The sequence below is a fragment of the Aquila chrysaetos genome, chromosome 5, assembly GCF_900496995.4.
Source record: "Aquila chrysaetos chrysaetos chromosome 5, bAquChr1.4, whole genome shotgun sequence".
Lineage (NCBI taxonomy): Eukaryota > Metazoa > Chordata > Aves > Accipitriformes > Accipitridae > Aquila > Aquila chrysaetos.
In genome coordinates, this window is record NC_044008.1 from 40,553,977 (window position 1) to 41,681,318 (window position 1,127,342).

The 1,127,342-nt window shown below is 39.5% G+C and overlaps 24 protein-coding genes and 2 long non-coding RNA genes across 118 annotated transcripts; 11 read left to right on the forward strand and 15 right to left on the reverse strand.

Moving 5' to 3' along the window:
* Positions 1-14,665: 14,665 nt before the first annotated feature.
* HMG20A (high mobility group 20A) lies at positions 14,666-60,264 on the reverse strand. 3 transcript variants are annotated; one of them, XM_041123273.1, is made up of 11 exons: positions 57,946-58,306; positions 57,742-57,860; positions 34,429-34,521; positions 32,119-32,266; positions 30,542-30,757; positions 27,363-27,495; positions 26,959-26,990; positions 21,786-21,861; positions 20,689-20,904; positions 19,889-20,032; positions 14,666-17,496 (listed from the first exon to the last, which is right to left on the reverse strand). In XM_041123273.1, the coding sequence occupies exons 3-10, from the start codon at positions 34,515-34,517 to the stop codon at positions 19,896-19,898; spliced, it is 1,047 nt and encodes a 348-aa protein (XP_040979207.1). In that variant the 5' UTR covers positions 34,518-34,521; positions 57,742-57,860; positions 57,946-58,306; the 3' UTR covers positions 14,666-17,496; positions 19,889-19,895. The 3 variants fall into 3 exon arrangements, with proteins under 3 accessions (XP_040979207.1, XP_040979209.1, XP_040979208.1); XM_041123275.1 differs by lacking the exons at positions 57,742-57,860; positions 57,946-58,306 and adding an exon at positions 60,109-60,264; XM_041123274.1 differs by lacking the exons at positions 57,742-57,860; positions 57,946-58,306 and adding an exon at positions 48,405-48,503.
* A 425-nt stretch (positions 60,265-60,689) lies between these two features.
* Positions 60,690-185,573, forward strand: PEAK1 (pseudopodium enriched atypical kinase 1). Of its 7 annotated transcripts, XM_041123250.1 has the most exons (10): positions 60,690-60,885; positions 113,507-113,677; positions 120,644-120,743; positions 122,838-122,929; positions 123,133-123,176; positions 144,375-147,650; positions 155,945-156,061; positions 157,994-158,190; positions 167,604-168,352; positions 178,134-185,573. In XM_041123250.1, the coding sequence occupies exons 6-10, from the start codon at positions 144,487-144,489 to the stop codon at positions 179,289-179,291; spliced, it is 5,385 nt and encodes a 1,794-aa protein (XP_040979184.1). In that variant the 5' UTR covers positions 60,690-60,885; positions 113,507-113,677; positions 120,644-120,743; positions 122,838-122,929; positions 123,133-123,176; positions 144,375-144,486; the 3' UTR covers positions 179,292-185,573. The 7 variants fall into 7 exon arrangements, with proteins under 7 accessions (XP_040979184.1, XP_029872208.1, XP_029872207.1 ...); XM_030016348.2 differs by lacking the exon at positions 123,133-123,176; XM_030016347.2 differs by lacking the exon at positions 120,644-120,743.
* A 19,093-nt stretch (positions 185,574-204,666) lies between these two features.
* On the forward strand, positions 204,667-229,391 carry TSPAN3 (tetraspanin 3). Its single transcript, XM_030016353.2, has 7 exons — positions 204,667-204,814; positions 216,765-216,956; positions 218,032-218,106; positions 221,743-221,844; positions 222,974-223,126; positions 223,381-223,464; positions 228,427-229,391. The coding sequence occupies exons 1-7, from the start codon at positions 204,752-204,754 to the stop codon at positions 228,517-228,519; spliced, it is 762 nt and encodes a 253-aa protein (XP_029872213.1). The 5' UTR covers positions 204,667-204,751; the 3' UTR covers positions 228,520-229,391.
* A 12,514-nt stretch (positions 229,392-241,905) lies between these two features.
* Positions 241,906-302,031, reverse strand: PSTPIP1 (proline-serine-threonine phosphatase interacting protein 1). 3 transcript variants are annotated; one of them, XM_030016050.2, is made up of 16 exons: positions 302,014-302,031; positions 299,531-299,712; positions 280,058-280,158; positions 275,507-275,581; positions 263,552-263,586; positions 262,327-262,433; positions 260,363-260,425; positions 259,183-259,281; positions 257,347-257,392; positions 256,420-256,499; positions 253,481-253,579; positions 252,739-252,835; positions 249,549-249,633; positions 247,936-248,006; positions 246,200-246,300; positions 241,906-244,213 (listed from the first exon to the last, which is right to left on the reverse strand). In XM_030016050.2, the coding sequence occupies exons 2-16, from the start codon at positions 299,561-299,563 to the stop codon at positions 244,082-244,084; spliced, it is 1,224 nt and encodes a 407-aa protein (XP_029871910.1). In that variant the 5' UTR covers positions 299,564-299,712; positions 302,014-302,031; the 3' UTR covers positions 241,906-244,081. The 3 variants fall into 3 exon arrangements, with proteins under 3 accessions (XP_029871910.1, XP_029871911.1, XP_029871909.1); XM_030016051.2 differs by lacking the exon at positions 302,014-302,031 and having other exon boundaries at positions 246,200-246,297; positions 299,531-300,268; XM_030016049.2 differs by lacking the exon at positions 302,014-302,031 and having other exon boundaries at positions 299,531-300,267.
* An 8,264-nt stretch (positions 302,032-310,295) lies between these two features.
* RCN2 (reticulocalbin 2) lies at positions 310,296-323,662 on the reverse strand. Of its 2 annotated transcripts, none has more exons than XM_030015187.1 (7): positions 323,502-323,662; positions 323,227-323,332; positions 320,159-320,355; positions 317,505-317,618; positions 316,190-316,286; positions 314,064-314,206; positions 310,296-311,099 (listed from the first exon to the last, which is right to left on the reverse strand). In XM_030015187.1, the coding sequence occupies exons 1-7, from the start codon at positions 323,613-323,615 to the stop codon at positions 310,947-310,949; spliced, it is 924 nt and encodes a 307-aa protein (XP_029871047.1). In that variant the 5' UTR covers positions 323,616-323,662; the 3' UTR covers positions 310,296-310,946. The 2 variants fall into 2 exon arrangements, with proteins under 2 accessions (XP_029871047.1, XP_029871048.1); XM_030015188.2 differs by having other exon boundaries at positions 317,505-317,606; positions 323,502-323,661.
* Positions 323,663-327,415: 3,753 nt separating this feature from the next.
* SCAPER (S-phase cyclin A associated protein in the ER) lies at positions 327,416-498,345 on the forward strand. Of its 7 annotated transcripts, none has more exons than XM_030013421.2 (33): positions 327,416-327,515; positions 328,708-328,825; positions 329,605-329,680; positions 333,842-333,959; positions 341,142-341,212; positions 346,404-346,601; positions 358,446-358,546; positions 359,908-360,024; positions 363,520-363,680; positions 371,046-371,308; positions 371,765-372,007; positions 373,544-373,714; positions 374,208-374,283; positions 374,745-374,862; positions 375,195-375,306; positions 375,793-375,933; positions 379,882-380,037; positions 383,801-383,943; positions 387,881-387,962; positions 389,138-389,290; positions 390,496-390,603; positions 406,218-406,354; positions 411,180-411,245; positions 420,690-420,816; positions 441,796-441,911; positions 450,003-450,126; positions 458,617-458,846; positions 462,706-462,861; positions 473,705-473,942; positions 477,056-477,205; positions 493,344-493,535; positions 496,192-496,243; positions 497,911-498,345. In XM_030013421.2, the coding sequence occupies exons 3-33, from the start codon at positions 329,618-329,620 to the stop codon at positions 498,003-498,005; spliced, it is 4,278 nt and encodes a 1,425-aa protein (XP_029869281.1). In that variant the 5' UTR covers positions 327,416-327,515; positions 328,708-328,825; positions 329,605-329,617; the 3' UTR covers positions 498,006-498,345. The 7 variants fall into 7 exon arrangements, with proteins under 7 accessions (XP_029869281.1, XP_029869278.1, XP_029869279.1 ...); XM_030013422.2 differs by lacking the exon at positions 327,416-327,515 and adding an exon at positions 327,798-328,061; XM_030013418.2 differs by lacking the exon at positions 328,708-328,825 and having other exon boundaries at positions 327,429-327,515.
* Positions 498,346-500,697: 2,352 nt separating this feature from the next.
* Positions 500,698-503,719, reverse strand: ISL2 (ISL LIM homeobox 2). The gene is made up of 6 exons (XM_030013441.1): positions 503,546-503,719; positions 502,287-502,476; positions 501,792-502,060; positions 501,386-501,669; positions 501,098-501,268; positions 500,698-500,929 (listed from the first exon to the last, which is right to left on the reverse strand). The coding sequence occupies exons 1-6, from the start codon at positions 503,601-503,603 to the stop codon at positions 500,813-500,815; spliced, it is 1,089 nt and encodes a 362-aa protein (XP_029869301.1). The 5' UTR covers positions 503,604-503,719; the 3' UTR covers positions 500,698-500,812.
* Positions 503,111-546,922, forward strand: ETFA (electron transfer flavoprotein subunit alpha). Of its 4 annotated transcripts, none has more exons than XM_030013439.2 (12): positions 503,111-503,236; positions 520,642-520,791; positions 522,565-522,646; positions 522,747-522,829; positions 525,196-525,295; positions 526,510-526,620; positions 527,857-527,958; positions 528,784-528,852; positions 529,891-529,973; positions 542,161-542,226; positions 545,828-545,908; positions 546,815-546,922. In XM_030013439.2, the coding sequence occupies exons 1-12, from the start codon at positions 503,177-503,179 to the stop codon at positions 546,851-546,853; spliced, it is 1,026 nt and encodes a 341-aa protein (XP_029869299.1). In that variant the 5' UTR covers positions 503,111-503,176; the 3' UTR covers positions 546,854-546,922. The 4 variants fall into 4 exon arrangements, with proteins under 4 accessions (XP_029869299.1, XP_029869298.1, XP_029869297.1 ...); XM_030013438.2 differs by lacking the exon at positions 503,111-503,236 and adding an exon at positions 505,031-505,441; XM_030013437.2 differs by lacking the exon at positions 503,111-503,236 and adding an exon at positions 508,370-508,579.
* A 147-nt stretch (positions 546,923-547,069) lies between these two features.
* Positions 547,070-638,194, reverse strand: TMEM266 (transmembrane protein 266). 4 transcript variants are annotated; one of them, XM_030013426.2, is made up of 14 exons: positions 638,088-638,181; positions 636,659-636,753; positions 612,001-612,117; positions 610,706-610,806; positions 609,525-609,631; positions 607,109-607,297; positions 595,064-595,218; positions 589,382-589,455; positions 579,509-579,565; positions 577,589-577,727; positions 575,961-576,076; positions 566,080-566,266; positions 553,677-553,727; positions 547,070-548,165 (listed from the first exon to the last, which is right to left on the reverse strand). In XM_030013426.2, exons 5-14 carry the CDS (start codon positions 609,536-609,538, stop codon positions 547,573-547,575), a joined length of 1,575 nt encoding a protein of 524 aa, XP_029869286.1. In that variant the 5' UTR covers positions 609,539-609,631; positions 610,706-610,806; positions 612,001-612,117; positions 636,659-636,753; positions 638,088-638,181; the 3' UTR covers positions 547,070-547,572. The 4 variants fall into 4 exon arrangements, with proteins under 4 accessions (XP_029869286.1, XP_029869285.1, XP_029869287.1 ...); XM_030013425.2 differs by lacking the exon at positions 636,659-636,753 and having other exon boundaries at positions 638,088-638,194; XM_030013427.2 differs by lacking the exons at positions 610,706-610,806; positions 612,001-612,117.
* NRG4 (neuregulin 4) lies at positions 612,097-667,446 on the forward strand. Of its 14 annotated transcripts, none has more exons than XR_005932339.1 (8): positions 638,179-638,276; positions 638,784-638,927; positions 644,439-644,504; positions 648,597-648,690; positions 656,674-656,823; positions 661,692-661,771; positions 661,867-661,961; positions 664,940-667,446. XR_005932339.1 is itself a non-coding variant. In XM_041123337.1 (8 exons), the coding sequence occupies exons 4-8, from the start codon at positions 644,495-644,497 to the stop codon at positions 661,881-661,883; spliced, it is 351 nt and encodes a 116-aa protein (XP_040979271.1). In that variant the 5' UTR covers positions 638,179-638,276; positions 638,784-638,927; positions 643,950-644,067; positions 644,439-644,494; the 3' UTR covers positions 661,884-666,366. The 14 variants fall into 14 exon arrangements, 9 of the variants coding, with proteins under 9 accessions (XP_040979268.1, XP_029869308.1, XP_040979271.1 ...); XR_005932342.1 differs by having other exon boundaries at positions 667,140-667,446; XR_005932337.1 differs by having other exon boundaries at positions 662,494-666,366.
* Positions 667,447-670,569: 3,123 nt separating this feature from the next.
* Positions 670,570-676,472, reverse strand: FBXO22 (F-box protein 22). 3 transcript variants are annotated; one of them, XM_030013435.2, is made up of 7 exons: positions 676,267-676,419; positions 676,012-676,144; positions 675,673-675,760; positions 675,174-675,269; positions 673,970-674,134; positions 672,819-672,984; positions 670,570-671,565 (listed from the first exon to the last, which is right to left on the reverse strand). In XM_030013435.2, the coding sequence occupies exons 1-7, from the start codon at positions 676,368-676,370 to the stop codon at positions 671,136-671,138; spliced, it is 1,182 nt and encodes a 393-aa protein (XP_029869295.1). In that variant the 5' UTR covers positions 676,371-676,419; the 3' UTR covers positions 670,570-671,135. The 3 variants fall into 3 exon arrangements, with proteins under 3 accessions (XP_029869295.1, XP_040979267.1, XP_029869296.1); XM_030013436.2 differs by lacking the exon at positions 670,570-671,565 and adding an exon at positions 671,572-672,683 and having other exon boundaries at positions 676,267-676,472; XM_041123333.1 differs by lacking the exon at positions 673,970-674,134 and having other exon boundaries at positions 676,267-676,472.
* A 92-nt stretch (positions 676,473-676,564) lies between these two features.
* On the reverse strand, positions 676,565-730,757 carry UBE2Q2 (ubiquitin conjugating enzyme E2 Q2). 7 transcript variants are annotated; one of them, XR_005932335.1, is made up of 14 exons: positions 730,257-730,754; positions 712,725-712,829; positions 705,165-705,269; positions 703,435-703,491; positions 701,186-701,326; positions 692,707-692,791; positions 686,298-686,358; positions 684,130-684,220; positions 683,779-683,837; positions 682,185-682,233; positions 681,716-681,885; positions 681,184-681,279; positions 680,115-680,181; positions 678,233-678,299 (listed from the first exon to the last, which is right to left on the reverse strand). XR_005932335.1 is itself a non-coding variant. In XM_030013430.2 (13 exons), the coding sequence occupies exons 1-13, from the start codon at positions 730,440-730,442 to the stop codon at positions 678,268-678,270; spliced, it is 1,134 nt and encodes a 377-aa protein (XP_029869290.1). In that variant the 5' UTR covers positions 730,443-730,751; the 3' UTR covers positions 676,565-678,267. The 7 variants fall into 7 exon arrangements, 6 of the variants coding, with proteins under 6 accessions (XP_029869290.1, XP_029869289.1, XP_029869291.1 ...); XM_030013430.2 differs by lacking the exon at positions 681,716-681,885 and having other exon boundaries at positions 676,565-678,299; positions 730,257-730,751; XM_030013429.1 differs by lacking the exons at positions 680,115-680,181; positions 681,716-681,885 and having other exon boundaries at positions 676,565-678,299; positions 730,257-730,753.
* LOC121233292 lies at positions 724,025-729,301 on the reverse strand. 2 transcript variants are annotated; one of them, XR_005932344.1, is made up of 3 exons: positions 727,566-729,301; positions 727,328-727,438; positions 724,025-727,098 (listed from the first exon to the last, which is right to left on the reverse strand). It is a non-coding gene; the product is annotated as an uncharacterized LOC121233292 (long non-coding RNA). The 2 variants fall into 2 exon arrangements; XR_005932343.1 differs by having other exon boundaries at positions 724,025-727,438.
* An 87,210-nt stretch (positions 730,758-817,967) lies between the features above and the next one.
* On the forward strand, positions 817,968-832,129 carry CHRNB4 (cholinergic receptor nicotinic beta 4 subunit). The gene is made up of 6 exons (XM_030014300.2): positions 817,968-818,229; positions 822,926-823,071; positions 824,890-824,934; positions 825,061-825,170; positions 828,240-829,212; positions 831,302-832,129. Exons 1-6 carry the CDS (start codon positions 818,175-818,177, stop codon positions 831,440-831,442), a joined length of 1,470 nt encoding a protein of 489 aa, XP_029870160.1. The 5' UTR covers positions 817,968-818,174; the 3' UTR covers positions 831,443-832,129.
* Positions 832,130-836,657: 4,528 nt separating this feature from the next.
* CHRNA3 (cholinergic receptor nicotinic alpha 3 subunit) lies at positions 836,658-846,001 on the forward strand. The gene is made up of 6 exons (XM_030014299.2): positions 836,658-837,181; positions 839,188-839,327; positions 839,405-839,449; positions 840,907-841,016; positions 842,234-843,245; positions 844,770-846,001. Exons 1-6 carry the CDS (start codon positions 837,127-837,129, stop codon positions 844,896-844,898), a joined length of 1,491 nt encoding a protein of 496 aa, XP_029870159.1. The 5' UTR covers positions 836,658-837,126; the 3' UTR covers positions 844,899-846,001.
* On the reverse strand, positions 843,136-865,141 carry LOC115341402 (neuronal acetylcholine receptor subunit alpha-5). 9 transcript variants are annotated; one of them, XR_003923386.1, is made up of 8 exons: positions 864,913-865,141; positions 854,961-855,112; positions 854,043-854,087; positions 852,513-852,622; positions 850,694-851,525; positions 848,470-848,586; positions 845,406-845,486; positions 843,136-843,164 (listed from the first exon to the last, which is right to left on the reverse strand). XR_003923386.1 is itself a non-coding variant. In XM_030014302.1 (7 exons), exons 1-7 carry the CDS (start codon positions 865,028-865,030, stop codon positions 845,484-845,486), a joined length of 1,377 nt encoding a protein of 458 aa, XP_029870162.1. In that variant the 5' UTR covers positions 865,031-865,141; the 3' UTR covers positions 843,348-845,483. The 9 variants fall into 9 exon arrangements, 8 of the variants coding, with proteins under 8 accessions (XP_029870162.1, XP_029870164.1, XP_029870161.1 ...); XM_030014302.1 differs by lacking the exon at positions 843,136-843,164 and having other exon boundaries at positions 843,348-845,486; XM_030014304.2 differs by lacking the exons at positions 843,136-843,164; positions 845,406-845,486 and adding an exon at positions 859,169-859,262 and having other exon boundaries at positions 845,995-848,586; positions 864,913-865,018.
* Positions 865,142-868,311: 3,170 nt separating this feature from the next.
* On the reverse strand, positions 868,312-877,203 carry PSMA4 (proteasome 20S subunit alpha 4). Of its 4 annotated transcripts, none has more exons than XM_030015608.1 (9): positions 877,045-877,203; positions 876,812-876,852; positions 876,420-876,462; positions 875,453-875,615; positions 874,000-874,077; positions 873,678-873,766; positions 872,695-872,825; positions 872,360-872,483; positions 868,312-871,878 (listed from the first exon to the last, which is right to left on the reverse strand). In XM_030015608.1, the coding sequence occupies exons 2-9, from the start codon at positions 876,812-876,814 to the stop codon at positions 871,724-871,726; spliced, it is 786 nt and encodes a 261-aa protein (XP_029871468.1). In that variant the 5' UTR covers positions 876,815-876,852; positions 877,045-877,203; the 3' UTR covers positions 868,312-871,723. The 4 variants fall into 4 exon arrangements, with proteins under 4 accessions (XP_029871468.1, XP_029871469.1, XP_029871472.1 ...); XM_030015609.1 differs by having other exon boundaries at positions 876,961-877,072; XM_030015612.2 differs by lacking the exon at positions 876,812-876,852 and having other exon boundaries at positions 877,045-877,186.
* A 234-nt stretch (positions 877,204-877,437) lies between these two features.
* On the reverse strand, positions 877,438-884,121 carry HYKK (hydroxylysine kinase). Of its 6 annotated transcripts, none has more exons than XM_041123742.1 (6): positions 884,057-884,121; positions 882,734-882,812; positions 882,069-882,421; positions 881,151-881,293; positions 878,666-878,849; positions 877,438-877,974 (listed from the first exon to the last, which is right to left on the reverse strand). In XM_041123742.1, the coding sequence occupies exons 3-6, from the start codon at positions 882,412-882,414 to the stop codon at positions 877,511-877,513; spliced, it is 1,137 nt and encodes a 378-aa protein (XP_040979676.1). In that variant the 5' UTR covers positions 882,415-882,421; positions 882,734-882,812; positions 884,057-884,121; the 3' UTR covers positions 877,438-877,510. The 6 variants fall into 6 exon arrangements, 5 of the variants coding, with proteins under 5 accessions (XP_040979676.1, XP_029871466.1, XP_029871465.1 ...); XM_030015606.2 differs by lacking the exon at positions 884,057-884,121 and adding an exon at positions 882,987-883,082; XM_030015605.2 differs by lacking the exon at positions 884,057-884,121 and adding an exon at positions 882,919-883,003.
* A 3,573-nt stretch (positions 884,122-887,694) lies between these two features.
* IREB2 (iron responsive element binding protein 2) lies at positions 887,695-911,712 on the reverse strand. 7 transcript variants are annotated; one of them, XM_030015601.2, is made up of 22 exons: positions 911,602-911,712; positions 910,056-910,145; positions 906,716-906,881; positions 905,370-905,507; positions 903,124-903,345; positions 901,349-901,418; positions 899,960-900,143; positions 899,302-899,441; positions 898,320-898,491; positions 896,881-896,981; positions 896,301-896,417; positions 894,974-895,133; positions 893,945-894,080; positions 893,131-893,215; positions 892,366-892,522; positions 891,963-892,087; positions 891,565-891,669; positions 891,136-891,278; positions 889,814-889,961; positions 889,603-889,725; positions 888,748-888,933; positions 887,695-888,106 (listed from the first exon to the last, which is right to left on the reverse strand). In XM_030015601.2, the coding sequence occupies exons 1-22, from the start codon at positions 911,618-911,620 to the stop codon at positions 887,996-887,998; spliced, it is 2,898 nt and encodes a 965-aa protein (XP_029871461.1). In that variant the 5' UTR covers positions 911,621-911,712; the 3' UTR covers positions 887,695-887,995. The 7 variants fall into 7 exon arrangements, with proteins under 7 accessions (XP_029871461.1, XP_029871462.1, XP_040979670.1 ...); XM_030015602.2 differs by lacking the exon at positions 911,602-911,712 and adding an exon at positions 911,032-911,239; XM_041123736.1 differs by lacking the exon at positions 911,602-911,712 and adding an exon at positions 911,022-911,226.
* A 21,778-nt stretch (positions 911,713-933,490) lies between these two features.
* Positions 933,491-947,178, reverse strand: CRABP1 (cellular retinoic acid binding protein 1). The gene is made up of 4 exons (XM_030015787.2): positions 946,941-947,178; positions 946,201-946,379; positions 943,353-943,466; positions 933,491-933,819 (listed from the first exon to the last, which is right to left on the reverse strand). Exons 1-4 carry the CDS (start codon positions 947,008-947,010, stop codon positions 933,769-933,771), a joined length of 414 nt encoding a protein of 137 aa, XP_029871647.1. The 5' UTR covers positions 947,011-947,178; the 3' UTR covers positions 933,491-933,768.
* Positions 947,179-972,345: 25,167 nt separating this feature from the next.
* On the forward strand, positions 972,346-980,752 carry WDR61 (WD repeat domain 61). 9 transcript variants are annotated; one of them, XM_030016133.2, is made up of 11 exons: positions 972,346-972,370; positions 973,207-973,250; positions 973,343-973,370; positions 973,722-973,827; positions 974,744-974,916; positions 976,071-976,219; positions 976,570-976,663; positions 977,461-977,554; positions 978,223-978,315; positions 978,970-979,048; positions 980,461-980,752. In XM_030016133.2, the coding sequence occupies exons 2-11, from the start codon at positions 973,239-973,241 to the stop codon at positions 980,548-980,550; spliced, it is 918 nt and encodes a 305-aa protein (XP_029871993.1). In that variant the 5' UTR covers positions 972,346-972,370; positions 973,207-973,238; the 3' UTR covers positions 980,551-980,752. The 9 variants fall into 9 exon arrangements, with proteins under 9 accessions (XP_029871993.1, XP_029871991.1, XP_029871994.1 ...); XM_030016131.2 differs by lacking the exon at positions 972,346-972,370 and adding an exon at positions 972,384-972,578; XM_030016134.2 differs by lacking the exon at positions 972,346-972,370 and adding an exon at positions 972,384-972,574.
* A 901-nt stretch (positions 980,753-981,653) lies between these two features.
* On the reverse strand, positions 981,654-987,618 carry DNAJA4 (DnaJ heat shock protein family (Hsp40) member A4). 4 transcript variants are annotated; one of them, XM_030016121.1, is made up of 8 exons: positions 987,515-987,618; positions 987,244-987,381; positions 985,364-985,544; positions 984,328-984,432; positions 983,285-983,512; positions 982,975-983,205; positions 982,355-982,455; positions 981,654-982,263 (listed from the first exon to the last, which is right to left on the reverse strand). In XM_030016121.1, exons 2-8 carry the CDS (start codon positions 987,373-987,375, stop codon positions 982,045-982,047), a joined length of 1,197 nt encoding a protein of 398 aa, XP_029871981.1. In that variant the 5' UTR covers positions 987,376-987,381; positions 987,515-987,618; the 3' UTR covers positions 981,654-982,044. The 4 variants fall into 4 exon arrangements, with proteins under 4 accessions (XP_029871981.1, XP_029871982.1, XP_029871983.1 ...); XM_030016122.2 differs by having other exon boundaries at positions 987,501-987,559; XM_030016123.2 differs by lacking the exon at positions 985,364-985,544 and having other exon boundaries at positions 987,515-987,537.
* On the forward strand, positions 987,578-1,041,844 carry ACSBG1 (acyl-CoA synthetase bubblegum family member 1). 10 transcript variants are annotated; one of them, XM_030016118.2, is made up of 15 exons: positions 987,578-987,675; positions 988,460-988,559; positions 1,011,705-1,011,802; positions 1,021,091-1,021,308; positions 1,021,960-1,022,048; positions 1,023,432-1,023,552; positions 1,025,441-1,025,521; positions 1,028,351-1,028,500; positions 1,030,842-1,031,018; positions 1,031,531-1,031,712; positions 1,032,791-1,033,024; positions 1,033,610-1,033,827; positions 1,037,154-1,037,293; positions 1,038,314-1,038,560; positions 1,039,250-1,041,844. In XM_030016118.2, the coding sequence occupies exons 4-15, from the start codon at positions 1,021,177-1,021,179 to the stop codon at positions 1,039,324-1,039,326; spliced, it is 1,848 nt and encodes a 615-aa protein (XP_029871978.1). In that variant the 5' UTR covers positions 987,578-987,675; positions 988,460-988,559; positions 1,011,705-1,011,802; positions 1,021,091-1,021,176; the 3' UTR covers positions 1,039,327-1,041,844. The 10 variants fall into 10 exon arrangements, 9 of the variants coding, with proteins under 9 accessions (XP_029871978.1, XP_029871977.1, XP_029871979.1 ...); XM_030016117.2 differs by having other exon boundaries at positions 1,011,720-1,011,802; XM_030016119.2 differs by lacking the exon at positions 987,578-987,675 and adding an exon at positions 987,868-987,886 and having other exon boundaries at positions 1,011,720-1,011,802.
* On the forward strand, positions 998,256-999,461 carry LOC121233348. The gene is made up of 3 exons (XR_005932528.1): positions 998,256-998,341; positions 998,747-998,749; positions 999,372-999,461. It is a non-coding gene; the product is annotated as an uncharacterized LOC121233348 (long non-coding RNA).
* IDH3A (isocitrate dehydrogenase (NAD(+)) 3 catalytic subunit alpha) lies at positions 1,040,491-1,054,801 on the reverse strand. 3 transcript variants are annotated; one of them, XR_003923660.2, is made up of 12 exons: positions 1,054,666-1,054,801; positions 1,052,363-1,052,425; positions 1,050,475-1,050,558; positions 1,048,996-1,049,110; positions 1,048,266-1,048,453; positions 1,047,874-1,048,007; positions 1,047,095-1,047,197; positions 1,046,952-1,047,016; positions 1,044,709-1,044,793; positions 1,044,055-1,044,207; positions 1,043,038-1,043,158; positions 1,040,491-1,042,152 (listed from the first exon to the last, which is right to left on the reverse strand). XR_003923660.2 is itself a non-coding variant. In XM_030016124.2 (11 exons), exons 1-11 carry the CDS (start codon positions 1,054,690-1,054,692, stop codon positions 1,042,069-1,042,071), a joined length of 1,101 nt encoding a protein of 366 aa, XP_029871984.1. In that variant the 5' UTR covers positions 1,054,693-1,054,801; the 3' UTR covers positions 1,040,491-1,042,068. The 3 variants fall into 3 exon arrangements, 2 of the variants coding, with proteins under 2 accessions (XP_029871984.1, XP_029871986.1); XM_030016124.2 differs by lacking the exon at positions 1,043,038-1,043,158; XM_030016126.2 differs by lacking the exon at positions 1,043,038-1,043,158 and having other exon boundaries at positions 1,052,387-1,052,425; positions 1,054,666-1,054,795.
* On the forward strand, positions 1,053,861-1,109,811 carry CIB2 (calcium and integrin binding family member 2). 4 transcript variants are annotated; one of them, XM_041123923.1, is made up of 6 exons: positions 1,053,861-1,054,205; positions 1,072,300-1,072,334; positions 1,089,166-1,089,277; positions 1,101,770-1,101,917; positions 1,102,014-1,102,209; positions 1,106,709-1,108,685. In XM_041123923.1, the coding sequence occupies exons 3-6, from the start codon at positions 1,089,188-1,089,190 to the stop codon at positions 1,106,770-1,106,772; spliced, it is 498 nt and encodes a 165-aa protein (XP_040979857.1). In that variant the 5' UTR covers positions 1,053,861-1,054,205; positions 1,072,300-1,072,334; positions 1,089,166-1,089,187; the 3' UTR covers positions 1,106,773-1,108,685. The 4 variants fall into 4 exon arrangements, with proteins under 4 accessions (XP_040979857.1, XP_029871996.1, XP_029871995.1 ...); XM_030016136.2 differs by lacking the exons at positions 1,053,861-1,054,205; positions 1,106,709-1,108,685 and adding exons at positions 1,062,112-1,062,424; positions 1,108,692-1,109,811; XM_030016135.2 differs by lacking the exon at positions 1,053,861-1,054,205 and adding an exon at positions 1,062,112-1,062,424.
* Positions 1,109,812-1,127,342: the final 17,531 nt, after the last annotated feature.

The following is a 1,127,342-nucleotide window of genomic DNA, read 5'->3' on the forward strand; positions in this document are numbered from 1 at the left end:
TGTACAATTCATCATTGATTGGCGCAAGGTCAAGGGACTCTGACGAAGTACAAAAAAAGCTGGGAAAGAATTCAGCTCGCAATAAAATGCATTTGACAAAACAGAAACCCATGTTGTGGATATGAAAGAGGATGGCCTGGCTCTAATCCTCCACCCTCAGGAAGACTCACTGAGAAAGCACAAGTGGCCAGTTCCAAGCACACTGTAAACTATCATTTCCTAAAATTCTGTCTAACAAGCCTCAGCACTGATAATGCTCGAAGAATATGGACAAAGGTGAATTCAGGAACATCGCTGCCTTCACGAACATTGCTGCCTTCACGGGTTAAAAGGTCTGCTAGGCCGATTCCACTATGGAACCCATGGAGCTATTTTGGGCACTAATGTCTATAAGGGTGCTAATGGGCTGTTGTACAACAGTACAGTAAAGCTGTAACCTCTCCAGGACAGACACTGCAGCTTACTGTATGTCTGTACAGCATCTAGCACAACGGAGCTCCAGTTCTAATAGCAGCCTGTAAGTGTTATTGCACTACAACAATGGGCCGTGATAACTTAGATAATGAAAATAACGTATGCATCAGGAATACCTATGGCATAATTACACAGTTTATTCAAAGCACCTAATCAAATTGTTCAGCAACTTAACAAACAAACATAGAGGCAGATACTCATAGATCAAGGAGCAAATTATGATTAGTGCAGGTATAATTGCCTTGGAAACTCCCCACATTTTCAGTCAGGCCAAGGACTGGCTAGTAACATGTTTGGGCAAGCACGTATTTCTCCTTATGAAAGATAAGCCCCAAACACTCGATTAAGAGCAGTCTGAAAATGCAGGAATCCATGAGCACTGTATCTTTGATCCCAGGAGAAACTGACCTTAGGCAGCTTGGTAAGCTTCAGACTTATGCTAAGATGTCTTTAGGGCATTCTCCAGTTAATATGCTACACTAATAAAGTCTATTTAATTATCTGAATAAATCTTACTATTTCATAAATTACTTAAAGGAGTGAACTCATTTACATATTGACCAGTTCACCTACCTGACAAACAAGTAATATCCAAGCAAGTGAGAGTGTTACTTCTCCAGGTTCCTCAGTTCCCAATCCCTCCAGTACTGGGTAAACCTGCTGTCTCACTAGAAAGCTGTCCCATCGTATCATTGCAGCACACACTAACTACAAAGGTCTCGGAAGGCTCTACTACACTCATATTTGGAAGCCATATGCCATCAGCCCACAGAGAAGACCCTACCATAATCTCAAGAGCATGTAATGCTACCATCCAACATTATAGTACCCCATTCAGCACAGGATGACCTCCTTTCCAGCACATCACTGAATACCCCTCCAGTGCTGTCAGATGTCATGCACACTCACTTGTACTCTTTCTGTTGCCTGTCTGCCTTCAGGAAAAATCCAAGCATCAATTCAGATGTAGAGCTGGAGGCCTGAAAACACACATTCACCTCTTCATGAATTAGCAACAGGAACAACCCACAGGGGTTGGGAACCAGCAAAAAATGGTGTGCAACCAGGTCAGGTCGCGTAACCCTGCTAGGACCCATCCTTTTTGTTTCCCTGATCCTCTCTTCCCTCTCCAGCACCCCAAGCCAGGACCTGGACACATGAGGAGACACAGGCTTCCCTCTGATGCAGCAGCTACCTTATAAATTACACAGCAAATTAAAATTACTTTATCACAGTGATAACACCATCATCTGCAGTGTTTATAGGTTAATAAATTGTGTCCATGAATGAATATGTGCTGACTCATTAACTAAGCTGCAAGTGAGAGCCATTCATCTCCTCTGCAATACCCTGAAAACCAGTGTCCCTCCTCTGCCAGGGAATTCATTTTCATTTTCCCTGCTTTGGAGAGGGGAGTGGGAGGGGGGAGCAGGGGGGAATTATTTCCTCTTGCTCGCTTCCCGCATTAGTAAAGCCCTGGAGGTTATTTAAATGGTAACTTCAAAGGAGGTATATGATCGCTCTGTTTACTGCTCTAGGAGTCTCATTTTACACTCAGATTTAAAAGCCTCTCTGACTCAGAGGCAAACAGCATCACTTGCAGGCTTTGGAGCTTCACAGATACAGCCAGCTCAGGTGCAAGGGACCAGGAGAAAACGGAGAGACAGAGAAAGGATTTGTTTTGTTTTGTTTTGTTTTTAACCACAGAATGTTGGACAGGAAGGATTTTCAGGGATATAACTTACTGGGCTCTGTAGGCAGTGATAGGGAATGGCTCCCCATGAACAGAGAGCCTCAATGTGCCAAGTGGGGAGTAAGAGGCTGTTTGGTCTTCAGGACAGTAAGGGAAAGGAATTATTAAGAGCTGTTCTGAAGCACAGGGACAGTTATAGAGGGAAGAAAATCAGAGATTCTCATGTACTGAGCCTCCTGCACACTTATCCACTATGTCTTTTCACCAAGTCTGGAGGCTAGTAAGTATTAGCTGCAATTCATTCATTCCATCACCCTCCTCCTGGGGATGGCTGTGGGTCAGGCAATGAGTTACCTTGGTAAGGCTTGTTAAGTAGATTCACTAATACAGAAGGAAATTTTAAAAAACGCTCCTGGCACTTGAAATAGAAGCTGCATTTGTGATGAAACTTTGTTCTCCTAAGCACTGATTTCTCAGTCTGACATTACAGGTGGATTTGGAAGGGAGATGAGGTTTAGAGATAAGGCAATTCCCCCACCACTACCAGATTAGACCCAGCCAGTAAAATGAGCAGTCCACACCACATCATGGCAGTACAGCTCCCTAACTACAGCCTAGACCCCTTCCCACTTTTTTCATGGCTGCACCTAGCTTTGGTCACTGAGAACCTACCACACACATGAAATTTAATTGGTTAGTTTTAATAATAATAATGTTTATAGGTATGATGGATTTTTTTCCTGAAGCAGAGCTCTGCTAGGAAAAGCTCCTCTCCTCCATCTCTGCTTGAGCAACTAAGCACATGGAAGAACCAGGCAAGATCAAAGAAACTGTCTCCCTGAAGAACCTGAGGGTAGGATTTGGAAATGCAAGTGCTTCTGCAATTGGACATATGGACTGGCCCCTAATTCTCAAGCTGGTCAGACTTGAGAACTATGAATTTTCAAATAAATCTATGCATTTTTTCCCATGGGCATAACTAAAATAGAGTCTTCTCACAGAAAGCCATTTTGACAAATTTTCTGACACATTCTCCCTAATACTGCCTACAGCAGGAAGCAGCAAGATTACATGGTGGAAATACCACCTTGTGGGAGAAATAAGCTCCAGGTAGTGCCAGCACTTACATATGGTTGAATATAACTGCTCCAAGCATATTTCAACTTCTGTCTCCATCAGGCTGGCAAATTATTGCATATATATTCATCTGATACAAAGAAAGTGGGCTCTTTGAAGGATTTTTTTTTCTTCTCCTCTGAAAAAAAAGGGTTGCTTTAATTAGAATCTACTGGCTAAAAGCCTTTTTTTGGAGCAATTGCATCAATTCTGTTCCATTAGCCACCACAGGAAGCCGGATTAGGAAATAACTTGATACATAGCTGAAAAAAGAAAGTAAATGAGAACAGTATAACAAACCCCTCTGCCTAGAAGCACTCAAGCAGCCAAGAGTATTATGAGGGGGGTTGTGAAGAATGCATATCCTTATTTAAGTATTTCATTCTTTTTCAGATGATTGCAGTGCATATGAAAGCAGAGGACTGACAGCAATAGCTAATGCTCTCAGAAGAGGTCACGAACCTAGATAGAGAAGGGAGGTATCTCTGCAAGCTCTCGTGATAACCCTCCATCCTAACAGATGGTCCTCCCTGTAGTTCCAAAGCATCCACTCCAGATGCCCAACAAGCATGTGACAGATGTTTGCTCTCTCCCAAGTTCTTCAAGAACTTTCTGTACTGAGAACAGCTACCCAAATAACCTTAGTCTCTAAAGACAAAATTGTATTATCAGTTCCACCTGCACTTCCACCACTTCAGTCAACACATTCAAGGGTGCACAGGAGATCAAAATTCTGCTCAAACCCTAGATTATTACAGCTTGCATGTGACAATGGCTGGGTTTTCAAAGTGTTCTGAAAGAAACTAACTGAAGGGTATGGACATTTTAAACAACAAGATACTGTTTTTGCAAAATCTTTCCATCAGAGAGTTTATTCAGACAGATGGGAGGGCTGTCCTCTGTGTAAGGCTCTGTTCTAGAAGCTCAGAGATGAAAAACAAAATGTAAATTCAACAAGTGAATATTCATAAGATGAAAACTTCACAAGACTATTTTATATTTAGAAGCCTTTGCTTGAGAACCTACCTCCCCAAACCAGACATTTAAACTAATGAACCATCCAGACACTAGCTCTGAACCTTCTCATCACAGAAGCTCAGCAAACAACGTCTCTTGGGAGATCTGGAGCTGACAGGAATCTTTCCCTCATGGGCAGCAACTGAGCCAGCTCTAGATATACCAGCAAAGCCTAAAACTGATCTTTTTTATCCTGTTCTTTCCTCTCAACTTCAGACCGGGTTACTAAAACAAGATTTCTCACCTGTGACTTCCCCCTTGTGTAGAAGGGAAAAAGTGCGAAAAGGTAATTTTGACTGACTAGTTTTCTTCTGTACACAGCTCCATTCTCCCAGCATGACAACCACCTCCTAATCACAATGCAAGTCTCCTGGCAGTGCCACTCTTTCCTTAGCTGAAACAGCACCCAGTATTCATCCCTCTTCAGTTAAACCCCTTGTAGCAGCCTGTCATTTGTTCTAAATCTTAAAAAAAGAGCAGTGGAAACACACTTCACCCTGACCTGAGTGAGGAGCAAGACTGAAATTCAGAAGAGACTAAGTAGTCCAGTGAAGAGAAGATACAGATTGTGGAGAGTGGTGAATTTAGGATCCTGAGAAACAAATTTTTCATAATGGTATTACTTACTATGCAGTCTCTGTAGACAATGAGCCCAGACAGGGCTCATTAGTATGCTAAAAATCAGTTTCTAAACTGATACAGTTTAATTATGTAAGACTGTATGGATACTGATTTTAATATTGGATCATTTTATTAATGCATCCACACCAAAATTAAGTATTTTGACATAAATATATGTAGAAGCAGACTACACCTTTATGCTTAAAGACGGTTAAAAATCACACTTTCATGATATTGATAATTTCTGGCTAGTTGAACAAGCCCAGTCAAAAGGTTATTTCTGGCTCCCGCACTCAGTCACGTTATTCATTCTCTTTTATCCACTATGCCTTCCTCACGCATTTTCTGACTACTATGCCATGCAAACAAAAAAAGGACTGTTTTCAGAAGACTACACAAGACCTTTGCCACCTCCTTGTATAGATATCATTTCTGCATGCGTTCTTAAAGGCCAGAGCTTGAGAAAGAATAATGAAAATAAGATTCAACTGCAATATTTGTACTATTTTAGGCAGCACATCTCAAATAGAAAGACGATATTGCAAGTCTACCTTAAACAGTAATAAAAAAGCCAACAAAAAATTACTATTGCCAATCCCTAATCCTCTTATTAACCATATCCAAAACTATCATTGGAGGTAGATGATTTAACAGAACAATGACTACAGATCCTTATTCAGATCACAATGATATTTCCTGGACACTGCTAACACATAGGCGAAGACACAGCCCCTTTTTCAGGCAGCTCTCAGTCTAAATGGATGATGTTTACTCTTTTCATTTGCACAATGAAGAACTGAAGCAGAGAAAAACAAATGGCCTGCCCAAGAACTCTATCTACATCAGTTCTTTTACCACCCTCATCACTGAAGTATCAGAGTATCTTTCACTAGTATATTGACCAGACCATGAGACAGAAATAGTATCTGTCACACACAGAAAGTCTATCTCAGAGCCTGGAAACTGAACCTAGATTATCTGGATCCAGGCTCAGTCCTCGTACCTCACCCTGAGGACACCCTCCTCTCAACAGATCTCCTGTGATGTGAAAGAGCATCAGCCCTGGATAGTGAAATGCTGGATTTGGGGAATTGACTACTAGAGAACTTCAGAATCGAATTGAAATTTCCTATCATTAAGAAAAAGTAGCAGCAGTGATGGAAAGTAACAAAAGTGTTTCTTTAAGTGACAGGACTGACATTTTTGTGATTTGAAACTCTCTCATTGCTAGGATTTTAAAGTGCTGATATTTTATCATCAAACTGGAACCCAGCTGGTAAGTATCAATAATATGAGAAACTCGGCAGAGAAACAGTGACCCCATTATATGTGAAAGAGCATTGCTATTTTAGCTGAAGAAATGTATGCTCTTTGAGTCTTGTAATGCATTGCAGGAGTTCCTCTTTGATTTTTCTTAGGAGAAACCCCATGCAGATTCCTCTGTGAAGCTGTATGGCAGGATTAGAGATACTGGATGAGTCTAGGAAAAGCTGCAGAGCCAGTTTCAGCTTTCCTGCAGATTGATAATCCATAACCACATATATAATTGCTGAAGACTGGAGATGAAATCCCGGCTCCAACAAATTCAGTAACTAAATTTTCATTAATTTCAAGGGGGCCAAAACTTTCCTCTGAAGCTTTGGCTCTACAAAACAGTTGATCTAGTTGTGAAGTATCTACTACTAGATCAAAAATGTCAAAACTACATGACAACAAACTGAACTGAGACAAACCAACTTGTTACTTCATATTAGTCCAGGGCACAGGTGTGCTCCAGAAGAGTTTCTGATGAAGTTAGTGCTGTCTGTCTTCTATAACCAGCATAAACACCACAATGTATTTACGCTAGTTCAACAGAAGTGACATTGTGTGTCTCATTAAATACATACTGCCTAGTAATTTAGCAACAACCAAACAGTTTTTAATGTTCATGAAACTATTGTCTGTGCTCTTAAAATGAGGAAGTTTTAAGACCACCTATGTAAGAGGACTGAACAATTCCACTTTGTGTCCCAAGGCATGGATGCTGATCTATGCCATTCTCCCTCACAGAACAGCTACATCTGAGAAAAGGCTTTATAAAAAGTCTGTCACACTGCACAGTCAACTTTAAGTTGACTTTTGTTCTTTGTCTTTGATTTCCTCTGTGTCTTTGTTCTGCTGGTGCTTCAGCATTAGAGTAACCCATTTCTTTAACATTATCATTGTCTTGGGCTGTAATTCATTGTAGGTTCTGCCACAACGGCATTGAACTCAACTACCAAATGGCCTTATTAGTAAAAACTGGCTTCAGAATCCACTGCTATTCTTGTGCTTGTCTGCACTGCCAAGAACATTTGACAAATCTTTTCTTGTTGTATGGGACTGAATCAGGTCAAAACAAGATAGGAAAAACAAACACAGAGCGTGATAAGCCTTGGTAGATGGTAGCCTACAGCACAGTTTAACTAAAAATTGAATGCCTAGACAGCAATTGTCCATGAAATACCATATGACACTCATTATTGCTGGTTGGTACCAAAGCAAAATTGCATCTGTATAACAGTTGCTTCTTAAAGAGGATCTTGGAATTCCTTCTGCAGTCACTTATATGAGAAAAGGAAGTTTATACAATGTCAAAAGGATTCAGAGATGGAGAAAGCACCAAATGAATGACTCCATGCAAACCAAAAGGCAAACTCCAACAGTGAAGGGTCATAGGGGAGGCCAGGACTGAAGGTGAGAAGGGATGAAGATTAAGTCAGAGTTGGGATATATTGAGGAAGATGTAGAGACCAAATCCTGCCTGTGGTTATGGCCAGGAAAACCTCCAGAAATCAAAGGGCTGCATTAGTCCAAGATGGGCTACTAGATTTGGAAACAGACCAGATGCAGTACATATAGATCTGTTTCCTGTAAGAAGGGAGATAACCCTCAGACTCAAAGCAGGACTACCAGAAAAAGAGATGCAAGAGATGTGATGAAAAAATATAAACACCAGAATAAGGCAAGCATATCCAGGCATCGCTGCCAAGCTCAGCAGGTATGTTACAGAGTATACCTACACTTCATCTGGCTTCAAATTGCTCCTTTTGCAGGCAATAAAATTACTGTACAAATCCCAGAGAATAAACTGAGTTAACACCCCATTAAATACAACAGACTTTCAATTCAAGGTGAGGACGTGCCCAGCTTAAGCTACCCCTGTACAAACTGGCCCATGGGTAATATACATCAGTTCTACTGACTTATGGTCAAAAAAAAAAAAAAAAGAAAAAGAAAAAAGAAAAGAAAAAAACTGATATGCTTGGGAGTGAATTCCATTAGGAGGAATTTCTACAAGGTAAGAAAGGATACGTTCTTTGAAGCATGCTTAAATAGCACAACATATTCTTCCATAAACATTCCTTCTACAGTTGAACGCATACCCCAAGGGAGAATGCCAGGAATTTGTTATTTTGTGTATTTTCCCTTATCAGTAACATGACCTTGCTTCCCCCCCCCCCCCCCCCCCCCCCCCCAAGATTAAGCAGTCTTGATTTTATACCTTCAGTTTGTTTTGTCAGTATCTAGTTTGGAAACTGGGACCAGAGAGAATGGCACTGTTGCAGGCTTGATTTGTTGCCCCCATTTCACAGAAGACAAGATAATTTAGAACACTTATTTCCATAGTTTTCAGTCGCAGTAGTTGTGGGCCCCTTCCAAATTTGCTACTCCTCCAATGACATTCATCGAGAAAAAGCTTTCTCTGTAGGAAAAATCTTTGTTGGCAGAGGCATCTACTCGATTTTAGCTGGTTTTAAGCTGAAACAGCTTAGCACAAAGGAAGAGAACAAGAGAGGGAAAGAAAGGCAGGACAGGAAAACATACAGATAAGGGCAACAGCATGAATTCAAGAGTTAGATTTAGATTGTCATGCATTTACTGACAACTTTAGATGCTGAAAAGGAGATGGTTCTCTATAGTCTGTGCTCCTACATCATTTCAGTGCGCAGTTTCATGAAATAGTGAGCCAAAATGCAAGCAAGATACCTCCAGAAAGGAGTTCCTGTTCTCCCTGCTCTCCTCTCTGATCCTCTGCTTACTTTGCACAAACCCTAGTGCTTGCAAACTTGTACATGAGCTCAGCAAATTCACAAAATACAGAAAACTTTCAGCAACTAAAAAAGCTGGGTAGTTTTCTACTATTTTGATGAGTTAGTGAAGCTCACAGTTGGGCAGGGATGCTGTTGGCTGGAATAAGATCATAGTGAAACAGCTACCACCATGCTGCGTACACTCTAGCTCCAGAGATCTGGCAGTCCTGTTTCAGCGTGAAGCTGTTGCAGGCTCCCAAAATGAACACCAGGTCTGCAAAGATCCAGTGCTATGTAAATACCAAGAGTTGCAAAGCTTCCATTACATAGATTTATGTATTCACAGCTCCTGCTAGTTAGGAAGCTAGAGAAGTCAGCTGTGCTGATTTTACATATCAGCCAACACACAGAATCAGCTTCAGCCAACTAGAAACCTTTATCACAGCCATTCCTTGCTGTCAGAACAACAACTTCAAAGACATGCAAAATGAGTTCATGTTTTATTTGCCATATCAGCATTTCCTTGTAACACAAGAATGCTTGCTGTACCACTTCCACCCTGACCAGCCCTCAAAGCATGGTAGGAAAAGGATAATGTATCTGCATGAAACAAAGAAATAATTTCAAAAAACCCAACAAACAAACCAAAACAAAAAAAACAACCAAGAAACTACCATCTGCCTAGAACAAAACCAGGGAACTGACTTAAGTTTCCACACACAGAAGCTCTCTGGCTCTGGCTCCTACTAACAACAGGCTTTTTCACTCTCATTTTGAGATACCAAGACTTATCATTAGAGGGCACCGCTTCCCCCAGTAGAAAATGGGTTCTTTCCCTTATGTGGCTAGATATTTCAGACATCTGGAAATACACATTTACCACATAACCATGAAGTCCTGAAACTAGGGTGCAGCTGGAAGTCCATTTTCACATTTGCTACTTTTTCTGCCCGAAAGCACTTCAAGAATGTAAGGAATCTGCAGGTCTGAATCCAAACTTACTGAGACTAAAAACTCAACCATTTTTCCACTGGCAGTAGGTGAACATTAACCTCAAGAATAAATGCAAATTCTATTCCTGTATCCTCTTATTCCTGCTGTCCTTATCCTACAAAGTCCCTTAACGGATTTTTAATGGGGTGAGGGTAGAAGGTAATTCTTACTCACCCTTTTTGGAAAAAAATGGGTTGTAAACAGAATTTGACTCTGTGCATTTACATATGCCAGGGCCACTCATTATTAATGCTAGTAAACAGAAGAAAAGTGACACCCTTCCCTCCTGCATATCAAGTCCATAGCACATGATGGTATACAGCTACATTTCTTCTAAAGGAGCAGACCCTCTACTTCTGTAGAAGTGTTTTAAAAGAACTGAAATCTTTTGAGGACACCCTCCATAATCCACACTTACATACAAGGAAAACAGCACGTGTACTGCTGTTTCAGAGCATATACAACATTCATGCTAATAAAGCCACAGAACTTGCGGGGAAAGGCATTAGATCAATCTTCCAGAGGCTTTTCACTCTCCTGGACTCAGCCATCCTGCTGGCTTGCACTTCTGATAAACTTCCTGCATCTCTTTCCCCAGTCCAAACAGTTTACTTCTCTTCCTCCAACATTAAAGAAACAAAAACAACTTGGGCAGGATTTGAAGTGTCATAGAGGAAAAGAAACTTCCTCTGAGAAGAATTAGAATACTAATACAGTTGTTAACATCCATTTTGAAGGGTGAGGGGTTGAAACAGTATGTTTATAGGCATAAAATTTTAGCTTGGGATTTCTCTGCAAGTGTCCTGGGCTTAAGCAATATTATTTCAAATAAATTAGATGAGGGAATTGTCTCTTGAGTAAGACTAGAACAGATTTAATAAAACTAAAACTGCCAATATGAGATAGAGAGAGAAATCCCATGGTACTATTACACCAGAAAGAAAACTAGACCTCTTTCTGATTCCCAGACAGCCAGGTATGCAGTTGATGTGAGTATCATTCTTCTACTCAATTAAAGGAAGCCAGACGGATATCTAGCAGCCAAGGGTTTGGACAGGCAGAACTCTTTATATGCAAGTATTCAGAATCCAAATTCATAAACAAAAAGATCAGACAGACTTCAATGCACAGACATACTTCTAGAGAAAAGTGAGAATGACTTTCACATTCCAGAGCATCAGTGACCAAAGCTACAAACCTGTAAACAGTAGTATTTAACAACTTTAGGAGATGAACCATTTAATCAACAGGGAAAGAGAAAGCAGAGGATCTTAGAATGCTCTTGTATCTTAAAATAACTTGCATCAATTCAATAATATATACACCATTATGATTTAATATCAACAAGACCAAATTTTTCAACCACACTGTACTAGCACAAGCGCAGGGACAGCTATGGGGCCAGAGTAAATCAACACCAGAACCCTGCCAGGCCTGAGCAGATATGCACATAAGGAATGAATTTTAACAGATTGCTTAAATATTTATGCTTACAATATTTAAATTAAGCATATGCATGTTAGTAAGTCTGGAAGAGTATCCTGCTTATGTTCCTCATAATTCCCTTTACTTACTTTTCCTAAAGCTTATATTCTATAAACAGTAGCACTTGTAACCAGCTGGAATCTTTTCCAGTTATCAGCCGGAGAATCAAGGTTTCCTGTTTATTAAAACCAGAGAGCTTCTCAACTCTTCAATCAAAATTTTCCTTTCCACATGCCACAAGCAACCTGCCTAACAAATTGGCAAAATATACTGATACCTACACTTTCTTGGAGAACCCTGTATTTCCACAATCTCTAACATAGAACAACTTTCCTTTTAGTATTGCAAAAATAATTTGTCCCATGTTACTATTATGAACTGCTGGAGGCCCCAGCAGGCCCCTTCAGAATCCCACCGTACTATTTATCATATTAAAAGAGAACATGCTCTCTTCCCCTAAAACATGCAAGCTAGGGCATGAGTTTGGCTACATAGAACAGTTTCTGATACCAGTGTATTATTTACATATACTTATAAAGGAGGATGGCACTTAATTTCTGATGACACAAACCTGGATATAAAGACACAGCATAAAGGACACAAAGGAAAAGAAGTATTCTAAATAGAACATACCTGGTTAGCAACATGCAGTGGCTTCAAATCCCATTAATGGGTTAACTGGTTACACTGTTTTCAGTACTTTCTTAAATGTATTCTCATTAAATAAGTAGTTCCAGATATTTTTTGAAGAATACATGCTTCCTCATGATTTTTGTTTTAAAATGTGCTTCATTATTTTTTCTTCCTGTTTCTGATCTATATGACCAATGTGGCAAGTAATTTGGGGAATCAATTTTTATAAGTGTAAGTCTAGTCAACTCAGTGGAACCATTCACAAGTATAAAGTTGACCTCATGCTTAAGCACTTCAGGATCAGGACCTAAAACCCTAGTTTAACTATTTTCGCATGACCCAATTCTCCCGTCAACTAAACAAGCAATCCCTTCTGCATTGTTTCTCTACTTCTCTATCTCTACACGTATCTTTTCAAGTATTACTTCAGCACTTCATGAAGTAACTAACAGAACTGATGGCATTTCAGTACGAAGTTTCCCTTATTAGTGCAAATAAAATCTGGATAGTTTAAAACAAACATTGATTTTCAAAGCTACAGAGCTGTCAGAACACTGTGTTGTGGCTACAAATAGACACAAACACTATAAATCTGTGTTGCATTTGTCCTCATACTGGGGTGAAACTTAAGTCAAATCATTTGTCCCATCTCCCTCCCAACACAACTTTGTAATAGAGATCACACAGTAGCCATAGTTCAGTGGTATCTGCCATCAGCATCACACCTCTCTTCTCTAAGTTTTCCTCTGAGTTAGAAAACTTCAGAGTAGGAAGCCGTGTGTTTTCATGTCTAGTATGATTTGTACAGCCACCTTTCCCTCTTGCTGCCCTCTAAAATTGTGCTTAGAAATATTCTAGCTGCATTTGCTTGTCATTACTTTAGTACAAATATTCAAAAACTTGCATTGCACAGGTCTCCCTATGCCAGTAATAATACAGACTTAAGCTTCAAACCTTCACGAACTCCAATTTCTATATCTTCAGATACACAAACCATCAGTGTCTACACATTAAATGATAAAAACCAAGAACCCACAGCATAAGAATTACAGGTTTATTAATATAACCCATGAATCAGTTTATATAAATGTTATTCCTTGTATTACATAATGGATGTGGATACTTTACCACATACCAAAATGGTACAATACATACAAAATCCAGAGATTTTGCAATTAAGATGGCAAATCATGAATATATTCCAAAAAGTTGAAGTTAAAAAAGTTAAAAAAAACCCTCAATACTATAAGCAATGAGGAAGAAAGGCGCAGCAAAACTACTCATGGTTCACAAGCAGAAAAATTCTATGGTAGAAGGACAAGCCTGAGTGTACTCCTGACTCTGAAGGATACAACTGAAGCAAAAGATTAAAAAAAGACCTAATTTCAGATTCCAAATACATTACCAACAGGAACCTCCCTTAGGAAAGAGGAAGCAATCTTTCCCTCTTAAAAAAGCCCAAAGCCCTCAAAACCCCATAACTTCCCTTAAATGATTATTAATCATCGGTCCAATTGACCAGCAGCAGAATAAACAGGGTAACAAACAGGAAAAAAACAGCAGAAATATTACACTACACTACATTATCTTAAATTGAGCATGGTTGACCACCAACTGCTCCTGATGCCACGTACAGCACCACAGGTTAGAAAATAACTAGATCTTTGTCTTATAATGAACTTATTGCTGCTTTGCTCTTATTTTTTCCCTCCAGGCGTACACCTGTTTTGCTGTTACCTTCTCCAACTCTGGACTAGCCATTGTCACATTGCAGCTATTCTCCTATAGGAGATTTCCCTATATTTCTTCTAATTTTTGTATCTTTATCATTTCCTAATTCGTATTTGACAAAATCTCCAAAGCACTGTAAATCTAAATGTGCAGTCTGCCCCAGACAGCAGATAGTATCTGAACCAAGCCTGTCGGTATACAGAAAGACCAGGCATTAATTTGGCAATCAAAATGAGATGTGACCACAAAAATAACACAAAGACACGGTTGCTTACAGCACTGTGACCTCTGAAAGAGCACCAGTGCAGGCCGAAGTCATCCAAAACTCCTCCACAGAAGATCTACACCCAAAGCACATTTCATGAGGCTACAGTTTGGCTCCATACTCAGCAAGCAGAAGAAAAGATACATGATAAAAATGTAGTAGGGGAAAAGAAAACCAAGAGGGGGGCAATAGGTATGATACAGAAGGTTCTTATAGGAAGAGAAAATAAACATGGCGGTGGGAAATTAGGGAACACAAAGGAAGACAAGGATGTCAAAAAAAGGGCTGAGGGAGAGGCACCCACGACATTTTAAAAGTTACTCAAGTTGAGGAACAAAGATGACAGGAAGAGCACTGATAATAATTAGCTATAACCAAAGATCTCTGAAGTCTTCATCACTGTAAATAATAATTACTTCCTTTAGCTTTTTCAGAGGGAGATACACTGAGGATGGAGAAGGGGAAGAGGTACATTATTTCCTTTCAAAGGTTAACGTGAAGTTGCCAAAATCTCTCAGACAACAGAGCAATGCTAGTAATAGTTCTTTCATGAAAATGCAGTTAAAATTGAATCAGAATGGATTCAATGTTGAACAATTTTAATGAAGCAAGTGTCAAACAAGCACATCAACTTCTTAGAAACAAAGGAAGTCCAAAGTTTAATTACAAAAACATTGTACAGAAAACTTGGCATCTCAACAATTCCAAACACATTAATCCAGCAAATGGATTCTGTTTTCACGTATTTCTCTTAACATTTCTCTAAGTGACAAAAGCATTTTATCCTGCTCTTCTCCTTGACACGCACTTCATTTTTTACTGTTTTTTTTTTATCAGCCAACATTGAAAAATGTAAACTGAAGTGACACTCAGAAAACACTGGAAAGATGAAATCCATTTTTATAGGGTAAATCGATGTAAATAAGCAGCTTCTTAATGAGACAAAACATCATCTGTCACATCATTGGTGAGCAAGAACTTAGTCTTCCCCCAGATGCTATGAGTATACCACCTCCCCTCCTTCCTTGTGGGAAAAAGCAAGAGATTTGTCAGCCCCCAGCTAATAATATCACCTTAAATTTCCTAACCCATAACACTTGCATGCTACTCAACAGAATGATGTATTAGCAGTATGCCACGATCTGAGAGCTGCATTGAATTTATGTAAGCAGGGGCAGCCTACAGTCACCCATACCTTATTTATGGTACGTGTATGTCACAGCCTGGAATTGCATCTTGCTATCGTATTACATAGCAATTTCTAGACTCTTTATGGGATACAACTCCAGGTATTAGGTAAGATGCCACAGATTGAACTTTAGAATTTTGTAAATAAACTTTTGGCTATGCAGTGCATTTTGGCCACTTCAATAAAGTCAGATAACACCAATTCTAAAAAACAAGATACACACAAGAAATGAAGGTATCGGTGCTTCTTCTGTAGACATTATTAACCTGTAGGATTTTCTCCCCGCACAATATTTGTCATAGCATTCACTAAAAGAAGTTCATGCCAACATCAGTTGGTCTCATCCGTGCTAAGGAAAATGGAGGTCAATGCAGCAAATTGAGGTTCGTTTTTGTGAAGTCTTGAAAAGGAGACTGAAGACAAGAGAAAGGAGTTTCCTCCCTGAAGGAAGACTTGAATGTACATGGAAATCCTTGCGGCTTTGCTACAGCAATAAGCCCATGAGTAAGCAGAGGCCTGACATACAAGGTGTTGACTTGGAGATGGCTTCAGGCAAGCATGAAGTCCATGTGTACAGCATGGGAAAAGAAGAAACTGCTTTTTAATCTTCAAATACTTGCATTACAGATACACTAAAGCGATGCTGACTGCAATGCACTCCAGTAATGAAAGCAATCTCCAATTCTTAACAGGGAAATCTTAAAGATTTCTCAAGGAGGAGCAAGGAGATTGTCACGTGGAAGAAAGAGCATTTCAATGATTACCATAAAGCCCAGAGATGTCCAACAAGTGCTCAACCAAAGTCTGAATTAACAGTTTGACAGGAACCAAAGGGCAGCAAATGATTTGCATAAGTTAGTGCAAGACAGTAGGTGCCTTCATCTTTGACAGGAGATGCAGCATAGCTCAGCAAGATTACAGACTCTAGCATGCAGAGTTCTACTTGATGTAAGTGAAAGGCCATTTAGGTCACACTCAAACATAATATACTGAATGCTATAAGCTCCACAGGCTGTACTTTAACTGTACAAAAGGTGAAAGCACTTATGGGCTGTGGGCTGTAATGTAGAATTCTGCGGGCTGCTATGTGGACCTAGCTGCTAATAACCTTCTCTGCTCTAATAATTCATGCAAAAATACATGTGCTGTTTCCAGGCATATTGCTTCCCAGCATTGTGATTTAGAAGGGCAGAAAAAAATTGCAATCCCCCTGCCCATTTCTCCTTTTATAGAATACCGCTCTCACCACGAGATCATTCTCTCAAAAACAAGGCAGTAACGTTAAATTAGAGTGAGCAACTTATCAGAGGAAGGGCAAGCTTTGTGGTTTTAGTCTAAAATGGAGATTCCTATTCTCCCTGCTGAGAAGAACCAACATTTCACTTTCCATCTTGATTACCACTGACCTTTGCAGTAGTAAAATGCTCCACCAAACATTTTCAAGAGATAACAGGAAACCTTCACAGAAGCGCAGGATGCTATGTGCAAGAGAGGTGCTTGAAGAGAGAGGGGAGAGAGGAAGTCTGTCTCATAGTAGAATCAAGTCACAAAGCATCAACCACAGTCAGTCCCTAGCAGGGAGCAAACTCACATTGTAGAAGCTGCAGGCTAACACAAAACCCCCCAAGATTATGCTTAAGAAAAGCTTATATAAACATAGCAGGCAGGGTAGGACAAGACAGTGCACCAAGGAAGACTGCCTGTTATAGCAGAGAACACAAGCGTTGCTATCTAGTACTGCAAGTATCAGATAACAAGATCAAACGAAGAAAACTAAAGTCGAGGAAAGTGATCCCACAAGATAAACATGAAAACAAAATAAAAGACACTAGAAGACATTAGGCAATATAACACATCAAAGTTATTACTACAGCACATAGGCTGACTTCATTTCACGAATTGTGAGATTTCATCTCCATAGTCAGCCAGTCCACAGAACATATGCACCCTCACACCCAGCAAAATTAATAAGAAACTGAAGATTGCACAAAAGTTGCATGCTCTTAAATGTTTACACAGAGGACAGTTCCAAATGTTTAGTGGGTGGTGTCCGTGGCTTCTTAAGACCTTTTAATGCATTGATCTGTTTGTCTCACTGACAAACCACAAAGGCAGGGACCAGGACAAACCTGCAATTCTGCCTCCCACCCCTAGTCTTTCCCTCATGGCTTCTTATTCCACACTGGCCAAAAAAATTTTGTAAAGCATCCCTGGGTCACGAGACCTGCAGACAAAACAGAAAAATAAGTGTTAGAAGACTACAGTCTGCCAGGACTAAATAGGCACTGTGACATTATTTTTTTGCATGCTTTATCTAAAAACAAAATATTAAGAAGTATAGCAAAGAAGCCTATAGAGACAGAACTGTAACTGGATTCTTGTTTCCATCCAGAGAACAGTGCTAAATAAAGAAAAACTTCCTCTTCTCTCCCATATACTGTTTGCACAAAGAAGTCCTCTTTACCATGCAGTACAGAAAAACAAAAACATTCACTAGTATAGTCAAGTAGTCACTAAATACAATGTACTAAGCCACCAAAAACCTCTTCAGTTCTGTGAAGCACAGTGGTTTTCAAGAGTATCATAATAAATAGATTTTTCTATGAAATTGATTTGTAATGTGTCTCAACCTCAAACAGAGTATTTGGTTGATAGACATTACATTTAGGAGAATATACTTCATACGCATGTTAACAAAGGGACAATGATGATGACAGTTTGCTGATACAGTTTATCGGATGCCAGCTGAACCTTTCTATCCAAAGCTTCCCTCTTTTCTACGGAAGCTCTACTTTTTTCTAGGTTTGCATCCAGTAAAGGCCAACCTTCTGCCTTCTATGATTTTGTCACAAAATATAATCATTGCCTTAGTGTAATTAATAGCTCTATGAATTTCTTGATCATGATATCCACTTAAATGTATGTCTTTATATAACAAAACTAGGTGATTATTAATCACAGTTTTAATTGCCTCACACTGTCTTGGTGCTGAAAAGAGGGAAGGTATTGGTGGGAGGGGGAAGAAAGGAATGGAGTCCTATTTTTCAACTGTAAAGTGGAAGGAAGAATTCTAAAGCAAGAATTTTTTTTTTTTTTCAAACCAATTACAGCTGAACCCAGTTTATCTAAGAAAAAGTTATTTGCATTTTTAGGAACACAGAAATTGTCCATCATTTAGGAAATATGAATCTGCCTGACATGAAAACCAAAGTCTAGATTTTAGTAGCCTTGAGATAACGATTTTTCTGGCAAGGTGTTTAAAGGACAAACATCTGTTTCAGGGCCTGGCATGCCCTTCTAATAACTGATTGATGAGAAACTGCTTTCCCTCTTACACATTCTGTAAAACCTCCCCATCCCCCGATTCTCCTTCTGAGCTTGAGTGCTAATTGAAAGCAGTATACGAAAATGAGGAGGTTGATGAGCTACTGAAAAATCCCAGACGTGGATCGACAAGCTGTTCCTTTCATAAATAGCAGCAGTAAAGGCACTTCTTTATTCTGCTGGGAGCTCAGTCATCTCTTAGAACTATAGTCCGTTCCATCTGGCTACCCTCTGGAAGGACAATGATCTTTTAGCTTAAACCACACTATAATGGGGAAGTGTAATTAACTGTTCTACACAGTATCACAAAAGGTCAGAATCAGAAAGGATAAAAAGCCCTGTCTTCATATTTGCAGATGGCACAACGCAGCTTTATTTGCATTTCTAAACACTATTCAAGACATGTACAGTAGGCATAATAAATGCCTAAAGAATGCAGGTATGTACATAGTTAAAATAGAAGGCGGCAAACTCCTAATGGCTGTCTAGTGCTGTGTGTCATGGGGGAAGGAGGGAAGTAAGTGGCGCGGGAAATGCAAAGTAGTACAGTAATGCAGAAAGACTGGTATTTCTTTGTTGATTTTTGATTTGTTTTTCTACTCAGTTCCCTATTACAGTTTTCTAAGCTGTTAAACAGAAGCAAAAATACAGAATCATGAGCTCAAGTAATAACCTATGCATAAACCACACGATCATGCGAGTCTCAGCAAATGCCACGTATAGCCTGAACTACACATCAGTGCTTCATTTACATGCAAACCTTCATAACCAGAAGAGCTTGACTACAGGTGCTACAGAGCAGGTAGTGGTAGGGTACTTTCAGTTTACAATGGAGTTGAGTTCACCTGTAACTTCTTGAGACAAAAAAAAATTCTCTGTGACCATCACATTCCACAATTAATGCAGAATTTTTCAGGTTTGCTTCACTCAAGAAAGGAACCTTCTTCTATATTAGTTACCCTGTTACTAAAACTTAAATAATTTTTCTTTTTTACACCATTCTGACAGTATTCTTATTCACCTTACACAAATACAATGAATAATAGGACAAACAGCTATTTATGTCTTTATACAAAATATCTTGGAACTAGGGGGAATTGCAGAACCCTTTAATGCTGTTGAATATTTTCAACCCCATTTGACTTTCATTAAGTCAACCTGCTTCTGTGGCTTTGAGGAAGAAAACTTTTTGATTGTACAATATGGTGATCAGCACAAGAATCAGAGTCAGAACAAGTGCCAGAGGTACCAAGTAGCTGCCAAACAAAAGCAGCCTAAGAGCAAACACTTACCCAGTCACTAGCGTTCAAGTCTGTTTACCACATCTCGGACTGTGGCTATGAGGTTCTCATTCTCTTGTGGGTTAGCCATAATAATACTATGCAGCCTATTCATGTAGGAATCAATAGTTTCCATCGTGGGTGTTTCCCCGCTACCTATAGTTAACATAGTAAAATGAGCCACAGAATATTTAGATTACCACAGCAATTCCAAAAAGTTAAGACAATGCTAAGGGCAAATTGTACCAACATGCAAACTGGTATAGGAGGTGATTTTGCCATGCACCACCTCTTGTGACAGATTCTGTAAAACTATGTCCTCCTAACTCCACAAAGTGAGTAGTTCCAAGGACATCAGGACTAATGAAGCATTATTTTCTTTGATTTGAGTCTCATAGTTGATTATAAAAAACTCTTTCAGCTAAGTATTCATAGAATCTAAGTGGATTCCCTGGCATCTGACAATACAGATGCAGCCTTTCTTTTAATCAAGGAACTTGCAGGTCCTCCCTTTTCTATTTAGTAAGATTTTCACAAAACAAGTGAAGGAGAGCAAGGACTGAGTATGTGTCTCATTTTATTAGGAAGAGCAAGAGCAGTAAGAAAAAAAAACCCACCAAGATGAAATAAAGCATTGACACTAAACCTTCCCCTGCATGCATTGTAAGATTTCATTATCTAATACAACAAAAGCTCAGAAACAGCCAAGACCATAGAACTACAACAGCAGGCCACACGTTGTAAATTCACAACATCGTATAAACATTAGAAGTTAAATTTAACATGTCAGTCATAAGGAAAAAAAGTCTTACCGGGTAGTGGGACTCCAGCAAAGCTGGTTGTGAGTGCTTGGCGTAAGGTCTCTAGATGCTGTTGCAGCACGGTGTTGCGGCTCCGCTCTTGTATCACATCCACCTCCAATTTCTCCACTGCAGTACGCATACTCTCAACATGTTTCTGCAGAGCAGCATTCCTCTCCTCAAACTCCATGTTGGACTTACGCAGCTGCCGCAGCTCAGCTTCACGTGCTGTGAATATCAACCCATTCCCATGTAGTCAAAAAACTATAAAAAAAATGCATCTATGATTGGTAGGCAATGAAGCAGAATGTTCTAGAGCGCTCAACTGATGATTACAAATGGTGCAGTTTTGGTTTATAGATGAAAAAGCATCATATCACGGAGTGCCAATAGTGCCTAAAGTAGTACTTAAATAGACTTAATTTCTAGAGAGATAGACAAATTAGAAGACATTCAAAGCATCAGAATGGAAATGAATAGGGCAATTGATTAGGAAGGAAGACCGCAAGACTTGATTTCAAATGCACTTAGTACGACATAGCTTAGCTGCAGTGGCTAAGAGGCCTACAGACGAGATACCAGTTACAAAAATACATTTCTATTGATCATCAGGAAAAGAATCTGAGTCCTGTTCAGTTAAGAAAGTCTCCAGGAAATCTGGAAAAAAATCCTAAACTCTTGGGACATGCAGCTACAAAAACCAAATAGAGCAGCAGAAAACGTATCAGTGGAATCTTCCACATATCAAGGGGGAAAAAAAAAATAAAATACTGCTAACTAGCCTGAATCATTATCGTGCTGTATCTCAGGTATTTTTTAATCCTATAGAACAGCAGATCCAGCTTGGACTGGCTGGAATAACACCAAGTAGAGTTTAAACATCAGAAATATCCTCCTAAAAGGATAGTTTTGGGTAACGAAACCAGGAAAAACTGCTATTGCAGCCATTGTGTTAGTACAGAGGTAAGGCAGTATCAGAAACACTGATCAACTATACCCAAGTAATTAATTGAGCTGAGATGGGAGAGTGCAAGGACTCTTCAGCTGGACAGCCCCTGGCAAAAACTTTGGAAAAGCAAAGAGGGGGGCCCTGCAAAAGTTTAACTTACCTTTACTATGATTCAGGAACTCTTCTGTGAAGATTGGAATATCAAAAACAGATCTCTCCTTTGTATCTGCTTCTTTCTACAAAAGAAAGAGTAATACATAGCTAATTACTGTTTGTTTTCGGGAATTCATGAAATTGTTTTGATCAATAGAAAGAGAAGGGAGACAAAAAAATGAGGCAGATAAAGAGCTGGAAGGATTGAAGACACTTCCAGCTCCTACCAAGAAAGGCCAAAGCACAGGTGTCAGCTTTTTAAGATACAGGTTTAATAAAGGCCAAATATCATTATCAAAAAATATCATATAACATACTAAAATATACCCTTTCACCCTAATGACATTACACATCAGAATCATTCAGTTTTAAAACTACCTGAATTCATTTATATTTTCCACTGGAAAGCATTCCACCACCAACCAACTGACACATTCTGAAATAATCTATACAGGTATATTAACAAACAGGAGATGAAGTGAGCAAAAAACACACAGTAAGTTTCATGGTTCTTTGCCTTTCACTACCAAAGCAAAAAAGAAAACAGCCAGGAAAAACAACAGCTAAAGAAAAAATAAGCAACTTTTCCACAGTGTACCAATTCCACATGTCTGTTCCAAACTGGGAGAGAGATGCATTTTGGCTCCAAAAGAGATGGGAGCTGCACAGTGCTTCAAGCAAGCCACATCTTTTTTGAAACATTTAGATGGATGCTGCCACTATTGAAAACAAAGTGTATGAACACAATTTGTAAGAGTCTATGCGGAACACCTGCTTAGAGAACACGTAGTATCTTGGAAGGATAAAGGTGAATACTTATAGGCATATTTTGCTGTTAGAAGGCAGTCGTTCACCATGGCTATGGCAGGTATGCATTAATGCGAGGACTTCAAGGAACTGGACTGTTGCCTCCTGCATACTGCAAAACCAAACACTGCAAAATTTTTTCACTTTAAGACACAAGAGAAGTTTGTCATCTTAAGATAAAGCCTGTAGTCAAGGGTTTCCTGTCAACTTTCAGATCTCTTCACCTAATTTCTGATAAAGTTGGTGAATTCAACTATGGGAACTTGAGGCTATTAAAAACTAAGAGAGCATTTCAGGTGCAGAAGATTTGATGCCAATTTATCATTTGTGACTATAATAGGCTTTCTTTAAAAAAAAACTTTTAAATCAGGAAATGCTCTGTAACTTAGTCAAAAAACCTAAAAAACTTAATTTGACTCAAGAAAAAAAAACCCCTACCATAATATACTTCAGTCACCATTTCTGCATGTCAAAATCAATGGGAATTAATGCTTGCTTTAAAGCCTGCATTGTTATTGACAAAGCCAATGCAAATTCGGTTTGATATACTGCAGCAACTACAACCAACCTGTTACTTAATATAGAAACAAAGTTAAGCATGAGAGAACGCCTGTGGAGAACAAATGGTTTTCAAACCTCTCAAACACCACAGTTGATAATGTACCACAAACTCATCCTCCAAAATTATGCAGTGTCAAAAATGATTTGGTGCCCAGCAGAAAACATAAATGTTTAACAGCTGATAAGGGAATTCTGGCACCTGAGCTCAGAGTATCACATTGGTGTCTGCTATATAAAGGGGCTAGATGGGGTGAGCTGAATGCCGTTTGGCAGTCAACCAAGATAGACAAGACTAGATGGAAATTCAGATACTCTGAGGAGACTGTCAATTGATATTTTTTAAAGTAAAAGATAAGCTGAGTTTTATTGTCTGGTAGAATTACAGCTGGGAAGTTCTGTATCTGCTGAGCGAGAACTCAAATCACTTGGCCTGAATCAACTGAAAATGCACTAGAAACAGGCAGGACTACAGGGAGGGGGAACAAACCTTCCCAGCTCTGAGAGTCACAGTGCGGTGTCACTAGGGGTACATGATCACATGTGTTCTTCACTGAAGTTTTGATACTTGCTACTGTAAGGAAAAAGTCTGAAGAGTATGTATTTAGAAATAAGAAGTCATGTACAGAAGTGTGCATAATGCATTCATTTTGTCTGAATACTCCCTAGATGGCTAGGAATTAATTTCACCCCCAAAATCTAGGATCTCAGCATTAATGTGCACTAAGAAATGCTGGCAGTTATGAAGCTTGGTTAAAACACTTATAGGACATCCATCTTAGATGTTCTAATTCACACTTACTATTGCTACCTGTGTGCAAAGAGGCACTGATGTGGATCATCGCTGGCTCTTAGAAAATAGATGGTGGGGGAGAGGTAGCGTGAAGAGGAAAGGGTATTCTATTTGCAGCCCTAGGATACAGGTTCTTCAGGTAAAACCAAAAAAATATTAAAGCAATTAGATGAAACTGTTCAGCTTCTGAAAGGCAACCAAGAAATTCTACTAAACAGAAGAGTGACAATGAAAGCTATCAGCGCTCTTCTATTACAGAATACATTACCCAGCATGTAAAAGATCCTCTTGAGAACTCTGAAGTACTTAAGCCACTCTAAGGTTCACTCAGGATTAAAATCGTAAGGTTTTGATTACCTCCTATTGAAAAGCCCCAGTCTGTTCAGGTTGCATATCATTTTGTCATCCCTCAAATCAAAAGAGAACTAAAATCATTGTTTCTATCATTTGCTTTAAATAAGATTGAGATGATTCCAGATTGTCAACAAATAATTCTCATCTGGTTATTAATACTGAGGTTGATCTTTGGAAGTTCCTGAACAAATCAGACCTGAAGTTCTTAGAGACACGGTGAACTACTGTAAAGAAAAAGCTGAGATTTTGCAGGGTTTAAGCTCATCCTTCCTTGTACGGTCAGGTGCAGACAATGTAAGGAACAGATATAATAAATACACTACTTCATAAAAAAAAAAAAAATGTTCTCAGAGTAGATGGTTTTCTTCCTGTGTGCTCACACTATGGCAGCCATTTCCCTATCTTCAAAGGTTGTAAATACTACCAGGCAATGCCTAATCTCCCTCATGTGTGTATAAATCTTTGAAATCTTGCCAGTAAAAAGTTGCGTAACTGACTGCATGGACCTAGACCTAGTCGGAATCAAACTTGAGGAAAGAAGCAGTAACATAACAATGGAGAACAATTAACAATGGTTTGATCGCTGCTGATTACAATTAATAGTTCTAGTGTATATTGCTATATGTTATATTTATAAAACTAGGATTTGAAGGAAGAAAAACATTCTATTTCATGCCCACAGATGTGCTTATTAAGACAGTGTCTCCATGTTTTTCATGGCTATATCTGCCTATTAAAAGTTTCGTCTCACCCTCCCAAGCCTCATCTTTTTGTTATTTTTTATTACAATTAGTATTTGAATTGTTCACTGCAATATTTTTTGGAGGTCATCTCTATATACAATATTTAAAATCAATTCAACACTGATTCACAGAAACTAAATCATGAAAACCTAAGTGTGGCGAGGGGAGAAGGAAAGGTGTCTTTGACCTTATGTTCTCTCAAGAAATAATTTAATCAGATCGTACCTACTAATCACAAACACAATAATAATAGTCAACGTGCATAAGAGAAAGCAACAAGACAACAAAAAGCTTTAGTCTTGCTTCCAGTAACAACTTGAGTATATACTTCTAAAAGCAATCCAAATCTTTTCTGCTTGTTCCTTGCCTATGCAGGATTGTAACACCTGACTCCCTTGCAGAAAAGATGTGAAAGCATCAGGTGATAAGCATGTAGAATTTTATAATATAAAGGTGAAAAATGCTACGCAAAGGCACATGCTTTCAGAAGAGTATGCCTGCCTAACACGTTGCTAGCTCAACTATATAATAACTATCTGATGAAGCTTAAAAGCCCCACAGGGTATGGAGGACTCCTTTTTAACTGCATTTATGATGTGAGATTTCAGCAATGACAGCTCGAGTTAGAAGGATGAGAGGTAAGACTCTGAATTTGTAGCTTGCCACCTGTATAATTTAAAGGTTATGTAAACATCACAGCCAACCTAGAACTTGAAGCCTTCAGTAATCTGTCTTTGTACAATTAAAGACAAACTTTGATTCAGTGACTGTAGAACCAGAAATCCTGGGAACCATGTACTTCTAAAGATTAATCTTACTGCAAGTACTTCCTTTAAGAGTTAATAAAAAGGCATATTGAAAACATGCTACTAAAGTATTTTCCTGGAAGTGAAACTTATTTTCCTTAAAAGTAGACAAGACCAGTAGTTGCCTCTCAGCAGTGCACAGCCTTGTCACTATTGTAATGAACACATTAAAAAGCAACTTGATTGCTTTCCCAAGGCAAAGAACCTCACAAAGAAAAACAGATCTTTCAGAAAGGCCTATTGCTTACAAGTGAAGAGGCTGTGTATAAACAAGATGTTTCATTGCTTTTTGTTTGCAATTTATTGGCAACCATGAAAGAAGCTCTGTGGCCCTAGGTAATACAACTGGAGAGAGTTTCAGCGCTTCAAGGGAAGAGATAGCATAGTCAGCCAGGATGCACAAGATTTGTGATACGTCTCATCAACTAAAGCACAGGCATCTTACCTCCAAGCATTATTACTCTTGTCCAATATTTACATATGCAAAGCGGGGGGGGGGGGGGGGGGGGGGGCAGAGGGGCAGGCAGGAGGAGGTTTAAGCCAGACATCTCCCAATGATTTGGTTACTTTACCCATTTTCTTCTCAGAAGCCACAAGCATTCATGTTGCCGCAGAAAATCAATACCTGAAAACAGCAACCTAAAAGGTGCTAACTTGGAAGGTTTATCTAGGTCTCAAGCTATTTGTACATTTTACCTCAATTTTTACTTACCAAGTAATAATTAAAATTCTCTGCTTTGAAAAATTTCAAAGTAAAAATTTTGCAAGTTGAACCTCTAACACACCAGATACTTAAAGGCTCAATTTACTGACTTGCACCCATTGATTTAACATTAAAAATCTGTTTTAAGTGTACCCTACACTCCCACTTTATCTTAGATCATTTGTACCTGCCCAAGACTTACTAAATTTAATTTTCATCATACTAATGTGATCATAAGAGTTCTCAGTTGTTTCTAACTTTTGATCAAAAACTGCATAGGAAGAGGAAGAATTCAACTCTAAACCTCTGATTAGGGTCTTCAACTGGCATAAACTATTTTTTTATTGACTTCACTAGAAACTTGCATCATCTGAAAAATGTGTCCACTGACATAAGGGTAGAATGAAGATGTTTACCTCATGATCATGGGCTGGCTGTCTTGCTCCATCTGAAAAAAGAAAAAACAAACAAGAAATCCCCCAAAATACACAAGATTTGAGAAAACAAGAACCAAAGCAGTTACACAACCATAATCACACAACACTTAAAGACAGAAAACTTGTGCAGCTCCCTTATAAATCACATAAGTTGTGTCTAACTTTGATGCTTTTAGCGCACATCCTCCAATACAATCTAGGTACAGTTAAATTTACATAAATCTAATCACTTAACACTTGGCTGATGCAAATGCCATAGAAAGAACACATTCACTTTTTAAAAAGCCTTTAGATCAAAGGCTTTAAATGAGTGTGAGGCTATATGACTAGCTGGGAATCTTCCATTATTCTACCTAGGCACATATTTTTGTCCCATTCAATACCTTGCCTGTGTGATTTGCCTTTTTGTCTGTCTTGTGCTTTCCTGCTAAAGACTTTGTAGGCTTCAGTCTTCTGATACTGCTCCAGCTCCCGCATATAACGCTCCTTATCTCTATCTGCTTCATCAAGGTATCGCTGAAACAAAAAAGTCCGAGAGTTTCAGGGAGTTTCCTCCCCTTCAGGAGGAAGGGAAGAAAAACAACTTGTCAGATGAAGTGCTGATCCATTTCACCTATGCAAACAGGAAAGGAATGAAGAAACAATGAGAATGTATGTGAGATGCAAAGACATAAGATTTCTGGATAAAATTACTGTATTCTGGTGTCCCATTTTCTCTCTCTCTTTTTTTTTTTAAATTCAAATCACTATTCTGTTAACTCTTTTTTGTTAGGCCTACAAGTCACCTGCTACTGAGCTACTCAACTCAACTGAATATTACCTACACATTATAGACCAAATACTTAAGAATTGCCTTTCTGTGGCCGGGATTAAATGCCGTCAAACAAGAACGCCTTAACAGACATGCTTTAAGGTTCAGATCTGTAACAGTGGGGTTCCAATACACTCTTGTTTTCATGCCCCACAACAAAAGCCCTACCATTCTACAATCACACACTTCGCCCATCTGAGAGGTGAACAAAACATGGCTATTGGAAAAGAGTAGCATAAAGATAAAAGAGCCTAGGTTATATCAATTTAAGCTATCTGCATTTAGGTTAAAAGAAATCTTTTTTTTTTTTTTCCTAGCCTGAAGATATTTCACACATCTGCATAATGGAATAAGCTTAACTAGAGAATTCTTTAGGAGAACTGATGAACTGAAAGCCATTTAAGGAGCGGTCACAACACTTACTAATGGGATTCTTTCAAGAAAAAAGTTGCCTTCCCAATTTTTTCCCTCAATGAGCTTAAAATTCAATGAAAGTAAGTATTAAAACAGAGAGAACCTTAGCCACCTGGTATGCCTTTTATTTTCATTAAGTCATCACAACAGTACAGGTAACAGTTATAAATTCCATGCATTTGCTACATTGTTTTGACCCTGCTGAGGATACTGTTAACATTCTGGAGTGGGGTGCAAATGTGGTGATGCAGGGTTTGCATTGCTTTTGGACATTGTATTCTTCCATAAGACATTAATTCTTCTTTTCCATCTCTGGCAATGTGCTGCTCAGAGTGCAGTAACTGAGTTAAAAACAACACAAGTTTTTCCTCCTTAACTTGTTTTGTATGGATTGTTTTGAATCAGTAAGAATGAGTTCTGCTGCACTACCTGTAAGTAGATGTCCTAGGTTTTCTAGTGCAGATCTATACATCTCATTAGATATTCCCCCATACAGGGGAATAACAAGAAGAATGATTATTAGGGTGTTTGCTTTATGATTACAGTAATAGTCTTTTTCTGGGGGAGACTCACTGTTTGGTCAGTCCTGTCAGCTCAACTGACCTATCCTTATGCTCGCCAAATACAAAGGCGAGTAGCAAGACTACAGGGCTGGAACAGGGGAAATGCGAGACCTTCCCTTCAACTTTTATATCAGACAGCTAGTTTGCTAATCACTGGAGATCAGCCACAAAAGCAGAAAGTCAGACATGCTTTTCCCCTGGATTATGTGGCAGTAACCTGCACTGCAGTAGCATACTATGACTCTACTGCTTGCTCTTGGAGAATGACTTCATAGTTGTTAGCTAACCAAAATCAAGCTTACTCGCTTCAACAAGAATTTTGGGCTGTCGTATTAGATGTGGGTTCTAAAGCGGCAGTAGCCTCCACTGCCTTAATAAAAAAGGGCAGTGGAAACTGAAGGGAAGGAAGTGCTCAGCAGTCTTTCCCTGACCTGTGATAGGTTAGAGACTCACAGCTTTACTCAAAAAGGACAGATTCCCTGGGGATTTAAAATGCAGCACATAGAATAGAGATTTGAACTCAATCTCCTTTTCCCCAGGTTAAAAATCTGTCTCAGACACGATAAGAATATGTTAAGGACAGGAGGTAGAGGGGCAGAACGTCTTATTCTCTTTCCCCCCTCTGCCAGCAGACAGCAACATCATTCTCACTACAGGTGTGTTACCAAATCAACGGCTTTGCCTTGACACACATTTTTCATTATGGTTAAAATGCTATGCCTATGCACCATTTTATAATATCTCTGTATAACTTGTATTCTACAAGCTTAGTAAAAAGCAACAAAAGGAACTCTTGTTTTTTGCATCATCCCATTTTTCATCCAGCCGTGATAAAAACTTATAAGTATTTCAAAAGCTTAAATGTCCTGATAAATTTGTATGATAGCATAAAGTTCCACTGTGATTTAACTACTGCTTTGCTGTAATCTCCAATTAGCAATCAGGTGTGGATGGTAAGACACCCATTAGCAATAAAGAGGTCCACTCCAGAAGGAGTTAAAGAACCAGACCCAACATTGCCTTGGTCTTCATTCACGTATCAGACAGTGCAGAAGGCAACAGAAGTCCCAATTAGAAGACATCCCATTCTGACTGAAAGGTGGGAAAAACCCCACCTTTTCCTAAGGTAGTGTGTGTAGAAACTAGAATACGTAACTCTCACTGTCCTGTCCATCATACAGATCTCATCTTACTTTCTAGGGCTAGCAATACTTCAAAACATTGTCTAAAAGTTTATTCATGTTAAGCATCTCCTTCAGTAACCTGTCCTTTCAGGTCTGCTTGTCTTACTCTAAGACACCAGATGTTTATATACATTGGTGAGTTTGCAAAATAAACAGAACTGCAAAATCCTTCAAGCAGCTCTGAAATCCTGCCAAGTTCTTCTCAGCCACAGTGAATAAATGCCTGCCAAATCATTCCAATGGCTTTGGCCACGGAAACTGGTAGGTCTCAGCTGTATGCGAGTTAGGTACAGCGTTACATCCAGATGAATCGCATAAAACCATGGGATGTCTCACTAGAACAATCCCCCCCTGTTCTGAATATATTCTTGCACTAGAGGATATGGTTCTCCTCAAGTCACACCTGGATGAGACACTACAGCCCTACCAGGGTTCATTATTTGAACTCTGGAGGACCTGTGCCCCTTATTTTGAAATACATTCCTAAACACAACTTTAATCAAAAGCCTGCATTAACTTCCTCACTAAACAACAATATTCCCATTTAACAGTGATCATAATCCAACAAGGAAAAGGGAGTTTAATGGTACCCGTTTCTCCTCAGGAGGCAGTTTACTCCATTCATTGCCCAGCATCCTGGTGATCTCTGGGAAAGGGACTTCAGGCCTCTTCGCTCGAAGCTGCTCCCTACGCTCATTCATGAATCGTACATACCCTGTGAGGGGGGATTTGGGGGCATTGGTGTCCCTAAGGGGTTTCTTCCTCTTTCTCCCTTTGGCCCAGCCTCCTCGTTTAGTTCTTTGCTGCTGCAAAATGAAAATGGAAGAAAATTCAGATTGAAGGAAAAGAATTACCACCTCCGGAAGGAATACATATTCATGTCTCAAACATTTTCATTGGGAGTATGTTGCTGCAATACATCCTCTCCATGGATGTAAGTTTCAAACCTTACTTTAGAGCAATCATGACTTTTCTCTAAGCAAAGCCAAAGAAGTCTCATTGTGAAAGGTTGTTTGCAGTTTCTCCTGGTCCACAGGGACAATAAAATAACATTTACATCAACTTCTGATTGTAAAACTGTGAGGCTTGATAACCCATGAAATTATCATCCTAGCTAATGCAACTGCAATTTTTTTGTTGTTGTTGTTACTTGTTTGTTTGTGTTTTTAAAAAATTATTCTCACCCTCACATACCTCTCCCCTCCAGTCATTTGCCTCAAAATCATGGAAAGATTTTTGTGTATTAGTTAACAATTGTTAACTAGTTATTTTACCCCTTCCAAATCTTTCACCTTTGTGCATTATGTGCCCAAAATATAGGTGAAAGGACCATATATAGGCTTTTCTATTCTAATCTACTCTATAGGCTTTCTTTCCCACTAATCACCTCCAATAGAGATATGAACAAACTCCACTAAGATTTGCCTGTGGCACACTGTGAGCTCACAGGAATAACACAATTACCATTCATCCTCTTGGCCTCATACTACTACTATAGCAGTCTCTGGACAAGACTATTTTCCTATACTATGTACACACATCTATTTCAGTACTTCTAATCTCTACCCAGATCAACATGTTCCTGCCATCATGTTAGTTTTAGTTTCCTTTCTGGGATTTTACTACTTCCTCAATTAAACAAGGACCTCACAGCTGAAAACAAACTACAACGAGGAATATCAAATGCATCTATCAGAAAAACCAAAACCAGTTTCTTGTCAAACTTCAGATCCTTCATGATTTAGTCACCAAAAATCAGCACAGGATGGTACACAAGGAATGATCTAAAGTAGTAAGCATAATGCTCTCAAAGACATCAGTTACTCTCAGAAGAGTACAATGGTCTCACTTTCCTGACTCACAAGAGATAAAGTAAGCTGTGGCAGCTGACCATTGAGTCTTCAGAAAAAGACTGAATGCAGTACCAGTCTGTGGACCCTGCTGGCTAAGCTAGAGACAGGCATGGTGTTCTCTGTACAAGCTTTCCTTGGCTATCTGTGTGCAGTTGTACAACACAGGAGAAAACTAGAGAGAATCAAAAGATGAAAATGGCAAATGGATGAAAATTTGTGATCCTATCTGAAAAAATCTGAGTAGGTAAGACAAACTATAATGACAAAACTCCATGCTTTTGCTTCATTGAGAAGTCACTATAATTCCATCTCACCTCCTCCTCAGGCTTCTGCTCAGCGTTTTCAGCAGTATTAGAGGACTCATTTTGCAGCTGCTGAACCTGTGACAAATCCTCCACCAAATCTGGGTTATTCACAGACTGTGAAGTTCCACCACTGAATGAACTCTCAGAATGAGCTAATCTGAAAAAGCATATAATAGCAAAAGAAAAAAATTAATCATCATATCGCTAAATCACTTCCTCCCTAATCTTCTAAAACATGCAAAAATGTTGCAAATACATTCAGTTCTTACACTAGCAAGAAAAAAAAAAAAGATTTTAAAGACTAACTTTTGAAGAACTGGCTGTTCCATCCAAGCAACTGCTCGAACTACCATAGTTACTATGGACTTTCAAAGACAGTTTGATTTTTGAAGTGTTATTTTGTTTCATTTTTGGTGAAGCTTTTGATTATACAAACAACTGTCAAGCAAGTAAATGTTTGGATCAGAAATCAGAAAGCATGAATCTACACTTCTTCAAAAATACCGTAAGGAATTTGAAATTAATGGTTTCATCTTCAACCAATACACACCTTCCTGGATGCATTTAATATCTTTCTCCACAAATACACTTAAAGGTTTGTGGTTGTGTATGATTTTTGGATTGAATTTCATTCAACATTACCTCCTGTTGATACATGTGGGTATTGAAAGCACAAAACATGACTAGCTCCCAACAGGCTCCTGAATGGCCACTATTTAATTTTGCTGCAAGACCTCTATCAATCAACCTTACTCCAGGAAAGGGCAAGCTGCCTGGAGGCAAAAAACACAAACCAAAACAACAACAACCAAAAAAAACCCACAAAAAAAAAAAAAAAAAAAAAAAAAAAAGAAAAAACCAAGCATGCAGAAATATTTCTGAAGGTAGGCAGATAGAGATGAGCATATATTTTGGGGCAACAACCCCACAGTCATTCTCACTGCTGCGCTCAGTGGGCAAATTAATATAAGATTTTGGGACTCATCTCAGATTCTAATCCCTTCTTCAGCCAAGTTAAAGATTACTTGGCCTTGCCTAGTTACATTCATGAAAATTACTATAACGGCAGCATATGCTTCAAGTCAGCTTTGTTCGTTTACTCAGATCTACAGCTGCTTCCAAGCATGCCAAATTTTAAATATTCAAAATAATTGTTCCTATAGAATACAGCTATAGAAAACTGAGATATATTAACAGAATTGTTAGTTGAATGCCTACAGGAAACTTTGTCTTTAAATAGAGAGAACAGCATATTTTCATTACTCACTATAATGAACAATTGCGGCATAATTACTAGTAAAGACACAAGGGCTGGAGAGATCCATGCCTGACTTTCAGATATCACATTGAGTTCATATTTCTAACAATTAGAGAGGAAGAAAGGGAACAAAATATACACACTCCTATAAGTTAATTACATTTGGTGTGTATCAAAAAGAAAATGGAACAATACAGTTTCTTAGAATCACTGTTATGGTTTGAAGAACATTTCAGCTTTCCTATCCGTTACCCCTTAGCAGGGAAGCTTTGTAAACTACACATCCAGGAAAAACTTCAATGTGATGTAGCCATTTGCAGCGAAAGCTGATGAAAGCTCATTCAACACATTAATACCTCTTGAACACAAACCTAATTTGAACATGTACCTCATTTGGCACCAGCAAGTTTGAAGTCCCAGATATGTAAATCCACATTCAGACCTGCTTGAAGTAAATGTGTCCATATTCATTTTTACAGGGCTTTACCTGCCTGCAAAGTCTAAATATTATTGCTTGGTGCTTTACAAAACAGAAAAGAAAAATCAAGTATGAAAACACAGCAAGAATCCCATGTATTCCTAAAAGGCAACTTCTTTTGTAATTTTGATTTTAAAAGAGGCCATTGTTTCAATCTGTAAAAGCAGAGTCAGTGTGACAAAAATGAAGGACATCAGTTTCTCAGTGGTTTTCAGAAATCAGTGATGAACAGTATATCTTTAATAGAAGTAATTTATTTAGCAGGGACCACTGTAGCCAACAGATACACACCCTCTCTCTCTGCCCCCATCACGCTATCTAAATCTGTCTTAAAGACTAAAATCCTAGGAAAAACAGACGTTAAAGAAAAGTTTGTGATCACTTCCACCAGTTCAGAAGGGTCCTGGTTTCTCCTAGAGTCCTGTGATGTTCTATGAAGGCCAAGGGAGTGTCATAGGATTTTTGTTGGTTTTATTTGTTTGTTTAAATTACTTAGAATGCCCTCTTCCCACTGTAACAGTTTCCCTGGCAAGTCTAGAGATAATACCTATCAGCTGAAGGTTAACAAGAAATAGTTGCTTACCCAGTTACAGTAATTTCACTACCTTCCTTAGATCCATCTTCATCTGTAAAAAGTGGAGGAAGGTTGGAGCCAGCCACCAAGTTCTCCATACCTCTGGTAAAGAAAAAAACAAACCACAAAAAAAACAAAAGCAAAAAAGGTAAGTTAATTATCTCATTGTTTCCCTTCAAAAGCACTTCACTTTAAACATCACAACATACCACAGATTTTTTACCCCATAAACCAATTAGCCAGTTATAGCTGGTTGGCCTCAGGACAGATCCCATAGGCAGCTGTGCTTGAAGTCAGAGAAGATCGATCATAAATAATGGTTCAATTCAGAGTTTCCCTCTTAACTGAGCCCTGTGCCAATGCCACAGTGTTGCTGGAAATCACACTGTAGCATTCTATTTACCCCTTGAGAGAAATTTTCATTCATCATACTCAGCACATAGGTATGTAGATCGCACTCTTTAAATCCACCTTCCTGTTCATCCTCAACTGTGCACCCTCACCACAGAGGTTTCTGTGTTGACCCCAAAAGAAAACTGAAACTAAGTCTACCCCTGAAGTTGCAAATTAAGATTGTATTTGATAATTCCTTGTCCACAATTTCATCATATACCTATGCACGTAGCTGAGTGTTATTGCTAAGTAACAGAACACAGGAATGTTAGCTAGATTATTTTAAGCTTCGACTCCCATAGAACAGTTACAGAAGCAAGCAGTTTAAGGCACAACATACCTCACATTCAATACAAACTGTTCCCAAGTTAGAATTAGTTTTTGTATCCTTGTAGCCTGCCATGGGAATTTGATGTGAGATAAGAAATCCGAAGAATAATTAAACTGATTCATCCGCTTTCTTATTAAAACACAGAACTGTTGTATTGTAGGGAAAAAAAATCCCCAAACAAAAAGCCTTAACAAGCTCACTCTACAATTATGAGTTGCAGTTTCAGCCCATTTTAAAGGGCCATACTACTTAACTTTCTGTTCCTCCAGTTTAGAAGTCACTTTGATGAGCTAGCAGATATTCCACTTGAGTATTGCTATCCCTTTCAGCTAGTATACTTGAACTTTAAGCGTGGAGGGACTGATGAGAGTTATAATCTTGTGCTGCTTTCTCCTGAATTGGTATGCTTTCCACTCAGCATTGAAATCGAAGTGATCCAAGACACAAAATCCTGCTCCATGTTTTTAATATTATATTTCCACAGGTAAAAGTCTTCTACAAACAAAAGTAATGACACTGTTTCATGCATCTTGTATCACTTAAAGATCCCTATCACAAGTACTACATCTGATATGGCACAAAACTGTTCCCAACCAACCAATGAATACAGCAGGCTACCCAAGCAGGTGAGCACTGTGCTCCTACCCAAAGGACTTCGGATGCGAGACACATTTATTCCACAGCTATATTTGGTTAAAATTGGTCAAAGGACTCAAAAGGCTACTCTCAGGAACCAAGAGGGTAATCGTACATCTGACATTCTGTTTTGAGATCATAAGCTCTGCTCTATTCATTTCATGCCTCCCTTTGAAAACATAAGAATAGCTACTCCCTTTAGCAACAGCTCTATAACTTCATAAGCTACTACAGATGTTAGTTGATAAATTAATCCCTAGTAAGTCTCCAATTTGTTCAGTTAAGCAAATGTTCAGTTAATGCTCACAGTAGATCAAAGGTCTCCATGAAATGGGCATTGTGTCAATCTGATTTCCACCATGAAGTTCGTTTCAGTTTCCAAAAGACTATCCATCCCATGCAGAAGGAAAGTACAAGAGCAGTTACCTTCTCTCATTTTTCAGATGACATTCACCCTTTTCTCATCTGTTTCTCCAACTGTTGAGATCCTCAGTTCATCCTTAAGAATCCCATCATTCTGATTCCTTATCTAGAAAATAATTAAAGCTAGGCAGACTGCTTCTAGGTGGTACAGACATTGACCTCTAGCAGAGAAACATCCTTTACTCATGTATAGGAAAGACTCCACCATGAACAAAGAAAGGTAATTCCTGCTCTACCATTACAAACCATGAACTGAATGTAGTTTTGGGACCTCAGCCTCAACAGAGATGTGGCAAAGCTGGAGACTGTCCAGCAAAGGGCTGCCAAGATGTTCAGGGGCCTAGAGCACCTGACCTGATAAGGGATGTTGAGGAAACCGGGTTTGCTTAGTCTGGCAGAGGAGGCTAAGGGCAAATCTCATAGGTGCCTAAAGCTACCTGATGGAAGTAGCAGGGATGACAGAAGCAAACTCTCAGTCGTTATATTGGCTTTGCACATTCAGATCGGACACCAGGAGGGTAGCGCAACACTTGAACAGGTTACCAGAGAGATGGCAGTCGAGTCTATCCTTGCAGATTTTAAATGCTCAGTTACACAAAGCTGTAATTGACCTAAACTAGTGTTGGCAATAGTCCTGCTTTGAGTGGGAGGCTGGACTAAGATGACCTCCAGATGTCCCTTCCAAGCAACATCTGCAGTTCTCCGAATCAGAACTCTACATTATGCTTTCTTTCAAATACTAGCATCTCTGACATAAAAAGGAAGAAAACTCGAATAATACAATGCTTTTAGGAAAAGTGGAGAGATAGTCTGGTGGAACATACAGGATTTTAATTCTTAAGAAGGAAGCACAAACACTACTTCCTCACACATAGAAAAGAATCTACATCAAGACTGGGCCTTTATGTATTACAAGAAAATCTGAAAATTCAACTGATTTGAAGAATGAGCTCTTCACTGCTGCCCAGAAAGCTGTTTAAGCACAGCTACTAAATATACAACATAAATTGCTTCATGCAGTTGTCAAGTAAGGGAATAATGAAGTTTTGCTTTATATTACACAATTTTTTAGTTTTGTCGGTCAAAAGTCCTAAGTTAGTATCTTCAAAAAAGGAAGCTTAAGCAATTAGACTAAAACCTTGCAAATCTTTTTTTTTTTATATATGTATATAGATGAAAAGCTTTATGCATGTCTGACAAAATAAAATAGCTTGCTTTGTTGTCCAGGCACCTCAAGCGGCCTTCTTGGGGTCAAGGACCTCTTCTCAGCCTCACCACATCAATTTACTGGCACTTGGCACCCCCACACATGCCTTAAAAGAATACACATCCTCTGCATCTGAACACACCATTACCAAGTGCTTCTGTCCCTCATGCCCACTGTGACTTTCTCACCAGGTCCCAGTATGTCTGTTCACATCTGGACCTAGTCAGCAGCAGCAGAGTCTAAGCTTGCTTTCAAACTGTGGGGAGGCAGCTGGACATCAACCTTAACAACATATAAGCAGAACACAAACACAGGAAGCTGGGAGAACACACACATCATTCTTTAATTTTTTCTTTCTTTTTCTTTAACCCATATGCTTTAGATATTAACTCTTTCAGTTGATACTGAGCCATGTCCTAAAGAAAATTTAACATCGGTGAATTTGCAATGGCTTCTAATCTATTCCAGAAAGCAAGAAAATACAGTTCCCCAAAAGCTCACTGAGAATGGATGGGAACCTACACACAAATCTTTCAGTCACTTTTCTCATGGATAACTGTCCCATGCATTTGGTCCAAAGCCGCTATCCACTAGTTTCAACCCCACTGCAGAGCTACATGTTCATTTCATGGCTGTAACAAAGTGGGCAAAACAAAAATCTGAGAAAAAGAACAGTAATGGGGAAGGGACTTGCTGCTTCTCAAACTTAAGCCTTTACAGAATTCACAGGACTTGAAAAGGACAGTTGGCAAGTCCCATCTAGATTTGTTCTGAATATTTGTGCAGCTTTGTTAATTTAAACTCTGGCTAAAGCGCCTAATGAAACACATTTAACTAAATTTAAGACACAAGACATTATGTACACTTTGTTTTTTAATGGCTAACACATATATCCTATTTTCATTTTTTAACTATGTCTACCCAAATGCAAAAATAAAACTGAAATTGATGTTAAACTCTAAACCTTTACAACCACTACAATTCAATACGAGTACACACCACCTCCAAATAAAACTAATTCAACCTAGAGCAGCTCTGAGTTCACTGTACTGCCACACTACTAGTTGTATCAGCTCAAGGAAGAAACCAGCTAAGCAGGAATACAAAAAGACTGATTTATTTATTAACAGCAGCATTTGATAAAGTGCTTGAAGAACCATGATTTATTTTGGGATAGATCAGTTCTGCAAGATCCAGCATGTGCTCAATTATATTCCCTTTACAACTTTTGCAGGGTGGAGCAAAGACTACAGCCAAACAAAAACTGTAATGCTCAATCATACCACCACTTGGAGTTTCCATAAGGACTCTGCTTCCATTTTAAGCACAATACTGCTCAACCAGAAACACTGTTCTCAGAATGCCAGCAGAAGACATGTACCTCCCACTCTACTATGCATAAGCCGATACAGTCAGCAATACATTTTTTTCTGACTTTACCTTAGTTCCAAACACTCCAGGCTCTCCTGTGCACTGATTTTACGCCCAAGTGCAGACTCCACAGGAACTTGAAATTTGGGTTTTGTTTTGTTTTTTTTCTTTGTATTTCCTACATCCAGCATAATAGTGGCCAGTTGTGAAACAGCAGTAACAACCTGAACTACAGAGGCTGGAAGAGTTTTTTGGATGTCTGGTTTTGGGTGCACTACCAACCAATATTTTAAAAGGATAAAAAACCAACAAGTACAAGGATCAAGGAAAAGTGGAAGCCTGAGCTCCAGAGAACAAAGCAGCATTATATGTGCAAAAATCCAAGATGAGACCAAGAAAAATACCAGCAAAGAACAAGTTTCCTACCATTCCACGCTCTCAATGTTTAAACATGGATAAGATTTTCAAAGATCCATTAGTCACCTATACTAGCATCAGTTAAACCTCTTTAAGAACCTAGAGAAGATTATACATTATCCTAAGACATCAAAAATCTGGCCTAACTTATCTTTTTCTTTCCCTCCCTTCCCTCATCTCTCAGGGAAAACAAAGGCCTCATGGTGCAGAAAATCTACAACAGTATTCTGTAACTTTCAGTTTAAATTTTCTAGCTGGATGCTTCACCTGCATGCAATGAGAGATCATACTTAATACTACAGAGTATATTGACATGGTTTGACAGTAGTACTTGGGAAATGAAAGAAGAATTTACACAGCATAAAGTTCTAAGTGCTACTACACACATCAATACACAGGGAAGAATCAAACAGTAGGTGATCAAGTAACTTTCAAAACCAGAACTACAGTTTAAATAAACTTTCCTAATTTCTTCTCACATTAACTTTTGTAGGTCATGCCATATAATTGTAATGTTATTCCAGCAGAAAAGATGAAGGAGCTGAGTTGCACTTTGCATAGACTGAAAGCTACCATATGATCTAATTTCTAGTCACCTCTGTACAATAGAAAAGCTAAAAGAATGTAGTTGTAAAATCAGGGTGAGAACAAATCCATGATAGGGGCTAGACAAAATGACTGATTTTTTCCATAGCATCATTACTATGGTTGCATTGTTAACAAGGTTATTATAGGACAGCAGACCTAAACTCATGGGTGATGCATAATCTAAAGCCCAAGATTTTTTTTTTTTAAGAGCCTTTTATGCATGCAATAAATGAAGGCTAAAATTTGTCACAGCCAACCTTTTCTTCAGAGAATCAGATCATTCTACTCAAACAGCAAAGATGCCACTTAAAATGTGCAATCAATTTTATCTAGCAGACCACCTCAATGTAGCACATCTGCATTCTTATTTTTCAAAGGAGACAACTAGAGTCAGAGTAGAACATGTTCATGGCCAGACTGTTACAACAATGCAAGCTAAAAGCAGCTGTTCTTCTCTAACACTGCGCACTGCTGTCTCACGGCTCTCCCCAGATGAAGAAACAGTCTCTTCCAGACTCAAAGCAAAGCAATTACTGTACACTCTCCAAAACATTCATTGCTTCCACAAAACGTAACTTGCTTTGCTTGTGTAAAGCGACTCATAACGTGAAATGAGGCTGGATTCTACAGTGTCTGTGCAGGTCTGGTCATGCAATAAGTCACTGTCAAATGCAGACTGACTTCTTACTCATTCCAAGGCTGCACAGAGTCTTAAGAGGGCCTGAACACTGGAAAAGAAGGGTGAAAAAAGTCCTTCGCAATGTTGCCTTTATCTGATATGATGTAATCATTGAAATCTGAAGAAAAAAAAAAAAAATATCAAGAATTACTAAACTATTTAGCCATACAATTAAAAGGTAAGGTTATAAATGCATATGTATATTTAAATATGAAGTCAGCATCAGAAATCCAACTTACAGCCTGATTAGAAAACGCTGCAGGAGTTCCAATTACCTCATTGCTAGCTCTAGTTTTAGAAATGTTACTGCTGAGTGGAAGATTTTTCTCCCATATTTCCTATTCCTGAAGTCTCTCATCCTTCTTTGCCAGAACAAATAGCTCGAAACCTTACCATTCAGAGGATAATAGATTAAAAAAATAATCTTCTGCTACGTCACAGAAGAACCACAGTATTCCTTATCTAAGCATCAGAATCCGAACAGTTCATAATGTAAATAATTTAAACTCAGCTGATTTACTGAGAGAAAAACCCGTAGGATCATCACTTCCTCTGCCTGTCCACATGAAGCCAGAAGATCAGAAAGAAAACCGAAGCAAGTACATCTCCAATTAAAACCACAATGCTTTTGGACCTGTCAGAGGAAGTTCAGATTCTCTCTTGACAGCAGCATTTTCTCTTACATCAGGCTGGAGCAGAAGCATATTATCCAACATACTTGACTGCAAAAATCAGAGTTTACTTTTTCCCTACAGGCAACTCATTAGACAAAGGTCTTTGTGACTTTAGGAAAATTGCAAGCCAAACCTAATGGGATGAAGGTTTTTCTGTCAGACCAGAAAGCACATACCAGAGAACAGCCAACTGCTTTTATTTTTACTTCTTGCCAGTAAAAACAAAGCAACACTAGAGACCAAAATAAAGACTTGCAGGAAAAAATTCCAGAGTTCCATTGCAATTCCAAGCAGCTTAATGAAAGAAGGGAAAGATGCAAAGCTTAGTTTTATGCTTAGTTTATTTGGATCTTTGTGGCAAATGCTAACAAAGCTAGTAATACTCAAACCTTAGTAACAGCTGCCAAACATCTGCAAAAATGTATTTTTAAAAACCACAAGTGTTCAATTCTATATTCTGCTCTTATTTATAGAAACGCATTAGGATGGGGCATATACAAGACATCTCATATATATAAAATCCTCCTGTTTCCTGGAATTTAAGCCCTTATTCACACAGGAAGGGTATATACTCAACTCTGCAGACAAAAGCAAGAACAGCTCAACATTTAATTCCCTCTCCCTTCAAATACATGAAAGAAATTTTGCATCAGCAATAAACAAGCTTTTTAGATCACTCAAGGGAAAATAAAACCCCACAATGAGATGACTGTACAATTAGTTGTGCTATCCACCCCTAGATAGCTAAAATCGGTAACTGTGGTACAGGTATCCAGAGGGAAGGCTTTGTTATCCAGCTCTTCATTGCAGGTATTAAGCATCTATGGATTAGGATAGTTAATTTTATCCTAAATTAACTTCCTTAATGATAGTATCACTTGCCATTTAAAATAATATCACTAACATACACAACTCTGCAAAATTAATTTAATCCTCAAGTTATAGATCTCACATGAGAAAATATAAACCATTCAGATCATAAAAAATAGGTATCAAAATGAATCTTGACAATTTTTTATTTTAATTAATCACTCTACCTAAGGTAAGTTCAGTATTTGACTGCCAGGAATGGCACTGGCTGTTGTAATTTGTCCATAAAAATCTCCTCTGAATTTCCAGTTACTATAGGCAATTTAGTCTACCTCTTCACCTAGTCCGTCATTTGAAAATTTCTCTAGGATCTGAGGACCTCGTATTTCACAAGACAAATTTTTCCAATAGCTACTTTTACATTAACAAGGCAAAAGGGATAATCCATAAAAAACCCACAACCACCAACTATGTAACAAGACACAAACCATGCCTGGAGCACAGACACTTCTCTGAAACCACAGTGATCATCCAAGACTTTACCAGATCCTGTTAGCTTCCCCATGAGTAAGCAAACAGTTACTTTCCTTCAAAATTAAAGTTTAGTTCCTCTGATCATTTATGTCAGTAAGACTCAATCATTTCACTGTTTGTGGAATGTAAACAGAAAAGCGCCATGAGCAAAGCAGTTTATTAAATAATGTAAATTAACAGACTGAAGTTTTTTTTATGGTGTTTGCACAGCTCTAACATTTACCAGCATCACACAAGTGAAACAAGAAACACTATTAATTAATACTTGAGGACTACTTTGATTTAAAATACCAAGCAAGTATTCTGAACTAGTGATAACTATGAATGTCAGGGAATCCTGATTGTGACTGGCCAGTGGAATGAAAAGTTACTTATTTGAAAATAAAATAATCGAAGAATGGATACACCTGCTGAGATTGAGAAGTTGTTTTAAAGCGATTTTAGCACTTCTGATCTCTCTCAAAGCCTTACTCATCACAAAAGTTGTAAGGGAGGTACAGCATATACTCCTAGCTCATTTAAAGTCTGGGAGAAGAAATTCTAGCTGCTGCCACAGAGGAATACAGATTGGAATTTCTCATGCACATACCCACCAAACAAGTCATTACTGACCATTTTACAGAATATGGGGTTGAATACTTTGGATGTGAGAATATACTGAAAAAGGGATTGAGTATATACTTAAAAGAATGACTCACCACAGGCTTCATGACCCAATACAAAAGCATCTACTCTGACCTCAAGAGCCACAAAGACAGCATGGAACTGGATATTTTAAATGCACTGATATGGGTACAGGGACAAAGGTTAGAGGAAATGAAGTGTGGGAAGAGTCAGTGATTCTCACACAAAACAGGCAACTAATTCTGCCTGTTTTCAGAAAAGACCCATCTTTAGAAAAAATACGACGTGCCAGCTTCCATGCATTTTTTGCTCTCATTTTCTTGCTGTTGCCTTGCACTATTCCAACATAAAACAACTGAGGTTGAGCAATCAAAAGCCTGTCATTTAGAAGAAATCACAATTTTTAGATAGCCTTAGTTGTGCAAAAATAACAGGTATATAAATGTGCACTCTGATCTGCTATTTCTCTCCCTTTAAAAGATCAACAGAACTGATACTAGCAAATTCTTTCTCATACCAAGAATAGTGAAGATCTGGATTGGACTGTTTGTTTCTGTTCTTAAAGCTCTCTGGTAATAGATTAATATGTATCAGAAATGAAAGTTTGGATATATATTGCATGAAGTGCACCAAAATCCCTTTTCAGCCAAGGCTCTTCTAACAGTCTTTATTTTGGGATTGTTTCACATACATCATATCATTGGTATCATAGGATAAAAATTGTATGGACCTCAGAAACAGACTGATGGAAAAATGAATAAGGAAAACAAGCACAAAAGAACAGATATGAGGTTCAAGCAAGTATCAAGATATCAGCAGACACTGCTTACAAAACCTTGTCTGGATTCATGAAAAGAGAAGAAACAGAAATAGAAATGACAGCATGAACCTGCCAAAACATCCTCTCCCCTAGAGCAGCAGACAGCTCCCTTGACCAGTGCTAACAAGATTTTAAAGTTGTCTGAGGCCAAAGATGAAATGTATAAATATAAATACTATAGGGAAAGACTACACCCAAAACATTAATTAAAAGTTTTAGGGAAATTTGAGAAGACTGAAACTATATGCTCTTACTAGGCACATACCAGGCTTCCCCTGTCACCAGCAGAAGGGAAAACACACAGAAATTTTAAAATCATACAAGAACCCAGATACGTCCACGGCTCCATAAAATTAACTTATATCAACAGCAGAACGTAAACAAGTTAGAATAAAGCTTTACCTATCCTATCTTCATCCTCTAAAGGCAACAAGAAATTATGGTATTTAGCATCATGAATGGAAAAAAAGGAAAAACAACAACAGCATAAGCCTACTGGAATATGGAGTAGTCTGACTGCTCCCCAGTTTTAAGCAATAAATCAGTCATCCAGAGTTGTGTGTGAGGTATGAAAACAGGCAGGCAGAGAGCACATTTCTGGAACACCTGTGGCATACATAATCAAAATACTTAATTTTGAAGCAAGTAGGATTGAAAAGAAAGCAGCCATGCCAGCAGCATGCCTAAATATCCTAGGCTGAGTGCTCAAAACAACAGGTAAACATTTGCAATATTTCATCTGTTCCCCAAGCCACTTCCAGTAGCCCAAACAAATTGCTGTGAGGACAGTGGCTAACTTCTTCCCACCGTCTTTTTTACTGATTCTGCAATCTCTTCTTTGTGCCAATCCTGCCATATCATAGGCAAGAAGTCAAAAGAAACCAGGGTAAAATAGTGACCGAGAACAGAGCATCATCACCTAGAGTGTGGAGCCAAATAGCAAACAAGAACCTGGGAAAAGTGTGGCTAAGACCTATAATAATCTGTTCTTCCAACTTCCTCTTCCACAGCTGCTCCTCGAATGCTGGAAACAAGGAACCGCAGATAGGAAACGTGCACAAGCTCTGCAAAATAGAGTTGATCTACGTACACAATAAATTTAGTCCTAAAAGAGAATGTAAATCTTTTCAAATAGGCTGAAGACTGAACAGACACAAGGATGGAGGTCTCACACTGAACACACAAAATCTCAACCATTTATGTTTGAAAGGATTCCTAATTCATGTTTAGTTATAAATGCTCTGAAAGATATTTGGCATTCAGGTTTGAGTATTTACCATATTTAGCAAACAGCAAAGATTTATACTGCTTTTACATTTCCTTTTGATGATTTCATTTCTATATATAATTGTTAAGTAAATATGGTTCCTCTGAGCTAAAGAATAAATATTATCGCAACACCCCTATATATGGGTAAAGATGCATAGCTGGTTTAAAGAAGGCCATATAGGAAATCTCTAAGAGCTAAGAATGCAACCAAACTTCAGAAACAGTCTTTAAAATACTACCAATCTTAACTCTTAGTTTGGACATCTCAACTAACTGTTAGTCATTGGGTGGTTTCAGACATCTAGGAGTCGTCGTGAGAATCTGACTCAAATGCACATTATGCAATGCTTACTGCAAAGAAATAAGAAGTAAAGTCTGCATGATCCTTGACAAAAGGTCAGCAACTCTCTGGTTTACACAGCATTAAATAGTGGGAAAACAGAAAAATATTTGTATTTTCAGAAGGGCTACAACATAAGATTTCACCTCAGTATAACCTCATAATCTAAAGTTCATTGCCTTGATCAGAAACAGACAAAGCAAACTGGTAGAACACAAGAGTTTAGGCAATACTCTGTCTTTTTTGATTTGTGGAGCCTAAACATTTTACAACAGGAGTGCAAGCACAGTGCTGCAAATTCAGGGAACTTACTTTCCTTGGTTTCCTTTTGAAGCCTCTTAGAAGTGAGTAAACAGATTACCTGAGGATCCATTACCACATTTAATCCTAAAAGTTAGCTCAGGGGCTTTTCAGTTAGACACCTCTCTTTTCAGTCACCAGCACTCCCTTTTCATTTAAAAAAGGCTCCTCTGAAAAAGCACTCATCTGTATTTTGCTCCTCCCCACATCTCCCAGAACAAAGGCAAAAAAGCATGACATTGCTTTTTAAACATTACATTTTTTAAAAGCAGAAAGTATTCAGCTTTTATGAAAACTTTAACAATCACATTTGAGCTTACAGACTTCCTGAGTTAAAACATTTATTACGGTAATGGAAGCTTGGCTTTCCTGGTCTTTAACAGTCTCCTAAAACAGCTAATTCCCACCCTGGAACTGTTTCCTGACCTCTAGAAAGGGTCATCTATGTATAACTGTAGACAAAATATGCCCATGGCATTCCAAAGCTCCATGGTAAGCTCACTTAAAAGAATCCAGCAGGTTCAGTTCACATCTCAACTGAGCTTTGTTTTTCATGATAAAATATCCACTCCAGAAGAAACCCTTAAGTAACCCTTAAGTAAATAAACCTTTAAGTAACCCTTACCTGGCTGCCATAAGTAGCACACACTGATTCTTCAGCAATGAGTACATAGTTCTCAAAACAGGCTAGTCATCTCTCCTACTGCTACCTGAGAAGTAACAACAATGAGTAAACTTCTAAGAGCAGGTTGCAATGTGTAAATAAAGAGTCCTGAGAGACCATAGAGGACTACTGCACTGGACACTACTTAATATCTCCCATGCGCAGCATATTATGCCTAGGTCTTGGAGTTTAGCATGTAAAAGACAAATAAAAGGAGAAGCCTATTATCTGAAACTATACCAACTAATCAAGCTGATTAGAAAAGACTGTTTGAAATTCCAGCTTGTAAAAACTGTATTTTTTTTGGACAACTGAAGTGTATTTCATTTACAGCTAACAGTTCAATTAACAAGAAGCAGAAACATTCATCCACTTCACACTGAAATTTTCCTCTACTCAAGTATCCATGTCTTAATCACCACAAACTTGTTTGCATTCCTATTTAAAATGCGTATGCTGAGTAACATTTCCTAACATCACCTGATAATCACGCATTTTATACATAAGTATCTTATAACCATACAAAAAACCTGCAAGATTCCAACTAGTTTTGCTGACTATGACCCACCCAGCAAAGCATTAATGAGCAAGACATGTCTAGTCACCGCATTTTCTTTGCTGGCTGTTCCTTCCTGCCCAGTTGTGGAGGAAGAAGAAGGAAACAATGTGAGAAAAGTCCACATGTTCTGCTACACTGAATTAATCCCGCTTCCACAAATCAAGAAATACATCTCTCATCTCATTCACATGTAATGACTCAAAAGACTGCTTTAGACTAGAAGGGACCGCTGGAGGTCATCTGGTCCCAACACCTACTCAAAACCAAAATGATGGTCATCTTTATAGCAGACACTACCATGGTAGACTGTCTAGCTCAAAGCTTCTGGTCAACACAGAAGTAAACCAGCAAACACCCTCACTGCTTTTTTTTGTTGTTGTTGTTGTTAGGAAGGCTACCAACAGCTGAAGAAATTAGCACTTTTTATCCTCAGGACAGACAGTGATGAATAGAAGACAGGACATAAAAGCAGTTGAAAACATTCCTTAAAATGGCCACAGGAATAGAGGAGTATCAGACAACGCTTCTCCCAGTCCTGACAAAGCTTGAGGGACACAAGAATAAAAAGACAATTCTTCTCTCTACCACCAGAACAGAGATGGAAAGCTTTCACTTTATTCATCAGTTAACTAGAAAAATCTCTCGAGAGAAACCTTAGCAAGGAATCCAGGATCTTCTCTCCAATTACCGAAGCTAGAGCTGGGCATCCAATATCATACTGCCCCTACACAAAGATTCCCTCACCCTTTGTATTAAGCTCAGGTTTACTCTCAACTCCAAGTACAACAAGCAGCATTTATCCCAATTCAAACCATTTCAACAAGTTGTAAAAAACAATGGCAAACTGTCTTTTCAGAGAAGAGTTATGTGTCAGGCTCGCTACACAGAACCCATCTTCCAGTGATTTCAAGCAGGTTTAATTCAGTAGCAGTTTTAAGTAGCTTTTTTTCTTTTCTTCAAACGAAAAGCTTAGCTGTGGGCTGCTGTGCTTGCCAGTCCACTAATTAGTCCACTTGTTCAATATATGCTGTCCTTGAAGTGGAGGACACAGCATAATGAACTGCATACATTTTCACAAGATTATAGGGACAGACAACTGAGGGACCAAGATACCGTAACATCAAGCTCTTCATTGCGTATAAGCAAAAGGTTAAGTTCCCATTTCTAGCCTCACAGATGATATACTATTATTTGCATGACAATAGGGGTTTAAATCTGAAAAGAAATGGAGTCTCCACTATATCAAAAATTGAAGAGACATTCTGTGCCAAAGCTTGATTAAGGTTCACAAACACTCATGCCACTAGTAGCATGCAGACATCTTCACAGCAATATGCAAGCCCTACCTGAATAACCAAGTATTTCCTCCTTACTACAAGTATGGCAGTTCAGACTTCAGAGTGACTGCTGCCAAGAGTGAGGCTGGGAGCTATTATGTTTGAAGGTAGGTCTATCTGCATAAGAGAAAGGTAAAAAAAAAAAATCAGAGGCAGAGACAAGTGAAAAAAATCACCAGAGAACTCACTGGAAGAACGAACCTAGGGAATATTCAGGTCTCTTGATTCCTTCAAGGATCAGCTGCTTGATGATACCGTAACCTCAAAGTGGTCATTTAATTCTAAAATGAAGGCTAGAGGCACATAAGCTTCAGCTAGCGATTGTAGAGGCAACATCACTTACAGAGACAAATTCATTTTTACAATGAGCACTGGCACCTGATGCCTTAATTTCTCACTATGGCTTTAAAAATGGTATCTTATCAACCTCTCCGCATCCTCTCATCAATACCATTTCTTTCAACTCCATCACCTTCTTCCCACATGGCACCATCTCCTCATGGGTTTTAACAAGCCAGTTGCAAATCATGGTTTGTCACTGCAGTATTTAACACTATACACTTGCAACCGCTCCTATATGTTCAACATCCAAAAATCAACTGATTCGTCAACTATTTCACTGATTTGTTATTTCTTCTCTATTTCTTCAAATAAATTGCCATTCTAATTCCTTGTCACCTTTTCCTCATGTAGTGTCTAGCTTCTTTGGGGTGATTACATTGCATTTCACTTCTTTTAAACACTAAGGTATTTAGCAGTAGAAAGACACAGCAAATGCCAGAAAACTTGTTTCTCTGATCTGCAAAAACCTCCAATTGCCCAAATTTCTGTATTTTTAATTACAATGGTATACACAAATACATCCACAGTAGTGAGATGCTACCAAGCAAGTTCAGAACTAGAGACACTTAGAGGTCTCAAAAATGGAGGTATGACAAATATATTTCCTATTGTAAACTGACAACTCATTTGAGTAAAATTTATCTGCATATGACAGACTAGTGTACCTTTTTCATGATAACTTTCAGTTAACGTATTACTGCAAGGCTGCATTATCACAATCCTGCCTCATCACTTGCCCAGAGTCTTCTATTGGTCATCATGGATCCACATTCACACAAGCTGCAAGGAAAAATCCCATGCAACAATGGGAAAAATCTATGCAACAGAGCTATAGACCAGTAAAGCTCCTACCTTTATATAGCTTTATTTAAATGTCTCCATAAAAAGCCATTATAGACACTTATCTGACAAACATTACTGAGGTCAGACTTAAGAATAAAGAATTGTGCATCAATAAAGAAAAAACGTTTTTCTAAACATAATTGCCAGAATTCTATAATATAAAGACACTGAGATAAAAGCTGAAATTAGGTTGTGTTTTTTTTTTAAGTTTCTAGCCTTTACTATGCATTTGAAATCTCCTGTCTTCCCACTCTTCCTCACTATAAAAATTTAAACCCTTTGCGTGTGCTTATTTGCATATCAATACTTACAATACTCTTCCACATAACAGAAATGCAAGAACATAAACATTAGGAGCATGCTGGAAAGTTTCTTGTAATCCATTATTTTCTGCATGCTTTGCAAACCCTTCCGATTAAATGTCTTTTCTGCATTTCCCTTGAGAAATACTTTGTTGAAATGGCATTGGGACAGAATGTATGTTTTCACAATTGGCAATAAAATTATGCAAGTAACTTACCTAAAAACCACCCCAAACATTTAAAGAATTTTCCTATAGAGAAAATGCAAGTAAGCCATCTATAACAGAGTTCACATTTTTTCATACTTGTAATGAATATTAAGTTTTTATAAGGTTAAGAATATTAACTGAAAAGGTTTCTCAAGTAGAGAGAGTATTTTTGATAGTAGAATGTTTTTCATATCACTACTTATTCAAAACAACTCATAAACTCTTACAGTCTAAATTTAACATGCAGTTACTAATTCTACAGCTTTTTATATCCAAATGTAAACAGATGAACAATCACACCTTATGTCAAGACAAAGACCACTTTAGTTAGTCTAATACAAATGCTTGCAAGATTTTTGTACTTTCAAGGAAGTTTCCTGAGCTAGAACTAAAAAAGCTTATTTCCCATCTGTAAAGGTGCAGTATACCCACATATACAGGGCAGAGGGGATGATCACCCAGCCTGGCCCATTTAGTATAGCCACCTACTCTCTGTTAAAGAAAAGAAACAGAAAGAAGAATTCAAATCTACATAATGGTTACCTAGTCTTGTTTTAAAGACTGACAGTAAGAGAAGCGTCACTGGATCAGCTGTCCCACACGGTAGTTACATACACAGTAAATTTGTACAACTTCCTATTGTAGCAGTCACTTAGATTTTTGTTATGCTTTCGCAGGCTAGACCCTATAAGCTAAGAACCTATGTCAATAAATTCTGATTAAGTTGTTATTTGATAAATGTATCCTTTCAAGACGTTAAACAAATGCAGCACCTGCATTCATTTTTGAGACTGAAAATACGCCTTTAACTCATGTTCAGACTCTGATCTTTTTCCAGTGTGCTGGCAACCCTTTCTGAATTCCAAAAGTAGCTGTAGCAGTGCCAGCTGCAGAAGACATGTACTACTACCTTGCCTGTTAAGACTCCTCTGTTCTTATACCTAAGGCTCAGCTGGTCAGAGCTTCACTAAATGCTAATGTTCACAGCTGGATTACCCAGTCACCTCCAACACCTCTTCAAGTAACTGCTTCCAGGGAGGCCTTCCCCAGCCTATACCTGTCCTGAGGTATACTAGTTTAAATGTGACCAAATATAAAGTCTGGTTTGCTTGGGTACAGTCTTTAAAAACAAAAAGCTAAACCAGGTTAGTAAACCACAACTATAGAAAAAGCAGTTGTCACACTACCTCTCCCCAAGTAACCACGAAGTTTTAAATTGATGCCATTTTGTTCAAAGACATCAAATTTCAGAAAGCAGGATGAATCAGGCACTGTTTGTGACTTTAAATTGACATTTAAAAAGCCAGGGATCAAACTAATATGATTCAGAAGCTTTCTTCTGCCTTTTTTCCTATACTCAGAGTTTAAAAAAAAAAAAAAGATTTGTGCTTCCATGTTTCAATTAAGTGTTTGGTGTTAGTGAACAGTTTACAGAATCCTGATAATGTCACATGATTGATACGCTAACATCAACTGATGAAGCAGAATGGGAAACTGGCAAAATACTGGTGGAGTAAGCTGAGCATTAGATGAGTACAATTTTCAGGCCTCTTTCTCAAGCTCTGCATATTTTGATACAAGGTAGATTTAAGGATAGGTTACAGAGTAATAGCTTGTTGCCAGAGTGATGGGAAGGTCTTGCTCCCTTCTTTCTCACTGGTTATGGCCATCTCCACAGCTTACTGGACTTGTCAGAGAGCTGCTGCTCTAACTCTCTAACTCCTCCCTTTGGGACAACGGCAGGGAAGATGGGAAGCTAGTTTATCTTCCACCAGCTCTCAGATACATAGTTGAAAGGACTCAGAGGGCTCAAATAAATACCAGAGCTTATTAAAAAAAGAATGCATATGGAAACTCCCACTTCCACACATAGTAAGCGGTCATATCAAGCTATGAGAGCCACCCCCAATCACTCAAGATAACTTTTTGGACTCATTCTGCTAGTAGTCCTTTGTAGTTTTCACGTGACTTCAAGAGAAGCATTCAGAAAGGTCATCTGCCCACATGAAGATAAGCCAAGTGCTAGAAGTTGCAGACAATAGCTCTCCACTGCCTCAGGCTATAGTTTTATGGCAGCCTAAGTCTATTTAACTACTAAGTACATATAGCATCATCTTCAGCCTGGCACCTCTGATCACTGCACAACTCATGTGTTTCATCACGCTAAAGAAACAGAATAGCTTTTAGTTCATTTATCAGATTAGTTTATGCCATATGAAAGGGTGAAATGGCCAGGAAAGGATCCAACAAGCATTGCAGCTGGCAGAAGAAAGAGGGATGCAAGTAGCACAGCCAAGAGTTAGCGACTTACATTTCTATAACCCTATAGCCTGAGATTCAGCTCTCTCACTAAAAATTCTAGTGGCGTCAGAGATGAAGAACATTTGAAACTATTCCAGTAACCGAGGGCCCCAAAATAGTCATAAATGGGAGGAACTATGATTACCAGAAAAAATTAGGATTATCTCATAAACTGACTTCACATTTTCAGGTTTTTTTTTTCTTTCCAATCTAAAGCTAAACATTTATTCTCCTGATGAAAGCTGAGATTCTTTCCCATAAGTCTGGAAAGAGAACTTGAATTCCACAAATTCTGATTAATTTGTTCTAACAAGGGATACTTATTACACTGGCTCCTCATATCTTATATGAATCACAGCAAATATCTTATCTTAATTAAACTCATCAGAAGAGTAGTTGAAGTCTATTCTGTCATGCTTCCCACATTTCAAAACAGTGAGGACTTAGTCAAATATTGGTTATCTCAATTTCATTTCATCAGTAGCATGCGTTATGTGCAATACCAGCTAAAGCATACTGCAGTAAATGCACCCCGAGCCAGAAATCTGCTCCAAAAGATTTTAGTACGGTTACCTGCGATAGTAACTGGCTAAGGGTCAGGAGTGAAAAAGACTGCTATGCCATGTTTTTTACATACCTACACTGCTAACCAGGCACAAATGAAGAACATCTTTTTCCTGTGGTTATTATTCGATTTTGCATTGGCAAATTTTAAACTCCAACAGAAAGAATGAATCTTCTAATGCTACTTTGCCTCCACTAAGTTTTCCAAATTTCTCCCAGTTTGTCACTGCTTTGGTACTCTATTTTGAATCACAAACCTCCAGCTCCCGTTTTAAAGCCCTCCTTTGCTGAGACAATTACAAACATTCAGATCCAAGCAGCAAGAACTAATGTAAAACCTGCTCATTAAGAAATACATCCTGAAGGAGAAATAAGAGCATTCTAATATGCCTATGTAGTGCAGAACTTTTGGAAACTCTGAAGATTTGCTCATCCACTCTAGAAATCTTATAGAATTTGTGATTAATGAGATATTCCAACAAGATGCTTGTGTATTTGAAGATATGGTAGCTTTAAATGGAATATCATTCTTCAGTAAGTCTTAAATTTTTTATCCTTTGGGTATCAGAAGATTTCTTTGTCAATGCGCTGGATAAGTGAAAATGCAAACAAGGAACATTATGCTTATTCTTAAAGTAAGCTGTGAGGAAGTGGGACATGAGAGGAGCACTATACCAAGGGAAAAGGTTTAGAATGCCAGTAAAAAACAGAACAAAAAACTTAAAACATACACCAAGCTTTATTCCCTTACCTTTCTGTGCCATTTACCCTGTACCAGGAACATTCCCCTCCACCCCCCAGTCTACTTGGCAGAAATGTGATGCTAACTAACTCCAGATTTAAAAGTGTGAATGAAGATTCACAGCTTACTGTTTTCAGCACTTTGTTTGGTGTTGATCTGTTTTCTCTGTTGTATAGTCTCATACTATTACCAGAACTTGTTCTGCCACAGCTCTCCACTGCTTTTCCAACTATGGAGACTGACACTTTCCATATATTGTCAGGCACAGCACATTTTGAACGCTAGTATGGGACACTAACTCCATCACATCAGAAATTCAACCTCTGATCAACATATAATTATCGCCCCAGAGTCATAAGCCTGAGATCTTTACTTAGCCTATTCTTACACAAATGACGAAGACAGTCCATTCTTAAAAAAAAAAAAAGTTCATTTGCATTACTGATGCTTTGTCAATTACTAGTTTTCAGCAAAGAGTACTCCAAAGTTAGAAAACAACACACCATCCGATGTCCAAGGGTTTGAAACAGCAGCCAAGGGAATTCCAAGAGAAACAAATTGCTTCTTTCTTGAGTTACACACACAAAAATTCACAAGAAACATAAATTCATGCCATACCACTTACTTGAAATAAAAGGAATTACAGAACAGACACAGCTAAGTCAGACCTGCTTTAACCACCATTTGGTTAAGACTGAGAACCCATCCAACTACAGCAAGCAACCGTACTGCAGGCTTATGTATATATTTAGGTCCTACCATAATAATAAAAAACATTCCTTAGTCATCCATTAAGCTTGCTATTTAAAAAAATCCCCAAATATTTCTCATTCTCTGCAGTCGCTGGGACATCTACCACATCCGAGGGACAAACCAGGTAACAGTTGTACCATCTGAGTAGCTAGTTACCCAGTGCAGTTTAATTTAACATCACAGCTAGTGGCACCTAAAGGGATTGTCCTATTCCTCCCACAACCCCCTTGTCTGTTTCTCTTGAGCCAGAAGCGGTGCACACAAATGCAGCAAGCTGGTTCAGGGGGCTAAAGTGGAAGCAAAGCAATGCCCCTTACTGACAGTAACATTCCCTGAACTTGCTGAATAATCAGATAAGCATCAGGAGGAAGAGAACTGGCCTTTCAGCAACTGTTTATTGTATCAGTATGGATCCAGAGCAGCTAAGGTTGAGGACCCCCTTGATTTCATACATTGTACAGTTTTATGTTACAGTTAAAAGATGGGCCTTACCACTTCCCCATCTTATTACTGTCTTCTTCACAACCAGCCACACTCACCTCCCCCAAACATACACTAATGTTCATGCAAACTGTTTGGTTTTCAACTTGTCCAAGTCCTTGAACTAATTTACCAGCTAGATAAAAAAGTTTTCATCTCATATGCTGTTCGAAACAGTTTGCCAAAAAACATGCATGAGTGCTAGCATCAGAAGGTAACAGCAGCAAAGATTCACTGGCTCAAGCTCCTTCAGAATTACACCCCCAAGCAAAAATCGCAAATCATACATACCACCACTTAAAGTCCTAGCAAGTGCTACAGATGACAAATATTTTGAAGGACAATTAAGAACACTTTGTTGAGAGTTTCTTTTGGCTGCAACAATCCCTCAGACACCACTGTATAATTAAAGCTATGAATTTATCTTTTCATATTTGAACACAACAATAAAACAGAAGTAGACATTCCCCTGGTAATTCACTAAACTGCCAAGAAATCCTCAGTGTTCTGCACTAGTTAGCAGGACCAAAAAAAAGGAAAAAGCATTCAGAAATAAATTCCACCAGTCTTAAGTCTCTTGAATTCAATTAATAACTGACACTTTCACTGTCCTCATTCTCTTATGTACCTCACGCATTTTTATCATAGTAACAAAACTTTATGCCACTCAGTCTTTTGAATAAAATAACTCTTCCCATTTTCATGCTATCACAATTTTTTGAGCTATAGGCTAAGGGTGTCAGCTGCTCACCTCTGCTTATCCCAGCCATAACGCCCAAGAGACACATTCCAAAGTCTTAGGTTCCCTTTTACCTGAAGAACAGTACGAACAACCCAAGTCATAAGAATTTCAGAAACAGTGAAGTATAACACTTATTTTGCTATTCATTGTACACTGTGTAAGATGTATGGTCCAAAAGACTGAAACCAGTCAGCCAAAGTCAGCTATTGCCCTAGTCTCCTGCAAAGGACAGCAGGATCAGTTGTTTCTAGGATCAAACTCATTAATAAGCCTCTTTGAAGACAACTTAGCACAGCTTCCATTTAACATATTTACTATTAAAAAAAACCTAGTCAGTAATGTTCTTAATGTCATTTCTGAAAGATAAGTTTTCTTCAAAGCACATCAGCATTTGCAAGACTAAAGTCAAGGAACAAGGAAGATTTCCTAGTAAACTTAGAACATGGAAGTATTCGGTTATTCCACCGTAATCGGTTTTGTTCCCCTGTAACACAAAATGAAGATTTCTCCCACATAAACACAGTCATTCAAAACTAGCTCTAGCTGCAATTCACCGAAAGCTGTCTTTATCAAACTGTTATTAAGTAGCCCTTCAGAAATAGAATGTCAGTCTCAGGTTTGTCCCTCATAGATAGGTATGAACAATGCATGTTATTCCTTTAATAAGAATTAACCCTCTGTGGGATTAACTTGCATACAGAAAGCTTTAACAGATACATCCCAACAATCTCATTATGGAAGAGATTATTACAAGACTAGTCTGTTTTAAATTGCTTACCATCTCACCAGTCCCACTGGGAGTAACACTAGCAGTGCATGTGTAAACTCAGGTCCAGTTGTTTTGCTCTCAAAACTCAAAGACCAGTATCAGACTAGACACAGTAAACGCTAATGGCTGCCATCTGAGCCAACAGCTGCACTACTGACACCACTAGAGCAACTACGCCACTGGAGCAGGAACAAGCCCATTCTGTAGACAGACAGCAATACAACATGGCCAACATTGCAGATCTTGCCAATGAAGACTGACCTACATTACTAATAAAAGTTTTAGTTACTACATGCACTGTATATTTCAAATAGACACCAACTACCCTTAGCTGCTTTCATGAACAAATCCACTGGGGAAAATAATAGTGGTTTCTGAAAACAAACTGTTCTTAGTAAATTCATACCTAGTGAACACTTAGCGTTGAAGTGGTTTTATCCACCACTCTTCATGTCTTAACAAGAACTGACGTTTAACAGTTCCCATGAACACAAGAAATATTCCCCCTCTCTAAGAGAAATCATGGAAGTAAAAAAATAAAAAAGCTTAAAAGAATGCAGAAAGCAACCTAGTTTTGGGAACTCTCCAAAGCCAATCAAATTATAGATACAAAGGGCATTTTATTAGGGTACATGAACAGCTAGCAAAAAGAAAAAAGACAAACCTTTCTTTATTCACCTACTGTCCTCGAAACAGTACATGCATGTTCCCTTGAGTTACCCTTCTCTCTCACAGATCACCATCAGAAGAGTATCCCCATTATTATAAGTGTAGCCTCTTCACCTGTGCTCTAACATCTAACAGTCTCTCACAGCACATGCCACAACACTCAAGAAAATCAGCACAGTTCTGTGGGCACTTCAGTAACAATGAGTGGGAGTACTTAAGTTTTTCAACCACAGCCTAGAGAGGGCAGGACGTACAGCAAGAATTCAGAAACCTATATCAACTTGTTTTAGTGAAACATGCTCCAAATTTGCCTGCAACCTTTGTCCCTGTCAGTGGGAAGCTTGAAAAAAATCTCATCCAAGAACTGGCCCTAAAACAAATCCTATTTAATCAAAGAGAAGCACTTACTATGGAAGGCTGAGCTTGCTTTGGCAGGTGAGAAGGTATACCTTGCTAATTGGGCACACCTTGATACTAAGCAACCCTTTATTTAAACACATTGTGAACAGACACACTAACAAAGAAAGCTTACAAAGTTAACTTGAACACATTAATTTATGATTTTCTCAATTCCTGTGCTCTGATAATAAGAATAACTTCGTGCAGGTACAAAGCAAAAACACAGCTCACAGTCACTGCTTTCATTCAGAAGTCTACCAGCACCAGGGAAATCAGCACGTCTTCTCAGTTCTCTGCGCAGTCCCTGGCCTTCAGACACAGAAAGCCTAGGCTTGTTGGGGGAAGATGTCCTGCAAGAACAGAAGATGGAAGACAGTAAGAATCACTCTCCTCTTGGTCACTTTATTGCAAAGTACTAGAATTTGTTATAGTCACCTCTTAACAAGCAAGTACGCATAGAAGAGTTGAACCTTATTCTCAGGTGCTAAAGAAACATCAATGTAAGAACCACGATTCTCTTCTCCCTTTTCTGAGCCATAAAAGGTGCACCTGTCACGTCAACCTCTAGGTGCCATGCCATGAGCAACCAAAGGAAAAAAATATTCAATTTGCAGTCAAGACAGTGGGGTCAGATCACACAATCTTCAGGTGTTCTATTGTGAAAACTGCTAGTATCCTGTACAAAAGCTAACTTAAGAATGTTAAGACTAATCTGAATACTCTGCTTTAGCCACCATTTCTAAGCCTAGATCTCCTTAGAATTAGTAATCCCAACTTCTATTTTGAGACATGCCAGATTTCTAAGGACAAAAAAAAAAAAAAAAAAATTAATCACTTTCCCTCAACTTCCTGGACTCCAAAGTTACAATATTTGGCAGCAACTGGTGTAGTTCTAGAAATGCTGAGTATCTCTTCCCTTCTAACAAGCATATAACTTGGGTGTATGAGAAAACAAAAAAGGTAAAACAGCATTTCACTGATATCTTCAAATGCCAGATATTTGCGTTCCTACACATATGGCTGGGATTTAAAAAAAAAAAAGTCATGAAAATAAATTCTTTGTTTTCAGCAGCTGGTTATGCTTATATTCTTATGAAATTAAGAATGATCACTTCAGAATAACATAAACTTGCTAGAGCATGGTTCCCCCAAAGTATTGTGCCCAGTTCTGTCACTACATGGCCCTAGCCAAGCTTAGTCCACCTACACAACTTACTTTCCACAGAAAAGAATGTTGTTTTCAAAGATCTAACAAGACTTTACCTGCTGAAAAAGGCAATAACTGTAAACCAATGAAAAAGCTTCCCCTGCAGTGGCACTAGCACTGATGTAACACCCAGCTTCTACTTGCTTAGAAGAGAGTAGTCCTAACCAAAACTTGAAACTTAAGTGCTCTGAACAGTGGTCTCTAAACTGGGTCACACATGCAAGACAATCCACTGAGGTGTGGGAAGAAAACATTTTTTGTAACGTTAATGAATAATATTTTAAAATAGTGTTTAATTTATCTACATCTTATCCTAACTTCTGAGTATGTTTTACAATGTATATATCTATACAGTAGTACCTGTATATAATTGATAAATCAATAAATATACATATATCGGGGTGCATGCTAACGAGGGGCATGTGCAGCTAAAAAAAAAAATTGGAGGCCACTTCTCTAGAAGACAGAAGCTCCCTTTCCCTGTGAACAGGATTTTCCTTTTTTCTACTGAGTAAAAAGGAGCATTTATATCTGCCCTGCCTTCCCTCATTTTCCTAGATGCCACTGAGTTAACATCAAGTTACACCAAGCTTTCTTGCTGACAAGATTTGGGGGTTCTTTCCTTAGTCAGGTCCACATCTATTCCTAGCTCTCTTCAAAGGTCCAACACCATGACAATACTAATCACTTTCACTTTGCTCCAGGAAGCGAGGACCAAGCCAGTTTCACTCTAGTGCTGGTTATTTCAGAGAATTTGAATGAATGGCACCTCACAAGGCACGTGGCTCCAGTGTTTTCAGTTCTAGGGTTGGGGCTTTTTTTTGCCACTTCAGCGATGAGAAACTTAAGTTCCTCGGGAACAGGCAACTGAATATGAAAACCTATTACTGGAAAGAAGTATCAGAAAACCATACGATGATAAATGACCTGCTTGACAAGGGAACCTTAAGGGGACATAATGAAACAACAAACAAACAGAATTAAGGAGCCATCAAATATTATTACCTCTCATCGCTTTGCGGGAACTCAGGGAAAAGATAAGAGTTATAAGGAAAAACACAGAAAGCCAAGCGGCTAAACGCCCACCCAGCTCTTCCCCCTCACCCAACGCGAGCCCTGGCGGATGCCCCCAGCCCCCCTCGCCGGCGGCCCACAGCAAACAGGCAGCCCACCGGCAAGCTCGGGGGGCGGGAGGCCGGCAGCCAAGCCTGCCAGGCCTGGCCGCTGAGGAAGGCCGGCCGGCCTCGGGCCGCCGGCAGCGCCGCGAAGGGGGCCCGCTCCCCGCCGCCCACCGCGGCGAGAGCCGGGCGCCCGCCAACCCCCTTCCCCAGGCAAGGAGAGGAAGAGGAGAGGAGAAGAGAAAAGAGGGGTCCACGACCCTCCTTACTGACCTGCCGGAGGGCGGCTCTCCCGCAGGGCCGAGGGGTCGCCTGACGGAGCCCGCTCCCCTCAGCCCGCGCAGCCGCCGCTGCCGCCTCCCTCACGCGTACGGCCGCCTTACCGCTCTCCGAGTCCCGCTCGGATCTTTCCGCCACCGCCTCCCGCCTCAGCGCCGCCCTCTCGCCTCCCCCGGAGGAACCCCCCTCAGGAGAACGAACCCCCCCAACCGGACCGGGAGCACCCACCACCCCCTCCCCAGCCCAGCGCGGAGCGGGAAGTTCAAACAATACACCGGGACTACTTTCTCCCCGCAGGCGGAAGCACACAACCTCTCTCCGCGCGGGAAGAGAAAGGCAGAAGGGGCGGGCCGCAGCGCCGAGCGCGAGGCATGCTGCGAGTTGTAGTCTTCCCGTGCCAGCCCCGCCCACCCTCGCGGCGGACTCCTCCGGCCGCCAGCGGGCCACGCGCCACCCGCGGCAGCGGCGGCGCCGCGCCCCCCTCGCTGCTCCCCAGCCAATGGGCGGCCTCTCCATCCTCTGGTGCGCGCGCGGGGGGGGGGGGGGGGGGGGCGGGGCCGGGCCGCGCCGCGGCCGGCGGCGCCCGGAGTTAGTTGTTGCGCGCGGGCGCGGCGGTCGCAGCCCTGTCCCGGCAGTCGGTTCCTCTGCGGGGCCCGGCGGCTGCGGGAGCCGGCCCTGACGAAACCTTACTCGGTGCCGCCGCCGCTGTCTCCTTCTCCCCTTCGCCGCCTGCCCGCGGGAGGCGCCGCGGGGCTGGGGAGCCCCTGCCAGGTGAGGGGCCGGTCCGAGTCCTAGGGCGGGAGGGGGGGGGGGGGGGGGGTAACGGCCCCTCTCGCTGTGAGGGGAGGCCGGCGGGCGGCGGCCCTGCCCGCGCCGGCGGCTCGGGTTTCCTCAGCGAGGCCCCCCCCCCCCCAGGGCGGCCCCCGGCCGAGAAGGGGGCCCCCGGCGCGGCTCGGCGAGGGGCGAGGGGAGAGACCGGGCGCAGCCGCCGCCCGCCCGCTCCTCCGGAGAGGGTCCCGCCGGCCGCCTTCTGCCGCCCCCGGCCTGCCGCGGCCCCGACGGGCGGGCGGCGCCGGTCGTTGCTGTTGCGCCCGGGTGGGGGGGGGGGGGGGGGTCTGGCTGGCGCCGGCAGCCGCCCCGGGGCCCCCGCGGGGCCCTGGCCCCCAGCCGCGGCGTTGGGCCCCCGGGCCGCCGCCGCCAGCCCCCGGGCCCCGCGGCGGCAAAGGGAGCTTTCTTCTGCCTACACCTCGGCTGGAAGTTTTGCGACGTGATCCTGCGCTAAATAGATTGTGCCTGAGCCTGCCGGGGAGCGCAGGGCGGCTTCGGAGCCGACACCTTCTAGGAATTTCACGACGATAAAGCCGCTGTAGGTGCCAGGTGGATGCTCTCTCCCTGTCGGGGCTCTGTCTTCGCTCTGTTATTACTGCGAATTCCTGACATAAAAGGCTTTACGTGTTAGCGTATACGTCTGTAGCTACATTCCATCCTGCTTTCAGGCTTTCGGTGCTTCCTTTTCTCTTGAAGGTTGTTTTGGACTTTTAGGTAGGTCGGTCTGTTTGCCTGTTTTTATTGAGGGTGAAGTTGAGACTGCACTAGAAAGGCTGGGATTTGCATTGGGACAGCAAGTGAAACCATGTAAATACGTGTTAGTGGTTAGTTACTTATCAGGCGGCTGATACCTAACACAGAGTAGCCGGGCTGCTCTTAGGTGAGCACAAGGAGGAGGAGGAGCGTTGCCTGGTGGATCCCTGACCTCGAATTTAATAGGGGTCCCTTGTCAGAGAACATAATTTCTGTTTACTTTAGGTCTTTGCCATTTTATTTTGTAGAGCTTGGCTTTCATTCTGCTTTAATCACTTCACATGGGGCTCCAAAGTTTTTCCCCTTACTTGTCGTGGCTTAAAGGCTGTCCAATGTCTGCTAAAGCACTTTATTCTCAGATATTTGGGGAAAAAATAATACACAAGATATATGGGCAGGAAGGAGAGAACACGAAGTTGTTTTAGGAGCCAAGACTTTATGGAATTCCAATAATTAGGTTCTATAGTTAGAAAGTTTTCTTAAACTTGTATTAAAATAGCCAGCTGAGCAACTACCTTTGTTACAAATTAGATGCGTTTAATTCAATGTGACTTTCGTTTGACTTACAGCCTCATCTAGACAGTTTGATTCCAGTGGTGTGGCAGAGCAGGAAATACTTGTGGATATTTTATTTGGTCGTTTTGACTAGTTAGAGCTCTTAATCTAGTTTCACACTGGCTGAAAAGGTTTTGTCTGTAAAGTAGCTAAGATGATTTATCCAGATGAAGCATCTTCCTGGCAGGGCTACTGCTCCAGTGTGTTTTCAGGAAAACCTCATTTTGTTCTCTAAAATGTAGAAGTATGCAAGAAGTGAATTACCAATTTTTCCATGAGTAACTTTCCATGATTAATCTTATGTATTCATTTCATGATGGATTTACCTTATTGTTAGGATATCTCATGTATGTAACTTAATTCGCAGACTTCCTAAATTATTTTCTGGGATTGTTCTGTTTGGCTCAAATGCCTCTTCCTCACCTGAACAGCAGTGGCAGGTGGGATGTGATTCCTGAGCCTGGGCAGGAGGTACCAGCTGCAGAGGGAGGAGCCAGCAGGCTTTCCTGCCTAGCCTTTCTGCTAGTGGGCACTTTCACCGGGCTGCACGTGTGTGGAAATGAGCCATTGGTAAGAGAGTGAGCTTCACTCATGGATGCAATGTTTGCGTTTCCTTCTATTTTAGAACATACGTTAACCATGTAAAAAAATATACAGTTATTCTGAAACAACAGCATTCCCTATGTATCGGTAAGTCTTACGGTTGCTTCAGTGAAAGAGAGAGCAGAGAGGCAAAATACCATTTCAACTTCTGAAGTAATTTGTGTTTTTGACTTTTCAGCTCTTTAGAAAATCTGCTTGCAAATATATTTACCAAAATATGTACTCTTTTTCTATTTACTTTCCAAATAAAAGGAATTGGTTCAATCATCTTTAAATCAATCATCTTTAAAGAAAAATACGGGTGGGGAGGGGTGCTATTTGGCTAAATGGCTCCTAAATGTTTCCTTGCCTAAACAGGATAGTAAAATATTAAGATAACTATTGTAAGTTATTGATTAGGGTCACAGACAATGGTAATTGCTGTTAACCTTCTGTATTGTGCTAGGAAAAATAAGTAGGTGAAAAGCTTACTATAAGTTAACAAGTTGTAACATGTTTTCTTTCCTCTACCTTGTTCCTGAGTTTACACTCCTATGTCTCTACTTTCCTTTTCCTTTTTCCTGTTTAGTCTTTGCTCTTAGGTTTCCCTTTTTCCTAGAGCTACCCCTCATCCCAGTTTAGAATTAGACCCTCCCATCCCTGCTAGTTGCCCGTGTTGTCTTTCCCCTTTTCTCTGAAGGGATCTGCAGCTTTACTCTTTGTCACTGCTTTACTTGTTCTAGTTGCTTTCTGACGAGATCGGATTTCAGATGGTGGTAACTCAGTAGTCCTTTCTCTTTTTTTTTTTTTTTTTTTTTTTTTCCGTGCGTATGACTCTCAGACCCTCTTTTCCCCAGCCCTTGAAAAGAGAGCCCCAAAGGTCTGAACTGGGGATGGCTAGGTGCGGACCAGAGATGAGGTCTGTCTCCTGCCAGTTTCCACGCTGTTCCCACTTCCTGTGCTGCTGCAGCTCCCGAGGAATCCTGCCGAGCTGCTCCCTCCCGTGTAGTCAGTGTGTCATAGCTGACATTCGGGTACGGGCAGAATATCGAAATGCAAATGACATGGGTATAATGAGGAGATAGTGTTGCACTTGTGAAAAGCACTGTGAACATGTGATGTGGAAAGAGATCGTAAAGAAAACACCTGACATGGGGAAACTGAGAAGAAAACTTTCTTAGCTTTCTGCTATTCATATGTGATACCTCCAGATGTTTTTAACCTACTTAAAATATGAAAATCATAATCTGCAAAATGTGTTTTGGTTTATTAGCTGACGCAAAGTTCAAAGAAACAAGGTCAGGTTATTTGCAAGCCATATGTAGCATTTACTGGCTGTTAGCGGCAGCCAAAAATCACCAGTGAGGTAAAATCCACTCTATATCTATGTAAAGTAATGTGGATTTTGGAGGAGGAGATGCATGGCCCCAGTCCACAGCCAAGGGAAAGAGGCTTCAGATTCTCCATGCTAATACCAGAAAGGGTTGATGGAGCATGGTGCCGCTTTCTGTGATTGCGTTACCTGCAATAGGCTGGTACAGAGACCTTGTCTGTGGAGTTTTTATTGGTATTACCAGTTCTCCCACCCTTCTGTGCTCCCACACATGACCAGTGTTTAAGGACTAAGCATTGCACTGGGATTTACATTGGCCTAAGGCTGAAATACTTTCATTGTTTCATATGTATCAGCACAATAATGTAGAATTTCCATTACCATACAGTTTTAAATTTAGAGTGGAAAAATACAGATTGCAAACTGGAATAAGACTTGCTAGTTGACTTTCACTAGTTTAAAGCATGGTGAAGTGGAACAAGTAAACAGTATACACTGAGAAGAATGTAAGAGCTTTAGTATTTTTGCAGTGTTAGTGACAAGGATAAATGACTTGTTTTTACTTGGTAACAATTCTAATTAGTTGTCCAATCTTTGAGCTGCAATTTCAATAGATTGTGGTTTAGTATTGTAGGCTCTGTGTTTCCTTTTGGGTTTTCCAAATCATAAGCAGAAATTATCAACCATGTGAGAAATTTTCAGTCTTCCTTTTTCCTAACATAGATAAGTGGCTGAGTCACTAAACAATTTCTTTCCCCATTTCTCTTTAAGCGGACTGAGTTGATTTGAGATTGCCTGACAGTTGAAAATGTGGATGGAGGAAAACTACGCAGTGGGTGTAGCTCTGAGGTCACTTTCTTTAAATTGATTTTCTTATGGGGCCCCATCAGCTATTACAGAAGTTACCAAGTTAACTCACTGAGTTACAAAACAGCTTTACCACAAATGTTTTTGGGTTTGTCTGTTCAGATGACACCAAGAACAATAGAATTTCAGAACCCCTCTGGAGCCTAGTTCACCATTTCTCTCTTCCCTGTAATCACATATTGCTGTGCAGGATGAGTACAAAATCAGTTTTAAACTGCACCACTTGGAGAAGTGTTTTGTAATCAATCTGTAACTGATTAAATATTTTTTTTAAGTCTTTGATTCTGGGGAAAATTGTCACCCTGACTAGCTTGCTTTTTGTGTGAGTACTTGGAAAAATCTCCAAATAGTAGGTCCCTTGGCAGGCTCGCTACCCATACCTGCTGTGTATGGGCCTGGCCTTAACTGAAATGTTTTTGCATGAATTATAGTAGCGGTAACAAAGATCACAATGATGTTGATTGCACATCTGCACTTTGATCACCAAATAGTTATGTTTATGTTTAAAAGATGTGTAAACATGGTGTGTAAAAAGTATTTAACAGCATTAATTTATCTGTACCTCAAAATGCCTTCAGAATTCATGGCTCTCTTGCTTAGGAGTCATTTTCTTAGCTGCTAGCTTTTAGAGCAGGGGATGTTTACTTTCCCCATAAAATGAAGTGCTCCACATGGGGAAAAAAATTATTTTATCCTTTTAAAGTGCAAAAAATCATAAATATTACCTGGGAAAGACACTTTTAAATCTTTCCATTTGTAGGCTTTATCTCACATTTTACTTAAGAGTAATATTTCAGTTAAAAAACCTTACATGCACTTAAACATGAATACTGAAAAATGCTCAACCATCTTAATGCAGTCACTGTTGACTGCAGGAGACATTCTTAGCAAAGTTTTTTGAAATCACAGTAAACAAATGGATAAAAATCATGCCAGGCTAAACATTGTAGGCTTCTAGCAATACTTGTTTTAGTAACATCTTGTCTGAGACACCAGTTCAGTGTGGTGCTAAAAAGTAAGATCACTGACTTCCTAAAGTTAGTGCTTTTTCAGAAAATATTGCTGCTAGCGCATAATTTGCCAAGTGCAACTTTATTGGTGTTTAAGCAGATTTGGATTATTATATTATTTGATAGAGGTTCTATAGGAAACTATTTAGTGATACATTCACAGTTTGACCTTACCTGTCTTTGTAAAACCATTAAATAAGTGCAGATCTCAATCCTAAAATGTTCTTTCTTGGATGCATGCCTGTATTTATACAGGCCTCTCCACAAAGCTCTCCAAAGGAGGAAGACAGTATTTAATACAAAAGATATCAGTTCTGGATGTGTATATTTATATCCAGTCTTCCAGCTCTGGGGCTCTTACTGTCAGAAAAACCTTCATACACATTTAGAAGACATTTAAAATCATGCTATAAACATGAACAAATATAGACATCCTTCTGCATTGACTTCATGTATATTCCCTCTTACTATAAGTCTCTGTACATATCACAGATGCTCTTGCTGTTGTCTCAGCTGCCAAATAGCCTCTTACTGAGTGTCATTGTTTTGCTGTTGTGCTTGTTGGTGTCCTTTCTGTGGGGTTTTTTCATGCAGCAAGAGGAGCGAAGAACAGTTTAAAAAATATATAAACTCCCCCCCCAAATTGGGCAGTAAATTCAGAAACATGCATGTCTGAAGGTAATAGAGACACTTAAAAATCCTGTAGCTCTTGAGTTGAAAGTGTCCTTGGTCTTTTAGCACCTTTTTTTCCTCAGACAAGTTTGGCCTTTCTCTCTACTTTGTATTAGCCCCTAATAGTCTTCTGCTGAGTAACCCCTGAGCCTGTTTGGAACCCCATTAAAATCACTGATTCTCTCTGTAAAGCCTCAGAATTACATCAATAGTGCTTTAATAATGAAGTTTAATGGAGATACATACAAGCTCAGAGAGAATAAATACTAGTATAGGAGTTTTCCATGGAAGAGCAAGTCATATTGTGTAATTGTTTTTCCATTTGCTTTAAGCCTTACTAATTGTCTTTTTCTGCCTCCCTCATCTAGATTGGGTAGTTTTGCTTAAAAACAGGTTGCACAATATTCTCCAGTCTCAGACTTTAAGTCTGTAGCTACATGGTTAAGGAGTGTGACTCCTACTGTTTGGAATGATCTTTGGAGAAGATAGTTTATTTAATGAGCTTTGTGCTGTAAACTGTAGAAATTCTCAGTTTTTAGAAGTAGGGAGATAGCTCATAGTAAAGTTGCAGAGAATGTGGGGCACATGAAAACTCTCAATATGATCAGTTACGTATGCTTTGATCGTGCAACAGTTTGCAGTCTGTTGTAGTCAGTGGAACAACTTGCTGAACTTGGTGTTAAATATACATCCAAGGCATAAATGTTGACTATTTTGGAGCTTTATATCTGTACAATTGTATTTTCATACTGTGGTGGTTTGTTTGTTTGTTTTTTTTTTTTAAATTTGGTTGTTTAAGGGAATTGAATATCAGATTACTAGCAAGACGGTCTCAAACCTGCTGTGCTGCTCATGAAGCTGTCAGTAATGTATCTTTCGATTGCAACAACAAAATTTTGGAAGTATTATGGTAGGCCTTTTTAAAATGAGGCAGACATATTTAAAGGTCAATATCTCTGGTTAGCAAAGATTGCTTGGGAAGTGCAGAAAATGAAGGCGTGTTAGGACAAAGCTTGCTGAAGCTTGAAGTGCTCCTGTGCTTATGAATTTTGCCTAGTAAGTATTTCTTGTACACCAAAGGCAGTATCCCTGTTAGAGAAAATGTCAGAACAAGCAGAGCTTAATGTATATTTCATTTACCCTGTATTCTGTATTGGTTCTGGCTGCAGTATCATAATTGTCATCTTGCTCCATGGACCTGTGGGCAGGTAGGGTGCTGGTTCATGCTTCCTTACAAGTTAACCCACTTACCTTTTCGGAGTGGGAGCAAATGTCTTCCAAAGGTGGTACTTTTAGGAGAGTTGTTCAGAAACTGGTAGATCAGAAGGAATGTTGCACTCCCGTCTATAAAGTACCTGTTTTTAGCAGTTGATAGAGAGATACTGTTAGTAACAGTTGCCATGAAAAAACTCCTGCGAGAGCTTTGCAGGTTTAAGGTGAGATTGCAAAGCGGTTAGACTGAGATTCCTCAGCTGCGCTGGAGCTTTAGTCATGGTGAGTTCTCCTGTGTTCTGTGTAATTATCTCTGGTTTTCTGCTTGTTGGAATGTGAGAAGTGTTTGATTGTTTTGCTTGTTTGTGCAGTTGCTTTCAAAGAGAGAAGCTGAGTCGGGTTCCTTTCTGGTTGATATTCCCACTCAGCATCAGTATGGTATTCAGTAAATACATGCTTTAAATACAGTATTGCAAATCATACTAGATGGCATAATATTGTAAATAGCAAGAAGTGGTGCATTAAAAAAAAGCCCAGTTCTTACCTCTTTTTTTTTTTTTTTAACAAGGCTGTAATTTTACTTTGTAGTGCATAATGGTGATAACATTGCAAGCTGTTTTCCTACTCTGTACTTTGCAGATTGATTTCGTTGCTTATGGTTGTACATTATCTCTGTTTATCAGTGTAAATCAACAGAGCTATTCCTGAACAATGGAGACAGCAACGGACAGACCATTTGAAGCCAAATTTTCAGAATGAGAAACAGGGTTGTATAGAAACATGTTGAAAAAGATAACCAGCACAGGTTATCGGGGGGTTCTGCTCAACCCCCTACAGAGGAGATTATGGAAAAGGCTGTGTAACAGTATTTTCTAAAACATTCCTACATACCTGCCAGGGTACTTAATGGAAGGTTCATGCATACACTAATAATTCTTATGGGAAATAACAGTAAACAGGTGAAATACCAAAGCAAGAGCATTTAAATATAAGTGGGAATTAGATTCCTTAAGATTTCAAATGTTACATAATTGGGTTTTTTTTCCTTAGAGTTGAGCACCTGTAGTTCTTTGTATATTAAGTCACGGTCTGTCTACATAGAAAGCTGACTTTGGGTCCCTTCATATAAAAGTTGTTAAACATCCAAACAAAATGAAATCTGTAGAATGCAGAATCCATGTAATAAATAATGTTGTATTCAGTGGCAAGCACTGCTTACTGAGAGGGGGTTATAAACTCAGCCACTAGTCCCTGAAATTGTATTATATGGAAATTTTTATTATATGAAATTTTTTTATGTTGTGCTGGCTAAAAGAGACGGTGTGCTTTTTCCATCAAATAACAATCACAAAAAAAGGCTGAAAATATATTGGAAAAAAAAGAAGCCAGTATTGGTTCATCATTGCAGTGATTGTGCTGGATGCAACTAGCTGGGCTATGGATAAAAAAAATTATTGAATAAGGGGAATAATTGAAAATCAGTATCAGTTTCTAAACAAACATATGCTTTGCTTTTCCAAAAATCATAGTAGTATTATGGTTTTAGTGTATATGTCATAGAGGAGCATTCATCAGCACAGTCTCATCTCAAAGTCAGTCTCTCTACAGCAAATGTATATGGCTTCTTGGATTTCTCTCGCTTGTAATGAGCGAGATGCTTGTCCATTCAAACTTGTATTTCAAGTGATACAGGAACAGTTTTGATTATAATTTAAAAACTTTATTTCTTTCCTTTTTGTGAACATGAGGCAATAAAGGGTTTCTTGTAATTTTTATTTGGCTTTCTCCTGCCAGTTTACCAAATGCCTGTAACTTAGGTATTTCAAATCTGTAGATCCCAGCTACTTTTAACTTAGTTGATTTTGCCACATAGTTCAAGGTTTCTTTTCCATCACTTTTCTTCCGTGAGCTTTCGCAGAAGTTTTGGGGGTAATTGTTCTGCAGGGAAGATAAATGTGTATTAGATATATGTATGTTTATTGGATGATTCACGGTAAAATATTTGCCTTGCCTGCCTAATCTGCTTAAGAGTTCTGAAAAATTATTTCCAGTGGACAGTTAAAAGCCTGGACAACTCCTGTATCCTTCTAGGACTAATCAGTATGGGACTTGCTGTCTCATAGGTACATTTGCAGTGATCAATCCGTACCTCTAACAGTTTTTATTGAACGTGCTTGGTTTTTTTCTTGGCAGCGGTTTTATGATCTAGTTTAGAAGGGAGAGCTGTCACACCACGAAAAAGAAACTCTGTTCATTAGTTTGAGAGATGAACTAAACCTCAATTTGTGTTCCAAGAGCTTAAAAAGTACATGGAGAATGGGCAGTCGTATCTTCACAAGGTGCCTTTCTCAGGCTGATAAGGAACACTACACATTACATTAACTCATCACTTTCATATCCTTGGGTGTACATGACAGTGTCATTTAAGAATGGAAAATATGCAGAGAGCAAAAAGGATATGATTCTTGAAATTGAGTGGTACCTGAAAAATCGGAAATCTAGCCTTTAGTATAAGGGAAAAAAAATATTGAAATATAAGTCTGCCGCCTTTATTTTTTCCATGAGAGAGAAAAGTGAAGACATCTCATTATTAAGATAACTATCTTTCTAAATGCTGCTTTGCTAATTGGTGCAACCCTAACATGTCTGTACTGTTTTACAGGGTATGCTAGGACCTGTGATAAGCATTTCCTTTTGGAAAAGCTATACACAATGTGAAAATAGAGGGAACACAATCTCTTCTGCCTCTTTAAGATGCATTGTAATAAATGTGTCTTTTTGAAAGGTTTTTTGCATATTTTTCAGATGAGCAAGTCTCTTGAGCTTTGTGCTTTTTATTACATAACGTTTATGTTTTTAAACTTCTGAGAGTGATCTCAGGTTTTTATTTTAGTTTTAGTAAAGTATTTGCTGCTTGTAGCTCTGTAAAACCTGAGAGATTGTCCTGTCTTCTAGCACTGTAAGACCTGTAGTCCCTCACAGTTCATATGGGAGGCTTAAGTGTGCAGTCTTTTGAGTAGAAAATATTTTCTTTAGTACTTTTAGAATTCAAAATCATTGGAATTTGCTCATATAAAGTTATAACTTCCTGAGAAAATATTGGCACAAACTGTGGAAGCTGTTAGTTTTTGGAACTTTTGTTCAAGTTATTCATTTTCTCTGCTTTATTTTTTCTTTCGCTTAATAGTTAGAGGCTAGTGGATAAAGCAAACTTGGGGCTGAAGGGCCTGTTTTGGAATCTGGCAAAAAGGTGATGACTTAGAAAAGAGAATATGCCTTTTGGGGAAGGAAAAAAAAAAAGTCCTTGAACTGAAGAAACAATTTTAGGAGCTGTGGCTTATTTTGTTTGGCTCTGCAAACTAGTCAGTTCTGACACTTTCATGCACCAACTTCTGCTAATTCATATCTTACATGTATTCATATATTTATAGTTTTATAGAAAACAGTTATTAACAGATCCATTTTAGTATTTGTGAAAGTTAAGGTATATAATTTCTGTTGGTAGTTGAAGAGGACTCTTTGATTGTAAATACCTTCGGCCATGAAGATTTTGGACAGACGTGATCATTCTGCACTACACTGCTCTGACATCCACAGGTTAAGAAAAAATTTATATCTCAAAAATCAACTTTTTACTATTATTGGGAAGAAATATATTCTGAAAACTTTCATTAAAAGAGGAGATTTTTTTTTTTTTTTTTTTATTCTTGTCATACTGAGGACTGTGTCTGAGCTCAAATTCGTCTTGGTGTGTATGTGTATATCTTACAGACATATTTGTGTTGAAGTGGTTATTAATGCTGTTTTAGGAAGTAGTGTTAAATCTCCAGTTATATTTCAGGAAGAGTCCATTTTTATCTGCAGAGTAGTGCAGTAGAAGGTAACGGTGATTTAAAAACTCCACATAGCAGCATATGAACCTAGTGTTTCACTGTCTGGGGAGTGTGACTAAAATTACCACCTCTTTCATAAATTTGCTCTGACTTTGGTTTGCTAAATTTTTTTTCCTTTAAAGTGCTGGTTGAGTAAACACTTAATGAGCATCCCAGCTGTATGTGTGTTGGAAGCAGATAGGCAGTAGAGTGAAATAGCTTTTTTCAATAATCTCCAATCAAAACCCAAAACTCCATAATTCACTGATTTAACAAATAAGAGGACTAAAAGCTTGCCTGAAGTCAATTACTCCAGCATTTAAAAGAGGGCCCAGAACACTCTCATAGTCTTACTCACTTTGCTAACCTAGCCTTTTGAAAACAGCTATGGTAAATATTTATTTAGTTGCCATAATACAGTATGGGTACGTCTTTTGACCTCAGCAGTTGTTAGGCTGAGTTAGGCTACTGCTTCTAAGAGCTTTAAGTCTTTAGTTCAAATAGTAAAGATTTATGGCTTTATATCACAAAGTGTGTTTCTAGAGGCTTATGCTGGCACTGTTATATTTGGTTTTTGTAACTCTGTTGTATTGTCATCTTTCTTGTATAACTTGCTGTCAAAGCACATGCCAGGTCATGTGTTATGGTCTGTTCAGAGCAACTATGCGTTTTGCTAGTTAAATATTTCTCTGTGAGTTGGAAGAGCTACACTGCATATCAGAATCTTGCAGTCAAACCTGCTGATGAGTATTTACTTTTCTCATGGCTGCATACTTAAAGTTCGCATGTGATTTGGCAATAATCTTCGGAATTAATTTCTGTATTGTTCAGCAACAAGAAAAACTTGGAAACTGGGATGATGCTTAGTTTGTTGCTTAGTTTTGAGATTGTATTAATCAGAAATTTCAATTTTAAGGTAGGAGAAGAACAGCTAGAGTAAATAGGGTTTTGCTATTTTTAGAGCATGGAAGATCCTGCCTTTAAAGTGCAAGGCAGAGACTGAGCAAATACCTTTTGAGTAAGGAAGCCTCATTTTTAACAAGTTTCATTCTTGACCTCAAGATCACTTTTTCCATCACTTGTGACAAGGGATCAAACAGGCTGTCTGCAAAACAGTAAAATGCATTCAAGTCGTTTGGTATTGTCAGGTCATGACTACAGCTTGATAAGATGAGAATGATTGGCAGAATGACAATGGACCCATAATTTTTTTAACTCTTCTGTAAAATATACTGAAATCTAAAGTAAGACATAGTGTTCTCAACAGAATGCTGACTGTGACAAAAACTTTGACAGTGCAAACATTCTCACTAGCGGAGCTGAATCAGTTGGAAACAGCAGCCAAAAAGGCAAAGTGGAAACACCGTTAAGTTGTCTGAAACAGTTAGTAGCAATGATCTGCATTAAAATAACCTGGTGAAATTAATGAATGCTTTTTGTCATCTCTTTTGCATAGCAGTTTTCATGTGTGCACCACAGTCTTATCTTGAAGCAAGAAAATGAGGCTCTTTTTGCACTGAGATTCTGAAGCAGGCTGATCTGGCTAATACTTGATTGCAGAGATTTATTTCTTAATCTACATTGGAGATTTTGAAGTACTGGCTGTTTTTCAGCAGGCTGATTTAGTTTTTGTTTGATTTAAGAATACACAGAATAGGACTGCTGTAATTAGAGTTTGGTGGTAGCTTTTGGCAAGTCCTGAGTTATTTGTGCAGTAGTATTGTACTGAGAGAACACGATGCATTTTGAGGGAGGGGAAATCAGAACAATGTGCTGATTTGCTTGTGTGGGCTAATATGACTCATTTAGAATGAACTCTTTTAAAAGTTTTTTTAGGAAAAACTGACAGGCTAACCTTGGGTTTCAAATCAATTTAAATTGTCTAGCAAGCTGTAAGTCTCCCTTCCATCCACAAGGCCCTAGCAATTCTCCATGGTTTTGGGTCAGCAGTTTACAAACACTGCCTGGACCAATGATCTGTGAAATCAATCTGAGTCTTCCTGATGCTGCCTTTGAACAGTTTCATTGATGTCAAAGTAGAAATGACTGTCAGGCCTTAGGATTGGATTATAAAAATTCTAAAATTTAAAACATACAGAAGACAAAATGTTGATTAAAAATGCTTGGAAGGTTTCTCCACTCTTTGAATGAGGAAATTTTTGGTCCTGAAGTTTTCTGGAGGTATCCTGCAAGATACTGAACAGGAATGTTTTGATAATGTAATGTTGTTGCATAAACATATTGAAGATATTTTGCCCTTAGAAATTGAACCTACTACATGAAGCAGTCTGCTGGCTGGCTAGTTGTATCTTAAAACTAACATTTTGTGGATTCAGAAATACTTAACTGCTTTTATTCTGTGAATGCATAAGATGGATTAATTGATATACAATGCTTCCTAGTTAGCGAGAAGTCAGTGGTTTTAAAGATTTAAGTCCAATGAAATAGTGGTTATACCTGCCACATGATCTGCTCCTCTTGCTGAAAATATTTGTTTAAAGCAGAACTGTGGTGTTTTCCTTGCATCTAGTTTCTTACCTACGTTAGCAAAACGTGCTTCTGTTGTTGCTTCAGACTTTTGTGACAACTGGTTTATTGTTCCCACCCTGTGCCAAGTTGTGCTTCATATTAAATAATTTTTTTCAAAAACAATTGTTTTGGGAGGAGTTTCTTGCATGCTGAGTCCAGCTAATGTGCTTCAGTCTGGCAGTGCATTTGGAAATCTCTGTGAAGGGTTCATATCTTTCTGATTCATCTACCATCTTTTGCCCGTATGTTTTCTTTCAACACAGCATTGCATGCTCTCTCTAAAATATCTATAAAATGTTGTGTGTTTGGGATTGTAGGATTCACCTCATTGTAGGTGAAAACTTCCTGTGTTTTAGAAATCTTAGTCCTGCCGATGTGTGCTGAAAAATTGATGGAGCCCATTACAAAATTTGATAGTGTTGGCTTTTACTAATGACAAATCAATGGATGCTTTCAGGCCTAGGAAGGCATATAGGATGCCTCCCTTAAAACTCAAGCTGTATGTAAGAATAAGAACAGCTGTTTGAAATGTCACAGCAGTCTGGGAACTGGCCATACAAGGAGCACTCTCCTTACAAAGATAGGTCTGTCTGATTCATGTGTTGCATATGTGTTAAAGTTCACGGGGCTCTTTGTCTAAATGTTAGCTATGTGTGTGTTTAATCTTTGAGGTGTTTGAAAGCTGCTCTAGATATTATTAGAATGGTAGAAAGGAAGTGGAAAAGAGGGAAAACAGACTTACTGAATATTTCAGCAGTTGTTTGCCAAATCACATTTTGGGATTCATTTCTATTTTAAATACTACAGTGGCTGCCAAAGCTGGCAAACTGTGATCCCCTTTGGAAGGGGGAGGAGACTTCATTACTTCTCTGCGGAGGAGGGACACCACTTTATTTTCCTGTTGCTTTGTTTTTCCTTTTGCAGTGAATAAAGAAATTCTGGATGAGAAAAGTAGAAAAAGCCATTTTTCAAAGATTTTCCAGAAATTTTACGAAACAATGAGTTTGATTTACACTTTAAATGTGGTTTCCTGTCTTCTCTCACATCATTTGCATACATTTAAAAACAGTTTGGTTTAACTTCATTTTATAGGAATGCGTCCTTTTCTCAGCTAGTACTGGTTGGGATATTGTTTCCTTGATTATTTCCAAGTGCATTATGAGCAAGAAGTGATTAAATTTAATCACCAAACAATTGGCCAGATTTGCAAAAAGGAAAGCTGATTAGAATTACCAAAAAACCAGGCTGCACACAGAATAAGATGTATGCTTAAATAACTAAAGCCTGCACTTTAGGAAGATAAGATGGCTGAATAGCAAAAAGGGAGGAGAAAAAAAAAAAAAAGTGAGCCAAAAAATATCTGAGTTTTCTTCCTGCCTTTGTCGTGCCTCGCTTGTAGCCTTGGAAACTGAGACAAAGAGGTTAAGAAACTTGCTCATTCTTAAAATGGAGATAAGATACAACATACATCTTATTTTAGTCTTGCTTATTCCTATGCAAAGTGCTGTAAGTGAACTGTGTTGGGTTTTTTAATAGTATAGTCTATATGATGAACTTGTTTATTTAGGACTTGAGACAATGAAACCATGTTTAGTTGTTACTGTGCCTAGCTGTTAGACTGATCCTTTGTTTTAATCTTTCAGTCTTTCCAGGTTAGTCCATCATCTCTTCTATCAGGAGGATGTTGGGTGTTTTAGTTAAACTAGGCAATTCTCAAACTTTCAGCAGGATGCAAAGTATGTCCAGTACATAAGCATGCTGACAAGTCAGAGTACAGAAGACCTCGTTGGCTGTATGCTTTTCAAACAAGCTCTCAGTTTTCCTCAAGGAGTATAAAACCAGGAATTCAAGATTGTGTGATCAAAACACTGGAAAGTGTTCTTGGCAAATTGATCAACTGTGAAATAGTTATGAGCTCTTATTTTTTAAATCTGAAGGTGACGCTTTTAAGTTTAGTTAAGTTCTGTGCTTACGGCTTTTGTTTTATAGGCTCTCTGGCTGTTCATGTGCTGTTTATATTAATGCAGCTCATTTGTAGGCAATGCAGACACTTTTAGAAATTGTAAGATTGTGGAGACATTTAATGGCTAAGGATAAATTGCACAGCTGTGGACACTATTTATACTTTTGTATTAGAAAAGAGTCTGTATCATGAAATATGCATAGCTCAATGTTGTCAGTTATTTTTCATGTTTTTTTAATCTTGCTGAAGACTTGCCAGCTTTTAGCTTTACAGGTTAAAAAGTGTTAGCATGTCCATATCCTAAGAAGAAAAAGATCATGCATTACACATTAAGAAAATAAGAAGAGAACACTGTATGTTTAAGAAAGGAGAGAGAAGGTAGATGGGCTGAAGTAAAATGTTTAAAAATCATAGTAAGGAATTCTAGAAACCCTGCATAAGATTTCTGGGCTGAGAGGAGTAGTTCCTAAATATGCAAAGGGAAACTGTAAGAATTTAAATATGATCAAAAATAGCCAGGACTTGACAGAACACAAAGTGAACAGTAACTCACTCATGCAACGAGTCGGTTTACAGGTTAAGGATCTGAAACCTCTGCAAAGCATACATTCCTTTCAGAAGAAAGAAATGTCCAAGCCTACAACATTTTGTAAAAGAGCAATTTAAAGCGATTTCCAACTTTCTAAAATATGTAAGGAAAAATAATTATAATTTTAATAATTATATCTCAACCAAAGGACCCAGAAAGGGAGCAAGTTGTTTGTTCTTTGTAGACGTGTTAATGATGGGAATCTTTTAGAAGTCAACTTTAAAGGACAAAAGGACAAACACAATTATAGGATGTGTAAAATGGAAATTAGGCACTGAGACAGAAATGGAGTTGCTTCAAAGATGAGAGGCTAGGATAAATTAAGAACTACCAGATACCATCTTCAAAATACTGGAATCTAGTATCTTTTACCATTACTTTGGAAAAAAGTTCACCGAGAGAAACCGTAGGAAATTGTAGACACTATATAGTTCTGTGCTCCTGGTTTGTATATCTTGCATACAGATTGTGGGTAATTTCAAGTTGACCCCTTATTTTATATCTGAAAAGTTCCATAAAATTACTTTGTTATTTAAAATATCTCTGAATGTTTCTACATTCTCTAGAGATTTAGTTGCAACATTGTAGTTCCCTTTTCTCCCTTAACGCTTGTTCTGTCTCAGATTGCTGTCTCTTATGGGAGCGAGGGGATAGGTTTAATGGGTGAATTATGAAGTAATTTGATCAAGGGCTCAGAAGATATGATCTTTCCTCTCTTTTCTTCCTTTGTAATGTCAACACTGTGGTTTTTAAAAAATAATAATTTGCACATATGCTCTGAAATTCCAACTTTGGCTCTGACTTGTCCTAAGCTGTTACCGCTTTGTTGGGGTTGATCTGATATGGGTTACTATTTGACAGCTCTTGTCCCTCTAAGAAACTAATTTCCAAATTCTGTATTACAAAAGTTTGATCAAAAGATAAAGCTTGAACTAATAAGATGGATAACTTGCTGACATCAAAGAGAAAAGGGAATGGGGTACAGCTGAGAGCTTGGACCACGGATATGTTCCCAAAATCTTTCTTGTGGATGACTATTGCTAACCATTGTGTGTGTCTCCTTGCCACTACTTTTTCTAAAAATGAGGCCATTTACTACCAAAAAAATAAAATGTGGTTAATAAGGATTTTTTCAGAATATTTAATACAACTATACTTTTATTTTTGATTCGGATATTTATGAAGTTCTTACACCTGCCAGCCACATTACCTCAACTTGGTTCTGCTCTCTGTTGGTGCAGGCTGATAAACTCTTTCTAGATCAAGTTGGAACCCATGAAGGGGATATTGTCCCTCACCTTTCAGTCATCCCTCCACTGCAGGTTACTGCCCCTGCATCAGAGATGCAGAACGAAGCTGCAATACAATACCTTTTTAGCTGATTTCGGTACAGAGTGCTTTACTTTGCACCAAAATGAGCTTGCAGAGTCATTCACCATATTCTCACTGAGAGAGAGTAGCTTGATAAATCACTCCATCTGACAAGAGCAAGTTTTTACTTCTTGACTGATACCTTCAGCCCACTCTCAAGTGATGTATTTTTTTCCATTCTTCAGATGACTGGTAATGTGAGAAAACAATACGTGGATGCAGTAGGAAAACCTATCAACCTACTTCTTTAAGACAAAAGTTGTTGGGCTGAGTGAACAACAACTGGCTGTGCCTCCTCTGTTTGACAGTATACCTCTACTGCATAAACCCAGAAATGTGCTTCTGTGGTAGGTTGGTTGTTTTGAGAAGAATCACTTTAGTATGTTGCCATCATTTGAATGAGACTTTTTAAGAGATATTTCTCTTAAACATTTAGATGGGTTTATACATGTATGTCTGTTTCATTGCATATTTAGCTTTTTCCACTTCGTGCATTTTAGTCCAAGAATGTGCATTCAAGGAGATCATGGAAGATTGCTAGCTGGCTCAGCAGCCTGACGAGGCCCTGCTGTGGAAAACCCGCATCCTCTAGATTCTTTCTAAATTGCACAGTGTTAAGTGATTTGTGATTCCAGTCTGAAAAGCTGTACCTTAGACTTCTTGAAAGTGAGACAAACTGATGTTTTTCTTATTGCTGCCATGTTAGAGAACCACTGTATGAAATGTGCTGCAAATTTAGCTCATGACTTCACAGCAACAGCTATTTAAGCCTTACTGTCCCTCAGACACTTACACAAAGGCAACTGCATCAGGTCTCACTACAGTAGCAGTTTGCTTCTGCTTCCTGGGATGATAGGAGAGATAAGATTCATAAATGGCATAGTACAAGCTAATTAAATGTTCTTTAAATGTCTTTTATTACACAAATCGTTAGCGTTACCCTAGTGACTATGTACAAATACTATATCAATAGGATAACGCAGCTGTAGTTGAGAGCTCTGTTATCACATTGCAGTCTGGGTGGCTCTGGCACACAGGAACTTTTGATGATGAGCTCATCAGTGTTTCTTGATTTACTTGCTCTGAAGCAGTAAGTGTGAATATTTGTTTCAGACTTCTAGGTTTTTAAAACAGACTTATTTTTTTATCAAATGTGTAGAAAGTTGCTCACTTTCTGAAAAGACTGTAATACAAAGTGTGCAACAGCCAAAAGCCTGCACCGTGTGAGAGAATTTAACAAAACTTGGAACTTACTAGCAAAGAAAGGGATATCACCTCATATTCTACTGGTTTCCCAACAGTAATGAAATTGAGTGTGATGTAACACTGGTTAAATGCATCCTGCAATGTTTCAAATGCAACAATAGTCTGAGCATTCAGGCTTCTACATTCCAAAAAACTCTTTATCAAAGGAACAAAAGGTTTTACAGATCACTTTGTATAGCTTTGGCTTGTAATGATACCTGATCAATCTCTGTGAAGACAAAATAACTTAAATAGATTGGGGGGGGGAGTAAGTTCTTCATAAAAGTATTTCTTTTGTAAGTCTTTTTATTAAGTTAAGGAAAATAGAAATCTAGTTCTAAAGAGGCTTTTAATAGGAATTTTTAAAGGAATTTCAATTAAGAAAGGATATCACTAGTGATATAAAAGTGTAATTAAATATTTATGATACTGTAGAATCATACTTTCCACATGCTTACACAAAGCCAAGCATATTTTTTGTGTTCCTCTTGTGTATTTCTATTCTGAGATTTGGGGTCAGGGTAAATGAATGAGTCTCATGTGCATCCAAGCTCTTAAACCCTGTTCTGCCCTCTTGTTCTGCGATCAATTTTCCCAGGAGTTTGTCAGTCACAGAGTAGTGTGCATTGACTCCCTGAACCTGAGTTAACTAGAACTCTTGGGTATTTTATGATTCCCTTCTGGAAGGTGGCTGTGGCATGATCATGTATAGTCCATCAGTATTCTTTGGAATCTCTTTTATCCAAGGTAGAAGGCATTGCAAGAATCATTCTGAAGAACACATCATGTGGAGAGAACATACTTTTCTCTAGAAGGATTGTGTAGGAGTTTAATACCACCTCAACTTGATGACTTTCATAAGGAAAAATGTTAAAGCTGCATTTATGAAGGAACAGGATTTATACTTGTATTATTATAGTAATATTTGGCTTTAAGCAGCCAGACTAAGTATAGATTAGGAACCAAGCCCTTCACCAGTGCTTGATAATCCTAATGGACTAATGCACTGGTGTTTTGTGATACTGTGGTGGTTTTCACCTGAGAATGAAAACCCCCTATGAAGTCCAACCAGCCTTTTAACCTGTGTTTAAAATGAATAAATTATGTTAGGAGTTATAAACAGATTAAGAAGAGCTTGATTGTGTTATAGTCTGAAGAATCCTACAGTTATCATAAAAATCAATGTTGCGAGATGGCAGTAAAACTTTACTGCCTTGATGCTGAGCTCCTACAAGTGGACATGAAATCAAAGAGAATGAGGAGGAGGAGGAGGATTGTTTTTATGACACACAACTGTTGCCAATGAGATTCTTGGTTGCCATCAGAAAGGTAATTTTACTTAATGACTATGATAAGCTACAAATTCAGACATACAAAAATGTTGCATTAAAATAGCATACCATCAAGTCCGGTGCACCTCTCATCTTGTATCCCAAATAGCTGTTGAGCTATCCGAAGCATCAGAAGCAAGAAAGCGGGTCCTTTCAAGGTTACAGCTCGTCATGCTTGGATAATGCAATTCAGAAGAGCCTAAACACAACAAATCAAAATTTGTGAAATGATGCATGGCTTCATGCTTCTGTAATTTTGAAAAAGTACATATAGATTTCCATTCTTCCATTCCAAAGAGCCCTTGAAGTATGTCAGGTATTTATAGCTCTGGATGTCTCACTTGTACATGCGGGAGTTAATGACTCACACCTTTTCCAAACAATGGAAGCTCTTCCTGAATAGTAGAGAAAACATTCCTTCCTCTGCTCAAGTACTGATTCACATTCTGATTCACATTTGTTTGTTGTCATGTGGCAAACACCATTTGGTATGTTTACTTCTAGGTCTTAATTACCCTGCAGCAGTACTTTTCTCTTTATAGATCTTATTTCCTTTCCTTCTCTTAGCTGTAGCATCAAACAGCACCTAAATTAATAAAAAAATAATAGCCTAGTTCTTCCTTCCATCTTCCCTCCTCTCCCCAGCTGCATGCTTCTGCTTCTCCTGTCACCAGCACCTGTAGGCCCTCCACTGAACTTGATTCAACTTGTTAAGGCAACAGACAATTAATCCAGTGAAGAAAAGACAGTTTTAGCAATAGGTTTGCAATTCAAATTGGCTCAGTGAGGAGGCTCATAAACATCAGAACCAGCACAAAGGAGGGGGTCAGACTGGCACCAGGAATATGGTGAGGGGGCAGGACCTATGCAATATCCCTATATTGAATATAATGAAATAACAGTAAGCTGTTAATTCTGCTCAACCATAACTTTTGTTAAAGATTTATGTTGCTTTTCGTCCCTGAAAGAGTTCGTCTGAGTCAGGACATGTTCCAGGGCTGGAAGAGGAGGAAACGGCACTATCAATTCTGGCTGTCGCTAGCCATGTAATCCTTTAATTGTCACCCAAATGTGCACCCTCGGTCTCTGGTTAGTGTTTTGGCAGACATATTGCATAAGCCATCTTAAAGAGTTGTCCTGCTTCTTCTGCCCCTCAACGCTTGGTTTTGTGCTGCACTAGCACATGTACTAGTATAGCTGTGTCGAGATATGGATCCCAGAAAAACTGGGAATGAGATGAGTGATGCTTTTTTAGCTGAGTTACTGTTTACCCAAATCAGTCCAACCTGCAGCCATGCAGACGGTTGTCAGCATCACTGAGGATGAGTTATGTTTTTTTCATCTCCTTAGCCATATTGGCATTCCCATCTGCTTATCACAGCCTTGTTGCCCCCTCATTTGTGCTGAAAGCAGATTAATGGGGCTACCCTGGAAAGCAGGCCATGGAAAACATTGTGGGCTTAGTACCTGGGATGGGGAGTGTGTCAGCAAATTTGCAGAATGGTGGCAGCAGGATTTGAGAGGGCTGGGTGGGGAGATGACAATATTCCAAGTTGAGTTTGTCACAAAGGAAAATATTATTTACCCATACTCTCAGATTATTTGTGTACATTTCTGATGCTTTTATTTGAATTAAAAGAAAAAGTTGGAGACATAGTAATTTGTCGTTTAAAAATGCAATGAAACATTTATAGGCTAAACATAGTATTTGTGACAAAACCTAGGATGTGGTTAAAATAAAGTTATTTTCAGGACTTGGGCTTAGTGAAACAGCATGCTTTGAATTTTAAGTCCTGTGTACTGTTGTAAATGTTATCTGTCCTTTGCGCAAGAATTTGCAGCAGGCTAGATCAGATCTCTCCAAGATGGTCCACTTTGCATGGGTTTTGTTACCCAATCAGTCTTCATTCTGTTCATTCCTCTGCCCTTTATTTATGCCTCTTCCTGTTTTTCCTCCTCCTTCCGTATACGCTTAAATGCAGTCTATTTCCCTAAATGTAGCTCTTCTATTTAAATGTACCAGTGTTACTTACTCATTATTGTCCCACACCCAGACAACACAGATTTGTTTCCCCTTTTGATAATTTTTGCTGTTGACCAATTACATTGATGTCTTACTTCTGCTTCATGAATTCCACAAGTTAAATATTTTAACAGGCAATCAATACTATAGGCAGTTTTGCAAAACAATCTAGCAAAAACACTGGTAGGAAACTAGCAATCCTCCTCTGCCCAAAATAAACTAATAGACAAACCCAAAATTTCCCCACCACATCCCGCACAAATGTCTATCTTCACACACAAATAAAAATATTTGAAATATTATGAGATTCCTGTGGGTTCTTTAAATGAAATGACCTTCTCTTGCTATCCAAGGTTTTAAAAAAATAATCATTCAAAACCTCAAATGCTTTCCGTGAACTAGTCTAACTAGACCACACAGATTGCAGTATGCATATTATAAGGACAGTGAAGTATTGTACTGTAATAGAGCTTATTAGAGAATTCTGAAGCAAAGCCATCTATAGACTAGATGGATTAGAAGCATGACAACTGGAAGCTGTTTCTTTCTGTCATCCTTCTCTACATCATTTGAAGAAGAAATTGAACTAATATCCCTCACACCTCAAAGTTGTGCCTTAAGGGAGCCATTATGTTCACTCCTCTCTTTGCACAGAGGCTAAATTTATTTTATAATCAAGTGTTGTTAATGCAAGAAAAAACATCTGCTTTTTAATGCTGGAAAATGAGCAGAATTTGTCTTCTGAGTATATTGCAAGTGGTGTTGCAGGTCTGGAAAAATCATTTTTCTTTAGGTTTTGGGGGTTTAAAGTAATGCTCCCCACTATTCAAAATTTTAGGAGTTTCATCTTCATGGAATGAGGAATGTAACAGAAAATATTTGTTTATTTTTTATAAACTGAAAAACTGCTTGTTGGAGTGCCTTCTCACTTGTACTCTTCTACTGCATATAAACAAAAGTGAAACTTGTCAAACTGTAATCCCTATCTTCAAAACCAGTCTTTCTCCTAGGCTGCATTGTCCTTCAGATAATTTTGATCATCTTTATAGTATTTGGAATGGTTCATTTTTCACAAGTAAGGTTGTAACTTGTTGCAGTTGATGGTTATTCTTGCTGGTTTTGCATTATTAATGAAAATCAGAATAAAAAGCCTGTCTGCTTACCATCAGGTTCTCATAGAAGGAGTTTTGTCTCAAAAACATTTTGGCAGGATTATTTAGCAATTTTGTTCTGCTTTGCCAAATATATTTACTACATATTAACAAATAAATTTGGCTATGATTGTAAATACCTGTTGATATAATGCATTGCAGCAGTTGTTGTATTTTGGTAGCTTTCAATTCTTTTTCTTTCCATCTTGGGTTGCTACATATGCATGAACTACAGTGGGATCAGTTATCCAGTAGGTTATACAGTAATGGATCTGGTATCTGTTCAGTTGGAGCTTTTATGATATTGATTAACCTTTTGGGACTTACAGGGAAATAGAAGCGCTTGAGGTCACTGGAAAATTTTAAGTGGAAAGGTAAGGCTACTTGGGGTAGAAGTACAAGTCTATTTGTTCATGCTTGGAAAAGGTGGATAGAAGTTTTTTTGCAGTGAAAAATGTCAGTTTTATAACTAAAATGATTCACCAAAGCGCATTCATTTTCCTGAGCTACTTTACACTTCCCTGTCCCCCCTGCTGTCCTGTGTCCGTGTCCGTCCGTTGTCCCGTTCCCCCCCCCCCCCCCAAAAAAAAAAGAGTTGAAATGTATTTTGTTGAACCTTTTAATTTTGAGTTGTTTAGTGTGGTAGTATTGCTTGGCATAAGCAGCAAACTGGAAAACGCTATGGAATACCTAATTTTGTTGAAAAGAAGTTTTTACACTCAGTTTGGGGCAAAAAACAGGATCTTGGAAAACTGGGATTTTTATTTTTTTTTTAACCATCTCTGTGAGTAGAGAGTTTAATTTCCAATACATTTGCCCTTTTTTTCGATCATTTCCCCATTCTAGTCCGTTCCCAGTGCCACTGTCCCCTTCTGTCTCACCCAGTGCATCCCACCATGGCCTTTTTGTCACCCCTACCAAGGAGGAGATAGCAGGGTTATGGCTAGGCTGGAGCTGTACATGTTAGACTTGTTTGGCTGGCCAGTTGATTACTGAACTCGCATCAAGTCTTCCTCAGCAGCACACTACCTTGATTCTTTCTGCCTTTACTAGCTGGTACTTTTTGCAAAATTTGCAGATTTAAAGATGCGTTTGTAGTCCTAACTCTCCTTCTATTTGGTTGGTGGTTGTTAAGGGAGGACACCTAGCAACAAACGTCGTTTTCTTTGAATACCAGTATGGACATGTGGTTTATAGGAAATTAGTACAATGGAGTAAGTCTTAGAATTTGTTGAAAATACATTGCTATACCATGCCCGATTCAAGTTTTTACCTAAGAATTACCATAACATTTGGAAGACTGTTTTCTCTAAATGTGTTTCTATGGTCAGCAGTAACTTGCAAAAAAGATGAAATTACATGCTAGGAAATTAGAGTTGCTGCTTCTGTATAATCTTGAAGTGGAGTAATATTAAGAGCATGAAGCTGTTTACAAGTGAACATCCCAGAGGTACTTAACTGTGGTTCGGCAGATGCAGTTTCTTGATTGTGTTAAGCTGATCTTAGGCAGTACTGCTAAAGAAAGGGGGTCTCAGCAGTATTAGCATGTGTGCAGATGTGACCAGCTGAATCAAGTTCCTAATCTGGATGGAAATTTTCTTGTGTGGGGGATTAGTTTCCAGCCAGATTAGAAACCACATCTATCTAGCTGATTACACAACCCACAAGCACTTTCATCAGCTACAGCTGGGAACACAGGCCAAAGCAGTGTAGGGATAGTCCCCTCTACCAAAAGTGCAGATTTTTATCTTCTTAAAGCAGATTGTAATTGTAAATCTGTACCTTAAGAAATGTTTTTTTAACATGCTGATGGGCTCAGAAAGGCTCAGCTGCTTGCGTACTGTTTAAAGACAAAAACAAAGATCCAAAAGCTTGTTGCTTTAAACATATTTGGGTATGCAGTAATAGATAATTTTGAAAGTAAACTTATTACTGAATAAGTTTGGATGTTTTGGAGCAGAAAACCCTGTAAACATGTTTTGTACCTTTGCAAGCTAAAAAAGGCTCTGTTTATCATGTTTTGTATACTGCTGTATTTGTACTACATAAATTTCACACAATTTTTAGCTTCAGATTAAAAGTTTGATACAGATGTCAAGACTTCTAAGATAGTAGGAATTAGAGATGTCAGTATAACACTGAGCTGAAATATGGTGGATTAAACTGTAATTTTGTTTTCAGGCTTCCATTTTTTTTTTTTTTTTTGTTAGATAGTTATATCTTAAGATCTAATCTGTCATTTTAGATTCTTCACTTCCATTTCAGTTGATTTTTCAGGTTCAAGGACTTACCTTAAAGAGGGAATGGGGAAGGAGGTGATGAGATGCTGATCATAGTGGCACCACTCTAAGAGCTATAAGGCTGTTTCCTGATGAGTATATTTTCAAGATCAGTTTTTAAAAATTGCATTGGTTTCTGTTCCTCATTCCTTAGAAAAGTGCTGCTTAGGCTGGATTGGCACAGTATGGTTTTGGCTCAGCTGTTTCCACTACTTGGCATTTCATCTTGCTGTGGCATACTCTGGTCTCAGCATTCGCTTGCTGTGCTAAATAATTGAGATTATAAAGGTACTGCGTACTTGCTCCATCAAGCAACTAGTATGTTTGGGGGCAGACCAGTATGCATATTGCTGGGTGGCTGATTAAAAAAATGTTTAAGGTGCCACCAAGGTAGACTAGGGACATTAAAAGACTGTGTTGTTTTGTTTCTTGTTTGAGTCCTTACTTATTGTTCCCTGTGCAATGAACTTTTATCGTTTCAATGTGCAAAACACTGTCTTGTCCTATTGAATGTCATTCAGTGTTTTTCACTGGGGATTACTACAAAGACATTTTTAAAGTGTTAAACCTATAACAGGTAATTAATCTTTACTTAGTAATACTCTTTATTCTCCAACCCCTTTGAGAAAAGATCTCATGGGTCTTGAGTAGATTATAAAACTGATAGTGAATAGTTTGCTTTAATGAACCTAATTTTGAAATAAATTTTGCGCTCAAGTCCAAAACATTTTTTCCCCCATAGTAGTTGCTCTTCAAGATGATTTATTTTTTCCTTGCTTGTGATGCACTTTTAGTCAAAAGTCTCCTCTCGACCATGTCCATCTACAGTCTCTTGATTGCCATCAACTGCCATCCTCGTCATCCTGCAAGTCATGCTTCAGGTAGCGCATTTTAGATAATGTCTAACACACAGAAACTCCAGCCTGTGTTCAGGTAGGAGCTTGAACACAGTAATTACACATTTGGTTTTAGCCTCTAGTGAGCACTTTCACTAGGAATACCAGTAATGAATGGAACTGCCTAGCAGGCAGATCAAAATTGAGCATCTTTTGTAGATCAAGAACTGTTTTAATTTTCCTATTTTACTGGAATAACCACTTATGTTAAGGTTTAAGCGTTGACAGTTTGAATGCTTGGGAAAGGTATGTGGTTTCATGCTGTACAGAAAGGAGGAAGATGCTGGAAGCGTCCTTTTTCTTCCTTTAAAAATACCTGTACAGGATTTCCCTATGAGTTTGCCCAAATACACGTCCACAGAGAAATAGATGGCTGCTGCATGGAGTGATGAGAATTTAAACAAAACATTGGTATCTCGTTAAAAATCTCCTCTGGAGAAGGTAGTAGTTTTATGTTTCAATAAGACCTTTAGGTTGTTCATTGCTGCAGTGCTTCTGATTCTTACTCTGAAAGTCCTAAGAAAATGACGCTGAATTGTGACAGTGTACCCCAGTTTTAAAAAGATGTCCTGCTTAAGGGAATATTCATAGAGCTTAATAAAGTATTACTCAGCTTTTAGGTTTATTTGTGGAGATTTGAATTCAGGAAACGGCATTGTTATGCAAGAACTGGAGCAGCTAAAAGGAAAGGAGATTAATATACTAAGACTTGGAAGGGGAAGCTGGGGTTGGAGGATTTTGTTAGCGCAGGCACTGATTTTCATATTTAACTAAGAAACTTTCTGTAAAACTTCCCCCCCTCCCCCCCCTCTTTGGAGCAGAATAGGTATGCAGGATCAAAAAGATGTTATTGGTGTATATAAACTGAAGATGATTCTAATCTTTGTGCAGAAATTTTCCTGCTTATTCAGGAGATCTGGGCATGCTTCACTCCAGGCGTTTCTTTCCAGGGACTCATTAAAATGAATGCTCAAGTAGTATCAGATCGTTTTTATTCAGCTATGTTATTAACAAAGTAGAAAGTTGGAGTGATTAAGCCATGAAACTGTAACTGTCCCTCAGGAACACCTCAACAGTTGTGCCTCAGAGTGCTTCCTATTTGATTTCAGTGCTTTCTTCAATGGAGGAAAGAGGTAGCGGTACAATGATCTTGTGTGTGTCTATAGATAGAAAGACTCTGGCATTTGCATAAGAGTTTACATTATATGTTATGTTTAAAATGGAGAACTTAACATTGGATTTTTTTTCATAAAGATGTTATATATTTAATTACTTTTATTGCTGTACACAGTGACTGCAAATCATTAAAAAAAAAAAAAGTTGAAGTTTTGTATGATTTTGTGCCATGAATTATATCACAAAATACTGTACAAAATTCCAGTATAAAAGATCCGGTATCTCACGTATCACTTTCTCTTACTACTGAGAAAAGTGTAGCATTACAACTGATGTTACATTAGTTTTTCATCAGTGGAGAAAAAAAATCTCTTCGAACAGAGGAATGAGTTATAAAGGAATAAAACTAGAGAAAGTTGATCTATAGTGATGCAGTAACTTAAGATCCTCAGGGAGCACGTACCTTCCCCAGTTTAAAAAAACAAAACCCAAAACAACAACAACAAAAACCCATACAATACAAAATCCCCACAGTTTTTGAAAGAAAGGAAAAGATTGTCAATAACTTAATGAAGGAAATATCTAATGAAATGTTAGTATTTAAAAATATTGGACTAAAAGCCAGTTGAAAAAGTAATTTGTACATGTAATCTTTCTCACCTGTCTACAAGAAAGCATGGGACTCTTCAGGGATAATTTATACCCCGTATTCTCTATGCACCTTGTAAGTTAATGTCTCTGTGCTGTAACTTTCAGGACAATAAATGTGCATACTGAACCCTATTTTCCACTGCAGTTGAACTGGAAGAGGGGCTTTCTGGCATTCCCAGCTTAGCAGTTCCTAGAGGGCAGCTGAAAGCACCATGACCTTTGTAATTTATACAGCAGCATCTTAATAGCCTTTGAAATACCTGAGCTGTAAAGTTGTGCATTTTGTGTGTGGTCTGTAGTCAAAATGTTCTGACCTGTTATGAATGAGAAAGTTGTTCTAAAACTTGTAGTGTCTGAGATGAGAAGTATATGTGAAAAATAAGGTTCATAACTGCACAAATCCCTTCTGAGTAATATGCAGGCTGGGAAGGTGAAACATTAGATACTCTGGTGCATACTTATACTCTGTTCCATGTAAGTATATATGGTATGTGTATTTCTTGATTACATATAGCACAAAATAGGTGGAGTATCTGGCTCATTACTGTGTGTTAGGAAGTGCCTGACAGGACTGTGTTGTCTTTAAGATTTTAAATCAAAAGTTTTATAATGGGATGTGCAAATAAAAATTAATGAGGACTGAGACTTTGAGGTAAGAAAACCCCCAAATTTGGGAAATATTGATTTAAAAAATTCAGGATAGCATTCACATGCACAGATAGGAATCTTTAAAGTGTTAACACAGATCCTGTCTAACTTGCAGATAGCAGATCTGTAAAGATAACAATCTGTGGAAGAAAAAAATTGGTAAAGGCAACTCATCTTAGTAGCCTAATTAAAAAAAGAGCATTTCTAGGCTAAACCTTTGATAATCATAATTCCAAGAAAAGCAACAATATTTTTCGCTCATTTGAACTTCATTGCCATTAAATAATAGTTCTTGGTTTTCTACTGTTCCTCCTTTAGAAGTGTGTGTTTCTTTTGGCAGGTAAGTATGCTAGAAAGCTCAGGATAGTTTGGTTATTTTGGAGGAGCTGGAGCTGTTTGAGAAGATAGGAATTTCTGTTCAGAATGGAAAACTGATCCTAATGGTCTCTTTGGAGACAGAATGGTCTTTCAAAAATTCTTTTACTTCTGGATATTAGAAAAGCACTTTTCAGTGGAAAAAAGGTTGTATGTTGAAACTGAAATATGGTGTGAGCTGAATACGTGTCCAGATAAATTCCACTAGTTACTGTTTTCAGTGTACTACTTTTGATTAAAAGTAACCTTGAAGATTTCTTAGTGTTCACAAAACCAAGGTTTGTTAATCTGGCAATGCTTGCTTTTCTTACAGTATTTATACTTCATCCACTGTACACCCTAATTTTGTATGTTCATCCATCCATGTGAGGAGTAACAGGATGACTATCCCAGCTAAGCAGTAGGGAGCAGTTTTAGGAGACTGGCTTCGAGTTACCGTGAGTCTCTGACACACTGCAAATCATCCAGAGCTATAAGGCAGCAGGAGGCACTTAGAGAGCGACATTTTAGATGAACAAATTTTAAGTGTAGCTGCTAGTTTAAAGACAATGAGGAGTGGAGGTTAGTAACTTTTTTTTTTCTAAATAGGGTAATGTTTAATTAGCCAGAATCATGTGGGTCAAGGAGTGATGTTTATAGGCTGAGACATTTGTTGTGCTAGACTGACAAATTAATATATACAATTTTTGATTTTGAAGTATTTAAGTTTTTATACATAATGAACTTGATATAACCTCATAAAAGCCAGAAGGAAAAACTGTATTTCTTAACAGGACATCTTCTGATTTTTCTTCAATGAACATATGCTGCTAATATTTAATCTTCAGCGTGTCTCAGGTCATATACTGAAATAATAATTTTGCCCCACCAGATCCCCTTTCTTCTAAGATGTTTTTCTTAACTGCCTGGAATTAGTTGGTCTGAGTTTAATTAGGTTTAAGTGGGTACACTCTAGTTGCAAAAGAAGGTTTGAAAAGATACTACCTATTCATTCATCTTTGTGTCCTGTTTCAAAAGAATATGCAATACACCATGTCAGTAAAAACTGTTTACAGGAAGATAACTATTATTCTTTTGATAATCTGTATCAGTACTGACTATTTTAAAGAATTTATAGTTATCCCTTCCTTGTTTTATTTCATGTTTCTTCTGTTTTATAGCTTTTAAGTGACATTTTTTCTCCTCGTAGCCCCAAAATGTTATCAAATAGCCTGATGGGTTGAACACTCCTTGTATTATGACATGCTGCTTAAAAGCCTTAAGTGGAAGGTAAATGTTACTGTGGTAAAAGAGAACTTTAAGAAAGAACAAGTGTCACACACATTTAGCTTTGAAAAGGCAGTGTAGTGCTGTGGTTCACTGCTTGTGATATAAACTGATGTGAGTAAAGGGCTATTTTATAAAAAGGAAATGGCAATTAAGGAAATGGCATGTTCCTTAATTACTGCCATTTCAGAATGATCTACAGTAAAATGGTGTTCTGTGTCCTGCTTTTTGTAGGAATGTAACAGGCATGGGCTCTAAGACACATCTGGTTTTTAAGCATTTTTATCCCGTTTCATATAGTAATTCTGCCCATTGGTTTTGTAGGTGGAAGGGAGACTTTGCTAGTTATGTACATAAGGAAGGGAAGGTACAATAGTTCATATACAGTGCCTGGAAAACAAAACCCATCCAAGACCCATGGAATTAGGAGCATATGATTAATCTAAGTGGAGCGAGAAATGAGCTGGAGCACTTAAAGCTCCCTAGCTCCTGGTCCTACGCCTGCTTGACAAAGCCAGCAGAAGAACACAGGACCTCCCTCCTTTCCCACAGAGTATGACTGAGTGTTCCAGCCAGCTACTCTAGCATTTAGATTATCTCATTTAGGTGGATTTAAAAACAGAAGAAAGAATATCATAAACAAGTATGGGATCAGATACAAGTAGAGATCTAACTAGATAACTTTTCTCTGTAGGCAAACCCTCATTACTAGTGAGTGCGCAGAGCAAAAAGCAGTTTTATAGGTGTATGTTCATAGCAGGAGACACGAAGAAAACTAAGCAACTTATATTAGGGTTGTTTTTGTTGGTTTTTAGACATACATTGCGGTTCTGGCCATAACAAGTAGACCTAGCTATTGCATAATAATTCTCCTTTTCCAGATACTCTTACCAACCACTGTGTTGCCCTTTGTAACTAACACATGGTAGGAATATGTAACATTTGTATGGCCAAGTAGAGAACTTGAGTGTTTACTCCCAGGATGAGTCTAAAGGGTATCTTTTCCCTTCTCCTAGTTCTCTATATTGTACCGTCAAAGTGAGTATTTTATGTTGAATGTGAATTCTGTCTGTGGGCATACTTAACATTTGTAGAGTACTGGTATTTTATTCTATGCACAACCAGACTAGACCTACATATTGTCTACTTAAAATAGCAAATTTTAAAGATCTTTAGCGTCTGCTATACTGAATAATTTTCAAACCTTTTTGATCTCATTTTCAACAGTGCAAGTTTCTTAAGGTTCCTGATGTTTTGTCTCTAATAATAGGGGCTTTTTAAGATGTCAGCTGACAAGTTATTCCACAGAAGAACATTTCAAGAGTATTTATTGACAGATAGATCCTAATGGCTTCTGAAATGCTGTATCTTGGTCTGGAAATCTGAGTAGGTATCAAATTCTGTTTGTTTGTCTTTTGGGATAAGATTAATGAGTCTTGTAAATTATTAAAGAATATGCTCTCATCTTCCAGACCTGATTTCTCTGAATAGGCGCTGTATGCTAAAAGCTACTCATTAGTAGGTGGACTGATAGCTGAATGTATTTATTATTGATGACTTGGTGGGAATTTCCCTGTCTGAAAAAGGGTGGTAGGCTGATAGAAATACTTCGCGTGGAAAGACAATGTTAAAAGATTTGCCATTTTGTGCAATTATTTCTGAAGATGTGTTTGGACTCATGCCATGGGGTACCCAGCATGAAAAGTTATCATTGATTGAATCTTGTCTTGCACCCCTCTTAAGGTTCTTACAGACCCATGAGATTTTTATTATAACTTTGATATGTGAAGCGTATTCCTGTAAAAGCAGTACAATTTTATTTAGCGTATCTTCATCAATACATTGTAATTTCTGTCACTGTTTCACCACACAAAAACAGGCTGTTAAGCAAAGCTAAAGCAATGAAGCAGAAGAGAGTCCTAGATTTCAGCATGGCTACTCTAGTATCCCAGATATTATCAAAACCAGTTTCAAAGCATTATTGCCAGCAATAAGGCAGTGAAAGCAGGCATTATGCTGACTGAACTCATAATCCTTCAAGTTTGAATCTGCTCTTAAAGATCTATTGAGACAAAATTTCATTATTATGTATCCCATTAAGAAAATATATTACTAGTATATGTAGGATAACTTTTCTGCTAATGTACAAACTTAAAATATTTTATGAAAATAAATCAATACCTTAAAATGAAACCCAAGCCTCAGAATGCCAATTTCCTTTAAGACCTGGCTCGTTCAGGATGATTAATGGCTCTCGGTGGTGCATCTCCACTTAAGCCTATCTAAATCTAGATTGCCACAACCTTATTGTGTGACATGTCCTGTATCACTCCCACCCCACTGCCACATGCCCACTCCCCCTGGCTCCTAGTGGTGGGACTTGCACAGTTTCCAGTTCTATCAGCTCCCTGAACTGGCTCACTGTGGGATCATGCGAGCATCCGTGTACGTACATAGGAAGGGGCAGAAGCTCAGAAGCCAGCGACAAGGGTAGGGCTTTGCCAGCCCAGATTTAGATTGATATAAGATGTTGCAGACACACACCCTTTTGAAACATCACTCATTTGGAATATATTATCTGCAAGTTTCTGCTGAGCCTGGAAGTTTCTAGTTGAAATGGATTTTAGATGAAGCAGAGAATTTGCAAAACAATGGGAGAGAGCAAAATTGTAGCATGAGTCATAAGCATGGGACCTTCTGCCACTGTATGCTTAGAACTGTTGAAATCCTGTGGATTAGTTAACAGAATAACTGTCGTTTCCAGCATGTAATCAGCTACTATGTCCATTGTACTTTCGGTTTGTTGTCATAAAAGATCCAGTTTAGTCATAAAACTCTGTAGTTTATGACCACTTCTTTGAACAACTTGGCTTAGATGATGTGCTAAATTAAATGCTGATGTTTGTTATATGTTTATTGTTTTTATATGTTGTTGTTTACTTCTCGTAACATCTGAGACATGGTAGGTGCATCATGAAACACAAAAAAGTGTATATTACTTCAGAAATTCACAGTGTAATGACTGATAAAGGGAAGGGAGGAGGATACAATGGATCAAGGCATTTGTATTAAATGTCAAATAAAAAGTGGAGTAAATGTAATAGAATATTGGCTGGGGTACAGGACTTGCAGTCCACCTGCACTGGCTAGAGGGAACTGCCAGGTTAAAACAGTGAGGATTGTAAATGGTTTGTTCAGAGGTCACTGAAATTGCAGATGGTTTAACTGAGTGTGTAATAATTTAAAATAAGAAAAAAAAGTGATATGTGGAATCAGTCATAGCTCTGACACAGCTACAATTAGAATAAAACCAAAATCTGGATAAACAAACTTCTTTTTGACTGACTGTTGAAGTATATCCTGACCATTTTATTTCAGTTTGAAACATGATCTTTCTTAGTTACTATAGCACAATAATACTTAGAGTAAAATGGAGTTAAGTCTTAATTTTTGCAATTGCTTGTCCTGACTGCTTTGACACTTAATGACAGAACCGCAGGAAAACAAATAGTGCTTAGAGGCAGCAAAGTGGCAGTAAGTATCTAATAGGTGTGAGGCATTCTGGTTGGTCTTTCTCTGGTTTTCCTTGTCAACCATATTTATCATTGAGAAGCTCAGAAGCCTTCTGCAAAGCTTCTACAAGATTTGGATGATGTCAGAATGTCTCATTGGAGTAATTTTAAAGTTGAACTTCAGATGAGACTGTTAAGGATTTCTGCCTAGATTTGTTGCTAGATCATTTCCTAAGTAACATTTCCAGTAACTCGTATCTGTTACCTATCAGCATGCAAAGCTCTGGATCTATGGAAATGTTAGCCTTCTGATGAGCCAACTTGACCTTCTGAACTGGCTTTTGAGGATTGGGAAGGGTTTTCTTACAGCTTGACTTCCAGGTGGCTAGCTGTCCCCATCATACTGCCTGGTGGACTGCAGCAGTCATTGGAAACTTGGAAAAACATTCCATTCATGGGACTTGACACCCGCTGGTGTGTAATGGCATCAGAGGACAAGTTTGTTGTTTGCTGTACCAACTGCCAGGATGTTGCTTAGATGTTCTGTAACTCGTCAAGCAGGCAGTTAGGCATCCTTGAGAACATACTTGCAAACACCAAAGTATATTGTCTTCAGAAATGAAATACTGAATTCCACACCCATTCCTGTCCTCTTCCAAAAACACATTTTATTCTAAATGAAGACATTTTCTTAAAATCTGGTGATTAACCAAATTGATATATCTTTTCTTGAATTTTCTGAATAATGCCATTCAGCAATGGCATTATTCACAAAAGAGATTTTTGTCTTTGTACATTCCAGAGGATAATGTAGCCAAACTTGGAATGTAACAAAATCTCAAAACGTTTCTCTGCATTGAGTAGTAAATCATTAGTTTGGGCAACTTTACATGGCACCGTTCTGAAGACCATGATATCAAACAGTATATACGCATTGGCAAAGTGAAATGTGTTTAAGTTTTTGTGACTTGAGGAGTGCTTAAAAGCTATCATCTCAATATTTAATAATTTAAATACTTTAACTCTGTATCTGCTCCCTGCTCATCATTGCCAGATCCCTCCCTTTTTTGATTTTATGTCACTCTTTCCCATCTCTTAATGTTTCTTTAGCTTATCTTGTGTGGAGAACAGAAAGCAAATTAAAGCTAGGATTACATCTATGGTGGCACTGCAGCCTGGTAAAGCCTGACTTCCCATCCTTTCCTGGTCATTGATTCCACTTCTGCACTGCACCATGTGTTGTGCCAGCACATGTGTTTGTGCAGCCGTGTGGTGAACCGAATCAGGGAAGGGATTCAACTGGAGAAGGAAAACCCTGCCAAAAAAGACCAACTGCCAGCATAAAGCAATGTTGTCTTGGGTGGTTAGGCTGGCATAGGAACAAACAGCTGGGGGAGAAAAGGTAGGGGTTCTCTTAAGTTTGTTCTGCTGAAAAAATTATAATGGAGCCACAGCCTAAAAATTAAGGTTTTGCCTAAAAATAAGTGATATGTAAATTCGGGGGTGGGGGGGGAAACACCACCAAAAAACCATGACCAGGTTTAAATAAAAAGGATTGCCGCTTATTAGTGCATATTCTTGTGTTTATTTCAAATCCTTGTGTTGATTTAGCCCAGGTCAGTTCCTTACTAAGTTAAATTAAATCAATGAAGTATTCTTGAGTAAATAAAGCATACCCATACGAGTGATGCTGATGAGGCTTAGGCAAACAACTTGATTACTGAAGTTAAGTTTACTGCAACAAGGTTTTCCGATGCAATTTCTGTCAGCTAGTAGGTTTGCAGGTTGCAGCCTCTTTCAGGAACACTGCAGAAGTTGATACTTGAAATGCAGGTGTGTCAGTCACTAGCTGAACTTTGTGCAGCCCATGTATACTGGGGTCCGCCAGCTGAACCACACTAGCAGGTTTTCAATGTTTGTACTTAATAAGCACATTGCTCCATTGACTTAGCTTTAGGTCTGTCAGGGCAAACGAGGAGAAAGATTCCTTGCAGATCAGGTATTCACTGTCAGTTTTGCCACTTATTTTTCATTTTTCTTAGTGCTAGAGACGAACTTGCACTTGCTTGTACTACTGTATGGCTTGCAGATAATAGTAATAGAATTAAAATAGAGCAATTCGGAAAGTATTCTCAAAGTGAAGTTATCTGTAAGGACATAATCCAATCTAGCAGCTTGCTGCTGCTAAGAAAGTTCCTGAGCACTCTGCCCTTCCCCTTCCTCCCCACCCACATTGGTGCTGTGGCCTCAGATCTTTGTCAGCTGATTTAACTCACTAACTCGGCAGAACATGAACCGGGCAAAAGTAGATAGTTTTCTGCTGTGTTAGTGAGTTGATGGGCACAGAAGAGGAGGCAGAACCACATGGCTGACAGCGAAAGCAGGGAAAGGAGCAAATCCTCAGTCTTTCAACCGTAAGGACAGCGTTGTGTAACTTCACTGTTAATGATGCAGGTAACATAGATAAGGAGTGCATTGCTTATGCCATTAATGCTGGGTATGTGTAAGGTATCTGACTATAGGCCTTTGTTGCAAAGGCTGTCTTCTGTGCCGTGTCACCTGTGATACTGAAACAAAGCTAAGATTCTTTTAGCAGTCCTAAAGTTACTGGAATTAAATGATTTTGTATGATAATTAATGGTAAGAATTAGGAAGAAGTTATTAGAGAATATATTACACTTAAGGAGGAACCCAATTAAGGTTGCAGTCGACTTTTCTGAAGTGAGAAAGCAAGCTAAGATGTATACTGTTACGTTGGCGAGCTCTGAAGTCCAGATAACCAGCGAAACCCAAAACAAGACTGCTCAGTTTGAGTTTTTATTGAAAAACAGGATAGAGGAAGAAGTGGTTATTAAAGAGTATTTCTTTTACCATCATTCTCCATGTCAGATTATTCGATTCGCTGCTCAGTAGGCTGCTTTAGCATAAGAGAGGAAGAAGTCTCTGCATAGGTACTGTCATCTGCTGTGAAGGGAGAGTAAGACAACTTTGAGGTACAGGTCTGTCCTCTGCAAGTGTTCTTTCAGGGCACTGTTGGGTTTAATGAGCTGTGCCCAAACTGCTGCATGGCAGATGATGCTCTGGCCGTGTGGTAAACCAGATCAGGAAACAGGTTCAGTTTTAAAATCTCTATAAAATAAATGAGAGAATGTTCATGACACAGCTTTCTCCACTGTTTGGCATCTGTGCTGCGGCAGTGGTCTCCATGCATCTGCCCCTCCTTGCTTACAGCCAGGTTATTCGTGCTCAGATCTTAGCCCAAGAGCTCCTGCTTTGATTTCAAATGATCAGAATATAATTCCTATTTGTGTCTTCCTCCCCCTTGTTTTTCCCTGTCAGTTTTTACCTAAGTAGTACATGGTGCATAGCCAAGCTAAAACACAACTGTAAGCTAGTGCATAGCTTATAATTCAAAGAGGAAAAAATACCTTCCCCTTAGCTTACAAAACAATAGCTTAAGGACTTTTTGCTAAAAGGAGAAAGGACCCTAATGCATGTACTGCGTACTTCTTGCAATTGATTTTTACCGTGAAGCATCAACCTTTAGTTTAAGTGTAACTTCTGAAACTCACAAATAGGTGTTTGTGATGAGCAATGAAGTACAGACACCTGATACTTTTGGTTAGGTAGCTTTGTCACTGTGCTCCTAATGTTGTATTATTCCAGGGAGCATGTTGTGATAGTGTTAGCTCTCATGGCTTCTGTCTTCTGCCTTTATTCTGTAACACATAGATGTAAGCAATATTAAACTTCATTACTTGCAAGCCCTGTTACAGCCAACAATTTTCCATTGTTTTTTGTTCTGTTGTTTTCCTACAAGAGAGGTTTTCAAATGGGTCAGCAAAAATACATTAAACAGCTTCTTTTTAAATGCAAAGTTTGATTATATGTGGCAGTCTGTGTGAAACTAGTCAGTCTGCATGAAAGCAAGTGGCCTGTTAGATCACTTTAAAAACAAAGTTTAGGAAACAATCCTATCCAGGTCAAGTTCCCTCTCAGCCCTCTGGCATGGAGGAGAATGCTGACAAGTATGATGCTTTTATTCAGAGTGGTATCTTGTACAGGAAAAAGAACTTCAGTTCAATATGTATACACAGTTTTTTAACTCTTAAGTACTGCCTTCCTCAAAGGTCGGGGAATAATCGGTTTGCTTCCCTTACATAAGGAAAATCACCTTCAAATTTCTGAAATTACAAAGGGAAAGGATTTATGGTTACCTTAGTATACATTTCTAAATATTTTTACTTGTTAAGTAGCTATTTTCACAATGGTATGTGCTTTCCTCTCTATATAAATTTTGTGTAATGCTCAAAATTCTGTGTGGAAACAGGTCTGAGCTTAAAAGGAAATAATGGAAATTATGCTTTCAGCCATACTTCTCAGCACCCAGCAAGCTAATGTATGTATCTGAAAAAGATAAAGGGAAGGGAGAGTGCATGAAACCAATCAGAGCTGTGAAGCTGCAGCAATACAAACCCATTGGTATTTTAAATGAATGGTTAAAATAAATTCCTGTCAGTTAGTGCTGGACTATTTGAAATTCCCTTAGGTTTAAAAGAAAAAAGGAAAAATAATTTTAACCAGCTCATTTGATAGAAAAATGACCTGCAGATGGGGTTTGAGAGAATAATAGACGGCAGGTTATAGTGGGAAAATTGTGGCAGAGCAGCAGCTCAGACTTTCATATGTTTATGCAGAGTGGGCAGTGGAGACGTGAAGGATTCCCTGCTGCAAACGTTGCAAAGCACCAGCATAATACACCCATTTTATTTCTACAGACTGCTAATGTAATGTAGTTGTTCATAGCAGTATTACATTCATGAAATCATATGCTGAAAAGTTTTAAAACACCAGAAGTGTTACGTAGTGTGCACATATCAGTGGGTTTTCTCCCATGTATGTGCATATTTTCAAGTACAGTCAGTCATATGTGGAAAGCTTAGTGTTTCTTCCAGTGTTGTCCTGCTTTGCTCTAGGACAAATACTCCTTCCCTAGTTCACAGAGTCCTGAAATGTGTTTAGTAAATATTTGATTTTATCAACACTTCATGTAGTCTACTGAAAATGAAAAAAAAAAATAAAAAATTTTTTTTTTTTTTAAACCCTCATAACTCTGCCAAATTAGAGGGATTTTATGAAGACAGCAAAAATTTTACAGCCACCTAAATTCAATTATAAAGTGAACTCCTAAGCAGGAAAGTTTGGGTGTGATACGGTAGCACTGGAAAAATCTTTTCTTTCTCTCCACTATCTTACTCTTGGGAAAATCTGAAATATACTTGCTGCAACTTAATAACAACAAAAAATTGAGATTGCTTGGGCAGACTATGAAAATTAAAACTTTCTCGTGAATGACACCTGCAGGTAGTTTTTATTAAATAATAGAAACCAGTATTTTTAGTGCAACTGACAGCATTTATGAGCCCATTTTTGATCTGAAGAAATATACCTTAAAATTTCTGTGGAATGCATTCTGTGTGTCTTCTGTAGGAATTTTCTTTTTTTTCTTTTTTTTTTTCTTTTTAATAATAGACTCTGGTATTTTTGAGATACTGGAGGTTAGAAATGGGCGGTTTCTCAAAAATCTTAATAGAATACATTTTGTAGCCGCAAATGAACAATATCAGTCTCTAGAACTACCAAGCCTCTTGCACTCACACTTGATCTTGTGTTGAAGCTTACAACAGAGGAAAAATCTGAATGTGTGTGCAGAGCCTGTGGGTATATTTTGAAGCACTTTCTTAATAGAAGATGTTTACCCCAGGGGGGGCTGTACTTGTAGTGACCTTACCTGACCTCAGCTGGAATTCATTAAATACTCCTTTAGTAAAGAACAGTTGCAACAAGCTGGTTCCTACTTTACCGCTAGTGTACAATCAGGTAGTAGTATTAAGCTGAGAACAGCAACTTTGCCTGTAACAGGTTGCTCCACAGTGTTTCAGTGTGGACAACAGTGACCTGAGGGCATCTCAAGTCTGAGGGGAGCCTTTTTCCAGAGACTGACCAGCGTACTAGATCAAAATGCATTCTCAAATGTTTTGAGACTAGTTTGTACTTTTGGAAGTGAATAATAAAGATCCCAGTTGGCTTTTAATACTGGAAAATAAATTAAGTTCCAGGTATTACACTTACAACTTTTAAAGTATAAGATGACTAGTAATCATTCTTCATCCTCCTTTACCACCACCCACTGTCCATTTATTTGCAATCTCTTTCATTGCCATTATTTCTTTTCTTTCCTTGCTAAATACAAATACAACTGGAATACAAAGTCTCATTAGTGCACTGCCTCTAGCATGGTTGTCTTTTTATAGATGGGGTAGAAAGTTACAAAATGCAGTGAAGTGCTCATTTGAGGGGGAAACAGAGCGGACAGAAATTATTTCAGCTCTGTAAAGCACGAAGGCACAGAAAAATGATTTGATTTCTACTACAAATCTTAAAGGTTTTTTCCCTGTTTTAAATCTTCTTTTAATAATGCTTGAACGGTTCTGTTGCTTGCAAATATGTAGCATCATAGTGAACCTTCATTTATTTTTGATGTATTTTTTCCCCAAAAAAATTTTCTCTACCTTTAAACATGCCTCTTACTCCTCTAGAATTCTTTCACCACCTTCTCAAAAGCATCCAAATATGACATGCAGTCTAACTTGAAAAGAATGCAAAAGAGGAATGCAGGGCAGAGAGTTGGAGGTATGGAGCAGCATCCAGTCAGAATGACTTCATACATCAGGACACTTCAAACTGGAAGATAGGTTGAGGAAGGCCTGTAAAAGAAATCACAGATCATAATGGCATAGGAAGAAGTAAATAGAGGTGATATAAAGAAATGAGTTTCTTATCTGTTTTCTTTTTTTTTTTTTTTTTTTCCCAGCAAAAACCTGGCAGCTCAAAATAAATGACAAAGGTACTTCAGACAAAGCTGTTAAGCTGTGGAATGTCCTTCCACAGGATGTTGTGGATATAAAATTGTACATGGGTTCAAAAGGTACTTGGATAAATTTATGAAGGAAAATTCCACGCAAGACTATCAAGTACAAAGACGCCATTTCTTTTATAAGAAGTCTCTAAGCTGCAAATTGCTGGAGATCAGGAGAGGGTTTGGAGAAAGTGTTGCTGTTCATGACTTTATGCTCTGGGCCTCTGCCAGAAGCAGACTAATGGACGAGCTGGACTTTTGGTCTGATCTGCTAGGCTGCTGTCATCTTGTAAACCATTTTTGTTCTCTCTGGGGCTTTCCTTGGGGTATTTATAATCCTGCTGATCTTCTTTTCAACATCTTCGGTATTTGGCAACTTTGCTTAATCTGCAGTTTGTTACCTCTTATTTCAAGTGTCATCAGCTGAATCGCATCATCCCTTCCTAGATGAAGTCTGTTTGGTCAGTTCATACTTACTGTAAGTTAATAATCTATCCTGCACAGATGGAGCACTCTTACTTTTCCATGACAGTCAACTCCTCTGTCCCTAAATTTGCTTTTAAGAGTAAAATGTTTGAAAAAGTAACTTGTTACTTCAGTTTTTCCAATTTGGAGTTTAATTCTGAATGAACATATAATAAAACTATTTTCTAGAGGAGCATTTAACAGATTTGTCTGTAGCATTGGTAACTGTTTTATTGAAGTATAACATTCATTAAGGTCATTTTACCCTGGACAATTTCTTTAGACAATTTCTTTAGCTAAGTGAGCCATGTTACTTTGGCCCTGTGGTCTGCACCAGCCTGTCAAATTGCTCTTGTCCAGCAGCAGTTCTTATTTTTGATCCAGGGTTCCCCCTTTATTGCTGTTAACCTATATCCTCCTTTTTGTGTATTCCCAGTGAACTGTTTCTCAGGCATGGATTTTCAGCTGTGCATGTTATCAAGTCACTCCTTTCGCATTACTGTTGTGATAGTACTTTACTACCCTGCTTTAACTTTGTCTCGTTTTTCTTTCACTGAAGGTTTCAAATAAACATTTTTCTCTGGCAAGAGAGTTTAGAATTCGGGCTTCTCAGGTTCTCCCTTTTCATATGAGTTCCCATCTCAACGCAAGTGTATAACTCTTATGTTAAGCTTGATACTATACTTAGGTATCATCTTTTTAATACTTTTTTTTTTAATTTGAAAATGCTTTGCCCTGTTGAGAAGCATGAAGCGATGCTGCAGCTAAGCTGTATTGTTAAGTCTAACGACAAGCCAGAACTAGAGTAATTTGTCCGCTGTCCTTGCCTGTTTCCATATTGCACAGTACCAATTGTTTCCAGCTTGCAGCTATTTTATAGAGCTCAGTCTGTGTAGCTGCCAAAACCACTTAATGCCCAACCTGCCTTTTAGTAAGAGAGAGTTTAAAGAAATTATCTTCCTTTCCTTCAGTGTTTTGAAAGATGGAGATGCTTTGGATTATGATGCAAAATTTCCCTGGTGTGTTCAATTTGTATGCTGTGGTGAAGTGGCTGAACAATTGGTTTTAAACAGTGCAATGCTATGTTGTGCACGCTGAAGAAGTAAGATGACAGGACAGTACAGGTCACAGGCAAGAGAATTTCGGATAACTTAGGGGCAAAAAACTTGAACCATTGAGTACTTGTGGAATTTTGTGTCATCTAGATGCCTAGTATGTATCTTAATATTTCAGAAATATAAGTACTACTTGCAGTTCCCTATTACAACTCTAGTTTATTTCCATCAGTATTTTTAAACTGCAGTCAGAACAAGAAAAAGTGCCTTAAAATACTTGAGGGGAGAGAAATAGCACAGTGAGAAATCACAAAGCCTCTTTCTAATGCCCTCAGACCTTTGCTGTGGGGTGTTACTTTCGCGCTGAGCGCTGTTTGCCTTAAGATGGTGTTTCAGCAAATACTACTAACTTTGCTAAATTTGTCAGTGTTTAATTAGATGTTATATTCAAAGCACTGTAAATTTTGACCTTTCTTCAAGTTCTGCTTATACTGTTGACTGACCCTACAGTTCTGGTCATTTTAACTGAGCTGATGTTCATTTTCTGACATTATCTCACTTATTCAGTGCCAGGAGTATTTGTTGCATTTGTCTTCTGGCTATTCTGACCAATTCAGTTTGCTTTCTGCTGTAGTTTCTTGCTTTGGATTTACATATCATATTAGTGCCTTTCTCATTGCAAGGTCAAATGGTACTTCACGGAGAAGCCAAAATGTGTGGATTGGCTCTTGTCATAAACTTAATTTAACCATCATTTACATTCTTGGAAGTACTCCATTTTTGATCCATTTCATTTATCTTAATACCTGCTTTTAAGTAAAACTTTGACAAATGATAGCAATACATGGAAGATATTTTAGCGTAGTCTTTTGAAAATAATTTTCCTAAAGATTAGTGTGAATTCTTGTCCAGACCAGACTCAAAATAATAGTATTTTGAAATGTCAAAGCTGGTAAAACTATTACAAAGAAAAGGAATTTTGACTAATGGCCTGTGTATGTAGCTTAACATTTAAGTAAAGATTGCATTTCTGACTTTAGTGATTAGAAAAATTCAGCTAAAGCATTTCTCTATAGCTTCCTGCTGAATTAAGTTTTCTTTGTCTGGCCATAGCTGTGGGAAGAGCTCAGTGCAACACATCTCTGGAATTTTCCAGCTTTGTCCAGGATGCTGTTTGCACTCCACTTGCAGCCATGAGACCTCTCTCCTGGGGCATGCTGGCTTTGTGGGCTCAAGTGATGTTTTGTGTTAAAGCTAAGTCAGTTTTCTGGGCTAAATACTTCTGTGGCAACCCATGTTGAGAAGGGTTGTTTCAGTCTAAGTGAATCAGGAAGCAGTGTGTTTGACAAGCCAGGGAAATGGCAGGATTGAAAAATCAAGATTCCATTCTGACAGCCATCAAGGTCATTCCTAAAAATACATAATTGAGAATTGCGCTCTCTTTTTTTTTTTTTTTTTTTTTTCCTTCCTGGTTTAACAACAAATCATGTACATTTGCAATCCAATATCAATCTCAATTATTTTTCTTCTTTTTTTTTGCTTTTCAGTTTTTCCCACCATATGACTTGATTGTCATCCACCAGAATTTTTACAGGAATTTTGTAATTAACTAGTGAATGCTCTGATAAAGTCTGTGCTAAGAGTCAGTCAAAATCTATACCGGCTTCCTGCCACATTACTTCATGTCCTAAATGCTGGTTATGTCTTTGCTTGTCTGCGATTTGGTTCAAGGGACACAGAGGATCAACAGAGATGGATTCTCTATCTTAGCGAAAGGAAAGAACAAACTGCATAATGAATCAACAGTACATATGCGTACAGCATAACTGACAGTCAATCCCTACAAGTTAAATGGGTTGCAGAGTGCTGCATTAACCTGCTGTCCTTTTGAAAGTGATATGCCCGAGAAGGAGGTGTTACAATTCATATTGTGTTTATTTTGGTACTCAAATTGAGGCTGTGCAAAAGTTCTTTCAAGTATGCTGATGTTAAGGACTGTTCTTTTGCTTTTGTATGTGGTATTAACCTATTTAGCAGGCCTAAAACAGTCTTCCTCTTCTCTCAGGAAATTCATTCATTTTATGTGTACAGATTTCATAAGGAGAATGCCATGCGTGCATTCAGTTTGCCAGTTTCTCTAAATATCATAATTCAGTGAGATTTTCTGATAACCTTTGTCGTACATCCATGAGTGTTTGTTCCTGGGGGGGAGGGTATTTGAAGCTGACAGCCACAGTCTGAGGCAGTTTGTTAATGGTAGGCTTGTCTGAGATGCAGCCCTGGACTTAACATCGGGAAATGCACTGCCGTTTCACATCTCTGTTGAATTGAAACCAGGGAATCGACATTATGTATTCAAGAGCAAGAAAAATGCCATTTGCAGCAGGGTGTAACGCTGTTTTTATGGTCCCAAGCATTCTTTTGTTTGCACTTTTGACTTAATATAGTCACCATACCTTGAAAGAGGGGTATACATAGAGGTGGGGGGGGTTTAAATTGCTTTTGTTGTTGTTTCTAGCTTATGTAAATGTATATATTCTGTAAAGATGAAAGGTGACCTGAAAAGAGGGTGTGTAACAGATTTTTTTATTTTTTTTTTTTCATCCGAAAGATAGTTTTTCAGATACAAAGGGGGGGGGGGGGGGGAGAAGAGAAATTTTAAGTTTCTTCTCTCAAACTTTGGTTTTGTTTGAAGTTCTTACTTTCATAAGAGGTCTTACTTTTACCAGAATTGCTAATAAGCCAGTGGAGTGAAGTATATGCTAACAAAAGTAATGTTAAGTATTTTAATAAAAATCTCTCCTGGCTGATCACACATGTACACGCTCAGTGTTTATTTCATTAATTCTTCTGAGAGACTCCAGGACACTTTTCAAGAGCAGATGTACTTTTTTTATATTATTATTTGAAAATATATATGGATTTCCTTTTAATGTAAATCTTTTCAGGTCTACGTTATTTTTAATTTTTTATTTGCATATAGAATTTATCAAGTTAGGTTATAACAGTACTGTTTCTAGTGCTTCTAAAACCACCTTTAAAGTCTGCCTTGCATGATCTGTCAACTCAAAATATTACACTTGTGTCTCTTTTGTAGAGCCTGTGCAAATAAAATATCTTTAATTTGTCTACTTTTTATGGTGAAGTTCAAGGGAGAAGATAAGCCAATTTGTTCATGACAATTTTTAAATACTGCTTAACAGACTTATTTAAAACCAAAAAAGTTCCGTTATGATTGAAAGGGTGGGACAAAAAAGGCAAATCACAGCGTATGAAGCTGTAGAAGTCTTGTCAAAGTGTGAGTGCTTGAGAAACTTTAAATGATCTTGTTTATTTAAACAAGGGACTAAGAATTTGCTCAGGGAAGACGTGGGCTTTAAGTTGTATAGAACAGAATCAGAACGGTCATGAGAGATGACAAGGGGTGTGTCTCAGGTATGACTTACAGAGTTAAATGCAATTCATATGCATATGTGGAGAAAGTTATTTCCAGTATTGAGGTAACTCTGGGGAAATTTTTAAAAGTCCAGTTAATTTCTCTGATTCTTCAAATTTACACACATACAAACATTATTTGATGGCAGTTTAATGTTGTCTATATTTGTTACCTTTTAAATAGCAACAACATGGGAAGAGCAAAGTATTTATTTGCAGGGCGAAAAGAAAGAATGTTCATAGTATTATAAACCAAAAAGTAGAAGGTAGTCCTCCTCAAATATTAAAAACATGAATATTTTGTATTCGTACTTGAAGTGCATTTTCTGTATTAACGAAATGTTTTATGAGATGATTTGGAGAAACCTGGAAGAAAAGTCTTTTTCTGTTAATCCCCCAAAAGTTAAGGTTGCGCCATTCTTGTGCAAGTAGGCAAATGCTTCTGCAAAAACACTTTGGAGGAGAAAAATACCAGAACAAATTAAAGCCACGAGGATTTTTGCCATTTTTGATCAGTGATGATGTGCTATGCCTTATGCTACAGGCAGAAGTTACCCTGTCATGATCAAGTTCATGGTGGTAATATGTAGATCTCTACATACAAGTGACCAAATACAGTTTAGGAGGGTTGTATAAAAAGATTGAAGCTTAAGAAGCAGCAGCACACACAGGGTAATACAGCTAAGGAGAGCATTGCAAAGCATGTTGATATGGTGTACCTTTTTTTATTTAACTGATGAATGGATCTTGCCTGGGACGACTGGTATGTGTACAAACAATACTGCTATGTTAACCCTCTTTAAAAGGTGTAGTAGAAAGAAACAATTTCATGCTTGTAGACCCATGTACACAAACACACGCACAATGTTCAGGATTTATGGCAAGGTGCGTATGGGATATTGCATTGACAATTAGATTCTGAGGTATGCTTAATAAAGTCTGAAGTCCATGACTGTCGTGTTCAAAAACTTGTAATAATTGTACCCTGTATAAAGAAAATCACTCAAACTCTGCTACTATACTTCATCAATGTTCCTCCTTCTCTTAGCCCTCCCCTTCCTTATCTTTTGCCAACAAGCTGCTGAAAGAAAATACTTCTGCATTTCTTTTGCTTCTGTCAATCTATGATAATGATAATCTTGAAGCTATTCTGCAGTGGCAACTTGCAGAACTTCAGTAAATTGTGGCTTTTGTCAGAGAAATTGCATTGGTAAAAATTTTCTTGATCCCTAAAACCTTCATTTATCTTCCCATTAAAAATATATATATTCTCCAACTTCCATTTTTCCCCTTTAATCTGTAAAGCACAGCATATGATGTGGTTTCTTTGTTGATTTTAGAGATAATTTTTAGCCTGTCAAAGACCTTCTGTCTCAACAACTTTGAAACAAAGATTTTTAAATAGATGATAAAGTGCAGCTGCCAGATTAACAGACATAAGAAACTGGAAGGGGAGGATCTCACAGATGGTTCTAATAAAACTCGGCAAACAGCAAAGGAGTGTGGTGGTGGGTGGGGGAGTGGATTGAAATTCAAATTGTAATCCCAGTGCAAGTTTTGGGTTTAGTTTGTAAAAGAAAGTTGCATAAACAGCCATTTGAGGGTTTGGGGTTGGGTGGGGTTTTTATTGTTGCTTTCAATTTTTCCTGTTGCTATGGTACTACTGATTTTTCCTTCTTCCTGTATCCCTATGGCCCTGTTGCTACCTGAGGCTTGTATTGCTGTGCCAAGAGTCCTCCTATAAAGCCACATTCAGATATTCATAAGATTTTTGTGAATGTGAAATACCAGTAAAAGCCTACATTTTCAGTAACTGTTAACAAAAAGAAAAATTTCTTATCTTACAGCAAAGAACAGTAAAAATAATGCAGTAGACTTCTGTTGCTTTATTGACAGGTGCTGCTGTTGTTCATGTCTTCTATTCCACATAGCCTCCCTCACAGGACTGTATAGCTCTTTGTGAATTTAGTAAGTTCCTTTTGGCTAAGCTTGAAGCTTGCTTCCAAGCTTTAATAAAACATGTGTTTCTTATAGATTAAAGAAGTTTGTACTACATAATTCATTCATAAGGATGGATGACTAGTGGTACCTTCTGTCTTCTTTCTGCTAACTTTCTCCTCTTATTAAATAATATTAGATCTGTAATATTAGGCCAAAAATAAATGAATAAAAATTGCAGTAGGAAAGATGCAGCTGAGGGCCTAGATAATAGTCCCTGATGGTCTCAGAATTCAATCACTAGTTCTTCTTGACGTGACTGTTTTGGGGTCTTTGGTGGGAGGATGAGGGTGGTAGTTTTTTGGTTTTGATCATTTCGATTCAGACATGCCACTTTTAATATCTTGAGCTTTGGCTTTTCATCATGGTAGCTCATGGCAAGGTATTTTATTTGATAAAAGAAAATATGTTCCCAATGAATATACCGAAGATGATGTCACTTTCAGGTACAATTGGCAGGTTTGTGTTCTAGAAAGTCAGTTTGATTACAGTGAATTGTTTCCAACTTCTTAGGATGGCTATAAGATGTAGTATTTTCTGTTCTGTTCAGGGTCAGCTGGATGGGGTCACAGAATGGCAGGTAGATGTATATTCAGAGTTTGGTTTTAACCTGTGCCTGGATGATCAGACTACAAGAAACATAGCTAGTGGCTCTTCTGGGCAGGGACCCTTATTTTCACCTCATTTCCAGAACCAAAGCAATTAATGCCTTTATTTTTCTTCCTCCTTCTGCTAATCTTTCCTTTCTTCAATGAAAGGAATAGTGTTCTGAGAGCACATAGACTTCCAGCCTACATGGTAGCCCTTTGGGATGTGTCTTCATCTTGCGGTATCAAAAGCCTTTCAAATCAGTAGTTCAGGAGTAGCAAATCCTTCAGATGCGTGAGTAACAGATACTTGTTTTTAAGAGTCCTTAAGCATGAGCAAGTCATTAAGGTACTTCCTTTCTCTCCATGAGTCAGTTCTATTTTAAACTATATTCATGCTATGTTTAATATTTTGAAAAGTAAAAGAAGTTTTTACTTTTAAACTCCCTTTTTCTGAGTCTTCTCCTGTATATCTATGAATTTGTATTAAAAACATAAATATATCTGGAAAGGAAGGCACATTGCCTGTACTGATTCATTCCCTTTCTCTGTCTCCTTTAAGAGTGGATGTAGTCTGTTCACAGCATTTTTTCACCCAAGGAGACAATTTTGAAGTGAAGAAGTTACTAGTCTCCGAAAACAGAATGCATCCCTCTTTACTACCTGATCAACCGTTAGGCAATGCCACTTTAAAATGCCATCACCTGAGCAGCCTATCTACGTGTACAGTAATAACTAACAGCAGTATCCTCTTGCACTTCAGAGGGAGCTCTGGAAATTCGTGTCTTCAGATCAGTATTTTCTGTGCCAGGTGATTGTTGCAGCCTCTTTGGCAAAGCTGTCACGCAGCCGTTATGTGCGGGAGGCCTGTGAAATTTCATTGAAGGTAATCCCATGGTTTAATGAAATTATTTGGTTGTTGATATTGACCCTCTGATATTGTGTTATGCTTTGCTGATACAGTCAATCTGGAAATAATCGGTTTCCTCTCTCTTTACTGTATCACACAAAAAGGATAACCTAACATGCATATTTATAATTATGTATTTTTACAGGTTTTTGTGTCCAAGATATCAACATGCTGATACATTAAACAGCATAAATGTTGCCAGAATCCTACTAGCTTGGCAAATCTGATCGCCATCTGAAAGCCAAGAGCAGTTCTTATGATAAAAGTCAGGCAATGTACAGAATCACTAGTCATTCACAGCCCATGAAGAGTTCCCTTGCAGTCAACATTAATAGGAAAAATGTTTTCCAAATCATGGCTTTGTTTCCTTGTGGATTTGCTTCAGTTTTTGCTTCCTTACACAGCAATCATAACTTGTATGGTGGTTTTTGAAATGTAGACTTCCTGTTACTAATCTTGTAATTAGGTGCCCTTTTATTCATGGGCTGTCACTCAGATTGACAGGACAGATAGCTCCCAGCGTTGGCAGTTGCTAGAAAGTAGGGGATGTTTTGCAGAAATGGCTTGTGATTCATTTGTTTAGCATTCCTCGCTCTTTGTTTTGTGAGGACAGCTTGTATGGGACTGAGTCACATGGCAGCTCTTTTCATACTGAGTTTCTACTGCCTGCAGCCTCTGCGGAAAGCCAAGGGAAACAATGAAGAGAGGGATTTATCCATGTCTTCATTTACTCCATCCATGTTGATTGTCTAATAAGAGCAGCAGCTAAAAGAAAGGATTTCATGTCATCTTTATCAATTAACTTAAAATGTTGTAAATTATTCTATAGTACTGAGCACTGAAACATAAGTAAATATAGAGTGGTCAGGGTTTGAGCCACAGTTTGATTATTTTCGAGTGGCAAATTGCATTTTTTAAGTCAGCGTGCTGTTTGTGGGTACATTAACAAGTTTATATATGATCTCCCTACTACTCGTTGACTTAGCTACCTTTTAATATGCAATATGCTTATGTTGGAGATAAAATGTTTTCTGTGGCACCTATAAAATATAATGTAATGGCAGCTTTAAAAAACATCTAAATGTTCCTCATGAGCCATGGGAACACCTGATTTATATAAAGCTGTGGTAGTGAATCTGTGCCATCTCCAGCTGTGCCAGAGCTGTTGGAGTGCAATTCTGCAAGGAAGGGCAAAGGGCAAGCAAACCCCTTCACTGCTATTGTGCAAAACCCGCAGAATTTTAGGACAGAAGTAAAAATGCCTGCATGCAACTTCCATTAGGAAATGGATGTAAATGTTGGTATTTTATTATAATATTCCAGCTTATCTACATTTGAAGGAGCACAGTTAGAAATGTAATCACATTTGGTTTTGTTAAGGTTTTGTTAGTTTAGGTTTTAGTTTAGGTAAGTTTCTGGGATAACAGCCCTGGGAGCAGTGAGGATGTTATGTACATTATTTGCTAGCCCTTGGTGAATTTTAGTATTGCCATGCATTAAGTACTATTTCTACCATTATTCTGTCTGTTTTGACACAGATATGACTATGGCCATGTTTTCCTGTGTTGGTGTTTCCTATAGAGATGTGCCCAGAGGTGCCTACAATTTGAGAACACGTACTGCAGGCTGGTGGAGCCGTGGCCACCTCAAGTACTAAAGGAGGAGAAATCTAGCTAGCTTCTTTAAATTGAGCATGCTACCTAAATCCACAAAGTTCCAATTCCCTTGCTCTTCTAGCCAGAAAAAAAATAATCTGGAAGGGGTTAAAATTTTACACAATCACATCGCCTTATTGAGAGACTTTAAATATATGTTCATGCCATGAAGCATTTGCTGATTTCTCTGTTCTTCAGGGCTGTTTTTTCTTAATTCAAATAACTCTATACTATGCAAAAAAAAATTGCTGCCGAGTGAGGTTCTCAGACAACTGAGGACTGTGGTATTCTGTCACCAGTCTTTCTGGAGGCTTTGCAGAGCTCTGTTCTCCTTTCTGTTCTTCCTCTACATTATACTTCTGGCTAATCCCACCTGCCAAAGCCAATTGGTTGGTAACTCTCAGACAGGGTGGGAGGAGAACATTAAATCTTCTCCATCCAGAGTAAGCTCTTGACTTACCTCCAATATCTCAATTTAGATGATGAGCCATGAGTTGAAATTACAAGACTAAATTAGTGGCTATTCCTTTATCTGTCTTCAGTAGGAGGGTATTCGCCCTTCTCATTAATTACATTATGCACATAATTTGTGTCTTCTGTTATGATGACTTTCCTCATCTCACCTGTTGCTGCTCATCTGCAAAGCTATTTCAGTATCTTCCTTTCAAATGTCCTAAAGAAACGTTTTTGTTGTGATAACCGTTGTTAAGGCATTTTGCTTATGCTGCTCAGCAGTTGATGGTTTTGCTTGTCATGCTCATCAGTGCTGTCTTGCTATTGTACAGTCTGTGTATGCTCACCAGACTGTAATTCTTTTCACAGAAGTTATAAAGCGCTTTGCTCCATGTTATTTGTGGCTTTCATAATACAAATAATTTCTGTGAGCATTTCTGTTTACTTTCTTTCCACCAACTTTGTCATCCACAAATACATTCATACTTGAAGTCATGGAAGCAGAATACCAGGGGGGAGTGGGGGGAGGGAGAAAAAAAAGCCAACCCACAAACAAAAACAAAAAACTAGCCCATATTGTCTCCTTGAATAACTCAAAAGACCTCTGGGAGTGTTAAAGGCACAGCCTTGACACTGTCAGAAAACCAACAGATACTTCTCTGCTGCTTTATCAGGAGATGAGCATGCCTATAAATGTCTCTGTCCAGTTATGCTGGATTAAGGTGTAGGTTATTTATTTGAGTAACTTACTGGAAATAAGGTCTAACCACCATGAAGTGCTTATAGTGACATAAACCTGTGTGCTTGCATTCTGTTAAAACATATAATATATGTAGCCAGTTTTCTTCATTTTTTTTTCCTAGCTCACTCTTTATACTTTGTTTGGAAATTGTAATTAAAAATAAGGAAAATGCTACGATTGCCTGTTCTTTTTACCAGGAAAAGTCCTTCATTATACCAGCTAGCTTCTACAGGCTGTTCTTCAGTGTGTGCACTCCAACCCATGCTTTTATTGCAATGCAAGTAGTGTGGCTATATAACAGATAAAATTAAAAGAAGACTGCAACAGTATGCTCCTGGGGTTCAGAAAAGAAATTTGAACACTAAGGAAGAGGATAAAAGTCTGGCGTGCCAGCTATGCAGCCAGAATTCTGAAAAGAATTCAAGTGTCTTCCTATGCGGTTCTTGTAGCATTTAAGAGATCACAACGTCGCTAAAGAAGGCAAATTAACAATAAATCACGTTTGAAATTTGTTTGAAATAACATCATTGTCTGTCTTTCACAGAAAATGTTGCTGTCCTGACCAGGAGTCATGAAGAGAAGGGGGTGAAGTGAATTTGTCTGGAGAAGTAGGAAGTTTTGAAATTTTCAGTGGGATTTATTGCCAGTAGCTGCAGAAGGTTTTGCAAAGCCAACCGTTGACATTAGAATGGATGGAATGCCTCAAACTTAAGCGGTAACTAATTTTTTTGACATCTTTTTATTTCCCTAATACAGTATCATAAGACAGTTTGTATGGATAGTAGAGGATATTGTTTTACTACTACCAGAGTTTAGAGTAATCTTACAACAGCCAAACATCGGACAAATCTGTAATTTTGTGTGTCCTGTTTGTTAGCAAGAAGTTGGAATTTTAGTATCTAATGGCTTACTTGGTAGTTGAAATGTCTTCCTGAGGGTTCATCCCATCTCTTCATTATTGAAAAACAAAATGAGATTTTGCTATTACTCTGTTAGTAACGGTCTACCTACCAAACGCCTAGCAAAACTGCAATTCGGAACGAATTGTAGAAGCATCTATGTACATGTTTTTAGTTATATGGTAAGTAATTCATGTGACTTATGAAACATACGAAAAGATACACTTATATAGTACACTACGAAGGTTGCTCAGTTCTGCTAATAATCAACATTTCCTCGAAAAATCTATTTTCTTTTTCCATTTTCTTTACTTTGCTATTCTTACTTGCTCATCCTGTTCTCTGCCCTTCATCCATTCATAATTGGGTATGAGATATCTAAAGTGCTTTTATCTTATACTTGAGACCTGTACTATGTCTTTACCAGGTCAATGTACTAGTCAGGAATACAAAAATGTGCTACTTCAACTTTAAAAAGTGGGAGTAGAAAGACCCTAGCTTCTCCTTTTGTCCTAGCTATCCAGTTGTAGGCTTTGTCCCTTTGTAAAGTGGGTGCAGTGTAACCAGTCACTAAAAGCAGGTGGTTTATGGGAGGGGAGGAATTAACACACCTTTAGTAGACCAAGATGGTGTTTCATTGTCTTTTGAGAGAAGAGAGTAAAAGAAGGTCTTCATGCTCTTCTCAAAGCCTGGCTGAACCTGTGTACAATGGAATTTTCCCTAGTTTGGTTACACTGATGGAAAACAGTACTGTAACTGCTTATATCAAAAATTACTTATCGCCACATTTCCTCCATTTGACATGAACAAAAAAAAAGCAAATCTGTATGTGTTGTGGTTTTGTTTGCTAAAATTTCAAAACTGTTAAGAATTCAGATTTTCAGACATTTATAATGGTTTCTTCTTATGCTACCCTCTGTTCTTGAGAGGGAGAGGGAACAGGTCTGATGGTATTTTTACATGGCTTTTGGTAGAAAAATTAGTACTGCATTTCTGAACCTTACAAGTATAGCTGTTCTCCTCTACCAGTCCAGGTAAAGTATTTCGTCCACCCATGTATCATAGGCAGTGTCAAAACTTCAATGGGAGAACTGTTAGTGCCTTAGAACAATTCTGTCCTAGTTTCTGCGAGAGTTAAAGGCAGGATTTTAGAAACTGTTCAGCATTAATATAACAGTTCCTATCTGAAATCCACATTAAGGCTCCTTATATCTCTTGTGAGAGAACAGTCACGCCAGCACTTAGGAGCCTCTCAACAGAAAACTTACAGCATGGCCAATGCATCAGTTGGTCAATAGGGTGGTGGGGTTTTTTCCTGATTTCCCATCTTTACAAGTTGTCTGGTTTGTTGCAAGAGTTGCTTGCATACTTTATTTATTTCTCCTACTGTATTGGCAAGAAGGGAGGGCTTGCAGATTCCATTCATCTGCAGTGGTGGCAAACGAAGCTCAAAAAGTACTTATAAGAAAAAATGGTTTTCTTCTTTCAAAAGGTTTTTGAACTTACTGTGCTCTTTTTAATGTTTTTTCTCTGTTGTTCTTCTTACCTTTGTGGTCCTTCCTCTTTCAATGTGTGCACATATACTTGGAGATCTCTAATTCATTGATATGTCTAATGAGAACAAGAGAAAAAGACAGTTCCAATTCTCATGTCTGTCTTTTGCAAAAGCTGTGGAGCTGGGGCACCTTAGTGTGCTTTCACATTTCTGAGACACTTTAGAGCCCAGAAATATTAGCAGCACAAGTTAAAAAGCAATACTAATCACAAACTCTTACTCATTCTTACTAAGGAATATGTACCACCTTGGCATGTCTTTATTCAGCAGGTTAGGAGAAGATACAAATAGTTTACAGTCATCATGGTTTTAGAGAAAAAATTGTTAGAAAACTGGAAGGTGATATTTTGGTTTTTACCTTGTACATTGCTGCCTTGCAGAGCAGGCAGTATTTTTCTTTATGTATCCAGCCTTTGTCAAAACAGCACTAACTGTAGATCTACCAGGGATAATGGCTTCAGCTGAGGAAATAGGTTCCCATAATTGTTGCTGTATTCAAATTACTATTATTTAGCTGATAAAAGTGACAATCGGTGGCCCTGGAACAGGAATACCAATGCTATGGGATAGATTTCTCTGCTGGCACAGGAAGATCTTAATAGGCTGAACATCAAGATGTTTGTGTAGTTTGGGGAAGTGCTGGGTGAGCTGAGCAGGAGGAGGCCTGGGAGGAGCCAGGGGTTGCTGTTTTGGGCAGATCTCCTTTCTGCTGGAGGTGCTCTGGAGCGACCTAAGTGGGAACTGATTGAGGATGCCACGTGAACAGATTCTTTCTGAGAACAGCTGGAGGATGTTGCATGGGAGGTGCTCTTGGCTCAGGGTTTTTAAATGGGAGGGTTTTCTGTCATCTTGAGAACACATTTTTTCCGCTTGACTCACTTGAGTGAAATCTAAATGAGTGATAAAATTTCTAAAAGTAATGTTGAATTGGTTAGAGTAATAAAAAAATGCATTTATCATCAGGAAGGAAGAGCAAAATAAGGGGAAAGATTCAGTGAAGAGGAAGTCACCACCTTCTCAATAACAATGGAAGGCTGTAGGCAGCTGAACACACCTCTGTTCAACAGCCTGCCTAGTTCTCCAGCCACACAGTAATATATCATCAGAGAGAATTTTTCTGAAACTATTATCAACCTCCTCTCCCACATGCAGTACCCACACACATTTCTGTAGGGACACTTTCCATTGAAAAGGACGTTACGCTATTGAATGTGTTTGCATAGGTTAACTCATCATAGAGAATGCAAGCCTATGTCTGCATGAAAGGAAACTGCCCACTAATTCCTGCAGAACCCATTTTTTTTCCAGGAACAACACCAGCCTTTGTTTCTTCTCTTTGGCTTGGCACATAGAGCGAGGAAGGAACATAGAATACTGGCACTGAAGCCGAGTCTGGTGTGATTGATGTATACTGTAGATAAAGCTAGGTACCTGCAGAAGACAGGGAGGGGCTATTGGCTTAAATGTATTTTTAAGATAACCATAAAAATATTCCTTTAATGATTTTACATTTCTATATTGCATTTCCTTTGTGCCTTCCTGAACAGTTTGCCAAACTTCAACTGCTGTATCAATTACTTTGTACTTACAGTTTGAAAAGCATTGGGAGCACAGGCGCTGTGTTCTCTGTGCTTCTTGTCCAGAAGGCCGGCTGCCTTCCCCATCAGTGTTGTAGGAATCGCAGAATTATATCGCTAAACCGGGGAAGAGAGAGGGTGACATTTTATATGAACAAAAGAAAGACTCAAACCCCAAGATTTTTAGCTCTATCTCAAAAGTAGCTAAAGATACTAAATTCAGGATGTGTTTGGGTTGAGGGGGTTAAGAAAAGACTTTATTCTTCCCTGGAGACTTGACTTGCTGGTTTTTCTGGTTCAATCAGGCTTTTTCACTTGAGGTTTAAATGTCTGAAGGTGATGATTCAAAATGGAAACATTGACAGAGTAAGCAACAGTAACATCAAAATATTTATTAGATGTCCCTACATGCAATTCTTTCCAAAGGGCAATTCTGTTTTTTCGCTAGCTTGCATAAGTCTCCATTTTTACTTATGCTTATCTATGAAATCTGTCCCATCACAGGTATGTTAAAAATATTGTCCTTGTCGGTTCATCTGATAAAAGGAGACCGATGCTTGTGTTCGTTAAATTCATGCTGGTGTGATGGCTGTCCCTGGAAACTTCAAATAAGCAGGACAGGAGGCAAAACGGAAAAATCATCTCATAAATTTGTACAGCTCCAAACCAGTACTGCTCTTCAAAATGAACAGGCTCCTGTATTTTACATCAAAACAACTCTGCTGCTGGGTACTGGATCTTCTGGCTGTTTTGTGATGGGATGGTAGGTTGCATATTGTGGGAGCAGTGAATCTTCAGTGATGGAGATAAGAGGCCTTGCTTATGGTGAGGTCTGCAATTTTCAGTTGTTCCATGTTCGTAACAAATTCACCCCGCCTTGATTTCCATCATGTGAAAGTAGTGTATGGTACTTTGTCATTTCATTTATCAGCTGTTCAGTTGGTGATAATTAGATTGTATTTTTCATGCTAGGTCCTTTCATTCTTCTCTAGCCTGTTATTATGTGATGTGGTCTTGGCAAGAAACACATTCCCGTTCTTTACCAAAAAAAAAAAAAAAAAAAAAAAAAAAAACCAACAAAAACACAACAGTACTGAACACATCTCAGATCCTGCTAATTAAGAAAATGATCGACTTCTAGGGTTGAAAAAGATAATCAACACAGTTGAACCTGCTGCAAGCAAGAATCATTTTGTATGAATAAGTTTCTTACGGAGTTGGAAAAGATTATGTATGTAGTTGCCATAAAAAGATTTTTTTTCTTTAAGTGCTGTCCAGATACTCAGGAGTTATAGCCTACAGTATTGGTGCTATTTTTTTGCTACAACCTGTAAATCAAAGTTGTTGCATGTTATGGGTTTGTGTGGCACGGGTTTTTATTGGTAGCAGGGGAGGGGCCGCAGGGATGTCTCCCGTGAGAAGCTGCTCGAAGGTTCCCCGTCTCCAAGCCGGACCCGCCGCTGGGCCAGTCGGCAGCGCCTCTGGGAGAACAGATTTAAGAAGGGGAACCGGTAGTGAGTAGTGGGGTTGGGACGTGAGAGGAACCCCTGTGCAGATACCGGGGTCAGTGCAGAAGGAGGGGGAGGAGGGACGCCTGAGGAGGTTCCTGCAGCTCCTGCAGCCCGTGGTGAGACGGCAGGCTGTCCTCCTGCAGCCCATGGAGGTGAGCAGGGGAGCAGATGCCCCCGAAGATGGCCGTGACTCCATGGGAAAGCCCGTGCTGGAGCAGTTTGTCACTGAAGATCGGCCCGTGGAAGGGACCAACACCAGGGATGTTTGTGAGGAACTGCAGCCTGCGGAAAGGACTCATGTTGGAGAAGTTCGTGGAGGACTGTCTCCCGTGGGAGGGACCCCACAGTCAGGAGTCCTCCCCCTGAGGAGGATGGAGGGGCAGGGACAACGTGTGAGGAACCGACCCCGGCCCCCATGCCCTGTTCCCCTGCGCTGCCGGAGGGGAGGAGGGAAGGCGTTCTCAGGTTTGGTTTTACTTCCCAATATCCTTGGTTTGTTTTGATTTGTAGTAAATTAAATTGATTTTGTTTCTTCCCCGAGTTGAACCTGTCTTTTGCCCCTGACCATAAGGACTGGGAGGGATTGCTCCCCACTTATCTTGACCCACGAGCTTTTCTTTATATTTTCTCCTCATCCCACCGTGGCCGGGGGGAGTGAGCGAGCGGCTGCGTGGTGCTTCGTTACCAACTGGGCTGGAACCACGACATTACATTAGCTCCATACTCTCCCTATTAGGAAATGGCATATAGGCAATTATGTAAATATCATCCTTCTGGCCTGTCTGTTAATATTAAGAGCAGAGTGAGGGAATGAGAGAACAGAAAGCAGCCACAGCTAAAAATATACCTGAGCGACAGAACTAAGGTAGCAGCGCAGCACGCCATGTTAAGAGAAGGTGTCTTCACTTCTTGCAGCACAGCCATTTCTTCAATGCAGTCACCTAGGCGTGCATTTGTAACGCTGGAAGCCGCTTGTGTTTCATGCAGCGCAGGTAGTCCCACTGTCCCCAGGTTCTGGGCAGAGTCAGGTTCCCCCTGTACACTACAGCGTCCACCTCACAGAGCGGGTTGCTTCAGCAACATCTCTTATCTCACCTTTTAACACAAAATAATAGCAATATTGGAGGCTTCTCAGGTTCAAAGGGTTTCTCAGCAGTTTATCCAGAATGCAACTTTTCCTTTCAAACATGAATTTCCTTAACTCTTCAGTATAACTCTCTGAAAATGCTTTGAGAAACAATTGCTGGTTATGCATAGTCTTTCTTCCTTTGTTCTTACAAAGCAGGATTTTTTTCAGCCCAATCATCACTATCTTGAATATGAACATTAGCATATATATATATTAAGCAAAAACGCTTCATAAGTGAATAGGTAGGGATTTTAATAGACTTCAAAATAATTCCAAAAATACCTAGCTTGCTTTCTTTTTCAGCCATGTCTTGTATTTCATTTTTTATATGAGTTAACCTATTTTTTTGCTAAGCTTTTATTTTTATTCCATTACTTGCCATTTCTGGTAATAAAAATTCTGTGTATTCTTCAGAGTAAAACTGCAGGTTACAGTTTAACTTGCACTGTTCTGGTGATACTTTGCGATTTGTGTTACAATGGCTTTCCAAAGTTATTTGACAAAATTCAGACTTTTCCTGCTGAAGGAGTATGTTGGACAGTGTGCAAACATAATTGGGATCGTTTATTTTTCAATACCAGATAAGAAGGTGTGAGGACAAATAAAATACAAAATGAAAAGAATCTCTATTCCAGATTCTTTAGATTCTTGCCTCCCCACCCAGATTTTTTAAGAACACTGTAAGTATGCAACTGAGATGCATGATGTTTTTCTTCTTTATAGCCCCACCCAAGGTCTAACAATTATTGATTAGTTATGTTTCTCATTGTACTGTGTCTCTACCAACAACTTCTGTGGTGTATTGCTGTTTTTACGAACATCTTTAGCAGGTTAAAATATTTCAAATTTTTCACAGTAGATTTCTTGAATTAGTAACTAGAAATAAAAGTTGCAGAAGCTACCATTTGATAAAAAGCAGTGACAAAATGTTTTCTTCTCATCAGTGCAGCACTAACTAGCTGTGTAATCAGTCAGAGGGATTGAATCTGTCTAAAAATTCGTATTTTCAGGTAAAGTACTGCTGAAAATAGAATTAGGAAAGACAACTTTCTATTGTTCGCACTGAATTCCTCTTTTTCAAATCTGTTTTTTGCTGCAAATACAATTCAGGTACGTAATAATTTAAAAAAAATATTTCATTACAAGCAGAAGGAGGGATGTGTTAGCAGTTTTGCCTTCCAAACATTTCAGACTTCTTGAGCGCTATCTCTGCCATCCTCTTTTGTAATAGTTTCAGAGTATATGCATTGGCAGTCAAATCAGTATATTTGACTTGGCATAGTACTGTTTGGTTTCAACATCCATATAAAGCTTCCTTAGGAAGAAACACAAACCCACAAATTTAAAGATGGCATACTGTGAGAAATAAATGTGTATTACTACAGTCATGCCTATCGGAACATTTTGGGGTTTATTTTATTACATCAGTGTTGTGGCTTCAGTGTATTTAAGTTTAGGGCTTAAACTAAGTGAATTTAACAGGTATTAAATTAATAAAAAATTATGAGTTTGCCTTTTTAAGGGAAAAGACATTTCTTCTGCAGCTAAGAAAGATAGCACCAAGCTCACTGAAGGAAAAAAATAATCCTTGCCTAACTGTATGACTGTGTGTTACCGATCCTCAAGATTTCAGTTGATAATATCCATTAAGCTTGATTTCAGTGATGGATACAAAAATTAACCTTGAATATTTGAGTGGTAGTGACATACTTGAGTCTTGCATCAGTCAGTATTTGGTTAATTATCTAAGTATCACTGCAAAGAGAGCAGACTCCAGCTGGCTGTAATTAGGGCTGAATTGTTCCATGCCTTCAAGACAATTTTTACATTCATGGGATCTGCAGCTTTCTGTTGTCCTCATTTCTTGTAACATAAAAGTACTTGTATCTCAAAGAATTAAAGGGGGGCACATACTAAGAGAGACTGCACAGATCTTATCAACATCCTTAGAGGTCTGACTGAGAAATATGCATTGCAAATTTAAAAAAAAAAAAAAAAAAAAAAAAGGGAAAAGGAAAAAACCCACCATGAGTCATAGCCAAAAAGTGTTATTTCAGTTGATTAGAAGAAAAGGTGGATCTTTAGAAAGCACGGTGGCTTCTATAAAATCTGAAATCTGAGCTCTGTAAATCTTGGTCTTAATGAGAGACCACCAGCCTGTGTAGGAAGAAACTTGGATAGCAAATCAGGAGTGCATGTGACATAAAACAGTCAATGAAGATTCAGTAATTCAGTAGCCATGGGATACAGCACTGAAAGCGCGATATATCACATCCAATTTGTTGAAGTAAGGCTCCCTTTTTTTGTCCTTATGCTGCTGAATTACTAGCACTGCGGTACTGGCATTCGCTTTTATGGATGTCCTAGCTTCAGGAAACACTCCTCATCTTGCTTTCTCTCCTCAGCACTCGGGTCATCGTGACCTGTGCTCTGTGCAGCCTCTGTTGTTATCAGTCTTTATTTCCACTCACGATCAAGACTAGCAAGTTTTCAAATTATTGCTCTCTTTGGGGAAGAAATAACCTTTTGTTTAGTTTGCATGTAAAATTACACATTGGTATTTCAGTGGTATCCAATGTGGAAGGTATATGCCAGGAACTGTGCAAAAAAAAAAAAGGGGGGGGGGGGCGCACGAGGCAATTAAATGATTATTTTAAAAGCATCTGTAAATAGGCAATACCAGTCTGTAGCCCCACGTGAAGTACACTAGTCTGTATCTTGAGAACAAGTAAAACAAGGTCACATCTTTTGTAATTTACCTGAGCCACTTAGAGTTCCCAAGAAAAACATTTGGCCCTAGGGAATCTGTTGGACAGAGGAATGGTGCTAATGTGGTGGCCCTTGCAGCAGAGGTGACTGCTCGGTAATTTTAAATGACTGAAGTATTCATTTGAAGGGTATACTTGAACAGAATGGAAAGGTTTTATGCAACACCGTAAGTCAGTCAATGTGAGCCCAAGAGCTTTAGAACAGTACCTGTCTGCAGGCCATGATGGCTACATAAAACTTGCTGTTCAACTGCTGAAATCTCTCTGCTTCTTGGGGTGCAGAGAGTCATAGAGCTACAACAGCTACCTCAGTGCTGCTCCTAGCCATGCAGCATTGTCCCCTCTGTGGCTGAATGTTTGTTGCTTATTGCTTATCTTCGTGAGCCCATTCAACTTGCTGACCTGACAGAAAACGACTCTTCCTCCCCATCCACAGGTTGATTTGCTGCAGTTTGAAAGCTGAGTCTGTTCGGAAGTGTTAGGAGAACAGCAGAGCCAGTACAAGAGAAGTGGTGAGGGTACGTGAAGGTGAGCATGTTCAACTAATTTTAGTTTACAATTCTCCTATAAGGGCCTAAAGGAAGTTAACAAAAACAATAGTTGATAGAGGAAGATGTACAAGTGAAATGCTGCTGCCTTCATTAAAGGCAAATTAAGTATTTTCATAAGGAGTAATAGTTGCATGTGTCTTTTACTGATTACCTTCATATGGGTCTGTATTTTCTTTTCAGATTTAGATCTGTTCAAAGAGGCATCTCCAGCAGTGGCTGTGCAGGTATCTCTGAGCTACATTTAGAAAGTGTTTTTGCAATGTGGTCATATAGCTGTTATTACTCAACTTTCTGCATATGAGCAATCATTCTTCAGTGCTGTGGCATTGTTCACTAGGCAAACATAGGTAATTAGTGCATCAGAGCACTTTTAGTGTTGCAAATCTGAAGTATAGAATATACGCACAAGAAAATAAATTTTGTGTGCCAAAATAAACGTTTTCAATTTTCTTTTGTGTACTTGATTATGTTATTAATAGAGAATTAGTATGCATTTTGCTATTTAGACAAGAATGCTTTATTTACCAAACTGCTGCTGTGAAAGTTTATATTCTCTAAGCATAGAATTTAGAATCACAGATTCTGTTTAATGACTGAAACTAAGTCTCTTAATCCTCAGTATCTAGATAATTTCCTTGAAACTTTGCTATGATGACTATGGAAAAACAGCTGAACAGATAAGTAACTGATATCCAAATCTGTATGTACATAACTTTTTCAGCTCTAGCCATACACTACTGAATCACTTACACATGGTTTGATGTTAGTTAAGTCTGTTTAGTAACTAGCTGTGAGCAAAGGGAATTGATGAACTGTCCTCCCCGCCTTATAGAATCATAGAATCGTTTAGGTTGGAAAAGACCTTTAAGATCGAGTCCAGCTGTTAACCTAGCACTGCCAAGTCCACCACTAAACCATGTCCCTAAGCACCACATCTACATGTCTTTTCAGTACCTCCAGGGATGGTGACTCCACCACTTCCCTGGGCAGCCTGTTCCAATGCTCGACAACACTTTCAGTGAAGGAATTTTTCCTAATATCTACTCTAAACCTCCCCTGGTGCAACTTGAGGCCATTTCCTCTTGTCTTGTTACTTGGGAAAAGAGACTGACCCCCACCTCACTAGGACCTCCTTTCAGGTGGTTGTAGGGAGCGATAAGGTCTCCCCTCAGCCTCCTTCTCTACAGACTGAACAGCCCCAGTTCCCTCAGCCGCTCCTCGTAAGACTTGTGCTCCAGGCCCCTCACCAACTCGGTTGCCCTTCTCTGGACACGCTCAGCACCTCAATGTCTTTCCTGTAGCGAGGGGCCCAAAACTGAACACAGCACTCGAGGTGCAGCCTCACCAGTGCCGAGTACAGGGGAACGATCACCTCCCTGCTCCTGCTGGCCACACCATTTCTGATACAGGCCAGGATGCCGTTGGCCGCCTTGGCCACCTGGGCACACTGCTGGCTCATATTCAGCCGGCCATCAACCAGCACCCCCAGGTCTTTTTCCGCCGGCAGCTTTCCAGCCCCTCTTCCCCAAGCCCGTAGCGCTGCATGGGGTTGTTGCGACCCAAGTGCAGGACCCGGCACTTGGCCTTGTTGAACCTCACACAGTTGGCCTCGGCCCATCGATCCAGCCTGTCCACATCCCTCTGTAGAGCCTTCCTACCCTCAGGCAGATCAACCCTGCCTCCCAGCTTGGTGTCATCTGCAAACTTACTAAGGGTGCACTTGATACCTTTGTCCACATCATTCCTGCAGGCCAACTCTTCTCCTTCCCTCCCCACATAAGTTCCCTTTCTTCAGTTTTGGTTTCCAGCAGGGGAATTTTGGAATTCCTGCAGGATTCCATAAACACCAATACTGGAGGCACAGCTGCGTGGTGGCTTATAACATCAAACATATAAACTCTGGGACTATGACAGGTTTCACCGTGTTTATAGACCACATAGCCACAGTCTCCATTTAGCATGTTTATATTTCAGTGGTTTTCAACAATCTAAAGATATGTTCTCCAAGCACATTAAAAGAGAATTCAGTTATCCTGACAAAACGTTAAAGGTACAACTTGCAACAAAATCCAGAAGCTCTTCAAAACTTCCTCAACTCTTTGTGGTTCACGGGGTGATTAATCCTACAGTGACCCTGCGTTCCCAGCGGCCTCACCTCATGCAGAAGTTTAAGCATGTATCTCGCAGTTCGTGTTGCAAAGATCTATGTAACTTCTAGCATGAGGGATAATGTTTCATAATTGTTCCGAGTTGAACATTGACTGCAATAACTGCTGACCTCTTTCTACAGCGGTGTGCCACAGAAGAAATGGCTTTTGTGTTGAAACGTGATTGGAGGACACTGTAATGTTCAATGCGTCATTTTAACAGTACTCTCAAAAAGCCTAGTATCTTGGTATGTTATTATCTCAGACTCTGCAGTTGTTTCTTATTTAAATGTCCTATCTCACTTGAGATTTAATGTAATTAGAACCAGCCTGTGGAAAAATCTTTTCCTATTATGTCTTAGCTATTGTTGCAGTCAAGATGGTAAAGCAAATCAAACAGGATATAATGAAAATGATAAAACCATTTGCAAGAGGCAGTTTTCCTGAGGGAAGTGAAAGGCAGCACCACTTTTCATTTTGCTTTGTATTTCTAAACATGGTTATGTGCTTTGAATAACTCCGCTGAGACTTGTCCGATACGCTCGAGAGCAGAGTCAGGTACATCCGACAGCAATCTGACTTGACTGATACAAGAGGGAACCAAAAGTACCATAGCAATAAGCCTCTTCTGCTATCGGTGTTGCTTTACCACCCTGTTCAGCCAACACTAGGTCTACTTGCCAGCCAAGGTATGTGTGAAGGAGTTGGGTCTACATTAATAAACATTTCCTTGGATTTTTTTTTTTTTTTCCCCCTATAGCTATAGCATCTTGAATGGGGAGGTATGTCCAGAGTGTAGTATCTGAAAAGATACTGCAAAGATAGGCATAGCCAAAGCTGTAGTGTAACGCGTTTCTCAGACAAGAAGTGATGTTCCTGGTACAAAAGGGAAGGTAAAAGCATGTCAAAGGCAGAGAGTCAGTTATCTTGGTCTGGCCTGGAGGCAGGATCACAGCGAGGCAGGAGGTCTAAGCTGGTCCCTCACTGCTGTCGCTGCTTGTGTGATTTCTGAGGAGTTCCGATGTTATTACTGTACATCTTTTAGCTTTTATATTAGGTTCATAATTTTATGTCAAAGCTGTATTTCAATCTTTTCTCTTTTGTGCACAAGCCACTTGTGAACAGGCTTTTGTATTGTCAGCATGTATTACTGCAATCTATATTAATTCACAGTAGTATTGATAAACTTTAAGTCAGAGAGGCTTAATCAAGAGGCTGCATGCCATAGAATATAGTTAGAAATGCACTGCTTTCAAGGGGTGATGGCAGGATTTTCAGTCTTGCTATTTTAGCTTACAACAGCTGTGTATTGATGGATCGAGTTTCTGAGTTGCACAGTGCCTCGCCATTGCAAAGCAGCCATATTTATCTGGTGCTGTGACGTTAGGTTCATCTTTGACAACAGGGTTTTGAAAATGCAGAGAAGTACAGCCAACTGAATCTGTCTTCATACAAAAGTCAGAAGCAATAGATCAATCTTGTTTTTCAAAAGCTGATGACATAGAAATTCAAATGATCAAAATTCAAACTCAGGTAATTCACATGATCAGGAAATCATTAGTTTAGTACCTGCAAACTGTTTTAAAACTTCAGGTGTAATTTTTTTTTTTTTTTTTTTTTTTAAGGAAAAAAATCTTCCTGAAAAATTTTTCATTTGTAAGTTTCTGGTTTTGGTGCTAATTTATAGAGCACTTGTGCACAAGTTAGTCTTTTCTGTTGCCTTGAATGTTTTGGAACTGAGGAAACAGTAATTTCTTCCTCTCCCCTTTCCCCCCATTCCTTTTTTGTAAAGAAATGATTAAATGCTTAGAGTAAAATGCTGCACATGAATATTTATAAGAACTTTTATAATGTTTAGCAAGGCAATGTTTCATAGCTGTCTCTTTCTGAATGCACATAATAAAGTACCCATGATTTATTTGAAGCTGCACTTGCTCTTTTTTAATTTGATCACAGATTGGTAGGAACTGTAGGCTCCTCGGGGCTGTAGGGCTGCAGTTGTCGGTGATGACAAAACACAGAGATCATTGCTGTTCCCTACTTCTCTGTTTAAAACGCTTGTGTTTAACACTTGTAAACGATACATGAAAAATGTATTCTTAATATTTAAGTTGCATAAAATTGCTAGGTAGAAATCTTGTTACCTGCATTGGATAAATACCTGATTCCCTGCGTTTATACTTTGGTCCTGGAAGAAACAGAGTTAAATGTCTTCTGCTTGAAATACTAACGCTGTAGAACAATTGAATGGCCCTGGAGCACACTCTGCAAAACACTTGGAGGATCCTCCTCTTAAGGCAAAAAATGTTTTAGTCTCCACTTCTTCCTCTGTGTATTGTCTCTCAGGTAATAGTGCATCCTGTGAATACCTAGTAGTGTATATAATGCCTCAAAGTGTGATGCACCCATTTCTAAAAAGCAAATGGAAACTAGTAGCTGTTAATAGCGCTATTTATCCCTGTGACTTCCCTAAAGAATTTTGATCAGATTAAGCACGTGAGCAGTCTAAGGAGAGGAGAAAGAAGAAAGACTTTAGAAATAGGCAAAAGGGAAGGGGGGGAAAGAGTTTGTTGATTTATCAAAGCTGAAGCTAATTTTAGAACTGGATTTGGAAGTTTCTTCTCCTAACACTGTATTATAACCTCTCCCTTCCTCCTCTTAAATAAATGGCCATAAATTGCATGTGCTTGTATCCACAAAGCTACTATATTAATTGAAGATTTACAGTGCTTGTTTAAAAGCTGGATTGTATTTTCTGTATCGGAATTTATTTATTAGAACTTTGTAAATGATGTGTAGGTCTGTATAAATGAGTGTATTTCAGTAAATACTGCACAAAAATAACCTCCTTCAGCCACCCGTAACAGCCAAAGTGCTACAGCAAACAGCCGTTGCTGCTTAGATTCAGCAGGGGCAAAAATTTTGCTTTGAATGTTTCAAACGGTGTGGTGGTGAAATGTTCCCGATGTTAGTGTTGGTACAGCAGACCCACTGCGAAGGCAATGGTAGGAATAGTTCTAAAAACCATTGCTGTGGGCAAAGCCATATAATCTCAGAGGGAGTCAGCTACAATAGGTATCCACAAGTGACTAGCTGGCTTTTAGTATATTGTTGCTAGCTATGTTCTGATAGACTGGTTTCTGTAGAGGTATGTTTTAAATATTCAGTAGGTTTACATCTTTCGGTGGGATAAGCTGGCTGTCTACATCAATTTTTCCTGGGATTCATTAGTAGTATAGTTTTTTTCTTTTTTTTTAAATCATATCTTCTCAGTTTTAAGTCCTCTTTTATCTGATCACACTTATTTTAGCTTTCTGCCTGTGATGCGTATGTCTTATGTAGATCTCAATCTGAAGATCTCAGAAATATACCAGCATATTTCATACTTGTGAATTTCTTCCTTTTTCTGTGTGTGTTTATACATATGTATAACATACACTTCTCTGCTACTACAATATACAAACTACACAGGTGTGTTTTTAAAGAAGGCACTATTTATGTGACTTTAACCACTAAACTACTACTACTAAACTTTCAGATAGTGATTTCAATCTCTTTCGCAAATTTTTTGGGCACAGCAATTTTTAGAATCATTTTCATGATTAGAAAAGGAGAACTGAAGGAGACAATATCAACAAGCAGTTTACCTTTCAATTAAAGCTGTATACTTGCAGTATTACATTTATCCCCATCTATTACAATAATAATATTGAAGGAAAATAATACTCTCAGTTGTGCTTTAGTTGTGCAAAACTTTTAAGCCAGCCACCTGATGCATAACCTTTGAACACGAAAGATTCACAGCTTGCTTACCAGGGTAAGAAAAGTATATGCTCACCTGAGATCTATTTGAGTGTGTTTAGCAGTAGTAGTAATGCTGCATCTTGGTATAAAAATCCAATATTTGCATCACGTTGTGGGAGAACTTATTAAATCCATCCAAAGACCTTATAACACCTATAATCCTTGGACAACAATAACTACAAGAGTTTTTCAATCACATTCTTCATAGGGAAGATTGAAATTGGACTTTAAAAAAAATTAGTTTGACAGCTCTTGCTCATTTCATTCTTTACACTTTATTTTCACAGTGTAAAAGTAAAGTGTGCACCAGGAAATGAATAGGGACGCCAAGCAGTAAGATTCCAGGGACCTTTTGAGACTTTTCATTTGTCTATGGATCCTGGCATATTAAAGGTTCACCAAGATTTGCGGCGGAATTTATTACTTTTACATGGCCTCAAACTAGTTCTTCCATCAACCCTCACTCAAGTAGTGAACTTGCTGCTGGAGCTTCCTATCTCACTTAAAACTAGTTACTACAGAACACTCCATTGCTAGAAGGAAGGCACTGGGCAGTATGAGGAATCTGCTTTTTGCCTCCTTTAGCTCAGCGCTGCAGACATTAAAGATGATGTTGCGTAATTTCAGCAAGCAGCCATCTCATTATCTGTGTGAAGTCTCTCTTCTGCTCCTTTCCTTTCCAGTTCTTATTTCTCCAAGTTTTAGCATGTAATTAAAAGAGTACAGCAGCTGAAGAGTGAAAACTGAATTTTTCCAAATGCCGTTACTTGTAAAATGTAATACATCGCCCACACATCCCAAGGCAGTGATTGAAGATCTCGTCTAATTTGTCTTACTTGAGATTTAAGCGAAATCATCTGCTGAGTGTTTCAGACTATCTGTGTGCATTACAATTCATCCAGGCTTCTCTGAAAAGAAAAATGTGAAAATAAGACATGGTTAATGTACCGGTCTTTTATGTCTAGAGAACAAATTTAACATAGGACATTAGAGATACAGGCCTACAGTCTATCTTCTGACTACACAAAGCTAATTAGCGTTATGAAACCGTCCTTTTGTTAATCATGTTGAATTATATCAGACTTGGAAGAATTCTCTGCTGGAACAGAAGTATAGTATGTTGGTACTGAATTGCATTTGGCAAAATGCAGCAGGATTGGCAGCAGAACAGCAGTCAACTGGAGCAAAGCAGAAGCACCGCTAAAATGGTGCGACTGTAACTCGCTGTGCACCTGCTTCCTGACACCAGCCTGGAGGAACTCAGAGTTAAAGCAGAGCGGGTCGGCTCTATCGCGGTGGTGTCTGCTGAACGCTGCCGTATTTTATAAGGCAATATCTTGCTTTGGCAGAACTAGAGGTGAACGTAAATGAGAGGTTATATGAAACTGCTTTTTACAACCAGTGTTTTCTGAGAAGCGCTGTTAGCTTTTTTGTCATTCCACTTTTCTCTTTAGTCTTCCTGTCCATGCAATACCATATGAAAGTAAAGAAATTATTTTGCTCTCTACAGAAAAGGCGGAGGGGGGGGAACTTCTATGTAGCAAAAATTTTTGTATCAATATGTATTTTGAAAACCCGCGCAATGCAGAGCAAATCTGCTGTAGTTTCTCAGCATATTTGTATGAAGCAACACAGGGGTCGAGTCCTACAACTGCATACAGATGTGATAAGCAGCTGATAAATATCCTATTACTGAGTTTCATGATTTAATTTCTTTTTACATACTGCATTCTGGCATCCAATCATAGTTCTGCCTCTGTTGAGTTTGATATATTGCAATTTCTACCAAAATTAAGGCTTTGGGATCACTGTTAGCATACTTGGTTTCAACAAAAGGCTTTTTAAAACAGCTGACTTAAAAAAGCTGATGCTTTTCTGAGTGACTGTTATATGAGAAATTATTTGAGTAGGGGGTACTTAAAACAGCCATAGAAGGTGAAGCTAGTGATTAATTTTCTGGTTATGCCAAAAAATATTTCTGCAAATCTCTGGAAATCCAAAAAATTAAACCTTGAATCTTTATGCAAATTACTCAGACTGTTTTTTCTGTTAAATAATTGCCTGATACTATTGCAAACCAAAAGGTTTGCTTTTTAAAATAGCTTTAAAATAAAACACAAATTCATTGTATTTGCAAAACCATGTGTCCTTTCTCCCTCATGCCTTTCTATGTCCTCTTTCCAGATGCTGAATTTTAGTGAGCTATGAACAGGTATCTTTGTTAACAACTGTACAGAAGCCTAAATTAACTTTTAAATACAGTATGTTTTAATTTCATTTCATATTTTGCTATGTTGTTGTTAAGAAACTAAAATTATGAAAATGCAGTATATATTTTGTGGTTTAGGCCTGGCTATAGGTGATAGGTGTGAAACTGATTCTAAGTAGGAGGTTGTTACCAAGTTGGCATGGGATGCTGTGTATTAATCTTTGTCCTAAAATTAGTCAAGGGTTTTTTATGAGTAGTCTGGAAAAAAAAAGTAAATAGGGAGAGCAGGAAATTTGAAAGCAGAGATACTCACTGGCTGCGTTGAAAAAAGGCTTGAGCAAATAATTTGTATTTATTATGTGTAATTGTGAACTGGGAATAAAGAGTTTAGGCCAGGCTTGCCTGACTCCACTGAGAGAAGTGAAGATCCTCAAAAGCTTGTGGAAGTCATGACCACCCTATTATCGTGAGTTCTGGGTACGAGTCTGGACTTAAAAGGACAGCGCCTGGACTCCACATGCGGAGGAATCTATTTCAAGAGTAGGAAGGGTTTGTTTCCATTGTGTTTGTCATGCGTAGGAAGCTCCAGGAATGCTGTGTTGTCTTTTGGAGCAAGGGTCCAAGGGTGCTAGTAACAATTCACAAAAGTCACTAGTGATTAAAGGTTTGAGCAGCTTGTTATTAAAAAAAGGCAAAGTAGAACCAGTAGTACTTAAGTATGGGGGCAAGAGGAAGGAGTAACACTGTGTTGCATAGCTGTTGCAGTTACCGTCGCAATTCACTATTTGACTAACAGTTGGGATCCCATTTACTGTTTATATAACCATAACATATGCCACCATGTGTTATTAAGCCCAGTTTGAGCCCATAACCTTGAAATGTGCTGTACAGTTTTTTCTTCTGTATAAATTGCAAGATTAAGTACTACAGAGAGCCTGTAGTCTCTTCTATGGACCTTACTTGGGAGACCTGGCATACACATCACCTTCTTGTGCATAGTGTTGATGAAGCAGCATCGAGGAAGTATGATTTAGATTCCTGAGCAATTTTTTTCATTTGATGGAGTATTGATACTGTCTTCTGACCTGTCTGTAGAGACTGAGCCCAGGACCTCAACAGGGAGCAGTGGGAAGAGTATTGCCACTGCCTTGCAACTTGATGCTGCTTATGTGGACGGGGGGGTAGGTCTTGGTCTCTCCGTTTCTCTTAAACTGGTTCTTAGTGTTGTTAACAACTTAGTTCAAAATGGCATAGTGTTGCATATGGTAGGAATAAAACCTCCCTCAAGACCCTCCAAGAGGGCAGGTAATAGTAGCCTTGCATATTTCACTCGGGTTGGCAGTGACAGAATGTAATTGCCCTGGGCTTAGTGTGGTTTCTGTGAAATCCATTCCTGCATAATTGTGGACTCATGGCGGTCCTGTGTGCTAATAAAGTATGCTGTCATAAAAACCTTGTTTGAAAGGCAAAGAATTCAGATGAGTGTGATGCTGCTTTTACCTTCAGATCCCTGTGGATTAGTATTGAGTCATCTAGCAAGACTAGAAAATTCACATTGTGTTTTTTCTGGATAGAAAAAGCTTTGCATTTTTAGGATTCCACCAAGCACAGGTAGCAGAATTTACGTTTAGTAATCAGCTCCTTTAGGAAGACGTTTATATCTGTAAAGAAGAGCTAAAGAAAAAGAATTTAAGAGTGCCATTTCTGCAAACAAACGTTTGTGTTGATTTTCTTTTCTTTCCTTTGCTAGAGCTTGTTTACAGTGCTTCAGTTTTGTTGTTTCACACTGTGTCCTGACCCATGAATGAGCACTGGCTAGGTTTCAAGCTTGTGATTTTCAAGTATGATCAGGAGCCTCTTAATTAGTATCTGAGCGCTCTGACAGCATGGCTGTTCATACGTGGAAGGAGCAGCTTCATGGGCAGCCTGGGCTCGCAGGAACGCTCGGAGCAGAAGGGACTGTGGGAGCAGTGGTGGTGTGCCAGGCTCGACTCCGGATGCTGTTGCTCTTTGTGATAAGCCACCTGGTTTTTAAGTGGCTGGACACAGCTGGATGCTCCTGCTGCCCACAAAGCAGATTGGTTCTTAGGATAGGCTTTGCCTGCATGAAGTCAGCCTTCTCAGAAGCAGTAAGCGATTCCTTCTTTCCCTTTCCTTGTCTTACAGCGCTGGGTAAAAATTATAGTGATTTACATACTCAATAGGTTTAAACAACTATCTTTGAAAATGAAGGCTATTTCTTCTCTCATGAAGTAAATTGAGCAAATTCCCTAGCTGTAAAAAACAGTCATCGAATGTAAAGATAAAAACTAATACAGAATTTCTATTACATTTCCTTTCTGATTCTGTCACTGCATAGCTCTTTCATGTATGGATTATTTTTAAGTATGGAATCAGATTTTGTGGACTTAAATAAATTACTGGGTTTTGGTGCCCCCCCTGCCCTACATCACATCTTTTTTGGTAGCCTAAAAAGATGACTACTGACTGTTAGATGCCCTGTGTTTTGCTGTTAGTCCTTTTCGGTCACCATGGAGGGATACAGCTGCATCACGGAGCCCCTCCCAAGGTGCCTGCAACACTGCTGTGTTGTGGACTTGGAAGATTTTGCAGAGGCTGTGTTATTGCTAACTTGACAATTGGGCTAAAGAGCGTGGAAACTACCGGGTTCTTCTCAGTGGTCCGCAACGCAGCGTTTAAAATTAAGTAAGGTGTTGACTTTCTTGGCTTTTGGGTCTGTCTCCAGACTGCTGTTACAAGCATACTAGGATTTTGTACTTGGTGAATCATTTATAATGTAGGTAGTCGTATTTAATACCATTATGGTAAATCCACTTTGGTACCAAATGGTAAAAAGAAGCAGGAGGCTCTGTATTAGTAGAAGACTTGTTTTGTCTGTACAACTGAGTTCTCTGTGAGAACCTGTGCACACAGAGGTATAGAATAGCATCTTTTCCTACTTCTGACTGATACTGCTTTGCAAGGAGCATTGCGTAGTGGAAATCTGTGCAGGGTAACACATAGAGAAACTACAGAGAACACAATCCTGGTGTTTAGGGATGTGTTATCCTAAAAGACAGTCAGACACAAGACTAAATCATCAGAATAAGTAAAAAATCAATTCTTGTTTATTATGAATGCTAAAAGCATACAATTTCAGTATCTGCTAATTCCTTTTCTGAATTTCACCTATGGTGGTGCTTTTTATCCCTAATACCGTTCTCATCAGTGGAGGCTTCCCATTTTATGGGGATGGATTCTAGGCAAAGCATAAGGAGTACCTAAGAATGTCTGTTGTAAAGTGTCGTCGTTTTCTTTTTAACTTCAACACTAGTAAACAATAATATCTCTAACCTTCTGACTTACAGCTCATCACTCATTTCATTGCTGTGGCTTATGATTGCAGATTAAAATTTCTTGCATTCATCATGCCTGGTAAAGTAGCTTTTGGGGATGAATAAATGACATACTAATTACAAGAGCAGCCTGAGTGAGAATAAGCTGCTTGAACTAGCTTTGATGGCCAAAAAATTACCTGTAGCTAGTTTCTCAAGATTATCAAAGAGATCCTCAAATTAGAATGCCTGTCTTTGATCGTAGATGCAAGGAACAAGGCAAAATGACTGCACCAAGTGGAAGGCGGTGGGAGGAGATGGTTGCTGTGGAATGGGAAACTGAAGGAGTTTTTACAAAGATTCAAGCCCTTTCCAGGCACTTGCTCCCCCAAGTAGTGAATGAGAGATCAGTATGTGGCTTATTTTTATTTATATTTTCCACCATAAACTAGTAATGTATGTGTCTTGAAAAGTTAAATTGTTCAGGTTAGTTGTAGAGAAAAAATCCCTTTTATATCATTCCTTTCTCATCTTACCCTGATTTTTCTATTTTGTAGTAGTATGACAACATTCAAACAGTACTAATTTTTTTGTAAGACTTCCATCTGGCTTCCTTAGCTTTGTAATTACCACCATCTTACTTATGCATTACTATGGATTTGTATGGATCATTGCAAGGTATGTGCTAGTGTAACACACAGTCACTTGGCCCAAGTACTTTATAGCCTGAGGTCCCAGTTGCCCAATATCAAACATGATCATGTAGTCATAAAAAGTAGAAATGAACACAAAGAATGTTTCCAGGGCTGAGGTATAAGCCTGGCAGAAGAGTAGCAAAACAAAGTGTGGGATGAGAAGAGAAAGGCCTTACCACTGGGCGATAATGGGATATTAGTATTATTTCACCATTTAGTTATTTTGCTATATTAAACTAAAAACACTGAAAGTGAAGAGTAGGATCTGATAGAAAGGAAGAAACAGAATCATATTGTTATCAGAGATTAATTTTGAGAAGGCCTTTGCCAAAGGAAGGCTTACATAGGTAAAATCCTAAACAAAAGGGACATGGGATACAGAGGTGGAAGGGATATGTAGTGCATGTTGGATGGTGGAGTATAAACCAGGAATCTTGAAGACAACACCTTGTATTCTGTGGTTTGATGCATCAGATCTGGTGAAGTGGGAGAACAGGGTGTGCGAGCGTGAAGGGACTGGTAACGGGTGCGCGATTTCATGAGACGGGCACCTTGCATGCGGCTGCAGCGTAGTGCCAGGAAGCGTACTACGGAGAAACGGTGCTGGCTGTGCTCTGGCACCCAGACGCCAGCAGTGGCCCTGTCCTTCACGCTGCCCAAACTTCCTAAATGGACAATAAAGAAATTATCTCCTAATGAGTGAATTTTCTTCTCAACTCAAATAGTTAATGGTTTGTTTAAGCACTGAAATTGGAAGCTTTGGGTTTACCCCACCTAATACAACTGTCAACGTCTCATCCTGTGTATAAAAGTCTAATCTTTTTTTCTGAATCCAGCTGACCTCTTGATCTCAGTGCCAGCTTGTTTCAGGAAGCATTTTATATGGAATAATTTTCTTTTCACTCATGTAAATACGCTGCATTAGGTTTGTTGCTCTCTTTTTTGAGAAGGACACTAAATGGGAACACCCAGTCTATCTTCTTTATGTGATGGATCATTTAATATAATACTATTTTTATTTGTCTCAATTCTGAACTAAACTATCCTAATCTTTTTGTTTCACTTAATATGGAAAGCTTTTCATCCCTAAAAATATTTTTGTGGTTGTTTAATGCTGCATTTCTTCCTGAGATGTCATAAATAGAAGCGAACACAATATTCAGTAAATCATGTCATTGATTTTCTTACACTGAAAGCATGGGATCTGCTGGTTGCCTTGCGTATTGTGTTGCACCTTTTGCATGTCTTACAGTTAGTAATTTGTGAGAACTTCTTAAAAACTTAAAATAAAATTGTGCCGTTTCCCTTTTGCCCATTATTTCATTGTTTAGTGGGAAGAAGAGCAAGTTTCCTTCACAGAAGTCATGATAAAAACCATGTCCCATTCGTCCTGTGCTCAGCTCCTTGCTGTCCTGATGCCTGGTTCTGATAAGGGACCACATAGTTCTATGTGTAGCTCAGCCACCTGGTTCTCAAGTTTCTCCACAGTTCTTGGCTTTACACAGTCCAGCCCTACTGTGCTGTTGCTCTTAATTTATCAGTTATTTTTAATATCTCATTTTTTATAATGGCTGATAGTGTTTTATTTTTAAACTTAATTCTCTCAAGTCTTTATTAAATAACTCACAAGGCTCTTGCGGAGGGGTTTGAGACTGATGGAGAGTACTCATCTGGCTTCTCTGCAGTGTGTTCTATCTTCTGTGTTGTAGCTGACCTCTTACACTGGCTGCAATCCACTAATTCTCTCATAAGTTACCTGCGCCTGACACTACAGTGTTTTGTTTGTCTTGAGCTACTTTTTAGTAAGGTCCTTCATATCCTTTCTAATACTCTTTTGTGTTTTGCTATCCACAAGTTACTTCGCTAAACTGAAATTGATATATTTTTGGCAATTGTGGTTTTTGCTGCATCAGGGGTTCAGCATAAAGATCTGTGGAGCCAGAGGTTGCAGTAGTCCAAGGGAGAGAGTTTTAAGTAAATTGAAGTTGCAGAATTGATGAATTCAATAATACAGTGATGATATACACTGTTTTCATTCTCAAGCTGTGCTCAGCAGAAGGATAACCACAGCCGTTACTGGGTTTTGTAACTATAGAAGCAGTATAATGTTTTTCAGGTATTTCTTTTTTGTTTTGTTGTGAATACGTTCTGGAGAGGTTTAGTAAAGGTTTGGTAAAGTTTATTCTTCTAGATGACTTCATGTGCTTAAACAACAGGCAAAAAAGATCAAAGGGCAGGATTTCAAGTGAGCCCAGGAAAGGTAAATCAAAGATAATGGGATTGGTCAAGGTATAGTTGTAGTGGTGCATTTTTAATATGTTGTGAAGGGCTTAATTCTCATAATTTTGCTTAAATAGAGTTGGGACAAACTTAAGTGCACTGAAATTGAGGATTTTTTAATTTTTTTTTTTTAATTATAATTATTATGCTTGTTCCTGTCAGCTGATGTGCTTACCCTTGATTTGCTGCTAGATCTTGGAATGTTGTACACAGCCCTTTTTAGGAAGCAAGGTAAACAAACTAATTATAAGTCTGGCTTATCTTACTGGGTTTTTCTTTTTAAAAGGTAAAAAATGAAAACTCATTTTCTGTGCAAGTAAAAAGTATACCTAAAGAATATACTGTGCTGTATTGTCTGAATGATCATTGTAATATGGTCATATTTATATATGTCCAAATACTCATTATAAATTTAAGTTTTATTAATGCTAAATGATGATTTTTCCAAAAGGGAAAAAAATTTTTTTAAATAGTTTTCTCCAGTTAAGAATCTCTTCTTATTGGAACTCAGAAGAGTTCATATTCAAATACATGCCTTGGCTGGTCTATTGGGCCTCAGCACCAAATGTGAGAGCTTGTCCTTTATTACTGTTTTTTGTGTTCTCAGTGTGATGATGCAGAATCTAATCAGATTACCTGGGCAGATCCTGAGGATATTTCTTGCCTTTTCCCTGCTCTGTGGCATTATCTGTTTGGGTTAGGTAAATTGTAAAGAAATGCCTGTTTTCTTCTGAAGCGTTACAGATTGTCTAGCCCTAGGCAGGTTTTTGCTCCAGTTCATTGGTTATTTCCATCAAGTTTTATTCTTGCAAGTTTTAGGTAGAAAAAACATATTCAAGGGTTTCCTTCACTAACTTAGTTTTATGAAATATTTATGTAATTTAAACTCTTTTTAAAGGAGAGAAAATACAATGTGTGGGGTTAAAAACAGAATCAGTTTGAAGTTGTTTTCCTGATTGTTTCATACTGTCTTGGAGCAAGTTTGCAACTAGGCTTTTTTTCAGTACTTGGGGTAGAAGTGATTCTGTTCTCCTCTCCATCCATCATACCCCTTATATCTTAGCAGCATAGTACCATGGTGCTGAAGAGTGGTTCTAAAGCATGTTGGCAACTTTTTAGTCGAGGTCATTGCCTCCTCAATATCCACTGCAGATTCATTGCATTTTCTGCAGAACTGTCATTTTATGGCCTTGGACAGTTACCAGGGCACTCGGTTCTGACTGGAAGGAAAAAAATCAAAACTATCTGCAACAAGGTAGAACTTTTCTTTTTTAACAGAAATGATAATGCCTAGCATTTATGGAAATCTCCATCTGTGCTATCTGCCATAGTTCTGGCTTGTTACAACAATGATCCAATATTTAGTGAATATTAGTCCACTTTGGGAATAAAATTGTGGCAGTCCATAATGCCATTTGCCACTATTTAATTTCACATTTTTCCCTGGCATACCTCATGTGAAGTAAGTGCCATGACTGAACTGGGCATCACACTTAAGAGTCAGGGTCTATTTCTTGATCTTTCACCAAATTGTGAGTCACTGTTCCTCTCTACAAAAATCTGTATTATAAAATACTCGTTCACCTTTGTGAAGTGCTGTGAGATCTGTGCGTGCGCTACTCACATTTTTTAATATTGATACTTCAGCTTTTATTTCCAAACTCTGCTGTGGTACTATATAGCGCTTTGTTGTTGTTGTTCTTGATTTACATTTCATTAATTAAAGTGCTGCAAGGTTATTCAAAGCACAGTGCTGCCGGACTGAATGTAAACAAGTGTGTTTCTCAACATGCCTTCAAACTGGGACCATGACTTCTCTGGCTGTGAAGCTCTTCTCTCTGCGTTGTATTTCACGTATCTAACAGATGTTGCAGTTAGCTTCACTTGGGGTTTTGCTCTCCTTTGAAGTTGGACAAATGATGTAAAATTTAAGATGACATTTTTTTTATGGCATGAAGGAGAAAAAAAAAACTAATTAGCACGTCACATCTGTTTGTGGTCCCAGTTATCTGTGCTAGATGGTTCAGTGGGCCTAAGTCAGTAAGTCTCGACACTCTCTGGGAGATTGAGTGTTTCTACAGCCCATTGCCACCCAAGCAGAACCATATGTGTGAAGTTGGAGCATTTTGGTTTTCTCAAAAAGTCTTTTAAAATGTTTATAATTATATTTAAGTTTAAAAGAAACAGAAATCGGATACTGGCAAAGAATAACCATCACTTTATTCTTGTTATGTTAGACTTGCACTATTGTTTATGATGATCAGTGACCGTCCAGATCCCTTTAAGTGGTTCAGAAGAAACCACAAAGCCATAGTGGTTTTGTGGTGTTTGGGCACTCCTATATATGAAACCTAGGTTGGATTCCCATTGCTGATTTTTTCAGTCTGAGGACATACCTGTCAATAGTGAGAGGTTCGTGGGTTGTTCAGTAGCAATTTATTGGACTGTTGTCCGATAAGAAGGCTGATCAATGCAATTTATTTGGCAGCATAAAAATTGCAGCCCCATTTTCATGGATAGCCATGCTAAAGCTAAATGCCTTTTCCCTGGAGGAGGACAGACAAAAGGAAATCTGTACCAAGTATCTAGTGATCTAAGAAGAGATCCAAGAGTGATAGCATTACAGTTACAAATGATGAAATGCACACTTGTGCATATTGCTCAGTAATATGGCAGGCATTCATTTAAGGGGAGTTTTTTTGCGGCATACAGCATTGAAAACACATGTCTAATAGGTGCATTCATTTTAATATGCTCATTCATTGAGCAGGCCTGATTAATTAGTGCGTGTCACCATCTGGTACTTACTGAGACTATTCATTTTTAAAATGTTGAAATTGTAGGGAATGTTGCACACCAATTAAGTTCCTTTTAATTGGATTATGTTAGTATAAAGTATTACTGGAGAAGGCCTTCATTGTGATTCAGCCAGCATACATCTAAAGGAGACCTGCCAGCCTGAAATTACTTAGAACAAAGGGAAAATGTCTGAAATGCATGTTTATTACTATCTTTGTGCACTCAGCAAAGATGATGTCAACAAATAAAAGCCACAAAAATACTTATGCGTTTCTATGCAAGGTTCAGTTTCCTGACGTGGATATCTCAGCTGATTACTTCTTCATCTTCGCACTGCAGCTCTGAATCTGTCATTTTCTCCCTCTGACCTGGAAAGTGAAATATGCTTTTGTGTTTCTGTTTGTTTGACATCAACCTAACGTGGCCAGACTGAGCCCTCCTGCATGCAGTTGTGCATCAGCTGAAAGTAGGAACATTATTGTCATTTACACAAAGAGTGATTTGGCCTTTAAAGCTGATAAACTATCTGTGCTGATTCAACCATTTAGTGAATGAAGTATCACGATCTGCTGGCTGCAGCACCACAGTAGCAGCAGAACTTGTCCTGTCACTGACTCACTTGGTGAATTTTGGTTACTTAATGTGACTGCACTGCAATGGTTCCGTGTATAAATTGTGAGTAGTTAATGTTTATCAACTTATGTAAAAGGCTTTGAGATACAGGGATGAACACAATGTTGATATTACGTATTTACTGTTAATGCTCTCTTTAGAAGCCTAATGCTGTTTTGTATTTAATATCTAAGGTTGTTATTGCCTTGATTTTGCGGAGATTGTGTATCTTCAAGTAAGTTCTGTCATCCGAACTAGTCATTTCAGAAGAGCTAGGAGCTCTGCACATTCCCTCCTGTTCCTTAGCGGTTACCTGGGCTGTCATGGAAGCTGGGAAGTTATGGAAGAAAGATACCTAATCACTAGCAGCTTAAGAGATCTGATGTATGACTGCCTGGATCTCTTGTTGACCTTCTTTGTTTTGGAGAGTAGGGTAAGAGCCTAGAAATGAACAACGTCAGGAAAATTTTTTCTTGTTGTACTTGTGTGCATTTTCATTACCTTCAGTGGACTCTGCTGCCCTCTACCAATTTGCAGCTGCTGTTAACAGCAATGGAAGCAAGAGCCTGAACACGTGAACAATGTTTCACATTTTTTAATACTGAAAGAAGACTTTATATCTGTTATCACTCATAATCACGCTCACTACAGTTATCACTCATAATAGCGAGTCTGTAGTTGAAACAGTAAATATATTTTCTTTAAAGGGAGAGGAAAACATCAGAAAAAATTGTACAGCAATGAAGAAACTGCCTAAATCTTTTTTCGAATGCAAATACTTGTTTAGATATATAAAGGTCACTGAATTTAATTTGTAGTAGCACAGGAGTTGTTCTGATTTCCAAGTATGAAAGTAGCACAATGTTGGAATTCTTTGGTTGCTCTCTTAAGGTACATTTCCTCTTGTTTGAAGGTGCTCGTTTCCTCTTTGTTACAGCTGCAGGCAGTGTCAAAGCATGCTACAGGAACTGCTCATCCTGCGTGTGCGGAAGCCAACTGGAAACCCAGCTGTAGTTTATAATGCTGAGAAAAGTCAGTGGCTCTTGTCTGTTTCACAGACTGTGTCAAAAGTCACGTTAGAGAGCGTGGTTGTGTTTAAGCCATTGCCATTAGGTGTAGAAGAGCAAAAGATCTAAAATATCTATACAGGTCTTGCGTATCTTCTGTGCACAAGTTACATGTCTGCATTTACAATGGACATGTCAACATGTATTTTATTTTCAAGTTAAATTGCTGCAGGTGGTACTCCTGGGACGTGGGATGTATGTTTGCACAGAGCTATGATCATGCCATAGTTTTTACTCTGACTGGAGTGTTGTGTTGTGGTTCTGTTAAGTTTCCTATAGTTTACATTCATATGTTGAGTGTAGCACTCATTTGGGTTAGAGGAAAACTGGTTAGTATCAGTGTATGTGAGCACATGAGAGTGCGTACAGCCAGCGGTAAAACATAGAAATATAGTCATATGAAGGTGTGCAATAGAGTGCTTTCTCATTTCTACCCCAGCGTTATTAGCAGAAAATGCTTAGTCTGGAAGGCCATAAAGCTGTCTGGTTTGTGATAGGATTCTAGAGCAAGTGAGCTTATGCAGTTTCGGAGAAATAATATCACCCAGTTAAATCTTAAAAACCACACACATACATACTAACCCTTTTGTTTAAATTGTTTGTTCAGAGGTTTTATGTAATGGAGAAATATTTTCCAAGAAAACATCTAGATTAGATTCCCATTAGTGTAACTTTAGTCCTTTTATTTGTTAAATACATGAAAAGAAGGAGCTAACCAGAGTATAAAATTCTAGTATGTGCACTCATTCTTGTGCTTTCTCTCTCTCTGTCTGATTTTAGGAGAATTATTTCGTAATGCAATTTTTCTGCTTACAATATATGGGCTTGCAAAGTCTTGAAGCAACAAATCTTGGCAGAGACCAAAAAAATACAAAGGCATTTTACTTTGTATATATAAAACAAAGGCTGAAAGTTTGGGCAGATCTCTATCTGGCAGACTTTCTATCTCTTAGGTCATACAGAGAAAGCTTTTGGCACTGACTTTTTGGCAAAAAGCTTTGTCTGGAAACGTATTTAGTCAATGTATGAAATATGATAGCCCCAGTACCATGAATGTGTCTGAAGATACTCTTAATAGAGTTAGACTTCAGCCCCATCTGGTGTTAGAACAGGATTGCTATATTACAGTTTTCCAGCACAGGGACAGCCCTTTGCCAAAACACAGAGCAGTATGTGAGGAGACTGACAAATTCATACAAGTGTCAGTTTTACTAATGGTTTCTATTGTTTGCTACACTGATGGAAACCAGTTGTGCCCATGGTGAATTCCAGCATAGCCGTCCTGCTGCCGGCTTACTAGCCATGGGCTCTATAGAGAGCTGCATCTTTAACTGAATGGGGTTATTAATACCCTTTCAGTGTACCTCTGTGATCAGCAAGTATACTTTTACCTGAAGCCTGTAAGAATATAAAATCATTGATTTTCAGTGTCTGTGTTTACAGAAGTATCAGTGGACATACGGATTCTTTCACCTCAGTAAAATGTCTCCAATAATTTGAGTTATGCAACAGTGACGAAGAGACCAGAGTTGTGGATTTGGCTTAGAAGGCTTAAAATCTTCAGGCATTAATTTATGAAAGTCTCAAATCCTGGATACTGCAATGACTGTAAAGCACAGCAGATTCGTGTTTGGTTTTTACTTAAGGCTGATCATTTCAGGAAATAAAAAGGTTTGCTTTGAAAGAGATTTTCAATTCTTTTTCAGTTGTTATTTCTGGAGGGGTTAGGTAGAAAAGCTACATGTGAAACAAATCAGGGACTAAAAATCCATAGCTTTGTTGTGAGGATGTGAGAATGGTTTATTGCCACTATTGTAAGCTGAAGGAGAAGAAACAGTGACTTTCTAGAGAGCTTTCCCTACTATTTTTTATCTGACTTTTCCAGGATAGCAGTCCAGCCTGTCCCTTCAACCAAAATACCTGTCCAGTTATAATTTCACTCTGGTTAAAGAAGTGCTAAAATGGCAGAGCTTGGAATTGCTTGAACATATTTTGTCAGTTAAGCTGAGCTCATTTACATTTGAAGCTAAAACACACGATCTCACTTGCATTTAGGAGAGTAAGCATACTCTTACTTTCCTGTCTCATGTTTAAGTAGTTATGTTGAAAGCAATGTGCACTAATCTTCCATTTTATATCCTCTTCCTAGCATTTGTTTTACTGGGCAAAATTAAAGGTCAATGGTCCTGAACTAGACAAGAAAATTATTCTAAATTCTCAGTCATTGCCATTTCTCTCACTCTTTCTCTGCTTTCAGTAATACAGGGCTTAGCTGCCAAAGTTTTAATCTTTTTGTATGAGAAGAATGATATTTGCAACTTTTTTTGTGTTACGTAGTTTTGTAAATTTAGGTAGAAAGAGCTAAGACATCAGCAAAAGGCTACTTGCTTATTCCAAGTTGTTCACAGTGTAGAAAATATAATGAACAACCTGTTTTTTCCCCATTCTTATCCTCATTCTCTTTTTTGTTTCAGAATGATCACTGCTCAAAACAGTAGCCATACTAAGTGAACAGAGTGGAAACATATGGATGAAATTCTTACCATGCACTGAACAGCACGGCATCAAGCGCAACGCTCTGGGAAAATGTCTGCTTGCAACACTTTCACTGAACACGTCTGGAAACCTGGTGAATGTAAGAACTGCTTCAAGCCCAAGAGCTTGCATCAGTTACCCCCAGTATCTGAAAAAAAAACCCTCTCACATGGAAATCTGAAATCCAATGCAAACCAAAGTAACAGCCATCGTGGGAGAAATACAGGAAATTTCCGACCACCTGTGGCAAAGAAACCCACTATAGCTGTGAAACCCACCATGATGGTAGTAGATGGGCAGGGTGTATGTGGTGAAATCAGCACACCGGATCATTGTGAGAATAAATCAGTGCCTGCAGGTTGGAACCGAAACAAAGCTGTCTTGAACAAAAAACCACTGAACAATAATAATGAAAATGAAATTGAAGGTTATAGCCATGTCCAAAGGCCTTATGGCAATAATGATAGTGTAGGTAAGATACCGAATAACAATAATAATGGACTGACAGAAGTTTTGAAGGAGATTGCGGGTTTGGATACCACACCTCAGCTAACTGGAAATGATATGAACTCAAGAGAAACCTTTTTGGGAAGAATAAATAATTGTTATAAAAGATCATTAGAAAGAAAGATCCCTCCAAGCTGCATGATGGGTGGAATGAAGGATTCACACAGTAAGCATGTTATTCTGAGTGGAAGCACTGAAGTAATAAGTAATGAAGGTGGACGTTTCTGTTATCCAGAGTTCTCTAGCGGAGATGAGAGTGAGGATGACACATTTTTTGGCAGCATGCAAGAAGAGCATGAGAGCTGGGACGAAAGTGATGAAGAGTTGCTAGCAATGGAAATTCGTATGAGGGGCCAACCTCGCTTTGCTAATTTTAGAGCTAACACCCTATCTCCTGTTCAGTTCTGTGTCGACAAAAAATGGAATACTGTGCCCCTTCGAAACAAGTCTCTCCAGCGGATCTGTGCAGTAGATTATGACGACAGTTACGATGAAATTTTAAATGGTTATGGAGAAGAGTCTGTGATTCTTTATGGGCAAGAGAGCATGCAGAGCATGGTATCTTCTGATTCTACATCTCCTGATTCTTCTTTGACTGAAGAGTCTCGTTCTGGAACAACCAGCAGTTCTTCACAGAAGCTCTGTAATGGAGGGTTATCTCCTAGTACTCCTCAGGACCTCAAATTGATTGAACCAGAATATGAAAGTCTTTGTGATAATCAACAAGTGCAGGATGTGTCAAAAGCTCCCAGAAATGTTCCAAAAAGTCTAGAAACTCACAAGGCAGTACTTGCACTTCGACTGGAAGAGAAGGATGGCAAAATTGCTGTGCAGACTGATAAGCAAGAGAATAAAAGTTCTTCAGATATTTCTGGACAAGCTGTAACTATAAATTTGGTGCCTGTGGAAGAGCAGGCTAAACCTTACAGGGTGGTGAATATGGAACAACCAGTTTGCAAGCCCTATACCATAGTAGATGTATCAGCTGCCATGACCAATGAATGTAAGGAGAATCAGACTGAAACCTCAGAAACCAAAAATACATCGTCTAACCCAAGCTCACCAGTAACTCCAGGCACACCTATTATATCCTCTGCAGCATCACCTGTACGAGTAAATACTAATCTGAAAAAATCCAGTGCAATCAGATATCAAGAGGTGTGGACTTCTAGTACTAGTCCAAGACAGAAGATACCTAAGGTGGAGTTAATTGCTAACAGCTCAGGACCTTCTGTTCCTCCCAGGAAGACAAGCCACAAGTCAGCCCCTACTTCACCTACAGCTACAAACATTTCTTCAAAAACTATCCCGGTTAAGTCTCCCAATTTATCTGAGATAAAATTCAACAGCTACAATAATGCTGGCATGCCACCTTTTCCTATTATCATTCATGATGAGCCCACTTATGCTAAGAGTTCAAAAAATGCTATTAAAGTTCCCATTGTAATCAATCCAAATGCATATGATAACCTGGCTATCTATAAAAGTTTTCTAGGGACCAGCGGAGAGCTATCCATCAAAGATAAAACTACTAGTGTAATAAGCCACACATATGAAGAAATAGAAACAGAAAGCAAAATGACTGAAGCCATAGGAAGTAAACCCACTGAATTTTCCCAAGCGAAGGGAGTGACTAATAGCTCTGAATGCAGGCTGGGTTCTGTGGCTCAAAAGGTCCAAGAGTTTAATAGCTGTCTCAGTAAAAGTCAGATATCACCACAGAGAAGTCATAGTTCTGACCACAGCTCCCCATCAAGAGTTCAAAAGACAACGCAAGAGCCTGCAGCAAAAATAGACGTAACACCAGAGGCTTCTGTTGGCAGCAGCAGTGGTAGAGAGAATGCAAGCACGGTGCTTTCACAGATTGTGGCTTCTATCCAGCCTCCACAGTCTCCTCCAGAAACGCCTCAGTCTGGACCCAAGTCTTGTAGCGTAGAAGAGCTGTATTCCTTATCCCCTGATGCAGATGCTACTAAAAACACCCTGGTACGACCCAAATCTCTGTTTACATCACAGTCTGAAATAGAGTCATCCAAGACAGTGGAAAACACTGCCATTAAAATGCAGAAAGATTCACTTTCACAGCCAGTTGCCACTCACTCTCCAAAGCTAGTGAGAGCCACCCCAAGTACCACAAGTCCCAAAACAGAGCAAGCACCGCCTTTTCCTCCTCCACGGTCCACTTCTTCACCCTATCATGCAAGTAACTTGTTGCAAAGACATTTCAGCAATTGGACCAAACCAAACAGTCCCACCAGGTCAACAGAGGCTGAGTCAATCCTTCATTCAGAAGGTCGGCGAGCTGCTGATGCGAAACCCAAACGCTGGATATCGTTTAAGAGCTTCTTCCGCCGCAGGAAAACTGACGATGAGGAAGACAAAGAGAAAGAAAGAGAGAAAGGAAAATTGGTGGGTCTTGATGGAACTGTTATACATATGCTCCCCCCTCCACCAGTTCAACGTCATCACTGGTTCAGTGAGGCAAAATCAGACTCCAGTGAGAAGCCGTCGATAGTTTTCATGTATAGATGTGAACCGGCACAAGCTGAACCAAAGGCTGATCATCAAAACAAAAGTGGAGCAGAGTTTGCTATCACAGATGCACTAGCAAAAGACAAAGGAGAAATGCAGGAAAAGTCTCCAGAGAGCTCTGAACAGAAAATAGCGAGCCATTCATCACCACCTCAGATTCCCAAGAAAATCCCCAGGTAATCTGCTAATCTTTTTTAGTCACTTATTCAGTTGTGAACTGTCTTGTATATGCTGCTGAAAAGGGGAAAAATTAAGTGTAATTTTTTCAAAGTGTATTTATTTTAGGTAATATAAAGCATATTTTTAAAATCTTGGCGTTATACTGGCTATCAGAAAAGATTAAAAAAAATTACTAGAAACAGTACCTGGTATTTGGAATTTGTATTGCAGGTTCGCTAATATGTCACAATAGCCATGTCACATTGAATCAGATACGTTTCCTGAATGTCTAGTTTGAGAAAGTGTTCTTATGTTAGGGAAACTAAAGAATTTCTCTGCAAAAATAGAAGGCAACTATAGAAAAGTATAATAGAAATTTAAAAATCTGTGACTCATAAAAGGTGGTGTGCTAACATCATCTCACATACCCAAGAATACAAGAGATGCTAATTAACTTGATGCTACACTGCAACGTCACTGCAGCACTCCCAAAATAAACCATGTAAAAAAGTAATAATAGAATTAGATTATAAAATAATCTATCTCCATTTTGCAAGGCCTTTAGTGATGAATATACTTTGCCCCCTAACGGTATTGGATTCAGTGGAGCTGGTCGTTCCATTTCTGCCTGACAATTTTATTCAGTGATCTCATTTTTAATTTATTTTTTTTTTAAATTGGAGTTTACTAAAATGATTCGTTGTTTCAATTTCTGTGAAACTATTTGGCCAGCAGATACTTACTTCAATCCTGTAAGTTCATGGTAATTGAACATTTTAGGTCTGTCTCTTGGTTTAAAGGTCTGTTTGTTCCCTTATTAAGGGTACACATGCTTTCCTGGTTTTCTCTGAACACAAAGAACCATGTTTACTTCCAGATATGCATTGTTTTCAGCATACCACTGAGTTCCTATAGCTCATGACAGTGCATAACCTAAGAGGGCTGGAGACATTTGTTGCAGTCAGCCACGTGGGCATAGTATGCATTTCACTGGGTACAGACCACAGCTGTGGATGTATTAGAATTATGTCTTCCAATGTTATTATATAAACCAATTCCAAAATAGCTTCAAACTTGCGTTATTTAATTTATTATAATAACCTAGTGGTAGGAAATTAAAAATTTTAAAAGTTTTAGCTATGTGTGAGCCTCAGAAAATGTATCGTGGCAGTACTCTTTGTTTTTCTTTCCCCATTGTCTATACAAGAAAGTTGCAATGATTTTTAGTTAAAATGGTTTAAAAGTTGACTTAAACTAATAGATAGCTCTGTGTGAGCATAGTTTGAGTTTACCATAGACTGATTGCTGCTTGTCTTAAAGTAAAATAACTATGTCTTAAACTAACCAAGAGTGACTATTTGCACCAAGCATAATTAAATCACTTTTATATCATATCTTGGGAACACTGATGTAGCATTCTCATGAAGATCAGGACTACTTTTCAGACTGTTTGCCTTTTGTCAGACGTGGACAGCTTTGGGCTTTGAAATGTAAGGTGGTGATAGGGTTTATTACAGTATGATGTAAAGCCGGTTTCTGTAGATTTACATGTGAAGTAATTGCCCCAAATACAAGATAGGATGGTCTCCAAAACCTTAGTGTATTGTCTGTTTCTGCAGACTTGGATGAACTGCAAGCTCAGGGTCAAGAATTTTACTTAAAAACAAAGAAAAAGAGTACATGAACATAACAAGTAGAGTTTAAAAAAAGTCCCAGTACAAATTGTGGGTGTCGGTTTCAGAAACATTAGGCACTTTCACAAACTATTAAAGTCAGTAGGAGCTGTAAGCATTCAGCATTTCTGTAAGATGTACAGTACCACAATAACACAGGGGTGTGGGTGATGGCAAAAGGGGGTTTCCCTGTATTTACAGTGCATAATACAGTTTAAGGCTGAAGACAGTGGGGAATGTACCCAGGGCTAGAATAACCCTTGATAGGAGTGTAGTCTCTCTAGACTTACCCCAGATTAAATGGGGAGAAGTAGGCAGCTTTAGAGAGCAAGTTAAAGAACTGGACAAGTTTGTGCTCTCAATCGCCATTAGAGCAACTCATTTCTTCTATTATCTCCAGGGGAACCTAGAGAAAATGAGGTTGTACCAACATTTTTTTTTTTTTTTTTTTAGCAGCATTACCAAATACATTGCCATCAGGAGATTCACTTGCTCCCACCTCCTTAGTGCCCCACTCTTGTGCTGGCGAGACAGTTCATGTGGTCATCTGTGGTGAACCAGACTGGGGGAGTGCTCCAAGTGAAAAATAGCTTTGCAGTTATTTTTTGGCCAGATCAATTTGCTGATGTGACAAAGGGACCAGTCAGGAAGGAGCAGCTGCTTATCTCTGTGGTAAAAGGGCAATAACAGGTTAATGGCTGCGGTCATAGTTGGCGCTTGTTCTTGGACTACCCCAGAGATGGTGCTGTTACAATGCTTTATATTTTTGCACTATTACTGGAATACCTTCTGCCCTTACTATTGAAGGCAATCGATCATTCTGTCCTGTCTCATTCACTTATTCCAAAAAGTACATTTACTCTGTATTTTTCTGCAAGTCATGATGATATTGGTGAAAACCATATCTCTCAATTTTCCCTGGTGAAAACTGGAATTTTCCAAATGTTAGAATTGGAATTTCTTCTTTCTAACAATATTGTTCTATGGTTTCTACAAATTTCAAAGAAGATACGGTGAGGTGCTGAGAAATACGTTGTGGGAACACTGGACAGTGGATATCTTTATCCTTCAGTTATTATATTCAGTTACCTTAATGCAATTTGATGCCTTATTTGGGTTTTTTACTTAATTTTTAATATTGTTAAGGAGACCAAGTGAAACCTTATAGTGCCAAAAAATGAAGGTTTTTTTAGTTAAGGATTTTGGTTTTTGTTTTTAATATCCCAGTAGGCGAGAATCAGGATTGTCAACTTTAGTTTTTGCACAAGCAGGAGACCTAACAGATGAGATGCTGTACTTGTTCTGTGTTAACTCTTTAGGTATTAGTAAGAGTTTAGTGTTAATTCAGGCTAAAATACGTGCATGGAAAAGATGTTTAAAATCTTCAGTTAAGCTTGCAGAGGCTTAGAGGAAAACAGAAGACATGAAGATGGCAGTCAATGAACGTGACACTTTCTAACTCAAAATGCCAACAACAGTAAGCTCACTGGAAAACCAAACTGATGACCTGGAAAACAAGATGAGCTTTAAAAATGTCAGGTTACTTGGGGGGGGGGGGTCTTGAAAGCAGATTAAACAAAGATACAATATTTCCTTACCTTGCAATGGATTACAAAACTGCTAAAGATTGATACCATAACGACAAAACAAGGCTGAAGGTATTTAAAGTTATCACTAGAAAGGTCAGTTTTTCCCTTTGAATGGCACTTGCAAAATACTTTCTTTGGAAAGCTGAAAACTCTCTCTCTGTTACGCAAAAGAACTTGGTTTTGTTTTATCCATGTGATTGCTTCTTTCTGTTTGATGCCAGGATGTGCATATGGTCATTCAAAAGGAGCTAGCGAATACTAATGTATTAAATTTACCAAAAATTTGTAGATAGATTAGTTTTTGCTAAAAATCAGCAGTCACATAAGCTTTATCATTAACTGCAATGAAAATCAGGTGTTCTTGGAACACCTGGAGTTCACAATGCAGCAGTTGTTCTCAAGCAAAACCTAAAATTGACCTCTAAAAATGATAACATGACGCTATTTCTGGCCTAAGTTACTGTAATTGATGAAGGTGGTACAGCACAGTTTTTGAACAGAAGTTTAAAAAAAAGATTCTTCAAAGGCTTTGTTATTTAGTGGATCAGACTGTTGCTCTTGTTGTTTCACAAGATAAAGGTTTTTCTTCTTCATTGAGAGATCACTGCTCATACCCAGTACCAGCTTTTTAGATTGAGACGTTTCCTAAAAGAAAACTGTAGCACAGCATTCTGATTCTTCCTTTCCTATCTTCATAAACCACATCAGAGCTGAACTAAAACCTCATTCAGCACCGTTTTAGGTGGCAGTGCCTTTGTAAATCAAGGTACAACTGATTTGTGCACAGCCATTTCAATTTCAGTTATGTATTAAACTGAATAGTTTCCTTTCATAGCTACAAGTCAGCCATAACTTTCCTTTATAGGATCTTTGGGTCAGACTTGGATGAACTAAAGATAAAACTGTATGTTTACTGAAATACTTCCTTCAAGTAGTGAGGTCTGTATATTCATTCCATTCTCGTTTAGGTAAGAAAGCACTCCTTCATAGCTGAAGTTTAGGAATTACATTGGTAATCCCAAATGACATTAACTTTGTCAAAAGGATTTGCGCTCGTACAAGTTCTGTTGTTCATAGCTACAGAAGATCACTATCCTATTGTTGTATCTTCCTTCCAAAATGAGTGAAATGCTTATACATATTTTAAAGATTTGTTTTGAATGTTTTTCTTAAAAAGCATGCTTCTCCACTGCAGTTACACACTACATCAGCAATTTGCATTGTTTTAAGGCTTTGTTGTTGTTGTTAAAATAGCCCCTGGGCGTTTCACTGGACACTTTCATGGGTTCTATACTTATCAGAGGACATAGATATTAAAGCTTTTGAAATTGTCTTGTTATTCTTCAAATCTTACCCCAGTGCTGCGCTCATAGTACAAATAGTTCACCTTGAGTAACTTCCAGTCAGATTACTGCTCCTGAAATTAAAATAAATTTCAGTGACAGATGAGAAGCCTTTAGAAAACTGGCCAAAAACTTGCACAGTTCCTGCCTGCCATGGAAGCATTTCAGTAGTGTAAGTGATCCTCAAATGCTTTCTGTTGTGCTGATTGTCTTGAGCTTGCTGACGACTGTTCACACTGTTTGCTTTAAATTACAGTAAGCCAAATGTGATTTCAAGAATCTGAGTTAGGCATTGAATTGCCATATACAGGCAATGGAGAAAGATAGTTCCAGTGAGGTGATTTAGAGCACCAAGACTTAAAAGGCCCCAAATGGGTTATCTCTTCAGTGGGTTTTTTAGTAATTTCTGTTACGCCGCTGTTACTTAAGGAAAAAAATACAGGTGACTGGGGCTGGGGGTGTGCCACAGTGCACATCATCTGTGGCCCGGACCTTGAGAACCTGAACAGCATAGGAAATGGAGCTTACACGTAGGCTCTCTTAATTCAGTGGGACAGGAGCCATGAAATTACTCTGAGTGCTCTGTCTATCTAGAGGAATATGAATGTTGTAACAGATTACTTGGTAAAAACAACTGGAATCATTGTTCTTCAAAAACGTAGTCATATATTAAGATCAGGATCACATTCAGAGAAAGGCAGGAATAACCACCACTGCCACATTCCACTTTCTCAATCATTGATCCAATCCTGCAGATTCCACAGCTGCTTCAGAAATTACTTGAGAAGAGAACAAAATCTTTTAAATCACAGTAGGGCTCTGTTAGAACAAAGTCCTTCCCAGTTTAGAGGACCTCTTGTGTAAGTCTTGAGGTAAGGTTCTCACCTGACTCCAAAACCTTTTAAGTGTAGCTTGGTGAGGAGAATTCAAGGATGTTATAGCTGAAAAGAAAATTCTTGCTTGAGCAAGTCTAGTGAAATGGGAGAAATTCTCACCTGAAAAGTTCAGGTGGGACTATCAACTCCCCCTTCTCCCCAAATCTATCTTGATTTGCTTTTTTCTAGATATCAGCAAGGTTTATTTACCTTACTCAGCAGTGTTCAACAGTGCTTTTAAGAGCATTAACCATCTATCTTACCCTGTTTCATCAATGAAAAACGTATGTGAGATTTTTCTCTAGAACATCTCTATGCTAACAGAATTAGAAATTATGCATGTTCATTAAGCAAGATGTTTGGTAACATTTTATGTGAAGATTTGTAAACACCAAGGACTGTTAAAGAATCAAGTAGAAGGGATTTTACCATTTATTACTTTATAAATTTAGATTAAGAAATAGTAAATCATGTATTATTGTTCCTAACTCCTCTAATACTGTCTGTAAATGGAAAGACTGAGAACTTAAAATGGATAAAGAAAAATGCCTTTTTTTATAATGCACAGTTAATCTGTGGAACTCATTGCCATTAAGTTTCACTGACACTAAAGAGCTTAGCAGGATGTCTTTACTGGATTATCAAATGTGTTCCCTTTATCCTTGCAAACACCGCATTATACCAGATTTAAAAATATATATATATAAATTCTCATGCTTCAGGACTAAGCCAACTTCTAAACAATAAGAATTAGGAATAAACTTTATGGCTTAGTTATTTCAGATTGTCACCTGAGAAGTTTCTTTCGCTTTCCTCTTAAGTGACTATTTCTGGCTAATGGTGGTGATAAGGACCTGAACTGCATGAGCCACTGGAATGGGTTTTCTGTACCCATAACGTACTCTGATTGAAACCTGGGCATAGATCGTCTTTGCTCAGTGTTTTGCAGAAATAAAGTGGTCTGTGTTCTGAGTGGAAGTTGCTGTGTAAGGTGGCCTTTGACCACCCTCAAGCCATTAACCTCTTTGCATTTTTCCTCAAGCATTATTCAGTTAGTTTAGGCTTTATATTAGCTTTATTAGCTTAAAAGTGTAGGGCCTGAGGCGATCTCAAAGGGATCTCTGAAACTAAGTATATCTACAAGTTACACAGGTGGGGTTTTTTTGTGTGTGTGTGTTTAAACCTAAGTCATCTTCCTTGTCAGGCGCTCTCATCTCAAACTGTACAACTACCATTGATTATTGCTTTGCTGATGTCCACTCAGGGAGGAGAGCAAAGTCTCAGCTGGGTCGAAGGCCCCGTCAGCTTTTCTCTGTGTTTCTGTCACTAATTTCTGCCACTTGGATTTATGTGCTGTCTTACACAGAACTGTACTCACTCAGCTTGACCTCTAGATCTGACCCTAATTCAGGAATGCACTCTCAGAATCACTTCTTTTAAGTATTCCACTTTATCTCCTTCATATTCGTTGCTGTTTATTAATCACTCTAATTGAGAAGGCATGCTCTGATTGGAGGAAAATACATGTCACACAATAGCTGTGATTCCACTGTCCTTACAAAAATTAACACCCTACGCAGGCTGCTTTCTGGATTCTTACTATTACCAAAAGACCGAGGCAAGTTAGACCACATCATCTTTTGGCTATCCTCCAAAAACTGTGAAGGAGGAGAGCCTGAGGGAAGGAGTTAGGGGCATTGGTCCCTGCAGAAAAAAACACTTCTAAAACAGTTTTGAGCTTGTGGACATGTGAATGACAAGTATGTGAATTCAGTGGGTTGTTATCTGAAGGACAGTCATTTTTCCGGAAAATTTTTTTGCTGCACATAATCTCAGCTTCTTAGGAAAACAAATGTGTTCTCTGTGTGCAGAGGGCTGCTCCCTCCATTAAGTGAATAGTTGTTTAGTTTTGGCCACATGTGCCCAAGGAGCAGAGTTCTCTAAGGTAGTACATTTTCTATGAAGTTTGTTTTTGAAATAAAAAAGGGAAGAGAAGAAGGCTTGGACAGCGGAGGCTGTGCCCACTATGGTAAAAGCTAAATATGTGCTTTTATGCAAGGCATCAAAGAATCCATCCTGGCAAAATATCTATAAATATCCCAAATAAGGAGATAGCTTTAAGTATCACTTGCTATCAACAAGCAGATACAAAGTCATCAGGCTTTAATGGTTCTAATCTCAGAGCCCTGCTTATTTATCAGCTGCTCTACTTTTCTTGAAAACTACTAGTTTTAACTGTTTAGACTACTTCATGAAGCAAAAGCAACTGGGAATTTGGTTCTTGTAGCTTACTGAGAGAGGATGTTTTCGTCTGTTGTTCCTTCTGTGTTCTGTCAGATTGGCTTTTTGCTCGTTGAGTCACTGCACTGCGTATGTATGCTTGATCTCTCCGTCTTTACTGTTAAGGTACAGGGAAGCATTTCCCCACAGATTTCATGGCCTGACTTCTAATTGCTGTGATTTTAAAAGTATTCGATTCAGACACTAAAACTGGTTGGAATACAGATTTGAGATATTCACGTACTTTTTAACAGTAGGTTAGTCCAAGTTCTTAAAACTCCTCTTGAAATTTGAACCTGCTTTTCCTTAACTAATTAACGTGACTAAGACCATAGTTGTCATACCAAAACAGTGATGTAGTAGACTGTGAAGTATTTTTCGTCCACGAAGGCAGTGGAAGAGTTAAGAAGGCAGGGCTGTAACTAGCTGGTTTCCTGGGGCGCTTTGGCAAGTCCCTGGGACCAACCCCCTAAGGTAAACATTAAGGTGCAGTAGGTGTATCACTCTGTGCAGAGTTCAGCCCTGTTGCTTACAGCTTGCACAACTTGTAGCACATCAGAACACTGTGGAATCAATGGCTCGCCAGAGTTTCAAGACATGATTAAAAGACTCAAGAAGGCCCTGAAAGAATTTCCTTTAATGGGGAATTGTGTGAGTGAGTACAGTGGGTGAGTTGGTATTTTTTTCTTTCTTCCTTTCTAGCTGTTGGTTTACTTTGGCAAAATGCTTCTGAGCTTAGGTTAAGCGTATGTGCTTGCATGTGTCTGGTTTGGAGAATGAGTCTCTTCTGTACCTCACCAATCGATACTAAAAAAATTACTTTGAGATATGATAATTCCTGGTTTCTGGCAATGACAGAACTGTAAAGCTATTAGAACCTATTTCTTCTTAAAGAAAACATTCTTATTGAGGAATGCAGGTATGTATATGATTTACAGCAACTACAAGTCTTTAGTTTAATTTCTCATCATCTTGAGAGCCTTGTTACTGCTTTAATTTTATGTATGCTTTATTCTGAAATTATATTAGGTTAACTCTTTAATGTGGATATATTTATGGCACATGGAATGTTCTTCACACCATTCCTATGCATGGTACTAAAAATGAACAAAAAATTTTATGCTGATTAAAGATTACATCTTTTTGAACTTATGCCATTTTTTCTCTTTTACTAACAAGTTCTAATGAGTTTTGTTTGTGTCAGCCTGCAGTTAAAATCCATGAGTCTGAGTAGAAACAGCATGCCGCGCGCTGCACCGTATATGGGGTCTTGTACGGGAAGTACTGGCATGTTTTAATCTTTGTAGACTGGGATTGCTAGCAGATCGTGTATCATGATTTTCGGTATTTTGGCTTTGGCATAGAGAGAGACATATGCCTATAATTTATGTTAACTCTTTGAGGATATAATCTCTCTTTCCACTATAAGGATTTGTATTACAGAAACTCAGCTGCTCTGCCTATTTAAAAATGCATAAATTTTGTTTCTGTCCACCAGAAGTTATATTAAGTTTTAAATCTTTAATACAAAAATTAAATATCTGTACAGCTATGTGATGTGGCGATCATCTTTTGAAGGAAGTGTGTTAGTCCTATCCCTTAGGGAAGTCACAAGTACTTAAAATTCTTGCTGTTCTATTTGATCAGGCTGTAATAATGAGAACTAGTGAACAGGACATATGCTTTTGAGATTTGGCCTATAATGAGTATTTGTTTCTGCGAGTAAGAGAGCATAAAGACACAGAAATATTTTTGCTCTGACATTTTATGTGGCATATTATTGATAATTGCTGCTATGCTTTCAATAGGATTGGGGTTTTTTAATAAAACTGAACATTTTTAAAATTTTTTTTATACATATGTATATATAAAAACTACATAATTTCTAAATCATACTGCAATAAATATATCCATGGAAAAAGACCGAATCTGTGATTTTCAGTTTTGTGCTATAAGCCATTACAGTTTGATTAAAACTTCATAGCTAAGAGCAAGCAGAGAGGAATGTCTTCATGGCCTTTTGCAATTGGCCTAATGCAGATGGATTTTAATCCTGGAGAATTTTATATGGGAAATAAAGTACTGGCTTAGATGAGCTACTAGTCTGTTTCCCAAAGTGTCTGTTCCCAAAATCCTACCAGTAGATGAAAATGTATCATTAAAGTTTTATGCATTTATTAAGACTTAACAGCCCTTTTGCTATACCTTGGTATCTGTGATTAAAGCAAAATTGTTCTGATTGGTAAAAAGCACCTTAAACTCTGCAGCTGTCCCATGAGTCCTACACATTTTATGCAGAATCAAGCCTGCGTATATATGCATACATATGTTGATTGTAGTCAGCTGTAAAACATTTTATTATCCCTTTTGTATGAAAGGCATGAACTACTACATGTTACTATTTCAGTCAAAAGTTGTTTCTTCTTAGGGAAAATAAATATTGTAGAAAGTTGCTCTTAAAAAAGGGAGGGAGAAAGGACCTTATTTCTTTACCAGTTCATTCCCTTTCCTGAAGATATTTAATGGCTAATTTGGTATTTTGCCAGTAGGATCTAGTACCCAGCTTTGGTCTCCTGGTGATTTTGCTTTGTTTGTTTCAGTCAAGTGCCCGATGACACAACACTGGAGGATTTGTCCCCTCGTGTTCCTAGAGCTGTGTTTGTGAAGCAGGACAATGGCGGCAGTGCCTCAGTCATACCAGTATCATCTGTCCGTGTCCCGCAAGGGGAGGAAGAAAAGGAAGAAGTTTCAAATTCTCCTGACTTAAATCCTTGCAGTGCTACATACAGCAATTTAGGTAAGTGTAATCTCACAGAAGGAAATTTAAATTAGACCAGATTTTTAATAGCTTTCCAGGCTGTGAAGAACCTTGTCTTCTGAACAGCTCCATACACTTTCATAAGGTTAGTTTTTAAAGACAAACTTTTTAATATTAATTTATAGAAAATAAAATTATGTTGTCTTATTCTGAGATACGCAACCAAGAAAGCGAAGATTCAACAAACTCGAAGGTTTTCTTTCCTATGATTTTAAAACTATCTTTGACTTGCCGTTAATGATAAACATCTCAAATACTTTTAAAAGACATATTGTTTTATCTGTTGGAGGAATTTTTATCAGAGAGGTTTAAAATACAGAGCAAACTACCTATTTTTTTTAGAAACAATAAGTAGATTTCAATATTTTTCCAAACTTCCAAACAAAAGATAGGACTTTTTATTTTAGAGCATCAATAACTGCTAAAATATTTGTAGTCATCTTTTGTTGACTACAAGCTTTCTTATCCTAGTCTGAGAGTTTACTTTTGCTCCTTCAGAAGAGTTTAAGATATGAATATCCTGAAGGTACTGCACAGTCCATTCAACTATCACTGAATTCCTGACTCATATTAGAGAGATGCATGTATGCAGGGCTTCTCTGGAAGATAAGTGAGGCAGACAAATAAGCATCTCCCGATATACAGTATCAATATTATCAGCCTAATTTTCTAAAGCATTTTGATTTGAAGTACTGCGAATTTAGGAATACCTACAGCCAAATTTTCTAAAAGAACAAAAATCTCTCACTTATTTATGTTCAAGAATATCTGAATATATGTTTTTCAGTAACACTCCAATCCTGTAAGCGTACGAATTTATTAAGCATTTGGACAAGACTAAACTGACTGCATTGAGATGGCTCACAACTACAGGGGTTTGGCATGTCCACACAGGTTTGAGGGATCAAGGACTAAATTTTAAACCCTCAGGTGCATACATTCCTTAGACATTTAGTGATATTGTTGCATTTTTTTGCTTAAATGTGAATTAGTGGCAAACTTCTTAGTGTGTTCTGCTAATGAAACACTAATTAGGTATTGTTTATAAAGCACAAAGAGGAAAAATATGCTGCCCAAGAGCGATACTAATATCTACCAAGAAATTGTAACTTCAAGGAGGAAAACTAAAATTTATATTATTATGGTGGAATTATTCAAAGTTCTAATGAATTATTTTCAATTCATTGAGATATACATATATATCTGTATCTATATATTTTTTTGTATTTAGGATATAGCTATATTACAGATAGAATCCAGGCAGTAGATCTAGTTACATCAAAACTATCTATAGCATGGTTAGCCCATGTTGCTAACCAGACCGACATATAAAACGATCAAGCTAAGGTGTAATTTAGTGTATGAAATATCACTTATTCCTCACGGTGAGATTGCTATTTTTTAGCCAGAGCACTCATACAGTCAAGGGATTACTTGCATTTCATGGCCGAAGTAACGATATTGTGAATCTTCTGTTTAAATGTTTACTCAGTTTAGCTCAATTTTCTTACGCGAGATGTTACACCTGATGGCAACTGCTTCATCATATACAGTTAGATGTGCTTCTGTCCATAGATCTCTGTCCTTCCCGCAGCATCTCACAAACTGGGAGTAGTAAACTCATAGAAATGTAATAAAATACCGTTAAACACTGGAACAGGTTGCCCAGAGAAGTTGTGGAGTCTCCATCTGTGGAGATCACAAAACCCAACCGGACATGGTCCTGGACAACCTGCTCCAGCCGACCCTGCCTAAGCAGGGAAGGTTGGACTTGACCATCTTAGGAGGCCCCTTCCAACCTAAATGTTTCTGTGATTCTCTGATCACTTCTATCAGTCCTTGTTTTTGTCAGCGTTGTTCCTGTGTGTGAATGCTCCTTTGTAAAACTGTATAAAACTGAACCCCTTAGCATTTTATTCAAAATCTTCTCCTCATTCTTGGGTCACTTTCAGATTTGCTGTCACCAAACTAAATTTTAGGTATGAAAGAGTTAAATTAACTTTTAGGCTTGACTTGGTCTGGCCTGGCAAGCTTACTGCTTGTTGTTAAAAGCAATGCTACCCTAAATGGCACTGAGTTCTCTGGCTGCTGTTCCAACTTTGTTCTGGTTTATTTGAGCAACCTCACTTTCTAATTCAGACAGCTATCAAGAGATTACTAGGTAGGGATATAGAACAATTCCTACTTGTTTTCACATCTTACATCACCTAAGCAGCAAAATCATATATTTTGTAGAATCAACACATACTGATGTGTGTAACTGAAAGAGTAATATGAGAATATGTAATATAATTAAAGTTATATCACATTTGATTCTTGCTTCAACTGCAATTGTATCTACAGTTAGCTTTTTATAGCTACATACTACAGTTTGTAGTTTGTAAAATAGATCATGTGAACATCGTAATTAGCAGCATAATGCAAAATATTCATTTTGTAAAGACTAATCTAATACATATTTTATGTTTTTTATTGAAAAGCAGATAGTACTATGTCCTTACTTTGATAAATGTCTAATCTTCAGTTGTGACATGTCACATGAAATTTTATGAACAGAAATAATGGCAAGCTTTGGTGAATTTTCATCTGCAGTCAGGCAGTAGTTTATATCAGGAACTGCCCTAAATATATTTGGTTTTGGCCTTCCCCTGTTCCCACAGGAGTTGTCCCATCATCACTTTACAGTCCTGCCCAGAAAAACTGCAAGCGTGCCAGCAAGTATTTGTCAGGAACCAAACTGCAGATGCAAAATTGAGAATAGCTCATGTATAAAATATGGACTGTATTTGTTAGTTCATCTAACATGTAAAATCATACATCTAGGAATTAAAAAAAAAAAAAAAAAGCAGGCAAGCCTTACAAGATAGAGGATTCTACAGCATGAAAGACTTGGGGCTTTTAGGAAACCTGAGGTCCCACCATGATAGGCCAAAAGAGCTCAGTGTGTTCCTGGGTGTATAAACAGGAGGAAACTTCAGTAGGAGTAGGGAGGTTACATATACCTCATTTTTACCATGCAACTGCCATGGCCATACACAAGCCCTGGTGACCGCAGTTTAAGAAGAATGTTTAAAAAAAATTGTACAGGCTCTAAAGAAAAGCTTTGAAAATGCATAGTATTGTGACAGGCACTTTATAGTGACTAATTCAAGAAGCTGAGTCTGTTCAGCTTATCAAAGAAACAGAGTCTGGCTTGATCATGGTGTGGATGCCCATGTGGTGAGCAGAACTGTGATGAGGTATCAACAATCAACAGATTTAACAAAATCCAGTGGCCATCAGTTGAATCTTGATGCAGAAACAAATGCTCAAATGTGTAAGGTAGGGCCTGGATGTTTCTTTTTTAAGGTGTACCCTTACTCTAACAGAAGTTAATTCAGGTAAGCCCCATAGCTTGTGATAAGGAAGACAATAGACTAGATGATTAAAATCCTTTCCTTTACAAATCTTTGAATTATTCTATCTTTGAATTTTTGGGGGAAATTGACTTGATTGAATTTGCATCACTGTAAGCAGATTAAGAGATTCTCAATATACTCAGGATAGTATTTCTATAATTTAAAAAAGAATAGGTCATTTTATTATCAGCTATTTTTCTCCTTACACCCCCCAAAAAAAAAAAAAAGGTGAAAAAAGGAGGCTAAGTTTCTAGGTTTTAGGATTGCTGACACTGAAAAAAATCCCAAATCACAGCATCTGCCATGGAGTATTGCCTCAGTCAGTATGTTAGACCAGGGCAGTGTGCTTTAGCCAGGCTATAAATAAGGTAATGAAATCATTGTTGACTGAAAGTGACAGTTCAGTGACAGACAGTGATTATAGTATCAGTCTGATGCATTTTTTTATAATATATAATTAGTACAGGTAATATCTTTAACATGGTGTAATGGAGGACGGGTAGCAAGACCTGACAAGTCACCAAGGCAGACAAGTTGTTGCACCTGAAGTTTTTATTTATTTAATACCTGCAGCCCATCTTACTATAGTTCTGTGCACAGTCTCAAACTATTGGTGAGAAAGTGGAGGTGCCTCATGAATGTTACTTAAATGTTAGCTTTCCTTTCTGTTATATATATTATCATTCTGGTTAGATTTTTATCTATTGAATTAACAATAAATGTGTAAATAACTGAGTATAATATAGGATTAACAATCACGTTCATGTAAATCTGTGTACTAAATAATCTTATAGAATAGTGTTGTACATGTTCTGCGTTTGTTGGAATTGGGGCCGTGAAGCATGCTGGTTGTTTTTGCAGTAGCTGGAAGATAGTTTTATGCATTTGTGGGTTTTTTCATGGTTTGATTATTTTTATCAGTCAGGGTAAAAGTTTATTAAGGAGTGATGTATTTTGTACTGGTGTTAAAGACCAGTATAATTGATCAGAAAAATCTTTTCCAGGCTCCACATTATAATGAAAATGCAGATTGCAAAGGATGATCAATATCCAAGTACAAGGGGGGGGGGGGGGGAAGTACTAGGACAAGGGTAGAGAAGGGGAGTTTGTACAGTGGAGAGGTGGCGAACCTGTGGATTTTCCTTAGTGATTAATCAGCCTTTATAACTGGACTTTGTAATATGAAATGGGGATGTACTGACATGAGAATTAGTGGGACATCTGACTCCATTCCTGGCTGTGGGGAGAAACAGGTCAGCAGAGGCTGCCAAAGCCAACGCTGTTGGACTGCTCCAAGATCCAGTGGTGTGGTCAGCCCAGCCCTATCTTACAGGGGGTTTCCTGCAGACACATAAAAGCCACTAAAAATGTCTTTCTTGTTGGTCTCCACTGTAGAGAGTCCACAGTTTTGATTTTAGTTCTGCTGGAGTTTTGATAGATTTGGTCTTAGAAGATTGGTTACCCATGTTGTACATGCACGATTATTAATTTTTGCTGTTCTTGGCAATGCAAAATGTGGAATTTCTGTCAAACTGATGTGATAAGTTGGAGAATGGCAGAAGTGAGAGTCATTTTAGCTCTCTGGGTCCAGTTCATTCATCTAAATCCCTGCACTAGGGGATTAGGGATTAAGGAGTATTACAATGGTTACTAAAACTGAGAACAGTTAACGATCATGGCAATAGCCTAGTTACTACTGTGAATACTAGAGTATTGTTTTCAGCTCTGTTTTCTAATTCACATCTTCCCACAAGAGACATCATCCTTGGATGAGAGATGGTAATGGCATATAATCAGAAAAAAGCTTTCAAGAATAAAGGAGAATGTAGGATAGATTACCATGTCAAGAGTAAAATGAGTCTGGAGAAAGCACAGAAGCAGCCTGCTGTTATTGGTGTATTGGACTAACATATGTTATGTATGATAGAGCAATACCCATCTCAGGAATAGTTCTATTAAAGGAAGGATGGGAGCATGCAGTGTGTCACCCACTTGGCTTGCCTAATTCACCATTAGTTGTTTTCCCAATTAAAGAAGCATTTTCCTTCACAGTTTTGAAATTTCTTGATAATGTATACTGCTGATCTGGTCTAAGCAAAAAAAGAAAGATACATGGACTATCAAGAAATCTAAACAATAATTATGCATGTCATTACTCTAAGAAAAACATGCTTATGGAATATAAATTTGAACTAAACCTGAGCTCAGTGTGTCCGATTGATAGTTTTGTGAGCTAACATAAACAGGTTGCAATGCAAAGTCTGATGACAAATCAGTTACTTGGAAAAATAAAATTTAAGTGCTTTTTTTTAGAGCTGATTTAGAGTTTCAGACCTCTGCATGGTGTTTGGAGATCTAAGTATTAATATTTAAATAGTGTAGTGAGATTCTGTAATGGAAAATGTTACTGAACTGTAGAATTACTTAAAGCTCTCTAGAAAGCTGCTGTCTATAAAGAGTTACATCCTCTATCCCCTGGAAGCCACTTCAAAGATCTCTGTTAAGTGGTAGCCTAGTATTGTGCCTGTTCCTCCTTTTCATTTGCCTCCCAAGAGCGTAGCTCAGGCTGAACCTTGAAATGTTGGAGAGTCTGTGCAGTAGGTAAGGAAATGATGGGTTTTAAGCGTGCAAGGGGAGAAGGAAGCAAATGCTCTGCCAGTACTTTTATGCAAAAGAACATTCTTGTGCCTTTGACAGGGACAAAATTTAAGACAACCTTTTTCTTGCTAGACGATGAACTTTAAAAAATGTGGGACATGCAGTATCATGCCATGCTTGGGGAAAGCTGAGCTGGAAAGACTGGCCCAATGGGCAGGAAAGAAACGTACAGCGTTAAGAACTCAGCATAAAAACAGTCCAGATATTAAGCTTTTGAAACACATAATACAGATGGATAGATTTCAATATGGAAAATTTGGTTTTGTGGGGAGAAACTATACTGTAACATGACATGTTTTACAAATTCATGTTCCTCCGCTGAGAATACTTGAAAAAGTTAACTACGTAATGACCTGTACATGCAGTTCTCTTGATCCTGCCACTCCCACCAGATATCTGCAAAGACAACTTCTGCTTATGAAAAACTTCAATGATGTTTTGATGTCACAGTTCCAATAGCTATGCAAAAGCAACAACTAGCAAAAGTCACTGGTTGCAGTCGCAACACTCTTCTGTGTGAATGGCTTTTGGAGGATATGGCCATTAAAGCAGACAGAAAATAAGAGAATCAAGAAGAAATGCTGTTATAAATCTTACCTTTCTTGGAGAGGGCTTCTGCTGCTACTGCTTGAGATGTGCATCTTGCTCTAATTTGTTTTCTTGCTGTTTCCCTCTAGCACGTGTGCAGTCCTTGGATTACCAAGTCACACAAGCAATGCATATTAGGAAACTGCCTCCTGAAATAGTAGCCTTTCTCAAAACCCCAGCAGTTAGGCTATTTTAGCATAGCAGGGAAGAGGGTAAGAATGAGAAAATAAGCAAGTGATCTTTAACACAGAACGTTGCCAGCAGGAGAAGTACATAGGTCACAGATTTTGTAAGAGTAAGCAACTGTGAAAGACAACATATGTTTGGATGAGTTAAGAAAATTGGATACAAAGTAGAAATGAACTTGTCTCCGGATATGCAAAAGACTGTGGCATCTGGATGTGTGTGTCTGGCATGCAGACATCAGTTCTGCTTTTGACTCTAAATCATGCCACTCTTCGTCTCTGCAAAAGGTACCTGATAAGAGTTCCTGTACGGCTCGGTTGGCACCAGTGTTATATGCTGCAGCACATCGAATGGTGAGAGGAAGAGCTGCTATTGTAGAGCACGCTCACTGCAATACCAAGATCAGAAAGGAGCAGTAGAGGGTCCCCTGAGTGTTACATTATTTTTGAGGCAACCTTGACAGTGATTTGAGAGATATGCAGGGATTCTCCAATATTTCTAGCCTTTGCATATTTTTATTTTGTAGTAGCTAAAAAGTGATGATGCAGGGGAGTAGTCCTCTGCAATCTTCCCTGACGATCAGGCATGTACAAAGCTAATAGAATTTCCTGCTCAAAATTCAGTTTTTTAAACATTGGAATATCTAGGCTTATCACAAAACCCTCTTCGGAGGGTTTCTTGAGCTTAAACAAAAGATAGAGATACAGCTTTCATTTGTGATGTCATCTCCTTGGAATGATTGAAGACAGAATGACTGTTAAGAATTCAAGAGCCAAGGCTATTCTGTTTGTGGATACATATAAAAATACAGTCCTCTCTGATCCTCTGAAATTAGGAAGTCCTTTTCAGCATTCTAACCCAGCATGCTAGGGTTTTGTGCATCCTGGCCAAGAAGATCTTACATTCTGTAGTATTCATAAAAAGTGTAACAACATCTCTTAAAGTGTAAAGGGAGCTATCTTTTTTTTCTTTTCATAGACTGTGAAGTCATTTATTATTAATTAGGGACCAAAGTGATGTAATTCAAATCTGAATCCGAGATCTGCAGTCCCAGTTTGGTTCGGCATTCCAGTTCAGTCCTCTCTTGACAAGGATTCAGCACATATTATAAATAGCCAAATAGTCGTAGCGTCTGTTTACTTGCTGTTCCCTTATTAGAAAAGATGCTCAGCTGCAATTATACAGAGCATCCATTTCATGTCTGCTGTGTTGCAACTGTAAAAATTGTCTTCCTACCTTACCATGCTGGTCGATGAACCTCACAGGAGTAGTAGAAAACTTCTAAAATCATTTCTCTGAAAATAGCAGTTCATTATTAAGAGTGGAAAAAATCTCATTTTGATATGAGTAACAACTGTTTAATCATCCCAGAGCAGCAAGTTGGTCATTTGTATAGTCCGTTTATTGTTTTTTATTCTCTCTTATGTTATTGTCATTTATTTATTCTTCATTTCCAAGGACTCTGGCAGTTATAAAACATAACTGTCCTCTCTAAAAGCCATCCAAACACATGACAGGAAGTTCATCTTCCCTAGAAGCATACAAAGGTTTGAAACCAGTCTGTCAGTGGAAATGCCATGCTTTTGTGTTTGTAACCTGCCGTTTGGAATCTCATGACTGAATCTAGGTCAGGTTATCTATGAACGTCATATTGCCAACAATGGTACACATGGCAAGTGAGTAAGGGAAATGTGTTAGATAAAGTTACGGTTGGGGGGGCGGCAGGTGAGTTTTAAATTGTGGGTTAAAAAAATATTTCTGGTTTTGTAAGCTGAAAATATGATCCTACTCTCCTTGAAAGCAGTGGCAACACACTTGTCAACTTGAGTGAAAGTAGGCTTAACTTCCTTGTTTTCACCTTGTGAATCTGCTAGGCAATCCTGACTTTCTGATGTGACCGCCGTAGTATCTGAATTACATTATTTGTGTTTGAAGTTTTCTGTTTCCGTTCTCTGAAATAATGCTTTCAGCTTCTTTAGCACATTTCAAATCCAAGTGATCCCAAGTGCTTTACAGACTACTATGAGGATATATAAAAGAAGATCAACTCACCTGCCAGAGAAATGCACCTCTCAAAGAAATAGTACACAGAGCCACTTAGCAGCATCCACTCATAGTTTTAGCACACTGCAATAGGAACTCAGGAATAATATTATAGTCGATTGACTGCAGAAGGAATTACAGGAGGCTGGGTATAATTATTGAAACTGGAATTTGGCCACAGTGCCAAAACTGACATTTGGTTTTTGCTTGCACTTTTTGTCATTAAGCCCATGTGATGTAAAATGCCAGCATTGCTAGCACTGAACCTGATTTTAATATATAGGCCAAGGTCAAATAAAGACTGGCTGTATGTAACGATATATATGTGATGCTGATTTGGTCATTTTGCTTCCCTATTAGTTCATCTTTTCAGATATGTATTTAGGTTTTCTTCAAATATTGGGGGAGTCCTAGTCAGCTGGGGGTTTTTTTGCCTTAAACTTCTTTGCAGAGTGCAAATATGAGCAGCAGATGCAAAGTAGTATAATCTTCTATTACTATTATCTTCTTATTACACAGGACAATCCAGAGCAGCCATGATACCTCCGAAACAGCCAAGGCAGCCGAAGGGAGCTTTGGATGATGCCATTGCCTTTGGAGGACTAGTAGACCAGGAGACAATGAACAACTTGCAGCCAACACCACCTCCGCTCCCAAAGAAAACAATTTTGAGAGCTAACACAGAGCCAACTCCCAGAGATCTCCAGAAGCAGGCTCTGGAGAACAACCTGTGCGTTGTGGCCAATCCCACCTACGATATTGACACCAACTGGGAAGCAAGCAGCGCCTGCTCTTCGGTCAGCCTGGAGCTCAAGGTACTGGACAATGAGTCAGGAGATTCCTTGGACAGGCCTACGGAAAAACTAAGGGCAACCACCTCAGCAACTAACAGTGTTTCCAGCCTAACCACTATCAGTATTAAGGACCGGTGTTCCAATAGCATGGAGTCTCTAACAGGGAGACGCATCTCACAGACTAAGCAGGGCAAAGGTGTCCAGAAGCCGCAAAGGCAAGCACTTTATCGAGGAATTGAAAACCGAGAAGAGGTAGTAGGTAAAATCCGAAGCCTTCACGCCGATTCACTGAAGAAGCTGGCACTTAAATGTGAAGACTTGTTCATGGCTGGACAAAAAGACCAGTTGCGATTCGGGGTGGACAGCTGGTCGGATTTCAGGCTAACCAGTGACAAGCCATGCTGCGAGGCAGGCGATGCAGTTTACTACCCAGCTTCTTATGCAAAAGATCCTCTCAACAATTACGCAGTCAAGGTAAGAGGGGCTTGAAAAACAGTAAACCTAGACATCACTGAAAAATGTAACAAAAACAACAATAATCTGCAACACACCCAGTAGTGATAGGTCCTCTAAATATGTGTACTGCTTGCAGCTGCACTGTGTGAAAAGTAAGCTTCCCAAGATACAGGCTCTTCCTTCTATCAAGAACCATATGTGGCATTGGTATCTGCTGTTTAAGTTTCATCTGTTTTTATTGCAGCTCCAAAATTATTAAAACAAAATCAACACAACTCAGTCTTTACCATGGTCATTGTTTAATGAAATATTGAAGAAAAAGATGTATTATTTTAACATGTGTCAGCAGTTTTTTGGAAACTTGCAATAACAAAATCCTTAGGTTCATCTGCATGCAGATGATACTAAATCATCACTCTTAGTTAAGAAAGAGTTCAAAGTTTTCCATGTCAGAGCCAAGTAATTTTAAATGTAAATTCTAGGCTAATGTATCTTTATGTTCCCATTCAAGGTCTTATGTTTTCACCAGCATTCATTACCAGCCTTTCAAAAGCTCTCTCTAGCCATCAGTGTTGCCTTATAAGCTATACTAAAAAAAAGTGGAACTTGTCAGTGTTAGTTTTGTGCCCTTTTACTAAACGAACAATTGATTTGTGTCTAGTTTATACTTCAGCTAACATATAAAAGAAGTAACGTTTATTAGATTTACTGCTAATATATTAATGAATATTTGGCAGCTATCTCACTAGATGTTGTTACTTTATGGACTTTTATATAGGTAATTCTTTCTGAGCATTGTATCTCTACAGTTCTCAATGCTTATATGGTAGGGTGATAGTGAGAAAGCAGCTGAGACTCACAGCTCTGTCAGGCTTCCTGTGTGACCTTGAGCAAATCACTGAACTTCTGACTCCTCCTTGCTGAAACTGAGGTAGAACATTTATTACCCAACACAGGTGTGTGAGGCCTAATCAGTTATTCCTTATAGAGCATGTTGACATTCTCAGAAGGGTGGTGCTTTACAGTAACAAAATGTTGTTACCACTCCTGCATGATTGTTTACAAGAAAGATACAAAGAAATAAAAGGTAAGCTTGGTGCAACTGATATGTTCTTCTGAAACTTGAAAAGCCACTTTTGTAAGGCAGATTTGTGGGCATAACTATTTGTATTTCTTTAGTTATCAAGGACCTCTTTTTGAAAAGATGTGAAATGAAATATGGATGTTTTGTGGATGCCACATCCAGTGGTACCAAATGGCCAAGAACCAGACCATGAATATATCTGGCAATCTACTCTGGTTGCAGAATCAACAGTCTGGCATTACTCAGTTTGGGGTTTTTTGGTTTTAATACAATGATGCAAAAATGGTTGTTTCTAGGACCTAAAGTGGTATTTTTCTATATAGGCAGGTTTGGGTTATCACTAATGTGATTCCTCTTTGCACGGTATGGATGTGCCCTTAAACTATGCCCTGACATGCAAGACCTATGTAGTTGTTTTCTTACCTACTGTCCTCCTAAATACATTTCTCTTGTAGAAAGCCAGTGAGAAGAAAGAACAGCAATGTAGAATGGTCAAATATGTGCTATATTTTTTTTTTTCCTCTTGTAATTCAGATGTCTTAAAAATAGTTGTCAGACTAACAAAATTTATTGCAACGCAATAGGTGTGATCATCTTGAGAGTGAGTGAAGTACCTTGACCTGGAGGTTACCGTGAGCTGTTGTGCTGTTAATGATGACAGGAAAAGTGACTCTTGAAAATACCCTCCTTAGCACTTAATGTGATATAGGAAGATACTCTCACTACAAATGTTCTCTGATTTCTTTATAAGCCAAGCAGGACCAGCATACAGGACTACTGATGTCTTTTCATTTTCTCTTTTACATATCTTAAGTATGCATTCAGCTAAGTTGGGTTCTCTTCAGTTGTCTGTTTCTTTGGTGTATATTTTTATGACTGCATTCTCTATGCTAATATATTGAATTATATAGCATTTTTTAAACTGTGGTTACTGGACTTTTTCCCCTAAAATCAGTTATAGTAAATTTTAACTTTGTCTTAACATTTGCCCCAAGTTGTAGGGACTTACCAGTCCAGGATCAGATTTGTACAAAATCTCATAAAAACAGATTGCTATTACATTACACAGAGATTTGGGGAATTACACTTTAACGAATATACGAGTTTTACTATCATGGGTATTTTTTGTCTGAGCCAAATTACTTAATCATATACCTGCAACAAATAAGCTATGTATTCCTGCCATTTTAAATGCCTTGTCCCCAAAACAGGATGGCAAAAAATAGTGAGATTAAAGTTTCTGGTGTGCCTAGTGAATCCAAAATACAGTCTTCCTGTTATTTTTAATCAAGTCTTAGAAATACACTTTGAAAGTGTATATGGAGCCACATCTTTGGACAGTGTAAATTTATGTAGCTCTTCTGAATTTTGTAGAACTACCCAAGCAACACTGACTAACAATTCAGACACTTCTTAAGTTCTATGATTTTAATATTAGGTTTGAGATAAAAATGTGATAATGGGATTTTTTAATTATTATTCTCTTTGTAGAAAAAAAGAGATTCCCCCCAAATGGTGTTGAGTCTCAATGCATAAGTAAAAAAAAAATACATTTTAATATTGTATCTCCAAAGGTAGAATGACAAAAGCACTGTTAAAAATTAAGCTTTATCCATTTGACTACTGCTGAATTAAATTTATAAGAATGAACCTTTTGTGCAGATGAATGTACCAGTGCACCTTTACATTCTGGTGGTATCACCACCAAAAGATGCTCTGATAAATTTGGTGGAGAAGGAACACAACTTGCTCTGTTGGTGTGGATATTAGAGGAAACATTGTTCATAGGGGTGTGTTGTTTCAAAGCATTGTATGATGCTTTTTGCTTCACTCTCACCTAATCTGCTAGTAAACATTCTGTGCAAAAAAAGTTGCAGGAAGCCATATGGAAATTATTTTGACTGAAACATTATAAATAAAACCAGCAAATAAGTCGTGATCAGAAAATTACTTTTCCAGATGGAAAAAACAGAAGTTCCCTTACAAGAAAGGTTTCCATAAAATTCCAGTCCCTGAGGTATTTTTCCTTCACTAAGTGCAGTACCACCTTCTAAGTAGTTGGTGGATCTGGGACAATATGCATAAACATTCCTCTGAAACCACAGTCTTATCAGTAGTTCCAAATATGTAGTGGAAAGGTTACACTAAAGTAAAAGCAGCGGAGAGCGCCAGCTTTTTGTACAAAGTGGATTGGATGAGTCCAATTCTTAGTATCCCTACACAGACTGAATAAGGCAGAGATATGACAGGGATCTTTTTTATTTAAAAAAAAAAAAAATAGAATGAATAATAGACAAGGTAATCACTGTGCCAGTGACGAAGACTCCTTCCACTTTCAGTATTAAACTCTCAAGGAAATTACTGTATGATATCATAGACAGACACATCAAAATCATGATTCAGAGTCCACATGGAACAATACAGACATAAAAAACCAGCAGGGTTATGGTCTGCAGTGTGCGTTCTGGCCACAGGCACATGTTGCAATGCAGTTCAGGTAGGATAACAGGAATTGCAAAGGTGCAAACAGCTCAAAAGGAGCAGTTAAAATTTATTGCTTTGATTGCTACAGGGCAGCAGAAGTTCTTCTAGCTGTAAAACCTTAGGATTTCTGCTAAGGTTCCTGTCCCAAGTATAAAACAGAGCAATGCAGAAGTAAATAGTATTGGGCTGAATTTGGCTGACAGTCTCCTAGTTGCAGCTGACAATTGTTTTCTAGTTATGTTTAGTTTGTCACAGTGTGCTAAGGTGTTTTTTTGGTAATTCAGTTTCCTAGTGGAGCTTCTTGGCAGAAGTGTTATTAAAGGCCATCCCAGAACTTCATGGCTCAGATCAAAATAAAGCTATGTACATTAAACTTTTAGCCCATTACGAGTTGAGTCACAGCAGCATAGAATTCTGTGCTTTGACACATCGTTAAAAAGTCAAAGCTGTATTCCAAGGTATCTTTTAAACCAGGACACAAGGCCAGATCAAGAAAATGAGGTCAATCAGAGATCAAACTGGCCTCCTTGGAAAACAAGGTTGTGCCAAGAACAAGCTATCAATTTGGGATTAGCAAGCTTTCATTCTACGCAGAATTTCATTTGCAGTTGTCCCTCTGTGCAATACAACAAAGTAGCACAGATGGTGCAGTCTTTGTGATCTTCTGTGTTTCTCATTTTCAGCACTTGTGAATTCATTTCCCACAATATTCATCGTACTTTTAAGTTCACCGATGCCCTGTAAAATGCATAGGACAGAGTGGAAATGAGATTCCCTGCTGGTAAAGTGGAAGTCAGCTGATGGCACAGTAGGCTACTGGACTCATAAAGGAAAAATAAAAGCTAATGCACAACAGTTTTTAGAAGCTCTGAAACATTAAAATCTTGCTTCTTAGGGATGGGGGGGGTGGGCAGGAATTGAAATGGCAGGATATAAAGAAACCTCTCCTGTCCCTATAAATGTGACCAAAGTTTAGTTCATATGGATGCACTAAAGAAAAGATACATGATGACAGTGCATTCCAGTGAAATGGAAGATGGAAACTTTCCATTCCTTCCTATTCATATCTCTTTTTTTCTCATTGCTTTCTTGCATCATATGGAAGGGCTTTTTACCAACATTGCTTCATCTGTTGAACAACCAGCTCTTCATCAGCTTTAGAAATAAGGCTTGCCAAGCCCTTATCAACACCTTTCTTTCAGCTATTATCACATACCATATCTTCATAGCTCAGCTGACTGTATTTCATTAAAGCAAATGGTAAATGACTGATTGATCCTACTTTCTGTCCATGTTTTAGTCAAAAGTATTTCCACCTTTTTCTCTTCCTGTGCCCCAAAATAGGAATTCAACATACTATATATGTAAAAGGCAACATGATTTCCGTATTTTTTTAGAGTAGATGACTGGAACAGACAAAAGCTTTAAAAATCATGCAGAGAAAACTGGGCCATATATTTATGCACAGTTTTGACAGCACAAACAGAAAAGAAGCTTTGTATCCACTCCTTTAGCAAGTCATCACAAGCAGTCTAAAGCACGTGCTGAGGCCATCAAATTTTACAATTTGTTCCCTAAATCTTTTCAAATGTAAATGTAGACTTTGGTTGCATAACTTACTATAACCATTTTGAAAATTTTAAATCTCGGTCGTTCAGATGATAGTTTTAGGTGATAGTGGAGTTATTCCAATACAAAATGCTAGGGTAAGCACTCTTACCCATTAATGGTATTAAACACTAGCATTCACTACTCTATTGCAAAATGGTTAATATAAAATAGAGTTCTGAGTAGAAGCTGCAACTCAGAAAATGATAAAATAGAACAAGAAGTTTGTCAGTATACAAAATTTACATTCTATAAGCTGTCTTTGAACAGATCAGTAAGAAAACTTAGTTTGTCTCCACTGCTTTCAGTACATTTTCCCTATTCTAATAAGATATTGGTAAATGAGAACCTGAACTCTGTAGTCTAAAACCCTAGGACTTACCTGGACTCATGTAGCTGTATTTCACAGCAAAACTCTGAAGAGTAGCCAGATGCTTACAGGAGCATCAGATTACTACAGGTCTGTCTTTTAGAAACTGTTTTATGAATTCAGACAGACATCCGATTTGTTCTTGTGCTCCTGTTTTTGGGTGCTGCTTCTAGACAGCCTAGCTTTTCATTGCCCTTGTCTATTACAAAGTATCTAGTGTACAAATTTTAGTGTTTGTATAGTCAACAATTTAATCAGCCCTAAATAACCCAGCTGCCTCTTCCACTTCTCACTTCATGTTGTTTGTAAACAAAAAGCCAGAAGCAGAAAATACATCTCTAATCAGATCTCAGCTCTCTTGTCTTTGTAGATACTGCATACATGTTCATGTACCCATATACTGCCCTGTATTAAACAAGAGAAGTGAAGGTGTCCAAAAGCCATCACTATTGGGCGTTTGTGGGAATAGAGATTATTTTTTTTCTTTATTGGTTATCTTCTTTAACAGCAGACTAAGGAGGGGAAAAGTGTTTTCATGAATGCAGTCATTTTAGTATTGATTTTAATCATAATACTATTTAGTCTTTAATTTCTGTTTTGTTGATATGAAGAGAGGAGTCTGAAACAAAAACTTGTATTTAAGAACTGACATTGGGTAAAGTTTGGCTCTGCTGTGGATTCAGACTTTAGAGTGGACACTGCTCTGAAGGTTTTCATGAACCACAGTAACAATGGAGTTAATAATGTGACTCGTTCATTTCTTAGGAAAGATCCAGCTGGCAACATACAGATCAGATTCCCCTTGCAGGCTGGTTCTGCTGGCTCAGAGGAAAAGGGAATGGGTGCAAAGGCAGCATACTCTGCCCTAATAGCTGAATGCTTTTGGTGCAGATGTTCTTGGCCAGTCATTTCTAAGTTAGAAGGACGCACTCCCACATCCACAGAGGCCTATGAAAGTGTGCTTTTGTACTATCACAATTCTAGGATTGGCAGTATCTTCTAAAATGAGTGAACCAGGGCTGATTTTGAGAGATGCAATGCCCATCTCCTATTATTTTAACTGAAATTCCAGTAATAAATTTGAGAGCCCCTTTCTGAAGTAAGTAGGAAAAAGAGGCTGTCCAGGACTAAAATTAGAAACTAGGAATAAGTCTTGATTCCTTTGCTTTTCTTTTTCTATAGGCAAGGAGAAATTCTTTTCATAAACTTTAAAAAAGACCTTGTATTCACCAAATTGAGAAGTATTAATTGTTTTAAGAGCAAATACTCTGTGGATTATATATTCCTAATAGGATATCATTTTTAGCTGACAGGTGGCATTAGAAATCCTCTGTGGGTAACATGAAACGTCGTACAATAGCTAAGGGCCAGTGCTTATTCACACTTTTCTTACCAGCAAGTAGGTTTGACCTTAAAATTAAACTCTTTCAGAATGAGTTTATATTTTGGATTATGTCAGTTCAGTATTTTTAAAAACTAAAGGCTGGATTACAACACACAGAACCTTCTCTGCAGTTGGAATTGATTATCCCCATGGCTGGCTGTAGAAGAAAAAGGCCATGGACTTGAAGGGCATAGAAGACAAAACTATTTTCATTGTCCTTAATAGCTCTTCTCCCAGTCAGATTTGATACACACTGGTAGGGTCTATGCAACACTTTTCTACTTCTGTCTTTTGTGCAGTATTAAGTATTTACTAAATCTGGGGGTTTCAGTCTCCAAGACAATCAGCTGACATTTTCTTTTCATATATAATTCAAAGGTTAATGCTGTTTTTTTACTGTATTTGTTTAAACTTTTGTAACCCTTGAGAGAAGGCACGGGGGACTTTCCATTGATAGCTTACTTCACCTCTAACAGTATAAAATACATTTGAAAATTTAAATTGGCAAGAGCCACTGTACAAAGAGGGTACCTGTCAACATTTCCAGAAAATGATGACTTTCCTCTCTTAAATAAAATTGACTAGAAAATGCATTTTTCAAATTTGTTTTGTTTCTGCATGGCAGTTATAAACAGGCAGTTTAAGCTATAGTATACATAATATGTAAGGAACTTTAAATGCTTGTGAAGTATGGAAATAGGCACAGTATCAAAGACAGGAGGACAATCAAAATACTGTTACTACTTGTGTCTACTTTCATGATTATCTGACACTTGTCTGATCAACAAGCATAAAATACTAACTCTCCTATTAAACTACATTTCTTAACCACATAAGCACATAAAGGATGAAAAATCATTTTCTTTTTTCGGTTTTCTTGGCAGCGGGGGGGGTGTTGGTTTGGTTTGGTTTTTTAGTGAAAGGTTAAGTTTATAGCATATCCTACATAAGTTCCTGAGAAGGGGTAAAAGGAGAAACAGGGAGAAAAGTCACTTTATGCTTGTATTTAGAGCTAGTATGAGATTTGGGGTCCTTGGTTGTTGTGACTGTGTAGAACTAGTGCTGACTTTTACCAACCTTAGTTATCTGGCTTTCCCTGGCATTCAGAGATGAGCTAAGGGAAGCTGTAACTTCATCTGAAGAGAGATGTCTTCCTATTTTCTCTTCCTCTGAGCTTTGCAGTTAAGACCTGTTGGTGCATTATACCAGCTGAATACTTAGGCTCTAACTTTGTAAAGATCAAAAACATACACTTAATCTTACACGCTTTGAACAATGTCACTGAAGTCAGTAGGACTACGGTTAATACCCAGAGGTCGACGTGTCTGAGTCTTTGTAGGGCTGTAATTTTAATCAGTAAATGCCTTAGAACAGAGGTCTTAATAGAGGTTGTCCAGTGACTCTTGTAAGGGGGTTGAAGCTGCCAGTTGTTATGGCAGGGTAAACAATTAGTAAGGATAATGTATGTATCAACAAGATACTTCTGGTCAGAAATTAAATACAGCTATATATGGCAAAATAAAAACATATACTTAGGATCTTGATGAATGACTGAAAGCAGTTAAGGTACCATGTTCTAATGAGTTTCCATTCACCATCTGAGCCACAGGAAGTACACTTGCCGACAGCCCCTGCAATGCACATATACGTCCCTCACTGCAGACATGATGTGTTAGCTTGACATGGCTGCAGCTAATAGATTTCCATTTCCAGTTTCAGTGGGCAAGGAGCATGCATCCAGTCACTTAATTCAGCTGACAGGTAGTAACTTGTTATGCCATGCTAACTCAAGTCATGTGCAATCGTTTGATCATGTCCTCAAATATTCTGTGCATGTTTCTTTGTATCTCCTATTGCTATTGATTATTTTTATCTTGTTCAAGCTTCACACAAGGCTGAGAGAAGAACATGAAATAAAATGATATGGATAAACAAGTAACTGTAAAGTAAGCTTCGCTGTGCATTTACCGTATATCAGCTGCTATTCTGACTAAAAGCGCAACCTGCCTGAACCGTATCTTCCATTGAATAACTGTCCTGGTTTCAGCTGGGATAGAGTTAATTGTCTTCCTAGTAGCTAGTACAGTGCTATGTTTTTGAGCTAGGTATGAGAAGAATGTTGATAACACTGATGTTTTCAGTTGTTGCTAAGTAGTGTTTAGTCTCAAGTCAAGGATTTTTCAGCTTCTGATGCCCAGCCAGCAAGAAGGCTGGAGGGACACAAGAAGTTGGGAGGGCACACAGCCAGGGTAGCTGACCCAAACTGGCCAACGGGGTATTCCATACCGTGTGATGTCACATCTAGTATATAATATAAACTGGGGGGAGTGGGGGTGGGGGGATCGCCGCTCAGGGACTAACTGGGTGTCGATGGGCAGGTGGTGAGCAATTGCACTGTGCATCATTTGTATATTCCAATCCTTTTCTTATTGCTGTTGTCATTTTATTAGTGTTATAATTATCATTATTAGTTTCTTCTTTTCTGTTCTATTAAACCGTTCTTATCTCAACCCACGAGCTTTACTTCTTTTCCCGATTTTCTCCCCCATCCCACTGGGTGGGGGGAAGTGAGTGAGCGGCTGCGTGGTGCTTAGCTGCTGGCTGGGGTTAAACCACGACAATAATATATGCACAGGGAGAACTGCCTGCACATATCAGTCTGCAGTTGCTTACTGTCCAATGGAAACTGTTCATGTGCCTTAAAATAGTCTGCCAAGGTCCATTCAGTAAAAAATTTTTCAGTGCTTGTGTTTAGGGCTAGACTGTGGATAGTCATCAACAAAGTACATATTAACAAACAAAAAAAGGATATAGAATTTACAAATTTAAGAGTTACGTTATGTCTGTTCTGTTTATTTTCTTCCCCCAGATTTGTAAGAGCAAAGCTAAGGAATCCCAGCAGTATTATCACAGCCTATCTATCCGGCAAAGTCTAGCTATCAACTTTAACATCCAACAGGACTGTGGCCATTTCCTTGCTGAAGTGCCAGTTCGTCTCCTTCCATGGGAGGATGCCGATGCACCAGAGGTGGAAGAAGAAGAGCGGGAAGAAGTAGAGAAAGAGCCAGAGCAAAAGAACAGAGACGCTCCTTCCAATACAGAGGCTTCACAGAAAGACAGCTCAAGCAACCAGGGGACCATCAGCAAGCCACGCAGCCGTGTTGTGGTCATCACGCGGGAGGTCCCATACTTAACAGTGGCCGACTTTGTGCGAGAATCTGCGCCCCGCCATGCAAAAAGCCCAGATTTATATGAGAGGCAGGTCTGTCTACTCCTTTTACAGCTGTGTTTGGGCCTGGAGCACCTGAAACCCTATCATATCACACACTGTGATCTGCGGTTAGAGAACCTGCTGCTGGTTCATTCCAGACCAGGAGGCAGCCCTCTGATCTCTGAGTCCATGGAACCCAGTCCCAACACTGCTTGCCCAGCCAGATTAATAGTGAGCAATTTCTCCCAGGCCAAGCAGAAGAGTCATATGGTGGATCCTGAGGTCCTACGGGATCAGTCCCGCCTGGCTCCAGAAATCATCACTGCAACGCAGTACAAAAAGTGTGATGAGTTCCAGACTGGCATCCTCATCTATGAAATGCTGCACTTACCCAATCCCTTTGATGAGAATCCAGAGCTGAAGGAGAAGGAGTACACTCGTGCTGATCTCCCCAAGATTCCCTGCCGTTCCCTCTACTCTCAAGGGCTTCAACAGCTTGCCAGCTGCCTGCTGAATCCCAACCCTTCAGAGAGGATCTTGATATCAGAAGCCAAGGGAATCCTTCAGTGTTTGCTTTGGGGTCCACGTGAGGACTTGTTCCATGCTCTAAGTACATCTTCCAACCCCTCGCGGAGAGATGCTGTACTTCAGAACTGGCTGGATATAAAAAGGACGCTGCTGATGATCAAGTTTGCAGAGAAATCTTTGGACAGGGACTGCGGAGTTATTCTAGAAGACTGGCTTTGTTGTCAATATCTGGCTTTTGCCACTATAGACTCACTTCATCGCATTGTGAGAATCATGCAGCAGCACTAGTTTGCAGAGCCTGTTGCTTTTCATGAAGCACCCCCCACCTCCACCCCAGCCCTCACTTCAGCCTGCCCTAGGGCTCACACTTTGTACAAGTGTTAAAAAATAGCCTAGATATCAAAGCCAGCAACTCTGAGCAAACAGGTTCTAATTGGAGAAAATGCATCATATACCCAAAATGACAGAAACTTTACGTTTTTGCCAGGCCTGTTAGGGATTGATTATATATACATGACTGCATTTGGATCAGACAGTATGTAACTTGATTAATATCTGGCTGAAAAGGAGAGCAAACTTTGATACCACTATTCCTAGCGCTGCAGTAAACAAATTGCCCTCCTCTTCTGGGTACTTTCTGTCATTTCCGTATGTAGCATTGGTTGGTGAAAAGCAGTGACCGTAAGCGGAGACGGATTAGTTGTAAGTGTGAGATGAATGATCCACCATGCCACAAAACACTCATTTGCATCTATTCCACATACCGTGCAAAATTATCTCTCAGCTTAGTCAGTCCCCGCTGAAGCGGGCTGGACTCCTCCTTCCTTTGGTCTCAACCAGTCAGATTCTGATCTTTCTCTTACACTTCATGCCTTCTTTTTTTCCTGCCCAGATGTGGTTGTCCTGCTGACTGTGGCAACTGTCAGCGGGCAGTAAGCATCTGTGTTCAGGCCTCTTCCCTCCTTCTCTGCCTCTGACTCACTGCCTGCCCATATCCTTTCTAACCACGGATCTCTGATTTCAACAATGCTGCCTTAATCAGACCATTACCCTTAGCTTAAGACCTCTGCATTAAAAAGCAGAATATGCACGCTTTGTCTATCCCATTTCCTACATGACATTCACCAGTCTGGACTGCTGATGTACTGTAGCTATAACCACGTTTATACAAGAACAATACAACACATGGTAGGCAATTGAAATTCCCCTTCCATCGCAAAAGGTACTAAAGCCTGACTTGAAATGGATAGGATGTACATAACCTTCTCTGACAATCACTGCTATGAATCGGGGATGAAAATAACAGCCACCTCTTCGGTTTTATTTTGGTCTGCTCTTGTCACTTGTGCCATATTGCAAAGTGGGACTGAAATTGGCTCTGCTGGTATGTTGGCAGGAGATAGAAATGTTTAGAGCTTGTCTTGTGTGTAGCTAACAGGCCACATGGAGACACTTTTGCTGCAGACAACAGTTCTCTGAAGGGTAAAAACAAGGGGGCAAAAACACTGTTGTTTAATTATTGAGGGAGCTGTTAAGTTTGGCAGCCACAACTAACAGTACTGTGATCCATTTTTCCCACAGCGGTGTTTGGCTGTGTATCTCTTGTCTGTTGTAACTAGTGTTTTCCAATGTTGCTATAGACAACACCTCAAACATGGAATGTTGTCAGAATAGCTCAAAGAGCATTGCAGACAGAGTTTTGGACTAGAGCAGGAATTAGGATTAAAGAGACAGAATTTTTAAAAACTCAACCTGAAGGAGCTTTTTCACTTTTAGAGGCCGCTGCTGACTTCCTTCCCTGACCTAACGGCCGTTTCGTATGGAACCTCTGCAGTTGTACAGACGGTATCTTTGCTCAGTATTGCTAGGCTCTGAATTGTTTCCTGAATCGCTCTGAAGAATTGATCTGGATGCAGGGGAAAATGTGATACTGAATATTCTGACCCGGGTGATGGAAATCAGACAGCCCTAGTTATGAGCCTGTGCTTCTCTCCTATGGATCTATGTGCAATTCTTGTATGTATTTTTTAAAGCTGTACGTTACAGTGTTCACTTTACACACCAGCCTTTACCTGATGCTAGATCTGCAGCCCCTTCCTTTACTTTCCTGGCACATAAATGCACATATATCTATGTGTTCTTTTTATGGATTGATGTTTCATTTTAATTGCTAAAACTGTGAGGAATCAATTCACTTCAGCCTTGAAACAAATAGCCACTTTATACAGCATATGCATGCTTGGACCAGATGCACGGAAACTGAACAAACAGTCCTGCAGGCTTAAAGTCAGCAAAACTAGCTCTGGATCCACACCATACATTTGGAGGGGTTGAAATGTCTGTATTATTCTTCTCTGGCATCTATCAGAGCTAAGCTGAATAGTGTGTGGAAGCCTACATCGATTGTGCCGTAGTATAGACTGTCTTTGTGACCTTTCTAAAGATTTTTTTTTTTGAAACTTCTGATTATTATTCTTTTGTTTGATTCACCTGTATCAGTGAAGGATCAGGCAAGGATAAGGATAATGTATTTTAATGTGATATATATTTTTTCTTTCTCTCTTTGGCAAAAAGGTTAGGATGGCAGCGTTGATGCAGAAAACGAGGACAGTGCATTAAAAGCCCAAGTGCAATGTATGTAGTTGAGGTACTTCCACTACATCAGGAAAGAAAGTTTCTACATTGCTGCTGAGCAGCTCGTAGAAAAACCTTTACAAAGAATCACACACACATTCAATGCAGCCCTGCTTTATCTGGACACAGGAGGGCAATGCTCTCATAGCTTAAATATACCAAGCATGACAAGTCACTTGCATACTATCTACTAGCTATTAGTCACAATGTGTTGAGCTACAAGTAGGGCTTCTTGTTCACTGTGGTCTGGTTTTGTGTTTGTTTTGTAATGCATGTGCGCACATAACTTCTCACCTAACTCATATAGGCCGTATGAGCAACTCTTGGACCACTTGCCGTTGCAGTGGGCTCATTTCTTGAAGCTGGTAGGTGTTTCCGTGTTAAAGGACACATGTTCTCAGTGTCACTTTCATGTCAAAACGCACATGCAAAGTTGAATTTTGAATGTTTTACAACCATACATATTTAATGCAGCTGGTCCGAAGCCTTTGTATCTCTAGCTATCTAATTTCAGTTTGTATCTTTTGTGATGAACCAATACTCATTTTAGCTCTGCAGTATAATCAAGCATGGATAGATGTTCACTACCAATCTCTTTCTTGTGCAGCACTGGGTAAACTTTAGCAATTTGTAATGTTGTGTGTTTTTTTTCTTTAAAAAAGAAAGAATGGTCAAAGTAGTCGGAACACAATCTGGCCTGAGCTATTCCTTGGGGAGCCTGAGGCTGACTTTGCAGATATGCCCATAACTGATGATTGTAACTGCGTTTCTGGAGGTTCTCCATCCCGGCAACAGATTGTGCCACATAAATATACAAGAATGTATACATTAAACTGATTGTAAACAAATCCTAAGAATGCTACAGCATAATTGCTAAGCAAAAGGAAAAAAACCCGCTCTGTTTGTAACTGGGATCCTGTGTATGACAGGAACAAAACCCCTGGCTGTGCATGTTATAACTTACTTGAATATGTGCACAGATCTTGAATTATTTTTTAGCAATGTCGCACTTTCAGTTGAGCTCAAGAAATAGGAAGAGCTGCAAATCTAAGATAACAGTATTGACTGTAAATATATATTTTTCTATTAATAAAAGCTGTCATTCAAATATTTTTAACATGAACTCTAAAGATTTTTCCAGTGGAAACTAATTTCTGGAAAAATCAAATGCTTGTTTGAAGAATTATGATGAGTGGTTTCTGATCCTATTAGAGCCATTAAAAACCTCTCTAATGTTACAGAGAGAGCACAGTGATTGGATTCACTATGTTTAGTGCCTTGTCAAGAAACTAAAATGTAGCTGGTCAGTTGTTTGAAATCTTATTCTAATAGCCCTAGAAATAATACTGCCCACACTAAGATGCAAAAGACTTCACAAAATTAAATGCTGTACTTTGTATGATACTGAGTTATCTATTCAATGAGATTTGGTTTTGGAGTTTATGTGAACAAGTTCCTTTAAGTTGCTTGTAGTACAGCACAAACCTGAAGTAACAAAATTGTGGGCTTTCACATTTGGGATCTGCACAGGGAGAATAATAGTGGATAACAAGTCAATTGGTCTAGACTGACCACAGCATCAGAAGAAGCCTATTGCTTTGACAATCTACTGCAGACACAACTTCTAGGAGATGAGGAATCTGATTAGTCTGAAAGAAGCAGTGAAGGTAAGATGTGCTGCTCCTGCTGTAGGTAGTGGATGTGCTGCACACCATACTCTGTGGTGTGAAATGCAGACCTCTGTTAAAACAGGAGTTCTAAAAAACTAGTCCTGAGATATTATGGAAAATGGTTTTGGTTTGTATTTCTGAAATGGGAATTACTTATTCAATAATTATCTTTCAAACCTCAGATATGATCCAGTCAATATGCATGACCAGGTGAATATAAAGAGAATCTACTAGTAAAAACTTGCCTACAAATTTTCAGGAATGAGGGAATCCAGAATTTTATTCTGGAGCCTCTGGAATGTCCAAATGTAGAAGTCTGGTCTCACATCAATATTCAGATACAATGAAATCAATAACTCAAGCCAGGGTATCATGCTGCTGGCCCATAGACAAGAATGCATGTAGCATTTACAGAAGTGTTCCACCTTAAATCTTTTATGCTCCACACATCCCGGCAGCACCCACAGGGTATGAATGGATTATCTTGACATTTTAACACATGGGAATTCCCACATACTAGAGAGAAAAATATATTCTTTAAATAAATCACATGTTTGTTAGGGTTCAGCTACTTGGAGAATTTATTCAGCAGCTTCACACTGTAGGTCCTTAACTTTAGCATGTAAAAGTAGTATTTCCTGCTGAAATAAAATGTATCTGTTTCTTAATTCTTGTGCTGAGATGCCCTACCTAAATTAATTTTTTTTGTTTGTAATAGCAATTAAATTCATATGTAAATAAAAATTAAATAGTCCTGTTTATTTAAATCAGTTGTAACTTTTCTGAGGGATGCAATGGAAACTGAATCAGACCTTTTAATGCACTTTCCTTTCCCCAAATAGGAATTAAGCTGTTTCTCTGTAGAAAAAGTACATGACCTTTATTCCCTGCATGACTAGGCCACCTATTTTACTCTGATTTTGCAAATGTAGTGTTGGTTCTGCTAAAACTCCTGTAAAACCTAAAGCACACTCACAGCCCTTCAGTCCATGTAAAGAGAGATGTGATGATGATTTAGTTACGCAGTAAGATAACATCAAAGTAGTGCAGAATAGAATTTTAAATACCTCTATAAAAATACACCTGTGGAAATATTCTGTAAATAATCATCTGGATTCCAAACACTTCAAGGGAAGAATAAACAAGAAATACTTTTCAGAAGAAATCCTGGGGAGAAATTTCTTTAGGGCACCTTCAACTCCAAAAGGAGGAGCAAGTCTTTCCCACTGCTGTGTTGCAGAGAATTTCTAAGTAGACTTTTGTATGGATTTTATTATTCACCTGGATGCAGTATTAGAAGGATGGTGATTTTGAATAGGTGTAGAATGTAATTTAAATAATTTCCTGTAAGTCTCCTTGCATTGGTGCTCCACTCAGCATTTAGTTGGAAACCACAGAATGCTTTCAGATCAAGCAAAGTTGCCAGTGAGAAATGAAGTACTCAACTTACCTGTACATAAGCATTTTACCACTCTACAGAATTTGAGAATTTGGTCTGTACTTCAGACTATAAAGACTTTTTTTTTCCATAAATCCAAGGGGAAGATTTCAGGGATTAAGAAGAGGTTGGAACTTTTTTTATATGGAGGAAATATTTGTTCATATATCTATATATACATACATATATATATGAGTGCGTGTGGGCATGTTTTAATATATATGTATGTATATGAATTTTTGTATCCCAAAAGTATTCTTTGCCCCTTTTTGCTTGAAAATATATATATTATATATTGTATATATAATATATATTTAAGAGTGTGTAAATTTGAATATAGTCATTTCATAAGTAACATCTCTTCAAAAATTACTCAAAACTGTTTCTTTGTCCTTTGGCTTGTTGGTATTAGAAGGTTTTGCAGTTGAAATCCTTGGGTTTTTTTCTTTTAAAACTTAATTATGCTGAGCATTTAAGAAGATGTTCTTGTTTTTAATAAAAGGGGGAAATTTATTTTTAAATTAGGGATTCCAAAATTGATGGACTTTTATAAATGGGATTTCTTTAAATGCCTTGAATAAGGGATTTTTTTTTTTTTTTTTTTCAACTCCATTCTTGTAGGTAATTTGTATTTGGAATTCCTGGTTGCATTGCTTTATCTGGTGCTTCATATTGATATTTACACATTTTTATATAAATAAGTATATAAACTTCAAGCCTTCCTTTGTGATCAGGGGCAGTTACACTCTGGTTTGCTGTGGTACTTTGCTGTGTACTCTGTGGCATTCATGTTACTGTGTAAATAAACTAGTTTTATTACACTCAAAATCAAACTTGCAGTTGTCTCATTTTTTCTCTCTTCCTAGGCAATTAGACAAAAATGTGTATTTCTGAGGAAAATGCATGTGACAGGTCCAGCAAAAGGTTTTACTGCAAGAATAGCTGGCTGCTTTGCAGCAGCAGCTAGTGTGCAGGCATGGCAGATACAAGCCTCGGTTGACAAGACTGATGCTCAGCACCTCCAGCCAAGCCACCACAGTGGCTGGGCATCCCAGCTGCAGGAATTGCCAGTGTTTGGGACACTGTGCCACCTCCCATCTCTGGTGTTCTCCCCAGAAATCTCACGATGGCTGGCACTATTTTGGCTCCATCTGGACAAGTGGCAGCGGCAGCCCAAAAATAAACTGGCCACAAGCAGCTGCTGTTGATTGAAGCAGTGTCTTGTAAGGCTTTCTTGGAGAGAAGTGACTTGACGCATTAATGAAAACAGAGACAGCCTCATGTCCACACTGGGGCAACTGTTATCACTAAAGGAGCTGAGCCAAAGTTAGCAGTTTCCCTAGTGTGGACAGGGCTTAGATGACCTGCTGTGAAGGAGTAAAATGACTCTTAAATCAAATTTTTATATGCTGTGACAAAGCAGGATGCCTCTAAGGCAGTCGTCTGCAGTGGAATTCATTTTGTGTCTGATCCATTACCTTGAAGCATACAGCCTGATGGAGGGTCTGTGAAAAACAGATGGGATAATATGCATCTTCCATGATCATGCAGGCACACTTCAGTGGCAGTGAGATCAAACAGCTCAATTTCGTACCCAGATTTGATAGGCAGCAATGGTGGCTGCAGATGCTAATTTATTAGCGTAGAACAGATGACGCTGTATACATCAGAACAATGCTGTGCTTCTGCATGACAATCACACTGCTCACAAATACTCTTTAAAACAAAACAAAGCAAAAAAACCAAACGAAAAACCCAAAAGCAGCACCCTGAGGGCTCTACTCTTCCCACAGTTACAGTGGCTTTGCACAGGTATGTCATCAATTTCAATGTGATCAGAATTTGTCTAAAGTGTAACTACTACAGGCCTTTCATATTTATTCCTTGGACACTGTTTCAAAGCCTTTCAAAAACAGTTTAAGCTATTGTCCTCATCCTTTTTAAAAATACAAAGCTAACTGACTCCAGAGGTGTCAGTAAATATGCCTGACAGATATTTTCGCTTTGCCAGAGTAATCCCTGTTCACTTCAACAAAGTGCCGTGGACTTAGCTAAACAGTTAGATTATGCCATTTGTCAGTGGCAATCACTGCTCTGGAGGGAAAAAGAGATGCAAAAATAGACTGAAACCATGTCAAGACATGATAATTATACTAGTTTAACTAAAAATCTGTTAGAAATTAATTTAGTTATGTCAGTGTAAACTCTCTTGTGGGTGTCCTTAAGCAGCCGCGGTCTGGCATTCTCATTTCGCCTTGTGCCAGACATTAAGGCAAGCGAAGCAACAGACATCTAGTTTCAGCTGATGCAAGAATGTATCAGGTTTTTCACCAGCTCAGGAATTCACCTTACAGTAAACAGGCCCTAAGGATCTACGTTCAGCTACATGATAAACCTTTATTTTCTAGAAAATCTCCATGCATCGCTTGAGCCCTGCAGGCTGCTTCTTTTGCCCAAGTCAGTGAGCTTCTGTGCTGCCATATATGAATCACGACATTCTCCTTACCCAGCAGTGGTTTTAACCAGAATCTGATAGAAGCAGCTAGCTCACAAGACAAACTGTTCAAGTTGAACATTTGCCACAATCTATCCTGCAGAGAAAAGCTGTAGTTTCAATTCTGAGCTAAGACTCATAGCTCTGTAGAGAAAAATATGCATTAAAACACCATGTTGGGCCTTCAGATCTACTGCACTTCACTTGGTACTGCTGCTGCTATCTCAGGATGCAACACTAGAGCCTGGTGCTTAGCCCATCCACTTGGAAGATGGAGGTAGGCTTCTTGCTATCAGTTCAACACTTTCAAATAGGCACAAAAGTCACTGTCTGGCAAACAGACACTGGGGGAGCCACTGGGAGGGCAGTTTGGAGACTGAAGCAGATTCGCGTGTACCAAGTCAGACAACTCAAAATTGTAGCTATCGAATGTGCATTTCCTATTAGCACCTCCTGCTCTCACCCCATTGTTTTCCTGTCATTAAGGTGTTATTTTTGTCACGTTGCAGCTGGCAGAGTCAGGACATGCACAGAAGTGGACACTGGAAGTAAGTGACAGTCATTTGAGGTAAAGCCACAGAGTTCTCTACTACATGTTATACTCCAGAAGGAGAAGGAATGGGAATGGGAATGGGGAGGCTTACTGCAAAGGTATTTATCAATGTCTGTTCTTTTTGATACCAGCCAGTAGCCCCTGTTCAACAAATTATTTTACAGGTGCTGGGATGTGCTGTGTCACTGGCATCACCCAAAGCACCTGGTTTGGCACCCTGGGGTGGGAGAGAGCCCACAGCACCATGTTGGCATTTAGAGACAGAACAGTCCCAGGGACAGCACCTATCTGCGGCAGGGCAGGGGGCAGTTACAGATCTAATGTCAGATGCTAGGTTTTGCTTGATTTCATTGGAGTCTTAATGGTCCAGAATAACTGCAGTGAACAGTAGAAGATTAACCTTAAAAAACATGAAATCCCTGCAGTTTATCTGTAAGAAGCAAGCTATTAACTTTGCACCTCTCCAAAGTGCAAAAGGACATAAATGTACTTCTAAAGAAAACGGAGAATTAAATCAAGATAATAAAATTCTCCTGGTTCCTACATGGGCACTAAATTTAAATCAAGTTACTGTTGGAAATGGGCCAGTAGTCTGCTCATGTACAGCCACTACCTCAACCTTCAAAAGAAAAGAACACCCCATAACCTGTAAGCCAGTCATGCAGCTTCTCTTGCCCAGGGAAGAAAGTCTCCTTTCAAACTTTTTCCATTTATATTACAGGAAAAAAGGTTTATGCTCTGCCATATTAATACTCCAGCTTACATATCTGTGTTTGTACGGGAGTTACTGCTAAAGCTGCAATCACAGGACACAAGGGTGTACTTTGGGTTCAAACAAGAAGGAGCAACAGGATGTCGGATGATGTTGGGATACCACATGAGAAATTTTTTTAATGGCATTAGTAATAAATGTTTTAATACCATCCACTGCTTCATAAAACCCAGACCCAAAGCTTCACCATCACTGATCCTTTTGCAGCAGTGAACCACTCAAATCATCTCCCTGTGGCATGAAGCATTTCTCCCCATGCGTATCATCACCTTGAAGGCTTCAACACCTCCTTCCATAGAAACTTCAGCACACAGTCCTACTCTTTTCATTGCTGTGAGTAAGACATTTTTTGTTTGTATGTTTTTGAGGTGATATGGCTTGAACTGAAGGACTAGGAGTAAGAGTATCAGTATTCTGTAGAAATGTCAGAACATATTTCACCTCCAGCCCATCAGCACCCTATTTGCTTGTCCTGGGCAGACATCTGCATGCATAAAGCCTTGACTTTTGAAAATTCTGCATGTTCATATTAGACTGTTTAGTTTATTTTTTTCATTAGGAATTAGTCTGTGTTCATCCGACTCAAAATTTCCTTTGCTGTTTTTGTCTGCTTTTTCACATAATTCAAATCCATCTGGAGTCTTTTACAACCTTCTGGAATTTATGCTAATCTTGAACAGATTTCGCTTTGTGATTAATCACTTTTTCCTGCAAATCAGCAATCAGAAACACTGAACTAAGACTAGTTCTTGGACACAGTTGTATGTCTTCTCTAAAGAATTTGTTCTTGTTACAGAATTTTTGTTCTCTATCCACAACTGAAAGGGTTTTCTTTTTTTCCACTCACCAAAAGTAAAATACAAATACAGTGTGAGTTCTGTGCTGATCCTAAAGCACTTTACAAGGATTGCATAATTCCTATGTCACAGATTCAGGCACTGATGCACAGCATGGCAAAGGAATGTGTTTAAGGACATAGCCAGCCATCTGAGGGGAAAAGTATGCAAGAATCCAGGGCCCATTCAACTAAACCATTTCCTACAGTATTTCTATTTACATGCTATTCACCACTGACTCACAGCTGTCCACTTAGACTTGGGAGTCTCCATCAATTAAATCTATCACAGAATGATTTTTATAGAATTATAAATTAATTTTGTTAATTTTAATAATAGTTGCTCGAACAAGAAAGTAACAAGATTACACTGCCTCTAAAAAGAAAGGAATTCAAAGCTATACCACTGGAGCAGCAGATCAAGCTGCTCTGACACCCATTTCAGCTCCAACATATATGTACATTGAGACTAGCGTCCTCTGCCACTGCACCATCCTCTTCTGTCTCCCAGTGCGGTGTCAATACCTCTGTTTCGCAGGAGACAACTCTGCCTTGGAGCACTTCTCCTGCCTGGACCAGCCCTGTTCCCCAGCATTGCTGAGCAGCCTTTCTTACAAGGACGTCATGGGGAATGAGCCTCATTAACATGAACAGTAGTCCAGCGGTCAACTGCCTTGGCACACCATCAGAAATGTGTGTATCTGTGCGTTTCTTAAGTCCCAAATCTGCTACATTATTATGCTGATGACTTTAAGCAGTCTTTACTGCAAGCTTCAAAGGCCCTTGTGTGATTAGCACATACAGTTCATATTACTCCCCAGAGGAGCGTGGTCCCTTCTGAGATGGTGTATGATACCTTTCATCACCACATCAGTGTAAAATACACTGAATAGAGCTTCAGTGAGAGCACTGGGAACTTAGGCAGAGAGCAATGGCATATTGGAACATGTCAGGACACTGTGTAAACTTTCTTTTTGCTATTGGGTAACTTGCAAAACAGCAAACTGGCAAGGCTCTTTCTTCTGCTTCAGTCAAAAGGCAGACTCTTTAACAGCTTGGGATCCCTCATACTGTGCTGGGTATCATTCCAATACTGATATACTGGAAAAATGCCATCTGTTGAGCAGCAGACCATGGGCTCCATTCAGCCTGATCACTCAGGCATCGGGAGCAGTCACAGGGGAGGCAGGTGGAAAATAACCACTACAAGTCTCCTCTGGAGCTACTGGCTGACCAGAAGGGCTGTCATTACAGCAGTATTGCAAATTTGCTGAGAAAAGATAGTGGACAATAAACTACCTACTTCAGATGCATTCCCAAGTCGGTATTTGTAAGAAAACAAGAAAGATGCAGCAGTCCCCTCAAAGTAAGTCCCTGTCAGGCTCTGTCAAGCACTGCCAGATCTGGCAGCCCTACAGCTGGCAGTTCTCAGTCTCCAGAAACTGTGGACGTTGTGACACAAGTCAGCCAGGGGCAATTGGAGAACTGGCCAGTGAGCCTGACTGGTAGCTTCCCCACAAGCTGGTATGAAGCAATTGCAGAGCTGCTCCACATTTCTCCATGTATGACCTGGATTTAGCTCTGCATGAGAAGTTTTCTTGCCAGCCCGGACTCCTGCCCTGGCCCAGGACTCTGCCAGGTAGTACATTCTTCCCAGACAATACACTGGACAACAAGACGAGTGGCTTTCCCATAAAAAGGCTACTGGGCAGGCAAATGGTGTCTACCTACAGTCAGAAAGAGAAGGTTGCAAATGATGCAGCCAGAGTTCAGTGGAGCTATGCCAGCTTATACCACTAAGCATCTAACCTATAAATCCCATTAGTAAGTTTAAATAAGGCTAAGAGGAAATGATGTTAGATTTACCATAGACCTCATTCTTTCTGGAGTTCTGTCAATACTCTCCCTGCTGGGCTGAGCCTGTTGCCCATGGCTGACACCACTGGCTGTGCATCTTGGAGGCTTGTACCAATAACAGTCACTGGCAAAAATAACTTTTCCATAATATTTCCTTTAATATTGTGTGTCTTTGTAAGGCGCTCTTCTTTTCTCTTCTCTTTTTCCTCTTTCTCTTTTTATTTTTTCTCCTTTGATTCTTTTCCAAATCTTCCCTGTTAGTTATTAACTAAATGCCAACTCACTGCGTATTTGGTAATCAGATTATCTGCTAATACCTGCCTAAAGCAGTCAACATTGATTAAAAGAAAGGGTGGCCATTATGTTATTTTTAATACAAATGATTTAGGTCCTGAGGCTGAGATTGAATTAAAGGAGAGATCAAATTAACGAGGGATTGAATTAAATTAGAAACATCTGATTGCAATATTTCCTACATCTCCAAACTGCCAAGAGAAGACAGCGGTATGGCTGTGAATTTATGTTATCCCATGAAAAGGTATGAAGAACAGCTTGCTTTAACCGCATCTGGGAAGTGGGCCTTATCATGGATATAGTTAGATAAGTGCTCAAAATCTGCAGCAATTTTGAAAGGGGATATAATGTAATAGCAAAAGATTCTATCTGAATACTAGCCACAAGGTCATTGCTAATTTCTTATTTCACACAATGTAGGCTAGATTTCTGAGGAACTATCTGTTCACCCACACCCTCCCATGTACGCAGGTGTACACGATCACGATGATAGAGAATTGGAGACATGGGTGCACACAATCCCTGAAAGCAAAACTGTACACCACATTTTGGATGCAGGCAAATTTAATACAGTCATCCAGTTATTAAGATTGCTTTTTAATAATTTTATCTTTCCACACTTCCCAAAGTGTCGTAATAAGGAATATGATGTGAAAACACTTCACTAGTTTCTAATTTGGATGCATTTATTAGTTCTAAATAGCACAGGGAATGAAGATTTCAAGCTTGCTCTCTACAGGGAACAATCAGTAGGCTCAGGACATTGTCTGGACTGAACTGAGCTCCTCGGTTTTAAAAGTGGTCCTTCTAATCCTACTTCTTATCCTACTAATCATCAACAATCCCACTGCTATTCCTGCCCTGAATCTGACTTCATCACAGAAGTGCTTGTGCTGCACTGCATTTCAGTCATTTTAGTGAGATTCTAAACTGCTTTTGAAAGTGCTTTAACTGATTTTGATTGATTGTTTATTATCTCTTGATCATAAATGCTAATTACATAGCTGAGAAGATTGGTTTGTCTTTATTGCCATACTTTCACATAGAAATGTAGAAAATTAAATTTTTTATGATTTCAATGAATTTCCTTTGTACTTTGATCCAGTGAGTGCAGAGAAAAGATTATTCCTTCCAGTGTGGTTAAATGTGAGAGCCTGCTTTACAAAAGCAATAAGCAAATCAAGAGAAAAATCTTGGCATCCTGAAGTTGTGACCTAATTCTATCCTTCACTGCATTTCCTCCTCTCTCCAAAACATCGTAAGTTCAAAATAGCTGCCCTTATACAGAACAGTTCTTCTCTCTACTCGAATAGGTCACTTAAAGAATAAAGGCCATAACTGCACATAGCCCTCTGAAACACAAAACAGCCATAGTGCTTACCCAAGCAGTGCATAGCTGGGCTCTGGAATGCTCTGTATCTCTGGAAAAGGCCTTCCTTGTGGTAAATGCTGCTGTTTTACATCAAAGACAGAATTACTTTTCCCTGTTGATTTGAAAAATCAATTGCAATTGCAGTCAGGAAAAATGCCCGAGTTCAGTGCGTTAACTCACTGGACTCCAGACTCAGAGAGTCCCCCTGCATATGGCAGATCTCTGGCTTGGCAGGAGTTTGCATGCACAAGTAGGCTCCATTTTGGATGGAGACATGCATTTTACAACGGTGCATCTTTTGTCTGTGGAGGTCTGAATGTAAATTAAGATAGCTCCACAGAAGGCCACAGAGCTATGCTGATTCAAAATATCTCACAGCCCAGTTTATGGTGTGCAGATGAAACATATGAAAGGAGCAGCTGTAACATATTCTTACATATGTGCTGAGTGTATCAGATGGTAAAACAGCATGGCCATCAGCCTAGGAACACCATGACACTTAAATGACTTAACGATAAAACGTCAGAAGTTAGAAACTCGTAATAAAAAGGCAGCAGATCCCTGGCAAAGCTATCGTATGGTGGGACCTACGGTTGGAGGTACTAAGGTTCAGCAGCTGGCCGCCCCGCAACCATTTGCCTCAGCAACTACACCACACAAACCGAGGTGAGCAAAGGATCTGCAGTGAGCAGGATGCTTGCTGTGAACAGAAAGCTTCACATGCACCACATCAATATTGCCATGTCCCAATGTTCTGGTTGTTCAGAATGGGAAAGGGTAAGAAATGCAAGCTGACCAGGCTGGCACTGCGTTCCTTACAGGGTCAGTAAACTGCATCTATCTTCAACGCCGACCTGCCATTTTCTATTAGGTGTGGGTAAAAGGATATGCTTGTTACCCTCAAGAAAAGAGCAACAGGATTACTTTTCCTTTGTACCACTCAGGTTATTGGGAGCATTAGTACTCCCAGCTGTCAACAAGAGAAAAGAGAACAAAGGTTTATCGGACAAATCCAGCATGGTCAGGACTGTCCTTGTAAGTATATTTCAAAGGGACTGTGTTATTACAGTTAGGAATTTCCAAATTTGATCTTTTGCCTCTGTTTTCACTGGGTTTTATTGTTGCTTTTTTAGCCAAAATTAATCAATAACAGTAGTATAGCACATGTTCTCCCTATTGCATATATATAAATATATTGTAAAAGCCTACACTAATATATGCCATGTCTTTCACTATAGAGAAGTTCCCAAGGGATTAAACCAATGAAAATTAAGATGAAAATACAAGCTTTCAAATGATGAAATATAGATTTCCTCAATGGTTTACAGAGCTACTGGCTTCTGTATTTACAATGGCGTTCACCCCTTACTGAATTAAATCTCAGTATAAAGCTGTATTTTAACATTCAGCAAGTTCTCTACCTTTCCAAAATATCCTCACAGCCTCCTTGCAGGCTTCACAGCCATGCAAGTTGACATATATGTCATGCCAGGTTGTTTCATCAGAAAGCAAAGGACCTTGGATACTGTGGGAGGGAGATTTTATACAATGCAGTATCATTGGCAAATGTGTGATCTCTGATCCTCATCCTTCCCTTACCGCTAAAGTAGGTACACCTGTCTGCTTCAGCAGAACAGGTCATCATTTAACGGCTGGCACTTTACTATTTCTCACCTACAATATTGACCAACTTTGTAACCAGCTCAGTTCACTGTGCTAAATTATAAGAAACTGTTCTCTAATGAATTAAGAAAGCTGCTACATGAAAAAAATGAAATTAGCCTTAATAACAGCATTTCATTCCTGCAGCATTTGTGTGATTACTGCTGGAGGAAGAATTTCGTATGTTGTATCTAGACATAGACACATGATGTTTTTGCTAAGTTCGTGGGTTATTCTACTGAAACAAAGGAGACATATTTTCTTCAGTAGTAAGGAAACTCATGTAAGTGATTCAGAGATCCACAGCTGCTGAGGTGATTGCCTGAGATGTGTGGGATATAGAGGATTTATGGGTTAAAAACATGATATTCCAGTCAATTACCTTGGGTTTAAGATGAAATAGAACTGTACTGAAATCAATGGTACTATGGTGTAACGAATGCACTGGAGAATTAAGCTCTGAATCTTTTTATGTGCTCGTTGCTTACAGGAAAACTAAAACCTCTTGGACTCTAACTGTTTCTGTGACAAGACTGCTGAAAATCCATGTATCCACAAATAGTTAAGGCACCCAAGGATGATGCTTACAAATGGATCACCCCGTTCATTGGTTTTGTGGAAGTAAACACCAACAACCATCACCCTACACCATCGACACCCTACAGCAAAGTGACGATCTAGACAGATTTCTCCTGTGTTTGTTCTGTAGCAAAGTGAATGTGGCATTATATGGGACAGCTGCAAAACAGAGGACAGACTGGAACAGTGGGCAGCCGAAGTGAAAGGCACAGACTGAACTGCTGTCTCAGCCAGGCAGGAAGACCAGCAGCCAAGAAAGGCTAGGTGCCAGATAATGATCTATGTGCTTGCTGACTACTACCATGACTGGGACTGCAAACAGTGAGCTTTGCCTGTGGAGCCCTTCCTGGATAAAAGGAGAGCATGCCTATATAGTAAGACATGAGGAGGAGGAGGCCACAAGCACCAGCAAATCCTCCTGCTCCTCTGCACAAATAACAACGACAACAGCCAAAGCCTGGAAATAGGAATGAAAGCATATTTCTGCGTTTGTGAGGAAGTTGTATCTGGCAGTGAGAACATAAGGAGCAGGTCTGCTGGGGGATATCAACTGAGTCACTGTCTATGATGTGGCAAGGTACATAAATCCCTGCTTTGGGAACCTGCTGTGCAGAAGTCACCAGATGGTGCTGTACATACAGACTTGAAAGTTCTTTATCTTAACGTGGGAACATGTATGGTCTTTGAGGAAATATGTTATTCTTGTTATTTTTGTGAAGCCTTTCCTTTAAAGTTTAATTTGCATCTTACTCTCTCAACTCAAATCATGTTTTGGTTAAACTGTTTATTCAGAACAGTCTTGGTGTTGGGCTTTTTGAAAAGGAATTTACAAGCATGACATTTGCAACGAGGTCTACAGAAAGTATGGAAAATACGGGAGAAATGCATAAGCTGCACTAAGAAAATATTTAGTCATATAATTTTTATATCACTTATTTTTCCTGCAATGGGAAATATATATGCAAAGCCTGAAAATCTTTTGCGTCACAGTGGATATGTGATATCAGTCCATAAAACTGGTACCATGTAATAAAAGAAAACTTCTGAGGATGCGATGAGGATTAAATAATACTAGTAAGGTAGTAGGCTTTTCAGATTAAAATAGCTACAGCATAGCATCTATTATTAATATAATGCCAATTGTATCCATCTCCTAGTCATCTTCTCTCTGAAATGCTATAACCATCCTGCCTCAACTAAATAATTTTAAGACAATCGGCAGAAATATTCAGAACATTGATTCCTCTTTTTCTCCTTCATCACCCTTTAAAAAAGGATTAATCTCATTAAAATATATTTCAGAAGTCCCATGCACTACTGCTTTGAATGTCAGGACAACAGAAATTTTTGAGCGCCCCGATTTGATCGTCTCCTTGAAATTTGGGGAAATGTCCAGTAGATGGCAGCAAATAGCACACCAGGGAGTAACACACACTCAAGGTGAAAGCCTGCGAGCTGCTAAAACACCTTCAGTGTTGGCAATTACATGATTTTTATCTTCTACCCGTTACGAACTAAACTCATTTATTTTGTTCTTTGCAGAGAGAACAAAGCCACATGAGGCTTTCACAATGTTGCACTCAACCTGTGTGTAACATGGTAAAAATAGAGTAGCACTTTAAAGTAACTTGTCATTATTGTAAGATTTATAATTATTTGAATCATTTATTTCCCCAAATGAAGGCTATCGCTATAGGTCCCTTTGCATAAATCAAGAAGGCCATTAAAAATAGTTTCAGGAGGAGAGCAATTTGTTATGAAATGAAGGTCAATCTCATTAGATAACTGTAGCAGGTATCTTAATAACATCCTGGCAGAAACGAGGTATCTCATTACAGAAGTTGTATTTTGTTTGAAATATTAGGTCGTCATTAAGTGAGCACTAAAATACACATAATATTGGACGACATAAATTATTCCTCTGAAAAATTGGCCTACACAGAGGTGCTAAAACAATGATGAGGGTACTACACAGAGCTTAACATTTTCTATTTTTTCTAGCTGGATTCACCTACTTGATACCAGTTTGGTTTGTTGCTACTTCTGGATACTACGCCACAGTTGGCTTGCTAAAAGTATACGGAGTACTGATTTCAGACTGTGACTCAGCAAACTACAACTGGTAAGGAAGATGTTTAATTTTCCTTGTAACAGTTGAGGAGGACTAAGTATCTGCCAGCTGGGAAACACCAAAATCTAGAAGGGAAAAGAGACATTTACAGAGTACAGAAGTAAACATTGCTTTTATAGCTACAAGAGAAGGAGTTACTTCCCCTTTAATTATTCTTACCCATTTGGAAAGTACCAAGTGTTTTTTTCCAGACCTTTCACTCTACTGGAACTGCAGCTGAATGTATGGATATGTTTATTCTCTGGAGCTATTAACACCCGGCACTTAACAACAACACTTAACACCCGGCAGGAGTATGCTGAGCATCTGCTCCAAGCCAGTCAATAGTAACCATAAAGATATCACCTTGATCATTCCTAACGATAGGCAGAATATCCACGGGACGGAGCTCAACAGTTACAGGAATCCTGCTTTCCAGAAGCTCCAGACCTCCTAGGTATCAACGAAAGACTCATAATACATCTCTCAGGTACACCAACAGCCTCAGGAAATTGTGAGGAAATCAGAAAAAGGTTAAATTAATTTCCTAATACCATGATGTGAATCCAGGCAAGGTTCTCCTCCAGGAAAGGTTCTCCATCCATGGAGTATGTGCTTTAACTGCAATACCCTCCTTCCTCTCAAGAGAATAGGGTTAACCATTAGTAAACTGCAAAGATCATCATTAAAAGGTGTGTGTACAAACACAGATGCTAAATTTTGGAGCAGCTCATAGCAGCTACAGATGGCACCAAGAGAACAGTTTGGTACTGCTGTTTTGCAGAAGCAAAGGCAGCCCTGCTAACTGGTTTGTGACTATAGCTTGTTTTTTTACGGAGTTTGGGTTTTTTTAAAAAGATTTATTGATTTTCCAAACAAGATAGAGAGATACCAGTTACAAGAATTAAATATCTTAATGGTATTTCCTTCAAAAGCCCTTCAGCTGCAGATTATGTAATGAACTCTGACAACGCTGCTTAGCATCTGAGGCAGGGAGGCCCCACAACACCTTACAGAAACACCCCAAGTCCCTGTGTCCCCAAAGCCACGCCGCCAGGGTGTGCCACCACCTAGCCAAAATGAAGTCATACCCATCATGTAATGGGGACACAGGACATGCATGTTGGATGATGTGCCTATGCAGTGCTTATACAGGCCAAAGTATAAGGAAGCCTATTTATTTGATTTGTCTTTCTGTCTGTCACTGACTTATTGTCTTAACTTTACAATAGCTTTAAAATCTTCTGTTTTCTTTGTGAAACACTTTTTTAGTAGGTAAAACACAAACTTAAATTGGTAGGGTGAGAGAGTTGTGAATTGGCTTGAAGTGGATGCTGTAAAAGGGAAAAGGCAATACAGACATACAGAATGTGTGCAAGGAACAGGCATGGCACAGTACAAAGAGCACAAAAGCTTACAGAGGATGACCTTAACGGCTGAATTTTGAACAAAAAAAACAAACAGCAAGTGATGGTGGTTTATATAGTATCTGTTTACAGCATGTTAAATTCATACCAGTGGAAATAGTTTGAAAGACTGCACGTCTTTCATCATTCTTGAGAGATATGTGGCTTTAGTTAACAGCAATAACTGCACTGGAGATCTGTAAGAAATCATGCACACCTTTGGCTGAGAGCTGCAGGGAACAGTAACAGTTTAGATTCAGGAGAGCTCATCTGGCCAAACACCCAAGCTGCTTATTTAGGGTCCTCTATGTTTAATGGATTGAGAGGTGTCCCTCCAGGATGTGAATCATTTCATCTTAAACACCTTCTTTAGGATGGGATGAACCATCCTTTCACTTTCGATCGATGACAGAAGCAATCTGGGGAGGTAGCTTACATTGCCAGTCAAGACTCGACAGAAACTGGTCAATATCAGGTAAGGTAAAACACATTCCAGGTTCTCGGAGGGTGAAGTCTGAGGAGCATTTCTGCTGAAAGCAAATAAACAACCCACACTTGCCCACTGTTCATTTCTGTCTATGCATGGCCCTGACAGGCGGGTTAGTGCACATTCACTTGGGGACCATCCAGTGAACAGACTGGGGAAAAATTCAGGTTAAAAATACAACTTTCTTTTCCCCGAGTTATTTTTTACCATAATCTGCTCCCTCCTCTTCGTCTCCATGGTTACACAAATACTTATACCGGTACCTTTGTTACTGCCATGTGAAGAAGGGTTAGGGAGAATGGAGAAGCCAGCAGAAGGCTGCTGAAGCTGACACTGCTGTGCAGAAAGGGAAATCTCATCAAACTGTGCTCTGAGATTTCACAAACCTTTCCTTTACAGCAGGTCCGATTTAGGAAGTTCCCGTCCACCAGTCACTTCTTCAGCAGTACCCAGCTGTTTGTGAATAAAAAAGCATCACCCTCTCTTCAAATAGTTGTATTGGCCCAGCTGGAAAGGGAGCGGGGCAGTGCAGGGATGGGAGTGTATGCCTGCAGGTGTGGAGACAGAATGGCTTTGTTAGCAGGCTCTGCTGCCGAAGGAAAAGTAATGTTACGCTGAAGCCATTTTCCAGGATATAGATCCTGAAAAATGAGCTGAGTGGAGCTGGCAGAGAGCTCACGCAGAAAATGTAATGATGGGGGAGTGAGAAGGGAGAAGGTGCTATTTGTAGTTTGGTGTAAAAGACTCCAAAGAACAGAATGGACAGTGCTATGGTTTATCCCTTTTTCTCACAGCGTGAAATGGAGGAACTACACAGATTCAGTTGCTCTCCAGCATCAGAGTGGACTTTGAGGCCAGCCTACACCTACTTCTTAAGAAAACCAATGTTAATGTACCTCTGGGAAGCTGCCAATAGCAGTGACATGTTTCTAAACGGAATTTTTTCATATCTTGCTTTTTGAGCTATTATATCAGTCCTTTGGATCTATATGCAGAATTGTTTCAGATTCTAACATCAGGCTTTTAGCTTCAAACTGTTTTTCTGTGGTGCTTCTCAAATCTGAAAGGTCTCCCTCCAGCATGCCAACACTTACCGTGACACCACAATGACTGGTATCAAATATGTGTTAGATTAAATCAGATTAGAGCACACAAACATCCTGCATGCCGTCCAATGTATTTGAACAAGGATATATTATTACATAATTAGTTCGTGAAAATTGTATTTAAATGTAGTGTATATGTCTGTATATATATGTCGTCATTATTGAAAACTGTATTTCATGTAGGTTAAGTCAGATGATAGAGAGATGATATAAAGAGAAGATAAGCTAATCTCAACATGTTTTTTCCCCCCTCCCTCCCTCAGTCATGAACGGTGCTCCTGGTTCCTTCTACATCCCTTCTGTGGCAATATAATGGACCTTGCTTCCAACATTTGATCACTACCTGAAAGCTCACATGTACAAGTCCATCAAAAAGTGAAGAAATGCATGGAGTGACTCCTACAAGGTCATTTACTACCAGTGAAGGGCAATTAATGGGTTGCAAGTCATGACTGGCATTCCTGGGAGCTACAAAATCAGATGGGTGGGAATCAAAGTGGTAAGAGATCTCTCCTGCTCCAGAACACATGAAAGACTGAATTTCATCACCGCTGTCCTCCCTACTTAACAGTGACAGTCCCAGTTCCCACCTCTCTTCACTGGTTTACAATACTGTGACAAATGGATGCTCTCATTTGCTAACTGTAATTCCAAATGATGAATGAAAAGATTGATTAGGAAAATGTTTGTCAGGTAGTCAGTCATTTTTACTATGCATCCTTCAATGTTCATGGACCTTTCCAGGCTATTATACACTTCAAAGTATCGAAGAAGCTTATGATTACCTCCTCAGGAGCTGGCTAAAGCATGAGATTCTTCTTTACTACCTAGTTCATTCAAATGGAGTTAATTCATTTTTATTACATTTACTACATTGTTTGTCCCAAAAGCAAGAATACCGTTTTACTTTTCTAATGCATGCCTGCAAATGGAAGTTATCACTGCTGTGGAATTGTCTACAGGCCTGTCTAGATCAGTGATTTGTAAGTCTAGACTCAACTGCATCAATGCACAGTGCACTGTGCCCACAGAATCTAACTCCCAGTGCTTCTATAAAAAAATGGAGAGTTGAATCAAGCATAACTAAACCGATGGGCAAACTATGTCATAATTGTATCTGCTTGCACACTTGTCTCTGCACTTCCAAGTCTGCAAAACAACTTCTCAAGCCACTTACCTTAACCAGCCATACAGCCAACCTGTGCGGTCTGTGCCACGATGGCATCTTAAATTAAATGCTAGAGATAGACCCTCTGTGAGTTCACAAATTATGCACTGAATGCTGGCACACCTGTACTCTGCATTTGAGAACTTTGGGCCGCTCTTGCCCTGCACCCATCCTCAGTCTTTGATCCTCTCACTCTCTCAAAAGAAGTGGAAGTGCAGGATATCCTTCTATACATTTCTGGTACACATTTCTGAAAATATTCCTATAATGATAGTCACAAGCTGAATGTTGTGAAATGCTGAATAAACACTCTTTGAAGAATTTCAAAGAGGCTTAACCTGTATTAAAGAGAAAAGCACATTTCAGCAGTCAAGCTACCTGTCCACATCAAGAAAGGTGGAGAAGATCTAAGCAGCAAAGCTGTGCTGGAGACAGGTCAGTCCAATTCAGTCAAGGCAGCTATTGAAATTGCAGCCAGTTTTCAAACTACTTGTTACAACCTGCTTCCAACATGCCTTGCTCCCTGCTCTCCTGTGAACTGCGTTGCCTATCCTCAGTTCAGCAAGACATCCCTCCTCCTCTACCTGTGCAGGTAGAGAGCTAGAATTTCCTGCCTACGTTCCCATGTAGGGAGGAGGGGCGATTTCTGATGGCATCTTACTACCTGTCCCATCTTTCCCCTAAATGTCACTTGACTGGCATGCCATGCTTGGTATGAGATGCCAGCACAGGCCTACACCTTACTCCAGAGAGTCTGCGGATTTGAAGTTGTAAAGACTAGTGATACCCAAAAGTTTTGCATGTGTTCTCCAAAGAACAAAGAGTATTTCACTGCACGAGAGCCTGACAAAAACCCTGACAAAATCCACTATCAGCCAGCTTTCTATGCGTGAGAGCAGCGAGACAGCACTGCAAAGAAGAATGCCGGGCACTGTTACATTTACTTTTCTTCAGGAGCCATGCTTTTTCTTGGTGCTTGATGTTGCCATCTCAGGCAATGCGAGTCCAGCCCCCACAATCTCTCTGCCAATACAAAAGACTGACTGCAGTCTCTCCATTCTTCCTTTCTCCCCAGTGCCCTTTGCCATCCTCCCCATGAGCCCCTTTTGTTCCCTGCACGTATAAAGGTGCAACCCCATCACAGGCCCTCACGTAACAGCACTTGTCTCCTCTCCAAGCATGAAGTCCTAGCCCTTTCTTGCATGCTTTTCATCACTCTCAGTTATCAAAGCTAAATGCAAAAAAGAAACCGAAGAGTGTTTACTGAATGCCAGTTGCTACGAATCTGTAACAAAATATGTACTGTGTTGTGAAAGTAGAGAAAATTAATACAGAAAATCAGAGCAGGCTGCTATGTTTGTTAAGTTCAACATTGAAATTGCGTAACAGCATTGTTGTACTAAAATCTTTGTAAGAGCTTTTAAATATCATCTTTAATCCTTTTTCTATCAAACTCCTCAGCGTTTTTTTCTCATCAACTCTTAATGGCATTTTTGATAGTATAATCTATATACACTTTTAAAAACACCATATGTCACAGATTTGTAATATATAAAGCTCAAACAGCATATTAAAAAGCAGAAACTACAAGACACAATCACACCCTAAATGCTATAAATTCAGTGCAAAACCATATTAATAGTGCAACCAACTTTGAGCGTATCTTCTGGGTATATGAATTAATTTTTAGTGACAGAAAATGGCCTGATAACGCTTGCAAGATTGGGAAGTTTCATTTATGAGCATATAAGGACTTGAAAAGAAAGCTGAAAAAAGACTTAGTATCTCCATGGTATCCAGGAACTGGTTCTGGATATAACTTCCCAAAATTGTAGGAGGAAAAAAAACTAACTTTGCTACCATGGAAACAGAACAGTGGAATACAACTGATTGTTACTTGTCTGCCTTTACAAGACTGATTCCTAAAACGTTAAGGCCCTCAATAACATGGGTAGTTTTGTTTCCACCCAAGAAGTAAATCTGCTAGAAAAGGAACAAGGAGAAGCTATTGAGTGAGCTCACCAAGCAGTGGAGAGCAGCTCAGGAACGACAGGTATTTCTAGGAAAAGTGGAGGATTAGAGAGGAGAAAGAGAATAAAAGAAAGATCAAGAAGGAAGATACCATGATGCCAGAAAATACAGGGGAGGAGGGGTTTGCTTTGACTAGCAAGATCGCAAACAAGGCCTTCACAATGAAGGGCTGGATCCTGTCCGTGCTAAAGATAACCTTATGAAAAAAACAGGGTAGCAAATACTGGGTGGGTGTTACCTTGCCCTCGCTCCCAAAGTGCACATGCAGTCTCGACAAAAGCGCAGCTTGTGGAAATCATGCACATCTTCTCATAATTTCTTAAGTTACTTCTCCTTTGTTCTTCACTGGCAAATCCCACCCTCTTTGGACGCGTCCGAAATGTTCTAACAATTACCAACGCTTGCACTTTCCTCACAGTTTGTTGGGTTGTGCAACAAGAGCCATGCTCTTTTACTTCACTGGAAGAGTTCCTTCTTCCCGCTAGACAAATGTCCTGATTGTAAAATACATGCTGTTCTCCTCATTAAACATTTGCTCTCCCTGCCTGCTGTGCCTGGTGCGCAGGTAACAGTCACTGGGAGCCAGGTTGTTTCTCCTTTAAAATCCACCAGTGCACCCAGAGATCTCCTCACAGTCCGACACCGTCCACCTTATACCCTTTGCTGGTAGCGGGTTAGCAAGGCAAACCGGCCAGCGAGATCCTCCTTGCTGTCATTTTGGAAGAGATGTCTCGTAGGCGGCTGCTCTTGGTGGACTTGCCTCAGCTCTTGCCCCCAGCACCCCTGCCTGATACCACCCTTCAGCCTCCTGAAGGCACGGAGTACTGCCATCAGACCACTGCTCAGAGGGCAACTGAGTAGGGTTTCTTTTTCCCTCACGATCTAAACTTCTACCGAGAGATGTCATTAGCTGTGGTATGGGGATCTCTGAGGATGGGAGTGCTGACCACTCCAGGCTAAGCTACCATGGAGGCTGCCGAACCGCGTCCCTCTCCTGAGGGAGGGGAAGGAAAGCCCTCCACAGCGCGCCCGGCTTCGCAGCCGCCCTTCAGCACCACACGCCCGGCGCCAACGCGGCCAGGCGGCGGTTCACCTTACGGGGTGGCGGTTCGCCATCTTAGGTTCCTCCGCCCCCTCCCGCCACGTGACGCAAACGGCCGCCATCTTAGGCTCCCCGCGCCGCCGCCTGGGCTCGCCTGGGTCACGTGGGGTGGGGCTGGTGGCGGAGCGGAGCTGAGGGGAGCGGCGCGGCCGGAGGCTGAGGGGAGGCGGCAGGCGCGATGGGGCAGTGCGGCATCACCTCCTCCAAAACCGTCCTGGTCTTCCTTAACCTTATCTTCTGGGTGAGTCCGGGGGCAGCTGGGGATGGGGAGGGTGGGGGTCTCCGGGCGCGGGGCTGTCTCTCCCTCAGCCGTGCGGTGAGGGGAGGGCTCGGGCCCGGGCCGGCCGTGGCGTGAGGCCCGGCTCTGAGGGCGCTGCGGGCCCGGGCCGGGTCGTCTCGTCTCGCCGCTGTCCGGTCCTCGCTCACGTACGGCAGCAGCTGGGAGCCCCCGCGCCGCCTCGCCGGTTCAGTTTGTATTTAAAAGCTTTCTGTTTAACAGTCGCCTTGTGCCCCTTCGCGGGGCCCCGTGTTTCAGCGGTGGGCGCAGTCGCTTCCTTCCCAGTCCACCCCCCCCAAAGTTCGGAGATGGATGAAGCTGAATCTGTTGCCTCAGTAGCCTGTCAATAAAGGTTTTAAGGAGCATTAGAGATCTTGAAGTAGAGACGCTTGTGTAATTGAATACAGCTTGAGTGGCGTTATTGAGATTTTCAGGTCTCTGCCAGTTTAATTTTTGTAGAGCTGTTACGACCATTTAGTTTTTGGCCTCCTAATTTAAGGACGTCTGTCCCAAATACTTAGCGGTAAGTATGGAGCACCGTTTTCTTCCTTGTATTTTTAACACAAAATTAGGAGAGAGGAAGAGATAACTTAAGAGTCCAAAAACAAGTCTTATTTTTCACTTCTAGTAACCACAGTTGTATTGTAGTATTTATGCGTCGCTTAAACCTCCCACGACTACAGTCATGCTGACGGTAAGACAAAAGCTTACGCGGGTTGGTGGAATAGTAGATTGCTGTAAACGACCTTTCTCAGGATGGACATACAGGCTGTAGCTTGGCATTATATTCATTGTAATAATTGGCCTGTCAGAACAACATAAATCTAACTAAATGGAATTAAAGAATATTCTGTAGACTTTAAGAACTCCTTTTCTGCATTTAACTACTGTGTTTTTCATCCTCTAATCCCAGCTCCAGGAACAGAAGATCTGTTGTCCCAGCTGTTCAAAGATTTCAGCTTTGAAAAAGTATTAGTGGTAACAAGATAGTAGAACAGAAAAATGTGGGTATATATAGCTACATCATTTAATGTTGAAATCTAATAAGTGTTACAGGATAGATAAATGTTGTTGTCTAATTTTTTACAAAGGAATGCCTCTCATGGGTGCCTAAAAATGAATCATGGTCAGGGAAATGCATATCTGTGCAGGCTCACCAGGATTTCTGTATACAGCTGTTCAGAGAGATGACCAGTAAATGTGAGGCATATTTGACTAAGTGGTGCATATTAGGAGTCTGTAACTTTGGCTGAGGTGTATAGGCTCCATTCTTTATCTTTGAAGTATGAGGTAGTTAAATCAACCTTTTAGTACAGCCGTTTGTTTGGAATCTGGTTTGCTGGGTGTGGCTTTTTGTTACATGCATAGTTGCAAATGGCATTAAAAAAGCTATTTAATAGCTGCTACATCATACTTAAAGTTTTTGACTGGGCATGTTTGAGTTGCATTCTTAATGGCATCTTGAAGTAGATTTTTCTTTAGCGCTTTACAGTTTTTCTTTATCTAGCACTTAGAATTTTTAATGACTTTTTTTGAGACAAACTTGACTTAATTTAAAATGGACAGATTGTATTTAGATAGCATGTAGTTCATGTCAAATTAAAATGTCACTGATCTTATATTCTGTAAACCATCTCCAGCCTAAGAAGTCAACTTGTGCTGATAGCTTTTTGGCAGATAGGTTGCTTGTGCTGGAACAACCTTATGGCTCATCAGCTGCATGTAGAATGAGGCAGGCTTTCTCAAAGTGAGAATTACAAAAATCAATGTTTTTCCTCTCTTTAGCAAGCTATAGCCTAAAAATAGGAAATCTACATACTTTCATCAGAAGTAGTATATATTCATTTTTAAATGGTAAAAGAGAAAGAAGAATTCTTGATCTAGCATGTTTCATTTGTTGACTGAGCTGACTGTGTATGTTAATATTTGGTGCCCATCTTGTTGACAATGTAATTGCTTCTGTGCTGTTACAGAAATCTTTTGCTTGTCATTCCTCTGTAGTTCTAATTATCAAAATTGGATCATCCAGGTTTCCACTGAGACTTCACAATAGAAAACTGCCTATAATTGGTCAAGTAACCATGAAACCTCATTTAATTGCTTTTGTAAGTTTAATGTGTCTCTATAGGTTATCATATATAAATGTTGCATATTATCATCATCTTCACGGTTGTCAGTAGTAATAGCAGGTTGCTTCTGCATAGTTTGCTATCGAAAGTTCTGCAAGAGTAGCTGATCAAAGTGAATTACAACACACACACACACGCCCCGCCATGGGTCTCAAATTTGTGCAAGGATGTGAACGTTCAGAGTGCTTTGGTAGCTGTCTTATGGGTGCTACATGTTCAGAAAATTATCACTTCTGCTGCTGAAGAAAAAGCAGAGATGTTTTTGTTATATTCTGTAGTCTAGCATGTAGCTTCTTTCTTTTTTTAAAAATTTCTTTCAAGCCTTCTGAAAAAGGCAGATCAGGCTTGCTGACAGGTCATAACCATACCCACTCATTTTCTGTGACTGCTGACTCTAATAACCCAAACTTCACTCAGTTTGCCAGTGATTCTACAAGTTCGTCTCCTTTTGAAAAGTCTTGTGCTACTTAACTAAATTTTCTAGTTGATGCTACAAAAAAGTCATCTTGTTTCTGTATAGTCTCATGAAAACTTTTTTTACATCCTGTTAAATTCTTATATTAACTGTACATTCCTACATGTTAATAATTACTACAGGATTTTTCTTTTTTTTTTCTTTTTTGAGAGAAAGTAGGCTGCAGAAACTATCTTCTTTTCACAGCAGGACAGGTGCTAGTTTATCATACAGAAAACTGGATGGACTTTACACACCTTCCGAAGTTGTTGGTTTGGTACTTTCACAGTTTAGCTGAGTTGTATTTGCAGGGGTGTCCAGCATCGAGTACGTCTACGTATATGTATATGGCCTTAAAAACAAAGTACTGCAGGAAAAAAGCAGCATGAGTAGTAGTCATCAAGAGTAGCATGATAGAGATCTTGCGTGAAAGGCTTATTTGAATTTTGGATAATTTGGCAAAGAGTGCATAAGCTCAAAGGTACTTTACAAAGAAATGCATTGATAAGAAGCATAAGTTAAAACTTGCTCTTCTTAGAAGGATCAGAGGAATACAGACCAGATGAATATGTTTCTTGGTGTTTTGTTGTTGTGAATTAGTTTTGGGGTGGATATGATAAATAGCAAAGGAAAAACAATCCTTCACTTGACCTTTCTTGTCTTAAGTTTGCACAAGATCTATTTGGTCAACTAGTGACTTCATTTTCATTCAGATGATGCTAAGTCCTTTTCTTTAAGGAAAGGAAGTAATTGGAAGTAATTGTTAAGTGAAAGACAGTACATCTTAGAAATAAAAATAATGAAGCTTCTAGTACCTGTATTCTCAGAAATATTTTTGGTGGAGTGGAAATCCCAATGTTGACCAATCTGTCTGAAGATACAGGACGTGGCGTGGGTTTTTTTCAGTGGGGACAGATTGGAATGACTGGTATGACAGGAAAACACTAAACTGTAGTCTCACAAAAAAATAGTAGTTGATAATTAGAAATATTTGTTGATATCTTGATGAAATGTTGAATTGATGACCAATGACAAATAAAAGATGATCATAAAGTATTTGAGAATAGCATGTTTTTTAGAAAAAAAACTTTTGTTAAAGTACAAGTCTGCATTGATTTGAAAGAGGAAGAAATGAGTTTACCTGGAACAAATATCTGAAGACTGCTGTCAAATGTATTTTTGTGAACTCTTAATTTAAGGCTTCATTGGGTGACTTGCATAGTTCCGTTGAAAGCAGTTTGGAGAAATGAGGTAAAGACAAAAATGCTAGGGAAATGTTTTCAGGCTTATGTTTAGGATATAGGATAGAAGGAGAAAATATTTAGAGATACTTATAGTCTTGCTTCAGAAAAGGGAGTCTGTCTATTTTATATTCCTGGAGAATATATGTACTTTGACAGCCTGCTCTGCTAAAACAGTACCTAATACCCTGTGCTTGCTTTGAGTTTTTTTTTCCTCCACCTCTATGTCCTCCTCCTTGAGGAAAGGAATGAACTCTGCTTCTGCAATACTTCTATAACTCAGTAGTTGTGAACTAATTTGCTCTTGCAATTATTTAACTGACTTGAAATAATTGATTTTACAGTTCACTTGACTAAGCTTTTATAAAACATTCTTTGGTATGATTGTTTAGAGAAATCTCAATGCTTGAGTTTTGTACAGCAAGAATGCTTTCTACAGTTCTGTGCTCACTGTACAACTTATGCATGCTCACCGCGCTACAGTAGCCATAGTATTAGAAATTATGTAGTATTATCTTACAGGAACTATCTGTGCTATCCTTAAAAGAAGCTGTAGCTATCTGTTTATGTAGTGTGGTTTGGGTTTCTGGTAGAAAAGAATAAAGAAAATGCAGCAACAGGAAAATTCATTGAAATTTAGCAGTAGAAGGAGAAGTAGCTTACTTCCTCTTACACATAGGAATAAGCCAAATAATTTTTCTGTTTTACTGGGAGTTTGAGAATTCTTTCTGGACTTTAAAAGCTGGCGTAATGAAGAGACTTCTTGAGAGTTTTTTGGTGATCAAAGACTATAATTGGCAGATGATCCCAAAGGCTACCTATCGGGGATTACTTGACTGAAGCCTTTTTTGCCTTGAAGGACAGTCACTTCTGCATGTGGAAGTTGAATGTTATGTGCTTCTGCTGCTATGGTAGTGAAGTGAGTGTATTTGCAGGATTGTGTAACGGTTTGGAATTCTGTGCATTAAGGAAATTGGGATTTAAAACTTGAAGTGTTGTGCCCTCACTGAGTGATTTTTTTCTTACAATATTTGGACATGAATTTTCAGGTAGCAAACATGGGCCAGGCCCTGATTCAGTAAGGCTTCGATTTGCCTTTAAGTAACATGGTAGTATCATTTATCTTTCTTCACAGGATGAGTTTCAAGTCTTTGAGATTTTTCAGGACTCTCTGCATCTGGTCTTGTGCTTAAAAGTAGAGCTGATACCTAACAGAAGCAGAAACAACTTGCAAAGCTACATGTGATATCTTTGAGTAGTACATGGAATTTGAAATAGTGCTTTACCTGGTGAAACTTCCTAGCATGGAGGCACAGGGCAAGGAATCTGGAAACCCTGGAGCACCTGGTCGAGTCACAACCCTGATGACTAAATAGGTGTAAACGAGTGGCTATATTGTTAACATCTCTTCTAGAAAAAAAAAACAAAAAACCTCAGTCTGCTGGTGCACTGCCTCTTGCAATTAGTGATACTTAAAATATGTAATGCCAGATGCAAAGGCAGCCTAGCTCAGCCTTTTGCTTTAGCTGCAAAAGCATTTGAAGTTGAGGTTTCTATGCATAATGTTACAGAATTGAATTTGGCTAGTATAGACAAAGCAGTCAGGCTTACTTGAATTTTATGTGGCTTTGTTTATAAGCCTTCAAAATATTTCTAACGATGTTACAAAGTTGCATGGAATTGCTGGTTTTCGTCTGCCAGAGGATTTTCTAAGACAGTTATAGCTAAGTGTTCCAGTTAAATTATTACTGATGAGAACAAAGTAGAAGAGTGTCAGGAAACCATTGGGTTCTAAGGTGGATGGGCACCAGTTTAAGCAAGTAGAGAACATAATGTCAAGTATGAGTGTGTTTTGTTTCCCAGGGGAGTGAAGAGGGACATAAGGAGTAGCAAAGTGCGCAAAAGAATGTGAGAGAAATAAACAGCTGAAATACCCTATAGCGCCTTTGAAGTTAAAACTGAGGAACTAGATTTTGAAGGACAGATAGCTGAAAGAAAAACTTCAAGAAGCGGATCAGGAAAATTCTTTCTCTGTCTGACAATAATTGGGCTATGAATACTCCAGTGTTGGAGGGAACTGAAAATACCGGAGAAATACAGTTGAAGTCAAATAATGGAGTAGTGTGGAAAAAACGCTTTTTAATATACTGTTCCAAGAAGCCCAAAAATTGGGTGGCAAACCACAATACCAGTGTCCCTACTTATGGGTGGGAAATGTTCAGGCTTTGGTATGCATGGAGAAAAGTAACTGTTATGAAGAATGAAACTGATATAACTGTAGACTCTCAAAAATCTCTCCTGGAGTGTATGCTTTCTTAAAAAAAAAAAAAAAAAGCATGTTTGTGTCAGACTAGAAAGGCAGTGAGAACAAAGATACACTGAAGTTTAACATAACAAAAGCAATACACAAATACACAGGCTGGGAAGATGGTCCTAGGACAGGATCCAGGCAGAGAAGATGAGGGACTGTTAGTGTGGAAGATTTTTTTTCTTACTTTTTTTTTTTTTTGCTGCTCTTTATCGGTGATGATACACATGGTCTATCTGAATATACCATAGGTGTACTTTAGAATCCATGTCATGAAAGATGTTTTAGTAGTGGAATGAACAATAATTGGGTTTAGAGTGCTAGCTGTATTACTACCAAAATTTACCGATCAGCAATGGTAAAGTTGGCAGTAGTAGGAATCTATAAGTAGGTGTCCTTACCAAAAATGTGGAATATTCCTCTTACCTAATTGGACATCAGGTGTGTTTTCTCCTAACATACAATACTTTGCTGCTACCTTAGTTTTCTTGTTCAGAGAGTATGTGTTTTTCTTAAAACAGTGAATAAAATGCAGATTCTAAATGGACAAACACTATTCTTTGGCCTAGTTAATTGAAAGAGTGCCAAAAAAATTTTCAAAAACTCTTTTTTGTGGGTTCTCTTGTGGTCCCAAAGTGACGAAAATCCGATAGTAAGGTAAACGGCAAAAGTAATGTGAAGGACAATGCTTTGTAAAGATATAAAATCTTTGGACAAGTTTTCATCAGATATGTTTGGGGGCAACATTAGTAGGGTAGTATAAGGAAGCACTAATTTGTAAATGGAGCTGCAGTGTCCATGGTTGATACAGAAATCATCAACACAAAAAGTGGTTTAAATATCTTACCAGTCATCATCTTAGCTAGCCAGAATTTTAGCTTTCAAACTGCTGCAGTGTGTGAGCATTACTGAAAACATGAAAACAGTTCTTGGTGTGTGTTTGCAGCCTACGTAGAAAAAATCAACCAAACAAAAAATCCACCCACAACAACAACAAAAAACACCAAACCTGAAACTGTTTCAAGGTGCATCTAGACAGTGTGTAGCTTTGTATACCTCAGTGCCTGTGAAAGGTGAAAACTGACTTTGTGAAACAGGCATGGGCTTAAGAGGCTGTATTATACCAGCCCAAAGATGGGGTGGGAAGTTTACTTGCTCCAAGAACCCCAAATTTTAAATATGCTTTCCTATAATGCTTTGAGTAATATTTATCATCACATGTATCATTGTGTCATTAGATCTTTCGGTTTTCCTTCCAGTTATTTGCATACTTGTTTGGCTTTTAATAACTCCTCAGTGGCCCATGCCAAAGGAATAATATCAAGCTTTTTCTGAACTGAGGCCTATGTATTTTTAAAATTTCCTTTGATGAAAAGGATGTCTGATTGTTCAAGCCTTTTGCAACAAACTGTCTTCATTGACTGTACTAGTCTTGTCAGTCTTTTAAAGGTTAATTCATCCTAAAATAAGAGTATGCCACTTCAGTACTGCAAGTTAGATGCAAACAACTCTAAAAGGATGTGTGAATGCTGAATAACCAGTCATCTCCCTAGAGCATGCATGTGACCTGGCACAGATTCAGGAACTGCTGCAATATCTATTCAGAGCCTTGAGCAGATTAAGTTCGAGAATTCTTCCCTCAAGCCCTGTTTATCAAAGACTTATTTGAACTGTGCACAGTTCATATATTTGGCTTCTGTTTAATGATAGGAAACGCATGATTGTAAATGTGATAGCTTTTTAGTCATATGTCTTTGACTTGAGCAAGTTCGGACTTGTAAATTTACTGTTTATTCTGCTGGATAATAAATGTTGAGATTCGGATTATTTTGTGTGGTTTGTTTTTTTTTTTAAATTATCCTTGTGTCTTTACTTGTGATGCAGATTTCAGTTTCTCTAGATAATTTCCTTTTTGAGAAGCAAATTATTTAAGCGCATAGTACTGGTTTGGTGTTACGGGGTTTTTTCTCTTTTAAAAAGCACGTTTTCGACTTTATTCTTAGGTTGCAACAGGCAGTAAATGTGCATTTAACTGGTCCATCACTGATCAATGCAGATTGCATACTTTGTACAGGTAAAACTAGCTCTTTGTCTTTATCTGTTGTCACAGTATGCTTTATTTACATTAACATATAACATGGTACTGTGGAGCTGGAGCAAAACCCACTTGTGCTGAGGACTCGATGTTGAAACTACTGAGTTGAGGGGAGGGAAAAAGGAAGGACCTCAGGCTGGTCTGGTCCCCTCGACTGAACACCTGTTAGCAGTTAGCACAGTAAATGCACTCATCTTCTGGTTTAGTTTCATCCAAAGTGAGTCCTGTTATGCACTCCTAAGATATTCAGTGATGCAAACCAGAAATTAGTAAGTGAAAATCATCAAAGGATGAACAAAAAGGATTGCTTCAAAAACACTTGCCTAATCCCAGCTAAAATACCGATTTAGAGACCTCCCCCCTTCCTTGTTTAGAGCAGGCTGAAGAAACCAGTAAGCATTCCGTGGTTATGATGTGAAAGGAAAAGGGAAGGCATCTCAAGCTAACTGGGTAGTGTTGCCATTTTCATTGTTCTGTGATAGACTAGGTCTTGTACCTGTTCAAAAATAGTGTTAAAACTGCTTTCCTGTGTATCACAGTTTAATCTTCATAGCTTTTAAAACTTGTGAAAGTGCCAGCAGGCACCTTTGCTTTTAGGACCTCCCCTCCGCCCCCAACATGCCTTTTTGAAGTGATTCTGAGGAAGAGATAGCAGTAATTTTTAAGGGTTTGGTCACTTCATCAAGTAGAGGCAATGTCTTTATCTTCAACTTGCTCATGATTCTAGTGCAAGGTTTATAGACATATGAATGCACACTGCTGTTGCCAAAATTCTGTAGCTTCTTCCACAGAAACACCAGTTCCACAACATTATGTAGAAGCAAAACCTAAGGCCAAATGCTGTCATGGCGATTAGTCATTATAGTACCATGTGTGGAAAGCATTTAGTGAAGTCTTCGGCCCAGCCTGCTTTAATCTGAGAAGTCTAAAGAAAAATCTACCTTTCCAATAGTCATTACAAAATACTAATTTTTTTAACAAGCACAGAGTGTGGCTTTTCTTAGTTTCTGAGACAGTATTTAATCTCTGTACTTGTCAGACTCATCTGGCATAAAACTGCAAGAGCAAAGTTTCTTAAAATGCATGTGCTGCTTGAAGTAGGGAAGGAAAGCTAACACCTGTAGACAGGGTTTTTTTTAAAGGTTAAACTTTTATTTTGTTTGAAATACATTCTTTAAATGTATGTGCTCATGCAGTTTATGAACCAGATCTTTCTTAGAAAAGAAGGAAGCCACTTAAATTTCATACAACAGAGAAGGACAAAGGGGTTCACAAATGGTTCTGATTTCAGTTTTGTGGTATATTTTCTGTGCCTGATGCCAGCCACAGCTGTGTTTTTTCATCTGCCACCTTGCAATATACCATATTTCTAACAAGCATTTTAGTTCTTAGAAATGGGAGATTACATCACTGTCCTGTCATTCACAAGCTTCATTGCTAGGCAACAGTTAATGTAATTCCATTGTTCAGTGACACTACTTTGAATCTTTGCTTTGTGTACAGAAATTGTATGTCTGCATTTTGCCATGTTGTACCTAACATGGTAGGATTTGTATAGTTGGATTAGCATTTCAACATCTTTTGTGCAAAGGGGTGATTTTGTAATAGCTTGTTCACTTCGGATTTTCTTGTCTGGAGAAGATGTCTTGCTGTTGGTCTTTGACTGTTACTGAATTTTCAGTTTCATTACAGTTGTGTCTACATAGCACCTTTTATTAGATGAATGTGAGCCTCCTGAATGCTTTTAAGATTCCTGTGGAGTACACACTTCACTGCAGAAAGAGAGGTGAAATGCACTGTTCAAATCCATGCAGAAGTGGTGATACTTTTGAGCTGGCTCTTAATACCTTTTCCTTTGACATATTGTTTCTATAACAGAGTGCTGCAGGGGATATTCCGTATGTAAAGTATTATTCCAGTAGTGTTTGTGCAGCATTGTTTTATAGGAAGTAGTTGCAGTGATATTGCAGTACATAGTAGCAAACAGTGCTGAAATACTAGGTACCAGTCGTCTTATGGCTTGTCTTGTTCTGTGTCACGCTAAACAGGTTGCCCAGGAAGGCTGTGGAATCTCCATCCTTGGATTTTTCAAGACTTTGGACAAAGCCTTGAGCAACCTGATTTGAATTCATTGTTGACCCTGCTTGGAGCAGGAAATTGGACTAAATGATCTCCTGAGGTCCCTCCTGGCCTGAATTATTAATTGATTCTTTGATTCTACAATAGCATGACCCAGTCTTGTATTACACTGGAACTAGCTATATCCATCTGCTCTCCTCTTCTCAGCGCTACCTAGTGCTCAGGGACAGGGGTAGTTACAAGGCCACTGAGTGGGAAAGGAGGGCTGGAGGCAGCCTGCAGTATTCTTCCTCAGATGAAAGCTGATGTGTAGTATTCCAGTTGAGTGAACTCTGGTGTCCAGGGTATGGGTTGGATTGTAATGGGGACACTACCCTTTACAGCAAAATTAAATTTGCGAGGTCATAGCTTAGTCATTGCATCTTCTGAGTGGATTGTTTTAGCTTAGCGTTGTATTGGCACATCAGAAAAGTATGTCATTAAATATTGAAATTATATTATCCATCATTGCAAATCAATTGAACATAAGTGCTTCATTTTAATATATAGCAGGACTGTTTCATTCTGCAGCAAGTGTGAAGATGGTTATGAAAGACACTTGTAAAGCAAAAATTCATAAAGCCCTTTATTTTGAAGTAAATGTATGTTAGCTGGCTTGTCATGCAACAGCTGTCTGTCCTTCACCAGGTCTGCTCAGCTGAAAGTTAATGAAAGTATTCATGTGTTGGGATGCCTATAACTGTAAGGGAGATAAGTCATGTCAGAATGATGCGAGTGCTTTGTCTTGGTGTCTTAAATCTATATAGTGGCAGATCCATCTTACAGCTCTTATTTGCAGTAACTTTAAGTGATTTGTTTGTTTAATAAAGACCATTTTGCACAACAATCCTTCTGAGAACATCGCTTTTAAAAGTGTTGTGGTGTGTGCCTCTAGGTATTTGGTTCTGTCTTTTAATAATTGGTGCTTTATATTTGTTCCTGCCTGCTTTGTTGATTAAAATCAGTTTTTTCCAGTGCTGTGAATGCTTCAGAAAGGCTGTTGTTTCTAGCAGTTCATCTTTCCATAGCAGAGGTTAAAGTTTGCAATGTGTGTATCTATTCTGTTCTAATATTAAATCATAGGTAGGAATCAGCAAAATGGAAGAATAAGTAGTAGGTAAATAATGGCAGATAAAAGAACTGCATGCATGTTCTGAAAAGCTGTTGAATAGCAAATAACTTGCTGCTTGGATGGGCTGGAAACCTGTTCTCAAAAGTATGAGACAGTTTGTGAATGTTAAACTATGTAGAAGGTTTAGTTGACAGCATGGGAAGGAAGTACTTGAGAACAGGGAGCAAGATTTTGGTGCTCATAGCATGGTTACCCTCACTTCTTGACTATGTGCCTCAGAAGACTTCCATCGTGTAGTCAAAACTAAATCTGCCTAGATGAAATGTGGTTTGTAAACTACTGGCTGGCCTCCATTTGAGATGTTCCTAATCAACAAATGCTACAACTTATCAAAGATGTTGAAATTTAAAAACAAATAATTTCTGAGGCAAAGTAGCCTTGCCGAAAGGAGGGTTTGTTGTTCAAAGAAACTTACCATGGTCTCATGTCTATTGTAGGCAGCAGCAGGCATACTGTGCTACGTGGGAGCCTATGTGTTCATCACATATGATGACTATGATCACTTCTTTGAAGATGTCTACACACTAATTCCAGCAGTTATTATCATAGCTGTGGGAACACTTCTTTTTATTATTGGACTTATTGGGTGCTGTGCCACAATTCGGGAAAGTCGCTGTGGACTTGCTACGGTAAGTTGCAGAGTTTTTATATGATGATGTTTGGCTGTTGTATATTTGGTCGCCTTATCTTTTAATAGACTTCTAAAAATTTTATAAGTTTGTTCTAATATTATTTTATGGCCTTAAATGTTTTCCCCTTATATTTTGTTATGAACATCTTATTTCAATTTTCTGTTCTGAATAAAGGTGTTAAATTAGCCAGTGCTGACAGCAGCAGGCTCCTCAGTTTTACCTTTTTTAGAACTGTGGTTGTCTAAAAAAAAAAAAAAAAAAAAAATCATCAAGTCATAACAGTTTTTATGTCTTACTTTTATCTGTTCTGGTTGAAAAGCTGAAATTGGACAGAGAAAGGTGAACCAGGAGCCACCTTGTTTTAAGTATCTTGCATCGAGGTTAACTGAGCGTTGTTATGATGCCTAAATATTTTTCTGTATGGCTTAATTTAGATGCTTTGTTTGCAGTATTTTATGTCATGTGTTTCCAAGCATTTTAACTGTAATTTGAGCTTTAGAATTAGGTAGGAGAGAAGAGGTGCCAGCATTTAAACTGTCTGCACTTCTTTTGCGGGGGCCGGGGGGGGGGGGGCGAGTTTGTTGAATACTGTGTAGACTTCTTCAACAGTTTATCCTAAAAGTGCTCTTAAATGTACCAAGACAAATGCATAGCTTGCTGTCTCTGTCAGTTGCTACAGGGCTTAAACTGAGGAAACATTCCCCTAGTCCATCTACCACTCTTAGTAACAGTCTGGGTAGCTTCTTTGATGTGACATTTCTATTTATCGAACAGAAAGAAGATTGAAAGAAGCACCTGATTAAAGCACTCCATTATGGTGTTTTCAGTCCTAATGCTCAGCACTTGCCTGGCTGGGCAGCTGCTTATTACTTGGTGAAGCTATGAACACTGAAGTTTCTTGAATGAAGTTAATTCTGGACTCATTTGATGAACTTAATTGCCTGCTTTAAGTTATCTGTTAAATCAAAATATTACCTGAAAAATTACTTTAAATAGCAAAATCTATCTGGAGACTTTCAGGAAGTAGATGGGTAAAACTATTTGCACAAATACTCTTGATTGTATTTTACAGTTTGTGATCATCCTGCTCTTGGTTTTTATCACTGAAGTTGTGGTGGTGGTTCTTGGCTACATCTACAGAGCAAAGGTACAACTTCTCAATTTCAGTAAACGTGTGTGTTGTGAACTGTCCAAAATACAGAGGTGTAGTCTTTACGGTGTTTGATTCTGTAGAACTGTAAATGGGTATTTGTTAAGGGAATAAAACCAAACCTCCAAGTGGGTTGATTTGAGATATCAATATTTAAAATTTAGAACAACAATATTCTTTAAAGCAAAGCAGAAGGCTTTCTCAGAGGCAAAAAACTAGCTGGAATGTATCATTAACAGTTGAACAGCAGAGGGGAGACGTCGTAATTGGTACCTTTCCATTTTCCAGATGGTCTTCTGATTTATTTATGCTTTGACTTTGTGAATGATTTAGGTTGCACAATATTTGAACGTAGGGCATATTGGTTTGATATGCAGTAACTTTAAATGTTGTCTTGTGTTTTGGTATACAAACTAACACTGCATAATAATAAAATCAAATAGATTGAATGTGTTAATATATACTGTCTAGCTTTATACAGGTTGTTGACAAGGGTTATGGCTAAAGAAATTGTGACTCCTACTTTTTGTTTATTGGAAATTAAGAAACAGGACCAGAAAAATGAAATTAATTGTGTTTCTAGCAGCATAATACGTAGCAGAAATATACCACATGGCATTAGAGATATCACAATGTAGTTTGAAGAAATGGAGTTTCTAACTCACACCGTTTCACTGGCTTGTGTTACATCTACATCTAAATTTTGCCAAAAAATTAGCAGAAAAGGTGTGTTTAGCTGTGATGTGTAGTATGATCGCATTATAGGAAACTCCAGTGATATCTTAATAGCAAGCTGAACTACAATACCATTTACCTTTCTTTGGCCTTCTGTGTTTATATAAACAACCCAGGTCTTACTAGTCCAGTATTCTCTCCTGCTTGCGGTCTCCTGCTATCCTGGAAGAAATGGTGAGACAACCATTAAGTAAAAATCTGGAGTTGTTGCTTGGTTTACAAAGCAAGACTGCCTCAAGTAAGCAGCATTTGAGAGGACCCTGAACCTATGCATTATAAATCTGCCTTAATAACAGTTAAAAGTAGGTTGCTTCAACAGAAACGCTCCATCAGTGACGCTTAAATTCAGGATGTGTTTTTCTCATGGTCTACGTTTGATTTCTGCTATCTTGGCAGTGCACTGAGAAGATCATTTGGGACTCGGAAGCTTGTAGTGGAAGTAGTCCTTGGAAGCAACTGAGGAGAGCAGTACAATTTCTGGAGAACGGGAAACATATTGAGTTCTTACATGTTAACTTGAATGGTTGCCTTCTGCTCCAATACTTGCAGAAGCATAGTGTATTACAGTGTAGTTATTCAGGAATTACTGTGGATCTGATCTGGACTAAGCTGTGGTCATCTTATTCTCTCTGTGTTCAGTCATAAAGTGGCTTGCTCTCTTCCAGTTAAGAGCATTCAGGGCAGATAAAAGCAGATGCATAGATCTTTCTTCCCTAGCTCATCTGAAATAACACACTTGAAACACTTGAAAATTTGATTGGTCCCAGCTGTGTGTTCCTGTTGTCTCATTTTTGTCTTGCTACTGCACAGTTTTACAGCTATAGCTACTGCAGGGTCAGAGCTTGGGGGAAGAGGGAAGGTAGTCTCTTTTTGGTGGCAACATGGTCTTACATTAAGCCATTTGTTGGGAGTCCGTATTTGAAAACTAAATCTTGGATCTTTTGAAAGGACAGACAAGTTCTTTACTAAAAATGGCAGTTTTCTGCTACCCTGCAGTACTTAACATCTTAAACTATTGTTTTCAAGTGCAACAGGAGTGTCAGAAATAACTTAGAATTTATTACCAGTGAACTGGGAGGTGAAATCTGCTCAGATTTCTGATTATTTTTGCCAGGATAAATAAGGCAGTTCTGTGCTTTGCCGCTTTTGTTCTGTTGTTTCTGACATGGCATGGCATGTATGCATTGGGGCGGGGGGGTTGTTTGGTTGTTTTTTTTAAAAAGGCACCTGAATCATGTTAGAATTACTTTAGTGTTAACTGTACAGACTTCCAAACAAAAGTTTATGAACAAAAGGAAACGCTGAAGTCATGGCAGTTGTTCATCAAAACTGTTGGTACCAAGTGAGACTGAGTATAATGTGTCAAGAAAGCGGTAGTGTGCCCTTTTAAGTTAAGATACAATGACTGATCTTAAAATTGTTTAGTGTTCCCATACGTGTCTGTAAACCTGCATGTGTGGATCCAATTCAGACTCCTACTCCTTCAGAAAAATATGAAGCGTGCCTAGGTCATACTGCAATTGACTGACCTGCTGCAACATCTGCTAGCATTGGTCCTCATCAGTAATTGTGTGTAATTTGCATTGCTTTCAGGCGTAATGTTGCCCTAATTGAACCATAAGCCAAATTATATACAAGCAAGCACTGAAAAATGATTTAAAAACCTATATGACAGATTGAACAGCTGGTTTTTTATATGAATCATAGTTGTAAATCACATTAGTTACATCATTGAACAATTGATTTTAAACTAGTTTGAAACAAGTTACCTGTGCAGGCTAAACTGACTTTTATTCCTATATGTCTTGATACAGATTTACTTGTAAAGTTAACCGACATTCTTGGATAGGGGGGAATGAAGCTTGTGCTATGCTGCAGAAAATTCTTCCCTTTAAGCATTTAAGGGAATGATGTGTTGGCTAGACCTTCTTACTGTAACTTGCAAATCTAAAGAATATGCATGCTTAGTTAATGCTCAGCCCTAAGAGTACATTCCTTGCACATAATTCCGGTTGAATGTGATAGGAAAAAAAAAATCAGTTCAGAGCTAATCTTACTATTGTACAAACGTTTAGCTATACCAAACTTTCTGTGCATGTAAGCAATGGTTTACAGTGAAACATATTGCCTAAAAGGTTCTAGTAATATTTCCTCTAAAATGGGCATTATAAGATGCCTTTTGGGGGACAAGTGATGATTCTTGGATGTCATCCATTTCTAACGCATGTACTTGACAGCATCTTAAGCGGCTTGACTCATCTGCAGTAGCTTTAGGAGCTATTCCAGTAGCTGTTGCTATGTACAATGTACTGCCATCAATGTTTCTCAGAAAGCGTGGGGGGACTGGGACTGAACAGCGTGCTTGGTCACTGTAGGGTAGAATAGTCTGCCAAAAGACCTCACCTTTGATACTTTACCTGTGCTTCAATCAGAATGAGAAGAGCAGCTGGTATGACTTACATCCTTGTGGTCCCAAATGGAATGAGTTAACCCAGATGGTTATCCTGGTTTTGGTTTGGAACTTTGAAGGAGTAGGAGGAAGTGGAAAGGTGAATGCATGCTCTAATGGGGAGCCTTTAACTTCATGGAATGTCTGCCACAGTGTCGTAATAAAAGCAGTTTCCTTTCTGAGATACATTGCAAAGCTACTTTGTCTAAAATCTCATGGAAGGTAGCTGCGTGGGTTTTTTTCTTGTCCATTAGCTGGAAGCTAGCAACATCTTTGCAAAAGTCAAGTTAGAATTTTAAGAAGCTGTACCACTGAAGTATGCTAATTTCAGACGATGGGGCATTACCTTGGTTTCCTGAATTGCTATTATTGGAAGTGAAATTATTTTACCTAGACCTGTACTACTTCTCTTGGTGTGCTAATGCAGATGCTTTCCTAATACTTCACAGGTGGAGGATGAAGTTGATCGCAGCATTCAGAAAGTATATAATGGATACAATGGGACAAATCCTGATGCAGCCAGTCGTGCTATTGACTATGTACAGAGGCAGGTGAGGCTGTGAGACACAGTCCTTTGTGTCCTTAAAACACAGGTGCTGTGTTGCTCTACTACTTGCATAGCATATCTTCCTCCATTCTGACAAATCTAGGAAACAGCTGATTGGTCAATAAATAGCTTAACTCAGTTAAAATTAGTAGAATTATGGCCTTGCTGATGGGGAGATGCATTTTGTGTAATGGGCTACCTATGAATCATTGTTTGGAATCAAATATTTAGTACTTGCCTATCTTTCTGCAATGGAACATTGTAGAATGTTCTCACGTCTGCACAGGTTTATCTAGAACGTGCTGGGGGAAAGAAGTTCTTGATTCTAGCTGAAAGCTAGTGTTGCAAGCTTGTGGATTCGAGGCTAAAAGAACCGATCAAACTTAAGGAAGATTCAGGGGATTTCAATATTCTTACAATTGCATCAATATAAAAAGTTGTCTAATATTTACATATTAAATGTTTAATGCATTTAAGTCAGTCATACTACTAATTAATACCTTGCTTAAAATCCCTCCTGAAAGGGAAAAAGGAGGAGAAGCTGGTAAATTGACACTTACGTAGTACCTCTGAGGCTGCACTGTACACAAGAAAACTCCAAGCACTGCAACAGAGTATGAGCTCTCAGCAGAATGGAACTGTATTTATTTTTAATTGGTTCATTCCTGAAGGCCTTCTACATGGCCACACAGGCATGTGATTGTAAGAAATGAACTTTAATTCTGCACTGCAGCTCTGTGAGGAGACCGAGAACTATGTCCAGAAAGCAAAGGGTTTTTTTCAAGCATCTGTTGTAAGCTTTAAGGATAGAGCTGTTCTAAGCCAAAAATAAAGCTTTTGTCTTGTCTGGGAGGCATGAGGGAAAAGTGGGTTGTCAAATATGCCCTAAGAACTGGAATTTCAAGTCTGTATTTTGTAAGGAGTATCTTAAATGATTTAAGGCTATAGGTCCCTTTACAATATGCTCAGTCTATGATTTGCTTAAGTAACTGTCAAATAATTTGTGTTACTCAAGTAACAAAGGTAGCCTAATCTTTATACACTTGTGTTCTTGGTATTGCAATTAGAATTGCTTTCTCATCCCACTCCTTGACTGATAAACACATTGGCTCTTTACCTGCATGTTTTTTCAGCTGCGCTGCTGTGGGATCCATAACTATTCAGACTGGGAGACTACTGTCTGGTTCAAACAAACTAAAAATAACAGTGTGCCACTTAGCTGTTGCAAAGCAGCCCTCAGCAATTGTACTGGCAGTTTGACCCGCCCAATGGACCTTTATTCTGAGGTAAGACAGCTGAACTGTGAATTTATGTAGCCATGTGCTTTTGCTGACAATAGTTTAATTTTCTTTTTAGGGGGAGCATGAAGTCTTGGGTGTATTTGCTTTAACAGGAAATAAATAGATGATAGGGATATACTAAGTAATGACTTTTTTAGTGTTTGGATTATCTTTCTGCCCTGTTTGATGCTTTTGGGGTTTTTTTTTGTGTGCTTAAAAGTGGTTGCCAGATGGATATATAAGAAGTCTACTTGTTTCAGGGGTGTGAGGCTCTGGTTGTAAAGAAGCTTCAAGAGATCATGATGTATGTCATCTGGGCAGCACTAGCATTTGCTGCTATTCAGGTAAGAGAGTATTCTTTAGCTGTAAACTCTTTCTCAGATGAAACTGCTGTCCAGGTTACTACAGGTATGCACAGGATGGTGACAGCTTTGGTCCCTACTTGGTTTTGGGGGTAAATGCACATCAGTCAAAAGGATCTAAACACTTTAACACAGAACTTTTCAACCATGCATGGTCTAAAAACTACTGCTATGTGGATGTATGTTCTGTTAGATTTGAAGATAGCTGAACAGTCAATGTTACATGCAGTAATCTACTAGAATGTAAATGGTAAATTATTTCTTGAAAACCAGTTATCTTAAGTATTAAGTATCATGAATGTGCTCTGATGGCATTTAACACCTGAAGAATTTCCACAGTATTTAATTTCCAACAGCTCATACTGATGTTTTAAAAACATGGCATGTTTTAAACATGACGTTTTAGAGGTACATCAGCTTAACTGTGCTTCATGGCTTATAAATAATGTCAAGACCACCCAGGAGATACACCAGGGGTTTTGATAGCATACTCTGCTCTTGTTCAACTGAGCTTTGCATTGTCTTGAAGATTTCTTGGTTTCTGGACTTAAGCAAAAAAAGAGGTTCTAAACTAGAGACCCTGCCTACTTAAAACTGAGGACAGGCTGTCTCCCACATAAACCTTAATTGTTACAGTTACCCTGGTCATAAAACGTAACTGAAGAAATAGACTGATGTGTGTCTCAGTATTTATTTAGATTTTTTAAAAAAGACTAGGACTGTCTTTTAAACGTATCTGTAAAATTGGAATTTTGAATGCTCATCAATTTGGCAGGCTTAGTACATTCATCACACTATTTTCAGACTGTCCCAATGTTGTGGCCTCTGAGAAATGTAGTACATAAGCTGAATCCCAAGAGACTTGAAAACTAATTTTGAAGTTACTTTTGTGCCCATAATAGCATTTGAATTCAGAAAACATTGTACCTGTTGAGTCAGGCGGTTTAGGCATTTTTGTTTTCAAAAGCAGCTTTTGAGCTGTATTGTAGGTTTGAAGGTAGATAATCTTTTGCAAACAGTCTTGCGAAAATATGGTTAAATTTTTATTTCAATGCTACAAGGATATAATCATAGATAATGCTATATACAGTAATAATGTTGAACTGTCCAGAACCAGATTACTTCAGCTATGGAACTTCGAATTTGGTGAGATCTGTGCTCAGTCTTCTGAAGGAAAGTATTTTTTTAATTGCCATTCTTAAAACTCTAACAGTTAAAGCAATATTTAGTCTCCTTGAACACTGAAATACATTTGTATAATGTAAATAAAGGTATTTACCACAACCATGATTACTGTGGGAGATTTTTTTTTATGTAGGAAAAAAATGTATGTTATGAGGCTGGGTGACCTGAATCCCAAGAGGCGGCATTATTCCTGGCTTTGGAGTTTGGAGGTTGATTAACAGGTCTGCCCCAAAATGCAGCACAGTTGTAATCCTGTCTGGGGTTGGGCCAGAATTTCTGACACGTGCTTGCAATGGAAATGTGGCTGCTTGCATCCTTCTGTTATTCCTGGCTCATCAATTCTAGGCAAGCATGTTAGTTGTATACCTTCTGCAGTGGGTGCTCTTTTGATTTGTCTCTGTGTCAGTAATCAAGCTATTGGCAGAAAGTACATACCGTATAAACAGTTTGTCAAGAAAATAAGAATGTCAGAGAAACTTCTTTGCTATTGCTGCAGTATAGCATTTTGAAATCTTTTTGCTTAAAGTTAAAACAAGCTACATGATACCTGTTTAGAAAATGAATACAATAAAGATAAATATAGAATACAGCACGTTGGGAATACCCTTGAAATTTCTGTCTAGTAGCACTTACTGAGTGGTAATCACATTTAAGTTTATCAGAGGTCATATTCTTGTATATTTGCTCCACAGTTCAAATGGTTGTAAATTTATATGTCTTTAAAAGGCATTAGTTTCACTCAAGTTGATACTAAACAGTATTCAAACTGTTCTGTTAGTTATATAAGTTGTTACGTCCTCTTATTTGTAATACAGAATTTAAGTACGTACTTAGCCTGATTTATCTGCAAAATAGTCTGGGGGCTGATTGAAATGGACGTAAGAATGTAAACTTTGGCAAATGACCTGTAACCTAGGTCATGTCCTGTAAACTTAGAGGAGTAATTGTTTTTCTTAAATTTTTGTGAATTTTACTACCTTTCCTGTATTCACTGCATAGAGTCCACTCTGAACTGTTATTTTGTACGTTATGCAATAAGGTTGTCCAAAGTTTATTACCTCTAATAGCTTACATGCAACAAATGTAGCCTTCAGTACTTTCTTTAAAATGAAATGACTGAGAAGAGGAGAATTTTTGCAAGGCTTGGAATTTGTGGAAAGCTTAGTCTTTTCTGTATAGAAGTAATTTTTGGTATGTTCATGTTTCAGTTACCATGGGGATCTTCCAGTATGCAGTAATTCCCTGGTCTCAACCACAGTGACAGTACAGAACTGTTAATAAATAGGAGGCAAACTGAGGGGAGCAAAGGCATTACAGTGCAGTAGAAGTCCTGCTTGATTAGCTGCAGAGTTCATTCTTAAAGATAGCTTTTATAGTTAGTGGTCATTTACAAGGTACCGAGCTTGGTGTATATATACAGCCAGTGAGTGTTTTTGTAGGAAAAAAAAAAAGCAAATGGGTTTGGTGAAAACAAATGGAATATAGTTACTGCTAGTAGGCAAATTTTAAACAAACAAACAAACAAAACCACAAACGAAAGAAAACCACACAAACCCCAAAACAAAGCTTCTGACTGTGGGAGATGTGTCTAAACTTTTCGGAAAGTTGAAGAAGAGGGGGATGCATTGATCCTTCCTCACTACAGACTTCTAAAATATTTTTGTTCACAACGTTAAGTAGTAACTGAAGAGAAACAGAATCAAATGCCTTAGAAAAAGTTTTAGAGTTGCTAGTGTATTTTAAAAAATGATGTACTAAACAATTTCTGTAGAGAGAGTGGAAATACGGGGATTACTTCTGTGTTTACAGTGAATTCTAGGAATATGCTCACTGGCCTCCTAGAGGATATAAATGGTTTAAATAGTAACTCAAAAGTTGATTACATGAGTTATTATAGTACCTGATCGTTTCAGATTTTATACAACTCAATTTAAATTGAATGTCTTGAGTGAGTCATTGACCAGGATTATTTTTGTGTGAATAACTGTAAATGTGATGGAACTGCTTTTATGTATTTGAAATTCATGGCTAGAATTATAGCAAATGACTAAAGGAGGTGTCTTTCTGTGGCACGCTCTTGTATCGTTGTTTTGAACAGGGAAGAAGATGAAGTTTCTGTACTTGCAGGCTGCAAGCCACCTTCAGAGTTCTGTAGCCTCTGGCAACTACCATAAACTCTGACATGTCACAGCTCACAAGTCTAACTTAAGGGTTTTTTAACTGTGGATATTATCTCCTCACTTAGAAGGGCTCTGTCCTTGAGGAGGCATTCTCTCATGTAACTCTGTTTTTTCTCTTACTCTGACATGAATATAATGTATATTTGGGAGTTAATCTGTGAACTGGAACCACGCAAGTACTGATGGAAAGTGAAGAAAGGTGCTGTTTTTACCAACAGGCTGAAGTGCCATTACTCTAGGTTACTCTCCATATGCTTTTTTGAACCTGAGCTGGTTTCTGCTATAGATCCAAAGCAGATAATGCACTCCAGACAAAGAATATTATTAATCTTTACAGCTTGTTCTTTCCTAGGAAATTAAAAGCTCATACTAGAATTTCATCATGCTTCTTTTTAATCACTGCTTATTTAGACTTAGGATTTTTGAAGCATTCTCTCTTCAGTCTTTCAGCAGACTTGAGTACTATGTTGCATGTACCATCATTTAGTTGTTTTAAAACTTGTTACACGTGTGATCTTTGCATCAGACTTTATTAACAAAAAGCGGTTAATTCTCCTTTTGCCCGGTGCTGTGTTTCACTGGGTTTTTGCTGTACGAGTGAAGAAGCTTTACATTTGGCTGTCTGCTCACCCATTTCATTCTTGTTTGCTTTCTGTTCAAGGTGGGTTTTGGGGGTGGGTTTGTTGTTTGGTGTTTTTAGAAACTTATTTACCTTCTGGGTGATGCTTTATAATCCAGAGCTATGACAGGAGCCTCATGAAATATTTGCATCTGTGAATAAACTTCTATGCATATGACCAAATCAATACAATCTCTTACTGTACTAGAAGCTATTGCCAATTACTGTAGACCATAGAACACAACACTACCTGATTTTTTTGAGTAGGTGCAGTCTTATTCTATCTTCAGGAAATGTGCAACTTCTGTAAAATATTGTGCCCTACATCCATGATGACATTCACCTGATTTAAGTCTTGTAAATGTATACAAGGTGGTCAAACCTTAAATTCCTGGCAAACTTGCCAGAACTGTGATGGTACTGTGAATTTTAACAGCAGGAAAATGTCTAGAAGTGAATAATTCACATTGGACTTAAGCTTTCTAATATGACATGTTAACAGGGATTGAGCATTTGAAAGAGGTTTCAACTGTGAAGTAGGTTCATAAAAACTCTGAAGTTTTGCTCTTTTTCATCATGGCAATTAGAGGCTAATGCATTTGAATTTCACTTTGATTTTTCATACTAGATACAGTATCTAAATCTGTACCTTACATAAAATTAGTAATTTCTTCTATCTGAATTGTTGAGGCAGAATACAACTGGCTGACAAAAAAAACTTCCATTAAAGATGTCCAAGACAATCTTGTAAGAAAATAAGGCTGGAATTCGTGGCCCTTGCTTTTTGCAGCAGGAAATGAAGCATTTTCAAGAGCAGTGTATTTGTTGCCATTTACCTTATGGGCAATTACAATTACAATTACAGTCTTGCAAAGCATGCTGACAATTTCTTTGCTGAGGTTAAATCTCTTGGAAGTGCCTTCTTTGTACTCAGCTTGTTTTCTTGTTTTTTCTCCATAGCTTCTGGGCATGTTGTGTGCCTGTATAGTACTATGTAGGAGGAGTCGGGATCCTGCCTACGAACTTCTCATCACTGGCGGAACCTATGCCTAGAAGAGAATGCGAACACGCAGTTCAATCTTATCTCATTTATGTGGAAGGTGAATGGGCCAGGTCTACTGCAATAGCTTTCTTGCCCTAAGCTTAGTCAAAGCACACCTTTCGCAGATGAGGACAGCAGTACTGTACACTGGTGACGGGCAAAACAGCTCAGCTTTACACACACCCATATAATTACCTGTGACTTTCACTGTTTTAGCCAGCTATTCATGTATCTAAATGTTTTAGTATACTAGTAAACTTTCTAATTTCAGAACCATTTGCAAGTTAAGTGTAATTTGGTTGATATGAAAGTCAAAGGATGTGTGCCTACTTTGGTAGATTACCTCTAAGCATTAACTGGCTGATTCTTGCATATAGAGAGAGGATTTATTAAACCTTCACTACATGGAACTCTTTTGGCCAAAGTTGTACGAAGGAAGCCAGCTGTATTTAATTTGAGGAAAAAAAAATATTTTAATCTTGCCCTTCACCAGTGTCACTTTTTAAAAACACTTAAGTGAAGTCCAGTACACTTTATATATAAAAATAGTAAAAAAAAAAAAAAAAAAAAAAAAACCTAACCAAAATTTTAGGATCATGTGACTGCAGTTTTGACCTTCAGAGATCAAATCTTTCAAACATTAGTGGTTTAAAATACAAGCTGGCTTTTCAGGAGTATAATGTATGCACTACTGTTCTATAATGAAATATTTCATTTTTCTATGAAGAGCGGTTTTATGTGTTGAGTGAACTGTTAGACTGTAGATCTTAAATTGGTTTGGAAACAATGTAGCCATGTAGAGTAGCAAAGTAGTATGTGAAAGTGATCTCAACTGTAAATAGTAAACCTGATTAAATAAATCTCTGTATATCCTCCCTATAAACATGTCTTGTTTTCTGTTTAAATGATTCCATTGTATTTGTTCAAATGGAGTCTTGGTGTGCTAGAAGCGTAAGCTTTAGTATGAAAGCACTGGGTTTAAGTGGCTTCACTTAAATAGATCTGTATTTAAGGTTTGGTGGAATCTTGATTGTATCATGTTTGTTCTTTTTACTTGAAACAATACTAGATAAGCACAGCACAACAAACTTGGTTGAACTTGATGGAAAGTTAACATCGTGTGAATACAATTAAGGAAGAATCTGTTGCCTCTCAACAGTGGGGGATGAATAGCTGTACTATAACTGCTGTATGTTAATTATGCATTAATGTGTCTTACGTTATTCAGATGGTTAGTTGCTGCTCTGCTTTCCATGGCTTCAGTTGCCTTGTTCTTTGCAGAAGCCAGAAATGTGCAGAATTTCTACTAGTTGCTTATGTGCTTTATCATGCAAAGTAGACATGCTCAGCCAAACTGACATCAACATAATTTTCTCAAATACCCAAGGAAACATCACTTGGGAAAAGATAATTCTAACATGTGTAGTCTCTTAGGGCCAATATATCTTGTGGGGGATTTAAGTTTCTTAGAGTTGTTACACTGCTGTAGAAATATACTTTTTGGAATTCTATATTAATTCCTAAAGGTGGGTTAGATTTTCATTCGTAGTATGGTATGTGGCCTAATAACCTGAAAGGCCTCCTGGGACTCTGGCGTTAAATTTCCTGGATGTGGTAGCAAGCCTGCTAACAGAACGTACTGTCAGAAGTGTTGACGAATTTAAGGATTATCTGCATCATGTTGTATTGCATATTGTAGATATGCTTGATAAGATCCCAGAGTAATAAGATTGAGACGACCCTGGCTTGTAAGAATCAGACCAGGGGAGGTTTTAAAACAGACTTCTGTGTTGCACAAAAGAAAGATAAGGATGCTTCAAAAAGTAGTCAGCTCTTACTAGCTACAAGGCAGAAAGAAGCTTCACAGTCAAGAGCCTGAACATACCTCTCTGAAGTGAGGATAGTTACGGAGAAATGATGGTGCACGTACTTGTTAATCTTGCGGGAAGACATGGGTTTGTAACAGAGATGACTTGACAGTATAGTAGCAAGTACTTGCTTGTAAATCAGGCTAAGTATCTGCTTGCTTTAGAAAATGCAGAGAATTCATGCAGGAATGTGGAAGCTTTTTCTGAATCAGTTCAATAAATATTTTACAGCTTTTTTTTGGCATAAAACAATCTAAACAAAGCCCAACCAAACTTTTAAGTGTTGTGAATTAGTTGTTTCTAGGAACCAGTGGCCTTCTTGCATAGCATGATTTGTCAGTAAGGTCTTGGATGTGTCGATAGAGTTATGGTGTTATGTTTTAAAAACAAACAAACAAAAAACAAACAAACAAACAAAAAACCCACAAACACACACAAACTTGCAAGGGTCTAGTACAATGCATTTTGTATGACTCACTGAAGTTGGGAACAAGTGGTATCTCCTTAGTAGTCAGACATGAATGTATGAGCTGACTGGTTTTACTTGTTACAGTCTTTGAATGATGCTGTATCGTAAATGTGCTTGGGTTGCTGTGTGCCAATTAGTGCAAACACTGGGATTCATACTCAGATAAGGAGGAATATGCAAGTTCTAATGTAGGGGCTGAGATAATACTGATTTCTGCCACCATATATTGTCATCGCTTCCAGTTATGTAGACTTCTTGAATTCTGAAGGTGATTAGAAGCCAGACAGCTTAGATATTTGTTACTGGTTCAGTATAGTTTAGATTGGTTAATGTTGAATACTACCATAGTACTAAAAGCCTTGGATTGGCTATAAATCCATTTTGCTTAAAATTCCAGAATAAAATTCCTGCAAACTGATCTGGCAGGCTTCTGAAATTCAGTCTCTGGTCCCAGTAAAACTCGAGAAGAATTTCTTAATACCGAGTCCTGTAGAAAAGAAGACAGTTTGAAATTAAAGGCAGTTGACAAACGTGAGGCTTATCTACCTGTAGTTCATGTATCTGTGTCCTATTAAAAGCTTTAAACAATGAAAGCAAAACAGGTTGTTCTGCTTGTCAGGGGGATGCTGTTGCTGTGCATTATAGATTGTAAAAATGCAGGTGTAGTTTGTTGCACCTATTCATGGAATTGCTGTTCTGTGTAGCTATTGAAATAGAAGTTGTTGCCTATTTAGCATTTAACTTTGCCTGTAATAGAACAGCACTATATTTGGGTGAATATAAGAGAGAACTTACTCCATTGTAAATATATTAAAACACTAGTATTAAATGTGTCTTTATGCTGAGCTTCTTGCTGTCCGTGTGAGCAATATTTCTTGCTTTTAGCTAAAGACCCTTGATTTCTCCTAGAACTAAAGTATATGCGTTTCCAAAAGCCTGTTTTGTGGCTGAGAAGAGCTTCTACTCATCTTTTGGCTGAATTCCCATATATGCTGGATCTAGGCTGCCTGCTACTGTAAATAAAACTCTGCTCTTAGCAAACTATTCATGTGCTAAGAAAAATGACAGTAGAAGACTGGATTTCTGTCCTGTGAGCGAGAGTGCTATTACAAACTGTTTCTCTTTCAGCGAGCTGGTGAAGCCATATGCCTTTCTGCTTTACTCATTGTCAAACAGTCTAAGCAAGGTTTGCATCCTAGCTTTTTTCCACTTGAGTCAGAAAGTTTACATTGCAATGAGTTTTTGTTTTTTAAGTTGAGTGGTTTTTGCTGTTGAGCAAGGAACCACGTTAGTATTAAAGAACAGTGGAAAAGTCTGAACAGCATGGTCCTGTCTATCAAGTAATACTCCGATAAGCAGGTTTTTGCCTTTTAAGTTGCTTGTATTGGGATTCCTTCCTCTTAAATGAAGTTATACCATAATGAAACTTGGGCTTCTGTAAACATTCAAAGCAGTATTTTCCAGTGTGGACTTGACTGTCATAATGAAGAACACAAAAAATAAACCAAGAAGAAACTAAAAACTTAGGTGTGAGCAAGATGGAATTTTTCTTTCCTCTAGCACATTTTTGGTTGCTAGTTTTTCTTCTAACTCTTACTATTGACGCCTATTTAGCATAGGACTTTAATGTGCAGTGTAGTATGAAGTTACCTCTGCTGGCTAGTTCAAGATAAGCTCAAGTATCTAAAGCAATTGAGCCATGGCAGCATGCAGTGTAGTAGGGACTACTTAATATTAGTGAGAAAAATACCATAAATCAGCCTGTGCTTAATGCTAGGAGTACCACAGGTCCATTGCTTCCAGTACCAACTAGCTTGGTTTGCTCAATAGTGCTGTAGCTTTCAGTGTAGACTCTAAGCCATGTGTTAATTTGACTTGCTCAGTATCTCTGGTCTGTGCTACAATCCTGTATCTTTCTCACTGCCCCTTTTCCTGTGTTTTCCAGCTAGTTCGCACTCTTGAAACTTGTACTAACTATTTTTAAGGTCAGCATTCTAGCAAAGGGAATATTAAGTTTCTTCCCTTCCTCTGTGGAAGTCTTTCATGTATTTGAAGAATATATTTTCTGTGGCTGTTGAAAGAAAAAAATCATGGGCTAAAATTGCAGCAAGTGAAATAAGGTCGATACATCAGGAAATACTTTTTTTTTTTTCTCCTTACCAAAAGAAAGAATAAGCTTTGGATTGCATTAGACAAGAATGTTGGTGTTGCTGTAATTTGGTCTTGCTAATATATGCTTATACCTGCCAGTGCTTTTCAGGGGACAGGGGATGACTTAGTTGCATTCTAGCTCTTTTTTCCTTGACTCCTGTGTCTGACACCTTAAGTTCCTGTATGGATTTCCTCTTGGCTATCTTGTAGCTGGGTATAAGGCAATCCTGCTGCTACTTTTGCGAGCAAAATGTCTCATTTCTTAGTTTTTAGAAGTAATGGTTCCCAAGAGGTTTCTTCTGTGTATTTAACTTTCTTGAATATACAATATGTAGGGAGTTCCTATCCCCCTACTTAATCTGATGCAATTTGTCTTCTGTAGTGCAGAATCTACCAAAATTCATCTGTGTTACTGTAAGATCTTACAGCATAGGAAACACAGAACCAATAAACATATTTTGGTACCCTGTTGATAGGCTTGATAGAAGCTCTGTAGGACTGATTACACTGTAGTACATTGATTACATTTTCATGTTTCACTACACTGTCAGATGCTGATAATGATGAAGTCTGACCCGTTCTTTTCAGCAGTTACTCCTTTTACTGTTACTTCAGCCAGTGAAGCTGTTAATACTAGCAACACTGCATGATTTGGGGAGGGTGAAAGGTTTGTGTTTTTATTTAAGTGGGTGGCTGGATCTGTTCTGTGTGCTGCTTGACAGTGCTTGGATTTCCAGCTTCAAACAGCTAGCAGTATGTTTACTTCACCCTAGCTGCCTGGCTGAAGTGGCTGCTCATCCAAACCACCTGGGTCTGGTGCCTTCTGCTGAAGAGGCAATGAGGTCTCAGTGCAGACTGCACAGGAAATTATTCAAAGAATGATTGAACATGTGTATGCTATGTGGAGCACACAAGCATGTAGCTTGCCTGCAGTGGTGAGCCTGACCTCATCCAGAGCTTTTTAACACATGGAATTAGAATTGCCTTAAGGGTGGTTTTTAATTGAGCTTTGTTTCTTCTTGCTCGTATTAAAATGACTTTTAAGTACATTGCAGTGCAAGTACTGTGCTTTACTGCCTTTCAGCAACCTAATATGAGGCTCATGAGAATTCCAGAATCTCATTCAGACTACAGTCTAGTAAGGCATGATCAGGTGTGTGTCTTATTAAACGGGGGGGGGGAATGGTCTAACAAGCTCAATTTAACAACGTTAGTAAAAAAAAAATCTGTATTGATAGCAAGAAGATGACAACTTGTGAGATTTTTCAGTATTTGGAGTTTCAGATGAGATTTGAGATAAGTACTTGTGATAATAGTGGTAGCATCGACAATACAGAATTAGTGGATCTTGTAACTGACTTAACTTTAGGCTTGAGAGAAATCCCACTGAAATGCAATAGCAGTCTCTTAAGTGCAGTGGATCTTAGGTTTTCCCGTGTACTATATCCTGTAGCATAAGCACATACTTGGATGATGAATGCAGTGCTTAGCAGACTGCCATGTGAGCCTCTAAATTGTCTTTTTCACTTTTTGCCACCCTCACTGATTGGAACGGCTGCCCTTTTTACATACAATAAGCCTACTTCCACGTCCTTTTTTAAAACTCATCTTGCTAATCTTTTCCTTGCTGATCTCTGCACCTTCTCATAGCTGATCTGTTTCCTCTGAAGCTGTATTGAGTTGATGGAAAGGTCTTTTGGGGGCAACATCTTTTAAAATGTGATGTATGCTTAAGATGTTGCTAAAAGGCAAGAGAGCGAACTCACATCTGTACTACATCTAAACTGGTGCTAGCACAAAGCTTCCCCAGTCTGCCAAACTACTAAACTTGATGCAGTGACCTATGAAGTGGCAACAGTATTTGTTGTTTGGTAGAGGCTGTGTGTGGCTGTTGGGTGATAAGATTGCTAGCACTCTTATCCTGTTTCCCACTGTCTCACATACCATTCTCATGTTTCTAGTCTGCTTCAACGCTGGTCTTTCACTTCTAGTGTAGGGCTGTCTTTCTTGGATTTGCTGTTTGTCCGTCTCAGTTTTGGTGATACTGTTCAGTATTGCAGCTGATGAGGAGAGACAGATACCAGAATTAGGTTACTGCTGATTGTTGGATGTCTAGGTATGATCTGATTTTGATGGGGTAGTGTCATAGTTTGCCTGTGCCCTACATAGCAGTAGGTGTAAACTTTGCCCTGCTCTCCTACTTCCAGGTGAAAGGAATATCTGAAAAAAAAAAAAACCCAAAAAAAAAACCCCACCCAAGGTAGTCCTGCAACAGGTCATGTTTCCTTCTGTATAGTGTATCACAAGTATTAGTGTTCAAAAATAAGGCTAAATTGCAGGCTACTTGTTACGAGATGGAGGAGAAGGAAGTGCTGGGAAAGCACAGCTGTACAGCTGCTCTGTGGCCATGTGTTACACCCCAGGCAGGTTTAATGGCCTGACAGCTGGCTGGGGCAGCAGAGGTAAACATGAGATGCAGAGTTTGCCCACCTGTTTCTTTACTACCTCACTATGGCAGTTGCCTTCATGATGCAGGTTTTGTTTTCATGATACATATTTAGTCCAGGCAGGTACCTTTGACTTGTCCTTGGTGTGACTGCAGTCATTGCTGCTGGATCTGTGCCTGGCAGCAGCTGTTGCTTCCCTTCATGTCTAGACTCCAGGATCACTGTTCAGCTGTATTTTGTGTGGTGTACTTACACTGCAGATGAACATCAAATACAGTTTCCCCATAACCTGAAAGCATGGCCAAGTCTTGTAGACGGAACTTGGACATGAACTTTAACCACACAAACTGAGACTCACTTAGTGATCCTGCTGGAGCAAGCAAAGAAGCACTTCTCCGGTTTCAACTTTTCAGTGCTATGCAATGGAAAACACTTTGGTTTTGCTCTCTCCTGCTTCTCTTCACCCCAAATGATCATGCTTCACATAAAAAGCTTTTGAGTTGAAGCCTCTTCTCTCTTTGCAAGAGGGAAGCCTGAAAATGTGTAACTACTGGTAACTGGTGAGCCACAGCAGTGTGGGACTATAGAGCGATTCCTGTTGACACTCCAAAGAATGGACAGCTTTGCTTTCATCTTGGATGTGTGTGTGGCGCTTCAGGCAGCAGCTCCTTTCACCAAATGGGCTCCTACCCCCTTTCAAAGAGTAACTTCAGCTTTTTCCAGGATAACTGCAGTGTCAGACCTTTGCTAGCATCAGGCCGTGACTGAAGAACTGGAATTCATTTTCTTTGTGCAAATAAAATGCTTAAGTGAACCACTGACATTTGGCGGGCTAAGGAGCATCTAGGATGCCTTGCATGCAAAAGCAGTCTGTTTTGTAGACCAAAGTAGGGATTGGTCTAGAAAACTTACTTGAACAAAGTTCTTAAATTTTTTCTCCCACCTGGACAAAGGAAGCAGTAAGATATGAAATTGTCATGCATGCTACTGAATGAGTCTGCCAGCAAATCAAGTAAACAGGAGTAGTGTTCATATGATTGCATTGTGTAGTCCTGTGCCAGGCCTTTACGAAACACCTCACAGCCAACAGGCAAGACTTTAATTCCTAGTACGTACTGTTGAAGAGCTAGGCACTCCTGGTACTTCCAGGACGTGGAGAATGCCTCATCCTTGGGAAGCATGCTTGTGACCAATAGTCCAGCACTCTACAAAGTGCTCTTGTGCTTTGAATACGATATCCATTTTAAAAGCTTAAAACCACTCTTTTAGCCTGGCAGTGTTAGTATATGTGGGTGGGCAACAGCTATCAGCATCGAGAAATGGTGTATTGAGGACACAGTACACAGACTGGGTAAACCTAAGTTAAACTTGGGGCCTGTGCTGGTAAGTGCTGTGGTTAAAAAAGGTGGCACAGGACCCTGAAGAGCAGGGAGGATGCATTTCTCCAGACCCCTTCCATCCCTAGAATAAGGGCTTCTCTTTGGTTTTGAATCCCCCTGTGGATGCTGAATTGAGCAGTGACCGTAGTAAAGCCCTTAGCTGCCACTTAGCAGAACAAAGTCACTGTCGCTCATGTCTCCCTTCCTCACAAGGGGTTCAGACACAAGAAGGGCTGTGCAGCCCTTCTCTAAAGACAAAGCATTTCTCACGTCTATCAGTGCATTGAAAGCTTTCCTATTCACACTTATGTTAACATTCTTATCCTGGGAAGGTTAAAGTTCACCAGTTTCCCAAGAAGTTCTTCCATGGACAGTTTTCGGCTTAAAATTTCAGAACAATTCTTCCTTAGATGCAGCTGTTGAGCATTTGTGCCCTTGCAAAGTGGAAGGGAATGTACTGAACTCCCCCACATGCTCCCTGCATTGAGTGTGAGTGTTATCTCATGTCTGCAACCCCCTTCCCAAGAGCCATCCAGTCATATTCCAAAACAAGCAATGGCACTGGGTGCACAATGTAATTTGCCTTTTTGTACAAGATTTTCCATTGCAAATATTGATCTGACCACCACCCAATGCTAGCTTGTTTAGACTGAGTCTGGGTTTAACAATCACAAGAATACTTAGCATGCCAGAAGGATTTTCAGCTTGTGATGTCAAAGTGCTTTACAAGCTCCCCATGATGAATGGAGAAACTGAGGTATGAGGTATGACTTTTCCAAAGTCATACCTTTGCTTCACAAAGTCAGTCACTTTTTTTATTAAAGGGTTTAGCCTGGGCTCCTTGAACAATCCAAGCGTGTAATCCCACACTCAGGAAATTTCATTCAAGTTTAGGCTAGAATTTCTTTAGCTGTACTGTGTGTCCATTTACCCTGAGGCAGGGGCTGCAGCAAATGTCAGAATTTCAAAGTCAAAGAGAATTCAAGTCAAAGCACCACTGATGCAGTTATAGTTCATTCAGTATTGCACCAGTTAACACACCGGTTACTTCTCCGTATGTCTGCTCTTCATTTGGTGGTTTAATTGAGTTATGGTAAGGGCAGCAAAGCTGGGATTATATGTGCTGGTTTATGTTTTCAAATCTGTACAACACTGGCTCTTTTAGATCCGATAAGCAAAATTCCTTCTGATTTCAAAGAACCTCTTAGGATATCTGTTCCCTCTTTGCTGCCACCCCACCCCACCCCCCCGTGGTGGTTTTTGTACCCTCTTTATCCTCAACATGGTATGTGACGACCCCTGGCTGTAAACTGGTAGCTACATTCTAAGCCCAATTCTGTTTGCCCAGTGGTTTTGGAGGATTTTGTCTTTCCTCTTAGAAATTTCAGGGATGTTAAGTCTGATTTCTCCTGATTTTGCTGGGATGTCTCATTGATTTCTATTAGAGTTTTATATCTAAAAGCAAGATTTAGTCTGTGCTTTTGGTCAGAATACACCACCACAGTCAATCTGCCTTTTGGGCCCTTGTGTCAGACAGAAATGCTGCAGCCACATGGCACACAGCAGTGAGAGGCTGTAAATGTGCTCTTAATGTTGCACCAAGCGGCTTTGTGCCAGATCAGGTGTCAGCTGTCCTTTAACAGCTGGTAGAAGGACAGGATGAGCACTGTACCATGTGCGCTGCCTAATTTGATGGAAATATGATTATCTGGCCATTCTAGAAACAGATCAAATTTGCACTGTGTGTGATCCAGGAGTGCACAGATCTGGAAACAACTGTGGCTCTGAGCTTCCCTCATCCAAAATGTGAGCTGGCCACTGAAATGAGATAATTGCTGACAAAGAGTAGATATTGGCTAACAGTTTGACTGGAAGTTCTTTGCCCTCTCTGCTTGCTCTCAGTAGATGGGGCGTTGTCATTTTGTTAATAACCTAGTCACAGGCAGAACACTAACTCCTGTTCCTCTTCCAAAATCTAGTTACTCCACACAAATATCCTTTCCCCTACAAAAAACAGTCCATTAGCCCCTGCAGGCCCCTAGCAGCCATTTACTTTCCAGAAGCCCAGTGTGACTTAGCATCACGACTTTCTCTCCTTCCTCTTTGTGGGGAACAAAACCCCAGCTATTCTCTCTCCTTTAGCCTCAGCTACAGTGAGCATGCCCAACACATCACAGCTGCACTATAAAAACAGCTGGGATGGGTACTGTCATTATTTTAGGAAGCAGCTGAATGCTGCTGGTGGATGGTAGTGACTGACCCTAATGCTGTTTTTATATTTTTGTTTTGTAACAGCCAGTTCTGCTTTACTTCAGAGGCTTGGCCACGTGGTTGTGCCCATAACCTCATGGCAGCAAGGAGACCTGGATCTCAGGGTGAAGGCCAAGCTAAGGGCATCTTTCTGCTCTCCTTGCTCACTAGCGATGAGCATAGTTTCTGTTTGAGGACACGTGAGGTGTTGGTAGCTATGTGGCTGGTAACTGTGCTTGCTTTCAATGCCTCAGCCCTGCAAGCTGGAGAACAGCAAAGCAGGGAAAAGACATGGTATTGAGCAGCAGAGGCTGCTTTTCAGACCTTTACAGTTTGTCCTGTACTGTGTGGAGTTGTTGCCAGTCCACACTGAAGGTTAACAGTGACCTTTCAGCGCAGCAGATTGTGTTTGTATAGTAGTGATGTAGAGTCCCCCAGGTTCTCTAAGCCTGCACAGTTAAGCCAGCTAGCAGTAATACAGCCAAGAGGTTACATAGTACCAGGGAAGAAAGTATATTAGTTATCCACGAGTGTTTAGGTTAGGTGTTTCTTAATGCCCAACCAGGCTCCTATTAGACACCACCTGATGCCTGGCTTGTAATGAATCTCCTCTTGGCATCTGTGTGCTTCCACTCTAAACTGCATTCAGTAATCACTAAGGACTGAGCTGCAATTGGGAGTCTTTACCTAGAAAATTACTTCTGGAAAGGAGACTCAGACCTCAAATACACCTCTTGAAGAGGCAAGACGACAAGGAATCCAAGGTAGGAGTTGCTACTGTTCACGTCTTTCGTATATGATATGTCAACACGTCAGCTGAAGTATGCCGGGGTTATTCGTAATACAGAGTTCAAGCCATGGTCCTCAAGGAGGTGGCAAACACTTCAAAACTTGAACAGCTGCTGTACTCCTGCTGTTGCTGACTGCTCAGCTGTAAAGGGGTTGATTTCTTCCTTTCAGCTGACTAGTGAAAAATGCTAGAAGCTAGCTGTCTGTAGCAATGACAGGAGGTCTTGTCTTTGTGGTTGGCTGTCCTAGAGCTGGGTCATCTGGATCTCTTTGTTTTAGTCTGACACTACTTTGACCAAGTTTTACTACTGGCTTGTGGGCTCTGAATGCCATATGCAGCAGCTGAAATCTGTTCTGTGCAGAGATGGGGCCTCATGCTGCTCTTGTAGACATTTCCTAATTATATATGGTTGTTGTTGGTTAAATGTTAAACAGGTTTTCCTGTTCTTCTCCTTAACTAACAATAACATGGTAAAAGAGAATAATGTGCACATCTGAGTCTGGTTTAAGGGTACTGTTGGGCTAGATTGCCTACTTCCAACCTTTGAATTCTTGTTGCGGTTAAAGGAGTAATAGAACAGATTACCACTACACTTTTTCATAGCAATCTCATGGCCGTGTTCCTCAAATCCAAAATCCATCTGGAAGAGCAGCAGGTGTCAGCCTCAGTCCCTTTCTATTCTGTTGTGGCTTGTGAGGGAAATTACTTCCAATCTTTCTTGCTGCTCATGTTTAATGGATAGATGATGCCTCTTTCTTATGGTGTAGTCAGAATTTTGAGAGTTAACAGTTACAGGTCTGAAATTGTTCAGCATGAAATACTTGTTGTCTGTTGTGCAAACTGAAGTCCTGCAGTGCTAAGTCAAAAACAGCTCAGTAACTTTATTTTAACTTCCCTTTACTTAGTTTGTATGTACGTACATACTAGCCACAGGCTTTAAATAGGTAATTAGGGTCCCCCCTTGCAGAGCAGCTGACAAAAGCATGTACCTTGGTCTCTGGGAACAGCTTCTTGTGTTTGAACCCACCCAGAGCCAGAGCACTAGCAATGTCAGTAAAAAGATAGTCTGCTTGTTGTGAGTGTGGTGTGCTATGAAATATGAGTTAACTGGACAAACACACAACTTTGCCACTGTTGTTTTGTCCCTCCATGTTGCTGGGTACCTCCTTGCCATAAAATGGCTGTCAAAATGAAAGTGGAGGCTTATCAGAAGCGTTTGTCCAAAAAGAATTTCAACCAAAAATGTTAGAGTTTAGTTTAAGAATGCCTCCCACTGGAGAGAGCCTATTTCAGTTTCCCATTATAACTGAAATTAAATGATTACTTGAATGTGTCAGTTTTGTTACCCAAGTGTTAACAAACTGGGGAGGAAACATTGTTACTAAGACAATATTAAGGTAGTAACCTACATTTGACCTTCTGGCTTTTCCTACAGATGGGGGAGGATGACACCTAAAATGTGGGTGTACTCAGAGGGTGTGGGTATTTCTTGATATCTCTGTTCTATTTCTGACAAGTGCTGCCACACTGATAGGGCAAACTGCCTAGATACGGCTTGGTAACTACTTAGCAGCAAAATTCTTCTATGTAAAGCAGAGGAATTGAATCATGAGAAAACATTGCAGCTGCTTTTTCATTTCGTGAGCAGGCTGGAGTTAGCATGTGGGACCCAAATGCTATGACACTGGGTAGATTTTTAAATATCTATAGCCTCTTGCACTTACAACAGTATTTACTTGACAGAAGAAGAGATAGGTAGAAAGGAAACGAGTTTCTTGAGTTTAACAGCAAAAATTTGAAATTATTTGATGGGGTAGAAACAGCAGTCACCACTCTACTAGCTGTCTGTCAGTGGTGTAGACCATGTGGTACATGTAGGCAAAGATGATCTGTAACAGGATCTCAGGGTAACCAGGACTGGGTACTGCAGTGTCTTGTGTGAGGCTGTTTGGGCCCCCAGAGAAGTGAGAAGTCTTAGCAAAATCCATGTGTCACACATAATTAGAGGAGATGCATCTCAATGTTTTGGGGTTTTTTTTCCTCTTTAATTAAGATAATCTGCAAAACATCTACCTAATTTTTTTTAAGTATTTCTTGGTTTATTACAGTTCTTTTTGTGAAAGACTTGAGTGTTCAAGAAGCAAATATATTAAATCTCTCATACTTTAGGTTTCCTCTCATGCTGTACATAATGAACGATGTTGTAGTTGTCTCTGACAGCTACCATTTACACTGTAGAGGCCTAGTTGAAGGTATTGTGGACCATCTTTCTGTCACTGTTCGATTCAGACGTGGTCACAGAAACCTGTCGTTAACATCTTCAGCACTATTGTTCATACAACCTAGTGCCTTAAATGCCGTTCAAGTTCCTGCAGTTCCTCTGAGCCTGTGCTAATGTGAGGTACTAAGAGCCCTTCAGCACTCACGCAGATGTACTGCATAATAACTTGGGGAAGTGTGGGAAGGACAAGTGTGCCTGTGCAAAGGACTGCAGGGAACTAAAAGGAAAGAGCCTGAAGCAATTTTTATTCCATTCTTGAAGCAAGAAATTAGAATAAGGTACTGTAAGTGCCTCTGACCTTAATTCTGTTTCATTTAAGGAATAATTGCATTGACCATTACAGCTTTTTCTTCTGTCTAGATTTCTCTTTGTCTTTCCTGCTATGTCTTAGCTAACAGTTCTTCCCTGCTCTCTCCCTTTTGTGTAGCAATTTGATGCATTTTCATTGACTTGGTTCAGTTTTAAGACCTTGGCAAACAAGGTCATTCTTCCCCCAGAAATAGCACTCTCTGCTTCAGATTAAATCACTGATTTTTTTTTTTTTTTTTTTTTTTTTTTAACCATCTCAAAATACTGAAAAGGGAGGAGTGGCAGAAAGTATCTATTGATCCCTTGCTAAGTACAGTGGCAGTTGGAAACGTTCTTAAATACTAAACTAGAAAGACGGATAGAGCTGAAATCTGTGAAATACAATGAACCTGAACAGTGTGAATTCTTTGAAGAGGGTTTGTTGAAGAACAACCACACTAAAAGTGCCTGGAAAGGAACCAGGACATGTCTATGCCAGCAATCCCAGAGGTGCAAAGGCTGTAGATAGCAGAGACAGAAGAGCATGCGGACAGAAGAGGAGGAAAGGATTAGCCAGGTGGACAGAGGAGTTGGAAGGAGAATGCACTGATGACACAGGTATGCAGATTGCATGAGGAGGTCATTGGCAGTTCTCTCTTGTGCTCAGAGGAGAGGGATCGGGGCAGTGCAGCACTGCTCTGTGTTGTTTTTGTCTTTGTTTTTTTAAACATGAAAAATCCCAGGGAGGTGTCAGGGAAACCATCCAACCAAGGCAAAAGCAATGCATGGGCTCATCGTCTGTCCTTATTTTGCTGCCCCAGAATCCAGTGCAAAGCAGAGCCATGGATAGCATGGATTTCGTTGTATTAGGAGATGGCCATGATAGGGAGTGCTTGATGTTTTCTTACTACTGATGCGTCTCAGTCCTTCGAGTGTTCCTCTCTAGCTGCATTCATTGTTTTTTGTATTTTCATCAGTGACACTGATAAAGAACACTGGAGGGTTCCCCACCTTTCTCCCTGGTTACGCACGTGCTATAAGGGGAACTTGAAAAGGGGGCTGTTAAAAGGAACTTAAGAGAGCTTCTTCCTTGCTTTGCACAGCTGAGACCGTGCAATATCAAAGCTATCCGCTTTCTGAGTGTGCTTTCCACCCCACTGTCAAAAATGCTTGCATGGCCTGTGCAGTGAGAGAAGGGGATCCATGGCAGAGAACATGGCTGCTGTGACCATGAGGGTGGCTTACAGGCTGGCTGGAGGTGGGCCTCCATCCTGGAGAAACAGCATTTGTTTCCTTGACCTTTTTCCTTTAGTGCAGTTAAGTTCTGGGCAGGATTTTCCTCCCACATTCGCCAAGCTTTGCAACACTGATGGCAGCACAGTGTGCTGAGGGTAGGAAGAACTGTGGTAAGAAACACAAGTCCTAACCTCTCTGAGGTGAAGACAGTTTTTGCAGACAGTGTAGGCCAGGAGGTGCTGGGATGGGGCAGGAGGAAGGAAGAGGAAAGCGTGGTCAGTTGATTATTTCCTGACTGGTAATTGTAGAAGACAGTAGTATGGGTTGCCCTTGGTCAGCTGAAGCAGACCTTGTGTGCTGTTTGTTTTCAGTAATAGAATATTATTAAAGTCTGACGACTGGGGCTTCTTTTCATCAAAGCTTTTCGAGGTAAGACCCTGGCACAAAGCCTCGCTGCCCATTCCTTTCTGCTGTCCACCAGCCATCCTCGTTTTCTTCAATGACAACTACAATGTCTCCTTCACTGATGTCCAGTTCATCTGTGTTCTGAAAGGAGACAGGGAAAGGAAATGTGGTTAGCCTGAGAGCACAGGAGGACCCAAACATGTATCTGGTGGGGTTTTTTTACCCTGCCTTTCATCAACAGTCTGCCAGTGTCCTTCCGGTTGGGAATGAGCCAGAAATACCAGACAGCGAGGTATTAAACACTTACTGAACGGGCTATTTCCTTAAGATCCTCAAATTTCCCCAGCCTCCACGGTGTGTCTTCCTGAGCAACTTGACTGTTGTGTTATTGGGGAAGGCCAGAAAGGGTTAAATATGACTGTCCTAAACCAGCTAACCATGACCATGCATAGTCTGCAGGTGTTGCTAAATAAAACAGTGCACAGCTTAATTCCCAAAGGAGATGATAACGGTGTCTCTACTAATCCAGGCCTTAAATAGGTCTCTCAGTTCTTTTAATACAGAACAGCAGTGACCAGTGGAGGTACAGCAACTCTTCCTGAGATAGGTAACTTTTATCTCCGAGTCAAATGGAGTAGTTGCAAGTAAGCTATTGCTGAGCTCTCAGGCAGCTATCAGTATGTTCAGTGGTGCTGTCCTATTTTCCGTGGGAAACCACTTTGCTACCCGCAGTGTAGTAAAATAGAAAACAGCGTAAGAGAGGCTTCCAGATATGCTTGACGAGTCAGCTAAATCTAAATTTAATGTACCTGACTAGGTAAGAACGGACTCAAAAAGTGAGGCGCCTCAATATACAATATACTAAAAGTAGTAACAGGCTCTTTTCTCAGCAGGGAAAATCTGTGTGTGTCACATTTTTAAGGCAACTCCTAGAGTAAGGATCTGACAAAGAAATCCAGCAGTTTCCTCAGGGGAACTGCCATTAACAGTGAGGTACTTTCGGCTGTGCTTGGATGAAATTTCAGGCAAATAATAAAAGTGTTTAAAACAAAGCAAAAAAAGAACACATAATAAAAGGTGTCAGAATGCTGCTGTACCTAAAAGAAAGTGCTCCTTTCCAACCCTTTCTCTGTTTTCATAATTTATCTATTTTGTCACATGCCAGCATTTCTTCAATGTTGGCTATTGATGGTAGGTCCCTTGGTGTGAGGGTCTCTCTGCACTGTAACATAAGACCTCCTGGATGCTGTTCTTCTGCTAATCTAAAGCTAATAAAAGGAACCTTTAAACTGACATGTAATTGAACTGTGAAAATCCCATTAGGGGAAGCTAATGGTTTAGCAAGAGTCCAAGAGGTTCTAGAGTCCATCTGAATAAGCAAATTTTCATAACCAGTCCATTCATAACCTTTTACTAATGGTATTATGCCTAGATAGGTCTGAAGCCAATGAGACTTCAATATCCCAGTTAAGGATGCAGGTTGCTCTTTATAGCAATCTTCTGGTACATGGACCACGTCCACTGTGATTCTGCAACTTGCAACATGGAAGTACAGGGAAAGAGTGTCATTTATGGGGGTTCAGTCCTCTCCAGCATGGAGCGCCAGTGTGTTAAAACTGGAGCAGGACTGTCCACATGGTAAGTGAGATCAAATGCAGAAGAGTTCCTAGATAAGCATCTGTCACATATTCTTACACGAGGAATCTGTAGCCATTTTCCCTAGGAAAACATTTCTCAGGAGACGAAAGTTCAGAATGCACAATACTGCATACTTAGCCATCATCCCCTAAAAAATAGTTTTCCTTGTGTTTGCGGTCTCCTGTACATCTAGAAGGAGGTTGTAACAGCTCAGCAGTAATTTAGGAGTGATTACACATTAGTGTAGTCTCGCAAGGAATCTTACTGTTTCATCTTGAGGCAGCATGGTCTACTGATATGTGCCAAGAACTGGCAGTTGGGATTCCTGGCTTCTGCATGTGACCTTGACCAATAATTCTGTAAGTGTCCCTCACTGTAAAGTGAAGCCAACACCTCCCTCACGGAATTAACACTTCGAAGATGTTTGGATCAACATCATCTATTTTAAATCTGATGCTATGAAATAGCTATTTTGAAGCCTTTCGTTACCTGGGCTGTGTAGTCATAGAGTACTCTGTAGTCCTGTGATGATGTGATTCCAGCTTGTTCATTTACATAAATGGATGCATAGACTCCATCTGTTTTCTCTGCTAGGGGAAGGGAAAAAAAAAAACCACAGACAAACAAAAAACCCCACAGAAACAGAGTTCAGTTGCTTATAAATGCATGGGATTGTATGCAAGAGTTCACAAATACAAGGGTTTCTGTTCTCTGTCTGGAGATGTACATGTGTAGAAAAGCTTCTGTGAACTGTAGGTAAAGTCTTGCACAAAAACTGTGTCCCATTGATTAGATGACAATATACACACTGAACTTTGTGGGAGGTCAGAAACTAGCTTTAGCCTCATCCAGGTTGGGAGAAATGTTTACCCTGCTAAAGCACAATCCAAATGGTCCAAAGAGGGAAATGCTGTGATTGAAGTGGTTTAAAATGGGTGCTCCTGGTGGCATAAAATTCCAGCAGTTCAGTGACTCACATAGGGCTTTTCTTTTTCCCTTGAGAAAAATGGAAAGTACTGTGCCGATGGGTCACCAGACATTTCCCAGCAGTTTACACAGTTCCCATATAGCTATTTGTCACTGACATAACTTTTTTGGCAGATGTTGTTTTAATCCAGCTTGTCATAATTAGGGAAACCTCTTATTCCTTCCCAGCATCTGTCTGGGAGCTTCCCCTGCCATTGAGGCAAGCAGAAGTTTCCCACATATGACTCCCTGGTGGGATGATAGCGCTCTGACAGCACACAGAGTGGCCGGGGTGCCTGTACCTTCCCCTAGTCAATCCTTGGTGTAGTTGTCCTGCTCTAAGGAGCACTGTCAGCTCCTTGACTTTTCAGATATTGAAAGAGAAGCATGGGAGCAGTTGAAAAAGCTGAATGCAGAGAGTGTTTGCCATTCCTGGGGGTCTTATCCAGGGAATGCTCTCCCCTCCTGTCCCTAGCCTAAGGAAATTCAGGAGTGACTACCCTTAACTGCTCAACACTGCATTGCTCTACACGTGCCTGAGCCCAAGCTGACACTTGGCAGGTCCAGCTGGTGTTCGATAGCACTGGAGAGTCTCCCCTATCTGAGCACCAAATGCAACAAATAAGATGGTCTGGGCTTCATTTCTGGGTGCCCAAGCAGGCAGGCCTGACAAAGGAAATTGATTTGTCTATGTTTTAAAGCTGTTCTAAAACAGCTTTTTATTTTCTTTAGGCAAGAATCACAGTTAAAATGTTTTTGTTTTAAATCAAACCAATAAAAATGTCATAAGCTGTTACTTTCTGCATAGTCAAAATACTGTGTTTTAAATGTCATATGATAAATGCCTAGTTGCAATGGTTACAATAAGACAGTGTAACTGTGAAACAAGATGGATATTTGCATTCATAAGGCATGAACCTGGTCTGTTAAAAACTTTGGGTATTCTCCTGGGCTTTTTAGAGGTAGTGTATTCTACCTTCAAAGAAAACTATTATCTAAGTCAGACTGTGTTGTTCTGAATGTACAGTTCCCCCCTTGCCTAGACAGAGGTTTTGAACATTATATGGATTATTTGGCACTTTAAACTAGGAAATTTGTTTAATACACACCCAAGCTAAACTGATTTCCAGACTACTCTTACTCTTGACTGCCAACATGTGAATATCTGCTTTACCATTTCTGCTCTGTGTCAAAGGTTGATTTAGCTATGTGATCTAAACCAAACATATCTGGTAAACTTATTTCCTGAAGAGGCATACCAAGAGGAGGGGCTGAAGGAGTGGCACTTTCCGTGTTGTTTTTGCTGCTTCCATGCAGTAATCCAGAGAATCTGCAGAACCAAGGCAATGACAAAATGAGTGAACAGGACTGGGTATGAGCATTCATTCAACTCAGCTGTCTGACTCAACCTTCCCTCCATCTGCTGCAGCACTGGGTAGATGTCACCTCTTCCTGTGGCCGTTTATTTTCATTTATGCTGTAGGTATATTTATCATCAGTTAAAAATATGTTTTTTAAAAAATGCAGCAGAATACTGAACCATCAGCCATCACTAAATTGTGCATAAAATGCATCAAATAGTGTTTTGTTGTTGATCCAAAGGCTCATGGTGCAAAACTCCAATTATTTCACAACATTAATATGAGAATTATCAGTTGTTTATAAGAGATTAGCATCCCTTTGTCTTTAAGGAAAACTCTGATACAATTTAAAATACAAAGCTTGTACAATGAGCCTTTCAAAAAACTGTGAGTTTAAGTGAATTTTTTTTTTTTTTCCTTTTCTATCCCTACTTATTTTCTATATCACAGATGGGTATTGGAGACTAAGTAAAGTGAGAAAATGGGTTAGGATTCTCAAGCATAGATAGAAATAGCATTGCATTCTTAAGGCATATTTAAAGGGTCTGATTTTTCAGCTGGTGAATGCTCAATGTTTCTGGAAAATGGACATCCAAACTCAACAGTTTCTGAAAAACTCAGACTGACTCTCTCCAGGGTGCTTGCCCATGCAGAGCACAGTTGTATTCTAAATGGCAGTACAATTGTCTTCTGTAACTGTGTAAGATGCAGCATTAGAATTCATTATTATAGAAGATCCGGTTTCCAGCTGAAAAACAAAGTATTGTATATAAACCTTATCAGCTCACTAACAAGCCTGAACCACATTTTAAATGGGAGATCACAGACCGCTCCTTGTCTTGGCCATGTAATAAGTCTTGTCAAAATGTAAAGCTCTTCTGCTTTAAATATGATGCCATTCCCACTGTGAATTAGCCATTTTAGAATAAAATATTTAAACCAATAGATCTACCACGCTCTCCTGCTGATATAACTGCATCCATGTTACAGCATTTACCAGCATAAGTGGATCAGGAAAAGAAAAATTGCCTCCCTAATCATCACAGTTATTCCGCTAAGTGTTTTTTCCTTTGGTCTAGATACAGAGAACAGCTCTTTGTTCTGCTCAGCTGGGCAGTACAGTAAGCCAGGAGGTATTGCTGAAAAAGACAGCTCTCCCCAGCCTTTGCTCGCAGCAAGATTCACCTTCGCCCTCCCTTGAACAAAGTGGTTTTGTTGCTATTTGCCATGACTCACTAGGAAAGAGGAAATAAGTGACTGCTATCCATTGCTGGCCAACTAATTGTTTTATGAACTTATCCCCTGTCTCTATTCTCACTAGGCCATGATAAAATTACTCTGACTCTGGTTTTAATAGGTTTACTTCTTCTGTCAAGTTATATTTATTGATACGTAGCCGCCTCTTGCTACGATGAAGGAAGTAGTAACTTTCCAGGTCCTGTTTCCTGTCATCATAAATTGCTGTTCATATGGAGAAATACCTATTCTGGGAACTGAAGTTTGCCACTCACCTCTTCATCATCCCACAAGTCTGGGCTGGGCTGCTGTTGCTTCTGTTTGGTTCTCTGCTGTAGTAGTTCTCATATCCTATTGCATCTGCAACAGGGCAATAAAAACGAGATGTTGAAACAGGCAAAACTTTTTTTCTCCCCAGCAGAATGCAACCAACAATTGCCAACCATGAGGGGCTGCTGGAGCAAACTGCAATACAGCGCCTATCTGCACTCGCCTGTAATGTGGTTAGAGCAGCTCGGGGGACCTGGGGTCTTGACAAAAGCCATTCAAGTGATTGTAAGCAGATATGTCCTTGGTAGAAAGGCATGCTTGACCTGAGACAAGCACAGTCAAGGTCCTGAAGAGCCGTTCTAATAGCTGTGGCTAACCCTAATTAAGAAGGCAGTTTCCTCCATGACTGTTCCCTCTGTTGCCTTAAAGCTCAGGATTAAAGGGAGCAGAGCATGGTCACTGTGAGCCTGGGACCATGTTCATGATACAATTGGCTGCAGTGTGTTTTGTTTCTTTTTTTTCTTAATGTATTGAGTCAGGAATTCTTGTCAGAGCTGGGGAGATTTCTCAACATTATTGCCAGCAGCAATAATGAGCAATTTCCTGGTCTGTGCTTGTGCTTGAGTGTCTCCCTACCTTTCATATCTCCCCCATCTACCTCCTGAGAGCTGATTTGCTGTTTACCCAGAGATATTTGGGGTTTGTTCACTCAAATGCAGTTATCTTAGAGTTCCTTCACTCTCCCCTATGGTGTCATTAAGGGTGAAATTGAGACCATTTCTAAGTCTAGCTTTACAGATGAAATAGTCACAGTTGGATTTATTTATTTTTCATCTCATAGCTCCCAGTGTAGTTGCTTAGAGCTGGTGGCCGCACACCCTTCCTGCCTTCTCTGTGTTAAAGCCAAACAAACATGAATGAAGTCTGTGATACCGTATTATCTCAGTTCTGATACCAGCAAATTAAGACAGACATTGGACTTATGCTAAAGGTTGTGTTGACATTCTCACATTGAGTCAGCCAAGATCATAAGCAGAGCAGGCACATACAACTAGTGAGTGTGAAGGATCCCTACAAATAAGACTCACAGTAATTAGGGAGTTTTTTGACCAATTTAAGGGTCTCCTATTACCCTTCTAGATTGTTACCTTGGTATAGTTTCTAGTCTATAATGCGTTGTAAAATTAGGTAGAAGAGAAGAGTGACCAATATCATCAATAAACCAAAAAGTTTTGATCAGGATTAAGGTCTTCTGCTACACAATGCAAAACCATATATGAGTTTCCTCCTGCATTTTGCAAATAATAAATCAACAGCTCACCATGTGCCACTGTGCAAACTCATCAGCCAGAGCTGTGGAGATACTAGGATGTTACTTCCAGAACATGTCACCTTCTAGAAGGCAGTAAAAAAAACCCAACCCAACAAAAGAGCAAGTCAGTTGTTTCTTTGCCTTTCATAAAGCTCTCAAGGGTTTCCCCCACCTATTTCTTATTGGAAATGAGTCCTGACATAGCCAAGAGCTGTTTGCAGAAAATTGCCTAGGTGACTGGAGAATGAGAAATCTCACATAGAAAAACAAACAAACAAACAAAACAACCCTAGCTGAGAATTACAAATTTCTTAGTACACAGAAGTTGCTTCACACTGTTGCAAAGCATAGTTCTCCCTCCTGCCAGTGAAAATGTAGTTTTTCCTTAGTAAATGCTCCTATATCAGCGAATTTAAATCCCCTATGTGAAGGATAAACTATAGCAGCAAAATGGCATCCAGTGCACCAGTATTCATGTATTCATTTAAAAAAAATCCCCAAATCCCAACTCTTAATCATCATAGGCGTAATGACAGAAAGGCTGAGTGAAAAACAGACCTCAGACAGCTCAGTGCTGAGTTAGTGGCAGCATCCAGCTCTGATTAAGAAGTTCCTGCGGTGTAATTGCTGCCAGCCCTAAGCTCTGCGATGAAATCAAAGGGGTGTAAGCTGTTCCTGTATGAGATAATTATCCCTTGGGACAGGACATTCATACTGCTGATGTTTGTACCTATACAACTCCTAGCATGGAAGGTTTTTATCAGTATAAAATTTTTTTATGCCAGTATAGCTTATTCCCCACTCTGAATGGATACTGCTGAGGGCATGCTAAGGGGATTTTCTCTTTGACGTAGCAGTATGGTATTAGAACAGATAGTGGAAGTGAAACAGTATCTGTGCACAGATTAGAAAAAAAAAGTGGAGGAAGAGATCTTTTCAGCACAGATATGTATCATCAACTACTGAAGAGATGAAATAGGGATTTTTCTCTTCTTTTACAAAGGCTGTGAATCTTTGTTTACTGCAGCAGCTGCACAGAAGTGCAAGCATTCACTCACTCTGTAAATACCTTGTATTGCTTGTTGAAGTAAGAGGGTGTGGTTTGTATTTGGCTGTGTGAAACACTGGATAGCCTCCTTTCTGGTGATGTGTTTGGAGAACTCCTACCCTGGAGCAGCATGTTTTCATTTTACAACTGCTCTTAGCTCTTGCTGTCTCAGTCTCCGTTTCAGCCCAGAGGTTTTGATCATTGAAATTGATGAAAAGGCTGCTTTGGCTTGAATGGACAGAGTCTGTGAACCTTACATTGCTTCTGCATGCTGGGGCAAAGCCACTTCCATTCAAAATTTCCCCCAACTAGAGTCTTGCCCTTATACAAACAACTTCCTGAGAGGACAAAAGATGTTACTCCCTGTTGGGCAGGTGGAGCAAAACAGAATACAAAATCTGCTCTTCTCTGTGCTGCAAATGAAGAGGCAGCATCTCTGTCAAGGGGACGCCAGGGTGCAGTTACACGATAAGCTGGATCTGACTTGTCACCACTGCAGGAAATTGAGTTTGCCATCTCTGCAAGGCAGTTTGCCACCTCCTTAGCAGTGTCAGTTCAGATGTACTGTGAAATGAGCCTGGTTGCAAAGCCAAAACAACTTTTTTTTCACTTTTGGAGGGTTATTTTTAACCTGGATCATTCAGCTATCCCACTCGCAGTGCTGCACAAGGAGCAATGGCAGCACAGTGCGGAGGAAGTGAGCCGCGGCAGATGGGAATGAATAGCCGGAGCAGAAACTCCTCCAGCTGGCTTCACCTCCAAAGGACGTGTACTGCACAACTGCAGCCTCAGCCTAACGGGTGACTCATCTAGCAAGACCAATAGGAATAATTACCTGGAGGTTGTGTTCCTGTCATTTTAGTCTTAATGAAATAGTCCATGTCTGACTCTACAACGCAGTTCTCCAAGCTTACCCGAACCTCTTCATATAGCTACAAAACAGAATTGAATTTAATTTTTAACATTTCACGTTGAATTAATGATTAATGCCCTTCTAATAATTTTCCCCATAGGAGACACTTTATACTTGGTACATGCCTGACCTGGATGGATCTTTGGCCTGTGCCTCGTACAGACATTCTTGGAAACACAATTGTTTATTTGTGCTCTGGATATTCTTGTAAGAGAGGAGCATGAAGGCAGTCTAGGGCCTTTCAATGCAATAAAGAAATTAATAGCAGGAAACAACCATTCAAAGTCAAAACTGGTGTATTCTTTATGTCTTCCAGTTTTGAGACCGTGACTGAATGCCTTTCTGAAAGTTGTGCCTGAGCCTAAATACACTCAGCTGAGCGTTCTGGTAGCTGGAAGCATTCCCCAACAAACTGAGGGGAGGAGACATGTAAGTGCCACCAAGCGTGACACAGAGTGTTTACATCCAGGCATATATCTGGTTTACATCTAGAGGGAACAAGCTAGCTTGAGAATAGTCCCCCCTCACTGAACATGCACAACAGCCGGTTTGCTGGAGACAGTCGGCACGCGTAGAGAAAGGCAAGCTAGTGCTGTATTGTTAGAGCAGTCTTTATCCTCCTCTTCCTCCTCTGCACGTGAAGCTACTTGGCAGGTGCCCCTACCTCATCATCCTTCACACACTGCATGGAGAGCTGGTTGCAGTGAACCCACAGCGAGTTGCGGAGGATGGTGATGCGGTCGCACTCCTGGAGCTGGAAGACCTAAAGCCAAAGAGGAGATGTGACGTAGCCTCGTGGTAGTTATTTATTTGCATTGCAGGCAGTGACAGGGCTGGGGCTTCTCTGGGCCAAGTTCGTAAGTCTGCAAACTGTTCTGAAGAATCCTTTGTAAAGGATGTCTTTTTGGCTAGACTTGTTTATGCTCAAGAATTTGTTTTAATTGATTGCACCAAATCAAGTTAGGTTTTATAGACAAAAATAAAGCAGGGGAGAGGAATCAGAATCTGGATTTGACTGCTACCTCTACTGCCAAGGATTTCAGAGTCAAGGTCCTGTCTGCCCATCGCACTGAAATCTTGATGTTTAACAGATCAGTGGTGTACTGGCATGAAAGGGTTGTTGTATTTATGTTAGAGGTAGAGCCAAAACTATCCATCTTTGCCTTGTAAAATGTCTTTCCAAACTTTTCTCTTTTGAAACTCTTTGAGGCTCTCTGGAGTTACCTCTGTTCGTTTCTAAGGTTATTTTCATGGTAAAGAGAAGGCATTTTTCTTTCTTCAGAGTTTACTCCCTTCCTTCATCTGTCTGATTTTCTCATGTTGTTGCACAGCTTGGGAAGAATGAAGGAGGAAGAGAGAGGAGAAGTGTGAACTGAGTTGGGGGAAGAGACAGATAAACTCTTTCTTTAAAGACTTTAAAAAAAAAACAACACAAAACCCAGCCACCCTAATCTCCAGGTTGTACTGTTGTAAGTAGAACATCAACTTTTGGTTTTCTGTGAGGTGTGAAAAGCTCAGATGCTTCCAGCCATCTGTTTCCATCTCTATTTGCTAGTAATTATGTCCGGAACACCACAAATGTATACAATATTCAGCAGAACATTCAGGTGGGTACACTGCCTGCCATCTAATATCTTACCATCTAAAAAAAGCAGAAAAGAGTCTGTCAAGGGAGTAAGCTGACGTTGGGACCAATTTCTGAGAGAAAAAGCTTTAAAAGAGAACCCAAAGGGTGGAGAATGAGTCTTTCAATATCAATTCTGAACAAAAAGCCTATGGCTGCAGCCTAGCCCCCCCAGGGGCTGCTGAAATAGCACAAGAGCCAACTGGGAATTTTCCAGGTAAATGGTGTCCTGTCGGGAAATGCAGCTCATCAAAGAGGGAAGTGTAGTGATTCTCTCAAGCCCTTTGCAAAGTACAGCTGGGCATTTTGTTAGACACATCCCTCGTGTCCCGTTGGCTTCTGCAACAGACTACTAGTGAACCTGGGCATCTCGTGCCAAGGAATATGGATGATGAAGGTCATCCCAGTGCTGCCACTTGCTAGCCAAGATTTTGGGGCTATGGGTGTACAGCGCTCAGCTAGAGACCTAAGCAACCTCAGCACTTCCAGATTCCCCACTATGCAGCCAGAAGTTTGGGATCTTAAGCTGCTATTTGTACTAGTTAATGGTTTTAAATGCCTCAAAAAATCTATCCGTTCTTCTATCTAGAAGCGCTTTTAAAAGAAGGCATTAAAGATGCCCTTCCTTTATGAATGGTTGGTTGAATTAAGCAGCGGGCAGGCCACAAGCTCTGTAGGCCATTCAGAATTTAGTCATGCGGGAGAAATGAAGTGTGGTAGGTTGTATAACACTTCGCTTGTTTGTTGGCTTTTTAAGAAGGGGGAAAATGTGCATCTTGGGAAGACTAAGGCTTGGCACAATCTCTATGGAAAGTCTGCTGTGCCAGCCATGGGACTTTCCAGTCCTCCCAGATAGGGAATATGTAAGAGGAAGCAGAGAACTGGAAAGCTGTGCTCCTGGCATTTTATTTTATTTTATGTTATTTTATTTTATTTTATTTTATTCTATGTGGAAATAAAGCCTGCAGCAAGTAAACATAGCAAAATCATACTTTAGTAGATGGGCAAATGAATTTGAAGGATTAATATGACCGAATGTGTAGCTGATTTGGATGTCAACCAGCTCCTGTAAATTGTTGTGCAAAACTTCTTAATAGCCAAGTGCACTTCTCCTTGTCCATCCTCAGCATAATGGAAATAGAGACTTTTCTACCACCACCACCTTTCAGTTGAAAGATTACTGCATGGCAAAGGGCAAATATTCTTGCAGGTGAATATAAAGTGCTATGCAAAATAAAGATTCTGAGTGGCTTGGATATCTTTGCTCTCAGAATGCTACGGTACATGCTTTTTTAGCTTAGCCAGAAAAATTTTATTTTTAATCTCCATTGAACTTGTGAGATTTAAAAAAAAGAATGAAACAAACACAAAAACCTCTCCTGCATGGAGCAAGAAGCCATTCTGGAAGCTTCTTGCAAAGCATAATCTAAAGGGAATCTTTTGTTTGTTCATTTTTAATGGATTAATTGAATTCTTCTCATTTCAATTTTGAAATTCATTTTTTAAACTAAAAATGAACAGAAATGTAGACATGAAAAATTCATTTTCTACTGAAATTACATTTTGTCACAAAGCAGTTCTTTGGGAAACAACCTTATTTTGGCTGTGATAGAAGAGCATCCCTAAAGTTAGTGTATTCTTATGTTAAGATGTGGGTGAAAACTGGCAGCAAATGCTTGCAAATAAATTGTACCAGTTCATATATTGCTCCACTTCCCACACCTCTGCACTTATTCCCCTCCTTTATATTTACATACATATACTGAACAAGCAAGGAGAGTGTAAGCAAGTGAGACAGCTAGCAGCTATGTCTAAATCAACTCTAGTTTTTGCAGTATTTTTGTAAAGACATCTACTGAGACTCTACATAAAGCAAACAGCAAAACCCTTGGGACGGTATCTCAGGTCTTAGACTGGTATCTGCAAGTAGGATAAAATAAAGAGCGCACAAATACATCACTGCAAAAGTCAATGTTTACCTCACAGGTTTTGATATGTTCCTGTTCCCACTCTGTCCTGACCTTATCCAGCTGTTCAATGTTCTGTTTGTACACGTTCTCTGTAAACACAGACACACATAATAGAAACCCAACAGTTAGGAAAAAAAATTATACAGGCTTTCTCTTTTTTCTCCTATTAGGACTTTGCTGTGGTTCTTACACTTTAGGCCTGTGGTTTGCTAGAGTATCACAAGAATGTGTGAGCTTGAAACTGGTAGGCTGCAAGGATATTTGGGGTTCTTCTTTGCAACTTTATACTAGAGTAAGGATTCTCTCTGCATGGTTTGCAGATCATGTGTAAACTTTACAGTGGGGATAATGCAAACCAGAGATGGAGAGCCTGGACCATGCTTGGGCACTGAGCATCCTTAGGCTCTTTCCGTGCTGAGCCAGCCAGGTAAGCCTTGTCATTTAGTGTAAACTTTTACGTGAGCAGTGAGGGACAAGTCTGAACTCATGAACCAGCTCAGATGTCTGCTGGCCTGTCCTTCTGGACATGCACTGTGTTTCTGGCCAGAGAATGCTACCATGCTCGTGTACAGGGAACCTAGGGACTGTGTATCTGGTTTGGGCTGGCTGGGGGCAATTTGAATGTCATTCTTTTGTGCTTTCAAACTTGCTTCAAGAAGAGCTTTTCTTTCCTGGGTGAAGCCCCTAATGGAGGTCTTCTGTAAATTCTTTAATGAAAGCAGGAGACTTGCATTTCCACAAAGGAAAGTAAATGTAGATGACTATCAGGTTGCCGTTCTTTAGAAGCTTCTTCATTAATCTTTGGGTAGGTGACTTTGGGAAACCTGACTTCAAACAGAGCCAGCCTGGGTGATTTGGATGGTGCTCTATCCAAATGAGTGTGCTGGTAGATCTTCGCTGGGAAAAATCTTAGTTCAATTGCAAATAGAGCATCACCTGCTTCATTTGCTGCATCTCTGCATTGCTTGGCTTTGTTCTGACTCTGAAACAGGAAAAGAAACACCCCAAATTAATTTCTGACCATATTTTTTGCTTCTGCCCCAGTTTTTTTGCTGCCTGCTCCCTTTCCCCTTCTAGGAGAAAGGCTCAAAATTGCAAACACTTCTTGGCTGTCCCGCCTTTATGCATGGTTCTGTTGAATGTCTGCTACGGAGAAGAAGGGACTGGAATTTCACAGATACAGCCATAGGTCCACTGACTTCAAGGGAAATCTGGCAATTTACATCTTTCCATTCGGACATCCCTGCTATAGGAGCTCACTGCTAGCATGATCCAGCCTGAAGCTTGTGTCTGCTGGCTGAGTTGTTTTTTCTCAAGTGTTTGATGTGCTTTTCTAATAGATATTTATAAGCAGAAATAAATGGCAATTAAAATTCTTCATCTTCCAAGCTCCTCATGTAATACACAGATGAAAAGAACACAGCCTTTAAAATACTTTGCAAATGCCAGATTATTTCCCATAACAACTAAGAAGCCTAAAAGCAAAATTCACTCTAAGTAGAACTTTTCTTTTTTAAAAACCTGCAGCTTTTAACAAATGAAAATACAGCTATTATTGACAGCTCTGTACTCCCAGGTCTTTCTGCACAGATGGTGATGACAGTACATTAATGCACGGCTCTAGACATCAGTGTAATACATTCTTCCATTCTGCCCTTCAAGACGAGGCTCAGGTAGGGGTTCTTATGACCATATTCCTCATCACAGCTGGTTGGAAAATGTGCAGTAAGCTGGGAACATAAGCTTCGTTCTTATTTGCTTCCTGGCCCAAACTGTTTGCGGGTGCTGCGCAGAATTAAACAGCTTACATGTTTCTTGTGAGATGCCTCTGTGCATTTCAAATGTGCTGGCATGTGTGTGGAAGTAATGGCAATGGAGCACCCTGGGATCCTTCTGCATGAAAGGAGCTGGGTCAGATTTTGATGCCATTGAAGTTGCTAAGTGTTCTGGTGTAATTTCAGTAGGGCCAGGATTTCATCCCCTCTTTACAGCTAAGCTGGAGGGTTTTGTTCATCAAAGATTAGCGAATGCTGGAAATAAAATGTAAAGTTCTGATGCTGTTTTTAGAGTCTCCATCCCCCCGCTCCTTGAGATAATTTTTGATCCTTTTTGCTTACACTGCACTGATTTTTATCGAGCCAAAGGGAGTTCATTTATTTTGTTTTCTCCATCTGTTCCACTGTAAAATGTTCCCATTAAAAGTTAGTGAATTGTCAGCTACAAGTATCAAGACGATGCAATGAAGGACTGCAGTGCCTTAATTTCCAATGATTTATTTTTGAGTTTGTAAATTTAGTTGAAATTAAACAAACTATAAGGAGAAAAATGTTGAGGAAAAATATGCATTTTAATGTAAGATACTATGCCTACTAAATGTAAGTGACCAAAAGGCAAAACTAACTGCATGACATACTTCTGACTTGTTTCTTTTTTTAGGAATAATTTTGGAGAAAAATCTCGTTCAGTTTCCCTTCAGGATTCGTAGAGCAATTACATCATAGCCTGGGATAAATTAATTAGATAACTTAGTCCCTTCCCAGCCTTTTTAAAAAACCCTTAGCCTGTAACAGAACAAGATCAGGGTTACTAAAGAAGTGTGAAGTAAGACCTCCTTGGGAAGGTGATTTCTTTTAATTTTGATTCTAAGGGGTTAATTAGAAGGGAAAGCAGGCCCTGGCATCCTGCAGAATGAGTTGTTCAATTGTATTCTCTTGTACCTTGAAAAGAAAAAACCACAGTTTTCCCTCTAAATAGCACTGTAATCTAAGGTACCTTTTCTGTTTGCTTTTGGTTGCCTGAAGCACTTATCCGTTCAAAGGACTGCTCAGCCTCATCCGCCTCCTTGCACTTCTGTTCATAGGTCTTCTTTGACTGTATTGAAATGAAATCAAATGTGAGGGTTTGGGTTAGGGAACAAGGCTGGGTTGTCTCCAGCGTGATGTTCTAGGCATTTTCTCTTTCGCAGTCTAGAAGAGCAAATCAATGCCCAAGTTTGGGCAACAGAAAAAATTCCCAATAACACCATAAGGAGATAGAAAAATAGAACCGAAAAATTGGGGTGGGGCTGGAAGCATAAATCGGGTCCTTTTCTTGCAGCCCTGAAATTGTTTGCTTTGTACAATTGCAGCCAGCTCCCTGCAGGGGTGGTCACAAATACACTGGCAGCTCTAGCACCATTGGTGCATCAGGCGTCTGTCCGAGCTACAGTGTAGAGACAAAATGAGGATCCCACGCTCCCAGGTTGCCAATGGGGATGCGTTGTCATTTCTACAGTGTGACTTAGAGCATCAGGTGGCTGAAGTCAGTGTGTTGCCTTGCCCATTGCTCCAAGCTGTGAGACAGAGCCGGTACCCTGTAGGTAACAGTCTCAGTGTAGTCCTCAGAAGCAAAAGAAATCCTTATTTGCACCAAAAGACCTCCCTGTCTTAGAGATTCACCTAGAATAACTGCGTTTAAATAAAAAATGTCAGTACAGTTCCAGCTGTAGCACTGATGGGTCTGCAACTACTTTTCTTTAGAGGCAATTGCCCACTGGAACCAAAACGAGCTGCCTGCAGTTCCTGTACCTGCAAGTTACCCAGCTGGAGAGGTTCCTTCCTGTTTACAAGATTCCCTCACTGTTTTTAAAATTGTATTTACACAGACTGAAAAATCACATTTGCTCCTGTAAGTATCCTTGCCTAGAAAGAATGAAATCCTGTTTGACCTGGAACATTGTTCATTCCACGTGAACTTTCTGAGTATTTGTTTTGGAGACTCTTCGGTGGGTGTGGCAGGGAAGATTAGCTTCCTCCTCGTAGCAGGAATCACATCCTCTCTCTCTCACACACACTTGCACGCTCAGACATTCTTGACCATTCTTTAGATATAGGTATGTGTGATACAGATTTCACCCTGTCTCAAACTGGAGCCAGTTTGCATCAAGCAAGCTGCACAAAACCTCCTTCCTTACCTCCATTGTTTTCTTATAATGGGACAGTTTGCTCTTTTGTATGCGCTCCATTGCAGACTCATACTGTAAGAAACACACAGAAATAAGCATTTCTTGCTTTAGACTTCTTCCTCCCCTTTTTAGTGGCAGGATTAGTAAAGCCATTGTCAGGGCCTTTCTATAAGCCACGTGCCTGTGGGGAAAATGACTTCACTCTGCTTTTATAAATGACAGGTTTCTAAGTGAAGCAGAGAGCATCAAAGTGCCAGGTAAAAAAATAATCCAAGATAATTCTGCTTCAGTGGTTTCCATTAATAGCAGAGAGGATGTAAATCTTCATTTTCTCCCCACCCACCCACCCACCCCCTTTTTTTTTTCTTAAGGAGATTAAATAGCATAACACCCGGTCACAGTGCCCATCAGCTCTGCCAGCAGAGTTCCTTTGCTGGTGCAAGAGCTTGATCCCACATCTTTGCAGACCAAACCACTGTCTCACCCATGTGAGCAAGGGTAGTTGTCCATTTTAAACACAAACAATTCCTGTGTAATTTATATTCCATTGCTTCTGGCAAATTTGTGCTCAGTGTGATTTGATTTCCATACCATCAGCTGGTCAGCGTTGGAAGGACAGTGCTTAATGCTCTTTTATGGCTTTAGTTGTGATATGCCCAGCCTTATGTGACAGTGAGATATGCTCCAACTTGGCAGGGTATGTGTTTCTTCAGTGGGACTTTTGGTCCTTTAATCTTTATATTCTGCTCAAGCAAAACTCTCTCTGGGGCTACCCAGGGACTTGCTTCACATTGGGCTAAATAGCACAGTCCTTAGAGGAGCTACAGTGAAACACAGATCACAGCATTTTGGGAGGTTACCAACAATGCTGACACCATCTAGCGTGTCTAATATTGGCTTCCTCACAGCCACATGCTGGATGAAGAAAAAAAGCTTGCCTAAGACTCCAAAGCAGTTTTTCCCTTTTTTCCAGGCCCCTCCAACTGTTTGCAGTTGAGTTACAGGCTTATTGTTTTCAACAGGAGAGCAAGCCTCTCTCTTTGCAAATCCTAGTGGAAAAGTGCTGGGGGGGATACAAATGCTGATGAACTAGGTGCACTCTGTCTGTCTTTGTGTGTCTTATTTGCTTTATCAGATCGCTGTGGACCTCAAATCTCAGTAGCAACACTCGTTTTACCCACTTTCATATTCAGAGTTCTTTGCTATTCCAAGTTCCTGTGTGTCGGGATTGTACACACAAGATTTTTGTGGCATTGGATACTGGTCATATACATTTTCATTTGTTTAAAATTAGCAAAGAACTGGATATTTTATTTTACTCCTCCATCAATCAGTGCTTTCAGTGTTAAGTGACTGTCTTGTCTTTGTCTTCAACCCCATGGAACCAGGGAAGATGTAAGAGCAACCACTGTTGTCTCTATTAAGAGCTATTTTTAAAAGGGACTTAGAGCTTGATAAGATCACAGGGGATGAAATGGCCCTAAATACACTCAAATTTTTACTATACAACATCAACTAGATGCTATTTATTCCACATATTTGTAATTCAGCATATATTGGTGTTGTATTCATCATGATATTAATTTGCTTTTATGTTTTTAGATGTTTGTGTTACCCCTTTATTTTAGTGCATGTTGGAGATCATGCAGGATCATACCAAAGAAACCCAATTAGCAAGGGTATAAAAAAAGAGAAAAGGAAGGATTAAGTTCTTACAGGAATAATAATAGTATCTGCGGTTACACCGGAGAGAGTAAAAGTGACTAAAGCCTCTGTCTCCTGAGTTCAGAGCACTACTTTATTTCCAGCTGGGATCAGAAAGAGATTTTCTTTCATAATCTGGTATACAGAGTGAACAGGGCACACTGGGCATGTCTTATCATCTTTTGCAGTATTCACAGCTTGTGGCTGGAGACAAGTCATCAGCATGGACCATTGACCCAATCTGTTTCAACAGTTCTCTAGTTCCTCACCTTCTTTCTTTGCTCCTTCTGTCTTTCTCGGAACTCCTCTATTCCTTTCAGTTCATCCTTCAGCATTACTGCCAGCTGGATATGAGAGTTTCCAACACTTTCGATTTCTAAAGCAAATCAGAATTCATATACAGTCAGTGGAAAGGTGTTTAAATGTGAAGTCACATTTTTTAGGAGATGTTTCTGAGATGTGGCTGCTCTATTACTTGTCATGAACAGGGCAGCCTTAAAAAAGGCGCCCCTGTGTTTCTGCATGCCACTGACATTGCGGAGGGTTCACACAACCTGAACAGGGCTTATTGCAGGTCTTCTCAGTGCCTGCAAAATGCATGGGCAACACGTCTTGCTGCAGAATTGGAGCACCCACTCAGAGCAGCCTTGGCAAGTGCAGCGCCAGCTGCATTTCTTCATAGTCCCATTTACCCCAGCCACCCCTCTTCCTTCTGTGGCTGGAGGTCAAATGTTGTGGTGCACAGGGAGGGAAGGAGCTCTGACCTCCATCATCACTCCCTGTGTCTGCTTTCCTGCCACTATGCTGCTGGATTGTCATTGCTTTTGGGAGCTACTTGCCAGTTGCATCCAGCCTTGCACAAATGTCATTAGATGAGGCTGCAAGCTGAGAATTTCCAAGGGTCAGCAAAGATGGATTGAATTTCAGAGCACCTGGCTGATGCTGTTTGAAGTAGCTGGTAACTTCTCTGCATTTGTGGGCTTTGGTGCCTCCGAAATGGAACCCCACATTTTCCAGAAATGTTGAGCTCCCCCACCCAGGCTCTAAAAATACCTTAATTCACCAGCTGCTTTTCAAAAGAGTGTTTTTAATCTAAACAGCAGGTGCCGGTAGCCAGGTACACTGGCCTATTGGCTATGATGGTGCTGTATTTTCTGTGTGTGAAAGGTTTTCGTTCAGCCTTGGGCACATTTAGGAAAGCATGCTGTTTTCATGTCAGTGGTTTGCAGAAGAGGTAACAGAGCTGATATTTTGTGACGTGATCCAGAAAAAACTAACTTGAGGAACAAGCCATTTTCTTTACTACCAGTGAGGGGATTGAGTGCCCAGCCTTGGAGGACTCCCAGTGAGTGTCCTTTCCCTCCACTCTCCACACTACAGACTGGGATAGAAAAGTTGGAAATAGAGGGGGGAAGAGGATGAAAGTCCCCAGAGGGAATGAACACATTTCGTGCCTGTCTTACCCAGGTCAGAAAGGAAGATGTAAATACTTACGTTGCTTGAGAGTCTCAAATGCTGCCTTCAGTGTGCTGTGAGGCAGAAACAAGTGCACTTTATTAGTATAGGCTTCTAAGGGTGGGTTGTGAATCTACAGAAAAAAACTTTCCCTCAGCATCTCAAAGATCCACATAGAGATAAAACTCTTAATAGTCTTGTAATAAAAGTTGACCATGCTAACAAGCACAACAGCATCAATCTGTTACTGTCAGGAAATACAATTAAATGCTCCATGAAGCAAGGAATTGCACTACTTATGTGCACCCTCTTTTTTAATCCCACTGTATTTAAAACTGTGAATGTTAACAGATGTTTCCCTATTCTTGCACCTTGCCAATGGATACAAGTCAACTCAGTGAAATAAAGGCGGTCAAGGGGAATTGGGTTTTGGAGCACTAGTCTGAAGGGTAGAGCGAAACCAGCTCCACCCTCTGTGTTGAATGCAGCACCAGCAAATTTTTCCTCCTCAGTCACCCTTGAAGCTAGAGCAGCTCTGCTATGCAGCATCCTCCATACTGTGCTTTCCGAGCACCCCCGTGTGGCACAGCTCACTCTCCTTTAAGAGACTCACAAATGCTGCAGAGAGCCTATGGAGGCTCTGAAGCCCTGATACTCCCATGGGTTTTCAACATCCCAGAAGCACAGCGTGAATAAACCATGCTGTGAAATCAGGCCTCGGTGCTGGGCTGTGAAGTACAGCACGGAGATGAGCAAAACCAGATGTTAATGCTGCTCGTCCGGATGGACCTACATAACTAAGCGGTCCTACAATGTAGCGTTGCAGAAGGGCATGAAAGGGTAACGATAGATTGCCTGATGTCCGTTTTTTGGCAAGCCAGAGTCCATTTTAAGAAAGCACCAGAGATACCAGCATAGAAGTGATGGGAGAGGAAAGAGCATAGTCCGTAAAAGGCATTTTCAACTTAGTAATTTCCTCTAGCTCTGAGTTTGCAGGCTGGCAGGGCATTTGTATATGCAGAAGCCAGGGCTGTGGTGTGATCTGGAGGTGTTTCAGATTTACAAATCATCTCTTCAAGACCCAGAGTGTGTTGTTCCCTGAAGGAAACTGTTCTGGGATCTCCGTGGAGCCCTGGTCTACCCTAGGTGGGAGCCCAGGGGAAAAGCCTGTTAATGAAGACCCTGAAGTCTCCCTGGCTGAAGCCCAGCTACTAGGAGAGCCCAGAAGAGGATGCATATCACTTTCCAGCCATGTGCGACTGCAGATGGGTAGGGAAATCCTGTATCTCTTGGGCCGTTCAGGAGTCTTAAGAGACACATGAAGGATCCTAATTGCCCTGTGTTAATTTAGGCTGGACATCTGTTTCCTAATCAAAGCTTGCTCTCCCAGTAGCAAGGCTGCCTTGCCAGGCATAAGAAAAATGCACAGGCAAGGGGAAAGGCTGGGCCTGTCCTCAGCGATAACGGCTGTGCAATCCACTTCCAAATCGAAATTTGTAGAAATATAAGGAAAAGATTTTCAGCCAGAGAAGATGACTATTGAGCTAACTGTTTGATTCTTTCAGCTTTCAACTAGGTTCGTTGTGGTGAATCTCCTGAGATAAGTCAGTGAAAACATGCTAGATTGAGTATTTTTCAGTATTGTCCTAATAATACTTAAACATTTTGAAGGCTCATTTTGCAAAAAAATGAGTCCGGTGTGAAATTTTGATGGAAACTGAATTTTTACAACACAAAGGAAACAAACAGTATTCTTTCCAGCTAAGTTAATTAAAAGCTTGAAATTAAAAGGCAAGTTGAATATTAGCAGCAGAGATAGCTTTTTCTCGCCTAAAAGCTGTAATGGATCATTTTGAAAATTCAAATACATACAAGGAATAAAATTTGCTTTTCTTACTGTGGCTTTTCCAATAGGAGGTGGGGAATGTGCTAACAGCTTCATGCCTGAAATAATTAAATACTGGAATTTAAGAAATAGAGGACACTTGCAAACTGCACATACTGTTTGCACGCTGTGTTGACTTATTGTTCCCAGAGATTTTTTTTTTCCTTTGCTGTTGGTGATTCAGGTTATGCAAAGACTGGCAAAATTGCTCTAGTGGATACTGAAAAATAGCACTTTCTCAGTACATATCAAGGATAAAAGCAATTTGCTGCTTTTTTGCTTTCCAGGCACCTGAGCTACCAGAGTAGTTCACGATCATAAGCCATACATGAAGCTTTTCTCCTTTTTGTTGGCTCTCTGTAAGGACGAGCGTGTCTTCTGGTATAATAACGCATCTGGCTATGACCTGGAGAGAGACCAATTTGCCCCCTGTGTGGTCCCTAATGGCCTTTTCAGAAAGCTCTGGCCTTTTGCTCCTTGTGCAAAAGATTTGTCCAGCCAATCCCCTAGCTGCTGACTGGAGCAAGGCCACAGTCCGTAAGTAGATTGAAATAGACTTAAGCCATTTCCTCTCTTATTTTTTTAACAATTTTTCTAAAAGCAGTGAATTGGATCCCTCATCCTTATGGGGCTTAAGGGAGTAGCAAATATGTCATTGTGGCAAGTTATGTGTGGGAGAGAATAAATAAATCAAATTTTGACCCATGGATCCATCAGGATTTCCTTTATGACTTCTGGGCTGCGGGGATGTGCTGGCTGCAGCAGCAGTGCTATAGATTAGCTCCTCGTTGCTGCTAGATGCTCTGATTCTATCAGTGAAATATATCATTTCAGTGCTTCGGAGGGTTTAATGGAAGCAACTGGTGTAACCAACATCATACAAGTGAGTTTTAATTTTGCTTGTGCTGTTTTGTACATACAATACCTATTACCTATTTTTTCTGGGTGGGTTTGACTTTCTAAGAGGACTGATAAGGGCTTTATTCTGAAGCATCCAAAGTGAGGATGTCTCATTCTCATGGACACTTCAAAAGGAGTGTTTTATCCTTTCAGTATATTATGCTGCTTAGCATTGTGGTAGTAATTCATTTTGGTTTTTTGTTTGTTCTGTGGCCAAATTAGAAAACCTGGGGTTGAAAATCATTCAAGCAAAACTGAAAATTTGTGATTTGCCTTTTTTTTTTTTTTTTTTTTTTTTTAATTTCTCACTTCTGACATTTCCATGTAAATTCTGGAAGACTGTTAAACCACTCCAGCTAAAGACAGAGCACCAGCCTTCCCTTTGGGCATCCCTACATGGAGCCTCCTGCAGGTGTCTCATTGAAAATAGGGTTGGACACAAATTTACCGTGCATGTTTGTTAAGTGACTCCCCCTTGGATATTTAAAGATTGGATTTGTCAAAATTAATTTCTGGCGGAAACAGGATTGACTCTGAATCCGGAATAACGGGGAACAGAGAGAGCCTATGCAACAGCCACTCTGCAGCAACTTCTGGTGATTTTTGCCATCTAGCGGCTAAAATATTCTTACCGTTTTCTGGAATACCGACCCTGGCTGCTGCCTTCATTTGCCGTAGTCTCCTGCTACTCGAGTACAGCGGAATTGAGCTGCTTTTGTAAAATATGCACGTTTCAGTGTTTGTTTTTTCAAGTGGAGGGGGAGAAGGGGAATAGCAGAGCTTTTAGAGGAACAGGGGAACCAAGGGGAGAAGCTCATTACAATAAAGCTCACCCGTTGTTTATCATTCTTGCTCTGTAGATTGCAAAATACTTTCCAAAGTGAACTTATCCAAATTTGCCCAGCACACCAAAGCTGGAAAGGGAACCCTGTCTCTCTAGGGCACTGACCACTAGTCCCTGTGGCTCTCCTCTAACAGGACAAACATTTACAGAATGCATCATTTGAGTGCTTGGTTTGATTTTTCTCCCAGCAGAACCTGTCCCCTGCTTTCAAGGCAGAAAATGCATCCTGTATTTGAGCAGAGATGCCTTGTTCGGCACTCACCCGCCATCACGGTACAGGTATGCGGAGTAGTGAGGAACCTGATCATAAATCCATTTTGCCCACTGTGCAAAATTATATCGCTTCAGGAGGGAGACTCGACTGGAACAGTGTGGGATAACAGCACTTCCAAGTGAACTTGTCCTAGCTGCTCTCTGTGTTTCCTTTCTCTCTCTTCATTTTTGGACCTTGTTTTTGCTAGAGAACTGGGCTGTTGCTGGAGAGCAGGCCGCGATCGGCAGTCCTACGTGACATGAGGACCACTGGGAAACATATTGTAGATAGGGCTCTGGTACCTTCTGCTTCACAGTCATCAAAAGCTGAATTTTATGGCACCAGAGATGTAATTAGCAGGGCTCTATCAGTGGCAGTGCTTAGGTCACAAGTATACTCACTATGTACACTGTTGCACCACACTTTTTTTTTTTTTTTTTCCAACTTTAGGCTTGGTGGTGTGGGAAATTTTTTCAGTACTTTGCCTTTAGAGACTGGTTTAACTGAGTAATTCAGAGAGTCCCTTTACATCTTGTACACAGGAAGGTAAAACCACAGCTCTTTTTAACTTTTCTTTCTTTTCTACCTTTGGTGAATAGAAGTGTGAAATAACCCCACCTTCCTTTCTGGCAGGTTTCCATTTTAACATCAATATGATGTACAATGTTCTGTTCTTATTGTAATTTTTAAAAATATTCTTTCTGAAATTGAGAGAAGTCTCTGCCAGATGAACTCTACAGACCACTTTCCAGCAGTCCTGTTTACCCTCTGCCTCCGGTAACTTAGATCCTGAGAACATGGTTATGAAACCAACCCAAAGCCAGTCTCCTCTGAGGCCACAGTTAACATCTGTCTGTCTTCCTGCCACACAGGGAAGACCCAACGTGGTTTTACCAACATTTCTTTCTGTGAAGCCCAGTGGTGGTAGCAAAGTGTGGGGAAACAAGTTCAGAAGCATCTGGTCCCAAATAATTTGCACCTGGGACTGTCTGCAAGGCAAAAAAGAAAAGGAGGAGGAGGTGTTGTGGTCTTTTAACAGGGAGGTAACTAAGTCACTACCAAGTCCTAGGCCAGGCACATAGCAGAGTATTTCACACGAGAATCATATCTAACATTGCTTAGGGGGGATGTAGTGAAAACACTGAGGAATTTAATTTTGCCAGGATGTTTTCTTCTCATTCTCAGTGGAGCTATAAACAGAAAGGCAAAACCACTCAGTGCAACTAGAAAGATTTCTGTACAGGTCCCAGCTGTGGTGTGATGTCGAAGCCACCTGTGATGGAGAAAAGGCATGAGCAGCACCATTTTTTTTGACCAGGGGAGTCCAAGTTTCTGTCTATAAATTCATGATAGCAAGGCACCAGCTAGCATGAGTAGTCATATCAGCTATTACGGGAGGTTGCACTGTGCAGCAGGCTGGGCTTAGTGTCAGGTTGGGTGTAGCATATCTTTCATGAAAGTAGCAAAAAATGTGGAGGGTTCCTCTAGTGCTGTGGTGTGTCTGCATATGTGTTTTGCTTCTGGTGCTTGGATACTTTCAGGTATGTGTCGGAAGCAGAAACAGCCCCAAACTGAATGGGATGGGGGCTGTATCATCATTCCCAGGACTGGTTACTAGGAGCGCAGACACGTCACCCCAGACTTTGCTGGGGCAGGGGAGCAAAGAGGATGGCATCTTCGTGTACCTTCTCTTCCCTGTAAATCTGTGCTCACAGACTGCAAATTAGACCCCTCGTGACTCCAGAATGACCTATGCCATTCAAATCAAAGGATAAAACAAAAGTTTTCTACCTTTAAAGTAAATTTCCTCATGTCTCTTGGAAAGAGAGCAGCACTGCTCAAAAATGCCTACCCTCATCACCAGAGAGCTTATCTAGATTGGATTTCACAAGAACCAAGCAGAAGTTTAGGCCTTTCAGAGTATGTGCTTGTGTCCATTTTCAGAGTCCTGAATGTTCAAAGTACAAGTGGATAAACTCTGTGCGGGTTCAGAACATTTGAGTGGAGAATAACTAACCATGGAAGGATGTGACCTTCCAAAATGACTTTTAGCTTCAGTTCAAAAATGCCTGCTTTGTGTGAATAATACAGAGGATTCTGTATATTAAGTGACAGGTGCACTGTATTTATACACAGGAAGCAGAAACTGGCATTTCGTTACAGATGCCCTCACCTCACACTCACTGAAATATTCTATTTCAGGCATTGCAGAGAAGGGCAGAGCAGACACGGGCTTGAAGGGATTACCCTTTCCTGAGGTCTGAAGGAGATGGTAGTGGAAAAGAGGGAAGGAAAAAAGTAGGAAATCATATACATGAGAAGAGACAAGCAGAGCAAATGACAAAAATAGCTGTTGTCAGACTAGGCAGAATTTAACCAGCTACTGCACGTTTACATCAGTTATTTTTACAAAAGAGCAGAGTTCCCAGAGGCTCTATTTCAGCTGAAGCTGAGGATGTATCTGAAAACTGGGCTCCGTAGTATATTCTATTTTCATGTTCTGCTGAAAAGTTGCCCAAAACTACTGCATGGAAATTCCCTGTCACCTTGCAGCCTGAAAGACGTTTCCTCTTAAAAACACGAGCTCTGCTGAGAATCATCTATAGTGTGTGCAGACATCGTTACTGTGTGCACTACCAGCAAACACTTGCAAACCTGATCTCAGTTTATAACTCAGCTAAAAATCCCCAGTTTCTGTGCATCCTCTCCCATGTGCGCAACACAGAATACGGAGAGGACAAAACTATACTGCAGTTTAAACTTTGTAACATGTAGTTAGTTCCCTCTCCCCTGCAGGATATTGGTGTAATGTGGCATTTGCCAAGAATGCATGGCTGTAGCTTTGTAATCATCTTTTTCATAATTTCTTTTATGACTAGAGACTATGAAATTGTGATTCAGATATTATTATTTTTTGTAATTAAAAAAGTGGGATAACAGGGCTTTAAAATTAGTATAAGGTAGGAATGAAGACATTTTAAAAATACACTTTAGCCCTGACTTGTGATAGGTGAGCTCCAGAGCTCCATTTCTGTACAGTATCCATCCTTCCACCCTGACTGCCGGGATCCTCGCACTTTACCTGCTCCTCAAGGGCTGCTCTGCCCTCTGCTAGGTCTGACCTACTCAAGAGGTACATTTGCAGCTGATATTCTCTCATGCTTCCTTCCAATACCTGTTCTCCTCTCTGCTTTCACTAAGACTCCCCAGCTACCTGTATTCGCAGGCATAGCTTGCATCCGTGACTGTGCTGGCACATCCAGGTGATTAGCTTGAAGGAAGCAGCCAGCCTTTTCCATAGTTTTGGTGTTATTATGGACCTGAGCGTGTTTGTAAGAACCAGAACAGGCAGTGGGACTGCAGCTCACCAGTGCAGATGTGCGTTGAGGAACCCCGCTGTAAGGAAGTTAATCTGCCTTTGTCCTGTGTGTCTGATCTAACATGGCACGTGGGGTGAGGTGAGCTAAAAATCAACAAAGAAAAAGGCACTTCTGCACTTAACAGGAAAGTACATTACTCTACCTTAAGACTCAGTGGATGCTAAAATGTTTCAGGGTTTCAAATAAGAAAAAGACACAAGAAAACTCCATTGGGGGCTGTTACATACAAAGCTGCTGCTGGTGTGGCAGCCCTTGAACTACCAGTTGCTATGGCTAGAAGATAATTTAGGAGAAATATCCTCATATGCTTGCCCTGTTCTTCTACTCTTCCCTTGGGATCTAGTGTTGGGGACAGAATATTAGGCTGAAGGAATTTTGGTCTGAGCCTGTGTGATCCTTCTTGCAGTCTTGCACTTAGATTCAAGTGTGTGCATCCTTCTGTACATTAGAATGAACTTGCCAAGGCCTATAGCAACTGCTGAGTTAGATCTGTGTCATGGGTTGGAGAGAGGGTATCTCCCTTCCCTATAGGAAGTAGTTTCTACCAGCTGCAGTGCTCAAGGCAAGGGCAAGCAGCCAGAACGCCTAAATTTGCTTGAATCAGGTTGGACTATTGAATGATTGTGTCCTCTGGCTGTTAGGCAGCACTTAACACAGAAGTGAGCTGAAGTATTTCTGGAGCTGGAAGCTGGAGTGTTTGTTTGCTATGCCCATGGTAACCAGCACCAGCTTCTTTTAGAAACCCTGTCTTTGCTTTTTTTATATTTTTTTTAATAAAAAATAAAGTGGTTGCAGCATGTCTCCCTCATTGTGGCATGTTTGCCTCTCTGATTTTAGTTTTGTTAGAAAGTTTTCTACAGCTGTAGGCTTGCCATGGTCACTTCCAGTACTGGTCTGAAAAAGAACAGCGAGGACCTCGCTGAAGTCAGTTGCACCTCCAGTAGCAGTGCTAAAAGCTTGTCCCCAGCTAGGTCTCGGGTCAAAGTGATTTCTCACATTTCTGGTGCTAAGGAATGGAGGTGCAGGTAGAGACGCAACATTGTCCTCTTTTCCCAGGTCACAATGTTATATTACTGCTGATACTCAGTTGTGAAGTGTCCTAGTACAGTCTTGGCTTGTAGTTGTCTGTGCCAAGCGCAAGCGGCGCTGGGCCCTGAGGGGTCAGTCCTCCGTCAGAGGAGCTGTTAAAATGCTGAGGGAACAAGCGCTGGACAGCATATAGGGTGGAAACCTGATGGCTGCTGTCACCTAGATTGTTCTCAAAGCAATGGAGAGTGGTGCCAGAGCTGCTGTTACATTTCAGCGAGCCTTGCCTACTATCTTTCTTCTGAGTCAGCAGCATATTTCTTCATCTGTGTCTTTCAGCAAATAAAATGGGCAGTTGAATTTATTTATACACTTAGCTGAGGTCAGCGATTTGCTCCAACTGAAGCAAAAGTTTGGGGGAGAAGGGAAGAGCCTGAAAAAACGTTGAAATTGTTCTTTTCTTTGATTCAAAATGAAAAGCTTTTAAAATATGGGGGAGGCTTGGGAGAGAACTGTTTTCTACAGCGATGGCCACCACCTGGTGCAGCAGCGTGCCATAGACTTCTCCAGCCTTGTCCCCATCATCGTGCTTATTCTCTTCGCCTTGTTTTGTGCTGGTCCTGACTGTACTGAAGTAACAATCCAGGCAGTACCTCCCCACTTCTGCCTAATTTCTCCCTTGAGCAGACCCTCTTCTCTCCAAGCACAGGAAGCAACAGAAAGGGGCTTTTTTCCTCTACGTTTTTTTAACCTCCGAGGGTTTAAGATCAGAAGAGCCAGGCATCTGCCAGGGACTGTGTTTCTGGAGTTGGAAAGAGCTGTTCATGCTGGTACTGGGAGGACATAAGCACATGAGGCCCTGCCGGGCTGCCCATCGCATGTAGCGGTGCTGCCATCTCCAGCTCGGCAGATTTGGCGTTGGCTGTGGTGTAGGTTTGCCACGAATGCTTTGCCAACGGTCCCCTGCGTGGGGACTGCTGCTTACTCCAGCTTTGTGCCACTCCTCTCCTGCTCTGCGTTCCACAGCAGCTACAGAGCATCACTTTGACTTGGTGGGCTGATGGGAGGTTTTTGCAGCCAATTCATTTGTTTTGGAAGTTGTGCTAAACAGAATTAATTGGCCTTGCAGTTGTTTCTCTTAAGGTCTTCTGGGTATTTTCTGATACTAGAAGTTTTTGGGTGGTTGTTGTGGATGGATTTTCTATGTTCTTTTTATCGACTTTTTGAAAGGGTTTTGGGTACCTTTCTGATACTGAGAACTACTGGGGTGTGAAATAATTTCCCAGGAGAAGTGATAGAAAGCCTTAGTATCTGAGATGTTTAAAAGATGACTGAATTTAAGACTAGAGGATAATAATTTTGTATTAGCAAGCAAATGAGTGATCTAAAATTAGTAATTCCTGTTCCTCTGCAATACATTGTGTGGCACACGACGTTCTGTAAAATGTTCTGCAAAAAAACCTGTAAGCTACTTTTTTTCCTGGTGATTGCCAAATGCAAGTTATGGGTACAAATACCTGCACAATGCCTTCATTAGACTTTATTTGAGAAATACTGCTACCTGAAGCTGCGTTTGAAGACATGAACACCCCTGTTCAGCCTGTCAAGTACTTGTAATACTATAGGATTCAGTGTGCTAGTCTGTAATAGGGAGTTCTATAAAGAGGAAGCACTTGGAATAATGGGGATAGTTGTAGCATAGTCTTTTCCAGCTTTTCTTATTATAGGTAGTACGCAGGTTCCCTCCCTCCGGTCTCACTGAAGGACTGCCCTTGGGAGCAGAACTGCTGTCAGCAATCAGTGTCATACAAAAAACCAGAAACTTCACACTTTGTCAAAGATTTTAAGGCATTCAAACCAAATATTTCATTTTCAAGAGTTGTTCCAGCCTAGTTTTCTCTGATTTTAAAGTGTTTACTGAGGACAAATGCCCTTCGCTGCCCATCTGTGTAACTCCTTAAACAATCAGAGGATGCTGAATGACAGGAAGCAAAGTGTCCTCTCTCTGCTTTGTAACAGATACAGAGAGACATTTGCTCTGATAAAAATATCAGCGCAAAGCTGGTCGCTACCCAGACCAGGCGTGGGTTTATGGAAACATAGTAAATCAGCTCTGCAGCATGCTTTGTTGGTATATTCAGCCTTCTCTCTATGCCAAGCTATAAAATTGCTGGATCAAAGTGGAGCTGGGCCCCAGTCCAAACTTCCTCCAACTTGAGGGGAACTTGGATCCATATCCCAACCCTAGGACTTGGCTCTGCCTCTGAATCAAGCTCTTACAATCTCTTAGGAAAAGTCAGGCCCATGAATTATCCACTAGGTCACAGAAGGGCAGCCAAAGCTGTCTGTTTCCGAACACGTTTGCTCTGCCTGCCCTGCATTGCCAGTAAAGAAATTTAGGTGGAGCCTTTCGTTTATCCTGGAATGCTGATCTTAGCCTTTGGGAAGAAGCCATCCATCCTTAATCTGCTATTTTAATTTCAAAATATTTTTTCTCCTCCTTCCTTTTCTCCAGTTAGGTCTGTGAATTGAGATACCAGGAATGTAGAGGCTATCTCCAGCAGCCTTAGCTAGGAACCTTGCTATACCTTACTGCATTGCTCAGGGGCGAGGGAGACATGGAGCACTAGGGGAGGGACGAGGGGCTTGCACGTTCTCTGGAGCGAGCCTCAGTGTTCTCCACACTACCAGGCGCTTGGGTTAATGCAACAGTTTCCCTGTCAGCCGGGATGTGCCACCACCGAATCAATAGCAAGTGCTATGGGTGATTGCCTGGCACTTGCATGCCATGGTGGTGCAAGGGTTTGAGGTCAAGTTTTCCCATAAAATATGAACAGGAAACCACGCTCACACTGAAGGTGATAAATTGACATTAAAAGGAGACTGCAATTAAGAAATGAGATATGGGATGGATGAGGGTAGCAGGCCCCAGGGATCAATAGAATTTTGTGTTTAGATTGAGGTCTTCTCTTTCAGACTCGTCTTCTGTGACCCCAAATCTTCATCCTCTGCCACCGTATTACTGTATTATTACTTATTACAATAATGACAAAGTGTCTCATTATTGCTGCTACCATCAATAATAGCAGCAATTTATCAGCAGTGTTTATTAAGTTAAATTCCATGACAACATATATCTTGCCCTCCCAACGCAATTTATACGTGATGTAAGATAGTAGTAGAGGAGACAGAGAAAAATATATGTCATTTCAGTGTATTTCAGTAGTTCCATTGATTTCTTTCACATTAAGTCCCTTCAAAGTGTTTTAAAGTTTGTATTCCTAAGCCAAGCTTTTTCTGCTGCAGAAGCTAATCTTTGGTGTCTTTGCACTTTGTGCTTGTTCTGTCACAGTCTCCACCATCTTCCCAGAATTGCCAAGCCACCATCATAAACATTTCACAACCTTTTCTTTTCCCTTTTTTTCCCCATCACTTAGTTTGCTTTTGGAAGCAAATATTAAACATTGTCAGGAATACTGAAATAAAAAAATGTCTCAGTAAAGACCTACTGGCAGTTCCCAAATAGAGTTTTTGTGAATCCTGCTTTGAAGGACTGTGATGTTTCTCCCTTTTTCCTGTACATTGTGAAGTGCTGTGTACTGCACTGAAGTGAGCAGCTTATGACCCCATTCACAGGCAAAACACAGGAGTCTGATATTGCTTCCAAAATGCTTTTGTTTGCACTAATAATAAAAGAATTCCTTACTTGATTTCTGTTTGTCCTCCTGCTTTTCGGGCGATTTGAATCAGTTCTTTCCCATATCTCTCTTCTGCTTGTGCTCTGTTAAAAGAAAAACTTACTCAATTTCTCTTAGTGCTACCAGGAGCATGTTTACACAAATCTTGTAATTGCATCCGAGGTACAAAAAATGAGAAATACTATTTCTTTAATCTCTCTATCTCCTCAATCCTAGTGCTATTAGTTACCTCTAAAATATTTTTGGTGAGCTATTTCTAGAAGAAATGAGGGAAAATGAAGCCCATCTCCATGGCTTTGATTACTGTGGAGTGCTATGTACAACTCTTTCCCCCAAAAGTTGGATTCAATTAGAAGAAGAGGTGTACAGAAGTGTGTAGTTAAGATGCTCAGAACCAAGAGCCTCTTTTGCACCTAAAAGGTGACGGCAGACTTGACCCATCAAAATGAAGTCTGGGAGGGGAGTGAAGAGTAGGTTCCAAAGGATCCATTTAAGGGAGGTTGTGAATAAATGGGAGCCAGGAGTAGCCGGCACATTTCTAACCTTTAGAAACATGAGGTGCTGCTTGAACAGCTGCAGTGGAGGCAGAGCGGGAAGGAGCCTTGCTAGCTGTAAGGTGAGGCTGTGACAGTTTTATGGAGGGGACAATATAATGCGATGTCTCACCTGATGGGAAGCTGTAACTAGTGACTCAGGAAAGTAGTTCTGTTTCTATGGTTAATAAAGAAATACAATTATTTCTTTGCTGTTTTCCCCTCCCCCAGCTCTGGAAGAAATTTCTATTCTCTGTTTAAAAAAAAAAGGTATTTGTACTTGTCCTGGTTTTGGCTGAGATAGAGTTAATTTTCTTTCTAGTAGCTGGTAGTGTTATGTATGAGAATAATATTGATAACACACTGATGTTTCAGTTGTTGCTAAGTAGTGTTCATACCAAGTCAAGGATTTTTCAGCTTCTCATGCCCAGCCAGCAGGAAGGCTGGAGGGGCACAAGAAGTTGGGAGGGGACACAGCCAGGGCAGCTGACCCAAAGTGGCCAACAGGGTATTCCATACCGTGTGACGTCATGTCCAGTATATAAACTGGGGGGAGTTGGCCTGGTGGGGAGGCGGATTGCTGCTTGGGAACTAACTGGGCATTGGTCGGTGAGTGGTGAGCAATTGCACTGTCCATCACTTGTTTTGTATATTCCAATTCTTTTATCATTATTATTGTAATTTTATTATTATCATTATCATTATTATTTTCTTCCTTTCTGTTCTATTAAACTGTCTTTATCTCAACCCACAAGTTTTACTATTTTTTCCCCAGTTGTCTCTCCCATCCCACTGAGAGGGGAGGGAGTGAGCGAGCGGTTGCGTGGTGCTTAGTTGCTGGCTGGGCTTAAACCACGACAGTACTAAACATGTTATTTCCTTTCTCCCGGGTGCAAGACTGGGGTGGAACTGAGTTTTCAGTCTTTGAATAGCTGCTAAAAACTATTGAATGGTTAATAATAAATAATGAACAGATAGCCTGGTGCTAGGATTTTGGCGGGGGGGGTGGTGGTGTGGATTTTGTTTAGGGTAAGTCCAGTTCTCACAAGGGGTTTAAATGCATTTCAGACAGTTTTGAGCCCGAAACTTGGCACCTTACAGGAAAGTACTCTTCATTCAAAAAAGGAATTTTGATGTGGGTGCAAGGCCATGCAGCCCTGCTGGTTTGTTCTTACACCCATCTTCCCACTCGGCCACGCTGTGCTTTATTATTGCTATTTGCTGAATTCCAGCAGTTTGAGGGCTGACCTTTCAGTTTTGCAACACGGCAGCTGTTGGGGTGGGTGTCTGTTGGAGAGCATCCAACCACCCTTTCGACTGGTCCTCTGCATCTGATGGCTGTGAGCACCTTGCGTCGGAGCCAGCTGTACCAGTGGCTCTGGTGCAATTTCACTGGTTTGCAACCTGCTTCTGTGACCTGAGGCAGGGTCATCCTGGGGACTTTCCCCCAGTCCAAGGAGATCTGTCAGGCTGGTGGAATAGCAGTGCTGGTAACACAGCAGCCTAGAGTCACCACAGCCCACAGTGGAGGCTGTTCTTGGCCTCTGTCCATGGCTCCCATGTGTCTAAAGCTGCAAGTTCGGTTAGTTAATTGCTGTCATCCTGCACGAGAAATTGCTGTGTTTTAGTGGGAGTGTTCCTACGTCACTGCTTTGGGATTCCTCTTAGAAGAATAGGGTGCAAAATATGGTGACAGGCCACACAGACATACCACTTCATTTTCACGTTAGATGAATGAAATTTCATCAAAATGGAAATATACTGCAGAGACACATAATGCTGCACAAGTAGAATAGATTAATTTTCTTCTCATTTTAATAACAAGAAACGCTTCCGTGTCAGAGACTTTGCTTAGTGCCGCTGGATGTACAGCAATGCAGCAATGAGAATAACTCCAGTGCTACAGTCCCACTTTGCTTGCTCAGTACACAATGTATCACGGGAAAAAAGCATGGCCAGTTCTTAAGCCAGTCCCAGCTCCAATGATACTCTTGGGTCAAATCTTCCTGAAACTTCAGGCAAGGGACTGGACTAGCCCAAGGTCAGAGGAGTTTGACACAAGGCTGAGACCATCTTTTCACATCTTTGTGCTGCCTTTCCCGCTTTCCAGTACTCTTGCACACAGCTTCTATGTTTCCCTGCAGCCATCGAGAGCTGGAACATCATTTGTGTTTTAAGTCTGGGGCTTTGTTCTGGAATACCACTGTTTTCTCACTCCCCAACCTCTCAGGCCCTCCTCTGGACCAGGCAGGTGTATTTGTGAGCAAAAGTAATTGACCTGGGTGGAAAACTAGTGAAGTGTTAGTGTAGGCAGGGCAGTTGGTTTCAGGACTTAGGGCAGCTGCTGCAGGAGTCCTTGCTGAAATTCTGGCATGGAGCCCATGATATGGGCAGCCTCTAGGAACAGAGATTCATCCCATGCTTTGATCTCCTCCTAGGTTATTCCCATGAATGACATGAGGACAAGCCGAAACAAATATCTTCCAGAAATAAACTGGAAATAATACCTTCTTTCTGCAACTCAGTGCCGGCTATCTTTTCTCCTTTTCCTCCTCTGCCGACATGTACATACACACACGCGCACACGCACGTATGCGTGCTCACATGGAATGTTTTGGGGGTGTGCAAAAGCTCATGGAAACATTTGTTCTTGTAGCTTTCAGATTGACAAAATGACTGTATGTGTATTTTTTCTTCTTTGTGGAAAGTTCTTTGTGTCTCCACCACAAACCACGAAGAACCTTATCCTGCAACTTGCAGAAACCTCTGTAACATTTTGGAAAGAAACACAGGCATATATAGCATCAGATGCATGCTGCAGTGCAGAGCCTTCCTGAAACCTGCAATATAATTCTGATCTCTGTAAGTTATGAGTCACAAAGGAGCTATTTTAAACAGTTGAAGCTAAGCTACCATCAGACAGATGTGACTTCAGGACTGTGTGACATGCAGCAATAAAATATGCTTCCAGTGGTGGTCAAGAAGAGCAATTCAAATAGCTTCAGATTTTGATGGGAGACTCTTACACTCTGTGAAATAGTCAACTTTCAGTTTGACAGCTCACATCCCGTTGAAAGTCCCAGTGCTTGAAAAGTAGCCTTCAGAAAACCAAGCAAAAAGCAGAAAACTAGATGGGGACAGCATGGGAAGAAAAAGAAGGCTGTGACTGAGGAAGGCAGAGCAATATTCATAAGGAGACGGTTCTGAGATGAACTGCTCTAGGATTACCTGCTGAATTTATAATCTGTATTGCGTGGTCTTTCCCACAGGTCACGCATGAGCATGTATGTGCCTCGTGCTATGTGTTGAAACTGTTGAAACCCAGCCATTTAAAAACAGAACCAAATTTCAGATACATTTTTCTAAGTCAGAAGTACAAAAATGAATGGCAAAGGAGTCAGAGCAGCTGTGTAATATGAATTTTCTCACCCACAAAATTGTCAGCTGTCCATGGCTGTTGTTGAGCAGCACCCAAGAAGCCTGTAAAGGACAGACAGAAACTACAACATTGTTATTCAAATCTGGTAAGGTTGGTGAATGATGTGGGCTATCTTGGGTGTCTGGGAAAGGCTTTTGGTAGCATCTTATGTAGCTTTGTCTGTATTTGAAAAATGGCCCATTTTTAGTAGTTGCAGGAAACTGAAACACTGCCTGTAGCAACAGCACCCTCAAAGAGAAAGAAAAATGTGCCGGTCGTTTGCTTCCTGTAAAAGGGGCAATTCAGTAACACTACTTGTGGATGTGTGTGCTGCCCTGTGATTCTGGACCAATAATGACCTGGATCTTAATGGAGCTCTGGATTTCTGACTCTTTCAACCTTCTCTTCTCTTCTTAAATCTTTGAAATTTCTATTTGTTACCTACCTTCACAAATCACTTCAAAAGGCTAGGATTCAAATCACTCAGGCTTTTTCTATGTAAACGAGTATCACTAGCAAATTCGGAAACGGCCTACTATTCCTTTCCAGACGCCAAACAGGAGAGAAAATGGAGGCTGTTCACACTTTTTTCACTCTGATTTTCTTACCTCTGCTTGAGCAAATCCTCCACATCTTTGCACATCTTCCTCCCATCCAACAGCCGCTGTACGAGCACCTCGTAGCCAGTGTGGAAGGTGAACTCCTTGCACTGAAGACAGAAAGATAGTTGAGCTGATTTGTGTGCATAGTTTGCAGGTTTACCAGATGCCTACTGTCAGTCATATGGAGCAAATTAACTTTCCGGAAAATCCAAATGGACCTTTGGATTTGCTCAGAGCAATTGCAGCTGGGGCAGACCTAGGGGTGCAGGTATGGCTGAGGTTTCTCCAAGTGAAAATCTGTAAAAGTTTTTATTAAATCAAGTTTAATTTTTAATGCTGAAAAAGTGAAGTGGGTTGCAAATTTTGCTGTGTGGAAACCAACACTAGCTGTCTTTTGGGGGAAGTCACTTTTAGCGTTGGGTGTGGGATCTTTGCAGAGCAGAGGTGTATAGTAGCTCTTAAGGACAACAGGTCCTCTTACCATATGTTTTCTAAAAAGAATGGTCAGAGTCAACTCACTGCCACAGGACTCTCAGTAAGGCAGTGACTCACTGTCTAGATGCGAGTGGAGAAGTGAAGGAATCTTGTGCTCGTACAAATGTCAATATATGGGGTAGTCATTGTGCCACCTGGTCAGTGGTGGGGTGTTTTAATGGGAGGCAGTTTGCTGTTAGGCAACAGTTGGGTTCTGATGTGCTGTTATGTCTTCCTTTGGGATTGCTGTAACAACTCTTCTTATTGTTTGAATCGGTCTGTCTCTGGTGTAAATTCAACACGACAAGGTTTTAAAAAAAAAAAAAGTAGAAGGTAGATATGTGGATTGCTTAGGAATGTGGACGTTGGATCTGCAGAAAATTGAAAGTCTGTGTTTCTGAGACGCTTGCCAACGAGTGCTGCTTCCCTTGCTTTTGCATTCACCACCCAATCTCCTGTGCAATACATGGGAATCGCCTTTGGGTATTTTTGCAGCCTGTCCTGCTCCATGACCCACATGGCAAATGGAGCCAGCCAAGGCAGTCTGTGATTTCCAGTCAGCCATACTAGACAGGTGAGGTCATGGAGCCGCGTGGAATTTGCTGCCCCAAAGCCAGGGCACTTATCTCCTACCAGGGCTCTGCACTCTGTGCGGCTCAGGGCCACGTTCCTCTGCTGTGGTCTAGGACTGCAGATCCCTCCCCATCACACAAGGCCATGCGTCAGGCTTATCCCTGTCCACGTGATCCATCAGAGCACACCCCTGTGCATCTCAGACAAAAATATCTGAGTAATGGGAAGAAAAACAATTAGTCTTGCACTTCTTTCATCTTTTTCCCGACTTTCAGATTGCACTGCAGCAATGGTAAATCAGAGTCACAACGAAGTGCTGCTGAGGAAATGCTGGGAGCCCAGAAAGGGACGGGAATAAAGTTGTGACGTGCTCTGAGTGTGGCACTGGGAGAGGATTTCTGTGTTCTACTCCTGGTCCTCCCACCGACTCACAACAGGATCAGGACAAGCCATTTTTACTTTGAGAGCCTCAGTTAACCAGTACGTAGTGATAATGTTATTGAAAATGTAGTGGTGAATGTTATCTGAGCTTTATGTTATAGCATTATGGTAAAATCACGGACTGTGTAACCATAAAGAGAATGAATATGTTCCTTCCCTCAAGCAGTTTATGTACAATACAAGTGCTTATATACAAACTGAATACAGTTTATACATATATCCGCTGTCCCCTAAGCAGTTATCGTTTAATGAATGTGTGTGTTTATTGCTTTCTACCATGACTGTGAAGAAGACAGCTGTTCAAGTTTTGGCACTCAAGAAGGACCCTCTGGCAAGCAACTGTTGGACACTTGAGCCTGTGGCTTTGCTTCCTTATTGCTGGGACTGAAGAGGAATAGGGCGAGCTCTGGGGATGAATGGTGGTGGCCCATGGCAGCCTTAGTGCCGCTCACCCAGGCCCTAGGGCTTCTGTGGACATTTGCAGACCTGGGAGCAGGTTTTTTTTGCTTCTTCAAGAGCTAGGATAAATTTCTGCAGACAATTTTTGTAAACCTACAGGTTGTAGTAACATTTCCAGTGCTGCAGTTTCTTGACAGCCGTAATTCCTTCTTCCCTAATGGACACTCTTATCACCAGCAGTGGGGAGAAAGGAAAGACAGTAGGATAATAGTTCACAAGAGACATAGACAAATGCCTTTACCACCAAAGTGTCTGTGCTACAGAGCCAGGCAAGGTAATAATGTAGATAAAAGAATATGGAGAGAGTGCAATGGATCCACTGTTATCACTGGTGCAACCACAGGAAAATGATAGGATTACATAAGCTCATGTGATGCGTATGATCACTCCTTAAGAAACGGGATCTCAAAACCAAAACATCAGTTTTCCTAACATTTACGTGGGCAGGTTACACACACACATCCCAGGGAGGGATTCTGCTGTGAATTAAATGAAAAGAAGCAAGATTTTGCCATTCATAGAGGAAAGTAGGAAAGGTTCTTGATAATAGCCTGGCAATGGACTTGTCACTTCCCCCCACTCCCTTTTTTTTGAGGATATCCCAATGGCAGAAGGCATCGCTGCTGTAAAAAACTCTCATAAATTGCTCCCTCTGTCTGGCAGAAACCACTCTGGTCAGATGCTCCGCAACCAACTCACAGCCCAAAAATTTTGATTGTATATTTCCAGATCCAATTAACTGCATCCCATAACTGCGTACACAGCTTCCTTGTCCCAGAAATGCTGCCGAGAGGTAAGTGAAAATATCATATGGGTTTGTATCACCCCAGCAGTCAGGCATACTGCCACAAGCAACAAATGGAGAGTGATAAGCACACTGTAAAGTTACTCTGCCATTTCTGTTCAACATATCTCTTTGTTTAGTAAATGCTAAAACTCACTTAGTGTCTTCTCCCACCTCTTTTAAACTGGTGCAGTTGCTATAATGAAAGGATGGCAGATTCTGTACATCCAAGAGAACCACTTATTAAATTCCCTAAATGGAGAATGCAGCACCAACTCGTTATCAACCCAAAAACATGCACACAAACACAAGCGTGTGCCAGGGGTCAGCCTGCTGACCAGCAACCCTTCTAGGGGCCTTATAAAACTACCTAATGGACTCAATTCAGCCATTTGGACATCTTGCTCTAAGCCGTAAAAATGCAAGGAGAAGAAGCAATGCCATACTAAAAACTGCATCAGGGTTCACTCTGCCTTGGTGACCAAGAGAATTAATTTTGCAGCACATCTAACAAGATACTCTCCCAGTCTGAGTTAAAGGATCCTTTGTAAGTTATGCTGCCCTGGGTAGCACAGCAGTGCAGTCTTGCTGGAGCTCTGCAAATAGGCTTGCCTCCAGGACATGCACCTGCATTTTTCCTGGCACTGATGCAAAGGGAACAGGTTAGCGCTGCTCCCCACTGCTCACGACAGAGTTTGCGCTCCATCTTTTTGCCTTCCTACTTCCTTACTCCAATGAATTTAGAAATGCAAAAGCCAGATTTTGATTGTTATAACTATAGGGATATTTTAGCCCTTTAACACGTATACAAAGATACCTGTTTAAATGTGAAATCTGTAATAGCACCTGCACATTCCTAGATCACAGGCTTTCTACCAAGCAGACTGTGGGAGCAGTGTTCTCACCGTTCACTCTGTGCACTTGTGCGCGCATGTGTATGCCGAGTGCAAACAGCCAGTGCCTCACTCAACAGTTTTGTTTCCTGTCCGTTGCCTGCTAACAGGAGTAAGACTTGAACTCGTTAAACATGGAGCCGCTGCAGCCACACCTGAAGGAGAGCTGGAATCTCCTCTGATGGAGGCATCGGTTCCTGCCTGCTAGATTCATCTGGGTTTTGTCCCTGTGGCTGACCCTCGTAGAGGGATTTGGCTCCAGCTAGATGCAGGTCTAAAAAGGACTTCCTACCACAGGCAGTCTGATCTTTCATTTTGGGGAGATCCATCTCAAAATTTGCTTTATTGTCCTCACTATGTGTTCCTGAGGAATGTGGAAGCCATATTCAGAAACCACATCTGAAATCCAAACCAGGGCTGCCTCAGCCTCCCAGCCAGCAGATCTGGCTGTGGTCTAAATAGCATGTGCCTCTAGCATGTCACAGCCTACAGCAAGGAGGGAGAGGAAACGTAGCCCGGTGACAGCCCAGGTTTAGACAAGTTTAAGCTGCTATGGTCGCTCACCCTGCAACATTGCTTCTTAATTTCCAGCCACAATGTGGCCATAAATCATTTAGGCCTAAGTTTACTTAGGCAAACTTTTTCCTTTCATTTCAACAGCTCTTTTTCTTCTGTCATGTGTTGTACAACTGCATCCTCTCTCAACCTCTTCTTGAATCCAAACAAACCTCCTTTGCCCTTTCCTGAGATACTGGGTTTCCATTCCATTGATTCCCATGTGTTCTTACAGTACCTGTTCAAGGCTGAATAAGTCCCTGTTGGACAAAGATGATGCCCTATTGCTCCAATAAAGACTAACTGATGCTTTGTGCCATGGCATTCGTGTCTGCTCTCTAAGAAACACTTCTGGTACATCAGAGGATCGTATTTGCCTTCTTCCACTATCAAATCACACCAGTGGCACCTAACTGAGCTATGATCTATTGATATACCTGCCATTTTCTCCGATCCTGCAATTTTAGTTAACGAGGTCCTAGAGTGTATCGGACCTTTTTGCTACTGATCTGTTATGCTCATTTTGCACTTTGAAATTTTAATTTTGTCTGCTTTCTGTTACCCCAGGCTTGAAGGTTATCAGATACCTCCTGTACAATATTTCATTTTACCTATTTGTTTCAACAACAGCTATTTCCAGTCCATTCTTAATGTCTTATGCCAGTATCGCCGATTAATATATTGAGTAAAATGAATCCTGAGACCAGGTCTCGAGATCCCTTCTTCCAGCTCAAGCATTTCCATTTCAGCACAAGCCACCAGCGTCTCCCCCAGAACAGTGTCTTTGCCCACTTCACAGTTCTTCTTCTTCTGCTGTGTCTGTTCAGTCCTGTTTTGTTTTTCTTCTCTAGTTTCGTAAGGATTTCCTGTGTAGCAGCATAACAGACGCCACATTTTCTTCGTGAAGACAATCAAGACAGCAAGATTGTATTATGTTAAACAACCATCTAGCCTTGATAAGCTGTCTTGCCTTTATTCTATTTTCCATTTACCATTTTGTGTCATCGAATGGTTTTGCAAAGGCTGTTAAAGTTGCACTACTCAGCTAGTGCTTGGGCACCTCTCAGCTGAGTCTTTGTGGTGTTTATAAGAACTAATGACTAGTCAAAGACCTATTATTTTTTTAAGAAATTAGAAAAAATGCTTTCATTAATAATAAATATATTCATTAAATGTGTAAAACATCATTTGTTTATAACAAAATCTAGGTAGTTGCTTGGAAGAGGGTGATTTCAATCACCAGTAATTTGTCTCATTGCCAAGAAAGTGATTCTGCTTAGTCAAAGCATGTGCGGCTGTGAAAGAGGATTTACTCATTGTTATTTTAATAAAAAAGATTGGCTAATCTGCATTGTCCAAGAGATCTATAATCACTACTAAGAAAATGCTTGACAAAGAGATTTCAGTGTTGCAGGCAGATTTGTATTGTCCTGAGATTCTTCCATTAACACTTCACCTGTGTGTTGGTCTCTGCCGCAGAGGCCGGGGTTTTTCTTCTCATGGGGAAAATCACAGCTAATGGAGAGGCAGCGTCTCCTCTCCTCTTCCCGTTTGCAAAAGTTGGTTCCTTCCAGTGCAATGAGCAACACTGTTCCTCCAGAGATGAAAGAAATGTGAAAGAGAGTATATGACTGAAAAACACAAATGTTATGCTCTATTTTAGCCAGAATAGCTTTTCCTAGAATACTTGAAAGGAGGCATGGAAGACTGCAAGCAGAGGTGTTGACAGTAAGCACACTGGGATACGCTTTCTTCTTTCCATTTCTTTTTTCCTCTGAGGCTTAACGATGCTGCTCCTTCACATTAGCACTTGTCTAAAGAGATAGGTGCCTTGGGACTGCACCATCCGGTCTGGTAGAAGTTTCTCCAAAGGCAATCACGCAGGTAAACATCGGGAGTTAATTGTGGGAGAGATTATTTATGGCTGGCTCTGAGCTGGTTTCTGCAGCCATGAGGGAGAGGCTTTGAGGATTTTGCTTTGGTAACAAAGGCTGCAAGCAGGAAGACTGATGGCGTCAGTTCCCTGCCCAGAGGGTAGAAAGTTCAGTAGGAAGATAGCTGCAGGGTGACATAGTTTCTTCTTACCTCCTGGTGGCACATAGCCAAGTAACCCTGTGCTAAGTCTTGCGTCTAACTAGCTGCGAATCAGCCTTAACAGCACGTCTCTTCTCTGAGCGTTGTGCTGCTGGGTGCTCAGAGGGTACTGCGAGGCTTTTTGAAGAGCAAGCATCTACATTGTAGATGCTTTACTGGTTACTGAAGCAAGGTTTTGGTAAATAGCTATTACAATGGACTGAACAGAAGCAAAAATATCCAGGCTTGTGTGCGTAGCGCACGCTCAATTGTATGCCCTTGCATGTCCAACTACTAATATTCAGAAAGTGATGTGAATTGATCGAGTCATTGTGGTTGTGCTGTAGGAACTGTGGGCTCTTCTATTGTGGCTGGTTTTCTTGGAGCATTTCTAACCCCATCCTGGGACCTGGCTTGCCCACCCAGAACTTTTTTTAGAGGTAGTTTACATACCGCAATTCATACCCCTGCCTGCTCCTGCGGGATAAGCTGGCTTGCCAGCAGCTTAGCATCTCCCTCAGGGAAGTGCTTTGCAGCTGAAGTCGTATGTCCTGTTTGGTAAGTGCCACTGCAGCTCCACCTCAGCTTGTTGCATTGCTCAGGGGAGCTGCAGTTCTGGCTGTCAGCAAAAAAGGCCTCTTCCCCAGCACCTCCAGCTGCAAAGCCTGCTTGCTTGCTTTTTGCAAGGAGCTAGGTCCTAGGTGGTACACAGGGAGAGTAACACCCAGGATACTGCACGGCAGCAACACTACCCTGACCGGGAAGAAGGGCTGGAAAAGATCTAACTACATAGCAGATACTGGGTGCATTGCTTGGTACATGGCAGGATAGTGCTGAGCTACCGTGGTGATAAAGATAGTATCAAAATCTGCACTGGTTAACTGGTTTGCACATCTAAGGTGGGTGTGACTGCAAGCAGTAGTGGTACGAGCACTGGCTGTTACAGTATAGCTATCAGATATTCTTTTAGCCTAATGATCCTTCATTTCGGAATTTTTTGAAATTTATTATCTGCAAATATTCAAAAAATATTTTAAAAAACCTGCTTTCTCTTAAGTTTGAAAATATTTAGCTATAAAAGTGCATTCCTTGTCTTTGTTCTTAATGGTATTTTCCCAAGGCTTTTATCAGAAGTATTATCAAGATGGGTTTTGGACTGAAAATGATAGATGTTGCTAACTCACCTAAATAAAGTGTTCATACAGATTTTCAAAAGAGAAAAAAAAATTGAAACTGAATCTGTTATGGGTACCTTTGGAATTTTTTTAAAATCAAACTTTTTTTTTTGCATCATAGCATATCTTGTTTGGTTAAGGTAAGCTCTTGACATTTTTAGTAAAACAAAAACTTAAGATTAATTTTTCCAGGTTCAAAAATGAAATAACTACTGGTGTGAGGAGGAAGTTTACAGAGAACAGGAGATAGTGAGTTGTGAACAAGCATTGTTCTGCCAATATCTTTTTCAACTGCCAGAAAGAAATCCTTTCTATCCACAGTTGTATCACACATGATATCTCAGTCCCAGATTGCAAGTAAGTTGCTCTGACTGAGTTATATCAATGAATTAAATCATTGCTTGATACCACTGTGTACTGGCACTGCTTAAAAAGAGTGTTTCTAGATCTTGATCTCTTGATCTGCTAGTCTCCTTGTCAAGTGCTCTGTCAAGGGCTGAGTATTTACTGTAGGCAAGCAGCAAACAGATCTAATAGCCAACAGTCAAACATGATTTATAATCTCAAAGTACATTTGACTGGGCTGGATGTTTTCTATCATGTCATGGTCTTTCACAGTAAGTGAATCACTTACTTTGTGTTCTGTTTGGGGGCGGGGGTTGGGTTTTTTTTTTCCCCGGGATGCTTTAAAATTTCCTAGTTTTTCTAGGAATATATTCACATGACGCCAAGTGTTTTAGGAAGTTTACTGCTCTTTTTGTGTGCCAATCAAGCTATCCTGAAAGAAATAGTGAAATAAAATGTGATAGCAGTAAGCATCACTAATTTGTATATCTGATGTCTAAGTGAATGTTTAAATCCCCGCTCCAGCTCAGCTGTGATACTGAGGAGGGCTGCCTGGGCCTTACTTGGCCCTGGTGCTATAAGAAGCAGTTGGGTATTGCTTCCCATTACATGAAATGCTGTCCTAGTTCTGCTCTACACCAGTCAGACATGAAAGAGCCTTTTTTCAAAACAAACCCCCAGGTTCTCAGACTGACCCTCTGCTGCCTTGTCCTGGAAATGTGTTAGCAGCTGAAAACCCAGCTGTGCAACATAATCAAGAGGTGAGCACATAAATAGGGTAAGGTCATCAGTGTCTAGAACAGAACCGCATTGCAGCGGAAGACTAACCGAAACAGTCTCCTCTGACCAGTGCTTGGTGTAATATGAGTCCTTTTCTATAAATTCTCATGTGATAACAAACTACTTAATGAGTTTCAAAGCGTATGTCCATGCTGCATACTGCTGTACTGTGTAAGAGCTCATTTTTCTTACTGGCTGGAACTGGTTGGAATGGATGGGAATGCAATGGTTCCTCATGCTTTCCAAAAGCGAACTGACTACAGAAATTCTACAAACTTAAAAAAACCTATACTATTTTTTAAAAGTATATGTTTTTTCCACATAAGCAGCAAAAAGCAAGGAAGAGTAGGTGGGCTGGAGCTGACTGTATAACATTTCTATCATTTCTTGTAAATTCACTCTTTGCACGTTAGAAACATAAATGTTTGCTAAGGATGTAGGTGGCTATCTTGGAACTTTTTTGTGATGATTTCAGGAGCTGACTCGGTCATTTTCAACATGAGGCTTAGTTTGCAATTTCACTGCAGTCTTTGTTACCTAAATCTGCGATGCAGTACTTTTCATGGGGAGCAAACAGCATTTATTGTCAGGCATAGCATAGATGTGAACCTTGAATGGGACCTTCAAAAATCAGAAGGAAAAAAACATTGCACTTGTAGCATTCCATTTGCTGAGCTGCTGGATTGCCGTCTTGGGCTTTCCCCTGTAACAAGGTAAGCTAGAGCACTTCAAATGAAAACAGAGATTCCCATCAGACTTCAATTCTGCAGCAGTTAGGATATTCAGAAATAAATTGAAATTGATATTTCACAGATTTTACAGTAGCATTGCAAAATTAGTGACCTAGAGCAAACCAGTAGCTTCTCAGTGGTCTTTTGCTCTCTATGACATTGCAGGTTTTCTCCAAGAAGGGAATGGTTGTTTTAGAGTTCTGCTGACGAGAGGAATTTGCTCCTCGGCTTCCTGAGCCCTCGCCCTCTTCACTGGCATCCTGGACTGCTCATGTGTTATGTATTAGGCATTCTTACAGTCACAGCATGTTGTTTGGCTCTCCTCATGTTTTAATTACCCCATGATTTGCATAGCTACGAAGTAATGGCTGCACAAAAGACAACTTAACTTTTGCAGGTGGTTTGTTGGCTGGCAGACAAATGGCACGCAGGGAACAGACTTGGAAAGTCTCAATTCCAGTCTAAAAAAAGGATTCTGCTTGTGCTTATTACCACTATTTTAGCTTCCCTTCTTAATAATTTAATTAAATAGTTTTCTGAGAATGCGCAATGTTTCCTAGGGAAGAAAAACTGTAGCTTAATTTTTGGTCTCTTTGTATAAAGAGTGCAAGTGTTCTATTATTCTTTGCATAGCAGTGTTTTTACATCTCATAACGTGATTAATCACAAAATCACTCCTCCAAGCTTTAGCCAGAGGACTAGAGAATGTGACAGTCATCTTTGAACTTTCAGCTTCTTTCAAACATTACAGGGAAGGAACTTCACCTTTTGAAAGGCAGAAATAGAGCTTTGGAGACATGCCACGGTATCACCTCCTTTCAACTGCCCATCTGCCCATGTCTCATAATGCCTCAATTCCACAAAGGGCACGAGCAAAGTCAGGAAATATAAACCTTGTGCCTTCCTTTTTCACAAGAACACCTTTGTACTGAGTAGGAGAAGAGCATCTCTTTGATTCTGAGATGCTGTCATTTATTGTTTTATTCCAAGTGTCTTGTATTGCAAAGCAGCCAGGGAAAACAATGCTCCCTCTCTTGAATTGCACGTATTCTACCAGGTTGAGATCATACTTTTATTTGCCTGTTTCCGATAGTTTTCACTGACTTCAGCCTTGACCTGAAGTTCCTGCAGGTGGAGGTCTCGGGATGTTTCTGACCACCTTCACGTGGCATGCTCCTACTGTGCAGCAGTTCAGACCCCTGATGCTTCTGTGCTAGGAAAAGGAGAAGGGGGCCAGCAGCCAGATGTGTGTCACAAGAAAAGGTGTGACAAAAAGCTAGGAATCCATTCAGGAAATTTGGATATAACAAACTTCTAGGACAACTTTGTGGTGGGGATAGTGAGAAATGGGCCAGGAGGAAGCAAAATCTCTCGCTAGTTTTAAATTGGAGCTTGATGTGGCTATATGACACAGGTTTGAGGTGGCAGCATCCCTTTATATTTTCTCCATGTGGTGACTTTAGGCAACAGCTAAATCCATAAAGTAAGGTGGCTTCTTCCTGGGAGCCAACAGAGAGCCCTGATGTGAGCACTTGTACCTGCCTTTCATGAAGAACAGCACTGTTTTGCCGTGGTGCCTTCCGGAGTCTGATAGATAAATGTGTCAATGGTGAAATCAGATGTTGCTTCAGTCTCTTATTGAATAATACTAGCTACACAAGAGAAACTGGAAGTAAAATAAGGAAAAACAGAGTCTTAAAAGTAGAGTATACTTCTGTTTTATAGAAAATAATGGTCAGAGTTTATTTTTGTTTCTATTCCTCTTTAGTTCATCCACTTCCATGTCTCTTCCTTTTTATAAGAGCTCCTCTCCTCCTGCAAGCACTGTGGGCTCAGTCCCAGACTACTGTGAGCAAGGCAACATGAAACAACCCTGACTTGCTCAGGCACAGAGATGATTGTTCAGAAGGTCATACAGAGCCACTGGAACCAGACCTGCTTAGCTGGTACATTAATTCATTAAAAAAACTATGTGTCTTTGTCCTCCCTGTCTTAGAAAACTTGGAATTGTTTCCTGTTAGTCCTGAAAAAGGCACTAAATACAACATACTGCTGCACCCATGCTCTCTGCTTCCCCTACAAGATGAGCCAGGCATTTTGTTAGTGGTCTTTCCTGGCACGTAGGGAAGGGTAAAGCTTCAGGAAATCTTCACAGAGTCTTGCTGTACAAGTGGAATGAATTAAAGATTTAGTTCATTTCTTAGTGAGGATTATTTCAATAGCTACATATTACCATTTCCATTTTACAAGAGATCTTCACCACCTAAATAATCATTTTCAACATATCCTGTTACTCAATATGATGCAACATATTCTTACACTCCGTTAGTATGGTGTATCACAAAGTTCTGGGGAATTGTGCAATCCAACAGAACAAAATCAACTTTAGGCTTATAGAAATTCTTAAAAGGGGGTGGTTTCATGTATGTAAAGTCAAGCAGTTTGTCCAGGTGGGACATTACCTTCTGGGAGGCATTTCTCTGTGTTTGCTCCCACTTGCATAAATGTCTCTCCTGCCTTATACAAAAATAATTAAAAATGGATTAATTCTGGGATGTTTAGGAATTGCTGAACCGATGAGATATTTAGCTGGATGTACCCCCTTTCTGCTGCAAGCTCCTACGGTATAGGAAGTGAGCAAGATCTACATAAGTGGGTGCACGCTAAGGGATTGCACCAGCATAGCTACTTTTGAACCCTTTAAGCTGTTAAAACTGTTGCATCAGCCTGACTGTCATGCACAAGGTGTCCGTTCACTCAAAACTCCCTTGTCTTTTAACCAGCAAGAATAAAATTCTTGTTCCATTCGCAAAGAGCCTTAGCATTATCTGCCTCAGAAGAGTTTTATGTTCTCATGAGCTTCTCTCGTATGAAATGAACTACTATGACTTCTAGAGCAGGGTGGGAAACAGTTTCCTTGCCCTGCAAACTTATATAAGATTTTGAAAGTCCACATTTCACCTCTTGACAACAACAGCAACAGAAAACATCGAAAAAAGGCATTCACATTGATATAAAGAAGAAACCTGCTCTGAATCAGGCAGATCTGATTGAGACATCCCCCTGCCTAAGCTGGCACACTATCCACCATCTGCTGTCTATATACAGAAGAGGAATTTCATTTTAATCTCTCCTTTCTCTAGCTGTTTTACTTGTGGATGAATCTACTGGAGCAGAGGGAAGGCATGCCTGGACTCCAGGCTGCAGGTAGGATAGACTGTGGGCAATGAAAGCTCCAGTTCGTGTTCCAGACTATGTCTCCATCCGTGCAGAGCTCCCAGGACCCCAGAGGGCTGGTTTTTGAGTTTGGTCTCCTCTTCCCTTCTTTGGTTAAAAATTTCACCTTAAACCTCCATCTCCAGAGGAAGCCTTTACCAGATGTAAACTTTTTCATCGAAACCCAGCTTTATCTTCCAAAACAGCTCCCCTACTTCCAGTAAAACTGTGTTTTCCTGAAGTCAAAAACAGAAGTCCTAATCAAAAGTGTGGCCAGGGCCTTTCAATGGCAGGTGCCTCCTTTCCTTCTGGTGCTCCTGGGGATTTCCATCCTGCTAAGCAGCAGCCCCCAGGGCTGTTCGTCAATCCTGACTTGTTAATAACCCTTCAGTAATTACAGCACCTATTGCAAATAGCATGAAGCGATGAGACTCAGACCTCAGTGCTGTTAACCACCTATTTTCTTTTTTCCTTTGCTCCACCCTTTATTTTTTATTTTTCTTTCCTTTTAGGAATTAATTAGGCCTGGATAAATTGAGAGCAGCACCAAATAGCATCTTGGTTTGAAAAGTTGTAACTTTAAAGAAAAAAAAGTTTGTGTTTGTTTATTTATTTATTTGCTTTGAATGGAAAAACAGATGCTGGTATCTCTAAGCTAGCCCGAGCTGGTCAATTTTCACTTAATTCTTAAGACTAAGAGTAAATAACAGTTGCCTTTCATTTCAAGCAAAAACGAAGTTGCACCAAAAGCGTTTTACCAAGAGCTATGGAACTTTTCAATTCCTCAATCTCGTTCAGTGACGCTTTTCCACCACTTTGAAGAAGTACTAAACTCCATTTATAGTAAGGGAGCAATTCTTTGGGGAACTGAAAAGCTGTTGGGATCTGGATGCATATTTTCAACATTTTTTTTTTCTTAACCTTGACACCCTAAGCAGCGCTGAGTGATCCCTGTGCAGAGCCGTGCCCCGCAGCCCTTACCTTGTTCCAGCCTCAAATCCCCAAGTTCTTACTGAACAATACAGTGAACTTTGAACTTTATTGAACTGTGGCTGCTGAGAAAAGTTTTATTACAAAAGCTAGATTAAACAGGGGATGAAACAAATATTTTCTGTGCCATCTGCCAGCCAGAATCTACCTTGCTGCAGTATGGCATGAAAACAAAATCAGAAAAAAGGTCTTTTTGAGCTAAAAGGAGCTGAAGAATAAAAAAATAAAAATCTGTTTATGAAGCAGCCTAACTTGCCTTCCATACAAGTATGCAATGAGTGTAACTGGATTGAAATTCAGAGTCTTCCACTGTGCCTGCAAAGCAACGCAAGGTCAGTGTCCCTGTCAGTGACTGTAAACTTTGAAGAAAGAGAAGCGGTGCAAATCTGTGCTGCTGCATTGCGGGAGTGCAAGCCGTGTGGGAGGAAAGGGATGGGTCATGAATCATCCGGTCCAGCAAGGAAAAAAACATGTTGAAAAGAGATTCACAGGGAGAATCTGACGTTCACCCTGGCGAGTCTGTTTTGGGAGGGGAGGCTGAGAGCCGGGATTGCTCAGCCTGCAGAAGAGGTGGCTCTGGTGGGAGGGAGTAGGGGAGACGGAGCCAGCACTTCTCAGTGGTACCCAGTGACAGGGCAAGAGGCAATGGGCGCAAATTGAAATACAAGAAGTCCTGTTGAAGCATAAGAAGGTTTTTTTGCTGTAAGGTTTTTTTTCTGTGTACCTGTGGGTGAAAAGAGAGTCGATGACTCACCTTTTCCGTATTTAAAATGCACATTCATGGCACAGTTAAAGTTGGCATAAATAAGAATCCTCCGTTTCTCTGAGCCCAAGCAAAACCAAACAACTTTTGCAGAGCAGGACAGATCAAAACAAACCAGATATAACTGTGTAAAAATATTAACAAAATTATCACAGTGACTTCATCGATCAACCAATTTAAGCAGTCAAAACCCCTAGATAAGGCACCCAGTTTCAGCATGGTCATCAGAAAATTTTACTAAAATGTAATTACTTAACTGTCTAATTATTTCAATCGCTGACCTAAAATGAACTTTCTGAAAACCCATTAATCTACCTGGTCTGGAAAGCCTCCTGCAGCCTTAGGACCAGCCCACTGTGTTTAAACCTCCTCCAGATAGTCTTCCTCCTTGTAGGGAAGATGCTCAGCCTGACGTGCCACACGCAGGCCATAACTGAGCATATAACCGAAAGTTGCAAACATAAAACTCTACTCCTTCTATTTGAGCTCATCACCAGGGAAATGAACCACCCTGAACACGCTGTACTCGGCTCCTCACAGACCCTCCTAGGTGCTGTTTTAGGAATACGGGAGATGGAAGTAGACATTGACATCTTTGCCTCACTATCGATATCGGTGCTGGGAGTGTTAGTTCATTTGAGCTTCATTTTTAGCTGTTGTGCTCCGCTCAGAAGTGATTTGTGAAGCACCAGTGTTTCCATAGCCACAACAACTAATCAGGTTTTCTACTTGTGATTTCTTTTGGTTTCAATGGCTGTTGTAAGAACGCACCCCCCTTCATGTGTGTTTCTCATTGCCCCAGTGAGCTAAGCGTCCTTCCCAGATCGGCTGGGGGAACGTAGGAAGAAATTCTATGTAAAAAGAGAATAGAACAGCCTCTGGTGGAGTTGAAGTTGACCTCACAACAAACACAGACATCAGCTGGGCAATCGGTTCAACTTTTCCCAGTTGGTTCTCCCTTCATTCCTCATTTCCACACACATCCACCAGTGATGATGTGCTCTGGATGTAAGCAGGGCCACAGCCACACATCTGCCTTTAATCACACTTTCTGGAGTTCAGAGAAATGCGGCGCGTACCAACAACAGAGCCTGGCCTGTCTGTCTGCCAGCGTGCGGTGAGATTATCTATTTGAATTTGTCTTGTGTCGGTAGATGCAGATGCAACTCGTGCAATCCAACTCAAATGAAACTCGGTGGGGAACCACTCGCAAAGCCGAGATGCCAGGGTGACAGGTTGGGCAGTCGGGTCCCCTCCTGCCCCAGCTCAGCCGTGCCTGGGGTGCCAGGGGCTGGCAGGAGCCCTCGCCAGCCCCGGTTCCTCCCTCCCAACAAACCTGCCCGGTCTCGCTTCCTCCTCACAGACCTGCTTCAAAACAGTGGGCCCTGCAAAACTTAACCTCTACAGGAAAGCAGGGTAGCTCCTGGTATAAAAAAGACTTCCTTTTTTTGAGTAAACCAGTTGATATTGTGTTTCTTTTGTACGTTGCCTAGTAAGTCTAGAAGATAGTTTTACTGTGACTTTCGTAATCATCTCTGTACTCTTCTACCACAGTTAAGAGTCGCATTAGAAGTAAAATTATTTATGAAACTAATTACTTCTTTTTTGACATATATAATAGACCATTGTGTGGAAAAGCTAGAGTAACAGTTGAGACATTCACCTATGAAGTCAGCTTTGCATTGAACCTGATGTAGAATATAGCCTGAAGTCAAAACAAGAAAGATTAAGCAAGTATCTTTGTAACAGGCTCTTTATCTTAAGCACTTCTGTGGCTCCCACCGCTGTAGTGTCTGACCCTAATCACTGGTACTGCGTGGGCAGGAATGCGGTAACAAGAAGTCCGCAGCGGGGCAGGGAGGCAAATCTTGCTATTTCATGTTGAAAGCCTGGATCACATTTGCAGGCCCGTATTCTCCAGCTCACTCACGCTTTTAAATCTGAGCTGTGAGAATCCACAAGCCCTGAGCTCATCCCACAGCTGAGAACGAACAGGCACTTCACACTCTAAGCATTTTATTTTTTTTAAATCCTAGGCACCTTAGGAGCCCATGACGCGTTTTCAGAATTGACGTGGCCACTTGAGTTTGATTCAAGGCTGCCTGAGGGAATAGATTTGCTCCCGCTCAACTCTGGGCACTTTGGAGCCTGCCCCACAACCAAACACCTCCTTTGCAAGTCTTCCTCATTCCCCCTTCCCAGGTGGGTAAGGCAAAGCCAGTAAATGGTGCCAGTAAGCATCTACCTACCTGTTAGCCAGAAATAGCTGCATTTCACAAGGTTGCAACTGCAGTGTTGAGCAGAATGTTGGAGAAAAACAAAATAGAAGGAAAAGGCAATGACAAGTATTTCAGAGGAAAAGCAAACAATGAGTACAAGAACATAGAATGGGACTAAGAAAGAGATTCAGTATTTGTGACAGAAGGGGGAAGATTTTCTTGGTTAGTGGTTTTTTGTAACAAAAAAATTAATGTTGCTCAGATCTCTGCCTATTAACATAACTCTGTTAACATGAAACTCAGCTGGTATCGCAGACCTACTCCCCATTAACATGGGAATTTACATACCTGTCTAATACGATGCTAGAGAAGACAGGTAACATCTGTTACATTTGTACAGCAGCCCAGCAGAATATTAATCCATTAGCAACTGCCTTGCATTGGCTATCAAAACCAATTCGTATTTTCATCTCACTAATATTTTCCAAAACATACTATCAGAGACAGAAAACTTCTGAAAAGAACCACATTTTAGTGGAGGCTTTGAGCAACTTTGCCTTAAACCATTACGGAGTGTGTGGAGCATATAAAACCAAAAATTGTAATTAAAAAATATACTGGTTTTAGCCCAGGCCATGCTACAAATAAAATAAAATTAAAAAAAAATAGTACAAGTGTGAAACTTTTAGTATAGTACTATCACTGCTACATTTAATAGGGGAAAAGAGAGATTAAAACTTACACCTGTTATGAGGAACAATTTGCATTTTTGTGAAAGACGGCACACCCTGTTCTTACGAAGTTTGAGGAACTTTGGGGAGGAATGAATGGTGCTCTTTCTCTGCTAGTTGGGGAAGATCTGCTGCTTTTAGCATTTCTTTACATGTTTTACATTTCGATAGGTACTAAAGGAACTTCTGCCTATCCAAAATTTTACTGTTGGTAAGAGCAGGGAGTTGTTGCTCAGATACACCTTGTCAGGATGAATTACAGGGAGGAGGTGCAGTGGTGTCCGTACGCAGGTCTTAGAGATCAGGGATCTGTATTGAGTGATCTACTACGGTGCAAATAAACTTTTTGGGTTTTAATCATAAAGATGGTTTCCATTCATGGTACAAATTGAATAAAGGAGATAATTGCTCCCTGAAGCAAACCGTGCAAATACATTTCCCTCTCACTAATGGGCATAACAGAACCTTATGAATGCAAAAATAATTGCTGATCTTGTGATTTGGGGGCAAGCTGTATGCTTTTGTCACATTGTGCAATATCCTGTAAGTTTTAATTTTAAAAGACTTACCATTGCATAGCGAAAACTACCATCCTGCAACCGGGTATATTTCTGCCTTGTTAATCAAGCCTGCCGATACAATGTTTCCAGCCAAACAATATTAAAAACAAAGATGCTTTCCTTTAAAGAAGGTGTTAGCTTCAAAGCTAAGCAAGGATTATAGTCATGGTAAGGTGACTAAGCACAGGAGAGAAGTTTAGGAAAGAAGAGCCGGGAAGAGCTGGTCTGGCCAGATTCTCAACTGGCGTTAATCACCCTAACGCTACTCCAGTCCGTGGAGTACACCTGATGTATTCTCGCTAAAGACCAAGACCTTGAAAAGTAAATATACCAAATGTGCCAGTTCTGAAAGTCAGATTGTATGTTTTCAAAGGAAGTCCAGAAATGCAAAAGCCGAAGCTCCCAGGGTAGCACTGGCTTGCAGTTGTGTCCTACCCTGTGCGTTGGACTGTGCAATTAGTAGCTGTATAAAAGAGGAGGCACAGACACTCGTGTAGGTGTGGTCAGGCACAGTTAGGGTTAACATCAAAATTAACTTTTGTATTTCCTCATTACTTTTTTTTTTTTTTAACTGTTCAAATCTGGTACTAGAGTGGGGGCAGGGAGGGCTTCCTGGAAGTGCCGGGAGGAAGGTGGTTCACTGAAATGTGTTCTTGCATCTGCCCTTCTATTTTACACCAAGAGAGGGTTTACCCTGAAGGGCGGATGGATAGAAAGAAAGCACAAGAGCAAATACACCATGAAGGGGCTGTTCTACTTGGCCTGATAGGAAAATGACAGGAAGAATTCATATGCCTTCATGTCTTTCTTTAAGTCAATCCTAGATGCACTGGCAAAATGATTTCCCAGACAAGAGGCAACCACTTCACATCCTTTTTACCCAGCTTTGCAGTGTTAGAATTTTGTTGTTGGGTTGGGTTTTTTTCCTTAAAACCTCCACTCCAGAAGTAATCGCGAGAGAACCTCAGATTACCCTTGAGAGAGAAAGAGCTAGGGTCTTTTTGCCTTGTAACTGCAGAGACAGAGCTTGAAAACAACACACCAAAAGGTTCTTCAACCAAAAGTCAAGTCACAAGAGCGGATCATATCTAGTTGCTTTAGTATCCACTGTTTTTAAGCCAGTTGTGAGTGTTTGGGCTTAGTTCTCAAATGTCACTGCTAGTTCTTTCTGCCTGTGCTGCGGTGTGACTCCTGGGCACCTATGTGCCTCAGGCGTGCCCTTCTGCGCCTAGAAGCGGGCATGGACTCCGTAGGTGGGTGAGCAATAGCATTTTGCGTGCAGCCAGCTGGCTTTGCTCTACAGGCAAACGTGAGAGAATTCAGGCTGTAATTAGTAACAGTTCACCTGCTCAGGGGAGCCACTCCTAAAACTGAAGACACTCACTGCAAGCAAGTGCTCTTAGGTCCGAGACAGACAAACCCATGTCCCTTTCAAAAGCGGTTTCTGGAGCTAGCACAGGAACTGGGAATGTCAGTCATTTTGTGTGGCCTGGATATATTCTTTACAATGCATCCTTCTGCCCAGGATCGAACACTTACGCTACCAAACAGTATGTTTTTGCTTGGAGACAAATTTAGGTTTTTTACTAAACTAAATTTAGAACACAAAACAGGATTAAAGTAGTTTTAAACTATATATAGAACTAAGCTGTATTTTAGAAGATTTTTAAATACAGATCTATTGAATAGAGGAAACACATGGGAAATGCTCACTTACCCAAAATGCATCTTTAAACTGCAGCTGTGTCATTATTATTGCTGTGCGGAGGGCGAGGAATCCTTCAGCAGGTTTGTTCTTGGATGAGAGCAGCAGAAGCCACAGCACTGAGCCTTGTTGCCGTACCCCAGCTGAAGCAGAAAGTGAAGCACATCCACAGACCTGTCTCTTCTGAAGTCAAGCTGGTGAAAAATAGCATTGGGCAGTGTCAGGCGGCTCAGCGTAATGACCTATGGCTGTGAAGGGTCAGAGGGGAAAAAAGCTCTTGCTCACTCACAGAGACATGCATGCACTCAGCACCCTAACCCCAAACCTGTTTCTCTTCTGGTAAACAGTTAATATTGAAATGAGGAAGCAAGGAGATGTCAAATGATGTCAGGCTGCTCCTTGCCATGTGTGCATGTGAGTGGCTGGCACATTTAAAAAAAAAAAAAAAAGAGAGAAGAAGAAAAAAAAAGAAGCAAAATTCAGTGATATGATTTGATCAGCTACAGGAGAAGAGAGAGCAATCAAAATGCAAAGGAAGCCAGCACAATACAAAGAGATAAGCTGTGGAGGAAATTAGAGTCAATCTATAATATAACGCTGGGGCCTTACAAAGAAAAAGAAGCAAAAGAAATGTATGTGCTACATTTCTCCAGTACCTTCTGGGGCTGGCAGAGGTCCACGTATTTGCACATGGCAAGCGTAGCTCAAAGTTGCATTTTGCAACTGTAAAGGCTTTTCAAGACTCCGGGTAAATTAAGAACACCGTAAAGTGTGCAGGTGTCTGCACACTTTTAGATACCTGTATGTTTACATAGAGAAAATTTCTGATTTGCATACCCTCATGTAGATGTTTATATGAATAGGCAAGATACGTGAAATTTACAAGTAAAATCCAAACTCTTGAAAAAACTTGTAATAAGAGAGCTAAGAGTTTATTAGCACCAGGACCCGAAGTGAAGCTTCACAGACATCTGAACCAGCAGCGCACGTAGCACCACACACAGCGTGCTGCTGACATCAGGTATTTCAGACAGCTAGTTAAATAAGCTAACTGATCTGTTACAATGCAGCTGCAAATAATTGATAATAAGGTAATATGTCTAACGCTTCCATGAAACCCTCTTCAAAATATTTGCCCTACAGGTGAGGGTGCCTCTGTTCACCTCCTTAGGATGTTTTAAGGATTCCTAAACATGTGTTTTTAAATACTTACTGGCATTTTCAGAGGGTAGAAAAAAAAGAAAAGAAAAAAATTCTTGCCATGGTTGCCTATGCAAAAATACGTCCTTCTACACCAAGAACACATCAGGACGGACTTAGCTATAATTAATTAACATTGCTCCTGATGTCTGGGTGTTGCTTTTTTCTTACTGTCCCTGCAACACCGGTCACACAGGCAGACCATTTAGCGGTGAGGAAGTCTCGCAACTTCACTGAGCTCCAGCAGGCTACAGAGATCTGCTCAGAGAGATATGCAGCAGTTGGTGGCTAGAGTTATCAGTAGTCACACCATGAGCAATTTGTAGCTAGTATTTTAGAGAATTGGCAAGTTTCCTTCCTGGTGGTCTGAAGAAGACAGGGAACGTGCAGAGACTTTGAAGGGGAAAATGAAGTGCAAGCAAAGGAGGGCAAAAGAGAGAGTTTGCAGGGCCAGAAGTGTGAAACTGCTTTCATTATCGTGAGCAGCAGGAAAAAAAGCATCATTTTGTGAGAGGGGGAGACGGAGAAATGTAAGCATTCACTCGCAGAGGGTGCTGAGGGGGAATGAGTGAAGCATTCTTCCAGAAGGGAAAAATTCCTGAAAAAATTTATTTTGAGGGCGTGGGCACTAGTCGTAATACTTAATCTGTAAGCAAAAAAAAAAGAATCTTTTTAAGAGTGTCTTTCTAAAACTAAATGTTTCCTCTTACTATTTCCAAATTACAGCTTTGTTTTGAAACGGACAGCTATGCTGCTGTTGGGGTTCATAAAAATGCATCGAGTGCATTTTGGCCCTCCAAGATGGTATGCTACTTTCTCATTATTTTTAGTTTGGCCTCCAACCAAAAAGCCAATTATTTGATTGAATCTCACGCTGAGCTCTGTGCCTGCGTCCGTCCCACCCAACAGTACTGGTGTAGCACGGTCACCTCCCTTAGGAGCAGCCAGGGATGCCTCTTTATATATGATAAGCACAGGCAGTTAGCTTTGCACTGTGGATGAGTTTATCTCTTACCGTTGGCTGCAGAAGAGCCTCGACCAACTGCGTTCCTAGTTCAGGTATTTTGATGAGCTGCTGGAAATTAGCCGGTGTGAGTCGTAGCCCCTAGCTCTGATGAAGCAGAGCTGTTGGGCAGACACTTGATTTGGAGCCACGCTGCTCCTGCTCACGTGTCCCAGTGTTGCTGGATTAAGCCCAGAGGGTGCTGTGCCTTGCAGGGGTAGTCAGGCTTTGCAGGGCTCTGGAGAAGGGAGAAAATTATCTCACTTTTGCAGCCAAAGAAATGGAAAATTACAGCAAACGGTCCTGGCAAATATGTCAGTGCTGGAGGTGAAGGCCCGGGACGGGGTTAGCGGGATGCTGACAACGAGTCTTCTCCAGGTGGTCGTGCTTCGCGAGTAATGCGTCACCAGCCAGCCGTGCTGGCACGGGGCACAGAATCCACAACCCCACGCTGCTCACGTCCTCTGCACGCAGCAGCACCACCTCTGCCTGGCCAAGGTACGAAAGGGTATCTCTGCAGCTGGTAAATAGCTCTCTGCAGAGCCTTGGGTGCACCTCCCTGCTGCGCTGGCCGTGACTGGGTTCAAGAAAACGGGTATAGGATTATTTTCCTTTTCTCCTATAAGCCAAAGCACCATTAATACCTAAATACCTTGCAGTGGGCATCTACTAAATTTATATTGAGCTGGTCTACTACAGCTGCTAGTTTGTATGATGCAATTACTCGTTGTAAGCTTGCTATCGTTTAGCAGAGCTTGAAATAGTACCCAGAAATAGCAGTTCCCAATAGCTGTCTTTCTTACTTAAAAGACGCACGAGCCTCCTGACCACTCCAGTAACTCATCTTTGTCTCCCAACCGAATGTGTTGGGATAGTCTTGCAAGTCTTTTGTAAAGCTCTCATGATGAATGCTGTACTTGGAGAAGAAATCTTCCTAAAATCATCCTCTAAATAGGAACAAGGCAACACTGCATCCAGTGCTTAAATGCTCTATCATCTCATGATTGGGTTAATATTTTGATGTGAGTGGCTTGAGTTGTATGAAGGCTGGAAAGGCTGAGCCCAGGAGGGAGCTCTGCAGGGTTGAGAGAAGGGGAGCAAAATCAATGAACCTTGCTACGCTACTAGCTGCTATAATGCCATCTACTGAAACCACCTTGAACTTCATGATTTTTCCCCTACAAAACAGTTATATAGATACATTTGTGCCAAACAGAAGCATTTTCAGTGGGCAAGGGGTTTAGACTACTGTCGTTGTAGTGAGTGGGACTAGGCTGGCAATGACAAGTGATCAGACACTTGGCTGTTTATTTGGTTATTGACAGGCTGGATGCTTTAGAAACCTGCAGAGCCTTTCAGCTCTCCTTCCTCACCCTTTTAGTGTGGCTTTTCATCTAACCTTTGCGTACAGCTCCACTGAGAAATTCAGAAGTGTCAATAACAAGCCTTAAGTGGAACGCTTCCCCAACAGCCACTGCAACTCCCTTCCCACTGCTGCTCTGAAAGGTTAAAAATCAGGTTTTCTATTTGATAAGGCCAAGAGTCAGGCTCCAGGCCAGAGTATTGGGGTGGGGTTTTTTGCAGTAATTAAACTGTTTGGCAGCAGAATGTACCATTTGAATCTCTTCTGTACTTGAAAGTGATGAAAAGTCTGATTTTTTTTAAAGAAGTTCGTATTAAAACCCGTCAAATTTTGACGTGCATCAGAATGGAAGTTTCATTTCATTTTTATTTATTAAATTTATTATTAGGGATTTGGGTGGCAGGTTTGAACCTGACAGTAGTTAAAATATGAAAATAGCATCTACAAACAGGGTTGCACTCATCTACGTCTTCAAGCAAGACATTCTTCACAGTTAATGTTTCTGATTTTGGGTAGTCTGATGGAGTAGACAGTAAACCTTTTAGACTACATAGAAACAGGATGAGGGAGTCTATGAAAAGTATTAAGGCAGTATATAAAGAGTTGCTGAATACTCAGGTAATTCAAGTATTAAGCTGCTTTTATTTTCCAAAACTCCTCGGGTATATTGTGGTCCCTTGGAATCATTGTCTGTGAAATGAAAATGGAGAATAGAAGGCACTTCTACTCTCCTTCAAAGCCTCTATAACAATTACATCTAAGAGATACGGCTTCACAACGATTGCTGTAATACAGTCATGTTCGAAATTAAAACAGTCCAGCCTCTGGTGTCTTACTGAGTCCTAAAGCCTAGAGACACCAACAGCAATGAAACCACTTCCAGAGGAAAACCACGGCTAAAACATACAGGTGTTTTAGCTGGTTAGCTGTGCCTGCCGTTTCTATTTCCATACAAATGGCTATCCAAACTTCAATGTGGGAAATGTTAGGGGCTTTCAAATTATCCACAGTCGTGCCAATTTAAAAAATTTTAAATCACCTTGCCTTCTGTGAGGAGCCTATCTCTGTTCCCATGGAAACAGAAAGAGCAGCCTCCGAGCATCCAGCTTGATTTCTTACAACTCCTCTGAACCCATCTACGGCTGCTGGCTGAAAGCTGATTCCATACGCTCCAGACCCTACACCACCAGCCCTGTTCGGCTCTCAAACACGCTCCCTTTGCTCCTTTTAGAAGGAACTATTTGAACATCCTTCCAAAAGCACCGTTTCACAGTGCAAGACAGTCCTGCTGGCATTTCGCTTCAGTAAAATTGACAACTCGCGTAAAGATTAATTGCATAGACTACATTCTTAACCAATATCTAGCATTTCATAGTGGTTTCCAATAGAGGCCTTCACTGAAAGGTGGAGCCAGTCCCTGATGTTTTACCCAAGAGAAAGATAATCATAGTCTTCACCGTAATTATGAAGAACATGAATGGATTTCCTCTAAAATTATCATGACACTCTATATATCCTAAATTTATTGTTCATACCACAGAAATGTGAGGCCTTTTTGTGCTTGATATGTGTTTAAACGTGGTTAGCTATGATCCTTACTCTTCAAAAGGTTTCAAAGACAAAAAAAAGGACAAGAGAAATTGTGGGAAACTGCAGTGTCATAGGAGGCTTGATTAACAGTATCTGGTAGTTCTTTGGAAAGAAGTACAACCACTTTGTGAAAGAGAAAATTAAAAGGTTTGGGTTTCTATCTCCCCTTCTTGTCACAACTTCAGGTACCTGCAGAAAGATGCTTTTTATTTCTCTGACATCTCTTGTGTATTTTGCCAACACGCTTGCTTTCTCCATCCCATTAATTCAAAGGAAATCACTATTCATTTGCAAGTATTGCATATTCATTAGCCAAGTAGGCAATGCTTGCAGTGCTGAAGAGGTTTCCACTTCTCCGAAAGGACTCTGAATACTGCAATTCTGGAAAGAAAGCAGGGTATGTGTTTTACAGACTTAGACTTAACACAAATTCTCTTTTTTCTTTGTCTGAGGCAATGCAATTACTTCATGAAGTAAAGTCTGACAATGGCTTCAAGTTCATAGAAACTTTAGACAGAAGTTTAGATACGCTTTGCAAAAAACCAAATCTTACCTGATTGTGACTACAGGGGGTATGCACATAGGCAACTGCTGTTCAGACTGGCATTCACAAAGATGCTGCTATGTTTTGTGAAAAATCATGGCATTTTTAGTCGATCTCAAACCATTGGACCTTTGTCCAAAATACACCATCTCCAGCAGGTGTCTCTCTGTACAAAATGTCTCTTCTCTAGTAATAATACAGTGAGTTGTTTAGCATCGTAGGAGGCAACAGTTTAGATTCCTTTGGCATATTTTAGCAAATATTCTGCATATTTGCTCATTTAGAAACATCACCAATTGTTTTATTTTTTTTTCCTGAGGAGAAATGCAAAATTTAGCAAGTCAACAGTGAACATCTGAAAGACCTTTCAAAAAATCTTTAAAAAGCAAAACTTTTCTAAATAAATGATTTGCATGTTTATTATTGTAAACAGTCTGAAGTACTGAAGTGTAGATTTTTTGATTTCCAGATAAAACATAACTTACACAGTTCAGACAAACTAGTTGCTTAGTCTCGGTTAGCACTGTAATCCTCCACCTGTTTGAGAAAACACATACACAGATATTTTGCCACATAATCCTACATCTATAGGTAGAAAGAGAAACAGGGAACTGGTGAAAGCATTTGTGCTTTTTGCAAAGCTGAAATGCCAGAAATACTGATCAGCTGAATCCCACTTCAGCTAGGTAAATGATTATGCCTGATGTTTGACATTGCTTAGTCTTGTTTTTCTACTGTTGTTACTATTGAAAGAAAGGTTTATTACTGGCTTTCTCAAAACAATTTAACTTTTTCTTTATTTATAGTGAATTCCTTTTGGATTGTTTTTTCAACTTCTTCCTTTTTGCTTTGATAGATCAGGGGGGCTGGTAAAATAACATTCTTCATGAACAAGTATTTCCTTATGCCTCCATACAGAGATGTTGGTACGCATCCATGTGAGCAGCATTTACGCAGCACAAAGGAGTCTGCTTTAAGGACCAAATACTTGTGGAATTACCCTTTAATGTGACCTTTCTTCTTCTGACAAGGGCACAAAGCACTTCACGTGGGGCACCACCCTCTGCATAGAGAAGTTATAATATACATGTTATAACAAGAATAACTTCTAACTTAAAAGCAACATTGAGATCAGTGTTCACCTTCTGAGAGGTTTTTCTTGTTACTTCTAGCAAGCTCTGGGGTTTTTTTAAGACAGAGGAGGAAAGGATAGCTTGTAGTTGGAAATGCTGCATACTCAAAATAACTTAAAATTTACGGAAAAATAAACACACCTTGCCAAATGGTTTAAATACGATCGCTTTGAACAGGATTATTTGTGCCTCCTGGTCTGTGCAAGGCAGGTCTCCGCTTCAGCCTCCTGCTCCAAGCAGAGCTAACTTCAAAGATGGATCACATTGCCCAGGACCTTTTTGAGCTCTGTCTGTCCGCAGGGTGGAAATTCTTCCATCGCCTCTCTGGGCCTGTTTCACTGCTTAACCACCGCTACTGTTAAGTTTTCATCTAGTCAGAATTTCCCTTGCTGGAACTTGTGACTGTTGCCTCTTGTCGCTTCGTAGTGCACCTCTGAGACGTCTGACTTGTTTATACCAGCAATGTAATTTTGCTTGTTCTGTCACCCATCCATTTTCCTTGAGATGAGCTGTGCTTTTGGTAGCATGAGTTTTTGTAGATAGTGAATGTATGAGCTGCTTCATGTTCTGGAAAACTGCAAATCCAAGCTCCGTAATATTAATACTTCATCTACTTGCTGTCATATTATTCTCCCTTTGCCCTGTTTACCTGACATTTTTACATGCAATGTTTGTTTAGAAATCAAATTTTGCTAGATCCTTGATTTTATAAATGGATTTTCAAACAAGTAGAGGACTTTTGTTCTCTTCATTGAACTTAGCTAGTATTTGTTCCTCTGAAAGTCTCTCTCACTTAGACATCGTCCAAAGAATCACCCTAACGCATATTCCTACAGAGCTGTGGACTGCCCCAGAATTAGGGATAACCAATTTTGAGCATAAGAATGAGATCACCTTGCCAACAAGAACGCTCAGTCTCTCTCTAAGAAACCTGAATGGTTATTACATGGAGACAAAGTGCTTTTACCAGCTTTAATATTTGAATTTGGAATATTCTGCATGTGCTGCTTACAAAGTGAGATCAGATGCAACAGGCCAGAGACCTTCAGTACAACGTGCTGAAGTAGGTTGCCGCTTCACCTCAAACCACAGTGTATCGACAAAGAAAATGTGATACTTAACCCTCACCATCTCTCTTTTTAATTCTTCCTGTAAGTCAAAGCTAAGTTTTCAATTCTGAGTTTGATCTTTGTGGGTTTTTTCGGACTGGCTGTTTTAAGCTGTTCCAGCTGACCATAACCTGAACTGTGCTCATAAAACTTCCGCAGGTAGAAGTTGCGCAGTTTAAGAATAAAGTCTCATTCCTCAAAAGGGGATTCTGCGATGAAGTGTAGCATTAGCTGAATCTGCTCTTGCCTTCTAAAACATCCCTACAACCTGTTTTTGTTTGTTTGGTGAGGTTTGTGGTTGCTGAGAAAATGAGAAAAGAATCAAAGTTCCAATAGCGGTGGGACAGACAGGGACAGAAAGACTGCCAAAGTCTTACGTCCCTAAGAAACCAGGCACAAAGAGACCCTTAGTTTTTCAAAGTTTGTCTTCTTGGCTATCACAGTAGTCTCTGCTGCGTGTGTTGCTGGAGGAGGCATGGGCCTGTGTAAGGAAGAACAGGATTCTTCAGTATGCCTCTAACTGGTCTATTATTTGATCTGTAGGATACCATGGTTGGAGGCTCTTTCAAAACAAAGCATCAGTTTTACATGACAGACCAGCACACGACGTAGTCCTTTGTTCCAAAATGTCTTCACGGTTGAGCACTTGTGGTTATAGCTGAAGTCTGGATATTGTGAAAACCTTTTGTAAAACCTGGCAGAGGGGAGGGAGCTACCAGACACTGCTCTCAGCCTTCACCAAAGCAAGCAGCTCTGGATTTTCTACAAACAATAGGGCCAAGAGCAAACACAAAAGACTAGGCTAACCTGAGTTACTCTGTGCATGACTTTCATAGGCTCTGGTAGTCCCAGGTTCAGTACCAGTCATTCCTTCTATAAATATACAGAATAAATTATGCCACAAAAGAGTGCTGAAAATCTCTGCTCTGACTCATTAAAATTAAAGTTTCTATCTACAGTGAAACAGTTACAAGTTCTAAGAGATACTTTGCTTCATTGCACCTCTCAGTATACTTAAAAAATGCTAGGTAAGAGACTCGGTCAATGTGTAACCCTGAAAACATGGGAGCTACTCTCATGTAGAATATTTGGATAGACATCACTGAATCTAAGCAGTGGATTGCCAGTTTGGGCAATCTAAACACTAGATTAAACTATCAAAGGCCACAAATCTTTCTAAGATTGTGAAAGCACCATTAGGCTTCTAATCCTATAGTGAAAGAAGCCTAATTTTAAAAATATTATCAGAAATCAAAAGAAGTCTACATTAATTTACTCTAGGAATTACAGAAATGTTCAACAGAATACAATATTATTAAAGAATTGAGCTTAGTACTTCTCCAAATCCACGCTTCAGTTACATTAACAATTATATTGTTTCCTTTTGAAGTACTAGCTTTCTGTGCCCATAAAATTACACCAAGAGCTGCAAAGTGACAGAAGCTGTAGTTCTGTCTTACAGTGAGCTAAGCTCTAATAATACCTAAGATGATTTGCTCACAGAAATACTAAAATAAGCAATAAATTGGATGTTTGGCACAGACTCCTAGATGTGGACCATATAAATGCTATGCTGTTTGGTATTTTACTACTCTTGCTATATATACCTCTTCTTATTCTTGGTTTATGCAAATTACTGCAATCCAGCAAATGACTTGGAACTGAGTCAAAGAGCAAAGGACAGTGGCATTCCTTCCAAAGGCATTCTTTTTTCTCCTTGTTTTGGAAGTTAAACTTTCAAGTTGATGATGACATTTTTAATATTGAGTATGCAGTTGAATCTATCATTAAGACTCGTTTAAAAATGCCATAAATAATAACAAATGAGCAACTTTGGATATATTTCAAACCAACAAAGTTGACAACTGTTTTAATATTCCTGGACACACCGGATTTAATTAGACTTTTTTTTTTTTTTTTTAAATCAGATCCCACCAGCAACATGGCAATAGCTGTGCTCACATTCCCAGGAACTGAAATAAACAAATATGGGTAGAAGAAAACCCAACCATTAAAACTGAAAAAGCATTTTGAATTTCTATCACTATGATATCTAAAAAAATACAGTAAAAGTATATGTAGTTTTATTCTGAATCAAAATTGCTAGCCTTCTAATGGTGATACTTCAACACTTCTGTCAAAAGGAATTTCCTGTTTGTTCCAAGAATAATTAAGAGATGGGTATACTGGGAAAAAACCAAGGCAGCACTAGTTGCTTTTACTCCATAAAAAGAGTTGGGAGGAAGGAAGACATTAGTCAAGAAGAACACTGCAAGAGCATTGCAGGAGTTAGTTATCTAGGAATTAAAAAAACCCTAATACATTCTACACAATGTGTTCTGCGAGGTTTTGTCTTTGTTTAGAATACTCAGCTAATTTCTGTGACTTTCTAGGAGATAAAAAGCAAATATATGTCCTTTCCTAAATTGAATCTGTCGTGCCATTAACCTTTTGGACTATTTCAAATAATCACACAATGGGACAGTACTCACTTTTATGAATGGTAATTGTGGAGCTTTCAACCGAAGTTAACTTTTAGAGGTTATTACCACAAATATTATATAATGCCTTGGTGCTTTAGACTTCTATATATCGCCAATTAAAAAAACCCAAAACCCAAATACAATTGCTTTTGCAAACTTGTCCAGCAAATGCTAAGTGCACACTTTGCTTTTTTTGAATCTTCTTTAGCATCTAGATGAGATGACGTATCTTTGGTTTACAAAAGCTAAGAACGTTGCCCTTTTCCATTATGTACATTGCGTACATTGTTCACATTTCAAGGGGTTGCTATAGGTGACCCACAGTAAGCAATAAATGGACAAAACACAGAAAGACAGAATATTTAAAGTTTTAATCCAACAAATGAAGAGGGTCTTAACACGGTAAAATACCATTGTATTGCTAACGCTGTAGAATTGTACATTAAAAACAGTTGTCTATAGATGTAAAAATAGCAAGTTTATGATACAATAAAACACAGTATAGAAACCATTTAAAATTAAGTAGAAACCTCTTAAACAATTGAGGCATTAATCTAAGTGTTTCTCCAAATGTATTAAATAAAACACAGTTAATACTGACTCTAAACATCCCGCCCCATCTTCCCCACTCCGCGCCCTAATTAAACTGATTAGAAAAAACAGTAGTCTCTCAGTCACTGTTTTGCATTCTTTCAGAATCATTTAGATTCTCCATTTTCTTCAAGTACAGTAGAACAACTCTTCACAACACAGTACTACCCCTGAAGTAATTTTTTTCCCAACGCTATATAATTTTGGAAGTAAGTATTTAAGATTAATTTTGAAGCTAGAAGAGGCTCAAGGAAGTCTGCAGGATGGCAATTAAATTTTCAATGCAAATTATTTACACAAACATTAGTGTACTGTAATTACAGCATAGAACTGGCAACATAGCTGATGGGTGCTTTTAACAAAAGCTCCAAATGAAAGAAAGGGAAGAAAAACAGATTACAAAATAAATAACCTAAAGTTCTTCATGGTAGAAGCGTTCATCGTGAAGCTGCCTACCATAATCCGTTGCTTCACTGTTGAGAAACAAATCCTGGTTCTTAAGAATTTCTGCTTCAGAAAGCTTTTTATCGTCATTCAAATCCATTTCTTCAATAAGGTGAAGAGCCTTTAAAATAAATGGAACACCATGTGCACAGTTAATAAATACGAGCATTTATAAATAATGCTTTTGGAATAGCTTTGTCAAAGTCCTACCACAACACCATTATTTGTAACAAGCTAGACAACATATTACATTCAGAACAGAGCCCTTCTTTCCTCAGTTTGTTTCTCTTCGCCTCTTTTATTTGGTGGCAAAATCATAATATCAAATCTCTACCCTCACTATCAATTCTAAAGCAACAAATCAATGTCAAACCCACAGCTTTACTTTGAGGGCAGAAGACAGTATTAAACCAGCAAAGATTAGCCATCTTCCTGGAAGCACCCGTCGTCCTTGAAATCCACGGGCGAGTGCAGTACACGCCTTTAGTGTATGATCTGCAGAAAAAGCAAGCTTAGCATGTCAGCTAGAGACCCTGTGTTCGGGGAGCCCTTCTGGATATCCAGGCACTGAATGACAGCTACAATAGCAAGTCCTTGATGTGTGGGACCTCAACTAGGATTTAAGCCAATACAGTCTTCAAGTTGAGCATCCTCTTTCAGAAGTGTGCGCCGATTATCTCAGTCACATATTTACCCTGTGTCTGACAAGAGAAGCATCGTTTACAGCTCGCAGGTTAAGCTGTAGGCATGCTTGCTTTCAACTCTGGAGGGGTCTACTGTGCTAAGCCACTTTTTATTTCCTGAACCTGTGGAGACTCACTTTTCCATCATACATACATATTTAAAAAAAAAAAAAAAAAAAAGAAAGTAGGGATAGAGATTTGCAGCTGGATATTCTGTATCCATTTATGATTTGCAAAAAATGCTCCATTCATGGCTATAATTCATGATTAAAATGTAACTGGAAAGTATTTGATGTCCCCCGTGAAAAAGGGCTTTCTACCTTCAACAGTGGACAAGATAAGCCATCTAGGCATAGGAACTTCAACTTTGGGTAGCAATTCCTATTTTCCTTCATTTCCTGAAAGCAGAAACTTGCTTTTCTCAAAAAACTTTTAAATACTAAATCATGACAATGTCAAAGGAAACTGCAAATTAAAACAATTATCAGATTTTTGCTTATTTATACATCATAAAAGGAGGGAAGTTCAGCAGTAAAACAAAAAAACAATTGCAGAGTATTTTACTTGTAGCTTTTTCACAAGTGCTACATAGCTCAAAGCTAACAAGCTAGTACAGCAGCTCTACCATACCTATTACTTCTGAGAAATAGAGGAGTCCAAGTATTACATGTTTTTTTTGTTTTTATTTGCTAAACATCTACAAATACAATGATTTAGAGAATCCTTCTGTTCCTGCTTTTTCTGATCAATTTGGCTCAATGTAACTGCTAAGTGACTTTTTAAAAAATTAAATATTACTTACAATTAAGCTGACTACATCACCAAAAAGGACTGAAGAAAATAACAGGAACTAATGTTAGCCAAGCAGATTTTAAAAGCACTCTGCATGGCAAAAGCTAAAAGATTATTAAGACAAACATCTTGGTAAACACATATAAATTCCTGGAAATGGAATGTATAGTAATTTTTCTATTTTTATGTTATTTAGCTACCAGGTTTCTCAAGTCATTTTGAAATGCCAAAATGAAACTGCAATATTCAGCTTTTGAACAGCAGTTTATGACTTAAGTCAATGCTACCTCCTCTTTAGGATAGGTGACTTTGCTAAGCCCTTACATTAACGGAAGGAAAAAAATAGCACATTAGAGAAACAGAAAAAAAAGATTTTTTGCAGAACTGAGCTATTGCTACAGCATGGCCTTGCTGTAAGCTAAGATTTGAATTAATAGCGAAGAGCTGCTAAAAAAAACCCAAACCCAACCAAGCAAACCAACACAGGTATGGTTAGACTCAACACCACACAGAATTCAAGTCAGTTAGAACAGTATTGTTTCTGTGAAATAAGAACCAACCACCCTCAAGAGTCAGATGTTAGACAAGGTCTGTGCAAAGGCTTACAGATCCACATTTACAAAAATACTGCTAGAGCAATTTAACAACTTAGTTTCCTACGAGGATAGATACGTGAGTACCCAGTGCTGCGTGCTAGCCACATTGCTTTTTCTGTCACCAACAGAGCTGGAAAAGGAAGAGGTGGGACCTCAGTAATGAGACGGTCCAACCCAGTAGCTGGACTATGCTGTTTGACACAAAGCATGTCCTGTCTTTACCAGGAATTATGGAGGCATGGGAAGACCTGTTGTTCCTGCCATTCTGAACACCAAAATCCTCCAGTGCAAAGGAAAGAGACTTGGACAAATTAAGATAAAAAGTTACTAGCGGAAAGACAGAAATCCTCTCTACTGCAGTCGGCAACTGTAAAGTCTGCTTACTAAAATAGGTTGTTCTGGAACACTCAGCGCTTCTACTGTCTGCTACAAAAAAATAAAGACAGCTAAAATGAGAATCCACTTAAACCTATTATGCTGTTCTACCTCTGATTAAATCATTTTAATTATCATCAAATGCTGTTTGCATTACAGCATCTTGAATCATAGAATACTTCCATTTTCTTGTACTTATGGAAAGACAAGTTTTTAGTTCTACAAATTATGGTGATTTATCCAGTTAGAAGAATCACAATCAATTTTTGTTTTCAAAATTACGCTGTCAGTATATACCAGCTTCTTTTAGTAGTATATCTCATTAGATTTACTTACAATAACTAAAAAATAACTTATTAAAATACTGTACCCTTAAGTCCAACCAAGTAAGCTATTTAAACATGTAGAAAGGCACTTTGTTAATTTACAAACTCTCATACAATTAATAGGAACTTCACATTTGCCTAATGCAGTTAAGGGACCTGCACTCTCTTGACAAACTGAAAAAAGGTTAAAAATATATGCAAAGATCTACTAAGCATTCTTTTTCAACTAAGACATGATAAATCTGAATGCATCTATTCAAATTCAAAATTCTACCACATTAATTAAAATCTAAATAGCAGTCAAAACACATACCTCCTCTTGTGCAATACCCTGATTATTAGGTACTATCCAAGACAAGAGCTCTTGAGGGTCAAGTTTTCCGTCACTATCCTTGTCATAGTCATTCACAAACCGATCCTTCTCAACAAGTATCCATTCTGGATCTTCCCTTGCAGCTAGTAAGACACATTTGTCAAGTTTAAAGCCACTCTTTACCTTAAAGCAGATGTTTTCAGCTTTTGTCCTAAGCAAATTCACTTAATCTCATAAAACATAACATAAAAGTGATTTCACTAAACAAAGACAAGACTTACAGACCAGTCCCAATAGATTAAATAAATGCATCTGTCTACACATGAAAAAAATACTTGTATAGAATAAAACAGCATTTAAAGCTAAGGTAATATTAAGATTGTAAATTTACAGTTGAACTAAGCAGACGTTAAAGTCAAAGTTTACCACCAACTGAACTGTTCACTTTACATCTCCACAATTACCCAAACTGATAGTGGAGAAAGCATACTTTATATTGAATGTGCTGCCAAGCAGATGGTTTCCTACTTACTGGGACAGCTGACATATCAGTAGGAAAACATTAAAGTGGATAACAGAGATATCTTACATTTGCAGTATTTACCTTGACTGAGTTAAGATTACTCTCTCCCATTAATGTATAGCAATCGTGTTGCAGACACCGTGTTGAGAGTATCACATGACAGCAATACGAGCAATACTATAGGCCTCAGACATTGGTCATCTCAGCACTTAACGGACGGAGGAAAGTAGGGAAAAGCTTTAAATCAACAAGCGTCCCGAGAAGTAGGTAGATAAATAGTGTTTTGCAGTATATAAAACGGATAACATGTATTATAAAGGAACAAAGAGTGAAGTCCCTCTCCTTCCTTTCCAACATCTACTTTTGCAAGTAGATTATCCCTTCATGTCACAATTCATCATGCACTGTTGCCCAAAACCACAAAAGTTATGAAACCACACCCACCATGTAGTTTCTTTAAACTGTGCTGCAGGAACACTGTCTGCAGAGGAGATGGGCATTTGGAGAAGTTGAAGTAGCTTCTATAATTATAGCTGATTCTGAACTCTTGCTAAAGTTTTAATGACAAAGCTGTTATCTTCTCTGTTAACTGCAAGGACCCTAGCAACAACTTTCCAACAGCTTCGGACAGACTGGCTTGGAAAAGCTTTTTTCACGTCAGAGCAGGAAAAAGATAACCCTGTAGTTGCATCAGAGATCTATTGTTTTAACTGGCTCTGGCAAACAAGATGGTTATACAAGGTGAAATGTCAGGTGGTTGATTGGAGTGAAGAAAAACTGACTATTCCCCTTTTTCTCCATATCCTTATGTGGCTTAAACATTTTCCCCAGCTAGGACACTAGCCCACGCTTAAGAATTAGCACTCCTTAGGACCAAGCAGACTCTCCACATGCCTCAAGCTACTGGTCTTTCTGAACTGGAGGAGTTATTTGCCCTATCGTGTAGCAAATCAAATACAGCGTATAAAATATTTATCTATTAGCAACATAGCTAGAGAAAAGTATTGCTAAACACCAGGTAAGAGTCCTTTTTCTTGTTAAAGAAGGAATACATCAAGCTTAAGGAAGGGCGAGAGTGGGGAAAAAAACTAAAAGTGAAAGCAGATAGGCTTTTTACAGCTGGTACAGTGAACAGACTCCTTACACTTCCCCTCCGACTCTCTTAAAACACACACAGCTTCAACCCTTCTAAAGCAAGGCTGACAGCTGCCACCTTAAGCTAATAAAGACCAGGGAAGTTTAACCTTACATTCATGCTGTCTGGTTTCTCAGATGTGTTCAGTTAGCAAAACTACATCTTATTTCAGCTGCATATCTAGTGATGAGGAATATGCTTCAGTCTTCAGGAAAACAAGAAGTAACTTGCAAGGAAACAGTGGGATCGGCTATACACAAACTACTGCCAAATACATACAGGGCAGACTGAAATAATGACCTACTATGCCCAGTACCATGAAGCTGAATTATTCTAAGAGACAGGATAATGTATTCAGAATCTGTAGGTGGAGGTGTAAAAAGCTGAGAATAAAGGTGCGTACAATTCATCCCATTCCAAAAGCTTCTGTTCAGTTCCTTCTTTCATGCCCCCGCCCTTTTTCCTTACTTGGGTCTCTTCTGTAATCACCAAGGAATTCTTCCAGGCTAACAAATCCATCACCGTCTTTATCATGTTCTTCTAAAGCCTCCTGAATGACAAAGTCCTTTTGTATACATACAAAAAGCAAAATATCAATTTGTGAAAAATTAGCAACTTTTAATCAAGAGAAACAGCAATAAATCATTTTAGAGCAATAAGGTATCCTTTAAAGTACAGACTCCCTCATTTCAAATCTGCTTTTCCATTTTTATGCAGATTAGTGCGTTAATTGGTTCCTGTGCAACAGAACAGATCTGTTCTTAAGAGTTTAGGATGTCAGGTTTTATGAAAACCAAATCCAAAAGGTGTACCTAGAGTTGGAATCCTTCAACGTAATTCAAAACTACAAAAATAGCTGAGAAACATGAATTTCTACAAAGCTGTATCATCTCATTTAACTTTTCCTTTTTCATGTGATGTATTCATTAATTTGCATTTTTGTAACTTTATGAAATTGTTAGGAAAACTGGTTGGTCTTTTGGTCCCGTGTTTCCCAGTGAAGCCAGTCTGCCTGTTCTCCTAGTTCTGTCTTGTCTTGTTTGTCCATAATAAACAGTTATGTCAACACAAACAGAGGCTGTTTGCATGGCACTCCTCCTGGCAGTTGGCTCTGCAGCATCAGATAGCCAAAACTGAAGGCTCTATTGCAGAAAAGCACCAATGTACTTTTAACTGGGGTCAACTGTCGATACTGAGCTGGAATGACACCCACAGTCACAGCAGTGAGGAAACAGATGCCCAACAGCAAAGTGCTCCTGGCTGAAATAATAATCCCCCAAGCTCTGACCACAGTACAGTCAGTATTAAAGCTTCAGACGGGCTTGAATGCTCTTTTTCGGCCAGAAACGTGACTCTTGTGTCCCTTTAAGCAAAGTGAGAGTAATCGACACTTGACCTTTTCCTGTGCGAAATCTTTCCTGTAAGTCCCCCTAACTAGATTGAACTCTGAACTAGGCATGAAACTTCCTCAAGCTAAAATCTCACTGATCTATTTCCAACCTAACAGAGTTTAGAGACAGATACGTCTATCCAATCCCAAAAATTTGGGATAGTTATGCAATACTATTCCTGAAACGGATTTCAAAGAAAAACACTGAACCGCTGCTCCAGCTCCTGACCTCCAGCACGGGATCCACAACACATTATCTGCTTTTTAATTTGGTCTGTAAAAGCAATACTCAGAACTGCTCAAAAGCTCACTTCCTGTAGTACTGAGACTAAGCACATGCATTAAAAAAATGTTGCATCTATATACACAGGCTGATACTCTCCTAAATCTTACCGTCATATACTCCACTTCCTCAGGATGTTCAAAAGCAACAAATTCATCCACATTTAGATCAGGAACATCATCTCTATTAGCTTTTTCAAAACGCTTTTTCTCCTTTAAATGAAGCTTAGAAAATAGATTTAGTTAGAGCACTTAATGAAAAGGAAAAACATTATAGTAGCTGGCTGTAGGCTCATTAGAATATTAATTGTTTCACATTATGTACTCATATTATACTGATGTTATATTTTCTCTAAAAAGAGCTCATCCAGAGCAATGAGAACAGCACTTTTAATTGAGGTAGTTTTACACTAAGAATCGCATAAAGACTTCCTTTTTTTTCAATTTAAGGAGACATTTAAAACATACTCTTAGCCAAGGCTTCAAAAACACAAAAGGGAGAGAATGAAAAGACCAAAAATTATCTTGTCTTTATACAGGCTTCCTCTTTCTAAAAGTCACCAATTCCCAAACTAGGTTTAGTGGAGTACAATGATTATAATTAATGGTAGCCATTGCAAATTCCGAAATTTACGTTTGAAGGACATTTAACCTTCTGGATCTATATCTCATTTGTATCAAGGGCTGTTTGTAGTTCAAAGAAGGTCTTGAAAGAAATACCATGTATGTAAAATGTCTTTTCTGAAGCCATTTTAAGTGCTGAAGGATTAGACAGATTCCTTTAATACAAGACTGTTGTCCATTACATCTGAACATATTAGAAAGCAAAGTCACTTCTCTCACCCATTTTAAGTATAAATATTAGCATGCCTTTTAAAAATAAATAAGATCCACAATAAGCAGGGAAGTTCTTATTTCTGAATGTCTTGCACTTCCTGTTTCCATATTCCAAATGTGCAAAAATTTCATTTTTTTTTTGCTCATTTAATTTCGTACAGTCTCTTTAGACAAAATAAAGACCCACACCATTGATAACTGATCTCTACGCAAACTGCATGTGATGTGAGCTATACAAATTCTGGAATCCCATGATTAAGTGTGTTGTGCTACCAGTGTGACTCTGATCTGGATAAGGGAGTGGCCAGCAAACCAGAGATCACAAATGCTTTAAAAATAACCATTTGAAATTGTACTTCCTAGTTTGTATCCTATTTAGTGACACTTCTTTCAAAATTAGGCTAACCTGATTAATACAGAGCATAACATGTAACAAATAAAGTATAAGATCTTAACTATTCTGCAAAATAATTAAATGTACTCTTAAAGAAAAGCTGAACTTAGCTGAGAGTTTAAATAGGAAGGCAATTCAGAAGGACTGACTACAGAAAGGACTGGACTGCAACATGAACTTGAACTATTGAGGGGAAAAATCTATTTTTCAGTGGTTTTTTGAGAAGTGATGAACAAGGCTGCCACCTTCTGGTAAATTCATATGTTTACTTGATGTCAATTCTAAATCAATACCATAGTCTAACTCTTCCATTTTGACTAGAGCAGGATCACTCCAAACATAAGGAAAATGCTGAAGAAGGCTGACGTATGATGCTTGTACAATGCTGCTAATTTTGTTCTTTACAATATATGTTGAAGAAGTCAGCAAGCAGGAAAACCTAGCAAGCAGTCAAACAAAGTATAGCATAAGTAAGTAAGTAGGAGTTCTAACTCGGCATATATACCTATGATGGCAATATCTCAAACATGGGATCAATATTTTGACTGGTAGGTCCACTAACAAAAAGTCTTGTTTTATTTAAAAGCTATATAATTATTCAGTTAAGTGACCTCCAAAGCTTTACAGTTTGTTTCTTTGGTGTGTAAAATCCCCTGCCCATTGTCTATTTTAGCTTCACTTCTGTCAACATCCTGTATTATCTACTACTACTTTATTAAAAGCAGCCACAGCAATCTTCACAGAAAAAAAAAAAACAACAAACCACCCAGGCCAGAATAGTCTAAAAACTCACTTATTCTCTTTTTGGGAAATATTTACATGTACTATACATGTGTAACCTGAAAGGAAACAAGTTTTGCTATGTGGAGATTCTTGGCGAACCTTTCCTCCCTGCCTCTCTTGCCTCTTTCCTTTCCACTCTCAAGTATCTGCTTTCATATATGAGATTAATCCATAACTTCTGTTGTTTACACATCCAGTTTTAGCTGTCAGAGTTGCATTTTGATTGCTAAAAATGTCTGAATTGCTATTGCTTTCTCTGTGGGTCTCTAATGGACAGAAAATGTTAAAGCAGGCAGTATTGATACCCCACACTGGGTACTTGAGAAATAACTGGAAAAGTGCAATAAAGGAGGTTAAAGAGTAGAAGGGTTTCCTTCACCTCCAACACCAGTGGTACTGGCCCCTGCTGAAGGCAGGACACTGGTTAGGCTACAGACCTAATAGATTGCCATCTTGTTTTAAGATGATAGCTGGAGACTGTGCTCTGTGGTAAGACTGTCAATAGACTTACACTCCACTCAGCTCGAAAAAATATACTTGGGAGGTACGATTTCGTTCTGTCTTTGTTTAGTTGGTAGCAGCTTTAATACTCCATTACTTTCCTTTAATTACTCCCCTATCTCAGATAGATGAAAGCGTTAAACCATGTGCCAGCTGCTAGGGTTTCTCTACCCATCTTGTTCTGTCACAATAAACAAACATTGCTGCCTTTTGCCAACAGCTTACAGAAACTGATGCTGAAACATTTTACCTGTCGAAATGATTCTTCTTCTTGATCCTCCAGGACAGTGTTCTCATCAAAATCAATTACACGATCATACATTTGCATATTATACTCCTTCCAAGACACTAATCCGTCACCATCTTTGTCATAGTCATTGAAGTGTTGCCTAGCTTCTTGCGTAACATAATGTTTAAAAGACTGCTGTATCCAGGAACTCAGCTCCTCTGTGAAAATCATTAAGAAAATAATAAAATAAAAAAAATCAGAATCATCTGCACTATAAAAACTATAAAGATACCACAGGTCTATTCAGTCTGGAATATACTCTGCAATTCAGATGTAAGCATATAGGCAAGAGCTTAGTTAAAGCAAAACAATCTGTTTCTTCTATGCCGTGGCTTTTTTCAAGTTAACTGAATGAGAGAATAGATCATAGCTACAGCCTTCAGTTTTTCTTTCGTAGTACCATTTCCCCATTGATACCCTTAGGCTAGAGTTACATGGTTACTGGCCTATACTGGTGCTGCCAGAGTAAGTGTGATGTATCCCTCTCTGAAACACGTGGGATGTGGTAGGAAAAAATGATTACAGGTAGCATTCATACAGCTACATAGCAAACTGGATCACTAAAAACTTATCCTGTAAGAAAATTCTTAGTTTTCAGCTGAGAATGTACCCTTATTTAGGTCACTGGGACCTGAACAATGGAAGCAGGAAGCCTGCCCCTTTTGGTGCCTGCTGACATTTATGTCAGCCTGAAATGATTACGTGGCTATGCCTTTCCAAATCTGAAGCCAATCAACACTGTAGCATCCCTTCACCTTTTTTTTCTTCAGAGCTTTATGAAAATGATGCTGAATATGGTTTAGATAGACAACTCTAAACATAACTTTTTACCCCCCCCAAACATCATTCCCATCAGTTTTGGGTTTCTTTTGAAAAATCCACAAACTGAAATAAAAATAAATTGACTGCCATTGCCTTAATTACCAAAATGAAACATTAAGAAATATTTTCCCTTTACTTGGGGCTGAAATCAAGCCTTTTATATTTTTTTAAATGCTTTGAAGCTATTTGTTTTTATAGAAACATGGCTAAAAGAAAGCTTAATATGCAGATGAATTCATACAAATACATTAAAGTTACTTCATTTAAAGATTGGGAGAACATATTCCCTCAGTATCACCCAGTATCACCCAGTTATTTTCAAGTGCCCAGAAAGGGAAGGCAACTTCCTCTGCATTGCAACATTATATAGCTAAATCAACTCAACTGAAATCCTGCTCTGAAGAGTCATGATGACTAATAAAAAAATCCTACAGAAATTACTACACTGGTGTAGAAAAATCTTACAGCATTTTTAAAATAATAAAGTATTTTATTCTATCCTTCCTGGCAGAAGTGTCAATACAACTTTACTAGGTTTATTTAAATATCTTTGAAAAGCAGCAAGAGATTTTTAAAAATATATTTTGAATACTGAATTTGTATTACCAAAGGAACCAACTTTGTAACAGATTCTGTGAATCGATTGAACATGTGGAGGCGTGCATGCCATGTTTTATAACCGCTGAGGCTTGTGCACAAAACCAGCATTGCCTTACAAGAAACTGCAACGTGATTTCTTAAAGATGGGTAACATAATTTATAGCATGGTTTATTTCCCAGCATTTAAGGCACGAGGCACAGTCATCTGAACACATAATGTCCAGTGCCATTAATGAGAAATACTTAATGCTCCGACACTAGAGAAGTGGTATTAATATTTATCACAAAATCTCTCAGTTAGCCTCCAAACGGAGACGCCACTACTAAGGAAAAGTTCTCCGGGAGTGTTTTGCAATACACTGAGAAATAACTGAGCTGAAAAAGCTTCGATACCATAAGTTTCTTGGTGTAAAACCATATTCCACTGTGAGTTTTCCTTTGGGAAGTGAGGGGAAGGCAAGTTTCCATTAGACTGAGAACCAGATGCAATATATACCATGAGGATGGAGTACGGGTGGAATTTCTGCCCTTTAAATAGACCTCTGCCCTTACAGCCTTCACGTTGTGAACTGCTTGTTGCTTATTACAGGCGTTAGCCATCCTGTCAAAGTTATATACTATCTCATCTCTACACAGTCAGATGCAGGAACACTGAAATAAGTGTGCAGCTGATTAGTTTCAGCATATAAAGTGAAAGACATTCAAGAGATATAGTTGATCTCGTCTTTAAAACCATATTTTGTCCTCTCACCTAGAAAGCTTCCTGCATGTTTAATATCATGTTAATGAAGTATCACTGTTCTGGTGTTTGAACAAGGATTCTACTTGCTCTGCGTGCGTGCATGTGAGACAATTTTGATTTTTTGTCAAAATCACAGCAAAACACCAAAAATACATTTTCATAATGAGTTTTAAACTTAAATTAATAACGTGTCATGATCATGTACTGAAAGGAAGGGCCCGAGTTTACCGCGGAGTACTTGTGAAGTCTGACTGATAAAAACCTGTCTGGGAAGAGACATTTGATACGATACTGTGATGAAACGAATATATGTTTCCTCAGTGTCACCTGGTGTCACCAGGCATTGAAGCGCATATATGTAGTACTACGACTGCAGCGCACTTTCTTTGCCGCTCAAACTTGCTCTCCGAGTTGCACAAACGGGATTTCAAACACAGAAATCCCCTTGGCTCAAAGTGGCTTCAGGCGTGCAAGGAGCAGGTACAAGCGCAAAGCTGGTACCTACAACTTAGTAATGCTCTCTTACCCACGCTAACTCACTCCCGTGTGCTCCTGTTGGCCCTCACTCCTCACGTAAAACAGGAATCTTAGGGACCGAGACACCCCCTCTTGGCATTCCTAACGCACTGTGCAAGCTGGTCGTTCTGTTTTCCATGGAGATTCTCCCCAGCACAGGAGTCACCGGCGGTGTCGCGGGGAGAGCGTATCTTTCCCTCCTCTGCGGGCGCGGGGCCGGACCCGGGACAGGGACAAAGCCCGGTCCCCGCCCGCTCGAACCCCCACGCGTGCTACCAGCCGGTCTCCGGGGCACGCAACCGCGGCGGTCCCCGGGCCGGCCGGGAGCCGGGGCGCCGCCCGCCGTTACCCTTGGTGAGGAGGCCGTCCGCGTCCGAGTCGATCTTCTTCACAATGGCCCTCAGCCGCCGCTGCTGCTCTTCCGGGCTGAGCCGCGCGTACTCCTCCGCCTCCTCCTGCGGCACAGGGAACCAACCGCGCGTCAACCCGCCGTCCCCGGACGCCTCGGACCCTTCCCGGCCCGCCGGCGGCGGCGGCTCCCGCCCCGCGGCCTCGCCGGCGGAGAAGCGCCGCGCTGGGCCGGCTCCCGCCCTCCTCTACCTCCCCGCCGCCGCCGCCGCCCACCTGTCCGCCGAGCAGCGCCTCCCGGTCGTAGTCGGCGCGGTGCTGTCCCTGCGCCGCCAGGGCCAGGGCGAGGGCCAGGCCCAGCGCCAGCAGCAGCGGCCGCCGCCGCCGCATCTCGCCCGCCGAGGAGGGGAGCGGCGGCGAGGGGCGGGGAAAGGGGCTGCGGAGGGCGGGCCGAGCGGCGGCGGGGGGCTCGGGGGCGCCGCCTGCGCGGAGGGTCGGACCCGCGGCCCGCGGGGGGAGGCGGCGGCCGCCTCCGGGAGGACCCGGCCCTGGGTGCCGCCTGTGCGGAATACCCGCGGCGGTGAACGTACAGCTGGTGGAGAACCAGAAGGTTTACCCTCGTCTCTCGCCCAGTCCTTTTGGCTGTATCCGTGGAAGAGACCAAAAGCTACCGAGACGGAGGGATCGTTTGCCAACTTGTAAGCACCAGTGAAGCTTGGCAGGCCGAAGTGACTGTCACCGGAACGTCGGGCAAGCGTCCACAAACCCTGGCATCGGGGAAGAGGATCAGGAAACGAACGGTGTAAAAGCTTTACGCCAAAAACGAGCAAACGGTTCTCTTGCCGGAGGACCCAACTCGCAAGTCACGCTTCTAACACAAAGTTAAAGGGGAGCAGCGCTTTACCAGAGTTAACAAGGCGGATCGATACAAATCTTCATAACTGCTCAATGCAGATAATAGAAAAGAAAGCTGTAAAATAAATTTAACCTCGTTTGCCGCTCAGACAAACTAAAAATACGTCAAGTAAATGAGCAGGGGGCCTCCCCAGGAATACCATTCCTAAGAGCCGTTGCGTGAAATTGGGATTGCTCTGATCCCAAGCCCAATGAGGTCAAATTAATCATTCTTACTGGATGAATCGAGATTTACGCAAGACCATCGTTGGATTTGTTACTTCTCCTTTCAATACTAGTGTATTTCTGGAACTCCTCTTTTAAACAGAAGGAAGTGAGATTAACCTACCTGGACTTCCAGAAACACAATTGTTGCCAGGTTTAAGCAGAGCCCTCAATTAATGGAGGTTGTCTGCTGCGCTGTCCTGTCTCTTCCATGGCAATAGCGGTGTACAGCTCCCTGGTTAACCTCAAATTCTATTAACTGCGAAGAGCTACGACAGTTCATTTTGAAGATCTGAGAGTGAAATATTGCAATAAATCAGTAAATGTGTTATTGCAATTTCCTGCCCATATAAGAAATGTCTTTCTATTAAAAAATCTAATAGTGAGTTGAGTCTAATATATTTTATTGGTTTAAATGTTAAATTTCCCATCAGTATTTATATAAATCACATACACAAAATGTGAATTAAGGCATACTACTTGTGGCATGTGTAGATAAAGCAAATCCTATAAGCAATCAAAACAGAAATAAGATTTGGTTTCTGAAATAGTACTGAAGATGCTTTGTCTTCTTTGTCTAATGCATTACTAACAGCCCCAAAAAACTCTTTGCTGCCTATCTCAAGGGTTGACAAGTGTATCAGATTATACATTTAAGTGCCTAAACTGTAATAGCCTCCAAGTAAAAAATTCAACGTAAATGTGCGAAGAGCGAGTTTATTAACGACACGTTCATATGCCGAGATGACTCAAGATAGGAGGAGGAGGAAATACAAATAACTGAAACAATAAAGCAAGCTAAACCAAAAAGTCATTATATCCTATACATTAAGAAAAAAAATCTGAAGCTCAGCAAGAGGGAAAGCATAGGGAATCATATTCTTCTCTTGGTAGTTAGCCTGTGTCAAAATGCAACCCAGACACTTCCCAGCATGCAGTTAATTGGTCATATAATAAAATTCAAGATCATTCTGGTATGGATGCAGGGAAAAAAAAAAAAGAGAGAGAGAGAGGCTCTCATGTTCCCTCGATATTTTTAACCAAGTGCACAGCAAATGCATCACTATTGTAACTTGTAAGTAAAAAGAGAGTATCAGTGAAGCTATTTTTAAATCAGAATATGAGTCACGCTATATAAAAACTTTTTAATGTGCTGAACTTTCTGACTTTTCAAAAAAAATCCCCCCTTCCCCCAAGCCAAATTGCATACAGTCTTTCACAAATCTGCTTGGAGCTTCTTTCAGTCACAAAGGAATTAATGTTAGAAGGTCATGTTCAACACAACTTCTTCTCTATGAGATCTGCAAATGTAAATCTCTTCCTGTTAAACTGTCAGCACGAGATCAGTTGTCCAGCAACACAAATAGTAGCTTCTTAACAGTTATTTCTAGCAAGTGAAGTTATACGTCTGGTGTTTTCTACAATTTTTTTATGTTTCTACATTTTAGTTTTATAAATCACTGCCTAACTTGAATAAGCTTTGATTTTCTTCACTCTAATGTATGTCATTTATACCCTTTCAGAATAAACGGATTTTCAGTAGTTTTTTTAGATAGGCTTCCATTTTGACATATTCTCCTAATTTTGTTTTTATCACTTGTAAACATTTTAAGCTGCATACGAGACGGTTAAGTGTATCTAAGACCTGCATGCAAAGATTATCCTTCCTTCTTCCATTATAAAAGCCGTTGGATTTTGGCATGTGGATTTAAGTAAGGGAAGAAACTGAGCAACAGTGTACTTATAAAGATGATCAGGTTCAAATACCTTGTGTTAGGATTTCAAAATGGCAGTCACTTGCTTTAGTAGTACCCAAATAGGACTTTCTGAGTGTTCTAATCGTTTCGTAACACCTTGCACAAAGTATCCAGAAGTATTTTAGACCCTGCAGACATTACAGAACTGGTTTTCTACATCTTTGCATTTAGTGCAGTTATTAATATCTGAGGAAGTAGGTTATAAAATGACACTTCTAATGTGGTATCTGATTTGGCATCGAACCAGAACAGCGGGATTTGACACGAGGCCCAGTACCACAGTGCTCAGCTCAGCCGCACACCAAAGAAACAGTTGTGGAAGCTCAGACGAATGCCTGATAAATAATAAACAAGCTCATAATCGAACAGTGACAATATAAGGGATGTGGATGGGGCCTTCGGGGCCACCTGGCTCAGCTCCTTGCTCCGAACCAGAGTTAAGTATATGCGTCATTTCTGAGAGATGTTTGCGCTGCTGTTCCTGGAGTCTTCAGCTGAAGCATGTACAATCTCCCAAGCCATCTATTCCAATCCTTGTATTATTTTTAACGTTTTAGAGATAGCAGCCTAAATTGTCCAGGTTACAATTTAGGCCTCTTCTTATTCCTGTCACAGCGGGGGAAATGGATTATTCTCCTTCTCTTCACAACCATGCTTTTACATGCTTGAACGCTCCCACCACATTCCCTTTTGTCTTCTCTTTCGTCTAAACAGATTCAACTTGTCCAGTATTTCCTCACAAATCACGTTTTTCAGGCCTCAAATCCCATGAGAAGGGCTGGCCTCTCCACACGAGCCCCACCCGTCTCCACGTACAGTGCCCAAGCAGGACACACTACCCTAACTCACACCTCACCAGTGTTAAACCCCAGGATTACGTCCTGTTTTGCTGTTTGCCCGCACATACACCCAATGTCCTGTACACGAGTATCTACTGGCTGGCACATATTCGACGTTCTCCTTTTTCCACCTCCCCACCGGCGGGGAAAGCGCTCGACGCTGAGGGACTGACCGCCGTCACCTCAGCGGTCCCGTCAGCCCGGGAGGCGCGAACTGACGGCACCTCGGGGCTTTCTCACAGGGCTGACGAGGCAGCGACAGGCGGCCTGACCCAGGCCGGGGAGCTGCAGGTTCCTCCGGTACGCAGTTCGGGAACCCTCTCCAGAAGCGCCGCGGCCGCCTCAGCCCCCGCACCAGGCGGGAGACGAGCGGGCAAGGTGAGGGCAATGCCTTCGCCGGCACGGCGGCGCATGCGCGGCTCGCGGGGCCGAGCCGCGGCGTTGGGGGGGGGGGGGGGGGGAGACAGAGAAGCGCGGCGGCGGCGGCGGCGGGCGGGCGGCCGCTGGCGGCGGGATGCGATGACATCACCGCGGCGGGACGCGCGCGGGCGGGACGGCGCGGCGCGGCGGAGAGCGTGAGTGGCCGCTCCGCGCGCCCCGGCGCGGGGGAGGGGCGCGGCGCGGCGGCAGGGCGGCGCGGGGCGCCGGCGGCGGGGCAAGATGGCGGCGGGCCAGCCCCCCCCCCCCCCCCCCCCCCCCCGCCCCGCGGAGCCCCAAGCACTGCGGGCGGCTCCGGGTCCTCGGCCTTCCCGGGCGGCCCGGCCCGGCCCTGCGCAGCGCGGTGGCCGGCTGAGGGAGCGAGGCCTGTTGCTACAGGCAACCGGGAAAGCCCGCGGCGGCGAGCGGGCCCGGTGGGTGTCAGATAGGCCTCGCCGTGTGGGTGAGCTTGGCGGAGCGCCTTGCCTTGGAGCGGGGCTCCGGAGCCCCCGGGTTGTGCCCCGCGGCAACCCTGCCTCAGCCTGGTGGTGGAGGGGGCCCGTCCCTTCCGACCAAACGTCTCTCCCCCGTCACTCCCGCCCAAGCCCGCAGTCGTGAACGAAGTCTGTGAGGAAACTTGGAATTGCTCAGTCAGCGGGAGATTCCTGCGCTTGTAAACCTCGCTGTTAATTTGAGTTGCGCAGGTCCGCCTTTCTTGCGGTGTGGAAGTTGTGTGTGTGGGAGGGTGGGGCACACATCCTGAGAAAATGTACTGTAAACTCTTAAAAACCGCCATAAGGTGTGTAAGTATTTGCATTTTTAAAAACTGTTAATTGCGTTCATAGTTTAAATTGATGGTCTTCCTTTGCTGTCAGAGAGAAAACCATGGTACAAAAGCTGACAGTAGAGTAGGCCTCGCAGCGTACTCGGGGGTAGGGTTTGTCTTCTCTGCACATTTTTCTAAATACAGATTCCTGTTTCTAAATGATTTCCAAATGCGCTGCAGTACTGGGAAAATACTTGGACCCTCAGTTTTTTTTCTTCGAATATACATGTCAATTTAATGAGCTTTTATTACACCTTGATTATAATCAAGTTAAGTTGGTGGGCAAAAAGCACGGTTTTCTAAGATGCCTCAGTGTTTGAAGACTCCTCATGCTGGGCCTATCCTGATGCCTGAAGTGATGCTGAAAGATAATTTTACTTTGTTTTCAAAAACTTGCTTCCTTCAACCAGCTGCAGAATGTTTCGGTTTTCTTAAGCTCAGTAGGTTGTCTTAAAGCATACAAACAAGTGCAAATCCTAACAACTGCCTGTTTGTTGACATAGGTTTTGGCTATTTACTTTTAGAAAAATCAGCAATTTACGAGGAATACAAGATGTAATACAAGAACAAGTGAGCAGCCCACTTAAAGCAGTATCATTAATGATAAAGACCAACAAAATCCGACTTTGGATCTGATTAAAGGTTAACCTTGTTCTGTTACCTAACTTCTGATAATTTAAAAGTGTCTTTAACTTCTGGTTAGTGTCTGGCTCTTCAGAAGAGTAAGAACTGTTGAAGGAGAGCGTGTGCATTCTAATAGTAGCTGGCTAGAATTTATTTCAACCATGAACCCAAGGGTTTAATTTTATTTCAGAATTGTTATCGCTGTTTTGAAAATTCTTGATAAGCCTGTAAATATTTAGTCCCGTGCGATTCTGCATTTGTTGCAATGGTTCTGTAGTTCAAAATGGGATAAAAGGATTCCCTTTCTCAGATTTGACTTCTACGGGAACCATCACATCTTTTTTTAAAATGAGCACAGAAGTTTTCAATTTTATTTTGCTTCGCCACTAATTATCTGATACAGATTTCTTAGTATGTCTCTGATTCATTTTTCTTTTTGAACTAATAACCAACTTGCCCGGTCCTCTGTCACAGGAAAGATTATTCTGCTTGCCTTTGACTATTCTAGAGCAGTCCATGCAATGATTTGTTTTAAAGTTTTAATATTCTGTATACTGTTTACTATCTTACTACATACACATTTACATTTTTCTGTATGGTCATTCTCTTTTTGTTTTCTTTATGGGCCCTTGGCTACTTTTACTAAGGAGCAATGCAAACACTTCACAAATAAAACTATCTTCTGAAAAGCTTACTGTGTTCATCTGATGTCTATGACATAAATGCTGCTAAGAAGCTAAAATTAATTTTAGAAGTGGTTTATGTGAAAATAATTAATTGCATTTATTTTGACACAGGTATGAAAACTCAATGGGGTCGTCCAAAAATGTAATAAGTGAGCCTGTTGATGTGGAGGAAGGCTATAATATGATGGTAAGACATTCAGCTACTGTAACAGTGTGGTAGGATTTTTCCTACTGCAAGAAAAACTAATTTTTCATTTTGGGATACACTGATAGATCAGTTCATTTGTACCTTCTCTCTGAAAGTATTGATTCTAGAAACTGGATCAACTTAATTTATTAACACCATGATGAGAAACCTTCAAAAATGAATTTTACTGTAGAAGAAATTTGTTTTGTATCATTTCTAGTTGTGTTACTATATTGGTTTTTTTGCACTTTAAGACATTGTTTCAGCTGATTCCCATTTTAAACTACTTTCATCCAACCTGTTCTCTAGTGTAAGACCATAGTGTTTGGTTACACTAATAGAGTGGTGGTCTTTGAAGTAGCTGAGGGTTAGAGCTGAAGTCATTTTCTTTGAGAATGCAATGGATGAAACTGGGGGTTTTGTTTACGGCAATGTGTGTATATATATGAACACCGTTAAAACAAGAATCCTCATAAAAGGTCCTCTAATATTCATAGCCACGCAAAGAAGCAGTACAGACTAAATGACTAAAATCTGCTACTTAAGGCTAAACAAATTTGTAGTCACTCCTTTTGCCTAACATGATTGTATCTAGAGCACTTTGATGCAGATAACTTCTTTGGATAGTTAAGTAGCAAATAGGAGGGATTCGGGTTGAGGAGGCGGTCAAAAGCCTATGTATCAGTATCACCTCACTCATATGAAGGAGGGCATTAAAGCTTACTCTTGTCTAGTCAAATGAAAAGACTATGTTGATACCCACTATGGCCTTTGGCACAATAGTTTACACTTCTCTGTGGCTGTACATTTCATTATTGCTAACTGTCCCGTTAAGACCTCCTTTAAGGCTTTGTTGTTTTCTTTTGACTGACATCTAAGTTATGGAGACTAGAATTTTAAGTCAAGTTTGAGTTTCATGATACAAAGTACTTGGAAATATCATGTTGAGATACTTCTGCTTTCCTTATAAGCCTTTCTGGCTTGTAAAAAATAAATAATTTTAAAGGTCTGTTTGGTCTGGACTAACGGAAAGTTTTACACTTACATGGGAGTAATAATCTCCAAAAATAAGGATGGAAAGCAACTGTCTCGGCAGCAGTTGTGCAGAAAGGAACCTTGGGATTATAGATTATGTATGCGCAACAAGAGAAATTCTGCTTATATATTAGGAAGAGTTGGGTCTGATCTGACAGGGGACAGGGACTTGGGGGTTGGACAAGACCTGCAGAGGTCCCTTCCAGGCTTTGTTATTTTGTGACTATGTAAGTTGTGCTAATTTATGTGTGATATGTCATGATATATGTGTTATGATTATTTCGTAAGTGATGAAAAGGTAATATCATATTGCAAAAAACCCCAGCCCATGCATCATTTTGAGGTGATTAAATGGGAGTATCATCTGTAAGATGTCAATAACCTGTCCGCAGTGTTTAACGTTGAGAAAGTCTTCACTGAAGTATTTGTATCTGCTTTTGGACATTGTGTTTCAAAGAGAGATGTGAATCAATTGGAGACCATCTGGCAGAGAAAACCATAAGTGCTCAGATTCAGAAAACTTGAAATCTGAGATCTGGAAAACATGAGAAAAAAGATAAAAGGAATAGGGATGGTAAGCCTGGAAGATAGGAAGACCAATGAAGGATGAAATGGGACATAACAGCATGAAAAATAACAGGAAAGAAAAACATTCAAATGATTTCCGAGTCCTCCGTGTATGGCAAGAATGAGCGGGCTTATGCTGTAGGAAAGCCATAGTTAAATATTACGTAGATTGTGCCAAGTGAAAACTGTCTGGTGGTGGAGGATTTGAAAGAAAAGGTGCAATAAATGAGGAAAGATTTATTTGTTTACTTATTCATTTTTGGCAGTTAGGGATGCCGTAGATTAGCCTTACTTCCAGCTAAGGTGAGTGTTTGGGTCTTTTTTAAGATTTGAGAATAAATTAATGCAAAATGCAGTCTGAATATTCTTCTTTTGGTTTAAGACAGACACATTTCAGAGGTGATTAAGTTAAAATTATTTGACTCTGTTCTGAAGTAAGCCACCACAAGTATTTACATTGGGAGTTTTCACAGTAGTTTAAAGTGATTTTAAAACAGTTATGTGACATTCGTGGGTCTTTAACTCTTAGATCGATGATGGAAAGTGTACTGTTAAGCAACAAGGGATTAAAAACCCCAGCCAAACTTGATTCAGCAGAAATAGTCATCTTACTAAAAATTCCTAGCAAGAATAGGCAATTAATTACATTGAACAGATCCTGGGTTTTTACATGCTTTGCTTGGGTTTCTTTGGGCCAAAATATATAATTTGCTTTATTTATTTAATTAGGTTTTCCAAAACTTCACTTACATAGCAGTGCTGTTTTTTTCTTTGTTTTCATTGTATTATGTGGTGATATCTCTAGGTAGGTCTGTGGAGCACTAGATGGCACACTGCAGCTTTGAAACGTGCAATTGAGGACATCTGGATGAGAGAAACCGAAGTTAAATACTGTTATATAAGCATTGAAGTAAAAGCAGTTTCTCAGTCGTCTTGCATTTCCTACCACCTTAATAAATTATAGCCACTCATCTGCTATATTCATTTTTACTGTATTTTCTTTCTAAATATGTACTAGTACTATAAAACTAAGTGGTTGCAGGCTTGAGTCATACAATGGTAAGAACGAAAAGAGGAAAAATGTGTCTTCTGATTAATGCTATAGAAAATCAGTTTGTTTGTGCCTGAAATAATATTTAGATTTGTGTAACTTCTTTGTGGTTAAGTTTGTCAGTGTTTAAAGATAACTTGGTCAGCAGTTTTGTGCTATCACCGTATATAAATTTATCATTACAGTATATAGTTTGGCTTTGTTTCAAATTATTTTCTGAGGAATAACTTGATACACTGGAGAAGAGGCAAGATTTTATCTAATTGACATCTGTTGGTTGATAAAAATATTTCTTAATATATTTGGTTTCAAATATCTTGCGATGGTGTATTTTGCAAGTGCAAGGAAACATGTTTATTAGGTAAGTGAAGTTCATCCTCGGTGTCTCTCATTCTGTCTTTGAACAGCTGCAGCTTTCTAGTAATAACAGCTAACTTCAGTTGCCAGGAAATACTTTCTAGGTTCTTGTCTTCTCAGTGAAAGAGAGGTGGTTTTTTTACACGTTTCAGGTAGTTCCGATAAATCTCATGCCTTTCTCCAGGCAGTTGTGGTTTAAGCCCAGTCAGCAACTATGTGCCATGCAGCTGCTCGCTCGCTCCCTTCCACCCGCAGTGGGATGGGGGAGAGAATTGGGGGAAAAAAAAAAGTAAAACTCGTGGGTTGAGATAAAGACAGTTTAATAGAACAGAAAGGAAGAAAATAATAATGATAATAATAAAATTACAATACTAATGATAAAAGAATTAGAATATACAAAACAAGTGATGCACAGTGCAGTTGCTCGCCACTTGCTGACCGATGCCCAGTTACTTCCGAGCAGCAATCTGCGCACCCCCGGCCAACTCCACCCAGTTTATATACTAGACATGACATCACTTGGTATGGACTATAACTTTGGCCAGTCTGGGTCAGCTGTCCTGGCTGTGTGTCTTGCCTTCTTGCTGCCTGGGCATGAGAAGCTGAAAAATCCTTGACTTAGTCTAAACACTACTTAGCAACAACTGAAAACAGCAGTGTGTCACCAACATTATTCTCATATTAAATCCAAAACATGACAGTATACCAGCTGCTAGAAAGAAAATGAACTCTGTCCCAGCTGAAACCAGAACACAGCCTCTTCTCCAGTCAGCTAACACATGTGTTTTGGTCTCCTGCAGCTTTTATCTTGAATAATTAGTTCTAATTAACACAAGCTAACTAAAACGTTTGTGAAGTCTACTGTGATGCTCTAGCAGCACTGACAATCAATTAAATGGAGGTTAAAAATGTGTGGTGTAGACATACACATACTGAGGGCTGGGTAGTAACTCTCATGTCATGTTAATGAGTCAATCTGCTTATCATGCAGAAAAATGTTTGTGAAAATGAATATGTACACCTGTTTCAGGTATTTGAGGAAAATTTAGTACCCACGCACCCTACTTTGGATGAAATCAACATATCGAACCAAAAATTTATATATTTCTTTTTTTTTTTTTTTTCCCCATCCCTGTATTTCTTATTTTCAGGCTTCCTTCCAACGCTCTAACAGCCATGACAAAGTGAGGAAAATAGTTGCAGAAGAGGGACGTACAGCAAGGAACCTAATTGCATGGAGCGTTCCACTGGAAAACAAAGATGATGATGGTATGTATTCAGCAGTCTTCCACCAGCTTTTTCCACTTCCATCCCTTTGTCCACTGGAGTTGCTCACCTGGAAACATGTTTCTTACATAGGATTTCTCTATAAAAAAATAAATGGTTATGTTTAGTGTACATAATATAATTTTAAAGCTTTTTTCCAAAATGCACCCTGCAGTTGACAGATCACTTTATAAAACCTTCACTGCTACAGATGAAAAACTGTTTTCATTTTGTCTGTAAGCAACATCTAAGACTGTTCTCTTGCTGCTACTATCAAGATACTTGTGTAATATAATAATGTTGTCTTAAACTGATCTCTTGTAACTTGGGAATTCAGAATTGTAGGGATGACTTAGAACAATCTAACAAATTGCTCTCTGCTCTAAAACAAATAAGTTTGGAAGTTTCTTTTGGTATCACTTCAGTCTTTGGTAAACATCTGTGAAGAACTTTAAGACTTAAAGGGGATATATGTGGGGACAGTTTTCCATAATGCAAGTCCTTGGAACAGTTTTGTTACTGTTGTAATATTCTCTTGTGCTATGATGACTTAAGGAGCCAGCAACTGATTTTAATTTTTAAGCTGCTCAAGCTGTTCCAGATGTCAGAATGCTGTTTTTGAGGGCTTAATCTCAAGTATTTTTGTAGCTCACATGTCCCTGTGCAGGTGCTGCTGCTTTTGAGACTTAGGCAGGAGTGTCTAAAAGTAAATTATTTGCTGTGAAGGTGGTTGAACACTGGAACAAGTTGCCTAGAGAAACTTTGTGCAGTCTTTGTCCTTGGAGATGCTCAAAACCTGACTGGACATAGTCCTGGGCAGCCTGCTCTAGCTGACCCTGCTTTAAGCAGGGAGGCTGGACTAGATGATCTCTAAAGGTTCCTTCCAACCTCAGCTGTTCTGTGATTCTGCCAGTGAAAAAGATGTTTCCATGAAAAGTTATGTCTAAGTTACAAGATCATTAACCCTATGTCTGAAGCAAACTGACCCAAAGTTTAAACTGTCTTTGGCTTGCTTTATGCATTAAGGTATATTTGTGATTTTTTTTTTTTTTTTTCTTTTTTAAAGCTGAAAAGTCTAAAGTCACAGAAGACAATGGGTTGCTTGAAAACCTATTTAGATGTTTGTACGTGGACATTTGTGCAGGTTTCATTAAGGAAATTGCATTCAGTTCAGAAGCCATAGCTGTACCTCTGTTGAACAGTGACAAGCAGAATGACAGTTAACTTATGTTTGTCAGCTAAACATCCTAAGCCTAATTACAAGTGTCCACATTTACAAGCTTTGGTTTCAGGTTTTGACCCTTTTAGGTCAGTATTGTCCCAGCTTAGTACGTTTTGTGTATTGGCATTTTTAGAAAGCACTAACTGGTCAGCAGAAAAACAGGTACTGTGAATCTTTGTTAGCTACACGTAGGAAGAGAAAATGGAAATAATTTAAGACTTGAGCATAATCTAAGTAGAATGCATACCTCCCAGCTTTGGATCACATGCAACAGCTACTCAGTTTATTATCATGAATATGTGGATTTTTAAGTGGGCCAGTTTTTTGTTCTTGTGGCAGCTTCATTTACGGCTGTCTCCAGAAGATGCATTTATCTATTTGCTAGTCTTACATTTGCCTGCATGTTCTTGAGTATGTTAGTAGATCCATTGATATTACTGGACTAGTCACATACGTCATTTAAGCAGAATAGAACTGGGGCCCAAAGTATTTATAGATTCTGAATTACACTTTGGGGAAAGGTAGTAATATGAATGAGAATATGCAAAAGGAACATGGAGTGTATTTCTAACAGTATTTTTGAGCTACTTGTGAGTTGATTCAATTTCTGTTTAAAGAGTCTGCTTTTTTTTAATACTGCCTTGTTTGTAATAGTCTTCTAGAAACTTTCAGGTAACACTTTTCCCTTACAAACGAGTGTATGTGAATTGTAGATGAATGTTTGCTCTAACATTTTCTGCCAACACATGAAGAATGATTGTAAAAGTGAATTGTTAGCCTTCATTAAATAGTTGTTATGTATGATAATTAAAATATAAGTAGCTATATTCATTTCCTTAATTTGGTTGTATTAGCACCATTGTCATTTTTAAACTTTCTGTCACTGGTGCTTTCTTCTTTTTAAAATTTCTTCATTAAATCATAGGTTGACCTTTTTGCACAATACAAAGGATCTGATGATAATTGCCTGATGGAAGATTTCCCTGTGGAAAGGAACTTGTGGCTAATGAAAGTCTGGCAGAGCCAGATCCTTTTTCTCTTGACCCTTGTCTTGGCATAGAGGGTATATATGTTGGTGTCAGTGAGCTCTGATTCATTTTATGCTGATCTTCCAATATGTATTTTGTCCCTGAGGAATGATGCAGCAATATTATGAATTAGGACAGTTCTAACTCATTCAGGGGTTGTGTAAATCAGGCCAAGGGTTCAGGCTGCCTGAGCCAATCCTGCAACTCTTCTCTACAAAGCAGAATTTTGTCTTTGGGCAGTTTCTTCTGCTCATAATGTTCAGAGGTCTTGCTTTGGCAGTAACACTGTGTGATTTAACATTTTATATTATATACTGTTAATCACTACGAGATTTTTTTTTTTCTTCTTCTTCTGCAGAAACAGTGAGGTATAGGCATTTGCTATTACTAGTGGTAGTGTTATAGAGGGTTGATAAATTAAAATGCTGGATTCGTTTTTTCGGTTTGTATCCTTTCTTTTTCTATTTCCTTTAAAAATTGTATGCTTGTGTCCTTCTTAACATTTACCTTTTTGTCTGAAAGACTTGTGTATTTTCTATAGAGGACATGGGTAAATGAGCAATAAGGAAAAGAACCGTGATCAAAACCTGCTAATTTCTTAATGGAAATACATAGTTCCTGTCAATAAGAAATATTTCCTTAAAAAGGAGAGAGATTTCTGGAATGGCAGGTCACACTTCTGTTACATGTTTTGGAGCAGCATGCACCCTTGTTATGTCGGATCTGAAATTCCTGTTACGAATATATATATAGATCAATGACATGAGAAAATCCAAAGCATGGTGGCAGTGGTCTAGAAGAGATCGTGACTGTTAACACATTTCAGCTATTGAAATTAAAATACTCCTTCACAGAATTCATGAATATGCAGCAGATTCTGCTGGATAGACTAATTAACAGTACAGTTGACTTTGTGTCCTAGGGTGAGAGTCTTACTACTGTGAAAAATTCACTAGTCTGATACTCTGTCTCCAGAATTAAATTTGCATTCCAAACCTATTGCCACCAATTGCCTGTTGCAGTCACTTAGATCTTGCCCACACTGGAAAGCTGTGATCATTCTAATAGAGGATTTCAGAGGTTTTTTGATGTAATTATTTTATATACCTAGCATGAAATTTGAGGCACTGCATGCGGATAAGCACTACACACAAATTTTATTATAAAATCGAAGCTATGATATTAGCAACAGTTAAAACATCCCAGAGGCTTGACATTTAAATGTTAATAGAAGGTAAGGTACCTTTGGAACTTTAAGAGATGTGTCCAAAAAATTGGAAGAATCTTGTATTTGTAACTGTTCCCTTCTTATTTCCTATTTGTTTAAAGTCATTTGGACTCTCGCCATATAGAATTCATTTGTAGATTAAGCATTTCAGGGTAAGGAAACATACTTTATTGGTTGAAAGGTACCTGGCACACTTTGGGGAGCCTGCAGTATAATCTACTGCTTTAGCAAGAGCCTTATGGAGTAAAAAGGTTTTGCAGTATGTGATGAAAGTCATGAAACTTGGCTCTCTTTCGCCAGTAAGGAAGTTGTAAGAGTCATGACTGAAAACATTGTGTGTAAGCCCTAGCAACATTGGATCTGATCGTAACTGGCAGGATATAACATGAAGGGAAGGGTATTCTTTAAGGCTCACAAGTTTCAAACCTTGAATTTCACTGAAATGAATGGGAATCCAGTCTAGTGCTGATAGGTGAATACAGGGCCATTATATTCTGGATGAGACAGTGACAGTGATTTGTAGAAGTAATTTTGTGCAAAATGCATTGCTGTAATTCAATCTGGAGGTGGAAAAACATGGAGAATTTTGGTGATATCCATGCTTGAAGGCAGTAATTTCTCCAGATCCTTAGCATTGTACCGCTAGAAAAATCCTACCTACTACTGCTCTACAAACTTCTAAAAAGATACAGTTTATAATAATATTAGAAACTTCAATATGCGTCCTCAATTAAGGGATCAAAAATAATCGGTCTCATCTGGTTGCTTCCTCCAGGCAGATGCCTCTGCCTTACTTTAAATGAGGTCCAGGCAACTAGGTCTTACCCAAGCCTTATTTTTGCAAAAATGTTTCTTAAGATGGGCAACTGCACCAGCTGGGCTAGTAAGATAGATTCCAGAGTACAGACTGGTTATATGTAGCAGTGGCACTATAATGTAGACTGACTGTCTTACAGGTTTTACAGATAACATGGAAGAAGAGAGGTGACAGAGTAGATTTCTCACACTGTGTATAAGAACTGGAGGAAAACAGCAGAATGCTTACCCAATTGTATCCTCAGATTCATTCAAGGAGATGAAAAGAAGTATAACTGGAAATTGTTACTGTTCCTGCTGAAGGTCTGATGATGAACAGTGTCAAAGACACTGAAACAACATCAGCAGCTGATCTCTACCATAGTGAGAACAGAAATGAGGGCTGCTATTAATTACTAAATTTAAAGGTGATTCCCACATTTCTCGTATCAGTTAAACTATCCAGAAGAGAGAGGTGAGCGGGATGATTGTTGAGATTGTTAGTACAAAAGATAGTTTTTGAAAATAGTTTATCAATGGCTTTTTTTTTTTTTTTTTTTTTTTTTGGAGATATTAGCACCTCAGCTTTTTGTGACAGGAAGTCTTCACAAATCATAAAGCCTGTGTGCTTCATATTTAATTACGAGACAGAGAGGAAATGGACTTCAAGTGTAAAATATGACTGTAGCTCACTGAATGCTGCAAAATTTTGCTACTTTATATATCTCACATTGGCAACTTAATAGCTGATGAGTTTATTATCTTTGGTCACTATTGTTCTTTCCTTAAAATTCAGTAAATTTCTAGCAGGTAATGCCCTTTGTATGTCATTGAGTTCCTGTGCATCTCATAGCAATGCTAGTATTCTGTAGTTACATACCAGTAGTCACTGAACATACGCGTAATGGTTGAGCAGTGCTCTTGTATTGTCACTACTTGTGAATATAAAAGGACAAAAGCAGAAAGGAAGATGTCTTCTAATAACCAGAGCCACTTAGTAGAAGAGAAAGAATAATAAAGCTTGGAAATGTGGCTGCTGCTGAAATACAAAACTTTTTGGCCCATACACCTTAAGAAAAAATTAGTCCTTGCCACACACTATTTGCTTTTAAGTTTGCAAAACCTGGTATTTACGTAAGTTTTGTTTTCTCTAAATGTCTGCCTTATATAGAAAGTGCCTGAAAACTTGCTTTTGTCTTTACAGGGGACTTGTTCAGACGTTTCCCAGTTCTTAGATGATGGATTAGTATTCTGGTTTTTGTAGAATCTGAAGAGACTGCAACTGGGTTTTTTGTTTATCTGCCCTTTTTTAATTTTAACATACCCATATTTGTAAGCCTTTTCACTGCAAGTTCTGTATGCCATTGCGTTCAAAATCTTGTCTTTGCAGAATGTAAATCATGTCAGAAGAGAGACTTTGGTGATTGAAATATTTCAGTTATCATAATTCTGACATGGAACTGATCTGCAGTTTAAGCTTTTTAGTGAATAGGAAGTTTTTATACCTACAGTAGCTGAATCAGATTTTTTCCTGAATGCTGCTAAATTGAGTTTAATATATTAATTTGTAGCTGTTGTTCTGGCTAAGGTAGCATTTTAAAAATGAATTATCAAGCAAATAATTTTTAATTTGTTTTAAAATTAGAGGCCTTGTTCCCTGGAATAGCCAGTGATGCAAACCAGCTGTACAAACCAGCTGTACAACTGCTTGATTAAGACAGGTTTACAGCTGCTTTACATGGCCAGAGCAATGTAAAACAGCTGGACTGTGTTAGGGAATTTGGCCTAAGAACTGTTAAAAACTCAGCTGGACAATTATGAAATTCAAGAATGATCTCCATGGTCTAGGAAGGAACTGTATTCAACTAATGCATTTATTTGCTTGGCTTCATCCAGCTACATAATCTTGAAACTTAGATGTAATCTGTGCTAGAGAGTACTCTAGCCATAGTTAGTATTTTGTCTTAACTTATGTTTTTGGTAATTGGATCCTGTGATTTTCATGTTGTGCAAGTTAGATACTAAGTTGAAGGAATAAAACTTAAAAAAAAAAGTTTTTTGATGTTGGGGTTTTTTTTTGTTTGGTTTTTTTTTTTTATATTACCCCTGAGCAAATCTCAAAGATTAAATGCAAACATGTCAGGTAGGTCTAGGCTAACACAAATTTATCTATGCAAAGATAATTTTTAATCAGTTAAGAAATTGACGCCACCACAGCACGGAGACCTGAAATCATCCTTTCTGACTGTGGGAATTTAAACTGATTTTGGAAGCATAGTTGCTAAAGTCTCTTTATATAAGCAGTGGAGGGAGACAGCTACATTTGAGAAGGCATTTCAGATCTTAAGGGGATTGATTCATGCTCTGTGAATGTTTTTCTCTCTTCCTTTGGCTACCTAAATGTAGATGAACTAAATCCAGTTCTAAGTTCTGTTTTTCCCCATCTTTCTTGGCAGAAAATACGTAAATCTATTGGTAGGTTGTTTGAACAGTTTGAGAAAAACTAAATTACTACATTTGTAGAAAGATATTCCTTGTTTTACTTCTGTAATATCTGATTGAACAGTCATTCAAGAGCAGACTTTTTTTAATCTGTATAGAAAACTAGTATCATATTTGACATGTAGGTTATAATGATATGATTTTCAGAGACATTGAGCACTTAAAGGTAGATTATCTTTGTTTAACGAAGTCTGTAATTCTTGCCTTTCTTTGTAATTTTTTTTCATTTTTTATGTGTTTTCTGGCATTATCCATGTTCTGAACTGTGGAGTATATATTTGGAATGTACAATTTTACAAACCTCTTAGCTCATTAATTGTGCCTATATCAGTACATTGCAAGATGAGATAATGCGCGTTTTAGAATGCTCTATCTAATTAAAATCATTATTGTTGATTAAAACAACACAGGAAAGTCGAAATGGCAAGCTGGTGGAAAAACAAAGAGGGTGGCTCAAGGAACGCACAAGACTGCAAAACAGGTAGCTGCTCATTTTTTATTATGACATAAAATTTACAACATAAAAATGTTTTGTGATATCACTGATACATTATTGGCTGTATAATACATATATAAAACGGTGCATATATTGTATTTTTAAAGCATACAGGTTTCAAAGTCAAGTATTCAGAACTTAAAAAATGCCAGAATTTAGGTTATCTTCCTCAGCCTTTACTTTTAGCACTTCCTAACCTCTGGATGCATGACTTTATGGAATTAAAGTTACTTTAAGGAAAGTGCTGTTCAATAAAATGATACAGGATATTCTTCCTATAAGCATGCTGCTTAAACAAAGGCTACCTTTCTGCCCATTTTCTAATTTAAGGAAATGCTGTATTTCTTGACCTCATGTGTTAATGGCTGAAGTCAGTATATCCTATTTTGGAAAAAATTAGTCCAGGTGAGTAAAATTTCCGAGAGTTACGACTGGTGTTACAGACACACGAGTGTACTGCCACAACTGGAAAGCAAGTCCGAATGACAAGTGTCAAGAAGAAACTGCTCTTATTTTTATTCATGTTTTTTCTATGTCACTGACAATCTTTATTACATTAATAAAGTAATACCTCTTTCTTCATGTTTAATATTGTTAACAGTTGCTTGGCTTTGATTAATGGATTTAGCCATTAGTATGACTTAGCCATTTAGTATTTTGAGACAGTCTGTCAGAGTTTGATAATATGGCATATGGATGATGGGTTTTTTTGGGGGGGGGGGGAATTCTGCTTCCATAGAGATGTATTTGCATCTTTAAAACATAGGCGTGTTCTTTTCCCAACTTAGTTTAGCAACTATTAACCTTGTGTTTTCTCTTAATGTACTAGTATGTTACAGACACTCTGTATCCTGGTGGAGTTTTGTTGATGTAGTTGGGGCTCGCTGTAAGGGTTTACCCTCAGAACCTTTTGGGTGCAAGAGTAATGTGCTACATAGTTTGGGTTCTGTCTATTTTAGTCACTTGGGTTTACGTAAATACTGAGTTTTCTGGAGAATACTTGATTGTTATTCAGTGGCTCTGTGTGGGATAGTTATACTAAAACTATGTTGTAGAAACTGCATTCCTTGTGGGTACAATTAAGGTTTGAAATGGACTGCTGAGTGTCTATGCATCTTGGCACTTCAGTTTGGCATTCAGCACCTTTATTTCTACTGCATTTCAGATACTGGATACTTCTGTAAATTGGTGGCTTTTTTTGTTACTCTTGTTGAGCCTTCAGTTTTAATTTTCCTTTACACGTAAATGGGCCGCTAATCGCAAGAAAATAAGCTTACAAGAACCCTTTTGTATAATCTTATCAACCACATCTTCCTCTCAGTAGGGTGCTGGCAAATATACATTCAATAAATTTTGGCATCCTGAGAATAAATATACACTTCATACTTTCCAGAACTCCAAGGCAAGTTACTGAAACTATTTTGGGGAGGGTGGGGTGGAGTGGAGATTCAGTTTTAACGTCACTTTCATCATCCACACTGAGTTACTTGAGATGTAAGAAGGAATATTTCTGTGTTTCTTAACTTCAAAAGCACAAAAACTTTGCATTTTCTGCGGTTGAAGGTTTGAATGATCACTGCAAGTGAGATAATATCAACTAGCCCCTCTGAATCTTTGCTGTTCTTGGGTGGGTTTTGTTGTTCTAATGAGGACAAGCTTCAGTGTAGGCCTGCTAGATCATGTCTGTATAAGCCATTATCACACTTTGGGTAAACACACATGTTATTTGATGGGGGAAGGGAGGCCAAGGCAGGCTATTTTTTGGTGTGTTTGTAAACACTATGATTGATTTTTTTTTTTCTTTTAAATATTTTTTAGTGTGCAATAGTCTTCAAATTTGTTGAACGTATATTAAATTTTGGATAAGTGTATTGTCAAAGGCTAAGGGCTCTGAGATCACTTAGGAGATTCAAAAGTACTTACATCCAGTTCAGAATGATCTGTAGAAGTTTGCAGGATTGGAGCTTTAGAACTCTGCTCAGAAAAACTTAATTCTGTGTACTTGTGTCTTGTCAGTGGAAAGAGGCTTGTGCCTCAACTACTAACCAAAGTGGAAAATCCGCTAAGAGTTAGTTGGAAACACTAGGCACAAGGATCTAGGTGGAGCTTATGTGGCTTGGGTATAGCTCCTTCTTGGTGAAGGTATGGAATCATTGCCTTATCGTTCTTCAGACTGCAGTGTTAGAAATATTTTGTCCTGTGCCCGTATGTTCCCTCAGAATACCAGAGAGATCCAGAGATCATAGTCTCTGGAAATTGAGTTTCACTATTGCTTCACTCTCAAACTGAGCATGACGCTGAAAAATATGATCTGGTCAAAAGTATGTACTTCTAGTAAATACTGTTTAATTAGAACTTAATTCCAGGAAGGATGAGTAAGAATAATAAAGCTATAGCTGTACATCAGCACTACAGTCTTGAAAAGTCTGTACCTAATCCAGCATTTCTTCCTTTTCACAGTGAAAAGTTAGTTTGATTCACTGGAAAATTTACTTAAGATGCTTACAGGTAAAGATTCTGCTGAACAATATACAGATTAACTCAGAAATCCTGCTTGCATTAAACATTTGTACAGAATATAGCAGTCTGTGTAGGATACTAGTAGTATCTTTATATTAAAAGTAGTCTTTGCTGCGACTCTTAAATTTAAGTGAGTACTGGCTTTCATTTCAGTAAAGTTGGTGCCAGTCAAACTTGATTAAGTTTGAGAGTAGCTTGCTGAGTTTGATCTTTTTTCATGGAATTTCTGGAGACTGACGTGCCAAACATGGAACATGATTTGGGTGGTTCTCTGAAAATTCACTTCTGTTTCCTTGAGTGGCAGATACCAGGCTGTGACAAATTCAGATGTACAGTGTTAGAACTGACTTGTATCAGGAACTTAAAATATTATTTCTATTAACTAACCACCAACTTAATGCTTACCTGCTTGTGTGATTGTGTTTACAAGAAATTCAGTAGTTTAGGTGTTAGTCCTTTCAGAGGCATTCTACTAGAATATGAGTAACTGTAAATGTTGCTTAGGTTTTACTTAGACGCTGGAAATCTGCTTACAGGGATAATAACAGAACTGCTACAACTTACTTAGAGTAGTTAACATGGTTCAACGTGCTGTTTTCCTAATTAAGATATGGCTGACATATAAGAGAGATGATAAATGGATGCCAGATACAGTAGATGGATAACATTTGTTCCTAAATATCAAAACGTATTCCATGACACTGTCTTAAAGCTACATTTGAAAATTTATCTTTCAAATAGTGGGAATTATGCATGGTTCCCATTCCAAAACAACTGATCCTTTATATCAACAACATTAGCTGAACGAGTAGAAACCTAATCACTTTACTAAGGTCACATTTGGTAAATACAGGCAGCAAAAGGTAGCACTGTTATTTCAATACAGTTATTTATGATTCAGTAGTTAAGGTTGTGTCATTATAAACTGTATTTTAAAGGAGCTGTAAATTAGCCAGTATAAGCTTTGCTTTAAAGGTTTATATACAAGGCCTCAGCTAAGAATTCTCTGTCTCCAAGTATAAACTTACCTGCTATGAAACTCATCTTTTGGCACAAAGAAATAATGTTTCCTAGCTTTTTACATAGGGGACAAAAAGGCTTGAATCCCAGTCAATTGTTTTGCTATTTACAGTATTTCTAGTTAGTGATTAGATATTCTGATTGTAAGCTCCGTGTAATGGCTTGTGCAGTGTTGGTTTAGATCGTTTCTATTCAATCACCAAAAGTAGAGTTTTTAGAATGGAATTTTGCAGTAATCCCTACAGGTGTACTCCAGTAAGAATTGATTTTTCTGGAGATCTGTGCCACAGTGGACCAATGTATCAAAACTGCATTAAAGGTGCTATTAAAATGTATGCATTAATGAAAAAAAACCCAAACAAACGACCACCCCAAAACCCAGACTCTTGTAGCATGTATCACAAAATGGCATACAGTTGGGCATCACTTTGTGTTTACTGGAGGTGCTTATCCACCTGGCTACTACGGAATACAGAAGCTTATAGAAGTCTGGCATGGTAGCAGGATTTTTCAGTTTGTTTTTTGTTGCGGGAGAGAATTTCAAGTTTAATAAGGACAGTGTCATGGGGCCAATTTGGTATTTTCAGACAAATAGGCATGCTTCAGAATCATTTGGAATATCCTTTGCAGATGAGTGAGTCTGTCAAGGAGACATATCCCCATATGAGTGACTAAGCTAACGCACAAGGTCAACTGATGCATAACACTCAGGTGGCATAACAGTACTTCCAAGTAGGTACGTAGTGATTCCTGCCTGAGCCACCATTTGTGAAGACAGTTGGATGTTTTCCCTCTGCTCCCGTCACATGTAGCATATTGGCAGTCCTCTGCATCTGTGCAGCAAAGCAGTACTAGATCAGCTAGTCTGCATATTAACACAAAAAATCAAAACAGATTTGTTGTAGTTAAAGCTGTTAAATTGCAACTTAAAACAGCATGAGGACACTTTCAGACTTGGTATAAGTAGGAGCAACTTGATTCATTGGCACACCACTTTTATTGGGTTGAATTGAGCTTGCAATGTTAACAATATGGTGAGTGGAAATCTTAGTACAGGTAGTTTTCTGAAGTGTGGAAGCTTCCTTTTGTAACGAATTCAGTGCTTGCTGGCATCTCCTCTGCAGTGTAGCCATAACACATCAATCAAAGGGCTAGCCACATCAGCATTTCACTGACATTAATACTCATATATTAGAATGAGGGTTTAAAAATGATAAAGCCGTATGTAATGTCTTGGTAATAGAATTTAACCGTGATGGAATACTGCTGGTATGATTATTAGTAAAATGTTATTTTCATCTCTGGGTGCACATACTTGTCAGAATAAGTAATACAGGATACGTAATTAGAAAATGTAGTTTTCCAGTGTGCTAAGAGGCAGAATATCTTGTACTGTTGTGTGATGGGGATGTTGGGTTATAAATGTCAAAGAAACAGAATCTAGTTCTACACAGCTGCTGCTTATATTTAAGATAAGAAAGTGTGTTTTAAAAAAAACTCAAGTCAGTGGGCTGATGTAGTCTTCAGTGAAAAATTTGTGTACAAATGTTTGAGTACGTTGAAAAAATGTGTTGCACAGAAACCCAACCCCTTACCGTATTTGTTTGTTGTTTTCTGTTCTGTCTTGTTTTTGCAGAGCACTACCATAGACTGTAAATTAACAGCAGCAGCAGCGGGAGATAAAAACTTTGACAAAAGCCCAACAAAAACAAGACAGCCTCGAAAAGTTGATCTGCGAGCTCGATACTGGGCATTTCTTTTTGACAATCTCAGACGGGCAGTTGATGAAATCTATGTTACATGTGAATCGGATCAGAGTGTTGTAGAATGCAAGGTAAGTCTTCAGCTGTTCTTTGGCTGTTGTCACGTGGCTCTTGTGCTTTTTTTGTACTTTACAAAAAAAACAATTGAGGAATTAGAGCTTCAGAGACATGTTACTTTTTGATTTGTATTTAGTGAAGCATTGTAAATAGGAAAGCTGACAGCATATTTATTCAGATTTAAGAAGATGCTTTCATCTTAGGCAGTGACTGATTATTGAAGTGTAAAACCTGTAGTGATGTACATGATGTTATTAGATATCAGTTTTTGTATGAAATCAGTTTTTGCTTGTTGAGTTCCGATTTTGTTAATTTTCTGACTGAATACCAATTAATTTATTTTTTTCCCGTAACGTTCTTTACTGTAGGTGGCACTGTTGTGATTCAGTCTTTCACATTGGTTTGCTTCCTGCTAAGTGGCTTAATTGTACATTGCTCCCTTTTTGCAGTGGTAGTTATCACTCTTCTGACTCTATCTGTAGCGTTAGGAAAGTGGTTTGTGGCCAAGCGTAAACAGTGTCTGGTTGGGATGTTACTGTAAGGTGCACTTCCTAATTTTGAATAACGGTGTATGTAATAGCTTGTGCATCTGGTTTATGTTTTATGTGTAGAAAGGCCATTGTGACTTAATAAAAATCACTCATTCTTTAGAAATGGAATTTATCACAAGCACTAAGAGAAGCCAGAAGAATACATTATAAAAGAAATGTTAAAGATATGACTTATGTTTTCATATTAAAGACGGCTGAAAACTCAACACATTCTGGAAATGATTATCTAATCACTGTAAAAAATAACATATGTCAATTTAAGTGAACTTTTTTCTTATCATACACATCTAGTTCTCTGCTATAATCAGACATGGCCAAATTGACTTTGAGATTAGCATACAAATCAATTTCATTGAAAGCAGGTTTGAACAGTAGCTAGAGGCTTCCAAATCACTGGTTGGTCTAACACAATTTAACCTTTTGTTACTGAACTGTCTTCCTGCTCAGGAAACTTCTCTGAAGAATTTTTTGGTTTAAGAAAATCAGTCAGCCTTGCATTGTAATTAGATTACCATTTTAAACTTTTGTGACTGAAAGAACAGAAGTGTATTTGTATCATTATCACATATTTTTGGGGTTAGATATCATTCAGCATTTTAATCATGCTACTTGATCTGTTCTCGGATGGAGATATTACATAGCCTAAGTGAAAAGTCTTCATTTTAGTAGATGCTTGACAATGATGTATGTATCTGTGCGTATCAAGTTACTTGTTTGCAAAACAGAGGTGGAAAAAGCAAAAATGAGTAAACAGGCGAGTCCAGTGTCATGTGTTGTAAAACTTAAGTAACATTCATGTTGCTTTTACCTTTTTTAAAAGATCTTTCTTCTTAGCACAAAAGGTGCCTTACTGGAGTAGCTGGAATATGCGTTTGTGCTATGGTCATTTGTTTGTGGGACTTTCTTTTAAAGGTTACTGTTAAACAATGATTATTACTCTTTTGATAAAGTACTAAAATTTCTGTTAATTAAGCTGTGAAGTCTAAAACTGTTGAGCCTTGCAAATTACTTTTACTAATAATGTTTCACTTCTCTCAATTCTGTTGATTGTCATTATTTATTTTGGGGTGGTTATTGTTGGCAGATACAGTCCAGTTTCTACCAGAGGTGAAGTTGTCAATGTGTTCTAGCTAACCAGTTGCAGGAGAGTACTTTAACTGCTGTCTTTTGAAGTGAGTGCTTTACATTACTCTTAATAGATAGGCATATAACATTTTTGGTACTACATACATAGGCTTCGACTAGGGACTGATCAAACTTGTCGTTAGCATGGAGGTATGTTTTAATTTTGCATGGAATATTAGTGATAATGAACAACAGGTCCTTGTGGAAACTGCGAGTCTTCCTCACCTCTGATCCCGAAAAGCCAGGGCTTGCTGTCCTCCACCAACTGAAATATCTTGTCTAAGTGCAGCTTTCATGTTATGGAATATATAGAAAGTGTTTACTGTAGTACCTCAACCTTTTAGGAGTTCATAAATTAAAATTGTGATCTAGTCTCAGAGTTCAGCTGGCAAATGATAATTATTAAGAAGCACTCATGTGACGTTTCAAGAATTCATGTAGCTTAGTAGAAGGCCTATGTCCTGCCTTAAAAATAGCTTAACTCAGTCTTTAGTTTGATCATTACAATTTGTCCATGTGTGACTAAGTTCAGGTAAATAATTATCATTTGCTTATCTAAAACACTTGCTCTATTGCCTTGGCTTTGGTAGTCCTGTGTATGTTGCTTTCATGTTACTCCCAAGCACCAAGTTTCATACTTTGTATTGGCTGTTCTGCTCGTGCTTGGTCCAACCTTGCAAGACCTCTGGTCATTCCTTTTCTTGCTACTTGAAAATGTTACAGCAATTAACAGAATCTAGATTCCCTGTTTTGTGTCAGCTTGGGTGTTCACTGTTGCAGTAAAGACAGCTGTAGCAAAGGTTCTGCCTGTTTTTCCAGGGTTGGCTCCAACCGCTTGAATGTGCAGGAGTGGGAGGATACAAAGTGAGTTTGTGGCTCTGAATGAGGCATATGTGAATATTTGCATAATATGAGGCATAATATGAATTCTGTGTGGTCTAATGATGTATCTCCCTAACTCTGCTATTGTCGGTATAATACCAATAATGCAGATGTGGCATGGCAAAATACGTTAAGCTTCATTGGCATGAAAATGTCTATAATGCATATAATCCTTTTCTTAGGCTTTTGGACTTAGGAGGCCAGGTTTAATGCAGTCATAGCATGTGTCTTGTCTGTCCTTGTATAGCCATGATTTTCTGTCATCCCTGCCGTAACTTTTAATATCAGTGGACCAATTTAAATTAATTTAGCCATTGTAGATTTCATGAGAGTAGGTGACTAGCTTGGAAGAAGGCATCCTGTTAAGGTTCACATTGCAGAAAAAACTGCCACTCAATCTTTATTAGACACCAGGGAATTCAGAGAGAGAACAAGAGAACATGAATGCACCAACTGAGGGAAGAGGGATTATGTGTGTGGTTGTTTTTCATTTTGTTGTTTTTTGTTTGTTTGTTTTGTTTTGTTTTTTAAAGTAAGAATTAATTGAAGTGCATGTCATTATGTCATTTCTGGCACCAGAGAAACCAGTAAGGAGATCGTGGGAAAACAGGCTCCACAGTTTGCAGAACCACTTAGGCTTTTTTTTGCTTGGTGGTTTGTGGTGGGTTTTTTGTTTGTTTGTTTAATTTCTCTTTGGGCAGGAGGAGTTTAGCTAATTCTTATGCTTTTTCCATTTTTATGTATGATAGTACTAGTCTTCTGAATATTTTAATTTTAGGATGAAAATTCCATTTATAATAAACTTTTACTAGAGCTCATGCTAAAAATGAGAATGGATTAGCTTCACTTTTAGGTTTTATTTTGCAAACTTTTTTTACTACATAGAAAAGTATCTAGAGGTTAAAATGTTACAAGAGATACCAGCAGATACATCAGCTCAGTTGAAAATGGATTAATGTATTTCTGCTATACCTAAAGAATTGAGAGGATTTTGATAAATGGCAGTTCCATATTGCTGCATTTACTTTTCAAACTCATTTGACAGAATATCTTGTTAGCTCTTTTCATGAAGTACCAGTTTTATTTTTACTACTGGACATGTGTGGGAAACAATATTAAATAAGCAACCAAAATGGTTAAACAGTTAGCCTTTCCTTCTTTGTTTTTTTTAAGTGGGATTTTGAAAAATCCTTTTTATTAAGATAAATCCATGTTATCAAAAAATTCCTTAATTTCAACTTTTAAAGTGGTATCTCCTCAAACTTATGTCTTGGTCAAATGGGCACATGCTGTGTTTAGTTGTATAAAGATTTTCTTAAAAGACAACCCATGTAAAAATGAAATGTGACAACTTACGGCATCTAAAACCTTCAGATTAACTTGGTATAAAAGTGCTGGGTGGTGTTTTTTTTTAATTTTGTACCTTTTGCTGTCTTGTATTCTTACAAGTTGGTATAGTTTTATTGATTACGTTGTCACTGAAGATAATGTTTGATGCTACCAAATCGGAAAGGGCTCTGGTGGCTGGTTGTGGTTGAAACTGCAGACGGAAGGGTTGTGGTAAGGATACAAACAGTGGAAATGTGTGTAAGAGGATCGTTGTGTATATTTTCTCTCAGCTTTGGGCACTGCTGAAGTTGGTATTTTGCTATTGATTTGGAATTGAGAGCCCTCAAATTATATATATATAGATATGCCTTTGATGCTTTGTGTATAAAGATATAATGAACATGGTTGAATTGTTTCTAAAAGAAATAAAGAGTTCTCAAGTTTAAGCATCATCTTACTGTACATAAATCAGTTTGTGCAATAGTGATAGAGATTAGATAAATTCTAATAGAATTGGATATAGCCTTCAACATTTCAAAATGCGAATTGTATGTATATTCTATACATCAGCTAGGTTTCTGTGCCTCTAATGTTTATATGAATATTTTATTACCTAGTATTTTCTAGGTTTGGGTGGTGAGCTTAGGCAGAAAAGAAATAGTAATGCCTTTAAATCTCTTTCTGTATGCTAAAAGGAATTAAGCCCAAAATTATTTGTAGATGGAAGAAGGCAGATTCTGTAGTCACTTTTGGCCAATGGAATTTTAGTAATGCAACAGAGAAATGTGTCTACTGCTGCTATTCTTTTATGGTCTTCAGGTGGCTCAACAACTGAGTTTATTTATTTATGTTTATATATATGTGTATATGTAAAAAAAAAAACAAAAACAAAAACAAAAAAACCAAACCAACACACCACACACTTATATAAAACTCTTGTTGATAGAGTTAGAGCAGCTGGATCCAGCAGCTAAGGATATGGTGCAGTCCAGAAAAATCTCAAACTACTTAAATTTAATTTGTGGGTTTTTTCCCTCCTAGGATGAATTAATGGCTTCAGCTGTTTTTTTCCTTTCAAAAAGCTGAATTTTATTATATAAAAATGTAGTTCTGTATTCTTTTTAAGTTGCTGTTTAACATTACTTAATGCTCGTACAAACTTTTGTCTTTCCACCTAGCATTACTTATTGGTATATTTCTGTAAGGTTTTGGCAAGGGTAGTTTCTCTCCTTGTTTCTAAAGCTTACAGATACATCCTTAAATCAGTCTGCCTTGAGTGTAGTTCAGTGAAAACAGTTTCATTCTTCTTGAGATTCTTATTCCCTCTTATGAAATGGAAAATGCAGCAACGAAGTTCTGTTATTCTCATAGACAGTGCAAGATACTCTGAAGAGGTGGGTAAAGCCTTTCCCTTAAAAGATTTGGCATGTTGCATGATATTATTATGCAAAAGAACCAGCTGAAAAAAACTTTAGTTAAGGCCTTCCGATCAGGGTGATATCTGTGAGAGAGTTTGAGTTGATTGAAGCCTCCCAGAAGGAGAGAGAAGCTTACTTCATTGGTGTCGCTTGTTGAGAATGTCTTGTGAGGGCTGCTTTTGGTTCTGGGTATGCTAATTCTAATGTTTGCAATCTGTGCATGCAGACTGAGACCCATGGTCATCCAGGCTGATCACTAGCTTTTAAGACAGCCAAAAAATCTGTTTCTGAACATGTTGGAGCTGAAGGTAAAAAACCCAAGATTTTCTTAACTTCAGTGAAAAGGAAATCTGCAATAATTCAGTATAATGGTCAAGTTGATCCAAAGAGGATCTTGATCCTATCTCCACTGATAAGAGCCAAATCAACTGTCTAATTTACTTTTTTTGGAGGATAAGTTTTGATTTCTGCCCCCACTCCCCTACTTTTTGTTTTTAAAATGTGGAAGATACTAGTTCCAGGGAGGAAAAAATACAGAATCAGGGTTTGATACTTAAGGCTTTTTGGGAGAGATAATTTGTTATATGTGAATTTCTCTTCTTTCCTTGTACTGCTACAAACCCTAAGAAAGGTATCCCGAGAAGAATTATGAAGTAATTTATTTCCTCAGTGCAGGCCTCTAAGTATTCTGTGTAGCTACATTATTCTTGTTCCAGTGTCCTGGATTCCTCTGGGTCTCTGCGTGAAAAAAATCTTGGCTTTCCAAAGGAATTAAAACAAAACAAAACAACCTAAACTGCAAAATTTGTGTTCTTTAATTAAGGTTTAATCAGCATCTTTTGCTTTTTACACTTAAATTCTTCTAATTGCTAATTATTTCCCCAGTAGAGTCCTCTGTTAAGTGTATTTCTATCAATTTTGTAACCATTTTGAGCATTAACTTAATACCTTGTTGTACTGATGTCTTCATTCTTTGAACCTCTAGAACATTTCCAGTTAGAAGGAGAATTTCAGCATGGAATGAACTCTATTCCATATGATTGAATCTCTTGTCTTTTTATTTAGTACAACCAAGATGATTATGAGTTTCCCTGAAAGCCCAAGTGAATGATGTGCATATTAGAACATGTTTAGTTCTTTTTCTGTGTTTCTCACAAGACAGTCCTTCAGATCAATAGGGTTTTATGGACTATATATTCAGATTGTTTGAGAAGGTCTAATTCTGCAGTTGGACTATGTCAGAAGTATGCAAGGCTGCCACTTAACACTCACTTATAAAAAATACATGTCTTCTATATCTGAATTTGGAGATATTTAGGAAGAGTATGTTTATGTCTCTTTCTAAGTAAATACCCTGTGGCTGTATTGTGACAGTCAATGCCAAGGGAAAATCCCTTTTGTGAGCATTCCTCCTGCCTCTCTTGGGACATTTACATTTCCGTTGTTGTCATCTTCTGCAGATAAGTCAACAGTGAAGGACAGGAAAATGGGGTAATGATTGGGCATCCAGTCTCGCAGGTGGAAATGGATGAGATCTTTCAGAATGGTAATCTATTCTAAAAAGCCAGATGCTGAAAAGCTGGCATCTCTTCTCGTTGGCAGTCTGGATAATTCCATCCCTTTCCATCCTTCCCATCATATATACGTATATATACTTACATTTTTTGTGTAAATGAATTGTGTGATTAAGTCTCTGCATGTGACCCCTGACTGCTACATTCATTCTTATGTAGAAGATTTACTTTGGTAACAGTTATACCTTGGCAGATAGTGGATTATGGCTGTCATTTTGTAGGTGAATCAATGAGGAACAAACTGAGGCCAGATACGGTGCATTTAACACTGGGATCGAAGAGGCCATGTGTTCCTGCAGCTTTACTATCTGGAATGTGCTGCTTAGTGGCTTCTGCAAGGCTAGGGTGAGAACATTTAAAAAGGCACACCAATTGAGAAAACTTTAGTTACTGGAAAATTATTCTGGTTTTCTCCTCTCTGCATCTGTTTGAGAGTCTTTTTTTTTTTTTTTTTTAATATTATCTACTATGTACTGAAGTTGGTATAATGAGAGTCCTTTGGCTAGAGGAGCTGTTTCTTTTTGTCCTTTCCCAAAGTTGTAAGAACCGCTTTGGCAATCGTCTTTGTTTAACCTAACCCCAGAGCTGGCTTTAAGTGTTTGTAATTCAATTGTATGAAAAAGGCTACAAGGAATTTTTGAAGCTATTTTTATGTTAAATTACTGAAACACCCAGTTAACCTTAAAAACATAAATTTAAAGAAAGAAAGAAGGAACTTATGTTGCCTGCTAAAAATGTACTCTAGTACAAGAAAATGGAGTTCATTTTGGTAAATACATAATCTAAAATACTTGGTATAGATAATGAAACAATATAAAGTATGCATAGTTTGTAAAATAACACACACACTTCTAGCCTTGAGAATAAGCTAAAGTACAGATGTTAATTTCTCTGACATGCGTTCTACTATTTTGAATTGTAGTAACCTTAAAATACTACAATCTTCAATGCTTCCCTGTTTTCCTTCTCCTTGTTTGAGAATGGGAGAATAAATGGAGAAGATGACGTTTCAAAGCTGTTACGGGATTTCCAAACAAAGTGGACTTCTGTTTTTAAGGATTATAATAGGCCTATCTAGGACCCAGGTCAAGGTTGTCCTGATTCAGGAATATAGGATTATTTTGATATGGCTACTCTATATGTTGGAGATCCTTGTTGATTGCAAAGTAATTAATATGATCACCCAATTGAAGAGACTAGAAGTACAACTTTTAAGATAAATACATAGAAACCAAAGCAATGACTGAGAGCTGGAGAAAAGAAGGAAAAGCACAAAAAGAGCTTTTTGACATGCAGGACTATTGATCAGAGAATTGAACAAAGGGGAGAAAGAAACAGGAGCCGTATTGTGAGTGTTTTTAGTTTTACGTCACTGATTTTCCTTTAAGTGTTGTTTTTTAACAGTATTACTTTCTTTTTTAGTTTGAACTGGCTCTTTAAAAATCGTATGGGATGGATATGACCTTGAAAAATAATGGGATTTAAAATTGTTTTGACTCTAGTGCAGCCGTAGTCTACCCCATGAAGGTTCCTTTTTGTCAGCACCTTCTCAAGTGGTACAAGTTTCCACTGCTTCAGCACCACAGGGTATATCTGCTACACTCAGTACCGTAGGTGAGCTAGAGAGCTGTATTGATGTCCAAGACCCCAGAGCCCTGCACGCCAGTATTGTGTGTCAGTAGGACAAAGGGATGGCGCCAACCGTCCTGCTGTATGCGCCAGTAACTAGAATTAATTACAAACCAATCGAATCCGTTGCAGCCAATTGGTAAACTAATTGGTAATTTTAGCTGTACATCTATATGTAGTTATCTGGATGCCTGTAACGGCGCTTTCAGAGCCACTTTTGTTCTGCTTCATCCTGCTTGACAAAATGGCCCTCATAGCTTTAGGGAGAAAGATGTGCATCAGTGAATATGGGGCCGCTCCAGCTGCTTGTCTTGTTTGTATTCCCTTGTTCGTAAAACATGACTCGGGTTACAGCTGCATGGTTCTGCTCTGATCATTTCTGATAATGTGTAGCTAAACATTCCTTAAAATAGGTTAAGCCATTTATTGTATTTTTTTTCCTGTGCCAAGTAACTTCAGAAATACAACTCATATTCAGATGTATTCATTTTTTTTGGTGAGGAGTATCTTAGTGGCAGACTTGAAAAGTAAATGATCCAGAATTTAATTTTGCTTTCTATGCTCTTATTGTTAGTAACAGTCAGCACAACTTAGTATGGGCTAACCTAAATGGACATGAATTGAATTAGAAAGCTGAAATTTTATTAGTGAAACTGAAAAAAGAACTGGCTAAAATACACGATTTGCTCATTTCTTGTAGCAGACTTTACTTAAGAATTATTCTGGTGCTCTAAACCAACTGCCTTGTAAGAAAAATTTTTGTTAGCTTTTTTGTGGAGTATTTCAAAACAAAGACCAACTTTTACATCAGCAGTGGTATTGTGTTTGATTTCCCTTGTGTTTGACTTTCTTGTGACTTTTCCCTTGTAACAACCAGCATATGCTCTATATCTGTCATACGTACTAGTTAAAAGGATACTTATGAGAAAACTGAAGCTGAATTTCAGACTTGCATTTGTGTTAAACAAAATGAATAATCATCCATATAACTTTATATGAAAAAGTGTTTTGCATACGTTAAAGGTCCTTTTTCTATTATAAGGACAATTAAAAGTAAGGATGAGCGGGACATGATGTTACAAAAATGTGCATTAGTTACCTGTACTGTAGTAGAGTGTTTTTACTGTTTTCAGTGTTAAAAGTTTTACTGTTAAAATTTGTAGTTATACACTTAAGAACCAAGACGTTTTCATTTGTAATTCTTCCCAAATTATTTCTAAGTAATAATTATTTGCTTTGACCAGAAAATTTCTCTTAATACTAGCAGGAATGACTTTGACGTAGTAAAGAATTTACATAACAGCAACACTTTGTTATTAGTGTTTTTCCTTGTACCATAAAATTATGTTTATATTTTATACTCTACATGTGAAGCTGATACAAGTTTTTGTAGAATTCTACCTTCATTTATGGATTTGTATTATTTTCAGCGTGTTGTCATCATAGAGTACAGTATAAATTTTTCTTGGCTTTGAAAGGGTAGTTACGAAAGCTTCTATTTCTGATTGACGTGATCTCGAATTATCTCCTTCAGAAACACATTAATGTGCTTCATTGGGTGATAATCAGTTCTGCTGAGAAGGTGCCGTATGCCTGTTGGCTGTGATGGTCTGTGTGTTTTTTGTCACATTCAGTAAATGATTTTTGAGTTTATATGTGGAATTTAGGTGATTTCCTAGCTTCCTGCATGGTAAAGTATTGCTCCTTTCTCTACCAGTGACAGTAGATAACTATCGTTTGCTCAGGGAACAAAGCTAAGAGTTTAATCGTGTCGTCTTTTGCTCTGCTTTGCTCTGAAAAAATGGCACAATTGTTTGAGTAAAGACTGCAGGATCCCAACTTACCTTTTAATTTTTGACTGTTGCTGTATGTAAACTGACTTTAGTATAGTTACTACACTTGTACATTTGACCTAACTGGAAATGAGTACATACAGTCAATAATTTCTGAAAGTTAAGGATATTTTTGTCAGAAAGAAGTCTTCTAGTTCCCTACTGTTCAGCCACTGGCATTTTATCTATTAATTTCTTCATGATACAGTGTGAAGTCAAGTTAATTTTGTATGTCTTTTCATAACAGTTAATTTTATTTGTTAGAGACCAACACATAATTTACAAGTTTCTAACTACTTCGTCAAGATTTTGCAGTATTTTGAATAAAACTCCAGCACGCTCACATAATTTCTGACGGTGTATGTTTAATCCTATCCAGGAATTACGGGATGGACTAGATTGCTCTTAAGATCCCTCCTAGTTGTGTTATTTTATGATAATTTGTAAATCTTTCAAGCCATAAAATATGTTCATGACTACAGCTTTCAGTGATTAATTCATGTAAAAATGCATAAATTCTTCAGTAGCTCCATATAGTTAAAAAATAATTTTTAAAATGATAAAAAATTAATTGATTTGTAATGGTCAAGAAGTATAATCTGGCTATTGGAGTTGTAAAGTCTGGACATGTAATCACTAGACAAGAATGTGCAATTAGTGACTTCTTTTCACTTGTTAAGGTGTCCTAATCAGAGAAGAGAATGTAAACTTACTGAGAAATAAACAAGATAATCTGCAAGATGCAAAGTTTATGTCAAACATGATGGTTTTATAAACCAAGTGTAATGCTGTGGTCTTTCTCTTTTTGCCTCTCAAAATATCACCATGATAGTCTTTTTGATTAAAAGCTGCTTTATTAGTACAATAGTGCTGATAATCTCGGGTGACAATAGAATGTCATTAATCTGGACGCATACAAGAAGATGTCATTTGAAAGTTCTGCACACTTGAAAGTCCGTAGGAACAGGTTACAGTTTGCTGAACTTCAGAAGCATAAGAACTATTTTTTTCTAAAGCAGGGATCCCAGGATTCTCCAGAAGGAATTCCCTCCATCTGATGCAGTTGCCTTTGTGTAGCTTTATGTATTTTTACTTCACAAACAGATTAATTGTGACATTTTTAGTCTCCCACAGGTCTATCAGGTTTTACAGACAGCTTTACTTATTTGATGAAGTATGTCCAGCATATTTTAAAAGATAACAATTCTGACCAAAAAATCCTGAAACAGTGATACTTATGTATGTTAGGAATTATTTTCTTGCCAAATTTTGCTATTTTGTTCATAGACGTTGGTTCTCGCAGAGATCTTAAGAAATGTGCACGTTTTTTGATAGGATAAATGTATCAATGTTTGTTCACATAAAAATCTTAACTATCTGGGCTTTTTTCCTTTCAGGGTTTTTCTTGGTGTTTTTTATAAGAGCGCTACAGATTAGTAAATCCCTACTTTCTTTTCAGTTCCTTTAGTGGGGTGGGGGATTGTTTTTTAAATGGTTGATGTAATGGTTGCTTTTCAGGAAGTCCTGATGATGCTTGATAACTACGTAAGGGACTTCAAAGCACTGATTGACTGGATACAGCTACAGGAGAAGCTAGAAAAAGCTGATGCTCAAAGCAGGTAATTAGATTTATATATTTTTAGTCTACATCCAAATACTGTCTCATACTAAACTTCATTTTGTAGCAGAGATTCAACAAATAGAACCAATTTTAATATTTGCTCTGGGGCATCAGGAAGGAAATTTTCCATCTGGGGACAGAACTCGTGTGAGGACATAGAGGGGATTTTATCTTCCCTGGTAGTGTTACCAGTGAGGAGCTGTGCCGGAAATGGTAAAGAGTTTGGAAGTATAGTATCAGAAAGGTAAAACTGATTACATCATTACAGTTTGTGCCTAGCGTTGAATTTGTGCCTTGGTGCCTAAGTTTTAGCTTTGAGAGGTAAATGAGAAGTAAGGTTTTGCTGGTATAATTTGTGTCTGTACAAGATGGGAGAGCCGCAGTGTGTGTGGAGCGATACACTCTAGTTCTTCCATTTTCCTTTGTTAGGTAGTGAGTTCGATCACTCATCTGCCTAGGTAGAGACAAAAAATAGACCAAACGTGACGGAGTGGGTTTTTTAGTTGTTTATAGGTTATTAATCCTGCTAGTAGTACTGGAACCAGTTAAAAAATAATTTATGTAAGTGCTTTTCTGAATCTGTCTTCACCAGCACTGGGTTCTACAAGTTTAGTTTTGTTTTTAACTGCCAGTTGTAATTTTCATGTAATCGGATAGCTTCAGGAGCAAGAGTTAAAAATAAAAAAGAAGATAGCGTCAGCTTCAGTGAGATGCATAATGAAACTGCTACCCCGGCTTCCACGTCAAACTACATCTGTTTGGATGAGAACATTTTATGTTAGTGGCAGTTAACTTAAATCAACCTGTTCAATTATCTTTGCAAGTACACATTTATCGGTAAATGTTATTGCTGACAGAGTTTGTTATGTCAGTAGTATGATAAAAAGGAGGGGATGGTGATATATTTGGTTGCTTCTGAAGTTTTCTATGTACTGGAGATACTTGACACTTACATTAACCAAAGCATCATTTAAACTGTATTGAATGTTCTGTTACACAGCATAGGAAAACGTAGGGTACCTTAAATTGTGGCCTTTTATGTGCATTTTTATTCTCATTAGAACTAGAGGATATTTCCAGTCCTACCCCTGATCCTTTCTTTTTAGCTGGTTGGTTTGATGTTTGGTTCCGCACTGACAGTTAAAATAAGCATTGTAGTCCTGAGAGTATGCATTATTTTTGATATGGGTCTGGGTAATACAGTTTGGAGTTGTAGAAACATTTGCTAAGATGTATGATTAAATTCAGCAGTATTCATTAATACTTCATAGCATTTGTCGGTGCTGTTTTTCCTTTAAGGTGATAGAGGAATAGTTATTGCAAATTTTATTTTTAAACTTTTCTTTCCTGCATTTGCAGACCTACTTCATTAGCCTGGGAAGTAAAGAAAATGTCTCCAGGACGCCATGTGATGCCAAGTCCATCAACAGATAGAATTAGTGTGACATCAAATGCTCGAAGAAGTTTAAATTTTGGGTATGAAACCAGATCATAAGTTTATTAAAGCTAAAATAAGGATTCATTTGAAGCAGAGTTCATGAATATGCTATTTTTCTATAGTAATCAATATATTGTTTTGCTATTTATTAAGTCATATAAGCAATTATTTGCATTCATGAAAGAAAAGCACACGGTCTGTAAAAAAAAAAAATCCTATCAAGGACTTCATTTTTTACTTACTTTGTTATATATTTAATTACTGGTCATTCAGAAGACCTGAAGATAAAATACAGTTAGTGTATTTCATGGTATCTATTTAGTACTCTCTTCCCACTACAAAACAAAGGTCAAAATGTCTGTAATAGGCATTTTAAAATTGCCAGTGTATGCAATGGGAATGGCCAGCTGAGTGTGCAAAAGTGTAGCTCAAAAACTATAAAAAACTATAAAAAAATATAGGTCAAAAAGAGTGAATTTAAAGTGAGTTTGTGATTCTGATGAAAAGAAAAACTGATACTAGTTTAAGTATAGAGCATATTATATATTACAATAAAGCATCTTTTACTTGTTAAAATGAAAATGACTGTTTGAAAGCAGTTCAGCAAAAATGTGCATAAACACCAGTTTAGAGCAGCACTGTCTGGCACTGTTTTCAGTTCTGGAGAGCATGTATGTGTCCAATTTAAATCTTTCTCAGGGTGTGTTTTGTAGTTCATTAGGTTTGTTGGGATCTAGAGCACATACTGTACTGTTTCATAAGTGATTACAGTGTCCTCAGCAGAGATGTAATATTAGAATATTTGGTCAGTACCTCCAAGTGTTGAACTCTCTTAAATTTTGAATATCAAATATTTCTACAAAAATACTACAAAGTACGTTTGGTGGAAAAATCGGTCCAGTGGTGCTAGTCTCTTTGTAGATGTATGTATTGATACGTACCTGACAACATCTGAGTGGTGTCTGCTTAAATGCATCATGATGGGGAGAAGATATGCACAAGCAGTCAAATGAAAAATTTGAATCTGGTGGAAATCAATGTTTTTTTATTTTTATTAGAACACAAACAACAGCTCAGCGTAACAATGTCTTTCAGCTAAGCTTTTTTGGTATGTAATTACATGTTGCTATTGTTGCTGGAGCTGTTTTATTCACCATCACAGGGAGGTGATTAGCAGCTGTGTGTGTTAAAGCAACTAATAACAGGATGAGTTTCCTATGCTTCAGACTTGCAAACTTTTTCTTCTGTCTTAGTCTGCTTGTGTGTCTCAAAGCAAGGCAACACCAGACAACTACAATATTTTGTGTGTGTTTGAGAAAACAGGATAGAAAATAAAGGTTTAGACATACTTGGTGTACTATGGAAATTTTTGACAGAACGCTAGGAATTATTCAGAAAGGAATAGAGGACAGAAGAGAAGGTGGTGTTATACCACTGTAGAAATTCATAGTGAATGACTTGTACCTGTGGTCATCTTCAACTCTTCCCAAAAGCAGTATAGAAAAAGTAGGAAAAGTACAGAAGCCGGAAACAGGAACAATCAGAAGTATCCAACAGTACTGATGCAAAAAGAAGAGAATTTGGAGAAGAGATAACAAGAAGGGTATGACAAATAAAATCACATACAGAGAAGATGAGTAGGAAAATTTTGTTCATTATTTTTCATGAAAAGGAATTGGAAGTACTAATTAAAATGATCAAACACCGAGCCTAAAATGACAGAAGTATTTTTCAAGACTTTAGTATGTAGAATTTGTTATTATGCGATGCTTTGGATGCCAAAAGCATTAAATGACTTTAGAAATTAGTATCATGAAGATTAAAGTCCATCTTCAGTTATTAAACACAAAGATGTGTTTAATAAATTACAACAACTTTTCAGTGTAAATTGCTGCAACCTGGAGAGTATGCCAAGGAAAAGTCATTCCGTACTGCATGGTTCCAGTAGTGTCTTTGCTTGGCTGTATGGAACTATCAGAGACAGGGTACGGGGCTTGGCCTTTTTTCCTGGTTTCCTCACAGGAAATGGTATTGCATCCCTGTAGGATCAGTGGGGATTATTAAAAACAAACAAACCAATCAGCCACGTTTTTATAATTTATGGAATTATTCATGATAGGGTTTTTTGATGAGTGACTTGATAAAAATAGGAAATAATGACAAATTGACATCTCATTGGGCTTAAAATAAGTGAACACTCTAGCTATATGGGGGTTTTCTACACATTTGTTTGAAGCTTGCAAGATCTCCATTTCTTTATCCTTGATTTGCTTTAGCTAATGAGGCAGCTGAATTTGTTGGACTGTTTTAATCAGTGTTGTAAAGTTTGGAAAAGAAATCAGTTGTATGATTGCAGAGAAAATGATTCTTGCTACAGAAGAGAATTGGACGCTTCTTGAACATATGCTTCTTGAATGTTACCGTTTTCCAATTTAAAAAAATTTCCTTGCATTCACTTAAAACTATATAGGTTTTTGCTCTAAGCATTATGCAGAAAATGGCAACTTTTTACAAAAAGCAAAACAAAATAATTAAAAAACCACTGCAGTTCTGTCCATCCAGAAATTCAAAGTTTGGGTAGTCAGCGTTATTTAGACTTTCTGAAAGTTAATAGAATGGCCTTCCATGTTTCCAATTTATTTTTGCTGAGTAGGTAATAGAAAATACAGCTATACCTTTATTTACTTAACCTTGGAACAGTATGTTATGGATTTGTGATCTACATTTACAATTAAACCTGCCCTTTCTTGGACTTCCTGCCCATATGCTTTGTTAGACTCCTTGTATTAATAATGGTTGCAGCCCATTCTGTACAGTTCATTGATGAAATTAGGCTGGACCCAGGAAGATGCAATAGAAGAGCTGTTATATTTGGCTGTAAATAATCACCATATGTTTATTTCCATGATACTAAAATTTGGTATCGGAGAATGTTCCATGTGGGGACTGTTTGTGCATCACTAGTGTTGCAGGTTTCTTCATTAGACATGAAAAAACTTTAACCTGAGAATGTAGCTTACTGTTCATTTAGTTTCATTGACTACTAAATATAAGGAGTCTAACTTGGAAATTTTTCTCCATGTGCAGCGCTGTTTTCTATCTTCTTCTTACTTTTCTGTGACTGGGAATATGTAATAGGCTATCAAGGTAGTTACCCAATAGAAACAAAAAAAACCCAAACCACCCCACTTGCTGATTTATTGCTGCATCCTTTTTTCTGTGGTTAGATTTACTTTTTTCATGAGGTAAATTTATAGGGATTTTGCTGATGAGAAATCTACTGAGGCTTTAACGTTGAAGAACTATAAATTTCATTTTTTAAAACTGTGTAAAGAGAAAAGGACACAGGCTGTATGAAGAGTTACTACAATAAGCTTTTCTTGTTGTTGTATAGTAGGTTCCAGTTTTTGAAACTAGCTCTCAGTCTGAATCATTGAACGCTGAGATTGAGGAGAGAGTGGGCTGATAAAGTTTTCTAATGAACCATTCTGTTATTTGATTAGACACTAAAAAAAGCTATGACTTTCATTTAGGAACCCTGCAGTGACAATTTCTGCAACACGGCTGGCTCCTTCTGGTGTAAGTTGGGCTGATAAGGTAAAAGCCAATCATGGAACTAAAGCTGCCAATCCTGAGCTAGCAACAGCACAAACCTGTCTGCCACCTCCGGCACAGAAGTCATCGCGGAAAAATGGCAAGTCTCTTTAAGTGGCTTAAGTTATTTTCACAAACTCTGTGGTATCAAGTTAGTTCAGAGTGTGATGACTTATTTGCAAACCAAAATTAAGTCTAACTTTGCAAAATAGAATGTTTAAATTAAGTATTGAGATAAAAGATTAATGCAGCCCTACATTGGAATAGTTAAGTTTGAGACAAAGTTGTGTTTTCATGTGTAGGTAATATTGCACTGTATTTCCGCTAACTAGAATTTGATATGTTAAAATACCAGTGCACAACAGCCCAAGAAAGAAAGGTCTTTGGTCACAAACTGACAATCTAACTGACTGTAGTTTGGAATGGTTTAACAATATAAAGAATAATACATGTACAGGAATCTGTAAAAAAGAGCTCAAGGTAGTTTTATGTGCCCAGGGAGACGATGTTACTAGAACTGCGCTGAAGTAACAATTGATGGGGTTTTTTTTCTTTGAAGACAAGAGTTAACCACATTCAGTTATGAATTGTTTCTCTAAAGATTGTCCTTAAAGAATGCTTGATGTGGGGTCTTTTGTTTTAGAAGAGATTTGTTTAGTTGTAGACATAAAAAACTTCACCATTTGGTTTATAAAGTTAGTTTCTTTGCACACACTGGAACCCTGAGATTGTCTTCAGAGATGCATTTTTTCCATGTATTTTTTTCATGTGTGGTCCCAGATGACTTTCTGCAAAATAAGCAGGCAAGATGTAGAAATGGATATTCTGAAAGAAATTAAAAAGAAATGTTAATAATTTTTTTTTTTAAAGAAAAATTACTGGAAGAGCATGCATTAATTTAAGATAGTTGTACGTTCAACCTAGTAGTAGTAGAAGTCATGTGTAGTGGTTTGGAGACTTGTGGTATGTTATGGAACAAAATACCTTGTCCAAGTGTCTTGCAATTTAACATAAATGAGTTCAGTAGCATGCGGATTCTTACGCTTAGAAAAGAACAATCAAAACCGTGCTCTAAAAATGGTTGGTTGAAGGGGAATTGGTTGATGCTGTTTGCATGAGGGAATATCTTGCTGTATATAGTTGCAGCGAGCTGGTTAGAGAACAGTAGCAGTTTGGCTGAGTTTTCAACACTGTAACTGAAGGTGTAATTCTACCTTTAATTTTTGCCAGTAGTTGAAGCTATTCATAATCAAACCTTTTTGTGTGGATTATTGCTCATATTAAAGTGACAGACTCCAAGCTGTTGTTAAAATACCTTTATTGGGGATTCTTGTGCATATGGAGAATTTTATTAGCTCACAGGGAATAAAACTGATCTGCACTTCCATAAGGATAACATATTTTTAAGAGGCTAAAAGGAGAACAAAAGACCTTATCCCTATGTTAGTTTTAGGCATTTAAAGGGCTGAGGAGTCAGTGTTGTGCTGTGTTTTATTGGCCATTAACTGCAGCTGATAAGCTCCAAAAAGAGCAAAACCACTTAGGTCCTGTAGTACTGGCCTGTAAGTGTTCAGTGATTTTCAAAATGAAGTGTACGATACAATTTAGACTTGAAACATTTCATTTTAAGAAATAACAGTCATTCCTTCTAGAGGCTTTGTTTATTCTTAAGAATCCATTATCTCTGACATTCGGCATTGGAGAATTTCGATGATTTTCTCATGGCTGCATTGTAATGTTTTTAACAAATCCAATTCTCTTTAGGAGCATGTTATCCTTTGCATGGAGGCTAGAATCACTTCGGTAAAATCAAATTAACCTCACTGAAGCACAAGAGAATCTGTGAAGTTTACGCAAAGGGAGCCACAAAGGCTCTTTGCATGCATTATTGAAGCAGATACGAGGCTTGTGTATCATCTGCTCTGCCTGTTCACCAGCTAATGCACTCATAGCTGTTAGGTACATTCAGGCCTTGTGGGAGGGAGGATTCCTCCTGCCACCCTGTAATGCTTTCTTGCCCACCCTAAATCCCAGCTGGGTCTTACATTGGCAAGATTTCCCTAAAACACTTTTTCTCCAGTGATTTCCAACAGCATTATCATTAGGTCTCACAATGGTTTTGTGAAGTGGAAGAGTGGTATGATATTGTATCTGTTTCATGGTTGATGGAATTTCCAAATTTAACTAAGTAAGTCCTTAGGGAGAGAGAAAATGCATTATTTTTCCAGATATTTCTTTAAATAATTTTTTTTCTGGATGCCTAATTACATGAGGTTAAATCATCCTACCTCGTTTCCCTCATTAAACTTAGTGTTAACTTCAGTATTTTAATGAATTTTAAAAAAATAATAATTTTGTCTTTCATGCTTGAGTGTTTTCTACAACATGAAACGTGGTCCAGTCTTATTGTCTGACTGATTTATGGCAGGAGAAAAGATTGGTTTAGTAACAGTAGTACAGTAGCCTAGCATGAAATTAATTCCCAGGTGCTCCTGGTAAGGTTATACAAGTTTAGAGTGTGTATTAAGACTGGAAGTAGGTGCTTAGAATTAGAATAATTGCTTATTGTTTGTACATAACTTAGGAGAAAGGGCAGTCAAGAACATGTAAACTTTTCAGAAATACTGAATGTTTTTGCTGTTGCCACACTTGAAATCTAGTTTTATTACTTATTATTGTTATCTTTCCATGCTCATGTCCATAGTTGTGAATAGATGTAATGTAGCTAAGGCTTCAGGCTTTGCAGGACATACAGTCCTCTAAAGTAACTGTCCTGATTTGGGCTCAGACATGCTGGCACCTGATCTTGTGGAAGCATGCATAACTTCTGCATATTGAGAACATATTGCAGGAACGTCATCACAGACAGCAGAGGACTATTTATTCCTGACTGGGTTGTCAAATTATTATGCATAATTTCTGTTGAAAATTTTCATTCATTCTTTTTTTATCTTTTTTTTGCCCCCCCCCCCTCCTATTTTTAAGTGGCCATTAAAAGTAGTCTGACAACATCTCTAACTGAAGTCTTGCCTGTTAACCCACCATCTCTTGTTATGGTTTGTAAATTTACCACTCCTTGCACCACTATGTTTTCTCTGGTGTTTTTGTTCTTATTTTATTGTTCTGGTTTTCATGTCTTCTGCCCTTTTTCGGCTGAGTTTCTGTTTCTATATTTGCTTCCAGATTCTCAAGTAGTCATAGTTTTCCAAAGTGCCTTTTAGATGCAGTAATACTACTTTAGATTTAAAAAAAAAAAATTGGGGCTGAAGTTTAGTAATGAGTGGGGAAGGTCAGGTAGGCTTCGGTAGTCTGTTACTTGCAAGTAAATTTTTAAGAAGGAGCATGCATCTCCTGAGGTAGAACTCCTTAGTTTATTGATGTTCCCAGTAAGACTACTTGGCCAGTTCTTCCAGATGGAGTAACTTTGAAAGGATAAGGCCCTGGTGGCTATGAGGGCCTCAAGGTAACAGATGGCTTGTCACTTCCATGTAATACAAGAGCAAGCAGGGACAGGGAAGTTCAAATGAAACTAGAGAATGATCAAGGTAGTCAAATGAATTATTCATTGACAAAACTCTGGGAGTAATCAGACCCAGCATGTGATACTTAGCATGTGGAGATGGCTACTGGGCTATATGAAAAGAATTCCAGACTTAAGGAAAAAAGTGAAGGAAGGGAGGAAGGGTGATGCCCTACTGAGTATTAACTGTGCTTTAGATTAGGAACTATGTGATCTAATATCAATAAATATATTAGCTTTGCAAACTTTTTGTTAAAAACATGCCTGGAAATGACTGAATACTAAACTTATAAGTGAATTAAAATGAAAAAGTAACTTCTTGTGCACAGCTAGTTGTCAGATGGCATAAAACTGTTAAACTGATGCCAGACATTTCAACAGTCTAAATGCACGCTTGCATTAAAAACTTTTGTATTTGAAGAATTCACCAAACAATATTCATTCAAACACAAGTATTTATGTGCTGTTAAAATAATGGGATGAGTCTTGAGTAATAATTATGACTGTGAACAAATACAAATTAAAAATTGAACATGTATGGCTTTTACTAAAAGATTAATTTTTACTGTAGTAACTGTGATTATGGCTTTGCTATGCTCTGAATAATTTTATTCTGATTAATTCTGTCTGTTTTAGAGTACTGAGAAATATGCCATGAAACAAGGAATCAACTAGGCAAGGCAGGCAAGAATTTTTTTTTTGGTAGAGTTAACTTCAGTAGATATTAGTAAAGATTATCAGTAGAAGATATTAGAAGGCATTAGTAAAATTATTATTAAGATATAGATAAGATTAATATAACATTATCTAGATGTTAGTAAAATTATCTTTAGGTAGTAGATACTACTAAAGGGTATCTCCTGATCTTTTTTAATGTAGAAAAGATGCCTTACGTAAGAGCTGACTTCAATTTTTCAGAACAAGTAGAAGTGAAATCTTGCAACAATCTTGTTTCGTAAGTGACAAGCAAAAGGAATCGTAATCCAAAAGTCTGCTGCATTAAAGCAATGGCAGTTTTTTGGTTGATTTCAGCAGTCTTCTGAACAGTCTCTTTGTTGTCTGCATATTACTTGCCAGGGTAATTTCTTGGCCAAATTTTATTATAAGCTATATACAGCAAAATCTTTGTGGTCCTACCAATTACAAAAGTCAGTGGGGTAGGAGCAGGTGTGATATACAGGGGGCCTAAGCAGTCCTTGTAGTCCCGCGTAATGCAGGGCCATATTCTATACAGGCTGTGTTCCTGGAGCTTTCTGCAGTAAATCTGTTTGTGATTCTTGCAGAATTAAAACCTCATTCCCTGGAGTATTGTTGGAGATAAGATTGTCTCTGAGAGAGTAGTAGCATGTTTCGATCACTTGCTCCTGTGGGTAATAATATTTTTTTCATGTAAAGATGAAGAAATGAAAATAAAGCCAAAGTCACTTAACAGAGGTCAAATGGAAAGTCTGTGGTAAAGCAAAAAAATATAATCCATATATTTTTGATTGTCATTCCCCTCTCTAATCAGTGGTGCGTACCAAAGCATGTGCAAGTGCACACAGGGGGAATGAATATAGAAAGGCTTTTTGCAGAGGTATGCTGTCTCTGGTTACCGTCAGTAATCTGAAGAGATCAACTGTAGTCGTTCACACAGAGTTTTGGAATTTTGTTTACTTTAAAATATACAGCAAATTTTCTACAGTAAAACAGTTTCAACAGTAAAATATCAAATTGAATTATCTTTTTGCATCTGTCATATTATCAGTATTGTTAAGGTTTGTGAAAAATTATACAGTTATGTAAAAACAGCTATGGCATGAGCTGCTCAGCTAAGATAAATTTCAGTACAGTCCTGTTAACTTCACTGGTAACTCATGATTCACACCAGCCATTGGTCTAGGCTGCTGTGTTTTATCCTGAGATGTTAAAAGAACCCAGTAGTTAAATAAGCACTTAATGTTTGTGAAGTGCTAGTTGCCAAGTGAAGCAAACTATGAAAGTGCCATTACTTCTGGTTTAGGCTAATTTCCAGTTTATTGGTTACTGCTGATGTTGAACATCAGTTCAAATCTACCGAAAGGTAGTTAAGTCCAGTAGGTACAACGGTTTTATCTTTTACCTAAAATAATCTTCATTTTTATTGACAGTCCTGTGACTGTGCCACTGCAGTGCTTTGCAGTATAGCACTTCTAGTGAAAGTGTTGGTACCAGAATTTCTGTACTTGTTTTACAGTTGCCAGAAATATATGCCCTGGAGGGAAATTTAAAAAGACTCCAGGATTTTTTGACCATGAAAACTAATGTTAACACAGGTCCTTTTTATGTACTGTAAATTGCTTTAAAATAAACATATGTATTCTGAAAGGAAGAAAAAATATTTTGTTTTCTCATCTCCCTATGTGTGTGTTGCATATAGATGTTATTGGCAGTCCATAAAGATGGTTCACTTCTTGTAACCTAACCATCGTGTGTTCCTACTGAAAGCAGGTGGTATTTTTAGAGAGCATAACGCTTTTAACTTATATTTTTTAAGCCACTTTATATTTTGCTTTTAAAAATCAGATCTCTAGAAATGCAAGTTTTAAGCCAGTCCTTAAGTTGGTAATGTGCAATTCATCATAATATACAAATCATTCAGTTTTCTCACCGCCCTTGGGTGTTTCAAATGACATTTTTTGACAACCAAGTAGACTCATATTTATTCATATTTATGTTAAACATTAATGTTTGAGCTCTGATCTTTATGCCTGAGCTACAGGACCATCTTTGTTAGTAAAAGCTTTGGAAATACCCAGAGAATGAATTTTGATATATAAGTTCTGTTCTATTCTAGATTTTTTTTCCCTCTGTAAATCAGGCAATTTAGTGTTGTTTTTTTGATTCTCTGCTCCTCCAGGTAAAAATAATCTCCCACACCCTTCTCTTCCTTTTATGTGAAAGATCCTAAAAATAGCTTATGCCAAAAGTATATTAGAAAATATGGTGCATAGTTAGTTCTTGATTTTTTTGCAAGAACTTCTGTTCAGCAGTTAGACATGCATGAGCTTACTTTTCACAATTGTGAGTTGTACCATCAGGTCTCAAAAGAACCACAGTCATTTCAAGATGTATGGGAAATTATGTGCTGGTATTAATTGCTGGCCACAAAAATGTTGTATATGGAGAAGGGTGTTCACCTTGATATTCTAGAAATGTGATCACCCTTAAGACCTGATACTTTAGGCAGACAAATGTAACTTGGAAGGCTTTTCAGGTATGTACCAAGATTAGATATCAGAAATGTTGATCAGCAAGTTGTATTTAACAGCTATTTAGTCATCAAAGTAAATTGAACAAAACTACTCTTCTGTTTTCTCCTTCAATTTGCAGTCCCACTATAGCAATATTTTCTTTTCCTGGATTCCAGGAAATAGCAAATTTTCCAAAAGCTGACACTGATTAGTGTATTTTTATGAAACAAGCAGAAAAAGTAAGGAAAACATTTCTGGAATAGTAAGTCGCATTCTGGACAATACTTTCCACACTAAGATGTGCAGTTACGTCTGTGCTTGCAGAGATTTGCACTTTCACGAAAGACCTCCAATGTTACTGTTGCTAGAAAGAAGAACAAGGGTGTGGTTGCTTTGTTGTGCTTTACAATTTGGTGAAATAGCGGTATAGACATGAAAAGCTTAAGTACATGTTGCCTTTCTTCACATGGTTTTGTGTATGAGTAGCTTAGCTTCTTGAAATAACAGAGCTGGTCCCATGAATAGAGTTGTTCAGTGTTTGTGAAACTGATAGCAACACTTGAAGTAAAAAGCTTTGCTAACGAATATTTCATTGATTTTTTTTTTTTATTGATTTTTAAAGAGAACATTTTTATCACACAACTTGTGTAATACTGTAATAAAATAGTTGTTTATAATACTTCTATTTATAAGTCTCCCTTTCTTAGGATGGAGTGTTTTATCTTTTATGTAGATCGAAAGGATGCAGAGGGCTGGGAAACAGTTCAGCGTGGAAGGCCTGTTCGATCTCGATCCACAGCTTTGGCAACAAAAACTCCTGTAGCTGCAGAATCACTGAAGTCCAAAGGTGACAGTGACAAAGAAAATGTCATTTCACCGCCATCAGAGAATAAGCGCGGGAGTTCTCTCACTGACAGTGGTGCATCCAAAAGCACGGAGCTTGTACAGAAAGATCCTTTACATCAGTCTGAAGGTCCTCTTACTGAAAGGACTCAGGTCAGTACAATTTTGAACCGTTTTCTAACCTTAAATCTTGCAACTTCTTCTTTAGAGCATTTTCTAAAGGTAGTGTGGTCTAGAGGTTTTATTCACTAACCAGATTGGAAAAGGATTTAAAAATAATGGCTATTTCACTTACATTTATGGAAACACGTTAAGATGTTGGCACAAATAGGCAAGTTAAAAATCATGAGGTGAACCATATATTTTACAATGCTGTGGACAGGTTTTGCATGTTTTCCAAAAACTCAGCATTAGGCACATCTCATACATAGAAGATTTCTGGTAGAAAGATCCAACTTTTGCAAGATTATGAGCAACTGAAATAGACGTGGAGTTATTTGCATCACTCACTGTAAGGTTGCCAGGTATTTTGCTAAAATCCTTTTGACTCTAGTGACTTTAAAAATCAGTATGTTACATTTTGTTAATTTTGCAAATGCCTCTTGTTAGTTCACAGCACACGCCTCGGAAAACAATGGGGGCACTGGCACACCGATGCAAGAAGATTCCTTAAAAACAGTTTCTGAGATGCCTCCGGTTCTCACAAATACTGACTGTACTTCAGAAACTCTGCAGATTAATGAAGCTTCCTCCCTGATCACTGATACTATAGACAGGCATCAAACAGAAAAAGCTAAGACTGAAACTGAAATGGATCCCTCAGATATTTCAAATGTGAGTGCTGCCAGATTGGTAAGAAATCTTATAAGAATTCTGAGTAAATAATAGATATAAGCCTTAATTTTCTCATTCTGTGTTGCATTGCACAGTGTTTATTGTTAGCCTGCTGTAGAAATTGTAGCAAAGTCTGTAGGGTACTTACTGTAGGAAAAATAATTTCTTGCACAGATAGTTTTCATGATAGGATTTAATTCCAGTAAAGTTCCTGAACTTAAACTAGAAAGATAGAAATGCATTATTTGGAATAGAGAGATCTGTTCTCTCATTACTTTTTTTACATATATGTTTGCCATAATTTTTCATTTCCTTCCACTATCAATCATTTTAGGTCAGACTCTTTTTAAATTCTTACTCCAGTTTTGCTAATTATTCAAACTGGAAACACATGGCATATCCAAATTCTGTTAGAAACAAATGTAGACCTCTGCCTTTTAAGACTAGCTAAACTGCTCTCTTGGGTCTTCCTATACAACTAGCAATTTGGATGAACGCCATTCTTAAGCAATAAATGTTAAGTCAGTATTCTCTTTTTATGTGGCTTCCTGAAAAGAATGTCCTTTCTTGTCTGTAGAATTCTGCAGGTTTCAAGGTGTGTCTGCTTTACTGGGATTCTCTGAGTGGAGAATTGCAGTAATGCTACGTAAAATCCAGGTTATTCTTTCAGGTTATGTTTGTTTTGCTTTCTTCAGAAACTAGATTAAAATTCTGAGTTGCAGAAGTTTTCCTGTAAACAGCTTTCCCTTTAGCATCTTTTACAAAGATTTCCAAGTCAAGGATTTGTTTGTTTTTAGAGCTGATTTCTAGCATCTCATCCACTAACGTTGATTCAGACTCGCAGCTATTTACAGTTCAGGATGCTGACAGTTTGGTGGGATTTGTGTCTCTTGCGAGCATCTTACTACTGATGAGTTTGCTTTGAACACAGATTTGTGTGTTGTGGCACATTGTTTGGCAGCCGGAGTGGAAATGAACCAGTCAGTACTGGACATTAGAGAAGGAAAAGACAAATCAGTCAGCATATTCAGGCTTACATTCTTGCCTAACTATTTTGTCATTCATGTTGAAAAACAAGGATAGCCTGAGATTCCGTTGTATTAACTGGTAAATTTTACAGATACAGTTCATCTGCAGATCCATTTTAATCTTTAAATAATACTTTGGCACATGATTCTTTTTCTGGAGATAAGAGCAGGGCATGCCATTAACATTTCGGAGTATGCATTGCGTGGTCCCTAAGACTAGGTATTTAGAATAATTAGAGAACTGTCTTTGTTGCTGTTTATGACAGTGTTTGTGTAATATGTTTTGGAATGAATGTGAATGGTAATTAATTTCCTAAGTGTTTCATGTAGCTATTAAATGAGTAATAGTTGCTAATAGTTTTAGTGGGGTTTGTATTTCAGCTACCTTTGCAAAATACAGCAGTAAAGGAACTGCAAGTAAATAGAAGTTGAACAAAATGTCGTATAATTCATATTAACTATATGGAAACACTTTTTTGTGCCTGCTCCTGATTTTGGTTTTTTTCTGGTTTCGTGTTTCCTACAGTCTATGGCAGAAGTCCTTGCTAAGAAAGAAGAGTTAGCAGATCGCCTGGAAAAGGCAAATGAAGAAGCCATTGCTAGTGCTATTGCAGAAGAAGAGCAATTAACAAGAGAGATTGAAGCAGAGGAAAACAATGACATTAATATTGAGACTGACAATGATAGCGATTTCTCTGTGAGTGTTAAATTTATTTTAAAGTACCCAACTTGAAGCTGTCTTTGATGTCAGCAGAGTATGAATATAGAATTTGTTAGTGTTCGGTTTTGCATTAATGTAATCTGGTTTACATGCAAGTAAAGTAAATAATGTCATGTAATAATTATACCATATTGTCTAAGGTGTATTTAGCTAAACTCAGCAGCACAGTGCTGCTGACTGGTACAAAGTGCTCTGATGTTGCAGTCATTGTCCTGCTGCCTATTTCTGTGTGCAAAACTGGGAGAGCTGGGACTTGTTATTTTCATTGCTACCACACAGGAGCTACTCTAGGTTGAAGCAGAAGTCTCCATTTCTACTGTCAGAAACAGCAGGAACAGCATCTGTCTTTGAGATGGCTAGTTCAGTTTGGAAACGTTGCTGAATATTGCTGAGTTGGCACTGTTTAATATGTGTGTACACCTGCGAATTGAGGTTTATGTTTTTACGTCTGGATCATATTAAATTTCAGGCTAGTATGGGTAACGGAAGCATATCTTTCTGCGGTATGTCTATGGACTGGAATGATGTTCTGGCAGATTATGAAGGTAAATATTCATATATTACTGTGCTTATGTTGAAATGACAGTAAAAGTTAGAAAAATGCCCATTTTACTCATGGCTAGTTAAGGTTTCAGAAGATCCCCCTAACATCTAATTATTATTCCAAGTTATATTATTTTTTATGTTATTTCCTTAGGAAAGATGGACTTGTGTGTTCAAACTATCTCTGTGCGTCTTTGTTCTTCAGCTCTCTTCTCCCATCTCTATTAGAATTTTAAAATTAGTTACGCAGTTTATCTTAACATTTGGATAAAAGCGTAATAAAATCATTAAGCATTGAAAATGCACAGGGTTTAGACATGCTTCAGTCTGTGTTTGCACCTTACCTAAGTTCAAGAGAACCCATTTGAGAGAGAACTTGTAAGAGGGACTAAGCCTCGTTAATTGCACTTCTCCCAGAAAAGTGTGTTTAAATCATCTAAGGCTTTGTTTTCTTTATGTACAGCTCGTGAATCATGGCGCCAGAGTAATTCTTGGGGAGACAGAGTGGAAGAAGAGCCTGCACGTCCACCTGGACATGGAATACACATGCATGAAAAACTGTCGTCACCATCACGCAAAAGGTTTTAGAGTTGTTACCTGTCTTGATTAGCCAGTTAAAACAAGCAACCAGACTCATGGCTGCATAGTTCATAAATCTACTTTCTTTAAGTCTGTGGGTGGAAAGTGTTATAGAAATCAGTATATTATTTTCATAATGAACTAGGCTTATGCTACATTGTCAATTAAATAAAGATTTGAAGACTAGAAGAACGGTATTTACATTTAGGGGACATTAATTGCCCTCCGGTGGTCTGTTTGTTTTCTCTTACTGAAAATGACATAGAAATGTTTGCAATGCTGTCAGTTAATGTTGTCTCACTTGCTTTTGCTCTGCTTTGTTTTTTATTAAAAGAACAATAGCAGAGTCCAAAAAGAAACATGAAGAGAAACAAATGAAAGCTCAACAGCTGAGAGAAAAGTTACGTGAAGAAAAGACACTGAAGCTTCAAAAATTAATGGAGAGGGTAAGCTTTCTGTAATACAAAGGAGCCGGTCTGCTGCCTTTCAGTAAAGCTTTTTTTTTTTTTTTTTTCCACGTAGTCTAGAAATGTTAGAGATTAAAACTAGTGGTGAAACGAAATTTTCCTTGGAGTCTGAGTTCACATAGTTTTCACAGATGACTCGTACATCACAGATATTACAGAAAGCATTATTTCAAATCATGAACTTCTATGAGACTGTTGCTGACGTACTATACTGACTCAGATTCAGGGAACGCATGATAAAAGTAGAAATGTGTTGCATGTATCTGGCATAAATGGTAAAACTCACCAAACTGAAGCAGTTAGCAAATCAGTATACTTTGGGTTAAACTTAATGTAGGCTTTGTGTAGAGCATCAAAATGTTTTATTACTGTAAATAAAGCTTCAGATATTGGGAAATTTTGTGGAAAAATTCAGGCCCTAATTTCAGTTACTGTACTAGTAATGAATTTACTCATTATATATAGGAGAAAGATGTACGGAAATGGAAAGAAGAATTATTAGATCAAAGACGAAGGATGATGGAGGAAAAATTACTCCATGCAGAATTTAAACGTGAAGTGCAGCTACAAGCAATTGTGAAAAAAGCACAAGAGGAAGAAGCTAAGGTAAGCTATTTTGTTTTAAAGAGGAACTATTTAATAGTTATGCTTGTATATGTTTTATACCTTGGAGTGCTAATGAGTAGGTTGCGAAGAATGGTGCAAGTTAGATATGAACACGTGTGAACTGTGAAGCTGATAAATGCTGATCTCTCTCTAAAATGGAAGAATTTTCTCTAATATTAATTTAAAATTAATCAGCTGTTATTAGACGTCATGGTGGGTTGGACTGGAAAAAAAGATGGGTTGAAATAGAGAGCTGATAGTCGTCTTGCTGCATTTGTTCCTCACAGAGAGTATGGCAGCATTTTCAGTGATAACTAGTCCTCCTGGAAGTAGTAGAAGATCTTATTATCAATTCTCTGCTTTCCAGCATGTAAAATGAGAAGTGGGGAGAGCTCATTGCTCTTCTCCTTTGTTAAACATCCATTCTAGATCCAGCATTCTGCGTCCTTAAACAGTTCTTTTGCTGTGTTTTGTACCACTAATGTTGTTCAACAGTTGGAAATAAATAGAAACCTACAGTTAGCACATGGCAATTATTGTAAAATAAGTATTTTGTTTAGTTCTCTTCTGACTTCAATATGTAATTTCATAAGACGAGCACTAGATGAATGCTTTTTGGTTTACCTTACTCATATTACTTTGATAAACACTGTCACGGTTTAACCCCAGACAGCAACTAAGTACCACACAGCCACTCGCTCACTCCCCCTCACCCCGGCCTGGTGGGATGGGGGAGAGAACAGAAGTGTAAAAGTGAGAAAACTTGTGGGTTGGGGTAAAAGCAGTTTAATAATTGAAAAAAATAAAACATAATCATAACAACAACAATAATAAAATTGTAAAGAAAAGGAAAATAACATAAGGAGAGAAACGATATCCAAGAAAGACAAGTGATGCAAATGAAAAACAAGTGCTCACCGCCAACCTACTGATGCCTAGCCAGTCCCTGAGCAGCGGTAGTCCCCCCGGCAGCCTCCTCCCCAGCTTTATATGCTAAGCATGATGTCATACGGTATGGAATATCCCTTTGGTCAATTGGGGTCAGCTGTCCTGGCTGCATCCCCTCCCAACTTCTTGTGCCCTCCCCCCCCCCCCCCCCCAGCCTACTCACTGGTGGGATGGAATGAGAAGCAGAAGAGGCCTTGACTCTGTAAGCACTGCTCACCAGTAACGAAAATATCCCTGAATTATCAATGCTGTTTCCAGCAGAATTCCAAAACATAGCCCTGTACTAGCTACTATGAAGAAAATCAGCTCTATCCTGGCCAAAACCAGCACAACATAAATGAAGTATTTTATTTTAAAGATGTTTTTTCCCAAGTGAAGATACATGCATCTCCTTGAAACTAAAATGTTACATCATCATATAATGACCATGTATCCCAGCTGTGATTGATGCAGCTGTTCATCTGTATTATTTAAGATAACCATGACTGTATTGGGTTTGTGTGGCAAGGTTTTGGTAGCAGGGGGGTTACAGGGGTGGCTTCTGTGAGAAGCTGCTAGAAGGTTCCACTATGTCCGACAGAGCCAATACCAGCCGGCTCTAAGATGGACCCACCACTGGCCAAGGCCGAGCCCATCAACAGTAGTGGTAGCACCTCTGTGATAAGATATTTAAGAAGGGAAAAAAAGTTGCAGCGGGCACATGAATGGCAGCCGGAGAGAGGAGTGAGAACATGTGAGAGAAACAGCCCTGCAGACCCCAAGGTCAGTGCAGAAGGAGGGGAGGAGATGCTCCAGGCGCCGGAGCAGAGATTCCCCTGCAGCCCATGAGGAAGACCACGGTGAGGCAGGCTGTCCCCCTGCAGCCCAGGGAGGTCCACGGTGGAGCAGATCTCCACCTGCAGCCTGGGGAGGACCCCACGCCGGAGCAGGTGGGTGCCCGAAGGAGGCTGTGACCCCGTGGGAAGCCCGCGCTGGAGCAGCGTGCCAGTGTGCTCCTGAAGGACTGCATGGTCATGGAAGGGACCCGCGCGGGAGCAGTTCGTGAAGAACTGCAGCCTGCGGGAAGGACCCATGTTGGGGAAGTTTGTGGAGGACTGTCTCCTGTGGGAGTGACCCCATGCTGGAGCAGAGGAAGAGTGTGATGAGTCCTGCCCCTGAAGAGGATGAAGCGGCAGAGACAATGTGTGATGAACTGACTGTGACCCCCATTCCCCATCCCCCTGCGCTGCTGGAGGGGGTTAGGTAGAGAATCCGGGAGTGAAGCTGTGCCTGGGAAGAAGGGAGGGGTGGAGGGAAGGTGTTTTGAGATTTGGTTTTATTTCTCATTACCTTACTCTGGTTGCTTGGCAATAAATTGAGTTAATTTTCCCCAAGTTGAGTCTGTTTTGCCCGTGATGGTAATTGGTGTGTGATCTCTCCCTGTCCTTATCTTGACCCCTGAGCCCTTTGTTGTATTTTCTCTCCCCTGTCCAGCTGAGGGTGGGGAGATAGAACAGCTTTGGTGGGCACCTGGCATCCAGCCAGGGTCAACCCACCACAATGACAAAACTGATTTAGCTTTTTTTACTTAGTCACTGTTTCTGTCTGTTGGATTAGAATGATTTCTAGATTACCTAATTCAGTCTAACATACCTTCATTATTATTTCATTGCACTGGTGTGACTTCTCTAATCATATTAACTAAATCACACTTGCCATAATTCCCCAGCTAAGCAGGTGTTTCAAATATTGTGTGTGTTTAAATGTGTAAGATCTGCTGCCTCTTGAGGTTCTTGTGTTCTGGAAATAAAGGTTAATTGGGCCAGAAGGCTTTAGAGAAATAGCTGATGAGTAGTATAGCTGAAGGCCATGGTAACTCTTGCTGCCCAATTGGTTATCTAAATTCCCAGTGCTTAGTTGTTTACTGAACTGTGAAATCCATTCTGTAGATGGATTCTAGTCAGTACACAAAGCAACAAATATTATCCTACAACCCTTTACATGATCTGTTGTTGTCTGTTCCTATATGTTCTTTTTACTCATTTCTTCTGTGGATTCAGACAGAGCATGAACTTTGAGTACAGCAAAAGAATTTCTATTTCAATCATACGTCTGAGTATGGTTTATCGCTGATAAATTTTTATGACTTTCCTCAATAGCTTTGGTTTAAAATTTTTATTTTATTAAATCAAAGTTAAGTTAGAGTTTGATTTTTCCTGTCTGTATAAGTTTCTAAAGCATTTGCATTTAAAAGCCTGAAGTTGACAAGAATTTTGTTCAGCAGCCTTGTAGCAAGGACAAAATATTTATTACCTTCATGAACCTAAGTAGTAGAAAAGCATTTTCTTTGATATTTTTAGTATACACAATAAAGTACTTTTAAGTTAGCCTTTTCATATTATTTTCTTTTTTTTATTCTTTTATGTTGCACTGTGCTGTGGCTGAAGAAAAATTTATGTATGTTTGTGAAATAGGCTATACTGATAAGAAATATTAAGACAATGAGCTTGTTCAGTTTTTTCTGATTCATAGTATGTATGTTTTCCCTTTTTTATTCAGTAAGTACCCATATATTTAAAGTTAGATCAAAAGACCTGTTGGATTCTACTAGCACTTATGTATTTTACTGATTTATCCAGCTGGGCCTTAGCACTCCACATTTTGTGAATGAGAGAATAGACTAATGAAGTGTCATCACTGAGAAGACTGGGAAGATTTTCCTGGTATTTACCCAAAGTTTCTTGTTTTTCTGATAAAATTCAATTTCTCTTTTTTTATATTCCATGGGCTAGCCAGTTTAAAAAAACCCCAACAAACAAAACCCCAAAAGAAATTTAAAAAAAAAAAGGCAACAAAAAAACAAAGCCTTACTCTCATCTTGGTAGTTTTCCAACTCATTCTGGTGAAGTGTCCCACCAGTTTAATTATCAAATGGATAATTAACAAATGGGTGGAATCCCTGAAGAATGAAACTTATTTCAGCTTTTCAGATATTTTCTTACACTTTCTGATTATTTACAGGTAAATGAAATTGCATTTATAAACACCTTAGAAGCTCAGAACAAACGTCATGATGTATTGAATAAACTAAAAGAATATGAACAACGCTTAAATGAATTACAAGAAGAGCGTCAACGAAGACAAGAGGAAAAACAAGCACGTGATGAAGCAGTTCAGGTATAATATCTGTAGTTGCAGGGGAACAATGCAATATGTATTTGTTTTTTAATTTTGGCTATGCAGTCTTTGTTGCTTTATATCTTACCTCCTTTGTTCAACTTCAGAAAAGTATCTTTTAATGTTTCTCCTTTGTGATGTTTCAGCAGTAAGAAGGAGAAAGGTAAGTCTTAAAAGCCTCTATAGCACAGGTCTTACAGATGTTGGGTAGATGATTCATTCCTGTCTTAAGCTTTTTTAAAAAAAAACATTTGTTACTCCATTGTAAGAAAATGTTTATGTTTTCTTAACACTTAAAACTTTGAGTGAGGAAACAGAAAAATACTCATCATATGCCCACTGTCATAATTACAATAGTTTTTACAGGATCAGTGAAAACCACAATGCAAATGTGTTTTATGTTCCTGGAATCCTGGTGTGGAGTGGTGTGTTGGTGTTTTTTGTTGTTTTGTTTGTTTGTTTAATACAGCATTCCAATACAGAGTTTTCCCAGCCTCATGCATCCACTTTATTGGCACTGTTCTCTATGTTAGAATCTAAAACATAAGTTTTCTTCTTATGTAAACTCTTCCTCCTTCTCTATATGTACCTCAGATCACCTCAACTGTAGATCACCTCTGAATCCAGCTTCTGCCAAGCTTAGTACTTAGGATTAGCAGCTGATTCTATCTCCTTGTTGAATAGTGGGGCATGTTACTGACTTCAGGGGCTCAGAAGCCATTTTTGAGACAGAAGGTACTCCAAAAGTGCTAGATAAAACTCTTTTTGAGAGAATGTATTGTTAAAAGTTTCTGGATTTCCTAGGATTGATTGCATTATCAGTGATCCTGCTTTTGTAGTTACTCATACTCCCTTATTCTAGAATGCAGCTTTCCTGGAGTCTCTTTCTGGGATTTGGGGTGTTTTTAACTCTTTCTTGTCTCTGCCATTTTTTTAGTCCTTTCCCATGTTGTGTAGGCATTAGGCTGTTCTTAGACTGGTAGTTGAACTAGAAGAAACACTGCAGACAAGTTTTCAGTAATAAATCCCACTTATGACCACACTGTTCTCTCCGTATCCTTTCTGCCATCAAGTATCAAGCTGATGCTTCCCGTTACGCTTTCTCCATGCACAAGTTGCTTAACAGTTGAGCAAAGCCCTATATTTTGAGGTATGCTGTAGCTTCCCCTGCTGTCCTGTATAAAACAATGTGTATTACCGTCACAGGGGAGCTTTTCCTGCGCTGTTGTGGAGCTGGACCCACTCCCAGTATAATAACTTTTTCAGTAGTTAGTATAACTACAAACAAATAATTCCACTTCAGTGAACTGAAATGAATCATGAGAGTTCCGGCCTATAAGTATGAATATAATTTTATGCAAAAACTCCTCAAACACTGGAAGAATACATTTCTAAACATAGCTACTTTATGTTTACTGTAACAGTGATGGACTTCAGCTATACATGGAATTGCATCGTTTAAAATCACAAGGATTCTAAAAATGGTATAAGATTTCAGTATCTGTGCAAACTGGGCTGTTTCTCTTTATCTACCTGAACAATGTCTTTGTCAACCTCAGGTATTTCTCAGATCCATTCAGTAAAATCTATTGCTTCTTCCTGACACCAACTTCTGCAGAATCACCTTTAAACCCTTCCTTCCATCAAGCTTATTTTAACTTTTTAATTACAGGATCTACTAAAGATTTTATTTTTTGTAGCTTTTAATTGCTTTTCCATTTAGTAGCACTGGTGCGTAATTAAGAGTGTACAAGCTATACTGGTATATTTTCAAATGAAAACTCAGAGGTCTTTGTAAGGAATGTCCAGCAGAACTAGTATTTGGTTTTGTGATGCACTGGGTGTATTCTGTAAAACAGTTTGCGTTCTTGTTGATTTAATAGTACGGTTGTATTGAAATATTCCATATCTTGTCTTATTTCTTTTATTAAGAAGGAAATTAATGTATTAGTGCAATGCTGTTGCTGAAACTTTATGCAGGGAAAAAATACGGCTACTGTGAAAGCCACAGTTTTGATTATCCATTACCAAGCTATATTGCCTGTGGAGATGAAGACAGTGCAGTTAACATCATATTCATTAATATAAAATGCTGTGCATGAAATAAAAAAAGTTCACTTATTTTTGTAGGTCTTCATTTCTTGAATAAAGTATAAGGTTAATGTTTTCTGCTTTTAATATGTCTAAATTTTTGTAAAGCCAATATTTAAGAGCACAGGGCCCTCATCTAACCATGTAAAAACGTTCACCATTCCAGCAAGTTTTGGCACATGCTAATGAAATCTCATACTGTCTCCTGACAGGAAGATAATTTATTTGCTAGTATAGTGATGTGTGTTCACAGTGCTGGAGTTTGTGGCAAGGAGTATATTTTAAAAGTGTATTTAAATATCTATTTTTCATTTATTCTGTCATACAAAACAGACTAATTTTTTAGTAAGATAAGGATTTGAAGAACACATTAAAAATCCAGTTCTCCCCACACTTTCAGCTAAACCAGATAATCACATTTCCTCTTCATAAAACTCACCAACTTAATGTCTATTCATAAATGTCTTATTCAAATATGAGGTTTCAAACATGCTTCATTTTTGTTTGTTGCTGACAGTAGTATAGCCATTCTGTCAGAAAGGTTTACAATACCATGTGTAGTTTCTTAAATAGTCACAAAAAACTAAAACATGAGTAGTGAGAGAAATCACATATTCAGTGATAGCACAACAATTGTCACAATCTGTTTTGTTTTATAACATCATTCAAATAGTTTCAGAATCATAATTTAAATATTAATATTCCATGGGAGCATATGTTATTTCAACATTACCTGTATCCTGTAGGATGTTTAAAATGTTTTCAAATACTGTCACTAATGAACTAGTTTTATAAGCTTTTATAGTGGATAGACTTTTTCAGGATGACCAAAGCATATGGCCAATTAATGTGTGTCGTGGTTTAACCCCAGCCAGCAACTAAGCACCATACAGCTGCTTGCTTGGTCCCCCCACCCCCCAGCAGGGTGGGGGGGAACAGAATTGGAAGGGTAAAAGTGAGAAAACCCGTGGGTTGAGATAAGAACAGTTTAATAGTTGAAATGTAATAATAATAATCATAATCATAATTGTAGTAATGAAAAGGAAAATAACAACCAAAAAAAAGAGCGAGAGAAGTAAAACCCAACAAAGACAAATGATGCAAATGAAAAACAAGTGCTCACCACCAACTGACTGATGCCCAGCCAGTCCCCGAGCAGTGGCCCCCAGCCAACTTTCCCCAGCTTTGTATGCTGAGCATGATGTCATATGGTCTGGAATATCCCTTTTGGTCAGTTGGGGTCAGCTGTCCCAGCTGCGTCCCCTCCCAACTTCTTGTGCCCCCCCAGCCTACTCACTGGTGGGTGGTGTGAGAAGCAGAAAAGGCCTTGACTCTGTAAGCACTGCTCAGCAGTAATGAAAACATCCCTGAATTATCAACACTGTTTCCAGCAGAATTCCAAAACATAGCCCTGTACTAGCTACTATGAAGAAAATCAGCTCTATCCCAGCCCAAACGAGCACAATGTGCAGTTTAGTTCATCCAACTGTGCTTTCAGTGTATGTTCAAGCTCATATTTGCCTATTATTCCTTTATCTAGTAAAAACACAGTTCTTACTCTGTCATGAAAGTAAGATAAAATTCTATAAGCAGATGTTAAAATACAGTTTCCGTTAATTCCTTTTTTGTTTTTCCCTAAAATAAAAGTTAAAATTTACTTTTCTATGAGTAGGAGCGCAAGAGAGCCCTAGAAGCAGAACGGCAAGCCCGAGTTGAGGAGCTGCTGATGAAGAGGAAAGAACAAGAAGCACGGATTGAACAGCAGAGGCAAGAGAAAGAAAAAGCACGAGAAGATGCAGCACGGGAGAGGGCCAGGTAACTTTGCGATAATTTCGTTGGGTCCCTGCCCTTCACCGTTACTGGTTCCAACAAACTGTAGCTTCTCTATAACAACAGTATGTTCTTAGCTCTTCAGGCTAAGTGTTTTAAAAAGTATCATTAATAAATATTCTTGATAAATAGTTTGAAAGAAGAAATCAGGTGAGTAATCGTAAATTCTGTAATAGATTTTTGTATTCCTTAGATACATGCACAATATAACATGCAAGACTGTATTTTATTATATTCATCTTAGCTTTATTGCTAACAAGACCTTTTAATAATTTGCCTTTTTCATATTTTAGCTTAGTTTCAAAGGAAGCAAGATTAATGTCCCTGTGTTCCCCATTTCCTCCACTCTCCAGTAACTTGGACTTACTGGCATCAGTTTGAGTTCACCTTTTTGTAGACACTAGAGATTACATTTGTGAAGCACAAAGCCGGGAAATCAGGCTTCATTAATTCTGCTGCCTACGAACTGCTTGGTTTATGTTTTTGCCCATAATCAAAAGTTCATAAAAGGGTTTTCATACGGGCTCTTCTCTCTCTTTCTTTTGAGCCAAACATGAGGTGCAGGGAGAATGAACGTTGGGTGGCATTGCAGTGTGTGAGAGGGGTTTACTTTCAAGTCTGATTCAGGAAAACTGCTTTCTGCTTCTTGTTTAATTTGCCAAATTCTATTTGTATTCACATCCTATTATTCCCTCTTTCCCTACAGTTCTACTGCCACAAGCATTCCATAAAACCTAAATAGAAGTTACATTTTTCCTATGACAAGAAGTGTTCACCAATGGTTCTTTAAACATTTCTATTGTCACAGCTTGTTTTCTTCAGAGTTGTCATGAAGAGTTTTTTTCTCTCCAAGTAAAATATTCAGAAATGTATTGATCACCTTCTTTCATCTTCCAAAGTCATGAGTAATTCTACCTTGACATCATAAAGAGATTCAACTTTCAATTAGATGTTTAATGAATGAATTGTGGATAGGATCTATGGCCTTGCCCAGGACTTCATGGACTTTTCTCAATATATTGATCCAAAGTCACAATGAGATAGAGTGAGTTGGACGGGATCCTTCAGTATCTTATTCTCATTCATAGACACTTGAGGAAGATTAGGACTAACGGGGAGAATTTTGGTTGTGACGTTTTGGGTAGATAGACACTGTATGTGTAAGGCTTCTACATCTTTCTGAAATTTGAGGAAACCCTCACAGTAAGCAAATGTGTGATAATTGTCCCATTGACATCTTTGCCTTCTGAGGTCTTGTACGGTTAGAACTTGTCTAAGGGCTCAAGGCATGTAACTCTTTGCTCTGTTTAATCAATTTTAAATCTGCCACTTTGTTGCACCCCATTTATTTCATTATGACATGAAGAACAACAGTTTTCGTTTGTCTTCTGTTAGTACTGTGTTTCAGCAAATTTCCTCTGTATTTGCTACTATAGCACTCAGTTTTCAAATGCTTTGTACTTGATATTGCAGTACTGTGCTTGCATTTGTTTGCCAGATGCTGATTATGAGACAGAGATTTTTTCCTTTTTTTTTTTAATAATTTTGGGAAAGAGTAGGAAAGAATGTATGTGTGGTATGCTACAGTCTGGTGATTCTGTTATGTCAGAATGGCCTCAGAGTCATTGCGTCTCCTTAATAACAGTTCTGAGGTTTCTCTAGCATAGTAGAGTTAGAGGAGGATTCAAAGTGTCCTGGTTTAGAAGCTAAGGGAGAGATGAGCTTGACAGGAAGCTGGCTGTACTGTCCCTTCCGTCTTGGACTTCGGCATGTTTTGGTGGAACCTCAGGGTATCATTTGGTGTTTTGTTTTGTTGTTTTTTTTTTTCCTGCTGCTAGGATTTGCCTCTTATCCTGAAGATTTAATACTTGCTGGAATGAGTAATTTTTGGAATATCTGCTTAAAGTTTCTTCAGTATAAGCTTTACCATGTGCATCTGGTGGTGATTAAAGCATCTGTATGAAAGGAATAGTGTACTTAAAACTGACTTTAAAAGCCCCTCTGCCCTTATGGTACATTAACTTGATTCCAGTAAGGTTTTAGATGTAATTTCAGAGTATTTTATATTCCAGAGAGTTGAAATCCATAATATGGAAAATTTTGTTCTTGTCAATAGAAATCGTAAAACTGTATAATGTAACCTAATCATGTAAAAAGCATGCTTTTCAGAAGGGCTTGTACAGAAATAATGTTGATGCACTATAAATTGAAACTTCAGAGTTTTGTTTCAAATATTATTAATCCAAAGTATGCAATATTAATTTGTCATAGTTTGTAGGATTAAACATGCTTAAAAACACATACTGAAAGAAAGTGCTAAAATAAGCTTTGGGTTTGGGTTATGTGTTAGCTGTGATTTGTTTCAGCTCATGGTGTGAGTCAGGAGCTCTTTAAAACAAAGACTGTAGTTCAGTCTTTCTTTATATACCTCAAGGGAGATAGCACATAAACTACCTAATGCTTCTCATCCATCATCTCTTCCTCACCCCCCTTCCACGCCCATGGTGATTGGAAGAGTTCACTTATACTTTCTGAAAGAACAATTGTGTGTAGTGTTTATCGTTAGACTTGCTTCCTCCCCTGTGTTCTTTCCTATCTGCTTTTATATTTTCTGTGGCTTTTTGTTTTAAAATGTTACTTTATCTGAGCCTGCTACTTTTACTGAAATGACCTTGTTTTTTCTACAAGTTTTCTGTTTAAAAAACCCAAACAAACGGAAATCCACACAAAACAAAAGCCACTGCAGTTTGAATAATATTTTTTTGTTAGCCTTTCTAGTTTTGTCATTCAAGTACTTTAATTTTAGAATGCCTTTTTAAAAGATGGCTAATGGTTTTGAATGACTTCTTAATTGCTCAGTTTTACTCAAAGCTTTCGTTTCTTCTTTTGGCCTTTCACAGCTGCCAGACTTCTAGAAGTGTTTCTCTCCCATCCCAATTCTTTTTGTACTAACAGCATGAGTAGGTGACTTTCTTCTTTTTTAGGCTTTAATAGCTCCCTTGGCTTACTGGTCATTAGTGAGTTGTTCTTGATGAAACTGTTACCCGCAGGTTTCCGCTTAACAGTTACTGTAACAGATCAAGTTACACTTCTTGTTCTTTCCTTACACAGGAAAAAAAAAAAAAAAAATCTTAATACCGTGATGCTTAGGGGATTCACAGGCTCTTACTGACATCCATATGCATGACAGCTGTGCTTTGGCACTTTGCTGGGGAGGAGAAGGAACGTTGCTAAAAGTGAAGAGGACAACTGAAGTTTGAGGCACGATTCAGTTTTTGGAAGAGGCACGTAGGGCACACAGGTTCAGTGAGCAAAATAAGTCCCGACTGCAGTTATCTACAGAAGGTGACAGTAAGATAAATACCTAATCTTTTGCTAACCATTGGTATCTTGAACATTTAGAATTGCAGTATTCTAGAGCATCAATTTATCACTCATGACTATCATTTGATGTTGGTCAGAGTTTTATCTATAGGTTTATATATTCAAACTTCCACTAATCATCATTTTTATAAAAGGCACTGCCCTCGTTGCTGTATGGTTTTTCTTCGATCTGCCATTGTACTTCTCCCCTTTGGTTCACTGACTATAGCCATTGGCTGAAGAATGCTAATGGTGGCAGGTTATCACATTCATCACTATTTTATAGCATCGTGTTGACTATCGTTGCTCTGGTTTGGACTGAGGTTTAATCCAGGCTCTGCTACAAAGGTTCAAGTGTCTGCCTTTATTAAATTATTGAAATTAAAGCATCTGTATTCTCTGTTAACTAAGTTGCTTTTTGTTGTCTGTCTTTTCTACTGAGCCATCTTCAGCTTTGTTTTTTGGGGTGCTTGTTCTCCATTTCAAGCATAAATTAGTCAATATTATGCATGCTTTACATTATAACAAGTTTTCCCTATGTTTATTATGTTTTGGTTAGAGATCGAGAAGAGAGGTTGGCAGCTCTTACTGCAGCTCAACAAGAAGCCATGGAAGAACTACAGAAGAAAATTCAACTGAAGGTATAAAGTGTTACTTTAGTTACAAAATACATCAACAGTATAGAATTTCTGCAGAATTATTTTCTGTATATATGTTTTATTTGGTGAAGATGTTACAGTGCACTGTGCAGTGTCCTGAATTACATAACTTTACAAGAGATTTTTATTTAGACTTTTGCATTAGGAGAAGGACCTTGCTGTATAACATACACTGTGTAGTTTGGAAAGATCAGGACTGAGCTCTGTGGAATTCATAAATTTCAAAGCTTTGAACATGAGAACAAGTAAAGCTGTACTTCCCAAGAGAAGTCAAACTAATTTTGAATTAAGTTGTGAAGAAAATCAATATATAAAAACTCACGCTGTTTAGTAAAGACATTTCACCAAACAGTCACACAATTTGCTATCTAAAGGTATTGAAATTGATGCCATCAAGTGTGGCATGCTACTTGCTTTTGTTTCATGAGGGACTCCAGTTATTTCATATTTTGAAGAGATATCCACTATTTTTCAAGATATTTAAAGACTTCTAAAATGGTAAATTACATTTTTAAGGTTCTGAGGTAAAACTATGTATTAAAGTTTCAATTAATGATAAATTATGCAAATTTTTATTCTAGGATGGTTTACGTATATATACAAATAATTTTTCATTTCAGTGTAATTCTTTGCTCTGATCCCAGTCTGAAGCACCATAGCTACATTTAGTTGTACTGTAAAATGCAGTTTTGTTATTAAATACAGGTTCATACCCCAGCCTCTGTTTTCAAGTAATAGTTGAGAGTTTGTTCCATTCTCTTGAGGGTTAGGTATGAAAACCCTCTGAAAGAATCCAGTGAACCGTGCCTGCTACTGCAGATAAATAACAAGTAATTTATTTTACGTTAATTTGTACTTTATGATTTCATATCTGTTAGTGAAGAACAAAACCAGAACTGAGATGTTAAATGTAACAAGAAAATTTACAGAAGGATTTGCAACAGATTATTAATTGATGATCAGCTATAAACCGAAAATAGTGCTGATTGGTTTTTTTTCATCGTAGCATAATTTTATAGTGTCTATGATGTGTGGTGACTTTTAATGTCTTTCAGAAATAAAAAATTGTTTCAATTTAACAGAATTTCATCCTAACTGTACAATATTTGGTATTTTCCAATATTTCTTTGCTGTCACTTTGATTATTTTCCATTCAGCACGATGAAAGTATTAGAAGGCACATGGAACAAATTGAACAAAGAAAAGAGAAAGCAGCTGAATTAAGTAGTGGAAGACATGCTAATACTGATTATGCACCAAAACTTACACCATATGAACGAAAAAAGCAGTGCTCATTATGCAATGTAATGGTAAGTTGGATAGAGGGAATACTGTCAGAATTGCAAGGCCAACCTAAGCCTCGAAGCTACAAATTATGCTTCATTCACAGGGGAGAGTACTGCACATCTACTGTGTCCCTGCTCTACTCTTGTAAAGTACACCTTATTTGGGATTCTTCTGTCTATAAATCAGGTGGTTGAGAGAAGATTTGATAGAACTGTACAGTCATAGGTAGAATAGAGAGTGTGGACAGTACTCAGTTATTAGCTGTCTCTTCTAAGAAAAGCAAGAATTCGGGAGGGAGCATCAAATGAAGGTATTTAAAAGCTAGATTTAAAGCAAAGTAAAGAGCGTGGTTCTTAATATAGCAGGTAGCTGAGCTGTGAACACTTAGTTATCAAATTCTGTAGATATTTGAATTTAATATGAGTTCATGGAATGATTGGACAAATTGCATTGGATTGAAATTCACTGAAGGTTACTAGGTACAGAGAAACCACATCAAGCTTGAGAAGTTCTTGAACTGAGTTTGGTTGGAGGCTTAAAAGTGTTGAAGGGGAGAATCAGTTCGCTTTGTCTCTTCTTCTACTTTTCCTTAGGTATCTTATTTTTGGTCACTGTTGGAAGCCAAGTGCTTTGCTAGGCAGACCTCCGATCTCAACAGGATATCTCTTCTTGTGTCTGCCGTTCCATATGTCTGAGGAATGGTGGAGAAGAGGTAGCCATACAGTCACTGAGTAGGAAGCAGGGAGATCTGTTCTTGCTGATAACTGGTTTTACTGATTTGCAAAGACTGTGCATTATTGAATAAAGCCTTATATCCTGCTAAGCCTTATTTCTCTGATTGCTGAATTAAACAAGATTGCACGGATCACTTTGAGCAGTGCTGGAACAGAAACTCAGGTTCAGCAGACTGCAGTCTTGTATATTCACTGATCATGAATTTCAGAATGAAAGTCCAATATATGAAGTTAAATGAAAATGAGACGAGAAGCCAAGATTTTTTTTTTTTTAAATCTCTTACTGTACTGCTGGCTAGCAAATCATTGTGTAATATACTCTTAAGTCCTGCATGAAAGATGTTAATGTAAATTAGGTTGAGGAATAAAGTACTGTGCTTAAAATTCTGAACATACTCCTGACAAATTGGCATATATTATATTTAAAATACTGTTATTTATAGATTATGGAATTATCGAGGAAAAAAATTACTGTTAAGTCATTGTCATTACAGATTTCGTCAGAAGTATACCTTTTTAGCCACATTAAAGGGAAGAAACACCAACAAGCTGTGAGAGAAAACAGTAGTATACAAGGACGAGAGCTTTCAGATGAAGAAGTGGTAAGTTTTGTAATATTTTTTTCCTATATTACTTCCAGTTTTAACTGCTATCCAGCTGAATAGCCTAAGAAAGTCTTGAAAATTCTTGTAAAGGAACTGAACAAGAATATTTGTGTTAGCATGGGAATAATAGTGCCTTTTTGAACATAGACTACCAATGAAGAGGAACAAAAGAAACAGTGGGTTCAACTAGTTCAGGCAATTGCCGTTTGAAATAGATTGCGTATAAAATATGACTAATTGTCTTTCTATTAATCCAAAGGTGTTTTTCATTTCACTGTATTCATCTTTTCATCATAAAAATCTGATGTGTTGCAGGTGTCTGTATTTTGCCTTACCTTTTTTTTGTTCCTTTCTGTTGCTTAAAATATCTTACTCCTTTTTTAGGTTGTCAGATGTGCTATCCTATGCATCAGGGTCAATAATACTGAAAACTGTAGTGCTACATTATTTTAAAATGTAAGATTGGAAACGCTTTACAAGTATTAGCATTGCTAGAAAGAGCAACAGTTAGTTTTTCGGTAGCTGCTTTAGAAGAGTTGGCATTTACGGTGATTTTTTAGGAACCATTGAGGACATTTCATACTAAATCAAGAAACTATGCTGTTTTGAAGAAAAGACTTCTGAATCGTTGTCTGATTTAATTTCTCATTGCTGGTGCCTGAATTGAACTACAGTATTAAGTCAAGGCCTCTTCTACGAGACAAATTATAACAGTCAGACTTTGAGTTCTGTCTTATCCAAAAAAATCTGTGAATGCCCATGTATTATACCTGTCAGATGTTACGAAGAAATACTGTACAAGCCAATTCTCCAGAGTTGATTCAGATTTAACTTCATTGTGTTCGGAAATCTGTTTCCAGCCAAGCTGATTCAAATGACACTGCTCAGCACTTCTAATTTTTGGCTGTCTCCTTCTTTCCTTCACAGTTCTTGTTACTATTTTTATTTGTTGAAATCTTCTCTTTGTTTACAGCTTCTTACATCCAGTAGTAACATGTTTTCTCTTCCTTTTTTAAAAAGCTTTGGAGAGTTAAGTCTCTGAGGTATTGAAATCCACAGGGGTGGTTATCACTGGAAAAACAGAAAAAGAAAATTGGAGAGATATGGTAGTCTGGAGGAATAAATTTTTGCTGAGTTGCAGTATGCCTACCCCTTCCTAACTGTAATGAAAGTACATAAACTATCCTTCCAGGTTTTTTTTTTCCTCTTTTACAGTGGTTAGTGGGAGTTGTGTGGTTTTGGATTTGATTTTAGATGCCAGGTTTACCGAATTGGATATATGGGATAAGGCTTCATACTGCATCCATTTTCCTGGAAATACAAGCTGTGAGATTTCCCAGAATCTTTCATGTTGCTACATGTACCAAAGTGGGGGCAATCTATAATATTGAAATTTTCTTGTATCTGTCTAGCCTTTGCTTCTATCTGTCTAGCCACTGATAATTGAACTGTGGTTGTTGCTGGGCACCTGTCTCAGATGAATATGGAGGAAAACAGTGAACTAGATTTTTTTTCTGACTGGGTGTTATGCTATTCACAGCATCTAATTTGATAGCTTTAACAATTCCAGCTTCCAGAAAAAGGGATCATGTTATAACAGCTGCGTTTGTGCCCATTTGATGAAAAAGAAGTTCCACTAGAGGGCACAGATATCTTGATTTTTGTGGTGTCCAACATCATATGCTTAAATCCAGTGTTTTTCAGCAAAACATTTTGATGTGAACTTAAGACCAAGATTAAGGTTAAATGTATGGGATCTCTTGAAAGCATACCTGGTGCAGGAGCAAAAGGAGAGAAGAGTTTTAACTGGATGAACAGCTTGATGATTACAATAGCAGATTTAAATATCCTTAATCAAGATGGTGCACAGTATTTGGCATACTGGCAACATATGGATGCTTCCATTGTTAGATATTTAATATATTATTTATAACTATATTTTAATTAGTCCAAGTATACAATTCTGAACTGCACTACTGTAATCTGAAATTTCCTTCACCTGAGGCCCTCTCTGTTTGGTATGGGGTTTTTTCCAAAGAGCAGTAATAAGATATACATGCTAGAGATAGGTCACTGTAAAGTAGAAAAGCAATTCTATTTATCAGAGAAATCTGCTTCGTGTACCTCTTTATTCAGCATGCATAGTTAATGCCGAACTTTGCCTCCCCCACACCTAAAGCATTCAGTAACTTTAATTAAGTTTTGAAATACTTGAGAAGAAGTTCCCAAAGTATTATATAGAAGTAAAACCATATTCAAGGGAAGCATTACAATAATCATAGTTACTTAATTCATCACTGTTTTCAATTTTTTAGTCCATGAAGGTATCTGTAGTGAGAACACACTTGTACTACTTAAAGTTATTACTTGTCATCTGTGATGTCTTTAGATTATATACATCTTGTCTGTGACCCTTCTTCTTTGACATAAAAGATTTTATTTATATCACCTTTGACCTAATAAAATTTCACCTTTAACCTTATGCACTTGACACCTCAAATAACTTACTCTTGATCTTTGACTCATTTTGTGTTGAGCCTGTTAAGTATAATAGGTAGCTGCCTAGAAAGAAAGCTTTTTTTTAATTGTAATCCAGCCATAGAATTTCTTTATTACTTGAGAAATCACAGAAAGACTTGAAATATGTTTATTTTGACTGTATTGGTATCACAGAAGGAAAGATTTAAGTATCTTCTTAAGACTTTGGAAACTGATTTAAGTAAGTGATTATATAATATGTTTTCATACAGTAAGGATTTTTGTTGGTTGATTTGACTGTAAGCAAAAAGGTAAAAGCTGTACTGAATGATCATTGGCACTAATTTCTCTGGGCCAGGTGGATGCTAGTAGTTAATCTTGCCAGGTATAAAAAGAAACTATTATATTCTAGGTTTTTTGCCTTTGCTATAGAATCTATAGGTTTTGTATTTTACAAACATTTTCAGAGATGAAAGTAGATTTCATGTTGGAGCAGTTTTCCATTGTTCTGGAATTAAGCATATATTGTGCTTAATTCCAGCACATATTGTGCAAGAGCTGACAGCTAGTATTAGATCATCAATAAGATTAATTCACTTGTAGATGTGATATATTTGGTGAAACTCTCAAAGAAGATAGTTTTGTTATGAATGAAGATACTAAAAATGCAAAAGCATGAAGTTATTTCTAAGATTGTATGACAGCTTCATTTCATCTCAGCTTTTTGGGTTTTCTTCATTTGGGTGTTTATTAGTCTCCAGCTGAAAAGGACGTAGATTTCTCTTAAAGCAAAAATCTATTGATTTTGAAACAGTGGTCAACTTTTCTTTTGTCCGGTCTCTTATAAATACATTCATTCATGTAGATGGCAAAACTCTTTCAGCAGGGTAGGCTTCAGACTAAAAGTCATCTTTCCTTCATTATATTTCTGAAACTTGCAATGCTATCACTGTCCCGCATCGTTTCACATCTTTCACAGCACAGTAACAATGTTCTGTCTACATTTTCTCTCTCTGGCGTGTCTTCTTCCATCAAACTTACAGCTTTACCTTCTTTTTACGTTGCTATTTCTATGCTATTGATTTCCTGTCCCCTCTCTTAATATTCATATTACTTTCAGTTCAGCAAAAGACATAAACAATATATGCAGTTTGGTTTCATTGACTTAACTGGACTCAATTAGTATGTTTGAAGGTATGACCAACTGTTTTGCTGAATCAAAATCTGTGTGACACAAAGGGCTTTTGACTTAAAGGCCATCACTGAAAAGGGGCCTGCTGAAAGCCATAGGACAGCACACGGTGATTTCATTAGACTGAGGAGTTTCTGCAAGGACCTTGTAGGCGTTTGCTCCCACCTGTAGCTCCTAGATTATTTATTCATTTTTATGCTCCTCTGCTTTCCCTTTTTTCTTTGCCTTTCTTGTCTATCCTAGTTTGCTTTGAGAAATACACATAACATCAGTAATCCTTACAGCTTGCTTCTTTTGAACCATTGTCCTATCTCTTGTCTGTATCTCCTGTCATTTAAATACCATGGTTTAAAGGCACTTTTAGAGTATAAATCATGTAATTCTATGCAGTCTATGAATGTTTCTAATAAGTGAAAAGTACTTCTAAAAAACATATGAAATAGATAATTTGGCAGGGGTTTGGTTAGTTTCTCTAAGGTGCATGCTAGAATTTTATGTATTCCAAAGCAGGATGGAGGAATATTAATGAACCTTTGCGTATGTGAAAAAAGTGCATTTTTTGTCAGGGAAGAAAACTGACTCTGTTGTCATGATATAAATGAAACAAAGAACTTCTTAGAGGTGTATTTAGATCAAATGAAAATATAATCCCATGATGGAGCAAAGAGATTGTTGTTGCCTGAAGATTGACAGCATTAAAATGTGAGGATTTATAGAAAGACGTGGTTGGTTGAGCCCACCCACATTCCTTTTTAAAAAAAAACAGGTAGTTGGTGACTAAAGCTTACTCTGTAGTGTGGGTTGTCAGGTTGGCTGGGGTTGCAGTGCAAGCCTTTTCTGCCATAGGTCTGTCTAGATTGTAGCAGGGTCTGATTTACAATGTGCATAACTGTGCTGGCAAGTTCCCCTGGTACAGACACTACTCCACTGGCAGGATTGCGCTTTTGCCAGGATGTGGTGAGAGGCTGCCTGAGAAAGCAGAGTTGTGCTGGTACAAGTTCTGTTCCAGCCATGTAAGGTTTATAGCTAGCACAGCACACAAGCAAAGTTGATGTTCGTATGAGTTTGAATTTCTAAAAGCTTTTTAGGGGCGAGAGGTTGTTTTTCTTTAAGAAATCGAGCTGTTTTCTCAAAGTTGTGTGTTGCTTCCATTATTGCTTTCAGAGGAAATTACTGAGGGAAATAGATGTGGGAATGTTTTCATGCCTGGCCTTTGTTCTTTTTCTTCTGTATTTACAAGGAGCTTTCTTGTGTAGAGACATGGTGATGCCTGGACTTTGCTAATTATTATTTTTTTAATTCACTGAATTTTAATTTTCATTAAGATTAAATTATATATAACTTTGTGCTTGGGATCGCCCCAACTAATGTGCAGGACCTTGCAGTTGGCCTTGTTGAACTTCATGAGGTTTGCACAGGCCCACCTCTGAAGCCTGTCGAGGTCCCTCTGGATGGCATCCCTTCCCTCCTGTCTATCAGCTGCACCACACAGCTGGGTGTCATCAGCAAACTTGCCAAGGGTGCGCTCAATCCCACTGTCCATGTCGCCGACAAAGATGTTAAACAGCGCCGGTCCCAGTACTGACCCCTGAGGAATGCCACTCGTCACTGGTCTCCACTCGGACAGTGGGCTGTTGACCGCAACTCTTTGAGTGCGACCATCCAGACAATTCCTTATCCACCGAGTGGTCCATCCGTCCAATCCATGTCTCTCCAATTTAGAGACCAGGACGTTGTGCAGGACAGTGTCAAATGCTTTGTACAAGTCCAGGTAGATGACATCAGTTGCTCTTCCCTAATCCACCAACACTGTAACCCCGTCGTAGAAGGCCACCAGATTTGTCAGGCAGGATTCACCCTTAGTGAAGCCATGTAGGCTGTTGCCAATCACCTCCTTATTTTCCATGTGTCTTAGCAGAGTTTCCAGGAGGATCTGCTCCATGATCTTGCCAGGCACAGAGGTGAGACTGACTGGCCCGTAGTTCCCCGGGTCTTCCTTTTTTCCCTTTTTAAAAATGAGTGTTATGTTTCCCCTTTTCCAGTCAGTGGGAACCTCCCCGGACTGCCACGACTTCTCAAATACGATGGATAGTGGCTTAGCCGCTTCATCCGCCAGTTCCCTCAGGACCCGTGGATGCACCTCATCAGGTCCTGTGGACTTGCGTACCTTCAGGTTCCCTAGGTGGTCTCGAACCTGATCTTCCACTATGGCGGGCAGCTCTTCATTCTCCCAGTCCCTGCCTTTGCCTTCTGCATCCTGGGCAGCGTGGCTGGAGCACTTGCCAGGGAAGACTGAGGCAAAACAGTCATTGAGTACCTCACCCTTCTCCATGTCCCAGGTAACCAGGTCCTCTGCTTCCTTCCGGAGAGGACCCCATTTTCCCTAGTCTTCCTTTTATCACTGACATACCTATAGAAGCTTTTCTTGTTGCCCTTGACGTCCCTGGCCAGATTTAGTTCTATCAGGGCTTTGGCTTTCCTAACCTGATCCCTGGCTGCTCAGACAATTTCTCTGTATTCCTCCCGGACTACCTGTCCTTGCTTCCACCCTCTGCAGGCTTCCTTTTTGTGTTTGAGTTTGTCCAGGAGCTCCTGGTTCCTCCATGCAGGCCTCCTGGCGTTTTTGCCTGACTTCCTCTTTGTTGGGATGCATCCCTCCTGAGCTTGGAGGAGGTGATCCTTGAATATTAACCAGCTTTCTTGGGCCCCTCTTCCCTCCAGGGCTTTATCCCGTGGTACTGTACCAAGCAGATCCCTGAAGAGGCCAAAGTCTGCTCTCCTGAAGTCCAGGGTATTGTGTTGACAACTGTGGTTTTAGCCATCTTTATTTATTTTGAGGTTCACGCTAAGTAATGAAAGTCCTTAGCATTCAGTTTTAAGCTCTCTTGTGTTTGACTATTCAAGGCTCTGGACTAAAGCTTTCATGTTAGTCTGATTTTTTTTTTCGACTATGAACTCTGTGTGCCTAACGTTTGCAGCCTTGGTCTTATTCTGGTGTATGTTTGCACTCCCGTCTCTTTTGAACATTTGAATGATTAGTTATGACCATTACAGTACAAGGAGATGATCATCATCTTGACTCAGCTCTGGTGGTATACAATACGTAAGTCATTTCTGGGTAAAACAGTGGTGCATATGGTTTGGTCATATGTTGAACAATATTCCTCTTTCTTTTATCCACAGAGTTACAGAATATAGACTTCATCGTAAATTCTTTTTTTTTTTTTTTTTTTTTTTGTGTCTGATTATAGTTTTCCAGCAGTAGCCTATTTTTCTTCTCTTGCTCAGCAGAAGCAATGTGTAAATCACCTGCAGACAAGAGCTCCCTATCCCAATAAAGCCTCAGGTTCTGGTTCAGTTTGCTTTACTTGTTTGTTCTTTTTGTTTTTTTGTTTTGGGGGTTTTTTTTTCCTGAGGAAGGGAGGATTTTTTTAGAGAGGGGCTGGAGGAATGGAATTAGGCCAAGCATCTGTGGTCCATTTTTGTTCATGGATGTTTCATACCTGTTGGATACCTGTGGTCCTTTCAGCACAGGAACTCTGGCTTTGTAATTCTGCTGTGCATACATTTGTCCTAGAAGAAGCTGTCATGAGCAATCATGTAATTATAAAGTTTAATCCGTGATGCAGTTTGCAGAAGGTCTCTCGGTACTCTATACATCTATTCTAGTTTTTTGTACTTTGTGGAGCAGTAGCTTCTTACCTTTAATATATTATAGTGTTGTTTTTCTTGGCAAAAATGTACATGATTAATTGTTTATTGGCTGTGTTTTTAATTGTGATAGATCATTGCCAACAGCTGCACCCTTCCTCCTTTTGGCTTAGATATCTTGAATGTTCACAGCCAGTAAGAAAAACTACTGCTGGCAGGGGCAACTGCACTCTCATTTGCCTCTTTCTCTTGCTTGCCCTTGCAGCCACATGATAATGTCAGTGCTGTCCAACTTTTTTCCCTAATCTGCAGAGTGATGCTTTCCATGTCCAGTATGCAGAATTCTCATTCTCGTGGAAGAAACAGCTTTACTTTGCCTTCTGTTCCCACATTTTGGAGTGACAAGTGGGAAAGGGAATGATACTAAAAATCCCAAGAAATATCTGAACCTACTATTAAGAATATTATTTGCTATTTATCTTAGTGTCAGGCTGTCGTATCATTGAATTTATGGACAAGCAAGGTGACTAAAAGTGCAGTTGGTATTAGCAGTAAAAATAGTATTTAGTTTGGACATGCTAAAATGCAGTATTAGTCCCTCATTTAAAAAACTTAATCTTAATTAAATAGAAGTAGTGAGGGAAAAACTACTTTTACAATGAAAGGTCAGTCTTCAGTTTTAAATGAATAATAAAAGGTTTTTAATGCTCTACATTCATCTTCTAAAGTACATTCTAGCATCGAAATGTGAATAATTAAAATCTTGATTTTGAGAAAATAATATTTGAATATTCATTACTTTATTTTTATAACCTGTTTCTTCACATAAGAAGCACTTATAATAACTCTTATTAATGGTAACAGGTAAATACGTTCCTTATTTTGAATCTTCACCATATTTTGGAGTGGATCATCACTTGTGGTATTATAACCATATTTGATCACAAACATTTGATGTCTTTATGATTAAGCATTAATGACCATTTGTTTCAAGCTGTGATTGGTTATAATGTTGAATATTGAGTTTTGCATTTGACTCAGTCTGCTTCGGCATCTGTTTTCCATATTAAATATTGTCCTAGGCTATGAGGAAAAAAATAAAATACTGAGGAGTTTTGTTGAAACGTAAAAATCATGAACAAATACTTCTGTGGTAAGATGATTTAGAATTGAACCTTAAAAACCTCTTCAAAATTTGGCAAATACATTCTTTAAGTGATTATATACAAGTAAGAAACTGTTATTTCTGACATTGGTAATAAATATCGAAAACATTTTTAAATTATTTTCTGCAGTTACAGGATACTGTTTATTTTGAAACAGGTAAAGATGTTAATCCAAAAGATATATGTAAGCTTCAGAATAGTTGCCTATTGATTTGCTAGAATATATTCCTTATGTACCTTACGTTTATACAAAATACTCAGATTGCTGTTGATTTTTTTTTTATTAAAATGGTAAATGAATAACAGCAATTATGATGTGATATAAGTTTACTACAAGTATTTCTTTATAATCTTCCTCATGCTTATTATTTTAATGCTGATACGAGAGGGCAAGTAAAAACAAGTGTTTGGAAGTTCTGAAGATCGAATTTAGACAAATAGCTAGAGTCAGTTATTTTTCAAGTTGCCTTGGTCTGCAGAATTGGGTTAGAAGACTTATAAGAATGCCTTTTCTTTCCAAACTTGGGGGATTCAAGGTTGGAAAGAATACAAAAATAATAAGAATAACCAGTCTTACGGTATTCTGGCACTTCTGCTTCAGTTCTGGCCAGAATCCAAAAATACAGAAAGGAATGAAAATGAAAAATAATAGAGAAAAAAAACCTATAAACTTTTCAGATTCCAAGAAGGTCATTTTGGCACAGTTTTTTGGGTGAAAGTCCAATAGCCGGAAGGGTTTTCCACTTATATGAATTGGTTAGTTTATACATAATGGAAACACAGCTAATTAAGCACTGTGTCACACTCTGTATAAAACAGACTATACATTGGAAAGGTCAGGCCTTTACATGCCTTTTGCTTAGACAGTAGGATTTCACTCCAGTGCTGCTTTGTTGGTAGCACAGGACCCTCCAGAGCTTATAGAAACGGCAGAAAATACTTGATATACTAGGTGATGATCCTGGCCACTCCTGCCAGCGACTGACTGGCTTCAGACCGGAGGATTTTCAGAGCTTTCCTTCCCAGGCTGTTACCACTAAATATTGGGAGGAATATTGTGCTTCACGAGAGCCAGCAAGGAGCAACGTGCACACAAGAGAACAGAGGATCTTAAGTTATGACTGCCCTACAGCAACAAATGCCAGGCTGTGATTTTCTTCTCAGCTTGAGCAAATACAGATGCTTTACTGCAATATTGTCCTACCTGTGCAATCTTGCCCCAGCAGAATTCATAAAAAGGCAACGCTTACTTAAAAAGAGAGGAAAGGGAAATAAGTATTTGTGTTAAGCTCACTCCTAATTTTAGAATGAGGAAATTTAGTTAGGAAGAATTCTGTTTGGCACACTTTACATCACGATTTAATAATGTTACTATAAATATTTGCTGAGTAGTGAAATGAATAGTAGCTAATATGTAATACAGAGAGCCAAAAGTGCCACAGTCAAAGAGATTGGGTAAGAAAATAATTTTGCCATTGTGTTCTGGTTTGATAAATACTTACATATCCAACGTTTCATCTGTCAAGCTCAGATACGTCGATGTTGTTGGTGTAATCAGGACATTAAATGGGGAGAGCTAGTCAAGAGTATTGGTCTTGTGAATGGGTATTGTGTGAAGAGGGTGTCCATTAGGAAATTTATTCTCCAGCTGTTGTATTTTATATAGATTACCAAGGTTCAGAATCCCATTTATGGTATGGTTTTCCTCCTCCAAACTCAAGTGGAGTGTACTCAACTGTATAGCATTTCAGTATTTTGTAGTATTTGCTACACTTCTGAGGGAAAAATTTTGCAATTATGTTTGTTCTGGAGTCTGAAAGTTTTACTTTATTTCAGAGAGTATTGATAGTAATGCTGTAATCCTTGCAATATAAACATGTCATGTAAGAAAAGGGGTGTAATTCATTGTATGGAGAAAAACTTGGTTATAAGTACATAGTCAACTAAAATTATCAACTTCAAAATATAAAATGAACTGGGTAGTTTTTCTGTTTCAGGCAGTTGAATGGGACTAGGCAATAACCAACAAGAACGTGACTTCATGGGTGACCTTATTAGTTTTAGCTATAATGGTTTTGGCAACTTGATTCCTCATGTAGTTTGTAGATGAGGCTCGTGTTGCATTTGGAAAGTTTCAGGATTCTCAGTGACTAAAAGAACAGTTGAGGGTGGAGGGACAAGAGAAGAAAAGCAAAGACATTTTTTGTAAATAATCTAATTTCTATCTTGTCTGCTTTGTGGTGGCTGCGGTTTTATATGTGCATTTAATGTTAGTTTATCACCTTGCTTGTAGATAGAAGTATCAAAACTTTTACGGGAAATTATTTTGATTGTTTTAAAAATTACTTTAGTGTTATATAAAAATTATTAGAGTTCTGTATAGCTATGTCAGATAACCAACGTGTCTATACAGAATGCCATCAAATATCAAATTGTATATATTTACCAGGTTACTTTTATGTCTCATAAGCTTTTTCAGCTAGATACAGTCTCCCTCTGAGAAACAGGTACAGTATACCTTGTGATTTTTGAAAATAACCTTTAGTTTTGGTGAATGCGTGTAAATAACACTGGAGAGAAATAGGAGTATTTCTACTCTAATGCATATGCATCACTGATCCATCACCATATGAGTACATATAGAGGAATATATACAGATGATCATGAAGAAATATATCAGCATTCAGTTCTTGTTTCCATATTTTGCAGCTGTGCATCACAATATATTACAGACTAACTGCTTTTTGTGGCACAGATTCTGCCATCTTCATGAAAGTTGATACTTTATTTTGTGACATAGTTGATCTCAGCTGTGCAACTTAGAGCATGAGTTATCAAGTATGAAAAATGATGGCAGAAATCTGATATGTAATGACCATCATAGCTGGTTCTATTTTAACCCTGAGATAAAAAGTAATCTGTTAGGACAAAACCAGCAAAATTGCTAAGTTATACATAAATCTTTAAAACAACGTTTTAGAGAAATTGTGCAGCTAAAACTGACGTTGCTGGTGTAGAAACTGAAACAGCAATGAACGTTTTTGGTAGGTGTGAGTACAGTTCTTAATAACAGAAGCTTTCCTTAGAAAAGAGCCTTTACTTAATAATGCTTTGCATTTATAATGGCCTAAATTCTCCAAAGACGTGGTGGTTCACTAATATCTGAGGGTTTGGGGTCAGAATGTCCTCAACATAGCGCAGAATCAGGCCAGTAATGTTCCTTCACGTTGTCATGAAAACAAACCCAGAATGCCTTTATGGAGAGGGTAAATTAGTCTCAGAAATTCCTTCTGCATTTAACATTTACTTATATAAAAATAATAATTAAAAAAAGTAAAAGGCTTTCAGGAGGAAGTGACTAGATTACCCAGTCATTCTGCATTACCTTTCTTAGAAACAAAAAAACCCTGAAATTGAATAGTTTCCTTATTGCTTAAATAAAAGCATTAAGAGGATGGCAAAAGTTTGCTTTCTAAACACTGCACTGGCTTCACTCACTTTCATACACTTATGGCAGTTACTTTTATGGTATGTTAACCTGCCCAACTAATGGTTGTGCAGGTAAAATTACTCATTAATTTAGTTAAAGGATTGGACATACTGTACTTCAGTGCAACTCAGTGGATTCAAAAACTTCTTTTTTGAGATAACTGGTAGGAGCTTAATAAAACACGGGAATAAATATTTTTACGCTGCTCTGAAGCATAATACAGCAGCAGCTATCTTCAGATGTGAGTTGTCATTCAACACCAAGCTATTAGTTATACTTGTTTCACACCTGAATGGTGTAGATCTGCCTACCGTGATAATCCTACGCTTTGATCTGTACCTTCAAAAAGTGATTGTTTTTCTGACATGAGGTATTACTACTCTAGTCTTACTTTAATGAGCTGTATGTATGAAGCCTGATATTAATCCAAACTGCCACATGTGAAAGCTGAGAACTCTGAGAAACATCGGTCACGAAGCTGCTTGAGTTCATATGAACAAAATGGTTTGTAACCATCCTGTGTGCTATTGACAGCAAGACCTTTTTTAGCCCTCACAGGCTGATAAATGAATGTGCTTGTTGAACCCTGTAGTTCTCTTTGAGTCATCTGCTAAGCCAGAGGTAAGATTAGGAAAGAGAGATGAGTGTCTGCTAAGGGGATACAAGGCTTTGTGTCTCTCGTTTCTGCCTAGCAGAAGTCTTGATAGCATGTTTGCAGTGGCTGTCATGCAGCAGGAAAGCAGCGGGCTGACTGCATCTGGCTGGAGATGTTCTGCCCCTTTTGTAAGGTGGTGTCCATTTCAAAGTGCAGCATTAACTTCATTTTGCTCTGCTGTCACTTTGAAGGATATAGTAAGTAGTCTGAAGATCTGATGAACCAAAAAACCAGTTTCACTGTTGAACAAAGATACAGAACTATAGTAATAGTCCTTGTTAGTTTTGTGTATTACCAGTGCTTCATCTCACTCATGAGACAGAGGTAAACTAATGGCAGATTACAGTGCTATGGTGTACTAGTTCAGTTTAGAAAGCAGGGATGTACATATCAAATCCTACTGAAATATTTTTTTTTTTTTTTTAATAACTGAGCATCCACAAAAGGTTAATTACCCTGAAACTTGGTAGCAAGGCAGGAGTAGTGTCATAGTCTGTTCTGAGGAAGTCCTTTCTTTTCTTAACACTGAAAAACTCAAAACCATCAGTTTCCTGTGAAGTTTCATTCAGCCTTATGACCAGGTTTCTGTTTATTAAAAGCAAGTTTAAGGGAAAAGCTATTTTTAAGTGGGTGTTGAGGGATACATCTCTCTGAGGAGACAAAAATGAACTGGGGTGTCATAACCCGCACTGGGATGGTTTATGTTCTATGCTACTGCAGATTGGTTAAGAACTAACTCATCAAAAACTGGGATATTTTGCTAGTCTTGTACTACTGAATCGTACTCAAAGGGGACAGCCTTTTGAGATACCTTAAGGAAGTTTTCTTTTACACGCTTCTTGTTAAAATTAAATGGATAATATTAAGGGCAGGGGGGGAAATACTTACAAAAGTTGTTACAGTTGTGTTACATATGGTTATGGCAGTATCCATGGTTTAAACAACTTGGACAATACATCAAGGAAAAAATGTTCAGGTGTAACTGGGAGTTACGCAGGGTAGGCGGTGTAGCAAAGTTAGTGTTACTTTTACAGTTTGCTTAGATTGTTATGCTTGATTTCTTATGTCTAATATTAAATCAGTATTCATTTTGCATTCATATGATTTAAGATAGAAATTTCAATTACTATTTTGACCAAATATATATTGCTAGGTTATATCAGGCAGCAGTGCTTTACAAAAACTAAATGGTCTTTTTCCAGGAAATTTCACAGTGATTTATTTTGTTTTCAACAAGCATAAGATTTTCCTGAATCAGTGAAAGAAAATATAGGTTGTTTTCTGGAAAATACTATCTATAAATTTTTTAACTCTTCACCTTTTACTTTGAATTTTGAGGATACTTACCAAGGAAGGAATAACCACATCTGATTGTGGCACTAATGATTTTCAAAGATAAATTATCCTAATAAGCAATGGTGACCTATACTTAATAATGTGTTCTGTATTCTGTAAGAATAAAAATATAAGCCTCAGTATATTAAAAATGGGGTAAATATATTCTAATAAATGGCATTGAAGTAGTTGTTTGTTGTTATTTGTAAAAATGAACAGTTGGCTGCTGTAGCCCAGTAGTACAAGCAGTCATAACGCAGTATGGACATACGGTGTCCACTTGTTGCTTTGAGGTGTTTGTGTGAGAGATTTCGATAGTGTGAATGTGTCTGTTAGTCTTTTATTATTGTAGAAGGGCATTGCAGTATCATGCAGAACATCAGGTTACACATTTTTTTAACCAAAGTAGACTAATTGTGGGCATTGTAGTGGTTTAAGCGGGTTGCTTTTAAAATTGTGTTGATTAAACTTGTTTAAGTTTCTTGCACTGGCAAGGGTCTGAAGTACATTGATAGTTCAGAAGAGGTGAAATTCAGTAATGCACATTTAAATTGAAAATTAAGTTTAGAAAGGGGCACTTGGGTAGAAATCCTTCTTGGTTGTTGAAATCTAACTTGCTGCGTAGAGTACTTTGAGTAAATTTCTAACTTGAGGAACTCAGGAAAAATAAGGTACTCAACAGTTTAGCAGCTGGGAGGGGTTGGGAGGGTTTGTTTGGTTCTGTTTTTTTGGGGGGGGGTTGTTTGCATGTATATAGTTTCTGGGTAGTCTGTTGGTCATGGGAATTGTTACAAGCACCTACATGTCCATTCATGGATAGCATAGGTCAATCAAAATTGAGAACAGCTTTAGAGGAATAGCTTTGTTGGTTATTCATCTCTAAATGATAAATATTTATTTTAAATGTAGACCTTGAACTGTGTTGTGGTAGTCTATACTTTCACTGAAAGTACCTCTGAGGAAACAGGAAATTTTTTGTAACATTTAAAAAAAAAATCTTTAAAAAGCGTTTATTTAAAATCACATTGTAATTGCGTTAACTTTTTTTGCATGCCATTATATAAAAACTGTACTATTTCATAAAGTGTTTCATCTGTGAACAACTGAGTTTTTACCAGTATTTTACTTAAATGCAAATTTGTTAATGTGAGAGGAGAAGTAATATTCCCATCAATAAATGGTAGCATTTTAAGTAGTGAATAGATTCGATGTATTTTAACTAAAGTTAAGACAAGTTTAGATTTTCATGAAGAGTTAAAATCATAAACCAGAATTAGTTCATTTAATATAATGAGTTGTGTTGGTAGGGCAGGGCATTGGTTTCATATGGCTGTAAAAGGCAGCTTGGAGAAGAGAGAGGATGTCAGCTTGGAGTTCATACTTGTTAAGTAACAGTTTCTTGAAAATTAGGGACAACATTTATTCTCCTTTACTTCTCTCAATAATTATTCTCCCTTATTACGAAATACCCATCATGTGTTCTCTCCAGTGTGAAATAATCTCTTTCCCAAAATTTATTTTAAATTTTTTTCTTAATTTTCTTAACCTTTTGTTAAATATTTACCACTGTTGCCTCCTGGGAAGATAATCTATAGTCTCCATCACATGCTGTAAGATTAAATATTATTTCAATATTTTCTGCAGGAGCACCTGTCATTAAAGAAGTACATTGTGGATATTGTGATTGAGAGTTCTGTTCCTGTGGAACCATTAAAAGATGGAGAGGAGAAACAAAAAACTAAAAAGAAAGCCAAAAAGCTAAAGGCACGGATGAACTCCAGGTAGTACAAATTTCTTCTTAATTATTTTCTTTAAGTTTTGTTCTAAACTTTACCTTTTGTCCTTTAATATGAGTGCAGTGGAAGGCTGAAAAAAAAATTTTAAATTATTTGCTTTGGGAGTGTCTTGAAAATAATACTGATGAGCCTAATTTATGGCCACTTTCTCTGATTGAGAAAGAAAACTGAGTATCGATCTGGAGCCCTTGGTTTCACCTGTTAAGAGCTTTTCTCATAATTGGATGCCAGTGCCCTGCCAAAACTGTAGCCTCTTCTAGCATACAATAGCATGTTTAAATTTGTGTAAACCATGCCTATTTTTCTTTCTAGCTATTGATTTTTAAATGAAATATCAAAGAAAATCAATAGTAATCAACAAATAGAAGTCAGCCTGCTGTAGTGTCAAATCCCATGACTAAATTTAATCATTTTTTGTTGCCTGTCACAACAAAAAGAAAGTTAAAAATATCTTTAAATGGAAAGTGAGTTGTCAGACCTGCAATTTGTTATTAGTCTAAAAAGTGACATCTGCAAATCAGTGTGATATGCAGGACATCATTATATCATGAACTGGCAGTGTCAGTCTTTATAGCTGAATAGTCCCCAGCTAAGGTTAATACTTAACTGAAGATGGTAACCTATTTTTGCATTTATCTCTAAAAATACTTCTCGGAAGGTTACGTATTTTCTCTGTCTTGTTTTTAAGCAAGAAGTTTTACAAATAAGAGGAAAACACCTGAATGGATTTTTAGAGCTACAGTAAAAATGAGGTGTTGTATTAACTCATTAGTGCTAATAATGGCACATTAGTCTTCAAAAACACAATACTTTTACAATGTATTACTGTTTCTGATTGTTGTCTTCTTTGGATGAGCAAATCCACTATCTGAACACCACATCGGAACACACTGTTGAAACTGGGTAACGTATTCTTCCAGGTTTCTGATTGCTCAAGGTGCAGTTATTCATGTTACCTGTTGATCTAATGCAGTTATTGGGTCCAATTTTAATTCTTTCTCAAGAGCTGCTTCTGTTGAATTTAGTCAAAGATTTGTCAGACCTAGGAATACAAGCTCTAATAATAATTTGTTATTGGCACTGATAGTTGAAAAACTTTTTCAGAACATTTCGAATTCTTACGTGTCAGACTGCTGGGTGAGTCAGCATATTCATCATAAAAAATTATAATTAAAACAGTAATAAAGGGGCATCATTTTACAAAGGTGATATACTGTTGAAAAATACAGTGAAAGTTTCAAAATCTAAGAGGAGTTACATTCGCAGACATGAAATTAATGTTCATTACGCTTGTTTTTGGTTCTAAAGGGTGACTAAACTTTTCAATGGGATACTATCCTTGAAGATAACTGAGAGTTAAATTGAAGATTTCACCATGAGTTGTCTAATGTTAACACAAAAGACTTACTAATAAAAATGTCCAGTAGCGATATGAAGGAAAGATTGTTCCATGGAATTTCAAACAAAAAATTGATGAGGAAAAAAAAAAATCCATTTGGGAAATTAATTTTAGCCATGCAAGTCTTGCCAGTCTTCTGCAGTTACTGTAATTGACACTTGAGTAATAGTAATAGGCATAGTAATGACAAATACTGCCTGGATGTTTCTGCATGTAAGCTTATTACTGGTGAGGTGAGGAGGTTTTCCATGTTCAGAAAATGGAAGAGGATTATCTTAAGTTATGTGGCTAAAGCAATTAAAGCAATAACCTCTGAATTACAAAATGAAATACTAAATTAAATAATTTAGGTAATGTCTAATATGTTTCCGCCCAACAATCTGGACAGTACTACCACCAGATGGCTGGGAGTTTACTGCTCAAAATAACTACAGATTTAGGGGGATTATATAGTTAAAGTACATAATAGTTAATTTATTGAGGATTGTTTGAAGGTGAAGAGTATTTGATATCGATAATTCACATAGTTTCACAGGGGTTAGATTATCTACAAACCATGTTTTAGTACATATTTGCAACTATTCCTTTTCTCTAGAAAAAGAAAGTTATAACAAACCCCCTTATACCTCAAAACTTGAAATTATACATTCATTTCAGTTTCTAGGAAGCTGTGATATTTTAAACTTGGGGGGGAAAAAAAAAAAGTAACTGCATCCAAATAGATTCCCGTTGCTCTCCTGAGTTTCTAGATCTTAAATCACTATTACAATACCAAAGCAATGAAGGGCAAAGGTGAATGAGTGGACAAATTGTGATCAACAGGTTATCAGATATGTTGAGAAGTTTTGTTAGCCTTATTAATTATAACCCTAAGCCATTAAACTGGTGCTATAGTAACAACTGATACATAGCTAAGTAAATTATCTCAGGTTAACATGTATGTGCTGCTAGCAGAAGAATACTTTGGTACCTGCATGGCAAAAGAAGGCTTGATGAAAGGTAACCTCAAGCAATAGAGGTGTAGTTACAAGCTAGGAAGTATATACAGTTGAGATGCGTTTTGCAATGGATTTAAAGCACTCCAGTCATGTTCATTTAGTAACAGATGTTTTAGGTGATGACTCATGTTTGACTGACTTGTCTGTACAAAACTCAAAGCTGAAATGTGTTGTTTCTGGCTAAGAGGCAGGAAAGAAGGCAAAAGGTTAATAAAGGAATCTCACCTTCATGTTTAATACTAAATTCAGTTGTGATTAATAGCTTTATTAATGATCCACAAATCAGAGCTAGCGGTAATGTAACAGTATTTGCATGTAGTGTAAGTTGTATATGTTAAGCAAGCCAAGGGAAAACTTGAGTAGCTTTGGAAAGCTTGATCCACTTGGGTGAACAGAAGATATAAAGAAACGTTTATTATATGTATCTGGGAGAAATAATAGGAATTAAATCTTTACTAAATAATTTTTTTTGCAGTGCAGCAATGAAACACATTTCCCACTGGAAGCCATTGTCAAAATCTTAGATTTGAAAAAAATAATTGGACATTTGTAATGTTGGCAAGAATGTCAACTGATAGCAGTTAGTATTTAGAACACCTTGAAAATTAATAGCAAACACTCTTTTTATGGGTGGAAGTTGTCCTGAGGCAGATTTTTTTTTTTATCTGCTTTTCTGTCCTGAGGGGCTTTTGGCACTTTCCTCTGGGGCTTGTTATGGGTGCGCTTGGTAGAGACAGATGGATCACATATCTAATCACACATTTAGTCCCAGGTGTCAGTTAAGTTTCCTTCAGGTGTGTGTAGAGGTTTTTTTGAAGAATTTTCCAAGCCATGAATGATGATGTCCCTTGTTCATCTGAGAACACAACCTCAAGCGGCTTGAACAGCGGATCTCCCTGAAGTCCCTAGAGATCCATGTTGCATCTGTGAAGTCTTCATTTCAGAATAATAATCGAAAGAGCAATTTTAATGGATCAAGTTTTTAAGGGCTAAATGCTTTTACTGCCTGCTGGATGTTTCTTCATCACAGGGTGCTCTCTCTGAGAATTGAATTTTTCTGCATCACTGTAGTGTCTGGATTAGTTTTACTTTGTGTATGTATGTTGGTAATCCTGTAACCTTTTTTAACGCTGTGAATCCAGTTTTGGTTGCTGAGTTGGTCATGATTTTCACCTGTTGGCACAGGCTGGCTGGAGTCAAAACAAGCAATGGAAAAAAGTTGTCTCCCTCTTCCTACTTTTTGGCATATGGCCAGCATAAATAATACTTTTAAGGGACTAAAGAGGTTTGTGTTTCTGTTTCCAGCAGTAAAACAGTCATTCATGGAGGTATTTACTTCTATGCTGTATGCCTAACAAGGTTCATTATGTTACAATACAGCCATTAGTTACACAAAAAATACTCCTGTACCTGAAAATATAAAAATTATTTATATGTTAATTATAATCTCTGTGATGTAGTGATCTTCTGATCTGTATAATGTCTAAATTACTAATATTTTCATTAGATGAATGTCATAATTTTATAATAAGCAGTAGGTTACTGCCATTGTTGTATACACAACTCGTACCATTTTCTACCATTTGGAAAGTCAACTTAAATACAGCATTTGTGTACTGATGTTATTCTAAAGTAGTAATATTAATCATAAATTGTTAATGGCCAATAGTTAAGCATCATGTCGTGGTTTAACCCCAGCTGGCAACTAAGCCCTGTACAGCTGCTTGCTCATCCCCCTGCGGTGGGAAGTAGGGGGAGAATCGGAAGGGTAAAATGAGAAAACTCATGGGTTGAGATAAAGACAGTTTAATAGGTAAAGCAAAAGCCACACTCACAAACAAAGCAAAACAAGGAATTCATTCGCTACTTCCCATTGGCAGGCACGTGTTCAGCCGTCTCCAAGAAAGCAGGGCTCCATCACGTGTAATGGTTACTTGGGAAGATAAATGCCATAACTCCGAATGTCCCTCCCTTCGTCCATCCCCCAGCTTTATATGCTGAGCATGACGTCATATGGTATGGAATATCCTTTTGGTCAGTTGGGCTCAGCTATCCTGGCTGTGTCCCCTCCCAACTTCTCGTGCCTACTCACTGGTGGGGCGGTATGAGAAGCAGAAAAGGCCTTGAATCCGTGTAAGCACTGCTCAGCAATAAATAAAACATCCCTGAATTATCAACACTGTTTCCAGCACAAATACAAAACATAGTCCCATACCAGCTACTATGAAGAGAATTAACTCTATCCCAGCCAAAACCAGCACATATCAGTATGGATTATGACAGGGCAGAATTGATGGAAATGCTGTGTGTTACTATGAAATAGAAAAAACCCAAAGGTTAGAATTATCTCACTCGTATTACATACTGTACACTTAAGACAATAGTCAATAATAATGAATATTTTCTCCTCCAGGGCAAAGGAATATGAGAGTTTGATGGAAGCAAAAAATGCTGTCTCTGATTCCCCATTTAAAGCCAAGTAAGCATTTAACTTTATATATTTTAGACATACACTTTTTTTCCCCCCTGTCTGTGGCAGAATTGCTTCTGAAACTTCCAGTGGAACAGGTGTGGTAAGATTCCCACTCAATATGGGGCATATTGCCATCTTGAATTACATATGGGTTTCTAATACAAAAGATCAGACCTTACAAATGCAATTTTTTGGAAGGCACTGTATATCTTAAACCATGTAAGATGAAATAGCAAAGAGAATGTATGCTCATCCTTTTCTTACCTGGAAGCAAGAAGGTTCCTGCTTTTTACTTCCAAGACTGGTGGTGAAAAATCAGCACTGGAATTCTGGGACTGAAAATCTTATGTTTGGCTTCCATTTGGTCTGAAACAAAGGTCCCTATAGTGAAAGCACAGATATTTTAATGCACAGATGTCTTAATCTGGCATTGAGCTTTCTAAAGAATAGACCTTTTTATTTTCTAGGTTAAGGCACACATGAAAACAGTTGGATGGTACAATTAAAACAAGACCTATTTTCACTGACAAATTCCTCATCCTTAGTTTGAAACTGAAAATTGCTCAGCTTTTGCTTTCAAATTCCATTGAAACTGGTTGGCAAAAGATGCAGAATATTTGGATTTCCAAAAAGCTTTTGATGAGGTCTATCACCAAAGATTTTAAAAGAAACTATATAGCTGTAGCATAAGTGGAAATAAGTTAAAAAATTGAAAAGAAGTGGAGTATATGATCAGTCCTTGCAGAACAGGGAGGTTACCAGTGGAGTTCTGCAGTCCTGTGATGTTCAACGTATTCACAAGTGACTTGGAAAAAGAGGGCAAGCAGTGAGGTGACACAGTTTGATGATGATAATGATGATGAAAAGATATTCTGGATAGTAGGGACAAGAGCTGATACTGAATGATAATTTTGGAGAGAGTGACTGACTCAGCAGTAAAATGGCAGGCAGGTGAAATTCAGTGTATATTAAGTGCTACAAAATGGAGGGGGAAGGCGGAACTCAATTATATCTTCACATACAAAGTGTGGGCTTTGAACTTACAGAAGTGGTAGATGGTTCCAAGAAAATACCAGCTCAGTACTCTTAGCAGTTAAAGGAAATCCTTTGTTAAAATTATTTAGAAAGGAACAAAAACAGAACAAAGAATGTCATTATGTACAAATGCCTGGATCATCTACGTCTTTTGAATACTGTGTGCAGTTCTGGTTCTTCATCTCAGAAACTATATGCTAGAATTGTTAAAGGTTCAGAGAAGGCAGGAAAGGAAATCAGTAATAATTTCTGGTATAACTTCTGTATTAGGGATTAAGTAAACTAGTACTTCTCATTCTGGAGAAAAATGTGGTAATAGGAGGAATTTTTAATGGGGATATGTTACAGAGATCTGTAAGGTCATAAATGGCATGGAAAAAATGGATGTTGATTGTTTGCTGTCCTTCCTGGTACCAGAATGAGGGAGCATAGAATGAAGATGGGGCCAGCTTCAAAAGAAACCAAAGACAATGGTTGTAGTGTGCAATTCAATGTATGGAACTCATTGGCAAAAACCACACAGATGCTAACAGTTTACCTGCATTACTGCAGTTCTAGCAAACTACATCCAGCCCAAGAAACTCCTAAGCTGAAAATGGGGAAAGAAACAGATTAGTGAAGAGGATTATGCATGCTTGCCCTGTTCTTAATTTTCCTGAGACATCCATTTACAGTTTGCTGTTAAACAGGATAGTGGGCAGATGGTATGCCTTTCTTAGAGTTGTGCTCATGAAGTCTGTAGCAGGTTAGTCAAGAGGCTGTGGTGTCTCAACAGTTGGATTCAAAAACCTTCATCCTAAAATTGCGACGACTTTCCAGATTGGGGATATTTGACTTCAGACTGAGGTAATAACCTGTACCAGATCCTGTATGTTTTGTGGTTGCTTCCATCACTCATAAATTGCTGTTACACTTGAAGGTAGCATTTTTCAGAAGTTACTGTTGGTTAAGATGTTCAGATCCTTGCTGTTAGGCTACCTTGGTTGTATATCCAACTAGCTTGTATGCAGTATCTTTTATGTAGTCTTTTCAATAGTTTGAAAACCTGCTGCTGAATCGTGGTGTGTATTTTAAAATTATAAAAATCCATCGCTGGGGTTTGACATAAGGAAATGAAACATCTCCACCAGATGGCACACCTGCATAAACACATTGGGGAAGAAGGTTCTGTTGGCTTCATTTCTTAATAATCAGCACTTCAATTTTCAAGATTAATTTCATGGCAGATCAAGACTTCTAGATTTGTAGCTTCTGTGCTTTGCTTTTCTTTGCTATCAGAAAATAAAAAATCAGGGTCTCATTGTCAGAAGGTAGAAATGCATGCGTTTGAGTGACTGAAAATACTGATAAGCTGTAGTCCTTCCACTTTAGTTTCTTTCTGACTTCTTCTTATTAGTGATGTACTTTGGTCAGTTGCATCTCAATTGCAGTGCGACAGAAACTCAGATTTTTTTTGGTAATCTCCTGACTGATCCTGAATTTACAGTTTCCATTTCTCTCTACTTACTGAAATGCTAGTGTGCTTTCAGGCAGAATTTTCTGTTCCAACTGCTTTCATCTTTTCCTCCTTCATTGCCTCTGTTAGGGCTGTGCCCTTTTAGATGTGAACTAGTGCGATGGCCACTGTGTAGCTCACTTTCATCACAGATCTGGGAGTTTCCTTTTGCAGTCTTCATGTAGAAACCTAGTGATCTGGCAGATGCTTACCTCTAAAGTTTTAAAACAGTTTCAGATATCATAGGTATTGTCACTTCCAAAATTACACAATTTTTACCTGTCATGAGGGTTCAAATGTTTGCGAGCTTCTTTGAAATCAAGGGGGTAACAATGGGAGCTCAAGTCTGAACTGACTTTTTAAGGAGGAGAAGACTGTCTGTGAGTCAACCTGAAGCCCATTTATTTCTATTAAAATTTGTTTATTTTACACAGTACATAATACAAAATGGAAGAAGGATAGGGAAGGGTAGTTCCCTTTCTGCAAGGGAAGTGATGAGAGGGCAAGAAATTTCATGAGGCAAGAGTTTTAGCCCAGACCATATCTGTTTACATAGAGAAACATCCTCTTAATATAGGAAAAATTAATAGGAAAACACCTTTTAACAGAACTAGGTATAGGATCCTACTTAATCAAGAACAGTAGGAAGAAGAATCGGCTGAAAGAAACAAACAGTAGTAGATCTCCACTGAAACATTATTACATTAACAAGCTATGAAAATAGTTAGACTATTGCCTTTTTAGCCAGAACACAGTGTACTGTACTATGAGCTAATATTAACTGCTACTGTACCTGGCTGAGGGAGAGCAAACTCTTGCCAATACTAGGAGTCTTAACAGCTTTCAGGAGATTTGTTGAGAAAAGTCATATCACAGAATGAAGGGGGTAAAAACTCTGAGAGTGCTAAATGTGTTCTTTGTGTCAAAACAAATGCCAATATTTTTTGTTTATCTCAGAGGAAGGTTTGATGTATTCAAATTGGAGTGGAAGTGTACTAATGAACAGAAAATACTTTTTAACTTAGTGGGCTGTGGAATTTAAAAATGAAAAAGTTTTCTTTTTAAATTCCATTTAAAATGTGACACAATTGGTAGGTGTGTTTATTTGCTTAACCGAACCAAATGTGTTTTAGAATGAAATGATTAAATATAACTTTCTTTTATGCTTCCTTGCTTATGCCACATTTCTTTACTCACTTCTCGCCCCCCAAATTGATTGTGTCTTTGCAAACAACTAAAACCATTTATGGAATGCAATTTCTTATCTGATTTTAGTTCTTAGTCATGTTGTCAGTTGTTGCAGAAGAAAGACAGAACCCAGAATTAGTCTTTGGCAGGTAAAAAGCCTTTTTAGATCACCTTTAAGATTAAGCCACCTTGATATTATGAGACCACTGATTTCCTGCTGCAGCTGATAGACTGTTTCAGTAGTTCTTATTAGTTTAAGGTTTGCAGATTTATAAAGCCTTTTACACTAAGGAAGCACCAATCCAAGTGCTTTTGAAGCTTCGCATTGGTAAAACACTAATATCAATAAGCAGACAGAGTTTATCCTGCTTTGATAGACGTGGTATGTATACCTTTTTCAGTTTCAGAGTACTGAATCTGATTCCTGAATGGGATTGTAAACACTGGTAAGTAGTTCTTTTTTAGAAACAAGTGTTTTAGAAGATGTCTGGAACAGATTATTTTTTTTTTTTTTTCCTTTTTAGGCTCTATTAAAAAAGTTGTGTCCCTTAATGAGGGGCAGAGGGGATAATTCCAAATACTGCCTTATTTAGTAGGTATTTTGCTCTCTGAACTATTTAATGTGGCAAGAGGGGCTTTCAAGGAAAAGGACTATGGATATTCTCACCTGGGAGCACCCAGTCAGTTGCTCCTGACCTCTCTCTACTATGCATTAACTGGTTGGTCACTGGTGGCACTTAGGTAATTTTATAAATGCTGATGGACTCTCGATGGATTTGTAGTATTAATTCATATTCTCTGGGAACTGATCTGAATGTAATTATTTAGTGTCTAGTCTGTTAAGTTAGCCTGTCAAAAGATGTGTTGGTGATGGCTCTTTCTGTTTGCAGCATTCTCAGGTGTCCATCAGAGCACATTGGTAAAAGGGAAGGAAAATGTTTTCACAATGTTAGTGTGTTATTTACATCTATTTAGTATCTTCTAATCCAAAGGCCATATATTTCAGTGTTGAGGCAATCTGCAGGTAGTAAAGTGTAATTGTCATCCTTTAATACAAGCAGGGAAACTAAGGTAATAAAAGATTGTCACATGCCTAAAGGGAGTTAGCAGGATTGCAGGGAAAAAAAAATTAACCCCTAATCTAATACTCTAGCCAGTCTTTCCTCATGCAAGAAGGAATTGGTTTTTTTTAACTTTTTTTTTTTTTTTCTTACACTTTTTTTTAAACTATGTAAAGGGACACATCAGATAGTATGGAAATGGGAACCACTATTATCCTGAAAAAGGACTGCAGCACAAAAAGATGAGAGTTAGGAAATGAAAAATTATTTCCTGTAAGAGTCTGCTGGAGAAAAGATGGGAAAGTAGTGTGAAGTTTGTTCTCGCAGAGGCCCAAAGCTAAATGCCTTTAACAATACAGTTCTTTCTTACTTTCATTATGGTATATCAGTGCATTCACAAGATAAACTTACCTTGTAGGTTTTCTTCATGTAGTAGGCTAGGGTCCAGTTAGGCCAGTTATAAGATACTATACCAAAATACTGATTACTGGTAAAAAAAAATCAGATAATCTCTGAAGCTGGAAGTATTTGTGCAAAATTTAGTTTCCAAACAGCTGTGTGAACTATAGAAGAGCCGAAGTGTAAATAAAATAAAATTCAATTAAACTTTAAAAAAAGATAAATACCTGCTTTATGATTGGATGGATGGTAGATTTCATCTTCAGAGAATTGCTAGAGCACTTATACGAATTCAAATAAATAAATTCAGAGAATGATCTTCATAGGAATTTTTCATCGTTCTTCAGATAGCTTCCATTTCAAAAACTAAAGAAGGTGTGTGAAACTGTCTAGCAGTATTTGGGACTACGTCAAGATGTAGAATGGTGTTTTCCATTGCGTACCTAGAGCGATCGGAGTGTGCCACATGTGCTACCGTGTATATTAATTTTACTGCGGGGGGTCAAACTGCAGGCGGTACAGAATAGTGCAGGGGCTGTACGTTGCTTTAAGAGGATACAGCATAACTCCGTTTTGGGCTGGGCAGGAACTGTCACAGGCTTTCTCAGTTCTCTCCAGGCACAGGCTGCATTGGGAAGAATTGGGGCTGTGTGTCCGGCTGGCATCTGGCCGCCCTCGGCAGGAATGTATGGGAGGAGTAACCGCTCCTTCCGTACAGGAACTGCACAGAATCCAGTGCTCTGCCGAGTCGTGCTAATCCTTCCTTGCATACATTCAGTGTACAGCCAAGAAATGATGGATTTAAATGTGGAAGTGCTGAAACACATTGATGTTGCTATTTCAAGGCTTTTTTTCTAGAGATGAAAGGTGGCCTATAAATATTAACAGAGATCTTTTTCCTTTAACTTACAAAATATATTAAATGTGCTAAAAATATTTAGCCCACACTAAAAAGAAACCCTTAATTCATACAAAAGTTTGTTTTAATTTTGTTTGTATATTTGCTATATAAACCTTTAATATCGATATCCCTCATTTTCCCATTTGCAGTGCAAAAAGATCAGATAAAGTATTTGTATTTGCTGAACATACTATTTATTAAAGTTTACATTATGGTAACATTCCAAGACCAATCAGTGCCTTATGTCCTTTCTGATATTTCTTCTGCGTTCTGAATTATCTGTTTGTGGGCAATACTGAAATCTTAATTAGTGAGATGTAAATAACTTTAGATAAAAAGACATTAACTTTAACTTTCCCTTTTATTTAGCCCAGTAAATTTTCAGTTATTTATCGTTCCCTGTACAGAATAGGAAGCATTGGAGGAATGCAAATTGGGGGACAGAAGGAAGATTAAATAATTTCTTGAAACTTTTGGATTTGGACTCAACTGTATTTCCACGTAGTCACTGGATCAGGTGTTGATACCATGCTCTATTAATCTACAGTGCATATAAAGAGTGCACAACGAGTACAATATGTACAAAGAGGTCTCCCTTTCCAAATCCATTCATAGCAATGATAAATTGTATATCCAAGCACAAGTCATCTTGCATAGATTTCTAGTCCTTTGAAACAGTCCTAAAATTATTCTTATTTCTCTGATCCTGCCAAGAAGTCAGTATAAAGGATATTAAATTAAAATAATTTTTCTGAGGTTGACTTGGTGGGAGGAGGGTTTATTTCCTTTCTCTTACCCATGTGATCACATAGCATACGTTACCTGTTTTTGGCAGAAGACCAACATACAGTAGGATATGAGGATGTAAGAGGTAATTCTTTAATGTGGCAGAACCGAAAATTTATTCTTCATGTTTCTTACTGTATGATGCAGAACACACACTTAGAAGGTTGGAATTTTGCTAAAACTGTCCAGAAGGACTTTTAGAAGAAATGGAAAGCTGGAAGACTTTCCTTGAGATTTAATGGGTTGTACAGCTTTTTTTTTTTTTTTTTTTTTTTTTACTGACAGAAACTCAGTGTGATGTTTCACTTACATAGCATCTTTGTAGACTGAAGAGAAAGAAAGGGAATTTGTCAACAGAAAAAATAACAATGTAATATGATTATTTTCTATTTGAGTCCTTGTGAGCAGTGTTTTGATAAACCTTACACATTTTGTATGCTGATGCCTGATGTAGATTAGGAAAGTCCCTTTCTTTAGCCTCTGTGGTTAATCCTGGTTGAATTCCATTCCTCTGATGTTAAATGAAGCAAATGGAAACCCGTCTTCCTGTCTTCTGTCATGAAGTTACAATATAGTGTGGTGGTTTTCTTCAGTGCTTTATATATGCTTTAATCATGGAATTTGGGTAGATGTTTCAGAGGGAGAAAGTCTTTATTTTTGCTTAAAGTGCTAGGATATTGCCAAGTCAATAGCCATTCTAAATCACATTCTATGAGAATACCTGAAATAGTCTGCTTTTAGATCATCTTTCTGGACTGCAGCAATTCAACTTTTCACTGGTGCTGCAGTCCACTCCTTATGCTCAGCAGTTAGTGGTCATCTGATTTATTGTCCAATTTCTGCAGTTATTTGTGTTTTGGCTTTTAATTTTTTTTCCCCGTTTTAGCTCGTGGCTTACTGAGTTAGGCAGAGGTTTCCTCCAACCTCATTTTCCACAGAGGAAATAGCAGTGCAGAAAATTTCATCAGGACATAATCTCCCTTTATTTTTCTTGTCATAGAAAAATCTTGGCTGAATATTAGTGTATTCAGCTGACCAGATGATAAGAAGTCCAAGACTCAAAATTCTGCAGGTTGTTTTTATTTATTTGTACTTCAAAAAAATATGTGTATTTTCAGAGTCTCTTGAAAGCTTTTAACAAAGCTCTTAATTTTTTCAAAGAAAAGTTACAGAGTACCTGTTTCCTATTGATTAAGTGGGAACTCTCTATTCTTGCCCCAAATGAACGTTCTGATTTTTTTTTTTTTTTTTTTTTTTAATACATGTGACTATTGTGGTATGTTCCCCAGCCATTCCATTTCATTTCTCATCTCTCGGAGACTAGTTAATGTAATTTTCTCTTTGCCGTTACTCTGTGGTCACTTTGTGAATGCCTTCTGGCCCTTTCACACTGATGATCTCCCATTTTATGATAAGCATTGATACCCTTCCCCTCTCTTTTCCTTCCTGTAGAGCTATGTTTGCTACTAATAGCAACAGTATTTCTCCCATGCATCCTGCTCAATTTGTCCCACTTTGTCAAGTTTTGTCCCACTTCCAGTACAAATTGCTCAGTAGATCAAACCAAAGGTTTACCAAAAGCTGAGCCTGTCATTAAGAGCAGCCAGTAGCAGATATTAAGGCAACGGTTGACAAATACATAGCAAGTACTGAATGATACTTCCTCCCTATTTCGTCAGTCTCCAGTTAAGGGACTCTGTTTAGCATTTGTATCATTTGCCTTAATGCGTCTACAGATGTAGAAGTCGACATCTGAGCTAATCGCTGACTTCACATTCAAGGCGAAGAAGGATAAACCATGAGTGTGTTTTGACTGCTTTGTTTTAGACCTTAGGATGAGATGAATGGTGCCTTGGAACTGCATATTTCTCCTTGCTGCCTAGTAGGAGAGCACAGGTGAATGGCCCAGATGTAGACGAGTAAAATGGAAATGAATCCTAACCCATGTGTGTCTACATCTCTCCCAGCGCTGCATTTTGGCTTCATTACTGACCCTCATTAATAAAATGCCCTTCCTGAGGTAGTCTGCAAAGTCACTACTTTTCACTTATTCAAATAACCCTAAAGAGCTATTTCTTTTATGATGCCTATAAGAAATTAGACAAGTAGTCTGCTGTTCTATTTCCCTTACTCATCTCAAGAGCGAACTACTTGGCTAAGTGGGCAGAAAGGATTGAATGTCGGAAGAAAAGTAGGATGAAACCATGTTGAAAATGAAGATTGCAAAAACTAGCAGGATAAACTGTGGAGGGAGAATAGGGAAATTGACACTATTTAACAACAGAAGCAAACATGTAGCTAATAAAGAAGTACCTTTACAGCTGTACTGTTCACACTATTTCTATCCCATTTTCCTGAAAAAGTAGATTGTGAAATGTCATAGACACTCTAAACTGACTGTATCTCCTTGCTGTATTGCATATTTTACACGCTGTTCGGTATAGATGATGATAATACTTTTACACAGATTTTCATGATTGCTTTATTGAAATTCAGTTAGCAGACTTTCATTACAAAGATGGAAGTTTACATGATCAGGAGAGTTTTTGCTTTAACTGCTCTTTGTTTTCTGTTTAATGTTGAAGGTTACAGCGATTAGCAAAAGACCTTTTAAAGCACCTCCAAATGCAGGATAGCTGTTCACTGGGGAACAACAAGGTTTCTGCTCTGGACAGGACTTTGGGAGAGATCTCTCGTATTCTGGAAAAAGAGGTATTGTGACTGTTCCTATATAACTTATGATTAACCTATAAACTGTGTTGCCCTCAAATGTCATCAGTTTGGATTTGGGAATGTTTCAAACGCATTGATGGATATGTGACTTCTGTGTAACAAGCAGTGTCTGCTATTACACTCTCCTGTGGTGGTTGCAGCAGTGGATGCTTTTATTTAGACATCAGATTTTATATAGGCAGTTTTGCAGAAGTGCTGAAAACACGCTTGACTGATATTAGATCATCTGGATAACGACAAGCTGTACTTGCACTGTATTTTCCTTGGGATTGTTTTTAACCTGGGCCATTTCAGTCATCTAGTTTATAGTGCATACCCACAAACAGCTTTTACAATAAGGGGCCAAAACAATTAGCAGAGAACAGGAAAGAATTGGAGCCAGCTTTGCTGTCACAGCCACCATATCGTGGTGTTATGGCTGAGTTTTGAAGGAGCACAAATCTGTTGAGTTTTCCTAGAGTACAACAAAGCCAGTAGGTCTTTGGTGGAGGATGAAGGTATAATGTGCATAAATATGGGATATTTCTATGTTTTGAATTTTTTCCAAAGTGCTATGTTTGTAGAGCATGTTTTGGTTTATGGTAAATGTTGGATTTTTTTAATTTATAGCATAGCATTTGCATCTTTTTTATTGTTGCATCATGTCCAGTCTGCTGCCACAGTGCTTTGTGTCTTGTAATGCATTATTTTTGCTCTATTAGGGCCACGGTGTTTGAGTTTTCAGCTGGAACACTGTGTTCTGTTCTCTCTCTAACCATTAGAAAATACTTATCTTTCATATCAAGAAATCATGAAAATTAGTTCTGAGAGAAATCAAATTAATGAAATCTGAGGAGGAGGGTTGCATAATTGTGGTTCAGAGTTGGTGTCTGTGAAGATGAGAGCTCTGCTTGATGCTTTTCACGGCTTAGTCAATGTGGAACACAATTGCTGAGAGCATATGTTTTTAAATACCAAAAGCTGCCTGGGATGCATCGGGTTCTGATGTGTATTCTCGTAGTTACTTTGAGCTGCTGACCAAGTTTAATAGTGTTTTTGAAAGAGTTGTGACGTTTTCAAATTTTGTAGTGTTTGCATTAATTGTTGAAAAAATAATTTGCTATTTATTTCAAAATACAGAAATCATGTTGTTGCATGAAGACTATAAAAAGATGTATCTATTTTGAAATTTATCTAAATAATTATTGGAAACTGTTTTTGGAAAGTGGTGGTGTATCCACCCTCTCATCAGTAGATGTTTTCTGAAATTTTTTATTTTTTTTAAATGAGACGTGAATTGCAGCTAAATGTTAATCATTAATTGTTCGCAACATTTTACTGCTTGTTGAGTCTGCAGGGGGAAATGAAAAGATAAATTTGATAGTATTAATAGACATGCATTATTTTGTTGTTGATTTGGGTTTTTACCCCCAAAACATTACTCTACCACTGGAGAAGTATTACTATATCCAAGTGTCCTAATCAATAAGGTCAAGAAAGATTGATTTCAATAGCTGTCACTGTGTTTATGGCACAGATCATACATAGTCATTTATAGAAGTGGATAGTAATTCTCTTGTTAACTTGCGAGTCAAGAAATCAGCAGACACATCTTGCATGTCAATGGGCGGTGGAAAGAATCTTGATGGTGTCAGTCATCGACTGAGAGGAGGAGACTGACACTGTTAATTGAATTTCCCTGGAGAGCATAAAAATATACCATAATGTGGGGGGAGGAATGAGGGAGTGGGAACCACACAAGCTGTCAGTGTGTGTGAGCTGATAACATTGATTTACCCTTGCTAATGGCCTGGGTTGAATAAAGAATTGCCCTGAGGGAGGACAGAGTTCACTACAATAGATCCTTGCCACTTACTAGAAATTCTTCAGGCTCAGTAGTAGTCATGCGAAAGTATTACAAAATAAAATTATAAAATAAAAACCTCATGATCCAAAAAAACCTCTTTTCAGTCATACTGTGAAACATTGGATTTTTCTTTTGTTAATAGTTTACACTGAATGAAAAATGTATTTATACAGTCTCACCAGGGAAATAAAGATTTGTTTTGCAAACAATGAAATAAAATGCGGAGCTGCTGTTGGTAACAGTAAATAAGAAAAATAAATACCATTAAATTTCTCAACAGAAGGGTTATTCAGCTCATCAGAAACTCCATGACTGTACTAAAACAGCATTAAAGAGCAGGATTGTATTATTTATGCAAACTTGAATCACAAAAAAAGCCACGTATGAAAGATTGGCAGCCCTGTCTCACTGGGTTTTGCCTTCAGGTAGAATTGAATCAGACTAACAATTCCTTTTTGGACTTAGTCTTCATCTCTTATGTTTCATAGTGATGAATAAGGCTTTTTCTCACTTCTGAGCTTCTTTTATAATGTGAGAACATTCTAGGATGAGGCATGCCTGCATGATTATTGTAGTCAAACTCGCTTTTGTTTTGCATGCCTTCCTGGTTCTGCTGGCCATAAACAGATTCTGCACTTGGGGCCAAGTGATTTTACCAATACAGCAAGAAGAGTTTGTTTAATGTAAACTAAAAGGTTTTTATATTGGCATATCCTCTAGCTACTCAAAGTTGAGAGATCTGTCTCTCAGGCAAAGATACATCTTAACCACTGCATGTTTTGGAGTCCTGTCTGTTCATTGTAGCACCTTACCTGCTTCTCATGAATACAGAATTCATAGGCTGCTGCCTGTTCCACATGCAACACAGCAAAATCTACAACTTTCACTTTGAATCCAGTGCATGATTTGAGTGCTAATAAATGAAACAGGAGTTGCTTTGCTTTTCTTCAAGTGGTTGTTAGATCCCCAGACGCTTCTTGATATGTTCACATTGGCTTACTTGGATGAAGCTCTACAATCGCTAGAAGTATTGCACCCTATGCCAGAAAAGTATTTGTAAATAAGCAAGTTGAAGTGCAGGTTTTGAGGATCTGACAAGGAGTATGGCCATTAATGCTTACAGCCGGTGGTTCACATGTATTTTAATTAAACAAACATAAAAGGTGCTATAAAGTCATGAACCACAATGTCATTCCAGTTCTAAGTAGATTCGTACGCCGCAGGTCATGTGTCCTTGCTTCTGCTAGTAACGTCAAGCAGGAGGCACAAATCCAGATGATGTTGTATACACCTGGTATGCTGTCCCCAAGGTGCATCTACAACATGTACTGCTAGGGTGCTGGTTTGGGTGTGCTCTAGATTATTGGAAGGTAGTCCTTGGGTTTTGTGCATAGTCTGCCATCCTTTCTGGCAGAAATCCTGGAAGGAAGTTGTATTCACTTTCACCTCCACTTTGTTTTAAAGTATATTAAAAAAACAAACACACACAACAGCAAAATGCATGCAAACATTACCCAAAAGCCCTGGCCTGATGTTGACAGATTGTCATATGGGACTCTTCAAGCTCTTAGTAAGATCTGATAACACTCAGCCGAAGATCTCCTTTGAATGGGCTTTTGATGCTAAAACTCCTGTCCCCTCTCAAAGAAAGCAGAGCTGATGTTTAAAACTGCAGGGCTAAAGCAGTTTTTCTGCCACAGTTCTTTTGATTTTATACATGTTCATTCTTTGATGGGCCTAATTGTACACATCCATTACCAAGGGCAGCAGTATGTTTCAGATGTGCAAGGAATCCTGGATTGACTGCTCAAGTTTGACTTCAGCACTTATACAGAAATGTCCTGTATAGGGAACACTTTCAGAAACCAGTATATTTAAAGATGTATATCCTATTAGTGTGACTACAGATACCGTTTTAAGTTGCTTATGCTTATATCATGTATATCCCTCAATGTATAGAGGTGAGATTTACCAATTAAAAAAACAAGACCATTGTCTACTGCATATAGACTTTAGAGGTTATGCTGCCTGAAGTACATGTATTTCTAAGGCTGTGAACCTGACCTGGGTCAGAGGTTACTGCCTCTCGTATGGTCATCCTTAGACTTGCTGACAGAACATCACTTCCCTGAAGTTCTTCCTCAAATTTGTTTTTAGGGTTTTTTTGGGGTCCAGGTTTTAAAAGTCCTACTTCTAAATGTTTAAAGTATTCTGGGTGATTTTTGCTAGGTCTGGGCTAGGCAGAGATGACAGACACCATTATTCTGAGGAATGTGGCAGGATGCTACCTTCAATAAGGAGGACGGTGACACGCAGCTGAGGGCAGTAGCCTTTTCACCTGCCTCAGCTGCAGCTAAAACACTGCAGTTAAATCACTTCAGTTAAATTTGTACAAGACTTACATGTGACATCTAGACAAGCTCTTAATGTGTCTCCCATCCTTCTGACTGGGAGTATGACATAGAGGCTCAGTATGATCGTGAGGGAACCTCATGATTTTTGGAATCCAAGTGCAGCAGGTAATCTACTTAACTGGCATTATTTTTATATGATGTTTCTTATCAGACCACTAGTTTGAAAAAGATCTTCATCACAACACAAGGTATAAGATTCCTTTAACTAAGTGATTTGACAGAAGATCTTACAGATGTGCTCCTAAGGAGAGGGCTGCAGCCACAGGGGAAGGATAGAGGTTTTATAAATGTGCCAGCCTAAGCAAATATTACAGCTGAAGCTCACGTGTCCATCACAAGGCACAAAGCACTACCAAACAAGAGTTCACTGGTTCTGATGTTCATAACACTTACTATGATCTTGTACAGTTTTGAAGATAGCTGTGTCCCTAATCTCCTTCAGGCTCTCTAGGTGCTGTAAAAATCTCAGTAAATAATAGTGAGTGCAAATTAAGTAGTTAAAGCGTGGAAGTAAAATGGAACCAGAAGAATAGAAGAGGAGGCTTTTAATAAATTGGGCCATGACACTTGTAGTTGCTTACCAGCTCACCTCATACAAATCTAAAAGTAGCTGCTTTTTAGTAGGCTGTTTCAAGATACTTATTTTTATTACTAATTCAGAATAGTATTCTTACTGTAAACAGATTTCAGGGGAAAAAATATTCTTCCTTAGAAAAGGTGTAATTTTGTAACTGAAAAATGTGTGAATCCAAGCTATTAATTGAGTGCAGTGTTTTAATACTTTTTTAAAAAAAGGTTCTCAATGCTTATGACCTCTAAAATGTGCTCTCTCAGTGGCCATTAATGGTTTGTTTTGTGTCAGGCAATGGTTTTGGTTTTGTGATTTTTAGATAGATTTTTCAGCCTCCTGCTTCAGCAGTTGTGATGTCAGCTATTTACATTTCAGTAAAGTGTTTGTTGTAGCTTTCAAATATATGGGGACTGTAGACAGACAGTGTTTATCCCATTGTAAAGACTGTCAGAAATGGTTGGCTTTAACAACACAGTCAGGCCTGGTATTTATGTTTTATTCTCTAAACTGTCAGGCCCATTGGGTATGGTGACCATAGCCAGTGTGAAGATTAATAGGCCAGTTTTTGGAAGGCACACTGAATTGCATGGCTATCTATGCCTGATTTTTGTTTTTTTCTCCAATAACACGAACTCTGAATTATCAGAAATCGAAACAAATTAAAAACTGCCCGAGATCTAAGGTATGTAACAAATGCCATGTAAAATGGAACACGTGTAAACTTTTGTCCTGTTCATGATAAATTTCTTCAAAAGTCTCTACGTAGATTTAAAATTGCCCTGTGTGTGTATATATCTGTGTGTGTATGTGTATATAAATATATATGACATGTATATACAGACAAAATAGATTTTAGAATCAAATACCCTGCTATAAATACTCAGCATTCTTACTTATTTAAGTGTATTTAAGAATACAGTGGGATTTGTGATTCACAAACTCTTATGCATTTGATTCTGGTGCTGCAAAAATTTGTGAAGCTGGCTTGAGCATCCAAGGTAGCTGCATATTTGTAGTGTAGCGAAGTGGTGTAGCCATGAAAAAGAGAGGATTGAAAGACACTGAATTTAATGGCTGGACTTTATTTTTCAGAAGGTCAGAATTCTGGACCAGCTGAAAGACTGGTATGATGTACCTATCTTTAAGCTTTCCTTGACTTGCTATTGATTATTTTTGAACTGGATATGGCGTTACTGCTCTGCATAATTTTTGTTGTTTTGAATGAGTATTAGACAAGATACTGTAATTTGATATCAAACTCTTAAAGTTTGAATTCATAAGCTAAGCAAGAGTGACATAAATAGGCAGTGTATTTTATGCTAGATGATGTCACTGGAAAAGTCAGACTAGCTTTAAAGCACACTGGCCATAGCTTGAGGTTTGTGGCTTCTATTTCATAACTGAAGAAAACTGTCAAGTGTGAATTAGAGGCAGCAAATTTTAAACCTAAATTTTGGCTAAAAGCAATTGATCCAAGTTTAACTTCTGTTAATCAGCTAGACTCCTTGGAGGTAAGGTTGATCAGTATCTCTGAAGAAAGCAGGAGTGTTCACAGGCAGAGCAGTGATTCAGTAATCTTTTCAAAATTAATAATTCTTGTGTTTGGAGCATTGAAGGGTCAGCTGAGAATAAGACGGTGGCAAAAATCTGTGGTCCTAAAAAAACCTGTGATGATTTCCACCACCCCCACCCAAATTATTTTGGTTGGCTTTTATGTGGGAAAAGGAAGAGATGGAGAGAGGAAGACAACAATGGATAAGTTTGGGAGTTGTGAATCAAATAGATTCCTCATTGCAGTAGCAGAGCATTTCTGTAGGCAAGCTACAGTCACTAGTTAAGTGTTAAGGATATCTACACTTCTAGAAGAAAAACCCAGCATAAAGTCTGATACATGGATTCATTGAGGGCTGGGGAAATCACAGGAGGTGTCAGTTTATCTGTCACCCTCTTACTAAACCAGAAAAAGCATCATAGGGCATTATGTATGAAAAAGGGAGAAAATTACTGTTTTAGTGAATTTACCTAAGTCATGGACTAGTGGCTTTACCCAAATTAGAGCCACATTGTCTGTATTTTATGATCTTGTGCCTGTGTGTGTATGCATGTATACACATATTATCTGTATATTATTTAACACACTCAACCAATTATTTTAAATAGCCTCACAACTGATTGATTTCTCAGTCTGACTGAAGCTTTAAAAAGTTATTTAACATTTACCTTTAAGCAATATTGTAGTAATGAAAAGCTTGGTCAAGATGCCAAACTTCTATAGGCACGTTTGTGATTGAGAGGTGTTTATATTTTCTTCGAAAGGGTGATTTCTGTGATGCAGCCCACTTCTGTTTTCTTGTTTACTTACTATCTCCGATTTCTCCACTAGAGGACACTACTGGCAGAAACAACAGCATGTCCTTTTAATCCTTAGAAATAATAAATCTATTTAGAAGTCAAATTTTGGTTTTGGAAGAAAAATACTTATTTAAATTTGGTTAATACTGATATGACTCCTAAGGCCGAAGGTATTACCTGCTAAACTAATTTGCATGTTAATTCTCAAAGTTCTGTGTTATGGCTATTTTCAGAACAGGCTTTAAAATATTGTTGATATTTGTATTGGACAAACTGGCCCCAGTTTTGTTCAATTTGAATACTTCTACTGGAGTATGCCTTCGTCTTTCTGACATAGGTCCAGCCAGTTCTGTGGCACTTCACGTGCCAATGTGTTTAGAAATTACACAGCTTTTCTTTCCTACTGAGCTTTGTACAGCAGTACGTCTCCTGGTTTTGGTGTGTTAGGATATTTAATTAGGTAATTGGTATCCTGTCAAGACTTAAATGTGCAATCGTACAGCGTCTTCTATAGGAAAACATAGAAGTACACACATGCACGGTATTAATTTAAAAAAAAAAAAAAAGCCACATGCCCGCAGTTAAGTAGGCATATTTATGAGCCACTGTTGTTTGTGCTATTTACATTTTATACTAATCTGCAGTGCAGATCGGGGTGGCTGCTCTCTAGTGCTTGAGCAGCAGTTCCGCTTGGCTGTGGTGGCAGGAGCGTCACGGGGCCAGCAGCAGGGCTGACCTCTGGCAGCAGCTGGCAAGGCAAATTCATGGCAAAGGCCCCCAAGCCCCACATCAGTCCTGCGCCCTCTCCACCTTCACCCTTGCAATGGTGCCGTGGGACCCTGCAGAGTCATTGCTACTGTCATGTTGTAACCTACTGCCTTTCTCTTATATATGTGATATGTGACTTTTGGCTCTTAGCCATGTGAAGATTTTGATATATATTGCGCTGGTTTACACCAAAAAGCCGCCTTCTATATTGGACAGTGGGCATTTTGTGGCCAAAGTGTTTAAAAAATAAAATAAACTCTCACAAGCTATCTTAACTGTGCTTTCATCTTTATGTTTTTTGTTCTTTATGAGAGTAATTGCTACTCTTTATTTTTTATAGATAATCAGAAGTTACAACTTTAAGGTTCATTTTAGCTAGACATATGATGTATTTCTATACAAAGAATGGATTAATTTTTTAATCCATCCATTAATTTTTCAACTTTGGATACTCCTGCAGTAGCCAGTTCCAGAGCTACAGTGATGTCACACAAAGGGAAGTCAGTAATTAAATGTAAAGCTGAATTATAATAGTGTATAAACGATTGAAAGTCAAAATCCAAACTTTATGAAGTGTGTTGAATTGCAAAAGTTAAAAATAAGTCTGTTTTGCCAGCTAAAACTAGAATTCAGGCCCTTGGAACTCTGTATTTTACCACCAAAAATCTAATGAATTTGCTAACACAGAAGGTAACATAGGGAATTCTGTATTTATGCTTCCTTTGTTGGAAGTGTTAATCAAGTCTTAGCTGTTCTTACAAAAGTACAGAACCTGAGTTCAGAGCATGAACTCAGGAACTGATAAAGCAGATAAAACTGATGGAAAATCTGAGGTGTAAGTAACCCTCCTCGAAATCAATTCACTTAAGCCCTTTAACTGGGAGATTAGGGATTTTTAATGTATACATGTTCAGCACTGAGCGCCAATGATGCACAGTGCCACTAAAACATGGTTTGAAGAAGGTTCAGCAGTGTTCAAAGCTGGAATATGGGGTATTGTACTGTATCTACCACCTTAACTGCATATGGTCCAAGCTACTAGTAGTAGAAACATCACCTGATCTGATCAACTCTGGCAGTGGATTTGACACTAATAGCACAGTGGCTGTGACTTCAAAGAGCAGGCTATGTGCAAACACAGGAGGAGCTCTTTGGACAGCATTTTCTACCCACACAGCCTTTCCCTGTCACTGCCAGGAAGAAGTCAATAGGTCAGATGCGTGTTGTGTGTTGCAGGTTGGACAAGGCAGCTTTATATCATCAGTAATTCGTTTGCCCAGAGTTTCTATCATCTGTGGATTAACCTTTTTCTCAAGATGAACATATAAATAGGAACTTCTTACTAGAGGTCAGCCACAGAATATTTTTTAACTTGTTTGCTGGAAATGGTATTAAGAGGCAAGTTCAGTTCACAGAGAACCGCTGCAGTGAACTTATTCCAAGATTATTTCATGTGCACAATGGGTGTAGTTGAAAACCGCTGTGTTGATTTCTGGTTCTGTGGGATGCAATTAAATATTAATTTCCAGTGCCCTTATGCTGTACTATCTGTGGCCTTTTGCTGTCAGATGAGGCTTTTTTTCCCTTCTACGTCAGTTTAGAACTAATGGATCATATCAGAATGGATATAATTGCTATATAAACATTGCAAGGTATGCACAGTTTCTTCACTAAGCATTTACAAGATGAGATATGTTTTAATATCATTAAAGTACAGGCACTGATTTTTCTGTGATGAGAAAATGCCCTACGCAGTCATGTTTCTGCTAGTAAGCAGAAGCCAGTTTAGAGATCATGATAAAGTAATGGTTATTATAGCTTCTAAAGAAATGAAGGTTTTATTTCATTTAGTCTGATGGTATATCTATACATATATTTTCTTGAAAGTATTTTTTAAATTCTACATCTGATTTGAGACAATACCTTCTGACTTGAGAACATACTACCTAGAAGTCTTTGTTGTCTGTTCTCATGTTTGCAGTGCTTCACAAACCCACATTATTAATCTGCCCTGCAGTCCTTTGTTGCTGTCCTGTGGATGGGTAATGGGCAAATAGTCCAAGAGGTTACAAGAGAGTACCCAAGGCAATCAGTGTGAAAGCTGTGTTTAGAATTCAAGTGCTCTTGACTGCATTACAGGTCTTTTAAACAACCATCGTTCTGTCCCTATATGTCTTCTCCCACATAATTTTAATATCTTTAGTTTTGCTTGATTACACTGGTTTTCATAGTTTAAGTTCAGCTGAAATCAGTGCTGCTTTCTAGTGGCTGAAAGCTTTCAATATTATAATATCAGCCATAGGGATTTAAGATTCAGTGTTGCAAGAGATCTGCGACTTTCCTACTTAGTGAACAGTTTCTTGTCCAATAAACTGCTGAGAGAGAAGGGACAAGATCCTGTAACTGTGCTTTTTATATACTTGTTTGGGAACTTCTATTTATGAGATTATTCAGAAAAAGTCGAATTGGCCTTAGCTAATGGAGCCATCTATGGAGAATCTAGGAGCAGTTGTTCCTGGTATTAGAGACTTAAGCCTTTTTCCTTGCTTTCCTCCTTTAATTGATGCACTTACTAGATGCGCTGTTGTTTATAAATAGACTAAACATTTATTTTTAATAAGCACAAGTGTTGCAATGCTCAGTGTTGTCTTTCGCAATATCTATAAGGACAATTCTTATTTTTCCAAGCAATATTGGCTGTTTCTCGTTATGCCACTTAGCAAGAGTGAAAGCAGCTAAACAGATAACATGTAATTCACTAGTTTACCTTTACCTGTCTTTCCCATATGGCTTTCACTGACTCTTGAAACTTCACAAACAGGATTGTGAAGGTCCTGTCCTTGTCAACAGAAGTGTTAATAGAGTGCCTCTCTGATTTTACTATTGAACTGAAAAGATATTGCAGAACTTGGAAGGAGATCGTGTAAATAAGGTTCATCTTATTCAATAGGGTAATACAGTGATTCAGTAAGGGCCCTATCTAATACGGTTTATCTTATAATATGGGCAGAAGTTTGAAAACAGAAGAATGAATAAAGTATATGATGTGCATGGAGAGAAGTTACATTTGTGAGCACGTGACATTTACTGTTTGCAGGACAGGCTTAAGAATCAAATTTCTTAGCAGTGGTATTGTCCCTAGGCCTGGACCAATTTTAAGTCGCTCGTCAATAATGTACTTTCAGAGAGTATAATAGTAAATGCCTCTTCTTTTTTTTATTTTTCGTTTAATTAAAAAATTAAGTAAGCCTAATTTTCATTGTTCCATTTGCGTGATGTATCAACTGCTTTCTTTTTCATCCTTTCTTTTTGTTGTACTTAGATATTTGTCTTCCTTTATGGTAAATATATGTGAGGTTGCAGTTAGTATACCTTAGCTATTAAAGTGAAAAAACAATATTATCCAAATGGCTTAGATGCTAGAGGCTGAGCTCTACAGGGGAGTGTGCAAGTACTGAACATCATGCAGGGAGTGAAACCGCTTCTGCAAGATAAGGCCCGTTTACCTACCTACCATCTCAGATGCTGAGTAACCATCCTCTCCTAGATGAAGCCATGGAGATTAGTCTGTGTGGAGTGTAAACACAGAAACCAGAGGAGCTGCCTTATCTTGAAGGCTTCAGAATCAGCTTTAAGGCCTCAGAATTTGCACTTTGCGGGATAAGGTGCGAAGGAGCATTTCTCAAGCCCTCCTTTCTGTTGTCTTGCAAAGCATTATCTAAAGAACTTGGGTGCTCTAACATGTAAGCAATGCACGAGGGAGGAGTTGATAGAAATACATCATAGAATCATTTATGTTGGAAAAGACCTTCAAGATCATCATGCTTCTATAATAGAAGAAAAGCAGCTGTACTGCACATTCCAGCTTCCTGGCCTCAAAGCACTACCTGAACTCCCCAAGCCCCGAGGGACGGCTGCAGAGAGAAGAGCTGAAGGAGGTGGCAAACCTCCTTCAGGGCCTGTGCCTGATTATATGCATTAAAGTAGCTCCAGGGCTGGTCTAACTTCTGCCCAGGCCTGGCTCCACCCTTCAGCCAGTCCCAAAAAATGAAGAGAACAGAATGAGTATTTAGAGTCATAGAATCATTTAGGTTGGAAAAGACCTTCAAGATCATCGAGTCCAACCATCATCCGTGCCCACTAAACCATGTTCTGGAGTACCCCGTCTACTCGCTTTTTTAATACCTCCAGGGATGGTGACTCAACCACTTCCCTGGGCAGCCTATTCCAATGTCTGACAACCCTCTCAGAAAAGAAATTTTTCCTAATATCTAACCTAAATCTCCCTTGCCGCAACTTGAGGCCGTTTGCTCTCATCCTATCTCCAGCCACCTGACAGAAGAGACCAGCACCCACCTCGCTACACCCCCCCTTCAGGTAGTTGCAGAGAGCGATAAGGTCTCCCCTCAGCCTCCTTTTCTCCAGACTGAACAGCCCCAGTTCCCTCAGCCGCTCCTCGTAAGACTTGTGCTCCAGGCCCCTCACCAACTCGGTTGCCCTTCTCTGGACACGCTCCAGCACCCCAATGTCTGTCTTGTAGTGAGGGGTCCAAAACTGAACACAGGACTCGAGGTGCGGCCTCACCAGTGCCGAGTACAGGGGAACGATCACCTCCCTGCTCCTGCTGGCCACACTATTTCTGATACAGGCCAGGATGCCGTTGGCCGCCTTGGCCACCTGGGCACACCGCTGGCTCATGTTCAGCCGGCCGTCAACCAGCACCCCCAGGTCTTTTTCCGCCGGCAGCTTTCCAGCCACTCTTCCCCAAGCCCGTAGCGCTGCGTGGGGTTGTCGTGACCCAAGTGCAGGACCCGGCACTTGGCCTTGTTGAACCTCGTACAATTGGCCTCGGCCCATCGATCCAGCCTGTCCACATCCCTCTGTAGAGCCTCCCTACCCTCAGGCAGATCAACCCTGCCTCCCAGCTTGGTGTCATCTGCAAACTTGCTGAGGGTGTACTCAATCCCCTCGTCCAGATCACTGGTAAAGATATTAAACAGAACTGGGCCCTGTGGAGCCCTGTGGAACACCACTTGTGACCAGCTGCCAACTGGATTTAACTCCACCACAACCCTCTGGGCTCGTCCAGCCAGCCAGTTTTTCACCCAGCGAAGAGTGCACTTGTCTAACTGATACTGATAGGTACGGCCTTAATGTGAATTAATACCTCCCCCCAATGGTGTGCAAAGGCTACTGAGCTGATTCTGGCTCACGTTTTAATCCTAAACTAGTTTCCCATTGATGTTCAGTGCTCGAAATTCTATTGTGGGTGAAGTCACTCATGTTTGAATACCAGTTTGAGATTTTCAGATGGAACGGGGTGTTACTATAATACTGATTTCACTAGGGAGAAGTATTACAGGGAACAAAATTGTCTATTTTAATAGAAAACACTCCTTTGGTATAGTGTGCAGTGATTTTCACTGTGTAAAGTTTTATGTCTGGAGGACTAATCAGAGAGTGTAGATTTTCTACAATCACAAACGTATCTGTGGTTTTGTTATGTGCATGTAGAGATACTTGTGTATTTATTTAAAGGGGGTGGGGGGGTGCGAAAAGGAGGAGCCAGCCCAGGATTCAGTTGTCTGGTTTGTTTTTCTAAGGCAGCTTTGAACTGCATTTCTTACCCCCTGGCATTTTAGATAGAATCTTCAAACACTAGATAAAAGGAAAGAAGAAAATTCTTAAGATGGATTTCAACTATATTTTACTAATTAGTTATTATTTCTTCCTTCAGTGAACAGTTTAACAAGTGTAGAATAGAGTTGCACAAGTTCAGTGTGTTCTTTCAGAAACAGAAGTCAGAATGTTTCAAAGTATTTGGGATTCATTCAGAAATACTTTTTTCTGAACAGTTTTAGTTCCTGAGGTCTGTTCAAACAGGCTTTCCAGATTAGCTTCTTATTTGGACATAGTAGGCAGGATGAGCAGAAAGCGTTTCTTTGGCTGAAGGAAAATACTCTTTTTTAATCTCCATAAAGATACTGATTGTGGAGGTTTGTCTTAGAGGGAGGGTTTACACAGGAGCGTTTAAGTTAGTTCAAAAAGATTTCAAGTAGTCAAAATGTGAGGTGCTAAAGTTGCATAGAACAGAGATGGTAAAGCTGTCATTAAATCATTTCAGCTGTTAAAGCTCTGCATTATTTCTGATTCTGCTCTACTTATTAACTAATAATAATACTTTAACAGGAGAAATGTATGGAAGTGAGTACTTTGGTCCAGGACATTGGATTTCACCCAATAACTCTTGCACCAAATTAATAAATTATGATTTAACTAGGATCATATTTTTCTAGGAGATAATCAGGTTTGATTTAAAAACTTAAAATGATTGAGAGTCGACTATATCCTAAGTATATTATGCTCATCATTAATTACTCTTGGCATTGAAAAAAATCATTTTATTCTTACCTGAACTCGTCTAGTTTCAGCTTCCAAATATTAGCTGTTACTGTGCATTATCAGAAATCTTCTTCCCATTCAGGTACTTCCACACTGTGATTCCATCATATTTTTACTTTTTCCAGCATAAACTAAATTGTACTTCTGTAGTGTCTCATGGTGAGGCAGGTTTCTCTGACCTTGTATCTTGTTTTACAAATCTTCCAGTTTGCCAAATGTCCTGTGTAAAGGGGAGTGGCAGTGCAGGGCAGCAGTTTTGGTCTGGGTTCTGTCCTGGAGTGTTATATGCAGAAACCAAACACTGTTTCTAATTGACGCTCAATGACGCTTTATTTCATTCTGTGTTACTTTGTATTACCAAATGACTTGTTTAAATAAATCAGAGGTTTTTCCCCTAATTTGGTTTTATTTCAGAAGAATACATTCTATGTTATCTGACTACTTTAATGAGTTAAAAAAGACCTAGCAAAGTAACAGCACAGGTCAATTGGCCTTTTCATGTATTTCTTTGCTGACCATGTTATGTATGATGAGACATATATGTGTAAATGACTTTTTTTTTTTTAGGCTGTGTGTGTTTTCCTGTACCAAATGTCAGATAATGAGATGGAAACATTATTTTGAACTTTCTATTTAGTCTGCTAATTTTCGAGTTTGCCAAACATACTTGTATCATTGGGTAAGTGGTGCTTCTGAAGGTGCCACAGATGCCAATCTCTGATAAAATCCACCCTATCTTGTTAATGAACACACAAACAGTTGTTCCCCATCTGCTGCCTCTGTCTGAAAGGTTATGAAGCCCTTCCTTCTTGATCACAAAGGACATAATTATTGTCTGTAGAGGAGTCAAGTACAAAGACAGTTCATCCAGTCTGACCGCTACTACACTGAAGGCCACCAAAGATTAACAGCTGCTTCTCCTTTGATTAGGTTAGGTAATAACAGTTACTTTAGTTAATAATTGGATGGATTCCCAGGCCATGTAATTCAGGTTTAGGCTGTCATTTTTTGCTGGCATGTAGCTGAGCCGTATTATTGGAACGGAGCCTGTAATCCTATTAGTCAGTTGTCACTCAAGTCATAGGAGAGGAGAGAAGGGGCATTCAAATCCATTAAGGTGTTGTAACAGGTAGGTAAGTCAGCCACACTAGCCCAGTGTGCAGGGAGCTTTCTTGATTGTTTGTCATAACTGAAAAAAAAGGGATTAATTTTAAATTTCTTAAAATGTTTAGTTCATAATTAATCCATAAAATGGTTACTTGATTCGTTTATTGTTATTTCTGTTTACTTTGCCGCACATACATTAGTGTGTACACACTCTCTGCTAAAGTTACTTGGTTCATGCACAGTTCTGCTGAAATTAGTTGCTGTGTGCTCTAAATGACAAATTTATAATGGTCCAAAGATTAAGAATACATACTTAATATCACATCAGCTGTTTGGCTTTCCTCCTGTGCAAACAAGATCACTGTATTTCACAGTGATACAGACTTGAGAGGGATAAAGAAAAACGAGGTTTTTTTCTTGTATTGATTTTGAGTGCTACATCTGCTGTTCTGAAGACTGTGTCTCTGTTACTGTTTTTGTAATGGTTAAGACATATCTAGGTGGCATCCCCAAGGTTTTTGTGCCTCTTCTTCTCTCTGTTAAGAAACGCATAGATGACAGTAATAATAATTTTTGTCTACATGTTCATTTGTCCTTGCTCTCCTGCATGACCAGGTAACTTCAGAGCTTTGAAATCCTTTTGTACATAGAAATCAAATTGTTTAACAATGTTATTTGAAGTAGTTGTGAATTTCTGAAAATACGTATGAGCAAGTCAAATTTTCACACGCTGTTTGAAAACCAGATGTATGTATATTTTCTTCTGTTCAACAAACATGAATCCCATTATATTGATTGCCTTTGCTGAATAACCTTCCCAATCTAAATATGCAGCCACTCAAAGAACTGTTTCTATCGTGAAATTATGAAATGGGTTTCATAAACATCTAGCTAAGTAATTTGGGAGACTAAGTTAGAAGTCTGGAGGATTCTTTCAAGCAGCAAAAACATGCCATATGGGTTTATACTCCTTCCAAATAGGGATTCAATACTTACTCCCTACAGGATCTGTCATTTTTCATGCTCACATGGTACCTGATCTACTGAGTGCCTTGGTGCTACCAGAGTAAGTCATAGTTACCTGAATGGGTCTTTCATTCTGACACAGATTCAAATGAGGACCAATTTAAATAAGAACATTATGTGAGTGAGGGCTTTGAATAACTCACATGCCTCAGTCTACTTGTTTTGAATTTTTATTATGTTTTAATATGTATGAGCTAATGTAAAGCTAAAGCACTATAGAACATTAAGTGAGTTTGGATCATATTTTGAAGGATATAGGTTAATTTTGGAAAAAAAAAAATTGGAGAAGATAGCCTGCTCCCCTGTGTTTATGCTTTAAGAAAGATTTCTTCAGATGAATATTTAAATACTTCAAAATTTGAAACTCACCTCAAGTAGGAATTAATTCAGACATATTTTCAAATATTTTGGTATTATTTGGCTGCTATACTTCAGAGATGGAATGACAATATTTTTCAACATTGGAGAGATTTAGTACTGTTTGTTCTTTATACACAGCTTATCTCCTTACCTGAGGTCTCGTATTATGGATAGCTGAGGAAATTGCCTGTGCGTGATTCCTTTTTCCACGGTTTCCTCCAGTACCACAGTCACAGTATTCACTCTGAAAACATCAGTAATGCAATATTCAAGCGACTCTTCTGCTCCTTTGTGGATAGGGCATGTTTTCTCTTCAGTTCCCATGACCCCTACTGACCCAAGGCCAAGCTCAAGGAGCTGTGCCTGAGCCTGGGATTCCTGATAGCAGGGCGCTTGGGTGGTGACCAAGGTCGTTCACAAGCACTGTATACCAGCAGTTACTTTGGTAATCAACATTGCCTTTCAATAAATGGGTTAAAAGCTCTTGGAGTTCTCCATCTTAAAAGAATCCTTGGAGATAAATATATTAAATATCATGCCAAAAGTAGTGTATTCCTAATGCCTAAGTGGCAGTTTTATAGACCTTTGTAAGCATGGTGAACAATTACGGTGCTCATGTATTTTTCCCAACTTTGCTGCTGATTTGTTTCTTCCTTTCATTTAAAGTTTTGCCCCTCTCTCTTCCATGCACATAGTTAGGGATTTATTTCCCTGATGGCTAAGCATCAAAATGCTGATTAATTTTTATGAGTAATCTAGAGAGGAGAATAATAGGACATAAAGCTAAATCATATAAAACTGGGAGAAATTACAAACTCGCTTCTTCTTGATAGAAAACTGTAGTAGTAAAGGAAGTTCTTTAAAATGTAAATTTGTGTTTTGCAAAATATACTTGTCTTTAATAAAACATTAGACAAAAGTGAAACAGGCACTCTGAAGAAAAGTCTGTCTATAAGAGAAGTGATGCACCAGATTGAAGTGGAAGGAGAGCATGTAGGAAATCAAACAGCTTCAAAAGATTAATACTCTTTTTAAGTAGACACATGGAGATCTCCCCTCAGAATAGGGAGACATAGCTTCTTTCAGTGTAGCTCTGGTGACTGGCTGTGCAGGGAGGTTCCTTTCTGGACACTTCATTACTAGGTATTTATGGAGAAAAGAGAAGTTCTGGAAAAAAAATCACAAATAAGAAAAATTTACATGAAAAAAAATAAAAGAAAAGGGTGGGTTTAGCATCAATGAATATATAGAGTTGAGAAACAAGCCAAGTAGGAAAATGTAACAGTGTACGATTTCAAGAATGGAGTAATTACTAAGGGGAGAAACAAAACGAGTGCAATAAAATGGGATATAACTCAGAGTAATGGGATGAAAGAGAGAAAGGGCATATTTGGTCTAAGTGACGGGAAAGACTTCTTCGCCACGAGAGCTAATAGGTTGTGGCATAATCTCCCATGAGAAATAGGGAAAGTGAGAAATGGGAAGTGCTTGGCACATTTAAAACTGGAGTAGCGCTAACAAATACGCTGTAGCAAATAAATCAGCAGTGTCACATAAATGTCTTTCTCATTTGTGTGCTGCGATGCTGGCATGCCAATCATATGCAGAAATCCTCGTGCACATTTGTCTACACTGGTTATGTGTGTATGTTGACTACCAAGGAACATGCACGCTTGAAATAAGAGACTCCCTCCTTAGACTTGTGAAGTTTTAAGCTGAAGTGAAAATTGATATGTTAGAAAGGCCCCAGGCTTTGGCAGGGGGGTGCTGAACCACTCTGCAGCACTGGTGGAGCAGGGGGGGAAGAGGCGAAAGTTTGAGAACTGTGGCCGTAAGCCAAGGTGCTCAAATTATACTATCTGATTTGCGGCAGGACTATTTCTTCGCTGTTTGGCTGTCTCTTCCTTATGGCTCTATCAGGAGGCTGGTGGGAAAGCACTGGGGGGAGGCAGCGCTTACTGCAGATTGACCCCCGTCACGCTGGGCGTGCGGTTGCTGTGTGGTGGTGTATCAGAGGTCCCCGACTGGGGGTTGCTTAAGGAGGCTTTTTTTGTTGTTGCTTGGAGTTTTTCTGAGTTGGAAGAGAGGGAGAGGAAGTAAAGGAGGAATATATGAGTGAAACTCAAAAATAACTCTTTAGTTAAGGCACACTTACTGGGCTAACTGGACTGAAATTGGCTGCTAGAAATTATATTTATCAATTAGCCTGTAGGAAATCAGTGGTTGATTATCTCAACTGCTTGGTGAGTTGGCACACAGATTTCCATTCATTTGAGGCTAGTTATTCCTTTGAAGGTAAACCTTTTGGCTGTCTAAAAATCTACATGCAGTTCATATTAATTGTGGAAAATGTTTTCTTTTTGAATATCTGACTTCTCTGTTTGAACAGTTTTTCTGGAGCTTGGAACTTAAATAGAATATAGATGTTTGCTTGAAAGAAGCTTGTGGAGAGAAAGTTGCATGATTGAAAAAAAAAAGATGTATACTTTTGTGTTTACATATTAATGTCTCATTCTCACAGGGAAAAATGTTTCCCTTCTAAATCATACTATATCTTGCTCAATTATATTTCTGATTGTTCAAAGAAAGATTTTATTGCCAGAGTCACTAGGAGTTTTTTCTGTTAGTTTGTTATAGTATAATACATTCTTTACGGACTAATAATGATTGTATTTATAGAGCACTTCCCATTTTTTTTCCCCACATGCCAAGTGCTTGCAGCACTGGGGGGGGGGGGGGGAAATGATTTCTTATTAACTAGAATATCCTCATCATTGACAAAATCAAGATGATTAAATACAAACTGCCAATAAAGTTACACAAAATTAGCAGCTTAAAAGTAGTGAAGAAAAAGATCTTACTTGCTTTATTTTAAGCAGTAGGAGATAAAACCAATTTTGCAGGAAAGGAAAAGGGCGTAAGTAAGTTCTAAAATACTGGACCTGCTCCAGCAAAAACTCAGTCACTTGCAAACTGTAAGAATAATGGTAGGAAGGTATTTAAGTGTAAAATTCAGCTAAGTGGAAGTTCAGAGAGGACACCTAGAATAGATAAAAGCTAATCTAGAAAGCTGGGAACAAATACAAGACTAATTTAGATTGAATCTTTCCATTTATAACTGATAACATAGCATAATGAATGCAAAACAAGCTGGATGTGAATGTCGCACCTGAGAGCTAAAAATATTCATTCATTCTGCTACATTTTGAATAAGCTGCAAGCAGTGTATTAGACAAAGGACCTGGGTGGGTAATAAGTTGGAGTTGCCAAAGAGATAAACTACACTAATCATCTAGGTGACGTTTTCAAACTTTACCTCTGTAGTTTCCCGTAACTGAAGCACTACCAAAAATCACATCCAGATTTTTAACATGATTCTTAAACTCCAGGCAATTAATTTGAGAAGACAGAACAGCTAACCAGCTTGTATCCTCAACAACATCTGTCAGGCAACATTTCTGTCTTCCCAAGATTAAGGATAAAATAAAACATCTGACTGGTGACACTGTCAGGCTTTCTTCCAGATCAGCAACTTAACTTATGGGTCCAGGTTCTGTGAAATATGTAACCAGGTATCATCAACGTAATGATGGTTCTCAGCGTTTTAAAGTGATCTGCCTAAACTATTTTATGCATACAATGAACAAATCAGGGAACAAGCCTGGAGGCTGTTTCCTTTTGGAAAAGTTTGTAAAAAAGAGGGAGTACCCGTCTAGATATTGTCTATATTCATTAAATCATATACAAAGCAATAAAGTATAGCTACAAAGATAATGGCAACAGATAAAGATTAAATTTATTAAAATCCCTGTAGCAGTATGTCATTACAGGAAATACGGTTTTCAACTGTATTACCTATGTAGTATTTGATATGTATATATGATCCTTGAGAAAAATAGCACCTGAGAATTTCAGCTCCTGCTCTAAAGAATACTCTTCCCTGTGCACTGGCAGTGAAATGCTCTTTTCTCAAAGGTGTTCAACATGATAAATAAATGTGTTAAGGATTTGCTGCATTAATGAAACTCAGGACAATTGTCTATCAGACATATCTTTTATGTAGGAATTTCTTTAATTTCTGTTGGATCTCTTCTGTGTTTGTGTTTACCTAGAACACAGCAGATCAAATAGCATTTCGGGCTGCAGGAGGACTGACTGCCCTTGAAAATGTTCTTCAAGCAGTGACTTCTCCCACCAATCTGAATGCGGTTTCACGGATTCCTTTTAAGTAAGTATGATTGGTCCTTCATTTGCCACTTAGAATCACTAGAATATTTATTTCATATCTGCTGCTTCGCTGCTGCTTCTCCTCATAGTCCAGTGTTGAACTTCAAACTAAAAAATTGTGCTGTGCTGTACTGTACACTGCCACGGAAGGTGAAAGACATTTCCACTCAACCTCTGGTTTTCTAACTTGGTGATTTTATTTCTAGCTGTGATATATTTGAGCAGTGGCATCCCTAATTGTATAAAATGAGAAAAGAGAAAACTGTATTAAACAAAGAGGAGATACATATCTTTTGAAGTTAGTCTGTAGAGATCTCCAGTGAGAAGTGGAGGAATTTTTTAAAGGATTGTAATTCACTGGAGTCTGCTTTTAAAATGAAATCAGTTGTAAGATACTGCTAGCTGAAAGGGCTTCTACAAACAGGTAAATCAAAATTCTTGTGGATTAGAGGAATTCCTCTTTATAGCACATAAGAATAGAAGGGTTTAAATGTCTAATCCCTAAAAAAGAGGTGGTGACTAAACAGAATGCCTGCAAAAACTGATAACTCAAAAGCATGCATTTTCCCCTAATCTCTAACTGTAATTTTTATCCATTCAAAAGCACATATGTGCTTTCAGAGCCCAGCTAGGCATGGTTTTAGTACAAGAGGAACCAAGCCCAAGACAGCCTCTTGTGTACCATTGCCATCATTTGTTTGTAGATGTATTTTAATATTGTAATAATTGGAATGTAAGTGCTACATTGTGAGGTTTGCATTAAAACTGTTCATTAGTATGTTACGGGACAGGTGTAAAGTGCTAGGAAAGAACACCAAGGAAAAAAAGTGGTTTTAAGATACTAACTTTACTCTTCAAAGAGAATAAAATTCCTACTTTCCCAGTAAGTCATGCAAAATGCACTTGCTGCAAGTCCAGCCAGCTCCACTGATGAGCAATCCTGAATTGGTCCTATGGTGAGCAGCTCAGCAGCAGCCTTTGGAATTGTTAATTTGCAGAGGCTATAATTTTGAGTTACCCTCATAAATGTGGGATAAACTTTGCAAGAGAAAGGGCTGCACTGTGTGGCCACATAAAGCTTAGCTTAAATTTAGCTTTAAATTCTTAGAACGTGCATCTTCTATACATCCTTGATTTTTGTTCTTTCATTTTAGGAATAGTCTCACTTTGTCAACCTTTGTTGAGAAGGTTTGAGAATATTGTGTTTATGTTACTGAAAACATTTTGTTTGAAGTCTGTTAGACAGTATGAGAATGTATTAGTTCTCAAAGGAACTTGTGTGCTGGTAAATAAAGCCCCGTCAGCTGCATTTGTGTAACCAAAAGAACATCCAAGGAGATTTATCAGAGGTTCTCCTCTCTATGACAGTTACTCTCTGTCTCATACCTATTTCAGACCAGTATAACTGGTTTCCCAGATTCCTGAGCCTATTCATGACTGAATTATAAACAGAATTTTTAGACCTTTCAAAAATTCTTTAGATGTTCTTTTTTTAACGCAAGTTTTCAACTCTCTGTATTTCCAAAAGAAATATCAAGGCGGAAAAGAGATTAATATAAACTATTCTGACAGCTTTGTATGTTAAAAAAATTTGCTGAAGAACTTAGCTCCACTACTGAAATAACAGCATTTCATTCACCTTTACAGCAAACTGCAGTCTCCAGTTTATAGGCATCTGAAAGTATTGTAGTTTGGTAGTTATACATCAGGTTGCATGTAATTTAACGCAGGATCCTCCTTTCTAAAGGTAACGGCTCTTGCATGTTTTTGTCTGCAAGAGTCTAACTGCTTGAGTCTAACTTACAGGGTCTAGAGTCTGCTAGAAGTGTTGCAGGGAACTTGATGTTGCTGCGTGTGATGCAGAGCCTCCTCTATTCTTTCTGATACAGAAGAACATATTTTGTGCAGAATCCGCGGCTCGACTGTCAAGAGCAAGCAGTAGTTCCAGAGGGTGGGACTTTCCGTGAGCAGTTTGAAACAGGCACAAACGTGGCTGGTTTAGAGAAGCCATGTTAATGCATATTAGTATGGTCTCACTGAAAGTATTTAAGAAATTCTTCAAATGTGTTGCTGTAAATATAGAATGTTTGAGAGAGTTTCAAAACCAAAGGATAATGATAGAATGTATTTAGCTCTTTAAATGAGGAAGAAAATTTGTATCGCATTTCTCCTCATTTAATTTTTGAAATGAGTTTGAAATTATTTTTCTTTCTTCAGTGCAAATGTAATTTGCATCCTGACTTCTTAAACTTTGAATCTAGCAAATCAGCAGTTTTCTCTGTTTAAAGACAAAACAAAGCCCAGTGGAAAGAAATTGAAGTAAGACCTTTCATTAATTGCCCTCCAGTCTTCCCCTCGCCAAGTATGCTTTGCTAAAGGACACTACTGTACTTAAGATTGTTTGTGTGCTCTTGCAATGTTTAACCATTTGTACTCATCTTAAATTGGGAATTTGTCTGTTGTTTTGTGATGAGGATAAGCTATTTACAAGTAGGTGAGGGGATTAGAAGGGCTATTATCTACATCTCTCTTTCTCCAAAATCCTGGCAGTATGGTGCAGCTCAGAACTTTAATCCCATGTCTACAAGATAAAGCTTTATTATCAGAAGATTTAACAATATGCCTGTTGTTTTGTACTACTGTCCAGATTGGTAGTTAGACCAGCAGGACGGCAAATACTGTGAATAAGATGTGACATTTATGAGACAGATGATACATTTGGTGTTGGGGCAATTTTTCTCCCCTTCACATAAATCACTGAAAAAGGAAAAGAGAAAGCAGTGGATTATAGTAAGTTTTATTATTGGTGTTAACGTACAAATTAGTGTCCAGCCGTGTTATTTCTTAAAGTAGCATTTTGTAATTTTCCTGGATTTGTTCAGTTCTCCACAAAATTAGACCTATTCAGCAGAATTTCAAGAGTTTTCAGAGTCTTATGGTATTTTTCTTACGCTTCTACTGAAAAGCAAATGGGAGCTGCACAGCAAAACAATTGAATGACTTAAGATCAAGACCAGAAGATGAGTCTCATCCCCTGTGTTGCCTTGCATATTTGCTATGGGCAACTCATTTAGCCCCTTTGTGCCATGACATGTTACTGGCCTTGAAAACTGTAACAAGTCTGCTAACAAATGAGGTTTGTAGGGTTTGTTTAATTAACATTTGTGAAATACTTTGACTTCCTTGGGTGACCAGCGTTTTATATAGAAACAAGCAGCAGTCGTATGAGGAACAAAGGAGGACTTTTGTTACGAGTTAAGACATAATTAAAGTCTGGTTTATTATGATTTATCTTCTCTGTTCATACAATTTCTTGTATCATTTATTTAAAGCAAATATTATCAGGGTAAAAAAGCCCAAACCATAATTATATACATAAAAAGCAGAAAATAGTGCCTGCATAATATTATGGATGGCGTTGATACAAATTACTTTTTTCAGTAAGAGCTATTTTGAGCTGAGAACTGGTTTTATAGCTTGTTGTTTGTAATTTTTACTTGGTTTTATGAGCATACATTTCTTAAGCTGCGCTGTTACTGTTCATGCAGTTCTATAGGATTGTCCACAATTTTTTTTACAGAAAGTACAAAACGAGCTTTCTTATTTTCTTGTAAGGTTATTCCCTCTAGAGAGACATTCATTGAAAACTAGCAGTTGGTACAAGGACATAAAAATACCCTAAAGAGAATGAGCACTGTGCAAGTTCAACATCTGAAACCTGCAGCATCTGTCTCTTTCCATGATGTATTCTTGCTGTGTGTCTCAGAGCTGGATTTCAAGCTCTCAGAGCCCAAGAATAAAGTAATCTTGCCCTCCTGTGTGATACAGGAACTAGTTTTATTGTCAAAAGGAGCTCTGTGAAACGTTACAAAACTTTTGGATTGAGAGAGCCAGATCTCGCAATGAAACAATTGATAAGCCAGGGACTGGAGTGTTTCTGTAGGAGATTTTCAAATTCTATCACACCTGTAAATGTTGGGGTAAATTAATTGTTTGATCATCAGTTGTTATTCAAGAGTTTATTCATAAGTACAGTAACATTTCAGAATGAAACTCCAATCTTGAAAGAGAATTGATGCTGAGTTTTGTCTTCTCTCTATTAATTGGAGACTAGACTTCAGCTGGAGTCCATTTTTTAATTGGATATCCTTAAACAATGTAAAACATATACAAAAGAGTAATTTATTATGAATCTTGGAGGGTTCCTGGTTGTGTAATAGGCCCCATGAGTGAAGTATAAGGGCCTGTATAGTCTTCAAGAGTTAAAATTGGCATTTTTACCTTAAAATCAATTTTTTGTTGTTGTTTCAACCCATATTCTTACCTTGGTGCCTCTTCAGCCATTCCACTCTACAGCCATTCTGTGCACCGTTTTTCAGTAATAGCTCACCTCCCACTTCTTCTCAACTCAGCTTTTAAATACCAATACTGATCACTTTCTTTCCCCATCAGAGTGCTGCATAATATTCAAACTGGTTAAAAATGAGCAGTTTGCTACTGAATCAACACATCCTAAATTTGATAATGTTTAGTTTTGTATTATTTCGCTGCCAAGTTGAGCTAGTTGGGTTATTTTCTTCATTGATAATCAAAGTACATTCATTTATAATCTTCAGAAGTTGAAAGTAATGTGAAAAAGCTTTACGCTTGAAACAGGCTAATTGTTATATGTTGATCATGCCCTGATTTTTATAAAGCAACAGTTGCGAGTTCTCGCCTACATATCCTGGTGCTCTATGGTGGATTAGTTTTGCATGGTTGGATACTGTTGCTGCCTCAGTATTTTGAATAAAAGTTAGTTTGTCAACTTGTTTATATCGGGCAAATTGAGGAAAGTGAAGATGTGCTAGCATAAAAGAAAATGACATACATACATATAAACTGTTGAGATCTAGCTTGAAAATGTTGATTAAAATGAATCCTCTTCCTATTTCTTTGTACTCATGTAAAATAAATATAACACACAGATGCATATTTTTGTCTAGTTTAAAGACCCATTTCTTTTTTGGATCAACGTTTGTGTACCATAATGAGTGTTTTTATAATTGGATTTACTCTAGAGGAAAGCCTTACATCAGAGGGCACTTACTGTGTGGTTTGAGTATACATGCTGTCTAACATAGCTTTAAAGCTGATTTGCGGGTGTGATACAAAGTTTAGAGCAACATCAGTAATCAATAAACAGCTGCTTTACATGAGGCTCATACTTTACTATTTCAACTGATTTTGATATCTCTTGAGATAAAAGTTTTGGAATTAAGAGCAGTTAGAGCTTCCAACAGGGAAAAAAATGGTAAGAAATGTATTGAGTTTGTCATCCCAGAGAGTTTAACTGGTGGTTAGAGTAAGTTCTGGCTTGACATTCGCAGCACTCTGCTTGTCTCAGAGGCCTTGTGCAGAAATGGTGACAGTTGACAGCTGTTGTTCCCTTAATAAGATTAAAGTAAAGAAATTAGTCGTGCTGTCTTTAATCTGCCATTTAACACTGCGAACCACCTGGGGATGGCTTCTGTGCTTGACACGTCCAATTTTGAATTAAAAAAAAAAATTGTGGAACTGAATCATAGTTCAGAGAGTGCTGTGATTAGAATGTATTTAGACGAACCATAGTTAGCAAGTGTATGTTATCAATTAAAAGAACCCTCTTTATTCTTGTGAAAAATTAATTTGACATCCATTTGCTTACACCACCTTTTCAGATGCATTATTTGAGTCTCTGAAAATGCAAGTACTCTTTCTGACATGAGATTCAGTTGGGAAATACAAAAACATGATGCATTATTACCATGGAATTTGTTCTATATATAAAGTGGAAAGGTTTTGTGTTTTCAAATGTAAAATAAATGATCCTCTTGGGAGTTAGGAATCCCATGTATCAAAAAACATTATTGCATGAATTAACTTAATCACCTCAGAAACTCTGAAATGCTGTCAAAATAATAAGTTAACCTACCAAGTTCATATTTGACACTTTGGGTAAATTATAATGTTTATATTTAAATAGAATTAATCTTTATTTTAGAATAGCTGTTAAAATGACAGAAGCTGATTTAAAGCATCTTCTCAACTGAATATAGAAACTACCAATATAGCTTCATATCTCTCTCTCCCCGTAAACACACCTACACCGGGGAATAATCTTCCATGAAAAGTAGAAGTAGGTGCCTAATGAAAATTTTTTTCAGCATTACTGAGGAAAGTGAAATAAATACCTTTATACAGTCGGGATAGGAAAAGAGAATCCTGTTGCAAGGGAGGTTTTAAAAAATGCATGTGGAGCATGCTACTTGAATTACGTGTAGGTGTTATCCTTGTAGGGTAAAAATTAGGTGAAATAGGTGAAAATGAACCTGCCTTTGATCAACAAATAATATTTTAATATTGTTTTCATGTCATGTGAACTGCAGATTGAAACTGATTCAATTAGGCAGTAGAGTAAAATTAATTACCAGTAGAGTAAAATTAATATAACTGGTAATATGGTGATGTTCAGAATATTAACGAAGGAAAGGTATGAATGTTCTTAATTTTTTTACAGATCAAACCAAGCAAGATAATGTTACTTTTTAAAATTCAAAATTATTTCTCCAGCTGAAGAAAAGACAATCCAGAAATACAAATGAAAAAAAAATTTACTCTAAATTTTCTGGCCTCTGAGCATTTCCAGCTTTTCTTGGCTTGAGAAATACAGTGGATGTATATAAGATGCTTTGATTTCAATTCTGGGGAGCCATGCTAAGTAATCAGATGCCACAGCAATGAACACAGCAATCAGTAAAGCAGCCTTCCTTACTATGTAAATAACTTTGTTGTTTCAAAAAATATTTTAGGAGAAAAATAAAGTGTAAAACTCAAGTCTCTCTTTGTAAGTATGTTGAATTAGTCTGCAGTTTGTTATGTTAAATACCAGCTTTGATGATTTCTGTATGATAACTTGTTGTTTGTTGCAGTCCCACTTTTGTATGACCTTTTGACAGTGCTTACAATTTATTTTCTTCTGTGGAGCTTATTTGAACTTAGTCACATTTTTTCACATGTTAAAAAACCAACAACAAAGTAAAAGTTCCTTTTGGTTTACTTTAGACAACTTGAATTTTCTAGCCATCTTTATTACTGTATATATTTGATTCATTTGTGTTGTGCGTCTATGTGCGTATTTGTATAGTAACAGTGATAGCTTTTGTAGTAAGCAAAGTTCAAGAAATGAATTTTGTGTTTATTCTGAAATAGTATTATCTGTGATCAGATTTATCTTCTCTGTGAGTATATTCTGTAGGACTGGTCCCAGCTTCCCTGCAAATCCTGTTTTGAGAAGAGCACTATAATTGGAGCAGATGGAAATTACTGCACATGATGCAAAGAATAATTGGGCATGTTTTGTACATCTGGAGCTTTCTGTGACTCATTGTGCTTATGATTTTCTGTTCTTACTGTTGCAAACCTGTAACCTCTTCCTGCCAGCCAAAGGTGTAGGTCAGTTGATGCTATTGTAGTTATACGCGAACGCTTAAAGGCTCTGTACAGTAGTGGTTCACAATATGTCAGAAGAAGTTTTTGGACAGGAGTTTCACCTGTGCAGTTTTGCTTGCTCAGTACAAATTACTTGATCCTCTCCATTCCTTGATTAGTTCACAGGCGCTACGCAATAGCCTCTTGCTGAAGCTGGTCCCGGTATGCTGTGAATTACTTCATACAGGTTTTTTTTTCTTGAAGTTTGTGCTAGGAAGCGGACCTTATACCCAAATTACTTGTGTGATATAACTATAAGCCACAAGAAAAGAATATTACATTTCCAAATTATGAAATTAGTTTATAGTCTGTGTAAGTTCTGTTACGAATTTTGAATATGGAAGAGTCCAGTAGCCATACAGTGCATGACTTCTGATAAGTATGGCTTTACGGTTTTGAAGTTACTAATTATTTAATTGATTTCATGTAAATTCTTAGTTCTGTTTGGAATCCCAAATTCAAGAGAACGAATGTGTACTGCTGAAAGGTTGTTCTGTGATGTGCTTCCATTTATTTGTTTTTGATTTAGTGAAGAAAGTAGTAAAATTCTTATTTTTATTTTTCTTTCCTTCTGATTTTTTAGGTCCCTCTGCAATACAGTAAATGCTTACAGCCTCACCTGCAGTAATTGCGCAGAAAACTGCACCTATGTTCTTTTTAGTAATAAGATCACTTTTCTAATGGACCTGTTGATACACCAGTTTACGGTATGTAAACTAGCTATTTTAATTTAGAAATGTTTGTGTGGTTCACAAACATATTAGAGTATTTAGAGTATAAGAACAGCAGGAGATATATGAGACTAAAGGCTCAAAAGAGTAAGATTCTTTTGTTGTATGTATTTGGTAACTGTATCTACTATACTTCCGTACAAACGGGTATACTTGCTTCTGCTAATAAATTCTGCAAAAGCATGCATGCCAGGAACTCTCGTGAGTGGACAATGTTCTATCTTTAATGTTTTCTGAGGTTATTGTCTTTAATTCACCCCGTAGTAATATTTAAAGTATAGAATATTATGTGTGATTCTAACGTGTTTTGGTATCAGGAATATAAGTCAGGTCAATACGTCGCTGTACTTTGATTTGCTGAAGTGCTTAAATAGCAGGACTCTTTAACTGTGAAACTTTTAATTTTCCAATGTTGCATTTAATTTGAAATGTCATTAAATATTTTATTTGAAAACTCATTTTTAATTCATAGTGACCTGCTCATCATAAGATATTTAGTCTTGGTTTTCTACTTATAAATGTGTGTATGTATTTTCATGAGCCAAGCAGTTTGTTAATTGAAAAGTTATGTACATACTTTAAATAATTTAAATGACACTGTTAGAATCAACAAGCCATAGGACTGTTGATGAACACTTTAAAAAGATAGTCCGAAGGTCCTCGACACAAAGAAAACCTGAATGCAACTTGTGCATTCTCTGCTAAGTAGCTGCCAGCTCATTGTTCTTCACCAAATCTTTCCAAGAGGATTCCAGGTATTAGATTTCAAATATACTTAGTGAAAGGTGCATGTATTGTGCTGGCCCAGTCACAACATTGCTGGCTCTCCGCAGAGCAAGCCAGCGCACAGGCTCCATGGGTAATTACACAAGAGATGAAATCCTTCAGCACTTCACAAGTGACAAGATCCATTCTGATGCCAAACACCTTCCCTTTTCTCAGTGCAGCGCTGTGTGAACACCCCGCGCTTTTCCTGAAGAAATACAGAGGGTGTTTCTTAGGAAATGTTGGCCACCTAGAGATCGGAGATACTACATAAGAAAAATTTACTACGCTTAGAGCTGTTTTCAGTCTGTTGCCAAATACTACCCTTGAATTGCAGCAAAACTGTAATTAAAGCTTAATGTTTCCCATGATCCACAGTGGACTTTTCTTTCCTATGCATAAAGTCTCTTATGTTCTCTTCAGGCAAAATTGGCCCTTAAACTAGGATATCTTCGTAGGTCCGTGAAGTACATATTTAAGTACAAAAAAATAAATACAGTGCTGCTTTTCTAACGCTGATTTTTCTCTCTCGGAAATATAATAAATCAGATCAAGTTTTAATTTCTCTTTTTTACGAAAAAGAAATGGACAAACGGAGAGCACTTTTTTAATTTGATCAAGCTCTGAATACCAAAATATTAAAAGACACGCCTCCAAAGAATTTTAACTGCCTCCAGTATTCTAGTTTGGTGAGCTGTATGATGCTGCCTTTGCCAGTGTTGTGTGTATTTCCACTTGCTGTTGGAAAATAAACCCCAAGTAATACCAGGAGTAATAAATGAGAACATATATTTGCAAGGTTTTAACAATTTATTAAACAAGTATGGCAATATTTGCTGAATGCAGAAACAGAAATAATCCAGTTTTGAGAAACCTTTAAATATATTCTTGAATACAGCCAGCATGAACCTTATTTCCAGCCAACTTAATGTGGGTTTATTTTTGGTTTTTTTCATCAGTCGAATGCAATGTCTGCTTCACTTTTGCTAAAACTCAAAGCTATACATTTTAAAGAATAAAATTTAAAACAATCACTTCTCACTGGTGACAAAATGTTCATTTTTGTTTACACTGGTGTAACATTTTTCTCTTCAAAATATTACTTGAAGAATTATTAAAAAAAAAAAACAAAAATATTTTTTTTCCAATGAAAGCTTGGGTACCAGTGGGAAATGGTAGAATAACAAATAGACTGTATTTCTTTTTTTTTTTTTTTTTTTGTGACATCTAGCCTGCCCAAGTTAATTGTTAAAAGTGTGCTGTTCAGACCTTCTTTTATCTCATACCTAAACAGGGTGGTAGGAAACCTTCTGTAGACTTTACTTACCATTTTACCTTTCTTAGTCTCCTTAGCTCAGGTAATGCCTAAGTTGGTGTCTGTTGAGGTTAGTAGTAGTGTGTTTCCTGATTTTAATGGTTAATGGATCAAACCTTCCCACCTACATTCATAGAAGTCTTGTGCTAGAGTTGTAACTTCATTTATCTACAGACGGCTATGTCTGCACTGCTTTGTCTTCTGTACCTAGAAGATAGTTGCGAAATAGTGAGAACTTTTCTAATTGTATATTTTGGAAGGTTTCACACTGAGAGAAACAATTAATTATGTGGATCATGTAAGGATGTTTTTTTATTTTGTTTTTTTTTTTTTTTTTTTTCTAGTCAAGTGACAGCTGTCATATACTCTTCCATGAAGATATCTGAAAAAGCTGTATATATATAAACCATACATATCTGTGCCTGCATTTGTAAATAATTTTATGTTTTGTAAATAGATTGGGGTTTGGGGGTTTTTTTTGGATGTCTGTCCTTTTATGATTTCACGATAAGAAAAGCATGACAGCTTGTTTTCTGCTATATGTTCTCAGATAGATCAAAGGGAAATTTCAAGAAGCTTTTGAGAATAACAAGTTGGACAAGACCACCTTGTCCAGTAAAAATTCTTAGAAGGCTTTTGTTCATTCAGTCACATCTTTCCCATCATAGCATACCTGCTTTTACCAGTTAAAGCATAATGCAAATCAGTACCAATTAAGAATTAGAAATTGAGACATTTTTGTTGTTATATTTCTTTGTTCCCATAAATATGCAAAATTACATGGATTCTTTCTTGTTTCATTTTTGAATTGGTTACTACAGAGAATTGCAAATGACTAGCTTGAGATAGTCACCGCTATGCACTTCATTTATTCATGTGCATTATTGCTAATATCCTGCACGTGCAATAAAATTTTTAGACTGGTTTTCTTTCTGTTTAAGATTAATTGCTAAAGGCTAGAATCAGATTATTTTTATTCCTTTAAGTAGATAATTTTGTGTAAACTTGCAACATACAGGCTTGAGTTCAGAATTGAAAAGCAAAAAAAGAAAAGTCTTGCCAGTCTCTCTCCAGCAGTCTGACTTGCCAGAGTTGGTTGCCATTTATAGCTCTGGTAGAAATTTTGAAAATTTCAAAGTGGGTCACTATGATTTAAGTTAATCTGGCTATCTAGTCACAGTGAAGTGATTTTTCTCCACCATTTCTTCACTGGAATGTGCTGCGATTTAATTTGGGTGCTTCCAAATGACAGTATACATCCTATCCCCACTGCTAGTTTCTAACCGTTTGTGGTCAGTTTTTTAATCTTCTGTACTGCAACAAGTAAGGCAGCTTCATGTTTGTTTGCACTGATTATGACAAGAATTGTAAAATCAAAGGCAATACATGCTTTTCAGCTGTTCTGGTCCATTTTGAAATGGTGTTCAGCCGTTGTGGCACTGACAGTACCCCTAGCCCCTAGCACCGAGGCCATGTGGGGAGTTTCTACCCTCCAGGTCACTAAGAGATCTAAAAAACCTGCTCTCCCTCCGGTTTTGGGACTAGTTGGAGACTTGAAGACCAGCACCTAGAAGTATTCAGGTTGGCCAAAAAGTACCTCAGTTAGGTGTCAGCTCTGTGGATTGGGTCATTTCTAATGCAGTTCAGTCAGTGTTGGCAATGTAAAAAAGCACAGAAACTTCATGTCTTTTTCTCTCTTTTTAATAATGTAACTTTTAAAAGACCAAAAACTTACATTTTGTTTATTTGCTTCAGTAGGAAGCCAGTAGGAAGCCAGTGTGTTAATCCTGTAGTAAATCTTGAAAATAGGGCTGGGGTAGGAGAAATAATGACATATTAAAGTATTTAGGGGTAGGGAATTTAAAAAGTGGAACCTTCATCTGCACCATCTTAAGCCCATAGACTTCCTGGGCCGTTTCCATTTCTTTAGTTTGCTAGTTACTACATAGAAAGTCTGACATCCTATAGATACTGTTTCGAAAGCATACGTTTTCCAGAGTGTTTTTGAGGCAAGCCCAATGACTTACACATGCAAAAACCACAAAATCACCACTGTTAATGGGAGAAGAATACAACACAAGTGACCAAATGAGCAGAGATGGGGTGCTTCAAAAGGTTTGAAGGTTTTCCATTTAGGTTTAGCAGCTCTATATTTAAAATTCTTGATGGCTGTGAAGGATTATGCTTTTTACGAGACAAAAACATAAATGAGTTTTCAGTGACAGAGCTCTACGTTGCTAACTGGAAACTGTTTGGGTTTGGTTTTTTTGTTAGCACAGAAAAAAAATGTGCTCTGATATGCAGAGGTACTTTTGGTGACATGAGTCAGAGTGGAGTAACATTTTCAGCTATATTAAATGTTTGCCTAAGTGCTTTACTGGATTGGGGCCATGTTGTTCAGCATCTTGCAGGATTAAGTCCTAGATGTTGGGCAGAGCTGAAGAGCTTACAGCAGCTCTGCAGAAGCAAGGGAATCCCTACACAAGGGGAATTCTCTGCTGAAAGGCTTAACAGTTTCATGGAGACTGTACTGGAGCTGAGAATCTGGTCACAGAGCGTTCTGGTTCAAGAACTGATTTAAAGAAAGTAGGAGTCTTGATTAGGCCCAGCATAGGCAGTCACCATAAATGCTAAAATAGCGTTGAGATGTTGGATGTGTCAAGTAATTGAACAATAGTTACATTTTTCCTGATTTTCCTTTGTGATTTAAAAATGTTTTATACCAATTACTTGACAAATCAGTTTAAGTGTGTAATTGTACCTGTAGATTTGTGTCAGTTAAACTGTTAAACCTCAGAAATAAAAACGTGGTATGTTTTAACATTTACTCATCTAAAGCCCATGTTCAGTAAACACAGTTTCTCTGAATATCATTAACTCCTTGTGTAATCAACACAAAGAAACCAGAGCTTGAAAGCTTTCATAATTACACTATTAAATTTTAAGATTTCCTACCCCCTTGCTTGATAGAGTTATCAACAAGCGAAGTAATACATCACTTCTGCAAGCACCCCAATTAATTTTGAACATAAATCTCAACATATTTTCACACTATGCCATTAATTACTTCTTCGGTAAAAGAGCTGATCTTTTGTCACGCATTTGAGTTCGTATAAATGGAAAATATTAAAGGTAGGAATTAAGTTCAAATTTACCCATTTTCTGTAAAACAGTATTTCCTTCTATCTCCTCTTTGACATACACAGTATAAAAACACATTTGGTCTTGCTTTGTATTAATACACACACACTTTCCGCAAAAATCAAATGTGAAAAATCAGCTCTGCAATAAATGATTGTATTAAGACTGCCAGATCTATTTATTTTACAAATTAGGAAGAACAGTTTTATATTAAAGCATGAACTTGTGTAGCTAAGGGCTGTATACTTAGAAAATACAGTTCTTATATGGACATTCGACTAGAAGACAGATATAGACATTATCTGTTTATAGTACTGTTCATTACAGCAAATTGAAGGCTCTACTACAAAATATTATTAAATCTTTTAAGAAATAAGTTATATATAATTTTTTATCTTGAGTGAAAAAGCAGTGAGTAGCATTTGTTAGCAATTTTTAAAACTTGGTGTTCTTAGTACAAAGTCACCACATTTAAATTGATTTATACATTGCAAAGCTTAATCCATCCGTTTCAGTAGGCAATTGGAATCATTAGGTATGTATTATTTTAGTCAACAGAAGTTACTGGAGCAACATAATACTATTTTTCCTATTGAACTTGAATAAGCAGTTAAAGACTTCTCACTTGCTCACTTGGCTCATCACCAGAAACAGGCTATTACAATGAGTTTTAAGTACCAACACAAGGCTCAGAGCTAATGAATAATAAAGAAATGCGCATGTTGTTCTTTGTCACCGAGTGTTACCAAATCCCTCCTGATACCTATACAGGCAAGAACGATTTTCTGTGACCTCACTTGCATATACCAAGTGTAAATGATTTTAACATGGAATGAAAATAAAATTTCAGCCAATATTGATCACTAATTATGGTGTTGAAAGCCTCAAGCTGTCTCATAAAAGTGCCTCCACAGAGGTCTATTGGTACGTGGAGTCCAGCAGCATTAAGCACAGTGAACGTACCTCGGAGCCCCATGTCTTGATTGATGCGTCTGTGCTGCCAATATTCTGCCTGTAAAACTGCAGGACTTCCACACACACTTCACTTACTGTTTGATCATAATAGGGCAGAATTTCAGCTGGTTAAATTATCTTGGACTGCAGAAATGAAAAAATAAAATACATTATTTTTTAAAAATTATACTCTTCAGGAAGATTTCCTTCCAGATCTGTGTCCTGCATATAGATTTGTCTTCAGGTTTGCGTGTTGTACATTTCAACTTCACTGCCTTTTTTAGGAGTGGGCTCTAATTTAATGATTTAGAAAAATTGGATTCTGTTCCTCTGAGGTCTGTTCAGACAGAACTGCATGTTGTGCTTCTGACATGATTGACAAGCAACTGACATCTGAGGGACCAGTGCAGTGGTCATCAGGTGATGTTTGATATTGAGATGTTCAGGCCTTATTCATGGGACATGTTTTTCCTGCTGTCCTTAATAGTTAAAATATGAAGGTATCCATAAAGTGCTCAGACTTTCTCCATGCCTAATTTGAGATTTGCGGGTGAAAAGCATTTCCCATTGCATCTTTTAGAACCATATTATTCATGTCATCCTTTATGATGTTCCAGTATGTCAGGTTGTGCCCCAGAATTTGTGCAACTTTTCTGTCTTCTCAGATAATTCCTTAGTTGTTTTTTGTGTTCAGTTGGTTGGGTTTTTTTTGGGGGGGGGAGGAGGGAGAGGTGTTTGATTCTTCTCATCAGATTTGGTCAGCATGGGGGGGGGGGGTTTATATGCCTCCCTCCCTGGGGGAGAAATTTCTACTTCAACAGCCTTTCATTTTTTACAAAATCGGGACTCTCTTCATTTTTGTAGACTTTAGAAGTTTTAGCAGTTCTCTTTCTTTTTGAAAAAAAGATGGATAAGAGAAATGTGAATCAAAAAAAACCATGGAGCCTTCCCTTAAGAGTATTCTTGCCTTTGAGGAGTACTTAGCTCTTTGAAATACTTAGCTGCTTTGGGTTAGCTTTAGTAGTAAACTGCTCGACTGCGCAGTTCTGACACTTAACTAGGAAAACGTAATTCTCTCGCAGGCTTTTTCAGGTGTGAAGGGGAACATCTGTAAATCATCTGTCTCAATTCAGTGAAGGTTGCCTTCTTTCACTGCCTTAAAACAGCTTTATACTACGCTCTTTGTGTACCTCTGCAAGTCATATAATTCGTTCTGAATTCAGTTATGCAGAAGCTCAGCAGCACAACTGAATACCTCCTCATAGATCGGAAAAATTTTGTATTCCCCAGCGTCCTTTGCCACTGTTACCAGATGGCACCTCCTGTGGCTTTTCTGTGGGTTGTCTAAACCTACTGCTCAGATGCTGTTTCAGTATGCTGTTTCCTAAGGGCAAACTAGTACTGTTCCAGATACATTTATTTTTTTTCTTAGTTATGGTTTGAGTTTTATCACAATCAGTCTCACTTTTTGTGGTAAAAAATTCTGTAATTTTTCTAACATTAAAATTCCACATAAAATACTTTGGAATGACACTTACTTCAGGATGTTTTTGTTTGGTTTTTTGCCGTGATGAAGCAAGTCCTCACTGCAAAGATAATTCCTGTTGCTGGCAAATTGTATTGTCTTTTTCTGTGAAGAGCCACAACTGTATCTGCTGTGTCACAAGAACTCTTGCCTTTCAAAATACTCACTTTTGTAGGGGTGTTTGTTTATGACTGTTGAGTAGTCTTCTGATGGTACATTGTGTTTTTCCAAAGTCAGGTAGGGGATTACCATGCAACAGTTAATGCTATTTCTTCCACAGAAAATAGCTATCTTTCCTCTATGTTACTGAACGCTTTGTGTATCCTAGACATTTAATATGTCTCTGTGGTAACACGATGTAGTAGTCAAAATGAACCGTCTCAGTAGTTTGTTTATTTGCAGTCAAGTTTAAAAAAAAAAAAAAAAAAATCCTTTTTTTTGCTAGTGACTCATCAAAAATCCTGTGTGTGCATAAGAACACCACAATCGTACTAATGAAGTACTCTGCTGCTGTAAGGCTTCCTTCAGTTCTCATCCACTAAACGCTGTTTTGACTTGATTTATTCTCTTTTGGCTTTATTATCTGCATAAGGGGTATAGACCTTTCCCTGTATCTGAAATGTTTTAATGTCCATCAGCACTCTAGAATATGTTACTTTATTATTATTTTTGGTGTACTCATGTGCAACTTTCTAAGTGTTTATCTACAAACCTTGACTATTTTTACTGAATTCTGGTTGTTTTTTCTTTTTTTTTCTTTTCTTAGGTTAGTGTTCCCGATGACCATAATACTACTTCAGGCAGAAGTGCAAATAAGCAGGTATTTGAAGGTTTAACAACAGGACTTCTGAGGATAACTGCTGTGATTTTCAGATGTCTCATCTCCAGCTTCCCAGATGGAAACAACCACTCTACTGCGCTGAAGATATTACAGGAAGTGAAAAGTAAATCCTCGCAAGTGGAAGCCTTCAACAGCAGAGTCCAAGATCTAATCAGGTTAAAAAAAATTAAGAAACTTCTCTAAACCTTCTTTACTACAAAGAAAGAAAATTGCAATGATTTAAGAAAGGAACAAACTGCTTTAACTCTTAACTTAGCAAGAGTAGTTTGTGTGTGTAGTCAAGAAGACTATTGAAATATTCTCAAACAAAAATGTGCTTCAAAAAGCTGCAGACACAAAAATACAGAAAAACAAGCCTTTTAATTTGGGGCTTGGTTTTTTGTGTCCTTTCTGTCAGCTTTATCTCCTAATTACCTAGGAGTCAGCTTCCATATTATCATTGTTTTCTCTCAATTCTCTATGCCAACTGTGTATGCCCGTTGCCGGTGTGGTCCTGCTTATCGTACATGCATTCATATAAGCTTGCCATAAAATATATACTTTCTATTATAAAGATTACCCAATAATTCTTATAATCTGATTTCAACTTTTATAATGTAGCTGTATTTTAATAGCAATTTTCTAAGTATATTTCTTGAGCAAAATTTGAATCAAAATAACTCAGTGAGTTGTAACAGTCAAGTAAAAGAGAATACGTTGTTTTGCTCATTTTTACTTGAAACATTCTAATTCTTTGGTAAAAATGCTTGAACCTGAATATAGGAATATATGTAATTAATGTATATTTAATATGTTATATAGATATAAAACTAATATATATCCAACAATATATTAGACTTGCTAAAAGTGTATAGTTTCACTAGTAAATTATATAAATAGTCATCAATACATCTTCAGCCCTCTGAAGAAATAAAAGTCTGAGATATGCTACTGAATATGTGTCATACTGGCCATCTTCAGACTTTTCAAAGTCTGGTATGATACTGGTGGGTACAGAAAAGACAGCTGGAGGAGGAAAGCAAAACAAATAGTTGTCACAGATACCAGTGACCTCTAAAACTTTATTGTTCTCATGTAACTCGCCTTCTCCCCAAACAGGTTTAGAAAGAGTGTGAAATTTCAGGATGTTGTATTCTCCCCATTTATGAATGGGAGGGTGGGAGGTCTGCTTATTGATATTTGTGCTGAACAGACATCTGACACTGACTGGGCCAAGCACAGGCATACCCTTAAGATAAGAAGATACATGAGAATCCAACTAGGTCCCTCACCTGAGGCACTTTAGGGGATCTGGTTATAAATGGAGAATGAAAGGCACGATGACAAGGTAATAGCGCAATTAGGAAAAAAAGAGAGAGGGCATTTTAAACTAGTCAAAAACAGACAAATTCTGTTATTAATGAGAATCTTTCGCCTCCAGGTCGTTGTATCATATGTCCTTGGGGAGTTGATTAAATGAGAGTTTTAGGAAGATGGGGGGAGAAAGAGGAAAGTTGAAATTTCTTTTTTTTTTTTTTTTTTTTTTCTTATTTGGGGCTACTAGACCTGATGCATAAACAACAATTATCTACACACTGTCTGGGTATCAAAAGGGTAGCTAAATTATTTGAACTATGCTACCATGGGTAAAAAGACTGGGAGATGGAGGCAATAGATTAGAGAGCTTTGACATTCCGCTTGTCTGTATGCTCAATTCTTCAAGGAAGGGAGTGTTTCATGTGTCTTCTCATTGTCTCCGGATGCCATTAAAGAATAGTCCCAGTAGACTGAAAACTCTCATCCATTTCTTCTCTGCCAAAAGAGCAGCCGCTTTGTGTCCAGGTGTGGGTGTAAAGGAAGGGGAACAATGAACATGTTTTGCAGGTGTCAGTCGGACTGTAGAGATGTTCCTAGGGAAAAAGGAGGAGAATATTGATGAGAATGGTTGTGCCTTTTTTGTGAGTAATTATCTCTCAGTGTTAGCTGTATTTTATTTAGTTTTTCCTCTCCCCTCCTATTTCACAGAGAGATTTCTAGTACTCATCATTTCTCTGTGACTGTGATGTATCTAACACCCAGCTCTGTTCCTGGAATTATTCTGCTAATACAGGAGAGCTCACTTATCACCTGTATGATGAGGTGGATTGCTTAGATCAAAATCTGCAAGAAACCTAATGCTGGTAACCTTTCATGTTGCTAAATAGAGCAAACTTACCTGAGCAATGAGTGTGCAATTAAAAACTTTTGTGCATCTTTGTGTTTTTAACTGCTATACTTCACCAGCTTTAATAATCTTTCATACTGCAGTTTGACTTCTTGCTTTATATCCAGTGTATTTTTTTTTCTTAATTACTTTGTTTGCTTCCAAAAGCTTTGTGTCAGCAGAGTCAACTTTGGCAGAAAGTCTAGCTTCTGGCCCTGAAGAGAGATTAGTCATTGAGCAACAACACTGTCTGAAAAGTGCAGAGGTTTTATACCCTAATGTTAAAAAAATCCCTGTTTTTTCAAAATCAGATTGTAAGACATGTGAGGGAATAGTTATTTTTAATAAATACTTCTGCAGCTCCTGTGACAAGCGTTATCTAATCCGTATTACTTATTTAGTAGAATGAATATTATTTAATAATGTTCCATACTTAGTCAAGTCAGGGTGGTCTTGACATTATGGAAATATACAGCCAATGCTGTACCCATCTCAAGGACCCTGCGCTCTAAGAGGCACTCTCTAACAAATGGACTTGATGAGCAAGTAGACAGAACAGCTGGTAGGATGGAGTAGTTTTAGTAGCAGGATGGTTTAGTGTAGACTATCAGTGTAAAAACAGTGAATCAGTTGATGGTGTCTGAAAGTAATTGGTTCCCCATGTCTGTTAAGTCAGGTGGAGGCACAGGATATAACAGCAGTTCTTCTGATTTTGACAAGCAGTTTCTCCCACTCGATAAGAGTGAAGGAAAATACAAAGAAAATTAGAGGGGAAAGAGAAGGAGGTGATTGCAGCGGGATATTTGTCTCCACAAAGGAAGTTGATCTCACATAAGTCAGCAGAACGAACAGTTGAGACAGAGTAAAGTCTGAGAAGCTGAATGTTTGTGGTAGAAAAAGGAAAGTGCATGAAGTTAGGCGATATCAGCAAAGTGACATGGAAAAAAAAATAAATCTGTGTGCGCAGTTTAAGTGGAGTTGATACTGATCAAAGTATGAGAGAACCTGGCGTGGACAGAGAGATCTTGGTACAAGGACGAACAGTGAGTTTTTGGTGTCCGTTTCCAAGCTATTAGAAATTCAAAGAAGAAATTTCAGCTGTAGTGATCTGATGATCAGCAATGATGATCTGATCTACTCTGATAACGAAAAAAAAAGAGGAGTTTTCAGTTTAAAAGAAAAAAAAAGTCACTAGCATGGTTTTCTCTGCATTGAGTTTTGGTTGAGCTCCTGAGGAGGCTTCCTGATCCTGATCCTTCTGTACTGATGGTAGAAGGTTGTTACCTGCTTGTTCTATTAGTCTCTTAACTGTTGCATGTATTTTAAAAAGGAAAAAAAACTCAAACAAGCCAACAACTGGGCACTAGTTGTTATCATACACGTATTGCAATAAAACATTATCTGGGTAACATCATTGTCTTCTTGAATTAGTGTGTTCTACAAAGTTTATCTCTTCATGCTAAAAAGAAATCGTGCTGTTGCAGAGCCATCAAGATTATTATAAATCTTTTAACTATGGCAAAATTCCATTGTCGTTCTAGGAGTATGGTAAAATAAACATTTACACTCATCTTTCTTGTACAGTATAATACAAATTAACCTACAACAGACAGATCTCTTAACAAAAACTACTGATAGTTGCAGAGAGCCAGATCTGAAGTCACTGTAATTTGAATTGTTTTATTGAACCCTTTAAGAAAGAGTATTTTAAGTAATCACAACCTGCATTTTATATGGTTTGATAGTAGAGAAGCAGGAATTACTTCCATTGCAAAGTTACCAAAACTGGCATGGGACTATTTTTTTTAATATGGTTTTCCCTCTGTTTCTAGTTATGTGGTGAACATAGGATTGATAGACAAGCTGTGTTGCTGTTTCCTCTCCGTTCAAGGCCCTGTTGAGGAGAATCCCAAAATAGCAACTTTTCTACAAAATGCCACAGCAGTGTTGCATGGAATATGTCAACTGTGTTTTGCTGTCAATGGAAGGTAGGTGCACTTGGTCTGTCATCTCTAATATGTTCATCAAGCAGCAGCCTTTGTAACTCTGTGCCAACACTGTGTTCATGGAAGCGAGCGTTCCGATGAGGCTGTTAGACAGAACGGTTCTTAGTCACACAGTAATAACCAGTAAAGAAACAGTGCAGGAAATTCAGTCTGCTCACCCTTTTTCCCATTGAACTGTAATTAGTTACCTGCACTGAGTCTTGATTCTTGTAAGTCATTTATCAGAATTGCAAACTTTATCTCCTTTACTCATCATTACAGAGAGGGTTTTATCACTGCCAATTTTAAGTGTCCAGTCCTAAGGACTTCAAGAGGTATTTTATTATCAGCTAAAATCAACTCTTAATTGATTTGTCTCTAGAGCAGCCTAATTCAGCTCCTGTTCTTTAAAATACCACTGTCAGTAAGGGGATTACATTTTTTATAAATAAAAGTATTACTAGATTTGTCAGGGAATTTTCTGATGCAAAATGTTTGTTATCGTAACCTAACCAGGGTTGTGGGGAGTAAGCATGAGGTATGTATCTGCCAGCAAATCTGGACTTCTATAATCTACAGCTTAGGACAGCCTGACACCGTGAGAGTCAAAATTTCAGAGCTTTGGGGTGCACATACTAGAACCTACCACCATTAGACTGTTATACATTTCAGGAAAAGACAAGGCTGACAGAACTTTACAGTGAATTCCTGAAGGGTAAAATGATGCTGGGGCAGAAAAGCCAGAGTTAATAAAACATAAAATAAGAAACAAAGCTGTAGCTAAGAGCTGTTGCTGGTAACCTAGGGACACAGGCCCATGGAAAAAGAACTGCAAGAAATATGAGCCCAAAGAGACCATCCCAACTTACTGACATTTCCCTTTCTGAAAGCTGCCAACTTGGCATTTACATTCCAGAACAGCGCTGCCAAAAGTCAAATGCATACTAAAAAAACCCAATAAAAATCACCCTTCTCTTAGTGAAATAATAGTTCTAGCTACAAGAGTGAGTAATATAGTATTTACAATTTCTGAAGCAGGCGCATGTTTCACTCGCATGATAGAGATCTTTGCACCCCAAAATAATACAGCACTATGCAAGTACTTCCTTCAAGAACATCTGTCCTTTGTAGCAGAAGAACAATTTTAGAGGTTTGAGCATTTTTCTTCACAGTTACGCCAAGAAGTATCTGATCTTACTACCTACTTATAATAGCAACACATTGAGTTTTATCCAAAGGTGCTGATTGTTCTTGATTCCCAGGTTGAATTGTTCATTTGAGCATGAAAAGAAATGAGAGGAATGAACTTGGAGATTTCAAAACTGTTGTCTTTCACTTTTAGATCAAAAGCTTTGGTGTAACTGATTAGAAGGGCAGTTTAAATTAAATGCCTTTCATCACCTGAGCCCGCTCTCATGTAAGAAGTGAATGCAGAGTGTAATTCTGTCATGTTACAGAAGTCCTTAGTATTCAAGGTGATTTAGATGGAACAAGGTATTGCCAAACACAGATTAAGGTGGCAGAAACAGCTCAAATTTATTGAATTCTTAAATATGTCACGATACAGTAATACATGTTGTGTGATACATGATCTGCAGCACAAAAGGCGGCCTCTCTTTGTGAGAAATACAGATGCCTCTTTCATTCGTGGTAAATAATAGTAGGAGGCAGTGCAGCCTATTCAGTCAGAATCCGGCATTTCTCATTCTCCAAGTCTGTTAATACATGTTTGAGCACCAAACAAACATGCCATATTACACTTCTCTGTACATCAGAGTAACTAACCATTCTCATCATAAAACTTTTGAAGTTGTTACTGAGAGGAAAAAAAGTCTAGCAAGTACCAGTGCTCTGACACTGTGGCGTGAAAAGAAGTTTTGCCAAAATAATATCAGGCTTTCACCATTGTTGCAGAGCAATTTGGAATTGTTCTTTTGATATAACCTCCTATATAGAATGTTTCCGGGTTGGGAACTAATTTATGCTCCTCAATTAGTGACAGCGGGGGGCGCAAAATTGTTTTTTCTGATAGAACTATTTCAGGCTGTTTTTTGTCATGTAAAAAGTTGTCATTCCATATTAAATGCTTTAGAGTATTTTTATGCAGCGCTCTTTAAGCTGTGTGCAGATCTTTGCGTGGTGCGCCACTGAGTGGCATGGTGGGAAGCTGATAGGACAGTAGTCGCTGCGTGGCTGACACACCGGGGACCACCTCGGGGCTCTCCAACCATCCACGGTGCCTGCAACAATGAAATCCGTTATGAGCCAGAAACGGCCGAGTGCTGCGTGACCCTCCTCCTTTGCTTTCAGATACCACCAGGCTGTTACGAACTTTACTGCAACTGTAATCTGCGATATTCCCAGAGGGCCAGAAGTTAAACGCTCTTTAAGTTTTAAACTATTAAGAGATTCTGTCCTGTGGGTACAAAGTATGTTAGGCCATTTCTGGAGCTCTGATGTAGGAAGAGCTGTCAATCTAGGCTTTCCTGTCTTCCTCACAAGAACGTTTCGTAAAACTCCCAAACTTAGCGGAATGTTTCTAATCCAAGCTCTGAATTGATACCCACTGTTTAATTGGGCAGTTACTTCATGGAAAACAATTTTATAGGCAGAGAAGAGATCTCAGTCAAGTACCTCCCTGCACGTACCTCTACATCAGGCAAGATGTCACAACAGTAATGATTATTAGAGAATAGCCTCAAATTGTATCATATATGTATCTCAGCATTAAGTATTAAATGAGGTCTATGGTTGATATAATGTAGATGATAAAAATTTTAAGACATAAACTAAGATACTTTTTTATTCCCGAGGTAGACATGGAAAAAAAAGTCGAGAATCATGGAGTTAGATACAATAAAGGAAGGTCTTGCTAATGTAGAAACATAAATTGGAGGATTCTCAATTTTAACATCATAAAAAGTTATTGAAATGAGGGAATCCATTCTGAACATGTGTTATAAACATATCTTAGTATGAGAGAGGGATTTTCTTTTCATTAATGGTCTAGGTCTTTAAAAAGATTTAACTTTTATATTGATCTTACTTCTCAAATGATCATTTTTGGTACTGGCTAATAAATGCTAGATTGATTCTTCTAATTGAAGTTTTGCTGTGGATGTAATAGCACGTTTTCCAAACAGTGTGTAACGTGTATAAAAGATCATTTGTTGAAAACGTTAATAACTTGTAACCCTATGTGAACCTTGTTTTGATAATTTTTATACCCTCATCTGTTACATAGTGAGAATATGTGAGGGTGACTTGAGACCTCCAACTGGAAGTCCCATTTTTCTCATGCTGTGTTGCATCCGTTGCTAGCAATGGAGGTGAAAGCTCCTTTCTCCCTGATGAGTTAAAAAAAAAAAAAAAAGGTGTATAAGACCTGAAGATAGGGTATTGTCCCTTATTGTATGTAGTGAGAAATCATAAAATGCAGCATGTCTGAATATTGAGCTATCTCTGTTTGCTGAGCAAAAGATGAACCTGACGTTTGATACTTAGGCTTGAAAGTTGTAGCTGTGATAATGCTTAACTGTTTTTTGCTCACCATTAAGAGTAACAGTAGCCAAAATTGAAAACAGAGACATTTTTATTAACCTGAAATAAAGCAAAATATTAAATAGACTTTATACAGAATAACAGTGGTTTATATAGCCATATAAATCTCTCTTGCAATTTGTGTCCAATTCCAGATGTCCAGTAGCAATGTTCAGGATGATAGCCTTGTTTCCCAGAGTTTATTATTGTAACTATGAGAGATAGAAAGCCTATTTTGAGCCCTTGAGTCCTGAATACACATATGGAGTATGCTTGGCTTGTAAACACAAGACAGAAAACAGTGAGCAGGCATGGAATGCAAGGAGCATTAATAAAAATATGGCCATGCTGCCCCAACTCAGTCTTCCCTAAAAGCAGGAGTGAAGACTTAAGTAAGAAAATCTACAGCAAGTCCTTCGTCAGCATAGCAAGGATCTTTCCTGTACTGCCCAGTGGTCATCAAATCTGTATCCTTTTCTTCCCTATAAGTCTTTGGAACTAAGATTTCTGTGCAAGAAGTTTAGTTGTTACTCTGTGGAGGACTACTGTTAATGCCTTATTTTGCTTTTGCCCATTAGTATGAATGAAGAAATTCATACTAACTACAGAGTTAATGCAAACAGCAGGAGGAAACTATCAGGAGTAGTGCAGTGTAAGGGTTAATCACTAAGGAAGAATGTTCACCCTAAGAGCAGTACAGTGGACTAGCAATAACACAGACGCAAGGAGGTGAGTGAGTTTTGCATAAGGAGAATATCGCAAATAATAGTCCCTCAAATTACGTAGCTTCTTGGGACATCAACTTTTTCAAAATTTTGCTATTTTCTTGATATAAGAAATGTCTGCAAGCTCCCTCGTTAATCTAGGAAAGTAGAATGTCATAGCAGAACAGTAAATTGTTACTGTTATATGTTATCTCAAAACAGCGGTGGAATACATATAAATCTGTGTCAACAGCTAATGAAGTTGTGGATTACAAGCTGCAGTGGCAGAAAGCTGCAGATATATAGGGTTTGATCCAGGAAAATAGTGACTGTCATGTCACAGATACGCAAGGAAGTAGGCTGGTTTGTTTTCAGTTTTATTACAGTAATTAAGATAACGTCTGTTTCAGCTGTTGGATGGCGAATCAGATGCAAGTCTGCCTGAACGCTGGTTGTGCTTCTCCCACTTCCAAGGGACAGCAGATCCAGCAAGTACTGTAAACTAACTAAAACTTGTTCTTGAAATTACTAAAAAGTTTCAAATCATTGCTTTTACACAGTACTGTGATTCCTAGCTTGACAGTGTGAATTATAACAAGGTCTGATGGGTGCTAAATACTTCTTTATACTTCTTTTATTATTATTTTGCCTCTTCATTTTGACATCTCGTTCTAAATAACATAATTTAGAAGCAAAAAGTACACATGATAGTTTTTAAATCCTAATAATAAAAAAACGCAAAACCAAAAAAAAAAAAACAGATTATACTCTAAGCCTTTTGAAAACTCACGTTTCCATTTGGCTCCATGTTTTTAATCAGGAGTATATATTTCAAATATACAAACATTATAATGTATACCCTTAAGAGAGGCTTGTCTGCTTGTTAGCTCAGTTTTTAAAACAATATATTTTCAGATATAAACAGTTTGCTTATATTGAAGCTTGGAGAAATTGTAGTTTTATACTTGTTCCACAGAGTATGCTGTTTCTCATCAAGCTGTATTGAATTCCTGTTTTTAATAAATAGTGGTATATTTTAAGCAATGAAGTACCACTGTTTAGTATCTTTCTTTCCTGTGATGGATATATCCACATTTTAAAATTCTTAACCTTTTTTTTTAGTCATAAACCCTGTACCAATTCCTGAGACTCCTTGATGGCAGAAGCTGAAAATCGTAATGGCAACCCATAATGAAAATTCCCTGCATTTCATTAAACTCTTCTTTTTAAGATCCTGCAGGTTGTTTGACTGTAATATAAATATTTGCCTGTTTTTCTGTGTTAAATATAGAGACATGGTAAAGTTTGAAAGCAAATCAGTTTTCCCAGCTATATAAGCCAATGTAAAAAATCTGGTAAGTCTCGCTTCCCTTCAGTGATTAATTGAAGGGGTTTTGTCCGATACTGACTATTTTACTTTGGCAGCTGCTACAGACACAGTAAGCTTCTTTAAATAGGAGAATTAATAGGAGGTACATCTATAGGAATCTCCTCTCTTAACTTCAGTTACATAAAACCTAGGTTTCTTGTGTGACGTTGTCATCTTATGCTATTAGGGTTTTTATGGGCTTTTACTTCAGTCTGTGTCCTGACAGTTAGCACTGGATTTTCACTGGGCTTACCTTTGAGGTGGACTAAAAATCTGCTAAATGCATGAAATCCACTGTTGTACAGGCTTGAGCAAAATCACTCAATGCAGTATTACGCAAAGGTTCATGCTTTATTTTCCAACTTCCCATATACATTTTTTCTACTTTAAAGCCCACAACCAGTATGAATAACGTCTTTTACCTTTTTATTGTAAACATTTAGGCTTAAAGTGATTATAACTGACAGTTAAAACCAACAGGAGCCAGTGGCCCGTTCATATACACGTTAACTGTAATACAGGCAACATCAAAAATAAACATTTCTAACGGTGAGATTTTTTTTTTTTTAACAGCTTTGTCCTGTGGTATAACTTTAAAATTCCTGGTCTTTTCTGTGAAAAAAATAATGTGTGCATTTTGAGTTATTTTACAATTGACTTTTTTATGTATATTTTGATTCATTCACTGCTTCAGAGCAGCACAAAATGGTAAAAGGATTTCATCCAGCAATGTAAGCTTTTTCATATGGAGTTGTTTAAAAATAGTGATGGAGTGAGAGTTGAAAGCAAGCTAACTTTAACCTTTGGTAAAATTGGTCAATCTTCTCATTGTATATAGTCACAAAAAATTCTGTGAGATATCATACACAGTAATTAATTTGGGGTTATCATTTGACCATGAGTGGTTTTTTTCTGTTTTGTCCTGTTGAAAAAGCTAAGATTGAAATTAAGAAATACTGGTTGGCAAAAGGAGCTGTGCTTTCACGTGATACTGTGGAAATAAACATTCTAGTTACCTGAGTGTAGTTAAGTGACAGCGCATTTTGGCTACTGCATACTGCAAAAGAAATAATTGGACATCAGGAGGTATTTTGAAGTGAGGAATACTAAGGAGTCCACAGACACGCAAAGCAAAGTTGTAAAAATGGTGGTCCCAGAGCTGTTAGCTCACCCTCCTTTTGCAGCCATCCACTTTCGTTCCTCGCTTGCAGCCAGATTCACGTGCCAAAGGACTTGAAACTATGCAGCAGGAATCTGCGTAAAGGCACAGCTGGCAAGGCCACATGATGGTTCAGGAAGTGTCTCTGCTGACTCCATTCAAACACACTCACTTAAAGACCACAGAGCTTCAAAATAAAGATTTTGGGCACGGATTCCAGGTGTAGGAAAACGAAAGTAATGCCATAAATTGTTGTGCAGCGTAGCCCCACCCAAAACGCGTTTCGAGCTCTAGTATTTTTCCCACTTTTTTTATTCTTCATGGGGTAAATGTTAGGGTCGTTATGAGTGTTACAAATCACCAGCTGAATGTTTGTGGTTCTTCTTTTACGGCAGGTAAGTGGCGTCAAATCATAATTTTAATCATCTTTTTAATGTACTTCAGCTTGTCTTTCAATGTTATTACATGTATTTTGAGAGAATCCTACGCCGGTGGCCTTCTAAAGCACTGTCATGGCTGGTTTTGTGGCACATTTTCTTTAAGGATTGTTAGGTGTTCAGTTGGCTACCACAGTATTAAACGAACACGCTGGTTTTGGAACCTGTACAATGAAGTCAGACATGTTTGTCTTCAGCTGACTCTTTACAAATGGCTGACTGCTAACTTGCAGAGTTGGAGGTCCAGTGGTGACTGGTGGTAATGGAGTCACTTGTGTAACAACACAGGTACTGGAAAATAGGCACAGCTACGTTGCTTTTGTTCTTACTGTGTCTCACCTAAAGATCTGATTGCTTCTTTCAAAGATTTGTGAAGTAATTTTGCAATCTTGTGTGTTTTTTGTGCAGCATAGGTGTCGTGGTTTAACCCCAGCCAGCAACTAAGCACCACGCAGCTGCTCACTCACTCCCCCTCCACCCAGTGGGATGGGGCAGAAAATTGGGAAAAGAAGTAAAACTCGTGGGTTGAGATAAGAACGGTTTAATAGAACAGAAAAGAAGAAACTAGTAATGATAATGATAACACTAATAAAGTGACAGCAGTAATGATAAAAGGATTGGAATGTACAAATGATGCACAGTGCAATTGCTCACCACCTGCCGATCGACACCCAGTTAGTCCCCGAGTGGCGATTCCCCACCCCCACTCCCCCCAGTTTATATACTGGGCATGACGTCACATGGTATGGAATACCCCTTTGGCCAGTTTGGGTCAGCTGTCCTGGCTGTGTCCCCTCCCAACATCTTGTGTCCCTCCAGCTTTCTCGCTGGCTGGGCATGAGAAGCTGAAAAATCCTTGACTTGAGACTAAACACTACTTAGCAACAACTGAAAACATCAGTGTTATCAACATTCTTCTCATACTGAACTCAAAGCATAGCACCGTACCAGCTACTAGGAAGACAATTAACTCTATCCCAGCTGAAACCAGGACAATAGGTATTGCTGAAATAGGACCGGGACATTAATCCTTCAGGTAGCAGCAGAGAATGCTGTACTTAAAAGCTTTTTCAGTAGCTTTGAACACTCATGGACTATAAATAGAAATAACTTGGAAAGAAATGGTACCCATAAATGTTAATTTCAGATAAGATCATTCCTTACACGTGTGATCTAACTGATAAAAAGCAGAAGTGAGTCACCTGAGCAACTGCTTTCTAAATGTAAAGATGTGAGCGGACGGTGATGGAAGCAGATGGGTGCTAGTAGAGTAAGTTGTGTACAACCCAAATACTGTCCTATCGTATTCATCTGGGCTCCGGGCTGCGAGAAGACCCCTCAGAGGCTGTGCAGAGCTACTTCATAGCTTGGGTGCTAAAATAACCATCCTGTGCCTCCTAAATGGTCCCTCCTTCACCTGCAGCATTTCAGCCTCCTTGCGGTAGCTGTGCACACTGTCCCCAGCCAGCTGCTCAGCGGTCCCTGCTCAGGGGCACAGCGGGAGTTTGAAAGACCTGGTTATTGGCCTTGCTGTCTGAAGCAACCAGGTGTTGCTCATGGTTTTAGTGCCCGCTCATGCTACCTTACGGAAGAATTGTATCCATGACAAAATGCATAGATACTAGCTTTCAGGTTTGCTGTTATAACTGGAAAGATGGTGTTTCATGTAACAGTTGTTCCTTCTTCTCTTAAAATATTTAAGGTATATTTGAAGTTAGCCCAGTACCAGGGCTTCCTTTGGGACATGGAGAATGCAGGTTTGTTATCCTGCTCTGCCTGTTTCTCTCTCTTTTACTTTGGTCCAAGGAAACAATGGTGTGCTGTTACAAATAGAAATTCTCATTGATAGACATTGGGTTTGGGTGAGGTGGTGCTTTCTTACCTGTTCTTTTTGCTTCACTAGAAAAAGTGAAAATGACAGAAGATGATGATGATGATTGCCAAAACTTGGTAGTTGCTGAACTCGTGGTTTAGTTGCTCCATTGAAGACAAGTGTCCGTATCATAAAAAGCAGGATTAGTCAGCCTACCTAGGCTCTGTGTCGGAAACTTCACTGGAGCGGAGGAATGCGTGTAAGAGGTGGTGCAGGGTGCTTCTAATGCAGATACTGAAAAGATCATTTAGAGCTGTTCTAGTCAAGGAAAAGCTCCTTACTGATTCTGGTCAACAGGAATATTCTCAGCCCTCTGAGTGTCCAGTCTTTTCTGTGTTAAACTGAGGTCTTCAGAGTTGTGGATTGTTTTAGGAAGTGGTGCTTGTCTCCACTACTTTCCCATTTCCTTTGTTTTTACTTGTTATAAAAGGGGAAAGATGCCCTCATCTAATTTGCCCTTTTATAACATCTTCTCATATCACCTGTCATATCTTCCTTTAATTATAAAAAAGTAACATATAGACTCAACTTTGATATTGGCACTTATTTGTTTTTTTCCTTGTTCTTTTTTTTTTTCTTAAGATGGAAACATGGTAGATGAGGTAAAGACCAGATTTTGATGTAACATATTTTCAGTGTTACTGTTCACTGCATCTTAGTATTTTAGTGTTTCCTTTGATTGCCAATATAGACTAAATGTATTTCTGTAATGAAGTTCAGGTGATTTACATGATGGGTTTGAATTAGAACTCAGAGTATATAAAACTTGTCGAATTATTTTTGTGCTTTATTTTATATTTACCTGCCTTCCACACGTTGTCACTGCCCTGGAAGTTAAATAATCTTGGTCTTTCTTAGTAGTGAATGTCCTGCATCATCTTCTGGATTATTAATAACGTGAAAGAACATGAACAGTACAAATCATGGAGGGATTGTGTTAAGTGCTTTTGAAAGTTTGGATGTGAGAGTGGAAAGGGCATCCCCAGTTATTTGCCTGCCTGTTCTGATATCCTAGATAGCCAAAAACCTTCTCCGTTATTTTATGTGCCTACCCAAAAGATAACAAAGAAACCTAGTTTCCATTTGTAAAGCTGCGCTGGTTTGTCTCGAGCGTTTCATACTTGTTTGTGCTTTGCTACCGTACAGTCTCCCATAATAACATCTGACTGAAATAAGTAGTAGTGTGTTTTGTTAACTGCTCAACCACTTCATTCTTAAATTCCTCCAGAACTATTTGATTAAGATCATCTGGTCCTAGTAACTTAGTTTGCTACTTAGGTAGGCAGTTTGTTCCAGTGCCTGCAGCCCGTCACGGAGGCAGTGAGAGGCTCCAGGGAGTTCTCCCACCTCTGCTGGCTGCTGTTGCAAGAAAGAAAGATGGGTGTAGGCTACTGACCTGAGACAGAGCTTGCATGGAGCCCCTAAAGTGCCTCCAGGCTTCCAACTTGAAAGCTGTCGAATTTTCTGCACGGTCTCATGCTGGTGTCGTGAACCCATTTTGGGAGTAAAGAGACCCGTATGTGCAGAAATATATTTAAAGATACAGCTGCACTGCAATTAAAGAGAGCATGAGACGGTGCCCGGATTATTGAAAGTATTTTCTGGAAATGTTGTGGTTTCTTGACACATTAGACATCAGGTTTTTTCCTTTTTAACAGCTTACCGTTTTTCTAACTTTTGGCTTATTAGAAGTACTGCGTCCTGGGCAAGTGTTCTGGCTGAGTGCTGGTCTCCTCCTCAGACGGCTTAATGTTTCTTTGACAGATCTTGGAACATATTTGACAATACACGCCAGGACCCCACAGGACTAACAGCAGTTCTTCAGTCTACGGATCTGGTTGGAGTCTTGCATATGCTGTACTGTGTTCTTTTCCACGGGACAATTTCAGATCCAAACACAGCGAGTCCTAAAGACAGCTATGCAGCAAACACAATCCAGGTTGCCATTCAGAGTTTACGTTTCTTCAATAGTTTTGCTGTTCTTGATCTGCCTGCCTTTCAGGTAACAGATGTTTTGAAACTTTTGCTTAGTGTGAAAATGTTAATTATTGTATATACTTTTGGACTAAGTTTTGTCTTTAAGATCTGAGTTATTGAAGGAACTTTCATGATTAAATGTTTAGGTTTTCTTCATGCATAAAATTGGTAACTGTTGTTGTTTCCACCATATAGCTATGGCTAATGAATTTAATCAAAAAGTGAAAATTTAGAATACATGAAATGCTGAATCCAGTCCATGACTTATCTGTTCAAAAAACGTCACTTTTAACGTAGTACTTTTTATATTTAATAAGCCCCAAAAATGTAAAAAAAATCGTGGTCAAAAGCACGAAACCACAGTTTTTCCAATGTGAAAGGACTTGCTTATATTATAACCACAATTTACATTTGTCAGTGCTTTCAGTGGCTACTTGCTTTAAGATTGTACAACTGAAACTGAAAATCACTTGATATTAATTTTTTTAATCCAAGTAAAATTTTATTGACCAAAAATTGGAAATTTAACTTTTAATAATTTTTGTTCACAAAAAAAATCCAAAAAGATCACATTTTGAGTCTTGAGAAGGTCTTTTCTTAACCTTCTTCTGTGAACAGATTTCTAGTGTAAATGAATCATTTGCCATACAAAGAAAATACAAATACTAGTGTATTTCTCAGATAAATTGGCAAAGCTGTTGTGTTAATATAAAACACCTGTCAAAAAGCATTGCTTTGCAAAACACCTTTAGCAGCATCAATCTTACACAATTCATCAGAACAGGTTTCTGTTGCATTTAATATGTAATTTGTATGTAAGTTGTACCACACACTCCATCTGAAATAGATTAAACTCAGCACAAGCTTTGCATGAGTAAAGAATTTAGTGTAAGGGTATAAGTCTCCTTCAGTTCGTATTTCTTGACTTTGATTTTTAGTACATTTAGCATCTCTAATAACAGCAACAAGCAATTTGCATGTGGCAACATTGATCTGTACAGATGCAGTTGCAGGATCCAGTCCAGTCAGAGTTTTTTTATAGGGCACAGAAACAGTGTATTTATTGGAGTTTCATGTAGAACAACTCTTACACACACCATTAACTCCCTTTTCTTTCTGTAAATCAAGGTGTATCAAAGTAGTTCTACGGTTTGTTCAGTACCTCTTGGTTTGAGACTGGATGTTTATTTGTTGCTGTAGATATTACAGGTATATACCAGAGAGTAAGACCTGAATTGGGACAGTTACAGCTCGTAGGGGAGCGATAGCGAATCGCGCTGGCTGAAGGGCTGCTCCCCGCTATCTCAAGAAACCGCTATTAATTTTTAAAATACAGGCTTCTACTTACACTGTCTGTATTTACCCCTCTACCAACTACCATTGTATCTGAGCATTTATAACAAACCATGAGCATTAATTCCCAAATCCCACTATCTGCATTAGTTTGTTCTACATAAAATGGTGCCAGATAGTAATTATTGCCTAAAGGGTGGTAGAAAACTAACCAGTGTGAATTATTTAATTCACTCCCTCGATGCAGGGCTTGGCTCAGGAAGTATCCGCTTAGCTGTCTTACTGAATTGTAGGCACGGTGTTGTTTGTGACGGACAGACACACTTGTGTAGTCTCAGCAGCTATCCCTTTCAATGTATTAATGTGATTTGTTTCTGTAATGTTAAAAAAATCAACATACATCTGAGGCAGTTTGCTGTCCATTCTGACCTTGTGGTCTATAGCAGGCTAGCAAACAGCAGAGGGAAAAAGCGTAGTTTATGTACTCTCTGATTATTATCTCTAAGGAATAGTTTTACCACGTAATATTAGGACTATAGAATAGGGTTTTTTGATTAACAGAAGAGGTCTGGTATTCTAGAGTTTGTATTAGCACAGATGGCTTATGGGTATATATTTCATTTAATTTGACAGTCTAAACAATGGAAAGATGGTAGTGAGAAACGACGCAGGATCCTGAGCTGATATTAATTCTGGCTAAAAAGGAAGCATAGTTTCCTTGAAAAATTAGTTTAACTTTTATACACAAACTCAGGTGCCCTTTGACCTGTTGTTATCAGGGAAGGTTAAACCCAGAGTGCTAGGTCACAGCATGCGTGGATAGCACTAATTAAATAAGGGTGGACCTAAGAACACGGCATTTACATGATGTAAAGCAGTAAATGGTGGCTGTATTGTGCGTTAAATTTTGAAAATACACTAACTTACCACAATGCTTGAGGTTCAAGATAGAAAATATCCACAGCTGAGTCTGTTTTAATTGTCAAGCATTCTACTTTCGCTGGGTAGATTTGGAGTATGCTAAAACTAAACTATACTACAGACTGGGATTTATGTATATGTACTTAACACAGGCTACGAGGTATAAAATGAAGAAAACTCTCAAATGAAAGAGATTTTCTCACAGGCCTGCATTGCTGTTTCATTAGAGTTAGTAGACTGTCATGCTCATTCCTTGTGCTTTAGTTTTCCCCTTTGACCTTGTGTCGTTCTGTCTGTTTGACATGTTTATTAAATAGAGGCTGTAGGCTGCACAGATAAAATCTAATTCTGAATCTCCATGTTACAGCAATTTGCCTACTTTTAAAAAACATCCCAAGAAGCTTTGCAGCTGAGTGTTCTCTCCTTTTGGATGTTTCTAACTTCTTTTAATGTTTGAAAAGTCATTATTTGTTATTAATCTTTGTATTCCATTCAGAGCGCGGTTATTAATGAGAAATGCGTTTTGCTCTTCTGCAGAAATGAAGATGGTTTGGTTTCTTTTGCTTATTACTAAGAAATATTATTAGCATTAAGTTTTCCTGGAACATGTAATGTATGTCAAATGAAGTGGTCAACCTAATGCTACACTGAATGTCAACTAAGCAGAATCCAATTTTTGCAGTGTCCCTTTAAAATTGGAATTTATTCTTGTTTTTGTGGCTTTTAATGTTATAGTCCAGTTGTAAACAATAAGTTACTGAAAGAAGAGAGCCGATTCTGTCCTCCTCCAAAGTCATCGCAACAAAGAACATACCCTATGCTTTGCAGAAAAAATAAAAGGGTGCAATTGATGTATATGTAACTCACACAATTTCTGTAACGTGCTGCTAGACTGTAATTTCCGTTTCTTGGCCTTTTTTTCAGTCTATTGTGGGTGCTGAAGGACTGTCCCTTGCATTCCGGCATATTATCAGCTCTCTGCTGTGGTACTGTTCCCAGCATACCTGTGAAGGATTGCTACACGAAGTCATTATTTGTGTGGGCTATTTTACTGTAAACAACACAGATAATCAGGTAAGGCAAATGGAAAATGGGATCAGAAGTTATCAAGGGCACATTTAGTCATGGATCCCTCAAGAAAACTAATCCCCTCAACAGTGTTGCTGAAGCGCTTGGAATTCCTGTGAGTGCAAATATATGCATTTGCAAAAGAGAAGCTGAAGTTGCATCTTAACACAAAAACATTAATTTTATGTGGCCATAAGCAAACTCCATGTTCTTATGCAGACAATGATGCTGACATTGCACTGATTTTTAAGTAGCCTTACTCGCTGCCAAGATATACTTAGCAACTGATATTTTTAATTCCAAGTTAACTTCATGTCTATTTGATCAGATGGCTGTGGTACCCAAGTTAAACCCTTTTAAAGCCAACTAAGCTAGTCTGCCATGAAGACATGTCCTCAGATGCCAATGTAGCCATCTCCCTGGTAACCAGAGCACTCATTTAAGTTTAAGCCATCCTTTTCCTTGAATCTTTTTAGTAGTAAACCAAATACTCTGTCGAACAAACAGTGAAAATTCCCATTTAGCTTCCTTGATTGTTGTCCACTTCAAAAATATTTCAAATATTTTAGTCTTAAAAATCTCTGAGTTTCTTCAGCTTATATGTAGCATCTCAGGGTGTATTGGGCAGGGCAGATGTTGGCACTAGCTCTTTATTTTTGAGTATGTGAACCAGACTCTGGGTACGTAGAACCTGCGTCGTGGTGCCTACATCTGTGGTATGACTCAGTTGAATGCTGTATTCTGTGAAGTTACTCTCTCCACATTTGTAACACCCGGTTCCTGTTTTTGTTCCACTTTTGGGGTAGGAGTTCAGGATGAGGAGCTTAGTGCCCTCAGTTAAGCTGACGAGCAGAAGAAAGAAGCGTTGCAACTTGTCAGCAACGGTTTAGAGAAAAGCCGTCCGATAATGTTCTTACAGTTTTGACTATAATTGGAACATTATAATATCTTAAAGCTGACGGTGCTGTGAGAAGTATTATATAATTATATAATGTAATTATATAGTAATGTTTCTGTGGCTTTGGCCACAGCTGGAGGGAGGATCCTGCAGCCTTCCTACCCCGTGCAACCAAATCCCACGCAGGATCTGGAGCTGACTGTGGGCAACATTTTTTAATATGGTCGTTTTGAAAATCCATGTGATATTGCTGCCATTTTCTGATTCCCACTGCTACACAACGGGTCGTGCTGGCATCCAGAAGTGCCAGCAAACAATGTTGTATTTTCTCTGCCGTTTAAAAATTTCTTTTCTGGCACACAAGTACAAACAGATGTGATTCATTGCATGGAGGACTTGAAACTATAAACGTGCCAGGAATAGCGCAGAAGAGGGATTTCCTACCAGCGATGTCAGTTAGAGTAGTCTGTAGTGCCTGTCGCTGTTTAGCGCTCATGCCCTGGGGCGAAGGTCTGACCGTGGCAAGCAGGCACCGTGCCACGGCAGCAGCTGGCTACGGTGGCTGCCGGCAGGCAGTCAAGAGACGAAGTATGTGCAAAATGCGTTTGTCTGTGGGCATGCTTCCCAGCTGGTGATTTTTCAGTGTCTCGGAGTCTTCAGCGTGTGCACTGGGGGTTGAGGTCATGTACCATCACTAATCTACCCCCGGACTGAGTTAATTTTCAAGATGAAAAGGTAGCTTCTGCAGCTCTGAGAGTCAAGTTTAGGTCTTTGGTTAAACAACCGCGGTACGTTAGTACTTTTCATACACTAAAAGCAGTCTTCTGTGGTGGTTTGCTTTGGTGGTACTATCTCAAGAGACATCATGGCGTGCTTAACTTTTTATGTAATTTCTGATATTCCCAAGTGTTTAACTGAGGAGGTGGCATTCTGGTTTGGGTTTTTTTGGTTAAAAAAACCCATTTTGACAAACTGAAGCGTTCCTTACTCAGGTACTTGCAAAATGCCGGGAAGGTTTTTTTAGCAAAAGGAAGTATTTTTCCTTTTACTACTAGGCAAAGCAGTACAACTTGCTTACGGTCGTTATTTCCAGGTGCTGTTAGTGTTGTGATTTCCAATAAAGATACAATGCCTTTCATGAAAAGGGACGTGCTTTCTAGTCGTTCAGTTATGGTTTAATTTCTTATTATGTTATGAGCTTCCAATTTTTTCTTTCATTGTTGATCATCTGCAGAGTCCTACTAAAAAATAAAAAATTCATCTCACAGTGAAAGCTTTCAAATAGTAGGCTTGAACTCCTGGAAAGAACAGCATAATAAAAATAGATACACCAAACTTGAGCTATGAACACAGATTTCCATAGAGCCTGATAGCTTTTTTTATTTAGGATTTGAACAAACTTTAAAGGAGTCAATAACTGATGTATTTCAAAGCAGATTCATGTTATTCTTGCAGTCAGATGTACATTTGCTTTGAAATGTTTGTAGTTTAAATAAGTCTTTTCCTCTCTAAATTTGTATTCCTTATTACAAACCTTTGTAGTTTTCATTCCTTTCAACTCTCAAAAAAAAAAAACCCAAAAACCAAAACAAGAACAAATAGTTGTTTGGAGTTTTCAGTGTGCCTTTTTGTGATTCCTTTGTCTGCCCACATCAAGAGATAAATATCCAAAATGGCATACTGGAATAAGGAAAAAAAGGCATTAATTATTCAAAAAAACTGCAGTTTCCCAGTTTGGAGAATAGATAGATTTCTAAAAAGGAAATTTTACAGCCTGTCAACCTCAACATTGACCTTCTGTAGTAGTACTGTGATTTAAGTAAGTGAATTATTACCACTATGCAGTCAAAATAATAAAAGGGCAATTTCCTAAATATTTCACATTCATAGAAGAAAATCTTCCAAGAGCATCATATGCCAATCATTTAATGTAATATAGGTTTGTCTGGTTTTATTACACTATCTGTAAAAGTCTCTATATTTAGTTGAGTGGCAAATTAAAAAGGAAACTTATTTTCTCTCATATAGCTTTGAGATTCATATTTCACTGCAGTTTCCAGGAGCCCCAAATAAGGGGGGGCCTCACGGTGGGTCCTACATACATGCAGAGAGAGTGGCTGGGGTTCCAGTTAGCATTTTCACCACGGCTGGCTTTTGGTCCAGGCCCAAGTGATTCTGTCAAGGAGCAATGAGGACAACGGATTCCTAAGGAACGCATTCCTACGTGTTTTGATAGTGCTTGCTCTGTTTATTTTAAAAAGACTATGATTTTGCTGACTCTGCCCACATAAAATATATTAGTAATATTCCTTTCCTTTTTTTGTATTTTGTTTTAACAAAAATAAAACAAAAGCTTTTTCAGGGCAGCTGCTGTCACTGAAGAAATAAATCAGTTATGAAACTGAAAATTTCAAAAAGCAAGGAGTGTTTCTTCAATTTTTTAAATGCTTTAACATCATTAGTCAAGCCTAAACTGCACTGTCTGTTTTGTATCGGCACGTGAACTTTTGTTTACTACAGAGTTAGACAGCCTGTGTTTCACGAGACGGGATTCTGTAATCATGTTGCAGCGGAGCTTGGCTTTATTAGGCATCTGCTTTGCATGAAGTATGATCAAGGAAACTGATTCTCTTTTTTTGGCCACCATTTAATCTACTACCATACGAAAACAGGTCCCATGGTACTAAGGATAGACATGTAAAACTAAACTGCGTAATAAAAATAATGTCCAATATTTCAATAAGCCAACCATACTATATCAGGCTATAGGATTACAGTTTCTAATTAAAATGTTCTTGTTAATTAAAAATATCCTTCTATTTCATTACATTTTTATTCCCTTTCATTGTTAGATTTAATTATTATAATGAATATAATTAGCATGTGCTGTCAACTCACTTCATTTGCATATTATATTGGATAATTGAATTTGGTCCTGTAATTAAATTAACATGAATGACAGACAATTTGGCTTCTTTCACATTGCTGTATTGGGAATAAAAATCTTTCTGTAGTCATTGCAATTACTGAATATTTTTCATATGAAAAGTCATCACAAATCAGATCCTCAGGCTCAGGATCTTGCCTGACAGGCTCCAAAAGAAGTTGTATTGTTTATATGTATTGCTATGCATTTATTTAAATAAAAATAGCTTTTGTTCTTTCAGGTTTTGACACACACTGTATTTAGAGTGCTCTAGAAGAATCTCACTAACTTTTGGGATATGTAGGATACGGAACTGTATACTTTTAAATTGCCAAACTAAAACATTATTACTAGATTGCAAAACAAAATCTGTCAAAGAGCTAGGGAAAAGTGTATGCAGCTTTTAAAAACTTAATTATGAAATTACGGTTTGTAGATAGAAGGAAAAACTTCTCTTAGAATAACCAATGCAATTGGAAAAATTTGGATACATAAACCATGTGTCCGTGAAGAAGGGATTTCACCCCCAAAAGTTTGTCTTCCAGTTGGATGAGTCTAACTTATTTCTCTGTCACTCCAAACCTTTTATCCCTAGACACTTGTGTCCATAAGAACAGTACATTATTCTTATTGTAAACTTATAAATAATGAAAATGTTAATGTCTAATAATCCATATGTTGAAAATAGAAGCACACGGAATTAGATTTAATAGTATCATTCACTTATTACAAATTTTTCCTTGCTATATAGATGTGGGAAATCACAAAACGTGTTTCAGGCATACCAGCTAGCTCCAGTTAAAGAAATAAGGAACAGTAAGATTACAGGATATTTTGGGAGAAGAATTTCACCTGTCAAAAAAATATAAAATGTCACACAGCAGTATCACAGGTATAAGATGTTCAAAGAAGTTAAAATATTATATGGCAGTTACAGTTCTGAATGGATCATGAAATTTATGACACATTTAGTTTCATGCCCAGCACAAAAGCATGGTAGATAGTCCCTAAGAAAGGCTGCAACCTGAGATTTGTCTTTTCCCTTTTTTTGTTCAATGATAGGCGTATAGTTATATTTTCTTACTTTTTAGCATTTTTTTCATGTGGCAAGTCTTACTTCTGTCATAAAATAGCAGTACACTTTATCCTACAGTAAGTGTGTATCACATACATATATATGTGTGTGACATATATCCTAACTGTGGTTACAAGTACGGCTAGGTTGTAAGGGACACTTACAAAGTGACTTTAGATTAAAAGTTATCTTCTGTAGGGAAATTATTTTTAACTGCTTTTGACAGTGTTAGTGCGTATCGAGTTTCAGTACATGGCCAGTTTCCTCTAGTCTTAGTGCAAAGAAAGAGAAATACTTTTAAAATGGAAAAATTGTGAAAATCAGAAGTTGACAGGAAAACTTGGAAGAGTGGTTATAAAAATATTATGTAGAGTTTCCATATGGGTTGTTTACTAGAGGCCATCATTAAACTTTAATTATTTAAGTTGCTTTTCGGGCTACGGAGTTATTGGAACAATTTTGATGGGGTAGGTGGAGTTTTTGAAAATACAACACGAGTAAAGATGCAGGATTGGTAGTTACTGTATAGCTAACATCCATATTTGTAAGTAAATAGGATCTGAAATTACTTAATTCTGATTTTGTTAGTTTCTTTCCAGGGGAGGGATTTTTAGGAGTATGGATTTCATGTTGAGGTTGTGGGTTTAGTTCTTTAATCCTTTCCAAAAAAGGTTTGGGAGGGTGTGGGGAAGGTAATTTAATAAGACAAAGACGTCACATGAAATCAAGTGTATTTAGCTTCAGTTCATGATGGCTGGCTGATTCCTGTAGGAGGGGAAGAGAGAGTGTTTAGGAGTTAATATGAGAAATGAATGCACTTGGATTTATCTTATTGTCTTATTCTTAAACTGTAGCACAGCGTAAATTTAGCTCCCACTGTCATAAAAGCCAGTACTTTCAACAACCTTAAAATACGGTCCGTCACTAAAGCTTAGAGATGAAGAGAGCGAGCAATTGGCTAATGCCGCCTCCAGAGAGTGATGTTCTAATCTTATTCCTGGGTCAGGAAGAAAAAGAGTTTGGTAGTCTCAGCTTAATCCCCAGTGGACCTTTGTCCACATCGGACGAACACCACCGAGTTTGGCATAATCCTGCTTAATAAGCAGTTTCTTCTCAGCTAAGACCTGGGCCTGAACCATTTATGGGTTTGGCCGGTGGAGATCCGCTGGCGGAGATGGACGCAGAAGCTTGCACAACGCCTGCCTTCGCTCTGCCTCCTTCCCACCCAGCCTGTCAGTCTCTCCTTTTCATGAGAATTAAATTTCACATAGAAATTTAAAACAAAGTCTAAAGCCTGCAAATATTTAATCAGGCCTTGTGAGCTATTGTCTGTCTCGCCTCATGTGTGAGGGAACTCCCTGTACTTCTCCCATAAACTATAAGTTTCCAAGTCTCTGCAGACCCGCAGTGACTGTCCCCAACATCGGTGGCCCCATGCAGAGAGGACGCCAGCCTGCTCTGTGTTCACAGCTCTGGGTTGACAGTTGTTCCGAGCGCTTGGATGCTGCTCTAAGGGTGGGAGCCTGCAAGAGGCCCAAAGAAGTCTCCCAAACCCATTTCATCATATTCAGCTCAAGTAACACTGGATTGAAGCGATACTGAAACATAAAGAAAAAACAAAGCGCGTTAAATCTTGCAAAGCGAGTACTATGGAAAATCTTGCTCGTCTTCCTCTCGCCTTAGTAATGGGTAAATTGTAGCACATTTTTCATGGCAGAAAAGTACATTTTCTCGTTCTCTGTTTGAAACTTTTCCTCAGCCAGCTCTGTAACATGTCCAATGGCTCAATGTTTCACAGTCTTTTTAGTTGATGATCAGATATTTTCACAAACCCTTTATGTTCATTGTGGAAGCCAGAAGACAAAATGTACTAGTAATAAAAATTCTAAGACCGCATAGCTTACTTGCGAGTAGGGTTTTGGAGAGTGACGGAAAATGCTTGCTTTTGAAGAGAGAAAATGCTCTGAGACACACAAAAAGATTTTGTGTGTTTTAGACTGCAGTATTTTAATTATTCACACCTTCTGGGGATTTTGACCCAAACGAGCTATGTTTTCAAGGATGATGGCAGAAACCTCTGCCAATAGTCTCTTTGAACTTCTGTTGACTAAGGTCCTGTTTCTTCTCTAGCCTTTAAGTCAAGAATTCTTCATTCAGATCAGTTGAGTTTCATCTCTGTCAATGAGTAGAGAATCACGCCCAAAGCAGCAGCTTAAATTTGCAAGTGGTACATCATCAAAGTTGAAGAGCTTATCTAAGTGTGAAGGTGATTCTTCAGAAATAATGCAGGCCTACAAGGGCTAATTCTAATCATTTCAGTGTTCAGAATAATACCTAGGGATTTGAGACATGGCATGATAGGTTTTTTTATTTGAGCTTACAGAATATATGTATTTCTCAATGCATTTGATAAATACTAATACTCTCCTCTGATAAAAAATTATTAGGCCAACACTTGAACATATAAATCTCCTGTTACGTTATTTTGGAAACTATGAAGCTTACCGTTTTCTAGAAAGCAATGATACCCTTAAATTTAACAGGGTATTTAAGTATATGATTAACATTAAGCACGAAAACAACCTCACATGTTTAAACATTTATTTTTATGTTAATATGTAAAATGCTAAAATGCTATCATTTTTAAAGTTAGGCTTTTCCTTAATACCTTTTCTAGTTCAGGCATTAGATTACTTTTTTATCCTGTAGCCTGGGCATGTGTTAAATTGACAAATAGCCTCAATGCATATTAGAATTGGTTCCATTCTCCTTTCATCACATTGTAATGAGCTTATCTTTTACAATATCTGTTTATTTATTTATTGCTGAATTTAATCTATATATACTTCATTTTTTATCTTATAACTAAGGTGACTTGTTAGTTATCATTTTGGGTGACATTTTTTCAAGAGCTTTGTATAAAGAACTTCTTTATCTAGATTTCCCACTATCATCACTTTCGATAAACATTTTTACATCTTTACTGCATCACTGTGCTTGTATTTGCCATTGTCCTATCCTAAATGCTCAAATGGCTTAGGATGTTTATACAAAAACTGCTCGGACAATTTTTTTCTTTGTTATGTATACACAGAGCACCACTGAATCTGTGTGCTTAAACCATAGAGCTAGCTGTAAAAGGACAATGCTCATAATGTGGTTTATAGGAAGACTAATGTTATTTCTGAACTCTGTTATCTTTTCTCTGAAAGCTTACATGTGATGTTAAGAAAATAAACACTGGAATTTTTCAAATAGACAAAATTCTTATTTTTAATTTTTAATGTAGCATTCTGGAACATTGTTTTTGCATGGAAACAGTGCTCTGATTCCTGATAGATGTTAGGAGGAATTTAGAACGTTCTTTGCTCCGAGCCTTGCCAGTAGTGGAGTTTGCAAAATGGAAAGAAAAGAGCTTGACCTTAAAACAGAAGAAGAGCCTAAGTGGTGACATATTCTGGTGATTAAATACTAGCAGTATGAGATCTGTTTATATAGAAGCAAAGAAATAATGCAGATCTAACTTTGAAGAGAAACTCTGGACTACTAATATAAAGACTTATTTCTTCTACAAAGTTATAAATAACCTGACATCAAACAAAAGGATTTAACTGTTTGATGGAATACTGTAGTTGCAGAGATTAGATGCACAGTTCCTGTTCAATGAAGTTATTAGTTGTTTGTACAAATTAGAATTGACATTTATATAAATGACAAATAAATAGAAAAGAAACATTAATAGTTCCCATACCAACAGTACAATTTTAAGATCCAAATGTTTATAATGGCCATGTTCAAGTTTGGAACTGTAGGTCATACGAGATAGTGGAAAAGGCAAGGAGTGCCCCTTAGAGAACCATTAGCTTTTTAGTCTGAGTTGTTCTAAGAAAATTGCATCTGAACATGAAATACATTATAGCAGAAGAGCACAGTCAAGTAGAAGAGCACACATTAATGCTTCATTTTATAAAAATAAAAGGAAATTCTATTGAGAAGGATTTTTTCTAGAAAGTTAGTTCACCTCGCAGTGATAATCACTGTGTTTGTTTCTAAGATCCTATGGAATACACCATTTCATGAGCAGTTTTTTCTCTCCAAGAGCTGAGGAAGGTTTTGCTTCAGGAAGCTTTAAACTTTACAAAGTTATGACTCAGCTCCATTTTCCTGTATCCACTTGATGTTGGTATAACTTTATCTCACTTTTCATTTGATAAAAGAGCTACATACAACTTCTAATACTTGGTCAAAATTACTAAAAAACACCAGCCTGACTGTAGAGTACGAAGAACACAACATTGTCGTGCAGAGTTGGTCACGCAAGAGTGGTGCACTTAAATGACTTGCAAGGTTTTGTTCAAAATGTTGACATTTGGGTTTTTTGTGGCTACAGATTTCAGTTTCTCTCCTTGGCAATCTTTCTCCTTTTTTTGCTTTCTTAAAGCAGCAAGAAGCAATTTTTCCTTTCTTCTGTGGGTGAAAGAAACTGGTAGGCTACAGAAAGCACCCCTAAGTCCCGTTATCTTCCTGCTGCAGTGTTGCCAAACAAGCGTCCGTCTGCTGCTGGGGAGACCTGGCAGCATATGTGCAGTTCAGGTGCTCAGGTGGCAGCTGGGAGTTGCTGGACATTGTCTCTACTTTCTTAGCTGGACATCCCCCTACCCCTGCAGCTCTAATTTATGGTGCCCTAGCAGTGCCATTGATGCCCGCAATGGATTTGCTCTCTAAGTTTCTGCATTTTGATGTTGCATATTTTTTAACAGCATAAACCACAATGTGACGCTAAGATATAGCAAAAGGAATAGAAATAATAAGCAAACAATGTGATGAAGTTAACATCTAAAGACGCTCATTTTTTTAAATCTTCTGTTATTTCTGTGTAGTCGATTTCTGGAAGGCCACGTGAGCTGGCAGGCAGAGTAACCAAGTGGCTACTAGGAGAAATGCAGGAGAGTATCCAGGCTGCAGTGAGCTTGTCTGTTATTTGTCATGTGGAAAACACACCTGTACACCTTTGTGTACAAAAGCATTCCTGGTGACTTCAGTAAAATGTCAGCTTTTGCAAAATCATTGCCCGAATGGTAATGGGAAATTTGTGATAAAGGAAATCATGGGGCAACACAACAGAATGAAAACTAGAGCTCGAGTTACGGGATATGCTGTGAAAAGTACCCACGTACGGTGTTTCTATTTGGCAACACTTAAATCATGTCTTCCAGTTACGTTTGTGAAAAGTCTTCAGCAAGTCTCCCAAAAATGAAACAAAAATGATGGAAGTACACGTCCATGTTCCTGAGTTAGCCTGGGGCTGAGGGCTCTCGTGTATACCCCATAGGTCTCCAAGAGCCAGCACCGGCTGTGTCCCCCAGCCCTGGACTTAAAGGACCCTGGAACAGTGGATTATCGTTGGCAACGTTGCTTGCCACGCCGAAATGGATGTGGTGAATGTCTCCTAGCAAATGCACCATCTTGTTTAGCGACTCCCTTTGGTAGCTAGGGAAGCTGCTTTGACCGATGAAAATCGTACCCTGGTTTGGGCTTAGGCTTGGACTTGACGACCAGACCACTGTCGAACAATTCAGAAGAGAACAGCTTCTCACTAGGCTTAAAGCAACTCATTTTTAACCTGGAGTACTGTGATGAGATTTTTTTAATTGTTATTGGGGGGGGGGAAGCAACCTTTGAGGAAATAATTTAATAGAATGGTAAATATTATTATCATTTTAGACACATGATGAATGTCTTGTAGCTTTCTAAATGTATGGATAATCTTCAGTAAATGTTAATAATTGATTCATAATATTACGGTTCTCTGGTCTAGCACAGTTTAGTTCACTGAGAACCTGTCTTTCTGAATCAGTTGAATACTCACTTCTCAGTTCTTTTTTTTTGCCTTTGCATAGACAGAAAGCATGCTGCTGGCTTTCTGTTCTTCCTGACCAGAAAATTAATTAGCCTCTTTGAAAGATAATTCCAGTGGGTTTATGGTATATATGGACAGAAACATGAATGATGCCTTTCCAGAGCTCCAAATGTCCAAGAGAAACAAGAAAACCTAAATCCATCAGTAGAACTAGACTAAATATTGCTCTAAAAAAATCAGCACTTCCACTCCGCAGTAATCCTGGACTAACCTTGTGTAGTACACAAGGAGTGAAAAAGCTCTTGGTCTGAGACTGAACCTTTTTTTTTTTTTTTTTTTTTACTTGTAATAAAATATCTGACAATATTAAACATACATGCATAGAACCATTGAAAACCAATCTCTGATAATAATCTTCCTTAAATCTCTGGAAGGTTGCAGGCAAAGTTTTACATTCAATTAGTTTCTCTTTTTTTAAATGCTTTACATATGTAAAATGTGTGCAATTACAACTTGGAAACAAAAATCTAGATTATCACCAAAAATGCTACTCCGTAATTAAAAATATGTAAAATAATTAAAAATATCAAGGCAGCTTGACTGAACTAGTAGTTCTTGAAAAATTAGTAGCATGTATCTACGTTACATGTCTAATTAGGAAGTATGAATATATGAATGACATATTAATATATGAATTACCAGTTCAATTTGGGTAATATTTGTTCAATATTTTACATACAGTCATTCTTCAACTTTCTGGCTGACGCTTTAGTTTTCTCAGTGAAAATGCTGTTTATTACTTACAAGGTGCTTATAAACTCAGTTACCTGCTTGTGAAGATACAGTTTCAAAGGCTAGAGGATTCTTACTTTAATTTTCTTGTAAAATTAACCATTGACTTGGTAAGATTTTACTTCTGATTTGACATGTAACTGCTGATAGGTTCTGTGTCATTGCTGTATCATTCAGAAGATCTGTATCTTATTAGTTATGAAGATTTTATTACCGTGCTTTGACAAAAATTCATACATATGCATTTAAAACTAATTGTAGTTTTCATTCACAATAAAAGCGATATAGAGAAAGATGAAGTGAAAGACAAATATACGTATATACAGTACGTAAATAGAATTAGGTGGTGTTCACCAAAACATCTTTCCCTTGCTGGTTCTCAGGCAAAGGTTGCCCCTGTATGCCAGCAGTTATCTCGCCGCCCTTGCAAGCAAGGAAAGGAGTCGCACTTTGATGATTCTCGTGCCTGCAGGATCATCAGAAAGTTATTTTGGGGCCCTTGGAGCTTCACAGAGAAATGAAATGAGCTGCAACATTCCCTTTGCTACCCAGAGGAGAATTGTACCCAAGTTATTTGGGTCCGTGTGGTTTATTAGTTCCCTAGGAAAGGCGTTCAGTCCGGGGAAGGTCTCCTTCGCAAGGTGCCAGGAAGCAGTGGCAGGAGAGGAAGGCTGCTGGAGCTGTCTGGGGGGGAATGCAAGGAAGAACTGCAGAATCCAGGATGGAATATCCTTCCAGCAGTCACCTCGGGTCTGTAGCCAGACTCCCTACCTAAGTGACAAGGGAAGCCTTATCTCCCAGCAAAATGATGAGTTCCCTTCCCAACTTTATTACTGTTCCATACCACAAGGAGCTTTTAATTTTTTTTGATTGATTGTCCTTTTTTATTGCTCAAGTGCTGTGTGGCATATTGCTGGCTTTTGTCATTGTAGTCTGTTTTGAAAGACTGACTTTTATACTGCTTCAGACTTTCACAGCTAGAAGAATTGCAGCAAATAGCCAAGCAATATACTATGTAGTGAATATTGGCCCCAGTAAACTTGAGGAAAAAATGGCTTCCATCTAGAGACTTTAGAAATCGTGAATCATGCTTTCCTAAAGCGTTAAACTTCAGAAATACCGGTGCAGTGGATCAGGCTGGTTATTGCACTTGCGAGTGCAGAGTGCACTTTCCAAAGAGTCGCATGGGAGCATGGATTGCCTGGTGGGGCAGAAGAGAGTGCCTGACCCTCTGGCTATTGGAGATTAAGCAAATTAGCGGGACCTGCAGAAGGCTGTAAACAGGTGGCAGTCACAGAAGATAACTGATTGGCAACCTTGAAAGGAGTAGCTCAGTAAAAAGTTCCCACAGGTCATCACATTAGTCCCCGTGCTGGGTAGTCAGCTAGTGTGGATGCAGTAGGCGCAGCGTATGTGGCATAGGAAAAGCTGGAAATTCAGACAGAGACCAAACAGGGAAAGTAGTATTCTTAAAGGTGACTTTTAGCAAAGGTTAAACCTAAACAAAATTGGATATTAGAGTGGTACGTATTGTGCAGCCTTGCTAACCATCGGCTTATACGGCGTAGAGGTTGCTTCAGTTCAGCAGAGGGAAGGGTTTAAGAAGCTCTAGCCTCTCATTTTCAGCAGGCTTTTACATCGAGAGCAGACGGTACCGTTGGCCAGTGCTTTCTGGCGTGCTAACCCTGAATCCTGCCACCGCGCTCCCTAACAGGGGCTCTGCCTCTGAAATGTATCGGGGTCTTGAATCTGGCTGGTAGCACAAAACCCAACTTCATTAATTCATCATGAAATAGCATTTCAGAAACATATTTGCTGTGTCTCTTACCTGTGTATAGTTTCAGTCTTCAGAGGGTTGTTCTCATGTTTACCGTGTAGGGCCAAAAATAAGCTAAGCTAACTGGGTGCATCTTCTTTGGAATTTATTTAAGCTAAGTACAGGCAAAATCAATAAATTTGTATGAATATCTATAACTTTTGAGAGTAAGCAAAATTTTTTAATGAAATATAGAAAACATTAATGTGAGTTATCTGCTCTGGATAAAAAAAAAATAATAAAAAATGTGGCTTATATGAATTTGGTAGGTCTCAATTCAGAAAAAGAAAACCACAAGCAAATATTAATGGAACCTAAGCACATATCTGAAGTTAAGCAGGTGCTTAAATGCTTGGCTGTACAGAAATGCGATGATTTAATTAGGATCTGGTTACGTTTGACAGGCATATCTGACTTTCAAGCTAGAGAGAGAGAGCAACAAGAAAAGCTAATTCTAAGTAAATATGTCTGGATTCCAGTATGTGGTGGGAGGAAAAGCAAGCTTTCTGCACTGGATTTCAGTAAGGAGTTTCTATCTCATATTAGAGCATTTTGTAAGATGAGTATTCCAGGTCTGCAAAACTCCCTGGGATCATTAAGCCAAGTGACTGTTCAGTCAAGAGAAGTCTTTTTCCACTGTAAAGAAGTCATGGGCAAGGTTTTCATTTGTTTTCTTCATTGTTCATCTGCTAAGTCAAGTGCTGGACTTCACTTTCTCTACCAGTTGACAGTGAAACAAGGAATAAGTGCTCTGCTAGAGGTTTGTTTGGGGTTTTTTTCCAGTAAGGGGTGACTCATGATTATTTTTTTTTTTTTTTTTTTTCCTCCAGAGTACATAATATAGTGTATCGGGTTTAGTAGCTGCATTAGTACAATGAGCTGAAATCATTAAATTGATTCCACATGTGATAAATACCAGATTAAAACAATCAGCAGCCCTTGTATATACCTTCCTATCTTTAATGTTGATAACATCGTAGTAGTAAAATGTTGAAAAGATAATGAAATAATAATTCCATGGAAGCTATTTGAGTATCTGCACTGTTAGTTTGGCAAGAGTTCACTAATTATCCTTGGCGTTTTTAGAACTGGTAAAGGAAGCAAAGTGTGAAATGAAAAATGAAAAGTCCCAAAAACTTCTTTTCCTCTGCCTGTTCATGCAAGTGTACAGTGGCCATTAAAAAGAAATCAAGAGTTCTGTTGTTCTGCCCTGGATCAGAAATACCAATTGTCGTTATTTTAGTACAGTTACGATTGATTTTAAGTACTTTTCTGATTATAGAATTTACGGTAGAAAAACACAGATTTATATAATAACCACTCCAGTTAATTTAAAATTCAAACAGTAATCACAAACTCGAAAGGCACCCTCTTGCTTACAGGCTTGTAGCTGGTAGTTAAGTTTAGAATCATCCAAATGCTTCAGTGATATTTCCCTCAAAACAATGTCTGAATGTATGCTTAATTGTCACGTATTTGGCTGACTTTTAAAAATTCCTCCTGTCTTTAAGGGCATTAAGACATTTCTACCAGTATTTTGAAAGGTTTTCAATGTCGTCTTTACTGGTGAACTGAAAAAAATGCAAACTATTACTTTGTTGATCTTGTTTTTAAACTGAGCTGCATTATCAACTGAGAGTGTGCTCTGAAGGTATTGTTAAAAGTGCTTTGAAAACTTGTAAATCCCTGTAATTTATGTTCCTGTGGTCTCAACTGCTTCTTTCTGTCCTTCTGGTTTTAATTTGAATGCAGTCTTGTCTGGGTGTGTACCTGTAAAATTGTGTTTTTCCAAGTACAATTTACAGTCGTGACCCTAAGTTTTACAGTGTTCTAACCTTATAGGAGCTTCCTCCTATGCCGAAAAGCCAACTTTGGGTCAAACAGCTCTTTCATATTATAATTGTCTAATCAAGGTTACTTGGAACAGATCTGATTTGGGCATTTTTTAGTTTATCACAAAGATTTTATAAGAATATCAAGTAAATTGGAAAGGTTCCTTTGCAGGAGACCAGTAATAGCATTGCCTTTTTTCTTCAGATGTACACAGTTGTAAACTTAGCCTGCTTCATGACAACAGTCCCATTTATCTAAACAATTCTCCTTTTAGAGTCGATGGCACTGATAGAAACTGAGATAAGAAATACATATGGGAGGATCTTTCTGAGTCTCTACTTACTGAAACTCCTTGCCGTGCAGCTTACAATCACCTTTTCTTTTTGGTGCCTGAGAATGCGTGGCAGACATCTACCATGAAACAGAGTCCTCTCTAATTGCCAGAGAGCACTCTAGTAAAAGATGATCGAGCTTCAGGAGGGTTTTTACAGTCCTGGTGATCTCGTTCTTGATTTTTTTTTTTCCCCCCCCTAAAAACATGCTTACTGTGTGTAAATGGCAGGGGTTGTGGTTTTTTGTTTCATAGCTCTACCTTACAATAGTCCCTTCGCTATAATTCTTTGTCTTTTGAATGAAGGTATTAAATTATCTATTTTATTGTAATCTGCAGATTAATCCTCTTCTCATTTACTTACTGTCTTTTTGGGTGATACAGGAAAAATGAAGTTTCACAGCCTTATATTCTTTGTGTTCCTCTGCAATAAAAATAATACTTGCACACTGAAACAGAAGTTATTTGGACTAAATGTTATAAGCTTTATTTTTAGTATTTACTCCTCAGCCGTGCTCATTTTTTTAGCATGACTTCAGCACCCTTGGTGGTTAACAGGAAGAGAAGAACAGATAGATCACATGTTTTAATTTTGTTATGTTTGTATTTTCAGATCATTGTACAATCTGGCCGTCACCCCACAGTGCTGCAAAAACTATGCCAGTTGCCTTTCCAGTATTTCAGTGATCCTCGTTTAATCAAAGTGCTCTTCCCTTCGCTAATAGCTGCTTGTTACAATAACCCTCAGAACAAAATCATCCTGGAGCAGGAGATGAGTTGTGTTTTACTCGCCACCTTCATTCAGGTAGCTATTGCAGTAACGTAACAGTGGTGTGCAAGATAACTGCAACAGTTTTTCTTGCCTTTGCTGTGTATATGGAGATCATTTGACTTAAGTAAAACAAGTAAACAGCATTGAAGTACTTTAAGATTCTCTGCAGCTCTTTTCAAACCACAGATTATGCCTGTACTTGAGGCATCTTACAACACTAAAAGGTTACCAAGTAGTTCAGGTTCTCGCTATCACATGCAGAAACCTGTTTTCATTAAAGTTATTGGACGTGCTAGGAAGAGTTGATGTAGATCCTGCTATTACAAGACAATTCTTAAAATACTTATTTTTAAAACACTACTGCACATACAGCGTATCTGAAATCGGTATATTAATGTGTTTACATACAAATGTACAGCTGTATACTGCATACAATAGATTTACAGAGAGAACTGAAGTGTATATATTTTATGCAGAAAATGCACAGAACACATGTTACCCGTCTAATCTTGCAATCTGTGTTTTTGACAGTAAGCCACTGAGGTCATTACGAATACTGTTTTGAATAAGGATTTACAGCATTTTTGTTCCCTTTGTCTAAATTTATATGCTGTGCTTTATGTATCAGATTTTATACGTGCCTCATGTTTTCCATACATTTTATTGACTGTTTCCAATGAATAAATGTAGTTTTCGTAAACAGTCTAGTATTAAAAAACAATGTGCTTTTAGGAGTCTAGTAACTCTGTATCAGTCACCTGAAAGTTACTGTTGTTGATACAGAAATGTTAGTCGAACTCTTTTTCCTAATGCTTTGCAGCTAGTCCAAGGGTAGGCCACACGGATTTGGGAGAGAAAGCGCAAGAACTAAATATTTACTAAAAGTCTTCGCATAACATCAAACTTCTGAGTGCGACTACTGTTTATCCTTTTAATACTAAAATAATTGCATGGCAGTTCAAAAAAAAAAAGTTTGGAACTTAGTATTAAAGAATTTGCCATGTAGTAATGAACTTCTGGTTAAATACAAAGCTATAATTCATCTTTGACTTTCGCATAGTGAAACTACAGATTTCAGTGTAGAAGTTGCAGTGGCAAAAAATAACTTAAGCATTACAAGTAAGTGCAGCAAGTTTAGTTTGTTTTTTTCAGCCAAAAACCATAAGAGTGGAGGAGAGTGTTCCCTATATGAATAATTAAGGTTATTTACCTTGATTTCTGTGCTATAAGAGAGACAATGGCATTTAAATCCCCAGTAGCTACACCAAAGCTTAAGTATATCTACAAGGGTCAACGTTATTAATTTGATTTCCAATTAGAGGTATATCTCAGATGCCAAGTCCACATACAATTTTTGCAGGCTTTTAAAAAAGGTGTTACATTAAAATATGTAAGATCCTTATGTGCTGTAAAGTGTCGTGTCTTTGCTGACTTCACTGGTACTTTAGCATTTTACCCATTTTAAAATCTAATCCCAAATGCTGCGCACACACACGATACTGAAAGGAAGCGAGGAAGCGAGGAATGCTTGGATACCCACACACACAGAAGAGACTTGCCTCTCCACTTTCATTTCAACTCGCTGCTTGTCAAGCAAGTCTCTCATTTGCTTCAGTGGAAGGTTTGGGAAAGACTGTAAAATATTTCCCTGTGACTAGAAAATGAGATTCTTCCTGTGCCAGGGAATGCAAAAAGAAGTCCCATTTACGTAAAAGTTTGGTGGTGTGTACGAATATAACACTTAAATACAGTGTGTTAAATGTGTGCAGCATAAATCAAAGGAAAATGATTGCTGGATTTTACAATGACCCACGTTATACCTCCCTACCAACAGATTTATTTCCATCATCTGAAGATTGCATCATCCTTTTTATTTTTGTTAGTTCTGTTTAGATGTGCTGAATAATTAAATAACATTTAGGAGTATCCATGATTTGCTAAATTCTATCTCTTGTGTCAAATAATACCGTCTCTGCTCGGTGAGTACTTGAACAAAAGATAGGGTCTAAAAGCCCTCTTTGTACTGGGGCAGCCGACTTGTTCGGAGCAAAGTCGGTGCCCTTCCTGACTCCGGAGGACGCAGCATCCTGTCCGACATCGCGCTGGGCACTGAGATTAACTGCACCTCGGCTGGGCACGCAGCTGGCTGCAGTGTTGGCCAGAGTTAATCACCTCTCTGGAAGAACTTCACTTACTCTCGGGAGATCAGGACCTCAGGCTCCTGGGTCACAGCCGGTGAAATTGGGATAATTCAAGAATTTTGTAAGAGCGTTATTTGGAGTCAGGAGTGTAAATCTAAAACTCCATTTGTTTTAAAGAAACACAGCTGCAGTATAGTTCCCTTAAATTAAAAGTCATGAATAATAACTATTTCCTAAGAAGACACGAAAACCTTGTTTTTCCTGTTGTGTATTAAAAGTTTTTTGGTTTTGTTTTGGTTTGGTTTTTTCAAAAAAAAAAAAGTATAAATAAATGTATAAAAATCCAGTATATATTATAGAATTTAAGTGCTGGCAGTATTCTGTTATGATATGTAGCAAACAAGCCAGAGTTTGTTAATTTACAGATTTCATAAAATACCGGTATTTCTGAGTGACCGTGAAGACTTCAAAATGTTATTTTAATTCCTCAGATGTAAGATCTGAAAATCTGATGCCTTTTTTTTTTTTTTTTTTCTTTCTCGCTGTAGGATTTTGCACAGAGTTCAAGCCAAATGGATAATCAGTTATCTCAGCAGAGGGGTATGTCTCCGGTGAAATGTAACAGAGTAGTAATTGGGTCACAAAATGTGTTGATATTATATTTTACTGTGATTTAATTTTTTTAATCTGTATTACGATGAAAGAAATACAGTAAATTGCAGCATGATTTTACAATTTGGGGAGGGGCTCCCTAGCTTACGTTCTGAAACATACAGGTCTTCCAGTCTGCTACTCATCGTATCAGGAATTCAGAGTGTTAATCTTTATTAAATGCTACGTGGTATCATGTCTTAAAATGTGATACTGTGCGTGCACATATTTAATTAGCTGTCACAAAGGCTACCTTCAAAAGTTTTAGGTTGCAGAAGCCACGCAGCCATGCCAATACACCCAGGGTGCCAAAAATCAGTAAAATACTGCCCTGTAATTATTCTGTAAAGTTTCTCAGTTTGCAGAAGAGCTGCGATTTTTTTTTTTTCCCCTCAGTTGTTGTAAATATCATGTAAAATACAGTTAACCTCTTTAGGCTAAACATTTGGAAGATGCTTTGCTAAGATGGCTATTACTTGTTAAACACATCTGAAATTCAAGTGTTCGGTGGGAATCTGGTCTTGCGTCACCCATATTTTGCCTAAAGTACGTCGCTCGGCCGGTCATTTCTCTCTAATAGCAAGCAGAAATCCACCACCATTTTGCTGAATGTTTGGCAGAAGACGAGCAGTTCTAGGTTTAAAACATAAGCTTTGTGTTTAAAAATAAATTATAAAATTAACATAATTTTATGGAGATTTTTACGGTCAACATTGTACCTCTTAGTCTGAAGCAGCCTCGTGCAGTGTCTGCGGCACAAACTTTCCAGGATTGTGTTTGCATGAGAATCTGCTCGAGAAACATCTAAAATCCAAGTGGAAAACTGCTTTTTATTTTCACTATTCAAACTGGATGAACTTTTAAACAAAGATGACTATGTGGTGACATGTGAGTGTAATTTCTAAACATTCCCCAGTTGCAAAAAAGCTGACTTAATAATAGTATAAGCAGGATTATTTTTACCCATTATATCTCTTGAATGTGAAGGATGGTGTCCCCCAAAAAACAAATGGGAACAATAACGCTGCTGGGAATAGAACTTGAAAGCGCAAACTTCATTGTTGGGTGCTGTGCTGCAACACGCTGCTCGAAGGGTCGGACCCTGCAAACCTGTGCACGCATGTGTAGTCCTGTTCACGTCACCAGCAGTACTCGTAGGAGTAAAAGCTGTGTTTGTAATCGTGCTGTGAGCTTTGGGGAGTCAGGGAGCAAAACTCCTCCGCAGCCTGTCGTGGAAAAAGAAGCTGCTGAGCAGAGAGCGCGCCGTTGAGGCTGCCCAAACTTGAACGAGGCTGAACTGCTCCCCGGTGGGTCCAAGAACATAAAATGTGTAAAGATGTGTAATGTTCCGATGCATAAAGCGGAGCGCCTGATCCAAAAGCTTAAAAATCTAAGCCTTGGCTCATCAGAGCCCTCTACCCCCCTTTTTAAAGCCAAACCTCAACGGCTGGAGCTCCACAGAAGTGTCATCCCATGCTTAGAGAAGTTTTTCGTAGGGGGAGGGGAGCGAATGACTTGAAGTATCTCGAATTGGCTGCGCGTTCATTATTCTTGTTTTATTGCCATCTTATCTTCAGAGAGAATAACTTGGTAATTTTATGTTCTATCTTCAACAGAAAAATTTTTCAATTCTCAAGATTATCTTGAGCTGTCCAACAGATTCCCCCGCCAGTCCTGGGAAGAAGCTCGACAGTTCTTCTTGAAAAAATAAGTGTTGTGTTTGGTTTTAAAATCCCTGACATCGTCACGCTGACCAGTTCCTGCTGACTACCTTCTTTAAAAGGCTATTCCGAAAAGTTTTTGATACTCTAAATACTTATGTTGTAGATACATAATTTGCACTATTTGTATCATAAGTACTGTAGATACTTTCAAGTTCTGTTTTGTAATTTTGACAATTTCAGTTCGTTTCATTCACATATCCTGTGTCATGACTTGGGTATTTTCTACCCTGTGATGTGGTGGTACTTGGACTGCAGAACTGCTGAAATAAGATTGCAAACAGAGAAAATGTGTTCTATATATCTTGTAATAAAATAACTTATTCTGTCTGTAGTGTGACTTCTGCGTTTACAAATGTTGGTGTCCTTGAATTACCATAAGCAACGCAAGGCTTGGAGAGAAAAAAAAAAAAAAGACTCCTGTGATGTCTTTCCAGTTAATCAAAAGTCTAAAGAATTTGTCACATTTGGCTTTGAGGAAAGTTCTCTTACAATTTTTGGGTGATTTGGGATAAATCACGTGCCGCAGACTTTTTAAACCACACGCGTTTTTTAACGTTTCGATAAGACTTTAATAATGCTTGTTTAAACCTCGTGATGTTCTCTGAACGGTGAAGGTTCCGCGAAGCAAAATTAAAAGGTGAAAAACGGCAGCGTGTCTCGGTTTAAGATTTATTTCCCGCGCCTCCCGCCGAGAGAGCTCCTCGCAGCTGCGAGGGGCTGCGGTGGGTGAGGGGGGGGGCGCGGGGCGCCACTTCCTCAGGGAAGGCGCCGGCGGGGCCGCGCCGATCCCGGGCCGCGGGCGGCTCACGGACACCGGGGCCGGGGCCGGGACCGTCCCCTCTCTCCGCGGGCCCCTCGCCGGCCCCAGCGGCCAGGCCCGGCCCGGCCCGGCCCGCACCTGAGCCGCCGGCGGCGATCCCGACCCGCCGCGGCCTGAGGAAAAGGGGGGGGGGGGGGGAGTGAGGGGGACGCGGCTCCCCCGGCCGCCCCCCCCCACACACACACACACACCCCGGAGGCGATTTTAGGGCCCGGGCGGCCCCGCTCCCGGGTGACGGAAACGGCTTGCTTCAGTCTAGGCCCGGGAGAGCGCGGGGAGCTGAAACCCGACCCGGCCGGAGCCAGGTAACGGCGGCGGGGGCCCGCGGCGGGGTTGGGGGGGGGGGGGGAGCGGAGCGGGAGACCCCCTTCCCACCTGTCCCCGGGCCGGGGGGGGGGGGGGGTCGCCCGGCCCGGCGGCAGCGGAGGAGCCCCTGGCTGAGGCGGCCCATTCTCCCCTCCCGCCGGCGCGTCACCCCGGGCTGCTCCGTGCGCCCCGACGGCAACTGCGGATCGGCCAGCTCCCCCGGGGGGGGGCCCGGTCCCCTCACACCCGCCTCCTCAGCCCCTCGCGGGTGGTGGAGCCGGCGCCGCGCTGCCCGTCGTCCCCTTGCGGCCCGGGAGGCTCGGGCAGGGCCCAGCCCCGCCGCTCCGCTCCCCGAGGGTGCGGGCGCGATTGCGCGGGCATGGGGCTGGGGGGGGGGGGCTGCTCGCCGCCGTTTAAGGCTGCCCGGGCCTGCGGTCCCGCGGGGAGCCGGCCCTGAGCGCATTCCCGCCCGGGTAACGGGGAAGGAGCGGGAGCCGGGGCGGCCCCCGCCGCGCTCCTTCCCAGGTGATGCCAAAGGCAGATAAGGAGCCGCCGCCTTCGTCTAGACTCGGGGATGAATACACGCGAGGGGACGGCTGGCCTCGCCGCCGCCGGGGAGGAGGCGAGGCGGCCCCGCACCGCGGCAGGTGCGGGCACGACCCGGCCGGGCCCCGGGGGCCGCTCCGAAAGGGAAACCTGCGCTCCGCCTCCCCGGCTATAAATAAGCGGCCCCGGTCGGGAAAGCCGATTAGCGCGGTGCGGGGGGAGGTCGTCCCGACCCGCACCCCAGCCCGCACCCCGACCCGCACCCCGACCCGACCCGCTCCGCGACCCGACCCGGCCGGCAGCGCGGCTCCGCGCACGGGGAGCCCCTCCGCCGCCCCTCCGCTCCCTTTTTTTTCGTTTCAATCCTTGCCTTTTCTTTTTTCTCTTTTTTTTATTAAGTCCAAAATATTTAATCCCACTATTCAACCGCTGACTCTGACAATAAATAACAATAACTTACTTTTGTTCGTTAAAGGCTCAAACAATCCGTCCTCCGTCCATTGATAACTTAACATTATTAGTACTGGTTTTCCCGTTAAAAAGTCTCGTTTCCGTGTCCCGTTTTTCCAGCGATCGTGCGGGGCCGGGCGCCGCGGCCCGGGAGAGGCATCGGCGTGAGATGAGGCTGGACGGCGCGGCTCGGCGGAGGGAGGGCCAGGCCGGCTCCGCGGCCGCGGGAAGGCGCGCACGCCGGGGGAGTCTCTCCCCCTTTTTTGTATTCTCTTTTTTTTTTTTTTTTTCCTTTCCTTTTCCCTTCCAAAAAGGGAAGAAAAGCCGTCCTCGGCACAAGCGGCGGGCGAGGCAGCCTGTCACCGTGCCGGGCTCCAGCGGGCAAATCCGCGTTTCTTTGGGGAAAAGAAACATCGAAATCCGCAGGGAAAAAAAACCCAAAACAACGAAATAACCAGGGCGGGGGCTCTCTCTCCGGTCTGGTGAAGGCGGCGAGGATCCCGGTGCTTTTTTGGCCGTCAGTAACATATTTTTTGTTTGTTTTTAAATAAGAATAATTAAAAAACAAAGGCGTTTGTCCGGCGCTCTGGGAGCGGCCCGGGGCCGGGTGTCTCATGCAGGGAGCGCAGGCATGCGGAAGTCCCGCGGCGGCGGGCGGCCGGCCGGGCCGCCTCACGTCTCGGCCGGGCTGGGCACCATGCTGTTGGGGGTGTCGGGGAGCTGGGAGGACAGCGAAGTCACGTCGCTGCCGGAGGAGGTGCCCAAGGAGCCGGACTCGGAGAAGGAGACCTGGGGGGGGGGGGATCGGAGCGGCGGCGGTGAGGGCCCGGCGCGGTCGGCCCCCGTCCCGTCCCGTCCCCCTCCCGCAACGCCGGGGCCTGCCCGCGACCCGACGGGGGGGTCCGGGCCAGGCCCGGCCCGGCCCGGTCCGGTCCGGCGCGGTGCGGGACGGCTCACCAGCTGCTGGAAGGCGGCGGGTTGCTCCAGGTCGCTCTGCAGGGCGAACTCGCTGAGCGCCTTCCAGGGCGGCTGGTAGGTCTGGACCTCCACGGCGCTGCCCTGCACGGCACTCTCGTGGCGGATGGGGCTGCCGGCCACCAGCGGCGTCCCGGTGAGGCCCTGCAGGCTCTGCGGGCACACGGGCCTTCAGCGCGGCTGCCGCCCGAGCCCGACCACCCCACCAGCCCCCGCCGCCGCCGCCGCCACCTCCTCCCTCCCCGGCGGGGCGGGCGGGCGGGCGCTCACCGTCTTGTCGCTGTGCTGCTGCTGCTGGAGCTGCTTCATGAGGATGGACTTCTTCTTGTCCTTGCAGCGCTTGTTCTGGAACCAGACGCGGATGACGCGGGGGCTGAGCCCCGTCATCTCCACCAGCTGCTCCTTCATCAGGGCGTCGGGGCGCGGGTTGGCGGCGTAGCAGGTCCGCAGCGTGTGCAGCTGCTTCTCGTTCAGCACCGTCCTCACGCGGGTGGTCTTCTCCGCCGCCTTGTGCGCCGGCGGCCGCGGGGCGGGCGGCCGCCCGGGCACCGGCTCTGCGGCGGGCGGGGAGGGCGCTCACCGTCAGCGCCGCCCGCCCGCCCACAGCACCCCCCCTCCTCCGCCCCCCCCCCCCCCCACCTCCCCGCCGCCCGCTCCGAGACGGGGAAGCCGGTACCTGCCAGGTGGGCGGCGGGCGGTGGCAGCGCCGGGCTGCGCGGGCCGCGGGCGGCGGCGGCGGCGGTGGAGCCGTCGGGGGTCGGCCCGTGGTCGGCGCGGCAGAGCAGGTCGCGCTCCCGCAGGCAGAACTGGTCGCCGGGCAGGAGCTGGCGGCCGCAGGCGGCGCAGCGAAAGCACTCCAGGTGGTAGACGTGGTCGCGGGCGCGCATCACCAGGTCGCTGCTGCTGAAGGCCGCCCGGCACTGGGCGCACTTGATGCCGAAGAGCCTGCGGGGAGGCGACGCGCCGTCAGGGCCCGCGGCCGCGCCGTCGGGGCGGCTCCGGCGGCCGAGAGTCAGCTCGTCGTTTGGGGAAAATTCGGGGGGGCGGGAGGGAGGGCTTAAGGGGCTTTTGTGCTTTTTCGGGGTTTGGTTATTTGGGGGTTTGTTTTGGGTTTTGGTTTTTGGTTGTTTGTTTTTTTTTTTTTAACGAGCGTCGGCGCGTTCGGGGTCACCTGCTGTAATCCCGCTTGCAGTAGGCCTTGCCGTCGCGCAGGAAGCATGTGCAGGTCTCGTCCAGGGGCTGCCCGCACTCGGCGCACTTGAGGCAGGCGACGTGCCACTCCAGATCCGGCGACACCCGCAGCAGGAAGGGGTCCTGGATGCGGCCCCCGCAGCCCGCGCACAGGGCCAGCCCCGGCCGCCCTGCCGGGAGCGAGCGGGACACGGTCAGGGGCAGCGACGTGCAAGAGCAGAAGCGCCAGGAATTAGGGAAAACCACTTTTTAAATAAAAACAACTTTTCTTCCTTTTGACTTATTCTTTTTTTTTTTTTTTTCAAAAATAGGAAGAAAGAAGAAATAAAGACAGAAACACGGAGAGAAGGAAAGGACGGAAACACAAAAGGAGAGAAATAAATACAGCCAGAAACTAAAAAAAAAAAAAAAAAAAAAACAAAACCACAAAAACCCAGAAACTTGATCGAGGGAAATAAATGCAGAAAGACCGAGACATAAAAGTAGAATTTCGGAAAAGGAAATAAAAGCAGAAACACAGAAACACTAAAACAGAAGCTGAGGAAAAAGTTAAAGGAAGAAAAAGAAATAAAAACGGAATGACGGAAAGAGAAACAAAACCCGCGAAAACCCAGAAAGACACAGTTAAAACGGGAACACGGACAAATGAAAACAGCAAGAGACAAGGAATCGGAGAGACGGAAAGAGCAATAAACCCAAACAAAAACAGAAGAACAGAAAGAGAAAGAAATAAATGAAAACGGAAAGAGAAATTTAAAAAAAAAGGAAGACAAACCGAAACACGGAAAGAGAGAAAGAAAGAAAAACGGTAACGCGGGCAGGGAAAGAGGGAAGGAAAGAAAGACAACGCAGAGGCAAGGGGAGAAACAAATGGAAACGGCAGAAAGACACCAGATCGGCAGCGCGGAGAGCCGAAAGGACAGGCATTCGGTAAGGAAAGGAGCCGGCGGGGCCGGGGAGCGCCGGGCACCAACGGGAATAGCGGCGCCGGAGATGCCACGGGCCGAGCCCGCAGCCTCCCGCGCCCGCCGCGGTGCCGCAGCCCTTCCCGGCGCTGTCACCGCGCCCGCGGGTCCGGGGCGGCACGGCACGGCACGGCACGGCACGGGGGCCGCCAGCCCGCCCGACGGCAGTCGGCGGCGGGGACCTCGGCGTCCCGCAGCGTCCCGCCGCTCCCTCCCTCCCTCCCTCCCTCCCTCCCGCCCCGGCGCCGCGTTGCGCTGCGCTGCGCTCACTTACTCTTGGAGGGCTCCCCCATGGCGCCCGGGAGCGGCCGCGGGAGGAGGATGTCCACCATGCGGGCGGCCCCCCTGCGCACCGGCCGCGATGCGGGATGCGGGATGCGGCGCCGCCGCTCCACCACTACCCGCGCCGCGCGGGGCGGGGGCCGCGCCCGCCCCCCCGGGCCCGCCCCGCCGGGCCGCGCCGTGATGTCAGCGCGCACCGGCCGCCGGAGGGGCGGGAGGGGGGAGCGGGGGGGGGGGGGGGGGGCGGCGCTGACCTCACCGCGCGGCCCCCAGAGGCGATTGGCGGCCGCGGGGAGGGCGCCCGCGGATTGGCCGTGGTGAACAATGGGCGCGCGGCGGGGCGCGGAGAGGTGCGGAGCGGAGCGGAGCGGAGGAGCGCGGGACTCCCCACGCCGCCCCGCGCGGAACCCGGCTTGGCGTGACCCGACGGCGGCTCGGACGGGGCGGGTAGCCCTGAGCGCCGCGGGAGAAGCTCCTCCGCGGGGGCGGGGGGTGCGCGACTCAGCGCCCTGCGCCCCGGGAGGCCGCGGCACCCATCCGGCAGCCGCGGCCGCCCGCGGGACCCTCCGGCCGCCTGGCCGGCAGCCCCGGCCCTCTACGCGGAGGGGACGGCGGCATCGGCAGCCCGAGGAGATGGAGATTCATTTTAGCTGCCCCCCCCCCCCCGTTTTCCCTGTTATTTCCCTTGACTTTTACTATGCCTTTTATTTTCTCCTTCTTTTGTTTCCCTTTTTTCTGTTCTTTCCCCTCTCCTCCGCCTTTTATTTCGTTGTCCCTTTTCCCTGCGTTTCGGCGTGCCGCAGGCAGGTGCCCGCGGACGGACGCGGCGGGACAGTCGCCGGCGCTGCGCGGAGGCGCATCCCCGCGGCAGACGGGAAGGGGGCTCCGCGGAGGACGCCGGCTCGAAGCTGCGCGCCCGCGGAGCCGTTCCCCGCTGGGCGGGGGGCGGTGCGCGGGACGGCCGCCCCGACGGACCCGAACGGGACCGCCGGCATCGTCGGGGCGGCCGTCCCGGGCAGCAGCCGCGCGATGAGTCGAAATTAGAGGGAAAAATAGTATTTTACCGCGTTTTCATGCACCTGATCCCGTGCTGCGCCTGCAGCTGAACCTCTCCTGTTGCTTTTTTATCCCTTCTATTCATTTTTCCTCCCTCTTTCCCCCCAGTCTCCAAGGGCTTCCTGTGCATTAGCAGAAAAATAGGGAGAGTGCTTCAGCGGCCTTTGACTCGGTTTTAAATTCCCAAAGACTTCGCAGCACGGCGGCACGAGTAGCTCAAAAGGTCCGTGAAAGCTTATACGTGCTGGAATTGAGATTGCTGCTGTCGTGGGGCTTCGGTCCTGCCCCTCCCCTCCATGCAATCACCTTCTTAATTTTACACACGGAATTTGACAGGCGTAGACCAACCTGTACGGCTTGGGAAGGACATGGTGGCTTTAAATTTTGGCTCAGGAAGGGCAGGCTGTGCTCCTTTTGCTCGGAGGAGGGAGGCAGGATGGGTTTTCCAGCTGAAGCACTTGTTTTTTGTAGGAGTCGGGCACCCTGTAGGTACGAAACCCCAGAAGCTGCTGCGCCTTTGAGGACCCCAAATGTCGAAAGCAAACATTTAAATTTGCACAAGAGTCGAGGGGAGAAGCAGGATGGCGTTTGGGGTGCCCACTTCAGCAGGGGGATGTGTCGCCAGGGGATTTTGGCATCCCTGCCCACCCCTGCATGTGCGACGGTGCAGAGGTGCGGTGTGGCAATGACGTCCTCGGGGCACGGCGAGCCCCCCGTGTCCCCTGCCTGCGTGGCAGTGGCAGGGTGGCCGTGGCGCCTGCCGGGGTTTGTGGTCCGACCGCTGCCTGCCGTGAGCGTGGCTCGTTTGCCAGCGGCCGAGCTGAGCTGGGAGGTGAGCGATGCGAAGGGCATTGGAAAAGTTTGGCTGGCTCTTCAAAGCGGGGTGACCCCGTGGGACGGGTGACAGGAACCTCCACAGCGCTGCCATGGCCGTGGGGCGGCACGGGGTGTCCTGCCCATGCCTGGCAGGAAAGGGGGTGCAGAAGGATGACTTCAGTCTGAGCCGGAATCCACGGAGTCCTGAGTGAGTCAGTATCTGCATGTGTTAACAATAAAATGCAAAAATAAAATGTCAGAGTGATAGGAGAATGAGACACGTCTAAGAATACAGCAGCTTGGCAGGGATGCTCTATGTTGCATCACCCTTTTCTCACTCGAGGGCAGGGTCCTCCCTGCTCTCCCAAACCTCCCATCAGCTTAGAAATAGGAAAGGTTACAGCTGAGCCAGCCAAACTTTTCCAAACCGGCGCAACGCTGTGCTGCAGGCACACCTGTGTGAGTACAGAGCGGTGTGTTGACACCAGGCAGGTTTGGTGGGACTGGACTGGCTTTGTGACCGGGCAGGTAGGAACGGGGTGGGCATTGCTGCATGGGCAGCTTAGTAGAAAACCCCAAAAAAGGACTTGCCAGGGAAATGCCGAAAGCCCTGAACCTCCTCTAGGTGATGTATGAAAAACTTTAAAATGACAACAGGTAATGCCAAGAGGCATAAAACCAGCCCGATACCACCACGTTTTACAAACAGGTTAATTGTTGGTTCATCTGAGGTGGGGGTAAGGGAAAGCACATCATAAAACCATAGAATAATTCGGGTCAGGAGCGACCTCTGGAAAAACCGCTTTCAGGTCGCTTGGAACTGCTGGAAGCATTTGCTAGTCAAAACCAAATGCAGTCTCTCCTGACACACCGATTACTCCCTGCTCTCCTTCACCCAGCATCCAGAGTTTCCAATCGCTTTCGGGGTAATTCCGGTCGGGTTTGGTGTGATTGCTGGCAGGGGCTGCCTGGCCACGGGGTGAGGCTGGCTAACAGCGCTTCCCACTCTCTACGGAGCAACTCTTTGATTTTTGCTCCCAAATAGAAATACAAGTTCCCTCTAGAAAGGGGAAACGGTAACAATTTTTTTGTTTGCAGCAGATTGCAAAGGCAGTAAATGCTGATTCTTTCAGAGCCAGCCATGGATTAAGTCCATTATAAAATTAAAACAGATGGAACACAATTTCACTTACATTACAAAAAGGACAGGAACCATCTGCAATAAGATTTAGCATTGCAAAGCTATTGTTATCATGTTACCATTAAAACCTTTGATGAAGGCTTTTCTTTTCTTTCATAAACTTGTTCACATGAAACAAATGTTTTATTTATCCATCTTCCTGAGATAATCATATTTTATTTAAAAAGATGACATCTCTCAAAAAAACAGCTCTTAGTTCTAACAGAACATATGAAAATAAAGAAATGTTGTAAAACTCCAACATCAAACCGTTGGGGGCTTCAGTGGGGAGCTGGTAGCAAAAGGAGAAAAGTCCCTGTCCATTTTTCCTTTAAAAAACATTTCCTTCTGTTTTGGGACAATGTCTGATACTGAAAATAGATAATTAATGAGATAATGGGATACTGCATGTCACCTCCTGTCCAATGGGATTATCTGATGGCTAATTATGGACAGATTGTGATTAATGTGATTATGGATTGGATATTAATCTGATTCTGGATTGATCTAGTTATGTTTTAGTCTGCTCCAAATGGTTAATTGGATCTGAGATAATAGAAATGCAGCTTGCACCAGATTTTGCCACATCAGTTGATGAAGTATCTTTTGATCTGGGTGGGTTGCGAACAATAAATTATTTACAGCTGTTGAGAAAATGACTCTTCCTTAGAATGTAGTCATTCATTTTATTTTTGAGAGCCTTTGAAAACAAAATCAATATCCTTTTTAAAAGGAGATGTTGACAAAAGAAAGGCACGTACATAACTCACAAACAAATGTGACGAAATTAAACAGTGGTTAACCCGGTGGCCTAATGTCTGGTGATGCATTTGAATTGCTATGTGGAGCTTTGGGCTCAATTCTTCTGAGACCAGCAGGGGTTGGGAGCATTGCAGGGGAAGAGGGCCCAGCTCTGGGGAAAGTGGTATTGCACAAGAGCTACTGCCAGCCCTGCTATTGATTAAGAATCAGCCATGGTAAAATGGCAAAGGGACCCCTTGCCATTTTTCCCCCCTCCGGATAAGAAGGATTCAGAAAGTTCATGGGCGTAGAAAGGACTCATTGGCCCATCTCATCTGGTCTCCTTCATACCAGACCATGCAATTGGACCCAGTATTATTATTTTTTCCCCTCGCAGTGAGCCTGTTAATTTATGGTTGACCTCAGTCATGTCTCCCAGAGATGCATCTGGTCTCGATGTAGCCTGCCAGTGTGGGAGAGGCTGCCCCACTCCCTGCGAAGCCATCCTGCTTGTTAACTACTTTCACTGAAATGGCAAATTAAGTGTATATTTTAGGTTCAACCCCTAGGCACTGGATCTCATTATGCCATTATCTGCGGGATTAAAGGCAACGGGTAAGTTGTAGCATCTTAGACTTCGTGACAGGGCAAGTGGGAGGTGCATTAGCCTTCATCGCCGGCTGGCATAAGCGGCAGGTAACTTCACCAGAAGGTGCTCCTCTCTCACAGGCTTTGCAATAAAAGTATCAAAAATGAAGCAGGTCCCAAACCGCTGAAAACAGAGGCCTATCGCAGCTGTTGCGCTTAGCACTGAAGTGTTATTCACTGAGCTGAAACTGAAGGAAAAAAGGAAAAAGCAACTTTCCCTGAAGTGCTTGCAGGCATGGAAAGGGCTGTTCCCCTGGGGTGATTTCACGCGCTGGCTGTCCCTGCCTATGCAGGAATGGCTTGGGCTGGCACGAGCGGGAATACAGTGGCATCTGGATTCCTCTCCAGCAGCGTAATGGGCAGAAAAAGCAGCTACCTGTTTAAAAAATAATGCTGCTGTTAACCCGGCAGAGAATTTTACACGCATCTCCCATTAGCGACAAGGCGAGCTGCGCGCCGGAGAAGGGCGGCAGGTCGCCGAACGCCCATCGCAGGTGTCTGCTCTGGGAGGGGAGCAGAGCTCTCCCCGCTTCCCTTGTCCGCACAAACCACCGGACTCTTGGACAGGACACGCTGCCTTCTAAGGTAACTCGAGCCTTTGCTTCCACGAGGTTATGAAAGTCCCTTTTTGCCTGTGACCTCAGCAGAAGGGGCTTCTTTAACTCCTCTGGTGATCTCTTTCTCTAGGAACATGCAGCAAATGTGATGTCATGTTGCTCCCTGACTCCCTCATTACTTGATCGGCACATGCAAATGATCGGCAAGTGAGAGGAGTTTATAAGAAAGGGAAAACACCTGTCTGTGGTGGTTTTGTAGGCTCAGTATCAGTAGGAGGGTTGTCCCTGCTACGGGGTGGTTTTGGGGAGCTCTGTCCTCCACTTTGGAAATGGGGCTCATGGCATTGTCCCCTTCCAGAGGGCTGCTGTAAGGCCTCATGAAAGACTAGCTGCTGATCTGAGACACACAGGTGAGTGGTTGTAAGATGATCTGGGCAGAGCATTAAGCACACCTGTGGTGGTGTTTTACTATAAAGGAACTCAAATGTCAGACACGTTGAGATGTGTTTTTGTGCCAGTGAGGAGGAGGAGCGGAGAGCAGGGCCCCGGGGAGATGGGGGTCCATGTCGTGCAGAGGGTCCCATGTTCGTGGCTGCTGGGAAGGGGTGAGTGCAGGGGGACGGGCAATGTTCCGGGGTGGCTGAACCACTCGGTTCACGCAAGCTCGCAGCGCTTGGGCGCAAAACAGTTCGGCAGCAGAGATCTCTGCTGCTGCCGCTTCCGAGGTGGGTTTTTGTCCCGTCCTTCCTTGCTGCCGCCCATCCGGTGCTGGGCCGCGGGTCCTGCCCTTTGGCTCGGAGAGCCCCGCTGAGCCGTAAGCAGGTTGCAGTTGCTTTAACGTTATTGGATTTTGACAGATTAGGAGGCGAATCCTTTCGTGTGTTGGGGAAGCTTCCCAAATGAAGCTCTTTTAATTTATCTGAGTCAGCTATCCCCAGGGTGACTGCAGGAGTAGTAAGTAAGGATGACCTGTGACAGAGGGGATCGTCATAGCCGTAATAAAAAAATTCCTGTCCTCCACCAAATCCCTTAGTCATGAGGCTGTATTAGCTGGATTCCATATGTTTTAATTAGGAATTATGTATTTTAAGGGAACCAATCCGATTCTAGTGGAGACATGATTACATATTTGTAATGGTTCTCATATCGTTTGGCTTTTGTAGAAATAACCAGTACAGGTACCTGCTCTTGCTTGCAACCATATTTGTAAAAGTTTGAGTAATCTGTGTTAATGATTTTTTTTTTTTTTCTTCCCCCTCTCCCCCTCCCAACAGTGTGAAAAAATGTAATTCCCTTTCCAATGCAGAAATTGGGTCAGCAGATCCTAATGAAATAATCCTGGATAACAATGCACCATACAATGATCTGCTTCCACTAATTAATGATTAATTTTTCTTTTAAAATACAGAGTACTATCCTCTGCCTGCAGTGGACAGTGACTCTACCGTCAGTGGCACCTGTTTGTTGCATGTTTTACCATTTTTATTATTGTCATGCCCTAGGTGGGAAGGTCGAATAGAAGAAAGCTTTTTGCCACAGTTCAGCTAATATGGATCATGCTGATATAATTCCTACCTAATTACAGTTATAAGCTCCTAAAACACTGGCCATAAGTGATAAAGACTTCCTTTGTGCTTCAGGGTGTAATCCGCATCAAGCCAGTTTCAATAAGGATTATGTGCATCTGAAGTGTTAGTGAGGTTTTGAATCAAAATTATAAACAGAAAACATAATAAAAAGCCTGTCATGTCTCTGGATTGGCGACACTACACCTTGAAATCTGACCTAAAGGGTGGTGATATCACTTGCTCATGAAAATACAATGTATGCTATTAAGCCAGATACGTAGTGAAAGGATCAATTTATTGTGAGCTATGATGCAATTAGGTCAATTTTGATAGTAGCTCACTTTTGTTTTGGTCTGAGGTATTAAAAAACAAACTCGGATGAGATGGGTTTGTCTCTTTGGGGGCTTTGGGGTTTTTAGGTGTACATGTGTTGTTTCTTTTTATTAAAGATTTTATCCCCATGAGATGTGCATGTTGGAAGCTCAGTTTTGGAGCTTCAAATAGGATTACGAAATTGCGTGCCACGCTTTTAATGAGCAAAACACCTTAATTAACAAGATATAATGGCCAAATTAAGGATGCGCAGGATGTTCTTATTTTGTATCCTTATTTTGCTTTTGTTGTTCCTTCTGTTGGATTACCTAGGGTGCAGATAGGGATTTCTACACTGTATAAAACTTCACATCTCTAAAGAGTTATGCTGCACCTTAACCATCTCTCAAACTGGCGGTAAAGAGCAGCTTCAATTATCTATCCTCTTCTCAAACCCATCTCAGGGACTTGTGACTTCAGCAAAATCCTCCTTCCCCTCATCTTCAAAAAAACAATTTTTTTTTTTTTTTACCCGGTCATTTGCTCAATTCAGGAGATGCAACAGGCAGCCCCAAATATCAGCCTCTGTATCGGAAATAGTGTGGCCAGCAGGAGCAGGGAGGTGATCGTTCCCCTGTACTCGGCACTGGTGAGGCCGCACCTCGAGTCCTGTGTTCAGTTTTGGGCCCCTCACTGCAGGACAGACATTGAGGTGCTGAGCGTGTCCAGAGAAGGGCAACCAAGCTGGTGAAAGGTCTAGAGCACAAGTCTTACGAGGAGCGGCTGAGGGAACTGGGGTTGTTCAGTCTGGAGAAAAGGAGGCTGAGGGGAGACCTTATCGCTCTCTGCAACTACCTGAAGGGGGGGTGTAGCGAGGTGGGTGCTGGTCTCTTCTGTCAGGTGGCTGGAGATAGGACGAGAGCAAACGGCCTCAAGTTGCGGCAAGGGAGATTTCGGTTAGATATTAGGAAAAATTTCTTTACTGAGAGGGCTGTCAGACATTGGAATAGGCTGCCCAGGGAAGCGGTTGAGTCACCATCCCTGGAGGTATTAAAAAAGCGAGTAGACGGGGTACTCCAGAACATGGTTTAGTGGGCACGGATGATGGTTGGACTCGATGATCTTGAAGGTCTTTTCCAACCTAAATGATTCTATGACTCTAAATACTCATTCTGTTCTCTTCATTTTTTGGGACTGGCTGAAGGGTGGAGCCAGGCCTGGGCAGAAGTTAGACCAGCCCTGGAGCTACTTTAATGCATATAATCAGGCACAGGCCCTGAAGGAGGTTTGCCACCTCCTTCAGCTCTTCTCTCTGCAGCCGTCCCTCGGGGCTTGGGGAGTTCAGGTAGTGCTTTGAGGCCAGGAAGCTGGAATGTGCAGTACAGCTGCTTTTCTTCTATTATAGAAGCATTTGAGACAAAGTAAATTGTCCCTTCAGATGCTTGCATTGGTGGACCTGGTTAGCTTTTGCTGTATAGCAGTAGTACTTTTTGGCGTCTGATGTGAAAATCATGTGGCAGAAGAAATTTTAAAGGAGATCCTGTGCCAAGGCTGTGGCAAAGCTGAAGAGCCCTTTTGATCAATTTGCCTTTTGCTTTTCTACGGGGCACCTCAGAAATGCAGAACGAATCACTGACGTGCTGCAGATCACTGCTTATTCTAGGAAGAACGGTCCAGTGGCCATAGTTGTTCAAGGTTTGGTTAGTTGTTGGTTGGTTTTTTTTTTCTCTCTAAACCACTTCAGGATAGGAAGGAGGAAACTGCATTTGTGGCTCGCTATCTAGTGATTTCTGGAATGGGAAGTCAGTCGGGAACATCCCAAATCCATGTGTGCTTGGGGCTCCTGGGCTGGCAGACAGGTTAGTCCAGTGTGGTGGCTCCTGCCAGCTTCTCCAGGACACGAGGTTTTCAGAGCGTGACAGCACATATTTTAGCAGCGAATTTGGCCTGAAACTTTGCTTCATTGATTTTTAAATTCCTCTCCTTGCCACCTGGAAAAGAAATCTGGAGGCATGGAAAAAACAGAGAGTCCCAGCTTGGCCCCTGGCACACCCTGGTGCCGTGGAAGGGGCAGACACAAAATGTCTCGCCTTGGTTCTGAGACATCAGAATAATAATAATAATAAAAAAATCTATAAAATATGCAGAGCAAATGAGCTATTCTCCAATGCCGTTGCAGGGGCGAGGCAGCTGTAAATCTGTCCTGGTGAGGGTACGCGCCCCGGGCTGGCGTTACCTGACCGGACTGTGAAGCTGTCAGACCGGACAGCTGGTGGGTTGTGGCATTTGGGAAGCGCCGGGACTTCTGGCCTCTCCTGTGAGCCACCCGCTCCTTCCCCACCTTACCTCCTTTGCTCCCGCTGCGTGTCTAATGCCGTGGGGAGCTGGTGGGGGGGGGGGGGGGATCTGGCAACTTGTGGGCAGCCCTGGAGATGTCCGCAGGGTCGGGGCTGGGAGCCTGCCCGTGGCCCCCCGGACTTCTGCTGGTTCCACAGCCGCAAATGAAGACTTTTTCCCTGCCTTTTTCTTCGCGAGGCACGTTTTTATTGGCTTGGGGATAGGGTCTGGTCTGGAGCATAGGCGTTTGCGTGCCTAACTCCGCTTCCTGTTGTTTTCTTCTCTTTAAAGGGCTTTAACTCTTCGCGGAAACAGTGCGGGGGGGGGGGGGGCGGAGGGGAAGGGAGACGGCTCGCGCGCGCCCCGCCAACGGTCCCGCACCCGCCGCGCCAACCGCCACCGCGCCGCGAGGGGGGGGGGGGGGGGAGCGCTTTCTGCCGCTACCCATTGGCCCGCCGCTCCGGCCAATGAGGCGGCGGGGCGGGGGGGGGGGCCCGCGGCTCTCGCGAGAGCGGCGCGGGGCCGTGGCGGCGGAACCATGTTGCGGGCGGTCGCGGCGCAGCGGCGGGCGGTGAGTGCGGGGCGGGCGGGAAGCGCGCGGCGCCCCTTCGGCCGCGGCCGTGGCCGTGTGTTTGTGTGCGCGCGCGCGTCCGCTCCGGCGTGGCGACCGGCCGCGGGGTGCTGAGGGGTCGGTTGCCTTCCCTCCGCCCCGGCCGTGTGGGCCCGTGCCCAGTGGGGCAGAGGTGGGGCGGGGCGGGGCCGAGCTCCGCCGTCGGCCCGCCCGGCGGTGGTGGCCGATGGGGGTGTGCGGGGAGGGGGGGGGGCGAGCAGCAGGCGCCGCCGGGGCCGAACTCCTCCGCTGGACTCCGCTTCTCTCCCGCAGCGTGGCTGTTAACAGTAAAGTTTCTGAGTGGATGCCGGGTGTGCAAGAAGCCCACCCCAGCGCGCAGTGCAGGCGAGGGTTGAGGATTGTTGTCCTCTGTGAAGAGCTAACGTAGCCATAAGGGAGGTCTTAAATTTCTCGGAGTGCTCGCTCTCATCCACCCTCGTACAGGACTGGGTGAGGAACGGGGGTACTTTCCTTACGGCTGAAGAGACTCTTGCAGCTGGTTATTGCAAACTCTGAGAACCTTAGAAAGCCGTACGTGGCTCAAGGAGAGGCTTTCTGGGGTTTTGAGAGGTTAATACAGTGTTTCTCAGTCACACGAACACAGCTGTGCAGAACTGTGATTGCTTTAACTGTCACAACCTGCAGACAAAGCTAATGTGAAACACTTGTTGCTTTTCCGTGTTGACCTTCATATTGTGCAGCTGGGAGGACTGCTGGGCTTTTGGAGGCCATTTGCTGCTTGATGTGTCACGGTGGCTATGTTACCAAATTTAACGAGTAGGTGAGCTCAAGGTTAATGGAGTAGATGATTCATGAAATGTCCCTGAATATCTGTTCGGTCCTGTAGTGTGCACTACAAGACATTCCCTCCACTAGAACTGTGTGTAAGTAGCCCTTCTAAAAGAGCTTTAAATCTCGCAAGTTTCTTCTTGAGCTCTCCAAGGCTTTACAGGTATTGCAGTTCTGTACAGCTCTAAAATAGGAATTATGGACATATTAATCGGTTTCAGGTATTAAGAATGGCTTAAAAAAAGAGCAAAGGTAGACCAGGACATACATGATTTAGTTAATCTAAAAATTACAACTGTTGTAATCATTGATGTCTTTCAGTTATTGTTAGGCTGTAGGCTTTGCAAAGCAAAGGTCTTGATCTCTAGAACTCCTAGAATGTATGGTACAGCTATGTAAATTATACTTTCATGATCACTGCACAGTTCAGTTTCATGTCCTGGAAACATGTGGTCAGCTCCTTGTTTTTCAGCCATATGCATCTAAACTCATAAATTTATGAAATAAAGTCAATAGAACATTGTGCGCATCTTCAGTGTGTGGGTAACAATGTAGTCTGCAAAAGAGGCACAGCAAACTGCAGTTTGGCACTGCTGACGCTCATGCACTTCAAGAATGAATAAAGTCTAGAGAAAAACAGGATGCGAGAGACCTGTAAAGTATGAGCAACGAGGAAAGGTTGGAGTTGCATAACTTAAAGATGGGAGGTCTGAGGAGGAATATGAGACTGCAAATACACAAAAAATTGGTGCAGAGGTGGGAATAAGCCGTTTCACCAGTCCATGGATGATAAACTAATAACAGTTGGCTTAAATTGCAAGAAAGCTATTTAAGATAGCTACAAAGAGTTAAGATGGACATTAAGAAATCCTTTCTAGCTCAAAGGATAGTAAGTTTTTGGAATAGCTTGCCTAGGAGTCTTCATCAGCAATAAGCTATATGATATGTTGGAAATAAGAGATATGGTGGCTTAGCATCTGATGGAGGAGAGCTTTGTATGAGCTCTTGAAGTCCCTACCAAACTTGTAATGGTAGGAAATTGTGATCATCAGGATTGTCTTGCGGACTTAGTTAAGGAGTATTTTGAGGTCACACATTCCTACCTTTATAAAACAACAAACAGATAATGTATTCCCTTAACATTCTCTGATTATCGTTTTTATCAGATAAGCAAGTGTCTGCCTTTTTGCCTATTCACAGTGTTGTTTTTTTTTTTTCTTTTTTTCTTCTTACATGACATTACACAGCAGTTCGGGGGCCAAGCTGATTGTAGGTGGGTATAATACCATGCCTTTAATTTTGTATCCAGTTGTTATTCAACCTGTTTTGAAGTTAGAATTTATCCTAAGGATATTCATGAAGGGCAAGCAGTGTTAGTCTTGACTGTTTCAAGTCATAGATGAATCTCTTAGTCTCCCTCACTTCTAGCTCCACTCTCCCTCAAAAAACCCCCAGCAACAGGGTGAAAGAGTGAAGGACATTGTGGCTCTCTGTTTCTTAAGAAAACTGTTTTGCTTTGTATAATATTTCAGGGTTCTGCTGTTGTTTTAAAGGTCCAAACAGAATAAAAGTTGCATTTGTTTCTGCAATATTGGGGGGAGTGAGCGCAAGAGATGCTTTAGAGTTGGCTTAAACAAAGTAATAGGCATGTGCTTATGAAGCTGTTGGAGATCTTCAGGTGAAAGTGGTCTTAACGGTCAGATTTTCTTTCTCACTTTGTAGTGTAGTATTTTACTGTATAATAGGTTTTGAATAAAGTGAAATGTCACTTGCATAATTTTTAGTGATATTGAGCAAATACTCTTATTTTGTCTTTACAGTGTTTTGGGGGGACCCAGTATTCACAGTTATTGAGTCTTTGAGTTCCTGTTGATTTCAGAGCTTTCAATTTCCTGATGTTTCTGAAAATGGTGGATTTTATTTCGGTCATATATATCTCACAATGCATGTCTGGGTTTCTTTTTTTTAGCCTGAGAGAATTCAGATAAATGGGTTTAACAGCCTGAAACACACCTTACTCTGGAAGTACTGGGCTACATTTGTAGTCTTAGGGAATGCTCTGTATCTATCCTTCAATTGTCATTGATAAGCTCAGTCTAATAACTTTCAAAATGTATTCATTTATCTTGAGTTTACTTTTAGTAGTGTCTATATTTCAGAACAGCTTTATTGCTTTGATTTTTATTAGTGGTTTGCATGGGATATATCTGGAAAAGTTTATTCTGTATTACAGCTTTCTGTTGCTGCTTCAATTCCTTTGTAATTTTAAGTCTTTATTGTGATTCCTAAATAAATACTTTTTGGAAGTTTTTTCTTTATTTCTTTTGCTGTTCTTTGCTGCAGTTATAGCTCCTTTTCAGTGCAGGTGCCTTTAGTGTTGTTTCTCTGGTTAGCGTTCCCTGGAGTTAAATAGCTGTCTCTTAGACCTCTTCTGTAGCCAGATCTGTACAGAGGTTCTAGGAGAAGTATAAGCTTTTTTTCTAGAGCTTCCTCCTCTCCTTGAGCTTCCCAAATGTTTTTTTCTTCTTTTTAAGTTTTGCAGCTACAAGTCTGTCTATTAATAGAATTAGGCATTGTTTTGTTGTATAGGAAAGTAGCCATTATCTTTAGTAATACCTCAATTCCTAGTTCCTGGAGTCAGGTCTTGGGAATTTTGCCCAGTGATAATGGGTCTCTATGAGATACATCCTTCCTACTAAGGAGTTTTAAAATTTTAATTTCTGGCCCTTTTGCTTTTACAGCTAAGAAAATCAGCTGTAGAGATACCTTTGTGGGCCCGGTTGTTAGGTACTTTTTGCCTTGTGAATTGCTATTTCGGTTTAGTTCCTGAAAGGTGCAGTAGTTCCTCTGAAGAGGTTGGGAGGCAAACTTCAGTTTCCTGGGTGAAGTTTCTAACAGCCTGTTTCATACTCATGCATATTGGGAGCATGGGGCCACGTACAGTACACCTGCTGGAGCATTTCTTATGTTTCCTGGGAAGACTTTTTGGCCACCCCACCTTTTGTTCCCGTCTGCCACATATCTTTCTTACAGAGCCGATTTCATAATTCCTGCATTACAATGAGTGTCCTTGGAACAGGCTGCAGGCAGTTAGCTATCGACTGTTGACTGTAGAGGGCATTGATACCAGTCTGCTCACCAGTTTCGCCAAGCAGCGAGCGAAGATTTACAACACTTTTGTCTGGGATTTTCCAGCTGTGTTAATACCTATGTTTTGTAGCATATAAGCAGCAAATCTGTATTTAAGAAATGCTGGGCCTGCTTGTGTGCTGTTAAGGTGACCTGCCTATGTGCTGAAAGACCAACGTCCGTTCAGTTTGCATTGGTGTTGCTGTGAAGAACAGATCACCTGTGCGTATGAATGAGTACTTTGGATGTATGGGGTGTTGGCCTCATGTGTGGGTTTATCTGTGCACCTGTACTGGGCATGTCCAGATTTCTAACACTTGGCTGGGACAGTAGCAGTGAGTAGTCTAGAAAAGTCTGAAGTCTAGAAATTCATATACTATGTTCAAATTTTTCACATTCTGCTTGGAAAACATTGCTGGGTTTCTCAGGTGGGGAACAAAAAGATGCTTTGGGGAAACTTGAGATGATAGATTCAGCGAATGCTTTGGCACTTTGCAAGCGGGTTAGTTGATGTATACTGCACGTCTAGGTTAATCTTACCAACTTTTAGACATCTGGAAGTCAGAGGCCAGGTTTGCTCTACCATAAATGCTGGGGAGGCGGGTGTGTGTGTTGGAAAATCCAGACAGTTTTCCTTCATAAATGTTTATTTTAGTATAAACTGAATCAATGTCTGGAGTTTTCACCAGAGAGGAAATGTAGATGTTTCTGCTGTAGAGGGAGCATAGGTGCCTAGCTTCAATTTATATCTAAACCTAGGTGAAATAAATTTCCAGTTCTACTGGTTGCTGGCAGATGAGTTCATAATCTTCTGGTATGCTTGAGAAGCCACTTGATTGTCCAAGTTTGTAGCATGTCTAACTGTAAGCGATTTCTTTGGATAGCCTGATTTTTTCCAGAGCTTGGTTTTCACCAGGAACCTTCTATGGCACAAGCGCTGAGTGCTGTTCCCTCTCAAAGCATTGTTTTCAATAGTTTGGTGGTTCTGTGTGTCTTACTTCTTGTGCTTTATTATCCTTGCTGTCAGCTGGTTAGGTTTATACTCAACCTTCCTATTTTATCTAGGCTTGAAACTAGACTTCCTGCCCAAGTACAGATGGAGAAATTATGTCAGTGAAGTAATGGGCTGTTCTCGCACGTGTGCAGCCGGACAAGTTACTTCATCAAAATAACTACCTGTCCTCTTCATTGACTCATTGCAGATTCTCAGTTTTCAGGATCATATGTAACGGGATGAATTACCCTCTGGTTTTGCTGCAGAATCTTTATTATAACAAACAAAAGTCAGTTTGTTTTTGTTTTGTTTATTAAAAAATTATTTTAGGTGTGTTAGTATATTAAAATTCAGACTCACGTAGGAATCTTACTTGTTATCCAGGATTTTTACCCAAGATGTAGAACATGACTTTTATTTTAAATCTGGTCTTGTCTTTGCATTCAGAAATGTCACGCATGTAGACATAAAGTGACCTTCCGGTGTGCAGTTCCCACAAATAGAAAATGTGGGATTATCAGTTTAGAAATAACACCTAGTTAATGCTGTAATATCCAGTCTGCTCAAGCAACATCCATTGCTCTTATTCTTTTTGGCTAAAAAATTTCTCAGTTTATTCTAGAATTGTTTGACAGAATGATATAGAGCTTCTGTGGTGGTACAGTACTTATTTAGGGAAAAGATCATAATATAGTCAGAATTAAATGTGTGTTTAAAATGCATGTGGCTCCCTTTGGAAATTTGAAAACTTAAGAATCTTTCATGAGCACGGTCCACTTTACCCTGTGACACGACTATAAATCATTGGAAAAGTGGGCTTTTTGCCACAAAAGCATGGATTTATTCTTCAAACAGTGACTAAAATCTCATAACTTTTATTGCAAATGATGTATGAAACATAATCAAAAATATGGTGTCTGATCTATATTGGCAATAAATATTTTGTTACTGGCAATTGGCTTCAAATGATCTTAAAATCTTTAATCATAACAAGTAGCCTTAAGCATAAAAGATTAAATGCAGAGCACCTTTACAAGAATCCTTATTGTTTTAATCAAAATGACAAATTACGATCCTGATTCTGTGAAACCTTATCTTTGTATTTATATTTTTACACTGTGATTAGCTTCAGGGAAGTCCTCGGGATTTGCTTTCTCTGTGTGAAGTTTAGCGTGTTGGTGGGCTTTGTGTGGTTGAAGTCCATATCCAAATTTTAGCCTCTCAGAATTTCTGAAGCTTTTTTTTCTAGTTTAAGTAGTGGGTAAGTGCGTATTTGGCTTGAGAGGAGATGGGGTCAGAATATAAGTTTAAAAAAGTAGTATTTGGCTGTGCAGTCTTTAGTGTTAGTATTTGTACCTTGGTCATATTAATTAATAGATTTGGTTTTCCATGTGTTCCGTATTACGTTGATCATAACTCAAGTCTGGATTTAGGCTTTATGTGGGCTAAACAAAAACTTGGAAGGATAATATTCCTGTTCCCATGCCAGACTCTTTCCCTACCCTGGTATTAGTGTTTGACGAATAATGCTTTTTCTGGGTTCGCCTGAAAATGAGAGAGGACAGTCTCAGAGCTTAGAATATTTTGGTTTGGTTTCATGGCACTTCTTTGCCTTTTTTTTTCCTCTGTCTTTTTTTTTTTTTTTCATTTTTGCTTTAGAAGTTAAAGTGTGTGTGTGGATGGTAAATTGGTCAAAATTATTATTTAAGGACCATTAAATTATGGTGGTAGACTAAGTGGTCAAGTGTCAAATGTTTTAAAGGAAAATAGAAAAAAACGAACCTGATGCTTATCAGTAGTTCTGTTAGTGTGTTTTCAGGCTGCTTAATTGTGATCCGGCCACTGCATACAATTTTGCCTTTATACATAACTAATTAAAAAAGTGTGTTCTGTAGCTAGATTTTGGCTAAAACCTATAGTAAAAAAAAAACCCCAAACCAACAACCCCAAAAAACCAAGAAGTAAATATTTATTTGCTAGCCTTGATTTCCTTGTGTCTTAGTCTTGCCAGTCTAATCTTCATTCTTTAAGGTACTTCAAGTTGACCAACTGAGCTTGACTGTAAGGTATTAAAATGTTTTTCTTAATATTGTTCCTGTATTTTCCTGTGGAGGTTTTAGTTTAAACTAGTCAAGCAAGTTTATACCTTTTTTTTTTTTTTTAACACCTTGCGTGTTCTGCCTACTTAATAAAAATTACCTAGATTTAGCCTATTTTGTTTGACAGCGGTATTTTACAGTTTGTATAATTGATAAGTTTCTGTAAAGCATTGGATGCTCTTAGGAACAGTTTTTTACTGAAATGCTAAATATCAAACTCCTCTCTCTCTCTCTCTCTGTCTCTCTTTAAAGGCATTGCTGCTCCGGAGGTTTCAGAGTACATTAGTCATAGCAGAACACAACAATGAGACTCTTACACCCATTACACTAAATACTATCACTGCAGCAAAACGTCTTGGAGGTGAAGTTTCTTGTTTAGTAGCTGGTACCAGCTGTGACAAGGTAGGAAATGCTATTTTCATATGAATGAAATAATGAATGCGGTGAAACAGTACTTGGTAGCGTCTCGGTTAGCCTGAAGAATAATCTGTAGCAAAGAGGAACTGTGCCAGGAATTGCTAATCTGCCGGAAATGTCCTGCACTTGAACTGCTTCTCTTCTGAAGTGAAAATATGGGTATAAATCTCATTTCACAAGGGAGAATATCAGTATTGGTTGTTATAAGCTTAAGCAAGCAAATTTTTATAGGACTAAAGGACAATTAACTTTTAAAACAATATTTCCCTGTAAAGTTTGAAAGACAAATATTGCAGTGCTAAAAACTTGCAAAGAAGCTTGCACTTGTTCAAATGGAAATCAGCAGAAATGAAACAGTATGGTAACAAATAGGGCTTCTGAGCATCTTGCTTTTACTAGTCAACTACTAGTAGCATAGTGAGAGTGTGTTTGCAACCTAAAATTCTGAAATTGGTGCTTCTTGACTTTATCGTATAGCTCACATCTAAAAAAAGTTTCTTGTATGTTAGCTGTTGTATTGTTAGTCTAAGTTTTATGTGCAAAATCTAGAGACAATACAGTTAGTATATTAATGACACTTTTATTCCACCATGATGTACTCTTCTGTGAACAGTAAAAGTAGAAATAATTATGCCTAATATTTTTCATACTAGGCTATTGTTTATGAATTGTTATTCTGAAAGCAATACGTAGTATCTCATGCATGAGGCATACTTCAGCTAATTCACAAATAGGTGGAGAAACCTCAGTGGCTATTCTAAACTGAGCCCCAGGTGTTCAAGGTGGAGACCTGGAAGCAAGTATTTACCCAGATCAAGAAAAGGAGGGGGGGGGGGGGGGGGAATTTGCCTTGTCTGTCTGTCTTTGAGTTTCCTTATTCTTTGGCACTTGCATAGTAGAAAAGTGATTGGGAATGGTTTGTTTGTCTGTTTTTTAATACTAAGTATATGGTGTCTATTTGGCAACGTATGTCATGCTGGGAAAAAGTACTTTATAAAAAATGAAGGTTTGGGTTTTTTTTTTTTTTTTTTTTAAGTTTCTTTGTAAGAATCTGTATTGATAGGACAAAAGAGCCAGTTACTGAAACAGATATTCTGTAGCAGCTATTATGGAATTTTTGTTTATTTCCTCTTGTTAATTTTTGAGGGTTAACCGATACTCGGCAAACTCAGTAAAACTATGCTTGTTCTGGGACGATGCGTGTGGTCTCCAGACACTGCTGTCAGTCCTCTTCTCTCTGATCTGCGACAACCCTTTTATCATTTAAACTTTACTTCTGCAAATTTAAAGGAAAAAATGCATAAATACAGAATTTAAAATACACATCACATCAGTAGGCAAAAGTCAGCTGCAGACAAAGGATTGCTCCTTTAGAAGAAGTAGGATTGGTTTCTTGGTGATTGTATCAGAATACTGAGCAGTAATCCTCAAGCATGATTGTTATCTGCTGTTGTAATACATCATAAGTTCGTTGCGTAATCCTGCATGCAGGAGGCAAGCTTTCTTATGTTTGGTTTGTTTTCTAGTTTTTTTTATCCACAAAATCAATTCTCATTGTCCTATAAGGCACTAGGCTGTGGGTCAGAAGATCTGCTTTTTGTACCATCAAGTTCATTCTGATTTTGAAATTCACATACTTTTGTGTTCCAGTTGTAACTAATGTATAGGTTGTGAGCTCTTTGCAGCAGAGACTCTCTTGTTATTTGTTTGTGGTGCCTGTTACCATACAAACTAATAATAATTTATTTGTAATCATAGGTAGCACAAGAAGTCAGCAAAGTGCAGGGTGTTGCAAAAGTTCTAGTGGCTCAGCATGATGTGTACAAGGGATTTCTAGCAGGTGAGAGTTGTTCTTACCTATTGACAAAAGAAATGGTATTTATATTTGCGATTGAAAATAAGATAGTTGTAAATTTGGGGCAATATTTTTTTATCCTCAGAGGAGTTGACTCCCTTGATTTTGGAAACTCATAAAAAATTCAATTACACCCACATTTGCGCTGGAGCATCTGCCTTTGGGAAGGTAAGTAGATCGAAGTGCGTCAAAATTTCTTGTAGACAAGAGACAGGAGACACTGTTGTATGTAAAAGCATGAATCAAATGCCTGAGAGAGGTCAGCCATGGACAGTTTTGAGTTTTCAAAAAATGTTACAGTAGTTTGCTTAAGAGGTCATTAGTTAGAAACACCAATTCATGTCTGAGTTTTATTTATGGGCTGACTTGGACAAAGGAAGAGCGTAGAAGAAATATTTAGTGGTAACCAGCTAGCTCTATGTACACAGGGCAAAATGTACAATAACACAAAATAGATTAAGTGATCTGAAAGTATTACGAAAATTGTAAGGAAAAGTACAGTAAATTGAGATGAAAAATGTATGATTTGCATGTTGAAATGAAAGTGTGCAGACCTATTGGAAGCAAATTTTTTTGGAGGGGGGAAATGGCATCTATGATGTAAGTACTGTAAATTGAAATGTCTGCAAATATATATAAATAACACAGATCCAAGTTCTAGCCAAGATGTTTTTTAATGAAAATACAATTTTTCAAAACTTGTTTTTTAAGGAGTGTGTGTTTAAGTATGCGGAGAGCCTCAGTACTAACAACGTTGTGGTGCAGCTAAATGAGAGAAAAAGGATACTTCAGAAATCTTGCTGATGTGGGATGAATAATGACATCAGCCTTCCATCTGACTACTTTTACTTCCAATCAATATCAGTCTGTATACTTGTAATTTTGCTAGGAGAAATCTTTACATACCTTAAGTCTTAGGGTTTATTTATTTTATTTTTTATCTTTATTTTTGATCTGCAGTGTCTTAGTAAAGGTTAATAGCTTTTGCTTTAAAGCTTACGCTTCCATTTTTGAGCGCTTAATGTGAGTAAAGATTTCGGAACTGGGCCCTTTGTGTTGTACCAGCTTAGGAGGGGGACAAAAAACAAGCAAAGCTCTTGCTATTGTTAATGTCTTCATGATTTGTGTTGCTCTTTTTAGCCTCCTTCCCATTCCTAAAGGTGCTAAGTTATTTTCTAGAGTCAATTTCAGAGCAGGAGAATATATATTTTAATATTAATTTTTAAAATAGTAACTTTTTGGCTTTTGAGGAGAAGGTGCGGGGGGGTGTTCCTATGGTCTCTGGTAACTAGCTTCCAAAAGTGCTTTTTTTTCCTTGAAGTGCTAAGAGCTCAGCAATCCATAATTGTCAATTTTCTGAGTAAATTGCATCTATATTCAGTTTTAAACTGTTGAAGCAAATAAGCCTCCTAATGTAATATATTGTCACGACCCAGACTGGGCAGACCAGGGAGTCATGTTTAATTCAAAATTCCCTCGGGCTAAATTAAGGTGAAATGATGCCGAACGATCAGTTAAAGATTTTATTCATGACAGAAGCAAACTGAACTGGCGAGGCGTGGTAGTAGGTGGCGAGGCGTGGTAGTAGGTGGCGGGGTTTCTCACCACAGGAACTGGCATAAGACTACTTCTGTACACCGTGTAACCCAGGGTGAGCATATACATCAATTCAGGGAGTAAGGAGATCCCTCCCGTTGAGTCAGGAGGTTCAGAGTAGACCCCCTTGCTTTCCAGACTCCTCCTCGGAGAAGGGTCTAGGGGCGGCTGGATCCACTCTTACTCTCAGACTTGGTCAACGGTTTATATCTTGAAATGGATGAGGTGTAGGGATTGTGGAAAAGGAAAGAGAGAAGAAGACCGAGAGAAAAAGGAGGAGAGAAAGATTTCACCGGTCCTGGGTCCAGCGTTGGTCCAGTCAGCCGAGGGGTCCAGTCCCGGTGGGCTTGCGCACCCGGGGCTTCAGTTGGTGTCCTTTTATCATCCTTGCCCCTCCTTTGGGCGGGCACCCGAACTGGTCAGGCTAATGAGCAGTTTGTGAGCCTTTGGGCTTGGGGGTTGTTGGTGGAGTAACTTCTCCTTCCCTGCAGACGTGGCCATTGTTTGATCTTTGTATCCCAACAGCTTATCAGAACAGGGAGCTGCACACCCTCCAGCACGCCCTCCCCCTCCTGTTGCTGATGTCTGAAATGATGGGCTTTTCACCTTGGTTCCTTGCTCTGCAGGGTTTGTCTTTAAGCAGAACTTGCCCCACCACAATGTTTGAGACATTAACTCTTTCAGTCTCTCACAGATATTGAATTCAGGGTTTACTTACGGTAAGTCTCATAAAATGTCTAATGTTATTACAATAATGGGATTTTATTTGGCTGCTAAAGCTACATGAGTAGCCCTACAAAAACCTTACAGTTGTATGTGCCTTTTTACCTACACACAGCATTATATGAAGTTAAAATCAGGACAGCGGGCATTCTTTTACTGACTGTGTGCATTTTACTTAGCATTTACTGTGCTAACTTTTCATCTTTAACTGCTAGAATCTTATTCCCAGAGTGGCTGGCAAACTTGATGTTGCCCCTGTTTCTGACATTATTGAAATTAAGTCACCAGACACTTTTGTGAGAACTATCTATGCAGGTGGGTAATCACAAAAGGTATGTGGCATTTGTGCAATAAAGAACCCAATACTGATAACTTTTTTACATAATCCTGTTGTTAGAACCTTGGAATATGATAGGAATTTTCACTTTACAATCTGAACTGCTGTGGTTCATAAAAATGAAACCTGGGGATGGACATGATGCTCCATGTATGAGAAAGCAAGTAATCCCAACAACTTTGGTACTAGCAGTTAGAAACCAGGTCTATCACTTTAACGAATAGAATTTGGTAATCTCCTTTATACATACTGCATTTCTTTGTTAATGTTCTTCTGATCAGATTTAGTAAAACGTAAGACATTAAGTTAATTGTCCAGCTTTATTTAATATGACTAGCATTAGTTCTGATTTAAGATACCACAGGGTTATTTTTCCTAATTATGAAGACATTGAACTAATTATAAATAAATATTTAATTATCTTAATTTGCAATTCTTTTTTCAGTCTTGTTTCTCTAATGCTTGTCTGACACTGCATTTTAATTTAGATATGAGCTCATTAGTTTGTGTTTCTTAATTTTACTGTACAAGATTGTACCATGTGTACCAACGTGGTATTACATTTCAAGTTACGTTACCAGAATGTGGTTTTGTGTTGCACTTTTAAGTTGCTTCCCAGTAATTCACAGTTTCAAGATGACTTTGTTTATGAATAGCTGGTATTACAGCATTTTTCTCTTTTAGCGTTCCCTGCAGCCTCCAGTGTCAAGTAAATACCTTATATAATATATTATTGAGAGAAACAATCCCACAGATACTTGGGGCAGGCCTTGTTGTCTTCTGATGAATTCGTGCAACCGGATAAAAGATCTACTTTGAATTATAGACACTCTTTAAGAATGAAACTTTCAAAGTTGGGGTTTTTTTTCCTCCTTCTGAAATTTAAGAGCTTATTCATAAGAAATTATTTGAATGCTCTGTATCCTTTAAAAATAGAGGATTTGTTATCATACTTCAGAAACCTGGAGCTGAAAAGTAAATTAAAATATTTATAATCTACATTTATTAAGTGCCTAGGTTTCAAGCTTTAGTCATCTAAAACTGCAGTTTTGGGAAGTAACTTTCTGAATGTTGCCTATTCTGGTAGAACTGCTAATATGTTTCTGATGTTAATTTAATTTGTTTTTTTTTAAAAAGCATAGTATGTCTGATATTACCTTCTTTAAAAATGTAATGTGACCCTTTTTTTTAGGAAATATTCTTTGCACTGTGCAATGTGATGAAGCGATTAAAATATTTACTGTACGAGGAACTTCTTTTGAGGCAGCACCAACAAGTGGTGGTAGTGCCAGTTTAGAAAAGTGTGAGTATTTGTTCTGGTATTTCATGTAATAGAGTTAGTTTTGCTCACTGCACGGTGATGTTTTGCAGAAGTATTTGTCAAAGCAAACTGGTTTTCATGATCTGAGCTTTATGCTTGTAATTTGGGAACTTGCATTTTTTTAGTGATGTCTGGTAAGGGAAGATATGGATTATATGCTCACTTGCTACTTTTTCTTTGATCAGAAATGGAGATTACCTGTGCTGAAATCTGTGCCTGTTTCACTTACTGCTTAAACCTCTGCCACCACAGTCTTGAAACTTTTCCATATTTAAAGTTACAGCTGTTCGAATAGCCAGATGGGTTTTCAAAGCAAGATTGAGCAAAAATAAAAGTGGCTGGCTATCCACAGTTTTGGTTTCATCAGTTGTATTTTAATTGAGATAGGTCATTACAGTGTCTAGCTAAATTAGTAGCAGTTTAGATTGATTTGAGAACACCCACTTGTAGTTTTAGATCAGTTTTAACTAAATCAGTTAAACTATTATTTTAATGAAGCCAGCGTAGCTTTGATAATAGAGAAATCCAGTCACAGAATCACAAAATAGTTGAGGTTGGAAGGGACCTCTTGAGATGATTTAGTCCAGCCCACTGGAGCAGGTTGCCCAGGTTTGTGTCCAGTCAGGCTTTGAGTATCTCCACAGATGGAGACTTCACAACCACTCTGGGCAACGTGTTCCAGCGTTTCATCACCTCTGGTTTTTTTTTTTGCTGTGGGCCTTTTCATGACTGTGCTGTAAATCCAGCAGAGGCAATCATTAGTAACGTGCTGCGTGTGTGTCCCAGTTCTCATACTTTTCTGGGTGGCTTAGTACCTGCCCCTGAACCATCCTGTATTTCCTAATGTCTGGGGATGTTAGGAAACAAATGCTACTTGATACTTAAGATTAGCATATTGCACTGTCATTGCACTACTTAATTGGCTTGTTTGCCTGTCTGAAGAGCCACACTTACTGTGCTGTGTTGATATCAATGTATTACTTTATACAATAGACCTTCATTTTAGTGCAGCTTGTACTATAGGTTACTTAAACACAACTAATGAAAGAGGCTTGTAACTCAGAGCCACAGAGCAATTACTGATAGTAGTTAAAAGCTCGTGGTAGAATTGGTTATAGTATTAACTTTTGCATTAAGTTTAAGCTCAAATTTAAACGGTTGAAAATACACGCTTTATCCTTTTTCTTGTGAATGTTTTTCTTCATCTGATGAATGCAGTAACCCCTCCGCCGCCTGTTGGTATCTCTGAATGGATTGAGCAGAAGTTGACAAAAAGTGATCGACCAGAGCTTACTAGTGCAAAAGTGGTTGTATCAGGCGGTAAGTAGATAATATTAAAACTGTTATGTGCAATTAAGTAATGGTACATCCTGATTAAATAATACCTGTAGCAGAACACTATAATGTGATACACTAAAAAAAAAAAAAAAAAAAAAAAAATATTATGATGTAGTTCTGAAATACGGCATAGCGGGCCAGTGGGAATGCACCCAACATGTATTTTTCGTGAAGAGGCAAAACATTTTTTAACATATGCTAGTAGGCTTCTTAAGAACATTGTTGTATTTGGTGAGCCCCTTGAAAATTATAGCGATATGATGTGTTTTTAGGTCCAAATCTGTCATGTTTAAAATTATTGCTAATCGTTACAGGCAGTCCAAACATTATTATGTAATGGCTTTAATGGTTTTAAAAATCATTATGTTTGTATTCTGCTCTTCAGGTATAAAGTGATGGACTGTGATTCTTGCTGTATGCCTACAGCTAAAAAATTATTCCTTAGTTATCCCACTACAGAGTTTTGTACCTGAAGCCAGCAGAGGGAGCACAAATTAGTAAAAAAATCCTGTTTCGCTGATTTCAGAGAGTGATCTTGATGATGCTGTGTGCAGGAAGTAAACTAGACAGAGTGGTGTTGGTTTATACGTATGAAATAATAATATTAATCACCAAGACAAAAGCTAAATCTCCAAATATTAAATACTATTTAGTAATATATCCAAAAATACCCTACGCAAGCATATATTTGTGCCTTTGCAAACTCAAATACTCATACATAAAGTTTATGTAGGCAATAAAAAAAAAAAATCTTAAAGCATATTATGTTCTTCTTTCTTTATCTTTTTTTTGTTCTTAACTTTTAAGGGAGAGGCTTGAAGAGCGGTGAAAATTTTAAGTTGTTATATGATCTTGCGGATCAGTTGCATGCTGCAGGTAAACTTGTTTTCTTCCTTTTTTTTAACCCTGGTTATTATATTTTAAAAGGTTACATAAAAGACTTAAGATGAACACTGTTTTTAATTTTCATATCTCTCTCAAATTCTTAAAATCCTTTTAGTTTAGTCGTAGATACAGTTTTGTCTTGTCCTTGTGGTCAACTGTGTATTTGAATGCCTGTGTCTGAAGCAAAATACTAAACTGTAATATTCCCTGTCCTCCTCAAATATCCAGATCACAAGCTCACAAAGTGAAGTTGTAGAAATTAAGAAATGGTCTTAGCTCACTTTGAAGCGCTGATATTTTCTTCATACATCCTTATATACTACTCCTTTACAGAATCCCTTTCACAGTTCTTGTAGTTTGAGTGGCTCTGTCTTTTTGCTATGCTTTGTATTAAAAGGAGAAAACTGATTGTGTACAGTGTTTCAGCAAAATATTTTAAGAAAAGGTCGGGAGAGGAGGATGAACTGTTTGCATTAATATTTTAACTACATCAGTTTTAGATTTCACATGTAATAATAAATTTATAGTTCTACATGAATGGCTTTGTTTTTAAATTGGTGGCTTCACTAACTAAATGTCCATGTGGCGTTGTCAAGTTTACTTTGATATTTTTCTTCAGTATGCCTGACTTTTTAGCTCCACAGCAATATAAGATGGCACATGTGTTCTGTTTAAACTTGGAGGAGCATTGTGGGAAGGCATTTATGGGAAAATCCTCTTTTGACAAAGCGACAAGAGAAAATAATGGAAATATGCCTGACCGAAATCCTCGGTTTCAACTATATGGCCCTTTGGTACTGGGAGTAAGGATTTCCTGTTGCTTATGAAGTGCATTAGCACTTAGTATTTGGAAGTTTCAGCCAGTGGTATAGAGAGGGATTACTATAACAGCTTTTAAGAGGGAAGTTTCTAAATATGTGCCCTTAGAGTGTGGGACTATTCAGTGAAATACATGTGCTTTTATGGTGATAGAAATTTGGCTCACTAATATTTTAAAAGAAAACACTGGAAATATTTTCTTTCAACTAGTTGGAGCTTCCCGTGCAGCTGTTGATGCTGGCTTTGTTCCTAATGACATGCAAGTTGGACAGACGGGCAAAATAGTAGCACCAGTAAGTATGGAAATATCTTTCACAAAAGAGCTGTGATGTTTTCTAGCATGCATTTTCCTTCAAAGCAAATGCTTAGAAATGAGCTAAGTCTTAATAGTGAGCCTAACAGGAAAAGCTTGGTGTGCCCATTGTGATATTGTCACTTGACCATGTGTTTGCAAAACTACAGCAGCAAGCTGTGATGTAAATCTTGACTTTGGGTCAATTGGAAGTGTTCTGCACGTAGTTTTGTCAGAGGTTTTGCATGCTGGATTTTTTCATGGTTGCCTGTGCTGAACCTTTTTTAGTTTTCTAACAGCCATCATTGATATGCTAAAAGATGCCATTGCCAACATAAACTTGAAATTATATTGATATGTGGCTTGATCTCTGGGAAGTGTGTTTTTTGGGTTTTTTGTTTGGGTTTGGTTTTTTTACAGGTAATAATTTTTTTTAAAGTTTTGGTAACCATAACTGGATTATTGCATTATGTTCTAAGCAAAATTTTTGTAAGAGATGAAAGTGCAAGAAACTTAAGCGATAAATAATCTACAGGTTGGCTGTTGTAGAGTGAAATACCAAGAAGGGCATACTCTAATGAGTGGCTTAATGTTGGGAAATAACCTGCTGCATATCTTTTCTGCTATGCATCCTGGTATCACAGGGGACTGATTTCTATTCCTGTGTCGTTTTGGATCGGGGGGGCCCTTCCTGTCATGTGGAAGTCTGAGACTACTTTCGTTGTTCCTTATGACCTGGGGAAATTTGGGGGAAAGCGGTAGATGGATAAAGTGCACTGGAGCATTTGTAAAGAGGAAGGTACAAATGTAACTCGTCTCAGCGTGGGGTAGAATGTGTGCTAGCACATAATGATTGTTAACATGAGTAGGGAATTGTGACTAAGAACGTGGGCAGGTGTGGCAATCTGTCAGGTGTACGCTTTAAGCTATATAATCAAGTAAACATTTAGCCTTTCAGTAAGCAGTTCTTTGAGTGTGTATGGCAACAGAAAGCACCAAAGAGCAACTTCATACTTGTTAAGGGTTTAATGAGACCAGAGGGGAGAGTGACCTGGAACTTAGTAGAGAAACTTGTCATATTTCAACTGCTGCATTTACCAAATCGCAATAATTTAAATAATACTAAAAAGCTGTACATATCCAAAGCTTTGATAGGATCTGAAATGTTTTGCCTTTGTACCATTAAGAGTTGCAAATTCGTGAACCTGAAACCACTGCCATTATTTTTGCAGTATAGAGCAGGATAGAGCAGTACTTGAAGGTATCAAAGACAGGGGCTTGTGATTCCTGGAGTCTGTTGTCAGTTCTGCCTGGTGGTTTTTCTTGAACAAGGTACTCCGTGCTTCTGAGTTCTTCTGTCTTGAAATGTCGATAGGGATATTTGCTGGTTTTTTTTTTTTTTTTAAGGCCTCAGCAGAGGCCGCCTGATGATAGCCCTGTAGGGCTAAGTGGAGCTATTTCTAGGCACACTAATGTTTAACCTGTAAATCTATATGATAACCAACTGATACAAAAAACAGCTTCTGAGAAACAGACCTATTGGTAAGACTTAAGGTCCATCTGGTTGCATATAGTGTACTTCCAAAATCTTGATAGCAGTGATACTAACCTCTGCTATGCAAGGAAATTGTGAGGCTTTACAGATTACAAATGCAACCTAACTCTTCTTTCTGGTGATGTCTTTCTTTTGTGCATAGTCTGCAATTGTTATTTTTTTTGGCCGTAGTGCAGGACAGCTATAGCCCCCAGCATAATACTTCCTGTTTGCTAAGGGAACGTTTGTATTTAAATATAATGCACTTTCTTTTGATCACACAGTAGGTATAAGGTCCACCGTATTGCAGCAAGCTAATCAACACTAATTCAGAAAGTGGAGCTGCAACATACCTGGAAATTGCAGGTTCTGAATGAGGCAGAGTTTGTTGTCATAAGGAGGCAATCTTTAGTTGGTTGTTGTGTACCCAAACCTTTGAAAACCGGGGAGTAAGCTGAATGTCATTTAACTGTGTACTTCGAAAGGGCATGAGATGAGACTGACCATTCTTAGTTCTTCACTACCCAAATATCCATTGATGATGTGGAGAATGCTAATTTGAAGACAGCTCAGCTCTGGTTTGTGTGTCTTGAGGCTCAACAATGAACATTCTTTCCAGAGTCAAGGGCATATAAACAATTATGTTGAAACAAAAAAGGGTAGTTTTTGATGAAGTTATAGTGCTATAACTTGCCACAGATGGCTCATAGCAACATGTGAAAGTCCTAAGAACATACAGCCACATCATATGATCACATCAATGTCGCCATTGTCATCTTCTAGTGGATTGTTAAAATAGCCATTAGTCAGTCAGGGTTGACTAATGAATGTTTAACTATGGTGTCAATAAACAATCCTAACTGGCACAATTGCATGGTGTTACATCTTTTTGTCAGCAGGTTGGTGGATTTCTCTCTCATCTCCCTTCTTAACAAATACTTATTAAGTAGTGAGTTATGCAGAGTACTGAAAATAATATGCCCCTTCTTTCAAATTGTTCAAATATTTCTTCTGGACCTTAAAATACATGCAAGGACAGCATACAGTGGCTTAGAAGTATAGAAAATATTTTATATTGATTCTAGTGAAAGTGCAAGTTGAATTGATACAAAGCCCTCAGAGTTGCTGACTAGAGGAATTAATTTTTCAATGTGCTGGATAGGTATCCTGAATCTGAGGCAGTTTAAAGGTGCAAATTCTTAACTTGACATTCCTAATTCTACTTTGCCATCTTCTTGGTACTTTAGCTAGAAAATTATTCTGTGCAATGGAAGATAAAGTTCACTTAAAGAAGGAGTAGAACTGAACTTTCTTGATCAGATCAAGATTATACTGGCTATTTTAACAAGTCTCTAGAAGATGACTGCTTTCTCTTCCTATGAGGTATGCTTGATATCACTAGTTCAGGGAGAGCTCACGACATTTTATCTGGAAAATTGCAAAGCAGCTTTGTACATTGGTTAGTTACATTAGCTGAGACCTGAGTTTTGTGTTTGGTTTTGAACTCCAGTTGATGTGGTGCCTGCCTTCCTGGGCATGTGGGTTTTAAGCAGGGGAAGAATCGTGGATACAAGAAACTGTTGGAGTTGGAGACATACTTGCTCTCTCCTGTGCAGCTGTTAGTTTCTGATGGGAAAGTATCTTAGCATATACTCTTACTCTTCTATTAATAGTCTCTTGCCCAGTCTCAGCGGAGGATTGGAATGCATTGTTTTGAAAGGACTCTGGAATTAGGTCATTTTGGGGACTAGAGAGGGAGATGAGTTAGTTACAAGCTCAGGAAGAGAGGAGGTGCTTCTGCTGCTGCTTTTTGTGTATGACTGCTGGGGAGTGTTTCTGTGCTTATCATTGGGTAAGAAGGTGATAATCTAAAAGATCTGCTTATTTCTTCCCTTGTACCTTTGATTGTGGATTTGGTGAAGGAAGGGTAATTTTGGTCATTGGTCCTTCAGTAATTCTGTGACTGGCTTCAGTTTTTAAGAGTGCAGCCCAGACAGTGCATCAGAGGGCATGAGAACCTCACAGCCACAGCAGCTTTCCTGAAATGCTGATGTATTAATATATGAACAAACTGCCAGTCAAGAAACAATTGTAGTTCGTTTTGCTTAAGCCATGAAAGAATGCAGTTAATTAAGGAGTACAAATTTCACCTTCTTTCTGTTTGAGAATTAGTTCTAAACAGTACATCTACTCTTTTCCAAAATAGCCTTGGATCTCTAAACTTTGAGCTTTTGTTCATGTTGGAATTTATGCATTTTGTTGTTTTTTGACTGGATCTCTGGTAATTTTTCTTTTGTCTAATTTTATTCCAGTTGTTAAAATGTTAGGTGTATTCTTTTTGTTTCTGTTAGTAGCTTTTTTTACCTGTTGATTTCAGGTGATTGCAGCTCCTGTTTGGACATTGTGTCTTATAAAAGAGAAGGCTGATTTATATTACTTGATGAGATGGAAGGAAGGAAATTTTCAGGCATAAGTGGATATATTAAAATATAAAATGTTACCTTCCTAATTAAAAAAGTAATTTAGTATCTTCAATGTCTTTAATCAGTGACAACCATTTTAGGAGTGTGTTTTTTTAAATTAGAAGCCAGTTTTCCAGTATTTTTTATATGCAGGTGTTCTGCAGAAAAATGAAATTAAGTTCTCAGATTAGGCACTGTATATAGCTTCTGTTTTAAGAAAAAAGCCCGTGTAAGAATGTTCAAATTAGTTGGTTTTGGATAAAAATATTCTTCCCATGAGGGCCTACTGTTAAGCATTAGTTAAGTATATCCAGTTAGAAAATACTAAATTCCCTGCACTGATCAAGCCTCCCGCCACCCCCCTAGAGTAACAGCTATTTTTAGATAAGAAGTTTCAAATAGTCAGGGGCATTAGTTTTCACGGTAAAAATCTTCCCAGTTCTTCCTGTTTTGTTTACAAGAAAAAAAGAAAGAAAGAAGAGCAAAAGGGGGGATGAGAAGAAAGAAGGTAAATAATGTTTTTCAGTTATTTAAAACTTTTATACATGGAGCATGAATGCTTCATTTATTAGTTCAGTATTAGCTTTCTTTACCCTAGGTATAATTAGCAACATTTCTAACATACAAAGAAGTATGTAATCTTTCTCATGAACTTGCATAATTTGTCTAATATTTAAACAAAAAAAAATCTGACTGTTGTGAGAAAAGAAAAGCAACTGCTATAAGTCTTAAGTAGCTTGTTAGTTTCTGAACTGTGAACTTCGCAGTACAGATTTGTGAAGAAGGGGCATATAGGGGGTGATTGAATGCCTACAAATAGGTGTCTAATGCCATTTTAGCCATCTGGGGTATAAAAAGTACATTCACAGGGCTGGTAGTTACTGTCTGGGACCTGGAAACTTTCTTCTGGAGCAGCATCTATGATTCAGGTGGGAAATCTTACACTGTCTACAATGCTACTAGGCACCTATGTTTGGACACCCAAATTGTTCCCATGGTGTCCCAAGTTTTCCCTTGTGTCCTGATTATATTCTCCCTTTAGCTTTTTAAGTAATGTGGGGTTGTATGGGGATTATCTCACTCTCAACTTCTTCCCCCCAGAAAACAAACAAAACCTCAGTGGCACTGTGAGTTGTTTTTTTGTTGTTGTTTTGGTTTTTGGGGTTTTTTTGATTGTTTTTTTTTTTTTTTTAAGAAATGTGTGTCATTTTGGGCTGTTTTATTTTATCCTCTGACCTAGTGAATGAACTGCTGCTGCCTGAAAGGCATCCTTCTAGTTTAGTCTTTTCAGAGTTTGTGTTCACTCTTTTTAAGTTTATTTTATTTTTCCTCTATTGAAGTCTGTGTTCTTTCAAGGTCCAGTTCTATAACTGCATTAGCTTTCTTAATAGGTTTTCCTAGCTGGCAATAGAGAAGACGTGGCCAGACCAGTATTTCACAATTGTAGGACTCAAGGTGTCCATCTGGGGGTTAGCCATCAGTAGACCAGGGTTAGAAAGCCTCACCTTCACCATCTCAGACTTTATTGCAAGGTTTTCTTCTTGGGGAGGGTACAGTAGAGAGGGTCCATCCAGCAGGGAAAGTGCAGCCAGGCAGAACTCCTGGGTTTTTTTTCAGGTGTTCAGTTGCTGCTGTCTTGTTACTTTCAATGTTGGGCACAAAATACTAACAGGTGACAAGAAACTGAGGTGGAAAACTCAGGAACACAGAAGTTAGGAAATACATGATGTAGTAATAATTGACATGAGATTAGGTGATTGTGCTAGAAATGTGATATGATTGCACAGAAGGCAGATGCATTTGGATATTGTATGTGCTGAGAAACCTCAGCTGGGGAAGGCAGATGGGAATTCAGTGTAGTTCTGGTATGATTGCCAGGAGTAAACTTGCTGACCAGCTTAGCTTCGGTGCTTAAGCTTCAGTTTCATACCAGAGGGTCTCTCTGGATGTAATGGATTGCAGGAACTTCAAAAGGGAGAGAGATGTACAACTGTCAGGAATCGGCAGTAATAATGAGGGGAAAAAGAGGCACGTTAAAGAGGTGCAGCTTCAATTGAGATGCTGAAGAGTGAGATATTGGTTCAGTTGAAAGGCACCAAAGCTGTGGAAGAGCAGGAACAACTTAAGGTGTTTTATGACATAGAAAAATGTAGGAGTGGGATGAAACTAGAAGCAGGAAAAGGAAAGCTGGATGGCAAGGAAGCATTTCCTGGCAGACAGATACATGAAGGTGCAGAATGGTCCTCTACAGAGCAGTGGAATTCCTGTTGCTCTGCCTCGTTTACAAGAGGATGGGACACTTTCTGAGCTTGTATATGCCCCAGTATTTTACTGGGCAGTCCCTTTCACTGCAGTGAGCGGCTTTTTAGCACTTAGTAGTCATCTGCTTGCTTTGGGAGTAGCAGGAAGGGAGAAAGACAGTATCACGTTATTTACATTATTTCTGTATTTCGTACTACTTTGTATTTGGTGGCAAAGGAATCAAATACTTCCCCTAGCCTGGGTTTTGTTTTCTCTAAAATGCACGAGTGACTCATGGTTTCATTGCATAGTAAGTGGACACTAACTCTTCTTCAATGTTACTTCCCCTCGCTTTCTTAGGGATCATTTGCTTGCTCAGGTTAATCTATCTGTTAAGTTTTGTTTCCCTTCACTCCCTTGTGGGGGAGTGTAGTGAAAGTGAAACAAGGTACATTTTATCCCAATATTACTGTTCCTTTTTGTTCTTTGGCTCTTACCTGAAATTACTAACAATAGAATGAACTAATTAAGTCCCTTAGCTTTGTGAGAAGTGTCACTCCTGTCATCTTGATTGTACTCACTTAAAAAAATGTTCTACTCCTTGCTTATCAATGATAAGATCCTCATTGCTTCCTAATTTGTTACACATACAAGAAAGAGAATATTGAGATAGTAAAGTTTCTCTATTCAAACACATGGAATGTTACTGAATTTCCCCTACCTTCAGCTAGCTGCTGTGTAGGAATGTGTTATTTGTACATTACATTTGCGGGTTTTATTAACAGACCAGCAGGTGCACTTTTCATTGTATAGATGGTTGAGGCAGGTAGCTAGCAGATGGGAACAGTGTTGGGAAAACTGACCGTGCTGGGGAAATTGTTTTTGGAATATCTCCTCTGATAATTCACTATTGTTGAAAAGTAGCTTTATAGTGGCAAACTTTAGAGAGCTGTTTGTAGGCAGCTGGGACTGAATTTACAGACTACCTTTCTCTGACTTGCTAAAAAGCTAAGGATTGACAACCCCTTTCATCCTGCATTATCCAGTGTAGCTTTTAACTCCAAGAAAACTATGTTCACAAATTGATGCTCTGCTCCTCTGGGGTTGGTGCAGGAACATTAAATTGTACTAAAATATTCATATGTGAGTGCATTTAGCTGAAAGCAATTGATGTGCTTTTCCCTAGAGAGAGAAAAAAAATTGCTGTATGGCCCTGCACTCCAGCAGACACCCTAACCACGCTTAAGAGTAATTACATAGCTTGGCTGATCAAAGGTTCTTAAAGCGAAAAAGAAGCTGTAGTTGGGATATAGTTTAGTAATGTGTGCTTTTGAATGGAACATAGTCAGCTGCATCAAAGTAGTACATACTGGGTAATTGTTTGATATACAGTGTAATATATATGAACTAGTGTCAAGCCAGAAAATACTTTATTAGGTTAATAGCTTGTAATTGGAAGGAATCTCTTGTATGAAGTGATTTTCATTGCACAGATTTCTTTCTAATTTCATTGTCCTTTCACTCTTGCAAATAAAATAAAATATCTGAGCTGCCTTTAAAAAGAGTACATGTGCCAAAGGGGTTTATTAAACTAGCCTGTTTAAAAGCATGCCACTGGTAGGATGATAAATTGATGTACACTGAAGGTTTTCAGCGTATTTCAAAAATTGGCATAAAAATCAATAGAAGCTGATGGCATGCTTGCAAAGTAACTACCTCATCTTGTGTTGCACCTGTGGATGCACAGTAGTCTCTTACAGCAGCCTTCAAAAAGTCACTGTAAGTTGCAACTAAAAACTCTTCTTGTGGTTCTCTTAAGCAAATGTATCTTAATTGCCCCAAGGCAGCCTAAGGCATTTTTAAATATTCTCATAAGTGAAAATGAAGTAAGATTATATGCCACAAATTAGTCTATAAATAATTGGAAGAGTCAGTATGCACAGGAAAATAACTGCATTGGTATATTGGTAATTATAATCATCCACATATAGCACTCTTGTGACATTTATGCAAACAGCGTGTAACTGGATATATGGATTCTGGAGCCAGTTGTGCAAATTTGTGCATGTGAAGTCTCATGGACTTGCTGTAGATGCTAATATGTAAGTTGGGTACATTTAAAGCAGAAATAGGAGTTTAGGGGGATGGCTGAGGGGGATTTTTTTATTTTAATGATCAGCATACAATGACTCTCTCTACAAGACATACCATGGTCACGTTTGTCGAAAAAACAATACAAGGCTAGATTAATACTTTAAATAGCAAATGAGAAGTTGGATTCATGACTTGGAATCTTGCCTTATAAATTTGGGACTTGAAGTTTTGTTTCTTTTTAGGGTTGTTGTGATGCAGATCTGTGCTTATAAACTTTGAGGTTTCTGTCAGGGTCCTGGCTCCCACTGGAGTCTTGTGGGATATTGTGTGGCAGGACAAATTAAAACACTCTTGACCTTTGTGCCAGTTTGCTGGCCGAATCAGCTTTGGCTGCTGCTGTACCCCTTGTGAGAAGCCTAATGGGTATGTTATGTGCTGATGCTCCCACCTTCACATGTTCCCATTACTGACATACCAAGCCCTTTGTGCAATAGCACATATTTAATTTAAGTACTTCCTGATTGTGCCTCCTTGCCCTCTTCTTCGTATGCTCTTAGGCTATTCGGTCCATCCAGCTTCCTGTGCTGGTGTTTCCTCCGTTGTGCTCTTTCTGACCATTAGCTCTCTTCTCTGGTGTCCCTTCTCCTGTGCTGATGTCTGCTATTCACTTCATAAAAAAGAAAGATTTGTGGCACGGCTGTGACATACGTACAGTAATTATTTCCTGTGTGAAATTAAGTTACTGTGAGGCAAGACAATTGTCTAATCTGATGCCATGCCCTTATACCATCGAAACTTTCGCTTTCCTTAACTTTAATTGCTTTTGGGACTTCATTTGTATCAGGCAGCGCAGTGAGCCCCTTGGAACAGAACCTGTGCGCTGTTTTGTTAATGCCGTTCTCATGTGGCACAGCGCTGGCAGCAGCCCTTCAGTGAAAACCTGCCTGTGCACAAGCACCAGGGAGTTGATAAATGCCACTCCGTGTCCTGGACTTTGACGTAAGTGCCTGTAATTGTAGGCTGTGGATCAGCTACCTGACAGCAGTCATTAGAGCAGCTTCCAGGGATCCAAAAAGCAGGAACTTGAAGTTGGCATAAAGCCATCTTTGTTGGCACCTGAGAGGTGCGATCCAGACTCTGATTTATGCCATTTTGTGCCTTGGCGTGGGTCTCCTGCGTAGATGAGCTCTGCAGAACTTAGATCTCCTTCCAGACCTTAATGTGCTCTCTGCTGCGATGGCAGGCATGTCGTGTAACACAATTGGAAGCAATGCTGCTCTGTGGTACCGATCTGCTCTCTGTTTTCCTCCCTCACTTACTTCGTAGTGCTTGGGGTTACAGTCCTGACTTGGGACTTTGAACGCTAACGCAGTAGAAATGATAGGACTCAGCAAAAGGCATGACAGAAGTTAATGATTTCAGGGAAAATATCAAAACAAGGGTATTACGCTGAAAATAACTTAGAGATCTGAATTTCTGAGTCTTTTATGATCTCTCTCTGGATGACCAGTTGAATCCTTCCCTTGGAGAGCACTGAACAGTCCTGAATCTTTATCATTCAGACCTTGTGGGTCCTTTGTGTCCCTCCTACTAAATTGTAGAATAGATTTCAACTAAGATTTGAGCAGTCAAATCTATTTTACAGTATGGAACTATTAATAAGAAACATGCAGTCCTGTGTGTTCATTGTATGGAAACATTGCTGAGGTGATCTACTGTAAGTGTTACAGCCTGCTGAATGGACCAGTTATCGTAGCCAGAGAGCCAAAAGCACATAACCTAGAAGGGCATGGCTTAGATGCATAATAAAGGCTTTTTAGACAAGCCTGGTGATTTACAAATGTCCTTTTAATGAAACATCCTTGTCTCCTAGATATTTTAATAGAATATATACATAGGCATCTGGCTCCTGGTTAGCTGGATTCTTTCCAAAGACTGAACTTCACAATGTTAAACAGACTGATAAGAGTATCTGGTAGTCTAGATGACTGGCACTTAATGAATTGCTCTAAAAAAAAAAAAAAAAAATCAAATTACAGTAATGCGTTTGTAAAAAGAGATTGTATTAAAGACTATATGATGTTAGAATAATTTCTCCTTTAACATCTGTTCTTTTATTTGGTATAATTAAAATATTGCATTTTTACCATGAGTTCTTATATGGACATACTGTATTACATTGCAGCTGTGGTTAAAATGGATTGACCTCCAATAGTAATCTACTCAGTAAAAAGCTGTTGAGGCAAAGAAATTTCTGAGTGTCTTCAACAGCTGTGTGTTTTTGTGGGAATGCATAGACTACATTCTGTGTTTCACTTTCAAAGCAAGCCTTTTTAATAGGAAATACTTTGTTCCTGCTCTGTTTTCCCTCCCCTTCAATTTTTACAGGAGATAGCTTTTGTAGAAAAGTGTAGAAAAGCTTCATAAATTCTATTTATTTATTCTTATTTAAAAACCCATGTAATAGGTGAAATCTAGCTGTAGAAATATCAGAAAGCAATCATCTTTTTTTCTTTAATTGATATAATGACTATCAGGCCTGTATGGAAAAAGCAGTCTGCGTGGCCTCTGTCTTTGAACACCTTCATTTGCCAGCCTCTTCTGTAGGTCTGTGCCTGCTCCACAGCTGTGCTTTGTTCTGTCATGTTAAAAGCCACTTAACTGTAATGCATATCTTCAGTTGCACAGGGAAAAGATTTTTTTTGACCCTCTTACCCTCCCTGGCCCCAAAAATAATTTCTTGAATTAGATTTGTATGTTCTTAAGTGTGGACTAACCTTGGTATTTTTAAAAGAGAAATTCTGTTAGTATTTGAGGTTGTGTCTTTTCTAAGCATATATAAATACCACCTTTTAATTGGTTTTGACAGACGATCCCCTAACTAGTCTTGTGTGTTACAGTTTCCTCTTATCGAATGAGTTGGTGAAAAGTGCTTTCTTTGTTTTTTCTTCTGTAAAATTAGGTAGCTAAACAGTACAGGTTTGAGTGCTGCTTGGACTTGCGGTGGTGGGAAAACTGCCACGGAGCTGAAAATATACTTGGTTTTGGATAGATTATAGCCTGGATGACTTTCAGCCTGAGGGAAAAAAGTACTTTTCTGCTGTGAATTAAAACTGTCGATATATATCTACTTGCCTATAAATTTTCATCTATTTTGAATGTAAGTCTCTTTGGAGATGCTAGATTGGGAGCCCCAAAGTGTAAAGATCTACTGCATGTTGGTACCTGGGAAGCACTTTACTCATCCTATGTAGGAGGTGATAGTGAATGGGGGAAGAAAAGCTTTAGGGCATATGAATGTTGAGGGTTGGGGTATATAATAGAAACTATCACTAGGAGCATATAGTGCACCAGCCCACTTCAGTATCTGAAATGTTTTATCCTGCCATATAGGAGACTTTTTAAAGGTTTAACCACCTGAATTTCAGCTTTGTGCATTCTGCCTTATTTAAAGGATCCTAGAGGCTTCAAACAAAAAAGCCTAGGTTTTCTCTTTAGGCAGCTGCATTATCCATTTGTAGGTTATCTTGCTTAATATGTGCGTTGGGAATCTCCAGGGTCATGGGTAACACTGATTGCCCTGTCCTCTAGCTGAGCAGTGTCTTACATTTGATGCAGAGCTAGCTCCCCCCCGCCTCTTCTCATCTGTCTTTGCCAGATGCTCCTTTGGGATTCTCCTTTTACAGTTCCATTGCATCCCCAAGTGGGGAAGGGAACCAATCATCAGCTGCCTTTAATATTGAAAATTACTGTAATGTAAAAACTACTGCATGTAATTGATTTTGAGTAAGGTTTGTGAGAGTTTACTGAAACTGTGCCGTGTGTACCAAAAATGTCTCATTTTTGTTATTTTCTAGGAACTTTATATTGCCGTGGGAATATCTGGAGCAATTCAACACTTGGCTGGAATGAAAGACAGCAAGGTATATAAAGATGGATGTGCTAGAAAAGATTTTTGAGGGAGGAAATGAGTTGACTTCCTTGCTTTTACATCAGTACTTTAACCAGTTTTCCAATTTTTTTTTTTTTTAATGTTAAAATTGCCGGTTTGTCTACTTGTTGAAAACATACTAGCCCTCTAAGCCTTGTCAAAAATGATACTGGGGCAAAACATCTAAGACAGTAGAAAAAACAATTGCACTACTACCCAAGGCGGTAAGTAGGAGCAGCTAATTGACTTTGCTAATTTAAAAAAAAAAAACAAACCAAAACAACAAACAAACAAAAAAAACCAAACACAGATGCCTGAATTCTATACAATAGTTCATTTGTGTTTATTTCAGAGTATGACATATTAATTCATGCATAACAATGTGCAATTTGAATTATGAACTTACTATTCCATAAAGTAAAAGATGTCTCTGACATTCCTGCATTTAGCCATTCAAATGGAAACCTAGTATAAAACGGCAGTAAAACTTTAAAAGGTTTAACTCATTAGTTGCCAAAGCAAATAATCCAAAATTGGAATTGTCAGTGTGGTCCACAGTGCAGTGTTTGGAAAGAGGAGCAGAATTACCTGCTGAATCATACTATCAAATGCCAAACATCAAAACCTGTAGGTTGTCCTGCTTCCCTGCAAGTAATTTTAGAAAAAGGATACATATATTTTTTTCTGTTTCCAGGGAATGAACTTACGCTTTCTGGCAGAAACCAAACCTAGAACTTTGAATAGCTTATAAAACCGAGGAAGAGGTTTGCAAAACTTTACAGGCAGATCCTTGTGTTTAACCAATGACAGACTAGGGAGTTTATGTGACTGGTAATTGTCCTCACAAGCCAGCCTGTGTGGTAGGATGATCTGTGCTTTCTTACAATTTAGTTCTTTTTGCATATATTATTTAAATATTTGCGGGGGGGGGGGGGGGGTGGGGAAATCATGTAAGCTGGATTGGGGATACAGCACCCTTTTTGGGGCGTCAGTCTCCTAAAATCGAGGACTCAAGTGGTGTTAGCATTAGTCAACATAGTGGAGAAAAGTCAACCAAAATTAGAAATTAAGGATGAATGATGGGCAGGGATGAAGGTTACTATTGAGAAGTGTGAATAATAGTATCTGTAGCAGTGTATTCTCACTGGTCTTAGTGGAACAGAGTTGCCGTAGTCTCTTCTACTCGCAGTGCAGCGACAGGGAGACAACAGGGACAGCCAGGCAGCGGGAGAGTCTGCGAGAGCAGCACCGATGCGGTACTGCCACCGTCGTCCTCGGCTCCCTCTGGACTCTGCTAGTAGCTGATGGGCCACGGTATTAAGAGTGTCTTTGTTTCAAGGCGTTTAGTCTCCAACTGTGCTTTTGAGTGAGGGAGAAGATGGGCAGGTGGGATTAGTATCAGCCATTGACTGAGAACTGTCTATTTAAAGCTGCTTAAAACTTGCTCTGACCCTGTTTGTATTTATCTCCTGCCTTATCTCAGTTAAGACTACCAGCAATACTGGAACCTATTATGTTTAAGTGCCAGAATTTCCTTTGATATAAAATTATGGAGCAGCAATATTGTCCTGTACCGTAACAGCAAAACCTCTGCTTTTTTGGCTTTTCCAGTGTCATGTTTGGTGTTTTGAGATGTTCTTTTATAGGAAATAAGGACAGATGAAATTTGTCGATGAGATGCATACTTAATGGTTTCATTTCTCCCATATATCGTAGTTTTTCTAGTGTAAACAAATGTATGTATTGTAAAATGCAGTTTTACTTATTTGTGTTTGAAATGTGCTCTGCTTTCCTTTTAGCCAAAGCATATAGATGGTGTAGTTACTGAAAAGACCTGATTTTTACAAACATAAAGAATTATGCAGCCTTGGCAACTCTCTGGAGTGTCCCCCGTCTTCCCTCAGCACTGTGAATTATCTGGCATTGTGAACTTGTACACTTCAGGATACGTTGTCCAAAGTAGTCAGATGCTTTCTACCAAGCGAAATGTATAATTTATTTGTCCTTTTACAGCAAGGTAGAAAATGCAGCTTTTGAGGACACCTGGAGAATCGTCGTTGCTTTCTTTCCTTATTTTTAATTCCCTCATGAGGTAGTTAGAGTATTTCTTCCTTCGAAGAGGCTTAACTTGCAAAGTTCTGTTGCAAGCAAGGTGATGCTTTTGCTTCTTACGATGGAAAGTCTGATTTAGCGATGAGGTAGAGAACCGGATCTTACCAAGAAGTTACTTCAGCTGATGGAGACAGAGGAAGGACTAGGCTGCCAAACTGAAGCTTAAGACAGTTTTGCAAGCAACTGGTGTTAATTGTTTTTGCGATAAGGACAGAGCTGGCAGCTGCCAATGTATCCCCAGCTGCTGGCCTCAGGCAGCCCTCAGCGTTAGCCCCTGTGGCCTCATGCCGCTGTGAATGGTTCTGCAGAGCATGGTAGGGCCTCAGAGTATAGTTGAAGTCTTTATTAAAATTGTCAGTGGACGCTTCCATTTTCAAATGGGATAACTGAATTAAAAGCAATAAAACTTTGGGAAAAATATTTCGGGGGAAGCATTACTGGACTACTTGCAGGTCTTTGCTTAGGAGCTGGCAAGAGGGCAGCAGCAGCGCTCTGCTGTAGGTACTTCCTCCTTGCGTATATGATGTGGTCCTTCTTTATAGCGAGTCACAGGATACAAATGACCCGTGAAGAAAAAACATTTCTGTGGGCCTAAAAATACAGGATTTGCAAACTCTTATCTTTGAGTTACTGCCACTAGGTGTATGCTACTAAGCCATTAATTTTGTTGGACAAGTACATTCAGTGGAGGGAGTAAAACAGACACATAAACTGTGGCTACCTGGGAATGGCAGGTAAGTGTATCAAGTAACTGTTGGATTAGAGCTGTCCTGAGGAGTCTTGTTGCCTCAAATCAGAGTTTACATTGGCAGCATTTAGGTGGAAAGGCAGTATCAGAGTGCTGTGGTTTAGACCCCTGCTTGGTGTAATGCTCACTTTATGAGCTGTCGTCTATTCCCCCCCCCCCCCCCCCCCCCATCCTTTATGGAGTGCTCCCCATCCTGTTGTAGATTTTGATGTGGACACCCATATTTATTTTGCTGGAATCCGTCACAGACATTTACAGAATGATTCACCTATATGGCAGAGTTTAAACCAAGAAGGATGTTTTTGGGACTGTTGTGTTGGGATTTTGATAATGTGCATTTTTCTACTGTGTGACAAACTCAATGATATGTCCCATAGTAAGTACAGAGGCCTTTAGGCATGGCTTTACAGTACTTGTTTTAAATGCTACCTCTGAGTTATTTCTGTAATGGCATGTCTCAGAGCTTGTAGATAATCTTGTGTAGTAATTTTTTTTCTAGACTCTTTTCAACAGGGAAGGATAGCCCCCATAGGAGCAGGGAAGGGAGTTGGGGGGTGTTTGTTTTTGAGGTGGAAAGGAGAAATGTTTGTTAAATGCTGCAGTGTGTATCTTCTGCTTCTAGGGGCTCGGAGAGGATTTAGCCCATGGTTCCCGGATAAGGCCTGTCACTGTAATCCGGCCCTAGATGTTAATCAATACATATATTCTCATGGTGCTTTACTGTTGCTTGCAGACCATTGTTGCCATTAACAAGGATCCAGAAGCTCCAATTTTCCAAGTGGCAGACTACGGACTGGTGGCAGACTTATTTCAGGTGAGGCTGGACACTTGGAGGTGTGCGGGATAACTCTTTCAGAGAGATCTAATGCTAGATTATATTATCTAATCTAGTAAGTGTAGAAGATGTCTGGGTGAGGGTGTTTGCTTTGGGTTGTTTTGTTAAAGAATTTGTTTTATGATTTCATTACTTCCATGCTCAAAATTCAATCCCTGCCAGTAGAAGGTATCGTGTGTGTTGCCTGCCTCTACTCTAGTTTCCTGAATATGAACCATTTTGAGAAATAACTGCACGTAGGTGCTTACATGTATTTTTAAGCTTCATCAAGTATGAAAGTACAGAGTTGGCAGGAGGGGTTCTTAATTTTTGCCTGGGCTTGCTGCCTTACTGATGCCCATGAGGAACTTGCAGTTCTCTCTGGGAAAACTGAACTGTGAGCTAGCCCATGTCCAAGTTAAGTGCCTATGGCTCACATGTGCGAGCTGCCTGCGCGCGCATCCACATGTGTCACTGGCAGGAGCTTGTAGTGGCTCTGTGGAGAGGCGTGGGCAGAAACTGCCAGCACTTAATGCCATTCCTGAACTAATGCCCGCTGCCTCGGCGGCGAGCACGGGCCTTTTCGTAAGCCAGAGCCAAAGTCACATTCTGAAGAAACACCATGTAGACAATTTCCTTAATAAATTTTGTACGAATGCATTATTTCCACCTAATGGAAATGTAGCGCTCTTAAATAATTAAGAGGCTTTATTCAGCAGGAGAGAAGTGGGGAGTGCTGTGAGCTGGGGTGACCCACAGCCCCTGGAGGGGTGTGCTGGGCATGAGGGGTGGGAGGGTGCGGAGTGTAATTGTGGGGGTTGGGTGCTGCACATGGAGAGTTTGGGGGCGGGGGGCGGCTGTCAGAGGGAGAGCATGTGCTACCATGGCACTGGTGGTTGTTTGCAGGCGGTGCCGGAGATGACAGAGCTCCTGAAGAAGAAGTGAGTGATGGCGATGGACCCTGCACTGCACCCGGGGTGTGGAATAAGGGCAAATAAAGGATTGGCCTGGAAAGAGGTGGGGTCACTGTGGTGTTGGGTTTTTTTTTGGTGGGCAATGGGGTGGCACAGAAGAGTGGTGGTGGGATGGAAGAAAGGAAGACAGGGATGGAAGGGGAGGGAGGGAGGAAGGGAATGAAAGAGGGATACGAGGCAGTATGTGTTTGTTTGTCAGTGTTTATTCCCATCCACGCTCCCCTCCCAGCCGTGCTCAGCCCCTGGGTAGGGTCGGGCTGGGGGGCCAGGCTCGGGCCAAGCTGTCCAGCAGCTCTGTCCTGCCCCCAGGCACTGAGAGTCTGTGCTGGACCTGGACTGGTTGGAAGGTCCATGGTGCTTCCAGGCACCGTCGGGCTGGCCCTGGGCTGGCAGCGGGACAGGTCCATCGTCTGTCTGTCCCCCCCCAGGCACCGCGGGTCCATGCTGGGAGGTCCACCGTGCCCCAGAGGACACCGTAGGTCGCAGCTGGCCCAGAGCTGGTGGCAGGGCAGGCCTGCCGTGCGCCACAGGCACTGGCGGGCAGAGTCGATGCTGGCTCGGTCCCAGGCTGGCGGTTAGTGCGGGAGATGGCAGGGGTTGTCTCCAGCACCGCCACCGCGCCTGTGGCAGCCTCCTGACCCAGCGCAGCGAGCACGTCCCCGCAGCTGTCTCCGTTTCCCCAAGCTCTTGCTATGCCTCAGGAACCCTGCCCAGCTGTGGTTCCGGGGGCCCCAGCGCCCCGTATTTCTCGTCGATCGTCGGGGCACCCTGGGGGCAGTCGAGGAGCGGCTTGAGCTGGAAGACGTCGAGGCTCTCCTGGTTGCGGTGGTTGTAGATGCCAAGCCGGTGGCCCAGGCCAGGGCTGGCCCCCACCGAGCCTGCCGGGCTGGGCAGCTTCAGGTTGACAGGATCCAGCCCCTTCTGCGCCAGGCAGGCCTCTTCCGACAGGGACGACAGCAGCTCCTGCACCATGGCGTGGGCCACCCGCTGCCGGCTGGGCGCCAGGTCGGCCCGCAGGCCGGCGCCGGCCTCCGCAGCGTCCTCGCAGGCCGTGCTGCAGTCCGGGGAGGAGCCCAGCGTCTGGCTGCTCTCGCTGCAGGCCTGGGTGCCGGAGCTGACGGTCGACCGCGAGGCGCTGCCTGAGGTGATGCTGGCGGACGTCCCGGTGCTGCCCAGGCGCATCGGCACCTCCACGGTGAAGAGGTCGGAGGAGATGTTGGGGCGATGGACGTCGATGGCGGCGGTGGTGACGACGCAGATGGCTGCCTCGGGGACGCCGCTGTCTGCGGGGAAGAGAGCAGAGAGAGGCAGGTGAAGGGGGCCCCGCCGGCTCACCACAGCTGGGCCGGGCAGAGTGCAACAGCCACCTTCCCAAAACCACTGCGCCTCTGCCCCCTCGAGCTTTGTTCACACCTATATAAAATAGCTGTGTATGTACACCACCCGTCCTCCTTTATTTATATAGCTTCTTTTTATATCACAGGTAGAGATACGCACCTCTTGATGGAGGAGATATATCGCCACAGATACAAAACAGGCACATACATATATAAATAATACCATCCACCTCCAGATGTGTGTACATAGCCATATCTAAACTACATCGTGTCTAACAACTTTACACACAAACACACCCCTTTCTATATAAATATATGTACATCGTTCTGTACATGCGTGTATGGAAGGAGAGAAAATGTATACAAAGTGGTGTACCTCTGTGAAAACATATCTATACATGAATACATTCCCACATACCCCCAAACCCTTTATTTCTACAGCTTTTAAAAATTTCTGTAGCCCTATGTCTAGATATACACAGCTTTTATATAGCCACGTATATATATAATGGTGTATATAGAGAGGGCTATTAATATATAAATAGTATTGCATACATCTATATATATATATATATATATATATGACACACACACACACATACTCTCTCTGGTACAGAATTACCTATTGTCAAATGGAATAGACAAACACACACAAATACTTTCACACACCCTCTTTTCTATATAAATCTGTATCTATATATGTGTGTGTATGTTTGCATATATGGGGAATAGATACAGAGGAAGGAATATACATACATAATTAATACATTATACTTACACATGAACACCCCTTCTTTAGTTATATATTGCTTTTAGGCATAATCGGAATGTATACAGAGGAATACACAGCTATAAATAATACTGTATACCTATATATGTGTGTGCATGCACACACAAAGTATAAATAATATGTAGGTATATATACACAATCACTCACATACACCAACATTCTTTACATGTTCCCTGTAATCTACATGTGTATATGTATAAGGAACTGCATGCGTATAATACGTTATACCTACATATGTACACACAGACATTTGATATATCTACTACATAGTCTTCCCCCCCCCTTAAATACACATAATTATCTATCTTTAAATAGACCACACACTCTCAGTCTCTCTCACACACCCATATACTTACCTTTATATATAAATACTTTTTTTTCCACTGTGTGTATGTATTTGGGGAATGTGTATATAGGGATTATACATCTATAATACATTATACCTATACGTGCACACACATACATATCATATTATATGTACTACACATTATACATGTAAAATTATATGTATATACACACACACACACACATAGGTAACACCTTTTTATGTATCTCCATGTATATTACGGGGATGTATATAGAGGAATACACATCTATAAATAATACCATATACCTATATATGTGTGCACATATATATATATTCTAGACTATATATATATATATATGCGTATCTATATACAGTGTCTCATTTTGTATATGTATATTTATATATAGAATTATCCATATAGATGGGAGTAGGAACCCTGCATATAATATGTTATACCGATGTATATGTACAGATACTATATAACACATAGTTCCCCCTTCAAATACATATAATTATCTGTCTTTAAATAGCATACACACGCATGCACTCTCTCACCCACACATATACTTACCTTTATATATAAAATATACATTTCTCACTGTGTCTATACATACATGGGGAATGTACACACAGGGATATACATATATAATACATTATACCTAGACTTAGGTACACACACACACACATCCATACTATATGTATTATAAAATTATATGTATACATACACACAGAGATACACCTTTTTCTGTATCTCCATGTATATTATGGGGATGTATTTAGAGGGATGTACACCTATAAAGAATACCACATACCTGTATGTTTATGTGCACACACACATTCATATTATATATAACACATAGGTATATACACACTCTCTCACACCCCTCTATTTTATATACACATAATCTTTATATATAGATTTATCCATACAGATATGGGGGGTATATATATGTGTGTGTGTATATAGTACATAATGTATATATAATGCTTACCTTTATATATACATATGTCTATCTCACTGTGTGTATATACATGAGCAATGTATATATAGGGATATATATGAAAAATACATTATACCTAATGTGAACACACACACATACATAAAATCATATGTATATACAGAGACATGGTCACTCCCCCCCTCCTTTTCACCTATCTTTTTAAACGTACGTACACCTATAAGTATAGATTCATACATCTTTATGTATAGTCATATATATAATGGGGATATATAGAGAGCTCTATACACAAATAAAAATAATACTGTATACCTATATGTGTGTGCGCATACTTTTTTATAGATATAATTTATGTGTGTATAGTTTTTCACATGCATATATACAGATTTTATATACACACATACATATCTTTATATACACATTTATCTATATTTATAGAGAAAATGTGTGTGTATATGTAAGTAACCCCATTTATAACATATTATACCTATATAGGTACACACATTTTATATATAATACATATCATACGTAATACATACGTGTGTATATATATATATATACACTCTCATGTATTTTCTAATACATAACATATAAACTATATATGTATATACACAGGCTCTCACATACCCACCCACACATATGTATCTTTACATATATTTATACTTATATAAAATATCTATGTAGCTACACATACCTATATACAGGGGGATGTATAGGGATATCCCTATAAGATACCATATACCTATATATATATGTATATACACACAAACACACATATAGTTTATATATAAAATATATACATAATACAGATTATACATAATAATACAGATTAAAAAGATATGTATATACAGTCTCACATACACCCTTTAAAATATATATAATTACCTATTTTTAAATAAAATACACACTCACACACACACACCCCTTTTGAATCGTTTTTCTCTCTGTATATATGGGGAATGTATATATAGGGATATAGATACATAATACATTTTATCTATACGTGATATACAGATATATACATATACATATTAAAAATATATGTATATGCAGTCAACTAACACACTTTCTACATATATTACATAAGAAATATAAAATATGTATATACACAGTTTCTCTCACACATATATATAAATATGTATTTGTATATCCCCACATATATATATATATATATATATATATGGGGTAGACATCTACAATACATTATACCTATATATGTATGCACACACAGATACATACTTTATACTTAACTATAGTATACATATAAAATCTGCAAGTATATTGTCATACACACCCCCCTTTTAATATATATTTATTATATATAACATATCTATGTATATGCAGTTACACACACACACACCCTCCTTTATGTATCTTTATATAGACTTACGTATGTATACACACATACAGACATATCTTTATATATAATTATATACATGTATAAATATATGGATATAGATACATAATACATTCTATCTACAAACACACACATAATTATATTTCATAATACATATAACATATATACATATATATGCAATCACATGCACCTTTATAGATCTTTACATATATAGAAACATATGTAGACATATATTCATATGCACATACACGTATACATATCTTACTATATAAAGATATATATATTGCTGTATACATATGGGGGTATATATGGGGATATACCTCAGATGTTATACCTATATATACACATAAATTCATATTTTGTATAATACAGAATACATACAAAACTTGTATGTATATACACACACACATATCTTTTTTTATATATATATATATGAAAAAAACAAGAGGTCTTTAATAAGCATATATATATGTCCCCATGTATATCAATGTAGGGATGTATCTACAGGGATATACATATAATACATTATACACATATATATTTACAACCATACACTTACACACACTTTCATTTATTCTTATGTTACATATACATCTATGTATGTATATATCTCTGTGTGTTTATGTATATATGGGGATATAAAATACATTATACATAGATACATCTTTTATGTCTGTAATATATATACATATATTCAAAGACCATCTCTCCTCCTGTCACAGCCCCACCCCTTTACATATCTTTATATATTTTGATATATTTAATATATGTATTTAGATAAAATACCTATCTATATATATATATATATATACACAGCCTCTCACACATCTTTATATGTATGTAAAGACATATGCATACATCTTTGTATATGTATATACGGTCACACACATACCTTTATATGTATAGAAGTCTTCTCATATATATGGGGATGTACATATGTTTGGAGATACATATGATACATTATACACTTACACACAAACGTATGTATATATTTTTACTTAAGTATTTTTATATATGTTTGTGTATCTGGGTTTGTGTGTATATATATGGGATATACATTATAGATTTATATGCACACATATATATACACACAGAGGTACGTGTATATATATACATACACATTCTTATAGAGATATACCTATCTTTTTATATATGTCTATATTTCACCGTGTGCATACATACTACATATAGGGATGTATATATGGGATAAATGCATATAATACACTATACTTATATGTGTACACACGCATATATGTATGTGTATCTTCTGTATATGTACGTGTATATGCAGACAACCCATCTTTTTATAAATATCCCTGTGTACATATGGGATATATATATGGGGATATACATACATAATACATTATACCTACACACACACACTTTTTTTTTTTTAAATATATATATATGAAATCTCACACGCATAAGCAAGCCCAGCCTTGCTTGCCGTGCGGTGACGTTGCAGAGCGAGCCGGTTCCGCCTCCTCCCAGCAGCGGCAGCTCCGTGCCAGGCGGCCCCGCAAGGCCCCTCGGCCCCGGGCTCGCGCTGACCCGCAGAGCGGGGCGAGAGCCCTCCGTGCCGGCGGGACGCCTGCCAGGGGACATCCATTGGAAGCCTGACCGCAGGTCACAGACTCTGCCCGCCGCTGAGGTTTCTGACCATGCCGTTCAACCTTTCTGAAAGGTTCCCAGCATGGTGCTGGGCTAAGCTAACGCCCCACTTCTTCTCATTTTTGTCCACGCCGCTCATTCCCGGGTCCGTTTGAACCGCTCTGCAGAGTGGACAGCCTAGCTACCTAGGGGGAATTAACCTCTCCCAGATCTCCAAATTATTACCAGTGCCTTCAGCAGGAGCAATCCTGGGGCCCTTCAGCCTTTAGGGAATTACTGTTTCGGTACAAACTTCCATGGAGCAAACCAAGAGATGCCATGGTGGGTTTCATTTCCACGATGGATCTACGTCATTGTTCAGCCTCACCTGGTTCATAGCACACAGTGCAATGCAAAAATCCAGCTCACATTTACATTTTCCAGCAAAACTTACCACTGCTAGGCTCATTGTAGTATCGTCTGATGTAATTATTCATGTCGTCCTCTGCAAGAACAAAAAGGCAGCCGTTAGAAGACCATTTATTTGATTAAATAGCTGAAATTCCACCTCATGAAAGGCTCTCCTCTGCCCTGTATGCCCAGAGCACCACCTTTTGTGTATTTGTAGACCAGAAGAGCAGGTGTGATTTGGCAACACACTACACACCCCCTGCCCCATCCACCCCATGGCCGCAGCCAAAACAGGGATTATCATTTGTTGCAGTTCTTTATGGCACCAGGCTGGGACTGAGGCATTCCGGGTTCCAGAGAAAACGTGCTCCGTGGTATTTCCAGAGACTGACGCGGGGCCGACCCGTTCCCTGGGCCCGTACGCTTGTCCTTACAAGCAGCAAGGAGAACGCTGGCCTTTTTCTGGTCAGCAGGGCCCTCCCCTCCCGCATTCGGCACAAGGATAAAGCTTCTGTTTATCCTGACAGGCTGAACCGAGGGCGCCAACTAGACAGACCTACTTCTGCTGTACAGTTACACCACCGAGTTATCTCCTTCCACACGGTTACTCTTCGGAAAGGGAGGCACTGCGTTCCGCCTGTGACCTGAGCCACCTTCTCCCTCGCCTTAACGTTGGTGTCTCCCTGGCGAGACCCAGCACTCCTGGGAAAGCCCAAGCACCCTGCTCCCTACCGGCCTGCGCCCATCCCCTTATTCCGCCAAGGAGTTCTCCATGTAGGGGCACTGGAGGGCAGGTTTTATTTCTCCTGTAGGGATACTTCTCTTTTCTTTCAGTATTTTTTTTTCACGTGGCCCAACACTGCTCCTCATTTTCATTTGCAGTCCCCTCCCGAGACCTATGCTGTTGCCATACTGAACAGCAATGACGTAACCATCGCTCCTGAGCAGCTTCCCTGGGTTTCTGCACTCTCATTTTAGTGTTTTTAACTTGTTACTATGAAACACAGTTGGCTTAAAAAAAGAGGAAACTACATCCAGTATGTTTCCAGAAGAATGGCTAGAACATCCCCTGTTCTACCTGGAATGACATGGCCAATAAAAGCCACACAACGAGTTTACCAAAACAAGTAGAAATGCCTCTCCAGCTCAGCACAAGCGCTGCTGTGGGAAAGGAAAAACAGAGCCAGACTAGCCAGCTCTCTAGCAGTTGTAAATCCATGGAGTTTTAATGTGTAACTCCCTACTTCTAAAATAATGTCTTTTTTTCATTCAGAATGAATAAAGAGAATTATTTTGTTGTATATTACATATGTAAAATATAGCATAATGTTTACATTATCTGTTGGCTTAAAATACACTACAAAGATTTTTACAAGTCAAGGGTGTAGTACTACACTTGTAGTACGTACATGAGAGCTACACCTGAACTTCAGTAATGGTAAGATAAAAACGAAGACATGACCACAAAAGGGAAAAGCAGCAGCTATATTGCGTATACAATTTAGATACTGCATACATTTAGATGCTGCAGATGACAGTGGGATTACGTGTTATCTTACAGAAAAGCAGAACATTTTACAGTTGCTGAGAAACAAAATAAACTCCTCTTGTTGCAATTCTGAGCAGAATGCGAATATTGCTGCTAAGAAAACAGTATTAGCAATCCAGGAAGATTTTTCAAGCTTACAAGCAACCTGACCTGCCCAATTTGTGGTGTATCGTGTGCTCTAAAAGCATTCTCTCCTTTTAAGTGCTCTTTTTGATACCATGTTTCAGAAAACCATGCTCATCCCTTTGAGCCAGATTTCCTTCGTCCCCCTGGGTCTTTGTGGCTACACAGTCCTGCCTTTTCACAGCACATTGCGGTTTGCAGGTGAAAGAAACAGATGTTTTCTGGGGAACACTTTCTCCACACAACAAGACCCAAACCACTAAGCACTCTGTACCTGAAATAGCTGCACTCATAAGAAGGCAATCTAACCTGACACTGAAAGGCAACATGGTTGTTTTCCTGGTTTCATTGGATCTTAAAAGCTTTTTTGGCCCTTGTTGATCTTTAAATGCCTGCAGTCAGAGGTGTGCTTTGTGCTAATGTCTGAGTTTAAAAAAGAGGCCTCAGAGTAGCTCAAGGCAATGCCGCTGAATTAGGAGTACATTGCAAGGCTTTTCAGCTATCTGCTACTAAAATACACTTCATTTCAATCATGCATAATTTATACTCTAAATGCCACCAAACCTGCCAGCCCATATAGATACAGGTTCTTGTTCAGGCATGGAACCTTCAGCTACAGTCAGAAAATACCTGCCTATCTGTATTCGGGTACTCACTTTCAGCATATTTAACTTAAGAGTCTAATTCTAAGCAGAGAAATGGGGAAAACAGAACTACCGCTTGGCCTGGACAAGGGCATCCATGTTCTGCACGTGGGGGTCGCCCCTCCTCATCACCTGGCAAAAGCACACGGCCACGCTCTGTGCAATGAATGGGGCACTGCGGTGCTCTCCTTTCCTTTGGCTCTCTTTAAAGTCTGCCCCAAATGCCAGGATGCTTTGCACCAAAGACTGAAAACAACTTGGAAAAGTTATTCATCTGCTTTTCGTGTCTTACGGCACGGCTCAAATCAAGTCTTCTTTAGGATTGCATACATTTATTGCCCTGGCCATCTGTCTGTCAACTAACGGAATGCACCAGGGCACTATTTTCAAACCGATCAGTTGCTTTCAAACCAATTTAGCAAAGAGATTATAGACTACTCTTTATCAGCAAAGGCCAATGCCAAACACCTGAAAAGGAAACCCTGTAACGGACACACTCAGATCTCTCTGAGTGGTGAGGAAAATCACTGACTGTCCTGGCTGTGCGTGTGACTACTTGCACACAAGATTGGGAGAGCTGCCTACTTCAATGTTATTATCTGATGGCCTTATTAATGTCATTGTTTTACATTGCTTATCTATTTATCTATAAATAAAATACATATAAATATATACATGAGCATGTGTATGTAAAATATAAAATAAAATACTTTTTTTTTTTTACCTTGAATAGTTTCTTATGAACAAAAACCAATAAAGAGTAATGGAATAACAACAGCAGAATAAATATTTCAACAACAGATTAAGTTTCTGAATCACTACATTAAAGCAAAATGACAATTAACAAACTCATCTTACTCATATGAGAGTCTCAGCTGCTTTGGGCATAAAAGGCTATAAACAATTCCAGTTCTCTCTCATGTTCTACATTGCTGAAAGCAAGGAGTTTAAAAAAATGCCACAAACATACAACTGGAAGCAACCATTTGTGCATACAAAATGTACACACAAATAAAAAGTACAGTACTGCCCGTTACTATGGAACACTGCTGAAGTATTTTACGGTGATTTACAATGAGATGAAGTCCCTACTGCTCAGTACGTGCAGTCAAATGGGATGAGGAGTACAACTACTTTCGCAGCTGGTGGGATGTAGGAAGTTCGTGTGAGCAAGGGGAGACCAGCTTTTACAAAAGGGGCAGATTGCTTATATTATTTAAATTCTACAGCGTTTTCTGCTGTCAGTGTATTTTAGTTTCAGCTCCAGAAAGGGAGTTGTCTTAAGAAATACTTCATTCTTCATAGTTTCTCTGGGTTTTTAATACATTTTTTTCTTACTTCTGCCACCTTGGAATTTTCAGGATCCAGAAGACTTAATTTTTCTCCTTTCCTAGAAATAAACCCATCTCTTCAAATACACAGCAATGTTACCTGCACTTCCTTTTCCGGAAGAGAAACTTTCCATTTAAAAGTCCTTAGCCATAACGATGCCCAAATGGTATTTATAGTAAATTAAGGAACTGGCAGTAAGTAGAAAGAAAAAGCATTTCCCTCTTATTGCTCCTGGAAATGGCAACCTTAGGAAAACATCTATGGATGATGATTGGGATCCTCTTGCTAGATGCTAGATGCACCAGGAGGAATCATAGAACCATTTAGGTTGGAAAAGACCTTTAAGATCATCGAGTCCAACCGTAAACCTAACACTGCCAAGTCCACCACTAAACCATGTCCCCAAATGCCACGTCTACACGTAATGAATGAAAGCCTTTACCCCCAGGAAATCTGGTGACAAATTTGGTGATGAAGATCCAACAGCTGTGAGTTGAGAAGGTAGAATGGGAAGAGCGAGGCAGCTCTTCCCTATGTGAAAACCCATCCTAAGCTGTGGTGAACAAGGGTGGTTCTACAGTCTTCCCTGGAAAGCAAGAGCGATGGGAAGCAGTAAGATATGCAGCAGCACAGTGGAGGAATTCAGCTGAGAGAAGGTTTTGCCGGGCAGGAGAAGGAACGAGCAGGAACAGGCTGTTCTCTATGGTCCACGAGCATTATTTGCTCAAGTAGCACGGGGTGCGAATGACTGCCAAAATAGCACGACAAAATGAGACACCTGAAACTGCTTCACCTACTAGTGGAACACAGCAACTATGTAAGTGTAAGAGGTGAGGCAGCAGAGGAACGTGGGACCGCAAACAGACAGACAGAGGGGCTCACTCCAACGGGATCAAGACTTTTCACTAGACAGAAGGGAACGTCTGGTTGGGAAGGTTGCTCACACTCCTACCTCTCTCGCATAAAACCACAACAGCCTTCCCTGACGCTGTAACCAACCGCTTCTGCGAGGCTGTAAGTGCAGTAAAGTCAAATCAAGAAGGGGAAGTAAGTCCCATCTCTTGGCCTGTTACCCAAATCTCTGTTATTGAAAAAACATGCGGTTCTTGGTCAGGATCTGTCTGACAGCTACTGGATTTTGTCTGATGAAGGTTTTCAAATTATCTGCCTGTTCTTTCCCCGCAAGACTCAGAACACACGCTAAAATGGTTCAGGGAGTAATAAACTAGTTAGAGTACAGTTCCATATAATCTCATCTGACCCAAGAGACAACGTTGTAATCTCTCTCTCCTGGCCCTATAAAAACCTAATAAATTTGGTGAAACACATAAATGACATTCCACCCAAGGCAGATCTCTCTCTTAGTTCTGTAATCCCTCAACAGTGACCTTTAATTGTTTCATCAATGGCTTTAGTGAATGAGTCAGCAACCCCCCTGCAAACAATAAATACCATTTGCACATCTTTTAGATTAGAGGCCTTAAAAAAAGGGATTTCTTTTTAAATATTTCATTATTAAAGTATTTTACTTCATTTTTTTTACTGCCATTGATTGTACTGCCTTCTCTCTCTCCAAGCTGAATTTTCTGAACTGGAAGGCTATTTTTTCTGCTGTGTAGCCTCCCACTGAGGATGTGAGTCCTCAGGGTAGAGTAATGTCTTACTCCAACTTTCCTCCAGAAAGCAATCTTTATTAGGAGGTTTCTAAAGAACCAGATCTTTCATCTCCATAACTGCTATCCGACACTGGCATCTTCTCCTTAAAGTACCACTACCACTTACAACCATTAGGAACGAAAAGTACCATAACATACACTTTGCAATAAAAACCACTAAGATAAACACTCTGAGCAGGGAGGCTTTTCAAGGCACAAGTTCAAATTATTGTCACCTAAACACTTCTAGAAGTAAGAACAGTGATGACAGCTATGCTGCTCTGACACTAGCCAATAACACTGCTGCAACCTGACTTTGCCCGAAAAGAACATAGCTTTAGTATGACACTGTAGTGCAGTAAGAAAGGAAGACAGAATGTACATAAAAAAGGACATCTCTAGGTGTTTCTGAGAGCAGACTGGCAATCCGCAGGGGAAAACTCCCCTGTGAAGCTGTAACCTTCCCAGGGAGTTTTCCCCTGCAGATTGCCATGCAATCTCTGGCATTCCAGATCTGTGACACCTTGGCCGTCTGAACTTCACCATCACCATCAAATTCTCAGCCAGACCTAACCTCCTCTTCTCCTCAGCAGTCCAAGTATAGCTCACTGCTCACTTGTATATTCATTTATTAAGGCATATGCACGCTCCCTAGCCTGTGCTGTACTGTCTAGTTCACCTTTCTGGTCTTGACGACCTGAGCAGAGTTTTTTCCCTTTTGCTTTGCCGGCCTTAGAAGGTCTCTCTCCCTTTTCCTCGAGCAACATGGAAAGTTTGTACCAACGGGAAACATGAACAGCCAGCTGGCACTTTCCAGGAGACTTTCCCTGCTTTTTGTATGAAGGCAGATGGCCACGTTAGTGCAAGCTGCAGTACTCACACGACTGTTCCATTCACACAGATATCCAATCCCTGCAGAGGTTGGATGGATGCCTGAGCACATGGATAACCCACCTTGAGAGGAACTGTGAAAGTTACCTTGCACAGAAAACAGAGCAACAGATTCAGCCCGGTTCTAAATAAGAAATGAACCTGAGATGGAAGTCATTGTGCAGAAGGAAATCCTGGGATATGGAACAGGCTCCATTATCAGCAGATACTGCTGGGCCAGAAAAATCAGGACAGAAAACCAAAATCCTTAACTGACAACAAATTGGGTGGCTTTGGGCCTCGCTTTAGCAGATCACGCTGCAAAAGCACTGTATGCCAAGTTGAGCGTGGCTGAGATGCAAGACATCTGTGTGTCAGCATGGCTGGTGGCTTTGGGTAGAGGATGGCCTGAGGGAGCTCTCAATGGTCTTTCCAACCTTGTTCTCTATGAATATGGATCAGCAGATCCACATCTGAGTTGGTTTGTTACAGTCAGCCTGAAGCCACATTCGTTGCGTCTAGAAAAACAAAGGTTGAGAAAGAATATGGCTACCAACAAAACAATAATTTGCTGGGTAAACATCAGGGAAAGAGAAGAATAATTTAAGCAAAAGGATTCAAGAACAAATTGTTATAAACTGGCAATGAATAAATGTAGACTGGGAATTAGGAAAAGATTTCTAATAATTTAGAAAAGTGAGATGCTGGAACAGCGTTATAATGGCGGCAGAGGGCAAAATACATGACTGCTGTCACATGGAACACGATCTGTTTATGAAAGGGATTATTATGAAAGGGGCTGCATGCTTGGACAGTGGAAAACGTTCCAGTTCTGTGTTCCTTCACTTGTCAGCAGTGTCTTCACACCTCCTCACATTAATGATGGGAGACAACTTCAACCTCACACGCATGACCATACGCTCACCACTTCTGGAAGTGAAAAGTTTCTACCCCACCCATTTGGTGAATATGAAATTCAAGAGCCTAACTTCACTAACTACACACACATTTATGTAAGTGTTGCTTAAGGTTTAATTCCTTTGATTCCCGCCTGGATGATCAGTGCACAGAGAACCGCAAAGCCTGAAAGAGGCACCTTCAGAGAAGCCAAATCCTCACTCCTCCACAGATACATGGAGTTTAACCAGGAAGTAGAGTGCACTTCAGATATAACCATTTCCAGGAGTAGGTTTCAAAGTAGATACATTTCAACATTTGAAAATAACCATAAGCTATTTTTTATCTATTGTTCTGCAGTAACAGGGCTCTCTTAGAGCACTAACAGATGATCACCAAAGGAACTGGCTTAGAGTTTAAAAGTGTTCAACCAGCTCTGACTGCCTTGCAAGGAACAACTGACAAAATCCTTTCCAGTACCCTGCTTCGGCTTCTCAGACAGCTTATGAATAATCATAAGGGAAACCCTCCAAAGCTCCAGAATTTTTCACGTTCCCCTACCAATATCCTACTTTATTCACTTACAAAATGGTGGGTACCTACGGGGAGAGCAAGCTTTACTTTTCTCCAAGCATGATCATAAATTGCAGCAGTCCCCCAAAGCAAGAGACTTACTACTAACCCTATAAAAATGGAAATTTGACTCAGAATAACTAAAAATAAGCTTTCCACGATGCAAAGTAACAGAGCTAGGATCTGGTTCTTGCTCAAAGGAATAGAAGGGTGGCATATTAATCTTAAACTATGGCAGTACTGTAAAATTTCAAAAACTGAAATGATATATGCAGGAAAATGAGGAATTTCCACTAGGGACTCTAATTCATATATTATGAGAGAGATTAAAGAATAATAAATTTTGGAAGGAAGTATTAATGGCTATATGGGGCACTGTGAACCTGGCATTCCCTGTAGCCTGGAACTTTGTGTACCAAACACTAAAAATGATTTGTGCAGGAGCAGAAAACATTAGATGTTATTCTGGCCATGACCAGTTACATACTGTACAAGGTAAGAACTCAGCAAGAGAAAAGACTTCCTCTATAATTTAGAGATGAACAGATAGGATAATATTAGCCATTATGTCAAATGGTAACAATCTCTGGGAAGAAAGGAGATGACAGCACTTAGGACGTTTCCCTTGCTCTTAGAGAAAGGCTGACCACAATGGTCCTGAAAATCATTAGTAATGCTGCTGTGCATTCATATGCAACGGCTTTCACCCTAAGCTCTCTACAAACTGAGGCAGAGAAGCTAAGTAAAGTGCTCACAGTGCAGCAAATATCACAGTTTTGCCGTGGGTTTATACCTCCTAGAGTCATGCCCTTCTCTCGAGTCCCATCATCTTTCCTGTGTCGATAATGTTACCCTTTGACTTGCATGCTGAAGCCTGCGTTTTAGCCTTCACGTTTGTCCGTTCTGGAGATCAACTTTTTGGCAAGACAAATAAAACCTCCATTCAAAGCAAGTTAAAGGTGAAAAATTTCCTGCTTCTTAGCCAAATTAATTAAAAAATACCATATATCCATATATTTTCCACAGAGTTATTCCTACTATATTAGGAGATCTCTTGGTGAACTGCTCTGGGGAGATAGGTGTGAGGCAGCAATCAGCTCATTAATTCAGAGTATTAGCACAGGACTGACCAGGCCACAAACAGCTTACAGCTGTACAGCCTCAAGAAGTGGTCCTTCAAGAAGAGGCATGAAACATTAGCTGGGAGTTATGGGACACTTTCAGAGCCCACTGACCATCTGACTAGAGCTCTTGCCTCTCCCAGTCTTATACCAGCAATTAAGGCACTTCAGATACAAAGAGAACTGCAGAAAGAAAAGCTGGGTGAAAGCACGTACTGAAAGCTACCAGTCGCCTAGCTCCTCCAGTACTCTCCTGGTGCAGGCCACAATGTGTGTCTCTACACAAATTCCCTGAGGTGCTGTGTGTACCATGTGATGCTGGGGATACCTGACTTACTTTACCGAACGCTGTAGTAAGTGGTTGCACAAAATCCAGTGTAAATACCAGAGTACAAGCTACAGCTGTCCCTGAGGAGCTTTAACTTATGCACTGTCCCATAAAACTCCCAGGTAGGGAAATGAGTAAGAAGTCTCAATGCTTTCTTATTCCATAACCCCTTTGTGGTAAAGCATGCTGCACTGAATGTTTCCATTGTTCAATATAGACTGGGGAAATAAGATTAGCTTGAGACGGAATATCTCATTTTCTCATGCAGTATGTTCCCTAGCCAACTCAAGCTTGCTGGTTTGGCAGAACTCAGGGCTTTCTGAAGATGGTGATTTTTTGAAGGCTGACAAAGTTAAGTTTGGCACAAATACATGCATTCCATGCCATACCTTACCCTCAGGTGTTACATGTAGGGCTAATATTCTGCCAGAGCATAAGAGAACAGCACATCAGAGCCTGTTTTGCCTAACAGCTGAATTGTGGCTTTGAACTGTAGCTTTTCTTTTAACAGTATTAGCAACCTGGTCCCTTATTTCTCCTCCATCTAGTCAGTGTAAGAGGCAACTGCAGATATTTTTCAAAGCTCACAAAAGTCATGTGGCACACAGAACAATTAACTGCAGTCATCACTCTGGAGTCTTTAAGGACGAAAGACACAGCCTAGAGAAAATGGATGCAAAGCAATTCTTAATGTGGTCTGACACAGAGGGTAACTTGCAAAACATAACCCTTGACCCTAAAGTCAGGAGTTAAAACAGTGGTGGCTTACAGTTCCAGGCAGAACAAGTGGTGTGGAAAGCCGTCAAGATAGCACAGCCAGCGTAACCGCAGCATGTGAGAAGCAGGAGGATACAGAAATGACCTCCAGGAAACACCTCAATCGTCCATGCTCTGCAGCGCCATGTCTCAGGAGACTTTCACGTGCCTGAGCAGGTGGGGAGATGGGAGATCCTACACCAACTAGATATACCCCTTCCACACTGTGCAAACGGAGGCACCTTCAGATGAAGACGTGCTCTTCTTCCTTCCGACATACCACATTCAGGTTTTGCTGGTATATATATTGGTCAGAATGGCCATGGTGTAGATGATGAAAATGCTGGCGGCATGCCAAAATGATAATGGTGAAAGCTGCTGCAGCAACAGCCAGCATATTACTGCGAGTGCAAGTTGGTACTGGGAGAGCTGAAGAAAGACCCAGTTGAAGCGGGGAGAGAGAAGAACCAGGCAAGGCTGGCTCATGATCTTTCTTCCCGAGGGGTAACTGCCTTCTCAAGCTGTTAGTTGAGGTTTTGAAGTCCTGTATAGGACACACAGAAGCAATCCCTAAGCCAGCATTGCTAGTACAGGATTCAAAGCCTTCGTAGCTTACTACTACTTTCCTTAGCAAAATAATGCAGGAAATCAAATGCAAAATCCTCTGCCTCAACTGACTGTTCCCTGGATTGTCAACTAAAGCACTGAACGTTATTGCTGGGCTTGTGGTTTCTCATGCAATCTTAATTGGGCCCCTTGTCGGTAGACTACCACGGATGGGTGTCCCTTGCTATAAGATCACAGGAAATTTTTTTCTGTCCAACTCCTGCCTCATTCAACAGGAAGGACAATTGTTAAAATAGTCACCCAAATTTAGCTTCTGAAGACAAGCACTCAATGCATTTACAAAGGCTTTGTATGTAATATATGATACAATGCACAAAAAATATTTCCTCTGGTATTTTTAGATGACTTCTGGGAATCAGAAATTAATTCTTTATACTCAGCATGAATGTTTAAATATAACATAACTGCACCTTACCCAATATGTAAAATAACATGTTTTCTTATTTGCTGAGCACCTTTTTTCAGTGAAAAGCATGAATCTCTCTAATCATGTAACCTAGCTGAATGTAGAAATCAACCTGAAGACTGTGTGTCTACTTTGTTGCATGCATGGCCAGCATTTTACAGGGAGACACAAACGATGAGTAACTGTGTTAACCTGGATGTTGGAATGAATGCCTTGGACAGAAAAATTTTTAGATGAATCTCCACAGCACTAAAATTTCAGCAAGCCTCCTTATAATGTGCGCAACACTCTCCAGTTCCAAATGTAACCCTCAAGGAACACATGCATAAATTATAACATATCCACTGGGGAAACCTCTGAAATACTACAAAAAAGGGGGGAATGCATTTTAGGGGGCAGTCTGCTCAACTGTCTGCTTTTAAATACAATTTCAAATCAGGAATAATTAATGGCTGAACTGTGGTTAGCGCTTAGATATTATAAAGAGGAAAAAGCAAGAACAATTTCTACACGCTTTCATTACTGTGTAGAGAATGGAAAGGATTATCATTTGAAAATGTCTGGTGAGCTTTTTCTCTTAAACCTTTTGATTAAAGTACTTCTGTGCCTTGAATTCTAAGGTGTTTGGCCAAAATAAGGATACCATGCAAACCTCTAATTCAGATATATTCACATACTGCTCATCTACTAAAATAATCAAACTAAGATGTCCAAGGTAGACTAACATATCACTAAGGTTGAAAGTGTTGTCTCCTCTGGAATATTACATTAAATGTTACTGAGATCAGGACACATCCTGCACCCCATTGTAAGGGTTGGGTGATCACAGGAGAAAGAGCTATGTCTTCTCCAAAAATACTTCTGGTCTAGCATTCGTGTGATAAAAATGGATCCAAGTAAATGTAACTGTTGTTATTCCCCCGAACCACACACCTGCCCAACAGACAGCTCACAGACAACGGACTTCACCGTTCACCTCTTCACCATAGTCACGCGGCACTTGCACATCCGAGCAGGAGCTGCCTACAGAGTGCATCACTCCTTTTCTGGCACCAGAGCTGCCCTGTCCAAGCACAGCTGGTCTGTCCAGCATTGGCAGTTTTAAGCAACCTGGTAAGACCATAGCCTCCAGGCAAGGCAAGCTTCACAGCTGATGCCTGGGTCCCCTCTATACCACAGAAATGCAAGTGGCCAAAGACAGAAACTGGTTTTCAATGTTCTTCTCAATTTCCCTGCTTTTACCTCTGAGTGCTTACGCTTTTGCCAATTCTGATTTGGCTGCTGCTTCTTTAGTGTTTGATGGATGTAATCATGACGACACTGGGAAGGTACATCATAGTCATTTTCTTCCTAAGTCATTTTATTGGCTCTGTTCAGAATCTGTTCGCAAATGCAACAGCTCCTGCCACTTCAAAGCAGACACAGCCTCTTTGCAAAAATGGGAAAATGCAGTCTCCAGAGCAAGTAATCAATTCACCGGTAGACTGAAAGTATTTAGTGGGTTCAGTAACTCCATGCAAGGTATCAGCTGTGCCAGCGGGTAGCAGCACACAGGCAGCACTCACCTCGTGGAGGTCGCAACTCAGTGATGTTCTCGGTGGCTTCATCATCCGAATCTTCAGTTGCTACCACCTTGTACCTGTTGCTGCTCTGTTTGTTCAGTACATGTGGGACCTGCAGCGCAGCTTCTCTCTCTGCAGCCAGGTCCAAATCCTGCTGAGCAAGGTGGGCCCTCAGCTGCCTGATTTCAAACTAGAGGAAAAAACAACACCACATACTGATGTCATATAAGCGTGGCGAGAAGTCTATATTCTACAGTTGGGGACCTATTACTCATTTTATCACTAAACCACTACAGACTGGTGACAGCAAATACACAATACGGTTGAGCTAGGATGTGAGTCCAAGCTGCTGATGCTTTCCCAGAGCCCGTGTTGCACCATTGTTCACATAATCTAAAAATAATGACTGCCTCATGCTGGTCTATTTTGTACGTCTACATCCTAAAGATATGATTTTGGACAATTTTTAACAGACCTAACTGCCAAATCAAACGAAATCTTTATAGAAGACCACTCTTAACAGGCATTTAGGGATTTAGGTTCATGACAAACATCCCTAACCTGCTAGACTTTGTAATGAGAATTTCTGCAAAGGGAGGTTCTCTAAGCAGTACCCAGAATGGTCCTCCCCCACTGACTGGGCAAGGGGGAAGGACACCACAGTCCTCTTCCAGCCTGAAATCTTCTGTACTCAACAGTGTGCTTTACCGCTTTTCTGGCCACTCCCCTCAAATATATGAGCCATGGCAGTTAATGACGTACTGCAATCAGGAAGGGATTTGCCTCATGACTGGTGTTATAAAGCGGACACCTAACAAAAAGACAGAAGCTATCAGGTACATTGTGATTGATGGACACGGCATCTTTCTCTTGTGTTTGACAGCCACAGGTCTTCCACAATGCAAGAAAGAAAATATTTTTTCTGCAAAGGCTGCAGAGACCCCTTAAACCCTCATATAAGCACTACAAAATCCCACTGTCCTTCCCCTCTGCCATCCAGCACAGCCATGGGGCTGCATGGCAGAATTTCTCTTTTTTAAACTCTTTTTAAGATCAGTAGTACAGCAGTGACCAAGTCATGGCTAATTATAGAAAGCCTGAGAGGGAAAAGCAAATTAGGCGAGTAATAGGCTAAGGCATTTAAAATTTAGCTTTGCTGGGCCTCCCATAGTTCAAGGCCTGAAAAGCCATCAGAGAGCACGATGCTATGGTGAGCCACACTGCACCTGTCACTCCACATTTACAAGAGATGAAATTAGCACCTCGATGCTTGAAAACTGGTGTGTAACAGCATGTAGGCTAAATTAATCTGGTTCTGGCTCTCGACTCTCAGATGCTGACTCAAATCTACTTTGCTGTCAGATTTTGGAATCCATCAGTGGACCTAGTTGGTTCCACTGCAGTCCACATCAGACACGGTGCAAATCCCAGGCATGCTGCAGAGCACCAGCCATTCCTCCAAGCTGTGTAAGAATCTGGCAGGGAAACAAGACAGTTTCCACAGATGTTAGAAAGGAAAAAAGAGGAAAGAAAAAGGGATTCCAGTTTGCCACACTGGGAGACTATCTGCTTTCCAAAGCATAAGGGAAGGAACTACAATAACTCGAAGGCCCTCTGCAAGACTCAAATCTAGAGAGCGAAAGAGCAATTTAAGTTTTCCAGATTGCATTCAAACCACCTAATATAGGGATCTAACAAAGCACACAGCTTTTTCTGTCTTGAAATCAGTGGACAGAGGTTTGGCAGCTGCAGACAGCTGGCTGCATGAAACACTCACTGCTCTTAACCAAAAGTCCTCTGGCAGCGGCAGTCAGAGGAGTCAGGTAGTATCAGCAAATGTCAAAATACAGCCCTGCTCCTTGATTCCTTCAATGATACCTCCGTGGCAGATCCCAGATGGTGGTTTTTGTGTTGACCTATCAGCTAGGAAGAAGTAGCAAACAGTAGTGCTAACTCTTTTCCCACCCAGCCCTAAGCTTCCTGAGGCTTAAGGTACCCATGCCATACCAGAGGTGCCACTATGAAAGTCATTCAGCTGTGAAAGGACTGTCTGGAGTTCAATTTTGCAACAGAGAGAATTTCAGGTTTTATCCTTGACTTGGGGGGGGGGGAAATCCCAAAATATCTTATATTTCACCTTTAAAGGGAGAAAGATACCCTTTCAGACACTCCCTTAGTTTAAAGGAAGAAATGCACTCAAACGTGATAGGCAAAAAATAAATCTGGAGATTTTTAAAAAAAATTATTGCCTAACCATATCTACTTGCCTAGCTCAAACTAAAAGGCAGTAAATTAGGCATCATTACTGTTTTTCTCCATTTCACATTTCATCCTTCAAAAACATTCCTGTGTGTCAGAAAAAGAAATATTGCCACTAAAATGCTTAATTCTGGCCTTGAGGTAGGATATGATTTCTTTTTTCATGGAAGAGAAAAAAAATCAGCAGGTATTTTATAACACAAATAGATAAATCTACCTAAGAGTCAGCTCAACAATTGTATTTCTGCATCACACCCAATTTAATGAGCTTAAGCATTTACAAAGATAGGCTGAACCTTGTAACAATCAAAAGTTTGAAGAGAATCACTGCATTTTACAGATGTGAAAAAGGAAGCACATTAGGTGATCTTTCCTGCTACAGTGAACCTACAGCAAAAATGGGGGAAGAGACCAGACTTTCTGATGCCCGCTTACGTGAGTCAATCGACAAAGCAAGAGTTTCCAGATATCCACAGATTATTATCAATCTCTAAAATTTCCATGCCCAGTTACCATCCAGTTTTTAATAGATGAGTTCATAAACTTTATTGTTTAATATGGCTCTGCCAAGAAGCTACGAACTACTCAGCCTGGTATGCTGGACCAAGTAGCAGTCTGGAACCATTGCTGGGATCACCATGCTGGACAGCTACACTTTGTCCAAGCAATCCTTTATTTCCTATTTATATGGGGAAAATCACTATCTTGGTTGAATCCCAACCACACGGACAGCATGAGAAACTGGAATCCACAGAGAAAATTACTACCACGGTTATTCAGGTGAACAGCTAGTACCTCTGGTAATGTCAAAAACAGAAGGGGCTTTGCTGCCATCTTACGTTTGAACGACAGAAATACACGCTTGTGCCTACAGCAGCAGAGGAAGCACCTGCTTATGAAAATCGCACAAATGCCACATTCTAGCAGAAACTGAAACCTAGACCTGATGTCTTGGCTCATGCAACGCTTCCCTCATCCACTGCCTGAGGATGAGAAGCATATGCAGGACTTGCAACTTTTTAAGTGATATTTGAACGCTCTTTTATTGCTAGCTGCAAACACAAGCCACATGCTTGTCTTATATTCAGCTCTTAACACTGAGCTAGTTCAGGTGGTCTAAAATCCAGAACTGAACATGAGACTGTCAAGAGCAGATGTGAGGATTGAATTCCTAGGCACAGTAAAGCAGCACAGTGCTCTGGACTTCAACATCATTTGCAAGGTGAATAATAGCACACAGAGATGTTCAGAAAGATAACAGGAAAAGCAGATGTTGCCTACAAAACCACGCAGCTGCAGCTGGTTAACACAGGCTTTCCCTTCCACTTTTCCATTACCTCAGATGGTCAGCTTCGAGGTCCCATTCATGTTTGCCCTGAAGCCTATGTAGTCATTGAAACAGTGGAAAGCTAGAATTAAATACCATTGTATGTGTAACTGTCATTTTTTTTATTGACAGAGAAGAGGGTATTCATCATAATAATGGTGTTTGTCTCACCCCCCACATTCACTGTTCCTGATGCAAAGTGATCCATACGTGTTCCGCAGACATGCAGAACCGTAATACTGTTAGAGACACAGAGCATAAGACAGAGCCAAAACCCTACACAATATACCGCTTCCAAATGCAAACCCAAACTCTCTAAGTCTCTAGCATGTTCAAAAAGGGACTGGGTGGAATGGAAAAATCACCATTTATCATAAGGATTGATTTAAGAAAATGAAAGGACATTCAATAAAATATCTAGGAGAAGTTAAACCACAAACAAAGATTTTTGCTCACAAAAGGCATGCATCTACTCAGGACATCAGCTCAATATTAATTGTTTCCAATTATTACTTCAAAATTATCCCAAGATACTGTAGAAGCTGGAATACAGTTTTTGCCACTAAAAGCAACCCACTAAAAATAAAGGTTAAGTCTAAGAGAAGTGGGTGTTCCTTACAGGCATAATTCAATGAGAGACTGCATGAGCAAATTATGTTGTAGGTGCTTATATCTATTGAACATCATATTGAACACTGACCTCGGGCAGTTCTAATGTGTAAAAGAGCTAATGAGATTGCTCTGACTGCATGTCATGCAGTCCGGGGCAGGTTAAATAAATCATTAAAAGGTATAAAATATAACAGTCTTTTAAAGTAAAAATTCTGGGCCAAGTTAAACACATGAAATTTCTATTTGCAGTAGGAGCTGATGTAGCTATCTGAATGTAGACCTGAGCCTCTCTAATACAGGGTACTGCAGGAAAGCTGTTCTGAGAAAACCGTGCTCCATATTTTCAGGTAGACTATCCTTCCTTCAGCCTGTAAGGAAGGATGCGTAGCATGAGCGGAAAACAACAAAGCAAAAAAAAAGTGCATATAAACTTATACACGTGCTTTGATTTGTTAAATTAAGGCTTACTCACAGGTATCAGCCCTATGTTAAGAACCTCGTAAATCCCACAGAGAGCCAGTGGGCAAATAATGCTGTTGTGTGGAAGAAACTTGTTGTGATCAAGGAGACTAAGGTAAACCATCGCCTGACTCGACATAATTACTAACTGCGCACTGGTCCATTTGAGGCTGCTACTGACATTATTTTCGAGGACGCCTACAATATTCATTAGCTTTAATTACATATACTTTGGTAGCTTCTAGTGGGTTCCTTTATCAATAAGTTCCTAACATACTTTGCAATGGAAAAAATGTATTTGAAAACTTCACAGAATCACAGCACAATCTAGGCTGAAATGGACCTGTGAGGGTCATCTAGTCCAACACACTGCTTAAAGCAAGTCCATTTAGCTCAGGTTGCTAAAAGGCTGTCCTGTCAAGTTTTGAATATCTCCAGGGTTGAATATATCACAGCCTCCCTGGCAATCTGCTCCAGTGCCTGACCATTCTCCTAGTGAAAATGTTTGTTCTTATACTTAATAGGAATTTTGCACATTCCAAGCTTGTGTACTGTCACTGTGCACCTCTGAGAAGAGCTTGGCTACACCCTCCCATGAGGGAGTTTAAGACAGCAACAAAGGTGTAATACACGTGGCTAATGTGAAAATACACTTATTTCCAAGAAAAAGGGAGATACAGACCATCTCATATAAGAATGAGTAACTAGATTGTCAGGCATGAAGAAAAAGTTCATTGATAGTAAATTTAAACTTAGTTAGTGTTTTCAAAATTTGTTACATGTCCTCTTGTAGCACAAACTTAGCAATATTTTGGCAGGAAACAAACCAGAAAGAACTATGGGGCACGCCTGTGCACTTCCTCACTCAAAGAATGCATTACATGATTATTTATAAGCAGGTAAAATGACAGAGACCTACCCAGAGCTCTAGATGACATCTCAGTTTATATGCCTGGTTTTATAAAATGTGCCACCCATCCTATCTGGTATTTACAACATGCACGTAAGACTCAAAAACGGACTTAGCAGTGAATCGTATAGTACTTCCCTTCAATGGTCTAGCAACAGAGTATGATTGACATAGTTTCAAAGAGATCAATGAACATTTTAGCCAGAGGCTTACTCGTGCCTAATGCAGGAGCAATAACTTTGCTCAATTCTATTAGTGCTGTCTGTACAGAATGCCCTGCCCTAAAACTCATTTGCTACTGGGATACAATCCAATGTTTATTTCCATTAGTTTAGCCATTGTTGGTAACAATAAAAATCAGGAGACAGTTGCAAACTAATGATTTACGGGCAGAATGAAACATGGGATGACCTTGGCTGCCTTCCATTCACCAAGAAAATGAGTGGTAGTTAGAAATAAATTAAAATTATTGCAAAAGGATAACATAAGTTATTTCTCCGATAGGTAATTTTACCAGCTAAATAGCCCTGTCATTAAACTAGCAGCTGTTGTACAAATTATATTCCAAGATAAAAAAGAAGTTATAGCTTCCATAGTTGTTGCAGCTTTGAGAATGATGGAAAACCGAATTCCATAGGAGCTGACAGAAAAGGAGCTCTTGTGATAAGGCTGTATACATAGTCTTGGCTGGACTGTACTCAGCTGAATGACTCTTATGAAAGTTAAGCAGAAAAGATCATGTAAGTGGATCTATCATCAGAAACGGAAATTCCTTTACAGGTGATTCCAGAGGAAAAAAGCAATCTTCCCTGACTGGAATTTGCATTGTTAATGAAACTTTGGAACTTCATTTTGCAATTTAAGTTATTCTGATAAAACAATACCACCAGCAGTATACTCTGTTCGTATTTTTGGTAGTAATTGCAGTGAGACTTTTTTACCTTTTACCTTTACCCATTTTTAGAAAGTCCCGTTACAGTGATCGTTAATGTTTCTCATGTTTTGTGAAGTCCTGTACAGCCATGTTAGCCCTTTCAGTATTTTCTGTCTTGACTGCCCTCATGCTCCGCTCCCTTTTAATGACTTCTTTCTTGGCCAATGGAGAATAAATAAAACAGCAAACTGTTCAAACAGTTTCAGTGGGGTACTACAGAGAACAAAGCGGTGGTCCATGCAACTATAATTTATAGAATATATTCTGGTTTTCAGATGTATGGCTAGCCAAAAATCAACATCTGGAAAGAGTTTTCATGTTTGCAAAAGTACGTCTCCAATGTCATTCAGGAATGGAAATGTACTTTATAGTTGTGATACCCTATCACTGGCCAAAAAAATATACAACTGGCAAAAGAAACAGATCAAAAGTAAGTATCAAAAAGTAAGATGAAGGAAGGTTGCATCTTTCCTGCTTTTTTTTTCTTTTTTAAAGCAGGAACTCCGTTTTTGCCTGTAAGGTGTTAAGCACCAGCTTCAAAGCATGAGGGCATGGGACTTCTCAGAGAACTGGCCACCAATTAGTTTCGTTTTAAAGCCCAAACAAAACAGGCTGATTTTTTTTTTTCCCCAATTCCTCTTCAGAAATAATGAGTATTTTATCTGAAACTTCCAAAATTATTTCATCTGCAGAAGATGCCAGACCTTAAGAATTTCAATCCCAATTGCCCGACAAGTGGCAAAGCAGTAAGAAACTGCACATGGGATCTCAGAAAAGGAAGTCCTGGGAAATCTTTCTAACAGGAACGTTTTCAGTCCTGTCTATGATTATTAAATAAATGCAAGTCATCAGTGTGGTCACAAAGATGCAGCCTCAGGATGATTCAGTATCTACATCCACTGCTGGGATGTAGGCAACCATGGTGGCTTGCCCGTTCTTCCCACTTGGGCTGGCACTGGTGTGCCCCAGCATGTATCTGAGGCAACAGCTGAAGCCCCTGTGGGCAGCTCGCAGCTACCCCCTCTGCCCGTGCCAGAGGTGGCACCACACAGACAAGGCAAGTAGGAATCCCTCCCTGCCAGAGCTCCAGATTTGAGAACAACCAGACTACTGTAGGCAAACCTTCACTCAAAAAACACAGACATGCACGCTTCAACTCCATGAACGAGCAATCTTTTAAAAAGGTCAGGAAAGATGATCAAATGAAAAAGCAAAAACCTGGCAGAATTTTAGACATTAAACACCATTAGGGGACATTTTTCCCACCAGATACTGTACACAATGTTAATGTGAATATTATAATGCTGACAACTTGTTCTTGACTGAATTATGAAGCTAATAATTTACAAAGTAAGGATGCAGTACTTGTGTCAATGTCTTGTGTTGCTAACTGTAGCAAATCAGTACATTTACCTCATATTATACAGCTGAGACATTTGTTTGGCAGGAAGTCAGGACAGTAAAGTAAGAGGGATTAGTATGCTGTCATTTTTCTATAGTCCATATTTTTCCATAGCTGATGACACTTGAAAGCTAGGAGACAACCTGCTCTGTTTTCACAGATTTACTCATCTACCAATGCAGTATTTCTTTGTACTTGACATACAGCTATGCTGTAACAATCAGACCTCAGATTAGGGCTACTACACTCAGACATTTTGCAAACCAGCCATGCAGAGAAGGAGTACGTGGATCAGAATGGAGAGTTGCAAAAGCTGCTCCTGAATCTCACTTGGGATAACAAGCCCACCTTTACTCAAAGACCACCAAAAATTGTTTAGAGATTGAGAGTGTTATCTGGCTGCATAATACATTTCCTAAAAACGAATGTTTTCAAATTTAGGATTGTCAAGACCTTTAGCCTAATAGTATGGTCTGACAGACAAAATACCGCAACGGGACTCAAGAAATTGCTCATTTGCCTAGTGTCTTTGGTCAAAGGGTAGTATCTCCCACGTAAAATGGGGTATATACCATTTTCCTGTTCATTTCACAACCACGAATCACTTAATACCATTGTGCAAAGTTGTCATGAAGAGGACTGCAGTTTTGCCACTGAAGATACTTGCAGAGTTGGAAGTAACTAATTTTTGGCAAAAGTCAAGCCTAATGTTTAGAAATTTGTTATGGTTAATGTGAGAGACTCTCAAAAACAGTGTTATGAAATGACACACACTGTCAACACGTCTTCCAAATTAATCACACAGACAAGGCAACCTAACGCCACCAAGAGTTCATTGCAGAATCCTAGGCTGACATCCAGGACACCTGGAACTAAATCTAAAAAGCCATTTGGGGCCCTAAATACTGATGGTTTCAGAAGTATTTTAGGTTCCTTGGTAAAAGATGGGCACCTAAATCCCTGCTTCAGATTATGCACCTTTTGGGCAGTTGGTCTGTTCTAGGACAAGTTGCCTCTCCTGTCTGCTCAGGCCCTTCAACTTTTTGACTGATTGAGCCATTCTGACTTACAGGTCTCCTCATTTTGTATTTGGAAAGCAACTACCGTAAGTGGGGAGTGGGAGCTGAAGCTAGAAATCTCCAGGATTTATTTGGATACCTCATAGTTACCCTTACAACTGAAACAAGAAGTCAGTCACTTGGGGGATCATTCTGTTGTGGCTTGACGGTCACCTGAATACCTCGCTTAGCCTGGGCTTCAACATACATCCCTGGTTTTTAATTTAACGCAGGTTATTCAAGAACTCATTTGCATGAGAGAAACTGCAAAAACTCCTGGCTCGTTGCCCAAACAGTGGTTTTACACCTTTTTCATCTAAATATATTCATTTGAGGTATTTTACGTTTCACCTCCCCTTACCTTAAGACTGAATCACTGAACGTTTGGGGGCCTGGGAAGAATCTTAAGTCTTGACTGCTTCCAGGAACTAGAAGCTTCTATTGCAACATTTTGAGTCTGCCAAAAGAGTCTCTGACTGACCTACAGGGAAGCTGCGTTCTGCATTTAAAGCAGGGAGGTTCATTAGCTTTCAACTACACATACTTTTCCTAGGAATACAGCTTTAATATAGCTGCAGTCTCCAACAACAGCAATGACTTCTGCATGTTCTTAGTATAACGTCAAGCTATCTGTACTCGTTCAATAAATTACATACTGGAAGCATTCATTTTCTATTCCTCACATTTGTTTTCCTCACCTTAAAAAACATAACCACAGCAGCAGAGGGAGAAAACTGCTGTTTGACAAACAGCATGCTGACCATATCCTGGCTGCAACCTAATACTTCCTTAACGCTGCGACCTGTCACCTTACAACAGAAGTCCTAGTGATACTTTGCAAATGTTAGCTTGCAACAAAGTACATGAACTGTTTGATTTGCCGTGACAAGCTATGCGTAAATAAAAACATAACTGAACTTTACCCCTTGTTCTTGGCAGATCTGGGTTAGTCTTTCCAGCTGCTCATCTTGAATAACCTTTGCTTTCTCATATTGCTGAATCATCATCTCCATCTCCACTTTCACTGGAAGGACATAGGCTGCAAAACACAAACAAGCACTTAAAGTAACTCAGCTATGATTTGTTTTTTTATCAGAGGGAAAACCTTTACAGACGTTTACAGGCCAAAGAATGTCACCCCTTTCACTTGCATCTAGAGAACTAGAGTATTTCTTATAGAAATAGCACTAGAGTATTTCTTCTGGGGAATAATTTCTAACATGTGAAATGCAAGTCATCAGCAGGGTCTAGATCTTGTTTGGTCAGGTCTCCATTTCCCTGGCTGATCTGAAATGCATCCTGCGTGCTCTTCCAGCTTCTGCTGCACTAATACAGATCTCTTCCAGTGTTTACCATGGATTTGCTGAACCGCTGGGTAGGAGGATTTTCTGCTTAGAGTTAGGCCCATCCCCTCTAAACCTGAACAACATGGTTCCCTTAGGAAAAAAACTATTCCAGAGCCCTAAGCATTTATTTCTTACCACAAAGTCTAGGGATTAAGTCCTTAATGGAAGTAGCAGACTAAGAAGGATATTTTAAAAAACAAAAAGGCATTTATCTTCTATTGCTTTTCAAGCTACAGCCCAGTTTTCAATAGGTCTTCTGAATGCCTCTGGAAATTTTGCTCCTGTCATAACTATGGCAAACTCAGACTGATCAGCAAAGCTGTTCAACACATACTGCAATTCTTGATGTCTTCTGAAGCTACACAAGATCCTGAACTTTTCTCGTACACTTCAGTCAGAGGGCTACGACCTTTCTTCAACTCTGAAAACAGAGTTTCCTGGGCATCTAAACCCAAAATAACAACTTGACTCTGATCTTTCACACATGAGCAAAGCGACCCTTCATTTATTCCTTTTCCACCTCTTTTCCCTGTAACCTGAACCGCCTACACTAAAGTCCTTGCTTCCAGGCACAGCTACCAGTTCTGCCCTCTGCAACCTTGACTCGCGTGGGACTTTCTTACATCCCCTGGTGCTTCCCCACAAAGGTCTGTGCAAAACAATACCAATACACGCTTCATTATTATGCTGTACAGCACACCAGCGTTGCGGAGAGCACCTTCAGCATGGAACCCCCATGGTAAGAAAATGCTGCTGGAATCTGACATAAAAATTGTATCACAGACAAGAACTTGGAAAAGAAAGCCCCAAGACAGAGCTAGCTGTATGGAAATGGGGAGGGTGTAGTAGATATCAGAAAAGCAGATCGGAAGCAATTATTTTGCAGAATCAGGAATGACATCTGATGGCAAGAGACAGGAAGCAGGTCAGGGCATTTACTTTACAGGATAGGGGTTGTGAAGGTGCCTAAAGAAAAACAAACCAATCAATTATAAAGGCTCCTAGGGAACAGGAGATACAGTCATGAACTTGAGACCTACTCTCCTCCGTGGGAGTCATAACTCTCTTCTGTTCAGTACTTCTAAAATGTAAGAAGGAGAATGATAGAAACAGTGGTGGCAAGCAATCTTTTCTTATTTTTAAAATCTCTTTTTTTCCCAGCCTGCCAGGTAATTCTTGGAGTCACAAACTAAATCACCACTCACCATCAATGATCCTCTTCACTCTCCATATTCGTAGTGTGATAATAAGGCTGATAGCATCCCATGGGCTGCTGGGGCCATTAGCCACTGTTGAGGCCACCATTGGTGCCAAGGACAAGATTATGACAGCACCATCAAACACCTAGAGAGAAATCAGTTTTTTCAAACCCTTCCTAAAGATCATAACCCTGCCATTCCCGCTTGGGGTCTTGAAGGGCTCCCACTTTGCCCAAAAGAAATGCAATTATGGTACATTTTTGAAAGGGATATGAGAGGTGGCCAAGACACAGAAAGGCTGCATCCTTTTTAGGTAGCACAACAGAATTCCTTAGTGCATTTTATGAGGTGAGGAGAGATAAACTGTGGTGGGAGGGCAGTGAGAGAGAAAGGTATTTGGAAATACTGGCCAAAATCCCCAAGCAGAAGTGATAGCCTAAATGCTATTACAGCCAAAGAATTTTATTATCATTGGTATTTATTACCTGTTACTTGGCATAATGTCATCCCAAAAAAGGATACAGTCCCTGCCCATAGATCTTGCTGTCTAAATGAAGAGATCAAGAAGACAAGTAGAAAAAGATGGAGCAAAGAGACTTGATGGCTCTTGGCCACGTCCTGACTACACAACGTGTGTGGGAACGGCTGTGCATCAAGACAGAAAGACTCCCTGCTCTCACCTTTATTGGGCAGCTAGGTTTTCAAGGATTTTGACAACTGGGACTATTCAGAATGATTTGTATGACATTGGTTGCATTGGGATTAGATCAGAAAAGGCAATTGTGCAAAGTATTAGACAGAAATGCGTGAGCAAATACATTTCAGAGCAAACTGGCAATAGTGTTGTGTCTGTCCTACACTCGCCTAGCAGGGTAGAACAGAATACCACGTTCTCATTCCTACTGAGACCCTTCCCAGCTGCCAAAGATCATTGATTAATGGTCTGCATAAGGAGCCAGGACATAGTTTTTATAAGCACTACACATTCAGAATTGTGAATAACAATTCAGTGTACTGAAAAGAAACACTTCTTACTGCCACCATTTGATGTGCAGTGAACAATATCACTCCATTCCAAATTACCAAAATGAATTATCAGAAACTGCTGCATTTAGCCTGCATAATAAGAATCTCTGAATCAATAATTTAAGTTTCACTTCAGTGTTTTTAGCAAAGCAAGTTAAAAGGTTTACAACTTTATTACAAGCCTCTAGACTCACTTAAGCTCCGAGAAAACCCAGATTTTTTTCTGGTGCTTCCTGTGCAGTATTAGTTTATCAGACAGTATCAAAAAAGAGCTTTTCATTTTCCTGATCTCCAGATTTCTGCTCAATTGTGATTGTGTGTTACTTATAACACATGTATTTCCTTATCTACCTCTGCAACAGTATGCACATTCTACCTAATTTTTAATTTGTGCTACAAATTACAGTGTTTACCATAATTCAATTTAATTAAAAATATTTTCACAATAAAATTGGGGGGTTTGCCAAACCAGTATTTTCTATCAGAAAACTACACTCAATTTTTCAACCAGTTCTAATTTCAACTTGATTACAGGAATGGGGTTACACAAGTCACATGACAATTTTTACTCATATTGCTCAATATCTCAGGGTAACAGTATCAACAGTTAAGACTAGCACAGGTCTAACAACAAAATAAATAGACACAAAGTGCAAAAATGCCACAATCCCTCCCTTAATAAAATATTTCCAAATATTGCACTCCTCTGAGTCTCTCTCAGAAAAAGGGACTGCAACATACAGCTATGTATACATGCATATAATGGGAAAAATGTGCCATTTTTCATGCGAGTTAAAAGATATTGTATTGCATCAGGTCTATAACAAAGCAATCCAAAGCAGTTCTTAATATTCTTACTGTGTCTGCCTGGAAAACGGGACAAAAAGTATGAGTGCTTACCTCTATTTTGTTTTCAATGTAATCCCATATGCCAAGGACCACAATCCTCAAAATAGTCTAGTAAAATAGATTAGGGGAAAAAAAAGATAATGAATGTTATTGTAATTTTAGATAAACATTTAGTCCTTTATCTAATTAAGGGATCATTTTTTGTCTTACTTAAGCATTATGCATTTCTTCTGAATAATAATGAGGATCTAGAAATAGCTACACTTCTATACTATAAAAGCAGGTATTGCTTTCCAACCACTATATTGACTCAGTGAAACTTCCATAAGCAAGTTCAAATGTTCATCAGCCTTTCCATCCTCCTAAAATTTCGCTTTTAGACTTGTGAGATTTAGATCACCAAGCCACCCCACCCTCCTGACCCAAGCCTATATAACATCCACTGCGGGGCCCCCTCAGTTGGAATGGGAGAAGATTCTCTTCTCTTGCCATCTTTGATATGCCAGTGCTTACTATTTTCTAACAGAAGAGGCACTGCCCCCTCTTGATGCCTAAAGATACTGATATTTCATCAATCTGAAGAGCAGCGGCTCTTATTCTCCCCCTCTGGCTGTTGTCTTATTATAAAATCCCAGAAAGTCATAGGATAAGGGAGAAAAATATCTCTGTGATCCTCCTCTATGAAGCAAAACTGCTGTAAGTAGCATCAGTAGCTAGAAAAGAGGAATAAAGAGCACAGAATGAACCAATGGTGAATTCCCATTAAAAAAATCCAATGGCATCTTTCCTAATTTTTAAGCCAGTTTTGAGAAGATGCAATTAGGAAAAAAAAAAAAAAAAAATCAATCAGCCAGCTAATGATTGAAATTGAATTCACATAAACCCATAACTGGTAGGGATGTTTTCTGCCAACAGCAACATCAAGGTTAGATTTTGACAGACACTACAGACGCGAAGAGGCTAACTGCAGCTATGTGTCTTGCAAAGAAGATCAAAATGCTACTTTGTCCGCTAAAGAACAGTACTAATGACAGAGAGCTCAGCAGGCCTGTGTGTGAGGGATGACCATGCCAAGAACTGTGCAGAAAAAAGTAAGTGACTGTGATGAATATATGTATCTCCTCTTCATTACAAATACAGATACATTAAATCCCAACCAACTCTGAATTTATGCCAAACATAGCAGCACTAACTAATTGCAGAACAACACTGGATTTTTCAGTACTGTTCCTATCCACGGTTTTGCCAAACCCCATGAGCCCAATTGCCTCACTTGGCCCGGGATGACTATGCTGAGCTCTACCTTGGCACTCCAAACCTGGATAACACCACTTAATCCTGTTTTGCAGAGGGAGACATTGCTGTGGGAGATATGGTGCTTTCAGAGCCCAGCCTCATACCATCAATGAGCAGGAAAGTGAACCAGCCAATGCTTACTCAGAAATGGCGTATGTGAAACATTGGCCAAGTCTGGCTGAGAAAGGGAGTCACTAGCCAGAAGAGAAAATGCAGTGCACTCTTTCCTCTACAAAAAATTATGAGACTCTACGTAGACACAAAGAACAGCTAATGCGGCTGGTCTGTATTCCTAAAAAGAACATTTTACTTCCAAAGCATTTTACAAATACAACATAGGAATAAGGCTCACAGCAATTTCCTTATTAACCTGTATGCTCGAGGTTTACATGTGGAGGAAGAGATGGATAACAGTAGCTCCTCAAATCCCTTAGTGATTCCAAATTCGCCAGCATGATGTGATGTAAGTGCAAGGTGTAAGTCACATGCTGCTGTACAACCAAGGCACTCCTGCAGCCTAAACGCAGGCCCTCAGCAGCATACTTTCAGACAAAAGCATCCCAGCTCCTCTGCAAGCACCTCCCTCACTCCCCATTGAGAAGCTGCACAAAATGCTTAAGGACAAGTTATTCATGAGCCCGTAACTTCAGCTATAGGAGTTAAGCTGGGCTCCACCACAACAAACTCCACAGCAGGCAGCCATCGGGAAATGCATGAGGAAAAGCAGTACCTTCTTTAAAGCTTGGGATGCTACCCTTCCTACAGCAACCCTGTTGACAGCATAGAGAAATCTGGCTCATTTTCTTCCACACTTAGGCAGCATTTATGAAGTGCTAGGTCAATAAGCAACTAACTAAAGGATGGCTGAACAGTTAACACCTTTACAGTAACTGATGGTGAAAATCTTTCTTCCTTTGCACAACTGTGCACAAAGGTATTTCCACTGAAATAATAAGGCATATCTGCACAAAGAAAATAGAAACTCTGTCTCACAACCCTAAACACGATTTAACATGGGGCCATTGAGGGAACATAAAAAAGGATTTTCCTTTCTGCCTTTTTAATTCCTCACTGCAGTGTTTAAATCAGACTGTGCTACTGTCATATTAATGGGTCTGAGCAGTTCCAAGGGCTGGAAGCTAGCACAAATGTTTTCATTTTCAGTCTGCTGATGTGAATCAGCACAAGTCAGCAATGACTGGAAGTCTACTCGGCAGACATTTAATGCAGTAATGGTTGTTGGTACTACCTCTAGCACATAGGTCTCCTCCTCACAAAAAATGCCTTAATGATAAGCATCTTTGCTCTCAGCTAGAGCAGACACACTGTAGGAAGGGAGAGTGTGAGGGCAGAATGAACACAGCTCCCCATCTGAGAGACACTCTTCAGAACAAACTGGGCACAACTAAGGGTTAAGCTTTAAAAACATTTGTTCTGTATGGAAGGTCTTAAAGCTATGCACCTGCATTGTCACTCTTAACAAAAAAACTCCCATCACCACTGAAGTGACAAAAGCCACACAAGACAGCTTTTCCTTGGTGCCTGGGGGGAACCGGCTGCCCCAAGAAAGTAGCACGAGTGAGTCACAGACTGCGTGCATCTGCAGACACAGGTGCCATACGCTTACTGCTCACTGGCCAATCTTCGCTAGCGGCAACTCCAAACTAGGTTTAGCTTTCTCTGCTCTCTGTTTCTACAAAGCACGAGATCACATCCACTGCTGCTGTCATAACTCTCACCCAGAGGAGTCTGAACCAAGCAAATTTGGACTTCACTGGGCAAATCTCCCTGACTGTTCAATATAATAAATACTTTGACTGAAATCAAAGCATTGGTGTTACTTACAAACAACATTTTATTATTTTTCCTAAGCAATCAAAGATATCTTTCAAATACATATTGCATTTGATTGTGTACTTTCTCTGTACAGAATTTAAAAAATGAGAATCTATAGCAGAATCTGAAAAAAACAGAGACAGAAATTAATAATCCAGAAAACTTCCTATGCACTGTACACGGACCAAACTGAAAAATGCACATGAATTGGAAGAGAATTGCGACTGTAACATTCATCACAGACAAAACATAAGTGTTACTCACAACTCTACCATTTGTAGACACAAGAATCTACAAGAAATAGGGAAAAAATGGAGAAGCGCTGCTGCTTCCTACTGATGAGCAGGCATTTTTCAGCACTGTAGCAAATGCACACACATAGTTTTGCATTACACTACAGGCATTCTGCATTTTTGGACACACAGATTTGAAAGCAAACGTTAAATGTCAGTGAGAGTACTTTTCTGTTAAAGGCTACTGCCAGCTTGGATTTTTGTACTTGAGAAAGAACGCTTTAATGTTTCTTTACTGGATATCTTTTAATTAGAAAGTCCTTAACATATATATTTTTTTAATTATATCAGAAATACAATTTTGTTTTCTGAGTAAAGCTAAATTATTACATAAAAGTCTGTCCAGTGCACTAATAAAAGGTAAATGACTGAACATTTCTGTTAACTTCTTTAAGTTGGAGTAAACCCAGATAAAAGTAAAATTTTAAACCATTTTTCAGACAGAAATGTAATTTCAAAGTTGACAGTGTCCCTTAGTGACACACAGTTGATTGCACAACATTAACTGTCCGCAGTGAAGTTTATGAAGAACTGTGTGATGCTGCAGGTTTTCTCTCTGATTTTGTAGGGAAACCTGGCCAAGTCCTTTGCTGAGCCAGCCGTGTGAATTCCCACAATCTGCATGAGCTAGCTACATTTGTCAGCTGACTGCAATGTACATTAGGTAATTTTAAATACTTTTTTGCTTGCACAGTTAATATACAATTTACTACTCAGTGACTCATTGTGCCAAATTCATCTGTAGTGTAAAGAAATCAAAAGGAGGCAGCACAGGAGGTGAAGCTGGCCCACCAGGTTTAGCTAACAGCAAAGGAGAGCAACTCTGCATTTCGAGATAGGGTAGTGATTGTACAAGAGCTAGACAGGATGGAGTGGGATGGAAAGGGTGTCTTTAGAAGAGCCCTTCCTTCCACTGCCACAAAACTAATCCATCTGTTGCAGTGCGTCTGTACCTCTAGCTTGTACAGAAACTCCAAAGATCAAGCTTCTGCCTTTTGGATGTGTCTCATAGGACCAAATATTTATTGAAATCTTTCCCAGAAAGAACACCTTGTACCCAATCTGTAATTTATAGCCTCTCTGGTTTGGGTCACTCCACAGAGGCCGTAGCTCATTCACTGCTTAAAAGAACCTTCTTTTGCCATCTTCTGGTGTACCTGTCCTGAGATACTGCATTAGCTGTTCTAGTGCACGCTATCCCCAGGCCACCAGAGCACGGAGGAACATGTTAGCATCTTTAAACTGAGGCGTCCTTCTGTTTTCAGTGCATATGCATCCTCCTCACATGGTTTCTCTTCAATCAAGGCTCTGCAAGGAAACATATAACTACTCACCTCACCTCACATATTACACAGTACAAAACATTCCCTGTCTACTGTGCTCTGTAACTGCTGTGGCTCTATTAGCACATGTGGTCACATAGAAATAATTAACTGCAAAAGCTTGGTGACACTTAGACATGAATGCAGTATATTCTTTTTCACTGCCACCATCAATACTATTATGGTATCATATACGCACCTTTGCGTAAACACTGTAGTTCTATATGTTCTTATCTTCTCCCATAATATTTGTTCTTAGAATATGGAGAAAAAGAATTAATTTTAAACTAACAACTCTGGATATATTTGAAAGGGCTTTTCAGGAATATAAATGGCTTACTAGAGACACAGTATACTACCATAAGGTAAATGCAGATTGGATAGAAAACTGGTCTTAAGCAACCCTGCATCAGAAGTTCCCCCTGTGCATGATTACACTAGCACTAATTCTTATCTTTGAAATGCACTGTGTAGGTGGTGCTGGACTGTCACTATGAAGAGATGAAAGCACAGATAAAGCACTGATAGAGCACATCATGTAAGTCAGGTATATTCTTGGAAATGAAGTGGGCAGACTGGCATTTCAGGAGGGTGTCTGGCTAAATTCCTAGACCTCTACAAAACCATTTTCCCTGGTAACTACTGTTTTGTGAAGCAAGAAGAGTGGTTAGAAAAGAAATTTCACAGTGTATTAATTTTTTTACACACTAGCAAAAAAGGAAGCTTAAATATACCTTTATAAATTACATTAGTATATACAATCCATATCTTTATTCCTAGATCCCTCCTAATCAATCCCTTTAAAAATCAAAACATACACAGTCAGCAATGCAGTGCGTTTATGTACCATGAGAACAGTTGTGTGTGCATGGAATGAAAGTAAACATCCAGAAAAGAAGCCTCAGCTTATGGAAGAATTACAGAATTAACAGAAGATCATTATCTTTCTGCTCAGCTGTTTGAAGCTCACAAAAAATGTAATAAAAGTAAAATAACTGATTTCTCTAATATAAAATTATGAATTTGTTATGAAACATGTATATGGGAAAGGCATTATTTTCCCATAGTTCTGTCAGTTGGGATGTTTTTCCTTTTTAACAGAACCCCAATAATACGGTCTTCCTTAGGAGGTTTTATTCCTTCCAAGGATTGCTATTAACAAGGAGTAAAGTGTCAGACTACTGCAAACACTTCCTCTTAACATACAGGATGAGGAAAGTCTCTGGGTTTTTTTTCCTCCTAAAAGTGAAAATCCAAAATGCACTTGTGAGCTACAGCTAATAAAACAAATTCTTTTTCAGCTAGGACCCCAGACTTACTCTACTCAAATTGAGAACTCATTTCTTTCTTAGACACAGGTGCAGGAAAAAAGTCACAATTCCGTGAGTGCCTAACTTGAAGCACATCAGAAGACTTGGTTACTCCCAGGGAAACACTCAAGTGCTGAAAGCTAGCAGAATGCCTGAGTGCTTGGCTGACTGAAGCACATACAGAGCAATGCAAAAAACTAATATCAAGAACTCAATTCTTGCACGCAAACAGTCTCATCAATCTTAGTGGAAAAGCAGAACTGAACAGCAGCTACAGAATCAAATATTTGTGGCAATGTGATAAGACTATTAAAATACAAGCAGACTCCAATCCACTTACCAAAACACTGTGACATTCCCCATCTTCCTTTTCTCAGCCAACTATTACCAAGGCTGAAATTGCCCTCTTGATAGGGTGCAACCCCGGCCTTGCCTTGCTGTTGGTACTGGGGTTTCCCCTCCCCAGTGTCTTTCTCTTCTCTTCTGTCTTAACATCTGGGTAACATTTCGTGCACAGACAATCATAGTGATGTATGTAAACAGAGACAAACATACACAATCATCACCACTAGTAAATCCTGTTCAAATACTTGGAAAAACGCAAAAAGAGCTGATGTGCACGCTTCACTTGAATAAGGATATTTTAATGTTGGAAAGTCACAGACAGTGACAGAGAATATAAAATTAACAGAGTGCAATAAATTCCTTTAAGGCTTGTAACTATAACACAAGCGTAGAGAGACCAGGAAGATGCTGTGAGAGTAACTACTTAATTTTGTTGGCAGCTGTTCTGCTGGCATTTGCCAGCTGCTGGCATGTTTGTCCCCTTCATTTTAACCAAGCAGAAAGCCAGTGCCTGTGTAACTCCAACATGATAGGACTGTAATTACTTGCAATGCTTCTGTAGCACCAGCTTCTAATCAGTAATATTCTTCCAAAACGTTCAGATTTTGTGCTGAAAGTTTTCTGGTTTTTAACTACTCTTCTACAACTTTGTATTATTTGTTCTCTAAGTCTCAGTTGAGGCCTTTCTGAAGAACTGTGTATCCACACTTACAACTAATGGGAACCAAACTACAGAATAAATAATAAACGTCCAAACTTAGGACATGGTACTTGCTATGGGAACAACCCTTTCTAAACACCAGAAACCCTGAATACTTGGCTTTGAGGAAAAAGGCACTGACTGAAGGACTAATCAATCCTCAGCAGTTGTCTGTTACATCCAGGCAACCTAATTAAATGTGCTCATCTCTGGAAAATCATCCTGGCATGAATAGTCACAGACTGCAAAATCTCACTACAACACACAATCTTCCCAACAAATAATTCCAAACAAAGATAGCTGACTCATGCTATTGGGAATCAGAGGGCAAAAAATCCCCTGAAGGCACCAAAAGAGTAAATAAAATTAAGATGGATGAAAAAAAATGTGATCTGCAATTTTTGCAATATTTCATAACCTCTTGAAAAATCAAAGTTTTTGATTTGGATGAGAAAAAGTTAAACCATCTGTTTTTCCTCTGATGAGACACATTTCAACACAAACAGATGTGCTGTTGCTCATTAAACCAACCTGGCACAAGGCCAACCCCAGCAAGCCCGGTAGGAAAGGTACACCTTCATTCTCTTCCAGATCTGTGGTCTTTGAAGCACATTCAGTTGCTCTGTGGAGCCACCTCTGCTGCTTTAACCCAGTCAAGGGCTCTGAGCTGCCAAATGAACCAATACCCAAAAATCTACCCTCCTCTGTGCACCTTACATGGCTGCCTTGTGGCCTCATTTTTCTTTGGTGTAAATTCAAACCATAATCAAATAAGTGAAGGAAGATACTTTGGAAGACAGGAACAGATAATAAAGTCAGTGGTAAGAGGTTTATAAAAAATGAGAACAGCAAGTAAACAAAGACAAGTAGTTCCAAATACCTAATACAGAGAGAAAGAGAAAAGCCAACACAGATCCAAAATTAAGATGGTGAGTCAGGCAACCAGTTCAGGCTCTGTGAAGTATTTCTTTTCTTGTTTTCCTGCAAAACACTTATGAACCAGTTCATCCACTTCTGTGGGTACTCTGTCTCAGTAGAACTGAAACAACTAATTTCCTCCTCGAGACAGATGAGTACTGGCCTTAAGGATCTGTCTGCACTGCCCCAACCAACCAACCAAAAACTGTCAGTGTATGAACTGAACTATGGAAGCAATACAGGAGCAAGGCACTGCATTCAGGGTTTGAGAAGAGTGGTTGGTAGTACAAACGAATGAAAACAGAACTTGAGACTACACCCCAGCAGAAAGGAAATTGAGGGGAGCACAGGAAAACTTTTTTGCGGAACAAGCTCCAGAAAGTGATGAAGATCAGGTGAGCGTGCATGTGCAGCCACGCTGCTAGCAGCAGAGTTACAAGGTGATCCAGTTGGGATGCTCAGGATTACAGGCAGCTCCAGGGTGTTAATCCCCACTGAAGAAAGATTCTGGGGGAGAGGGGAAAGTACTTCTTTACTGGGAATGTACTCCATCTAGCAAACCCAAGTCTTCGAGAATTAGGATGTGCAATTCACAAAGGAAAGGCTCTGCAAAATTTTTTAATTGTTTAAAGATCCTTTTTTTTCGGTCACATTACATGTATCCTACAACCCACAATCACCGTCAAAGGATGGAGATAGTAATTGTATCTATTTGTGTAACTGCAGCGCCAGAAGGCTAGGATGCAAAGCAGTCTTGAGACCCCTGCCTGTTATCAAGGAATCCTTTCAGAAAGTACCCACTGACAGTCTGGCAACACAAGCTAGAAAATACCTGTTATGAGTAGAAATACAAACTAGAAATACAAAGCGATATATATTAATATTATATATTAATAGAACCATGAAAATAAGTGGTAGTATAATATGGTGAGTATGAATTCAACACAAATGATCTATCAAATCATTTACAGATATCACGGCTCCTTGTTTTTTGATTTTTATTTTGTAACCTTCACTTAAATTTACCACAGAGTGAAGACTTTAACACCTGTTTGGATGATGATATTTTCTCCTATGGAACTAGAAAAAAAACCTTTTAAATATTTAAATCCAAGCAGTCTTCCAAGTTAACAAACATAAAATGGTTTTTTGTGACAACACATTATGACCTGAAAAAATAGCCTTAAAAATATTTTCAGATATTTCAGGAGTAGTCTAAATGTCTCAATGCCAATGACTTCTTTTTGGAATAAAGTTGAAAACTACAACAGATTATCCCACTTTGGTCATTTGTTATACCATGACTACAGACTCTTCCAATGCATACATTCATACAAATTTTTGCAAAGAAATTCACCATTTGTTTCATTCTCTTATTGTGTCTATATGCAGCCACCTAGAACATCTCTACATAAATTGAGAGAGGAGATAATTCCATTCTTAAAACAAATCTTTTTGTAAAAAAAAAAACAAAAAAAAACCAAAAAAAGAACCTGTGGATCTTTATTCCTGAAGAATACATCTTATTCCTATACCTCATACCCAGTAACACTGATAAAATTTCTGTGAGAACAAATGGATGAAACGAGTCCTGTCCTGTGCCTGTAGTGATTCAGAGATGATTATTTCTTTTTGTAGTTTTCCAGTTATAATTTGTAAGACAGTATCTTCCATGTTTCCTTGCCAATTCTAGGCAACTGACAAACAGCGCTAAACTAAACACGATTTGTTAGTTTGCTGAGTAGGAGCAGGAACTGTTAATTTTTTCTAATTTTTTTTTTTTTAAAGTACACTGTGCTACGTTTATTCACAATCAAGTTACTGTTAAACTCTTGATAATTCCAGTGACAGCATAAAAATACTTTGCAGTTCTGTATGTGCTGAAAGACTTTGATTATACATACCTCTGAAAAGAAAACAGACAGGATGACTAGGCTGATCCAGTGAATTATTCCTGCAAACTGTGAAGCACTTGAAACTGCAATTAACACAATACAATGAAGCATCATTATAGTAGTAGAATGCAACTTACGTTTAATATAATTAGTACTGCTACAACTTACATATGGGTAAAGCTTGCTTTCTTAAATTTTGTAATGGAAGTACCAGAAAGAGGATGGGATGTAATGGGACATGGAACTCCAGCCCTGTCAGCTGCTCACCCTAATTCAGGCCAGCATGTTAGCAGCCACAGCAGCTGTTCATTGGAGCTTTTACACATAAGACTGCTGGTAAGCAATGACATATATATTTTATATCTTTGATGCTCTGTCACTGCTCCATGTTCTCACTCCATGCACTGCTTTAGTACAAGATGTGTGACTAAATTCTCTATACCTAAAAATCCAGAGTTAGAATTCTGTAAGGAAACAGAATGCTCTTCTATCCCCACATTATTCCTTGTATTCAGACTTTGACAATTCAGCTTAGATGATCAGTAATTTTCTGGAATGAGTGCTTAAGAACTAGTGCTCAAACTGGGCTTCAAAATACATTTCTGTCATCTAAATAAATAACCTAGGTAGGTAGACTTTTGTACAGCTCTCCGGATGTGGCACGAACAGCCACAACTGGCTCAGGATCTCATTCCTCAGAGTCAAGTTTGACTCTAGGAAAACCATAGTGAGAGAAGCAACAGAAACAACCAATGTCATTGCTAATTGTTAATAAGATAAAATCTTAATGTATTAATTTTAAGGAGTTCATGAAATACCAGCAATTCTAATTTGTACAACAAACACAATGTGACTATTTTTATACAGTCTATTTCAGGAAATGTGGCTATCATGTGGACAGCTTTGTCTTTAAGCAAGTTTCTAGGAGAACACTCAAGAAAGTTTCAGTAAATGAAATAAAATTCCAGTTTAAGTAATTGGTAAAGACACACATTTTTCTTTTGTAAGCGCTCTTTTTCAGAAAGACAGTGACAATTAAAATCACTTATTTTCACTTCATTTCAAACTCCTCCGTGAAAAGGCGGCTGTAAAGGGTAAGTTAAAACGGTAATTTATGAAACTCTGGATTCTACACACTAACTTCCCATGTAGATTGTTGAGCCAGTTATTCCACTTTCAAAGTGGAATGACTTTGAACAAAAGTCCTTTCAGGAATTGACTGGCAGGAACACTCAGGAAAACTTATCTGAATTCATTAAAAGTATGATTTTACAGAGTACTAAAGTCTTGCACGGACACTCACTGGCATTAAATCAGGCTTTCATTTGATTCAACTTATTTTGCTTTAAGTAAAATGAAATAATCTCAGACAAATGAGCTTGCTGCAAGACTACACAAGAAGCTCTATGATATGGGTTACCATTATGGGCTTAAATGAATCTCTTGAAATCTGGAGGATTCCTTAATAAGTAAACTCAACTGAAACTCTGTGATCAAAGTTCCTTTCATTGCTGACAAAACAAAGCAGAAAGCTGAAAGGGTCCAGCATCTGAACTGCTGGCAACTCCTACTCTGAAGTTCAGAGTAAGGAAATGAAGAGAAAAAATTCTCTCTTTATTTCAGGGTATTTTTGAATCTATCATCCCCACAGCAGACAGATTAAAATAGTCTGTGTGGTCTTGCAGTTTCAAAAAATTACTGTGTAACAGCAAAGTTTAAGGCAATCGATGACTGTGTGCATAGAGATGCAAGACTGTGGCAGAATTAACTAAGTCCCAAGAACATATAGGGCATGCATTAAATAAACCATCTTATTTTAAAATTAAAACTGATTGAAATGGGAAGGGGAGGGGAGGGAAGGGATGTAGGAAGAAATCAGGATACAAAGAAAACTGTTAGCATGAGCTGCCACTGGAACTCATAGCTGAGGCTTATCTGGGGCTTCATGAGAGAGGGTTTGCTGTGGTGCAGCAGAGGAACTACTTCAAGATGAAACAAATGGGCAAAATATAACATATTTAACTTTCCCAAGACACTGTCTCTATAGGGTGCCATAAAGAACAAGAAATAGAAACCATTTATAAGCTATTTTTCAAACAGCTGTCGATCGACATACAAGGCTGCAGCTGCCCCTTAGTGGACAAAACAGATATAGCAACCACAAATTTGGAAAGAAAATCAATTTCTGATGCTGCACTAACAGTAGCAGAGTGCTGGACACACTGCCAGACAGTGTGCAATTAAATTGCCAGTAAAACAGTAAATTTGAAAAAGCCTTCCAAGCAGGAAGCTTTTGTACAAGAGCTGAATCACTAGTCCATACACTGAATCTGGATATTTGCCTCTTCCAAAACACTCCCTTTAAAAAATACAGTGAAAAGCTAAAAAAAAAAAAAAAGAGGAGTAGGGTCTTCTCCAAGAGGTGCTCATTCCTGCTCTGTGGTGGTTTGGTTACATCACTGGGATTCAGTCTGAGGCAAAGCACCTAAGCTATTCAGCTGCTTCTTTTACCTGGAACAGAATTTCACATTTGTTAGGCTTGTAACCTCTTTTTCCCCAAATTGTAGCTAAAAGCCAAAAAGTCCTGCTTTATTTCACATTTGCTTGTCTGGTGCTATGGGGGAGAAGTGAATGCAAATCCAGATGCTTTTTAGTCATGAAGAAGATGGTTCAGAATAAAATGTGGAGTACAGCCAACCTCAGCCTTCCTCTTCCCCCTTTCCCTCACTTTCATATCTCCTCAAAATGTACATCCAGGAGGGGAGGGATGAAGAATACATCCTGACAAACCCTGAGAGGCCATTACAGAAGCTTGTACTACCAGCACTTGCTTTCCGTGGATGTCGTTCTTGATGATGATTTCCTGGCAGATACAAACTATACCGCTTCTGCAAGGAAAAGACAACAGACGTGCAGCTCACTGCATGGCTTGGGCAAGCCCTGAACCCGTTCTTACTGAGGCACTGCTGCACCACAACGTCCATTTTCTCTGCACAGCTATGCATGTACGCAGACAGGGCCCCAATCCAGCAACCAAATGGACAGGAGCCGAGCTTTTCAGCTTCACAGTTTTCAGGAAGGCCTGATGCCTTTTACAGACATACCTGCTGTAGTTGATTGCAGAAGAAGAGCAATACTAAGATGATTTGCTGAGTTGCTTTCCCCCAAAACTACAGAGAATGAGGAAGGGACAGCATGGTCTATATTTCTAAGGAGTGAGGGTTGGAACCTGCCATGACCCTCTTTTTGAAATGAGGTACAAGTGACTTAATATACATCTATTTCTGCATTTGCAAAACAACACAAGGTATTAAGATGTTATTTTGTTAATGCATGTGAAGAGCTTTGAAGATAAGACTAAAAAAGCTGATTACAGGACAGAGACATAGAATAAAATACCTATTATATGTCCTCTGCTTTCTGGGGTTTCTAATTCTGGCACGAATGCTTTGTGCTAAAATACGCTAAAAGGTCTCTGTCCTTTTCATGTGTGTGACCTACACATTTGCAAATGTGGTCTCCATCACTGACACTGACAGTTTTGTGTATGAAAAGTGCACAGTGCAACCAAAGACTGCACTAAAAGTATGAGAGGAAAATGATGCTCACAAGATGTCACAGCTAAAGAAAACACCAGTTCAAAAAAAAAAAAAAAAAAAAAAAGGAGGCTTCCTAAGTAATTACAGTCTATAACGTCGGTTAGCAGTTGTTATTATGAACAATATCGAATATCGGCAGTGATGTGCCAATAACATATCCTAATGCGTTGGTTGATTTCATATAGCATAAGGAATTATTTAAAACTGTAATTACATTTAAAAAAAAATTATGGTCTAATGGCTTTTTAAAACCTTAATGTAAGTGACACACATTCCTCATATGACACAACTGCAATACTTGTATCAGCCCCGCCAAGATAGCTTTTATATGATAGAAAAAAAAATAGAAGGTATTCAGCTTAACAAAGGCAAGAAGCCTGATGGGTCAATTCATTAGTTAAAATGCAACGTATCAACACAGAGTGGAATGGGTCCTTTCTCAGGTGCTGAGAAAACCCATACAGGCAGGGGCAGCCTCTGAAATAAACACCTATAGGTCATGCAAAAGGTGTAAGCTACAGAGCTTTTAGGAGTATCACATGCACTAGACACATAGAGGAGGAATGATCCCTGAAATAAAGCCTTCTTTAGAAGATTCTTCAGAAAATAAGTGGTAACAAAGCAGGTGCTTCCAGAGAACAGCCTCCAAAACTGCGGTAAAAATCTAAGAGAAATCAACAGAAACAGTTTTTAAACTCTTTGGCTCTACAGGAAGTGACAATTCTCCACATAAACAGAAAGATGTGGCACCTCAATGAATGTTGTTGAAAGCTTCTTCCTCATTCAATTTTTAAGGACTTACACCCATAATTAGCATTCCTGACTTTTTTTTGAAAGCAGCAGACTTGTCCAAATCCTGGGCTTCCTCATCCGAAATGGTAAGTCACCAGAGACTACAGAAAATAGAAAGTGTAATGGAGTGGCCATGCTCAGTGTGTGCAGTGTGTGCAGTATGGACGGGGGCGTATATGGTGGGCACAAGCGTGGAGAGACAGCTTAGTCATTTATTCATCTTTCAGGGTTTATAAAATGGCTGCAATTATCAATAAAGTCCCCTAAAGTAATCTTAATACAATTGCAATACCTAAATCTTTACAGTGAAATCTAACTGCACTAGTATCAATTGACAAATCACAAAAATAAAAGGACTTCAGCAGAATAAAAAGTTGGTTTGCTCAGTATAAAGTTAAATAGAAGGTACCAGACCATGGCTCTTTCATGCTATGTATTCTTGCATATACAGAATTGTCTGAACTCCATCACTGCCATTTCAACATATTTGAGATTGTATGGAGATGCTAGAGGCTGCTCTTCAACATTTAGCATAGAGAAAAACATAGCTAGTATTTGTGTTCATGTCAGCTTTGTATCATAAAAGCAAAAAAAAAAAAAAAGGCGGGGGGGAATGGAAGAAAAGAGCAGTAGAAGAAAAAAGATGAATTAGGAAGCAAAACAGCAGCATTAAAATTTCCATTGTGGAACCTGTGTAGAGTGAATTCAGATAACGCAAAACTCCATTTAAGCTATTATTTGACTCCCAGTGTATTAGCAAAGTAGAATGAAAATCTGTATCATTTCAGTATATTACAAGATAGAAAACCATAATTTCAATTCCTACTCACCTCAGTAGAAGTAAATCAATAATAGAGATAGCACCAAATAGCCTAGCAAGTTCATCACTTCTGTCTATCCACATGCATGTGGAAAGTATCAGAGATTTATGATGCACAAATGATCTTTCTTCTGTGTATACGCAGCGTGTCTGTAAAGGACAGACCTTTTCAAGTGTTAATGACAATATGTGCGGATCTCTGCATGTACACTCTGCTTGTATCCTTTGAAAAATTTGTTCTATACTGAATTTGGCCAGCAAAATAAGGAAAAGACTGACTTCACTATACCAGGGTTCCACAAAAACACATTTCTTACCTAGCCTAGTAATCATTTAAGTGGTAGGAAAAGAAAATCCCCACCATCCTCCCCCCTTCAAAAACCTCCCAGCAAGTTAAGCCTTTATTTCATCAAAATTAAAAAAAAAAAAAAAAAAAAAAAAAAAAAAAAATTAAAAAAAAAAAAAAATCCTCCTACTCACACTGGAGAAGCTTTATATCTATTAGGAGTTCCAGAGTCAGAAGAATCACCACCAATACTACACAGGCTACCAGGAAACTGTTGAGACTTGCACTGAGCAAAAATACCTGCCACACAGCTGCTCGTCTCCCACAGCACGGTTTTAGCCAGTTAGATCTAAGGAAATAAAATTAAGAGGAAAAACAAGAAAAGAAAAGAAGTAGTGAAAAAGGAAAAGAGCTAAAGAGCCGTGAACTCAAAATTACAAGTTCTGCTGTAATGGATATACTCAACAATAATGTACAAAGACTTTGCAAAACTCACTTTTATTGGTTTCTTTACCAAGAAAAACACTTCACAAAAAACTTCACCCTGGGGATCTTGTATGTCTCTCCGACCCTCTGGAGTGTACTGGTGTTCAAGTGCCTTCTAATGCACTAATGCAACCCTAATTATCACACATACTTTTCTACTTTCTTCCTGTCTTACTATCTTTCATGTGTTTTTATTTTGACATACATGCCACATTCACTTATCTATGAGTACCAAGGCACAGCAGGACTCTGCTATTAGGTTAGAAGCTAATGGTGGTTTTTACGAATTTCTCTGCTGTTGAATTCTATGGTTGTGCACCTTTATCCCTGTCCTAGTATGAGACAAATCAGACAAGAGCCGCCAAATTTTTTTTGCAACAATCAGTCCGTGACATCACAGAAAAGAGCAATAGGAATCTGGAAAACAGCAAAGAATAAGCTCAGTGACTCCACAGCTACACCTATACTAGCAAGTATACACAACCTGGCAAAGCGTCCAGCCACTGGCCAAGGCTGTCTAGCTTGTCTATTTGTCTAACTCTCACCAATCTGCTTGTCGACCAGGCCAAAAAGCACTTTCCCAGGGTTTGGGGTAGCACAGTTTTGGGGACAGCATGTGCCAGGGACTGCTCCCAAACCTAGTTTAGATGAGGGCACCTTGTTTTGGAGGAAAAAGAAGGTTTAGGCAAAATAAAGAGAGCTGTGAGGAAGCTACAAGTTGTAGAACTCTGGAAGGAAGTTGATGTATCAGTAAATGTTGCACTAGTATTATGCTAATGCAGATACATGTTTTCAAGTGGGTTGTTAAAAGATTATTTTTTTTCTTTTGAAAATACTTGTAATAGGAATAACAGTAGCATGGAATTCACAAGCATAAAGCCCATCCTGATACTTTTTTTCTCCTAAAATCCCTCCCCAGTTTCACTTTGATACAATATTGTATCATTTCTCATCATAGTGTTCTGTAATGTTCTTATTCTGGCCCACCTCTGAAAGTTCTGATGCTTGCCTGACACTTTGTATTTTCAAAGCACTGTAAATACACATTAGCTAATAAAGAGCTAACATGATTTATTAACTAGGGTTTAAGAAGCTGCAAGCATACAGAAGTGTGGTGCAGTAACCACACTGTCTGAACTTAAAATATCAATACACAGAAATCAAGAAGATATGATACTGATCAGTTCCAAATAAACAGCTCTAGACTCAATAACTCATGTTATAATCAAACACTTGGAAAAACATCACAAAACATTCCTTGCAATACCCACACTCAAAAATGAGGGAGAAAGTGATGCTAAGCAGTGATCAGAGACTTGACACTTTCAAGCAGCTTCTCAGAATTAAGCCTATCAACTAAATACTTGTACTCAGATTGCTTGATTACCCGACTGTAAAAGACCTCCTCAACTGACTCTTAAAACTTCAGAGAAGATTTGACAAGTGTTACTGTCAGGAACTTGCCCTTACTTTAACTTTGTTATGGTTCTAGCCTGAATACAGAATGCACTAGATTTTAAAAGGGTGTTTGTAAAACATAAGGGAAAAATGGCATTGGGACAGGACCTTTTTGCAGACTTGATCTTTTAATGGTTTTTATTTTACATCATCTCAAAACAGGATAACTTGTCTTTACTGCAGCTGTTATTTTGTGTTTTGTTTGGGTTTTTTTAGCTCTTTCTAAAAATAATGCTAGGTAATGGCCCTATTTAACTAGAACAGTTTTTAGTTCTATTCTCTTCCTACATTTATCTTCCCTTTTCCAAAAAGACCTGTTTTGCCAGCATTTTAATATTGCAGGGCAGTTTTTCCTCTTTCCTATTCTCAGAATGATCAGTAGAGGGCCTAAGTACATTCCTTTAAAAGCTCTACGTAGTTGAGATTTTTCAAATACACCAAATGTACCAGTAAGAATAAATCAACTATGATAGCACACATTACATATATCCACGACAATCATATTACTCAAGCTAATCATTACTTATAGAATGCTAAAGAATGTGGAGTTATTCTGTCTGTACAGTACTAATGTTCCAGTGATTCCAAAAAGCTTCTCAATGAAACTATCAGTTTACAATTGGAAAAGCAATCAACTTAGGAGGTCAAGTGCAGATCATCTGCATGTTTACACGTATCACTTATAAAATATATAAATTGATTTCAAAGACACAAAAGTGTTTTGAAATTTAAGCACTGAAAAACCACCTTCAGTTTCATATCTTAATTTATTACACCAAGGTGCATTTGTTCAACATTTGTCCTGTGAATGGACGGTGATCAGCACCTTCACATCACTGCCTGGTAGACCACTTCCCAGACCTCCTCCAAGTCCTCTGAATCCACTGACATTAACAATCACATTGTGCTCTAAAAGGAGCACTGGGAGGTTTCTTTCCTGGGTGCTGCTTAGCAAGCTCATTCCCTGCTACTTGTACACTTCTGTACAGTGGAGTCCTGATCTTGCCTTTGGTTGTGTTTTTTTGGGTTTTGGTTTTGCTTGGGGTTTTTTTTGGGGGGTTTTTTTTGGTTTTGGTTTTTTTTTTTTTTTTACTTCTTACCTCTTGTAAAGAATGGACATAAATAATAAAAGGAACTACAATCCAACTAGAAACATATTTTAGATAAACCTGTTAACATGCTAACCACACTGACTCCTCATACACAAGTCTTCTCATCTCCTTCAACCCTGTAACCTGTCTTAGTAGAGCAGTATCTCTCCCTGCTGATTTGTAAGGGCTCATCCATTCAACAGATGAGAAATCTGGTATTGGAGAAAAACAAAACCCTACCAGAATTAGTGTGGGTTTAAACTTACCTTCCAAATCCTGGCCATTTCCCCCGCAATACTGCAAAGCTACACTAAGTTTAAAGCTCAGATTAGAAACTCAGCTACACAAACCTTTCCAAAAAAAAAAAGTTAACTTGCACAGCTCAAATTTATGATGCGATTACATACTAACTATATACAAGTAAAACACCTTTTTCCCTCACTCCAGAAAAAAAAAAAAAAAAAAAAGAAAAAAGTGCCCTATTTTGTTCAGAGGACAAGTACAACGCTTTTGGTGTCCTGACTGTGTTGTCTGTGGATGCCATGCACTATAGGGATACACGTAAAGTATGACTTAGGGCAACTTTACTGTGTGACTTCAAACAGGTTCATTAGGTACCTCAGTTGCTCCATCTCTACAACAGGGATATTATTTACCTTTCTTACAATGCCTGGATGAAGTAAATAAATGTACAGCATGGGAATTTCTTCGTTGATGGTGATACAAGGCTGTAAAGTTTTGTCATGAAACATTAAAATATATTTAGTGGAATTTTACCAGGGGTAATTCTTTTTAAAGATACTTTCACACATGGCTTTGTGGAAAACCAATCTGTCATCACCAATGCTAGTTTTATTAATAAACAGCTTGGAAAAAAGAACATAAGGCAAAACTGGGAAAGGTTTAACATATTTATTTGGTAAGGAACCACTACAAACAATTTGTTCAAGCTGTTAACAGCTGTCACTGTTTCTATTTTCCGGTCTTCCAAACAAATACCCTAAAATCTGCATTGTATCTTACCCTGTCTTTTTTTTTTTCTTTTGGCTGAACAGCAAGTGTTTGCATTTCACAAGATGGCTATGATCAGAAAACAGAAGGATGGATGAGATCCAATCATTATCTGAAGGAGTAGAAAGGCCATGGTCAGGAAGTGACAGGAACACAGAAAGGCTAAGTAACAATACAAAATCTGGCTGGGACAAAACAGACAGCAGAGCCTCACAGCAGGCTACAGGTAGCAGCTGGAGGCCTTGAGCAACTCCAAGGAACAGAGAGAGATCTGCACTCCTTTCCTGGACTTCTCCTACAAGCTTAGTTTAAATACAGAAGCTTAACTATTGAGTGCCTCCTCATCCTTTTTTTCCCCTAAAAGTTTTACTATTTCGAACGCCATGACATTTCTTGGAGGACTGCTGCAAAACTCTGTTGTTCAAATGGCAAGAAAGATTCGCCCAGTTTTCTGCCTAAACTCACACACAGCCAGTTTATACACATTTGCTTTTGTGCCAATATTGTTCATTAGCTTGATTAGTTCTTTTCCCTTGCTGGCATTTTGTGCACAATGCATTTATACACAGCAATGGCATCCACTCATGTAATTTAATCAAAGCCCATGCTTTTTGTAAAACAGACTCTCAGTTTCTCTAACTGTCCTAGTAGTCTCTTCTGCATGTGAATACAGACAACTAGAGCAGTACATAATATTTTGGAACAGGTTTAATTACATGAATGCTTCCCAGCTCTATTTGAAGTACTTTATACTTTCTAGGACCACTTATGCCTTCTTTATAGGTGTATATCACACTGTTTGCTCACAGATATCCTGTGATTACCTGGTATATTACTCCTCTCATTAGAAAATCGCTTACTAGGCTTTTCCTTTTTGTGCTAAGGTCTTTACCAAAATATTAACATCATGCTCAAAAACAACCTTTTAATAAATATAAGAACAGGTATACCAGGTCAGAACAAAGGCTTGGTATCCTGTCTCCAATAGCAGCCACAAGCAGGTGTCTCCTGATGAGTAAGAACACAGCAAACATATAAAACTTCCCCTTAAAACTCTCACAGCATCCAACTAATCTTCGGCTTGGCGACTTCCTGAGACAGATGTGTTTTCTCAGATTCTACTTAGTAACCTTCAATTAATTTCTCTTCCACAAACTTATCCAACATTCCCTTAAGGCTAGATAAGCTATTAGCAGCCCCACATCCTTTAGAAAGCAGTTCCACGTATCTACTGCCCTCTGTGCAAAGAGCAACCTCTTTTTGTTTCTTTTGAACTGGGCCTTAATCTATTAATGCACCCTAGCACCTCTATTGGAGGGGTGGGTGGGTGTGGGTGTCTGTATGTGTGTGTGTATCAAAACTTATTTTAACCTCTCTCTGTCACAGATTTTGTAATCTCAATCAAATTTCAGGTCAGCCTTCTCTTTTCCAGATTGAAGAGTCCTATCTTACAGAGTAATCTCCAGTGGAAGTCGTATCACATCTTTGATCACTGTTTTCCTTTGAATCTTTTCCAGTTCTTTTATATCTACCATATCCTTTTTGACAGGGACCAGAACTACACTCATATTGAACACATGGGCAAAGCTTGGATATATAGAGAGGCACAACAACAGCCTCTCTTTTATTCTCTACTTCTCTTCCTAATGAATCCTAACATCTGATTTGCTTTTAGACTACCGCTCAGCATTTAGCTGACCTTTTCATGGACTCTCCTTCAGACTAATATTCCTCTTTTCCACATCTCTCCATTGTCCTATTGCTCATCCATCTTTCAGTTTTTGCACCAAGCCATATCTTCTCCAACTTAGACAACTAAATCCAGTGTTAAACCAGTTAAATTAGACCCATGTAATTCCCACTCTCCAACAAAGAGCTTTGCAAACAGTGGTCTGTGGGCTACAACTACTACACTTTTACCCACAAAAAGTACCTGGGAAAAGCAAGTTCTGTTGGAAAAATACAGAAAGATCTATAAACCAACCGAGTCTGAAAATCACTGAGCTAGAAAATTAATTCTTTTTTTTTTTTTTACTTATAGTAGCGCTCCCTCTACCAATTGGTGTCACTGATAAAAGACATTAGAGGGACACACTCAAAGAATTTAGGTACTAGGATAAACACAGTAATGAGCTACTCTGGAAAACAACATTTACAAGATACAAAGTTACAAAGATAAACACTTAAAAGGATCTGTACAGAAAAAGAAGTTTCTAAATCACTGAACATCCCTGTAACATAGCCCAAAATTTCATGTATTCTCTAGTGAAAAGCTGGTCACCTCACAGGTTCTGTCGTGCTGAATGCTCATTTTCTGCTGCAGTGCAGGTCTTAGTTTTGGACCAGAGCACTGAGAGTAGCAGTGATATAGTGCTGCACAAAGAACAAATCAGCACTACAGTCTCATTCACTATATTTTGCTGTTAAGATTTTGTACCATCTTTCTGGACTCAGGCTGTGGCTGGCAGCTAAAAATAAATTAAAAGCCACTTTTGTAAATACAAGGAGCTTGCTCACTACATGAAATAGGTTTGCCCTCCAAAACCTTTGCACTTTATCTCAAGCTTGGACCTCATTATTCACCATGTATCAATATCATGTGCTCCAGGATCTGCATGAGGTGCACAGAACTTTTCTCAAAGTTATTAATTATGCTGCCAGATAAAGACAAGAAAAGCAGAAAACATGAGAAATGCGAGAACTTGGTCCATTCGAGTTTTTAGTTAAAGCACCTTTAAGCTTTGTAGAAAACACAAGTAAAATACCTCAAACAGATCAAAATAAAAACTGAAAAATTAATATGAAAACCAGAAATAATAGCATCTACTTGGTGCAATTACAGAAGACAGACTCAAGGAACAGACATCCTTTTCTCCCAGGATGGGCGAACACATTCATCAGTGAAGGCTTGCAACCAATTGAAAATGAAAAGCTCACGACTCTTTCCTGTGTTAACTTCTAAATCTCTGTAAATCTCTATTCTCTGTTCAGTTTTGGTTTCCCTTCCTTTTTATCTCTCTCTCTCTCTTCCTTCCTATAGTTTCTTTTTTTCAGATATTCCTATTGTTTAATGCACTTTCTAGCTGCGACCAAACAAATCTAAGGCTATGAACAGATGATCATAAATGATTAAATTACAATGGCATGACTATTTACAGCTAATGTCAAGTGAGTCACATTAACTGTATGAACTCCCAATCTTTTCAAATACTGTTTTACATCAACAGCTGTAAGCACAGTCATGTTTCAGATTTGTTTAACATACAAAAATTCAAGAGCTGCAATCTAAAACAAATACAACAAATAATTTGAAGTTGGTGTGTATCTCTCCCCTTGCTTCCCAACCCCCATTAAACACATATCTTTATCGAGAGACAGGCTCACTGCCCAACTGCATATTCACAAAAAAATACAGCCTATTGTGCAACTGTCTGTAAATTCTTTTATAATTTATTGTGAATGATACCTCCTAATTGGAACTTAAGGAAAATACAGGAAGGAGAGCTTTTCCCTGTCCCTGCTTGTCTTTACCACACATGTACCACTTCCTGCATGTTGTCAGTTTTTCAACTGTTCTCCATCATTTTTATTGGTCATTAATACAAAAATAGAAGAAAGTATTTTTTGGAAAGCAGAATACTTGATTGGAAAGAAAGAAATTAAGAGTGGCACTTAAAGCTAATGTTAACATTTAAAAATCTCCTTAAATTTCTGGGTGATTAGTCTCCTTAAAGAAACATTTACACATTCTTTTCATGCAGAGTTCAATGCAGACACAGTTTCTCCAATAAATTCAGACACAAAGAAAATGGGCAACTTTGCCACTGCTTTTTGTACACGAGCATCACCTAATCTGTTACAGATACATTAGAAGTGTACACCACACATTCTCCTTGGCATCCAAGGCACATCCTATGAATGAGTTGATTTCTCATATACACGTCTCCAGCCTATGCCTCAATCATTTCTGCAATGTCTAAGCATGCAGTACAGTGTACAGCAGCAACATCTAAGGATGATTCTAACAAGTTAACTGCAGGGCAGATCAGCAGGACTAATAAGTAATGAACATCCCATTCACATTGGTTCTGAGAACCAAGCTACTATTTCTTCACAGTGCTAAACAGGGTGGAAGAGATTATACCTTTACAGAGATTGCTATAGTCATATAAAACTCAAAATGTTTTAGTTACATCATGCTGGCATTTATCAGAAAATTTCCTTTTTCTGAAGAGTAAGACCCATAGCTCTATTAACACCAGGCACATCAGCCTCACTGCAGCTAGGAAGCAAGCCAGATGCAGGAATCCCTCCTGTCCCACATGTGGAGACCACTGGCACTTTACTCCTGTTCAGTGCAAAGAAGGCAATGCCAGCCCACTTGCATGATTTATAATGAGTGAGAATATTTGCAATGTAGATTCCATCCAACTTAACCAACTTCCATCATGTAAATCTTTGTACTTTCCCTGTTTGAGAAGTCTACAGACGGAAAAGAATTTTTGCTCAATCCACATTAGAAGACAATACATTTTGTGTTTTGTTTGAGGGTTTCTGGGAGATCAGAAAGGTTCTTCTTGCCTGATTACCCTTTCACTACTTACAGGTGTACTTCAGGGACAGGCTTAATGTGCCATCTAATCTGCAGTCCTTTCTCTGCTGCTTAGCACAGGGATCAGCACTGTAAACTAAATTTCTGACAAAACCAGCTCAAACTGTCCACAAAATTCCTTCAACAACATTGACAGATGGGAACTGACTGCTCTGAGCATTTGATATGATAGAGCAAAGACCCATCAAACTGCACAAAATAAGTTTTTTATTCCAGTATCTTTAAAGCCATGGGAATGTCAGTTCACACACAGTCTAACAAAAGACAGACCATGGTTTTCCTTTCTTTTTGTTTTTCCTTTCCTTTTTTTGCTTTCTCATAGGAGCGGTGACAGTCTGATGCCATCTGAGAGTTTTCCAGGCACACAAGAGGGCTGAGCTATGACCCTCCTATTCCTGGTTGCCTATTAATACCAGGTTTCTTGACAGAAACATTCTCAGATGAAACAAAAAGCTTCCCTAGTTAGCAGCCAGGTTAAATTTGCACTCACGCTTGGATCCTGAACACCTTCTGGCCTTTAACAAGGAAAGTTAGAGGAAAGCCTTGGGGCACACACAACCAAACCATTAAATGAGAAGACTCCTTCATTGCCCACTCATTCATCTGTAGTCTGATGTCTCTCTTGTTGCTCTGTGCATGGAGATGGAGACTTACTAGTGATGAAGTGTGACAACCCACATCAGGAACTAGGGATTGTGGACAATTATGTTGAAAACCACAAGGTCACGGACAGATGCAGCTTGTTACAACCCAGCATTTTCCAAGCACAGGGAAGTGCCAGACCTTCCTGTTGCAGAGCCTTGCAGTTAGAATGACTATAACTTGCCTAGATCAGCTACAGACCTAGAACAAGAGAGCCATACAAAATATATGCAGGTCATACAGGTTGGCACCTTCCCTGAAATTCTCAGGGAAAAGTATACAGAAGGTAAGACTTGGAGTCTACAACAAAGGCAGACTGCCAGGGAGGGGAAGATGAGTCCTACATCATCTTTTAGTACTCTCTGGCATTAGCAGTATCTTCTAGTATCTCCACTTGCAACCTGTATGGTAGCATCAGGGTAACAGAGTTTCACAGTTACAGATACAGATGCTGGCAGAAACTAGAGGGACTTGGACATTTTCTGCCACCTCCTCTGCTGCCCTTCCCACATCACTCTCTTCATACATGAGAGAGACGTAGCTGTCAGTTCCTGTACCAAACTGATCTGACCCACCCTGTCTCCTTCTTACTCAGGTGGAAGCCAGACACATCTTACAAGACCATGAGAAAGAAATTACACCATGTTCATAATACCTGACATATTCCCAACCAAGCCATGAGGTGGTACGGGGCCAGTACTTTACTTTTGCTGCTGGGCTTCTTGAGCTCAGCTCTGCTCCTAAATTTCACAGGTCATCAGTTGCGATCAGTGCTTCTGAAAGGAAGAGGCTGTCATTCCCACAAGGCAGATGCAGTCCTGGGACTCAGCTGAACATACTCAGCCAAAATGCATTGAGACATACAAACTACAGCTCTGAATTTTCTTCAAAGAATCCACTCTACAGCTAGGAGGTCTGGATGGCATCTGCTTATTTCTGTTTAGACTGATAAAGCCACAAAAGGAGTCTGTGTGAAGTAAGAGATCTCTGCTGAGAAAAAGAATGACAAGTCTATGTCCATGCTTAAGACTGCAAAGCCATTCAAATGGTTACAACGAGAGATCTGTGCACTTTGGCACAGTGAAGAACTGAGTTTCAGATCACAAATATCTATAAAAATGCATATTTGAACTAAACTGGTATTTACTCAGCACCAAAATAGCCTGAGGGTTACACCTGCATACTCAAATTAATTTTCAAGTGCCTCTTTTGCTATGCAGGGTATTTTATGTTACAGTTGTACCATACTTATATAACCTACTTGAAACGTATTTCCCCTTGTTTGGAGTAACAACTTTCTGGAGATGTCTCATAAAGTCCAATTTGGAAAGAAATTAAAGGCAAGAGCCTTCCCCACATAGTGCTTCCTGACTACCATACAGAATACCTGCTGAGCAGAGATCAAGCAGGTCTCTGCTGATTTCAGAGCACAGGTTAAAACACATTGAGCTGTTAATAAATGGAGGCTTATATAAAGCCTTTTAATGTCTTCATCAATGAGAGCTCTATATGACTTACTGTGAAGTGCTTTTAGATGGATCTTATCGACAGTGGAGTATATATACGTTCAGTGCAACACACAGTGGAACAGTAATCACAGAATCAGAGGGGTTAGGCACAAGCGCTCACTTAATCTCTGTCCCAGGGGATGTTAAAAGTGTTATTATTCCTGACAAATGCATCATCTTAAAGATATCTAGCGATTGCAACTCTATTCCCCTCCTCCCCATACACACCAGTAGTCTGTCCCAGGACTTTGCTACCCTTATTATTTTCTTCTTTGCTGCAATTCAAGCCTTTTACTGCTTGTCCTAAACATCACGGAGATCAATAACAGACTGTTCTCTTCCTCACTGAAGTCTCTTACAAGCTCTCCTGAGAGTCTCTTCTTCACATGAAACACAATGAGTTATTTCAATCGGTACTCCATGGCAGGTTTTCTGGGCCTCTAATCATTCTCACTACCTTCATGTGGACTCTCTCCAGTTGACCCAAATCTTTCATAAAAATTTAGTACAGCAGTCCACCTACAGCCACTTCAAGTCTGAACCAGGCATAAGGATGACTTCTGATGTCCTGTAGGACAACAATGCTACATAATCTGACACTGGGTAATGTCTGGGCAAATGTTAGGAACTGTTTAAAATCCTTTAAAAAGGGTAGATTTGGATTAGATATTAGGAAGAAATTCTTCACTGTGAGGGTGGTGAGGCACTGGAACAGGTTGCCCAGGGAGGTTGTGGATGCCCCATCCCTGGAAGTGTTCGAGGCCAGGTTGGATGGGGCTTTGAGCAACCTGGTCTAGTGGAAAGTGTCCCAGCCCATGGCAGGGGCATTGGAACTAGATGATCTTTAAGGTGCCTTCCAACCCAAACCATTCTGAGTCTATGATTCTATTCCAATAAAACCGGAACAATTGTTCTACAAAACCAGGAGTAATACATATATACATTATCAAAGACAATGTTCTCACATAAGCAAACTATGCAATTCAAATTATTCTGTGAAAAGTCCACAATCTGTCCAGGAATCAGCGGAACTAAGTCATTATCTCTCAGTCAGGAGATGTACAACTATGTACAAGAATCACAGTAGCTAACTCTCCATCACCCTGAAACCCTCCTGAAACACCTTTCACAAAGAGCTTTCACCAGGCCATTCTGCTTGTCTGATGGGCTAGATGCTTGCTCTAGTTTTTCCTGACAGAAAGCTTCCAGACTGTGGTCAAATAGCAGCTGTGAATCACTTAAAATTATAAAGAGCCCCAAACCAGCACGTTAGTTATATTAGAAAACGTTACTTCCATCCTGTGACAATGGTTTTAGAAAGAGTTTGAGGACAACTGGCTGCTCTTCTCCAGCTCAAGGTTTTCTTTTTTACAGGCCATGAAATTCCTATAACCTAAAACTATAAAACAAAATTCTGTCCTTTGTACTTACCCTTCTCTTTGGTACTCCTCATCCAAATTTGACAAAAGCTGGGACCCAGCCACAGACAGATCCAGTGCAGCTAAAGGTAGATCTCGATAAGCAAAATTAACAAGCTGTACAGGAGCAATGCTTTTGGTCTCTTCTTCCACTTGTTGTGAAATTATCTCAACTTCTGAAACACCACCTTCTATTGAAGGCCTGAAAACATAATAAGCAAAATAAAAAATCCTCTTTCTCTACACACACATATACATATAAACAAATATAAATAAATAAGCAAGTAAAAATAAGTTCGAGACAAGAACTTCACGGAATCCTAAAAAACCAGCAACGTAAAAGGCCTTTGCAAGGTCATTGAGGGAGGTGTCCTCAATGAGGGGACAGACCAAATCTCTCCAAACTCGTCTTTAGTAGATCCCACTGCAATCAACAGAAACTTCGCAGACAAAGGAGAACAGCATTTCACTCTGCTGAATCTGCTTCAAAAGCACTAAATATAAATGGATGTGTTATAAACAAACAAACAAATATGGAAAAAATGCATGAACCCAGAAGCAAAATATTTGTGCAAAACAGAAAGAAGGCATGTAACTATGCCAACTAAAAACTCACTGCTTTCTAAGTTAGATCAGTGAGCAATGAATAGCTAAGCTTATTAATCATTATATACAAATCAACTGTTAATTAATGGATGCAGTTTGACCCCTCTTCCACTGTGGGTCAATATTCAAATAGTTTTGATGGATGGTAACTTTGTTTCATTCAGCTAGAAAGGATCATTCTGTTACAAGTTATTTCAAAATAATTCTGAAAGGAGAACAACAATTCAGAAGAATTATGGACTCCTCTATAAAGATTATCTTAACTATCCTTATGTACAGCTTCTAAATATGAACATATATTCTTCTACCACCCCACTAACATTAAGGGAAAACTCCATGCAGGTAAAACCAGAGTCTCACTATGCACATGTTTTCCACCTTTATAACAAGACACTACTTATCTAGATACTCAAACTTTGTCAGTTAGCATACTATCTAGTGCATGTAAAGGATGACTTCATTGCAGGAGAGAGAGAGAGAGCTTGCTTGTCAAGCCCCAGCAGGGATTGATCCTTTGCAGTACCCAGTGAAAGCTGCTTGCTCCATTTGATTCAGAGTAGGTGCAAGCATAAACTCCTCTAGCTTTCATCCAGGGGAGCTTGTTCACTTCTGAAGAAATCTCAGGCTAATTGTCAGAGGTTTTCAACAGCAGGTGTGAAGACACTCTTTCTCCTTAGGGATATAGTTAAAAAGAGCTTAGTCCCCAACTTCCCTCTCTTATTTGACTGCAAAAGTTGCATTGGTGATTTTGTTTTAAAGAGGCTTATTAAAATCTTCCAGCTATTCAAGCAACCTGAAAAACAGTTCATTTTTTTTTTCCAGAAAAGAAATGAATAATTTAGAAGAGTTCTTAACTCTCATCTTGTAAGTCTAAGGATGTGGGTGAAGGAAATAAAATTCTATGTGAAAGAGAAAGATTCTATTGGTCAGAACCTCACCATTAGACTAACTCTTTTGGACAGAAAACTTCATTCCTAAATTAAAAGGAGCTAATGCTGCCAGCATTACACAAGAAAGTAATTTTAAAAATCGGAAAATGCTGTTATATCTCAAGTATTTGGCAGGGAAAGGCTGGAACTGTGTCATACTATGACAGAAAGTAGAGGTAAAAGGAAGTACTATTTAAACAACCTAAAGGCTTATTTTATTTTATTCTTTGTCTAACTAATAATGGAAAGTAATGAGATTCTTTCATTTCCAAAAGAACTGTATTCCTCTGTAAACAATCTGAAATCAGAAGCCCAGAGGGAGCACCTAATTTTAGCAAGAATTTTCTTTCTTTGATTTTCACCTTTAGTGCCATCCTGTGGACATTTACCTTTACAAGCTGGTTCAGTTTTGCACAGAAGAGCATACAACGATCCAATTGGATGGCAAATAAAGGAAAAAGGAAATGGATTGGTGCAGCCTTCTCTCTCCCAACAGTATTTACCTTCTGTATTCTTAGACAGACTACATGACAGACACTGTCTGATTTGACCAAGAAGAAAAACAAACAAACCAACAGACTAGTGTTGGCAAACAGCTTTGGGACAGATTTGGTGGCAGGAAAGAAAAAAAGGCAAACGGATCTTAAAATAATGTGACATACTAGTTTTCAGCGACTAGCTGTTAGTAACACATCAGACATGCTTACAGCATTCGTGTTTTTTCTGTTAATTCACACTCTTTAGACAACTGACCAAATCCTACTACTACTCCTCAAAATATCAACTTTTCCTTCTAGTAATACTGATAAAACCTTCTTGATGTCACAATATAATTCTCCTACAGGTAGCAACCTATTCCCTTCTTAGTTATAACTATCCTTACATGCTACTTACTGAGGATTGGTCATGTTGGAGGATGCAACCAAACCCAGCAGTGGTTCCAGTATTTAAGTAATTCCAGCTGCTCTGCACAGAAGTTCTAGCCTTCCAAGATTAGGTCTCTGGGAGAAGCAAAACAAAGTTATCTAAAACACAGTTGAAAGAACTCCAAAGGGCTGCATTGACATTTGTTGTCATGTTGCCAGTTTGTCTAGTAATTTTATTTCCCCCATGATTCCTTTTCAAAGTGTGGTTTTATTCCAGGTTAATTCCTCCATATTATGGAAGCTGTAAAGTTACAGTACATTTACTATACACATGGACACCCGCTCACATATATACCTCCATAAGAACACAGGTCTTGCTTTAAACTGCTAGATTCTTGAGAAGGGTAACCAAAATCACAGGGGAGCGGATTTTCAAAGAAAGCTTATGACTTCAGGAGTGCAAACTCTATTAGAAGCCAACTGATTTTTTACCTTTTTTTCCCCAATTTAATATACATTCTAGAGATGAGCATTAGCTTTGTCAAGAAAGTTTGGGGTTTTTTTTTTTCTCCATTTTCCAATTTGAACTGTGCTCCTGACTCCCTTCGGTACTTTAGAAAGTCTCTTCCAAGAATTAATTCATGTTGTCAAACATTCTAGATGGACTGTTATCAAGATGGTATTTTGATCAACAAAACCCACGAACACATTTGGAAAAGGCACCGCACCACATTTGCTTGTGGCAAAATCTCCATTTGTGTTGTACCTGGACCAATACATGGCAACCAGAATGGAAGAGGACAAGCTTGTGAGAATGAAACCTACTGATACACAGGTTTTGGTAGCTGGAAAAATATGAACTGGAAGATACCATATAAGAAACAAAAATTCTTAGAAAAAGATATCATGAGAGACTTTGTAAAGCTACTGTCAAGATTATACGCTAAATAATTTTTAAAAGTAACACAAAAACGTACTCTTACTTTAACTAAACAGAAATAGTCATTGGCAAATTAGAATATTACTGACAATAACACACCAAAAAATTCACAATAAAGAAAAATGTTTCTTATACTAAACTTCATACTAGAGTCACTTACAGGCTGAATTGTTAGTATCAGTCAAATATTTACAGTGGAGACATGTCAATGTAGCAACAGTATGACCCTTAACAATTACTTGATACCAAATAATAAAATTTGAACTTACATCTTTTGTAGAGCCATTTCCAAGAATTTATTTCATGCCTTGTAACTTCATTATAATGTAAAACATAGTCAATGCATTCTCAGATTGTCCAGATAATGTGCCTGGTTATGCAAAAAGAAAGGGTCTACACTGTGATCACCCTCCTCAGGTAGGTAAGTCAGCCAAAAGCAATTTAATTATTCATATGAAGAAAAGAAACATGACCAACTTTAAGCCAGAAAAACACACATATTTTAGAAAAACACACACCCTCCATTTATCTATAACCTTGTAATACTTCTAAAGTCAGAAAAAGAAGCAAACTTTTTTCAGATAAACCTTCCCTGATACAGCAGAGACTTGAATCAACATCCATTCCATATCAATGGGAGTCTCTTCCTTGGCCTTTGTAGTACTTGAATTATTTTATTTATTATATCCCTCAGGTAGCAAAATACTGAAAAACGTTTACCTAAAAATTATGCATCTTTAAATCATACATTGAAGGGATTTGGTGAATCTATACCTATGACGGCTTTATGAAAGCAATTGTTACACCTACCAGCACAACAAAACTAAAACATAAATATCAGCCTTGTTTTGCAGTGTTAGCTCCCTAACATCCCATTCTGCGTTGGTATTTTACAGCACTTTTCAAAAAAACTAATTTTTAAATGAAAAATTTTACCCAAACCAATTGTTCTAAGCACTCAGCCTAAGAATATGGTAAAGGCATGAAGTACTGTGCACCTGTCTTGTGAGACTGAGGAAATTGAGAATCCTGCTATAACTGCATTTGCAGACCTGGAGAATAAAAAGTAAATGAGGATACAGCTGATTTAGGAAATGGGAATAAAACTGATGGAAACTGGCCTCAGAGGACAGGCAAACAGATTTAGATATGGGAATTTCTTAACATAGTAAAAAACTCACCATTTATTTAGGAGACAGCACAGTGCTAATACTCACAACCTCCCTCCCAAGGGGCGTTTAGAAAACAAAACAGTGACAAAAAATGTAGAGCTAGATTTTAAAAAATTCTCATTTTTTAGATTAATCTCAAGATTGTGAGGGAACTTAAGTCGTAACACTGGTGCCAGCAACACTGTAGTTCTTTCACATAGGACATGAACATGAAATATTTGTCTCTCCAGAATAGAGACTCAGTCTCTTTTTTTTCTAAAGCTGTAAATATGTTCACATTCACACAGAATTTTGTTTCACAGCTCAACCAGATCTGACCAGTGGCAACACCAATAAGCCAGACCTGCGCCCTCCTACTGGAGTTAGCAGCTCTACAGATAAAGTTTGCTCACCACCAGGACTGAAGGAGCTATTCACAGCCAGGCAGCAAGCTCTTCTGATAACTCTGATGGCTCCACAGGGAGCAGAGTCCAACTCGCCTTAGATGAACTAGTACCGTGGAAAGAGATCTGAAAGGAGATAAAGGGAGTCAAGTCTCCAAAGGACTCAGTGGAGCCTTCCCGAGAGAAAAAGTGGCAAAAAGTGAGTAATTTCTGGTGCAGATAACTAACGTATTAGATAATTTAATGAATTAAAAAGACAAGTAGTTAATATGTACAATAAAAGGGCAGCACAACTGAAACCTTCAAAATAGACATAATAGGTTGTGTATTATCTATATCCTAAAGGGATTACTATATGATTCATATTTCTTTCTAGGCTTTAGGCAAGCAACAGAAATGTCTTAACATATACTGATATTTTTCAGAAACTTATTCTTTCCATCCACTCCACCTCATCTATCTGCTACGTTAACTTCCTTAAAAAAAACAAAACAAAACAAACAACTTTTATAGCAGCATAAAACACTGCCAACTTCCACAGGAAATTTCTGTGCAACTGAGTGGCATTTAAAGGCAACAAGGAGCAGCAGGGAGATTTTATTCTTCTGCACTTATCTCTTGCTTGCATTCCTATAGGATATAGTGTAGGCAAAGAGCAACGATGTGGCATTCCTCCCTACCAACAGAGACGGGCATGGGGCAGATGGCAACCTTTGGGTATTCCACCCACCACCCCAGTGGAAATTTTTCCCTACAGCCCTTTCCACACCTATCCCACTCAGTGTTCAGTAGACAAAAGCGCCTCATTTCTCATGGTCTCATCTGAGGGAATTAGTTAACAGTTCCAGGGTTTTGCCGGTTGGTTGTTTTTTTTTTTTTCCCCCCCTTCTTGGAACGGAGACCAGACAGCACACAGTGCATTCTGAGTTGCCATGTGAGTATGAGCAATGCCCATTTTGTGAGAGTACAGCAATTCTATTTGTTCTGTGGTGTATGTGTTTTCAAGGTGAGATGGCTGTAGAAGGAACACAGTTTCACAAGTTAAACAGAATTAGTTTAAAAATGAGATACAACAAAAAGGAAAGAATTGTCCCAAAAAGTTTCTAGTGCAAGTTTTGGAGTGGTATAAAAACCAGAAACATTCACTGGATTAAATGACTGACATACTGCCTTGTATTTACTAAGAGGACAGTGCAATCTGATGGGAAGCATATGTCTGCATCTGGTTTTCTGTATAGAGTCAAGTTTGTAGACTAGTAGCCCAGCTTAAAATGTGTGGGATCACAGTTCAAATCTAAGCAAAGCTGACTCAGCTCTTCACCCCTTTGCAGTAGATGAAGGAAGCTGCAACCCAGCTCACTGAGCACTTTCTGAGGCAAGACCTTTGAAGTGCTTAAAAAGTGCTGTACTTGCCTTCCAAGCCCTTCAGCTTTCCTCTGTTCTTTGCACAGGCATTACACATGCCAGTGTTCCTCAAAGCTCTTGGCAAGGTACTCTCTGCTTGATTTCTTTCACCCCCTCTGTAGGGGCACTGGCAAGCAACTGCTTCACGGTTCATGGGTTATGCTCAAAACCATGCAGGTTGAGAAGTGAGGTCGCGCGCTGTAGTTGAGCAAAGGTTCATGCTGCTGCCCTTGCCCAGCACGCATCCTGCCCGAGTTAATTTGTTAATGTTTAGATCAACCTTCTATTGTCGGTCACCACACCTTGGCTGTAGCTTGCTAATAAGGAGATAAAGTCCAGCTTAAACAACACAAAGCATAGAACACAGTTTGGAAAACATGTTAAAGCATAGCACATGCGTGTACATACACTCTAAGCTAAAAGAAAAAAAATGAAAACAAAATCAACCCCCAAGAGCAAGCTCAAAAAAAATAAAAATCTGTACTCCACTTGAGCATGAAAACCATGACTTTTAGCATTGGTTTAAGCACAGTCTTACAAAATATGTGCCACAATGTAGTGGACCCAACTGGGGGTGGGGAGTAGGAAGATGGTTTAATTTAAGCCTTTTGCACCAAAGTCTCTACTAACTTGTACCCTGTTTAGCTGAGCTGAAGTCAAGAACACATGGTTTGGAGCTGTTTGTTGCATTTGCTCGCTTTCTGAGGAGTATTACCATGAAGCTGTAAGCTCCTGTACAAAATGCAGACACTAACTGAAACACCTGCGTTTATGTACTTGCAAGTAGCTACAAAACCAAGTTCTGACACATTCTTCTAACAAAAGATTCTTCCACACAGCCCCCCAAGAGCAACTTAGACGCATGGAGAGGCTCACAGTTTGCATTCAAAGTAAATGCAACAGGCCACACTTGAGGAAACACTACTGTTAGCTACAATGCAAGGTTTTAGGTATTCTTGCCCAGTTTCTGCTCCTTCTTCTGGCCATGCCATAGCCAGGCACCTGCACACGGGCCATTACTGTGAGTTGGACCAGGAAACTGATTTGGCATTTCAATCAACAACAACAACAAATTATCTTTTTTTCTCTGCACTTTTTTTTTTTTTAAAAGCAGGATGGCTCCCCTAATATAGGTCACAGTACAGCTCCAAAAATAGTTGTCAGCAAAATGGAGAGGGTAGGGCAGTGCACAGTGGGCACAGCCATAGAAACACCACAGTGGAGAAATACTTAAGATCGGAAATACTCAAAGATGATGTGTTGAGCCCTGGCCATTGGCAATATTCAGTTGAAGCAAGCACCCAACACTTAACAGATTAGGGAAAGGATGGAAATGAAAAGGGCTTCTGTGTGGGTTTTTTCTCCTTCTGTATCATGCTGGAGCTTTTTACTCTGAATCTAGTACACATCAGGAAATGGAATTTTGTTTCCTTTGTGCAAAACAGTTATGTACTTATTTCAGTCTATAAATTAAAATTCTTATACAGTCTAAAGCTCAAATGTAAATGATGGCTATTAAGGTTCCTACTGGGCAATTCTAAGGAGGTCATGGAGCTATCCAGAAAAAAACAGAGGGAAGAGGAAAAGAGGGAATAATTTGAAATAGAGGAGTAGGGGAAATACCTAACCAGACATTACCCCAGAAGCTTCCAAAGAGAAAGGGCAAGTGTGATTTAAGAGTAGCTGCATTTAGCTCTTTTGAACTAGACTAGCCAAAGCTCTTTTGTGATTAACATCACTGATATCACCCTGAGGATCAGCATGAACATGACATGATCACTCATCTCTACTAGTGCAAGTCACATTTCTCCAAGAACTGAAACTAGGCTCCCTAGGATCACAACCTGACAGTTCTGACAACCTGCTTTTGTTTTAACCTCTCTGAGAATTTTAACCAGCTCCACACATCTGCCTTTGAAAGTTTTATTGGTCCTGTATGTCAAAAGCATTGCCTTCAGAAGTCCAGCGACCTGCACTTCTGAAGGGAAAACCCTGAAAATCACCTGCTGCAGAAGTCCCAGCACTTCCTTCAATTGCTTCACTTCAGGTTGAACAAAATTGTTTTTTCTTTTCCCCCCCTGTAGTAGGTGAACAGGTTCATTGTGATAAATTAAAATTTCTTTTGATTAAACTGATCCTCCCTAATCCCATTTTCATTTAAGACAAGAGTTTAATAAAGTATTTCTTTATACAGCTTTGTATAGGTGGATAAGGAACACTTCCTTTATTTGTTTAAAAAAATAAAACAATTAAATTTGCCAAAAGATTATGAATGCAGAGATGCCACACAGAAAACAAACAGCAAATTAACATCCTTAACAAGTCAAGTACATTAGATACATATTATTTTAACACTGCAGATTGCCAACTCCATTCATATCTTTAACATTCCGATGCAGTATCCAGAAAAGGAAAGAGGTACAAGAGATAGAGCTTTTTATTTTAAAGAAGGAGGGCCATTGAATTTTGCACCTTTTTTTATGGAGGCATCTACAGTAAAGTTTTTAAATACATCACACTAAAAAACAGAAAAATCCCTCCATCACAGGAAAGGTCTTTAGATTGAAAAAAAAATAATATCAGGCATTCAGAAATTAGGAAACGGCAGATTTGAACTTGCTCATGCAGCCATAATTCTATCCCCTTGTGGGATCATCCCGTATGCTGAAATTACACAGAATGCTGTTTGGGGAAAAAAAGAGCATGTAATCATGTAACTAAAAACTGTCTCATTATTCGTAAGTATAGCTCATACTTTCCAGAGAGAAGTTTAGACCAGCCAAAAAAGAGAAAAGTGATCTTGTGCACAATCATAATAATCTCTCTGCAAATTGCATCATGATCATTGGTCAAATCTTGAACTTTTCAGTACTGCAAATTTGGACTACAGGACAACACTAGCTTGAAGAAAGCCTTTAGAGGAGGACTAGACTAATACAACTCCCAGAAGAGCCCAGTCAAGCCCACCCTCTTCCAAGGAGCTTGCAGATGTGCAGCACATGGTACTTCCAGACAGAAAGAAACAGGAGGAGCTGCTCTGTTTGGGATGGTTATGAAAAGACACCACTCGTGCTCCTTCCCTCTGCTATCTCTCTTCACCTAGAAACTGGGGAGAGATGGCAGTGGCTACGTAGCAGATCTACAAACAGGGTTCTGTGACATGAAAGCACTCCAGCATGAATATACTTTCAACACATACCAGCACTGCCCTGACAGCTCCTTTGAGCTCTCATTCCAGTTCATGCTACACAGTGCATACTGGCACTGTTGAAATTCAGTTGTTCTGATACACTACCAACATTTTCCAGAAAAGATACATGTCCAGCAGGTACTGCAGCAATCCACAACGTAGCTAATTCTGAAGATGTCATGGGGCAAAGAAATGGTACTTCTCTGGACTGAGGGCCCTCTGCTTGCCAAACTTTAACACTCTATGGCAAATAAAGGGAGCAATATAGCATCCCAAAAATCTGGAAGAACTGAGTAACTATCAAGGTTACCCAAACAGAAAGTTTGCTCTTAGCTCCTTAATAAGAACATGCATTCATTCAGCAAGAAGATTACTCATTTGATCTCTTACTCTGGCATAACTCCAAGCTTGCCATTTACCTTACCATTTTGCAAACTGCCCCTATTTAGCTGTAATAAATTGATGATCCCAACAGTTGTTCTCTATAGCTTCCCCATGTGGTTAAAGTGGAAGAAAAAAACCCCACACTACAGGGCTCTTGAGTCCAGAGAATGAACAAAAGAGAGCAATTGCATATGTAAAAGGTCTCTTTACAGATTTGTCTGGTCTTCGAAGTTTGGGCCGGCTTAATAAGAAGGGAAGCCACATAAGCGCACGCTTGGTGTTTCACGTGAGCATTAGGCACACGGCTGCCAGCTTACACTATTTTACTGCACGTCTGCACGTCCCAACATCTCCTGCTCTGCTTATGGCTCCAACTGCTAGAGATGGTACTTTCATTTGAGAAAAAGTAAGGTCATACCTACACATACAAAGCAGCACCCACTTAGACCAGACATGGCTCCTAGCGAGATTATCTGTCTTTACAGCTCAGCACAAGGAAACTAACAGGGACCATGGGCTTGGATAAATAGCTCCAGCAGGATGCTGCGTTGATCCTGCTTCTGGGCTCACAGTTGGAAAGCTCAGTATTAGTTAGCTTTTGCAATGTGCCGCTGCACATGTTGATAGGAACAAGCCTGGCATCAACGGCTCCACTGGACTGAAAACATCTGGTTTTTTCCAGTCTGGGAAACTAAATGACTCTGGGCTCAGTCAGCACATGGTTAAAAGATCATATGGACAAATTTCATAACACAGGCTGAGATTTTTTTGTGCCACAAATTCTGGTTCTAAAAGAAAAAAGAAAAAAAACCCCACACACAAACCTCCAACCTCCCTTGGATTAAATATTAAATTTGAAACCCAAAGTTGGGTTTGTATTTGCTTGGCTAACAACAATTCCATTTCTGAATTTTAAATGTTTGGGGATGAGTCTAACCTAGCTAAGTTATATTAAGCCAAATTATTACTATTAGAAGCAAATCAAGTACCAATTTAGTTTCAAAGAAGTTTGGGTTGCTTGTGTCTGTCAAGAGTCAACTTGGATTTTGCTTCCAGTTCTCTTTTTCTTACTCCCCGGAACTGCAGCAAAAAGCCACTAACCAGAGACTTGCAGCCATGTCTCTTGTTTTCAAGCCAAGCAAGATAGGTCCAGCCACTCTTTAGAATAGCAAAGAAAAAATACATATACTTTTCAACATGTTAGAATGCATAGTTTTAGTTGTACATAGATACCTGGCAGGTTGTTTCTGATGAGATTTGAGTTAATCACACATGCACTTAATTTTTGCAATCTGTTAATGGGTTTTGAGGTAAAAATACAAGTCCTTTTGAATCCAACAGCAAAATTTATTTGGACAGAGATGGATTTTCACTCAGGCTTTTAACACTAGTGACAGAGTAACACAAATACTTGAGTCAACCCTCAGTACGATGTAAGTCTCAATTCAGGAGGGTGACACTGTCAATCTGTCTTAGGGGACACTGCCTTAGTCATGTGAAAGTACTAGGGTCACCCCATCTGCCATGAAAATGGTTAAAACTCATTACATTTTTATTTCCATCCACAATATCTGCTGCTCATCTTACTTGGAGGTTAACCTTCTAATACAAGCTTGACTATCTGCCCATACCCTTAGATTAATGCAAGTTGAAGATTGCCTTTCAGCCATTAGACTTCAGCCTTAAGACTATTCCTCAAGCTATTAATTTTTATTTTCTTTAGAATCCTGCCTGGGCCTAATAGATTCTGGATTGAAACACCTTTAGAAAATTTTAGAAGTATTCTCTAATTTTCTAGAGGAGCTAATGTCAACCAAAATACAAAAGATTCACAACATGACAATAAGAATGGGTGAAAGTACAGAGAAAACCTCATAAGAAATTCTTGGCATTTTTTTAATCTCTTGGAGCTGAGGATTTCAATGCATCTTACCAATTACGGCTCTGTGAGGCCCATAAATATTGTATTTCTATATAAGTAGGAGACCAAGAAGAAAGTTCTTTAGAGCAATTCTGTCTCTCACATAATCAGCAATATAGAATCAAAACAAACCTAAGTAGACTGGTACTAAATCCAGTCAAGCTATTAGACAAGTCAAAAAACAGCATCTGGAAGTAAAGATTTCATTCTAAGAACCAACTATACTACAAATATATTTTTGAGAAATATCTATGTTCTGTCATTCCTGATAAGTTTTATGGGCAACCTTCCAGACAAAATGGAATAAATTTATATGAAGTTATGGCTTTACTGTGTATCTTAAAAGCAAGCATATAATAATTAGCCCACTGTTGTGAAATACATTGCTCTTCTCTCAAACAGTGCTATGCTTTGCAGTTTAGCTTTTGGAAACAAATAGCCCAGCTGTTTTGATTGCAAATTTACAAATAGTTGCAGTATTTCATCCTGGTGATGCATACAGGGTAAACCTCACTTGGCAAGAGCAGACAGCTAATAAAATTTTTGAATTCACGTCCTGTCTGGTACTTCAGACAGCAGTTATTTCACACAGTATATGTGGACACAACAGTTGTACTGTTTATGGCTGGGAAAATCTTTCCTGAGCACTGGGAGCCTAAAATGCAAGATTTAATTGCCTTATCATAGCATGCAGTATACTGATAGTCATTATTTTAATATACAGCTAGTGCATTTAACTGTATAACCCTGGCTCCCTCAACAGGTGATGGAATGCACTTACTACATACCATAGGCCCAGTTTCTCCTACAAAATACTGATGGTGAGGGACTCAGTCCAAGCTGTGAGAAAGCAGGCCCAGCCCTGACAGTCCTACATACAATCTGGAGGAAACAGCCTGCCCAATGCAGCCATGTTAACTGGCCACTAATTTCCATATGTAGTAGCCAAGTCCTGCACCCTTCCCCCTAACTTCTAATTGAGGTCTGGAAGACATCACAGACGAGACACACATGGCCAGTGTATGTTTGGAGTCTGCCTAGACTGCTGTGAATTGCATAGGTAAGGGAACAATTCTTTCTGGACCTGGAAACAAGATGGGAAATGCTTGCTTTTTGTCCTGCAGCAAAAAGCAACTACAGTGCAAGGGCTAGCATAGTTCTTTTTTTTTAGAAGTATAAAGGGGAAAAAAAGCAGAAACTTGAACCATCTCAGCAAAAGTTCATCTACTTGAAGATGTTCCTGCTTATTGCAGGGGAGTTGGACTAGATGACCTTTAAAGGTCCTGTCCAACCCAAACCATTCTATGAAAAGCAGCACAGCAACAAAACACATGGAGAGAAAAGGAACACAATCTGGTTTGACACCTGTTGCAGCTAAATCCCAGGATATGGCCTGGTAAAGAATTAATAGAGCAAAAAGCCAACCCCCCCAAGGTCTGGTTCAATATAGGACTACAAATGATATATCTCATGAACAATTACATTTTTGTTTCCACCTCATATTGTGCATTTAAAGTAGATATTTTTGAGCTTAAAAAAAATAGTATGTTCATTTAAAAATAATAATTTCAGGCACTGTCTGTACATAAATATACGCTTTGGAACTCTGAAGCTCTAAATTTTCTACTTAGAAAAAACTACCAAAAAAATGTTATTGATATTTTTTTTTTTGGTGGAACTTTAAAGTAAGCATTAGGTTTTCAGAACTTTTTTACTAGAGGTAAATGATTCTTTAGTTATTTTGTATGGAATACAAGAAGGATTACTGAGGTATGCAAGAGGAGTAGTTTCTGAAAATGTTGAAAAGCATTTGCTCTGCACAGGCACACAGAATTTTTCCGGCACGATGAAGCTATTTGCTTATTCATATAAATATGTATTAAAATGCATTCAGCTACTGATCGTGTAATACACCACACATGAAAAGTAAAAATGCTAAACTGATCTTTTTCCCCCTTCAAGAATACATAACTAACATCACCATCCCTGCCCAGCCCTCATCTCTTAAACACTTCAAGAACAGAGAGGACTGATACTCTTGTCACATCAGTAAATGGAGGGCACGAAAAGCTACTGAATAAATTCCAAAGAAGAGCGCAGGAATAGCCACCCGTGAACTCCCTTTGTTTTAGAGTTGAGAACTGTCAGCTTGTGCTCTTCCACTGATAGCGTCAGTATCACAGAGAAACTTGAGATTAAATTCTCAATTGCTAGGGGCTCACAAAGTTTACTCTTCACTAGGAAATTAATCATACTGTGATTTAACACCATGAGTACAGAACCAGTTTTCCCTGTGACACTAACTTGGTGCTACTGCTAACATACTAAGAAATCCACATTGTAAAGCAATGAGGATGGCACTCTGGGATTCAGAGGATCAGTGAATTTTAATCAGTGGATTTTAAAATCTACTTCTGTATTCCCTCACAGGCTTCTGTAACACACTTTGAATCAGGGCCTTAAAGACACATAGTAAAACAGAGCACCATCACAGTTGACCATGCTAATCAACTAAGACCCTAGCAGAACATTAGTGAGTGAGAAGCACTGAGCAGTAAGAACTTTGATATGTTAGAGGCAGATAAAATTCATGCTATAGTTCAAACAGAAGTGTTAATGCTGTGATGCTGCTTCAGCTGTTTGGACTTTGGTGCCTGCATGCCACTTCAGGTTTCATAGGACTAGACCATGACTTCCTGGACCACAGTTCTCCCTTCAGGGAGAGGGGAAGAGGGGAAGAAGGGGGGAAGAAGGAGTGAAAAAAGAAAAAGAAAAAGGAAAAAAAAAAAGAGTACTTCCCCACCTTAGAGAAGTTTTGATCATAAACTTAAAGATGTGATAAGTGATAAGATAGAATGATAAAGGAAAGCAACTAATGAATCTCACAAAATTGCAGAGGAGCCTCACCTCAGAGCTGGTCTTCCTGAAGTAGCACCAAGAACCCCAGAGGTGCTTCACAGCCCAGTGAGGCTTCTGCTGTCACTGACAACACAACAAGAAAGTACAGGAAACATTGCACAGACAGGGACCCAGCTTCAGCTTCTCTGGCAATTCCAAAAGTAAACTTTTCAGTAATTGTTCTACTCAGTACTTACCAAATCATAGCAAAATGGGAAGAAACAAATAGCATATAAAAAGCTCACATGTATTTTCAACTAAAAGTCATGTATGTTAATTCCTAGGCTGCTCTTTAAATATAGAGCCATAGTTGTTTATTTACAGATGAAAAAAGTTGGGGAGATGAACTAATTGAGAAAAGTTATTCTCATTTAAAATGCCTGGCACTAACTCTGAATCAGACCACAGTTGCTTTTGCCTGTGTATTAAATAATTATAGCAAACTTGTATTAAAGGAGATACAATAATTTTCTGTGAACACTTACACCACACATGACAGTGTCTGCTGGAGAAATGCAGTAAAATGGACAGGTTTATGCAACAGACTCTGCTACCCTGGAGTTCAGCCCAGGGAATATGTGAAGCAGAAAACAGGACAACCCAACCACACTGGCCCACAGAAAAATCTTTTGTTATCCTTCAACATTCTGTGCTGTTGCTCCTAAGCATCCACCAGAGCAAGTTACGGGCATTTTGCCTCTTTTGGCACCACAGAGACAGAAAAGCTTTGGCCACTACTGCATGAGCCAACGTAGCAGTCATCCTGCCACCCTCCACAGCTCTATTTTAGCAGTACCTTATTTAGTACTTCCAAGTCCCATGACCCATATCCAATAAGGAGTTTCTGTCTAATACACTGATCAGATAAAAGGATGCTTTTCAAGCAATGGTTATGCAAGGGATCAATACTACAATGCAAGCCCCAAAACACTAAACAGATGCTAATTTATAAATAAAACACATTCTTGCTCTTAAACCCATAACACATACCAGCCACCACCTTGAAACTGAACTGTGTCTGTTACAGCTGCAAACGAAGACTTTTGTAAAGATTTATCAAATTCACCTTTATTAAAACTGAAAAAAACTTTACCAGAGTAGTCATTAACATTTCCAGGAGGTAGGAAACTGAGAAAAATGTGTCCAAAGACAGACAGATGAGACCAAGGAAGCTATATCTGTATTAGCTTCTAGATTAGAAACACGAAGAGCTGGTCAGATTGTTGGAAATTTTTCAGAAATATTTTTATATCAACACTGCACCAACTCCTCCAACCCAATCACTATCTGCTAAATAATTTATCAATCTCCAGCCAAAGACTCACCAGCACTTTCAATAAAATTTAAGCAAACTAATGAGTACACACTCACTAACTAAACCCAAAGTCCAAGACCACATAGCAAATAGGTGCCAGAGTCTGGATTAGAACTCATCTTTCTGACTTTTGGTCTGGCACTCACTGAAAAATGCCACTTCCCAATAGAAAGAAAAGCCTCCAGTATTATAAGTGTAGGTTAGGTTGTTAGGGTTTTTTTTAAAATACATATATAAAACCTTCCAAAAATAAAATTAATTTTGCTTTTGAAGTCTTGTTTGAATCAGAAATATAAAAATGCAAAATTAATACAAATTCTCCAATGAAACAAGAATATCTGCAAGGAATTAAGATTATACTGGCCTCAGGTCAGAGATTTACTGCACTTGACACTGTAAAAACAAGCAGTAAAAATGAGACAAACTGCTGCAAAGACCAATAAGGGGTTTAAAGAGGCAGTATCTTGTGACCATTCATTTCTGATCTTCATAGCTCCAAAACACTGGTCCTTCATAAAACTGTTATGCTCTTGTGTTGTCTTTCTCACTCTCAATAAACTGATTTCAAACATGATGTTGACAATTGACAGTTCATGACCTGCTGAGATTACAACATTTTAAAAACACAAGATAGAAAGCTTTCAGATGGTATCAAGCATCTGCACTGGTTGAGAGTTGTCAAAGGCATCCACTGCAGACTTCACTGCAAGATTGAGATGGGAAAGATACCAAGATGACAATCAGAATTCTGTAATTTTTAAGGTCCTAGAAACGAACAGTCTTTCAGAACAAGAAAAACTGGCCCATGCTTTTGTTATTCACGTGTTACTTGGAGACACATTAGGTACTTTAGAAGGTGTTTTTTTAAAGTGACATAAACCCTGCTCCAAAGTACTTAATCTAATTTAAGACAATGTTTGCAGCAATAAGATCACACAGTTTTGAACAAGTATATACTAAATAGCTTATAAATATAGGTTGGTTTAACAGACCTATCATACGTATTGTGATACTGAATATATGATCTTTTAGGAAAAATTGAAGGATAGATAGCATGAGAAACAGGGAATGCTTCAGGAGAAGAAAACTTCGGTCTTCAATCAAAGATGAAGAAGTTTTTGAAAAAATATTCCATTAATGCTTTTTTTTTTTTAATCCACATTACCCTTCTTTAACATCTGGTAATAAAGAAACACTCTTCTATTAAGCACAACACAGACAGGTGTCCAAACCAAGCATAATGAACTTCAGAGAATACTCAGAGAGAAGCAGTGTTAGGCAGCATCCAAAGGCTAGAAAAATAATCTGCCAAGTACAGGCAGGCCAAAACACTGTGCACCCTCACCCAAGAGCAGAACACTTCTGACTCCTATGGGACTAAGACAATCAATGAGTTTGGATCAGTTCAGGCAGCTGTACACTTTTAAAGCATTTTACCACTAACTTGTGCGCTGCTGCAGATGGCAGAGCAAGCACACATTTATAGGGCAGAACTAATTTCTCCTACTTTCAACAAGAGCATGCCCCATTTCAAAAGTCCCAAGAAATACCCATGCTATAGTGCAATACATAATTGTAACATGCATCAAACTTTCACCCATATAAGAAGCCAACCCATTTGTTTTCCATTAAATTACTATGCCTCCCTTTGTTCTTGTAAAAAAAAAAAAAAAAAAGGTAAAACATGAGCCATAAAAATTAAAAACGCACACACATTTTTTTCCCCTCTCTGCTTTTAGAGGAAACGGCTTACTGAAAGAAAAGATTGCTTTACTCTTTCCAGGCCAATAGTTTTCCTCTTCGGATTAGAGAGAAGGATTATAGCAGCTCACGCTGAGCTAGCACTGCTGCAGCTGGACTTTGATACTAGTTGCCAGGCTGCCTAGTTTAAAGCTAACTCAGGTATAGCTGTACAAACTGCAGTCTGCAATGCAGCAGCAAATTAACTATTTAACTCAAACCAAAATCCTTTTTCCCTACTTACTGAAAAACAGCAGCTGACAAACTATGGATTTGGTATTCTTTCCCATGCAATAAGATTTGCTGCAAGTATCTAAAAATAAACTTCATGCTGACAGCCCAAGGAACCAATCAATGAAAGTTCAAGAGGTGCATTTTACAGTCCAGATGTTCTCAAACTGTGCTCCATCAACAACTTAAAGATGGTTGGTCACATTATGCTGACTTTTCTCCCTGCTTTGCTGTACTGGTTTATGTCCAAAAGATGAAAAGTACATCTACAATTCTTAAAATATTTCTCCTTAAACTTTTTCTCCTTTTGCTACAGTTAGCAGAAAAATATCACAGCAAATCAATGGGATGAGAGGTTGTCCCAGAGACAACTTGGTGTAAACCATGAATCAAACTTGAACCCCTGCAGCAGGATGACCTTAATAAACAATGAAAGCATGAAAATTACAGGATCTAGATGTACATACATATACTCTAGATAATGACAAAAATTCCACAAGGCAAACATGCTTTTCCTAACCTGACCTACACACTTTTTCAGTGGATATGGTGTCAAAACTTGTGCAAAAGAACTTACTTGCTTATTTAAGGAAAAACCTGATAGGATTTTCTAGGCAAATGGATTGCAACAGTAAACTGTTGCTAGATCTTAACTTATTAAATACTCATGTCTGAAAGGTTTCCTCCAACACTTCAGTTATAAACTATTATAAAAATGCAAAACTATACCTTGGGGAAAAGATAAGAACTAGTTTAAACATGCATTTATCCATGCACTAAAACAAACACAAAACTATCGAAACAGACAAAAATCTAAGCTTGGTTACAACACTGTCATATGCCTTGTATAGGGGATACACATACTCTAGCTATGGACATACCCATAACTTCATCCATCTTTTCATTTGGATGTTAAATTAACAATTACCAACTGGAATGCCATTGACACCAAACGCCATGATAGGCGAGAAAGGGAGCAGCTAGATCCAGCATGTAGATTCAGTAGCCGTTGCTACACAGATCTCTCCTTGCTCAAATCACAAGAATCCTTATAGTTCAGTCCTTTGGAGGTGAAAGGAAGATAACGCTTAGCCTGATATGAGGAAAGTCATGAGAAATTAAGTACCATGTAGCTTCATTGCCCATAGCAGAGAATTGAAAAACAGGTCACATACGCCACCTTTATATATAATTTTTTATTTTGATCTTGGCTTGGAAGTCTTTTCTTCCTCCTTGCCTTGCAAAGGCACATACCTCTCATAGGAGCGCAAATCTGCAAGCATCCCCAGAGCAGCATCTGAGGCTGTTTTGCTGCATTTCCCAGAAAGCAGCCTTAGTTTTGCCAAGTCAAAAGAATCACTGATCCATCATCTTTGCTACATGTTATAAAGCAGAGGACTAAAGCAAAGTTCAAATGTTCAGTGTTTTTCCTTGGAAAAGTGCTCTGCCACTTCAAGTCTGCTCCATCTTTCCTTCCCTAAATAGAAGAACTTTCGCCCTTGGTTTCACGTCTCTGCTCCAGCCACAGGGCTGCCTGATGGTAGCAGAACATGCATTACATTCTGTTTTTTTCAGTCCTAAATAATCCAGACAAACTTCCTGCTCTTATTAAAACACTGGTATACATTTGGATTTTTCCTTGAACACCAACAATTCAAACTCATGCCCATCATTTCACTTCATTTTCGAGTAACCATTTTTAATGTAAACCACAGCATTCTATCTGTGTATTCAATTTCTGGAGAGAACAAGAGTTTGTTTTCACCTAGACATTCATGTCTTCGCAGCACGGTTCAACAGCTTCACGCACAGACCACTACACCAGCATTTCAGACAACATTCTGCTAGCAGAGTCCTTTACAGACATGCGACCAAATAGCCCAAGTCATAACTATTGCTGTGGCTAAATACGGGGTTAAATGAGAAGTGGGGAAGTGATTTCCTTAGCTCACCATCAGTTTTGTTGTCTGAAGGGTTACCGAGATCATGGACACTGCCTTCTTTGTCCCTATTTTTCACATGTCTTTTGGCAGCTATATACAGCAAGACAGATTCCTTTATGTATGATAAATGCTACAATCACTGCCATCTCCTTAGGGAAGGCAAATAGTGCTGATCACAGCTCAAATGGGTATATAGCTCATACTGAAAATACAACTTCTCTACTGCAAGGCAGACTGATCTTCTCCAGGCTAGAGAGTCACAGATACAAAACATATGTTTTGATTAACTGAGTATGCTGCACTTGATACAATAAAACCATTACTTTGAGTGGGTTTGATCACTTTTGTCATCCTTTAAGGCAGTAATTTTATCACTTTATTGCTTTTCTTTTAAACTCCAGCTTGGGAAAAAGAAAATCAGATGTTTGTCTTAAACAGGATGAAATCTAAAGGAAAAAGGTCCGTTCATCATCACCTGTTCTCCAGCCCTCTTAAAACAAGAGTACTGAAGCAACTGGGGATTTTATCAAGCTGATAGTTACCTCCAAGCATGAGCTTACATAAGAGAGTGCCCAGAAGAACCTCCAAACTTACCTTAGATCATAGTCTGACATACTTGCAAAAATTATCAGCTATTGACACTGCAGTCAATTTCCTATTCCACCTTGGGATCTTAAAGCATTAAAAAGCCTAAGTAATTATTCATAAGGCAGAAATACTTTCTCTTCTATAGGTAAGTAAAATAAGGTTCAGTGTGTGACAGAGAAAGACATGCCATTTCTCTTGTAACTCACACATCTGTGTCTTAATGATGCATTTGTTCTCCTTCACTATTTATTTTCCTCCTTTTCTGCCCTCAAGCAGTTTGGGAAGCTTCTAAATTGTTTTATTCTTCAGGGCATTTTTTGCCTTTTTTTTTTTTTTTTTAAATACAGTCCATGTTTAAACAGTCTGTACGGTCCTAAGTGTTGCTACAGACAAACACCCATTCAAAATTAAATTCAATAAACCAAAAAGTCTCTTAGACATTTTCAGAACTGCTGGTAGCGTACAGTAAGTAGAAGTGTGACAGGCAATCTTGCTGTTGTAAAAAGCTTTTACTGAACTCTGTTCTACTTAGTTCTTCTATCAGCTGGATAACAGATGATTTAAAATACAAATATTCTATGTCATATACTTCAAACCTAGACTCTGAATGCAAACAGTGCCATTATCTGCTTAACAAAGACCAATTATTCAATGAATAATCAAGCTACTGTGCAAGTTCTGAATGCCTATAATATGTTATTTGATAATATGGTGTCTTCTGACCTAGACAGAGCTGCCTACAGCATATAATTAAAGGTTTCAGATACATTATGTTCCTCTCCTGCCAAATGCTGTTCATGCAGTATGCTTTATATACCCAGTGAAACTAATAGAAAAACAGTCTATTTCAGACTGAACTGCTTTGTTAAACCATTTAAACAAAACCAGTATACAGGCCCAAGATCAGATGTCTTTGTAGGGAAGGAAAGTACTACCACCACCTGTTTTTCCTCTGATACCAAATTCTCCATTTTATAATTCAACATTTTGAACACTGGCCTTGCCTTTTTCTATCTTCATTCTATGATAAAACACTCTGCATTGCCTTATGATAGCATCATAATCAAGATAAGTATTCCATTACAATAGACATTACCTAGAGAGAAAGCTCCTGTCCCACACAGCCAACAACAAGAAGTGAGTATATTTTAAAGTGATTTTTAAAGCCTGTGAAATACACAGGCACTAGGGCTTGAAGTCCTCCCTCTCTTGACAAAATGAACTGTGCAAGCCTGTATTTCCCTGTCAATTTGTCCCATATACCTTAATCTTTATTTGAAGGCATGAAGCAAAAGAAAGCTCACTTTGCATGTTCACTCCGTCCATGAAACCTCTCCACCAAAGCAGTCTGTGAAAGTGCTAGTTAACAGTGTTTTTAGATGAGGATGTGGATCATTTCTCACTAGATACAATTACTTCACTTACCCCAGCAAATATCAATCAGATACTAGCCGATTCCAGTCACCTAGGCACTCTGGGAACCGGCCACATTTCCAAATGTGTCAAACAAATAACTAATTAGTCTTTGTTTGCTAGTTCACTGTATCCATTGCTCTCATATTCAGGCATTGGCAGGCTACCAGCTACTTTGACCTCAGTCCCTTCCCCCCAAAAAGGGAAATCATCTTAGACTGAAAGTAGTTCTTCAAAAGCAACAAGCCTACCTAATCTTCAGACTGAAACAGTGCATTCAGATTAGGTGCAACATCCAGTCACTAAATGGAAAAGGACCACGTTTCCTTCCATAGCTCCCAAATTTCAGAAAAGTACAAGGGAGTTGCTGACAAGCATTTTTAATCAAAAGAGAATGTAATTAAAAAACCAAAACACACCCCTACAACTGGACACTATGTAGCTCAATATTCAAAGGGTTGTAAGAGTCCCAGGGCTCCTATTCCTCCAGCTGTTGAGGGAATCCTTTTCCTGGCACTCCAGGCCTTCCCAGCATTTCAAAGAATACCTTCATTTACACATCAAAACTCCTCTACTTTCTGGCAGGATATGAAGCCTGGGTACCAGCCTAAAAGCAGCACTTCAGGATAATTGTTATAGTCTCTTGCTTAGGTAGAACCAAGTTATTCTACCTGCACAACAATTACTTCTTTTTCTACAGCCGAGTAATAGACTCAAGAAGATGGTCAGTATCTTTAAACTAAAGATCTTTAGTATCTTCAACTAAATCAGAACTTTTTCTAATGTTAGTCTCGAGAGTCACATCGGTGACCTGATCCTGACTTCTAAGACCATAGAGAAATAGCCTTATCGGTTATTTCTGTCTCACAAGAAGCAGACTACTAAAGGAATTCTTCCTCATTTTCACATTAGAAAACAATAGCAGGGAGCCAAGTTTGGTGAAGGTATCCATGAATCTGAACATGTCACAGTTACATCCATCACATATTTATCCTTCAACAAACTCCTGGATATTTAAATAACATATTTCAGAAGACTTCAATACAAGTCATACAACACCATGCATTTAAAAAACCCAACCGCTATACACAACTAGTCTGAAGTTGTCTGATTTAGGGGCTAAAACCAAACCTTGGGGTTTTTCTGTGCTTTTTTTTTTTTTCTTCCCTCCTTTTGAACTGGAAAAAATTCCACAGAGCATAAGTCTTTCAACAAAGTACTGCAAGATGCAGCTCAGCAGTGATTTAACAGACCCTACCATTCAGTTTCAGCCAGCAGAGCTGGCTGTCCTCAGTGATACTACTACTACAGATGTTCCACTATAGATCACCAAGAGATAGGCCACAGCTGTGATGAAACTGTAATAGAACCCATCAAATATTTCCTTCTCCCAAAAACTACTCAGTATTCCCACTGTCAGCCTAGTTTCACAGCTGTGTACTGAGGGTTGGATTTCCTTTTTAAAATACTTGGAAGATACACTAATGCATAGAATATCTGTTCAAAAACAGTTCATTCAGAGTAAGTCTCAAACTCAGGTTTTCTTGGAAAACTTAAAATGAACTTCTTTCTCATTGCCTGTTTCAGTACAGGACAAAAGCTTTCTAGAAAGCTATCTACAGTTTTTTAAATTGACTCCTGCGGGAAAAAAGGCAAAAAATCCCAATGCTGTGTTAAAAACTTGGGAAAAGTTTTTTGTGGAAAAACAAACAAACAAACAACAACAAAAAAAACCCCAAAAAAACAACTTTAAAGAATGCAGTGAACAAACTCTAGTCACTCTTCTCCCCAAAGCCAAAACTATTCTTACCAGGCCACAAGCATTTTCATGTCACAGTGGGGTCACTGCAGCACTATCCTACGTAATAAATATGCGTGTAGCAATCAAAAGTGAGGATCCCCGAGCTAAACAGCAAGGAAGACTGTTTCAGATAAATTATTTGCTTCTGATTCTCCCACTTACTTTCTGGTTTTATAACCACCTCTTCCAGTTTAAAAAAAATACAGGCCTTTCCATGGGGCTACATGAAAAAAGAAAAAAAACTATTGACTGATGAAGCAGACAATGTATGAAAGTTGGCTGTCACGTGTATAAAATAAATTTAATTTAAAAGTTACTTTTGGAAGTACTCTTATCTTCAGGTAAGATCTCAGAATATTATAGTATAAATATAGCCCAATTGTTTTTTTCAGTGGCACTCCTTTAGATAACTAGAAGTTAGGTTATTATGATTTCAGTCTTAGTAATGTGAAATCTGATGACAACAAAAATGTATACATGCTCATGCTGCCAAAGGCAGTAAGACCTCTTTTTGCCAGTGTTAATCCTTGATACGTAGATAAACAGTATCTGGATATACCCAAAACGCACAAGACCTAAATTAACAAAGATTCTTCAAAGTATCAACCTTAATCACTTTAAAAAAGAAACTACTACTGAACAATGAATTTAGTGTCTGCTATGCATTTAAAAAGACTATGTTACAAGCTTGTGCTAGGATGCAAAAATGTCAACAGTATTTTTAATGACATATATACAGTATTACCTATATAATTAAGGTTTTCCTAAGCATCTATCACCATTCACAATGTTCTCATTAAAATGTATTTAGATTGCAAATCCTCTGGGACAGGACTTATCTTTTATCCATACTTGAATCGTCTACAGCACAATGAGGGTCCCAGTCTTTTTTGCTTTAAATACTAGCACAGCACAAGTATTGTTTTTAATGTAGGAGAAGATTGAAAATATTCAGAAAGCACCCTTTGTGTTCGCTCTCTGTGCTTAATTCCCATTTACAGTTCAGAATAAACACTTCAGCTGTCATTCTATTAACAGTTTTACCTACATAAGAAATTCAAGATGGGGCCAAAATTGCCTGCATAATGATTTCACAGTAAGTGGCAACCAGATGGACAGCACACTGCCATATGTTCCCCTTTGCTGAAAGGTGGAAAAGTGAGCAAATATGAATCAGAAAAAAAAGGAAGGAGAGTGGGGAGACAAATATCTCTGCAGTATGCCCATTAATTCATGCACACACCCTTTCCTACCAGGAGCATACACAAACTTCTCTGTTCCTTGTACCTTAGGATCTGAATTGCAGGGAAGCAATGGCAATAATTAGGGGGCAGTGAGGCAACAGCTGTTTTCTCCACCACAGTCCTTGCTAGGCAGGTACATATCTATGCTACATCCAACAGTGTTGCATTCCTAAGATAAGCCATTATACAAGCATGGGGAAAAGAACCAGCATCACCACGGCCCTAATAATGTGAAGGGAAGGGAACAAAGACTTCACTCCACAGGGTCAGCCTCTCTGGAAGCCGACACTTTTTCCAACGCAGCACCAAGAGCTGAGAGGCTCAGAAGCTGTGCCCCTTCTGCAGCCTCCTCTGAATTTCTTTTTGCCCAGAGATAATATGTGTCAAAAACTTTTAAGTAAACCTTGATGCTACCTAAGTCTTGCATTGCTCTTTCAGTTGGAGCAGACAATCTGGCCATATTATAATGTCTCCAAGGAGTACTTGCCCTTTTGAGCTACTCCTAAAAATAACACCTTTCAAAGTTAAACATATCTATTTAATTACACTACTGCTCCCTGCTCAGAAAGTCCTTCTTCTTAAGACCAAACAGGGAAAAAAACAAAGAAAAAAAAAAAAAAAAGAGAGCATTCAGATTTCTTAAGGTGGCAGCTGGTAACAGAAGAAAAACAGTAAATATGGGCAAGAAAAATCTTTGAAGTTGCTTTTTTTTTTTTAGATACTTGTGCAAGTTAACATGTGAACCTTGACCCATATCTCACTTTCCTTTAAAAAGTTGTTTTCAAAGCTGTCTAATTTTATCATTCGCTATAAGAATGTAATTATTTACTAGACGTGGGTTGTAAAATCCAGGCAGCTATTATATACAGAGAAAAATTATGGACTGCTTGCTAGCTGAGACACACCACATGCCTCATGTTTACATCCTGGATGTTTGTTAACTTTAATTATTACAGACAAGAGCTCTTTAGTTGACTTTAAGAAGAGCTTTCTTCAAATTTGTACCATCAGCTAAATTGACTGGTAGTCCAAATGGCATACTTTTCTATAAGAAATTATTTGATAGACTTGAACAAACATATCTAAGACAAAATACTAAAATAATTCAACAGCAAAAGTCTCACAAACGTCAATGAAATTTGTATTTTGCTATTTTTATACACGAATTTTCATTTTCTATTCGTGGAAAAAGCTGGTAGGCACACTTAAATATCAAACACATAACACTTTCCACTACAAAGACTTTTGCAACTTTTTTTGAGAAGCTCTGACACTTGCCTCACTGGCAGGCAGCCTTTGAAGTTCCCTGCAATAACAGAGATGCTCTTTGTCTCATGGCAATCCATTCAAGTTGAACTGTTTTCCTATGCCTGCTTGCTTTTTCTAATCAAGTATTTGGTGGCCTCTCAAAAAAAAAAAATCAAATAGACATGAACTCCATGTACACAATGGCTGGGCATCTTGCACCTCTGACAGAACAGTAGCAGAGAGTGAGCTATGGAGCACTTAGAGGTTGCTGAAGCAAAAAAGCAGAATGGCAGGACAGACAGCAGAAAGGAGGATGAAATAGGTCAGACTTTACCCATTGTTTCCCTAGACAAAGCACAAGCCCCAAAGGTCCTTCCTCGTTCACCAAATAACAACCTTACCAAGTAAGGCAATTACCTGAATTAGAAATCACTACTGAAGGCTCAAATCCCACTTAGGGATTTGTGAAGGTCAACAAGAGAAGTTTATACCTCCCTATAATATCGTTTTAAAAAAAAAAAAAAAAAAAAAAAGGCTTAAAAACCACAATACTAAGAGGCTACATGTTAGAAACCAATTTGCAAGAAGGTTGTTTGGGTTTAAAGTGAAGCCTTTGAAAATTAGGAAGCATCATATGTAAAACAGCATATGACAAGCTCCATTTGCATTAATCCTCTTTTTAACTGTTAAGATCACATACTATTTTTCCTGCAAATCATTGGCTCATTCATTGAGCAGGGTGGCTCACAACATAGAGCTACATCTGCGCAACCTTAAATCAGACATTTTCCGACTTACAGGTCTGACTTTGCAACCAAAGTATTTGAACATACATTTTTGAATGTAGCTTCATTTGTATGTAATGCTATAGGTGCACATCGTGCTTTACATGATGCAAGGAAAGATACAGTAATTGCCACAAAAAAAACCTTACAGTTGAAATATATCAAAGCAGTACTGAACCCTAGACAAGATATGAAAGTGAGACAGAGGGAGAACCTCTTTATGCTGAAAATATTATGATTGTGAATAAAGCAAGAAATAAGCCAATATTGCATTTATAATGCTTAATGACAAAAGTATCATTAGAAAACCTCCACTGCTACTTGAGTTTACAAGAAGGCCCCTCTTTCATTATACTCATGCAAAACCAGCGATTTCAACAGGATTACGTGGATGTAACAGAGCTCATTGTGACTTTATAACTAAATTAAGAATTAAACCCTAATACATCACTCTCGTCAAGCCAAATCCTAAGCCCAAACAGGTAGACTGAAATATGACAGACTGAAGTAAACCTTCTGCTGTCTTTCACCCAGCCTCTGCCCCCAGTGCACCATCTAAGAACTTGGCAGAAAAAAAGCTTTCAATTCACCTGGGGCAGGAGCCTCTAGAGCCAAAGAATGCACAACAGCCAAGTTCTACCCCACAGTGATAACAAACCAACTTTTATTATTTTTCTCTTGAAGATGGAATTTCATCAAGCATGCTCACATCCACCTACACTACAAAAATACTCCTAAAAGCATTGACAGAGTTTGGAATTTTTTTTCAAGTAAAAAAAAAAAATCCCAACCCCCCCCATTTTCCAACACAACAGACTCCAGACTTACCACTCATTATTCAGCCTAATGAGAGCATGGCAAATGAGTTTCAACAGCACACAGTATCAGGCTAGAACCAGCAAGGAGAGGAAAAGGAGGAATCAAATCACGGTTTTCCTCTCACATACCAACTAGCAATGAAGATTCTGCAAATAGCACTTAGTTGACACTTCTGATGATAACACACGAGGCAGAAAGGACTCCAGTTCACTCTCCTATGTCAATATTGGTTCTGCAGTGTTCATAAGGATAAAGTATTTTGTCTGTTAAGTAATCCCACTGTCCAGGAAGCAGATGAGTTGAGCACCACTACACCGACATAACACCCCATTTGTTGCTCTTACAGAATACGCAGACAGTTTTATACTACATAACACAATTCAGTTAATTGTTGTTCTATTGCCAGGTAATGCAACTAATTTAAATGAATACTGATGATATATTATAGGCAAATTTTAGTCATATCAGGGTCTTGTAGGGCAATGCAGTTTCTCCTCCTAATTTGGATGTAATCACATGTAATAACATTGAAACCATGCTCTTGATCATGCTTGAGGTTTTGCTAGTTCTGTCCCTCTGTGCTAAAAGTAACCTGTGATGCAATATTACTGCAGAGTCAGAAACTGCAGCATATAGACCATCAGAGACGAGACAGCAAGCTGCCAGGTAGCCAGGTTTCAGGGAGTCACCACTGAACCCAAGTTGGAGTAATAGCACAACAGTACCCGCAGCTGGGAGAGGGGAAGTATAATAAGCTATACACATCTTTTACAGCCTTCAGAATTGTAATCACGCATACAGCTAACTAACCTTTGGGTTAGTTAGATAGGGAAAACAGCTACACTGTTTTGCGCTGTTCCGCATTTATGCTGTCAGTCACAACCTGAAAATACTTCAGCTGAGTAGCAGGCTTGCACTAGTACACGCACTGCAAGCATACATAGCTCACATCTTAATTTTCTTACTGACCTTTTCATAAACTGGTTGGAGTTAAGATCTTCATCTTGCCTACTGCTCCAGTTCTGAAGCTAGAATAGCTGACATCTACTCTTGCTACATGTTCTCTCTTCCCACCGTTGTCTTTAGCATAGTTACTACCTGCTAACCACATCTAACCTTTTATACATCTTGCACTTTTTTCACCCTTCAGGCAAAAAACCCACCTTGCACTGAACAGAGGGAAGTCAGTTTTGCAATCCAATGGGCAGCATCAGGACAGAGATGCAAAAAATCCACTTTGTTCAAAAACATACAGGAATGAGTATGCATTGCTTCAGGAACATGGGCTCTTTACCCATACAGTCACGTCGCAAACCGTAAGCATACTCTTCACAGTGTTTAGGAACCATAACACATTTGAAGCAGTACACACTTGCTTCTTATTCCGCACCCTCTGTAAATGAGAAGTATTCCTTCCCTTCTCTGCACAGAGTATACAGCCTCACAATACAGATATTGTTCGCATGACTAAGTAACAGCTTTTCCCATACAAGATAATTGCTGCACAATGTTAATCACAATATCTAGTTGCAAAGCACTTATATGCTACTATCACATGGTCTAATTTATAATCCTCCCTTAATATGACTGCGCTATTAATAACCCTTTTACAAGTGTCCTGCAGGAACTTGAAGCATCTTCACAGGAACTACCTGAAAACCGTTGAGTATCAATATTGTCTCACTCAATCCATGTTCGGGTAATAATGTTTTACAGCACATTAAAAATATACAGCTTACTTACCCTTCTTTGTTTGTGCAAATTCCAGTAGTAAGTCTTGTGGAAAAACTAGGATTCCTGACAGTCGCATGACAAAACAGCAATTTCTGACTGTGTGCCTGTAACATGACAGGTGCCCTGTGTTCAGACAAATGAGCCTTCTCTGCTGATTGCATTCACAGCTGTAAATATCCCTACCTCATTACTCATTTTACTCCTTTTACATATACAATCTTTTGCAGCTGTTACAATAGCGTCAGGTGCATGCTCTGTTTACCATAGAGCTTGTAGGTTGGTTTGCTCTCAAACCCACTTATAAGAACCAAGAAATTCTGCTAGAGACATGTTTAGCAGATCCTTTTCCCAACTTCAGCATACTAACAAACTTAGAAACCACGCATTTTCGTGTGCTATTTTCCTTAAGTAAAGTTACTGCGACATGCTATCCTGTTATAGCACACCAATCCCCACAATTGACGAATTTCACTTCTATAGAGATAGCAAAAAAGGCCTATTAAGTTCATTGCATTTTTATGGAAGGCAAACTGAAAATTCCCTGGTTAAGAGCAGTGTAAACGGATTCCAACTTCAAAAAAGAAACGGCTGTTCCTTTTCTTGTTGTGGCAAGCAACGATGCTACTCTAGGACAGAGGGTTTCCAAAAAGAGCTGCAGCATCTTACAGATTTATAGCACTCTCAGCGAAGAAATTGTTCAAGTGGCCGTATCACAGAGGTATTACACGTTAGGTGGGTTTTCACGCAAAGAAGGAATAAAAGCGACTTTTACGCTAAGGCATTACCGGGGTTATTTGTATTCGGGAACCGCACGCCAGAAGTTGGCAACGCGCGCCCGTCCTGAGGCGCAGGATCCGCTGGGCTCTGGCTGGGGTGGGGGGACGCCGCCGAGAAGCGCTGAGGGCGGGCTGCGGGGCGGGAGGCGCCCGCCGGCTCCCAGAGCCCCCCCGCCCCGGCCCGGCCGGTGTAACCCCCCCCTCCAGCCCCCTCCCCTGAAGGAACGACGCCGGACACGGCGCACGCCAACGCGGCCGCGGCCCCGCACCACAGGCGGACACGGCCCGCAGACCACCCCCCTCCCCGGCCCGCCCCGCTCCGCCCGCAGCCTGACTGACCCCACAGCCACGGCAGGCCGGCCCGCTGCTGGGCGTCCTAAGGACCCCCCACCACCACCACCACCCCCGGGAAGTTGGCGGGAGGCGGCGCCCGCCGCCAAACTTTCACCGCGGCGGAGGGGCTCCCCGCGCCCCGTCCGCCAGCGCGGCCCCCGCCAGCGCGGCGCGGAGACCCCGCCGCCGGGCCGCCCTACCCTCCTCCCCCCGTGGGCGGCCCGCCGCGGCGGCAGGGCGTACGGCGGCACCGGGAGGCGGGGGAGGGGGGTGGTGGTGGTGGGGTGTCCCCAGCGCCGCGCACGGCCGCGCCGGGGCACGGCACATACCTGCTGCCCGCGACGCCGGCACCCGCGCGGCACCCGCTCCGCCAACGGTCCGGCGCGCGCCTCGCGCGGAACCGGCAGCGGCGAGGGGAGAGCGAGGGGAGGGGGGGGGGGGGGGGAAACCTGCGCGCGAGCCCGCGCGCGCCCTCCCTTCCTCCCGGGTCGCCTAGGAAACAACGGGCCGTCGCTCAGGTCGATTAGCGGGAGGGAAAGAAGAAAAGGAGGGGGGGGGGGGGGGGGTTTAAAGGGGGCGCGCGCGCGTGCTCGCCCCGCGTCACGTGGGCGCCGCCGACCCAATAGCGGCGGCGAACGGCGGGCGCTGTAGTACTACGGGCTGGGGAAGGTGAGGCGCGAGAGGGCGGGGCGGGGCGGGGCGGGGCGGCTCCCCCCCCCCCCCCCCCCCCCCCCGCCACAGCCACCGCCCCCCTCCTCCGGTAGGTCCCCTCACGGCGAGGAACCGCCGTGTCGCGATCGCCGACCCCCGGGACAGGGCGGGCAGGTGGGAGCCCCAGCGTGAGGGGCCGCGGGGTGAAGGGGCCCCGGTGTGAGGGGCCGCTCCGGGCCGGTGGCGGCGGGGGCTGGTTTCTGTCGGGGCGGCCGCCCCGTGAGGCGCGCCGGTGCTTTGACACAACGTTATTCTTAAAAGTTCTGCCTGTTCTTTTCGTGTTTTGTTTTTTTTTTTTTTTTTTTTTTTAATAGGCACCAGGATTACATAACCGCGTACGGAGAGAGCAGCTGCAAGATTACACGATGCAGATTAGAGATTACGTTGATTCAGCAGATTGTCCTGTGCATGTCTGAGAAAGATTACACCAGCAGAGTTAAGAATACCCATTTGCTGTGGTAAGCTGTGGTTTAAGTAGAACAAATTAACTCAATACAAAATTAAATGCAAAAAAAAAAGGAAGTAAAAAAAAAACACCAAGGTTAAGAATGTGCTTTAAATGGAGAAAATTAAAAAGAGATTGAAATTCAAGTTTTAACAGTTCTCTCCCATATGATGAGCTGCTGTGGAATAGCTGGCTTTGGCAGCAATCAGTTATTACTGCCTGGATGATGTTTAGCTTAAAAAATCAAAATCCGAAGACTAGTTACATTAGCTTCCTCGTGACTACCATGTAAAAGTAAATATCTAAACTCTCATGATTTATATTTTTTAGTATCTCAAAATTATTTAAGTGATATTGGTCTATTTTATTAAATGTCCATGTGCTAAACTGTCTCCTTGTATGCCAGTTTGTCATATGGATTTTTTTGAGTTTTGATTTATCGATCTGACATTACTGACATTTGAGAGCTGACATGCTGATGGACACTATATCTACCACTGAGATACGAATAAAAATTAATCACGCAGTGAGAACCTTTAAGTTGTATTACATTTCAGTTGATTTCTTCGAGAATTTAGGGATGAAACTTGGGAGTGAAAGTGCCATAGAAGAAATCAGTAAGCACACAGAATGAAAGAATAGTGGTGCGGGGTTTTTTTCCCCCAAGCTTGATAGTGATTTTTTTTAATGCAAGTGTCTTCTAAAATGTATTAATTCCCCCCACATAAGCACACACAAGCTCAAGACTGGAATCTCTGTCTCAAAATTACAAATATGTAGTAGTTACATCTGACAGAAGCCTCAACTGAAATGTAGCTTTGCCAGCTTCTGTATGAACATCTCGTACAGCAGAACTGGGGTTTCAGATGGGAATTTGCAGTTGGTCGCAAACTACTCATGAAATTTTAGGAATGGAAATTTTTCCCTTAAATTTACTGTAATGTCTCAAATTGTGATTTAAACATCATGACAGCAGTTTTATCAGCTGTTTTAGTATATAATTAATCCTAGACATACTTCAGTGGATAAAATCAAATTGTAAACCTAAAGTTTTGCTGTAGGCATTCCTAAGACAAGAAGACTCAGTCATCTGTTGTCATTTCAGAAAACTGTAATGGAAGGAATTTTGAACAACTGTATTCAAAAAATTCATCTGTCAGTCACAAGAGTGTTGAGACTTGTGACCTGTTTGGCATCTGCTTTCGCTTCTGTCTTTTGTCAGAGTTCCTTCACATTGTGGCTACCCCATCTTAAAAGAAACTTTCAGTGTGTAAATTTCAATAATAAATTGTCCTTACACAAATTTGTTGTAATACCTCATCTTGAATTCTTCCCTACTGAGATCTCCGTTGGTTTCAGGCAGTTTGATGGATTTTTTTCTGACGCCTGATGATTTTCTGTGCTAAAATCAGTTATGAGCTTCATATGGTAAGGCTATTAGATGTTATCACCTAGATAAGAAAATAAACAGAATCCCTTTAACAAGACTTCAGGACAGTTCCTGGCTCTTGGAGAAAATAAGAGGCATAGACTACTTGATAGATATCAAGGACATATCTCAGAAGTAAATTTATGTTTAATTAGCCTACTAAGCAGATGGTGGAATTTTAAAAATTTTTCCCTTCATTGTTTTCACGACACAAATATTTGAGCTCAGTATTGGGGCAGAATGAGATTTCACCTCTTTTGGATTTTAAAAAAGAATACATAATGCAGTAAAATCTCATTCTTGAAGACAGCTGTAAGGTGCAACTTCATCTAAATGAACAAACAATGTATATTTGAAATAGCCATATGACTGAAATGATCTTCTTTAATTTGGGGGAGAGTTTATATAGAGATTAATTTTAAGAATGTTTGAATAGCAAAGAACCATAAACCAAAGCCCAAATCATTATTCAGTGCTTTCTTTTTATCTGCCTGAGCTCATTAAGACTTCCAATTATCATCTTTTGGGGATACTGCATCTCATGGATGCTTAGAATAGTTAGCCATTAAAAGTACACAAAAATAAGTGGCAGTAAGGGTTCTGTTTTAAGTAGATGGGGAGTAAAGCACACAGGTTCATTTAAAGACAAATCTAATGAGTTCAAAAGACTTGTTCCAGGCAGACTCCAGTATGGTGAAATATTAGCACATATTTTTGCTAAAACGCTGAGCCCATTGCAGTTTTGTGCCTGAGTGCTCAATTTGCCCAGAAATCCAATAGTAGTTCCCAAAAAAGAAAAAGCTGTATTCTTTCCCCTAGTGTTTTAGTGCCCAAGAAGCACAAGGGTGTATGAATTTTCTTGTGTGGCTCACTTTAATCTGTGGTTTCTCTGCTACAGAGCAGTAACCCAGTATTTCCATCACATTTGCAGTGTTCATTGTGACACACGCACACACACAGACATAGAGTTTGTGCTTCATTCAGCAAGTACTTGAACATACTTTAACTTAGTGATTTAGGATATGGTTAACTTTAAACATGTGATTTAAATTCTTTCTTAAACTGAAGCCCTTGTTAACAGATTCAGACTATGAAAATAAAGATGCCCAGGACTTCCAAGTAATTGAAGAGGCTGAAGTAGTATCAGTTTATATCGGTATACATGCGTGACCTAACTTTAATGTATAAACTAATATAAAAACTAATCTTTCAAACAATGTATTGTTATTATTAATATCAGTTTAGATGACAAAGATGTGGGGAAGAGGGTAGAACTGATCTGAAGTTTTTTTCAACAAGCTGGCACAGAGCAAAATAGGCTGTATTTTAAATTTCAGATTAAAATACTCTAACTTGATATATAATGTAATCTTTCACAAACTCCCAAGATGCATGCAAGACAAACATTTGAACATTCATAGAATTGGTTTCTGTGAGCATAGGTTACAGCTGTGTCTTAAAAGAAGACATTGAGTTTGTAAAGTGTTAGGTAGATTCACAAATGATCTCTTGTGTTTCTAGTACCAGTTCAGTGCACAGACAGATATAAACGAGTTAGAATCAAGTTTAGCAACAATTTCTGCTATAGCATTTCATTTTCTTTACAATATATCAGCTTACTTTTTCTAATGAGATAGAGAGTCCAATTTATTCTTTTTAGGACACTGATACATATTTGAACCTCTGCTCAGAGTGCAACAAACACCCCAGAGAAAAACATGTACTTATAAATACATGACTACCTAATGATTTACTTTTCAGTCTTAAAAAAAAAAAAAAAGCCATAACTGTGAATGCTGTCAGCAACATCTCTTTTGAAAGTGATCTTTACACCCAAATTGTGATACTTATTAATAGAACTAAAAGAATAGAATTATGCATACACACATACATCCCCTGGGATTGTTTAGAAAGTATTTTCACCCCCTTCCTTCGCCACCCTGTTTCCTTGAATATGGGGGCAACAGAGTTTGAAAATAAACAATTACTAGTCCCGTAGCTGCCTTCGAACTGTCTTGTTCTCTGCAGTCAGCTTATAAACAATTCCTAGTACATGTAACAATTAGTCCTAGTCCAACAGCTGATGAGGTGCATAGCACAGCCATTTAACACACTGATGCAGTAGAAAACTGTCAGCTTCCTCAAAAGAATTTTCTGCTGGATCATTGGATTTAAGCATCTCCTGAAAAAGTTCAACTTATACTAGTAGCAGCACCAGAGAGATAGAGAGATGCATACTGACAATAAGATGAAGGAAAGGAGATGCGAGATCTCCTTTTTGCAGTTGCAAAATCAAGTTATTTTGTCTGTTCAAGGACCCATATCCTAATTAAATCTGGTAAGGGAGCTAGTCTGAAATTTAGGTTATATATCGTATTTATATTTTTTGTTATGAGAGCTATTGGATATTATACAATTTTGTGGAACATTCTGAGAAAAGGGAAAATAATTTTAAAAGGACAGCTTGCTCCAATAAAATACAAATTTAAATCAGATTTTTGACTGCTGCATATAATATTTTTATGATGCAATTTATAGATACTACATTATGTGAATGTTTTGAATTCAGCAATCAATTGTAGTACTGGTAACCCTAGAAAAATATGCGAGTGATTCTGTGAGCATAACGGGGTGTTACCCTATTCTGTACTGGGCCTCTGTGTGCATGTTTGTCTTTGTTGTAACCTCACCCACATTGCACTATATGTAAATTTGAAGCCTTTTTAACAGCACACACAGAATCCAGATCTTGACTGCTAAAAATAACCATCTCCAGGATGATTTATTTCTTTTAAAAACAGGATTTTAGTTCTGAAGTGAATCATGTTGGTTTGTTTCCTTGTGCCACATGCTATGTTAATTGTACTTGGTTGTGTACACAAAGTAAGCAAAGTTGCATACCTGTGAGACAGCCCAAGAGGACAGCCTTTGGGTGGGGACCTTGCTGTTACAGCCCAGTATTACAGGGAACAGCCATTTCAGATTTTCTTGTATGGACAGGACACTTGAAGAGCTAGAGAAGCCATCTGAGGTCCCATGAAAAACAGAACTGTCTGCTTACATAGTAAGTACAAATGCATTATACCTTTTGAAATGGGCCTCTACAGAAAGTTGCCTTTCTACTACTAAAAGCTGAAGTGTAGGCAATTATTTCTGGTAAAGTTGATAATTTATTTTATTTGATCATTTAATGGAAAAAAACATCTTTCTCCCAATATAGGACAGTTTGCTTAAATATTTACTTTATGTACACTTTAAAGTATAATTAAGAAAAAAAGAGCAAACATTAAAAAATAAGATCTATCATGTTAGGCTTGTTCCGTAACCTATTTGGTACAGTAAACCTTGACTATACCTTACAAGAAAACAGAATATAGCAACGTTAGATGCCTATAGAGTTGGCACGTCTACAGAGTAAGTTTCTTTTTAGCAATGTCAAGTGAAGATTGGTTTCTGTCGAGGCAGAGTTTCCATTCCATATTTGAAAAATAATTGTACAAGTCTTGCCCTTGCTGAGTACTGCTAAATTCACGGCCTATATTACTAATTTCACCTGACATCCAGACATGAGAAACACTCAAGTGAAACACACGCACTCTCTCTGAGAAATTACAGATTGGGAAGTTCTTGTTTGTGAAATGCAAGAGTTCTACCACCAAGATCTTACCTGACTGAATAACTATCAGTCTGAGGACTGGTTCAATTGTATGCACTGTCTTTCAAGGTACAAATGCCAATTTAATTAGCTAGCCAGAAACAATAATTTAGATTGCCTAAAAGCATCAGGTATTACAATTCTGAATAAACATGGCAGTTTGAAAAAAGTATTCATTGTTTAAAAGTGCTTTAGTGTGAATTTGGTTTTACTCTGTAGTACTGCCCTTAGGGGTTCACTGAACTTGACAGTAGGCTTGAATGTTTGCCATAAGCTGTGAATTAATGGAACTTACATATAATATAACAGTATATTACAGTCAAAGTACAACAAATGTCTTAGCAGCAACACTGAAAGATGCATTCCAGTAGCTATTTCTTCAGGGGAAAAAAGTCACTAGGATTAAAAATTACATGCTAAATTTACATGTTTGTCTTTAGGTGCCGTTTTGGAAGAATAGCCTCTCATCAAGAATAAAAATTGTTGTCGGAATAATATGCGAACAGGTAATTTCTTCCAAGTCTTTACTTGGGTGTGTATACATATATAATTAGAATTCATTAAAATTGCATTGATTTTGACAGCTGCCATTGGGATTGTCACAACTGCTCTGTAGGGCTGTCATCACTTACTAGTCAGCAAACTAGAGTTCACCAGTCAATGGCAGAGATTCTGTAAGGAGATGTTTGCTTTGATCAATCCTAATATTTCACAGTTCGTGATTGATTAGCATACAGTCCAAAGTTGCTTATAAGTGAGGAAGCATGCATCAACCCCTTTATCTTCTGTCAACATTTCCCACTCCTCTCCCTTGCCTTTTTTATTTTAGCAGACTTCAGGATTAGATAGTCTGTAGTATTTTAGCCTCTGGACTAGGCAAGACAGCTGAGTCAACATGTGGATTATCAAGGCTGGCTTGGTTCTTTGGGGGTTAAGGTGGTGCTGAGCCTTTATTTGTTTTTCTTTTTAATAGATAGGACAGTCAGGTTACAAAAGTTTAAATGCAAACAGACAAGATAGTTTAGGGACAGGTTTTTGTGCATGTCCTCAAAAAGAATAATTGAGAATCAGTGTATTTAGAGGCTGCTATTACCTCTGCCAGTTTTAAGTATTCACAGTCTAGTGCTAGAAAGAACAGTCTTGTTTCATTCCTCTTCACTTCTCCTCCCACCAAAACCTGACTTTTTTTAAAAGAAACTTTTGTGTCTTAGTTCTCTTTATTTACTCTCTCACATAGAAGGATATATCAAAATACATATATATATATATATTCTGTAGAACATATGTTGATATGTATTAACTGAATACAATATCAACTGATTGTTGATATGTATTAAGAGTTGTATTAACTGAAAAGCTAAATCTTTTGTATTTTTTTTTAATTGCCCATCGTCACTTGACCTGTTAAACTTTTCTATCTTGATTATGGTAGTCTGAATGTAGTATACGTTTGACTTTCAAAGCGTACAATTTGCATTTTTAGATTAATATAAGGTATTGACTTACCTCACAAAAATCATAACACATTCACTGATGCTAATGTAATTGGGTTTTGGCTTGTATTGAACCCCTTCTGATTCTCCAGTATACTCTTTTGCATCACTGACTATAAATTTAAAGGGATAAACTGTTGCTTTCGTACTTTCCTGTCTATAAATACAGAGCTGTAGCTTTCAAATTTGATCCAAACTACTGCATTTCAGTAAAGTGGGTATGGAGTACAATAATACATATTTTTTGTATTGTAGCAGCGTTAGAGCATCCTGAATTTTCTTTTATTCTCTTTCATAATTCTGTCATCTACTTTATACTGTATTAATCTGGTACTTTCAATAAGTAGTAGCAAAGTATTAATACACAAAATAGAACTAATGAAAAGCACAATTGGATGGAAAATGGGGCACCTGATCTACATGGACATAGAAGTTTCTTCAAATATCTCATTACTGGTAAAATTAAGGTTACCATTTTTCCCTTAGTACTGGAAAGAAGTCTAGCTCTAAAAAGAAGTAGCCTATAGAGAAATTGTCTGTAATTACAATCAAAAAGGTTTCGAAGGCTTCCTAGGCGCTTTTTGTTCTCTCTCTCCACCTCTCTCCCTTTTCTCTAATAGGCCTAAGAAAGAGTGTCTGAGGTATTTTGCCAGAACAGAAATGTCTAGTTGGGCTGCAGAGCTGGTCCTTAATACACAGATCACACCGTAACAGTGAGATAATCATTCTCCCGAATGTTCTGAGACCTGAATGACTTGAGACATTTAATTTTCTTCAGTACCCTACCACTATGCCAGTGTGAGACAGGCCTATTTTTGCATAAAGATGAAGAAAAGAAATAGAACCATAAGGCAGGATTTTAAGGAGGTTAACAAGTTCTCATTAATTCTCATGAGAATTTCTTTGAAGGCTTTCCACGAGCCATCTAAAGGGATTTTTTTCTGTGGGGCCTATCTTCTATCACCTTGTTTTTCCATCTGGTAGAATTTCAACAACACTTAACTCCCTCAGATGCTTAATAGAGTTGAGAGCAGGTCAAAGTTGAGAGTTTTGCTTTTTCTCTCTTGATTCTTCTAATTGTGTAGATATCCTGATACACTGTTAATGATTCAATATCCTCTCTTCATTTAAGGAAGGATGTAGCCTTCAATTTAATTACACTGTCACAGAAGTTCCACTGCTACTATGTTTGAATAGACAAAATAATTTATAGTTCCTGTTTAAAAACCTGCTTGTTTTTTTCTGTTACCATTTTATTCCTATTGCAATTATACTGTTACCCATGCAAAATAATTTTAAAAGTCTTTCAATAGTGAACTTGCCATAAATGAATTGCCAAGTAGACAAGCACAGAAAGCTTCAGAGTTAAAATAAATTTCCATTTAACTTCTAACAAGGAAGGGCAGAACACACATTTCTGTTACGCCACATCCTGAGCCAATGCAACAAGGTCAAACATGAACAATCTCTCCAGCCTTAACTCCCTCCCTCCTACAGCTCCCTAATTTATCTGTACACATGCAAAAAGGTCCAGTTACCATTTGGATGCTAGCAATTTGATAACATGAACGTGGAACTGAATTCCTGTTGAGCTCTGTGGTATAACTGCCTTCGTCTTAATATAAGGACTTTACTCACACTCCTTTGTCAATGTGCCATCGTAGAAATGGAAGAATGTATGAAAAGAAGGGAGAGTGGAATTACTAGAGATGGACTAGAGCATAGCAGGATGCACCATGTTTTTGTTGCACAGAGTTAGAAGTAGCTATGCTTTTCTGCTACTCTTACAAAAGTCAGGTTTATTTTGTATACAAAGTTGTAGAAGCACCTGCTAGGGTAGAATGACTTATGGCCACACTTCTCACTTTTTTCTGCAGGAATAAATGGAACCCTAACTCTTTCTTGAAAGGACAAATAAGAAAATTAAAATCTTGATTCCACTTAGACAACACGGTATTTTGTATAGAACATATCTTCTATACATAAATAGTGAGACAGCAGAATTCTTATTTTCAGAATTTCTGGGAGAAACAACAGCAAAAACAACACCTAAAGTGTGAGTTAACACATGATTCTCACACTTGTGATGTCAGAAGACTGCTCTATTTTTCTTTTGATTGAGATATTGTGGTTTCATAAGATTGAAGAAATATATAAAAATATATATGCATATATATAAAATGAGTTACCGATGCATTAAATGTATCATAAATATATGCAGTCCAACTTCCAAATTTAGACTGCTTTCAAAAAGAGTGAAATGGTACAGTTAGATATTCTTTTTAAGCATAAAATGGACAACTGCTGCTACAAGTGCCAACATTAGTATCCTGTATTTGGGGTTTTATTAGAATGCCTAATTGTGTTTAACGCACTAACAATTCATATAAGAAGCCTACTGAGTTAGGAAAAAGCCTTTCTGAGATCTGTGGAAATCACATTTTAACAGGCAGTCTTCTACATAAGTGACACTTCATAGGCTAGCTCCTCCATTGGTTGTTAAAAATTGGGGTGGGAAAACCTGGTGGTGTCCAACTGCGCTATGATTCAGCTCTTAATACAGCCTGAAGCAGTCTCAGAATGTCCAGGTCCACACCTGAGACTATTCTGGGTTTATCTGTACTGACTCTCTCCCATAGAAGCTCGTTAAGCTAAAGATAGTTTGTACCGCTGGAACAGGACAAACCAGGCTTCGTATAGGACATATCACTGTACTCACTATGGTTTGTGTCATGAAAGGCAAATGAAGTAACGGAGAATTCAGAAGTTCCTCTCACTGCAAGAGAAATTTTGCATTTATTCCTATAATTAGGTGCTTCGTGTCTGATATGGTGATAAATTTGTGATCTTTTTGCATATCGTTACATGAAACAATTCTGCAAGGTAGATAGTACTATATGTTGCTGGCCTCGAAAGCAAGACTGGTACCTTATTTATTCATAGGGTGGTTTTGTTTGTTTGTGGTGCTTTGTTTTGGTGGTTTTTGTGATTTTTTTCTAAGAAAGCCACCCCCACTCCCCAAAAGTATAATTAAGATCTGCTTTTACTGATAACAATACAGAAGTCTCTATTTTTCTCTGTGTTTGTTTTGGTCTTGTTTTTAAGATCATGAAGAACTCTGTGGCACCAATTATGGATCTTTTTGTCTAAATGGAGGGATTTGTTATATGATTCCTACTGTATCCAGTCCATTCTGCAGGTCAGTGAAACTCAAGTTTGTGTGTTTAAGTATTGGACAGTAGCTGTCTAAAGACTATTTCTCCATTTTGCTTCTTTAAGAAGTTACTGTTAAAACATTATATAAAAGAAAATACCTATTACCTATGGCTGTTCCAAATTCAGTTATTCATGCTCAGATTACTTATCTAGCTTGCAGAGGCATGACAATAGGAGAAAAATAAATGTGTATACTTGTTTGACAGGTGCAACAGTACTCGATTACATATGCATTCAGGAAGATATCTATATTTAGAGCCATATTTCGTCCCCTCATTACAATACAGAAAGGCACAAAATACCCTTTGCCTCGTGGAGTATAGACTGTAGGAAAGGCATTCAGAAAGGCAAAGTACATTCCCAGTTTTTCTTCCAGCTGAATTATAGTGCAAAAATTCTTACAACATAAAATGGCCTGACCTGAACAAAATGAGGAGGCGCAAAAAGGAATATAATATTTTAAGGGGGAAAAAAGAATGTAATTCAAGACTTACTATGTTCTCTGAATCTCACTGAAATACTACTCAAAGGGCAGCTTTACAGTGACAGTCAAAGACCACTTGATAAAGAAATATCAAGGCAGCAAATATAGATAGTTCTTAGTATCATCCATTTATGGGACCACTCTTCTTTTTGAAGCCCATGTAGCACACTGGTATCATTCATTTATGGGACAACTCTTCTTTTTGAAGCCCATGTAGCACACTGGAAAAGAAGCACTTCCTATTTTTGCATGTGGATACGTTTCTTGCATAAACACAGCCCTATCCTTTTATTTTCTCATTTACCAAGACATAAGAAGATGCAAAATTAACTTGTAATTTTTCATGGTTCTGCATTTACTGAGTTATTGTTCATCAAAATAAACTATGGTTAATTTAATGGGTTTACTTAACATAATAATGGCCATTCAGATGCGTATTACATACACTTAAGGATATTACCTTTTTTTCTTCTGTGGCAAGTTCTGCTCCCTCTTCAGTCTTGAGCTATAACTAATGATAACCAGATGAAACAGTTGAAGAACGAAACAAAATCTTGTCTGAGATGCCTAATTAAAGTATTTCTTTCTTTTGTTTGGGACAGTTCAGTTTAAACATTTACAACTCAAGCATGTAAACTCATCTAGTAGATGAGGAGAGAAGAGGCAATTTTGTGGTAAATGCTCACTGAAAAATATACGCAGCATGTCACTGTCATTAAGCATATTGTCGAATATCATACAATGAATCAGATCCAGAGCTAAGGATAAAGCTCAGAAGTGCTGTATGATGATGATTTATTCTAACTGCTAAACCTTGCAAGATTATGCGATGTAAAATGACTACTACACACACAAAAAGTAAAACACGTTGAAATACGCATGTTTTTTTCCTAGAGGGAATCCCATATTATTTATACTAAAATACTTAAATGAAAAAAGAATGGTTAGACTAAACAGCATCAGTTACACAATTTCCAAGCACCTCTCAACTATGGCTAGACTATGTAATGAGGAAGGTGTATTTAATGCAATAACTGTAAATATGAAGTAACAAATACTCAAAACAATTCATTGTTCAGGATCACAAACTAGTCAGTGTAGGTAATTTCCACTTTAAAAGGGCTCCAAATGAAGTCATTTGTAATTCAGGTACTAGAGGATTTTATAATCTGCTGAAGCAGAAAAGTAACATCTTAAGAGCATTTCTGTTATACTCAGGCAATCTTATTGCATTTACATTATCAAGTATTTTTCTTCTGTATCTAGTGGTTGATTATGAAGTTATATAGGTATTTAAATAGCAGCATTCTATTTAAGCATGTCCTCATTCCAAGCATGTTCCTTAATCAGTCAGAGAAGGCTAATTATAGATGAGAAAGGTTTTGTTTACACACAGATATCTTAGTAATCAGCAGTGATGTGAATAGAAACAACAGAAAAAAATGCATCACTATTCAGCAGAATTCAGAAAAATATTTGGTGCTTTGGAACTTCAGGACTGGCATCATCACACAGTTGCGCAAAGTTTCTTTGACGCAGGTTTCTGCCAAATCCAACCTAAAGCTTCCAAGTGTTCTCAGATGATCATCTCCCACCAACAGAAAAATTGAATCGGTTTTAGAATCAAAGGCTGAATGATTGTTAGTACAGCATTGATTAAAAGGGGGAAATGGAGAAAGAACAGACTAACAAACTGTAAAAATACCTTAAAACACATTTGCCTTGACATGCTACGTATTTACACAAATGTGTTGTGCTAAACTTAGTCCAGATTACCTGATGCAACATTACTGGAAGTAATTTCACAATGTAACTAGGAAAATTGCATCATTCTTTAGAAATACATATTTTGTAGCACACTAACAAATTAAGAGCCACTATTTACTTTTGGAATTTCAGGGTTTTCTACCATTCAGAAATGGATATATATGTAAGGTAGAGATTTAATAGAAACAAAACATTAGTTGACCCCCCTCCCCTGTGCAACATTAGCAGATTTTAAATACAGCCGATGTGTGTTAAAACATGAAGTTGCGCAGCTGCCATCTTCCCTCATTCCTTTCCTAACAATGAGTTAATGTTCTGAGCAGCGAAAGGCACACCTGTCACCATAAACAAGATGAGCTTCAAACCCAGGAATGCTCAAATGTACTAAATAAACATGCAGCAGAATGGAGAAGGATGGAAAAGCAGCTGCCTCAGGTGTATCATAAAACATGAGGCTGAAAGCTGTTTGCCTCAGCACCTGGTGCACAGCTGTCCCATAATCATTAATTAATGCAGTGCAGAATTAAGTGAAGATTTGGTTGTCTGAGGGGAAGCTCTGGTACTTCCATTTTGTCTTACACATGGCAGATTTCTGAGAGCCTTCTTTCTGTATTTCAGACTAAATACAGATGGTATAAGACCACACAAACACAGCTCTTCTGCTTCTGAGGGCAGTACACACAAAAATTAATAGTGAATGCTCTCCTTTTGAGGAAGGGATCATATTCTGCAGAGGGCAGTGGGTTCCAGCTAAGTACTGCAAGGGACAGAGGCAGACCTTGGAAATCTCCCTGAAATTCCTATGTATGGTTAAAGGATCTTTCTCCTTTCCCTTTCCTTTGCTTCTACCTTAATGCAATCTCTCCTCCACCTTTCCTATACTAATGCAGTAAATCCCCTGCATATTACTTCTACAACTTTCTATATACCCCATCCTTGTCTGGCTCTTTCTCTGAGATGGGTCCTTCATTCTCTTTTTCAAACGTCCCCATGAGTGATATATTTGCTGTGCCATAAGCCTTCAGAATATACACACTGCAAGTTGCCAGTGAAGGGTTTCCCACTCATCTGGGCTTTTCTTCTTTCTCTGCCTCCAAAACTATACTTTTGCATACCCTCGGCTCTTCTGAAAACTAAGTGTCCAATTAGTATTTCTCAGTTCTGCTTTTAGCTTGAAAATAGGAGCAAAAGTTAGAATACACACCGAAAATATAGCCAAAAAAAGTCAGTAATTAAAATTTTTTTTAATGGGACATAAAATATAAAATGCAACATTATCTTATGTGTTTGAAAAGTATTAGTGATCAGAATTAATGTCACTGCCAGATATGGTTAAGCTTGCCATATAAACACATAGCTAAGGGAGTTCTAGGGGAAAATAACCCATTCTTTCAACTTCTCTCCAGTAGTAGCATTTTTATTTCACTCTTTATGTATATGAATACAGCTTCAGAGTAACAGTTTTGAAGCTCCTCTGAACACAAAACTTTTTAAAAAGCTGCTTAGGTCTTCCAGTTAACTTTGCCATTGCTTATTGCCACTTTGGCTTTAAATTCTTTTTCATACTTACTAGATGCCCTTATAGTGTATGGATTAGGACAACTTCTAGGAGCCTGCTACAGACTGGAGATTATGGTGATTTTGAAGCTATCAGCCATGTAATCTGAATTGCATTGACAAGCAGATAGTTTTTCAGCTGTCTTTTTCTGCTTAGAGCTTTGTATTTACATGCAAGTAATTTTTATACCAAGAAGCATCCAGGTTTTTCCTGACTAAAGGAAGACTAAATGAAAACTGAAGTCAAGACTCTTATAGTATAATACTAAGCAATGGGAGTCTGTGTGCATATTTGACTCAAATCCTACTTCAATTTTTAACGTCTGTCAGATACTTGCTTATGATGCCCACCTTAGAGTCTGGAAGAGAAAGAAACCTTACCTTCTTACCTAAATCAGACAGGCAGTAGATCACTTGCACTGTCTCGTGAACTGCATCTGCAAATGACACCAGTAATGCCTTGTGTCATTGGAGGGCTCTTATGCTTTACTGATCAGATTGTAAAGGATCAATATAATTGCAGACCCCCGGTCATCTCCTGACATCTTATCCAATGCAGTCTATTTCCTTCCACCTTGTATTGATGCTGATATGGGTAGTTTTGATTAGTATCCTATGTTGAAAGATTCTGTGGATATCTTTACATTATCTTATGTTAGTGTTTTGTCTTCAGCACAGCTCCTATAGTAAGTTTGTATACAACAGTTAAGGCTGGCTCATACCATCTGACAAGAGGTGTGGGCGTGTGTGCATGCGTGTGCAGGCATCTAGGAAAGCAGAAATCTGGATGCTATCTGAAAATGGGAGTTTCTAGTCTCACAGCTTTTCCTCAAACATTTAAAGGCTGTTGTCTTTCAACTCTGATTGAATTAGAAATTCTAATTTCTTAGAGGAGGAAAGACCTTTTTTCCATTTTAAAAATCAACTGTGGAATGCTACATAGTAGGACCATTTAAAGCCAACAGACAGCATGTGCTGAAACAGCAGGCTAACAGCATGCAGATGATGCTGTGCAACAGCAACACCTGGCCTAGTGACCACAAGACTTTATTAGCGTAACTCCCTCTTACTATAGGCTAGGAGCAGGCTTCTCTGTCTTTTGCACTTATTCATTCAAGTGCAGAAGTACAGTTGCCTGCCATGTGAACAACTGCCAGTGTGTCATGCTTAACTTGTGCTCTACTTTTAGGCATCCATTATAAACAAGATAAACTATGAGTTGCTACTGACTTTTAAGGCTGTGTATAATAAGACTGACTACCTCTAGGAGAGACTGTTTAGATATCATCAGTCTGGATTATGTTCATAGCCCACATGCTTGTTAGAGACTACTTTTCTGTCTTGCTTGCAGTCACTGTGCATGTAACTCCACTGAAATTATTAGAGCTCTGCTAATGCAACAGGGTAAGCAGATCTTCTCAGTGAGTTCCACTGCTAATTATTGAAGTCTGCTTAGCTTCCTTCCCACCAGTTTTAGGAAAGGACTTACAGTAGAAATCTTCTGCTCTCTGGCTTGTCTTAAAGCATCGGTTCCTTCTATATTTAACATAGTCCTTCACCTGTCTGTACATCAGCACTGATGACTTTATAAAAGCTTGTGCAAGCTGATATTTGAACATCTGGATTTTCAGAAATGCCCTAACTGTAGCAGAGCCTGTTGGTAGGGTCACTTTAGCTATAATTTTGTTTATTTAAATGTAACCAAGAGATACCTCATCTCGGTTTTCTTGTTTCTGTGAAAACCTCCATCATTTTTAGGTTATATGGCAGTATTTTCTACATAGCATGGAATCACTTTCAGCAAGTGTCAACAGGTCAGCCTAGAGAAAGTGGATGGGTAGCTTTGTAATCCCTAATCCATTGCACACAGTTAAACAGATACTATCAAACTGGCAAGTCATGGAAAACATGTTTCTAAAACTTTTTGTTATGTCCAGGAAGAATTAATAGGTTCAGCATCCAGGATGTTTAAGTTTTATATGTGTTTTTTTAGTGTAGGTCTTTTTCTCTTTGCTATAACCTTGGATCCATATTGGCCCTAGTTTTCCCCTTACAGTCTTAGACCTTCCGGCTCCTTTCCCTCTTGAAGACTTGTGACAATCTTAAGCATCTAGTTCTGTTTTCTATTTAGGAGAAAGTGGCTACAATCTCAGTGACCTTTTTGCTACACTGTCATCGCACTCCCAATTTTTTTTCCATGGTCTTTTGCAGAACATGAGTATGGCTTCCATGCACTGTTCATGCCAACTCACTCTACTGTATCACAACAGTTCTCTAACCCTAGCCTTTTACCTAAATCCTACATGCAACTCTTTTCAGCTGGGACTGTCTGTCTTACTCCTGCTTCATTTTTCTCTTTAGGCTACTGACTTACTCCCATTACACTCATTCTCTAGAACTTTTCCATGAGCCTTAATTTGATGCCAAAACCTATTTATTTTTTCTTTCTGTATCATTTTAGCCTTGCATTATTCTCTAGTTTTCATTGGTATTCAAGAATACTTCTATGAATTTTATATTCCATTTTCTATCCCTGTTATTCTATTCAGCTCTCCAAAGCATTTCTCTCTCACTTGCTAGAGAACAATGCCCCACTCAAACTACACTTCTATTCTTAAAGTATTCTACAGTATTTCAGAAATAGGCCACTGAAATGCCACTATACTTACAGTAAATATCTGGAACATTATCTCAAGCAATCAGAGCAGTCTGCCTACCCTTCCTTCTCCCAGCAGTCAAACATAGTAACTTTGAAAAGTCTCACACTGTCCTTAGTAAATGGTGGCTGTTTGATCAGTTGCACAGCTTTAATATATGATGATAATTAAATCTTTTTTCTAGTGTCTAAATCTTCCATTTTACTTCCAAAGGCAAAGAATTAAAAGAAATGGTAGTAATTCTTTGTGCAGTAGTTTAGACCAGGAGTACTGAAATAGTGGTCCATAATCTACAGAAAGTGGTGCTGGGAGTCACATCAAGCATGCGTGTTGGTATGCTCACAGTGATCCATTTGTCTTATTTAGATATACTAGACATACATCTTTTTTGTCAGTTCCTCCCCACTCCGCCTTCTTATCCCTCATCTGAAATTATACCTTGCAGCTGCCAATGGCAGTTGAGAACTTCAAGTATGTTACGGAGTTCAGCCCATTTTTCTCAGCTGGAGCCTGAAATTGCTTATGTCACAGATTATTATGACTTCAGTGCCAGAAATAGCAAGAAGGAGCAAGATCTTTAGTAATACAAAGAGAGAAGCAAATTTACATACATAAAAGGCACATGCAGAATGTCGTGATTGAATGAAGTGCTTTCCATTTTCTGTAATGCAATGAATTCCTTAAGAAAACTTAGCAGAATAAGTGCAAAATATAAGACAAATGAAGATTAGTTTAGCTTCAACCTATCTATTTTTGACTCAATATGAGTTACTAAGCCATTTTACTTATTTTTAATAAAATATCATACCATTTTACCATGGTGAAATACCATATTCATTTTAATCCTTTCTTCAGAAGAAGTTTTCAGAAACTCAATATGTAAAATAAGCATAGTAGAGAAGACTTTTAGCTAGGTCTCTCCAAGAGAGGGTCATTCACCAAGCATGTAACATGTTCTGGCATGAATTATTACACTGCATAAACTACTTTTGCAATTTAAGGTGTACTGTGTCTCAATGAATTCCCATTTCCTTGATCTGTTTAGCTGGCAGTACTAGCTCTTCAACAAAGCAAGCTAGAAAGTTACATGAAAGGGGAAAAAGCAAGCATGAGTACTGTGTGAGAAGCAGTGGGATGACACAGTTAACACTAAAGAGGCGGGTTTAATTAATTAACTCTGCCAGTGCAGGAGGCAGATTTAACTGCAGGGTACACCATTGTGAAGTATATTGCTAATCCAGTGAATGTATGAAGATATGGTTTAATATATAAAAGCAGTGTGGATCAGAATATAAACTTGATGCCCAACATGCCCAATTCTCTCTGTTCCAGAAATACAAGGTGAGTGGAAATTCCATAAGAAAATATGCTGTGAAGCAAATATAAACCTTGAATTACACTATAACAAGTTCTCTCCCCACTTAAGACCAAAAGAAGCCTTTGTGCTTTTCATACTAGATGACAAGTTATCATCTAATCTGAATAAAACTTGGTTTCCCAGGTGTATTGAGAATTACACAGGAGCCCGTTGTGAGGAAGTTTTGCTGCCCAGCATCAAGTCCCAAACAAAAGGTGACCTGTTTGCAGCTTTCTTGGCTTCACTTCTTCTTCTAGGAGTTCTTGTAATTGGAGCATTCTACTTCCTTTGCAGGTAAAAGTGCTTCAGAGTGCTGAAGCTATTTAATCAAGTAGAAATTTCTTCTGGTAATCATGTACTAATTATTTGAATGTAAAAGTATGTAATGAATTATCCATAAGGTTTGTATGGTTATTCAGCATAATTAATGTGGATGTCTCAACTTGTTGCTCGTAATATTTTACTTCCTGGCTTGTTCCTGGCTTTACTTCAATGTCTTTTCTAAGCTATTACTTATAGCTGCTTTCTAAAAAAAATACACGTAGTACACCCATTTTTGAGAGATTTTACAGTCTACCTAGAGTTACTGCTAACATTTTAAAACATTAGTAACCCTTATGCTGTCCAAAGATTGAGAAGGAGAAGAAAATTACCAAAGTGATTGGGGATCAGAAACTGTTCCACTGCATTGAACTGGCAGCCAAACCAACTGGTGCCATTAGCTCACGATTCCTTTACAGCTCCTGGTTTAAAAAGGAAAACTAAGGAAAGAATCAAATTCAGGAATAATGCCAAGTAGATGTTTATTAACTAACTAACATCTAGAACATATCAGAGGACTAACTCATTTATCAGGATGATCCATGTTTGAGTAGCATGAAGATGTCAGTGCTAGACAGCATGTGCTGCAGTAGCATTTTAGGCATATGAGGACTTTGAATGAAAACATGTAAGCAGTTACTGGAATAAAGTCAACTATTTGATGCTGTACATATATCAGTACAGTATATCAGTACACTTTATACCAAACCCAAACAAACTTACTGTCTTCACTTACTCTCTGCATTTATGTATGCAAGTCAACCTCCTACGTCCCCTCTTGTTTTTAGAGTACAGCACTTTTTGTAAGAGCTCATTTTGTCATATACTGTTAAAATGTATTTATGCCTTTACGAGGCAACTTACGAGCCCTTGTAATTCTTAGCCATCACAGACTTGCAGCCTCTTCCTCTTTCTCCTGTGCTGCATTTCTCCTTGGTTATGATAACCTAAGGTTCTTGCAATTCTGTTCTTTGCTCTCCCATAATCACATTGCCAAATCAACCTCTCTGATCAGTGCCTTTCAATGAGCAACCTTTGGAATAGCTGGTCTAGTTTTACCTCAGCTGCTGTCATGGAAACCCATTGAATGCCAGTTTTTCCCATAGCTGAATATATTTAGAAGAGAGAGAGACCATTTGATAAAACAGAGTTTGTATAAAAAAAACCCTTGTTGTAGAGGATAGCCCCCAACTTAGTCATTTTAGTTAAATTAATCCTGTCTTAGCAGTGGAACACCACAGCAGTTGTTTGCTAAAGAACATTTGCAAATTACTATAAAGTTATTAGAATAGAATACAGCTTTAACTAACTAAAGCAAAATTAATTCAAGTCTCATAGAGGTATAGAGAGTATTTCCTCAGAAGTAAAGCTCGTCTCTGAGAAAAGAAAAAAGAAGTCTTCAGAGAGCAGAGAATTCAGAGAGTCATCTGTTAAGAGATCCCTTTCCTCTTGCATACAGTAAAATTAGGGGAAGGCTGGAGACACAATCTACTGAGTTTTATGGTCAAAGAGCCTTGCATTGCAAAGTACAGAAGCTTAGAATAACAGCAATGACAGGTCTGTGCAAGTCTTTTATTCAACAATTGGAAGATGAACCTCAACTACTCTATTTCTTTATAGGAAATCAGTTTACTCAAGCTTTACCTAACTGGCAGAACAAGTAGTAGGGCCACTTTATTAGAAAAATAATAAGGGCAGCAACTCAGTCTTAACATAGTTGCCCTTGAACCTATCTTACATACCAGACTAGCTTGGGAAATCTCATAAAATCATGATTAACTTCTTTAGTATAAAGAAAAGAATCTAACTAGCTTACCTTTACACTTCACAGGCTGATATAGCACAATCATCTTCTGCTAGAGAACTCATCTATAAAAGAAACACTTTACATCTAAAAGTCCTTATCTCTTGACTGAATTGACCAACATGTAAGAGGAGTCTCAAGTGGATACTTTAATCTACCCCCCTCTTTTCAGCTGTATAAACAAGGATTATTGCTAGCAGCTGTCATTAACATTATTATAATTATTTTTTCTCAAATTTGATCTACCACCTGTATCATAACATTCTGGAAGAGGGTAGAATTAGAGCTTCTAAGGGTTAGCTGAGAGTTTGCGTCATCCTTGACTTGTCCTCTTGACAGGATATATTAAATTTAAAACGTTAAGAGAAATATTGTGCCATCAAGCTTCCACTATTACACTTTATTAACAAATATGTTTGATCCAGAATGAGAAAGCAGAGAGTTTTTTCCCCTATATTGTGTGTTAGTAAGCATTTCTGTGGCTCTTTCAGCAGAGGATTCTAGCGTGGTTTTAGTATAAACAGTAATGCAATCGGAGGGATGCAGAACAGGAGATATTAATTGCAATTTAGGACACAGAAACTGAATCCCTAAAATTATACATAAAATCTTTCAGAATTTAGGAAATCAGTGCTCTGTTTTCTTGTCCCTGTCACCACTTGTACCCCCCTTCCTTTCCAAGTTTTCTTCCTCTCAGGCTGCTTGGGGCAGATTTCAGGACCAGGCATGTGCAAGTGCATTTAATGCTCCCTACAAACAAATCTGTTCAGCATACAAGGGTGGAGAGAAAGGATTTCATTGCTCTGCTTATAAAACCAAAACATAAGTAATAGTAAAAGTAACTGATAAAAGAGCTGCATAGGAGAAGCTCTGGGTGAACAGCGGGACATAATTCTCCTTTTATATTTAGATGAGTCATCACATTTTTATCAGCTGAGGATTTATTTTTTCCAATCTGCCAACAGTCTGCTGTTAAGCTGATTTCATGCTGTACTTGATTATTTACCAGGATTCATCAAGATGGTATGGTTTGGGAAAGCAAACCTACAAGGAGAAGGAGGAGAGAGAATCAAAGATAATGAAGAAGCAGTATTTGAAAAGGCTAGAGGGTGAGAATGGTGGAAAGTAGAACAAAATAAAGATAGAGGAAAGGAACGGAAGGTCTGAGTGAAAGGAACAGCAGAGAATGGAGGGAGGGAAGAGGGAGAGTGGTCAAGGACTGGTGACAAAAAAAAGCAGCTTAAAACTGGAAAAGATAAACAGTAGTCTAGGGTTAAACCTCCCCCTGTTGCTGGAACCTGCTGAAGGAAAGGCTACTGTAGAGCTATCTCAGTGAGTCTCAGGTCGATAGAATATAATTATTTAGGTAGTAAAGTGAGTAGCTTTAATTTACTTTCTGAAAAAATGATGAGGCATGCTGTTGCAACGAGAAGACTATGCTTTTATGTCTCTTCAAAGATGAGTCTTGTAAAACAATTTTATATCATGTTGTAGGAATTCATAAGAATAGTACTGTCTGCACCCAAAATTAATGTGAAAACCAGTTCAGTACATTAGCTTCTATGTTACTTTATCAAGTTTTGTCCAGGAATGTGTTGTTTCATAGGCAATAAATGTCGCCTCTCTGTCAAAGGGGGAAATCCCGATCTTTAAAGAGCACGCTCAGTTCCGTTTGCTACATTCCTGTAAAAGCTCAGCACATAAAACTATTGCTATTTCTAACTACTGGGAGTCACTAGAAGATACAGCATCATGCCAACTATTGTATTTTAGCAAAGATAGTCAAATATTTACATTGTGAATATAAAACTTATCCATATATATATATATATATTAAATCAGAACTGGTTTTATGAGAGCTATTTGCTATTTAACGCTGAAAAAATGTCTTGGATTGGAGTAGGCTTCTGTGCAGCTTTAGGCCCAGGAGCTGCATAACCTGTTAGCAGAGCAGAGTGTGTAGAGGTAGAGCAAATCCAGATCTAGCTGCTCTCTATCTTGAAACAAACACACACACACCCCACCAACAAATGGTACTGATAAAGCCTGTTGTTTTGACCTGCGGAAAACAGGAATGTATGCAAAAATCCTTGCTATTGCATTGTTACTGAGGTAACAAATAGCCTATTTTGCTAAGCAATTCACCTATCAATACAGGTCCATCTGGCCTTCTTTCTCCAGAAACATATTGCACAAGTGTTACTGGAAGAAGAATAAGAAAGGTAGCTGATCAGTATAGATTCCACATAAGCCAGCTTTTATTTAAAAACAATATAGAGGCCTGAATGCCACACACACAGCTTAGAGGAACAGAAAAAACCCTAGGGAAAACTAAAATAAATCTGCAGTTCATTTCTATGCTTTATTATAAGTCCATGTTGAAATACCAAATTACCTGTAAGGTAAGTGTATATTGATGAACAGGAACTCAGCCAGCCAAAACAACGGGGTCTAGGAATAAAGCCATTTAAGCAGTCCAAGACAACAGACTTTGTGGGGGAGTTATATCACCACAGGACACAAACTGGACAGCAAGGGGAATAGCTCATGACTCTTCTCAAGCGAGCAGATGTCTAATTACTATTAAAAGAAAGGGACAGAGACAGCAAGAGATCAGCTCTATTCAAAAGATCTGTTTCTCCTCAAGAAAGTGTGGAAAATATCCCATTATTGGTATTTTACTTCCAAATGTTAAGAGAGTTAACGATAAATTAGATAATTTTGTGATATCTACTAATTGCTTAAATAAAGACCTGAGAAGTCAGACAAACAGGAACATTAACTTCAGGAGAGAAGCCATGTAGTTCTGAACGCTGTGCCTGCCTCTGATCTCTGTTCTTCTCCCTCAAATACGTGCTTCTCAAAAACGCCGTGTATTAATTAGAAAGTAATTGCAGAAGATCCATTTAACTTTTTTCAGTGGAAGCATCATTCAATTAATTTGTCTCTGATAACTTTTTTTCATTCTGTGTGTGTTTTGTTTTTGTTTTGTTTTGTTTTTCCTCCCTGTTGTCTGTTTTTTGTTTCTTACGGTCAGGAAAGCTTCCATTCCGAGGACGAGTTCTTCAGAGTGTGGTGCCAACCTGGTTGAAACTACAAGCAGCAATGGCTGCAACAGTGAGTATATTTAAAGTTAAATGATTGAACTCCATAAGGAAGGCAGGGGAGGAAGTTTTCTTTAATTAAAAGCATGTGTTCTGTTTGTTTTTCAGAAATAATAACAGAGTAAAGCATTGGAGTGGACGAATGGCGGGAAAACAACATGCAGAGCAACCCTAAGAATACAACAGTTGTAGAGGATGATGTGGTAAGCAAGATGAGAGAAGAAAGTAGACTGATATAGGAGGCTTACTTAGGTGTTGGAGAAGACTGCAACTAAGACATAAAGAGAAAACAGTTGCACTTACTGGAGTTTCTATGTGTTTTTAAAGGTGTATCAAATTATACAGAAATCACTATAATCACTATCATTTCTGTTGGAATTTTGTGAGATTTTTCACAACAAGTTACTGTTTTCAATAATGCACAGGTAGAAGCATGACATAATTTTGGTTTTTACTGCATGGGAAATATGAAATAATCTTTTTTCCACTGCACAAAGAATATGGTTTTTAGTGTGAGGTAATACTATGAATTTTTGATAGGATTGTCCTTTTTCACAGGATTGCTCCAGAGGAGTTGAGGACTGTCTTGATTCAATAGTATCAAAATTTATACCTGTGATACATGTCCAGAATTTGGCTTGTTTCAGATACACTTACCAGATGTAGGAAAAAACCAAAAAAGTACCTTTCTCTAGCTAATACTGACGTTTTTTTTCTTTTTTTTTTTTTTAATAGTAAGACAACATGAGGATGAGGTACCACTGCTAGTGTTTTGGCCAGCTTCCTGGCACAAGATTTTAATTCAAATTAAAAGAAAATATTAAGAAAAGAGATTGGTAATGGTTAAAAGAAGTTTACTAGGAAGAGTATTTACCCTTTGTTTGGTATACATCCCTAATATCAAGCAAAACACTTTTGTTGATGGTTTTATTTTTGTCTTGCTTTCTTCTGAAAATCTCACTACTGAGGGAGATTTAAACCTTACCTTAAATTTACCAGTTGATATTTCAGATCCTAGAAGTCAGGAATTTCATTCATCGGGTCCATTCCTGACACAAAATATTATCCAGGCAGGTGTCTGGGCTGAACAAGTGCTGCCCTCTCTAAGGATTTATTTGTTTTATTCACATAATCATTTGTTGATCACACCAGTATATTATACATCACTATCTGGTTCCTTACAGTATTCTTTTATTCAGACAAAGAGAGGCCAAATGACATGGTCCATCTCTTTTTCTGCCTTGACAACACAAAGAGACTGTCTGGTTAGTCAGAGGCATAGAAAATGTGAACTGAACAATTTTGTTTTCAACTTATTTCTCGCACTGGAGGTTGAAACCAGCAAAAATCAGATATGTTTCCATAATGGCACATTCCCTAGCGGCTCATTATATGGGATTTATAAGGTTGTATTGAAGAGAAAATTAACTGAGAAAACCTCAGGGATTGAAAGGGGAGAGGATGCAGAACGCAGATTTCTTATCTCTGAAATAAACAATCTGGAGATGTATAAAAATATAGGTGCAAAGAAAATGTTGAATAAGCTTCTATTCCTAGGGTGTCTACTACATGCTGTAGCATCAGAAAAAATAGTGTGTATTTTATATCAACATAGACAAAAGTACAGCAAGACAGAGAAGAAAAGACATGCTGTTACAGCGTATAAGGTAAGAAGTCAAAGAGAAAACCGTATCATAATAGCTACTAGAAAACAAAACAGAAAAATACATTACCTTCTGAGGACTCAGGTTAGAGAAGTTAGAGTCCAAATTAAAGCTCAGCATCTGAAGGCAGAATCTGAGGGCACCAAATCAAGTAGAGGACCTGATCCAGAGATTAAGGTATATAAAGCACTAAAAGAGCACTTTCTTCCCAAATTAACTGATCTTATATGTTATTTTCTGGACTTCAAACCTTTAGCTGATACTCTGAAGGAAGGTGATAATATTGCTTTAAAGGCTAAGAAAGATAGAAGTGATTTTTCATCACATAGCGACATGCTGCTGTTAAATACAGAGTTTAGGAGATTTGTAGCAGTACTGACAGCTACATTAGAATCAGTATTACCTGAAGTACTTTGCACAGCCTCAGTGAAAATTAGTCAGAGACGACTGCTGTTAGATAACTTCCGTATGTTATCGATCATGAGACATTCAGATATAATAATGTTAAAGTTTTGTGTACTGTTTTCATTGAAGAAGGAAAAGGCTTGTGGTCATCTTAAGTGGAAATTCAGGATGGAAACATTAATAGAAAATGTAAGAAATAAATGGACTGAAGTTGTACTCTATAAACTCTTAGAACCCTCCCAGCTTTCTAGACAGACATGGAATAGTTACTCACTGTTACCAATCTCGTCTGCATTATTCTGGAAACAATTTGTACAAGAAGTGAGGATGAATAAACCAAAACCATGTTTAAATGCAAACAAGTTGATTTATCAAACAATGTTATCTTTGAAGGAAATCCTGTTAGTGATTCAGACTGCTTCAAACCCATCGCATCTGGGAACATTTCAGCTTCTAAAATTAATTATTTCAATTCACAAGCTTTGTGAATATGACATTCAGGTCAAAATGAGATCAGGCTACAAATTCAATTTAAGGTGGTCAAATGCCACAGGAAGTACAGGGTAGCCAACATTACATATAATTTAATAAAATAGTACAACGCTCTCTAGCAACACTTGCTTACAAAATTAAGCAAGTAGTCCTGTGAGCAATAAAGCTAAGAAAACACCAGTTCCAATGGATCAGATCTTGTGATTGGAGTCACTGGAGTCTAAAAAAAGTGTTATGTGTATATGCAGGGATGAGTAATAAGGTCTCTCTTTTCTGCTTGACTCCTGTTTTCATGAAACCTAAGATCTCATGTCTTTAAAATTACCTCTCCACCAGTTGAAAGGTTGTGGAGGGAAGAAAAGTGGAAAAGGCTAATTTCCTAGGAACCTCCACTAATATGATTACACAACAATTAATTATAGTGTTATGGAAAAATTCTTTTATACCTGAGGATCATGTTTTACTTCCAGAATCTTGTAGTAAAGGTCTCTTCATAATGTGTTGCAAAAGTCTTCTGATCACTTGCAGAACAGACTGCTAGCCATTAGGAGGAAATCTCTTTATAGACCTAAGTAAGAGGTTGCTTATGTGTTACTCAATATATAATTTTTTTTCATTAGTAGCCCAAACAAACGCTGGGGCAAAGTACAATGAAAGGAGAAGGAGAAATGGCTGTTCAAAGAAAACAAGAGGATTTCTCTGTGCTGCATAGTCTTCTGATTTATATTGTTAAATACCAAGTGGGAAGACCAATGGGAAGTCCATTTGGTAGCACTTCCCATTTTAAAGGTACCTTCAATGTTGTGCAGCTCCTTCATAATTTACTGCACTAAAAAAAAATTTTCCTCCTGGCCCTGCATTTTTACAGAGCAGTAAAGGGGCTCTGATAGTACGACTCAGTTACTTGAAAACGGAAAGCAGAGAAGAAATGGGGGAGAGAACTTACCACAATGGAAACGGTGTCTGTGCCACTGCTTTCTGTTCAGAGTGTCCTGCCTAGGAGCTACCGAACTGACCAGAGTCCAGGCAGAAAGGGAAACCTGAAAGGCTAAAAATTCCTGTTCAGCAAATTCTGCATCAGGATAGAGGTACCTAGAAGGGACTGCCCAGGGAGAGGGAGAGCTTTAGCCAAGGTTGGTTATGGATTTAACATCGGATACCCAACTCGTTCTACAATAAAAAACAGAACAAAACCACCCCCTCAATTATGTTCCGTTGGTATTTAGCATCCTTTCAGATTTAAAGGACATCAAGCTATTTCTAGTAAAAACTGAAAAGACTGTGGATTAGTTTGGATAAGAGTTTTCACTTGTACTATGACCATATTCAAACCCAGGGATATTAACGAAGATATACCTGTATAAGTTTGGGAAAAAACCTAGAACTGAGTTGTGTTACGATCCTCTGGCAATGTTACTTAGATTACCGGGATGCATATGTTCACTGTACCTATCTCTCAGTTATAATGCCTTTTGTTGACATCTATATATTTAAATGAAGAGATGGTTAAGATTAGTGAAAAAAGTGCTCCTTTTCAAGAAGTACTGCAGTATTTCCTGCACTTTGGGGGAAAATGAGCAAACAAAAAAACCCAAACATGCACGCCTAAAGATGTTTAAAAAAACCCCAAACCTTTTTCATTGTTGTATGTAACGTTATTTGCCTGTGCTTATCCAAAGTCTGTTCTTGCTTTTCTTGTGATTGTAACCTGTTCAACATAATCTGTATGTAATCTGAGAGATGAATTTCTTGATAGCAAAGTACCAAATACAACTTTTGTGGAATACCGATAGGCAGGTTGCCACTCAGTTCCATGTTTGGGACTGATACTCCACAAAACCTTTCACCAGGACTTCTATAGCTAGCTAAGAGTGTGTAAACAGAACCTGCAGCTGTAGGACCTGAAATAACAAGAAGATACTGCTGTTTTCATCCCCCAAATTAAAATATGACCAATTTCTAACACTTCTAAATGCACCTCTGTGTCAGTTTGTGTAACACTTGAACATTCTTTTTCAGTGTACATTAAAAGAGACTTTTCAAATTATCCTCTCAATGTAAGTAATGATATTTTGACTACTACAACTTTTGTACAGGCAAACGATGGGCTGTAAAAATGTAGCTGAGTATCCACTGGTGGCATTTTTTAGCAGGGCTCTGTAATTTGAATCTATGTTGTACGTTCTCCATCACAGAATTTGCTGCCGTTTCAAACTATTCAGTCATTTTCACCAGTTCTGGAGACTCTAGGAGGGTTGGATTAGTGTTTGCTCTCACTGTTGCCATATTGGCAACTCAGCTAAGACAAGCTTATTTTAAAAAAGCTGTTTCTAACTCTTATAGCTGTGAAAATCTATCTTGAAAAGGTGACATGACTGCCACTGATTCAGTGATGTGAATCACTCTGAAACATTTATTTTGAGAAGTTTGTGCTACCTGCTAATCTCAGTGAGGATCTAGCTGTGAAATGTAATGATAGCAATTTATAAATTGTTTTTTAAAAGCATTTAGAAGCACAAATTCCATTGATTTGGGAATAAAATTTTTGCTCCTGAATTATTAAAGCACTTGAAAAAAAATTCCTATTAGCTATTTCTCTGCTAACATAAGTATCCAGGTAAAATAATTTCCAAATAATCCAAACCTACCTTATGCCTTTCCTTTGAGAAAAAAAGTTTCCAGTTTTTCACTGTAGCTATATGTTGTCTGTTTAGAAAAATACTATACATTGTTATGAAGTGCTGGTAGGCATAAAATAATCAGTACAAGGGTCCTACAACATTTGAACTTGTATTTGTTTGACCTAAAACTGTGCTACAGGACAAGGCACACCACCACCACCAGAAGTGAGCTCAGTTTACCTCACTGCATACCTTTGAGCGTGTAGCTCAGGAGACACATTCCTAGACAGAGCACCCTCAAGGCTAATACGGACCCCCTCCGAAACAGCCTCTTCTGGAGCCTGTGTCTGGCTGAGACATGGGCTTAGGAACAGGAAAAATTTCAAGTAAGAAATTTGATAGTTGAGAGTCTGACGTTTATCTTGCCTGCTTTTGTGTGCACAAAATACAACTGCTGTATTAAGATGGAATGTATTTTAGAGATCCACCACAGACTCATACAGTAACAAAAAAAATCTCCCCACAATAGAATAATGAAAAATAATCAGACAGTGGGGGAGGTAATTATTTTCTTAATGTTTGCAGAGTGCTCAGACATTATAATATAGAAGACCCTATAAATGTACGTTTACTATCTTTGTAACTTCCAACTATGCAAACTTCGAGACCTCCAATGTTACTTGCCTGTATCATTCCATTGAGTAAAACAGAAGTAGGCATCTGAATGGCAAGTGTTTTTTAACATGTTCTCTCATTTGGCCAGACACTAGGGGTTCAGAAAACTTAGGTCGAGATCAATGAACACCATTACAGAGTTACTTCTAGTAGAAACTTCTCCATTTTTAGAAAGACAAAAATAAACTAAGAGGGGGGTAATGACACTGAGTGAGTTCTGAGGTACACTTTTAACTAAAAATTTATTAAGAATCATATGTAACTGCTTTTTTTTTCAAAATTCAGTCTGAGGTTTAACATTCTTATCGGCCTTCTCTGCTACACGCTGAAAGTCAAAGTTTGGCTGCATCATTTACGTATCTTGGTTTACTGTTCCCTGCTAAGGGGGCATGATTCAGTTTGACTCATTCATCTGTTAAAATAAGGCTCCTTCCAGTATTAACTTGGGCCAAACCAAATCTGCACAGAGAGTAACAAAACCCAAGTTCACTATCTTTGCAGTTTTCTGCAGTTTTTAACTGAAACTGCTTTCTGGCAGTACAGTTGTGACAATTTAGCATAATTTGGTGCCTCTTTATCAAATTATTCTTGCTTTCTTACAACTGCACATTATAGAAACGTCCTATAGTGAGGGGGTTTTTGGATTAGTAATTTTAGAATAAAAATTATTGTAATAGTTTTATGTTGGGTAATTGCAGTTTTCGTTCTACAAGCACGAGGTTATACATCACACCGCTTGCCAATTATTTTTTGTACTTTTGAAACCTACAGTTCACTTAATTGAATGATGCATTAAGAACAAATGTGCAACGAAACATTGTTCATATTCAAAACATGGGGGAAAAGAATGTCTTTTACCTTTTGTCAGCAAAACCATCATTCCACCCTGCAGGTCTTGTGATTTTGGAAGTTTTCTTTTTTTCTTAACAAAACCAAAATCCAGTTGTGGTCACGCAGGGATTATATTCTCTTGCTGGAAACATATTACCATCGGCACTGTAACTGCAGATAATTACCTTTAGAGCAGTCCTGCTATTCACATTTGCCTCAATTGCTGAATATTCATTTAACTAACTTTGTCCACTTTAATACCTCATGGTTGGTTTTTGAGTCACAGAGGTATAAATTACTGCACTGCAAAACTTCCTACCCAGGAAGAACAAGCTCTGCCTTTTGGTACGTGCACCTTTTAAGCACATATATTTTGGTTTCACTCAGGAGTTGTCGTGGTTAAAGAGAAAATGAGAGTGTGGAGGCAAAATGAATTTGGATAGCAAAACACTTTAATCACAGATGTTGCAATTTTATCAATTGCGCCACTTCCCTGTCATTTGGAAGACGTGACGCGGTCTGGGAGAGACAGCGTAGCAGTTCCAGCCATGCAGTGCGTGGTTCTGGGGTCCCCTGGGCTCATCCCCACTCCCCGAGGTTGGAGAGATGATCCTGGACTCTGTTGCAGGCTCTTGGGGTGTCCGTCCCCCCCCCCCAGCATCTTTTCTGTACTATGTTTACCTCTTAAGTGTCCTCGGCTACAGGACTGGGCCGCTACAGGACCTCGCTGACGATCAGCCCCTTCAAACCACACACTCATTTCCTGCTTTGCTGTGCCATCGTTGGAGCTCACCATCTGCTTCTTCGGACGCTTCTGGACACGTTTGCACTGTTGCTCAGGACACGTGGTTGCTCATACTTCATCTTCTACTACAGCAAAAAGTTAGTTAAAGTTCATGGGCTTATGCTAGTAGCAACGCTGACTAGCCCCAACTCCTGCTAACAGCTACAGGAATCCTCTCTGTTACAGAAATGAAACATCTTCTTTGCCTCCTGTTAAGTAAGTAGCTTATGCAGACAGAAAGGGCCAAACATGACATTCCGGTTATGCTGAAAAAACACATATCCACCTCCCACTGAGAGGCTTCTCTTAAAATTCAAGCATACTCCATTTCCAAATACCTTTCCTTCTAAATGTAGTAACTAAACGTTTTCCCAGTCACACCCACACTTAGTAATCTCCTATCCCTAGGAGGCCACTGTGAGTTCACAACTTATCCTCTGTCTTCCAATTTAAAAAAAAAAACCAAACCATCATCAACACAGCCATGGGAAAGTGCTGTCTGTGCTCAGCACCCACTGAAACCAAGTTTCTCAACACTCGGGGCAGATACACCTCTACCGTAGCTTGTCAGGCCAAGTTCAGGAAAAGTTTTAACTAGACACGGGCAAAAAGTTGCCAACTGTAGTCTTGGTTGGTACATTTAAAGCAAAATATCATTATTTTGTCGTACAACATACAGATAAGTATTTTCTTTTTACTACACTGGAAACGGGCCAGCTGCCTGATTTGGCATTTAAAAGCGTGGTGAAATGGTGCAAAATTCACCTTACTGTCATTCTCTTACTAAGTGAAGATAAAAGGGAGGAAAGAATTTAAAAGGGAGCAAATATATTATTAGCTATACTGAGACTATGCTGAATTTACTTACTTGAACTTCGCAATACTGCATTCCAGCTGCAGCAATCAAAACAAGTGACTGATGTAAAAGCGTGGAAAAAACATGGAACAGCACCGGTCTTGTTTAAAGGCTCTATATAAATAGAACACAGCCAGATCTTGGGTGGCACACAATTTCAAATTAAAAAGAAAAAAAAAAAAACTTTTAAAAGGAACTTAAAAGACACCAGGTAGTCTTAATTTTTAGCACTCTGGATTTAAAAGTTTATAGTAGAGAGCATCCTGCTACAAGAGAACATAAAAGACAACCAGTGCATTTTGATTGTGTAAACTTAAATACACAAAGACTGAAATTGCTGGTACGCACGAAGTATCAGACGCTATTCTAAACCAGGGATTTAAGATTGCTGAAATTCAGTTCAAGATGATGAGACAAGCTGAACTTGTAACTGGACAACATGTCTTTAAATCAAAACTTCTTCTCTAAGAATAGAAGGCAAGGTACTTTTACGTATTTTTCATCTTTATTTAATAAGCACTTTGTTATTTTTCTCTAACGATTTTCATTCATTTTATCTAGTAAAACCATTCAGTTCTGTAAATAGTACTCAAGTCTGGGCAGGTTGTGCACCTCTCTTGAAATAAAATCCAGGAAACGGTGGATTTTACGCATCAGTATTTCAGTACGCATCAGTAGTTTTTCTAGACTGTTTCACATACATAAATAGAGCACATCAAAGTACTGTTTCTTTCTACACGTTGGTATTTGGACTCCCAACAGCCATTTGTGCAAACCATTCTCACTTTGGAAGAAAGAGGCTTCCTTCAATTGCAGAATTCCATCAAATATCGTTTACCTGCAATTCTGATGTGTACAGGGGATTACACAAAATGCAAAGCTTTCTCGCAGCTATTATATTAAACTCTATTCCAACTACAAGATTCGATAATATTACCAAAACGACGTTTATGTTTTGGAAGGGGCTTTGATTGCAAGATGTCCACTCATCCAGACTTCTCAGCTTTCTGGAATGAAACAAACAGCTCACTGAAGGATTAAAAACATATTTACGCTTGGTTTGCTTTAGTTGAACCAAGATGAATAAGAGTCATAACGGTAGTATAACCATGAAGCAGGTCATCCTTTATGTCATTACATTCTCTTAATACGAAATTCCCAGTAACTATTCGATCGCATCCTATTTCCCCATGTCCAAAAAAGCCAAAGAGGGGAACGTTAGGAAAAAACTTCCTAAATGCATCTGCTTCCATATTCCTTTTGGTTTTATAATGCCGATATCCTCTGCCAACACACGCAAACATGAAGCCAATGGTGTTACGCTCGGGGATGTTTGCTGCTTTGAGACGCTGCATGGCGGCTTCTGCTGTCCTCTCATCAGCTACATCCTGGTCTAACAACACAGTGGCACTCTGGATCTGGGGACCGCTGAAAGCCAGCCCAACCACACCGCAGGCATCGCCGGGCTGGGCGTTGTTACTGAAAGGCAACAGGCATCGAGTTAGAGAACCTTCCAGGGAGACCACTTCCGACCTGAATAAACTTCTGCTGTGGCAGAAGTAGGTTTCAAAGCAGACCGACAACCTAGTCATTCTGAAAGCCACCCATAGCTAAAAAACAAACCAAAGCCTTCAAATTTTAGCAACTTTTTTTTTTTTTTTTTAAGCAACCTTTCACAAGGAAAAACTTTCATGTCCATTCCCAGGGATTAAGCATAAGCCTACCTTTCAAATGCACGCCAAATTCAACAGTTTGTTTATGTCACAGCTCTGTAATTCCAACTAAACTATTAGTTAAACTTAAGACAAGCAAAGGTAGTCGGCATTTACATATCAAACCAGGGCAACAGTCAACAACGGCTTCAGATTCACGTTGCTTTAAGTCTCCTTGGTTAGCCAGGACACGCTGGTTTTAGCAGTTACCTGCTCATGCTTTATTAGCAATAATTTAATACACGGTCAGCTCTCTTATCTGGACTAACGGTGCAGCTGGCGTACGTTAGATGCAAGAAAAATGTTGGTACTGCTACGGAGTTCAGACCTACGCTGGCATGAGAGGAGCCCGTGGCAATGTCTGCACCGCACACCCCTGCACAGGACGCTCCAGTGAGGATGCGCCAGCACCCACGATTCAGAAGGCACAAAGGGCTCTCCCCGTGCAGCAGAGCAGCTGGTGCAACTGGAGCCCAAATCGGCCCTGCAGGGATCCTGGCGGAGGGAAGGGGTTTAAGCTAGATGAGATCTGGCCCAGTCCTGTGAGCGCCACGTCCTTCAGCAGCAGCAGCAGCATATTAGGTGTGCTCCTGAGGCACGGTCCTGTTTGCGTGTTCAACTACTGCTCTGTAATGTGAACCAGACCGAGGCTGATACAGAAACAGAACGTTCACGTAACTGGTCTCTGCCACAACGAGTGATAATTTATCTGCAAGCCAGGGAGTAAACACAGACTGCAATAAACACACTGGGTATCTGAAGCTGGAAATCTCCGTTGCAGTGGGCTTCTCCTAACTGGGTTTCCAGAATCCAATTTGTAACACAGTCATACAAAGCTTCCAGCTTTTCTGGCTAGATCACAGCGCAGCAGTTGGACTTCATTATCTTAAAAAAAAAAAATTAACATTTTACTACTGTTAATGGGCATTTCTAGTATGACATAACTAAACGGCTATGGCTTTTGCAGTGTTTCTCCCATTTTAAATTTTCTTTACAATCTACCCTGAAAAAGATACCTACTTCTCAGAGGTCAGTGATGTAAAGCTCTCCACTTGTCCCCCAGCCAGGATGATACTTTTCTCATTCAAAGGATTGACTATTTGATGAAGAAATCGAGTCGCTCCAGACTTCCAGGAGTTGTAGCCAAACAGAAGAACCACCCGGAGATCTGGGTTATTCTTCAGACCTACGAACAAAACCACAAACACCAACGCTCTTATTTTGAAATCCTGACCCCTGAAGTCCAACCGTCCTAGCCTCTCCTCAAATAACACATCACGCCGTTAGTAATGGCTTTGCGTTGCTGCAACTGGGAAAAGAAGACACAAGTTGCTCAGGCATTCAGGAGCTGGGCCGCGTTCCCCACATAAGCGAGAATTTCTGAAAAGAACCTAGCAAGGAAAAGAAGGCTGCACCTGCTTCCTCCAGCATTCAACGTCTTTAGCGGAGCATTTGAGTTTTACCACAGCCTCTGAAGGCACAGCTCCTCAGTTTTACTTGGCAGCCTTAACAGTCCCTTTTACAGGTAAGAACCGAGTGTCTAGGTTATTCAACAAGAACCACAACACAGTAAATAACTTTACCTGAAAATTAAATACATTACATACATTCAGCCAGTTGCTTATCCCAAGGCAGAAACTCTCAGGTTCCTAGAATACTCAAGAAACCCTCATTATATTACTTTTCATAAATGATCTACCCTGCTGAGCACACAACGTGAAGAATGTAAACCGTATTTACTGAAATACGCTGTGTTCCATTCTACCTCTCCTTGCTACAACACCCGGCTTGGGATCTAAGTGCAAAGTTATTCTGGAGAAGAAGAGAAGCAGCTCCTTCCCGCTCGTTTCTAAACTGCAGTGATGGGAATCATTCCCAATGGCACAATCTCATTTATCGTTATTTTTAAGCCATTAGAGGTTGCTCAAAATGGAACAGCTCCGCTTGGAACCTAACTGAGGTAATCTGAGATCAATACTCAGGATAACTTAATCTGAATACTTCAGAGAATTGGAAGAACAGATACGCATAATTACCAGCTGCGGCCTGAGAGAGCCACAGCGTGCTCCGTGAATGGAGTTAGCACGTAAGCTGTTGTTTCCATGCTGGCGCCTGAAAGAGCAATACCACACTTCACAAAAGCCCAAATAAAGGGGAGAACGAGGACATACCTGCTTCAGCAAATTTACTTTCATCAAAGACCCTGTTCTTCAAGTCTTTTGAAAAATGGAAGGTATGAATTTTCACCCCATCGATTTTGGGAAACAACAGAGCAAACCCAGCTTCGCCCTCTTCAATTTCTTGAGGTTGATTGCTGCTTGAACCCATAGGGGTAACTACAAAGATACAAAATCAGACATCTTGTGTTCAGTCATTCCAATACTTTTGTCTACACTGTAACACAGATTAAAAGAGGCAGAACAGCTTAGACAACATAAAACATGATCGTTCATTTCCGCAACAACATATGTAACTGATGACTGGTGTCATTTTTTTGTTGATGTTTTGGTGAGATGAAGCATGTCTGAGTCCTTGCTGGCTATAGATCATGCTGAGCTGACTTTGGACGAGGAGACATGGATGCGTTTGGACGTTTCCCCCCAGCCACAGCAAATATAAATCAGTTGGAAAACAAGCACTGCGCAATACAGCTGCCTCAAGCCCTCCAGCCAACTTCTGCAGGTAGGCAGAAACACTCAGGTTTTTAAGGACCACAAGTGAAACGGAGAAAGGTGTTATACAAGCGTGTGATGACAGTATAAACCAAACCGACACAAATATTGGGAGCGTATTATTGAATTATGGTAGCGATAACAATCAAATACCCTACTTATGCTCTGGGAAGAAAATTTAAGGTGAGAAACAAGGAAAAAAAACTTTCTAGTGATAAAAAGCGAAGCACTAGAAAAAAGACTGCCAAAGGAGGCTGTGAGTTTTCCACAGTTGCTGCGTACACCTCCTGCTAGGCCATAACAAACAGGTATGTACTGAGGACGTCCTGTACGATTACTCACAATGTGACTCTGAAAAATACAAATAAATCCAAGACGCTGTCAATAACTACATTAAGGTGCCAGGAAAAACTGCAATAAGCTGCCTGCTCAATTAAATCAAGCCTTTTAATTATAACTGCATCACACGAAGTAAGAATTTAAGCTCCACGTGACTCAAGAGCGACACTGCGAACTCCTGAAAATTGAAGCTAGCGCCGAACAAGGTGGGAGCAGCACACGGTAATCTCTGTGAGAACTCTCCTGTCAGTCTGCAGGACTACGCTTTGAAAAAACGTACGAAACTGTGATAAATGGGAACTAGAATAGATGTGCGATAGGCTGGACGCCTCCAAGCTCACAAAATCGCAGGTTTTCCTCCTACCTACGATCCCTGGGGTGACCAGTCCGAGAACCTGACATCGCTTTGGCAACAATTTTTCGAGCGCGATTGCCGTTTCTTTACTGTTTCTTTTTCTGGCTGTTAAAAAAAGAAGAGAGAAAAGCGGAGAAGAGTAAAAACCAGTTGTTCTGAACGGCACCGGAACAAGCCCTGCAGTCAATCCCATCCTGTCTAACCAACGCTGCCTGTCGGCGGCTGCCCCGCTCCCAGCGTGGCAAATCTGTACTAGCGGGTAAGAGCACGGGACTGCCGGCACGCCGGCAGAACCGACGTCCTCCACGGAACGGGGAAGGAACTCGTCTACGAGCCGCGCCTCCCGCCGCAAACGCGGAACGACGCGGTCTCGTTTTCCCGCCGAGGATTTACTCTCCCTCGAGCTTGACGTTCGGCGGTCTCCCTTTCGGCCGGCTCTCCCCTACGCGCCGCCCTTCCGCCCGCAAAGCGCTTCTCGAAAGCGGGAGCGACTCAGTCGGAGTTTTACCTTTCTTCTGCTCGTGACACTCCTCGTGCCCGCTGAACGTTTCTGCGTCGGCTATATAGAGCACGGTCTGGGGCAGCACGTGCACCTTCTGCGGAAAAAGACGGGGAGACGGGACCGCGCTATAACCCAACCGCGTCCCCACCGCCCCGGCGGTCCCCCCCGGGCGGCGGCGGCGGCGGCGGGAGCCCCCGGGCGCGGGGCGGGGGAAGCCGAGGGAAACCCCGCCCACCCGCCGCTTTGCCGGCGCCGGCCCCGCCCACACCCCCACGCCCCTCCCTCCCTCCCTGCCGCCGGGCCCCGCCCGCCCGCCCGCGCGCGCGCGCGCGCGCGCCCACCCACCTCCAGCTCGCGGGCCAGCGCGCGCACCAGCGCGTGGCTGTCGGCGGGGCCCGGCTCCAGCGCCGAGACCCAGGCGACGCGCTGCCGCCCCCGCAGGATCCGCCGGGCGCACTCCCTCCACAGCCGGCACACGCTGCAACACACCGCGGGACACGGGGCGCGTCGGCCGGGGCCGCACCGGCTCCCCCGCCGCAGCCCACCACCCACCACCCCCCACCCGCCCCCCCCCTCCCCCCCCCCCCTCCCCGCCCTTACCAGGCGGCGCGCAGCAGCGCCTTGGTGGGCAGGAAGCCGAGGACGCGCTCCACCACCTCGGCCAGGTTGCCGAGGACGAAGCCCCCCTTGGCCGCGGCCTCCATGGCACCGGCACCGCCGCCTCTCTGCGTCACCCCGCCCGCGCGGGCTTTTCCGGTCACGCGGGGGCGGGGACGGCCGGAGCCGCCGCACTGCCGCCGCCTGGCGGCCGGGAGGACCCGCCGCGCTCCGGCGCCCCGCCCCGCCGCCCCCCCCAACCCCCCCCCCCGCCCCGGGACCCAGCAGGGAGACAGCGCACTTCGTAAAACGGTTTTTATTCATAAACTTGATGCAAGTTTACAAATTACTGTACATTGCCAAGTAACTCCGCCATGAGGAACGCAACCCAACCCCCCCCAAGCATGCGGCCACGGCGCGGGGGCTGCCTGCCCGCGGGGGGGCGGGGGGGGCCGGCGGGCACGGGCGGTCTCCCCCCGCGGCCGCGGTGGGTGCCGGGGTCAGCACCCACGGGCACGGCCTCCCGCCGCGCCGGCGGGAAGGCTGGGACGTCACCCACCGTCCGTCCGCGCCAAACCTCGCCCCCGTCGGTTCCTTCGAGCTAAACACGGCACCGAGAAGCGAACGCGCCTGGGAGAGAGAAGAGCACAAATTCGATAGTCAACTAAAAAAACATAACGAAAACATGCTTCTGCGCTTCGAAAAAGTGCTTAGTCCGTGGTACGCACCCTTCGCTCAGCCCCGGGGGGTGCAAAGGCCTAACGACTAGTTCTACAACCAAAACAGAATCGATGTAGGTAAGGCAATGAAATAAGAGCGTAATTACACAGACCCAGATTCGTTTCCTAACAGAGAAAGAACAGTTCCCATCGTCTTTCAGTAACAGAACCACCGTCGACGACCGTGGCAACATTTCTTAAACCTCTGAATCGGATGACGCGGTTTCGTACTTTATTTATTGTAGCTTTTATATAAAAAATTTTAATTCAAGGACTTTCATCTCAATTTGTGCCAATCACTTTATAAGTTCATTAGTTTACAAATGATTGCAACAACCCGTTAATAAAATGGAACACCTAAAAAGGTTTTTAGTACTTTAAATAACTTCAAGCTTCATACTGTGGCTCTTCTTGTTAAGGAGGTTGAGCCAGCAAGTAGCAGGAACAGCCCAACAAGTTCTGATGCCCCAGTGGAAGTGACTAGTTACAAGGTTTTATTGGCACAGCCTTGCTCTGCTAAAAAAAAAAACAAACCCTCTGCTAAAAAAAAACAAAACAACAAAAACAAAAACACAACAACAAAAAAATCAACCCAAACAAAAAAAAAAGAGGAAAAAAGCCAAAAAAATTAACATAATCTAAACAAAGAGCATCTTTTCCAAGAAACAGTTCATATTCTCATACTGCCATGAAAAATGTTTAATGACTTAACATACATGTGTTTTTTTCCTATATCATTAATTTGGAAATACTACAAATGCTGTCATTTTAGACCAGAAAAAACTACTGTGATTTGCAAGACCTGACATTTCCTAAAACAGTATTAAACAATGTATTAAACTTCTTGGCTTTAAATGAAACGATACAACGCAAGTCTCTGCAGTCTGCATTTTGCAAAAGGTAAGAAATACACAAAAGTGTGTGAACAACTCACTCCTATTGAATGATCTTTAGTAACTCGATAGCCTGCTGCAGGGAGCTTATGCTTTCAAATAAAAAAAAAAAAAGGGAGAAGGGAGGGCATGGCCCAAATATGCTTAATCCATAAGAACAAATACGGTAAAGGCCCAAACTGCTCAGTCCAGATACCTAAGAAGAGCGGAATGGTAAGGCTGTAACTTATACTTTACGTGTCAGTTGACAGATTATCCACTAACTTATCTAATAGCTAAAGTCTTCAGTACAGCTGTTATAGGGGCACTCATAGCTTGAGTCTGTGTGTTGGAAAACATAAAAAAGAGCTTGTTTTGTTGACATTGGTCCAGGTATACGACAGTCCTCAGTGTTAGCCATCTTCTTTCGGAGGAGTGTACCAGCCTACGGAGAACAGAGAAACACGTTAGGTACCGACATCGCTGTGTCAAGATGATCTTGCCATCTTAGTCTCAATTTGCGGGAGATAAAAGCCTAATCCGGCTCCTTCCTTCCCTCTTAAAGTCGGCCAGCTCAGCGAGACCCACTGCCCTAAACGCTAGTGGGTCTGCAGCGGGAGATAAAGCATGTGGCGTAGTCCAGGATCAGACCCAGTATTTGGGCGTGAAAATTAAATACTTCCAAGTTTGGGGGTTTTTGTGGCAGCAGCTAATCCCGAGTTGGATGAGCTGGACAGAGGAAGCTGTTGAAGGAGGAACATTGCTGCAACAAAACCAAATGGAAGAGAAGCACAACCCCTAAGTCTTCAAGCCACTTAATGCGCAGACATACAAACATGACTACACTGGGATTCTTATATACAAATCCCACCTCATGTAATGAAGTTAGGCACGCACAAGCATTTTTGAACGGTTTATCCTACTTCTGCAAATCTTGCTGTAGGAATAGGCTCAGAAATGTCAGTTGAATAACTTGCCTCCTAATAGGATTTCACATGTTTAGCAGTTGAATCATACCTGATCAAGTGCACATAGTTTTTTCTAGCCACCTCCAGATCTCCAATCTTAATTCTCCTGGCCGCTATTGTAAAAATGACTCTAAATTTTTGTACAGTGAATACAGGGCCTATTTATGTTGTCCCAGAGAACAGGTAGCAGCTATAAGTTAAAGACACCTTTTGCAGCAGCAATAAATGCTGTGAATGCTTTGTGTACAGCTCCTGACGCAGCAGTAACCACTGTAGTCAAGGCTAGCACATAGCTAGAAGCAAACAAACAGAGAGCCATGCTGGCTTTTGTAGAGACTAAAAAAGCAAAAGACTCAGTTAATGGCAAGATCAAAATATCATAGAATTGGAAAGCATTTCAAAGTCATTATCTTTGATCTTCCTCCCAAGAGTAGAGAATGCATTATGTTCAATTTTAGAGATAGGGAAACTGAGGTGCTCACTACAGTCACACTGCAATATGCTCTCGTGTTCACAGCAACAGGAATTCCCAGAGGGCACCGTGTCCAACCTGGATCAAAGAACATCACCGGAGCGGTAACCGGGACTAACTCCCTCGTCATGAGACCAGGGTACCAATTCTGCTGATGACTTTTACATAACGTGTAAGCCACTTAAACCTTCTGAAGCCTCAGGTCATTTGTTGTCTTTGCATCCTGGCACAATGAATCCAATTATACCTGAAGCACTTGAATGCTTGTTTTATGCAGCTGAGAGACCATTAACAGGCTTTAAATATGGTTAAGAAAAAAAGTGTCTCCCATTTCTATTGCACAGTTTTCCAGCCAGCATGCTTCACTTAGACTTTTTGTATTTTTTTAGTCTCTGGATTTTCTTTCCACTTTATCGCTTCCTTAGTGATTACTACTACTGAGGTCTTGCCACTTGAAACAAAGCCTTTCAGGGAAAGAGGCAAACTTCCAGCAGGTACTTCACTAACTAATAAGATGCTTTAAAAGCTACAGTAACAATAAAGTTCCTAGATCAACTGGCTGAAAATGAAATTGAACTACCTTTCAAAAGACAGCAGGAACACATGGAACATTCACGTAAGCTGGAAAAGTTGCAATGATTGTTAGTCAAGTTACTTGAAGCACTATTGTCTTCCTAGCACAAGATGAGAAAAAGGAGACATCATTTATGGTCCTCCCAAGCCAACATAAGACACTCTGGCCCTTCAAGATTTCCTGCGGCCAAATACCAATGCTCAGGTTGCTGTGCAGACAAGAACAAAGTCGCAAGAATATACATACCATTTTTCTCATGTATTTGTACTAGTGACTTATAGGACTGCTGTGCTCTTGCTAGATTATATTGATTCTGAAAGGAGAAAAAACTAACATAAAAAACCTGCATCTAGACACACGAGACTGAAAAACAGCTTTATGAAGAAACTCTATGGTGGGCTTACAAATAAAAGCCATGCACAATGTTACAACATTCCCAGCTTTAACGTACAAGATTTTCAAAACAAATACCCTTATCTTCTGCTATCTCCTCCGTCATAATGACAATAATTTGTATAACCCTACTGCTGGAAAGGCCCCTCTAGCAGAAGGTTCAGAACCTGAGGTAAGTCAGAAGTGTGTATTGCGACCAGAAGGGCGGGCGTCAGGCAATCCCCACCGCAACTCTGTCTTGCTCAGCTGACCAGTTACCCGGTTAGACAGAATTGTGATCATAAACTTTTGCATCTTGCCTAGTTCACCATCCTTGAATCCGTACTTAAAAACTGGCATCCAAGTGACAATTTCATTGACTTGAATATTTAAACATCCTTCGAAAACAGCATTTAGTACTTCAAGGTCTTACATTATGGTCCATTGCCAACATGCACACTTGAATTGAATTATGATTTCGATCAATGCTGAATGGCTAGCTCAGCAGTATTTGAATGGTATTATTTTTGACACTCTCGTGAAATTTTGCAGGTGTTTAGTCCAGCAAAAGGAGGAGAACTTCTTAACATCAATCAGCAAATGCGATCCTGGCAGTCGGGCAGTCATCTACAGCCCTTCTCAGAGCTGGAATTTCCAAATCCTCCTTCGCTCCCCCCCTTGCCAATACGGGGACACTACAAGTCTAACTACTTGCACACCCTGCCCATCCCAAGGTTGTATCCTCCTCATGCATTCATCATTTCTTAACAAACTCAGAGTTAACTGCCAATAGAATACTCATACATGCACCAGACATCAAGATAAATCAAAAGGCATATACATTTGCAATGACAATTCTGTCATTAAGCACCTTCTATGCAAGTCAGCAAAGAAATGGAAGCCCAACAGTAATTTGTGTAATTGGTATACACAGCGCATTTACCTTATTGGCTCCAAACTGTACTCTGGCTTTTCCTTTGACTAAAGTGGCATTGATCTGCATGATGACTGATTCTATTGAATAGGCACTGCTCCAGCCCTGGAGGAGAAAGGAAATAGTTCTATGTAACATGTACTTGCTTCTTGTCCTCACCTTGCAAATCTATTTTGGAATATGTGCTTTGGGGTTTTTGTGGTTTGGTTTTTTTCTGCACTCCCATTTTAGTTTTAACTACTTGTTTCCAGTTAACAACTGTTATTTTGCAGAGAAAATCTGGAAAGTGATATACAGGCCTAGTACTAAGAACTTGTAGGAAAAATGAAAAGGCTGAATCACACATTTCCAAAATACAGCAAGACAGAAACAAGAGCAGCTCCATTATTACAGCATTTACACATTTTCAGCAACATCACAACAGCTATCACAACTTCTTGTTGTAAGAAGCAGAAAAGACTGCTATCTAAGGAAGCCATTGAGTGAGCTATGACAATTCTGCTCCCACGAAAATTACTGCTTATCTCTGACACTGCTTTACCTTCCAGGGTTCACAGAAGTTTCTGCTGGAGCCTGCAAATAGTCACTTCATTCATTGACTTATTTTAAAGAGCAAACCAATCAACTCTGTCTACACAAGAGTCATCTATGCCTAGATTCTTCTGCATTCCTCACTTCTCCAGAGCTGACTTTGTGCAGTAGCAGAGGCTTCTAGAAAAGAAAACAATGTGTCTTGCTCCTGAGAACTCACTCTTTACACAAGCTTCCTCCCAGAAATTCTGAGAATTCAAAGCTGGTGTGCTCTCACTTCTTGCCTCTTCCTCAGACCTCTAAGATCTCACACAAGATCAGCAAGGCAAATCTTGTGGGACTGAGCTTTGTTCCACCACCTTCCCTTTGGAGTGTGTAATTTATTCCACCCAGGGGATTCTTCAACTCAGGGGAAACACCTATTTTCATTATTTTAAAGCATGCTTTGTTATTATCGAGATAACAGAGCCTGTGTTCACCTGTTTAGTAAGAAGTTCCATGCATAATGCACCTCCACCTAGGACATACCTAGAAACAAATGTGAAAGAAAATATATTTGACATCACCAGTTAGTAAAAAGATGAAACTGTTCACAGCACTTTAAGCTCTTGCAGGCCAATTGGTTAATTTTTTTTGTTCACATAAAGCTGAAATGCCCTTTAACCAGGAATATATTGTAACTAGTTAGCCGTATTATACTTACGCAAAGAAGATTAGCATTGTGAGACAAAAAAAATTTCCTTTGCTAACTACATTTAGTTAAAAATCAGTGACCGAGCTAGTCTGCACACCTGCTTACACAACTGTACACAGACCATGAAAAAAGGAAGGTTGCTTTTTATGGCTAGACTATGTATATGTAGTATTGATGTGTAGTTGTAAAAAAACCAAACAAATTCACATCTGTAAAGAAATTTAACAAAATTCCACACAATGCAGGTGCACCTATAAATCAAAGATGTAGGCAAATGAGATAAAGCAGATAATTACTTGCTTTTCCTATAAACCACTTTCTAGTTTCAGTAACACTTCTTCATGCATTGTGCTGGCTCAGTAGTCAGAATGCCTGGTCATTACAAAACCTGGACCAAGGGAGTAGAATTTACCACTCCAAAAATGTCATCTCCCCTATGACCAAGACATTCAAACAATGTAGGTCTGTACGACGTTCACAGGGAAACGATCACTGAAAAACTTCTGGGCCATTCTTTCTCTCAGTCTACAAAGAAGTCCAAGCACAACAAAACCAGAATCCAAATAAGTTTTCTGGTGTCTGGCACTGCTTGTTCACTTTTTTGGTAGCAGCAGCCCTCATGAACAGTATTTAACTGCACTAACCATTTCTTGAATGCAAAAAACACACACAGCAATTAAACCCAAATCAGAATCAGCACCAGCTCTCACAGACTGCATTTTCAAATGTACAGGTATAATTTCCTGTCAGCTGGAGATGCGTAAAAGCCTTGGAAGATGAATTTAACATTCTCTCCATGGATATGTACAAGTTTCTGTGCCACAGACAGTACTTCAAACACATTTAGGTGACTTTTGGAGCATGGTGTCGATTAAATTTAGTATTTTTCAATTAGCATTTGAGGAGTTTTTAGACAAAAACTTTATGGCAGTGTTACCAGCAACAGAGAGTCAGTTGAGACTATACAGCAAGTTTAAGGCAACATAGGGATCAAGACCCCTTCAAAGCACCAACTCAAAACACCCTACAACAGGAGAAGTAACAGCAATGTCAACCATCCACAAAGAAGCCGGTTCTTAACCATCATGGCAGGCACAGAGTCTTTCAAAGCGAGACACAAACTAAACAATTCAAAGAGGAATTGCATCCAGCTGTTTGCCTACTATTAGTTCATAAAGCTTGAGAAGCTAGTCTCCATATGACACTGGTGAGGTCTTCACCAAACTCAGGGTCTACAGCAGCTCATGTATGTATTTAGGGGAAATTTCCTGAAGCCTACATGGTAGTCTCAAAACGTACCCTGCAAACGCAATCAACCAATCTCAAGTTGTAACATTTTCACCACAAAGTAAAATTTCTGTAAGGCAACTCAAACCTACCCTCCTGTGAGCACAGGAGATACCACTCGCACAAAGGGAGGATCAAAAGGGAAGTTATCCTGAAAAGCATAACAAAAAACAGGTTAAGAAAAATACTGTGACACTGTTTTCCTAACCAGGAAGTATTTCAATAGCCTTATTTGGCAAATCAGATTTAAAGCGAAAAAAGCAATTTTTGGAAAGCTTTAGTGCCAAATTTAAAGTTGCAATTTTTCTTTTCTTTTTTTTTTTTTTTTTTTAAATTTATGCTACAGCTCCATCTTTACCCAAGTAACAGCTGAGGGTCATTTCAGTCACTTTCTACAGTAAGCTACAAATTTAACCCCAGCATTTCTTCCCATAGACACATACCTTAAAAGAGAAGTTGAGTAAAATGTATTCTACACCTTCTTTTTCTTTTAAGACCTGAAGATCACTATGCAGTGGGCTATCAGGATCAACCCTATGAAAGAAGCAGGGGGGAGATCCTAGATGAAGTTAATATTTTCACTTCCTGTAAACAGTAATTACTCTTAAAGAGCGCTTTTGTGTATTTGTAGTTTACAAACTACATTTGTAGTAGTAATTTAAGGTGAACTGTAGAAAACTCTTGCTCTCTTTACAAAGTAAACACTTTGCCATGAGATCAGCATGAAAGCTTGCTGCAACGCACTACATCCCCAATGCTATCAAGTGCTATTTGAACATAGTTAGCACAAAATAACCTGTTTATTTGAAAACAGCAATTTCAATTCTCTTCAGTTCACCAGAAACATATGTTCCAAGGGGGGGGGGGGGGGGGGGGGGGGGGGGGGTGGATTTAACAGGAAGACTGTTTTGTCTGATCTAGTTTTCAGTACACAGTTAGTGAATCCTTTATAGAATATGTGATCGTAGTTCTGTATCAGCTGTTAAAAGTAATCTGCATCAGCAGAAGTACCAAAGCCAGCAGCTTCTGCTCAGCAGAATTTCAACAACTGTTTGTTGCAAAATGCTGGTGGTGAGCAGCCTAGACATTAATTCAGACACGACTGGGTTAATCCCACCCAGGCTCTGACATCCCAGCAGCTTTTAAAAGAGACTAGTCAAAAAATGCCTGCAGCAAGCCAAAAGCATATGTTAAAGGAATTGATGGGCTATTAAATCCAGTCCTCTGCTACAGGTGAAACCACAAACTTACTAGATCCCATTTCAGTATTACTTGGGTAGTTTGTCCCCATCCTACCAACAGGAAGCTGTTTCAGAAGTCTCCCAATGCTTAGAAACCTATCATTTCCAGCCACAGCTTGTGCTAGGCCAGTTCAGAGTTATTTGTTCTAGTAACAATACTGTTCCTTAGTCAAATGGGCTCTTTTCTCTTTGCCATTTACCCCCCCCCCCCCCAACTAGTCTGCACACAGTTCATTTGTTTCCAGACACTTTTTGCTGGGATAAACAAACACAATACTTCTTATCTTCTCTTAGTCATTCTGGAAGCCATTTGCTGCATGCACTCCATTTTCTCTTTCTTGAAGTCAGAAAATCAGACCTGTTCACAGCACTTGGAAAGAGGTTTCAAATCACCGCACAGTGGTTTGAGCGCTTTGTTGTAGAAGCACTCAATAGACAAGGCTTCCTGTAATATGGCACAGATTTTTCCAACATACACCATTCCTGCCATTTTCAGCTTCAAAACATTCACATGCCTATGATTACACTAAGAAGGAAAGAAAACTGTATTTCAGCAGCTGGTGACATAGTCATACAAGTCTTACCACTAGGACAAGGCAACAGTTCCTACAGGCAGGCCAACTATTGTGCTGAAACAGCTTATGTCCTTATTCACCATGACATCTGAACTGAATGGAAGTTCTTTCATCCATTGCCATCTTTTGCAGCCACCCAGCCTAGTTTGGATAGGCTTTTCCTTCCTACAGGTTTTCTCATAGGATGATGGCAGAAGATCCCATTACCAGGAATAATTTCAATATAATACCGCTAGAATTAAAGTTACTGGACTATGGACACAACCAAGACAAGTTATCTAGTACACACAGCCAAAAGCAGTACGGAAGAGAAGACAGTCATAATTATGTTATACCTAAAAGTTTCAGTCCTATGTGTCTGCTCAACTGTAGAAATAAAGAACTAATGGTACTAGGACAGTTCTGTTCCTTCTTACATCTTGCATGAAACTAGAAGTTGCATTCTCTTGAAACTAAAAACAAACAAAACCAAAATAAAACCATCCAGACAAAACTATAGACAAAAAATTTCATCATTTAAGATTTCATATTTTGGAGTAGTTTTGGAAAGAGAATTGAACAGTAATGAAAGTTATGGTAATACGCACTGTGTTAGCTGTGCAAAGAGTGTTTGGTTTTTTTGCCAGCTCAACTACTACAGTTCAATCTCTGTACGCATTTCTGTACACTAGAATTGTAGCCACCACACACTGTTTTATATGCTCTGGCTAGAGATTCTCATTTATCAGAAGTAAGAATCTCTGCAGCAATAATAAAACGGATTCTTCAGAACATGAAAAAACTCTAGTAACTTACTTTAGAAGCTTAACGTGCCATTCATACAAGCTGTCATTTACCAGTTCCACTGAATATATCCCTGTAGAAATATTAGATAGAATTAATTATGCACTAAAAGTTTAACAAGGTAAAATTTAGCAAAAACATTCTTTGCTTTTAAGTATAAATACTGTCAGTAGATGTGAGCAACAGATAAGATACTGAGATACTTATACTGAGGCACATCCTTCCTCGAGTAGCAGAAGCAATTCTAAGCAACAAAGAAAAAAAGTTCTTTCACTTCTATAAAAAAAAATTCCACATGAATCAAAATGTTTTTCTGACACCTAACCATTTCCCCCCTCTCCCAGTTCCCCTTCAGGCTTTCCACAGCTACAACTCCAGCTTGCTTAGCACTCAGGATATTTTACACCCAGTACACGACCAACACACTTTTAAAACACTTAACACACAGTCTGAGTATGCAGCATTATATTTCACAGGTTCTTGTCAGTATTAGCAGACCAGGACAGGACACTGGACAGTGTATGGAGCAGAAACCCAAAAAAAGAAGATACTGCATTTGACGAAGCACATTCCCAACAGCTGACCAAAGAAGCCAGAAAGGTGCATCAAAAGGATACCCATCTCTGGAAGCCAGCTGGTAATTTACAGCAATCTATTTGTTTTAAGCATGTTAAACAGTAGTTATGCATTTCACTCAAAGGGAAGGATGAAAGGTTATCTGCCATTTTCTTGTATATTCAAGCTTCCTCTCTGCAGAAGTTCACAAGCAGCCCAGGAAAAAGCAATAAATCTTTAACCATCAGACAAGATTTAGAAAATGGTATCAGTGATGTTCAAAAGTCTAATCTCTTCCCACACAGACTATTCATGCATATACACTAAACAACTATGATTAAACTTGTTACCTGGGTTAATATTTAACAGCGTATCTGTTGCTGACATAATTATTTGGAAGATATATGCAAATCAGGAATCTGCCTAGGATTTCTGAAGGCTATAAAACCAATAGACTGCAGTCACCACATTCTCTCCAAGGAATTACAGTATTCATTTCTGAGTTTTATTATTCTAGAATACATTATCTTGCTGTATTGGGTTTGTGAGGCAAGGTTTTGGTAGCAGGGGGGCTACAGGGGTGGCTTCTGTGAGAAGCTGCTAGAAGGTTCCACTATGTCCGACAGAGCCAATACCAGCCGGCTCTACGTCAGACTCACTGCTGGTCAAGGCCGAGCCCATCAACAGTAGTGGTAGCACCTCTGTGATAACATTTAAGAAGGGAAAAAAAGTTGCAGTGGGCACATAAACGGCAGCCGGAGAGAGGAGTGAGAACATGTAAGAGAAACAGCCCTTCAGACCCCAAGGTCAGTGCAGAAGGAGGGGAGGAGATGCTCCAGGCGCCGGAGCAGAGATTCCCCTGCAGCCCATGAGGAAGACCACGGTGAGGCAGGCTGTCCCCCTGCAGCCCAGGGAGGTCCACGGTGGAGCAGATCTCCACCTGCAGCCCGTGGAGGACCCCACGCCGGAGCAGGTGGGTGCCCGAAGGAGGCTGTGACCCCGTGGGAAGCCCGCGCTGGAGCAGCGTGCCAGTGTGCTCCTGAAGGACTGCATGGTCATGGAAGGGACCCGCGCGGGAGCAGTTCGTGAAGAACTGCAGCCTGCGGGAAGGACCCATGTTGGGGAAGTTTGTGGAGGACTGTCTCCTGTGGGAGTGACCCCACGCTGGAGCAGAGGAAGAGTGTGATGAGTCCTGCCCCTGAAGAGGATGAAGCGGCAGAGACAATGTGTGATGAACTGACTGTGACCCCCATTCCCCATCCCCCTGCGCTGCTGGAGGGGGTTAGGTAGAGAATCCGGGAGTGAAGCTGTGCCTGGGAAGAAGGGAGGGGTGGAGGGAAGGTCTTTTGAGATTTGGTTTTATTTCTCATTACCCTACTCTCGTTGATTGGCAATAAATTAAGTTAATGTTCCCCAAGCTGAGTCTGTTTTGCCCGTGATGGTAATTGGTGAGTGATCTCTCCTGTCCTCATCTCGACCCACGAGCCTTTCATTATATTTTCTCTCCCCTGTCCAGCTGAGGGCAGGGGGGGGAAGTGATAGAACAGCTTTGGTGGGCACCTGGCATCCAGCCAGGGTCAACCCACCACACTTGCAGTTGAAAATTTTAAGCATTAGTACTTGCAGTACAGATGACATTTCAAGCTGTCCAGACACCTTTTATTTCTAAAGCATTCCAAAACTCAGTAAACAAGGTAAAGAAACTATGCTTATTTCTCCTTACCACAGTGCCACAAACAAGTGGGTACTGCAGCCAAGATCATGATTTCAAGTTTTTCTAAGTCTGGGACAACAAAGTAGGTCCGAAAGCTTACTCACTGTGTTCCCAATGTTCCTTTTAATCAGCAGCTAGTTCAGAGACACTACACATTTCTGTTCGAGGATGAACAGAAGGAGCTATTAAGGCCTTTTTCCAATTTCCCAGATCCAAGGACACTATTTTCTGAATTGCCCTCAGTACAAGTGGAAGTCACGAATTATAAGAATTTCAATTTGTACTGCTCTGATGTAACAACAAAAGAGTTGACATTCAAAACTCTTCGCATTGTCAACTCCCATTAATGATGAAACTATTCCACCGTTGTATCCAGAATATTTTCTCCGACCTACATCCAAAAGGGAGCGAAGACTGGAAGAAGCCTCTCAGTATTACAGCTTTGGCACCTAGCACAAGTATAAAATACTTGTTACAGACAACAAAACAAGTTACAGTAAGGATTCTGACACTATCCTAAAAATGGCAGATCAACAAGAGAACTTCCATCAGCTTGTTTATTCATTAAGTCTCTAGCCCTATTCCTGCGTTCCTTCCATCACCCTAAACATCCTGCTCTTACCCAGAATTCATGCACCAGTCCTTCAGCTCCATGGTCCACGTGTTTTCCTAGCTTCCCCAAAGGAATAACTTTTGCTGGTCTTAAGAGCTGTACTGTACCTAAACCAGAAGTTGTAAAAGGGTTCTTCAGAGATGTGCACAGTTCATGACTGACAAGAATGCACCTTAACCGAACAGCAAGCTACTGAATCAACCTCTCAAGCACCCAAATTTTGAGCTGAATAGTATTTGTGTGTCCTCATGAACAGCAGCTGCATCAGGGTTACTTGCTGTCTTGATACAGAAGATTGTTAACAACACTATCCACAGTTGAGGGGGGGTGGTTGTTTGGTTTTTTTAATAGTCAAGAAGTGTTACTTGAAACCAGCTCATAAGCTTTCTTCTTATTTTAGGCAGTAAGAGGAAAAAAAAGTTCCTGTCAAGAAGACTTTATCTGATCAGTACCAGTTTGAGAGGTCCTTAAAGTAGGGAAGGGAATTAAGGTAGGTTCTGCTCACTTAAACACAGGTTTTTTGTTTTATTCCTCTAAAAGGCCATCCACAGAGGTGATAAAGTAAAAGCAAGCACACAGAACCATGAAGCAAGCAAAAAAATTAAGAGATGAAAAGGTAGGAAAAAAAACCAACTCCTTCCAATATAGAGGCAACATCTTTCTTAAAACAACTTTACTACAACTAGAAGTAAATCCCATACAATCTTTGGATAAAAGCAGTGAGTTGAAGTCACTATATATGAACAACACAGCTGCTAAAGATATGAACAGAAGAGATTTCATTTAATATCTCCAAAGTCTTTGTTCCCCCCCCTCCCTACCTACCCCCCCCCCAATTATGTTAAGACCTTTGTGAATTCTTCCATATGAACTAAGCAAATCTCCAACTTCATATTTGGAAATGAAATCACATTAGTTTGGAGGACTTGTGACTCCTATTATCAAAACAGGTTAATGAAACTCTGCCTAGTTTATAGCAGAATATCTTAATTTGCTAGAGTATTTTTTGCTTCTGTTAGCTCATAAGAAAACAGTTTTCTGTTTATTTTTTAAGGGTAGTTCTTCCCCTAGATTTTCCAGGTAGATAAGCAACCTTCCTGTTGACAGCAAGCTTGTAACCATCTTTTGCGTGAACTCCAACAGTAGTATTTCAATCACTAAAGGAACTTCAGTTCTAAAATGGATACTACCTTGAATATACACCCATAGTTGAAGTTCTGACAATTTTTTTTTTAATGCTACTTTTTTATAAAACAGTTTAACAGAAAGTAAAATATTTAAAGGACTATTTCTACAAGTACTACTCACTTCAGAAGTACCAGTGTTGGCCTATTGTCAATCCTGAAAACATGTAACCTCACATACACTAAATAAAGTGATCCTTATGCAACTAAAGAGCAGCCTTAGATTTTCTGGCTTACATTACAAAAAATGAAAACAGTGTTAAATTACCTTGCAACAATACCAGAACCTTTAAGTTTCACAATTGTTCCCTTTGTGTGTTAATAGTAAGAAATTAAATTAAGGGAAAAATGGACCACAGAGCAAGTACTCAGAACAAAGATCACATTAAAAAAAAGGCAATTATCTACCATGCCCCTGCTCACTGGTGACAGTTATCTAACAACAAAAGACAGAACTGGGCTATAAAAGCAGGAGTTTTGTGCAAAGGAGAGGAACTGATATTTAAATTCACTCAAGTCCTAAGACTAAATGAGGCCATAAGGAATGAATCTAGGTAAGTTTTATAACAAACAGCACCATTTACTGGCAAAATTTAATAAATGTATCAGTAGGACAGTGTTTCAAAGCAGGACTGCCATCAGTTTTGTAGTCACCTCCGCTTGACACTTTACTTCATTAACATGTTTTAGAGATTGACACAAGGCATCCAGTTGAAGTCTTTTTACGTATTCCTGAGTCATAAGCTAATAATAAGTTACTATACTTACCCTTTAGTACCTCAACTTTCTTTACAGTTTAGCAAGATTTACTTTTCCTCATCATTTAAAGTATGCTTTCCTACATCAGGAGTTCAATCTTTTACAGCTAGTTAAGAATTGTTATTAATCTAAAGCCAAGAAATGGCATTATTAAGCAACCCAAATCCTCACCTCAGACTACACCTATTATAGGGGCTCCTGGTTGTGCCTCAGGCAGTACCTATGTGATTAAGCACTATACAGTCTTCACAGACAAGTAGATTTTTTTATACCCAGTCTTTGTTCTAACCACAAAAACAAACCCTGAAGATCATACATAGGCAGTAGAGCATCCCTCATGACTTAATGCAAATCTATTTCTAGGCTCTTCCTTAGACCCAGTAACCCATTCTTTACCGGATAGATGGTGATTAAGGCATACTGGCAAGCACTCAGCAGCAATAAAGCCTAAAAGGAGTAGGCTACATTAGATCAGCACTAGGTCACTTAAATTTATACTTAAGACATTTTACCACTGTCCACAGTACTTCAGCACATAAAACTGTTTACCTAAAAGGTAAATCTGGCAAATCAAGACAGGAACCTATTGTCTCTTCAACTCTATCCTTTTACACATGAATTAAAATGCCACAGCCACCAAGCAAGATTTGAAATAAACTAGGGGAAAAAGTTCAGAAAAGTATAAGATAGAGGATTAAAGTTTAGACTGACTTTCTAATCAGGCATTCCTCCTGTTCCCATCCTGGCCCACAACAGGTTCTCATACCTGGCTGCAGTGATGGAGTTGCCTACACAACTGACCTACAGGAATACAACTTGCCTGAAATCTATGTATTTTCTGTTTCTTGTATGGTAACACTCAGACAATTCAACATACCGATTCCTTTGCCCTTATATGGAGCAAATAGAACAGCCAACCACCTAACTACTTAAAGCTAATCAGCGTTTGTTATTCAAACAAATTTAAAAGACAAGCTTGTTTTCTATTGCCATTTGTATCCTTATTCCAAGGAATACACAGAGCTCAGGATCAGATTAACACCATCACAAAATCGTAAAAGTAACAGCAATGTAATTGAGGTTAAATCCCATATAATAACAAGACTTTCTGCTGTTGAACACAAATCCCTCTACAGCAAGTATATTCTTACGATTAGTACTACCCACTGCTAGTGGTCAAAGCTTTTACCCTAATATACCTGCAGAACTGAATTTCAGGTAGTTCTGAAAACTCAAGAAGTCCCACAGGAGTAGTCTTGAGTTGTTCTTTGTAGCCATCCACCCCAAGAGCATTCTCATAGTTACACCAATCCTGTTAATTCTCGCATGAAGCTTTGCATAACAAAAAGGAAGAACATTTTAGAGGATATGTATCCTGACTTCCTTTTTCTCCACAAATACACTATTTTATGTAATGTGATTATATATAATGTATGTATCTATGAATTTTTATTTTTATATACATGCACACATATACACACATACACAGATGTATATACATACATATGACAACAAAACACACAAGGATTAGCAGAAAGTATTTGCCAAGAGAATTCTTTTGAAGTGCTATTTTAAGGGAAATCTGAAGCATTTTACCTGTTTTATAACTCTGTGATCTATATATATCCCTGAGTTCTTTCATAAGTCGATCTGAAGCCTGAACTGACCCAGAGACTGCACCCTGAAACAAACAAAAAAGATGCCAAATAAGTGAAAAGTAATATTTATGAACAGCTTTATTTTCATTACAAAGTTACACTAACTAGAAGGTATTAAGCATATATTAATTTCTGTATTAGGATTCGGTTTTTGAGAAGTTACATATTCTAGTGAGCAAAGACTACCCAAAAGAAATAAGACACTCCCTCTAAAGCAGCACATTGATATATACTACTACATGGCATAGGTGATACAAACTCTTAATCAAGGTACAACAGACATTTTTCTGTAAAGGAGTTTAATCTCTTTGGCATTTTGATTCCCAAGATGGATCCACAGTACATTTCTTATAGGGAAATACTTCCTTTCGCCTTCTGCTCTTATGCACTTGAAGAAAGAGTAAGACTAATCCTAAGGACAAGCTTCTGCACATAAGGTTTTACTGTCTTCTCAGCAGTATATTTTTATTTGGTTATGAAAAAAGGTACAGGAGTTGGGAAGTATCCACTATAGAACAGCAGCTTTGGGATAAAGGAAGACCAATCAATGTATTTCGAAAATGCAGAACAAAAGCAACACTATTATTTGCAATAGAGTGAAAAAAAAAAATCAACATCTACACAGAGGAAGACTAAGGTAAGCAAACCTTAAAATACCAAATATTTTGTTGTGATTTGACATAGTTCTTGTGGTTTATGCAACCCGGGCAGAAATCTCTTCTGTTCTTTTAGAGCTCAGTTCTGTATTACTCAGCATCTCAAAGTGATAGAAAACTTAGCATACAATTTCTGAACCTGATATTTCAGCCCAAGATACAATGCTAAAGCAAAAAAAAAAAAGACAAGAACTTTAAAGTGACAGGCATATATAAAATATGACTGGCTCTAAATACCACCAGTTATTGACAAACTAATGAACACACCAGTTATCAAGTAACTGATGTCTACTTATATCAACAACTGCTGCACTGGATGTGTTCAGCACACATCACCAATGCTGACAGTTCTGTGACCTTAGTATTAAATTCTGCCTCAATTTTCTGAGTTTTAAAGTGAGGACAGAACTTTTTCCTCTTACAAAATTGAAGTGCTTATTTAGAATAACATTATCACCAAGAGTAATTAGATTACTCTCTCCGATTCAATGCCAAAGCTAGCAGGAAAGATTTTGATATTAAACCTTAGATGTTACATGCTTACCCTGCTTCTATATTCCACCTGAAATACCATTTTACATTCAAGATTTTTGGAAGACAGAGATAAAAATTAGCATTACAAGATTTAAAATATGGAAAAGGAATGAGGACTCCAAATGTGGTAAGGTACCTATCACCCCAAACCCCAATCCTGTGAAACTTTGGCCTCCACCGGCAGTCAGTTTCCCAAAGGTAGATTATTTCATGAGACCCATGCAGTTTGCTGCTGCTGCTGCTTGGACTTCAGTCACTCCCACTGAAATACAGGCTAATACATGTGGCTTGGAAGCATGATTTGGGGGGCAAGGCAGGGGGAACCCACCACCAAACACAAAAAAAGCCCCCACCTAGAATAAAGTTAAGTTCAGCCTCTCTATAGAAAGTACTGGATGATTAGTTTATGGGTCTGTTTTTTCTATTCCATCTAAAAACTTAGAGATTTGTTTCTTCAGTTTCCTTTCAGATACTATGAACATCTATAAACAGATCCTGTTTGGATAGAAGTGTCAGAGAAGTATTTCTGGAGGAATCTGAAGCAGTTATGACCATTGTCTAATACCTGAAATGTCATCCCTGTTTGCCTCAAGTCAACAGTGATAATATATATTCTACAAGTTCTTAACCGTAGGATCAAATTATTTCTTAATAAGGATTAAATATCCTTAGTACTTGATGTAATCAGTAATAGTTACTAGACGGCCTCCACATACTCCTTTGTCTTCTCTGTTGAGTAGCATCATACAACATGCTTAGCTTCACACTATAATCTGTAGACTGTTCTTTTAAGCTATTCATTTTCATACTCCACTGCATTTAATTACGCAGATTACTGAAATTCCACAAGTTTTTCTTAACAGACTAGTATGAAGAATGAACTTTGTAATTAAATATGCAAATAAAAGGCAAGTCCTTTCACCTGATTAAATAAAAGCTACATAAAGACAGGGCTCCAGACAAGTCATTTCTCAGTTTACTGAAGCCCCTGTCTCTAGAGCAGTACCAGACAGAGAAGGGATTTCTCTTCCTTTAACAGCAAGCAAATGCAGTTTTGTGGGGAAAAACTGGTTGTTTATATGTTATTTGCAGATTACTACTATTTATACCCACTATTTGCAGATTAGCTGAAAAAGGAAGCATTACACTGAACAAGTTAATACAATGCAGTGTAAACCACCATTCTCTGTAAAATTGCTGTGCTTCTTCAGACCTGTACTGAGGGTGTTAAGGTTAAGACTCATTAATGTGTTGAGTCTGGAAGAAAGAAACTTCATAGAGACGTGTCAAGATTTTGGCTTTCTTCTGTGCAGAGCTGTGCAATATCCTTGCCTCATCTGCTGTATTTCTTACTGAAAATAGTAATTTTCTTACATTTTTCACAGAATATCAACCTCAAAATACAGGCAATTTAAAAACAACTTAGATTCTCAAAGACATCCTGTGGAAAATTAGTTTCCTCATTGCATCTTTATTTCCATCAAATTAAGCTACTGAACTTCTGTAAGTAATGTTGGAAGCTCACCTTGGCATATGAAAATTTAAGTATCTTCTGTACTGTAGTAATTTAAAAACCAAAACTTAACACACCCACATACTTCTGAGTGCCATTATAACTGCTGATAAACCGAAGGGGTATTAAAAAAAAAAACCCACCAAAACAAACCACATTAGAGTGTGTAAGCTAGCCTCAGTAGACTTCGTCTGTAACAGTGTTTTTCACCCTTTTTTCCTAGGCATTTCTAGTTGGGCTGCCCACTCCTTATATAGCAATATTAAATATAATTAGACTTGCTACTCTAAAGAATCTATAGACTGCAAACCAGTAATCTACGATCAAGAGAAAGAGGCTAGCAAGCTTAACCTAAGAAGTTTAGCACAGGAGCTTACTTTACGTGCTCTGAACTAGCCTTGGAGGAAGCTGAAGAGGAAGCCTGCAGAAATTAACTGCTATACCTGACGGTAACCTTAATGCCAAACACCGCTGCTTTGAAGCACAAAGTCTTCATTCCAGTGTCACTTTTGGTTTTTATAACTACTGTTAAAGTGCAGTTTAGAACAGTACTACTTGCATCACACCACTGCGTGATACAGTAGAGCAGTGAGTTCAGTTTTGAGTGTAATGGTACTAAAATTAAAAACTTTAACTTTCAATAACTCGCTATATGCAAATTATAATTTCAAAGACTGAATGAGATATAAATAACTGTGTCCTTCTGGAAAGTGGGACTTACCACTCTAAGGGAGATAAAGCTCCCATTTCTCCAGTTGTGAGATCAAGAGTTATAGTTGCAACTGCCTTAGAAATAACTGGTCAATCATGGGATCTGACAGGTATCTATCATGTAGGCTTGATGCCAAGAGCAGAAAGGCACAGCCATTTGATTTGTAAACTGAAGAAGTTAAGAGAGCTGCTAGACAAGCCCCAAGCGATTTTTTTTTTCCCTATTAAGTAATCAAATAGGCACAAAGTCTCACTTGATTATCCTCTCCTGTACAAGCATACTTGTGGTTCTCCAGAACAATAAGCAGGCAAGCTGGAGAAATCCCTGCTACAGGAGGTAAACATCTATGTGGACAACATGCTAATTGCTGAAGTTGCAAATAACAGAAACACCTGGTGCAGGAATTCCCAGAGCCAAAACTGTTGGACATGAAAAATATTCATGAGATGCATCGCTACAAGCTTGTCCTGTTCTCAAAATCTTCCCCCTAAGGACACACATCTGCCATTGTAAAAAATGTGAAACTTTGGTCCAAGTCAGTATAGGCATTATATTTTTCAGAAATGTTTCTATCCTTAATTAGTATTTTAGTGTGAACATATAAATTTGAGTAAAATACTTTATCAAACAGTTAAGCAACTTCTAAGAAAACTAGGACTTCAGAACTGAGCTTCTGCATTCGCAGGTCAGTAGGGCACGCCCAACTGTGCAGAAATCAGCACAGCACATGCCACTGCCCTAGCTGTCTGCTGCATTAATTCTCCAGAGATAAGAGGTTTTGCAGCCTCAGCTTTTCTCCTTTGGACATTTTCTTTTCCCCTTCCACCCCTCAAAACACAGCCAAAGTCTCCTCCTTAAATGAGTTATCTGAGGTAGGAGGTGCAGTTCACTGCAGTTTTAAATCCAAAGACCAGATTGTCTATTTTCTGTCTGATCAGAAAAATACTGTTACACATCAAGACAGTACAGTAAATCACCTCACAATACATTTCAGATAATTCAGCCACAAGACCAAAAACTACCTGCTAAAACTTAACACAAAAAAATGGAAACTCCTCCAAGATAATAAAATCTAAAGTGACCCCAAAAGAGCTAAAGAATACAAGTTTGCTCTCTTGTCACTGAACTTTCTCAGTATTTGTGCAGAAGTACATTCATTCCTGGAAGTTAAAGTAGATTCATACTTACTTCAAGGATTAGACTGAAAATGGAAATGACACCTTAGACTTCATAAAATCTGAAGATGAAAGTGGAGACATTTGAGACTTCAAAAAGGAAGTGCATAAACTCCCCAGTAGGAAATGAAAAAAGCTAATAGCATTATCTAAATAAGAAAAGCATTAATCTCTAAAATGACTATGTGGGGAGAGACCTCTGAAAAGCAAGCAGCAGCAAGTTGTTTAATATTTGAAGTTAATGATTCCAGTTCAAAGACCTTGTTTTACTCCCAGTAAGCAAGTGGTTCTTTAAAGTTATTACAATGCTAAGAGGAGGATTAATTCTTGCTCCAAGTTACATACTGTACCGCAAGCCAAATTTATTTCCTGATGCCAGCAAGAAGAGTAGGATTAGGGATACTGCCAAGGAAGAGAACTCCTTTACAAAATTAGTGGATACATATTCTTAACTTGTATAAAACACACAAACCCTAAAAACTCCTATGACAACAGCCTTGAGCAGCAGAAAAATGTCTTCAACCTGTTAAGAAATGTCTTTAACCTGTTAAGAATATGCAAGAATGGGACTGCATGCACTCCTTTCCTATGGAAAAACTTTTAGCATGATCCGTAACTTCAACCTGCATTTCAGCCAAGAGGAGAGAGGATGACACACAGATTTTGGCCAAAGAACACGTAAGGAAACTGAAAAGTCTTCTGGTCGCATTGGGCACCAGTCAAAGCCCTACATTAGGCTTCACATTCCCTCTTCCAACAGCAAGCATGTAAATGGCATGGCTTTGTTTTACTTTGCTGAGGAAACAAAGTATACCAAAACAGCTGTGTAGTTTGTGTGAAAACCAGACTTTGTTTAGTCACTACATTTAAATTTGTGAAACTCATACTGTCCTTTAAGAAAACCGCCTGTGAAGGGCTGTACAGATTTAAATTTTACCTTATGTTAGGATACTGAGCAAACTTCTGCTATATTAGAGCATGTTTAATATGTTCTAATAGAAGTCCCATGTTCTGGCAGCATAAAGGGGCATTTAAGTGCTACTAGGTTAGCTCCTTCCTAGGTCAGTAGTGCTGCTATAGTTTTCAGTTCTCAAGCACTTAAGAGTAAACCCTCACAACTCCTTTGAGAAATTATTTAAGCAGTACAAGTAAACCCTCACAACTCCTTTGAGAAATTATTTAAGCAGCACAGCTATTTCTGGTGACCCACAAAAATACCATGGTTCCTCAGCAGCAGTTGAATACCCTGTTCCCTGGACTCAGCTGACCTTGTTTGTGCACCAGCATCAACGAGAGTGTCTTGGCATGAGAAACAGCTATTATGTAAGTTGAATCTGCTGTTGTCAAACAAAAAAAACCAGCAGTGCTCATTTCAGCTCCACTAGATGTGGAGGGAAAAAGCAAAAGGAAAGGCAATATTTGCCAAATGGAAAAGTGCAGATTAGCAAAAGCAAATCTGCAGTTTTAAGAGGCTTTCCACACCAAGGAAGAATGTTGACACTACAAAAACCTTTTTTCAGTTCTACCAAATTTTTAGATTATAGTAAAGCAGACCATGCCTTTCAGGCTGCAAGAGGATTTATTTTAACAATTAGAGAGTCTTTACCATTAGGTCTGAGTTATAAATGCAAAAATATACAGAATCTTAATAGGCATCTTCTCAAACTCTGAAGAAACATTTCAGTTTAAACAAAACCAGTAGGTGATCATTGTGCTTATGGTTAGTCAAGTCTTAAAACAGACTTGACTATACAGCAAAAGCAGTTTGGCACCTTATGTTTACCTCCTTTTAAAGAGTGAAATGCTGATCAGGTTTGGGTTTTTTTTGTTTGGGTTTTTTTTTTTTTTTTGAAGGGATGATCATTACTGTACACTTTCCTTCAGACAACCTTATAGGTAACTATTGAATTCATACACAAATCAAAGTGCCATCTCCTCTAGCCAGCTATCTCATGCTGCCTATTTCAGCAGAACATAAGTCTAAGGTATTTTTGACAGGTTTGCACTCAAGTCATATTAGAAGAGCAGTGGGACAGGTGCAGAAGACTTTTAGTTGAAGAACTCTGATAGAAGCATTTCTATTTTATTTCCTTTGCAAAGCAGATGACTACAAACTGAAACTCTTTTCCATGTTGAAGTGTCAGTAACTAAGAGGAAGACTTTTTTTTTCTAAACTAAAGTTATTTAGGGCCAGTAATTCATGACAAGAAATAGTCAAGATTCTGCTAACTAAATGAGCCTTTTCCCTAAAATCTTATGGTAACTAGATCTATCAGGAGTGCATCCAATATTAAAAGTGGATTGGATTGTCTTGGCTAGCACCAAGCACTTTGGAGGGATATAGTTCTTCCTACAAATCCAAAGAGGTTCACAACAGCAATTCTCTTGAATCTAATACAATTTTTAAGTGCAATTTAGGCCTTTTAGAAAATATTTACTGGAAAAATCATAAAGTATAAGAACTGGAACAAAGCTGGTTCCGTGGGCAAAAATCCAGGTGTTCCCTACATACCAATACTAAATCTTATTCCTTCCCTAAATACTTACAGGTCCCTCCCCTGTACCTAACTATTGCTCACATCCTCAACTATTAATGAGAAATAGCACATCTTGTGCCTGGACATGATCTACATGTCTGCTGACTTGCCAAACAGCATATAAAAACTTATGAGCTCACACAGTAGCGGGCACCAGCTCAAGCACCTTCTTTCTGTACAGGTGACTTATGAAAATTTTAGAACCCTTACCTTTGGTTGAAATTGGTCATGAACAGAAGCACTGAATTTCATGCATTATACATTTTAAGCCTCTGTCAAACAAAAGTTTTGATTTCTTTGGAAGCCAGGCTAAATAAAATTAAGGTTGTATGACATCACCATTACTTCCTACACGCAGCTTTGAGAAGTAGAAGCTTCTCTGGAACTTGGCACTTTTGACAAAACATTTTTAAGCCTCTGGAGAACAAACAGGTTTTTTTTACAACTGCCCACTGGCAGGATCACTCAGAAAACTGTGATAATAAAACTGCAGAGCTGCTGAAGGCCCCTTGCTCTACGTCTGGCAAAAAACACCTCACCCTTCAGTGATTTACACATGGTGTAGATATTACTGAAAAACAAACTCATGCATAAAATAGATTTAAAGCACAGATTCCTGGGTTTACTAAGTATGTTAAGTCACCCATCACTTTTAATGCAGTCAGGTTTATATATGGCTTTGTTATTTTAATAAGGGCTCAGCAACAAAAGTCATGCTTACAACCTACATGTTTTCTGCTGATTCTGCAAGGAGGACTACTGTTCATAACAAAGGCATCAAGCAAGAGACAGAGGGACAACCAAATGGATATCTCTAGAAATCAAATTAGCAGTTAAATATCATTAACAAGTGGGAAACCTGGATTTATATATGAGTTGACTCTAGTGAAAAGCTAAAAGATGCTGCTTCGTCCAAAATGCCAAGAACACCCCAACCCAATTGGACAAAATAAATTATGATAGCATTCTCCCAGGCTGAATGAGAGTGCTTTGAAGTAGTTTTTGTGCCTCTGTGGGATGTGGACTGACAACTAACTTCCTGTGCCAAAGATTTTGATGAAAGATGAGTCCATTTACTAAATGACCTTGGAATCTTAGCTGGCCTATTCAAACTTCTCCAAAAAGAGCTATTTAGGTCCCATAACTTGAGACGTTTGTCCTCTATATGCTGAAAGTCAGCTACAGGTTAATTTATGTCTAGGTGCATAGCAGTAGGCTTTATTTGCTGAAAACCATTTCTATTTTAAAGCCAGAAGTATTGCAAAGAAAAAACATAAATCATTAACTCACATTTAAGTGATCTTGCCTTTGATTTTTTCTGATTTTTTCTAAGATTGCAAGGTTCTCTTTTTCAATGCCTTCATCCTCAGATTTCTTCCCATCAGCTGGTTCCTCCTCCTTCATATCATAGTGATCCAGATCTTCAATGTCCTACAGGATAGAGGAAAATTCACTGTAAATAACTTAACTATGCTCTTCATTCAACAAAACCCTCTCCAAGGGCATTTAGGGATACAGTCACATACTGCACCGCACTATGTATTAGTGATTGTTGGATGCCATTTCTATTTTGCTGTAACTTTACTCTCTCAGCCAACAGTATTCACTCAAGTGTAGGGAGCCTTCACAATATGAATGAGACCCAAATTCACAACATGTTTTTGGTCACAGAAACAAGCACAATAAAACCTCTGCAAGAAGTTAAGATTATAGTGAATTAGCCCATTAAAGTAGGTAGAAGACAGGAAGTTAAGGCATTTTGAACAGGGCTTAAGAATCCAAAAGTAACCAAAGTTAGGGTGTCTCCAAGACGTGTCTAAAAGCAGGCTCTTTTTTTAACTAGAGTCCTACCTGTATTACACTTCTGGCAAACAACGATTAACATATCTGGCAGAGCTACAGCAACCCTTCAAGAAAGTAAAATATTAGAAAGCTACATGTACTTTATTCAAGGTGAACATTTCAACTGAAGATTAGATGCAGCAATTTTGGAATTAGGATGCGAGACAAAATTATGTGGTCAAGTGTTCTGATCACACAAGCCAACATTTCAGTTCTGAGTTCTAGACTAAGACACTGAAAAATCTTCCACTCTGTATTCTGAGACAGGGTTATCCTGTTGCAGAGGAGCCCACTGAACTTAAGACAACTGCCTGAAAGGTGATTCAAGTGCTATTTGTGGAGGGGAAGGATGTAAATACCTTGAGATGAAAAAGGAAGCACTACAGCAGCCATACCAGCAAGCTATAAGTACACAACTATCAGATATGCTCCAATATGCAGTGCTCCACCACACCTATGGCTACTCTTCATGCACCATCTGTTTGCGTGGCAGGAAAACCTGGCCATAAATGCAATTTCAAGGATGTCTTATGTAGTACACACCTATCTGGTGCCCTAGACAACACTGTTTCCTCCAACCATAACAGATTTTAAACAGAGTATTCTTTAACATGCTCATGTTTCTCAAAATAATGATATAGGCCTGGGAACCGTAAGCTGTTTTCAATTTAGAAAATGGACAAGATTACAAGTTGAAGGTATCAGTGCCACACACAATGCCACCTGACAGCTTATAAATAATGAAAAACATGACAATTTTTTTGTCTGAAGTAAGTCAAACAGAGTGCAAAAGGCTACTTACAAGTCTGCAAGCAACAAGAGCCTTGTGGCAGCAGAATATGGTAGCATACATACTACCTTTACAGAAACCCTGGCTCAAACAGATGTGGTCTGGATCAGGCTAAATATGGTATAAGAGAGGCTGCTTCAAACTAATTCCAGAACATGGGTAACATTTAGATCTTTTCTAAAGGAAGACCTTTTATTCAGAGAATGAGTTGTTCATTCTTACTACACACCTTCTTCGTTAAAAATCTAAATCTGAAGTAGTCAGAACAGTTCTCCTATAATAAGGCTATTTCTAGTGGTTTAAAAAGCAAGCATCTTGGAGGTATTCTAACATGTTGTAGAAGTAATTGAAAGGGGTGGTTCTCACACAGTAAAAAGCGCATTAAAAGGAGCACAGTCTTGCCAGACAGTGACATAACCCCCTTAAAGTTTAGCATGTCTGTTTCAGATGTCCTTCCATTTCCTCCAATGGACTACAGTTAAAAACTAGCTCACCTGTTTAATGAATCAGCAAACTGATTTACTCTAACACCAGTCTGCTTCGATTTGGGAGGCACTTTCAACTGTATCAGAGCCAGTTCATATGCTGCTTGAAATAGGAGTTAATGCAAACTTACTGATTTGGCACATAATGTTATGTATTGTTTGACTAAAGCGCAAACACATGTCAAATTCTGGTATCCAAGTACCTCACAGCTGAGATCTAGGTTTAAGAAGAAAATTTCACTAGTTTTGCAGTCGAAGTGAAAGCTTGACATTTAGGTAAACATCCAAATTTTTAATCACCTTTTCCATTGAACTCTAGGGAGATTACATTTTACAGTTTAGCTTAATAATTAGCCAGCCACTGCAGCGTGAAGTGCCAAAATTCTACTAGATTAGGACAACAATCTCGTATCTACACATACTTCACCCATATCTTCTTCCTCCTCCTCCTCTGATGTAACTTCTTCTGTTGTTCCATTCTGCAATACAACAATGAGGTTTCTGCATAAGTTATGCCTATGTTCCTTTCTTTCAAAAGCAGGAAGTCTACTATCAAAAAGAAAGCAATATATATTAAAGTTACACTTATCAAGGTCTGCAAAGGACTGAAGTTTAATGTGAAAGATACACAAAGGTGCTTTCCTGGAGTATGACAGTGAAGAGATTTTTGCATGAAGCAAAGATAAACAGAATGTCACAATTAATTTCACATTAAGCTCTAAGTGGAAACTTAAGATTCAGATAAGGATATCCTATTCCGAGACAAGGACAAATGCAATAAACAAGTCAAGCACATTGTAACTCATGATCTCCTAACCATGAAAAAAGATCATGGCTCCGACTAGAATTCATATACATGCTAGATCTCTGAAAAGAAAAAACCCAACAAACGTTAGACCTCTGAAACTTAATGGATTTTTGTCTCACTACCTAGAAATTCCATGCAACAACTACTATCATCAGATAGCCATTGTTATTAGATTATTTGATAAAATACCAAAACAATACATTGAGTTAATTTTTTATGGCTTTCCATTTCAAGATACCACTTCAAGCTCAGGAAGTCTGAGCTGCAGAACTACTCAGGAGCATTCTGATATGCTTGTCCTCTGCTTACTCTTCCTTTGGCAAAGGAGGAAAGCCACTGCTGTAGACAATGCAGGGGACTAGATAGATCCTTGGTCTGACTTACTAAGGCCACTCTTATTTAACTTACAAATTATCTGACATTTCTGGCTAAGAAACCCTCCATAAGTTTGTTTCTGAGTTTTAGAGCATAAGCAAGACTCTTCAACAAAGCTAGTTCCTAATATTACAGGCCTGTTGCCTTACAGTTGCACTGCTATGTGGGTGGCTGAGAAAAGACCTATAGGATTACAACTGGGCACATGACCAAAATTAAGCAAGTTACTTGTTATTACTATAGTACTGTCACCACAGGAAAACCATCTGTTACACTACAGGAGTTTTTAGAAATCGTGTCATCTTAACATGTATAAGCAAAAGAAGATACCATAATCTTATTAAAAATACAAAAAAGGAGCAGTTACTGTCAGTTACCAGTTCTGTTTTCAGCACAATACAAAACATTTTAGTTAACCAGAACATTTCACAGCCCTTCACAACTCTTAATTTGTCAAGTGCACAAAAAGTAAACAAGGCACCTCAGACATTCCCTACCCAAGTAGCATATGGTCTTGATATCCCATGTCTCTGCAAGGGATTGAGGAGGAAGGAAAATATCAATAGTAGTTCATCCAAGTGCACACTGTAAAACATATACTCTTCAAGAAAAAGCAAACAGTGTTTAATCACATTTACATTTTGGAAAAAAGTAAATTTGGAAAGCAGTAGGAATGCACAGTGATTGGCTTGAACAGTATTTAGGAGGGAATTAAACTGACAGCACTGGTATCACATACACACCTTTCAATGGTACAGAAACTCCAAAGTAAATTGTGTAATAGTATCACACCATCATTAAATGGATTCTGCAAACAAAATTCAGATCAAGGACACCATAAAGCAACAGTGCTTCATATCTCAGTTCTGGCTTACACAAGGTTTAATCATTCCCACCATCTTGTTTCTTGGAGTTGAAAAAACAACTCCTTCATTGCCATAAGCAGGTATCCACAGCTTTTTAATTTACCTGTCCAGCTGGTAATGGCTGATCTAACATTTCAACATCTGGGTGCTGAGGAAGATTATATAATCTGCAGAGGTCACATATTAATCGCTTCAGCTGTTGAAGAAGCTATTAAAAAAGAAAACACAGAAATGTCTATTTAAACCAAAGCACAGAACAATATATTTTGAATTTTCTTCACATGTCAGTACTGAACTTTCAGTCAGTGTAGAGCACTTAAATCTGCACGCACTGGAATAAAGTTTAAAAAACGCTCTTTTTCTCTGTAGTCATTGTAATAATATCCCCACAATGGGAAACCAAGGACATGGCAAGTTAAAGATGGCTCCCATTCTCCTCATGTCAAGTGAAGAAAGCCATGAGCAAAAGAATAATCTGCTCTAGCAGCACCATCCATTCCAGGCATAGGTGTATCAGCCACAAATCACTAGGGGATAATCAAATGGTCATATTTCATGAGACAAGATGGTCCATTCCAATTTCCTAGGTTAAAGAATCAGATCTTCAAACAAGCAAGGAGGAACAGTCTGATTTTCCACATCCTGAATCCCTTTCTAGGGACATACCAGCGAGGCACTAGAAGCAAGACAAAACGCTGTACAAGGCATAAAAACTAGCTAACCTCTGAGCTAGAGCCCAAGTAGTCTGCTTGCCCTATCTTGTATCAGGTTGAGGCACAATCTGTTACTATCACCGATTTCTGTTTCCAGCTTTCAGCATTACATTGACTGCGTTCTGTTAACTGGAAAATATGGAACACCTTTCACTCACTGTAATGCTATCCAGAAAATAAATTTAGTTCTGCAGAAACAGAGAAACATTAAATTTGCTTCTTGACCACCACACTAATTAAGTGAATTTCCATAGCTGTTAACTTTCTCTAGGCAGCCTCAGAGTCCTAGTTAAGGCCAAGACCATAGAAGACTGGACTCTTCTTCCACGTACCAATGGGAGTTTGTCTTGCCACTTGTAGAAGGCAGTGTGCAAGACAGCCATTTCTGTACACATAACCTTCAGCACTACTAGTAGTTAACGCTTAGAGCGGCAACCTCCACTCTTCTTTAAGAATCTCTCCATAAAGGAGGGAGACTCAGGCAATGTGGCCTCACCCAAGGTACAGCATAGACCGCATCATCCTGAAAGAATGATACCTCTACAACACTATTTGGTGTTTGCATACTGTATTTCTTAAAATATACAATAAATTAAGGTACCTAAGAAAAATCTAGTCACTCCAAAGTTTTCTACATGTCTAAAGCCTTGCTACAGGCCAGTTTAAATGCTCTTACCTTACCCTACTGCAAGTGAAAATTCAGCCTCTGCAGGGTTAAGAACTCATTTCCAAGCCCAAATCACTAGCATTGATAAGCAAATGTTGTCCTTATGCTATCGGAAAGCTTCAGCACTTTTCTTCAGTAGAAATCAACATTCCTGTTTAATAGGAATGTTATTTATTCATCGGAGGCCATGAACTGACATACCAACCTGCATTACAAGAATTAATAACATTCTCTCCTATCACACCATGTTTGCTGTTTCTCTATCATTCGTGACAGTCATCCTTAACTCAAAAATAAAGCAGATGACACCAAAAGAACTGGTGTATCAGCAACACATCTCTCATGGTAGTTTATGTTGCCAGAAACTTTCTGTAACACTGGTGAAAAATGTGATTGTTAAGACCCTACACCTGTTTGAAACTTCCTGGATGTCTGAAACATCAGGAAACCTTTTAGCAGGCAGAAAGCAGGTTAATCAAAGTTACTCGTAGACAAAATCACAGGTCTTAGAACTATTATTCCCAATATTTGTAAGACGCTTAAAGTTGCACTGCTACGCATTTTGTTGAGAAAAATTTTTTCTCCTCACAAACAACACTGCTTCATGGAGAGTTGGAGCATAAACTATAAAATTTCAGGAATTGTAATTTTTCCTCACATAGCTATGTAAAGCTATGTTTACATCTGTTACGAAGCATACAAAAAATCTAAATGGTGGGGGGAAGAATACCACCACCAGGATTTGGCTGGTCCAAAGCTTGGAAAAGCAGATGAACACAATATTAGATGTGTCTTTACAGACAGAGACAGTAAGGGCTGGGAAGAGAGTTAAGAACTGCTTCCTGCTCCCTCCACTCCCCATAGTCTTCATGAGAAGTCCTGTCACCTGAGTTGAAATTCAGAAGGAATCTTTACAGCCAGGACCTAACGCATTGTAAGCTTCTCTCACTTCCTTCTGAACACAGCACTACTGCAAGGTACACAAGCACTCTCAAAGCAACAAACTGCTGGCACAACCTGGACCAAATTACGCAGTGGCTGTGCTTGAAGAGGTGTCTCCCTGCCTCCATCAGCACATTTTCACCTTCTCATTTGTACCGGCACCAGAGATGACACAACCATACAGCAGCTTACAAGCTTCGTGGCAGATCAATTCCTGATGTGCTGCAGAACATAAGCACCAATTTCACCATAAAGGGGGAGGCAGGAACATGCAGCTGAGAGCAGGAACCCCATTCCTTGGCAGCAGTCTACACTTCGGGGTTAGCTTAATGCAACTGTCAAACTGCAGTCTCATTTTTATAGCTAAGATGTTTTACTTGACATCAGCTTCTACAATCTGCAAAGGTGTTGGCAGAGTGAGAAGCTGATCCCGTCTCTACAACCCTTCTTCCTCATTACTATGTTTTTCCTCCTCAGGAATTCATTTCATACCCTTGATCCTTCTGCCACGGATCACCATCACCATTATCCCTTATGCTCTGCTCAAAGGTATGAAAAATCATAGGATAATTTGGGCTGAAAGGCATGTCTGGAAGTCATCTGATCCAACCCCCTGCTCTGAGCATGGCCTAGCATGATTTGGTATGTGTTAATGATACATGAATAGACTGTATCAAAAGGGATAGCAGATTTCTGCCATGTATTAATAATTTAAATATATTTCCAGGCTAACTTCACATACTTGGCTAATGTAAAATGAATGCTTAACACACGCTTTGCTGCTATGAAGAAGAGTGGGCTATCAGTATACCAATAGTTTCCCTGGAATACAAACTCCCTCAAGCAGAAACTAAACAGCAACTAGAATGCATAATCCACAGGGTACTAAAGGAAAAATGTAAATAGTCTGCATAAGGTAAATGCTCAAGTGACCAAATACAATGTCAAATTTATAAGTTAATGATACTGATTATAATTAATATAAAAATAACTGCAAAATATAAAAAAACCATATACATCTATAATACAACTTTTAATGCTTCAGGAGTTCTGAGAAGTTGGTAGTTCTTATGGACACCATAATGCTGTTTTAGAACACAAAAATACCTCTTACAATTTTTTGCTTCCTGTGTTAACATCTTACAAACCTGAAAACAGTTTAGAACAATTTTTCTGAAACCTATCCTACGTTAGGCGGCCTTTTTAGGCATGAAGAGATCTTTCTAATGCAGGATGAAAGCATTAACAATTTTAGGATACCTTTAATGATATTAATATACTGCTGGGTTCACTATGAAGCACCTTGTTTTCTGATTACCAAGAAACATGGACTTCAGTAGTATAGTGCAAGTATACACATTCTTCTATACGTATCTATCTACATATATATACACACACTATATCTATATAAAAATAAATTAATTGGTAAGTGTTAGCCTACCACTGAAGGAAACTCCTGAAGAAGGACAGAAGAGGAAACAGAGGGAAGAAATAGCTGTCATTTGGAGTGCGACCACTACTTAGCTATCAGGTGGTCTGTGACAGTAACTGGCCTCACGCACATTCAGCAGCCTTGGGCAGTTTCAGAAAGTACATCAAAGCTTCTTCCTGCATTTTGTCTTTATAACCCCCAATGCATAATTAGTTGCTGCTGCATTGGTAGTTTGCAAGAGCCAACATTCTTTCCTGAAATGCCATCATGTGGGACTAAAACTAAATTCTTAATACAGAAGCAGTGTGCTTAGGGATAGCAGCTTATCCACGTTGTACACATACTTATGCCAGGAATTCTGTACTTTTGACATCTTCCATGCAAGTTTAAGCCCTCAAGGTTTGCAGAGTGTGAGAATTAAAGCTGCCCGTCTGAATTTAAGTCTATTTCACTACTGTCTTTAAAAAGCAAACCTCCGAATCATGTATAGTTATATTTAATAACCCATGAAGGAACATTCGAGACTTTAGACTTGCAACTGTAACTTCCATTATATTAAACAGAACAATGAAATTATCTTTTGCATGGCACAACCACTAGAAGGCAGCTGTCAGTTTCAGCTACCCACCAAGTCTAATGTAATGCTGATTTTCAGGATCTGAAAAGCAATTCAGGAGACACTAGGGATCAGAGAGAATTCTGTAGCCCTTTCATCTGCTGACTGGAACTTGTTCAATATGAACAGTCGAGCAGCTAAAGCCTCCAAACCTAATGCTATCTATGCTGATCATGTTCTTAACCTTTCAACATTTTTAGTGTTTTGACAAATTTGCATAACAAAAAGCACCATGCTGATGCCAAGGTAAGTAACACTATTTCAGACCCACAGAAGATTTTCCAGGAAACGTGCATGATTTTAACACAGTAAAACAGTTTTCCTTTTACCATGTCAAATGACAAGGCTACCATATACATAGACCTGTCAAACTTTTATGCCTGAAGAACATGTTCTTCAGTTTCCCAAACAGCTGATACATGTCAAAAGTTACAAATCAAGTAAAAAGGGCAGAGGAATACCAAAGAACACTAAATTAAGGTACATGTGCTAGCAGTGCTTTTAGCACATGTTCGCTGTGCTCAGTTGAGCTCCTGGAAGAGTCCAATGCAATTTCCCATTCAAAATTTGACTGCTCAATAACTTTGAGTTTAGAGCAACATGGCACAAATGATCCTTTAGCTGCAATAAATTAAATGAAAACTGGTTTGAACATTCTAAAAGTCTAAATTGAACTGCATGAGTTTTTAGGAGACAGCATGATAAATCAGAAGCCTCTGGATTTCTACCGGTAGTTCCTTATCCCTTCCTGCGCTACTCCAAGAAGCCTGCGTGTGAGTTGCTCCAACACCCTTGAAGGGGAGGGAGGGACTTGCATGGGGAAAAGTTGTAGGGAGAAAAAACAACCCCCAAACCGACAAAGCCAAGCCTTTTGAGCAAAACAAAGAAGTCAGGTTTTGTAGTGTAAGTATTTGCCTCTTCAACCACTCCCATTTGTCTTCATCTTGGCATAACATGATGTGGGGTGGATTCCTGAGAAACCAATGGGCCATCCACAGGTGTCTATTACATCAACCCATCAGCTTTTACATGGGCAAGTACAATCTTGATATCAGAAGCTGTTTTCTTACAACATACATAAGCAGTCTATGTGCATATGCAATTCAGCACAGCAAGTCCTACGCATGTTTGCGATAAAGCTTTCTACCTTATTGCAAGCAAACCTGTAGGTAGTTAAAGATAGGAAATATCTTGTTTAAAACCTTTAGTCTGAAACTACTAGCCACACCAGCTTCAAGCTGGACAACCTTTGAAAAGGGTATTTAAGAAAAAAGTTGATTTGGCCACATTTTCTGCTGCTATACTGTTGTATGTCTTTCTATGCAGAAGTCTCAAAGACTAAGAGATCTGTAACATTCTTCTAAATGTAGTTTAGTCTAGAGTTTAGGTTTTAAGAAGAAAATACACAACTGATAGGTGTGTCTCCTGTAATCAGATCCAACATAATACATTAAAATGCTCATGTTCCTCTGCAATGCCCCTTTGTTTTTCATTATGGCAAGGCCCATGAAGACCGTCACCTTCTTGCTAGTTTTCTGATTATTTCTGCTAGAAGTCAAATGCATCCTAAATATTCTTTAGAAAAATGAATTTACACATCCTTATTTAACATCAAGTATGCTTGATTAACATTATCCCAGTAAACATTACAGGTAAATGATTTCCTGAGAAAGAACATTCCCAATTTTTCCAAAACCAGGCAAATACTAAGGCCAGCACTTAATCCATGCAACAAGCAGTATTCTGCAGAGTGATTTGTTTTGTATGCACCACATACATGAATGCATTGCAGTACACAAAAATAAACAAAAAATGTTAAAATAATCCGTTAATAAAGATCATCCTTAAGGGCTATTTAATATCCATAAAGCTGAATTTGGAAAGGAAAAACGACACTTTAAATCACTGAATTTGTCAGCAGGCTGCAAGACTGCTTTTTGTGGAACAAAGTACATTTGTACTGAAATTTATCTCCAAGCAATATTCAAGGACACTTACTTTCCTGCATAGAATGGTGTCCTGGTTTTGGCTGGGAAAGAGTTCGTTTTCTTTCTAGTAGCTGGTATAGTGTTATATTTTGGATTTAGTATGAGAATAATGTTGATAACACACTGACATCTTCAGTTGTTGCTAAGTAGTATTTATACCAAGTCAAGGATTGTTCAGCTTCTCATGCCCAGCCAGCAAGAAGGCTGGAGGGGCACAAGAAGTTGGAAGGGGACACAGCCAGGACAGCTCACCCAAACTGGCCAAAGCTATAGTCCATACCGTGTGACATCATGCCCAGTATATAAACTGGGGGGAGTTGGCCAGGAAGGGTAGATTGCTGCTTAGGTACTAACTGGGCATCAGTTGGCAAGTGGTGAGCAATTGCATTGTGCATCACTTGTCTTGTATATTCCAATCCTTTTATTACTATTATTGCCATTTTATTATTGTTATTATTATCATTATTATTTTCTTCCCTTCTGTCCTATTAAACTGTTCGTATCTCAACCCACAAGTTTTACTTTGGGGTTCCCCCCCCCCCCCCGATTCTCTCCCCCATCCCCCTGGGTGGAGGGGAAGTGAGCAAGCAGCTTCGTGATGCTTAGCTGCTGGCTGGGGTTAAACCATGACAAATGGGAAGTTAATTTTTATATATGTATATATACACACGCACACACAGCTCTTATCACTACATCAAAAGGGTACTCAAGTGAGATATAATGCCTGATAGTTTTCTGAAATACAAAACTACCATTAGAATCTGTGCAAAGGTTTTTCTTTAAATAACAATCATCCAAAGTCACAACACTGTTGAAACTTATCACTAGCTAAGGAACATTCTGATGAACTAGAAGCAATCAGGTCAAGTCTTTACTGAAACCAGGAATTCTTTGTATTAGTTATCATTATAGCCGTATTTTGGAGAATACACATTCTCAAAAACACAAAGCTTTTGCCTCCATAATCAATCTCTGTGCAAAGAAAACTCTAGAAGAGCAGTTTTATTCAGTAGTTTTAAGTTCTCATGCATTTCACTGTCAAATTATTTTCAAAAAACTTCAAACTGCGTAATTACTGGGGCTGAAACTTAAATGCTTGCTCTTTAAAACAAGTTAAGTCATCTCCTCCTTGCCCCAAATCTTTTGGATTACTTTTGGTTCACGTTTTTGGAAGAGACACTTGTGTTTACAAAAAAACCCAAATAACCCCCAAACTGAACTAATTTAATTGTTTGATAATGTCACAAAGCTAAATTAACACCCCAAACCAAATAAACACCCAAAACAACGAAAACACTTGCTCACCAGAGTATTGCTCTTCTTAATATCTTCTAAGCGCTCTAAGACTGAAGTCAGGTTCGGGTCATCTGATTCTACAAACCATATTGGTGATGAAGAGGGGTAAGACTCCTGTCAAAAAAAGTAACACAAAAGACCCAACAAATAAACAAACAAATAACCCATAAAGCTTTTAAAACTCATTCACCCCAGAAATTTCACAACAAAGTATTAACATCACCTTTTATCTTACTCTAAGTCAGGTAACATAGAAGCTTTTAACACAGCGTTTTTAGGCAACACAAGAGAAGTTGAAAGAAATCCAGTCACCTGCTTCTTCTAGTATTTCATCCTATTGATCAGATGATGGACATACGTAAGAAACAGTGCTGAAAAGTTTAAAGCCCTGGATGCAGCTGGAGCAGGAGGGAGAAATTTAGAAACGCAGTGCAGGTTATCATTACCAAAAAATGGAATCAAAGGTAGTACATGTCAAAGAATAAAACTACATCAATGCTAATTTTTCATAAGAATACAGATTCTTCCAAATAAAAGCTGTGAAAGCAACAGCCAGGATTATTCTCCTCCACCAGGATTATTCAAACTGTTCTAGCACTAGCCCTCAGACTGAAGCAACATAGCTCAAGTCTCCTGCCTCAGAGGACAAGTTAATGGGCAGATCACAATGCCAAAAATCTACAATTTTATCTTTGTACCATCAAGCCTTATAGAGGACTTTCCACTTTTGAAAGCTTTGTTAAGCAATACATTGCATACAGCCCTATCAAGAAAGCTTACAGAATAACTTTTTTCCACCAATAGAGTCCTACAGCTGTTAGGCAGGTGCCAAAACACATCCTAGTGACAGTGAGATTCAAATGGGTTCACAGGATTGGAAGTGTACTTGATTTTCCAGAACAAGTTGTGGTTAGGCCACATACAACGCATGGAACAGACATGGCCCACAACCGCTCAAACTATCCATGACAAGTGATTTTTCTGTCACTAAGCTGCCACAGCATGCAGCCCTTCAAAAGGTGCTAGAAAGACCCTTGCTACGAAAAGGTAAACAGAAGTCCTTTGCCTCTGCTTTAGATGTTTCAAAAAGCAATTCCAATTTTTTCCTAACACAGGTTTGGTAACATTGTGAGGATGGAGGAAACCACATAGCTTCCAACTCAACAGTAAGTGTCCCTTCATACCATTGACATGCTTGGGGTTTTCTTGTTTTGTTTCAGTTATTTAAGGCGTTCTCCACTTCTCACCCATTCGATTAAATTCTAGTAGCTGAGGACAAATTGCTAAACCTCAGTTTTATCACCCAGATACTATCTTCATATCCCCAGGTCTTACAAAAGAATATGAGGGAATTTTCATTCATTTCCCTCACTGCAGTTTAAAAGGAAGAATTCCATATTTCTCATTCCAGAGACAACAAATCATGCTTTATTCTTCAACACTTAAGAGTCAAGGTTCCTACTGCTACTCTAATAGGTGACTCCAAAATATGCACTATGCTTACAAATTTACACTCTCTCTTGATTGCATTGTGTGTTTTTTTGCTTTATAGTTTTCAAGACAGCAGTAAGAAGTTTCACAGAAGGAAGACATCACACCTATCTGTCAGTGTTGCTGTCTGGTCTTTAGTGATTCCCAAGCAAATTTAGCCTTAGCAAGCTCTCAAAGTGCAAGTCCCTAAAGAAAAACCCAGACCTTCCTAACTTAGACAATCTTCTGTCTTTTCAAAGATACTGGGCTTATCAGGATACAGAACACTACCCATTTGAAAACTGGAGAAAAATACAAGCATGTTAGAATTGGCTTTTAATAATACAAAGCTTACTTCCTAACTGACCTTCTAGCTGAAGCACTGAACCTCATGAAAGAGGCCATGTGATTAGATAAAGGACATCAGCTTTGGCAAAACAGACTATCAGAGCAGAGTTCTCACCTGGCAGCATACTCAAGGGAAGTTCTAGCTCCAGAGGTCTAAGATTCCCACCTGTAAACTGAAACCTTTGCATAAACTTTTAAAAAAAGCTCAATCCCCCCACCAAGTTTATATATTTTTTTTAAATCACAGCTAAAAATACCTTAGAAGAATACACGATATTCCTAGTACCTTTATGAAAAGACAAACTGTTTACATCTTTCAGCTTTACTTCAAAGCATACCATACACAAAGCAGAGACCTTAGAATATCTATTCTTGATTAAGTAAGGCCTAACATCTCAAATGTGTGTCAAGAAAGTCCAGTGCTCAGCTTGCCAAGATTTTAAGGCTAAGGAAGGCAAACAGATGGGTAGTTACATGTGGTTTAATCACTTTCTTCCTTTACCAAATACAGTACCTTGGAAAAGTGTATTTTCTCCTCAGTTTCACTTAAGACACTCTTGAAAGACTAACCACTAACACTGCTGGAGAAACAAGGTTGAATTCTCAGCTGCCATTGTGTTCCCAAACTATTATTTTTAGGAGCTACATTTCATTAAAGATATTCTAGGTTTTGTACTGATAACATGTCACTCATTTTTAGTAACAAGCTACCTGTAGTGTCTTCTGCAATAGTGCAATATTCTTACCTCAAGACTTTCATACTGCTCACTGGATCTTTACACACAGTGGGGAACATCAGAAGGGAGACTCTGCTAACTGTGGCCCTACTGCCCAAACACTTGTCTGAACCAGCGATTTTTGAGACCTGAACTTCTCTGTCCAGCTCATTAGGTTAAGAGAAAGGCAACTGGGTAAACACTACTACTGTGACTTTAGATTACACACACATTCCCATCAGAATATACAAAGAAAAAGCAAAATCCCTTCCAAGATTCATTAAGCCATCTGCTTCTTAAAATCCTCAGACTCATTAGAATAAAAATATTCTCCAGATACAGTCAACATTTGGACTGTGTATGCACATTCTCCTAACAAGTATTTTTGGCTTTTTTTTTTTTTTTTTTTTTAAATTAAGCATTTGTTAATTATGTTAGTCCAGGTCTAAGCAAGTCTATTAATTGCAGTGACTTACAGAAGATAAATGTCTGTCAGTCTACTTTTCTAAACCGTATCAGGAATCTGAAGACTACTTACAGACTGTAGTTCAACTCTTCACTGTCTATATTCTTCTTTTCTGCCAATTTCATCTCTCCTTTCTCCACCAGAAGGATTTAATGAACAAACCCACAGCAGGACATTTGTTGGTTGCAAACAGTATCTATCCCAATTGGGGTGGGGGGTGGGCTATACAAAAATGTCCTCCAAAAAACTTGCAACAAATCCTTTGTCGGACAGGGACATGACTGATAGTTCAGATTTGATGATCAAGCAAACCCACTATGTGTTTAAATACATTACAGTGGCTACTTGAACATGCTGATGGCTTTTGCACTGAATGACAGTCCTTCCTCATTCTTTGCTCTCATTCCAACTCATTCCATTTTTTGCAATGAAAGCAAGTCCTGCTGTATGTGAGAAAACATACTGGGATTTGATACTGCCTGCATTAGTAGTGTATAGTTCATATGAATTACTGTAACCCAAAAATGATTAAATATTCAAATTTTTAGTCTGCTTTAGCTTTTGAAACATGAATGGGAACAATGCATTTATCAGAAAGGCTTTTCTTAAACACTGCGTAAGTATAGTCACTCAACTGTATCAGAAAAGATTTCAAATTTTAGAATACGGATATTTAATTGCATATTCCAACTTTTTCACAACAGATGCTTAATACTACAATACAAGTTCAATCAAACTTCCAGTTTGTTGCAACACTTCTTAATTCTTCAGACTTACCAATAAATATGTTCGTTTAACTTAAAAAACATAAATGGCACTAAGTTTCTCTAGATCTATAAGTAATCCATATTTTTGGAACAGCTGAGTTTCACGCGGATATGAGTCACTGTATTTTGAAATACAGAATTCACATACAAATTTCAAACATTCTGATCTTGAGATAAAGCAAGCTCACGAGTTTGTAACATGTAGCATGCAATGAAAAACTAAGCTTGTGGTTTGTAAGGTCAAACAGCTAACTTCACACGAGCTAATTCTGTTGAGAGAATTAAGTCAACTTTTTCTTCCGTATCTGCACTCCATAGAGAGGAGAGATGGGTTTGAGTTGTTATGCCATGTAAGGAACACAAGCTTCTCAAATACGAAGACAACATTCCATGAGAGGAACCCTAAAATAGCAGTTATTTTACCATTAATTCTCACTGGCTAAAAAAACCCAACATTATTCACTCCACAGCTGACATACAGTGATTTTGTATAATCTAGCTTAGCTGCACAGGTATCACCCATATTAAGTGCTTGAGATCTTTTATGTAACATGACATTTTCCTGCTCTCTACAAATAAAAGCAAAAATTCATCACAAGAGGCAAAGGCTACAATGCTTAGACTTGGGCAGCTTTCACAAGCTAATGCATGCTATACAGCTTGGAAAGCTAATGCAATTGCTCAGTAAGACATGACACACTGAGATGACATCACACCTAGCATGTACTGAGGCCTGAGGACAAAGGCTGAATGTTTACAGCCAACCCAGATACAATTACAATTCATGGGATCATCACTTCTAGAGAGTCTTTGTATTAACACCAGGACAGATCGGGAGCTTTGTCAACACGAATGCTTCTGTAGCTGCTGTAACAGAATGCAGCAAAAATAATTTAGCCTACTAATAAACATACAAAATTCAAAGAGAATAAAGCCCCGCACTCCTGCCACTGGAACAATTTCAAAACCTATCAAATCATTTTGGAAAACCACAGCATATTAGAAGAATACACACAGAATCTCACTGCTCAGACATTCCATTGCATCCTCTGTAAGAGGGTCTACTTACATTTTACTAACAACTTTGCTTACCAAAAAAAGAAGCAAAAAGTGACAGAAGATACCAGGAACACACACATTAAGACAGCTTTTCCTGGGTAGAGATCTGTCATCTAAGTATATCCTGTCTAAGCTTTCTCATCCTTAACAATAAGGCTGTTTTACTTGCAATGTTATATAATCTTTATCTTGTTCTGTAAAGCTACAGCGTCACAATTTTGATGTTAGTAAGAGACTGTTAAACGAGCTATTTCTAAATTGCTCCAATATTGTTGAAATTGTGAAGTTCCTAAATTAAAACAACACATCTTGCTCACATTCCTAAGATTAGAACAACCTGTGCACACACTTTGCTATGAGGTACTAGAGTAACAACATTGCCTTGTACACAACACAGCCATTTTATCACGGCCAAATGGTAGGAAAACACATTTAAACACACATCTTCAGCATTATGATTTAAAATTGCAATTACATGCTGACAGTTCTTAATTTTCTTTAATTTCCAGATCATCTTAGATTGAAAAAGTGTTTTTTTTCTTTTAAACTCCATACTGGCTGAACAAAATTCAACCAATTTTATTTCTTTCCTGTTTCTAAGTTTTTCCAAAATCTCCATCATTGACAGAACCTAGTTCTGTTCTTTTTACAGCAACTACAACTAAAACTTAGCTGATTTTCATAACAACACTTCTAACTTCTATCTTCTCAGTCCCAAAATTTTTTGTCCATCCCCCTTTACTTCTAAACAACAGAATGTCAAACTCCAGATCTTTTAAACAGCTTAATTGCTTTGAGAAGGCCAGCAAGAGACCATTCTAGCTCACACAAATCTTGGTAATGAAGTAAGTAAATCCTAATGTAACAAGACATTTCAGAGGGCTAATGCAGTCTCTTCAAGGTAAATACATTTGCAGCTATAACCACACATCAAGTAATTGATCTCAAATCATAGATGGCTTTCCCTCAGCAGAAACCTTGATGCTACCAAGTTTATTTGAATTAAACAGCAGAATTAGTTTTTTTAAAAAATAAAATCAAGTCCCACTGGTTAGGGATCATATACACATCCTACATGAACATTCAAAAAAATACTGAAGATTAAACTACACAATTAGCTACAATTTAGTACATATTATTTGCAATTGTTAATCAATCATTCACTACTTATGAATTTTTCACCTGTGTCAGCCTGCCTTTAGATGAAAACAAACAAAAAACCCCAGAATTAATACTAACAAAAAAAATCAGGAATTGAGAAGATATTCTTAAAGCTAAAGTTTAGCTTGGTGACTGTAAGACACTAGTACTTACATCTCCTTAAAAAAGTATTAGTTGTGATTACACAACTGACAGACTGCTTCCCATTATTAGTGGCCAAATTTTCCAAAGGCAGCTTAAGATGCAACTAAGCATTTTCTACCACTAGATACTTGAGTACCCGTGAAATCTACAGACTAAGAACCTTTAAAAGTCAGCAGACTGTCATCTGCCCTCCCCTCCCATTCTCTATAATAATTAAATAAAGAAGAAAGCATGAAGGGTCACTTTCAACTCAGGTTTTTTGAAACTTCAATAAAACTATTTCCCAGAAACCTCAAGTTACTGAAACCCCAAAACTTGGTATTTTCAAATATCCAGACATCATCATTTGCTCTGTTGTACAGACTTAATGAATTATGGAACATATTACAATATTCTAACATTTCCAAGTTCAAGTAAAAATTGGCACTTTTACATATGAAATAACTGTCATTTCTTGAAGAACCTAACAGTTTGGTGATCCAGAGTTCTAAAATACAAGTGTATGCTGGGGGGGTGGGGGTGTTTAAAAATAAAATTTAATATTGGGGGTAGAGAGAAAGCAAAGTGAATTTTACTCACCTCTACTGAACAAGGGGAAATTTTCAACCTGCTTTTCCTTTTGAATTTTAAGATTGTATACAACATACTATTATCTTGCTCAATACATATAAACAGAAGAATATCTTTTATTCACTGGAGTTCAATTAAACAGAGATCTTTAACTGTTTCTATACCACAGAAAGCAAGCTTGTATTAGCTTTAATTTTCTTACACTCTTCCTGAAGTCAAAGCCTGACATGCTCAGTTCAGTGAGAATACTTACTACAACTCATATATTTGGCAAGACACCAAGTTCAACTGACTAAAATAAACATATCTCTTTTAAACATAGAAAATTACCGCAATTCTACCCTCAAGTTTAATGACTGTCTTAACAACTACAGCCTATACAAGACAATCCCAGATGAAGCAGCATGCTTTGGTCAGACCCCTGGAGACTGCAAGAGCTTCATTATCTTGCACCTTTACAGGAGGTAGGTGAAAGAATCCCATAATCCGGTTCTGTGTAGGTTCTGCTAATATGCTTATCACTGCAGAACTGAATACCTTCAGGAGCGTATTAAAACAACACAACTACCAGGGTCATGGTTTTCCTCTCCCACACACTCTCCAGGGAATGAGGCAAGTGTAGCAGAGTATCTTGGTTTAGATTTGTTTATGTTATTAAATACAGCCATGTTAGAGAAGGCAGGGTCAAAGGCATGTGCCTCACAGAACAAAAAGACCGTAACAAACCACAACTCTATAGGTGCCTGTAAAATTCATTCTACAATCAGAAATTGTCCCAAACAAAAATAAATACAGTTCTCTGTACAAACAAGTTCTGCTGATTGCAGAAGGCTACCACAAAAGTAACCACAAGGAAATGTTTCTGTAAAGAGAATACAGAATGATTATGGACATTACTTTTGTCTTCACAACAGACATCCTCTTGGGCAGAGCAAAGCAGTTCCCCTCCTGTCACATCAGGCTTTTACAGACACACTTGCAATGGTCTGCCACTTTGCACCTTCTACAGCCACTTTCTGTTCAAGTGCACATGGACTACAGCATGTTTTTAAGTGAACTGAGAGCCTAGATTATGGAACACTTTTTGCAATATACACATTCAGCAGCATCTGCAAGTGCCAATATTCATAAGATTGTGACCACAGCATAGCTACATAAGTATGAACAGGGACAGTATGGCAATGGCAATTCACTTGTGTAAAAATTATTCCAAAAGCCAAGAAGCCTGTAATTTGCAGCTTCATCTGCACAAATTCATTTGTTCAACCCAGGCCCATAGAATTATCTTGAAGTTATTATGCATCTTTTAACTTTTTTACTTTAGATAAAGCTAAGACAGAAAAGAATATTTTAAGGAAAAAAAAAAATCCTGGAAAAGACTTAAGCAAATGCTGCTTTCAAATAGGCACAGACAAGAGGCCAGTAATTTCAAAGTTTGTGAAATAATCTAAGCTACTTCTGTGTTTTACTTCCATGGCTCTATCCAGGTACACACATTTAAATCTCTTGCTGCTTAAACATCATTACCTTAGAAGAAGCCAGAACACATAAAACCAAAGTAGCAAAGGTACAAACTATCACTTCAATTGGTCACAAATGTGAATGAAGATGTGGTGTCATAGTTCTCACACATCTTATGGTCAAGTTTTTACAGCCAGTCACTCTTTGAACTATTTAATCTACACAAAATGTCCCAATTGCCAATTCTGGTATGTGAAAATGCACATTACCCTTGGAAAAATAGGTTTATCAGACTCTCTCATAAGTTGTCACAACCTCATCCACTCCCCTTACCAAATAGGAGGCAGCAGGCTACTTGTCATCCAGTATAACACAACTACACAGAATTAAAATACAAACTTTGAGCATAAAAGCAAAAAAGGCACTTCTCTGATAAAAACATAGTTATTGATCTTCACCGTGAAGCAACATTTTATTTTCCAGGTCATCATCGTAATGCAGCATGCCATCTATCCATTCAAAGAAATTCACAGAAAAGACACACACTCGTAACATCTTGTATGGACCCAAAGTAAAATCCACCTAACATTAACATACTGCTGCTCAAACACAACTCTTAAGTTAAAACTAAGCATGATTTAGCTAACAGCATAGCAAGTGACAGTTGTTCAAAGAGCAGTGTGTAGTCTCTGAAAATGAAAACTGTTGTTGAGGACTAACCCAGTTAAGTGAGCTAAGGAACATTCCTTTGCCAATACTATTAATGGCAACAAATAAAGTTACAGATCATCCACACTGAAAATTGAGCAAAGAACACATCATCACCAAAGACTGACTTGCTTATCGGGAAGCAGGTTGTAGAGCTGAGACTAGAATCCAGATTTTTACCATAGCACCTCACACCAGTTGGATCAACCTATCTTGCTCCTCACACACAAAAAACCCACTGTGTGCTTGTATGCTTGTCTTGACAGTTGTCAGAGGATGGTTGTTTTAGAGCCCTCAGCCACAAGGGGTTCTCTTCTTTAATGCGTGCATTATACATGCACTCAAGCTGGCAATGGTTTATCTAATAAGCAGCTAGACACATGCGCTAAAGAGAAAGCTATTTTGCTAATCTGTCTCTCCAACACTCTTTCTTTACCAGCAGCACAGTATCTTATGTGCCTAAATTCCTGAAGAAAGTCCAGTTACTTGAAACAAATTATCAACTCGTTCTAATCATCAAGAGTTATTAATCACCTACTTCTGCAACTATACAGACAAGTACATTCAGAAAGGTATCATCAACATTAGTGTCACAAAGAGAGTAGCAAGAAATGCCTTCTAATACGGCTAGAACTGAAGAAGTGGTTTTAAATAAGTTGCAACATGTCACTCTCTCCCTGACATAACTTGAAAAAGAAGTTTCCTAGCAGACCTGCTCTTGCCTTTATCACTTAGTTACTCCACATCATGCAAAGCCTGATGTCACTTCTGCTGTCACTCAGAAATCCAGCATGTTCTCCTCTTCATTCTCTTTACCTTCAGGAATTTACATCTTTCAAGTGTTCAAATCACTCAGGCCCTCTTCCATCAAAGGCACTGTGCCCTTTCCCCCTCTCTGAGAACAACTCTCCTCTTTTCTGCCTTTTCTCTTTACAAACTTGCTGTGCTCCAGACACATCTGCAGACACAAGGATTTTTCATTCTTACCCACTGCTAACAGAGGTCCTGCTGCTCTACTGCTCTTACACCTGAGTACCGCTCCAGCCACCACCCGCCAGGTTCCCAACCTCTCCCCTCAGAGCAACACGTACGCAGCTGCCCTGACAGCTGCTTAAGTCACTGGCCTTCAGATTAGAGCCATTTAGATGGAACTTTGTCCCCCACACGCAAAATTTCAGTACCATGGAGTTCAACCAATGTTTACCATTAATAAGTTAAATACCACACTCTTACCACAGTTATTTCCTACTTCAAAAATTCAAGGAAGCCTGTGGTATCTTGAACACCACTGCACAGGAACGCTTCAATTTTTTTCTAATACCACTATACAAGTTCTGACAGAGCTTATGTTTCTGCCTTTCTGAATACACACCAAAGAAGCTACTGCAAGATCTTTCTCTCGGGGGGGTTAAAAAAATTAGAGATTTGGGAGAAAGGAGAATACAGTCTAAATTAAATCTCAAGAAACCACGCACTAACTGCTCTACAGTACTTAATACACCAGGATGGCTTGTATGCATGAGATAACAAAAAAGAAACAAAACATGTCAGGTCATTATTTTAATACCACACTTAAAGATCACAGCTGGAAGCAACAAATCAGTAATACACACTCTAACTGGTATGCTTGTTTCCAGCAAAGATCAACTGAGAACTATTCTGATCATATTAGCTTCAACTGTACTGAATACAGGCAGGCTGATATAAGATCTAAGTGTTAGATATCCTCTCCTTACTATAATCAGTCATTTAATTTTCCAGCTGCCTTCTATCAGCTGGTGACAGGTCATTTTCACTTCTCCTACAGAGCTTGCAGCTGAAGAAATACAGTGGAATGCTTACTAAATCATAAACTATCACATCTCTTAAAAATGGCATATTACCATTCATAGTCTAAAGAAAAAAAAAAAGGGGGAAAACAAGAGGAAAAAGAGAAAGAAAAAAGAAAAAAAAAACGGAAAAAAGAAAAAAGCCCATACAACTTCAGCCACGAATTCAGGGGTTTATAACCTTTCAAAACCACATAAAGGCAAACAACCTGACAGTAGTCCACACTGAGGCATAACTAAAATAGTAGTTATTTCTGTTAATCAGCTTCTACTAACTTTTGTTCCTATCCAGTTTTGCCCTGCCTTTTTTTTAATAAAACAATTTAAAGAACTGTCTCCATCTTTGTATCTTCCATTCTCCTGAAAGGAATTTGATTTTACAAGTAAACAAACAAACTACTTCCAGTTAGTCTGGTCCAGTTGTCTCTCTTCAGCTGTAACTGTAACAAACCAGGCACTCACGTAGGCCCACTGGACTGATGCCGGCTCAGATATTCTGCACAGGAGCGAACCCAAGTGCTGCTGCGGACTCAGCCAGCGCTTGGCAAGCAGCTCTCTGTTGGCAATGCTGGCTTCAGCAGTCTTCCCCAGCACTCACTCATTCCTATGCCCTCTGTTGTGACGGTACAGCTGTTTTGTGCAGCCACGCAGTGAACCAGACTGGGAAATGATCCAGATTAACCATAACCCAGTAAAGAATTTTTACATGCCAGCCAGGTCCTTAATCCAGTAAACTCAATTTTGGCCACCTCACAGGGCACATAGCCTTTGCTGGTCTGCGAGCAACAGCAGTATTACAGAGCATACAGGACACAATCATACTTCGTTCTTCCTAGCAATCGTAATTTTTAATTCATGTTGAGGAATATCGACATGTCATCAATACGCAGTATCACCTGGCATAACACAGAAAAAACACCTGCAGAGTCATTCTAGTCTGCATAAGTCTGACGGAATGAAGTTATTCTTTTTTGGGAACAAACTTGATCAACTCCTTTAATAACATCTGATTTTACAAAGTTCCTTTGTAGACAGACTGCCACAATGAATTTGGAAGTGCAACCTTATTTTCCAGAATAGAACACACTTTCTACACTACTACCTTTTTTTTCCTCATTTTATTCATAAAAAGCTTTGACAAAAAAAAGCCAAAATCTTAGCATGCCCTGCACCCATCCCCCCTCCACTCCCATCCCCCCAAGAAAAAAAAAAAAAAAAAATCAAGATTAGCAGTACATTCTCTTGCTTCTTGTAGCATAAGAAAGGTCTCTAGCAAGGCCAACTACCAGTACTCCAATTTTGACACAAAGTAAATCTCACTGGCAACACAAATCAAAGGCAACCATCACATACCAGCAAATCCCTGTTACAAAGTAGCCCTACTCTAAGTTAGTCCCTGAAAAACTAGTGAAGATGAAGAAACATACAAAAATTACCAGGTATCTTCCAGTCTTTTACAAAAAACCTCCTGAACAGTTAACATGAGGAAGCATACTGAGTAAAAAGAATATAATTCTTTTTATAAAACTTCTTTTAATTATCAAAGTGCAGGGAGAGCTCTTTTGAGGTCCACAACAGTCCCAGTTCAGAAACTATTGTATCATTAACTCACATGAGTAACCCATTTCAAATAAGTGCAATTTCCTGTACATTAAAACCTCAGCATAAGCTAGTATTTATATTTGAAGCCTGCCATTGTGGCTTTCAAGGATATTTTAGGAGCACTTCATACATTATGGAGGGGACAGAACAACTGCCTGCAAAGTCCTGAAGTAACTGGTTACAGCCTTTCACACACAGCACAACTAAGCTGTGGTGTCAGAAAGTAAGGTCTTATGTCTTTCAGACACAAAAGTTTCCCCTACTCCTTTCTGCAAATATTCTTTCTCCAATTACAGTCTTGGCATACAAAGAGAAGTTAAAATCCTAACTCCTCTAGTTTTTTTTTTTGTTTGCTTAATTTTGGTTTGCTAAATAAAACAAGACTAGACTTCTCAATTTCTACTGCCTAAGTTATATTTGAAAATAGTTACTTGAGTGCCTTTTTTTAAAACACCAAGTATGTCTAATTCAAGTTAGAAAAGTACATGTTGTCAAGATAAAGCTGTGTATGCTTTTCTTTAGTCCTGGTATCCATATGCTGCAAGACAAAGGTCTTGACCTCACTACAGAATGTCTAGTGATCTAAAAAAAAAAAAAAAAATAAAAAATCTGTGGTTTGAACTGAATGCCTCATTCATTGTGTGGTTAGTTCTGTGTACAAATAACCTTTTTAAAAGGTTATCAGCTGTCTAGGCATTAGCGAGGAGTGCTTTTAATATTAAAGTCTTACACCTTTGAAGAACTATTGCACGTTCTAATACACTCACTTCCTGTATATACCCAACTTGTCAAAAGCTTCATAGGTAGTATCTTTTCATTGATTCTGGTTTAGAAGGGAAAATAAAGTCTTCTCCCATCAATTGCAGTTATCTGTAGACAGCAACCTTTTCAAGCCTTTCATAGCAGCTTCTAAGTCCGATTTAGCAGCAGGGTATTTTTCAGTGAAAGCAGAAGATACTTCTTTCCAACAGAGAAGCAAGAGTATACTGGAGTCAGCCATACTAGCTGAATTGAATTGTTAATGTGTGAAGGGTACCACTGCACATCAGAGCCCAGTATCTGTTTGGGGCAAAATCTGCTCCCACTCAGAGCTGGCACAAACCCCATTCTACCTGCAAGTGCTACTTGAGGACACAGAATTTCAATAGTAGTCTTGTGTACAGGTAGAGAGATATTAATATCCAGTTTCTCTCTGAAGAGATTATACAGAAAATACAAGATGCTTACAGCAATCCAAATCAGTCCTTTCTCCCACAATAACAAGGAAAAGATTGAATAATTCTAACATACCCTTTGGAATACTATGACAAAAGTCTGCTAAGGTACCAAACTGAAACTACAAGTTGCATGGAAAGACACTTACCTAAAGTCACGATCAATAAACACACTCCTCTAGGTAAGGCCACTGTTTTGATACCATTTCAAAAAACATGTGGAACAGGACCAGGATAAATACAAATACTTTGTAAAGGACACTGGTTTATTGAACTTGATTAATTGGAATACTGCTGTTAAATAAAAAGGAAACCTGAGAAAAACAGAAATAAGACTCCAGAATGGAGACACTGCTGTTGGCATAACTAAACGGGAATGTGAAGGTACACAGCCTGAACAAGTTCAATAATTAGACAGTTCTCAGGAATAAGCAGCAATGTTTCTGACAGGGATGACTCCACCCTGAAGTGCCTCTCTTGAAATAATCTGATTAACCATTTAAGTTCCAATATGGGTCACTACCAGAAATCATGAAGGACAGACTTGGACAAAGCTTGCCTGTCACTTTATGAAACAGAAGAGCTACCGAGTAAAATATATCTTGCTTTCATTTCAAGCACTGCTCAGTATCACAGGTAGACCACTCCTAGGGTGCTGCAGCAAATGCTTAACTTTGACAGTTCTACAAATTCATACTGCAGACAATCAGAAAATCATCTCAGTGAGAAACTCCAGGGCAGACTTCTAATCAAGCTGTGGAATTTAGTCTAGGAAACTCGTGGAGATCCACGCAGTTCCTAAGCAGACATTCTCCCTCAGCTCTCCAGGAGAACATTTCCTCTTTCCACTGCCTTCTCTCTCTCTAGACTGGAGAAAAGAAAGAGATCCATTGTGAAGATCAGAGCAACTTAGTTATCGGGTCTCTTTTCAGACTTAGTGCAGAAGCTACTGGAAGCTTCCTTCCCTAGCAGTTTTTTCTCCATCCAGTAACTTTAGCATCTGTACACACTGCTAGACAGCTTTCATTTTAGGTAAAATATTGAGGTACCCAAACAGAACCACAAAGAAAAAAGTGATTACTGAGCTTTGTACTTACTCTTCCCCTTAACAGAATTCTTGAGCATCCAAACGCACAATCTACTGTAAGCTCTTGTCGAGTAAGGGAAATAATATCCTGGCTTGATCAGTATTGTAGGGGTTAAATTGGCTAAAAGAAGCAAACAGCTAAAGTTACATATTTGCACTGCAGATCTAGAGCACTAAGATAGCAGCTTCTGATGCAGAGGGTGAATCTCCCCAAGAAAACATATTTACCAACAACTTTATAGCCTTACCAGCTTTTACTTGCTAATACCACCATTTGAAGTTCCAGTTCCCACAGTACCTGCAGATCCACTGAAGCACAGTAAACAAGACTTATGCTCTTCTAGTTTACAGTAGCTACAGAAAAAGACCTGGAGGGAATTAGGAGTCAGAGCCAAGAGACTCAATTCAGGGGAAGGGGAGGGGAAGAAGAATAAATCACTTTTGTCATACTTTGAGTTCTAACACTTGTGTCAAAAAACTAGGACAGAAGTCCAGAGGTCAGCTTTCTCTTTTTGGCTCTGCCACCTGCTGCCCACTTGCTTCAAGAGAGCCACCTCTGTATCTCAGGTTGCCCTCTCCCATTTATTTTTAACACATGGGGAAAATAGCCCCCTACCTCAAAGAGCCAAAAATTAGCGAACATTGGAAAGCACCAAGCTGCTCACGGACAACTGTGAAACAGAAGTTTCAAGAAGCCTGGACACAGCATTTTTTCAAAGCAGAAGTCTCGGCTCTAAGGTTTGAAACAGCTCTCTTCCTGTTCTTTTTGCCAGTTTGTGTGCCACAATTCTAATAGCACGCCAAAGACCTCTTGACCTTTAGGGCAAGTGACTGTAATAGCAGATTGCAGACACTGTTTCCTCATTAATACATAAAAATGCCAAGAGTGACCTAAGCCTGTTTCTTGCTTACTCAGACACACCTCAAAGGCCTACAAGTGGGCATATTTCTTTGCAAGTTAAGAAGGAATTACTATCAAAAGTAGCTATGACAAAAGCAGCCTCAGAAGTAGATATACACCACAGCACAACTCCAAGGCACCAAAAACTTCAGGCCTTACTACTGGCTTCCCTGTTAGCTGTCACTTGACAAAGAATTCAACTGGCAACTGAGGGTGCATGATCACCAAACCTTTTATTTTGCTCTTTAGAGAGAGACTGATGAAATAGATCATGTTGTAGGGAAAGAAACAGCCAGACTTCTCAGCAATGAAATGCTCTCTACTGAATAAAAAAAAAAAAAAAAATTTAAAGGAAGTCACTTGATAGGTCACGTCTAAAAACAAGAACACCAAAGCATCTTGCTTATTTAACCATATAGAACATCTTACAAGTATATACAAGTGTCTGGTAAAACAAACACCTGTCCCATGACCACAAAACTGATTTCTCATGACAATTAACTGTGGAACCTGAAAGATCCTCTTAACAAGTCTCCTTTAATTTCATAAAGTTATTTTAAGGCAAGTAAGGATCTGATCAAGATTGTTAGGTTTGCCTGGTTCGCATGCACATCTTCATCTTTCAGTACTCAAATATTTACACTTACATGCATGTTTCTACCTCCACGCTATCTGTTTGAAACTTTCACCCTTTTACAGGCAGAAGATGAAAAAAGGTCTAGCGCTTACCTTCCTCAAACTAACCCTATTTTCACCCAGCCAAAGTTTTTCAATAGTCTTAAGCTGAAATCTCAATACAGCGTTTAAATTAGTTTATAATGACAACCAGTCCAATAAAAATGAACCTCCAGCGCTTTCCTGTAGACAACTCACAGATGCCAATATATTCAAATCCTTCGGCAAGTTTAAGCCCTAAACTTTTAAAAACACAGAGGATTTTCACCACGGCGCACAACACTGAATGTTTTATTCTGCTTCCCTCCCACTCGTTTAAAACAAACAAACCCCAACGAATTTAAGGGGCGAGGGCGGGGGACGACGACACGACACCAAACCCCAAAGCCAGAAATGAGAAATGCCAAAACAAACCGCAGGTAGAAGCCCCTCAGATTCGACAAGGCTGCTCGTACCCCCTCCGCAAGTTTAAACGCTACCGCTACGACAAAACAACTACTCGGCAGGAGACCGGAGGCACCGTTTTATCCCTCCACCACGGCAAGAACGAAAAGTTTCCCCGTCCTTCTCGCCGCCGCTCATCCTCAGGGGCTGACCCCCACGGGGGGAAGGCCCGCCGCCACCCAGGCCCGCCCGTGCGGCGTTTCCCCGCCCGGGTCAGGGCGGGCCGCCCGGCTCCAGGCCGCGGCGGTGTGGCGCACTCAGTAAAGCGCTCGCCCTCCGCCTCCCTCCCGGGCTTCCCCCACCTCTCGGGGCAGGGAGGAAAGCACTCCCGGCTGCCTCGCCGAGAGGCCCCAGGGACGGGGGAGGCAGGCAGGCAGGGAGAGAGCCCCCCCCCCCCCCCCCCGCTCTCCCCGTCGCCCTTCCGCTGCCCCGGGGGATGGCCCCGCGGCGGGGAGCCGGCCCGGGGACTCTCTCCCCGCTGCCCCGGTCCCGGCCGCCCTTTGTTCCGGCTCGCGGCTCCCGGCCCCGAGGCAGGCGGCGGCAGGCGGCGCGCCGGCCCGCGTCCTTCCCCCGCACCCGCCGCCGCGGCTCCCCCGGAGGAGCCCCCCCCCCGCCTCGGCGGGGAGGCGAGACCGGGAGGGGGGCCCGCTCCCTAACTTTTGTTACGGTGGCGGCGGAGACGGGGGGGGGAGAAGGAAACACAGACCCACGGGGGGAAGCGGGCCCAGGCGCCTCGGCAGCCCCCCCCCCCCCCCCCCGACCCCCGCGGCGGGCGGAGGGGCCCCGGTCCCGTCCCGTCCCCCCCGCCCGGTGCTGAGTCACCCCCGCGGCGGCGGCTGCGCCCCCTCCCCGCGCCCCGCAGACAATGGCGAGGGCGGGCCGTGCCCGGGCCCTCCCCCGCCGCCCCCGGCCCCCGCACCGTGATGTTGCAGTGGATGGTGAGCGGCGGCGGCGGCTGCGGGCTGGAACCCGGCGGCGGCGGCAGGAGCACGAACTGGCAGTGGAGCTCGTCCAGCTTCCAGGAGACGATGCGGAAGCGCTCGTGGTCCTTGTCGAAGATGGACTCGAGGAACTTCAGCTCGGCCTTGAGCCCTGACACCGACATCCTGGCCTCATCTCCGGGCCCGGGCCTGCGCCGCCTCAGCCCGCTCTGCTGCTGCTGCTGCTGCCGCCACCTCCCTCCGCCTCAGCCCGGCCCGACCCTGGCCCCGGCCGCGCCTGCGGGGCGGAAGATGGCGGGAGGGCGGGGGGGACGACGCCGGGGCAGCCCCAGCCGGCGGGGGGGACGGCGAGCGCGGCGGCAGCTCCCTTTGTACCAGCCTCCTGCACCCACTCGCTCGCTTAAAAGGGCAACAGCGCAGCCCGCTCCCCCTTCCCTTCCCTTCCCCTTCCTCCCCGGCGGGCTGGGCCAGGCCCGCCAGCCGCCCCGCCCTCGCCCTGCCCTCCTCCCGCTAGGCCGGCCCCGCTCCCGGGACACACGCACAGCGGGGCCGGGCCGCGGCCCCCCGCTCCTCCCCCGCCGGGGCCGCCGCCCGCCTTCCCCGCGACCGCCCCAGCGCCCTCGGTCAGCACCGCGACCGCCCGCCCCAACCCCTGCCCGGGCGCTGCCCCTTCTGCTGGCCCGGCTCGGAGCCCTCCGCCCCCGCCCTGCTCCCGGCCAGCCGGGTGCCGAAACGCGGGGACCTGCTTACCCGTGTTTCTCCCTTCTCTTCTACTGCTCAGCCCCGCCGAAGGGCACGCGGTCCGCCTCCCTCACGGCGCTTTTATTTTGCCGAGGAAAAACTGCAGCTTGGGTTTTGCGCTTGTCATCTCGGAGTCCTTGTCAGTCCTCCAGGACTCCTAGACGTCCGCCGACATAAACCAGGAATTCCTGTCCCGACACTTCTGACGGATCGGTACAAATAAAACCTGGTGTTGATCCCTGCAGGCTGGAAAGCAGCAATACAGAGGCCGAGGAAAAGTGTTACTGTCGCGTTTAAGTTCCCCTGTAATCGTTTGTACAACGTTTCACCCCCAAGAAAAAGCACCAGGAAGCATGAAAGCGGAGTAAAGTGAATACTCGCTACATCCAGGAATCAAGAGACGCTGCCTCCATTTCTATCACCTTCCTGACACCGGAAAAATCATCTCTGTACCTTTATTTGTCCCCTTCCATCTCGGTTTTGTCTCTAAACAGTTGACAGATCTTTGGGACACAGATCAGCTCTGCATAGCATAAAGAGGTTACCGTGATAGAGGTAATGTTGTCGCTATTGTTGCAGAGCGTCCTTCTTGTTTCCCAACCAGCTTTTAATTAATGCAGTACACACATGCATACACACAAACCTGGAATAAGTAATTGCCTTTTTTTTTTTACATTGATATTTTATATAAATCTTCAATTCCAGAGAAGCTGGCAGCACTTCACAAACCACAAGCTGAATCTTGTCAAGTGGTGAGAATTCTAATCTTGATCCAGAAAAACAGTTATGCACATGCTCAACTCCAAACATATGGAAGTCTTACTGATTTGTGGGCTTGAAATCTCCTATCCCTCCAGCAAAGAGAGCTGCAAAGAACACACTTTGCTACAAAAGAAGCCAGGAAGGATTGACACTGGTTAAATACTCTGAATGAAAGATACCGGAAAGTCCAGAGTTAAAAGACCTGTTTTCTTCAGGTATCATTGAAAGACTCCTGTTATACCGTGTGTGCAACTCAGCTTTCCTAGAAGGGCCGAACTGTGTGTTGCCTCAGACTGTACGGCCTGCAAAGTGAAGACAGAGTGGATATGACTGTTGTCTGTCGATGCATCAACAGGCAAGGTGAAGACCTTTGAGAGATAAGGAAAGGTTTAAGTATAAGGGTGAATTAGCTATAAATAAACAGCAGAAAATGATGACTATACCTATTAGAAAGGGAGGGCCTGGAAGCGCATTTCTATGGGAACACCAGAGACAAAACTAAACAAATCAGACTGTCAGGTGTTAGATGATGTGATGCATGAAAGAGCAGAGGAATGAATTTGATGACTCAGCCCCATTTCCTTCATACGATAGGATTTTGGCCTAGAATGCCTCGCTGCAGCAGATAGGTGGGTAGGCTTAGCAAGTTCAAACTGCACCTTTCGTCATACCTTACCAGAACTGCCTCTATCACTACCTCCGGTCTTCCATTCTCCTTGTCTTCCCATCTGCCTTCCGTCTCCTCTGCACTGGCTGTGACACCCCACATTTTTTGGCAGCTGCACAGCCGAGAAGTGCGTATGTGCTCGGCTGGGGGGATGCCTCACCTGCACTAGCTGGCAAGCTGGTGGAAGGCATGAGAACCTCTCTCAGGCACCCAGTGATCCAAACTTCATGGTGTCTCCTGACCATCCGACAGGCCAGACAAATTGCTTAATCAGCCAAGCGTGTCCTGCAAGCCACATATTGTTTAAGTCTGGTCTAGAACTTTCCTCAGCTCTTTCAGCCTGCCTTTTTGTTGCAGGCTTCAAGAAGCAACATGCAGCTGCACAGCCACCACTCCTCTAAATTCTGGTGCACTTCTCTGTATTTAGTAGGCATTGTGCAAGCTGCGACGTTGCCTGTGAATTCATTTCTGTGATAAGACCTTGAGAACACATTGGGGCTGCCTCGCTCTCTGGAATACAGAGGCTGCTTCAGAGGTGTAAAGAGTTGTTCGTCATGTCTGACTCATTCCTGTTCCTTCCTTCGGGGACTTGCCATGGGGTTTTGACATGAATCTGACGCTGGTCACAAGATGACTCAGGAAATCCTGAGTCTCCCAAAGACCCAAATGAATGCATACAGAGGAAGACCTGACATCTCTGTGTAATAAACGATTTTAATCCTGGTAAAGACCCTCAGAGGCATTGTATCAGATTCTAGTAATTACAGATGCTCTTAAGTTCCCGTGATCTATATTGCCCGTAAACACCATTTTTTTCTACCTTTCTTCCTGCATGTACATCTTCAACATCATGGGAACTTCTCTCTATCTATCATACAGCTAGATTTCCGCTTCCAGGGATCTGAACTTTGGCCAAACCTCTCTGTTATGAAGATAACATACCTTCATAACCTTCTTTGTTTCTTTTCCCTCCCTTTCTTGAAATATAACAGGTTTTGTAAGAGTCCTCAACTGAAACCATCAGAAAAAACAGCAGATTCCTCATCACTTTCTTGGGTAGAACCAGCAAGAAAAAAAGGCGGCAAACAGTTTAGACCAAAACTTTCTTTCCCGTTAGCATTTACTGCCAGTCCTGTCTCCAACATATCAGCTAGGCATGTCCCTGGTGAGACAGAAAGCTGACGCAAGGGGCGAAGGGAACTGAAGAAAAGGTGAGTTCAGGACGAGCCATTAAGAAGGAAATGAACAAAGATGTAGGATGGGTGGGCTTTGATGAAAGCAAGAGTTGTTTGGGGCTTAAAGAAAGCATGTTCCAGAGCACAGATGAATTTCAGTTTATATTAGTCCTTTTCTTCCTGTGAATGCCTTTTCCAGGTCTGCTGTATTTCCAGCTTTACCCCTGAGTGAAGCTCCTGTACGTTCAGTTGAGTGTTTGTGCCTAGCAGAGGATTGATTTGTTTCCCTGAGAATAGTTTATGGTTTTGTTTTTTGACCTCACTTCTCTCATTTACAGCCTAGCCCTTAGAAAGGGTCTTTCTGTTTAATTCTGATGTCACTTTCCTGAGAGAAATGGCAGGCACCAAAGAAGGAACTGCCATTTTAGAAATAAGGAAGGCCCGGATCTTTGGTAACCCTGAACCTCGGTAGAAGGAGAAAGAAAAGGATAAAGTTAATGAGATGGGAGGAAGTGTAAATTGGTTTTAGTGATGGATGATGCAGTTTGATAATAGCAGATCCTGGGGTAAAACAGGCACTTAAGCTTTTTCACAGGTAGTAGCAGAACCTGAGACTAGAAAAGACAAATAATACCTGATATCCATAAAGAGAACGATAAGGCAGGAACCTTACTTGAAACCTTGGGCAAAGGCAGAATTATTCAAGAGGATCCCGCTTTTCCAAGATACAATCCAAACCGTCTTGCTCACCAAAGCCAGGCTTTCACATCAGCTTCTGAGCTCACAGCATCAAAGAAGTCACTGCTTCAACAATGAAGCCACTTTCAAAGCATTTTAGAAAAAAACATACATCAGTGCATAAAAGCTGATGAAATGGCTGGAGAACGCAGTTTCAAGAAGCACAGCATGCAGTGGACATAGGATTGCTTAGTCCCTCAAATACCTATTTTACTTTTAAAGGCTTTAACAGTTAAGGAATGGCATTTCAAAACCAACCTATCCCAGAGCAGCTTTGGACAAATAGTGGTACTGTTGCCCAGATGTTCAGGGATAGAGCTTAAGGGGGTGTCTGCAGGCACTCAAATTCTATGGCCATGAGTTTAACATAAAAAAAAAAAAAAATTTTTTTTAAAAGTAGCATGGCTTTACCCAGGATGGTCAGAGAGTAGTTTTCAGTTATAGTCCTTCCAAGTCCATTCCTGTGGCTGTCAGCAATGGAGTCAGATAGGTCCCTTCTTTAGGGTGTTTTTACACAGCCACTGAAGAGGGTTTGTAATCCTATACAGGAAACAGCAATAACCTTTTGGTGAAGATTTCAATTACTGTTTGTGGATTTGTAGTCCTGGCTATATTTATATATATTACTGAACAGTGTATATTTCAGAACAGTCAAAAGCTGAATAGTGTCTGCAAAGCAAAGTTAATGATATATTTTTGTTCCACATGAAAGTTGTGGGAATTAATTTATTAGCAGAAAGGTGCCACAGGAAAGCAAAGATGTTAATCACAGTCTTGCAATGCTGCAGATGGGGATTAGAATCCACTGTACTAACACATCAGAAACCAAACTCCTTGAGCGTACTTTAAAAAGCACAGTGAGGAAACATGTCTAGTGTTCTCCTTTATGGCTTACATAGCTTCTTAAAAACAGATGAAAAGCACATCTATGAAAGCAATAAGGAACCATGCAGGCATATCTGAGGCATGCCATTTAATAAAATAACAGAACAAGCTAGAGAAAAAAGGAAAATATGATATCTTTTTTCCAAACCCAGCTGAGTGAGAGAAGAGGTAGCTATATGGAGCGCTGTTCAGAGCATGATAACACACCTTCCCTGGACTCCCTGAGACTTGCACCCCCTTCCTTGGGATCCACACAGAGTCATAAGCCTTATAGGGCTCAGCAAGCTTATCTTCCCTTGCCATCACAGAAGCTTAAAAGGGATGTACAGGAGCAGAGGTCAGATGCCAGGCTCAGTCCTGCTAAATACATTGCTGGCTGGAGGGGGAAGCAGGGAAATGGGCAGATCCCTAGGTCAAGTACTCACAGTGCTGAGACGCAATCTTAATCACAGCTGAATGTGCAGCTCCTTCATCCCCTTTCTTTTTTCCTATTTTGATAGGCAGTGAAATAGTTAACTTTGTCTATATTTAAAATATCAGCACAGGGCATCTGAGTTGGCAGGCACTGAGATGAACTGGGCACGTCACAGTTATTGTTTCAGATTCTGGAAGCACAGTCAGACATCACCATGTCACTTAGCCTGGAAAACAAATCAAATGCATCTCAGCAACCATACCATCCAGGGTTTCTCAATTACTCTTATTACTATTTATAGATAAGTTTAGATTTTGGGGAACAAAGCATGTCACAACTGCCTGTGACAGTACTCTCCCTGTTCAAACCCTCAACAGAATGTCTGAAGTGCTGCACAAACACTAACCCTACCAGTATCACACCAAAACAGGCATAAGATGAAACTTCATTTTATAGGTGGGGAAAGTCAGGTACATTTTTGGGTCACAGTGATATTGCAGAACTGGGTGTACAGACAGTCTTAGAACCCGATCATGGTCTAGCACTGCAGTAACTCAGCTAACTTAATTTCTGACCCAGACTTGGAAGAGACTTTATCAAAGTTACACAGTGAGCTGGTGTCAGTGCTGGGATTTGTCCTGCTTACGTTGTTTGTCAACAGAGCCCAGCTGTCTAAGAAGAGGAAAAACACCTTGAGTCTGGGGCCAGCTCTGCAGCGGCCCTGTTCACAGCCTTTTTGTAGTCTGAAACAGTCACAACTCCACTGTGTCTAGCCATGTGCCGTCCTACCCTAACACCCTCCTTGCTCGAGGGGAGCAGGCAAAAGTGCCATTGGAGCTGTCAGAGCCCATACGCGGGGTGTTGTCAAACCCTCTGTGCTGAGAATGCTCTCAGGGGACACAGAACAGAGGGATGGAAGGAGGCTCAGGGGCCGTGGTCCCTGGAGAAGCAGCATGAAAGGTGGCACATCCATTTGAGATGATGCTGAAGGTTTTATGGGAATCAGATAATCTCAGATCTTAAGTTACTCCCTAGTGCACATCATAAGCAGGTTTTTTTCTTCACTATCACCACAACAGGACGAGCTGTGCTTTACCAAGATATCACACAGTACTCACAGGAATTAAAAAATTGGTGAGCTAGATTAGTGATTTTCAATCATTCTCAGATTTGGAGGTCACAGGGGTCCACAGATCACAAGTCAAGGTCTACCAAGCTCTGGTATGGGATTTTTTTACATATTCTGCATCTAGTAACTTTTAAATATCAAACACAAAATCGAGTTTGGTAGATACAGCACTGAAAAGAACTGGTGAAATACATCTGGAAAACTAACCCATGTACCTTTATAGTTGAAAGAAGGACAGAAAAGATAAGGCTTTTTTCCATTATAGAGATGACTTGAAGTATGAGGAGTTGCCTGAGAAAATGCCACAGAAAATGGCAGTCTTAGAGAATCAAATACAAGACCAAGCCTCAGAAAAGAATGGTCACACCAATTACCATTCTGTAAATCTGACTCTTTTCCTGCTAGAAACAAATTCTAAGTACAAAAAGCCACTAAAACAGATGAAGGATAACAGACTCACAAGCAGTTATATTTGCCCTGGAGTTCATAAGGAAGGGAACCTCCTATAGATTTACAACATAAGTGAGTAAAAGGGAAGTAGCAGAAGCAACATACTTGGCTTTAAACAAATGTTTGAGAGACTGAATCACAAACCTCTGAATATAACATTAATTCACATCTCTTGACATAACAGCACCCACATAGCTTGAGAACTGGCTTAAGAATTGTGAACAAGGAATAAAAATAGCAAATTACTGAGCAGGGAAAGGTACTTAGTATGTTTAAAATGGATCATGGTAGTGCTGTGTTAGAGTTCAGATCAAGACTTTCATAGTGATCTAGAAATCTGAAAATATCAGATGAGAGAGAGGCATTTTGAATAACAATGAGAACAAGGAAATAATCCTAAGAGGTGCAGAAAAATCAGAAATGGTAGAAAAACCCAACTCCTTGATCTATAAGTGACAAACCTAGTGAATCTTGGTTTCCTATAGATTAAGGGTTTTGTATCACCATCACACTGCATCTCACTTGGTCTCATGCTATAAATCCCCTCACCCTTTCCCAGCTCCTTCCCATGTCTCCACATTTCTTATTTTCCACTGGGTTCTCCGTATTTCCACCCACATTCACCACCTGTTTTGGCTAGGGGAGACAGCAGATGCTGTGACTGCTTTCAGAATCTATCCTGCCTGGTATATTCTATTGTATTCATTACTTCAATCTGTCTATTTAAGAAAATGTTTTTATAGATAAGATTCCATCTTTTGTCCAGTATATTCTATGTATGCACAGATAAGCTCTGGTTTGTGGACAGGTTAAGACTGGGGTCTTATCAATATTTCTGAAAGGCGGAACACTTTCTTTCCTCTAGTTAGTCACTCATTTTTAGAAAATTTGTGCAACATCGTATTTTACTCTATGTTTCTATCAAATTTAAACAGTACAACAAATTCAAGAAGCAGTTAAGAGCAACATCCATATAATGTTAAGTGGTGTTTGCCAGTATCATTGCATAAAGAAAGGAAAGCTCCTTGATAAACACGGGAGGCAAAACTGCACCTAAAACACTGCAACTGTCATCTTGGCAGAAAATTATCAAAAATCAGAGCAAAGTGTGGGACTTGGAGGACAGATTTCTGAAGTGGGACTTAAAAGGACTAAACACCAGAGCTAGCTTCTCAGATGCAGCCAACATCCATTAGGATTCTCCTTTACACCCCCCAAACCTAGATCTGACTTACACTCACTTTAGCTCCAGGCACAACACAGAGCAACCTCAGAAGAACACAGCATCAAGAATGCAGAGTGTGGCAATAAGCTCACCAGGGTGATTTTTTCTCTAGACAAGAGTCTTAACTTGTCCCTTACCTGGCTGAGGAAGATTTATCTGGCTTGAAGAACCAGTCTTATATAAACACTTCAACTAAAGGACAGTTAAATAGGGATACACTAGCTTCCCGCAGGGACAAGAGAAGAGGAACAGGGCTGGAGGGAAGGAGTTAAAGGATCTTTATCCTCGCCTCCCTGCATTAGCACATGATTGTATCATATAACCAATAGTACAGGTAGCTGCACAGCCCTGCATTTGTGTTCTGGCTCCCAATATCTGCAGGCTGAGAGCACTAAGTAAAGAGAGGGATTATTTAGCATTGATATACAGAGGAAGCTGGGGATTTAAGCAAGAAAAATGAAATTAAACCAGAAAGAATAAAGCACAACCTGAATGTTAGCCCAAAGCTTCCTGCCACGATGACGTACGAGACTCTAGAAATCTCTGAGGAAGCAATGCTGTAGCGCAGAAGAGCTGCCAAGAGTGGCCACCAAGGAGGGACAAGGGTGGCTGTCCTAGTTTCAGCTGGGACAGAGTTAACTGTCTTCCTAGTAGCTGGTACGGTGCTATGTTTTGAGTTCAGTATGTGAAGAATGTTGATAACACTGATGTTTTCAGTTGTTGCTAGTAGTGTTTAGACTAATGTCAAGGATTTTTCACCTTCTCATGCCCAGCCAGCGAGAAAGCTGGAGGGGCACAAGAAGTTGGCACAGGACACAGCCAGGGCACCTGACCCAATACCCAGGGTATTCCATACCATGGGACGTCCCATCTAGTATAGGAACTGGGAAGTGTGGGGGGGAATCGCTGCTGGGGGACTAGCTGGGTGCTGGTCGGCGGGTGGTGAGCAATTGCACTGCGCATCATTTGTACATTCCAATCCTTTCATTATTGCTGTTGTCATTTTATTAGTGTTATCATTATTAGTTTCTTCTTTTCTGTTCTATTAAACTGTTCTTATCTCAACCCGTGGGTTTTGCTTCTTTTTCCTGATTTTCTCCCCCGTCCCACTGGGTGGGGGGGAGCGAGTGAGTGGCTGCGTGGTGCTTAGTTGCTAGCTGGGGTTAAACCACGACAGTGGCCCAAGGTGGGCATGATGGGGAAGGCCAAGGGAAAAGGCTGTGATTTCACGGTGGCAGGGCAAGCTGGATAAGTTGAGCTGTAGGAAAGAAATGTTGATTAGAGACTGCTTAGAAATCTCCTCTGGCCCAGATGTTTCAAAGAGCAAAGTCTTGCCACACTGGTAACCCAATTTTAATTTCTCCTGCACTCCTGACAGTATTAACAGCCCTGACAAGGCTGGCCTCGGTGAGAATTTCTGTCAGTTCCTGTTAGCAACCTGTGGGGGTGCATTTCTTTCCCCTTCTCCAGGCTGATTTACAAACTCGGCAAGGCTTGCTAGGCCTTAGCATAAGTGTAATGAGTCGGGCAGTTAAGCGACCCTTTACTGTACCAGAAACTCTTACACAGCTAAGACAGAGAGATATGCTGTGCTTCTCAAGGACTCCTGCAGCCCAGTGGAGGCAGGGGACAGGAGTAGAGATAGCGATGTTCTCGTAACAACCTTGAGACCTTACAGGCCTTCCCTGACAATCTTGGAGTATCCCATATCTATGTTTTAAGTTTTTCTCAGACAGTCTCAGAACTGCCCAGCGCAGCTGGGATTCCAGCAATTTGTTGATGACAAAAGTCAATCAACTCCCGAACCTATAAACAGCGGTACTAAGTGAGGCCCTTTGAGCTCTCCTGGACCGCAGCAGGCTGCAACCAGCATCTCCCTCTGACTGGGATGCCTCTCAGAGCTCGCAAACTTTCCTGTTTGCAAAAATCAGAGGTCTGTCACCGAAAGCCGACACGACCTGGGCTGATTCTCTCCGCTCCTTGAGGCTTGACCCTTTGCCCATTTGAGAAAGATGCTGAAGCATTCAACGTGAATATTTGCACTGACCTCAAGGGGAATTTTTAAAAGGTATACCCCTTTTTCTCTCTTTCTTCTACTCCCTTTTACTGCCTTATATGCATATCTCTTAGTGTCTTTACGCACGCTTGCGTACTAGTCTATGATAAGTATATCATAGCAAGTATAAGTTATTAGTTTCAAATTTATACTTAAATTACTGTCATGAATCTTGTTCAACTGTGAATGAATTTTAAGCTGTTATACTCATAATCCCTTTAGATATAAACCGTTGACCAAACCTGGGACTAGGAGTCGATCCAGCCGCACCTAGACTCCATCAGGAGTTTAGAAAGCAAGGGGGTCTTCTCTGAACCTCATGACTCAAAGGGAGGGTCTCCCTTACCCTTTCCCACATTCCCAATCTTTGCACAAATCACAGGAAATTAATTCTTTATAACATTCCCTTTTACCCTGTTACATTTTCGGTCCATATATATATGTTTAGTTTGATTCTAATTTAATTTTCCTGAGTGCATTTCACCCATGTACTAAGCAATAGAGTAAACCTTGCCATCGAATTCTGTGAAGTCACACTTTCATATAAATTTCTATTAAATCATTTTTCTATTGCTAATACAATTGGAGATGATTCTTTAAACGATCCGAACCCTTCTTTAAATTCCCCCGCGACACAACCCCGGCATTTTTCAGTGAGCATACACTACCACCTAGCGCCAAGCGATTTTGCTGCAGGAAGAGGATTGGAAACCGGTGTTCCCCAAAGGGATTTTGGTCCACGCAGCTCCAGGGCTCTCCCGGGCCAGGCGGTGCCCCTCGGGGCAGCCTGCCCCACTGCACTGGCATGGGAGGAGAAGCAGGTACGGGCTTACCGAGGCTGGCGGGTTTTAACAGTTTGCGTGCCTGAGAGGAGAAAAAAGCCCCCGTTATGTCGACAACCCTGAAGATAAAAGAAGAGATACCAATAAAAGAAGGCAGTGGTCCTTTTCTGTGCTCTGAAATTATTTTCAAGCATTCAGGACAGTCAATCCTATTTTGTCCATCACCTCCAATGGACTGCAGGGAACGCACTGAAACGGTGTGAATACTTAGACTCAGACGAGCTGTGTCAAAACTGAACATGAGCCCCATAAGTGTAAGACAGAAAAGTGGTTTACTGTCCCCTTTCCCTGTCTCATTCTCAGCTTCTTGACAGCTGACCTGGGCTTAAATTAACTACATTTATACAGTAATATTCACCCAAACAACTAACCTGGGGAACTATCCCTCTGTGTGGCTGTTGTCCTTGTGAGCGAATATGGCTGACCATAAATTCTTATTCATTCTTCACGTAAATCATGCTATTTAATAAAATGTTTTTACAGATTAGATTCTGTCTTTTTGTCCAGGTACTCTGGAATCAGCAAAATCAACAGCATACTTGTTGATTTATCTTTGCAGTTATACAGAGGCTTATACCTTCCTCTCCAGGCAAGGAGATTAGCCAGTAACATTTTCAAACCCTTTTTCCATTCACAAAATTTTAACCTTTTACAAGAAGAGCTTTTAGAAACACACAGTGATTTACCAACTGGTAGAGCCCAGTAAATAGCAGGAAGATTTGATCACAAGGATTCTCTGAGTTGGAAGTGAATTGTGACTCAGCCACATTTATTAACCTTCTGCTTTCATTTCCACAAAAGCTTATGCCTTTGGGATCTTATGTTTTTCTGCTGGCAGAAAGCGTCATGAAGGCACTGAATTCACTGTGGAGTTACTACCACCTTCATCTATAGAAGATCTGCAGAACAGGTCTCCTTGGTACAAATACAGACTAGACGTGAATGTGTAACTTTCTAGAACAGCTGTAATAGTTGTGTGTAGGTCCAGTTATCAACTGCTGAAATTAGTCAAAGCATTAACTTTTGATGGACCTGGTGTTGCTGAATTCATGCTTCTCGCTGTTTTGTTACTCAAATTGGCCAGCCAGAGCAATAGCAACAACTCCATACAACTCATGGGACCAATAAATATGAATTATAAACCAGCAATACATAGACTAAACCACCTGTCTAATTCTGATAAACAGCCCATTGAGCTCCAGGGAACGCCTGCCCATCAAGTCCAGTAAGCTTTGAATGAGGCCCTATCTGAAGAGCAACATTTAGTCACTGGACAAGTATCCCGAGTATTTTGTTTGTAGTATGATCTGGGGAACAAAAGACTATTGTTAATGTAAATGAGTAAAAATAGCACGTTATCTTTCAAATGTACTTGCAACAGGAATGGAATAGTCAACATTGACACTTATTCGAAGAACCATAAAGCATGGACCCAATTAAAAGATGTTTTAAAAACCCCAGATCTTTGAACTAAAATATATGCAGGGTTTTCTTAATTTGTGTCCAGTTTTTGTTTGTTTTCTTGGAGACATAAGGATATTTTCGTACTTTTTTCAGGCACTTTGAGTGCTAAAACATACCTTAAAATGAAAACAGCAATTCTTAAATACTTAATCCAGAACTGAGTCTTTAAAGAAAAATACAAAATACCATGTGAGCAGCTATATTAAAATTGATATTTAATTTCGGAGCATGAATGCTTGTGTTAGACTAAAATTATGATCAAACGTCTATATTTTCTACAGTCATTAAAAAAATTATTCTCTTCATACAGTCAATAGAATTAAAAGATATCCAGTGTCTTAAGTAGTGGAAGGAATTATGAAAAGCATTATTCTAATGCTTTTTCAGGTTGCAGAAGCAAAGACAGTGATGTGATGTAATCAAGCATTCAACTTCCAACATATTCTCTTAAAAACCTTCTGCTTGGACTCTCTTTAGACCATTCCTGTACTGGTAGTTCTGAGGATTGCGAAACATGTGTGCTGTTTTGGCTTAACTAAAGCAACCAGAAGGTTTTACTGGCCCCCATCACTCTCATCCAGCAAAAAATTAAAGTGTAGGCTTTGTTCAAGGCACACAAGCAGTGCCATAGAAATAATTGGGATTTAAGCACATACTTTATATTAAAAGCAAATGCTCAACTGTTTTGCTGGATCAAGAGCTGTAAGTCTTAGTGATGCCATGGTTTCTATGACAACTGAGTGTGATATTACATGAAGGATTATGATTTAAAGGAACACTATTACATTTGGCCTTTTCAACTGACGAGGTCCTAGTTTATCCTGTACGTACCTTGTGTACGAATCTGCTTGTCTTTGTGGAATCACTGAGCCCATGACCAGAAGGGGAAGGCCTCAGCAGACCAGGCTGAAAATGAGCGAAGGACACTGCTCCTCTCTCTATTTCTGCAGATTCCAAAAATAAATTCAGACTCAGGGCTGCACTATCCTTTCAGGCATAACTGCAGTCCAGGAGCTTGCTGATAGCTGAGGGATACTGCATCTGCAATGCAAGAAACCAAGAGCCAGGTAGAGAGTGGCAGCGCAGGTGCTGTGAGCCCAGGCTCCCTCCCTTCAGAGCCCTCACAGCCCTGGCATTGTTCCCTGGACCCCCAACCTGTCCTATGGGGTCGGCTCCACATCCTGTTGAAGACTTGAGTGCCTATGAGATTGCTAACAAAACCCTGGTACAGGCAGGTCTCACCTCCACAGTCTCCTTCCTCCATCCCAGCAGTGATCTCTGCTGAGTCGCTGCTCCTCTCAGCCCTGAAGACCACAGAAACTCCACGCCACCCTTGCTTTTTGATTAACTCATTCTCCATGTGGCTCAGCCACGAGCATATTTGAACTCTTGGAGGTGTCCTCCAATGAGCTCCATGGTCCTCAGTGATGTCTACAAACATAACCAGAAAGGTATTTTCACCCCTTAGGAGCAGATGCCAACAGCAAATACATACTACTTAGTACTAAAAGCTACCCCAGACTAGCTGGTTTGGAACAGGGTAGGAAATACCTGAGAAGTAAACTCTCTCACTGTCCTTGGTGTAATAACGGCAACCTGCTTTTTAACTGAGAACTACTAAACCCACAGCTGCAGACCTCCAACAGCCGGATGGCTGCAGCGCCTTCTCAGTTGCTTATATGCTGTTGCCTACATTCATCTTCGCTAGTTGCAGCCATTTTGGGTAGGAATATTGTCTTCTCTGTCTCACTGTCTCATTTTGAGAGAGCAGCCTGGCTCTTGGGCTGCTGTGCGTTCAGGACACACTGATTCACCTGCCGCTTTTACAGGCAAATGAGAGCCAGTGTTGCAAATTTGTTCAATGGGCCTTTTAAGTACATGGCTGGCTTTGTAGCAAACAGCTCCCTTTAGATTAGGATAAATGCCTTTCCAAGGAGATTAGTGCCACTGCACTTGTGAAGTCATGATATTCCTTACAAATAAAATCAGTGACTATAAATAGTCAGCACATCTTCCATCCTATGAGATTATGAGTTTCTTCCTTGCAAAACAGATGAGCTCACTGAGAGACAATTTTGTGATGGCCAGATAGCTCTAACATAAGATTGAGCCCATCATAATTAGTCCAATTAATGCTCCTTTTTATACCAGTAAAATAACTGATGCACTGATAAACTGCCTCAGTTCATTGTTACTGCAATATCCACAGCTGCTCTGAACACATCCATGTAATCAATATGGCCCACTAAAAGGTTTCTAAATGAGTTAACTCTTCCAGGAACCGGCCAGATTTCTGAGGGACTATTTGCTTATAAAATCTCATGCTTTTTGTTCTGTGTTTCTTTTATTTACAGAGGCATTAAGTCCAATCAGGCGCTGATCACACACACTTGAGCAGAGCATAATATGAATGTCACATGCTATTACCGTAATAGAAGTTGAGCAAGGGAACCTGGCCTTGAGGCTAGTTTTTCCATGTAAAAAAATACTTAACCTAACCTGCATCATTCTGACAGAACTAGGTTAGGGAGTGACTATATGTGCAGTTACATTGGCAGAGCACAACGTACCATGAGGGATGGGAGCAGCAGCCAGAACAGCATCTCCCAGAGTAGCCTCAGTAACATGATCAAAAAGGCCTATTTTGCCACCATGCTAAGTTGCAGGCCATCATTTAACACGAACTGGGTCTCTAGTGTCCCTGTTCTTTTTCAGTAGCATTGCCCCCACTCACTCTGCTGCAGGTGCAAACAACTGTGCAGCTCCCAGGGCAGCAGAGAACTGCATTCTTGTTTAAAGGGTGCGGTTGTAGCTACAGTCATCAGAATCCTACCCTGTTTTCTGGGATAGATTAGAAACATTCCCAGGAGCCACACAAAATCTCTCTGAATGCCTAACTTCGCTGCACATCCAGGAGAAACACATCTCTCGGGTCAGCCTCTCCCTGCCCTGCTTCAGGGGAAGGACTGTGTAGAAGACAAGCCTGCACACATTTCTCAGCAGGTTTGGAGCTTTTGTTGTTGGCTCCAGTTAAAAACCCCAACTAAAACTGCAAAGCCCTTTAAAGCTTTGTTAACCTTCTATGAGGCAAATGCTTGCACTTCAGACTTACTCATCCAGATACAGGTTTTCTAGCAGCTGCAGATACCCGTGCAAAAGCAATCACTCCTACCTGATGCCTACAGCATTACACGAGAACTTCACAGCCTGAGATGTAACTGCTGAGTCTCCTCTGAAAGTTAACTCCAGGCAGCCACGTACCAAGCAATAGAGCTGCGTGCTGTATATGCATTAGAGGAACTACAGAGAGATATTTTTTCACACTTAAAAGTAGTCATCACATGGTATGGAGGCTAGGCAGTGAACTCTTCTTGACCTAAACAGAGCTTTTCACCTGTTCGTTGCTATCTGCTGCTGATGTTGCCACTAGAAATGCAAAAAGGCAACTTTGCATTTCCCATGCTGAAACACAACCCTTTAGTGAGTTCATTTTGAATTGTGCCTCAAAGACCAGACAGAGATGGTAGTAGAATGCATATCTTTCAATAAATTGTCAAAATCCTTTTGGGAGACAAAATAGTGTACATTTTTTGAGGGGTTCCCATCTGTCTGAATTTCTAATTTGTTTTTTGCAGCTAAGACAGCTCAGATGGGACTTAGCTCAGAATACATATCCTGAAGCCGGGTTTCTGAAGTTTTCTTCACGCCAGGATACCAGGATAGTACCTGCATAACAAAATTCATAAACTGCAGAGCTGCAGCTCAGGCCCAATGGCTCTTCTGCCTTCTTCAGATAAGGAGGGTCACACAGACCCAGAGTGCTCCTGAATGGACCCTGCAGCAGTTCCTTACTGCCAGGTACAGCTGCAGGGGAGCAGTTGGTGACAGCGATACAGCACTGAGCTTTCTGGTCTGGCTTTGACTGGCTGATGCCTCTGGCCACAATAGCACTCCGACATTTCTGTTGGTCCTGATACAGCTCAAAGAGACCCTGTAGCTACTACAGACCCAGCTCTCAGCTGGCTTAGGTGGTCAGCACCAGGTTTGGTTGGTTGGTTGGTTGGTTTTTAAATCCCTTTGGAGGTTGTTTACAAGGGCTTTGCAGTCCATGAGAAGCATGAGGACCGCTTTGAAAAGGTGATGTCCCCAGAAGCGGTGAATTCTACATTGCTTCAGTTGTAGAACTCTGCTTTACAGTCCCCATCCAGGGAAGCGAGCCAGATAGCTACATCTTCCAAATAAAGACTTTGTGGAGGCTGCACCACCCTCTGATGTTTTGAAATTTCCAGTGGACCACATCAGTCATGAAGTGAGAAGCAGCGTTTAAACTCAACCTTTCATCAAGAAGTAGAACCTCATCTGTGATGGGGATAGCATCGTCTTGTTTCAAAAAAAATCACACATCTGTCAGAATCCTTTTGGCTCCTATTAGAACATATGTTGCCTAAAAATAATTGCTTGTTTCCTGTTGTTTCAGTTAGTTTGCTCTGTGTGCCTGGCAGCATGTTGCAGAGTTTCACTTTCCCCAAGACTGTCGGTTTCCCCTGTTGTTTGTGTGGGTATTTCACACACCACACAGAAGAGGAAAACACTAAAAAAAAAGAAAGGAAAAGGTGATTATAATCCACTTAAAGCAGCCAGGGGCAGGGGGATATGTAGTACCAAGAACTCCTCTAACTTTTTAAAAAAAGTGATTACATTTCAAATTTACTATGCCTATTTAGCTGTAGAAGACATAGTCTCTTTTTGTAACAAAAGAGCAAGTTCTCAGACTGTCACTGTCTATGGCAATTTCAAAATCAGCTGAGAAAACACAATTTCATCTCTATTGATTAAATGATGCATGGATACACTTTTTAAATGAGCATAAGAAGTCAGTGATCAACATAACTTCTGCTTAGTACTTACATTTTTAGAAACACAATGTTGGGTAACATTCTTTTTAGGATGGAAAAAAAAAGCATGTAGTTATCAAGACAAGAAACCCAGGACTTGGGTGGTTTTTTTTCTCCCATTAACTGGTAATTAGCTCTATTAATTACAGATCTTTAGTTCTGCCTTTGTTGGTTTAATCAGTTGTGGCCTTCAGTCTCCAAAGGTAAGATCTGCACCCCTCTAAAAAGGGGCAACTACTTTCAACTTTTCTTCTGCAGCAGGTCAAGATGCTCTTCTAGACACCAGTCTAAACCAACAGGCTGCATCTGAGGGCTGAGTAACAAGAAGCTACATAGCACTTCAGTGTGAGCAGTTACAGAGAAATTACCTCGTTAAACTCCTTGGTGCTAATATTTGTCACTGTTTACAGAAAAGCCTGCCTCGAGAAAGAGGTTATCCAGCACATGTAGAACTTCTGTCTAGATGAGGACGGAGCTCATAGAATTTTCTGTGACTTTATATCTGTGAGCAGACTTGATGTTTAAAACAGCTTTCTTCAACACACTTACTCATAAACAAATGCCATCTGCATCACGTGTTTGCTGTTCATCATAAGCCAGGGGAAAGCAACCAGAACAAGAAGGAATGAGCATAGTAATACTTTCACCAAACAAGGACATCTTATCATCTTGATTCCCCTCCTGTGGGCAGCAGACCAGGGAAGGGTTAGAAGGATCTCTCAGACCCAGGTATGGTTAATCCCAAAGAGCTGACCAGAAGATGGCGTGAGAGGAATAGTTTTCAAAGAAAATCGCCAGCTGTGGCCTGCTGACTGCAGCTGTGGCAGCCATAGTGGGACCCTGTCTCCCAGCCACTCAGTAGCTCCCACGGGGCTGGAGCTGGCCTTGAAAGCAGGGGAGGTGCCCATCCAGTGGGGGACATGGATGGATAGTGGGTTTAGCTGGTTGATTAAAGGGATATTTTTATTCTCCAAATCCAGTTTGCTCTGGAAATTGGACATGTTCTGAAAACCTATAAACATCAGTTCAAAAAGGAAAAAACATCTGAAAACCTCTTGGGGGAGGAAGGGAGAAAACAATTCTTAATATTCTTAAGACATCATGGTTGGTTCTTAGAAGGCTGTGCAAACACTATGCTCTTTGGCAGGTATCTCCACACAAGAAGTCAATGACAGTCAAGTAAACCTGGAGTATTCTTACTAAATCACTGCAGCTACTATGGGTCACTATTCATTCAGAGGAAACTGAAAATCTGGACCTTCAAAGAGAATTCATTATGAGTCGCCATGGTTCTTTTCTTCTCCTACCAAGCTGATGTGTTAGTTCAGGTAATACGTCTTGAAGTAAACTGAACTATGAAGTTCAAGCAAAGAGTACTATTTCTAGACAAGTGCTTCTATTAATTTAAATCACACCAATTTTCCTGTTCAATATCTTGGGAAAACCACATGGTATTTCCAGTATGGGATTAAAGGTCCCTGATCATTGCACTCTACTTTAAAATCTACAACATGCTTTACATTCTGAAAAAGCATCTAGAAATCTTTTTTTTCTGAGGTTCATACAGCCTTCATCTGTTTGCCAATATTTGTTTTGGCTCAGACTTATGTGGGCCAGGGAATTAATTATGTATGATAGCCATACAGAGTTGTGGTGAAGAGTTTTACCATCCAAGTGCAGCACAGGACACGGTTTGACGTACAGCTTCCAGTGCAGATCCATTGGTAATGGTTACAGTTTAATGTTGTAAAAGGAAAATATGTTCACATTAATGTTCCAAAGCTAATCTATTCCATTTGATTAAACTGCCACGTTTTCACAGGGGAAAAACTCACAGTTTGGAGAAGCAGCAACACTCAGTAATTATCCATGACTTCTTTCCCCTTTTAATATTCCATTTATTTCACTTTTCCCAACCCATTTTTGACTAGGAATCCTGGAAACTGTTCAAATCTGTCCTGATCAAACCTGTGTCCCTATCTTATATATGCTAATATATTAAATGCTCAAAATAAGAAGAGCTTTATATGAATGCTCCACATCATCTGTTAAACTGGGATCTTCAATATCACCTACCGAAGTTAGTTATTGCACCTCCATTTTCACTCCTACACCTTCTAGGCCCTTTATCCATCCATAGAGATCCAAATGGCCTCAGTGTTAGTCACAGCCCAGACTCTTGTACTCACTATCACTTGGTCACGTACATGAACACTGGGGGCCACACAGGTGAAGAGGCGCTTAGCTCCATGGAGGAACAAGTCCAACAACCACTGGAAGCTCCCTCTGCTGCACTGGATCATTCTCAACTCATCTGACACTTTGGGATGATGCTTCCTGATTGCATGTCCTGAAAGTCCTGCTCTGACTAACTTTGCCAGGGTAGCTTTGGGTCTCTTGGAAGCTAGGCAGAGCCACTTATCTTCGGAAGGAGATTACATGACAAGTAAGGCAGTGTTACAGACTATGTTTTCCTCTGTACATCAGATGTTGGCTTTGGTACCTGGGATCCATCTGTCACACTTATAATCAAGCCAACTGCTTGGCAGACTGCTACAATGCTCTTCACATTTGTTTGACATTAACCTTTTACATTACTGATTTAGCTGTCAATTGACTGCTGCTTCTTTTGCAAAACGTGGTAAGAAATGTTTGGAAAACACCCTGCCAATGACCTAACTACGTACCATTTCAAATGTTTTTTGGCAGTACTACCTTACATAAACAGTCTGCAAATATCCCTGTCTTCCTCCGCAAGGAAACTCCTGTAACAGACGTGTATTTGTAGCACACAGCCCCGAAATGGCAGAGATGAGATGGGAGACTCATGCTCAAGACTTTTCAATCACACACTAGCAAACAGTTAAAAAAAAAAATCTCTGAACACACAAGGTAGGTAATCAGTGGGAGAAAAAAGCACATGATCAGCTGTGAGCTACAGTGGAGGAAGAAAGGCCAAGAAACAAAGACTGAAAACAGTCCCCAGGTAGATTCTCTGGGGAGGTTCAAAACCCCATCCACATCAGCAGGCACCTAAGCACCTTTAAAATACAGGCTCAGAGTTTCTCAGCAGCACACCACAATCAACCTGTCATTCTTCTTGGCCAGTTCTTAAGTCATGAGGTGTGTCATGCCCCGCGCAGCTCTGATTTTGGTGCTCAGTGGTTAACATTAATACTTCATAGCTGTGTTGGCTACCAGCCATTTCCCATGTCATCCTCTCCTGGCACTCTCCCCAATAAACCTTGAAAGTATTGTAAGGCAGGGGCAGGAGACAATCCTGCATAGCCTCAGCTGTGGGGTTTTTCTATTGTTTGCATAGAAAAGGCAGCAGGGACAGAGTTTCATGGTTTGCAAGGCTCACTAAGGCATGTAGCATGCCTCAGGGAGACAGCTGGCTGTGTCTCCACTGATTTTTGCCCTTTGACAGCTCCCCTCCTGTAAGTCATATAGAGAAACAGTTGGCTGGGAGGCAGCTATGAATATTTGGCAGGGGGAGCAAACACCGAGGCATGCTGAATAGCACCTGCCACTAAGAAATTCAGAAAAACAGAAGTACAAACGCACCCTCCAGCAGAGAAAACACAAGTTCCAGCGACCTGAGAACTAATACAATATATTGATGCTGCAGTGAAAATTCTCTGGTATAGATGATAATCTCTTCATCTTATTTGAGTGTGAAAGCATTCAATTTCCTAACAAACAGAAGGTGATTTCAACTCCACCTATTCCCTGTACAGCACCTCTTGGCCACAAGAGTGCATCCTTGCAGTTTGCACTGGGTGCATCCCCTTTTACTGCAGTATCAAGGTAACAATACCTTAAATCCAGAGTTGTCTTGTGCCAACTACCTCTATTGCAACCTTTGATAAGTACTTATTTGCAAATGCTTAGTTTGATCTTGGATCTCGTTTTTAGCATACCAAATCAATGGGATAGTAACAAAATGCCTTTTAACTACAGTCAAGATAGGTATTGTGTCTTAGTGCACTAACAAAACACTGCTGAATATCTAGAAAAACTGTCTCCAAAGCAATATTGTAGTTCTTTCTGGCCAACTTTCTTTGGTTTCCTTACCATAGTACCCTCTCCCCTATCATGCTAACAACAAAGGAAAAACCACCCTAATAGTTTAACTCACAATTCCTTACCAGGTGCTCGCTATATCTTAGTCAGCATTGTAAAAATGTTATTTTGTAAATTAATCTTCTAAGCGGATGATCTCAAGGCATGTCTCTAGAGGTAGGAACCTAGGTGAATACAAACAACACAATATCTGAAGTATACTCTTGATATTATGCAAACTCTCATAAAACCCAGACTTTGAGCCTTGTGTGTAAACTGAGCAAAGCAAAAGCTGATGGAAACAGAAACCTCCTCAGGTTCCCCTTTCTAAAAGGAGCTGTTTATCTTTTGTGGATTTTGCCTTTCCCAGCTGTGCTTCTTCAACTCCTGCTTTTGCCCTGTGTAGCTGGGTACAGAGTCAGGAACCTAAAGAGAATGATGAGCTGAGTGTTTCCTATTTTGGACAAAGAACATTCCTGCTGAGACCCTATCAATTAACAGGAGCAGTGTGGCTGATCCCCAGACAGGTTATTTCATTGCCACAGGCAACTTTCTGGAACCTTAATGCTGCCTTCCCAGAAACAAGTCCCTCTGGAAATGACCTTGTGCTTTACAGAAGTAGATGCATCACTGCTGGTATTTCCACAATTTCTCAATCACTGCTACCCTTGAAAGAAGTCAGTATAAACCCCTAGTAATCCTGTTTAAGACACAAAGGCCCTACAGATTACACACTTATTCCTGATAATTTTTCATGGGCTGACAAATGTTTGCACTGTTTTGGTTTACAGCCACACTGCACTGTTAAACTATTTGTAAGGTCTGACTGCCTGATACTTTGGGAGACTGTCTGGTCTAGAACATGTGCCAAAAAGACGGGTACCCAGACAGCTGGATCATTTTCCCAGCTTTGTCACAGGCCCTGCATGTGGGACCTCACAAGAGCCACATGAGGTCAAGCACGTCACACAGCCTGCTAGTGCCTCCGTTTCATTTTCACCTGTCATCTCATTTATTTGATTGCCAGCTCTGAAGAACAAGGGCTGCTTCTTACAATAAATACATTCAAGATCACAGGTGCGGTTTCTAGACACAACTGCAGTACAACAGAAAACATGAAAGCAGAGCTGAGCTACTCTGCAAGACTGTCCACAGCATTAGGCTCATGAGGCCCAAGAAGTACTGTCAGGACATGTCGAGGGCAGAATTCATGATGAGTAAGATTGCTTATCTGAATGTCTAAAAGCAAATGAGAGCACACATTACAGTCATTAAATTCACTTAAGAAGAGGCAGACAACTAACGTGTGACACATACTGTTATGGATAAAGGACAGACAGTGTAGTCACTGAAATGATCTAATAAATGCTGGAGGCTGATCTAGGGAGTGATCCAGTTTCCCAATAAGCTCAAAGGATTTTTGTTTTCAACTTCCTAAAAAGGAAGGAAGGAAAACCTCTTGCACAAAAAAGGAGGATTAAACAGGGAGATAACTGATCAATGCCTTTGGTTCAGTGGATATATGTCAGAGGAAAATACTTATTGTGATGAGGGGTTGTTATAAATATGGAACAGACTGGGATGTGAAAACAGAGGCAGGATATTGGTGCGAAGTGGTGGCACTTCTACTAGCAAGCAGACAATCAATAGCTTCCAGATAAAAAAGGAAAATAGGGCAACAGAGAACAGCAATTCTAAAATACTGATATAGAGGATGAACTGCTTATTGCTTAATGATCTAGCTTGTCTTGATTATCTCTCTGTAACTTTACATACCAAGGACTGGTGTTTGTCAAGGATTAAGCCTGTCAGAGACTGGTACTTGCAAGTGATGAGCAAGAGGGAACCATGAGCAATCACAAAACTTAATTAAATGTTTGATGAATTTACGATCTTGTTGAGAAGGCACAAGCAGAGGCCTTGCTTGAATAGATAGGGCCGGAAAAGATAAGAACTCCTGCCTTTGTTCTCGTCCTTGTAGATAATTTAGCTTAAGCTAGCCATATGGTTTTACATCACTAATGAAAACTTAGATAATAAGAGCACTAACAAGCATTTTTTTAGGGACTAACGTGCATTCTTTAGCATAAGATGTATCACAACATGTAAAGGACCATACTGCGCAGAATCACCTGAGGAGGGTCAGGTAGCGGACAACTGAGGAAGACTATGGAAGACCACCAGAGGACTCCTGAAGACCACCAGAGACCTTCAATGTGCCTGCATAAAGGACATTTGCATATGCTAATAGTTTCCCAGAAAACTAATGAATATGTATAACATTTCTTGGAAATCTAGTGAATATGTATGTAGAACATGTACTTAACCTGCACAATTAGGCCCCATGGTGTGCACGATAGGTAGAGCGATCCCCCGTGTACCCAGCGCTGCCAATAAAGCATACCTACTCAATAGTTAATCAAACTATTGAGTTAGATTCTTTGAATCAATACTAGGAAATATAAACAAGAGTCTGATCGCAAAACAGAAAGATATAAATATGTCCCAAATCTCACGCAAGTAGCTGATAAGTAACAGCCCTGGGCAGGCAGGGACTAGTCACCAGAAAAGAAAGTTAGACCTGAACATAAGGCTGGCCTTGGAATGGAGAAGACAGTAGGGCAGCAAGCATTAGGCAGGCCAGGAATGGGCCAGGTGCAGTAGGTTTAATGAATTTTTGAACTTAACATCTCAGTTCAAAAACTATGAAACTGTGACCTTTACTCATCACCTGACACATTCTCTATCAGTAAAACAGACAAAACAGCCAGTGGAGGATGATGAGGTACTTTAAGTTTAGAGAAGTCTATCAAAAGGAGGATTTAGTGCATCTTGGCAATTAAGATACAGCTGCTACAGCTGTACCTGCCAGTTACTGGGTTTGGACTTTTAGGAATTTCCTTCCACTTTGAAAGCTTTCTGTACTAGAAAAAAACAAAATACCCGCCAAGACCTCAGAGACCCTCCTGCCATGGGTTCATTAAGTGCGGTCCCTGAGACACATTTAAGCAACACCCCTGCAACAAGAAGTGCGGTGTCTGACATTTTTTTTCCCTGAACACTTTTTTTCTCACTTGGGTTTTTGCAGTCCTTTTTCTGCTTCCTTTCCTATTTCTCCATTCTATTTTCTCCTGCCTTGTCCCACCATTTCTTCCTACAGTCTTAGCTATGGTATTATCACAAAAAGGAGATATGCGATATAAATGTTAACCAATGTATGTCAACAACTCAGAAGTCATTAATATAAGCCTAACCTCATTACACAGTGCTGTATGCTGCCTGCCGAACAGCCACGTATTCCTAAATACTGCTTTTCTATTACACAGTAAAAGAACAGGCTATGTCCAAAATTTGGTGCTCTTTGCAGTTTTTCTCTTTACTGCAGAATAAACTCTGAGTTACTTATTTACACAGCAACTTCAATGATCTAGAAAAAATGCCAAAGCACCTAAAAGTCACGCAGTTCTTGGGCTTCTGTTTGACTATTCTGAGTCTGGTCTCAGTGCTATGACTTTACAAATATTAGGCTGAGTTATTATTCTTTACTTTTATCTCACATTGCTAACAAGTCTTATATATCCGAGGTCGAAGTTAATCCAGAACAACTTCTGGTTGTACGTCCGAATAAGCACTCTCAAAATGGAGAGGAAAGTTTGCAACAACACTGAAGCTGATCCCCTTGTTTTAAAGAAAACTTCCCTACTACAAGAAAATGCAAAGCAGTATGGCTATGTTCTCCCACCATATTACCAGGCATTTCTTACCATCTCTTTTCAAAAATTTCAGGCAATAGGTCAAATCCTGCTTTCAGGTGTATGTGATTAGCTGTGGATCAAATTAATCACAGGTAAAAACACAGCTATGACAACCAGGTCAATGGGTCTGTGCCTAAATCTGTCTTGAGAAGTTCAAATATAGGCAACATTGGTTGCAAAATACTGCTTTAGCTTTCCTATACTTCTAATAAACTGAAGTACAGTCTGCTAAGCTATTTTCCACAATTTCTGGCTGAATCACTTGTAAAGTAAAGATAGATTGCCCAGCCTACAGTGCTCTCCCTGTGCAAGAAAGTGGCATCCAAACAGAGGAACAAGTTTCATCTTTCTCAGTTCTTTGCTCCAGACAGATCTGGGAAGATGTTGACCAATTCCACTCACCTTCTGCAATATTGCTCTATGACTTGATGGTTGGTACTTGCATCAAAATCTCATTCAAGCCCCCCTCCAAGGAGCTGAGGACCTGCATTTTTTCATCATGCTCATTTGTGAGCAAAGACAGACACCCAGAAACAGGCAAGCAAAGGACACTGGTACATGAGAGAGGGACAACTGCAACCTGTTCCTTCATCTTGTCATCCTGCAACACCATTCTGTGCTACAACAAAATTTGGTTTTATACATATACATTTGGTAAGAAACTTTGAGCTGCCCCTAACACTGGACAGTGGAACTCGCACAAACTTTAACAGTGATGTTACCACTGGAAATGCCAGCTGGAAATGGCTCCTGGTTTTCTAAATGTCAGTGCTGGGGGAGGAAACCTGACAACTTCACTTTTGACTATTTCGGGCCTGGTCAAATGGACAGAATGAAGGGAGGAAGCGTCAGGTTTTTGCCAGTGCCACTACCAATCCACACGCAGCAGCTGGGTATCCAAGTCAGTGATTCAAGGGGCTTTCCCTTGGCAGAAGGGCTCTGTCCCAGCACTTTCCCGGGCTTTTGCACACAGGGAAGCACTTGGTGCCTGCCAGCAGAAGCTCCAACAGACAGGTCTGGAGAGTTTCATGTCAACTGTCACCTCCCTGCTTCCCTGGTTTCTAGGAGAGCCAAGGAAGACAAATAACTTGTGGATCCAGGTCCTCCATTGCCAACACAACATGGAAGGACAGAATTTGTCCTCCTTGCCCAGGCTACCTCTACCAGTAACTGCTGTTGGTACCTTTTATATCCAGGTGGATAAGGAATCACCAGGCAGCAGTGAGAGCTCAAAACCTAGCTGTTTTTTTCTTGCAATCCAGGTTTAAGAGACTGCCCAGTCCTCCCCTGGCCCCTACAGCAGGTGGTTGAAACAGACAGCAAGCAATGAGTCATACCACTAACAGCAGAAGAATTGTATTCATTATTTAACAGTCTCTGGGGTCTCTGTGCTGCTTGGAGACAGCCTACATCTCCTATCAATCATTTAACACGTTCCAGTTCAGTGCAGTTACATACGGCTCAGAGCACAGATCTTGCCTGGAAGAATCTCTTACTTAGACCTTTTTTTTTTGTGCAGCCTCCTTCCAAGTCTCATGTACCTTCCCCAGCCTCATAACTTCTTGGCAATGGTTCAGCTCTTTTTCACTTTAAAAATTAATTTAGTGTTCACGAAAGGTGCCAGACTGCCAGCACTCAAAACTGCAGCCTGATGTTTGCCCACAGAGCAGGTACCGCCCAAGCAACAGGAGATTATGTTGTGTGACACTGACCTGATAATGCATCTCAGACCTTTTTATGAGGGGCAATCTTTACAGATCAGACAGTTACATTTACAAACTAATTCATTTCTCACCTTCTGTCTGAGAACATGGTAGGTCCAGACATACAGAGTTGGACTAAATATCCCCCTGGCCCTAGTATCCTGCCTCCCACAGTGACCAAGCTAGATGCACAGGGAAAAAAGCAAGAGGGAAAGTACTAGCCCCAAATACCCTTCTACAGATGCATCTTAGAGACTTCCTGATTTCAAGGTATTTAGTGGTGCCTGGATAGTATGAATGTGTCTTCCACAAATTTGTTCATGGAAATCTTTGGCATCTGCAATCCTACAGCAGTAATTCCACAGCTTATCTACATGTTGCAATAACCTTCATATTCTTTTCCCTGTTTTGAACATCCCACATGCTACTAGACCAGAGGAGATAACGATTCTTGTTGCCTCATCTGCCATTGACCTGCCATAAGATATAGGACAAAATATAGCATCTCTGCAACTCTGCTTTACCTGGTACAGAACAGGAGCAAAACCAAGTGGGCTTCTCTAAGAGATGTCTAGACATCTCTGGATGAAGAGCTCTGTAACATGTATTGTTGCTATGAGGTAGATGACGGTTATAGACTAACAGATAGGCAACCACAAGGTCACAGCTTTGGGTCACAGCTAATCTGGAACAAATACAAAACACACCCTTAGAAATAGGCCTAGAGCTCTTTTCTGATCCTCTGCAATGGTGCTACTGCACCACGATCCTCCCTCAGAGAAATAGCTAAAAACCCTCTTGTGTCCCCATTCAGCATTTCTGGAGGGAAGGTGTACACTGAATATTTGCAGTAACAGTTTAGCAAGCAGTGCAAGGTGGAAAGGATTTAGAAATATTCAAAACTAAAGATGGCTGGAGAAAAATCTCTATTAAAAGTCTTCCAAACACAAGCAAGGTTTCCTGTGAAATGTTTTGAGTTTTCATTGCAAACCACAGTTGTTTACAATTTTGCTTTAAACATGTGAGATGTCAGAGTGTTTCCCCTCTCCATTTTCAAAAGAAATATCACTGCATTAATAGAAAGAATTTTTTTTTTCTTAAAAAAATTAAATAAGTCTTTGGCAAAACCAATTTTTGCTAAAACAACTCAACTAACCCTTCTTAAAAACCTTTAACAAATGGAAATGCCAACAGGTGACAAGAGAGAGACAAATAAAAACGAAATTTTTGGCAGTAAGAAAACTTGGTGAGCTAAAAAGAAAATAGAAAATGAATTATGGCAGAGAGAAAGAAACCAGAAGAATTTTTAAAGGCAAAATTCTATAGGAGAATCAATGTCAGCCACTGGATTTCAAAGGGACAGTTACGTGTCTGAGCACTGGGGATTGATTTATGTGTACAAGTCAAGTAGCTGTTGCTCTTTCTCCTGATGCAATTTCAAATTGCTTAAGTTCACTGAAGAGATTGTTGGCTGGGTTTTATCTAGGCAGATTGGAGGAAACTGACAGTGAGTATATTTATACTTCAGTGCTTTGGACAAAGCCAAAGTGCTTTAGTCTGTATGAGAACCAGGGAATACATATTTTGTAGATGATGACTTCTGAAGAGCTGTCTCAAAAGAGAAAAACATGGAATACTCCCATGGAATACTCAGTATTTCATGACCACAGCAAGCCTCAACAGCTATTTCCTTAACTCATTTCTGCAACAAAACACAGCAATGCACTTTAGGCAATACCATGGGTTGGTATTTGCCTGGACTAAGTCTATTAACCCCAGCTTAGGCACTAGCAAGCGTTACTACCGGTGCCTATTTTCTATCCAAATATTTTAAAGAATTCTTGGGATTATTTTTCTGATAGCTCTGACATATTTCTCCACACTACCAATCATGGCAGGAACTTTCAGTTGTCTCCCAGACTGTTTCACAACTTATTTATGTGCAGCTATTCTTAAGTCAATGCATTCCTCATGATTACACAGGAGACAGACTGGCAAATATACTATATGAAGTAATCAGTTGCAGTAACTGTGCTCTTAATGTAACATGACAGCTCTTCACTCAGCGACTTTGCAATAGAAGCCCTGGTATTTAGAACTGTTATTTTTATTTTTATTTTGAGCTTACACAGTAAGAGATCAAAACTGAATTGTCCTCAGGCAAAATGAACACAAAGTCTACGTGCAATTGTAGTGTATAAAACTCTGTGTGGCTCTGTTTTCCTCTGGGTGAACTGGGAATGATACCTACCTAGCCAATGGAGTCCAGCTTGGACAAGATCAAATCTCTCATGATTTTACCCAACTCTGAGTTATAAATATCCACAGTACTCAAATGGCATCTTTGATACAGTATTCATGAGATACTAGTCAAGGACTGTAAAATAGAATAGACTCATATTTAAGTCAGCTGTCAGACTGTTTGCTTGAGATGACAGTAACTAGTGAGAGGTACTTTCCATATGCAGGTACTTTCTAGAAGAACCTAAATCACGTTTCAGCTGTAGAAGAAAGGGGCATGTCACACCTCAGTGCTCCATGCATAAGAGAGAAATGCCTGCTGTGGATCAGACCAGCCTGGTCTGGATTCTGAGTCTTCATTCAGGAGGAGGCACTAAAACCTCACTTCTACCCCCTTTCCTTCCCCTCAACAAACCACCTGTATTCTTAGCAGTAAGAGGCAACATACCATATATACTTCAACAGTGTCAGCTGGGCTCATTAGTTTTACACATTAACTGTTTGTGAACATCCTAGCATGAAGAAAACACAGAAATACAATTTACTTTAAGAAGCCCCTGGAACTTCTAATTTAGACTGTGATCTCTATCTAAATCTGAACACTTAGATTCAAGTTTGCATACAGGACAGAGACAAAATAGGTAGCGTCTTACTCATGCTACAGGTGGAGAAGTGAGGTATAAAAATCGACAAGACTTCCCATGGCCACACACAGTGACAGTGGCAAAGTCAGGTACCAGTTCCAGTTTCCTGGTTCTCAATCCACTGATTTAAGGATAACAGTTTGGGAGTTTTTTTTAAACCATGGACACGAAAAGCTTTACTGATTTGGATCCAAAAATATAGCACCTTGTTCCACATGCAAAAATACCAGTTATTACCTATGTTCTTTTATTAAGTAGAAAGTACATATGTAGATATTTTTTGCACAACAAAAGGCGGGGGGGAGATTAAACAGAATAAAGAGCAAAATACTAAAGTAAATGAAAGAGAGGAATGAAATCTAATCGCACTGAATACATGTGATAAATGCAAGATTTGAATGTAAAAAAACCCACCCTGCCACATAAGGCTCAAACTGAGCTGCATCTGCAGTTTGGTGAATGAGCTTCATGTTACCTCCAGGAAAATTCACACTGCACTTTCATTCCACATCATTTCTTCAGGGCAACAGCAGAGTGACAATACCCATTATCATCATTATGCTTATTCATAGCTCTTTGCATGCACCTGCCTCCTCTCACAGGACTACCCTGAATCAGCACACTGTTAATTTTTACAGATAGAGAAACATACAGAAGTTTCTGAACGGGGCACAGCAACCTCCCTTGCTGCTGGGTCAGTGTTAGTTTCCTGGGGTACATTCATGCTGCAGACCATGGTGCAGTACAGTTTTCTCAGCTAGCTTCCCATGAGCTAGCTTTGGTGCCCACAGCAGTGCAGAACCCTATATAAGCTGCAAACTACCGAAGGAGCTCTGTGCTGCCAAACTACAGTCCTAGCACAACCCTCAGGAGTGTACTGAAAGCCAGCCTTGGGATAGGTCTATTTTGGCATCCATGACACACTGTCCCCAAAGCTGGAAGAGAACTGAACTGGACCATGAAGCTTTGGCTGTACCTGAGCTGAAACTTTGCTTCTCAGTAGTTTTTACTGCCCCTTTGGTTCCTTAGAAGCTGCTCCCCAAAGGCTGCCCCATTCAGTGCTGTCCCTGCTAGCTGCTCACTTTTTCACCTACCATTCAATACTTACGCCTGGTTTGATGTTCCCCTGAGGAGAGACCCCTCTCTTTCCACGTCTTGCTCGGGCATCTCTGTGCTGTCCCGCAGACCTGTGTAACAGGCTGCAGAGCAGTCTGCAGTATAAACGCACCTGTATACACAATCTCCAAGTGATCTAATGCACATATACTGTCACTCAGCTTCTCTAGCACTGCGCAAGTGAACTCGGCAGACTTTTTAAAATCGCCTTCCACACGTTCTGATATCTTACATGGGTTTATCATTACATCAGTATGAGAGTATTTGCTTCACTGATAGCTGAACTGAAATTCATGCATCGCCATTTTTTAGGCTGCAGGAATGTTAAGAAAACCATGAATACTAATATACTTTATAGAATCAGAGTGCATGGACCAACTCACTTTTATGACTCATCTATTACACTATTTAAGCATCCTAAAGAGTGGGAAGATAACACTGCATTGAACGATGCACAGATGGCCTACTTCACATAGGAAAGAAATTAGTATTTTCATACTTCGTGACAGTAGTTTGAAATTCAGTGAAGCATTGTAATAGATAAGCTAGAACTGCTGACATTTGCAAGCAGTTAAATGGTTCAGTATCTAGTGCTACAGGCATAAACACAGGCTGACAAAGCAGTTTCTCTCTAGTTTATTGGGAGGTTAATACAGGATAGATTGTGATGATAATGGTTTTCAGGTTCAGCCTTTTGTTGAAAGATCACAGCCACAAGCACAAATATACCACAGACCCCATGCATTGCCAGTGTCTCTGCACTTTAGCAGCAGCGGTAATTACAATTGTTGCACCTTTACAAGTGGAAGTAGAGGTCACAGGTAAGTAAAACAGTCTCTCCTGAGTTCTTGCTGAACATGCTATTTTTGTTCTTTCATAAGCCAGGCTTAAAACAAGAACAGGATGCAGCCAGGCAAGCATATGCATAGTGCACAGGTGGATGTTTTTAAATTTTTTTTTTAATAAAATGCACCTCAAAAATATTAGCTACAAGTATTCTTCAAGCTTTTGCCTATCTAAAGTACTGAGGAAAATGTTTCTTTGCTGTATTTGGAAGAGGACCTCATGGTAGCCAAGAGAAAGAGTTTTTGTTGTTTTTTTTTTTACTCTTCTGTAAAGAAAAGAAAAGAATTTTGTTCCAATCCCCAAGTACATACATTTCCTAATTCTCACTCTTTCTTAACTCTTCCAACTCAGAAATTTAAATAATAAGCATTTATTTTAATAAATGTTATATATATTGTACATGTAATTAACAGCACATGGAGGTAAAGATATGCTGTCCCAATGGATTCTACTGATTCTGATGGCAGACCAGCAGAAAAGGTAAGGTGAGACCTGGGAAACTTGGACCTTTGTTTCTGAATCCTTTGATTCACATGGATTCTGAAGTGTTGTACAAATTGCTACTGATAGATCACTCCCCTTTAGTCAGTTCTGAAACGCATAACCAGGTTATAAACTACACCACTTACACAGCAAGACAGTCAGTTTATCTGACTACTACACTCATTCAGATCATCACTTTTATTTCAAAAGTAGTTGCTCTGACTGGGAATCTGGGAGAGAAAGGTTAAATATCTGCTCTTAAAACACTAAGGTCTTGAACCCAAGTTTCCCATGTCTGAAAATTAATGTCTTAACTATTGCTTGCTTTTACAATAATTTCCATCTTGTGTCTGAGAAATTTCCTGACAGATTTTGACCAAACTGACATGTTTCCAGTAAGACGCAGACATAGGCAGTATTTTCCAATGAGAAAGTTTTCATCAAAACATTCACAGCTAGCTCTCCTTTTAATATGATTTGTTCAGTTAATGATCAAGCTTTTCTTGTAACTCTAGAAGCAGAGACTAGTTGAAAGGCCCAGCCACACTCAGACTGTGTTACTGTCATTTCTTTCCACCTGCAGCCACAGTTTTGCAGCTGTGTCCAGAGAAGATCCTGGGCTTGAGATGATCCCAGGCCCAAGGCAGGTCCTAGAGACAGCCTGCTTTGAGGAAATGAGGCAGAAGCATCCTGACATTGCAGATATTTAGGCTCAAGGACAAAGGCTAACTGTGCCCCCAGCTTCTTTCCCAGTATTGGCCACGATACAAAAAAGCAACAGGGCAACAGCCGTACCACAGGCCCACTCGAAGAACATAAGGTTTCTTATTTCTCTTGGAGGTGCTGCCTTGAAGAAACACAAGAATTAATGCATCCATTCTCTTACCAACCCCCTGACACAGGAAATCTTCATTCCACTACCAGCAGACACAGGAGGAACAACATCACAAAAGCAATACTGAGCAAAGAATTATATCCCAGCTGTGAGAGGGTACAACATTGTATTAGCACAGAAAACCTTCTACAGTCTCCAAGATCCACATGCTAAAAAGCCCCTGCAGAAAATAAGTGAGAAATATTCCTGCTCAACAGCAGCGTGTGGCTTCTGCTCAGCAGCAAGGGAGAACTAACCACAGCAAACTGCCCAGTTTAGTTTGTCTACCTAGGTGCCTACTCAGCTATGCACCTTCTTGGCAACATAAATAAGAACAGAAGGGTGGACATTTGAAGATGTCATGCTTTTATGCTAAGTTAAAGGTGCTTTCACTTAGTGCTGTAATGACACTGGCAGAGTACTAAGATGGGAAGGAAGGAAGGACATAAGGACCACAGGAATGCAGACTGCAAGGCAGGAAAGCTAGGGAAAGAGGGAAGCATATAGCCAAAGCAATACCAAAAGTTTGTTGGGCCACTCACAAAAGTGGCCAGGAGTGGTATTAATATAATTAACTCTGATGTCCAAATTCAGAAGCCTTTGCTCGGTCCTTTATAGTACCCATATCCTCTTATCAGGTCCTAAATTGGAGTCTGAGTAAAAGCTATCTAACAAACTGGAGTTTGGCCATATGACTCAGAACACAGCAGCATTTGGGATCAGGGGAAGCTTGCTAAGACAGAAGCGATGGTGAAAATGCAAAGGCAAACCTCTGTGCAACAGTATAGAAAATGGATAAATGAAGCATAAAGAAAGGTCCGTGATCTCTTGTCAAGAAAATGGAATTTGTAACTCTGCAACTGGAAGAGATGACAGCCTGAGAGATCTGCATTTAATGAGCAAAGTTCAGGATATTTACTAGCCAGACTTCAGCATGCCTCAGGCCTTGGGCCAATATCACTGGAGTCAGAAGGAAGTACTACCAATTCTCTTACGCGTTTTAAGAACACAATAAATAGAAAGATTTGAGCCAAGATAAAAATATAATCTCTGTAGTCCTTGGCACAGGGAGAAGCAGAAGAAACAATTCCCCTGGAAATCCTTGTAACTGGGAAAGTCAAATGACACTGGAACTAAAGAAAGCACAATTTCTTTTCCACCTGAATAGCCTTCCAAAGACCAGAGAGCACTGGTAGTTGCTATTCTCAGCCACCAGGAGCAAAAGCTGAATAGGTAGAAGTGGAAGGCAGAAAAAATAAAAACTTTACAGCAGTAAGCACTGCACTTCCAAGGAGAATGAATGCACAGCTTTCACACAGAAACAGCTATAGGGAATTTCTGTTGAAATTTTAAGTAAAGAATCACATAACGTTTGTGAGTGAGAGCGCCTTACAGAAATGATGAGTCAGAGAAAGCATAAACTGCACTAGAGACTTAATGTACCTCACAGTATATAGGAGTAGCTGGCCCCTATGCATGCCAGAAAAACATCATCTTTAGCTACACTTACAATAGGTATATCCAGCATTGGTGTTCTAAAACCTGTATGCTACCACTCTTGCCCTAGTCACTCCTAGTGGTCTCTAACCATTGTTGTTTTTCTAACAATTCTTCTGTCTATACTTACCTCCAACCCATCACCCTTGTACTTGCCCTAAAAAACCCCAGCTAGGGTCAATTCTGGATGATTGATAAGTATCAGATATGTATCTTCCCCATGGGAAAATCTCTTTCATCAAATTTTAATGCTTGCTTGCAACCCTGCAACTTCAACCACAAAGCATAGAAGATAAAATGAAACTCTATCATCATTAAATGTACAATCTTGAAAGTTCATGAGTGCCCATAATTCCATTTGGATTTCCATTTAGGATTAGACCACTGTTCCGCCAATTACACTACCTATCAAATACACAGTTTTTTTTAAAGTGACACTAAATCTAGTTTCCTAGTACTATCTCAGTGACCTCATGCTATAAGTACAAGCACACAGAGACTACATTACCAGAGAAAAACAATCAGGAAGAAACTTTTTGAAACCCTCTTGAAGATTCCATTACGTTGCTCCTTCTAAGAAAAATATTATAAAGTTGAAAAACAGTCAATTTGCATCCTGGGTGTCTATTAGCAAAGCCATTAGGATCCCATTATTGTATAAGATTACAATGGAAAAACAATTTTAGTGCAATGCAGCAGAGACCCACTGATGATCTTTCGGCATGAAATTATAACAAGAGTACATGTGACATCTTCCTCTGAATATGAAGTCACAAGGAAAATGGGACAGTTTTAACACAACTTCTACAGCTTTTCAAAATAACATAAGGAATTAAAGACTGTAAATTAAACTAATACTGTATTATGGACAACAAAGCCTACCAACAAGCAAGCCAAGTACTTTTGCAGTTCATTGTTTTCAGCCTGCCCAAGTGTTACCATTTAAGTGTCTATTATGTAGTAGATTGTAACACCTGAACAAAACAGATCTCATTTGTGTAAGGTGAACATATGGCTGGATACCAGCTACCTGTGTCATAACATTTCAGTCCAGATGGACAGGAGCACATCATAGAAGTACTGCAAAGCGCTAACAAGCAGAGCTTGTACTTGACAATGCAAAGCACCAGCATGAAAGGATGCTCTGCAATATAACATTCACAGTTCTCCATGGATCACCTAAAGGTTTAGGCCCCAATTCAACACACCTTCTAAACAGATGTTTTGTTCTAAGCATGCATCCAAACTTCAGTACTTTTCCAAAAGTGGGTGGAAGTTTTTACCAGATCCTAACAGAGGTGGAACAAATGCTATATTTACAAATTACATCAATCTGAGAAGGCAAATAATATTTGGGTGATTTAACCAAGGAAAGATTGTTCTTGATGAAATATTTTTCTTAACCTTTTTGAAATAACCCAATCAACACTCCTTCCATTTCCTCTCTGTTCCACTGGACTGCAATAGCAAGATTATTTTTTCCCCAATATTCACCATAGTTTTCCATTTGCTTAACCTTCATCCTCTGACTAATCCTTGAAATAACGTACTCTCCTCTTCTGTGCTAGTATCCTCCAAAATGATTATATGACAAAGCACACTCTATAACTGTTGTTTATATATTGTGGATTGCATGTTTTTAAAAAATAAACCCATGCTAAGGCCTAGATACTGCCACTGCTGAGGGCAGGGTTAGATGCAGAACTCAAAACAAAACTAATTCTTATCCCTTCTTTTGGTCTCAGTCCAGCTTCCAATTAATGCAACATAACTGTCCACTGGCCTCAAATATAGCAGAATCGGACCAGCTGTTATTTGAAATGCTATAAAGGGGCAGAGGTAGTGAACACAAAGCAGTGACTGTAAAAGCTACATTCACTCCACTGATTACAGAGAGAGAGATTTGTTTGAAACGACAAATGCCCAGATAACCATCTTTCATCCAACCATAAAAAACAACTCATGCCCAGATGCAGCACCATCAATAAAGGTAAAGAACATCAGTAAAGGTCTGAAAGGACAGCATCATGAATGTTGCTAAGAAAATCCTTTGTGCATTTTCAGATAAAACATCTGCAGCAGGTATATAAATAGAAAACACAACTGAAGCTTGAATGATTATTCCAGAACTATGATTTGCTCTTCCAAATTATTTCTGGAAGGAATTGCTATATGAATATAATATATAAGCTTAAAACATAACCCAATAAGGTACGCAAGGATGAATTCAGCTTCATATGAGTATCCAGACAGATGCTTCAAACAGACCACAGACTTAAACAACTTACTGCATCAAGGCTTGTCAAGAAATCCCTTAAAAATTATTTGGAAGGAAAGAGGTATTTACATACCTGTGATTCTATGATACATAAAAAGGGCAGTGCACTACCACTTGGGGAGCTATAGCAGGAAATCAAACCACTGAAGTCAGGGTGAGGCTTGTAGCCTTCCATATGAGAGAATTCCATTCTGCACCACACAAAGCAAGGTGCCTTTGTACAAGGCATCTACGTCATGGTCTGCAGCAGTGGCTCACCATGCAGGCCAGAGGTGCACGTTGAGCCTTACCGATTTCCTGCCCCAAACCCAGCAACTCCCAAGCTTTGTGCATAGGTGTCTGGACAGTTAATATGATGACTAAATAGTGCACTCCCTGGTTGTCAAGATTATTCAAGTGCAGTCCTTATCACAAATCCTGCAAGTCATCACACTGAGTGCTATCTTCTAGACATCCCAGATAGCTTCAGACACTAGCTCTGAGCTTCCTGAACAGTCGCTATTTCATTTCAACAAGGAGGAAAAAAAAAAAAAAAAAAAAAGGTCAGCTGGAGTGCTCAAACCCAGTTCCAAATCATCACATACAAGTGCCAAAAATCACAAATGTGTCCCATTCAGCTGCCAACAGTTTCAGCTGGCACTGCACATCTTGATCACAATACAGACAAAAATCTGTGGTATGGAAAGTGCTGACAGTGCAGCACTGCCAAAATAATAACATCTATCAGTATCATAGGTATAGCAATCTACAGAGGGAGTGGTATTTCTTTTCAAATCCTCATACTCAATATCAGATTATGATTATTAGAACCCAGGCCAGGTGAAGATTAGGAAAAATATCCTTCAATACAGAAATGCCTCCTGATAGCATGAAGCTACAAGGAGCATCAGGGATATTTTATAATTTTCTATAAAGCACCCTGTACTCAAGAACACTGCCCAGATTAGGCTGTGCTACAGTTGCTATATCCTTGTGCTCCACTCAGGTTTAAGGTCCCAGTCTTGCATGATTTACTCCCATGTTCATTCTTATCTCTATGAACAGTCCAGGGAGGTTCAATAGACCTGTTTGCATCTGAACCCCAGAACACACAGGAATCTTTGCAGGACCAAGGAAGAAGAAAGTACATTCCCACACTCCCAAAATATGTACTGTTATTGGTAACCCATGTTTTTTTAAACTGATCCTGGCCCAAAGCTACAGTAAACCAGAACAGGTTTGAATAATGTTTTCAGTGTCACACATCTGTCACTTCTCAGTGCATAATAAAAAGTCACATTGGGAATCCATGGAGATTTAGAGACATATGGCTTGGCAGCCCCATTGTAAATTCCTATTACCACATTAAACTAATTGACTTTGAAGAAGGAAAAATAATTAGAAGAGAATTCTCATGGTAGGAAAATACAGAGCATTAATGAGCATTGCTATTTATTGCTCATACTCCTGCCTGTCTATTTTTGATACACAAGTGCTCTATTGTAGACTAGCTGGAACTGCTAAATAAAAAGTAAGAATGAAAAACAACTTACTTTAACTTCTATCAGACTATTCAGAACAGAAGCAGAGAAGATGACAGCAATAAAAATCAGGAAAGAATAGGAAATAGCAGGATATGCGGAAGAACAAAACAGGGACAAGATCATTTACCCAAACAGTTAAGGATACCTAGGTTATGGCAGCTGCCACTGGCAAAAGGGATATTTCAGAGAAAAGCAAAACCTAGACTCAGGACTGAGTCTGCATACAAGAAAGAAGTGCAATGACTCTTCCTGCCTGCCTACACTGCAGTTACAGAAAGCAGCAGGTAAGCGTCATTATGGTATGGAGGAGTTCTGGTCATGTTGTTCTGTTCTCAGAATCCTGGAGCAAACCCAATGACCTTACTGAGCTACTTCTGGTGCCACTGAGCTCACTCCCCTCAAGTGACAGCAGTCAGGAACAACTTCAGTGAAGTCAATGGAAACGTTGCAGTAGAGCTGAGTGGTAAGTTCAGAGCAGACCAAACATATGTTCAGGAATGGAAACTTGTGAGGGAAGTATCACAGAAACCAGCAGCCTGGTCCAAGTCAAGGACTCTCTTCTAATTTGATGGCAGAGGCCTGACATGGGGTTCACAGGTAAAACAGAACAGCTAATAGTATTACCTTCCTTCACTCTGCATGGTACAGCCTGAGGGTGCTACCACCACTGCTTATTTAATATATTAACAGTCTCCCAGAAAATTCCTCTCCCCCATACAGGACTCGCTGCTCCAGGACGAATGGGTTTTAAAAAAACCCGACCCTTTTCTTAATACACAGAAGGTATAGTTTAAGTGCTTTGAAGCTTCTCATTTTGAAGTGAGAAAGGAAGGGAAAGGTGACAAGGAGGAAAGATCTGTAGGAGTCACTGGGGCCATGGAGAAGCATATCAGGACACATTCAGCTGATGTGGCCACAGATTACCCATACGAAAATGCTGTTAGTGCTATTTTGCCTGATGGGTATGCCAAAGGGAGATTTTGATGCAATAGAACAAGAGAGACTGTGGAAGAAAGAGATGACATAGACCATTCCTACCCTGTGTGCACAGTGAGGCCAACAGTAGTATTTTTGTTGAGTTTGGTAGAATTGAGATGGTCAGTAGCGTTGGAATTCAGATAAAGAAAAAGTGGGGGATCAGGTGGGAGGAAGAACATGCACACAATTAAAAATTTCCACTCAAGCACAAGGCTAGACCGAGAGTCTCCTGTCCCTTTTTCTACCCAGTCTAGAGCTTGTGGAGCAAAATAGGAAAGAGTGCCTTAGATGCAACTGATAGACTGTAAAAATAATTACTACAATTAGCAGAGGCACCTCCCCAGCAGGCCAGGCAAAAACTGAATTCGGGATTTTCTTCTTTGTGTAACTGAATAAAATTTTTAAAGCAAAGGCTCACTCCAGATATGCAAAACCCATCATCTTCTGCTACAGTGAAAATAGCAAAACAGAAAATCATTTTTACAATAAAAAGCTCCCTAAAGGAAGGTGCTGCTAAACTGAGCTGCTGTGGGAAGAAGAGGCAGATGTTGCGCTCTCATTTAGAAGTACTGGACATGGAAACAATGACAATTAAAGGAATGAACTCAAAGAAGTGATGGACTCTTCCCTGTCCTCCCCCAATGACACAAGAGCAGCAGAAACTGCATTTCTCAGGAGACAGGTATCCAGCTACTTGCTACTCTGAAGTGTTTAAAAAGCAATATCTCCTGGAACAATTTTATTTTCGAATGTCTAGAACTGCTCTGCTACTCTTTCCCCTCTTCCATGAGCAGCTGGCTGCCAGTTAACTGCTAGTAGCTGCTATCCAAGGCTTGCTGAACTAAAAGAAACTACCGGCAGTGTCCGGATCTTGCTCACAAAGACAGATATGCAGCACAGTTCCATTGACTATACAGCCAGGACTTGCATGGTGTGAACCAAGATCAGAAACACAATCCAGGCAAGTGTTGCCAAGGCAGACGTGGCAACACCCAGAAGGGCCATAATGAGAACAAGAGCTCCCACTGCAAACACACCAGCTGTGGGGAAGTTCACTAGCAAAACTGTAGTCTGCAGGCAGTTACCATGCCTTGGGCTTTAAAATGTTGCCAGAAAAAGAGATAGTTGTCACGGGGTAAATCCATGAGGCCACATTTTAATCTCACCTGTTCTCTTTGCATCCGAATGAAGTCCTTCTGGATTTAAACCAGTGGCAGGGAGAGCATAATCTGCATGAGAACAACTATTTCTACTAGAAGAGCCAACAGGAACCATTTCAGTCACTCCTGGCCCATCTGGGGCATTCAGTGCTTTTTGGCCTCCAATAGTTTCTTTTCCAAATGTGCTAGGAAAGCTTCCTAGGCCCTGTCATCTACTGAGCTAAAATCTTCCAGCACTCCCTGAGGCTCAGTTAAACTGAGTACAGAACTGGACACAGATTTTTAGATGGCTCAAACGCTATAGACCTGACTACTATTCCTCCCAGTGGATAGTTTTATAACATGACTCAGGACCTCATGAGGAATTGCTCAAAACCATGCAAGATATTATTAGCATGTGTCACAGCTGGAAACCTCCTTTAACCGTGCCATTTTTTTACTTTGAGATTCTTCACTGGTGCTCTATTTTCAAGAGAGCAGAGAGTTTTTGAGTGATCTTGGAAAATTGCAGTATTTGACAGGAAACAGATTCTCCAGGATATTCCCCCCCCCCCCAAAAAAAAAGTAAACCACGCAAATTAACTTCTCAATATAATGCTCCTTCCATTTCAGAGAAGTTTCAAGACTGTTCAAAAAAATCAGACACTAAGAAATCACTCTGACAGCTCTAAAAGCAATTAAACTTTATCTTGGTAGAAGCAACCTTCATTGGCAAGGCAAACTGTTTTCCTACCAGCCTTTGGAGATATTTTATAAGCAGTACATAAAGAACCTTTTAAAATTCTCTTACACGATTAACATACATTTTATAAGACCAGCAAAGCAAAAAGAAAACCATAAAATGCCATTAGATTAGAGCATTACCAGAAGCTCCACAGATACAAAATTCACAAGCCTTGCATATCCAGGCATAATACAATCAGCTCTGCAATAAGCAGCATACAGTTAGAGTACTGTACTTGGATATCTAGCTGGTTTGCCCTCCATAAGGAAGTAGAAGGCAAACACAGAGCTATCACATCCTTTCTTCTGTTCATTGAAAAAAAAACAGTAGACTCATATTGTTTCTGGATTATAAGGGCCCAAGCAAACAAAAATCCAAGACACCAGATAAAAACCCATCCATCTTCCGGACACAGAAATGGTTCAGAAATCAAAATGTGACCCATTTCAAGACTGGTGCAGTGGTTATACACACTGGTTAAATAAATGCTTTTCTATTAGTGTTTTTCTTAATACGTCTTTGTTTCTGACTGCTCTGAAAGAAGGTTCCTCAGATAGACTGTCTTGGCAATGAAGTTAGTCCTTAAAAACAGTATAAATTTGATGTTAAATTAAATACAGAGCAGTGGAAAGAAGCACTGTTTAACCGACAATTGGGTTTGCAGTGTGCAGGTTGCAGTTGCTGATTCAGAGTATCTACACAGCAATTACAATTCTGCTTGTAGCTGAGCGTAGACATATTAGAGGGGCTGTGCCAAACTACTGGCATTGCCAGCACTGCTACCTGCCAGCTTGTTTGACATCTTTGCTGTACTGCAGACACAGCTGTGATTGCAAGAGAGAAGCATGCTGCACAACATTGTATTTACACTTACCGTTTAGGTCTGGTCCACAGCATAGATGCAAATCTTGGACTGTCTCTGAATCTCACATGTGGCTTTCCACGCTCAGTTTGGACTAGTACCCACTGTTCTGATTATATAACTTCAGTTTGGAAGGATCACTCATTTTTTTTACTTGCAAAGTTAGGTTTGCCCACATGAATTTTCCTCACCCTCAAACGCAGTTGTGAAAAAACAATGTGTAAAGGGAATGCATCACCTCAAACAACCTGCAGAGCTGTGGTAGCCCTCTTTCTTTGAATGGTACCTTTAAAACCTGTTCAGTTCAATGCGTGTATCTGCAGACAGCAAATGCACACTACCTACCTCCCTGGAGATTTAGCTTTTCTTTTGTCTTTATTGTTCTCTTAGTGAGACTAAAAGCTTACTCTTTTTTCTGTGTAAAAGGAAACCATACAAACCTCATTGTGCCCTGAAACTACGTAAACTTTTGCATGCAGTCTCCTTCCCCTAATAAAAATACTAATGAAGTTCACTTTCAGCACCTGTGTTTGATTCTCTCACTTTGTCACATCTGACATCTTTTTTCTAAATCCATCCTTTTCTGCCTATTCGTAAATGAAAAGAATAGGGCTCCTGTGAGAGCTGTCCATTGTAAAAGATGACAGTTTTCTGACTTATTACTATTCCAGCAGGTGAGCTGGTTTGTTTTTACTTCAGTGCTTTTAGCTTACAAACCTGAGAGAAAAAGAGAGACTGTGGGGATCTAAGCAAGAACTACCAAACTAGCTACACTGCTATTAAAGAGAGAAGAAACTTCAAAATGTAGCACGAGCCTCTTTCATACAAAGAAGCTTTAGCATTTTAGCTATCCTGTTAATGTTAAGATACAGGCAACTGTCCCCACGTACCTGTGTGTATGTGTAGGATTAAATCAGAAAGGCTTATTCCTGCATAGGAAGGTAATTTGATAAAAGGCAATCTGATTCTATTTTAATCAGATTAATTATTAATTGCACATCTATCAGTTTATCAGACAAATGTATTTGAAAAAATATAAACCAATATTTTTTTTCCACTGAGACACTGATTTTGTTCTACTGGTACAAAAACCTACGCATGCAGAGAGGTCTAGAAGTGCCGTTTTGAGAGGAACAGTCTATTCTTCAGTTCTAAATTATCCCCTACCCCATCAGTCTTGGAAGTTGTACTTATCCACATTTTAAAATTGCACTTGTTATCCTCATGAACACTTTTCTCATTACATGTGAGGATACACAATTTCAGAAGCTTACGGTCATTGGGGGATTGGCATGTGGTGTTATATGAATAGACTGATCTGGAAACAGTTCTGTTCATGTGGGTATGGGAAATCTCACAAGTACTGCTGCCTTTCAAGTTGCAGCAAGTTACAGCATAGGGATAATGCATAATTGTTTTCACAAAAATCAGTAGAAGGAAAGAATTAGAGCAGCCTTACTGATATAAGAGCTAATGGCGACATGTCCTTAAGGTGCAAAAAGGAAAGTAATGCTAACTCGCGAGAACACTTCACTCGACAGTAAAGGCTGAGAAAGAAATAATCATTCTTTTCTCCCCTCCATCAAAAATTAAACTGCTGAGTGTTTTTGTGAGGAAAAGAAGGCAGAGAAAACCCTTTCTCTGTTTATTCCCAACAGAGGGCAACAAGAAGATGCTTCCCTTGCCCAAGGAGCTCTCTTTGAACCTCCCAACACAGACACATCCCTCTTGGGGTGTGAGCAATCCTGTCTTTCAGCTTTATTCTTTGGCCTTAACGCTAATGTTACCAAAAGGACACGATTACCCTTGTGTTTGCCACAGAGGAGTGTTTGATGTGGACTGTGTACCACACCCAAATTACTTTCAGCCAGTACTGAGTCCCACAATCACTTCAAACAAGATTATAACCCAAGTGAAGAAAAATAAACCAATACCAATTCAGCAGCTGAAGAACAGATTCTGAAGAAATTCTTGCCTTGATAGAGAACTACAGTGCACAGAGTTAGAAAAAGAAAGCAGAAATGTTTGGATATTTTGAATACCTGAAGTGTTAGGAAGAATCTTGCAGAAGTCAAATATAACAGGAAGCACTGAGGCACTATCACTCTCCTCAAAACCCCAGGAATGGTTATTTTGCAGCACCTTCACTTTATAACCACTTCATAACCCTCCTTGGAGACCATCTCGCCACTTCTCACATTCTCTAGGTTCATAACAGAATGAACAGCATCATCTGTATTTGTATACAGTTTCTAGATTTCTTTGTCTCATGCACGCACTGACATGAACACCTCCTGCTCTGTACTACAAACATGAAGACACATATTTTTGTGAGAACTTGCTAACAGCGTGAAAAAGATTTTATTATTGAGTTTTGCTCTGATTCAAGGAATCAGAATTCTGTGTTAAAACATTTCCTTAGTTTCCCCTGTGTGATTTTGTGATCTCCAGCCATTCCCAGATTTTCTAGCAACACAACCTTTTCCTTTTTTATTCAGGCTAGTTTTGTTTGTGTTCCCAAGGTTCCTGATAGACAAAGGAATGTAGTATGGCTCAGCACCTTGGCAACACCCTCTGTATTGCCAAACCCAACACATCTCAAATACTTTACTCTCCATGATGCTGTAGTTAGAGAGAATCAGTAACCAGATTTGCCTACAATACCCAAGCCTGCTCTTTCCAGGGATGGAAAAGAAGAAATGGGACACTGGGAGGAGTTGAAGGAAAGTTCAGGGAGAAACAGGAATTAAGTTTCTTTTCAACCCAAGGTAGAACACATGTAAGCCTTCTCTACCTCTCAGTCTTCTTCAGTATCTAATAAAAAAAATGCATGCAAACTACAATTCTGCAAATGTCAATGTGAAAAGAAAAGCAATGGAAAAGATACCTGCCCATTACACACCTTTTAAGTTCTTTAGTCTAAAGGCAACAAGAACATGGGACAAAAGAGTGCCTTAGACTGTCATCTAGACTAAAAAGTGGCCTATAGACTAGTAAATCCTTTCCCTTTCATTGTGCTTCTATGTTGTCAGTGTAAAGCCTATGACTTGGGCTATATCATACAAGCAGACACACTCAGTTTGCCTTCCAGTCCTGTCTGTTATTGTCTCAGGACTCCACAGAGATATTATGCTGTTTGCGGAGCAGACTAAATACACAGTGCTCAGCGGATCTGGCATGATACATCTGTCCTGTTCACCACTGCAGGCAGGTGGGCATTTCAGTCCATGGTGCCTCCTAGTGTGGCCTCATATCTGTCTCATACGTGATAGCACAGAGCCTTGTGTGCAGGGAGTGAGGAATCGCTAGCAGGGCTGGACTCAAGCACAGCCTTGGGCCCACACTTGCTGTGCAGTCTGGATATACCCTGATGACAGCCCTGAGCCACCCCTGTCATTGCATCTTCATTTAATTTATAGCAGCTTCATTATACTCTGCTGTAGCGTTGTCAATCAAAATGACAATTGGTCCATTAAGGCTGCCACCAGTCAAATGCAATTTTGGATAACTCAGAGGAGGTGAACTCACTCACTGTATGAATCCTGACAAATTGGCTATCACCTCCTTTTTTCCTTTTTTTTTTTTTAAAGTCACCATGTGAGCCGTTTCTTGCGTTTCTAGTAATCCTATTAACTTTCAAAGTGATGCAGCATGGGTGTCCAGTCAAGCAGCCAGTCAGTGAGAATTAATGGCCAGTGGAAAGGTTGCCTATGATAGATTGAGCTTTCACACAAAGAAAATTGGAAATGCAAGTAAAAGAGTCAATGGAGTGAGCCGCAGTAGCCTGGGGCCCTGCCAACAGCTGAGTGAAAAATATCTGCACAACACACTGTACAGCCCACTGCAATGAACCTGATCCTCAGATCACATGCCAGATTGCTCAGGCCACAGAAAAATAAGGTCTGATGTCAACACATTTTTGCAGTGTCCACCAACCTCAGGTGGAGCTGCTAACTCATGAGTGAATGAAGTAGGGGGAAGAAGAAGATGAGGCACTGTGTTTCGGAGAAGATCCAAATCATCTTCAAGACTTTTATATAGGGGTGGGTGAGGCTTGTGAAAGGCCAGAGAACACACAGTCCTTCACCACAACTCAGTCTGTGTCTGCTCACCTCTACGCCAGCTAATACAAACTGATAGCAGCTTCCCTAGCAGAACACACCGGAGAAAAATGCATATTGCTTCCCTTCTTTTGGTAGCAAAACAGTGTTTCATCTTCTAGGACTTGAGATGGGACTTCAAGGCCTCAGTCAAACTTAAGGGCTCAAGACAGCTTGATTGCAACTATCTGCTGCTCTGCATTTGAAGTAAAAATCTTCTAGTTTTGGCTGCTTGATGCCTTCTGCTTCTATAAAAGCTTTTCCAATGGAAAAGCAAAAATCTCCAAATCTGTCTGGTAGTTCTGAAAGATAATCTTCCTTTCAACAGGAGTAACGGGAGCAAACCTAACCAGTTCAGGTGTACAAGCTGATACAGGAGTACTTGAGAGCCAAGATTTTGTTGTCTGCAACAACAGAGGATAAGGTCTATTGATTTGCTACGGTCATATGTAAGCAGATCACAGCCATATAACCATCCTTTTACTGGCACACAAAAGCAAACAGTAACGCAACTGGCCTCACTCTGGATCCTCAACACTGTTCTTTTATATCTTGTGACACTCTCTGTGCATTAAAGCAGTGCATATAGTACCAAGAGTGCAAGGATGAACTCTAGCACTTTCTCACAAATAAGATTTTCTTGGTCCTGTAACTAAGAGAAGCAGATAAAGATGGCTTTTGACGCTCTTTAGTTCTATATGCATTTTATAGCACCTGCATTATCCAGATGTCACACAAACTGCTCACTTGTATCAAAACACATCTGGGAAAAATTTATCACTGACATAGTCTGAGATGCTTAGATTCTGTAAACCAAGTGTACAGGGGTGTTTTCTCAATTGATTACTTCTGGAGAGCTATGCTTGTATCAAAGGAAAAAGTTTTCAGTAAATAACAAGACAGCCAGTAATAAACATGCTCTTCAAACAAGAGATGTAAATATTCCACTTCTGGAGTCTAATTTCTGTAGGACTGAATCAAATTACCTTTTGGAAGAAGAGACTTCTGGCTAGCACTCTATTTAATTCATTCTGTCAGTGCATGCTTTAGTGCTCTGTGTAGGAGACTGACTTCGTCCAAGACTGATGCTCTCTGCTCTATAAATTGAATCCACTGATGCATAATTGAGCCCTTGACTATATCAAGTATTTGCTTCACTAGACCCTCTTCTTGCTTACTTGCTATATTTGTTCTGTGAAAAATAAGTTTTTTCATTCTGGGGAATGAAAAATTGAGACACCTGAAACTAAGAGGTGCTGAGCATCCTTGGAGCCCTGCAGAAGTAGATAACACTTGATGCATGTCAGGTAACACCTTTGATTTCCACTATTTTGCTACTACTTTTGTTTTTCACAACATGTTTTTAAACAAAATTTGTTGGAAGCAAAAAATGGTTAATGTTTGTGTTGAAACAGTAATTGCTTCTGGTTTTAGAAAGACAAAAAACAGGCTCACCTCATATCATCCTATAAATCTGTGTATATCAGTAGACTTACAAGTGTCCTCTTGGGGAAGCAACCTAGTAGTCTGGAGCCTTTTGGCAGAGTCTGCCCAGCATTCTGTTCTGTCACTGATTGTTCACCACCCAGAGCATCCACCATGTCACACACTCTAGATACTTAATCTGCAAAATGAGATATCTCATTCTTAATTGATGAATAGACGTCTCAGTCTCAGAAGGCAGCCAATTTCCTTTTTTCTCTGTCAGTGCTAACTAACAGCATATCAAGATTGGTTTCTAATCATTAAGAGAGAAACACAAAACAGCAGGAGTGCCATTTTAAGTACCATTTGGGTCTCCATTACCAAACTTCCAGGCTTTGTTCCAAAGGGATTTGGAAGATGTTAGGATGCAGCTGCTCACAGCTAAGGTTGTCTGACAGGCACAAGTGTCTGAGAACACCAGCCTAAGCCAGGTGTAAGCAGCCACAGCACAGAGCCCTACACCACACTCTGTGCTATGTCCCTAAGGCTGTGCTGTTAGGATTTCTGCAGACCTGGCCTGCATTTTGTTGTAATCCCGTATGCTACTGTATCTGAATTGTGAGAAAGCTTGCCTGCCTTTCTGGGTGTGGTGAAATGTGGAAAGGCACCAAAGTGCTACTAGCACCATGCAAAATGGATGAAAAAACAAGAAAGGAGAAAGCAAAAATCAGGTTTTAGTCAACACACCTATTTGAACAAGTATATCCATAGCCAAGCATTACCACACCTATTGACAGAAGGGTTTGTGTGTGGACCAAGAGAACACAGAACAGCTTGAAATGGTGGTACAGGAAAGCCATACCATTAGTGCAGCAGTTGCTTGCAACACTCCTTAAACTCTTTTTGCTGTAACCAGGAACTATGTGATCATGTTAGCCTGGAACAGAGAAGCTTATTCCATGAGCATAATATAATCACACCTTACTCAAAGATACTGGAAATTCTGTTAAAACCTTTGAAGATCTTGTTAGTCTTCGCAGGCTTCATTTACAACAACTTTGTAATGCTGGGGAATTTCAAACCTGATGTTTGAGAGCAAGGACAATGCTGAGGTTACCAACTCTGATGCAGTTCACCAGCTCTGGATTCAAAATTGTATTTACATAAGTCTTCTTGCATTAGTTGGCCAAGCTGCTCTCTGCCTATCTTGCAGAGGGAGAAGGATACTCTTCCCTCCACCATTTGGAGCTGACCCATGCGGGACAGTACAAATGGATGCTCTTTGGAACAGGGACGATGTCGCAGAGCGCACAGCAGCACTCAGTGCAACAGGGCTCCAATTTTAATCCATTCCTGAGACTGTGTCATAGTATATGTAACAAACCAAGTATATATCACAGCAATCACCTGTGGACACTATGCCACAATGAATTGATTTTCTGTTTGACAAATCTGTGCACTAATGCCCTCCAGAAGACATGACCTCAAATCTTTGCACAGGAAATAAAAGAGGTCATAACAGAGAAAATTCAATAATAAGTAGAAATAATTTCAAGTAAAACGACCCACAGCTAAACTTCTGGAATAACTGTGCCTTGAATTCTATGTTGCACATACAGAAGTTTGCCGTCATAAATTTTTAGGTTTCCTCTGCCAGGTTTTATCAAGAACGTATCTGTGGTATTTTTACAACACTGATGTCATTAGCACATGTAAGCTGTCTCATGATTGTCATTCAGTAGCAAAATGGGGACAGGTTGTTACAAGTTTAACTTCATTTGAAACCCCTTGGGTCTTTCCACACTAGTTACGCAGATTGCTTTCGACATGTGGGTTGCACTTGCAGGTGCCAGTCACAGACCAGCAGATAGCTTAAAAGCAGCCTTTATCATTCCTCTAGCTGTAGAGGTCACTGCACAACAAGGATTACACTCAGTATTGGCTCAAGAGCTTCTGGCTTAGTCACAGCTGAATACACCCTGTGGTGTTATAGGGTGGGCCCCCGCATCCTTAAGTTTTCCAAGTTCTCCCTGCATGTATAATTAATATCATATACTGCACGTTGGTTTATATTATTCATCAAATAAAGCATATTCAAATGGCATTCAAATGAAGGATACTATAAAAAAATATAGTGAGTGTACTACATGATAATCCAAAGTTTAAAATTTTCTGAATGTTTTTTGAAAGTAGTAGTATTTAAAATTTAATTAGAGAAACATCATACATTAAGGGCACGGAATACTATACCTTCATTAAAAGAGCTAGAAGTAAATGCAAAATATATGTTCAAGCAATGTATGGTTACTACAAAAGTTTTGAACTGACTGACCACTGAAGTGAGGGAGGCTGCTGACTGAACACATTAATTCAGAAGCTCAGTATAAATATATCTGCACAATTGCAGTCTCTTCTGCAGGTGCATAAAGATGCTTTTTCTTCTAATTTGATTTTGTAATTCATTAAAAGTTTAAAATCAAGTAGGAGTTGAAAAATCTGGAAAGTTTATTATCCTTTCTTAATCACAGATTAAAGCCAGGTAAGAGAGGCTAAAATATACTAGTTCTAAATTCCCAGGGACCTAATAATCAAGTAACCAGATCAAGTCACTCAAATATTACAAGAAATCAGTTGGTCTTAAATGAAAAACATTTTTAATAAGCTTTTTTTCTAAAACACTCAGCATATTTAATAGGTATCAAGTCCTCCCAGTCAAAATTAACTGATGCTTCCCTATATTTCTTTTAACAGAATTCTATTTGTAGCATGCAAATATACCAGAAAGTACCAACTACATGTGGGATATTCCCCAGAAGAATCTTTTACATAGATCATTTTCTCCAGTTATTTTATACGTAAACATATTTTTTATATGCATATGTGTATGTGTATGTTTTCTTTAGTAATTTTCCCTTTCTCATAGCACCAGTATGAAGATTTCCCCTAAGAAATTCCCAGTCATAGAGAAATTGAGAACTTCACTGGGAAAACTAATGGATTGATTAATGGCACTAGTAATACTAATCTGTTATATTACAGTATAAATTGAAAGTTCAGATGAAGAAAGAACATCATGTTATAGAACATTTGAAAGGGGTCCAAAAATCCTGATACGAAGGGACAGATCTTCATATTCAAAAAGTTAAAATTTTGCAATTAATACAAACGGAAAAAAGGTCTGGACCAGTTTTGTTGGGTTTTTTTGGTTGTGGGTTTTGGTTTTTTTTTAAATAAGTTTAGTCTAAATAAGCTTTCTGCACACACGAACTGTTCTCCCTAGAATAACTGGAGATCAGTATGTATTGGAGTACGACCCTGGGATGTGATTTCAAAGTACTGGAATCACGAAGGAGTAAATTATTTGCTAACATAATATGTAAAAATCAGTTGAATTACACTGGAGAAGATCTCTTCCCAAGCTCTTAAAAGCCCAGGAAAGAACCTTACAGTTCTGCGATTTAAATCCATCCTTTGTTTACTCTGCTTTCACTTTACAGAACTGCACAGGAATCAGCACAGTAACAGTAGGTGGGTGGAATTAGATTAGACCTTTTCTAAGACTGAAACATAAGCAACTCCATTCCTCATATTCAAAAATACTGGTGAATGTGATACCCTGCTTTAATGACTACATACACATAGAAAAATAAACATACATGTGCACCTCAGAAAGATTTGGAAAGATCGGGACAGGGAAAGAAATGCAAGTTTACCGTTTCCTCAAATATCTTTCCACTGTGTCTGCTATAATGAAGATGGACAGTCCTGATACATTATTTATAATGCTGTTGGGAATGCCCCAGAGCCAAAAGGAAGCATATTGTAAGCAAAGACTAATGCAAAAGAACTGCTACTGCAGAACTTGTCTTTTGGAGACACAGTGAAGAGCCGAGCAGGCAGATTAGCCATGGCTTCCCACAGCACCATAGCAAATGCAGACTGAGGACACAGATGAGGCTTTTGGGTGGTAACAGAATTGTTCTTTCTGAAAGAAATCTGATACTCATGAAGCAAGATATTTTTCAAAGGCACCAAGAAGCATAAAGGCTCAGGTCCCTCCATTAGCAATTCTAACTTTCCATACTTTGCTTTATTTCATGAGCCGGCCTACGTGTTAATTATTAGCCCCTTTCTTCTGCAAAAGTGTCTCCTCTCAGCACCTGCTCTGACCAGCCTTTCCCCTTCAACTTTCTTCCAAAGTTGTCCTCTTATCATTCACTTCCTTCCACACTCCATGCACCAGGTCTCACCTCGTTACTCCAATCCGGCATTTCTCTCTTACTTCAAATCCATCATGACAAATACCTTGCAGGAAAATGCTTACAGATCAGCCCCAAATAAAAAAGCAAGCTAATATCATGCCCATAAATTAACTTTTCCTCAGAGTCTTCCAGCGTATTAGCATCCAGTTGCTTAGCATGGATCAGATTCTGTAATGGTATTTGCTGTTAGTGCAACTTCAAAAAACAACTGAGAGCACCGGTTGATCAGTAAAAGGCTATACAGCTCACAGAGGGGGCACTTAGATTTTAAGCTCAAGAGAACAGGAATCATCCACCTCCCTCTGGCACAGTATCAAGAAATCTGCTGGCACTTGACAAATCAAATGTAATAGCAACAGCAGCAACAACTTCATCAATAATGACCTGCCTGGGTTTTTGTGCCTCTCCCTTCCCTGTGCTTCAGAACCTGGTGGAGGTAAGCCCTGAGGCAGCATCACAAACTCTGTGAGCAAAAGGCTGATGGTTCTAAGGATAAAGCTGAAGAAAGAATTAGCACTTTTTACATGTGTAAGTACAGGCCTAGCACAGCAGCATCAGATTCTTAGCTGGGGTATCTAAGTACTGCTGCAGTTACAAACAGTGCAGTGAAGAACACTCCTTTGTGTGCTCAAACGTTTTCAGCCTTGGGCTATTGAGAGAAGACTCCTTTCTGCTTCTATGAGCCCCTACTTAATGAATTACTTATTTTCAGGGGGCTGTTTTGAGACATTGTGCCTTTGTAAGTATAACAATATAAAACATTTCAGTAAGACACTGCAAGGAATGAAAGACAGAACAATAATTCATGGCTAGTACACAGTTACTTCTCAGTCATGGCCCTAACAGAAAAGCTAGCATGAATTATGGCACTGTAATTCACACTGTCAAACTACTACTGAATGACTATATATTGAAAGTAGTTGTTAACTATGGACAGATATTATTAATGCTAGTAGCTAATCCAGATATATTTACTACTCAATTATTTGCGGTATCTTCTGTGCAAGTCTGTGAGAAGCTGATGTAGAGCTGTGGTCTATTTTGGAACTGGAAATTTTATTAAGCTGATATATTTGGTTTCTGAGCTTTTTAATTGGTATTTTGATATTAAGGAAATATTTGAACCTGCGAGTGGGAAATTTTTTTTTAAAGACATGCTCTCTCTTTAGTAAGTGAACAAGCGTGATCAAAAGGGCCAGGAGATGAGATGCAAAGCCTCCTGGAGTGTAATTTAGACCTCATTTTTACCATTAGTTTAAAAAAAAAATTAAATAAAGAGAAAAGATTATTACCATGAACCACCTCATCATGTGGATTCAAAACTCACTGAAAGCAGTGTGCAAAATACTCAAACTCTGGGAGGAAAGAGACTGTGAAAATATTGCCTATGCCTTACTAGTGTATTACTGTGTGTGTGAATGTCCTGGGAGACAAAGACAACTATTTTTCCTAAAACCTCTGTCTGAATCAGACTTCTCTTCCACGGGTGATGGAGCTTCACCAAGAGTCTCCCAGGGGCTGGACTGAGGGGCTGTGGCTTCTCAGGAGACACCTAGCCTGCTCCATGACACCTTTTGTAGACACCCTTCTGCTCACTTTCTTACTTTGAATCACCACTGACTCTCCAAGACCTTTGGTGACTGTGGCAGGAACCAGGAGCAGTGAAGTTTAATTCCATTTCACATGTGAAATGAGCACAAAACAAGCCACACATACTACTTATCACAGGGCAAACACTCAAAAATTTAGTTACACTTACACCAGATCCACATGCAAATCACAGGGATCTAATTCAAGTCAGGGTGCTATAAACAAGCAAGGGAGAAGGATCATTAGGTGCACATGCAAAAAGGTGCAGACTGGTACAAGGAATACAGAAATAATTTCTATATTAGTTACAGAAAAATACACAAGAAAACCTGTCACAATGTTATGTAATAGACACTGCAGAATAGAGACAGTAAATTAACTTCCAGTGTATCGACCTGTTTGGTGAGCACAATGATTTTAAGTAACCATTCTGCCTAACAAACAGAGGGAGAAAACTATTTTATTGTGCCCACCCCAGCACCACACCAGTCTTGACAAGCCAGAGGGTAATGGACTAGGCAGAACTCAGATGCCCACCATTCCTCTTCACAAGCCACACTCTCACTGTTCTGCCAAGCTCTAGAATATTGTTAAAGCTTTATTAACAAGGCTAATCTATACGTGGAATAGCATGACAGAGATGTTAAATGCCTTCACAGATTTACATTTAAAAATAGAATCTGTATATAAATAGAAAACTGAACAGGGCAAACAAGTTCCTATACATATTTCTGCTACAACTTAAAGGCATAACTGATCCAATAAAATGGAAATTTTATTTTTCCAAAGCTCTTTCCAACTGGCCATTTTAAAATGTAGTAGAAGCAGTAGCATCTGAAAGCTCTTCCATGTGGTACAACCCTCCCTATTTTACATTTGGTAAACCTGGAGAGGCTACAGTCACGGGTCCAATGTTCACAAGTCAGTAGAGCACAAATTGAGATCTGCACAAACAGCAGCAGGACTTTTGCAAGTAGGTTTCTCCACTTAAAAAAAACCAAAACAAAACAACAAAAAACCCCACAACAAACAAGTACACAGAAAGAGAAACACATTAGATGCTAGCTATATTGCTGCTGGCTTAAAAGCATAAGGATCCCATACTGTCATTTTACTCCAGAGGATCACTCCAGGGTTACTCTCAAGTAGCCTGTATCAACAGAACTAGCACATGATGAAAAGTCTGCATCTTAGGAGCAGGTGCAACTTCAGATCTGAAGGGTTCGTGTCAAGGCTGAATGGGCATTTGAAAGCCTGCAGCTTCAGTGAAATGAAGCTTTAATGTTGCAATTTGCTCTTAGCAAGTAATTCTGGTGAAGTTTGCTAAAGCTATTTAAATGTTAGAGCATTTCTGCACGTTGATTAGCAGCCAAGAGCTGTAAGCATGAAAATGCCATTTGAAACACTTGTAGCATAATTTGCACATGCTTGTTGCAGAACCTAATCAGGATTGCAGTGTTTGAGACAGTAAAATGAAGGCAAGTCTTAAACTTCTCCAAAGAGTTAACATTTGGCATTTTGCAGGAGCTGGGCAAACATTAGTGCCAAGATAAAAATACAGTCCAATGCAGGTTCTCACATCCACAGAACTCACACAAGTCCATTTATACTCAGAAAAGAAGTGTTGCACTCTGGGATTTATCTGTTATGTGACATATGAAAATGCTGCCTAATGAGGACTGAATGGAGAGTGCACCCTCTGCTTCTCCTTTCACTGTTCATTAGCAAGTCCTCTTCCCTTCTGACAGCCCCTGACCAAACCCAGTCAGCACGTATCTTTCCATCATGGCTGATAATGTCATCTTTTTCACTTTCCCTTCAGGATTTCATTGGGTAACAGTAACTCTAAAATCCCCAGGGAGAAAACAAACAAGCCAAAAAAAATTGCGTGACTTAAGAGTCAGGTTGGGGTAACTCCACAAGCTGAGAAGATGAGATCCACAGTCCCTTCAAAGCACAGGGGCTTCTTGATACATCCTCATAGCAGGTGCTAGGGGAGTGCTCAGAGCTCCTGGCTGGGGCACTTGTTTGAAGATTAGTTACTCCAGCAATGCTAATGAACCATAAGGAGGAGACAACAGTGCAAAGCAAATTAAAATATTTCTCTGATTGCATTGAAAATTCAGCTCCAATTAAAAATCATTGACACTGAAAAAAAAAAAAAAGGATCTGCTTGTTTTAAATGGCTCCTAAATTAGAAGAAGTCTCAGAGAGGCCCCTCACCCAGGCAGATTTAATGAAAGATTATTTCAGAAGCAAAGATCATGAATGCATAGCACAAGCACTTCATCAAAGAGAATCTGACTTATGATACATCTGCATCCTAAATAGACCAGATATACCCAAGGTCAGAGGGGAAGTGAAAGCTGATGGGGTTGAGGCAGTGTGCCCAAAATCATGCTGCAGACCTGAGTCAGTTCTACAATAGGTGTTCTGACTCCCAGTCTGAGACTTCGTTAAAGCAGTCCTGAAAGGATATTACTCACTGTATAATCTTCCTTCAGCTGGTCATGTGTGGATTAAACTAAAGACCTTACAAGCAATTTCTGAATTAAAAGCAGTCTTTCATCGTATAACCAATGTCTTCCAAATATACCAGGAAAACTTGTATTTGCTCTTGTAAAAATTCACCACTATTTATATATATACACATCTTTCTATCCTCAGTAAATTTTAGGGTTTTTATGTATATTTATTTTCTCTACTATTTATATGAGTTTTATTTTTAACCACAGATACAGTATAAAGAAAAAAAATTAGTAAAAGCTAAAACTATTTAATTGTGAAAGGATAAAGTTACCAGGATTAGGGAACTGCTGAATTATCTGAAATTACCTTATGTTCTCTGTTCTGCACGTCTCAAGTAACTAGCATCTCTTTACAGTATATACAAAGAAACTGCAACTGAATCAGACTATTACACAAGTAGTTGCATGAAAAGCTACTAGGCAAATGACCAATATTCAGACCAATAATGCAAAAAGGAACATTACCGCATTTCTCACTGCTTCTAATCACACATGTAAAAATCAGGGGGGTCTGCTCTTTTCTGACATTGTCATTTCCTATTTTCACATCTGGGAAAATGGAAAAGATAGATAGTCGTAGTATGAATATAATAATCGAATAAGACAGGTCTTTCATATTTATGGGCAAAATGACAAACATTAAAACACTTGTTTTAATCCTGTGTACAACAGCTCTATGAAGCACAGCTCTGGATACCAGGGTAAGCACTCATGAAACAACTCCTAAAACAGATTAAGTGAATTAAATGTTCTTGAACTACAGCCAGCTGAAAACCCTCAACTTTTTTCTGTAGAAGGGAAGAAACACTTTTTTATTCTCAATTAAGAAACACAATGGAAGCCTATATGCAAGAAACCTCTTCTTTTCCTCTTGAAACTCCCTGGCCTGCAATATAAAATGACACAGAATTGGCAGTGGATTAAAGTGCCACTTTCAATGTATTTTCTTTCCCTGCTGCCTGCTCTGCCCAAGGGGACTGCCACTCCCCACAGAGACCAGCACACGATCTTACTCCCAAACCATTGCCTTCTTCAGCCTTGCACTTTAAGGTAAACCACATTCAATTTTGACTCACACTGATATTCCAGGCTAAAGATTACAGCCCATCTGATGCTGATTTGTGGCCCATTGAGCTCTCTGGCACGCAGAGAAGCAGGGCAAAGGGTCACAACTGTTTTATCCCTTGCAACTTAATGCACTGCCAAGTGCACGTCAGTCCTGAGAGTTAGCTGACATGAAGCTGACTGTGACTTAGCCCCAAAAATGAACTGTGGCTTGTGTCATGTCACAGTGATAATTTAATCCTGTTCTTATTTACACTGACTACTAAATCATGGCTTTCTCCAGTCAAGCAAGCTTAATTGCTTGCAGTCCTGCACACACAGGAGCATTGCACAGCTTCAGGTGAGGTGCCTGTGGATAAACACTAATGAGGTTTCTTCGGCTCACTGTCGTCCTCTGCCCTGACTGCTAAAGGCACCATCTACAAACCAGCCTGAGAAGCACACACCTATCTCATGTGGGTGAGAAGGCCTCTGGATAGGCAATGGCTGTGGTTTCCACCAGAACTAGGAGGCAAAAATCAAGTCCCATTTTATAATGTAAAGCATTCAAAGGCTAAAAAAAACCCAAAACAAAACCAACAAAAAAAACCCCAAGAACACAAATGTAAAATGAGCTGGCTAGTATCTTCCTCTCTTCTCTACTTTTAAGTGGGCTAACCAGAAAGGGAAGCAGGCCAGCATTATGAAGCAGAGAATTAAATCATTCTGCATTATTTCTGTGTATGCTATTGACCATCCACAACTATAATTGGTAGCTAATGGTGAATTAGTGCTGCCAAGTCTTTTTCTCTCTATTTCCCTCAAATCATTTTCCCTGTGGATGCACTGGAAAGGAGATATTGAAAAGTCCTATTAAATAGCCACCGACTTTCAAATGAAGTAATTGAAAAGGACAGAGCAGAGACAGTGACTTAGAGAACTAACTTCATATCCTAGGAAATGGATTTGTTCTCACATCAAGTGAGTAAGAACTTGATGGTCTCAAGCAATCCTTCCTGGTTTTGCTCAGGCCACAACCTCACTGTGTTTTCTGCCCTTGAGCTCCTCAGCACTGAGGCACGATGGCTCTGTGTTGAGAGACTCTTAGCAGGGAAGCTCCAGCATACCGTGTATGCCTATAAATATTAGCCATGTATTTTTCCAAATCCCCAGACAGAGGTAGAAGAGGACCAGGGTCAGCAGATGAATTTATAAAAAGAGGCCATCAGCTTAGCCAGGTCTGTTTTTGAGGCGTTTCCAAATATTCTAGAAGAATTTGGAAGTTTTTTTGGCAAAGCTGCACTTGTGATCATACAAGTTATGTGTGCAAAAGACCAAACCCCTGGTTAAAGAAATGCATACTTGCAATTCATTAAAAATGTCTCTCTCTTACAGTGCAAAAAGAAACCGCAGAGCTATTATAGGCAAATTTCAGCTTCAAAGAACTCACATGCTGGCACAAACTAATCTCATACAACTATCAACTAGACCTGCTCAGACAGCTCTGCTATGGGCAGCCCCACAGTAGGCATACTCAAATGCCCTCAAATGCAGCTACCACCAGGGAAGAACAAAGCAGGTTTTTATCAACATGAGCTATTAAACATTCAGTGCACTTCATTCATGGCAAGGCTAAGTACTTTGTATCAAATGAACTCTGGAGTGTTTGGGATAAAAGGTACGATGCCTTGAGTGAATTCTTTCACGTGAAAAAACTGGCATGATGGATGGCTGCTCCCATGATAACTAGATTGTACATCCCAGAGCACCTACAGTTGGCTATAGACCACGAGGGGCACCTTTCCATTCAATTTTCTTTCTTTTAAATATGTTATTTTCTACTGTAAGAACCTTTAGTTCCCTTTAAAGAAATTCATCCTCTAAAGAGTTTGCCTTTTCCATCTAACTCCTGTACTTACTGAAACCATTTCAAGCCGATAGTCTATAAGGAAATGTATATTATTAATGCTTTATTACTCTCTTATTTTATTGCATCTTTACAGAAAGGAGGCTTTGCTTTCTTTGTGATTTAATCAAGACTTTTCTGTCCTTTAAAATTCATACAGGATTAAAAACTACTTTCAGATATCAAGCTCAACCTATGAGGTTCATTTGTGGTTGCTCTCCCAGCACTCCTTTCTTTTTTTGGATCAATTTTACCAGTGCAAGTAATTATTGAGCAACTATATTATCAATTATTACCAATTCCCTACTTACTGCCACAATCAGACACAATATTTAGATTACTTCAGCATATTGAACTATAGCCATCTAAAGTTATGGATGTAAAAAGCAAGATTACACTTAAATTTCTTAAATATTGATAATAAATGTGCTTTCAGCATTACTTCCTAATCACCACAGGAAATACGCATTCTTCCCTAAATGCAAGAACTGCATTAACTAACAAGAACAGAAATGGGGAGTCTCAGTAGATTGTATCGTCCCTGTGCACACATGTGAAATTTGATACTGGACACAGGATGTTACCCTACCCATTATCCATAGGTGTAATCATATTTTTTAAAATCCTTCACTTTAGCCTTGGTCCCTCTATTTAGACATTTAAATCTGAAAAAAATAGTTACCAAAGCTATACCATCATTAGGAGAATAATATCTGCACGAAACTCTGTATTTATATCCAAAACATGCACGCATTCAAAGTGTCTCTCTCAAAGCTAAATTGCCTTGCAGTCACACAGTTAAGTGACTTGAATAAGAAACTTGCTTGATTGGTTTGGTAAAGACACAAAGTTATTTCAGGTAATTAAATCTTAATGTTACTGCAAGGAGTTTCAGAAAGATCTCACAATGCTGAATGAGCATTCAAATTCAATATTCTTAAAACACAGTAATGCACACAAGGGTAAAACAATGCTAACTATATATATTTATCAATAGATTACTTACTATCCCTAAAGAAAGTAATATGGGAGTCATCACGAATGGGTCTATGAAAGTGTTAGTTCAATACTCAGAGGCAGTAAAAAGGCAGATACATTTTGGAACTATTAAAAAGAAAATTAACCAAAACAGAAGACATGGATTTTCCTTGCAGAAATCTCTAATACACCTGCATTTTGAGTACTACTGTTTCTTATATTCGTCCCTAGGCATCTTATGTATAACCAGCCATCACTAGAGATTAGGTATTTGAATGTAAGGACCTTTGTTTGCTCAGCACAATTGTTCTTACCCATGTGTTAATTACTAGTCACCTTTTCCTGCTTCCATTGTCGGGGCAGTTATGATTAACAAAGATAAAACTGAATATTTATTTTTAAATCCCTGGATAGAGTTGAGCTCTCATAGCAGAAACTACTGCGCAGTTATCACTGTTTCTCACAAAACACACATTAGCCAGCAGTTCCCATCACACCTGACTGTCATGTGGAATCCATACCCAGCTCTGCCCAAATGCCCCACAGCACTGCTGACCTCTCTCTACCCTGCCAACCGCTCTTCCACCACAACATGTCTTGAGCACATCAAATGCTCCATTTGCCAAATATGTATGGAGAAAAAAGATGTGCTGAAGTGGGACTAATGCTGGTTCAGAGAGAACACCTTCAGGACTGTCATAACAGAAAGAGGTGTCAGAAGAATTAATAAATAATGAAATCCAACTTCACTTTTCAGTATCTGCAAGTCTGGCATTTAAAAAGCTGTCTGTAATCCCCAAGTTTAAGAAACCTGATGATTCAAGGAGAATAATCAATTATTGTATAAAGAGCAATTAATTCAATTCAGGATGAAGCAAACAGTTTCCCTGCACGGGTACAGCAGCAGACTAAGCAGTGTTTGCTAAGCAATCCCTCCCAGCTGCTGCACCCTCACAATACAGTCACAGCGTGACTGCATGGATGTGGCAGGACTGAGCTGGCATGAAGAGGCAGCAAAGCAGTCGTATCATCCCCCTGAGAACTCATATATGGACAAGGAGAGCCCAAGGTAGTGCCCCTGGCCTTCACTGCCTAGCACCAGGAGGAAACACTCTGTTGAAAAGGATTTCAGACACAGAAGGTCAATATGGGCACCCAGGTCCCCCCGCAATTATACAAGAATGCAGCACTTAAGTTTATTGATGCTACAGAGAAATTGCTCTCCCTGCACAAGAGGAAACAACTGAAGACAAGTAAAATCTTTACGGTGATTTCTGTGGTCTTTAGATCAGGTTTTAAATATAATCTCTTCAACAACTGCCCTTGGAGACACTACAACTGTTCCCAGCTTCCACATGCAAAAAGTCCGTAGCAAGTCCCTCCTGCAAAATGACTCATCTCCTGCTTCCACTGTACTTTTCCTGCTCTGCCTTGAGAGCTGGCAGAGAAACTCTTCCAGTTCCTTAACCACTTCTGTTCTCTTTCGTCTCATACCACACAAAACTAAGGTGCTTACTCCTAAGAACTGGTTATTGGTGCTTCATATATGAATTAACTATTGGAATTTGCACATTTCAGAGACAGTTTGGGGCAAGTCACTTGAGTTTCTTCATCAGTTTCTGTATTTATGAAGGGTAGTAAGATCTATATTATACAATCAGTCCTCTCCATTATGAGACAGTACCTGCTACGTATCACTATAAGCAAAAGTGCATGTCATCCATAAGAGAACTTTTTGGTAACTGTTTTATATTGATGATTATAAATGGGCTGCACTGATTTATTTACAGCCTGGTGCACACACCACTGCAGGGACCAGACACCTTCCATTTTTGCAACACTTTCCACTGTCTTAAAGGAGGACAGTGTCCCACTACCTAAATGCATTTGTAGAGTGAGTAAATTTTATTATTTCCATTACTCACTGACTTTTCATTCAATGTCCTGTAAGTCCTAAGCATCCTCAAAGCAGCAGTGACTTCTTAAATAATACCATTATCAGAGCAAGCCAGGAGCCCAAAAACATGAGAATATACACTCAAAACTGCATCTGCTGTACACAAATAAACTTTCCAATCCAAACAGTGGGGAGCTCTGGCAAACAGGTGAAAGTCTGAGAGATGGCATTATCCAATATCACTTATTTTTCTTGGTGTTAGTTCTTCCATCTCAGAATTTTTACAAGGACAGCATGACAGTTGTACCAGCAATGCTGGGATAGGAAAGAGTAAAAGAAACTAATTTAAAAAAAAAAAAAAAAAAAGACGTCAGCATAACATTCAGTGTGTCCATTTTCTTAATGGCCTCTGGGATAGCATGGTCTATAATAGCTTGCCTTTCAGGAAAAGTGGAATGGAAAAGGCATCTATATTTAAATATTAATAATTTTTGACTGCTCCAAAGCATTAGAAACAGCTCTGCTCACTACACACTAGAGAGCTGATCCCAACGCCAAAAGGTACAACCCACCATTATCTTCCTAATGTCAGCAACTTATTGATTTTTGTTCCTTTTATTTGTGCATCAAGGCTCCCAGACTATGCATGTGTGCATATGTGTGTATTTGAGTATGTGGGGTAAAGACTAGAGACGGATGATGTTCTCTGGAGATGTCCCACATCTTTCGACAGGACAGCTTTTCCCCTACCTTTTTATGTTTCTCTGTTCCCTCATGTAGGTGCTGCTGTTTCTACGCTCACCCTGCAGCTGTGAAATGAAATGGAGTCACAGTCTGCAAACACTGTGCCTCAGCTGAGAGCAAGCAGTGAAGCATGATACAAACTGGACCTTCCATCCTCTCTGAGGGCAAATATGTTGCTTTTACAATGCTTCCAGCCTCAGCTGAACTGAGGTTGAGAGGACAGACTCATTCCTGATCTGATCCTGCAGCTAGTTATGATGTACAGCTAGGATGATGTACAGTGCACGCAGCAGATCTCAGCTGAAGTCTGTTAACAAATCTAACCATGCCAGAACTGTCTACAAAGGCAGGAGAAATGAAGAGCAGAGCTAAACATCCTAACAAAGTAAATTCACAAGCCTGTATCATTTATTACTCAACTAATAGTAATTCTTCTTGTTTATAAAAAAAAAAAAAAAAAAAAAAAAGTGTAGCAATAGTTGTAGTTCTCTTGGTATTTTATCAATGCTTCAAAAATGTAACAGAAGAAACTTTGCCATGATACTCCTTCCTCCCTGTTACAATCGGTAACAGACCCTACATTTTAGAGTAAACTCCTTTTTGTGAAAGTGGAGCTGGCCTGGAGCGCCAGTGAACATTTGGGGCTCTGATGTGTCCTTATTCTTGCAAAAGACCAGGACTTTTCTTAAGGGGAAAGGCAGAATCCTGGTTAAGTCAGTCTAGCAGGTATTTAGTTAATCAGCTTAGGCACTCGTGTTGAGAGCTGTCCATGTCCAGCTGGAATTGCAAATGAGGGAAAGAATAATGGAAAACTGGAAGAAACATGGGAACTGAAATTATCTCAAGGCATTTCTACAAAGGTTCTACTTGTTATGAAAAACCACGGGGAATGCACTCATTGAGTACTGCACTTAGGAGGGTCAAATGCTGTTTCCTCTAGATAGGTAGATTAGCCTCTACTCCAAACTCCAATCCCTCCCTTTCAAAGTGCCTATGGCCTTGTCCCTGCTCTGTTCACAACACTCTCTTCCCTGTGTCACAGAGCACCTGCCTCCTGGGCCCCATCTTTCTCAACTTCACAGTCTCAGGTCACACACTGTTGATCCTGTCTTCTCTCTTTGTCCACTCTTCTCAGGCAGTTTGGTGGCTCAGAGGTAAAATGAAGTCTATTTCCACACATCCAGCATCTGCAGGATAATCCCCCTCTGCACAGTCACAACATTGTTTTCAGTCATTTTACCCCCAGATCCTAACTACATTTGCTTGTAGAGGTCCTTCTTCCCCTCATTTGAGCTCAGCCTCATCTTCTTCAATTCTCAGGCCCACCTGTCATCTCACAGCTGCCTCCCTGGCCTCGTCTTTCTCTTTCACAGTCTACATGGTCTGTTCTCTGATCCTGCACTCATGGTTCCTTCTTCTCACAGCTATTTCACAACAGCACCTCTGTGCAGCCCTCCCAGGCAGATTTCTAACTTCTCTACCTTCAATCCCGATTTCTACCTCCTCCAGCTTCACAGCTTGCTCTTGCTGTGCATCCACTTGCCTCATGTCTTATCTAATTCAAGACTGTTCTGTTCCCCACAAAAAGCCCCCAAAGGGACAGCACATAAACTTCCGCCACTGCATTTTCAGAGACTTAACATACTTGAAACAGGCCTGAAGGGAAAAACATCTTGAATTCTCTGGGCCTTGCTTCCTTACTCCACACTTAACACTAGTATAGGTATAATCTATTTGACTTCCATGATTATTCTCAGATTGATGCAAGATTCAAATATGCAAGAGCCTGCATACAGACAGTGAAAAAAAAAAAAAAATATATATTTGGACCAGAAAATGTATTTAGACCATCATTAACACAAAGGATTAAAGCCTGAGTGTTCCAGATGGCTGGTTTTAGGAATGTCTGAGCATTTGTGTGAAAGATATTGTTGCTATTACAGGACACATGACATGTGAAGGGGAGTGCCAGGGCTCATGTGAGGTCTATCTGCAGACCACAGCCTGCTGGGCTTCTCTTCCAGCCAGGACTTGGGCAAGATAAGAAGAAATATAAATAGCATGCTGGCAAGCAGAGCTGTGACAAAGTGCTGCGCTGACTACCGAGTGCCAGCCTGAAGGAATCAGCACTTTTTTGGATGCTACTTCAAATCTTTATAATTGGAATAGACTGAAAATATCAAATGTGCCAAATACTCTGATTCCAGTTCAGAACAAAATCATGAGTACACAAAAATCAGGGGCATGGTAAAAAAACCAATAAAACCCACCCTCTAGAAATAGTCTCTCTTCCTCTCACATATATAATACAAAAGGATTTAGCCTAGTACTTAACGTACACACTGGTTAGAGAAAACAATCCATCCAGCACTATGCGCCTTCCATGGCATCTGCTGCACAAATCCAGTGTCCCAGAATACTCCCAACTTAACCACGCTGTTTTTGAGTGAGGTCATGGACAAAGGCAAGAGGAAGAAATGAATACAGGCAGGCTGGACAGAAAATGCATTTCCAGAAATTCAGACTCATCTTTTCATTGACCTCAGTGAGATTATATCAGGGATAATTCTGCCCAAAGCATAGCATGGTGATGACTTAAAAAGGCTGTGCCAGTTGGCAGGAGAAACAGAGAAGGGTCTAACAGGAGTGGTGCTTGGAGCATGTACAAGCCCAGAAAGGCTTCCCTGACTTTGTCCTGTTAGAACATGGGAAGCATAGAAATTAATCCAGCCAAGCTTCTAGGTAAGGGATGGTTTGGTTTTATTTTCAGCTATAAATCATGTTTACCTAGCCCTTGCCAAAAAAATGCCTAAGTACAACCAAAATTACTTCCCCAGCCACCTCACCCTCCTATGTACACAACAACGTCATGTACTTTACTATGCTCCCCAAGAATGACCTCACTGGCTGTTAAACTTGCCAAAATATTTCTTTTATTATACACCTCTATCAGACCCCAAAAAAGAGACAGTATGCGATGACAAACCCAGCAAGGCAGGCTTCAAAACATCATTTATAGTGATCTACCTAAACCAAATGATGGTCTTGCCCAGATTTCTTATGCAGGTCTACCTCCAAAGGAGACAGCCTGGGACTTATGACACTAAATGCTGCTGCTATAGACTGAAGGAGATCTCAGCAGGAACACAGTCACTGCTGCACCCAGCTACACAAGCTTTTCAAGCACAGGAGAATGGAGTCTAAAACTTCCTACTTTCCTAAGTCTGAAATCAATAAATGTCTGCCACAATGTTTGCATCTAGATATTATTCAGAGGTCATGATGTTTAACGTGAGCTCTACTGCTGCTCTGGAAGTCACAAGGAGAGAAGTAATCACCTTCTCCTGCAACATTATGAGCAGCAGTGACAGAAAGCATTTTCCCCTCAATTTCTGTTTTTTCTGTAGAGCAGCAGGAGGCTCTAAAGGAACACCAACAGTGCAGTGCAAAATCTTCTCATTCCCAGTCATAGCAGGAACAGACCCAACCACACACAGAACAGAGAACTTGCTTGTATGCTCCCTCTATGAGGCGAGAAAGACAGGCAGGATGACAAGATTTTTAACTGGATCCGTGGGTGGCATGGTCCTAGCTCAATCACTGACTTGCTGTGCAACTTTTGGGCAAGTCACTTCACTTTTCAATATTCACTGGTCATTACTGCAATCCTCAAGTCCAGGCTACGCTGGTAATAAACTGATAAGTGTCTGATGGAGAGAAGAAATGAACCTTACTTTGAATTTCTGTAGGGCCCAGTTGATTATTATGGCCCAAATAGAGTAAAGTGCTAATAAAGTGCTAATTAACCTAATTGAGGCTGAGTGCATGAAGATTCAGACTCAGGACCTTCTATCTGTAGATGCACTTTGGCTGGTCTGCATACTGTAACTCACTGGGTATTTTCACTTACTAGAATTCATTCTCCCTCTTTTCTGTCAGCTTGACTCAATCTCATAGAGCAAAATACTTGGCCTTTACCAGAGCAGGCATCCAAAAATATCATCACTGAAAGGTACACTGTCCAGCATTCAGATTTTTCACTCTATTCCTCTGCCTACATTTGTGAATTTTCTGTTAAAAAGTCAGAAAACAATCACACTCTGACAGAACAAATTCAAAGAGGATGACAAAGCCTTCTGCCCAATTTCCAATAAACCCAGTGGTTTGGGAGTTGGAATTTCCATCCTCCTCAAACACAGAACATCTTAGTCTTTACCTCATTGGCTTGATATTCCAGCTGCTGTAAACAGCTCCTTTTGGGCTAAAAAAAAAGTGTCCTTTGCATAAACATAGCCTGAAGCAGACACCACTAAAGCAATTTTTAGAAGTACTTCTAAAGCAACTGAATATCCTGGGTGAGTAAAGCTCAGACTGGCACATGAATCAAGCTGAATAGGTATAGTTCACATCAGTTTGTCTTGAAAAGGGGGCACCATGTACTTGATACAGAATCCATAATAAAATGCAAACTCTTAGATGTCATGGGCATACCTTGCTCATGAATTATTTGGGAATTCTGGCACATTTACATTCTTATTTTCTAAATGTTTTCCTTTTTCCATTTGTCATACAAGACATTGACAAAGAACAAATAATAGGAGTAATTTAGCAATATAATACAGCAATGCCCTTGCTGTGTTATCTATGGGGACTGAATTTAGGACCTATGCAAGCATCAGACTGGGAAGAGAAAAGGGAAGAGGGAGGTGAAAGGAGTAGAGGAGAAAGAGGAGGGGGGAAACACAGAAAAAGAGAAAATAAACACTTTTATGATCTCCTTAGCCTTTGGTTTTAGATCTGGACCTGCAATTGCTTGAACAGGTTTGACTTTTCACTAAGTAATGGAGGAAGTAACCATAGCCCCCCCACCCCACTCCTAAAAACAGGTAAGATCAACTCAGTCACCTGATCCAGCTTTTTGTTTGTGATAGAAAAGCTAACCCTGCTAAAGTGTAAATAACCACTGCACTATAGCGATCTTCCCCTACTGAAATGACTGTGAGACTTTGTATCACTCTGTGTTATTATTCCACTTTCTGCAAACACAAGGGAAACCACCTCATATAGTTTGGAAGGTGTAACACAACCACTGTAACAGCTAGAGATTGTTACTGATGTGTGTTTACCTGAGTGCACGTACGTGATCCCTACTAACAAAGCATTTAACAGTTTCCCAGCTTTACAATGCACTTATCCTCTCAACTTCCCAGTGAGGAAGCAGAAAGACGCTAAGTGACTTCTTCAAGCACACAGAGTAATTGCAGAGAAGAAAGAAGAATGGATCTGACCTAGATGAACCCAAACTTCAGATACAGAGCTCTGTGTGCAGAGCATGCTCTGCTTGTGCCACAGAGCCAAACCACCTGCTGAACCATCAATGCAAAAAGAACAGTCATGAGGAGACTCATAAGGAAACATCACGCAACAACCTAGACCTTGGGCAAAATCAAGATTTCTTTCCATGGCTCTCCTCTCTCACTGCTGGTTGCTTGCTAACAAGCTCCAGCAATTTCAGCAAGGCTCAGGCTTACTCCAAATGCTCTTAATGAAATATCAAGGAACCAGCTGAACCAATTCTATTCACTGTTGAATTCAGTTATGAGGAATGGCTTATTTTCCTGCTGCTAAGAGAAAACTCCTGGATATAATGAAAAATTAATGATAAGAACCATCGCACCTTTTGGCTGTTCCCATCTTCCTGTTATTTAGACGACTTAACTAAATTACCAGAAATAAAACTGAGCCAGGTAATCATCCTTCATAATGGTAGATAAATTTGATTTGTTTTAATTGCTGCAGGATTTAGAAAAAAAAAATCTCCAAATTAAAGTGCACAATCATGAGCCAAATAGGAGAAGCACATGACATGACTCCCCCAGAAGCACATTACATAAGGAGTCAGTTGCAATGCAAGCACCAGAAACCAGTTCAATACTGTGCTCCCTGTGAGCTGTATGGTAACAGCAATCTTTCTAACAGAATACACAGCTGGCCCTGAAGCCACATCTCAGGAGCTGGGCTATATGTCTTTTGCCTTACAAAAGTAATCAGCTATTGCTATGCTGCATTCATCAGAAAATTTCCCCTTCAGCAACCTGATGATGGACCCAAATTGTTTTCTAAATGGTGACAGAAGTAATAATAAAATACACACAGCTTTTTTTATTATTATTTAAACCAATAATGCTTGCAATAAATAGTGAGCCAGCAGCCATAAATTCTAATATCTTATTGCAAGACTTACAGCACACATTTTTCACCCCACCTGATTAAGGTGACCCTGACATAAGAAGATTGTACACAGGTTAGGATCTCAGTTTGCAGAATCAGCATAATTGACATCAGAGGGGGAAGAAATCATTGATGTTTAAGTAATAGTGAAATTCAGCCTTCCTCATGTGGAGAACTACCAGTTTCTGCACCTGCTACTTTCTGAACCCAGCCTCCCGCCTTAGAGGACTTGTAAATCTACAGGTAAGTAATAAAAGTGAAGAGCTCCCACAGAATGCCCCCCTTAAGTTCTGCACTGACATAGTGCCTGCTCAGTGCTATTCAGGATGGCTTGAATCACCTCTAGTCAGACTCACTAGTTTTATCTCTCAATTACCCTGCTCTTGGCAGCTTGTTTTACAGGTTATCAACTCCTGGAAGCTGAGACTCTATTCTGCCTCTGTGCAACACACACATACAATGTGAGCCCTAGGCCAAAGGTTGCATGTGTGTGGACAGCTGTCATATAGCATGAGAAAGAACACACAGGTAGTAAGTCCTCCACACGTCTTGTGCCAAACCTACAGCCTACAGTTGCTTAGCTGTGGGTTCACAGAAGCCCATACGTCCTCTTCCAGTCTGCTCCTAAACTCATGCTCTGGACTTCTGCTGTACTTAAGAACATAACATCTGATCACGCTTGCTACCAAGACTGACCTTATGACTCTGGTCCAGCCAGTAAGTGCACAAAACCAGCACTAATGCTGCTCTGAGATAAGTAAGCAGAAACAGACCAGCTGATGCAAGGGAAAGGGGTGGGTGCTTTGGTTCTCATAGTAATATGGAGTTCAATGAAACTAGATTGTATCTGGCTCACCAGCATTTAGTTCTCCAGCTGGCTACTAGCAAACATAGCAAGAGCCATCAGTGAAGTGGTTTCATGCATTGCCAACTTGCTGGTCCCCCACTGGTGTGATAAAACTGGAAGCAGAAACAGCTGAAGCGTTAAGCAAAAGAGGAGGAGGTGGGTAAAGGCAAGGGAGGAGTAAGAAGGTGCAAAGAGTAAAGATAGAGAAGATGAGAGAGAAAAAAAAGGATGTTTCTGTAAACTAAACAGTGAAAGGGGTCCTGTGGATAGTTAATTGACAGAGACATGCGAATTAGCCAATGCCGAGAGATTTTAAAGGACAGGAACAGGAAGGGTTGGGACAATAAGATTCAATGTAAGTACTGTCCTGATATAAAAAACATACTATGAGTAAAAAGCAAATAAAAGCAGGGTCACAGCAACAAGAAGACCAGCTCCTTAATTCCTGTGGGTAGTGACTTTATGCTTTATATTCCTAGCCTTGGTTCCTGAGAAAGCAAGACTTCCCATACATGTAGCATTCCTGTCCACTTGGCCCCCAATAACTTTGGAACTTCACAGCTTATTGAAGCCGTATTCACCAGAAGGGCAAGGCTTCTAAACACCTCAATACCTCAGCAGACAGACAACAAGCAGGGGAGAGAAATCCCTATATGCTCACCTTGTATTAAGCATCAGGGAACTTGTACTAGAAACACCCTTGCAAACTAGACTCCATTTTCAGCCAGTTCTGAAGTTCCTGGCTCTGACTTACTCATGACTGTAAGCAATTCTTGAATGACCAAAGCCACTGAAGAGAATGCAACTAAGTACCTGAGTTCCTGGGGTTTGTTGGCATTTTTTGGCAGTAGAAGCTCCTTAAAGTATGGCACAACTTAACATTGTATGTAGTTGGGTGCTAACCCCAAATACAATAGCCTGACTTACTCCATATTAAAAAAAACCAACACCAAAACCACCTACTTTGGGGAATGACAGCCTGGCCTTGATTCATTGCATGACCTCAGGCAAAGTACTGTGTAAATCTTCAGATACTTTGAAGAGTTGCCAGACAAGCAACAAAGGATTTTCCCGCTCTTCTCCTACACACACACAGACATCCCCCAGGCATTCTGGTATTAGTTTTGTGCTAAAAGCTCTTACCTATAAAAGTGCCCTTCTTATGTCTTCGTAACCTGGCTGCCTACAGTTTTGTGGAACCTGCCTTCTTAGACACCTGTCTGACTTGTAGGCATTGCAGAGCTGAATAGCACAACCTCCGAAACCTCTGTACATTTAGACCCTCATCTTGTAAACTGCTCTTGGTGGCACAGTAGCTACAAGCAGGTGCTTAGAGCAGCTGCCTGTGCAGAGAAGACTGTCAGGATGGCACCTGAGCCTCTTTGCACCTCAGTTTCCTCATACAGTTGAAAACCTCTCAAAGTAATGAGGTTTCCTTTGTCAAGTAATAACTTCCTGGAGAAATAATACTGCAGAAATATTGACTGCATGCACAAACAGCCTTTCAAATATACTTGAAAGCACTGCATTGTTTCCAGCACTTACCACACATTCATACAGATTAGGAACACACCAGAGTGTTTCTACATTTTGCATTGTGATTACTAGTTAGTTCAAAGCTATCTTTTGTGAAAACTGGAATACAGAGTGAAGTATCAGGCATAACCTTTCCAGCTGGAAGTCTTTTATCCTCTGTACCTCTTTCTTTGAGATTCCATCTCTTCTTATTGCAGCTGCCTGAAAAAAGCCTGGATATGAATCATATTAATAAAATACTAATCTGCTAATAAGTATTTTCCAAGTGCACATAATAAAGTAATAAGAAACATCCTAAAGATAATTTACACAAGAGCAGTGAAGCTAACATAAACCTCAATGTGACGATCATAATTGTTTCACAATGCATAAGGAAAAAGACAACCTGTGGGATCTGCAGTTCCCTACGGGCTCACAACCTTGCTACCCTATGCCCAGACACTACACAAGTGCCAGGACAAACTGGTTGGACTGCCATTTTCAGTTCAGCTGTGTTTTGCAGAGTATAGCTTGAATATAAACAGCATCATGCTCTTGGTTTAACAAGGAAACAGCACTTCATACTAATGGTGTGTGTGCTCAGATGAATTCTAGCTCTGCAGCTTTGGAGGTGTCCCTGGCAAAGAAACCCATGCAAACACAGGATGGGTAGTGGGAAGTAAGATATCAGGCAGGAGAGTCCTCTGAGTACAAGTTGGCAAGAGACAGGACTTCGGGAAGCTGGGGAATGTGATATTTCTCCCTACCCACCACACAGCAATTGATTTCAGTCAGCCAGACAGAAAGGAATGTAAGGGGCAGGGGGCGGGGATGTGGATCAAAATAAGCTACCGCATCATATGCTAATATTCTGTGCTCACTTGTGACCACCCTTCTCTGAAATTGTCTGCTTTACCAAGAGACCCACTTGGTCACAGAAAGCCTGGAATAATTCCTCTAAGCAGAGAGATGTTCCATACAACATGAGTTTCCCAAAGCCACCCCTTTAAAGCCCCTGTGCACTAATGAACAGCTTCTCCCTCTCCTCCTTGGCTCCAGCTGACAAAGGCCTACAGTTCTGCTCTGAGAGCAGAGGGGAAATTCTGTTAGCTTGAAAATCCAATTCATTCCCAACACAGATATTTGTATCTTTTTAATCCACACATTTCCGCTCTCCTGTGCCAGTCACTCACTTTCTACAGCCTCCCTGATCCTCATGTTGGTAGCCCAAAGCCAGAAAGAACCACTAGTCTCAGGCAAACACAAGACAGTTTGATTATAAATGGATTATAAACTTTGCATATCAAAAAAGAGATTTTTCTTGCAAGAATTAAGCAAAACCCAATCTTTAACAAACACCACACTTACGCTTGCTCTCCCCAAAATACAAATTATTCAGTTAAAGTAGGAAAAACAAGTGCAAAAAATCCAAACCAGTTTTAAATAACCAGAATGAAAGTCCTATGCCACCTTGCTCCTGATTCTTTGCAATCATTTCACTGGTACCCTGCTCCTTAGTCTTCCAGTCTACAAAAGAGTTGAATTTAATACAGAAAATATTAGATTTAAATACTTCAAAGTATTAAATATCAATAGGAAGTCTCCCCCTACTTTAAAACCCTAGGTATTTTTTTTCCCTCACATTTTTCACCTGCTTTTACACAAAGCAGAAGGAAATCCACCTCAGTATATCACTGGGATAGACACATATTCAGAAAGGACTGACCACTGGGTACTACTCATGCACAGACAGCTTATTTACACTCATTAATAAACAGCAGCCACTTTTCTGGTGGAGCATGATCTCTTTAGCAAAATGAGATTTTTTGCAAAAGATATCTGATTCAGTGAAAAACATGTTTGCTTTTTAACTGAGAAAAAGAAAAGAACTTTTAAAATTTTTTCTACAAAATTAAAAAAAAACCAGTTTCAATAGGCAAAAAAATGCATTGATGTTTGTCATAACAAAACAAAAAAAAATAGCTTCCCAAGCCTACCAGCACACTCTTCCATCTGTTTTACACCCCTCCATAATATCACCCTGCCAAGCAGAGCCGTACAGTATGGACATTGGAAGCTTCATGTCTCCACCACCATGGGCCTCTGGAACAAGCATTTATCATCATGGGATGCAGCTATGCAGAGCAGCCTCTCTCCCTTCCCTCCATGTAAATACGAGCTGCAAAAGCCGCAGCCTGCACATCATATCTATCAGTCAATGTGTTGATACTCACTGCACTTGATCACTAATTAAGGAAGACTTGTTTTCTCCCCTCTCCAATGCCATAAAAAGGAGAAGAAAATAGCTAGTGTTAAATCAACAGTACAGTACTATCATTTTCTATGGTATGTATGTCTTTACTGACATAAAAGTATTCTTTAGGGGATGCTTAAAATTCCTGTATGTAAAATGGTTGAGAAAATTCAGATTAAGCTGTCTTTTGCTCCATTTTCTTTTTAAAACATTTATGTTGAAACCATTTTAAATTCTTTGTCCTGACACATCTAGCCTTTATTAAAAAATCAAGCATCGTAAGCTCTCTGGGAAGTTTCTCCCCCTTTCTCAGACAGTGTAACTGATCCCTGGAGAAACTGTTTTCCAGCACCGTGGTTTCCAACCCCTTTCATCTCACTTTCTAAGAGTGCTATAGCTCTGTGTTTCAATGACAGCAGCCCAATCACATCATCTTCTAAATGTGCAAGGACTAAAGGAACTCGGGTCACCAGGAGAGCTGGGAGGATGCGTGTGGTCCTTTGGAAAAACCTCACAGCTCTAATGACAAAGGATTCACCTTTCTCTCAGATGCTCACATTCAGCAGCTGTCTTCAGGTGAAAAATAACCTCTCACTGACAGTTGTTACAAAAATAAATTGCACTTAGACGTAACTGAAACCTCAACAAAATGGTATTTAGGCAGAAAGAACAGCCATGTAAATCATATCAAGTCAGGGCATGTCTGTATGACATAAGGTAGGGACAGGCAGAAATACCCAACCTAGCTCTGAATTTCAAATGACTGCACATGCTTCAAACCAGGCAGGTCTCCTGCTCCCAGTATTGGAAAGTGGCCATTTAAAGTAGAGGAATTAGAAAGAGAGGTATATGAATATTTTAAAAGCTCTGGGAAAGCAAAGCAGTGGCAATCAGAGACTGGAAGCATTCCACCTCAGCATATCTCCAGTTCAGTGACTGTGATGTTTACAACTTAGACAAAATCAAAGCATTTTGTTTGGAATGATGACAAACCAAAATCTTTTTTAAAATTTTCAACAAGAAAAATCCTCAAGAAATTAGTTCAGCGTTGATCTGGCTTATCTGTCTGGTTTTGTGCCGATCCCGCTAAATCAATCACTCCTACTGCCTCAAATGGGACTGTACCAAGAAAATCACAGACACGGTTCTAGCCTCGTCAAAATGGGATTGCTTTTGTTCCCTTGCATGCTGGCATGCTTCAGATTGCCACAAATAAGGAGCAGATGGAAGTGTAGATTGCACTGGGTAGAACTCAAAATAGATTTTTGGCTATCCAAGACAGAGTAGTCTCTGGAGACTCTCAATTACATATAAGAAATTGTAAGGTTCCAGCTGAATTCTAAAAATACACCATCTTTACTGACAAGCAAATGTATTATATGTTTATATTTAGCTCATGTTCACATTCAGAGGGACTGCTGCTGTATTTTATGTGACAACAGGGAAATTATTGGTTTTGACCACGCACTGGGATAGACACGTCACAAAACAAATTTGATGAGATTTTATGGACAGCTAGAGATGAATCTCACACACAGACACAAGTTAATTATTCAGGATAAAAAAAACAGATCATGTACTAAGCCAGATCCTTTGTTAATTACCTTATATGTACTACTTACCAAGCAAACAAATGACCCAGTGAGTCAGATCTATTACTTGCTGAATCAAATGTATTACCTACCGAATCAGATACATCAGCTCTTCAAACAGAAACATAGTTTCTTAAACTAGAGTTAATATATTGCCTTATATATCATGTAACATGATGAGCTATACTAGATCTATGCTAGCTGAAGACAACATCCCAGGACACAAAGGCTGCACTGTGAGCCAGTAACTGAAAGAACAAAGGTGATGCTTTAATAAACAAGCAAAGATCAAATAAAATTCAGAAGGAAGTAATCCATTGAACATGTAGTGAGACCACCACCCACCATTGTGGACACAAGAGCTGTGAGCACCTTGACAAATTACACAAAGAGCTTCAAGAATGATTTATGGTCTGGAAAAAGAACCTACTTTATTAGTGAGACACCAAGAAACCTAATCTCTTTTGTTTATCCAAAAGAAAGCTAAGAGTCTAAAACTTACCTAATAGGAGAGATTTCAGAGTGCGAATGGTACTTTGACAAGGACATAATGATACATAGTGGTTGAAACTTAGAAATAAGGTATAAACTTTTAACAATTTAATTAACCATCAGAACCCTGCTACTTAAGGATATGGTTATTCTTAACCATCTGAAGTCTTAAGAAGTTAAAAACTGGAAGTTTAAAAGTGTGGAACTTTAAAAATTATGTTCCAGATTAATCTTAAGTTATGTGTGAGAGGTAAGAATCCTGTGGTCTGTAGTAGGGAGGACACTAGATGCGTTCTGGTTTTAGAGTCTACGTATCTAGTGATGTCACACAAGTACATAATCATTAAATTCTTATGAAGTGAATCTTCCTGTGCCTACATTAACACATACAGGAACCAAGAACATAGATCACTCCATCTGCTGTATATTAACATACTGAACCTTACAGCAAACAGCATGCAGTGGGTAGTAAACCTGTCATCTATTTATTGGAAGACTATTCTGAAACTAGACACAGCCTTCTGCCAGGATTGAGGAGCAAGTCAAAGCAGCTCATCTCTCAAATACTGGAAAGGTTTGGATTTGATATAAATCCATCCCATTCTCTAAGGAAGCAACACAGATATGTGACTGAATTTTTGAGAACTGAGAACTATATTCTAATCCTCATCTTATCACTGACTTCCTACACAATTGGCCTAAATTTCATTCTCTCATTTTACTTTGTTTCCTGATCTGTAAAACAGGACTAGTGGTACTTCAAGTGCCTAGCAAAGTACATTAGTATCTGTGACCCAAATGTGCTGTGTTAGTATTAAACAGGGAGTCATCATCTCCAGTAAAAGGGAAAGCCTTAGAGTGAAAGCTGCTCTGTTGACTAACAGAGCCAAGGCCAGTAGGTACCACTAACTCTAAATTGGATGACGAAAGGTGGAGGCAGGAGCTTCGCAGCAAGATCCCTGAAACAACCATCCTGGGCTTGAACGGCTCTGCTATTCAGGACTAAAAAGCCTAATCAAAGCATGTTGTTAGTTACTCAGCCTGCATAAGGCACTGGCAACAGGGAAGAAGTGGCCTGTTCCCAAACACACATGGCTGTTTTGTAATCCAGCCTAAGCATAACACCCATCATTCTACAGCACTTTTAAAAACTAGTAGTGCTGTTATTGTATATAGCACAGCAAAGCCAGTAACCAGACATGCATGCGAAGTGTATTAAACACAAAGAACGGATACACAATATAAAAAAAAAAAAAAAAAAGGCATGTCCTACCCCATATCCCACAATCTGCAACCTGGAAAATATCTTAGAGTGGAGGGATACTGCACAACTAGTGGAAAAAGCTGCCTTCCTGGTACTCCTCTAGCAGTGACTAACAGAGGAGAGCACAGCTGTAGGACAGAGCTCTCGGCAGTACACCAAGGACACAGCATCCTATGCTTTCAGTTTGGAGTTCAAAACTAGTGGTCTGAACTTTGTGTATTTTCTCAGGGCCCCATTAAGCTGATTCACACCAAACCCCAGTTCCAGCATCCTTCCTCTGGATGGTACGGTACGGATGTAGTGGTACGGTGTTGTGCTGAAAGTAAGAGCCATCAGCACAGGCCTGGCAGGCTAAGGGCCTACAAATAACCACCAGAAGTCCATTGGACCAATCCGCGCCATCACAGTGGCTTGCTGCTGGAGAGGAGGACTTTGCCTGTTGTTCAGCATCAGCACCTCACTACAACCACCCCCATGAAAAGCCAATAATTTGTGTGGGTTTTCTTGCTTGGAAAAACAAACAACTCCTGAGTTCTCATAAGCACAACTGCCACAAAGGATAATAAACCCCAGAAGTGGTTACAAAACTGAGGCCCTCATAATGATTTCCTTTCAGTCATAACTGATTATATCCACACAACAGAATCCCAAGACATTGCTAATGATAGTAGACTCTGTCAGTATGTGAGATGCTATGAGACTTTGTGAATTAAACCCCATTATTGTCCTAAATTATAGATAAATTTCCTTGGTGATATGCAACATATTTTTTCTTCAGGGCAGTTAGGTGATGTCAGCACAAATTACTGCTTTCCACACAGTGCAGATGATAGAACCGGAGGCATTAAAGAAGCTTACAAAAACCAAATCTGAAGAGACAGAAGGAACTGCTTCCTTTGACTTGGAAATAACAAATTTGGCTGTGGCATGCTGGGTAAGGCAAAAGAAAAAAAACTTAATTTGGGACACTGATGGAGCTTCAAAAGCTTCACATACTTAAAAATCAAAATTCAAGTTTGGATTCTTGCACTAAGTTACAAAAAAAACAAGAGAGGTGCCTGTCTTTAGATGCTCATATCTCTCCATTAAATATATACTGATGTGTAATACTGAGATAATAAGTTATTGTCTAGCAAACTGGGGAGCTCTATTTTTGGCTTGGAAAAAAATTATTATACAATGTTATTTAGAGTGTTTTTCTAACTGGTTTCCTATTCTTTTAGTTTTTCCTACTAGATCAAAGTTGAAGGAAGGGCAGAGGAAATGCTAGTGGTTACATGTTTGAAAAAGGTTCACAAGTAGTAGTATCTCTTACTAGATCAAGTGATATAACCAGAAAAAAAACCCCAGGTTGTCAAGGCATATGGCTCTATAAAATTTTTTGTTACTTGATATACAAATACTTAATTTGCAAATCCCAGAACAAGGAATTACTTAATTATCCTGCATAATTTTCCTTTATCATCATTTTATTATTGCACTGTGTGCACTAGAAGTCAAGCTCTTGGTTGCCATCTGCTGTTTCTTTGTTTACATTTCACCATTTTTATTAGCAAGGCCAGGTCATGACAAGGAGACTTAAAGAATTGTTAAGAACAGGCACAAAAGCTGCTTTCACACACAACCTGCCAGAGACAGGTGACCAAAAAACTTCTGGAAGGCTTTCTTAGTGAAACGCTGCCCAGCTATTCACATGGAGAGTATATGATGCCCTCTCAAACCCAAATGCAGAGCAGGAGTAGCTGGCAACTAAGCCCCACACAGCCGCTCACTCACTCCCCCCCTGGTTGGGATGGGGGAGAGAATCGGAAGAGTAAAAGTGAGAAAACTCGGGGATTGAGATAAAGACAGTTTAATAGGTAAAGCAAAAGCCACACACCCAAGCAAAGCAAAACAAGGAATTCATTCACTACTTTCCATCAGCCGGCAGGTGTTCAGCCATCTCCAGGAAAGCAGGGCTCCATCATGTGTAACAGTTACTTGGGAAAACAAATGCCATAAGTCCAAACGTCCACCCCCTTCCTTCTTCTTTCCCCAGCTTTATATGCTGAGCATGATGTCATATGGTATGGAATATCCCTTTGGTCAGTTCGGGTCAGCTGTCCTGGCTGCGTCCCCTCCCAACTTCTTGTACACCCCCAGCCTACTTGCTGGTGGGGTGGTGTGAGGAGCAGAAAAGGCATTGACCCTGTGCAAGCACCATTCAGCAATGATGAAAACATCCCTGGATTATCAACACTATTTCCAGTACAAATCCAAAAACATAGTCCCATACTAGCTACTATGAAGAAAATTAACTCTACCCCGGCCAAAACCTACACAGAAGTCTAGGTTTAGTAGTAACAGATCCACTAGATTCAATACAGATAATTTTGTAACTATGGCATTGGTATGAAAGCGTTTCTAAGTCTGTTTTTCTTGTTGCCAGTTCTGTGCCTGACATCATGGTGACTGGCAGCACTGCCTGCTGTCACTCACTCCTATCCTGTAACTTGATGTGGGCATGACTAGAAAAAGATATTGCTTAGACTTCTACTTCAGCCCTGGCACTGCTACCTTCCCCACCCAAGATGGGGTTCATATCTCCCAGCTATCTGCTCTGGTATCAGATCCCTGGGCTCCAAGTCTCCCACTGCCTGCTACTGCCCAAGCTAAGCGGGTATAAAAGCCCCAAATTGAAACTATTAAGTTTGGAGCCTCTCACTAGGCAAAAATTAAGGCTGTGCCAGCATCTTCACCTGTGAGATGTTTTCCTCCAGTGTTTTCAATTCCATTCCTCTCTGCACCACAGAAGGAACAGATCCGACTTGTACCCAAACACCTTTTAAGTGACCTTGAGGGAAGTCACTCATACTGAAGATTTTATGCTTATTGCACTCCCATATTTACAGAACCACATGCCCCATACATCTGTCATGGCCACATTTCTCTACATTTAACATGTTTAATTTTTAAAGAGTTTAGAGAGATCAAATACATCCATGCTGTATGTTAAATACTTTCCAAGCAAGAGCCATCTTTGCCAGGGCCACTGACATTAAAATCACAGTAAGCGTTCAGCTCTATTCCACTAAAAATAGGACCAAAGAGCTTCTCCTTTGAATTTCCATGCTTCTGCAGACAACTGTTCTGGGGTTGCCCATTTGATTCTTCTCAGAACTAGCCCACTGCCTGTACTTTCACAGTTTCAGCATCTGCCAGGAAGCAGAAACAGCAGCTGTTTCTTCTCTCTTATGTAAGTCTGTGTAGACTTCATATTTGTTCTCACTATTCTGCGTAACCACCAGAAGGTTACAGAAACCTAAAGAACTCTGCACGGGAGGGTCTTATGGGAGAGCCATAAGACTGGGCTTTCTGTTGGGCTAAAGGTGACTCCAAACAGTGATGCAGCTCTCACTGACAGCAGCCATAATAAAGTCTACCTCCAGCAAAACTTTGTTAAACCTGAAACTGGATTTTATTTTCCATTATGTTCTTTCAAAGCAATTAAAATAAAAAAGAATCTCACTAACAACCTCCTGTGCTGCACTGAGAGTTTGGGTAATTTAAAACTGTAGAAGCCTGAAGGAAGTCCAGCCAGTCCCCAACTCCTTAGTGGGTTTCTGCCAACCTTTAATGGGATTTTAACAATCCTCACTTTGAGGTAGTGATGATGTGGGTTATTGCTCAAGATGTAATCATCACTCTAGGTACATCTGGATCTTTGTCTTTAAGGAGAAGGGGAAAAAAAGGGGGCGGGGGGGATTACAAAGTTAAAATGACATTAATGATTGATTATTAGTCCTGATGAAGCAGTATTGCCAGGTTAGCTTCACAACAGAAAAACCCAGTATCCATTTCATTTGCTTGTTAAAGAACAAGCAAAAGCCTTTTTGGTAGTAGAAGCATAAGTGTGAAAGCCACAGTAATACAGGACTTCCTTGAGTTTTCATGACTCTTTTTCATTCCTTGCCATCCAAGCCCTTTACAAACATCAGTTAATTCTTTACAAATCCTTATTTTTGCTTTACACCTGGGGAAACTGGAGCACTGAACAGGGATGGTACTTATCTAAATGCAGCCCCGGAGACTCGTGGTAGAGCTGAAAACAAAGCCCGTGTCTTTTGGCTCTCAGTCTTTTATCCTAAAGTCCTCTTTTTTCCTGAACTTTTCAAATTTTCTCATTTTGGAATGCAGCAGTTCGAAATAAAAAGGTCAACCTCAAACAGTACAATTGTCATTCACTCTTCTCCTACTCCTCCATTTGAAGGGATGTACAGATACAGATGTTCTGATTCCCTCCATCATGGGTGCGAGAAAGAAACCTTTGGACTCTGCCACAAACAGCTGTGGGTTTGGTTTTTTTCTGGCACACAAGTGATCTCAATAACAGAAAAATAGCCCCCACATGCCAATGCCCCATCCTAAAAGCCCCAGTGTACAAAACAGTCATTACTATCCTGGCATGGGCCCAACACAGTGAAAGCAAGGAAGGAGGTAGCTGTATGTAGGTCTGCCTCAGTGAAGAAGAGTGATGGTTAGAAATCAAACAAAACTCTTCACAATTTTGCAGTGACGCGTGTTCTGCATCACAGCACTTCTGGGTTTTCCAGATGACTATGTATGCACCAGGAACTTATCTATTGCTATGAGCATCCTGCAGTAGATAGAGGCATCTTGAGAAGAAAAATCATTTTACTGCCAAAAATACAGTGATCCTTCTAATACAACTCTGTCCAGTACTAAATTTGCCAACCTCACAGATAAACCTCTCATCACACCACAGTCTGAGCAAGATCTGCAGGTCTGGCCCTGCAACATTAAATTCCACACACTGCTTGAAAATATCATGTGCGATTTATTCATAGCATCTACTTGTAGTAGACGGTAGAGCTTTTCTCAATAGCTTACCAATTACTGCAGAAAACACAGTAGTAGTAAACAGTATTAAAATTTCAGTCTGCATAGTTGGATGTGTATTTGCCTTAGCACAGGCTGCTTACTCTTTATTGTCTTTACTCTTGGGATAGTTATGTTTAATTTCACAGGAATGTTATACGCTTTATAATTTTTGGCACCCACAGTAAACAGTTGTTTGCTGTAGGATTTCGCTATAGGACATTCCAGATGTTTCAGTAGAAATGTATAAATACTGAAAAAGCTGGAAATAAATCTGTACTAACTGACTCTTAGTTCAGTTTGATAAAGCAGAATAAAGTGATTAAGATTAAAAGGCACAATTCTACTGAATCTAGAAATCATACTGTAATTACTAAAAACTTATAACTGGACCTTTACCAAGGGATGTAACACAATCTGCCATTACACCAAAACTGGAAACTGGGCAAAAATTACAGTGATTTGGCAGGCAAGGAAGCACAGTTTCTTAGTCAGAATAATATAGCAAGGTAGATAAATGTAAGAAATAGAGATCCTAACTCCTGGAATTTAGTTTTTACTTCAAAAAGTAAGAGCACACAAAAATGCTTACACTGCATATAGGAACACACTGGTGTTGGCCAAGATGTGTTCTTAAACATGCATATATTTAGCCCCTTTTTATTAATTTCACACAAAATGCAGGCAGTGCAAGAATGGTTACGGCTTCATTTACAGTGTTTTCAAAGAATATATGACTGCTTGCCAGTCATATATTGGACAGTCAACAGATTGCCCTGCAACAAATCTCAAAGCATGTAAGAGGAAGCAAAAGAGACTGATAAAAATGAAAGCATCAGCTCCAAAATAGCATAACGACCCCCAGCTGCTGCTTCTGCAGTGCTTTGGATAACTCTCTGGACTTGGTACACTTGTGCACTTTGGAGGTTAAAGATGTTGATGATAATCAATGAGTGTTAGAGGCTTTAATATTACTGCCTTAAATACTCTACAAACATAACTCACCTGCTAGCTCACAAAGCATATGCTGATGACTTTCAAAAATTAACCAGAAAAGGAAAGCATTGTTTTTCCAGGAGTGACTTTGTCTGCCATCAGGCATATTCCAGAGCAGAAAGGTGGCTTTTCATTGATCCATAATAATTCATATTTTGACAATGAAAACTAGAATCACATCCACTGCTACCGAGTCATTTGTATGCATCGTTTGCATTATTAACATTGTCACAGTGCTATTAGTGGCAATTCTCTGGAACATTTTGTGGGTTTGGAGCAGATTCTAATGTGATGACATATCAGGCAGCAACATATACTATCATCATTTGAAATCTTAAAGGAGTGTTATTTACCTCATAATTTGCTAGCATCCACAGCTCTGTTTCCCACTGTCATTCGCAAAATCATGGTGGTATTATACCTTGCCTGAAGACAGCTTATTACAAATCCCTGTACATATTGGTTAGAACCCATTTGGCAAAGCAAATGTAATTACAGAGGTGCTGTAGGAAATGGACTTTATGACATAATTACCCACACAGACATGGTCCATGACTGTAAAGTAAGCCTCTGGATGAAAACTAGTTCTCCAGTACAAAGCACCTATTAATCCAAAAAAGCTTACCACATTCCAAAGCTTTAGATTACAACAGACCAAATATTCCAGATATCCTTGCCCATCCCACTGATTTCTACCTACAGTTGTTTTGTGTGAGGACCTAGCTAGGCTCATCCATCTGACAGTTATTGGAACTACAGTGCCACAGTTTTGTTTTGCCTTGCAAACTTTAAATCAGGACACACTACAGCACCGTTAAATGAAGTTGCATTTAAGTTAAGTACAACTTAACCCAAAAACTTTAGCACCAGAATGGCTGAGGTATCACACATCTCTGATGGGACTGTAAGTGCATTTGTAAGGAAAAAAAATTCCAGGAATGCAGAATGTTAGCTCCAGCACAGCTGTTCTAATGAGCTCATTTAGACAGTGGTGAGTAGGGAAAACTATGATTTTACCTGCAAAGGGCCATGTTGGGTATTTGCAGAAGTTACTTGTAAGAAGTTCCATTTTTCAACTGATGAGAGAGCACAGTATGCCTTACTGCTGATGAGATGAACCAGGACCTTGGCAGATATCATTAAAGTTCACTCAGATGTAAGGCGCTAGAAAAACAAAATTGGCCATTAGTTGCCGTTTTCTGTAGCAATTTGCAATCAGAATGTGACAGCTGTTCTGCTACTGCAACAGTATGTCAGTCCTGTGTGTTCTGTAAGGACAGTATTTAACAAGATGATCTGAAGTCCCTTATCGATTCAGTTTAGCCATGAGCTCAGCCCTGAACTTTATTTCAGTGTCCAACTACTGGAAACCAATTGTGGCTTTCCACCTGGAAGCATTTATTTTTGCAGCAATCTGCCAATACCTGTACCTGTCTCATTAAGGAGGCAGGCTGCATCCCAGGTTGCTTCCATTTTGAAAGCTCCAGCATTTCTGACTGGCTCTTTCCTAATGCAAGTGGCAGCTTGAAATCACCACGATAAATCCACAAAAGGGGACTGCCAGTTTTCCTGGGCACTTGGACATCTTTCATTCCTCATGCATCTAAGAGCTGTAATATCCTAAGGCATGCAAAGCATTACAGTACTAGGAACAAACCCCCAGCCAGTTCAGTGGATGGGACTCTGCCATGCTATTCCCATGCTTGCACAGTGCATTAACATGCAAATCCAGAACATCACATATGCTAATGTCTACTAAAAAGACTTTTCATTTCAGGATCTCAGCTTAATGAATAAACGGAATCCTGCAGCATCACTGTGGATAAAATGATTGCATAGCACGAGTGATCAAGGAAGACCTTCAGTGATCTGTCAGAATGAATGAACACAAGTGAATGGCAAAGGAACGTATATGGCCAGAGAGAAGAAAACCAGCTGTGGTAATCCTCCCTGTCCATCTCAGCTTCAGCAGCAAAAATAGTGCAATCGGTGAATAATCTGTGACCCTTTGGCTCTGTGATGGCCCACTGCTTTGGTGAAGCAATCCCAATCTGTTTTGTTACATCCTGAGCTGCTGTTCAACTCTCAAGCATCAAGCAGTGTAGATGGTACAAGCACAGTGACTTCAGGGTCCATACATCTGTTACTCCTGTAACTGCTGCAAAAGCACAGAGGCTGCTTTGGCAGATGGAAGATTTGCCTTTGAGGAGAAATAGGTCAGATATCAGAAAGTAAAAACAGAGAAAAAGATGCAGTCTTTCTTCCCCAGCAGACTGGTGCTTTGCCCAAACAGATCCTTAGTGACTGAAGGCACAGCTCCTTGAGAGCAATTCCCCGCACATTGTGAAAGACAACATCGCCCAGCCAGCTGAAGAGTATAGCCAGGTCTCTGACCATACAAGCCTCTGATGAGGTACAAGCCAAGCACACTGTAGTGAGAAGCAAGAATTGGAGGGCTCAGCATAAACACTTTGCTTGGGACACACCTCCTAGGGTTTGTGACTATTACAAGAGGGTAATTTTCTGTGGGAAGGCTCCATTTCTACATGCTGTTAATTAAATGCTGGAGGAAAGCAGAGAAATAGTGTTATATCTTCATGCAGTTAATCTATTCACATGTACTCACTAGGATTGCACCAGCTTTTTTCATCCAAGCAGATGTCCCCACAATGGCTGTTCTCCTGTTTGTCTCACTGAAACTATTCTCCTCCCCCTCAGTTCCCACACTATTTTGAGGTAAGAATTCTAACTCCCATTTAGAATCATAGAATGTTTTGGGTTGGAAGGGACCTTTAAAGGTCATCTAGTCCAACCCCCCTGCAATAAGCAGGGACATCTTCAACTAGATGAGGTTGCTCAGAGCCCCATCCAGCCTGACCTCGAATGTTCCAGGGATGGGGCATCTGCCACCTCTCCGGACAACGTGTCCCAGTGTTTCACCACCCTCATCGTAAAAAATTTCTTCCTTATATCTGGTCTGAATCTACCCTTTTTTAGTTTAAAACCATTACCCCTTGTCCTATTGCAACAGGCCCTGCTAAAAAGTCTCTCCCCGTCTTTCTTCTAAGCCCCTTTTAAGTGCTGAAAGGCCACACTAAGGTCTCCTTGGAGCCTTCTCTTCTTCAGGCTAAACCACCCCAATTTAAATCAATTCCAGCTAAAAGATAGTGAATAAGAGGGAAAAGGAAGTGAAGAAAGCACAAAAAAAGACTTAAAATAACAGGCAGGAGCTAGCACAGGGGATCTTTCATACCAGGCTGGACGTAATCATTAAGATAAGCACATTTATGTTGCTATGGCTAACAATAGGCAAGTGTGCTGCAAAAATCTTTTGAGTATACGGAAATCATCAACCATCGATTCCTCCATAATCCACAGAACTTTTTATCATCAGAGATGTTTGCATAGCATTAAGAAGCAACAAATTCACCTCTAAACAAAGTGATCACTTTTATATATATACAAGTTTACTAGTTATAAGAGGTCAAAGTCTTATATCTTTTAAAGTTAACACTATAAAACCTGAGAGATTATAACTGAGGGTGTTACATTAAAGGTATATTAAAGGAAATTGTTTGAGATTGCAGGTGAAGAAAGGTGAGAACGTACAAGCCATTCTTCTCATGGTAGAAGGCTATGAGCTTTTTAAAGAACTACTGGGAATCCTCAGTGGAGGATATGATATAGTCGACATACCTTGAGTTTTCAGAGTAAGGGAAGGCAACAGCACAAGCCACTTCATCAAAGCTGACTTCTAACAGCTTGTTTTATACAAGTAGAAGTCCGTGCAGTGAGTGCTTTTACATTTGTCTCACTGAATCCATCCTCCTTCCCTAAATAAATGAGCCAAAAATAATACACTGTTTAGAGGAGTTACATAGATTGTATGTAGTACAGTTACCAAAGATTTTAGTAGACTCTCTTTACATATTGGTTTACCTCTGTTGGCAGCTCCTTTAAAGACAACAAAGTTATAACATACTGGCCTATTTAGTGAAAAGAAGGTGGCTAAAACGTTTAGGGAGAAGGCAATCAGTTGTTCAACACTACACTGACAGCTTGCCTAAAAACAGCAGCTGGTGACCTTCTCCAAATAACCCCAGTCAGGTAGCAACTGTATTAGATGCAGAAGCCTGGTGTGTTATGCTGGTAAATCAGGAATGCCTCTACTCCAGCCAATGGTGTTAGACTGTTGGGAGATGAGACAATAGCAGAACTGCATCTTGTGGCCAGCTGAAGCAGAGGAATGTCAATACGGAGATAAAACAGTATTTAGAAGATTAGCACATTTTTTTTCTATCCAGGGACTTCGGCCTGTCCTACAGTGCTTGCAAAGGGCATGTAAGATCTTCTTTCCCCCTCCTTCTACACAAATCTTCCCATGGCAAGTCCAAAAACACATGATACTCTATACTCTGCTGAACTCTTCAGCAGTAAAATTCCACAGAATTTCTCTAGTGCTCCTCTGCAGTGTCTTTATAGTTACTGTTATTTCTCAACAGGCTGCTTCAGCTTTCTTTTTAAAATCCTGTCAAATGTTAATGACAACAAATCCTCTGTTCCTCTCCTGCTGCCCCCAAAAAGCCTTTTGGAGTTCTAGTTTAGAAAGATCATGTGTGGGCCTTGGAGTGGAAAAGGGCTGGCAGTAGGCAATCAACTTTCTCTTGACACAGAAAATTACCCTCTGCTAGGGCTATAATTTATTGACATGTCTTTCACTAACAGGTCTTCTGGCACAAACTTATAACCAGCTCTTGCCACACAGCTATTCCCATCCACTGCACTTATTAACCAGAAAGCCTTCTAAATGTTATCTAGTAGCAAGAATTAAGCAGTTGTGTTTTGCAGATCATGTTCCTTAGCTTGCTCTTTCATTTCCTCTTATTCAACATTATCACATTATGTTCCCTCTTCTTATGTGCTTTTCCTCTTCACAAAGCTCTTTAAACAGCTGCAAAGGGGGAGGGACCACTATGCTCACGAAAACTCCACTTTGCAGAATGCTTCTGCCAGGTCCTACTGTCTGTCTCTTTCCAGGCATTTAATACCTCCAAGATTCAGGTTTGCTTTTACATCTCTTCCTTGTGCATCCCTGACAGCAGAGCCTATTGCCAGCTGTCTTAATTGAAGAACAGCAATCCACCTCTTCGTGTTATTGCCATGAGGAATACATATACCCTCTTTCTCTTTGTAGTGGGCTCCTTTTATTTTAACGGTAAGTGATCTTTTCTTTCAGATACAGTTTGCAGAACAGGGATAGCTTTCAGGGCTAGGAGATAGGACTGTGATATAAGCTCTCAGACAATTTGTAACTATCACCTCAGTAGGCTGCAGACTTTAAGAGGATGCATGAAATTGATTATTTTAGTGTTGTTTCTGGCTTGTTCGGTATCAGCAAATCCCCTACGATGGATATGGACAGACAGTAAGTTGGACATAAAATGACAGAACAGTAGGAGATGACAATGATAATCACTAAATAATATCCCTTTAGATGCTCCCAGGATCATCTGTGATGGGAAAAGCAGGTATTGTGCTCAGAGTGAAAAAATAAAAAATTAACCATGTCATGTCCGACAGACATGAACCATAAGACAGATATCACCCCTCTAATTATTGGCTCAAGTTCACTTATTTTGCAAAGTTCATACTTCCTAATTGTTTGATTAGTATGTAAATAGTTTAAATTAAGTTGAAATATGTAAATATATGCTAAAAAAAAGCAAACATACATTAAGAACATTTTCTTTAGTCCGCCAGGATTTCTTGCATATGCTTTAGTCAACACGCACAGCCCGACAGCAGCATGAAATAGTGCATTTACCATGGGAGCTTCTTCCCACAGAGGGACTCCACTGAACTGTTCAGAGTGAAACCGGCTGAAATTGAACTGACACAAAAATCACATCTTTCCCATAATTACCTATTCATCCCACAGTTGTTTTGTTTCTTCAATCACTGAAAGGCAACTTTAGAAAACATCTGCTTTGTAACAAATGAAGAGTGAGGGCCTACTTTAGATTCTTAGATTACACACTTTTTAACCCATTAGTATTTCCTTTTTAGTTGCATTAATTGCAGTGCAGAAATTAAAATAGTCTTTAAAATACAGTAAATTCACCACCACATCCATTGGAACAATAAGTGTTCCAAATTAGCATGCATTGTTCTAAGAGGTTATATAAATCTTTTTACTCAAGAGTATGCTGAGAAGTAACAACATCATGAAGTCATTTCAGATAAGATAATGGGATTGTCTTATTCCTGCTTCTTGTTTGCTCTTTACAAATTACAGATGGGAATTTCATATGTCACCATTGTCCACTGAAGTTATTTGTGAGAGAGGAAAACAAAAATGACAACATGTGCTACAATATATTATTTCTAAACAAATGCTATTTCAACAGTTATTAAATTAACCAAAGTAAGGGAAACAGAGGAAACATGCCTTATGTTAAATTTTGCAATTTAGACAGTGGTAACAGTGCACTTGCCTGTATTTGTCAACATTGCTCCTTATTCTGTTCTGTGGAAATCACTCCAACATATTTGTCATTACACTGAAAATAAACAACATAACACAGGATGACTAGTTATTTCATTTTATATATTTAATTTAGAACATGTCAAAGGGAAAGTTTGCACTGGGGACTGAATGAAGTCTGCGGTTTTTTTCTTCTGCTGTGAAATTGGAATTGGAAGCGTCCTGAGGCAATTTTTTTTTTATGGTCATACTCCCACAGAGAAAAAAAACTTACTGCAGAATGTGTACTGCAAGTTATGTGGCAATTTGCTCTCCTTGTCATGGAGCAGATGTGTAGCGTGTTCAGTGAAGCTGAAACAATTTTCCTAGCTCAGGTTCCACCCCAATGTGTTTTCGCTATTGCTGCTTTCAGTACACAAAAATACTCCACCCCAAATTAGGACTGCTTCATCATTCTTGTTAAAATCATTTGTCTAAAAGCATCAGTCTATCCTCTGCAACATTTCTGGTGATTACTGCTATTTGGAAAAAAACAGTTTGCGAGTGAAACTGTGCACTTTCATTTCTTCCAACTATGAGAGGCAAAAGAGTAGTTTCAAATGCATGGCTACTGACGTAATTTTATGATGATTTCATGCATATAAAGATGAACTTGAATGCCTGGTAATTTTGTTCTCATTAGGTGCCATCTGGTTAATATGTAGATTGGTAATGGAAAATAGATCAGAAAAATTATACAAGAATCACTCATTTTTACATGTTATTTACAGAGTGCATTTAGCAACCTTTAAGGCAGTGCACTGCTGACATCTAGCGGTATTTGATACAGGCATCTGAGAGAGACGAGAGAAGAGCCCCTTCAATCGTTATTTCTGATTATTAAGTTATTTAAAGGTTGGGATGGGATGGCAATTTTATAAAGAATTATTAATTACAGGAACCCCTTCCCTAAGAACAGATAATAATTTCTTAAAGGCATTCATTATTAACAAATCATTTTTTATAATTAAGTCATGGCCTGTCATTCATCTACATAGTTTATTGAGAGTCAGTACTTCAAAATCTGAGCTGTTCTCATCAGACATGCAGACCCCACAGTATGTTTTGATTTGCAGACCAGACTACTATGATTGCTAAAACCAGGTTTCAGAGAATAGGATTATTACAAATTCAGAATTAGCTTTCTGCAAATATTCTGCAGTTTCTACTTCTTACTTGCTGCTTAGCAAATACTCCATCTGCTAGAATATTTACAGAAAAAGATGGCAACACAGTGAAAACATATTTATCAATTCAAACAAGAGCTCACTGTCTTTGCTAGGAGCATTCAGTGATCACTGTATGAAACAAACCAAATGGCAATTTAATTATATTTGAATTATAGCCATCTGCTTATGTCACATATGCAACAGCAGGAATGTTTGTTAAAAAAAACCAAACAAAACACCACACAAAACAAAACAACACAATAAAATCACTTTAACCAAGATTCTCTCTTTAGCTACCAAAAGGCTTCTCACCTATCCTTATAAACACAGATCAATTCATTCCTAGAGTGCGGCCCCATTTTCTTCACAGTATCAAACTTAGCTCTATCTTGATTGCAATACATAAGAAAAAACAGAATCTGGAGCTTAGCAAGGATCAACATAGCTCTAGCTTGATAAGCCTTTGATTAGGCAGGCTTACACTGAGAATAAATGTAATATTAAAATATCACATGGTACTAGGTCTTTTATAATGACTTACAGGGAGGTACAAAGCAAGTATGAATCAAAAAACAAACTGACCCAACAAACACAGATGTATTCATCCAAATTTGTTTTCCCAAATGGCTTGGGAAGTATTTGAGAAGCCTCTTCTGAAGAGCAATGTTATGGTTAAGTATATGTGACAAAATTTGCGCTACCAATGCCATAGCATATGCTGGTCTTAAAAGAATTAAAAGAAGCCTGGTGTTTACCTCAACCTTTCCCCAGAGCTTGAGTAAAAGCTGTTCTTAGATGTGAAAAATCTGTTCAATAATGTTTCCTTTTATGTGTTTCCACTTTCTTACTGGATCAGAAACAAGCAGTTCTTATAGTATTTTTTTAATCTGAGTGGAATTCACAAGTACCAAGTTTCAGGAGAGACTTGTTCCCCCTAGCAACTTACAGCCCAGTTCACATAGAAACTAGGCACCTTCTAGAAATGCACACAAACTTTGGCTACTTAGGTAATCCTGGCCTTTTGATGTCTGCCTTTCTCTGCATCTCATGGATATGCATGCTATAACATTAATTTGTTCTTTTTTTTTATTTACCACAAATTTAAAATACTTGCATGGCCAGTGGTATTTGCTGTGTGGAAATGCTCTGGGGAATAATGAAGCAAGTATGCTGTAGGGACACTGTCTTCAATTCTGCAATATCTAGGGTTGAGTTAGGTGCCCTTTCCTATTGAAGAATCATTCTATCAATTGGATTAGAATCTGTTTTCATTAACACTTGTGTCCATCACTGTCAGCTGTATAACACAACACAGAATTACTTGACACAGAGCAGAATCTCTCTCGGTCAATTCTGTTGGCAGGACATTACCAGGACCTTAGTCATCAGTATTATTTGGTGGTCAATAGTGGTTTGAAAAGTCCACTAGAATGGCTTTAAAAACCACATGCAAGAACATGGGAACAGATGCAGTTACCTCTGGGGTTGTGCCACAAGCTGTTCTGCTCCATGGCGAATGTTGAGGCTTGTTTGATAGTATCCTGCAGATACCTTATTTTGCAGTCACTAGACTCCAGCTTTGGCCATCTAAGATTTACGGTATTTGTGCTAGTCCATAAATCGGGTTTTGTTTCCACATAAAACAAGGCTTACATATTGCCTCAGGTTTTCAAATAAAATCATGCTGAAACAGAAACATCACTAGCTACCAAAGAGCTTTCAATCATTAAAAAACCCCTTATGACTCCTGCAGCTCATCCCCTGGTTTTCCCTACACAGATCAGTCTTTCAACTTGTACACGTGCCTGCAACTCTGTCTCCTACCCTACAACACTAGAGAGAGAAGTTGCAGCCAGACTCCCTGCATTTGGATCATTGAAACGTTCTTCCTCTGTTATTAAGAGAGTGGTTTGCTCCCAGTTTCTATTTCTCAATCTACTCCCAAAAGTATCTATCAACTTGAGCTTCACATTTTAGCATGAAAAAACCCAAAGGGTTCTGATTTATCTGCTTTGATCTATGCTTTGTGAAACACAGTCAACTTCAGAACAGATATTGGTGCAAGCACCATATCCTTCTGTTCACACAAGCCTACAGTCTTTACAAAATCAAAAGCCCTCATTATTTCATGAAGACGATCTGATGCACAGAAATTCTGTGATCCCTACATCATGTCTCTTGGTCTCCTTTCTGAAATCCTGTTACGTGATGTTTTATAGGAAGCACCGCAGCAGATGCTGAAGAAAAGTTAATGAACCACCTACTGAGTCCTGACAGGTACAATAAGTTAATTCGACCAGCTGTCAACTCATCCCAGTTGGTATCTATAGAATTGCAGGTTTCCCTGGCACAGCTCATCAGCGTGGTAAGTTCAAATTAGGCTATGCCTTTTAATTCATTACTACCTGCACAGTACTCTAAGTAAAAGACATATTGGTATTACTATGTCCCTGTTATTTTCTAGTTTACATAATAATACTTAATAGGCAGGGCCCATACATGGCAATTTACTGGTTTTATACTTCAGAATGCAGCTACAACAGGGAGATCAATCTATGCCTAAGCAATAAAGAACAGTGGCCAGATCTTCAGCCAATAAAATTCAATTGATCAAAAAATCAAAATCATTCCAGTGATTTCAGTACAGCTACAGTAAGTTACACCAGGTCAGGACCTATCCTGGACTGTGTATACAATGCTAAATGATCTTCTGCTGTTTGCATCAAAGAAATCTGGTTTAATGGCCTGAAAACAAGCTACAAAGCCAGCCAGCTCAACATCTCATGGCATATCAGGCATATTAGCAAAGAACAGTGAAATATTGTAAAGAAAAAGACATGTTAATTCTGGCTGGAATAGTTTAACATGGTTAAAACAATCCTCACGTAAGCAACTCCTCATATTCAATAAAAATCACTTCAATGGGTCTGAAAGACATTTTCAGTCACAAGGTTAGCATGTGTTTAACAGTTCTTCCAAGGCACAAATACACACCTCAGTGCTAAGAGAGGTTTAGCATTAACTGCAGTGGGAACAAGATCCAGCACATAAGTGGGGATAATTTCCTGAATCGGGGCTTTCAACTCTGCTGCTCTCTCCATGGATGAAAAAGATGATACAGATGACTGCCTCCCTGCCAGAATTTGTGTATGGGCCAGTGACTGGACTGCTGCAAACTTTAAGAGACCTATATAATTTATATTCTGAAACTCAAGAAGAAAAGAGAGACACTCATGGAACATAAGGGAAACTGTACAAACAGATGAGCTTTTATACATATGTGCAGGCTGATTTATACAGGATATACTGTCATGTATACCAGATGACTCTGTGACAAGTGCTCCCTCTCTCCTGGAGAATTCCACCTGGACACAGACATGCCTCCTCACACGGTGCACTGCCACCACTAGCACAGTGTCCTCCCAGATTGCAGATTCTGGACATAAAAAGCGAGGTGCCTTGCCCCCACAGGCCCCAGCAATCAACAACCTAAACAGAGTAGATGAATGGGCTAGGATCAAGAATGGCACAGCTCAGTCCCTCTGTATCCTCAGTCTTCAAGCACAAAATAAAATTAAGCTTCTTACAGGCTCTGACAATCTCAAGCATCTTCAGGATCAGAGAATTAACCTGTTTTCCTGCAGAAATCCTCCTGACTCTTTGACCTCCTACCTTGCCCCTTCAGTAGAGCCCCAGCCATACAGATCTGCTGCAGAGAGACCTCTCTTCTGGACTGCTGTCCAGAGAGACAGTGGTTTCATGAAGCAGAGCCTGCCAGCTGAGAGCTTACATGGCAAAACCTTACATAAACCTCATACAAGTTAATCTAGGCCTTCCTGGTGGTCAAATGTGCCTTCTGTTTCAAATCAAATCCACAGGGGGTAAGGGGACAGAAATCAGCTCAGCAGAGTGGTGGTAATTGTTCCCAAATAGCCATACTCCAGTCACAACTGTCCTTGTTAAAAGCCACTTGGAGCGCTACACTTGTGGGGTTACTATTTATCATCAGTATGTGCGCAAGACTGGCCATATTACCAGCAGAGAAATGCCTGTCTTGAAATACACTGGATGAAATCATGCTGCACAGTTGGACATATCCTCAGAAGCCTACTGAATAAATCTTATTACTGCAATAAACTGAAACATTTTAGAGGACTACTCTTCTCTCTCTTTTTTGCTGCAGAATGAACGGGAGCAGATCATGACTACAAATGTCTGGCTGAACCAGGTAACCAAACCCACAGAGGCATGCTCTTGCAAGCCACAAATGCAACTGCTTTCACTCCACCACAATGATTGTTTTGTTAGTGCTGGTCTGGATACTCCCATCACTACTGTACAATTCTTCTCTTAGGAGTGGATTGATTATCGTTTGGCTTGGAAGCCCTCTGACTATGAAGGAATAAATAAGCTGAGAATACCTGCAAAACACATCTGGTTGCCAGACATTGTGCTTTACAATAAGTAAGTAAAACTTCTGTGGTTTATGCAGACAGTGAACAAAACTTTAACCATGTATCAAGAAACAACCACCAGAACCAATGAAGTAGGTCTGATAAAATTCTAAAACTGAATTTTGTAACTTTTAGCCAGTATCAAGTGTATCTGACTGGGGTACTGGCGTCAAAGATAATTTTAGTAAAATCAGGGCTCTGGTTAAAGAAATTTCAGCAGACTTGGAGCATGTCTGCAGCATGAGCTGTTAAAACACCAGGGGATCTGTGACAAGGCTCACAATTGAGGCACAGATGTATATCAAACTAGACTATATGGAAAGCATGAATTGTAAGTACAAGCGCAGCCATAACTGGTCATGCTTGCAAGGAGATAAGACATCTGGAATTCTGTCGGACATCTTAGGTTCTGAGCTACATTTTTGTCTCCTACTTCTTCTTCCCCCCTCCCTTCCACCACAAACCCCACAACACAAATCTGTCACAAACTTCACATGTACCAGAACTCCATGAGTTAATATTCATTTACAAAAACAAATTATGTTCTGTTTTCATAAAGCATGAAAAAATCAATTATAAGAATACATAATAAATCTGTCAACATTTGACCCTGTTGCTTTACAGTACTGAGAAAAATAAAAGCTTGGTGCTAGACCATACTTCAGTTCTTCTTTCAAACAAACAGCTAACTGCCAATTTTGGTTTGCTTTGCTTTGTTTTTAAGTCTCTAGCAAAGCCTTGAAGTGGATGATATCAAGTCTTTGGGAAAAAAAAATAATCAAAACTTATAATATACTTTCATGATACTTTGAAAACCAATGAAATCACGAACACATGACGGTTTATGAACATATACAGATGGGAAACTTAGGAAGTTTATATATAACTGAGTTAAGTCCCTAGAATCCTACTACTGGAAATCAGATTTGAGAAATACTTAAAACTATTGTATTAGTCACAAAATAATTCAGCCAGTGGATTAGGATGTACTCTGCCTGGTCAAATCTTGTTCTGGTAAATTGTGCCCCCACCCTCTGCTGCTTTCTTCCTTACTCTCCAAACAATACCATTTAATGGATTATAAGAATGGAAAGAAAGAGTTTTAAAAGGCTTCTTCAATGTATGGGAACAAGCTTTTTGCCTCATCATATTGGATTTTTACATTAGCACAAAGCTTCAAATTAAAATTTTAGATAAAGGACAACCCCCTGTAACTTTCTGCTGCAGAAGCAGTGTTTCAAAGGCATCCGTCAGTTCAAGAAGGTGCTAAAGAAAACACAAAGAGCATTCCCATGCCCCACAGCTCTGTCCATATGTAGCCTGTGCACAGGACTGCAGAGGCCACTGAGACAGCATCAGGAGCCCAGCCTCTATCCCACAGCTGAGCCAAGGGCAGCCAGCAGAAGAACCTACAGATTCTCAGCCCAGGAGTCTACCCAGTACATTGTACACCGTAACGGTAAATCTAACTCAGGGAGATACAGACGTGTGAGAAATAAGATAGAACCTCTTTACTAAAAAATAGCAATTTTATTGGCAATGAACTAATGACCCTTGTACACTACAGCCTCTCACTTCCGCATCTGTTTGTTTCAATACCTACATAAGTTAGCTACAAGGGTCTCAGCTCAGCGCCACGCACCAGCATTGGTAACATGAGGCCTCTCCAGAGCCAAATGCAACTGATCTGGAGAACAGCTACACATGTGCCAAGCCTTGGATACTTGTAGCACTTCCCTGCTTAGAAAAAAATCAACTTTAGCACTGAAATAGCCCTATTTTCCATGATGTTTTGTGAACAAACAAGTGATTCATTAGACTTTTTATTAACTCTTAAGTGGCCCATTTCCACTCAAATAAAAGGGTGCTACTTAACCATAGTCAGCTGAACTTCATTCGTTCACTTGCAGTGAGTTTGGTCCTATATTTTTGCAGATAACATATGGCCTTTAGGCTATGTGCATTTCTTTACAGATATGTTTATCAAAAGGAAGGCATGTGGGATATATCTAGTACAGACTCTTCTTTGCAGTATAACTAAGTGGCTAACCCAGTTTTTAATAAAAGTGATTGATCGACATAGGAACAAATCTTTGAGTTTCCTCATCTGTCAGGAAAAACAGTCACTAATAGTTGTTCCTTCCTACTGTTACACTTTTCTTTAGTAGCCTGATTGGCTGAGTTTGAAAGGTGTTGCATAGCACAGGTGAGAAGATGCAGTGAACAGACTCAAAAACACTAAATTTCAATAATATTTATCAGCAATTGACCACTGCACATTTCTACCTCAGGATACTTCATAGGTTAAACAGCTGTAAGTTGTTCACCCAGAAACATTGGACAGGAGAAGATATTGACTACTGACTGATAATGGTCTTCCCCCTGAATTAAAGGGCCCATCATAACATAGAAGACTCTCCTGGTGGAAGTTTGGCAGTTGGAGGAGATACAGAGCCAAGATTATTTGTGGGCACTAAGAACACTGTGGCTTGTTTGTTCTGGTTTTGTAATAAGTAAACATTAACTGGAGTGATGCAATAAATTGTAAACCATATAATTACATTTCCTCTGCCTAGACTCTCCCTGCATTTCTAACTAACACTGCTCATCCTTATTTCCTCGTCCAAGTCATTTAGGAGTGTTGCTGTGTGCTCTTAGCAGTGGCTGTGTTCCAGATCAAAGGTACCTCCATTTTCATGCTGAATGATCTCATTTTTACTCAGCCTTCAGAGATGTTGTAAGCCTTAATTACTTTAACAAACATTTACAAAATACTTTGAGTTCTTTGGATGAAACAGAGATACATATTTATTATTTAATAATAATTTTATAAAATAATTTTTTAAAGTATTGGACTAAATATAAATTCTCTGATTGGGAGAAATGCATACATTAATCTCCCTATCAAGTTATACCTCCCTGCAACATAGATTTCAAAATCAAAATATTACTAAATTTTGATTCTAGGAACAACTGAGGCCCACAAGACCAAGAACATCAGAGCTTTTCTGTTTTGAACTGTTTTTCCTCTTAATGTTTTATTATCTTCTCTCCTTTTTCTTTCCTCTTGTTTCACTAGTGCGGATGGCACATACGAAGTTTCACTTTACACAAATGCAATTGTAAAGAATAATGGAAGCATTCGCTGGTTGCCACCAGCCATTTACAAGAGTGCCTGCAAGATTGAAGTTAAGCATTTCCCATTTGATCAACAAAACTGCACATTAAAGTTCCGGTCTTGGACATATGATCATACAGAAATTGATATGGTGCTTAAAACTTCCATGGCAAGCATGGACGACTTTACGCCAAGTGGAGAGTGGGACATTGTAGCACTCCCAGGAAGAAGGACTGTAAATCCTTTGGACCCCAATTATGTCGATGTGACATATGACTTCATTATTAAAAGGAAACCTCTTTTTTACACCATCAATCTTATCATTCCATGTGTGCTAATTACATCCTTAGCCATCCTGGTGTTCTACTTGCCTTCAGACTGTGGTGAAAAAATGACCTTATGCATATCTGTGTTGCTTGCCTTGACCGTGTTCTTGCTGCTAATATCCAAAATAGTCCCTCCAACATCTCTAGATGTTCCACTGATTGGGAAGTATCTCATGTTTACAATGGTACTAGTGACCTTCTCAATAGTTACCAGTGTCTGTGTACTCAATGTCCACCATAGATCTCCAAGTACTCACACTATGCCCCCTTGGGTAAAGCTGGTTTTCCTTGAAAGACTCCCAGCCTACCTGTTCATGAAGCGTCCAGAAAATAATTCTCCACGGCAAAAGCTGTGCAACTGCAAAAAGACAAAAGCTGAGAATCCTTGTATGGACCCAGCTGACTTCTACAAGAACTCTACCTATTTTTTGAATACAGCCTCTGCCAAAAAATGTGATATGAAAATCACTGAGACTCTTGACAATGTCAGCAGCCATCGAGATTTTAGGTTAAGAACAGGCACAAAATTTTCTCCTGAGGTCCAAGAAGCAATTGATGGAGTCAGTTTTATAGCAGAGCACATGAAAAGTGATGACAACGACCAGAGTGTAAGTAAAAATGAGAAATCATCCCAGTCTTTCCAAACTTCATCTCCTGTACTCCCCTGTAACACGCTGTTCTTCAGAAAGCATATTTGAACTCCCTAGCTATTCTGAAGTTTTTAGAGAGATTCTAGCTATAGCTTATAAGAGGAAATAATTTTTGCTGTTAGAAGAACTTAATGAATAGCAATTTGGTAAACACCAATACTCTCCTGGAAAGTAACATGGCTATTTCTACAAAGAGAGAATGTTGATTGCCCAGTAAGTCATGAAGCACCCTTGAAAACGCCGTGTTCTCACACACAAGTAGTGTTTGGCAGGGGGAAAAAAAACAATATTTAGTTCCAGGTCAGAAAAAGAATATTTTTCCTCATTGTATTCAGTAAGACTGTGACTCAACCCGTGGCCAGGCCACATTAACCAGAAACAATCTACCTGCAGTTCAAGCATTTATTTACCTAATTGGGCACAGAAGGGGGATTTAGTAAAATTGGTAAAATGCCTTTGCAAACACCCTCTCCGGGCTAAGATATCTGTCTGCATATGGCAAACATAATGGGTAGGACCGAAATCCTAATGCCAGCAGAGGTGACACTTCTTTCATTTGAGTTAAATCAGACTTGTTATTGGCTATAAGATGTACTTTATCCAGGACGCATTTAAGCAGTGCTGCTGCTGCCCTATTCACTTGTCCTACTCATGTGCTACTAGCTAGCACACTAAAGCTGATATAAATACACTGTGAATAATGCTTGGAAAAACTCAGATGGTTCAGAGTTTTGTTTAGACAAGCACCCATGATTAGGAAAAATCAACCTCATACCTACCAGTGTCCCCTCTGTGACCCAGATCCCAGTCAGACTCTAGGTTCTCTATTTCTGTTCTGCTCTCCCTCCCTCAGCCAAGCAGATTAAATAAAGTTGGGTTTCCGATCTTGCAGAAGTCCCTTGAGGAGCATGCCACTGAGTAGTTCATGTTTTCTATTAACTGAAATTACTGTCAATATAAATAAAGAAGATCAGCTATTAACATTAGACATGAGCTTGTAAACATTGAAACTGACTGAACAGAAGCAGACTTCATAGAGCAGAAAAAAAGTTTTCTAATAGCTCAAAAATTCTTGCAAGAATGTGTTGCACACTTAAAGGATCTACAAAGCTTCCATGTGATAGTAAGAACAATTTTCAAGGGTATTTTATACATTAAAAATTAATTGAATGCTTTTCACACAGGGTCCTCTGATATTACATATCACTTTTCTATATTCATAATTTTAATCTCTGCTTTCTTCCTTCATTATCACGGTCTGATAACAACTGCTCATGTACATTTACTACAGTATGATTTCAGAAGCACACAATTCCCATTAGCAGCAGTGGAAATTAAAAGTGTGCACTGAAGGAAACATACGTAATGTTCTAATATAAGATGTGAGATAATTGACAAGCAAGGTAAAGCCATTGAAGTGAGGATGTCCCATGTGTAACTAGAATCAATGAGAGAGGATAAAATAATCAATCCTGAGATGCAAATGAAGATTGATATATTCCCCCTTTACAACAACAGCCTGATAGTCACTTCAGTTTGAGAACAGAATCTAAGGCCATGACTTTCACAGACAATATATGCAAGGCAAAAAGGGATTTTAATAAAAGCAGCAGTATTAATATGCATTAAACCCCTTGATTAGGATGACTGCTGACAAGAAAAGAACTCTGAAGCTAACCCTGTTTAACAGCAGTAAACACCATCTATTTTTGTCCACTGAGATTAATAGCATCTGCAAACCAAAATTAAAGGAAAAAAAATTCCTTAACTGGATTAGACTGTGGGTTCTTCCGGACTAGCTTCCACCCGGCAGCCACGCCCAGTACCTGGTGCATCCAAGACAGCTAAGAAATGTTTACAATATTTTTCACCACTGCCCAAAATGGTTGTAGGAGAAAAATCCCTTCCCAAGCCTAAAGTCAGTTTATTCCCTGAACCTTCAGATTTGTTTACTTTTATTTTCATAAACAAAAACTCAGCATTAGCAAGAGGAAGAGCAAAAGAATATGACAAATTGCTAATATCTTTAATTGGCTTTTTCTTCCAGGTCATTGAAGATTGGAAGTATGTTGCCATGGTAGTGGACAGGCTGTTTCTCTGGATATTCGTCCTTGTTTGTGTCCTGGGGACTGTTGGATTATTTCTGCAGCCACTTTTTCAAAACCATACTGCTGCCATGAACCCTTAGTTGTCATTTAAAACTGTCAATAGTTACATAGATGTTGAGTCTCATTCTGCTCTCAGTTCCCCCCTGTTAAATCCACAGAGATGCCAACTGATGTGCTCTTACATCAGATTTAGAATAGGGAAATGGAAAGCAGAACTTGACTTATTGTGGTAGGGGAAAAAAACCAAAACAAACAGAAAACTACTATTTTTTCCAATGAGTTCAGTATTTCTGGTGATATCTTAGTCCTTTTTTCAATTATTTGAAGTCTGAACATTACAAAGGCATTTACTGTACAGTATGCCATCCTGGCTCACAAGGATTACTATTTAAAAAGTATTTTACATACATTGCCTCAGGAAGGACGTTTTCTTTCCTTAGAATACTGCAATTTCCCTATTACAAAGAAGGTATTACTATGACATTTATCTCATTCAAATGCATCAAAACTATTTGTGACTGATTTATGAAGAGCTTTACAGGTGGACTCACTGTTTAGCCGTTTGAGTATGATATTTAAACCTGAACTGAGAAACAGAGACATTCTTCTGAGTATGCCTGGTTATGAGTATAACCACTAATAGGTTTCTCTCCTTGCCATCGCTGATAGCTGATTGATCAACAGAGGCCAAATTAATATATGACAAACCAACCTGTATATACTCTGTTCAATGATGAAATATAAATAAAATGTAAAATTTTCCTTTATATAGATTTAATCCTGAAATGTTCCTGCAACTTTAACAGCTCATGTAATTGGGGTTCATACACACTTCCATGAATCCAAGGCTAAGAGCACAGGAAAGCATCTAGAGCAGACAATTGTGAAAGGCAGCTAGAATGAGAAGACATCTGAGAACAGAGAGACACGCATGTTTTGCTGGGGAGATTTTAAGCAGATTTAAGTATAATCCTCAACAAATTAGCTAGGAAAGCACATAACGCACGTACAGTCTTAAAGTCTTTGGCAAAGGACGGATCAAGGCCCTAGACTTCCATCACAGGACAATCCCACCACACTTTGTTCCAGGTAGCTTGTAACCTACAAAAAGAGAAGACATTTTTCAAGCTCAACCAATCTCAGCTTTTCCTTGGGGTGTGGTCAGAACGCATAACAATTTTACCATCATTGACAGATACAACTAATGACTGGTGAACAAAGTGGCAAAATCCACTACTACTTGTGAAGGGGATTTGAGGCTCACCTGTCCCAGTGGAGGATTAGCTGACACCTCAGCCTGTGTTCTTGAACCAGCCACAGATGAAGACAGCTCCGGCTCTATTTGCTGTCATCAAAACTGAGCTACATCTCTACCTAGATCGCCATTCCCAGGCAGCTAAGATGACTACATAGATTTAGACATGCCAAAACAGACACACCAACCTTTCCAAGTGTTCAGAGCAACTCTGGGACCTTTACCGATTGCTGTGTTCAATTCCTTCCTGCCTATACGCTGAACTGCCCTGCACTGCTGCCACACCCCCCCCCGTCCCACACACCCACTCCTGCACGCTGGAAGGGCTCTCCCAGGGGCCTGAGCACTGCAGCATGGCCTGGTGCATGACAGCCTAGGAAAGATACAATGAAAAAGTATCAGAAGTGACGTGGGTGAGGCTATGTGAGCAGCAGCAGCATCTCCCTTAGGTCCTGTGCTAGAAGAAGAAATGGTTGTAACGCTGTCATCCTCCCTTCCGTTCCCCTTCCCCTATGCACTGTAACTGTGTCCATCACTGAAGACAAGGCAAGAAGGTGAAGGATGACTGTAGGACAGCCCTAGTAATGCAGGTGTGCCCTGTGACCATAGAAGCTGCCACATCCTTCTCTCCCAGAGGGTGGCAATGCTCTGGTCCCCAAACATTAACCGTTCTAGACATTTCCCATGGTGACTGGTAGGTGGTGTAAAGTTTAAATGGGTCAAACCTGCTTTCCCCGCCTCGGATGTCTTCTCCTTCTCAAACCTAGAGACCAGAGCTATTTCTCTGCAGACAACTGAAACAACAGCTGTGAGATGAGATGAGATGGGGCACAGGCCGCACCTCAGGAGCAGAGGGGTGCCTTCACCCACACAGGGAGATGCTCCCCTATGTTAGGTTATATGCCAGGAGCTGACATGGCACAGAACATCACTAGCACATGTGCACCCACTGCCCCAGCTGCTAAGCAGCTTTTTCTGCTTACAGAGAAGCCAGAGGGAAGCCAGAGCAGCTGCCAGCACTGCACAGTGTAACAGTGAAGCCCCTTTAAATCCCACAGTAACCCTTAACAGTGAATCTGAAAGAGGCAGCACTGACCTCAGCACAATGCTCTTGTGAGCTACGACTCCTGCGGGGCAGAAAGGAGTGGGACTCACCCAGCCAAGCAACCAAGCATGCAGCAAGTCAGCTGTGGACCCTGCAGTCCACCTGACTGACACTGGACCTGTGCAGAGCAGAGACCCCTCTCTCTGTGCTCTTTTCACCCAGTACCAACAGCACTTCTGGCTCTGTCCTGCTCTCACCCTCCTACCAATCATTATTCCTCTCCCCTGGTCCCTTCTTATCCTCCCCCTCGCTGCCTGAATGCAACTGAAATGAGGCCTCCAGTACCCCGATCTCGTAGTTGGCCTTATCTTTATGAGCGGTAATGACTGATAACGCTTGGCTCCCTAACTGCAGCCTTCAGCTGAATTATCTTCAGCATAGAAAAAAGTTTTAGAAAGGATTTGGCAGCTCAGCTAGCAGCTAACACAGAGCACAGGCAGATGGAGGCCTCAGACTTGACAAACCCAGAAAAAGATTTCAGAAGGTACATCACTGGCCCCAGGGAGATCCCTGCAGAACTAAAGCTCCTCATCCAGGAAATGGTGGGCTCTGGTGCTTTCCATACACTGTGGCCACCTTATTCCTTTTTTAATCACGAGTGAAGCAATATACTCTTCCCTAGTTATGTTCTTGGAAACCACCACTGTATTTTTTTAGAGTTTCCAGAAATAATTCAATCCATAGCAAACTTCAGAATGGAAAATTTCACCCAAAGCCCCCAAATTTTGAAAAATCTGACCTCCTAAAAACTGCTTTCAAAATGGGAAATGCTATTTTTGCCTAACCCTCAGCAACTCCACCTATGTAATACATAGAACTGTTCCCAGTTTAAATTGTCAAAGAATTGTAGGGGTTTCTGCTTTGATTTTTTGGCAAAATTTCAAATACAAAAAAATTCTGGAGAAAAGGAAACATTAAAAATATCATCTTGCAGGCTAATATGAATATGGTAAGGTCCCAGTTCATCAAACAAACTTCAACATTTCCACTTTTCAGGGTTTTTACAGTAATGCTTTTCATTTAAAAAGGGAAAAAAGTGGTCATTCAAAATGTATTTTTCACTAAAGCCATTTTTCAGTGGCAGTGTGCAACCAGCCTTTGTTTCCCTACTAGTAAGGAAAAGCCTCTGTTGGCTCCCTCCCCATTCCCTACTATTACAGAACTCTTTAACCCTGCCCAATCCTGTCTTCTGTCAGAACACGTAAAAGTGGCAACACCACAACACCCATGTACCGTCTGTGTCCACGTGAGTTTATGTGGGACTGTTGCTGCACCCCTGCAGCCACAGCAAACTAGAAAGACCAGCAGTGATGGCTTTTTATAGAGGGAGCATCAATACCCCAGGACAAAGGTGGGAAAATATTCTTTTCCTCATCACCTGAGTTGATTAAGATTTGATCTTAACAAATCTTAACAAAGTAAAACACCTTTAAAAGTGGCATGTTTATTAAAAAGCAAAGGCTATGTAGTTTGTTATTGTAGATCTTCTTGGGTAGATCAGCTTCCCCCTACCCATACAAATTCTTCTTCCATGTAGTTCTGCAATGCACTCATGATGATGTGTCCTTATCACGTCACTCTCCCTAGCCATAAAAATAATCCTACCATAAACCCAAGCTGATTTCACCCGAGCTCCAGCATGTGATGTCAGAAACAAAATATCTGTGCATACAAACATCACTGAAAATTTCAGTAACTAGGCAAATTAAGCTAAAATACCAGTATCTCTTGATGCAATGGCTCTTTGCTGCCTCTGCAGATCAGATGTTTCCAAATCATTCAGGTTTAAGCACTGACTTTTGGGGAAGATGGGTTATGATCTGATCTTCAAAGCTTTAGCTGATTTCTAGTTGTGACTAAAAAGAAACAAACAAAAATCTCAGTTATAATGCTGCTTATACATGGAAACTAAGAAGGCAGAAAGGGAAAACATCTAGTCTCAATGCCCTGGAAAGGCAAAAAAACGTGTCCACAAAGGGTTAAGCTAAAAGACCAAGCAGCCAAGTTCTGTGGAAAAAAGAAATAAAATCAAATGGACAGTAAAGCCTACTTCCTCCATGCTAATAGAATTACAGAAATTATCCTAAGAGCATGTGTCTGGGGATGGAGTGAATGATGCTCTGAGAGATAGGGCAAACAGGATAAACAAGCTCTGTGCCAAGACCAGCTGAACTGCACCCAGTCTGGTGCTCTTTCTCCCAGTGCTATCTCTTAACACAGTGCCAAATGGGCTCATCGTTTATCCTTCCCTAACAGCAGGGAGTTAAGCACCTACTGGGTGCAGCCTCCTGTCCCACAGGGCTTCCCTCTTGTCATTTCCAAAAACAAGGGTGGAATCCCACATTTTTCTCTCTCCCCCTCCTCTCTCCACACAGACTGCCCAGATGTGCGCAACAACCACTGCATGCATGAGCCTTGCATCACCTGGCTGTTCAAGGGGGGCACAAAAAGTGACATATAAGTTAACAAGGAAGCTGATGGGCACCTAGGGAATGAGCCACTTTGCAAATCGTGATTTTATGATTGAACTTCAAACGCAACTCCCCATTCTCCTCCAGCTCCTTCCCCCTGAACAATAAGGTTTCATGGGATCAAGCTGGGATCCTATGCTCTTATTTCCCTTCCCAAATTTCACCTTTCTAATCCATGGAAGCAGGAACAGTCCAAAGACCGTTTGGTCAAGTTTGATCTCCAACTCAAATCCCTGGCTCTTGCCAGATCCCAGCTGCTATGTATATCACTCTGGGCTTAGATCCTGTCAACAGTTGTACATGCCTTTAATTTCTCCTGGGAACAGCACATCCTTTTTATACAGTCAAGCACCTAGCACATGCACTTGCAAGATGAGACACAGGCAGGAAAAAAACCTCAACGTTAACAGCATAATTGGAAATTCAGGTCCCATGATCTCAGTTCACTGCTAAATCAGGCATCCCTAATGTCAATATCCATTTTAGCACAATTCAATTATAAGATTTTTATTAATTAAACTTCTCCTAGTAGATTGGCATGAGCTTCCAATAGAGAAGGATCCTGTACAGCAGCTGACTAGAAAAATCTTTAGCATTGTCAGTTTACCAGGTTCGTTTATGCACCACTTCAAGGACTCTTGCACGTTATCCTTGCCAGAAGACTGCTCTTTGCCTACAATAACATCTGTTTTGCCTGCAATTTATTTGCTGTTTCCAATGCTCTGACAGCCTGGGTAGCTAGAAAGGGGGCAGCACAGCAAACCTAATGGGAGCTCACTGCGCAGAACTGTGTTCAGGGTCCTGCCGTCTGCTGCTTCCAGGCGTTTCACGCATCAGAGGAGCGGAGCTTTCTCTACTTCCTATGCTCATACAATCCTGGCAGCTAAGCTCATCATCAACAGCCTCTGTCGACAGGCAGTAATTCATAACACCATGGAGAGCATGCACGCTCTCCTTTTAACTGCTGCTGTTTGCTTTCTCTGTCAAGGTGAGTGATCCTTAATTTGTTTATTCTTTGTTGATGAAGCGGGGGGGTTGAAAAGGTGAACAGGAGATGGCTTCGGTGCAAATTATTTCTAAGAAGTGCTGAAGCTCACTCCAAGCTAATGGATAAATGTACAAAATCCTAGTGCAGCTCTTTTTGTTACATAGGTTGTTGTTGGGTTAGTTTTTTTTTAAATTTCTCCTTGTAAAGTAGTTAAGTAGTCCTGATTCAAGATGCCAAACAGGACACACAAAGCCATTTTAATATTAAGAAGAAAAAGCACCTTACATCTAAACGTGTGGTTTTACATATTGTAGAGAAGACCACAAGAAAGTGATAATATTAAACAGCTTTAAATATGTGCTGCAAACAGTGCGCCTTCTCTCTGCAGATATGGAAAGCACCAAAACATTTCAATAGAAAAAAAATTAATGCACTTCTCTAGATACAGTGGATGCTAGATTTAATTAGAGTGCTGGTGACATGTAAAAAGGCTGGCGATTTAGGATTGACTATAATAGAGAGTCATTAAAATCTAGCTTTAAAACTATTTACCTAAAAGATTTGGGAGTATTTATTCCCGGAAGTCTTGATCTGAGCAATATGAGATATCAATAAATAATAAGGGGAAGGCTAGCAGTTAAAAAAGTGTGAAGAAATGTGTTCATTTTTTAGTTAACAAGCTGGCTTAAATGATTTTACTAATCTGAAAATAAAATTGCTCTCCAAGTGAAAAAGAGAAGGGGAGAGGAGGGGGGGAAACGAAAAAAAAAGGGAAAACAAAAAAGCTTTTAGCTGAATACAGTTTCACATAAGGGGGACCCTCTTGTCTTAGGGAGAGGGGAGCTCTTACAAAGATCAGAAAGTAACACATTCTTTGTGAAACACTACAGATCAGTCACCTGCAGATACTTCTGCCTCCCAACTCTTTCTCTACTGAAAAACAACTGTCTGGCAAAAAACAAACATGTCCTTGCAAATATCTGTAGATTCATATTTGTGTTTCAAAGGAACTGTAGAGTATGTTCAACAGACTTCAGTTCTGTGGCTTTGCCAAATTCACATAGTGTCATCCATAAATGACAAAACAGGCTTTCTTTTTTTTTTCAGTTAGAGTGCTTGAGGATGTATCGTCCAGAAGAGAGTTTAAGAGACAGTCCCCTAAAAATAAAATGCCGTTGGCCTTTAAGTAGTGTCCAGCTGTCAGGATGGTTATTGCCTAGCTAGCTCTGAAAGTAAAAAGGTAGTGTGAAATACAGGCTCTCACACCTCATCCCGAAACAGTTGAAAGACCTCGTTGTTTAAGAATTTCAGTTTGCAGCTTTTCTGTTGGCCACAGGGCACCATGAACAGCAGTTATCAGTGGCAAAACGGACAGCTGGAATATATACTAAATAAAAATTACTTAGAATAACAAACGAGTAATTAGTACATTTCTTTGAATGTGCTGAAAAGTCTTTGAATACAGCGGTAATCAATTTTTAATTCTTTTTTCTGTATTTTAACAAGCAGGCTGTTATCATCACTATAATCACGCAATCATGACTCAGGCTAGAAAGCAGAGTTCTCATTTCCTGGGAATCCTCCTATTGCAGAACGCTCTGACAGCTTACAAGCGGCCTGGTCTGTCGGGTTACACTTTTCCCTCCTTCTGCTCCACACCCCCGCAGCTTCGGCGGGTCTAGGGGACTAGGCCTGTGAGGGGAAAGTGCTTTTGTACCTCCAGTCCTTCAGTAACTCCCCAAAACTATTTTTTTAACCCATTTGCAGAGATGTATGTGAGGAAAACTCTGTCACAGCATTGCCTTTCATTGCTTTTCTTCTGCCAGCCTTAGCGAAGGCCAATCGTGACACACTACTACCCGCTTAGGCAAGGCTTGGCCTTTCCCCACACATCACACGGACGCTAAGCAGTTAATGCACAGCAAGACAGGTACCAAAAGCGGCATCGCCTCCCACGCGGGGGGCTGCTGCCTCTGCGGCCGCTCACCCCGCCGTGCCCTCCGCAGGCGGTGGCGGCTCCGAGGCTGAGCACCGGCTCTACGCGGCCCTCTTCGAGAGCTACAACCAGTTCGTCCGTCCCGTCAAGAACGTCTCGGACCCCGTCATCATCCAGTTCGAGGTGTCCATGTCCCAGCTGGTGAAGGTGGTGAGTACCCGCCCCGCCGGGCCGCCCGCGGGCGACGGGAGGGCCGGCGCCTCGCCCGACACACCTCTGTTTTCCAGGATGAAGTCAACCAGATAATGGAAACCAACTTGTGGCTGAAGCACGTAAGTAGAGCTCCCTGACAGCCCAGACGGCACCCACTCACCTCCTGCCAAGCGCGGGAGGTTCTCCCCAGCGCGGGCGGGGAGGACCCCGGCCCTCACGGGCCGCGCCGGGGGCGGGAAGAGCCGTCCACTCAGCGAGGCGCCTGCGGGCTCCCGGGAGCACCGCGCTCGCCAAGCCAGCGCCAGGCCCCCCTCCCTCGGGGCAAAGCCGCAGCCTAGGAAGGCACCGCGGGCACGGGCGAGGCCCCCAGCGGCGCCCGGGGCGCCAGCAACGGCCTCCCCCCTCAGCGCTCGCCCGGGCGCCGCTCTCCGGCGGCAACGCCGCCGCGCTGCTGCCCCCCAGCGGCCCGCGGCGGCGGAGCGCTGAGGGACGCCGCCCGCCGCCCCGCTCGGGCAGCCCCCGGCCGGAGGGGACGGGACGGGAGGAGGGCTGCCCGGCCCTCCGCGCCGCCTGGCCCGGGCAGGGCTAGGGCTAGGGCCCGGGCCCGGCCCCGGCCCCGGCCGTCCGCCTGCGAAGCGGCACCTCCCACCTCGTTAAGGGACCGGCCACAAACACCGTCGTCGTCGTCGCCACCGACGCCCGCCACCTTTCTGCCTCACCGACTGTGGGTGCTGCAGCATTTAAATACGGGCCTGGCTCGGGGCGCTGCTGTTAAAACTCAGGTTGGGAGTCGTCAGCTGCAGCCCTAACCCTCCTACACTTGGTAAGTTGCTGAATACTGTATTTTTGCTCTGAGGACTCCTAAACACGCTGTCTTGGCACACGCCGACGCAGAGGAAGCAGCTCAGCAAGGAGGTCCCGCACAGCATCGCTTGGTGCCGTTTACCTCCCAGGAAGCGAAAACAAACCAAAAATGTTGACTTCACTTTAAAAAGTCGTTATGGGTTAAAAATGCAATTATGGGCTGTTGCAGTCAGGTTAATAACCAGCTTAATTGCCGGCTTCAGCTTAACATTCAACTTTGTTAAACTGGGGTTTAACGAGCCCTAATGAACAAGGCTGTTACTTAACTGAGCAGTGACACCCTGCAGCCCTTTCTAACCCATCTACCCAGGGTCCTTTACTCAATGCTCACACCTAGCACCAGAGCCGCCTACGAATTTGTTTTCACCATCTCACAGATACCTGGCTTTTTGAGACCTAAGTTATTATTAAAGTCCTACGCTCTCTGGCAAGAGAGTGCCTTATTCCTTCTTTCACCTTGTTTCAGCTACTGAGTAGACGTTCCTAGGACATGCAGCCACACACATCTACACCATACCTAGACCAACAGGCCCACCAACTATCTCCATGTGAATAAACACCAGACGTACATGCTTGTTAAAGAAACATCTAATCATTGTAGTATCCAAAATAAAACAACCCTAGAAGTGGTATGACAGTGCTTCATTTGAGTCTAGTCCATTGAATTTCAATTTCTTCACAAATCTAACAGACTCATTTCTTCCATAATTAGATCTGGAATGACTACAAGCTTCGGTGGAATCCAGCGGACTATGGAGGTGCTGAATTCATCAGAGTACCATCTGGCCAGATCTGGAAGCCAGATATTGTTTTATATAACAAGTAAGACTCTTACACATTTATCTTCTTAATTCGTGAAGAAGGGGGGTGATGTTACTAGTTTAAAAAAATCAGCAGCATGTTCACTGAATTAACTGAAAAACCCTGCTTTTCAACACACCCGTGTCCCACATCTCCCTATTGCTGTACTCACCTCCGTACCACCTACATTGGCATCACTGGGCAGGAGCCAGCTCCTAACCTGGAGCTGCAAGTGGGCAGGCCAACATGAACTTTGCTTTTCCCCCCCTTTCACTATTATTTTTTCACTGTCTACAAGGGAGGTGGCAAGAAGTTCCCTTAGACTGGAGAGTTCCTGTCTGTCAGTCAGACCTTTAACTGAAAAAAAACAGAAATTCTAGCTTTTTAGCAGTTTAACTCACAATTTGACACCTTTACAATAATAGTGTTGGCATATAAAAGCCACAGGTAAAGTTTACTTTGTATGTCAGTTTCTGAGACTGTGAGGAGCCAAACCATAATTAAATGGATCCCTCTGCTATGTAAGGAAGCAGTTCTCAGTGAAAGACTTCACTGAGATTCAAAACTTAGGTCTATGGAACAACAGCGATGACACTCCTTTTCTAACTGTGGCCTTAAAACTTTAAACTACCTTTTAGTTTTACTTTTTCATATAAACAACTGAAATTGTCACACGGATCATGTAAGATCTGTGTGATCAGGATAGTAACATGGGACTTAAAAAAAACCCTCACCAGTTACACTCCTTATGCAAAGATGCACCTCAACCCTAATCCCTCTTTCATAGTTAATACCTGCACTGTCCACAGAAGAGGTGGAAATACCAATACTGCAGGTATCCTCTTATCAGCCTGTGGGTTCTGATGTGCTTGATCTAGAATAGAATAGAACAAAATAGTTCAGTTGGAAGAGACCTGCAACAATCATCTAGTCTGACTGCCATTTGCAATCTCCTATTTGCTGTTTTGAATATTGATGGCACTGAGCCATGTTATTATAAGGGAGAGTATTTCCTTTCAAATCCTCCATGGTAAATTTATATGGCTGTTTATTTCAGTTTAACTATGCAAATTTATGACAGCCGCAGACTCAGTCCTGCACATGCAATTCAGCTCCACGTCAACATGTAATTGCTGACTTTCCCAAACAGATTAAAGTGTTAATGTATATGATCTGAATGTATGAAACTACCTGGAGTAGTTGCATTCTAATTTTTGTTATTTTTATTTGCTTTACAGTGCAGTTGGGGACTTCCAGGTTGATGACAAGACAAAGGCCCTATTAAAATACACGGGTGAGGTGACCTGGATACCTCCGGCTATATTTAAAAGCTCATGTAAAATAGATGTAACCTACTTCCCATTTGACTATCAGAACTGCACCATGAAGTTTGGTTCCTGGTCTTACGATAAAGCCAAAATTGACTTAGTTTTAATTGGCTCTACAATGAACCTGAAAGATTACTGGGAGAGCGGAGAATGGGCTATTATTAAAGCTCCTGGGTATAAACATGACATCAAATACAACTGCTGTGAAGAGATATATCCAGACATCACATATTCTCTTTACATTAGGCGTTTACCTTTATTTTACACTATCAATATGATTATTCCATGTCTGCTGATTTCTTTTCTGACTGTATTAGTTTTCTATTTGCCTTCAGACTGTGGTGAGAAGGTGACACTCTGCATATCAGTCCTTCTATCTTTAACAGTGTTCCTTCTTGTTATCACAGAAACCATACCTTCTACTTCCCTGGTAATTCCACTTATTGGGGAATACCTCCTTTTCACCATGATATTTGTAACTCTATCTATCGTCATTACAGTATTTGTACTTAATGTGCACTACAGAACACCCAAGACACACACAATGCCTGTGTGGGTGAGAACTATTTTCTTGAACTTACTTCCCAGGATCATGTTTATGACAAGGCCTGCCAGTGATGAAGAGAATAATCAGAAGCCAAAACCATTTTTCACTTCTGAGTTTTCAAACTTAAATTGCTTCAACAGTTCTGAAACCAAATGCTGCAAAGACGGCTTTGTATGTCAAGATATGGCATGCAGCTGTTGTCAGTATCAACGAATGAAGTTCTCGGATTTCAGCGGCAATCTCACAAGAAGTTCAAGCTCTGAGTCTGTAGATCCTCTGTTTTCACTTTCAGTTCTGTCACCAGAAATGAGAGATGCTATTGAAAGTGTTAAATACATTGCAGAAAATATGAAAATGCAGAATGAAGCAAAAGAGGTAAGAACATATTTTACTATTACTCAAACTGCAGATACCATTTGCCATTAGCGTGTTTTGTGAGAAAAAGAGATCTCAAAAAAAAAAAAAAAAAAAAGAAAGAAAAAGAAAAAAAGGACAACACACACCATTATTTTATACAAGTAAATTACCCAAGCTGTATTACAAGTATGTGCAATTTTGAATGTAGATAATTTTGGGGAGCAGCTCTGTTGCACAACATTCTCTTTATTGACAACATACATACTGAGTGAAGCACGTTAAGGTAACCACTGCTAGGGAAACATATTCAAGTATCCGTCCTACAAGATTAGGAGTGAGGATTTTCCACGTTATAATCTGAATAGTGGAATTTGCTGACTCTGTGGCCTTTAGGAAGTTACGTTCTCCCTCCCGCAGCTTACCGTCAATAACAAAGAACATAAGAATGAATGTCCTTCACAGTGATGATGTTGCTTATTCTGCTGCTGCTGCTGTAAAGTGCTGTAGCTAAATGAGATAACTGCTGCAAGATGGGCACCATCATCTTTCATAAAACTGCATCTTGATGCAATAAAAAAAAAAAATAATTAAGGTTTTCTTTTTATCACATTCCTCAAACATACTAAGAGCAGTAGCCACACCACCACAATCGTCACTGAATTTAAATCCTCTGCAGTATGGCAGTTAAAGTTAGAATTAAGTTATTTTTTTTAATGCTGAAATCAGAACTTCATTTAGAATTAGTTGGTACAGAAAATATGGGGTTCTGGTTTTTTTTAAGTCTGCCTTAACAAACAAGTTCTAAGCTAAAAAGTGCAAAATTTCAACAACAACAAATACATTATTCATTTATTAGCTTTCCTGAAGAAAAATGAAGTAAAAATTTAAATTGTAATCTCAAGAGTAACTAAAATGATCACCTAATGTAGTTACTATTAATATATAACATAGATAATACTTCAGTGTCACTCTTGTTATAATGCCCGCTGTAAAAAAAAAAAAAAAAGTTAGAAAAATCTGGTTTTTGGAAAGTTGGTTCCCTCTCTACATGGAAGGTAAGGAGATGTATTTTACATCATGCATGAGAACAGTCAAATTTCAGTACTACATAAGAAACATATCAAATAACTATACACCGGTTAACCTTTGCCTTTTTACTTACTGCCTAAAGACCAGTAAGAGCAGTCTGTTTCAGTAAAGTTTTCTGGACAAAGCTGATCACCTAAGAATGTAAAGCTTTTCACTTTCATTTTTGGCATACAGAAGAGAATTTGTATCTCATGAAGTCCAATGGCTTGGTGAAAAACTTTTTGTGTTTGAAGAAGTAGCTTTTGGCTTTGCCACAAACAGCATATTCAAATAAAGCTTCTTCAAAGATGAATTCATTTGTCAATTAAAACAGAGATATGTAAGTTGTGCATACATGAAAAAGACATCTACATATGGAAAAAACCTATGCTTCCTATATAAAATAGTACTAATTGCTAAGGCAAGTTATTCATCTAATAAATATCCCTACTTGCTATTCAATTTATTTTTCAGATTCAGGACGACTGGAAATATGTTGCCATGGTAATCGATCGTATTTTTCTATGGGTTTTCATCCTGGTATGTATTCTAGGAACAGCAGGATTGTTTTTACAACCTTTGATGGCTGGAGATGAAATGTAAAGATTAAGTAGTATGTTGTGAAATCAAATAAAACTTTTGCCAACCAACTCTGCACCCCCACCCCAGCACCTGGTGTCTCTTCTATGTGTAGTAGAATAAGGATCTCTCTTGGCCTCAACTTTGCTTGAGAAAGAAGGCTTTGTTAAAAATGTGAAAAAAAAAAAAAAAGAAAAAAAAAAAGATTTTTAATCTTTACGACAGCTAATCTCAAAGTAATATGAGCTATGCTTGACAGCTACTTTCTGCAATAACTAGAAAAGATGTAGGTAGTATATTAAACTTTATAGGAATGGTTTAAGAAGGGGTTGATAAAAAACCCCTGAAAATTACATGAATATTCAGAAAGTCAAGACAGGTTGAATACTTTGGGCTACTAGATTTGTCTCCACGAGTCTAGTGCCAAGTCTCAAGTCTCTTCAGACCATGACAGGATCTTCTGGGAATAAGTTCATACTGAGTTCAACGAATGCCCTTATGAGGACGAAATGGTTTAAGAAGCATACATACCAAATTGCTACAATGCAGACATTGCCACCTGGTGTATAAACTGACTCAAACAGTGGGAGGAAAGGACCACGGGCAGGTTTATTACAAAAGGAAAACAAATAGGTAAATAATAGATGATGGTAATAAAGCAGCCATAATGTAAAGTCTGTGCTTCCCTGTATTTCAATGTATGGGAAGACTGTCAGAAAAAACAAGCTATTCAAACCTAATAATGTTTAAAACTGTGTACAAGTAAAATGCACACTAAGACACAGGCTGCAGGTTATGCAAAGGATCAAAATACTTTGATAGGATAGTTTGGATACAGAAACATCCTGCTATAGCAAAGTGTTTTATGACAAGGGAAGGCAGGTAGATACAAAATAGTCCTGTAAAGTATGCTAAAATTACTTCTTAGGCATACTTTTTTTTTTTTTTAATCAGTAACTGCAGATAATTTAAGAGCATGAATGAAGAATGCAACAAAATACTGTAATGAGAAAATAGTTTGTAAAAATATGAACTGTTCTCTCTGTACCAAACTGGAAACTTTTTGGAATACAGTGCATCAAGTAATGTAACATTTACGAAAATAAAGAGAATCAAGCTGTTGAAAATTGTGCTTTTTTTTTTTTCCCTCATTTATTTTGACCGAGTGACAAAAACCTATATAAAGTAGCATTAGCTACAGTTCAACACATTCAAAAACAAGTTACATAAGTAAAGGTCCATGCTTCCGAGTCTATTAAAATTATTTTGTTTCAGACACACCTGTAAGCTGAAGACCCCAAGGATTCTAGTGTCAGCTATCTTATCTGTATTTATCATGATCAGATCGTAGAAGTGACTAAAAGAAATTCATGTCTTTCTTTGCAAAAATTGTAAGTTACTATTATAAAGACTGGGACTCCGTTGACCAATATACTGCCAATCACCTTATGATATAATTGGGCAGTCTACAGACATCATTTAACAAGGGGAAAGAGACAAGGTGGGGAGTTAAAAAAATAATATATGTGGCTAATCTATAGTTTTACTTTGCTTTTGTGTTCAGGTAAGAGTAAACTTCAGTAATTCAAACCCAAGGAGGACTACAGAAAGAAATTTTGCATTTGAAGAGAAAATAAGATATCTAAAGTATTTCTGCAACTTCCACACAAAGTCACTGATGCATCGTTTAATCTTAGTAATACTAAGAAAGTTAAAATTATTACATTAATGGATTAAATCAGATAATCTTTGCAAATTCACCATTAAAATTAATTATGACGGGAATAGAGGAAATATGGATATCCAATGCCAGATGTAATTGTATAACTGAAGAGGAAGAGTGACTCCCTTTACAATCAGAATTATTTATAAATTCCTATTTAAAAAAAAAAAAAAAAAAAAAAAAGGGTTGCCTGGCATCATTTCCCTGCCTGTGAACCTTAAAAAGCTACACAAAACCAAAAATGTCCTACAGGTCAAAACAATTTGAAATAAATATTCAATTACATATAAGTTATGACATAAGCAGTCAGTATTATAACCAGTACAGTGCCAAACAGTGCTATTCTGAAGGAGATCCCGGGGCGGGGGGGGGGGGGTGGGTTGTGCAATATGTATCCATTTTCCAAATTCATAACCACCATAAAAGCTTGCATTATCAAAGATACCACAATTTACATTAAACTTTGCACCTAAACATGTTATTATTAATGTAGTAATTTCAGCAAATAAACACTTCCCAAGACTTGCTCTAGCTTAGCATTACTGTATTAGCCCTGCAGGATACAACTATATTATGAAGTACACTGATAAAACTTTGATGTAGGAAAACCCCCATCTATTTTAGAGTCTCTTCCAGAAATAAAGCTTTTAAGGAAGGTGGCAATGGAATGAATGTAAAGAATTTAAAATCAGTATTTAGAGAATATATTTTAATGGAATAATTAAAAAGTTGCAAGTTAGTTTTCAACACTCTCAGGAAAAAGAACATATGGAAAGCTGCAAGTGGTTGCTGCTTAGTGTTACATATGGTTCTGTAAGTGAGAGAACCTATTAAAGGTAGATTTCTAAGTTAGGTTTAACAAATGTGTGAAAACTTAATCATCTGTATTTGGTTATACAGCATAATAATTTTCAACCCATTTCCTTCAGAAGGGCATTACCCAAACTCCTTCTACCTGTGCTTAAAAACTTAATACTGAGAAACACACAAAAGCAGGAAATGATTGACATGTTTGCAACTAACATGCTGTATCAAATTCTTCATCAAGAATAAAGAAATCTGAATGTTCTGCTCCATTAGAAACTTGGGAACTCATTTAATTGCCTTTGCCTTCCCTTCCATAGCTGATACAGAGATACCGATATGTAAGTATCCTGTAGGCATTTTAAGGCTTACTGTATTAAATGTTCATGTTAGTATGATAGAATTAATGAGGTTTTAAATTTAGCAGCAAATTCCACTGAAAATTTATAAAGGCAAAACATAGCCAAATCACTATTTTTACTTATATGTTGAATATATGGGAAGTTTAACTGGTATTTTTATTATTATGTTAAATTTACTCTGTAGAAACTTTATACTTTTGCAACACATGCAAGAGAGCTAATAAAAATCCTCCTTTGCATACTATAGTAAATTAAAACAAGCAACTCTACTGTGTAAATATCTGCAATTATTTAATACTCAATATAACAATTTATATAGTAATTTAATAATTGGACTACAGTGATCATCACTAAAAAATTTTAAATCCTTCTATTTCACAGTAGGTGTCAGTGTATGCTTTTTTGACATATCACATATGCAAGTGCTTGACAAGGTCCTTTCAATTCTGACCCGATTTAGAAGTAACTTAGTAGACTGGCAATAAGCAAATTGACTTCTATGTGTCCTAGGGATGCCATGCTTTAACATAAACATAATTTTCTGGGTTTGGATTTTTTTTTTTACTCTATCAGAAACATGCCTAAAAAGAACATGCATGGAAATAGAGCTACTGCAAAACTTTTTAGGGACGTATTAGCAGGAGACAGATCCAAAAATACTTTATGCATTTGTACTGCCTATATGCATAGGTACTATTATACTTGCCCATTTATGAATAACAGGAATAAATAACACAAGTGATCCAATTATTGAAACCAGAAGAAAAGTCCATAAGAACATTCGATCAAGCACCTGAGCAATAAATTTCCAGTCTTCAACAACCTAAAAAACAAAGAGCATAAGAGTTGGTCAGTACGTGCAAGAACAGGTAAGAATTCAGTACCAAACCCTGCAATTCTTAATCACTTTACAGTACACTTTTTTTTTTTTTTTTTCCAATCAGGTCCATTTGGTAACCCCCTTTAATAACTTTTTATAATTACACTGTGAGCTAGAACAGGAACAAACTTCCATCTATGAAGATTGGTAAGCTATATAGACCAATACTAGTTTTTAATGCAGAAAGTGACCCTGACAAGCACCGAACATCCTCAACTACAGAAAGGTGGAATTGGTATACAATTTTCTAATGCATTGTAGGATTTAGGTTTCATGCCACAGCGTCATCATAAAGTGGAATTCCCAGGCAGGAGCTAGAAGCAAAAGTTGTAAAAACAAAACAAAACAAAACAAAAAACCCAACCAAAACAAAACAAAACAAACCCCACCAACAAAAAAACACCAAAACCCAAACCACCCAAACCACAATAAAAAACAAAAATTAACAGTAGACAGCAGCTGTTGTGTTACATACAAGATCTGAAAGCTGTGAACTTACTGCTGCACAGAATTATATACTAGGGAGAATACTCACAGTACTTTCAAGACTATTTTCCTTTTTGATAGGATTATTCATACCTATACACAGTTTTGCAAGTATAGCAGATACAATTGCACAAGCAAATTAAAGCCCTGCCAAATAATTCCCTTTGATTTGAACTGGAGCTATCCACATTTCCCAAGCCTACTGCTTCCTAAGAGGTAAGGCTACAACAGCACTAGCTGTGTAATTTTTTTTAACAACTTTTGCAATTAAAGCTTCCATTCTCTGGAGCCTAAGTAATAAAATACAAGTGAATCCCCAGTTAGCTGTATATTAATTTCTGAGATTGAGAGTCACAACAACATTACACCTGAAAAACAAAATACTTATCACCTCTCTTGTCACTCACAGTCAAATACAGTAAGTTCAGTAAGAGCAAGAAAACCAATCCTTAATTTACAGGAAATTATGTATTTAATAGCAAACTATTCTTTTTGTGTTGTTTATACATGCAGAGGTCTTAGATACTGTTTTAACAGTACAGTGGATACGTTTATTCAAAATCTAGGCTGGATCCCTTGTGATCATGTCAGAATTGAGTCCTGAGAAGGTACATTAGAGGAGTTAGCTTACTCCTAGGCTAGCATGTGAGAACACGGTCTCAGCAAACAGCAACTTTTGAAGACAGTCATTTCTGTATAAATTGAAAGTATCTCAGCCATCGGAAACAGATAGTAGTATTGTGAGACCACACAACAAACTTCTACATTTCTACACTAGCCTGAAAATATCATTTAAGTCTCTGATGTACCAATCGAGCTAGTTTAAAAAGCAAGGAAAGAAAACAGATTCATAATGCTCTTACCCAAATGGTGTAAACATCCACTAAGGATAGTTCCAAGTGCAAATGTACAGATTGAAAAAAAGCCTTTCACATCTTTTGATGTAACTTAGAGACAAAAAAATAATAAGGCTAGAAGAGAACACTCAAGAAGTCATCTAGCCCGTGTTTGATCTCAGCACAAAATGACCAACATATGGCTATAGCTTGTATTTAAACTAATGTAAGTTAGGGCATTAAAAATTGTTTTTATTTGGAATTGAAAGCTGCAAAATAAGGCTTAACAGTATTTATTCTGAGAATGTAAGGCAAACGCATTTTTCAGATAGCCTTCAGGTACAACATTAAAATGAAAAATACCTGCTTCTCTCATCATAAAAATAACATCCAGCAGCACTGTAGCGAACAGTTATGGAACATAACTTGTAACAGACAAGTATCTCTGAAAATGTGTAATTAACAAGATGAACTTACTTCTAGAAGAAAACAAAAGACTTTAAAGAACCCAAGGACTGTATTGTATCAGCCCAATACCTATAGGAATTCTCAGTATTGTACCATACTTGTACTTTTTTTCCAGTGGAAATAATTACACAGCTTCCAATGAAGCACAAAACCTGCAAATCCCATAGCACATATTTAATATGAAACTGCATAGTAAACCATTACATGGTTTTCTAATTTCCAGTTTTACAAAATCAGTGTAATATGGCTAATACACCCACCTCGCGAACTTCATTCTCCTTCATAACATGCCTTGTAATATATCGGATAGAATCTAGAGCTGCTTCCAAGGTATTCCTGGATGATTCAGATCCATTCATATTTCCTGTTTCCTCCTTCTGAGCAAAGTATCTATCTACATGACTTCTCATGCAAAGTAGCTTGGGAAGTTTGTGAAGAAATATCTTGCGAACCCAAGGTGCCATAGCATTGTGTGTAGACGAAGAGCGATGATGAATATTGATAGCAAAGACAGTTATCACAATGGACAATGTCACAAATATCATAGTAAACACCAAGTACTCTCCTATAAGTGGGATAACTTTAGAAGATGATGGAATAATCTCTTCAATAACAAGAAGAAAAACAGTCAAAGATACCAGTACTGAAGTGCAAAGTGAAATTTTTTCACCTTCATTTGAAGGAAGATAGAAGACAAGGACAGTTAGAAACGAAAGCCCAATACAAGGAATAATGAGAAACAATGTGTAAAAAAGTGGCAAACGTCTAATTATAAATGAATATGTAACAAAAGGATACCAGCAGCATCCATCAGTCCTATTTCCTTTGCTCCCTGTTGCAGCCACTATTTCCCATTCTCCATTATCAAAAAAGTCTCTTTTGTCAACATCATAATCTTCAAGAATTATATCAACCTGGGAGCCATCGTAAGTCCAGGAACCAAATTTCATAGAGCAATTTTGGAGGTCAAAGGGGAAGAAGGTTACATCAATAGTACAAGAACTTTTGTAGTTTGCTGGTGGAGTCCAAGCAATGGTGCCATCATATTTAACTACAGTTTTTGTAGATGTTCCCTCAAAACGTCCATCTGCACTGAAAGAAAGAGAGACATATGCATGCAATTACAATGGGTGTGTGTGGGGGGGTGGGTGTGTGTTTTTAAATAAGAAAATATGTTTTGTTATTGTCATTTCAGCTGTTTATCCCTTCTCCCCCTTCATAGCCAAAATTTTGTATTGTGTTCATAGTCAACTTTTTTTTCTTTTTTTAAATCTGAATCTGCCACAGATAAACAGCTTTGGAAGAGTGAAAAATATTTTCAAGTCATGAAAAGATCTGTGCAACTTTCTGTGGTCCCAATGACTTACGAAAGGATTGTAAAAATCCTGACCTTTAACTGCGTGACCAAAGTCTGGGTTTTCTATTGGTAATACAGCATAAATACTTTTCAATTTGGCCAAATCATAATTATTGAAAAAAAAAGTCACAAAGCAGGTAAAACAACACTTGTGTGCCACCTCCAAACTTGAATTTACAATCACTGCAACAACCTTTTTTCTTGACTCAACAAGTCAGGAAATGTAAAAGCCTTGTATATGCACCTGAGTTGAACAGAAAGGTTAACTCAAAAGTTATTGCTTCTGAGATCTGTTACTTCTCAAAAAAACAACCCCCAAAAAACAACAAAAAAACCCCTTACAGTTGAGTGTATTTCATTTTAAATCCATGCTGAATATGACTTACAACCGAATGAATTATTTGCTTCCCTCCCATCACTCTACACTATTAGTTTGTACCCAGCACTGTGCAAGACATTGTTTTCTAATTTAAAAGAGAGTTTACACAAAGAAGTGGAAATAAACTTTTCAAAGAGACTAGAAATTCCGTACAGAAGCAAAGCAAAACATTTAAACATTTAACATGGCAACAAAATCCATTTGCATTCAGAGGCAAATTATTCCACACATTCTTAGCTCCACTAAATGTACACGCATATCTATCCAATGAGCCTCCTAGAAGCAACTTGGATGGTAAAGTTAGAAAGTAAATTTATTTTACATGAAAAGATTAAAATCTTACTTGTCATACAACACGATGTCTGGAATCCAAATAGAATCTGAAGGGACACGAATAGATGTTATTCCAGCATAGTCTTCAGGATTCCACCTTAATTTTACATCTATCCATTCCTGTGGATATGTGAGATGTAAAAATCATTATTATTGTGAAGTTGATTTAAGCAGGGCAAGACTGGATGAAAACAGATAAAAAGGCAATTAAAAAAAAATTTTCAAACTTGCTTCTAAAATTTGCATACAACAGTGAATTTGCTGAACAGACATCTATTTACTTCATCCAGTATTGGTTTTCTAAGATCCACTTGACAGTATTTCTGTACAGAACTTAAGATATTAAAATCCTTTTTCAGAGCATGCATACATAAAATGTATAGACAATTAAATCTGAAAAAAAGCTTGTTCTGAATGAATATCAATTACTTTGGAAGCTGATCAGAAGCAATTTAAACATTTTCATCACAAAGAACAACCCATGCTGCAACTCTCACAAGATAGTTGTTCGTATTTCTACCAGCAACACTAAAAATAGCACCATTAAAAGCATAGTAGTACTTTGGTAATTTTATACTTGAACTAACAGCTCAAGAGGAAAAAATCAAGTTTCTAAGAATCCACCATCACATAGAATTTTAAATGGATATTCAGGTCAGTTCTTATTTTATTTGAACTTGTTCAACTGCAAAAAGTTCTGCAGAAACTATTAAGAGGGCACAAAGTGTTATCATTGACATATTGCCATCTCATACTTGCTGAGTAGTCTCAAAGTTTTCCTGAAAGGAAGAGCTTTGCCTGAAACTACAGTTACTGGAAAAGAAGGCAATGGGAAGCAACAGGAAAAAAAACAAAGGAAGTAGCCCCCCCCCCCTCAAAAAATTTACCAAGCTAGTAAGTATAATCAGGGTCTGCAAACATTCTTCTAAGTTAAATCAAGAATGATTTGTGAGCAGCATTTCCCAAGTTAATAGTGGCCATTAAGTTTAGCACTGGACTCTGATTATTATAAAGCTTGAGGCTTTTTCCTGCCCATAAACAAATACTCGTAAGACGAAAAAGTAGCTCTTTATAGCAAGCATATATAACTTTGAAACTGAAATTCTTCAGTAGTGTTTATCTAATAATCTCAAATATCCCACAAGAGAAAGATCTTAAAACTATTATACAAAAGACGACACAAACCCGTACTTTTCTTAAAATAGCTTTTGAAAGAAAACTTATGTACTGAAGCAGTAACTTTTATGGTTGGATACATGCACCTTGGTATATTAAATGGCCATACAATGCCATATCAGTTTTCTTTTAATTAGGTAAATTTTATAAATTTACCTTTTTGTTTGGTTTTGGTTTTTAAGAGTTTTATAACAATTAATCCTTTAAAGCATTTCCGGGGACATTTTTTAAAGATACTACATAAAATAAAAATTCATGCAACAACTAAGTTTTTTTGAACATACAATTAATTAGAAAAGTTTCTTCCAATTTTTGACTTGCAGTTATGAAGCTTCAGAATTTTACATCAATATTTTACACATACCTGTTTCAACCAGACATTTGTTGTCATCAATTGATTTTTCTCATCCTATAAAAATAAAACATATTTTATGAAATAACTCTGCACAGTACATTTATAGTAATTAGCTGCTTTAGTTCACAGAGATTTATAATTTAAAATACAAAACACACTTCTAAAAGCATTCCAGTCACTGATAAGTATGTTTATATGAGAACTTTTTAAAGACACAATTATGACCTTTGACTATTTAACTGTTAAAGTGATGTTGTTCCCCTTCTGTGTCTCTTTCCTCCCTTCCATTTTTTTATTTGACTGTATGTTATGCAGTCTTACTGTTCTTCTACGGAAACATAAGGGAACAGCCAACATGTGGAAGAAAAACTCCTCTTGTAGCTATAAACAGTGAATTCAATTTGAAAAGAATATTCTGAAGTGAGTAAGTATCAGGGGGAAAAAAAAGAAAACAACTCTGGTTGATCTCTTTTACATCACAGGTAATGCCAAAAGATAATCTTCATTACTATGGAAGTGACATATATCAACACTTAGAGGTTTTTTTGCTGCTTAAGGGGGGGAAAAGAGCTGTATTGCAAGTGTTTCTGAATTTTACAGAAATTGCATCGATAAAGTTTAAAAATATGCGGTTTTCCCATTGAATAAATAAATTAAAACACAATTCCCTAGGCATAAGAATTTCACTCACTTTTTTTTTTCTGAAAACACCACTAAAATTAAGAGCCATTGTCTTCTCAACCTCTTTGCAATCACTTCTTCATGCCTCCATCTACAATGTGTTTTTTTTATTACACTGATAATAATTTCAGAGGTTTAATCTATTGTTTTTAAGCTAATATATGCACAATTGTTTCATATGACTTTATGTCCCAGAATTTTAAGAATTAGGGGAAAAAAATAAACAAACTTATTTACTATACATACCACATCTACTAGCTGAGAGATCGCAAGGCCAAACTTTATTTTTATAGTGTCATTCAAGCGTTCCACTGGACGAACCCATCTTTGATAGTCTTCAAATAAATGTTTAAACAAACGATCTTCACTTTTAGCAATAAAAGAAGGTTCAGATATACCTATATAAAAAAAATAATTTATTAACATTGATTTAAATGAACAGTGCACGTCTGCATTCCTGTGTCCAAAGATCTACAGCTATGCTTATGCAGACTTAAATTTCTCATCTTATCCCCTTTTCTCTGGATCATGGCCAAGGTCTTAGAAGAAGAATTTTATAAAATTACCTCATTTTATTAGCATCTCCATACCACTATCACACTTTAAAATCTATGACTCAAGAACATTCAGATAATTTTAGTAATATAAAGGCAAAAAGCACTTATATAATTTAGCTAGTGCCATGCTATTACAGAACTCCTCTAAAACTGAAAGCTTATCTAAGAGGGACTGAAGTTCTATCATTCTAGAACAAGGTGGTACTTTTTAAAAACCTACATTCACACCATACAGGTCTCCAGTATGCGCTCCAGTTTGAAACATCAGTCCCTTCATGTTTTATACATTATTTCTTCTAATGTTTGGTCACATCTATGATGTATAAACTTTGCAGTACCTGTAGAGCACTTTTTCCCCCACACTGTTTTGTATCTTAAACACATGTGCCAATCTATTTACCAGTCTATCCTCTACCTATTCTAATGTTATATTGACTGGAAGGCACCTTTCTAGTGAAGTAATAGTATACATTCAGTTACTTATTTTTAATAGTTCTCAAGGAGTCATTTCAATCCCTGGAGACTGACTGATGTCCTGGAACAGCCAAAAACCTTCATATAGCTTACAAAGAAGTAGAAACTAAATGTCGTCTTCTGTCTCCTGAGACAATGGAATAATGGGGAAAAAAAAGTATTATAGATGCAGAAACTGCAGGCAGAGTAGCCCAGACCTTAAAAGAGATATGTAAGTTGTCCTAAAGCACCTCATCAAGCAACTGCTGTCCTTTATCTTTGGGAATCCACAAAAAAATGGTTTTTTTACCAACATGGTCTCACTGAAGTGTATCAGTAGAAACCCTGCTACCCCAAAAAAAGCAAACTTTAAGGTTTCTCCTTTATGAGAACCCATGCAAATAAATTATATACCCTAAATAACAAGAGAAGTACAAACTTGGGGAAGATACGGAGAAAGGGGAGGAAAAAAGGCAAGATCAGTATCTAGCAAGTAACTTGAGTAAGAACAGCTTTCAAAGGCAGTGTGAAAGACCTGAAGAAGGCCATCACTTCAAGAAGCAGCACAAGCTACACACATCACCTTGAAGGGAATGGCTCCAAAAGGGTCTCCAATTCCCAGACAGAAGTCAGAGCAACCACCCGAAGACACGAAGGTATGCTCTAAACAAAGATTTTTACTACTCACTGATGAGATTTAAACTGACTGAAACTACTGCTGAAAAAAGACCTAACAATTATTTTAAGGGACAGAATAAACCAAAGAAAGATATTCACAATCATCTCTTTTTAATGCAGATTTTAAATATTATACCATTACATAAATGTATGGCATGACCTCTCTAGAAATGATGTGCTCACTAACAGCATGCTTCTAAAAAAAGATAGATCAGAAACAGAAAAGCAGCAGAGAATGTCATAAACAGATTAAAACCAGAGACAGTCATCCATACAAGGAGAGATTTAAAAGATTAACATTATTTTGTTTGGAGAGGAGGTGAATTTAGTGAACATAACAGATGCAGATAAAGTAGTGAACGATGCATGCAGAAGAAACACCGATGGTATTTAACCTTTCTCATAAAAGAAGGTAAAGGAAACAAAAGCATAAATTAAAGGCAATATAAACAATTTCTATTTGAAGCTCATTACCATCAACATTTGGTAAATCAGAAATTATTAGACATTGAAGAGGACTCAAATTTTAGAATTGACTGGGATTACTAAATTGTCAGTTATGTCAGGTATCATCATACTTGCATAGTGTATTAGTTCTCATTTCAACACAACTTGCAAAATCTACCTCAAAATCTGATCAACAGTTTGATGGCTTGCATTTGTTGCAGAGACTTGGCTAACACCATTTAAGCCATTAATTTAGATGGACTTAAACTAGTTCTATGTAACTGCAACCACTGCAGCTTAGACAACAAAGGCAACGTAAGTTTTTAACTTCCCTCACATTCATCAAAGTGCTCCTGTGACAGCAGCTGCTTTCTACTGCACTGCAAAAGGCCACATTTACATACAGATCCTTCAGACAAAACACCCAAACCACAAGAGAATTCCCTGCCTCCTGCACTGCAGGTTTATGGCAGTCCAGTAGAACTATTATTATGAATACTAACTCGATTTTCCCTGAAATTTTATAGTAGGAGCAAAAGCAGAATGTAGTTTAAGGAATAAGAGCAGTAAAGCAGGAGCAGCAGGACTCCTCTTCCCTCCAGATGTTACCATACACTAACATGCTGCTGAATGGTTCTTGCTGCAGGCCAAGTCAGCATTTGGGTTTTGATACAGTTCACCCTTCTGTTTCAAAATACAAATCTATCTGTTCACAGTGTATTTCATTCATTCACAAACCCACTGTTCTTTGAGATGTAGTATTTGTACATGCTCTACAATTTAACATCTTTCCAGTTCAAGATTGTTGACATGTGGGTTGTGTAATAGCAAAGAACTGATGGGCAACTTGTGTTGTACCACTGAGCATACCTGGATACATGAAAACACACAGGACATAAGAATTGCTGCCAAAAAGGATCCAGCAACAGAATGTTACACACACAGGTTACCTTCACAGCTATTAGGTTAAAATATATTTATTTTTATTGATACCTTAGGTTCAGTGTATCCTCATTAGCCAAAGAATTTTTCTTATTTGTAACTATACACAGATTTGCCAAGTCCTGCTTTTTACAGACATCCAAAAGAATGCTTCCTGAAGACACAACTTAATTTCTCTATTTCTATATCCCTACTTCCTGAATTATGAATGGTTTTGTGCGTATTTCAGCATAATGTTTCATAAATGCTTGATTTTTGTATTAGCATTAATTACATTTCCCTTTTACAGTTACAACTCTCAACTGAATTTTTTGTACAATTTGAGAATGACTATGTATAGCTGGGTATTCTCTCTCCATTAATTGACCTTGAAGCAATGCAGAGGCAAAGTTGCACCTTCACCATTTCTGTGTTCCTGTAAGATGACCTCCTGTACAGCGATACAGCATCTTCAGGGTACATGCCGTTTCCAGATTAAGCTTCTCTTAAAACACAGTATCTTCTCTGCTATGCTAAATGGAAACATGTTCCTTAACTATTTTTATATACTTACAGAAATTTTTTCAAATGTTTATGCTCAGACCTACAGTTTACTCACTGATTTATTAATATGACCATATTTTACTAACAGTATAGTTCAACTAATTTTTTCTTTTTTTTTTCCTACCACAGAAATATCCACACTTTTTCATATTTCTAGTTTATTGTGTTTATTAATAAGCTGGGGCATACTGTTCTTTAAGAGGCAGCTTATACAAAGGGGAGGTCCATGAGGAGGCTGGAGATAGTACCAATATCTTAAGAGTCAGCAAAAATAAAATAAATAAGCACACCTGCCTTCCCATATTTTATTTAATAGGACCACTCGGCTCACTTGTTACACAGACTGCATGTGTTTAATCTCTTTTGTCCTTGTGTCTACATGCTTTTAAAATTATGATAAAGGATGTAATTCTTAGTTACTTACTGGTATTGCCACCAATTAAAAAACCGTGAAGACTGGTGGCAAGTAGAAAAAAGGTACAGAAGAGAGGAAAAGTGGTAAACTACAGTGAGTGGCTTAAGGCAGCAGACTGGCTATGCTGGTTGGAGAAAAACAGAAAGAGGTTAAAACCTATGACTAGCAAGATTAGCAAAAAAACAACCCAGAGTACAAATCTCAAGGGATTATGGAAGCAGTCACCCCTGCTACTAGCTCACTGTACTAAAAAAATCTTAGAGGATTTGTAGCCTTTGAAGGGCAATTCTAAGCATGCCTGTATTTGTGTGGCTTTACTTTTGTTGAGGTCAGGTAACTTCTGCAGTCTAAATGAAAGTCTGCTCTCTATATTGTTCAGTGATAAATCCCAAAGACAAGGTCTATTTTATAATTTATACCTGAAACTCTTCTCTGCTCACTCCATCTTGATTCCAAGTTCAACAAAAACCCCTAAATCACATGAGAAAATGCTGGATGGTCGAAATTTGAACTCTGCAAAAAGCAGATGAACATTTATGCACAAAGCAGACTAATGATTCAATTTTTTTAAACTTTGAAGTAGTTGGAACACACTTTTGACAAAATGATAAGTAGAAATTCTACTTAAACACTTGACCTTGGACAAAATTGTATTTAAAAATTCAGTTCTGCCATTTCCTCCCTAAACATTTAACAAACTTAAATAAAAGCACTTTGGAAGAGCTATTTAGAAAAGAAGAAGAAGCATTACATGAGTCTTGGATGCATGAATAGCATGACAAAACATGGACATGCCTATTCATTTTGTTAACATTCTCAAGTCAAAATTTCACTAGTGCTGCTAATGGCAAACCTTTAAAATGCTTCAGATAAATTACAAAAGTGTTATTCTTTCATAAAAATCTGTCTTTTTACATTGTTTCTTACTGTACCATTATGGGATGAAATTTCTTAGCATTTTAATATGATTTAGCAGCATTATTCTTCTTATAAGAATTACCAGGGAAACAATTAGTGTTACAGCTATATATACCTCATATCTGTTCATAAATTTTGGGTTGTTTTTAAATGAGAGAACATCACAGTCCACGTTTCTGCAAAGAATAAACTTTCTCTGAACTCTACATCCCTCTGCACTTCCTTAGATAAAGTGTCTAAGAACCACATCGGGATTGCAGGTATAACACTGGTCCTTATACTTTAAACAGTGTAGTGCAAAGCATTTTCTAATTTATATAATTGAGTGTTAATGATTTCAGGTTTTCTTTGGATCGCTACTTGGTGCATTCTCAAAAGAGATCCATGGGAGAAGGGAAAGGGTCACTTTTTAGAAGCTTAATGTTAAGATGTAGATTCAGAAGTAATATGTATTACTAATGCAGATTTATAATCATATACCACTATAATGAAAAAGAACACTACCAAGAGCAATAAACATGGCAAAACACACATACTTTGTAGTTAACATTAGATTCTTTAACTGCGTGTTATCATAACATATAGACTGTTATCCACAGATCTAACTACTACAAACTACAATACAGCTAATAGTTTGCCTATAAACCAGGAAGGTGAATGAATATATACAGTACACCTGCCTTCAGTACACTAGTATATTTATCAAGATGATAATGTGATTTTTTTAAGTGATATTTTGTCACAAATCATGTAAAATGTAAGCACTTTTAAGTCTAGAAGCACAATGGTAACTGTTTAACTCTTACCCTAAAAATTGTTCAGTGATCATTTTGAGGGGAAAAAAAAAAGGTTGCCATCCTTCCTACTAACTAACTTATTCTACAGTGAGCATCAGTGCTTTTCCTCCTTTAAGTTTACAATTTTTCCCCAAACAAATCTAGTCGCAACACAATATTTGGTAGCCGGTGAAAATTCTAACTGCAAGTCATATTTATATTGCAGCAGACAGGAAAATATAGAACAAGATCATGTTCAATATTAACTACACAGATCTCTGTCTAATCCTCCCTTTACATTTTAAAGAATCTCCCACCTCTACTTCATTAAGCAGAAAAGATATGTAATATATTAAGTGAAGAATAAAATGGAAGTTTTATTTCTGTACCGATTCCCCGCCCCTTTAAAAGGATCGTAAGTCATACTTTCTGTACTGTTTTCAATTTTTTTGCCTACGTTTCCTTCTATGCTTTAGCAATTGCCAAGAATCCAATCACTAACAGTCAAGCATTTAGTTAACAGTAAGTATTTAGAAAGATCAAAATGACCTTTACTAGAATGTCTGTAAGTCAAAACAGGATTACTAACTCTACTCAATTTACGGAGCAAAAGTCAGGAAAGCCAGCTGTTACATTCTGTACTTCCTGCAAGTATCTTTTTCTCCCCTGTTCAAAAAATAAAGCCAAAGCCCACCACTACTATGAGCACAGAAAAGGTGGTTATTCCTGACGATTTATTGTTGGCAGTTTTTTTGCAAATTTGTTTTGCTTTCTTTTGTTCAGAGGTTGTCTTGCGATTTCAAAGGTTGAGAGTACAAAAGTGACAGCCTTGTATTTCTATCACTGTGTATTAATGCATGCCTGGCAGCTGCTAGCTGCTGCAGGAACTTTTATGATTTTTTGTTTACTCTGGGACTTTCAAGTTATTCGGACGATTTCTGCCTTCTCTCTTACCTAGCACATCAATCTCCTGCCAACCAGTAGCAAAATAAAATGACATATTGTGGACATGAAACTATCAAGGATTTTGAACTCCAATATTGCTTAGCACCTACCAATATGAACAGAGGTACAAGACCTGCACATAGAAACCAGGGAAGAGGTTTCTGACATTCAACTCCAATTTAAAAGATTAAAGTTTCCAGCTTGATAATTGAAAAGTAGAACTAAGCTATCCCCCAATAGCTTAGCATCAAGGGATAATTATGGCCCATATTAATGAAGGCATTTACAAGTTTGATTAATAACAGCATAATATACTGCCACGTAGTTTGTAACTAATCAAGAAACAGATACGATCAACTAGGGGCTGATAGTCTTTAGATTAAGAGCTAACTGGAGCACAAACCATTCCTTTCTGAATACCTGTGCTATGGATTCTATCGTAAATACACACAATATGCTAAAGAGCTTCCTGAACTCTATAGTGAAGCTATTGCCAGCAGTAGTCTCCTGATTAACAGCCACCTACAACGCTAACAATACAGATCTGTGGCATGGCACAGCATTTCCTCATGAGTTCATTGACACTACTATTCTCCTCTCAGCTTTCAGCAGACAGAACTGTGATCCTTCTCACTGCCCCACAGCTAGGGCACAAGAAAAGGCTGCCTCACGTCAGGCTGCCTCAGGGTAAAAATTCTGCTCACTCTGAAGCCAGGGGGACTTTTTCTGTAACAGATCCAGGATTTTGTCAACTCTCTTTACACCATTTTTAACCATTGCATCATTTTCACTGACTGTCAGTAAGGACTGAAGATGGACTGTGAAGACAGCACTGAGGAATGTTGAATGCAAGCAGCAAAAACTGTGTATACAAGTATGGATAGTGCAAGGAGTAAAAGGAAGAACAAGTATGTAGGATCTTAAAAGTAGAACCATTTATTCGTATAGATTTAGAAGGTATGCATCATGGAAGTAAACACAAATCCACAATTTATGTAAATAAGACTTTTATGCAAATAAGACACAGGCCTCGGGCTTCTCACAAGTTGCCAGTGCAGCCCTGGGTGCTGCAGAAGTTGCGCACTGGTGTTACCTTCTGCCACAGCAGCATTTTGCTCATGCAGCTCAATTCCAGTCTTAGATACACTGGAACATACAATCCTATGCCTCATAGAAATCAGATACTCTGTTTAGAAATCAGATACTCTGCTCAAAACCAGATGCAGAGTAGATTTCAGAACATATACTATCATACAAAAATCAGGTTTTATCATTCTGAAAAGTGGGAAACTATACAAGTACTTCCACAGTTCCTTCTACAAATCAGCACAGATATTTCTCCACAGATCAACGCTCATGTTTTTCTTCCTAAGAACCTCTAAAGAAAGCACAAAATATTCTAAGAGAAAAATCACAAGAAACCCATACAAGCAGGAAGGTTTGCAGCTTCCAATCTGTTAAACTGAGTGGAAAATGTTTGGGTGTATGAACTCCCAAGGAAACACTGTCACAGGTCTGCAGCTTGGCACAGCAATGCTGTAGGTGGTTGTTAATCTCAATTCAGTTTGTGCATTTGAGTCTCACCTGTTAGTCTAAGATTCAGAGCAACAAACAAAACTTATAATTTCGTTGTATTTTAAATCAGCACATATTTTGTCTTGTCAAATCAGTTATCCAGGATAAAGGGTTAATTCACCTCCGGACAACTAACTAAAGGAAACACCAAATTCATTTACAAGCACTCTTAAAGTATGATAAAACAAAGTCACATCCATAAATCACTTCTACTCATTAAAATGATTACTGTACCACAGGCAAAGCAATGCCTTTAAAATAATTTTAACTGTACGTACATGATACTCTGATTTAGGTTATTATTTGTGTTTGCCCTATATTTTAGTAATAGGGAGCTATAATGTTTTTCATCTTCTTAATAGCAAATTTCATTTTATTTTAGAGCAAACAAATTGTGAAAAGAAAATTTTATCCTCACTATACACGATCAGTTCATAATGAGGTCAAACTGCTGGCTTGTGCCAAAAGGCAAAATTTGGCTTAACGTGACTGCAGGTAATTCCATACAGTTATATAATGTAACATAATAATTTCACATAGTAATATCTTCTGTCATGATGAAAAACACTACTTTTCCAAATAGAGACCAAGAATAATCTTTTAAATCACATTTAGCAATAACAGACTGAGTTTTTGTATGTTGAATTAAAACCGAGACCTCAATACAATTTACTTTCCTTAAACCGTACTTACAATCATTTTTTTCAATTTTGAGCTGATATTAAAAGGTCAATTTTATTTTTCATTAATTTCCTTTCTGCTTGTAAATATTGCTGTTATGACTTCAAGATGTTCTGCAAAACTCTTCGCAATGTACCCATAAATTATACAAAAGCCATGTTTTGAAATAACTATTCCTAAATAATTATTTGAAAGAGCATTGGTTCTGCTCCTTTAATCTTTCTGTAATTTTATAAACACTTCAGCTTCACATGCTATTTTACATCCTTCAACTCTGCAAGTTACATCCTGATTGAATTACGACTGACTCTTTTGAAGCCAAAGAAATAATGCATGACCAAACTAAAAAGAATTTTTTTATAAATTCTTCAGAGGGGCATTTTTACGTGCAGCCCGATCCATATGCGATATTGCAATTATTAAAACATATTCTGTAAATTTACCTCCATAGCAGCTGCAAATGCAAAGAGCACGCACCACAAATCTACGACTGTACCTCGTCTGAATCAGCGAGCAGAGGAAAAATTGAAAGCTATGACACTTCAAATGTTCAAAGCGTTATATGTTCATTTAAAAAGCGTAACTGCGTAGTGAAACGTGTGGTAGTCAAGACTGATATGCACCTGAAAAGCCGTAGTCTGGTAAAGGCATTTTTCCCCTCTCCTGCGAAAGGGGCAGCTCTGGCGAGCCCGTTTGACCACGGTCTCTGTAGGTCACGTTCGTTTCTTTTAAAAACTAGCAGAAGTCCTGCCATCCCTACCTCAGTACTCCTCAGCGACCGCCAGAACCCCGCTTCACCCTGAAATCAGCCTCATTTTAGCCTCCCCTCGGCAAAAGTTGATGGCGTGGAAAACGAAGCGTGACGCGTGGCCGTCTCAGCCCCGGCAGCCTCTCCCCTCCACACGCAAAAACCCGCCTCATTTCTCCACACGAAACGCGCTCTCCTCCCGCCCGCGCTCCCGCCGCCCGCCGGAGCCGGGCTGCACACGGAGCACCGGAACACCCAGGGGAGGCAGCGGCGGCCCGGCGGACCCCTGGGCTCCGGTACAACCTCCCCCGACCCCCGGCGGCCAGCTCGCCCCGCACAACGACAGGTTTACACGAAAGCCGGGGTTCAAGGGGGCTCATAACTCCCAGCTGACCGTGTCGTCGTCCCCCCCATCCCGCCTCCGACACCCTCCCAGCTTCCCGCCGAAGCGCCTGCCTGCCACCCGCCCCTCCCGAGCGGCTGACCCTCACCCACACGGGGCCGCTCCGAGACGCCTTACCCGCGTAAGGGGCGCGGGCGGAGGGGCCGGCTCCGGACCGGCCGAGAAAAGGCGCGAAGAGGCAGGTGAAGAGGAGCAGGGGGCGGCCGCGGCGCAGGCGGGCTCCGAGCTCGGCCATGGCTGGGGCACGGTCCCCGCCGCCTCAGAATCCCGCGGCGAGGACGGGGCGCCGCTCCTGCCGGCCGGCGCTGGCCACGCCCCGCCGGGAAGCCATGAGGGGGCGCGAGGGGCGGGAGAAGAGCGCGCGCGGCGGGAACCGTTAGAACGGTTGGCGTGCTGCGGGCGGGGGGGAGGAGGAGGAAGAGGACGGGGGGGGGGATAGCGGCGGCGCGACCCTCAGCAGCAGCCTCGGCAAGGCGTCGTCCGCGGGTCGTTTTTCCCGGTAGCCAGTCCCGGAGGTGACCCGGAGGTACCGACTCGTGGCCCGGCACCGCGTGGGGCTGGCCGGACAATCGTACAGCTGACCGCCGGCTGCGTGCCTCAGCGGCCCTGCCTCGGGCGGGTGACGGCCACCGCCTCCCCCGCGGTCTGTCAGGAGAAGTTCCCCGTGAGGGAGGCAGGTGCTACGGGAAGGAGCTATAACTAGCAGGTACCTCGGAGGGAAAGCTGTAGCCATCCCACAGAGCACTGTAGCCAAAGGCACCCCTGGGGCGCCGTCCCGCCGCTTCCACAGTTAAAGAAAAGGTTCCTTCAGAGGCGCAGGTGCTGACTAGGTAGGTGGTGAGCTGGGGTCACTGCTTCTGCCTCTCGAGCGACCTGCCGTGCCTCGCTGAAACGCGGCAGCAGCCACGGAAGCGTTAAATAACCATGGTACATCCACCTGGGTCGACATTTGGTTCTTTTAAACCATGTTTGGGGGGGGGGTATATAAGTTTGAGTGAATTTTAGTGAAAAGGAAGATACTAAACTAATTTTTAACTGCCATTACATATGAAACACTCAGTAGGGTTGGGTTTTTTTTACGTTTCTAAATCAGAATGTTTTGGAACTTTTAATCAAAAATAAGCAAGCTGATGCAAGCTAAAAAGACCTAGGATATTTCCATCTTTATGTATATTATAGATATATAACATAGATCATGAATACTCTGCACAAAAAACCCCAACACCTTTTTTTTCTATATCAGATAAATAAAAAGTTATAAAAGACAACTTTAAATGCACCAACTGTGAAATATAATTAATGATTTTTCTTAAATCACCCTAATGGAAATGTACAGTGTACACATTGCCACAGAAAATAGAAGCAGCTGGCATTAATGCATCTTTTACATTTAAGGTACTGTTTAAGATTTTCACAGAGAGAAAAGATTTGGAAAGAAGGGCTAAACGGCTTTACACAGTGTTAATCAGCTGCTACTTGAAAAGTGCTAGATACCAGATTCCTCAGAAAAATGGACCTTATTCAATTCAAATAATTTTAGAAACTTTGTACCTTCCTAAAATGAGCATTACCCAAAGTAGTAACTTCACTAAGCATGTTGTCAATTATAAAAATTCTTTCATACCAAGTGTTTATTTTATAGAAAAATAGGGCATCTCTTTGTGTAAATCATGAATCTTTTGACGACCAAAGCAGAGTACTTAAGAATTTCAATCCCTTTCTTAATTTTTAAACTCTTGTTTTTCTGTATCATCTTATCCTACAGCCATATTTAGGATGTGCACATCTGTGCAAGACATAATGCAGTCAGTACAAGCCATCCGAAAAAAGGCTGCTTACACAGTAGTTTCTTCCAGCACACTTCTAGTGACATGTTGTATTGATTTGAATGCTCTGCAGTAAATATGGTCATTTTATATATTGAGAATCCATTTGTATACTGCATGTCCTCCACAATCGAAATATGTGTTAAAGGATGCAGTGTGTGACTCTTATTTTGAAATGCTCAGTGTGTATGCAGTAGTCAACCCAAGATTTTAGAGTAAATTAAAATTTATTTTAGCCCAAAGCATGGCACAACCCCCCCTATTTTATTCTTTCATGATACACTGGAGTTCTAATGTTTTCTGAATGCTCCAAAAATTACTGGGCAATGTTTCTACTAGAAACTGCAAATCTGTAGTTTTTGATGACAACTGGTCCACCACTGCATTGCACCTGGTGTTCCTAACATTAAGGTTATCACGTAATTTCTGTTCACGGCGTATGTGTGCATTGCAGTAAATGCATTTTGGAGCCATCATGTCTAGTTAACAGTGTTAAACATAGTTGCCATTCGGATGTGCAGAACATAGCAAACTGGTTTTATTACATAACTATGAATTTGTTTGCAGCTGGGTCCTAGCTAGGCAAAACAGATGCTGTAAGATATAAAAGGATTAAACTGTCTCGGTTACATGCCCAACATTTTGCTAAATATTTTATGTAGCATCATCTGGCACACATTAATTACGTTGTATTATTATTGGTTTAGAAAACAGTAGTTATTATAAATAAGAAGCCATTTTTTCCTGCTGCTTTGAACTTGGAGCAAAATGTTAATACTAACAGCAGCATGTTAAGTTTAATATTTATGATTAAGTGAAAGCCTAAACAATTACATGAGTAATGTCTGCTATCTTTCAAAGGGTCCTTCTCAGCAGGACTTGACATCTGAAGGTCCCCACTAAAGTATGTTCTGAGAACCTCCAGTAAATTGGCTGATGGCAGCTTTCACTGTGCACTGAAGAGTACTTTAATTGGAAAGCCAAATGCCAAATTAATCACAGATTAAAATAGCAAGCTGCTCAGTTCTCTTTGTAAAATCAAATACTCTAAAAATATTTTTGTGAAGCTGAATTTTCTCCAGATTAAAGCCAAGAGCTATATAACCAGTGAAGGGTGCTCTCAGATCAGGTTATTTTAGCAGGTTTTCATATTGTAACAGAAATAACTGCAATTAAAACTTGAAAACGAGGACAACTTTTACTAAGGAAAACTGTAATGGCAAATATTCTTTAAAGAAAATGACTTTTAAGTCAGTCCTGGAATCTCATCTAGTCTGAAGGTACCTAATTTCTCTAATGTATGACGTACCCGAGTGCATTAACTTCTTGGACTTAGATGTCTTGTATACACTTAGCTATGTTACCTATGTATCACATACAGTTCTGTGGCCTCTAAAACCACTAATTTGAACACCTTGTAATCATTAATATATTTGTTCTCACAACATAGTGGTGAAGTATTTTCTCTAATTTTAAGATTATGAACAGAAAAATAAATAATTACTTTGGGAATGCATAACAAAACAGAAGCAGGAGTCAATTTTAACATTAAAAGTCCTTTGTTTATCATCTTAATTTGGGTTCTTTTATAACTCTGACAAGTGAAAATATTTGGGTGAATAGGGAAGCATACCTAAAGGAACCTTCTGTCTTCCAGCGCACAACACGGTAAGTCACATAAGAAGCAGTCTTAGAAGTTAATTTGACTTTATTTGAACAGAATACAGTCATCTAGAAAACAAGCTAACTCCCTTTTTTAAACACTGACAGATGCAAGAGACAGCACAGGTATTACTGAAGAAGCAGTAGTTTCATTATCTCTTAAACTACCTAGAATAACAAAACACATTACAATTTATTAGGACAATCTGTTTGTGAATACTTGCCCTAACAAGTTCTATCATGCATTCAAGTGAGATATAAACTATCCAGTCTTTAAGTTTACTAACATCATATTATGCAAACAGTTTCAAGTAAATACTTTTACCTAATTTGAAAAATCTGTCACCTTCCACAGCACCACATGAAGTTCTGGTGTTAAAATAACATTTAATCCACAGCAATAGCTAAATATTTGAAATACTTATGTAATACACTGTAAACTCTACGTAAACACTACGTACACCAAAAAAAAACATACAAAGAACAGGAAGATCATTTTGATTAGCAAAGACAACTCAAATGTATCGCCAAAATCATTTTTCTGTTCTTACGACTTATCCCCAAACCACTCCCAGGAAAGGCACAGATAGTGGTGATTTTTTTTTTTTTTTTTTTTTAAAACACACAAAGCCAGAATCAACACATTAGGCCTATGCAGTCAAACACTGCTCTATTTCTAGGAAAAACAGGTAAGGAACTTGCATTAGTGTAGGGATGTCCCAGGAAGATTCTAGTCAATAAAAGATCTCCAGCACCTGCTTATTGTCCTAGGCTCAAATGCAGAAAAGAACCAGAAATTAAGTTTAGTTTAGCAGAACTTTACTGTACATCTTGGATATGAGTGCCAGCTAGAGTTACTTGCCTATGCCAAGGCAGTACTGAGGCTCATCTCACAATCAGCTATTCATGGCACTCAGTAGAGATGGCGTTTTTTAAATTAAATTGATTATTGTTCAAAGATTATACTCATAAATTATTTGACAATACTTTTACTTTGGGTAAACAAAACCTTTAAATAAATAGATCTTTTAAAATGTAGCACAACTACACAACTTATCACAATGCTTCAATACACAATGGAGTACAGATCAGAAAATTATTTAAATCATACTGACCTTTGATTATTACAGTATCTATAAAGTTCTCCTTTACCAACAAATGATGCAGTGTTTGGCAAAGAAATGCTATTGGTAATTCTTTAAACAAAGATCCAAATATATTTGTTATCCCCTCTTTGTTAGAAACAGAAGCACTTAAGAAAAAATATTTTTATAAATCTATATCCTAAGCTATCTAATAATACTTCTACTAGTATACTAAACAAATTGCCTTGCGTGACTTATATACATTGATGAACCCAGACTCAGATGCTCTAATGGTTTCCTGGAAGACAGAAAGCATTGCTGGAGTCTATCAGATTCTGTTTCAAGTGATCTTTGAGAAGTTAGAAAAAACTCCATTTTGGCATTGCTGCTTTTAGGGTATATTCCAAGTACTTGTATAACCATCATCAGTGATCTAGAAATCTGCAAAAGATGCTGATATATTGCATTCATGGTATCAAAAAATAAGAAGATTGAGCACTGAATATTCTACATAAAAATGGAGCTTGAGGTATTTATACAACCCTTTATAATGGAGATTAAAACTTACCCCTTGCATGTTGTCTGCAACTATTCAGAACTTCTTACGTGAAATATCATTCCTATGTTATTATTTGGAAGATCTACTGTTGCACAAGGTGCAAATAAAACTCAAGTCTAACTTTTATTAGCTATAAAATTTAAATACTAACAAAGTATTGTCCAAGTTCAGTACAAAAGACTAAAGCAATTGGCCTGCACTGAGACTTAGAAAATGAACAAGCAGGTCCTGCAGCCTGCACAGAACCCATGCCACCCCACACCGCTCTCTGCACAGAGGTTGCCAAAGTGAGTGCCGTATATCTACGCAAGCTGCAACACAGACACCTCAAGTCAGATTCCTTCCCTCTGTTCTCAACAGTGAATCTTACAGCAATGAGCTCAAAAATGGGTTTTGTTGAGACTAAGGGTAATTTCTGGCCATGTTGACAAAGTACATTGTATCAGTCAAAAATGTCTCGGATAGATTAAAAATAATAGAACACTTTATGGATTCACTCCATTTCTTTAAATGGTTTTATTAAATCCTGTAAACACCGGATATCCTTTGGGGCAAAAAAACCTAAAACAAAACCAAAAAGCTACAAGACAGACACAATCTAGGGTTGGCAAAAAGGTGCTGGATCACCAGTGTCACAGTTGAAATTCAGCAGGTAAGGCCTCTCATTTAAGCATGTCACTCAAGTGAGTTTTTCAGTTTGCTTTTGATAACTTTTTGATAAAGGGTGCAAAATAATTTTCAGTAACTTGTTTTCATCTCCTCTATTAACTCCAGATTTTTTTTTTTTTTTTTCAGAAATAGAAGAGTTTTTTTTAATCTGAAAATCATATTATTTTGCATTCAGTATAGGGACAATCTGAACAAAAATTATTGTCATTTCTAATTCATGCACAAATACGATGATTTCTCAAGTGATTAACTGATTAGTTTTCTAGACTGTTGTCTGTCAGAGAAGGGAACAGAATTCTCTGGGGAAGTATCAGCAACACTAAACATAAAACCTCTCAATTTCCTTTCAGGACAAAATGTAAAATAGTCAACATGGCCCAAAATCATGCACTATTTTATTTACCTATTTGTATTTTGACAAGATAGCTTAACATTTTTATGTGGCCTTTGTAAAATGTCTTTCTAGTTTGTGTGAATACAGCTAGTGTTATATGATTAATTTCTTAGAAAACACATGCACTCATGAAAGGCTATGATAAACTGAACACATTTGCTACAGGGCCTGTTTAAAACACTACTGCTTGCAAGACCATCAGTTTGACATAGCCCGTTATAGAACAAAATAGGCCAAAACTAAAACTTGGCATGCCAGCACACTTTAATTCTGTATTTGTGAAATGATTTTTCAAACTTAAGAGCCCTTTTCACTACTTTAAAAGGAAAACCCACACATACACACAAAACGCTAACAATTCTAACACCATATTTGTTCTTTACCAACTAGCATATACCTTGTTTTAATGGTTTAAAGCGATTAAATCCTTCAAGATTGTGCATATCCAGGCATTACTGAGGAAATAAAGACACCCATCACTATTCTTCTTAAATTTTATTCCATAATAAAAAATAGAAGATGAAAGAAATAAAGTGTTCAAGAATTAAAGCAATTATTGGTCAATGTAAGGAGCAGTAAACTAATTATCTGAATGGTGATTAAGGACCTGGTTCATCAAAAGTAATTCTGGGTCCTCCATGGCATAAGCTGTAGGCTTCTACAAAACAGAAACCCAGATTATCTTTTACTGAAGCAGGTCCTATATTATCTACAGAACACTTGATTTCATATTCTATTTATCCTTCTCTTTTTGTTCTTTCTCCTTCTTTTCACGTTCAGCTTTTGCTTCCTCCTCCTCATGTTGTTTTATCAACTGTTCCACCTCCTTTTGCTTCAGAACCCTTATCACTGTCTTTCCGTTCTCTCTTGTCAGTGTTGCAATTTCAACTGAAACATATGGAACAGACAGCGGCGTTACATTTTGTCCTTTAGAGAGAGCAATCATCATAAGGGTAAGATTTGGGGTTACAACTGACAACGAAGCAGAAGGCTCTTGTCCTGCCTCTGCAAAGAAGCTTGACTGGCAAGCCAGAAGGCAGCAGTCCTTTTCTGCAGCAGCATACACAAGCACGTTAATACCTCTCCAGTGATTCTTCTACCAGACACGTCGCCATTTCTGCTACTGTGCCAATACAGCCTACGATTCCTAAACTGTGGTCTAGCCCCTGGAGCTGACCAAGGTGGATCATCCTCAACTAAGCTATCTGCGTGCCTCTTAGAAAGGTTAAGGCTGAGAGCTGCTGCATCTTCTGAAAACTTTTTTCACATGACAACTGAAAATCCAGTCAACCACATCTAGTGTATGTACATTTGCTACATTTTCTTTTTTTAAGCAAAGGGTGTTATCCCGTATTAGCAAACTGCTTACCTTTCTCTGCAGAGAGTTTACTAACATCCATGGTTTTGTTTAGAACCTTAATGGCTAATGCAAGTGCAGTCTTTAAGGTCATTTCTCCTTCTTTGTAGTCTTGCTTTAGCATTGACACAGCTGCCTATAAATTTCACAGAAATTAAAATGGTATCTTTGGGCAATCAACCAAACAGTTGCTTTTTGCAAGATAATATCAATACATGAGTAACAGCAGTGTTTCTACAGTTATCTATTTCTGCTCTGCACTAGTAATCAACAACTCAGTTTAATTAGTACAGTGCAATTTACACTTTTTTTTGCTTGACTTTGAGAGGAAAAAATCCAGAACTTACAGCACTGTTGTTCCCAATGCATGTAGCTTTCCACCCTCCATAATTTCCACTAGGATCACTTTGATACAGCTGAAATCCATAATGCTTATCCCAGCCAATATAGAGCAATGAAACACCAAAAGGACGTTTTCCTGTTGAAAAGAAGGCTATTAGCAATCTAAATTTAGTAACAAGATTGGTCATGAGTGACAATTATTTTCTTTGATTTCTTTTTTCAAATCTATTCCTGTGAACTAGGATTTAACAGACTGTTCTGCACTTCTGTTGCTTGAGATAAGCACGCCAGCATTTCCTTCTAAGTCTTGGGGAAGGGGGGGCAGCAGAGATTTATTTCATTTAACCCTAAGAGCAGCTCATTTCTGTCTCCACAAATTGCAATTTCTCATCTCAGGACTTTAAATCAAAACTTAATATTTAAAGTATGTAGCTTAGCTGTTGAAGTGAATAGCTTAACAGCATCAAAAGCCAGGTACATAAAAAGGTCATTCTTTCACACTACATATACGTAAAATACCAGAATCATCAGTTCATGTACTAAGGAACACTACTTAGAACACCATGTCTCTTGATCCACAGAAATAGTATTTTTTGAAGTGTTACGCTATTGATACCCCTACATATAGTCTCATTTGTGATTCATTGTGCCATTATGCTGGATGGGCCCAAAACGTTGAAAGGTTACAAACAATTCTTTGCTGGTCTTTTGAAGGCATTCACTAAGTCCAAGAGCGTGCAAAGCATTCTATGCAATAGGCCAGAATCTCAGCCATCAGTTCCTCAATTGCTAAAAAGTAGCACCTTCAGTAGCAAAACCATAACAGTGACTACCCATTCCCTTCTAAAACTTGGCTATTGTTTTTCTCAGTATAACTTTGCCATGGAAGAATTTGGTAGAACTGTCCAGAGACTCAGATGCTTCAAATTATGTAACAGAATCATTCTTTAGACATTTAAAAGCACAATGGTTCATCACATTTCATTACCTCCAAACTGCGTGTAAGCCTGCTTGATATCACATAGTGCTGTTACCAGTTGTTCACAAGGAATGGGCTCTTGATACTGTAACAAATATCTAGCATGAAAGACAAAAAAAACAGTTTTCAGAACTTGATGTGCTGACAGTATCCTGTACCACATTTAACAAGAAACAAGTTCCTAAGGTGGAGCCTCTTCTATCTAGCCGTTTTATTTCAAACAACCTACTTCTGCTCTACTAAATACACATTCATTTTGATTTAATACATAACCAGAATTGAATCTGACAGCACAGGCAAGTAAAACCATGTTAACTATCAGCAGACCTACCTCTGCGCAATCAGTCTCAGTTCATTTGTTAAAACATTGGCATCTGAAGTTATTCCTGCAACGCTGCAAGCCATATCCCTGCAATAAAAGCATACAAATTAACTGCATTCCTATCAATCTTCAACAACTAGACATGTCTTCAGACAGTGGTTCAACAGAACGCCTACTGTTGGGCTTTTCTGATCAAAACTACATAGCTGCCATATAAAACAGGTTCACCCGCTCCTGCCTTTAGGGTACGCTAAAAATAATATCTAACCACTTTGTAAGAGCAGAGGTGGACAGCAAAAAGTAAGCAGGTCAGTATGTCAGTTACACATATAGTTCTGAGAAAAGGATCATGCCAAAGATGATTAAGTCCTGAGTGTCTTCACAAGAGCCATTAGCTACATACAAGTGCCTATCTGGAGGCCACCTGACACAGCACACCAGAATACTGAAGGAGCCACACAGATGTGACAGGTCTTCAGTGGAAGCTGCTGGCTGACACACTGCATTTGTGTAACTGAAACTTAATCTTGATTTGATCATAAGGAAAGCAAGTGCTTCACATCCTTCGTTGTTTCGTTAGCTCTTAATTTAAGATCTCTTTTGCCCAATTTGATATTGCTACCAAGCTTTCACTACACAGAAAGGATTCGAGAAAAATAATCCAGATTATTTTTTCCAAGTGAATGTAAACATTTTTCAGAAGATGGAAGGGCTGGCCTAGACAACTACTCCAGTCTGCTATTACACTGTCTCCTTAAAAATCCTGTACTTCCTACAGTTCTAGCTGCTTTCAAGATCAACACAGAATGGGAGGCTAATAGGATGAAAAGCTATTCGTGTTTCATGTGCACCTTCTGGCAGGGATGAAGTTCTACCTCCCTTATAGGCAAGAGAGCATAATATGTAACACTCTTCGCTCTGACATCACAAATTTAACTTCCAGAGAGCTAAAAAGGAAATTGTAATAGGGAGCTATATCATTTCTGCTACAATTGTGGCAAAGAAACCCAAGGTGTGTTTTACCTATCTATCTTGTTCTCTTTGAATCACAAAAGAAAACCAAAGACTTAGAAGAGGATGCTGAGCTGAACTAGCATGGTAATTTTGGTGTGCATTCTCTACTCTGCCCCCCTCCGAATGGTATTTTGTGAAACCGAGAATTCCCAATTTTCTTAACTGCTGCAATAACGTTACCTTGTACAGGGAAGTACCAACAAACAGGCTATTTCACCTAGAAAATTCTCCTAGAGATTAAAAAAAAAAAAAAAAAGCAATGCTTCTACTTTAGAAGAACTACTGAAGCGAACAATGACAAAACAGTCATACCTGTCTAAAACGCTGAACAAAAAGAAACTAACACTTCAAATAAAATAAAACCGGGTTCAGTGCTAAAATGTCTGAATAACAGCAGTGTTTTGTTACTGATAACATCACTGGACATCTGATCATCATTTCAACTTACTCATTAAGTTTGTATATTTTCTCGGAGAAAAACACTTCATCAAGAAGCTTGTGAATGTTGCGTCTCTCCGCTGCTAGCAAAACACCATCATTTGCTAGAATTCCCAAGCAAGTACCTGCATGTCCAATTGCTTCCATTGCATACTCAACCTGGTACAAGCGACCTAGGAAAGGATTTAAATCAGTAACATCAAAAAAGTAACACTGAACAGGACAAAGTATGCAAGATGACTTAAATTTGCAAGAATCTGATGGATGCTCATTGTACGACCTAGTCTTGACTTCTTCAGTCTGTTACCAGCAGATAGTAAATTAACCGGTTGAAAAGGAGGAAGGAGTCAGAAAAGGAAAATCCACAAATCTGATAAGGTAATACAGGGCATCTCCAACGTGGAGAAACAACCCCTTCTTTTACAAAAAAATAAAATCTACAGAACTCTCTGCTGCAGTAATATGAGCAAAAATGGATTTTCAACAATCAAAGAAAATATTTAATACTTGATTTTGAGTCCATCCCATCTAAAAAAAAAGGAAAACACGGTTTGTACATACTTGTTCCAGCATGTGTAAGAATAACAAGGAGAGGTGTGATTGCACCAGCAGGATATTATGCATTCTCGGGGGGATGGAGGAACAATAGGAAAATCCATCCGCACTCAAACAAAAGATGAATGGTGAAGATTCGCTCAAGTTATTTTAAAAACGTGGCAGGTGGTATTACTCAGTAATGGGGCACGGTCTCATTATTGCTTGAAGTAGAATGAATTTGGAAGTTGCCACTTTGGGCCCTTGGTGTCCTTACAGAATTGGGCGCTACTTCTAGTGGGTAGATAGGATTTCTGTAATACGTATATAGGTGGAAACAGGCTATAAACAACCAACCTTTGTACAAGCAGTTTATTACTTAAGTTTTGAGAGGCTGGATAGAATAGTCAGAGTTTACTTGAAAGCGTGGGGTTAAAAAATACCTTCTGGAGAAAATATGGTAGTTCGGGAGTCATATCTTCGAGACTGTAAAAAGCAATAGCTGGTTAACTTTCATCGTTCTCTTGTCAGAAAGCAACCTTCTAAAATTAGCCGTGCTCCGACCCGCATATAAAGGGCCCCGGTCGCTTCGTGACCTCAGCTTGGCACCCACGGCACGGCAGTAACGCCGCCAGCACCACACGCGCGGGCCTGGCCCACGGACCCCGCTGTGCCCACGCCCCCGGCCCCGCAGGGGCAGACCACGGCCCCTCCGCAGCGCGACCGCCCCTCGCCTCGCCACACGCTGCAGCCGACCCGCCCGCGCCGCCGGCGGGCCGGGCCGTGACTCGACGCGACCGGCGGCTCAGCGAAGCCCCGGGGAAATACCACTCACCATCGTGCCGGGGACGCGCTGCGGGCAGAAGGGAAGCGGGCCTGCAAGACACCACAACGCCCGTTAACCGGCACCGGCCGCCCCGCGCTCACGGACCCCGGCCCTCCCCCCCCCCCCCCCCCCCGCCCGCAGTGCAGAGTCATCCTCACCGCGGCCGAAGGCGAGGGCCTGGCCGCCTCCCGCCGCGCACGGGGGCGCGCCCCGCTCCCCCCAGCCCGCCCGCCCGCACTCACGGCAGGCCGAGAGGAGGCCGATCGGCCGCGGAGGGCGAGCGAGTCCCGGCCGGCGGGGCAAGAACCGGGCGCTACGGCCGCGCCCAAACCTCCACCGCTGCGTCGGAAATGGCCGCCGCGCCTGCGCGGTGCCGTGTGCCGGACTAGGGCGGGGCGCGGCGTCCCTTCCTCCCCCCCCGCCCCCCGGGGAGGAGGGGCGGCCGGTACCGCCCCGATCGCGCGGCGCGGGGAGGCGCAGCGGCCGCTGAGGGGAGGCGAGGGGAGGGGAGGCGGGACGGGCCGGGCCGGGCCCGCCGAGGCGAGGGCAGCGAGCAGCGCCTCAGGGAGCCGAGGGCGGCCCTCGCCCGCCGCGGTGCGCCGCCCCTGCCTGCCCACAGACGGCGGTGGACGCGCTCCAGCACAGGCAGCGCCGCCTTTATTAGAGAGAGCCGGGCGTCAGCGAGCGGGGCCGGCGGCAGCCATCCATCTACTGGGCGGGCGCGCGGCTGGCGTAGGCTGCGGCCGTCTCAAACCACGTCTTCTCCACAGCTTCTTGGCCCACCTCGAACATGGTCATTAAGTGCTTCCATCCGGTTTTGGCGGTGATCATGAGGTACTCCTCGTTCTCCGGGTACAGCAGAGCCGTGTGGGCTGCGATGACGAGGGACTGAGAAAACCTCCCGCTCACCAAGAGAAAGAGGGCACCTCTCTCCTCCTCTGAGAGCGGCAGGACGCTTTCAAACCCGGCCAGGACGTGGCCTCCGACGCTCAGAGGATCTGGGCTCTCAATCATCATGTACATGATAGCTATTGCCGCTTCAAACACGTAATACCCGTAACTCATGTCGCTAAAATCCAGGATGCCGGACACTCTGTACTGAGGATTCTCCAGGGAGGCAGAGCTGGAGTCTACTAGAATATTGTGGTCATTAAGATCTCCGTGATTGATGCCTAAACACAGAAGAAACAGAAACAGTATTTAATGATTATTAAACAGCAGGATCTAACTTCTTTTTTTTCCGTTTCTCAGTGAAACAGCTTTGACAAGACGCATAGAGGCTCAAACTGACACTCAACTACAAAACCACGCTAGTCTCCCTCAGCGTCAGGTATTGTTCCCTTACGGCTTCCTAGCGACCTCCATGCCACTTACGGGTGACCAGATAGATAGCAATCGATAAAGGGAGCATTACGAGATCTTATCCTGGTCTGGTACTACCTGTGGTATGCTACATGTTTTCCAAATACAGAAGAGCAACCTTCAAATGATCAAACTGTCAGATTATCATCAACATCAATGTGAGTTGAATTCCAAAAATACGATTAAGTCGTTATTGGGGCCTTTATGAAAAGAAGTCATGTGCTCCGTATGTTCTTATTAAGCTGATGTAACAGCATGAAAATCATCACCTTGACCGGAACAAACATCAGAAAGATCAAGAACTGAACCTGACTCTGGACAGCACATTCCTCCTGGTTTATTCTGCGTTGTGTTCGTCCAGCACAATATTTGCACATGTCTAGCTAGGGATGAAGGACACTTACTTTTCTGCCTTTTATTGCCTTCTCCACAGACCCAAACTCCTGTAAGAAATTTCAGTGTCTCAGTTCAACATAATTACAACGAGAATAAAATACTCACAGGCTCGAAAACTGCTTAGCTTGGGTATTACTTTCCCTTTAAACTGCTCGATAACTTGTTCCACAACTTCACGATATTTGTTCTGGCCCAAGGCATAAATGTACTGATCTAGAAGAGGAACATTTGCCAGGTTCCAAATGAACTGACCTCGATGCAGACTTTTTACTGATGGATGATGGAATTTCTTTGGAAAAAAGCACAAGATAAAATCGGCCATAAGTCAGAATCCTGTTTTCATGATTGAAGGGCTTGATTCAAGGCCCCTATTGACTTTAACAGGTTCCTAATGAAACTCACTGAAAAGCACCATGACTTCGACTATTGCTTTATATCAATAAGTAAAAGAATAACCTGAAGAATGATTAAGGCAAGCATCTTAATATCTACATACAACCCGAATGATACTGACTTTCTGTAACATTCCATTATATAGCGACTCTGAGGCCTAGCCAAGACAGAGCCTGGATTGCACAGAGGGTGCTACAGAAAGCTGTCGGAGCAGAAGAGACACAAAACCCGCCAGCGTGCTGGGAACAGGCACGCTCTGTGCGTTTAAAGGTGGCAGCTTCTGGGGACGAGCCTTCGGATCAGCTGGTACATGAAAAATCCCGAGGACAGAAGTACTTTATGGAGATACTGGACAGAGCTTTAATCGTATGAAAATTTGCCTTTGTACATCCAGGTAGCCTAAATATGTTAAACAAACAAAGTTCTTAACCTCTCTCTCACTAGCAGATGAAAAAGGTGGTTTGGAAAGCGACACTCAGGGAGGAAAAGCATATCTCCCACTGCATACCATGCTTATCCTTGAATCCTCTAATGCTTATTAAGGTGGCTTGTGGGCCAAATTCTGCCAGCACATAGGGCAAATAAAAATCTTCCCACAAGAGTAGCTGGCTTCCTCTTAAAAAGAGATCTATGCTTGTAATTAAGGCTCTTAAAGATAGCTAAATGATAGTCAAAACTGGAACCACGTATGAAAATGTAAGGAACAAGATCAAGCCTACACCAAAAATCACAATACAGGATCCCTAACGCTGTATAAAGCACCACCCTGGTAGGAAGAATGCCATCTGGTAAGCAACCACTGCCATCTTCCCAGCACAAATCAGATACTCCAGCAAGCTGTAAATGGTTTACCAGGTGTGTGAACAGTGATAAAAAGTCATGAGCCCTTGTTACTGTAAAGCCATAGGCAGTCATTTTACAGCCATAAACTTAACTTATTTCCATTTAGAGAACGTAAGGAACGTGCAAGCAAAAGGAGACAACAGAGAAAGTGGTGGAATACTATTTTGTGCACAAAACAAAGCATGGCACATGGCTTTGCTATCAAGTTGACAAAGTAAATTAACTGGGTAGAAAAGACAAGCTGTATTTTCTGATCTGTCATCAGAAAACTTAATACCTTAGGTATTTTTAGTGTCAATGATATTCTGAAGTTTTGACAGTGGTGATTGTAATTTTCTTTCTTTTAAATGACAAAACCTGGTAGATGATAATCCATACGTTAAGGGCATAAAGAGCCTTTTCCATCAAAATTTGCTTTCTCATCAACTATTTCCTCCTTGGCAGGACAAGTCACAGGCATATTTTAAAACTAGCTGGTCTATATAAATTGTTTTGATCACATTATAAGAGCATGACCAGAGTGTTAGAAGGCAACAGTAAATTATCTCTCCCAATTGAAAAATGCTCTTGCAATTTAAGAATGTGGTTAGTAAAGCTGGCAATTCACATTTCATAATTGTCTGAAGCCGGGAGCCAGAACATGAGAAGGAAAGGTTAATGAAAGGCAATAAATAATGCAAGAGTTCTTTTATGTATCAAACTTAATTACTGGCTGATTTATCAGCTTTATTATCCTGTATAATTACAGACTAAAGAACGAACTTACTTTGCATTAAGATTATTTGACTGGAAGTCGTGCAAATGAGAGAAGCGTCACAAATCTCTGTTCATTGGCACAGCTGGCATTGTAGAGAAGGAACCAACTGCTACCAGTGTTAAATGGTCACAGTTCTAATGACCAGGGAAAGACAGCAAGTCAGAATGAATTCAAAATGATAGATCAGCCAGCTGTGTCTGATGTACACTATACGAAAATGCTTTAAAACAAGCTTTACATGCTTCTAATTTGAGCACCCTAGGCTTCACTCTCCTTATTTGCCAGGTTTGAAACACCAAACAGGTGAGTTTTGCATAAGTAAAAAGAAATCCTCGTCTCCCTGCTCGTGTTACAGAAATGCATTGCAAAAGGATCACCAATACCATGTAATGAGCACCAGCTGGTCACGTTACTTGGGGATACGCTTTAGTAGCAGCCGGCTTGGAGGTTAGCACCTGAAAGATGAGTTAAACTGACATCTGCTTCCACCAACTTGAATTTTACCTATCGGGAAAGCAGACAGCAAGCACAGGAAGAAATACAGAGGAGAAATTAATTGAGAAAGAAGTTTGTGAGGCCAGAGCAACGAAAACTCACCTCTGAGAGAGCTTTATCCAAACTGGCAGCTAGTTTACCAATCTCATAGAAAATCTGAGTATTTGTAGCAATTTTCGCTACAGGTGTCCCTGGCAGGTAAGTCAGCAGTCTGACCATGTACTTTTTGTTCCCAGGTCCAGTATCTAACAAGCAAAGAGAGTTGCAGTCAGTCACTTCAATATATGCTATTGAGTAGTAGTTAATGCAAGAGGCAAAAAAGGTTTATCCCAGTGTAGAATTCATCAGATGTAGCTCATAAAACAGATTTCATTCATAGATTTGATTTACCAGAATGTTGTACGATGATGTGCAAACCTTAAGACACATGCAGTCTATGCTGGACTTCAGTCCTTGTGCTTGCAACTGACTCTGCATACAGCAGGTTTCCTGCAGTGCCCGCAGACACCCACTTACACTGTTTTGCAACAGAACAGGTCTTCTCAGGAATCCCAGCTTTTGCGTGGAAGTTACAGTGAAAATAAAAGCAAAATGACAACACGATCTTTTCTTCCAAGCGCTGTTAAAGTGATTTGTTCTGGCATCATAGATGGGCTAGAACTGTATGTTACACCATTCTGTAGGCAAATAATTTGTAACATCATTTAGTCAATGAGGCTTTTTTTTTTCTCCTTTTTGTGTGCAAGGATAGGTCAGGTCAATGTTTTCTCCAGTTCATTATACTGAAGTTATTTCCTAAGTGTTTTCATAGTTAATTATTAATCTCTTTGACTTTCTGTTCTTCTGGTCTTTTAAGTTTGGGCTGTCATGGCTGGACATACAGGCGACCTGATAGATATCCCCTAATATTTAAAAATAAGCCTAGAGATTCACTTTAGTATATATAAGACATGCCATGTAACAAGCTACTGCTAAGCTAAAGATAACAGTAGGGCAGTGGAGGTGCTCGTAACTGCTCACCTCCTGACTCCAGAGACATTATGTTACCATCTTTTGTAAGGTGAGGAGTAGCTGAAGGAAAGCCTTCAGCGCTGAGAAACATCATGGCCTGGGTCTGCGCTTCAATGAGGTCAGGCTCCTGGCTGTCTTCCGAATTGGTGATTTTGAGGACATACTCATCAGCACCTTCAGCCGCACCTTTGCTTCTTGAGACACGCACGTGGAAATTCTGATCGTCATAGCTGGGGAGCGGCCTGATCCAAGACACTTTTAATCCAAACACCCTGTCAACCAATTCAGTTGCTTCTTTTTCACTGAGTGCTGGTTTGGTAAATGTCTGGGCTTGACGGTCGTTTCCAGAAGACATCGTGTCTCTAGGAGAAAAAGAGAAGTTGGATGATCTTATGTGCATTCTGACATCAGAAACAGTAATCACTGCAACAAAATGCTTTCAGATGCCAGAGAGGAGTTTCCTATGCTTATTAAGCAAGCAAGCGAAGAAAACCCACTGAGCCAGTCCGGGTTTCTTACATCGTGGTTTCTTGTCAACTACTTAGTCTGTAGCCGCCCCCCCCCGGCAAGAAAGACTGCTAGAGAGATGCACTCCGCCTGTTTGGAAGAAGTAGCGGTGGAAAGCTTATTAACTAGGCGTAATTTTATTCGCTGATTTCCAGCAGCAGCCTAACCTGGTACGTTGCTAACCAGGAGCGATTTCCGATGGAACGGAGTTGCCGAATCCCCGTCCGGGAGGTTCTAAATTCACGTCTGCAAAAGACAAGAAACATTTTAGTAGATCTTAACGTTAAAGCAGCCGCCATCCTCCCGCCTGGTCGGGGCTCAGGGTTCCTGCGCTAACGAACGCAGCACAAACCCGCGGACGCTCGCTCCGTCCCTGCCCGCTCCGGCAAAACCCTTGGACCGGGCGGGAGCTGCCCCAACCTTCGTCCCGCCGGGGGCGGCCGTCTGCCGCCGGCGAGCCCGCCCTCCCACGCGTTCCCCGGCGGAAAGGCCTCACGTTAACGGGGGGGGGGGGGGGGGGACGGGGGCCGGGCCCCGCCTCGGCCCTCGGCCGCCCGGCGCAGGGCGGGGAGGCCCCGCCGCAGCTCCCGCCCCCGGCCCTCCCGCCAGCGGGAGAAACCCGGAGCTGCATTTTGTTTAAATCCTTTTATCAGCACACGCCAGATCAAAAACCTCGAGCAACTGTTGGACCGAAGATCGTTTACCTATAGCAGACCTGAGGCATCCTTCTCAGGATGTCCCTTCGGGTTCAGACCGGGAACACTTGCCCAGTCCTAGAGAATTTTAATTGAAATAATTACAAACCTCACACTCCCCCCCCCCCCCCCCCCACTTTTAAGATAAATATATAAATCTCTTCTAAAATTCCTAATTAAAAAAAAAAAAAAAAAGTAGTAATCTGCAGTAGTTCAGGTCCCACTATGCTGGAATTAGGAATCCGAGGAAAAAAAGATTTAGCGAAGGCTTACTGAAGTTAAAAAAAATAAATCTTGGATTTAAGTAAACCAGTTATTAAGAATCCTCTGTCCAATATTTCAGTGTTATTCGTAACATTAAGGACATTAAATTGAAAACATTATTTTAATCCAATAGGGAATTTAGAAAGGGGAAATTATTTTCCCAAGAAACAAATGTAAGTTCCTTGGATTTCCCCCCCCCCTCAATTTTGGAACAGATGTTACTAAACAAAAGTGATTGACCAACTAATAAATACTTCTACCTACTTCACTCTCCCCTCTCCCAGCCCCCCCCCCGAAATCACACACAAGCAAGTTCTTTCAAGAATAAAAGAGCTCCAGAAAATAGTTAGGGTTCCCTCTCCTGATTTCTGAGGCTGACTGAAGGTTTAGCTCACTGGAACAAAACTGATATAGCAGGAAAGCATCCTTGCTACGCTTGTGACTTTAAGATACATAGCAGGTTACAGTAAAAACCAGGATATACTCATTCTCTCTGTAAACAAAATTACAATGCATTTTGCAGATCTGTACCTTGTCAATCTTGCCTTAGTTTCCAGACAGTAGTGCCGAGATTTAAGACCTACAGACTTCCGCGCTTCTCCTGCCTGCCCAGTATTCTGGTGGGAAGGACCCCGTGGTTGTGAGGCAACGCACAGGACTAAGGTTGTACTTTGGCCTCTCTTACCACTATCTGTAAGAAAGATAAGACTTGAGTAATTTAGCATCTCTGTGTTGGATGCAAGTCTAATGCCTCTTCTGAAAGTGAGTCTTCAGAGGTGGGTCAGTGTCAGACACCCCCAAATCACTTTTTAAGATCTTGTCATAGCTGTAAGCTATACGTGCCATAAATCTAACCTTGGTCAACAGCTTGCTTTAATAAAGGATTTGATCTAGATTCTGAATTGGACATTTTCTTGAAGAAAAAAAAAAAAAAGGTTATTCAAAAAGCATATGAGATAATATCCAGACTAGTACCTGGAGCTCAACTAACACAGAAAACCTCTTTCTACATCAACTAAACATGCTTTGGAAGCCCACATGTGAGATACTCCCAATGAGAAAATGAAACATGTGAGACACTCCTAATGAGAAAACATGCATAATTATAGCCTTTTCCTTATTCACCCCACCTTTTCATACATACTTACTGTACCATTTTAAGTGTATTCCATACTATGTATTCAAAATAGATGGTAACATACAAGAACTGTGATATAATTTTCTTTATTAAAAATAATTTACAGCATCAGTAACATTTTATGCACAATTGTCATCAGCTGAACTTAAGATATATCTATACAATACTTACTGAACTTAAAACTTACACTGTTCTGTTGGCTTTAAACAGCAGACATTGATTTGCAGTTGCTTAAATATGATTAATATACACAGTTTCATGTCCTCATACTTAGGTGTAAAATGTATAAACATCAACACTATCTCAAAGCTTTGTAGTTTGGGAGGGGGAGGGAGGAAGAGGGGTGCAAGGAGAGAAAACATTTAGAAAAATTGGAACAGATTCTTCCCCCAAATAAAAATGGAGAGAGAAGCCTAGGTTAAATACATCTAACACACTGAGTCACTTCTTCAAAAAGGTACATTTCCTCCTATGCTTTAAGATACTATAAAGAGGTCTAGTTGAACCATGTTTGTTTGCGTGTGATCACAGCAATCCTCTGACTGTACCATACCCTGCTGCTGCCAGAAAGCAGATGTCACTCTTCCTCACCTAAAGCTCACAGGATCCTAGCAGCGTGTCCAAAGTTAAACGTCTTCCCTTTGCTGCTGGGCTGTTGAACTGGACTTTACAACATTCACTGCTGCACAAGGGAGAGGGGACAGGCACATGACCATGGATAATCAGGCAAGTGTTATCTCCACCGGCAGCTCGCCACCACGTGAGAAGCAGGAGATGGGTACACACGCAGTGCTGTTCCTCGCAGCACCCGCTACACTTCAGGCGGACAGATCTTAAGGGTAGGAGTCAGTCTGCACAACTCACAAAGATGCTATTATTGACTTCGGCATATTTGGGGCTGGACTCACTGCAGCAGCAACAGCAGGAGCCTGAAGTTGAACAGCAACTGTGCCAAAGCACAGCTCAAAAGCTGTCCTTCATTAAGACATAGGAGTGCAGCAGATTTAAAGTAGTTGCTATGGTAATGAAATCCATCATGTCTCTTAAGAGAGACGACTAGCTTCATTGGTGACAACTTGCGGATAAGTCACATCCCTTGAAATTGCACTTAACTTCACAATACTGGTTTCCTTCACATGGCTTGGATCACTGTCTCCTTCTGAAGCAAGGAGTGTGTTACTGCACTAGAGAGGGTGGGAGGCTGTGTTCCGTTCAAGCATTAGCAGCTACACAAGTTTTAAATAGGCTTGTAGTCGTGTTTTTATTTATCATCTGCACGAGGCATCATTATGCGCCAGCACTAAGTTCCTATTTGCTCCCCAATAATGAACATGCATTTTCTTGAACTAAATCAAGAATATACCTTTGAGCAGGGAAAAAAACCAGTATTAGACACTGTTGTATAAGAAATAAGATCAATAACTCTGGGTAAAATTAGCAAAAGTGTACCACAGAACAGAAACTCATTCAGCATTCAAATGAATGTAGTATTCAAGAATGCATTGATTTATCACCCATATCAGTGGTACGAGTCACCAGCATGGTTTCTATCTTGACTAAAAGAAAACCACAGCAAAACTAGTCAAATATAGAAACAGATTATACAGAATTTCAAACTTTACGGAACTTTGTCCAATAAAATAAAAAAGGTGTATCAAAGTTATGCCAGTGAAGTCAAATTAATTTGGCATTTGAACTGTCAAAAAATTAATATATTGTAATGATATAATTATGCCGGGGTTTTTTTGGTTTTGTTTTTGCTTTTTTTTTTTCCAGGAATGTCAGAAACATACTGTTTAAAGATTTGCATGGTCCATATGTTAGCTTGCAAGTCAACTAGCTTAGTGTCTGGTTATAAATTGAAAGCACATGTAGTAAAGCTAATATAGTCCTCTTGAAAGTTTTAAGACAATGTTTATCAAGAGCAAAAAATCTTAAAGCAAAATCTTGACAATTTATAGGCAAGTTATTGCAATTTTGTTCTCCAAAAGAAATTAATCTCTACGTAAACCGTAAGCAGTATTATGAAGCTTTTCAAGATACAGGAGCACAGCAATAGCATCTTGAAGCTGAGGACTCACTTGCACAGGTTAGAAGCTATCAATGCTTAGTTAAGTGGTAAAACAAGCACTTTTGCAGAAATGGTGCATCTTCTGTTAATATTAAATATGGAACAGGGTTTTTACCATAAATGTGCTGACAATTAAATTTGTAGAAGTTGCAGTGGCTTAAGAGACAGATTTTTTCAGTATTCTAGGATCTTCAGCAGGGGAACGTGGTGCTTGTTGGGAAGAGCTGTAAACTAACAGCATATTAGAAAGTGTTAAAGGGCAGTACGGCTACCTCAGATATTTAATATTTGACAAGTAAGTACAACTTATGAGACACAGGTTGTATTTAAAGCAGAGGAATTTAAACAGTCCTAATAAATGTTTTTAAAGATTTTTAAAGGTTAAAATACTAAGGGGAGGTACTTTGTCTAATGATATCACAGACAGTACAGTAAAAACTGATGTCATAAATGACAAACTGCATTCCTTGAAGTAGCTATGACAAACTTCAAAGGACACTGCAGCTTGCCAAAAAGCTGGGGTGCTACACTTAACCTGCATGAACAAAATAATTGCGAGCATTTTTTTAAATGCAGAGGTGTTTCCCATACTTCTAAACACACAACATTTCATAGCGTGAGCAGTTTTAAATCTGGATCCAGATGAAATATAATCCCATAATAAAGGTAAGAAAGTCATGATCTGTGATACAGGATACCATGGGCCTCCTGTGGACTGCTTTTTGTTCAGCCCATAACCTAAAAAGCAAGAAATTAAAAACTGAATATCTGTTTTAAGCTCTGGATGAAAAAAGTTAAAAAAAAAAAAAAAAAAAAAAAAAATTCTGTTTGGCCTTTAACATTCCATACCATCTGCTACCCTTAAACCAACAAACAGCAGTACACAGATTTACAGGTGCAAAAACTGAGTGGAAATAACTGCAGAAAATCTTCTTACATAATAATCTTCAGCACAATCAGTTTCAGATTTCGCATAGTTTATTTACAAAATGGTCTGATAAAACATCCCCTCCATACTTACAGCTCTCTGTCACAATACACATGTTGATTTTAGCAATGTTTAATAGCACCATTAGAATATTATTTAAAATCAGGAAGGATCTTGTTGCAGTTACAATGATTCACAATCTTTTACATCCATGGACGAAGTAACTTTGAGCACACTAGGACTGTTTGCAGTTCCACAGTACAGATTCCTGGGTTCACACAAGGCATTTTCAGAATTACCAGTTATGCAAGGTACCCATATAGTCAGTAGCTACTATAAGAATCTTCGAGCCACAAAGTTTAGACTTCCACCGTATTTGTATAAAGTTATCTCCATGTCGTTTTCAAACAAGGCAATCACGCTGAATACTTTTCCAGTGCTTGTCTTCAAAACAAAAGCAAAAAAGAGAGACCAATTAAGAGTTTTGCTTTCACTTCCCCCTGCTTATTCTCCGTTAACATTCTAACCCCAAGTTTGTTGAACACAAGCAAATTCAACCCGCTTATCCGCCACTGCAGATCCGAGACACTGCGGGGAACAGAACGAAGGCTTATTTTACTGCACAGTTTAGATCCATCTGGGAGCATGCTACGTACCTATCGATAACAAAGAAAAAGCCACTTCCCTAAGACAGCGCAGCGTGTGTTATTATGGGCATATGGTTCCTTTACACAGAATGGAAAGCTGAAGCCTCTCTCAAACAGTTGCACCCTTGTCTTTAAAAGAGCCTGAATGAGAGACGAGACTCAATTCTACCCTAACACAGTACCCACGAGGGGGGAAACAATGCCCAAAAGAACCACCAAGAATTTGAGGTCGCATAAAAAGTTGCATAGAAAGAACACGTGTATATGTACTTTGGGAAACTTCAATAGTCATGACAAACATCAGGCAAGACTACAAGCTTACTTTCAAAGAGAATTTTGTTTTTTCCTGCTTTCAATCACCAAGATTAACTTTTCTTTCTATGCTTTCAATCATCAGTACATTCAACAAAGAAATTTAACAAAATATTGCAAAGATACCTTAACATCCAAAGTCATTCCAGGCGACAGCTCTGGAGGGAACAATACAGAAAATTGCTCTCTCCCAGTGAGGCCCAAAGTACTTGGATTTTCCCCAGGAAGAAACTGAAGTGGAGCTATGCCAATTCCAATCAACTGACTTTTATGAACCTTCTCATAGCTTTCAGCTAGGACAGCTTTAACACCCTGCAAAAATACAAGTGATTTTGTATTTCAGTACAGTAGTCAGAGTGAAATGCAAAAGTAAGCTTCAAATACATACTATGTCCAAAATCTTGCAATTCAAACTGAAGAGTAAAGAGAGCGCTTTTGTACGAGTCCTGTAAGTAAGCAGGTAACATCTTTTAGCTTTACAGCTAGATGAAAGTAAATAAGCCAGATCTGGCCCATACAGTATGAAATGGAGTTTTATAACAGACAGTGACCATGCTGTAGTTAGCGGGCAGAAAATCCCAGACCAAATGCAGTTGCTTCCATTACTCCACATGAATAAATGGCTGACCCAGAAGATATTCTGCATGTTAGTGGAAATTAGACTCCAATAGGTAGATACTTAATACCCCATGGAGAGCAAACAGAGGTCAGCACTAGATAAATCTCTAATTTATCTCAAAGTCTGGAGTCTAAGATGGTAAGCAACATAATTAGGAAATTCAGATTTATCCTGAGTAGTGATTCTCTTCTATGAAGACTGTAGCACAGCCTATTAAGAAGTCTTTAAAAACAAAATGTGGTATTATATTCAAGATTGAGGACAGTTTCTAAACACATTCATGCCCCAAACTAAACAATGTGGTTTTAGGTATTTCCAGAAAAACCAAAAACACACCCCAAAACCAAACAAACCAGCAGTACCAGTAAAAAAGGCCCTTTTGCAGCCCAGTCTCTTGAGCTACCCAGTCCATACTTCTTTCCTGCTAGAATAATTACAGGGATGCCTTCTTTCTGGTACAACTCCGCTGCTTCAAACACATCTAGCTGTGGAGTAACAAAGTGAAATAGTTTGAGCAAGTTCTAAATCGGCATCACAATTTCAGAGTAGCTATGCAAACAAATATATTTTTACCGTTTGTCCTGATGGGAAGTGAATTGTCTTAGGAGCTGGTTTCCCTATGAACTTATTCAGAAGCTTGATATTTGCAAAGGTACCTCTTGTCATCACAGCATCATTACCTCTTCGAGCGCCGTAAGAGTTGAATTCACGAGGTGTGAGTCTAAAATAAAAAGAATATTTAAGAGGGCGTCAGTTATTTTAAAGGTTACCTGGTTTAAAATGGTGTTATGATTTCTGTAATTATTGCAGCATCTCTAAGTTTTCGGTGTAAGATGTAAAGAACTATTCATCCAACAAATGTAATTATAAGCCATGAACAAAATGTCTAGATCATTGCTAGATTATTCACAAGGAAAGCTGCAATTTTGAATTCATTTTCTGTGACTTTATTATAATAAAGTGCTATGAGCAGTATGGGACTTACAGAAGAATTATGGGGAGACTGTTATAGGAAACAAGCCTGTTTAATAATCCTCTTAACCTCTACCAGCATATTTATTAACAAGTGTTGTATCAAAATGAGAGCTTTACTCATAAATCAAACGACCATCCGGGGATTAAAGGCCCATTAATTCTTTCCTTCTCATAATACTACTCGTTCAGACTGAATGCAATAGTTTGAAAGAAGACTCCACACAAGCTATTATTTTGTCATGCTTCACTGATACTGTAATAATAATATACCTTTGGAATAGAATGCAACAATATAATTTCCAAAATATTCAGCAGAGGTGTGACACTGAATAGCTCAGCACCGCATCGTGTTCCGTGTCTTTTCAGAACTTCAGCAGGAGGTGACAGGCACCCACTACTGCTGCAGGATGCTCACTGATGCAGAGGTAAGTTAGAGCACCAATCACACTCATTTATAAAACTGGCTTCATTTTTTTTTAAACTATATATATTTCTAGAGCTTCTGATCTGTTCTGTGCATCTATCTGACTGTTCTTGAAGCCAATGACAGTAACAGTGACTAAGCTCACATTAACAGAAGATCAGTCACCTGATTTGTAAGTTAGTTCATTATTTTTGCTTTGGCATGCATTTGGCAGCAGACATCACTGTAACAACAGCTAGGAGAATGAGTTCTTTAAGAGTATGTCTCAGCTGTTTGTTGTAAGCTTAAGAGACTGCAAGAAGGGTGATTACTGGGATTGCAAGACAGGTGATTACTTACAAACACCAGTAACAGTTACTACTTTGCTTATCCATGTATAATCTCCACTTCATGCAGACAGGCATTTATAAAGGAAAGCAACAGCGCTCATCAGTTATTTGGCATGCAAAGCAGTTCTCTGATACAGTTAGAGCTGTTTAACATGAAAAGTCCTTACCCTTTGTTGGTCAGATACTTAGCAGCAGCACTACTCCTTGCAATGCTTCCAGCAGGGGATATGTGATCTGTAGTCACAGAATCTCCCAAATAGAGCAAGACATGGGCATTTTCAATCGGTTGTGGTGAAACCGGTTCTTTGGCCTAAAAGGGAAGGGGGCAGCGGTGGGGGGAACGACACCACCAACAAAAAAAAATAAGAAACACTTCTCTTCCAAGATCCTTAGGGACATAAAACATATCCGCAATATATGAAGGCACACTGATGTACAGGCTCCATTCATTCCAGAGATACAAACAGTATTCAAAAGACTGAAAAATATTAGTGATAATCAAATTTGTTACTTAAACATCAAAGCTTTACTGGAATAGCTCTTCCTCTACTTAAACGTAATGCGTATAATCTGGTGGATAGATCCAATGTACTTACAAGTTTATCAAAAAAGGAAGGACATCTGATGTAAGTAGATTTTAAATCCCAGGGAAATAAAGTTGACTCGGGTGCTTCCAGTAAATTCCATCGTTTGTTTCCTTTCTACAAAAAAGAAAATTAATCAAAAAGAACAGAGAAATTGGTTTATGATCTTTTTACATTCTGAAACCAAAGACTTACTGGTGATTTTCTTTTTAATTTCTATTATATACTGCAAGTTACCTCACTGGATATTACTTAAGAATCACTATTTAATACCAGTATCCATCTCAGTTAAGTCCCCCTTTACATTAATGGAAATAACTGACAAACCAAATCATGTTCAACTGGAAGATATTATAAAGCTACAATGAAATGCAATCTTTAAGTCACATAGAACAAGAGACCATTCTTACCTCCATTTTTTCTTTCAATTCCTTAAACATGGACGATATCACACACTCTTCCTCCACTGTGTGAAGTTCTTTTCGGGTGGGCCAAATATCTCGTAAGTAAATACTTTTGCCGTTAAAGCCAGTGCCTGAGTAAGATTTTAAACAGAATAGTAATTTTGAAGAATAGAATATAAGACTTTGTATTAGAAGATAAATACGTATATATTCAGGTCTTCACAGATGGTACCAAATATGCAAAGAATTTCATCAGTTAAGCAGATGCTTTGCTTTAGCTACAAGCAACACCAGATATGACTGGGCTTTCTCTTAAAATATACCAGTTTTGTATGCTGAAATGCATGTGAAGAAACCTCTTCTACGTATGCATTAGATGCCGAAATAGAAGACATACGGAAATACTTACCCAAAGGCTCAGTTTCAAAGTCTATTCTAACAGTGCCTGCAATAGCATAAGCAACTACTAGCGGTGGAGAAGCAAGGTAGTTGGCACGGACACAGTCACAGAGACGTCCTTCAAAGTTCTTTGTTCCGGACAATACTCCACAGGCAATTATATCACCCTGAAAGGCAGACCCATATGTATTTTTCTGGGACTCTGTGGTACTTCAACAGCTTGTGCTATTTTTTGTTGACTAAGTCAGATGTGATTTTAACATTACACTTCAAATATTTATTCTCACACTTCAGTTTAAAGGCATTTTGCTCTCTCCCACCACCCTTCCTCCTTTTCACTCTTGACCCTCTGATGAGTTCTCCAGTCACTTCAGTGAACTCCTCTCCTGCTTTTTATTTGTTGTATTTTTCTTCTGCTTCACAGGTGAAAAACGTTGTGGCTGTTTAGACACTGCTGGTTAAAATCACTCAACCATGTAGCTCTTTAAAACCCTACTCTTCATTTGATACAAAATCTACACATTGCATCCTCCGTAAGATTAGATCCTATATATTTATCTTGTAATTTCTATCTGTATGCTACAAATATTATTCATTACATTTATTTTACATAGCAATGAATTACCATGGTCTCCCTCTGACATGCAGATGTGCAAAAAGGTCATGCAGAGTCCAAACCAACAAGAAAGTGTACTTCGCATGGATTACTGTATTTCTTGATCACTTAACTGGGTGAGAACCATATTTCTGTTTTCAACAAGCCTTAGAGCTTTACCTGTTTTATTGCATTCCTGATGGCTTCTGGCAAGGGGGCAGTGTTTCCAACACAGGTCGAACACCCATAACCGACAACCTCAAACCTACATTGGAAAAGAAACAATCACGTAGCACATTAAATGATTACAAGCAATTTGTTAGCAAAACAGCTTTTTCTTTTATTAGCAATCACTAAGAAGATTTTTTTTTTCCTTTGACAATTAAACTTTTTAGGAAGTGAACAGCAGACACTACATCTCACTGATGCAAACAGGAAGATACGAGGTAACATTTTTGTAATCCATCAAGATAAGTCAAATAAACTATCTCAAGATGTTGTTAGTTCCATAAGTAACGGCAAAGCAAAGGCAGTAACATTCCTCACAGAGCACAGCTGGGCACTGTTACAGAATTATGAACATAATCTAATTGTTACTGCTACAGAGCAACCAGAAACATGCTAAACAATCCATGACAGCAGCAATGTTAAGTAAAGACTAATACAGACTGCCCTGATAGATTTACATCCAGCTTCCACTTTTAAAACATATAAACAAGCACATCCTGTCCTGGAAGACACTTACAATTAAGCAGATGGCTACTGAAAAAACAGAGCTCAGATGAGGTAGTGATCTAACACAGTAAATTGTAAGGTGGGAATAAAATGGAGTAAAAGAACTTCAAGTCAACAAGCAGTTAAAATAACAATCCAGTAAGTTAAGAATTAGCCAGCCCAAAATGAACAGCAGCCATATTTATCAACCTGTATAAAACCCCTGTGTACTATGACCCTGTGACCTAAAATGACAAATGAAGTAGGAGTCACAACTTACCCAAGCTTACTGAGGTATGGTAATACTCCACTGGAACTGAGGTAATGCGTAACCATTCCACTGCCTGGTGATAAACTTGTTCTTATGTAGGGCTTAACCACTAGGCCAGCTTCAACAGCTTTTTTGGCCAGGAGTCCTACCAAAAAAAAAAAAAAAAAAAAAAAAAAAAAAAAAAAAAAAAAAAGGAAAAAAGAAAAAAAAAGAGAGACATCTTATGTTTTGTATATCCCTTAAAAGAACATCTACATGATGCTACCTTAGTTAAATTAAGCATAAAAACCCCAGAGGATTAGTAGACCTTCAGTTTATGAAATTATTAAAACAACTACTTGCCTGAATAAAGTTTCTTAACTCATAACAATATCATTCAGGTTTTTGTTCCCATTCCTATAATGTACATGCCCATTTTCTATAAGAAAAATCTCTTTCCCATGTTCTAGCTGACAGTGCAAATCCATTTATTCTTCTTCTGATACAGGCCACACAGCCTTAAAGGGAAGCTTGCCTTGGCCACAGAGGACCTCAAAATAAGAAAGCAAGGTCTAACAGAGGATTAGCTGTTCTGGGAAAATTTTATGCAGCTTGTGAAGGTACGGCACATACTCCTTAACTAGTGACTAAAGCACAGCACAACTGTTCAGCAAATATGGATTTTCTTTCCAGACTCTGTAAGTTAACTATAGTTCAAGCTACCATCATCCAGGATGGAGTCAAAGCTAAAGCCCACCTCCTGCATCATGTTGCTATGTGCATCCATCTGAAAAGAGCCCTAAAACTGGTTACCTGTTGAAGTATTTTGTAATTACTATCATTAATACTGCTTTATGACACAAATTTTGAGATTGTATCATTGAAAAGTAACTTTCATTATATAACCTCCAGAACACACAACAAGTTTAAGGCTAAAAGTTTACAGTTTCAAATCTTTAGGTCAAGTTATTACAGAGAACCTACAAAAGTGAAGGTAAAGGCTGTGTAAACATGGGAGCACCATTAAGATCAAGTTAGTTGTCACTAGTCACAACATACCTGCAGCAAGCATGACAGATGGATTACAATTATTTGTACAGCTGATAACTGCAGCAATGACAATGCAGCCATGAGATAGCTTGTATTCATTTCCTTCATACTGAACAGGTACAATGTCATTCTGTTTCTCAACTGCAATCTGAAACCCTTTAACACCAGACTAGATGACAAAAATACATGTTAGCAGTTATTATAGTACAGAAAGTATGACATTACAGCAAGACCAAGTGAACCCTCATTTTAAAATAATCCTCATTTGTCCCATTCCTTAAACAGTTTTTAAAAGCAGCCCTCAGTTCATGCCTCTCTCCAGGTATACAGTGGTCTCATCCTTCTTTCTTCATCATTGCTTTAACTTTGCAACAATTGTGAACAAATGCCAGCCAAAGCACAGTTGATCCCACACTCACTTCCTGCTATACAGGAAAGAGCAATCCCTTATGACTACGTGTCTAACTCTGTACAATACTTGTTTCTGAACTAGAAGCAAGCCCAAGATTTTAATTGGAAGAGAATGATAACTAAAAGCAGACTAGGTCAATTAACATTTCACACCCTCCAGCTCTTCAGCACTCAGTCATCCTCCAGAGGTCCCTTTCAACCTCAATCATTCTGTGATCCGCAATCAGTTATGATTTCTCTCTCCAGCACAACTGATCATTCTGTATTATACACCTCATCACAAGCCAGAAATGATAAAATCAACAGAAAGAATTTTTACAGAGTAAGTCTATATGTTTCTAATACTGCTGCCAGTCTTCAACGAGAAACACTAAAAATGAAGATGCATTCCTGTGTTACCTGTGTTCTTAGATAGCTATGCATGTTCCTAACCAAAAATATCACCTTCAGAGTAAAAACATTTCCTCTGTGAAGTCAAGTAAAGCTGCAAGCAAAAATCACTTGCTAAACTAAGAACCCAGAACACTGATTAGCTACAAATCTTGGAAGTCTTCCTGCATCTCCTTTAAGATATGATGAATTTTCTTTTCTTATGGTAATTCTGTTTTGGAAATTAAGTAAAATGCAGCTGTTTAAAAAAAACTCTGAAAATGAGAAAATGTTTCCCAGGCTTACGCTATTTATTATTTTACTTGAAGTTTTTCCTCCCTAGCAATCTAAACTGTGAAATTAAGGATTTCTGTAAGTTCTGTTCCTGACAAACACACCTATGATTTACCAGCTACTATCTTCAGGACACACGAATATAATTGGATAAGCTGTTAATAAGGAGGGCTCAGCAGGTATGCAAGGAATAAGTGACATAAAATTTGTTCATGTAAGATTATAGGAAGTACCTTTTGAAGAGTACATCAGTTGTACAAACCTTTTCATTTAAGCAGGCTTGGAAGTCACTTTTCATGTTATTAACAGCCACTCTATCTTGGGACCTCTTGGGGCCACTGACATATGGAATTATAGAACTTAGACTAATTTGCACTACCTAAAAAAAAAGAAACAGAGGAAAGGCATGCATTACCAATCCCAGCCCAACATTACATTGAATATACTCGAGACATCTGGGACCTCTTTTGTTTAAATTTGAATGCTCCGAGACATGAAAATGGAAGCCCAGAGTTTTAAAGACCGCCCACTGTAAAAGGCTATTCATCTTATTCCAAGCATTTGAACACTACCCCTAACTCTTCTACCATCCGTAAAACTTACCTGATCACTCAGGAGTGATAGGAATTCAGTATCTGTTAGTCAACATGAACATAATTGTACTTCCCTTCTTTCCCCTACCCTCTCTATATTTTGCAAACATGCTCTGCTTCTCAAAATTTTGAGTTAATAAATGCAACCTTTATTAAAGCAATGAAAATTACAGCAGGAGACAAAATTGTTAAATCAGCAGTAGTTATTATGAGAATCAAACATACAGAAACAAGTCATTTCAAGCATACCTGGGAATACTCAGGTTCTCTGGAAGAACTCTCATCATTTCTAAATAACTTCACAGCTTTAAGATATGCTTCCATGACCTCAAGCTTGGCCTTGTCAAAACCTTAGGAAGGTTATTTCAAACATGAGAAAAGTCACATTAAAAAACCAAATAAAACAAAACACAATTCTCAGAAATTAAGACTGTTTTAAGCATATCATCCAAAGTACTTTTTTTCCAAGGCACACCACTTCTGTACCCCGACCTCCACAAACTATTCAGGAATGATACACAAGTTAGAATACTTTTTAATTTTTTTTTTTTTTAAATTAGCTTAACTTTTCTTCTTATATCAAGGAACAAAATAAGCTGTTTCAACTTTAGCAGTTGTAACTCTAAATTTACAGATTTGTCCCTGAAGTTCATAAAGCTTTTCGCTATTAATATTTACCTATTTAATACAGATCATGTGCTTAGTTGATAACAGCCAATATTACTGGCTGCTGTTAGAAAATGTTTCATTTGCTCTGAACTGACCAGGCAAAACACGTTTGCTACTAAATTAAAAATGTCTAACTCGTATTTAAAAGTGACAGATTTCAGTTTCAGAAAGGCTTACTAATGTGAATGAGCTTTTTTTGATATCTGTTACCCTGTGGCTTTCTCTATTTGCAGTATCTTGATAAGGAATTGACATCCTTCTAGCTTAGCTTGAAACGTCAGTGAAATAATGCTCTTCAAAGGAAAAAAATCGTGAAAAAAATCAGAAACATGTTGTGATTTGTTTTGCAGTTTCACTTATTTCTAGTAATCATTTTATGATTATTCCTATAATGTAGGGAATCTACAGGTGGTTAAGGGATTCATTTCATATCAAGAAGAATTATATTCCATACACTTTTCAAAATACAAGTGAGAATTTTCTTAATACTTTTCTTTTACAGGTTTATACATCCCTTCAAAAACAAGGACTCTGGATGTTAAAAAATAACACAATGTTAGTAAATCAGGTACTAGACAAATAAACCAGACTGGACACAAACCTCAAGTACAAGTCAGCTATCCACATGCCAGTGTCACGCATACAAAAACTACAGCCTCACTTAAATACACGGGATACATGGAGACAAAATAGGCCACAAGAAAACAGCCATGCCAATAAACTCAGACCCAAATGCCACATACTAAGCGTCCGCAAAAACTAGCGAACAGTAAATATGTATGGTACAATTTTTGTGGCAGGTATTACTCAGATGCACGAGATTCTACAGGATAAAAGTCATAGCCAAGTATATCCCATGACACAGCCTCTTACTGTACAGCAGAATTTTATGCATTAAATCCACATCAGAACTCTGCAGAAAGTCACTGTTTAAGTGCTATGGAGTTTTAAGCAAAAAACTTATTGCCACATATCTAAAACACTATTACAATGAATCCCTACTTTAATTTCATCTTTACCTGTATGCTTTAAGTGCTTCAATGTCACATTATCAACAGGGAAAAAGCTCAGAATAGCACCATATTCAGGACACATATTTGCTATTGTGGTTCGGTCTGCTACAGACAGCTGGGAAACTCCACTCCCAAAAAACTCAACAAATTTTCCAGCGACATCAGCTTGCCTAAGATGCTGTTTAAAGAACACACAACAACATTTGTTACGTGAAGAGGTACAATGCAAGCAACGTTTGTTGCAACAATTCGCAGTTAGCGAGGCACGAACATTTAAAACAAAAAGCTGAAACCTTAAGGCCCACATTCGCAAAAAAAACCCAAGCCCCATTAACATACTGAGTTCTAAAAATCTCCATGGGAAGTTGACATAATAAAACACACCTCCATCTGCAACCGAGTTCTTCAGATTTCCTAGTCAAGAACAGATACACGCTTTTTAAGGCATCATGCCAGAAAGGAGAATGTATTTTCCAAGCAATCACAGCTCTTCAATGCTTTGATGCTAGCTCCTCACCTACTGCAACAGTGACAGCTTGAGCCACCCTGGCAAAATCCTGTCTTCAGAAAATATGTTCTTGAGTTATACCAGCTCACAACCATAGATAGGCCTTGTGTCTTGCAAGAGTGTTTTAGAACAGAAAGGGTATCCAGAAAAAGTTTCTAAGCTAGGGAAGAAGCCTGCATGCCATCAGCAGGGGAAAAATGGAAAACAGGGCTTCTCTCCCCTGCCCCCCTACATTTTTTTTATTATTATTATTTTTTAGTGAAAGAGGGCCTGTAAATAAACCACTATAGAAGGAAAAGCAAAAAACCACTACTTTGGAGGACTATTAAATAAAAATGGTTAGAGATGATTTGTATCTTACTGCACTGCCATGATTAAAGGTGTACTAAAAATACTCCCAGCATGTAATTCAGTTCTCAACCACCACTGGTAGAACTTGCAACAAACTTTGCTTTGTTTGAAAAGGCATCAAACTCTTACCTTTGTAATGCTTAGAACAATATCTATGGATGTAGCAAGTGGGCTGGCTGCGCCTGTCAGTTCACACCCAACAACCTCAGGCAAAGTCAGAGTAACCGGCATCCCCAGCATCACTGCTTCTGTTTCAATCCCCCCAACGCCTGGAAGGAGACAGAGTATTAGGTTGCTTTTCATCAGTTTAAGTAACCAACACTAAATACATTGAGGTCCTACAACCTAACAAAAGCCTCCCTATTAAGCCTAAAGGCTACAGCAAGAAATGTAGTTCTCTGGTAAATATTTGTACATGAAAAATAAAATCAAGCAAGAACACTGCTGAAGTTAGACTTCACAGTCAACCAGAAAATATTTTATATCTAAAATTGACTTTCCAAGAGAAAAGAAACCTTCATACATATTTTATACTGCATGTACAAACAGCACTTACTTGAATATCAACTGTTTTTTGGCTATTTTTTCTTTAAATTACAAAAAGCAGTTTCTCGATGGAAAGAAACATTAGTTGAGATTATTTTTTGACAAAATAAAATTCTGAAGAATAATTCAAGACAGAGTTTGTTATGCTTGAGATACAAATATCCAGTGGGAAGAAAGTATTTCTCAGTAATGCTTTAGTATGCCTTTCAAAGTGCTATCAAGTTATTCTTAGCATACTTACCCCAGCCCAAGATACCCAAACCATTTACCATGGTCATATGAGAATCTGTGCCAACCACGCTATCTGGATATAGGAAATCTTTAACTTCAAAAACAACTCTCGACAAATATTCCAAGTTAACTTGGTGCGCCATTCCAGTCTCAGGTGGAATTATGGAAATATTCTTGAAAACCTTTGAACTCCACTGTAATTTTTCCAAAATGAGAAAAAAAAAAAAAAGAGTTGCATTTTTTCCAAAGATAGATTCAATTTTTAGAACATGACTAAAAAGACAAAACTAACATGCAATGAAACAGTACTTGCTATTTACGCAAGTGGCTTTTGCTCATTTGTCAAGCAGAGGTAGGCGATCCCCTTGGATTCTATACATTCTTAATCATCAACAAAACCATTCATTCAATTCCTGCTGAAGGCTGAATCAATAATTCATACCTACCTTTCAAAAGCAGAGCTGCATAAATCTCTTACCTCCCAGTTCACACAACTGATTTCAAGCACAGCTAAGACTAGTATTTAGACAACAGAACCTAAGCACTTGTATTTATAGCAGGATTTAGTTCATGTTTTACACTCCTGGATGAGACTGAAGATGCAATTTAGAAAAGTGTCTTGCTACATGCAAAATCAGGATGCTAGATTTAAAAAAGCTGACATGGAAATTGTAACAAGATTCACCTTGGCAGTTTCCCTCTTTAATAATGTAAAAGCTCATTTGCAACTTTCAGAAAGAAACCTCCTAGTCTGCCTATATGAAAAGATTTTTAGATCATTGCATTGGATTCCTAAACCACGTTACAATAGTGGATGAGGATCAAATACCAACACTGCAGACCCCTGGCTAGCAACAAAGCAGCCCATGTTCACCACACAAGACTTCCATTAAAAACAAGTTTACCAGCACTGCTGCCTAGTTTGAGAGCAGCCATGTCTCAACACCAGCCTCTGTGCAACATTTCCAGCTTCAGTAAGATTTGTAACAGAAGTATGGATAAAAGAACCTTTTATCCAGAAACTCATTGTGACGTAAGGTACTGAGCTCATTAAAAAGACTAATGCTTCATAAATACCTACTTTGTTCACTACCTTCACACTGAGAAGAACCAAATCAAACAGTGTAAACTTTTTCAAGTTACAATTACAAAAAATTATCTCTCCTTTAATCCTCGCCTAGATTTAGAACATCTGCTGCCTGACAACTTTTAGATTCAAAGTCACAAACCACGTTATTAGACAATTTTCTGTTCCCATATTAAATTCAGATTTGAGAGTCAGACATTTCCAAATGATTACATTTAATTTATTATCTAAACCTGAACACTGGTAGACAAATGGAGCAAGCTCTTAAAACCACCAAAACACAATACAAAGCCCACAGGTACACAGACATACCTTAAAAAACTGAAGCCTCTCTCTATTTCTGCCAAATTCCATCTCTTGATTTTTCAATACTGTCTCAGGCCTAGAAAGATATGAAGTTTACAAGCACTGTCATAATTAATTTCAAACAACAGAAGAACAAGTTGTTATTTTTGCTTATTTGATGAAAGACTCATTTAAGCCTGCAGCACATTTGAAGTGGTTTACTAGAACAAATATAATGCCTTCCTTGCAGCAAGCTTTCTGTAAACAGTGAAAAATAACCGATTTCATCTGTGCTGTGCTTGAGAACATGTTTATTCTAGGAACAGTTTGCCTAAAGCATTTGATCTCAAAAATATTCATTTTAAGAGATCTATTTTAAGCATGTACTACAGAAGCTTTGTTTTTTTTCCTAATCAGTAGTCTTACAGGTTGCACACCACAAAATTCAATACAATAAAGAACCAAGATGTTCACTAGTTCACATAAAAACACTCTCTGTGTCCAGTACTAGCCCTTTAGCAACTGAGTAGGACATGAGGGCAATTGTAACAATCTTCCATTGCTGTATTTTTTGCCTCCAAGCTACAGTTTTTTCTTCACAAGTACTCATCAGTACAGTCTCATAAAACAAACCACCTTTTCTTAGTAAGTGTTATTTATTAAGATACTGATACTCATTATAAAGGAGTAACCCACAATTTAAGAGGAATAACCTCTGCTTTGAGAAGGTGGACCAGGAAGACAACACACTTGCTTTTTACCAGGAAGGAAGGAAGTCGTCAATTCTCTAGAGGTGTATTTTTACATCATGACCCTTCCCTTCTTCTCTGCAGTGTCAAAAGGTTAGCACTTATGCTGCTTTGCAAAGCCCCAAGGGACAGTCATCATTCAGACTGCAGCTTAATAAATACCACTGCTGTTTTGCTGCCAGAAACATCAATATTGCTGAAAACATCACTAATTCTGCATTCCTACACCTGTATGGAGCAGGAATATTTGCCTATCTATAAAATTACCAAGACAGTCAGCATCATATCACTGTGGGATACCAATTTGGTCAGCTTTTAAATTCTACACCTGTCCAGCACAGGAAGATAGGGATCTGAACAGTCTATCAGACAAAAGAGGTGGCAGCTGAAAGAGAAGGATGATTACATGTAATTGTCATAGATGGAATGGTACACAATGATCTGTTAATAATACCGAAAATCTGGAAAAGGCAGATAGATGAGATTCCCCTGGGCCATTACATACAGGCAGGATATTCATTGAATTCAACTCAGTGACAGATGGACTGTGAGATTCCATAGAAGCTGGGGGATGATGTATAGGCTAGTTCTTAGTTCTTCTTTAAGAGTCAGAGACTTTTGAAAGTTCTCACAGAAAAACTAAAAATTACTTTTAGAAATAAATCAACACTTCATTGGTTTATTCAATGAGGTTCGCTTTGTAACATACAGAGGATTACTCCTATGCTTTGCTGTCCTTGTAAAGAAACAAGGGAAGTCTCAAAATTTAATTTGAAAATCACAGCCATGAGTCACGCAGTTGGCCATCTGCACTGTGCTTCATAAAGTCCTTCTTGTAAAAAAAAAATAAATAAAAATTTATTGTAGACTAATTCAAATCTATTACATCAGACCTTCTTCTAGATGCTGAAACCTGTCTATGGCACATGTGAAGAAGAGAACAGAAGGGCGTTTAGGAAAAAAAAAATAAAAATCACATCTCTATGAACTGCCACAGGCAGTGCTTAACAACACAGAAGTGTACAAATAATTAAAAACAGGAAGCTTTCATACTCGGGCACCGGCTGAAGATGGAAAGGACAGAGGATAGGTGTGTTCTCAATCTGCGCAGAAAATTGTCCTGAGTTGCGACTCGAATCTCCAGCGCTACACGGCCCCTTACAGGCAGTTTGACCCCTGCAAGGTAGCTTCCGAGGCTGTGCCTTCAGTGGAGAAAGCTTTGCCATCGGCTTCTGTGAATCACCACCTCCAGGATTTGGAGCATTCTGTATTGCACTGTAACATTAAATAGAAGAATAATTTAGACATTAGGAATTTTGCTCTTTTTTTTGTTTTATACAATCCCTTCAACAGATTATAAAAGATTATCTGAAAAAAATAGTTATTATACCACAACCCTGTTGCAAAGTAAACTACCACTGGATAAGCTTAGTTAAGTAACATAGCATGATAATAAGTAAGTGAACAGAACTGGATTGTCTGAAAGATTACCACCAGATAAAAAACTCCTTCAATTTGTTCACAACAGACCAGAAATCTTTATAAACAGTGTTGCAAAGGCTAAACTCAGGGTTTTAAACTTTGAAGGTATGGGTGGAGCCTCATCCAAGTGGTGGACTTGCTGAACATGTTTCTTTTTTTAAGACAGTGCTGTACATGTTCTGTTAAATCCACAGAGGAATGACTACAGACAAAGCTTTCTCAAGGAAAGAAACATAACTTTATTATTTAATAGGCTTTTTATACACATTCTCAAAGGCTCAGATAAATCCTATACACTATTCAATGCAGTCAGAGGTAAGACAGAAAAGTTGAGGGTGTTTTGATTTTTTTTTTTTTAAATAAAGCCCATATAGCATGCTACCCTCTATTTGTACAATATTCAGTCTTCACATGACAGCAAAAGCTTGTTGTGAAAAATGAATGACTTTTTACCTCTCAATATTTACCAAATCATGGATTCATAATTAAAGCCACTGCTTTCTTCTGCTTCAGTAACACAGAAAGATACTTAGTTATCGAACTGCAGGATAGTGCATGGCCTCAGAGGATACCTTGTCTAAATCCCAACTTGGTCCACAAGCCTCTGATCAGCAGGAGATGGAAGCTACATAAAAGCAGCACAAACCATCCTGTAGCGGAGGGTTTATCATAGACCAGCAGCTGCTGAGACCCTGTAAGCTTTCCAGAAGTGAAACTACAGAAGCTGGATTTATCATTACAAAGCAGCACGTTGAGACCTCTTGCCAACACTTGGTCTTTCTGATAATTTTAGGCTAGCCTAATTGCAACTGAACCAGCTGTCCCTCCAGACCCAAGATTGGACAGACCACAGAACTGAAACGACACATCTGCAACATAACAAATGATTTGTAGCTTCTTGCTCTTCACTCTTCTAGTACCAACCAAACTGAAATCCTGTATGTACTTGTAAGGTCTACAGAAATCACTTGTACACCCACGTCCATTTGACCACAGGCTTTTTTCCCCGTGAACTATTAAAATTCCCAAAGAGCTTGAGCAATTTACACAATTCTGCATGAGTTTGAAAGGCTCCATGATGGAGGGTGGAGGAGAAGGTGGAGGGGAGCTGCATTATTTACTGTTTATTTCAGAGAACACTGAATAAAACGTGAGTTTTTCCTCTTCTGCAGTATTATGTTTCTAGCAAAAGGCAGCCCCAGGCTGTTTTCATCACAATATTGCCTATCAGGAAAGGAAAACCATGCTGTTAGTTTTCCAGTCCCAGTACTTTTCCAGACTCCTACAAGTACTCTCTCTGCAGATACATGCAGCTTTTTTTAATCTGTTGTAAAATCCAGGCCCATAAAAAAAAAAAGTCATAAGCTATCAGCTGAAATGACAGTCTTTCAGTATGTCCAGCAGGATTGCAAGCGATTGGCAGTGACAAGGCAGTGACTTTAAAAAAGAAAAAAAGTTTTGTTTAACATTAACAGTAAAAACAGGGCAAAGCAAAATTACAAACTCCCTCTGCCTCATTCTCTTAAGAAATACTATTTTCTCGAAACCATGACAGATCCAGTTATTTCAGCAATCTCTGGCCCAGAATTTGGGCTGTCAGTCAACTTTATCCATAACCCCTCACAACCATTTTTTCTCTCCTTCAAGAGTGTTATTTTATCCATTTTTATCCAGCCCTCTTTCAAATACCATCAGGTGTAGTTTCAGGGATCCACACATGACAAATAATTTGATGGGATAGTACCAAGACCAGAGTGAATCCATACTTCAGTATCAGACAAAAATGTATGGCTCATCAAAAAAATGAGGTACGTTACCATTTGCTGAAATCAATCTGCAGAGAATGGTCAACAGTGAGATCAGTTGGGCAGGCAGGATTGACTTTCACAGGATCTCCTCCAGCATTTCTCACAGCTTCCCTCATGGCAGCGAAATCCACCATTGCTGGAATTCCACTAACAGATGGAAAAACAAAATCGTATAACAACATGGGACATCAACTCACTAAAATATACAAGCTTCTTTTTAATTTTAAGTCTACGTCTAGCCAAGTTCTATTTCAGGTAATAAACCCCGACTGCTCTATTCTCTAAATTTTAAAGACATTTAAGCATTTTTAAAAGTTAATGAAGTTGGTACTCATTCACAACAAGCAACAGCATGTTTGAAGATAACTTTCCAAACAAGAACATAGGAACATCTCAAAGAAGAGAATTACATTTCTCTTTTGTCTTGCTATGCTTCTGAAGTGCTACGGTACCTTACTACGAAACTAATTTTTAGATACTTACTACCTTTATGATAGAACCTTGCTATGCAAACCATGCTCATGCTATACATTTTAACACCTTAGCTTGTATTACTACTCTTCTTACAGAGCCAGCCATTTCTGAAGCTCAGAGCATTTTACAAAAATATTCTTCTTGCCATTACATAGATATGTGTACCTCAAGTAAAAAACTGAGGTGACGACAATGTTTATATAACACAGTACTATATAAATCTTCCTGACTTCGCTTGCTAAGCATAAGTTACCTCATTTTTATTATTAATATCACAATTCTTTTTAATTATCTCACTCCTTGATAAATATATAGTTAATGAGTCAGCAAAACAGCTTAAATTTAATATTTGCAAATTGCTGAAGGACTGCCCTTTTACCTATGCCATACTCAAATCACAAAGAAAGTTAATACCCTAGGAGACTGCTTTTAAAATGTATGTATTATTCATGGATTCAATTGAATTACATATACTTGTGGAGTAAGCAATATTTAATCTTCAGTTATCTCAAGAAAGAATTCTATATATTTCAATGAACTGTCAGCCATCTGGCTACAGCCAAAATGTCACCACTTCCATTTGTGTTTTGGCTCTTATCCTGTAAAATGTTCCTGGTAAGCCAACAGCTTCAGCCTCGCCAACCTGCACTAAAACCAGGGTACCCTGTGGAACAACTCTTATCCTTGCATCACATGTAATTATCATGAGGAATCTACTGGATAGCAGCAGCAGTGCACAGTTTTCTATTGAGAAAAAGAGATACTTCAGTATCAAAAGGCTAGATGCTATTTATTTTCAAGCCAAAGAATTGCACATACAACTCAGTGAGTTTACACAGATTATTTCAGTGGTTTTGGCGCACGCGCACACACACACTTACGTAAAGTCTTGAAGAACAACTCTGGCAGGACAGAAGGGCACTTCAACATTATTCTGTTTTGTTTTCCAGTCTAAGATGTTCATAGCGTCTGTTTCTTTCACCACGAAGCCATCACAGTTACGGATACTGGATTCAAACAACACTCGTATGGAATAAGGCAGAGTATCTAGGGTAAAGCAAAGTAACTGACTTAAGTAGTGCAACATCATCAGCTTACGTAGTTTTTTAAAAATTACCGTCTCCCATTTCTAAAGAATTCCACTTTGCTAGGGATTGAAAGGATAAGAGCTACAGGAGCCTGCTTTTCCAGTTGCCTACAGCTTGATCTTCATTACACAATATGGAACAGTGAGTTGCATAATGTATACATTGCCAAAGATTAGTTATCACATGGGATTTGAATGGAAGATACCAATGGCTTGACCACACTGTGTTAAGACAGTGACATTTAAGAAGGTATGCTATGCTGGCAGGAGAGAGGTGCACGGGATCTAGAGCTGGGATTACTATCAGAGTGGGTGAAAAGCAACAACAGTTAGAACATTCAAAAATATTTTTTTTAACTGTAAATTTCACCATTTCATTACTTGAGGTATCAAAAGCATCCAATGCCAGCATATTTTCTATATTTTATTTTTTTTATAAACAGTGATATGAAGACCAGAAACTACTCTGCCACGTCCCCTAAAAATAAACACATTTCATCAAATATAAAGAAGAATGACATTTCACTAAATACAACTTTAGTTTGTTACTGATCTGGATTAAGGTATTGACTAGAAGCAGTACGAAAAAATTTAGGGAACTGGAAATGAGAAAGAAAAGTGGGAGGAGAAAAAAGAAGCAGATGTCACTACTCACTGCAAACAAACAAACAAACAAAAAAATCAAGATTAATTCACATTTCTCCCCAAATCCCATTATTTTCAGCACCATTCAAGCAGGCAAATGACTTTGAGAACAGTGAGAAATGTAAAAAAAGTTAGTTGGAAGAAGAGGGTGAAACAATTAAGTTCAGGCTTTAACAAAAAAGTTGAATTTGGTGGTCTCAACCTAATCCAGAGGTTTGTCCACAAACTATTAATATAGGATTTGCTTACTCTTTTCTCATTGTGTGTCTTTCTCAGGTATTAACCACTGTTGTCTAATTAGACAAGTCACTCAAAATAATCAAGAATGTAATCAAACCCATGTCTAATCAGATGTAATGCCACCACTCACTATCTAAAAGCCAAGTTACCAGAAGAAAATTGTTTTGCTTTTTCTTGGATTACAAATAATAAGCAGTGCATCCTTACAGTGATAAATCTAACTGTTCAATGGGCTGCTCAGCAGCCACCAGCTATGGAGAAGCGACTACTTCTCTCTATTAGGCACTAGCAAGCTCACGTCTGCAATGCTGTGTGCAGTTTTGGGCCTCCCAGGATACAGGAGATCTCAAGAAATGAGATCACACCCAGCGAAGGGCCTTCTAAGATGGTTATAGGGCCACCATACCCAACACACAGGAGCAGTTGGGAGACCTGGGTTAGCTTTCTCTTCTCAGGGTGAGCAAAGTGAGCTAACTGTAGTCATCCACAACCTAATAGGAACTGGAGAGAAGGTGAGGCCTAACTTCTCAGAAGTGCATGGTGAAAGGACAAAAAAAAAACCTCACAAGGTGCAGGAAGGGACACTGTGACTGGATACAAGGAAAAAGAAGTTCACAGGGAGGTTGGTTAAGCACAGGATCAAGAGAGGTGGTGAAATCTCCATCCTCACAGAGCTGCAGAGCTCAACTGAGAAAGGCTCTCCAAGTTAGCCCTATTCCCAGCAAGAGGCTGGACTAGATCTCCAGATGCCCCCTCTGCCCTAAATCATTCTGAGCTCTTTCTAGCTGCCATTTTCCCCATAACTGAATACTATTTTAAACACTAGAAAATCAGATTCTCCCTAGCAAATTGGAAAATAAATCAATTACCATTTACATTAGTAATCTTATTAATTTAAACAGGCACTTATTGTCAGGTTATAGTTAGAAGCCTGAAGGCAGAGGGCAAACAGGTAAAACCCAAACTTAATGTTCCAGCAACAAATGCAATGAGCAATTCCAGGTGCAGAGTCCCGCACTGTGCGTAAATTTAATTTAATATCTTGATAATATGTAGTTAATATGACGCTTCCAACTTCTGCACAGAAGTTTCTATTGGAAGACAAAGACACTCTTAGTCTAGTCTGTTTAGACTCCTTCTCCGACTGTCTTCGGGAATATGTGCTGCTGCTCCAAGGTTTTTTGGCACATCTTAGCAGAAAGTAGTATCTTCTGTTTATATTTCCGCTCCTGTCACGAGGCTTTTCAAAAAACTGCTGTAAAACCAACTGGTTTTGTTACTACCACACTACTGCTTCTTCCTGGACAAAGCCAAAACCAGAAGCATTCTACCTCCTTCTTATACGCTTATCTGAAAGATTAACTTCATTATTACAAGTAGCAGAAATTTGCAAGAGCCCACAGCTGTTGCACAAAAGTTTCAGCAGCCATTGTACACCCTCTTCCCTTCAAACAAGAGGGAAGTAATTACTGCTGTCAAATATGGGTTTAAAGTGAAATATCCACAGGTAATTTTTTAGTTAAGAAACACATCAGGAATTCTGTAAATATAGGAGAGTAATTCAGACCTTGCAAAATTGAAAAAAAAAATTCCAAATACCCTTAACATGTACGTCAGGTAAATATTTTAGGAAGGAGTTTAACATGAAAGCAAAGGGAGAGAATAATGAAAGTATGTTTTGATTATGTGCAAGAGTAAAGTGCATTTCAGCTGACACTGATCTATAACTCTCTCCATCTGCATGTATTCCCCTCACCCATCACATATGCACATACTTTTTATTTTTTAAAAGGCACCCAGACCCAGAGACCCAGCAAAAGTCTTTTTGGCGCATACCATCTAGTGTGATATTACACACTAATGACATGTTGAGATTAAGCAATCGTATGAACACCACAAAGCCTCATCTTTCTGCAGCAAATGCAGTAGCGGCTATGTTTTAGTAAACAGAGTTACCCACTATCTGAAGTTGCTGGTAAGGTGAAACTAGAACACCAAGCAGCAGTACAAAATTACAGTAAAAACTGTATTTTCTCTGTCACTTCATTTTTTCCAAAAGAGAAATTATTCTGATTTGGAGTATTGCTGAAAACTCCAGCAACACCTATACTTTCTCCCTTACTGAAAAAAACTACATGAAGTATTACCCCCTACCAACTTCATAAGGCAGTAACAGATTGGAAAAGTATGAGCGGTGCATGTTTATGGCTGGTACCATCCCAGTTACAACAACTAAAAACTATCATTACCATACTTGGCGCCTCCAAGCTTTGAGACATTGTAGAACTTCTTTTGTGGATAGTTTCCTAATGCTTCAATTACGGGCTGGTAAGGGCTTCCTGGGGGGGGAAAAAAAAACAAACAAAAAAGTTACAGCCATAAAAAAATGGAAGGCTTGAGCGCTGATAGACAACTCATAAGAACAGCTTTTTATTTCTGATTTTACCAAAAATAATGTTCCTCTAGGACTGTAAGGAAATCGTAATATGGAAAGGTTTCTAAATGGATTGAGACACCTGGTTATGTAGATATGTGACTAAGATGCATTTGAAAAGTATCTGTAATGCTAGCTATACACAGGTCACGCGAGTAATCAGCATAGTCACACGCCTGAATACGTTTGACCTTTATTGTCTTGGTTTACCACCTACAAAATAGGATAAATGCACCTCACCAACTCAGATAAGAGATACAGGTTTTAATACAGTAGAAAACATAAAGCATTAAGTGCCAGGCTAATGACAAGCAAACAAGAGACAAAAATAAACCTCATAACAGCTATTAAGTGGAGAGAATAAATAACTTCTTAAGAGGAGAAGTGGTTCACAAAAAGAACGTTTTAATTCAATTGCTGGCAAACTAAAGGTGCAGTGCCAACGACACACTCCCTCAGGCCTAAAAAACTTCATATAGTAAAAGTTTAAGAAAATAAAATCTAATTACAAACAGCGGGGAAAATGGTGTTAGTTCTGACATCACCGAGCTGCTCCCGTGAGCACAAATACCAAACGTTGGCTCTGCAGCAGAACACTTACCCTTTGTTTGCCGTTTGCTTTGATCTTAATACACTACAGTTACACTTTCACTGCAAAGCAAACGCCGCATCATCAACAGCTAACAAAAAACTGCGTCACTTGGGCAGCCAAACAATTAACATGCCCCCCCCCCCCCCCCCCCGCAAATTACGCCGAGTACCGTTTAGGCCTCAGCACTACCGGCAGACACCTTTATGGCCACGACACCCCTCGCTCAGCCGCCGCGTCTGCGGCGGAGAGAACCGACAGAGAGACAAAAACCGTCACCGGGAATAACGGGAGGCCCGGCGGGACGCGCTTACACCCGCGACCAGGCGCCCAAGGGAACGGCCGCCGGGCGAGCGGGTCCCGAAGCCGGCCCTACCGCCACCGAGAACAAAGCGATTCCCGCGGCGGGGGACAGCCGCCGCCGGGGGCGGTAACGGGCCCCGGGTGCCCCGGAGCAGCGGGGGGAAGCGACGGGGGAAGGGGTGGCCGCTCCCGCCCCGCCGCAGGCCCGGAGCAGCGTTCCCGCACAAAGGGGCCACCGGGAATGAGGAGAGACCTGGGCGGGAGACGTGAGGCGCCGCGCGCCGCCTCACACCGCCGGGGAGGGCGGGGGGGGGGGGGGGGGGGAAACACCGCGTTCGGACCGGGCCGTCGCCGACCGAATCGAAGCGACGGCTCAGGCCGCGGCGGGGGTCCCGCCGGGTGAGGTAACGGCGGTCCCCCGAGGTCGGAGGAAGCCCCCGCGGGAGGCGGAGGACCCGCTCCCACTGACCTGGCCTGACAGGGTCCATCGCTGGCGACCATATTAGCTCTGCGGGGAAGGGAGCGGGGGGCCGGGGGGGGCGGAGGGGGGGGGGAAGCTGGCCCGGGCGGGGCGGCCCCAGCTCTCGCGAGACTGCGCCCAGCGCCCGCCTCCGCGGGCGCTGGGCGCAGTCTCGCGAGAGCTGGGGCCGCCCCGCCCGCGAGAGGCGGTGGAGAGCAGGACGCGAGATCTCGCGAGGCTTCCTCGGGGAGGGCGGAAGTAGCCGTGCGGGGGGGAAGCCGCCTAGCTCTCGCGACGCTGGTGAAGCCGATGACGCGGGCAGCGGGGGCGGAGCTACCCTCCGGGGAAGGGCTCGGAGTCGGGGGAGGGGAGGGTGGCCACGTGACGGGGCCGCGGCTCACGTGACGGGGCGCAGCGCGGCTTCAGCGCCGTCGCTCCGGCCTAACGGTCCGTCGGGCGGTGGGGACTCGCCGGGCCTCGTTCGCCCGCCCGCCCTAACTTGAGGCCGGGGCGCCTGTTCGCAGCCCCTGGGCTCGGCCCCGCAGCGCTGTGGGCTCGTAGGGGCTCGGTGGGGTCCGGGCGACGGTGCCTCACGTCAGCCGCCGAGGGGCTTTCAAGAGCAGGCCCGCCGGGCCTGTGGGTGGTCGTGGCCTTTTCCTCAGCCGCACAGCCCTTCTCTCCCGACGGCAGCAAGCGGCCGCCCGAGCTGGAGCAGGCTGCAGCCCTGGCCGGGGGGTTCTTCCAGAGGCATTTGAGGCTTGCAGTGGATTAAAGTAGAGCGTTGTAACGAGGCTCTTAACGCTTTTCGCAAGAGTAACGTCGTTAGGCTGAAACTGCTTTAAGGACATCCGCTTCCCTCAGCAGTATTTACCAGAGTGCCCTGCAGACACGTGGGACCACTGCAGCAGCGCTCCAGAACTCCTGTGAAGTTGCTCTTGGCCGCAGTTCATCGTGTTCTTGCCTTCCACTGCTAAGATGGCATAGGACGGCCTTTAAGGAAAGAAACCTGTACTAGCAAACCTTTCCCAGGGTAGAGCATTAAAGCCCCTTCCAGGAGCTGATTCCTGATGCGGAGCAGTAATGCTACCACAGCCCACACAAAAGGGTGGAAAGATGTCGTGGTGTCATTCTGTCACACAGCCAGGCTTAACCTTGCTCTGTTCTTAGTCTCTGATGCTAGGTTTCTTTGGGAGGTTTTTTTCATTTCATATATTTTTTTTCTTTTCTTGCTTTCAAATGATGATCTTTTTTCTTAGCTGGATGATGGAATTTTATTTTTGTCTTGATCTGCAGTGCAATGGTTGCAGTACGTGAGGTCATACTCACAGTGGTGACCAAGTCAAGTGATACTAGTTTCTCCAGGCTATAAGACATAGCTAATACCTAGTGTTTAGATGCTAATGCAGCCAGAACTTAGCAGCAGGCTCAGGCAGCCAGGAAGATTACCAAGAAGATGTCTGTGACTTGGCCTTTAATTGATGCATTTTCCCTTTTGCCTTCATCTGTTTTGACCTAAACTGCCATTGCCCTCCTGAACCGTGACAGAATGATTCGACACACTGATTGCAAAAGTTATACTCAAAACCGCATGAGCAACCATAATTCTGGCATCTTTTTACCTGTTCTAGGCTGCAGTGATGTCTGGCATATCTTTGAGAGACTGCAGGCGGAAGGAACTAGATCAGTGGGAAGGAAGGTGGTGGAGGATGTGGCCGAGACGTGTCTAGAGGAGCTCCCCCAATTTAGTTGTGTAAAGCATGTTCAGGATGCCAAAAGCTGTCTGTTCCTTTGAACAGATTATTTATGCGTGGCATCTTGTTTATAGCTTTTACCCTTGTTGGATCAGTGCAGTCATTTTTCATTCAAAGCTCAGACAAACAGTGGGGGCTGCAGCCTAATACCTCGGCGCAAAGGGCGGGTTTACCCTCTGCCTCCCAGCACACGTGGCTGCCTCACACATGCTGGCCACGCGTTTGCTCCCAGAGGACTTTGGCAGGAGTTTCTGGGGTCAGTGCTGGGAGGTGCAGTGACGAGCAGATGAAGTGTTGGCAGTCAAATGATGGTATCTTCGTCTCTTGACAAATTTAGATAAGATGCATCTCCAGGGACATTCTGCGCTGTGACTGACCACTTGTCTTCCTTGTCAAAGAAACCTCTAGTCTCACAGGGCTGAGTTCACAGGATGCTGGTGACAAAATGACTTCTGGTTATCTTCCACTGTTGGCTGAAGGCTAACTTCGGTGGGTCGGGTACATCCAAGGAAAGGAATTTTAGGGAGTATTTCTTGTTCACATGCTGAATCCTTTAGCACTAAATGTTTAGGGTTTTGTGCCCTTCTTCCATATCAGACAGATTTCTGGAAAGCAAATCCCATGTATATTTTGTTTTAACAAAATGTTTAGCCATTTGATGTTAGGCTTTTAATTTATACTCAAAATTTTCTTTCTCTTTGCTTAGCAGCAGCAGGGCTACCCCATTGTTCTGCATACTAGTTTTTTTATGTGTGATTCTTTTAGAATCATGGAGCCCTTTAAGGTGTTGTGTAACCATCTAGGAAGAAAGATGTTTTTGCAGTTTCCAGAATGTTTTCTCCATTTCCCAGCTGGGATCCAACATCCTGAAATAAGTAAAATTCAAGGGAGACCTTATCCAGCAGAAAAACGGAGATAGGTATTGCTGGTTTGTAATTAGAGCTGACAGAAGCAGGCTAAATGGGAGTCTCTTAGTGAAGAAGAGAATGTGAATAGAAGGAATTACTTTGTGCTACTTCTGCGAAAGACAGTCACTACACAGAGAGAATTTCAGTATTGTTGTTCACCATATTTCAGCCTTTAGAGAAAGCAGTTTTGTTATGGAAAAAGCTGAGCTAAATAATGCTCTCAGGCCTGTATTCCACAGCAGTTTAATATAAAACAGAGACCATACCAAGACAGAAAGAGAGAACCCAATGTAATGCAAAACACTTTTCTAGTTGTGCCTTTCTTTTGTCTTCCTCCCTTTTTCTATAAAGATGGATGAAAGACAATAGCAGGAACAACCAGATGGCACCCACACTATACGTTCCTCTACAGGAGAAGCAGGTTGGTCCAACAGTTTGAAGTACAGGCCTTTGAATCAAATCGCTTCTAATCCTGGCTACACACAGACTACCATATGACTTGTATTTAGAGCTCGAATGCAGTAAATCTTACATGGTTCTAAGGCGGTGAGAGATCTTTAGAGGAGGAGAGTAAAAATTTTCATACTTAGCTACAGATGAAAAAAATACACAGCAACTGAAGGGTTTTTTTCCACATGACTGAGTTTAGGAGATTAAGAATGAAAACTTGGGAAACCTCTGTAGAATATTTACTTAAGAAGTTCAGGTCAGTCCAATCAATCGAGTCTAAGATCCGCAAGTGACTCTACAGAGGTGGGTAAGACACATAGTAATCTATGCATAGACTATTTCAAAGTTGGAGCTACTTGGGGCAGCTAATTAAAAAGATCACAAAGACATTTTGACATTGGCATCTTTTCAGTAACAAACTGAAAAAAAGGGTTTGTAAAATTCATGTTGGACAATTTGTAAGAAAAAAACCAAATAGTTGTATTCCCCTATGTCTTGTGTCACAGTAACAAAGCCACAGGAATTAGGTAAGCTGTAAACTAAGAACATGGCAGGTTGGATATTTCAGTAAGAACGTGACTGAATATTTAGTTTTGATACCACATGGTTTGAGATACAGTCTTTGATTTTGCAATTTTTTTTTTGTACTACAGTATCCTCAGTGCCACCATGTAATCTTCAAGAATATGAATTTAAGCTTCACTTTTGATTGTGTATAGCTTATAATCACTACACAAAATTGCTAATATCAAAATAAGTAGATTAATAACTGCCGGAGGAGAAAGCACTTATTCCTAACACTAGCTGTATGGCAAGGTGTCTGTGCCGCATGAGCCAGTGTCACAGAAAACACTGAAAGTCAAACTCCTTACCCATGCTAGGGCTCCACTGAGAAAAACCACTCCCTGGATTTCTCATCCCCTGGGATATTAATTATCTCAGACTGATGTTTATTAGTTGATTCACTGATAGCAATTCAAGTTGCCATGATAATTTTTCCTTTAAAATGCTGGCGCTCAGGAAGTCCAAAAGTTTGTTTTAATCTCTTACAAGAGCTGCCGTTTATACAGACGTACACAACCCTAAAACCCCTCTAAAAGTCTCTCCCAAGCATTCAGCAGACTCTCAGTAAATCAGATGATAATGCAGCCTTGCAACTATCTCGAGATAGCACATGAACTGTTCTAAAGTTCAGGTTGAGTATAAGGAGAGGCTCAAGTATCATGGAAGCGGCTTTTCAAAACTTATTTCAGGGGCTCGGTACATTTTACTTCTCCAGATGAAGAAAAGAGGTGTTTAAGATGATTTTTACTTGTGAGAGAAGTGCTAGTATATGGGATCCTGCCCAAATTGTGTTTGGGAGAACAACCTTGCTGTGAAGAGTTTGTTAGTACCAAAAGGGAAATTCAGTAAATGTGCTTACTTCCAAATAGATCATATAATAAAAGAATAGGATGGCAAACTTTTACTATTCTGAAAACACGCACCTATTTTCAGGTTGCAGTACCGTTGGTCCTCCTGTATTGTTAGGGAGCTTGAAAATTTTCCTTTTCTAGTTACTCAGCAGAGTCTAAGTGTATACAAAGTCTTTCCCAGTGATGTCAGGAAGTAGAAGGACTATTTTGTGCTGATGGCAGATTAACTGGATGCTGAGTTGTGAGCATGAAGGAAGTACAACAAGCGACTGGGGAACCTCAAGCTACACTGTCTGGCGCTTACAGCAGTCTGTGAAATATCAGGCTTAACAGCCATGGAGATGACATCTGTTTTGGTTCAGGCTGTGGTTGTTACTGGCGTGCTTGTTTTAAATGGATGGCATCTGTTGCCTTCTTTGCTAAACACTGCTGGAAACTGAGGGGGGAGGCACAGTTCAGCTTTCTTACCTCAGGATTTTTTGCAAGCCCAGGCACTGCTGGCCAAGCTTTCACCCCTAAACCTCTGGGAACAAGTGTTATCCCTCTCAGGAAGGTAGACCTCACCTGCCATCTGCTCACACATGCTCTGGAGAGCCAGATCACTTGCTCTCCTCACTCACTGCAGGAGAATGCTTAATTTGGCAAGTACCACTACGTGCATTTCTCACATCTGGAGGGAGGAAAGCGAGGAGGGCTGAGTGCTGGGCACCACTGGTGGGCACATCCCAGCTGCAGAGAGCCCAGGGCTCCATGCCTTCAGAGAGGGATGGCAGCAGGGAACACATTCCATACATCCACAAGAAAGAAATTTGGGGATTTAGTGAAACAGTTGGCAAGAATGATCATAAAGTTACACCCTTCAGCACAATGCACTGCAATTCCCTAGTGCACAAGGGTAGTATGGATGGTATTAAAGCTCTTTTTAACTGCTGATTGCTATTAAATGCTTCTAATATGATGACAGCTTATCCACACCTGACAATCTTCAGTCATCTGTGGAAACCTCCACAGCAGGACAAGACACTTTCTGCATTTTGTTTTCTGGTGAGTTGGGACTTGGCTCACAGCAAGTTCTGTTTTCAGCTCAGTCTTGATATGTCATTACCTGCACTGCGACCCAAAGGACGGAGAGAGATGTTGGGGTTGTGCTCAGGACTTCTTAATAGATTGCACTGAATGAGGCTTTTAGCAAGATAAGACCCAACTCATTAAGTCAACGGCCATTCAAAACCATACCCATCCATCTTAGAAACCAGTAACAGGCTGAGATAAGAACACCGTATCATCTCTCTGAGAAAATGGTCCTCAAGTCAGAACTTGATAAGAGTCCCACAGACCTGTATATTTAGGAGAACCCAAGAGGCATATTGGGGAAGAAGTGAGCTATGGGAGCAGACAACTCCAGTCTTTCTATCTAAATACTGTCAGACACTTTTGCTGGAGGTGGGAAGCCCCCAGCTCTACAAGGACAGACCTTCAATCTACAGCCTGAAATAGGAGGGGTGCCTGAGCCAGACAGTGTCCCCTGCTCCTGGACCCTGGCTGAGAGAGGCAGTTTTGCTGCCACCCACCATTGCAGCTCTCTCCACAAAAAAGGGTTGTGCTTCCTTCTCGGAGTACAGGCAGGGACGCAAGCAGAGTCTCTTTTCTGACACCTCTTTGAGTACTAGAATTAAATCTTCCCTTCACAGCTATTGCAGCTTGCAGGAGGCTAGATCGAGTGGCTCCTGCAGATGGCATCTGCATCCTAGGGATGGAGTGAAATCTAGGCTAGAGCACAGCAAGAGTCTTACTCGTTGCAGTGCATTGGAGAGCAATCAAAGGAGCTCAGACAAACTCTGAACCCTGCTTCTGTCACTCTGCTGTTCAGCTTCCCGCCAGGATCACCCATCTGCAGCTCTTTAGCAGAAGAGGAGCTGCTCTGGTCCTGCTGTCCTGGCTTCTTCAGCACATGCACTTTCAACTATTTTCTTTTAAATGTACGCTATTGCTCACTTCTAAGTGCAGTTAGAGGCCTGAGTCTTCCAGCCCCTCTTCATCCCTGCATTGCTACAAAAGTTTTCTGCACCCCATCAGCCACAGCAGAGGCAGAAACAATTAATGGTTATTGCTGGTTGTGCAGTCCTCACCAACTGAAAGTTTCACCTCCACATGGCCTGTACAAGGAAATACCTGTCCTACTGCCCCTGCTGAGCAGCCCCAAGGCGGATGAGGAGTTGGCTGGCTACAGCAGAGCATACCTTCTCCCATCAGTGCAGGAAGAACCAGTTAGAGCTATACACTCCTGGTGCCCAAGCCCAGTGTAGAGGGGAGAGCAGAGCAAGAGGAACCTGACATCTCCCATACTCACAGCCTCACTTGTTTGTCCGTGCAATTTCATTTGCTTACTGGTAACCCCCCACCGTGCTCTAGTCACCAGTTTTGTGCTGAAGGTTGTTGCTGGGAAGCGCAGAGAGGATGCAGGGATGGAGACTGCTAGGCCTGAAGCAAACTCACAGGGGAGGAGGAGGAGGAGGAAGTGGAAGAGCAAGTCTGAGCTAAGCTGAGCAGGATGGTGCAGCTTCCAGAAGAAGGACGGCAACAGCAGGAAGTGACATTTGCTGGAAGCATTTTTAAAACCAGTTGGGGAACAGCTGTGCTGATTTTAATCCAACTGGACTGAAGTGCCTCCAGAAGAGCCATAAAGCCCTTTGATACCTACCGCCCAGGCAATAAAATGTTAATCTCAGTTGAAAGTCTTTGTTCTCTTAGTAGCGGTATTTTTCTATTTAGAAGTAATATACTGCTGCCTCCAATCAGCGGCCCCACTGTAATGTGGACTGTGCATATGTAACAGAGACTGCTCCTGCTACAAGAGCTTTAGCATCTGAGAGATGACAGACGGCTGGGGAAGCCCAGAGTACCAGTGACCATCAGGAACAGTGGCACAGCCCTTCTGCTACCACACCACTGTCCTGTGTGTCAGAGACTCCTTGACACAGGCGGATTTTCTGAGGAAGGATGATATTGTGGCTCTGGGGATTTTCACAAATGTGTGAAAGTCTAAGAGAGTTACCAGGGAAAGTTGAAAAAGGAGCGGGCTGAGGTTTCAAGGACAGGTGTGAGATGGATTCCCAAAAGCATATGATGAGATGATAAATCAGCAGAGGAGAGGCCTTGAAGGGCTACAAGATCCTTTCTAAACCATCCTAGTGAAGTTAGTAGTCAGTCTCCCTGTGGGAGGTCACAGACTCCCGTGGTACATATATGGTTTCCTTGGATAATGGATTAAACCTTATTAATATAGGCTGCCAGCTGTACTTTCAGCACTGATCTGTAAGTACAGCTATTCCAATGGTGTGCATGTCCCTTACACTTACAGCTGTGCTCTCAACAGACCTTAATGACAACGTCATGTTTTGTTGTACATAGAACAGGCCTACCCTGTTGCTCAGGGTTCATGAGGGCTCAGGCAGTGCCTGCATTGTCATCCAGGAATCCTGTGATGAGTTTGGCAGAAATGAACCAGGCTCTACTTCCCCATCTGTTTCATCCCATCCTTGAATCTTCTCAGTTCCCTCTCCAGAACTTCCAGCTCAAAATATGTTTTTTTTTCTATTCCGTTTCATTTAATTTATGTCCCAAATTTTCTTAAAAATCAAAGGAAGTGACACAAAAAGAGACTCCAGCCTTGCCACATTATCAGATAGCATTAAGTGTGAAGTGATAAGGTGACTAGTATTCTGGTTCAGAAATGCATATCGTTTGGATTTCTTTCTCTCAGATCTTTTCATCATTTCCAGGGATTAGGAGAATCTCCAGGCTGCCAAAAAGCTCTTACCATAAGCAGGCTTCTTCCATATCATCAGACTGAAGCTCACAGCATCATATAAAACAGGAAGAGGAACTTGGAACTAGCTTTCCCATGTCTCTTGTAATACCATTGAGTCCCAATATTACTGGGATGTTTTCTATAAGTGGCTGCTTTTTCAGTAGAAATCCTACCCTAAACCTACTGAATTTTCCTGGCTAATGTTCCATCGCTGAACAGGAGAGGTCTAGGGCCTGACTGTTTGATGTTTCTTGACAAAAAGAACTGTATTTCTGAAAACATCCTGATTATTTTCCACTTAATGCTGTTTACTGAGATACCTCATTTTAGAGAGGGCACTAGAGATGCTATTTGTACTATCTACAAGTAAAGGTAGTGAGGCCATAATGTACTTCCATTATTCAGCATGTACTGTTCATGTTTTCATGATCTCAGCGATGATTTCCTGCCTCAGGCTCTTTTGTACATATCACTTTGAGATTTTAAATAACTCTTCATCCTTCTAGCTTTTGTCTATTTCTGCCTCCTACTGCAGTAGGCTCCATTATGCTATTATCTTTGTAGCCATCAGAATCTAAAGCTGAGGTGAATTCTAGGCATAGCTTTTTTCCATTATTATCTTTATTGGCATTTTGAGGGAATCATTTGTCTTCATTATCTGCAGCTGCATCCTGAAGGATTTTGAAAAGGTACCTGCAATATTTTCCTCTTGTGAGAGCTTGTTTTTTATGCAGGGCTTTCCCCTCTCCTCCTGCCTGTTAAAAAAAAAAAAGTTTCCGCTCCACTGCTGGCGTGACAGTATAGAAAGCGTCTCACAGATGGACTGACTCTCAAAGAGGCAAGAATCTTAAAATACAGCAGATCCTAGTCTAAACCCTACTCTTTCCCTGCTGCATTATGAATCAGTGTACCCTGATGTAGTTTCTTTCCTTCTGCAGTTTTCAGCACACTCCATCTTTTTAATTTCCTCTGTAGCTCTGCCTACAGCTGGCAAACTAATCACTGCCTGAGCAATGCACCTCAAAATATTTGTTTATGCTGAATGAGTTTAGCTGGATTTTCTGTTTCCCATCATCTGCTGGTCATGTTAATCTGTATCAATGTTTGGTTCACAGTACTGAGCTCAAAGAACAATTATTTTATTCAGGGGAAGGAAGTGAAGCGGTAGAAAAAAACATAGTATGAGCTAGCTGTGAAAATGAGTGTTCAGCATACTTTCAGCGTTAAGAGATGCAGAGACTTTTAGCAATAGCACAGGTAAGACAGTTGCGAGGTCATTGTGTGAACTTAACATAAATGTACAATTCAGTTTCTTACCACTACAGGGTCTACATGGGTACAGGCCTCTGTTCCCACAGAATATTTAACATTGCAAACATCTGGCTTAGACTTAGACAGCTGTTGAACATAGGTAATTTCAGCTTCACTCCTTTTGCCTTCAGTCAATCCCTCCCATAGCCTTTGTTGCTGTGACCTAGATTGTGAGCAAATGCTTTCTGATGGCATTTCAAAGGAAACTAATCTTGCACTCAAACTGAATCATGACTGGATTCATCTGTGCTCCATACTCTGTGCATGCGTAAGTTTATTTCTGCCTCCATCCTTGAGCAGCAAATCCTTAATGACCTGTCCTTACACACAGACTCACCTGCAAGGCACAACCTATGGAAAAAAGACTTACAGGCCTTTTCTTTCTCCAAAAGCAAAGCTGCTGCTGGCTATAGGGACTAGAGATTTACAAATACTGTTCAAAGTTTTTCAAATTTTTACATACAAAGGAAAATAAAAGCCTTAATTAACAACTGCAAAAACATGTTGTAAGACTGATAATGACACCCCAGTAATCACCACATACCCTGGTTATACAGTGCTAACCAAATTCCCTGTCCAATTGTGCTGCCTGAGTGGAGTAACATACAGTCAATAACGTACCATGTGGAGAGCAAGATACCAGTATTAGTGTTTTCCTTGGAGTGAGACGTCCTCACAGCCTCTTGAGCTCTGGGATCAATAATGAGACAGAGCGAAAGAAAAATGCAAGTAAGCAAGCCAGCTGCCCAAAGAACCCTTTTAAGTTGATGTATGTACTGTTGGATTTCTGCATGAAAATGGCGACATTGAAATGGCCCTTAGACAATGATGTAGCATTATGATTAGCACTGCTAGATGTGCAGCTTACATACATCATATATGAGGCAACTTTTGCTTTGTTCATTTATTTCTCCAAACTATACTGCCCATTCCCTTCCTGTTAAAGGTGCTGAAGCATCTGCTGTCGCAAACCATAAACCTGTCCTTACTGTTTTCATACAGACAATGCAATTGTCCTGTTCACGCATTATTAAAGCTTTGCTATTACAAGGGGACGGTCTGATTTAAGCCTTGCTGGCACTATCGCATTTACGCAAGCACTTACTCCATAAGAGGGACTGCTCCAGAGAAAGTGCTGCATATATGGACTTGAAACATGCACTGTCATACTGCCAGGTATGGAAAGGTTTGAGTCTGCATCCCTCTGATGCTTCCTCCCATAGACTAAGAGCATCCTCCACACAACAGTAATGAATAACGCTCTTTCCAGGCCCCTCCCAGGACATCCCTGGGATTGTTCCTGCACACATATACTTGTTTACTCAAGTGGAGAGCTCCACGCTGCCCACTGAAGCTAAGACATGGATGCAAAGGGGAATGAAATCAGCTGTAGTAATTCCTGGCAGTGAGGGCCAGGGCTGATGGGCTTCCTTCCAGGGACATCTGGTCATTAACCCTCACAGAATAAGGGCTTTTAGGTCCTTTCAGTCAGGACAATGGGCTGTATGCTAGGAAATGCTAACTTCATGCAGCAGAGGCTTAATCACACCTTTTGGGACTTTAAAAGCTGGTAGCTATTGATTGAGGCAAGGGTGGTGAAGCGAGGTCACAGCTGCCTTCATCTTTCATATGGGGTCCATGGAGACCACACGTAGTAGCATGCAAGAGTTCCCTATTGATTCAAGTGGCTTGGCAATTAAAAACCCTGTTTTCATCCTTTCAGTCATTTACCCTTCACCAGATGAAGCCAAGTGGCCCCAGCCAGCTATCATGGCTGCCCAAACCAAGCTGGATGCACCCAGCTGTAACTCCAGATTAAAGCTGAGCACAGCTTCATTTCACACAAGTGAGGGTTGTCCTGAGACACTCCCCCCCAACACACAACAGATGGGGCAGTGTTTCCCAGGCCCAGATTGAGCCAAGAACCCAGTGAAGTGAAAATGGTGTGGCTCTGGAGGAAGGACTTGCCGTGGAGAGGGCTGAGAGGGAAGGCACTGAAGCAAGGCTATGTGAGTGATTTATTTTCTGTGCTGCTCTAATCTTCCTCCTGTCCCTCCAGCTCACCACTGAAATACAAGAGACAACAACCTGTATGTGGACCGTTTGAAGCCCGTGGGGAAGAGGAGTGTGTCTTTTTGTCCCCAGGACTATTGCCCCAGGGCATTTACAGAGACTGAGGCTTGAGAGGTCCTCAAACCATCTTTGTACAGCACCTAGCACAGTAGAGCCTGGGGCAGTAGAGGGGCTCAGTACTCCTGTGCACTCCAGTAATATAAATGGTGAATAACTACGGCAAAGGCAGAGTCTCAGCCCACAGTCAGCTCTGGGGCTTAAAGCACACATGAACTTCCCAGCAGGGAAATGGATGTGTCTTTTCATAAATCACTTTATTGCCCAAATAAAATAAAAGGCCATTTCATTTTCATAGCCACAGTTTTATGAAACAATAGTCAAAAGTACCCAGTTTATCATGCACACAGATGATGAGACAGCCAAATAATGCATTCAAAGATTTCCAGAAACAATAGAAGAGTTTACCACATATTATGGAGAATACAACATCTCTGGTGTAAGCTTCATGCAGGCTGAATGCCTTCTAGCTATTCTTGTAATGCTAAGAATGAGAAGACAGTAGTTATTACACCAATATAAGACAAATTATGCCCTTAAAGTCATATATACAAAGGGCACTGTTGCTGTTTTTATAGTCAGAAATGCAGCTGGCACTTTACAGATGAACCTTAAAAGAAATTCCTTATGCCCACACCAGTACTTTCCCTCAACAGCCTTGCACCAAGATCTCCCAGTGCAGAAGTGTGTGTGTGCATGGACAACACATGCTAAGCAGCCTTTGAGCAAGTAACCATATTGCTTTCAAGTGAGCAGCATTCGACGTACTGATTGCAGGACTGAGGCCTTAACTAGGTGGAGTGAAAGAGCTGTGTAAGAAATCCTTAAATATAAGGACACTCTTGTATCTATTTTCAAGGGATAAAAGTCTGTCCCACACAAATGTCTTCCATTTCAGTAAATCATGGCTGCAATCCCTGACCATCCACCTTCCTGTCGTTTCCTACATTCCTGTACCTTATTCCTAGACTCACCCAGAAAGGCTTATCCTGACTCTGGCCAAGCAGGGGCAGAGGAGAAACAAGAGCTGCTTCCTTGACCAAAGGCAAGTCGTTTTGGTCTGCTGATTGGCACTGGCTCTGTGTATTAGCCTTCTCTACCCTGTTGCTCCATGATGTCTCACGTTTGTGTGAGGCATACGTCTTCTCACATCTTATCTCCATGGATAACCCTCCAAAGCCAGCTAGTTCCTTCCGTCTTCTGTGCAGCAATACTAAACTCCGGACAGTGCAGGAACTCAGTGGAGTCCACTGGGAACATACGCCCAAACTACAGAGAGAAGAGTTTATTTTAAAAAGCACATCTACATATATGTGGGTAACTATGGTAGTAAAATCCTTGCAAGGCAATAATGCAATTTCATAGGAATGAGCTAAAAATTGCTGCCCAGACTGCAGTGTAACAGAGCGATTATACACCTCCCAGGACTGGGTAACTGAGAGGGAGATTCGTGCCATTCCCAGCCAGTGAACACCAGGATGTTTGTAGGTTCTCATCATTTCCTTGAGACTGATCTCATCTGTTTACGACCAGCTTATGTGAACTGTCTCTATACCAGATGCACGTTAGTGGGCTGCCATCAGATTCTTATGCTGTACTCAACACAAAGTTCAGCCGCCCCCAACCAGCCCCATGGGCCATCGCCTGCTTCTGCCTCCAGTCACATGATGGCTGCTATCTGCGAGAGGAACTCTCTAACCGTGTCACTGTTGAATCGGCTCCGAAAACTTATTTAACGCCTGTCTTGCTTATAGAGACATGTCTTTTAAATTCTTATCCTAATATCTTCTTCTTCAAGACGCAAACTTTTTCTCCTCACCCAGGAATTTCCTTCTGTATTTGCTTTGTGTTATTCGATGATAAAATCTGGCTAATGGGCACCCTAAGTATTGCGGCATCCAAATGACAGGCTTCAGGCACAATGATAATTACTTATTCAAAAGTATTCATAAAATTAACATATCCTGAATAAATTCAAGCTTAATTTAACAGGCCACTGCACTTATTACAAGCATTTAGCACACGCAATTGTTTAAACTTAGTAGAGAGCAACTTACTCTTTCACAAGATATCAGGGTCAAAAGTAGATGTAACCACAATTTACCCTAACAAGAGCAAATGTCCAACAGTTTAGGGAGCTATACAGCAATTTGTTCAAATGCATGTAAGTTAAAAAGCGTACAAAGAAGCTCTTGCCAGGCTTTTAATTATGGCAGAGTATTCAAACTCTTCCTTAAATTCTGTTTCTCAGCCAAAATCAAGAAGGAAAAAAATGGTAGAAAATTATAAATTCCCTCTCTCTCCTCCTCCCTGCCTTGGAACTGATTCAGGGTTTTATTCTGAGATACTTCTATGGTTCCAAGTATTATACTTGAGATTTTTTTTTAAACTTTTATCTACAATGCAGAGTATTCCCCACTGACATAACGCACAGAATACTATCTGTGATGAGAGGGGAGAAAGCTGTTTGAGTTTTGTACAGAAAATCTTGCATGCCACAGTGTCAATCCACACGGTAAAATCAAAAAGCTTTGGGAAAATAATGAAATGGGACATTTCATAGCACTGTTCACCCTACCTGCAGGAGCGTACAGTATTCCCTTCTGTCACTAAAACTGTCAGCTGTACATCTCTCATTGTAGTTGAGCCTGGTTTCCCAAGATTGGAGTGAGGTCTTTCAGTCGTGCCATCTGTCTATCTTTCAGTCAGATAGAAGTGAATAACTTTTGAACAAAACAGGTCACTTTCTAATAAGCTGAAAGAAAGGCAAGAGAGCACTGTGTTCCTCTTTAGCTATGACTACTAGAGCTGTGCGAAAACTAGGTACTCTGACATGATGGCTATTTCACACACAAACACACACTACACCTTTCTTTCCTCCTTCTTCCCTTTCTTGAAAATGTGATTTTGTGTCCATCCTGCTTGGGACCCTGGCTATGGGGTTAGGAGAAACATTGCAAGATGTCCTCCACCCCAAGCCCTGGAGCATCTTCTTATTTTTCCAGCAGGAGGAAATGTTGGCGATAAATCAGTGAATTAATTCATTCTCCTGTTACTTAAATAATAGCAAGGAAGAAAGCTCTGTCCCTGAAAATGGTCCTTTTACAGCATTCTGACCATTCCCATAGCAGCCCTGTGACCTGTTTTGAAGATTCTCTTTGTTGGTGCAACAAAGCCAACAACTGCAACATTTCTGTATAACCTCTGCTAATGAAAAGCATTACAGATCCTTACTGTCTGTTCTTCATGTTCATCACAAAGTATGGATATCAAGTTCATTAAAGGAATTAGGAAATAAATTACACTTGAGAGAATATGATGCCAGTCAGGTCCAGATGATTCCAATTTACTTCACTAAAGTATTTATTTCTGATTAAAACACATTGCTGGTGACGTGTCTTAAAAGGAACTTGGACTTCAAGCTCTGTAATAACTGCAATATGTTCTCAGTCTCTAGCCTTGCCACAGACTGCATAAGCTCAGTGTTAAAAACTCCTGCAGAAAGAGTTATTAGGTGCTTACTTCAGACACAGATTTCTCACTGCAGTCATTGCTGATGTCCTGGCACACCCTACAGAGGATCATATGCAAATTAATATCTTTATTTAGATGTTCCAGACTCACTATGCATCGTTATGGCAGAGTGTCAATTTTACATAAACTTCCACATATGGAACATTTTAAAAATCTCCCAACTGCAGCAAGGGAAATGGAAAGAAATAGCTTCAGCAATCAGCAACCTCTTAATAGCATCAGAATCTCAGCATTGACATGGACAATAGATTAGTGCTCAAAAGGTCCCTCTAACATTGGTAACATTGCTTTCCATCAAGATTGTTTTAAATCACTGATCTTTCTCCAGAGATACTAAGATGAACTCTCATCTTGTGGTGTATTTTCTGGGTTTGTGTCATAGGGCAGAACAGAAGCTAAACACAGAAGGATAGCAAACTTTTTCTTTTACTCACAGTGGGTAGAATCCCTAAGTCCTTGGTCATCAAAACTGCTGTATATTTCAGTGATACTTTCTGTCTCAGCCCAACCTGAGATGCCAAAAATTCTCAATGCATTTAAAAAGGTGACAGGTCCCTTTGCCTCCTTGATGGGGGTAAAAAGACCTGCCATTTTTTTTGTGCCTGCGGAACACAAAGGTGAGGAAATTGAAGTGAATGGGACACAAGCACATAGAGGCTTGGTTTCCAAGGCATGGTTTGGAGGCAGACTAGCTGTATGTCTTTCAGGCTGCTACAGTGTCGTGGTTTAACCCCAGCCAGCAACTAAGCACCACGCAGCCGCTCACTCACTCCCCCCCCCACCCAGTGGGATGGGGGAGAAAATTGGGAAAAGAAGCAAATCCACGGGTTGAGATAAGAACAGTTTAATAGAACAGAAAAGAAGAAACGAATAATGATAATACTAATAAAATGACAACAGCAATAATGAAAGGATTGGAATGTACAAATGATGCGCAGTGCAATTGCTCACCACCCACCGACCGGCACCCAGCTAGTCCCCGAGCGGCGATTCCCCGCCCCCACTTCCCAGTTCCTATACTGGATGGGACGTCACATGGTATGGAATACCCTGTTGGCCAGTTTGGGTCAGGTGCTCTGGCTGTGTCCTGTGCCAACTTCTTGTGCCCCTCCAGCTTTCTCGCTGGCTGGGCATGAGAAGCTGAAAAATCCTTGACATTAGTCTAAACACTACTAGCAGCAACTGAAAACATCGGTGTTATCAACATTCTTCTCATACTGAACTCAAAACATAGCACCGTACCAGCTACTAGGAAGACAGTTAACTCTATTCCAGCTGAAACTAGGACATACAGAGATATACAGGCTCACAGGGGTCTCAGGGAAGAGTCTTAGGCACCAGATACTGGAGGAGAGAGGACCTTTGCACTGACCCACTATAGCTTTTTCTATCCACAGTTTCTGTAAGATCACTTGATTTCCAATTGCACCTTTATCTCCCAGTAGTGGAGCTACTTAGACATGAAAGCTTCAGCCCTTTGAAGACTTTCTGTGAACTCACTGGACCTATGATTAAATCAGTTCACCAGCTCCACCTGAACATCTTGTGAAGATTAACATTCAGACACATATCTACAGGGCTTTTAAGAAATCTGTAGTTCAGTCAGTCACCTAGACTGTCAGCGCCTTTCTGCTTCAGCAACTGAACTGCCTCTCTCAGTGAGCAGCTGGTTTGTGTGGGAGATAGCAGTATCTAGTAGAAGACTGGTATTGCCTGCTGCAGAAACCATTTCAAGCCTCACCACTGTCCTCACTAGTTGCAGTGTGTGACCATACAGCAAATTCTAACTGCAAAACGTACTCAAGCTTGTAAAACAGATTAGCTGCCAGATTCCTCTTTGTTCTGGGAACATGGCAAAAAAAACGAGTGCCTGCCGCAGATTGTGTCGGTGGAGCATCACTGGCAGGCCCTCAGGTGGAAACAGTGCGAGATACAAGACAAAATCCCCAGTTTCAGAACTTCACTCTGATTTAGCAGAGTGCAGCAAGAGTCAAGTAAGAGTGAACTAAAATTTCAAGACTCCTGGGGTTTTTTTGCTTCTGATTGAAACTGGCCTCATGTTCTGGGAGGCAATGTAGGGACTGTTGAAAATGAAGAAATTAGCAGAAAGCCCTATGCCGTCTATTCCCACCTATTCCTCCACTGTTAATAACAGCATTTTTTTCATCAGTCTCCTTAGCCAGCCAGCCAGCCATCTGTAATATCAAAGAGAACACCTTAGGTTGTTCCACTTCTCACATGGCGGTATTCAGCACATATTTTAACAGGATTCAAAGACTCTGGATTCTGCAGCCATGTGGGATTTGTAGCTTCCTGTCAGCAGAAATAGATCTCTTTGTGCTCTGAGTGCCAAAAGTGATCACTTGAGCTAAAGCAGCACTAGCTCTCCAGGGCATACAGTGCATGCAGTGGGACAGCTCTGTTCACACACAATAGTAGCTGATGGTAAGATGCGTGTGAACTGAACAATTCAATGCAATATCACATTTCTGGCTGAGATATTTTTTTTTCATATTTTGGGTTTCCCACAGCGGATTATTTTGGATCCAACTTCACTGCCTGATGTGTTTACTGGTTAGGATGTTTATTTTTCCTGGAGAAAAGAAAAACAATAAATGTTTTATGAAAGCAGCATAAGAACAAAGTATGGAAAATCAAAGGAAAATCCTAAAATGAACTCCTCTTGCCCTAGGGCAGAGAATATGGCTGCTGTATCCTAGCGTTCCACTCATGTGGGGAAGTTTTGTTTTTGTGAAATGTTACACACAGTGCCAAGTTGCTGCAGATCTGTATAACCCTTTCTTTGTCTTGCTGCAGCAGTTAGTTATCAGTGTGGTGAATGCAGTGCGCAGCATGGTCCCAAGCCTGCAGGCACGTAGGTTGGGAGGCAGTTGCCTAATCACAGCCATCTATGTTGCGATGCCCTCAGGTTTTGTCCCTGCTCTGCTGCTGCCTCTCCAAAAAAAGGCACAGATCTCATGCAGCCTGTGTTATATGCCAGCTTTGTGCAGATCTCTTGGATACATAGGATGTCTAAAATAGCTGTAGACGCCTATGTGTAGGCAACTAAATACTCACTTGAACTGCATCCATTCAACCATCAGGACTCTTTAGGCAACTGCAAGACAAAGCCTTCAGATTTCAGGGAGGAAGACTTCTCACCTTCTTAGCTATCTGTACTCTGCTGGCCTTGTGTGGAGAAATACTCTCAAACATAAATAGTAGTATGTAATAAACTCACAGGGAAAAGTTCCCTGATGCATTCACTTATATGGTCAGAAAGTTTTTAGGCACAAAGCCTGAAAGTCGTTTGGCCATCACCATTAAGCACTGGCAGACCTCAGAAGTCTAGCTTCTTGGGCACAGAGACTTGCAAGACAGCAAGCGTGCAGTGGGTGGTTACGCATACAGCGGTCAGTCAGCTGCCATCCAGACAGAGGTGAGCTATGTTTGTCACCAATCTATGCTTGCAACCACTGAGTGCTTCCAGGTCAAGTGACAAAGTGCTAATTAGAACACAGCAGCGTGAGGGGAAGGAAGTTTCTGCTTGCTCACTGATACACGTAACTGTGAGCCAGGCTCTGCCCCTGGCTCTACTGCTTGTTCCATCACAGGCCTGATTAAAAGACCTAGTGATGCAGAGAGCACCTCTTTGATTTGAATCTGGAAGGCAATATCCATAAAATCCCTGGGGCCCTTTTCAGATATCCTCATGCTATCAAGTAATCAACAAACCATTTATGTAACTCTTAGGTGCTCCGTTGTCCTGGCATCTTTGCATATAAAAATCCCTCCCTCCTATGTGCAGAGAGTGGCCACCTGAAGCTTTCAGGATCCTATTCTGCTACACAACTGTTTAACACTCGGACATTGTGAGACTAAGTTTTTGTGGATACCAGCTACAGTAACACTACTCTGCTTCCATCACCTTATCTGGGGAGGGGTGAATTCATGACTTTTTACACAAAAAGTGGATAAAACTGTCTCTGTTGGCTACCCTGGCATTGTTCAACTTCCATGTTCCCAAAGGAGCTTAATCTCAGCAAAGAAAAGAAAGGCAGGAGACAACTGCAAGGCTTTTGGCCAGTAAAATCATTCCAAATCCTTTTGTGCCTACATTTTAAGAGCTTTTAAATCCAGGAGGACTCACAAAATGCAATTTGGCCTTTGCACCGTTTCAACAATGAGCCATAAAACTAACACCCTGGACCAGTTCTAGTCTCTGTTCATATGAATTTACCCATGGACCAGTAACTCTAATGTAACTCCATGAAAGTCAATCAAGTGGTGAAGCTTCCACAATGAAATTACTAAAGAAAGGAACTTCTGTCATGCCAGACTGCAAATGAAGCTTAGGGGAACAGTTTCAATGCTGGAAGAAGAAAGTTCCCAGTTATGCAGGGTAGCTTATATCTCAAGAGCCTGTTTTTAATCATAACCTCTACAACACAGTTACACAGCTCATGCTTGACTACTTGGATAGCAGTTGCCAACTGGATGGAAACCTGACTTGGTATTTTCCAGTTGATGGGAAAGCTTTCTGAAGGATATTTGCTTGAGTACCACAACAGCTTAGCATCAACCTTCCTAGAAATGAAACATAGAAATCACTGCTTCCATTAAATGCACTCACTTGCTCTAGGCAATGTGAGGTTCATACCGATACCTTGCTGAACTCTCACAAACTGTGCATCAGGACTACTTTAGACACAGGTAGGAAAGATAATTGCTAAGAGTAGCATTTTTCTGAAATGGCAAACCAGCCCTGCTACTTACTGGCTTTGGCTCTACTACTTGCCTCATCAGCTTGTACCAGCCCCCACATCCACCACCCACCTTCTGGGAGGTGGAGGCAAAGCACTCTACAGCGTTGGTGGGCTCCTGTTGCTGTAGGATATAGCATGTGCCAGCATGTCCTGCAACACAGTGCTATTTACTTCTCAGCCTTGATGTGGCAAGACACTGTTTTGTCTGCATCACTGAGAAGCTTTGAGCTAGCTCAGCCTGGCACTTCTTATGGAGTCCCTTTGGCACAGCTGATTCTACAGCCAGGTCCAGATACTCCTGAAACGGAATTTGTTTGGAAGAAAACACCCAACTATTTTAATTTTAATCTTAAAGGAAGATAGAAAATAAAGATAGATCACTGTCATTCCCCCTCATGGTTTCATTCTTACTGGGGGGTAGCTTCAGCTGCATCCAAACCACAACGAACTAATTTCAGCCCATGCTTCAATGTGAGCTATCATGCAGTGTATTTAATTGGTACCAACTGAACGAAGGTCTTGGAAGCAGGGTTTGGCCTAACGTTAGAGTGTGGAAGGAAAAGATCCCCCTTTTCAACTGTAATATTGTATCTTGAGTGCTGATGGCAGAGAAAGAAAGTGTGACCTGTCAGAGCAGAGGAGACAGAAAACATCGTATGTTTCTCTCCTGTTGCGCTGCTGTACCTCACACTGCAATATATAGAACAGGTGGCTGATTTCTCCATAGCAGTTTGACAATCCTATCAAAGGGGATTTCTCTGCATAGCTATGTGAGCGATGAAGAGACAAAGTAATTTGTTTCCCATGGATGTCCCAAGACGATCAAGATTTGGACCTATTTTCCCATTCTGAATATTGAGCACAGTCCAGTGAACAGGGCATATATTCTGCTAACACTGAACCTCTTAAAAATCTTCTATGATTGAGAGACATTAGGCAGATAAATTACTCTTGCAAAGCTGAAAGTTGGTCAGACAAGCTTGGATATTGCGCTGAAATTAGTGCTTCTACTCTCAATCTCCAGGTATTTCCAAGGCTGAAGAACAGAAGAGTTTCTGGTTCATTAGAGGAATGTCTATTCAGCTTGAATCTAGTACTTGATAGTGCTGTGGCCAGAACTCTGAGCCAGAATAAATACATTAAGTTCGGTGTTTCCTTCATTCTTGAACTATGGCCCTGGTTTGTGAAATACTTAGTTGTTCAAAGAATGAAATACCGAGTCACCAAAAGTGAGAGCTGTAACACTGAGCCATTGGAAATTTTCTCTGTCCCAGGTGAGAAGGTAAGAGAAAAGCAGCTTTCCTCAGCTTTATCTTTTTAAGGCCCAAACAAGTAAAGTCTGTCAGATTCTGCTGGCTCTCTGATCAGGCCTGAGGTGCTTGGGTGTGATGACAATGTAGATACAGCTGGGTTTTGTACTTGGATAATGAGCATCTCAACAGGGAAAGTTTGGGCATTCTTCAGAGACACATCAGGAAAGAGGGTAAAGATCTCTCCTTGTCTTGTCTGGTTCTGCTGAATCACAGTCCCAGCAATCACAGGATACAGGAACTGTTCCTCAACAACTCTCCCAAGGAGACAGGACAGAAAGAAGGAAAGAAGCAGAGCTCTGGGTTTGAGAGAGCAGCCTGCAGCTCTGTGAAAGGCCTTGCAATTCACTTTTTCTCCTGCATTTTATGTTGCCCTAGGAGGTGTTCCCTGACAGCATAGTGCTAGCCAACAGCAGTGAAACTCCACACTGACTTCAACAGAAATTAAAAAGTGTTTCAGTCCTAACCAAAGCACTGCTGGGTTTTCTATTAAAAACACCCCAAAACAGCTGTGAGTTATGCCCAATAAGTTTAATAATTGATGAAACCATAGCAAGTGACAACTACAAAATACAAAGCAGACACAAAAAATGATGGAATAAAAGTGGGAAGGGATAGTGTCTGCAATGAAAAATGAAAGCAAAATACACTTAACAGAGGATATGGGTTCAGATATAACACACACGGTCACATACAACACCGCATTAGTAACAGCACACACAGATACTCATTATACTGGGGATTTTCACAGTTCTCCACTTCATCCCAGATGACAAGTAAATTGATGTTTTTACTCTCTTACATAAATTCTTGTGCACACAACATCATCAGCACCAAAGGTCTGGAAAAGAAATACAAATCAATCAGAAAAGATAGAACGAGCAAACATTTAACACCATTTTAAAATGTTATTTTTACTATAGTAGCTAGTTCTACAGCAGAAGTACATTTTCCTATGTCTCTTGACAGATGAGAGTAAAGAAAGGAGTCATTTTGGGAGAGGAATGCAATGTAAGTGACCTTTTTTCCAAGGCATGATGAATTTTATCAGAATGATAAATGATGCAGAAATTCCCTTTTTCTGTAGTTTCTCGGCATGCATTTATAAATAAACATGAGAAAAGAAAGAGAATTTGGAATGTACTGTTGTTATATTTAGAAACAGTTGCAGCACTTTGAACTGGAAATGCTGAGGGTGGAATTCAGATGGCATGTTCAAAAGGTATTCTTTGATATTTGCAGGTATAAGTCAGAGTAGTCCAAATGAAGTCAGTGGAGCAATGCTGAAGACGAGGAGAACGTATACTTATAACCTGTAAACATAATACTGCTGCAAGATATTGACACACCACGCTAGGATACCAAAACCCTCTCTCCCAAGCTGTAATGTGGGCAGTGTCAATCACAACCTTCTTCCAGGATACTGTGACCTTAACCGGTGAATTTGTTAACTATGGTAAGGGTCTGAAATGAGGGCACATAACAGAGGAAAACGTAGTGGAGATCAAACTCATTTCACATAACTAAACATCTATGAGATCTCAGAAACGTTTGATCGCCACACGTCTGAAAGTCACTGACTTACTACAGACTATGTCCCATTATCATCCCATTTCTTATACCAGATTCAGTACTTCAGAGTACCTTGATTTTCTAGATACTTAGAGTTGGTATTATATGGTGTTATACTATTGAAACAGAGTTTTCAGATATGCATCTGAAAGCCTGAGTTTTTTTAAATCGTTCTGTAGTTCTGCACTTAAAAGGCAATTCTACCACAGCAATATTGCAGTACAGATTATCAGGACACTTAGGCAGGACAGTGACTGTGGCAGCTGTCTGAGAAAGGCACCTAAACCGCAAAGTGTTTCTATGTAATTTCAGGTCTGGCAGGCTAAAATCTAAGCAAGCAATTAAACATGAAGGAAATAATGGGTGCAAGAGTGAGGAAATACTGGCTGCAAAAAACCTTCATGTTCAGCTACATTGACAGACAGTTTCAAGCTCACCACTAACAAGTTGTGAGGTGGGAAGTTTGGCTGTAATAACTGCCAAGGTCTCACTGAAAAATGTAATTAAGACCTACCCCAGTGTGTTATGAAAATTCAGCTGGACTTTATTTGTTTTAATGCTTTCTACACCTGTTTTGGCCCACACTTCTTCGAAAGGACTTGGCTTTAAAACTGACTCTGGCTTATATTTTGTTCACTTTATTGAGGAGAAAAGTCTGTTAGTATTTTGGAGATACAGGCTTTGTTTTTATGCATATAAAAAGCTTATCATATCAATCTTCATATACATTTTTAGCTTACACATGAAAATGTCTGAAAATGAACGTTAAAGGATGCAGATAGTTCTCTATTGCCCACAGCACCAGCTGCGAATACCCTTACTGTGGCTTCCTTCAACATTTCCAAAACTATACACAAAGGCAAAATTATTTCGGCAGGAGCTTTGCCAGACAGAGAAAGTAAGTCAGAGTCAAGACCATCCAGGGCTTGAGGTTGTCTGTGGAGACTGGAAGGTCACTGTCACAGTGATTGTCTTTCTATGGTACATTCAGGCACTGCTAAGCACAGTGAAATTTGGGTCCCGCCTGCTATTTCAACATAAATCATAAACAATAGTAAAACGTTCTTTGTGTAGTGTTCTTCAAGAGCTGGCACGGTCCCAGTCTGACAGTTGGAGCTGCACAGCTATGCAGCCACATCTTGTGATGCGAGTGGGTGCCACATCAACCAGTTGTAATGAGAAAGGTTGCAGCAGCAACAATTTGCCAAAACTCTTGTAACCTACCTAGTAAATTTATGTCTATTCTTTTGGGGAAATTAAGAGACAAACTCCTTCCCCTAAACCTGTGCAACAGCAGTTATTCTCACAACAGGTCAGCAGTTGTATGGAAAGGGAACACTGCAGGGAAGAGCAGATTGAAATAGATGTGATCCATACCACAAGTCTGTCCTAGGGTGCCACTGTAGGTCTGAGTGTCTGAAATTCTAGTGTCCAGTTCTGAGACTGCAATCCTGGGCAGAGCTTGCTCCTAAGACATCGGTGTAGTCTGACTGGCAGCTTCCTTGCAAGACCCACAGGAGGGAGTGTGAAAATAAAGATAAAGATTTGTGGAGGAAGAAAAAAGAAATAGTAACATTCTGGGAAAGCTCAGTAGTATGGGTGCATCCAGAATGCATTGCAGAGGCAGCAAGTCCACTGTATATACACAGAGACTGACTGTTGTGCACTCAGAGAGTCACAACTTGACACGCTTGTGACAAAGCACAATGGCTGTTCATTTTGTACTTCCAACATCCAGCTCCAGCTGGACTTCTGGACTCTTGAAAATCTCAGGCAAAGGACTGCATTCAAATTGCTCTGTCAGGATAAAAATTAAGTGCAGAAAACGTGGGCATGCCTGGGGAACCCAAATACATAGTAGTCTTAATCAGTTGCTATACACAAGGATTGTCATTCTCTGCAACACACCAGTCTCAGAGTCTGGAAAACCACTATAATTTAACACAATCATATCTTTAAATCTAGATTGTAAAGAGATAAACTTCATGCAAAGCCCAATTACAACTACTGTGGAGTACCATGTAGCCACTGGGCACTTCTCAAACAGCCAGGCATTCTTTCCTTGAAGACCCAGCTGAGGTTATGTGGCCTCTGACCTGTTTCAGGAACAAGCTGCATTTTTTAGCACTTAGATTTTATACCTTATACCCCTTCAGATGATTAAAAACCTAATTCCATACTGAAGCACATAAATAAATGGCTTTGATTGTCATGATTATGTACATGGTTTAAATGTGGACTTATGTAAAAGGTGTTTCCCAATCATTGTAACTTAGTAGCATTGCTGATAAAACTCCACTAAATGTTGCAAAACAAAGTGAAGAGGAACTTGGTCAAACTTGCTGTATTCCTTTTATTGGGGTTACTCACAGAAACATCTAATGTACAGATGGGCCCAAGCTCAGGGGAAGATCCAAATCAAAAGGCTGTTATGCCTCTATCCTTCACACTTAAATCCTTGTATTCAAGGGTAGGATAAAGCAGTTTAGTGTCTATGGTTCTAATTCTAGATTGTAAAGAAGTGATAGTTCCTCTCAGAACAAGCATAATTTAAAGATTTCCATGACCCAAAGGAGTAGAACTTCCTAATAAAAAGAAAGAGTGCAAGCAATCCTGGCTATTTGGTGGTGAAGTTTCACCAGACCAACTAAAAAAAAGTGCAACACTACCAAACTGCAACTGAAATCTAATGAGAAGATGCAGGATTTTCAAACACCACCTTCTCATCAGCTTGCAAAGGTCCCACTTATCTCACAAAATCCTACAACGCAAGGCTTCTATCTAAATCTAAAATAGGATTTTAAATGTGCAATGACTGCAAATTACAGAGTTGTTTTCTTCGCTTAGCTTGTCATAATCTGTAGCTAAGAGTCCAAAAGCACACTGCAAACAAAGCCCTGCACAGGGGGATAATCCAATAAATTGACCTCTTTCAGTTCACTCAAAATCTGATGACCACTGACATCACTAGAGATTAACAGAGAATTACAGGGTGGTAATATATTACTGTATGAGTAAATCTGCTTTTTGAAGGCCTTCTTTACAAATATTTGCTGAGGAGCCTTTGTGATAAGTGGAGCACACAGTATAATTAGGAAGACCGTCATTGAAACAATCACCTGGGGAAGATCACTTCTGCCAGTGTATGCAAAAATCCCGTTATCTGCTCATGACTGACCAACCCGCAAAGGCAACTTGCAAAAGGAAGACACAATACATCAGCAAACAAACGGAGAAGAGAAGGTATTACTTAAATGAATCCTCAGAAAAGGCTTTGTCCACGTTGAAACTTCCGTGTTATCCAGAATAAAGATACAAATCTTCACAGTAAAGGCATATTGCATATTTCCTTTCTCCTCCTGACTCCCGTCATGTTTTATGAAAGAGGTTGATCCTTATGGGGCCATAGTCACAGAAGGTGCAGCCCCCATTTTCAAACTTGGATATTAATAGCAAATCACCCAATATACAACCTCACTTTCTGCAGGATATCAATCAACAGGACCATGCAAAATCAGGTCATTTATCAAGGTACCTAAACGTTGGTATTTGTGTTTGAGAACGGCTATATTATACAGTTTCCTCAGAGTCATGACATGACATGAGACAATGGTATTTCCCAGTAGTAGTCTTGCAAGCCAGTACACAGCAAACACCTAAGCTACAACTGATATTATAAGAGGCTGTATACAGGCTGAGACGCATCCAAGATGCACATGGCTTTGGCTTCTTTCTCTGCTGATATGTTTGGGATGTGACCCAGACCAGGCTGTACTAGTGAGCAAGGGCTGCAGATCCCTAAGCCCCCTTGTAAATCTGCTTGTGAGAAATAGCGAATTAAAGCATTAGGTCCATGCAACACATATGTATGCGTTATTACATGCTTCTGAACTTTTATCAAGGCTGCTTTAACGAGGTCAGCAGCGAAACCCCCCACTGACCTCAGTATGAGTAGACCCTGCTTTTGATAACTGATTTGATTTAAGATCACTCTCCAGAAACTATAGAAAAGTTAAACGCTTAGGTAGTTCAACATTGTTCGATACAAGGCTTAGGCACATCACAAATCTCAGCATTCGGCTGCAAAGTATCTTCCAAATCTCTATTGACCCTTCTCACCTACTAAGTTTAATTTTAGAAGCCAGCAATATAATTTAAAAAATGTTCACTCACTCATCTAGGCTCCACAGTTGACCAGTTTTAATCAACTACAGCATGATTTTTCTGGGGAGGGAATGTAGAATAGAAACCATGCTTGAAACCCCCCTAATGTTCTGATCTTTGACCCTTGCTATAATTGATTCTGAGAACCCCTGTGTGATACGTGAACTGTGTAAAATGTGGTCTGAGGCTGTTTTTAAAGCCCCTCTTCAGTAATCATCCACTTTAAAACGTTTGTGTGTTACAGATTAAACTAAAATCGATAGAGGCATGAGCAGCCATGAAAGCAGCAATGCAGATGAAGTTTGAGTAAAAATGTTTCTCATTTGAAGAGCTAATGTTTGGAAGCAGCATCCTTTAACTTTGTAAAGAGCAGACCCTTTGTTCTTCTGACTTACACGAGTGATTGATAGCTCATTAATGTCCCTGACAAAAACACACAGCAACAGCAAAAACATTATAGGGTATAAAAAGGAAGAAAAAGAATATTCGAATAGACTTAATCCCAGATCTTAATTTTCAGACAAGTAAAGGAAATATATATTTTTGTGTTATATTCTGATCTTGATTACTCAAGTGCTAATCTAAGTATAGTTTATGAATGTGGAGTTGTAAATAGAGATATTCTGACTCTGTATGCATTACAGTCTTAAAGTACAATAAAATATAATCTAAAGATACAGTCAAGACAAACAAATGTGGACTTTGATGGGAATCTATCCTTTTCACCCTCCCTTGCTTGCATATTCCATGTAAAAATGCAGCACTGAAATCACAGCAAGTGCATTAGATGAGATTAGAATAAACAGCACTGATGAAAGTAGTTGCAATGTTCTAACACATTCACAGCACCTTTTTTATAAAGCAGAGTTTGGTCCTTCTTCCCTTACTCAGCTGGAAGGATTCTTTTTCTAACAGGACTTTAGACCTACATCTGCTATTGTACAAGCCAAATATTATTTATACTACTAATAAGAGTAATCTCATTCTCCATACTGCAAGGAGCCAAGGAGAACTAAAGGCAAACTTAACTTGCACCTGAAGGTAAAGAAAACCTTTGCTAACTAGTTTGTTCCCAGCATCCGTGTACCAGAGGACATGATGTGACATGGAAGATCATCATATTGTTCCAAGGGAATATCTTTGAAGAATATAAGGAATTCTTCTGCCAGGATGCAAGAAAGATTGATAATTATACAGTAATATGGTTTCTATTATAGCTCTGTGGTAGTCATGACAATTCAACACTGATTTTTTTTTTTTAAATTATATGTGATAATAAACGCATTTTATTTAACATGCTGTGCTGGGGAGAAAAATACATCCTTCCACTAGGAAAATGTCATAATCAAATGGACCCCCTAAGCAATGCAGTATATTAGATCAAAATTATGTGGCAAGGGTCCAACATTTATGCAGCCAGTATTAGCAGAATAAAACTCATTCCTTACCCCCTGCCTGTTGCCCCAAGCCTTTTTTCCATTCATGCCTCAGTCTAACACAGTTTAGATTCCTTTTTGCAACTTTTTCCAAATGTGGTATGAGTTTTCTTGATTTCTTCTGCAAATGCATGTAATAGCTAAGAAGGAGACTCAAGATTTCTTGAAAGATTTCTTTGGACAGAGAAACAGGAGCAGAGACTGCGAGAACAAGTATCAGCCTTACAGAGTTCCTAAACTGCTACATCACAGGCTCTGCCCCATAAAGACAGCTTCCCAGCTGCAGACATCTAGAAGTTCACAAGAATGTGGTTTCCCTCTCCTTACTTAAGGTGCTCTGCCAGAATGGAAATAGGGAAAGCTTACCAAAGCACATTAGAAAGAGTAAAGGACCAGAAAATATTTCTTAGGTAAGTAGGGAGGTTTGAGAAGTGTGATGATGGGAATTGTTAAATGTTTGAAGTGATATGGGCAGCAAAAAATGAATGCGAATGAATTTCAGGTCCTAAAGAACCCTAACAAAGCTAGGAGGATGGAAGAAGAAAGAAAGGAGAAGACAAAGAAAGATCTCTTCTTCTCACTGTGATCTTAGTTTTGAAGAAGTAAGATGTAAGTGGGGGCTTGCAGACTCAGATCCAAGGAAAATTTCCAAGCATAAGATAAAATATTCTAAGTTGAGTGTCAGAAGATTTTGAACATGTTGACCCATGTATTTAAAAGATTTGTACATTCAGTCCCATCAAATGTCACGAGAGGCTTGAAAATCTTTGTCCTGAGGACCAAGTAATGTCCTAATATTTAATAAAGAGGCCATTATGCTCCAGAAAGGAGGTAGGAGAATGGAACTGTATATCATAGTAAAAGACCGAGAGAATGATCTCGATCATTTGGAAGCAAACACTCTGTTTTCATAATGGCCATGGTAAAATCGTACATTGCAACCAATGAACGTAGTCCCAACTTGCAGGAGAGGGGAAGGGGACCAGTCTGGGGAATCAGAAACCAGGAAAATTACTTGGGATCATGATCAGCTCAGCATGAGTTCCCAAAGAAGATTTAACAAAGTCTTTACATATAAATCAGAATAATTTCTGATGAGAGTAGGGAGATGAAGTCACCATGATATCAGGTGTTAGTGTGATTGCTACCAAAACAGTATATGTGATTCTGGTGTTCATAGTTTAGAAAGGAAATTGATAAATTGGAGGGGGTTATAGAAGCACTGAAAGAACAATTCAAGGAAAGCTTGCTTTATATTGAAGGGCTCAGGGTGTTCCAAAGGTTTATCTTAACAAGAAGAACGTTCTTCCAAGAGGTGGCTTGATCAGTGTTGTTAAGAGAAGTATTTGCAACAACAAACTTTAGACAAATTTTTTAGGTTCTTTTATACACGATATGTAATGACTGGAAGTTGAACCTAGACATATCCAGGTTAGAAATAATGTGTATATTTTAATGGCAGGGAAATTAACCAGTAAAACAACTTACCAAAAGTTGTGATTGAGTTCCTATAAATGGAAATATTTTAATAGTTTTTCTAATTTATATCCTAATTTGAAAAATAATTAATTCAGAAAAGCTCAACAGACTGTATTATACAAGAAAAAAGGTTAGATGGCTTTACAATCTTTGAATTGCTCTGGTTTCTTAACCAACCTCATTCTTCTCCCCCAGCAGGGTAAGTTCACATTGCTGATTGCAGGAGGCAATTGTATTATGACTGGATTTCTTGCTTTGCTTGGAGCAGTTCACTTTGTTTAACAGCTGCCTCACTAGTTTGTTGCTTAAATAATAAACTACAGAAATGTATTGTTAGAAAGCTGGAAAATTTATAGTTGAGAATATATTTTGTCCGCTGCATTATATATAAAGATGTGAAGCAGAGATCAAAGTACTTTGCCTTCTGAAGTTTTTTGATAATATAAAGAATTCCAGTGGTTGAGTCAAAAGAAATTATCCAGAATTGGAGCATTCATTCAATAGAAACCAGTGTGATTTCACTAACAGCATACACCTCCTCATAAGGGGTGGGTGAACAGTTCCAAGATGTCTGGAATAATATTAACACCTTAAAAGCTTTTTGTTTATACTTGGTTAGGCTTGGGTCCTGGTTTTGTTTCAGATGAATTTTAAAAACAGAGCTCCAACTGCTTTAGAGAAACATTGGGGAGGCTGTTTGTTTTTTAAAGTGCAGAGGTTTAGTTAGTGTGATAGTTTGAAATAAAACCTCCCTGCTTTGATGTTTTCTTACCCATCACTCCAGCAGCCTGTCTTCCGTGCCCAGACTCATGAGGCGTAGCAGTCTAATCAACTATTTATCTGGAATTCACTAGTAAGAACACGCAATAAAATGATTCTGAACTCAAGGTAACTTGTGCTACTTGTAACTCAGAGAAACTATGTTTTTATCTGGTTCTGGATATTGTTTCATTAATGTAGAGGGACTACTGAGGAAAGATTCAGTGAAGAAAACTCAAATCTAACAGAAATAAGTACAATATAAATAAATAAACTGCACATGATTCACAACATAAATGGTGAGGCAGTTGCAGAGGTGCTGCTCAGAATGCCTAGAGTAACCCTGCTGCCATATGGAAGGTTGCATAGGAGTGAGGGGATGTTGGCTGACAGCAAATGTACAAATCGGTGTATTTCTGAGAAACTCATGAAGGCGATTCTGAACTGGATTCAGAGATTATCAAGGAATTGGGGAAGGTGGCAGACATGGGGGAGGAATTATATGTTCTTCAAAACCAGAATGACATTAGAGCATGTGTGATTATGGATAAGAGGCAACATATTATGCACATGCCTAAAAAAGAAGGCTCCCCAGAAATGAGGTCAAATGCCTTGATCTCACTTTCACCGGAGAAAACCTACAATAAATCAAGCAAATTCTTTGGTGGTGTTGTGAACTTACAGAGCAGAAGTGGCCCACTCGTGATTATTCTACCAGTAAAAGTATGGCAAAAGTTAGAGCAATAAAATGCAAGTGAGAACCTGCATATATCTTCGTTTGGTCTTAAAAAAAAACATTTAAAAAGAAAGGGAAAAAAAAGTGTTGTATGAATTGTACTGTAGAGGAGTATGGAAATGGTAGTTTTCCAGATGGATTTAAGTAAGGAAAAATAGCAAGTCATACTACACAGTAACAAAAAACAGTTAATATGGTGCATGTACTGGGTGGATGCAAGGTTCTTACCAAAATCAGCTCATCATTAGCTAATTCTCGAGTCCAGTATGTTTTGGGGCCATCTCCCTCAATAAGAGTTTGTTTGCAATAGATCTTGTTTTCATTCTCCCAAGTGGCCAAACTCTGCAGGCAAGAAAACCATTAGGAATAACATTAATTATATTCCCCAGCAGCATGAGGCAGAAAGACAACAATGAGCAGTAGTGAGAATAATTGCTGCAGTAAAGGAGCAACACATAGATAGATAAAGGCAAAGGGAAAAAGACATCACTGGAAAGTGGTGAAATCAAAATTAAGGTGTGAGGGGGCATTTTGGAAATAGGTATATATTAATAACAAAGTAATTGTAAATGTGTCTTTTCAGCGTAAATCTGCATTTGTTTTCAAATTAAAAAGCCACCCAGTTTTCATAAAATGCTTGATGTTGAAAAGTATAATTTAAAAATGTGATAATGTAGTGTGTACATTCCCGAGCATCTTTGTACACATGTGGTTTGATCTGACATGTTATTTATCACTACAGAGTCTCCTTAGCGTAAAAGCATCAAGAATCATATGTATCATGTTGTGGTCATAAATAATGCAGTATTTGTCCCTTACAACCTTTCATGCTGTATGGCACCGTGCCAAGTTAACTGTATATTAAACACTTACTGTGCTAACAAACTAGAATAAATCACAACTAAATTGAAGAAACTTTGTTAGAATTCTAGTGTTTCTAGTGTTACTTTTTTAAGGTTGTGGGTCTGGAGATTGAAATACCCTTGGGCATTTTTCAAAGCATTTCAATAACGACTATGAAACCACTGACAAATAAAAAAAAAAACCATAGGATTTTGTTTAGCTTTCACAAACAGGCAAGCCCTGACTGTTGCTTTTCGTTCTAGCACTGAACTATTATTCTACAGTGCAATGAAACAGCTGTGCAGAAGGATGCCCTGTAATGAATGTGTAAGTAATCGCTTTATAACTAGCTCATGGGAGACATTCATTAGTCTGTGATCATATACATATACATGTGTGTGTGCATATGCATGCACAAATTCAAGTTAACACTTCCCAGACTTTCCAAAGGAAAAAAACTTGACTTTGATTTAAAATTAGCTGTTTACTTTATAAATATTTTTTCAAAACAATAAGGTTTTTAAGCCAACAAGCCATCTCAAATGGCAGTTATAGAAGCTATGCCTTGCAGTGCAACTACATATGACTCGCTCTTTGTCTGTACGAACAATGGATCAAGTTAGTTGGCAAAACAAAACCCTCCACCCCATAAAGTGTATCAAAATCCATTGCCAGTCAGCAATTTTGCCAGATATTCCAAATTACATTCTGAAGTATTATTTTATTATCTGTCAGTTTCTGCTCTGTGGCCACATCTTGGTTATATACACACTGCAGTACAACTTATTCCTGAGAGTAGACTATAAATAATTTCACAACACATGGAAAAAATTTACTACTTCACAAAACACATTTCTTTCAGATTTTTCCAACTTTCATAGCTTACAGCCGTAATTATTGTTTTTCCATCTGCAGCAATAAATCCTTCTCTAGAAAGCGGGTCACATTTATTGTATATGCATTATGCATGAAGACGCTAACATACTACTTTTGCCGAACAAGATAAATTAACAAAGCCAGCAACATTTCCTGAACAAACTGTTAAATACATGATAACTCATCCTAGAGATCAAGTGGATGTTCTAAATGTTCACTGACTCCTAGAATCTGCCTCCCTTTTTCATAAATTTAAATTCGCAGCAATTGCACTGGAGATAGTAAGCTCTGAATTTTTAGTGGTGCAAACGCTCTCAGAAGCTGGCACAAGAATTAGCAGAGATCATATTTTGGAAAGTAGATTATTTCACCACCACAGGATACTTTTAAAACTGTATTCTCATTTGGGACTACATCTTGATACTCTTTATTCATACTTCTTTTATAAGTGTTTTAAATATACTTCTAAGTGTGACAGTAAAGAGCCTGAGGAAAGGATAACGAACCCATGCCTTTTATAACTTTTTTCAAAAGACAGCTATGATTACAGCCCAGATCTCCAATACCCCAGACCCCACGTATCTACAGCAGAGAGAGGCTGGTGTCAGACGCTGCTGACTTAAAGCCCCCTCCACAGCCACAGAAGTGGTTACAAAGGTAGAGGAGCAGGGGCTCACACACAGAATCAAGCCCAAAACACTCCAGTGAATGCCCTCTAATGCACTTCTGCACAAGGAGATGGTGTAATTATGGCTGGTATAACACTCGCTGGAAGTCTGCCTTACACTGTTAAAGACTTATCTGATCAGCAAACTGGAGACATGCACTTGCAAGGGAATGAAAGAGGATTTCAGCCCCAAACTACCAACAGTCTGCAGTCCTGCTTGTGAACTCAGCTGATTCAGTTTAGGACAAAAGTTATGTCAGGTTTGTGCACTAAATCCTGACTCTTGAGGTCTCTCTTGCTCCACTGTTCCCCATGTTTCTGTCAGGGAGAGAGGCTGGGGAGAGCTTTCATTGCAGCTGAGGTCTCCAGAGTAGAGGGAAGCAAAAAGAGCTGGACAAAAGCCTGCCGGCCAAGGAGACGGCAAGCGGGTACTCGAACTCTGCCTCTGGGACCTGCCATGCTCTGTTGCCTTCAGATTTCAGTTTTACACTGCAAGAGGGAGAATGTCGGACGAGGGACAAGAGGAGCGGCAACCACCAAGAACCCCCAAAGAGCGTTTCTGGGAAGAAGAGGGTGGGGGGCAGTAATGCCACTCTCTGAGGACACCGGCAGCAGATGCGTCTGTCCCATCTGAAAAGAACTTGGTAACGCACGCACACACAAACACACAAGCCTCAGCTCTCCTCCTACCCTGCACTTTCGTCCATCCACCGTCTCCTCCTCAAAGCTCTCCCCGATTTTGAAGTTGATCTCAGTGGTGCGGACAGTGGTGGAAGTTTTGATGTAGAACTGGTCCCCGTCCTGGCGGATCTCCACGTGGGGTTTGGAGGCGGCGGCCACCGCCACCTTCCTGAGCATGGCATTGACACCTGGGCGAAGCGGGGAGGAAGCAGAGCTTGAAGCGGCCAGCCGTGCCCCGGCCCGAGCTCGCCCGGCACCGCGCCGGTCGGGGGAGGCGAGAGGCCGGCGGCGACCGCAGCGGCGGCGCGGCCCCGGGGGCACGGCGCGTAGCCCTACGGCAAAGCTCGGCGCGGCCCGCCGCGGTAGGGAGCTGCGGCTCTCCGGCCGGCTCCGCACCGGCGGCGAACGCGGGCTCTCGCAAGGATCCCCGCGGCGGAGCGTGGCAGGGAGCCGCCGGGGCCAGCGGCAGCCCGGATCCCCCCGGCGGACCGGCCGGCGTCCGCAGGTGAGGCTCTGACCGTGCCGTGCCTGCGGTCGCCCCTCCCCGGGCAGGGCTCGCAGCTTTCCCCCGCGCCGGCGGGAGGCTCTCCGGCCCGCGGTCGGCGCACGGAGCTCTCCCGGGTGCCCGGCCCCGGAGGCGGCGGGCACCGGAGCGCGGTTCCGGCCGCGGCCCCCGCCGCGTCCCCCCTCCCGCGGGACGCAGCCCCGGGCTGCCCGCTGCCGGGCTCCCCCCCCCCCGCGCCTCTCACCCAGCGCCTTGAGGAGCTCGTCGAAATTCTCGCTGCTCCTCATCTTCCAAGTGCCGGCGAAGTTGGGCATGGCGGGGCGGGCGCTGCGGACGGCGGCGGGGACGCGGCGCTGCTGCTCTCTCTGCGGCTCAGGCACCTTGTGAGCGGGGGCGGACCGCGGCGGCGGCGGCGGGGAGAGCGGGTCACACCCACCCGGCCCCCCCCCCCTTCCCCCGGGGCCAGCACCGCGCCGCCAGGCAGCCGTCCCCCCCCCCGCCAGCCATGGCCCCGCCAGCCAGCCAGCCGTCCATCCATCCATCCATCCTTCCAGTCCTCCATCCATCACTCCCTGCCTTGCAGCCCGCCAGCTGCCTCCTGGGGCTTCCCAGGAAGGAGCGAGTCCCTTGTCCCGTAGCTGGGGTGGACATTGAGGGCTTGACGAAAGGCCCCAGAGGCAGGCAGGGAAGGGAGAGGGCAACCCAAGTAAGAGCAGCCTCTCCAGGCTCACGCTGGATTGACCCCCACCACAGCAGGGCCGAGGCACAGTAATACATCGCACCCTCGCCCCCGGGCTCCCTGCGCGCACAGGCCCCCCAACACGCCAACGAACCTGTCCCCAGCACTGCTAATCTGGACGACCGCCGGGCCAAAAAGGTGCCAGGGGGCACAGCCCTTTCCGAGGTAGGAGACTGTTGTAAGGAAACTGTCACTGCCCCCTGATCTGAGCCTGCCCCTTTGAGAAGGGCGATGGACAAAGACATCCACAACGTCTATACCGTGCCACAGTCACAGCCACGCGCTCCCTCATTGCTCTGTGGTGGTTTTGGCAATTGGAGGATATAGCTGTGGAACCAGAAGGTATTCCTACTACATCAGAAAGAGCAGTGCCCGTGGTGCTCACAAGCTTTTACGGAGAACCACATCAAGCTATTTTGCACTTATTTAACACCAGCGTGCTAAAGATTTGAGTGCCACTCTGTGCCTCTCAGACTTTCCATGACCATTTGTGTCATCTTGGCTTTGAATCCCTCAGTTTCATGTCAAAGAGGCTAGATTGAAGTTCCTTATCGCATCCCCTTTATCCACATGATTAAGGGGAACCGAATTTGATGGGTTAAGGCATATGGAGTTTTTCTGCTGCTGTTGTGCATAAGGAAATACTCAAAACATTCAGAGGTCTGTGATTTCCCACTCAGAACAGAGCCAGATGTATTTTAATTATAGGAAAACCTTTGCTGAGCCAGCTTCATGGTACATTCACAACCATTCTTCACTTGTTAGAGTCAGTCTGTAAAATGAACAAGTTGGTTACTTGAGGTATGTATAAAATGTGTTCACTCCTGGAAAATGTATAGATCTGGGAGTTACTTTAGCCATATGTTAGGCAGGATTCTCCGGTTCCTATATGCTGAAATTTGCTCTCATTTCTTATCCCAGGAAGAATTTTACCTGAGTAAGAACCATAGAGCAGAACCAAATATTTGTCTGTTGCTAGTCACTCTTTTTCTACTGATTTTTTTTCCCTGTCTTTTCAGAAGGACACCCTGGAGACCTGGCATAGTTCTTTAACTGAAATATTTTGATGGAAAACGTGTTTTTTTCCAGGAAATGAAAATTTCAGTGAGGAATATCTGTTTTCAATAACAGGGTCTCTCTAAAAAAAAGAAAAAAACCAACCACCAAAAAAACCCAGAGCACAAAGCATTTTTCAGTTTTTAGTAAATGTCAAAAGAATTAATCCCCATCTGAAATACTTTGTTTCAAGATTTCCAGTCACCTCAAAGACCTCCAAAACAAACAAACAAAAAACCCACTTGGGGAAAAAAAAGCCAGACAGACAAATAAATTGCCTATTGTAGGTAGGTTCAAGTCTTACAAATAAAAGGCTTCAGGCCCAACAAACCCATACCAAGTCTGTGTATTGCTATGAAACAGTGAAGAAAATCCCTGCTCAGTCCCTCAGTTTCAACTTCCCAATTGCACAACTGAAAACATACTACCATGATCCAGGCTTGCTCCCAGAATCCTGCAGAATATGTATACATGGAGCCCAGTGGAAGTGATATGGCTCACTCCTTGCACAACAAAGTCCTTAGCTACGTATGATAATAAGTATGTGCAGCATAAACCAGATAGGAGCCACCTATCTCCACCTGAGAAAATAAATTGGCCCAGAAGATTTTAAGGGGGGGGAAATTTATTCTTTAAAGGACCAGTTAAGTTCCACAACTATTATTTCATTTGCTGCACCACTGATATGAACAAGAACTACTCCAGTAGATGTTAGCTGTGCGAGTGTTTCTAAGATGTAGGACTTCTTTTCTAGGTGTTCGACTGTGGCCATTGACCTATTTCATGAAGACCAGGAAAGAGCCTTCAGAATACCCTTCATCTAGAAAGTGCGGCAAGCAAGAAGGAACAAGTGCCTTTCGGCAATAAAGGCTCTATTCTGCAGTGGCAGTACATTGAGCTATTAATCCCAAATATATAGATATCAAATTACATTTTTATTTACATGATATTCTTATCTAAAGACCATGAGGTACTCATCCACCTATACAGTACAGTTTCTAAAACAAAACCCCAGATACACTCTAAGGTGTCTAATTGGCTCTGTCTGGCAAGGTGTACATATTCACACCGTATTTATACATAGAGGCAGTTCTCTTCAAGCACTGCACACCGTGGACTCACCAACTGTTTAGAATTAGACCTCGAAGTTCAACCACAGAAGGAATTGTCCCTCTCTGAGACTGAGAGGCCACTGTTGCTAGCACAGGCAGGAGACAGGGATGTGCATTTCCAGAGCCAATGTCTTCCCTCTCACCAGTAGTTCTTCATGTATACACAGTTGTTGAATTGATCACCAACAGCCATTCCCCCCTTGCCTTCTGAGTTATGTTTTTCTTTGTATCCTTCCTGTATGCTTCTTCCCTTTCCTTTTAAATCATTTATGTTTTCCCTCTCTATCTCAAAAATATGCCCTCACGTTTCTCTGGCTTTACTAATTAACTTAAAAGTCAGCAGGAGTTGAACGCCAAACTCATAAGGAACCTATCTTCACTCCAGCAAAAGTTTAAAAGCAAAACAACACTTGTATTCCAGTCCCTTAAGAAAGCTAGAGCTCAGTGAGAAAAATGGTCTTTTTGTTTTTCCATTTCATGTTTTATGAAAACACTGTGGATTGTAATCCCATGGCATTGTGGAATATAAATCCCCACTTAGCCTGATAAGGCAACAGGGTGAGATGTAACTTAAATGGCAACAAATTTCACATGGCTTATGTACTAGTTATGCCAATTAATTATGCATATAATAATAAGGACATAAAAGTCCTTAAGAGCTGATTTTCTATTTTACAAGCTGTGATCATATCAGTTAGCTCAATGCTATTAGATTCATTTGCATGCTGAACTTTTTGGAGGAAAGGGAAATAAAAAGATAAGGAAGAAAATATGGAAAGAAGCTTAAAGGAAAGGAAAATAGAGGTGGGATGTAAGATCCATGAAGAATATAGCACTGTTATAATAAAAAAAATTAAGAGGGGACAGAATTTGAATTAGGATCAGTTTACTGCATGTCTCCGATCACTCAAAGGACAGAAATAATATCACTATGGCAGACATGACTCAAATCTTTACTGTTATAAAGTGAAGGTGGCTCTATTGAGATCAGAAAGCTATACTGATTTACATTAGCTGAGAATATTGCCCATGGACTTTAACCCTCTTCATAGATCCTTATCTTAGCATAGCAGCAATAGGAGATGTTTATCAGGTCGTGCTGAAATAACCCAGACTAAAAGGCAGTTTTACTTTTCTTTCAATCTCCTTCTGTATGTAATTTCCCCATTGATGTTATGGAAAACAGTTTGATTTTCAAAACACCCCCCTCAGCATTTTTTCCCCTTGGCATTTATTTTATTTACCTGAATCCCCTAAGGCTGATCCTTCCCTGCAGATGGACCTAATTAATCTTTCCAACAGTGCCCCTAAGACAAAAGAAAGTAATATATGTACAGATGGGACCAGGGCACTCCATCATCCATCCAAATAAGTGACCAGTAATGTGACCAAAACTATCCCCTTGAGGTTATTGACTGACCACTGTGAAGTCACACAAGGCTCAGTGTAAACAATAAATTTTATTTACTAAGGTGGTATCCTAGAAAAAAAAGATTGGTTTAAGGGAGAATATAATAAATTATTTCTGACATGAATAAATTATCCAACTGGAAGGCAAATTGCCATCGTAAATTTATCTGCCAAATTAATTTACAATGGGCCTCTAGCATGACAATAGGTGAAATGTAATACGAATGTACACAGAGTAAACAGCATTTCTGCAGTGTTGCCTTATATCTTCTACTGCACTCTCATTAAGTTGAAAGAACACTCACTATTCCAAAGCTAAAATGCTAGAGGGATTTCCAGTCCTAAGTTATCCTTTTGGTTTTTGAGACCTAACTATTAGTTAGGAGAGTAAATGAATTCTTGCATTGTTAGAGGTGGACAGTAAAGTGTTTGCCAGTTTTAAGGTCATTAAGAAAAATAAATATTATAATCTTAATTCCTTCTCTATAATATTCACTTTCAAAGGGAACTAATTGATCTGCGTTCTCTTCCTCAGTCAGGCTTTAAGCTGGCCACCTGCTCTTTCTATCTTCTTTTCCGAACTGCTACAGGAATACAATGAAATTGAGAATTGTTTTCTTAACCAAAGTAAAATTTGCTGCTCTTACTCTGAAAACAAAGGGAGGTTGATTGTCTTTTCACTTGGGCATTAACTCTGCAGACTGCTGAGCAATTTGATCCTGGTCCAGCAATGCGTAGTAGCAATGCTAGTAACACAATAACTATGAACTGTGTTTTAGAGGTGCTCATGGGTGTGTTTTCCTGGGCCAGTGCCAGAATAAACCCACAAATATCAGCGGAGAGGAAAATCAAGATCACTCAGTCTCAGACTAATATTCTGTCTGTAATATAAATTAGTTTAGATCACTGCTTTGGAAAACCACTTACAAACTGCTAAATAGTTGTGCAGAATGGTCATACTGAATAACCAACATCCAGTATAGATTTTTAGTAGCTGGACCTTTTAACATACATGCACAGAATTTGAGCATTGACTGAGAGTGTTAGGAACATAAGTGACATTAACTTCTGTCCAAACTGTCCAGCTATCACCAGCTGCCTTGAACAGTTCCTGTCTCCCAGAAGTCAGATTCTGCATGTGGCTTGGCAGCTGCAAGGGAGTTATCAATCCCCAAAGCCCCTTTGGTTCAGATAAAGCAATATGGCAGAAAGTAGCAGTTTTGAAGCAACATTAACAATCTGCCAAGTTTAAAATACAGTCTTGTATGAACATGAAAAGAATCTATTCACATGATTCAACAGAGCTTTATGTTTTATTGGGTAAAATAATGTCCTTCAGAGAGAAAAAGAAAAAAAAGAATTTATTGAATTTCAGAATCCATGACAGTTGAGAAAGGCCTGTGGGTGAAAGTCATACTCTGTGAAGAGCCTTATGCATGTTTTAATGGATTTTTTTGTGGATCTGTGAATCAAGGATGGCTCTCTGAATGAAGAAGATCCTGGAGAATCCCAGTAGATTTTTGACAAACTACCAAATAAATTCTAGCCTCCTTTTCTCTTTCCACAGCTTATCCTTTACTGAAGGAAGCTAAATGAAATAGTCTATTCAGACTGATTCAACTCATTTTGGGGATGCTTCCCTTCAGTCTAATACCTTCACTTCAGACAAGGTAATGAACAGCTCTTTAAGCAGTAAGGTCACTTACACTTGCTCACAGGCAACCTAAGACAAGGACTAGGCTAGGAGAGCAGAGATCTGAGCCAGGAGCTTCCTGGGCTCCCAAGGTTGGGACACACTGGTCTGCTCAAATCTCTAGGAAACAAAATCAAGCCATCTCCAAGACAAATAAGCTTTCATAGGTATGTCCAACAGTCAGGAACAAAGTTACTGTTCCCCGATCAGAGGCTTTTAAACGAATACCTCATATGATGTATTTAATAGATATCTCCAAATATGCACTTAAGTCAGCCAAGGGGTAGAGATGTTGAGCAGCTCTTAAAACCCAACCTTTCCTTTGAACTATGTCTGGTGGTTTCCCTGTGTGGTCACAACAAATAACTGAACAATGCTAGAAAAGTGAGGGCGGTGCTCTGCGTGTTACACTGCGTGTTACACTTGGTTTGATACTTCAGGTTGTGACATTGGTGAAGTTTGGTTGTTAAACTGGAAACACTCCCGATAATCACTAACACAGAAAAGTTGTTTCTTTTTCATGAAGGGGTTTATCATGACATTAGAAACCAGTGATTTTCATAGAGGCTTTCAGGAACTCTGCAATTCTCATTTGCTTGAACAAAAGGCATTAATAAAGCCGTAGCTGTCAATATAAAAGTAATCAAACTGTGTCAGCTCTTCTCTGAAGACAACGCAGGTCTATTAAGAATTACTTACTCAGGCAGATGGACGAAGCTGATGCATGGTCATTGGAGACTCTTAAAGGATCTTTGTCTCCAGGGGTAGGGGACCATGTTATTTTTTCCAAATGTCCAGAAGAAGAATGAGTGAATTCAAAGGAATATATTCTCATTTAGGTCTGGACTGAACCCCCAACAGGGCCATGTCCTGAAGCTATAGAGGCCACGCCATTTGCGCAACCCTAGGTTTTACTCTGGTGCCCTGACCTTTGTGTATATGCTAAATTCAAAAGCTTTCCACTACATCTGGCAGACAAAAAGAAGATGAAGAAAATTCATTTTCCTTTTCCTAACAAAACAGAGTATTTAGCATTCCACATAAATTAGAACCAGGAAATAGGGATCTCATCCATTAATTCAATTTAAAATTCCAAATGTTTTTGAAAGGTTTTTCATCAGCCTATTTCAAAGCAATAATAAGTCTAAGGGTTTGGAGTTAGTCCTTACCAATATAAACAACTATAATTCTACCAGTTCCAGTGAAGATACGACAATTTATACTACCAGAAGATGAGGTCTAGAAATATGTAAGCTGTAGGTGTTCTAACTCCTATCAATCCTTCTCCCATCTTTGTTTTGTCCTGCTAAACTTTGCTCAGAAAATGACCTTGAGTACAACTGCTCCTTCCATTGTTAACCCTCTGACCTTCTAAACTAACATCCTTTGCTCTTTCTAATTCAGAAGGTTTCTGGGGCTTATTAACTAAACAGGCCAAGTGACCGTTCCCAACTGAAACCAGAGTCTCTGACAAGGAGGTCATTGTTTTCCAGGCTTCCTTCCTAGTACTAGATCTGCAGATTTCAGACTGAAAAGGAATAATGCAGACATTCTTTGTCTAAACATTATCTGGAAAGCATCAAGATAACTCAAGCCACTTCCTCGTCAATTAAGATTAGAGGGGTCATCTCTAGAGACCTAAGTGATTATGGCCACGATTTTCAAACTTGGATGCTGAAATTTGTAGCAAACTATATGATGAAGTATCTAAATAAAAGAACATCAGTCTTCAGAATTAAAAATAATTTGAACTCCCACTGATGTGATTAAAAGGAAAGGGTACTCAGCACCTCAATGAACTGCAAAATTTTTACCGATGTGCCTCACTATATGCTTAGATGAATAGCTGAAAGCAATCAAATTTGGAAAGTATGAACAAAATTCTCAAAAGAAGATGCTGTATTTAGGCTTCTAAACTTATAGTTTAGGATCCATGTGATTTTCAAAAGTGCTTATGAGCAAAGTACCTATTTTTGAAAATTCTTTCCCTTTACTTTAGGTAAGACACAAAAAGTCTGATGTTCTGAATGGTTGTACAGGTTGAGGGTTCTTCGTATAATACATCCTAGAAAAGCAGAAATTCTGGGCTAGATACAGTAGTATACTACTAGGGGCTTCAGTCCCTTAGGAACCGCAGACATATTTTTACATTCATGCAACCCATTAGTACAAATAAGTCACTTACTACAGAATTTGTCTCATTTTTCTCAAGAGCCCCTTCCTCAACAGAGCCCATTCAAAATCTAAGAAATCCATTCTGCCCATCTCAAAATATCTTTGAACTCCTCTTATTTTAAAGATAACGGCAGTAAATTTACTGGAGTACTAAGGAGGCTGTAGTTTCTCCCATCAGCACCACCTAGTGCAGAGCATGCTTCATGTCACTGTACCCACATGTAGCTCTTCCATCTGTATCCCAGATGCATTCAGCCTTGAGCAGTTTCCTACGAGCATCTTCCATCAATAATGTTAACAGGAAAAACATGGGAGAAGGGCAGGATATTATGTCAAGTAATTTCAAGATATCAACTCTCAAAGTAAGGCTAGGTGAAATACTATGACTGAATTTCAGAAGGGTATTTTCATAAAAGCTGACATACAAACAATAGAAAGTTTATTATATAGGTACACTATTAAAGGGGAATTGCTAAACTTTAAACTTGGTTTTGCTGATGTAATCTCTCTACTTTTCAGAACAGAGGTGACAGAAAAAGAGGCCACAGTGAAGCTGCAGGGATATTTAAATCTTTATTTTAATGTAATATCCGTTTATTTTGCAAAGAGCATCAACATCTTTCCATTTCAGAAATCTAAACAGCCATCCCAAACCACAGATTTTAGAGCAAAAAGCTTAAACACTTCCTTTTTACCATTAATTGCTGTGGGTCACTGAATAAAGAGCACTCTCCTCATCTGAATTCAATTTCTGCCACCAGAGTGTCAGATGGCTATGGCTTTCCAACTCATACAAGAGATTCTCCCTTTATAAGAGAGGGGGAAAAAAAAAGAAAGGAAAAAAGAATGGCATTGTTTGTTTTATTATTTAGAGTATTTGTGTCTGGGCAGATAGTTTATAAAAGCAGAAATGTCATTACGTGCACATTTTAAAAGCAATACTAAGTCTACACCCAAAAGAAAAATTCAATAGTTCCATGTAAACAGCAGACCTAAATCATAAAAGGGCCTATGAACACAGACGACACTAATCTTTTTCAACTATGCACTCTTGTTTAATATTGCATTAAAAAGGCCCTCCCAAGATTAAAGTCCCCATTATGCCAGATGCTATAGATGTAATTCTGTCTAGATTTTTTCATTCATAAGTAACTGTGAATGGTATTTGCTTGGCACAAACAAATCAATGTATATATCTGGGACCCAGGCTGTCAAATCTCTGCTAAACTGAAGGCTACACGCCTAAGCAGAATTTCTAAAGAGAAATGGAGTCAGAGACATAACTTCAGATTATCACAGCTGGAAATGAAGAAATTGTAATATATTGATTAATTTTGATTTTGCTTAATGAGCTATGACAGAAATCCACTAAGCTGAATGCCACCTTCCTTTCTGGAACAGGAGGGGTTTTGCCCATAATACCACTGACTTTGAATGGACTCTCTCTAATGTTTTTTTGTTTATTTTGTTTCTGAAATTCCATGATCTACTGCCAGAGTAGCAGTGATGAAAAGAAAAGACTTAGACTAACCAACTTAGAGAGAGAGGGAGTTTAGTAATGGAGGCTACTTTCCTGAACAAAGAGATGTTCCACTATCAGAAGCAAGATTACTGGGAGGGCTGTCTATGATGTAAAACAAGAGGGAAAGGTTGGCAAATATCAAGGCAACTAAACTGTATTCAGGAGCTGCTTGTGCTCCGGGAATCTGAACTCACTGTCTTTTAAGGACTTGATACACTACAGATTTCAGTAGACTGTGGCATAGGTGTAGCACAGGTGTGGCATCGGTGGCATAATGCTTAGGCAATCAGCCTAGGGGATACTAAATACCTCTGCTTCCAGGTGCCAGATATGGGAGTTGTACCTGCAAAGTGAGAAACTGAGGGGTAGGAGCATTGATCAATGGAGGGAACTAAGAACTGGTTAGGATTCAGCACTTTGTTTCAGTCACAAGGGAATGGTGCCCTCCTGGCAAGGCACACAAGGACAGATTGTGACACCAGCTACAATTATCTTTGTCCAGTGTTATTTGTGTGAGAGGTTTGCTGGTCTTCTCAAGTGACACCAACAAACCTCTCTGCAAAAGAACAACACCTTGCTGCTTATGATTTTGAGATATCCCAGTTCCAGAAACAGTATTTGCCTTTGGGAAATGGGCTAAGCATCACGGACTTAATAAGGAAACATTTACATTAACTCATTAGAACAATTACAGACACAAAAAACAAGGTTCACCGTCCTTTTTAAGGTAAACAGCATATAAACTCCTCCTGACTTTCTGCTGTTAAATCAGGCCTTCATTCTGATGATTTATTTCTTGCTTCAGAAAGACACTGCCTGTAGCTGTGATTAGACAGAATATACTTTCACAACAATCTTTAATGCACTTCCTATGTTTTTCAGTCTAATGACTGTGACAGCATAGTTTGCTGCTGGCTAAATGTTTCAAATTCTGTTCTGTCTGACAATTCTAAAGACTTGGTTGTACCATACTCACATGCAGTGAGCAGTATGACACTGACTATATATAGTATGCCACATCACTAGTCACTTCGGGTAGGAAGAAACCTCATAAATATATGTAATGTATTACTGGCTTAAGCCATTATCTCTCACATCTGAAATGACTCACATAGCCAGTTCAGCTGGCACACATTTCAGACGGAGTTCCCAACCTTGGAAAAGGCTAAGCAAAAAAATAGGTGAAGTATTTGACCAGTCATACTGTATGATCCTGCTGAGGGAACCAGTCTGTGCAGCCAGCTCTCAAATGTCATTCCTTCCTCTGGATGCTGTGACACTAATGACATCCGACAAGAGGAGTAGGTGGGCCAGCACACTAAATATGAAACAGACTCACAATGGCAATGAAAAGCGAGACAAGAGTAGAAAGGATAAGTGACACACTGAAAAGACAAACAGACAGCTGACTACCTATGTGGGATTCTAATCAAAGCAGTACTGGTGGTATGCTTCCTGAAGCAAGAATTAAAAGCACTCAGTACCTTGCAGGATCTGTAACTTGATTTTTTTGGCACAGACCTTAACTCTTCCCAATAAACCCACTAGTGAGCTGGAAAAAAAAGGTCTGCACCATAGTCTCTCAATTCCAAATGGTGTATCAAAAGTGGAATATAAATAGTATGTAAGTGTGTAGAGCTCATATAGCACTAATTAAGTGCATGACAGTCCTGACTATTATATCTAGAAGACTGTTTACTGCTGCTTGTCACAGCCCAACAGCAGCACATCAACACTCTGGTTTCAGAATAGATTAAAACCTTTCACTTCCTGGCTTTGGGCACTGACAGCAATAGAAAAGAGGAGGTCATTTATTCATGATATCACTGCTTGTTTTGGAGTAGCTCTGCTTGATTGACTCTTTGTGATCTCTAGACACCATGTAATGTTGTAGCAGATGAGAATATTAGGATAGCACTGTGTGCATGTGTAGAAAGATGATGGGAGTATTAGAAACATTTACTTTACAAAGCCATCAGGCGTACAAGCCAACACATTGGAACAGTTTTTAAGTTCTTGGCATCTCCCCCAGGCTAATTGTTCCACTTGCGGGACAAAAAGAAATAATTGATATTTGGAATTTTATCAGAAGAATATAAAGAAAAATCACTTCCCTTAGTCTGCAACGTAAAAGAACAGTACTGTAGGAATCTGATGTTTTAATACTATTTATCTGAATAGTATGTTTACATAAAACTGATATAATTTAAAGGTGCCACAAACTAAGAAAACAAATAAAATCTGTTTGTGATTTTTCTACAAATTCCTGTAAATGTAAAGAATTGGAGAAAAAATATTCTTCTGATATTCTTTTCAACTTCTGTACTCTGTGAAATGTAGGGTCCAGTAAATTCTGGTGTTTTCTTCAAATTCTCTTCGGAGCCAGCTCTGCCCTATATGGCTAGTTTCAGTTTGGAAATGGGAGGGAAATGTAGTGAATCTTAACCAGGACTATGCATGGTCACTATGGTCATCCATGAGCATGCAGTAGTATTTAGTTGGCATTTAGTTGTTCCACATCCCCTTTTATATCTTTACCAAATAAACAGTATAGAGAAAAACATTTTAAAAAGTAAGAGAAGTGGTAGCAAAGCCACAGACCTGCAGGATGACTCCATGCAGCACCTACTTCAGTTTTAAATGCATTGCTTTAAATCAATTTGGTTTTCTGTCAGCTGTATCTCACCAGGGTGCATATTTACAGCAATAGCATGAAAGCAAACTCACACTTTTAAGTGAGATGCCAGAATTGGAATTTAATAAGGAAAAAAAATTGGAAATCAAATCTTAGAAATCTTTGTTATATCCCCATCCTCATAGGAAAGCACATTGACAGAATAAGCCTCTGGGTCAGGCAAGAATAGAAAATAAGAGACTACTGCACTTGCACGCTTCTAGAGGAACCCCTGTGGTATAAAGCACTGCAGCAGCAGTGTGGCAGAAACACAGACTTCCATTGCAGATGCTAATATTGTCTGCTGCTTTAGGAAATCATTATTTCTCTACCACTTGGATCAGTTCTACAAAGATTAACTCCTACCAGAATGGATGTCACTGTTCTGATATCTAAGAACTTCACCTGCCGAAAAACCAAATTAGTGTCTTTCACATACATACGCTTTTGTATACAGCACCTCCTCACCTTTTTTCCCTAATAACCAGAATGGTGCAATCCTACAGCTAGAGTATAATACTTTATCTATGAGAATGATTTCCCTGTTAAGCAAGCTTTTATGAGAAGGCAGTGTATTACCTGGAACATCATGAAAATTGAGCAATTTGCTATCACTTTCATTAAATGCATGTCACATTCATATACAAAGAATGTTTTCCCACCAACTTAAAAGGTACTCTTGAATGAATGAACTCTTAATGCAATTGAAAATGAAGGAATATACTCAAAGGGAAAAGATAAGGAAAGGCAGCTAATTACTTATTTGTGCCACTTTCAGAGTTTAAGATGTATTTTTTACATCAGAGAGTCTACACAAACCATTGTTTTTCAGCCTACACCATTTTAAAAATAAACTTTAGTAATCCTCAAGTTTTTAGTTATTATCTACTCCTAAGTAGTTAGTGCTAACTTTCTGATAGAGCATAATACACACAGAAACAGATCTTTACCCACTATACAAATAAACAAACCAAACAGAGATGTACTATTCTTCATCACGGCAATGAATTTCAACTGCTGTTCTAGGAAAGTCTAAATCTTGGACTTGAAAGGAGCTGTTTTGTTCAGTGAAACTGTTAAATCCAATCATCTCTCAATGATTGCATGATTCTCTGTGGCCACAAAAGCTACTTCTCGTTTATTTAATGATAGTTAATTAAGTCTCCATTAATGCTCATTTTTAAACAGTTTCACCATTACTAAGAATGACTACTATTAACTCCAAAGAGGGTAGCCCTGGGCACAGGGAGATCAAAGCCTAATAAATCAGCTTATTGGTTCAGCGGTGCAATTTTAAATCTATCTATATCTGTCTCTGAAAGCTTTCTAAACTAGCTAATGGTGCAGTATTATGGTTCTCATTGTATACAATTTTATTTAATTATGCTAATTATTCATAGTTTTCTTACTCCTGTTATTACAAAACATGAGCTGATGGATATTACAACAGTCAGGGCATTCATGCACAGGCATCTATTTACTTCATTTGTAATGCATGTTAACATGATGATACATCTGTTCTTGTTACTTTACTATTTCAAAGGATACTGATTTTGAAATTGATCCAATGATTTCATCTGGAGATTATTTATTATATAATAATAATTCAGAGCAGATCTTCCTACCCTTATTCAGAATGGGTTGTATGCAATCTCTCAAGTATGCCCATTGAAACCAAAGAGGCTACTCCAGGATATACTGTTGCATGTGGAAAAGAGAAGCAGACTCCAGCCCACAACTGTTGTTACCATGATTATTGCAGAACCTATTATACTGAGTGACAGACGATACAAGGGCCAGAGTTCGTAGCTATGAATGGTCTCGAGAGTGAAGACAAGTAGCTTATGCTTAGCATGATAAAGATACAAGAACAAGTGAGTCTGTGCAGATGAGTCGGAATGGTTATAGCAAAATCATTCTGGATAGAGCAATCCAAATCACCAAGACAGAGAAAAGAATATTACAGCAGCAGAGACTCAAGTCGCAGGATGAAAGTTTAGCCCTGTGGCTGTCATTATTAGAGATATTATGGAGAAAGGCTCTACAAGCTTTAGAGACAGGCATGTAGTAACATAGAAAAGAGGCAAGTCAAATGTGAAGTCCAAGTCTGAGAAACAGACCTGAGAAATACACTGAATGAGTATGTTTTTCTCAGTGACTGGGAAAGACAAAGAAATGAACTTGAGGCAGAAAGAATGAAGACAGGGTATAAGGAAGATAATGAACTCTTTTTGGCTAGGTTGAACTTCAGCTGATTGTGAGGCCTTAATGAAAAAAGGTAGATCTAGGAGATATGAGTATAGTGATTCCAATTGAAATTGTAGTGGGAAATGACATTACTTAGAGATAATGTAAGATAAGCGAGAAAGAGAAGAGATTCACTTCAACAAATATACTTAAATAATCATATGCTGTTACTAATTTTACACTTATTTTACAAGGTCAGTTCCACCTGCATGTACAACTGAATGACCACAGCTACATGCAGAATGTATTTCCTTTGAAATAGTGGGGGGTCAGAAATGTCAAGAGGACATTCGCCTCTACGCAGAGATGGGGATCTCCAGAAGAAATCTGCAAACACCTATTAGAATGGGGTCCTTGGATTCGTTCTGAATCCTCAAGTTTGTTCTTCCTTCTCTATTTCAGCTATAGGTTTAGAGCCTGATTTTCTGCAATGCTCATTGTCTTATGGTGCAAACTTCATTTACACTCCACATGAATCCTTTATCACACAAAAGCCTTATATAGGATGCAAAGGGATGCCAGTTCTACATTCCTGGACCTCTCATATCAGTGCTTTTAATTATAACAATTTTTCAAGAAAATACGCACCTACAGCATACCTACAGTATTATGCCTGCAGCATTAATTTATCTGAGCATGTGTGTTTGCAGTGGAATGCACTGCAATGATATTAACATTCTGAACATCTTAACCCTGCGATAAACATGTCTCTGATCAGAATTCAGTATATGGTGCATGTTTCAGAACATGGGTCACGGATTTTTGTTTCATCAGAGGTGAAAACCAAATATAGCCACTCCAAAAAGGAAAGGTTATAGCTGTTCTTGCAAGGAGTTTGTTGTCTTGACAGGATTCCGTTAGGGCAGGACCATCTAGCAAACCTTAGGATTTCTCATCTCCTTTTTTAGGCAGGTGCCTAAAAGAGGAGGAGAGGATGAAGGAAACTCTGGAAAGAGGGGTAATCATGATCCCCAGCCACTGTGTATGCAGCAGCATCAGTTCATGGAGAGCAAGCTGCAGCAATATTATGGATATCAGAGAGCATGCCCTCAGCCTTTCCCTCCAACCCTCCTCTCCCCCACTAAACATGTTGAAGTTCTGTTTCCCTGAAGCCCACTATCTGCCCATACTGCCCAGCTTCTGTCCTCTTGCCTCAGCAAAATGGTCTATGTGACTTACACTAGCTAGACTTCACCACAGAGAAGCAGGTAAAGAAAGAAGCAGTAGTTTCTTTTCTTCTTGCACAGCCTAGCAGTCTGAGAAGGTTCAGATCAGCCTGAGAGGACGGTCATTTCCACAGTAACTCGGGGTGTATCTCAGATTTCCCTGCTCATCCTTCCCTTTGCTTATGGACTGGCTCCCAGATCTGTTTTACCAATCAAAACATAGCCCAATTAGGTTTTCAGCAATTTGCTGAAAAGTCGGTCAATGAAGCGCTTGGAAGGACCTGAGACTGTGTTTTCCAAGAGATTTAATTCCTTCAAGGGCAGAGCCTTTCTTTGCTGCCTCACACCTCCCTCTTGAAAACATTGGAACATTTCGGGAACTGTCACATTGGATTTTGTTACAGTGCTCTAATGCAAGGAGACTGGAAAGTGACCCAATTCATAAAAAAAAAAAACCACCAAACCCCAGACAGGCAACAACAAAAAGAATTTATGCAGACACCAGTGCAAAGATGGCAAAGCAAAGGGGATTGTGTTTAGTCAGCAAGCTGATATTTTCTTTAAGGAGCTAGACAATCTAAAATCCTCACAGACAAGCTCACTCTGTTAACAATTGAATTTTGTCCACTTGCTGTTGGAGGAAATCTAGCTCTCAAATTCAAGACGTTGATCACTGAAGACAATCAAAAACCTTTCTGCTTTTATTCAGTCTTTCTAAGGTAAAACTGTCCACTGAAACCCATGACTTACAGTCTGCACCTCTTTAAATCAGCACCTTATCAGCAGTTGCTATAACATATTTTTGTTACCACATGTAATAAATCCAGGAACTTCCAATCTCTGGAAAAGAAGCTGTTCTTGCTGTGATTTGCACAGAAGGAGAGGTGAATACACATGCAACATAACTGGCCATGGCTGACATTGTGTTGAGGATAAACAGACGGTCAGGTTTACTACTCTTCCACTTAAAGGGTCAGGAGGAGGATGACTAGATTCTAGCTATCCAAGACTTAAGGCTCCAAAGTGTATCAGATTCCAGCTCACATTACTAAGTTTCCTTTAGCTTTTGTGCATTACTCTCCCAGCAAAGGCCTTCTCCTGGGCATTGGTCAGTTCCTCAGAAGCGAAGCCGAAACCTGGCACAAGAAGCAGTATATGGAAACAGGAGATGATTGGTCCTTGATACTTACACTGGAAATCTGTAATTTGTTTTTTCTTCACATTGTAAATTATTCCAATTCTAAACACGTGCTGGAAAAGCTGCTTTTCAAAATCTAAAACTGCTGCAGAGGATCATGTGCCAATATTTAGACCACCCAGCTACGAAGCTGAATTTCCCATTCTCTCTTCTGATATTTGATAGAGCACCTTTTATATTGAAAAGTGACTCTTCTCACAGAGGGCCCCAAAACACAATCACATTTTATCAAAATGCATGGAGACTCTATCAGGAGCATCCCCAATTCAGGAACTGAAGAATCTGACCTAGGCAAAACATCAGTCTAAAATATCTCCTTAAAATTGATTCTTTAGGATTTGGGCAACAATCTTCACTGAGGAGTTGGGAGAGGGCTTTTATTATCTTCATCTCCTGTTATCAAGGCTCAGAACCAGCCAAATGCTTACGCATCATGCTTCAAAATACTTTTACGTCAATTCTAAAACACTTAGTGTATGCTTAAATACTCTGCTGGATCAGGACCTGAGCACGCTTCCATGTACTTAGTTCTGCAGTGCAAAACAGCCAGACAAACCCTTTTTAGGCAGTCTCATAAAATCCCCGTTTATAATGGCAGTCCAGACAGGACCACTGCTGTCCCTTCTCTTATTCAATGCTGAGCTACTGGGCCAAAACTATAGTTCTCTGCTTTCTAAGATTTTGTTCATGTGGGCCAGAACTGGACCTGCGTTTGGCTGTTTGCACTAGCCTGGTGAATGCTGTGCTGGCCAACACTCATGTATTTTTACTACCACTTTGCTCAGTGGTAAAATTTCTGTGATACAGCTTTTAATGTTAAACTGCCAGTTACGGACTTGTACCAACCCCATACGCTATTACTGTGATACACTGTATATCACAGTAATATCCAGCGATGGCACTCAAATTTGAAAGATCCCAGTCATTTTTATGGTGACTGTAGCACTTCAAACAATGAACTGCTAAATCTCTGGCACTAACCAACGCATGAACTAAGACTAGGAAATGAGAGCTACTGACTGCACTTCACAAAATTTGATGGTGCATTGCAAGGGCCTAAAAGATCACTGTCTTCGTTCCTGACCTCAGAGGTTTTGGGGTCAGTGAGTAATTGTTTTTATGCAGGATCAGCTCTGGCCTAGGTGTCATTACAGAAATGTCGTGCATGACTTCCCTCCATTAGGCAGCATCAAGAGCTGTAGCTAACTGGGTCACAGATGCAAATACAGCTCAGTACGGCTGCATAAACTAGTCGTTCTCTTTCAGATGAACGCAAAAGGCACTGACTCCTGTGCAGTAAAAAAGCCACTTCACTAATGCTTGTCAAACATCATATGATGAGCACATTTAGGGGCTCCTTACCCCTAGTACCGCTAAGTCTACTCTTGTGGGCCAAGACACCACAGGGAAAATTGCACTCTCAGTATTTTCAATGCATCCATCTCTGCAAGAAAACCTTTCCTCAGGAGTTTCCCACCATGGTTTTGGGAATTTGCAAGTCCGATTTGGAAGGGACACTTGCATTTTAGATGGCATTTCCAAGCCGCCAAAATTCAAGAATCTCTTATCAGGAGCACAGAGTTCCAGGTGACACCTTCTAAATTAACTCAAATGTTACAATTCTCACAGGAGAGGTTTTCTTGTCAGGGAAAACACACAGAACTGAAGATTTGCTTGGGATCACAGTGTCCGAATTCCAATACAGTGTTTTTTGCTGTTGGCAACAATCCTCCAGTCACAGCAATTGATCTGAAATTCACTGAGAGGAGTTTTTCCTTTTTTTTTTTTGGGGGGGGGGGGGTTGTATGTTTGACTCTAGAAAGCTGGAGACCTAGATGATGATTACTTCACATACAAAATCTATTATTTCCTCATGCCATGCTTCTGCTCATGTCAGTAACACATCACAAAACATACATGGACCAAACCAGTCAAACAATCATCTCATTAGAAGTCAGGAATTTTTTTCATTATATGAAACACCCATCACTGGTACGATGTCGAATGTGAATGAAGTACCTATGATGGGAACTCACAATAGTAGGGGAAAGTGTACAGCATGTTATGTGAGGTATTTATGGAACTGATTCAGTAGATACTTGAACATGTGCTCAGGACCTAGTAAAATCTATGAGACATGAACACATGCTCTTGCTATGCAGAAATAGCATGTTGAATCACCACTGTAAAATGGGCTTTCACGACCAGCAACTGACACAATGATTTAACAAACTTATATGGCTTGATTCAAGCATCTCATCCAGAGGTAGCTGAATGTAATGTTTCATGATGTGCCATGCTTAGTCCTCCTCCCACTGACTTCCATGGGAGCCAGGGCATGCAGAGCACTGGCGTTTATCCTCCAGCATAGCTCCTCTGTGTAAGGTTAATACCGTCAATTCGATTCACAAGGGTTTGTGAGCCAGACAGGCAGACTGAAGAAGAATAAGCCTCTCTCACAAGGAGACAAGAACACGAAAGAGGTTGCCCAGCAAAGTCATCAAAGCAAACAGCATGAATGAGACAGTGTTGATGAAGACAGAAGTGGCATTGAAGGCTGCAGTAACAAAGCGGGGCAGTGACATGAAGATAAGTGGCAAAGTAATTGGCTGGTTGAGCCAAGTGTATCCATATAGTCCGCCTGCCAGCAACCCATGCAAATGGATACTAGGCATTGAAGATCTAAGTGCCTATTTATGTAAATATATTCTAGATGGTGACACAAAAAAACCATAGGAACAAACACTTACTAAATACAACTAGAGGTTTCTGAGGGTATCTGAGCTAATTATTACAAACCTTCTTTGCATCTACTGCCAATGAATGAAGGGTTTTCTTCCTGAGTTTTCTTACTAATTGTTCTCAAAAGCCAGAGATGCACCCTCTATATTTGATCCTGTAAAAGTTTTTTATATCGAAAAGACCCTTGAAGTTACAAAGGTGCCACATTGCCAGGTCAGTTTCTGGCTCCCCACTCCAGCAAAAAACTAGCTAAAAGCCAATTTTAGCAGCTAAGTGGATTGTAATTTATATAGAGAATCCCTAAGTAATTTATAAAGACAATCCCTAAGAAGCATAAAATTAATAACATTTTACAGTGGACCAAATAATAGATCCAGAGACTGGAACCATGATGCCTTCATTCCATCGTTAGTGAATTGTGAACAGCTTGGTCAGGCAGAGAATGTCCCACAGCAGGTGGAGGAAACTCTTTCCCTCCTCCCTGTCTCCCAGTTCAGCAACCATTCAAACATTTGTCTGCATGGATCAGAAAAAAAAGATGCTTTCTCTTGTCTTCTTTGCCACCACCCCTCATAACTCCACATGACCCAGATGCAAGTAGAAGACCTAGCATTCTGGGTAAAAAAAGTGCATGGAATCCCTGGTGCCTTCATACTCTCACTTTGTGAGAATAATATATTGCTTTATACAGGTAGTAACTGCAGACATTCATTCACACTTGAGAACTGAACATCACTTGAGTGATGTTTGGCATAGAAAAGCATACCAATATGCATGTGTTACAGTATTTTTCTTCTGTAGCATCAGGTATTGTCCTGGTTTCGGCTGGCATAGAGTTAACTGTCTTCCTAGTAGCTGGTACGGTGCTATGTTTTGAGTTCAGTATGAGAAGAATGTTGATAACACTGATGTTTTCAGTTGTTGCTAAGTAATGTTTAGTCTCAAGTCAAGGATTTTTCAGCTTCTCATGCCCAGCCAGCGAGAAAGCTGGAGGGACACAAGATGTTGGGAGGGGACACAGCCAGGGCGGCTGACCCAAACTGGCCAAGGGGGTATTCCGTACAGTGTGATGTCATGCCCAGTATATAAACTGGGGGGAGTGGGGGGGGGGGGATCACCGCTCGGGAACTAACTGGGTGTCGATTGGCAGGTTGTGAGCAATTGCACTGTGCATCATTTCTATATTCCAATCCTTTTATCATTACTGCTGTCACTTTATTAGTGTTATCATTATCATTACTAGTTTCTTTGTTTTATATTCTATTAAACCATTCTTATCTCAACCCACGAGTTTTACTTCTTTTCCTGATTTTCTCCCTCATCCCACTGGGTGGGGGGGGAGTGAGTGAGCAGCTGCGTGGTGCTTAGTTGCTGGCTGGGGTTAAACCACGATAGGTATGGATACCAAAGTAAAAAGTACACAATCAGGCTTAAAATAGTGGCTTAGATTATGTCATCATTATTTAGTTGCTCACAGCTAAACAGCCAATTATTGACGGACAGCCAAAAATGTTTTCCTAGAGCTCAAGTACTTCAATTTTGGTACATAAGGTCATAGATCAGGTCCTCACTAGCTGTCAGGTATGTCTGAAGCCAAAATAGTGAGGGACATGCATTAATTTTGGTAAAACATGTGAAATTCATCATACTGGAGAGAAAAATTTTACTGCTAGATTTTATGTATGGGTTGAAACGCTGTCCTTTCTAAAAGCAAGTCCCAACCACATGCATGATGTTTTAAAGGGCCTTATTTCAGTCCTGACAAATGAGCACCAGATGTTTCTTTTATTGTACTTGCATTTTATACAGTCATTCAACATTTCAGGCTCATGTTAAGGTCTTAGAAACTCTCTCTGACCCACCTCTCGCCCCATAAAAAAAGAGAAGCTGCAAGAGAGGACAAAATCAAGAATAGAATATAATAATTCTGATTAAATACAGCAAATAAATGAAGGAAGAACTTAAGTCTTTTCACAAGGATAAAGACAAGATAGGGTGAGAAAAACTCTGGGCTCAGTTATCATCAAGTACAGACCAATTGTTAGAAAATGTCTCATGAAGAACAATGCTTTTTGCCTTTTTTTTATTTATTTTATTATTCCTTTCAAAACAATTGTGTTCTGAAAGCTTCCCTTTGACCTACAAATGCCATAAGCAGGAGATTAAAAGGCCTGTAATTACATCTAACCATTCTGGCTTCTCTGCAGGTGACAGTGGGGATGAGGTTGCTTCCATGGAGTACGGAGCCTAGCTTTTAGATTTATTTGTTTAATTAACTGTTTTATTTTCTTCTTTTCTTCCTAGAAGCAGCTGTTCATTCACTCCAGTCTCACTGCCCACCTCATCCCTTCTGAAGGAACCTCATCCATTCTGAAGGAAAGTGCTCTTCAGGCCAAGCTTTCCTGTGACCAGTACCCCACAAGGCACCTTGGGGTGGAACTGCACAGCGCCAGTCAGAGAAAGATTTGTTCCTGCAAGTGCTAAGTATTATTTTCATTCCTGTTAGGCTCAGTCCCTGGCAGTTTTGATTTTCTTTTCCATTTTTGTCTGTCCCAAGAACTTTTTACTGCTTCTCGACTGAATACATTGAAAGGCTTGCTTTCTTGCTAGAGAAGCAATTTAAGTGTAAATTTAAAGCAATGTCAATGTGTAGGTACACACTGAGTTAGAGCACATACCAAGAGGTTGAGAAAAGGGTTCCATTCTTCGATCTACTGCTGACTAAATTCGTCACCTTGCTTCAGATTTCACCCATCTGTGAAATGGGATAATGATCCTTCCTTAGCTCACAGGGCAAGAATGTCGTTAATATTTGGACTTGGTTTCAGATTCTTGAAGAAGAGCTTTTCCATTATATCATTTCCCTGTTTTGGCCAGCACTTGGACTAAAGATGTGAGTGTGGTTCCAACTCTATATCCTAAAAAGTCTGATGGCTGGGTGTGGTGCCATCACCTGGAACATGCGGTGCCTTTACAGTGGATGTTGTGAAAAACAAGATGAGATTGTTTTAAAGCAAAGCCTTGATTTGAACCTCTGTGAACTTCAGGGAAGTTTATACTTGGCTCCACATCCCAGTTTAGCTGCTTGGGACCATCAAAGACAAATCTGTCAGTGAAAAAGCATATGAAGGTGCAAGAAAAGGGAAGAAAGGGGACTGCAGCTGAAAAAAATATAACAAAGAAACAAGTGAGCAGATGAAAAGAAACAAAAGCTGAAAGTTTATCAAATCTGCATGCAAGAAACTGGATTCATTTCAAAAGTGGAACTGTAGACTGTATTAGGATCTGATTTTCTGTGGGTCTTGCTTTTGCCTCAACTACCCTGATGCTAATGTGCTACAATGGTGATGGGTGCATTATACATGCTTATAGACTGTCTTTCAAGAAAAAGGTATATGTACTGTGTGTAACTGTCTTCCTGGAACTTGACAGAGGGGACGGATATCTGAAATGAATGAGCAAACAGTGCAAATGCCATTCCAATTCACTCCCAGGAACACAGTCTCTTAATGGTTTCCTAGAGGCACATCAGGCAACGTAAGCAGAGGATTCTTCACTCCTGCCACAACTGTTCGGTCCCCAGACACAGAAGGACGTGGAATGATTAATGTTTCATTGTGAATGCCAACCCGTTGCTACTAGAAAGAGGTGGAGATTATCTTGATGCTGCTGCCCCACAACGGGCAGATGGTATACATCTGCATGCAGACTCCAAGCTCTGTGAGAAGCTTTGTTTCTGTGGTGCCTGCGGGTGTCTGTGACTCATCCCACACTGAATCCTAAGATGGAAAATCAAACCCAAAATTGATGGATCAGCCCTGAAAGGGACCTATAATTGAATCCAGCCCTCTGCAGGTACAGTTGCGTTACACAGTCCTTTTCCTAAACTGACAAGGTCGTTCCATCTTGATAACCACAAGAATACATATTCATGTATTACCCACTTGGGCACACACCACACATAACTTCAAATACCATTATCATTTTCCTCAAATCCACTAGTAAATGAATTATTTAGTGTGGAGGGGGGAGAGGAGTTGACATGTCTGACAACACTTGAATGCTGCAGTGTTCATGTACCTGCAGAGCTAAAGCTCCCAGTTAATTATCCAGCCTTACTGTTTTATGGAGGTTCATGTGTCTTCAAGACCTTAATAAATCAAGGCTTACTTGGCACCCGTCTTCTGTGTAAGGCTGGGCAGGTGTTGAACTGTGAATGCTGATCTGAATTGTGATTGCAGTAGCTGGCTACAGTGGCACTCAGCCTATTATTTTTGCTCTCAATTTGTTCCCTGCAACTGAGCTTTGGGCTGGGAAGTGCTATTTGCATTGTTTAAATGGCATCTCAAAGTCTTGAACTAATTCACTTCTATGTGTTAGCACAATATCAGGGTGATCATAATGTTTTTAAATACATCAGGGTTTTCCCTTGTAACATTGTTTTAAAAACTGGCATTTAATCACATACGCACTCATAAAGTACTAGTCTGATTAGGGTTGAAATATCCATATAGATACAAAGTGTGGTAGTGCTCCGGAACATGGACAAACATATAGAAACATGCTCTCAGTTACCATTCCAAGGAGGCAGTTTATCTATAAATCAAACATGTGGCACACTTTGCTTCAGATTATCCTCTTGATGCACCAAAGCAGCATCTAATCAGCTTTCACTCTAACAAATACAGATTTGTGTCATAAGTGATGTAGGAAATAACCCACAATCTCACTCTGCACTTGCAGGAGAACAATAACAATCTTTTCCCATGAAGGTCCAAGGTGTTCCACGTACAAAGTAAATACTAGTGCACAGAAGGACTTTGCGTGATGTGAAAACTCTGGAGGGATTAGAAACACTTTGTCTGTCGAGGATTATATTACAGTACTGCAGTACTCTATACAAAATTGCAAAACCAAATCCCGATCATTTGAACATAAGGTGAAAGTATTACATTTTAACTACAAATTTAAATGGAATAATTCTTAGGAGAATCCTGGTAAGAAATCTTACTTTTGGAAAATGCTTACCATTACCATCACTACTAACAAGAAAACGAGAATTTCTGAAATTCGATATATTAAAGCAGTATGCCTTAAAATCCTCTCAAAGCTCAATCTAAATAATCAGAGAACTAAGCATTCTGTAATTATATGTAAGAGTTTTACCCAGATTTTCATTCTTGACTGCAGAACTGTGTTAAGACACATTCAGAATTCCTGTTTTGGTTGTTACTTTGCTTACTCAGACAAGCTCTATTGATCTCAAAGAGCTTTGTGTACACATAAAGACTGATTAAAAGCTGTGGAAGGCCACTGATCCTTTGTCTTTAATTTTAAGCCTCAGGGAATCTGATTTGTTCTCCTGAACTTTAATTCTGACATTTTCTCCACTTCTAACTCAAGTAGAGGCAACAACTTGAAAAAACTCAGCTTCCAAAAAAGTCATACCTTTTTTTTTTTTTCTGGGACAGATGATTAGTAGGGAAACTTCCTCTCCAATGCAGTTAAAGCAGCCTTCTGTGCTGTGGTTAGAGAAATGGGCAGTACTGCTCAACTTTTACTGCAGCTCCAGGATCCTGGGAGCCGGCTGTTTATAAAGTGACCCAACAGCTCAGGGTAAGTAAATTTTGTGCTCAGTCTCCCCTGACTGGTTGGCATTCCTCCTCCACATCTTTGACAAAAGGCAGCCAGCGGCAATTTTCAGTCAGGAACTTCCAGCTGCTGAGGCAGCCGGCTTGGACGCACCCCTCATTCCCTCATGCTTTCCCCAGTTCGCGTCATTACTACCACCGCAACACCGGAGGTGTGTTATTTATAGGTATTTATGTCATACACAAAAGACGCCGATTGCTTCCGCACAGCTGCCACCACAGTGACCGGTCCCTCGCCCAAGGGGTTCGTCGTCTAAGCAAGCCCGACGACATGAAGGCCTGGGAAGGGGTACGGCGGGAAGCAAGCGGCTCAACACGGAGCCCACAGCATCAGTCCCACGGCTCTCACCGGCATCCCCTGAAGAAGGCGGCGGCGGCGGCGAGCTGGGCTGCCAACGCTCGGGCCCTTTGCGCTGCCGGGCGGGCGGGAAGGGCAGCGTCGGGCAGCCTGGGTGGGACGCGCGCTGCCCGGGGACCTGCCGCCGCCACAGGGGTTGGTGAGGGCGAGCCGCGACGGCCGGAGGGCACGAAGCCCGCGGCCTTCGCCCCCGGGGCACACCTGAGGCGCTGAGGCGGCTCCCGCCGGCGGAGGAGGGCGGCGGCGAGGGAGGGAGGGGCGGGCGGGGCGCGGGCTGCCGCCGCCGCCGCCGGGGCGAAGGGAGCGGAGCGGCCTTGGCCGCAGGGCGGCAGTAGAGAGGGCCAGGCCGGAGGTCCTCTCTGTTGTCGCGGTGGAGAGAAGGGCTTTGGGGAGAGGCGCTCTCGCCGCGCTCTCGGTGGTTAGGAGACGTTGTCGCGGCGCGACGGCGGCTGTGGTGGTGACGGTTGGCGGCGGGCGGAAGGCTCTGTGTCCGGCTCGGCTCGGCTCGGCTCGGCACGGCTCGGCACGGTACCGCACCGCACCGCACCGCGAGGGAGGGCGAAGGCGGCGGCGGGCCGAAGGGAGGCCGCGGCGGGGGTGCCGGGCCTTTGCGTGGCGGGCGCTTCCCGCCGTGCGAGCGGAGGGTGACGGAAAGGCCGGGTTTCCCTCGGGAAAACCCTGCGCCTGACGCGTTTTCTCCTTCCCGAACGGTGTCTCTGAGGCAGAGGCTTATTGCTGAGCCTAATGGGTGGGTTTTCTCCTTCCAGAGCATTCCTGTTAAGATTGCTGCCGTAAAGACATGACCACACAGGTAAATAAAAACGCAGCGCTAATCAAACTAATCGCTACCTTGATATTTTTTTAGGCTGCTCATACGTAATATTAATTATTTTTTCTTTCTAGTACGGTATTCTCTTCAAGCAAGAGCAAGGTGAGAAAGCACTGACATGTATTCAATAATACTGGTCTTCTTGGATGATGTAAAATTGATAATGGCAGATATACCCGTGAGATGACCTGGATTATGTTTATATTAAGTATAAATCTGAACAACTCAAAAATAGCTATGCGGTCTTTTCAGCAGTGACCTTGGTGAACAGAGTGCATCATGTGTTTTCAAACGATGAAAACGGTGACAAGGCTCTGGGAGCACCGATAGACCTGAAGAGCAAGGTCTCGCCAATGTTACAATCGGCAGTTTTAGCATTACCAAAACTGGTAGTTGTCTTCCATCAAAAGGAAACACTTAATTTTTAATTTCTATGCTTAAATTCTCTTTTAGCTCACGATGATGCCATTTGGTCAGTTGCCTGGGGAAAAAATAAAAAAGATGGTTCTGAAACAGTGATCTCTGGTTCTTTGGATGATCTAGTGAAGGTCTGGAAGTGGTAAGTGAAGCGCTCCATATTAACCAGTTTTACGCCTTGGAAGTAGCCAGTATGGAGATACAGTAGTCTTGAATTTCCATAATTTGCAGGGATGTTAAAAGTTACATGAGGGAAGGGGTAGCCTGGCACACAGAACTGTTCTCTTGAGCAAGTTTATCCGCTTTCCCTTGTGTGGTGATGTGTGCTTTCCCTTGGAATGGTAGCATTCTGATATGCTTCTAATTTTCAAAGAACGTGACCCTTTTTGCAAACGTGTGTCAAATTTTATATGTCGTCTGCCAGAGAAAAGTACAACTTGATGTATTTCTAAACCAAAGAATTAGAAATGCACGTTTTTACGAGACAATGCACTGGGAGCATGGGTACTGTGAAAGGAATAATGGGAATAGAGTACAAGAGGAAATGATGTCTTCCTTTTTAATTAAAAAAAAATAAATCCTCATAATCCTCATACAAGTGACACCGAAGTGTGGTTTTGCAAAGAAATTGTTCTGTCTCTTAGCCAAAGCAGTATTAAGTATGTGCTTCACTTTAATGACATGAGTAGCTCTGTTGTGATTAGAAAAACATCAGTCATTGTGTTTCACGCTATGCTGACAGATTAACAGTCTGCTGTGTAAGTACCCATGTATTGATGTGCAATGGAAATTTCCGTGGGACTACTTACAGACTTAAGGTGAAGTACATGCTTTGCAGAAATACGGTAAATGATTGCTCTGTTGGTTCTTTCCCGTAATTACAGAGAGCAATTTGTGTGTAGCTATCTTCACATTTCATGGGTGAAGTTAGATTCCCCTTTTGTTGAACAAAATGGAGAAATGTGGGTTGTCTTGTTTGTTTGTTTTGTCTGAGGTTGGAGATCAGTTAAGTACCCCCAGCTATTCATAACTAGGGTTTTCTTTCCCTTGAACAAAAGGAATGATGAAAAATTGGATCTACAGTGGACTTTGGAGGGTCACCAGCTGGGCGTGGTATCTGTGGATATCAGCCACACAGGCTCCATTGCAGCATCCAGCTCCCTAGATGCCCATATTCGCCTTTGGGATTTAGAAACCGGCAAACAAATCAAGTCAATAGATGCTGGTCCTGGTAAGATATCAGTGTTAAGCTGTCTCTGCGTAAGAAGTATACTTACTCTAGAGAGTAAATACTGTACAGTGTATAATTAGGGTATATGAGATGACTAGGTTTTTTTTTTTTTAATCTTTCTTTGCAAAAATCTTAGTGATTTTATGAACTCAACATAGAAGTAGTATCAGACAACTTTACATTTATTTTTTCACGACTTACACTTTCTCAGATACATTTAGATACGCTTTTTGCTAGATGCATAAAGCATCTAAGAATGGAAGAATGGAAACCATTCTGCTTGCTCTTACAGATGTATTGATAAAAGGATACTTTAAAAAATAATCCAAATGCTTATTCAGATTGATTTACAAAGACAGCCTGAACTTTCTTCGTAAGCACTGCATTGCACTGAATTTGAGCTGTATATGTGATGTTTGTTTATGCAGTACATCCAATCCTGAGTGAGCAAGTCAAAACACAGTAAAACTGAAGTCTGAATCAATGTTACATCCTCCAGGTTGGAATTCAGGGCCTAAGATCTTATCCTAAATATTTCATTGGTCCACTGGCATTCCCTAATTTAAGAATAATCTTGCAGTGTTTTAGGCAATTAATATTAAGCTTATAGAAAAAAACCCGTGAATTATATTGTGCCAGATAAACACATTGTACTGCTATAAAAAGGTATGTTTTTTTAAATTCCGTTGCAAGGAATGTTGATCTATGTTACATTCATATATATCTGCGTTTCTTCTGCATCTTCTTTGCTTTGCTAGATACTAGTGTTGCTTTCTTTTACTGGTTTAATATCTTTCGGTACCAAGAGAAATGTAAGAATTTAGACTTAACTCATGCAGTCTTAAAATCTAAATTTATTGTTACAGGAGGGTCTAACAAGCTCAAGGTCTTACTAGAAAATGTAATCTTTCACTAAACAGAAATAAATGGTTCAAGCTATGCTCCATTAATTGCTTCCATAGAAGGATGTTACCTTTCGTGAGCTTGTACACTCTTCTTACGAGTATGTGGTAGAGTTTAGAGTATTAAGAGTGGTAGTATTAAGAAGAGCAGTTAGGGGGTCAAATGTCTAAACTGATGCATACAGAACTGACATTGTTGAATAAGAACTAGAAAGAGCATTCAGCTAACTGATTTTTTTCTTTTTAATACAGTTGATGCTTGGTCCCTGGCTTTTTCACCTGATTCCCAGTACCTTGCAACAGGAAGTCATGTGGGAAAAGTAAATATTTTTGGTGTTGAAACCGGAAAGAAAGAATATTCTCTGGACACCAGAGGAAAGTTCATCCTTAGCATTGCATATGTAAGAAGCAGAATTGATAATTTCTTATGTGAAATTGCTGTTGCTCTAATTGTTATAAATCAGATATTTTTGTTTCCATCTATCAGTTTATCTCTACGTAATACTAAATGACAGCCGTTCTTTGATAGTTCCAAATATAAACTGCATGACATTGCCCCCTTCATCTATCAAAAATATACTTTGATCTTGCTTATGTATAGTGAATAAGTTAGCTGAAGTCTTCAGGATTTTTGGAGCCCAGGTATCTTGCATAGATCATATTTGTGAAAAGTTGCCAAGAGCATGTCAGGGAGGTACATAGCATAAATGCAAACAGTTGTTAAATGCATACTTTTTGTGTTTTATTACAGAGTCCAGATGGAAAATACTTAGCCAGTGGAGCAATAGATGGCATTATCAATATTTTTGATATTGCAACTGGAAAACTTCTGCATACGCTAGAAGGTAATGGTTTGTGTATTTGCAATATCCAAGTTGTGACTTCATTCCTCAACAAAATTAAAGGATATGACGCAAGTCAGAATAAGATACAACAGCCATGGCATAAATAGTTGATGTTTTTGTCCATTAGGCAGTATTTAGTTATTTAGTGTGCTGTTACTTAAACCACTTAAAATATTAGAGGCAAACTGTAAACTCAGGTTTGCGTCATAAATGCCTCTCTCAAAAGGTACAGTCAGTAATGCTTAATTAAATTCTTAAGTTGCAGTTTCTTCTTGTATTGCAGTGCAGTACAAGGGAATGAAGCTAAGCCAAATGTCTGCTGCCACGCGTATGATTTTTCTTTTCACTATGGTATCAGTTTTACAGCAATTTATTCCCATTTAAAAAAAAAAAAACAAACATTTTATGTTTTAGAAGATGTGCATTTTTCTAACAGATAAACGGGTTTTTAATGTTCATGCAGTATCTGTCCAGTTGTTGGGGTTTTTAACTAACTCTACCACTTAAAAAATACGAAATAATATTAGAAAATGTGACCTAATTTCTAGTAAAGATCCATAGCTGAAAAAATAAGATACTTTTGTGTTGCAGTGGACATGCCTTAACATTCAAAGTTCAGAATTACTGTCAGTTTCCATTTTATGTTGTGAGAAGAAGCCTGTAGAGGCATAGAGAGAAAGACTCTTCAGAGGTTGCTTTCTTTTCACAGGGAATGCTGTTCTGATGTAGCTTCTTAAGCACTGTCATTAGTAAGACGAATAGCTACATTCTAAGCCGTATATAACTTTGAATTTCAGGTCATGCGATGCCTATTCGTTCACTGACATTTTCTCCAGATTCTCAGTTACTTGTAACTGCTTCAGATGACGGCTATATCAAAATCTACGATGTGTAAGTTGTTGTTTTGCAAGACATGCTAACAGGAAAATAACTGTTCAGAAAGGCTGATACTGTAAAAAATACATTAAACCCTCTGCTCTCTATAATTCCCTTGAGCTTTTGGTGACTTCTTTGTGTAATAAATAATCTTAAAGTACTATGCACTTAGATTGTTTTTAAAAAATGCATAGGTGGATGCCAGCCTTAACTTGGAAACAAATTACTTCCCTCATATTTGCCCTGTAGGCAACAGGGTAATTGTTTTGTATATCTATCCTGTGTGTTTGTGTTTACCCATCTTAAACATCTGTTCTGTACCCAAGAAATTATATTTATGACCTATTTCTGTTGCATTGTGCAAAAACTTGGAAGACCCTGGGAGGAAAAGGCACTGCTGTAGTAATCTTCACTCCCCTAAACCTGCACTACTTTGCCTTCTTCATGCTAAAACTGTTTTGTCCACCAATGCATCTTCTTAGTGACTTCTTTTTATGTTAACCATTTGAATTGGAAAAACAGAATCTGTTCTAACACCATTTCAGCTTGGATGAACAAATATCCAGAAGTCACCTTCCATGACCTTGCACTGAACCATTCCCGACTGCACTAGCTAGAGTATATTCCTGTTGCTTTTACCCTGGAATTCACAACCCAAATGTTAAAATTTGTTCTTTCCACAGGCAACATGCAAACTTGGCTGGCACATTAAGTGGTCATGGATCCTGGGTATTAAATGTAGCATTTTGTCCTGATGATACCCATTTTGTTTCCAGGTATTGAGGATTTTTAACTTGTTTATGCTTACTGAAAAAAAAAAAATTTATAAAGGGAGATGGACCATAAAAAGTAAATGTGTACAGATTGCAATGGAATCTATAATGGAATAACATACATTACAATTAAAGACTCAAGAGCCAGTCTGTGACATGATAACAGTTGTAGTGAATAGTATTTTTTAGTGCAAGTCATCCCACTGCAGTGTAGTTCCCTACAGGTGACGAACATCTAAACCTAAGAGAAGGGCAGTTTGAATCTCAATACTGAAAAAATGCTGTTGAATTAAAAAGTACAACCTCACGTGGTAGTATATTCATCTAGTTGAACTTTAGTGTTAACTCTTAGAACAGCTTAGGCAGTTGGGGAACCAAGTATATGTAACAGGAGTATCTTTATCCAAAGAACTTGCTTCAAAGAATTTTCTGGCTAGAATGGGAGTCTTTGTTTTCGTGTTGTAGATATTGAAACAATACATGTATTTTAAAGGGAACTGGAACCTGGCAGAAGATGCGCTCCTTTGCTACTTCACCCCTGTACTTAATGGGTGAAAGAGGGTTTCTTATGTCTACTGTATGAGATCTTTTAAGCTTTGCACTAAACTGTAGTTAATCTATTAATTTAAACATTGATCAATAATATTTTTCTTTCAGTTCATCTGATAAAAGTGTAAAAGTTTGGGATGCTGGAACGAGAACCTGTGTTCACACTTTCTTGGACCACCAAGATCAGGTATCTCTACTATTGCTTTATCTAGGTCACTGTGTTCACAGGAGAACTTTAGTTATGTAGTTGTGCACATTTGTGCTTCAACTTGGTGCCATAGCTTCAGGGTTGCACTTTACCTTGCCGTAATGAAATCTTAGAAGTTGTTCATCATTATTTGGCACTTAATATTGAACTAAAACTCCAAGCGTGTAGGTTGATCTCTTCTAAGTAATTACATTTTTCAGGTCCAAATAAAGGCAATCCTGAGTGGCCAAAAGGATTCTTTCCAGACTGTATTTTTTATCTTTTGTCTATGATCTTGCTTATTTCTATCACTTACACAGTGTGTGAATGTGTTAAGGGGGGGAAATACTTACTTAAAAGGATGGAATTATCTAAAAAGGTGCTTGAAAGCTCCCTTGAAACTTGGGACTTTTTCCTCCTCATATGTCTGTAATACCCTACTTCCCCCCCGCCCCAGTGATAGCTACCTGTGAGGGAAGTCAGGTATCTACCAAATGTTAGGTGTTAAGTAGAATGATGCTATTTTTTAATGGATCATAGAGGAAGACTTAACAAAGGAAATTCTTTCAGATTTTATTTGGGCTCTTTCTTCCATAGTACTTTTTTGCTGGTAACCTTTTCAGTTATCTACAGCTATGGGGGTTTTAGTATTGAAGTACTAAGCAGAATTAGATTTCCAGTGTTGTTTTAGCTGTTGTTTATAACCTTCTAAGTTTGTGGAAGGTAGAGATGTATTGGCTTTTGGGAAGGCTCATTTTAATGCAAAATGGTATACAAGATTCCACAAAACATGCTGTTGTCAATATACCCATTCTGCAATCCCATGTTAATATGCTGGGTAGCCTTCACTCTTCCTGATGGAGATGGGGCTCACTTAAGATCTTGTTTGTGTAACTGTCGTTAAGTCAAGTCAGAGGACTGACCTGAATTTTTCTGAGTTTGCACTGATAAGTAAATGGCTCACTTAATTAGCCCAAGGATAAACTGGATCATTCTTCAGTCTGTCATGAGCTGTCAGTCTGTGTGAACTGTTCCTCTCTTGCTTTCCTGAAAGCACTGTAAAATAACTCTTTTCAGAAAGGAAAGATGGGATGGGTAAGAGTGAAGATGTTAGGTCTGATTTGCACAAAGTGGGGCAAGTACATTTCAGCCTTTTTCAAGTGTCTTTAGATTGTGTAAACCATCATCAGTAGGAGTGGAATGTACAAACCTGTCAGGCTACTAGATGGCAGTGTCCTTCTCTGGTGCATCAACCTCATCTGCTGTTAAAGCAGAACCCATAATCGGGCCAGCTCTAATAAGGTGATCCTAAATAATCTTCCCTCTTCTGCTTGTTGTAGTCAGTAAATATGACTGCTATGAAGACATTTTTTCATTTCCTGTCACTAACCTTGTGTATGTCCTATTTGCAGGTTTGGGGAGTGAAGTACAATGGAAGTGGGTCCAAAATTGTATCTGTTGGAGATGATCAAGAAATTCATATTTATGACTGTCCAGTTTAAGTGTCTTAACTCAGACCCTCTGGTTCACTCTTGTGGCAGTATCTGGGAATACTATCATCCTTCTATGTCATTTTTTAGTATTACAAAAGCATTTTAGTAATGCTGATCTGCAAAATCAGATATGTTTGTATGTAATTTTGATTTTGTTTAGCATGAGAGAAAGCTTTACTTTTTTTAAAATAAAAGCTACAGATGCAAGTAACTTGTGTCTCATCCTTGGAAAAATGTATTTTTGGAAATATGTAGTCATGGGTGAAGTAACTGCACAGTTAATCTCCCCTGCCTTTATACATAAATAGACTGGAGCTGAAAGTGTTGACCACATCTCACAGCAGCTTATTTTAGCAGAAGGAAAAGCGACTGAGCCTGGGTGGTGTACGCATGGGAAAGGAGAGCCTGCACTCATCTGGATGTTGTCCCCATGTATGCAATAGGGTCACGTAAGTTGAACACCTGTTCTGGCAATTGTATGGTGATACACAGCTCATTCATCATGGTTTAACTTCACTGAAGAGTGCTAGTTGTTTCCAACCCGGACTTAATACAAACTCTACTAGAAAAACAGATAAAAGGAAAAAGCTTTAATGTGATCATTCTACTGTGGTATCTTTTCATGTTATAAAACAGCAGCAGTATCCCCAACACAGGTGGTTTTGGTTTATCTGTCTTAGTTAAGGCTCAAGTAAACAACACCTAGGAGAAAGTAAAAACCCTTTCTAGGGAAGGGTGAAATATAGAGCTTGAGCTTCTGAAAGACCAAAATTTTATTTGGAAATATTTGCCTTTATGTAAGGGAGAAGTATGTAGGGTACACTCTACACACATTAGAAGAATATCTTATAACTCTAAGTTACACTTACATGGAGCTAAGCAGCTAAAGGAACACTACTACAACAAAAGAACACAGGGAAGAGCACTATTATGCAAGGAGTGGGGCATGCACAGAATGCTTCAGACATACAAAATGAGACAGGTACTAGTGTTGTAGCTAACACAAAGATGAATATGGAGAACCATCTAGACTAGGTGGTAGTAGCCTGAGCTTAAAGAAACTTACTTAAAGGGGGTACTAGAGTGGCTTAGAAAGTACAAGAGAAGCATGATAAAATGTGAAGAGTTCTATTTATTAGAAGTTACTTCTGCTATGTTTTATTCTATGAAATTAATTTTCCAGTATGAAAGTATTTACATAAGACACTCCACTTAGCCTCTATCAATATTGCCAAAGTCTTATATAAATAGCATAGGTGAAATAAATTGAGAACCTTCACAGCAAAGGAAAATGTATACCAACTCAGTTGGGTCTCAGCTGTGTGACATTTGCTTTATATATAAAGACTACAAGAACACAATATAAATTAGTTACAAAAAGGTGATACTGACAGCGCAGCAACTCAATTTGCTGAACACAAAAACCACAAGCAGTGGCTATTACAGCCATGCAGTTTTCATTGTGAAAATTTACATTTTAGATGACATCCATTCCACCTTGCTTTAAGATGTCTGACATTGTACTCCTGTTCTTGGACCCTCCTCATCTTCTTCGTATGCTTCTCCCCCACTGTTACGGTAGGTTTGCTCACTTGGATCAAAATCTTCAAGGTCTACCTGATCCATCTCATCTGTAATCATAACATCTTCTCGTGGAGGAAGCAGAGCCTCTAGCAGACTTAGTTTCTCTCTTGGAAGCCAGTAGTGCTCTGGGAACTGGACCTACAATTTCATATATGGTGGGTTTTTTTAATGAATACTTACTCCTGATGCCAACACTGATACCTTTGCTACAAAAAAGCAGTCAACTTACCAAAAATTGTATAATTAAGCTGCCTTTGTCCATTGGAGATTTGTAGACAGGCATCCCTTCATTGTAGATACACTTTAGGTCACCATGTTTTATCACTTCACCTACATGGAGATTAAGAGCTGTAAGTAAGCTTACGTGACATTTCATAACCATGAAAAGCAGGTTTATACACAAGCAGTGTTCCCACAGCATCTGAGGGAAATGAGTTACCAACTCAAAAAAAGGCTGCAGACTGAAAAGTACTAAAACCAAGCTATACAGAAGTAAGGCCATTTAGGCTGTTTCCTCTACTGTAAGAGAAGCAGGTTTGCTTAGCACAGCTTTCAGGCTGAATTAACAGATAATCTAGTAGAGTTTAAGTTTCTGGCCTCTTGAATATTTTCCTGGCTATCTACCCACTAAGGCTGAAGTTTATTAAGCAGCATTTGACAGCTTTAGCTATAATTCTGCATGTAAAGTTTTAGGAGTGACAAGAACGAACTAAATTAAATGACCGCAAGTGTAGTTTGAATCTGTCGCATCAACTGGTTTAAGACAAAACATCACCCCCCCCAAAAACCCCAGTCCAGGCACAATGAAACAGGCAAGCAGTTTATATAGCATCAGAACTCAAGACCTACCTGGCCTAGATGATATGACAAGAACTCTGTTATCCAGAGTTTCAATGGTCTTTCTGAAACCACATAAAGCCTCCGAGAGTTGAATTCTCATTTTTGTGATTAAGTCATGCCCTCGCCTCTGAAAGACACTGTGATCCTTTTGATCAAGCACAATTATAACATCACCAGGCTCCAGATCAGGCTCCTGGTCACCTTCTCCATGAAATACTATCTTCTGACCATCTTTCATACCTGGAGAAAAGAAACCCATTTATTCTCTGCAGAACTATAGACTACGGTAAGGGACATAGCACAAATACACATTTCTTACCTTTATCAACATGAACTTCTATGATCTTTTTCTCTCTTACAACCTTACAGCCATTGCAGTTGTCACACCTGTCCTTTGGATTTATTCTTTCACCTTGGCCTTTGCATTCTGGACACACAGTTTGGATTTGTTGTACCATTCCAGGTCCAATCTGCTGAACTAGAACTTGCATTCCTCTTCCTTTACACACAGGGCACTTTTCTATTGCCCCTCTCTTTCCACCATAACCTTTGACAAAAAAGTTAAAGCTGATCTCAGTCTCAGAAAAAAAAAAAAGTTACTTGACAGTAGTCAGGCTGGAACTCATTGACTTCAAGAGCACTTTTAGGGCAACTTAGTGTAGCTCAGTAATATATTTCCAATGTAATTGGAATTTAGTTTCCATCACAAAACACGCCCCACGAGTTAGAAGTTTCTACATGCAAAAGAAAGTCAAGTTTTCTATGCACAGCTTATTTCATCAGCCTCTGCCCCACCTCCCAATACATCTTGGTTTTCAAGGAACTATCAGCATACCAACTTCCAAGACCTAGACATTCCATTAATACTTTTGAAAGAATCTGCTTACTAAATATTTAATAGTGTACTAAGATACAAGACTTCATTAAGATTTACCTCAAAGACTAGTCATTACAGATACTTAATAGCTGTAAAATAAGTTGTGTAATCCAAGCTAGACTTCTACCAACAGCAATTAAAAGAAAGTTTAACGAAACAGCCATTTATTAAAGTTCCAGATTAAGACACTTTTAATTTAGGTACCCTTAACTATAATTCTCACTGAGTTTAAGTCTGCCATTAGAACAATAACTTTATACCACTATGGATAAGCATAAATAAGAACAAAATACCCTGGCAGACTTGGGGGGTGCAGGGGAGAAAAATAAAAATACCCCCCCACACACACTTTAATTCCCAGACCCCAGCCTGCCGATGTTCTTTGAAAAAAAAAAAAAAAAAAAACAAAAAAACCCAAAAAAATACTTGGACTAAGAGGGGTTTGAAACCACTACTTTTTTTTTTTTTTTTTTTTTTTTTTTTACCTTCACACTTTCCACAAATAACATTCTTTTGCAGTGCCAGTTTCCTTGTGATACCATTATATAAGTCTTCAAGAGATACACCTAACTGGTGCACAACATTTTTGCCTTTAAAAAAAACAGAAGAGCAAGATTAATTCTGATTCGGCTGTTGTAAGGACAAATGTTTATTTAAAGTCTTCTATGCTTGTTCATACATGCACAGTCTCACTGAGGAAATGTAAAGTTCATTCCAAACTTTGAACACAGCTCAGCCCCCTTAAAAGCATGTAGTTCCATCAGCTTCCACTGAGCTGCACCCACTTATGTCAGAACATAAAGTTTAGCTGTAATTAAGCAAAGCATCATTAAAGCCACCCTATCCCTGCTCCTACCCCTAATTTTATAAGCTTAACTGAAACAGCAAGATGCAAGGACACTACCAGCTTCAGATCTAGTCAATTTAGAAGTTGCTATTATGCCTACCTATACATTTCCATGCCACTTCATAGCATAATTTCAAAGATTTTACAGCAAGTTACTACTTGCTCCTTCAACAGACTTTGGGCATGGAAAAAGACAAAAATCATACTGTGCTTTTGGCAGCACTCTGTACTCAGTTTCACATAATTTCTCCCAAATATTTCCATGAGATTTAACATTACTGAAGTTTAAGTTGATGGTGTCCTTTGAAGCAAGTTGCCCAAAGCATATGAGCAAGTAAGGCACAGATCTAGAAAAAAGATAACTTAAAACAGGTCTAATTCAACGTCTCTAACCTACCAATGTCTCCCCCTCCCCTACACGTTACCCACACCCACTTTAACAAAAAATAAACAGAACTCATCAGAAAGACTGCTATGGCTACACCATGTTATCTACTTTATCAGAATCTTAATGCTAGAGTAACTAAAAAAAAAAATCATAGTTTACTTGATCTACTGTTGCAACGAGTAATATCCACACTATGTACACTTAGCAGAACAGCAGTACCATAGCACAGGTGTTTTATGCTTAAGTGCATGGTTAGAGTTTCTAGAACTTGTTTAGAACTGTGTACCTCTTCTCTCTCTATTCATTCGGCCTCCACCACCAAAGAACATGTCAAAGATGTCCATGGGTGAAGAGAAGCTGCCGCCACTCAGGCCTCCTTCTTTAATAGCCTGCTCCCCACCCTGGTCATAGAGGTCCCTTTTCTTTGGGTCCGACAGAACTTCATATGCCTGGGATATGAGTTTAAACTAAAAAGAAAAAAGAAGCTCTGAACAACTATGACCAAGAGGAAAAGTAACCCTCTCATATGCAACTCCATCTTCAGATTGAGCCACTACAGCATTTGTCTTTTTTCCAAAAGGAAACTCCCTGAACAAATGCGTAATTGACTATAATAGAATGCTTTTGTCCAGGAAAACCACCCCTTTTCTCCCTCTCCCCCCCTCCTCCCATGTTGCAAGCGGGCTTAATTCAGAGTCACATCCAATTTACAAGCATATGCAAAGTATGCTTTGATGATGGTGGTAGCTGCAACCATTATACACCTCTAACAGATCCATTTAGAAAGGGATATGATACTATCCCCAAAGTCTTGGGGATCCCCAGATGCTCTATGGCCACAGCAGTGCTAGTTATTCTAGAGCTACACAGGGATCCTTCATGCCTGCTGAGCTGCTACATCCAGCTAGAACTAAACAGAGATTTAAGTGACCAGACACTGGTGTTGCTTACTCATTGCAAATAGAAGGACTTAGATACAAATCAAAGCATCCACTGTATCAAAATAATTAAGGGATTTTTTTGAAATAGCTATCAAGAATTTCCTATTACTAAGACGACTAAGTCAATTTTTAAGCTCAATTTGCTCTTACTGAAACGACTACTTCCGTTTTAAACATGATTTACTTATAACCAGGTAAAGCAGTGTAAGTAAAAAAGCAGGCCAAAAATAAAAGCAGCAAAGGTTACCTTTGACTATGTTACTATTTAACTAGCTTGGGTTTTGTAAATTGGTGTATTAAATACGCAAATATGGAGCTTCTATTCCAATGTTAAGGGACTGTCGGACCAGCTTTTAGATAAATAATCCTATCATTCAAGTTTTCCATAGTTCTCCAATTGTGGTGCTCATTTATCCTCCTAGGCAACATGTGGAGTTGAGCGGGTCTCTGCTAATAGCACGTAAAATGGTTATGTTGTAAACAGTCCACCCGTGCACAGCCCAATGATTTTCGCTGGATAGTTACCTTGTACATCTGCATTAGCATTTTCTCGGAAGAAAACTCATCCTGTTCAGGAACACAAATCCGTCCAGGGCAACCCCAGCACGCACAGCAGTGCTGGCAGCTAGATCCACCACTGGCCTTTGCAACATCTGACACAGCACGATGGCCATTAGAGCACTAGAAATCCTTTCAGCTTTGCCTGTTTTAACCAGCATCTCCGTAAGAATGAGCTCCCTTGTCAGCTACGGGGAGACCGGTAGGAACTGCGCCCCAAAAGAGGAACTAACACACCCCCTCCTGCCACAGCTGGGCCATCAGGCCTGCTCGCAGTTTCAGATGTCTTTCGCAGACTCTGAAGAAGGGGAGCCCTTCACTTCCTCGCACTATGCTGCGGGAACGGCGTTACGTCCGTCCTTCGGGCAAAGCACAATTTTCAGGTAAAATTACGGGCGCGCTTCCGCAGGACCGGTACGCGGCAGACGCGCGGTGCCCCACGCAGGCGGCTCCGCCACAGCCCCGGCTTCTCCTTGGCGGAGTCGCCCATTTTGAGGCCCAGCGGCGCCTGCGGTGAGCCCTGCCGGCGCGGACAGGGCCCGGCCCCGGCCCCGGCCCCGCGCCGCCCCGCCGCAGGTGCCGCCGGGAGCACTGCCGCCTCACCGCGGGCGGCCCACCGGCCCCGGTCCCAAACCGAGCCCCCAGCCCGCCCCCGGCCCCCGCGTACCCGCTCGCCCTCGCTGGGGTTCTTGTCCGGGTGGTACTTCAGCGCCAGCTTGCGATAGGCGCGCTTGATCTCCTCGGAGGAGGCATTGGGTTTCACCTGCAAGATGTCGTAGTACTCCGTCTCCTTCACCATGGTGCCCTGCGGGAGGACGCGCCACGTTAGTTTACTTCTCCGCTACCCCCCCCCCCCCCCCCCCCCCGCCCGGGACGCGCGGCCCAGAGCGGGCCACCCCCGCCCGGCATCCCGCCGAGGCCCACCGGGCCGCGCTCACCGCCGCGGAACGCCCCGCTCCTGCCGCCCCGCTCGCCGATCGCCGTTGCCCCGCCTCTTCCGCGGGTTTTATACGGGCGCCGGCCGAATCTTCTGGAATGACGCCGCCCTACGTCACGGCCTTGGAACGGTCTAGAATTCCCGCGCGTGACGTCACCGCCGGTACGTTCCCGGGGCGGGGGGGGGAGCGGAGGGGGGAGTGTTTTGCCGCCCGGCAGCGCCCGGCGCCTCAGGAGCGGCGGGGGGGGGGGCGGCTGTGAGGAGCGGGGAGACGCCGCGCTGTGGCGGGAGCGGCCCGGGCAGGTCACTTCCCGCCTTCCTCCGCCGGGAGGAGGAGGCGGCCGCTCTGCAAGGGGCGGTTTCTTTCTGTCAGGTATCCCGGGTTTTGGTCGCTCAAGTGCAATTTCACGTCAGCCTCCTTAGTCGGTGGTAGTTTTCCTTCCTTTCTCTCCCGTGAAAGGCGCTCGTTCGCATCTGGCCTCCGGAGAGCCCGACGAGCACCCTCGTACACACTTCCCCGCTCCTGGCAAGCGAGCGCTGGCCGCGCGTTAGAAGTTGATCTCGTTAGTTAATAAGGCTGGATTTCTGACGCCTTTTTCCTCAGTATTTTAGGCGTTTTTAAATTAATTGAGCTAAAGGTGTCCCCCCGCTCTGCATGCATTTGTTGCTCGCCCTTTTTTCGAGCCGGCCTGCCGACAGTGGGCTGGAAAGCTGAGTGAGTTTTCATCTGTCTCCAAGCAACCAAAGGTCTCCAGTTAATTATTTACTGCTCAGGTGAAAGGAGGTAACTGGTGCTGGTGTGGGAGCTGAGTAAAAGCATATTTTCATAGATGACAACAGATCAAGGTTGAAAATGACAGGTGAAAAATACAGAAAAGCTGTATGAACTAAGAAGAGATCTTGTTCAAACTCGAGTAGAAATGCTTACAACTACTTTTTATTCCAGGAAACAGTTCTTTATTCCTGGAAACAGCTTTATAAAACAAGAACATCTCCTCTGGTTATGATAACCCAAAGGCTGCAGCGCTCCGACAACCGCAGTACAGGTAAAAAGTTAAGATGACCATGAAGAAAAGAACCCTGTTGCATTGCCTAGCAGTGGAAAATGAAGGGAAAAAAAAAAAAAGAAAAAAAAGGCAGTGTGGATTTTGAATAAAAATTTTTGATGGTTTAAAGCTCTAGTGCCATTATAATGAACTTTCTACTGTATTTCACGTAAATACTATTAGAAGATTGAATTAATGCAATCTGTTCTTTGTGTACTCCTGCTTATATTGAGCATGTAGACTTACTAAAGGAGGGGGAGCTAATCTACGGGAAAATAACCCAAAATATCAATGAAAGGAACAGTTCAAAACCACAAGAAAGAAATGAGCGTTGGTAACTATTATTTTCTTTGAAGCGTAATTATCAGCAGCTGAACATGTAAATCTGTGTTTTGCAATTGTGAATTTATATTGAAAAATAAACACAGAAATTATTTTCTAAAATAACTATAGTAAGTTACTCTGTAAACTTGTAGGCTGAGAATTGTGTATCCCTTTTTTAAGGGGGAAAATCCAGTTTATTTTAGTAACGGTGTTCACCTTAAAGATAAATTAGCTATAATCCTATAGTCCTGAAGATAATATTCCTGTTTAAGAAGAAATGATAAATCTGTTAATAGCTTTGCCATAGCTGAATGCTTCAGTGGGTGACAGGCTTTCAAAGCACATAATGAATGTCACAGATCAATTTATAGTACGTTGTAAAGAGACAGTATGTAATTTCTGTGAGTAGAAACCCTAATGTAGGTATCCATAGATATTGGTAAATATAGTATGAACTCAGACTCGTGGGTGGTTTCTTACTAGTAAGAGCCAAAAACTTTGCTGGTATGGATCTTTGCTTAAGAGGATTGAGCCTCCTGCTTTGTTTACTTTCCTTTCATTTTATTAGAGGGATCTATCAGGTTATATTTACTTTATCTTTAATAGTATTTGTTTTCTCCATCTTTGGTTCCAGTTGGTACAACCAAACTCCTTATTTATTCAAAGAATTAGTGGGAAAAGTAGTAGGGGCTGGTGGTTTTGATTACAAAAATAGGAGAGAGATCAGTCCATCAGTATTCTTCACATCATCATCTGCATCTCCTGCATTGCTCTAGTCTGGGAACTGCAGTCATCCTGGTACCTGTGGGGAATATAGTACTTCTCTAGCTGTCTGAAGCAAAACATTTCCTATTTATCAATACTGTATTTATGGAACAGAGTTGGAATCTTCAGTAGCTGATTTTACTCATCTAATTTGTCATAATTAGTAATAAATGTAATACAGCCTGTAGACATATTTCTCACCAATTACAGTGGTGGTTCCTCTACTCAACAAACCTGGTGATCAAGTGTGTATATGCTCAGTTCTGGTTTTTTTGCTACACACCTTGCCTCCTTGAGTCTGTGGTTGTTCCTAAGCAGTAGTTGCTTACACGTTTCTCAGATGAACAGCTGATCTCTTTTACTATTCTTTCCCTTACTTTCTCTCCTGCTGCATGTAATATTATGAATGACTTTGTCATTTTTTACTTGCACAGTATCAAATTTGCATGTAGGTGTAAACAGGAAAACTGCCAGAGAATTTCTGTTCTCTGCAAGTAGGCAGGGCTGGACTGGGATTGGAGAATAATTAAATCCTACTGCCAGTTTCATTTAACCACCAGAGGACTCTGCCTTCGGTTCTGAAATAGGTATTCCCACTGTTGGCACAACACAAGTCAAAACACTGCCTCACACCTGGCCTTGGGAGCACACAGCATCTTTATATGCTACAAGAATTATGCATTTATCTTTTAATCTCTGCTATATGAAATTCGCATGGAATCTCCTTGTTTGCATTTCTGTCTTTTATGTGGCCATGTTACCATTTCTCATTAATCATGCCTTCTAAACTGTGAAGCTGTTGTTGGAAACAGCATCCTGGAGACACAGGTAGGAGTACAATCTGCTGAACTGCACCTGCGGTTTCTTGCAGCACCCTTGATTTTTGTAAAGAAGTTCCAAGAATAACTTTCATTATGAACACCTGAAAAAAAAAATCAGGAATCTGAGGGCTTGAAACTTGTGTCTGTTTTCAGTCACACAAAAGATAATAGTGCATATATAATATAATGCATAAAGAGCTTGAGTAGTCCTTCTGGAAGGTAAAACCAGAATCACAACAGACTTTCCTTGGTGTTGAGCTGGATTCTTTCAGCATCCAAACCTGAACAGGTACCACGATTTCTACAAAGCTGTTAGGAAAACACCCTTTAAATAATACTTTTAACCTATGATTTTTATTTTTACTTAAAATATACTTTAAAAGGGCTATTTAAAGTGTAACACTTTCATGTAATGGACCTTTAATGGTACTGGAACTTTTTACCCATAATTAATATCTCTAAAGGATGTTTTGTACAGAAACAAGCTCTTCGGAAAATCTTTTTGCCTGTGATGGAAAGTAAAAGATCGTATCTGCAAGAAAATTTAAATGATGGCATTTGTTTTGAGCTATTATAGGACAGTGTATAGTGAGTGACTAGCATCTTTAGAGGATTTTTCTGAGGCAAGTTTTAATTAAAATGTGCAACAATCTGTAGTAATTAATTTTAATTCCTAGTAATACAGAAGGAGTAAGAACTGTTTTCATAGTACAGTTTTGACTGGTTAAAGGCTGGGCATCTCTAAGTGGTTTGGGCCTGTAGAAAATTTGACTGCAAATATGACAGGTTAAATGAACACCTATAGGTAAATGTGAAAACGCAAGCTATTTAATTTGACTCTAAACCAATCTTTTCCTTAGAAAGAAGCAGCAAAATTGTTTCTAGATGTGCCTGTCCTCAGACCAACTGTCTTCTTGACCTGACAGGATGTTCTGCCTCTTCCCAGTTGCTCAGAAACAGCTGCCTCTTTTTCCAGATGTGCATTTGCAGCTACTTTTTTTTTTTTTCCTTATGGTTCTCTTCCTTAACTAGTACAAACTGGTAGTTACAGGCAAATCTAAGATGCTTTCATTATTGTCACTCAGACTCCAGAAGCTTTGCACAAATTAATCTGTGTTTTTTCTCTGTATTGTTGTAGAACAATTCCCTAGAAAGCAGAATGCATTGTTCAGAAAGGCAACATGAAATTCCTGTTGCTGTGGCATGGTCAATGAGAGAAAACATTTTTACAGAGAGATTGCTACTGGAGATTTCATGAAATATTAATACATGCAGCTGGTTATGCTTCTGGATAGCAAACTGTTTTGTGGGATAAACTGCTTCACCTGACGAATGTACGTGAGGTAGTCTTGTTGTTTTTGCCTACAGATGCTGATTTGAGTATGGATAAATTCTCTTCAGTTTTGCAAGTATGGGGAGACACAGCTAGGGGCAAAAGTTGTCCTTTTCCTAATCTGAATTCCTTCATTAGAAATGAATTAGTATAAAAAGTGTATGTGAGTTTAAAAAGATGTTGCTTGCCTAGGGCTTTTCATTACGGAATCTGCCCTCAGCATCTTCTCCTTGGCCCAAGCTAGCGTAAATTTGTTGATCTTTAAGGTATGTGTTGAGACTCATTTGTTTACTAAGACTTAATGGAGGCTTAGCCACAGTAATGTTTGAAGACATGTTTGGATTTAGAATTTTGCTTAAACTCTGAAACTTACTCTTGTTTAAGAGTAACTGTGGAGTTGATTGTGTTTTTATTTTAGCTAAAATGTTTTAGAGGCCAAAATTAAATCTTTAATTTTATGAGAAACTGGGGGGGGGGGAATATCTCTGAATGTATTGTGTGTGAAAGCTGTATATAATAACAGTAAATGCAGTTAACAGCCATCCAGGAACATAGCAGAGAGCATGCTGCAATTAGTAGCAAGTTGAAAAACTGCCAGGCTCAAAGAGGACTGATTTGAAATAATGCAAAAAAGATTAGAATTGGTGCCAGTTTTGTAAATAAATGTAACAAAGCCTTTGAAATAAAAACTGTAAAGGTTATTAGATGTTTTGCTGGGGGTTGTTGTGGGGTGAGGGTTTTTTTTTTGTTTTAGACTCAGTGCTGAGGGTCTGGAATAACAATAGGCCTACCAGTTGAACAACATGCTTGTACCAAAAAGCATTGTTTTACACTAAGATGTTTGTTACACAATTTAAAAAAAAAAAAGGCCAATCGCACAGAGTTGTTTTGTTACATTAATCAACAACCTGCTTAAACTAATTGGGATGAACAGCAAGGAGCATCCAGAATTAGTATACTCCTTCATTCGTTTTAAATGCAAGTTTTATGGCAAAACATAAACATTCTTGCCTTACAAGTAAAGAAATGGGGGAGGAAACATCCTGTCCCAAACATGAAGGGGTGCTGTACATTCCACCCACGCTGAGGCTGATGGGCACATTGTGGTTCTGTTGGTTACTGACCTTAGTAACAACATCGCTTTGTTTTGGCCTCTGTAATATTTCTGCTTGGGATCTTGTGACAGTGCAAGTTTGTAGTGACAAACTTTAACTCTAAGTATCAGTCACTAATTCCAGAAAGATACCTATCATAATTGCAGAGCAAAGGATGTGAACAGTATGTGAGCTTTATTTGCCTCTTAATTTCCTCCATAGCTTTGTAAGCCTGTCAATACTGAGAAATCTTAACCTGTAGCGGGAGAAAGCAGCCCATCCCACTGCAAAAATTCAGTCTGAGTCTAGTGCAGTCTTGTGGAAGTTGCATGCGGCTAGATATAGGCATGAAAGAAAATGACCATAGCACCATGTAAACTGCAGCATGTAGAAATTGTTTAAAGGTAAAGATCATTCCTTACTCAACTCTATGTACGTTGCTAGCCCTATTTGTTAGGATTTATTACTTGAAACTTGAAGAGTACCTAGAAATGTTGTACCAGAACTACAAAGGCAGATGCTGCGTAGAACTATTTCTTACAGCATGATGTTCATAAACCTATTGTTAAAATGACAGGACTGTTTGTAGCTGACAATTGCAGGAAACCTACAATTTATCAGTCATGTGAGTTTTCTGTTACAGTCAAACAGTCCAAAAGCAACTCTTCTCCACCAGTCACCCCTGATAAATTGCCCTTTTGTCACTTTTGTTACCGGGGAGTGATTTAGCATCAGAGAATCCTTGATTGCATCAAAATAATTTTCTAACCATTAGTTAGTTTAAGGAAGATTATATGAAAAGCAGAACAAAAAAATCCTTTCCAAACACAGTATGTATAGAAGAGATGTATATTTGAGGTTTTCTGTTTATTTGCTGAAAGTACAAGTTTTAGAGAATTAACAGCTGTTTTCCTTCCATGAGACCGTTCTGTTACCTAGCCACTCAACCCAAGATGCAATCCAAGCAAGGTAATTAGTGGTTGTCTAGTTGGATTTCTGCATATAACATAGAATGTAAAATGTTTTAGATGACCAGAAGAAGAAAAAAGAATGAGATTTCTTGCAACAGAGTTTAATCCTGGTTTTATTTTATGGTATTTCTGGAAAGCTAGTTGCAAGCCTGTGGAAGATACCTAGTGGCTTTCTGCAAAGAATCATCAGAACAAAGTGGGAATTTGGAGAGTTACCCTAAAATGAAGGAACTAAATCAATCCTGACAAAAAATGAATTTTTGCTGCGTAAGATGACACATTTTTACCATTGAAATATCCCCTGTTCTGTGTTCAGTTATTTTCAAAGCAAGTTTCTGGTGTGAGAATAGACCCCTTAGAATCCCAATGCGAAGTTTTCTTTCTTTTCCTTTCATTTCAAATTGCATTATCTACCATTAGGTATTTGGATGTGGTGCAAGATGCTCTGGAATAAAAGTCATATCTTTCTATAAAGTTAGATGTTTACTAGTCTTATGTTTTCCTAATCACTATGGCTTTGTACCACTAAATAAAACATTCTAGATCATGTTCTCTGGCTCTGAAGGCAAATGGCCTGGCACAGCTTGCATCCTTCTCTTCCTCCTCCAGACAGGGTAGTCATTAACTTCATCTCCCAGTAACAGCCCCTGCCCTGGGTTATCCCTGGGGTTAGGGAAATGCCAGTTTGTGCAGACCAAAACCATCCCATGGAAGGTGCTCGCAGTGGGTGGCTTGAGCCATTCTCTGGATCTTTTTTTGTTTACTAGTATAGAAGTAACCTAAGTAGCTGAATGAGACTTTCTTACATCCTGGGAAGTAATTTGTTTAGTCATGTATAGAAACTGCTACAGTATATGGTAGGCCTAGTTTGGTGAAGTTGATTAAGTGCTGGTGTAGTTGTGATGCTGGAGGAGGTGCTTGGCTGTTGAAGTACTGGGTTTTATAGGTATAATTGACTTGAAGGCATTTCCTAATGTAATTAATCTGCATTTTCTTTAAGAAAATAACTTCACTGAATGTTCCTTTTTGAAACTAGAGTTAATAAAATTAGAATTGCTTCAACTTCTATGAATGAATTCATTGGAAAAGAAAAGATTTGCATCTTAAAGCATTGTAGACTCATTAAAATTCTTCTCATGGATAATTAAAGAAAACTGAATTAAAAGGAAAGTTTAACAGTAAGCAGCTCACAGGCAGTGCGACATTTCAAGCATGTTAAAATCGGAAAGAAGTAGCTTTTGTAGCTGTAGTCTCCTCCTCTTGTATTATGTGTTGTTTTTTTTTAAACAAATAACCAGTTACTGTTGGTTTCTTCAGTTGTCCAAGTAGCTTATTTATGCTTGACCCGCACAGTTCTTTAGCATATTTGTGACCAGCTTGAGAGGGTTTGTCAGCATGCCTAACAGTGGAGAGACTCTTATGAAAAAATTACAAGATGAAAATGCAATGAATATTTCAGAAAGCTATGAAAATGGGTAAAGTAGCTTGAGCATTTATTTTAACAAACTGATTTATCAATTTTTAAAAACTTAAGTGTGTCTTCTACTACCACGCAGATCCACAAGAACCTTGTCTGCCTAATGGTGTCTCTGCTATCAAATGCAGAATAAGGTGTATCTTTTGAGGCTAGAATGAGAGAAAATTGTAATGAAGATTCTAAATGGATTTATTCTTCTATGCTAACTTCTAGTTTGGCATTAAACCTAATAGCATCATTCAGTATGGAATATGTTGCTTTTATCCTATTTGCATGTATCTAGTTGTATAGCATTCATTTTGTAGCACAGAGGCTCTTAGCCCCAGAAGTGGGTTCAGCAGAAGTTCATGTATAGCAGTTATGACAAGACTGCATGTTTAGCTCCTGTGGCTCAGCCGCTCATGGCTTAGCAAAAATATGGAAGGCTAGCTGAAAATAATAGTAAACTACTAGACTCTTATGCTTCAGTATATTAAATGATTAATGGCTTTTCAACCATGTGGTGAAATTACAGGCATTCTCAAATACCAGAATATAGCGAAGTTCAGATAGTCAAGAAAAAAAAATTTGGTGCTCCTATGCCACCCTTTCATGTGTCTCTGATGGTAGGAGTGGCACTAAATACTCTAGAAGTTCAGTAGCGGTTGTTCTGTGCATATTACAATGCATATAATCTACTTTAAATGGACTTCCAAAAATACCCCAGCCACAGCTATGGAAGTAGGTCTCTCTGCCGTTCTGAATTTGGGGGAATAATCCTTAGATGATAGTCAGCCTTTGTGGTTGACCATCTTCTTCCCATCAAAGGCAGCAGAACTTAATGAGGTAACCCATGTCTTAGAGATGGGAGTGGGGAACTGAATTTTAGAAGAGTTTGTTTTAGGGTTTATATTACCTTTTTACATGTAAGATTACCCTACTAGCTGCTATCTTCTGTCCTAGGCAGCACAAAAGGGAAAAATACTTTCTTTTTCCTGTTGCTCCATCACTGGAATGGTATCTTCTGTTAGAGAAAGCTCCCCATCTCTAGAGTTTTTTGGAAATACCTATTTTAAGAATAGAACAACACATCTCACAGGAAATATTTTAACTTCCGGTTATTACAAGTTTGTCAATATTGCTGAGTACTCATTATCCATTCCCAGAGTCTGAACTATTGTATCAGGTAGAGACTTACTTTTCTGTTAAGTTAAATCTAACTTCACATCTGTTTAGGTAACAACTTGGATGTTATGTCACTTGGAAGATTTGCTTGACCCTTGCAGGTAAACGGTTGGTTGGGGTCATTTTTATCACAATGGTTTCTTCTGTCCCAGGCTTTGTAATCCTGGGTAAGCATAATTTGGAGCAGACTGTAGACTTAACATTTTTGGAAAAGAAAAAAGTTTAAGAAACCTTTGAAAGCTTTTGACTGTTTTGTTGCTGTTGCTTCTGGAGTCCTAATGCAGTTGATACTAGAATTGTAATTTTTTTGTTTAATCTGTCCAGAGATCATAGAACAGTATTTGACTTGTGATCAGTATAGGTATACGTACACACTGACTCATGAAAGTTAGGATTTTGCTAAATTAATAATAATGCCTCTATTGTAGTCCATACATGCTTCTATTTGTGATATGCTTAAGCAAAAAAAAATTTCCACGTTTTCTTTATTTAAAAAAAAAGCTAAAAGAGAATTTAAAAATACGTAGTGGTTTGCATCCACTGCAAACAGGAAATTTAAGCTTCCTGTATTAGAAAGATGTTTAGCATTTAGTTTGTTTTTGAATTTCTAGTGAAAGAATATCACAGAGACTAGAACTCAAAATGCTTTTAATGCATTCAAGGTCCTTGGCATAAATACTTCTTTGTTAGTTTTTTGAAGAAGTCAGTGCATGTTATCCTATTAGTGTTGTTTACCTCATGTGGTTTGAAGTTAGGTAGCAAACTTATATACCTTTTTTGTATGCTGGAAGTAGGATTCCAGGTAGAAAGGACTACACAAAGAAAATAAAATTCTAGCAACATAGAAAGAAGAAAACAAGACTTCTTATAAGGCTGAAATTGAAATCAGTGTGACCTAAAAAATGAGGAAGAGATGAAATAATGAGTTCTGTGTGACCTAAGTTTGCTGCGCTCCCTGCAAATAGCCATACAGAGGCAGGTACTGGAAGATTTCAGCTTCAGGTCCGGGTTTTTGCTGTGCAGGGGAGAACACAGCCAGAAAAACTGTACCAAGGTCAGTGAAGGGTTGTAGTGCACTCCCAACTGCTGAATAGAGTCGGGGGGGGGGGGGGGTGGGGGGGGGTGGGGAGGGATAAAAAAAGGCTGGATAGTTACATTGTTCATTCCTTCCCATTCGCTGGCATAGTTCTCAGCTATCTGTAAAACTGGTCTGCTCACCAAAATAAATGGCCTGATTTTTGAGGATATGTAGTCCTAACAAAAGAAAAAAAACACTTTAATTTTTTGCAAGTAAAGAGATAGGTTTTACTAGAAGGTGTGTGCCAACTGTGTTGTATGGCAAAATAGGTCTCAGCTGTTAACTTTATCTTTATTACTTTGTTCTTTATTAAGCGTTTGTGTTGCTTTTAAATATACCTTTGTGTGGGAAGAAGTTGTATGAGTAATTGGAGAAGGCGCACAAGAAACTGTGGTGCATTAAGAGGCATGGACTCTGACTGTGGTGAATCGAAGACAACTTTATTAAAAGCTAAGCAAGCTTTTATACCCTCTAGATGGCTGACACAGCAGCCTATAGTTAAGCTTCAGTACTTTTCTGTTGTTACACAGAAATAGCTTACACATGATTAGCAACTTGCTTATCTAAAAGGTCAGGGTTTAACTGCTAACAGACATCTGGGTGCACAAAACTACAACATTCCGGCATCTTGTCTTGTGTTCTACTGTTTTGCTCCCATGGTTTCCTTCCAACAAGCATAATTGTGTCTCTTTCCCAGGGTCGTTCTTCACTTGCTGAGGCAGCTAAACTCGTTTCAGAGATATCCACATCTCCCCGTTCTGTATTTATAAAAAAAGCTTGTTTCAAAGCTCGATCTATCAAACTTTGTACACATCTTAACAAACACGGTACACAAATCAAAATGCAAACAAAAATAATTAAACATCCTAATCCCATTTGTAACAGTCCACGTAGTCATGCCGACATTCCTGTAAAAAGACTTTCAAAGATATTAAATCCATCACTTTGTTGTGTACTTGATCACGTAAAACATCAGTACTCTTGTGAATAGATTCTGAATGGTCAGACAAGTTCATGCAACAAGAGTCCATCAAAATCTTGACAACCATGACCTTGTGCTAGCAGTAAAAAATCTATGGTTGCTCTATTCTGAAGCATCGCGTGTCTAATTGAATCAACATCTAATGATAGTCCACTCAAAGCCAGGGAGGTTGCATTAGTTTGTTTTGCTAACCAACAGCCAAGTTAATTTAAAGTAGACAGTGCCTGAGCTGTAGCAATTCCAGGTGTTAACACAGATGCTGCTATAATTTCACTAGGACTCCAAAATTCCGTATCATCCTTACAATCAGAAGTAAAGGCATGTGTGGCTCTTTTTTGGTGTTTTACTTTCCTCAATTTGTGAGTAATGATCATGGATGTATTAGGCATTAATAGGCTTAATCCATCTATGTTACAGGGCCCTCCTTTTGCATATGACGGAATTCCAGGCCATGCATGGTCTCCACAAATTAAAAACAATCCTGGAGGTAATTTGAGTGGGTGATTGTTAGATCTTGATACAATTCTACTAGTATAATTACACCATAAGCTAGCATTTCTAAAAGCTCCTATTGTTGCATTTAGTCATTGACTCATTGATTGATTTTTTTCCTGTATAATTAAATATAAAAAATAATCCACTTTTACAGCACCTAACAAATCTAATTCTTGTGGTTCTCGTTCGCTAGCTGGCAGGTATGAGACCTAACCATCCCAGTTATCAACCATAGTTTGATCAAAAGGTATCGCACTTTGTTGAGCTTGTGGGATGGGTCACTGATTCACTTCTATGGGTTGACCCAGCAAACAGGTTGTAAAAGGATTCTCTGGAGAAGCAGTCGACAAACACAGCGTATCTTGTCCTGTTTTGTTTGCCAAGGTCACCCAAATGTTTGTCTTGGGTTGAGGCGGTATCCATACTACTGATGCAGTTATCATCAGGTAGGGATAATGGTGGTTGTGACACAGATGGCTTGATCCACCGTGCAGGCACCCATCTTGGGCCGGAACCTGTGGAGACACAAGCATATCCTCTACCCCATGTTATTAGAGGGAAAGGTCCTTCCCATTGATTTGTTTGTAAATTTTTTACCATCACTAAAGCTTTATTATTGATTTCAGGATGGGTTTGTGAGTTAAAATGTCGTTGTATAGGAGGCCCATTCTCTGTCCATTGATTTAAAAGATTCAAAACATAACAGGCTTTTGCTACTCGTTCTTGTGGGGATAACTCTTGGCTCCCCCTTTTTTGTTTTTGTAGCATTGTTTTAAGAGTACTGTGTGTTCGTTCAATAATTGCCTGTCCTGTGGGTGAGTGAGGAATGCCCGTAACATGTTTTATTCCCCATTGCTGGAAAAACATCTGTGTTTTGTGCGCTATATAGCCTGGGCCATTATCTGTTTTTATGGGTTTTGGAACTCCCAAGGTTGCAAAGTGTCGACACATATCTTTAGATTTTTCGCCTGTGTACTGAGGCATAAAGGCAGGAAGAAAAGGTATCAATTGACACATGGACATGTTTAAATCTACCAAATTCTGGTATTTGAGTAACGTCTGTCTGCCAAATTTCAAGTGAGGACAATCCTTGTGGATTAATTCCAACTGAGGGTGTAGGTAAAACATGCTGACAATCAGGGCATGATTGCACAATTTGTCTAGCTTGGTCTTGTGTTAATTGAAATGACCTTTGCAAGGCTTTTGCGTTTTGATAATAAAAGTCATGAGACAGACGGGTTTGTGCAAAATGATCTGGTAATACTGCAGCGCCTGTAAGATGGTCTGCTTCATTATTTCCCTCGCTGTTAGGTCTTGGCAGAGAGGTATGTGAACAAACATGTTGGATAAAGTATGGCTGTGTTCTTCTATCAAGAAGCCATTTAAGTTCCCAGAGAAGTGCAAATAGCCTTTCATTTGGTATTTCTTTTAAAAATGAGTATTCAAGTCTGGAAACAAGACCTGCAACATAAGCAGAGTCTGTTATTATGTTAATTGGAATAGGCCATTTTTTGAAGACACGGACTACCGCAAACAGTTCAGCTATTTGTGGTGAACCCGTGACCACATGTATGTCACTATCCCATTGACCTGTTTCATTTCGCCAAACAATCACAGCTTGTCCCGTTTTTCCAGACCCATCAGTGAATACAGTAAGGGCATTAGTTATGGGCGTAATAGCCATTTGTGAGGTAGGCAATAGTGAAAGTAAGTTTAAAGATTGTATTATTTTGTGTCCTGGAAAGTGAATACTTATCTGTCCTGTATAATCCGCCAAAGCGCACTGAAAAGCAAAGGATTGGTGAGTTAAAAAGGTCAATTGTTTTGGATCAAGGGGTAAATAGATCTTGTCCGGTTCTGTACCGTCCAAAGTCATTAAACGCTCCCTCCCCTTTTAAATGACCAGGGCTATCATCTCAATAGCCGTGGTAACTGTCCTTCCAAAGTTATGGGGTAGAAAAATCCATTCTATAACAATCAATGGATTTATATCCTGTGGAATCCATTGTGTTAATAAGCCATAAGGTTGAAAAGTAGAGTAAAAACCAAAAAGACTAATTGGATAATTTAGTTTTCGCCTGTTGGCGGCCTGATTGGTCAATTTTTCTACTGCTTTGTTGAGAGCAGCTTCTGCTGGGGGAGTGAGTTTCCTGGGAGATGTTAAATCCGTATCTCCTTCTAAAAGTTTAAAAAGTGGGTGTAGTTCTTCTGTAGAAATTCCCAGAAGAGGACGGAACCAGTTTATGGTCCCCAGCAATTTCTGGAGATCATTCAAAGTTTTAATGTCTGTTTGTAAGGTTATTCGTTGTGGTTGAACAAGTTGATCTGAAATTTTCCAGCCTAAATACTGCCAAGGTGGTGTTTCCTGTATTTTGTCTTTTGCAATTTTGAGTCCTGCGTTTAGGGCTGCTTGCATAATGGTTGAACAAGTTGATCTGAAATTTTCCAGCCTAAATACTGCCAAGGTGGTGTTTCCTGTATTTTGTCTTTTGCAATTTTGAGTCCTGCGTTTAGGGCTGCTTGCATAATTTGTTGCTGAACTTCTCGTGCCTGCTCTTTTGTTTGTGCCGCTATTAAAATATCATCCATGTAGTGATATATAAAAACACCCTCAAAATTCTTTCTTATTGGACTTAAAACGGCCGCAACAAATTGCTGACATAGTGTGGGACTATTTTTCATGCCTTGGGGTAACACTGTCCAGTGGTATCTTTTATGCGGTTCTGCGGCGTTGACAGACGGGACTGAGAACGCAAATCGTGGTTCATCCTGAGATGCAAGTGGTATAGTGAAAAAACAGTCCTTTAAGTCAATCACTATAAGAAACCACGTTTGTGGTATCGTTGTTGGGGAGGGGAGTCCGGGCTGCAAGGCTCCCATGTCTTCGATGACTTCATTTACTTTTCTCAGGTCATGTAATAACCTCCAAGAATTTTTCTTCTTTCAGCTCACAAAAACTGGTGTGTTCCATAGACTTGTGGTAGGGATGATACGGCCAGCTTCCAGCTGTTCATTTACTAGTTTGTGCAGTTGCAGCAGCTTTTCTTTTGGGAGGGGCCACTGCTCTACCCACACTGGTGTATCAGTTTTCCAAATCATTGGTGGGACCTGCTGCTGCTGAACAGTGGCCCCTAAGAAAAATCCGTGCTTAGTTGCATGCCCCATTGGCTTAGACAGTCCCTTCCCCAAAGGGTAACGGATCCAGGCAACACAAAAGGTCTTATCGTGGCTGTTCTGCCTTCTGGCCCAATGATATTAATGAGTAGTTGGCTTTGTTTGGGTGATGTCTGCCCACTGATTCCCGATGGGGAGGCGTGAGCGTCCATTAGAGGCCAAATATCAGGCCACAGAGATGCAGGGATGACTGTAACATCTGCGCCGCTGTCTATAATTCCTCGTATGGCAAGTCTCGTTCCTCCTGCTTGTAGAGTACATAACTGCGGTCGACTCATCGTCAATTGTTGAGTCCAATAAATTTCAGGCATCTGTGTAGATCCAAAACAGCCCGTGCCTCGCACAACTTGGCTTGCATTTGGTGTCTGGGGCGAAAAATAAACTAATTGCGCGATTTTACTTCCCGCGGGTATGGTACACAGCGGCACCGGAGTCCATGCCATTATTTTAATTTCGCCTTCGTAATCGGCATCAATAATTCCGGGTAATACAAAAAGCCCTCTTAATGTTGTGGAAGATCGCCTGATTAATAATGCCGCCATTCCGTGACCTAAAGGTCCATAGGTGCCAGTTGGAATTAGCACAACTGAGGTGTCACTAATTCTTGTTTCTGCTGAGGTGGCCAAGTCCACTCGGGCGCTGCCGGCGGTGCTGGTGCATAAGCGGCGGCAGCTCCTTGAGGGGGACACTCCGAGGGGTGACTTGTTGTCATAGCACGACCCTTCCTCGCGCTCTGCCTGGGCTTTCCCAGCAAAGTCAGCAGCTGACCGTTTTTGTCAAATTTGGATCGACATTGATTGGCGTAATGTCGTCCTTTATGACAGCGTGGACAAATACCCGGCGCTCCACCCTTATTTGTATTTGCTTTGGGGCAATTTTTTCGAAAATGCCCATATTGACCACAGGAATAGCATTGTTGCAACTTTACTGTCATTGCCGCAAATGCTTCAGCGAGTAAACACAATTCATGCTGTCTGGAGCTTATATTCATACATGCAGAAATCATATCATCAATGCTAGGGTTTTTCAAAGGTCGTAAAACCTTTTGACAGTCTGGGTTAGCATTTTCAATTGTAAATTGCTTTAAAATATAGTCCCGAGCAGCTTCATTCTCGACTTGTTTCTGTAATGCATCATTAAGTCTATCAAAAAATTTCATAAATGTCTTCCCTGGTTCTTGCTTTATACAAACAAAAGGTTGTCTTTGCTTTCCAGCTTCTGCAACACTTTTAAGAGCGCGGAGCGCAAGTTTTTTGACCTGCTGTAAACCTTCGGGAGGAATTCTAGCTTGAGCTGCAGTTGTGCTTTGATCACCCTCCCCCATTAATATATTCACATCAATGCCTCGCAAAGGGTTTTGCTGACCCAGCGCCAGATTTTCTGCAGCTTGAGTTCTAGCGAGCTGTCTCATTTTTGATTCCCACATAGTATATTGCATGTCAGTCATAATAAGCCGAAACATGGTTTTGAAATCACGTGGGGTAAAAACAGAAGTATCACAAAGAGACTGTATCAAATGAGTGGTATATGGAGCGCCAAGTCCATGATCAGTTACCGTACGCCTGAGGTCTTTTATGAGTTTATAAGAAAGACCCTCCCAACGTTGTTCTTGCTCAGGAGCATATATTACCGGGAAGGCTATCAAGATATCCACATCCCCCGCCTGCTTTGCCTCCTGTCTTACTGCTGCCCATTTATCGTGAGGGTCTGGGGGATACAAGTCAGGCTCCTTTTCAGGGTCAATTCGCCCCGGATCAAATGGATCATCCGGATCATCATCAGGATTATTAGGAGATAAAATCGCAGAAACACCCTTGTGCGAATTTACTCGCGGTCTCACAACACAGTCTGTAGAAGGGGGGGTCGGCAGTGGGGGGGGCTGACGGTGGCGTGGGCTTTTCTTCTCCCTCTTCTGCCCGAGAACCAACATGCGCCTTTAAGGTCTCGAAAATGATCCGCCAAGAGGGTAGCAAACCGGCCGCGATTTTATCATTTCTAGTGGCACAGTCCCAGAGTCTGACCCCAACTTTGTCCCAGATTTCGGGATCATAAATATTATGGCTGTTTATAGAGGGATCATTTTTAGAAGCCCAAATAAGGATTCGTTGTAACTCCTCATTATCCATCTTCTTCCCATGTTCCTTCAAAATCTTACAAAAAACTTCTAAAACATTCTTTTGCTCTTTTGTTAAATTCATCCCCATAGTTCTCAGCTGCTTACCTTCGTCCTGCGAGAGGTAATTGTAAAGGTAACGCTTCGTTGCAGTGTCCGTCTCAAAGTTCAGCCGAGCTATGCCACTGGATCGACAGCTAGTCGTTTCATTGCCCCACATTGGGCGCCATTTGTGGTGCATTAAGAGGCATGGACTCCAACTGGTGAATCGAAGACAACTTTATTAAAAGCTAAGCAAGCTTTTATACCCTCTAGATGGCTGACACAGCAGCCTATAGTTAAGCTTCAGTACTTTTCTGTTGTTACACAGAAATAGCTTACACATGATTAGCAACTTGCTTATCTAAAAGGTCAGGGTTTAACTGCTAACAGACATCTGGGTGCACAAAACTACAACATTCCGGCATCTTATCCTGTGTTCTACTGTTTTATCTCTTGCTCCCATGGTTTCCTTCCAACAAGCATAATTGTGTCTCTTTCCCAGGGTCGTTCTTCACTTGCTGAGGCAGCTAAACTCGTTTCAGAGATATCCACGAGAAACAAGTCTATGAAAAGCAAACCGATTGTCGAATCAGCCGACCCTTCTTTAAGAGTAGGAACATATCTGGGCTGATTTGTGGCCCCCTTTTTAAGTCTCATGAGGGCATGAAAACCAATTAAAACCTAAATCTAACCTGTTCTTCGAGAACAAAGGGAAATTTTAAATAGAATGAACAAGGCATGTATTATAATACTGCCCTAATTTGAATAGTGGAGTAATTAGTAAATAAGGTGACCAGTCATAATAGACAGCAATGTCCCTGTTAAAGGACCATGAGGACCTCTTCTGACTCATTATTTCCTCTTCAATATAGGAAGAATTTTACGTGTAATAGAAAATTAGAGTTTAAAGAACTAATGTTGTGTGTCATTATTCTGGGTGTTTTTCCTTATGCCCGAGAAAACATCTTCAGAATGTCTTGGGTAACAATTCACAGCTCCTCAGAGTCTCGAGAGAACAGTATTTGCTACTTGGCTATTTGTGCTGGTCACAGATTTCTATTTAGCTGCTGAACTATCAAAGCTTTGGTACTATGTTGCTATGTTGATTTAAGTTACAGTGACTTTATTGTCTTTGTCTAGAACTCTAGGACAGGTATGCAATTCTAAATTTATTGCGTTGCGCTCCCTTCTACAACCTCTCCCCAGAGCTCTGCATTAAAATATTCAATTCAGCACTTGCAGGATGCATGGTGAATCAGGAAAGGATTACTCATGAATGGAATCCAGATGAAGATATTTAGTTTCTGAAGTTTCTAGGCGAAGTGCCAGAATCATGAAAGTTTTCAAAGGTACCCATAGGTAATTTAAGCCGTCGCTTTTTGCTGCCAGAAGAATTGTCAGATGATTACTTAATAATTCTATCTTGAATTCAAATGCCCCAGTGAGCTGTTGAAAATGCCTAACACCCAATGAAAGTACTTTGGAATGTGCAGATGTAGACCCCAAACATACTACCAAAAGCATCTCTAATGTAGATTAAGGCTGGTGGAATATATATAGGTGGGTTGTCCTGGAGAATGTGTAACAAAAGCTTAGGAAGAAAAAATAATTTCCCATTGTTAGAACAGAGATAAATACTCTAGGACACTTGTCACAAAGAATGAAGCAGCAAAAGATGCACACTGATGGGAAGAAGGATTTTTTCATCTACTTTATTATGGATTACTTAAATAATCAAACAACCAAGCTGTAGGAGTTTAGAGATGAAATTCACCAAGTCATCCTCAGGAGAAGCAAGCAGTGAAAGATTAAAACAAAATTTATGAAGAAGTTCTGCCTTGGAAAAAATGCATATTTTCCAGTTCTGCCTATTTTTTGTGTATTAAATAAGATTCATATTTAATAGTTAGGAAAGCCAATTCAACAAAAGTATTTGACAAAAAAGTACTTGTGCAAATGGGGATTTGCACACCTTGCTCCCCAAGATAAATACCTACATATTACAAAATATTTCTTTGGGCAAGGCAAGCAGAAAAAGGAGTTTAATTATAAGGTAGAGACTGTGTTATAAGAACTACGTAGTAACATGCTTACTGCCACTTGAAAGTAGCCTGGTGGGTGAGCTTGTAAATGATACTCTCAGAGGAACAGCGAAGCAGATGAAGGAGCTGCACTGTTTTGGATCATCATGATGTGGGCAAAACACAAGTGAGCCTTCCTGAGAGCCACTGAGTCTGGAAGCAGTGCTATGAGAGCATTCCCAGGAGAAGCTAAATGGATTGCTTTTTGGAAAAAGCATGTAAGTGACAGAGAAATTGTATGCACTCAGCAGACACTGTAACTGAGCATTTCCTCATTATTGGCTGTGTTCTTTGTTATAGGCAATCTGCAGGATAGTTTATTTTGAATGAACAAAAGAACAAAAATCATGCAATAGTTTATTATAAAGCTTTGGAAGTTAAGCAGACAGGAACTGCAGTAACATGGTTGACCATAGCCATAGCTTTGCACCTTGAACATATTGTTCCTCTAAAATTAGGCAGCACATTAATCTCAACTTATCTGAGAATATATATTATGAATGCAGTATCTTCAACAGTGAACGTTTCTCATACATTAAACCAGAATAAAATTAATTCATAAAAATATTTTCACTATATGGTGAGCTCACACATATGGTACAACATTATCCAGGAACAAGGTGAGAGTGGAGAAGCTGTGTAATGGGAAAAGCCTCTGCATTAGAAATATGATGAAAGGGAGGAGGAGATGGTAGCTTCATCATGAATCCAGACAGCATAGGTCTGGAAGCTAAGATAATGGACTCTGGATGAATGCATAGTCTGAACTTCTCACTGTTTTAATTGCAAGAAAATGTTTTAAGTCTCTCTTGTGAGCAGTTGTGAATGTGATTTCCAGACTTCAAGTACTTTGACTTGCTATATATATATATAAAGGGTTATGAGTAAATATTCTGAAGTATAAAGGAATACCTTGTACTGAATAATGAATTAACAATATACATATGTAGTTATTTGATAAACTGTTTATTTTTGCAAGTTTACAGAAAGCTGGTGTATCTTTTTAAATTCTGATAACCCCTGTAGAGAGCCAACTGGTAAAAATTTAACAGTGACAAAGCTACAGGAGTTGAACAATAATGATAAGGAATAGGAATACAGAAAGAATATGAAATGTCTTCTTATTTGTCACTATATGTAATCTGTTTAACGAATGGCTTCCCCTTAAATCTCATGATAATATGACTGCTGCATAACAGTGTTCATACTCTGTTGGTGCAGTTTGTGATCTTAGAAATTACTCTGCAGAATTAAGGCCAAAATATATTGAACCCTTCAACATAGTTCATAGTTTTTAAATTTGAGAGGAAAAGATTCTAATATAATTATACAGGACAATCAGTGTATTCTGTGAGGCTTACTAAAGTAAGAATTTCTGTAAAACATTTTCTCCATAGAAATCATGGGTTCGTTATCATATTAAAGACTGACTTTATAGATTCTTTTCAGTTTTATTCTTAGTATTTTCACAAGATTTTACTGTGAGGAGAGAATTTAGAGCACAGTAAATATCTGACTGTATTTGACCTAGAATATGAGATGTAAGCAGAAATTCCAGTTACCAGAGAAGGAAACGTAGAGCCTGTGGAAGGAAAAGGCCAATTCCAAAGTCCCTTGAAACTAAAAAATTATGGAAATTAGTATCACAGTGATACCGTTAATCAGATACTTGGTATCATTATGGCAGCAGAAAAAATGGTTTTTCTAATGTGTAACTTCAGCAAAAGAACACTGCCATTTCATAATGATAAAAGTGGAGAGATCTAGCCGTTCATTTAGTTTCTGTAGTTAAATAAGAAATGGTACTGTATTCATTGGTTTCCATCAAATACACTTAGTTAAAAAGAAGTAATTGCTATGCCAGCAAATTCAGATTGCATGCTTTGCTTCTGGTGAATCACCACCAGCAGTAAGGACTGTCAGTTATGTGAGTCATTATTTTACCATTATAATATCAGTTGCTCATGCGTTACTTCCACTGGTTTGCAAAGATAAATCTCACTAAAGCTGTTGCAATCTTGGAAACAAAGAAGGAAAGGAAACTTTCCCTTTGTTAATCCAATATAGAGAATGTTGAAATTCTTGCTTTTTAGGTTGGCCTGATGTGTGAGAACAGCTTCAGTATGATACAACATCTAACTGGCACAGAGTAGCGGTGGTAGCTACGAGCAAGTCATGCTACGTTAGGATTTGACCCAAACCTCTGGATAAGCCAGTCAGCCTGAGCCTCTGTCGTGGGTGAAGGCGTTGTCTGTGTGCATTGAATTCAGGCAGCAGACGAGGTCACGTTAGATAGAATGGTACCTTGAAATTAAATCCCAAATTACATCAGGAAATATTGTCATTCAAAACCTACTCCTGCTAATGGAGTTATACAGAAGTATGCTTTGTTTAGTTTTAGGTGCTCAGTGTTGTGTAACATGAACTCAGTTTGTTCTAATTGGCTTGTTGAACTGACCTCTACTGTTAAATCCTGTGTGTGTGCTTTGCAGAGGTTTTTGCATATTATGTTTGGAATCATAAACTTTTTTTTTAATGCAAAAATAGGATGTAGAAAATCCACTTTTCAACTGGTAGTTGAATTTTGGAACATGCTGTCCTTGCACTAATAACATTAAATAATTTATGCAGAACCTCAGCCTTAATAACAAATTTAGCAGCCGAAGTCCAGATTTCCAAAGCATTTTGGTTTTGCTGGGGTTTCTCACCATGAAACTGTAGTTCCACGGTGTGTTTTCTCCTTGCAGCAGTATGCTGAGTAAGCTCTTGATCAAGCAATCCAACTGAATTCTGCTTGATTGAGTCTTACTTGAACAATTCCAGATTATGTAACCATCCTTGGATCTTCACTTAATTTTTAAAGGAGTAACTCCTAACAAAAGCTAAAAGTAACAACATTAAAAACATATTCTTTCATTCAGAAGGGATAGTTCTGAATATACACATGAATTGTTGATGGGAGAGAAAATTTCTCAATTGTACTTTCAGGGCAAAAATACCCAACTCTCAAATTGACTGCTTAGTCCATAGAGGCAGGTAACAACTACTTTGCACACAGCGTTGCTAACTTTAACACTCCTGAAGGTATTAGATGCATAGAGGTCCTCATGTGACATTTGCATGTTGAAGCATTACCAGAGCAAGTCTGGAAGTTCAGACTTGTGGGTTGATTATTTTTCTATAAAGGGAACATAATATAAACTGAACCAGTATCCTGTAACAGTCAGATCAGAATAAAGCAAACTAAAAAGATTTTCATCTGGGGGAAGTCATTAATGATGAGTATTAAAAATTCCGAGTAGCCTCACAGGAGGCTCTTCTGTTATATTACTAATCAGATCTGTTTTCTTCTGAGATCTTTTTTGCTATTCGTTTTTGGCAAGAGTAACATTCAGTTATCTTTTGACTAAGGCTTTGTTTTATTTGTTCTGTAAAATAATAAACATTTAAAAAGCTTTAGTATTCAAAAGATATTTAAAGGAACAGATTGCACTAGATTTCTAAACAACAAATGCAGTTTTTCTTTAAAATGTGAAAAATTTCAAGAACTATTAAGTGTTTTGAGATGGCAGACAAACACATGTTTTTAAATTATTTCAGATGTTATGTTTTGTTTTGCTTTGCTTTTATTCCCAAATATGTCTTACTGGTCCATCACTCTGTCCTTGCAATCCCACTTCATTGTCACCCTTTTCCCATATATCAAACACAGCCTTACCTTTCAAAATGCTGTATAATCCCATGCTATATTTAAATTACTCAGTTTCTCATCAACATCTGCCTTCATCAAGCCAGTGACTATTTTCAGAGTCTAACTCTCTGCTTATCAGACAAACCCTTTCATGTTTTGTCCCATTATGCCATTAACAAGAGAGGAAATACTCTCTCAGGCAAGATTAGTGATGACTCCTCATTTTCCTTCATCTGCTTTTGCGACCGGTACCTCTGCTCTGAGACACGGAGATCTGCAGCACGGTAGTAGCAAGGGAAGAAAGGAACTGCGATTGTCACTTCTGATGGGTGAAGAATTACAAAATCTGCTAAATTCTTGTAAAAGGGATCCAGCTTGGTTAAGGCTTTCTTAAAGTATGATTTCATTGTGAATAACAATAATAAATTCCAGGAGTGTCCCACATATAGGTATTCTACAAAATGTAGTTGTTATTATGAGATAGGAAATAATGTCTGACATAGTGTTTGGTGGTACTGTTTGCTACCTGACACTGCTGTGTAAAAAAAGCTGCTTTTGAGGTTGCTATTTATTTGAAAGCTGGGAAGGGCATTGTTTGGACTTTCTTTTTCTACATTTTGAGTTAATTTATTACACTATGGAGGGGGAGGACCTCCTGACCTTCACTCGGGACTCTTCTGTTGTACCTGTTAAGAGGGAATGAAGGTAATCCTAATTTGTTCTTGGCCTCTAAAGGCTGCTCATTCCCACCCCTTGTTCTATTAAATGAAGTCAGCTAAATTAAAAAAATCTGCATGCTGCTATTCATGAATAATCTGCAGTGCATTGCTTTATGTTGTCAGTCATTTCTAAATGCTTAGTTATTGTTTAGATGTTTTGCTCATATAATCCTTTGCAGTCTGTTACCTTACAGACTTTATGTTTTTGAGTTTGTATTATCTGTGGTTTAAACTTTGTCTGGTTAATTTAAGCCGAGAAAGGTTAATTTCGTCCATGTGATAATGTTAATTTGTTGCTTTGGTGAACTTTTTGAGGAACTTTATTATTATTATTAGGAACTAAATCTCCTTCTTTTCCTAGCCGTAAAAAAAACCAACCAAACAACAACAAAAAAAACCCCTAACCTTAGAGCTTCAACAAATATCAACAGTGACAATTTACAAGGTATTGTGATATTAGTACAGTGGCAGTATGATTGAGGTTAAGATTGATAATTCATTCTATATACTTGCACAGTTCATGGCTTCTCTGTCAAGATTCAAAATTAGTGTCTCCATCTGGTATATTCCATGATGTTGACACCAAAAGTCCACTGTATGAAATAAGAATGTCATCCTTAGAGTGAAGGCATTTACCAGTTTAACCTGATTGTAGTGGAATTTGCAATAAAGAGGCAATATGTTCTTTGTTCCTCTGAGCTTTCTGTTTTCTCCTGTTTGTATTTCTAAGTGTTTGCAAGCTGTGTTTTTGTTTTCCCTTGGATATATTGTATGTTGATTGTAGTGGATCCTACTAGCACTCCTGGATAACTTTTTAATAGGTATATTTTCTTTAGAACCATTACAGATGCACAGACTGTCTGCAGAGATTTGCTGCCTCATTTGGAGGAGACCCAAGATGAAGGCATAGAGCCAACAGGTAAGCATGCAAAAGATGATCCTTGGAAATTTGAGCTCTTGTTAGCATTTTTTTAAATGTAATTTTTGTATCTATTCTAGCATGTTATGACTGACAATTTTTCAGGGCTGGGATAAGGAGAGACAGCCAGAAATGAAATAAACTTAAGTGAATCAGGGCAACTGAAAAATTTTCAGGAGGTTTTTGTAAACTTGCATGAATTCAATAGTTTCTCCCATTTTTTTTCTGTATTTGAGGTGATTACTAGATAAAAGTGAAAAATAGCCTGATCCCATGGAAAAGCATACCAATTCTTGTGTTACATTTGGCATCACAGCCTACTTACCGGCTGTCAACTATTGATTTGGCATACTGTGTAATAACTGGAGGCTGTAAAGGATTATCTATGCTTTGGTCAGTTCTGTGTTGCATTGTAGCATATGCATGCTACTGTAATTTTAAACCAATTGCAGTGGTAAATTAACCTAGTTGTGCTATCTTGTGGCTTAAAGGAGGTTTACTAGCAGAACTTTGTGAGGTTCTTTGGAAGATTTGCAGCCCTGAGGGAGCTCCCTGTTGCCTTGGTGAGGCTGCTACTGCCATCTGAATTTGCTCATTTAAACAGGGAATATTTGTTCTATGAGACAATTGGAGCAATGACTGCAAGTGGATTTTGAAGAAATAACAGATCTATGTAGGAGTCTCACATGCAGACTTTATACATATGTGTAAGCATATACCTGTATGCCTATATATTTATTTTAAAAAAGGCAATTCTTTGATACATAACAGGCTTCTTTCCAAGAATTGAACTGCTAGCCATTTGCTTTTTTTTTTTTTTTTTTTTCAATAAGCAGGAAATAAATTTGGATGGATAAAGGTGATAACTAACTTCTGTTTTCAAATTTTTAGGGTATTTTATCGAACTATTTGAGACACACGTTGTATACATAGATTATTACTGAGGCTGTGACTGTGCAGAGTACTTGCTTGTGTGCTCGTGAAGGCTCTGACCTATTTTTCTAAGAATTTATCTGGGACGCTGGTTACTGCTGTCAGCTATCTACCCTGCTTCTCTCCCAGAGGTTGCTGCTGGCTGCAGTTTAGACTAATATGCTGGGCTGTAAACCACAATGCTCAGGAAGGAATGCACATGCCATTCAGCCACTCCTGCAGAGGTGACCACAGCCTCTGGAAGAAAGGTGAGGTGAACAACTGAGAGTAGAAGCCATTTCAGCTGTTCCGTCATAATTTTCCTGCAAACACAAGTCACACCCTATCCATTTTAATTAAGCAATTCCTTTATTTGTGTTTAGTTATGTTTCTAAGTTGATGAATCAGGAGCTTACAATTTAAGCTAGCCTTCATCTTTTATTTGACTTCAGGAATCTGTGGCACTACTTGTTATCCATTTAAATGAGAAGCAGTGTTTGACTTGGAAACATCACACAGTTATGCAGATGCTGAGTGGTAAAGTGAGGACTGAATGTCAAAAACTTGTCCCAAAAAAATCTTTTGGGAAAAGGAAGCTCAGTGTCTAGTTGCGGTGGGTCTGCTTTGTATATCAAGAGAAAAGAAGGAGATTCTGATTTTTTCTAGTTGTGCAGAACTGTCTTTCTCATTTTATAGTTGATACATTCTGCAACCTCATGAGTAAATTTGTCTAATGAGAACTGTGGATTGTTCTGGAATTTTTTCCCCGTTCTTTTCCACCAATGTATAGAAGCTCATCTCTGTGGAACCAGGCCAGATATTGGTTTTTCTAATGCATATGTAAATGCAGAGTAACCTTACCGTTGGCAGCAAGCATTATATTGGCTTAAAACTAGTGTAAAGTTAAAAGAGAACTCATTCATGCTGGTTTTGTACTGATGGAATCGCAAAATAGTTTATGTTGGAAAAGACCATTGGAAGGCAACTAGTCCAGCTTTCCCCTCATAGGAGGGCTCGTGGCTTTGTTCAGCTGAGTTTTGTAAACCTCCAAGGATGGAGCTTCCACAGCCTCTAAGTCCCTCTTATTATTTTTCTCTATCCAGCAAAAATTTTCCTTGCTGCAGCTCATGTCCATTGCAGCTTGTTCTTCTGCTGCGTGCCTCTGAGAAAAATCTGTCTTCTTTATAGCACTCCCCTTCACAGTTACATTCATTCTTTATCTTCTCTACATTGAAAAAACCTGGCTCTTTTAGGGGCTTCTCATCATGGTATACTCCAGGCCCCTGATCATCTGGGAGTCTCTCTTCTGGGCTTGCTGCAATTTGTCAGGATCTCTCTCTTGCACTGGGGCTTCCAAAGCTGCACACTGCTTCAGGTGCACCCTCATGAGTACTGAGTAGGGGGAAATAATCACTTTCCTTGATCTGCAGGCTATGATCGTGCTAGTGCAGCCCAGGACATAGTTAGCCTTTATCTCCACTGGGACGTACTACTGACTCCCATTCAACTTGTCCACCAGGAACCACAGGGTGTTTTCTGCTAAGCCAGCTGGCATCCAGTCTGTGCTGTTGTATGGGGTTATGGTACCCTGAGTGCAAGACTTATGTTCACCCTTGTTAGGCTTTGAGGTTTATGTCAGCCCATTCTTCCAGTTTACTGAGGTCCATCTGAATGGCAGCCCTGCCTTTTGGCGTGTTGGCCAATTCCCCAAGTTTGGTGTCATCTTTGAAGCTGGTGAGGGTGCACTCTATTGTCCCAAGACAATAATGCAGTCATTAAACAGTATCATTCTCAGGACTAACCCCTGAAGAATGTCACTTGTAATTGACTGCTAGACTTAGAAATGTTGACCACTGTTCTGGAAGACTAATTATCCTGCCAATTTTTTATCCACCTGTTACTCCAACTCCATCCAGTCCAAACCTTCCAAGGATGCTGGGGAAGACCTTGTTAAAGACCTTGTTAAAGGTAAAGTAAACAACATGCCATTGCTCTCCCATCTCACAGCCAGTCATCTCATCATGGAAGGCAGTTGGGTTGGAATTACCAAGGCCAAATCAAGTCTGTCCATTCTGGCTGGTCTCAGTCACCATTTTATAGCTCAAAACGATTTCTAGGAGAGTTTGTTCTATAGTCTTTCCATGGACTGAGGTGAGTCTGATTGGCCTTTAGTTATTTGAATCCTCTTTCTTCCCCTTTTTGAAAACAGGTGTGACATTTGCCTTTCTTGTCATGGGGACCTTACCAGATTGCCATGCTTTTTCAAACATGATGGAGAGGAGCCTTGCGATGACTTTGGCCTGGTCTCTCAGCGTACACTCTGAAGCAACCCATCTGGGCCCATCGACTTTTTTGTATGTGTCCAGTTTGCATAAGTGGTCCCTACTTATATCTTCCTCTGCTGTTGTAGGTAAAACTTCTCACCTGCCACTAGGCACAGAAACCCAGGAAGCCTGATCTTGCCAGTGAAGACAAAGGTGAAGGCGGCACTGAGTAGATGAGCCCTTTTCATGTTCTATGTCAGTAAGTTCCCATGATATCCTTGGTTCTCCTTTTGGCTGCCAGTGTACCTGTAGAAGCCCTTCTCATGGCTGTTCACATCACTCACCAATTTCAATTCCAGCTGAGTTTTGACTTTGCATTCTGCATGCCTGGGCAATGTTTCTGTAGTGATGTTTCCTCCTGATTGCACGCTCCATACGCTTCCATTTTGGTGCATCGTAATCAGTCTTAGAAGCGTCAGTATTGTTATGAAGCTTATTTTGTACTCGTCCTGATGTACCACTCCCTCCACGTCAGTTTGTAGAGGGATTCTTTGGAGGATATCTTATTTCTCTGATCCACTTTGGTAGTAGTTTACTGATGTGAAGAGCAGTATATTTTATTGCAATTCATAAATGTTCCCTTTTCCTCCAATGGAAAAGGTACAGGTTTCCGTGAACTGAAATATTTGTGTGTGTTTTGGCTAATTTAAAAAGATTTCCACTATTTATTCAGTCTTTTCTGTTTGAGAGTTTAAAGTTACATGTTTCTTGTGGGAAAAATGATAATACAGCAGGCAACTCTCCTCCTCTCCCAGCTGTGGCAAGGCAAGCATCAGGAAGCTGGTTACTGTATTTTTTTTAAAGAATCACTATGTATATATTCTGGCTCATACAGTCAGGTTCACTTGAAACTCAGAAGTTCTGTACTTCTGTTTAATCTGTTCATTGGCACAAGGGGAAGTTTGACACAGATGCCAAGCTGTCAGACTCCAACTTGCATGTACTCAGCTCCAGCTTTTACTAAAAAGTTAAGCTTTCAGGGCCACGGATATCTTGAAGAAAATTAAAAATAAAGGGTGAGAAGAGGAATGATGTATTTGTGTTGTCAGCAGAAAGTGATGGCATCATAGCTGTGGAATCTGGGATGATGACTGTCTGTCAGAAATGCCTCCAGCAAAGAGCTGAATACCTTCTCTCCTCATTAGAGCAGAGTGATGTTTTGCAGGAACAGGCATATAATCAAGATACTGTTTTGTGAGTTAAATCTGAATCAGTTTCAAGCAGAAGTTAAATTATTGTTTTAGTTCCTGCTTCTCAGGGCACACTATGGAGTATCACTTGGAGTTACTCAGGTCATGCCTGCCTGTTTGCTTACCTGTCTGAAAGGTGACCTTGGTTCTTTTGCATTTTATATAGCTCTCAGAATTGTTCTTCCATAAACATCAGAATTCATTAACATTCCCAAATTCATTCTGGCAGTCACCAGGATACTTGCAGGTCAGGTAGTGAACAGAGAGGTTTCATTCATATATTAGCTTTAAACTGTAGGATTAGTCTATTTCTTTTTCATTTATTTGTTTTAAAACGAGTACACAGCCTCCTTCATACATCCCAGAGGTCCAGCAGTTTCAGCCAGACTGATTATTCATGCAAAAAAAATACATGGACTTGCTATTTGTTTGTCTGTTTAAAATAATTTTTGGTATCTGGGCTGGGAGAGACAGACTGTACCATGTCACAACTGTTCGGTCATACATGGTGGAAAGGAGTAACAATTGGCTGATAAAACTACAAAAATTGTAATGTGTTTATGTTGTGTATTATTTCAGACTTGGTGGAAAATATTTGAATAACAAATGTACTTTTATAAATCAGTATTCATATGTAAATGGTTCACAAGTCTACGATTGTATTGTAAAAGATCAGTTGAAAACTTTCAACGTGTTTTTTAAGTAACTTTTTTTTTTCTCCTGTAAAGTTTCTTGTTGAAAGTTTACACTTTAGTGGGAAAACTGCACACCTAAAATCCAAAATATTTAGATCAACTGTCCTTAGAGCAATTTCTAAGACAAACTGCAGTACAGTCATCCTGTTACACACTATATTTATGAGACTACTCTGAGCCATCCCTTACTTCAGCAGCAAAGACAGTGAATCATCGAAAACTTCCTCTCATCATGTAATTTGGCCTTGGAGGAGAATGATACGGGGAAAGAAAAACACCTGAAGAGGCTCAAAGAGTGACAGTCAAGACTACCTATCTGCATGAGATCTCTGCTGTTTTTTCTTTTATCTGACAAAATAGTCATCTTTAGGAGCAAATCTTTTCTCACCATCTCTGACCTTCAGTGAATTCATATGAAGGACATGAGCCAAGCTCACACAAAAGTGAATGAAAAAGCATTTTGGGTACAAAGTATAATGCAGGTAGCAGGAGTTACTGGAAGAAAGAGGAAAGGAACAAATATTCTTCTTTGCTTGCATATAGGGGATTTCCAGTGGCATTAAGTACTTTGAGCTGGAATGCCGTTTAATTTTTTCTTTTGCTCTCTGTAAACCTACGGGTGTATAATGTACCAACGCTAATAGTGTGTTTAAAGGATCTTTATTCTGATTTCCACTTTGGCATTAGGTGGTACTGAGTTCATTTCCAGCCTTGACATTGCGGTTTAACTTTCAGATGCTAGTGAGGCAGAGCACCTATTTTGCTTTTCCCAAAGTTTACGATCGATTCGTTCGGTATTTAGCCAGGCGTTCTTTCCCAGGCTCTTTCTGAGAAGAACAAGCCCTCTGCTCAAAATCCGTCTGCAAACTGACAGCAGAATATATTGTTCATGTTCTACTGTTTTTACAAATTCTATGGGACAGCAGAGTTAGATCTTTAGAATTATTTGGCTTATCTAGATTTAGGAACTGGGTTTAGATTTAAGTTCTACCTGCAAATATATGCAAGAACAGACACTGATGGGGTGTTCAAGTTTATATTCCTTTGTGATATATATTGTATATTATTAAGGTGATTCACTAAGTCTCTGTGAAACTGATTCTGTTCTTAGTCTTTCGTATGAATCAAAGATGCCTTTTTGACACCAGAAAAAACTGCATAAGGAAAAGCAAAAGGAGACCCAGTTTCAAAGTACATTTTTGGTTTCTGTGTATAGATATTGCAGTGATTTGATTGATTCTTCACTATTCTCTGTGGAAACTATTATGTTATCTACTGTACGTCTGCAGTGAAAACTAGTTATTAAGCTACTTTTGTAATGTTATTGTAGGAATGTTGCTAATGTTTTCAGTTCCCTTGAAGAGAGATACTCTGTTCAAGAGCATTTTTTATAATACATGGACTAGAATGTTGTATTTTAGCTCTGGTATGATTTTGTTTTCAACAGAGCAGTTACCCACCTGTGCCCAACCACACCTGCAATCCCTGCTATCTTTGTTGGTTTAGAAGCCAGAACATCTATACAGAGTTTTTGTCTGGGCTTTGGTGTGTCACTGCAGAAAATAAGCATTTGGATTAATGCTAGCTTCTGTCTCTGACAGGTCTCATCTCTTATCCTTTTCACACCAGGATTGGGGTTAAGTGCAGAAACACCTGCTTTGCCTTCACTACTCATAAAGTTTTTGTTGGGTGCCACTGTTTACACTTCCATAAAGTTTGTCCGTCTATTACCTAGAATCCCTTCATAGCTACTTGTTTTCTAAACTGTCTGGATTTATGATGCCCTTCCTCCACTGACCTAAGCAAAGCTCCACACCCATGTTTTGAAAATCATTATATTAGAACTGCGGGTGACCTGTGGAATATCCAAAAAGGACTGTTGTGGTTTAACCCCAGCCAGCAACTAAGCACCATGCAGATGCTCGCTCACTCCCTCCCCAGTGTGATGGAGGAGAGAATCGGAAAAGAGTAAAACTTGTGGGTTGAGATAAAGACAGTATAATAGGACAGAAAGGAAGAAAATAACAACAATAATAATAGTAGTAGTAATAAAATGGCAATGATAATAATAAAAGGGTTGGAATATACAAAACAAGTGATGCACAATGCAATTGCTCACCACTCACCAACCGATGCCTAGTTAGTTCCTGAGTGGTGATCTGCCCCATGCCCCAGCCCAGCTCAGCCAAAACCAGGACAGCAATTTACACATGGAAAAAATGAAGGCATGTGGAGATTAAGCAGCTTTATTTTTATTTACTGCTGTCATTGTTACTTTCTGTTTGTCAAGAGAACAAATGCAAGACTGCGAGTCAGGAACATGAATGGAACATAATATGAGTCAGGAACATTAATCCTGGATTGAAACACATAACAGCTTTGACTGCTCAGTTCACTTTTTGCACCAGGGTTTTTATCTCCTTACCTGGAAAGAGGTAGGAAGGTGAATTCTTGCTCCCCCCGCCCTCAAATGCTCTGCACATGCCAGGATATAGCATGGGGCAGTGAAATCTTCAGAAATAGTTTAACGGAATACTGGCAGGAAATACTCACAGAAAAATACTGGTATTTTTCAGTTTAGTAGTTGTACTTTAAATGAGCTTTTCTACACAGCTAAGTAATGAAACTTCTTTTGCTGCAAGAGAAAGTTGGTTTTGGTTTTGGGGATTTTTTGGTTGTTTTTTTTTAAATGTATGTTTGTGAGCTTACAATAGCTTGCTGTGCCTCTGGTTATTGGTGCAGTTTGCAAGCCTGACTTGAGGGAGGCTGCAAGTCTGTTCTAAAGCACTCATGTGGATCCAGCTATGGTTGATGTGTTCATATATTGCAAGAAATGCTCAGAGAGAGAGTTTCCAGGCCCTCTGTGAAGCAATTAGAGGAATAGCATTTGAGAGGGATGTAAAGCATGTTGTACTTTTGAACACTCTACTACTGCTTTTTTTGGCCACTGAGGTACCAGGAAACAGTATAGATAGTAGCTGAGCTTTCTCTGCAGTTTTTGCTTTCCGTAAGTGTGGTAAAAGACAATCATGCTAATTAACTTGTATCAGAAACTTCAAAAAGTCGTATTTTCTGTAACTCTTAATTCTGACAAACCTAAGCTCTTTGGTCTGAAATTTTCCACCAGCTCTCTGTAGAATATATATTTTTTGATGTTTATGCTAAAAATATTTCTTCATTTATGAAAGTAAATCTAAGGGAACGACTGTTGTTCTTAAAATGTTCTTGTACTATTTTGTTCAGGAGTATGGGAACTAATTGTTTGATAGGGGAGTTGTGAGTGGGTTTTTTGTCTTCCTTGTGAGAATTCACCTAAATTTTGCCAACTTACTAAACCCTAGATTCTCTAAGGAGTTTATTTATACTGAGCCTGCTCCTTGCTACGTTTGCAAGAGCCAAGTAGAATGTTTCAGACAGTCATTTCTTGTGAATGCCAGGGACTGCCTCCTGTCCTTGGCACCGGTGGGGAGAGCCAGGTGACATTAGTTGGTGCTCCATGTCTGTGTCCTGTCAAGCAAGGGGAGGAAAAATACAGGGGCAAAAAAAAAGTGGATGGTAGAAAGACAGGGTAAGGAAGGCAAGAGCAAAAGAAGGTGAAAGATGATGTGGAAACAGGGCAAGACAGGTGTGAGTGGAGTGGATGTACATGCTAGAACGCAGGGCAGATGACCCAGGAAAAAAACTGTGGGAAGTAGTGGAGAACAGGGGCAGGGTGAAGGAGAATAGCTGGAGGGAAAGGAGGGAGGAAAGAGCTATGACAAGGAAAAGGAGCTTGGATGCTGAACAGGGACAGAGGTTTCGGGTCTTTCGGATCTCTGTACCCTTCCTATTCACCAGCTCAAGGAGTAGTGGGTTGTGCAGGGCTGAGCATGGGCAAACATTCTTCTGGAATTGGTGGTGTACCTGTAACACACAGAAGACCAGCATAATTCTGTATGGTGGCACTTTTATTCAAGATGCAGAATAAAGAGTAAGAAATAAAGATTTCTCTTTCTACGTGGCATATTTGATAGTTATAAAATTGGAAAGCCCTTCTCTCAAAAGGTGGGAAGTGCCAGAGTTGTGCTTAGTCCTGCAGTCTTTTTTCAATCCTCTTGTCTTTTGGTACACAATCACATTGTATTTTTCAATGATAGAATACCTTTATGATAATGCTTTACTTTCCAGAGTCTCTGTGGACTTCCTTTGCTGATGGCAGAGTCAGACTGAGAATAGATAACTCATGTCCGCAGACTCCCATAACAGTTCATCAGATGTTCAAGGAGAGCCTAGAAAAATACGGATCCCTTAATGCTTTGGCCAGCAAAAAGAATGGAAAATGGGAGAAGATAACTTTTTCAGAGTATTATTGCCTCTCCAGGAAAGCGGCCAAGAGCTTCTTGAAGGTAGGTACAGGAAACAAAACCAATCTGGCTTTCTCCCTTTGTCTCCTTAAAAACAAAACAAAACAAACCACACCACCCCAAAAACACAATATAAGAGGCTTTTCCCATTAATTGAAGATCAGCAGTCATATTCTTTATTGAAATAATAATGATGAAAATTGGTTTTGGTCAAAGACAGTACTGTGAAGGGAAATCGACTGTGAGTGGAGAGCTGCTGTGTTACTGTCTCACTGGGGCATGGGTACAAAGCTCAGCGTAAGGCCTTAAGATTAAAAAAAGAAAAATAGGTGAAAGCAGCACTGTCATGAATTTGGCGAGATAAAGACAAATTTTAAAACATTCTAAACACAGGGTAAGATTAGTACTCATTATGCTCTTGTTCATATTGAAAAGTTCTGTTTTTCGGGCCTTTCTGGACAGCAGAGCTCAGCCAGACAGGAGAAGGTAGTGGAAAGTTTAGATCATGTTAATTACTGATAAATACGGGTTTTGCTATGGATGTCAACACAGAAATGTGCTGGACATGTCTGGTCAATACTGAAATAAATAAATCAAAACTTTCCATGGTTTATATTTGTGTGTATGTTTTCACGCCATATGTTTCTCTCCAGTGTGCCTATATTATATGACCTTACGCTTATTATTTTTAAGCTTGGTCTTGAACGATTCCACAGTGTGGCAATCCTTGGATTTAATTCTCCAGAATGGTTCATCTCAGCTGTTGGAGCTGTTTTTGCTGGGTAAGATTTTTTTGTTTGATTTTGTGGGGGATTTGGGGATTTCTGTTTTGCTAGGTCTGGAAATGTAGCTGTCGTGGTTAACCCCAGCCAGCAACTAAGCACCATGAAGATGCTCGCTCACTCCCCCCCCACCCCCACCCCCGTCCCAGTGGGATGGGGGAGAGAATCGGAAAAAAGTAAAACTCATGGGTTGAGATAAAGACAGTTTAATAGGACAGAAAGGAAGAAAATAATAATAATAATAATAGGAACGTACAAAACAAGTGATGCAGTTGCTCACCACTTGCCAACCGATGACCAGTTAGTTCCCGAGCAGCGATCTGCCCATCCTGACCAACTCCCCCCAGTTTATATACTTGGCATGACGTCACATGGTATGGAATATCCCTTTGGCCAGTTTGCGTCACCTGCCCTGGCTGTGTCCCCAGGACAGCTTGTGCCCCTCCAGCCTTCTTGCTGGCTGGGGATAAGAAGCTGAAAAATCCTTGACTTAGTCTAAACACTACTTAGCAGCAACTGAAAACATGAGTCTGTTATCAACATTATTCTCATACTAAATCCAAAACATAACACCATACCAGCTACTAGGAAGAAAATTAACTCTATCCCAGACGAAACCAGGACAGTAGCAAATTGGTATGTGGTGTCATATCTTGGAAGTTGTGCTGCAGCTGATTAGTGTGTTCAGCGACCTACTGGAGTCTCATAGCTTTCAGTATATCCAAAATAGTCCAGACACTCATAAATTGATCCTGTTTGCTATGGGCTTAACTGTGACAGTCACACAGAAGCTATTGTACAGTATCTTAGCACTGGAAGATGTGGGAAACAGATGAGACTCCCAGTTCTATATTAATGATACTTGTCTACAGCAAGATATGTTCAAGTAGGTGAAGTGACAGATAAATACTAACTAGCCGGATTCCTTCTCTCCTGATACCTGTTCATACAAATGGATCTTACCTCTTAAGCTCTTTCTGTGCCAGTGAAATTCAAATTGGTGTCTGCGTGCAGCTTGAGCAGAAACAGGACATAAGTGGTTTTGTTTACCACTTCCTGAGCTAACTCTCGTGTAGCCTCAAGTGGCTTAAAATGCTGAATCCTAGCCTACAGCATCTTCTACTGAATAGAGTTCAGAGATTAGTTTTTGCAATGTGCATATATCAGAGATATTAATGTATATCTGAATACTTGAAACAAACGTGACAGCAGTGCTGCTGTTTACTTCCACATCTTCATATTCTTTCAGCTTCCGTCTGATCTTTGATTATTATTCTCTTTTTTTGATACTAAGTACATGTGTATGTGTGTGTATGTATATAAATATATGTTCTTTTATATATATATATACACGTATAAACTTTTTTTTTTTTTTTGATACAGAGGAATTGTCACAGGAATCTATACAACCAATTCTCCAGAGGCCTGCCACTACATTGCTCATGACAGCAAAACCAATATCATGGTTGTGGAAAATCGGAAACAACTGGACAAGATAATGCAGGTACAAGGTGCTGAATGGTTACTTAAAAGCCATAATTTTCCCATTTCTTGATGCTCTTATGGGCCCAGATACCATATTCACTATCTGTGTTGTGAAACCTTTAATGAGAGTGTTCTTATTCGAAAATCTGGTATCTGGTGTTTGAGCTCTTGCGTGGCTTGCAGCTCTGTTCTCTCTATAGTGTCTGTGGCTTGTATCTAAGCAGTTCTGATTTTCTCCAGCAGAGAGCTCACTGGCTGGTTCACTGCAAACTTATCTGGAAAAACCCCCACATTTTGATCCCATGTTTATAATGAGACCACTTGATTCTCTTTGGAAAAGCACAGACCACTTGAATGGAAGAGATTAGGATGATGCAAGTTTGTAAAGGCCAGCCATTTAAATATTAAAGATGTTAGTGTTCAGAATTTCCTCTTTACAAAATGTAATCTTTTCCTGCTTGTAAAATTAACCATTAAGGCTGTTGAGTTTATTGCGCTTAGATAGCATGATGGTTGATGTGACATAGACTTTAGTGAGAAAGGAGGACGCTCTTTAAGTGAACGGTCACAATTTTGACAAAAGTCTTTGGCAGCTTTGAGTGCGTTTCTGCAAGTGTGCCAGATTGAAAGACCAACTTGACAGAAAGATCCCTATTGCATGACTTGCAGGAGGAGCACAGGGCAGCTCCCTGGGAAGGGCTTCTCTGTTAGTAAGATGTTGAGGGAGGTCTGTGGCTCCAGATGAGTCGTCAAACTTGCACCAAATTGCACTGTTTGCTGAAGCAGGGGGGTCCTCCATGATGGAGTTTTCTGCCAAAAACATGTACCTGCCAGAGAGAAAATATCCGTGGATTTTTTTCAAATGTATTTCATATAAGTTATACATTAATTACTTTGTATTTTGTAGTTGTGTTTTATATGTGATTTGGAGGAAGAGAGATTTTTACAAGTATTCTGGAAAAACATACTATCAGACAAGCCTTCTTGCAGTGTCATTGACTAAATACAAGGGTATACTGTCATGAAGGTGGAGAGAAGAATATAAATTGAAGAATTCGAGGGATTTGATTCATACACATTTCTATCTAGAAAAAGAAAAGACAGCTCTAGCCAGCACTGCTTTATCCAGCTGAGGGTTTTTTGGAACTTTTTTTTTTTCTGGAAGAACCCAAGACTGAAATAATAATGTTTCAATTGTTAACCTTCTAATAAAATATACGTACCATCAAGCCACTGCTTTTATATTAGCACAGATTGATCAAGTCAGTTCAAAATGTGATTAATTCAAAGACTTCTATGAGGCACTGGGTCCCACAAATTTCAGTGAAATGAATGTTCTCTGCAGGCCATGCAAAGCAGAGAAAGAGCTACCTCAGGCAGCAGCCATTGCTGTATGCCTGTAAGCCTGCAGCTTTATATTTTTATTTATCCTTAAAATGTGCATATGGCTTCCTTTTCTTTTTTTCTTTAAGAAGGTACGACATTCTCTTAGCACTTTAACAACAGTTTTTGCTGAGGGACTTCCTCTATCTCTATTGGTAACCACAGCAGCTAGGGCCAGCTTCTGACTTGACCTAGACTGACTGTTCCTTGATGTGCCTTTTGGTGCATTATGAGAAAGGATGCTGAGGAGCCATTTCTGGTGTATTTTTTTTAAATCTTTTGACTGAAAACAGATTTTCTACAGCAGACTGTGTAGTGTCTCCTTTTTTCCCTCCTTCCTCCCCTTCCCCCCGCCTTGTTAACCTAGTTTGTTGTGAGTTTAAGGGAGAATATTTGAGGGTGGAGGGAAACAGGAGGTTTCTTGTGACTGTCAAGCCATTACAGTTTTGGTGGTATTTTAGTGGAAAAAACTCCATACAAGATATGAATAATAAATAATAAATTTGTTTTAAAAAATCCAACAGATCTGGAATCGCTTGCCATGCTTGAAAGCTGTTGTGCTATATAAGGACTCCATTCCAGAGAGACATCCAAATTTATATACGGTATGTGAATGCTAGAACAGAGTTATAATTCATGGGCTATTATTTATTTGATGAATTTCTACTATGTTTAATGTGTGGCATGTCTACCCTTTAGAATGCATTGCTGTGTTCCAGCAAATGCATTCAAAAGCTTCATCAGCTTTTTCTGTTTAATTTGCCTGTAACTTCACGTTTGATACTTGACATTTAAAATTAGAGCTACCTTGCTTAAGTGTCCGTCTTGTGTCTTCCTAGCTTTCTACTTGACTGGATTAACAAAACACATATAGACTTTGGGTGGGAATGTGTACTCTCAAATGTTTAAAACCAAAAGTTGTCCATAGGTGCTAGTGAAAACTGAATTGTGGTTAGTTACACTGGATCCAAGAACATGAAAATGCTTGTGCTTTTACAGATGATAGTTGCAGTTTGTTGGCACCAAAAATTTCTGGTGATAGGCAACAAGTGAAGAGAAATAACTACAGACTGCACAGAGGAGAGCACGTTTTCTTAATATATGTAGAATCTTCCTATCACACGGTAAAAATAAAGCAGAAAAAAGCACAAAGCCAGGATCAGAAATTTCTAAGTGGTAGAAGTCCAGCCTTTAATTTAAGAAATTCAAGGACTTGAAGCAGAACAGATTTTTGTAAACATGTTATTCCAATATATTTTGAAATTATAATTGAAAATAGTTAAGTAATAAGAATACAAACCCCAGCATTTTAAGTGGACTACGGATTATCAGATTTTAGGCTGAAAAACTTCAGCTGGGGAAAGAAAAAGATATTAATGAAGAGTGACCAGTGTAGAAATATTTTAAAATATTTGCAGTTTTGATAATCTGAGGGGTTACTAGGCATACAAGAAAAAAGTTTTCTGCACTTGTTTTAATCATATCTTTTGCTATGTTGAATAGCATATAACTTAATAATAAACACTTGCTGTTACAATACTGTATGTACTGGTATAGAGCATGCCCTGCATCTCAGTACAATAAAAAAATTGATACAAAGATGATCTTGCTATTTATATTTCTTAGTAAAAAGACTAAGCAATTAGTAAAATTAGTAAAAAGAATAGCAATTAATTCTGGAACAACATTCGGTTGCTGAAACCTGAATGTCTGACAATCGATCTATTTGAAAACACCCCTGTTCAGGTGTCATGTTGGACACATCTTCTCAATGGAGAAGGGTAGCTGTGAGAATGTCTGAGAGTTGCCATAGTTTATGTTGTCTAAAGGAAAAATCAGAGATCAAATCACAAAAGGCAGAAATGATTGTTTATTATGTTAGATGTAAAGCAAACCACCCAAACCACATGGCATTTGATAAAAGGGATTTGTGTTGCAAGTTCATGGCTAACATGTAATGAGCAATTGCTGCAGTAAGGGCAGAGCCCCAGTTCACCGATCAGTGCATGTTTCCAGAAGGCAAATGCAAAGTCAGTAGTGTGTGTAACTGTACCTTTCACACTCTGTGGAATGAGAACGCTGTCAGTTGCAGGTACTGTTCAGTAAACAAAGCCTAGGCAACAGATTCACGGTGATTAACCGATTCTAGTATGAGAAGACAGTAAGGTCAGAAAAACAGGAACAACTGCTAAGTCACATAGAAACAATTACATCCTTGACACCTCCAGACTTTCCAGGAGCTAGCGAAATTGATGCAGCCACGTTATGTGGGAAGAAATAGAATGTGACAAAGCCTCTACTTGCTACAGAGCTGTGCATTGTACTGCCTCTCTCTTCAAAGATGTGGTTTGTTGGAAGAAAGTATAAAACTGATGAAGAATCCTTAGGACAGCCTTGCCACCCAAGAAAAGGAAGACTAGGTGCCACAGAGGCTAACTATTGTAACCTTCCTTAGTAGCACACTGGCAATGGCAGAGGTCTGAAGGAAACAATGAACTCCCCCGCAAGCACAGGCTCTCGTTTTTTATCTCTGCTGTCCTTCGCATCATCCCCTTTACTGCTATGTGGTCCTAGATATATCTCCAAGAAATCATTGAAGAATGGAGGTGCTGCATCTTGATTTGAATAACACAGTTCTGTAGTATGGTATGAATCATCTGATTCCAATGGGAAACTGACAGTTTGGTTATTGACTTTCGTAAAAAAATTTGTTATACCCTAGTTTTCTATTAGCATTGAAATCAGTGGTACACTTAGCAGCATATCAGGTGCACACAATGGAAGTATCTGGGAGCAGCTAATATAATATAGAGGATCAGGTTTACCATTCTTCTGGGCCAATTTGTGCGGCACAAAAGTCCAGCATCATAAAAGGTTTAGCTCATTCTAGACTGAGCCAAATTTGAATGGAAGTTGTGACCAGCATCATATGCTTTGTTTGCTATAAAACAGCAGATAATTTGGGCCAATATTCACACATCTAGGTAATGATGCTTTTGCAAAGAAGCTTTCATCCAATTGCTTTATATTTATATATTTGTATTTAGAATGTCACAAATGTACTCTTACTTAAAAACGGTACATCCAGATTCCTTTAAATAGGACTCAAAATCATTCTAACAGTGTGAGATAGTAACAAAATTTTAGCCTCTATGACTTGTCCATAGTATCCGTCTTGGGGGAGGAATAGTATTACCATTCCCTTCTTCGACACTCATGGCAGCACAATTTTAGATAGTCTATCTGCAATTTGCCCATAAAGTTCTAAGCTAGTCTTATCATATTTCTTACATAGGCAAGACCTGAGGAGACTTGCCTCGGAAACAAGCAAGGCTCTGAAGTTTTCTACCATTTTTGAGACTGATAAGGTACTGCATCTTTCCCCCCATGTAAGAAGCCGTTTGATATCATGTATTTTCTCTTACATGTTCTAGATGGAAGAGTTTCTGGAGTTGGGACATGACATACCTGATACTACTTTGGATGGTATTATTAACTCCCAAAAGCCAAATCAGTGCTGTGTACTAATATACACATCCGGAACGACTGGGAAGCCAAAAGGAGCCATGCTGAGTCATGACAATGTATGTACTTTAGGCTCTTTCTTTAGAATAGAAATAGAGAAGTATGAGGATATTTATTCCTGTGTTTTGAAACAGTCGGCTGTTTCTGGTAAAGTATAAGCAGAGTAAAGAATGAAACTCCATTCAAACTAGCACTTCACAAGGTTGAACAGTTTGTTATGAATATGAATTTTTTATTCAGTGGTTTTCTTGTGATAGATAATGTATATATTTGTAAATATCATTCACAGATTGCCATAAAGTCTCTCAGGTGATGTCACAGATCATCTTAAAACAAACAAATCATATACATCAGCCAGCCACTATCAAAACAGCCTGATAGACTGTTTTTGCAAATTTTATTAAAATTGGGGGTAGATGTGTGGGTTTTTTTACTTTGGCATTATTGTATTCCTAGACTTGGGTTTCTACATCTATCACTGGAGGATAATACAACTCCTGTGTATAGTGCTGGTACTCACAATAGCCCTACCTGCATTGTTGTGAACAGAAAATTTTCCAGTGATAGAGAAAGGCGAAGTCATTTGCAAAAAGAACTTTTCCACAGAGGTCTGCTAGCAAAGATCTGAAGTAGTTTGGGTTTTTTATATATTTAAATTGGTTTTTAAGGTGGCTGAGCAGGAGTGGAAAGTGGTAGGGAGCATTTCTGAACACGTAGACAATCTGTGAAAGGGCTGGTCTAAGTTGTGGCCTCTCCTCTTAAAATAAAGCAGAAACTATTGCAGACATGCACACTGCGAGGAGCAATTCACCCAAATGTAGGGAATTAGTACAGTAGTATCTGGAAGCAGAACATAATGGACTTGGTAGACAAAAAGACTGATCTGATGTTGCAAATCCTATGCTCTTCCATCTCAAAGAAGTCTGGTGTCATTTCCGTGTTAGCTGCCAAACTATTCCTAGCTGCTGATCGCGAACAGGCTATTTTTATGTTGATGAACAGTGGAAAACATGCCTTGCCTGTAGCTGTGCTGCTGCCTTCTTTAGTCAAAAGATGTTTGACACTGTCCGTGTGCAAAAGCAGTGCTGAGTCAGTCATATATGCACCCACACAGATCTGCTGTGAGTGTGCCTGTGTGCTGCAAGGCTTGAAGGATAAGGAGGACAAGCAATCAATATAGCCACATCTCAAAGACATCCCTTTCTGCCTACTGTGTAGGTCTCCCATAGCCACTTGTCCAGTGCTGCCATCTAAACTTGGAGTGGCCTGGCCTGACAGCATGCTGCTCCTTAAAAACCTCTCTGGAGAATCTCTATTTCCTTAGACCAAACGTGCACTCATACCTTCTAATTCATTACAAAGAAAAGGAGCTGGCAGGAACATACTGTGATAGCAGGTATTGCATGTGATTTGTATCTCTTCCCTGCCATCTTGAATAATCCCATTTCTGTTTCCTGCCCTACCCATTTTAAATTACAGACTCCTCTGAGAAAGAGCTTTTTTTGGGGTGGAGTTTTTGTTTGTTTTTTTCTTGCTGTGCACATACATCTTTTCCCTCCCCCCTCATATCATCACATATATTTGCGAGTCTTCCATATGCTTTATTCTGACAATGAAGATATGCATATTTGGCATCCTTGAACTGCATCTTCTGAGATGAAATGGGAATTAGGAAGAAGTGGGGGAAACATCATCCAGTTTCACTAAGAAGTCAAGCAGCACATCTTCAAAAATAGTCACGTATGCAGTGCCGCTCATGGGGGGAGGGTGGGCGTGTGGGTGTGTGTCACTTGTGAACCACCATGGTGAATACCCCAGAGGCTTCCAGAGGAGCAGAATACAGCTGCTATCTTCCTCATGAGTGCTTAGCCAGGTGACGATCAATACAAGACAGTGAGCTTTTTGCTGATACTAAGCTGTCCTTTGAGCTCACTGATCACTGAGTATTTATTTTTCTTTTTCAGGTAAACATACAGGTACAACACTGGTGAAAGGTGCGGGCTTGATAGAAAGTGTGCCCAGTAGGAGAGTTGCAAAAGAAGGGGCAGATCAATTTACTCCTTGTCCATTCAGCCCATGGCTGCCCTGCTCAGCGTGTCACTAGGGCATGGGGAGTTGGTAGTGTTCATAGCCCAGTCAGGCAGCAGAAAGACTGCATTTACTTATGTTATCTGCACATGTATGTCGCTGCTAAGCTCATCTTGTTTTTGACCGAGTTTGCCCCAGGGAATTGGCAGTCTGGTGTGTTGTCAAAGATAGCAATGTCTCCAGCAATTTCTGTGAGCACAGATTCTTCATAGTTACATTAGCATAGCATGAGGATCCTTAGTTTGTGTTAAAAGGAAAAAAGAAAAAAAAAACCTCACTGTATCTAATGCATTTTATTATTTATTGAAACAGATAACTTGGACATCAGCACATTGCAGCAGAGCAGGAGATATGCAGCCTGCAGAGGTCCAACAGGAGTCTATAGTCAGTTATCTCCCACTCAGCCACATAGCTGCACAGATATATGACCTGTGGACTGGAATCAAATGGGGAGAGCAAGTTTACTTTGCTGAGCCAGATGCTCTGAAGGTATCTGTCTTGTATTGCACCTAATTAAGCTTGCACTTCTTCCTCTTAGAAAACTTCCCGAGGAGACAATATGATCTTAGAAGAGGTGCAGAGGATGAAGACTGAGTCTGTTATTGTAAGAATTATGGAAAAATAATATCCATTAGACTTGTGATCCAGTGCCCTAGACTCCAGTTAAAATATATAATCCAGATCCATAAGGTTCTAAGGCAGAAGAGTATGCATCTAAAGCAAAAGAAGTATAAGAAATTTTTGGAGGAAAGGGAGGCAGAAGGAACTAAACCACCCATGCGTTTTCCTTCTTGTATACATACCTCCCCCAATGTGTCAGAGGTGGCACATGTTAGTGTGTATGTCTGACTGAAGTAGGTTCAGCAGTCCTTCTTTATATCCTACATGTTTAGTGATGTTCTACATCTTAGTATTGCAAGATGCAGACTGCGTCACCAAACCTTTTTATCACTGCTGTGGACCTTTTGCAATGTTTTGAAATGATTTAGTGATTTTAACAGGGCAGCTTGATCAACACACTAAAAGAAGTACAGCCAACATCTCACATGGGAGTTCCCCGAGTATGGGAGAAAATCATGGAGAAATTAAAGGATGCTTCTGCTCAGTCAGGATTTATGAAGAAGAAAATGGTGTCATGGGCTATGTCACTTAGCTTAGAGAGAAACCTAAACTGCTCAAGCAGGTATGTATTATAATGAGTGAGATTTTCATCAACCCGAAAGTAGCTATCTGCTTGTAATAAACCATGAAGCATCAGTGAGACTCTTAAGTGTAAACGGGTAAAATTTGGCCTGGCTACACAGCAAATATAATGCAAGAGGGAGGGTGTAGTTATCAATTACAGTTGGCTGACTATTAAATGCAGGTGACTGTTAAAAGAGTCCCTCCATCCTCCCTGAGAACATGCTCCCACTAACACATCCCCCAACTCTGTGTTTTCTGTTAATTGAACAGGTTAGTTTTCAGTGGGGAGAGTTCCCTGATGCAGGGCACCATGTGACTATGCAAGTGCTAGTTACTGGTGTGAGGAAAGGGCATGAATTTGGAGGAGGTGTATGAGAGGGGGGAAATTTTGGGGGACAGCCCAGGCAGACTGGCTCATGACAGTTTGGGGTATGCACCATGTGAGTAAGAACATCTCATCTCCGCAGAGAAACTCAGGGACAGCCCCCATGAATTCTCTGAGCTCTAAGTACATTATCTCTGTTCTGAATAACATTGGTGTTTTCCTCCATAAGATTGCCTGGATAAAGAATGTTGTATAAATTCAAATATTAACTTAATTCACAATTCTTTCCTGTTCCAAAGTTCTTTAAAGCGTGACACAATGAAGTGTGAAATTGCTTACAGAAAATGGTATTCCAAAAGTTTGTGCGATGATACTGCTTTGCTTGTCTGATCACTCAGCTTCTCAGATAGGTCCTGCAAATTTCAGATTTTAGTGGTATAGGTCCTCAGATACACATTTAACTGATAAAGAATCAGGAGTACAAGAACTTTGTTTTATACAATGTGTTTTTATAGATTATGTATTTGGAGTATTTGGACACCTCAAGAGTTGGAGTTCGCTAGCAATGAAAAACACTGAATAAATGAAAAAAGGACAAATATGTAACCTGTTCTTACTGATGTAACTTCTGTCAGCACCCAAAACCAATTGGCAAATGCATCTCTAAACAAAATTTGTGTCTGATTTTGTTCTGAAAATTCCATAGGTTGCTCTGACTTACTGTCTCCTTCTCCTGTGTGTTTGTACTCAGCAGTGATTTAAAGCAGTTCTGGACAAGGTTAGCAGACTACTTAGTGCTTGCAAAAATACGCAATGCACTGGGTTTTTCTTCCTGTCAGAAGCACTTTTCTGGTGCTGCTCCTCTTAATACAGAAACACTGTATTTCTTCTTGGGTCTGAACATCACCCTGTATGAAGCCTATGGGATGAGTGAGACCACAGGCCCACATTGCCTATCTGGACCTTACATTTACAGGCAGCACAGGTAATTTTACTTTTCTTTTCTTTTTTTCTTTTTTTTTTTTTAATATGGTATGTTTCATTATATCTGAGAAGAATATTTACTAAGTTCAGCAAAGATCTTACCACTTATTTTATTTTCTCTCAATGCATTGCCATCTGTTGCGACTTTGGGAGGCAAAATAACTTCCAGGTCAGAAGCTGAACACATTGCCTCCATAGCATGCCACGCCAAGAGCACTGAAAGTGATCTACAGCATTATACACAGAATGCAGTTACTAAATCTGATGTATATCCCAGCCCTGGCCCAGGGTAGGATAACTTTCAAATGCAACACCTCAAATACAAAAGTGTTTTTATGCCTGAAGATACAGAGGGGGAAAAAAACCCAGGAAGCACAGGGCAAGATAGACAGCCGAAAAGTACTTACTCTACCATACCTGCCCTAGGGAATTAATATTCTATAGCTTTCAAATAGTTACAGCAGGGTGTTATTTACAGTCACTAATATTTTGATAGGTTTGGGGATTTGGCATGTTAGATGTCTTACCAGCATTATGTTTAATATTTCTGTGCTCTTTGTGTTTTTTTTCTGCTCTTCTCTGATAGCTGTGGTAAGCCAGTACCTGGCTGCAGAGTGAAATTGGTGGATGAAGATACAGAAGGCAATGGAGAAATCTGTTTCTGGGGAAGGACTGTTTTCATGGGTTATTTAAATATGGAAGATAAAACAAAAGAAGCCTTTGATGAGGATGGGTGGCTGCATTCTGGAGATTTAGGAAAACTGGACAAGGATGGCTTTCTTTATGTCACTGGAAGAATTAAAGGTAATAAGCAAAATCTTGCTCCATGTTTATGGTAACTGTTCAGCACTGTTCAGTCACATGTCAGATGTGGCCCATCTAATTAAGTGCCTTTCCTCTAATGCTAGCAGCATTGACCTAATAGGAAGGTAAAATAAACTTTCCTATGAGGAAACCATGGTGTGCCCTGTTCAGGAAAGGTTTCTCTCTAGTCTGTAATAGGTGCAGATGATTCAATTCCTACAATGAAGCTTTTTATCTCCCAGACCTTTATTCAGTATTAATTACAATTAGTAATATAAAATAACAATGCAGGTTTCCAGTCTCCCTTTGAATCTTGCTAAATTGTCTTAATTGCACATTAGAATATTTAGACAGTAACGAGAGACAACCCTTTGTTATTTAGAAGTTGTTGCTGTAGGTCAGAGCTAGGTTCCTCTGATGCCTTAGGTGATGTGTTTGCAGAGACTTGTGTTGAAGCTTGAGAGCAGAAAGGAAAGTTAAAGCTAAAGCAATAAACCTAGGTATTATTACAGTACATAGCTTGAAGTCTCACAGGAGTAAGCCTGGTCACTTGCTTACTGGGAAGCTTTTTTTCACAGTTCATATTCAGAGTGTGGGATTGGTCACAGTTGAGATGTAACTGAAGAAGATTTTAAAATTGAGTAACTGTCATCTTAGAATATATGATGAATCACTAGGGAGATAACATGGATGAGTGAATTTGTCATAGGGTGACATAGTGCCCTGTTAGGAATCAGGACTTAAGCAGATGCTATTAATAGCCTGCACCAAATGCAGCTATCTTGATTTTAACTTGCTTTCTTGTCTGATTCATTTTCCTTTAGCACAGCAGTTAGCAACTCCTAGTCTCATTCCGTCATAACATTTGTGTGTCACTTACATCTTCCTTGAATGCTGAACTAATAATGATTACTCTAAATTACAGAGTAGGTAGACCATCTGGGATAAAATAACTCTCTGCCCAGTTTCATTAAAATTTTAAATCCAAGTCCAAATAAGGTAAAATCTAATAGAAGGTAGTAAAGAAGCTTTTCTTCTAGTGACTGAAACAGGACTTCTTCCTTTGGTTCTGTGGGTCTTACGAGTTTTAGGACTCATTAGCTGCAAAGCAGAAAGATGTAGCTAGAGAAGTCCATACAGGGGGATTACTTGTAGAGGTGTGGAAAAAAGTTGTTACAATTATTACAGTTGTCTGGATCAGCTGGGAAAAAGCTGACAGACAATGAAAAACTAAGAGATTGGTAGAGGAGCTAACACAAAGACAAGACTAAGGCAAAAGGAGGGTGGAAGGAAAGGAAAAAATAGACCTAGACAAGTTTGGATACACAACTAACTTTGGTATATATCTGTGGTTTGACATAAGTCTCTGATTCTATAAACACTACTTGTGCTTCCTCAAGTGTGTGAAGTGTGGTTACTAGGGAGAGAAATAACTTTTATAGTTATGAGATCTGTCCTGGTTTCAGCTGGGATAGAGTTAACTGTCTTCCTAGTAGCTGGTACAGTGCTGTGTTTTGAGTTCAGTATGAGAAGAATGTTGATAACACTGATGTTTTCAGTTGTTGCTAAGTAGTGTTTAGTCTCAAGTCAAGGATTTTTCAGCTTCTCATGCCCAGCCAGCGAGAAAGCTGGAGGGGCACAAGAAGTTGGGAGGGGACACAGCCAGGGCAGCTGACCCAAACTGGCCAAGGGGGTATTCCATACCATGTGACGTCACGACTAGTATATAATATAAACTGGGGGGAGTGGGGGCAGGGGAATCACTGCTCGGGGACTAACTGGGTGTCGATCGGCGGGTGGTGAGCAATTGCATTGTGCATAATCTGTACATTCCAATCTTTTTATTATTACTGTTGTCATTTTATTAGTGTTATCATTACCATTATTAGTTTCTTCTTTTCTGTTCTATTAAACCGTTCTTATCTCAACCCACGAGTTTTACTTCTTTTCCCGATTTTCTCCCCCATCCCACTGGGTGGTGGGGGAGTGAGTGAGCGGCTGCGTGGTGCTTAGTTGCTGGCTGGGGTTAAATCATGACATGATCAATGCCTATTCCATACCAGAAGGTTGAGTATAGACTGGAAGTTATTTCTCATCATAGTTCTCATGGAGCAGTAGAGATGGTAGGGCCCAAACCTATGAATGCTGAAAGGGTGCTATATTACTGCGTTCAGCTCTGGGGCCCCCAACATAAGAAGGACATGGACCTGTTGGAGTTCTTCACTGTGAGGCTGGTGAGGCACTGGAACAGGTTGCCCAGAGAGGTTGTGGATGCCCCATCCCTGGAAGTGTTCAAGGCCAGGCTCGATGGGGCTTTGAGCAGCCTGGTCTAGTGGAAGATCATGGCAGGCGGGTTGGAACTAAATGATCTTTAAGGTCCCTTGCAACCCTTGATTGCATCTAAATTCTTCAATTTTGTTGCTGACAGGGAATTGGGTACCAACCCGATCCTTAATACATACAATCAGCTGCGTTATTACACAAAGGACCGGTATACCATTTGTCTGCATTACTTGTTGAAGCATGTTCTGAAATGCTGCAAAGACTATTATTTGAGGACAGTGAGAAGTCACTAGTGTAATGAAAGCAAAGAGTTGGAAGTTACTTAGATAATACTCAAATTTGTAATAATTCCAATGAATATATGTATTATACTTCAGAACAAACGCATTCAAATAAAAATTCAGATTCCTTTATCAATAGAATAAGGTATCACTACCATTGTTTACAACCCTTAAAAATATTAAGATTCCAGTCTTTCATTATATTTCCCTCATGTCAAAAGTAGGGCAGAACTCACTACTTCCACTGCAAACTTCCTCTCTTGACTTCTCCCTCACACTCCTTTATCCCTTCTTTCCATGTTGCTTTTATGGAGTCTTCCTGCAGGAGTAACTTATTTTTGTTTGATCCCTCTTGGTGGCTTTAAGAACTAGTTTTAATCATGATGTTAACAATGAACTTGCTTTTTGGCGAGATAGCAACAGTAAAACAGAGAGTGAATCCTATGCTCATTTGGAAGAGATGATTGCTCACAGAAGAATTCCAGATTATGCAACAGTGCCTTGAGAATAACTGACCTGTTACTGGATTACGTAAAAATTATCTGGAGCAACTATGTCATACTGAGGGAGAACTAAGAACTTGAGCACATATTTGAAAAATATTAGCATTTTTATTTGAAGATAATTAATAGGCTTTGTTTTCTTTGAAAAAAAAAATCTCTTATTCTTTATGTCAGAATAAGAAAAGTGGGTCAATCCAGACATTAACCTGATCTTTGGAATTTATTTAAATTCAACTAATAGCCTTTCTTTTTTGCCTAGATTTGATTATTACAGCTGGAGGTGAAAATGTGCCTCCAATTCCAATTGAAGATGCTGTTAAAAAAGAACTCCCAATTGTTAGTAATGCTATGGTGATTGGAGATAAAAAGAAGTTTTTGTCTATGTTGCTGACCCTAAAGGTAAGCCAGTTTTACTTTTGGTTTCAGTGAAACTATATACCTACACCTAACAAAAGATGAATTTTGAACTATTTGTAAAGACCCAAAATTAGATAGGAGGACGTTAGTGGAAAAAAAATTGTATGGCAACTACAGAGCAAATCCTGATGGTCTAAACTTCTTACAGTTAGGTGATCTGCTAAACATCTACGTGTTTACTGCTGTTTCTCCTATACATATAATAAGGCCTATTTTTTTATCTAAATGCAAATTTTTAATTAAGAAATGTTGAAAGAGTGAGAAGTCTCTGTAATGGAGCACAGTAATAACTTTTATTCTTACAGACGAGCAAAGCCAACAAATGTTTCTGTTATGGGCAAAAAGTTTTCTAACAGAAACTTTCCAACAGAAACATTTCTTTACAATTTGTTCTTTTCACATAACACAATAAGGGTGACTGTAGAACAAAATAATTAATAGTTTTGCTGTGGTATATGCTTCCATTGAGGAATAATTTTTTTCCTAAAACATTTGCACTTTATGTTCTGTGTACATACATAGTGAATGACCCTTTAGTTTTACCTGAGGTTATTTACCTCTATGACTGATACTCCCTATCTACAGGTACAATAGAAAGACTAATTTAAGAAGTCTAACTTGAAAAAATGCTTCTATCTCAAGCTGTTTACATTACACTGCAGTAACTGAATTTAATGATGAGCTAAATGTTCCCCTGTAACAATGGAGTAATTTGGAAAATATGGTAGAAATTCAAGGTCTATAGATGGACTTTATTGCCTAATTGACATGTTTTAAGTCTGTTCATGTCATCTGCATATAAGCCAAAAATACTCGCATTTGGTAGCCAAGTGGAAAGAAAAGCACTATCATCTGTAGGCATTTCTGTTTTTTAAGGCTTACAGAATGGGTGTTGATGCTGAGCCTTCTTGATTCCTACTAGTCGGCAGGGACCTGATCAGAGAAACATTTAATGCCTTGCAAGAGTGAGCATTTGATGATTCACTTCGTTTGTTTTTTTAGAGTGTGCTGGACCCGGATACATCTGATCCCACTGACATTCTCACTGAGCAAGCTAGAGACTTCTGCCAGAAGACTGGTAGTAAAGCCACTAAAGTATCAGAGATTGTAGCTACAAGAGACCATGCGATCTACCAGGCCATTCAGGAGGGAATCAACAAAGTCAACATGAAGGCTGCTAATAGGGTTCATTGTATTAAAAAATGGATAGTCCTGCCAAGAGATTTTTCGATTTCCGGGGGAGAACTAGGTAAGATTTACTGATTTATATTGAGGTATACACACAGTAAAGAGGCTGCTGATCTAAGAGTATTCAAATACCGTTTTGTATGCCAAATTCTGGGTACAGCCACTAGAGGGAAAGGAAAAAGCATTATGCAGTATGTCTTAAAGAACACAAAAATTTTGAGTTTTTGCTGTGTACATATGTACCAATCTGTCCTCATTTACAAGTACAGTTCTATAGTTAAATTTCAGATTGCTTTGGGCAATTAAACAATCAATTCTGGTTAATTCCTTGTGCATTACAGTACTAATAACTTCCAGTAATAATACTGAAAATTTCTTGTTAAAAAAGAGAGAAGCAAGACAGTGAAAGCCTGACTGTTAACAGTCCCAAGCACATTACCAGGCTCTTTGAATAAACTGGGAATTGTTTAAAAGCTTTCAAAAACATTATCCTTTAAATTATTTTTAATTAAAAAGTAGTAGTCAGTCATCACCCTCTTATCTGCAGCTCCTTTTGAAGCCCTCATGCTTATGTGGAGGCAACCTTACATACCAAGCTTGCTTCTCACTTTTAGTAGGTATCACCTGCACTTACAGAGTGGGAGATGTTCTTCCAAACAGGCTCTTAAAATAGAAAATCTTAGGAACCAACCTCAAACTGAGTATGAATTTTTGTTGTTTCTGCTGTTGTGACTAACTCCCTCTTTTAAGGTCCAACAATGAAGTTAAAACGGCTTACCGTGCTTGAGAAATACAGAAATGAAGTAGACTCCTTCTATGAAGAATAAGAAGTCTTTCATCCAAGCATTAAGAAAGATCTGTGAGCTAAAGAAAGTATTTCCTAATCAAAACCATTAACGAAGATTCATGCTTGTTTTGATTTTGTAGTCTATTGAACTGAACCACTAGAAAATTGTTGTGTCAATTTAGTTGTTCCTGATATTCACCTGATTGCTCGTCCTCTTTTTACAGAAGCATCTACACAGCGTGTCCATTCTCTTAATACTGTTTCTACTTTATGACCTAAATGATTAAGATTAAAAACATCCTCTTGTGTGGTATAAAGCAGGTATAACTAATTAATTCCTCTAGACTGAAACACAAAAATTTTTTATACAGTGATTTCTCCCCCCCCCTTACAGGACGTTGCTGGTAGCTCATGATATATTTTGGTAGATCAGTAGTTGGCAGTACTGCTTAGTGAAACTGTAATACCACTCCAGTGATAAAGATAATTATTAAAAAAAAAAAAAAAAATCAAAAGGGCTGTTTTTTTCCCTCGCAGAGCAGAGTTTCTTTTTGTTCACTAACACAACATTTCAGAATCTAAAGACACTCTTTGTGGCTAGTATTCAAACTCCTGTGAAAACAGCAGCTCATCATTTCTTAAATCCATGTTGAAATAAGCATTACTATTTCTCCTAAAAACAATCAAAAAAGTTGGGGGAATAGCTCCCTAAGACTGAAAGACATAAAGTAGCAAATATAGGCGCTCTAACATTAAAGCGCTATTTAAAACAGAAACTTCTTTTAAATTGTTTACAGCACCTTTTTTTTTTAAGCAAGAGTTTAGAAGCAATGTTTGTCAGTGTGTAGCTGCATGTTTAAATATTCACATTATACTAATTCTGACAAATGTGAGCTGCATTTCTTCTTCTCCATATAAAAAGTAAATCCTATTATGTGACAGACATACTTGATAAAGTTGTCTGAAGGTTTGCTGTTAGTAAGTGATCTTTGATAGAGTTAAAATAGCTAACACAAGCAGGCAAGCTACAGCCACTGTTCTTGACCAAAAAAAAATCAGGCAGAATAGGGTATTGTTTCCAGGAAAGCTCTATTACCAGTCTTAACACATCTTACAGACTTAAGATTTGTTGCAAGTACCAATAATCAGCTCAACACGTAAGATGAGATGGCAGCCTAGGATTATAAAAACAAAACAAGCAATAGGACTTTGAAAAGTTTATTTTTCCCCATTTTGTGCGCAATGGTAATTCAGAAGTTCTTTAACAATATTGATCTAAAGGAAACAAGGAAGCAGCAGCTTGTAAAACACAGAAAGAAATGTTGCCCTATTCACCAAAAGCAGAGTGCACGAGGAATAAAGCTCATTGTCCCTCCTCCAACATGTTGTTAGACTGTATAAAAAAAGCTGGGATGCTTACTTTATAGAGTGACACTAGAAGTTGTTACTCAAAATTGATTTTACTTCTGAAACAACCAGCCTAAACAGTCTTAATAGAAAGTAGCTAAGTAGAGTAATATCTATTAATAGAATTAAGCTTTAAGAAGCCTGTTTCTGGCAGTAGGGATAATCCTGTGCTATAGTTCTGAGTTTTAAAATGTACATTTTATTGTAGGGTGTACTAATGGAAGCATACCTTAAGGCATACAGATCACAGTGACTCATATGATGATCTGTACGTGATGAAGAAGGGAGGGAAAAGAGTTGCTTTTGTGCCCATTAAGCTTAGTAAGCAGGGAAAAAATAGTCTTGGATCCCCTTGAATAGGGATGAAATGTGTTTCTGGAACATAGGCACCAGAACCAAACCTTTGATCTGTCTTAATCCATTTAGGACTAGTCCCTTACATTCAGAATTTCTAGAATAAAATTAATAGTCAATACAGTAAGACACACTGAACAGACTATGCATAAAACTACAACACAAAAAGCATTCTAGCAGAAGTCATGAAATATTTAGTATAAATTTGCAAAGTTAGTACTTTCCCCTCACAATATAGGGCAGAAGTAATTTTGTATAATTTACTCTCATTAGAACTCTGTTGTGAAGTGTGTTTCAGAGAGGAAAACTTGTAAGAATTATTTTGGTATATAGATTTGAAAAATAATTTTACTTCAACATTAAACCTCACCCCTTTCTGGTTAATGGTTGTGGGCTTTTTTAAAAATACACAACTAGATTAAATCTCTAGAATATTGTATTTCTTTATTTGTGCCCTTGGAGGGCAAGGCTATATTTAATGAATCACCAGAGTATCTAAACTGTTTTCTTCATTGCTTTTAACATGAAATTGCTATTTTAAGTTATTTTATACCCGTTTCTGTTCATGAAGGTCATCTTGTGCTATTGTTAGGCTGAAAACCTATCTTTTAAATTTCAGTAAGATCAGTAAAGTAGGTTTTAACCATTAAGGTGCTTTTACATTTCACTAATTCTGTTACTGGTTTATTTGTGTAATTTTTCTTTGCGGAAAGTAAAAACCTCTAGTTGAAATGAAAAATGGTAGACAGTTACAGTGGCAATAAAAGAATTCACTTACATAAAAATGTTCACCAGATGATAGAAAAAAATAAATAAATAACACAAAGCACTTAGAAAAGTCCACTGAAAGCAGGCACAAGCATCATTTGTAGCCATTTGGACTAAATTTATTAATGGAGAAGCCCTAACTAAAAAGCTTGCTCTCTTAAGAGACAAGCAAACTATATGCATATGGATATCGGGTTATATATAATGTACTTTGTGTGATGTGTCCTTCTGGAGTTATTAGAATGAGAAAAGCTTAGTCTGTGTCCTGCACTCTGCGGCAGATCTCCTCTGTGAATTCCGAACACTTGGCGCTACCTCCCAAGTCTTTTGTCAAGACCTGAAAGAAAGAAAAAACAGTATTACTAAAACGTCTTACAGGGCTAGTCTTGTCTCTGAACAGTTCTATATCTTCACCTTATATGTTGTGTATGGATACTAAACAGGGGTCAGAAGGAATACATCAAGTTTCTTATAGCCATCAATAAGGACTCTGCAGATTGAAGCAAGTAGAAAAGACTTTGGACAAACCTCTCCAAAGTCCCCTGGCCACATAACAGTGTCATTGATTGTTAAGTATTTACATTTTCAGTAAGAAGTTTGTCCTTTTGAAGTAAATTCATATATGAAGGCTCAGCACAAGGCAACAAATTGAGACCAATGCAGTAAGGTTTTTGGGTCTTGTTGTTTGTTTTGTTTTGTTTTAAAAGGAAACCCACACAGAAAAAGCACACATAGCTCTTAATGCTGCCATGTTAACAGTTCTTTAAGTTTGCTTAGTTTAGTTAAGAGATGGAAAAATGCAGAGTTAAAAGAAACTTTTTCATCAAGTACAACTCCTGTCTGGCAGCATTAAGATAATAAAATTAAAAAAAAAAAAAAAAAAAAAAAAAAGAAAAAAAAGTGGGCAACATTGCTTGTCCAACCTAGGTAGATTAAAGCAGTCTAGGAGATAATTTAAAATAATTAGTTTTCCCCTTACATGACACACACACAGATCTTAATTAAATGGCTGGGGGGAAGGGAGAGAAGGGAGAAATAGCAAGCATGAGAGGCAATCAAGGTTACTATTTTAGGATCTTGTCATTTTAACTGCATTATGCTTTTTTCAATTTAAAAAGATTCTCTCCATTGTGAGCATATAATCATAACATTGTAAGTAACTAGTAAACAAGAAGCCATGTCACAAAACTTGCACTATGTTATCTTCCATAGAATTACTGACCTGCAGATGGAGGATTTCATTTCCAGAGCAGTAAATGGGAACTTTACAGGAGCACCTCTTTATTCACTTGTAAGTTTAGATTTTTTTTTTTTTTAACTGGCTTCTACACACAGTAAGATAGCTGCAAATAGACCACTTATGAAATTATGACAGCTTTTTGTTTAAGCATGCTTGTTACTTTTAATTACAAAGCAGCTTCTTATGCTCCTGCCCGAGATAGTTAAACCACCATGGCTAACTGCTAATCCTCTTTAACTGCAATCTTCAGGATCTTTCCAGCTATGTTTTGAAAAGGTGGATGTCAAAGTAGATGAGTGAACCAATAATGTTAACAGCACAAATTCAAGTCAGGTTTCAGAGCATAAGCCCCCCCAGAATATCCCATAATATCCCATTTGAGTCTCGCATCTGGAGACACTTACTCCAAAAGGGAAATCACATACAATCTTAAGGGAAAAAGTAAATACTGGATAAAAACTGTTCTTTTGTAGTCCAGAAAGGAGTGAAAGCAGTTAGGAGGAAAAAAGAAAATAATTGACCTGAAAAAATAGGAGCAAAAGTATTACAGTCAGGACTGACATGCTATAAATAAAGTGGATGATTAAGCCTATGAAAGGCAAATGAGTGTCCTTCACTTCAGGATCCAGACTTAAATATATATGCTTTGTATGGATTAGAAACTTCACAAGTGAAATACCACTAGTTACTTAAAACTCTAATTCCCTTGAAAAACAGCCATCCAGCTCTAGCTTTTAGAGTTAACAAAGCTGTGGAAATGCACGATGAGCATTACTGAGACACAAGGAATGCTACAGCCTGTCCTTATTACTGAGCTAGGCAGTTTTAATACCACCAAAGATAATATAATTACTATCAGAGAAGGATAGCAGCACTGCTCATGTGTCACACTAGCACAGCAGGTCATCCACTGTTCTGGTGTTAATGTTCTACGTTAATTTTTGCTGTGATACAATATGATTTTAATTCACTGCATTTATTTGCACACCCTCATATTACCTTTCCATCTTTAATTGTATCAAAGCAAGCTGTCTCAATTTTTGTGGCATGTTTGTGTAGTCCCATGTGACGCAACATCATTACAGCACTCAGAAGAAGGGCAGTTGGATTTGCCAAATCTTTTCCTGCAATGTCTGGTGCCGTGCCATGAACCTAGAAATAAAAGTGAACCTATCTGTTACGATGTCAATATGCTGATTAAAATGTCCTAGGCAATTCAAGTGTATGCAAGCAACCTGAAACATAGTCCTCGAGCACAAGCATGTTAAAATAGGACTTAACTTCACTGTGATACAGTTAGTGGAAAGGAGATAGGAAAGACCAGAACAATTCAGTTCAAAGGCATCAGAAAGGGGGAACTAGGTCACCTAGTATCTCCCAATCATGCCCCTCAAGTTCTATTTCACAGAGGGTATTTATCTTATGAAAAAGAGGGAAAACAAAGTGTCAGTAAAAGGACATGCAAAAAACTCTGTGTAATACATACTTTATAAATACTCTCTCTGGGTAATGCTTCAGCGTTTTCACAGTAAAAAATAGTTTTATGGAGAACTTAGTTAAATGACAGCCACATTGTATGTCATGGAAAAGTTTTAGATTCTCAAGTTGAGACAAAGTAGTTATTACTACTATACCTTGCATAAGAAGACTTACCGATTCAAAAATCGCAACTCCATTAGCACCAATATTTCCACTTGGTGTTACTCCAAGACCCCCAATCAGTCCAGCACACAAGTCACTGAAAAAAAAACCCAAACCCAAGAAACAGAAAAACCCACAAGTTTTTCCCTATACAGTTGCCTCTCTGCAAGGTATTAAAATATTTTTTGTTTCTCATTTTATTGCAACAATAACTTAGCTTATATACCCCCACAGTCTGTGAATAATATTGGGAAAGAATAGATGCTGTTAGCCACTTGTATTCCATTGAACATTTGAAAATTTGTAGGACCACTAGCAGGAGACAATTTAATAAAGGAAAATTAAAAGGAAATTTCAAATACTAGAATAAAGCTGATTAACACACAGGCACAGCAAAAGGTACTCAAAGAACAGAAGTAGTCTCAAAAACTAGCAAAAATTGTAATGTACAGTTCCCTGTAACTATCCAGAAGTCTTACTTCCTCTGAAGAGGCCACAGAACTACTTTTCATACATAAAGTCCTTCTAGAAAACTTAGAAGAATTTTGCTTGCGTAGGTGAATGAATAGTAGTTTTACAGTTTATTGCATGTAGCTTAAGGAACATGTTCTGAGTGACACCAGACTAGCTTTCCCCCTCTGTTTACTGAACAGCCCATAAGTCACAAGTCTGACATGAGCAGATCATCAGATGTAACCAATCTGCATTTAGTTTCCTCCAAAATTAACATGGGGAAGGACAAACCAACTGTGCCTATAGTCATTATACTGTACCCTCAAAGCTGAACATCCTGATAAACAAGGCTCTTAAAACTCTTGATATTTTAGCATACTGTTTTATTGCCTACAGCTTACCCAACCAAGGTCTAATAAGCAGAAAAGTTTGGATGACCTTGCAGAACAATATTTTAAGTTTAAGCTAAAATAAACCAATTAGCTTTAGTTGTATAGAGTCTGGGGGAAAAAAAAGGATACAGTCTACATTTGTTGCTGTAGGTATTTAATGCTTCAAGGTAAGAGATCTCTTTCTGTACCTATTCAGTCCAAGAAGCCTGTTTGGGATTATGTTCATGCTTTAAAAAAGCACTACAGGTGAGACTTTCCCTAGTGACAGAGCGCCCTTCTTCAAGAACAGACTCAAATTTATGGAAAATTTTTAGAAGTATGAAATTCTTTATGGAATTTCTATGAGAACTTTAAAATGGGTGATACAGAACTGGGTGAAGTGAGTTAAAATAGTACTGATGATGGGACTCATCCGATTTGATCTCTTTTAGTTAACAGCATAACAGCTGCTGTGAGGGCCCTATGGACTCCTCTACCAATTCTTAAGGCAAGAAGAATTAGTTGGAGTCTGATTTTTCTTAAAGGTGACAAACAGCCTTATAATAGAGAAAGTGCAGTTTTAAGAGAAGCTCAACAAGCATTTCTTCTTATATGTAAGTTACCTTTACATTTATTATCTGTACAAAACCAGGAGATGGATTCTAAGATGTAAATCATTGTTGAACCTTTAAACAAATTCTGATTCAAGCTATTTTCTCAATCTCCCTTTAGAGATGCAAGGAGAAGCAATGTTATGTTATACACTTAAAAGTTCAGGTTAAGATGCTTAATTTTACATGCAGTATTTTACTGAATTTACACTCTACCTAAACATTTTACAGAATAGAAAATGCTGACGGATTTTGCTTTCAAGACATCAAGTACCTCTAGTATTAATGTTATTAAAATACGAAATTTAATTTGAAGGTAAGGGAAAAATACAACACATAAAACAAGAGCTGGTATGACATTAAGAGGCCATACATTTCATTCTTCAGTGACTATGCAGAATCATTTAACTGTGTGGCTAGCTTGCTGTAAACATCATGGTCCCACAGTCATTTTATACAATCTATTTTACATCTATTTTAGTGCTTAAGATTAGAAAGTTTTTTCCCCAATATCTAACTAAGCATTCTTTATTACAATTTAAGCCGTTAAATTCTTCACGCATTTGGAGAAATTTCTGTTCTGCCCCATCTGAACAATATTCATAGCCTCCATAAGCAATCATATAGCCCCTCCCCAAAATATATTAATAATTGAAGTGTAATAATACCATCCTTTTTTCCCATTTAAAGTCTGATTTATAAAGTTTTAAACTCTGGATGCATAAAATCATCACCATCTGGCTAGCATATAACCTGAGTAACAGTCTGGAAAGTAACAATATTTTACACGTTGGGTTAGTTTAAATTAAAATCTCCATACCTGAGGATGTCACCATACAAGTTTGGCATAACAAGCACATCAAATTGTGATGGATCTTGAACCATCTAGAAAGAAGTGTATTTTCATTAAGGTTAAGAATTTAAATTTAAAAATATCCACAATTAAAACATATAAATACTCACATTCAGACACACAGTATCCAGATACATTTCATTAAATTTAATATCTTTACAGTTTTCTGCTGCCTCCCTGCATTTTCTCAAGAAAAGCCCATCAGACATTCTCCTGCAATTAAACAAGAGAATATTGCAGTTATTTTAAGTAAACAATACTGAAGATAAAGAAAACTGCATGCACAGAGTATTAAACAAAAATATTAGAGTGCAGAAACTTAATTTGTGACTAATTATCCCTTATGTTAAATATACATAATATTTTAAATATATATTATCAGAGAAGTTATGCCTTTTAAATTTCCTCTTAAAATTTTTGTATCAATAGTTTAACAGGCATACTTTAATTCTCAGAATGACCCATATTCATTTACTAAAGGCTTACTGAGTTTGTAAAGGTGGTGTCACATAGTATCACACATGTTATGACTCAGTTCAGCACAAAGTGGCTTGGAAACTGTTAAAGACACTAGCCATTTTCATCCTCAGTTTTTAAATTCATTTTCCTAATTTAAGACTATTTTTAAAAGAAGAGCTTTGCAAGGACAGTCATAGGATTACTACAAACTTACTAATAAAAACATTAGCACATAATTATTACAGCCCTATCAGTACTGGGTAAGTATTGCCTATTTTACTTAGGAGGCATTTACTTTACTTATCTCCCATTTTACTTACTCCCAGTAGCATCAACAGATGTTATACATTTGAGGAAAATTTAAAAAGTTATTTATAATTAAATGCATATTACTATTTCTTGTTCTTCTCAAAAAGAAGTGTCAACATACATAATATTTGCCTTGTGCACGGCAGTAACATGGCTTCTCTGATTATTTCTGGCATACTCAAAAGCAAATTCTGCAATACGCTTGCTAGCTTCTTCTGTGATTAGCTTGATACTTTGCACAACACCTTCAACAATCTGAAAGACAGTAGTTGCATTGATAGTAAAAATGTAAGCTCATTTTTCAAGTCACTAGTATGAATGTTTCGAACAAAATAGTAGAATTCTGAGTGAGGCAGTCTCAACAATGCATTTCACAATAAAATAACTTTTTTATAGGTAGCAAACTTAAAAAACACCACTCAACCTCTTAGTACTAGGCCATTGAGATGGGCAAAATTATAATTCATGAAACACATAAAACCCACCAGAAACACAACACTTCCAGCAACATACCACATGCTCAATTCCACTGTATTCGCCTTCTGTGTTCTCTCGAATTGTGACAATATTCACATCTGTATATGGGGTTTTATACCCTTCAATTGAGACACAGGGACGTACATTTGCATAAAGGTCAAAGGTTTTACGCAGAAGCAGATTCATTGATGGATGCCCTGCAGCAATTGGGGTCTTTAAAGGCCCTGAAGGAAAAAAAAAAAAAGACTGAATGAGAAGATAAACCCCTCTGTGAATTTTAGAGTTGAAACTCTAGGTAAAGTGGTACTCTTTCAGAGGATCTCCAAATTCCTATTTAACCCTTTTGCTGAAATGCCACAGGAATTTTCTGTGCTGTACAGTACTACACAGTGATATTAATCAGCTGTTTAAAGGCCAAATTGCAACCCTTACACGGAATAGGAGTTTTTACAAAAGGTCTCCACTGAAAACAACATAAAAAGATACTATTCATTAGGAATATAGTTGTATCAGTTGCATTAGAAATGCATTCTGCATAGAGTCCAAAGGTTAGTATGTAGTAATACCCGCCTTTAATGTAGTTCCTAGATCTATGAGAGTTATGGCTTTGAAATTAAGGACTGTTTAAGATTACAGAAGACTACCTGATAGGCTGTCCCCTATAATTAGCCATTTTATTGTGCTACAGATGAAGAACTTCGACTTTAAATCAGACTCACGATAAAAACAACAGTATTTAGTATCTTTGTATTAACCCCTAAAGTACCTTTTAATCCCATTTTGTTTTTATCCATGGATTCTTTGGCATCTGGAGGTATCATCCACTTCCCTCCTGGTCCTTGGATAGCTGTAACATTCCTCTCTTCCCACTGAATAGGAGCCTAAACACATTTACTCTATGTTAACTTTGATATCATGACTTTTGCTTAAAGTTTTAACTTCTCTTTCACAAAAAGGTGCATGAGGAATTTTGTACAGGCCTTCCTAAACTATTTCTCTCTGGTGAGTGAGAGTAAGCATGAGATGTTTGAACTCAAAAAGAAACAATTTAAAAAAAATGTAATTAAGTAAGTGAAAATGAAATAGTATGAGCAACGTATCATCATAAACTTGAATACTCAATGCCTCCCTAGGTGTCATATACACGGAAGTCATTAGAATTGCAAGATACATGCTATTTCTTTCAAGCTCCTAAAGCTGTTGAGTTCCTTGTATACAAGAGACAAGACATTTGAAAAATGAATTCGTTGAGAACTCATCATCCATACTGCCTGGAAGACAGTATATAACAGAGAGATACATATATATATATGTTATCTAACTGAAAATCTGCAAATGTTCCACAATGCTTTCTGAATTTACATTCACCACAGGAATCTTCTAAGCGGAGACAGGCTGCCACCCATTCATTTCATCAGGAAGGACCATAAAGGAAAAGGTACAAGGGCTTTCATAAGCAAACAGAACCAATCTAAGCATAATGTACTAGATAATCCCCTTTAAAACAAACAAATCTGATTAAGTATTGCAAACATGCAGTCACACACAAACTTAGGTTTTATTCCTCCACACATCCTGCTTGACTCCCCAGAAACAACCAAAACTGTTGTAAGGTTTTCATACATAACTAAAGGGAACTTCACTTTTTCCAAATCTAAGTCAGATAGTCATAATAGAAAGGGAATATGCCTTGGTACTGTTACTAACGTAGAACGATTTAACGGGCATCTTCTTGAAGAGCTGTATTTCCTTTCAAGGAAACTCAACAAATTCTGGTGAAGTTCCTCAGATAGGTAGTAAAACAGTTCTTGGATATACTTAGTGAACGAATGTGTCTGGCAGTGCAGCAGTTTGGTTTCTAAGAATAAGCCAGTCCTTTCACAGACACTTTCATCTGTGCTGGAAGTCACAATGAATGAAAGAACATCTTCTATGAGTTGCTCAGGATTGCTACATCAACGAGATGATTTCATATGATATATTGAGTTGATATTTCCAAAAATTAAACACCGCGTTTGCTCTCAACTCTCTACTCTTCTGCCAGCTAACAGTTTCAAGCCCTGCCTTGATATCACAATCCTATCTTTTATTAGCCGAGTCTTCAGACTCCTATTGTCAAGAAGTTTTAATAGCTTAAACATGACTTGATCTTTTGGAAGTTAGAGAAAACATTTTAAATATGCCTACTTGTTGTTGTAGTTGTAGTTAAACTTACAATGCTTACAGCAAGACAAATACGACTTACTTTGGCAGCATCAAAGATCTTCATGACAGCAGCAGAAATCTCAGGTCCTATGCCATCTCCTGGGATTAAAGTTACTGTTTGTACCTAGGTAAAGAAGTATCAGTAGTACAACAAATGAATGCTTGTCTTCTACATAGAAAACATTTTCATGTGTTGTAGGAACCAAGTAACTACTAGAAAAGAAAAGAAAGTTTCAGTTACCAAATATTCACTGTGAAGAATAGCAGTACTGGACAGAGTGAGAATGACCAGCTTGCTTTCAAAGGGACCGTGCAAAAGCTTTGAGAGAATTGTTTAAAAATCTGCCTACTATCTATTCCTATTTCAAAACACAGAGATTTAACCTGCAAGGCAGGTTCCTGCTCAGCACTCCTTGAAATGAATGATCTCAGCATGCTTTCTTCTTGAAATTTGGAGAGGACATAATATTACCTAGTTATGGCTCTGCTACCCATGTGTCTCCAATATTATCAACATGCTGCATAATACTAACACATGCTAAAAAAGCATAAATTTATGAAAAGCTACATTCACCTTAAAAAAAAAAGTCATGCATATCTAAACTTCTCAAGTGACTTCGTAAAAATCTCGGACCCATTTTTAACAATACCAAGTTATTTTCCTCCCATAATGTTCTCAGTCTTGTTTCTTTTATCAGCGTCAAACAGATGAAATAAATTGCACAGCCCATGCTCACTGAATAACAGGAAGAAAGTACTCTGCTTTGATAAAAAAAAAAAATTATGATCACTACTCTAACTGTATGTGCCCCAGCTCTTTTTGTTTTATTTAAAGATTTCCAACAGTTTTGTAAGGGCTCATTATTACCTACAAAAAGGCAGCTCAGATACAGCATTATCTGCAAAACCCCCAATTAGAATCAACTCACAAGGTATGTTTCATCCTTCACACAAAATATTCAGGATTTCAATATATATTGACTGATACTTTAACTAATTTGAGCCAAAGAAATTCACTGTGCACGACAAAAGAAGCAGAGCTTCAGATAAAAGAACACTGCTGTTGAGCAAGCGCGTAAGTGATGGAATGCCTCAAGACTAGTTTTGTGCTGTCTTGCGTTGTTGCATCACAGCACAGCAGGACTCCACCTGAGCCAGAGAACGTTCCATCTGCAACAGTAATGTGGTATAAACAGAACTGGAGGTGCCTCACCTTCTAAATCTTTGTATACCGTATAAAATGTGAGCGACCCTTCAGTTTCTTTTCTAGCTCTTCTACCTGCTGTTCTACAAAACTTGTAATTAAAAGCCACAGTTCCTCTTTAAAATTAAGACCTGCTTAAGGGTGCATGCAGTGGTGCTGAGCCCTGCTTCTGCCCGAGCAGTTTTCAAGGCTGCCTTCACTGAAAAAAAAGGCCCGTGGGCACTTCAAACACATACACATAAAGAAGGTAAAACATCTACAAGGAAATACACAATCAGTGTCTAAAATACTTTAAAGAGGGCCTTGAAAAGGCAGAACTTTAGATGCAAGGTATTCTAAAAGCAGCAGTAAAGTAAATCTAGCGCTTGGAGGAAGGTCTGCAAAATAAAGAAAATGAGAAGCTTCTCAACAAACTTTCTACTGTGCCCAATATTTGCCCATTTCCAGATGAGTTTCAGAAGACTGGCTTATTTTGTGAAAAGTTTTCATACCACCTCTATCTTTTGCTAGAGCCTTTTGTGTTATCACACTTTAATATGCAATTGCCAAAGACAGTAATTAACCAATAGAAATCCAGCATGGCATTAAGAGCGTATATGTTCACTTATTTAGGCCTTATTTTTTGAGACTGTAATAATAACAACAGCAATCTTATTAAAGTAAATTTCTGAACCCCTTTCTTGAGAAACTTCTTAAAAGAAAAAGAAGGTACTATTATACTCACAGCACTACCAAAACTTCTGGTCACCTGTTTTTGGTTTTTGAAAGCACCTAGCAATCGAGAAACCTGCAGGAATATAAAACAAAAAGAAGCTATTTTACTACACAAGTGGGATTTAAAAAAATTAACAATATTGCAGCAAATCTGTATTTTAAAATCATATTGCTTTAAATTTCCTATCTGAAACTCGTATAAAAATCCAAATGAAACAAGAGAGTAACACTTTGCCAAGTTGCTCTCTAACATTCTGTGCACTGACACCTCATGTGTGTATTCTTAGCACGAGGTAAACCCAGGACAGCCCTGCTTTGCAGTGCGCTGTACTCTCCTGTCTTGCCTGGGGGTGAGGGAAAGTTACCGCACAATAACCTGAGCCCTCACATACTACACATATGAAATAAGGTTGCAGTAACTCTAATTAAATACGCTAAGGATTAAGATCCGTGGAAAGCAAAGTGAAAAATCAAACACTGTCATTACAGTTGGGTGGCGCGTATCTTTACACATTTTAGGTAATGTTTCCAAAACTACTTTGCATTAGTGTCACTTCCATTCAAACTGTGGTGAATTTTGTTCTTCCACCTTTTACACCTGTAGGTTTTGTACTGTTGCCTTCTGTGTGCCTGACAATTTTTAAAAAGCATAATCGAAATGCACATTAAAGACAAAATTCACCATAGCAACAAGTCTACACAGCATAGTCAAAGAACTACGCTTTCTAACATCTGAATATTGCAAACAGGCATTAAGCTGCAAAACTGGGATGATTACCTCAGCTTTAGCTCTTGCCTAGCTGAGCACCATGGACAAAATCCCCAATTGTATCAGTATTGATACTTAACTGCAGAAAAATCACGGCCTCCCAGTCTTACCCTCCTCTCTAGGATTTTTCATGCCTCTGCGACTTAGAGTCAGAAGACTTCTAAGTGTAAACAGACTCGCACTACTTCAGTTCTACCATACTCACGTATCTAGTCTGTCTGCAGCTATCAGGCTAGACAGGAATGTACTTGACAATTTGTATTCCTCTCTTGTCCAACTTGTATTTGTTCTCTCTGATCTTTACTGACATGTATGCTTAAATGGAGCTGTATGGCAAAAGTGACAAACTACGTTGGCGCTAATAGAAACAACTAGAAACAATACAATTCCCGTGTATGTTCTAATGAGTGCTGTGGGAGGAGTAATTTAAGCTAGAATTTATCTTTACTTGTAACCCAACATGAGATGTACAAGGTCATTGCAGCAGGCAAGCAACGTTTACCGCAGCAAGCCACATGTTTGAGGCAGCAGCTGGAGCAATTACATGAAAACGTGAAGTTGACTAGCCTAAGTGCCCTCATGAGACAGTTCCTGCATACTGAGTCAGGATTCACACTCCAGAGTAGCCCTGGAAAGGGAACGGTCTGTCTTGCCAGAAATCACGGGCCTGGCAGGTTATACTCAAGTTCAACATCTGTAACACTAGCAGAGAATCAGGCGAAACAAAACCGATCCATTCTGACCTTAAAGTCATGAGATTAACTCTTGACAGTTCTTCCATGTTTTAGCACATACATGAAGCGGGGCTTCCTCGATGAGTTAGCCTCCAGCAGGCTGCTATTTAAAGACGCGAAAGAAATTTCATTTGCTCAAGGCAAAGAGCAGCAGCGTCTCCGTGACGGCCCCAGGAATAACGGCTGCGTTTCGGCATAGATCAGACCCAGCAAATCCCAAAGGCCAGGTAGTGGGCCCAAAAGGAATTGGACAGAACGTTGCACGGCAGCTCTCGTTTCCCCAGGCAGACTCCGTCACGACTGGCACGGCACGCTCTTTTAAGGAATGACGTTTTTAGCCGGTGCTGTCGGTAAGCCGCGCACGATCGGTCCCGGGCCGGGGGAGGCGTGTGGAGGGGGGGAACGCCCGGGGGCTGATCCCCTCCGCGGCCCGACTTGGCCCCCGCCAAGGCGCTGACCTCTACGGCGCGACCTCCCCGCCAGGCCGCCGCCGGGCCACGGCCGACAGGGACACGGCGCGGCGCTCCGCCCGGCCCGGCCGTTTGAGTAACGGCCCGCCGCCGCCCCGGGGGCCGGGCCCGGCCCGGGGAAGGGGGGGTGGGGGGGCAGAGAGCCCACCGCCGCTGGGCAGCGAGCCCCGCGGCCCTCCGCCCCGCGGGAGCGCTGCCAGGGCCCGGCGGAGGGCCGCGACCTTGCGGGCGGGCGGGCGGGCGGGCAGCCTCCCGCGGCGGCAGCGCCTCAGGCGCCGCCGAGGCCAAGGTCACACAGGCGCGCGCGCCCCGGGGAACGGGCTTGTCCCCCCTCGCTTACCGTAGGCATCCACGCGGCTGCGGCCATGATGCTCCCAGGCACCGCGGGTTCCCCGAGGCCCGAGAACACCCGCGCCCGCCTCCACACCGGAACCGGCGCGCGGAGAGCAGCACGCCCCGCCCCCGCGGCCACAAGGCCACGCCCCCCTCTCCCTCCGCGGCCACCGCTCCTTCGGCTCCCGCCCGCCCTTACTCCGCGCTGAGCTGCCTGCCCGCCCGCCCCCGGTGTGAGGGATGCCCGCGTCCCTCTGCGCCCCGGCGGCGCTGCCCCGGCCCTCTGTGGCGGGAAGCACTCTCCTCTCTTCTCCCCCGCCCCGGCCGAGGGCGGTGCGCTCCCTTCCCGCGCCGCGCTGAGGTACCGCGGGGAGCGGCCGGCGGCTGCGTGTCAGCGGCCCGGCCGGGCCCCGCGTGGCCGCCCCGGGGTCGACCCGGCGGGGATGGTGCTGGAGAGCCGTCGCTCTTAGCGGTGCGTGAGGTGCGGGGGGGGGGGACTCGGCCCGGTGCCGCCGGAGGACGGGGTGCGGCGGGGAGCCCCGGGTGCGGTGTGTGAGGAGGTACCGGTACGGCACCTACGCAGCGACAAATAAAACCAGTTTTCCAAGCGGCCTCCCGTTTTGAAGCATTTGATGCTTCTGTAAAATCTCAGCCTCTAGAATTGGGTCGTTTACAGGGGAAAAAAAAAAAAAAAGTTAAAAAAAAAGCGTCGGGTATTTGTTGCAGCAGGGAAAAAATCCACGCGCTCTAAGGTGTCAAAAACCAAAGTTGTTGGAACAGTTGCAGTTTAAAATGTGTATTTGCCTTAATTGTTGAGGTACGTGTCTCACTAATTTTAAAAATGTTGATGATACCATGTGTGTGTCAGTTCTGGGAGTCCGCATAGGCTGTGGCACAGGGAGGCTCCAAGCTGCGGAGAGTCCCTGCCCGAGCAGCGTACGGCAAGGGAGACAACACTGCCGTTACAATGATAAATAAGATTTGAGACAGCTGTCTTGAAGTCCCACCTAAACTGTCTAAGAAACACTTCTCTCTGCTTAAGGGCGGTAAGGTAGCTTGGGATGTTCTTGAGAGTGAAGCACCAAGCTACAGCTAAGGCGGTTTGAGCTCAGACCTCTGGGAATAACCGCTTCATCTGACTTTTAAAAGATTTTCCTACCTGTGAAATGGTGATAATACTTCCACCTTCTGTTTGATCTGCTTAGACAGATAGTGATGCAGAGGCTCTCTCTTAAGATCATGGTAGGCTCTGCTGTCTAAGTAACAGTGTTGATGTTGCTTGCAATTTTGTTCAGTCAGTTTATGTCAACTGTTTTGTTGTCAAGTCAAACAATTAACTGCAGGAATAGATTAGACTCTCGGCTCTGATACAAAATCAAGACTGAATTTCTAAACTCAAGTGGTTGCAAAGAGTGATATAAAATGTGAGTCTAATGTATCCTGGAAGTTTAAACTCAAAAGACAAAAAAACCCCTACCTTTGGTGTCTTACACTTTAGCAACATAAATATTTGGGTTATGTCTCAGTATAATTTTGTGCCAGTTTTTGGTGATAGAGTTATCAGATTACTTGCAGCCTCCCCATTTACTTACCTCTGTCCTGTATGTGCTTGAAAACTAAGGACTAAGACTGTGTGTTCGGTTAGCTCTTGTGTTGAAAATGTGAGCAGAAATTCTAAGACACTACATTCAGCAATATACAGCATTAGTAGCCCTTATTTTCTGGGGGTCACTTGCTCTTTTTTTTTTTTCTTTTCCATTACAGGGCAACAGAGGTACTCTCAATTTTTCCTCTGTTGAAACAGCCTATTGGGTGTATGTTTTATTTTATATTTGATAATGCTTTGGATTGAGAATAGTCACTCAGACGTTATCTGTAATGGTAAGCGTGCACAATTTTCTTGATCCTGACTTTCTTCTGGTAACTACTGCTGTTTTTTTTCATTTCAGTCTTTAAAATCCAGATTGGCCCTGCAGATATCTGTTCTAAATGTTTCTGTAAAATAATTTTTTTCGTTCAAAGCTTGATCATACTTTCCACATATTGGCTCTTTTGTTGTGCCATCTTTACTTTCCACAGCTTACATGTCCTATTGTCTTTTTTTTTTTTCCCCTCCCCTTTTGTAAATTGAGGCTTGCTCCCATCTCAGATTGAGCTATGATGTTTCTAGGACATACTAGCTGAATTTTTAATCTTTTTACTGTACTGCTTCCCATGAGATGTATACATCTGGTTTACTCCTTTCTTTGTATTTGTTGTTTCTTTGCCGTGATGTTTACCAAAGGACTCCATAAATGTTAAGTTGATTATGTGCTATGCTATGCTGATCAGTATATTCACATTGTTTTCTTGCGTTTTCTGACTATATCTGCATGTACTTTCTGGGTTTACATCTTGATTGTAAATTGAGGGGAGGGGAGAAATTCTTTTTTTACGTATATTTTCAACAGCTGTTGCAACAGGTTTCTGATCTGTGTTTTATAGGTGCTACCATAATAATACTACAGTAATAAGCCATTAACAGTGGCTGGTTTGGATCTGTTCTCAGAAGGGCTAAACACCACAGTAATAAAACCACCAGTAGTTATTTTGCCTAGAAAAAAGATGCCTATATAGAGACAGCAGTAGTTTCTTTCCCCTAGTGATCACTCTATTGAGACTCCCTATGAGGAAATTCATTATATTAAATTTAGTCTGCTTAGGAAACCATTTTTTTATTATTATTATTATTTTGTCCCTGAGGCAAAGCATTGTCTTGTATAAAGCATGTTTTAAAAAAACATAATTTTTACTTATTATGCATAAATTAGGCTTAATGAAATGCAGTCAGAAACCTCATCTTCTAAGACAGTGTATTTTATTAAGCTAGGTAGATAAGATCATAAAAACAAATTTGGCACAAGGTTTTCCTTTCTGTTTGTTTTCTTTAGCATTAAAAACTCTGTACAGAAAGTTTCCGCTCATCATAACAAATGCAATTTAGTCAGATAGTCAGCATCTTTCATCGGTTTGAGGGCTGTGAGTTTTGCATCTTTCTCGAGTTCTGTTTATTCATTCATACGACAGGGCTCAGTCCCATGGAGCATTTTCTTATAGGCTAGCACTTCCAGACAAATTTAGTGGAGTCTAAGCATCCTCCTGTTGGTCATGTGTTGGAAAAGCAACTTTTCTATCCACTGCAGTAAAATCAAACTGTCACTTTCACTTATTTTAGGATTTCTACTTTGTAACTGTATACTTACAGTTCATTTTTTATTTCTGGTTTGCAATAACTATTAAATAAGAGGCAAGTTATGACAGCTGGTGTAGCATATTAAAAAGGAGATGTTTTGTAGCTCTGTAGCATGTTTATTTAAGTAACTCACAAGCACCTTAATTATTTTAGCTCCACAGCACCTATTGGTGGTAAACATTATTATTCCTCATTTGCCTGTGAGCAAACAGAATTGTGAATAGCTTTCAAGTAAATAAAACAAGCCCCAAAGACTCGGGGGGAATTTCTACAGCATCAGTGGAGGATAGAACTTCTCCCTTGTAATCATTGCCAGTAGTGATCATTGGTACTTACACTTGCAGTAGAAGGGGGCCTTAGTGACTCAGAGAGAGTAGCAACAACATAAATGTACAGGCAACCCTTCTAGATCAAAACTGTTCTTTTTGCTAACAGAGTGAATCTTTATGAAGAGCTAATCTGCAAGGAAGCATCTGCGTGGGAGAGAAATTATTGGAATACTTGGTGTAATGGGCATGAAATCTTGCAGGTTCTTTTTTCCCCCCAGTTAAAAATTGTAGCAAACCAACTTGAGCATTGAAGGCAGTAGATTGTTAAAACTCTGTGTGGATCCTCTCATTAACAGGTAAAGTGATCTCTGTTCATAGTAGCTTGATCTTCCTTTGAAGAGGAATAGGAGCTTTCATACTTAAACCACAGTCAAATTCTCACTGCATAATTTACAGAGGCAATTTAAGGTAGCATGACCTGTCTGTTGGAGGTTATTAAACTTACACCTCTACTAATAAATCAGAGCAAAGTCACCTGGTGTAGCAGCCATGGCTAGCAACAGTTCAGAGCAGGAGATGTTGCACTGAAGGCCATCAGGAGCACTAGCATAATCTGTCCCACTGCCTGAGCTAGGGCTGTGGAAACAAGTCCCTGCAGCTGGGGCCAGATTGCAGCCTTAGGTGGGTGTTAAGCTACTGCAGCTGACTATAAAATATTAAATCTGGTGTACATGGTTGATAGTATATTTTCTGCTCCATGAATTAAACTTTTAGAGCAGATGAACAGCGGCTACTTAACCACGTTCTCTTGTATAATGGACTGTGTAATGGCAAGACTATTGTATATATACCGTCCTCCTTGGTAAACTTCATTTGCAACTGATTGCAAGACGTATTCTATGTGTTGCTAACAGGTTGAAATCGCTTGCTTTGGCAAACAGTTAGAGAAGTTGAAATACAGTAAAGTGTGATGGAAGGCTGGTACTGATAGCATTAAGGTCAACTCTTGCTGTGCACATAGAAAAGTATTGATTTGTTGCGGTAACTTATGCTGGGAGTAAGTATTGCTTAACACCCAGCTGGCAAATAAAACTAATCTTTGATAAATACAGATAGAAGAAGTGAAGAAAGAGCAAACTGGAAGATTATCTGATCTTTGATACACACAAACAGACAGGAGTGAAAAAGAGTTTGTGCATTATATCATCTTTAAATTTTACTCAGTTAGTATAGCAAGAAAATTATGCAGTGAAATAGTTACCACTATAGCATGCTTGAGAAGAGCTGGCTAATACAGTGGACCACTCAACGATCAGTATTTGAATCCTCTTTTTAAAAATCTGTGCATTTTAATTTTATTTACTAATTAAAAAATACTCTTGAGAGTATGGAAACAAGAATTGAAGAAACAGTTTATTTTCTGTCCATATACTCAGTGGGTGTTGTTCCCTTGGAAAGCTGAGTCTTTCTTTTAAAGCAAGAACTTCTAACTCTTCTAAAGCAGTCAACTCTTTTAGCCATACCAGTTTTCCTGCGTAATTTCTCTACATTAGAATAAAACCAAAGAATTTCTAATATGCAAGAGAAAAGTGGAGGTGGCAGAGTGGAAAGCCAGGATCAAAGGAATAAACAGGAATATCTCTGTGAACCTCAGGATCTCTGCCTCTGGCCTACTTTGTAACCACAAGTCAGTCTTACCTAGTTGGTGCTTTCCATTTAGCCCTTCTGCTTTTTATTGTTATTGTTTCGATTCTAAAGATAGAGACTAGCTGATATGTGTGCCGTCTAGGATACAGGGGGACCGGGCAGCTGGGAATACAAAAGCAGGTGAAAAATGAAGAAGTGAGATGTCAGTCTTTGCACTGTAAGAATACTGTTAAGTATACAGAACCACAAGATTACAAGATTAAAAGATACGCAGCCCAATCCACCCCTGGTGTCAATTCACTTCTGTATAATGGCATTAAAGATAATTTGGCCATTTATATTTAATCTGATTTGCATAGACAGGCAGCTTGAATTAGGTGGCTCTGAATGGAGTGCTATTTCATGCAAATCACCTGACTAAGTATTGGTCTGGTCTGACTGAGAACAGCTGATAGCTCTTGTATTTCAGTAGCACCAGATCATAGATATGAAACATGCTTAATTATATGCATAACTACAAAAGCCAATGATGAAGCTCACTCAGAGCTGAGGATGTGTAAGAACTTTCAGAACGGTGCAAGTTCTTAATCACAAGAGGCCCTTAAGGATTGTTGTTTTCTGATTCAAGAAAAGCATGTTAAAAGAGCACTTTTAATAAATAGGGTTTTTTTTCTTCTTTACTTTCTGACTTGTGGAGAATCTTTTGGAACATAACAAGAATCCAGTACCGCTGTAACTTGGGGAAAAGGAAAAAAACCCACAACGCTAGTGGCTAGAAAAACAGAGGTCAGTTTAGCCACATAACAAACAGTTGATTCAACTGTCTGATATTTGAATAGATGATTGCTGCACTCTTGATCTGATGGTAGGTCATTCAGGGTTTGTTTCATCCTGGCTACTGTAGCTTCTTCCTCCTTATTCTGAAACTGTGCTGGGATACATTCTGTTGGTGGAATCCATTTCCTTCACCTAAAGTTCTGACGTTTGCTTATCACTAATAAGCCTTGTTGAATACATTCTCATCCGAAGCTATTTATTTTGTATATATGGTAATACCTTGTGGTTTTGTAGCTCAGGGCAGTGCTGGTTTGCAGCTAATCAAATCTGCACTTCTTAATGTTACAGTCGAAGTCGTCTCTTTGAACAGTCTGTGGTTCAGCGCTTTAGAATGTTTTTACTACATATCCAACACACTTCGTAGGATTTTTTTACTACGTATACAATATATTTAATTTCAGTATTATTGTTAAATGTTTGTTCTTTGTTGTTATATGCTAAGGTAAATTGAACTCATACTATCCAATGCCGTTACCAGGTCAGGATCATTAGAAGCTGTAGGAGAAAGCACAAGATAATTCTCCAGGTGTTTTTATTAAGCACGCTAACTTGCTGAGCAAATAATGACCATTGGCAGACCTGTACATAGAGAAGGTACAGAGAACCCTCTCCTGTTCCTATGTGCACGAATGGGAAGTGAGCAGTCCCAAGAAACTTAATCATAACAGGTCTTTCCTCCCTGTTCCCATCCTTTCTCGCTCAGCCGCCTTCTTACTGTTGTTATAAGAGCTTATCCGTCTGCAGATGTTAGATAATTTTGCCTGAGTTGATTCATTTTGTCTGTCTGCATCTCTTACATACTCTTCTATTTCATTTTTTAAATTTATTTTCCCGGGAGAACGCAAATAGGGTTGTAGTATTTAAAAATACACTGTGAGCCCTCTAGTGGCACTTCCTACCTTTGCTTTAGGCTGGGGGAGCATTTTTTTCTTTCCAGCTGTGCTCGCTTGAGACGATGGAGTCAGATCAACGTCTGTTTAAACTACTTTAATCTTCCCGTTTGGGGTGTTTGGTTTGGTTTTTTTTTTTTAATTGTTTAATGTGAGAAGGAAGACTTGCACTCACAGGCGTACCTGGGAGTTCGGCACCTCTGGTAGCGAACTCGCATCCTTGATAGCCAGGGCCGGTTACAGCCCCCGAGCAGCCCCCAGCCTTTGCTGCGGAGCCCCTGCGGACACTTGGAGCCCCCGTGCGGCTGTACTGAACATCGGCAGCACGGGGCAGGTCAGGTCCAAGCGCTTGCTGGGATGCGCTTGTGTCTGCGGGGAGGCCGGCTGCGGGAACGTCTGCCCCGCTAATCCGTTTCTCTCGTTCGTAGGTTTGCTCTCCGTGCCGGTGTAATACGGCTGCGCTGCCGAGCGCCATCGGGTGACGCAAAGCTGCTCTGAACCGCGAAGGGGCCGCTACCCGGTTTTTGTGTTATAAAAGCTCTGTATGCCTCTTAGGAAAGCATCTGAAAAAGGGGAAGAATGGCATCACTGGTTTTGGGCGACACCTGCCTGTGATTTTAACGCTTTCCTTCCTGGCACACTCAAGTCAAGCCTTTGCCAAGATTCCCAATACTGCGTCCTTCCTCATTGGACAGGTACAGTCAAAACCAGTTCGATGCAGGCTTTGGGATTTTTTCAGCGCATTCGCGGCATATACGTGCTCTAAATGCCTACAATACAGAGGAATCCAGCTACTTCTAATGGGATGCATTTGCATAGAGGAAGAATTCCTCATTTAAGATGGGTAATAAGCAAACGATATTTACTGATGAACAGCTAGATGCCTACCAGGTAAGATATCTTAGTTTGCATTAGGGGAAGGAAAGAAGTAATCTTCACATGTTTGTGGGGTGTTTGGTTTTGTTGGGGTTTTTTTTTGTTTGTTTTGGGGAGTGTTTTTTCCTAAATATAAACAAAAACTTCATTTGTAGCCTGCATGCGTATATTGTATTGTGCCTTCCAGCATTTGTAATGGTATTCTAAGACTGGGTTGTTGAATATACTCAGTTTAATTCCTTTCTCTGTCTATAGGGATAGGAGTTAAATCTTCCATGTCTGAACTAGGAAGCAGGATAAAGACTGTGACTAGCTTGACAATGGGAGTTTTTAGTAGAATCTTTCTATGGAACGTAGAGAAGAAATTGTAGCAATAACCTCTTTTTCTCTCCCTGATGCCTTTGCTGACAATAGAGGGGAAAGGGAGGGGAAAAAAGGTCTTGTCTGATTTCACTCCTCTTAAGGATAAGTAATAGAAATATGCTTAATGTAATACCAGCATAGGTATCCTTATGCTTCCATCTGCTCCTGGATGGCAGTTTCTAACCTTAACAGAAGAAATATCCATTTTATGTCCAGCTTATTGATACTTCTTTATTTACTTCACATTGCATCAACTGAATTTTTAATAGGGTAAAAAAAAAAAAATTCCCAGTTTTCAGTCATGTTTCAGCACAATGCAAGTCTTACTAAAATGGATTGCGGGAAGCTATCTGCACAGTGGGCATCTTGAACAAGTTTCTGAAAATACAGTGAGGAAATGTATCGAATAGAAGTGTGCTGAAGAAAGAGGCAGCTGACTACTTATTATGAGATGCAGACAGGGCTGGCTGCATTGCTCTGTTCTCCTACATGAAGCGATAAACATAGAATTAACAGTGCAGGAAATCAAGATTTAGTTTATCTCATGATAATCAAGGGACAGATCCAGTGCACGCAAAAGTAAATAACTTTCTTTTTACCTTCAGGATCTTTGACTCAAGCCCTTGAAGTAGAAACTATGATTTTAAATACTAATTTTCTTTGGAGTTACTGCTAACATGGACTTTTCACAGCTGTAGATATTTAGCCACAGAGACTCAGGCTAGGGATATATGCTAAAATGCTTTAAAATGCTTCAAAATTTTATCCCATGCTGAAAATTAGGCATATATTAAGTGCTCTTATGAAATGTCTAGCCTTTTTCTTGTCATTATAGAAAATGTGAAAATGGAGCTTCTCTAATTTGCACTTTGTCACACATCTCACTCTCACCAGCAGTCTGTCACTGTAATATATTAGTCTAAGTTAGTGGTCTTAGACTTAACAGTCTAAGAGCTGAAAAGGCTTTTTTACATCCCTGCTGGATGGGCAAGAGGGAGATCAAAGATCTGTAAAACGTCAGTGCCTGTCTTCCTACTAACAATAAAAGTGAACACAGAACAGAGCCCAACTACAGTGAAACAAAACAAAATCCAAATGTAATTAATGTTATCTTCTTGACATAAACTGGCAAATGCAAGAGCTGAAATGTCATCCCTAATTCACTACTCTTCATGTTGAAATTGCCTTTCTCTAATGGCTTTTGCAGCCCCTGCCTTTGATAATGCTGGGTAATTGATCTCAAAGCCTGGCAGTAGTTAGACCCAGTGGATTGAGTCAGCCTGTGGGATTTCTCTGTTACAGGCACACTTGTAGTTCCTTAGTATAGTGCTAGATAATTCTTGACTAGTAATAGCACTTGTTATATATGGTAAGTACAATAAAATAACAAGTTTCAGGACAATAACTAACCTCCAGGATTTGTCAGGAAGGATTATTAGCCTCATGCTGTGAACAAACAGATAAAGTTCTTATTTTGATGGTGATTTGCGTCTGTTCTGTTAGTTGTTGCATACCTCCTGGATCTTTTAAACGTGGAAATCCTGGGCTTACTGCTGTAGCCATCCACGCAGAGAGCTCTTGCCTCTCCACTGCATTCTGGGGGGAGTATGCAGTTGCTGTAACACAAATGGAGCTGTTTGACTTGGAGTTTGCCATCTTACCTGCATTTTTCTCATTTGTGGAATTCCTTCAGAACAGAAAATGGGAGAATGGGGTAATAGTTCCATAATTCTTAAAATGCAGGTTTTTCATTTCTTGAACCAGCAGTTGGGTTGCCAGGTCCTCTGAACACTGGACCAAAGTAAAACATTGTGTACCAGGGTCCTCTTTGCAACAGTCTGTTATGCACATCTATACCCCGATGTACAGCCAGGCACCTACGTATAAATTGCTTTTTAAATGGATCATTGATTAATCTTTTTTTTTCTTTTTCCCAAATGAGAACTAGGCAACTTCTTGTGAATTTGTACGTCTGTGAGTTGGTACTGTACTCGTTACAGTAATACCCAGGGTTACAGCATCCATAGTATCAGTATGGCAGAAGCAAAAGAGTCAGCTTAATCCTTTTTGTAAAATAGTTGTTTGGTTTTTTTTACTTCCCCACAGGTCCTGTTAGAAGACTGTTCAAAACCTAGCTCCCCTCATGGTTAGACTTGTAATTTCTTTATTTTGAATATATTTCTGGCTATTATATTATCTGGTTGTAACTGCCACCATTTTTGTCTTTAACACAAATTGCTCTGAGCTTATAGTACCTAAATACTACTTTAGTAGTGAAATTTTTATTATTTTTTAAAATACATTATGTTTTAAGCGCATGTTCCATAGGAGACACTATGAGATGGAAAAGCAAGAAGTTCTTGTGCTTAAAGTATGGTAAAACCATATGCAAGTGGCTTTGGTTTTCACGAGTAGATTAAGCTGCAGAAAAATCACCTGCTTGAAGAGCTAGCATATATAAATCTCAGATCATTAATATGATATTAATGAAATAAAATAACCTTATTTGTCTAAAATTTTCTGAAATGCCCATGTGTAAACATTTTGCATATAAACTGTCATATTGAAGCATCACTCTTTAGCAGAACCCTTACATTTAAATTAAATAATTGTAAATCTGGTCACCCTCAAGATTACCTCAATGTTTTTAATAGACGAGTGTTTTCAATACTCTTCATTAAGGCTGGTGATGGGTGGCCAGGTGAAACTGTTTTTAAGAGAGATGCCTAATAGGACTTGATAATATTAAACCTGTCAGCTTTTTTTATTCAAAAAAGGTAGAGGCAAATTAAAGAAAGACTGGGAGGCTGCGTATCTCCTAACACCTTGTCATATCACTTGTTATTAAGATAATCTAACCTGTTATTAAGATAGTGTTCTAGTTGGCAGCTCTTCAAATTTTCATGAGCTTAGTGAGATATTTTGGAAATCAGGCTTTTGCAAGCATTGGTTTCTTCATTGAGATTCACATAATTTAAAAAGTTAGCCTTGTAAGAAAATTAATTCTACTGGGGATTTCCGATTCTTACGCCGTTAGAGTACTTGACTGTTTTGGGGTTTTTTTGTGGGTGGGTTGGTTGGTTTTTTTACATAAAATGCAAAATCTAACAAAGGTCTGGCTAGGGAAAAGGTAAGTATTAATCGCAAGAAAGGTGTCTTTCATTGCAATTGCAGGAACGTTTTAAAATTAAGCTTTTAAAAGTTGTCTACAGATTTTGGAGGTCAAGTCTCATAATGAGAAAAGAATATGAACAAGAATTTTAGGGTTTTTTGAGTGATGCTGTATAAAGATGCTTGAAGCACTAGAAAATACAGGTATACAATAAAGCAACATCAGAGCTGTGTATTGGCCTCAGTGCACTGTATTTCTCGCTGAGAAACAGTTAGATTGAGTAGGAAATGCATAGAAGCTGTGCCTGGGGTATGAACAAACTACTCCATGGTTCAATCAATCTCATTGCCTTTTCTGGGGTTACTCAAATAAGTGGTCTGAATTTGATACAAATTTGGTTCTATTTTTTTTCCTAATAGACAGAAACTAGAGAATATAGGGCACAAATATTTTACATCAGATATTACTGGTTTTATTGCAAGCCATTTCTTTTTGCATTTGTTCATTAATGGGATTATTTACATTATTTAATGCAGCCTCAAAACAAACTGATGCTTATCCTGGCTGTCTTCTAGGCAATATTGCAATAAAAGATAGTAATATGAAATAATGACTGACTTCTTTTACACAAGAATTTGTCTATTACAGACCTAACTTTTTTCCTTTTATTTAAATTCTAGTCAAAATGGGATTCAACTATATTTCAGGAGAATTATGCAAAACCAGATGAAACAAGTTAAGTTATGATCTGTCAAGAAATGCCATTTATAAAGTGAAACTAGGTCATCAAGCTATCTTTTGATTTAAAAAGCTGTGCTTGACTTAATCAGGATCTTTGATGAAAATGAACCCTTTGCAAGGATACAAAAAGTGTATTCATCACAGATTCTCCACGATCTTCTGTTAAAAGTACTTTTCAGTTTGATAGATTATTGCTGTTAATGTGCAAATTTAAGTAGCATAATAGTGGAACAAAGTTTTTGCAAAATTATCCTGTAGTCAGATTCTGGTTTCACGTTACCACTTGGCGCGTATATAGATCGAGCAAAATTACATTTGTTGACAGTTTGCGTTTTCCTCAGTCCTTGTTAGTGTCTAAGTGTTTTTACTCCCATGTTGCAGTATGAATATATAAACTGGTTCTTATAGCTGCAGATTTTTCCTCCTGAAACTCAGTGGGTGTTTTAGTTGTTCTGGCTGTTGTTCTAAAATATATATCTGATTACAAATAAAGATAGGCTGGATGTTAAAATCTCCATTGACATTCTGATGCAACTGGCATTTTTTAATATAAAAAGTCCATATACCGATACTATTATTAATGCAGATACTAACTCTGACAGGATTTTTTTAGTGTTTAAGTCTGGATTCGCTGAAGTACTTGCATAGCCATGCAACTTAAAGACTGGCGCTAGTCTCATTGACTTCCAGTAACTCTTTATATATTTACAGTGATGAAAATACATAAATATCTTGCTGACTCAGTCTTGCACAACTCTATACCACTACTAGTTGTATGGCAACTAGAATAAAAGTATTGCATTTGTAAAATGTTACCAGAATAGAGTTAATAATAGATCTTATATGAAAGTTCATTTGCTTCTATAATCCAGCACCTTTTAACTTAGATTTTCTGATTACTTCATAGGATGATGTTTTTATGGTGTTTTGATTAAATGTTCTTACTGTTGGCACAGTACAAGATATCATTTGTGATTTTTTTAAAATGAAACCTCTGAAATAATTTGTTTGAAATATTAACATTTAAAATGCTGTAGCATTCAGTACTTCTCATTTCTTAAAAGCTGCTCAGTAAGATAGCTATATGGATCTGATCTGTCTTGCCTTGAGGATATTGTCAAAATTCTTGTTAGTCATCAGTTTACTTTGTCTGTGGCTTGCTGGCTTTTGTTTGAGACTGTTTTTCTAATTTCGAGTCATTTTGTATTGCTAAGACTGTTTTATATTATTTCCTTACTTATAAAACTTTCCAATGGAGCTGTTGCAGGATCAGAAAAAACCCGTCCTTATACAACTATACATTTAAAAGGCAGAATTATCTGTGTATTGTCTTAGAGGAGAAATATGCATTTAATGGGTTTAAGAAATACTATTTCACAGTAGCTTTGCATACTTAGCATTGCTATTCTTTCATTCTGTTGTTCCTTTCTCCAGTTTTCTTCTTTTCTGTAGAGATGCATTTTGCCTATGTGAAATTAATTTTATTTGAAAACTGTGCTTTGTGCGCAATGATACCTGCTTCTAAAAGTGGTAAGTGATAATCTTTCATTCAGTGGACTCTGCTGCCATTCATAAACTGCGTGCTGTGCTCTGGTATTGGCAGTATATCCAGCGGAACAAGTGACATGTGATCTGATTCTGGAGCCATACCTCATGTTACGCTCTGTATGTACGCTTTACATAAAGTTAAGTGTTGGCATTCTCAGCACAGTTATCGCTATTCCTATTTTTTGTTCAAATTGCTGTAGAATTAAACATGAAGCGGAACCAATCTAGGAGTTTGCAGTAAAGCCTTACAGACTAGTGGAAAAGGTAGTGGACCACCATATTCCAGTCTGTTCCTGTTTTGTCCTAAACCCGCATTCACCTGACATAGGAAGTCAAAGAATAAGACTCTTAACAGCCTGTACATTCTGCTCTTTTATAAAGTAAATTTTGAGAGTAGAGACCGTTAACCCTACTTTACAAGCAATGTTGAGTGACTTGCAGGAAGTCACGCTACCAGCCAAGAGCAAAGCCATCCATGGAACCTAAATACACCAGCTATCTGACTCCTTTCTCTGCAAAATATTTTAAGAACCAGTTAAGCCACCTAAATGCCAAATTTGAGAACCAGGTCCCATTATATAAGGTAATGATCTCATTGAAATCAATGGGAAATTTTCTGTTTGCTTTATTTTATTCACTTTGCTAGACATAAGGAAGTTAAGTGGGTAATTGCAGATTTGTTTAAGTGGTATCTTGCCTTCAGAAAGCCAGCAGTGATCCTTTGTCAGACTTCTAATTAACTTGATTATTAAGGGCACAAGGACAGACTGAGTGGGACAGTTGATCTTGGAAAAGGAGCACACATTTTCTCAGGGGCTGGAGTAGGTGACCTTTCAAGTCAAAGCCTCTATTCTAAATAACATAAAACCCACAAGGGGCCTCCTCTTATTAGAAATAAAAGCAACGATTCTCAGAATAAATTCTTGCCAGAATTCTTCAATTGATAAGAATTATGAAAACTCTGGTAACATTTATTTGTTCAGTATTTAGTCTGCATTTTTCTAGCAGGACTCCCAGTGGCTTTAGTGTCCAGACAGAATAGACAAGTTGCTTTTTAAGTTCATAATAAATTCAAATACAGTACATATAATAGCAAATGTGTTCCATGATATTTCTGGCTTGAAGGAAGATGAATGTCATCATATGCATAAATAACAGATGCTTTCCAGGACCTGCTTCACCTTTCCTTATGAGGGAGTTAATTTAACATGTTAGTTTACTATTTATTTTCCATCATTTTGTATTTTCTGTATGAATGAAGTAGCCAGAAGAAAATTGGATGATTCACCTCCGTGTTTCTTTGGCCAAAAGTCTTTAATTATATTGGAATTAAATTGCTAGAGTTCCAGCAACTATGAAATGTAATTATGTTCTTGAGACCCCTGTTCCATCATGACTTCAATCCAACTTAGGAGTGTGCTTTCAGAAAAAAAAAAAAAAAAAGGCAGTCCTGCACCTCTTTCCTGGAATCAATAGATATTTGTTTTAGCTTCATCTCTTGTACCAGCACTACCGACTCTATATTCTAAGCCACTAAAAGGAAATGATCCAAGTTGGAAATGAATCAATTTTTGCTAGGTTAGTTTCCAAACATGAGTTCCTTCCTTCAGAGTTCTCTGATGCAGTTACGCTGCTTATTTTGGTGTGAAGTCCACATAAAGGAAGAGGCAGAAATAAGAAGCTGGGAGAAGCAAGACAGATGTGCTGGACTTCCCTTTCAGAGATAGCTTGGAGCCGTGGCTCTTACATTTGCCATGTGAGACCAGACACGCTTCTTAATGGTAAAGCATTTCTTAAGTGGTGTGTATGATCTTGCTGTGGATCGAAAGTATAGGCCAGGTCACAATTAATTTGTGGTGCTCTGGCCCTGAGTAGCTTTAAGATCTCTGCAAGTGGTCTGTGAAACCACTGTAAATTTTTTTGACACCCCTCATCCCTGACACACAATTCCATGTAATTGGCAGGCATAATTGGAATACTGCAGTCAGTTACAGTGGTCAGGCAGATACTTGCAAGTACTTTCGTTATAAAGGTTTTCAATATCAGTGGTTTTTAGATTATATTAGTAAAATTCTTGTTTGATTTAAAAAAAAGCAGACAGTAGTGTTTGTTGTCAAAGATGTGAGGCGACTCAGATTAAAAAAAAATAAATATGTGGACCTTCAGCAAAAAAAGTTTATGATCTGATCTCTTAATGTGTCTTCCAAGGGCATTTTTGCATGATTTCTGGAAGGTAAAGGGTAACTTTTCTTTTTCATCTTTATCTCCATTTGCATGTCCATTCCCTGTCAGCTTTCTAGTTAAATAACAGTGTCTGCTATTTTCTCAACCCTGAATAATTACGACATGATTGCTGCTGAGGGCATTACAATTATTTGTGAGATTGCACCTGCCTTTCATTAGTAAATGAAGCATCCTTAAGTGACAGTTTGACTGTAAGCGTTGAATGTGCTGGAATTAATGAAGACTTAACCAGCTGGCTCCTATTTCACTTTGTGCAGTTCCGGACAATGTGACATCAGTGACAGCAGCTCACAAGGTGCTTCCTATTGTGCCTTGTAACGCTATTCTGCTACACAATACACTAAAGGAAGAGCTGCTTCTCCTGCCACTTTATATGAAGGAGAGCAAGCGAACTCAATAATTGATACCGTGCAGGACTGATAGCATACCTCGATACCTGAGACAAGCTGTTTGACTGCTTCAGCTAGCAGTGATCATTTGCTTTTCCCCTCCTTGGAAGAAGCAGGCATTTAGCCAGCATGATTCTCAGCTTAGGGAAGAAATGCTTTTTCACTAGTTGACTGAACAGCAGGACTGGGGGAGACATACTAGTTGTAGGTACTCTTAAGTATGACTTACCAAGTCTGATATTGTTCTCTTGTCACTAGCTGATTTAAAAATATTACCTATTTTAAATATGTTTACATTAAGGAGGAAAACTACTAAGAGCTGAATTCTTAGGCAAATGCCTTGCCACATCACATGGGCCTGTGACAGAGGTGGATCATCAGGAAGAATTTTGTGGTTTGGTTGGTGTTCCCTATATATAGACCCTCATCAGCCACTAGCTCTAAGACAAGAAGATGCATATTCTCTGAATTTATGACCTGAACAATGTTCTAAACTGATCATCCAATGTTTCATTGCCACCAGTGTTCCTAGTTTCGGATGCAGGGTGGAATTTGCCCTAAATATACATTAGATAAGATAGTGGGGATTAGGGGCAATTTTTTTAATGGGATGGGACTGGTTATTATGGTTCCTCACAGCACCTGAAAATACAACTTGTTTTGTGACTGATGTAGAAATACACAAAATGCAAACTATTTCACTGCTCATATTATGGTTCTTTTGTGAAGCGTGTGAATTCTTCTAGCAAAACACTGGTGTTCATACAGAGTGAATTAAACCAGTGTAAATGTAGTCCCACCACAGAGCCATTTAGAATGTAAGCGAATGCTTGTAAGCTCTTCTTTCATGTTCTGCCAGCTCTACTTTGCATTCTAGTAAGTTATTTCGAATTCTGTGATACCACAGGGGAAGCTGAATAGTTTGCCTGCTGTTTGGAGCAGGAGCTGTCCTTTTATCCGAGTTCCTAACCAATAGGATTTTGCAGTCTTTGCTGAAGTGACCACAGTGCAAAGTAATTGTTAGCAAAAAGAGTTGATAACTAATAAGTGCATGACTTTTATTATTAAATCAGTTGTCTCTAATAGAGGAATATTCCAAGTTAGAAGATAGTTTTCTTCATTTATTTGTTATTTATAGTTTTCTAGATCCATTTATTGAATGTTTTTGGCCTATACCTTACTTTTTTCATTTAATTTTGTTTCTGGTCTGGTCATTCCACAGTGGAGAAGTATTTCAGTAAGCTAGGTTTTTTTTCTCCTGAGGTTTCACATTAACAGTTGTTGGTTTTTTTTATTGATAGCCCTGTCCTTAGGATATTTCAGTTATTTTATAGCCTATATTGCACTCTGAGTCAGAAGCAGATGGTACTCAAATGGCATCTTTAATGTTTTTCTGCCAGATCTGAGTTTCCTTCCAAAAGGTTGAAAAATAATTCTTTGCAGTTTTCAATATTTCTATAGTACTATAACATACATTCTGTTTTTTTTAACAGGATTGCACGTTCTTCACTCGGAAAGAAATCCTTCGGTAAGTAATTTGTATTAAATTTTTCCGTTGTGATTCGTATGAAGGGACTAAATCTTTTTTCTGATTTGTGAGGGAATCAAATAAAGCCAGTTATTTTGTATGAATGAACGAGCGTAGGATTGGACTCAAGGTACACTTACAATATGTAAATGTGTATTAGGAAACAGATGGTGATTAGCTTAATGTCAATATCATAGACTTTTCTAGGGATAAGCCATTGAACAGTTGAGAGCCAGTGACTTTTTATGAAAGGAATTTGCCGCTTTTCTGCTCAGTTATAGCAATGAGGGCACATCTTTCAGTCAGTACGGGTTTTGGTATGGACTGAAGTGTGGGGAAAACTGGTGGAACTTAAACTGCAGAGCGCTGAGAATGTTTGTGTCTGTACAAACTCTCCCTACAGAAAGTCACAAAGATTGGGATCACTGTTGGCAATAGAAGGGACTTGGATTTTTTTGGTAGTGGAGGATTGAGCCAAACTGAAGTAATTTCTGCCTGTGTATACGCTGACTTCCTGCCCTGGATCCTGCCATGGATTCTTGATCTTCTAACCATTCAGATTAAGGATCTGTAAAAGTGACATAGATCCTCTCCTGTCAATACACCTGTTGTTTTTCCTGAGGATGTTTGCCCCATTAGGGAGTGAGAATAAATCTGTGGTATGTATCTAGACCTAGGAGTGCATAATGCTTCAGGATTCTCAAATTTGAGTAACTTCTCAGACATAAGAAGCTTTTGTTTTCATAAACATTGGGAACTGCTTTGAGATAAAAAATAGACATGGTCTCCTGGTTCTTTGCCTCTGCTCTGTTGCTGTAAACTGCAGTAAGACTGGTGTTCAGTGAGTCTGTCAAGGCAAAAACTAATGGTATGGCTTTGAGTGGGATGCTTTATTTTTTTCTGGAAAAATAGAGGTGGTATTTCAGTTAATTTCTTGCATACCTGATTCTCATTAGTCACAGAGAAATGATGTACTCGCTCCTCAGCAGTGCACAACATCTGTGAGACCACTGTGTGCTAAGAACATTGCAATACCACCACCTAATCCAGGATTTAATTTGGTCCAGGTCCCTCTTACATAACTTTTATGGTTTAAAATTTAGTCACATTGTTGAAGTACGTTTTCATGATATATAGTGGTGTGACTGAATGAGTCAGAATATGTGTGCAGTGAGTGGGTGATAGCTGGCCCACAGATAAGCTAAGCTTAATGCAGGTTGGCTCCAACAGAGATACTGGTGTCCTCAAAGTGAGTCAAGGCTTCACAGAAGTGAATTAGCATACCGTGGTTTTCTTTAGCAAAGCGTTCCTCAGCTGCGAACCTCTAGGAATGCTGCATAATTGTTAGCTATACAGAGGTGTCATACTGTGTTTGTGGTACCCTACAAAAAGTCATGCAGCTTAAAAATGAATGGTTATATGTTCTGTGAGGGCTGCAATGTAGTTAGTTCTGCCTGAGAACACTGACTTTGGCAATAACAGAATTTATTATCACAATTCATTCAGAAAAGCAGCTGTGAGTCCAAAATAATAGAGACTTTGTGGTTTAGAAGCCTGAAGTGATTCGATGATATTCCTGTACCGTCATTAGTTCCAGCAGTTGGATATGGAATAAAAAATGTCCCTGCATAGCCACCCAATCTCAGATAGATGCATTATATAGCCACAAGAAAAAAAACCCTAAAGGTTTAGTGTAATTTCGTGTATAAAACAGACCTTTAGCCACCTTCTAAGTCTTTTAAAAATCAACAAATACTGTTTTGTTTCACAGGGCTACATTGATACACAAGTTCTGAAATAAATTTGTTTGGATTGGATGGATAAACTGAAAAAAATTGCTTTACATTTCTAAAGTCCCCTTGAAACTCAGAATTGTTAAAAGCTTTATAAACAGTGAACTACTTGTATTTGTACTGTGTTCCTATGAGGGAAATAATTATGAATTAAGGATTTTACATTTTACGTAAGTTAAGGTTCTCTTTGTCCCTTTGAATACGTGACCTAATCGGACAATTTGGACTCTTCCAGGGGAAGTGATTTGTAAACTGTCATACTATGTCATCTTGCTCTAAGGAGTAATTTCTTTTTCTCCTTTGGAATAATCTCTAAGGAAATATTGTAATTAGCCTGAAAGAATCCTTGATTTCCACTGCAAGAAGAAAAGTGGATTTTGGTATTTGTACACCCAAAATAAATCTAGAGAAAAATTTGTGGACAAATAGGAAGCCTAAAACATGTCTACTACAGGCCCAATTAAAAGAATATGACATAAAATGTGACCAACTTTACAGCAAGACTAACATTGGTGGGGGGCGAATGGACTCAGAACTGTAAAATGCTGATGAAAGAAAGAAAATAAGGAATCAAACATCTCCACAGAAGCTGTAATTAGGAAACTGCTGAATCTGAAAAGGCAAACTTTTTTTTTAATCTGGAAAACAATGTTTCCAAACTGTGAATTTGAACCATCATGCGCAACTGAGAAAATAGAGAAAGTGTACTTAGAAAATACACTGCAGATTTCAAAAAAAAGATATTATGAAGTAATGAAGTCAGAAAATGTCATTGTATGGTAGGCAAACAGGAATTTACAGTATTGCAAAATCTGGCTATGAAATGAAGAGTCAGCAAGTTCTGTTCTCTTTTTCTGGGTTGCAGTGGATAAAAAAATACTTGTAGAGAATGAGTTTGCAACGTGCAGCTTTGACAGATAAAAAGTGGCTGAAGTTAAGAGATGCTTCTGTACGGAATTGTCATAAAACTTTTACATGCATTTTTTGGTTTTTCTTGGCATGCGAGACAGATGAAACTTATGTTGAAGTTAGATATCAGGGCACTGAAGACAATGTTTCAGAACATTCTAAAAATCACAACAATAAATGAACTGCATTTGCAAATATTTTTTATATAACAGTATTCTGGGGTTGATTTTTGGTGTATGCCATGTCCAAAACCTGAGACTGTATTGCACACAGGACCTTTGGTAATGGTAAAAACAGGTCATAATTTATTTCAGTAAGAGCACTCCATTGTCCTGCAGGACTGTTGGCAGCATAAAGGACTATCTGAGTAGAAATGGATCTTTATTTCCTCTTTGATTTAGGCAGATTGCACAGTACTACAAATTCCACAGTGCTGAACGGAACGCCACATGTATGTCTTTCAAAACTGTGTCATTTGAAACTACATTTGCAGACAGATGATTTGTAATCTTCTTTCCTTGCATGGGAAGTGTGACGTAGAGGAGGTCACTGTAATTCATAGGCCTTGGTGGTAAAGGAAGCAGCATTGAATTGTGGAAAAGATTCTCCTGCTATTCAAGAGCAAGCGGATGCTTTTCTATCCAAGAAAGTTTGATGTTGGGACTATGGGTGGGATAGGGACCAGGGAATTGGAAGCTCCCGTTTACTTTCTTACTCTGTCACTAGTGTATGTAAGCAGCTGAGCACCTCTGACAAATTGCCACTGTAGTTTGACTGTGTTGCCTACACTTAATATTTTTGTGCCTTTTAAGGATGAGGATAATATTTCTTTTGTCTTGTCTGTTTAGATTGCAAGCTCTGCCTGGTAAGGATAATTTGAACTATTTTTACATGCAGCATGCTAAAAGTGATCTTGGTTGTAACTTTCACATTTTACGGTAGTGAAAAAGCTGCTCTTAATTTTTTTTTTTTTTTTTTTTTTTTTTTGAGGCTTATGGTGTCTCTGAGAGGTGTTGTTGTCACCTGGTAGACCTGGTCATTTAAATAGAACAATTAAACAACAGTGAAGTGTTGAATGTGGCACATAGTATTTAAGTTAAAACAACCCCGATAGACTTTCAGTAAGTGCTGTTTCCTCTAAAAAGCTTAGAAATATACTTAAAGAATTTTGTCTTGGTTTGCTTTTCTCTCTTCAGTAACGTAAAAGGGCACAAGTGATGCCAGTGATAATGCCCACAATTGTTGTAATTTATTGTGAAATAGAAGTGTAGCTTCTTCCAATAAGAAACATGTAATGGACCTCAGCCTGAGTACTGTGAAAGCCTAATAATACATTTTGTATTTCATAACTGAAGTTGTAAGGAAACAAACAATTTCCTGAGAAGAGAACAAAGCATACGCTTAGACTCAATTATATTATTTATGTTAGGCTAAAGAAAACTTTTCTGCTTATGGGCTATGTGTGGGAGATAAGGGAGCCATTGCCTGCAGGAGTTTGTACCTTAGCTGTATCAAAACCAGCAAAACCAAAATACTTACAAGAAACAGTGCAATCTTAGAATATGATTGTGAAAAATAGATATTCTTGGGGTAAGGGATTAGGTTAATGGATGGTGAAAAATAGATGCTCTGTTCGAAAAGTACAAAGCTGAATATTAATGTTTGATTGTAAAATGCTTAGAAGAATAAAATCAGGGGAGTAGTTCTGTAAAGGCCTAAAGTCATGGGAGAAGGGATATTTACTTGGAATCATTGTATTTCCTCTTCTGCCTTATCCTCACAGTGTGATGTTTCTGCTTATTGGGAACCTCTATACATAGTTAGTGTATGACATGGCAGATATTAATACAATCAATAGCCTTTATTTACTCTATGTAAACTGTTGAATACAAATTACTGTCTAAGGAATAGAGTAGAATTAAGAGGTACTTCTGCACGTCTGAGGTGTGAAGTTTTACTGAGTGGGAATAAAATGGGTTATGACCCCCTTGTTAATTAGCACTTACTTATTTAGCATGCCCCTACCTCAGTTAAGAGGGAGGTACGTACTGTTGTGTGTTTCTTTATGCACTGCAGAATTCTCTCAGATGTGATATGAAGGAAGTACAGGCCCAGTTCTATTTAGGCTGAACTGAATTTCTTGTGCAGCTGCGAAATTCAGTGAGAGAATCCAGCAAGGAGTAACCTTCAAAAAAAAAAAAAAAAAAAAAAAAAAAGTTAATAGCTTTTTGGCTGAAGTCACCCACCCTGGCTGGCTCACCATCCATTTGTATGAGTGTTAGTGAGGACACAAGGGAAGGGGCACAGTTGTGTAGGTGGGCATGAAGGGATATGAATATGGTAGCTCCAATTTAGATTGATTTGAACTGATGTAAACCTGCATGAGATTGCAATTAGGTGAAATGGGCTAAGTGTTTTTATCTGTCCCTACAAGAAAAGTAGCCCATCAAAAAGCCCAAACAACCACAAATCTATTTTCTGCTGGTTTAATGAGCTGAATCAGCTCTCTGAGGAATCAGATGAGTGCTAAAGCTGGCACAAGAGCCGGAGCGAGCAAATGCAACTGAAAATGAGGAAAGGAGACGAGAGCAAGACTTAGCATTTTAGTACCAGTAAGGTGTTAGGTGGGCTTAGTCTAACTTTAGCGTGTAAGGCTTTGGTACCAGTGTCAACTTAAGTCAACATGAATGGAGGCTGGGGTCAAAGGGGTTAAGGACACATTCTCTTGATTGATAATCTGAGTGTGGATAATTTGCAAATTATCAGGAAAGAGTAGAATTTATGAATTTAAGGTGAAGAAGAAAGGAACACAGAATAATGAAAATGGATCTAGGAAAAAAAAAAGTTAGACTGCAGCAGAGGCAAGCATGCCTGATGAAAGAGAAAAATAGAAAACATAAATCATTATCAGTGTTTGGTAGCTATTTATCACCAGAAAACCTAAATATGCTCTTAAGTCTTTATTAAAGATGGTTAATTTTGATAAGTGCTTAACACAACTAAGAGGATTCACTCATGGGCCCAGGGCAAGAACGTGTTCAAGAATGCTGGGTAATGTAGACGTATTTATGTTATCAGTGACTCAAAACATTATCTAAAATACTTACAGGACAGCTGACAAATTTTGAGAGTTGTTAATGATTTCGTTGGTAGGTATGTGTTAGGGCTTTGAAAACATGCCCCATTTTCTTAAGGACAATGTGGAAATTAGACCAGTGTGTGTAACTCCAGGACACAACTTTGGTGTATGGAAAGATGCCAGAACGCACTGGTAGACAATCAGTTCATAAGTGCCTAGAACATAATACGTGCTTAGAGGCAGCAACTGTGGGTTTGTTAAAAGCAAATCTCTTCCTCTGGCTGCTCTTGTGGATAAGAGAGAAGAAACAGAGGCAACATATCTTTATTTTGGCAAAGTCTTTTATATATTCCTCTGTGTGTTAGTCCTTTTCTACCTGTATAAGTGCGCTAACCTGTTGGCTAAGGTACTATTGAACATTACTTAGAAAATTTGTAAGAATGGTAAGAAACATTGAGGTGAAGAGGGTTGCAGACACTATGAAGATCAAGATTAGCTTTTTCAACAGTGCTCAATATATTAGCGAAATTATTAGATCCAAAATGAGCAACAGGAGATTCACAGTCAAGTACTAAGAACTGAGAAAAATTTGCAAGTGCAGAATGCAATGTAACAAAAAAAAAAATGGGGTAGGGGGTTAGTTGATCTAAGCAAAGTGAGCATAATTTTAACAAACAAACAAAACCCACAGCCCCCCCAGTGCTCTTGCAAAAAAAGGGAAGTGTAGTTACAGGATGCATTAACCTCAGCGTTTTATATAAAATGGGAGAATTCCATTCCAGTCAGCATTGTTGGCACCTCAGTAGGAATAGACTGTTCAGTTTTGGGCATCACCATTCAAAAAAGATTTGTTGTACTGGAAAACGTCCAGTAAAGAGAAACAAGAATAGGAGGAAAAATGACATACGAAGAAAGGTTGGAAAAACACTTTATTCATAGCAATGAATCTGTTTATATAACATGCTTCACTTGTGATTGTAAATGGGAACAAATGGTTGAGTTGTCTCTTATAAGACAGCATTTCTCTTACTCTGTTTTGTAAATCTGATTTTCTAGCAGACAAGCTTTTACTCCAGTAATAATGCTTATCTGCTAGCCAGCCCATCTGTTTCCATTTCTCCCTGTAGACTAGTACAATTTGGCAAATACCCAAGCATTCAAACACAGGTGTTCTTGGATGTCTGTCCTAGCCAAAAAGCACAAAATCTGTAAATTAAAGTTGTGTAGCTTGAGACTGATTTAACCTAGCTAGACAACTGCTGGGGGAATATGGCACTAAATTACCAAGCTGGGCACCATCTGGACAGTCAACAAACCTTTGAACCTTTTAGTAATTCTGTTGCATTCTCTGCTCTGCCTGTTTCTTGGCATGTTTTTGATGGGTGAAAGGTGAGGTGCTGAGGAGCCCTTCTAGCTAGTCCAGCTGTATGCTGTATTTTAAATCTAAAACCTGCCTGAGAGTAAAGCTGGGGAGATAGCAGTGTTTACCTCCGAGCATCTGGAAAGCCTTCCTTATAAGGGAGCAAATACAGCAAACTTTTTGAGATGCATCTCCCTGTGGAGCCAGTTGCTATGCAAATGGTGGGAGTGGTTAGAACACAGCTCCTGTTTTTCTAACAAATCTTATCTTTCAAAAAGTTTGGGGTTCATATGTAGAAAGGGGAAATTCCCATATTGTCAACTTTGGGAAAAAAAACGTGTCTGCCAAGAGAATAAAGTTTGGGGGAACTCTATACTCTTGGGAATCTTCCTGAATTCTGTGCAAGAAACTACATACAAGAAGAACATATATCCTGAAGCTGCTATTGATCTTCTTGTTAATTATATTTCCATTCTTGTTGTTAATAATGTTTTTATATACTCTGTGAATGAAGGAAAAAAAAAAAAAAAGGCTTTGAGACAGTTCCTGCATCTCCTGTACCATAAAGCTTTCCTTTATTATATTTTAGTCAGGTTGCACCAGTTTTACTAGGCTCAGGTGAGGACAAAGTCATTCTCAGTGTTGATCTGTATGGAATCTGGAGTACTGGTGTACTCTGTCCAGTTCTGGGCTCCCCAGTACAGGATAGATACGAAGCTACTGGATAGTCTGGCAAAGGGCCACTAAGATGGTTAAGGGACTGGAGAATCTCTTATATGAGGAAAGGCTGAGAGAGCTGGCGTCTGGAGGGTGCAGAGAAGATGGAGCCCCGTGACAGGACAAGGGGCAATGGGTACAAACTGAAACACAGGAGGTTCTGTCTGAACATAAGGAAGCACTTTTTTTGTTGTTTGTTTGTTTTTTGTTTTTTTTTCCTTTTTTCTCCTCTGTGAGGGTGACAGAGCAGTGCAACAGGCTGCCCAGAGAGGTTGTGGAGTCTCCATCCTTGGAGATATTCAAAAGCCATCTGGACATGGTCCTGGAGAAGGTGCTGTAGATGCCCCTGCTTGGCAGGGAGTTGGACCAGATGATCTCTGGAGGTCCCTTGCAACCTTAAATCATTCTGTGATTCTTTGAATCACCAGCAGAAAAGAGGCCTGTGAGCAGGCTTTTCAGTGGTGCTTCAAGGAAGGAAAGATACTATAAACTGCTTTTATCTATATTTACTATGCATCATGTAGTTCTGTGAACAGCAGAGTTACATGTATTGAAAGGCAGAGCTTTCCTAAGTATGACTAGATCTTTTAGAATAAATTTATTATAAATTATCTGTCAAAAACATTTCTCATGCAGAATTTCTTTTTAATTTTACTACAGATAGTTTAGGAGGATACGTAGTTAGTATTGTCTTGAATTAATTTGTACTACTTCATTTTGCGTTGCAGAGATGGAAGAACGCTTGACATGTTAACTAAAAGCTGGCAGAAGGCTCATCTATCCACCTTTTCCTCTTACGCTGCGTTTTTTTAAATCTGATTACTGTGTCCATTTACTGTATTTTATTGATATAATGAAATATAACTTCAACTGGAAAGCATAGAAGGAACAAGGCATATCAGTAACAGAAATGTAACAAAATTCCTTCACCTTTCAGCTCTTCTTTCTTGTGTTTCTCACTATTCTTTGTTCTTTATTATTCTTTGTTCTGTATCCTTTTGTCAAAGTGTGGCAATTTAGTGAGTTGTGGTTCCAGTGTCTATCTGACATCCCTGGCTGGTGCCTTCAGGTGTGGCACCAAGTTTCTTACTGTTTTGGTTTCAGCTTCATATGGTAGACCCCTTTCTCTAATAGACTGTTCTAAACTCTTGCGATCATTGGAGGCAATAATTCGCTGAGGAATTGCTGCAGCACAGAGACTTAGGCTTTAGTTACCACGTGCAACATTTAACTGCTGTTGCAAAAGCAGTTTGTGAATGTATGACATAAATGTGAGACCCTGAAAGTACTTACCAGTTGCAGGCAGCCCTGAAGGCCCCTCCTTCCTCAGTTTCTCAGCCCCAGATTAAAGAACCTCCTTCTCTTTCAGCTGTGGCAACTTTTTCTCTGTGTGTGGTAGACTTACAGATACAGGCCTGTCTGGACTTGCTCCCCAGCTCTGTGATCACACATTTGCCCATCTGCTATAATAGCACTATAGGACAAAAGAGTATGTGAATCTCAACAATTTGCATTGATAGGGGGCTCAGCCTCTGTAGCATCAGTTGTAAATCAGTTCCTATCAGTGTCTTTGCATCAGCACGATGCAAAAGAATGTCTGTCTTGAATGCTGTTGCTTCTTTGCTTCCAGCCATCTGTGTCTCCAGGGGCTCAGAAGGACTGATTGCTCAGATCAGTCTGTTTCCAGGGCTCTGGAGGGACTTGTCAGTGCTCCTGCTGGTCTCTGGAGTGGTGACTTCTCTGCATATTACAAGAAGTCCTTCTACAGCTGTTCTGTTCAACTCTGACAACTGGACAAGACCCTGTAGCTTTGATTGTGGTGAATAACTGAAAGTGCAACTGAACAGCAACAGAGCGGTTCTCTGGACCTGCTGCTGACATAGTTTATTCCATTTTGTACAGTCAGTCTCTGGTCAGGTCATGTCACAACCCTTAGGAACTCCTTGAGGGACTGTCCATCAGCACTCACTGCTTTGCTTCGTTGTTCCAGTTAAGCCATTTTGCTATTCATTTTCTGTGAATATGCAGAGTAATCTAGTATTTACTCTTTGGGATGGTCTTGATTGTAATGTTAAAGTCTTTGAATGCATTCCTGTTATTTAGGAATAAATAGGATATATATTGCTGAATAAAAATGTTTTCCCTTTACAACATAAATCAAGTGATTGGTACTGTGAAGGCAGGACCAGAGTTGGTGAGATGTTTGGTAGGTTCTAAAGGCCACTTTAAAGCCTCTACTTATTTCTAATCAATGAGCCATTACAAGCTTTTATCTTTTGTTTTCAGCACTCCTTTAGTGCAGAGTTCTTATTACAAAGGCAGCCCAGCCAGCTGTAATGTGTTGTCACTACATTTAATGGTGGTGATTTATGTGTATCAAGCCAAGGAAGAGCTGCTCTCTGTTTTAACACACCCACTGGTGACCTTGGGTACAACCTGACTTTCTCTCAAAGCTCAACAGCAAATTAAAACATGCGCTCCAGTGTGTAAGGTTGGAAATCTCTTTTTTCAGGTCTACACAGGTATAGCTGGAGGTTCTGAGTTTGGAGACATCCCAGTCAAGCAGTATGCAGCCACAAAGTGTCACTCTTCCTGACTCCAGGATGCTACACCCTAGAGAAATGGGGACAGACTCTGACCCACCTTTTTTGCCATGTGAAGTACTCACAAGTGGTAGAATGAAAGTTAGCATAAACAAAAAGTAGGCTGTGGAGGCAATGCTGTACTGTGGGGCTTTTTTCTGAACACAGGTTTTCTGGTTTTTCACTGGCTGATGGGCAGCTGAGTTGATTTTAAAACTCCTGTTGCCTACAGGGGTCTTGTTCTGCGTTACTTAATTGATTAATTCAATAGAAAAAGTACCCTCATTTAGTTGCGCAGGCAGTACTGCTGTTGCAACTGCATCAGTTACCTCAAGGAGCTGACTGAAAACTTTTCTATTTTCAAACATGTCAGTTCCCTGAACCTCACTGCATTTTCTTAAGTGTTGGTGCTTGTGCAAGGCAGGTGAGTGGGTGGGTGGGCTTGAAATTTCTGCGAGGGCAGATCAGCAGTTTGCTTTTAGACTGGATTAAAGTGATACTGAATCACAGCCTTAATCCTTGGATATAGTACATTAAGCTTAAATGTATAGCAAAATCTGGGGGGACAGGGCATCATTGGTAAATTAAATTTGTCATTAAACTTGTCACTAGATTCCCTCCCACCCTCATCTGTGGGAGGGAAGACACTAGTAAACACTGCCAGCTTTTCCTCTCCTTGTTCCATGCAGAGTAAATAAGGGATCCTGGCAACAGAGAGAGTACATCCAGGAATGGGAAAATGCTTCTGCATGCATCCAGAAGAATTTTTTGAAGCAAATATCACTGCAGGATCTGTAGTCACTACTGCAAAGACAGTGGGGCTGGTTGTAGATCCTGGGCTTCTCGATATACATAATGGTGCGTATTTGGTAATGGCAGCCTTTCCAAATCTATGTGTTCAGACAGCACTGCAAAACCTTACGTTGCGCTCCTGACAAGACATAAATGTTTCTGTGACTAGGGCGGATACCTAAAGCAGCTTTAGGTTGTTTTCAGATATGCTTCTTGTTGAGGGGCATGCTGAGTAAAAGGCCAAAACGCCTTTCCTCTCTAGGTCACAACTGCTACTGATGTGTTCAAGTCACCTGAAGTGCCTTCTGCTTCTATAAACAGGAGAAATACTAGAGCCTTTACCACAGAGGTTTGTTTTCTATTTACAGTTAGTAATTAATGTTAATTGAGAGATGTGTCAGAACAGTGCCAATTGGTGCAGCGTTTGGGAGATGATTATTGAGTCTGACTCACAGTACTTGGTCCAAGTATGGCAGTGGTATGACAAATTGATGCAGTGATGTATTGCATAAAGGCAGGAGGGTTATCGGTGTAAATAACCCTTACGTCTACTGATCTTTATGTTGTGTTATAGAATAATTCATCAGAAATGCATTCAGTTTCCTTACCAAAAAGTACTCACCCAGCGTAATGTAGGTTACTCAAGTAAACAGAAGTGTTGCTGAAACTTGTGCAAAAGGAACTGTGTTTCACTGTGATACGTGGCTTTCTCAGAATCCTGTAAGAGGCTGAGGCAGCTTTGTTATTTTCTCAACCCGTTTTCTACAAAATCAGGTCATTTGAGAGACTGGCAATACAGTTTGGCATAAAACAGTGCATAGTGTCCCTGAAGAACTTTCCAGAATAAAGAACTTACAGTGGGAAAAGGTGTTACTATTTTGTTGTTGTTGTTGTTCAGTTGGTTGGGTTTGTTTGTTCTATTATAAAGGATAATGGAGCTTATGCAACATACTGTATGTTGGTTTTGGAAAATAAGCTAGAGAACTCTTATGGCCTTTTTCACTGTGATATTAACTAATCATGCCATGTAATAAGGCTATCACAAATAGAGTTGCAGGATCCTTGCAGATAAAAGCGTGTGAAAGACTATTTTATGGCTGTAGTTTAGTTTGCAGGAGTTGGATCACAGCCACTTCCTACAGACTCATTTGGCTGCTTTAGTGTGAAATCCACTCAGGTGGAAAGCTCTTATACCTACAGATCTTCGAGAGATTTGGTGAATTAGTGGAAGAGTTAGTGGGAAGAGAACAGGATATCAGAGCTGCCCTCAAATAATGCTGTTACTTACTTGCATATTTCTGCGTCCATCATCTGCCTTCCTGCTAATTCTAGCAGAGTCCTGCTGAGCCTGTGGCAGGGTGCTGGAAGGCTCTCTAGTTACTAGTGCCTGGCAACTCCTTTCTGCTCACCTTCAGAGATAAAAGAAAGACTTAACTTTAAATGGATGGACTGGGAACATATTAACAGATTTCTGTAAAAATAAATACTGTCTGAATTGTGGATGTTTCTGAATAAAACACAGGTGTAGAAACTGCATGTATTAACATGTATAGGTAGGGACATATGTATGTTACAGTAAAGATGTTTGGCAGGGGGAGTTGTTTTCTTGCTTTGGTTTTTTTTCCCTGCCTCCTGTCCATGGGCATGCATTTCCCTTTCTGATTCTAAAAATTGAGTTCTGTCAGCAGGTGTGTTGTTCAACTCAATGCTTGTGGCTGTAACTCCTTGCAGAAAGGAAACAGGACTTAGTTCCATTATAATCTGTGGCAGCAAACTAAAGGAATGTGGTTTTACTTTGTGTCCTTTGGCAATGTTTTTAGGTAAAACCTAATCCCTTCTAAAGGATGTATTGAATATTTTCTTAGAGATGCTTTCTGAAAGTAGTGTATTTACATTGTATGGATGTGTAAATGTGCTACGGTAGTATCATTTTTCTTGAAGGAATTGCAAAAACTATGTCTGAAGTAGTAGGAAAAGCACAATAAGAGAGAATGCCACGGTGCCATCAGGTGGACACATCGTAGCTGCCTTGTCCACAGTAAAATAGGAGTGCTTTTGTTGGCCTTATACTAGAAGACACAAAATAGTTGATATCTATGGGACAAGAAAGGCAGTTCTAAGATCTAATACAAAACCTAACTGCTCTGTTGAGTGCCTTGCAATTAACACCACAATACCTTCCAGTTGAAAAATCAGATCCTTCTTTCAGCTACTAGAGAGTTTGGATTAACTTCAGTATAAATAGGTTCTTTTAATTTCTGTGGACAAGACGGTGAATTCTGTCGGCAAGAAATGATGAGTTTGCTTTGCACTGATACTGCATATTATAAAGAGACTAAGCCTTGTCCTGAGAAAAGGAATGTCAATAAACAGCTGGTTAGAGCTGTGTCTGTGTCCTCTCTTTGATCTCTCTCCCTCTAAGCCTCCATCATTGAAATAAGACTGTTGCTTCCCAGCAAATGGCATCTGGGACACAGCACTGCAACCTGTCGTGTGCCTTACAAGGGTATTTCTTGTGTTAGAATAATATTGCTTGCTCTGTAGATACTGTTTGACAATTTCTTACTTAATTTGGTGAGCATCATAAGAACCTTTAGTATTTTTATAAAAATAGTACTGAGTACCAGATCACCGAGAGTCACAGTGGTGACAATGAAGTGCTTCTGTATGTACCTGTAATGAGTACTTTTTATTTGTCATCTTAGTATTCAGTCTCTATTGTAGCACTGTGTTACTTCCAGTACTATAGTAACTTCAAATTCACACTGTTGTGGCTGTTTCTTTTATTACTATTAACAGGTGATATTCTTGTGATACGCTTGTATTTCAGTAACAGATACTTTCCCACATTTTTAGACTTGTCACATGTTTGTTCCCAGTAGAAATTGACCCAGCTTTTTTTTTTTTTTTACAAACGAGGTTTGTTAAGAGTTCTGTATTAAAAACTAAGAGAAATTCCATACCTTGCATTTTAGATTAATATAACAAGTGTAGTAAACTATGAAACACAGATCACTTTATTCCAATCCCTTCTGTGTCTTCTGAAAGACCTTATGGAGAACTCCTTTAGGATGCCCAACTCAGTGTCTGTATTCGTAATCATGTTGGAGGAGACAGAGCAAAGACAGAAAAGTCTAATACTAGAGAAAGTAGAGAAGAAACTCTTGGCAGTTAAAATAGATAGGCATTGCCAGCTAGTGTGTTTTGAGATGTTGCCCACGATGGTCAAGCCGTTCCAATGATGAATGCTTTGTTCTCATGAAGACTAGAACACTATTTCAGTATTCTAGCTTTAAAAAATCCTTAGATGGATATTTGATTTGAAAGGTTTGCTTTCCTTTAAGTGCTTTTAAGCTGGTTTTTTCTGTTGTATTTAGGGGCATCTTTGCAGCTGCTGTTTACAACAGAGAAATCAGCTGCTGGAGTGGGAAATGGCTATTGCATCTTGAATTACACAGTATTTATGAAATGTCAGGGTGAGCTGTGGTAAGCAGCTGAAATATGCTTAGGTCAGTGGATATTTAATTTCCTGTATGGCACAATATATCGCTGGACAGTGTAAAGAAGTTAGTTTCCTAAGGTCCAGACAAAACATGTTTCTATGTTCCATTTCATGTGTTCTTTTTGACATATCATAATCATGACCAAAGACATGCTGAGAAAAGAGATGCGGTAGATTATTTTCTCATAGTTTTTGAAATTAATTACCCACATTAATCTGAAATAGCTCCATTGCTTGTGGGGCTGACTGAGGGGTTGCTGAAGCTAAAGCTGGAAAGATAAAGGGGTTTGTGAGGCATTACTTCCTGTATTACTGGTTTGTTTATGTTCTGCTGTTTAAAACATGTTAATCTCTATTTGTAATTGTTAGTATAATCTGGTAAGCAAGCAGTAATTTTTTTGTTAAAATGAAAATAAGCCACAAAATAATAAGTATAGCTTTTAAATATATATATATAAAAGTAGTACATGTGACCTAATGAGAGACCAGAATACTTTGTGTTAGTACATAAGACATGGCAAAACAACCACTTTGTGCCCTAAGCAGTTCATGTATTAGGTATAAGACAAAATTTTCACATATGATAAAAATTACATTTTATTGTATGTGACATTTTCTAAGTTTTCTGTGAACAGCAACTACCTAATCTTCCTTCTGCTTCTATTTACATATATGGTATTTCATAGAGAACTGGCAGGTCATACATTCATGCTAAGTATGTTGATTTCTGACTCATCTTTGAGCACTGGGATACAGGTGTTCCCTCTCCAACCTTTTTGTGCTGTTATTTGACAGAGTCTTGGATTCTAGATACTTGTCCTCTAGAATGAGATATCACTAGAATCAGAATTAATCTCTCCAATGTATTAATTGCTTCTAGACAGGTAATGTTTTACTTACCAGGGAATTTCTCTCTGTAGTTTGTTTGAGAGCTCAAAATTTGAGATCCATTGGTGAGTTTGAATTGGGTACCCATTTTACTTGAAATGTTCCTATTCCTAGTTTGAGTGAGCATCCCAGTGAGAATAAATGTGCTAAGATAGTTTTAAAATTTAAATCCCGCTTAATTCGATGTTTTCTTTACACATAGCTGTTTTCTCTTGGCTTTGGGGCTGTGCTTTTGCACACATTTGCTAGAATATTTGGAGACAGCAAATAAAGGGTGGGATTAACACTTGTTAAATTAATTCAATTAACAGTTGGAAGTAACACTGTAGAAACATTTGTGCAGTCTTTGCCCAGGTTGTGTGTGAGACTGAGATAGTTTTTATAATTTACTGGTATTTAGCTTCTAAACCTTTAGAAACATTGATGTGTTTCATGGCCTTCGACTCCTCCTTTCCCAGCTCCCTTACAAAACTATAACATAATACTGTTAGTGTGATAAGCAAGCTTTAGAGAGTGAAACTAGTTTTATGAATGTTTGACTTGAATCTTCCTGGAAAAACACTTGTTTATTGCCTTTACAATAGACTAGTTTGATGAATAAGCTGTGCCAAGAATGAAACAAAAGTATGTGAAATGGAATGAAGTGGAAATTGTCTGTGTGTTGGTGTCAGCCAGTGCTAGAATTGTAAGGCTAAATGTGCTATGTTAGTGAGGCACAGATAGGAAAAGGGCTTTTTTTAATTCAGAAGTAAGGTCTCCCAAGGATACTGTTGTCTGTAGCATCATAGTTGCATATTGTTTGGCTTTTAAATTCTTTGAGCTGTTAAACAACTTTTTCTTGTCTAGTGCAGATCTACCAGTAATCTGCACTGAGATGTGATCCCTGGATTATACTCACAGTGTTAGTACATTTGTCCAGCCCTACTTCTTCTGTGCGTGTACCTATACAGTACTTAAATGTTATATACAGGTAGTGTGAAACACTACTTAGTTATGCATTTCAAGTTATGTGGGGGTTTTAGTAGCAGTTATGCTGGATACTGCATCAAAGCCCTCTTTTTTTCAAAAAGATGGGAATTTGGTGGGCTCAGACTTGTGCACTGAAAAAAATAATTAGAGCTGCAAGACAAATTTGTGTCTGATTACTGTATGAATGGAATTGGTTATTTAAAATTGGTTATTGGCTGTTTTTTTTCTGCTTGTTTACAGGTTGCATGGCCGATACCATGAAATGGCACCAAACGTTGTGCCCATGGACTATACAAAGGACCCAGATGTTAAACTACCTATGCAGCTTATAATAAACATGCCTGAGCTAAAGGTATCACTTCTGACTGCTTACAAACTGTATCTTTTTAAGTTATGTTGCTCATCTGCCAGAGGTTTTGCCAAGTGAGTTTGATATCCTGAAGCAACGTGGCATGCTGAGGTCTTCCCTTTCCTGTTACTGTTCAAGGGCAAAACCAGCCCTGGAAACTGGAAAATATTTAGGTGGATGTCTTTCTGCAGAGATAGTTAGGATAGATGTTAAAGGACATGAGTAGGAAATAAAATTAAATTTAGGAATCTCTCCACTTTGTATATATCGATCCCTTAGAAGCCAGTGGGATCTCTGTGTGAAGAGATGGAATAGCTGGTTAGAAATTAGAAGTTCTTATCTCAGTGTGTTGATTGGAAATTTGTCAGAGGTGTGCAGAACATTGCTGATCAAAAGTAAAGATTTTCCCGTTTTTTTTTCTCAGCTGCAAGAGCACAATAAATACTGTTTTTCTTAATTATCAGGAGTTTTCATTTTTCGTGGAGTCATTACATGATAGGAAGTGGAGAGACAGTCCATGTAACTACATATGGGAGAAGCAGTAAACATAAAGCAATCACTGTAAAAAAAATTGAGATAGTATTTGTCTTTATTATTTTATCAGTTCAACAATTGAATATGGTTTTAACAGGACAAATACAGATTTTTAGCATTTATTTTTTAAACAGTTCATTGAATTATGTTGTCTTTGGTCTCATGGTCTATTTTCTTTTTCATGCATGCAAATTAGTTGACATCTTTACATTACTATCATGTAGAGACAGCTATTTGTTCACTGTGATAGTTGCATGAAGTGTTATTAAGATTTTTGAGAGCAATGCCATAAAAACCTTGTAATTGATGGCCTTCCACTTCATTTTAATGATTTAGAAATTCTTCCTTAATGTTGTAAGATATCGAATATTTGGGAAAAAAAGTACAAGCATAAGCAGTGCTTTAGAAATTCAGTTTGGGAGGAGGTTAAGTCAACATAAAGTGAAAGACATTTGAATTGGATTTCAAGTTGAAGGTCACAGAACTCCTTGTTCCTTTAGTACCACACTTACTGCATGTTTCGTTCTGAGACAATACAATTTATTGAACAAGAAGCACATTTCACTCTAAAGAATGTTTGTTAAAGTGTTTGACCAGCATTTCATATAAATGGAAACATTAGAGATTAAACACATATGACCATTTAATTCAATAGAAGGCCTTTTAAAAATTTTCATCCTTCAGTTATGACTCTGGTTTACCAGATACCTATGTACAGCTTAGAAATTTTGGTTTCTGAAGAAACTGAGAAATAATTTAGGATTCTTTTTCACAGTGAGCATGGGATTCTTCAGCAAAATCCTAGTAGCTGTTTATACTCTTTCTAATGATGAGTTGCCTGTAATAAAGTAGATGAAGATGATGTAGCTAGCTTTAATTCCAAAATTACACATAAAAAATAAAGACATTATGAATTTTAAAATTTTGTAAATAAAAAAATGCAAGGAAAACTTTAGACATCTTTAATTCTATCGTAAAAGCCATAAATGCCACTGTCATCAACATAGCACATCTACATTCAGTTATTAAATATATTAATAGTTAAGGATTTCGGTAGGGCTTTTTTGCTAATGACCTTCCTTAACAATATTACATAGTGTAGGAATAAAATTAGTACATACATTCCTCACTGTTGTTTAAATAGTTACAGAATTGCAATGTGTGATGTGCTATGAGTTGTTCCTAGAACTTAACAAAATGGTTCTTTCGTCATCTGAGTGAAAGCTATTAAGCCTTTTAAATCCTAAAGCGGCATAACCCAACCCTAATTAGAATCCAGCTCCAGGTTAGTTTTGTATCAGCTGTGTGCATATTACAAGTATGTGTCCTTGGCTGCCACGGGTATAACTGTAACTCCCTCCTCTGTAGCTTGCAAAGTTGACCTTCCTAGCTCACCTCAAATAAAATGAATGACATTTAATAAATCATGCAGGTACCGTAGTTTAAAAAAAATTCTTCTCATCTTTGCCCATTATATTACAGTGTGAAGTAGAAACAGGATATAAAAGTAGTGTAGTTCAAGGTTTGTTTATATATGAACTTTTAGTATCGCCAGCATTCAAGAAAACATTGTTTTTCAACAATATTATGTGTTTAAATGTATTGAAATGTCTATGAAAGAGCTTAAATTATGTGTCTGTATACTTAATAATGAAAAAAGTGCATTTAGAGAGGTATTCGTGGAACTTTAAAATAGGGGGTATAAAGGTCTTGCTGAAAAGTTCTTTTCAGTTCATTCAATTGCATAAAATATTATATGTTAACCATTCAGATATCTTATAAACCTTTCACATAAGTTTTGTATAGCACAAATTAGGCAACAGGCAAAATTAATAAGACTTTGTAAAAATGCCCTGTATTGAGTCCAATTAGGAAATAGCAACAAAGGTTTCAAACGTGATTATCCAAAATTAGATTTAAGACATAACTACAGGCCTGTCAGCCTGACCTGGGTACCAGGGAAGATTATGGGATGGTTTGTCTTGAGACCCCTCATATGGCAAGTCCAGGATAAGAAGGTGATCAGGCCCTGTCAGCATGGGTCCATGAAAGGCAGGCCCTGCTTGACCAACCTGATCTCCTTCTATGACCAGGGGACCCGCCTAGTGCATGAGGGAAAGGCTGTGGATGTTGTCTACCTAGACTTCAGTAAGGCCTTTGACACTGTCTCTCATGGCATACTCCTTGAGAAGCTGGCGGCTCATGACTTAGACAAGCGCACTCTTCGCTGGGTGAAAAACTGGCCGGATGGACGAGCCCAGAGGGTTGTGGTGAATGGGGTGAAATCCAGTTGGCGGCTGGTCACAAGTGGTGTTCCCCAGGGCTCGGTGTTGGGGCCAGTTCTGTTTAATATCTTTATCAGTGATCTGGACGAGGGGATTGAGTACACCCTCAGCAAGTTTGCAGATGACACCAAGCTGGGAGGCAGGGTTGATCTGCCTGAGGGTAGGAAGGCTCTACAGAGGGATGTGGACAGGCTGGATCGATGGGCCGAGGCCAACTGTGTGAGGTTCAACAAGGCCAAGTGCCGGGTCCTGCACTTGGGTCACAACAACCCCATGCAGCGCTACGGGCTTGGGGAGGAGCGGCTGGAAAGCTGCCCGGCAGAAAAGGACCTGGGGGTGCTGGTTGACGGCCGGCTGAATATGAGCCAGCGGTGTGCCCAGGTGGCCAAGAAGGCCAACGGCATCCTGGCCTGTATCAGAAATAGTGTGGCCAGCAGGAGCAGGGAGGTGATTGTTCCCCTGTACTCGGCACTGGTGAGGCCGCACCTCGAGTGCTGTGTTCAGTCCTGTGTTCAGTTCAGAGTACTTACCACTCTCTACAGCTACCTGAAGGGGGGTTGTAGTGAGGTGGGTGCTGGTCTCTTCTGTCAGGTGGCTGGAGATAGGACGAGAGGAAATGGCCTCAAGTTGCGGCAAGGGAGATTTAGGTTAGATATTACGAAAAAATTTTTTACTGAGAGGGTTGTCAGACATTGGAATAGGCTGCCCAGAGAAGCGGTTGAGTCACCATCCCTGGAGGTATTCAAAAAGCGAGTAGATGGGGTACTTCAGGACATGGTTTAGTGGGCACGGATGATGGTTGGACTCGATGATTTTGAAGGTCTTTTCCAACCTAAATGATTCTATGATTCTATGATCAAAATCAGTAGCCTGTGAGAAGTTGCTAGCACAAGCAGACCTAATTAGGCCCTAAGGCTGTATTCTGAAGTATAATGTTAAATTACTCAGTGGAGCTAGAAGTTGGGAATTGGGATGGTTGCTCTAAGTCTTCTTTGTCCTACCTACGAGATCATGGGATCAGGTGAATGATACCAACAGGTGAATACAGAACAATTATGCGCTACTTTTCACAAGGACAAGGAAGTATTGTGTGAAATTACAGACAGACAGCTGACATAACGTGTAACTATATTGAGGAACTCATTGCCACAAGACATTTTGGCAAAGACAGCATTAGTCTTCAAAAATTATTTAAGAGCTTTTATAGAGCAGAATTCCACAGATCGCTCTTAAGTTTTATGATCTGGATGTAATATCTAACTCCAAAAGTCCCTGAAATGCTCATTGCGTTAATCTCAGAATATACAATAGTAAGGATCACTGTGTGTATCTCTTTTTTTTGAATTCTTGCCTTATCTGCAACTCGTTCCACTTAGAGTTAGGCTGGTGGGCTGGATGGACTGATAATGATGACAGTTCCCGTATTATAGAGGGTTTTTTTTCCCCTTAGAAGCAATCCCTAGATCTGTTGGATTTATTCTTAATGCCCCAGTGAGATTTGTCTGAGATGATTTAATCAAAGGACCTGCTTCTAGCAGTTACATGGAACCAGACATTTGAAGCTTAGCAGCTGGTACAAAAGGAAGAAGATTCTTCACCTTGAAATACGAATATTTGCGTGACTTCCTGAAGTGCTGTCATGTTGGATGGACATCTGTATATAAAAATGCAAATCAGTGTTGTATGGAATACAATACAACAAAAATTGTTTTATATTCACATAGGTAAGACCTTTAGTAAACTAATCAGTTTTTTTAGTAGCTGGCAGGATGAAATAGCATGGGCTTCACAAAGTCTAAATGCATGGGAGTATCTTGAAGTATTCTGATTGTTTTCAGCCATCTGTTATTTTTGCTTATGCATAAATATTGAATTCTTATCTCTGCGATAAAATGTATCATTCTCAAGGGTTTTTGATTCATTCATCCATTACTGCAAGTATTTTTATATCTCTCTAACATGTCTGCAACTCATTTATCACTGTAGCATCTTAGGTGCTTGTACTAGCACTTCTGGTATGGACAATCAGTATTCCTTAAGTTTTACGTTATTATCTTTAGGATCTTGATAGTGCCATGTGTCATTCTCTGGCTCAGTTATATGACTCTGAAGAGTTTAACTGCCAGATCCTGATAGTTGCTTTGTGAAAAATTAAGGCTAAGTTCAGAAAAGAAAGCAAGAAACGGTAATTGCAGACATTCTTTTTGGCTTCAGTGATACAGGACTGAGCACTTAAGGAACAGCTCATTCTATGAAAACTTTAGAAATGGGAGACTACTATATTTACAAGACAGCCTGGTACTTAAGCTGAGATATAAACCAGAAATTTTATACTGGACCGTGATTAGATTTTGAGTTACAGGAGCACATCTCGCTTCCTTAGCAATCTTAGGTGGTAACGATAATAGACTTCCTAATATACTTCCGAAAGTAAAGCAGATCATAATCTATCTTCTTGTACCATATCAAGTCTGTGAGGCTTTCTGACCCTGCTTTAGAAGATGTCTCCAGGGTAATGGAACTTGATTTTATGAAAATAGCAGGACAAAATTGTGTCAAATTTTATAATAATTCTCTCCCAAGTCTCATAAGGCTGTGGAAGAACCTTAGAAATATTGCTGTCAAACCACTCATTTTATTTCAGGAACTCTAGCAGTTCATAGAGAAAGTGCATTCAATAGCTAGTGAGCTTGTTTCCAGTAAAATATTAGTTAGAGGAGAGTAGATCTTCCTCCATAACTCTTTCAAAACATTGACGCTAAAAGATATTAAAAAGCTACCTAGGATCTCACATATAAATCGGGGTCAATCTTGGTCATGGAGCATTTGCAATTACCTGTGCAGGTGGGGGGCAGGGGGGAGAGTCTTTCCCCTAGAGTTCATTTTCCAAGCAATCTAGGTAGTAACTCCAGCTCATACACCAAGAAAAAAAAATCTTTAATTTTTGCAACTTGAGCAGACTGCTAAATAAATCGTTATGGTGTTTTCTTTCTTCAGTAAATTTTCATCCAAGGTGAAGACGAAGCCAACATTTAAATCTTAAAATAGAAATAAATGAACTAAATGTCTATTGAATTCTAATAAAATTAGTGATAATTTCAATGCACCTGGCTTTTTTCATATACGCATTACATTTCTAGTTACTGGCAATGTTGAGCTCAATACCACTGTAGATTCTGACAAATGGAGAGAATCAATAATGCACTTTTCTAAATTAGATTCTGCTACTATAAAGAAAGATCTTTACCTCACGCATTAATGTTTTGAGCCAGGTTTTTTGTGTTTCAAAGAAAAAAAAATGCTGATAGTGAATAATTCACTGTTATTTAAAGTGAGTGACCAACTCAGGATTCTTAAAAGTTGACAGTCAGGACAAGAAATAAATTAAGAAGGGGCAGATACTTAAATTGATTAGGTCTACCATTACACTGAAGTTAACAGCTGGTTTACTTCATCTGTTTCACTGCAGTCTCTGTTCTCTGATTTTGACAATCTTGGTTACACACAGGCAGCAGTCTAATAAATTAACTTTAGGGCATGTGGGCACCTGTGAGATTGCAGCAATTATTATTGCAAAATCACAGCAATGATATGGGCTGTTCAATATGAGACCATGTAGAAAGCCAAAGTGATCTTATTTCAAAATAAAACTGATTTCACTCATGTTAGCCCTGTCCCTTCCACAGAGCTACATGTGGGAATGTAACCGGATGACAGAGACCACGTATGATCTGTAGAAGTGGGTGGGTGGCCATCTTCTTTGTGACACATGCATCCCTAATTGTCAGACCCTTCGAATTGGCGTGTGGCCTGTCTCTGGTCATTGTAGTGTAGAGCAATCCTTCTGTCAGGAGTTGGTCATAACGGGACTTCCTGGAGGGGAACCATTTTAGTTTCATTCGCTTTACAGTCTGTTGCTTTCTTTTTTTGGCTCACGCAGTAACTTCATTGATCCTCACAGGCCTTGTCGTTAGCTGCGGCAGTGAGTAAGGTAGTTCATAAATCCACACAGCACTGAAACAATGACCAGCAGACGCAGGAATCGGTCAAGGGAAAGAAAGGACGCACAGGGAACAGGGGGTCGATCACACATTTCAAAACCAATGTTAGCACCCTATTTTGGCAAGTTTAAACATAAATCCATGCACGTTGCTTCAAAATAAAATGAAAACACTTCCTACAATTTTAATAGGATGGAATTTTAGAAGTCATTTCAGTGAGTCCTCAGTTTCAAAGCTTTCCGTGTAACGGGCCATGAGAGATGCAGGTTGATATTCTTCCCAAGGCCCGACTCATCCCAACTTCCTTGTCTCCACATCCTGTTAGTTGTTTCTAGTTAAGATGGGATGTTTTACCCCTTTCAGACCACTCTTGTTTCTCTGAAGCCCCTTTTTAACTGTGTCTCAACTGTATGTCCTCCAAGTGTAAGAAGCGAGAGCCATTTTCTCTCCCTTGAACTCCAAATCTGTACCTGCTTCATGGCCTTTACCAGTATTGTCTGCAGTTTCCTGCTATAGTTAGTGAATCATTTTTTGTTAAAATGCCTTATATTCCCATTATGTACTATTATGTTCTGTAATATTTAAACAATTCTATATGCAGCCAGAATCTTTTGTTATTTGGCTGTTGTGACCATAGTGCAGCCTTCAGTAAAGATGTAAGCTCATTGCTGATCTGTCTTAACGTTTCTGCTTACTGACAGAATGAGGTGGTCATTTTTTTTAAGATGTAAATGTATCAATTTAGCTGTATCTTAGCCTTGGTTTGTGCAGGGTTTGCTTAATTGCTACCCTGTAGGCACTGCAGAGAAGTTTGACGACATGAATATAATGATCTAAACATGAAAAAAAAAAATTACTGATTTGAGGAAGAAGAAAAGGAAAAAAAAAAATCCAACAAACAAATGTGCTTTTATCTGCTCCAGGGACAATTTGCTTTTGCACTTGCTATGCTTCCTTTCCAAAGCACTAGCCTCTCCTGTGGAGGTCTGGTAATGAACAATCTAGCCATTTTTATATTGCTGTTTGTTTGATAAGAGTTCATTTCTATTTTTTTAGGAATAACTCCTGAAATTTGAGAAGGGTTTGCTTCTGATCAGTTCTGAACAAGTCCTGATTAAAGTATCCAAAGGGATTCTGGCTTTCAGTAGTCTGCAGACTGCTTTTTGCATTTAAATATTTTCCCTAATGTCAGTGGGGACTTATGTTCAAACAAAAAAGAGAAAATGATTATCGTGTTTCTGTGGATATAAAACTGAGAAACATTTTGTTATGACTGTCCAGCATCTCCAGCTTAGTTATCTTGACATATCTTACAACTTTACTTGCAACTTCTTATTTCCAAAATGCAGTCAGCTTGTGAAAATAAGACACAGTGCTTTAAATTAATTCATCAAGCTGCAAAAATGAATAGGGCAAAAGGACAACGCAGTGGTTTCCTAGAGCCTGTGATGGAAACTAGAGGACAGGGGAAAATAACAAGTGACTTAGTAAGATTTAGCTGCAGTCTCAGGAATAAACCCTGTAATAGTTTCTTAGAAAACTAATGGTTGTGTTTTATTGTACGGTGTTCTAGGTCTGTATGTTGGAACAGATGCCGCATGACGTTCAAAAATGTATAGAAACACAATTATCTGAGTAGAAAAAGTGATTGTTAAAAAGATGGATGGCACGATTAGGAGGATTATCTCAAGCCACTACAGCAGCATCAATCTGCAAAACAGCAGAGTTTTAGCTGTAATAATTATTTATTGTTTATGTCTCCCCTCTCATTTTTATTGTGAGAGGACAGAAAAAGCTTTTTAACAAGACAAGTGTGAGTTTCTAGTTTTAAAAGGATTCTTTTTTAAACAATTAGTGCTTAAGGGAAAACAGTCTAGGAAGGAACAGTATCATTTTCCCCTTTACTCCCTTCCCCCATGGCTTTTGCTTTAAATATGATGGAACCCTAATCTGTGCTCTTTAGAGTAGAGGTAATGAAATTACAGAAAGGATGTGAAAAGTATCTGTGAAGGTAAGCTAATACTTTCCATTGTGTAAGCTACAGATATACTGCCTGAAGACACATAATATGAGAAAGTTAAAGGAAAGAAATCAATATGAGGAAAGATTTTATTTTTCATTTAGGTTTTAGAGATCCATTTGGCAAAGAGTTACTTAAAAAGTATGCTTAGGTCCATTTAATTCATTGTTAATTCATCTGTATTTTCGAGATCTCCAACATGCCAAATAGATAATTCATCTTATGGAACTGCAATATGCTTATTAAGTCAGAGAGATTATGCCTAGCATTTCTAATGCAGAAAGTCCTGGGTTTGATATTCCCTGCTGATAGGGATATTTGCATCTGTGTGCCCCTTGTTTGTTATCCAATGCTGCCTCTAAGATGTCAGTTTACAACTGTTACTATGATACTTACTTCTGATGAGGTTTGTTCCAAAGAAAGCAATATAATAATCTAGAAATAAAAAAGACAATTTTTCTAACATGTTTTCTTGTCCACTCTGATATTTAGCATTCTGTAGTATTAAACATTTAACAGATACACCGATTTTTTATGTGCTTTTAGGAAGAAAGTGGGCCTTTTTCAGCCCAAATGAATCTTACTTTGGCTTATTAATGAACTGACAATTTGAAACAATAGAATTAATTTTTTTCCAGAGTGTCTGTACATATATTCATATCACAGACAGGCATATTTCCAAGCACTCAAGTTAGATACTTTAGCCTTAGCAGTACCCACAGATGCACATCTGCTATACCTCCTCTACACATCATGCACATGATGCGAGTGATCATTATGTATCCCTTTACAATGACTTTCAGCCATCTGGCTAGTTCTGGGGTATTGTTTTTCATTCTGAGATTCTTGAGAGATGTGACCCTGCTGCTTTTTTGAGGCTGTTGTCTTTTTATTTTCAGGAATCCCTCTTTCTCTCTCTATTGAGTTTCTTTTTTATTTTTATTTGGCCTGCTTTTGTCTTCATCTGAACAGTGAGCTCAGCCTTACATGTTCAGCTCAGAGCACAGTGAGCTCATTAATCTCCTGCCCTTTGAAATATGTAGGCATGCTCCCTATTGTGGAATTACTTCAGTCATTGAACCCTGCAGGAGAATTTGAATTTAGTATTGACTACTTTAATGGGCTGTCATTTGAGCCTACGGCTCTGTGGTCCCTATTTCACCTATCCATTAAAACAGCCTTATTCCTGGCCATTATCTTAGCTAGAAAGACTGGAGAGATCTTGGCATTTAGTGGTGCATTTTGAATCTTGATTGTCTCAGGGAATTACACTTCCATTGTCTGTTTCTCAGATCTCACCCATCCTTGGAAGGTTGACACTTTGATTTGTCATTAGATGGATATTTGCCTTTTCGCAGACTCCAACTAATTTCTACCATGGAAGTAGTCCTGGAGTGCAAACCGCAAGACCCAAAGACATCTCATTAGATAGTTGATGTATCCCGAGTGCTTTGTAACCATTAAATAGAAACCTCCCGATAGAACCAGGTATGCTCTCTGAGGATGTGAATGGCCAGTATTGCTTCTGTGAAAAAGTATCTCAAAGTTCCAGCTGGGATGGCCACTGAAATTTGTTCTTAAATTTGCCAGGTGACATGACTTGACAAATGTATGTAGGTGTGGTATAGCCTTGACCAATCCATGCCTTGTACCCAAACGTCTGACCACATCTCTGTACTTGCATCTCGGAACTAGACACTGCAAAGAGTCATCCCGTGGTGTGAATCTACACGTTGACCGATCACCTGAAGAAAAAAGGAAGGCTGCTTTCCAGGAACTGGATGTTCTTTGAAATATCCGCATGCACAGTCACACCTGACATTTCTCTTAGAGAAATTAAGCTTTTGTATGTTATGCTTGTCTTTTAGCAAGAATCCTTAAAACTTTTCCGTTATTTGAGGCTATAACAAAATGTATCTTAAATGTTATGTCTGTGTGGGTGACAAATTTCATTATGCTTCCAAGTTCCCCCTGTGATTTCAGTTGAACATCTTTATCTTCAGCTCTTGTTGTAAGCTGCTGCACACCATTTAACAGTTGTTGAATTTCACTTGAGGCAGCTGCATATTAGTGGTAAGTAGCCCAATTCTTGTAAGGTACTTTACATTCCTTTAAGATGAAGGATACTACGTAAATATAAATCATCAGTCTGTTCATGTAACTCTGCTTTGTACATGCTGCTTGTATTTTTTTTTTAGTTTCCACGGGTATGCAGAAAATGTGTTCTATAGATGCATCTGTTCTAGATGTTCAAGAAAGAATTCAAGTAAACTGAAAAATAACATTTTCTGGTCATTTACCTCTCAAATATAGCTGTTTTATGAAATTTCATTTATAATAATTGGATGGTTTGTGAATACCTGTTAGCTAATTAAATTTGGAGATAAGAAGACCTTAAATGGATATATGATTGAGCTCCGAGCTTTCACAATACTCCTTCTTTTAAAGCCAAATAAAATGCTGCATGCATATTAAAAATAATGAACATGATATGCCACCACCAAAGCTGATGACTTTTATAGGAGATCAATATGTTAATTGGTGTCTTGACTTCAGATAAGATCTGTAGAACAGCTTTGATGAGATGCTGCTCAAAGCCCAAATGATGTTTGTGTTTTACTCACTTTCAGCTGAATTGGGTTGATTTTCCCAGTTTTATAGCCATAGCTACAAATTCATCTTTGGTTTTTATATAGCTGTGAGAAAGATGTTGTTTTGTTACATTAAAAACAATTGTTTTGGACTTCAGAGTAGTAAAGCAGCTTTTCTTATGCTTGCTTGTGTGTTTATGGTCTTTGAATATTGTCTTATTCAGAGTAGCCTTGACACCAGCTGGGTTGGTAGGGTGCTAGAAAAGGATCTTTCACGGTCATCTCCTGCAGAAATGAAATTTCATTTAAAACTCTGGAATTTGTAGTCATTTCAACCAGAGGTTGGACACTGACGTGTATCAGAGAGAAAATGAAAGACTTTTCTGCAACATTGTACTGGGATGTTACTCGACATCCTTAGTGAACAGACATGGTTTGGTTGAGGGCTGATTGATGGTTCCACATCAGTCAGGTGTGGAATGCAAATAGTTCCTTTTTAAAGTGGTTTCATAGATAGTATTTGTTCATCCAGCCTTCAGTTAGGTGCCACCAGAAGATGTAAAGACCCTGTTTGTTTAATTGGCTTTCTACTTTGGTCTCCCTGTTTCCTTCCCCTTCTATCATCCTCTGTTTGTGTGTGCTAGCTTCTTAATATAGGAGCTGTAACCCTCCTGACCATGTCAGTCTGGCACCCTGTCAGGAACCTGTTACGTGCAAATGACCTTCATGCTCTTAGTACCTTTAGCCTAACATTTACAAAGTATGTGTTCCTCACAGGAGAAACAAGATGAGCACCAGTTTAGAGAGAATGAGTAACAATGGAGCTGAGAAAATCTGGGCGAGAAGTGGTACTATGCAGCAGCATGTTCTGCTGACACTTTGTGCTAAAGCATGCAAATGTAAATTTTTAGATGCATTTTGGAAGGAGAAAAGCTGTCTTCAAAGAGCCAACCGTGGAATTAATTACTCATTAACAGGGAGTCTGCAGCTTTTTGGTCTTCCAAATACTGGGGGGGAAAAAAAAAAAAAAAAAATATATATATATATGTGTCTGTTTTTCACAGGAGAATCCCTTCAAGGAAAGGATTGTGGAATCTTTCTCAGAAGATGGAGAGGGAAGCCTCAGCTTCAATGATTTTGTGGATATGTTCTCTGTGCTCAGTGAAATGGCTCCCAGAGAGCTTAAAGCAATCTATGCCTTTAAGATCTATGGTACTGTATTGGGATGCTTTTGTATGCCTTTTTTGTTTGGAGTAAATGAGTATGAGAGTTGTTGGTGATCTTTTCTTTGGCTCTTTTATTGTTTAGATTTTAACACAGATAACTTCATTTGTAAATCAGACTTGGAAAAAACCCTCAATAAGCTGACCCGAGAAGAGCTAACAGCAGAAGAAATCACTTTAGTTTGCGAGAAAGTGATAGAAGAAGCTGACATGGATGGTGATGGGAAACTAGGATTTGCAGATTTTGAAAACATGATTTCCAAAGCACCGGACTTTCTCAGGTATTGTTTTAAGAAAAAGATAATCTCTTGCATATTTTCAGGTATTTTTTTAAGATACTGCTGCATAGGTAATACAAGAAATGTCAGACATAAGTACTTTACCAGAGAGCTGACTAGAGGATGACTTCTTACCCTAACTCAGTTTATTTTTCTAGAGCATATTCCAGTACTCTCCTAACCTGAAGACTAAGAGCTCAGTGACTTTTATCTCCCCTTTTTTTTTTCTTCCCTGTTTGTGTGGTTTGTTCAGGAAAATATTTTGCTCTGTTATAAGCTCAAATTCATATTGTTCTCAAGCCTATAGCAAGGATCCATGCTGTCTGAATAGGAATGTGTGTAAATTAAAATGATTAATTACTGCAGTCTTTTTTTGATCCACTGCTAATCAGGGGTTTTATTATAACTGATATTTTTTATTTTTGTTGCTGTTTCTTCCTAATAATCTGTAGATAAAACCCAGCTATCTTAAGACACTTTTTCTTGCACACTTCATATCTAAAGAGAACTTCTGAAAAGGACAATGACTTTTTATTTTTACACATTAATAAAACATTCTACATAAACTTATAATTAAGGCTGTTACTTAAGTAATACAAGGATAGACCTTCTTTAAGAAATGACAGAGAACCAGCCAGCAGAATAAGATTCTCCTAGACTGGGAGGAGTTCATATTTGAATCTTAAATCCACTGGCAGAGTAGGCTGAAGCTAAAACCTCGGTCTAATTTCTCCCCAGATTTCAGTGGTCTGGGTTAACTATGTCTGATAGCCAATGCTTGATAACCTGAAAAAGTTTTTTCATAATCTTTGTTCGTACACATTGTTGTTAAGTTAGTAGTGTTGCTGTTTGTCTGGTGATAATTGATAATAACACTTAAGTTCTAACGTCTGGGAAGATAAATAATCCAACAATTGTCTGGACTGCAAGGAGGTATACAGTGTGATTGTAAATTGTTTTGGGAATGTTGGAATTAGTAAATTCTAGTTTCTGCAGACTTGTGTCTCCTGATTAGTTGGCTGATAACTGAGAAGGAGTTTAGTTTCAATTTTTTGCTGCAGTTAAGGCACAAAGACTGGTTCATCTATGTAGATTTTGTGATGTCTGGAAGGGTGCGGAATTATTTTGCATCTTTCTGTGAAGTGGAACACTTAGAGACACTTTTTTACACAGCTGCCTGTTTGCAGGAAATTGGCAGAAACTTAAATCATCTTTCAGTCACATGTTGTTGAATTCTGCCAAAGGATTCAGAAGTTACTGGGAAAGATTAACAAAGCTCACAGACTGATTGAATAAACTGTATTTTCACAGGAAATAAGTATAAAGGTTAGGATAGAATTAAGATAGGTCAAAATTTGGACTGGTGATCTTAATGCTAATGGTGTTTAAGAACCTCTAAGTCTCCTGCAGAGCCCAAACAGTTTATTTCTTTCATAAATGAAATTTCTGAGGAAAGACATTATAACAAAATGATTCTACAATAAAGCATGAGGACATGATTCCTGTGAACCCTGAGAAACATCAGCATCTCGAGAGGATACGCGACAAAGTTAACGTGAATGTCTTTTATACAGTAGAAACATATCGGACATTCCTTGACTAATCAAGTGTATGAGCGGAAACTCTTTTAGAACAAGACACATATCATTGTTATGGTGAGGCTGAGCTGAGTAGGTATTGTAATATTTTGTTTACATTTATTTCCAGCTAAGAAAATGTTTTCTTTATACTGTTATCCATATAGAAGCTGCTGGGGTCAGGGAGAGTTCCCTTTAATCAATCAAAAGGCTGTACTGTACCTACAAATCTGGTAGAGAACAGAGATCAAATGTGAAGAATTGAAGGCAGATCTGAAGACTCAGCAGAAGCTGTAGTTTCAGAAGTTTCCCATGCCATGACTGACTTTACTGCTGTGTTGTAGAGGCTCGCAAACTGCTGACTGAGACTTCCAAGCTGAGGATGCTGTGCAATCCAGTCATTTCCTGAGAAAGTAGCAGAGGGAATATTTGCCACTGTAGCCATTGGAATGACTGTCATAATTATTTTTCTTTTCCAAGTTTGTGATGTTTTGGGAAACTGAGGAAGTGAATGGAAAGACCTGAGTGCTGGGTACTCAACAGGGCAAGAAAATGAGTAAAAAGGGATGAAGTGAAAAGTACAGAGCTTGTTATGGATTAGGTAAAGAGAAAATAGGGAGGGATCACTGACAACACTGATAATCTCAAAGGACAAGGCTACCAAGTATTGGAAGACAGATCATCCAGTTGCTCAGTTTAAACGCATATACTTTGATGTTTGTGAAATGGTGAACTCATGTTATCAAGATGTCTCCTAAGTGTTCAAGATGGCAATGTGTATATTTTAGGCAGATTTTTTCCATCCCTGGCTTCAAGGGAAATGGTAACTTCCCTCTCCTTTCAGGTCTGGGAGATTAGGTGGGTCACAGGATTCAGCTGTGAAGTCCTCAGGCTTAAGAGCTCCTGATGTGACGTGACCTAAAGAAGGGTTTCCTTCCACCTTCTAGCTGAAACACTGGTTTAGAGCCTCTGACTGTTAACTCAGCAACATATTTTTTTAACCTTTGAAGCTATATGGCAAAATGAGGGTGTAAATGGAAAAAGTCTCAGAGCCAAGAAGAGAATGTGTAGTTTCTCTGATTTGGTTTCTGTTTCAGCCAGAGTTAACAGCTGCAGGAAAAGAAGGTGACAAGGTCATGAGACCATTTCTATCCAAACCAATCTGTAGAAGACTTGATACTTCTCCCTTATTATGGTTTACTGTTCATTTTGCCTGTAAAGGTATTTTATTTTTCGAGGACATTCTTAGTCATATTTTTGCTGTATGCACTGCATCATAGACTTACATATTTAATACTGAACTTCCTGATCTGAGCCACTTACTCTCATTTTTTAAATACTGTGTAAACGTTGCATTCTAAAGGGAGACAGTGATTCGATTTTTGGAATGGGATCCATTGAATTTTAATGCCACAGTAGGTACACCAAGATCTGATTGGGGACTGAAACTAAACCAGTGCTCTCTGATAGTAGCCAATGCATGCTAGCATGTGACAGAACGTGTGACATGGAACAAGAGTGCAATTCCTGTAGCTGATCTCTCACCACAAAAAAACCAGTTCCTACTCATTGAGTTGAATTATACCATAACAGTCTTCAACACATTCCCTATTCATTTAATGAAACAATGCTTTCTTTTGTCTTTCTGAATTTATCTCCAGCTCAATTCATGGCCTCTCATTTTCTTCTTTTCTGTGTCTTCAGCCGTAATGGTCCTCTTAAGTGATAACCATAGGCTGCATGCAGCCAAACTGAGGACAAGGGCTGTGCAGTTTGACCATGTAATATAATACAGAACATGCAAAGCACAGGAACTGTCTTAATAGTGGATTAACAACCCTATATGCCAGTGGTAAACTTATGCCTGAAGTATCTTCTTAATATTGTAAAAAGATATGAAAACATGTTTTCATCAAAATAAAATTGTCCTTTTTGAAATCTTCAGCAGATGCGTGGAAGAAATAGCAACCCATCAATGTCCAGAGACAGTGATAATTTCATTTGGTTTTGCATATCTCCACTTTTTGTGCCCAACCGAATGCATTCCAGACTTTAAATTCAAGGAAGCCTAAGTGCCTATTGATTGATACTTTGAACTGCTCAGCAGCTGTGAAAATTAAATACCTAGGAACCAAAGCAATAGCCACTTTTGTAAATGATTGCTAGTGAGCAATTGGAGATGGTAGGTAACTGCAGTTTTTGGAGACTTTGCTGTGAAGCTATGCGCAATCAACACTTCTGAATATCTGATCCCAGAATACCATACTGGCACCTCGTATGTGATCCTTTCTGAAAGTGTTCACTAACTTACCAGACCCCAGATGATTTTTATTTGTAGTAGAGGATTTCTTATTCTGTTCTTTGCCTTTTCCTCCCACCAAAAGCCACTTCTTCACATTGTAAGAGCAGGGAACTTAGGATGCAAGGCAATTAGGTTTTATCCCTGGCTCTGCCATTGCTTGAGCAGGTGATCTCTGCTAAGCCATAGATCATTTTGTTCTCTCTGCTCTGTTACATGGGACCAGTGCTTACCTGACTTCTGACAAACATTGAGAACTCTTATAATACGAACTATCCAACTGCAAAATCTCATCATCACTAAAATGAGGTATGAAATTACTGAGGAGGAATACCTTTTTTACCCTGTTTGTGGAAAACCTTTGAAGGCCAGATTCCTATAACAATGTACACTCTGTTTTTGAAGTGCTTTTTTCACACGGCTCAGTATGTTGCGTTTTTTTTAAGCTGTCATACTATCATGCATACTTAATATATACAGCAGGCATTAATTTTGGCACCATGATCCAGGCTTTGACCTAGTATGAGCTAAAGTTCATCCACTGTATGTTGACTGATTTCCCTTATCTCATCACTCGTTTCTCAAACCTTTACTTAATGACCCTGTGTGTGTTTAATCTCCTACAGACAGCCTTTGCAAGCTTTGTACTGCTGTCAAGCAAATGAAGATGCAGTAAAGTCTGTTGCTTGATTTCCACTGCTGTGGTTGAGGAATTTTTTTAAGACTAGAAGAAAACACTGCTAATCATTGACCAGGGAAGAAGATATGCACTTTTGGCTGTTATCCCAGAAGCTTGAGTAAGCTGTAAATGATAATGACAGTTGCTAGTTCAGAAAATTTGATCCCAGTAGGTTTATTTCACTCAAAATTGCTATCATTAAGAAGGTGCTTGTAGTTTAATGGAGGTATTAGCAGTCTGAACTGGCATTAGCTAAGTGTTCTGTTCTACAAGACTGGTTACATTTTCCACAGGAAATCGTTTTATAAATCATTCTGGAAGCTTAAGCTTATTTGAATGCCTGAGGGTGAAACATACTATAACAATTTGAAATGGAGTTTGAGAAGAGAAGAATGCGGCATAAGTAACACCTGGATGCTGCCAGAACTAGACAGAGAAACAACAGATTAAACAAAAATATGTCTTTGGAAATTCAGTATTTCTGAAACTTTTGGGGGCCTTTACCTGTCTAACAGTTGATGTTGTGACTCCAGTCCTACTTAAAGCTGAAGTAACAGAAGCTCTTTTACAGGAAATGTGCATCTCATAAGACCTGTCCCAACGTGCAGATTATGTAGTTCTTAAGGACCAAAATTAGAGCTAGTGACAAATTGGCAAGAGATGCTTAGCAAGAAAACAGTGGAAGGGAGTAATTTTTGTCAGTATTTTTCACAGAATATTTCAGCTGCCTCTTAGTAAAAAGCTTAATCTCCGAAGTCCAAAATGATACTCTGATAGAAATACAAAAATTTCCAATAAATATCTTTCCAGTGAAGTGGATTTGGATGTGTTTTTTTTTAAGAAGACATGCCTAAAATGTTTTCCCATACAATGCTGTGGATTTTTAGTTCCTAGATATTTCCTGTGTGGGACTTAAATTTTCACAAGTTTCCATTAGTATGGGGCTCTAGACATTTCCTGAGTTGTGAACAAGATGTTTATAATTCTTTTTTTCTAAAACCTTAGTGCTGATAACCAATTTGCATCACTGTACACTTTCTTTCATGATACTTACGCTAGTATGCCAGACTGCTATACATCATATCTTTCAGTGTCACCCGGGTTGAATAAACCCCTAGATACAAAGTTCCTAGGGACCACTGTGAATATAAAATTTTATCTCCTCCAAACACATACCACAGAGCTTCCTTCAGTGAATTCCTGATTCAAATCAAATAGCTGTGATTAAGTTAGAGCATTCTTTTTGTAAAACAAAATCCAAAACCTGTACATCCATAACTTTTTAGACTCTCATATATTCCAAACCTTTAAAATTTTCTTTCGGTGTAGACATCAAAATTATAGTTTTTACATACAAAAATTCTGATTTCAGTCAAGAAAGAAAGAAACATATGGTTTATACTGTCATGACATTGAACAGAGATTACTACCTAGAGAAAGTGAGCTTTCAGCATGCCCTCTTTAAATTGTCTTTTACTGTCATGCTAAGATGCTCAGGAGTTCTTCTGAAAACTGATGGCAGTGGTAAGGCATGCTGCTTGCCTGTATTATAATGCAAATAGAAAGAAGATAACAATCAGGATCTCTTGGTCCTAGCAAGAGAAACAACAGATTTATCTGCCTAATTTGACTTGTTTAAGAACCCAAATGCTGTGCCATAGCAAAAGCACCATTGGGAAACGTTTAGCTCTGCTCTACATCCAGTAAACAGGTCAATTTATACTTGATTTAATCCAGTGCTGAGCTTGGCCCCCTGAGCTAACATTTTCAGAAGATGAAAATTTCTCCCAGAATGTTTAATTCTTTCTGAGAGCGTGAGAGAAGAGATTCTGATTCATTACACAGCGCCTTCCTTTTTGTACTTTAAGAAACATGTTGTGTGTAATGACAAATGTGTTTATATCTCTTAATCTTGTTCTTTCTTTTGCAGTACTTTCCACATAAGAATCTGAAGAGGTTTCTGTGACCCAGTGTTATCAGAAATTACATGCCAGTCCAGCCTTTCTGAATCTCAGGCACTTTGGGGGCTTTTGTCCTCTAATTATGGCTTCTTAGAACTCAGCAGAAAGTACTGCAATAGTTCTGGTCCACAAGGAGACAGAAGCATCATGTGATCTACAGGATATTTGGAACAGTCACATTTTATCTTCACTGCTGGCCAAGCACTCTGGCAGAGATGGTTGGTTGTTGGCTTGTGGTTTTTCTTTTTTTTTTTTCTTTTTTTAAACAGGCAGAATGAGAAAGTTATTAAAGGTATTTCCACATAGTTTTTATATTTATGAATATTTAATACTGCTCTTAAAAGCGCAAAAAAAAAAGAAGATTGACAGAAAGATTAGCTTTGGTGACTTTTCCAAGAGTATTTGGAAGAAAGCATGGGCCTTAAATAATGAGATGCCTCTATCACTGTGTTGTACAGCTGGGGATCTTGCATGGAAATTATCTTGGGTGGAAGAACTGTAGTCAAGATCAAGCTCCCAGTGTTGAAGACAACCACATCCCAGGTTTGCCTTTCAGTCACTGAAATGGCAGTTGCTGGGTTTGGTGCTTACCTTCAACCAATACTTTATGGATTGTCATGTCCTTATGAAACTTGAAATATTTGCCTTTTGTATATGATAACTACATACATGATTCATTTCTTCCCAAGACAAATGTTAAAAGTGTGTCCTTATTCCTAAAAGGGGTCCTGCATTTTACTCATTCTATGGGCTGATAATGTTGAATGGAAGAATATGATCATCTGTAACTCATGAAGAAGTTAAAGAAGCACAGAACTACTACCAAGGACATGAAAAGACATTTTCTTTCTAAACTAGCTATGCAATCTTTCCCATAAAATGCATGAATGCAGCTCTATATTTCTTTTCCCTCTCCAGCTGGAAATCAGCTAGATTGATTTATTATTGGTTTTTTTAATTCCAGTATTGTTTAGGTACTGGGGCCTGAAGACAATCATATGTGTATTACTGTTCTAACAGTCAATAGAAGGGCTCTGTCACTTACATGGCTTCTGTATCAAAGTCATCACAATTAAAACTTTTGACGCATTCTGTTGTGCTTTGAGAATTTTTGGGCTAAGCACATACAAATTTCCTTTCTGGTCATTATTCCAGTTACTGTGAAGTTAAGTCTTTCAAAGGGTGAAATGTGTTATTCTTACTGAAAAAGTTGTTAAAGTAGAGAAATTAATCTTTTTACCATTTCCGTAGGGATGATGCTGCTTATCTACCTCGGAACCTCTTATGTATGGTGAGCTTGCAATGTAGCTTGCTGTTCAAATTTACACAATATGCATCAAGAAGAAATATTTATCTAGCAGTATGGTTGTACATTAAAAGTGTTGATGGATATTCTGGATATTCAAGGTATACAGGACAGCCTTGTCTAAGATAGCGTAGTGAAAATGAAACTTTTATGTTATTACTAACATTTATTTTAAAAAAATTTTTTAGAGTGATCATATTCGGTGATGTTTATAGCATTTTAATGCTTCCTCCTACTGGTTTCTGTTTAGATAAAGGAACTGGAGCCTGAATTCCCTCTGATTTGTTTACCCAAGTTAAAAGTAGCATAAATCAATCCTGATACTCACTTCTGATTGAGTAAGAAGAGATTCAAGCCTCAATCTTTTTCATTTCAAGCAGATTAAATTAGATGCATCGGTTGATTCAAACAATTTGCAAGACATTGGCATTAAGAGAGATTACGTTAAAATTATTTCCTATTCATTGAAATGTCAGCCTAATAGTTTTTTATTTCTTTCAAGACACACATTTACTCTTGAAAGCCTTGTGAGATGTGTTTTTTCTGTCACGATTAGTATGTATTGTAAAATAGAAGTTTGCAAGATTCTGGATCAGATTATTCAGACAAAAAGGATCTGGTGCTGATGACATAGGTCAGTTTGTTTTGACATCAGTGTTCTTTTTCTATGTTTTAAAATTTCTATTAGCTGAAATTCTTTCCTTCCTGACACTGTGTGTCATTCCACGATTAGATCATTCTCCCCACTTAAAGGAAGACCTCGGTCGCCTTGGAATGTGCTCAGGTGTGTTGTTTCCCTATGTCCTCCCTGACCTGAAAGTCACAAAACAGTTGAAGAGACACTTGGGCTTGCAGTCAGATGTTTAACCCTGGAGTCATCCATCTGAACTGAGAAACAAAAACAAATCAGGAGCACCCTGTGAAGGAATATTCTTGTCCACAGTTAGAGAATTCTTGCAGAATACTGCAGATACAAATGTATGCAGTTGTCCTAACTCCCTTTATTTCTTTGACTTATGTTCATCTCCTGTAACAAAAACCTGAGCAATGTAGTATGTTCCTGCAGTTTGAGAGAGAGATGTACTCTAAATGCTTCTGGAGCGAAATAATCCTACCTAGTAGTAGGTAAGTTGTTATATCACCTGATGGCAAAGGAAGGTAAGGGATGGATTTCTATAGAAGCTTTGTATTTGCAGTTTCTTAGTTGTCTGTAGTTGGATGTCTTATGACTGAAACTTTTATTATAGCAAGAGTATTGAGTGAATAGGAGTGCAGCATGATGGATTGCAAATTTCAATAATGTTATGAGGTAAAAAACCAGCTGCATTTCTGCAGTAGCATTATTGGCAGAATCTTACGAATTCACTAACAAGTGTTTCTTCAACCAGGCTTACTCAAAAGGAACTATCAGACAATTTAGAAAGAAACTGAAACAGTAAAAGAGATTTAGATTTAAAACAATGGCCTAAAAGCAAGAGGACATACTTTTTGTATTGCAAAAAAGGCCTTAAATATGAACGGACATTTCTATATTTGCCTTCAAAAATGGACAAAGAAAAAGGAAAACCGTTATCTAAAGCCACCATTAAAGTAGCTAAGCGTGTGTTAGGCACAAAAAGGAGCTGGTGGAAATGAATAGAACACTGTCGAAAAGCAAGTAATGGCCAAGTTATTTATTAACACACTTCAGTTTATCATTGTTTTAAGGGAATACTGTAAGCCAGATTTATAACAGCCTGCGGGCCAAAATCTGATCTTCATTACTTCCATATTAATCTTCAGTAACTCTGCTGACTTCAGCGGAATTAACTCATATGTCTGTAATTGGATCTGTGTGGAGGAAAGCAGTTGGTTTTTTGCTGCAGTTCTTTGTGGTCTCTCATGCCCTTTTAATGTAATCTTAAAATGCTGAATGTTCTTTTGTCAGTCGATAACCACATGCTCCTCTCTGTCAACAGACTCAGTGTTGGAATCTCTTGCAATTTTTCGCAATCGCATAGAAACAGTCTCCTTTCCTTTTTCCCCCAGGGCTATTTTTGTTTCCTTGTACATGTTAGAGGCACTTCTGATGCAACATCACAAGGTGGCACCATAACATCATATCAGGTCATGACTTCATTCAACTGTTTAAATTTCCCTGAAATCTGGGATACTATAGAGTCTATGATGCCTCAAACAAAAGGATGAAAACTGTGGTTAATTACTGATTTTAAAACTGTAGATAATTACACAGAAAGTTTCATATCTGATCAAATTCATGAAGTTAAATCTTACAAGGGGCAAAACTAAATATGTATCAAACAGGTACGTGAAAACTTAATGACGTTATAGAATAATTTGTGTACATGAGAATTTTTTTCTTGATACACACAGTAGTTGGATTGTGATCCAGTATAATGACAATACTCCTTTACAGTATTTCCAACCCTGTCTCAAATGCAGATATTGTGATTTTCCATACAGTTACTCATTTCCTTTTGTGTGATGTTGGCCTCAGTAATATCTGATTTTGATCAGAATAATGGGATAATTTTTTTTCCCTTTCATGAGTTAGTGTGCTTTTAATTCCACCTGTTCAGTTTTGCTGTCTTTCAGAATCATTAGATATTAGTTTAATTTTTTTCATTATGCAATAGTAGTGCCTCATGGTTTTTTGTTTGTAAAAATCATTATTTCATATCATCTGTCGTGTTCTCTGGAAATATGGTGGCCACAGCTGTTGTGAGTAATAGAAACCGTTGATTTATAGTGTTTTCTGTCTTATCCTTTATTAAGTTATGCTAGCTTGTTTGCCTTAGAACAGTGACAAACACTAAGTTGAAGTCTTTATATGGTCTGTGGAATTGATATCTTTTTCTTGGTATGAGAAAATACAAGAATGGGTTAATTCAACTTTTATTATTTTAGATGTGCATTATCTGATGCATTGAAGTTTATCTACCGTAATGTTTTCTATTAACAAGTTTAATGTTTGCTGTGAAACATCTCTGTCTCCAACGACTCATGTATTTAATCTTCAGAGGGGCTTAGGCATATGCCTAATGTTCAACATGTGGCAAACATACTGTTCTGAATAGAAGCGTTTCTTTGAATTAAGGTCAAACTGAGGTAAGGCACCATATATGACATTATCTTTCTTCTTACAGAGATGGAATTTGTTCCGGTGTTTGTTGTTTTTATGAAAACAGCATATTAATAAAAAATGGTTTTTATTAAAATCCCTGAAAATTGAAATGTACATTAAAAACTAAACAAATAGGGATTTTATTGCAGAAACTATAAAACTCATATTCTAGGGATCTGAATAGATTCAGATTATATTCTGAAATAACAGAATATAAAGTAAGCTAGAGACAGAGTTTTTGTTGTGGAATGGGAAATATTACATTTGTCAGCTCAGGATCCACAATAAATCAATGTGGACTGAAATAACAGCAGGATTAAAAAGAGTTTATAATGTTATTGCGCAATACATCTCAGCTGGGACAGACAGTAGAATGAAAATTGATGAGGAAGACATTAAAGATAATAAAATTATAATTGTTCATGTCCTTAGAAAGATGTGTGTCTGAGACAGAAATAAAGGACAGTGAACAGATGTTCTGCTTTTTTCTCTGTATCATTCTGCAGTTATTGGTGTCTTGTAGAGATGTTAATGACACCGAGTAACTATCAAATTCTCTTTGGTAGGGAAAAGGAAGAGACTGTTCTTGGTGGAATTAAAAGAGCATCAGCATTACAGGTGAAAGTGCCTTTGTTTAACTGGAAGTTCTGCCAGTCTTGTCTGTAAAAGACCTTTTACAACCCGAACTGCGAATGAAATTCCCTACTACCCTGTTATTTTGACTGTCTCTCATTTGCAAGACCAGTGACAAGCCACGTGTGTCGGCCTCATGTGCTTTGCTGTTGCAATGTAGGTTACTCGTTCCCTCTGTTCTTTCTCGGTTTAGATTTGCTCAAATCCAAATATTTTTATACATAAATCCACAACTTGTTCTATTTCGCACATGTGTGATTAATCTGGCATGGATGCTGTTGAGCGCATGCTCACAAGCCCTCCAACACAAACCATGATTTTTACACTCTTTTCTGGTTCTGTGCACATAGAGGTTGAGGCTGTATGTGCCTGAAAATGTAGGCTGAAGTGTTTTAACTGCTAAAGAGGGTTATGGGCACCAGTCCAGCCTCCTCTGTTTTTACTGTAACTTTTTGCAAGTGAAATCAGTGGATGTGGCAGCCTGCCAGGAGCACAGCAACTCATTGCTGTGGGCCTAATCACAACTCGGGCAATTTGACACACATAAAGCTTGCTATCTGTTCTGTATGCTAACAAGCTCTATGAAATGGTAGCTGATTGTTGAAGGGGTGATAACTGAAGACTTTGGTCTGGTCCCTCATGTAAAGCTCTGTGAGAAAGCAGGTACAAGGTGTCTCTGTTGGCTTGCTGGAAATGGTTCTCAGTTCAGTCTGAGAAAGTATTCGTGTGACCAGTTCCTACTGGGGAAGTCGGATCCAGCTTTTTAATAGGCCTTTCATCCCCAGTGGTTATGGGCTACTCCTCAGGTCACCCCGGAGGCAGTGCTGATAGTGAACTCATGCTGATCATTAGTAATCTTTTTTTAGCAATCTAATACTCAGGGTTACTTCAGTGGCACTTAGAAATAAATTGATATTCACCACATTTTTTCCCTCTGTTAAGAGGAAATGGTCTTCTGTCGGCTTTGTCATTATGGCCTAGTAGACCCTGAGAGGAAAATTATATTGGGATTTTAACCACAATGAGCTTTTTGGTTTTCAGAAAATGGTCATGCAACTTTTTTTTGTGCAGATATAAGATTCTGCATAGAAAAAAAGTTGTAGGTTTGGAGAAAACTTCTTCTAGGAGTAATTTGAAACTGAAAGACTACATTTGCTCTGCCTAAACAAATAGGTTAATGTATGTATTCGCATAAATAAATTAAATTCCAGGAAATTTAGTGAGGCTTTTCATATGTTTAAAAGTTTTAATCTCTTTTATGGTGATTTTAGTGACTGCTGTTCTTCTAATGATATAACCAAATATGATAAGGAAATACAAGTAAATTCTCTATTATAATTTCACACATCCTAATAATGACAGTAGCACTAGAATTTATAGTTTCACAAGTCACTCTTACTACATGTCTTTAAACTTTGGCTTTCTGCAGAATTTGCTGACAAATGTTCCTGGTAGAATGACTTAATCCCACGTGAGTCATTCTCAATGTTTTTTCATTTCCAGTTATCTCCTGTAGCTGAAAAAGCAGAGGGAATAATTGGCATCCAGAGAAATTTGAGCATTTTGATGTCTTTTCATTCCAAGAAATTCACCAAATTAAATACTGGGTTATTAATGCAGTAAGTCTAGCCTGATTTGCTTAAAGGAGTTTCTTTTTCTCACTGTGATAATTCTGTAGTAGCCAGGTATCCTTGAGGGTCTGATCTCAACAACAGGAAGGCTCCTACTTACTTCAGTGGGCAGGCATCAGATCAGGTTCTTAAATAATATTTTACTTTGTTCAAACATGGAATGCATAAACAACAAATCAAAGACTGCAGATAATAAACTATTCAATTTCTGAAGAAACACTAATAATCAGGCACCGTCAGACACAGAAAACAGATTTACTGCCAAGTGTTTTTATTGTCTCATTCCTTATGAGACAATATGTAAAATGAAAGAAAATATTCTAGCTTCATATCACAGGTAAGTTAAGGGGAATGTTTGATAATAGTGGCCAGGAGAACTAAAGGAAACCTATGTAACAAACAGCGTAATCAGCAAACATTTTCCAAGTTGGCAAAATTTTTAATGGATTTGAAAATCTGTTAAAAGTTCACAAGTCGGGCCATATCTGTGTAATGCCAAAGCTGAATCTTCTGTGACTCAGATTCCACCCCTGCGGACAGGAATTTTCAGTTTCAGCTGGAGTCTAAATGGTACTCAGCAATTTCTAATCAAGTTCCCTTTGACCCAGGGCACCTTGGTGGGTGAAAAAAAAGTCAAAGCAAATCTTGTGAGCAACAAGCCTTTAGATGTAAAATAAAAAGTGAGAAGGGAAGAATTTCTGAGCAGCTTGTGAAACTAAGCTTCGCTCTTGCCATGTTCTGCAGGACCGCTGTACTAGGTATTTCAAATTTAATGTGAGTTTGTTATTTATGATCAGTTCAGCCTTAATTGTGTTCCCTTCTGGAGAAGAAACTATCTTTTGTTATGAAATTCTCCTGTAATTCTTTGTGTAACTATGAATTCAAGCATATCATTTTAATAGGTTGTGAAGTGAATTTTTGATTCGTTATCTTTCTCAAAACCTCTGGACTGCAGGCCACAGTTCTTCCTTCTGATCTGCATTCATATACTCACCTAATAAACAGGCAGAAATCGTGGAGCACAGAGACAGGAACCTTTTCCATCATATGGTGAACAGACGCCAGTAGTGTGCCTGTCTGAGGCAAGAGAACAGCAGGCAGAAGGGGCACTTTGGTATAACAAAGAACGGTTATGTTTGTGCATCTTTGGGGAACAGCCTTCATCCACTCCCTGCATCAGAAATGAAGTGGATTCATTTCTCAATAAAGGTATAGGTTTTTATATATCCTCACCTTCCTCTTTTAAGCCTGCATTTAGCTAAATCATGCCAGGTTAAATTGCTGTTTTGAGGCAGACACCAGATCATCTGGTTCTTCGAACTGTGGATCCAGTACCATACTACTTGTGCTGAACAGCACCATTATCTCTAGTATGTCCCTTGGATTTCGGTGAGTTTATTAAAACATGACTAGTTAATCTGAGACTACTGAAAAATGCAAGAAGTCTTCCTTAGCCATTTCATCTGTGCCTTACATATTTTGTTTGAATGTTCTTTTACTGATCTAAACAAAGACTATTTGAGGTCTCATAAAGAACACAGGCATCTGAGTTTGCACTGTATTGTTATTTCCTGTCAAACTGTACAGTGAACTTGGCTAACATTCCCTCTCATTTGCTTGCTTGAAATGAGTACATTGTGTACATGAAGAGGCTGCAGGCTTAACCACTAAATACCACTGCCCTCGGCATTATGAGTAAGCATTTGATAAAACAAATTCTGGTAAAGCCAGAGTAAATATTTTAAACAGTATCTTCACATTTTAACCAAACTCCTCCTGGGAAGAAACTTGAGATTTGTTATATCCCTTAGAAAATGTCAGTGTATCATTTGAAGGTTCACTTGGGAATCTCCCTCGTCTATTACATGTTAGTCAGAGGACTAATGCAGTGCAGTCGGTTTGGCTTCAGGTCCCTCAGGTTTGCCAAGAAGTTTGGGGCTTATTCTGATCACACAGCTGTAGAAATGAAGTCCACTGTATTGAGAAGTATAGCTTTGTTAGAGAAGCATACCAATTAGTGACCTATTTATGGTATTTTCTCATTATTTTTTAATTTTTGCTTATTTTCGGCAGACAACTGGTACAATACTTGGTATTTCTGCAGTTCATCTGTTGTCTTAACCTTGAGAATACCAGTGCAGAGAAAAGGTAGGGTTTGCAGGGAAAATTAAGCCTATCATGTGAGAAGAGCCTAAAAAATCTTGACTCGGTAAAATGAAACTGAGGGGGTTATGAATCCTGTGATGAAACCCAGGAAGCTTGATTGAGCGACCTGGGGTTTGAAACCTACAAAACCTCCTAGCTTTCCGTATCCTAGTTACATTAAGATATAGAGTAGGTGGAATTTTTTAATTAATAGCTAATCTACTGCTATTGAATCTAATAATTTACAAATAAATGTGATTCTTCATGGCCTTTGATTCTAATTAATCTCCTTTTTATGTCCCACTAAAAAAGGGGGAAATGAAGAAGTGTATGCATAAGGAAGGAGAGTCAAGGACACTTCTCTGGTCATCTGCTGATTTATTCTGCCCCCAAGTAGGACCTTCCATCACCTCTGTGACTGCTGAGGCAGCCAATTTCTAAACTCTTTCTTAGCTTAGAAATCCATTATAGGGACAGGAGGAAAAGACAGTTGTTGCAATTTTTAATCAAGATTCATAGGTGATTTCTTTTTTGTGAATGGGATTTGCTTTCTATCTAATATTCTTGTTTTTAATATTTCTGCTAATTGTAACACTATGGTAGTGTTGCTGGCTGCGTGTTTCTTCTTCTTGCATTCATGAAATAATTTAGATCCCGTTTTTGTTTTAGTTTAATGATTTTTGTTGGTTTGGAATAGAAGTTTGGGGTTTTGTTGTCAGCTTTGATTTATAATCGTCTGTGATTTATGGCAGGGATTTATGATTTGACTGTTTTGCATCTTTCATCTATAAGCATAATGAGCTGATAAAAAGAACTTGTTTAAAAACAAAAAAAATTGTAGTCAAATGTTAATAACCACTGAGAATGGAATTTTGACCTGATGCTTCTTTGAAGGCACATGAAAGCAGTCAGCGAAAGCAAACCGAACAGAACGGAAATAGCTAGAAGCAATTCTGGAATACTCCCACTACTTTGGGATCTGGAGAATAAAAATGCCTCTTCATTGTATTTCTGTCTTCAATCCAGTTGAATTGCAAAAGTGCAGAGCACTACTAGATTAGATTAAAGCTTTTCCAAAGTTCACAAGAAGATATAAGATATTTTGGTCAAAATTTTGGATACATTCTTAGGTAAGATGACCTCAAACTGCTGTGTCACCAACTTCTTCTTAATGTGCATGAGGTTGCAGATGTCTTTATTATGACAGGTTGTATTTTGTCCATTATTGAACAACGAACGAGATGTATAGTTTGTATTCGGAGTCTTCCAAAAAGCACAGGAGAGTGTCTAGACACTATGGGAAAGAGTCTTTTCTTGATTAGAAAAGTAATTCCACTTTAAGTACTGGCTTTTTGTCTTCTGTAAGATTATTGTAATTAAGAGGAGAATGAGCCAAAGGATTTCAGTTTGTACCCCAAATTAGTCTTTTTTTGGTTTTATTTCTTTTGTTCTTTTACTTGAACTTGTTTATTCACCTGTAACTGCAAATGTCTTTAACAATACCTTGAGGATGTCTGAACAGAGAAATAACAATGAACAAAACATCTTGGAGTAAAATACTACCAAAAAGCCTCATCAAATTTCTCAGTTCTGCTTTCTCTTCTAAGAGTTTCCATCCTTTTTTATACCAAGGAAAATCAGGGAACCCTAGAGAGTATGTGTTAGGGGTTTTACATTCCCATTGTGTACTAGGGACCTCGCATTTAAATGACCTCTGTGCAATGCCCGATTCTCATGTAGACAAAGGAAAAATCGGCTGAGCCAAGTTCTGTCACTGCACTCAGGAGAAGCCGGTTGTTTCATCTCTCCATTGATCTCTGCACTCCAGGTACACCTTTCTCCTTTGTGACTCTTTTTTTGAAAGGCTGGAGGCTGAGGAGCATCAGCAGTACTGCTCCTCCTTACCAGTCACTTAATCCAAGATAAGTAATATCCAGTGGATGCTTCCAACAGAATTGTTTATCCTGTGGATTCCCTGTGAACATTTCCTGCCAGCAGGTGTTTGCCTCCCACTTTTTTCTGTCTATTCCCATGCTCTATTTGCTCTCCTACTGTGAACTAGGAAACAGCATCCAAGTAAAGACTAAATTTTGGAATAGTGTTCTCAGAAGACCAATGAAATCTTCTGAACCTGGTGGATGGTAAATAAGTTTGGTAAACAGACTTAATGAAGCTGTTCACATTTCTTATAAATTAAATTTATAAGTTAAATTCTCAGCCTGTTTTCCTGTGCAAAACTTCACATTTGCCATCAAAGATGCATGAATGTATGTTGTGGGTACAGCTAGAGGGCCAGTTGAAGTGTCGAATGAGATACACAACTTGCTGTTTTGAATCAAAATTCTACCAACAACACTTAAAGCACAGGAAGTACCAGAGCAGAAAATGTTGAGGATAAATCCTTATTCTTCTGGATTTATTTTGCAAGTTGAGAATAGCTTGTATATTGTGCATTAGGACTTCCATATAATGTAATTGGAAGAGAGGCAGGAATGTGTGACATGATACTTTTAGTTGTCTTTATAATATATTATAGCTTTGTGAAGTTAGGTTAGCTGGTCTTCTGGCAAAAATTAGCAACCTCAGAATTACTCTAACCTGTACTTCCAATATCTATACGTTATCACTGAAGACCAGTGAGACTTACTGACACCTACCTACACCTTTTTTCTACAGGTCATGCCTGGTAGCGGCTACAGGGAGTTGCTGAGTACCAGTGTTTGCTCTGGCATTTTGCCATTCGGAGATATTACTAACTGGGAAAAATCTTCCTGTGACCACCTGTTCTGCTTTCCGTAACGCTCAGATTGAGCAGGTACAAGTTATTCTTTGTTTTCCACAAATAGTTCTGCAAGTGATCTTGATAAAACTTTTCTTGACGTGGTCCCTGACCATAAGCTCAGAGCACGAATGAATGTTATGTTAAACAGGAAAGTTTAAAATCTCAATGAAGAGTCACAGGATTTATGCTGCAGTATATGCAGCTGTAAAAAACCTTTGGAAGGCTGAGTATATTAAAAAACACTGATGGCAGAAATTCCTGCTGCTTTGATTCAAAGCCAGTTACACCTTCTCAGTAAACATTGATTGTTATACTTTTCCCAGTAATACCAGTTGGGAGGGCTTGGAAGTTATGAATTCTAACAGATGTAATACATAAATAAAAGCCAAACAACATTTTTAGAAACTCATTATGATTGGCATATATGTAAAATAAAAGACAAGGAACACGATCAATTTTAATGCTTAAGAACAAATTCCACAGGAATGGCCATACCATATCCTGGATATTACTATTTGTATCTTTTGCAGAAAACAATCTGTGGATCTATACAAGAAAGAGAATACATAAAAAGTTTAAAAATAGAATTTATTTCTCATATAAATGATACATTTGTTACTAAGCTGATAAAAACTATGAATGATTGGTCTCCAGACATTCAAATGAAGATTTCAAATAAATACCCAAATAAAACTTAAGTTCAAAGAACTTGATTCTTCTTTGATTCTTACAAGATTATTTCAGTTAAAAGCAGTTAGCTCAGTTTGTCCATGCATGTTTTAAGAAAGATAAGAATCAAACTCAGTGTTTTGCTTATAGTGAAAAATATGGTATTTGATATCTTGATGATAATCAGCTAGCAGTGTCGCACCCTGCATATAAATACTACCTTACCTGTGTATAAATATTACTTTAATTAATGTAAATACCTAAGTATACAAGTTATTACATAAATGCTGATGGTATTCTAAGCCACCCATCAGGATTTCATTTTGTTAGGTCATGTACGAAGACAGAACAAAATCCCAATTCCTGCCTCAGAGGAGCTTACGTCCTAAGAATGTGAAGAACAACACAAGGTCAGTCAGGCTTTTGGAGGAATACAAATTCACGTATTCCATTAGCTGAAATTTTTCTTTAGCATAAGATCTGTTGTATCATCCATAAGTCTTGTAGTATGGAAGTGTTAACAACTTAATAAATCTTGCAACAGTTACTACATCCTCTCAGTTTAAATGGACACCAAGTCTCTGGGGGTCATGGTTTGATTGATAAGGGGGCACCTGAGATCATAAAAACAATTCAGGATAAGTAGTTCATACCTATTAGAGAATATGGATGGGAAAGTTGTTGGCTCTATGCATTTCTTTTTCAGTAAGTGCTTTTTCCTGTGCTAATTTCACCCATGTAACTTAAACATTCTTCCTATAAAGCAGATACCAATATGTTTGGCAAACCAGACATGAGTTTCTTACTATAAGTGTTGGAACTTGAGATTCATGTTAGCATTAATTGGATCCAATTCCCATTGTCACAGAATCGTCTCCATGGGGCAATGCAATCCCAGGTGAGCTTCAGCACTCAGGCAACAGAGTGTAGTTTTGGGTTCTGAGGGTATCTTTAGTCCCAGAAGTAGTATAGTCATATCAGCGTAACACCATATTTAGGTACACAGTTACCCTGCCAAAACACCATATCAACATGGCCAGTGCTGGATCTGGTTCTGTGTTATGCTGTATCCCTTAATTTTATTCTTAACCGGTGTTTCTTGTCTCATGATCTGAATACACTTGGTGCTAGAGCTCGCCACATTTACTGCCCCATATCCTGCCCCTTTACTATTTCCTCAGGTAAATTTATCACGTCTTCAGGAATTGTGTCTCATTTGGGACTGAAGAATCTGAATCAACACTTAGTGCACTGGCAGTAAATAAGTCATCTTAGTTGTCCTCATTACTCCTTACTCTTTCTCAGTTCTGTCATCAGCCTTCTCCCAACGAGCTTCTGTTAGTTCTCTCATCTTTCTGCTATGTTTGCAGAATACATTACATTAGATATTCCTTTTCAGTTAGAGGTTCTGAAGACAAATTTCAAGAAAGAGTCTTAAGTTCTTTGCTTTAATAAATCTGATGTTGTCATATACTTCCCCAAATTCTGTCCCTTCTCAGGAGAAATTAATTCTCAATGACAACTCAGGAAAGAACATTTGGCGGAGCTGCTTCTGTGTGTAGATCTCAAATTCAGGAAACAACTGAGTTATGTCAGTACACAGCAGTCTTGTGACTGGATAGCTATCTGGTAAATGCTTAAGATTAACTCAGTGAAGCCTTCAGAAGATTCCAAATAAAAATGATTGCTATAGCCATTAATTGCTTTGTGTAAGGTATATATTCCATAACCTTTGTGAAGAGTTCATAAGTACCTCAAAGGGCAGTAAGAATGCATCATTAGTAGCATAAACTGGCAGTCCTCGGACCAACCACATACACAATTTACAGTATTTTCCGTGAAGCACAGGTACTTACTGTTTTACATTTGCTAGTGTTGGTATTAATAAAAGGTGATGCTGCAAGAGGCAGTTAGGATTTGAGGTGGGGAGAATGGAAAACATTTGCCTTCAATAAACTGAAGTCTTTTTGGAGCAATTCTGAACACATGCCATGAAAACATAGCTTGGTGTTTATGGAGTAACATTTCCCCCTTCTCAATCATCTATACTTTGAACCTTTTCCTAGGACACAGATCTCTTTTTCTAGACTTACACAGAATTTCCATTAATACTAATGTAACAGGGTCAGAACAAGTGTTTTTTACTGCCAGGTAAGCCAGTGATTTAATGTAATTGCCGATTTGGCATATATTGCTAGCAAAATTGGGTACAGGAGAGCAGCTGTATGGATATGATGGGATAATTTTCCCCTCACGTTTTCTTAGATAACACTATTCTTTGACATCTGTCTTAGTTAGAAATGACTTTGGGTTAGTTTGGCTCCAGATTTGAATGTTGTGGCTTATTCCTGAGTCTGTTTTTCCTCAGTTTTCCATGTGCTTCCTGTCTTTATCCAGAGCCAAAGCCCAAAGTTCCAAAACAGAAAAGGACAGGAAAAGCTGCTCTGCTAATGTTTGTCTTGAGCAGAAACAAATAGCAAGAGAGATTTCCTGCAAAATAATGTTCTTGTGATGAATGTAGGCTGGATTCTAGACCAAATAGTCTGGCTAAATCTGCCTATTTTTAGATAAGATTGTATCAGTTATAGATTCTTATTTAAAACACATGTAAGTGTCTTTCAGTTTACCATCTTTAATTTTTTTTGATCCCATTCAGCTTTGACAAATACATTTACCTTTGTTAGAATATTTGATTTTTTTCTTGAAAAGGGGTCAATGGACCTGTGATAAAGTTAAGAATTAAAAGGATTTGAAGAAAGCTTATTTGCAAAGAGCTGGTGTGACTGTTTGTTGTAACTTTTAACTAATACTTACAAGTATGTTAAGCATTTCATAGTCTGCATCAAAAAAAAAGTTCCTGTCCAAAGCATTTAGGCTGGAATTCATCTCACTGAAGTTTAAACACTGAAATGATTTGCACTCCATCAGTATCTGCGGTTTTACTGTTGATGCTAGATGGAAGCTGGAGCGAATAGACTTTTCACTTGCAACATACGTTCCATGTGTGGATTATACTGAACTTGCAACTGCAGCTTTAAGCCTCAGTTAAATTATCTAAAGACTAGGGAGATGAATCTGAGCTTTCTATGAGATGGATATTCAAAGTGAAGATAAAATAATGAGAAATAAGAAGAGCACATCTGGATAAGAATTACAACAGTGGGTATTGTTGGCACTCGGGTTTGTGTGTAAGTTGTAGCTATAAACTAATACTGAATCATCCACTGAGGCACACAGATGAAGGGCTTGTCAGGACTTGTAATTAGCTGCAATTCCTGGGGAAGTCCGCTGGAACGAGACAGCGAAGGTTTCTCAATATACCCGTGACTGCCATTATCTTACATCAGCATTAAGCCTTGGCTATGAAGCCTTCTGTCTTTGGAGAGGTTTCTGTTAGGATTTAAATGGAGGGAGGGAAGTAATCTACAGTTTCTATACATGGGATGAAGGAAGTTCAGGAGCTACTGAAGAAATGCAGTTTCGTGGTGCAGTTAATACAACGAAAAGGTGTCAGCCAGGATATGGTGTACTAAGAAATGAGTTAGAAAGCCAGGAAAAAGGCCACAGTGTGATTGACAGGTGAGAAAACGGGCTGGGCCTCTGAAATGTTGTGCAGAAAGCAAGAACAACTTTTGGGCACAGCTTGGATTAGAGAATAGTTAAAAGCTTTGAGGTCACAGATCCTGACAGTGTTACCATGAGTTAGCATAGTTCTGTGCCATCTCTGCTAGTGCAGGCAGGTCATGCAAATGTTTGTATCAGCCACTGCACCTGGGAAAATGAGCTTGTAAACTCTTAACAGGAAAAAATTAAAATCTATAATATAGTGAGATGTGATGTCATAAAACACTGATGGACTGTAGAACCGTTATATAAATGATACCATATATTTTTAGATTTTTCAGAAGAGCCTTATTCAGCAAGGTGAGATTGACAGACAAATATGTAACCCAATAGACCTGTAATAATGTTTCTACACCTTAAAATTGGCCTTCTGAACTAATAAAAGCAAGCAACGGTAAAACACTAAAACTATCTCCACTAAATGCTGTAGATACATGGATGTTTGTGCTGGCATTTGGTTGTACAGCAGTGATACGCTTTTTCCTGTCACCTCTTTTCCTCTTTTTAGTTTTATGTGAGGTAGCTCGTCTTGTGTACTACAAACTTGCTAATCTGATGACCCAAGTATGTAGTCTGAGGACTTTGCAAGTCCGTTATGAAGTAGTACCCTGGGCAGAATATTACAATTTGCATAAAGCAAGGCAAGGAATCCCTGCAGCTGAAGGATAGCTTGTCTTCCTGTTTACTGGGCCAGGTCTCTGACTGGGCCATCCAATCCCAAAGAAATCCCCTTCCTCCATTCTGATAGTGCAATGGTAGACTTCAGACCACAGGAACATTTATGAATTATGGACTCCAAAATTAATTGTACTAATCTCTTTTGCTTTCTCTCTTGGCTCTTACTTTGCAGGATGACTCTTCAACGTCTTTTTTTCCTGTTCTAAGAAAATCTGACTGATTATCAAAAGTGATTTTTGAGGGTCCTTCCAGTGAATGTTCTGGGTTCATCTTTAAACTCTTTAGCCCAGCATCGCTTAAGCTGCTATACAGGGAATAAAGATAATCTTAAGCGGCCCTTCACTAAGTTATTTCTCACTCTCTGAGATAGTGGATATAAACTTTTGTGATCTGTTCTATCCCACTGGATCTTTCCTGATTCTTGTTATATGTAATGCTTCCATGCAATATAAAACAATTACACAAAAAAAAAGGATTACGTGAAAGTTTTTGTTCAAGTCTATTCTATGATCTCCTCTGATCTTCTTTTAACTGGACACTTCTGTAAGTCCCCATTATATGTACCTATTCTTAGGTTCTCTACTGGGAATCGAGTATACACATGGAAATAAGTTCCACTGTAAGCAGCTGAAATAATTGTGTTTTATTAATTGTGTCATTATCTGTGTTTATATCTCTTGCCCATTAATCTTTTCATGTCTACAACAGTACTCTAAATTCTTCTGCTTATCCTCTTCAGCATTCCTGTCAAGCTCTGTAGCAGTTCTTTAGCCAGTCTGGATCTACATGAATGCTGACAAACCAACGATTATGTGCATATGGATTGCCCAGTTTGTTGCTACAGTTAAGTAGTTCCTGCTTTTCTATTCATAAGGGGTCTAATTTGACTCTCTCTCCTCTACATGGCTACCAACTTGCCTGGATATCTTTACAAGTCAGATCACAGATGTGTAACTAGAAATCAATGCTGCCATTCACTGAATTGTATAATTGTTGCTTTTTCGTAGTGAAGAGTTCTTGATAAGATGCAGTGCAACAAAAATAAAACCAATGTGTTGAATGTTGTTGTATATTCAGCTGGTTTTATATGACATAGTTAACTGGAGTTAAATCAGGTCTTTCCTACTGAATCAGAAACTACAGATAAGCTTCCCTGCTTATTCACAGTTTGAATCTTTTTTTCCATTTTGAGAGGGGAAACACAAATGGTCAATGTGAAACAGGAAAGGAGCACCATCTAGTGTTTAAAAAATAATACTGGAGAATGAAAAGTATATGAAACAGTGCCCATCAGTTAAAACGTAGACCATGTAACTCTTTGGCTGACTTGTTTGCATATAAGGAAGGAATTTATTTTGGAAATGTAACAATATGATGTTCTTCATGGGTATTGTGGTGACTGAGAGGCAGGGGAATGTAGAATGACATATCAGACTGCATCAGGAACAGTAATTTGGAGAATTTTTTTGCCTGTTTGTTTCTGTTGGTAAAAAAAAAAAAAAAAGCTTAGGAAAGTTTTTGGTTCCTGATCTCCAAAGAATTTAAATAATAGTAGGCCAAAACGATTCACTCTTAGAAACAATGTAGTGCAATGCTGTACGCAAGTACTATACATAATCAGGCTATAGCAGAGTGACAATATTTATCTTGGCAGTGACAGTCATGGATAACATTCTGCAAGAACCTGCAAAATATTTGTTAAAATGGAATAAAAGTAATCGTTTAGCCTATATCTCAGTGTGCAGGTTTGGACTGGCACTGTGTGGGAGAGGGTTTGAGGGGGACAGTTGTCTGTAGTTCCATTGTTCTGGAAAACAAAAACCACTAGATGTTTAGTGTGAGCTCTGAAAAATTCTGGGTTTCATCTCTAACTGAATCCCTGTATCTCAGAAGATATCAGACAAGGGACAAAGTCATTTTTGCTTTCTGTTTTGTGAAAGGAAGCAGTGTACACTCTCAGCCATTCTAATTTTGGAGCTGTGATCTCACTTTAACCAAAAGCATGGTACAGATGTGCTGCTTGTAATT

Coding starts and splice junctions, on each gene's coding strand:
- HMG20A (XM_041123275.1), bottom strand. CDS start 34,517: ATGGAGAACTTGGTGGCTGGCTCCAACCTTCCTCCACTTTTTACAGAT. Junction 32,267..34,428: donor AGTGAAATTACTGTAACTGG/GTAAGCAACTAT, acceptor ATGCTTTTTCAG/ATTAGCTCATTCTGAGAGTT. Junction 26,991..27,362: donor AGGCAAATCACACAGGCAAG/GTATTGAATGGG, acceptor TTCTTTTTTCAG/ATGGAGCAAGACAGCCAGCC.
- PEAK1 (XM_041123250.1), top strand. CDS start 144,487: ATGTCTGCTTGCAACACTTTCACTGAACACGTCTGGAAACCTGGTGAA. Junction 147,651..155,944: donor ATTCCCAAGAAAATCCCCAG/GTAATCTGCTAA, acceptor CACAACTTGTAG/CACATCAGAACACTGTGGAA. Junction 168,353..178,133: donor TCAACAATTACGCAGTCAAG/GTAAGAGGGGCT, acceptor TTCTTCCCCCAG/ATTTGTAAGAGCAAAGCTAA.
- TSPAN3 (XM_030016353.2), top strand. CDS start 204,752: ATGGGGCAGTGCGGCATCACCTCCTCCAAAACCGTCCTGGTCTTCCTT. Junction 204,815..216,764: donor TCCTTAACCTTATCTTCTGG/GTGAGTCCGGGG, acceptor TGTCTATTGTAG/GCAGCAGCAGGCATACTGTG. Junction 218,107..221,742: donor GCTACATCTACAGAGCAAAG/GTACAACTTCTC, acceptor AATACTTCACAG/GTGGAGGATGAAGTTGATCG.
- PSTPIP1 (XM_030016050.2), bottom strand. CDS start 299,563: ATGACACAGCTGCAGTTTAAAGATGCATTTTGG. Junction 262,434..263,551: donor ATTTGAGACTCTCAAGCAAC/GTAAGTATTTAC, acceptor GATTTGCTTTAG/AAATCGAAAGTGTTGGAAAC. Junction 256,500..257,346: donor AGATGCAGCAAATGAAGCAG/GTGATGCTCTAT, acceptor CTGTGTTTACAG/AGAACGTGTACAAACAGAAC.
- RCN2 (XM_030015187.1), bottom strand. CDS start 323,615: ATGCGGCGGCGGCGGCCGCTGCTGCTGGCGCTGGGCCTGGCCCTCGCC. Junction 323,333..323,501: donor AGGCGCTGCTCGGCGGACAG/GTGGGCGGCGGC, acceptor CCTGTGCCGCAG/GAGGAGGCGGAGGAGTACGC. Junction 317,619..320,158: donor AAGAAGAATCATTTCGACAG/GTAAAATGTTTC, acceptor CTATTTTCTAAG/CTTCATTTAAAGGAGAAAAA.
- SCAPER (XM_030013418.2), top strand. CDS start 327,460: ATGACATCACCGCGGCGGGACGCGCGCGGGCGGGACGGCGCGGCGCGG. Junction 383,944..387,880: donor GCAGCACGGGAGAGGGCCAG/GTAACTTTGCGA, acceptor TGTTTTGGTTAG/AGATCGAGAAGAGAGGTTGG. Junction 441,912..450,002: donor GTTTCACGGATTCCTTTTAA/GTAAGTATGATT, acceptor CTGATTTTTTAG/GTCCCTCTGCAATACAGTAA.
- ISL2 (XM_030013441.1), bottom strand. CDS start 503,603: ATGGTGGACATCCTCCTCCCGCGGCCGCTCCCGGGCGCCATGGGGGAG. Junction 502,477..503,545: donor CATGGGGGAGCCCTCCAAGA/GTAAGTGAGCGC, acceptor CGCTCCCGGCAG/GGCGGCCGGGGCTGGCCCTG. Junction 501,670..501,791: donor GCCCGCCGCCCACCTGGCAG/GTACCGGCTTCC, acceptor CGCCCGCCGCAG/AGCCGGTGCCCGGGCGGCCG.
- ETFA (XM_030013438.2), top strand. CDS start 505,046: ATGGGTTTTCCAGCTGAAGCACTTGTTTTTTGTAGGAGTCGGGCACCC. Junction 505,442..520,641: donor CGGCCGAGCTGAGCTGGGAG/GTGAGCGATGCG, acceptor CTCTCTTTAAAG/GCATTGCTGCTCCGGAGGTT. Junction 542,227..545,827: donor CTGGAATGAAAGACAGCAAG/GTATATAAAGAT, acceptor TGTTGCTTGCAG/ACCATTGTTGCCATTAACAA.
- TMEM266 (XM_030013425.2), bottom strand. Junction 579,566..589,381: donor TGTCTGTTTTCTTTTCAGAG/GTATGTATAATC, acceptor CTATTTTACTAG/ACTATTTTGAGGATTGTGGT. Junction 576,077..577,588: donor AGTGAAGAGGATCATTGATG/GTGAGTGGTGAT, acceptor TGTGTTTTGCAG/CCTATGTCCTTCCAGTGAAA.
- NRG4 (XM_041123334.1), top strand. Junction 648,691..656,673: donor GTATCCAGTCCATTCTGCAG/GTCAGTGAAACT, acceptor TTGGTTTCCCAG/GTGTATTGAGAATTACACAG. Junction 656,824..661,691: donor GCATTCTACTTCCTTTGCAG/GTAAAAGTGCTT, acceptor TCTTACGGTCAG/GAAAGCTTCCATTCCGAGGA.
- FBXO22 (XM_030013435.2), bottom strand. CDS start 676,370: ATGGAGGCCGCGGCCAAGGGGGGCTTCGTCCTCGGCAACCTGGCCGAG. Junction 675,761..676,011: donor CGCTGGCCCGCGAGCTGGAG/GTGGGTGGGCGC, acceptor CTTTTTCCGCAG/AAGGTGCACGTGCTGCCCCA. Junction 671,566..672,818: donor ACATCACTGACCTCTGAGAA/GTAGGTATCTTT, acceptor GTTGCCTTTCAG/TAACAACGCCCAGCCCGGCG.
- UBE2Q2 (XM_030013429.1), bottom strand. CDS start 730,442: ATGTCGGTGTCAGGGCTCAAGGCCGAGCTGAAGTTCCTCGAGTCCATC. Junction 705,270..712,724: donor TTAAGAAGAGCAATACTCTG/GTGAGCAAGTGT, acceptor CTTTTTTAATAG/CTTCTTCAACAGCTGAAGCG. Junction 692,792..701,185: donor AAAGGCAAGATCACTTAAAT/GTGAGTTAATGA, acceptor TGTTTGTTTCAG/GGTGCAGTCTCTGGGTCAGT.
- CHRNB4 (XM_030014300.2), top strand. CDS start 818,175: ATGAGGAATACATATACCCTCTTTCTCTTTGTAGTGGGCTCCTTTTAT. Junction 825,171..828,239: donor GACATTGTGCTTTACAATAA/GTAAGTAAAACT, acceptor TTGTTTCACTAG/TGCGGATGGCACATACGAAG. Junction 829,213..831,301: donor GTGATGACAACGACCAGAGT/GTAAGTAAAAAT, acceptor TTTTTCTTCCAG/GTCATTGAAGATTGGAAGTA.
- CHRNA3 (XM_030014299.2), top strand. CDS start 837,127: ATGGAGAGCATGCACGCTCTCCTTTTAACTGCTGCTGTTTGCTTTCTC. Junction 837,182..839,187: donor TGTTTGCTTTCTCTGTCAAG/GTGAGTGATCCT, acceptor TGCCCTCCGCAG/GCGGTGGCGGCTCCGAGGCT. Junction 839,328..839,404: donor TGTCCCAGCTGGTGAAGGTG/GTGAGTACCCGC, acceptor TCTGTTTTCCAG/GATGAAGTCAACCAGATAAT.
- LOC115341402 (XM_030014301.2), bottom strand. CDS start 865,030: ATGGCCGAGCTCGGAGCCCGCCTGCGCCGCGGCCGCCCCCTGCTCCTC. Junction 855,113..864,912: donor CGCCCGCGCCCCTTACGCGG/GTAAGGCGTCTC, acceptor TTTTTTATATAG/GTATATCTGAACCTTCTTTT. Junction 852,623..854,042: donor CAAATGTCTGGTTGAAACAG/GTATGTGTAAAA, acceptor ACATATCCACAG/GAATGGATAGATGTAAAATT.
- PSMA4 (XM_030015608.1), bottom strand. Junction 875,616..876,419: donor TACCATATTTTCTCCAGAAG/GTATTTTTTAAC, acceptor ATCCTTTCCTAG/GTCGCTTGTACCAGGTTGAG. Junction 872,484..872,694: donor GCATTGGGAACAACAGTGCT/GTAAGTTCTGGA, acceptor TGAAATTTATAG/GCAGCTGTGTCAATGCTAAA.
- HYKK (XM_030015604.2), bottom strand. CDS start 882,865: ATGGCGGCTGCTTTAACGTTAAG. Junction 882,422..882,842: donor GCGGCTGCTTTAACGTTAAG/ATCTACTAAAAT, acceptor TTTTTCTCCTAG/AGACACGATGTCTTCTGGAA. Junction 881,294..882,068: donor AATGTCTCTGGAGTCAGGAG/GTGAGCAGTTAC, acceptor TTTGCTTGTTAG/ATACTGGACCTGGGAACAAA.
- IREB2 (XM_030015601.2), bottom strand. Junction 903,346..905,369: donor CAGATTGATTTCAGCAAATG/GTAACGTACCTC, acceptor TTAATGTTACAG/TGCAATACAGAATGCTCCAA. Junction 893,216..893,944: donor CCATACCTCAGTAAGCTTGG/GTAAGTTGTGAC, acceptor TTTCCAATGTAG/GTTTGAGGTTGTCGGTTATG.
- CRABP1 (XM_030015787.2), bottom strand. CDS start 947,010: ATGCCCAACTTCGCCGGCACTTGGAAGATGAGGAGCAGCGAGAATTTC. Junction 943,467..946,200: donor TGGATGGACGAAAGTGCAGG/GTAGGAGGAGAG, acceptor TCTTGCCTGCAG/AGTTTGGCCACTTGGGAGAA. Junction 933,820..943,352: donor CTAATGATGAGCTGATTTTG/GTAAGAACCTTG, acceptor TTTCTTTTCCAG/ACCTTTGGTGCTGATGATGT.
- WDR61 (XM_030016133.2), top strand. Junction 976,220..976,569: donor TCATCCTTAGCATTGCATAT/GTAAGAAGCAGA, acceptor GTTTTATTACAG/AGTCCAGATGGAAAATACTT. Junction 978,316..978,969: donor GATACCCATTTTGTTTCCAG/GTATTGAGGATT, acceptor TTTTTCTTTCAG/TTCATCTGATAAAAGTGTAA.
- DNAJA4 (XM_030016121.1), bottom strand. CDS start 987,375: ATGGTGAAGGAGACGGAGTACTACGACATCTTGCAGGTGAAACCCAAT. Junction 984,433..985,363: donor AATGAATAGAGAGAGAAGAG/GTACACAGTTCT, acceptor TTTTTTTTAAAG/GCAAAAATGTTGTGCACCAG. Junction 982,456..982,974: donor TGTCATATCATCTAGGCCAG/GTAGGTCTTGAG, acceptor ATCTCCATGTAG/GTGAAGTGATAAAACATGGT.
- ACSBG1 (XM_030016115.2), top strand. CDS start 995,263: ATGCCTAACAGTGGAGAGACTCTTATGAAAAAATTACAAGATGAAAAT. Junction 1,021,309..1,021,959: donor CGGCCAAGAGCTTCTTGAAG/GTAGGTACAGGA, acceptor ATTATTTTTAAG/CTTGGTCTTGAACGATTCCA. Junction 1,023,553..1,025,440: donor AACTGGACAAGATAATGCAG/GTACAAGGTGCT, acceptor AAAATCCAACAG/ATCTGGAATCGCTTGCCATG.
- IDH3A (XM_030016124.2), bottom strand. CDS start 1,054,692: ATGGCCGCAGCCGCGTGGATGCCTACG. Junction 1,050,559..1,052,362: donor CCAGAAGTTTTGGTAGTGCT/GTGAGTATAATA, acceptor TTCTTTACCTAG/GTACAAACAGTAACTTTAAT. Junction 1,049,111..1,050,474: donor AGATCTTTGATGCTGCCAAA/GTAAGTCGTATT, acceptor AAATGTGTTTAG/GCTCCTATTCAGTGGGAAGA.
- CIB2 (XM_030016135.2), top strand. CDS start 1,062,374: ATGGGTAATAAGCAAACGATATTTACTGATGAACAGCTAGATGCCTAC. Junction 1,072,335..1,089,165: donor ACTCGGAAAGAAATCCTTCG/GTAAGTAATTTG, acceptor GCTTGTTTACAG/GTTGCATGGCCGATACCATG. Junction 1,089,278..1,101,769: donor TAAACATGCCTGAGCTAAAG/GTATCACTTCTG, acceptor TGTTTTTCACAG/GAGAATCCCTTCAAGGAAAG.